The sequence below is a fragment of the Pseudophryne corroboree genome, chromosome 7 (assembly GCF_028390025.1).
Source record: "Pseudophryne corroboree isolate aPseCor3 chromosome 7, aPseCor3.hap2, whole genome shotgun sequence".
In the NCBI taxonomy this organism is placed as follows: domain Eukaryota; kingdom Metazoa; phylum Chordata; class Amphibia; order Anura; family Myobatrachidae; genus Pseudophryne; species Pseudophryne corroboree.
In genome coordinates this window covers 33,459,686-34,536,173 of record NC_086450.1, presented here as the reverse complement: position 1 = coordinate 34,536,173, position 1,076,488 = coordinate 33,459,686, and the positions used below count along the sequence as shown (strand labels likewise).

General features: G+C 48.2%; 4 protein-coding genes and 2 long non-coding RNA genes across 13 annotated transcripts; 3 read left to right on the top strand and 3 right to left on the bottom strand.

Annotated features, from left to right (window-relative positions):
• Positions 1-72,478: 72,478 nt before the first annotated feature.
• On the bottom strand, positions 72,479-217,848 carry LOC134944339 (aldehyde oxidase-like). The gene is made up of 35 exons (XM_063932921.1): positions 217,737-217,848; positions 217,098-217,155; positions 213,580-213,676; positions 210,634-210,742; positions 195,250-195,376; positions 191,873-191,934; positions 190,592-190,705; positions 189,832-189,912; positions 169,907-170,048; positions 167,421-167,513; positions 167,174-167,325; positions 167,000-167,093; positions 166,525-166,634; positions 164,428-164,612; positions 162,073-162,235; positions 161,904-161,978; positions 159,166-159,335; positions 155,436-155,559; positions 152,711-152,833; positions 150,111-150,207; positions 149,326-149,450; positions 146,345-146,478; positions 132,888-132,975; positions 132,626-132,712; positions 131,535-131,726; positions 105,719-105,946; positions 103,642-103,737; positions 101,575-101,703; positions 90,967-91,041; positions 85,938-85,990; positions 83,402-83,516; positions 82,041-82,106; positions 80,053-80,241; positions 78,841-79,008; positions 72,479-75,934 (listed from the first exon to the last, which is right to left on the bottom strand). Exons 1-35 carry the CDS (start codon positions 217,788-217,790, stop codon positions 75,884-75,886), a joined length of 4,026 nt encoding a protein of 1,341 aa, XP_063788991.1. The 5' UTR covers positions 217,791-217,848; the 3' UTR covers positions 72,479-75,883.
• A 112,635-nt stretch (positions 217,849-330,483) lies between these two features.
• LOC134943322 (uncharacterized) lies at positions 330,484-333,050 on the top strand. Its single transcript, XR_010181466.1, has 5 exons — positions 330,484-330,512; positions 331,643-331,672; positions 331,792-331,809; positions 332,861-332,893; positions 333,018-333,050. It is a non-coding gene; the product is annotated as an uncharacterized LOC134943322 (long non-coding RNA).
• Positions 333,051-413,386: 80,336 nt separating this feature from the next.
• On the bottom strand, positions 413,387-442,672 carry DDX18 (DEAD-box helicase 18). 2 transcript variants are annotated; one of them, XM_063932918.1, is made up of 14 exons: positions 442,493-442,672; positions 441,052-441,222; positions 428,564-428,728; positions 428,291-428,426; positions 427,832-427,932; positions 426,243-426,442; positions 425,557-425,671; positions 423,909-424,048; positions 423,302-423,463; positions 421,699-421,851; positions 421,496-421,609; positions 421,320-421,376; positions 414,492-414,669; positions 413,387-414,297 (listed from the first exon to the last, which is right to left on the bottom strand). In XM_063932918.1, the coding sequence occupies exons 1-14, from the start codon at positions 442,578-442,580 to the stop codon at positions 414,149-414,151; spliced, it is 1,929 nt and encodes a 642-aa protein (XP_063788988.1). In that variant the 5' UTR covers positions 442,581-442,672; the 3' UTR covers positions 413,387-414,148. The 2 variants fall into 2 exon arrangements, with proteins under 2 accessions (XP_063788988.1, XP_063788989.1); XM_063932919.1 differs by having other exon boundaries at positions 428,564-428,704.
• A 31-nt stretch (positions 442,673-442,703) lies between these two features.
• On the top strand, positions 442,704-799,494 carry ANKAR (ankyrin and armadillo repeat containing). Of its 7 annotated transcripts, none has more exons than XR_010181859.1 (24): positions 442,704-442,988; positions 464,966-465,715; positions 468,717-469,154; positions 502,545-502,708; positions 505,697-505,812; positions 523,768-523,948; positions 566,591-566,813; positions 569,787-569,825; positions 577,122-577,323; positions 585,574-585,782; positions 594,384-594,488; positions 599,481-599,725; positions 630,618-630,786; positions 631,797-632,038; positions 632,153-632,306; positions 643,158-643,319; positions 644,181-644,287; positions 647,843-647,962; positions 763,536-763,694; positions 780,395-780,512; positions 782,747-782,856; positions 785,470-785,586; positions 790,228-790,274; positions 799,265-799,304. XR_010181859.1 is itself a non-coding variant. In XM_063932915.1 (24 exons), the coding sequence occupies exons 2-24, from the start codon at positions 465,121-465,123 to the stop codon at positions 799,468-799,470; spliced, it is 4,308 nt and encodes a 1,435-aa protein (XP_063788985.1). In that variant the 5' UTR covers positions 442,704-442,818; positions 464,966-465,120; the 3' UTR covers positions 799,471-799,494. The 7 variants fall into 7 exon arrangements, 5 of the variants coding, with proteins under 5 accessions (XP_063788985.1, XP_063788984.1, XP_063788983.1 ...); XM_063932915.1 differs by lacking the exon at positions 785,470-785,586 and adding an exon at positions 785,237-785,433 and having other exon boundaries at positions 442,704-442,818; positions 799,265-799,494; XM_063932914.1 differs by lacking the exon at positions 785,470-785,586 and adding an exon at positions 785,237-785,433 and having other exon boundaries at positions 442,704-442,841; positions 799,265-799,494.
• An 18,727-nt stretch (positions 799,495-818,221) lies between these two features.
• On the top strand, positions 818,222-1,045,820 carry LOC134944328 (NACHT, LRR and PYD domains-containing protein 12-like). Its single transcript, XM_063932908.1, has 14 exons — positions 818,222-818,306; positions 834,354-834,397; positions 836,503-836,793; positions 865,734-865,820; positions 891,718-891,756; positions 894,650-896,354; positions 897,756-897,854; positions 904,295-904,465; positions 913,591-913,761; positions 914,781-914,951; positions 915,076-915,246; positions 942,075-942,245; positions 944,395-944,565; positions 1,045,472-1,045,820. Exons 2-14 carry the CDS (start codon positions 834,376-834,378, stop codon positions 1,045,641-1,045,643), a joined length of 3,441 nt encoding a protein of 1,146 aa, XP_063788978.1. The 5' UTR covers positions 818,222-818,306; positions 834,354-834,375; the 3' UTR covers positions 1,045,644-1,045,820.
• On the bottom strand, positions 1,045,618-1,047,318 carry LOC134944329 (uncharacterized). Its single transcript, XR_010181858.1, has 2 exons — positions 1,047,244-1,047,318; positions 1,045,618-1,045,684 (listed from the first exon to the last, which is right to left on the bottom strand). It is a non-coding gene; the product is annotated as an uncharacterized LOC134944329 (long non-coding RNA).
• Between the last annotated feature and the right edge of the window lie 29,170 nt (positions 1,047,319-1,076,488).

Sequence of the window (1,076,488 nt, the reverse complement as noted above, 5' to 3'; positions counted from 1 at the left end):
TGGCAGCTAGGAGCTGATTGGCTGGTACTTTGGGCACGATTCAGACCTGAACACTGTTGTCTGAAATCGCACAGTGGGCGATTATCAAATGACTGCGCATGTGTATGCACCGCAATGCGCATACGCGTCGCCAAACAGCAACAGAATGGTGCGGAAATTTTGATCGCTAGGAATACGCAAGTTGATTGACAGGAAGAGGAAGTTTGTGGGTGTAATTGTCTATTTTCTGGGAGTGTCAGGGAAAACGCAGGCGTTCCCAAGCGTTTTCAGGGCGGGTGTGTGACGTCAGCTCCGGCCTCGATCAGCCCATTTGTATCGCACTGTAGGAGTAAGTCCTGGGCTACGCACAGACTGGAAATATCATTCGATGGTGTGTGAGTTGCGAATGGATTTGCAGCTGTCCGCTGTCTGGCGGCATTTTCACGCGCCGTATACATTAGAGATGAGCGGGTTCGGTTCCTCGGAATCCGAACCCCCCCGAACTTCAGCCTTTTTACACGGGTCCGAGGCAGACTCGGATCTTCCCGCCTTGCTCGGCTAACCCGAGCGCGCCCGAACGTCATCATCCCGCTGTCAGATACTCGCGAGGCTCGTATTCTATCGCGAGACTCGGATTCTATATAAGGAGCCGCGCGTCGCCGCCATTTTCACACGTGCATTGAGATTGATAGGGAGAGGACGTGGCTGGCGTCCTCTCCGTTAGAATAGATAGAGACACTTGGGTTGATTACTTAGTAATTTTGGGGAGCATTAGGGAGTACTCAGAGTGCAGAGTTTTGCTGATAGTTACTAGTGACCACCACCAGTTTTATTTATTATTTAATATAATCCGTTCTCTGCCTGAAAAAAAACGATACACAGTCACATACCATATCTGTGCTCAGCCTCAGTGTGCTGCATGATAATATCATCTATATGTATATCTGACTGTGCTGAGTGCTCACTGCTCACACAGCCGAATTGTGGGGGAGACTGGGGTGCAGTTATAGCAGGAGTACAGTGCACACTTTTGCTGCCAGTGTGACTGACCAGTGACCACCAGTATATTGTCTGCCTGAAAAAGTTAAACACTCCTGTGGTGTTTTCTTTTTTTATTCTATAAACGCATTCTGCTGACAGTGTCCAGCAGGTCCATCATTCATTATATTATATAAATATTTACCTGCTGTAGTGTTATATTTTTTTTGTTCATTTCTATCATCTTTATCATCTCTATACTAGCAGACGCAGTACGGTAGTCCACGGCTGTGGCTACCTCTGTGTCGTCAGTGCTCGTCCATAATTGTATACCTACCTGTGGTGGTTTTTTTTTATTTATCTTCTTCATACTAGTAGTTTAGGAGTCTGCTGACAGTGTCCAGCAGGTCCGTCATTATATTATATATATACCTGCAGTAGTGATATATATATATTTTTTACATCATTATCATCTCTATACTAGCAGACGCAGTACGGTAGTCCACGGCTGTAGCTACCTCTGTGTCGTCAGTGCTCGTCCATAATTGTATACCTACCTGTGGTGGGTTTTTTTTTCTATCTTCTTCATACTAGTAGTTTAGGAGTCTGCTGACAGTGTCCAGCAGGTCCGTCATTATATTATATATACCTGCAGTAGTGATATATATATATTTTTTATATCATTATCATCTCTATACTAGCAGACGCAGTACGGTAGTCCACGGCTGTAGCTACCTCTGTGTCGTCAGTGCTCGTCCATAATTGTATACCTACCTATGGTGGGGGTTTTTTTTCTATCTTCTTCATACTAGTAGTTTAGGAGTCTGCTGACAGTGTCCAGCAGGTCCGTCATTATATTATATATACCTGCAGTAGTGATATATATATATTTTTTATATCATTATCATCTCTATACTAGCAGACGCAGTACGGTAGTCCACAGCTGTAGCTACCTCTGTGTTGTCAGTGCTCGTCCATAATTGTATACCTACCTGTGGTGGGGTTTTTTTTTCTATCTTCTTCATACTAGTAGTTTAGGAGTCTGCTGACAGTGTCCAGCAGGTCCGTCATTATATTATATATACCTGCAGTAGTGATATATATATATTTTTTATATCATTATCATCTCTATACTAGCAGACGCAGTACGGTAGTCCACGGCTGTAGTTACCTCTGTGTCGTCAGTGCTCGTCCATAATTGTATACCTACCTGTGGTGGTTTTTTTTTTCTATCTTCTTCATACTAGTAGTTTAGGAGTCTGCTGACAGTGTCCAGCAGGTCCGTCATTATATTATATATACCTGCAGTAGTGATATATATATATTTTTTATATCATTATCATCTCTATACTTGCAGACGCAGTACGGTAGTCCACGGCTGTAGCTACCTCTGTGTCGTCAGTGCTCGTCCATAATTGTATACCTACCTGTGGTGGGGGGTTTTTTTTCTATCTTCTTCATACTAGTAGTTTAGGAGTCTGCTGACAGTGTCCAGCAGGTCCATCATTATATTATATATACCTGCAGTAGTGATATATATATATTTTTTATATCATTATCATCTCTATACTAGCAGATGCAGTACGGTAGTCCACGGCTGTAGCTACCTCTGTGTCGTCAGTGCTCGTCCATAATTGTATACCTACCTGTGGTGGGGTTTTTTTTCTATCTTCTTCATACTAGTAGTTTAGGAGTCTGCTGACAGTGTCCAGCAGGTCCGTCATTATATTATATATACCTGCAGTAGTGATATATATATATTTTTTATATCATTATCATCTCTATACTTGCAGACGCAGTACGGTAGTCCACGGCTGTAGCTACCTCTGTGTCGTCAGTGCTCGTCCATAATTGTATACCTACCTGTGGTGGGTTTTTTTTTCTATCTTCTTCATACTAGTAGTTTAGGAGTCTGCTGACAGTGTCCAGCAGGTCCGTCATTATATTATATATACCTGCAGTAGTGATATATATATATTTTTTATATCATTATCATCTCTATACTAGCAGATGCAGTACGGTAGTCCACGGCTGTAGCTACCTCTGTGTCGTCAGTGCTCGTCCATAATTGTATACCTATCTGTGGTGGGTTTTTTTTTCTATCTTCTTCATACTAGTAGTTTAGAAATCTGCTGACAGTGTCCAGCAGGTCCGTCATTATATTATATATACCTGCAGTAGTGATATATATATATATTTTTATATCATTATCATCTCTATACTTGCAGACGCAGTACGGTAGTCCACGGCTGTAGCTACCTCTGTGTCATCAGTGCTCGTCCATAATTGTATACCTACCTGTGGTGGGTTTTTTTTTTCTATCTTCTTCATACTAGTAGTTTAGGAGTCTGCTGACAGTGTCCAGCAGGTCCGTCATTATATTATATATACCTGCAGTAGTGATATATATATATTATATCATTATCATCTCTATACTAGCAGACGCAGTACGGTAGTCCACGGCTGTAGCTACCTCTGTGTCGTCAGTGCTCGTCCATAATTGTATACCTACCTGTGGTGGGTTTTTTTTTTCTATCTTCTTCATACTAGTAGTTTAGGAGTCTGCTGACAGTGTCCAGCAGGTCCGTCATTATATTATTTATACCTGCAGTAGTGATATATATATATTTTTTATATCATTATCATCTCTATACTAGCAGACGCAGTACGGTAGTCCACGGCTGTAGCTACCTCTGTGTCGTCAGTGCTCGTCCATAATTGTATACCTACCTGTGGTGGGGTTTTTTTTTCTATCTTCTTCATACTAGTAGTTTAGGAGTCTGCTGACAGTGTCCAGCAGGTCCGTCATTATATTATATATACCTGCAGTAGTGATATATATATATATATTTTATATCATTATCATCTCTATACTAGCAGATGCAGTACGGTAGTCCACGGCTGTAGCTACCTCTGTGTCGTCAGTGCTCGTCCATAATTGTATACGTACCTGTGGTGGGGTTTTTTTTTCTATCTTCTTCATACTAGTAGTTTAGGAGTCTGCTGACAGTGTCCAGCAGGTCCGTCATTATATTATATATACCTGCAGTAGTGATATATATATATTTTTTATATCATTATCATCTCTATACTAGCAGACGCAGTACGGTAGTCCACGGCTGTAGCTACCTCTGTGTCGTCAGTCACTCGTCATCCATAAGTATACTAGTATCCATCCATCTCCATTGTTTACCTGAGGTGCCTTTTAGTTGTGCCTATTAAAATATGGAGAACAAAAATGTTGAGGTTCCAAAAATAGGGAAAGATCAAGATCCACTTCCAACTCGTGCTGAAGCTGCTGCCACTAGTCATGGCCGAGACGATGAAATTCCATCAACGTCGTCTGCCAAGGCCGATGCCCAATGTCATAGTACAGAGCATGTAAAATCCAAAACACAAAATATCAGTAAAAAAAGGACTCAAAAATCTAAAATAAAATCGTCGGAGGAGAAGCGTAAACTTGCCAATATGCCATTTACCACACGGAGTGGCAAGGAACGGCTGAGGCCCTGGCCTATGTTCATGGCTAGTGGTTCAGCTTCACATGAGGATGGAAGCACTCAGCCTCTCGCTAGAAAAATGAAAAGACTTAAGCTGGCAAAAGCACAGCAAAGAACTGTGCGTTCTTCGAAATCACAAATCCACAAGGAGAGTCCAATTGTGTCGGTTGCGATGCCTGACCTTCCCAACACTGGACGTGAAGAGCATGCGCCTTCCACCATTTGCACGCCCCCTGCAAGTGCTGGAAGGAGCACCTGCAGTCCAGTTCCTGATAGTCAGATTGAAGATGTCAGTGTTGAAGTACACCAGGATGAGGAGGATATGGGTGTTGCTGGCGCTGGGGAGGAAATTGACAAGGAGGATTCTGATGGTGAGGTGGTTTGTTTAAGTCAGGCACCTGGGAAGACACCTGTTGTCCATGGGAGGAATATGGCCATTGACATGCCTGGTGAAAATACCAAAAAAATCAGCTCTTCGGTGTGGAAGTATTTCAACAGAAATGCGGACAACATTTGTCAAGCCGTGTGTTGCCTTTGTCAAGCTGTAATAAGTAGGGGTAAGGACGTTAACCACCTCGGAACATCCTCCCTTATACGTCACCTGCAGCGCATTCATCATAAGTCAGTGACAAGTTCAAAAACTTTGGGCGACAGCGGAAGCAGTCCACTGACCAGTAAATCCCTTCCTCTTGTAACCAAGCTCACGCAAACCACCCCACCAACTCCCTCAGTGTCAATTTCCTCCTTCCCCAGGAATGCCAATAGTCCTGCAGGCCATGTCACTGGCAATTCTGACGAGTCCTCTCCTGCCTGGGATTCCTCCAATGCATCCTTGCGTGTAACGCCTACTGCTGCTGGCGCTGCTGTTGTTGCTGCTGGGAGTCGATGGTCATCCCAGAGGGGAAGTCGTAAGACGACTTTTACTACTTCCACCAAGAAATTGACTATCCAACAGTCCTTTGCGAGGAAGATGAAATATCACAGCAGTCATCCTGCTGCAAAGCGGATAACTGAGGCCTTGGCATCCTGGGCGGTGAGAAACGTGGTTCCGGTATCCATCATTACTGCAGAGCCAACTATAGACTTGATTGAGGTACTGTGTCCCCGGTACCAAATACCATCTAGGTTCCATTTCTCTAGGCAGGCGATACTGAAAATGTACACAGACCTCAGAAAAAGACTCACCAGTGTCCTAAAAAATGCAGTTGTACCCAATGTCCACTTAACCACGGACATGTGGACAAGTGGAGCAGGGCAGACTCAGGACTATATGACTGTGACAGCCCACTGGGTAGATGTATTGACTCCCGCCGCAAGAACAGCAGCGGCGGCACCAGTAGCAGCATCTCGCAAACGCCAACTCTTTCCTAGGCAGGCTACGCTTTGTATCACCGCTTTCCAGAATACGCACACAGCTGAAAACCTCTTACGGCAACTGAGGAAGATCATTGCAGAATGGCTTACCCCAATTGGACTCTCCTGTGGATTTGTGGCATCGGACAACGCCAGCAATATTGTGTGTGCATTAAATATGGGCAAATTCCAGCACGTCCCATGTTTTGCACATACCTTGAATTTGGTGGTGCAGAATTATTTAAAAAACGAGAGGGGCGTGCAAGAGATGCTGTCGGTGGCCAGAAGAATTGCGGGACACTTTCGGCGTACAGGCACCACGTACAGAAGACTGGAGCAACACCAAAAACGCCTGAACCTGCCCTGCCATCATCTGAAGCAAGAAGTGGTAACGAGGTGGAATTCAACCCTCTATATGCTTCAGAGGTTGGAGGAGCAGCAAAAGGCCATTCAAGCCTATACAACTGACCACGATATAGGAGGTGGAATGCACCTGTCTCAAGCGCAGTGGAGAATGATTTCAACGTTGTGCAAGGTTCTGCAACCTTTTGAACTTGCCACACGTGAAGTCAGTTCAGACACTGCCAGCCTGAGTCAGGTCATTCCCCTCATCAGGCTTTTGCAGAAGAAGCTGGAGACATTGAAGGAGGAGCTAACACTGAGCGATTCCGCTAGGCATGTGGGACTTGTGGATGGAGCCCTTAATTCGCTTAACAAGGATTCACGGGTGGTCAATCTGTTGAAATCAGAGCACTACATTTTGGCCACGTGCTCGATCCTAGATTTAAAACCTACCTTGGATCTCTCTTTCCGGCAGACACAAGTCTGCTGGGGTTCAAAGAACTGCTGGTGAGAAAATTGTCAAGTCAAGCGGAACGCGACCTGTCAACATCTCCTCCTTCACATTCTCCCACAACTGGGGGTGCGAGGAAAAGGCTCAGAATTCCGAGCCCACCCGCTGGCGGTGATGCAGGGCAGTCTGGAGCGACTGCTGATGCTGACATCTGGTCCGGACTGAAGGACCTGACAACGATTACGGACATGTCGTCTACTGTCACTGCATATGATTCTCTCACCATTGAAAGAATGGTGGAGGATTATATGAGTGACCGCATCCAAGTAGGCACGTCAGACAGTCCGTACGTATACTGGCAGGAAAAAGAGGCAATTTGGAGGCCCTTGCACAAACTGGCTTTATTCTACCTAAGTTGCCCTCCCACAAGTGTGTACTCCGAAAGAGTGTTTAGTGCCGCCGCTCACCTTGTCAGCAATCGGCGTACGAGGTTACTTCCAGAAAATGTGGAGAAGATGATGTTCATTAAAATGAATTATAATCAATTCCTCCATGGAGACATTCACCAGCAGCAATTGCCTCCACAAAGTACACAGGGAGCTGTGATGGTGGATTCCAGTGGGGACGAATTAATAATCTGTGAGGAGGGGGATGTACACGGTGATGAATCGGAGGATGATGATGAGGTGGACATCTTGCCTCTGTAGAGCCAGTTTGTGCAAGGAGAGATTAATTGCTTCTTTTTTGGTGGGGGTCCAAACCAACCCGTCATTTCAGTCACAGTCGTGTGGCAGACCCTGTCACTGAAATGATGGGTTGGTTAAAGTGTGCATGTCCTGTTTATACAACATAAGGGTGGGTGGGAGGGCCCAAGGACAATTCCATCTTGCACCTCTTTTTTCTTTCATTTTTCTTTGCGTCATGTGCTGTTTGGGGAGTGTTTTTTGGAAGGGCCATCCTGCGTGACACTGCAGTGCCACTCCTAGATGGGCCAGGTGTTTGTGTCGGCCACTAGGGTCACTTATCTTACTCACACAGCTACCTCATTGCGCCTCTTTTTTTTCTTCTTTGCGTCATGTGCTGTTTGGGGAGTATTTTTTGGAAGGGCCATCCGGCCTGACACTGCAGTGCCACTCCTAGATGGGCCAGGTGTTTGTGTCGGCCACTAGGGTCGCTTAGCTTACTCACACAGCTACCTCATTGCGCCTCTTTTTTTCTTTGCGTCATGTGCTGTTTGGGGAGTGTTTTTTGGAAGGGCCATCCTGCGTGACACTGCAGTGCCACTCCTAGATGGGCCAGGTGTTTGTGTCGGCCACTAGGGTCGCTGAGCTTAGTCATCCAGCGACCTCGGTGCAAATTTTGGGACTAAAAATAATATTGTGAGGTGTGAGGTGTTCAGAATAGACTGAAAATGAGTGGAAATTATGGTTATTGAGGTTAATAATACTTTGTGATCAAAATGACCCCCAAATTCTATGATTTAAGCTGTTTTTTAGGGTTTTTTGAAAAAAACACCCGAATCCAAAACACACCCGAATCCGACAAAAAAAATTCGGTGAGGTTTTGCCAAAACGCGTTCGAACCCAAAACACGGCCACGGAACCGAATCCAAAACCAAAACACAAAACCCGAAAAATTTCCGGTGCACATCTCTAGTATACATGCATTCGCACACTTGTACGCAGCGGGTTTTCACTCTCCCTGGGCAGCGACTATGGGGGTAATTCCAAGTTGATCGCAGCAGGATTTTGGTTAGCAGTTGGGCAAAACCATGTGCACTGCAGGGGAGGCAGATATAACATGTGCAGAGAGAGTTAGATTTGGGTGGGGTGTGTTCAATCTGCAATCTAATTTGCAGTGTAACAATAAAGCAGCCAGTATTTACCCTGCACAGAAACAAAATAACCCACCCAAATCTAACTCTCTCTGCACATGTTATATCTGCCTCCCCTGCAGAGCACATGGTTTTGCCCAACTGCTAACAAAGTTCCTGCTGCGATCAACTTGGAATTACCCCCTATCTGCACGGCGATCAGCTTAATTAGGCCCTTTAGCTTCATCCACTTTATCTCCGTCCAAGGCTTAGTAAATAGACTCCTAACTCCCATCGTGTCCACATGGGCCAGAGAATAAATAGGGGACGGGCGGTTTTCTGTATTTCATAGTAACCGGTGACTAGGAGGCAGTGCCGTTTCTAGCGGCGGGCGAGCCGTGCAACCGCACGGGGCGCCCGCCGCGGCACTTTAAGTGTTATTTCCCCTCTCCTCCCTCTCCCCGAGCGCTCCTGCTCGAGGGGGCGGAGTTTCGCGAAATGACGCGTTTGCGTCGTGACGTCATGACGCAAACGCGTCATTCCACGAAGCCCCACCCCCCGAGCAGGAGCGCTCGGGGAGAGGGAGGAGAGAAGCCTGGAAGGAGGCGGCGGCGGCCGGCGCGAGGGACGTCCGGCGGCGGGATCCGAAGAGCGGAACATGTAAGTATATCTCTCTCTCTTCCCCTTCCTTCCCCCCCACCACTTGACACCTGCCTGCCACACTGGGGATACCTGCCTGCCACACTGGGTATACCTGCCTGCTGCACTGTGTAAAATGGGGACACCTGCCTGCCACGCTGTGTAAAATGGGGGCCTGCCTGCCGCACTGTGTAAAATGGGGACACCTGCCTCACTGTGTAAAATGGGGACACCTGCCTGCCGCACTGTGTAAAATGGGGGCACCTGCCTGCCGCACAGTGTAAAATGGGGACACCTGTCTGCCGCACTGTGTAAAATGGGGACACCTGCCTTCCGCACTGTGTAAAATGGGCGCCTGCCTGCCGCACTGTGTAAAATGGGGACACCTGCCTCACTGTGTAAAATGGGGACACCTGCCTCACTGTGTAAAATGGGGACACCTGCCTCACTGTGTAAAATGGGGACACCTGCCTCACTGTGTAAAATGGGGACACCTGCCTCACTGTGTAAAATGGGGACACCTGCCTCACTGTGTAAAATGGGGACACCTGCCGCACTGTGTAAAATGGGGACACCTGCCTGCCGCACTGTGTAAAATGGGGACACCTGCCTGCCGCACTGTGTAAAATGGGGACACCTGCCTGCCGCACTGTGTAAAATGGGGATACCTGCCTGCGTACTGTGTAAAATGAGGATATCTGTCTTCCGCACTGTGTAAAATGGGGATACCTGCCTGCCACACTTTGTAAAATGGGGATACCTGCCTGCCGCGCTGTGTAAAATGGGGATATCTGCCTGCCGCACTGTGTAAAATGGGGATACCTGCCTGCGTACTGTGTAAAATGGGGATATCTGCCTGCTGCGCTCTGTAAAATGGGGACACTTGGCTGCTGTAATGTGTAAAATGGGGACTTTTTTTAATTTTTCCCCCCTGTGGTGGGCGTGATGATATCAGATGAGGCCACGCCTTGTTGGGAGCGCGCGCGCCTCCGGCGCGCGCATACTTTTTCTTTTTATAGCTATATGGGGGGGACGCAATTTTTTTTATAGCAATGGGGGGGGGGGGGGGGGGCGCATTTTTAAATCTCGCACTGGGAGCCAAATTGTCTAGAAACGGCCCTGCTAGGAGGCATAACATGTGATGGAGCATTAAGCACGGCTGCATCGTGCAGGAGACAGGGCAGCCCTATCTGTAGTGTTATTGTACCCAGTGGAGGTATTTATTACATGAATACAGCACTCCCATCATAAATGATGTTACTGCTTTACGCAACATTGTTAGGGCTATGGCACAAGAAACTCACAATCAGTGTCCTATTATATTATATAATAAGCATATATAAATATTTATCTTCTTTCATTATTATTATTATTATAAAAAAAAAGTGGTTGAGCATATGTGTACTGAACACAACCATTATCAGCGACACGTCCGCGGCATTCAAATAACACGTGCATGCGCTAAGACCCCTGCCTAGGAACACACACTACATTTTCACTACAATTCTACATGCGGATGTCTCAAATCGCAACTGTGACTCTTTCCAGGCACAATCGGTGCGCACAGATGGTGAGATATAGACGTATGCACAGTAGGAAAAAAAAATCGCTCCACTAAATCCGGCATCGGCAAAGCGTCCGCCAGTCTCAATCAGACCCTTAGGGTCAATTAGAAGCAATTTCTGTGCCGTCAAGCGCACTCCCGCTGTGTAAATCCATTGTAAATGTCAATTGTCAGGCATCGCAACGATGTCGACCATTAAGTGTTTTAGGGCACATTACATGGGTGCAGGGTGTGTGGTGCACATAGGCAGGGCCATCTTTCGTATGAGCGTACTGGACATGCTGATTGGTGGATGGATGGAGCTATACACTAATCACAGCGCAGCATTCTCTACTTGCCTCTTAACCTGACGCTGGGCAGTGAATTGTTGTCAGCTTGCTGATTGGTGGATGGCCGGAGTTATCCACCAATCCGAGTGCTGACAGCCATTCACTGTCCTCGTTTATTTATTTATTTATTTATTTATTAACAGTTTCTTATATAGCGCAGCATATTCCGTTGCGCTTTACAATTAGAACAACAGTTATAGAACAAAACTGGGTAAAAACAGACAGACATAGAGGTAGGAAGGCCCTGCTCGCAAGCTTACAATCTATAGGGAAATAGGCATTGATACACAAGGATAGATGCTACCTGTTACATAATGGCCCACCAGATTGCTAGGTTCTTAATGGGTTGTATGATGATACTCCACAAAGTTATCCAAGTGTCAGGAGGGTGTGAGACTAAAGAAAGACAAGATATGTGAGGTTATGAATACTCTACAGAGGATGTAATTAGATAGGGAAGCACTGAAGGTTATGTGGGTGGGTCTGGAATGTGATAGGCCTGTCTGAAGAGGTGAGTTTTCAGGGAACATTTAAAGGTTTGGAGACTAGAGGTGAGTCTTACTGTGCGTGGGAGGGCATTCCACAGAGTGGGTGAAGCCCGGATAAAGTCCTGTAATTTTGAGTGTGAACAAGTAATGCATGTGGATGAGAGACGTAGATCTTGTGCAGAGCGGAGAGGTCGGGTAGGGAGATATTTTGAGATGAGTGAAGAGATGTATGTTGGTGCAGTTTGGTTAATAGCCTTGTATGTAAGTAAAAGTATTTTATATTTAATACGGTAGAATACCGGTAACCAGTGGCGTAACTAGAAATTTTTCTCCCCCAAGCCAAAAAATTCTTCGGCGCCCCCCCCCCCCCCCCCCTTCATGCTCCATAATTGGGAGCAAGAAAGGGATAAATATGCGCGCCTTAGGCGCGCGCCAAAAAGGGGCGTGGTTTCGTTGGAATGGGCGTGGTTTCGCATAAAGGGGCGTGGCATTGCAGGAAAAGACTACCTTATACCCCAGTTTTGCAACCTGCACGCCCATACGTTGGCCACCACAGGAAAGAAAAATAATCCTGATTCATGCCCCTTACATTATTTGTCATTTTTCCTCCTTATAGTAATGCCCAGTATACATTATGCCACATACTGCAATGGCCCTTAGACATTATGCCGCACACAATAATGCACATGACACAATATGCACACACTGTAATGCCCCCGACACATTATGCCACACAACGTAATGCCTGTGACACATTATGCCACACACCGTAATGCCTGTGACACATTATGACAGGAATCGCAATGCCCGTTATACATTATGCTACACACTGCAATGCCCCTGATACATTATAGCACATACAATGTCTGTGACACATTATGACACACACCGCAATGTCCGTGATACATTATGCCACACACTGCAATGACCCTGAGACATTATACCACATATCACAATGCCCGCGATATAGTATACCATACACCGTAATGCCTGTGACACATTATGACACACACCGCAATGTCCGTGATACGTTATGCCACACACCGTAATGCCCATTACACATTAAGTCCTACAGTAAGGCTTCTAATTACTTTTCAATTACCTGCACGTTGTCAGGGGTTTCATGCTCTGGGTGTCATGCTCGTTGCCAGGGGTTTCATGCTCTTGGTTCCATGCACGGTGCCAGGGGTTTTCATGCTCAGGGTGTCATGCTCGTTGCCAGGGGTTTCATGCACTGGGTGTCATGCTCGTTGCCAGGTGTTTCATGCACTGGGTGTCATGCTCGTTGCCAGGTGTTTCATGCACTGGGTGTCATGCTCGTTGCTAGGAGGTAGTCCTTGTTGCTAGGGCTGTGCTCCCAGTGCCACATATGTCCCCAGTGCCAGATATTCCCCCACGGTGCAAGGTACTCACATGCCCCAGTGCCAAATATAGCCCCCCCCCCATGTGCCAGGTACACATATCCCCCCCCCCCCAGTGCCACATATGCCCCCAGTGCCAGATATTCCCCCCCAGTGCCACATATGCCCCCAGTGCCAGATATGCCCCCAGTGCCATATATTCCCCCCCAGTGCCATATATGCCCCCAGTGCCATATATGCCCCCAGTGCCAGATATTCCCCCCCAGTGCCATATATGCCCCCAGTGCCAGATATTCCCCCCCGTGCCATATATGCCCCCAGTGCCAAATATTTCCCCCCAGTGCCATATATGCCCCCAGTGCCAGATATTCCCCCCCAGTGCCACATATGCCCCCCAGTGCCACATATGCCCACAGTGCCATATATTCCCCCCCAGTGCCAAATATGCCCCCAGTGCCACATATGCCCCCAGTGCCAGATATTCCCCCCCAGTGCCATATATGCCCCCAGTGCCAGATATTCCCCCCGTGCCATATATGCCCCCAGTGCCAGATATTCCCCCCCAGTGCCATATATGCCCTAGTGCCAGATATTCCCCCCAGTGCCATATATGCCCCAGTGCCAGATATTCCCCCCAGTGACAGATATTCCCCCCCCAGTGCCATATATGCCCCCAGTGCCAGATATTCCCCCCCCAGTGCCATATATGCCCCCAGTGCCATATATTCCCCCCCCCAGTGCCATATATGCCCCAGTGCCAGATATCCCCCCCAGTGCCATATATGCCCCAGTGCTAGATATCCCCCCCCCCCCGCGCTTTTTGGAGGGACACGGAGGGCACAGCTCACCTCTCCTGTGTCCCTCCTGCTGCATCATCTCCGGCGGCCGCGGTCTAATAGGAAGAAAGTGCCGGTTCGTGAGCCAATTAGAGCTCACGGACGGCACTTTCCCCTATTAGACCCGCGGCCGCCGGAGATGATGCAGCAGGAGGGACACAGGGAGGCGCGCTGTGCCCTCTGTGTCCCTCCAAAAAGCGGCGGAGGGAAGGAGACTGCAGACTGACATGCGGACGCTCGTCCGCATGTCAGTCTGCTGTAAATCAGTGGAGCCCCCGCAGCCCCTCGCCCCCAAGCCACCGCGAGGGCTGCGGGGGCAGTAGTTACGCCACTGCCGGTAACCAATGGAGGGACTGACAGAGCGGATCGTTAAGTGATTGCACATTTCTAACTGAATTTGAAAAAAAAACACGGTTGCGCGTTTGACCGGCGCTACCCAATTTGGCTGCCTTAATGTTAGATGCCCATTTGGAATCACTTGGCAAATTTTTGGTTGCATAGCTCTCAGTTCTAATTGCTCTTTCATTTGCCATTTTCTCTATGTGACTCAGAAAACGGAATGAGAACATATGTAAAGCATGTTCTGCTATTTTATGATTACAGGGGAGATGTTTCAAGCCTTGGCGAGTGTTGTCGATAGCAACAAATCAGCTTTTCCCTATCATTTAGCTAGCACAGTCTATAAAATGAGAAGTAGCTAACTGTTGCTATGGGCAACTTCTCCAATTAAGGGGTCTGATTATTAAACCCCAAAGATCCCAGCTGTCTCCAGACCCTACAGTACAGTAACACCAGTGGCGTAACTATAGAGGGTGCACGGGGTGCACTTACTATGTGGGCCCGCTGGCCCAGCGAGCAACCCCATGCATTGCAATTCTTCCGCATGCGGGTTCCGGGCCTGGCAATTTCTAGTAGCATGGGTGTACAAGGAGCGGGGTCACCGGAACTGTGCAGGCAGGAGCAGACGGAGAGGAGAAGGAAGATCTGCCCCGCTGGTGCACATCCCCGCCGGGTCCACCAGTAGCCTCAAAAGTCTCTTTCCTCAAGTGGTCCGCCTGCTGAACTCCTGAACATTGACTGACTAGACGTACATGTAACTCACTGGTGTCCCTACGGTATTCCTATCTGTGTGACTTTACTGACCTCCCCCCCCCCCCCCCCCCCCACACACACACACACACACACACACACACACACACACACACACACACACCTGCTTATCTGTTACCTACTTGGCTGTTGTATAGCAAACTGATGACAAATTCCTAGTATACGCAAGTATACCATGCCAATAAAGCTGATTCTGATCCCTGGGACTTGCAGCCCCTTCCCTTGGAGCGCATGACACTTCATCCTGTGGCCACTCACCAGGACCAAGTTCTGTCCTCACCAGACCAGACACCTGCCGCTAAGGTAGTGCCCAAGCGCCCTCCCCCGTCACCGGGTCAGTGATGGTGGTGAGGGGGTTCTCTGCAATCTGTTACTGGGGGAAGGAGGGGGGCTCAAGTGCATGCACGAGGGGTTCCGAGTACATGGAAAACCCTCTGACCCCCGATATATCGGCGCATCCGACCGATGTTTGCCTGTGCAAGCTGTCACCGGGTCCGGTTGTAGGGGGCAGGGGGCCAATTGTGGTTGTCAGTGCAATCTGTCTCCGGGTCCAGGGGAAGGGGGGTTTGTGGCTATGCAAGCTGTCACCGGGTCGCATACCTCCCAACATGACCCTCTCCAGGAGGGACACAATGCTCTGCTTCTGGACTTTTCTCTTAATTTTTTATTGCCAGCACCTGTGCTGAACAGATTAATGGATAAGAAATGTGTTTCAGCACAGGTGATGGCAATCATAAATTAAGAAGGAAATCCAGGAGCAGAGCATTCTGTCCCTCCTGGAGAGGGTCGTGTTGGGAAGTATGGGGTCGTGTGAGTGTGTGTGTGTGTGTGTGTGTGTGTAGGGGGGTCTCTGCAAGCTGTCACAGGGTCTGTAGGGAAGGGGGAGGGTGTTGTCCTCCCTCTCTGTCAGGACCCGCCTCTCTGGGGTGCTATTTTGACCACCATAAACTCAAACTCTGCAACACTTCCCCCTCAGCGCAAAGATCTAGGTACACCCCTGAGTAAGGCTAATAGAGCCAAGCTATCTCCCTATTCAGTACCTACACACTCAAGGGCATATACAGTATGTATGTATGTATGTATGTATGTATTTATGTATGTATGTATGTATGTATGTATGTATTTATGTATGTATGTATGTATGTATATATAAATATATATATATTAATTTTTTTCTTTTTTTTTCTTTTCTTTTTAAGTAGCAATAGTGGTGAGGGTCTTGGCCACTGAGGGTCTCCTCCCCTGTATGCTGAGCCTATTATGGCAGTTTTCGGGCTGGTCACACTGCAGCATGAATATCAGTCATTTGTGTATGCAGTAACCACAAAATTAAGGGGCTACTTCAGGTTGGATCGCAAATCGCAATCCAACCGTAATTTTTACGATCGCCCCGTGGCTGCATGTGCAGCGCCCGTTCTGCGCATGCGCCCACACTTTCTGTGGGGGAAGGTGCAGAAAATGTGATCGCCTTTGCCTGTCAATCAGGCAGCTGCGGTTGCGTGGCGGGGGGCGGCAACCCTTTGTTTTCAGGGCGGAGATGGAGCGTTGCGGGGGTGGTGCGGCGAGAATGGGGGGCGGAGGCGGCCAAACAGGGGCGTGGTAAAGGCGGCTGCGTGACGTCACACGCAGCCGCCGCAAATTAAATCATGGTGGTGGGCGATTTCATTATTTCGTTAACAAGCAGAAATTGCGATGCCGTCCCAATTTCTGCTTATTGAACAGGGGGAGGCGGTGGTCAACATGCTGGGCGGCCTTGCTCAGAGATGGGCGGCCCCCAGCATGCGCTCCAAAGGATTGCAAATTGTGCTAATTAGCAGAATTTGCACTCCTTATTGAATTAGGCCCTAAACCTTGTATCAATTAGTCTGCAGTAAGGGCCTAATTCAGATCTGATCGCAGCAGCAAATTTGTTAGCAGTTGGGCAACACCATGGGGAGTCATTCCGAGTTGATCGTAGCTGTGCTAAATTTAGCACAGCTACGATCATCTTCCCAGACATGTGGGGGGACGCCCATCACAGGGCTAGTCTGGCCCACATGTCAGTCCCACCCCTCCGCGCAAGTACGCCCCCCGCACGCCTGCGTTGGCCAGACAGCGCCCCGAAAAACAGCGGCTAAACGCCGCCGTGCCACCCCCTCCAGCCCAGCGAACGCATCTGCCTGCGCTGCAAACAACTGCAGCGTGCGATCGGTTCGGAATGACCCCCCATGTGCACTGCAGGTGGGGCAGATGTAACACATGTGCAGAGAGAGTTAGATTTGGGTGAGTTATACTGTTTCTGTGCAGGGTAAATACTGACTGCTTTATTTTTACAATGCAATTTAGATTTCAGTTTGAACATACCCCACCCAAATCTAACTTTCGTGGCGGTATGACGTACTGGTAAGAAATTCCTGCCGGTATGCCGTACTGCTGGGCTGCCACTTTGCAGGCACCAGGTCTTGGAGCGAGGGCGCCTCTCCTCTCCTGCCTGCCCAGTCACTCCCATGTCCCCTGAGTCAGGCGGCGGCGTGCACTGAAACGCCCTTTCGTGAGCCAATCAGAGCTCATGCACTGGCAGCCAATCGGGAGCCACCGCTGCCGGACCGCAAGCCCTGATTGGCTAACGGACCAGTGTCAGATCTAATATACAGGATGCCACCGCCGGAGGACTCGGAGACCGGACTGAGGGCAGGAGGGGCACGTGCTGCGCTCTCCTATCCCTAGCAGCAGCAGCAGCAGAAGACTGCTCGGGCATATCTGGCACTCTAAAGGCATATCTGGCACTCTGAGGGCATGTGTATCTGGCAAAGTTGGGGCATATCTGGCACTGAAGGGGCATATCTGGCACTCTCGGGTCATATGTGTATCTGGCACTGTGGGGGCATATCTAGCACTGTACAGGGGCGTTTTAAGAGAGGAGGAGGCCCGTGTTCAGCCTCCTCCGTCGGGCCCCCTCCTCTCTGGCCGGAGCGCCGTAGAGTCTGAGCACTAGAGGGCTCAGACTCTACTGCGCATGCGCAGATCTCCGGGAAAATGGCGCGGCGGCAATTTTCCCTGATATCTCTCTACTTCGCATGCACAGAACGCAGTGAAAATGGCCGCTGGGCCATTTTCACTGTGTTCTAGCGGCGCTACGGATGCCGGCGCTGGACTTCGGAGGGGTGAGTTTTTTACAAATGGGTGCAGTGTGTGCAGTGGGGGCCCCCTCTGGAGTCAGGGGCCCGTGTGCACCGCACACACTGCACCCATTATAGAAACGCCAGTGGCGCTGTAGGTGCATGTGTATCTGGCACTGTGGGGGCATATCTGGCATTCTGGGGGCATGTGTATCTGGCAAAGTGGGGACATATCTGGCACTGAAGGGGCATATCTGGCACTCTCGGGCTTATGTGTATCTGGCACTGTGGGTGCATATGTGTATCTGGCACTGTGGGGCATGTGTATCTGGCAAAGTGGCGGCATATCTGCCACTGTGGGAGCATATCTTGCACTGTGGGGGCATATGTGTATATGACACTGTGGCGGCATGTGTATCTGGCATAGTGGGGACATATCTGGCACTCTGGGGGCATGTCTGGCACTGAAAGGGCATATGTATAACTGGCACTGTGGGGGTATATGTGTATCTGGCACTGTGTGAGCATGTGTATCTGGCAAAGGGGGGGCATATCTGGTACTGTGGGAGCATATGTGTATCTGACACTGTGGGAAATATCTGGCACTGTGGGGGCAGGTGTATCTGGCAAAGTGGGGGCATATCTGGCACTGTGGTGGCTAATGTGTATCTGGCACTGTGGGGACATATGTGTATCTGGCGCAGTGGGGGCATATGTGTATCTGGCGCAGTGGGGGCATATCTGGCACTGTGGGGTAATGTGTATCTGGCACTCTGGGGCAATGTGTATCTGGCACTGTGGGGACATATGTGCATCTGGCACCATGGGGCATTTGTGTATCTGGCACTGTAGGAGCATATCTAGCACGGTGGGGTCGTATCTGGCACTGTGAGGGCATATGTGTATCTGGCACTATTGGGGTCATATGTGTATCTGGCCCCCCCATATGTGTATCATGCCCCCATTTTCATTGGACACACCCCATGTGGCATTTGGTCAAACCCATTTTTTGGCGCACGCACACAGTACCTATAAGACATTTTTTCTACTTGCACCACTGGCCGTAGTCGACACCCATCACGAGTGTTAGCCCTAGCTGACACCCCGAAGGGTTAGGGTAGGGGAAGGGGTAAAATATTTACCCCTTTCCGGTGTCTGCATTTTCACTTTCGGGATGCCATGGTTGGTTATGTGTCCGCCGGCAGGCCCGCCATCAGGGGGGTGCTGCGGGCACAGTAGTCCCGGGCCCGGGCTCTCTAACAGAGAGGAGAGGGCCCGGGCCGCTCATGCCGCCGTCCGCTCGCCACTTTGCTCCAACCCCTTTTTGTACCGAGATCTGACAGTCACAGGAGGGGGAGAGGACGCTGCTAGCATCAATTGTAAGCGTCCCTCCCAAAATAGCCGCCGCCTCATAGGAGACAGTTATTAAAGATACTAGAGGAGGCTCCTCTAGTATCTTTAATAACTGTCTCCTCTGAGGCGGCGGCCATTTTGGGGGGATGTTTTCAATTGAAGTTTGCAGCATCCTCTTCCCCCCTCCTGTGACAGTGTCAGAACTTGGGTATAAAAAGGGGTGGGGCTACCAGAATGGAGGGGGTGGGGCTACACGGGACCAGGCTGGCTGCTACCACAGGTCACAGGAGAATGCTCTGCAACAGCTCCTGTGATAGGTAAGTTAGGGAGAGTGAGTAAGAGAGAAAGTGTGTGTGTGTGTGTGTGTGTGTGTGTGTGTGTGTGTGTGTGTGTGTGTGTGTGTATCTGTATCTGTGTGTGGTCATTATGTGGAAGCGGTGCGGCGCTACTATTGGAGGCACGTATAAGCGCCACCGCTATTGTTCACACTATTTACTTATTTATTTATTTTTAGAATATATATTTATTTTTTTACAGCTCATTGGAAAAAGCAAAACAAGCCAGCACTCATGGTTTAGATGAGAAAACTAAGAAGATTAAATCCATATCAAGGCGACAAGTGTACATACAGGCACAGCCCAACAGCTGTTTCAACCGATACAGGTCTTCCTCAGGGGCTGTATGTACACTTGTCGCCTTGATATGGAATAAATCTTCTTCGTTTTCTCCTCTAAACCGTGAGTGCTGGCTTGTTTTGCTTTTTCCAATGAGCTGGAAAAGCGAGTGCCTTTATATATATATATATATATATATATATATTAGGGGGGGGGGGCTGCCTATTTTGTCAGTCCTGGGCCCCACAATTTCTGATGGCAGCCCTGGCCGCTGGCATCTCATACCCAGCCCATAAGAACATGCGGTACGTGTATTGTTTTACCATCACCAAGAAAACTGTTGTGCGTACAGTATAAAAGAATAATATGGTAGCCCAACACATTAAAAAAAACAACTACTGGATAAAAATAGGATTTTATATACCTACCGGTAAAGCCTTTTCTTGTAGTCCATAGAGGATGCTGGGCTTCCATTTAGTACCATGGAGTATAGACGAATCCTTTGGGAGCCACTGACACTTTAAGAGTTTAATAGTGTGGGCTGGCTCCTCCCTCTATGCCCCTCCTACCAGACTCAGTCTAAACTGTGCCCAAGGAGACGGACATACTTCGAGAGAAGAAAATACACAGATAGTGGTGAGATTCACACCAGCCCACACATAACAAAAGGAAAGCCAAGCTAACCAACTTGAAACGATTCAGCAATGACTGAACCAATAATACTTAACAAGTAACAATGCAGGAATACGTAGCACTGGGTGGGCGCCCAGCATCCTCTATGGACTACGAGAAAAATATTTACCGGTAGGTATATAAAATCCTATTTTCTCTTATGTCCTAGAGCAGTGGTTCTCAAACTCGGTCCTCAGGACCCCACACAGTGCATGTTTTGCAGGTAACCCAGCCAAGTGCACAGGTGGATTAATTACTCACTGACACATTTTAAAAGGTCCACAGGTGAAGCTAATTATTTCACTTGCGATTCTGTGAGGAGACCTGCAAAACATGCACTGTGTGGGGTCCTGAGGACCAAGTTTGAGAACCTGTGTCCTAGAGGATGCTGGGGTTCCATTTAGTACCATGGGGATGTACCAAAGCTCCCAGTACGGGAGGGAGAGTGCTGAGGTTCCTGCAGAACAGATTGACCAAACTTTAGGTCCTCAGAGGCCAAAGTATCGAACTTGTAGAACTTAGCAAACGTGTTCAACCCTGACCAAGTAGCTGCTCGGCAAAGCTGAATAGCCGAGACACCCCGGCCAGCTGCCCAGGAAGAACCCACTTTACGGGTAGAGCGGGCCTGAACAGATTTCGGAATCGCCAATCCTGCCATAGAGTAAGCATGCTGGATAGTAAGCCTGATCCAGCGAGAAATCGTCTGCTTAGAAGCAGGACATCCAATCTTGTTGAAATCATAAAGGACAAATAGAGCGTCCGACTTCCTGTGACGAGTAGTTCTCTTCCCATATATTTTCAAAGCCCGCACAACATCCAAGGACTTTGAGGTAATCGAGGTGTCGGTAGCCACTGGCACCACAATAGGTTGGTTGATATGAAAAGTCGACACAACCTTGGGAAGAAATTGCTGATGCGTTCTGAACTCAGCTCTATCCTCACGGAAAATCAAGTAGGGGCTCTTGTACGACAATGCCCCTAATTCTGACACACGTCTTGCAGATACCAATGCCAACAGTGTGACAGCCTTCCAAGAAAGAAACTTTACTTCTACCTCCTGTAAAGGTTCGAACCAATCCGATTGCAGGAACTGCAGCACCACATTAAGATCCCAAGGTGCCGTAGGAGGACAAAGGGTGGTTGGATGTGCAGAACCCCTTCCAAGAATGTCTGTACCTCAGTGAAAGCAGCCAATTGTTTCTGGAAGAAAATGGACAAGGCCAAAATCTGGACCTTTATGGAGCCCAAGCATAGGCCCACATTCACACCTGCTTGCAGAAAGAGGAGAAACCATCCTAGTTGAAACTCCACCGTGGGAAACTTCTTGGATTCCCACCAAGACACATACTTTTTCCAAATCCGATGGTAATGCTTAGACGTTACTCCCTTCCTAGCTTGGATCAGAGTAGAAATGACTTTGTTCAGAATGCCCTTCCAAGCTAAGATCTGGCGTTCAACCTCCATGCCGACAAACGTAGTCATGGTAAGTCTTGATAAGGGAACGGCCCCTGCTGTAGAAGGTCCTCGCGAAGAGGAAGAGGCCTCGGATCCTCCAGCAGTAATTCCAGAAGATCCGCGTACCAAGCCCTTCTTGGCCAGTCTGGAGCAATGAAAGCCTGAACTCTTGTTTTTATGAGTTTGAGAATCCTTGGGATGAGTGGAAGTGGAGGGAACTCATACACTGAGTGGAACACCCACAGAGTTACCATGGCGTCCAACGCCACTGCGTGTGGGTCTCTCGACCTGGAACAGTACCTCTGAAGCTTCTTGTTGAGGCGAGAGGCCATCATGTATATCTGTGGTACACCCCATCGGCTTGTTACCTCTGCGAATACCTCCGGGTGGAGGCCCCATTCTCCTGGATGGAGATCGTGTCTGCTGAGGAAGTCCGCTTCCCAGTTGTCCACTCCCGGAATGAAGATCGCTGACAATGCCACCACGTGCCTTTCTGCCCAGAAGAGGATTCTTGTTACCTCTGACATTTCCACTCTGCTCTTCGTTCCGACCTGTCGGTTTATGTAGGACACTGCAGTTACATTGTCCGATTGAACCTGAATGGCTTGATCTTGCAGAAGATGTGCCGCTTGTCAGAGGCGGAACTACCGGCAGGGCGAGCAGTGCGTTGCACTGGGGCCCGCCTCTGTCCAGGGGCCCAAGCATGTAATGAGTCAAACTGACTCATTACATGCCGCTGTGCGCTGCGGGCAACCGCTGCCCGCAGCGCACAGCCGCCCACAGAGGAGAAGAGCAGCGGCACGGACGGGGGAAGGAGGAGGACGGAGGTGAAGGAGGGAGCCGCAGCAGCGCTTTGTTACTGGTGGAGGCGCTGCTGCTGCTGCCCCTCTGCTTCACTATAGGCTGTTGTCACAACTGAGGGCCTGAGCTGACGGGAGGCAGCCTCAGTTGTAGGGGCTGAGATGTACCGGAACCTGGGAGGTTGTATCAGACCCCTGGACATGTAAGTAACATGAATAATAACTGCCCGAAGGCGTGACCACGACAACTTAGATAAAAGTCAATGATGTTTATTATGACAACTCCGCAACACAGCAGCAGTAAAAGAAAACGTAAAAGTCAGCAAATAATAAATACAGTTCCTGGGTACTACAGGATGGCAGGAGCCACAGGGCACTGGTAGTGTGAGATAGTTCTTATGATCTTCTAGATGGAAAGTCCTTACCAGGCCCGACTGTAGCAATGGAGATAACCCAGGATTGTGCCAGCTGGTGTTCCAGGAAAAGCTGGGTTGCTGAAGGTAAAACAGCTGCTGTGGATACTGGCTGGAACCAGACTGTTGTTAGCACGGAGTGGATACTGGCTGGAAGCAGTTAAATAATAAATGAACTTGGGAGCGATGAAATATGAACTGAAATGTAGAACTTGAGAGCGGAGAAATAATAATACCGGTGGAGAGTGGTAAAGTGTAGAAAGGACACCGGCCCTTTAAGGGAAGCTGTACTCTGCTGGAAGCTGAGCTGGAAGCAGGTAATGTTGTAGCTGGAAACAGATGAATCCACAATGGATTGGAGAGTCAGGCTACACCGCAGGTGGAATGCTGGTGCGGGTCTCTATGGTGGAAGTCTTGAGACAGGAGCTGGAACCTGGAAGACAATCACAGGAGAGAGACAAACAGGAACTAGGTTTGACAACCAAAGCACTGACGCCTTCCTTGCTCAGGCACAGTGTATTTATACCTGCAGCAAGGAAGGGATTGGCTAGGCAATTATGCAGATTAACAATACTGACAACAGATTGGAGGAAATGATCAGCTGACAGAATCCAAGATGGCTGCGCCCATGCAGACACTTGGAGGGAAGTTTGGTTTGTAATCCATGTGGTAATGAAAACAGTAATGGCGGCGCCGGCCACTGGAGACAGGAGACGCCAGGCTGACAAGTGCACATCCAACCACGCGGACACAGCGGAGGCCGCGGCTGACGTAATCGCCACTCTGACACTCTGCATGCAGAAGCTCAGGGACGGCGGCGGAGGCCGCGGGAGACGCCATGCCAGATGTAATAAGGCGTTACTGTGACAGCGTCTCAGAGAGACAGGAGAGGATGCAGGAATGTGAACATTAGGATAACAGATGGGATCCGGTCCTGGAGCGCTGAGCCAGCCTTAGGAGGCATCTGATGGGTAAGAAATGGCGTCCAGATACCCGGATCGTGACAGCACCCCCCCCTTTAGGAGTGGCCCCAGGACACTTCTTTGGCTTTTGAGGAAACTTGGAATGGAATCTCCGGACCAAGGCAGGAGCATGGACATCAGAAGCATTGGTCCATGAACGTTCCTCAGGACCATAACCCTTCCAGTCAATAAGATATTGTAGTTGACCGTAACGGTGACGTGAGTCCAGGATCTTGGCCACTTCATACTCAACGCCTCGTTGAGTTTGGACTTTCGGAGTTGGAGGAAGTGAGGAATGAAACCGATTCAAGATCAGCGGTTTCAACAGGGAAACATGGAATGTCCTGGGTATTTTTAAGAAGGGAGGCAACTGGAGTCTGTAAGCAACAGGATTGATGACTTGTTCAATCTTGAAAGGACCGATATAGCGAGGTGCAAACTTCATACTGGGAACTCTTAACCTCAAATTCTTCGTGGATAACCATACCCGATCACCCACCTTGAGAGCAGGAACTGCTCGACGCTTCTTATCCGCAAACTTCTTGTACCTGAACGATGCCTTGAGCAGAGCTGATCGTACGCTCTTCCAGATATTGGCAAACTGATGCAAGGTGATATCCACTGCGGGAACAGAAGTTGCTGGAAGCGGTTGGAACTCAGGAACTTTAGGGTGGAATCCAAAGTTAGTGAAGAATGGTGTTGAAGCAGATGAAGAATGATACTGGTTGTTATGACAGAACTCGGCCCAGGGAAGTAATTGAACCCAGTCATCTTGAGAGGAGGACACATAGATGCGGAGGAAGGCCTCCAAGTCCTGATTCACCCTCTCGGTTTGACCATTGGTCTGAGGATGGTAAGCCGTGGAAAACTTTAGCTTGACTTGGAGGACTTGACATAAACTTCGCCAGAATTTGGCTGTGAATTGAACTCCTCGATCTGAGATAATTTCTTCAGGAAGACCGTGGAGTCGGAAGATCTCTTGTATGAATACTTGAGCCAACTTGGAAGCTGACGGAAGACCGGTGAGAGGAATGAAGTGTGCCATCTTGGTGAACCGGTCAACTACCACCCAGATGGTATTGAACTTGTTGCACATGGGTAAGTCTGTAATGAAATCCATCGACAAGTGGGTCCATGGTCGACGGGGAACGGATAGTGGAACCAGTTGCCCCGCAGGCGACTGGCGGGATACTTTATGTTGGGCACACTTTGGGCAAGATGCAATAAACTCCAAGACGTCCTTTTTCAGAGTTGGCCACCAATAGGACCTAGAGATAAACTCCAGGGTTTTTTGGATACCTGTATGTCCGGCAAAACGGGAAGCATGGGCCCAATGCATGAGCTTCTTCCTTAGCATCGGCTTCACAAAACTTTTCCCTGATGGGGGCGTAGAGTCCATCCCTACCGTGGAGAATGCCAACGGATTTATAGTAGGATGCTTGTCTGAAGACTCTGACTCATTTTCTTGCTCCCATGAGCGGGAAAGGGCATCGGCCTTGCGATTCTGAGAGCCCGGACAGAACTGGAGTTTAAAGTCGAACCTGGAAAAGAAAAGTGCCCATCTGGCCTGACGAGGGTTGAGACATTGTGCGCCCTTCAGGTATAAAAGGTTCTTGTGGTCTGTAAGTATGGTGATTAAATGAGAAGCTCCCTCCAACAGATACCTCCACTCTTCTAGAGCGAGCTTGATGGCTAGCAACTCCTGGTCGCCAATGGCATAGTTGCGCTCAGCTGGGGAGAACTTCCGGGAGAAGAAACTGCAAGGATGTAAATGGCCATCTTTAGCCCTCTGAGATAACACCGCTCCTACTCCAACGGAGGAGGCATCCACCTCTAGGATGAAAGGAGAGTCGATGTCAGGCTGTTTCAGGACAGGCGCAGAGATGAACCTCTGTTTTAAAAGATGAAAAGCTTGCATGGCTTCTTCAGACCACTTGGACGGGTTAGCACCCTTCTTGGTGAAAGCAGTAATAGGCGCCACAATGGTGGAAAAGTCTCGTATAAACTTTCGGTAATAATTGGCGAACCCTAAGAACCTCTGGACCCCTTTGAGGGTTAAGGGTACCGGCCAATTCTGAATTGCTTGTAGTTTCTCAGGATCCATCTCTAGTCCGGAACCGGACACAATGTACCCTAGAAACGGAATGGACTTGACTTCAAAGACGCATTTTTCTAATTTGCAATAGAGATGATTGACACGGAGATGGGACAGAACCTCTTTAACCCAAAACGATGTTTCTCTAAATTGTTGGCAAAAATGAGGATATCGTCTAGATAGACCACGACATGACGGTATAGAATGTCTCTGAAAATCTCATTGACAAAATGCTGGAAGACAGCTGGAGCATTGCTCAATCCGAAGGGCATGACGAGGTACTCATAATGTCCGTCACGGGTGTTAAAGGCGGTCTTCCACTCGTCACCCTCACGGATCCGGATGAGATTGTATGCACCTCGCAAGTCCAGCTTTGTAAAGATGGTAGCTCCGCTAACTCTGTCAAAGAGCTCAGTAATCAGGGGTAAAGGATAACGGTTCTTGATGGTAATGTCGTTCAAACCTCTGTAGTCGATGCACGGCCGCAGACCACCATCTTTCTTTTTTACAAAAAAGAAGCCTGCGCCGGCTGGGGAAGAAGAAGGTCGAATGAACCCCTTTGCTAGGTTCTCTTTAATGTATTCCTCCATAGAATGCGTCTCAGGCAGAGACAACGGATAAGTTCGGCCTCGAGGTGGAACCTTCCCTGGAACGAGATCAATCGGGCAGTCCCATTCTCTATGAGGAGGAAGGATATCAGCAGAAGCTTTACTGAACACATCCGTGAAATCTTGATATGGAGGAGGTGGAACATCAGACGACCTGGGGGAGGAAGAACAGACAGGCAATACTTTAAACAAACATGTCTCTGCACAGGAGGAACCCCATGCCAGGATTTGCGTAGTCGTCCAATCAATTGTAGGATTGTGAAGACGGAGCCATGGAAGGCCCAGGACCACAGGATGTGTGGCTCTTGGAATCACTAAAAGTGAAATAAGTTCGGAATGAAGAACTCCCACTCTCAGACGAACTGGTAGAGTCCTTAGAGCAATAACAGTATCAAAAATTTTACTGCCATCCACGGCAGTAAAGGAAAAGGAGGAAGGAAGTCTCTCGGTGGGTAGGGACCACCGTTTAACATAGGCTTCAGTAATAAAGTTCCCAGCTGCTCCGGAATCAAGGAGAGCAATGACGTTCCGATAACGTTGAGCAACTTGAAGCGAGACTGGGAGATTACAATCATGAGGAGATGGAGAGGAGATCATTACTCCTAGCCGGCCCTCTCCTGGGCGAGCTAGGGTTTGGAGTTTTCCCGGACGTTCGGGACAGGCATTGATGGTGTGAGACGGAGCTGCACAGTAAAGACAAAGAGACTCAGAGAGACGTCTTCGGCGCTCAGCAGGAGTTAAACGGGAACGGCCAATTTGCATGGGCTCATCTTTAGATGGTGACAGTTGACGAGGAGGAGGAGCAGAAGATTTTGGAGCAGATGATCTTCCACGCTCAGTTGCTCTCTCTCTGAAACGTAAATCAACTTTCGTGCAGAGTGAGATTAGCTCATCTAACTTAGAAGGTAAGTCTCTGGTAGCTAACTCATCTTTAATAAACTCAGATAAGCCATGCCAGAATGCAGCATACAGGGCCTTGTCGTTCCATGCCAGTTCGGATGCCAGGATCTGGAACTGTATCAGATATTGTCCTACAGTACGTGACCCCTGGCGTAAACGGAGAATCTCGGATGAAGCTGAGGTTACCCGGCCTGGCTCGTCGAAGATGCGCCTGAATGTTGACACGAAGGCAGTGTAGGAAGATAGCAGGGTGTCGGACCTCTCCCATAACGGTGATGCCCAATCAAGGGCTGAGCCACTGAGAAGAGAAATAATGTAGGCAATTTTTGTACGGTCACTGGGAAAATTGCCAGGTTGTAGCTCAAACTGAATCTCACACTGGTTGAGAAATCCCCTGCAGAATCTTGGAGATCCGTCAAATTTTGCTGGCGTTGGAAGATGAAGACGTGGAGCAGAAATGGGTAAGGTGGGTGGGGTTATAGCTGGAGTCACTGTGGTTGACGCACCAGATGCGCCTGATCCACGGAGAGTTGTCTGAATCCCATCCAGCCGAGTAGAGAGATCCTGGAGACAGCGGATGATGTGGCCCTGTGCAGCCTCCTGATGTTCTAGTCGGGCTGCCAGTTCTTGCATCGGCCTGGCCGCTTGATCCTGGTCTCCGGCTGGATTCATTAGGTCAGTGCTTACTGTCACAACTGAGGGCCTGAGCTGACGGGAGGCAGCCTCAGTTGTAGGGGCTGAGATGTACCGGAACCTGGGAGGTTGTATCAGACCCCTGGACATGTAAGTAACATGAATAATAACTGCCCGAAGGCGTGACCACGACAACTTAGATAAAAGTCAATGATGTTTATTATGACAACTCCGCAACACAGCAGCAGTAAAAGAAAACGTAAAAGTCAGCAAATAATAAATACAGTTCCTGGGTACTACAGGATGGCAGGAGCCACAGGGCACTGGTAGTGTGAGATAGTTCTTATGATCTTCTAGATGGAAAGTCCTTACCAGGCCCGACTGTAGCAATGGAGATAACCCAGGATTGTGCCAGCTGGTGTTCCAGGAAAAGCTGGGTTGCTGAAGGTAAAACAGCTGCTGTGGATACTGGCTGGAACCAGACTGTTGTTAGCACGGAGTGGATACTGGCTGGAAGCAGTTAAATAATAAATGAACTTGGGAGCGATGAAATATGAACTGAAATGTAGAACTTGAGAGCGGAGAAATAATAATACCGGTGGAGAGTGGTAAAGTGTAGAAAGGACACCGGCCCTTTAAGGGAAGCTGTACTCTGCTGGAAGCTGAGCTGGAAGCAGGTAATGTTGTAGCTGGAAACAGATGAATCCACAATGGATTGGAGAGTCAGGCTACACCGCAGGTGGAATGCTGGTGCGGGTCTCTATGGTGGAAGTCTTGAGACAGGAGCTGGAACCTGGAAGACAATCACAGGAGAGAGACAAACAGGAACTAGGTTTGACAACCAAAGCACTGACGCCTTCCTTGCTCAGGCACAGTGTATTTATACCTGCAGCAAGGAAGGGATTGGCTAGGCAATTATGCAGATTAACAATACTGACAACAGATTGGAGGAAATGATCAGCTGACAGAATCCAAGATGGCTGCGCCCATGCAGACACTTGGAGGGAAGTTTGGTTTGTAATCCATGTGGTAATGAAAACAGTAATGGCGGCGCCGGCCACTGGAGACAGGAGACGCCAGGCTGACAAGTGCACATCCAACCACGCGGACACAGCGGAGGCCGCGGCTGACGTAATCGCCACTCTGACACTCTGCATGCAGAAGCTCAGGGACGGCGGCGGAGGCCGCGGGAGACGCCATGCCAGATGTAATAAGGCGTTACTGTGACAGCGTCTCAGAGAGACAGGAGAGGATGCAGGAATGTGAACATTAGGATAACAGATGGGATCCGGTCCTGGAGCGCTGAGCCAGCCTTAGGAGGCATCTGATGGGTAAGAAATGGCGTCCAGATACCCGGATCGTGACAGCTGTCTTCCGAGAACAGCCTATAGTGAAGCAGGGGGGCAGCAGCAGCAGCGCCTCCACCAATAACACAGCGCTGCTGCGGCTCCCTCCTCCACTCGTCTACTGCCCGGGAATCGTCAAGCTGCACGAGGAGCCTGAGCCAGCGGAGAGGGTAAGTATGATTCTACTTTCTTTCTTTCTCTTTATTTCTTTCTTTCTGTCTCTTTCTTTCTTTATTTCTTTCTGTCTCTTTCTTTCTTTATTTGTTGGGACTGCCTGCCGCTATGTGTAAAAATGGGGGACTGCCTACCGCAATGTGTAAAAAGGGGTGGACTGCCTGCCGCTATGTGTAAAAATGGGGGACTGCCTGCCGCAATGTGTAAAAAGGGGGGACTGCCTGCCGCAATGTGTAAAAATGGGGAATCTGCCTGCCGCTATGTGTAAAAAGGGAGAATCTGCCTGCCGTAATGTGTAAAAATAGGGAATCTGCCTGCCGCAATGTGTAAAAACGGGGGACTGCCTGCCGCAACGTGTAAAAAGGGGGAATCTGCCTGCCGTAATGTGTAACAAGGGCACGCTATCTGCCGTAATGTGTAACAAGGGTACGTTGTCTGCCGTTATGTGTAAAAAGTGTACGCTGTCTGCCGTAATGTGTAAAAAGGGGACGCTGTCTGCCGTAATGTGTAAAAAGGGGGACGCTGTCTGCCGTTATGTGTAAAAAGTGTACGCTGTCTGCCGCTATGTTTAACAAGGGCACGCTGTCTGCCGTTATGTGTAAAAAGTGTACGCTGTCTGCCGTAATGTGTAAAAAGTGCACGCTGTCTGCCGCTATGTGTAACAAGGGCACGCTGTCTGCAGTTATGTGTAAAAAGGGGACGCTGTCTGCCGTAATGTATAAAAAGGGGGACGCTGTCTGCCGTAATGTGTAAAAAGGGGACGCTGTCTGCCGTAATGTGTAAAAAGAGGAATCTGTTCGCTGTAAGGTGTAAAAGGGTCTCTACCTGGTGTAGTGGTGCTACTGTGCGGCGTAATTTGAAGAATGGAGACTACTGTGCACCGTTTTAGGAATTGGTATTATTTTGTGGCCACACCCCTTCCCCGCGAAGCCACGCCACTATGTATTTTTGCGCGTGCCTACGGCGCACACTGCCCCTGTTTTGCATGCAGGGGTGGGGCTCCAATGCCATTTCTTGCACACAGTGCTAAAATGTCTAGTTACGGCACTGTTGCTAGGTATCCATTTCTCTGGCCCTGAGCAGGTCCCCCTCACCAGATCCTCTCAAGGGGTGAGGGGGTGGACTTGGATGGGATGGGGGGGGGGGTCAAAGCATTTTGTCGCACCTGGGCCAATCGCTTGCTAGTTCCGCCACTGCCGCTTGTAGAAAGCCGTTGTATATGGCGCTTAGTTCCAGAATGTTTATTGGAAGAATGGATTCCAGACTTGACCACTTTCCTTGGAAGTTTTCCCTCTGGGTGACTGCTCCCCAACCTCTGAGAGTTGCATCCGTGGTTAGAAGAATCCAATTCTGAATCCCAAACCTGCAGCCCTCGAGTAGGTGAGAAGTTTTCAGCCACTAGAGGAGGGAGATTCTGGCTTTTGGTGACAGGCGTATCCGCTGATGCATGTGAAGATGTTATCCTGAATACTTGTCCAGGAGATCCAGCTGGAACAACCTTGCATGGAATCTTCCGTATGGAAGAGCCTCGTAGGAGGCTACCATCTTTCCCAGATGGCGAATGCACTGATGATCCGATACCTGGGCTGGCTTTAAGACATCCCGGAATATTGATTGGATCCACTGGTAGAAACACCCTCTGCACTTCCGTGTCGCGTATCATCCCCAGGAAGGGCAGTCTCCTTATCGGCTCCAAATGTGACTTTGGAAGGTTCAGGATCCACCCATGAGTATTTGAGTTGAGAGAGCAATACTCTGCCACATCCTGGAAGATGCCTTTATCAGTAGATCGTCCAGATATGGAATTATGTTCACTCCCTGTTTGCAGAGGAGGAGCATCATCTCTGCCATGACCTTGGTGAACACCCTCGGTGCTGTGGAGAGGCCAAATGGCAATGTCTGGAACTGATAGTGACAGTCCTGTAGTGCAAACCTTAGATAATCCTGGTGAGGCGGCCAGAACAGAATGTGAAGGTACGCATCCTTGATATCCAGGGATACTAGGAATTCCCTCTCCTCCAGACCTGAGATCACCGCTCTCAGAGGCTCCATCTTGAAATTGAATATCCTCAAGTAGGGGTTCAATGACTTAAGGTTCAATATGGTCTTACCGAACCGTTTCGGTACCACAAAGAGGTTTGAGTAATAACCCCTGTTTTTTAGGTGAGGTGGAACTGGAACAATGACATTTGTTTGTACCAATTTTTGAATGGCCTGCAGGATTGTACTTTCTGTCCGCGAAGTTGGTAAGCCTGATTTGAAGAATCTGTGAGGTGGGAGTTCCTGAAATTCCAGTCTGTACCCCTGGGCAACAATATCTTTTACCCAGGGGTCTAGGCAGGATGATGCCCAGATGTGACTGTAATCTTTTAGTCTCGCTCCCACCTGCCCGATCTCCAGGCTGGGAGGTCCCACCTGCCCGATCTCCAGGCTGGGAGGTCCACCGATTTTGAGGAAGCAGAACCTGGTTTCTGTTCCTGGGAACCTGTTGATGCAGGTTTTCTGGATTTTCCCCAACCTCCTCTAAAGAAGGTGGGGGAACCTTTGGATCTTTTAAATTTTGCAGTCCGAAAGGACTGCAGTGTAGTTGTAGGATATGATTTCTTAGCCGGTGCAGCTGTGGAAGGAAGAAAAGTCGACTTACCCGCAGTTGCCATGGAAATCCATGTATCCAATGCATCCCCAAACAGGGTCTCCACAGGGTTCGCCACACTTTTCTTGGATTCTGCATCCGTAGACCATTGGCATAGCCAGAGTCCTCTGCGTGCCGAGACTGCCATGGATGTAGCCCTTGCATTAAGCTTGCCAATGTCCTTCATGGCCTCTACCATGAAACCTGCAGAATCCTGTATGTGACGTAAAAACAAGTCAATGTCGCCCCTGTCCATAGAGTCTAATTCCTCTAGTAACGTGCCTGACCACTTTACTATGGCTCTAGAAATCCACGCAGAAACAATAGTGAGTCTCAGAGCCACTCCTGTAGCAGTGTATAGTGATTTGAGCGTAGTCTCAATCTTGTGGTCAGCCGGCTCCTTTAAGGAGGTTGAGCCAGGGACAGGTAAAACCTTTTTTGACAACCTAGATACAGAAGCGTCCACTATAGGTGGGTTTTCCCACTTCTTTCTATCCTCTTCAGGGAAAGGTAAAGCAATGTGAATTCTTTTAGGGATCTGGAATTTTTTGTCTGCTCAGGTACCTTCTCAGTAATTTGCAAAACATCCCTGGGAGGTCCACCGATTTTGAGGAAGCAGATCCTGGTTTCTGTTCCTGGGAACCTGTTGATGCAGGTTTTCTGGATTTTCCCCAACCTCCTCTAAAGAAGGTGGGGGAACCTTTGGATCTTTTACATTTTGCAGTCCAAAAGGACTGCAGTGTAGTTGTAGGATATGATTTCTTAGCCGGTGCAGCTGTGGAAGGAAGAAAAGTCGACTTACCCGCAGTTGCCATGGAAATCCATGCATCCAATGCATCCCCAAACAGGGTCTCCACAGGGTTCGCCACACTTTTCTTGGATTCTGCATCCGCAGACCATTGGCATAGCCAGAGTCCTCTGCGTGCCGAGACTGCCATGGATGTAGCCCTTGCATTAAGCTTGCCAATGTCCTTCATGGCCTCTACCATGAAACCTGCAGAATCCTGTATGTGACGTAAAAACAAGTCAATGTCACCCCTATCCATAGAGTCTAATTCCTCTAGTAACGTGCCTGACCACTTTACTATGGCTCTAGAAATCCACGCAGAAACAATAGTGAGTCTCAGAGCCACTCCTGTAGCAGTGTATAGTGATTTGAGCGTAGTCTCAATCTTGTGGTCAGCCGGCTCCTTTAAGGAGGTTGAGCCAGGGACAGGTAAAACCTTTTTTGACAACCTAGATACAGAAGCGTCCACTATAGGTGGGTTTTCCCACTTCTTTCTATCCTCTTCAGGGAAAGGTAAAGCAATGTGAATTCTTTTAGGGATCTGGAATTTTTTGTCTGCTCAGGTACCTTCTCAGTAATTTGCAAAACATCCCTGATGGCTTCAATCATTAGTTGCACCCCTTTAGCAAGGGTTGCAAACACCCCCCCCCCCCCTTCCTGCATATCCCCATTACCGTTCTCTGTATCAGAGTCGGTATCAGTGTCAGCTTGCATTATTTGGGCAAGTCTACGTTTTTGTGGGTATGTAGATGGGCTTTTAGACAAAGTAGTGGGGGCTGAATACATCATTTCCTCCGCAGATTTTCTCAAAAACTGCGTCTCTTTTTCAGTATGTGACATTCTTGTTGAAATCTGGGATATCATCCTCCTTAAAGAATACACCCATGGGGGTTTGGATTCAGAAGGCTGAGAAACTACTGTATATTGCAGTCTTGAGTACATGGAATAGACTCCTCAGGAGAAGATAAACATTCTGCAGCACAGGACACAGAGCCCTTAGACATGGTAATGTGGGGTATACACATTTCTACACACACACACACACACACACACACACACACACACACACACACACACACACACACACACACACACACACACACACACGAAAATGTCAGACACAGTTTCCCCCAGTTTATCACACTCCCCTCCTGTCTATAACACCCTGGTACCGCAGAGGTATTGCAGGAGTTATGTGGAGGGCAGTGCTACCTGTCAGCGTCCTGTCTTATGAGCTGCAGGGAGAAAATGGCGCTGGTGAGTGCTGTATCCGCTCTGAGAGGAAGCCCTGCCCCCTGTAATGGCGCTCGACTTCCCGCACTTATTCTTTATACTGGCCTGAGATCTTTATGTGTTAACAGCGGGATTAGCCCCTGTTAACTAATGTGACCAGTGTAGGGTTAATGCGCTGGCTCAGGACGCCCCTCAAGCGTTGACATGTGCACGTTGCTGAACCTTTCCAGGAGCGCAGCCTGTCAGAGCTGTGCTCCAACCCTTGTGCCACCATACCCACCGGAGACCCGCTAATCGGGACGCCAGCGCTGTACTCACCACTCTTCTATCTTCTGGCTCTGTTAGGGGGTGGCGGCCGTGCTGCGGGAGTGGGCGGTCGCCTCGTGGGCTTGTGATCATTTCCCTTAGGAGCTCAGTTTCCTGTCAGCGGAGTAGAGAACCATTAACTCTTTATTAATTTGGTTCCTACTTCCCCCCTTAGTCCCACGAAGTAGGGAGGCTGTTGCCAGCAGCCTCCCTGTAAAATAACAGTGGCTCCCAAAGGACCCGTCTATACCCCATGGTACTAAATGGAACCCCAGCATCCTCTAGGACTTAAGAGAAATAGGGGTTCCTTGTTGTTACCTGGCACAGAATGGGGGAGATCTGGCCATTAGACCCCGTATAGGAAAGATTGATGCTTTTCCATAGGATAGGGTGGTCACCATTGTTGGGTGTAGAGATGTGCACCGGAAATTTTTCGAGTTTTGTGTTTTGGTTTTGGATTCGGTTCCGCGGCCGTGTTTTGGATTCGGACGCGTTTTGGCAAAACCTCCCTGAAATTTTTTTGTCGGATTCGGGTGTGTTTTGGATTTGGGTGTTTTTTTTCAAAAACCCCTCAAAAACAGCTTAAATCATAGAATTTGGGGGTAATTTTGATCCTATAGTAACCTCAATAACCACAATTTCCACTCATTTCCAGTCTATTCTGAACACCTCACAATACTATTTTTAGTCCTAAAATTTGCACTGAGGTCGCTGGATGGGTAAGCTAAGCGACCCAAGAGGGCGGCACAAACACCTGGCCCATCTAGGAGTGGCACTGCAGTGTCAGACAGGATGGCACTTAAAAAAATTGGCCCCAAACAGCACATGATGCAAAGAAAAGAGAAAAAGAGGTGCACTGTGGTCGCCGGACGGCTAAGCTAAGCGACACAAACACCTCAATATCACAGGAATTATTCGTTCTAATCAATGGTATTATTGGTCCAAATCACTGGAAGAAAATGACAAAATCACTGGAATTATTTGTTCTAATCAATGGTATTATTGATCCAAATCACTGGAAGAAAATGACAAAATCACTGGAATTATTTAACAAGATCACTGTAATTAATAATTATAAATCACTGATATTAATTGGTAAAATCTCGCTATCGCCTGCCCAGTGAAGTGGAATCTAGATGGGATTTTGTACCGGGCACACAATAACTTCATCAATTGTCTAAATCCCACTGCACTAATGGCCGAAAATGGGCACACGTCTAACAGCGCACTGATTATACTGAGAACTGATTATACTGAGAACTGATTATACTGATCACTGATGATACTACGGAGAACTGACACTGAGCAGCGAGAACAGCACTGGACTAATGTACTGTAGTATACTGGTCACCACAATGCAGCACTGACACTGAGCACAGATATTAAGCACTGATCAGGATACTAGAAGTGACACAGAGCTGCAAGATACAGCAATGACCTACTGTACTGTACTATATGTATACTGCTGGTCACCAAAATGCTGCACTGTCCTACTATATACTGCTCACAATAATGCAGCACAGAGATAGTATACTTGACACAGAGCTGCAAGATACAGCAATGGCCTACTGTACTGTACTATATGTATACTGCTGGTCACCAAAATGCTGCACTGTCCTACTATATACTGCTCACAATAATGCAGCACAGAGATAGTATACTTGACACAGAGCTGCAAGATACAGCAATGGCCTACTGTACTGTACTATATGTATACTGCTGGTCACCAAAATGCTGCACTGTCCTACTATATACTGCTCACAATAATGCAGCACAGAGATAGTATACTTGACACAGAGCTGCAAGATACAGCAATGGCCTACTGCACTGTACTACTATAATTATATACTGGTGGTCCCCAGTCCCCACAATGCAGCACACTGAGCACAGATATTTTCAGCACACTGAGCACAGATATTTGCAGCACACTGAGCACAGATTACGGAGCTTTTCAGGGAGAGAACGCAGCCACGTCCTCTCCGTTTAATCTCCAATGCACGAGTGAAAATGGCGGCGACGCGTGGCTCTTTATATAGAATACGAATCTCGCAAGAATCCGACAGCGGGATGATGACGTTCGGGGCGCGTTCGGGTTAACCGAGCAAGGCGAGAAGATCCGAGGCTGCCTCGGAACCGTATAAAATAGGTGAAGTTCGGTGGGGGAGGGGTTCGGATTTCGGAGAACCGAACCCGCTCATCTCTAGTTGGGTGGTCACCAGATAAAACTGTTAAGTGGGCGCACTGAAAAAGCGGACACCCCCTTTTTTTTAAAATCAGTTTACATTAAGAGCTAGAACTACAGCACTGCACTTATGAACGGCTTATGTGGTATGAGTAACCAGTGGTGTCAAGTGGAGTTACATATGAATAACGGATGATAATATTAGTAGGAACCAGTATGTGTTGCTAAGAATAGAGCATAAAGAAATAGAAAATTGCACGCTCCGCCAGGCAGCCATTCATAAGTGCAGCGCTGCAGTTCTAGCTCTTAATGTACACAATGACTGATTATATCTTAAAATTGGGTTTAAATATGTTTTGCTCTTGATCTCTTCGAGGCCTCACCTCGGCTATAGACTAATCCAGTAATTACACGGATTAGCAGACTAAACAAGTACTCCTGTGTGACATACAGTATATCAACTGAGCTAGGCAGTTGTACTGAGGGGATGTGTTAAGCATCCCAGCAGTCTTGTGACCATTGGCAGAATCCCGAGACCCTTCAGGAGGCAGGTCACCGTCAGCCGACACCCTGAAGGTGAGTATAAGGGCTCAGGTTAGGGCCGGAGGGGTGCGTGTGATGGTTAGGGTTAGGCCCGGGGAGGGGGAAGGGGGGGGGGCGCCAGCCCCTGCCGCCACTCCCCAAAGGGTTTAGCCATAGTCGCCACCCCCCGAAGGGTAGCCATAGCCCCCCTACCCCCCCCCCCAAGGGTTAGGGTAGGGGATAGGGGTGGATAGAAATGCTTACCCTCTCCAATGTCGGCATCTTTACTGTCGGAATGGCACTGTCGGTCATGTGACCACCAGCATCCAGGATTTCATATGCATTCTGTACTGGGAACTGTACTGCACTTGTGGGTGCACTTTCCTCAGAGGGAAGAACTGTGGGCCTGAATATGATACACTAGGTGATTCATCGCGGCCTATGGGCGATATTCACACCGTCGTAAGTGGCTACACCCCCTTAACCCTTGCACGCCCTGTGGGGGTGCCGCGGGTGGGGGAGGTGTGGTGGGTGGGGGAGGGGCAGGGGTGCTGTGGGTGGTGGTCCGGAGCCACCACGGGTGATGGAGGAGGGGGTGCCGCGGATGGGGCTCGGAGGTACTGTGAGTCAGGGAGGGGCGGGTAATGCTTCTTCTCCTCCTGGAAGCAGCTAAGCTGCTGTCCTCCCTTTGGCAGTGGCTCTCCCGGAGCCAGTCACTATTGTTAGTGCCGCTGTCCCAACGTGCCGCATTACATGGAAGAAGATGCATTCAATAAACTACAGCTCCCAGCAGGCCTTAGCGCCGGAATGCTTTGGCACTAAGGGCTACTGGGAGCTGTAGTTTATTTAGTGCGTATACTTCCCTGTAATGCGGCGCGTTGGGACACCGGCACTAACAATAGAGACTGGCTGGCAGAACTGACTGACTCGCTGAATCAATGTAAAAGGTGAGAGTGCTGTGCAGTGTCAGTGACACTGCACACCCACTGCACTGCACAGCACTGTCACCTTTTACATTGATTCAGCATCAGACATTACCCTCCGCGATATCACCCAGTCTATCCGTTACATTAGCCATCTCGGGCTTCCAGGCCGGCAGCCCAGGTGCTGTGTTGTGGAGTCAGGGCCTCTGGGATCTGAGCGCGGCTGTGGCAGGGAGGCACTTCTGTGACATCACGCGCAGAGGAGGCTCCAGAGCTCAGAGTATGCAGCGCAGGGTGGGCTATGAAAGCCTTCCACTGCGCCGCTTTCATACACATCTATGCCGGTGTCCGCAGCAGCTTTTGTTCCACCTGCGCCGCGGCTAGGGAGTGGGGATTGTTGATGCCGGAGGGGGCAGGCGGACTGGCAGCAGGACATAGGGGGTCATTCCGACCCGTTCGCACGCTGCTGTTTTCGTAGAAATGTGAACGCGTCGGTTCTGCACGGCGGCCGCAATGCGCAGGCGCGTCATTGCCCAGCGACTACCGTCGCTGGGCAACGACAATAAGAACGAAGAAAGCGATCGCTGCCCCGATCGCAAGAAGATTGACAGGAGGAAGGCGTTCCGGGGCATCAACTGAATGTTTTCTGGGAGTGGTGCGGCGAACGCAGGCGTGTCCAGGCGTTGCAGGGCGGGTGTCTAAAGTCAATTCGGGACCTGACAGGCTGAAGACACCGCAGCGGGTAAGTAACTCCAGAGCTACTCAGAAACTGCACAAAATGTTTTTGCATAGCTCGGCTGCACAAGGGTTCGCAGCCTTGCTATGCAAAAAAACCCTCCCCCATAGGCGGAGTCTAGTTGATCGCACGGGCAGCAAAAAGTTGCTACGTGCGATCAATTCGGAACGACCCCAGTGGTGCAAGTAGAAAAAATGTCTTATAGCTACTGTGTGTGCGCGATAAAGGCGCGCGTGCCCAAAAAATGTGTGTCGCCAAATGCCACATGAGGCATGGCCAATGAAAATGGGGGTGTGATACACATATGGGGGAGGGACAGATACACATATGACCCCAATAGTGCCAGATACACGTTGCCACACAGTGCCAGATATACATTGCCCCACAGTGCCAGATACACATTGCCTCTCTGTACCAGATACACAAATGCCCCCAGAGTGCCAGATATACATTGCCTCACAGTACCAGATACACATTGCCCCAAGTGCCAGATACACAAATGCCCCAGATATACATTGCCTTACAGTGCCAAATGCCCCCACTGTGTCAGATATTCATTGCCCCCCAGTGCCAGATACAGAAATTCCCCCATAGTGCCAGATATGCCCCCAGTGCCAGATACAGAAATGCCCCCACAGTGCCAGATATGCCCCCAGTGCCAGATACAGAAATGCCTCCAGTGCCAGATACACATGTCCCCCCAGTGCCAGATACACAAATGCCCCCAGTGCCAGATACACATGTCCCCCCAGTGCCAGATACACAAATGCCCCACAGTGCCAGATACACAAATGCCCCCACAGTGCCAGATATGCCCCCAGTGCCAGATACAGAAATGCCCCCACAGTGCCAGATATGTCGCCAGTGCCAGATACACATGTCCCCCAAGTGCCAGATATTTCCCCAGTGCCAGATACACATGCCCCCACAGTGCTAGATATGCCCCCAGTACCAGATACACATGCTCCAGCAGTGCTAGATATGCCCCCAGTGCCAGATACACATGTCCCCCCAGTGTCAGATATGTCCCCAGTGCCAGATACACATGTCCCCCAAGTGCCAGATATTTCCTCAGTGCCAGATACACATGCCCCCACAGTGCTAGATATGCCCCCAGTACCAGATACACATGCTCCAGCAGTGCTAGATATGCCCCCAGTGCCAGATATGCCCCCAGTGCCATTTACACATGTCCCCCTAGTGCCAGATATGCTCCCAGTGCCAAGTACACATGCCCCCCCCCCCCCCTTCCCCTGCTGCTCACCGCTGCTGCTGTCCTGTGTGTGAGGGGAGGAGAGCGCAGCGTGAGCCTTCCCTTCCCCTCAGTCTCTGGGGGCGGTGCGGGTGTCTACCTTCAATTCAGCGCTGATCCATGAGCCAATCAAAGCTTGCAGTGCGGCAGCCATTCAGGAGCCGTCGCTGAATTGAAGGTAGACACTGAGGGGCAGGAGAGGCGCACACTGCGCTCTCCTCCCCTCGCAGCAGCGGAGGGAGGGAGCGGCGGCCCATCGGCGGTGGTTACGGCGTACCCACAGCTAAATTCTTAAGGGTACGCCGTACCCACCAGTACCCGCCCACTTGCACCGCTGAATGACCCCCATAGGATGCTGCAGTAAAATAATTTTTTGTTTTATCTAACTACAGCGCAGAGACTTGCTGCAGATGCAGTGGCATACCCTCCAGCTGTACCTTTTTGGCAGGTACAGTCCCTTTTTTATGGTCTGTACCGATTTTTGGCTCTCCAAACTTCCATTGAAAGTATAGGAAAAGGGGCATGGCCACGCCACTGTACCCGTGGTCACGCCCCCTTTTCGCATTTGTAGCGATGTTTATGTGTAAATTGTTGGAGGGTGTGTTGCTGCAGATGCAGGGGGCCTATTTTGGGGTGTGGACCTGAAGCTGCAGCTCCATCAGACCCATTGTTAATCTTGCTCTGGAAACACACAGCAGCCAAAGGGCAGAACCTCCCATTGGATGTAACCTGTGTGGGGAGGCGTTTCTCGCCCAATCAGCTGTGGACTGGGTGTGATAGACCTGCTGCTAACCCAATGAGAGCTCCTAGCCACGCCCAGCGTTATCCACACAGTCACAGGGGTAAATTTACTAAGGTGGGAGTTTTTTTAAAACTGGTGATGTTGCCTATCGCAACCAATCAGATTGTTCTATCTATTGTCTTCTAGAAGCAGCTTGAGAAAAGTTAACTAGAATCTGATTGGTTGCTATGGGCAACATCACTAGTTCTAAAAAAAACTCCCACCTTAGTAAATTTACCCCACAGAGTGACATATCTGGGCAAATATATAGGAGATGGGTGCATGCAATTGTATTCGCAGCTGTGATTTAATTTGCAGCAGACTTGCAAACATATAATGACACAGACGCCGCCTTGTGTACAGAGACGTCCATCTTTGATGTCTCACTTCCATCGCTTGCGGACAACAGCTGGAACATTAGGGATATCAGTCACACCATCAATCATCTGAGCAACCCTATGCTGTCTCAGAATGCATGTCTCAGCTAAGATGCCGGGACCTCTACAACTTCCAACGCATTAGCAGTGGTACACTAGGACAGGCTCAGAAAATGCCGGCATTTTCCTAACCATCCCCCGTTACCGCCCCTTAATGCTGACCACCTGTTATTCACTTTGCAAATAAATCCTCAAGGCCATTACTGGGTGTGCTGAATACGGATTGGGCGCAGTAGCAAAACGGCGCTCTACCGCACCTGCAATCGACTAAGATAACAGTTTCGGCTCATGAGACCATAAATTTGATTTTGGACCTGGGTTCATCTTTATGCTTTTGTTTTGCAAAGCCACCCACTGGTGCTTTGGTTTGGATTCGCGCCCACAGGAAGAAGCCGTTTGTGGGTGGCATTTGACCGTTTACAGGGAGTGCCCAGGAAAACGCAGGCGTGTCCACCCGTTTGGAAGGAGGGTTTCTGACGTCAGCTCCGGCCCCGATCATCGCATGGCAAGAGTGATGGGCCCTACACACTGGCAGATAAAACAGAACGATATGAACGTTCTCATTCATAAATGAATGAGAACTCGTTCATATTGTTCTGTGTGTAGGCAACAACAATTAACGATGCACAGCCCCGCGCTCGTTAATCGTCGCTTATGCATGCAGGCCAATATGGACGATATTAGCGTGCAGTGCTATGGAGCCGGGTTACGTGGGGGAGTGAAGAAACTTCACTCCCCCCGTCACCTCCCCCCCACCGCCGGGCAGCTCAGAGGCGGATCGGTATGTGTGTAGGGCCCATTAGTCCTGGGCTGTGCAGAGACTGCACAAACTTTTGTTTGTGCAGCTCTCCTTACATATTTATAGATGTTAATCTTGTCCCCTCTTAATCTCCTTTTTTCCTGTGTAAACATGGCCTCGTAAGCCTTTCCTTGTATTCCAGCGTCTCCATGCCCTTAATCAATTTGGTCGCCCGTCTCTGAACCTTTTCTAGTTCCAGGATATCCTTTTTGTAGTATGGTGCCCATAGTTGTGCACAGTATTCGAGACGCGTCCTCTCTAGCGATTTATATAATGGGAGTCTAACACTCTCGTCCATATTCCCAGCTTTATGCAAGCTAATACCTTGTTTGCCTTCTTTGCTGCATTCCTACTTTGGGTACTACTGCTAAGCTTGTTATCAATGTGAACACCTAGATCTTTTTCCAATACAGAATCTCCTAGTTTTTCCCCATTTAGTGTGTAAGCACAGTGTCGGACTGGGGCATGAAGGGCGCACTGGGGGAATGCTGTTGTAGGGGCCCATGCTTAAGGGTGTGGCCAGGCTCCAGTGGGAGCATGGCCAGCCACCACAGAGGTTTGGCTAACCATTACATGTTCTGTGCCCCTTGGTAAATGTATAATAAACCAAATTCTTGTGAAGTATAATGTAATATATGTATAATGCACAATTCAAGTGCACTAGGATAGAGTTTGGAACCTGATCCCTAGAGGAGGGGGGGGGGGGGGGGGGGGCACAGGCAGTGGGGCCCACCGGTGGTTTCCCCTGTTCCCCTGTGGGCCAGTCCGACCCTGTGTAAGCAGTATGTTTGTCCTTGCTACCAAAGTGCATTACCTTACATTTATCTATGTTGACCCTCATTCTCCATTTCACCGGCCATGCTTCCAGTTTAAATAAGTCGTTCTGAAGAGACTGAGCATTCCCCTCCGAATTTATAACCTTACAGTTCATATCATCTGCAAAAATTTACACCATGCTCTCTAGACCTACTTCTAGATCATTTTTGAAAATATTGAACAGTAGTGGTCCAAGTACAGACCCTTGTGGCACACCACTTAGTATTTCAGACCATTTTGAAAAAGTTCCATTTACCACCACTCGCTGCTCCCTTTTATCCAACTAATTACTCACCCAAGTGCATATTGTGCTCCTTAGCCAAAGTTCTCTTAATTTGTAGATAAGTTTCATGTGAGGTACTGTATCAAAGCTTTAGCAAAGTCTAAAAAGATTACATCCACCTCTTTACCTTGATCTAGGGTCTCACTTTTTCATAAAAGCCTATTAAGTTAGTTTGACATGATCTGTCCTTCACAAATCCATGTTGGTTCTTATTAATAACCTTATTGGCTTCAAGGAATTCCTTAAAATACATTCCAGTACTTTCTCCACTATAGATGTAAGATTTACTGGTCGGTAATTACCCGGTTCAGATTTATTTGCCTTTTTAAATATCAGCACTACTTTCACTATACGCCAGTCTTTGGGAACCATGCCTGATGTAGGTGAGTCATTGGAAATCAAATATAGGGGTTTTGCTACAGTTGTTCAGAGTGTAGCGCCATGAGAACCATTGGGTGAATTCCGCCGAGACCAGGCAATTTATTAGTTTTATTTTTTTCCAATCGGACACAGACTACTGTACTTCCTCCCTTAAATAAGCATTTAAGACACACAAGTGCTGTGACATAGGGACAATTAGCTAATGTCGCTGCTATTACAGTATGTATGGACACTCCCTGCAGTATGTATATACAGTACTGTAACACCTGTTGTGTTGACACTGGAGAGGCTCTAGAAGGCATAGGCTTAGACAAAGGGCTTACTGCAGCGATGTTGATCGCATATGTACTAACATATGCGATCAATATCGCAATGCGGTGACGGAGGACCCCCGCGATACCTGTGAGGTGGTCTGCGGGGGGGTCTCTGTTACCTCCCAGGGGTCTCCGTACTGTCTACACGCCGGGAAGCAACAGCAGGCTGCCCCCGGTGCCTCCTCCTCCCCCCCCCCTGCAGCCGGAAGGACCTCCGGCTACGTTGCTAGGGGGAGGAGGAGATTACCTTCCGGTACCAGGGCTGCCTGGAGGAAGGTATGCCGACAGGGAGGGGGGTCGGCATCTGCGGCGGGTTGCGGCGGTCGGCGATAAGAAGCCCATAGGCTTCTATAGGGTATCGCCATACAGAGACGGCGAAAAACCGGCTGTAAGGTCTTAGTACATTTGAAAATGCGGGAATACCCCTGTTTTCGGGGGTTTTACCACATTTTTCCTTTAGTACATCCTGCCCTTAATGTGAGAATCTGACCTCTGGACCCAGCAGACACCCTCGCTATACTACAGTAACCGAAGATTTGCTTATAATTTGTACATTTAAATAATCACGGCCTACCAGCAAGATCTAGCTCAATGTCAAGGCTTGAAACACTGTCTGCGAGGACTGTGTAGTTGTAATACCACACTTTAACCAGCGGAGGCTGTGTACCTTGGATTTCTGTCTTTTCAGTAATGCAGCAAAATATCAATACTGCTGCAATCCCATCCTCCGCAGTCAACAAGCTGCACTTGTTACTTGGCCTTTAAAGCTCTGCATCCACCTGCAATCATTGTCAGATCATTGGTGAACTCCTGCTGTCATATAGTTCCAGTTCCTGTGCACGGTCCTCATTCTAAACCTGGTCCTACTATCCTGAGTCCCTGGTATACAGAGTCTGCAAACCTACGTCCCTGGCATCATGTTCCCAGTGCTATGCTGAGTTCCTGGCATTCTGTTCCTAACATGCTATTCTATGTTCCTGGCACTTTCTACAAAGGTTGCAATCCAGAGTTCCTGACACTCTGTTGTGAGCAATCCTTATTTCCATATACTTTGCTACCTGTGTGCAATCGAGTTTCTGACAATTTGCTACCCATGTGTAATCCAAGTTCCTGGCACCCTGCTAACTGTGTGGAACTTGAGTTTCTGGCATTCTACAATTCATATCCAATCCTGGGTTCCTGACACTCTGACTCCCATGTGCAATCATAACTTATTAACACCCTGCTACCAGGGATGTGTGGTCAGGGCAGGCAGGGGAGGCAGAGCCTCACCTGTCATGTTCCCTATCATACTTACTATAACAATGATTGGGATAACACAAAGAAGATATGTATAACTTATAAGCATCTTCTTTGTATTAATGCTATCATTTCTATAGATAAAAAAAACTGGCCAGATTTTCAGGGCTCCCGGAACTGCAGGGAGAGATAGAGATGAGGCAGCAGCAGCTCAGCCTCATCTCTCACACACTGCCTGTACAGATGGGCAGGGCTACACAGCGACCAATCAGACCGCAAAGAACAGAGGAATGGGAGGCATGCCTCACAGTGGGGGCGTTCTTGAGCTCTGATGGACAGCTTGAATTGGTCATGTGACCAATCCAGGACGTGTAGGAAGATCGGAGCTGAGCTATGTGGCAGGGGAGGAGGGAGACAAGGACCTCAAGTGCCAGCAGCAGCCACCTGTGCACAGTGACTGGGAAAGTAGCAGCCAGTGTGAGGACAGGACTCTGCATGTGTGTGTGTGTGTGTGTGTGTGTGTGTGTGTGTGTGTGTGTCATCTGTAGTGAGTGTAGGGACAGGACTCAGTGTGTTTACCATCTGTAGTGTGTGTGTGTGTGTGTGTGTGTGTGTGTGTGTGTGTGTGTGACTGTGTGTAACATAACATAGTAATTAAGGTTGAAAAGAGGCAATTTGCCCATCGTGTTGTCAAAGTGGAAAAATATTGCAGTACACACATCACGTACAAACTACACACAGATGGCCTCCGTGCGTGTACTTGTTCTGCTGTGCGTGCGCATATTCGCAATTTGCGTATGGTCGCTCCCGCGGTCCTGTGCATCAGCGCGTGGTATGAGTATTTACGGTAGAGTTTGTGAACGCATGGAAAAGCCATCAAAACACATTACATATTTAATCCAAATAGTGCACATTGTACACATAGTCTCCCTGCACCACACCAGCAAGTTACAACAGTTTAAATGGTATCAGAACAAAGGGATTCACCTTTACAGGATAGGAGGGGACAGAACAAGGTTATAAGGTGGTGTTTGGTATCCAGCTGTAGGGTATTTTAAGGGTAATATTCCGGTGTTGGTCTGCAGAAGATCGCATGTTCCTGCGAATAGTTATGCGCAGGAGCAGAATATAAATATAAACTGTATTTACTGTACATTAGGTATGCGGCGGGAACCCAGAGGAGACCACCCACAAGTGCATCTGGAACAGACATCGCCCACCTATTCAAACCAACCTATGACCTCTCCTGTACTGTAAATGACCATCCCTGTGTCCAATGGACAAAGAGATTACAGTATCCATTGTGTTAAGTTTTGGAAGATTGTATAAAAGGAGCCAGCTGCAGGCCTGGTCACACAAGACTCTAAAAGTTATCTATCTAGATGACTGAGGACCAGACTGGGTAGCGCGGCGAAATCCAAACAAGTATGTACCATTGACTGTAGCCATTATTCTTTTGTATGTTATTGCTTTGTTATTGTAACCCCCTTTCAGTAATAATATGTTGTAGTGTCGGAACCCGGCATTTTAAATACAATCTGGTGTCGTGTTTTCCTTTCCCTGCTAAGGTATTAATGTGTATTTACAGCCACTCGGGCTGCTGCATTGTGCTAACAGCGTATAGGCCTGTGTACGCAAACTGTGTCGTCACTACGCCCTTTAGGCGTACGTACGCAGAGTGCGTACACTGTGTGACTTTGTGTACGTAAGGTTTGTGAATAATATAAAGGTGAAAGGTTAATTATAACGGCCGCAGCGGCTCCATTTAAAGTGTATGAAATGTTTTTTTAAAGTGTTGCTTTTAGTCCTGTATGTAAATCAGCATTTACAATTGGGGGCTCATCCGATTTTCCACATACTCACAGCCTAACAGGTCATAGCAGACTTAATCTATCAGCAAAGGGCGGACAGAAAGTATCCTACGTAACCTTTTCTTGGTCGATGGATACACTGAAAACCCTACTTGTGTGCTGATTAGATGACGTCTGCTCTGTATGGTCTGCAGAGGTGCTGGTAGAACCCGTAAAACACAGGAAAAAAGCTATTTAAAAATCTGTGAATTTTTTTGGCGAAAAAAGCGTACACAAAAGTGCACCAATACTTTGCATACCCTCTCACATTGTTGCAAAACAAAGTTCAAATAGGTCATATTGTGTTTGATTCAGATTGGATTGTTTAGCTGTTAAGTAGATTTAAAAGTACATTTAAAAGTTGCTGCATAGCCATGATATCGTTTTGTTTTTTTAACTCAGGCCTAAAATAACTTCTGGTGCTTGCATGGTGTGTGATTTCTTTGTGACAAAGGAAGCCGCATGGTCTGTCCTCCATTTTGGACTAACCACATGGCCTGTCCACCTTCTTGTGTAAACCTCATGGATGTGGAAGGGGGAGGAGCAGTGGCCATTTTAGGAAGGTCATTTTCTAAATAGCTGATTTTCAGTCTGCTCAGAACAATCAGTTTCCGTGGTCACATCAAACACCATTTATGAGTTACCAATGCATTTATTTAACCCATGCCATAGTCAATTACAAATAGTTTCAATTGGGCCTAGTGAGAGTAAATGGTGAGATAAATACTTGGCTTGGTGTAAGAAATTGAAAAAAAAAGAAAAGAAAAAAATACTTTTTTTTCTTCTTTCCCAGGATTTAGTTAACTCTCTGTTTGCTATAGGATAGCCATTGAAATGCAAATTAACCTGTGTAACTGCTTTTTCTTAGCAGTGAAAACCAAATAGCTTTGATATGCAAATAAGAGGTAAGGTGTCTCATAGGAGACCAGTGAATGGTACATATATATAATATTATTATAATTATGTGTATATTTATATCAGTGTATGTTCTACAGGATAGCTATCCAATGTGAATCATGTCATTTAAATTATTGATTATTGCTAGATTCATTTAGATCTGTGTGAAACCAGATACATTTGTTGCTATATAGTTAAAACTAAAATAATTTTTTTTTTAAAGGAAGTAAGTGTAAAAGACACAAACGCAGGTCTGCATAAAAGTTTATACAGAACAAGTTGTGTCTAGTGGGCAATAGTAATTAGTATTGTTCATATTTATAGAGCTGTGTGGTTTGTTGATTTGCGGATGTACGGTTTTGTACACGTGTCTCAGACAAAGTACAGGACTGCGCACGCAGCGTAAGAGACACGCACGGTCGCGTGTTTATGCAAAGTGCGTAAGAGTGCGGGCGCTAAGTACAAATTACACAATAGTGTCGTTTAGTTCAAAGGTGGGACAGTAGCCATGCTACAATAGCACAAAACTACTCGGTTTCTAAAGCAGATTAGTATAAAACTTTTGTTTAAACTGTAATGCCTCTGGGGGTAAAGCTGCCTATCTGAATGAATTAAAATTTTCTGTACAGAAAACCCAAAGTGTATTTGAGTGAGCGAACGTAGGAGTGAGTAGATTCGAACCCCGGAATGCGGGATCCCGTCGTTCGGTACACCAAGTGAGTGGAGGCTTGGTGCCGTGAGGCGGCTGACTCACGTTAGTATAAGGTTTAATACGTAAGTCGAGAGGAGACTTACACAGGAGCATGGTAGGGAATTGTGAATTGTGACCCATATAGTTTTTTGATACGCTCCGGATGAGGTTTCGCAGCTTGTGATTCGATTCCAGTGGTCGTACGGCAGATAAGTAACAAGTGCCTATACGCTGTGTGATTGGACCGCGCGTTTGTGGGTGCGATATATAGCGCAACTTGATATCCCTTTTATGAGCTTTTGCGTAAAATCGCGGTATCATTAGCGCTGTATACAGCATGCGCAAGCGTGATTTGTGTATAAAAAAAGTGCATAGGGAGTTTTCGCTGGTCTCTCTCAGGAAAATCTCCAACGGCAGATACTTTACTGGAAAGGGTAAGTTATTCCTAAAAACTTCCAGTAAAATATAGGTCAATAGGGGCCCTAAGTTGGGTACATTGCCTTCGCTATCAACACTGTATGGTAGTACTGGCCAGCGTGGGCGAGAGTGGGTGAAAGCGCTTGTAGAACTTTCACCGTCGCCTTATATTGAGTGTTTGTGGGAAAAGGCCCACAATTATGGGAGCCAGTTGCTCAAGTGAGGGACGTTTAGCCAGGGTTCAGGCTGTAGAGCCGCGGCCCAAGGGGTCAGCGAGGTTTAAAGGAAAACGTATTATGTGTGGTCCACACGCTGAAGACTTTTTGTCTGAATGGGTATGTATGACTGACAAAGATAGGGTACCATTCCCTAAGGTGGGCAGCTTTGAACCCGAGGTACTGCAGAATGTAAGCAGTAAAATATGTCTTCTTAAATCCAGAAAACAAAGGATTAGACATAACGATTGTTTAAATTTATGGCAACAAGAGGGGGAGATGCAAAGGGAACAAACTTGTAAAGCAGGTTCCAAACCTAGCAGGAATGGAGACACAAACACACCATTACCGACACAGGTCGAAGGGAAAAAGATGGCTACAATCAATGGTACATCTTTTAATGATAGTAGTATGCAAGAGCAATGTATTAACCCTAACCTTTGCAAGTTGTATCCTGTTTTGAAGTCTTTTCAAGGTCATAGGTCACAGGAAGATGAAGGATCCAGCCAAATCACAGCTCTCATTCAGGCAGTCACCTTGCAGGAAACTCAGGTGGGGCCTGTCCACCCAGTTAGAGCAGTACCAGTGTTCCCCACTGCAAGAACTGGTGAGGTCACAGCTACCGGTAAGTGTGAGACGGGTCATTGCACAGAGACAACAACACCCTACAGTAAACAGATTAGAAACGGAATGGTAGGATTACACCCTGTCTTGGAAATAGTAACTCCCAATGGGGTTACCGATAGTCAGGGAGTAATACTCACCAGGAATAATGCAATGTATTGCCCGTGGTCCAGAGCTGAGCTGCGGTCAATCATTTCAGAATTCCCCGATCCCCGGGAGTATTTAGCCAGATGTCAAAAGTTTATCAGAGATCTGGGTAATGCTTATGAACCAGCTAATAAAGATTGGCGGATACTTTTAAAAGCGTGCCTACCCCCTAATATTGACACCCTAAAATGTATCACTGATTGTAGGTTGAGTCGGATAGTCCTATGACTGATGGAAATAATCAGGAGAATATAGAACGAATTAATAGGCAACTAGAGTTGTGTTACCCCATTACTGTTGTTTTCTCCATAAAACAGAGGGAAAATTAAATGGCATCTGAATATTTTCATCGGGCCCTGCAAACAATAGATAGATACATTGGGGTATCAGATACAGGTAACGATGTGAATTACAGGGAGGTGGCTGTCTCTGTGCTAATGGACGGGCTCAATAAGGCAGTTAGGGATTGGGTACAAGCATCTTTGCCAAATTGAAGAGGGGCCACAGTAGCTTGTCTTAGAGCGTGCGCAATTGAACATCATAAGAATATTGCTAGGCGTAGAGAACTGCAGGAGGAGAAGCTGATGACAATAAGTCTACAGGCTCTTGCAGCAAAGTCTCATCAACCTAAACCCCAAAACCCGGGTAGTAAGAAAAGACCTAGAATATGTTACACTTGTAGGAAGGAAGGGCATTTTGCCAGAGATTGTAAGTATAGTAGAACACATAGTCAATATAGACCCCTAGACAGAGAAAACAAGCCACAGTATTAAACACATAGACGGGATCAAGGGACATATAGTAAGGAATCATGAGCCATATAGAAAACACAGATTCGGTTAATGGGAAGAACAGAATCAATGCAACTTTACCCTTTTGACAGAACTTGCTGGGGTTAAGAAGAGGCCTCTAAACTTTTGCTTCTTTCTCTAGCAGAAATGGCCCCTGATTAACATAACAGGAGTTTTGTTAAAGATGGTATACATATTGCGTGCTCCCGCCCAGGAAGCACACAGTATGTTGGATACCCACGAAGACTAATATTGCATTTCACTGTTCTAGATGCATGTCCATCACAGGTTGAGGAAATTATCTCACAGATACCGGGTTCCCTATGAAGTTTGGATGGACAGGACACTGGATTGATGGCTGGGATAGTGCCAGTAGATATATGACACAAATATTTTTTTTTAGGAGGTATAGACAGTAGAGAATCACTCCCCCATAGTGCCCAATCCAGTTGTCAAATTTTATAAAATCCTCTTTGCCTCTATAAACTTACCTGTTACTAACTTCTATGTGATTTTTCTTCAAAGTTTCCTCCTCATCTCTTACGTTCACCAACAGGAGGGTACAACACATGGACCCGATTACAGTTCAAACGCCACATGCCTACTCGGTCTTTCAGAGCTCTGCCCAAATCCAGTATATCTCACCAGCATAAGGACATAAGGACACCAGTATTAATGCAGTGTGCCTGGTCATGCACAAAGGGTGGAGAATGAGAATACTGGTGAAGGGAGACTGTGCACAGACACCGATATGCATGATGGTGTGACAGCCTGTTGGTGAATGCCAAACCTGACATTGTTCTTTTCTTTACTTACTATTTTCCCCTCTCTCCTCTCATCCAGAGACGGTTTACTTCACACAACTGATAACACACGATAGTAAATTAAAATGAAAAATTTGTGTTCCCTACAGGAAGAGTCAGTCTGGAGGACAAAGGGGTATGGCCAGGAGTCCTCAGGACTGTGGACAGGTGGCAGGGCTGTTTCTAGCCAATTTGGCTCCCAGTGCGAAATTTCAAAATGTGCCCCCCCCCCCCCCTCCCTAGATATAAATAAAAAAAAAACGCGCGCGCTCCCGACAAGGGTGTGTGGTCTCATTAAAGTGGGCGTGGCCTCATTAAAGTGGGCGTGGCCTCATCTGATATCACAGCAACCACAGGGGGAAAAAAAACATTTTACACACTATGGCACGCAAGAGTCCCCATTTTACACATTACGCAGGCATATGTCCCCATTTTACTTAGTGCGGCAGGCACGTGTCCCCATTTTACACAGTAGGCAGGCAAGAGTCCCCATTTTACACATTACGGCAGGCAAGAGTCCCCATTTTACACATTGCGGCAGGCACGTGTCCCCATTTTACACATTGCGCAGGCAAGTCCCCATTTTACACATTGCGGCAGGCACGTGTCCCCATTTTACACAGTACGCAAGAGTCCCCATTTTACATATTGCGGCAGGCAAGAGTTCCCAATTTACACAGTGCGGCAGGCAAGTGTCCCCAATTTACACATTACGGCAGGTAAGTGTCCCCGATTACACAGTGCGGCAGGCAAGTGTCCCGAATTTACACATTACGGCAGGTCAGTGTCCCCGATTACACAGTGCGGCAGGCAAGTGTCCCCAATTTACACATTACGGCAGGTCAGTGTCCCCGATTACACAGTGCGGCAGGCAAGTGTCCCCAATTTACACATTACGGCAGGTCAGTGTCCCCGATTACACAGTGCAGCAGGCAAGTGTCCCCAATTACACAGTGCGGCAGGCAAGTGTCCCCAATTTACACATTACGGCAGGTAAGTGTCCCCGATTACACAGTGCAGCAGGCAAGTGTCCCCAATTTACACATTACGGCAGGTAAGTGTCCCCGATTACACAGTGCAGCAGGCAAGTGTCCCCAATTTACACATTACGGCAGGTAAGTGTCCCCGATTACACAGTGCAGCAGGCAAGTGTCCCCAATTACACAGTGCGGTAGGCAAGTGTCCACAATTTACACATTACGGCAAGTAAGTGTCCCCAATTACACAGTGCAGCAGGCAAGTGTCCCCAATTACACAGTGTGGCAGGCAAGTGTCGGTCCCCAATTTACACATTACGGCAGGTAAGTGTCCCCGATTACACAGTGCAGCAGGCAAGTGTCCCCAATTACACAGTGTGGCAGGCAAGTGTCCCCAATTACACAGTGCAGCAGGCAAGTGTCCCCAATTACACAGTGCAGCAGGCAAGTGTCCCCAATTACACAGTGTGGCAGGCAAGTGTCCCCAATTACACAGTGCAGCAGGCAAGTGTCCACAATTTACACATTACGGCAAGTAAGTGTCCCCGATTACACAGTGCAGCAGGCAAGTAAGTGTCCCCGATTACACAGTGCAGCAGGCAAGTGTCCCCAATTTACACATTACGGCAGGTCAGTGTCCCCGATTACACAGTGCGGCAGGCAAGTGTCCCCAATTTACACATTACGGCAGGTAAGTGTCCCCGATTACACAGTGCAGCAGGCAAGTATCAAGTGGGGGGGAAGGAAGGGAGAGAGAGGGACAACTTACATATGAAGGATCTTCCCGCTCTTCGGGTTGGCCGTCTCTCCTTCCTCGCGCCTCCTCCTTCCAGTTTCCTCGCGCCTCCTCCTGCCAGCCCTCCTCCGTCTTCACGAGTACTCCTGCTCGGGGGCGGAGTTTCGCGGAATGACACGATTGCATCGTGACGTCACGACGCAACCGCATCATTCTGCAAAACTCCGCCCCCCAAGCAAGAGTACTCGGAAAGACGGAGGACAGGGAAACCGGGACCTGCAAAGTGCCGCGGCGGGCGCCCCGTGCGGTTGCACGGCTCGCCCGCCGCAAGAAACGGCACTGACAGGTGGACACGGTAAGCCAGTAGCCCCCAGAGCATATCTTCCAAGTCTAGCTGAGGTGGCACACGGTCTGACTCATCTAGGCAAAGAGGGTATGTGCAGGCTGATGAGAGCCTACTGGTGTGCGCCAGGATTCTCTTCTCATGCAGATAAGAGAGACATGTTTTACTTGCTTGAGGGAGAATATTGGAAAGACAATACCAACAGAGCCATCCCACATCCCTCCTACAGACGGACCTTTTCAGGTAATACAAATCGACTTCATGCAGTTACCACCCTGTAGGAATTTGAAATATGTGTTAGTTTGTATTGATGTATTTTCCAACTGGGTAGAAGCGTTCCCTGCTGCCACAAATACTGCTACGTTCACTGCAAAGAAAATTGTGCAGGAATTTGTGTGTAGATATGGTATCCCTAGAATAATTGAAAGTGACAGGGGTACCCATTTTACAGTTGAAGTCTTTCAGGTCATGTGCAAACTGATGGGAATTAATAGCAAGCTGCATACTCCGTACCGTCCACAGGCGAGTGCAAAGGTAGAGAGAGTGAACAGCACTATTAAGAACAAGCTGAGCAAATTAATGGCTGAAACTGGATTGTTGTGGCCAGAAGCTGTGCCACTAGTGTTGTACAGCATCAGAACCACTCCCAGGTCTCCCCTTAACTTATCACCCTTTGAAATTCTTTTTGGTCGACAACCTCATGTAATGATAGACCCCCAGGATGATATGAAATGTAATAATGAAGTGACTGTGAAATATTTGGTTGGGATGAGCCAGCAACTGAGAAATCAACAAATAAATTAAAAGCTGGTGATTCCTGACCTACCGAACAGTAATTGTCATGACATTGAGCCTGGGGATTATGTGATGATTTGAAATTTCTTAAACTCAGTTTGCCTCATAGACAGGTGGGAAGGACCATACCAAGTCTTGTTAACCAGCACGACAGCATTGAAGGTCGCCAAAAGAGAGACTTGGGTCCACTCGTCCCACTACAAGAAGGTCGCTGACCCGGAGAGAACTCGTGACAAAGAGCAGAGTGTAGAGAATCTCGTATCACTGGAGTGTCTGTTCCGGGAAAGTTGAGAGGCAGGACTGTTGAAGGGCATCTGAGCACAGAAAGTAACAAGATCTAGAACGGTTGTCGTACCATTTTCTTTTTTTCACCTCCCCCTGCATTTTCCTTTCTTTTCTCCGTCTTATTTTCCTCCTTTCCCCTAACGAAATGGATCGATCACAAGAGACTGCATTTCGGGTTCTGTTAGTAATTCGGGTTTTGATCAGGACAGTTTGTTTTGGTGAGGGTCCCAGAGAGGTCGAGCAGGGATCTGGAATGGGTTCTGATGGCGAGTATGAATTTGTAGGATCTCAGGAGCAGCACATCACTCTAGTAAAGGCTGGCATCAGTAAGCGCTCTGGTAGTCAGGGAGCTCGGAGGCACTGTGAGGGGTTATTGTCTGATGAATATTGTATTTGTAGAAATTGTGAGAATATAGTAGAGGATGGGTGCATCCAGAGATGCCAGTCCAACCTTAATATCGACATGGACCGCCATCCGTTGAGTGATTACCACTCACTAGTGGGTAAGGTCTTAAACCAGACAGAATGCTGGGTGTGCTCACAAGTACCTCAAGGTCAGAGTAAGTCAGGATTAGTACCATACCCTTTAGCAATAGATGAGGTACTCGAATTGCGGGGTGGGAGACCGGTGGACAAGAAATTCAATATCTCTAGGCCCCCTAGTTTGAAGCTCCACCAGTATCATGTAGACAGGTCCTTATTGTGTTTTAATATTTTCAATTACCGAAAACCGGGAAATTGGGAAGTGACGTGGAATAACCAGACAATGACCTTTTCATACAGAGCTGATAGGATACCCATAGACTCTGAACTTGTACGCCAAATAGCCAACAGTGGGAGGTATTTTCGGTATAGGTATACTCGTGGAAGCAAGACCATGTGGGTTGGAAAAGTATCATTAGGGTATTGTGCTCATATCATCCAGCCCGATACTTGTACTGAGCAGATGGGAGTACTAGGGATTGGTTTCTTTACTTGGAAAATTTGTAATATGGTGATGTTATATTTTGTCCCCTATGTTCTCCCAGATGATGCCTATTTCATATGTGGGAGGAAGGCGTACAAGTGGCTTGCCATGAGCTCAGAGGGATTGTGTTAAATTGGGAGAGTACTACCGGAGGTCATGACCATAACCCATGATAAAATGAAAGACGTTCACCGCAGTGCTCAGGCTCCTTATACTCATACTCACTATGAACACATCATCAAGAGACACCTCATAGATAGGACAGAGCACGTAGCCTCTGATTTGATCCACGAATCCACCGGGATTCAGTTCCTTCTTGCATTAGACATTACCCGTACTGCCAGAGGAACTATAAATTATAGGTATATTCATGCGCTAGCGAACTTGATAGATAATATCACTGAGATGTATGACGACACCTTCTGGTATACGGGAAGGGAGTTACAAGCTTACAAGAAGGAACTGATTCAGCACAGAATGGTCCTTAATTATGTCACAGCCGTGACAGGTGGGTACTGTGTTACTCTGGCAACTCAATATGGTGTGAAGTGCTGTACTTATATTACAAACAGCACTGACGACCCAACGGAGATCATCGATCAAAAGATGGACGATATCTTGCAGTTGAAGTGGGAGTTCAGGAGGAAGCACAACCTTACCTTAGCGACTGTGAGTAATGAACTGACCGGCTGGGTCTCATGGTTGAACCCACGCAAATGGTTCTCAGGTTTAGGAGAGTGGGCTCAAAATGTCATTATGAGTGTGGGGAAGTTTCTCCTTTGTATCCTGGGAGTCGTCATAATTATTGGTTCGATATTTAGGTGTTCTAATGTGGCGCAAGCACGGCACAAATTTGATGAGTCTAAGGAGCGAGGGGGCTGTCATAGCAGCAGATTTAATTTATGACCCATCCATAGAGACAGTGTTATGATAAGGATTGCAAATGAATTTCATGGCCTGTTTCTTTCACCCATTTTTCTTTTGTCTCCCCCTCTGCCCAGATACATCCATCCGGAAAAGACATCAGCCCTACCCAAAATGTTTATGTGAATGTATTTTTATGTATGTGTCTTATCTTCATCTCTGCAACCCCCAGCTAATGGCACACATAGTCGACAGGTGATATCCACATATACTAGCACTCATATATGTTTCCCCCTCCATGTATCATCAACTAAATGTGCACCCCATTTGTTGGAACAAGAAGCCGAAAAGAGCTCGGTAGTGTTTGTTGGCCCATTTACAGACCTTAATACGGGATGAGAAGGATTTTATGTATGCTTCGCAATACCTCGAAGCTTATGTAGAACATATACGGCACGATGATACATGCCCCTCAGACATGGACTCATACATACATGCTTTTTACTATCCCACTAGGTCATATATTTCCCACCTACCACTCTCCCCCGACCATCCAAGCTTCTGTAGATATTGTATAGATATTTTTCTGTTTATTGATTAGGTAGTGGCAGTTATTGGTGACTGCCGAAGGGTGGACTGTCAAGTGTTATGCACACCAGTGCCTGCAGGAAAGTACTAGTGTCAGAACTGTTATGCACTCCAGTGTCTGCAGGAATGTACTGGTGTTTGAACTGTTATGCAAAACAAATGGACTCACAGACAAACTGGGGAATATGACATAACGTACACAGAAGGTGATAGGGTAACAAAATACACACACAGTGAACAGAGAAGCCCAGAGGCTAAGGAACTGGGTATCTCCCTTGTATTAGAACTGCTCAGATGTAAAAAGCAAGATGTTGTGTTTTAATACGTAGAGAACCCGAAATGCTGTTGCTAAGGGCAACAGCAAAACCCTAAAGGGTTACCAACGGGTGTGGCAGTAAACTCCTTGGTCAGAGATGGAATGATAGACACAAGGAGAGCCTCCACAATCCTGATTCTCACTTGCAGTGCACAGGTTTAAGCTTACTGCCACTAAACTGACCCCTGACACCTAGCACAGTGAGACAGGATTAGACAGGCAAGTGTTAGAATACAGCCGCAAACTTGCTAAGTTCACAGAGTAATAACAGAACCCCAGCAAACTAAACGACTGACTCCAGTCTTACTGCTAGGTCTGGATTGGCAGAGTGTAATACCAAATCCCCAGGCCTATTTGCAGTAAGCAACAAACAAATACAAAGCTACACAGTACTGGCTAACTTTCATGAACTGACTAACCAACAGAGATTCAGCAGCATCTGCTTACCCTGAAAAGAGGCCTTATAAAGCAGGTGCTGTCCACGCCCCACTCAGACCTCACAGACTGTGAGCACAAAAACCAGCACCGGTTCCCCTGCCGTGCACAGAGCCTATAACCACTGCACAGCAAAAGACCCGAACCGGAGTATCAGCTGCGCTCAGGTTACTCCACTAGCACTTGTCTCCCGGTTGCCATGACGACGTGGCAGCACAGGGCAGGAGACCCTAACAGTACCCCCCCTCTGACGAGGGGTCAAAGAACCCCTACCACCGGGTTTATCGGGGAACTGCGAGAAGAAAGAGCGTATCAGTCTGGGGGCATGAAGATCACAACTGCGCACCCACGACCGCTCCTCCGGGCCATACCCCTTCCAGTGCACCAAAAATGACAGCCGACCCCGAACCACCTTGGAGTCAAGAATCCTTTCAACAACAAACTCCCTCTGGCCACGTATCAGAAGAGGGGAAGGTCTTCCACTGGAAGAAGGATTACTAATCGCCCGTTTTAAAAGGGAACAATGAAATGTTTTATTGATACCCAAAGAACGGGGCAGATCTAACTGAAATGCCACCGGATTGATAACCCTGGTGATCTTATAAGGGCCGATGAACCGGGGCCCTAACTTATGAGATGGCTGTCTCAACTTCAAATTCTTGGTAGACAACCAGACGAAGTCTCCTAATTTGAAGCTGCAGGGTCTTTTCCGCTTATCAAAAACCCTTTTGGTCACTAATGACACAGACACAAGGGCTTTCTTCACTTTCCGCCAAATACCTCTAAGGACCGAAACCACAGAGGAACCACCAGGCGTGGAGTCCAGGGGGTCAAAAGAATTGGCCTTAGGATGATGCCCATACACACAAAGGAAGGGAGAGATCCCTGTAGCAGAGTGAGCCGCGTTGTTATAGGCAAACTCCGCCATGGACAGATGAGCAACCCAGTCAGTCTGACACTTGGAGACATAACACCTGAGGAACTGCTCCAAGGACTGGTTCACCCTTTCAGTCTGCCCATTAGACTGCGGATGGTAGCCTGACGACAAGCTGACAGAAATCTGGAGATCGGAACAAAATGCCCTCCAGAATTTGGCCACAAACTGGGATCCGCGGTCAGAGACCACATCAAGTGGCAACCCGTGGAGACGCACAACATGCAGCATAAATAATTCAGACAGGCGTCTGGCTGATGGCAGCCCAACCAGTGGAACGAAGTGCGCCATCTTCGAAAACCTGACAACGACAACCCAGATGGCTGTCATCCCCGAGGATTTGGGCAAGTCCACCACAAAATCCATTGAAATGTGGGTCCATGGCTTAGATGGGATAGAGAGTGGATGTAATGGGCCAACAGGAACCCCTCTAGGAGTCTTATTTCGGGCACAGATGTCACATGCCCGAACCCACTGATCCACATCCTTAGCCACCGAGGGCCACCACACCGCCCTAGATAGCAACTCCCGAGTTCTGGCAATACCCGGGTGACCTGCCGACTTCTTGGCATGGAATTCCAGGAACACTCGCTGTCTTAACCTAGGAGGCACAAACAAAAGACCTACCGGAAGGTCTGGAGGAGCCTGCTCCTGTGCTCTAAGGACTAATGATAAGAGGTCCTGGGTAATGCCCACTTTAATACATGATGGGGAAACAATGGGCAACGGCTCCTCGGTGGTCTCCTGGATTGGAGCAAAACTCCGCGAGAGCGCATCAGCCTTGATGTTTTTTGACCCAGGGCGATATGTTATCAAAAAATTAAAGCGAGCAAAAAACAAAGCCCATCGTGCCTGCCTGGCATTGAGACGCTTCGCTGACTCTAAATATGCCAGATTCTTATGGTCAGTGAGAATTGAGACCACAAACTTAGCCCCCTCAAGCCAGTGTCTCCACTCCTCGAGTGCATCCTTAATAGCCAACAATTCCCGGTTACCCACATCATAATTCATCTCGGCAGGCGAAAATTTACGGGAAAAGTAAGCACAGGGATGAAGGCGATTATCAGACACTCCCATCTGAGAAAGCACTGCCCCAATACCCATCTCAGAGGCATCCACCTCCACCACAAAAGGACGCTCTGGATCTGGGTGTCGCAGCACCTTGGCCGAAACAAATGCCCTTTTGAGACGGGCAAAAGCCGCTTTAGCCTCACAAGACCAGTGAGCAACATCCGCCCCTTTCTTAGTGAGTGCCACCAAGGGCGCCACTATAGACGAAAATCCAGCGATAAATCGTCTATAAAAATTCGCAAAGCCCAGGAAACGCTGAAGCGCCTTCAAACTAGTGGGCTGCACCCAATCCAGGACTGCCTGTACCTTGGAACCCTCCATTTGGAAACCTTCTGGGGAGATAATATATCCTAGAAATGCGATTTGCTGAACTTCAAATTCGCACTTCTCCAGCTTCGCCCCAAGCCGGTGGTCTCTGAGTTTCTGGAGGACTAAGCGTACATGCTTCTGATGTTCCTCCAGGGAATGGGAGAAGATTAGGATGTCATCTAAGTATACAACTAAGAATCTATCCGAATATTCCCTGAGCACATCATTCATGAAATCCTGGAAGACTGCCGGGGCATTACAGAGCCCAAAAGGCATCACCAAATATTCATAATGCCCTGAGTGGGTATTAAAGGCAGTCTTCCATTCATCCCCCTCTCTTATTCGGATTAGATTGTACGCACCGCGTAGGTCAATCTTAGAAAAAATGGTGGCAGTACGAAGCTGGTCAAACAAGACCGAAATGAGAGGCAGTGGGTATGAGTTTTTAATCGTGATACGGTTCAATTCCCTGAAGTCGATGCAGGGTCGCAACGAACCGTCCTTTTTACCCACGAAGAAGAACCCCGACCCAACTGGAGACTGTGAAGGTCTGATAAATCCCTTAGCCAAGTTCTCCTGAATGTACTCTGCCATAGCCTGAGTCTCAGGACGTGACAGGGAGTACAACCTGCTCTTGGGAAGCTTAGCATTTGGCAACAAATCAATGGCACAGTCATAGGGGCGATGAGGAGGTAGTACCTCTGCAACTTTTTTGGAGAACACGTCCGCAAAATCTGCATAACACCCTGGCAATCCTGGCAAACTTAGCTGCGAGAGCCTGACTGGAAGGCTCAAGCAACTCCTGAAACAATCAGTACCCCAACTAAGAATCTCCCCAGAGACCCAGTCAAATTGAGGATTGTGGGCCCTTAACCAGGGTAACCCCAACACCAATGGGGCAAAAGTACAGACAGTCACATAAAAGGACAATTTTTCAGAGTGTGTGGCTCCAATAAACAAAGAAATCTGGCTAGTGCAAGAGGTAATTTTACCTTGGGATAATGGTTCCCCGTTTAACCCACAAATCTCAATTTCCGATGCCAAGGGTACTAAGGGAACAGAGTGTTTTAGGGCGAATTGGCGGTCCATAAAAACCCCGTCGGCCCACTGTCCACAAAGGCCTCAGTCTTGACAGTTTGACCGAGGATCTTCAAGGTCACCGGAATGATAAAAGTCTTCTTGGGAAATTCTGACTTCTGGCCTGACAGGATATTTCCCATCACCCTCAGGCCCTGAAGTTTTCCGGCTTTTCTGGGCATGATACTACCACATGACCTTTATTCCCACAGTACAAACACAACCCCTGCTGTCTCCTCCGCGTCTTCTCACGCGAGGAGAGGCGGGTAGCCCCAATCTGCATAGGCTCCTCAGAAAATTCCTCAGAGTCTGAGGTTCCCTTGGGAAGGAAGGAAATCTCAGTCTCCCTTTCAAGCCTACGCTCTCTCAGCCGTCTATCCACCCGGATGGATAACTGCATGAGCTGATCCAAGCTATCAGGCAAGGGATATTGTACCAGTTGGTCCTTTATCTGGTTAGAAAGACCTCTTTGGTACTGGTGTCTCAGGGCTGGGTCATTCCACTGGGTATCATGGGCCAACCTCCGAAACTCCGTACAGTAAACCTCAACTGGCCTTCGCCCTTGCTTAAGGATCGAAATCTGAGCCTCGGCTGAGGCCGTCTTGTCAGGGTCATCATACAACATGCCCAGTGCCGTAAAAAAAGCATCAACACTTTTAAGCGACGGACAGTCAGGCTGCAACCCATATGCCCAGACCTGTGGGTCTCCTTGTAGCAAGGAAATCACTATGCCCACCCGCTGAATCTCCGACCCAGAAGACTGAGGCCTAAGCCGGAAGTATAGCTTGCAGCTCTCCTTGAAACAAAAGAACTGCGAGCGATCTCCAGAAAAACGATCCGGGAGATTTACTTTCGGCTCCTTAACCCCTGCAGGTGCTGCTGCTGCGGGAGCTCCGCCAGCAGCCTGGGAGGTGTGCATTTTAATGGACAAATCATTAAATTGTCGAGTCAGGACCTGCACCTGATCGACCACCTGTTGCAACGTATTTTGAGGGGTATGCTCCATATTCCCACAAAATTTCAACAGGAGTATTAGGCTGCTGAATATGTTATGCACACCAGTGCCTGCAGGAAAGTACTAGTGTCAGAACTGTTATGCACTCCAGTGTCTGCAGGAATGTACTGGTGTTTGAACTGTTATGCAAAACAAATGGACTCACAGACAAACTGGGGAATATGACATAACGTACACAGAAGGTGATAGGGTAACAAAATACACACACAGTGAACAGAGAAGCCCAGAGGCTAAGGAACTGGGTATCTCCCTTGTATTAGAACTGCTCAGATGTAAAAAGCAAGATGTTGTGTTTTAATACGTAGAGAACCCGAAATGCTGTTGCTAAGGGCAACAGCAAAACCCTAAAGGGTTACCAACGGGTGTGGCAGTAAACTCCTTGGTCAGAGATGGAATGATAGACACAAGGAGAGCCTCCACAATCCTGATTCTCACTTGCAGTGCACAGGTTTAAGCTTACTGCCACTAAACTGACCCCTGACACCTAGCACAGTGAGACAGGATTAGACAGGCAAGTGTTAGAATACAGCCGCAAACTTGCTAAGTTCACAGAGTAATAACAGAACCCCAGCAAGCTAAACGACTGACTCCAGTCTTACTGCTAGGTCTGGATTGGCAGAGTGTAATATCAAATCCCCAGGCCTATTTGCAGTAAGCAACAAACAAATACAAAGCTACACAGTACTGGCTAACTTTCATGAACTGACTAACCAACAGAGATTCAGCAGCATCTGCTTACCCTGAAAAGAGGCCTTATAAAGCAGGTGCTGTCCACGCCCCACTCAGACCTCACAGACTGTGAGCACAAAAACCAGCACCGGTTCCCCTGCCGTGCACAGAGCCTATAACCACTGCACAGCAAAAGACCCGAACCGGAGTATCAGCTGCGCTCAGGTTACTCCACTAGCACTTGTCTCCCGGTTGCCATGACGACGTGGCAGCACAGGGCAGGAGACCCTAACATCAAGGTCGAAAAATATTGCAGTACACACATCACGTACAAACTACACACAGATGGCCTCCGTGCGTGTACTTGTTCTGCTGTGCGTGCGCATATTCACAATTTGCGTATGGTCGCTCCCGTGGTCCTGCGCATTAGCGCGTGGTATGAGTATTTACGGTAGAGTTTGTGAGCGCATGGAAAAGCTATCAAAACACATTACATATTTAATCCAAATAGTGCACTATGTACACACAGTCTCCCTGCACCACATCAGCAAGTTACAACAGTTTAAATGGTATCAGAACAAAGGGATTCACCTTTACAGGATAGGAGGGGACAGAACAAGGTTATAAGGTGGTGTTTGGTATCCATGTAGGGTATTTTAAGGGTAATATTCCGGTGTTGGTTTGCAGAAGATTGCATGTTCCTGCGAATAGTTATGTGCAGGAGCAGAATATAGATATAAACTGTATTTACTGTACATTAAGTATGCGGCGGGAACCCAGAGGAGACCACCCACAAGTGCATCTTGAACAAACATCGCCCACCTATTCAAACCAACCTATGACCTCTCCTGTACTGTAAATGACCATCCCTGTGTCCAATGGACAAAGAGATTACAGTATCCATTGTGTTAAGTTTTGGAAGATTGTATAAAAGGAGCCAGTTGCAGGCCTGGTCACACAAGACTCTAAAAGTCATCTACCCTGATGACTGAGGACCAGACTGGGTAGCGCGGCGAAATCCAAACAAGTATGTACCATTGACTGTAGCCATTATTCGTTTGTATGTTATTGCTTTGTTATTGTAACCCCCTTTCAGTAATAATATGTTGTGGTGTCGGAACCCGGCATTTTAAATACAATCTGGTGTCGTGTTTTCCTTTCCCTGCTAAGGTATTAAAGTGTATTTACAGCCACTCGGGCTGCTGCATTGTGCTAACAGCGTATAGGCCTGTGTACGCAAACTGTGTAGTCACTACGCCCTTTAGGCATACGTACGCAGAGTGCGTACACTGTGCGACTTTGTGTACGTAAGGTTTGTGAATAATATAAAGGTGAAAGGTTAATTATAGCGGCCGTAGCGGCTCCATTTAAAGTGTATGAAATGTCTTTTTAAAGTGTTGCTTTTAGTCCTGTATGTAAATCAGCGTTTAGTGTTCAACCTGTATTAAGTTGTGATGAATCTTCATATTTGTTGAGTAATGTTTTATGACTAGTTAACTACTATAACTCATATACCCTCGGATTAACCATTTTATATTTTAAATATTATAACCTTGGATATCATTTTCATTCAGAAATGTATCCATTCCTTTTTTAAATCCATTTACAGAGTCCGCCATTACCACCTTCCCTGGCAGGGAATTCCACATCCTAATTGCCCTAACAGTGAAGAACCCTTTCCTACGTCGCGTTCGGAACTTTCTCTCCTCCAGCCGCAGCGAGTGCCCACGTGTCCTAAACTGTGTTCTTTTAATAAATAATTCCTCTGATAACTGTTTTTAATGCCTCTTTACATATTTGAAGATATTAATAATATCCCCTCTTAGACGCCTCTTTTCTAGTGTATACATATGCAACTTATTAAGCCTTTCCTCATAATCCAGTCCTTCTAGGCTTTTAATCAATTTAGTAGCTCGCCTTTGGACCCTTTCGAGTTCACCGATATCTTTTTTATACAGTGGTGCCCAAAACTGAACACAATATTCCAGGTGTGGACGTACCAATGATTTGTACAGTGGCAGGATTACATCCTCGTCCCTTGACTCAATTCCCCTTTTTATGCACGCTAGCACCTTACTTGCCTTCATTACTGCGCTTTGACATTGTGTATGGTTATTAAGCCTATTATCAATGAGTACCCCCAAATCCTTTTCCAAATCTGTTTTACCTAGTCGTTCCCCATTTAGTATGTAGGCTGCAAGTTTGTTTTTAGCCCCGAAATGCATAACCTTGCATTTGTCTGTATTGAACCTCATTTTCCATTTAGACGCCCAGAGTTCAAGTTCAGATAGATCATTCTGCAAGGACTCCACATCCAATTCCGAGTTAATTACCTTACACAGTTTAGTATCATCTGCAAAGATTGACACTGTGCTTTCCAGGCCTATTTCTAGGTCATTGATAACTATGTTGAACAGTAGTGGTCCGAGTACGGAGCCTTGTGGTATACCGCTGACTACTGGGGACCAGGTTGAGTACTTCCCATTGACCACTACTCGCTGTACCCTGCTATCCAACCAGTTGCTTATCCATGTACAAATAGTTTTTCCTAGGCCAAGTTCCTTTAATTTGATGATCAGTCTCCTGTGAGGCACTGTATCGAATGCTTTTGCAAAATCTAGGAAGACCACATCCACTGCTTTTCCTTGATCAAGATTATTGCTCACTTCCTCATAGAAGCTAATTAAGTTAGTCTGACATGACCTATCCCTCATAAACCCATGCTGGTTCTTGCTAATAATCCTAGTGGTCTGTAGATACTCCTGTATGCTGTCCCTTAGAATTCCTTCCAATATTTTCCCCACTATAGGCGTCAAACTTACAGGTCTGTAGTTACCCAGAAGATTTTTGGATCCCTTTTTAAATATTGGCACTACCTCAGCTATACGCCAATCCTTCGGTACCATGCCTGTTCTAATTGAACTATTGAAAATCAAGTATAGGGGTTGTGCTAGTTGTGAACTAAGCTCCATAAGAACCCTCGGGTGAAGCCCATCCGGACCAGGTGTTTATTAACCTTAATTTTACTTAGTCTCTCCCGGATTACTTCTTCGCTTAAACAAGTTTCTAACCATGGATCTTTATTGTCACAAATGTTATGCTCTACTCCCACCAACAGTTCTTCTCTGGTGAATACTGATGAAAAAAAATTGTTCAGTATTTCGTCATCATTTATCAATTCTCCAAATTCATCTTTTAATGGACCTACAGTATATTCTCCTTTTTTAGCCTTTTACCGTTTATGTATTTAAAAAAAAAAATTAGGATTGGTTTTACTCACTATAGCAATTTGCTTTTCATTTTCTTTTTTTTTTTTGCATTTCTTATTACATTCCTTGTAATACTTGAAGGACTCTTCCTTTCCGTTAGATTTAAATGCTTTGAAAGCCCGCTTTTTTTTTATCCATTTCTGCCTTAACCTTCTTGTTGAGCCACATAGGCTTGAGTTTAATATTCCTGCGTTTACTGCCCAAGGGAATACATTTATGAATATTGCTATCCAGCAACCCCTTTAAAACATCCCACATTTCTGAAGTATTCTTGTTATTAAACAAAATCTCCCACTCTATGGGGGTAATTCCGAGTTGATCGCAGCAGCAAAATTGTTAGTACTTGGGAAAAACCATGTGCACTGCAGGGGGGGGGGGGGGGTTGGGCAGATATAACATTTGCAGAGAGAGTTAGATTTGGGTGGGTTATTTTGTTTCTGTGCAGGGTAAATACTGGCTGCTTTATATTTACACTGCAATTTAGATTTCAGTTTGAACCCACCCCACCCAAACCTAATCCTCTCTGCACATGTTATATCTGCCCCCCAGCAGTGCACATGGTTTTGCCCAACTGCTAACAAATTTGCTGCTTTGATCAACTCAGAATTACCCCCTATGTCGTTAAGTGCACATCTCAGCATACTGAAATTAGCCTTCCTAAAATTAAAAGTTTTGGTGGAATCCCTGTAGCTACGTTTCCTGAAACTGATGTCGAATGTGATCATATAGTGGTCACTGTTACCCAAGGTCTCCCCAACTTTAGTGTTTGATATAATATCCGCATTATTACTAATTACTAGATCCAAGGTAGCTTTACCGCTAGTTGGGTCCTCGACTACTTGAGATAAATAGTGATCCTTTAACATATTTAAGAACCTATTGCCCTTCGTTTTAGCACATGAATCGTTACTCCAGTTTATATCCGGATAATTAAAATTCCCAATCACAAGAGTGTCCCCCAATCCTGCAGCCTTTTCGATTTGTTGCAATAGTTGTTCTTCCTCCTGTATGCTAATATCCGGCTGTTTGTAGCACGTGCCTATGACTAGTTTCTTTGCATCAATTCCCCCACTTGAGATTTCAACCCATAGTGACTCCACATTATCACCAGTTTCCTCATAGATAACCTCCTTTAAGTATGGTTTAAGTGATGGTTTAACATAAAGACATACACCCCCTCTTTTGTTTGCCCTGTCCCTCCTGAAAAGAAAATACCCCTCCAAGTTTGCAACCCAATCGTGAGAGTCGTCCCACCATGTTTCCGTAATACCTATAATGTCATACTCAGCCTTTGATGCTAACAGTTCCAATTCCCCCATTTTACCTGCTAGACTTCTAGCGTTTGCAAGCGTACATTTTAATTTAGCTGTTCCTTTATTCATTTGTTTTTTTAAAGATACCCTATCCTTTACTAGTGCATCCCTTGAGTTACTGATACAGACTGTCCTTCTCGCTCCCGCTCCAACCCCACTGTACTTAGTGTTGCCCACCTTACTTTTCTCTTTGATCAACCCAATATTCCCATCTAAATTTACCGCCCTGACATAAGTATTTTCTCTTATGTCCCGTACATCATTTTCTATAGGCTGTAAAGAAGACACATAATTGTTATTAGTTAATGCTTTGGCAATACCTTTCTTTATACCCTTATTAGAACCCATGTAAATGCCCTTACCGGCTGCACTTTCCCGCACCCCTCCTCCACTCCCATTTAACTCACTACCACCATCCCTACTATTCTCACTGCTTGACCCATAGTCTCTAGCTAAACCCTCCCCCCCGGCTCCTAGTTTAAAAGCTCCTCCAACCTACTAACCATCCTTCCCCCCAGCACCACAGCCCCTTCCTCATTCAGGTGCAATCCATCGCGAGAAAAAAGATGGCGCCTGACTGAGAAGTCCGCCCAGTGTTCCAAAAACACAAACCCCTCTTTCCTACACCAGTCCCTAAGCAACACATTTACCTCCCTAATCTCCCTCTGTCTCCCTGGGCTAGCGCGTGGCACGGGTAATATTTCTGAGAATATTACCTTAGATGTCCTTTTTTTAAGTTTCTGGCCTAAGTCCCTATAGTCTTTCTTAAGGACATCCCACCTACCATTAACTTTGTCGTTGTGCCAATGTGCACCAAGACCGCCGGGTCTTTCTCAGCCCCTCCCAATAATCTATCCACCCGGTCCGCGATGTGCCGTACCCGAGCACCCGGGAGACAACAGACCATACGGCGATCACAATCCTGGTAGCAGATTGCCATATCTGCCTTCCTGATGATAGAGTCCCCTACCACCACCATCTGCCTTGGCGCCTCTCTAGCTTTCATCCCATCTGAGCCAGAGAGACCACTCCTCCGGTTGCTAGAGGGAGCAGTCTCCTCCGACTCCGTCATTTCGTCCCTATCATCCACCGAATCTTCGTCCAATCGGGCAAATTTGTTCGGGTTTGACAGATCCGAGATGTCGTGCCTCCCCGTTTTTTTCTTCCTTCTAACAGTGACCCAACTGCCTACCTGATTATCCTCGTCTACCAGTGACCCCTGCTGCAACTCCTCCACCATTCTATCTAAACTTCGCTCGAGATTGTGAATGTCCCTCAGTCGCGTAACGGTCTGCTCTAGATCAGTTACCTGGGCTTCCAGGGCAACCGTTCGCTCGCATCTCGTGCATATGTATTCGCCCCTGGTTGGCTGCTCCAGGTGCGCATACATCTTGCACGACATGCACTGAGTGAGACTCTCAATCACAACCACTCCCATCTGTTTAAAAAACTAACTCCCTATTACACTCCAAAAGAACAATAAGAAAATGAAAACTAACTAGCCAATACAATCAATGTACAATGAGAAAAAAAAAACTAATTGGCCAATACAATTAATACACAATAGGTAGGTGCTCATTACTTATCTGAAAGGAAACTCTGCGACACCGATACTTCTCCTTACAGCTGCTCCAGTCTTCTGCACCACCTCCTCACTCGGCTTCCGGCTCCTGCTTCGTCCACAGACCTCACATACGCAGGCTGTGGCTTCAGTAGCACACACTCACTCCCAGTAGCAGCAGCCCACACACACTTTCACTCCCCTGGCAGAACTCTCTCACTCACTCACACCCTGCAGCAGCACACTCACTCAGATGTGTGGCATCTGTAGTGAGTGTGGGGACAGGACTGTGTGTGTGACTGTGTGTGTGGCATCTGTAGTGAGTGTGGGGACAGGACTGTGTGTGTGTGTCATCTGTAGTGAGTGTGCGGACAGGTGTGTGTGTGGCATCTGTAGTGAGTGTGGGGACAGGTGTGTGTGTGGCATCTGTAGTGAGTGTGGGGACAGGTGTGTGTGTGTGGCATCTGTAGTGAGTTTGGGGACAGGTGTGTGTGTGTCATCTGTAGTGAGTGTGCGGACAGGTGTATGTGTGTGACATCTGTAGTGAGTGTGGGGACAGGTGTGTGTGTGTCATCTGTAGTGAGTGTGGGGACAGGTGTGTGTGTGTCATCTGTAGTGAGTGTGCGTACAGGTGTGTGTGGCATCTGTAGTGAGTGTGCGGACAGGTGTGTGTGTGTGTGTGTGTGTCATCTGTAGTGAGTGTGGGGACAGGTGTGTGTGTCATCTGTAGTGAGTGTGCGGACAGGTGTGTGTGTGGCATCTGTAGTGAGTGTGGGGACAGGTGTGTGTGTGTGTGTGTCATCTGTAGTGAGTGTGGGGACAGGTGTGTGTGTCATCTGTAGTGAGTGTGCGGACAGGTGTGTGTGTGGCATCTGTAGTGAGTGTGGGGACAGGACTGTGTGTGTGACTGTGTGTGTGGCATCTATAGTGAGTGTGGGGACAGGTGTGTGTGTGGCATCTGTAGTGAGTGTGGGGACAGGTGTGTGTGTGGCATCTGTAGTGAGTGTGGGGACAGGTGTGTGTGTGTGGCATCTGTAGTGAGTTTGGGGACAGGTGTGTGTGTGTCATCTGTAGTGAGTGTGCGGACAGGTGTATGTGTGTGACATCTGTAGTGAGTGTGGGGACAGGTGTGTGTGTGTCATCTGTAGTGAGTGTGGGGACAGGTGTGTGTGTGTGTCATCTGTAGTGAGTGTGCGTACAGGTGTGTGTGGCATCTGTAGTGAGTGTGCGGACAGGTGTGTGTGTGTGTGTCATCTGTAGTGAGTGTGGGGACAGGTGTGTGTGTCATCTGTAGTGAGTGTGCGGACAGGTGTGTGTGTGGCATCAGTAGTGAGTGTGGGGACAGGTGTGTGTGTGGCATCTGTAGTGAGTGTGGGGACAGGTGTGTGTGTGGCATCTGTAGTGAGTGTGGGGATAGGTGTGTGTGTCATCTGTAGTGAGTGTGCGGACAGGTGTGTGTGTGTCATCTGTAGTGAGTGTGGTGACTCTGTGCTCTGTGTGTGTGGCTACAGTAGTGACACGTAGTGTACATATATGTTCCTCCCAGGTGCTGCTGACTGTATCACTGATGACGGTATTGCCCTGTGTAACCTCCTTCGCCAGGCCAGCGGTGTTCTGCAGGTGAGGGGACAATGGGGTCACCTCACCCAGCAGTTAGTATCCACCCGTTTACTCACAAAACTAGGGTGATGGCTGTGACCTGGCTATTACTGTATGTATGTTTTCCCGATGTTTACATGGATGTAGTGCATAGTCATAAGACATTGTGTAGGGGGTGTGACAGGCTCCTGGCACTGAGACCCACCACCATTTGTACCTCCCCAGCCTCTGACCTCACCGCACGTCACTGCCTGCTACCCATATGAAATCCTGAGTTCCTGACACTCTGTTACCAGTGTGCAATCCCGATCTATCTCCCCAGCCTCTGACCTCACCGCACGTCACTGCCTGCTACCCATATGAAATCCTGAGTTCCTGACACTCTGTTACCAGTGTGCAATCCCGATCTATCTCTCCAGCCTCTGACCTCACCGCACGTCACTGCCTGCTACCCATATGAAATCCTGAGTTCCTGACACTCTGTTACCAGTGTGCAATCCCGATCTATCTCTCCAGCCTCTGACCTCACCGCACGTCACTGCCTGCTACCCATATGAAATCCTGAGTTCCTGACACTCTGTTACCAGTGTGCAATCCCGATCTATCTCCCCAGCCTCTGACCTCACCGCACGTCACTGCCTGCTACCCATATGAAATCCTGAGTTCCTGACACTCTGTTACCAGTGTGCAATCCCGATCTATCTCCCCAGCCTCTGACCTCACCGCACGTCACTGCCTGCTACCCATATGAAATCCTGAGTTCCTGACACTCTGTTACCAGTGTGCAATCCCGATCTATCTCTCCAGCCTAATGACAGAAACATTGTCGATTTGTGACATAATTCTGATATCCCAAATATACATCTTGATTTATATGATCTTGTCTATCCTGTGTAAAACTTGTCCTTCCTGTATGACCTATACCTGGTTGTTCAGTAATTGTGAAATCACTACATTGAGCCCAATTAATGTAGTCACAATACTAGAGATACTCAGTGGGCCAGATGTACTAAGCCTGAAAAGTGATAAATATCACAGTGATAAAGTACCAGCCAATCGGCTCCTGTCATTTTTCAAACACAGCCCGTAACATGGCAGTTAGGAGCCGATTGGCTGGTGCTTTATCACAGTGATAATTATCACTTTTCAGGCTTAGTACATCTCCCCCACTGAATCTAGGTCTAGGCAGGCTAATTATCATATTAGGTCATGTATATGGGTGGTCAGCTCAGTAGCTGTCATCGCCTGACTGCATTTAGAAACATGCCTTATGATGTTATCATCCATAATGTGGCACTAAGGTTACACCCCTAGGGATATTGAGCATATGTGGGCAGTATAAGATTTACCTAATACCATAGCCGAGGTGGTACAAACATACCTGTACTTTATTCTCTGTATTCTATTGTTTCAATAATGTTTCACTAGAGATAAGAACCAAACCCATTTTAATATTAATGTACCAACCAGCATTTGCATACAAATGAACATGCTGCAACAATAGAAATCAATGGAAGAAAATTGTCATCAAGACTGTTATTTTGCCAAGGACCTGAATGATTAATTAGATACATATTCCCCAATCTATTTTTGCAGGGGAGTAATTACAGGTTACATATGATAAGAGATGGTTATCAGTTATTATTTATGACGGGATTATTTTTCACACAATGCACTTGAATATTACCATAAATGTCACGTGAAGGCACTAGACAAGAATACAAATCGGAATTAAGAGCCGTGTCTATTTTTGAAAACCGGAGTTAATTATAGTCATAAGTGCTTTAAAAAGGTAATAAGCAAAAGCTTAGAAATACAATTTAAAAAAAAACAAACCCTATATGTAAGTTAAAACCCAAGTTTGGGGCCGGCCCGCTCCAGCCACCGACACCCCATGGTATCCCTGTGGATCCCTATGGACCCTGAAGAAGAATGGAGCAATTTCCACCTTGGTAACACCAAGCTGCACTGCAGGTGGGGCAGATGTAATATGTGCAAAGAGTTACAGTTGGGAGGGGTGGGGGTGGGGGTGGGGGGGTGACTCAGCTCAATTTTATATTTCAGTGTAAAAACAAAGCTGGCCAGTATTTACTCGCTACATGCAGAAACAGCCAGTATTTTCCCTGCATGCAAACATAATACATGCATTTGCATATCTGCACCCTTTGTATTGCAGTAGGGTTTGTTCCAGGAGCAAATTACTCTGTGTTTGCTTCTATTTTTAAAATGTGTTCCTAAAACTGTGCATCAGGCCCATATTCAGGCAGCGTGTATAAGTCTATGGGAGGGCAGCCTTCGAATGATACAAGAGATCTCCCTTTTCTTACATTAGGATGTTCACCTTTTGTATCTGTGCATTTGTGTCCTGTCTTTAAACTAAACAACCTGATGCTGAGTCTTATAATCCAACTCCCACTGAATGACTACTGCACTAGAAAGTGCATATACAACACTTACATTATACACTTTGTACCCGCAGGCTAGGGTTGTCCATCGAATGGTTAACCATTGATTGTCTCTATCGATGGCATCATTGATAATTTGCACAATGAGCATCCTAGCAGCTTCACGTGAAGCGGGGAGCCAATCGGATGAGGCTGGGGCTTTGAAATGTTCAATAGGGGGAGGGATTAGCACGTTCGATAAAAAAATATCAGATATCAGATCCCTGCCACTGAAGCCGGAGAAACATCGGACTGCACACATCGACAGCAAACCATCGGTATTTGCTAGCCAATGGTGGTCGATTGCCAGCCCTACCATAGCATGGTTACCAGCCTAGCCATGCAGGAACTGTGCAAGAAATATGTATTATTATATCCTGATATATAGAATTATGCAGCGCTGTGCATTACTGTACAGAGTGACATGGAAAAGAAAGTGACGATCACCCTGCCCGATCATCTTACAGAGGTGTGGTTGAAAAACTGATTTTTTAATGTGAGGAACTGGTTATAATTTGAATAATTAGGATCCCAGCCTTGAGCTGTGTATAGACACAAGACTACTGTGTCTAGCTGTACATATAACCCAGGCTAAGGTAAAATCGCCTTCACGCTCATTTCTAAAACATAATTCGCCATAAAGTTTTACCGTCTTTTTTTTTTAGATGGCAGATTTTCGATCTCTCCATTGAGGAATAATCTAAACTAGTTACCAGCCCTTCAAAATGACGGAACGACATCACAGTAATGTCAGCGCACGTGGATGTGCGCGGCCGAATGGAGCAACACTTTAATTGCAGATATTCTTGTTATCACTTGCTACATATGTTGAATAATGCTCCAGCCAATCCACTCCTAACTGTCATGTGTTTGAACAATGACAGGAGCTGATTGGCTGGAGCACCATGTCTGTTATAAAATATTAATATGTTCAATATAGTAGAAACCTTTACATGCACCAAGAGAATGAATAATGTTTATCCAGATTTTCAGAAAGTCTTCTACTAGAACATGTACAGGCTGTGCAGCGAGACATAGGTAGGCTTACGCGGGAGAACGTTATAGACTGCACTATGCATGCATCTGCAAGTTCCCGGCGATTCTGCCCGTTGTTTTAAAGGGGCAATCACTTAAAAGGCAAAACAAACCTGCTTGGGTGAAATGCTATATTTCTCTAACGTCCTAGTGGATGCTGGGGACTCCGTAAGGACCATGGGGAATAGCGGGCTCCGCAGGAGACTGGGCACTCTAAAGAAAGATTTAGTACTATCTGGTGTGCACTGGCTCCTCCCTCTATGCCCCTCCTCCAGACCTCAGTTAGAATCTGTGCCCGGCCGAGCTGGGTGCTCCTAGTGGGCTCTCCTGAGCTTGCTAGAAAAGAAAGTATTTTGTTAGGTTTTTTATTTTCAGAGAGCTTCTGCTGGCAACAGACTCTCTGCTACGAGGGACTGAGGGGAGAGAAGCAAACCTACTCACGGCAGCTAGGTATCGCTTCTTAGGCTACTGGACACCATTAGCTCCAGAGGGATCGAACACAGGTACCTAACCTTGATCGTCCATTCCCGGAGCCGCGCCGCCGTCCCCCTCGCAGAGCCAGAAGAACAGAAGCATGAAGACATCGAAATCGGCGGCTGAAGACTCCTGTCTTTTACTTAAGGCATGATGCCGGGATGGGCAAAGTGTGTTTTGCATGTTTGCGCCCCGTGCGTGCCCTGGAACCGATAGTACGCAAGTACAGGGTGATGTAGAGTTGTATGTAAAGCAAGCTTACCAACTGAATCGGCGTAATGAGGTTGTAAAAGGGTCATTCTCATGCGTGTTGACGGAATTAGGGCTTTGCGAAGTTGGATATACTGAATGTTCCCAAGCATATAATTGATGAAGACAGGACGGGTGCACCCCGGAGACACGTACAACTCTGTATAGGGGCAAATATGCTCATTTTTTTTTGTGCACGCAATCTAGGAGCAGACTATAGCCGACTCACATTCAACTCAACTTCAGGCCCCCTGCGAGCGTCTGTAAACCCTTTGATGTGTGCAATATGCGTCAGTGGTGACAGCTTTGTAACCTTCCTACAAATCCAGATATAGGGAAGGCTTTGTTCCCACCCAGCCCCTCTTAGCATAATCTGCTAATGGGTTGTTAACGTCATGAGGTCTTAGAGGGGAAATCGCTCAATCTCTATAAACCTGAAGCCAGAAGAAAAAGTGCTCATAAAACATCAGATTTATACGGAATAGTAATTAGCCTTCTCAGATTATTATTATTATTAATATTATTAAAATGCCATCAGTTCATTTTACTGTGCTCTTCCTACATAAGGACAGGAGAACATCAACGCATATTCTCCAGTGGGATCTTGGGCGCCCGTGCATCCAGGAGTATTTCTTCATATGTTGATGGCCCAAGGGACATATGTTCCGGGTGCATCTCTGGGAATCTGCAGGACAGGATCACAGACAAAACTTTATGAAGAACATTGACAATATTATTGGTGCACGTACTAAGTGTCAAATGGGATACAGTCACTTTGTCCACAAAGTGTCAACGCCACGATGTAGACTGTTATGTTGTCAATATTGTTGAAATATCGTTATGGAACATACCAGCATCTGCAGAATGTGAACATGATCGCAGTGTCAGCAAGTGAAATGTTGACATTCTGCAGGAAGCGATGGGTTAAAGTTTGGCATTAGCCTGTGGGAAGGGATGTTAGCATTAGGCACGGGGGAGAGTTAGGGTCAGGCTGTGGGAGGGGAGGTTAGGACTATGCACTTGGGGGAGGGTTAGGCTATGGGAAGGGACGTTACGTCAGACACCCTCCCTGAAAACGCTTAGGAACGCCTGCGTTTTTCCAAACACTCCCATTAAACGGTCAGTTACCACCCACAAACGGCTTCCTCCTGTCAATCACCTTGCAAACGCCCATGCGAACAGATTTTTCGCATCATCCCATCGCTGACTGTTGTTGTTCGAAGCGCGTGCGCATTGCGGTGCATATGCATGCGCAGTTAGTACCTGATCGCCTGCTGTGGGAAAACGCACAGCAGCGATCAGATCTGAATCACCCCCTATGTGTGATACCCAGCTGACCCCCATAATAGAGAACTGGTGCGAAGGTTCCTGTCACCTCAGAAGGGTGGCTGCTGTATCATGAATTGGGTGCTGGCACATCAGGGGTTAACACCTCTCCTTGTTCCTCCGGATGACGTCACCAGCTGGAACAACCTGGAGGACTTCAGGACCCAGGTGACTGAGACCGCTGTCTTCACAGAGCGGGAAGAGAGGTAGCCCGCGCTTGGCTAATGGTCTGCAGAGAGATGGTGCTGTACACGTGGGATGCCTGGAAGCGGGGTTCACGCTGGGAGCTGCGGTGGTGTAAGGCAGGCTGAGGAGACCAGCGGGGGTGAGCTGCTCTAGCAAGAGGCCGGGAGAAACGGAGTGACTCTGCACAAAGAACCCTGCTATCTGCATTACTTCCAGCTTGCTATAAATGTGATTTCAGTTGTAACTACTAAAGTGAGGAAACTGGTTTCATTGCCTTGATTATTCCCGCTGCTTAGTATTTGTTCTGTTAAATAACTGCAACACACAGTTTAGTGTACTACAGAATACAGGAATATTATAAGTCTCAGACAGCCGCCTGGTGGATGGATTTAGTAGAGCAGGGGATCCTTAAATTCATGATAAACTACCCCGTAGCATACAGTGTTATTCGCCAGTACTGAAGTGCTTGACTTTGTTCATGTGTTTACTGTTATATGCAGATTAACTGCTTATTAATACGCCTGATGTGTGATGTAATAATACATGCTCCTGTGATGCAAATTGCCTTGTACTTCTAAGTGTAACCAAAAATTTGAGTTTACAGTGGTGAGCCTAAATTTTGCCGTAAAATAAAACAGTGGTCACCGTCCTCATGTGTGTAGACTTAATTGGGGATTCTTCGTCCTTCTGCCTATAGTTCCAGCGGTTAGACCCGGGTGAGACAGGTGGCTCCAGGAAAGAGAATCAGGTACGGCCACTGACACCTACACCAGCACCGATACTTACCTCTACTTGATATCACATTTAGGTGTCCGCAAACAGGATTCGCTACCAAGTTATTGGCAGGATGTCGGAACCTTAGACCCACTGAACCCTATCCAAAGCCACCGCCCATTGGAAATTGTGGCCCTTGACCACGTAAAGCTGGAGTCTAGTTCAAGTGGCTTTCAGTATGCCTTAACCATCACTGACCACTTCAGCAAATTCCTTGTTGTTGTTCCAGCCCACGACTTGACCTAAAAAACGATGCCAAATTATTTTTGAGGCACTTTGCTCGACCGTATGGGTACCCCGAGAGGATCGTGACAGATCAAGGCCCAGCATTTAAGTCCCAACTCTTCCACGAACTATGCTCACTGTACGGGTGCAAGAAGATCAGAATGACAGCCTATCACCCACAGGGGAATGGACTGTGCGAGAGGGTCAATCAGACCATCATTGGAATGCTGCAGAGTTTATTTGCAGAAAAACGCTCCCAGTGGTTTCACACCTTTCTACCTGCTGATTGGACGTCAAGGAATGTTACCTAATGAATAGACCCCTTAGTCACTAAGGGGTGGGATATGGTTAGAAACTAGGCAGAGAATTAGGGTTAGGCTCTAGGGGGAGGATTAGGGTTAGACACTAGGGAGGGGGTGGTTAGGGTGTGCCTGAGGGATGGGAAGGTTATGGATAGACTACGGGAGGGGGTGTTAGGGTTAGGCTACAGAGGAGGTGGTTATGATTAGGTACTAGGGGGAAGTTTAGTGTTAGACACTAGTGGGAGGGTTAGGCACTAGGGGGAGGATTAGGGTTAGGCTGCAGGACAGGAGGGTTAGGCACCACAAGGACAAGATAAGGTTTAGACATTAGGGGAAGGGTTAGGTTTAGGCCAGTGCGTCTCTCTAAGTGAGCGTCAATCATGTATAGGAATGCTAGCACCTGCAAGATCTCTGCTTTTTGCAGAAGCTGCCCAAAGACTAGAGCAATACTAAATTGTTCAGGTGCATTAGTATCCACTGATGGAACTCACGGCAAGTTGGACATAACTGAAGTGGCGCCATTTGGTCCTAATAATGACTAGGCCCCTTGGTATACTAAATAAAAATTATGTTTTAACAATAGTTACATGACAACCGTTAAGTACAAACATGCATGTTAGTGTAACTCTCCCTCTGGTAACACAAAGTCTGGCTTTCTGATCAGTATGTTTCAGGTGTGTACTGTATATATGCAAATATCTGCTACGTACTGTATAGATGCAAGACAATGTATTAGGTAAGAGATAAAGTAGATGTATTAGGTAAGAGATAAAAGTACCATGTCGGTGAAGCGGTCTCCACAAGCCATCCTGATCTTCTCTGGGGTCGCTGGGCTGTTCAGAGTAAAAAGATCGGACATCCCTCTTTCTTTCCGGGCATAGGTCAGAGCATCTTTTATGGCAAAATAGACGGAGCAGCCCAGGAACAAAGACGGTTCCCCAACACCCTGCAGAACAGAGCAGCGGCATATTGTTAGAGATGTACAGTAGCCATTTACCTGTTGTCCTGTAACGGTACCTGTGCAGGCTAGTGGGGTAGTGTGGGTGTTATGTCTGCAGCTCTGTGCTGTAATATTATACATGGTTTCCAGTTTTATAGATACAAGTCTTGTAATGTAAGCTGACATGGAAAGCTGTATGGCAATGTAACAATGCTGTATGATGTTGTAGGTCTAACATACATAGGACCCTACTTATCACATACCACATTTTTTATGTGGAACGATGTGATAAAATCGTCTAAATTCACAAAGTGAAAATGTTCCGGAGAATATAGCAATACTCTAGTGCCGGGATGCGGGCTGTGATAAGAGCCTATCCTGGCAATGAGCTGGAAGCAGAGGGATAGCTTACATTATCCTTCTGTTCCAGGTTCACACCAAGCACGCGTACTGCGTATCTGCAGCCTGCACATGTGTCAGTGGGGGAAGATGGAGAGGGATCCAGAAGAGGTTCCAAATCCAAAGGAATCTGCATTAAAGTCGCTCATTGACTACTATGGGCAAATGCCATCTTAGCATTCCAGTGCTTGGTGAAGCCAACAGTTTAGCAGCCCCATGGGGGTCAGAAATGGAGGGACCATGGTACATATCAGTGATATATACCCCAGTCGCTCCTTGTTACATCCTTGTGGGTATTTAGCACAATGCAGATGCGCAGCTCCTGGCATGTACACGTGGGAGCAGATGACAGCTGGAATCTGATTGGTTGCTCTTTGCAACACCTCCACTTTTACTCTTTAATAAACCTCCATCGTAGTCAAAAAAAGTAAAAATTATAAGGAAGTCTTAGGGGAAGATGTATCAAACATTGGAGAGAGTTAAAGTATCAACCAATCAGCTCCTGCTATTTTTCAAACACAGTATGTACAATGACAGATGCTGATTGGCTGGTACTTTCTCTCCAAGCTTTGATACATCTCCCCTAGTGGTAGGGACAGTCCCATGTACTGCAGAATCTGCAGCCACTGGTGTAACTGCTGGGCTCCCTACCTTGGAAGAATATATGGCATGTGGGTTGGGTACGTTGGTGAGCAGAGACACATAGAACTGCTCAGGGACATCGCAGACAGCAGGGATCTTATACTGAGCCGGGCCGCGGGTGTACAGGACTCCCTGCGGAGAGAACTTCAGCTCCTCAATGGTGAATAATCCAAGGCCTTGCACAAAAGCTCCTTCAATCTGAGAAACACAAATAAAGAGCGCGTCAGAACAAGATACATTTATATATTATATATCACTACTATTATTATCTGATTTGCCTTACATTCTGGCTGGGAAGCTTAAATTCCTTTGAAACTCTAAATAAGTCCTTGTCAGCTTAACCTTAGGACAGCCACGCCATCCAAGTGACACACAAATAGCTACTATACTCACTATGGGATATTCTAATATATATTATATATACAGTATATAGGACACTTTCTCCAGTTCTACAACTCCGCAATTCTAACCCAAATATCTTACCTTTACAGTAACAGAACACAATAAATTAGGAGGCTGTGACGTGGGCGGTTATAGAGACGAGGGCATATTTACTAATCTGCGGTTTATCAATCATCAGTGGCTTTGACTGATTGTTTTAAAGCGGCAATAGGAATTAATGCTAGATAAAGCTGGTTTACCATCGAGTCCTGTTTAGGTTTTAAAGCAAGAGTATCTGTCAAAGTCGCCAATGATGGACGCCAATGACAAAGCGCGTTTAGTATATTTAATACCAGGTGTTTTAGTCTATAAAATAGATAATCTCAATGTACACGTTTTGAATGAAGATAAGATTGCTCCTCTAGCTGGTTTAACATTGGGTTTATTACTATTTACTGCTACTCACTGTAATTCTCCATTTATCTATTTTGCAGAGGATCGCCTTCTTTTATACAGTATGAATGCAGTAAGACAGACCAGTATTGTTTAGGTTCTTAACCAATTAATGTGCTATTTTTTCCAAAAACTGATCAGAAATTGTCATTTTTTTATGACTGAATTAGGTTAAGAACGTTTATTTAAAACATCCAATCTGATTTTATTAAAACATTTTTTTTTTTTATAAACGTTGGTTCAAACATCGATGGCTGATATATCAGATCATCAATGTTCAACCATCACAACCCTGCAATTGTTGTTTTTGCATTTCCCCAGTAGCTGCTGATCTCTGCAGGCACGGGGTGGGGGAAGAGTCTGAAGAGGAGACGCTGCTTGGCACTTTGGGGGTCAGGGATGGGCTGTAACGTCACCAGGCCCCGTCCCCCAAAACACAGCAATTTGCAGGTCCACAGGGCGGGGCGGGGCTAAATGATGTGAAAGCACATATTTTAGCCCCGCCCCCTCCATTCGACGCTGCGATTCCCTGTATAGTCTCCTCATCCTGCCTGCTTCACTAGGAATATAAATAACATAACATGCCACATAAATGGAAATGGGCTTAAATATTACTGATACAACTTCCCATTATTCAATGATATTTTACATCAAAACTTTACATCAGACATCCAACAATTTCCAACTCACAATCCAAACACTTCACCAGTCCCCTCACTCGCCCAAGCCATGCCTAGATGTGCCCTCCCTGAGACCTTGCTATGTCTCCACCACGGAAAGTCTGTCCTGTCTCCTGAAGTAACATGGGTGGAATCTGTTGTCCTACAACACTACAGTACCTGAGCCAGATAAGCTTTCAGTGTATAATCAGTGTATGGGGACGTATTCACTTGTTAGTGGGTCCAGCACAATTGTCTTCAGCAATACTTCCCTATATGGGCACCAAACTTTGTTTCATATATATATATATATCATTTCCACACCTATGCACAGGTAAACTAGCCACTGTGCATCATTCATGGCACCAAACTGCGCTCCAGCTGTACATACAATGGGTTGTGCCATATTCTGCTATTCTCTAACTGGGGCGAGATGTTGTAAATAGCACAAATACATCCAAACTACATACTACTGCATGTCAGCGCAAAACGTGTTCTCCGTACCTGTCCTATGTCCACGGCCGGATTGATACTGCAGCCGATGTCCATGACGATGTCTGTCCGGAGGTTCTAGTAATAGGAGATAGAATGCAGACGCTTATTAAGAGGATCAATGCTACATTGTTACACGGATGGACACAGAGGACACGGACAGACAGTATCACATGGATTCATAGATAATGGACGTAGGGGGCACAGGCTACATAAGGCACTAGCCGCAATTTCCTTTTCCAAAATGCTCCTTGTCTGGGCTAATGGGGGCTAGATTACATGGCAGATTGGAGTCCTGGGAGGCGGGCTTACTGCAGGTACCGGAGGAAGGTCTGGCAGTGACCTCTGGCTGTACTCACATGCAGGGCTGCCATCAGGAATTGTGGGGCACGGGACTGACCAAATAGACAGCCGCCCCTTCCCCCCATCCCGCTCCACAACAGAAGTTTAACAGAGAAAATAGAATACGGAGGGAGTAAAATTGTAAACTGTAATGGGGAGCTGATGGGGGCACTTCGAGGGAGAAGCAGTGGATGACCTAGTAGAGGGGTGGGGTGGCTGGCAGAAGCATTGGGGGGAGGAGGGGAGATCTTCAGGGCACCAGCAGGGGGAGCAGGAGCAGACAGAGTCAGGCCCCCACTAACTGTCCAGATACAGGACGCCAGTTGTCCATGGCAACCAATCAGCACTGAAGTAACATTTATAATTTGCATACTATAACATTATACAGAGCAGCTGATTGGTTGCCATGGGCAACTTCTCCACAGGCTCACTTCTCCACTCTTTTCACTGCTTCATACATTTACCCCTCTGTACCCACTCCAATAACCCAATCAAATCACATTTTCCCTGACCCATCCCTTTTCCTATACTTCTTATATGATTCTAAAATGTTTTACCAGAACTACTGTACGTATATTTACAGTTTATACTGGGGCGCTGCCGTCTCCCAATATGCCGCCTTACCTTTACGTCCATTCCCGTGTGCCATGCGTACAGAGATCTCCTGCTGTGTACCTGGCACTGTTATACGCTGGATGAGTACAGTAAGGCGGGGGTGCACATGTAAGGGCAGCCCGCCACCCTCAGATGCTTCCTAATGGGGTCTGGTGTTTCGCTTCTATAGATGTAAAACAAACCACTAAACTCCATGGTGTGTGATATAGGAGACTCGTAGGGCTAAACCAATTCTTTGTAGGGTTAATCGCTGATATTTCTTATGGATAACCCCAAGTGGTCAGCACAATGCTGTAACTGCCCGTTGCCAGCCAGCGATGGGTGCCGGGTAGAGGATGTTTGCGGGAGTGGATGGTAAAATGTTTCTAGCCCATGAAAGATAGACCTGAAACATACATGTGTCACGTTATCTGTACCTTGTGGTCTCCGGTCAGACAGTCTATTTCAACCTCAGAACACGCAACTCCAAACACAAAGTAGTGAGCTGGGTCACCCTCTCCTTTTTCCCAGTTCATTTCTCGGCCAAATCCCCTGTAAGGATCAATGAGAATGTCAAAGGAAACCCGCAATGGTTAAACGCCCATCCCCCGTGATCTACTAGTGAGTACTCTGCTGCCATGTGGCTTATTGGGGCATAATGTTAGGATATGGTGCGCTCTGTGCCTGTCTCCTTCTACATAGCAGTCTATGGGTGCATCCCCTAGTGCCAAGGTTCACTCGGAGGTGGAGCTATGTGATGTAATCCCTGCTCCTCCATCTTAGAGTAAGAGAGAGACTGAGTCCTGGTGTGTGCGGGAGTGGATATCAGCTACAGAGACTCGCAGCGTTCCATTGCATGTATCGCGGCTCCGGAGCTGACGCTGAGCCGGGTGCCGCATCTTCTCTACAGCGGGAGTCAGACTGCACGGCTGTGTGTCCTCCGTCCCTCACCACCGGAGACGGGTTCACTACGATATGCCGGCGGTCGGGCTCCCGGCGACCAGCTTACCGGCACCGGGAGCCCGACCGCCGGCTTACCGACAGTGTGGCGAGCGCAAATGAGCCCCTTGCGGGCTCGCTGCGCTCGCCACGCTACGCGCGCCACACTATTTTATTCTTCCTCCAGGGGGGTCGTGGACCCCCACGAGGGAGAATAAGTGTCGGTATGCCGGCTGTCGGGCTCCCGGCGCCGGTATGCTGGTCGCCGGGAGCCCGACCGCCGGCATACTGAAGACCACCCCCGGAGACAGCTCCTCATAGTACCGCTACCACTGCTGTTACCTTGTATGATATACGGGCCCCTAATTGCCTATATCAGTATTACATCTGAGTCACCTGCACACTGAATAAACCTGCGGTTCATTAAGTGTGTGGACTGACGTCACTGCACCAGACAATCCCATACACTCTGCCAACACATAACACATTAATGCCCGTCCAGCCATGATCATCGGTGCCCTGTACTGTAGGGGAATGGCACCCACCAGGGTTCTACTGACTGCTTCCGCTCTCATGTTCTTTTGATGCATAGATTTTATAACAGGTGCCCCCTAATGCGCCACATAAGATCTGCATCTCCCACCCACATTCATTACCTGCTCCCATTCCCGGCTACAGGACGGTTTCCAGGCTGCACCCAATCTGAGGAACGCCCTTTCCCACACAACAAGACTTTCCTGTAGACTCCAAACGTTCCCTGTAAACTCACCACCCCGCGCAGCTTATCCCCAAGCTACTCTACCCAATTACCCCCCCTCTACACAGATCAAACAAAATTTACATGTGTACTTTCCATATTCAAATGACCCTGTGATTCCAGGTCAAAATTGCTGCCAACACTGCTGTATGACTGCATATATGCAGCATTGATCCTCATGCATCAAATTCCTATTTCCCCATGGATTTTAAGCTTGCCTATTAGCAGCACCCAGTATTATTTTATTACCCAGTTCCCAATTGTAAAGCACAACGCAATATGCTGGCGCTATATAACAAATGTTAACAGATGAATAGTAAATAGACAATGCATATAGTCTCTTTAGCCTATAGGGTGGTGACACACGGGAGAGACGTCCATCCTGAGTAAACGCAGCACCCTGAAGCTGGGAATCCCCTCCTTACTGACACATTAGCTCTGAAAGTGCTATTACTGTGCAAACCGCAGTTGTGATAATATGTAAATGCTGGTATTAGCCCTCCGCCTGGCGTGGTATACTGCGTCTAAGACGGCCTTCCTATGGCTGTGGCTCTGCTTCTGGGAACGCATCCGTTGTGCCACTGACACCCCCACCCCGATACTCCCATAATATGCCAATGAGACTTTCTCTGTGTACACCTCTAGTCACATTCCAGTCACCGCCTAGGAATGACCATCACTGTTCCACCCCATTTCTGTTACCGTCTATCCCCAACGCAGCAGCACCTTTGTACGTACCCTGTGTTATGCATACTCCATAGGGGTTTTCAGAAATGTTCTCACATGCATAGTTTAAATAATCGCTCAGCCACGTGAACGTCAGAATTGAGGACCTGATTGAGACGTGGTTGGAGTGAGAATTGCGGCTACTTACTAAGAAGCAGCAGCGAGGCACAGATCTGGTAGACGCCTCCTGCATGCACGCGCAATCCAGTGCTGCATCCTAAATCTCCTTCAGAAGACACCACTCCCCCAAAACAAAGGTGATGCCTCCGTTTTGGGAAACGGAAGCTATCTCCGCCCCCAAACGGCTGCAGACTGCCAATCACTTGACGTCTGCAGCCGTTTCGCTTGCTCTGACGCACGACCCAAAGTGCACATACTCAGTTCGTGTCCATGAACAAGGTACCGAACATCACTACTGTGCAACATGGGCAGTAACAGCGCCGGGGCCTGATTCAGACCCTTTATGTTATAAACTTTTCCCTTGGTAAATATGTCTATCTATGGAGTAAGCCCAGAATGAATACAACTTATATAAATATACATATAATTACCTGAAATACCCAGTGGCGGAAAGGCTAATGGACTGCAGAAACGCATCCCGTACCTAGCAGACAGAATAAATATAACTTATTATAATATAACTTAGCAGCAGTCACAAAACAACTAATTCAGCCATAAAACCATATACTGCAGTCACCAGTCACTGCCAACTGCTGTGATCCATATAGTATGTATAAATATTTCGTATTGGCATGTGACGTCTGCTGCATGACGTCTTTTTATTACATAAGCTTTGTGTTGTAAGATCCACTTTACTTGTCTGTATTGTACACAAGCCTTGGCCTATATGCAGGGCAGCCACCAGGGGAGAACTGTGGGGACTGGTGTCCCGGGCCCTTACAGGGGACTGGTGTCCCGGCCCCTTACAGAAAGAAGGGCCCACCCCTGGCTCCTACCGCCAATACCCGGAGAGCTGCACCAGGCTGTAAAACAACAGTTGGCTGGTACAGAGATGACTTTTTAAAACAAGACTTCCCTGTGCATCAGCTCTGTGAACCATTCCTGTCGGTCCGCAATGCTCCACCTATATGTAACATCACAATGTATGACATCACATGGGGTGTGGAGAGGTGCAGCAGAATCTTTTATTTTATTTTATTTTATTCAGGAGGAGGGGCCCTGTCTATTTTGTCAGTCTCAGGCCCCACAATTCCTGATGGCAGCCTTGCCTATATGATCCCCTATACCCGAGTGCCCTCTAACCTCTGTCTTGTTTTTTTCCTGTTTTTAATTCATGATCTAATGCCCTATCAATATATCAGGGCGTCTATTGCTGCGTGCTACTGTGTGATCTGTTTATCAATGTGTGTGACGTCATTGTGCTTGCCTCATATACCTACTGTATGCAAATTTGTCAGCTGTGCTTATGCTCCAATAAAAACATTCAATCTAAAAAAATAAAAATCCGTCTTGATTTCTAAGAGTAATTATCAGTAGTGTTCCACTAGGGCCGCAGCAACTTCTTGTTATCAGTCTTTTGCTCCGACTTTAATTTTTAAATGGGCGGGTGGAATGGAGGCAGCAGGAAGCTACAGGCTGAGAGTTATATAGTGGAAGGAACAGGGACCCCAGCAGCACAGAGTATATAAGGAGATGAGTGATGTGTCAGTGAGGACAGGACTGCATGTGACAGGGGCAGTGACATGATGTGAGGAGGGGAATGGAGGCAGCAGGAAACCACAGGCTGAGAGTTATATAGTGGAACGAGCAGGGTCCCCCAGCAGCACAGAGTATATCAGGAGATGAGTGATGTGTTAGTGAGGACAGGGCTGCATGTGACAGGGGCAGTGACATGATGTGAGGAGGGGAATGGAGGCAGCAGGAAACCACAGGCTGAGAGTTATATAGTGGAACGAGCAGGGTCCCCCAGCAGCACAGAGTATATCAGGAGATGAGTGATGTGTTAGTGAGGACAGGGCTGCATGTGACAGGGGCAGTGACATGATGTGAGGAGGGGAATGGAGGCAGCAGGAAGCTACAGGCTGAGAGTTATATAGTGGGAGGAGCAGTGTCCCCAGCATCACAGAGTATATCAGGAGATGACTGATGTGTCAGTGAGGATAGGGCTGCATGTGACAGGGGCAGTGACATGATGTGAGGAGAGGAATGGAGGCAGCAGGAAGCCACAGACTGAGAGTTATATAGTGGGAGAAGCAGGGTCCCCAGCAGCACAGAGTATATCAGGAGATGAGTGATGTGTTAGTGAGGACAGGGCTGCATGTGACAGGGGCAGTGACATGATGTGAGGAGGGGAATGGAGGCTACAGGAAGCTACAGGCTGAGAGTTATATAGTGGGAGGAGCAGGGTCCCCAGCAGCACAGAGTATATCAGGAGATGAGTGATGTGTTAGTGAGGACAGGGCTGCATGTGACAGGGGCAGTGACATGATGTGAGGAGGGGAATGGAGGCAGCAGGAAACCACAGGCTGAGAGTTATATAGTGGAACGAGCAGGGTCCCCCAGCAGCACAGAGTATATCAGGAGATGAGTGATGTGTTAGTGAGGACAGGGCTGCATGTGACAGGGGCAGTGACATGATGTGAGGAGGGGAATGGAGGCAGCAGGAAGCTACAGGCTGAGAGTTATATAGTGGGAGGAGCAGTGTCCCCTGCAGCACAGAGTATATCAGGAGATGACTGATGTGTCAGTGAGGACAGGGCTGCATGTGACAGGGGCAGTGACATGATGTGAGGAGGGGAATGGAGGCAGCAGGAAGCCACAGACTGAGAGTTATATAGTGGGAGAAGCAGGGTCCCCAGCAGCACAGAGTATATCAGGAGATGAGTGATGTGTTAGTGAGGACAGGGCTGCATGTGACAGGGGCAGTGACATGATGTGAGGAGGGGAATGGAGGCTACAGGAAGCTACAGGCTGAGAGTTATATAGTGGGAGGAGCAGGGTCCCCAGCAGCACAGAGTATATCAGGAGATGAGTGATGTGTTAGTGAGGACAGGGCTGCATGTGACAGGGGCAGTGACATGATGTGAGGAGGGGAATGGAGGCTACAGGCTGAGAGTTATATAGTGGGAGGAGCAGGGTCCCCAGCAGCACAGATGCTAATATATGACAGATCAGGGCCCTTGAACAGTAACTAACTGCTGTCAGATTGAAGAAGAGATACCGGAAGGAGCAGTATACAGTGTTGTCTTGTTCCCCACCCTCACAGCCCAATCATTACTTCTGCACTGTCTGGAGGTCCTGGCATATTGGGAGCTATAAGATAAGATCAATGACATGCCTATAGAGCGACCTTGGTAAAGGGGCTACAATGGCATCTAGCAATAGTGCCTATCTGTAACAGGGTCTCTGCAATGGAATACATGTAATATTGCTTTGATTGAAGAGTATGTAATACATCCTTAATCTATGGATAATGTATATAATAAACTGACCAATGGAGTGGGTGCAGACAGGGTAGGGGCTCAGAATCCGATATATGGGCTCAGAATCAGATATACTGTAGGGGCTCAGGATCATATATAGGGGCACGGGATCAGATATAGGGAATCAGGATCAGATATAGGGGCTCAGAATCAGTTATAGGAGCTCAGGATCAGATATAGGGGCTTAGAAACAGATATTGGGGCTCAGGATCAGATATAAGAGCTCAGAATCTGATACAGGGGCTCAAGATCAGATATAGGTCTCAGGATCAGATATAGGGGCTCAGAATCTGATATAGGGGCTCAGAATCTGATACAGGGGTTCAAGATCAGATACAGGGGTTCAAGATCAGATATAGGGGCTCGGGATCAGATATAGGGTCTCCGGATCTGATATAGGGTCTCCGGATCTGATATAGGGGCTCAGAATCTGATACAGGGGTTCAAGATCAGATATAGGAGCTCAGGATCAGATATAGGAGCTCAGGATCAGATAAAGGAGCTCAGGACCAGATATAGGGTCTCAGGATCAGATATAGGGGTTTGAGATCAGATACAGGGGCTCAGAATAATATATAGGGGTCCAGTATCAGATATAAGGAATCAGGATCAGATATAGGGGCTCACAATCAGTTATAGGGGTTCAGGATCAGATATAGGGACACAGGATCGTATATAGGGGCCCAGTATCAGATATAGGGAATCAGGATCAGATGTAAGGGCTCAGCATCAGCTATAGGAGTTCAGAATCAGATATAGGGGTTTAGAATCAGATACTGGGGCACAGGATCAGATATAAGAGCTCAGAATCTGATACAGGGGCTCAAGATCAGATATAGGGGCTCAGGATCAGATACAGGGGCACAGGATCAGATATAGGGGCTCAGGATCTGATATAGGGGTTCGGGATCAGATATAGTGGCTCGGGATCAGATATAGGGGCTCATGATCAGATATAAGGGCTCGGGATCAGCTATAGGGGCTCGGGATCAGATATAGGGGCTCGGGATCAGATATAGGGGCTCAGGATCAGATACAGCGGCACAGGATCAGATATAGGGGCTCGGGATCAGATATAGGGGCTCGGGATCAGCTATAGGGGCTCAGGATCAGATATAGGGGCTCGGGGTCAGATATAGGGGCTCAGGGTCAGATATAGGGGCTCGGGATCAGATATAGGGGCTCAGGAACAGATACAGCGGCACAGGATCAGATATAGGGGCTCAGGATCAGATATAGGGGCTCAGGATCAGATATAGGGGCTCAGGATCAGATATAGGGGCTCAGGATCAGCTATAGGGGCTCAGGATCAGATATAGGGGCTCGGGATCAGATATAGGTGCTTAGGATGGGTTCAGTATGAAATACTGGTGTCCGGGATGCCAGCCGTCAGTATACTGACAGCGGCATCCCGGCCACCAGTATGCCGGCAGCAGGATGAGCTCTAGAAAGCCCCTAGCGGGCGCGGTGGAACGCTGCGCTGGCCACAGGTTATATTCTTCCTCTATGGGTGTCGTGGACACACACAGAGGGAGAATAGCCTGTGGCGCTGATATTCCGGCGGCGGCATTTCACCACCTGTCGGGATTCCGACTAGCGGTATTATACCCGCTCCCCTCGGGATCAGATACAGAGGCTCAGGATCACATATTCTCTCTATTTCTTGGGCCTCTGGCTGGGTCTGGTATTTTTTGTTGAGGAAAAATGTTGAAAATCATTATGTAGACACCATAATGTCGTCACATAATGTCAACATGTTCAAAATGTCGACCAGAACATAATTGTGACGCTCAATTTTTGCCTAACCCTAACCCCAAAATGTTCATATGTCGACATTTTAACTGTATCAACATTTCCTATGTAGACATTTTGCAGATGTCAACATATTGGGTGTCGACATTTTAACCATGTAGATGTTAATGCCATGTAATGACTGATACAGTCTACAGGGCACATATAACATGCTTTTATCCCTCTGTGCTCCCAAAATCTTGGTAGAGTTAGTTGGTATGAAATGGTATAACGGCTATATAAATCTACTATATACCATTCTCTCACCCTACAGATCATCTCCTGCTGACAAGGCGTCACACTACCTGCAGACTGCATGTATGGTGAGGTAACAGGGCATGCTCACCCAGTCTTTCCATGAGCCTTTAGGATTCGCCTCTTTAATAGGTTCCAGGCGCTTGATGAGAGTTTGACAGGCAATCTGTGAATACAGAGAAGAGAAATACTATACAGGGGGAAATGCACATTGTCCGTCACAAGAGAAATGTATAGCAATAAGCTAATTATCACTGTTCATTTCTTTTTCTTGAAATACTCCGTAGCAGCTATCACAAACTAGGTAATAGTGGCAGGAAAGAGAAATACCCAGTCAGATATATAATGTTACTCCTCCTATACTCTGTTAGGTGTGTGGCGTGACTCCTTCTACATGCCGGAATATATATATATATATATATATATATGTATGTGTGTGTGTGTGTATATATATATATATATATATGTGTATATATATATATATATATATATAAGATAGCATGGGTCCGGCACTCCTCGATGAAAATACACTATTGCATCGGTGCCTTCACATGTACTGCTGTACACAAATATAGTTACCCCAGTGCGGCACTCGATTCATAACAAACGGACTCTGGAGACCAGTAAAGTTCAACAACGTTTCAGTGCTCGCAAGCACTATCGTCAGGTTTATGAGATTAAACTGAACATTACATACCTTAAATACACGTGCACCCGTGAAAAATGCCGCGCCGGGGGTTGAGGAAAGACCTCCTCCTTTCCGGCCACAGCTAATTACGTCATCCTAAAGTGACTCCCATCACCATAGTAACATACAAACATTAAAACAGCGAATCTGTAAATGCATAATCACATGATTAATGAATCAAACAGGAAACATATCAACATTAACCACTATCTCTGATATATATTAACATAAATATCCGGTCATCCAAAACAGCTGAAGCTCAAATATTCATTTAGCCCACGCGGGGCTACTACATCTAGCCGGTGAATCCATTGCACCTCTCGCTGAATTAATAACCGGTTTCTATCACCCCCTCTCACTGGTTTTTTTACCCAGTCGATCATCCGATATTTAATACTTGCAATCGAATGTTTATATTCTGCAAAATGACGTGCAACAGGTTGATCTGATCTTGTACTGCTACTTAAAGCTGCTCTTATTGCAGACCTGTGCATCGCCCTATACGATCTTTAAATCTCCCCATGGTCTTTCCTATATATGAAAGGCCACAGGGGCAAATTATCTGGTAAACCACATAACTCGAATTACAAGTAAGGTGGTGACGGATCAAGAATTTTTTGCCCGTATGGGGGTGATAAAATGAATCACCTGGTATCAAGTAACTGCAAGTTGTACAGCCACATTTAAAACATCCCAAAGCTTTTCTAGAGAGAAAATGAAGAGGTTTACTTTCCTCATTATTTCCTATATCAGCATGTACTAATAAATCTCTGAGGTTTTGCCCACGAGTATAACATGGCATGGGATCTATATCTCCAAACGGTAATTGTCGGTCTGATTTAATAATGTGCCAATTATCTTTAATTACCATATTCACCTCCCTTGATTGTGTATTAAATTGATTGACAATAGGCATCTTATTATTCCGTTGTTTAGTGTTAATTTTTCTAAGCAAAGTATTCCGATCCATTTTTAGGACTTTATCCCGAGTATGTATTAACATTTCTCTAGAGTAGCCCCTTATTGCTAATTTCTCAATAAGGACTTCAATTTGTTCAGCTGCAATTTCACTATTTGAGTTAATCCTCCAGATACGTAACATCTGAGAGTATGGTAATGAGTTCTTTAATTTAACCGGATGACAGCTATTGTACTGCAACAGTGTATTTCTGTCAGTTGATTTTATATGCACAGATGTTTCAAATTGATTACCAATTAATCTGATATCAACATCTAGAAAATCAATTCTTTCCTGACTCATACGATAAGTAAATTTAACCGGACATTCACTAGAGTCGTTATCTTCCATTAACTTCACAAAGCCATCCACAGACCCTGACCAAACAATAAATAAATCGTCTATAAAATGAGTATATAGAATAATGTTAGACGATATTGCCAAATCTGAAAAGAATAACTTCTGCTCGACCCCAAACATAAATATGTTGGCTATTGCCGGGGCTACTGCTGAACCCATTGAGCAACCGCTCATTTGAATATAATATTTTTTGTCGAACAAGAAATAATTCTTTTTTAGAGTAAACTCTAAGGGAGCTAAACAAAACTCAATAAATGCCATGTCAAAGGTATTGCTTTCAATCAAAAAAACATTTCACTGCATTTAGACAAGAATCATGTGGAATTATTGTGTACAAACTGACCACATCAGCGCAGACCATCCAGGAACTTTCCGGGATCTCACGCAGTGTAGTCAGTTTATTCAAAAACATTGTTGTATCCAACAAAAAGTTCTTATGCTGTTGAACTAAAGGTTGAAAAATTGCGTCCAGATATGTAGAAATTGGCTGTGTCAACAAGCCTCGAGACGACACAATTGGCCGTCCTGGCGGGGGGGTCACCCCCTTGTGCACCTTAGGGAGAGTATAAAGAAGTGGTGCCACTGGATGCTTAGGTAACAATGCATCTGCTAGCTTTTGGTCAATGATTTCATTCTGAACTGCATTTCTTAAAATATCCCCTAGTTCTCTATGGAATGTGTCCACTGGATCACCCGGTAACAGTTGGTATGTTTTATCATCCATTAATTGGCGTAAAATTTCATGTCGGTAATCTTGGACATCCTGTAGGACAATCGCCCCTCCTTTGTCCGCCGGTCTTATGATTACATTAGTATTCCTAGAAAGGGACTCCACTGCACCTCTCTCCTCTGGTGTCAAATTTGGGTGAATCTCCCTATGGCGTTTTGTAACATTCTGAACTTCCCCGTCTACTATGCGCATGAAAGTTTTAAGACTGGCATTATTAGTATTAGGGTCAAATGTCGATTTAGGTGTTATCTTTCTAAGTTGTTCAGGAATAAGCCTCTTTTGTTCCACTGGTTCCAATGCCTTTGATCTGTTAAAAAAATCTTTAATTTTAAGTTTCCTAAACAACTGATATTTTTCTTGCTGCCACTTAAAATCATCAAAATATGTAGTCGGAATATAGGATAATCCTTTACTTAACAGAGAACTTTCTGCCTTAGATAGATCATACGAAGATAGATTTATAATTATTTCTTCCGTGTTGTTGGTGGTTTCTTGGCGGGGTTTGAGCCTTTTGCTTTGGCCCCCCCTCCTGGTTCTCTTGCATCTTTTGCAGATAGCTTTGCTCGAGTTTGCGCTCCTAAAAGGATTGATCCAGACGTAGAAATTTCTGAATCACTGTTGGTACTATTAAACTCTTGTGAAGATGATCCTCCATAGGTATCTTTTCTCTGGGCCCGACGAAAAAATGGTCGTCTATTACTGTTGTTCCTACCACCAGATATCCATTGGTAAACAGTATGTGATTCATAGTCCTGTTGTACTTTAGAAAATTTCTCTGTTTTAAATTTCAATAAATCACGTCTATACGTGGCCACTTGACTTTCCAATTTTTTCATCCAATCACCTTCTGGGTCAGTACTCAACACTGCTGCATGTTGAGTTTCAAATCGTTTGATTTTTTCCATCAATACTGATTGTTCCTTTTTAGCAAACTCAATGATCAAAAGCATTAGATCAAATGAACAACGGTTCAATATTCCAATCCATTTTTTGCAGAATTGCGGATCTTGTCTCCCCACCGTTGGGCCATTTTTCATGCGCAACCCTCTTGGTATGATCTTTGCTCTGTAATGATCACTCAATGAGTGATCATTACAGATGCTCAATGCTTTTGATCATTGAGTTTGCTAAAAAGGAACAATCAGTATTGATGGAAAAAATCAAACGATTTGAAACTCAATATGCAGCAGTGTTGAGTACTGACCCAGAAGGTGCTTGGATGAAAAAATTGGAAAGTCAAGTGGCCACGTATAGACGTGATTTATTGAAATTTAAAAGAGAGAAATTCTCTAAAGTACAACAGGACTATGAATCACATACTGTTTACCAATGGATATCTGGTGGTAGGAACAACAGTAATAGACGACCATTTTTTCGTCGGGCCCAGAGAAAAGATACCTATGGAGGATCATCTTCACAAGAGTTTAATAGTACCAACAGTGATTCAGAAATTTCTACATCTGGATCAATCCCTTTAGGAGCGCAAACTCGAGCAAAGCTATCGGCAAAAGATGCAAGAGAACCAGGAGGGGGGGGCCAAAGCAAAAGGCTCAAACCCCGCCAAGAAACCACCAACAACACGGAAGAAATAATTATAAATCTATCTTCGTATGATCTATCTAAGGCAGAAAGTTCTCTGTTAAGTAAAGGATTATCCTATATTCCGACTACATATTTTGATGATTTTAAGTGGCAGCAAGAAAAATATCAGTTGTTTAGGAAACTTAAAATTAAAGATTTTTTTAACAGATCAAAGGCATTGGAACCAGTGGAACAAAAGAGGCTTATTCCTGAACAACTTAGAAAGATAACACCTAAATCGACATTTGACCCTAATACTAATAATGCCAGTCTTAAAACTTTCATGCGCATAGTAGACGGGGAAGTTCAGAATGTTACAAAACGCCATAGGGAGATTCATCCAAATTTAACACCAGAGGAGAGAGGTGCAGTGGAGTCCTTTCTAGGAATACTAATGTAATCATAAGACCGGCGGACAAAGGAGGGGCGATTGTCCTACAGGATGTCCAAGATTACCGACATGAAATTTTACGCCAATTAATGGATGATAAAACATACCAACTGTTACCGGGTGATCCAGTGGACACATTCCATAGAGAACTAGGGGATATTTTAAGAAATGCAGTTCAGAATGAAATCATTGACCAAAAGCTAGCAGATGCATTGTTACCTAAGCATCCAGTGGCACCACTTCTTTATACTCTCCCTAAGGTGCACAAGGGGGTGACCCCCCCCCCGCCAGGACGGCCAATTGTGTCGTCTCGAGGCTCGTTGACACAGCCAATTTCTACATATCTGGACGCAATTTTTCAACCTTTAGTTCAACAGCATAAGAACTTTTTGTTGGATACAACAATGTTTTTGAATAAACTGACTACACTGCGTGAGATCCCGGAAAGTTTCTGGATGGTCTGCGCTGATGTGGTCAGTTTGTACACAATAATTCCACATGATTCTTGTCTAAATGCAGTGAAATGTTTTTTGATTGAATGCAATACCTTTGACATGGCATTTATTGAGTTTTGTTTAGCTCTCTTAGAGTTTACTCTAAAAAAGAATTATTTCTTGTTCGACAAAAAATATTATATTCAAATGAGCGGTTGCTCAATGGGTTCAGCAGTAGCCCCGGCAATAGCCAACATATTTATGTTTGGGGTCGAGCAGAAGTTATTCTTTTCAGATTTGGCAATATCGTCTAACATCATTCTATATACTCGTTTTATAGACGATTTATTTATTGTTTGGTCAGGGTCTGTGGATGGCTTTGTGAAGTTAATGGAAGATAACGACTCTAGTGAATGTCCGGTTAAATTTACTTATCGTATGAGTCAGGAAAGAATTGATTTTCTAGATGTTGATATCAGATTAATTGGTAATCAATTTGAAACATCTGTGCATATAAAATCAACTGACAGAAATACACTGTTGCAGTACAATAGCTGTCATCCGGTTAAATTAAAGAACTCATTACCATACTCTCAGATGTTACGTATCTGGAGGATTAACTCAAATAGTGAAATTGCAGCTGAACAAATTGAAGTCCTTATTGAGAAATTAGCAATAAGGGGCTACTCTAGAGAAATGTTAATACATACTCGGGATAAAGTCCTAAAAATGGATCGGAATACTTTGCTTAGAAAAATTAACACTAAACAACGGAATAATAAGATGCCTATTGTCAATCAATTTAATACACAATCAAGGGAGGTGAATATGGTAATTAAAGATAATTGGCACATTATTAAATCAGACCGACAATTACAGTTTGGAGATATAGATCCCATGCCATGTTATACTCGTGGGCAAAACCTCAGAGATTTATTAGTACATGCTGATATAGGAAATTATGAGGAAAGTAAACCTGTTCATTTTCTCTCTAGAAAAGCTTTGGGATGTTTTAAATGTGGCTGTACAACTTGCAGTTACTTGATACCAGGTGATTCATTTTATCACCCCCATACGGGCAAAAAATTCTTGATCCGTCACCACCTTACTTGTAATTCGAGTTATGTGGTTTACCAGATAATTTGCCCCTGTGGCCTTTCATATATAGGAAAGACCCAGGGGAGATTTAAAGATCGTATGGCGATGCACAGGTCTGCAATAAGAGCAGCTTTAAGTAGCAGTACAAGATCAGATCAACCTGTTGCACGTCATTTTGCAGAATATAAACATTCGATTGCAAGTATTAAATATCGGATGATCGACTGGGTAAAAAAACCAGTTGAGAGGGGGTGATAGAAACCGGTTATTAATTCAGCGAGAGGTGCAATGGATTTACCGGCTAGATGTAGTAGCCCCGCGTGGGCTAAATGAATATTTGAGCTTCAGCTGTTTTGGATGACCGGATATTTATGTTAATATATATCAGAGATAGTGGTTAATGTTGATATGTTTCCTGTTCGATTCATTAATCATGTGATTATGCATTTACAGATTCGCTGTTTTAATGTTTGTATGTTACTATGGTGATGGGAGTCACTTTAGGATGACGTAATTAGCTGTGGCCGGAAAGGAGGAGGTCTTTCCTCAACCCCCGGCGCGGCATTTTTCACGGGTGCACGTGTATTTAAGGTATGTAATGTTCAGTTTAATCTTATAAACCTGACGATAGTGCTTGCGAGCACTGAAACGTTGTTGAACTTTACTGGTCTCCAGAGTCCGTTTGTTATGAATCGAGTGCCGCACTATATATATATATATATATATATATATATATTGTGACTTCCCCTACAACCTGGAATATACTGTATATAGTGTGACTCCCCCTACAACCTGGAAAGTATACAGTGTGATTCCTCCTGCACTCCGTTAGGTGTGAAGTGTGAGTCCTACTACATCCCGAAAAGTATAGTGTGACTCCTCCAACATCCCAGTAAGTATACAGTGTGACTTCTCCTACACTCCGTTAGGTGTGTAGTGTAACTCCTCTTACATCCCAGAAAGCATATAGCGTGATCCCTCCTACACTCCGTTAGGTGTTTAGTGTGACTCCTTTTACATCCCAGAAAGTATATAGTGTGACTCCTCCTATACTCCGAGTCCTTTAGGTATAAAGGATGACTCCTCCTGCATTCTGAAACACATATAGTTTGACTCCGCCTACACTCTATTAGGTATGAAGTGTGACTCCTCCTACATCCTGGAAAATATATAGTGTGATTCCTCCTACATCCTGGAAAGTAAATTATATAGTGTGACTTCTCCTACACTCTATTAGGTGTGTAGTATGAAGTCTCTCACATCCCGGAAACTACAGATGGGTCCATGTTTATCTTGACCTTTATTAGGATTAACTGAGACTGGGCAGTCGGACTTAGGCCCTCATTCCGAGTTGATCGCTCGCTAGCTGCTTTTAGCAGCACTGCAAACGCTAGGCCGCCGCCCTCAGGGAGTGTATCTTAGCTTAGCAGAAGTGCGATCGAAAGGTTAGCACTTCTGCAACGAAAAAATTTCATGCAGTTTCAGAGTGGCTCAAGACTTACTCCTAGCTTGCGATGACTGCAGTCTGTTTAGTTCCTGGTTTGACGTCACAAACACGCCCTGCGTTCGGCCAGCCACTCCCCCGTTTCTCCAGCCACTCCTGCGTTTTTAGCACACTCCCTGAAAACGCTGAGTTGCCACCCAGAAACACCCACTTCCTGTCAATCATACTGCGAACACTCGAGCGACTGAAAAGCGTCGCTCGAGCTGGTGTAAAACTACAAAGTTTTGTGTGAAAGTACTTAGCGCATGCGCACTGCGTACCATGCGCATGTGCATAAATGTTGTTTTTTCACCTCATCGCTGCACTGCGAAAATCGGCAGCGAGCGATCAACTCGGAATGAGGGCCTTAATCCCCTGCTGTATTGTTTTCTGTATTGTATTGCAGCTGAGAACAATATATGAAGGGTCAATGTTAATAAACCATGTTGTGCCTAGGCGCAGCAAACTAGCTAAGATAACTGTGGACCGATCTGTATATAGTGTGACTCCTCCTAGACTTCGTTAGGTGTGTCATGTGACTCCTCCCACATCCCAGAAAGTATATAGTGTGACTCCTCCTAGACTCCGTTAGGTGTGTCATGTGACTCCTCCCACATCCCGGAAAGTATATAGTGTGACCACTCCTATACCCAGGTGTGTCATGTGACTCCTCCCACAACCCGGAAAGTATATAGTGTGACTCTTCCTACATTCCGTTAGGTGTGTAGTGTGACTCCTCCCACATCCCAGGAAAGTATATAGTGTGACTCCTCCTACATTCCATTAGGTGTTTAGTGTGACTCCTACAACATCCCGGAAAATATATAGTGTGACTCCTTCCACACTCCGTTTATGTATGTAGTGTGACTCCTCCTACATCCCGCAAAGCATAGTGTGACTCCTCCCAAACTCCATTAAAAGTGTCAGAATGAATAATATCTGTGCCCTCTAAATAAATTAATTTTTGAGAACTATAAGTTTGTATGAGTTCATTGAGTAGCACAATATACAATAAAGTCCACTCTATCTGTACATCAAAAGGTGGGCAGAGTGAGTGAACAAGACACAATCATATTTAAAGCATAACTGTTTCTTTGGGCGTTGCTCTGAGTTGGGAGAAATATAAAAGGAATAACTTTGCACTTTGGCTGGCTCCATCTTCCCGTGACATCATCGGGAACATGGCACCGCACAGTGAAAGCAACTCTGGCACTGTGCCAGAAGAGTGTGGATCATTGGTTTTACAGTAACTAGATAGTCAATAGATCGATGGTCGGCACAAAAAAGGCTGACATGGGTTTTTGTTGTTGGTTTTTGCATAAATGTGTCCATTTGACAGTTAGCATAACATCTCCACTCGCCACACTTCGGGCAAGGTGATTCGCTCCGCTCGGCACAGGTACTATTCACAACTGTAGCCCATGTGGATGGTAAAAAAAGTAAAAGTTGAAAACAATATATAGAATCCCAACAAACTTGTTGACAATTGTGTGCCAACCTTTTGAAACTGTCGTACTTAGTAGGTACCCGCTTCCCGGATCAGGCAGGGTCACATGATTATGGCACCCCCTCCTCCACTCTCCACAGCCTTCCATGTGGGGCAGATGTAACATGTGCAGAGAGAATTAGATTGGGTGTGTCCAAACTCAGATCCAAATTGCAGTGTAAGAAAAAAGCTGCCCAGCATGAGTTGGCTGCATGCAAAACCAGCCAGTATTTACCCTGCATGCAAAAACAACACTTGTATTTGTCCCCCTTGCACTGCAGCATGGTTTGTATCAGTGTGGCAAGTAGAAATTTTTTCTTAGTGCTACGGTTAGTAAAAATTGGCGTGGTCACATGTCATGAGGGGGCGTGGTCACACAAAACTAGGGGAGTGGCTACATGACAATAGGGGCATGGCCCCATTATGCCACACACCGTAATGCCCATTACACATTATGCCACACATCGTAATGCCCATTACACATAATGCCACACACCGTAATGCCCATTACACATTATGCCACACACCGTAATGCTTATTACACATTATGCCACACACCGTAATGCCCATTACACATTATGCCACACACCGCAATGCTTATCACACATTATGCCACACCGTAATGCCCATTACACATTATGCCAGACACTGTAACAGCCATTACACACTATGCCACACACCGTAATGCCCATTACACATTATGCCACACACTGTAATGCTTATTACACATTATGCCACACACCGTAATGCCCATTACACATTATGCCACACACCGCAATGCTTATCACACATTATGCCACACCGTAATGCCCATTACACATTATGCCAGACACTGTAACAGCCATTACACACTATGCCACACACCGTAATGCCCATTACACATTACGCCACACACCGTAATGCCCATTACACATTATGCCACACACCGCAATGCTTATCACACATTATGCCACACACCATAATGCCCATTACACATTATGCCAGACACTGTAACACTCATTACACACTGTGCCACACACCGTAATGCCCATTACACATTACGCCACACACCGTAATACCCATTACACATTATGGCACCCATTACACACTATGCCACACACCGTAATGCTAATTACACATTATGCTACACAACGCAATGCCTATTACATGTTATACCACACACCATAATGCCTATTATATATTATGCCACACACAGTTATGCCACTGACACCATTTTTTTTTCTTCAAAAAATGCCCCTTATAAATTATGCGCACCGGTGGGCTGGTGGTAATGCGTACCACCACCATATTTCTTAATGGTACTCCATACCACCCCGTACCACCTTACTTTCAGCACTGGGTTTGTTCCAGGTGTAAAGTTACTGGCTTTTTTTGCATTACTCCCAACACAGAATCAGCTCTTTATTGTATAAGTAAAACCTTTGAAATAAAGGTGTTTTTTTCGTATTCCTTATTCGTGGCACAGAGTAAATGAAACACTTTGGGGTCACCTTTACTGCCATTCCATTGACATCGGTCCCTAAGGAGCCCCCAGAAGGCATGGTGTTGGGGACAGCACTTGTGTTGGTCTCACAAACATGTACATCTGAAATGGGGATCTCCAATTCTCGGCTTGCAATCTGAAGAAAGTAGGAAATTACAATGGAAGTTTATTCAATTACATTCAAATAGGGATAAAGACACCAAGGGGACAATCCTTTTAGGTACGAGATGCAAGTTGTTTCATGAAACTCGCAGACATTCGCACAACTGCGCGCTCCAGAGAATTCTCCAATTCAATTAATGCCTATACGCGGTACTCAAAGCAGAGGTTTTGCAAATTGTCAGGCATATGCAATGTGAAAGAAGTGCATGAAAAAGTGGGGTGACCTTCCTGGACCACCAAAAAGTAAATTTGCAGAATCATACAGAAGTGGGCTGCATGCAAAAGCAGCCAGTATTTACCCTGCATGAAAATACAGCACTTGTATTTGTCCCCCTTGCATTAGTGGGGAAAAGGGAAAGACTAAACGCTTTTAAAAGGTGTCAAATGGCTTGTGCATTTAAAAAAAGAAAAAAATATATATATAAAAAGCAAACTTTTTTGTTTACTTTCACACATAAAAAAAGAAAAATGCAACAAAGTAGGAAAAAATATGCTTTGGGGGTACTTTGAAGTGACTTTAAAAAAATATGTAAAAAAATATAAAAAGCACTTTATTTTATTTTAAAAAAAATACTCTAATTAAATTTGGAGTGCATATAGCAATGAAAAAGTTAATTTTGGCGTAATATGAGGATACTTTTTTTAAACCACCCAAAAATGACAGGTAATTATTAGACTAATTGGAGACTTCCAATTCCCTAATTAGTCATTAAGGGAGGTGTCTAAGGGGTTCTGCACAGTGTCCCGACATTGGGGGTCATTCCAAGTTGATCGCTAGCTGAATTTGTTCGCAGCGCAGCGATCAGGCTAAAAAATGGCAGTTCTGCGTATGCGCTGCAATGCGCACGCGATATAGTTTTGCACAGGGTCTAGCGATGCATTTCAGTCGCACTGCTTGCCGCAGAGTGATTGACATGAAGTGGGCGTTTCTGGGTGGCAGCTGACCGTTTTCAGGGTGTGTTTGAAAAAACGCAGGCGTGCCAGGTAAAACGCAGGCGTGGCTGGGCGAACGCTGGGCGGGTTTGTGACGTCAAATCCGAAACTGAATAGTCTGAAGTGATCGCAAGCGCTGAGTAGGTTTTGAGCTACTCTGAAACTACACAAAAAATGTTTGCAGGCGCTCTGCGATACAACCGTTCGCAATTCTGCTAAGCTAAAACTAGCTAGCGAGCGATCAACTCGGAATGATCCCCATTGTAACCTTAAAATAAGGATTTTCCCTACCATCTCTTGAGGTGTGAATGGAAAAATGTGAGTTTCTAATTGAATTACCTGGTTCAATGCGAGTTTCTAAATGGATTGCAAAATGAATTTGCAATGCAAATTTGCAGAGAAAACAGCAACTCGCACCTCGCATCACTAATTGGATTGACCCCCATATATGTTGCAACACAGTTGCCTACTTTTGGCCCAGGCCACAACAATGTAATATGTGTCATCATTAATCCCCTACCCCCCCCCCCTTCCTTGCCCAATGCCTCGATGGGCAACAACACAAAGTGGGGGACAAGGCCAGGATCTCGCGATCCTCGGTGAAATGCGTCATCAAGCCTCCACCCCTCTGAAGTTGACGGGAACAAGGAGGGTGCATTGCCCCAGGACTGTCAAGACATATGGCAGGCCGGGGAAACAGAGGGGGTTTGGACAAATCAATGCAAATACAATGCTTGCCGCTGCAAAATTAAGGGGCACGCTGCGGTAAGGGGCATTTGTCCTCCTCAACATCTGGCCCCAGCCAATGGCGGGCCCCTTAGACAAGCCCAGGCCTGGGTAACTAGTACCTGCTCTGCCCCCTGCTCCCTGCCTTGCTCTTCCTGGAGCTCGAGAGATCTCTTTTCCAGTAAAGTATGCTCTGCTATTCAATAATGTATAAGTGCCATGTAACAAGTATCACACAGAACTAGTAACATACCTGCATAATCTTAGTGTGAACACCTTGTCCCATCTCCACTCCACCGTGACTGACCAACACGGAGCCATCCAAGTAGACGTGAACGAGAGCCGCCGCCTGGAACCAAGAAGAGTGAACCCTGCATGAATGACCAGCCTCAGACCTGACCAACAACGGCCAGCGATCACGTTAGGTTACTGAATGCATCTACAGATGGCGGGTTTATTTACCAACGACCAGTATTGCAGTAACAGCTCCTCTCTATTATAACCTGCATGTCACACTGGCTGCGACCGTCTAACGGCAGAGGTGCATCTTTCAGCAATGCCGGCTATTAATCCGTACTGACTTTATCGCGTCATGTTTCTCACGGTTCTGAGGTCCTGTGACACCAAATATTTTTCTCACCTTCTTTTGCACACATGGGTGCCGCAAGCGGGTCTGGGACTGAGGGTCGACAGCACAAAGGTCGACACACCTTAGGTCGACGCCAATTGGTCGACACACCTTAGGTCGACATGGGCAAAAGGTCGACAGGAACAAGGTCGACATGGAAAAAGGTCAACATGAGTTTTTTATGTTTTTTTGGTGTCGTTTTCTTCGTAGAGTGACTGGGAACCCCAATTAGTGCACTGCGTCCCCTCGCATGGCTTGCTTCGCTCGCCATGCTTCGGGCATGGTGCCTTCGCTCCGCTACCGCTTCGCTCGGCACACTTTACCGTTCCAATCGTAGTCCATGTGGATCGTTAAGTATGAAAAGGTTCAAAAAAAAGAAAAAAATAGTGAAAAACTCATGTCGACCTTTTTCCATGTCGACCTTGTTCCTGTCGACCTTTTGCCCATGTCGACCTTTTGTCCATGTCGACCTAAGGTGTGTCGACCAATTGGCGTCGACCTAAGGTGTGTCGACCTTTGTGCTGTCGACCTGGAGTCCGGATACCGCCGCAAGCCGCCCGGCAGTGTTGCATGCAGTGACTGCTGCATTTACACACAGAGCTATTCTTGCAGCTTCCAAGGAAGCAGCAGTGATAGCACCTCCAACCACATCTGAATGGGGGACAATATTATTTCTGAATTATAATTAAGTATGAATATTTAATTGTTCATTGGTGTTACAAAATATTTTTGCAACAGGCCAGATAGATGCAGCGGTTTTATGGCGATTTAATAGTGATGGTCATTTTATAGCGCTCAAAACTGCGGTAAAACAGATGGTCATTGACGGTAGATTACAACTCAGGTACTACACATGTGACAAGCGCAGAAACGTTTGCACGGATTATGTGAAAGTTGTGCAACACTGCCCCCTGCTGGAGGAGACGTGAGCCAACACTTTGTGTATGTGTGTGTTTCTTTAACTGGGTACTGACACGTCATCCAGGTTTGATATGCTGCACATTAAACTTGGTGATATCGCCAGGGACAACGTGTCTGCTCATGCAGGACGGAACAGTGATCATTCCGTCTTTCATTAACATCGTACCAATGTGTCTGACGGGCATTCGTTTCTGATGTCAGAACAAATGCCCGTCACTCAAGTGTGTACCCAGCTTTATTTAAATCAAGATTGTTTTACTTTTTTTTTTTTCCATACAAAGTACATACATACAATAAGGGCCCATATTGCCCCATGGCCAAAATGTAAAGAAAAATTATTAACAAAATCATATACTGCACCTATAACATAACCTATATTAAGATTGTCAGGGGTAAATTTAAGGGTCTGACTCTGGCGTGTCATCAGATTGTAACCAGCGGGCATCAATGGTGGATTGCAGTCATAAAAAGATCAGACGGCGGATTGCGACCCTCGGCCAATCTGTGGCTGAATGGAGGCCCAGAACAGACTCCCTATAATCTGTACAGGCTTCCTTTTATTAATATAATTATATAGGGTTAAACAAACAGCAGCTTCCCCCTTCCCCCAAATAAATTTTAAAAAATCAGTAACCAGAACCGAGCCTCTGAGCCTAGATGGGTAGTAGAAAATAGAGGGGGCAATAGTGTGTACTTGTACGTCACAAACTGGATAAAAAATATAATGCGTGACTTTGTCACAGAAGAGACATCGCTACGTGACAATCCCAGAAACATTTACCTGGCCAAAGAATTTCACTATAGAGCCAATGGGGAATTTCATGGGGATGATGGCCAGTCCCTTCTTCTTCCAGTAACTCTGTTTATTGAATTCCTCAATGGCCAACCGCCTGTTGTTGTAAGAGGCCTTCTCCATGCATTCATTCCAGCACATGATCAGGGTTCTGGCGTCTATCTCCTGTTTCAAGTGTGTCTGGCCGATTCCCCGGTGCAGGTTTATCTCCCTCACCTGAAAAAAAACAGTGACATCCACAGATGAGGAGAGGTGACGGGCAAGAACGGTGATGCGGTGATGTTAGTACAGCAGGTAGGAATGAGGCAATAACATTGCAATATCTCTTTGCTACCCAGTGAAGTATATTTTGCCATAAGTGAGATGTGACCAGGATGCAAACAAATCTGAACCACTTGGAATTGCTCCAAAATGTATATGCAGGTCGCAACGCATGCACAGTTTTTTTTTACACAATAAAAAAACAAAAAAACACAAGAGCTGGCCACATTTAGAATTGCGTGCAATTCTGAAACAAACCCTTATATGTTAACAAAGAGAAAGACAATTAATAAGGTAAACATGGATTCTAGGAATGGTGACTATATTGCACAGATGCAGCCTTTCAAATTTTTCTAAAATCACTAGTATTAAAGAATAAGAAACATTGCCTTTAGAATACTAGCTTAGATGGCATGGCTCTACGCGCTGGTGGGAAATGTGGTATTTGAACTGTTCCCGCAATATAAGAAGATACTATGGGCCAGCTATTGCCTGAGGAAGTTGAATGTGCTCTGTGAAACACGTTGCAGTTAAAGTCAGGAGATCTTTTTATTCACTTGGAATTACTGTATTTGAACCCTTCTGTGACCTTTTCTAAATTATGATACATTAAATTATTTTAATTTAAATCAAAAGAAGACTGGGTTTATACATTACAACAGTGTGGACTAGGAAACTCTTCTCACTGTAGACATGACCACTCAGAAACCTAATTTCCACATCATCCAAATGTTCAGAGAGAGGATGTTGGAATGGAAATAATTTAGTCTAGGTAAGTTCTAGTTTTTTCAGAAAGACCTACAATGCTGAAACTGGACATTTCCATAAGAACTTTAGAAAACTAAATTATACAAAAGTAGGACATTCCTTCTGAACACCACAAGAGATCTTCTATACTTCAGTAAGCCAGAGCTGGGTTTCTAGCTTTTAGCATGGTCTCCATCATACTGCCTTTAGATTTTTTTTTAAATAGAGGTTTTTTTTTATTCGAAAAAGGATCAGCAATACAGACATATCATAGGACATGGGAAATCAGGTAGTACAGAATAAGCAATACAACAGTGTTTAGCATGTGTGAACTCCAGAAGCATGATACAATACGTCACATGTATAATCACTCCCATATTGCTACCAAGCTCACGATGCAAAGAAAATCTAATGTCTGTAAACAGGTCATAACTCACATATTAGACATTTTTAATTTTCTCCCCAGTTATTTACCAATTACAACCCCAAATAGTAGGCCGTAACATAGCCTACTGAAATTTCTAGAACATAAAAAATAAGAAGGAAGAAAGAGAGAGAAAGAAAAAAGAAAAAACATCAAGGAGCAATATAACAATACAATAGGTGAGGTATATGGAGCAATGATTAATATCACGACTTGGCCTTGTATGAACCTAGGACCCACACCGCCCACAAGGCGCAGTACTCTCATAGCGCAAGGGCAGGGGAGGAGTATACAGAAGTAATCCAAGGGGACCATATTTTCTCATATTTAGAAATAGCATTATTTTTCATGTATACATAGCGGTCTTTAAGAAGAGTGTCATTAACCAGAGCCTTAAAGGCTGATAGAGAAGGGCAACACGGGGCCGTCCATGTCCGCGCAATGCACACTTTGGCCAGGGCACAAATACTATGAGCATAAAGGCCCTCCCACTTGGACCCCGAAGCAGGACCCCCCATTCCTAGTATACAAAATCTCAAAGTCAACATACTCCCAGGCATCCCCGTGTGTTCCAGAATCGACCCGACCCCAGACCAAAACACCTGAATTGACGGACACTCCCACACAAGGTGCCAAAAGGATCCCCCAGCGGCCCCGCATTTAGGGCAAACAGCCCCAAACCTGGCCAACCGAGGCGGTGTCATATAGGATCTATGCAAAATAAAGAGCTGTATTTGTTGAAATCGGAGTGATTTAGTCACCACACTTGGGTACTCCAGGGCAAGCTCCCAGTCCTCGCCTATGTGGCCCAGATCACACTCCCAGCGCACACGGAATCCCGAAAGAGGGTCTGCATGAAGTGTTTTTAATAGGTACGAGTAAGTAAAAGAAATCACCTTAATCCGTCCCAGCGAGCTTAATAAGCTTAAAAAGGTCTTTATGGGGAAGTGAAGGAGCGCCGGGGGTGAGTCCTGAAATTGTGATTGCAAGGTGTGTCGGAGTTGTAGGAACCTAAAAAAGTAAGAATTAGGTAAACCAAATTCCTCCTTTAATTGCTGAAACAATTTCAGTGTACCATTACTGTACAGTTGGGATATGGAGATTATAGAGTATGGAACCCACACCACCCCACCCTCAAGAGCCCCCAGCTCAGTTAGTGAAGTTAGTGAAGTAGAGTGCCAGAGGGGAGTGATCCAATCCATCAAACCTAAGCAGACCTCTCAAGGCAAGCCAGATCTTCATGGCCTGGAAGACAATAGGGGGAGAGTACCGAGAAACATTCCCACTCAGCAAAACCTGCACCGGAGAGAAGCCCAGATAGTAGCACTGGAGAAACGCCCATTGTAGAGTGCCGGCATCCCCGCCCTGTATCCAGGTGCTAAGATGTGATAACTGAGACGCATAATAGTATATTTGGAAGTTGGGTAAGGCTAAACCTCCATCAGCTTTTAGCCTAGTGAGGGTGTTCAGCTTTATCCTAGGTCTTTTGTTGGCCCAGATCAAGGATGATAATATACCATTCAATTTCCTAAAGAATGCCGGGAAGATATATACCGGGGATTGCAAACAATATATAATAGTTTGGGCAGAATTATAATTTTAATGAGACTAACCCTGCCAGTCACCGTCAGCGGAAGCTTGCACCAAGCTCTTGTATAATCAGTTGCGTTAGTGGGTCTAGATTCAGGGGTATAAAATCAGAAGGGTTATTTGTGACTTGAATTCCAAGATATTTAAACTGGTCTGTCCAGCATAGCGGCAAGGAGAGCTTCGGGATCTGGGGAGGAGAACCAATGACGGGCATAATAAATTACTTGGGCCAGTTGATACAGAGACCAGAAAAGCCGCCAAATTCCTCAATGACCTGCAGCAAAATAGGCATAGCTACAGCATAATCATATAGGGACAATAGCAGGTCGTCCGCATAAAGGGCGATTTTGTCTACACAAGCGCCCGTAACAATTCCTCCAATGTCCGGGTGTGGCCTAATCAGGCAGGCCAAAGGCTCTATGGCTATAGCAAATAGGGCAGGGGAGAGGGGGTATCCCTGTCTAGTACCCCGAGACAGGGTAAAGGAGGACGAAATGTAACCATTTACCAAGATCCTGGCACACGGAGTTTGATATAGCAGTCTGATCCATTGTATAAAATTAGGGCCAAAGCCCATACATTTCATGACTCCCCACAGGTAGGACCATTGAACGCTATCGAACGCCTTAGCCGCGTCCAATGAGACCACAACTGAGTCCGAGGGGAAGGCATGTGGAGCCTGCAGAATAGTATACAGCCTACGCAAGTTAATAGACGTGGACATGCCCGGCATAAAGCCAGATTGATCCTGATGTATTATGGACTTAATAACCGAGTTAAGCCGAACCACCAGAATTTTTGCCAGGATCTTAGCATCGGTGGGGATGAGAGAGATCGGCCTATAGGACTCCAAGAGTCTGGGGTCCTTACCGGGCTTTGGTAGCACTATAATAACAGCCTCGGACATTGAGGGAGGAAGTTGATTAGTAGCAAACGTATCCGTAAACATAGTAAGCAACTTAGGGTTAAATAACTCTATATGCGTTTTATATAGCTCAGCGGGGATGCCATCACAACCCGGAGACTTACCACTGGGGGACCAACCCACCGCCGTGGACACCTCCTCCAAAGTCAAAGGCGCCTCCAGAAAATTGCAAGCCTCAGAGGAGAGTCTAGAGAGGGGTACACTATTCAAATATATGTCTAAGTCTGCCGCGGAGCACGTCAGCCGAGACCCATATAGATCCCTGTAATATGAAAGGAACAACTGCGCAATGTCTGGGGTGTTGTCTACAATGGAGCCATCAGGACCAGACATCTGCACAACCGTAGACCCAGGCCGGTCATAATGCACTAAATGGGCCAACAAACTTCCCGGTCTATCCGCCTGCATATACAAATTAGTGGCCCTGAACAAAAGGGTACGCGCATTTTTATCTGAGAGATGAGCCAGCCATGTCGCCTGAGCTATGAGCCTTTGCGATTTTAGTGCAGAGTTGCCCTCTGTCAAATAACGGATCTCAAGGTCCCTAAACTCGGATTCAAGTGTTCTCTCCTCCCTGCATGACAATTTGTGTGCAGCAATCTTACCAATCAGCGTACCACGTAAAAAGGCTTTGAATGAGTCCCAAATGACAGGAGCCGGGGCCGAGCCCACATTATCTGCAAAAAAAACCTCCCACTTAGTTGTCAGGTCCGAACAGTCGCCCAACTGAGCTAACCAGGATGGATGTAACTTCCAATAAGACTGTCCCCTCTGGCACTCCACCTCCAAAGATAACATCAAGGGTGATTGGTCAGACACCCCCCGCGCCTCATAATGAACATCTAAGATTCTGGGCAGAAGCTCAGGCGAGACCAGGGCCAGGTCGATTCTGGAAAATGAGCCATGTGTGCCGGAGAAACACGAGAACTGCCTAAGTGTAGGATGCTGAACCCTCCAAGCGTCCACTCACTGCACACTACTCAGAAAGTCTGCAAATTTAGATGGGGTACCCCCTACCCCGGGAGCCGAAGGGGACTTCCACCTATCCAGGGAGACGTCCATCACGTTATTAAAGTCCCCCAAGCAAATAACAGGGGTATGGGGGGGAAGGGGTAATAAATGAGGTGGCTTTCTGCAATACATCATACGAGAAAGGTGGGGGAATATATACTAACAGCAGGAAAAAATTACGGGAATTCAATTTGCATTCCAGAAACACAAACCTGCCATAAGGGTCAGTATTTACCGTAAGCAATTCAAACTGGACAGTTCTTTTTATCATGACTGACACCCCTCGGGAAAGGAGGAGTGAGAAGAATGATACGCCCATCCCACCAAAGGTCTGCGGAGCGACAGCAGTCTATTTCTCTCTAGATGAGTCTCACTCAAACAGAAAATGTCCGGGTCGTATTTCTTAATCATTTTAAGTACCAGGGATCGCTTTACTTTATTGTTGATACACTGGACATTCCACGCCAAAAATTTTAAGGCAGGCATGTCCATCTGGGACACATCACATATATACGCAGGGTGGATAAGGGACCCCGTAATCAAAATTGTCTGTGCACCTGCCCGCCCATACAAAGCGTTATCCCGTAGACCGTGCCGTCCACAGACCCCGGGCCACGAGCCAAGCCGGTCAAAACAACACATCAGCACCTCACATATAAAAAAACAGAAATATAGAAAACAATAAACTGAAGAAAGAAAAACAGAACCCGCATAGAAACAAACAATACCCAGATAGCGACCCCCCTCCCCGTATACCTTCCCAAACAGTGGCATACACATATCCCTAACAAAACCCAACCCTGGAGATCCAAGTGCCTACGGCAAACCTATGCGTAGTATAAAGACCAAAAGTCCCACTGCAAAAAAACCCATGTGTATATATATATTACTACGCAACAAAGTCCAGAACCACCAAAACAAGAGGGTGCTCCCCGGACACATACTTGCATGTTTCAAGCCCGTGTAGGAGGGAAAACAGGATATCAGTCCGGAGCTAGTTGACGGACGCCCGGAGCATATCTGTCCAGCCAGGCTGCCGCCTCCCTTGGAGAACTGAAGAACTTAGTTTCCCCGTCCGCCACCACATGCAATCTGGAGGGGAACAGCATCGAGTAGGGAAGATTCAAGTCACGAAGACGCCGCTGGATAGGCAGGAACTGGGCCCGGTCTTTTTGGACGTTCGCTGCAAAGTCTGGGAATGACGACACCCGAACTCCATTCCGAAGCAGGGGGCCCTTCGTGCGTCCCAGACGTAAAACAGAGTCCCAGTCTTTGTAATGCAAAAATTTGGCAATGAAAGTTCGTGGTGGGGCACCAGGAGGTAAAGGCCGGAAAGGTACCCTGTGGGTCCGTTCCACCGCAAACTGGGAGGTGAAGGATTCTGCACCATACGCCTCCTTGAGCCATGACTCCAAGAAATCTTCAGGATGTGCCCCCTCTTGCCTTTCAGGCAGGCCCACAAACCGCACGTTATTTCTACGGAGGCGCCCCTCCATATCCAGAAGCTTAGTTTGCATTGTTGAGACTTGAGAGACTGCCGACACGGATTGCTTCAGGGGGCCGCAGAGATCCTCCAGATTAGAAACCCGCGTCTCGGCCTCACCCACTCTCTCCCGGATACGTTGGACATCCTGACGCAATAAGGAAAGATCGCACTGCACTTTCTCCATTTTGTCCAACAAGCGTTGTTCGCTAGCCGCTATAGCCTCCAGTACCTGCTGAATGGATGGAGCAGAGGGCTGCATAGCCGCGTCCGAGTCAGCCCCAGCCGGGGGATCAGGACGGGTAGGAGGGGATGATTTAGGAGATGACTGCGCCGGTTGGGTGGAAGACTGCCAGGCAAACTTCTCCAACTTGGCAGCAGCCGCGCGTTGACTGTCTTTCACCATATTAGCAAAGTTGAAACCACCGACCAGATACAAACACGGATCCAATTGGGCTCAGTCGGCACCCAAATATTCAGTGTCAGAGGGCCCAGCAGTGAGCGAGAAATGTAGTATCAAATGTGCCCCAAACAGCCAGTGATGAAACAGGAGAGGTGGGCCAGGAGGACCCAGGGGTATATATATATAGACAATGGACAATGGGTGGCAGTTTATTGGGAAGCAGGGCAGCGTGCCCAGAGACACTCCAACCAGCCCCACAAGCTCCTCTGAGTCTCAGTGCAGTATAGTAGGGGAAATTGCAGAGGGAGCTGCTTCCAAAATGGTCACCGGGCCCACAGCCTCCCCCCTCCTCCTGCAAACCAAGAAGCCCAGACACCAGGGGACAGATGCAGGTAGATAGTTTTAAAGGGTGCAGGGGGGTGCCGCGTCCTCCAGGCTGCGTGTACCGCCAAGTTTCGCCACGGGTACGTGCCTGCGTGCGCTAACGGCAGCACGGCGAGGTGCCACCAAATTGAGGCCGGGGATTGTCCGGCGGCCTAGGCCGGAAGTGCGGGCGGCAGCCGGTGCGGCCAGGAGACACTCACAGGAGCCAGCTGAGGACGCCCGCCGCTGCCCCAGGGACACAGAAGGCAGTGTGCGCGTGAATGCAGCTCCGGAAAGGGGGCTAGGAGGAAAGTAGGATTAATTGCCCGGGGAGCTTCTGCGCCTTGCTTTCTACCCGGATGCCGCCATTGCCACGCCCCCTTACTGCCTTTAGATTTACAAAAAATAGGATTTTAAATACCTACCGGTAAATCCTTTCTCGTAGCCCATAAGGGATACTGCGGTTCACTTAGTACGATGGGGTATGGACGGGGTCCAAAGGAGCCGGTGCACTTTACATTTCTTTAGCTGGGTGTGCTGGCTCCTCTCCTCTATGCCACCTCCCACAGGCAGTTATAGGTATAATAGTCCCCGAAGGAGAATGGACATACTTGAGAGAAGGAACATAACAACGAGCGGTGAGATTCACACACCAGCACACCACAACATAAACTGACCAGCAACGGCTGGCAACCAAACAGCAACAGTTGAACAGGTAAACTTATATAGAAGAAACAACCTGCATAAAAGTCAACACACTTAGGCGGGCGCCCAGTATCCCTTATGGACTACGAAAAAGGATATACCGGTAGGTATTTAAAATCCTATTTTCTCTAGCATCCATAAGGGATACTGGGATTCACTTAGTACGATGGGGACGTCCCAAAGCTTCCAGAACGGACGGGAATGTGCGGAGACGTCTGCAGCACCACCTGCCCAAACCGGGTATCCTCTTTGGCCAGGGTATCAAACTTGTAGAACTTCACAAAGGTGTTCTTCCCCGACCAGGTAGCAGCTCAGCATAGTTGCAAGGCCGAGACTCCACGAGCAGCCGCTCAGGAAGACCCCACCGATCTTGTAGAGTGGGCCTTCAGAGAATGTGGAACAGGTAAGGCTGCCGACACATACTGTAGGCCTGTTGGATAGGCAACTTAAGCCAACAAGCAATGGACTTCTTAGAAGCAGGGCAACCCATTTTCTGTGCATCATATAGCACAAACAGGGAATCCGTCTTTCTGATCTAAGCATCCAAAGTCTCTGAAGAAGCAGAAGAGCCAGAACTAGACGGAACCACAATAGGTTGGTTTAAATGGAATGCAGAGACAACTTTTGTCAGGAACTGCTGCCGAGTCCTAAGCTCTGCTTTGTCCTCGTAAAAGACCAAGTAAGGACTTTTACACGATAAAGCCCCCAATTCAGAGACACGTCTAGCAGAAGTCAGGGCCAATAACATTAACGTCTTCCACGTAAGGTACTTGACTTCTACTTTCATCAGTGGTTCAAACCAGAAGGATTGTAGAAAAGAGGATTTTGGTACTTACCAATAAATCCATTTCTCTGAATCCTCTAGGGGACACTGGAGTCCTATACAGTAGGGGTGTGAAGCCTTGAACCGGAGGTGTGGCACAATCTAAAATTAGCATTGTCTGCACAGCCGGCTCCTCCCCCTTCACATCCCTCCTCCCTCAGTTTGAAAAATTTGACTGAGAGAATAGGACATGACACTATAGCACATGGCGAGGAACCGAACCGTACAACATATCAAACAGCGGCCAAGAACTCTTGACCGAATAAGGAACACCGTTTATACGAACTGTTTAAAACAAGAACTTAGAACACAGCAGGTTGACAGCACCGAGGCGGGCGTCCAGTGTCCCCTAGAGGATTCAGAGAAATGGATTTATCGGTAAGTACCAAAATCCTCTTTTCTCTTTCATCCACTAGGGGACACTGGAGTCCTATACAGTAGGGGACGTCCCAAAGTTTACCCCCAGGGAGGGAGTGCTGTCGGTATCCTGCAAAACTAAACGTCCGAACTAGAGATGAGCGCCTGAAATTTTTCGGGTTTTGTGTTTTGGTTTTGGGTTCGGTTCCGCGGCCGTGTTTTGGGTTCGAACGCGTTTTGGCAAAACCTCACCGAATTTTTTTTGTCGGATTCGGGTGTGTTTTGGATTCGGGTGTTTTTTTCAAAAAACACTAAAAAACAGCTTAAATCATAGAATTTGGGGGTCATTTTGATCCCAAAGTATTATTAACCTCAAAAACCATAATTTCCACTCATTTTCAGTCTATTCTGAATACCTCACACCTCACAATATTATTTTTAGTCCTAAAATTTGCACCGAGGTCGCTGTGTGAGTAAGATAAGCGACCCTAGTGGCCGACACAAACACCGGGCCCATCTAGGAGTGGCACTGCAGTGTCACGCAGGATGTCCCTTCCAAAAAACCCTCCCCAAACAGCACATGACGCAAAGAAAAAAAGAGGCGCAATGAGGTAGCTGTGTGAGTAAGATTAGCGACCCTAGTGGCCGACACAAACACCGGGCCCATCTAGGAGTGGCACTGCAGTGTCACGCAGGATGGCCCTTCCAAAAAACCCTCCCCAAACAGCACATGACGCAAAGAAAAAAAGAGGCGCAATGAGGTAGCTGTGTGAGTAAGATTAGCGACCCTAGTGGCCGACACAAATACCGGGCCCATCTAGGAGTGGCACTGCAGTGTCACGCAGGATGTCCCTTCCAAAAAACCCTCCCCAATCAGCACATGATGCAAAGAAAAAGAAAAGAAAAAAGAGGTGCAAGATGGAATTGTCCTTGGGCCCTCCCACCCACCCTTATGTTGTATAAACAAAACAGGACATGCACACTTTAACCAACCCATCATTTCAGTGACAGGGTCTGCCACACGACTGTGACTGATATGACGGGTTGGTTTGGACCCCCCCAAAAAAAGAAGCAATTAATCTCTCCTTGCACAAACTGGCTCTACAGAGGTAAGATGTCCACCTCATCTTCACCCTCCGATATATCACCGTGTACATCCCCCTCCTCACAGATTATCAATTCGTCCCCACTGGAATCCACCATCTCAGCTCCCTGTGTACTTTGTGGAGGCAATTGCTGCTGGTCAATGTCTCCGCGGAGGAATTGATTATAATTCATTTTAATGAACATCATCTTCTCCACATTTTCTGGATGTAACCTCGTACGCCGATTGCTGACAAGGTGAGCGGCGGCACTAAACACTCTTTCGGAGTACACACTTGTGGGAGGGCAACTTAGGTAGAATAAAGCCAGTTTGTGCAAGGGCCTCCAAATTGCCTCTTTTTCCTGCCAGTATAAGTACGGACTGTGTGACGTGCCTACTTGGATGCGGTCACTCATATAATCCTCCACCATTCTATCAATGTTGAGAGAATCATATGCAGTGACAGTAGACGACATGTCCGTAATCGTTGTCAGGTCCTTCAGTCCGGACCAGATGTCAGCATCAGCAGTCGCTCCAGACTGCCCTGCATCACCGCCAGCGGGTGGGCTCGGAATTCTGAGCCTTTTCCTCGCACCCCCAGTTGCGGGAGAATGTGAAGGAGGAGATGTTGACAGGTCGCGTTCCGCTTGACTTGACAATTTTGTCACCAGCAGGTCTTTCAACCCCAGCAGACCTGTGTCTGCCGGAAAGAGAGATCCAAGGTAGGCTTTAAATCTAGGATCGAGCACGGTGGCCAAAATGTAGTGCTCTGATTTCAACAGATTGACCACCCGTGAATCCTTGTTAAGCGAATTAAGGGCTGCATCCACAAGTCCCACATGCCTAGCGGAATCGCTCCCTTTTAGCTCCTTCTTCAATGCCTCCAGCTTCTTCTGCAAAAGCCTGATGAGGGGAATGACCTGACTCAGGCTGGCAGTGTCTGAACTGACTTCACGTGTGGCAAGTTCAAAGGGCATCAGAACCTTGCACAACGTTGAAATCATTCTCCACTGCACTTGAGACAGGTGCATTCCACCTACTATATCGTGCTCAATTGTATAGGCTTGAATGGCCTTTTGCTGCTCCTCCAACCTCTGAAGCATATAGAGGGTTGAATTCCACCTCGTTACCACTTCTTGCTTCAGATGATGGCAGGGCAGGTTCAGTAGTTTTTGGTGGTGCTCCAGTCTTCTGTACGTGGTGCCTGTACGCCGAAAGTGTCCCGCAATTTTTCTGGCCACCGACAGCATCTCTTGCACGCCCCTGTCGTTTTTTAAAAAATTCTGCACCACCGAATTCAAGGTATGTGCAAAACATGGGACGTGCTGGAATTTGCCCATATTTAATGCACACACAATATTGCTGGCGTTGTCCGATGCCACAAATCCACAGGAGAGTCCAATTGGGGTAAGCCATTCCGCGATGATCTTCCTCAGTTGCCGTAAGAGGTTTTCAGCTGTGTGCGTATTCTGGAAAGCGGTGATACAAAGCGTAGCCTGCCTAGGAAAGAGTTGGCGTTTGCGAGATGCTGCTACTGGTGCCGCCGCTGCTGTTCTTGCGGCGGGAGTCCATACATCTACCCAGTGGGCTGTCACAGTCATATAGTCCTGACCCTGCCCTGCTCCACTTGTCCACATGTCCGTGGTTAAGTGGACATTGGGTACAGCTGCATTTTTTAGGACACTGGTGACTCTTTTTCTGAGGTCTGTGTACATTTTCGGTATCGCCTGCCTAGAGAAATGGAACCTAGATGGTATTTGGTACCGGGGACACAGTACCTCCAACAAGTCTCTAGTTGGCTCTGCAGTAATGATGGATACCGGAACCACGTTTCTCACCACCCAGGATGCCAAGGCCTCAGTTATCCGCTTTGCAGTAGGATGACTGCTGTGATATTTCATCTTCCTCGCAAAGGACTGTTGAACAGTCAATTGCTTACTGGAAGTAGTACAAGTGGGCTTACGACTTCCCCTCTGGGATGACCATCGACTCCCAGCGGCAACAACAGCAGCGCCAGCAGCAGTAGGCGTTACACGCAAGGATGCATCGGAGGAATCCCAGGCAGGAGAGGACTCGTCAGAATTGCCAGTGACATGGCCTGCAGGACTATTGGCATTCCTGGGGAAGGAGGAAATTGACACTGAGGGAGTTGGTGGGGTGGTTTGCGTGAGCTTGGTTACAAGAGGAAGGGATTTACTGGTCAGTGGACTGCTTCCGCTGTCACCCAAAGTTTTTGAACTTGTCACTGACTTATTATGAATGCGCTGCAGGTGACGTATAAGGGAGGATGTTCTGAGGTGGTTAACGTCCTTACCCCTACTTATTACAGCTTGACAAAGGGAACACACGGCTTGACACCTGTTGTCCGCATTTCTGGTGAAATACCTCCACACCGAAGAGCTGATTTTTTTGGTATTTTCACCTGGCATGTCAACGGCCATATTCCTCCCACGGACAACAGGTGTCTCCCCGGGTGCCTGACTTAAACAAACCACCTCACCATCAGAATCCTCCTGGTCAATTTCCTCCCCAGCGCCAGCAACACCCATATCCTCCTCATCCTGGTGTACTTCAACACTGACATCTTCAATCTGACTATCAGGAACTGGACTGCGGGTGCTCCTTCCAGCACTTGCAGGGGGCGTGCAAATGGTGGAAGGCGCATGCTCTTCACGTCCAGTGTTGGGAAGGTCAGGCATCGCAACCGACACAATTGGACTCTCCTTGTGGATTTGGGATTTCGAAGAATGCACAGTTCTTTGCTGTGCTGCTTTTGCCAGCTTGAGTCTTTTCATTTTTCTAGCGAGAGGCTGAGTGCTTCCATCCTCATGTGAAGCTGAACCACTAGCCATGAACATAGGCCAGGGCCTCAGCCGTTCCTTGCCACTCCGTGTGGTAAATGGCATATTGGCAAGTTTACGCTTCTCCTCCGACAATTTTATTTTAGGTTTTGGAGTCCTTTTTTTACTGATATTTGGTGTTTTGGATTTGACATGCTCTGTACTATGACATTGGGCATCGGCCTTGGCAGACGACGTTGCTGGCATTTCATCGTCTCGGCCATGACTAGTGGCAGCAGCTTCAGCACGAGGTGGAAGTGGATCTTGATCTTTCCCTAATTTTGGAACCTCAACATTTTTGTTCTCCATATTTTAATAGGCACAACTAAAAGGCACCTCAGGTAAACAATGGAGATGGATGGATTGGATACTAGTATACAATTATGGACGGGCTGCCGAGTGCCGACACAGAGGTAGCCACAGCCGTGAACTACCGCACTGTACTGTGTCTGCTGCTAATATATAGACTGGTTGATAAAGAGATAGTATACTCGTAACTAGTATGTATGTATAAAGAAAGAAAAAAAAACCACGGTTAGGTGGTATATACAATTATGGACGGGCTGCCGAGTGCCGACACAGAGGTAGCCACAGCCGTGAACTACCGCACTGTACTGTGTCTGCTGCTAATATATAGACTGGTTGATAAAGAGATAGTATACTCGTAACTAGTATGTATGTATAAAGAAAGAAAAAAAAACCACGGTTAGGTGGTATATACAATTATGGACGGGCTGCCGAGTGCCGACACAGAGGTAGCCACAGCCGTGAACTACCGCACTGTACTGTGTCTGCTGCTAATATATAGACTGGTTGATAAAGAGATAGTATACTCGTAACTAGTATGTATGTATAAAGAAAGAAAAAAAAACCACGGTTAGGTGGTATATACAATTATGGACGGGCTGCCGAGTGCCGACACAGAGGTAGCCACAGCCGTGAACTACCGCACTGTACTGTGTCTGCTGCTAATATATAGACTGGTTGATAAAGAGATAGTATACTCGTAACTAGTATGTATGTATAAAGAAAGAAAAAAAAACCACGGTTAGGTGGTATATACAATTATGGACGGGCTGCCGAGTGCCGACACAGAGGTAGCCACAGCCGTGAACTACCGCACTGTACTGTGTCTGCTGCTAATATAGACTGGTTGATAAAGAGATAGTATACTCGTAACTAGTATGTATGTATAAAGAAAGAAAAAAAAACCACGGTTAGGTGGTATATACAATTATGGACGGGCTGCCGAGTGCCGACACAGAGGTAGCCACAGCCGTGAACTACCGCACTGTACTGTGTCTGCTGCTAATATATAGACTGGTTGATAAAGAGATAGTATACTCGTAACTAGTATGTATGTATAAAGAAAGAAAAAAAAACCACGGTTAGGTGGTATATACAATTATGGACGGGCTGCCGAGTGCCGACACAGAGGTAGCCACAGCCGTGAACTACCGCACTGTACTGTGTCTGCTGCTAATATATAGACTGGTTGATAAAGAGATAGTATACTCGTAACTAGTATGTATGTATAAAGAAAGAAAAAAAAACCACGGTTAGGTGGTATATACAATTATGGACGGGCTGCCGAGTGCCGACACAGAGGTAGCCACAGCCGTGAACTACCGCACTGTACTGTGTCTGCTGCTAATATAGACTGGTTGATAAAGAGATAGTATACTACTAATATTATATATACTGGTGGTCAGGTCACTGGTCACTAGTCACACTGGCAGTGGCACTCCTGCAGCAAAAGTGTGCACTGTTTAATTTTAATATAATATTATGTACTCCTGGCTCCTGCTATAACCTATAACTGGCACTGCAGTAGTGCTCCCCAGTCTCCCCCACAATTATAAGCTGTGTGAGCTGAGCAGTCAGACAGATATATAATATATATAGATGATGCAGCACACTGGCCTGAGCCTGAGCAGTGCACACAGATATGGTATGTGACTGACTGAGTCACTGTGTGTATCGCTTTTTTCAGGCAGAGAACGGATATATTAAATAAACTGCACTGTGTGTCTGGTGGTCACTCACTATATAATATATTATGTACTCCTGGCTCCTGCTATAACCTATAACTGGCACTGCAGTAGTGCTCCCCAGTCTCCCCCACAATTATAAGCTGTGTGAGCTGAGCAGTCAGACAGATATATATAATATTATATATAGATAATAGATGATGCAGCACACTGGCCTGAGCCTGAGCAGTGCACACAGATATGGTATGTGACTGAGTCACTGTGTGCTGTGTATCGCTTTTTTCAGGCAGAGAACGGATTATAAATAAAACTGGTGGTCACTATCAGCAAAACTCTGCACTGTACTGAGTACTCCTAATGCTCCCCAAAATTAGTAAATCAAGTGTCTCTCTAATCTATTCTAAACGGAGAGGACGCCAGCCACGTCCTCTCCCTATCAATCTCAATGCACGTGTGAAAATGGCGGCGACGCGCGGCTCCTTATATAGAATCCGAGTCTCGCGATAGAATCCGAGCCTCGCGAGAATCCGACAGCGTCATGATGACGTTCGGGCGCGCTCGGGTTAACCGAGCAAGGCGGGAAGATCCGAGTCGCTCGGACCCGTGAAAAAAAACATGAAGTTCTGGCGGGTTCGGATTCAGAGAAACCGAACCCGCTCATCTCTAGTCCGAACTTAGATTATCCGGATGCAAAAGTATCAAACTTGTAAAATCTTGCGAACGTGTGGGCTGAAGACCACGTCGTCGCTCTGCAAAGTTGAGTAGTGGAAGCACCCCTGGCAGCCGCCCACGAGGCACCCACTAAACGGGTAGTATGAGCACCCGTCTGAACCGGAACCTGTTTGCCACAGGAAATATAAGCTTGCCGAATGGCAAGTCTGATCCATCTAGCCAAAGACTGCTTAGAAGCTGGCCAACCCTTCTTTGGCCCATCATAAAGAACAAACAAATGGTCCGACTTTCTGAAGGACGATGTAACCTGTACGTACACCCGTAAAGCTCGGACAACATCCAAGGACACGTCCTCTGTGAGACCCTGGAAAGATGGAACCACTATTGGCTGGTTTACATGAAACCCTGAAACCACCTTCGGAAGGAAGTCCGCTCTTGTACGGAGTTCCGCCCTATCCTCATGAAAAACTAAGAAAGGACTCTTACAGGATAAGGCTCCCAACTCAGAAACCCGCCGAGCCGAAGCCAAGGCAAGTAATAACGTGACCTTCCAAGAGAGATATTTCAGGTCTGTTCTTGTCAACGGCTCAAACGTCGGCGACTTCAAATATTCTAACATCAAATTTAAGTCCCATGGTGCCGTGGGAGGACGAAAAGGGGGTTGAATCCTCAGAACCCCTGTAAAAAGGTTTGAATCTCTGGCAAGGATGCTAGCCGCTGTTGAAAAAGGATGGAGAGAGCCGAAATTTGAACCTTCAGAGAGCCCAGTCTGAGTCCTCCCTCTAGACCGGCCTGAAGGAAAAGTAACAGTCGAGATAAGTGGAAGTTCGTTGAATTCCATCCCCGTTCCTGACACCAAGCCATGTACCGTCTCCAAATCCTGTAGTAGTGCCTGGCTGTGACCGGCTTCCTAGCGGCAATCATTGTAGGAATGGCCGTTCTTGGAATCCCTCTGTTTCTTAAGATCCGGGTTTCAATAGCCACGCCGTCAAACGCAGCCTGTTCAGGTCGGGGTGTAGAAACGGTCCCTGAGATAGCAGGTCCTCTCTCTGAGGTAACCTCCAAGGATCTTCCGCAAGTAACCCCCGTAGGTCGGTGTACTAACTCCTGCGGGGCCAATCTGGTGCGATTAGAATCGCCCACACTCATTCCCGCTTCACCCTTTTCAGAACCCTGGGTATGAGTGGGAATGGTGGAAATATGTAAACCCTCCTGTAACGCCAAGGAAGCGTTAATGCGTCCACTCCTTCTGCTGCTGGATCTCGAGTCCTTGCCACATATCTGGGCAGCTGATGGTTTTGCCGAGACGCCATTAGGTCCACCTGAGGCCGACCCCATCGTCTCACCACCATGTAGAAAATCCGTGGATGTAGGCACCACTCTCCCGGATGCATGTCCTGGCGACTGAGGTAATCTGCTTCCCAGTTTTCCACATCTGGAATGAACACTGCCGAGAGGATGATGTTTTGTCTTTCTGCCCACAACAAGATCTTTGTGGCTTCCTTTAACGCCATCCTGCTTCTTGTCCCTCCTTGACGGTTTATGTAAGCCGTCGTCGTGACATTGTCCGACTGAATCCTGATGTGTTGATTCATGACTATGTCTTCTGTCAAGCGAAGCGCATTGTAAACTGCTCTCAGTTCGAGGATATTTATGGGTAGTCTGCTCTCCTGTAACGTCCACCGTCCTTGAAACTGATGGTCCTCTAGGACGGCTCCCCAACCTCTGAGACTGGCATCCGTTGTCAGAATCCTCCAATCCCAAATGCCGAATTTCTTGCCGGCTGCAAGGTTCTTGTGTAACGACCACCATATCAAGGAGACTCGTACCTGCGGTTGAAGTCTGATTCTCCGATGGAGAAGCCAGTGCGAGCCTGCTCCCTGAGCAATGAGGTTTATTTGGAATGGTCGGGAATGAAGTCTGCCGTACTGGAGAGCTTCGAACGACGCCACCATCTTCCCGAGAAGTTGCACACAGAGGTGCTGAGAAACAGTTTGCGTCCTCAGTACCTGAGCCACTAATCTCTGTAGGTCCTGGACCTTGTTCTCTGGCAGGAACACACGTAATAGTACCGTGTCCAAGATGAGACCGAGGAATTGAATCCGTTGAGTCGGTATGAGGTTGGACTTTTGGAAATTGATAATCCATCCATGTTGAATTAGAAATTGATGGGATGTCTGAACATCCCTGAGCAGTCGATCTTGAGATGGTGCCTTGATCAGTAAATCGTCCAGATAAGGTATAATCGTGACCCCCAACAGTCTCAGTCCTGCAACCATGATTGCCATGATCTTTGTGAAGATTCTTGGGGCTGATGATAGACCGAACGGCAAGGCCCGGAATTGGTAGTGATCAGCCAGCAGTGCGAACCTTAAGTAAGCCTGGTGAGGAGTCCAGATTGGAATATGCAGATATGCATCTTTTATGTCCATGGATACCATGAACTCGCCCTGTTCTAGGCCTGCAATGACCGATTGGATTGATTCCATCTTGAATTTGTAGACCCTTAAGAACTGGTTAAAAACTTTTAAATTGAGTATTGGTCTGACCGTCCCGTCTGGCTTTGGCACGACAAAAAGATTGGAATAGAACCCCGTTCCTCTCTGAGAAGCGGGAACCGGAATAATGACCTCTGCCTGTAGCAACTTTTGAATTGCTGCCCGTAGTGCCCTTGCTTTTTGAGGGCACTGAGGCAGTCCTGTCGTAAAAAACTGACTGTGAGGCCTCTGTTGAAATTCCAGTTTGTATCCCTGAGAGATTAAGCTGTTCACCCAAAGTTCTGGTGAGGTCTTGGCCCTGATGTCCTGAAAACCTTCCAGTCGGCCGCCCACCAAGGGGGACCCCAGGTGAGCTGGGAGGCCGTCATGCCACGGTCTTGTCAGTAGCTTTATCCTGCTTTCTGGTTGCTGCCTGTGAGCGGCCTCTACCTCTGCCTCCACGTGCGTGTGTACCGAAACCCCTTCCTCGGGCTCGAAAGGACTGTGATTGAAATGAAGTAAACGCAGGTCCCGAGTCTCCCACTTGTCCATTACACCCTTAGGTAGGGGATAAGTTACCTGAAACCGTTTCGGAAATTGAAACCGTTTGTCAGGTTGTTTCCAAGCCTCCTCTATCTGAGATTGGAGGGATTTGGGAATGGGAAACACTGCTGAACGCGGCTTCTGGGATTCGAACAAATCGAAATCCTCCGGCTCCCGTATTTCCTCGTCTTTAAAGCTTAGGATCTCTTTTACCGCGTCAATTAAGGAGTCTAGACCTGAGATTGCCGAGTCCTCTTCTGGAAAGTCGGCGTCTAGGTTAGGTTCAATTAACTCACCTTCCTCCGTATTAAGAAGAAAACTTCCTCTTCTGATTCTGGTATCATAGGGAGAGTTCTTTTAACAGCCTTGCGCACACTTGTTTCTGCGTGTGCGGGTGGCGTTAACCTGATGAGAAATTCCTCCATCGTCTTGGAGAATCCCGCAGCCCATTCTGATTGCTGCTTGCGCGATTCTGCCATCTCCATGGAGATTCTATTAGCAAGGTTGTCTTCCCATGCCTTAGCCAGAGCACTGCTCCCAGGTGGAGCGTCCTTGTCTAAGCAGGAGTCGCACACCCCGGAGCTGCCAACCCGCGTGCTCTTCTTGTTACATTTCGTACAAACATAACAGGTCTTGGAGGTCTTGGTTGCCTTAGACATGTTGTTTTGAAAACCCTGTACCAGGGTAGCCCACCGCGCTTTCACCATTTAAACTAGGAAAAGAAAGACTGGGAGATGACGGAAGCGAAGGTATTGGATCCGGCTGGAATTACCTGTCCTTTTCGTATATAAAAAGGAGCAGGCCAATCTCTTTACTTAATTAAACAAAAAAATTAAAATAAAAAAATAAAACACCAGCCGACTCGCAATCCTCACACCCCAACTGTAAAGCAGCTGCGATGTTAGAGTTGGTATTCGCTTGCTTCCGTGTATTTTCTGTAGGATCTTTGAAACAGAAGTCCCTTGAAAATATAAATTGTAAAGTTTGATTACTTTTCAGGAGATCCTCATATACTGTAAATATATTGTACACCAGCAGAGGGAGCTGTTACCTCACGATCCCACTGCTCTATTATACTATGCACTATGCAGGTAGTGCAGCAGCGAGAGCTAATTCTTTAATAAGCAACCTTCTCCTATGTACTTTACTGGGGGGAGGGGGAGGACCCATCCATTATCACATTCTGGCGCCATAATCATTAAATATGGCCCTCACTAAATGTTCTGTAATATTCTATGGTCTGTCCCATATATATGTCTATTACATCCAGTTTGTTTTAAGCGCTTGCTGCCTTGTTTGTTTTGGCCCCCTCCTGCTGCCCGCTGGCTGGCGCGCGCCGAGTCTGCTATCGGCGCTTGTGATTTCCCCGCTATTTGGCGCGCTCCGGACCCGCTGGCTGGCGTGCGCCTGGACAGTCCCGTAGCGGCGCCTGTGCTCCGCTTTGGCTGACCGATTTGTGTGCTGGCCGGTGCACGTCTGCTGTGTAGCGCGCCTCTCTGCCGTCGCTCCCTGCTCACAGGGAGGAAGGGCTGAGTCCCGCGCCGCACTCTGTCCCGCGCCCGCCGCTGTAGCTGCAAGAGGGGAGTCTATTAAGGAGGCAGCAGTGATATGAAATAAGGAATCCAAGAAAAGAAAACAAAGAAAAAAAAATTACATGAAGTATCCTAGCCTAAGCTATTTCTTTCTTCAACCAGTACTCACTGTTAGGAAGACTTGGAGGATCTCCTGTGGAGAGAGGCAGGTCCCTTCAATAGGGATCTTTGTCTCTCCAATATATATGTAGCTTTGTCTCCCTTTTATTAGGTGGACGCAGCACACTCTGTTAGTTTTTAGTCAGGAGCTCAGTGCTCCATGTGCTGTACCTCCAGCACAATTTTTCAAACTGAGGGAGGAGGGATGTGAAGGGGGAGGAGCCGGTTGTGCAGACAATGCTAATTTTAGATTGTGCCACACCTCCGGTTCAAGGCTTCACACCCCTGCTGTATAAGACTCCAGTGTCCCCTAGTGGATGAAAGAGAAAATCCAAAACCACATTCAAATCCCAGGGTGCCATTGGTGGCACAAAGGGAGGCTATATGTGAAGCACTCCTTGCAAGAATGTCTGAACCTCTGGCAACATAGCCAACTTCTTTTGGAAAAAAACAGCGAGGGCTGAAATCTGGACCTTAAGGGAGCCCAGACGTAAGCCCATATCCACACCAGTCTGCATCAAACGTAAGAAACGTCCCATGCTGAATTCCGTAGGAGGATATGAGTGCTCCTCGCACAAAGAGACATATCGTTTCCACATATGATGATAGTGTTTTGTTCCACAGGCTTTCTGGGCTGAACCATAGTAGCAATAACCTTTTTGGAAAGGCCTTTGTGAGCTAGGATGTTATATTTCTTTCCACCCAGAGGAGTATCCTTGACACCTTTCGCATGCAGGCTCTGATTTTTGTCCCTCCTTGTCGATTGATATAAGCCACGACTGTGGCGTTGGCTGACTGAACCTGAACAGCTTGATCCCGGAGCAGAGGAGAGGCCTGAAGCAGAGCGTTGTGGATCACTCGAAGTTCCAGAATGTTGATCAGAAGTAGGGCTTCGTGGGCTGACCACCTGCCCTGGAACTGAGCCCCATTAGGTGACAGCCCCCCAATCCCCTCAGAATCGCATCTGTCATGAAGAGGATCCAATCCTGAATCCCGAAACTCTGACCTTCCAGCAGGTTTGAAGACTGTAGCCACCACAGGAGGGAAATCCTGGCCTAAGGTGATAACCGTATAATCCGATGCATCTGTAGGTGTGATCCAGACCACTTGCTTGGAGATCCAATTGAAATGTTCTGACATGGAACCTTCCATACTGGATCGCCTCTTATGAGGCTACCATCTTTCCCAACAATCGTATGCAAAGATGGATGGATATCCGAGTCGGCCATAGGACCGCTCTGACCATTTCCTGAAGCATCCTTACTTTGTTCTCTGGGAGGAATTTCTGAGATACTATGTCCAGAAACATTTCCAGGAACAGTAGCCGCTGAGTATGCTCCAGGTGGGACTTCTGCAAATTGAGAATCCACCCATGTTGTGACAGAAGCTGAATAGTGCGGTCTATACTGAGCAATAGAAGCTCCCAGGATCTCGCTTTTATCAAGAGATCGTCCAGGTAAGAGACGATGTTTACCCCCTGGACCCTGAGCTGGAACATCATTTCCGCTATTACCTTCGTGAACACCCTCGGAGCTGTGGACAGTCCGAAGGGTAGCGCCTGGAACTGGTAGTGATCGTTCAGCAGGGCGAACCGCAGGTAAGCCAGGTGAGGCGGCCAAATTGGAATATGGAGATAAGCGTCCTTTATATCCAGGGAGATCATGAACTACTGTTCTTCCAGACCAGCAATCACTGCTTGCATGGATTCCGATTTTGAACTTGAAAACCTTTAGGTAAGGGTTCAAGGATTTTAGATTCAAAATGGGCCTTACCGAACCGTCCGGTTTCGGTACCACAAACAGGTTGGAGTAGTAACCCTTTCCCTGTTGTTGTAGTGGCACTGGCACAATGACTTGGGACTGGACCAACTTTTGGATGGCCTGTTTCAGCGTAACTCGTGAATCCTCCAAAACTGGTAAGCTTGAGTTGAAAAATCGTTGGGGAGGAGCACCGTCAAACTCCAGCTTGTAGCCCTGAGAAATGAGGTCTCTTTACCCAGGCATCCTGGCAGGAGCTTTCCCAGACTCGGCTGAAGTGATGCAGTCGAGCTCCCACCTCGAGGTCCCCTCGGGGTGGGGAGGCACCGTCATGCTGAGGCCTTAGTGTAAGCTGAACTGGTACTTTGTTCCTGAGAACCTGTGGCGGATGGTTTTCTTGTCCTACCTCTGGTGAATCTCGCCGCGGTGGAAGCACCTCTGGCTCTTGATCTGACCCTGGCAGATCGAAAGGACTGAGTAGGTGGCCCTGGGTAGGAACGCCTAGCCGGCGGGGCCCCAGTGGGGAGGAATGTGGATTTTCCTGCAGTAACCTTGGATATCCACGTATCCAACGCAACCCCGAAGAGCCAATCCCCTGAAAAAGGAAGAGACTCTACACTGCGCTTGGACTCTGCATCCGCTATCCAGTGACGCAGATACAACGTTCTGCACGCCAACACTTCCATAGCAGTGGTCCTAGCATTAATATTGCCTATCTCCTTGAGAGAGTCACACAGGACGCGTGCAGTGTCTTGAATGTGTTTTAGAAGAGTCACCGTAGTGACCAGGCACATATCCCCCGAGTGGCCCTCTTGAAATTGAGTAGCCCACGTATGAATGGCATGCATCATCCAGCAACTCGCTATGACCGGTCTTTGTGATATACCAGCCGCTGTGTAAATAGACTTCAGTGTAGTCTCTATTTTCCTATCCCCAGGGTCCTTTATGGTAAAGGAGCCCAGAGCTGGTAGTACCGCCTTTTTAGATAGGCAAGAGACTGATATGTCAACGGCCGGGGGTTCTTCCCAGATTTTCCTGCCTTTAGGAGCAAATGGGAAAGTGCGCAAAAATCATTTTGTCACTTGGTATTTCTTATCTGGATTTTTCCAGGCTAACTTAAACAGCTCATACAGTTCTGCAGAATCAGGGAAAGTGACACTGGGTTTGTTCTGTGTTAAGAAAAACAACTGCTGTGCTGTAGTGTCCTCTAGAGGGATTTTTAACACGTCCCGTATAGCAAGTATGAGGGGCTCAATACCCTGTGCAGAAGGGGAATCCCCAGTAACAGGATCCAATTCCTCCCCCTCCTCCTGATCTCATCAGATTTTGAGAGTAAAGCAGGTAACCCGATGTTTTAGTGGCCCTGATCTAGAGAGGGGGGGCCGTTGAATATCTGCCCTTGCAGCTAGGTCCGCAACAGCCCACTGCAGTTATTGAGTCTTTTGAGTATTAGCAATGAGCTGAGATGATATATCTGACATCATGGATTTTATGGCACCTAGCCAGGAAGGCTCTTGACCCCCCCCCCCCCCTTCCACCCCCCCAAGCCCCCTCACTGAGTTGTGAGGACTAGCTGCATTGTTCACATGATATGGAATCAAATGAGTGGGAGAGAGTCTGGTGTGACATACACTACATAATTGGTGTTTTACCATCACACCCATGCTAAGCAGCCCCATAGGCAAACGCAGGGGGGATTTCTGGTTGCCCAGAAACCCCCTCCTCTTGGCAAGTGGCTCAAATTATGACAACAATAGCAATGGTATATAATATGATTACTAGAGCTACTGCCACATCATGCTGTTTAAGGAACAGAGCAGAGCTGCTGCACATGCCCAGTGGTAGCAACTTCTTCTACCAAATTTGCTGTGTGTGGATCTGAGCCCTCAATCAGTGCACTGGACCAGAGAGTAGCTACCAGGAAGAAGAGGCAGGAGCCTTACTATGAGGTGGGAGAATGTTTGCATAGAAAGTGCAGTACTGGTTCTATTATATTTGTGTATTTATTTATTATAGTATGTTTAACCTCTTCCTGATTACTTATCTTATTTATATTATTTAAATATGTTTGATGCAGCATACACTATAGACCATATTGTGTTAAATATTAATACTGTATTCCATGTTCCGCCAAGTGGGAGATTGTGGATTGCATTTGGAAACCCCCCTCTAGAAATCCTGCGTTTGCCACTGAGCCCCAGTGAGACTACAAGCTGTTTTATCACGGTGTAACACCTGAGTTTTTGTCCTTTTCAGGACACAGATTGTGTACAATAACAGCTCTCCCCCTTTGCTACACCCCTGTACAAGTTTTCCTGAATGTCCTGAGTGTCTGGAGGACCTGTGTCTGTGTGCCTGCTGCTGCAGCTGTAAGCAGAGGAAGGTGCCAAAACGCTGCTGGTCCCGCTCTGAAGGAAGCTCCGCCCCCTGTAATGGCGCCGGAGCTATGTAGATTTTTATACTGGCAATGTCTCCGACAGAGTGTAAAACTAAGTAAAGATACCTATTTTCACTACCGCTGGCCAATGTACGCAGGGGGCTATAGCGGATCCCCCCAGGTAAGGTTCCGTATATGCCGCCCCTGCGTTTGCGCCGCACCAAGAACCGGGGGACCTCACTAGCGGGGCCCCCGGTTTGTACTCACCACTCCTCACCTTCAGGCATCTGTTAGGGCTGTACGGCTTGCTGCGATTGCGACGGCTAAGGCGCAGTGCCCCGCTGTACAACAACCTCTCAGGATGGTGGTCATGCAGCGGGGAAGCGGCTCTGATGCCTGAAGAGACCGGTAACCGTACCCTTCCTCCTAACTCCCATGGTGCAGGTATACTGCTGCCCAAACAGCATACCGAAAATAATAATGTTTTAAAAGAAAATGAAGAAACCTCTCTGGAGCTCCAAAGTGTGCATCCTCTCCTGAGGACACATTTTTCTAAACTAAACTGCCTGTGGGACGTGGCATAGAGGGGAGGAGCCAGCATACCCAGTTGAAGAAATTTAAAGTGCACCGGCTCCTTTGGACCCTGTCTATACCCCATCTCACTAAGTGAACCCCAGTATCCATTTTGGATGCTAGAGAAACAAACATGACCTTAAGACTGCTACCAGCTGACGAAATCCCTAATAAAGACCCAGTCCTTGGCTTAACAGATTCAGTCTAGCAGAAGACTCCATTAAAGACCTCATGCCTGTTTTAGATCATCCCTTTACCATGATTGTCTAGGACTTGTAGGCATAAGTAAACAGTCATACACCAGAGAGGCAAGAGAGACCCTACTAACGCCTGCAATGGGAGAATTTTGTGTTCCAGTAAGAACACTCCTTAGCTGTATGATGTTAAATATAAGTCGCAGAAAGATCACCTGCTTAACTAGGCTGCTGTCTTTTGGGGGCTTTTGTTTTGGTGGTTGATGGGTCATCGTGAGGTCTAGGCTAACATCTGTGTTTGGGCCTGTACTAGGTATGAGGAGCCTGCCTAGATATACAGGTCATCCAAAATTATGAATGACGCCTCTTTGTTTCTTAAGACAGGTACAGTACCATTTCTGCCATGTGTTTTCTAACCAACACCACCGGATAAGTAACTGGGCTGTTCATAGATTAAGTTACACACACATGGTTCTGAACAGCTTACACCACCTCTAATTACATGCCACTAACCTTCTCAGGTGGCAGCCCGGTCTTAACAGCGACTTCACTCATCCATGTTTCAGTCACAAATCCAGACTGTGGGTACCCGAAGCCTCGGAAGGCGGTGTTTGATGGTAGGTTGGTCTTGCAGGCAGTTCCTTTGACTCTCAGGTTAGGTATTTTGTAGGCATTGTCCATATTAATTAAGCCAATCTCTACCACCTGGAAAATAGCATAAGAACACCAATTACTTCTGAAACTCGTTATTGTATTAGGGGCCTGATCCATAGCAGTACCCTAATGTCACAATAGAGGCTATTTTTTGACTCAGAGGATCTGTGAAAATATGGCAACGTAACAGCTGGCGGGAATTGAATAGAGACACCCACTTTGTACCTTGACAGTTGCCTGCAACCGTGTACACACTCACAGCATGAATGCAGTTCTACTGGGGGAGACTATGGTCACTCAGAATGGCTGCCGCAACTGATACACGTTTCCTGCGATCACAGTTAGTGGCTGATAGCACCTCAAAAACAGTCCCGACTCACACGGTCACTCCCTGTTACCTCCCACAAGATGTCCGCTCCCTGTGACTTGCGAGTAATCCTCACTGCGACTGTAATTGGAATTCAATTGCCACATGCGCATACCATCAATAATCGTTCGACTGCGGGAACATCGTTATAGGACGCAACTATGAACCAGGCCCTGGGTGTATGAGATGTACGGGGCTAGATTTACCAAGCAGCAGCTTTTGCACCCTGTCAAATCCTGATGATTTTGACTCCGGAATTTCAAACGGCAATAATATTAAATGCAAAACATTTTATCCCCGTACCAGGGCGATAATGGGTCCTAGGTAGACCTCCTCCCCCTTCACCCTGCACATGTGGCAACATGATATCACAAGGAGAGGGCTTGCCCAGCTAGAACCAGGAAACTGAGCCTGTGGCGCGTCATAAGGACACGTGGTTCTCTAGGAGATCTGCAGACTGCAGGAGGCCTTGTCAGGCCCAGGGTGGTGGTACTGCTCTCCTGCCTCTAGTTATGGCCCTTCTGAAGAAACAAAATAAAATAACAATGGAAAAGTGTGAGAATCACCGCATACAGGAACTTACAAGGACCGAGTCATCAGAAGTAGATCCGGCGTTATTGTAGTAAGACACATCCAAGGCAGTAACACGACCATCATTCATAAAGCCCACCTGAAAAGATTGATTCCACATTTTATTATTGATCTTTGTAAGTTAGAGTGTTTCCATCAGTATAAGCAAATGGCCGCACTCTGCTGAAAACATTCTGCGGTCAGTAATGACAAAATGCCAAGCCCCATCCTTGGGCATTAGAATTTCGATAAATTATTATTCGCCCTCTACTTACTTTATATTTACCGAGGTATGGATGACGTCCTCCTGTGACTAACATGTCATCACCGCGCTCCAGAACGCAGCGAACCGCCCGCTTTGTCCTGAAAACAAAATGAATGTCACTAAAACAGCAGTAACAATAAAAACTCTGGTGGCCGTGTACGCAGCCCCAGCGGAGGTCACTTTAACAGGGAACGGTATCAAATGTAATTGTAGAGCAGACTGAACTTAGAGGTATATTTACTGAAGTGCGGGTTTACAGAAGTGGAGATGTTGCCCATAGCAACCAATCGGTTTCTACATATTGGGGGTCATTCCGAGTTGTTCGCTCGTTGCCAATTTTCGCAACGGAGCGATTAAGGCAAAAATGCGCATGGTTCGCAGTGCGCATGCGGTTAGTAGTTTAGCTTAGTAGATTTACTCACGTCCGAACAAATATTTTTCATCGTTGAAGTGATCGGAGTGTGATTGACAGGAAGTGGGTGTTTCTGGGCGGGAACTGGCCATTTTCTGGGAGTGTGCGGAAAAATGCAGGCGTGCCAGAATAAAACGCGGGAGTGTCTGGAGAAACGGGGGAGTGGCTGGCCGAACGCTGGGCGTGTGTGTGATGTCAAACCAGGAACGAAACTGACTGAACTGATCGCTATTTGTGAGTAAGTCTCGAGCTACTCAGAAACTGCTAAGAAATTTATTTTCGCAATTCTGCTAATCTTTCGTTCGCAATTCTGCTAAGCTAAGATTCACTCCCAGAGGGCGGCGGCTTAGCGTGTGCAATGCTGCTAAAAGCAGCTAGCGAGCGAACAACTCGGAATCACCCCCATTGTCTTCTAGAAGGTGCTGGATAAATGACAAGTGGAATCTGATTGGTTGCTATGGGCAACATCTCCACTTCTGTTACCTGCACTTTAGTAAATATACCCCCTAGAGCTAACATTGGACCTGATTCACAAAGTTCCGACATATATGGAAATCTCCGCCGACTCAGAACTGGTGCCTCATTTAACCATTTTGCAGAGCGGTGGTGGCTGTGAGCCCTTTCACACAGCAGAGAACATACTTAAAAATGCAACTAATGCCCCGTTCCGTGGGGGTCATTCAGATCTGATCCCTGGGCTGCGTTTTTTGCAGTCCTGCGATCAGATAGTTGCCGCCTACAGGGGGAGTGTATTTTCGCCGTGCAAGTGTGTGATCGCATGTGTAGATGAGCTGATAAAAATCAGTGTGTGCAGTCTCTGCGTAGCCCAGGACTTACTCCTTCAGTGCAATTGAATCCTGCTGATCATGGCCGGAGCGGACGTCAGACACCCTCCCTGGAAACGCTGGAGCCTTCCTGCGTTTTTCCGGACACTCCCTGAAAGCGGTCAGTTGCCACCCACAAATGGCCTCTTCCTGTTAATCACCTTGCGAACGCCCGTGCAAACGGATTTTTCGCACCATCCCGTCGCTGTCCGCCGATGCCTGTTGTTGCTGTCCAAAGCATCTGTGCATTGTGGTACATCTGTGCTGTTCTGATCTGATCGCCCGCTGTGCGAAAATGCACAGCAGCAATCAGATCTAAATGACCCCCTGTATCACTCACTGCCCTGCAAATCCCAGGAGCTCCTGCGCTGTACCTGGCAAAATATTCGCTCCTCTCCCATCAGTCAATGCACTTTGACAGAAATCTAAAGGTGCCCACACATTGAGCGATTCACAAACGATGCAATATCGTTTGCGATTTCCCTTGAACTCCCCTGGGAGCTCCCTGGCAGTCCCTGACTGACGATTTTGTAAAAAATTTGTTCTTTTAACAAACGATTTATCGTACGATCTCAATCGTTTTACATCGTTAGATCGTTAACGACTTATCGTTTGATACAAACACTGCTAAATTATCTTATAGATTTCTTAAAAATGTAAATAATAATAATGTACAGGAAATGTCATTCAAATGACACAGATCGTACGATACATCGTAATTGCAAAAAGGAAATGAACTGCATCCAATTCACTAAAGACATTGCCAGATCTTGACTGCAGCAGGTAAGATCAGAGGATACATCATATGAGCTGCGGGGACACGCATCGGATCGTTATCGTTTGAGGAGAGAATACGATTTGCATTTTTGTGAACGATATATCGTTACAATTTATCATTTTCGTCCAAATTGCCTGCGCATGTGTCCAAGTCGCAGTGCGCACTGCGCATATGCCCTCGTGGTTACTGCACTGAGACACAGACAGAAACGGCCTGACTTTCAGTGGAGAGGTAGCAGGAAAGGTGGTCGCAGGCGTGTCATGGTCAGCGTCTATGTCTAAATAAGCAGTTGTGGCCATATTCAGACTGCCGTAGGGCTGCTGTAATTTAGTGTACAATCATGCAACCGATGGTGCATCTAAGCAGGCCTATTTTAATAGCATTGTAGGCCCTGGGCAAAGCAATACACCGGGGCCCCTACACATCTAGTCACAGGAACCAATTAATAAAAAATCCTAACATGCCCCTACTGCAGTCCTGCACCACCTCTCCCCATGCTTCCATACAGTAAATGGCTGTCAGCACTTTGATTGGCTGGAGCTTTCCACCATTCACCAATCAGCATTCTGACAGACACTCACTGTCTGACTGCGGGCTGGGAAGCAGGTAGAGAATTCTGCCTGGCTGCTCTGATTTTGTGACCACCACCCGCTCGGAGGCCCCCAGAATTGTGTGGCCCTGGGCAGCTGCCTAGTGTGCCTCTATATTTAGATGACCCTGCATTAAGTATGTGCCACAACAGATGCATGTTGGCGTCTCAGTAGGCTGAGTATCAGTCATGGCATTTACAGAAAGACGCAGATGTTGTTTCGGAAAAAGACCCTGTCACGGCCACAGTTGTGTGCAGCTCTGAATCAGGCCCTCTGAGGATTTTGCACTTCAGCCATTTTGTTCTATGTAAAAGACCTTTAGAGAATGTTGTTTAACACCATTAGTCCCGGGCCCAGGGCACACAATAGCTGACCGAGCAATTTATCTTTGGACTGTAAAAGCAAAGCAGGATCTGGAAGAAGCCTGCACAGGGACAACATGACAACCACATACAAAGCACGCTGTACTAAATTCACACACAGAGCATCACAATTGGGAGACGGAAATGTTATCCACTGTCTTAATGTGAGAGATGCTAGAGAGTATGTGAACCCTCCAGGATTTTCTGAATTTTTGCAAGAATGTGTCCTTAAATGTGAGCAGATCTTTATCTACACTAGAGATGAGCGGGTTCGGTTTCTCTGAATCCGAACCCGCACGAACTTCATGTTTTTTTTCACGGGTCCGAGCGACTCGGATCTTCCCGCCTTGCTCGGTTAACCCGAGCGCGCCCGAACGTCATCATGACGCTGTCGGATTCTCGCGAGGCTCGGATTCTATCGCGAGACTCGGATTCTATATAAGGAGCCGCGCGTCGCCGCCATTTTCACACGTGCATTGAGATTGATAGGGAGAGGACGTGGCTGGCGTCCTCTCCATTTAGATTAGGGTTGAGAGAGAGAGAGAGAGATTGACCTGAGGCTGTGATACTGTAGAAGAGAGTGCAGAGTTTAGTGACTGACGACCACAGTGACCACCAGACAGTGCAGTTGTTTGTTTTATTTAATATATCCGTTCTCTGCCTGAAAAAAACGATACACACAGTGACTCAGTCACATACCATATCTGTGTGCACTGCTCAGCCCAGTGTGCTGCATCAATGTATATATATATCTGACTGTGCTCAGCTCACACAGCTTATAATTGTGGGGGAGACTGGGGAGCACTGCAGTGCCAGTTATAGGTTATAGCAGGAGCCAGGAGTACATAATATTATATTAAAATTAAACAGTGCACACTTTTGCTGCAGGAGTGCCACTGCCAGTGTGACTAGTGACCAGTGACCTGACCACCAGTATATATAATATTAGTAGTATACTATCTCTTTATCAACCAGTCTATATTAGCAGCAGACACAGTACAGTGCGGTAGTTCACGGCTGTGGCTACCTCTGTGTCGGCACTCGGCAGCCCGTCCATAATTGTATATACCACCTAACCGTGGTTTTTTTTTCTTTCTTTATAGTCATACTAGTTACGAGTATACTATCTCTTTATCAACCAGTCTATATATTAGCAGCAGACACAGTACAGTGCGGTAGTTCACGGCTGTGGCTACCTCTGTGTCGGCACTCGGCAGCCCGTCCATAATTGTATATACCACCTAACCGTGGTTTTTTTTTCTTTCTTTATACATACATACTAGTTACGAGTATACTATCTCTTTATCAACCAGTCTATATTAGCAGCAGACACAGTACAGTGCGGTAGTTTACGGCTGTGGCTACCTCTGTGTCGGCACTCGGCAGCCCGTCCATAATTGTATATACCACCTAACCGTGGTTTTTTTTTCTTTCTTTATACATACATACTAGTTACGAGTATACTATCTCTTTATCAACCAGTCTATATATTAGCAGCAGACACAGTACAGTGCGGTAGTTCACGGCTGTGGCTACCTCTGTGTCGGCACTCGGCAGCCCGTCCATAATTGTATATACCACCTAACCGTGGTTTTTTTTTCTTTCTTTATACATACATACTAGTTACGAGTATACTATCTCTTTATCAACCAGTCTATATATTAGCAGCAGACACAGTACAGTGCGGTAGTTCACGGCTGTGGCTACCTCTGTGTCGGCACTCGGCAGCCCGTCCATAATTGTATACTAGTATCCAATCCATCCATCTCCATTGTTTACCTGAGGTGCCTTTTAGTTGTGCCTATTAAAATATGGAGAACAAAAATGTTGAGGTTCCAAAATTAGGGAAAGATCAAGATCCACTTCCACCTCGTGCTGAAGCTGCTGCCACTAGTCATGGCCGAGACGATGAAATGCCAGCAACGTCGTCTGCCAAGGCCGATGCCCAATGTCATAGTACAGAGCATGTCAAATCCAAAACACCAAATATCAGTAAAAAAAGGACTCCAAAACCTAAAATAAAATTGTCGGAGGAGAAGCGTAAACTTGCCAATATGCCATTTACCACACGGAGTGGCAAGGAACGGCTGAGGCCCTGGCCTATGTTCATGGCTAGTGGTTCAGCTTCACATGAGGATGGAAGCACTCAGCCTCTCGCTAGAAAAATGAAAAGACTAAAGCTGGCAAAAGCAGTAGCACCGCAAAGAACTGTGCGTTCTTCGAAATCCCAAATCCACAAGGAGAGTCCGACTCCAATTGTGTCGGTTGCGATGCCTGACCTTCCCAACACTGGACGTGAAGAGCATGCGCCTTCCACCATTTGCACGCCCCCTGCAAGTGATGGAAGGAGCACCCGCAGTCCAGTTCCTGATAGTCAGATTGAAGATGTCAGTGTTGAAGTACACCAGGATGAGGAGGATATGGGTGTTGCTGGCGCTGGGGAGGAAATTGACCAGGAGGATTCTGATGGTGAGGTGGTTTGTTTAAGTCAGGCACCCGGGGAGACACCTGTTGTCCGTGGTAGGAATATGGCCGTTGACATGCCTGGTGAAAATACCAAAAAAATCAGCTCTTCGGTGTGGAAGTATTTCACCAGAAATGCGGACAACAGGTGTCAAGCCGTGTGTTCCCTTTGTCAAGCTGTAATAAGTAGGGGTAAGGACGTTAACCACCTCGGAACATCCTCCCTTATACGTCACCTGCAGCGCATTCATAATAAGTCAGTGACAAGTTCAAAAACTTTGGGTGACAGCGGAAGCAGTCCACTGACCAGTAAATCCCTTCCTCTTGTAACCAAGCTCACGCAAACCACCCCACCAACTCCCTCAGTGTCAATTTCCTCCTTCCCCAGGAATGCCAATAGTCCTGCAGGCAATGTCACTGGCAATTCTGACGAGTCCTCTCCTGCCTGGGATTTCTCCGATGCATCCTTGCGTGTAACGCCTACTGCTGCTGGCGCTGCTGTTGTTGCTGCTGGGAGTCGATGGTCATCCCAGAGGGGAAGTCGTAAGCCCACTTGTACTACTTCCAGTAAGCAATTGACTGTTCAACAGTCCTTTGCGAGGAAGATGAAATATCACAGCAGTCATCCTGCTGCAAAGCGGATAACTGAGGCCTTGACAACTATGTTGGTGTTAGACGTGCGTCCGGTATCCGCCGTTAGTTCACAGGGAACTAGACAATTTATTGAGGCAGTGTGCCCCCGTTACCAAATACCATCTAGGTTCCACTTCTCTAGGCAGGCGATACCGAGAATGTACACGGACGTCAGAAAAAGACTCACCAGTGTCCTAAAAAATGCAGTTGTACCCAATGTCCACTTAACCACGGACATGTGGAGCAGGGCAGGGTCAGGACTATATGACTGTGACAGCCCACTGGGTAGATGTATGGACTCCCGCCGCAAGAACAGCAGCGGCGGCACCAGTAGCAGCATCTCGCAAACGCCAACTCTTTCCTAGGCAGGCTACGCTTTGTATCACCGGTTTCCAGAATACGCACACAGCTGAAAACCTCTTACGGCAACTGAGGAAGATCATCGCGGAATGGCTTACCCCAATTGGACTCTCCTGTGGATTTGTGGCATCGGACAACGCCAGCAATATTGTGTGTGCATTAAATATGGGCAAATTCCAGCACGTCCCATGTTTTGCACATACCTTGAATTTGGTGGTGCAGAATTTTTTAAAAAACGACAGGGGCGTGCAAGAGATGCTGTCGGTGGCCAGAAGAATTGCGGGACACTTTCGGCGTACAGGCACCACGTACAGAAGACTGGAGCACCACCAAAAACTACTGAACCTGCCCTGCCATCATCTGAAGCAAGAAGTGGTAACGAGGTGGAATTCAACCCTCTATATGCTTCAGAGGTTGGAGGAGCAGCAAAAGGCCATTCAAGCCTATACAATTGAGCACGATATAGTAGGTGGAATGCACCTGTCTCAAGCGCAGTGGAGAATGATTTCAACGTTGTGCAAGGTTCTGATGCCCTTTGAACTTGCCACACGTGAAGTCAGTTCAGACACTGCCAGCCTGAGTCAGGTCATTCCCCTCATCAGGCTTTTGCAGAAGAAGCTGGAGACATTGAAGGAGGAGCTAACACGGAGCGATTCCGCTAGGCATGTGGGACTTGTGGATGGAGCCCTTAATTCGCTTAACAAGGATTCACGGGTGGTCAATCTGTTGAAATCAGAGCACTACATTTTGGCCACCGTGCTCGATCCTAGATTTAAAGCCTACCTTGGATCTCTCTTTCCGGCAGACACAAGTCTGCTGGGGTTGAAAGACCTGCTGGTGACAAAATTGTCAAGTCAAGCGGAACGCGACCTGTCAACATCTCCTCCTTCACATTCTCCCGCAACTGGGGGTGCGAGGAAAAGGCTCAGAATTCCGAGCCCACCCGCTGGCGGTGATGCAGGGCAGTCTGGAGCGACTGCTGAAGCTGACATCTGGTCCGGACTGAAGGACCTGACAACGATTACGGACATGTCGTCTACTGTCACTGCATATGATTCTCTCAACATTGATAGAATGGTGGAGGATTATATGAGTGACCGCATCCAAGTAGGCACGTCACACAGTCCGTACTTATACTGGCAGGAAAAAGAGGCAATTTGGAGGCCCTTGCACAAACTGGCTTTATTCTACCTAAGTTGCCCTCCCACAAGTGTGTACTCCGAAAGAGTGTTTAGTGCCGCCGCTCACCTTGTCAGCAATCGGCGTACGAGGTTACATCCAGAAAATGTGGAGAAGATGATGTTCATTAAAATGAATTATAATCAATTCCTCCGCGGAGACATTGACCAGCAGCAATTGCCTCCACAAAGTACACAGGGAGCTGAGATGGTGGATTCCAGTGGGGACGAATTGATAATCTGTGAGGAGGGGGATGTACACGGTGATATATCGGAGGGTGATGATGAGGTGGACATCTTGCCTCTGTAGAGCCAGTTTGTGCAAGGAGAGATTAATTGCTTCTTTTTTGGGGGGGGGTCCAAACCAACCCGTCATATCAGTCACAGTCGTGTGGCAGACCCTGTCACTGAAATGATGGGTTGGTTAAAGTGTGCATGTCCTGTTTTGTTTATACAACATAAGGGTGGGTGGGAGGGCCCAAGGACAATTCCATCTTGCACCTCTTTTTTCTTTTCTTTTTCTTTGCGTCATGTGCTGTTTGGGGAGGGTTTTTTGGAAGGGACATCCTGCGTGACACTGCAGTGCCACTCCTAGATGGGCCCGGTGTTTGTGTCGGCCACTAGGGTCGCTTATCTTACTCACACAGCTACCTCATTGCGCCTCTTTTTTTCTTTGCGTCATGTGCTGTTTGGGGAGGGTTTTTTGGAAGGGACATCCTGCGTGACACTGCAGTGACACTCCTAGATGGGCCCGGTGTTTGTGTCGGCCACTAGGGTCGCTTATCTTACTCACACAGCTACCTCATTGCGCCTCTTTTTTTCTTTGCGTCATGTGCTGTTTGGGGAGGGTTTTTTGGAAGGGACATCCTGCGTGACACTGCAGTGCCACTCCTAGATGGGCCCGGTGTTTGTGTCGGCCACTAGGGTCGCTAATCTTACTCACACAGCTACCTCATTGCGCCTCTTTTTTTCTTTGCGTCATGTGCTGTTTGGGGAGGGTTTTTTGGAAGGGCCATCCTGCGTGACACTGCAGTGCCACTCCTAGATGGGCCCGGTGTTTGTGTCGGCCACTAGGGTCGCTTATCTTACTCACACAGCGACCTCGGTGCAAATTTTAGGACTAAAAATAATATTGTGAGGTGTGAGGTATTCAGAATAGACTGAAAATGAGTGGAAATTATGGTTTTTGAGGTTAATAATACTTTGGGATCAAAATGACCGCCAAATTCTATGATTTAAGCTGTTTTTTAGGTTTTTTGGAAAAAAACACCCGAATCCAAAACACACCCGAATCCGACAAAAAAAATTCGGTGAGGTTTTGACAAAACGCGGTCGAACCCAAAACACGGCCGCGGAACCGAACCCAAAACCAAAACACAAAACCCGAAAAATTTCCGGCGCTCATCTCTAATCTACACTATGTTATATAATACTAGATAGGGAGGGCCCAATAACCGAAACAAAATTAATAAAAAAAAGGATATTCTTTTCCAATTATTGATAAAAATTATCCAAATTTGTTTTTGTTTTTCTTTAAATTATGCAAATCTCCTTAATCCCGTAACGAGTATGACCATCTTGAGCATCCATGGTTTTCATCAGGCGTTTACGGTAACTGTTGTCTAGCCGCGCACACCATTTTTGGACTGACGTGTCTTTAGAGTCATTGTCTTGCTGCAAGACTGAAGTTCCGCTGAACTTCACTAGGTGGGTGAATTCTCCTGCAAAATTTTCTGGAACATTACATAATTCATAGTTCTATTAATGATAGCAAGCCATCTTGGCAAATACCCGGAGGTTCACCACACTGCAAATGACACAATCCAGTACCTCACCATGGGGCAGATGTATTAAGCCTGGAGAAGGTATAATGGGCCCTACACACTGGCAGATAAAACAGAACGATATGAACGTTCTCATTCACAAATGAACGAGAACTCGTTCATATTGTTCTGTGTGTAGGCACCAACGATTAACGATGCGCGGCCCCGCGCTCGTTAATCATTGGTGCCCCGTCGCTTATGCATGCAAGTCAATATGGACGAGATTGTCCATATTAGCGTGCAGTGCCATGGAGCCGGGTGACGGGGGGAGTGAAGAACCCCCCCCCCCCGCCGCCGGGTCGCCCGTCCGCCATATCCGCCGTTGGGCAGCTCGGCGGCGGATCGGTATGTGTGTAGGGCCCATAAGAAAGTGATAAAGCTGTGATAAGTTCAAGGTGATAAACGCACCAGCCAATCAGCTCCAATCTGTAAATTAATAGTTAGGAGCTGATAGGTTGGTGCGTTTATCACCTTGCACTTATCACTGGTTTATCACTTCCTTATGCCTTCTCCAGGTTAATACATCTGCCCCATCCTTGTCCCAGTCACTTCAATGTGCAGTCCTGGCTGCTGGGCCACAGTCTTTCCTCATCTTCTCAGGTGGTAGGGACTGGGCTCAATGTGATCAGACTTAAGACAAGGTCCACAGAGACTTCTTGAATCAATTTACAGCGAAACTTTTGCCACCCTGTGACCACCCCGGAGCTGTAACTCTGCATCTCACACTGTATTTTTAAACCCCTTCTCACGTTCCCATGGTGGTGGCTTAGATGAGCTTTTGCTTTGCCCACACTCCCACATGGGAATAGGTGATCCCTTGCCAGGTGTGTCCCCAGATCTTCCCTAGTTCTCAGCTCACCATAATGCACCCTGCAGTGTGTGGCTCCAGCATGTCTGCTGAAGCAGGATTCAACTCAGTGCAACATCTGCTGCCTACATATAGAAGTAGTGGCTAAGAGCATATTACACTACTAGGAGTATATAAACAAAAGGTATGTTAACACATTAGTAGCAGAGTGTGCTACCCCACATGGTAACAAGAATGAACATAAAATACTGTACAAACATACATACAATACATGGTTAACAGAACATAATAAAAGCAATGTTAAATACAGTCTGGAGAATATAGGGTGCCCAACAGCCTAAACCTCTGTTTTCAATGTCCTGTAACCACCAGGTCAGTCAAATTAGTGGATTGGTGAAAACTTTAGTAATCATTTTGTGCCTGATAACTCTTTTTCTGAGGTCCTGTGTGGTAAAGATCAGACTTTGGTAGTGAACATTCTGGTTTAAGTTTTTAAATAAGGCAGGGCCGCCCAAACTCACCTGACTGTCATCTGATTCATCAATACTCCTGAATCTAATTATCTCTTAACCGGACTGATCATCTTAGAGCATGGGTCTTCAACCTGCAGCCCTCCAGCTGCTGTGGAACTACACATCTCAGCATGCCCTGCCACAGTTATGCTATTAAGGCATGTTAAAACTGAGGCAAGGCATGCTGGGATGTGTAGTTTTACAACAGCTGGAGGGCCGCAGGTTGAAGACTCATGTCTTACTCTTATAGGCCCTACACACTGGACGTTTTTCTGAAAGATATGAACGATCTCGTTCATAAATGAACGAGAACTCGTTCATATCTTTCAGTGTGGAGACTCCAGCGATGAACGATGCGCGGCCCCGCGCTCGTTCATCGCTGGTCTCCCGTCGGCTGTGCATGCAGGCCAATATGGACGATCTCGTCCATATTTGCCTGCACTTCAATGCAGCCGCGTGACGGGGGGAGTGAAGAAACTTCACTCCCCCCGTCACTGCCCCCCCGCCGCCGGGTCGCTCGTCGGCCGTATCGGCCGTCGGGCACCTCGGCGGCGCATCGAGATATGTGTAGGGCCCCTTAGTGCAACATTTTCTGACAATGACATTTTATGTTGGATCATTTTGACAAATAAATAAAAAATTATATTCTTATGTGTGTTTTATGATTTACTTTGTTAACTGTTTCTGTTTTTACGACTTAGGGGGAAATTTAGATCTGATCGCAGCAGCCAATTGGTTAGCTAATGGGCAAAACCATGTGCACTGCATGTGGGGCAGATGTAACATGTGCAGAGAGAGTTAAGGGGGGTACACACGGAGAGATCCGTACTTAAAATCTAAGCAATCTTGCTAGATTGCTTAGATTTTAAGCACGGATCTGCCGTGTGTATGCCCTCCAGCGATAGGGCCGCGCATCGCTATCGCCGATGCTAGATTGAGCTGCATGCAGGCTCAATCTAGCGGGTCGCTCACTTCGCCGTTGTGTGAAGTGAACGGCCCCTCGTCGGCTTTCCCCCTCGCTCAGCACATCGCGCTGTGCTGAGCGGGACGAGAGATGTGTGCTGAGCGGTCTGTGTTAAGATCGCTCAGCACACATCTCTCCCGTGAGTACCCCCCTTTAGATTTGGGTGGGTTATATTGTTTCTGTGCAGGGTAAATACTGGCTGCTTTTATTTTTACACTGCAATTTAGATTTCAGTTTTGAGAGTTTGAAATCAAACTCTCTCTGCACATGTTACATCTGCCCCACCTGCACTGCACATGGTTTTGCCCATTAGCTAACAATTTTGCTGCTGCGATCAGGTCTGAATTAGGCCCTTAGGAGCCTATTCAGCACGGATTGCAGATTCTGCTAAACAGCATAATCTGCAATCGCTTCTGTAGCATGCTGGGGGCCGCCCAGCCATACTTGCCTACTTTGAAAAAGCATTTCAGGGAGATTGTGAAAGTAACACCTATCAGCGCGGACGTGTACTGCTACATCTGAGAGGCGTGTCATAAACATGACTGACATCCAAATGTAAATGAGCCCCAAAGTTAGTAAGATCTACTTGTTGAAGAAAAAACACTGATATTTTCCAGGATTTGTTTGTGTATTGTGTTTTACAAGAGGTTCCATATACTGTGGCCACAAGAAACCTTATTTAAAATGCATGTAGCCATAGGGATCATTGGCCCTCATTCCGAGTTGTTCGCTCGCTAGCTGCTTTTAGCAGCAATGCACACGCTAGGCCGCCGCCCTCTGGGAGTGTATCTTAGCTTAGCAGAATTGCGAACGAAAGGTTAGCAGAACTGCTACTAAATAATTTGCTGCAGTTTCTGAGTAGCTCCAGACCTTCTCCTAGACTGCGATCACCTCAGTCCGTTTAGTTCCTGGTTTGACGTCACAAACACGCCCTGCGTTAGGCCAGCCATTCCCCCGTTTCTCCGGCCACTCCTGCGTTTTTGCTTGGCACGCCTGCGTTTTTTAGCACACTCCCTGAAAACGCTGATTTCCGCCCAGAAACACCCACTTCCTGTCAATCATACTACGATCACTCGAGCGACTGAAAAACGTAGCTCGAGCTTGGGTAAAACTACAAAGTTTTGTGTGAAAGTACTTAGCGCATGCGCGCTGCGTACCATGCGCATATGCAGAATTGCCGTTTTTTCACTTGATCGCTGCGCTGCGAAAATAGGCAGCGAGCGAACAACTCGGAATGACCACCATTGTGCTTTATAACCAATGCAGGGAAATGGCGCTGATGAGCCCATTTGAATGTGTGCATCTCTGATTTCTCTTTTTCCCCAAGAATGTAACAGCTGCATAATGGGGGTCAGGTGTAATCAGGGCGATTGCTGGTCTATTCAGGGAGTCAGGGAGATTGTTACTATTTCAGGGAGTCTCCCGCAGAATGTGGGAGGGAAGGCAACTATGCAAGGCTGCCCAGCATGCTAACGCCCACCTCGCAGCTGCGATGCAATCGGATTGCGGTCGCAGTAATTGTGAACAACCCCCTGCAGCCGCAGCGTGGCTGCGTATTTTTCCCAAAGGTTCACAAACTTTCTGCACCACAGTGTGTAAGAAATAGGCAACACTGTGGCACACTTCTTTATGCAAAAATTTGAAACAAAAACAAGACATTAAATAATTTACACACTAAACACACTCAAAAACTCTCAAAACAAAAAAACACTGGTTTATATGACTGTACAAACACGTACACACAGGTCACGGACACCTACTTTTTTGCAGCCACTGCCGTGATTGCTGCGAGATAACCGACTTTTGTTGCTTTTCCTCCAAAAGCCCCTCCAATTCTCTTCACGTGACATGCAACCCGGTTGGAGGGAACATTCAGCACGGTACACACAAGGTCCTGAGAAGTAAAGCAATGTCCTGGGTTATCTGAGAGTAACAAGATATGTGAGCATTACAGGTGGAGCCTAGCTCATCTTGGTTTCTCTTCTGCACCTAGGTACACCAAGGTTTATTAGCATAAGACTTTCGTCTATTGTTCTCAGCTGCAATACAATACAGAGAGAACAATATAGCAGGGGATTAAATCTGACTGCCCTGGCTCAATTAATCCTATTAAAGGGATAGATGAGGAGGTTCTCCATCCAGTGCATAAAGGGCCCACCGAGGGAATGCAGTGGTAGGGGCCCATACTTAGGGGTGTGGTCAGTCTCTAGAGGGGTGTGGCTAGTCCCCACAGATGCTTGTCTAATCATCTGTGTATAGTCTAAGCCTCTTGACAAATATACATAGTAAATACTGCTAGTGCATGCATAATAATGTACCAGATTAACAACAGCAATGTACTGTAGAGAATGCACCATATTCCTTTGCAGTATAAGGTAACATATGTATAATGTAGAATTTTTGCAGTCTAGAACCTGAGGTGGGCCTCCTGGCAGTGGGGCCCACCGGTGGTTTCCCCTGTGGCCCAGTCCAAGCCTGGCTCCATCTGTACTTCTGCAGCGCAAGTGATCTTGCGTAGCTGGTGGTAGGAAACAACGGGGACAGATTTATCAAACATTCTAAACAGAAGAGAAGTACACAAGTAGATAAGTTGCCCATAGCAACAGCTTCTCTCTATCATTCTATAAATGTACTTGACAACTGCTAGGTAGAAGCTACGGGCAACTTCTCTACTGTTCCATATCTCTACTCTTTAGGCTGAATATATTTCCCCCAAGTTCTCTGTAAGGGAAGGAGTGGTATATTTACCAAGGAGAAATACCCACCCCTGATGACTATTGATGTCTCCTTGTTCTGCAATGGGTATGGTCATCTGGTTGTCCAAAGATGTAGAGTGCGTTTGACAGAGGGAGACTTACCTTGTGGGGCAGGCCAGTTTAAAGGTTTCTAAATGTGTTATGCTCTTGTTACTGTAATGCTAAGCGGCAGTGCTACGTTGCATGATAATAGGTAAAAAAAAAAGGGGTTTCTACAGTTTTGAGGGTCAATGTAATACTATAGCTCCAAATTGGCGCGGTAAAGTATCAGTAGATACAGTATAAAAGCTGGGTAATGTGTTCTGCACCCTTCAGGTTGGGTGACTTTGAGAACAGATGCAGGATTATGATGATCAGTGCAGTTACATTTACGTAGCACCTGTTTGCGGCGCTTGTTAATCTTTTTCATCTCCCTTTCTGATAAGGGGAACAAATTCCAGAATCCCTCACTTCCCGCTTCTGATGTTGCACGTAGAATTTGATGCACTTTTGCTTTCCATCATGTCAGATGTTGCAAGGATGAAGGGGATAGAAAAGTGAAGCACTTTATTGTATGTGGAATGGAGTGGGGAGCACAGTGCAAATTATCCAGCGCGTTTAGTCCTTGCAGTTAGCGGACTTCATCAGGGATATGCTGCAGTTAAAGAGCGATTGGTTATTTATATGATGTGTAAGTTACGATAATGTAATGGGGTGGTGTAAGGGGTGAGGAGAGAGGTGATACTCCCACTCACTTCAAATATTTAATAACTTTAATCTTTCACTACAACATAACACCTACCGATAAAATTAGCACTGTATCACCCCACTCCCCTTTCCCCAGCAAATAAACTATAGTAAAACAAAATATCCACAGGCAAAGAACAGATCAGCATGCCATGTTTAAACTCAGGTTAACCCTTACCCCCTTTTAGATTCAGACACATAATCTAGTAATGGTGTACACCACGCCAAATTAGTATATATAGAAAATTTAAGTGCTATAGACATCGGAAAAGGATACTGTACATGGACAAGGATACTGTACTGTACATGGACAAGGATATCACAACAAGGATAGCCAATAAAATCTTTTACCTTGCCGCACGAATCACAGTAACTTACCCACCAAGCCACTGGCCACACAAGAATATGCACAGAGAACAACATCAGATTCATAACCACGGACTGCACCTCCATACAAAGGCACAACCATGGGCCTAATTCAGACCTGATCGGTAGGGTGCGTTTTTTGCATGCCTGCAATCAGGTAGTCGCCGCCTACAGGGGGCGGGGGTAGTCGCTGTGCAGAGGTGTGATCGCATGTGCAGAGAGCTGCACAAACTTCTGCACACAGAACTTTGTGCAGTCTCTGCACATCTCAGGACTTACTCCTCCAGTGCGATCATCCGGCCCGGAGCTGACGTCAGGAACCCTCCCTTCCAACGGCTAGACACGCCTGCGTTTTTCCAAACACTCCCTGGAAACCGTCAGGTAACACCCACAAACCGCCTCTGCCTGTCAATCTTCTTGCGATCGCCAGTGCGATCGCTTTCTTCATTAATCCCGTCGCTGTCCGGTGATCCCCGTTGCCGGGGGGGCGACGAGCCTGCCCATTGCGGAGCATACGCAAGCGCAGTTCTGACCTGATCGCAGCGCTGCAAACAACCGTAGCGTGCGATCAGGTCTGAATGACCCCCCCATGTGCAGTGCAGGTGGGGTAAATGTAACGTGCTGAAAGAGTTAGATTTGGGTGGAGTGTGTTCTAAATCTAAATTGCAGTGTAAAAATAAAGCAGCCAGTATTTACCCTGCACAGAAACAATATAACCCACCCAAATCTAACGCTCTCTGCACATGTTACATCTACCCCACCTGCACTGCACATGGTTTTGCCCATTAGTGAAAATTGTTGCTGTTGCGATCAGATCTGAATTATGCCCAAAGAACCGGACCGGGGCTCCTTAATATAGGCAGCTAGAACGCAACGTATCAGACTAACGTTACCTGGGCGTGTGTTGGATCCTGCGTAGCCAGGTACATATCCATTTCCCCATCCTCTCCCTTAGGCACAGCCCGGATACTATGGGTTTCCATGTAGAAATGTTCCTGGCCGCCTATGTAGATTTCACCTGCAGTGACCACCAAATGGAACATACACTTTCAGTCGCACACACGTAGCCAATGTATGAAAAACAAAAAAGGCAACGTTTCCAAAATGGTAAAACATTTATCTATTGCGGTACTGCAGCGCCATAACTGAGTACTGCGAGTATTATCAATCAACAACTAAATGTAATTAGCTCCGGTGTAATGGCGGCACTACAGAATGTGTTATGCAGATGTATCAGCATGATATCAGGTCTCTAGATCGACCACACTTAGATCGACAGTCATTAAGTTGACCACTACATTAGGTCGACAAGGTCACTAGGTCAACATAGAAAAAAAAAATCGACATGAGTTTTTCACATTTCCTTTTTTTATCTTTTTCATACTTTACAATCCACATGGGCTACGATTAGGAATAGTAACATGTGCCGAGTGCAGCGAGGTACCGTGCCCGAAGTTTGCTCGTCATGTGAGGGGGCACGGCGCACTAATTGGTGTTCCCGGTCACTTTACGAAGAAGATACCAAAAAAAAAAAAAAAACAACAACTTGCGTCGACCTTGTTCATGTCGCCCTACTTAAGTTGTCCACCTAGTCACTGTCGACCAATAGTAGTTGACCTAATGACTGTCGACTTACGTGTGGTCGACCCTATGAGCCACACCCATCAGCAGCAAGTACCTTCATGAACCTGGTCGGCCGTCTGAAAAGCTTCTTCCACACTCCCCACCTCCAGCTGCCTTATTGGTTGATAGAATGAGTTGTTATTAATAGCTTCCTGTGGTGGAAATCCAAAGGAAAATGTATCAGTGATTACGCAATGTCTACTCGCGTCTTTACTGGTTGGCGGCGGCTCTATAAGAGACCAATGGCTTGGGTGGGTGAGGCTGTGCAACACGATATCAAGTGATAAAAACTACTGGCATAAGTCCTTATATATAGGGCTGACCTACATAGAAAAGAAAGAATCTATAGGTCTGATTTAGAGGCGTACGCACTGTCTACGTCGGATGCAGCGGAGCAATGTTTTTCTTGTGCATGTTGTAAGTCACATCCATCCATCCTACAGTGTATTCACTCACAGGGGCACATTTATCAATGAGTTTTAGCTATTTAAAACTCTCTGCATATGATCACTGGTGCTCCAGCCAATCAGCTCCTAGCTGTCATGTGTTTGAAAAATGACCTCTGGGACCTGATTGGCTGGAGCATCATTTATCATACGCAACAAGTTTTAAATAGCTATAACTATTTGATAAATGGGCCCCGTAGTCACAGTACTGATTCAGACGCACAGTCTCTGAAATGTATTGGGGTGTGAGTGGAGATGTGACAGGGGGTGGCTAGTTAGACGCACCTTGATACATGCCACTGACGGTGGTTGCGTTCATAGATGCTTCACCGCTCACACTGGAGGCCATACTCAGACGGAGGAACTACACCTCCTATAGGACTGCTGCAGGTTTCGATGGAGTGACTGGCGGTGGCGTGTAAAGACTCTCCAAAGATGACTGCTGCATCTGAAGACGCCGACAGTGGGCGCCCCAGTCTTTGCACATTCAGACGCACCGATGGGAAGGGGTTTTGTAGCGCCATTAGCACAGATGCGACTGCGGTAATATATTCACACACAGCCACCTATGCGTCTGACTCAGAAGCAGGCCCTATGTGGTCTATTTATTATTACGTTGTACTATTGTTATTATCATTATTGCTGTATTAGTAACTCACCAACGGTCACAGTTTATACAGCTTTATCACTGCGGCGGCTGAGTGATATTCAGCCACTTTGGAGATTCTGGCCCCGGGCGGTTAACGTACCATTCTGTGCGCTCACAGTGGAACTGAATGGCCCAAATAATGGCTTGTTTAAATAGTTGTCTGGTTCATTCATCCTCTTCTGCTGTCACCAACCAGGGGGCATCAGTGGCAGCACAGTGACCGCACGATCCTGGTTACATAGGCTTACGCTTACCTCTGGCAAAACCCAACACATCTTATCACTGGCAGTGCGATTACTGGCAGCAGCTCCTCCATCTATAGGGCAATGCTCTACAGTCGTCAGAAACATACATTCCAGTCTGCCATAGGGCCTGTAAGACAATCCTGCCCTTTGGCTGAAACTAGATTAGTTTAGGGGTAGTGATGCAGCGGCCCTCTGAGACTTTACCTCATACTCGCCTACCTGACCCTCTCCATGAGGGAGAAAATGCTCTGTTCCTGGACTTTCCTGGTAATGTATGATTGCCATCACCTGTGGTGAAACACCTTTCTTATCAATTACCTAGCTCACCACAGGTGATGGCAATCATACATTACCAGGAAAGTCCAGGAACAGAGCATTTTCTCCCTCATGGAGAGGGTCAGGTAGGCAAGAATGCTTTACCTCCTGCCCCAGCTCCATCATAATTTATTGGTAGATAAGCTTGTTACACTTTTTAATCTTATGGGCCCTACACACTGGCCAACCCGCCGCCGAGCTGCCCGACGGCGGATACGGCCGACGAGCGACCCGGCGGCGGGGGGGCAGTGACGGGGGGAGTGAAGTTTCTTCACTCCCCCCGTCACGCGGCTCCATTGAAGTGCAGGCAAATATGGACGAGATCGTCCATATTGGCCTGCATGCACAGCCGACGGGAGACCAGCGATGAACGAGCGCGGGACGCGCATCGTTCATCGCTGGAGTCTCCACACTGAAAGATATGAACGAGTTCTCGTTCATTTATGAACGAGATCGTTCATATCTTTCAAACAAATCGGCCAGTGTGTAGGGCCTATTACACCAAGATTAAGAGAAATGTGTGGTCATTTTGAAGACTATATAGCTGCCCTTATAGGACTTTTAGTGCTTAAAAGTTGTTGTTTTTAAGTGAAAGTAGTATTATTATTACAGGTTGAGTATCCCATATCCAAATATTCCGAAATACGGAATATTCCGAAATACGGACTTTTTTGAGTGAGAGTGAGATAGTGAAACCTTTGTTTTCTGATGGCTCAATGTACTCAAACTTTGTTTAATACACAAAGTTATTAAAAATATTGTATTAAATGACCTTCAGGCTGTGTGTATAAGGTGTATATGTAACATAAATGCATTCTGTGCTTAGATTTAGGTCCCATCACCATGATATCTCATTATGGTATGCAATTATTCCAAAATACGGAAAAATCCCATATCCAAAATACCTCTGGTCCCAAGCATTTTGGATAAGGGATACTCAATCTGTATTATTATTATTATTATTATTATTATTACAACATAATGAATGATTATAACAAACCTCCATTGTGAGAATAACAGGTTCCACATTCTCATAGACGATTTTCACTTTGGCAGCAGCTGTCTTTGCCCGAGCGGGTGTGTCAGCCAGCACTGCACAGATGAGCTGCCCCACACAGAACACCTGCAATGCAAATACACCACAACAGGTAAATCTATGAGAGTTTACAGGGGGTAATTCAGACCTGATCGCAGCAGCAAATTTGCTAGCAGCTGTGCAAAGCCATGGGGGTCATTCCGACCTGATCGTAGCTGTGCTAAATTTAGCACAGCTACGATCATCTTCCCTGACATGCGGGGGGGGGGGGGGGGACGCCCAGCACAGGGCTAGTCCGCCCCGCATGTCAGGCCGCCACCCACACACAAGTACAAAAGCATCGCACAGCGGCAATGCTTTTGTACTTGTTGAGTAACTCCCAGCCAGCGCAGCTCCTGCAGCTGGCTGGGAGCTACTCATCGCTGCCCGGCTCGCAGCGGCTGCGGCCCGCCCCCGCACGGTTCAGCCACACCTGCGTTGGCCGGACTACACCCACAAAACGGTGGCCAAACGCTGCCGTACCGCCCCCTCCCACCCAGCGTCTGCCTGTGCCTGTCAATCAGGCAGAGGCGAGCGCTAGGCAATGACAGCCGTCGTCTGTCAGCCATGCACCGGTGCACTGCACCGACGCATGTGCAGTTCTGACCTGAATGCTGCGCTGCGAAGAACTACAGTGAGCGTTCAGGTCAGAATGACCCCCCATGTGCAGTGCAGGTGGGGCAGATGTTACACGTGCAGAGAGAGTTGGATTTGGGTGGGGTGTGTTCAAACTGTAATCTAAATTGCAGTGTAAAAATAAAGCAGACAGTATTTACTCTGCACAGAAACACTACAACCCACCCAAATCTAACTCTCTCTGCACATGTTACATCTGCCCCACCTGCAGTGCACATGGGGGGGTCATTCTGAGTTGATCGCTCGCTATCTAGTTTTAGCAGCCGTGCAAACGCTATGCCGCCGCCCACTGGGGAGTGTACTTTAGCTTAGCAGAAGTGCGAACGCATGTGCAGCCGAGATCTGCAAAAACAGTCTGTGCAGTTTCTGAGTAGCTCTGAACCTACTCAGTGCTTGTGATCACTTCAGCCTATTCGTGTCTGTATTTGATGTCATACACCCGCCCAGCGAACGCCCAGCCACGCCTGCGTTTTTTCAGACACGCCTGCGTTTTTGCAAACCCTCCCTGAAAACGGTCAGTTGACACCCAGAAACGCCAGTGTGACTAAAAACTTTGCTAGAAGAACCTGTGCACAACCACAACGCGCTTTGTACCCGTACATTGCGCGTGCGCATTGCGGGGCATACACATGCGCAGAAATGCCGTTTTTTTAGCCTGATCGCTGCGCTGCGAACAACGGCAGCTAGCGATCAACTCGGAATGACCCCCATGGTTTTGCCCAACTGCTAACAAATTTGCTGCTATGATCAGGTCTGAATTACCCCCACAGTTCCACATAAGTTACAATAGGTATTACATTACAATTCAATTAGTACATTTAAAAGAATAGTCAGATGTTCTGGAAAGAAGATAATGCCATTCTTAGTTTCACCATTGATAAAGATACCTTTATATGACTCATTACAGCTCATGACATTGTAAATTGGGTATGCCATTTTCAATCCTTCAAAGATACCTTTATATGTGGGTCCCAGCCTAAGAAATTGTGAGTTGGGGTATGCATCCCTTTAGAAGTTTAAAGATACCTTTATACGCTTCTACCGATTATCTGATTGTGAGTTGGGGTACGCTGCCTTTATAATTGAAACAAAGATACCTTTACATGAGTGTTACTACTGTATAACTAGTGAGTACGATACGCCACCATCAGAGTTTTGAGAATCTCATCAGAACGTTTATGATCCCTAGATGACTTCTATGTAGGGAGACATCATATGATTGTTGAGGCATACTACACTACGTTTTTTCTTTATTTTTTGTCCGTATGAACACGTCGTCCATGGGAATACTTTGAGGACTCAAAGAGATCAAGAATTGATTGTCATTTTTCTCCCTGACCATAGATCGTCACTTTAAGGGAAGTGTTGTTTTTATCTTAGCGTTGTATGTGCACCTAACCCATCATTGTATGTACTATTATATTAAACATATTACTTAGTACATTATCTACTAGTATATTAAACAGCATTGAAAGTAGCCCAGAAAAGCCAGAATTCAAATACTTATGACAATGGGGGTCATTCCGACCCGATCGCTCGCTGCAGTTTCTCGCAGCACAGCGATTGGGTCGGAACTGCGCATGGCAGCCGTTGGTGCCTAGCGATCGCCTCTGAGACAGAGGCGGTCGCTGGGCGGGAGGGGGCTGGACGGCGGCGTTAAGCCACCGTTTAGGGGAAGCGGTCCAGCCAACGCAGGCGTGGACGGACCGTTGGGGCGGCGGCTGCGTGACGTCATACGCAGCCGCTGCGGGCCGTGGAGCGATGAGTAGCTCCCGGCCAACACGCTAAAGCTGCGCTGGCCGGGAGCTACTCTTGAAGTGCAAAGGCATCACCGCTGTGCCATGCCTTTGCACTTCTGCGGGGGGCGGCACTGACATGCGGGGCGGACTAGCCCTGTGCTGGGCGTCCCCCCGCATGTCAGTGTGAATGATCGTAGCTGTGCTAAATTTAGCACAGCTGCGATCAACTCGGAATGACCCCCAATATGCAGAGAATCTGAATAAATATATTTTACCTTTCCATGGGCCAACATTGGCGGTGCTTCATCCAGTGTACTGTCACTCTTGCCGGGAATGTCATCAGCTGTTATTACATCATATACTCCAGGCTGGGCCAGAGCTTCCGAAAAGTCCAGAGATCTAGGCATGAAAAATTAAAATAAAGTATGTTCAGAATTTTCTCCCATTTTTCCAAGTTTTGCTAATCCCTACTAAAAACTATAATTTCTCCATCCGTAGGGATCTGTTCACACGGCCACTTCCCAGTTTTTCATTTGTTCAAAGTGCCTTATAATGCAAATTCAGCTACTAAATAGACTTTACCTAACCCCAGCTAAATGACAGAACATGTGGCCCCCAACTCTCTAAGGGCCTATGTACCAAGCCCTGGAAAGAGATAAAGTGGAAAGAGATACAGTAAACTACCGACCAATCAGCTCCTGTCATATTTCAAACACAGCCTGTAACATGACAGATGGGAGCTGACTAGCTGGCACTTTATCTCTCTACAAGGCTTAGTACTTAGGCCTCTAAGTCTTGTTGGTGCACGTGCTCTCAGACTGGAGCCCTGTTTCATGCTGGGACTGTCCCCTGAGCAAGACCCTTAGTAGTGAGGCTGGTGCCCTGATCTTTTTGGCATTCTCAAACCCAATTGACTTATCCCAGATTGCGGCTCTTTTGCATTTGCAGCATCAGCACTTCCATAAACATAATAGGTAGGGTTGAGTACAAATCCCGGCAGTTGGTATGCCGGCAGTCAGAACACAGACAGTTCAATCCCGACAGAATCCTGACGGATCCCGGTAAGTGTTTTCACCCTACTCCTACCCTAAACTTAACCTTGACCCACTGCTCCTGCAACCTCACCACAACCCCTCCCTCCCATAGCCTAACCCTAACCCACTGCTCCCGCAACCTCACCACAACCCCTCCCTCCCATATCCTAACCCTAACCCACTCCTCCCGCAACCTTACCATAACCACTCCCTCCCATAGCCTAACCCTAACCCACTACTCCTGCAACCTCACCATAACTCCTCCCTCCCATAGCCTAACCCTAACCCACTCCTCCCGCAACCTCACCATAACCCCTCCCTCCCATAGCCTAACCCTAACCCACTGCTCCCGCAACCTCACCATAACCTCTCCCTCCCATAGCCTAACTCTAACCCACTCCTCCCCCTACCTCACCACAACCCCTCCCTCCCATAGCCTAACCCTAACCCACTCCTCCCGCAGCCTAACCATAACCCCTCCCTCCCATAGCCTAACCCTAACCCACTCCTCCCGCAACCTCACCATAACCCCTCCCTCCCATAGCCTAACCCTAACCCACTGCTCCCGCAACCTCACCATAACCCCTCCCTCCCATAGCCTAACTCTAACCCACTCCTCCCCCTACCTCACCACAACCTCTCCCTCCCATAACCTAACCCTAACATCCCTCACTCCTGCAGCCTAATACGTAACGGTATCCGGATGATAGGTCGACAGTTAAAAGCTCGACAGTCAATAGGTCGACACCAAAAATGAAAAACTCAGATCTATATTTTCATGTGTCTACCATCTCCATATCAACCTTTTGAACCTGTGGACCTTTTGACGATGTTGACCTTATGCCATTTGGTGTCGATTTATTTTACCAAAACCGTGCCTAACCCTAACCCCAGTATTTATCTCAGTCAGGATTCTGACCGTGCGATTCTCATCAACAAAATATATATGTCCTATTCTGAAATGAATAAATGTTTCTGCATCCCCTTTCATTGCGACAGGCTTTGTGCAATACCACCTTTACTTTGTTCATAGCTCTGGAAGGGCAGGGGCTGTTTAAGAGGGGAGGTGGCTCGTGTGCAGGCTCCGTCCAGGCGACATTTTTCCAGTGATTTCTGTGCATGTCGGCAGAGAGGTAAGTATAGTCTATGGGTGCATGGTGTGTGGTGTGGACACATATGCAGCCATTATATATACGCGCATGAGTAAGTGCCTGGTGTAGAGGCTGAACACAACTCGGGCACTGATGCTTCTGCTCTGCCGTGTACATTCACCCGTTCGCAGAGCTGCACTCATCTGTACTGCCTGGACTGAGGCCCATATTCATCATCATTGGGGCGCACTTGGGCCAGACTATGCAAGAGCAGATCTAGGCCTACAGGGCGGCACCGTCGCTGCCCCATGACACCTGCACTAGGCTAGCAGAGTGCCGGAACTGATGCTGAAGTACCATAAAAAGGTATTACAGAGTCATACACTGCTGCAAACTATCTCATGGGGTGGAGAAATACCAAATGCTAAACCAGGGATTCCCAACCTCGGTCCTCAAGGCACACCAGCAGGCCAGGTTTTAGTGATATCCAGGCTTGAGCACAGGTAACTTAATTAGTACCTCAGTTATTTTGATTTAACCCCAAAAAGTGGAAACTGGAGCTATAATTTGCTGGATTAAGTTCTTTGGGGTCTATTTACTAAGCCTTGGAAGGAAATAAAGTGACGGAGATAAAGTACAGCCAATCAGCTCCGAGTCCTGTCATGTTACAGGCATCTGACGAAAAAAAGGCATTTGACAGTTAAGAGCTGGTTGGCTGGGACGTTACATCCATCAAGGCTTAGTAAATAGACCCCGTAGTGTACAGAGATAAAGTACCAACCATTCAGCTCCTAAATGCCATGTTTGAACCGGGGTTTGAAAAATGACAGTTAGGAGCTGATTGGCTGGTACTTTATCTCCATCTACTTTATCTCCGTTCGAGGCTTAGTAAATAGATCCCAAAGAACCTAAACCAGCAGATTATGGGGGTCATTCCGAGTTGATCGCTAGCTGCATTTGCTCGCTGTGCAGCGATGAGGTAAAAAAATGGCACTTCTGCGTATGGGTATGCGGCACCGCACAATGCGCACGCTCGGCGTACTATTACAAAAAACGATGTAGTTTCACACAAGGTCTAGCGAAGCTTTTCAGTCGCACTGCTGGCCGCAGAGTGATTGACAGGAAGAGGGCGTTTCTGGGTGTCAACTGACCGTTTTCAGGGAGTGTTCGAAAAAACGCAGGCGTGCCAGGAAAAACGCAGGCATGGCTGGGCAAACGCAGGGCGTGTTTGTGACGTCAAAACAGGAACTGAACAGTCTGAAGTCATCGCAAGTGCTGAGTAGGTCTGAAGCTACTCTGTTCGCACTTCTGCTAAGCTAAGATACACTCCCAGTGGGCGGCGGCATAGCGTTTGCACGGCTGCAACAAACTGCTAGCGAACGATCAACTCGGAATGACCACCTATAGCTCCAGTTTCCACTTTTTGGGGTCTATTTGTGCAAATACTAAGTGTCCCCTGAATGTATGTACGGGGGATATCAGCAGATATCGGAGAGATCTCTTGTTTTCAATAGCAATTAGTTGCAAAGCAAAACCAGGCAAAACAACTTCCTACTTTAACTCTAGTGGCTACAGCATCTCGCTGGAGTTCCGCTGGCTCGCGCAAACTGTGGGCAGTTATATTTGGCCCCTGGTGCCTATGGGGGCTGAAGCCACAGTGATACAGTATGAGCTTACTACAAAATCCATCCTGCTTCCCTGGAAAACCTATACTGTGCATACAGGATAAATAAAGGCTTCATGTTCTATGAAGGGATATAAGTCCACCTTATTCAACAAGCAGGAAGTGACACACAAGAAACGCACAATGCTTTGTGGGAAAGTCCCTGTCATCCTGTTATAAAATCAGGTCATCCATGTTATTATAACGTTGGACTTACACAATCTTAGCATGAGCTCTGGAGCTGGTGACAAATCTCAGAAAGAGTTCTCCGTCCTCACATGGCATGTCATCCGTGTACACCGCTTCCCCGGTGGCGTGTTTGACGCCAGACTTATGCATAATAGGTCGCCCAACTGGATCGATTGTGGGCTGGTCTTCAGGCACATTCTGGTGAAAGGAACAGATTCCAAACATCATTACACATACAGGGGATCACGTAGAGTCGGGCGCAGTTTGTGTCTAAACACGTGGTCACATAGTTTGCAGAACTGGCCTCTTATCTCCTGCAGATGTGGACTGACAGTGGGAGTATATTAAATGCTAGAGTTACAGTACACAGTTCATACATAATGCAATGAGTCTATGCGTACTTTACTTACTCTCCCCTGTGCGCTGGGAACGGCCATGCGATATAAGGGCATGATTATGCCTCCCCCGTAGGCCCGAGTTTCCAGACAGGACCCAGCCCTGTAACTGCCCACTCCCCATCTCAGCACCCTGGATAATGATCACTAGTCACCTGTACTCTCACTGAGAAGGCTTTGTACCACACAGTGGCATTTGATGAGGACAAGTGCAGTTACTGTATATGCACACAAGTACCCATGGAAATAATATTATTCACAATATATATATTTTAAGAATATTCCTAATGTCCCAAGTGTCATTGATGTGCGGTGAGGTTAATGGCTGAGGAGGCACTGGCTAGTACCAGAGCCAGATTTACACATATTATATGAGCCCAAGGGTGCATATGGGCATTATACACAGGTGCAGCAGTATACATGTGGGCGTTATACACAGGTGCAGCAGTATATACATGTGGGCATTATACACAGGTGCAGCAGTATACATGTGGGCAATATACACAGGTGCAGCAGTATACATGTGGGCAAATATACACAGGTGCAGCAGTATACATGTGAGCATTATACACAGGTGCAGCAGTATATACATGTGGGCGTTATACACAGGTGCAGCAGTATATACATGTGGGCATTATACACAGGTGCAGCAGTATATACATGTGGGCGTTATACACAGGTGCAGCAGTATATACATGTGGGCATTATACACAGGTGCAGCAGTATATACATGTGGGCATTATACACAGGTGCAGCAGTATATACATGTGGGCATTATACACAGGTGCAGCAGTCTATACATGTGGGCGGTACACACAGGTGCAGCAGTATATACATGTGGGCGGTATACACAGGTGCAGCAGTATATACATGTGGGCATTATACACAAGTGCAGCAGTATATACATGTGGGCATTATACACAAGTGCAGCAGTATATACATGTGGGCATTATACACAGGTGCAGCAGTATATACATACGAGCATTATACACAAGTGCAGCAGTATATACATGTGGGCATTATACACAGGTGCAGCAGTGTATACATGTGGGCATTATACACAGGTGCCGCAGTATGTACATGTGGGAATTATACACAGGTGCAGCAGCATATACATGTGGGCTTATACACAGGTGCAGCAGTATATACATGTGGGCACTATACACAGGTGCAGCAGTATATACATATGGGCATTATACACAGGTGCAGCATTATATACAAGTGCAGCAGTATATACACATGGGCATTATACACAGGTGCAGCAGTATATACATGTGGGCATTATACACAGGTGCAGCAGTATATACATGTGGGCATTATACACATGTGCAGCAGTATATACCTGTGGGCATTATACACAGGTGCAGCAGTATATACCTGTGGACATTATACACAGGTGCAGCAGTATATACATGTGGGCATTAAACACAGGTGCAGCAGTATATACATGTGGGCATTATACACAGGTGCAGCAGTGTATACTGTACCTGTAGGCATTATACACAGGTGCAGCAGTATATACATGTGGGCATTATACACAGGTGCAGCAGTATATACCTGTGGGCATTATACACCGGTGCAGCAGTCTATACTGTACCTGTAGGCATTATACACAGATGCAGCAGTATATACATGTGGGCATTATACACAAGTGCAGCAGTATATACCTGTGGGCATTATACACACTGGTGCAGCAGTATATACATGTGGGCACTACCTCACCTGCCATAAACTGTATACGCCAGAGTTTTGACTATAGAGTTGATTAGAACAATACAAAGAAGATAATTATTATTTAGTTTTTGTATTTTTCATATATTTTATGATAGTATTTTTCATATACAGTACTTTATATAGTCAAAACTCTGGCGTATTCTGGAATATGACAGGAAAGGCTCTGCCTCACCTCACCGCATGTCACTGTCTAGTGTTCATCTTTCCTGCCTGGGGTGTCGCTCTCTGCTCTGGTGCTTCTAGCACACTCCAGCACTGAGATACAGACCAGCAAGCATATGAATCGTTTTGCAATTTAATAAAGAACCTCCTATCTCACAATGAGGTCACAGCACTACAGTTGTATAGGTACTCTGACACTTTAGCAATGGAGCAGTTAAATCATGTTGGTTTCAGTTGCGTGCAGCAATAAGCAGCTTATTCTCATAGTGAATTATTTGCAATTTGATTCTAATTCAAGGTCTTTACACAGTGAGGATTGTGCTAAGCTACATGATATGATGAACACCAGCTGCGCAGAAGTAATACCTAGATTATACCACAGAGTATATAGCAAAACGCCCGCTGGTTAGTTCTCTGTTTCACTCTTTTGTAAGGCCGGGATAATCAGACCTGACTGCAGTCGGCACTGGCTTACCTGGTATGTCTGGTTGTGTTCATGAGGTGAGGACTGGAATTGCTGCAAAGCACTGATATCTGGATTACTGGGACCCTGGAAAAGAAATGGTGTTACTCAGATTTCCAGGTTACACCACTTTGCTTTGCCAGTAAACATTGCATAGCTGGGAGGCTTGATAGAAACATACCATCTTGTTCAGCGCCTGCAGCACTTCCAGATAGAATTTAAATAGGAAGCTGATCGTCAATGTTCTCTTATATTCCACCATCCCGCCAGGAGCAGAAGGGGGGAGCGACACCTCGTCCAGAATCAGCCGGCAGGCTTCACTTAGCATGTCCTCTTCCCAGTGCCTGTGGTGCAGACAGGTCAATGTGCTATAGAATCGCCATAGAATGCTGTCTGACTCTAAGGGGTGTATTTACTAAAAGTCCATTTTGATCGATTTCATACTGATTAAAATCGATCTTAAACGCGGCTGGGCTTCTAGGGCTAAAATACACATTTACTAACATCTACAAATGAATATAAAAAAGTATCTGTTAGTAAATTTGTGTTTTAGCCCTGGAAGCCCAACATCGTTTAATGATCTGAAATCGATTAAAATCTATCACAATTGACATTTAGTAAATATACCCCATGAGCTGAAGTGTCATTGCATTTTGTGAATAATAATAATAATAATAATTATTATTATTGTTATGCCACAATATATTGATATTAAACTCAGTTAAAAAATAAATAAATGAAAAAGTGATTTCCTTTCTGAACAAGAGATTATCTCACAGTCTGATACCCCTTTCACACCGCACAAATAACACGGTATCGTCCCAGTATATTGCCAGGTCGACGCGGGTCGTTGTGCGGTGTGAAAGGTTCAGTCCCGAATTCTGGGTCGCTTGACCCGGTAATTCAACCCGGGAATAAAGAAGGGTTATTCTAGGGTCAGGTGCAGTGTGAATGGGTTTCCCTGGTCGATGTGACCCGGCAGAGATGATCTCATTTCCTAGCGCCACCTCCGCCCCCGATGACGCTGCAGCCCCCGCCTTTGATGACAACACGACCCGTCAATATGCCGGGTCGGGAAGCCAGTTCTCAGGGTCCAACGCTGTTTCCAATTCCTGGGTGCGACCCCTCATTAGCGATCTGAAAGCGGTGTAAGAAAGTCGCTTTCAGTAAAGTAAGTGCAGGAGGTACAAGACTTATTATAATTGTGAATTAATCACCTTGTATTTATTATATTAGATACTGCCATCACAGAATTTGACGGCAGATAAGAACCACTTGGCCCATCTAGTCTGCCCGCTTTTTTTTTTTTTTTTACATTATTTTTATCTCTAACCTTGGGGCAGATGTATTAACCTGGAGAATGCATAAGGAAGTGATAAACCAGTGATATGTGCAAGGTGATAAAGGCAGCAGCCAATCAGATCCTAACTGTTAATTTACATATTGGAGCTGATTGGCTGGTGCCTTTATCACCTTGCACATATCACTGGTTTATCACTTCCTTATGCCTTCTCCAGGTTAATACATCTGCCCCATATTTGATCCTTATTTCTTTGTAAGGATATCCTTATGTCTATCCCATGCATGTTTAAATTGCTCTGCTGTCTTAGCCTCTACCACCTCTGATAGGAGGCTATTCCACATGTCCACTACCCTTTCTGTGAAGTAATTTTTCCTCAAATTTTCCCTGAACCTCCCCCTCTCCAGTCTCAGTGACTAAAGCGACTAAAGTTATTGCTTAATTTTAAATACATTTTGTATGACATTCAGATGAGAGTTGATTATCATTAAACGCCCATGTGCAGAGTAAGGATAGGACTATACTGTGTGTGTGTCTCCTTATTCTCTGTCAGGCCTGGTAATTACACTGTTAAATACAGTATCACGCCCGGTCTCTGTCAGATTATAAAGTTACCCCTTTTTGCCTTAGAGGTTTCAAGATAACATCACAGAGCTGGAACCACAGATTAGATCCAGACCAGATCAGTGTGATGATCATTGTACTGAATGTTCTTCGCACGTTTCCTCTCAAATCCCAAATACATATACTGGTACGGTATTGTAGATTACATGGCTCCATGGAGCTCATCCATGCTGTGGCCATTACAGTCACATCTTCCCACATTTCCTGTAACATGGCCCATTCCACATGCACAGCCAGTACTAGGGATCCTTCCTACAGTCAGGTATATGCCCACATCAAGAGGACCCACCTGAAGATGGGATGACCCAAACCCCCAAGGAAGCCTCTTTCAGTGGGGTGAAGTTACAGACCTAGAGAACCCTTCCTCAGATGGGTGTACCCAACATCTTCACGGTCATCCACTAAACACATGATAAACATTTAACTTTACTAAATGCGGCCACAGCCAATGTTAGTACAGCGGTCACCTAAGTGAGCAGATGGGGCTCCTGTCCTGTAGTGGGAGACACCTCGGCAGTAGGCCTGCATGCTGGAAATAGCCATACAAAGAACCTGGAGAGATGCACTTGATTAAGGTAGCTCAGCCATAGTCATGGTTTGGCAATAACTTACCTTCCAACCAGTGCTTGACTGGTGGCCTTTGCAGAAACAGTGCTTGCTCCAACTCCCCCATAGTATATACTAATGGCTTTAATAATATCTGTAGAATCTTCAAACTGGACTTTCATTCCAGCAGTGACAATGGGCAAAGCATTCTCTCGACGCTGAGCTAGTCGCAAAGCCGACACATGATCTCCCTGTGAACACAAGCAAGATTTAAGCACCACTGCTTAACCCATCTGCACCATTCTTCTCTATTGCATGTGTTTACTTTATATACATAGGCTGTGCAACTTTTATTATGACGTGCTGTGAAAAGCTAAAAACATTTCCTGAAAACATGGGCAGTGACCCTCCTGTAACCCAATATATGCTATGGAGGCTCAGGGTGGCTTAGTACTTTCCCTCCCACCATCACTGGCTAGTTACAAATACTGTGGGCTTTCTGAGTTGGAGGCACTGACTGTAAATTCAGAATCAGATGATCTCTTGTGGCTAAACACAAGAGGTCACAATCACGTACTGTAGGTCACTTGCTTAGTGCTTACTCCTACTGTTATGCACCTTTAAAGTATCTCTAAGATGGTCTTTGAGAAGCTACAGTACAAACATTGATGTCAGCAACTTATGGTTATGGTAAGGCAGTGGTGTAGCAGGCTTTAGACATGAGAGAGCACAAACATGGAAAACTAGGTAACTCAGGCCCAGGTGTTTTCCATGTGTATACTATCAGACTACTCCACATGCCCCTTATGTGCCATCAGTCCCCTCCAAATGCCCCTTATGTGCCATCAGATCCCACCACATGCCCCTTATGTGCCATCAGCTCCCACCAAATGCCCCTTATGTGCCATCAGCCCCCTCCATTTGCCCCTTATGTGCCATCAGATCCCACCACATGCCCCTTATGTGCCATCAGCCCCCTCCATTTGCCCATTATGTGCCATCAGTCCCCTCCAAATGCCCCTTAATGTGCCATCAGCCCCCTCCATTTGCCCCTTATGTGCAATCAGATCCCACCACATGCCCCTTATGTGCCATCAGCTCCCTCCACATGCCCCTTATGTGCCATCAGCCCCCTCCATTTGCCCATTATGTGCTATCAGACCCCATCACACTCCTCCATGTGCTTATGTGACATTAGACCCCTCTTAAAAAAAGCCCCTTATGTACCGGCAGGCCACTCCACATGCTCCTTATGTGTAATTAGACCCCATAACATGCCCCTTATGTGCCATTACACTCGTCTACATGCCCCTTCTTTGCCATCAGACCCCTCCACATGCCCCTTCTTTGCCATCAGACCCCTCCACTTGCCCCTTATGTGTCATCAGACTCCTTCACATGCCCCTTATGTGCCATCAGACACCACCACAAGTCCCTTATGTGCCATTAGACCCCTTCCACATGCCCCTTATGTGCCATCAGACCCCTCCAAATGCCCCTTATGTGCCATTAGACCCCTCCACATGCCCTTATGTGCCATCAGACCCCTCCACACGCCCCTTATATACCATCAGACCCCTCCAGAAGCTTCTTATGTGCCGTCAGATTCATTTATATGCCCCTTATGTGCAACCAGATCCCATCCAAAGCCACTTATGTTCAACCAGACCCATCCACATGCCCCATTTTTACCATCAGGCACCTCCATGTGCCCCTTTTCTGCATTTCCAATTGCAATTAAAAAAACAGTGAGTATGCCCTCTCCATTAGGACCAGCAGCCAATTAGGTGTCAATTTTCAGCTAGTGCATCCAACCCACCCTGGCTATGCCACCCGGCTAATAGCATTTACTTTCTTGTACTTTCTCTACTTTTTAAGCTGGGAAGAACTTATTACTATTGTTGCTCTTAAAGGAACTATCTCACTGGGTCTATTTACTAAGCTTTGGAGAGAGACAAAGTGGACAAAAATAAAGTACCAGCCAATCAGCTCCTAAATGCCATGTTTGAATCTGGGTTTGAAAAATGACAGCTAGGAGCTGGTTGGCTGGTATTTAATCTCCGTCAACTTTATCTCTCCAATGCTTAGTAAATAGACCCTATGTAAAGTACTACTTTAAATCCACCTGTACAACCTTCTTGTGTAAGAAAGAGTGTGACGTACTTTCCTGGAATATGGTATATGCACAGATACCAAGATTTCTTCAGCTCTGGGGAAAGAGCTTCCAGACGCGGCAAAGAAAGTCTCATCCAAAGGAACTTGCCGAACACCATCTATTAGAAAGTCATCTTGTAATACTTTCACTTGTGCCATGTTACACATAAAGCTTGGCAGAAAACAGAACATTCCATTACATAGCCGTATATGACTTGTGGTTAGCATTAGGCGAATTCTGGCCACAATCTAAACAGATATCAATACTTTGCCGATATACAATGCCTTTGGTCTTAACTTAGAAATATTTAGGGCAAGGGAGAGATTGGGTGGACGATACCCTACATACTGTGTTTATGAAGGGTTTCCACGGCATTCCCTAAAATGAATACGAATTCTGTTGCAAAGTGCCAGAGCAATGCAGATGATTATCTACACCCCAAAACGGCTTGGGTAGAGGACAGACTCCCACCAGCCGTGGTACCTGCTGAAGCTAAATTGAGCAGACATCCTCCTGCAGCCAGGACAGGGTTCAGGTCGGATGTTGTAGACCGGCTTATGATGTTTCCACCTACAGACTGGAAGAGAGTAAAGTATGTGACCGGGGAGAGTGCTAGCTCAGCTGGTAATGCATTACATGATGCTTATATATACTTACAGCCGTGTTCCGGATCTGTGCCCCTGCCAGGGTGGAGAGCTGCTGCAAGAGGGCACAGAACAGTTTAGTCTTCTCCTCCGGCAGACGAGAGACAGCTTCACTCAATGTGTCTTTCAGTACTGTCAGGCTGCAGGCGGCTCCCAATGTTATTCCTACAGGACAAGTAAGCAGAAGCTGTTTTAAGACAAGCACATAGGAACAAAGATTAGTACATGTCGCCCAGTTTAAGAAAATCCAGTGATCTAACCTGAATCATTCTCAGTCACAAGATTGAGGTCCACAACTCTTACAGGGAAGATAATGACTGGATGAAAAACTCCTCGGAATTTCATTTCTGGACCTAGGGGAAAAAATTGAAAAATACTTATAACTTATTTCTTCTCTACGGGGTGTTGCTTGTCAATCAGACATTTTGGGGTATATTTACTAAAGTGCAGGTTTTCAGAAGAGGAGATATTGTCCATAGCATCCAATCAGATCCTACTTAACATTTATCTAGCACCTTCTAGAAGATAGTAGCTAGAATCCGATTGGTTGGCATGGGCAACATCTCCACTTCTGAAAACCCGCTCTTTAGTAAATATACCTATTTGGGTCTGATGGACAAGGGCATCAAAAAGGATGATGGGCAGTAATTAATAGGGCCCACTCTTGTCTTGGGGGCCTGGGTCACCCATTGAGACAGAGGTCAAGGAGGTTAAGGTTCTGGATGACAGCTTGCAGGTGATCGGGTGATCAAGAGAGAAGGACCAGATGAAGGCAGTGGCCATTATGGGTTAAAGAGTCTGTCCTCTGAGATGGAGAGATGTACCAAACCCTTGAAAGTGGATAAGTTGTCAAGGGCAACTTTGAAACCACTGCCGATGTGGCCAACCGATTATTGATACTTTTGGACATGCTGAACGACAGACAGATAATTAGTAGTCGGCCACGCCAATACACTGTACAATTATCTGAGTGATCTGCCAATGTTGGATATTCGGCAGATCAGACAGATAATTGACTAGTGTATGCCCTGCATTAGGAACATGACAAGCGATTGGCCATGCCTGTGGTCTAACGCCAGGGCCCATCTGGGAAAATGAGGTACAGATGTAGCAATGTTCATCTTAGCTGCACTGCGGCATGCTGCATTGTGCGCCAGTCTGCGACTATTCGTAACCGGTGATCACTCCATTAATCCCCTATGCACAAACACATCCTATTCGTGGGGCACACTAGATGTGCCGGCTATGCCACAATGCGTATGCATCGTGCAAAGAGAACTGTGGCTACATCTGTAGTGAGAGCGGAGACTGGAATATCTTTGTAACCTTAAGCACAGTCATCTTCAGCGTCATTAAGTAAACATGACAAGTATAAGCCAGAGTATACCGGCCTGTGCAGCAATACAAAGATCATTGTAATAACACAACACTGCCATTTCTTATACAGGCAGCCATTGTTTGGCAGCCGTCAGCTTATTTACAGACAGCATTTCACAGTACGCCCAAAGGGACAGCATAGTAAACACTGTGATCCTGTACAGGGTTACAGGAGGTTCCAATGTTCAGATAGAGAGTGTCTAGTTAGACAGTCAATAGGTCGCCCCCATATGGTCGACATCGTCAAAATGTCCGCAGGTAAAAGGTCGACTGGGCTTATGGAATTGCAAGGAAAATTATAGCCATGGGTACCACCGGGCGCCCAAGATTGAGTGTCCTTCTATATTGCTATTGAGTCAAACTGTTCACAATTAATGCAGATAAAAACCATAAAACATATACATACATAGACTGGGCTTATGGTCAACAGGCACAAGAGGTCGACATGACAATGATTGACACATAAATGGTCGACAAAAGTTTTGTAGCGGGATTTTTTAAATTTTTGCTTCATTCCGAGGGTCTACGTTTGCACTAATCGTGGTCGCAGACTGTGAAATTGACAATTTTTGGCCATAAAACTTCAGGTGACCTTTTCTTGTGACGACGATTTCAATCTCGACCTTTTGCGCCTGTCGACTTTTTGACCCTGTCGATCTTTTTACATGTCATCCATATGGGGTTGACCTATTAACTATCTAATATGTATAGAGCTATTAGAGCATAAGTGACAAGGGAACTACACAAACATAGTAAGGAGAGCGATATATTCCTATACTGTGGCTATAGTGACACCTGAACCAGCCACTGGTAATCGCAGTCCGCTACACTGACCTTGTTTCACAGCTGCGGATGCACCCGGGACGCAGCACTCAGCTTCAGTTCTCCTTCCTGTAGAAGCCCTCCTATTGGCTAGTTACACAGGAGTCTGGGGGGCGGGGCTTGGAGAAGCTGAGCGCTGCTGCGTCCCGAGTGCAGCGGCGACTGTGATACATACAGCGCTACTGTTCCCTGGGGCCATTGTATCGTTTTATTAGAAGTTACTATTGGAACTGAATAGTAACGTAATAGTACCGTGTACACAGAAATGAATTGCCAAATCACATATTAAGTCTACAGTATTTCGTGACTGATTTCGTAGGGGAGGGTGGCTTTACCTTATCGGGCCCTGGACATTTGCCAGTCTAGTCTCCCTGTAGTTATGCCACTGACCCCTTCATGTATACAGCAAAGAACTATAGTGCTTTTGCCAGTCATTTTCCCTATTTTAATTATGCCTCAATGTCAAACTACATGTCCCAATAAATATTCACACTTGGGTTATAAGCTTCACCCATATATAGTAGATGTTATTTGGCTTCCCACGTGCCTACTATAGTGTTTCCCACGACAAGTGGAGCCTTTGGATATTGTACTTTCAGTTGCAGCAGTTCTTGGAGATTGGCGGGCGAGATCCACGTCATGCGCTCCCCTCGAAACGTCAGAGTCCTCTGGCTTTCGTTATTCAGCAACTGCAGGTGGGAATATCTAATGTCAGGAAATCTAAGAAATAACATCAAACTCAGGCACTCAGAAACCCCTCCTGTGTGCGCCACTCAGCACTTATAGAGAAAATAAAGCAGAAACACTACTTTATGTATGGCATTTTCATGTTTAAATGCAGAAAGAAGAATCACACATTATATGTGATCTAAGGTGTGGTGATTACCTGCAGAAATAATCACCAATAATGATTTCAAGTGACTGTATATACATAATTTTGTATTCTTTCAGCTTAGATGTGACAAAATGGCTGACAGGCAATGTCCTGCGTTTGACCTCCATGCATCTAGGTTGTGTGTGAGAGAGAGTAGATTCTGTCTTACTGAAATCAACCCTTATCTACAGACCATAAAGTTAGGGAAGAAAGCAATGCTCCATGTGCAATGACCAGACCAGAGGTTATAAACCCTGATTAGAGGGAGATGGCCGGATCAATCACCTGATGGAAAGTTAAGGAAGTCCACATGTTTATATGACTAAGCCACTAAACTTCCTGGCTAGTCATAAAACTATCCAGGGGTGACAAAGGTATAGATCCTCACAGACTTCACTCTCTTTGAAGGAGATTTCAATGCCTTTAGGCTACACCCACTCCCCTTCTCCTGTGTTTCTTTTCTATCACCAACAGTATGTTAAAATTATGTATGTTTAGTGTCCAGCAGGGAAGTGGTAAAAAATCCCAAGGGTGGGGGCCTACTGCAGCTGAGGGCTATATCTGTCCCTCTCACTTAATAATTTTTGTAACATCTTTTTGTAACTAAAGCTCTGAAGTATTCTTGAAATTAAACATCTAATTTTTAGTTATGATTCTGTGATTCTTATGAACCAAGACCTCGTGTTGGCCACATCTACCTACTTTTTTAAGTATTGCAGTGTGTGTGTGTGTGACAGGTAGAAGCAAAGACTACTTTGCGTTTAGATGCTAATTTCCTCTTGCTGGTGGCAGCTAAGATGTTTGATTAATCCCGTGTGTCAAAAGTGACCCCCACGTCGCATGTGGCAATTCTCAAATTGGCGTATTTGTAGAACTGGCCAGCAGCATCATGACAGGCATTTATAAATCAATTGACTCATAGGGGTAGATTTACTAAAGCTTATAAAAATGAAAAGTAGTGGTGTTGGCCATTTAGTAAATCTACCCCATGGAATCTAAATTACAGATGGTTATATTCTTTCTTTTCCAGAAGGAATGTAGCCTTCTAAATATGACAACGGTAGGTGTTGCCCATAGTGATAAAGTATAATCTAGCTAGCATATATCTAGTATCTTCTATAAAATCATTATCTATAATCTGCTTGGTTGCTATTGGCAACATCTCCACTTGCCTTCTTTAGAAGGTTTTGTAAATCTCCCCCTTAGTCCTTGAGACCTCGCTACAAAATTTGCCCTTTCTAAAAATCTGAATTTTAGAATAATTGAAAAGTCACTCAAAAAAAAAGGAATTTAATACCTACCAGTAATTCCTTTTCTTGTATTCCGTAGGGGATACTGGGATGGTCTTAGTACCATGGGGTATAGATGGGGTCCATTGGAGCCTGGCACTTTAAAAATATTCAGAGTGTGCTGACTCCTCCCCTCTATGCCCCTCCTGCAGACTCAGTCTAGGAAAACTGTGCCCGAGAAGACGGACATACTTTGAAAGGAGGAAAATAGATAAGAAAGTGGTGAAAGAACAAACCATCACACAACATAACAAGATGATAGCAACGCTAACCACAACTTGAAAACAGGTACAGCAACAGCAGACCCAACCAAGAACAAACAAGAACAAAGCTTGCAGGAAAAACACGAAGCACAGAGGCGGGCACCAAGTATCCCCTACAGACTACAAGAAAAGGAATTACCAGTAGGTATTAAATTCCTATTTTCTCTAACGTCCTAGGGGATACTGGGATGGTCTTAGTACCATGGGGAATTCCCAAAGCTCCCAGACCAGGTGGGAGAGTAATGAGACCCCTGCAAAACCTATTGACCAAACTGAAGGTCCTCCCTGGCCAAGGTATCGAACTTGTAAAACTTTACGAACGTGTTCGAACCAGACCAAGAAGCTGCTCAGCATAACTGTAAAGCTGAGACACCACGGGCAGCCGCCCGTGAAGAACCCACTGACCGTGTGGTGTGGCCCCGAACAGATCTCGGCAGCGACAAGGATGCCAAAGAGTAAGCCTGTTGGATGGTCAGACAGATCCAATTAACAACAGACTACTTTGAAGTAGGGCATCCAATTTTGGTAGCGTCATAAAGAACAAAAAGCGAGTCAGAGTTCCTGTGATGAGCCGTCCTCCTGACATAAATCTTAAAAGCCCGAACCACCTCCAGGGACTTCGGCGTAACTGACGTGTCAAACACCACAGGAACCACTATCGGCTGATTGATTTCAAACGCTGACACCACATTAGGCAAAACCTGGGGGCGAGTCCTGAGTTCCACTCTATCCTAGTGGAACACCAGATAATGACTCTTACAGGATAAGGCCCCCAATTCCGATACATGCCTTGCAGAGTTCAAGGCTAATAACACAACAGTCTTCCAAGTCAAATACTTCATGTCCACCCTATGTAAAGGTTCACACCACTCTGATTGAAGAAAGGTCAGGACCAAATTGAGAGCCCATGGAGCCATGGGAGGCACAAAGGGCGGTTGAATGCGAAGGACACCTTTCAAGAACATCTGGACTTCCTGAATAACAGCCAATTGCTTCTGGAAGAAGATAGACAAGGCTGAGATTTGAACTTTAATGGAGCCTAAACGAAGGTCCATATCTACGCCTGCCTGCTGGAACCGGCCAAGATGAAAATCCACAGTAGAATACTGTCGACCCTCACACCAAGAAACATACTTCTTCCATATGCGGTGGTAATGCTTAGATGTTACCACTTTCCTGGCTCGGACCATAGTCGCGATAACCTTGGTGGGAAGTCCTTTCCTGGCTAAAATCTCCCGTTCAACTTCCATGCCGTCAAACAAAGCCACGGTAAGTCTGGATAGATGAATGGCCCTTGCAGAAGAAGATCTTCTTGAAGCGGCAGAGGCCAGGGTTCCTCGAGGGACATGGCCAGGAGGTCCGTATACCAGGCCCGTTGAGGCCAATCTGGGGCAAGCAGAATTGCCTATACACATTCCCTTTTTAGTCTTTTTAGAACTCTGGGAATGAGAGGAATCGGAGGAAACACATAGATGAACTGGTAAACCCATGGCGCCGTCAGAGCATCCACCGATGCATCCTGTAGATCCCTCGTCCTGGAACAGTAGCGACGCAGCTTCATGTTGAGCTGAGAAGCCATCATGTTGATCAGCAGGCAGCCCCACCGTTGAACCAACAGCTGAAACACCTGCGGGTGAAGGCCCCATTCCCTCGTGTGCAGATCGTGTCTGCTGAGGAAATCTGCTTCCCAGATGTCCACTCCCAGAATGACTATGGCTGACTTCCACCCAGAGAAGTATCCTGGACACCTCTCGCAGTGCGGCCCTGTTTTTTGTTCCTCCATGTCTGTTTATATACGCCACTGAAATGGCATTGTCCAACTGGACCTGAATGGCCTGATGTTGAAGGAGGTAAGAGGCCTGTAGAACTGCATTGTAAATCGCCCTGAGTTCCAGAAAGTTTGTTGGAAGAGAATTCTCCTGATGCGACCACCTTCCCTGAAATTGAGCCCTCTGGGTCCAGCACCCCAACCACGGAGGCTCACATCCGTTGTCAACAGACTCCAAGCCTGAATTCCGAACCGTCGACCTTCCACTAGGTGGGAGACCTGTAACCACCATAGCAGGGAAATCCTTGCCTTTGTTGAAAGGGATATCCTCTGGTGCATGTGGAGATGTGACCTTGACCATTTGTCCAGTAGATCCAGCTGGAATGGATGGGCATGGAATCTTCTGTATTGAATTGCCTTGTAGGAGCCCACCATCTTGCCTAGTAGGCGGATGCAAAGATGCACCGAGATCTTGTGTGGTTTCAGAATGGAATGAACCATAGACTGAATTGTCAAGGCTTTGTCCATAGGAAGGAACACTTTCTGAGACACTGTGTCCAGTATCATCCCCAGGAACTGTAGCCTCTGCAATGGTTTCAGGTGTGAATTCTGTAGATTGAAAATCCACCCGTGATTTGTGAGAAGTCGCGTAGTCAGGTCAATGCTTTCCAACAACCGAGTCCTGGACACAGCTTTGATGAGGAGATCGTTCAATTACGGGACGATGTTCACCCCCATGACGTGGCGTTGGAACATCATCTCCGCCATCACCTTCGTGAACACCCTTGGTGCCATGGAGAGACCAGAGGGCAAGGCCCGAAACTGGAAGTGGCTCTCCTGCAGTGCAAATCTGAGGTAAGCCAGATGAGGCGGCCAGATCGGGATGTGAAGGTACACATCCTTGATATCCAGGGATACCGGGAACTCCCCTTCTTCTAGGCCAGAAACCACAGCTCGCAGAGATTCTATTTTGAACTTGAACACACGTAGGAACGGGTTCAGAGATTTGAGGTTCAAGATAGGCCTCACAGAACCATCCGGTTTCGGTACCACGAACAGGCTTCAATAAAATCCCTTGTTTTGGAGCAGAGGAGGAACTGGAACAATAACCTGCGTCTGTAGCAGTTTTTGGATGGTGTCTTGCAAGGTAACTCTTGCTACAGGTGAAGCTGGTAAGCCTCACCTGAAGAATCTGTAAGAAGGGAGTGCTTGAAACCCCAACCGGTATCCTTGCGAGATTAGATCTCTCACCCAAGGGTCCAGGCAAGACTCTGCCCAAACCTGATCGAAGTATTGGAGTCGAGCACCCACCTGAAAGTCCCCCTGCAGTTGGGGCCAACCGTCACGCGGAGGGCTTCATTGAGGAAGAGACGGAATTCTGTTCCAGAGAACCAGCGGCCGCTGGTCTGCGAGATTTACCTCGATTTCCTCTAACTGCATTTGAGGCACCCCTGGCCCTGCCTCTAAATATGGCCACAAGAAAGGACTGTAGAGAGGGGCCGGGGTAAGCACGTCTAGCCAGAGGAGCCGCAGATGGCAGATAGGTGGACTTACCTGCAGTATCTTGTGAAATACATTTGTTTAGTTCCTCACCAAACACAGCCTCCCCCGTAAAGGGAAGGTTCTCAATGGCCCTTTTGGAATCAGCGTCCGCTGTCCACTGTCAGAGCCATAGTGCTCTGCGAGCAGACACCGCCATAGCCATAGAACGGGAATTAATTAGGCCAATCTCCTTGATAGCCTCACTCATGAAGTTAGCAGAATCCTAAATATGTTCCAGGAGTGTGAAAAGCTCATCCTGAGGCATAGTATAAAATCCCTCTATAAAATTACCAGTCCATTTAACAATGGCCCTTGTGATCCAATCACAAGCAATGGTGGGTCTCTGTACAACTCCCACTGCAGTGTAAATGGATTTGAGCATAGTTTCAATCTTACCATCAGCAGGGTCTTTCAAGGAGATACCACCAGGTACAGGCAGTACAATCTTACGTGACAGCCTGGACATTGAGGTATCCACAGCAGGAGGATTCTCCCACACCTTCCTATCTGCAGGGGGAAATGGGAAGGATGTTAGCAACCGCTTAGGAGTTTGAAATTTCTTGTCAGGTTTAACCCACGTCTCTTTAAAAAGTGTGTTTAATTCCTTTGAGACAGGAAAGGTGGCAGTAGATTTAGGTTTAACATTGAAAAATTACTCCTCATCAGGTTCTGTCTCCATATCAGGGATATTCAGGACCTCTCTAATAGAATATATAAGGGCTTCCACACCCTGAGATAGAGTATTGTCTCCCTTATCAACCTCAACTTCCCCCTCCTCCAAATCTGGCATTTCCTCATCAGAGTCAGACTGGAGCACATGGGATAGTGTGCGTTTCTGTGAAACCAGAAGTGGGGGTTGAGACGCAGGTCTGAGATCTGACGTGTGAATCAGAAAATCATCCATATATTTTTTAAACACTTTTCTACCTGGCAGTAGCCAGTTCAGATGATATGTTGAAAATCATGCCCTTAATTGAATTCAGCCATTCTGGTTCCTGTGTGCTGCTTCCCTGAGAAGGGAGACTGCACTGAGTACACATCAGAGATCCCCCTGGAGTAGGGGAAAACTTTGTGCTACAGGACTGACAAACAACTTTCTTGCCTGACATACTGTGCAGCAGAACACACACACACACACACACACACACACACACACACACACACACACACACCGTAGTGAAATAACACAGTAATCCAGAGAGCCTGGATGGGGTGAGACAGAGAGGGAGAAACCAGCTTTTACACTGTTGCCTCAATAGCTAAAGCAGTGCTTTGCCAGGCAGTAACTAGAACCTGTGATAAGGTAACTAGCTGTAACATAAAGTATATTGCTCCCCCCTACTTGGTACCAGTTTAAGGTGCTTCTGAAGGTCTTGGAGGAGCAGCGCTTCCCTGCTTGCAGCCTGGACTGTGATGCAGCAGGAAATGGCGCTTCTGAGCCGCTGGTCCCAATCTCCAGGAAGCACCGCCCCCTTAATTGCACGTGGTCCCCGTATTCTTTTTTATACTGGCAAGTCTCACAGATTTACAGAAAATGGAGTTCTAACCCCTTTTCTGTGTCAGCGCCAGTATGGCCATCTGCAGCACCGATTGACCACCACGCCCCTATGCGCCATGATAAAGCCTAATATTTATCTTACTTAAAACCCTTTAAGAGGTCAAAGAACACAGTACGCTATTGGCGTATGGTATACCGTAAGGGTACGCACGTTGCGTAACAATCGCTTAGCCGTAGTCGAGACACTCGAGCGTCACGTTCGCTTACGGCCAAGAGATCACAGGCAGGCACGCTATAGGCTGCCGACTAACGTAATGATACGCTATTAGCGTAGCGGACGCTCGGGACCACGAGGAGATCACCAGCGGTGCAGACGCTCACAATGTTAAACCTTTATAACTATACCATAAACAATGTATTTATGCAATAAACCCTTGTGCAGTGATAAGATGAAAATGCAACACAGTGTAAGATGGTTTGTACTAAAGCTGTTTGAGCGATAGAGATGCTCCTATTACCCACTGCAATATAATGAACACACACAATACCGGTCTAAGGGTCTAACGCCTTTTAAGGAAATGAATGAACGTTCAAAAAGAATAATACAATACAAGTCATACACTACCAATATAACATAGACTACCTAACCAGATAACTACACATGAAATACAATAGCAGTACAATAACTATATAAGAGAAACGAGAGAGAAAAGGGAGAAGAGAGAGAGAGAGATATATGGCTCACAATAACAAGAAAGACAATATGATTGCGGAGAAAACTTACGCTCAAGGGAAACAATCGCATGCGCCTCTGGATATCCAGCTCCCGATTATCAGCAATGAGAACCGTTGAAGAGAATAGAGAGCTGGCCCAGATCGGCTTGTCCTTTTATACCCTACACATAATACAGTACAATGGTCCCTATATTCTTATTGTTCATTGGACACAGGAATTCCTCTTCGCATTATAACAAAAGGTCATAGGTTGATTCATACAGGTGGGCTGTGACTATTTCCAACTGCTCAGGTGGGTGGGAAACTAGGTTTCCCGCCGCATGGATAATAAAGTGCAAATAATAGTAAATGTCCATAAACTTCTTATGTCCATAACTATTCGCACGAGCGATTAATCAGCTTCAAACCAACACCGGAATATTGCTAATTAAATACTCTTCCGATGGATACTAAACACCACTGTATAACCCTTGTCTGACCCTTCGTATCAAACAAAGAGGGATCTCTTTGTCTATGAACATGCTACATTAACTAAACTTTCAGATTCTATCAAAGGGACCATAATCTACAAAATACATTATATGGTGAAAATATGTTACGAACGAGTTGCCCGCTAGACGCACATAAACTTTACCGTAAATGCGCACACCGTGCGCCTGCGGGTGCACGCAACAGCGGGTATGCGCACGCACGGGAGAGCGCACGCATGCGCAGCGAGCACACATATGAGGTGCAAATATGGCAGTGTGCATCATGATATTTTTCTGACTTTGACAGTCCACCCTTTGGCAGTCACCAATAACTGCCACTTTCTAAAACATTTCAAAACGAGAAAAATATATGTCATGTGTTAATATTTCTATGGTTGGGTAGGGGAGGAGAGGAGAAGGTAGGAAAAGGGTATGACCTAGTGAGATAGCAGAAGCATGTGTGTATGAATCCATGTTTGGGGGGTCATGTATCATCGTGCCGTACATGTTTTAAAACAAGCTTCGAGGTATTGCGAAGTATACATTTGAATTCCTTCTTATCCCGTGGTACGGGTCTGTGGATGGGCTGTCAAACTTTACCGAGCTCTCTTCGGCTTTTGATTGAATGGGGGAGCACATTTTAGTTGATGATACATGAATGGGGGAATATGTGATTGCTGATATATGTGCCTGTATTCCCTATCGACTATGTGTGTGCTTTACCTGAAGGTTGTAGAGATGAAGATAAGAAACAATTATGGTAAATGCAGTGGTATTCTATGTCAGGTTAATGAACATTTGTCGGTTGAAGTCTTGTCCGGTGTCTGTTGAATGCAGTCTTCTTTGGGCTTTTGCCAAAAAGTGCGGGCAAAAAGCTTTGTCAATGTCCATAGACTTACAAAAGTGTTGGGCTAGCGTAAATTTAAAATTTCTAGGGAAACTGGGGGTCTATGGCATAGTTCATCAATTATCTGTGTACAAGGTTGTCAAAACTTCTTCTTTAATCCATCTGTTGTCTGTATACTGGATCGCCAAATTCCTCTTCCAAGTGGGTCTTTTTACCTTGGAGAAAAACGAGAAACAGGTGAAAGAAACGGACCGTAGAAATCACATTTTCATCACAACATTGTCTCTATCGTTGGGTCATAAATCAAATCCATTGGAATTATAATGTCCTCACTCCTTAAACTCATCACCTTAGTACTTCGTTTACACTTCGTTAAAGCCTGAACGCATCTAAATATCAAACCAATCGATATGACAACACCCAGGATACATAGAAGAAACTTCCCTACATCCATTATGACTCCTTGAGCCCATTCTCCTAAACCAGAGAACCAATTTCGCGGGTTCAACCATGACACCCAACTGGTCAGCTCATTACCCACAGCGGCAAGGGTGAGATTGTGTCTCCTGCGGAATTCCCACTTTAATTGGAGAATGTCGTCCATCTTTTGGTCTATGACCTCGATCGGGTCCTCGGTACTATTCGTAATATACGTGCAGCATTTCACGCCGTACTGCGTTGCCAGTGTGACACAATACCCACCCGTCACAGCTGTGAGATAATTGAGAATCATCTTATGCTGAACCAGTTCTGTTTTATAAGCTTGGAGCTCCCTTCCAGTATACCTGAATGTGTCGTCATACATTTCAGTGATATTGTCTAATAAATTTGCAAGCACAGATATATATTTATAATTTATCACTCCTCTGGCGGTACGAGTGATATCTAACGCGATTAGGAATTGAATCCCGGTGGATTCACTGATCAGGTCAGAGGCCGGATGCTCTGTTCTCTCTATCAGGTGCCGTTTAACGATGTGCTCGTAATGAGTGTGAGTATAAGGAGCTTGGGCACTGCGGTGAATATCTTTCATTTTAGTATGTGATACAGTCATTACCTCAGGCAGTACTTTTCCAATATAACACAACCCTTCTGAGTTTGGGGCAAGCCACTTATACGCCTTCCTCCCGCATATGAAATATGCATCATCGGGGAGAACATATGGGACGGAGTAGGACATAACCATATTACACATTTTCCATGTGAAATTTCCTAACCCTAATTCTCCCATCTGTCTAGTACACGTATCTGTTTGTATGATATGTGCACAGTATCCTGGTGATACCTCTCCAACTCTCATGATCCTATTTCCTAGGGTATACCTATATCGGAAATATTTTCCACTACCGGCTATGTGGCGTATAAGTTCTGTATCTGTTGGCATTCTATCGGCTCTGTATAAAAAAGGTCATGGTTTGGTTATTCCATGACACTTCCCAATTTCCCGGCTTTCGGGGATTGGAAATGTTAAAACATACTAGGGATCTATCCACATGATATTGGTGGAGCTTCAAACTAGGAGGACTGGAGATATTAAACCTCCTGTCCACCGGTCTCCCACCACTTAGCTCAAGTACCTCCCCTACCGTTAAAGGGAATGGTACTAATCCTGATTTGCTATGGCCTTGAGGTACTTGAGAGCATACCCAACAATCTGTCTGATTTAACACATTACCCACTAAGGAGTGATAGTCACTCAATGGATGCCGGTCCATGTGGATATTAAAACTGGACTGACATTTCTTGATGCACCCATCCTCAACTACATTGTCACAGAGCCTACAGATACAGTTTTCTTCAGCTAACAATCCTTCACAATTCCTTCTATGGTCAATGCTATCGGATCGTTTTCTGATACTCGCCTTTACTCGGAGATTATGTTGTTCTTGGAAATCTACGCCTCCATCTCTGTCATCAGAACCCATTCCAGAACCTCTCTTGACCTCCATGGTACTCTCGCCGGAACAGACTGCTCTGGTCAACATCATGGTCAACAGAAGAATCCGGATCACAGTCTCTTGGGGCAAGTCCATCTTATAGGAGGAAATGGAGAAGAATGAGAAGGAGGAAAGAAATAATTGAGGGAGATGGGATGGGAAGTGGAGAAAAACAATAAAAGGGAACAGGGGATCGACAACTGCCTCCGATCTTATTATTTTCAATGCTCAGGTGCCGTCACAGTTCTCCTGAAACAGACACTCCAGTGATACAACTTCCTATACCGTCTGTTCTTTATCACGAGACCTCTCTGGATCAGCAACCTTCTTACAATGGGACGAATGAACCCAAGTCTCTCTCTCGGCAACCTTCAATGCTGTCGTGCTAATCAATAAGACTTGGTATGGTCCTTCCCATCTGTCAATAAGGCAACCTGAGCGTAGAAAATTCCGTATCATTACATAATCCCCAGGTTCAATGTCATGACAATTACTATCTGGCAAATCAGGAATCACTAACTTCAGATTGTCATTTTGATTCCTTAGCTGTTTACTCATGTTAACCAGGTATTTTACAGTCACTTCATTGTTACACTTCAAATCATCCTGAGGGTTAATCATAACATGCGGTTGTCGACCAAACAAGATTTCAAAGGGGGACAGATTAAGAGGGGACCTGGGAGTGGTTCTGATGCTGTATAGTACAATGGGTAAAGCTTCTGGCCATGTCAATCCTGTTTCTGCCATAACTTTGCTCAATTTATTTTTAATAGTGCTGTTCACTCTTTCCACCTTCGCACTCGCCTGGGGGCGATATGGAGTGTGCAGCTTACTATCAATTCCCATCAACTTACACATTCCTTGAAAGACATCACCTGTAAAATGGGTACCCCTATCACTTTCAATTATTCTAGGGATACCATATCTACACACAAATTCCTGCACAATTTTCTTAGCAGTAAACATAGCGGTATTTGTGGCAGCAGGAAATGCTTCGACCCAATTTGAGAACACATCTATACAAACAAGTACATATTTCAAATTTCGACCAGGGGGTAATTGTATAAAGTCAATCTGTATTACCTGAAAAGGGCCGCCTGTAGGTGGGATATGAGATGGTTCTGTTGGTATTGCCTTTCCGATATTCTTCCTCAAACAGGTAAGGCATGACATTGCTCTCTTACCTGCATGAGATGAAAATCCTGGGGCGCACCAATATGCTCTTACCAACTTGCACATTCCCTCCTTGCCCAGATGAGTCAGCCCGTGTGCTGCCTCAGCTAAACATGGAAGATATGCTCTGGGGGCCACTGGTTTACCCTGTCCATCTGTCCAGAGTCCTGAGGACTCCTGGCCATATCCTTTTGCCTTCCAGACTGCCTTTTCCTGTGTGGAACACAAATTTTGCATTTCACACAACTTCTGTGTGTTGATGGTATTAAATACCATCAGTTGTGTGGTGTCTGTCTGTCTGGGGGTACCAGCTGCTAACTTAGCAGCTTCGTCTGCTCGGCTGTTACCAAGTGATACTGGGTCCTGGCTATATGTGTGTGCTTTACACTTGATAACAGCCACTCTGTCGGGTTCCTGTATCGCTGTTAGAAGCCTTTTGATGTAAGCTGCATGCGCTATCGGTGTACCAGCTGCCGTCATGAAATTTCTGAGGTGCCATAGGGCTCCGAAATCATGGACTACCCCGAAGGCATATCTAGAATCGGTGTAGATATTGGCTGACTTGCCCTTAGCCAATTCACATGCTCTGGTTAGGGCGACCAGTTCAGCAACCTGGGCTGAGTGAGGTGGGCCTAGCGGTTCTGCTTCTATGGTGCCTTGGTCATCTACGACTGCGTATCCAGTACACAAGTCTCCCGAGTCTGACTGTCTGTGACAACTACCGTCAGTGTAGAAAGTAAAATCTACATCTTCCAGTGGGTTGTCACTGATGTCAGGCCTTGCCGTGAAATTTTGGGTCAAATATTCCATACAATCATGTGTGTCATCCTTTGTATTAAATCCTCCTTCCCCACCACTCTCATCCTCCACCCTTTGTGCCTGTCCAGGCACACCTGGGAGATATGTTGCAGGATTTAATGCACTGCATCTCCTTATGGTGATGTTTACGGGGGCCATTAGTGCCAATTCCCATCTTGTAAACCGCGCTGATGAGACGTGCCTGGTTTGGGCAGAATTTAGCAAGGCTGACACTGCATGTGGTGTATGAATTGTGAGGTTGTGACCTAACACTACATCTTCGCTTTTTGTAACTAGCAATGCTATCGCAGCGACACTTTGCAAGCATGTGGGGAGGGATCGCGCTACCGTGTCTAGCTGAGCGCTGTAGTATGCTACCGGCCTGCTGGTACCACCGTGCTTCTGGGTTAGGACGCCTGCCGCGCAACCAGCACTTTCTGTGCCGTACAGCTCAAAGGGTTTCCCATAGTCTGGCATACCTAATGCTGGCGCCTGCGTTAGGCACTGTTTAAGTCCCTCAAATGCCATCTCGGATTCGTCTGTATGCGAAATCCGATCAGGTTTGTTTGATGAGACCATCTCCTGCAAAGGTAATGCCAGAATGGAAAATCCTGGGATCCAGTTACGGCAATACCCACACATTCCTAAAAACGTTCTGATCTGTTGCTGGGTTTGTGGCAGAGTCATGTCTCTAATTGCTTGAATTCTATCAGCGGTCAGGTGTCTCAGTCCTTGTGTTAGACAGTGTCCCAGATATTTTACTTTAGGCTGGCATAATTGCAACTTGTCTTTGGAAACCTTGTGTCCTGTGTCTGAAAGATGAAACAGGAGCTGTTTCGTATCCTTCAGGGACGCTTCCAGTGAATCTGAACACAGTAGTAAATCGTCTACGTACTGTATCAATATTGATCCACTCTCTGGTTGGAAAGACTGTAAACAATCATGCAGAGCCTGGGAAAATATACTTGGACTGTCTATGAAACCTTGTGGTAATCGAGTCCATGTGTATTGGACTCCTCTGTATGTGAATGCAAACAAATATTGGCTGTCAGGATGCAGGGGTACCGAGAAAAAGGCGGAGCAGAGGTCAATAACAGTGAAAAATTTTGCAGTGGGAGGGATCTGCATAAGGATGACAGCTGGATTTGGCACTACGGGGAATTGACTCTCAACTATTTTGTTAATCCCCCTTAGATCCTGCACTAGCCTGTAACCCCTCCCCCCACTCTTTTTCACAGGGAAGATGGGACTATTGGCAGTGCTGGATGTTCTTACCAGAATGCCCTGCTGTAGCAAGCGCTCTATTACTGGGTAAACTCCTAACTCCACCTCTGGCTTCAGAGGGTATTGTGGGATTTTTGGAGCTATCCTACCATCTTTTACTTGCACAACTACTGGAGCTACGTTTGCCATTAATCCAGTGTCTTGTCCATCTTTAGTCCACAGTGACTCTGGTATTTGGGATGTCATTTCTTCTACCTGGGATGGATTCCTATTTAATATAACAGTGTGGGACATTAATTTTGATGGGGAGTCTAACATGTCTCGCACTTCCTGAGCGTGATTCTCAGGTATGTCTAAGAATACACCTTCAGGAGTACAATAAATGACGCACCCCATTTTACACTATAAATCTCTTCCCAGGAGATTAGTCGGTGCCGATGCCGCCAGCAAAAAGGAATGCTTGGTATGCAAAGGCCCTATTGTAATCTCTGCTGGTTTGCTAACAGGGTAGTGCTGGACTACTCCCGTTACTCCCATGGCTGGAATTGTCTTACCAGTGGTTCTCATGCCCACTGTCGAATTTATCACTGATTTGGCCGACCCCGTATCTACAAGGAAGTTTAATGATTTACCAGCTACATCAATTGTGACCTCGGGTTCACTTCCAAGGCTTGCAATCAATTTCACTGGCTGCAGATTACAGGTATGGCCACACCCCTATTGGGTATGGTGACCTCCCTGAATCGCGCTGGCAGCAACTACTTGAGAAGGGGGTAACTGGGAACTACCCGAGACCTGCCAGTCTCTTTTTGGGGGATACCTTTTTGTTTCCCCTGCATGTGGCTCATGACTCCGTCTCTGCGGTCCCTGATCCCAATTTCGTGTGTCATGTCGTTGTCTAGGGGGTTGATATGATTTTTGTATGTTTTTCACTTTACAGTCTCGTGCAAAATGTCCCTCTCTATGACAGGAATAACAAGTTACCACATTTGACTTACCCACAGAGTTTGGAGATTTATACAAAGGTTGCCTTGTGGTCAGGGCCTGTATACTTACGGCCATTAACTTATCACTTTGTGACTCCCTGTGCCTGGTGATATTGCGATCATGATCAACAGCTGCCTCTCTCAAAGTAGCCACCGACAGACCTCGCCAACATGGTTGCGTGGTCTGTACCCTTGTCTTTAATGCTTCTTTTAAACCATCCATTAACACAGATACTGCTACTTCTCTATGATTTACATTTGTTTTGATGTCTTCAATGCCTGTGTATTTAGCCATTTCTAGTAATGCCCTGTGAAAATAGTCAGCAGCTGTTTCTGACTCCTTTTGTTTAATGGAGAAAATCTTGTTCCATTTGACAACAGCTGGGAAATACTCTTTTAACTGTAAATTTATTCTCTTTACAATGTCTTGGTTGTACACATCCGTAAGGGGTACATCCTCATCTAATTTACAGTCAGCTAAGAATTGTGCTGGGTCGACATTGGAGGGTAAACATGCCCTCAGCAATATCTGCCAGTCTTTGTTATTGGGCTCTACAGTATTCCCTAGATCTCTGATGTATTTCTGACTAGCAACTAGATCTTTTCTAGGATCAGGGAATTCAGACACTATTGATCTTAATTCCATTCGGGAAAATGGGCAGTGCATGGCAATGTTTCTGACAGGAGTGATTCCTGAAGTGTCAGTTTTCCCATTTGGCACTGCTATTACCCTAACGGGATTAAGTCTACTTACATCGTTCTGAATAGATTCTACAGCTTGTGGTGAAATGGTTTCAGCATAGTGTATGGTGCCGTACTTACCTGTTGATACGACCTCACCTGTCCCTCCGCTAGGGGCCTTTGATACTAATCTTACGGGTTGGGCCGTGCCCACTGCTGTTTCTGATATGGTGGCTGCTAGAGAGAGCGACGATATTGTTGCCGATTCGTCCTCTTGATCACACTCCTGGGGAAAGTTTAAAACAGGGTACAACTTGCACGGGTTAATATTTGCATTAGTTAACTTATTAACATTATCCTTAACATTTATACAGTTGCTAAGTGCCTGTTTATTGCACCCTAGTGCGTCATTCTCCGCAACCAATTTCTCTCCTGATATATATGGTGGCGGCGGTGCCGTGGCTATCAGTTTCTTGATAGGGTTAGATCCCGCCGCCTGAGCCAATCCTCTCTGTATTTCACCCTCCTGTTGCCATAACTGTAAATAATCATAATGTTTGATCCGTCTCTTTGTTGATTTAATGAGACATATCCTTCTCCTTAGATTTAGTAACACATCTGGGCTAAAGCTGCCTACTCTTGGGAACTTCTCCCCGTCATGTACAGTCATTCTTTCCCATTCATCACATAAAACCTCTGTGTGTGAACCGTATTTTTCACACATTACATACCTTGCCTACCCGATTGGTTGGTTTACTGAATCAACCCGAACCGAGGTTGATCGCCCCCTACCTGAACAACTGGCCCCCATAACTTGCAGGTGTTGCTTTCACTACCTCTGACCTTCAATCAGGGTCTTCAGCGAACCCTTACAAAAACCAAGATGTTCAAGATAGGCCGACGGTGGCGGTTTACCGAGTACCCCACTCACTCGCCCACGCCGACCAATACGCCCACACACTGCCTTAGCGCTGGCATACTCGACCCAGGGCCCCTGCGACCTGAACCGCTATTTACTGGAACATGTGAGGGTGATCCGCAGAGCACTTACTCTTTCCAGTAACTATTGGTTGCTGGATAGTTCCTGAGTGACCAGCGAACCTCCCTTAAAATAAAAAATTACACAAATCACGTTAGAATGTACAAATAGCGTTTATGACCCCTTTCGTACGCAAATGGTACTGGGTCAAATTACTAACTAATGCACACAATTACGTGCGGTACAATCAGTCTGCACATAAGCAACTAATCTTATGTGCGGAGCGACCAGTGGAATCGAAAATTATGGCTGCGAATTCCTTCAGCCTGAGCTTCAATGGCCTATATGGGTTCTGCACCAACCCTTCCTGGTGTTGTGCTCTTTACCTATTTATAGCGGACTTCCTTGTCTGCTGTACCTGGACCTCCTGGTCTGTTCTGGACCTCCTGGTCTGTGCTACAGTAGACCTCCTGGTCTGCTATACTCTAATGCTCAAATTTTTTTATGTTTAACAAGGGATGCCTCCCTAGCCACCATGCACGTCACTTACATGTATGTACCTCACGAGAACTCGACTTCTTGTGGTTCAATCCAAAAATTGTAAAAGCATATATATGCAAACACTCACTCACCACATGTACACTTTACTTTTGTTTCTATTTCTATTTCTGCGCAGAAATTTCTTTCCTTTAGACCAGATGAGTCGTAAATTTTGAGAAGGATCTTATTAGTTTAAATTTCGGATACTAAAATTGACTTGCTCTATTTATCGCGTTGCCACCTTTTCGCCTGTTAAAATAACACTATCGTGTGATTTGTTACGTGGGCGTACCCAGATGCTCTGTTGCGTAATATACGCTGCGTGCGTCGGCCTTTGGGTTGCGTACGCGAGTCTCAGTCTTTTGTTAGAGACACGTGTATGCAAGGCAGGTATCCACCGTAACACAATTAACACGTTTATCAATGTAGGTGATCCTCGATCATCTACCGAGCACCACACAAGTCTCTCCTTGTATCTTAGGCAAAGCTGTGTGCGTGCTTTACAAATTACCCCTTAAATGTATTACCTTTACTCTTTAACTACTGATAGCAACAAATCTTTCTTAGCCCGTTAACAATTGTGAAATGGCAAACAGGAGAGTGATATGAAAATACACGAATGAAAAGAAATGCAGATATATGCGTGCGTGCGTACGCAAGACAGAAATAAACAGTTTAAAAGACACTAGCGTATTGTTCTTACCTCCGGTTCCGGATTCCTTCAGCACCCTTTACTAAGCGAAGCAGACACTTATCCAGACAGCACTACGAGGAATATGACCTCCCGCCCTTTGCTGATGGATAATGTCTGCTGAAATTACCTAGTGCAGATATGTGAAGGACGGACGAGCCGCCAATTGATAAAGCCTAATATTTATCTTACTTAAAACCCTTTAAGAGGTCAAAGAACACAGTACGCTATTGGCGTATGGTATACCGTAAGGGTACGCACGTTGCGTAACAATCGCTTAGCCGTAGTCGAGACGCTCGAGCGTCACGTTCGCTTACGGCCAAGAGATCACAGGCAGGCACGCTATAGGCTGCCGACTAACGTAATGATACGCTATTAGCGTAGCGGACGCTCGGGACCACGAGGAGATCACCAGCGGTGCAGACGCTCACAATGTTAAACCTTTATAACTATACCATAAACAATGTATTTATGCAATAAACCCTTGTGCAGTGATAAGATGAAAATGCAACACAGTGTAAGATGGTTTGTAATAAAGCTGTTTGAGCGATAGAGACGCTCCTATTACCCACTGCAATATAATGAACACACACAATACCGGTCTAAGGGTCTAACGCCTTTTAAGGAAATGAATGAACGTTCAAAAAGAATAATACAATACAAGTCATACACTACCAATATAACATAGACTACCTAACCAGATAACTACACATGAAATACAATAGCAGTACAATAACTATATAAGAGAAACGAGAGAGAAAAGGGAGAAGAGAGAGAGAGAGATATATGGCTCACAATAACAAGAAAGACAATATGATTGCGGAGAAAACTTACGCTCAAGGGAAACAATCGCATGCGCCTCTGGATATCCAGCTCCCGATTATCAGCAATGAGAACCGTTGAAGAGAATAGAGAGCTGGCCCAGATCGGCTTGTCCTTTTATACCCTACACATAATACAGTACAATGGTCCCTATATTCTTATTGTTCATTGGACACAGGAATTCCTCTTCGCATTATAACAAAAGGTCATAGGTTGATTCATACAGGTGGGCTGTGACTATTTCCAACTGCTCAGGTGGGTGGGAAACTAGGTTTCCCGCCGCATGGATAATAAAGTGCAAATAATAGTAAATGTCCATAAACTTCTTATGTCCATAACTATTCGCACGAGCGATTAATCAGCTTCAAACCAACACCGGAATATTGCTAATTAAATACTCTTCCGATGGATACTAAACACCACTGTATAACCCTTGTCTGACCCTTCGTATCAAACAAAGAGGGATCTCTTTGTCTATGAACATGCTACATTAACTAAACTTTCAGATTCTATCAAAGGGACCATAATCTACAAAATACATTATATGGTGAAAATATGTTACGAACGAGTTGCCCGCTAGACGCACATAAACTTTACAGTAAATGCGCACACCGTGCGCCTGCGGGTGCACGCAACAGCGGGTATGCGCACGCACGGGAGAGCGCACGCATGCGCAGCGAGGACACATATGAGGTGCAAATATGGCAGTGTGCATCATGATATTTTTCTGACTTTGACAGCCATCTGAACCGGGCACACGCTAACCGGGACTTCGGTTCCTGTACTCACCATCCAGCGTCTTCAGCTCTGTTTGGGGTGGCGGCATGCTGTTGGAGTGTGCGCTCACCCTGTGGGCGAGCGAAACAACACCTCCGGAGCTTGTGTCCTGTCAGCGGGGATCCGGACCATTAACCCATCAAGAGGTTGGTACCGGTTTCCCCCCCTAGGTCCCACAACGCAGGCAGACTGGTGCCAACCAGTGCTGCCTGAAAATAGCAAACAAAAATAACGTTTTTGAAGAAAACTCTCTGGAGCTCCAGAGATTGCACTGAGTCTGGTGGAGGGGCATAGAGGGCAGAAGCCAGCACACTCTGAAGATTTTTTAAAGTTCCAAGGCTCCAGTGGACCCCATCTATACCCCATGGTACTAAGACCATCCCAGTATCCCCTAAGACGTTAGAGAAATATCTTATTTTCTTGTGATGCTTGTTCTACCCTAAATGCTATTTAGGATCAAGCAATTATTTCTTTTTTTTTTTAACCATTAACATGTGTGTCACTAGACCTTTGCATATGTCATAATACGTTCCTTCATCATTCGTATATTTAAAATACTTTATAATGCAATTTCTTACTATGAGTTGTGGTGGGAAAATCAGCTCTTGTGTTGGGTCTAGAGGCACGAAACTGTCTTCCTGGAACAATCCTGTACAAATCTGCAGAAGAAAGAAATTGATACTGGTACAAAAAAATACTATGAGAATGTCGGCGCATTTGGCGGTGCCGCCAGGCACCACAGTGGTGGTTATCCGTAGCCACCATCCCCTGTGTCCTTAGCCCCAACTGCCACCCCCTTTGATTAGCCGTAGCCGACACCCCCTGTGTCCTTAGCCCTTGCCACCACCCCAGGCTGGTTAGGGTTAGGGTAGGGGGCAGGGGAGAGGTAGATTAATTACCCCCTCCCCTGTCGGCATTCTAAATGTTGGGATGCCGGGGTCGGTCATGTGACCACCGGCAACACGAACACTGGCATTTAGTATCACAATTGTTACATTATAGCAGGGGTTAAGCCCATGACCACAGAAGGACGCGGTTTCAGCTTGGTGAATGCTTCGGACCTACCTACCTACCTCCTATTTGGACTGGACAATAGAAAGATTCTGGACAGTCCAGAATGTGCTACTAACAATGAAAGTTTTTGTCTGGTGAGCTATTAGCTGCACTGAAATACAAACACAAAATCCTTTTCTGGATACTGTGTAATCAAATCTAGTGAGAGTCACACTATCCTGATTATACTATCAGGTAATATGGAGGGGGGAAATATAATAAGTTGAAGCGTACAGCATGTAAATAACAGCAATTAAACATAAAGTAATGAGAGCAGGATCTTACATCTGCTGAAGTAGAGTTGTGCGTTTCGTCCAGCCCATTTACACCATTCCTCAGGCTTGTGTCTCCATTCTCAGAGCAAGTTCCATTTGCCTTCAGCTGGCAGCAATCTGTTTTCTTTAGAGACAAGCTAATTACTTTACTTATCTTTGGATACATTATATAGATAGAAGTATTAAAAAGAAAGCCCATCTGAAAGATATTGGTGGCAGCGGTGGGATATTCACAGGCGGTGCGCCAATTCAGGAAATACTATTTACTCAGGTGTGGACTAGCTGCAGCAAGGCGGAACACAGTAAATGATCATGTGTAGGGGCCAGGTGGTGGCAGTGACTTAACCTTTATTTATTTATGTATTATTTATTATCAGTTTCTTATATAGAGCAGCAAATTCCGTTGCGCTTTACAATTGGACACAATGATACAACAAAACTGGGTAATAAACAAACAGTCAGAGGTAGGAAGGCCCTGCTCGCAAGCTTACAATCTATAGGACCTTTCAATGCAGCAGGATTGTAAGAGCCTAAGAGGGCATAATTATAGCTCCCGGTGGCGAATTAAACCCAGTCTGGTTGGTCTATGACCACTGTACCAGGCGGCACAGTAAGCCCACAATACTCACCCACTAAAAACTACTGCGGGTCTATTTCTTCTCTACCTCAGTATCCTGACACGTAGTATCCTGCCACAGACATGTATGCCCCAGCAGTTGCTACAACTGATAATCAATACCGGGACTTGGGTAGTGCCACCATGAGATCTTTCGGGCACCGGTACTGAGGCCTTGACCATATTTTGAATTCCAGAACATCACATACTGCGCAGCACTGTAGGGGCTGATTGCAACGCCTCCCCGGATTAAGCCATGCCCCCTCAGTAGCCAGGCCCGATGCCAATCTCTACAGCCCTGTCTTCACCCATTATAGATACGCCACTGTCTATGGCTATAGTTACACCCTTTATCAAATTACCCATCTGATCAACACAGAAACTGTGTATTCTCTACATGTTTATAGTATGATGTCCAGCACTTTCTTCAAGTGTTTGTCAGGTTTTGTGGCAGTGAATTTAATATGTTCCCTAGTCTATCTGTACAGAAATGTACAGAGCTGAGATGATTCACATTTAACAGCAAGGAAAATAACTCTCCCTAAAGTAGAGATGCCAGATCAGTAAATCAATAGAACTACGCAGTAAATGGTGCAAAAGGTCGCGTACAAAACAACAAATGAAGTCTGTGCCAAGAAATCCCTATCAATATGCTTCATACAATGTACTGCTTACATTACAGAAGGTTCTGCATCCATCGATGATCGGTCTGTATCCAGTGCAACGGCACAGGTTACCTAATGGAATGGACACAAAATGTAAAGTCCAGTGTTTAACGGTGGAAATAAATCCTGTTTAATCAAACACAGATTAAGGGCCACATGAACCTGGGACTGAAAATGAGCAAGGGTCTATTGTGAGGAGCGAAGGTGTGGCCAGTGCTGTGAGGGTGTGGCCACGACCGGGCCCAGCAGGGTCATTTCCATTGGACATCAGTGCGCATCCCCCCATTCTCACACCTACCCGCACTGCTCCCATGAGACCAGGACATTTATCATTTTCTCCATATAATGTTATTACAGTTCTCCTGTCTGTTAGTTCCTGCAAATGTGTCTTTTTTTTCTTCTTACAGCGTACTTCCACCCCACTGTGTGCTATTCCTATAACGTTTACCCCCACTGATTGCACACCCTGCCAGCAGCAACCTACGCAGTGCGTCCCAGATGGCTGCCTCGGATGGTTCCTTCATGGGCAGGGTGTACTTCATATGGATCTTCCCGTGCAGGGTATAGCATACTACTACACACGTGTCAGCTTTCCCTTTGTATGGCTCATCTCCCACAGTGTAACCATCGTAGTGCGTCCAACATGGCTGCCTCATCTGGTGCGCTTGTGGATGGGATGAAAAATACATGGACCTGACGGTTTTTGTTGGGACCTTACTTTGAGCGTTAGTAAGCTGCAATCACCCCCATTTTGTGTAATCTCTTCTGGGGGTAGACTATTTCACCCAGGGTAATCCTACGCAGTGCGCTCAAGATGGAAGATATTACTCAAAATGTCTGCACCAATTATTACTATCAGCCCCAATGACTCCCTAATTGTGTATAAGAAGATAGTTGCATTATTTGTGAGGAAAATCAACATACAATTTTAATACATATGATTAATGGCCGACCGTGTGGCCAACTGGGCGACTGTTCATCATCATTTTTATGTGGAGGTCCAGAATTGTAGTCCCACCCGCCTAACATTTTACCTTACGCTGCTTATACTCTCTGGGGGGAATTAAATTGATTTGGGTGCTGCTGTAAATATTGGGCACCCACCGCAGCACTCACCCCCCAAACGAAAGCAACAATTGAATTGATCCGACGGGTGCCATCTAGTGGCAGCCATGGGGAAAACAATTTAATCGCCGCCCTATATGTTAAATCAAGAGTCTTTCCAGAACAAAAGTGCATAGCTTTCATTGTAAACAATCAGGGGAGAGATAAAAGCTGATCCGATCGCTCGCTGCAGTTCTTCGCATTGCAGCGATCAGGTCAGAACTGTGCATGCACCGGCGCCGCAGTGCGCCGGCGCATGGCTGACAGCCAACAGCTGTCATTGCCTAGCGATCGCCTCTACCTGATTGACAGGTGGAGGAGGTTGCTGGGCGGGAGGGGGAGGCACAGCGGCGTTTTGTGGGCACGGTACTGCCAACGCAGGCATGGCCGGACTGTGTGGGGGTCGGGCCGCAGGGGCTGCATGACGACCGCTGCGACCCTGGTATCGACGAGTAACTCCCGGCCAACCGAAGGAGCTGTGCTGGCCGGGAGTTACTCTTCAAGTACAAAAGCATCGCTGCCGGGCGATGCTTTTGTACTTGTGCGGGGAAAGGGGGGGGGGGGGGGGGGGGCGGATAGACATGCGGGGCAGACTAGCCCTGTGCTGGGCGTCCCCCCGCATGTCAGTGTAAGTGATCGTAGCTGTGCTAAATTTAGCACTGCTACGATCAGGTGGGTCGGAATGACCCCCAAAGTACCGACCAATCGCTTCTATCATTTTTCAAACCCATATACAACAAACAAGGTAGCAGCGCTTTGCAATCAATAATATAATCATAAATCTATTTAAAATGTAGTGGAGCTGATTAAGGAACGTGGAGATGAATGGATTGAAGGTGGAAAAAAATATTTAATAATTAAAAATGGAAATACATACAATGTATTAGATTAACATTTAAAATGTAAAAATTAAGAAACATGCAGAATCACCATGGGGCTGCTCTAATAATGAAGTCCGTTCCTTATTTTACGTGGACTGCAGATGAATTCGAAATGAGAAAGGTAAATAAGGGCTGATGGCACAGTCCTGATAGCGATATTACCACAGTGTTTGCCGCTGGAGGAAGGGGTCCCCTGGATAGTGTCCCATTATGTGGGTGGAATCGTTGGGATACTGTATCCTCACCAGGTTGCGGAGTCCTCAATGCTGGGTGGATAAGCAAATATCACCAACAGATAGGGCTGTTTCGCCCAAGCATCTGCAAATCTTTGTAGGAGTCCACTAAAGGTCCGGATATGGCACAGGCAGCTTCCAATAGATGAAGGGCGATCTGGAGTAAACACCTGACGCGTTTCGCTGCAGAACCTGCAGCTTTTTCAAAGATTTGCAGATGCTTGGGCGAACAGCCCTATGTATTGGTGATATTTTCTTATCCACCCAGCATTGAGGACTCCGCAACCTTGTGAGGATACAGGATCCCAACAATTCCACCCACATAAAGGGACACTATCCAGGGGACCCCTTCCTCCAGCGGCAAACACTGTGGTAATATCGCTATCAGGACTGTGCCATCAGCCCTTATTTACCTTTCTCATTTCGTATTCATCTGCAGTCCACGTAAAATTAGGAACGGACTTCATTATTAGAGCAGTCCCATGGTGATTCTGCATATTTCTTAATTTTTCAATTTTACATTTTAATCTAATACATTGTATGTATTTCCATTTTTTATTATTAAATAATTATTTTCCACCTTCAATCCATTCATCTCCACGTGCCTTAATCAGCTCCACTACATTTTAAATAGATTTATGATTATATTATTGATTGCAAAGCGCTGCTACCTTGTATGTTGTATATAGTTTTCAGTGTGTACAGGTTTGACTAGACCTGTTTTATAGCATCTGCTGAAATTAGAACACCAGCCCACTTTGTGCCTGATTTTAACCTTGGTTAAAATCTCCATATTTCAAACCCAGCCTGTAACGTGGCAGTTAGGAGCTGATTGGCTGCTACTTTATCATCCCCTGAAGAACTACAGAATGACATTGACAGTTTTATTTTTCTTTCTAGAATGGATAGAGTCTAGTTACAGTCAAGGGACACAAAGTGATTGGCTTCGGCACGGAGTGGCCAATGTGAAACCATTACATCAATCAGGCACATTAGAGACAATACCTATTTCACATTTCCTTTTCCTCAAGCCTAGGGATGACGGATTATTATTCTCCTCATACAGGAAGCTGCCTGTGCGGCATTCCTGACCCAGAGAGAGATTCCGTACCCCTATAATAACTCTGTCCTCAGTTACAATACAACTCATGTTCACGCAGTTCCCATACCTCCCAATGCGTCGTGTATCTGCTGCATGGTGGGTTCCGGATGGTTCCTCAGCAGTGAGTACATGGACATCACCATTCCAGGTGTACAGAACCCGCACTGAGACCCGTGAGCTTTTGCGATCCTTTCCTGCAGGAAGCAATAATGTTATGACGACAATTGCTGTATAAGCAGGAATACGCGGGAGTAAATGTAATAGGGGGCGAGGTATGTAAAGTGGCGCAATCCCGGCATATTTCAGGCAACTTTTCAGACACTATGGGGGAGAATTCAATTGTTATCACTCCCTATCTACCATCTAAAGTGACAGGAGATCGCAGGGGGCGATATTCAATTGATGCCTCTTTATGCTTCATCGCGACCATTAGCGCCAGGCTTAGCAGCGTAAAAAGTGGCTAAACCCGACTAAAATAATGGGCGCGATCGAGAAAGGTGTCGTTTGGGTAGACAACGGATCACTTTTCACATATTTCAGCTCGCCACCCCCCCGGCAGGTGCGAGCTGAAATGTAGATGCCGAACGGACCTACATTAGAATAGCTCAGTTCAAAGCCATCTAGTGGCTGCTGGCGGGATAAACATTTGAATTTCGCCCCATGGGCCTAATTCAGACCTGATCACTCCTCTGCGAATTTGCAGAGGTTTGTAATCAAATAGTCGCCGCTCAGACAGAGTGAATACCCGGCCAGCGCAAGTCTGCATACGCCTTGCGAAAATCTCTGCGAATGCTGGTCAGCTGCAAATACGTTCGCAACTCACTCACCATCGAATGAGTTTTCCAGTCTGTGCAGTCTGTGCGTAGCCCAGGACTTACTCCTACAGTGCAATAGAATCAGGCCTGATCGGGCCCCATATGTAATAGAATGCAACTACAGCCAAACGCGCCAAAATTGTTCCTCAATCTTGCAACAACGCAAATTGCCCTCCAGGGTATTTTTCACAACCCCCCCCCCCAAACAAAACGTGAGACTGTGACTGTACGTTCGCTTCAGGCTACAAACTCTCCCCCCCACCACCACCCCCCATCCGCTAAGCTGTACCCAGGAGGGGGGGAGAGGGTACAAATTACCCGGGCCCAGGTCTGATGGAGGGGCCCAGTGAGGGTCCAGTAGAGGCCCAGGCCACCTCCCTCTTACCTAGCAGCAGCAGCTGCAGCTCTTCTCCTCAGCCCAGCACACGCCGCTGTGTACTGGACTGCAGTGTGGCCATGGAGGTGCTTAAAATACAATTTTTTTCAGTATTTTTTTCTAAGGGTACATGACCACACCTCCTGTGATTAGGCCACGCCCCTTGAAAAGTACCTGGGCCCACCCTGGCTCTCGACTGCCCTGCGCAGGATCGGTAAATGGTAAATGGTGAGCCCCGGTCATCTCATCCTGTGCTCCTGCTATGACCCCGGTCACCTGATCCACGCAGTAAACGGGGATGCGAATCCTCCTCCACTTGTCCATACATTCCAACTATACTATAATAATGTGAAAAGGGAGTGAAAACGCGTTTTCACATTATTTTAGTAAAACTAATATTGATAAATATGCACATAAGTCAATGCTGGAGAGAGTGTTAAATAAATCTACTTTCAAACGCTACATCAGAACTGGTATCATTATCTAATATTAAATATTGAGCATTGCAGCTGCTGCAATTTGGTGGAAAGACTGGTTAGCTATTTCCCCTTCATTGCGCGCCTCTTATGTAACCCTTACCTAGCCGAATTATCCTCTCCATCTGTTGTTACACAATCATGCCTTTAGTAAAGCTTGGTCACATACCAGAGTTTAGTAAAAGAATTCAGAACAGTACGGCAAACAAATAAGACCGATAACACTGCTGGCACCTACACCCAATGTCAGGAATGTATGAAGACTTAGGGGGACATTTACTAAGCAGTGATAAGAGCGGAGAAGTGAGCCAGTGGAGAAATTTCACCATCAACCAATCAGCAGCTCTGTATCATTTTATAGTATGGAAATTATCGATGCTACTTCAGTGCTGATTGGTTGCCATGGGCAACTTCTCCACTGGCTCATTTCTCCGCTCTTATCACTGCTTAGTAAATGTCCCCCTAAATCAATACTCGTCCTACAGAAGAGTCCAAAATTGTGTTTTGTTTTTTATTTTTATTACACAACATTGCCCACATGGAGCCGGTATCCGGACTCCAGGTCGACACCAATTAGGTTGACACCAATTGGTCGACACACCTTGGGTCGAAACCAGAAATAGGTCAACACGGACAAAAGATCGACATGAACAAGGTCAACATGGAAAAAGGTCGACATGAGTCTAAAAAAAAAATATTTAATTGTTTGAACTTTTTCATACTGTACGATCCACATGGACTACCCATGGAGGATGTCTCGGCGGTGTGTACGGGTCCGGAATGCGCATGCGCTGCAGCCGCACTGCGCATGCGTGACGTTGCCCGGCGACAGGGGTCACCGGGTTACGGCGCGTCCTACAAAGAAAGCGGTTGCAGAGCCGACCGCAAAAAGATTAACAGAAAGAAGACGTTCCTGGGCGGATCCAGACCGTTGGCTGCCGTTTTCGGGGAGTGGTAAGGAAAACGCAGGCATGTCCAGGAGAACGGAGGGCGGATGTCTGACGTCAAAGCCGGCCCCAGCATCGCAGAGATCGTCGCACAGGGTAAGTAAGTCCAGGTCTGGTCTTGTTTTGTGTGAAACTCTTTTAGCATAGCAGGTCTGCACAAGCGATCGCCGCCCTGCTAAGCTAAAATACACTCCCCATAGGCGTGGACTCAGTGGCGGAACCAGCGAGCGGTGGGCCCATGTGCGACAAAATGGCTTGGCCCCCCCCCCCCGTTACACATAACGGCAGACAGCGTGCCCTTTTTACACATAGCGGCAGACAGCGTACACTTTTTTCACATAACGGCAGACAGCGTGCCCTTGTTACACATTACGGCAGGCAGATTCCCCCTTTTTACACATTGCGGCAGACAGCGTGTCCTTGTTACACATAGCGGCAGGCAGATTCCCCCTTTTTACACATTGCTGCAAGCAGATTCCCCCTTTTTACACATAGCGGCAGGCAGATTCCCCATTTTTACACATTGCGGCAGGCAGATTCCCCATTTTTACACATTGCGGCAGGCAGATTCCCCCTTTTTACACATTGCGGCAGGCAGATTCCCCGTTTTTACACATTACGGCAGGCAGATTCCCCATTTTTACACATAGCGGCAGGCAGATTCCCCGTTTTTACACATTACGGCAGGCAGATTCCCCATTTTTACACATTACGGCAGGCAGATTCCCCATTTTTACACATTGCGGCAGGCAGATTCCCCGTTTTTACACATTGCGGCAGGCAGATTCCCCATTTTTACACATTGCGGCAGGCAGATTCACCATTTTTACACATTGCGGCAGGCAGATTCACCATTTTTACTCATTGCGGCAGGCAGATTCCCCGTTTTTACACATTGCTGCAGACAGTCCCCCTTTTTTGTAGGAAAGAAAGAAAAAGAGAAAGAGGAAAGACAGAAAGAAGAATTATACTTACCCTCTCCGCTGGCTCAGGCTCCTCGGTGCAGCGTCAGACGATTCCCGGGCAGTAGAGAATGAGGAGGAGGGAGGTGGAGGAGGGAGCCGCAGCAGCGCTGTGTTATTGGTGGAGGCGCTGCTGCTGCTGCCCCTCTGCTTCACTATAGGCTGTTCTCGGAAGACAGCCTATAGTGAAGCAGAGGGGCAGCAGCAGCAGCGCCTCCACCAGTAACAAAGCGCTGCTGCGGCTCCCTCCTCCACCTCCCTCCTCCTCCTTCCCCCGTCCGTGCCGCTGCTCCTCTCCCCTGTGGGCGGCTGTGCGCTGCGGGCAGCGGTTGCCCGCAGCGCACAGCGGCATGTAATGAGTCAATTTGACTCATTACATGCTTGGGCCCCTGGACAGAGGCGGGCCCCAGTGCAACGCACTGCTTGCACTGGCGGTAGTTCCGCCTCTGCGTGGACTAGTTGATCGCAGCAGCAGCAAAAAGTTGCTGGGTGCGATCAACTCGGAATGACCACCTCTGTTCACGTGTCATCAGTAAAGGTTTACTGATCAGCTTCCATACAGTTCTACTGCACTACAGAGGCATAGCTGGATTTTGCAAACGAGCCAAGCCACATATTGGCAGCAAGTAACGAGTGTCCTTAAAGTGAAGGTTAAATTTGGGCTGTGGCTGCCAAGTTAATAGCTTGCAGTTCATTTGGTTTGGAAAATATTGTCTTTTACAGGAGGACTACAGATCCCAGCAAGCCTCCACTGCATGCTGGTACTTGGAGAACCACAAGTACCAGCATGCAGGGCATTAAGGGCCCACTGGTACTTATACTCCCCTTGTAAAATAAATATTAAAATAAAGACATGACACAGTGTGAAAATAACAGTTTAATACACACACTCACACACTCCTTTAGAGGCAGGGCTGCAGCACAGTCCAAAATTCAATAACAGATATTCACACCAACTGCCACCCCAAACACTGCAAAACATCGCCTTCCGGGGCTCACTGGCAGTGGGTGTGGCTCCCCTGTTTGCATCAGACGAGTATTGAGGATACTGGTAAATGAGATTCAGATTTGCTTGGCATAGAAATCTGCATTAAACACAGGGCCGTAGAGAAATTGATGAGGCCCCAGTACTGGGGGGCATGGCCAAAATCCGGGAGGTGTGTCACAGGGGCGGTTTAAGAGAGGAGGCTCCTGCAGGCCCTCTACTCTCACAGATAAGAACCGCTTGGCCCATCTAGTCAGCCAATGGTGCCCGTGCATAATTCCTGGGGTGTTTTGTTCATATGTTTGTAAATCCAATCATAAGGACACAGAGACATGTGAGTTCACTGCTGTGCTGTTTATTCCCTCACCAACTCCCGGCACACTGCACACTGGACCACCCACTTCCCAGCATCCCCCTTGTCCCAGGGACCATCACTGAAGACCCAGACCAACACACATCAGTAAGGGAGCGTCTACAAATATCAAGCATTCTAATACACTAACATCACATCCTCTTTTCTTTAAAGATAAGCCCTGTACGCTTCAATGCAACAATTAACAACATCATATTAAGAACATCATCTAACACGTTTCAATGAGTCTCTCAGGTCTGCGTATTTCCCTTTTGGGTCTTTCATACACAGTCTGTGTTTCATCTACCATGTTGGACCTTCCTAGAATCGTGGTTTGTTCACCATTATGAGGTACATCATACATGTCAGATGAAGGGTATTCTTCAGTCATGTTGTCTTCATTATGGTTAGGTTGAGATCTTAAATCCACCCAATTTCTTCTTACTTCCGTTCCATGCTCTGTACGTATAGTATAAGATCTTGGTGCTACTTGTGCTTGCACAATACCTTTCTGCACCCAAATACCTTTCTCGTGATCTCTGAGACGGACTTGGTCACCCGATTTTAGATCAGATAAGCTTTTTGTACGCCTGTCATGGAACAGTTTCTGTTTCTCCTGTTGACATTCCTTACTCAGTCTGACCAACGCTGAGTTATGTGTATTAAGCAGTTCATCATGTATCGGGAGATTTTCTCTAATCTTCCTTCCCATCAGCATTTGTGCAGGAGAAAGTCCATTCTGTAAAGGTGTACTGCAGTAGATTAAAAGACTTTTGTAGAAATCTTCTTTACCTTCTTGAGCTTTTTTCATGAGACTCTTTACAGTTTTTACTGAACTTTCCACCAACTCATTTGAGTGTGGATAGTGGGGACTTGACGTAGTATGGACAAATTCCCACTCATCAGCAAATTGTCTAAATTCAGCACTGGAAAACTGAGGACCATTGTCAGTGAACACTTCCATAGGAACACCATGCCTTGCAAAGATTGACTTCATGCAATTGATTACGGCTTTACTAGTAGTTTTTGCAGATCTACACATAGTCACTGCCTTGTCTAGTGTTAGGTCTTGCTCTCTCAGCAGTCTCTCTCTGAGTTCATTATCAGGTATTCCACAGACAATACAATCTCTAATCAGTGAATCCTTTAAATCACCAAACTCATAGGTTTTACTGAGTGATTGCAGCTCTGTAACATACTGATCAAATCCATCTACAGACTTCTGATCACATGTGAAAAACTTATATCTTTCATATGTCACATTTTTCCTTGGCACAAAGTAACCTTCAAACTTTTGCATTATAGAAGAAAGCACCATATTCTGCCCCTCAGCAAACTGAAAACTATTATAAATGTCCAGCACATCCTCTCCTATCACATGGAGGAAAATGGATGCCTTCGTTTTGTCAGCCTCTGTATCAGCTCCACATGCAGCAAGATATATATTAAACCTTTGCTTAAATCTTTTCCAGTGTTCAGACAAGTTACCAGACATCAGCATGCCGGTTGGAGGAGCTAGTTTATCCATGGTTACTCACTGTTTGAAGAGAGGAGCACACGGCAGGCTTTGCAGACACTGAGTATCACAGCCTTACAGACTTCTGCAAGATTCTTTCACACTCTGAGAGCACTAGCAGTCCAAGTTACACTTCTTCTGACACCATGTTTTGTTCATATGTTTGTAAATTCAGTCATAGGGACACAGAGACATGTGAGTTCACTGCTGTGCTGTTTATTCCCTCACCAACTCCCGGGACACTGCACACTGGACCACCCACTTCCCAGCATCCCCCTGGTCCCAGGGACCATCACTGAAGACCCAGGCCCACACACATCAGTAAGGGAGCGTCTACAAATATTAAGCACTCTAATACACTAACATAACATGGGGGGCCTTCTCTACTCCACATGCGCAAATCATTGGTAAATGGCCACCGTGACACTTTCCCTGTGGTTTCTGCTGGTCTGCGGCACTGGGACGCGGGACTCCGGAGATGGCGGATAGGTAAGTATAGCTATATATGGGTGCACCCCTACACCCAAGGGCCTGTGTGCACTGCACACCATGCACCCAATACAGATACTCCATTGGTGTGTAACCATGAAGCAGCCCCACGAGCTGTCCTCCTCAGCAGCTGACCTGGGCCTACTCTGGGCCAGGGTATCAGTGCCCACTCCACCCAATCTCTCAGTCCCCCTGATTATTATTTATTATTAGCAGTTTCTTATATAGCGCAGCATATTCCGTTGCACTTTACGATTAGAACAACAGTTATAAAACAAAACTAGGCAAAGACACAGACAGACATAGAGGTAGGAAGACCCTGCTCGCAAGCTTACAATCTAGAGGGAAATAGGCATTGATACACAAGGATAGATGCTACCTATTACATAATGGTTCCCCAGATTGGTAGGTTCTTAATGGGTTGTATGATATGATCACCCAGCAATGTTGGAAGACAAAATGTGAGTTTATGTGGACTGTACAGAGAGGATGTAACTGGATAGGGAAGCATTGAAGGTTATGTGGGTGGGTCTGGAATTTGGTAGGCTTGTCTGAAGAGATGGGTTTTCAGGGAACGTTTAAAGGTTTGGAGACTAGAGGAGAGTCTTATTGGGGGTCATTCCGAGTTGATCGCTAGCTGAAAATGTTTGCAGCGCAGCGATGATGCAAAAAAAGGCACTTCTGCGCATGCATATGCGGCGCAATGCGCACGCGCGACATACTTTCACAACGGCCAATGTAGTTTTACAGAAGGTCTAGCGAAGCTTTTCAGTCGCACTGCTGGACGCAGAGTGATTGACATGAAGTGGGCGTTTCTGAGTGTCAACTGACCGTATTCAGGGAGTGTTCGAAAAAACACAGGCGTGCCAGGAAAAACGCAGGCGTGGCTGGCCGAACGCAGGGCATGTTTGTGACGTCAAAACAGGAACTGAACAGTCTGAAGTGATCGCAAGCGCTGAGTAGGCCTGAAGCTACTCTGAAACTGCACAAAATTATTTTGTAGCCGCTGTGCGATCCTTTCGTTTGCACTTCTGCTAAGCTAAAATACACTCCCAGTGGGAGGCGGCATAGCGTTTGCACGGCTGCTAAAAACTGCTAGCAAGCGATCAACTCGGAATGACCCCCATTGTGCGTGGGAGGGCATTCCACAGAGTGGGTGAAGCCTGGGTAAAGTCCTGTAATTTTGAGTGGGAACAGGTAATACATGTGGATGAGAGACGCATATCTTGTGCAGAGCGGAGGGGTCTGGTAGGGAGATATTTTGAGATGAGTGAAGAGATGTATGTTGGTGCAGTTTGGTTAATAGTAGAGATGAGCGCCTGAAATTTTTCGGGTTTTGTGTTTTGGTTTTGGGTTCGGTTCCGCGGCCGTGTTTTGGGTTCGAACGCGTTTTGGCAAAACCTCACCGAATATTTTTTGTCGGATTCGGGTGTGTTTTGGATTCGGGTGTTTTTTTCCAAAAACCCTAAAAAACAGCTTAAATCATAGAATTTGGGGGTCATTTTGATCCCAAAGTATTATTAACCTCAAAAACCATAATTTACACTCATTTTCAGTCTATTCTGAATACCTCACACCTCACAATATTATTTTTAGTCCTAAAATTTGCACCGAGGTCGCTGTGTGAGTAAGATAAGCGACCCTAGTGGCCGACACAAACACCGGGCCCATCTAGGAGTGGCACTGCAGTGTCACGCAGGATGTCCCTTCCAAAAAACCCTCCCCAAACAGCACATGACGCAAAGAAAAAAAGAGGCGCAATGAGGTAGCTGTGTGAGTAAGATTAGCGACCCTAGTGGCCGACACAAACACCGGGCCCATCTAGGAGTGGCACTGCAGTGTCACGCAGGATGGCCCTTCCAAAAAACCCTCCCCAAACAGCACATGACGCAAAGAAAAAAAGAGGCGCAATGAGGTAGCTGACTGTGTGAGTAAGATTAGCGACCCTAGTGGCCGACACAAACACCGGGCACATCTAGGAGTGGCACTGCAGTGTCACGCAGGATGTCCCTTCCAAAAAACCCTCCCCAAACAGCACATGACGCAAAGAAAAAAAGAGGCGCAATGAGGTAGCTGTGTGAGTAAGATTAGCGACCCTAGTGGCCGACACAAACACCGGGCCCATCTAGGAGTGGCACTGCAGTGTCACGCAGGATGTCCCTTCCAAAAAACCCTCCCCAATCAGCACATGATGCAAAGAAAAAGAAAAGAAAAAAGAGGTGCAAGATGGAATTATCCTTGGGCCCTCCCACCCACCCTTATGTTGTATAAACAAAACAGGACATGCACACTTTAACCAACCCATCATTTCAGTGACAGGGTCTGCCACACGACTGTGACTGATATGACGGGTTGGTTTGGACCCCCCCCAAAAAAGAAGCAATTAATCTCTCCTTGCACAAACTGGCTCTACAGAGGCAAGATGTCCACCTCATCTTCACCCTCCGATATATCACCGTGTACATCCCCCTCCTCACAGATTATCAATTCGTCCCCACTGGAATCCACCATCTCAGCTCCCTGTGTACTTTGTGGAGGCAATTGCTGCTGGTCAATGTCTCCGCGGAGGAATTGATTATAATTCATTTTAATGAACATCATCTTCTCCACATTTTCTGGATGTAACCTCGTACGCCGATTGCTGACAAGGTGAGCGGCGGCACTAAACACTCTTTCGGAGTACACACTTGTGGGAGGGCAACTTAGGTAGAATAAAGCCAGTTTGTGCAAGGGCCTCCAAATTGCCTCTTTTTCCTGCCAGTATAAGTACGGACTGTGTGACGTGCCTACTTGGATGCGGTCACTCATATAATCCTCCACCATTCTATCAATGTTGAGAGAATCATATGCAGTGACAGTAGACGACATGTCCGTAATCGTTGTCAGGTCCTTCAGTCCGGACCAGATGTCAGCATCAGCAGTCGCTCCAGACTGCCCTGCATCACCGCCAGCGGGTGGGCTCGGAATTCTGAGCCTTTTCCTCGCACCCCCAGTTGCGGGAGAATGTGAAGGAGGAGATGTTGACAGGTCGCGTTCCGCTTGACTTGACAATTTTGTCACCAGCAGGTCTTTCAACCCCAGCAGACCTGTGTCTGCCGGAAAGAGAGATCCAAGGTAGGCTTTAAATCTAGGATCGAGCACGGTGGCCAAAATGTAGTGCTCTGATTTCAACAGATTGACCACCCGTGAATCCTTGTTAAGCGAATTAAGGGCTGCATCCACAAGTCCCACATGCCTAGCGGAATCGCTCCGTGTTAGCTCCTTCTTCAATGCCTCCAGCTTCTTCTGCAAAAGCCTGATGAGGGGAATGACCTGACTCAGGCTGGCAGTGTCTGAACTGACTTCACGTGTGGCAAGTTCAAAGGGCATCAGAACCTTGCACAACGTTGAAATCATTCTCCACTGCACTTGAGACAGGTGCATTCCATCTCCTATATCGTGCTCAATTGTATAGGCTTGAATGGCCTTTTGCTGCTCCTCCAACCTCTGAAGCATATAGAGGGTTGAATTCCACCTCGTTACCACTTCTTGCTTCAGATGATGGCAGGGCAGGTTCAGTAGTTTTTGGTGGTGCTCCAGTCTTCTGTACGTGGTGCCTGTACGCCGAAAGTGTCCCGCAATTCTTCTGGCCACCGACAGCATCTCTTGCACACCCCTGTCGTTTTTTAAAAAATTCTGCACCACCAAATTCAAGGTATGTGCAAAACATGGGACGTGCTGGAATTTGCCCATATTTAATGCACACACAATATTGCTGGCGTTGTCCGATGCCACAAATCCACAGGAGAGTCCAATTGGGGTAAGCCATTCCGCGATGATCTTCCTCAGTTGCCGTAAGAGGTTTTCAGCTGTGTGCGTATTCTGGAAAGCGGTGATACAAAGCGTAGCCTGCCTAGGAAAGAGTTGGCGTTTGCGAGATGCTGCTACTGGTGCCGCCGCTGCTGTTCTTGCGGCGGGAGTCCATACATCTACCCAGTGGGCTGTCACAGTCATATAGTCCTGACCCTGCCCTGCTCCACTTGTCCACATGTCCGTGGTTAAGTGGACATTGGGTACAACTGCATTTTTTAGGACACTGGTGAGTCTTTTTCTGACGTCCGTGTACATTCTCGGTATCGCCTGCCTAGAGAAGTGGAACCTAGATGGTATTTGGTAACGGGGGCACACTGCCTCAATAAATTGTCTAGTTCCCTGTGAACTAACGGCGGATACCGGACGCACGTCTAACACCAACATAGTTGTCAAGGACTCAGTTATCCGCTTTGCAGTAGGATGACTGCTGTGATATTTCATCTTCCTCGCAAAGGACTGTTGAACAGTCAATTGCTTACTGGAAGTAGTACAAGTGGGCTTACGACTTCCCCTCTGGGATGACCATCGACTCCCAGCGGCAACAACAGCAGCGCCAGCAGCAGTAGGCGTTACACGCAAGGATGCATCGGAGGAATCCCAGGCAGGAGAGGACTCGTCAGACTTGCCAGTGACATGGCCTGCAGGACTATTGGCATTCCTGGGGAAGGAGGAAATTGACACTGAGGGAGTTGGTGGGGTGGTTTGCGTGAGCTTGGTTACAAGAGGAAGGGATTTACTGGTCAGTGGACTGCTTCCGCTGTCACCCAAAGTTTTTGAACTTGTCACTGACTTATTATGAATGCGCTGCAGGTGACGTATAAGGGAGGATGTTCCGAGGTGGTTAACGTCCTTACCCCTACTTATTACAGCTTGACAAAGGGAACACACGGCTTGACACCTGTTGTCCGCATTTCTGGTGAAATACCTCCACACCGAAGAGCTGATTTTTTTGGTATTTTCACCTGGCATGTCAACGGCCATATTCCTCCCACGGACAACAGGTGTCTCCCCGGGTGCCTGACTTAAACAAACCACCTCACCATCAGAATCCTTCTGGTCAATTTCCTCCCCAGCGCCAGCAACACCCATATCCTCCTCATCCTGGTGTACTTCAACACTGACATCTTCAATCTGACTATCAGGAACTGGACTGCGGGTGCTCCTTCCAGCACTTGCAGGGGGCATGCAAATAGTGGAAGGCGCATGCTCTTCACGTCCAGTGTTGGGAAGGTCAGGCATCGCAAACGACACAATTGGACTCTCCTTGTGGATTTGGGATTTCAAAGAACGCACAGTTCTTTGCGGTGCTTTTGCCAGCTTGAGTCTTTTCAGTTTTCTAGCGAGAGGCTGAGTGCTTCCATCCTCATGTGAAGCTGAACCACTAGCCATGAACATAGGCCAGGGCCTCAGCCGTTCCTTGCCACTCCGTGTGGTAAATGGCATATTGGCAAGTTTACGCTTCTCCTCCGACAATTTTATTTTAGGTTTTGGAGTCCTTTTTTTTCTGATATTTGGTGTTTTGGATTTGACATGCTCTGTACTATGACATTGGGCATCGGCCTTGGCAGACGACGTTGCTGGCATTTCATCGTCTCGGCCATGACTAGTGGCAGCAGCTTCAGCACGAGGTGGAAGTGGATCTTGATCTTTCCCTAATTTTGGAACCTCAACTTTTTTGTTCTCCATATTTTATAGGCAGAACTAAAAGGCACCTCAGGTAAACAATGGAGATGGATGGATTGGATACTAGTATACAATTATGGACGGACTGCCACGGTTAGGTGGTATAAAAAACCCACGGTTAGGTGGTATATATTGTAATACAATTATGGATGGACGGACTGCCTGCCGAGTGCCGACACAGAGGTAGCCACAGCCGTGAACTACCGCACTGTACACTGGTTGATAAAGAGATAGTAGTATACTCGTAACAACTAGTATGACACTATGACGGTATAAAGAATGAAAAAAAAACCACGGTTAGGTGGTATATATTATAATAATACAATTATGGATGGACGGACTGCCTGCCGAGTTCCGACACAGAGGTAGCCACAGCCGTGAACTACCGCACTGTACACTGGTTGATAAAGAGATAGTAGTATACTCGTAACAACTAGTATGACTGACTATGACGGTATAAAGAATGAAAAAAAAACCACGGTTAGGTGGTATATATTGTAATACAATTATGGATGGACGGACTGCCTGCCGAGTTCCGACACAGAGGTAGCCACAGCCGTGAACTACCGCACTGTACACTGGTTGATAAAGAGATAGTAGTATACTCGTAACAACTAGTATGACTGACTATGACGGTATAAAGAATGAAAAAAAAACCACGGTTAGGTGGTATATATTATAATACAATTATGGATGGACGGACTGCCTGCCGACTGCCGACACAGAGGTAGCCACAGCCGTGAACTACCGCACTGTACACTGGTTGATAAAGAGATAGTAGTATACTCGTAACAACTAGTATGACACTATGACGGTATAAAGAATGAAAAAAAAACCACGGTTAGGTGGTATATATTATAATACAATTATGGATGGACGGACTGCCTGCCGACTGCCGACACAGAGGTAGCCACAGCCGTGAACTACCGCACTGTACACTGGTTGATAAAGAGATAGTAGTATACTCGTAACAACTAGTATGACACTATGACGGTATAAAGAATGAAAAAAAAACCACGGTTAGGTGGTATATATTATAATACAATTATGGATGGACGGACTGCCTGCCGAGTGCCGACACAGAGGTAGCCACAGCCGTGAACTACCGCACTGTACACTGGTTGATAAAGAGATAGTAGTATACTCGTAACAACTAGTATGACTGACTATGACGGTATAAAGAATGAAAAAAAAACCACGGTTAGGTGGTATATATTATAATACAATTATGGATGGACGGACTGCCTGCCGACTGCCGACACAGAGGTAGCCACAGCCGTGAACTACCGCACTGTACACTGGTTGATAAAGAGATAGTAGTATACTCGTAACAACTAGTATGACACTATGACGGTATAAAGAATGAAAAAAAAACCACGGTTAGGTGGTATATATTATAATACAATTATGGATGGACGGACTGCCTGCCGACTGCCGACACAGAGGTAGCCACAGCCGTGAACTACCGCACTGTACACTGGTTGATAAAGAGATAGTAGTATACTCGTAACAACTAGTATGACACTATGACGGTATAAAGAATGAAAAAAAAACCACGGTTAGGTGGTATATATTATAATAATACAATTATGGATGGACGGACTGCCTGCCGACTGCCGACACAGAGGTAGCCACAGCCGTGAACTACCGCACTGTACACTGGTTGATAAAGAGATAGTAGTATACTCGTAACAACTAGTATGACTATGACGACGGTATAAAGAAAGAAAAAAAAATACCACGGTTAGGTGGTATATAATTATACAATTATGGATGGACGGACTGCCTGCCGAGTGCCGACTGCCGACACAGAGGTAGCCACAGCCGTGAACTACCGCACTGTACTGTGTCTGCTGCTAATATAGACTGGTTGATAAAGAGATAGTATACAACAATATACTACTATACTGGTGGTCAGGCACTGGTCACCACTAGTCACACTGGCAGTGGCACTCCTGCAGCAAAAGTGTGCACTGTTTAATTTTAAATTAATATAATATTATGTACTCCTGGCTCCTGCTATAACAACCTGCAGTGCTCCCCAGTCTCCCCCACAATTATTATAAGCTTTTATACATTGATGTGCAGCACACTGGGCTGAGCTGAGTGCACACAGACTGAGTCACACTGTGTGACTGCTGTGTATCGTTTTTTTCAGGCAGAGAACGGATATAGCAGAGAACGGATATATTAAATAAAAGTTAACTTAACAACAACTGCACTGGTCACTGTGGTAAACTCTGTCTGCACAATCTCTCTCTCTCTCTCTCTCTCTCTTCTAATCTATTCTAATGGAGAGGACGCCAGCCACGTCCTCTCCCTATCAATCTCAATGCACGTGTGAAAATGGCGGCGACGCGCGGCTCCTTATATAGAATCCGAGTCTCGCGAGAATCCGACAGCGTCATGATGACGTTCGGGCGCGCTCGGGTTAACCGAGCAAGGCGGGAAGATCCGAGTCGCTCGGACCCGTGAAAAAAAAAGTGAAGTTCGTGCGGGTTCGGATTCAAAGAAACCGAACCCGCTCATCTCTAGTTAATAGTAGCCTTGTGTGTAAGTAAAAGTATTTTATATGTAACACGGTAGAATACCGATAACCAATGGAGGGACTGACAGAGCAGATCAGCAGACGAAGAACATCTAGCGAGGAAGATTAGCCTCGCAGCGGCATTTAAAATGGATTGTAGTGGTGAGAACTTATGATTATACAGACATTCCAAGTCTTGGCAACCCGTGCATACAGGAATATCATAGCCGGATAGCCAGAAGCTAAAGTGACATCATGTATAAAACAAATCTTATAATTACCAAAGGTACAGGGCGTTAGTACTGCAAAATCAGTAACTGCTACTACAAATACGTTTAAGAGTACAGAAATCACCCAGAGATTATCAGAGCAATCAGCCGACAGCAAGAGCACGTCTATAGTACAAGCTACGTTCCAGGGTTATTCTGACATTGCCAGTGCTGTATGTTAGTACTGTGACTTCTGCCTTACCTGCACTGGGTGCACTCTTGTGGTTGTGCTCCCAATTCCCTCCACCGTGGTGATAGCAGCCCCGTGTAGACAACATACCGGCAGCAGGCAGGCGTTTGCTGAGTAATGGCTTCAGGGGGTTAAGAGAAGACACAACTTAACCTTGAAAATCTATGCGTTTCATAGTACTTAAGATTACACAGCAGTTGTGAGCTATTATCTTACATTGTGATTTAATATACTACGCAACGCACAAGAGTGCAAATACAGTATTTGCTACAGTTTGTTATGTAACAATTTTTATTTGCACAAGCTCTCATTATAGGCATACACCAGGGAGTTACACAGACGTATGGTGCACCTTTCACCACTGCCGCCATCTATTGGCATTATCCAGTGTTTTTTACATTCATTCTGCAGCAATAAAGCTCCATGTCATTTTGGAGTCGCTCAGACAGTGTCGGACTGGGGCATGAAGGGCCCACCGGTGGATGCTGTTGTAGGGCCCATGCTTAAAGGTGTGGCCAGGCTCCACTGGGGCGTAGCCAGCCACCACAGAGGTTTGGCTAACCATTACAGAGTACATGTTGTGTTCCCCATGGTAAATATATAATAAACCATATTATCATATTATTGTGAAGTATAATCTAACATAAGCATAATGCATAATTCAGGTGCACTAGGATAGAGTCTGGAACCTGATCCCTAGAGAAGGAGGAGGAGGGCCCACCGGTGGTTTCTCCTGTTCCCCTGTGGGCCAGTCCGACCCTGCGCTCAGATGTCCCCAGTGTTACCTCTCTCTCACTTCCCCATCTCCCTTTCATTTTCCACCCCCTCTACCCCTATCCATCTCACCCCCCCATCTTTTGAGATCTTTTCTAGAGCCCCTTTTCTCCACATCTCTCCCTTCCCCTAAACTACCTTCCCCCTTATATAAAGTACCAACCAACCAGCTCCTAACTGTCATTTTTCAAACCCAGCCTGTGACATGGCAGGTAGAAGCCGATTGGTTGGTACTTTATCTCTCCCTAAGTCTCTTTTTATCCCTACTCCTTTTTCTCATCCATCTTTCCTGCCCCCAACTCTCCCTCAGTCTTTTTCTCCCTTCCCTTCCTTCTCCCCTCCTCCCCCCCCCCCCTGCTGTCTCTCTTTCTCTCTCCCTTTTCTCCTCCTTTTCTTCTTGTTCCCACCTCTCCCCCCTGACTTGCCCCTTCTCTCTTATGCTGAGTACACACCTATAGAATTGATCTGCAGATATATCTGAAGCCGGATCGGGCGGTGTGCTGTCATGAACTGGGCGGGCATTTACACACGCCTGCCCAGTTCAGCTGTCAGTCACCGCCGGCCGCTGCAGCTTGTGTATGGGCGGTCGGCTGACTGCTTGTACACACACACACCGACATGCCAATATATCTAACGATATATTGGCCGTCGGCTGTGCAGCAGGGCCGACGCGATACGTCTGTGAATGACGGAATTCACAGATATATTGCTCGTGCACACTGGCCGATGAACCCGCGATATATCGGCCGTTCAAGAAAATGGCCGACATATCGGCCAGTGTGTACGCACGTTTACTCTTTCTCTCCCAATCTGTCTCTCTCTCGTTCCCTGCCCCGCTACCATGGTATCTCCCAACCACCATCAGTCGGCGCATGTGCGAGCAGACAGCAGAGAGGAGAAGTCTGCAGAGCGCAGCGTATTGGCTACAACGGGCTTACGGGTGGCGTTACATGCCAGGTCTAAGCTAGGTAAACCTGACTGAAAAGGGGCTGCGATTGTTGGGAATGGAGGGACCATGGAGATATCTGCTGCAGTCCCTCCATGGTACACTTGGGTGACAATATTTGTGGGTACCCCTCAAAAACATGCATTTTTGGGGGGGATAACACGCAAATATTAATTGATAAATAGGTCCCTCTCTCTCTCTTTCTCCCCCGTCCCCCTCTTTCTTTCTGTTTTTGCAGTGACTTTTAAGCTTGCAATTTAGAAACAAATTCCTTCCTAATCAGCCTGTGCCCCTCAGTAAGGCACCTTTAGTGCAAATCAGGTACACAACTGCTAAATAAATCCCTGTGCTATATCCACCACAAAGTCTAGTGCAAGCTACTGTAATGTAGTCTATTGCCCGATCAGCTGCTCTGATTACGGTATGTCCAACCTTTACCTTATGGAGAAGTTAATGTTTGTCATCAGGCTATGTCAATAGACCCAAAGTATAATTCTTAGTACTGCAGGCTAAAGGCCATGCACAATACAGTGTAATCCTAGAGAGAGGAGACACAGCTGTAAAATGCACTGTCAGTCTATGTGTATATATATATATATATATATATATATATATAAATCTGTCTACAGATAGAGATAGATAGATAGATAGATAGATAGATAGATAGATAGATAGATAGATAGATAGATAGATAGATAGATAGATAGATAGATAGATAGATAGATAGAAATAGATGGTATCCGGAATCCAGGTTGACACCGTAAAGATCGACACACCTTAGGTCAACACCAATTGGTCGATACCTGCAATAGGTCGACATGGAAAAAAATCGACACAAGTTTTTTTTTTTTAAATATTTTTTTTTTCATGCTTTACGATCCACGTGGACTACAATTGGGAACGGTAACCTGTGCCAAGTGCAGCGAGACACCTTGCCCGAAGTTTGCTCGCCATGCGAGGGGACACGTTGCACTAATTGGGGTTCCCGGTCACTCTACAAAGAAAAGGACACCAAAAAAACTCATGTCGACCTTTTCCCATGTCGGCATTGTCCATGTCAACCTTTTGTCCATGTAGACCTATATCAGGTGTCGACCTAAGGTGTGTCGGCCAATTGGTGTCGACCTAAGGGGTGTCAAACGTTTTGGTGTCGACTTGGAGTCCCATACCCGATATATATATTACTAGATTACGTGTTGGCAATGACTTCCTCCTACAGGCTTTGTAGCTAAGGATACATAATCTTCTTGGTAACTGGATGAATGACTGACACCATCACAGTGCAGGCTCCGCACCCTCCACCTCCACATCCGTACTTAGTTCCAGTAAGGAGAACTGGAAGAAGAGTGGTTAAGGGAACATACAACATATCAGAACATTCTTTAATTATATGCAAACAAAAACATCTAGGAACTGATTTAACTGTTAGCGACAGGGCTGTAGGGACTGGTGTGTGACCGGTGCCACTGCTCAGGAGGAGGGAGGATGTGTGTGGGGGTAACATGTCACATGTTATGGGGGATGTGATGTCATAGGTTATGGGGATGGGGGCTGGCACAGGAAGCGCCCAACTATGGCCCGATTTAGCGATTAAACATAGATGCACCTGCAAGCTTGCGATTCATTTGTGTTGCATGTTATGATATGCGCAATATTAGATTCATCTGGAGCAAAAAAAGCAATCATCAGCATCGACTCCAAAATACATACCCCGTTTATCTCTCTCCATTGTAATCTTTCTAAGTATAACGGAGAGAGATAAAAGCTCTTCCCTGAGTTCCTGGATGCCAAATCACCATACTTAGTATCTCTGTACAGTATGTTTTATTAGTGTACTAATTAGCACGAACAGCATGTAACGTACAACACAGATTCTCACAACACAGATTCTCTAACGCCGACGATCTACAGTACTGTTTTGCTCGAACAGTTAGTTGCGTCAGAATACAATAATTTATATTTACTGGTATGTCTACAGGCGCTCATTACCGCTGTGTATTTTAGATAGTGTATGAGCCGCTCCTGCAGATTTACCCCAATTTGTGTGAAACCTGTGTGCACCCTTCCATTGAATGTTTTACAATGGATTACACAGAAAAAAAATAATAATAAAGTGAATGTCACGGGAACACAAACACAAAAAAAAAAGATTGTCACTTTGGGAATCGAACCCGGGACTCTCAGCGTGGCAGGCGGGAGCCTTCATGTCTAGCCCACGACATTGCATGGAAGATTCACAAGTTCATGTGTAAAAGTACTGCAAAGAGCGATTCCTTCCCATTGGTGTTTGTTTATGCCGTTTGGGGACTCGGACGCTCATTTTGTGCACTGTACATACTGTAAAGTCAATGAGCTACAGTATTCCTTTCACACATTAGTTGCGTCTGCATACACAAGTGTTTTAACATGTTCATTTGCGTCTGTATAAACTGTACACACAGTGATTTGGCATCCAGGAACTTAGGGAAGAGCTTTTATCTCTCTCCATTATACTTAATACTACGGGAATTGGACGCTCACATAACCCTAACATCAATAGACCATACTGTATCTGTAACATGTTCGTTTGCATCTGTATATGCTGTACTATTTGCATCTGTACTGTATATACTGGTATATACTGTATGACATACTGTAGCATAATGAGACGCACCAGTAAAGTAGTTCTTACGCTGTAGTTCAGTATTGTATTTTAATGGAGACCACACGCATGCGCATTGGTGATTTTAAAAAGCGACATCTGGTGGATGATCTTAGGTATTACACTCAAAGGTAACGCCAAACGCTCTGTGCTCCTCCCTTCGACTAGGCGCGCCTCCTTGTGCCCAGGCACGCTGCGTATGCCTGATCGCGACTAACGCCTCAGTCAGCAAAGATAACGGAGGACCCATCTGTAGGTGCAAAATTATGCGGCAGATTTACTAAAACTTCAAAATAAGAATTGGCATAGCAACCCATCAGATTATCTAGAGCATTCTGGAAAATGAAAGCTAGAACCTCATTGGCTGTTTGCTGTGGACAACACCTCTGTTTAAGTCGGCGAAGGCCCGTTCTCGACGACTTAACAGGTTGAATTGTCGGGAGAACGGGCATTCTCCGACTTAACTCCCCGGAACGATGCTGATTCCTGACAGAATCAGCCTCGCGGCAGCACTTTTGTCGGTTTTCTTCTCTCATCCTCCAGGGGTGAGAGAAGAATTCCTGACAATTGGTGTCACCTGGCGCTGTATTGAATAGTGCCGGGAGCTAACTCCCGGCGCTATTCAACTGTCGCTGAATAGAATTGACCCCATTGTGTTAGAGCAGATTGTGTGACGTGAAACCTTTAAAATATTCAGGCCGTCAATGTGACGGTATTTTTCAGATGCATCAAAAACGATAAAATGCATAAGACAAAATGGCAGCATGTCATGTGACCTCCCGCTTTCCTTTTTAGAAGTATTATTAAATCTACACCTCTATCTCTTAGATATAGAAAAATGCATGTACAGTAACTTACTATAAAATTCACCATCTGAAAAGGGTTAAATGATGTCTTTACAGTATACTGCATTTACATGTTAAACTATAATGAGATAAATAGGAATGGATCCAGGGATGTAAGTAGGGGTGTGTGAGCTGTTTGTGCTTCGGGGCATCCATCCACAAGGTGCAATTATATAAACCATGACTAAAATGAAGATAGATCTTATAGAACTCCTTACAAGTGGAGTTAGTGATGCTGTTAGGCAGTGACGTAACTAGGGTGGTGTGATGTGTCACTGCACAGGGAGCCGCAAGGCAGGGGGCGCTGTACTGCAGCACCGGTCAATTTTCTGTTTTAATCAATCTCACTTGCAACTTCCTCCTCTTTAATACTCAGCATCACCTGGCCGCCCCCCCATCTCCCTCTCACGTCCCTTAGCGGGAAGCATTCGATATTCCGGCTGTCGGGATCTCGGCGCTCAGCATACCAGTGCCGGTATCCCAACCACCGGGATACCGACAACTATTCTCCCTCTTGTGGTGTCATCGGCATTCCGGCAGTCGGTATTCTTGGGCGATGGGATCCCGACAGCCGGAATATCGCAGTAGACCCCCCTTAGCACAGTCAGTCAAACACTTTATTTAAGGCACACAGTACAAAATACCCTCATACTTCCCATAGAGGAGTAAATAGCTCCATGAGTAAGGTGTCTGACTGCAATACGGAAGGTTATGGGTTTGAATCCTGGGTATGACAGCGCTTTGAAATGTGTGGTTTAAATAAAGTAGGATGTGACTGATGGTCCTGGGTTATACTGCTAAATGTGATTTAAAATAAAGAATAATGTAACTTTATGACAAAGGCCTCTCAAATAAATTCCATAAATGATAGTATCAGAGGACTGGTGTCCAAAACTATTTTACTGGGAGTGTTCTGTAAGTATAGGTGTACTATAAATGTATGTGTGTGTGTATACAGTTGTCATAATTAGTGATGAGCGGATTCGGTTTTACTCGGTTTTACTCGGTTCTCAAAACCGAATCTTATTGGCTCACTGATGTCACGTGTTTTGGATAGCCAATAAGATTCGGTTTTGAGAACCGAGTAAAACCGAGTAAAACCGAATCCGCTCATCACTAGTCATAATACCCTGTATACATTGCATATTACTGTGTACAATAGCCGCAGTGCTAGTGCTTTCGGGGAACTGAAGTTCATGTATAAAATAAATGCATAAGAAAGTTACAAATACTTTATGTTTTTCAACATATTTAGTCGCCATAAGGATACGCCTTTTGCGCAGGTACGGCAAAAGCAAGGCCTCCGGGTCAGCATTTTTCTCAAGAATCTACAGCAAAAGAGTGAAAAAACAGTATTCAATGCTAACACATAAAGGTGATAAACCTGTTAATCTAGCAGTGACTATTCCAAGTTGTAACGTTCCGTTGCTGTAACGTTTGACACAAAGGGGCTGACGCCGGGTTGCACACATTCCGCAGACGGATCTTTAGTATTATTATTGTAGCACTGCGAAAACTCTGCAGCCGAACGCACACATCTGTGGGTGATTCAGGGGCAGATTTAGTAAGCCTGGTGAAGTGATAAAGTGAAAGGTGATAAAGCCCCAACCAATGAGCTCCTAACTGTCATTTTTCAAATCCAGTCTGTGACATGGAAGTTACTAGCTGATTGGCTGGTACTTTATCACCTTCGACGTTATCACTTCACCGGGCTTAATAAATCTGCCCCTCAGAGTCTAGGCATGTGATATAACCTAGCGTAGCTGTATAGTGATATAACTGAGCATAACTGAATAGTAATATAACTGAACGTAGCTGCAAAGACAGTACATACTTTTATACTACTTGCATAAGACTGTTCCATAACAAATCACAGCAATACATGTTACAAACAAGACTCAGCGCTTACCTTCCTCCCATTAACAAAGAATATTAGATCATTGGATCCAGCAGGGCTTGTCATGTTTTGTGAGCCGTGTGTGTGTGTCTGTGTGTGGGAGTGTGCGTGTGTGTGCACAACTTATAGCTCCAGGAACTCAGCCAATAAAATACTTGTGTCCTCCCCTTGTGTGCTGTGTAGCAGTAGTTGAACAGCTCACAGAGTGAATACAATCATGTATCCATGTAACTTGCTTTATGCAATAACATCAGAGGGGAAATGCACAGATTGCTGCTTTAAGAGAATAATACATTGCACATGGCTTCCTTTCTGTAACTTTCTATTGGCTAGCACTATGATTAATGATTATTATTGTGAATTCACTGTACAGTATGTTTCTCACAACCTGTACTTAGAAGACAACCAATACTTAGTTTGGGATTTTTATATTTTTACAAATATGTGCAGCACTTTTTTTTTCTTTATTACGAGACAGAATGCATATTGTGCTTCCTCAATATTCTGCAGAGAGCAACTTTACCTGCATCAGTAAAAGAGTAATGTTCCCTGTACTGCAGACTAGTCACTAGAATGCTGACTGTACTTTAGATCAGTCACTAGAATGCTGACTGTACCTTAGATCGGTCACTAGAATGCTGACTGTACTGTAGAATGGTCACTAGAATGTTCCCTGTACTGTAGATTGGTCAAAAGAATGCTGTCTGTTCTGTAAATCCGTCACTAAAATGCAGCCTGTACTGTAGATCTGTAACTAGAATGCAGATTATACTGTAGCTCGGTCACTAAAATGATGCCTGCACTGTAGATCGGTAACTAGAATGCAGCCTGTACTGTAGATCGGTAACTAGAATGCAGCCTGTACTGTACCTTGGTCACTAGAATGCTAACTGTACTGAAGATCGGTCACTAAAATGCAGCATGTACTGTAGATTGGTTACTATAAAGCTGATTGTACTTTAGTTCGGTCACTAGAATACTGACTGTATTGTAGAATGGTCACTAAAATGTCCCCTGTCCTGTAGATCGGTCAGTAGAATGCTGACTGTACTGTAGATCGGTCACTAGAATGCAGCCTGTACTGTAGATCGGTCAGTAGCATGCTGGCTGTACTGTAGATCGGTCACTAGAATGCAGCCTGTACTGTAGAATGGTCACTAGAATGTTCCCTGTACTGTAGATCGGTCGCTAGAATGCTGACTGTACTTTAGATCGGTCACTAGAATGTTCCCTGTACTGTAGATGGGTCACGAGAATGCTGCATGTACTGTAGATCGGTCACTATAATGCTGACTGTAATGTAGATCGGTCACTAGAATGCTTCCTGTACTGTAGATCTGTCACTAGAATGCTGCCTGTACTGTAGATCTATCACTATAATGCAGCCTATACTGTAGATCGGAATGCAGCCTCTACTGCAGATCAGTCACTAGAATGCTGCCTGTACTGTATATCAGTCACTAGAATGCAGCCTGTACTGTAGCTTGGTCATTAGAATGCTGACTGTACTGCAGATCAGTTACTAGAATGCAGCCTGTACTGTAGCTCGGTCACTAGAATGCTGACTGTACTGTAGATCGGTCACTAGCATGCTGCCTGTACTGTAGATCGGTCACTAGAATGCTGACTGTACTGTAGATCGGTCACTAGAATGCTGACTGTACTGTAGTTCGGTCACTAGAATGCTGCCTATGCTGTAAATCGGAATGCAGCCTCTACTGCAGATCAGTCACTAGAATGTTGCCTCATGCCTGTACTGATGATCGGTCACTTTAATGCTGCCTGTACTGTTTATCAGTCACTAGAATGCAGCTTGTACTGTAGATCGATCACTAGAATGCTGCTTGTACTGTAGATTGGTCACTAGAATGCAGCTTGTACTGTAGATCGGTCACTAGAATGCTGACTGTACTGTAGCTCAGTCACTACAATGCTGCCTATACTGTAGACCGGAATGCAGCCTCTACTGCAGATCAGTCACTAGAATGCTGCTTGTACTGCTGATCGGTCACTTAAATGTTGACTGTACTGTAGAATGGTCACTAGAATGTTCCCTGTACTGTAGATTGGTCAAAAGAACGCTGCCTGTTCTGTAGATCGGTCACTAGAATGCATCCTAGACTGTAGATCGGTCACTAGAATGCAGCCTAGACTGTAGATCGGTAACTAGAATGCAGCCTGTACTGTAGATCGGTCAGTAGAATGCAGACTGTACTGTAGAATGGTCACTAGAATGTTCCCTGTACTGTAGATCGGTTACTAGAATGCTGACTGTACTGTAGAATGGTCACTAGAATGTTCCCTGTACTTTAGATCGGTCACTAGAATGTTCCCTGTACTGTAGATGGGTCACAAGAATGCTGACTGTACTGTAGATCGGTCACTAGAATGCTGCCTGTACTGTAGCTCTGTCACTAGAATGCTGCCTGTACTGCAGATTGGTCACTATAATGCAACCTATACTGTAGATAGGAATGCAGCCTCTACTGCAGATCAGTCATTAGAATACAGCATGTACTGTAGATCGGTCACTAGAATGCTGCCTGTACTGTAGATCGGTCACTAGAATGCTAACTGTACTGTAGATTGGTCACTAGCATGCTGCCTGTACTGTAGATCGGTCACTAGAATGCTGCCTATCCTGTAAATCGGAATGCAGCCTCTACTGCAGATCAGTCACTAGAATGCTGCCTGTACTGCAGATCGGTCACTAGAATGCTGCTTGTACTGCAGATCAGTAACTAGAATGCTGCCTGTACTGCTGATTGGTCACTAGAATGCTGCCTATACTGCTGATCGGTCACTAGAATGCTGCCTGTACTGTTTATCAGTCACTAGAATGCAGCCTGTACTGTAGCTCGGTCACTAGAATGCTGACTGTACTGTAGCTCGGTCACTAGAATGCAGCCTGTACTGTAGATCGGTCACTAGAATGCATCTTGTACTGTAGATTGGTCACTAGAATGCTGACTGTACTGTAGCTCGGTCAGTAGAGTGCTGCCTATACTGTAGATTGGTCACTAGAATGCAGCCTGTACTGTAGCTTGATCACTACAATGCAGTCTGTACTGTAGATCGGTCACTACAATGCTGCCTGTACTGTAGACCGGTCACTAGAATGCTGCCTGTACTGTAGATCGGTCACTAGAATGCTGCCTGTACTGTAGATCGGTCACTAGAATGCTGAATGCACTGTAGATCGGTCACTAGAATGCTGCCTGTACTATAGATCAGTGACTAGAATGCAGCCTGTACTGTAGATCAGTCACTAGAATGCAGCCTGTACTGTAGATCAGTCACTAGAATGCTGAATGCACTGTAGATCTGTCACTAGAATGTTGCCTGTACTGTAGACCGGTCACTAGAATGCAGCCTGTACTGTAGATCAGTCACTAGAATGCTGCCTGTACTGTAGAATGCTGACCGTACTGTAGATCGGTCACTAGAATGCTGCCTGTACTGTAGAATGCTGACTGTACTGTAGATCAGTCACTAGAATGCTGCCTGTACTGTAGGAAGATTTGGGCTATTTTCTTGTATTTGCCAAAAGCCCCCATACAGCCCCTGCATCCATTATACAACCACTTGCAGAATAAGGTATCCACGCCTGACACTTAGTGAGATTATCCAGAGTCTGTCCAACACTATAACCACTAAATGGTCATTAACTTTTTTTTTATTATTTGGGGAGTCGGGCAGGATATCTGTCAACCTTGGGAAAGGAAGAATATGGACTACACACTGGCTGCATAACACCAGTTTCATTCTGTTTAGAAGTCATTAGCCAACTATGGGATTTAAGATAGGTACACACTTTAATATTATCTGTCCAATCTGGCTGGTTGGAACTAAAATTTGGTAATGTATGAGAGAAAATAATTGACCATTTGCGCCCAAACAATAGAAAATCTGCTTTAACAACTATGGCCCTCATTCCGAGTTGTTCGCTCGCTAGCTGTTTTAGCAGCATTGCACACGCTAGGCCGCCGCCCTCTGGGAGTGTATCTTCGCTTAGCAGAATTGCGAACGAAAGATTAGCAGAATTGCAAATAGAAAATTCTTAGCAGTTTCTGAGTAGCTCGAGACTTACTCCTACACTGCGATCAGCTCAGCCCGTTTCGTTCCTGGTTTGATGTCACAAACACGCCCTGCGTTCGGACAGCCACTCCCCTGTTTCTCCTGACACTCCCGCGTTTTATCCTGGCACGCCTGCGTTTTTCCGCACACTCACAGAAAACGGTCAGTTTCCGCCCAGAAACACCCACTTCCTGTCAATTACACTCCGATCACTTCAACGATGAAAAATCTTCGTTCGGACCTGAGAAAATCTACTATGTTTTGTGCTAAAATACTTAGCGCATGCTCACTGCGTACCATGCGCATTTTCACCTTAATCGCTCCGTTGCGAAATCTGCAACGAGCGAACAACTCGGAATGACCCCCTATATCCGAATGATCGTTTTTAGCTGTTTTCTGACGTTTTGGAGCAAAAAGTTGATTGTCATTTGCTTCCATGCATTACCAGATTTTCATTCCAACCAGCACCATTGGACATACCCCTAGGTACGTCAGAAGGTCCCTTCTTCGTTGATGCTAGATCCAAGTGGCCTAAGGGACCTTTTCCGTCAGGGGGAGGAGCCATGACACAAGAGGGAGGAGCTAGGCCAGCGGGATAGTTCCTCTACTATCCACGAAACCAAGTATTACCATTAGTAATCAGGTGGCGAACGAAGCGAGCCACCGAGCCCGAAGCGAGCCCCCGAGGATAGTTTTCGGGTACCCTGTTCGGACGTAGCTCCTCCCCCTGGTGACGTGTCTCCTCCCCTAGGTACGTCAGAAGGTCCCTTCTCCCACTCCAATATAGAATCAACCATTGGAATAGTGTATGCTGGGATTTACACTAAAAATCTGAAACATAATAATGAAATCATTGAAATAATAATACAGGTTGAGTATCCCATATCCAAATATTCCGAAATACGGAATATTCCGAAATACAGACTTTTTTGAGTGAGAGTGAGATAGTGAAACCTTTGTTTTTTGATGACTCAATGTACACAAACTTTGTTTAATACACAAAGTTATTAAAAATATTGTATTAAATGACCTTCAGGCTGTGTGTATAAGGTGTATATGAAACAAAAATGAATTGTGTGAATGTACACACTTTGTTTAATGTACAAAGTTATAAAAAATATTGGCTAAAATGACCTTCAGGCTGTGTGTATAAGGTGTATATGTAACATAAATGCATTCTGTGCTTAGATTTAGGTCCCATCACCATGATATCTCATTATGGTATGCAATTATTCCAAAATACGGAAAAATCCCATATCCAAAATACCTCTGGTCCCAAGCATTTTGGATAAGGGATACTCAACCTGTAATAATAATAATAATAATAATAATAATAATAATAATGATAATAATAATAATAATAAGAAGAAGAAGAAGAAGAAGAAGAAGAAGAAGAATACCTAATTATATATGTATATATGTATGTATGTATGTATGTATGTATGCGTATATATATATATATATATATATACATACATACACACACATATACACACATATACTGTGTATACAGTATATATATATATATATATATATATAGAGATGTGCACCGGAAATTTTTCGGGTTTTGCGTTTTGGTTTTGGATTCGGTTCCGCGGCCGTGTTTTGGATTCGGACACGTTTTGGCAAAACCTCCCTGAACATGTTTTGTCGGATTCGGGTGTGTTTTGGATTCGGGTGGGTTTTTTTTTTAAAACCCCCTCCAAAACAGCTTAAATCATAGAATTTGGGCGTAATTTTGATCCTATAGTATTATTAACCTCAATAACCATAATTTCCACTCATTTCCAGTCTATTCTGAACACCTCACACCTCACAATATTATTTTTAGTCCTAAAACTTGCACCAAGGTCGCTGGATGACTAAGCTAAGCGACACAAGTGGCCGACACAAACACCTGGCCCATCTAGGAGTGGCACTGCAGTGTCAGACAGGATGGCACTTAAAAAATTGGCCCCAAACAGCACATGATGTAAAGGAAAGAGAAAAAGAGGTGCATCAAGGTCGCTGGATGGCTAAGCTAAGCAACACAAACACCTCAATATCACAGGAATTATTAGTTCTAATCAATGGTATTATTGGTCCAAATCACTGGAAGAAAATTACAAAATCACTGGAATTATATGGCAGTAATGTCGGGAATTATATCAAATGGCAGTACCACTGGACATATACGGAAGTGTCAGACAGGATGGCACTTAAAAAAAATAGTCCCCAAACAGCACATGATGCAAAGAAAAGAGAAAAAGAGGTGCACTGTGGTCGCTGGATGGCTAAGCTAAGCAACACAAATACCTCAATATCACAGGAAGTATTCGTTCAATCAATGGTATTATTGGTCCAAATCACTGGAAGAAAATGACAAAATCACAGGAATTATTCGTTCTAATTAATGGTATTATTGGTCCAAATCACTGGAAGAAAATGACAAAATCACAGGAATTATTCGTTCTAATCAATGGTATTATTGGTCCAAATCACTGGAAGAAAATGACAAAATCACAGGAATTATTCGTTGTAATCAATGGTATTATTGGTCCAAATCACTGGAAGAAAATGACAAAATCACTGGAATCATTTGGCAAGATCACTGTAATTAATAATTAATTATAAATCACTGATATTAATTGGTAAAATCTCGCTATCGCCTGCCTAGTGAAGTGGAATCTAGATGGGATTTTGTACCGGGGACACAATAACTTCATCAATTGTCTAAATCCCAATGCACTAATGGTGGAAAATGGGCACACGTCTAACAGCGCACTGATTATACTGAGAACTGATTATACTGAGAACTGATTATACTGAGAACTGATTATACTGATCAATCACTGATTATACTGAGCACTGATTTTACTGAGCACTAATGATACTACGGAAAACTGACACTGAGCAGCGAGAACAGCACTGGACTATTGTACTGTAGTATACTGGTCACCACAATGCTGCACTGTACTACTATATACTACTCACAACAATGCAGCACAGATATGGATACTTGAAGTGACACGGAGCTGCAAGATACAGCAATGGCCTACTGTACTGTACAACTATATACTGTTGGTCACCAAAATGCTGCAATGTACTACTATATATACTGCTCACAAAAATGCAGCACAGATATGGAATGGATACTTGCAGTGACACGGAGCTGCAAGATACAGCAATGGCCTACTGTACTGTACATCTATATACTGTTGGTCACCAAAATGCTGCACTGTACTATTATATATACTTCTCACAAAAATGCAGCACAGATATGGAATGGATACTTGCAGTGACACAGAGCTGCAAGATACAGCAATGGCCTACTGTACTGTACAACTATATACTGTTGGTCACCAAAATGCAGCACACTGAGCACAGATATTTGCAGCCCACTGAGCACAGATATGGAGCTTTTCAGGCAGAGAACGTAGATATTTGCAGCACACTGAGCATAGATATTTGCAGCACACTGAGCACAGATATTTGCAGCCCACTGAGCACAGATATGGAGCTTTTCTGGCAGAGAACGTAGCCACGTACTCTCCGTTCAATCTCCAATGCACGAGTAAAAATGACGGCGACGCGCGGCTCTTTATATAGAATACGAATCTCGCGAGAATCCGACAGCGGGATGATGACGTTCGGCCGCGTTCGGGTTAACCGAGCAAGGCGGGAAGATCCGAGGCTGCCTTGGAACCGTGTAAAATAGATGAAGTTTGGGGGGGTTCGGATCTCAACGAACCGAACCCGCTCATCTCTAATATATATATATATATATATAGAGAGAGAGAGAGAGAGAGAGAGAGAGAGAGAGAGAGATATGCATATATAGATATAGATCAATAGATGCTGTATATACATATATGCAATTTAAGACCCTCAGTACTTGGATAGTAGTTATATATCAGTTTTAGGTTTTGTACTCTTTCCCTTTAAGGCTGTTTCATAACTAAGTAACCATTTATTTAGCAGAGTGACTCAGCAGAAATATATATTGCAGGCTCTTCTGCTTGTGTGACCATAGATTACTTATTCCTTTTGTTAATCTTTTGTTGTTAGCGGAAAACTATTTTTGAATTATTATCACTACAATTTTTTTTATTTTAGTTGTTTTAGTGTTTCTTACTTCATCTATAGTTTTCCTGCAAATAAAAACTTTTGGGAAAACAAATGTTTCTGTATTTTGCTTCAGATCTGACTGTGTCAATCCTACTTACACAACCAACAACATGTGACATGCAAATACATGCTGCAGAGGATGGTGCGTGTGTGGTTATGTAACAGAGACACCCAATGTAAAACCTGTCAGATTATTTGGTGGAAGAACAATGGGGGTAATTCTGAGTTGATCGCAGCTTCAAGCTTGTTAGCAATTGGGCAAAACCATGTGCACTGCAGGGGAGGCAGATATAAAATGTGCAGAGAGAGTTAGATTTGGGTGGGGTGTGTTCAATCTGCAATCTAAATTGCAGTGTAAAAATAAAGCAGCCAGTATTTACCCTGCACAGAAACAAAATAACCCACCCAAACCTAACTCTCTCTGCACATGTTATATCTGCCTCCCCTGCAGTGCACATGGTTTTGCCCAACTGCTAAAAAAAATCCTGCTGCGATCAACTTGGAATTACCCCCAATACACAGAATTTCAAGGGAATGAAGCATAATCCAAGTTCTGAGTAATTCCTCTAAAAGTGCAACTAGAAAGTAAAAAGTATCCGCCCAAATGACAGAATTAGTATTTCTGCTATATGGCCGTGCAAATCACAGAATGGTGTTTATTTAAAAATTTATTTATGACACCATTTTTACCGTTGGTAATCTGATTGGTCGGCCGTAGTATAAAATGTTATCGATTTTACGGTCCTTTTAATTACACACTTGGGGGGAGGGGGGATTCAATTAGAGCCTGGAGCTATTCCTCGAGGCTGCACTTAAAGCGTATTTCTATTCACACCTCAGAAGGGAGCGATCAGAAGTCTGTGACACTGGTCATTGGCTGGCTGATTGACCCATGGGGCTTGATTCTGACTTGGAACTAACGCAAAAGAAAGCAAGTAACTTTGTATCTGGAGTAAGATTTGCAATGCAAGGGGAGCAAATACTGTACAGTTATACTTTTTCTGTGCAGGGTAAATATTGGCTGCATTTGCATGTAGCACACAAATGCTGGAAAGATTTATTTTTTCTTTGTATTTTAAATTTCAGTTTGGACACGCCCCACCCTAATCTAAATCTCTCTGCACGTGTTCTTGGTCTTGCCCAGGTGCACAGTTACTTGCTCTGTTTCTCTTACGTCTTAGAGGATGCTGGGGACTCCAAAAGGACCATGGGGTATAGACGGATCCGCAGGAGCTTGGGCACACTATAAAGACAAACTGGGTGTGAACTGGCTCCTCCCTCTATGCCCCTCCTCCAGACCTCAGTTAGACTTTGTGCCCAGGAGTGAATGGACACACACTAGGGGAGCTCTACTGAGTTTCTCTGGAAAATACTTTTTTGTTAGGTTTTATATTTTCAGGGAGACCTGCTGGCTACAGGCTCCCTGCAGCGAGGGACTGAGGGGAGACTGAGGGGAGTTCAAGGGCTCTGCTTCTTAGGCTACTGGACGGACACCATTAGCTCCAGAGGGTTCGATCACTTGGTGCGCCTAGCTGCTTGTTCCCGGAGCCGCGCCGTCACCCCCTCGCAGAAGCCAGAAGAAAGAAGCCGGGTGAGTATGAGAAGTACAGAAGACGTCAGACGGCAGAAGACTTCTGTAACAGAGGTAAGCGCAGCGGTAGCGCTGCGCTCCATGCTCCCACACACCAACGGCACTCACAGGGGGCAGGACGCTGGGGGGGGGAGCAGCCTGGGCAGCAGTTACTGAGGTCAACATTTTTAACTGGCAAAAGAACAATACGGGCCCCGGGCCCTGCGTACGTTACCCCCGCCAGTTTCATAGCAGCGGTCGTGCTGTGCTCCGTCCTCCCACACGCCAGCAGTACTCATAGGGTGCAGGGCGCTGGGGGGACGCCCTGAGCAGAAGTTACTGAGTTATGGGCCCCGGGCGCCGCGTGCGATACCCCGCCAGTTCATAGCGGCGGTCGCGCTGCGCTCCGTCCTCCCACTCGCCAGCGGTACTCATAGGGTGCAGGGCGCTGGGGGGAGCGCGCTGGGCAGCAATAACTGAAGCTCCGGGCCCCGGGCGCCGCATGCGATACTCCGCCAGTCATAGCGGCGGTCGCGCGCTGGTGCTCCCACACACCGATTTACTTGGGTGCAGGGCGCAGGGGGGGCGCCCTGAACAGCAGGCGCAGGGGGGGCACCCTGAACCGCAGTTCCGAGGGGGACGGGGCTTAGCCCTTACACACACTGGAGTCAGCGCCATTTTCTCTCTGTCCCCGCCAAAAGGGGGGGCACAGTCTTTTAGTGTTATTTGGACTGTTAGAACACTAGTTGATTCAGAGATGAGTATAAAATCATGCTTGTGTGTATTTTATGTGTGCTCCCTGTCAGTTATACCCACTTTAGTTCACTTGTGTCCACAGGCGTGAGTGTTCTGTCATAAACACCTATGGGTTCGCTGTCGGCATCCCCGACGTATGTGGGTACTTGATCAGGTCGGTAGTGGTATGCTTGTGGAAAGTAAATACTATATGGGAGGCACAGTAGTATGTGGGTGGCCCTGTCGGCACCAACTGTTTTCACCGGGTGTAAATAGGTATACTTCCCTCGGACCCCTTGGGGTCGCAAGAATAAAATTTTGCCTGGTTACTAATCCCTGCTGTCGACGAATACTGGGTTTTCTGTCGACTATAATGTTTCCTGGTAGATTCACAACTTGGGCTTTTCAGTACATGGTCATACACGTTCAGAACACATTAATGTCACGGGGGACCTGAAGGCTCCGGACAATCCGCTTATATCATGTATGTTATATATATAATTAGGATATGTGTATTACGATATGTATATTCATATTATGATTTATAATGAATACTGAAGTAATAGTATTCCTTCTCATGTGCTGGTCGCTCTGTTGATAAAGCTCTAGGTCGGCCGTGACTCACACCCTCTCCAGACGTCCGAAGGTTTATTCTTTTCCCGCCACGGATAGAATACTGTGATGGTCAACGCCTGGTCAACACAGGGCCCTATCTCAAAGGATCGTATACAGGAAAGCTAAGTGATATATTTCTATGCTGTGGCCTTATTTGCATTACATGCACATGAGGGAGTGTTTCTTTCGGTAAGACATCAGATAGATTTGCCCTAGAGAGACAGGGGAGGTTCCTCAGGTTGGTTCTTCTCTATAACATTGCGGCAGGCTGCCGTTCGTATACAGGAAGTGTGGCCGGGGGGATGATGAGGCTGACTCCGAGCGTTACTGGACTTTTTCCCTGGGACGGTGTCTCGCTGTTTGGGGGGATGTCTCAGTTCAGTCAATCTCGGGGGATATTCCTGGTAAGTCTAACTTCGGGAGTTAGTTTCCCTCACAACGGTTGGTGACGCCTTCTTTTGTGGGATGCAGTCATTTTAATCGGTTAGATACCGTTCTTTTTTCCTTTTCTGTACAGCCTGTGGAAGGTGAAAAGGTAAGAGTTCTGCAGCCTTATTAGGTGCGCAGAAGAGGATGTCGGCTCTGTTTTTGCCACATACACCGCATGTGGCAGAGTCTATATGGCGGAACCCCGCTCCGGTGAGGACTCAGTTACTACTTTCACTTAGTCTGGGAATAGACTAGAACCGGTGAGTTATTTATGGATTACAAAGGGGGACATTCTGGAGTTACAGATGTTTCACCTCTCTGATTTTCTAATGGATGTTGCCGTTGCTCCCCTGGAAGGGGAGGTAGTACGCGACGCCATACAGAGCTGCGCCAGGTTCAGGGCCTTGTCCTCCTGTCCCGGATATATAAAAAAAAAAATTCACTGGAGTGATGGTAGTATGATGGTTTCTTTCAATAATAAGAACCATTGTTATTCTGTACTGAGAGGTTCGCCTGATTGAGGCGAGGTCAAGAAATAAGTGGTGCATATCGTTGTTTCTCTCTGACTGTTCTTCAACACAGGGAAGGGCTGTTGTTCCCAACGACGCAGATGTCGGAGGTGGTATCAGGGTTGATACGGAACGGTTGAGGTTCTGTGTTTTCCTGTGGGAAGAAGTCTGAGGATCCTGAGTCGGATCAGATTTACAGTGCCACTTCATTAATGTGTTCCGTTGATGAAGGAGTTGGGTGCGGCCTAGGAGGCCTTTTCGGTGACCAGGTCGAATACCAGAGTGATTTCAGGGGACCTGTTGGGAATGTGGACCAGGTTTCACCGGCACAGGCACTGGAATATATTTCTAATGGCCAGGATATTACTTCAGTGGTGTCTGCTCAGTTCTCACCTCCTAGAGGGACGAAGGTTCGGGATCCAGGATTAGATCCTGGTATCCATATATGCAGATCTACGAGGCTGGGGAGCAGTCCTTACATGGGAAGTATTTCCAGAGGAAAAGGTCAAACTGCGAAGCTTATCTACAATAAGCTTTCTTGAATTAAGAGCTATTTTCAACGAACATATTCTTCGTGATCTGCCCATGTTAGTTCTGTCAGACGACTTGACAGCAGTGGCGTAAGTAAGCCGCTAGGGCGGAACAAGGAGCAAAGCGGCAATGGCAGAAGCTTTTCCGCTGGGTGGAAAGACTGGTAAACGTTATATTAGCAGTCTTCGTTCCGGACGTAAACAACGGAGAAATAGATTTCCTCTGCAGACGCGCTCTCCATCCGGGAAAAATTCTGTCGTCATCGAGAAGTTTCACAGAAGTGACAAGTCTTTGAGGAGTGCCTCAATTGGGCATGTTGGCGTCTCGTCTCAACGAGAGACCTCAGCAATATGGTTCCAGGTCAAGGGACACTCAAGCTATAGCAGTGGACGCCCTAGTGACACCTTGGGTGTTTTCAGTCGGTCTATATGTCCCCTCCGCTTTCACTCTGCTGAAGGTGATAAACGTAAGAAGAACAGAGGTTCCGGCGATCCTCATTGTTCCAGTCTAGCCAAGGAGGGTTGGTATCCAGTTCTTCAAGATTTATTCATGGAGGATCCCTGGCCTCTTCCTCTACGGGAGGAACTGTTACAGCAAGATCCGGGCGTGTATCAGGACTTACCGCAGCTGCGTTTGACGGCGTGGCGGTTGAACGCCATACCCTAGTCCGAATGGGTATTCCCAGGGAGGTCATTTACACACTTCTTCAGGCTGGAAAAGAAGTAATGGTGAAGCCTTACCACCGTATTTGGCGTAAATCTGTGTCTTGGTGTGAATCTAAGAAGGTTCCTACGGAAGACTTTCAGCTGAGTCGTTCTTCTCCATTCTTTGCAAGCAGGTGTGGATGCAGACCTAAAGTTAGGCTCCGTTTCAGAGCAGTTTTGGCCTTATAAATTTTCTTAAAAAAAAAAAAAAGAATTGGCCACCTTTCTGGAAGTTCAGACTTTCGTGAAAGGAGTACTGCACATCCACCCTCCATTTGTGCCCCCATTGGCACAGTGGGATCTTGACGTGGTGTTGCGTTATTGTGCATCACTGATTGGAACCTTTATTAAAGGTTGTGTTAAAATTTCTCTCTTGGAGAGTGGTCATGCTTTTGCCTGTTGGGCGACCGCAAGGCGGTTGTAGGAAGTAGCGGCTTTGTCTCACAAGAGCCCCTGTTTGCTCTTCCAAGTGGATAGAATTGAGAACTCGGATAGTAGTTCTGCCGAAAAGGGTTTTCGGTGTTTATCAAAATCCTGCCTAGTTTGATGCCTGTGGTAATTTCAGTATTGGCTGATTCAATATCTCTCGATGTAATCAGGGCTTTGAAGATTTCTGTCGCCAATTGGGCTCAGGTTGGGGAAACAGAGGCTCTGGTTGTCCGGTATGCTCCCAGCGTGCTTGGGGCGCCTGCGTCTCTGCAGTCTGTTACACGCTGGATCTGTGATGCGATTCGGCGCGCTAGTTCTACGGCTGGATTGCCGTTGCCGAAGTCGGGGGAGACCCATTCTACTAGGCAGGTGGGCTCTTCTTGGGCGGATGCCCGAGGTGTCTCGGCGGGTTAACTTTTCCGGGCGGTTGCTTGATTGGGTTTCAAACACCTTTGCTAAGCTATACAAGTTTGATACCCTGGCTAATAGGGTCCTCATGTTTACTCAATCGGTGCTGCAGAGTCGTCCGCACTCTCCCGCCCGTTCTGGAGCTTTGGTATAGACCCCATGGTCCTTTTGGAGTCCCCAGCATCCTCTAGGACGTAAGAGAAAATAGGATTTTAGTACCTACCGGTAAATCCTTTTCTCCTAGTCCGTAGAGGATGCTGGGCGCCCGTCCCAGTGCGTACTGTGTCTGCAGTTGTTGATTTTGCTGGCACTTTGTGGTATTTCTTATCTGTCTGGCTATTGCTGACGTTGTTCATGCCTTGGCATGTGGTTTCTTATTATTGGTTGTGTTGACACACAGGTTGTGTTACATATTCTCTCAGCATATGGCTGTATGTTTTTCATAACGTGGGCTGGTATTCTGTTGAAGGCCATGTCTTGCGGTATGTTTGTGGTGTGAGCTGGTATGACACTCACTGTGTTTAAATAATAAATTCTTTCCTCGAAATGTCCATCTCTCCTGGGCACAGTTTTCTAACTGAGGTCTGGAGTAGGGGCATAGAGGGAGGAGCCAGTTCACACCCAGTTTGTCTTTATAGTGTGCCCAGGCTCCTGCGGATCCGTCTATACCCCATGGTCCTTTTGGAGTACCCAGCATCCTCTACGGACTAGGATAAAAGGATTTACCGGTAGGTACTAAAATCCTATTTTTGCTTTACTTCCAAATCAGAATCAGGCCTATGGTTCAGTCTTAGAGGTAAAATAAGCCTTGTGAAGTAACCAACTAAGGGGGTCATTCCAAGTTGATTGTTCGCTGCCAATTTTCGCAGTGCAGCGATCAGGTAAAAAAATGGAAAAACTGCGCATGCGTATGCACCGCAATGCGCAGGTGCGTCGTACGGGTACAAAGAGGATCGGTGCTGGACGATGGATTTAGCGAAGATTCCATCCGCACAGCCGAACGCAAGGTGATTGACAGAAAGAGGGCGTTTGTGGGTGTCAACTGACCGTTTTCTGGGAGTGTTTGGGAAAACGCAGGTGTGTTTAGGCGTTTACAGGGCGGCGACTATGCGTTTGCACGGCTGCAAAAAGTAGCTAGCGAGCGATCAACTCGGAATGACCCCCTATACCCAGAGAAATGTGTAGGTAAGTTTTCCTTTCAGGTTTTACGGTCTCTTCCATATCTACTTCAGGCTTCATCTGGCCATGTCCCAAAACATAAATAATTAGCCTCCATCATGGCTACTGCACATGGGGCCTAACTCAGATCTGGGGGATCATTCCGACCAGTTTGTCGCAGCGCAGAGATCGGGTCGGAACTGCGCATGCGCCGGCGCCGCAGTGCGCTGGCGCATGGCATCTTTCGTTGCCTAGTGATCGCCTCTGAGACGGAGGCGGTCGCTGGGCAGGAGGGGGCTGAACGGCGGCGTTAAGCCACTATTTACGGGGAGCGGTCCGGCCAACACAGGCGTGGCCTGACTGTTGGGGGGGGGGGGTAGCGGCAGTGACAGTGACAGTTGCCGCTGTGCGATGCTTTTATATTTGTGCGTGGGGGAGGGGGGTGGACTGACATGTGGGGCGGGCGGACTAGCCCTTTACTGGGCGTCCCCCCGCATGTCAAGGAAGATGATCGTAGCTATGCTAAATTTCCGGTCGTAGAGCAACGAACCGCTTTATACCTGTGCGATGCGGCTGCACATTGCGGTGCATGCGCAGTTCTGACCTGATTGCAGCGGTGCCAAAAACTCTAGCGACCGATCAGGTCTGAATTAGGCCCCATGTGCCCTGCAGGTGGGGCAGATGTAACATGTGCAGAGAGAGTTGGATTTGGGTGGGTTATATAGTTTCTGTGCAGGGTGAATACTGGCTGCTTTATTTTTACACTGCAATTTAGATTTCAGTTTGAAAACACCCCAACCAAATCTAACTCTCTCTGCACATGTTACATCTGCCCCCACAGCAGTGCACATGGTTTTGCCCATTAGCTAACAAATCTGCTGAATTAGGCCCATAGCTGGGTTTGGGGTCAACCCTGCAGTCTCAATGACTGTAAGTTGGGGTCGTTCGCAGACATATCAGGCTGGCCCTGCAGCACAACCAATGCCGATATATCTGCAACCCCGGTTGCAGGGACCGCCGACCCTGACCTCACAGCTGGGCGGACAAGTAGTGACATCTGGCACAACATATTGAGTTGCCGATTGGTACGTGTGTATAGCAACGGCTGCGTTATCTTTCTAATGTGTACCGAGCCTTAGTTTACTGCAGGTAACACAACTGTAGCAGTATGTGAAACTTATTTGTTGCGATGAGATACTGAAACTCAGACCATAATATGGCATATCCTATCGCCATCTACAGTTTGAGAGAACAAAAGCAAAGTGAGGGTCAACTATTGCATGGGATACACCTGTAACACAACTGGATGTTTAAAACAGTTGGGCTTGATTCAGGAGTAGACGCAACTGCGTCTGTGCGCAGTGAGACTTTATGCTACAAGCTGCATTGCTAATCCACCATGGGACATTGCACCAGTCCTATGGAGGCACAGAATGTCCGCTGGAACATGGCCATCGATGCTACTGCAACTATGACAAAAGAACCAGTCACTGGTGGCGGCACGCCCACATCTGGCTAACCACCTCCGTTATCTCCCACCAAAATCGCCACCACCTGCATCTGAAGTCATTCTGTAACTCCCGGCAGTAACATGCGCACTGCAACTCAGTCACATGCGCAGACTTAAAACATCCTCCGCTTGAGTACAACATAATGAAATATCAGAAAATAAGACCAAGGTCTATAAGAAGGTTCCTCTGTTTCTACTGCTCGCCTGTGTGCATGAATGCAGTGAACAGGGGGAGAGAACACAGAGAGGCATCCAACCATGGTAGAGGTAAAGAAATGGAAATGGGTCTGCTGTTGGGAATGTGTATAGTGATATCCAGTTGGAAAATCCAGCACAGGATCAGCACAATGCTCACAGTCCAACGAGAGAATGGAGATCAGATGAGGGGAAAGACAGATGATGCAATGTTGCCAGTAGCTGCATAAACAAATGCCATAAGTAAACTAATAAACACCACCAAATGGCTCCATGTGATGCAGTCCATGTACAGACTGGATCACCCATGGTCTGACGTTCGTTTCGCCTTGTGCAGCTTATTCACAGTGCCCAGTGTAGGGAGACCAGCCCCTTCCTTTAAGCAGCATAATCTGATTGATGCCTAAGATAGCCAATCAAGTATGAGGATTCTTGTGGGCTTAGCTAGGTAGGCAGTGTCATATTTTAGAGTCCACCAGCTGGGTGCTATGAACATTCTGAGAAGTGTGGGCACCTGACTCAAAATTAGGACCTAGGTGTCTTGACGGGTGGTATTCATGTGACCGGCGGTCTGCTGACCGACAGTCACATGACCTCCTCCACCATCCCGCCGGCTCAGTATCCCAATGGTCGGCATGCCGACCAACAGGGACTATTTCCACTCGTGGGTGTCCACGACACCCATAGAGTGGGAATAGAACCCGTGGCGACCGCAGGTCGCCACCGAGCCCGCAGCTGCACTCGCCCCTCCCCACCAGGATCCCGGCGTCGGTAAGCTGACCGGCGGTCAGGAGACCGCCAGTCAACCATACTACACCCGTCTTGACATTACCCAGGAAAGCCTGACCTGGCATTCATGGGGCCTGATTCTGAGTCTATTGGTGGCTTTATGCAGATCCCGCTACAAACTCCTTCTCTTGTGTACATCCACGTGGCCGAATGTGCAAGGACTGAGTTGCCCGCTTGTAGAGTCATTATACAGGGAAACTTGAAGCAGCCGTATGGCAGGTGCAGTCTCCCGACTGACTACAGCCTCCAGTGGCTGTGACTGCAGCCGCTTTCCCCCGACATACCCGCAACAATCACATAACTCGTCCACTGAATGGATTTTTGCGTTAATTTCTAGCCACCTCCCATCACTTTTCTACATTTCTGATCCTGTCTGGCTCCATCACAACTACCCTTGTGCATACACTGTGTAGAGCGTGCGCTGTGTGAGTTTTAAGAAAGTTTTGCGTATGCGCAGTTGCTAAAATATTGCTCAATTATGTGAACATTGACATTGCACAAATTAGGACAATGAAAGTCTTGAGCACCTATACAACATGACCTTGAGCTCATACCAATGTGACCCCTAACTGTGATAGCAGATATTTATTGAGACAGTTCAAGCAATCATATCTCACAACTGGATCTCCTGTTGCAACAATCACATCTGCATGTCCCAGAAATCACATCTCACAACTGGATCTGCATGTCCCAGCAATCACATCTCCCAACTGGATCTGCATGTCCCAGCAATCACATCTCACAGCTGGATCTGCATGTCCCGGTGTCAAAGTCGGAAAAATATCATGCTACACGTTGCCATATATTCCCCATGCGCTTGCCCGCTGCACGTGCACATTCTCTCCTGTGCGTGCGCATATTCGCAGTTGCGTGACGGCGCCTCCTCGGCCATGCGCTCGAGCGCATGGTATGTGTATTTACGGTAGAGTTTGTGTGCGTCTAGCGGGCGACTCAATCGTTAAATAATAAAACCAAATAGTATGTTTTATAGGTAATGTTCCCCTTAATAATAACTGTAAGTTTGTTTAATGTAACTGGTCCCTGGACAGAGGAATTCCTCTTTGCATGATACGAAGGGACAGATAGGGTCTGAGCAGTGATGTCTGGTATCTAACTAAAGAACATTTTATTAGGAACAATCCGGTGCTGGTTAGGTAAAGATTAATCGCTCCTGCGTATAGTTATGTCTATTAGTAGTTTCTGGACATTTACTATATTTGCGGTTCATTATCCATGCGGCGGGAATCTTGAGATTCCCTCCCACCTGAGCAGTTTGATATAGTCACAGCCCACCTGTTCAAACTAACCTATGACCTTTTGTTATAATGCGGAGAGACATTCCTGTGTCCAATGAACAATAAGATTGTAGGGCCCTTTGTAGTACACTGTATGTTGTGTATATAAGGGTCACTGTCCCCAGACCGGCCAGTACTCTCTCTCTTCAACATTTATCTCTGATAATTGGAGGACGGGATCCGGTTGCGCCAGCGAGTGTTCCCCCGTATGGTATGTTTCTCTGTGGCCACTTTGTTACCCGTTTAATGTAAGCCATTCATTCTTAGCCTATGTATTTGTGTTTGCGATCGTTCGCTGTTGTGTATATTTCTGTTTAGTTATTCTGTTAGTTATTAATGTTAGCCTGTAGTGTATAAGCTGTTACTGTATCTTTTTCCTTTTACTTACTTACATCGTTTAGTAAAGGTGTTGGAACCTTAGCAAGGAGTGTGTTTCACCATTTGTTATTAAGGGTTGCTGAGCATCTCAATCGCTCAAACAGCTAACTTACAGACCAAGGTTAAACCAGTGTTATATCATTGCTGTATCTCAACACTAAGAATTACAGTATAAGCATACTCTGTGTAAGGTTTAAAAGGTTATTATCTGTGTGTACGCTCGCTGTGTGTATTCCGTACTCACAGCGCAGCGTGTGTACGTAACTTGCGTACCACGTGCGAGGTCTTTGTACGCAAATAGCGTACGAAGTGCGTAGCACGTGCACGAGGGACAGCGGCCATTACGGCTTCACGATATTAGTAAATAGCTTGTGTTCTAGGGTAAATAATCAGCTTTATCAATTGGGGCCTCGTCCGTCCTCCACATATCCACACTGGTGAACACAGACTTTATCTGTCAGCAAAGGGCGGGAACGCAGTATCCCTTCGTATCCGTATTGGTGGTGAGGGATACAGTGGTGCTGACTAGATAAGCGTCTGTTACGCTACACTGTAGGAGTGCTGGGGTGGAATCCGAAACCGGAAGGTAGGAAGGTAAGAACAATACGCTATTATCTTTTATAACTGTTTATTTCTGTTTTGCGTACGCACACACGCACGCACTCACACACCTGCATTGTTGCGGCTCACTCTCTTGTTGCCATTAGAATCGATTATTAGACACGTGCTGAGGAAATCTGGTGCTATTTAGTTGAGATTATAAAGGATAATTTTTAAGGGAATAATTGTAAAGGACACGCACACAGCATAGCAAATACTGGGTGGTGTACGGTAAGCGATTACAGTTGAACATCGTTTACATTTATAGAAGCGTGTTAGTTGCGTTGCTGTGGGCATATCTGGACTTTGTGCATACGTGTCTCGGGCAACGTGCGAGATTACGTACGCAACACAAAGGCATACGCACGTGGCGTGTTTACGCTACGGAGCGTACGGATACGCCCACCGAAACTCAAATCACACGATAACATTGTTTTAGTGGGGGCGGTATAGTATAGCCACCTGATAATAGCACAGGTTTGTTCAGTTTCCAAAAAGCTTAGTTAAAAGAGAACCTTTTTCTATTGCAAAACCCAGGGATTGGACTACTGCCTGTATGAAAGGAATTTCTGTACAGAAAAATCAGTGTGCATATGAGTGAATAGGAGTGAGTGTGGAAATAAAGGTATTATTTTGTGAACCCAGAAATCGGGATCCCGTCGGAGACCACATCAGGTGAGTGGACACTTGGTGGCGTGGGACTGGCTTGCCCGCGTTAACATTATACAAGGTAAAAGGAGCAAGTAGTATCCGCAGACAAAAGGACTGCGAAGGTTTAAGCGCAGCCCGGGGGGGTTTGCGTAGTACCCATATAGACACAAGTTGAGCTCCGGCTGAAGGTTTCGCAGCCTAAACAACCGATTCCGTTGGTCGTACAGCGTATAAAAATTAAGTTACTTATGCGCAGTGCGACTGGACCGCACGTAATTGTGTGCATTAGTTTGTTACCTTGATACCCATTAAAATTTACTGTGGGATCATAAACGCTATTTGTACATTCTAACGTGATTTGTGTAGGTTTTTGTTATTTTAAGGGAGTTTCGCTGTTCACTCAGGAAATCTCCAGCAACCAATACTTACTTAGGAGGGTAGCATACTCCCACACGCCCCAGTAAATAGAGGTTACAAAAAGATCCCGCGAATTGGGTACGTCCAGTGGTGGGCACATTGCTGGAACTCGTATTGGCCAATTGGGGCGTAAAGTGAGTGAAGGCACTAGTTGAACTTTCACCGTCGCCTTACCGCGGGCAACTTGGTTTGTTTGTAAGAATTCGCTGAGACAGCAATATCTGCAAACGATGGGGGCCAGTTGTTCAAAGAAGGGACGTCCAACAAGGGTTCACGTTGGTATTTGTTGGCCCAAAGGGTCAGCACGGTATATAATGTGTGAAAAATACGGATCACACACACAGGTATTTTGCAAAGAATGGGAACGTATGACAGAGGATGATGGGGAACAGTTTCCCCGGGTAGGCAGTTTGAACCCTGAGGTATTGCAGAATCTAAGAAAAAGGATAGGTCTAATAAAATCTGCAAAGCAGAGGATTAGACATTATGATTGTTTACAGGCATGGCAACAGGAAAGTGAAATACAACAGGAATTAGTGCAGAAAGCAAATTCAAATCCTGGTAGGAGTCTGATAGCAACGGCACCACCACCGTATATAGTAGGGGAAAAAGTGGCTGCAGAGAATGACATGTGGGTGTACGATAAGGGTGCTCTTAACCAATGTAGTAGTGATAAGAATAAAATGAAAGTTAATGCAAATGTTGATACTAACGCTAACCCATGCAAGTTGTATCCCATTTTAAACTTCCCCCAGGAATACGACCAGGAAGATGAGCCCACTACGATTTCAGCTCTCTCTCTAGCGGCCACCATAAACGATACTTCAGTGGGTACCGCCCAACCAGTAAGAGTGGTATCAAAGGCCCATAGTTCAGGGACAGGTGAGGTTGTATCTAGAGGTAAGTACGGCACTGTACAATATGCTGAAACTGTTGCACCACACACTGTAGAATCAACCCAGAGTGAAGTAATTAATCTTAATCCTGTTAGAGTGATAGCGGTCCCCAATGGGAAGACCGACACAAATGGGGTCACACCCATTAGGAATATTGCAATGCACTGTCCCTGGTCCCGAGCAGAATTAAGAACAATTTTGTCTGAATTTCCTGATCCCAGAAAAGATTTAGCCGCATGTCAGAGGTTCATTAAGGACCTGGGTAACTCCACTGAACCTAACAACAAAGATTGGTGGACACTACTGCGGGCATGTCTGCCCTCTAGTATTGACCCTGTGAAATTTATAGCTGACTGTAAATTAGATGAAGAGGTACCCCTTACGGATGAGTATAATCAAGATAATGTAACCAGGATCAATCTGCAGCTGGGAATATACTTCCCAGCTGTGGTAAAATGGAACAAAATTTTCTCCATCAAACAAATGGAAGGAGAAACTGCCTCTGACTATTTCCACCGGGCACTGGAGGAAATGGCTAAATATACTGGGATCGTGGACATTGAGGCAAATATACACCATAGAGAGGTAGCGGTGTCCGTCTTGATGGACGGTTTAAAGGAGGTATTAAGGAATAGGGTACAAACCACTCAACCTAACTGGAGAGGTATGTCGGTGGCCGCCTTAAGAGAGACTGCTGTTGGGCACGACAGGAACATCACAAGACGCAGGGAGTCACAGGGTGATAAACTGATGGCGATAAGTATCCAAGCCCTCACAACAAGGCAGCCTCAGTCTAAATCTCAGACCCCTGGTGGTAAGCCGTATATGGTAAAATGTTACAATTGTAACAGGGAAGGTCATTTTGCACGTAACTGCACCAGTAATCCACACAATGCATATAAAAACCCTAGACAATGACGTGACATACAAGATTGGGATCAAGGACCGCAGAGACCGAGTTATGAGCCACACGCAGGGGAAACAAGAAGGTATCCCCCAAGAAGAGACTGGCAAGTCTCTGATAGTTCCCATTTACCCCCTTCACAGGTAATAACTGCCAGTGCGATGCAGGGAGGTCACCACGCACCATAGGGGCGGGGCCATACCTGTAATCTGCAGCAAGTGAAATTAATTGCGAGCCTTGGAAGTGAACCCGAGGTTACAATTGATGTAGCTGGTAAATCTCTAAGGGGTATATGCAATTCACGGCGAATCGCGGCAAATTATCGCCGTTTTTTAATTCGACACAATTCGACAGGTGAATTCCGGCAGGTGGCTGCCGGAATTCACCATATTTAATGAATAACGGATTCGACAGTCCCGCGGGCGAAAAACGGCCGATTTGCCGGATTTTGCCTCGATTTAAAAAAACGGGAAAAAAAACGTAAAAAAAATGGCGTGGGGTCCCCCCTTCAAAGCATAACCAGCCTCGGGCTCTTCGAGCTGGTCCTGGTTCTAAAAATGAGGGGAAAAATTGGGCAGGGATCCCCCGTATTTTTAAAACCAGCACCGGGCTCTGCGCCTGGTGCTGGTGCAAAAAATACGGGGGACAAAAAGAGTAGGGGTCCCCCGTATTTTTTACACCAGCATCGGGCTCCACTAGCTGGACAGATAATGCCACAGCCGGGGGTCACTTTTATACAGCGCCCTGCGGCCGTCGCATTAAATATCCAACTAGTCACCCCTGGCCGGGGTACCCTGGGGGAGTGGGGACCCCTTCAATCAAGGGGTCCCCCCCCCAGCCACCCAAGGGCCAGGGGTGAAGCCCGAGGCTGTCCCCCCCATCCAATGGCTGCAGATGGGAGGCTGATAGCCTTGAGAAAAATGACAAGAATATTGTTTTTTCCAGCAGTACTACAAGTCCCAGTAAGCCTCCCCCGCAAGCTGGTACTTGGAGAACCACAAGTACCAGCATGCGTGAGAAAACCGGGCCCGCTGGTACCTGTAGTTCTACTGGGAAAAAAATACCCAAATAAAAACAGTACACAGACACAGTGACAGTAAAACTTTAAAAATATTATTTTTAAAAATATATAAATAATACTTGTGCCTCCCAAAAAGACAAACCAAGAACCTAATCCCTTCTAATATAAATAGATCTGATATTACCACGAAAAAAACCCACAAAAAAAAACATGTTTTAAATTTTTTTTATTGGTTTCACCCTCCAAAGTGTGGCGGATTGAAAATGACGAATTTGCTGTCTAAAAGCACTGCTGTCGAATTTCCAAACTTGAATTGAATATGCTTTTGTCGAATTGCAGCACTTGTATCATTGCAGAAAAGTCGAATTTGCAAAAAGTCGAATTTCAAAAAGTCGAATTTTGAAAGTCAGTTTTTTTGACGGAAAGCAGTGAATTGCATTGACAAATTTTTTTTTTTTTTGCGAAAAATACCCGAAATTCGACAATTTCGGGAATTCGACCGCAATTGCATATACCCCTAAATTTCCTTGTAGATACGGGGGCGGCCAAGTCAGTGATAAATTCGACCGTGGGCATGAGAACCACCGGTAAAACAATTCCAGCCATGGGAGTAACAGGAGTAGTGCGACAATACCCTTTGAGCAAACCAGCAGAGATTACGATAGGGCCTTTGCACACCAAGCATTCTTTTCTGCTGGCTGCATCGGCTCCGACTAATCTCCTAGGGAGAGATTTACTGTGCAAAATGGGATGCGTCATATACTGTACTCCTGAAGGTGTGTTCTTGGACATACCCGAAAACCACGCTCAGGAAGCGCAGGATATGCTAGACTCCCCAACAAGATTAATGTCCCACACTGTTGTTGTAAATAGGTCCGTCCAAGGTAGAAGAAATGACTTCCCAGATACCGGAGTCACTTTGGACCAAGGACGGACAAGACACTGGATTGATGGCAAACGTAGCCCCAGTAGTTGTGCAAGTAAAAGATGGTAGGATAGCTCCAAAAATCCCACAATACCCTCTGAAGCCAGAGGTGGAGTTAGGAGTTTACCCTGTAATAGAGCGCTTGCTACAACAGGGCATTCTGGTAAGAACGTCCAGCACTGCCAATAGTCCCATCTTCCCTGTTAAAAAGAGTGGGGGGAGGGGTTACAGATTAGTGCAGGATCTAAGGGGGATCAACAAAATAGTTGAGAGTCAATTCCCTGTAGTGCCAAATCCAGCTGTTATCCTTATGCAAATCCCTCCCACTGCCAAATTTTTCACTGTGATTGACCTCTGCTCCGCTTTCTTCTCGGTACCTCTGCACCCTGACAGTCAGTACTTATTCGCATTCACATACAGAGGAGTTCAGTACACTTGGACTCGCTTACCACAAGGTTTCATAGATAGTCCAAGTATCTTCTCACAGGCCTTGCATGATTGTTTACAGTCTTTCCAACCAGAGAGTGGATCAATATTGATACAGTATGTGGATGATTTACTACTGTGTTCAGATTCACTGGAAGCGTCCCTGAAGGATACGAAACAACTCCTGTTTCATCTTTCAGACACAGGACACAAGGTTTCCAAGGACAAGTTACAATTATGCCAGAACCGGGTGAGGTATTTGGGACACTGTCTAACACAAGGACTGAGACACCTCACCGCTGATAGAATTCAAGCAATTCGTGACATGACCCTGCCACAAACCCAGCAACAGATTAGAACGTTTTTAGGAATGTGTGGGTATTGCCGTAACTGGATCCCAGGTTTTTCCATACTGGCCCTACCTTTGCAGGAGATGGTCTCATCAAACAAACCTGATCGGATTTCGCATACAGACGAATCTGAGATGGCATTTGAGAGACTTAAACAGTGCCTAACGCAGGCACCAGCATTAGGTATGCCAGACTATGGGAAACCCTTTGAGCTGTACAGAACAGAAAGTGCTGGGTGCGCGGCAGGTGTCTTAACCCAGAAACATGGTGATGCCAGCAGGCCGGTAGCCTACTATAGCGCTCAGCTAGATAAGGTAGCGCGATCCCTCCCCACATGCTTGTGAAGTGTTGCAGCAATAGCATTGCTAGTCACAAAGAGCGAAGATGTAGTGCTAGGACACAACCTCACAATTCATACGCCACATGCAGTGTCAGCCTTGCTGAATTCTGCCCAAACCAGACACGTCTCATCGGCACGGTTTACAAGGTGGGAATTGGCATTAATGGCCCCGGTAAACATTACAATAAAGAGATGCAGTACACTAAATCCTGCAACATATCTCCCAGGTGTGCCTGGACAGCCACAAAGGGTGGAGGATGAGAGTGATGGGGAAGGAGGATTTAGTAAGGACAGCGACACACATGATTGTATGGAATACTTGACCCAAAATTTCACGGCAAGGCCTGACATCAGTGACAACCCACTGGAAGATGTAGATTTTACTTTCTACACTGACGGTAGTTGTCACAGACAGACGGACTCGGGAGACTTGTGTACTGGATACGCAGTCGTAGATGACCAAAGTACCATAGAAGCAGAACCGTTAGGCCCACCACACTCAGCACAAGTTGCTGAACTGGTTGCCCTAACCAGAGCATGCGAATTGGCTAAGGGCAAGTCAGCCAATATTTACACAGATTCTAGGTACGCCTTCGGAGTAGTCCATGATTTCGGGGCCCTATGGCGCCTCAGAAATTTCATGACGGCAGCTGGCACACCCGTAGCGCATGCAGCCCACATCTAAAGACTTCTAACAGCAATACAGGAACCCGACAGAGTGGCTGTTATCAAGTGTAAAGCTCACACATATAGCCAAGACCCGGTATCACTTGGTAACAGCCGAGCAGACGAAGCTGCTAAATCAGCAGCCAGCACCCCCATACAGACAGACAGCACACAACTGATGGTATTTAATACTGTAAATACACAGAAATTATATGAAATGCAAAATTTGTGTTCCCCACAAGAAAAGGCAGTTTGGAGGTCAAAAGGATATGGCCAGGAGTCCTCAGGACTCTGGACAGATGGACAGGGTAAGCCAGTGGCACCCAGAGCATACCTTCCAAGTCTAGCGGAAGCGGCACATGGGCTGACTCATCTAGGCAAAGAAGGAATGTGTAAGTTGGTAAGAGCTTATTGGTGCGCCCCAGGATTTTCTTCCCATGCGGGTAAAAGAGCGATGACATGTCTCACCTGCTTGAGGAAGAATATCGGAAAGGCAAAACCAACAGAGCCATCCCATATCCCTCCGACAGATGGTCCTTTTCAGGTAATACAAATTGATTTCATACAATTGCCTCCTTGTGGAAATTTAAAGTATGTATTGGTCTGTATTGATGTGTTCTCAAATTGGGTTGAAGCATTTCCCGCGGCCACAAATACCACTGTGTTTACTGCAAAGAAAATTGTGCAGGGATTTGTGTGTAGGTACAGTATCCCTAGAATAATTGAAAGCGATAGGGGTACCCATTTTACAGGTGAAGTCTTTCAAACAATGTGTAAATTGATGGGAATTAATAGTAAGCTGCACACTCCGTACCGCCCCCAGGTGAGTGCGAAGGTGGAAAGAGTAAACAGCACTATTAAAATTAAATTGAGCAAGGTAATGACTGAAACAGGACTGTTATGGCCTGAAGCTTTGCCAATCGTATTATACAGCATCAGAACCACTCCCAGGTCCCCTCTTAATCTGTCTCCTTTTGAAATTCTGTTTGGTCGACAACCCCATGTTATGATTAACCCCCAGGATGATTTGAAATGTAACAATGAAGTAACTGTAAAGTACTTGGTTAAGATGAGTAAGCAATTGAGGAATCAGAATGATAATCTAAAGTTGGTGATTCCTGATTTGCCAGACAGTAATTGTCATGACATTGAACCTGGGGATTATGTAATGATATGGAATTTTCTACGCTCAGGTTGCCTTATTGACAGATGGGAAGGACCATATCAAGTCTTATTGACCAGCACAAATGCATTGAAGGTTGCCGAGAGGGAGACTTGGGTCCATTCGTCTCATTGTAAAAAGGTTGCTGACCCAGAGAGGTCCCGTGATAAAGAACAGACGGTAGAGGTTGTATCACTAGAGTGTCTGTTCAGGGAGGATTGAGACGACACCTGAGCGCTGAGAATAATAAGACCAGAGGCGTTTGTCGAGCCGGATTTCTTTTTCCCTTTTGTTATTTTCTCCAGTTCCCATCTCCCTCCTATTCTCCTCCCCCCTTCTTATTTTTCTCCTTTTTACTCCTCTAAGATGGACTTGCCCCAAGAGACTGTGATCTGGATTTTCCTGTTGACCATGATGTTGACCAGAGCAGTCTGTTTCGGTGAGAGTACCATGGAGGTCGAAGAAGGATCTGGAATGGGTTCTGATGACCAGGATGGAAGCGTAAATTTCCAAGAACAATATAATCACCGAGTAAAGGCGAGTATCAGAAAACGATCTGGTAGCATTGACAATAGAAGGAATTGTGAAGGATTGTTAGCTGAGGAGAACTGCATCTGTAGGCATTGTGACAGCATAGTTGAGGATGGGTGCATCAAGAAATGTCAGTCCAGTTCTAATATCCACATGGACCGGCATCCATTGAGTGACTATCACTCCTTAGTGGGTAAAGTGTTAAACCAGACAGGCTGTTGGGTATGCTCTCAAGTACAACAAGGTCATAGCAAATCAGGACTAGTACCATTCCCTTTAACTGTAGGAGAGGTACTTGAGTTAAGTGGTGGGAGGCCGGTGGACAAGAGGTTTAATATCTCTAGTCCTCCTAGTTTGAAGCTCCACCAATATCATGTGGATAGGTCTTTAGTATGCTTTAACATTTCCAATCCCCGAAAGCCGGGAAATTGGGAAGTGTCATGGAGTAATCAAACCATGACCTTTTCATACAGAGCCGACAGAATGCCCATAGACACAAAACTTATACGCCAGATAGCCGACCATGGAAGATTTTTCCGGTATAGGTACACTTTAGAAAGTAGGACCATGCGAGTTGGAGAAGTATCACCAGGATACTGTGCACATATCATACAAACAGATACGTGTACTAAACAGATGGGAGAATTAGGGTTATGAGGTTTCACATGGAAAGTTTGTAACATGGTAATGTCATACTCAGTCCCATATGTTCTCCCCGATGATGCATATTTCATATGCGGGAGAAAGGCGTATAAGTGGCTTGCCCCAAACTCAGAAGGATTGTGTTATATTGGAAAAGTACTGCCTGAAGTAATGACTGTAACCCATAACAAAATGAAAGACATTCACTGCGGTGCCCAAGCTCCTTATACTCACACTCATTACGAACACATCGTTAAACGGCACCTGATAGAGAGGACAGAGCATTCGGCCTCTGATCTGATCCATGAATCCACCGGGATTCAATTCCTACTCGCGTTAGATATCACTCGTACCGCCAGAGGAGTGATAAATTATAAATATATATCTGCGCTTGCAAACTTGTTAGACAATATCACCGAAATGTATGACGACACATTCAGGTATACTGGGAAAGAGTTACAATCCTACAAAACAGAACTTGTTCAGCATAGGATGATTCTCAATTACCTCACAGCTGTGACAGGCGGGTATTGTGTTACCCTAGCAACTCAGTATGGAATAAAGTGCTGCACATACATTACCAACAGCAAGGAGGACCCAGCCGAGGTCATAGACCAAAAGATGGATGACATTTTACAATTAAAGTGGGAGTTTCGAAGGAAACACAATCTCACACTCGCTGCTGTGGGTAATGAGCTGACCAGTTGGGTGTCATGGTTGAACCCACGAAATTGGTTCTCGGGCTTAGGAGAATGGGCCCAAGGTATTATCATGGATGTAGGGAAATTTCTCTTGTGTATTCTAGGAGTCGTCATATTTGTTGGTCTGATATTTAGATGCGTTCGGGTTTTAACAAAGTGTAAAAGTAATACCAGAGTGATGAGTTTAAGGAGCGAAGACACTATAATAACAACAACAAATTTGATTTATGACCCAACGATAGAGACAATGTTGTGATGAAAATGTGATTCCACGGTCCGTTTCTTTCACCCGTTTCTCCTTTGCTTTCCTCCAAGGTACAAAGACATCCGCTTGGAAGAAGAATTTGACAACCTCTTTTATACAGACCACTGATGAACTATGCCACAGACCCCCAATATCCCTAGTGACTTTAACTTTTATGATAGCCCAATACTTTAGAGACTGTAACTTTATGGACAATGGAACAACTTTTGCTCGCTATTTATAGCAAAAGCACCGAGAGACATCAGACAACATGTACATCAAGACAAGACATCAGACAAGACCTCAATCGGCGAATGCATATTAAACTCACATAGTTTATGACTGCATTTATAATAATTGTTTCTTATCCTCATTTCTACAACCTTCAGGTAATGACACACATAGTCGATAGGGAATATAGACACATATATCAGCACTCACATACCCCCCCATGCATGTATCATCAACTAAATGTGCTCCCCATTTGTTGCAACCAAAAGCCGAAAAGAGCTCGGTAAAGTTTGACAGCCCATCCACAGACTCTTAATACGGGATAAGAAGGAATTCAAATGTATACTTCGCAATACCTCGAAGCTTGATTTAAAACACGTATGGCACGATGATACATGACCCCTCAAACATGGATTCATACACACATGCTTCTACTATCTCACTAGGTCATACCTTTTTCCCACCTGCTCCTCTCCTCCCTTTTCCCAATCATAAAATGGTATTTACATGATGACATATATTTTTCTTTTTTTTTTATTGTTTTAGGAAGTGGCAGTTATTGATGACTGCCAAAGGGTGGACTGTCAAAGTCGGAAAAATATCATGCTACACGTTGCCATATATTCCCCATGCGCTTGCCCGCTGCACATTCTCTCCTGTGCATGCGCATATTCGCAGTTGCGTGACGGCGCCTCCTCGGCCATGCGCTCGAGCGCATGGTATGTGCATTTACGGTAGAGTTTGTGTGCGTCTAGCGGGCGACTCAATCGTTAAATAATAAAACCAAATAGTATGTTTTATAGGTAATGTTCCCCTTAATAATAACTGTAAGTTTGTTTAATGTAACTGGTCCCTGGACAGAGGAATTCCTCTTTGCATGATACGAAGGGTCAGATAGGGTCTGAGCAGTGATGTCTGGTACCTAACTAAAGAACATTTTATTAGGAACAATCCGGTGCTGGTTAGGTAAAGATTAATCGCTCCTGCGTATAGTTATGTCTATTAGTAGTTTCTGGACATTTACTATATTTGCGGTTCATTATCCATGCGGCGGGAATCTTGAGATTCCCTCCCACCTGAGCAGTTTGATATAGTCACAGCCCACCTGTTCAAACCAACCTATGACCTTTTGTTATAATGCGGAGAGACATTCCTGTGTCCAATGAACAATAAGATTGTAGGGCCCTTTGTAGTACACTGTATGTTGTGTATATAAGGGTCACTGTCCCCAGACCGGCCAGTACTCTCTCTCTTCAACATTTATCTCTGATAATTGGAGGACTGGATCCGGTTGCGCTTGCGAGTGTTCCCCGTATGGTATGTTTCTCTGTGGCCACTTTGTTACCCGTTTAATGTAAGCCATTCATTCTTAGCCTATGTATTTGTGTTTGCGATCGTTCGCTGTTGTGTATATTTCTGTTTAGTTATTCTGTTAGTTATTAATGTTAGCCTGTAGTGTATAAGCTGTTACTGTATCTTTTTCCTTTTACTTACTTACATCGTTTAGTAAAGGTGTTGGAACCTTAGCAAGGAGTGTGTTTCACCATTTGTTATTAAGGGTTGCTGAGCATCTCAATCGCTCAAACAGCTAACTTACAGACCAAGGTTAAACCAGTGTTATATCATTGCTGTATCTCAACACTAAGAATTACAGTATAAGCATACTCTGTGTAAGGTTTAAAAGGTTATTATCTGTGTGTACGCTCGCTGTGTGTATTCCGCACTCACAGCGCAGCGTGTGTACGTAACTTGCGTACCACGTGCGAGGTCTTTGTACGCAAATAGCGTACGAAGTGCGTAGCACGTGCACGAGGGACAGCGGCCATTACGGCTTCACGATATTAGTAAATAGCTTGTGTTCTAGGGTAAATAATCAGCTTTATCACCGGCAATCACATCTCACAACTGGATCTGCATGTCCCAGCAATCACATCTCACTTCTGGATCTGCATGTCCCAGCAATCACATCTCACAACTGCATTTGCATGTACCAGCAACCACATCTCACAACTGGATCTGCATGTCCCAGCAATCACATCTCACAATCGGATCTTACCACTAAGATTCCTCTGGTAGTTACAGTATCTCGCTGTGTGATAGATTAATGAGAAAGTGGGATGGAGGTGTGTATGATATTTAATAATACGTCAACAGTCACTTGTGAGCATTAAAATGTTTTTATTGCATTGATTAAAGTGCACCTAGCAATACTGTCCTCTGCGTCTGCAGTAGTGCAACTGTAAGGAGTAACAAGAACAGAACTAGACATGCCAACAGGGTGGTAGTAATGATACAGTACAGTACACCTGGGAGGGAGGGGGTTCGGGTAGCATTGATAGTAGGAAAGCATGGAATTACGGTGGAAAAGTGGTTAGCATTGCACTGGGATCATGAGGTCAGTAGTGGGGACAAGATGACAGCTGGGTGGGGGTAGTAATAGGGGCACTTGACAGATGGGCAGGGCAGTAGTAGGGGCACATGACAGGTGGGCAGGGCAGTAGTAGGGGCACATGACAGATGGGCAGAGGCAGTAGTAGGGACACATGACAGATGGGCGGGAGGGCAGTAGTAGGGGCACATGACAGATGGATAGGAGAGGTAGTAGTAGGGGCACATGACAGATGGGCAGAGGCAGTAGTAGGGGCACATGACAGATGGATAGGATAGGTAGTAGTAGGGGCACATGACAGATGGGCGGGGCAGTAGTAGGGGCACATGTTAGATGGGCGGGGGTCAGTAGTTGGGACACATGACAGATGGGCGGGAGGGCAGTAGTAGGGACACATGACAGATGGGCAGAGGCAGTAGTAGGGACACGTGACAGATAGGCGGGGGGGCAGTAGAAGGGGCACATGACAGATGTGTGGTGGTCAGAAGTAGGGGCTCATGACAGATGGGCAGGGGTAGTAATGGAACATATGGGGGGGTCTCAGCATTGATAGTAGGGAAGCATGACAGGGGCAATAGTAGGGGCACATGGCAGACGAGCATGGGGCACATGACAGACGGGCAGCGGGGGCAGTAGTAGAGGCACACAACAGATGGGTGGGGTGCAGTGTTTGGGACACAGGTGACAGCTATGGGAAGAGGTATTAGTGACGCCCCCTCCGCTACACATCCCCGGCACACGGAGCCGGTGATGTGGCCTCAGCCGGCTACAGAGACCATTGCTGGGGTCCGCAATCACCCCGCTTTCCCCCAGCCGCAAAGGAATAACATAGGATGGACATCGTAATGCAATGGTTTGAAACCAATGATGTTTTAGATTTCATATTAGTGTTTTTACCATTCGATGGCAGCATTCCGATATTTGCCGCCATTGCATGGTAAACATTTGATGGTGTTCCGATGGTTACACTGGGTCCCGCCCCACACTCATATACCAGGCCGGCCACGCTGCAGATATTTTGCGCATGTACAAATCATATGAGTTTTGGTTAGTTACCATTGCATGGAAAGATTCGATGGCGGAAGGCCAGCCATCATTTGATGGTGGGCTTCCGATGTTCATCCCTAGGATAACGCATGCACACAGAGCCTGTGAGCCGCTTTCTGTGCGTCACCTCATCTGTCCCGGGAACACAGTGATGGGGTGTGGAGAGTTCTGCCCTGCAGCAGAGAGATTACCCTGTCGGGGGAGGGTGTTTATTCCCACTGACTGAGACCTGTGCTGGTCTCCGAGCACGGTGAGAGTGAGTGAGCGCTCAGTGAGTGCTGGGTGGGAGGCCTGGAAGAAGGTCTCCCTATCCCTCTGTCAGGCACAAGACTTTCTTCATGTAGAAGGTAATTAAACACTTTAAAATGAAATATTAATATTGCCTCAGCATGGGGGGAAATGTATCAAAACTTGGAGAGACATAAAGCACCAGCCAATCAACTTCTGTAATTTTTCTAGCACAGCCCGTAACATGACAGATGCTGATTGGTTAGTACTTTATCTCTCTCCAAACTTTAATACCTCTCCCCTATAGTCTCAGGGATGATATAAATCTGTGTAGTAATGGTAGATGGTCTGCCCTGGCTCCATCATGTGATGGGAATACATATGATATGCCGACGGTCATATGGCCGACATCGGCATCCCGATGCAGGGAATCGTGACAGTGGTACGTTAAGTATGTTTACCACGCCTCCCATACTTGCCTACCCTCCCGGAATGGGCGGGAGGCACCCAAAAATTGGGTGACCCTCACGGCCACCCGGAAGACCAGGCAAGTCTCCCGATTTCAGGGGTCAACCCCTGCCCGGCTGCCCACTTAGCGAGTAAAGTGGGCGGTCTGGGCATGCGATGACGCGATTCTTGTTGAATCGCGTCATCATAGCCACGTCTCCTGCTGTATAATGCCGGTAATAGTGGCATTACACAGCGGGGGGCGTGGCTTACATGACGCAATCCAGCAGCCATGCACCCGTTCCACCTCTGGCCCGCCCCGTTACGCCTTTGGCCCGCCCCCTCTGCACGTCACCTCACTGCCCGCCTGCCCTGCTGAGCCGGCCGGCTGCTCTCTCCCGGAGAAGCCCAAAAGTCGGCAAGTATGCCCACTCCCACAACCCTCCCTTCCCGCATCCTAAGCCTAACCCCCCACCCCGTCGCAGCTTACCACTGAGGACTCCCGACAGAGGTCGATCAAGATTCCGGCGTTCAAGATCCCAGCACCAGCATTTTGATCCATGTCTGGACCGTCGGCATTCCGAGCAGTGTCAGGATTCTGACTGCCAGGATCCCGATCATTGGTATCCTGAATGGATCCCATGCACAGTTGCTTACTGCCCACTGCCATATTTCTGTGACACTCTCACAACACTACTCCTGTAATAAAAATAACTCAGAAAAATCACAGCCCTGCATATTGCTGCTGCGGACTTTTCTTAGATTTGTTTTGATAGGACACCACTGTGAAGCCTGACCAGAGTCTGCACTGATAACAGTGGTGTCCTGTACCGAAATCATTGCCGCATCTGTACTCTACATATACAGGTGCTGCTCTTTCTTCCCTGGAAGCCTCTCCTAATGCAGCTGACTGAAAATTATTTTCACCATATATCTCTGGTACAGGTGCGTTTATTCCAACACAAATCCCTGTATGAAGTACTGCGGCGTCGATAAAGAGAGGTTTCTACATGAACTCTAACCTTTGGTGAGTGTGTAACATGTGAACGAATGTCCTGCACTAAGCACAATACATGAAATGATTTATTACGTTATATGGGGCACGCATATTCCGCAGCATTTTACAGAGAATATTCCAGTCATTCCATCAGCGCCTGCGGAGCTTACACTCTATATTCCCTATCACATACATACATACATTTACACTAAGGTTCATTCTTCTGTCAGGAGCCAGGTAACTTACCAATACGTTTTTGGAGTGTGGGAGGAAACACATAAAGAACACACAAACTCCACACAGATAGTGTCTTCAATGGGAATAGAACTTACGATCTTGGGGCTGTGAGTTGGTGATGCTAACCACTTACCACTGTGCTGCCTTATAGTTTTAATTTCACTCATCTGCAGCAATCCTGTTAAATTTGCCCATACATGCAGTGTCTTCACCCGCTAGTTTTAGACCCGATGCACACCAAATTGCTTCATTGTGTGTGTCAAAATAGTTGCTAGTCCCAATAAACATCGGGGGTCATTCCGAGTTGTTCGCTCGCTAGCAGTTTTTAGCAGTCGTGCAAACGCTTAGCCACCACCCTCTGGGAGTGTTTTTTAGCTTAGCAGAAGTGCGAACAAAAGGATCGCAGAGCGACTACAAAAATAGATTGTGCAGTTTCTGAGTAGCTCCAGACCTATTCCTATCTTGCGATCACTTCAGACTGTTTAGTTCCGGATTTGATGTCACAAACACGCCCTGCATTCGCCCAGCCACGCCTGCGTTTTTCCTGCCACGCCTGCATTTTTCCTGGCACGCCTGTGTTTTTCACTCCCTGAAAACGGTCAGTTGACACCCAGAAACGCCCCTTTCCTGTCAATCAATCTACGGCTGCCATTGCGACTGAAAAGCTTCGCTAGACCTTGTGTAAAAATACTTTGGCCATTGTGAAAGTTCGTCGTGCGTGCGCACTGCGCCGCATGCGCAGAAATGCCGCTTTTTCATTTAATCGCTGCGCAGCGAACATTTTTCTCTAGCGATCATCTCGGAATGACTCCCATCATCAGAGACATTGCTGAATGGCCCAAACTATCAATCTGGCCAGACATGAGCTGAGAGGCCACTTGTTTGTGTAAATGAGTTCTTGTTGTCTACTAGTAATAACCATTTATTTCAAATGATGAAAAAGTCTGTATAATATAACCATATAACCTTGTATTGTGGACCAAGACGCTGCTTGTACAGAGTAACACAGGGCGTGTGTAAATGACGTGCTTAAATATGTTGCAGCCGCTAATAAATATACTCCTAAGGTACATTATTCAATTGTGCGCATAGATTCAGTCTGATTCTTCCAAAAATTCTCATCTTGAGTTCTCACTTAGCTTAATTAGGGCTTAATTACTCAGCTTCCGATGCAGCGTCTTTCTTTTTCTTTTTATTATTGGATACCGCCGGTATCAGTAGCGCACATACCTGTGGTAATCCAAAATTGGGCGCGAGGTCCGTGAGGCTTTTTTGCAGCCAAAACCCTTCTGCCCAATTGGATACCACCCCCCTTCTTCTTTGTAATTGGCAATGTTACCCAACCACAGTGGTCACTTTCCTGTGTATCTGCAGCAGCGAGATGTGATATTACTTTCTCCTGTCTTTTCCATTCCGGTTACTTGACAAAAATATTTTTATTACAAAAATCTCTATTCTGAAAACTCTCACGTCCTGGGTTCCCAACACACGTAGATGAAACATGTAGGCATTTCGTACGGTATCCGTTCACATGGCCGACCATGTTATGGTCGACAGTCATTAGGTCGACCACTATTGGTCGACATTGACATGGTCGACATTGACACATGGTCGACACATGAAAATGGTCAACACATGAAAGGTCGACACATGAAAAGGTCGACATGAGTTTTTTTAACTTTTTTTTCTTTTGGGGAACTTTTCCATACTTTGCGATCCACGTGGACTACGATTGGAACGGTAATCTGTGCCGAGCGAAGCGGTAGCGGAGCGAAGGCACCATGCCCGAAGCATGGCGAGCGAAGCGAGCCATGCGAGGGGACGTGGTGCACTAATTGGGGTTCCCAGTCACTTACCGCAAAAAAAGTAAAAAAACTTCATGTCGACCTTTTCATGTGTCGACCTTTCATGTGTCGACAATTTTAATGTGTCGACCATGTGTCCATGTCGACCATGTCAATGTCGACCAATAGTGGTCGACCTAATGACTGTCGACCGTAACATGGTCGACCATTCATACCGGAACCATTTCGTACGACTGTGCACTTGGGGGGTCATTCCGAGTTGGTTGATTGCTCGCTAGCTACTTTTAGCAGCCGTGCAAACACATTGTCACCGCCCACGGGGGAGTGTATTTTCGCTTTGCAAGTGTGCGAACGCCTGTGCAGCCGAGCGGTATAAAAAATAGTTTGTGCAGTTTCTGAGTAGCTCTGGACTTACTCAGCCGCTGCGATCACTTCAGCCTGTCCGGTCCCGGAGTTGACGTCAGACACCCGACCTGCAAACGCTTGGACACGCCTGCGGTTTTCCAACCACTCCCAGAAAACGGTCAGTTGACACCCACAAACGCCCTCTTCCTGTCAATCGTCTTGCGTTCGGCTGTGCGAATGGATTCCTCGTTAAATCCATCATCCAGCAACGATCTGCTTTGTACCCGTACAACGCGCCTGCGCATTGCGGCGCATACGCATGCGCAGTAGTGACCTGATTGCTGCGCTGCGAAAAACGGCAGCATGCGATCAGATCGGAATGACCCCCAAATACCGTTTACAGATTGCTAATGCCGGGTCACACCCGGGAATTGGAAACGGGTGTGACGCAGCATTTTGCCCTAAGAATTGGCTTCCCGACCCGGGAATATACCGGGCGTGACAGCGGCATCATTGGGGGTGGTGCCGGGAGATGAGATCATCTCTGCACCGTCTCTCCCTATGCTGTGAACAGGTTCCGAGTCGCATAGATCCAGCAATCCGTTCTCACTGCACCGGACCCGATAATAGCCGGGGAATAACCCTTCTTTATTCCCAGATTGAATACCCGGGAATTCGTGACTGACCCTTTCATAGCGCACAGCGCCCCGCGTCACCCCGGCAATATTTACGGGTTATTTGTGCGGTGTGAAAGGGGTATAACGCTTCTGTATTTCCCATATTGGTACAGGATGTAGCATTAGTCACTTTATTGTAATGTACTTCTGTTTTGATACAGTAGACGCCCCCGATGCCGCCGCGGCCACGCCCCCAATGGCCACCTGACCCGGCATATTCTCCAGTCAGGAAGCCAGTTCTCAGAGTCCAATGCCGTCTCGCACCCGGGAAGGAGACATTTTCAGTTCCCGGTGCGACCCGGCATTTGCGATCTCTCTGCGGTATAAGTGACTGGCGTGTTCTGTGTAGAACCTTTCTGTCACTTTCTGCCACCTGCAGGATATTGCAGACATTGGTGCGCAGTTCCCAGAGCTGGCGGCAGACATACAGATTCCGGGGTTCTTCCAGAGAGACCAATTCATCTCAAGTGTGTTCCGTATCAGCTCTCCGGGCTGCAGCTCTGGATGCACTATGATGCCCGGTGCCCGGGAATGTATAGGGAATAGACAAATGCCATGGACAGGCATTTAGGCAAAACCTAAGATTACATATGATTTGCCGGCTGTCATTATCCCACCCGCTAGTATGGCGGAAGTGGGGCAAGTGCTAGCAAGCCTCTTGTGGGCTCCATGCGCTCGCCACATTGCGTGCATGGTGGCTTACTGCACTCGCCATAGGATCTTTTCCCACTCTATGGGTGTTATGAACACCCATGAGTGGGAATAGCCCTGTTGCGCGGGTATTCCAGCATCGGTATCCTGACCGCCAGGACCCCGACAGCCGGCAAATTAATCACATCCCAAAACCTATATTATACACTAGTAGATGCACCCACGCTAACCCATAAAGTGCCATTCCTTGTCTCTCTGTCATACTGTGAAGGACCCTGCTACCATGAGGTGTGATTTTATAGTGCCAGAGCATAAGGATTGGAATTATTGTGCACCCCCCCTCCACTGTGCACCCCCCTCCGCTGTACTCCCCCCTCCGCTGTACTCCCCCCTCCGCTGTACTCCCCCCTCCACTGTGCACCCCCCTCCGCTGTGCACGCCCCTCCGCTGTACTCCCCCCTCCACTGTGCACCCCCCTCCGCTGTGCACCCCCCTCCACTGTACACCCGCCTCCGCTGTGCACCCCCCTCCACTGTGCACCCGCCTCCGCTGTACTCGCCCCTCCACTGTGCACCCCTCTCCGCTGTGCACCCCCCTCCGCTGTGCACCCCTCTCCACTGTGCACCCGCCTCCGCTGTACTCCCCCCTCCACTGTGCACCCCCCTCCGCTGTACTCCCCCCTCCACTGTGCACCCCCCTCCGCTGTGCACCCCCCTCCACCCCCCTCCGCTCTGTACCCCCCTCCGCTGTGCACCCCCCTCCACTGTGCACCCCCTCCGCTGTGCACCCCCCTCCGTGGTGCAACCCCCTCCACTGTGCACCCCCCTCCGCTGTGCACCCCCATTCGTGGTGCACCCCCCTCCACTGTGCACTCCCCTCCGCTGTGCTCCCCTCCGCTGCACCCCCCTCCGCTGTGCACCACCCTTCGCTGTGCATCCCCCTCCACTGTGCACCCCCCTGCATGGTGCACCACCCTCCGTGGTGCACCCCCTCCACTGTGCAGCCCCCTCCGCTGTGCACCACCCTCCGTGGTGCACCCCCCTCCACTGTGCATCCCCAATCATGGTGCACCCCCCTCCACTGTGCATCCCACTCCGCTGTGCATCCCCCTCTGCTGTGCACCATCCTCCACTGTACACCCCCCTCGGTGGTGCACCCCCCTCTGCTGTGCCCCCCTCCCTCCAGTGTGCACCCCCCTCCGTGGTACACCCCCCTCCGCTGTGCCCCCCTCTACTGTGCACCCCCCTCCGTTGTGCACCCCCCTCCGCTGTGCACCCCCCTCAGCTGTGCACCCCCCCCTCCACTGTGCCCCCCTCTACTGTGCACCTCCCTCCGTTGTGCACCCCCCTCCGCTGTGCACCCCCCTCCGCTGAGCACCCCCCTCAGCTGTGCACCCCCCCCCCCCCCCCCCCTCCGCTGTGCCCCCATCCAGCATGGATTCTTTTTTCTCTACATTTCCCCAAGTACAGGTGCATTAATGCTAGGACGCCTCAGCAGTGTGTAGTGTAAGTTGTTGTCATCATCCCTTTTACATTGTGAGTTTTGGCCTGTCTGGTGTCTCCTCCTGACGCCTCCCGATCCCGATGTGGGGATTTATTCTCAAAGGTTGGGGCAATGGCAGGAATCCTATTTGCTATTATCAGTAGCGTCTGTCAGTCTGCCTGTCCGTCAGTCTGGCCGCTCACTGTCTCCCTTGTGACTGACAGGCAATTATTCTACTTTCAGGTTATGGATAACTTGCTTATTCAAGTGACTGGGGAAAAAGAGTCGTCTTGTACAGTCCACGGGATGCGGCATATTTATACCTGTCAGGTACGGAAAGCAGATTGTCCCCTGGAGGCTGTTACACCAAATGTGTGGGTTTTTTTTTTATATGTGTGCACAAATCACAAAAAGTGCGGCACATTTGTCACAAAAGTGACATCACTGTCTGGGTAAGGTGACATCAGTAAAAGTGACACAACAGCCAGTATTGTGGAAACAGATATGTATTGAAGATGCAGTGACTTAGCTACACAGGTGATCCCTGCAGTAATAGGTCTGATGTCTGATCAGTGGCGTAACTAGGGGGCCACAGCCACTGCGGTCGCTTGGAGGCACGCAGGGCTGCGGGGGCACAGCCGCCACTAATTGAGGCTGTTTTGGGGAGGAAGACACGGAGGGCACAGTGCGCTCCTCTTCTGTGTGTCCCTCCTGGGTATCCGGCGGCAGCGGCGCGTCTGTTAAATGAAGTGCCTGTTCCTGAGCTCTGATTGGCTCACGAACCGGCATTTCATTTGACAGACACGTCGCTGCCGCCGGAGACGCAGGAGGGACACACAGGAGAGGCACGTGCTGTGCTTTTTGTGTCCTCCTTCCCAAAATGCACAGCAGCGGGGGAGCTCGGGGCGGGGGAACCAGGAACTGGGGGGGCATATTTGGCACTGGGGATATATGTGTACCTGGCACTAGGGGGTGCATATTTGGCACTGGGGGTATATGTGTACCTGGCACTGGTAGGGCATATTTGGCACTGGGTATATATGTGTACCTAGCACTGGGGGGCATATTTGGCACTGGGGGTATATGTGTACTTGGCACTGGGGGGGGGGCATATTTGGAACGGGGGGGGGGGGCATATTTGGCACTGGGGGTATATATGTACCTGGTACTGGGGGGGGGGGCATATTTGGCACTGGGGGCATAAGTGTACCTGGCACTGTGGGGGAATATCTGGCACTGGGGGCATATGTGGCACTGGGAGCACAGCCCTAGTAACAAGCATTACCCCGTGGTTACAAGCACAACACCCAGCTTATGAAATCCCTGGCAACAAGCATAACCCCCTAGCAACGAGCATGACACCCAGTGCATGAAACCCCTGGCAACGAATATTGCCCCCTGGCAACAAGCTTGAACCCAGCACATGATACCTCTGGCAACAAACATAACACCTAGTGCATGAAACCCCTGGCAACGAGCATGACACCCTGAGCATGAAAACGCCTGGCACCGTGCATGGAACCAAGAGCATGAAGCCCCTGGCAACGAGCAGGTGATTTAAAAGTAATTAGAAGCTTTACTGTAGGGCTTAATGTGTAATGGGCATTGCGTTGTGTGTCATAATGTATAACGGGCATTGCGGTGTGTGTCATAATGTGTCACAGGCATTACGGTGTGTGGTATACTATATCACGGGCAATGTGGTATAATGTCTCAGGGGCATTGCAGTGTGTGGCATAATGTATAACGGGCATTGCGGTGTGTGGCATAGGGTATAACGGGCATTGCGGTATGTGTCACAGGCATTGTATGTGCTATAATGTATCAGGGGCATTGCCGTGTGTAGCATAATGTATAACGGATATTGCAATTCCTGTCATAATGTGTCACAGGCATTACGGTGTGTGGCATAATCTGTCAGGGCCATTGCAGTGTGTGGCATAATGTATACTGGGCATTACTATAAGGAGGTAAAATGACAAATAATGTAAGGGGCACGAGTCAGGATTATTTTTCTTTCCTGTGGTGGCTAACGTCTGGGCGTGCAGGTTGCAAAACTGGGGTATAAGGTAGTCTTTTCCTGCAATGCCACGCCCCTTTATGCAAAGCTACGCCCATTTCAGCAAGGTCAAGCCCCATTTTTAGCGGCGCCTGCAGATTCATCACTTTACGAGTGGCAATTATGGGGGATGGGGGGGTGGGGTGGCGCCAGAGAATGTTTTGGCTTGGGGGAGAAAAATTTCTAGTTACGCCCCTGTGTCTGATCGCAGTGTAGTCGCGGGGCGGGAGGGGTCGTGCCAACGGCGTTAGAACACTGTCGGTGGAGCGCGGTCCGGATCGTTGGGGGGAGCAGGCTGCGGCGGTTACGTGACAGGGAGATAACTGTCAGGTACAAAAGCATCGCTGCCGTGTGATGCTTTTGTACCTGTACTGGGGGGGGCAGGGCCTGACATTCGGGGCGGACTCGCCCTGTGCAGGGCGTCCCCGCGCATGTCAGAGTAAATAATTGTAGATGTGCTAAAGTTAGCACACCTACGATCAGGTCTGAATTACCCCCATAAGCCGTTTCCAGGCAACATTAAGGACTACTACTTTAGTGTTATCCAGCATTGCTACACTAAGCACAACACAGACGCTGTTATATGAAGGTGTCCTAACGGGTTCAGTCGGGAAAGCCGGCGGCCTGGATCCCGACGTTCAAAATACGGACGTCAGGATCCCGATTTGAAGAATCCGACAGGGGTGAGAAAGGGGTGTTATACCCTCTCCCTTACCCCCCTAACCCTCCCTACCCGCTGCTTAACCCTAACCTTCCCCCTGTAAGTGCCTAAACCTAACCTCCTGCTCCCACAACCTAACCCTAACCCTCACACCCTGCTGCCTAACCCTAACACCCCTCCCCTAACCCTCTCACCGCAGCCTAACCCTAACCCTCCCCCCGCAGCCTAACCCTCACTCCGCAGCCTAACCCTCTCCCCGCAGCCTAAACCTAACCTCCCCCGCAGCCTAACCCTCTCCCCGCAGCCTAAACCTAACCTCCCCCGCAGCCTAACCCTCTCTCCGCAGCTTAACCCTCTCTCCGCAGCCTAAACCTAACCTCCCCCGCAGCCTAACCCTCTCCCCGCAGCCTAAACCTAACCTCCCCCGCAGCCTAACCTTCTCACCGCAGCCTAAACCTAACCTCCCCCCGAAGCCTAACCCTCTCCCCGCAGCCTAAACCTAACCTCCCCCGCAGCCTAACCCTCTCACCGCAGCCTAACCCTCACACCCTGCTGCCTAACCCTAACACCCCTCCCCTAACCCTCTCACCGCAGCCTAACCCTAACCCTCCCCCCGCAGCCTAACCCTCACTCCGCAGCCTAACCCTCTCCCCGCAGCCTAAACCTAACCTCCCCCGCAGCCTAACCCTCTCCCCGCAGCCTAAACCTAACCTCCCCCGCAGCCTAACCCTCTCTCTGCAGCCTAACCCTCTCCCCGCAGCCTAAACCTAACCTCCCCCGCAGCCTAACCCTCTCCCCGCAGCCTAAACCTAACCTCCCCCGCAGCCTAACCCTCTCACCGCAGCCTAACCCTCTCCTCTTAGCCTAAACCTAACCTCCCCCCGAAGCCTAACCCTCTCCCCGCAGCCTAAACCTAACCTCCCCCGCAGCCTAACCCTCTCACCGCAGCCTAAACCTAACCTCCCCCTCGGCTTACCTCTAGTGGCGCAGTGTCAGGACGTTCGGCATTCCAGCTTTCGGGATTCCGACGCCAGGATGTCTACCTATTTGGGATGCCAGTGTCGGCATTCCAAATAGTTTTGGGATTCTGAGTGCCGGGATTCTGAGTGCCGGGAGCCTGACTGCATCCTGTTCTAACACTGAGTCATGGTGTGTTGGTGATACTGATGGGGCCAGACCTCAGCTAGGCACAGAGACACTGCTACAGTAGGGGGCTTTACAGTGGTTGATAAGGAAGTTATTAAACAGAGATCAGTTTGTGTATGACGTGCTAATTACCACGCAGGGTTCCGACGGTGTCCATATGTAGACAGCTATGTGTCACCGTTTACCAGCAGAGGTGGCTTACAGCACTTCAGTCACAATGGGCCTCATTCAGAGACAAGCGCAACCCAGAGACATTGCCGGCTTGAAAATAAATGCAGATTTCCGCCGGTATTTAGAGTCACCCGCATTTATGCTGCGGCACTGCTCCCGGTCATCTGCTTGTGAAAGATGGTGCTGGCACAAGTCCCTCTGAAATCGTCTGTCAATCCTCGGTGTAGGAGATTGGTCAGAAATCAGCTAGGTCTCTACGTACGCCCACCTCTGAATAACCCGCAGTTACATCTACAAGCGGAAATGTGGCTGAGATGGAGAAAACTCTAAATTGCCTAAAGTTGCGCATGCAGGCTCAGACACAACGCACAGTGGCTAACAAATCGTGATGTCCGTCTGCAAAGTGGATTTGCGTGCAGCGCTGAATCAGGCCCAGTGTGTTTCCTCTCTTTCCTAACCTGAATGAGTAATAACCTGTGCTATACCAGTTGCCAGCTGCTCCATTCTATCTCTGCATGTCCGCAATAAGATTTCTAGATATAATGATTTTTTTTTTCAACTAGAATAACTATTGCTACTATAAACTATCTATGTGCAAATGTTCTGTAATTCCTCTTGTTGCTTCTAGCCCTCTGGTTTCACAATGAAGTGGTGGAAGAGTTTGGAGTGAGGGGCAATGTGCCCCCGGAGTTCTATGACAGAACAGACACGTACGGTAACAAGGACCTCACGGCGGCCTCCAGGGCGACGCAGAAATTAGATCGGGCCTTGAAGACTCTTGATGAACGGCCTGAGGAATATAAAGATTTCTATGCTAGGAAAATAGTTCTACGTGTACAGGCCAAAGCCTACAGTGCAAACTATGAATACAACACAGACTGCAAATGAAAGGACATATTACTGGGTTTTCTTTTATCCCTGAACATTGGGGGTCATTCCGAGTTGATCGCAGCAGGAAATTTGTTAGCAGTTGGGCAAAACCATGTGCACTGCAGGGGGGGACACATATAACATGTGCAGAGAGAGTTAGATTTGGGTGTGGTGTGTTCAACCTGAAATCTAAATTGCAGTGTAAAAATAAAGCAGCCAGTATTTACCCTGCACATAAACGAAATAACCCACCCAAATCTTACTCTCTGTGCAAATGTTATATCTGCCACCCCTGCAGTGCACATGGTTTTGTCCAATTGCTAACAAACTTGCTGCTGCGATCATCTCAGAATTACCCCCATTGTCCAGTTCTTCAGCAGATGGATGGGGTGGGTTGGAGGTAAATACATACAGTAAAGTATCACGTCATTGGTTGGTTCCACTCCTCCGTGACCCCGGGCAATTTACTTTTATTTGCTGATTGTTTTACAGAAAACACATTTTATTCCTTAGTAAAGACGGTTGCATTTTATACTGTTGTTTTTTTTGTAACTACTTCTTACAATACAAGAATGAAATAAATATCTTTTTAGATGTTATGGAAATTTTGTAAGAAAATAATGGAAAAATATCCCATTCCCACAACTCTTCCCTGGTTACTTTTACACAACTGTTGCTATACCAGATGTTTATATAGCGCCAGCATATTCTGTAGCGCTTTAGTTGTGTGATCAGCTAGTTCTACAGAGTATGGTATAGAACATATATGTGCGCTCTGTACAAGGTGTGACACCGTTATAATGTGCAGAGTATGGTATAGAACATATATGTGCGCTCTATACAAGGTGTGACACCGTTATAATGTGCAGAGTATAGTATAGAACATATATGTGTGCTCTATACAAGGTGTGACACCGTTATAATGTGCAGAGTATGGTATAAAACATATATGTGTGCTCTATACAAGCTGTGACACCGTTATAATGTGCAGAGTATGGTATAAAACATATATGTGCGCTCTGTACAAGGTGTGACACCGTTATAATGTGCAGAGTATGGTATAGAACATATATGTGCGCTCTGTACAAGGTGTGACACCGTTATAATGTGCAGAGTATGGTATAGAACATATATGTGCGCTCTATACAAGGTGTGACACCGTTATAATGTGCAGAGTATAGTATAGAACATATATGTGTGCTCTATACAAGCTGTGACACCGTTATAATGTGCAGAGTATGGTATAGAACATATATGTGTGCTCTATACAAGGTGTGACACCGTTATAATGTGCAGAGTATGGTATAAAACATATATGTGCACTCTATACAAGGTGTGACACCGTTATAATGTGCAGAGTATAATATAGAACATATATGTGTGCTCTATACAAGGTGTGACACCGTCATAATGTGCAGAGTATGGTATAGAACATATATATGTGCTCTATACAAGGTGTGATACCATTATAATGTGCAGAGTATGGTATAAAACATATATGTGCGCTTTATACAAGGTGTGACACCATTATAATGTGCAGAGTATAGTATAGAACATATATGTGTGCTCTATACAAGGTGTTACACTGTTATAATGTGCAGAGTATGGTATAAAACATATATGTGCGCTTTATACAAGGTGTGACACCGTTATAATGTGCAGAGTATGGTATAGAACATATATGTATGCTCTATACAAGGTGTTACACCGTTATAATGTGCAGAGTATAGTATAGAACATATATGTGTGCTCTATACAAGGTGTGACACCGTTATGATGTGCAGAGTATGGTATAGAACATATATGTGTGCTCTATACAAGGTGTGACACCGTTATGATGTGCAGAGTATGGTATAGAACATATATGTGTGCTCTATACAAGGTGTTACACCGTTATAATGTGCAGAGTATGGTATAAAAACATATATGTGTGCTTTATACAAGGTGTGACACCGTTATAATGTGCAGAGTATGGTATAAAACATATATAGAAAAATTGTGACACTGTGGTATGGTGCGCTAAAATTATCACTATGCAGCCAAAGTGTGTGAAATACCAAAATAGGAGGATTCCTCCAACCTCCACCACAACATGCAAAAACAACAATAGGTATCACTTATCCGGCGCTGTGATCTGTAAATCTGCCAAGGTAATGTTTGTCAGGCACACTTCCGGAATGGTATTGGTTATTTTTAATGCTACTTTCAACTCTTTTTTCAAGTTCTTTAAATTCTGATGTGTCGCGGAATGGGGCAATTGTCTCTCTGAATTTGATGATTTCCGTTTCTAATTTTGCCAGTTCTTTTTTGCGATCTTCTACAATCAATTTGATAAGTGAGAAGGAACAGGTTTCTAAAATCTCCTCCCATTTTTTTTTAAAGTCCTCACTGGCAGATGAGAATGACGCTACCTTCTGCATTTTTAATCCTTTAGGTATTATATGGTGGGAGAGGTACCTTTCCAAGGTTACTGTCTCCCACCATATGCGACTTTCCTTCAATAATGTATGTTCAATCTTTTTCATAATGCTGTCTAAATCTTCGTCTATCAATACAATAGAGTCTCCATCCTCTCTAAAGACATAGTCAAACGTGGATTTCCTATTTTCCCGGCATTTAAACATGTTAAAGCAGCACCTAACCTATCTCACAGAAGGAAAACTTCTCACTTATCAAATTGATTGTAGAAGACCGCAAAAAAGAACTGGCAATTTAAATTTAAAGAACTTGAAAAAAGAGTTGAAAGTAGCATTAAAAATAACCAATACTATTCCGGAAGTGTGCCTGACAAACATTACCTTGGCAGATTTACAGATCACAGCGCCGGATAAGTGATACCTATTGTTGTTTTTGCATGTTGTGGTGGAGGTTGGAGGAATCCTCCTATTTTGGTATTTCACACATTTGGCTGCATATGTTAGGCACCGGGGTCCGCTCGTCGGTGCGGCCCGGCGCCTAGCAACCAGGGACGCCGTGCGCGTACAGCCGCCGGCTCCCTGGCAACGCTAGACGCCGGGCGCACGGAGCCGCTCTGACCTTAGCAACGGGGACGCCACGTTCGGCCGCGTTCCCCGTTGCTGGGTCTGTTCTAATTATATTTTGGTGTGCTGGCCGTGCAGCATGCAAGCTGCACGGCATTACCTGAGATTACCTTGTCTGGATCCTGATTGGAGGGTTCCTGAATAAAGGCACTCTCAGGACTTCTTACAGACGCCGGTGATAGCTTCCTGTTTGCCTGTGTCAGCTACAGAGAGTTTCCAGTCCTGCTCAATCCGGTTGTTCCTGTCCTCAGTGATCCTGTACTCGGAAGTTTGTCATCTATTCCTGGAGTCTGACCGAGCACCTTTAACATCCTGTGGTGTTCGTGAGTCGCAGCGCAGCCGTGTGTTGCGGCTTGTCCGCTTACTGTTTATTATTTAGTTTATTTGTGTTCTGGAGCTTTTGCGGAGGATTCCGCTCCCACAGATCCACTCTGGTATCCAGCGGTGCTGGATAGGAGTAACGGATCAGTGGATCTTTGGTTGTCCTTTTCCCTGGCGGCTAGTCCGCACATACCTTTGGTTTAAGTTAGTTAGCTTGTAACCCCTGGCCTGGTTGCTTAGTCAGAGGGCCCCTTGTTATCACCCTGTCTCGGATTTCCCTTTGTCTCCCATTAAGACCTGCGGGGGCATCGGGGTTGGGCAGACATAATCAGCCCTTCGAACGCGGCTGCCATGGGCTCAAGCAACCATAGTCTCGCAGGGGATTTCTGATAACACGGGCGAGACAACGGAGTTAGGGCGCCAGGGGATACTAGGCTCTCCTGCTCCCACAACCAGCATATCTTCCCAGTACTCAGACCTCTGTCATAAGATCCCCTCTGGTCTGGAGTACGGGAATCATAACATTATCACCGGCCAGACAAAAGAAAAAAAAAATTTAAATTAACAGGAGTTAATTTTTTTTTTCACTTATTCAGTTGGGAGATTTTGTCGGCCTCATGAATCCCGCCGGTGTTGGGCCAAATCCTGGCCAGCTTCTAGTTAGTCAGATTCAAGAACTTACTCAGATGGTTCAGGATCTGTCCCTCCGGGTGAGGTCACAGGAAGATCTGTTACGGACTTCCCCGAGGGTCATCCCTGAACCAAAAATGCATCTGCCTGACCGTTTTTCTGGGGATAGAAAACAGTTTTTTAATTTTAAAGAGTCTTGTAAACTTTATTTTCGTTTAAGACCAGTCTCCTCAGGTACGGAGGCTCAGCGGGTTGGAATTATTATTTCTCTGCTTCAGGGGGATCCTCAGACCTGGGCTTTTGGTTTAAAGACAGACGATCCGGCCTTATCGTCTGTAGACGCCTTTTTAAAATCTTTAGGGCTATTGTATGACGACCCTGATAGAGAGGCGTCCGCTGAGAGTCAGTTGCGTGCTCTTAGACAGGGTAGGAATCCCGCAGAGAGTTATTGTACGGAGTTTCGCCGTTGGTCGAACGACTGTGGATGGAATGACCCAGCCCTACGCAGTCAGTTTCGCCTCGGCTTATCTGAATCTATAAAAGACAGTCTCCTTCAGTATCCCGCTCCTGAGACTCTCGATAAACTCATGGAGCTCTCTATTAAGATAGATCGTCGGCTCAGAGAGCGGAGGGCTGAAAAAGGGGCATCTGTCGGGTCTACTCCTTGTGTTCTTTCCATTCCTGTAGACATGGAGGAGCCTATGCAGATAGGTCTTTCCAAATTGTCTCCTGAAGAAAGAACCAGGAGGCAAAATTCTGGTCTTTGTTTATACTGTGGAGGTAAGGGACATTTTGCCCGTAGTTGTCCGAACAAGTCGGGAAACTTCCTGACCAAGTGAGTTGTGAGGGGGTTCACTTTGGTCTGCAGCTTATCTCCTCAAATAATTCACTGTTAGTTCCTGCTAAAGTTTCCTTTGGCAGCCTCTGTTCCTCGGTCTCTGCTTTTGTGGACAGTGGAGCTGCAGGGAACTTTATGGATTTAACATGGGCCAAGGCCTTAGGTATTCCTCAGTTAACCTTGGGTAGGTGTGTCACCATGCATGGTTTAGATGGGAGTCCCTTGTCCAATGGGGTTATTTCTCTATGCACACCTCCTGTTTTACTCTCGGTAGGAGCTCTGCATTCTGAAAAGATTGAGTTTTTCCTTACCCATTGTCCAGCAGTTCCTGTGGTTCTGGGTCACCCTTGGCTGGCCTTTCATAATCCCATCATTGATTGGCAGTCGGGGGAGATCTTACAATGGGGTACCATCTGTAATAAAGAATGTATTACGCTTCCTATCCGAGTAGCTGCCGCCGTTCCCGCACCCATTCCTGGGGAATACCAGGATTTTGTTGATGTATTTTCCAAGGGCAATGCGGATATTCTGCCTCCCCATAGGCCTTATGATTGTGCCATTGAGCTAATTCCTGGAGCCACGTTGCCTAAAGGAAGGTTATATGCATTGTCTGGTCCTGAAACTGTGGCCATGAATGAGTATGTGAAAGAAAGCCTTGGGAAAGGATTTATCAGGCCATCTAAATCCCCTTTAAGTGCAGGTTTCTTCTTCGTAGAGAAGAAGGATGGTTCACTCAGACCCTGCATTGACTTTAGAGCTTTGAATAAAATCTCAGTAAAGAATACTTACCCTCTGCCGCTGATCTCTGTCCTCTTTGATCAGCTACGTTCGGCTGTGATTTTTTCCAAGATTGACCTGAGAGGAACATATAACCTCATCAGAATCAAGTCAGGGGATGAGTGGAAAACGGCATTCAGTACTCAGTCAGGTCACTATGAGTATCTGGTTATGCCATTTGGCCTGTCTAACGCTCCGGCAGTGTTCCAGGATCTCATTAACGATGTGCTCCGTGAATTTCTTGGAAGATTCGTTGTAGTCTACTTAGACGATATTTTGATATATTCTGACTCTGTAGAACAACATGTTACCCAGGTGCGTCAGGTTCTAAAGAAATTACGTGAAAATCACCTATATGCCAAGCTGGAGAAGTGTGAATTTCATGTCACGGAGGTATCCTTTTTAGGGTACATTATTTCCCCTCGGGGATTCCGTATGGAACCAAAGAAGCTCCAAGCCATCCTTAGTTGGGCGCAACCCACCAACTTAAAAGCAATTCAGCGCTTTTTAGGGTTTGCGAACTACTATAGAAGATTTATTCACTCTTTCTCTGACCTAGTTGCTCCCATTGTGGCACTGACTAAGAAGGGAGCAGATCCTACCAATTGGTCACGTGAAGCTGAGTTATCTTTTCAGGCCTTGAAACAAGCCTTTGTCTCAGCCCCTGTCCTTAGACATCCCAACCCAGAATTGCCTTTCATTGTTGAGGTTGATGCCTCGGAGGTTGGAGTAGGGGCTATCCTTTCTCAGAAGGATCCGGATTCCCTTGAATTACATCCTTGTGCCTTTATGTCCAGGAAATTCTCATCTGCAGAATCCAACTACGATGTTGGTAACCGGGAATTGCTGGCTATTAAATGGGCTTTCGAGGAGTGGAGGCATTGGCTTGAAGGAGCGACTCATACCATTTCAGTTTTGACTGATCACAAAAATCTTCAATACATTGAATCAGCTAAACGACTGAATGCCCGGCAGGCTCGTTGGGCTTTATTTTTTACTCGTTTCAAATTCATTATCACCTTCAGGCCAGGTTCCAAGAATACTAAGGCAGATGCCCTGTCACGCAGTTTTCTTCCAGTTCAAGACAACAGTCCTGTTACTCCCATACTTCCGTCTTCAGTCATTCGGGCAGGCCTCACACAGGATATATTTACCCAGTTAAAGCTGCTTCAACATCAAGCTCCTGGAAATACTCCTGCTGGTCGTCTTTTTGTCCCTGAGTTTTTGAGAGCAACTGTTTTGACGGAGTTTCATGATAGCAAAGTTGCCGGGCATCCGGGAATCGCTAAGACTTTGGAATTAGTCTCCCGCTCAGTATGGTGGCCTGGTCTTTCCAAAGACATTAAAGAGTTTGTTTTTTCGTGTCAGGTCTGTGCACAGCATAAAGTTCCCCGTTCTTTGCCTATAGGTCAACTTATGCCCTTGAATGTTCCTCTTAGGCCATGGTCGCATATCTCCATGGATTTTGTGGTGGACCTCCCTCTGTCAGCCGGATGCCGAGTCATATGGGTGGTAGTGGACCGTTTTAGCAAAATGGCCCATTTCATTGCTCTTCCCCGATTGCCATCTGCCCAGGGATTGGCAGTCTTGTTCCTCCGCCATGTTTTCAGACTCCATGGCTTACCCACTGATATTGTTTCTGATCGGGGTCCACAATTCATTGCACAATTTTGGAAGTCTTTTTGTGCTTCGTTAAAGATGAAATTATCTTTAACGTCCGGCTATCATCCCCAATCCAATGGGCAGACTGAGCGAGTTAACCAATCTCTAAAACAATATTTGCGTTTGTACTCGGCCAAACTCCAAAATGACTGGTCTGAGTTTCTTCCATTGGCGGAGTTTGCTTATAATAATGCCTGTCATTCCTCCACCAATGTGTCTCCATTTTTTGCAGTTTTTGGTTTTCACCCCAGAGCTAATTCATTTTTTCAACATTCCTCTGTCTCCTCTCTGGCCCTGACCTCTCATCTTAAACTTATTTGGAGAAAAGTGCACCTGGCTCTCAGAAAAGCAGCATTCCGGGAAAAAAAAATTTCTGACAGGCTCCGGCGGCCGTGCACTTTTAAAGTAGGAGACAGGGTGTGGTTGTCGACTCGCAACATTAAACTTCGACAAACCTCAGCCAGATTGGGTCCTAGATTTATTGGACCATTTCACATTATCAAAAAAGTCAATCCAGTTGCTTTCCGGTTACGTTTACCAAAAACTTTGCGGATCGGAAATACCTTCCATTGCTCATTGCTGAAACCATATGTTTCGTCTAGTAGATTTCCTCGTAAAATATCTCAGGGGAGATCACCAATAAATGTACAGGGTCAGCAGGAGTTCTTGGTGGAGAAGGTTCTCGATTCCAAGTTGTCCCGGGGTCGGCTTTATTTTTTGGTACATTGGAGAGGTTATGGGCCAGAGGAAAGGTCTTGGGTCCTGGATGAGGATCTTCATGCCCCGAGGCTCAAAAGGGCATTTTTTCGAGAATTTCCTCAGAAACCTGGCTTTAGGGGTTCCTTGACCCCTCCTCAAGGGGGGGGTAGTTAGGCGCCGGGGTCCGCTCGTCGGTGCGGCCCGGCGCCTAGCAACCAGGGACGCCGTGCGCGTACAGCCGCCGGCTCCCTGGCAACGCTAGACGCCGGGCGCACGGAGCCGCTCTGACCTTAGCAACGGGGACGCCACGTTCGGCCGCGTTCCCCGTTGCTGGGTCTGTTCTAATTATATTTTGGTGTGCTGGCCGTGCAGCATGCAAGCTGCACGGCATTACCTGAGATTACCTTGTCTGGATCCTGATTGGAGGGTTCCTGAATAAAGGCACTCTCAGGACTTCTTACAGACGCCGGTGATAGCTTCCTGTTTGCCTGTGTCAGCTACAGAGAGTTTCCAGTCCTGCTCAATCCGGTTGTTCCTGTCCTCAGTGATCCTGTACTCGGAAGTTTGTCATCTATTCCTGGAGTCTGACCGAGCACCTTTAACATCCTGTGGTGTTCGTGAGTCGCGGCGCAGCCGTGTGTTGCGGCTTGTCCGCTTACTGTTTATTATTTAGTTTATTTGTGTTCTGGAGCTTTTGCGGAGGATTCCGCTCCCACAGATCCACTCTGGTATCCAGCGGTGCTGGATAGGAGTAACGGATCAGTGGATCTTTGGTTGTCCTTTTCCCTGGCGGCTAGTCCGCACATACCTTTGGTTTAAGTTAGTTAGCTTGTAACCCCTGGCCTGGTTGCTTAGTCAGAGGGCCCCTTGTTATCACCCTGTCTCGGATTTCCCTTTGTCTCCCATTAAGACCTGCGGGGGCATCGGGGTTGGGCAGACATAATCCGCCCTTCGAACGCGGCTGCCATGGGCTCAAGCAACCATAGTCTCGCAGGGGATTTCTGATAACACGGGCGAGACAACGGAGTTAGGGCGCCAGGGGTTACTAGGCTCTCCTGCTCCCACAACCAGCATATCTTCCCAGTACTCAGACCTCTGTCATAAGATCCCCTCTGGTCTGGAGTACGGGAATCATAACAGCATAGTGATAATTTTAGCGCACCATACCACAGTGTCACAATTTTTCTATATATATAAGTACCCCTTTTTTTCCTTCTGTGAGATAGGTTAGGTGCTGCTTTAACATGTTTAAATGCCGGGAAAATAGGAAATCCACGTTTGACTATGTCTTTAGAGAGGATGGAGACTCTATTGTATTGATAGACGAAGATTTAGACAGCATTATGAAAAAGATTGAACATACATTATTGAAGGAAAGTCGCATATGGTGGGAGACAGTAACCTTGGAAAGGTACCTCTCCCACCATATAATACCTAAAGGATTAAAAATGCAGAAGGTAGCGTCATTCTCATCTGCCAGTGAGGACTTTAAAAATAAATGGGAGGAGATTTTAGAAACCTGTTCCTTCTCACTTATCAAATTGATTGTAGAAGATCGCAAAAAAGAACTGGCAAAATTAGAAACGGAAATCATCAAATTCAGAGAGACAATTGCCCCATTCCGCGACACATCAGAATTTAAAGAACTTGAAAAAAGAGTTGAAAGTAGCATTAAAAATAACCAATACCATTCCGGAAGTGTGCCTGACAAACATTACCTTGGCAGATTTACAGATCACAGCGCCGGATAAGTGATACCTACTGTTGTTTTTGCATGGTATAAAACATATATGTGCGATTTATATAAGGTGTGACACCGTTATAATGTGCAGAGTATGGTATAAAACATATGTGTGCTCTATACAAGGTGTGACACCGTTATTATGTGCAGAGTATGATATAGAACATATGTGTGCTCTATACAAGGCGTGACACCGTTATAATGTGCAGAGTATGGTATAGAACATATATGTGTGCTCTATACAAGGTGTGACACCGTTATAATGTGCAGAGTATGGTATAGAACATATATGTATGCTCTATACAAGGTGTGACACCGTTATATGTGCAGAGTATGGTATAGAACATATATGTGTGCTCTATACAAGGTGCGGCACCTCTCCTTTATAACGTCACATATTCTGTAGATGCCAATTTCTATTTTGTGAGCACTAATGTATTTCCTTTCTTTTAATTAAATTATTTTAAGTATCTTGAGTCTTTGTTTGTTCATTTATAGACTTGGATAAAGAAGGACAATTTTATCAGTTAGAAATATTTATAATACATATTAAAGTATATAAAGGGGGAAAAAGGTGCACTAAGTCGCAGTCAGACAGAAAATGCACTAACCGCTTAGGTGAGTGAGACTGCAATATGATCGTCAGCCGCCTCTTGTACAAGGGGATTGACAATCCCTTAATCCACAAAAGTACCAAAAAAAACCAAGTGGCGCTTAACAATCATATAGTATAAAATATTTAATAAGAATGCACATAAAATACAATACAACAACCTCCCGGGGGTGTAATACAATTATTAAAACGTCACAATAATGTTATAAATCAGTATGATAAATCAAAGCACCTGATATTTGGTTAGAATACAGGTTGAAAACATGAAAAATAGCCACTGTTGACACAAGAGTCTCGGGATTTACACAAGAAACAATATGTACACACTTAAATGTGCAGCTACAGAATTATTTCCAAATGTGTAGCTCACAGTGGCGTGCCCACAGGGTAATACCCGTGACCCGGGTTGGAGTAGGTTTGTTCAACAGATGCAAGCAATGTAGACAGATATTTGAGAAAAATAAAAAAAAAATATAAAAAATTTTGGTGAGTGAACCTGTTACCGCTGGGCAGGAGCTTTCGATTCCTGCTCCCTGGTGTTGTCCCGTGAGCCAGGGAGATGATATACACCAGAGCCTCAGCGGGATGGAGCAGTGTTGTAATGCGTGGGAGACTTGGTTCGGGCATCTTCACCGAGACGCTACTGCATGCGGGAGCTCCGTGTCCCCTTTCACATAGGTCGTTTGCCAATGGAGCCGGAGTTGCAGGGGCCCGGCCAGAAGCACCGATCTGCAGCCCGTCTGGCGCTCGTGTCACCAGTCAGTGTGCCAGCGGCTGTGGCTGAGAGCCGCGCGGGGTTGAAGCTGCGTGCTGGGGCGCTTGTGCTGCAGCCGTCGGTCTGGTTTCCCGTGCACGGCTCAAATGGAAATGGGAGTACACAGCGGTACCGGTCCGCATGAAATTTCCTGTATTCCTTAATGCGTTTCAACGCCAGCAGGGCGTCTTCCTCAAAAGGCAGGTATACCTGGGAGTGGGAGTGCTCAATACTTATACCTACTCCACAGGTGAGGCTAATTATTGTTGATTAATTTCAGCCATTCTCACTCCTCAAACAGGGTGGAATACTCTGACCTCCTACATTTTAAAGCAGGCACACATATTAGAGAATAAGATAAACCAAAGGAATTGTTATATTAGTAAAATGCAACAGTATCCATTAATACCAATCCTATAGATAAACCATAAATGTAGTTTAATAAACAGTACACAATAATTAAAACAAAAATATGAGACTGGGAATAAAAGGCACTACCACCAGGTAGTGGTATATCGACGACCTATTTTTTGTTTGGAGAGGGGATCCCGCCTCAGTTACTGAGTTTGTTGATTATATTAATAATAACACTTATGGTTTAACCTTCACTTGCATTCACCATCCTTCACAGATTAATTTTTTGGATATAACGGTGGAGGTGGTAGAGGAAGTCGTTACAGTTTCTCCTTTCAAAAAACCAGTAGATGTGTGTAATTATATACCATACTCTAGCAACCACAATAAGAGTTGGCTCAAGAATGTACCGAAAATCAGGTACATAGGTTGAGGAGAAACTGTACCTCCGATACAAAATATCAGGAAGAAGTTAGGGGTTTGGTGGAAATATTTCAGGGTTGCGATTACCCACAAGTTGTATTAGATGAAGCTCTCTCATATGCCTCCAAACTTGTACGGGAAGATACCCTTGGGTTTGACGATGACTTAAGGTACATAGATATGCAGGAATCTAGCCCCCCAGGGGGTGTGAACCTGGAGGACTCTGATGATAACAGTACCCTCACACAGGAAGTTCCTTCTGGTAGCTCCATTGAGACTAAAAGTAATGGTACTAATGAAACCAATAATGATAAAGGTGAAAATAAAAATATGACTATAAACCAAAATAAAAATAAGAATAAAAATAAATTTAAAAACAAAGATAAGTACAGTTTAGTATTTAAATCTAAATTTAATGTAGCTGCTAATAAAATTAAGTGCATAATGAATAAAAACTATAGATTATTATTTACTGATCCTGTCTTAAAGAACCATCTAGATAAAACACCAGCGATAGTTTTTAAAAAGGCTAGGAACCTGAAAAACATTCTAGCGCCGAGCTTTTTTAAAGGCCAGGCGAATCCGACATCAAAAAGTGTACAGAGAACTCTCATTGGACCTGAGGTCATAGGCTTTTACAGGTGCAATCATGGAAAGTGCACTACCTGCTCTTTTGTTTTGAATAAGGCTAAAAGTGTTGTTTCAAATGTCTCCAAAAAGGAGTACAAAATCAACACTTTTATTAACTGTAACAGTCACTATGTGATATACTTATTAATATGTCCATGACAATTATACTATGTGGGTCGAACCATATGCCCCCTGAAACTCAGATTTATGGAACATAGAAGAAACATTCTAAATAAATGCTTGAACCATAGTGTTCCACGCCATTTTTCTGAGTTTCATGGGGGCGACCCTACTGGGCTCCTCTTTGTTGGGCTGGAACATATCCCAGCAACCAGCAGAGGAGGTGACCGTTTTAGAAACCTGTGCAGACAGGAGGCAGCATGGATCTTAAAATTACAGACACTTAATCCGCAGGGTCTTAATGAAACCATTGATTTGGAGTTCATCTAGGGGCCTCTTTTCCCTGTTCTTCATTGTAGAACCTTCAGGAGTGCCTGAGCATTCCATCGCTCCCATGAGGGTCCTTGTTATCGTATTATCCATCAACTGTCCTATATACTCCCACAGGTTGTTCCCAGCTATGTGGGTTGTATTCTTTATTTTCTCTCTCAGTACATATCTCTCTATTTTTTGTTTTTTTTCCCCCCTGCCCCCATTCCACTGATCCCCCTCCCTCCCCTCCTCCCCCCCCCCTTCCTTACATATATATATTGATATATATTTTCTTTTTCCCCCTACACATCACCATTTTCATGGTCTGAAGTATTAACAGGAACGGGGGGGGGGGGGGTTTATCTCTATTTTATCCACATATTATAAGTGTAGTGACCTAGACCTACACAGAAAAAGTTGCCTGCTGCCATTGGCCTCCTCCAAGATTATTGTATTGAGAACATGGGACTGGGTGTATACATCCATTTCCATGTACTTTTAAGAGGCTGTGGCTCTTTGCCACTAGTGATTATTATTATAATAAGCATGTGTGTATATATATATTCCTGGTGGTAGTGCCTTTTATTCCCAGTCTCATATTTTTGTTTTAATTATTGTGTACTGTTTATTAAACGACATTTATGGTTTATCAATATCTATAGGATTGGCATTAATGGATACTGTTGCATTTTACTAATATAACAATTCCTCTGGTTTATCTTATTCTCTAATATGTGTGCCTGCTTTAAAATGTAGGAGGTCAGAGTATTCCACCCTGTTTGAGGAGTGAGAATGGCTGAAATTAATCAACAATAATTAGCCTCACCTGTGGAGTAGGTATAAGTATTGAGCACTCCCACTCCCAGGTATACCTGCCTTTTGAGGAAGACGCCCTGCTGGCGTTGAAACGCGTTAAGGAATACAGGAAATTTCATGAGGACCGGTACCGCTGTGTACTCCCATTTCCATTTGAGCCGTGCACGGGAAACCAGACCAACGGCTGCAGCACAAGCGCCCCAGCCCGCAGCTTCAACCCCGCGCGGTTCTCAGCCACAGCCGCTGCCACACTGACTGGTGACACGAGCGCCAGACGGGCTGCTGATCGGTGCTTCTGGCCGGGCCCCTGCAACTCCGGCCCCATTGGCAAACGACCTATGTGAAAGGGGACACGGAGCTCCCGCATGCAGTAGCGTCTCGGTGAAGACGCCCGAACCAAGTCTCCCACGCATTACAACACTGCTCCATCCCGCTGAGGCTCTGGTGTATATCATCTCCCTGGCTCACGGGACAACACCAGGGAGCAAGAATCGAAAGCTCCTGCCCAGCGGTAACAGGTTCACTCACCAAATTTTTTTATATTTTTATTTTTATTTTTCTCAAATATCTGTCTACATTGCTTGCATCTGTTGAACAAACCTACTCCAACCTGGGTCACGGGTATTACCCTGTGGGCACGCCACTGTGAGCTACACATTTGGAAATAATTCTGTAGCTGCACATTTAAGTGTGTACATATTGTTTCTTGTGTAAATCCCGAGACTCTTGTGTCAACAGTGGCTATTTTTCATGTTTTCAACCTGTATTCTAACCAAATATCAGGTGCTTTGATTTATCATACTGATTTATAACATTATTGTGATGTTTTAATAATTGTATTACACCCCCGGGAGGTTGTTGTATTGTATTTTATGTGCATTCTTATTAAATATTTTATACTATATGATTGTTAAGCGCCACTTGGTTTTTTTTGGTACTATCTAAGTCGCAGTGACTGTAGGATGATTGTTGGTCAGAAACGGGTTGGTTTGAGTATCTCAGAAACTGCTGATTTCTTTGGATTTTCACACTCAGCAGTAGCCAAGGGTTAGAGAATAATGCACAACATGAAAAACAAGCAGTGAGGGGCAGTTCTGTGGGAGAAGTCACCTTGCTAGTCACAGAGGTCTGAGGAGAATGGGCAGACTGGTTCACGTTGTCAGGAGAGTGCCGGTGACTGAAATAACCATGTATCAGGACAGCGGTACGCAGAACTGAACAGCACTGGATTGTGTTTATAAAACAAATTATATTTACATATGAGTATATTGGTGATATCCAATCAATGTTATATAATCCAGACAGTGGGTTAGCATCAGATCACCAGCTTGGGTCTACATGCAAGTCCAGTAGATGCTTTAGTGTGAAAACACCACAGTATAGTATAGTACACAGGAACTAGAGATGTGCACCGGAAATTTTTCGGTTTTGGTTTTGGATTCAGTTCCACGGCCGTGTTTTGGATTCGGACGCGTTTTGGCAAAACCTCCCTGAAGATTTTTTGTCGGATTCGGGTGTGTTTTGGATTCGGGTGTTTTTTTTCAAAAACCCCTCAAAAACAGCTTAAATCATAGAATTTGGAGGTAATTTTGATCCTATAGTATTATTAACCTCAATAACCATAATTTCCACTCATTTCCAGTCTAATCTGAATACCTCACACCTCACAATATTATTTTTAGTCCTAAAATTTGCACCGAGGTCGCTGGATGACTAAGCTAAGCGACCCAAGTGGGCGGCACAAACACCTGGCCCATCTAGGAGTGGCACTGCAGTGTCAGACAGGATGGCACTTAAAAAAATTCACATGATGCAAAGATAAATAAAAATAAAAAAAGAGGTGCAAGATGGAATTGTCCTTGGGCCCTCCCACCCACCCTTATGTTGTATAAACAGGACATGCACACTTTAACAAACCCATCATTTCAGCCACAGGGTCTGCCACACGACTGTGGCTGAAATGACTGGTTGGTTTGGGCTCCCACCAAAAAAAAGAAGCAATCAATCTCTCCTTGCTCAAACTGGCTCTACAGAGGCAAGATGTCCACCTCATCATCATCCTCCGATTCCTCACCCCTTTCACTGTGTACATCCCCTTCCTCACAGAGTATTAATTTGTCCCCACTGGAATCCACCATCTCAGGTCCCTGTGTACTTTCTGGAGGCAATTGATGGTCAATGTCTCCACGGAGGAATTGATTATAATTCATTTTGATGAACATCATCTTCTCCACATTTTCTGGAAGTAACCTCGTACGCCGATCGCTGACAAGGTGACCGGCTGCACTAAACACTCTTTAGGAGTACACACTGCAAGGGCCTGCAAATTGCCTCTTTTTCCTGCCAGTATATATAGGGACTGTCTGACGTGCCTACTTGGATGCTGTCACTCATATAATCCTCCACCATTCTTTCAATGGTGACAGAATCATATGCAGTGACAGTAGACGACATGTCAGTAATCATTGGCAGGTCCTTTAGTCCGGACCAGATGTCAGCACTCGCTCCAGACTGCCCTGCATCACCGCCAGCGGGTGGGCTCGGAATTCTTAGCCTTTTCCTCGCAGCCCCAGTTGCGGGAGAATGTGAAGGAGGAGCTGTTGACGGGTCACGTTCCGCTTGAGTTGACAAGTGTCTCACCAGCAGGTCTTTGAACCTCTGCAGACTTGTGTCTGCCGGAAAGAGAGATACAACGTAGGCTTTAAACCTAGGATCGAGCACGGTGGCCAAAATGTAGTGCTCTGATTTCAACAGATTGACCACCCGTGAATCCTGGTTAAGAGAATGAAGGGCTCCATCCACAAGTCCCACATGCCTAGCGGAATCGCTCCGTTTTAGCTCCTCCTTCAATCTCTCCAGCTGCTTCTGCAAAAGCCTGATGAGGGGAATGACCTGACTCAGGCTTGCAGTGTCTGAACTGACGTCACGTGTGGCAAGTTCAAAGGGTTGCAGAACCTTGCACAACGTTGAAATCATTCTCCACTGCGCTTGAGTCAGGTGCATTCCCCCTCCTTCGCCTATATCGTAGGCAGATGTATAGGCTTGAATGGCCTTTTGCTGCTCCTCCATCCTCTGAAGCATATAGAGGGTTGAATTCCACCTCGTTACCACCTCTTGCTTCAGATGATGGCGGGGCAAGTTCAGGAGTGTTTGCTGGTGCTCCAGTCTTCGGCACGCGGTGGCTGAATGCCGAAGGTGGCCCGCAATTCTTCGGGCCACCGACAGCATCTCTTGCACGCCCCTGTCATTTTTAAAAGAATTCTGCACCACGAAATTAATTGTATGTGCAAAACATGGGACGTGCTGGAATTTGCCCAGATGTAATGCACGCACAATATTGCTGGCGTTGTCCGATGTCACAAATCCCCAGGAGAGTCCAATTGAGGAAAGCCAATCTGCGATGATGTTCCTCAGTTTCCGTAAGAGGTTGTCAGCTGTGTGCCTCTTATGGAAAGCGGTGATACAAAGCGTAGCCTGCCTAGGAACGAGTTGGCGTTTGCGAGATGCTGCTACTGGTGCCGCTGCTGCTGCTGTTCTTGCTGCGGGAGGCAATACATCTACCCAGTGGGCTGTCACAGTCATATAGTCCTGAGTATGCCCTGCTCCACTTGTCCACATGTCCAGTGGTTAAGTGGATATTGGGTACAACTGCATTTTTTAGGACACTGGTGACTCTTTTTCTGACGTCTGTGTACATTCTCGGTATCGCCTGCCTAGAGAAGTGGAACCTAGATGGGATTTGATACCGGGGACACACTACCTCAAGAAATTCTCTAAGTCCCTGTGAATTAACGGTGGATACTGGACACACGTCTAACACCAACACAGCTGCCAAGGCCTGAGTTATCTGCTTTGCAGCAGGATGACTGCTGTGATATTTCATCTTCCTCGCAAAGGACTGTTGGAGTGTCAATTGCTTACTGGAAGTAGTACAAGTGGTCTTCCGACTTCCCCTCTGGGATGACGATCGACTCCCAGCAGCAACAACAGCAGCGCCAGCAGCAGTAGGCATTACACTCAAGGATCCATCGGAGGAATCCCAGTTAGGAGAGGACTCGTCAGACTTGCCAGTGACATGGCCTGCAGGACTATTGCTGTTCCTGTCTAAGAAGGAAATTGACACTGAGGGAGTTTGTGGTGTGGTTTGCAGGAGCTTCGGTACAAGAGGAAGGGATTTAGTTGTCAGTGGACTGCTTCCGCTGTCACCCAAAGTTTTTGAACTTGTCGATGACTTCGGATGAATGCGCTCCAGGTGACGTATAAGGGAGGCTGTTCCTAGGTGGTTAACGTCCTTACCCCTACTTATTACAGCTTGACAAAGGCAACACACGGCTTGACACCTGTTGTCCGCATTTCTGCTAAAATAATTCCACACCGAAGAGGTGATATTTTTTGTAATTTGACCAGGCATGTCAATGGCCATATTCATCCCACAGACAACAGGTGTCTCCCCGGGTGCCTGACTTAAACAAACCACCTCACCATCAGAATCCTCCTGGTCAATTTCCTCCTCAGCACCAGCAACACCCATATCCTCATCCTGGTGTACTTCAACAGTGACATCTTCAATTTGACTATCAGGAACTGGACTGCGGGTGTTCCTTCCAGCACTTCCAGGGGGCGTGCAAATGGTGGAAGGAGCCACCTCTTCCCGCCCAGTGTTGGGAAGGTCAGGCATCGCAACCGACACAATTGCACTCTCCTTGGGGATTTGTGATTTAGAAGAACGCACAGTTCTTTGCTGTGCTTTTGCCATCTTAACTCTTTTCAGTTTTCTAGCGGGAGGATGAGTGCTTCCATCCTCATGTGAAGCTGAACCACTAGCCATGAACATAGGCCAAGGCCTCAGCCGTTCCTTGCCACTCAGTGTCGTAAATGGCATATTGGCAAGTTTACGCTTCTCCTCAGACGCTTTTAATTTGGATTTTTGGGTCATTTTACTGAACTTTAGATTTTTGGATTTTACATGCTCTCTACTATGACATTGGGCATCGGCCTTGGCAGACGACGTTGATGGCATTTCATCGTCTATGTCATGACTAGTGGCAGCAGCTTCAGCACTAGGTGGAAGTGGATCTTAATCTTTCCCTATTTCACCCTCCACATTTTGTTCTCCATTTTTAATGTGTGGAATTATATGCCAGTAATATTATTATATCAATAGCAATGGCCTACTGTACTGTACAACTATATACTGTTGGTCACCAAAATGCTGCACTGTACTACTATATATACTGCTCACAAAAATGCAGCACAGATATGGAATGGATACTTGCAGTGACACAGAGCTGCAAGATACAGTAATGGCCTACTGTACTGTACAACTATATACTGTTGGTCACCAAAATGCTGCACTGTACTACTATATATACTGCTCACAAAAATGCAGCACAGATATGGAATGGATACTTGCAGTGAAACAGAGCTGCAAGATACAGCAATGGCCTACTGTACTGTACAACTATATACTGTTGGTCACCAAAATACTGCACTGTACTACTATATATACTGCTCACAAAAATGCAGCACAGATATGGAATGGATACGCTGCAGTGGATTTCGCTCGTCCTAGCGTTTGCTAGGAGACCAGGGGCAGGGAGCTGAGTACTGTTACAGAAAGGTCTGCTTCACTGGGCGCCGCCATGTTGGAGACCAAAGTTGAAGCATAGTGCAGGCTTACTGGTTCTTCCAGCCAATCCAGGGAAAGTGCTTCCTATAAAAAGGGGCTGGTTTAGGACAGGGACGCCAGTGCTTCAAGTTACAACTCTGTTGTAGGTGCTTTAGCCTGTGCTCCCAGGATTCTTGCCTTGTTCTGGTTACTCCTAATTGTGAGGTGTGGTGCCTCTGGACTGGCTGAGCTGGATGGCCTTAGTGTGGCATACCTTTACATTCTATTAACACTTTTCACTTATTAATTTTTTAACACTATTTCTCTATTTTAATTGCATTTCATTTTTGTTTCACTTTCTCTATAGCTTCGGCTTCCTAAATACTAATTTATTAACACTATAGTTTTTTCACTGGTATGCTACGCTGGGCTTTCTGGCTTATGCTGGTGTTTTGGGGTGCCACACCCTGCACCTAGATATAGTGCTAGGGACCCCAAATATACAGAGACGCCTTGATGTGGCTTTGGGGCTTATTCACACATTTGCGCAAATATGTGTAACGAAGATCTCTGAATTCTATTATTATGTGGAATTTATATCTGGTTACGGTTATCATTCAGGGTGCTGGGGGAAACCAATGCCTTTTTTTCTTGCTTAGAAATAGCCCTCCCTTTCGAGCACCTGAATGATATCACTAAGCTAATTGAGCATCTACCAATATATATACTCCTAATTCTGCTAAGCCGTTTTCTCAGTTGCTGCTGCAGCCCTGCCGCTCCTAGCTTACTGCCGCCTGTGGAAGCGCTCCAGGAAAACCCAGTCCAGTAAGAGCTTTAGGACACGGACGGTCCCGGGCTTTCTGCCTCGTCCTTCAGTCACGTCTTCAAGCCACCATCCCCCGTCCACAGTTCATTATCTACAGCCTTGTCTCTCAAGCCACAGTCCGCAGTTTTTCATCTTCAGCCACGTTTTCAAAGCCACCATCCGCAGTCCGCAGTTCATTATCTACAGCCTCATCTTTCAAGCCACAGTCCGCAGTTCTTCTTCTTCAGCCACGTCTTCAAAGCCACTATCCACAGTCCCCAGTTCATCATCTACAACATCATCTTCCAAGCCACAATCAGCAGTTCATTATCTTCAGTCACGTCTTTAAAACTCCCGCCACAGTCTACAGTTCATTATTCACAGCCTCCTCTTTCAAGACACAGTCCGCAGTTCTTGTCTTTAAAACCTCGTTTCTTGGTCATCGTTCACAAGTCACAGTTCTCTTCCCTTCAGTCTCATTCTCAGGAACTGTTACTCATTGACTCATAGTCCCGCCTACGTTTCCCATTGATCCCTGTCTCATGAGAAGGAACTATATTCTGCCCCCACGCCTTCTTTCCCCGCAGACAACTACTTCCTTGGGCAAGACCCAGCTGCCGGATCCTCAAATCCAGCCGAGCGTGACAGAAAGCACTGGCCCCATGGATCCGACGGGTGATCATGCCTCAGGAGGTGATTCAACTGCGGATATCTGGTCCCTAAACGGGGGAAGACATATAGTCTATAAGGCTATGCACAGGCTTAATTAATGTAGACAATAATAGGAAAAAAGTATATTTATTCAGAAACCAGCCTTAGGAATCAAATTGGAGAGGCAAAATGCCATTACCCATCTATATCTGAGCCGGAGGTGCACCTGTAAGCATTATACAGTATCTAGAGAAAAGGGAGAGGAAAATTACCACAAGACGGTCATCTACCAAAGAAGGCTTACTTTGTGGTGCACTCTTTTGTTTAAATCGAATATGTAATGGTTATAAAATTAAAACTTAACATTTATTGAATATTTTTATAATATTGTGGCCAAAGTTGAATTACCCGATTAGCGGTCCTCGTTATCTCAGCTGATGCACTCCTCCTTTATAAAGGAGGAGTGCATCAGCTGAGATAACGAGGACCGCTAATCGGGTAATTCAATAGAGACCCAGTGATTTACTTGGAAGGATCTCTGAAAATGTATAACAACCCGTTAAAAAATTGATTTGTATTATATTTTCACTTTTTGTTTTACATTTCTCACTGCTACAGTATAAGTGTGGCTATATACAAAAGGAATTTTAACCTGATATCACTATTTATATCAGTGAACCCTAACCGCTTATACATATCTCCATTACATAGTGATACGAATCCCCCTTTCTGGGATTATTGTAGGTCAATATTGACCGATACATGTTGTTTATGTCTGACTTTGGCCACAATATTATAAAAATATTCAATAAATGTTAAGTTTTAATTTTATAACCATTACATATTCGATTTAAATAAAAGAGTGCACCACAAAGTAAGCCTTCTTTGGTAGATGACCGTCTTGTGGTCATTTTCCTCTCCCTTTTCTCTGGATATCTGGTCCCGCCTGAGTAAGCAGGAGGCCACACAATTTCAAATTGTGCAGTTCATGCAGAATATGTCCGACCGTCTTGATTCTCTCTGTGTCGCTGTTACGGCTCTTCAAGTTGTTACGGCTGCTCCCGTAATAGTGTCTCTGGCTTCACCTTCACCTGCGCCAGTTCCACTTCCACGCTTGCATTTGCCATCTCCTAGTAAGTTCGATGGGAACCCAAAGTTATGTCGCGGGTTTCTTAACCAGTGTGAAATTCAGTTTGAACTCCAGTTGACAAACTTCCCATCAGCACGTACCAAGATAGCTTATATCGTTTCTTTGCTTACTGGGCAAGCATTGGAATGGGCTTCACTGTTGTGGGAGAGGTCGGATCCCATCCTAACTATTCAGAGTTCGTGGCCGCCTTCCGAAGGATTTTCGACGAACCGGGCAGGACTTCGGCCGCCTCATTGGAGATCCTGCCCCTGCGTCAAGGCCATAGGTGTGCGCAGGATGGGTGCCTGGTGTGCACAGGCACCCCCTAATGTCTGGCACCCCGATCTCACATGCCTGATGCAGCGATCGCCAAGCAGGCTAATTACTGTCCCCTCTGCGCTGCACCCTGTCAGGACTGCATTACTGACTGGACGCCTGGGTTAATCAAGGGTGCCTCTGCCACCGGCTTTCAAACTCTCGGCTCCACCTCCATGTACAAAAACAGCGTGATGTGACGTGACTACGTCATGTTGCTTGCACGCCCACCCATCACACGTCCACCTCTCTCCTTCTATGCTATGCCAACGTCAGCCACTGATGAGGAGCAGCATGCAGCCAGCATTCCTCTTAGGAAGACAAATTCAATACTGGCAGGCGGTCAGCAGTAGCATTGATACGTCACTCGTTTTTCCAGCAGCAGCAGTACTAGTCTGCGACTGTCAGTGTCAGTGAGTGGTTGACTTGTAAGTAAGCTGCAGCAGCTTGCAGGGGAAAGAGAGGGGCAGCCAGACCAGGCTGAGGAGGAGCAGTGTACTTGCAGTGAGTGCCATCAGGGGTGTTTGTTTGGTGCACACCACAACATCTGACAATGTATCTGCTTTATGAGGATTGGTACAAGGGTGGATATTTTATATTGCGTTGACCGTCAATAGATGGTGCTAAACATGCCCAAAAGGCGGTGTTAGACACACCCCTCCGATGGTGCACCCCCTAATAAAATTTGCTGCGCACGCCTATGGTCAAGGCACACGTACAGTCAGTCAGTACGTGATCCAGTTTCATACTCTCTCCTCGGAATTGAACTGGAACAAAGAGTTCTTTTTGGAACGGTCTCTCCGAGAAGGTCAAAGATGATCTAGCAACTCAGGACGTTCCAGATAAATTGGACAAGCTAATCTCCTTGTGTAATAAATTAGACCTGACATACAGAGAGCGTTGTCTGGAGAAATCACGGTCAGATCGACCCAAGCCCCGAACCATCCCATCCCCGAGACAGCCATCCCCGACTACCAAAGAACCCATGCAGATCAACGTTCGTGTCTCTCCAACGAGGAACGCCAGAGGCGGCGTCAAGGGAACTTATGCATGTATTGCGGTGGGGTTCACAACGATATGCTGGCAATCGGGCTCCCGGCGACCAGCATAACAGCGCCGGGAGCCCGACCGTCGGCTTACCGACTGTGTGGCGAGCGCAAATGAGCCCCTTGTGGGCTCTCTGTGCTTGCCACGCTACGGGCACGGTGGCGCGCTACGCGCACCACACTATTTTATTCTCCCTCCAGGGGGGTCGTGGACCCCCACGAGGGAGAATAAGTGTCGGTATGCCGGCTGTCGGGCTCCCGGCGCCGGTATGCTGGTGGCCGGGAGCCCGACCGCCGGCATACTGAAGACCACCCATTGCGGTGCATCTGACCATTTTGTTAAATCCTGTAGTCAACGTCTGGGAAACGCCCGCTCCTAACTTGTGCTGGAGAGGTTAAGTTAGGAGAATCCTCAGAATTACCTGCCAAGAAAGAGTCTGTTTTATTAACCCACCTGGAGCTCCCTTCTTCCACCCTTCTCATCCCTGCGCTGCTTGATTCCAGAGCTGCCGAAAATTTAATTACCTCTGCTCTGGTTAAACGATCCGGAATTCAAATGGTCTGTTTGGATCGTTCAATTTCTATTACTGCAGTGGATGGAAGTTATATTCCTGAAGGAATTATATCTTTTCGTACTACTCCTCTCAAGATGAAGGTCGGAGTTCTTCATTCAGAAAACATCTCTTTCCTTGTAATTCCTAAAGCCTCTCACAAACTGATCCTAGTTTTCCCGTGGTTGACTTAACACAATCCCCACATAGACTGGCAAGTCATGGATGTTCTCTCCTGGGGACGAAACTGTGCTTCCAGAACTGTTTACCCTCAGTAAGACCCCTCTGTTCTTCCAGTCCATCCAGCCTTCCTATAGAATACCAGGCCTTCCAAGATGTCTTTAACAAACATGGAGCAGACACTTTGCCTCCACATCGCACTTGGGATTGTCCCATTGATCTGATACCAGGCAAAACTCCTTCCCGGGGTCGAACTTACCCTCTCTTGCTCCCTGAGACACAAGCAATGTTGGAATACATCCGGGAGAATTTGGATAAAGGCTTTATCCGGGCCTCCACCTCTCCGGCTGGGGCAGGATTTTTCTTTGTCAAAAAGAAGCATGGGGTGTTGCGGCCCTGCATTGACTACAGAGGTTTCAACGACATAACTATTAAGAATCGGTATCCGTTGCCCCTGATTCCAGAACTTTTTAATCGTGTTAAAGGGGCTACGGTGTTTACCAAGTTGGACCTACGAGGGGCCTATAATCTAATACATATCCGTTCAGGAGATGAGTGGAAGACGGCGTTTAATACCTGAGACGGGCATTACGAATACCTGGTAATGCCCTTCGGCCTGTGTAATGCCCCAGCTGTCTTTCAGGAATTCGTCAATTAAATTTTTAGAGTTCTCCTTTTTGTTTGCTTAGTGGTATATTTGGATGACATCCTCATCTTTTCCAAGGATCTGAAGACCCATCGAGAACAGGTCAAAGAAGCGTTAACCCGTTTGAGAAGGAATCAGTTGTTCTGCAAACTATAGAAATGTACCTTCGAAGTATCTTCAGTTCCATTTCTTGGTTACATCCTTTCAGGACAAAAGTTACAGATGGATCCCGCTAAAGTCCAGGCAAACCAGGATTGGTCACTTCCTGTTACCCTTAAAGGGGTCCAACGTTTTCTGGGATTCGCCAACTTTTATCGGAGGTTCGTTAAAAATGACTCCTCTGTCATAGCCCCCATTACCGCATTAACCCGAAAAGGAGCAGATTCTGCCAAGTGGCCCCCAGAGGCTTTAGAAGCCTTTTCTTCTCTAAAAGAAGCCTTCATGACCGCTCCTGTCCTGCGACAACCTGATCTCAACTGGCCATTTCTGGTGGAAGTTGATGCCTCCACCGTAGGAGTAGGAGCAGTATTATCTCAGCTCTTCGAGGACAAGAAAGACCATTCCTGTGCGTTCTTTTCACGAAAATGTTCTCCCGCTGAACAAAATTACGCTATTGGAGAACAAGAACTACTGGCAATTAAGTTAGCCTTTGAGGAGTGGAGGTACCTGTTGGAGGGAGCCCAACATCCAATGTCAGTAATTACGAATCATAAGAATCTGCTATATTTACAATCTGCTCGATGTCTGAACCCCCGCCAAGCAAGATGGGCCCTTCTTTACCAGTTTCAACTTTAAACTCAGTTACCGACCAGGTCCCCTCAATAAAAAGGCAGATGCACTGTCTCGTTCCCTAAGTTCTGCAGAACCCGCTGATCATTCTAAGGAACAGTTTATCTTGGAGTCCACCTCTTTCTCAGCAACTAATACTTCTCCACTTCCTTCTCCTGGGAAAATATTTGTTGCCCCGAATCTGCGCAAGAAACTACTTACATGGGCTCACTCCTCCTCCTTTATGGGCCATGCAGGTGGTCATAAAACGTTCAAGTTCATTCAACGTTCCTACTGGTGGCCACATCTCAGGACTGATGTTCAGGAATTCGTGGCGGCTTGTCCAAAGTGTGCCCAATATAAAAGCCCTAGAAGTCCTCCAGCCGGTTTACTCCACTCATTACCTATACCGCAAAGACCATGGACGCATATCTCTATGGACTTTATTACCGATCTACCCGCTTCTGGCGATCGAAATACCGTATGGGTCATAGTTGACCGGTTCTCAAAAATGGCTCACTTCATTCCTTTGACCGGCCTTCCATCAGCATCCCAGTTGGCAAAATTGTTCATAGCAGAGCTCTTCCGACTCCATGGTCTACCGCATGAGATTGTATCTGACAGAGGTCCTCAGTTTGTGGCCAAGTTTTGGAGATCTTTATGTTCTGCTCTCGGTGTGAAACTGAACTTCTCAGCATACCATCCCCAAACCGATGGTCAAACGGAGAGAGTGAACCAAGACCTAGAAACATTTCTACGTTTATTCATGTCTTCCTCTCAGGACGACTGGCTGGACTTTCTCCCGTTTGCAGAATTTGCCCATAACAACCTCTACCATTCCGCTACAAAGTCTTCTCCATTCTACATACTGTAAACTATGGTTATCATTCAAAAGTTCCTGACTTCCAACTCCTACCTACGCTTGAGGTTCCTGCCGCAGAGTCAGCACTACGACAATTCACCAAGACTTGGAGACAGGTCCACGAGACTTTGCTTAAAACATCCAAGAGGTATAAGACCTATGCAGATCTAAAACGGAAAGCCGTGCCAAGTCTTAAAGTGGGAGATCGAGTTTGGTTTTCCACACGTAATCTGAAGCTGAAGGTACCTACTAAAAAGTTTGCTCCCCGGTTTATTGGGCCCTACCCAATTGGGATAGTATTGAATCCTGTGGCCTACAAGGTAAAATTGCCTCGCATTTAAGAATAATCGAAAGTGGCTGGTGATATATGAATAGGCGCACCACACCCCACACAAACAGCCAAAAAGCCTCTCAGAAGTAACACCCAACTTCTCAAACAAATGTAAAGAAAAGACAGTATAGAGACTTCAATAGGCGTTAGGTGAGGTTACATAAACACAAAAGAAAAAGAAAAGTCAATTCCACCAAAGTGGATAATATCTTCCCTCGAATGGATCTTTAGACAGCAATATAACAGTCCCAAAGATTCTTGATTCTTTTCCTCCTTCCAGATAGATTCCTTTTAGTGGTTTATTCGGAATGTACCCACAAAGAAAGAAGACAATAATACTGTAATCCTGTAGGATTTAGCAACACAAAGGTGGTTTAAGGTTGCACTTACATTTTAGACAATGTGTAAAGGCATGTATCTCACTCAATTGTGAGAATTTCCAGGATTTAGATGATCCTTTCCCTCCTCAAATAGGCCTCTAGTGGACAATCCTCCAATGCAGGACCACCAAACAGAAAGAACAAATAATGGTGCAAATAACGTCTTTAACTTTAAAAACAACGATATCTTTAATTAATAGCACTCACATTTATAAAAACAAACACAAGCATATCTACCCAACATCTGTGTCCAGGAGTTAAAAATCAAGCAGCAGGTTATCCTCACAGATGAAAAAGTGCACGTGCAGTAATGGACAAACCAGTCTCCTCAACACAACCCTGGGTCCACAGTAGATGGTGATCAACAGCAGCTTAACGCGTTTCGAACCTCAAAGGGTTCTTCCTCAGAAGCATGCTGTTAGACCTTCCTAAACCTCCTAATATACTAAATCTAATTGATACTCCTCCCCTTCCTTCTCATGCGGTTTCCCGCACTTTTTTCATATTCAATTTGGCCGGAAATGACATATCCGCCGGAAGTGATGTAAATACAATAACTTCCTTCAATAATAAAGCCACATTCTCGGACATAAAGCAACTCCACATACATACATTAATCCTATTTATACCTTCCAGCGGCTCAGCCCCCCTGTACAGTGCCACACCATCAATAACTCAATCAGGGAGCGCGACAGATCCCGGTTGCGATACAACCGGAAACCGGAAGTCATCGCGACTCCATCTGTGCGCTCCACATGCGGTTCACACCACTTCCGGGAACAGGACTTAAAAAGCAGGGAGCCCCACAGATCCGAGCCGTGACATAACCGGAAACCGGAAGTCGGCGCGATTCTATCTCTGCGCTCATGCGGTTCACGATAGTCTTGTCATACTTGTTGTGTAGTTATTTAAAAGTCTGTCTAGTTTTTTGTCTTTGTTTTTTTTTTAAGTCTATTGTCATTGTTTGTGAGTGAGTGAGTGAGTGAGTGAGTGAGTGAGTGTGTGTGTGTGTGTGTGTGTGTGTGTGTGTGTGTGTGTGTGTGTGTTTGGTGTGTGGTGTGTGGTGGTAGTGGAGGAGTGTGTTTACTGTTTTTTTTTCTCAGTGTTATTTGTTGTTTGTCCCTGTAGTGACCCCTCTATCTGTACATTCCCCGTAGTGACCCCCTTGTCTGTACATTCCCTGTAGTGACCCCTCTGTCTGTATCCCTCCCCTCCTTTCCCCCCCCCCTTCCTTACATATATATATTGATATATATTTTCTTTTTCCCCCTACACATCACCATTTTCATGGTCTGAAGTATTAACAGGAACGGGGGGGGTTTATCTCTATTTTATCCACATATTATAAGTGTAGTGACCTAGACCTACACAGAAAAAGTTGCCTGCTGCCATTGGCCTCCTCCAAGATTATTGTATTGAGAACATGGGACTGGGTGTATACATCCATTTCCATGTACTTTTAAGAGGCTGTGGCTCTTTGCCACTAGTGATTATTATTATAATAAGCATGTGTGTATATATATATTCCTGGTGGTAGTGCCTTTTATTCCCAGTCTCATATTTTTGTTTTAATTATTGTGTACTGTTTATTAAACGACATTTATGGTTTATCAATATCTATAGGATTGGTATTAATGGATACTGTTGCATTTTACTAATATAACAATTCCTCTGGTTTATCTTATTCTCTAATATGTGTGCCTGCTTTAAAATGTAGGAGGTCAGAGTATTCCACCCTGTTTGAGGAGTGAGAATGGCTGAAATTAATCAACAATAATTAGCCTCACCTGTGGAGTAGGTATAAGTATTGAGCACTCCCACTCCCAGGTATACCTGCCTTTTGAGGAAGACGCCCTGCTGGCGTTGAAACGCGTTAAGGAATACAGGAAATTTCATGAGGACCGGTACCGCTGTGTACTCCCATTTCCATTTGAGCCGTGCACGGGAAACCAGACCAACGGCTGCAGCACAAGCGCCCCAGCCCGCAGCTTCAACCCCGCGCGGTTATCAGCCACAGCCGCTGCCACACTGACTGGTGACACGAGCGCCAGACGGGCTGCTGATCGGTGCTTCTGGCCGGGCCCCTGCAACTCCGGCTCCATTGGCAAACGACCTATGTGAAAGGGGACACGGAGCTCCCGCATGCAGTAGCGTCTCGGTGAAGACGCCCGAACCAAGTCTCCCACGCATTACAACACTGCTCCATCCCGCTGAGGCTCTGGTGTATATCATCTCCCTGGCTCACGGGACAACACCAGGGAGCAAGAATCGAAAGCTCCTGCCCAGCGGTAACAGGTTCACTCACCAAATTTTTTTATATTTTTATTTTTATTTTTCTCAAATATCTGTCTACATTGCTTGCATCTGTTGAACAAACCTACTCCAACCTGGGTCACGGGTATTACCCTGTGGGCACGCCACTGTGAGCTACACATTTGGAAATTATTCTGTAGCTGCACATTTAAGTGTGTACATATTGTTTCTTGTGTAAATCCCGAGACTCTTGTGTCAACAGTGGCTATTTTTCATGTTTTCAACCTGTATTCTAACCAAATATCAGGTGCTTTGATTTATCATACTGATTTATAACATTATTGTGATGTTTTAATAATTGTATTACACCCCCGGGAGGTTGTTGTATTGTATTTTATGTGCATTCTTATTAAATATTTTATACTATATGATTGTTAAGCGCCACTTGGTTTTTTTTGGTACTATCTAAGTCGCAGTGACTGTAGGATGATTGTTGGTCAGAAACGGGTTGGTTTGAGTATCTCAGAAACTGCTGATTTCTTTGGATTTTCACACTCAGCAGTAGCCAAGGGTTAGAGAATAATGCACAACATGAAAAACAAGCAGTGAGGGGCAGTTCTGTGGGAGAAGTCACCTTGCTAGTCACAGAGGTCTGAGGAGAATGGGCAGACTGGTTCACGTTGTCAGGAGAGTGCCGGTGACTGAAATAACCATGTATCAGGACAGCGGTACGCAGAACTGAACAGCACTGGATTGTGTTTATAAAACAAATTAGATTTACATATGAGTATATTGGTGATATCCAATCAATGTTATATAATCCAGACAGTGGGTTAGCATCAGATCACCAGCTTGGGTCTACATGCAAGTCCAGTAGATGCTTTAGTGTGAAAACACCACAGTATAGTATAGTACACAGGAACTAGAGATGTGCACCGGAAATTTTTCGGTTTTGGTTTTGGATTCAGTTCCACGGCCGTGTTTTGGATTCGGACGCGTTTTGGCAAAACCTCCCTGAAGATTTTTTTGTCGGATTCGGGTGTGTCTTGGATTCGGGTGTTTTTTTTTCAAAAACCCCTCAAAAACAGCTTAAATCATAGAATTTGGAGGTCATTTTGATCCTATAGTATTATTAACCTCAATAACCATAATTTCCACTCATTTCCAGTCTAATCTGAATACCTCACACCTCACAATATTATTTTTAGTCCTAAAATTTGCACCGAGGTCGCTGGATGACTAAGCTAAGCGACCCAAGTGGGCGGCACAAACACCTGGCCCATCTAGGAGTGGCACTGCAGTGTCAGACAGGATGGCACTTAAAAAAATTCACATGATGCAAAGATAAATAAAAATAAAAAAAGAGGTGTAAGATGGAATTGTCCTTGGGCCCTCCCACCCACCCTTATGTTGTATAAACAGGACATGCACACTTTAACAAACCCATCATTTCAACGACAGGGTCTGCCACACGACTGTGGCTGAAATGACTGGTTGGTTTGGGCTCACACCAAAAAAAAGAAGCAATCAATCTCTCCTTGCTCAAACTGGCTCTACAGAGGCAAGATGTCCACCTCATCATCATCCTCCGATTCCTCACCCCTTTCACTGTGTACATCCCCTTCCTCACAGAGTATTAATTTGTCCCCACTGGAATCCACCATCTCAGGTCCCTGTGTACTTTCTGGAGGCAATTGATGGTCAATGTCTCCACGGAGGAATTGATTATAATTCATTTTGATGAACATCATCTTCTCCACATTTTCTGGAAGTAACCTCGTACGCCGATCGCTGACAAGGTGACCGGCTGCACTAAACACTCTTTAGGAGTACACACTGGAGGGGGGGCAACTTAGGTAAAATAAAGCCAGTTTGTGCAAGGGCCTGCAAATTGCCTCTTTTTCCTGCCAGTATATATACGGACTGTCTGACGTGCCTACTTGGATGCTGTCACTCATATAATCCTCCACCATTCTTTCAATGGTGACAAAATCATATGCAGTGACAGTAGACGACATGTCAGTAATCATTGGCAGGTCCTTTAGTCCGGACCAGATGTCAGCACTCGCTCCAGACTGCCCTGCATCACCGCAAGCTGGTGGGCTCGGAATTCTTAGCCTTTTCCTCGCAGCCCCAGTTGCGGGAGAATGTGAAGGAGGAGCTGTTGACGGGTCACGTTCCGCTTGAGTTGACAAGTGTCTCACCAGCAGGTCTTTGAACCTCTGCAGACTTGTGTCTGACGGAAAGAGAGATACAACGTAGGCTTTAAACCTAGGATCGAGCACGGTGGCCAAAATGTAGTGCTCTGATTTCAACTGATTGACCACCCGTGAATCCTGGTTAAGAGAATGAAGGGCTCCATCCACAAGTCCCACATGCCTAGCGGAATCGCTCCGTTTTAGCTCCTCCTTCAATCTCTCCAGCTGCTTCTGCAAAAGCCTGATGAGGGGAATGACCTGACTCAGGCTGGCAGTGTCTGAACTGACGTCACGTGTGGCAAGTTCAAAGGGTTGCAGAACCTTGCACAACGTTGAAATCGTTCTCCACTGCGCTTGAGTCAGGTGCATTCCCCCTCCTTCGCCTATATCGTAGGCAGATGTATAGGCTTGAATGGCCTTTTGCTGCTCCTCCATCCTCTGAAGCATATAGAGGGTTGAATTCCACCTCGTTACCACCTCTTGCTTCAGATGATGGCGGGGCAGGTTCAGGAGTGTTTGCTGGTGCTCCAGTCTTCGGCACGCGGTGGCTGAATGCCGAAGGTGGCCCGCAATTCTTCGGGCCACCGGCAGCATCTCTTGCACGCCCCTGTCATTTTTAAAAGAATTCTGCACCACGAAATTAATTGTATGTGCAAAACATGGGACGTGCTGGAATTTGCCCACATGTAACGCACGCACAATATTGGTGACGTCCGATGTCACAAATTCCCAGGAGAGTCCAATTGAGGTAAGCCAATCTGCGATGATGGTCCTCAGTTTCCGTAAGAGGTTGTCAGCTGTGTGCCTCTTATGAGGAGCAGTGTACTTGCAGTGAGTGCCATGAGGGGTGTTTGTTTGGTGCACACCACAACATCTGACAATGTATCTGCTTTATTAGGATTGGTACAAGGGTGGATATTTTATATTGCGTTGACCGTCAATAGATGGTGCTAAACATGCCCAAAAGGCGGTGCTAGACACACCCCTCCGATGGTGCACCCCCTAATAAAATTTGCTGCGCACGCCTATGGTCAAGGCACACGTACAGTCAGTCAGTACGTGATCCAGTTTCGTACTCTCTCCTCGGAATTGAACTGGAACAAAGAGGCTCTCTTTTTGGAACTGTCTCTCCGAGAAGGTCAAAGATGATCTAGCAACTCAGGACGTTCCAGATAAATTGGACAAGCTAATCTCCTTGTGTAATAAATTAGACCTGACATACAGAGAGCGTTGTCTGGAGAGATCACGGTCAGATCGACCCAAGCCCCGAACCATCCCATCCCCGAGACAGCCATCCCCGACTACCAAAGAACCCATGCAGATCAACCGTTCGTGTCTCTCCAACGAGGAACGCCAGAGGCGGCGTCAAGGGAACTTATGCATGTATTGCGGTGGGGTTCACTACGATATGCTGGCAATCGGGCTCCCGGCGACCAGCATACCAGTGCCGGGAGCCCGACCGTCGGCTTACCGACAGTGTGGCGAGCGCAAATGAGCCCCTTGTGGGCTCTCTGCGCTTGCCACGCTACGGGCACGGTGGCGCGCTACGCGCGCCACACTATTTTATTCTCCCTCCAGGGGGGTCGTGGACCCCCACGAGGGAGAATAAGTGTCGGTATGCCGGCTGTCGGGCTCCCGGCGCCGGTATGCTGGTGGCCGGGAGCCCGACCGCCGGCATACTGAAGACCACCCATTGTGGTGCATCTGATCATTTTGTTAAATCCTGTAGTCAACGTCTGGGAAACGCCCGCTCCTAACTTGTGCTGGAAAGGTTAAGTTAGGAGAATCCTCAGAATTACCTGCCAAGAAAGAGTCTGTTTTATTAACCCACCTGGAGCTCCCTTCTTCCACCCTTCTCATCCCTGCGCTGCTTGATTCCGGAGCTGCCGAAAATTGAATTACCTCTGCTCTGGTTAAACGATCCGGAATTCAAATGGTCTGTTTGGATCGTTCAATTTCTATTACTGCAGTGGATGGAAGTTATATTCCTGAAGGAATTATATCTTTTCGTACTACTCCTCTCAAGATGAAGGTCGGAGTTCTTCATTCAGAAAACATCTCTTTCCTTGTAATTCCTAAAGCCTCTCACAAACTGATCCTAGGTTTCCCGTGGTTGACGTAACACAATCCCCACATAGACTGGCAAGTCATGGATGTTCTCTCCTGGGGACGAAACTGCTTCCAGAACTGTTTACCCTCAGTAAGACCCCCTCTGTTCTTTCTTCCAGTCCATCCAGCCTTCCTATAGAATACCAGGCCTTCCAAGATGTCTTTAACAAACATGGAGCAGACACTTTGCCTCCACATCGCACTTGGGATTGTCCCATTGATCTGATACCAGGCAAAACTCCTTCCCGGGGTCGAACTTACCCTCTCTCGCTCCCTGAGACACAAGCAATGTTGGAATACATCCGGGAGAATTTGGATAAAGGCTTTATCCGGGCCTCCACCTCTCCGGCTGGGGCAGGATTTTTCTTTGTCAAAAAGAAGGACGGGGGGTTGCGGCCCTGCATTGACTACAGAGGTTTCAACGACATAACTATTAAGAACCGGTATCCGTTGCCCCTGATTCCAGAACTTTTTAATCGTGTTAAAGGGGCTACAGTGTTTACCAAGTTGGACCTACGAGGGGCCTATAATCGAATACATATCCGTTCAGGAGATGAGTGGAAGACGGCGTTTAATACCCGAGACGGGCATTACGAATACCTGGTAATGCCCTTCGGCCTGTGTAATGCCCCAGCTGTCTTTCAGGAATTCGTCAATTACATTTTTAGAGTTCTCCTTTTTGTTTGCTTAGTGGTATATTTGGATGACATCCTCATCTTTTCCAAGGATCTGAAGACCCATCGAGAACAGGTCAAAGAAGCGTTAACCCGCTTGAGAAGGAATCAGTTGTTCTGCAAACTAGAGAAATGTACCTTCGAAGTATCTTCAGTTCCATTTCTTGGTTACATCCTTTCAGGACAAAAGTTACAGATGGATCCCGCTAAAGTCCAGGCAAACCAGGATTGGTCACTTCCTGTTACCCTTAAAGGGGTCCAACGTTTTCTGGGATTCGACAACTTTTATCGGAGGTTCGTTAAAAATTACTCCTCTGTCATAGCTCCCATTACCGCATTAACCCGAAAAGGAGCAGATCCTGCCAAGTGGCCCCCAGAGGCTTTAGAAGCCTTTTCTTCTCTAAAAGAAGCCTTCATGACCGCTCCTGTCCTGCGACAACCTGATCTCAACTGGCCATTTCTGGTGGAAGTTGATGCCTCCACCGTAGGAGTAGGAGCAGTATTATCTCAGCTCTTCGAGGACAAGAAAGACCATTCCTGTGCGTTCTTTTCACGAAAATGTTCTCCCGCTGAACAAAATTACGCTATTGGAGAACAAGAACTACTGGCAATTAAGTTAGCCTTTGAGGAGTGGAGGTACCTGTTGGAGGGAGCCCAACATCCAATATCAGTAATTACGAATCATAAGAATCTGCTATATTTACAATCTGCTCGATGTCTGAACCCCCGCCAAGCAAGATGGGCCCTTCTTTACCAGTTTCAACTTTAAACTCAGTTACCGACCAGGTCCCCTCAATAAAAAGGCAGATGCACTGTCTCGTTCCCTAAGTTCTGCAGAACCCGCTGATCATTCTAAGGAAAAGTTTATCTTGGAGTCCACCTCTTTCTCAGCAACTAATACTTCTCCACTTCCTTCTCCTGGGAAAATATTTATTGCCCCGAATCTGCGCAAGAAACTACTTACATGGGCTCACTCCTCCTCCTTTATGGGCCATGCAGGTGGTCATAAAACGTTCAATTTCATTCAACGTTCCTACTGGTGGCCACATCTCAGGATTGATGTTCAGGAATTCGTGGCGGCTTGTCCAAAGTGTGCCCAATATAAAAGCCCTAGAAGTCCTCCAGCCGGTTTACTCCACTCATTACCTATACCGCAAAGACCATGGACGCATATCTCTATGGACTTTATTACCGATCTACCCGCTTCTGGCGGTCGAAATACCGTATGGGTCATAGTTGACCGGTTCTCAAAAATGGCTCACTTCATTCCTTTGACCGGCCTTCCATCAGCATCCCAGTTGGCAAAATTGTTCATAGCAGAGCTCTTCCGACTCCATGGTCTACCACATGAGATTGTATCTGACAGAGTTCCTCAGTTTGTGGCCAAGTTTTGGAGATCTTTATGTTCTGCTCTCGGTGTGAAACTGAACTTCTCAGCATACCATCCCCAAACCGATGGTCAAACGGAGAGAGTGAACCAAGACCTAGAAACATTTCTACGTTTATTCATGTCTTCCTCTCAGGACGACTGGCTGGACTTTCTCCCGTTTGCAGAATTTGCCCATAGCAACCTCTACCATTCCGCTACAAAGTCTTCTCCATTCTACATACTTTAAACTATGGTTATCATTCAAAAGTTCCTGACTTCCAACTCCTACCTACGCTTGAGGTTCCTGCCGCAGAGTCAGCACTACGACAATTCACCAAGACTTGGAGACAGGTCCACGAGACTTTGCTTAAAACATCCAAGAGGTATAAGACCTATGCAGATCTAAAACGGAAAGCCGTGCCAAGTCTTAAAGTGGGAGATCGAGTTTGGGTTTCCACATGTAATCTGAAGCTGAAGGTACCTACTAAAAAGTTTGCTCCCCGGTTTATTGGGCCCTACCCAATTGGGATAGTATTGAATCCTGTGGCCTACAAGGTAAAATTGCCTCGCATTTAAGAATAATCGAAAGTGGCTGGTGATATATGAATAGGCGCACCACACCCCACACAAACAGCCAAAAAGCCTCTCAGAAGTAACACCCAACTTCTCAAACAAATGTAAAGAAAAGACAGTATAGAGACTTCAATAGGCGTTAGGTGAGGTTACATAAACACAAAAGAAAAAGAAAAGTCAATTCCACCAAAGTGGATAATATCTTCCCTCGAATGGATCTTTAGACAGCAATATAACAGTCCCAAAGATTCTTGATTCTTTTCCTCCTTCCAGATAGATTCCTTTTAGTGGTTTATTCGGAATGTACCCAAAAAGAAAGAAGACAATAATACTGTAATCCTGTGGGATTTAGCAACACAAAGGTGGTTTAAGGTTGCACTTACATTTTAGACAATGTGTAAAGGCATGTATCTCACTCAATTGTGAGAATTTCCAGGATTTAGATGATCCTTTCCCTTCTCAAATAGGCCTCTAGTGGACAATCCTCCAATGCAGGACCACCAACCAGAAAGAACAAATAATGGTGCAAATAACGTCTTTAACTTTAAAAACAACGATATCTTTAATTAATAGCACTCACATTTATAAAAACAAACACAAGCATATCTACCCAACATCTGTGTCCAGGAGTTAAAAATCAAGCAGCAGGTTATCCTCACAGATGAAAAAGTGCACGTGCAGTAATGGACAAACCAGTCTCCTCAACACAACCCCGGGTCCACAGTAGATGGTGATCAACAGCAGCTTAACGCGTTTCGAACCTCAAAGGGTTCTTCCTCAGAAGCATGCTGTTAGTCCTTCCTAAACCTCCTAATATACTAAATCTAATTGATACTCCTCCCCTTCCTTCTCATGCGGTTTCCCGCACTTTTTTCATATTCAATTTGGCCGGAAATGACATATCCGCCGGAAGTGATGTAAATACAATAACTTCCTTCAATAATAAAGCCACATTCTCGGACATAAAGCAACTCCACATACATACATTAATCCTATTTATACCTTCCAGCGGCTCAGCCCCCCTGTACAGTGCCACACCATCAATAACTCAATCAGGGAGCGCGACAGATCCCGGTCGCAATACAACCGGAAACCGGAAGTCATCGCGACTCCATCTGTGCGCTCCACATGCGGTTCACACCACTTCCGGGAACAGGACTTAAAAAGCAGGGAGCCCCACAGATCCGAGCCGTGACATAACCGGAAGTCGTCGCGATTCTATCTCTGCGCTCCACATGCGGTTCACGATACCTCCGGAAGTAAAGCATTTATCCATCTGAAAGTACTAGGAACTACTTTAGTGCGTTCCACATGCGGTTCACACTATTTACATATTAAATGTTTGTAGAATTGCATAATACACCCTATTGTTACAACAAACTGAAGACAATATAAAAGGAGAAATTTCTGGAAAAATTAATCCTTTAAAAAACACTTGAGCTCAAACTCTCCATTAAGCCCTTTTGGGGCCAAAGTTTTTAGGGTATGTATCCATTTCATCTCACTCTTTGAGGGTCTTACTTCAACATCCCTAGTTCTCCATCTAGGGAGAATTTGCTGAATAGCCCAAAATGTCTTTAAACCAGATTCTTTACAATTAGGAGTAGATTTAAAATGAGAGGATACTGTATGAGAGTCTAAGCCCTTCCTTATATTGTATATATGTTCAGCTAAACGGACTTTTAGGTTTCTCCCAGTTTTTCCTATATATACATAATCACATTTACATTGGAGGGCATAGATAAAAAAATTTGAATCACATGTAATGAATTCCCTAATCTTATAGGTTTTTCCATTTACTATAAATTCTTTTAATTTCCTCTCTCCTTTTACCGAACGGCACATCAAGCACATGCCACACCGATGAAAACCCTGATTACGCAAACTTATTCGCTTATTTTCTTCCAAAGAGCTCTTAACCAGACTATTCTTCAAGGAAGGGGCCTTCCTATAAATAAACGTAGGGTTCTCTGGAAGTATGGCTCCTATTGTTGGATCTTTTTTTAAAATGTGCCAATTCTTTCTAAAAATCTGTTCAATTTCCTTATGTTGAACATTAAATCTACTCAAAAAGGCCCATTCATGGCATGTATTGGCCTTTGCTCCCTTCTCTTTTTCTAGTAATAAAGAATTTCTTTCTACTTTGACTATTTTCTCTTTCGCTTTCTGCAAGGTCTCATTTGTATAACCCTTATTTCTAAAGCGTTTTGTCATCTCATTAATCTGGGTATCACATACAGCTATCTCTGAACAATTCCTTTTTGCTCTCATGAATTGGCCATAGGGGATGCCCTCAAGCCAGTTCCTGTGATGCAAACTGTTCCTCTCAATATAAGAGTTTGAGTCCGTAGATTTTCTAAAAATCTTTGTATGTATTGGAGTATACTTAATATAAATTAATAAATCCAAAAATGAGATCTCTACCTTACTACTAGTAAAAGTTAAATTAATTTTAAAAAGGTTCTCATTGAGTCCTATACAAAAATTTTCAAGTGACTCATGCGATCCACACCGTATAAAGAAGACGTCATCTATAAATCTTAGCCAGGACACCAGAGACGCCCCGAGAACACCACCCCTCCAGACCTCCAACTCCTCCCAATAGGTCATGAAGAGGTTGACGTAACTCGGAGCGAATCTGGTGCCCATGGCCGTGCCTACCAATTGAATGTAGAAGGTTCCATTAAAATAAAAAGAATTATTCTTTAAAATGAATTTAATACTATTCAAAATAAATTCCTTTAGATCCTTTGAATATTCTGTAATTTCTAAAAAAATAGGATACTGCTTGTATCCCCTTATTAGCCTCAATGATCGTATAGAGAGTGCTTACATCCGCACTGACTAGATAACAATTCTCATTCCACTCTATATTAACTAATTTTCTCAAAACATCCCCTGTATCTTTAAGATAAGCCCTTGTGGTTTTTACCATAGGTTGTAGATAAAAATCTACAAGGGATGAAAGATTTGAGGTTAAACTATTGACCCCAGAGATTATGGGTCGACCCGGAGGCTGCAAGGGATTCTTATGTACTTTGGGCAGTACATAGATAGTGGGGACAGATGGATGAGATATATTAATAAAATCAAATTCGGATTTATTTATAACACTTTTAGCTAGCGCATCCTTAGTAAATTCAAGTAGATTCTTTGCAATAGTGGCAGTAGGGTCACTTTTTAATTTCTTATAAGTGACTCCGTCATCCAGTTGTCTAATAATTTCAGATATATAATCATCTTTATTTAACAAGACAACCCCCTCCTTATCGGCCGGTTTTATAATTAAATCGGCATAATTTCTAAGTGACTGAATAGCAATGAATCCAATGCTATTCAGTCACTTAGAAATGATGCCGATTTAATTATAAAACCGGCCGATAAGGGGGAAGGGTGCTGTCTTTAGAGTGCCCAGTCTCCTGCGGAGCTCGTCTATTCCCCATGGTCCTTACGGAGTCCCCAGCATCCACTAGGATGTTAGAGAAACACAAATAACTCACCATCCTGCCTTGGCCGATCCGAATCCCGGACATAAGTGCCAACAACCACTTCTTGCGGAATGAGTGCACGCACAGGCTCCTCCCAATCGCGGTAAGATGCACGGAAGGGTGGCCCACCCCCGGTTTGGCGGGCCGATTTAGCCTCCTTGGCCATCTTCGCCTTGACACGGCGCTTTATATCGTAAAAACGCTTACGGCACGTGTCCTCGATCTGCCTCACCACACCCTCACTATTCACAGCCGCAATGACCTTCCCCCACAGAACACTCTTCCTGCGTGATGACACCTTTGCAGCATCATGGCCAAACAACTGCCGATGATGCCTCATCAGCTCCTGCACCAAAGCCATATTTTCAGCGTAGCTGAATTTTACATTGCGGCCAGTCTTTGTAGTGGTGCGTGGCTGCGGAGCCACAACACCATCACTATCACTGGAGGCCGCAGCAGCAACCACCCCCTCCTCCTCACTAACCTCCTCCACCTCACTAACCTCCTCCCTCTCACTCACCTCCTCCCTCTCACCTCCTCCCTCTCACTCACCTCCTCCACCTCACTCACCTCCTCCACCACACTGACCTCTGACTGGGACATAATCAGGACAAACAACAAATAACACTGAGAAAAAAAAAACAGAAAACACACTCCTCCACTACCACTACACACCACACACCACACACCAAACACACACACACACACACTCACAAACAATGACAATAGACATAAAAAAAAAAAACAATGACAAAAAAGTAGAGATGAGCGGGTTCGGTTCCTCGGAATCCGAACCCGCCCGAACTTCAGCTTTTTTTACACGGATCCGAGCGACTCGGATCTTCCCGCCTTGCTCGGTTAACCCGAGCACGCCCGAACGTCATCATGACGCTGTCGGATTCTCGCGAGGCTCGGATTCTATCGCGAGACTCGGATTCTATATAAGGAGCCGCACGTCGCCGCCATTTTACACGTGCATTGAGATTGATAGTGAGAGGACGTGGCTGGCGTCCTCTCCGTTTAGAGAAGAAATAGATAGGAGAGTGAGAGTGAGACAGTGACACTTCATTTACTGGAGCTTAGGAGGAGTACTCAGACAGAGAGTGCAGAATTTTGCTGATAGTATTAGTTAGTTATACTAGTGACAGAGTGAGACAGTGACACTTCATTTACTGGAGCTTAGGTGGAGTACTCAGACAGAGAGTGCAGAATTTTGCTGATAGTATTAGTTAGTTATACTAGTGACTGACCAGTGACCACCAGTGCAGTTTTATATTATTTAATATAATCCGTTCTCTGCCTGAAAAAACGATACACAGTGACTCAGTCACATACCATATCTGTGCTCAGCCCAGTGTGCTGCTGCATCATCTATGTATAATATCTGACTGTGCTCACACAGCTTAATTGTGGGGGAGACTGGGGAGCAGTTAGGTTATAGCAGGAGCCAGGAGTACATATTAAAAAATTAAACAGTGCACACTTTTTTTCTGCAGGAGTGCCACTGCCAGTGTAACTGACCAGTGACCTGACCACCAGTATATAGTATACTATATTGTATTGTGAATGTCTGCCTGTAAAAGTTAAACACACGTCGTGTGACTTGTGTGGTGTTTTTTTATTCTATAAAATAAAAAACTCATTCTGCTGACAGACAGTGTCCAGCAGGTCCGTCATTATATAATATATACCTGTCCGGCTGCAGTAGTGATATATATATATTTTTTATATCATTATTTATCATCCAGTCGCAGCAGACACAGTACGGTAGTTCACGGCTGTAGCTACCTCTGTGTCGGCACTCGGCAGTCCATCCATAATTGTATACCACCTACCCGTGGTTTTTTTTTTCTTTCTTCTTTATACATACTACATCTCATTATCATCCAGTCTATATTAGCAGCAGACACAGTACAGTACGGTAGTCCACGGCTGTAGCTACCTCTGTGTCGGCACTCGGCAGTCCGTCCATAATTGTATACCACCTACCCGTGGTTTTTTTTTCTTTCTTCTTTATACATACTACATCTCATTATCAACCAGTCTATATTAGCAGCAGACACAGTACGGTAGTCCACGGCTGTAGCTACCTCTGTGTCGGCACTCGGCAGTCCGTCCATAATTGTATACCACCTACCCGTGTTTTTTTTTTCTTTCTTCTTTATACATACTACATCTCATTATCATCCAGTCTATATTAGCAGCAGACACAGTACAGTACGGTAGTCCACGGCTGTAGCTACCTCTGTGTCGGCACTCGGCAGTCCGTCCATAATTGTATACCACCTACCCGTGGTTTTTTTTTTTCTTTCTTCTTTATACATACTACATCTCATTATCAACCAGTCTATATTAGCAGCAGACACAGTACGGTAGTCCACGGCTGTAGCTACCTCTGTGTCGGCACTCGGCAGTCCATCCATAATTGTATACCACCTACCCGTGGTTTTTTTTTCTTTCTTCTTTATACATACTACATCTCATTATCATCCAGTCTATATTAGCAGCAGACACAGTACAGTACGGTAGTCCACGGCTGTAGCTACCTCTGTGTCGGCACTCGGCAGTCCGTCCATAATTGTATACCACTTACCCGTGGTTTTTTTTTCTTTCTTCTTTATACATACTACATCTCATTATCATCCAGTCTATATTAGCAGCAGACACAGTACAGTACGGTAGTCCACGGCTGTAGCTACCTCTGTGTCGGCACTCGGCAGTCCATCCATAATTGTATACCACCTACCCGTGGTTTTTTTTTCTTTCTTCTTTATACATACTACATCTCATTATCATCCAGTCTATATTAGCAGCAGACACAGTACAGTACAATAGTCCACGGCTGTAGCTACCTCTGTGTCGGCACTCGGCAGTCCGTCCATAATTGTATACCACCTACCCGTGTTTTTTTTTCTTTCTTCTTTATACATACTACATCTCATTATCATCCAGTCTATATTAGCAGCAGACACAGTACAGTACGGTAGTCCACGGCTGTAGCTACCTCTGTGTCGGCACTCGGCAGTCCGTCCATAATTGTATACCACCTACCCGTGGTTTTTTTTTTCTTTCTTCTTTATACATACTACATCTCATTATCATCCAGTCTATATTAGCAGCAGACACAGTACAGTACGGTAGTCCACGGCTGTAGCTACCTCTGTGTCGGCACTCGGCAGTCCATCCATAATTGTATACCACCTACCCGTGTTTTTTTTTTCTTTCTTCTTTATACATACTACATCTCATTATCATCCAGTCTATATTAGCAGCAGACACAGTACAGTACAATAGTCCACGGCTGTAGCTACCTCTGTGTCGGCACTCGGCAGTCCATCCATAATTGTATACTAGTATCCATCCATCTCCATTGTTTACCTGAGGTGCCTTTTAGTTGTGCCTATTAAAATATGGAGAACAAAAATGTTGAGGTTCCAAAATTAGGGAAAGATCAAGATCCACTTCCACCTCGTGCTGAAGCTGCTGCCACTAGTCATGGCCGAGACGATGAAATGCCAGCAACGTCGTCTGCCAAGGCCGATGCCCAATGTCATAGTACAGAGCATGTCAAATCCAAAACACCAAATATCAGTAAAAAAAGGACTCCAAAACCTAAAATAAAATTGTCGGAGGAGAAGCGTAAACTTGCCAATATGCCATTTACCACACGGAGTGGCAAGGAACGGCTGAGGCCCTGGCCTATGTTCATGGCTAGTGGTTCAGCTTCACATGAGGATGGAAGCACTCAGCCTCTCGCTAGAAAACTGAAAAGACTCAAGCTGGCAAAAGCACCGCAAAGAACTGTGCGTTCTTCGAAATCCCAAATCCACAAGGAGAGTCCAATTGTGTCGGTTGCGATGCCTGACCTTCCCAACACTGGACGTGAAGAGCATGCGCCTTCCACCATTTGCACGCCCCCTGCAAGTGCTGGAAGGAGCACCCGCAGTCCAGTTCCTGATAGTCAGATTGAAGATGTCAGTGTTGAAGTACACCAGGATGAGGAGGATATGGGTGTTGCTGGCGCTGGGGAGGAAATTGACCAGGAGGATTCTGATGGTGAGGTGGTTTGTTTAAGTCAGGCACCCGGGGAGACACCTGTTGTCCGTGGGAGGAATATGGCCGTTGACATGCCTGGTGAAAATACCAAAAAAATCAGCTCTTCAGTGTGGAGGTATTTCGACAGAAAAGCGGACAACAGGTGTCAAGCCGTGTGTTGCCTTTGTCAAGCTGTAATAAGTAGGGGTAAGGACGTTAACCACCTCGGAACATCCTCCCTTATACGTCACCTGCAGCGCATTCATAATAAGTCAGTGACAAGTTCAAAAACTTTGGGCGACAGCGGAAGCAGTCCACTGACCAGTAAATCCCTTCCTCTTGTAACCAAGCTCACGCAAACCACCCCACCAACTCCCTCAGTGTCAATTTCCTCCTTCCCCAGGAATGCCAATAGTCCTGCAGGCCATGTCACTGGCAATTCTGACGAGACCCTCTCCTGCCTGGGATTCCTCCGATGCATCCTTGCGTGTAACGCCTACTGCTGCTGGCGCTGCTGTTGTTGCTGCTGGGAGTCGATGGTCATCCCAGAGGGGAAGTCGTAAGCCCACTTGTACTACTTCCAGTAAGCAATTGACTGTCCAACAGTCCTTTGCGAGGAAGATGAAATATCACAGCAGTCATCCTGCTGCAAAGCGGATAACTGAGGCCTTGACAACTATGTTGGTGTTAGACGTGCGTCCGGTATCCGCCGTTAGTTCACAGGGAACTAGACAATTTATTGAGGCAGTGTGCCCCCGTTACCAAATACCATCTAGGTTCCACTTCTCTAGGCAGGCGATACCGAGAATGTACACGGACGTCAGAAAAAGACTCACCAGTGTCCTAAAAAATGCAGTTGTACCCAATGTCCACTTAACCACGGACATGTGGACAAGTGGAGCAGGGCAGGGTCAGGACTATATGACTGTGACAGCCCACTGGGTAGATGTATGGACTCCCGCCGCAAGAACAGCAGCGGCGGCACCAGTAGCAGCATCTCGCAAACGCCAACTCTTTCCTAGGCAGGCTACGCTTTGTATCACCGCTTTCCAGAATACGCACACAGCTGAAAACCTCTTACGGCAACTGAGGAAGATCATCGCGGAATGGCTTACCCCAATTGGACTCTCCTGTGGATTTGTGGCATCGGACAACGCCAGCAATATTGTGTGTGCATTAAATATGGGCAAATTCCAGCACGTCCCATGTTTTGCACATACCTTGAATTTGGTGGTGCAGAATTTTTTAAAAAACGACAGGGGCGTGCAAGAGATGCTGTCGTTGGCCAGAAGAATTGCGGGACACTTTCGGCGTACAGGCACCACGTACAGAAGACTGGAGCACCACCAAAAACTACTGAACCTGCCCTGCCATCATCTGAAGCAAGAAGTGGTAACGAGGTGGAATTCAACCCTCTATATGCTTCAGAGGTTGGAGGAGCAGCAAAAGGCCATTCAAGCCTATACAATTGAGCACGATATAGGAGGTGGAATGCACCTGTCTCAAGCGCAGTGGAGAATGATTTCAACGTTGTGCAAGGTTCTGATGCCCTTTGAACTTGCCACACGTGAAGTCAGTTCAGACACTGCCAGCCTGAGTCAGGTCATTCCCCTCATCAGGCTTTTGCAGAAGAAGCTGGAGACATTGAAGGAGGAGCTAACACGGAGCGATTCCGCTAGGCATGTGGGACTTGTGGATGGAGCCCTTAATTCGCTTAACAAGGATTCACGGGTGGTCAATCTGTTGAAATCAGAGCACTACATTTTGGCCACCGTGCTCGATCCTAGATTTAAAGCCTACCTTGGATCTCTCTTTCCGGCAGACACAAGTCTGCTGGGGTTGAAAGACCTGCTGGTGAGAAAATTGTCAAGTCAAGCGGAACGCGACCTGTCAACATCTCCTCCTTCACATTCTCCCGCAACTGGGGGTGCGAGGAAAAGGCTCAGAATTCCGAGCCCACCCGCTGGCGGTGATGCAGGGCAGTCTGGAGCGACTGCTGATGCTGACATCTGGTCCGGACTGAAGGACCTGACAACGATTACAGACATGTCGTCTACTGTCACTGCATATGATTCTCTCACCATTGAAAGAATGGTGGAGGATTATATGAGTGACCGCATCCAAGTAGGCACGTCACACAGTCCGTACTTATACTGGCAGGAAAAAGAGGCAATTTGGAGGCCCTTGCACAAACTGGCTTTATTCTACCTAAGTTGCCCTCCCACAAGTGTGTACTCCGAAAGAGTGTTTAGTGCCGCCGCTCACCTTGTCAGCAATCGGCGTACGAGGTTACATCCAGAAAATGTGGAGAAGATGATGTTCATTAAAATGAATTATAATCAATTCCTCCGTGGAGACATTGACCAGCAGCAATTGCCTCCACAAAGTACACAGGGAGCTGAGATGGTGGATTCCAGTAGGGACGAATTGATAATCTGTGAGGAGGGGGATGTACACGGTGATATATCGGAGGATGATGATGAGGTGGACATCTTGCCTCTGTAGAGCCAGTTTGTGCAAGGAGAGATTAATTGCTTCTTTTTTGGTGGGGGTCCAAACCAACCCGTCATTTCAGTCACAGTCGTGTGGCAGACCCTGTCACTGAAATGATGGGTTGGTTAAAGTGTGCATGTCCTGTTTATACAACATAAGGGTGGGTGGGAGGGCCCAAGGACAATTCCATCTTGCACCTCTTTTTTCTTTAATTTTTCTTTGCGTCATGTGCTGTTTGGGGAGGGTTTTTTGGAAGGGCCATCCTGCGTGACACTGCAGTGCCACTCCTAGATGGGCCCGGTGTTTGTGTCGGCCACTAGGGTCGCTTATCTTACTCACACAGTCAGCTACCTCATTGCGCCTCTTTTTTTCTTTGCGTCATGTGCTGTTTGGGGAGGGTTTTTTGGAAGGGCCATCCTGCGTGACACTGCAGTGCAACTCCTAGATGGGCCCGGTGTTTGTGTCGGCCACTAGGGTCGCTTATCTTACTCACACAGTCAGCTACCTCATTGCGCCTCTTTTTTTCTTTGCGTCATGTGCTGTTTGGGGAGGGTTTTTTGGAAGGGCCATCCTGCGTGACACTGCAGTGCCACTCCTAGATGGGCCCGGTGTTTGTGTCGGCCACTAGGGTCGCTTATCTTACTCACACAGTCAGCTACCTCATTGCGCCTCTTTTTTTCTTTGCGTCATGTGCTGTTTGGGGAGGGTTTTTTGGAAGGGCCATCCTGCGTGACACTGCAGTGCCACTCCTAGATGGGCCCGGTGTTTGTGTCGGCCACTAGGGTCGCTTATCTTACTCACACAGTCAGCTACCTCATTGCGCCTCTTTTTTTCTTTGCGTCATGTGCTGTTTGGGGAGGGGTTTTTTGGAAGGGCCATCCTGCGTGACACTGCAGTGCCACTCCTAGATGGGGCCCGGTGTTTGTGTCGGCCACTAGGGTCGCTTATCTTACTCACACAGTCAGCTACCTCATTGCGCCTCTTTTTTTCTTTGCGTCATGTGCTGTTTGGGGAGGGTTTTTTGGAAGGGACATCCTGCGTGACACTGCAGTGCCACTCCTAGATGGGCCCGGTGTTTGTGTCGGCCACTAGGGTCGCTTATCTTACTCACACAGTCAGCTACCTCATTGCGCCTCTTTTTTTCTTTGCGTCATGTGCTGTTTGGGGAGGGTTTTTTGGAAGGGCCATCCTGCGTGACACTGCAGTGCCACTCCTAGATGGGCCCGGTGTTTGTGTCGGCCACTAGGGTCACTTATCTTACTCACACAGTCAGCTACCTCATTGCGCCTCTTTTTTTCTTTGCGTCATGTGCTGTTTGGGGAGGGTTTTTTGGAAGGGCCATCCTGCGTGACACTGCAGTGCCACTCCTAGATGGGCCCGGTGTTTGTGTCGGCCACTAGGGTCGCTTATCTTACTCACACAGTCAGCTACCTCATTGCGCCTCTTTTTTTCTTTGCGTCATGTGCTGTTTGGGGAGGGTTTTTTGGAAGGGCCATCCTGCGTGACACTGCAATGCCACTCCTAGATGGGCCCGGTGTTTGTGTCGGCCACTAGGGTCGCTTATCTTACTCACACAGCGACCTCGGTGCAAATTTTAGGACTAAAAATAATATTGTGAGGTGTGAGGTATTCAGAATAGACTGAAAATGAGTGTAAATTATGGTTTTTGAGGTTAATAATACTTTGGGATCAAAATGACCCCCAAATTCTATGATTTAAGCTGTTTTTTAGGGTTTTTTGAAAAAAACACCCGAATCCAAAACACACCCGAATCCGACAAAAAAAATTCGGTAAGGTTTTGCCAAAACGCGGTCGAACCCAAAACACGGCCGCGGAACCGAACCCAAAACCAAATCACAAAACCCGAAAAATTTCCGGCGCTCATCTCTACAAAAAAGTAAACAAACTTTTAAATAACCACACAACATGTATGACAAGACTACTTACACACACAGTACAGCACTCAACAATCGCAAAAAAAACTCCTCAAATCCTCCACAAACTCCAAACAACTCTCCAACTCCTAACACACCTTCCTCTCACCTCTCCACTAGCTAAACCCACAAGGTGCTGACGGTTTGGGGCGTTTTTATAGTAATGTGCACAGACACTCCTCCATCACGAATCAAACCAATCACGGACGAGTGACAAAAACGAAACTTAGGAAAAAAACGCGGCAGTGAACGGACAAACACTGCCGTAACAAAAATGTGACGCAGTCATAAAAAAACCACATAACACGGCCGCAAAACCACTAAATCGGCCGCATTCTACCTTACAAAACTACGAATGACATCGACATCTGAAATCACGAAAAATAAAAATACGACAGCTTAGTAAATTAGTCGTAAAAACTTCAAAAAGTTGCACAATTACACATTCGATGTCATTCGTGATGAATCTCAATCCAAATCGGTACAAATACGAATTTTAGTAAATATACCCCATGGTCTCCAGAACTGGACACAGTATTCCAGATGAGGCTGTACCAATGACCTGTACAGTGGCATTATTACTTCTTTTTTCCTGCTACTAATTCCTCTCCCTATGCAACCAAGCATCTGACTTGCCTTTCTCATTGCTTTGTTGCATTGCTTTCCTGACTTCAAGTCACTTGAAATAGTGATTCCTAAATCCCTTTCCTCACTCAGTAGTTTCCATTATAGTACCCTTGATACTATATTTAGCCTTTGGGTTTTTGAGACCCAAGTGATTGATTTTGCATTTTTTTTAGCATTAAACTGTAATGTCACGTTTTTGACCATTTCTCAAGCCTACCTAGGTCATCAATCATTTGTTTTACCCATCCCGGTGTGTCTACCCTGTTGCATATCTTTGTATAATCTGCAAAAAGGCAAACCTTCCCTTCAATACCATTTGCAATGTCACCAACAAAAGATATTAAAGAGAACTGCACCAAGTACAGATCCCTGGGGTACTCCACTGGTAACATTTCCCTCCATAGATTGCACTCCATTAACTACAACTGTCTGTTTTCTATCCTGCAATCAGGTTCTTATCCATTTAACTGTTTTATAATCCACCCCCACGCTTTCAAGTTTATTTAGAAGTCTGCAATGTGGGACAGTGTAAAATGCCTTTCTAAAGTCTAGATATGCTACATCTACAACTCTCCCTTTATCTATTATTTTCGTAACAGAGTCAAAAAAGTCAATAAGATTTGTTTGGCATGATCTCCCACCAGTAAATCCATGCTGTTTTGGATCCTGTAAGTTGTTTGATTTAAGATATTCCAATACTTTTTCTTTTAATAGTTTTTCCATTACTTTCTCTACTACTGATGTAAGGGTTACTGGTCTGTAGTTACTTGCTTCTTCCATGCTTCCACTTTTGTGCAGTGGAAGTACATTTGCTCTTTTCCAGTCCTCTGGAATAGCACCTGTATTTAGTGACTGGTTAAATAATTCTGTTAAAGGTGTAACCAGCACATCTTTTAGCTCTTTGAGTATCCTTGGGTGTATCCCATCTGGTCCCATTGATTTATCCACTTTTAGTTTTGAAAGTTCTGTTAGGACCTTCTCCTCTGTACAGATATGTTAACATACATCTTTGCTGTATCCCGCCATGTATTGCTTGGCTTTGCATGCCATAGACTCAGAGATTTAGCCATGCCTTGTGATTTTTTTTAACTTGCTTCTTTAATATGTTACTTTATACATATTCTATTATGGCAAACAAAAAGTTTAAATCCATCCACTCGCTACTCGTGAAAAACAGCTTTGCCGTGTTTTGCATGTTGTGTCAAATTGAGCAAAATAGCAAAGATGTGAATGGACACATTAGAGATGAGCGCCTGAAATTTTTCGGGTTTTGTGTTTTGGTTTTGGGTTCGGTTCCGCGGCCGTGTTTTGGGTTCGACCGCGTTTTGGCAAAACCTCACCGAATTTTTTTTGTCGGATTCGGGTGTGTTTTGGATTCGGGTGTTTTTTTCAAAAAACCCTAAAAAACAGCTTAAATCATAGAATTTGGGGGTCATTTTGATCCCATATTATTATTAACCTCAAAAACCATAATTTCCACTCATTTTCAGTCTATTCTGAATACCTCACACCTCACAATATTATTTTTAATCCTAAAATTTGCACCGAGGTCGCTGGATGACTAAGCTAAGCGACCCTAGTGGCCGACACAAACACCTGGCCCATCTAGGAGTGGCACTGCAGTGTCACGCAGGATGTCCCTTCCAAAAAACCCTCCCCAAACAGCACATGACGCAAAGAAAAAAAGAGGCGCAATGAGGTAGCTGACTGTGTGAGTAAGATAAGCGACCCTAGTGGCCGACACAAACACCGGGCCCATTTAGGAGTGGCACTGCAGTGTCACGCAGGATGTCCCTTCCAAAAAACCCTCCCCAAACAGCACATGACGCAAAGAAAAAAAGAGGCGCAATGAGGTAGCTGACTGTGTGAGTAAGATAAGCGACCCTAGTGGCCGACACAAACACCGGGCCCATTTAGGAGTGGCACTGCAGTGTCACGCAGGATGTCCCTTCCAAAAAACCCTCCCCAAACAGCACATGATGCAAAGAAAAAAAGAGGCGCAATGAGGTAGCTGACTGTGTGAGTAAGATAAGCGACCCTAGTGGCCGACACAAACACCGGGCCCATTTAGGAGTGGCACTGCAGTGTCACGCAGGATGTCCCTTCCAAAAAACCCTCCCCAAACAGCACATGACGCAAAGAAAAAAAGAGGCGCAATGAGGTAGCTGACTGTGTGAGTAAGATAAGCGACCCTAGTGGCCGACACAAACACCGGGCCCATTTAGGAGTGGCACTGCAGTGTCACGCAGGATGTCCCTTCCAAAAAACCCTCCCCAATCAGCACATGACGCAAAGAAAAAAAGAGGCGCAATGAGGTAGCTGTGTGAGTAAGATTAGCGACCCTAGTGGCCGACACAAACACCGGGCCCATTTAGGAGTGGCACTGCAGTGTCACGCAGGATGTCCTTTCCAAAAAACCCTCCCCAATCAGCACATGACGCAAAGAAAAAAAGAGGCGCAATGAGGTAGCTGTGTGAGTAAGATTAGCGACCTTAGTGGCCGACACAAACACCGGGCCCATTTAGGAGTGGCACTGCAGTGTCACGCAGGATGTCCCTTCCAAAAAACCCTCCCCAAACAGCACATGACGCAAAGAAAAATAAAAGAAAAAAGAGGTGCAAGATGGAATTGTCCTTGGGCCCTCCCACCCACCCTTATGTTGTATAAACAGGACATGCACACTTTAACCAACCCATCATTTCAGTGACAGGGTCTGCCACACGACTGTGACTGAAATGACGGGATGGTTTGGACCCCCACCAAAAAAGAAGCAATTAATCTCTCCTTGCACAAACTGGCTCTACAGAGGCAAGATGTCCACCTCATCATCATCCTCCGATATATCACCGTGTACATCCCCCTCCTCACAGATTATCAATTCGTCCCCACTGGAATCCACCATCTCAGCTCCCTGTGTACTTTGTGGAGGCAATTGCTGCTGGTCAATGTCTCCGCGGAGGAATTGATTATAATTCATTTTAATGAACATCATCTTCTCCACATTTTCTGGATGTAACCTCGTACGCCGATTGCTGACAAGGTGAGCGGCGGCACTAAACACTCTTTCGGAGTACACACTTGTGGGAGGGCAACTTAGGTAGAATAAAGCCAGTTTGTGCAATGGCCTCCAAATTGCCTCTTTTTCCTGCCAGTATAAGTACGGACTGTGTGACGTGCCTACTTGGATGCGGTCACTCATATAATCCTCCACCATTCTTTCAATGGGGAGAGAATCATATGCAGTGCCAGTAGACGACATGTCCGTATCCGTAATCGTTGTCAGGTCCTTCAGTCCGGACCAGATGTCAGCATCAGCAGTCGCTCCAGACTGCCCTGCATCACCGCCAGCGGGTGGGCTCGGAATTCTGAGCCTTTTCCTCGCACCCCCAGTTGCGGGAGAATGTGAAGGAGGAGATGTTGACAGGTCGCGTTCCGCTTGACTTGACAATTTTCTTACCAGCAGGTCTTTCAACCCCAGCAGACTTGTGTCTGCCGGAAAGAGAGATCCAAGGTAGGCTTTAAATCTAGGATCGAGCACGGTGGCCAAAATGTAGTGCTCTGATTTCAACAGATTGACCACCCGTGAATCCTTGTTAAGCGAATTAAGGGCTCCATCCACAAGTCCCACATGCCTAGCGGAATCGCTCCGTGTTAGCTCCTCCTTCAATGTCTCCAGCTTCTTCTGCAAAAGCCTGATGAGGGGAATGACCTGACTCAGGCTGGCAGTGTCTGAACTGACTTCACGTGTGGCAAGTTCAAAGGGCATCAGAACCTTGCACAACGTTGAAATCATTCTCCACTGCGCTTGAGACAGGTGCATTCCACCTCCTATATCGTGCTCAATTGTATAGGCTTGAATGGCCTTTTGCTGCTCCTCCAACCTCTGAAGCATATAGAGGGTTGAATTCCACCTCGTTACCACTTCTTGCTTCAGATGATGGCAGGGCAGGTTCAGTAGTTTTTGGTGGTGCTCCAGTCTTCTGTACGTGGTGCCTGTACGCCGAAAGTGTCCCGCAATTCTTCTGGCCACCGACAGCATCTCTTGCACGCCCCTGTCGTTTTTTAAATAATTCTGCACCACCAAATTCAAGGTATGTGCAAAACATGGGACGTGCTGGAATTTGCCCATATTTAATGCACACACAATATTGCTGGCGTTGTCCGATGCCACAAATCCACAGGAGAGTCCAATTGGGGTAAGCCATTCCGCGATGATCTTCCTCAGTTGCCGTAAGAGGTTTTCAGCTGTGTGCGTATTCTGGAAACCGGTGATACAAAGCGTAGCCTGCCTAGGAAAGAGTTGGCGTTTGCGAGATGCTGCTACTGGTGCCGCCGCTGCTGTTCTTGCGGCGGGAGTCCATACATCTACCCAGTGGGCTGTCACAGTCATATAGTCCTGACCCTGCCCTGCTCCACTTGTCCACATGTCCGTGGTTAAGTGGACATTGGGTACAACTGCATTTTTTAGGACACTGGTGAGTCTTTTTCTGACGTCCGTGTACATTCTCGGTATCGCCTGCCTAGAGAAGTGGAACCTAGATGGTATTTGGTAACGGGGGCACACTGCCTCAATAAATTGTCTAGTTCCCTGTGAACTAACGGCGGATACCGGACGCACGTCTAACACCAACATAGTTGTCAAGGCCTCAGTTATCCGCTTTGCAACAGGATGACTGCTGTGATATTTCATCTTCCTCGCAAAGGACTGTTGGACAGTCAATTGCTTGGTGGAAGTAGTAAAAGTGGGCTTACGACTTCCCCTCTGGGATGACCATCGACTCCCAGCAGCAACAACAGCAGCGCCAGCAGCAGTAGGCGTTACACGCAAGGTTGCATCGGAGGAATCCCAGGCAGGAGAGGACTCGTCAGAATTGCCAGTGACATGGCATGCAGGACTATTGGCATTCCTGGGGAAGGAGGAAATTGACACTGAGGGAGTTGGTGGGGTGGTTTGCGTGAGCTTGGTTACAAGAGGAAGGGATTTACTGGTCAGTGGACTGCTTCCGCTGTCACCCAAAGTTTTTGAACTTGTCACTGACTTATTATGAATGCGCTGCAGGTGACGTATAAGGGAGGATGTTCCGAGGTGGTTAACGTCCTTACCCCTACTTATTACAGCTTGACAAAGGGAACACACGGCTTGACACCTGTTGTCCGCATTTCTGTTGAAATACCTCCACACCGAAGAGCTGATTTTTTTGGTATTTTCACCTGGCATGTCAACGGCCATATTCCTCCCACGGACAACAGGTGTCTCCCCGGGTGCCTGACTTAAACAAACCACCTCACCATCAGAATCCTCCTGGTCAATTTCCTCCCCAGCGCCAGCAACACCCATATCCTCCTCATCCTGGTGTACTTCAACACTGACATCTTCAATCTGACTATCAGGAACTGGACTGCGGGTGCTCCTTCCAGCACTTGCAGGGGGCGTGCAAATGGTGGAAGGCGCATGCTCTTCACGTCCAGTGTTGGGAAGGTCAGGCATCGCAACCGACACAATTGGACTCTCCTTGTGGATTTGGGATTTCGAAGAATGCACAGTTCTTTGCTGTGCTTTTGCCAGCTTGAGTCTTTTCATTTTTCTAGCGAGAGGCTGATTGCTTCCATCCTCATGTGAAGCTGAACCACTAGCCATGAACATAGGCCAGGGCCTCAGCCGTTCCTTGCCACTCCGTGTGGTAAATGGCATATTGGCAAGTTTACGCTTCTCCTCCGACAATTTTATTTTAGGTTTTGGAGTCCTTTTTTTACTGATATTTGGTGTTTTGGATTTGACATGCTCTGTACTATGACATTGGGCATCGGCCTTGGCAGACGACGTTGCTGGCATTTCATCGTCTCGGCCATGACTAGTGGCAGCAGCTTCAGCACGAGGTGGAAGTGGATCTTGATCTTTCCCTAATTTTGGAACCTCAACATTTTTGTTCTCCATATTTTAATAGGCACAACTAAAAGGCACCTCAGGTAAACAATGGAGATGGATGGATACTAGTATACAATTATGGACGGACTGCCGAGTGCCGACACAGAGGTAGCCACAGCCGTGAACTACCGTACTGTACTGTGTCTGCTGCTAATATAGACTGGTTGATAAAGAGATGTCGTAGTATGTATGTATAAAGAAGAAAGAAAAAAAAACCACGGTTAGGTGGTATACAATTATGGACGGACTGCCGAGTGCCGACACAGAGGTAGCCACAGCCGTGAACTACCGTACTGTACTGTGTCTGCTGCTAATATAGACTGGTTGATAAAGAGATGTCGTAGTATGTACGTATAAAGAAGAAAGAAAAAAAAACCACGGTTAGGTGGTATACAATTATGGACGGACTGCCGAGTGCCGACACAGAGGTAGCCACAGCCGTGAACTACCGTACTGTACTGTGTCTGCTGCTAATATAGACTGGTTGATAAAGAGATGTCGTAGTATGTATGTATAAAGAAGAAAGAAAAAAAAACAACTGTTAGGTGGTATACAATTATGGACGGACTGCCGAGTGCCGACACAGAGGTAGCCACAGCCGTGAACTACCGTACTGTACTGTGTCTGCTGCTAATATAGACTGGTTGATAAAGAGATGTCGTAGTATGTACGTATAAAGAAGAAAGAAAAAAAAACCACGGTTAGGTGGTATACAATTATGGACGGACTGCCGAGTGCCGACACAGAGGTAGCCACAGCCGTGAACTACCGTACTGTACTGTGTCTGCTGCTAATATAGACTGGTTGATAAAGAGATGTCGTAGTATGTATGTATAAAGAAGAAAGAAAAAAAAACCACGGTTAGGTGGTATACAATTATGGACGGACTGCCGAGTGCCGACACAGAGGTAGCCACAGCCGTGAACTACCGTACTGTACTGTGTCTGCTGCTAATATAGACTGGTTGATAAAGAGATGTCGTAGTATGTATGTATAAAGAAGAAAGAAAAAAAAACCACGGTTAGGTGGTATACAATTATGGACGGACTGCCGAGTGCCGACACAGAGGTAGCTACAGCCGTGAACTACCGTACTGTGTCTGCTGCGACTGGATGATAAATAATGATATAAAAAATATATATATATCACTACTGCAGCCGGACAGGTATATATATTATATAATGACGGACCTGCTGGACACTGTCTGTCAGCAGAATGAGTTTTTTATAGAATAAAAAAAAAAACACCACACAAGTGAAGTCACACGACGAGTGTTTAACTTTTTCAGGCAATCACAATATAGTATACTACTAACTATACTGGTGGTCAGTGTGGTCAGGTCACTGGTCAGTCACACTGGCAGTGGCACTCCTGCAGCAAAAGTGTGCACTGTTTAATTTTAATATAATATGTACTCCTGGCTCCTGCTATAACCTATAACTGACACTGCAGTGCTCCCCAGTCTCCCCCACAATTATAAGCTGTGTGAGCTGAGCACAGTCAGATATATAATATATACATAGATGATGCAGCACACTGGGCTGAGCAGTGCACACAGATATGGTATGTGACTGTCTTGTACTCCTGGCTCCTGCTATAACCTATAACTGGCACTGCAGTGCTCCCCAGTCTCCCCCACAATTATAAGCTGTGTGAGCTGAGCACAGTCAGATATATAATATATACATAGATGATGCAGCACACTGGGCTGAGCAGTGCACACAGATATGGTATGTGACTGAGTCACTGTGTGTATCGTTTTTTTCAGGCAGAGAACGGATATATTAAATAAAACTGCACTGTCTGGTGGTCACTGTGGTCAGTCACTAGTAAACTCTGCACTCTCTTCTACAGTACTCCTAAGCTCCAGTAAATCAGGTCAATCTCTCTCTCTCTCTCCTAATCTAAATCACTGTACTCCCTAACAGCTGCTCCCCGTCCCCAATCCTCCCCACAATTATAACTAAGTCACTCAGTCTTTACTCTTTTCTACTATAACGGAGAGGACGCCAGCCACGTCCTCTCCCTATCAATCTCAATGCACGTGTGAAAATGGCGGCGACGCGCGGCTCCTTATATAGAATCCGAGTCTCGCGAGAATCCGACAGCGTCATGATGACGTTCGGGCGCGCTCGGGTTAACCGAGCAAGGCGGGAAGATCCGAGTCGCTCGGACCCGTGAAAAAAAACATGAAGTTCGTGCGGGTTCGGATTCAGAGAAACCGAACCCGCTCATCTCTAGGACACATCTGTGTGTATATGTATATGTGTATATATATATATATATATATATGTACTGTATATATATATATATATAGAGAGAGAGAGAGAGTGAGAGAGAGAGATGGGTTGCACTCACATATTCATACAAAGTCCATCCACTGGGGTGTCTTCCATAAATACTCTCCAAAGTATCCAAATGTAGAAACAGCAAACGGAGCACTCACCAGGTTTTTTCAATGAACACAGACAAAATGTATTATGTAGACAGCATATACTCAGCTTTCCATTCCAGTATTAGACAGGGTCAATGCTTCTCAAAAGTTTTCGGTCAAGTACTGACCGTCATCAGGAGACACTGCCATAGACAAGAGCTGTCTCATCCTTTTTCCTAAAGCGTCAGCAGTATATCTGGCCATGTCTCACCGGCTCCTTATCTACCCCCAAATAAAAAAATAGCGCCAAAAACAGCCGTCTTCAAGACGTCACAACATGGGCGGGGCCTCAACATAAACTAATACAAAATACCTCAAGTGATAGCAGCTTCATTGTTATAAGTACATCCAGGCCCGGCGACTGGGGGGGGGGGGTCAAAGGGGACACCCGTACCGGGCCCCGACATTGTGAGGGGCCCCAAGGATCTGGGCATCAACCATGGCATCAAGCTGTGGCAGTGCAACACGTAGGATGGGGTATAATTTAAACGGATTGCGCTGGCCGGAAGAGAGCTGTGGCACTGTATAGTTGATAACTCCGTCGGTGGAACCCCCCCCCTCTCTGCGGCGGTAACCCAGCCACTGCCCACAGTCACCTGTCCGTGTCCCACTGTGTGCGTAGATATCACATGACGCATCCATACGACGCTATACCCTTCACTTACTCCCCGCCTTTCACAGTTCACTTCAGTCTTTGCAGTGGCGACGGTCCTAAGAGGAGCCCAGTCCAGTGCCCAGGAGAAACACTGGACTGCAGGAGAAACACTGGACTGCAGGAGAAACACTGGACTGCAGGAGAAACAGCCCAGGCAGCTTGGAACTGGAGGACAGCAGTGGTATTTTGGTAAGTGACAGCAGTCAGAGTGTGGAAATGCTGTCACGCAGTGTCTCTCATGAGCCAGAGCATACAATGTTTTAAAAAACAAACAAACTAGATAATATTCAATAATGCAATGCTATTTCAAAGTAATGCAGCAGCATATTTTTATTAAAGTGCATAGTGAATATTATCTGTGTTTTTTTTACAATATTTAAAAAAACATTCAATATGCAATGTAATAAAAATATACTGCACTACTGCTGAGGATATGCTATAACACTATCTGCATTTTCAATAGAACGTCTCTATCTGATAGCAGTGACATTAGTGGTTTTTATTAATATTGTTGAATTGTCGGCATGTTATTTTAGAATTAAATAACATTATGCCAGCAATTCAACAATATTAATAACAAATACTAATTTCACTGGTAGAGGACTTCTATTCAAAGTGCAGATAATATATTATGGTCCACTTTGCTGAGCAGTAGTGCAGTGTACTGTATGTATAGTAACATCCCTAACTGTGTGGAGTTTGTATATTCTCCCCATGCTTGTGTGGGTTTCCTCTGGTTACTTGAGTGTCCTCCCACACTCCAAAGATATACTGTGTGTAAATCAGTGTGTGTACACGTGTTTAGGGCAGACTAAATGGGCCAAGTGGTTCTTATCTGCCGTCAAATTCTCTATTTCTTTGTGTACACCTGAACAATACACCTATATGGCAATACATTTATTGGCACATGCAAGGGACGGATGTGCAGGTCTGGTATCCGGGGGAGGGGGGGGGGAGGTGGTTGGAGGGAAGAGGGGGGCCCCAGAGGTATCAGTGTACCGGGCCCCGAGATTTCTGTTGCCGGCCCTGAGTACATCAAACTGAGCCCCATGGTCACAATATATTTAACTTACCAAGGCCAGAGTTCTAGCAGTGAAGCGGTACGGTGGACTCCGCTCGGTCGCCAGACAGAGTACACTTGCAGCGCACTCAATGGAGCGCACCAATCACTTCCTGTATCTGTGGAACGCATGCCTCGCGCCCGGAAATGACATACCCAGAAGGTGACCATAGCAACCGCTAAAAGCGCTAACATTTTAGAGCAAAAAATACCAATATGAGGCACTCAAAAATGATCTAATAAATACTTGAACGCTTATTTACGGCCATGGGGAGCGCTGCGAGAGGAGAACTCAGTGGCGGTGATGAGCAGGGAGAGGGAAATGAGAAAGCAGAAAGGGAGCTAAGGGGAAGCGTCGGGCAGCGGAGCGGTGAGTGTAAACGGAGAGAAAACGGCACTTAACGCGGGGGCGAAGGATAGTACATCCCGCCCTAATAAGGAGTGCATTGGTCAAAAAAATAGAGAAAAGAAGCAAAACTATCTTAGAAAAATACCTAAAGGGTTCGATTCATTAAGACCATCAGGGGCCAAAGTGCCCAGCCTAAATATCCACCTTGCCTCAAGTTTCCTCAAAATCAAAGCACGGTCTCCACCTCTCTCCGGGGAAGGCACCCAGTCAGCTTGATGTATCGAGCATTCGATATAAGCTCCACTGCAGACTGAACTTTGTGGTATACATGTTGCTATGCCCATGTGGTTTAACCTACGTTGGGATGACTACCTGTACGTTCCGTGAACGAATGGCAAATCATAGGACCTCGATACATCAAGCTATATCATCTGGAGAAACCGAGAAACCCGTTGCACAACACTTTTTGACAGCTGGTCATCAAGTGTCAGCACTTAGGTGTAGGTAGATTGACTGCGTGCCTTCCTCAGTGCACTCCTTACTAGTGTTATAATGTGATAGGATAATAAGAATTTACTCACCGGTAATTCTATTTCTCGTAGTCCGTAGTGGATGCTGGGTACTCCGTAAGGACCATGGGGAATAGACGGGCTCCACAGGAGACTGGGCACTCTTAAAAGAAAGATTAGGTACTATATCTGGTGTGCACTGGCTCCTCCCTCTATGCCCCTCCTCCAGACCTCAGTTAAGGAAACTGTGCCCGGAAGAGCTGACATTACTAGGAAAGGATTTGGAATCCAGGGTAAGACTCATACCAGCCACACCAATCACACCGTACAACTTGTGATAACAATACCCAGTTAACAGTATGAATAACAACTGAGCCTCATGCAACAGATGGCTCAACAATAACCCTTTAGTTAAGCAATAACTATATACATGTATTGCAGAAAGTCCGCACTTGGGACGGGCTCCCAGCATCCACTACGGACTACGAGAAATAGAATTACTGGTGAGTAAATTCTTATTTTCTCTGACGTCCTAGTGGATGCTGGGGACTCCGTAAGGACCATGGGGATTATACCAAAGCTCCCAAACGGGCGGGAGAGTGCGGATGACTCTGCAGCACCGAATGAGCAAACTCAAGGTCCTCCTCAGCCAAGGTATCAAACTTGTAGAATTTTGCAAAAGTGTTTGAACCTGACCAAATAGCAGCTCGGCAAAGTTGTAAAGCCGAGACCCCTCGAGCAGCCGCCCAAGAAGAGCCCACCTTCCTCGTGGAATGGGCTTTTACTGATTTAGGATGCGGCAGTCCAGCCGCAGAATGCGTAAGCTGAATCGTGCTACAGATCCAGCGAGCAATAGTCTGCTTCGAAGCAGGAGCACCCAGCTTGTTGGGTGCATGCAGGATAAATAGCAAGTCAGTATTTCTGACTCTAGCCATCCTGGAAACATAGATTTTTAGGGCCCGGACTACGTCCAGCAACTTGGAATCCTCCAAGTCCCTAGTAGCCGCAGGCACCACAATAGGTTGGTTCAAATGAAACGCTGATACCACCTTTGGGAGAAATTGGGGATGAGTCCTCAATTCCGCCCTGTCCATATGGAAAATCAGATAAGGGCTTTTACACGATAAAGCCGCCAATTCTGACACACGCCTAGCCGAAGCCAAGGCCAACAGCATGACCACCTTCCAGGTGAGATACTTCAACTCCACGGTTTTAAGTGGCTCAAACCAATGTGATTTAAGGAAATCCAACACAACGTTGAGATCCCAAGGTGCCACTGGAGGCACAAAGGGGGCTGAATATGCAGCACTCCCTTGACAAATGTCTGAACTTCAGGCAGTGAAGCCAGTTCTTTTTGAAAGAAAATAGACAGGGCCGAAATCTGGACTTTTATGGATCCCAATTTGAGGCCCATAGTCACTCCTGACTGGAGGAAGTGCAGAAATCGACCCAGCTGAAATTCCTCTGTAGGGGCCTTCCTGGCCTCACACCAAGCAACATATTTACGCCATATGCGGTGATAATGTTTTGCTGTTACATCCTTCCTAGCTTTTATCAGCGTAGGAATCACTTCATCTGGAATGCCTTTTTCCGTTAGGATCCGGCGTTCAACCGCCATGCGGTCAAACGCAGCCGCGGTAAGTCTTGGAACAGACAGGGCCCCTGTTGTAACAGGTCCTGTCTGAGAGGCAGTAGCCATGGGTCCTCTGAGATCATCTCTTGTAGTTCTGGGTACCAAGTTCTTCTTGGCCAATCCGGAACGATCAGTATTGTTCTTACTCCTCTCCTTCTTACTATTCTCAGTACCTTGGGTATGAGAGGAAGAGGAGGGAACACATAAACCGACTGGTACACCCACGGTGTCACTAGTGCGTCTACAGCTATCGCCTGAGGGTCCCTTGACCTGGCGCAATCCCAACGATTTATAATCAGTGTGAAGACTTCTGGATGAAGTCCCCACTCTCCCGGGTGGAGATCGTGTCTGCTGAGGAAGTCTGCTTCCCAGTTGTCCACTCCCGGAATAAACACTGCCGACAGTGCCAGTACGTGATTCTCCGCCCATTGAAGAATCCTTGTGGCTTCTGCCATCGCCATCCAGCTTCTTGTGCCGCCTTGGCGGTTTACATGGGTGACCGCCGTGATGTTGTCTGACTAAATCAGCACCGGTAGGTTTTGAAGCAGGGGTTCCGCTTGACTCAGGGCGTTGTAAATGGCCCTTAGTTCCAGAATATTTATGTGTAGGGAAGTCTCCTGACTTGACCACTGTCCTTGGAAGTTTCTTCCCTGAGTGACTGCCCCCCAACCTCGAAGGCTTGCATCCGTGGTCACCAGGACCAAGTCCTGTATGTCGAATCTGCGGCCCTCGAGAAGATGGGCACTCTGCAGCCACCACAGCAGAGACACCCTGGCCCTCGGGGACAGGGTGATCAACCGATGCATCTGAAGATGCGATCCGGACCATTTGTCCAACAGATCCCACTGAAAGATCCTTGCATGGAACCTTCCAAAGGGAATTGCTTCGTAAGAAGCCACCATCTTTCCCAGGACTCGCGTGCAGTGATGCACGGACACCTGTTTTGGTTTAAGGAGATTCCTGACCAGAGATGACAATTCCTGGGCCTTCTCCGCAGGGAGAAACACCTTCTTTTAGTCTGTATCCAGGATCATGCCCAAGAACAATAGACGTGTCGCAGGAATCAGCTGCGACTTTGGTATGTTCAGAATCCAGCCGTGTTGTTGCAGCACTTCCCTAGCTAGTGCTACGCTGGCTAACAACTGTTCCTTGGATCTCGCCTTTATCAGGAGATCGTCCAAGTACGGGATAATTATAACTCCCTTCCTCCGAAGGAGTATCATCATTTCGGCCATTACCTTGGTAAATACCCTTGGTGCCGTTGAGAGACCAAACGGCAACGTCTGGAATTGGTAATGACAGTCCTGTACCACAAACCTGAGGTACTCCTGGTGAGGTGGGTAAATGGGGACATGCAGGTATGCATCCTTGATGTCCAATGATACCATAAAATCCCCCTCTTCCAGGCTTGCGATAACTGCCCTGAGTGATTCCATTTTGAACTTTAACTTCCTCAGATAAGTGTTCAAGGATTTTAAATTTAGAATGGGTCTCACCGAACCGTCCGGTTTCGGTACCACAAACATTGTGGAATAGTAACCCCGTCCCTGTTGAAGGAGGGGAACCTTGATTATCACGTGCTGAAGGTACAGCTTGTGAATAGCCGCCAGCACTACCTCCCTTTCCCTGGGAGCAGTTGGCAAAGCTGATTTGAGGTAACGGCGAGGGGGAGTCGCCTCGAACTCCAACATGTATCCCTGAGATACCACTTGTAGGGCCCAGGGATCCACCTGTGAGCGAACCCACTGGTTGCTGAAGTTCCGGTTGCTGAAGTCGACCCATTGACCTGCTGACCTAGTACATGTCGACCTAATGACCATGTAGACCTATTGACCATGTCGACATAATGCATGTCGACCTTCAGTGGTCGACCTAATGATGTTGACCTAAGCTGTGTCGACTTAACGACCGTATCCCGCTGTTTGTAGGATGTCGACTTTGCACATATGCACTTTGTCTATGTATATTTTTGTGAGTACTGACTAAATAAAAACTTTCAGATTTTTTCAAATTCTGAATGGGGAGTGCACATAGTTTGCTATTTAGCGGACACACTAAATGAGTTTTTTCAACAGTATTTACTAGAGAGGACCCAATTCAGGGACTGACACACAACCTCAATAATGAGAATATCCCACTGATAGGTACTTATTTAAGCGAGGAAGTAGTCTGTGACCGATTAAAACATTTAAAGATTAATAAGTCACCGGGTCCCGATGGTATTCACCCAAGGGTTCTAATGGAGCTTCACTCTGAACTTGCAAAACCGCTATTTTTGATCTTTAAGGATTCAGTAATATCAGGTATGGTTCCCAAAGACTGGCGTATAGCGGAAGTAGTGCCAATATTCAATAAGGGAAGTAAAGCTGAACCAGGTAATTATAGACCAGTTAGTCTTACATCTATAGAGGGGAAAGTATTGGAAGGTATTCTAAGAGATAGCATTCAGAAGTTCCTTGAAGTCAATAAGGACATTAAAAGGAATCAACATGAGTTTATGAAGGACAGATCCTGTCAAACCAATTTACTTGGCTTTTATGAAACAGTAAGCGCAAACCTAGATCAGGGTAAAGAGGTGGATGTAATCTTTTTAGATTTTGCCAAACCAATCGACACTGTTCCACACATGAGACTTATCTACAAGCTACAAGAATCAGGGCTAGGAAGCACAATATGCACTTGGGTCAAAAACTGGTTAGATAATAGGGAGCAGCGCGTTGTGGTTAATGGATCTTTTTCAACTTGGACTGAAGTGCCAAATGGTGTGCGGCAAGGCTCAGTATTAGCACCGCTATTGTTCAATATTTTCGTTAACGACCTAACAGAAGGTCTAGAGAGCATGGTATCAATTTTTGCAGATGATACCAAATTGTGTAAAGTTATAAATGCGGAGGGGGATGCTGAGTCTCTTCAGAACGACTTAGTTAAATTAGAAGCTTGGGCAGCGAAATGGAGAATGCGCTTCAATACAGACAAGTGTAAGGTAATGCACTGTGGTAACAAAAACAAAAATAACCTACTAAATGGGGTCAAATTAGGGAATTCTGTACTGGAAAAGGACTTAGGTGTCATCATAGATAGCAAACTAAGCAGTAGTACCCAAAGTAGGACTGCAGCAAAGAAGGCTAATAAGATATTAGCATGCATAAAACGGGGAATTGATGCTAGGGACGAGAGTATTATACTCCCGTTATATAAATCACTTGTGAGGCCACACCTTGAATACTGTGTCCAATTCTGGGCACCTTACTACAAAATGGATATCCTGGAGCTAGAAAAGTTTCAAAGGCGGGCGACCAAACTAATTAAGGGTATGGAGACGCTGGAATACGAGGAAAGGCTTGCAAGACTAGGCATGTTTACACTGGAAAAGAGGAGATTAAGAGGGGACATAATGAACATTTACAAATATATAAGGGGACAATATACAGATCTTGCGTAGGACCTGTTTTTGGTTAGATCAACACAGAGAACTCGTGGACACTCGCTCAGGTTTGAGGAGAGGAGATTCCGCACAATACGGCGTAAAGGCTTTTTTACGGTAAGGACGATACGTGTTTGGAATTCCCTGCCTGAGGGAGTTGTAATGGCCGACTCAGTCAACACCTTTAAGAATGGGTTAGATAAATTCCTAATGGATAAGGATATCCAGGGATACGGGGCTTAGTCACACACTATGGTTATTATAAAAAAGGGGTAAAACGTAACGGCAGTCATCAACTTCAGTCAAAATTTTATACAAAATAATCGTGCATAGGAGACCACAAATAGGTTGAACTCGATGGACAATTGTCTTTTTTCAACCTTAGATACTATGTTACTATGTATGTTACTATATATATATACATACATACAATGGTGAGCCGCTCTCAGCTTACACAAACCGCATTACTGCTGATTCTCCTTTAGTAAAGTATCAACATCTTTACTGTCGTCAGGTTAATGAAGAAATGACAATAATACATACTGTACCTTTATAAGATGAGCCACCACGTGAACGCTGTGCTCCGGAACTAGGACCACTCACCCACCCTGTGGCGATGTTGGATAACGTCATTGCGCTAACTGCGTGACTCCGACACATCCAAACTGTGTATCCCGTCACCATAGTTACTCACAACAACTGGAAACAATACAAAACATCTTAGCGGACATATCGCTCTGCAGAAACATACTATTAGATTGCTGGAAAACCTAAAACTACAGTAAATAAGCCATACACTACATAATAACACACCGCATAATAACTAATCTTAGGGCATTGCTACTATTAGATCTAATCAGTTGTACAGTGAGCAGTATAAATAAACTGCTCTAATATGAATAAATGTAATACAATGACCATATAGAGAAGAAAGGACAATATGTATACCAGGGTCACTATTAAATACACAGCATATTTAGGTCCAAACTCTGCCAGACCAACTATAAAACACTGGCCTATGAAATCTATTCCCTAAGACCTCCAGGACGGATTACCCCTAATCGGGCTCTGTACAGTGCGCACATTACCAGGGATAACAGTACAGTCTGTGGAAACCACATAGCAATGTATGGGAGACGGTGATTTATAGGCCTGTCTCCAAACACATGCAAAGATGTGACAATCAACCTGCAAAACACTGAGAACTATTTTATCACTTTTTCTACCAACTGATAAAACCCCTTCATGTGCAGACCCCCATTTATCCCCCCTCCAACTGACTATAAGGACCACACTGTAATCAGGTGTCAGGAGCTGCTACACCAGCTGACCATGAATGGTGATGATGTCACAGACACAGGATTCCGAGCGGTTGGCTCACTTCTCAGTACGAGTTGCAGGATGGAGGTAGGTTTTATTTCAGCTCCCTCATTTCTGTTATTTTCAGGCTATTATCCTGCCCTAAATATTTTCTGTTCTCACCAAACGTCATTCTCATTTATGTCTATACTGTGTCTTCTATCCCTGCGGACCTTTCCCTCCTATCAGTCTTCAATAACAATACTAGAAATGTATTAATCAATTGGCTGATCCATTACAGACTGTATCCCAGGGTTACATTATCACAAAAATCAGGCCTAAAGAAATATATATATACTGTATGTATCATTAGTTTTCTCTTACATTGTATCAAGGTGGGTCTTGTACACAATGCTGTAGCCGGGTACTAATGTACCCTCCACCCCCACATATATGAGATATCATGAGGTCACTAAGAGGGGTCTGGACCAGAGGGCTGAGCATCCTAAGGACTCATCAGGTGGCTCTCCAGGCTGCAGGGTGCCAAATGTAGGTACAGCGATGGTCTCACGTTCTCTTGTCTTGTACCCTGGGCAGTGCCACTGCTCACAACCCCTAGTTACTGTCCTGCTTGTGCTCAGGTGTTCATGCACAGGGACATAGACATCAAGTAACTGTGTCACACACAGGAGTGTTCTTTTTCCCTCAATAACCTGCACTGATCCAGCTCTTCCAGAGGGAGATGTTCAGATAAAACATGATAACTTTTTCTCTTCCCATCTGTAGGACTCTGAGTTCACTGACCTGAGCGCTTTTTATGAAGCAAAGAATGCGTAAGTGATGTTTTCTTCTCCTCATTTATATACCTGTGTAATGTCAGATGGCATAGCAGTATCACCCATCCTTAGCCGGGCACTGCTGTGCTGCAATTGTAACTCCCAATTACCTAGAACACACCCCTCAGGGCACCCATACTGTATATGTGATATGTAATATGTGTTGTGACTTTCTGTGTTACATAATATTCTGTATTTTCTTCTTTGTAGTGAATTGAATAGACTGTTATGTCTTGTGCAGGCGATTCGCCATGTAAGTTATTTAATAAAATATTATATATATATATATATATATATATATATACACACATAAAAACAGCAATGGTGAAATGTATCATACATATTTAAAGGTTTATATGGTCCACTTATGCTTTTTTTCCCTCCTTCTGCAGCAAGCCTTTGGAAGATCAGGTAAGTCCCGAGATGTTATGCACCTATTACACTTTGTTATGCCAGCCATAATGTTTTATTACATGCAAATATTTTACAAATGTTTTTCTGAAAATACAAATTTTGTTTTTCAGAGATGTCGTCCTCGGAGGAGGAAAGGTAATTATATTATTTTAAAACTTCAAAAATTTACGGCTGGTAGAACCACATTAACATGAGCACAAATCTAAGCATGATTTTTATAATAAGATATTGTTAGATGACCTCTCATAGGCTGATGAGGTTATGTGAATCAAATTTGCAGGCTCTGTAACACCTTAACTACATTCTTGCAGGGTTGTCCTGGGGCATGAAGGGCCCTCACGGGGAATGCAAGTGTAAGGGTCCACTGAAGGGAGGTGTGGCCAGTTGATTGAAGGGGTGTGACAGAGTATCACAATGCCCGCCCTTATAATACAGAGAGCAATGCAGTGACTGCCATATAATACAGAGAGCAATGCAGTGACTGTAATGATACAGAGACATACAGTGATCAGCAAATACAGACAAAACAAACACTTCCTCACATAAACCTTTATTTACCTGTATATTTATCTCTGAAGTCCTGTGGTCCAGGGGGATCCACTTCGGTTCATGTAGTCATCATCTGTTAAAAAATAAAATAAAATGAATTACATAATTATATAGCAAGTTTATTCCCACAGGCTGAGGTCAGACCATGGTCTAGATATACATGTGTCCTCATACACCTTTCCCTTTTTGCTTCACTTGGCATGAAATGCTAAGCATGGCTAAGACGCTCCACCATGAGTAGCGATTAGATGGAGTCCCAATTTTTTTTGCTGCAAAGAACTTGTATAAAGTAAAAGATGAATGTAGCATATCTGGATAAAAATCACAAGGCGTGGCTACGTCACAGCTTCCACTGCACGGCTAATTTGGCCATACGGCTTACATGGGGAAAGGTGTATGTGGGCACATCTGTACTACGCAGCGGATTTTACCAGCTACCAATTCTCAGCAGATTTGGCTCTGAAAGTGAACACAAATACAAGTGGGTGTAAATGTAATACTGATGCTGTTTTCAATTTCGGGGTCAAACCTGTTGAGAATAAGTGGTTTCCAAAAGCCCCCATATGTTTATTCTGTATAGTCAGACAGTGTTTCACTTTTTTGCATTAGATTATAATACTGCTCTTTTGTGCTTTGTGCATCCGATAGAGTTTAAACCTTTTATAGCAGCTATAGTAAGATATAGATTCTCACACAGTTTCTTTCCCTCTGTGTAGCCTGGCTTCTGATGACACCTCATATGGCATGTACGTATATCACTGTAATATGTCTTATTATGAAATCTAGAAATAACTAATCTATGTGTAAATTACCTGCTTTAGAAGTAGATATATTTTAAACTTTTTTATTATTCTTTTTCTAACAGCCCTGATCTGCCCTATGAGTAAGTACCTACATTATATATATATATATATATATATATACATATACACACAGAGTAAAAACCACAGCACTCACCGCACCAGAAGCGGGGCACAGCTATGCACTTACCACTCACAGGGTGGGGTGCATGTAACACTGCACTCTCCACCACAGAAGCGGGGTACACAGCTGTACTTACCACTCACAGGACGGGGTGCATGTAGCCCATGACCACATCGCTCTAATAAATACAAACAGAGAACCCAGCACTCACCAAAGTAAACTCACTTATCCTCAACAATTCAATAAATAAATGATGGGGGTTTAGTTGGTGGATTGGCCAATGCACGGAAGCCTGTATACCGATTCAAGGTGCCCCACCTTCATACAGGTCCTACACTATCACAGAGTCTTAAAACCTTACTACCACACTGCTGCATCATCTGCCTGCTAGATGTAATGTGTACCTGCCACAGACTTTATGGCTTCCAAGGGGTTAATCTATGGTTAGCTCTTATTAACCGTGGCCACTAGCTTTCTCATGCACCCCTGTGTGGACTTTATTATCCTGAACCTGTCTCAGCTGTTTTTTAGCAATCATCTTTGAGCCAGTGCAATAGGTGACTAGTGTGCCTTTGGAAGCCATAAAGTCTGTGGCAGGTACACATTACATCTAGCAGGCAGATGATGCAGCAGTGTGGTAGTCAGGTTTAAAGACTCTGTGATAGTGTAGGACCTGTATGAAGGTGGGGTACCTTGAATCGGTATACAGGCTTCCGTGCATTGGCCAATCCACCAACTAAACCCCCATCATTTATTTATTGAATTGTTGAGGATAAGTGAGTTTACTTTGGTGAGTGCTGGGTTCTCTGTTTGTATATATATATATATATATATATATATATATATATATATTCTAATATATAAATCACTTATGATCATATATTTTAATGAGTTCCTTGTTAAAAAAAATCTACTTTATGAAGTAACAAAATAATACTGAATATTGTAATACAGCTATATAATAGGTATAGTGTGATTTACATTCTCACATTTTCTTTTCTTCTGTGTAGTACACCATCTGAGGACGGATCCTCAAAGGAGATGTAAGTATATCACAGTAACATGTATTATAGAATATAGGAATAACGTGTTGTTCTGCAAATGCTGTTCTTGAGCATCAGATATAGTTGAAACTTTTTTTTATTATTATTATTCTGTTTCTAACAGCCCTGACTGGAGGCTTCCAGTGGTCCCCACCAAGTAAGTACCTACAGTCTAACTTTTTCTAATATATAAGTCACTTATATATTTTATCATTTAATCAGTTCCTTTAGGTGATTTAGATTCTCAAACATTTTCTTTTCCTTTATGTGTAGTACACCATCTAGCTCCTACAGGGCGGAGAGGTATGTATATCATTATAACATGTCGTATTATGGAATATAAAAAAGCATATTTACGTATCTATTAGCAAATGGGATTGTGCATCAGATACAATTTCAACTTTTTATTATTATTTTTCTAACAGCCCTGTGTGGGAGGACCCTGTCCTAATTTTTTAGTAAGTACCTACATTCTTTCTTTTTCTGACAGATAAGTCCCTTATAATCGTATATTGTAATAATTTAATTAGTTCCTTGTTTAAAAAAATGTACATCACAAAGTAATGCTGAATACTGTTACACAGCTATATATTTACATACACATTTTCTTTTCCTCAGTACTAGGACACATACGAGCAGCCTTGATCTGCCCCCTGAGTAAGTACCTACATTCTTTTTTTATATTTCTAACAGATAAGTCATAGTAACATAGTATCTAATGTTGAAAAAAGACAATTTGTCCATCAAGTTCAACCTATTTGTGGTCTTCTATGCAGGATTATTTTGCTCTAAATTTTGTCTGATGCTGATGTCAGCCGTTGAGTTTTATTCCTCTTTTCAAAGTAACTATAGTGTGTGACTACGCACCATAACCCTGGATATCCGTATCCATTAGGAATTTATCTAACCCATTCTTAAAGGTGTTGGCTGAGTCCGCCATTACAACTCCCTCAGGCAGAGAATTCCAAACACGTATTGTCCTTACTGTGAAAAAACCTTTACGCCATATTGTGCAGAATCTCCTCTCCTCTAACCTAAGCGAGTGTCCATGTGTCCTCTGTGCTGATCTTAGCAAAAACAGGTCCCACGCAACCTCTGTGTATTGTCCCCTTATATGTTTGTAGATGCTGATCATGTTCCCTCTTAGTCTCCTCTTTTCCAGTGTAAACATGCCTAGCCTTGCAAGCCTTTCCTCGTATTTCAGCGTCTCCATGCCCTTAATTAGTTTGGTCACCTGCCTCTGAACCTTTTCTAGCTCCAGGATATCCTTTTTGTAGTATGGTGCCCAAAATTGCATACAGTATTCAAGATGTGGCCTCACTAGTGATTTATATAATGGGAGTATAACACTCTCGTCCCTTGCATCAATTCCCCATTTTATGCATGCTAATATCTTATTAGCCTTCTTTGCTGCACTCCTACTTTGGGTACTGCAGCTTAGTTTGCTATTTATGTGAACACCTAAGTCCTTTTTGAGTACAGAATCCCCTAATATTACCCCATTTAGTATGTAGGTGTAATTTTTGTTCTTGCTACCACAGTGCATTACCTTACACTTGTCTGTATTGAAGCGCATTCTCCATTTGGCTGCCCATGCTTCTAGTTTAACTAAGTCATTCTGAAGAGACTCAGCATCCCCCTCCATATTTATAACCTTACATAATTTGGTATCGTCTGCAATTGACACCATGCTCTCTAGACCTTCTGTTAGGTCATTGATGAAAATGTTGAACAACAGTGGTCATAGTACAGACCCTTGTGGCACACCACTTAGCACTTCAGTCCAATTTGAAAATGATCCATCAACCACAATGCGCTGCTCCCTATTATCTAACAAATTTCTGACCCAAGTGCATATTGTGCTCCCTAGCCCTATTTCTTGTAGCTTATAGATAAGTTGCATGTGTGGTACTGTGTCGAAAGCTCTGGCAAAGTCTAAAAAGATTACATGCAACTACTTACCTTGATCAAGGTTCGCACTTACTGTTTCATAAAAGCCAAGTTGGTTTGACATGATCTGCCCTTCACAAATCCATGTTGATTCCTTTTTATGACCTTATTGACTTCAAGGAACTTCTGAATGCTATCCCTTAGAATACCTTCCAATACTTTTCCCACTATAGATGTAAGACTAACTGGTCTTTATGTACCCGGCTCAGCTTTACTTCCCTTTTTGAATATTGGCACTACTTCCGCTATACGCCAGTCTTTTGGAACCAAACCTGATATAACTGAATCTTTAAAGATCACAAATAGCGGTCTTGCAAGTTCAGAGTAAAGCTTCATTAGAACCCTTGGATGAATTCCATTGGAACCCAGTGACTTATTAATCTTTACATTTTTTAATTGGTCATAGACTACCTCCTCACTTAAATAAGCACTTATCAGTGGGACATTATCATTATGGAGATTGTGTGTTAGTCCCTGAATTTGGTCCTCTCTTGTAAATGCCGTTGAAAAAAACTCATTTAGTGTGTCCGCTATGTCATTATCATTTTTGACTAAGACTCCCAACTTGTCTTTTAAAGGGCCTATACTCTCCTTCTTTAATCTCTTGCCGTTGATGTATTTAAAGAATGTTTTGGGATTTGCTTTGCTTTCCTTTGCTACTAGTTTTTCAGTTTCTACTTTAGCCGCACTTATTTCTTTTTTGCATATTTTGTTACAGTCCTTATAGTGCTGAAATGACTCTGCATTCCCGTCAGATTTGTATTTTTAAAATGCTCGCCTTTTCTTGCCCATAAGTTCCTTTATCTTTTTGTTAAGCCACATTGGTTTGGGATTTTTATTCCTTTTTTTGCGGCTTGTGGGAATAAATTTGGGAGTATTTTTAACTAGCAGTGATTTTAATACATCCCATTTCTCCGTAGTATTTTTTCCTTGAAACAAAATTTCCCATTCAATATCCCTTAAAGCTTCCCTCATCATGTCAAAGTTAGCTTTGCTAAAGTTTAGAGTCCTAGTTGAGCCAGTATAGGGCTGCTTATGAAAACTGATATTGAATGTGACCATATTCTGGTTGCTGTTTCCTATGAGCTCCCCTACTATAATATTTGATACCAAATCCCCATTGTTTGTTAATACCAGGCCTAAGATTGCATTGTACCTAGTAGGTTCCTCGATTAGTTGAACTAAGTAGTTATCATTTAGTGTGTTTAAAAACATGTTACCCCTAGCAGTATCGCATGAATCGTTTATCCAATTTATCTCTGGATAGTTACATTCTCCCATCACTACTATGTCTCCTACTCCTGCTGCTCTTTCAATTTGCTTTAGTAACAATTTCTCATCAGACACATTAATACCAGGCGGCCTGTAGCATAAACCCAATACTAACTTTTTTATTCCTTTACCCCCGCTTGCAATTTCTACCCAAAACGTCTCAACTGTGTCTACAGCCCCCTCCTGAATATCTTCCCGTATATCAGGTTTTAAAAATGGCTTTACATAAAGACATACCCCTCCACCCCGTTTATTTAATCTGTCTCTCCTGAACAGTGTTTAACCCTCTAGATTGACTGTCCAATCATGAGATTCGTCCCACCAAGTTTCAGTAATGCCTATAATATCATACTGTTTGCTTGCTGCAAGTATTTCTAGTTCGCCCTTTTTACCTGCAAGACTTCTAGCGTTTACATACATACAATATAAGATACATATTTCCCCTTGTGCTGGGGACATCATTCACTTTTTTGCAGCAACGATGATCCGTAATCGATATTAGTTAGTGTTTTGATAAAACCTCTTTTAGTACCCATGTTAATACCCTTACCGGCTGCTCTTTCACCTCCCCCATACTCCTCCCCCATTTCATTTACTACCGCCATCCCCACTATTCTCACTGCATGACCCGTAGTTTCTAGCTAAACCCTCCCCCAGGCTCCTAGTTTAAAATCTCCTCCAACCTTCTAACCATCCTTCCCCCCAGCACCGCTGCCCCCTCCTCATTCAGGTGCAATCTATCATGACAAAAAAGATGGTGTCTGACTGAGAAGTCCACCCAGTGTTCCAGGAACACAAACCACTCTTTCCCGCACCAATCCCTAAGCAATCCCTAAGCAACACATTTACCTCCATAATCTCCCTCTGCCTCCCTGCACTGGTGCGTTGCTCAGGTAATATTTTGAAGAATATTACCTTAGATGTCCTTGCCTTAAGTTTCTTGCCTAAGTCCCTATAGTCTTTCTCAAGGACATCCCACCTTCCACTAACTTTGTTGTTGGTGCCAACATGCACCAAGACCGCCGGGTCCTTCCCAGCCCCTCCCAACAATCTATCTACCCAGTCCACGATGTGCCGCACCCGAGCACCCGGGAGACAAAACTGTACGGCGACCACGGCCCCGGTAGCAGATTGCCCTATCTGTCTTCCTGATAATGGAATCCCCTACCACCACAATCTGACTAGGTACCTCACTATCTTTCATCCCAACTGTGCCAGAGGGACCGCTCCTCTGGTTGCTAGAGGGAACAGTCTCCTCTGGCACCGTCATTTCCTCACTATTATCCACCGAATCCTCGTCCGAATCGGGCAAATTGGTTGGGGTTTGATAGCCTCCTCCTCTTTTTCTTCCTTCTAACTTTGACCCAACTAGCTGCCTGGTCATCCTCATCTACTGGTGACCCCTCCCGCAACTCCACCACCGTTCTATTTAAGCCTTGCTCGAGATTGTGAATCTCCATCAGCCGCGTAATGGTTTGCTCTAGATCAGACACACACACAAAAACACTGCCCCCTCTCACACACACAAAAACACTGCCCCCTCTCACACACACAAATCGCAGCCCCTCAGTCACTTAAAGTTACAGCCCCTCACTCACACACAAGTCAACACCTCACAGACTACACAGAGAGAGCGGCAGCAGCTGCGCGCTCCGCTCAGCTCTGGTCCCCCCTCCGGTGCCCAGTACCTGGTCTGTACCAATCCCTTATTATTGTATATTTTAATACGTTAATAATTTCAAGTACTAGAAAGTAATGCTGTATACGGTTATACATCTATATAGCAGCTACAGCATTATTTAGATTCTCACACATTTTCTTTTCCTCTGTAATAAGACACCTAAGTGGGCATGGGAGAGGTATGTATATCATTGTAACATGTATTATGGGATATAGAAATATCTATGTGCTAATGTTGTGATTGAGTGTCAGATATGGTTTAAACTTTTCTTTTGTATTCTTCTTTTTCTAGCAGCTCTGATCTGCCCCCTCAGTAAGTACCTAAATTTTTTTTTTATATTTCTAACAGATACGTCCCTTATTATTGTATATTTTAATACGTTAATCATTTCAAGTACTAGAAAGTAATGCTGTATACGATTATACATCTACATAGCAGCTAGAGCATTATTTAGAGTCTCATACATTTTCTTTTCCTCTATAGTAGGACACCTAAGTGGGCGTGGGAGAGGTATGTATATCATTGTAACATGTATTATGGGATATAGAAATATCTATGTGCTAATGTTGTGATTGAGTGTCAGATATGGTTTAAACTTTTCTTTTTTATTCTTCTTTTTCTAGCAGCTCTGATCTGCCCCCTCAGTAAGTACCTAAATTCTTTTTTTATATTTCTAACAGATACGTCCCTTATTATTGTATATTTTAATACGTTAATCATTTCAAGTACTAGAAAGTAATGCTGTATACCGTTATACATCTACATAGCACCTAGAGCATTATTTAGAGTCTCACACAATTTCTTTTCCTCTGTAATAGGACACCTAGGAGGGCGTGGGAGAGGTATGTATATCATTGTAACATGTATTATGGGATATAGAAATATATATGTGCTAATGTTGTGATAGAGTATCAGATATGGTTTAAACTTTTTTTTATTCTTCTTTTTCTAGCAGCTCTGATCTGCCCCCTCAGTAAGTACCTAAATTCTTTTTTTTATATTTCTAACAGATACGTCCCTTATTATTGTGTATTTTAATAATTTAATAATTTCCTTCTTAAAAAAAATCTATATCAGAAAGTACTAGAAAGCAATACTGTATACGGTTATACATCTACATAGCTGCTAGAGCATTATTTTGAGTCTCACACATTTTCTTTTCCTCTGTAATAGAACACCTAGGAGGGCATGGGAGAGGTATGTATATCATTGTAACATGTATTATGGGATCCTAGGTAATTCATTGCGCCCTACGGGCGGCGCTCTTCACACTGTCGTAAGGGGCTACGCTTCTTAACCCTTGCACGCCCTTATGGTGTGCAATATTTTTTATTATATGGAGTATTACCTACATCAAAATTGTGAGTGGTTAAATTTTGCATGGACAAAGGGCGTGCAATGGTTAAGGGGTGAAAGCCCCTTGCAATGGTGTGAACAGCGCACGCAGGGGAATCACCTAGTAGGTGCTGTGTTTGGGGGAGTTGTGGGTGTGGGGGAGACGTGGATGGGGTCCCACGAATGGGGAGGGTCAGTTGCGGGGGTACCGTGAGTGAGGGAGGGTCTGGTGTGGTGGTGCTGAGGGTGTGGGAAGGTGCATGTGTGCCGCGGGTGGGGTCCGGAGCCACAGCAGATGGGGGGGAGTGGTTGCTGGGGTGCTGAGGGTGGGGGAGGGGGTCCAGAGCCACTGCGGGTGTTGGAAGGGGTGTTTGGGGATGCCACGGATGTGGCCCGGAGGTACTGCGAGTGGGGGAAGGGCAGGTAATGCTTCCCCTCCTGGAAGCAGCTAAACTGCTGTCCTCCCTTTGGCAGTGGCTCTCCCGGAGACTCGCACATCGGGCAAGCAGCCAGTCACTATTGTTAGCACCAGTGTCCCAACGCGCCGCATTACAGGGAAGAAGATGCACTCAATAAACTACAGCTCCCAGCAGCCCTTAGTGCCGGAATGCTTTGGCGCTAAGGGTTTGCTAGGGGATGTAGTTTATTTAGTGTGTGTACTTCCCTGCAATGCGGCACGCTGGGACACCGGCGCTAACACTAGTGACTGGCTAAATAGTATATAGAGAAAATGTACACAAACACTTATGCGCAGTGAAATGGAATGAGCAGCCCTGCTACTCCACTAAATGGGACAAACACATGAAATCCCAAAAAGTTTAAGATAAGAAAAATGCAGTGCAGCATGCATTGGCGCTCATACCATATAGATGGATTCCTTATATAAAAGGCAGATGAACTGAACCATGAATTTAAAATGAATAAAGTGCATTTATTACATGGACAGAATTTATGACATAGACAATAAACAAAAATAAATACGATGAACAATATAAAATGCAAGAATAGGACCTGGAGACAGTGTCTGATATAAAGTGGCTGTGTGGATAAATAAACAAACACTCTCTCACCAAAAGATGGCCCTGCGGTGGGCTAGCTTAGCATAAGCAATTTATGGTCCAGAGCTGAATTAGCTCGGCACCACCGCACAGGGCTTAGGTCAGCAGGTTGGTTATGTTAGAGATGTCACTGCTCCAAGGTCCATGGACAATCTTCTATCCAAATAACAACGCGTTTCGGTCGGTAAAACTCCGACCTTTTTCAAGTTTTGGATAGGTGTAATAGATCGAAGCAGCTCTTTATACCCCTGTGTATGATTAACATCACTATCACCTGTGTTTAGGAGGTGTGGCGGACTCTCCCGGCGTCTATTACCGGAAGCGCTATGTGTTTCAGCGCTGGCCGGAAGTCCCGCCTTGTGCGTTCCATTACATTTCCGGAAGTGAAGCGCTGTGCGTTCCAAGACTATCCGGAAGTGCCGCCGCCTGAGTTCCATTGCCGGAGATCTTTTTGCGGCCGTGATGTTCTTCATTAGGCTGATGGTTATCCAGGATATAATATGTGTAATACATACACTGCTCCAATGATCACAAAGGTTAAATCCTTATGGCACAGGTCCTCGTCCACCATCTTTGTTGAGGGAAAAGGACAACTTTTTCATATTTTCAATGATGTTATCGGCAGATCTGCCCAAGTTGCTTCATATTCTTATATAACTTTCCCAGAGGACCCACTCTGACCAAACTAAGTGGTACTTCGTATTCCCACTAGTCCTTCCCTATTACCCGAGTGGGTTCATTCATTGCCAGTGAATTCATTGGAGGACAAATAGCAACATATGGATGCCCAGATATAAAAGAAAGAAAAAAGAACATAATTATTAAAATACATAAATATGAAAATGTATCTCTAAAATGTAAAATCATTTACTCTAAAAACCATTTTAATTCAAAATCAGTATTGTGCCCATTGGGTTTTAAAGTGTTGAGGTCAAATATCCAGCGCATCTCACTTTGCGCCAGACGTTTTTCAAGGTCCCTAGTTTTCCAATTGGATTTAACTTGTTGAATTCCCAAGTATCTAATGATGTTCCCTTCACATTTCTTGTGCACATTATTGAAGTGCTCCGAGAAGGGATGACTATCTAGGCCCTTACGGATATTATAAACGTGTTCCGCCATTCTAGTTTTTAAGGGCCTAGATGTCTTACCCACATATATTAGTCCACACCTACACTCAAGAAGGTATATAACATTTCTTGAGTTGCAGATAATGAATCCCTGATTTTATATTTTTTCCCATTGACTGTAAAGTCTGTGGTTTTTCGTGCTATGTCTTTTTTGTATGTGGTCCGGCACATCAAACAGGCCCCACACCTGTGAAAACCTTGGTTGCATGTTCTCACCAAGGTCTTGTCTGGTAGACTACTCTTGACCAAGTGGTCCTTCAGGGATTTAGCTTTTTTATAAATAAAAGAGGGTTTATTGGGAATAATCTTTCCAATAACTGGATCATCTTGCAAGATTCTCCAGTTCTGTTTAAAAATCTGCTCAATTCTTTTATGGTATGCTCCATATTTGGTAACAAAAGCCCATTCATAAGGATGCCCACTCATTTCGATAGAGATCTTTTCAGACAATAATGCCTTTCTCTCTGTATTGTTCACTTGTTCTTCTGCTTTTCCTAAAATGGACTCAGGGTACCCTTTTTCCCGAAATCGATTTCCCATCTCTTTTAGTTGAACTTCCAGTACTTTCGGATCTGTACAGTTCCTTTTAAGGCGTTTATATTGCCCGGCTGGGATGTTTTCCAGCCACTTATGATGGTGCTCGCTATCTATATTAATGTACGCGTTTGAGTCTGTCGGTTTACGATGGGTTTGGGTGCATATGGCATTCCCCTCGATGTAGATTTTTAAATCTAGAAAAACCAGCTCTTTTTTACTTTGAGAAAAAGTTAGATGGATGTTATAATTGTTTTGATTTAACAATTCTAGAAAAGGGGGTAAACTTTCTTCAGTTCCCCTCCAGACAAAGAAAATGTCATCTATAAATCTCCACCATGACACCAGGTTCGCCCCCAGTGTTCTGGCGACGTCCACAGTTATCATTTCCCAGTATGCCATAAATAAGTTGGCATAACTAGGGGCGAACCTGGTGCCCATGGCGGTGCCCCTAATCTGAAGGTAATATGCACCATCAAAATAAAAATAATTGTTAAAGAGGATAAATTCAACAGACTCTATAATGAATGCCCGTATCTCCTCTGTGTATTCACTTTTTTGTAGGAAATATTCTAGGGCCTTTTTCCCTTCACTCCAGTTTATAATGGTGTATAGAGTGCTGACATCTGCACTCTCCATAGTGCATTCATCAGTCCAAGATATTTTCTCCAGCTTTCTCAGTACATCCCCTGTATCCTTTAGGAAAGCAGGAGTGTTACTTACTAGGGGCTGGAGAAAAGAGTCGACCATTGCTGATAAGTTTGACGTTAGACTATTTGTTCCCGTAATTATGGGGCGCCCTGGAGGGTTCAACGGGTCCTTATGAACCTTCGGTAGAATATATATCGTTGGTGTTGATGGATTCTCTATATGTATGAAGTCCCATTCAGCACTTGATATTGCACCATTTTCTACTGCTCTCTTTGTTAAATCTTCAAGTTTCTTAGTCATGTTGATCAGAGGGTCCGCCTTTAATTTCCTATAGGTTTCTACGTCTCCCAATTGCCTCTCAATCTCCTTGATGTAGTTGATTTTGCTCATGAGGACAACCCCCCCACCCTTGTCTGCAGGTTTGATGATCACATCATTATTATTCTGCAGAGATACCAGGGCTGTTTTCTCCTTTTTCGTGAGATTACTTTTCTTACATCTAGGAATTTTTCTGAGTTCTTTGGTGACTATTGAGTTAAAGCAGTCTATGCTGCCTCCTTTCACATGTTGAGGGTAAAATTGAGATTTCTTTTTAAAACCCTTCTCATTAGTCATCGGGGTGTCGTTACCTAAATCTTTACCTTGAAAGAATTTCTTTAAGCTTAACTTTCTGATATATTTTTGTAAATCAACAAACAATTCAAAAGGGTTGGGGTCACTAGAGGGGGCAAATTTTAGCCCCTTCATAAGTACAGATTTCTCAATATCAGACAAAGCATAATCACTAAGGTTAAAAAATTTTTTACTGGTAGGTGTAGCTTTGGACACTCTTAGATCAGTTTCCTTCTCAGGGCACACTGAAGGGTTGATTTTCGTGACAGGGGGTTTATCCACACAGCCACTTTATATCAGACACTGTCTCCAGGTCCTATTCTTGCATTTTATATTGTTCATCGTATTTATTTTTGTTTATTGTCTATGTCATAAATTCTGTCCATGTAATAAATGCACTTTATTCATTTTAAATTCATGGTTCAGTTCATCTGCCTTTTATATAAGGAATCCATCTATATGGTATGAGCGCCAATGCATGCTGCACTCCATTTTTCTTATCTTAAACTAGTGACTGGCTGGCAGAACTGACTGACTCGCTTAATCAATGTAAAAGGGGAGAGTGCTGTGCAGTGTCAGTGCCACGCCCTTCAAATTTGTAGCGATTTTCATGTGTAAGTTGCTGGAGGGTATGTTGCTGCAGATGCAGTGGACCTATTTTGGGGTGTGGACCTGGAGCAACAGCTTCATTGTTAATCCTGCTCTGGGAACACATAGCAGCCAAAGGGCAGAGCCTACCATTGGATGTAACCTGCGTGGGAGGGTGTTTCTCGCCCAATCAGATGTGGACTGGTTGTGATAGACCTGCTGCTAACCCAATGAGAGCTCCTAGCCACGCCCAGTGTTATACACACAGGCACAGAGGCACAGATCTGGGCTATTATATAGGATAGAAATATCTATGTGCTAATATTATGATTGAGCGTCAGATATGGTTTAAACTTTTCTTTTTTATTCTATTTCTAGCAGCTCTGATCTGCCCCCTGAGTAAGTACCTACATTCTTTTTTATATTTCTAACAGATACGTCCCTTATTATTGTATATTGTAATCATTTCCTTGTTAAAAAAAAATCTATGTCAGAAAGTACTAGAAGGTAATACTGTATACCGTTATACATCTATATAGCAGCTAGAGCATTATTTAGAGTCTCACACATTTTCTTTTCCTCTGTAATAGGACACCTAGGAGGGCATGGGAGAGGTAGGTATATCATTGTAACATGTATTATAGAATTTAGAAATAATTTATCAATGTGCTAATGTTGTGATTCAGCATCAGATATAGTTTAAACTTATTTTTTTTTTCTCTATGTGTAGTACAACATCTAATTCCTCCTTTAAGGAGAGGTATGTATAGCATTCTAACATATATTATGGAATATACAGAAAGTGTATCTAATGTGCAAATGGGGATGAGTATAGTATGCTGGATATCAGGAATGCCGGCGGTCATGTGATCGACGCCGGAATCCTGACACCACTGAGGAGACTGGCATCGGATCACCAACAGCCAACATTCCGAAAGTGAGAATTGGGGTACAGGTTAGGGCCCAGGGAGTGGGGGGTTAGGGTTAGGCACTGGAGGGTTAGCTATAGCCAGCACCCCAAGAGGGATAGCCCTAGCCACCACCCCCCGAAAGTTGGGGTAGGGGATGGGGTAAAAATACTCACACCCTCCGATGTTGGGATCTTTAATGTCTGGATGCCATGGTCGGTCATGTGACCGCCAGCATATAGTATGTATTCCGTGCAAATGTTGCGGTTGAGCACCAAATATAGTTTTAACTTTTTATTATTTTTTTCTCTGTGTAGTTCACCATCTGAGGAAGTGTCCTCAAAGGAGATGTATGTATATCTTTATAACATGTGTTATGGAATACAGAAATAACGTCTATATGGGCAAATGTTTTAAACTTTATTTATTATGATTATTCTCTTTCTTACAGCACTGTGTGGAAGGATCCGGTGGTCCACTAGTAAGTACCTACATTCTCTCTTTTCATATTCTTACAGATGTCATTTATGACCGTATATTTTAATAATTTTATTAGTTCCTTGTTAAAAAAAATATATTTTATTAAGAAACAAAATAATGCTGAATACTGCTATACAGTTACACAGCATGAATTAGAGTCTCACATATTTTCTTTTCCTCTATGTGTAGTCCATCATCTGAGATAGATCCCTCAGAGGAGAGGTATGTATCTCTTAACATGTGGCATTATGGAATATAGAAACAATGTATGTATGTGCAAGAATTGTGCTTTAGCATCAGATATACTTTGAACTTATTCTTTTTCTTTCTCTATGTGTAGTACAATATCTAATTCCTCCTTCAAGGAGAGGTATGTATATCATTCTAACATACATTATGGAACATAGAAAAAGCTTATCTATATGCAAATAGGGATGTGTTTAGCATGCAGGATGTCAGGAATGCCGGCGGTCATGTGATCGACGCCGGAATCCTTACACTACTGAGGAGACTGGCGTCGGATCACCGACAGCCATCATTCCGAAGGTGAGAATTGGGATACGGGTTAGGGTCCGGGGAGTAGGGGTTAGGATAGGAACTGGGAGGGTTAGCCATAGCCGCCTCCACCTGAGAGTTGGGGTAGGAGCTGGCAGTAAAAATACTCATGCCCTCCGATATCGGGATCTTTAATGTCAGGATGCCATGGTCGGTCATGTGACCGCCGGCATATAGTATATATTCCATGCAAATGTTTTAATTGAGCATCAGATATAGTTTTATCTTTTTATTATTATTTTTTTCTCTGGTAGTTCACCATCTGAGGAACAGTCCTCAAAGGACATGTATGTATATCTTTATAACATGTTGTGTTATGGAATATAGAAATAACGCATTTATGTGCAAATGTTTTGATCTTTATTATTCTTTTCTAATAGCGCTGTGTGTACGATTCCGGTGGTCTCTAAGTAAGTACCTACATTCTCTCTTTTAATATTCTAACAGATGTCATTTATGATCGTTTATTTTAATAATTTTATCAGTTCCTTGTTAAAAAAAAATCTAAATAATGCTGGATACTGCTATACAGCTACATAAGATGAATTAGAGTCTCACACATTTTATTTTCCTCTATGTGTAGTTCACCATCTGAGAAAGATCCCCCAGAGGAGATGTATGTATATCATTACATGTGCTATTATGGAATATATAAGTAATGTATCTATGTGCAAGTGTGATTGAGTATCAGATTAAACGTTTTATTATTCTCCCTCTAACAGCTGTGATCTGCCCTCTGAGTAAGTGCCTAGTCTTTGTTTTTCTAACAGATAAGTCACTTATGATCATATATTTTAATCATTTAATCAATTCCTAGTTAGAAACATAGGCCCTCATTCCGAGTTGATCGCTCGCTAGCTGCTTTTAGCAGCATTGCACACGCTAGGCCACCGCCCTCTGGGAGTGTATCTTAGCTTAGCAGAATTGCGAATGAAAGGTTAGCAGTTCTGCTATTAAATATTTGCCTGCAGTTTCTGAGTAGCTCCAGACCTACTCCTAGATTACGATAACCTCAGTCCGTTTAGTTCCTGGTTTGACGTCACAAACACGCCCAACGTCTGGCCAGCCACTCCCCCGTTTCCCCAGCCACTCCTGCGTTTTAGCCTGACATGCCTGTGTTTGTTAGCACACTCCAGGAAAACGCTCAGTTTCCACCCAGAAACACCCTCTTCCTGTCAATCACTCACCGATCAGCAGAGCGACTGAAAAGCGTTGCTCGGACCTGTGTAAAATTGCATAGTTTTGTGTGAAAGTACTTAGCGCGTGCGCTCTGCGGCCCATACGCATGCGCAGAACTGCCGGTTTTTAGCCTGATCACAATTCTGCAAAAAACGGCAGTGAGCGAACAACTCGGAATGACCACCATAGAGACATGGAACTTGACCCATCTAGTCTGCCCCTTTAAGGTTCGGTTATTAGGGTCAGGGGTTAGAGTAGAGTGAGGGGTTTGGTTAGGATTAAGGTAGGGGTATTAGCGTTATTAGGATTAAGGATGAAGGTAATAGTATTAGGAGTTAGGATTAAGGGTAAGGGTATTCGTGTCAGGATATTCATTTTAGGGTATGTGTTACGATTTAGGTTGAGGGTATTCATGTTAGGGGTTAGGATTAAGGGTTAGGGTATAAGGGTAAGGGTATATGGACAGATACATACAGCCAGGCCACAGAGGTCAAGCTGGGAAGAGTGTCCAGGGTGGACTGCAGAAGCCATAGGGGAAAGCATATCTATGTGCAAATGTCACAGAGCATCAGATATAGTTGTAACTTATTCATATTCTTCTTCTTTTCCTCTGTGTAGTTTACCATCTGCGTCCTCCAGAAAGGAGCGGTATGTATATCATTATACCAGGTCATATTATGGAATAGAGAAACAGCTACAGCTAGTGTAACAATACGTCAAGTTTAAGATGTTACCCTTAAAAATGTAAATCTGCCCCGCTCAGTGATTATGTGCAGGGTACTAGAATGAAGATGCCCCCACATACCGCAGACCTCAGCACATGTCACCGCTAGCAGATAATCCAGCAGCCTCACATCTTGCTCTGCTTAGCAGCATTACTACATGTATTGGTAGAGATTAGGGGACAAATTTATCAGCGATTAAAAGACCAATTACTGATAATTTAGTGTCTCACTGGTAATTGGGCATTTTATTTCCAGAATACAAAAAAGCCCTCCGCTGTAAATAGCACATTTTAGCTGCATGTAGTTTTTGCTACACCATTATTATACCAGTACATTTACTAGCAGAATATAATGTATGTAGCAGCAAAGTGATATAAATGCTCTGTGACTGTCTAGTATAAGATAAGGAGCAAAGGTCACATAAATACAACAGTTGCCATTGGTGACTGTCAGTAATGCAGCATGAAGAGCCCTATTGCCGGGGAAAATAGGTGTTTTCTTCCATGATAGAGCTTTGTTTTACCCTATCCAATATAGCTTAGGTTCTCAAACTCAGTCCTCAAGACGCCAACCAGTGCATGTTTTCCAGGTCTCTTCTTCACAGAACCACAAGTGAAATATTTAGCTTCACCTGTGGGTCTTATAAAATGGGTCAGTAATGAGTACACCTGTGCTCCTGCTAGGTGACCCTGAAAATGTGACCTGTGTGGGGTCCTGAGGACCGAATTTAAGAACCATTAAAATAAAGGGTTAATGGTAACATTGCTCTCACTACTGATAATACCTGTTGTTGTTGTTGTTGTTGTTGTTGTTGTTGTTCTGACTATTATATAAAACATGTTTTTTATGGGACCAAAGCATCTTTTATTGTCTAAGGTGTTAATATATTTTTGTTAACAATTTTAATCTCTATTTCATTTGAAACAAAAAGTCAGTCCCACTGCGCAGGCCCACGCACCCGAACTTAATGACTGTTTCTTTGTTTTTGTTTTTCAGAAAGCCTAGGCGATTCTCCCGCCAGTGGTGGCGCGCCAAGTGCGTGAAGTGAGTAGTAACCCGGATGCTAATCCCTTCTCATTTCCACATTATTCTATTTTAAGGGTTAATTTACATTGAAGTGGTGGTGACTGGAGCATTACCAGAGATTTCACCCTGAGTGATATAACCTAGAAACGGAGACGTGAATGAGGGATCAGGGATCTCTGACAATGACTCAAAGTGACTGTTTCTTGGCATGTGATGGTGTCTAAATGCTCATTCTTTCCCATTCTAGATATTTACCAGCCTGTTTCACGGCACGCGGCGTGTATGGCGAGTAAGGTAAGTACACAGGAGGATCACAGGGGTAGGTCACATTACAGGCCAGTGGGGTACTGGCGCTCGTTACCACAGCACCACAGTAGTGTCAGGGATGTTGTAGAGTTGGTGCCATCTCCTCAGATTGTCTTTAGGGATATTTATGGTGTTCCGGCAAGTTAGGGACTTTACATTCATGGCATGAAGCCATTACACAGTGAGACAGAATAATGGGGGCTGCGGTCTGCAGCGTCACTTTTCTTCCCAGTCCCCTTAATAATAAGAATAACTGCACCAGTTCATTCCAATGTTACACATACAGCAAAACTATATTCATGACCAGTACTTACACGTCATCTATCTACAACATAATATTTCCCCTCCCCCGTTCCCCATGTTACTGGAGATAAGAATGTATTCAGTAATAATCACTGGTGGATTTCCCACTAGGGACCTGAGGCCTGGAGGGCGCCCCCTGCTGGGAACGGCACAATAGGCCGCTACCCCCATCACATGTAATTTACTCATGGGCAGAGGCAGTCTGGGGACAGGGGCTCACTGTGTCTGGACCTATTCTATTACAAGCTATCCCTGGACAGTCATTTTCTTGTTTCCTTAGGCCGCCTGTTTCCTGTCCCTCCCCCTCCTTCCTCTCTCTCCCCTCACAGCTCCAACCCCCCACCTTCCCCCCGCCATCTGGAGCACCCCCTCCCTCCCCCCGCCATCTGGCGGACCCCCTCCCTCCCCCCGCCATCTGGTGCACTTCCTCCCTCCCCCCGCCATCTGGTGCACCCCTCCCTCCCCCCGCCATCTGGTGGACCCCCTCCCTCCCCGCCATCTGGGGGACCCCCTCCCTCCCCCCGCCATCTGGCATACTTCCTCTCTCCCCCACCATCTGGCGGACCCCCTCCCTCCCCCCACCATCTGGTGCACTTCCTCCCTCCCCCTGCCATCTGGCGTACCCCCTTCCTCCCCTGCTATCAGGCATACTTCCCCCCTCCCCCCGCCATCTGGTGCACTTCCTCCCTCCCCCTGCCATCTGGCGCACCCACTCTCTCCCCATGCCATCTGGTGCAGCCCCCCCCCCCCCCGCCATCTGGCGGACCCCCCTTCCCCCGCCATCTGGCGGACCCCCCCTTCCCCCGCCATCTGGCGGACCCCCTCTCTCCCCCGCCATCTGGCGGACCCCCCTCCCCCGCCATCTGGCGGACCCCCCTCCCCCGCCATCTGGCGGACCCCCCTCCCCCGCCATCTGGCGGATCCCCTGCCTCCCCTACTCCAATTCAACTCCAGCAGAAGAACACTGAGGGAAGATCCCGGCATCATCCATGCACTTCCATGCACAGACAGTGGGGGCTGCAGTACCAGTGGACCCTGTACCTCCACCATGAAGGTAAGTCACTTACTGTACGTTACACTTATGATTTATTAATAATGTGTGACAATATATATTAGAAATGACGAGCACTGGAGGTTACGCAGTCACCGGGGTGAAATTTACAATGCCGACACCATAATGTTGACATCCATGATGTCAACGTGTTCATAATTTTGATATTCAACGTGTCGACTGAGAGTGTCGACGCATGAATATAGGATTAGACTGCAGTTAGAGTTAGGTTGCAGCTGGGGTTATGGTGCAATCAGACTGATGATCCCCAATTCTGGGGTTAGAGACATAAATTCATACATACACCTATGTATAATTGGGGGAGGGGTGCCCTGTGGCATGTGTGTGCCCCGGCCACCATGATTCCATGCGTCACCTCTGGGCGGCAGTGCTGTAATACTTATCAGGAGTCACATCTGCCGGTTGCGGATGACAGCACAGATGATCTCCGTGTCTTTAAGATCTCACGCCAGCTGACAGCAAGGCACAGTCTGCAAACTACTTACCACTGTACACGTGTATTCAAACACTATTGGTACACTTGTATAATGGCAAGTAGTTTGCAGACTGTCCCTTGCTCTCTCAGCATGAGCGAGTCTGTGACCTGTCAGATAGAGTAGCCAGTGTGATATTATAGGTGTAATGGGCAGTGGGGGTGAGGGATGGAGGATCTGTCATTGTGTGTCACTAATACCTGTGCTAAGGTGTCCCTACTACTACCCCTACCCAGTGCCTCCTCCTACTAATACTGCTGTGCCTTCTACTACTACTACTACTGCTGTGCTCCTCCTACTAATACTGCTGTGCCTCCTCCTACTAATACTGCTGTGCCTTCTACTACTACTACTGCTGTGCTCCTCCTACTAATACTGCTGTGCCTCCTCCTACTAATACTGCTGTGCCTCCTACTACTACTACTGCTGTGCCTCCTCCTACTAATACTGCTGTGCCTCCTCCTACTAATACTGCTGTGCCTTCTACTACTAATGCTGCTGTGCCTCCTCCTACTAATACTGCTGTGCCACCTCCTACTAATACTGCTGTGCCTCCTACTACTACTACTGCTGTGCCCAGGGGCTTCCTGACCCCTAAATCCCCCTGCTGGTAATGATTCTGCTTCCACATATGCTATGTATAACACAGTAACAGGCCTTTATAACCACTAATTACAGGTTACCATCACCAGAGAAACTACGCCATTATTCCACCTGCTGGAGACAGCAATAATTACATGTATCTCACGAGCAGGGCACTCTTCCCTCATGTGCTTATCCTTCTCCTACATAAACCATCTCCGATGGAACCAAATCCCATGATTTTCTGCCACCCTGATACTTATTTCAGTGATGTCTGCTGATGTACAGGACAATATGACAATAAAACCTTTGAATCTTGAATCATCCTGAGTCTTAATTCTGTGGTTACCCTGAGACTCCTGCTTACCTGTACCTGATGTCCTTCTGCTGAACTCTGACCTCTGTGTGCTTCCCTGATCCTCCGCTCTGCACTGGGGCCTGCCACGCTTCCAGATGCTAAGCCGCCATTACTCTGCTCTCCTGTCATGGGCCCCGCTGTCTGGTGGAGCTTCTATTCCTGTCTCTGGAATACTCACAGCTGCCTTGTTGCTGAAAGCTCCTATGGCGCTGACCCTCTGTTGTGGTCTCCGGCCTACCACCATCTTCAAAGCCTCCTGCTGATTGCGGTGTTGCTCCAGGCGTTGCTGCAGCTGCTCACTGGTACTGCAGTCCAAGGAACTGAAAAAACAAGATAGTGATTTACATGATAATAGCTCTGACTGAGATTGCAAAACATTGAAGATCATCTTCCAGATGAAGACAATAACAATGGAGATCCCGGATGATGTTTATTGAGGAGCTACAAAAGACCAGAAAACACAAGTCATGCTCCTTCACCACCACCTAGTGGACACTGCTGAAACAACAGTCCATGACATTGTCAGATTATTCCCTCTAATACGGGAACAATTTCATTTCTCTCACCTCATTTATTAAACAATGATATGTATATAACAGGATAAAACATCTACTGCAGCATATACACCATACTTGGCTACTTGTGAAAGAGCATGTCAGGGAGCCATCCACAAGGAACACAACGTCTGCTTCTTTCTTCTCTGCTGCAATAACACAAGGAAGGCAGGATTACTAGTGCTGTGTGGCAGCTGCACTTGTACAAGCATAGTGTAATACTGGTGAGGGAATCACAGGGCATTTATAGCCCATGCCCAGGCGCCTCTCTGGCGGAGAGCCGGGTATGAGAATAATTATCATCATCCTATGTACATGGCACCACAGAGGGTTCATAGCGCTGTACAAGGGGGTACACATAAACCGGTTCCAGTCTATAGATAGACAGTCATTAGGTTGACACCATATGGTCGACAGTCAAAAGTCAGATAATAATAATAATAATAATAATAATAATAATAATAATTTTATTTATATAGCGCTCTTTCTCCAATAGGACTCAAGGCGCTTAACAGATACATAGCATAATATAGTACAGAAAATAATGAAGTACATTTTCATAAAATACAGAAGCATGAAGATACTAAAAGGGACAATATGGAAATTCTTGAGTAAACAGAAAAGTCTTGAGTCTACTTTTGAAGGATTCTATAGTTGGGGCCTCTCGCACTGTGCGGGGAAGTGAGTTCCATAGAGTCGGAGCCGCATGACTAAAAGCTCGACCCCCAGATGAATTACGGGAGATTCTAGGTACTGCTAAAAGTCCTTCATCTACAGATCGCAGTAATCGAGTGGGGCAGTATGGGGTCAGAAGCTGCTTCAGGTACCTTGGGCCTTGGTCATGTAATGCTTTGAAACTCAGTAAGCCAATCTTGAAGAGGATTCGCCATCTTACAGGCAGCCAGTGAAGGGAGTAGAGAATGGGTGTTATGTGGCTAGAATGGGGCTGGTTGGGTAACAGCCTGGCAGCTGTGTTTTGCACCAAGGTAGAGGGCATTACAGTAGTCTAATCGAGATGATACAAATGCATGGATGACTTTTGGCAGATCATCTGAGGGAATTAAGTGCTTGATTCTGGCTATGTTCCTCAGGTGAAAGAATGAGGATTTGATTGATTTTACAACTTTTGCCTCATTTACTATCCATGTCACAAACTATTACAATTACCTTATTACCAGGTAAAGTTGTGGCGAGCAAAATGGTGGGAGATACCGAGCCTACGAGGGGACAAAATGTACCAAATTTGGGTTTAAAATGTTTAAAACACTTTTTTTTGGTGTCTGACTTATGACCCTGTCTGACTTTTGAATGTTGACCATATGGTGTCTACCTAATGACTGTCTATTTTTTACCTGTCTATGTGCTATACCACACCCCACATAAACACTAGAGATGAGCGCCTGAAATTTTTCGGGTTTTGTGTTTTGGTTTTGGGTTCGGTTCCGCGGCCGTGTTTTGGGTTCGACCGCGTTTTGGCAAAACCTCACCGAATTTTTTTTGTCGGATTCGGGTGTGTTTTGGATTCGGGTGTTTTTTTTAAAAAACACTAAAAAACAGCTTAAATCATAGAATTTGGGGGTCATTTTGATCACATATTATTATTAACCTCAAAAACCATAATTTCCACTCATTTTCAGTCTATTCTGAATACCTCACACCTCACAATATTATTTTTTGTCCTAAAATTTGCACCAAGGTCGCTGGATGACTAAGCTAAGCGACACTAGTGGCCGACACAAACACCTGGCCCATCTAGGAGTGGCACTGCAGTGTCACGCAGGATGTCCCTTCCAAAAAACCCTCCCCAATCAGCACATGACGCAAAGAAAAAAAGAGGCGCAATGAGGTAGCTGACTGTGTGAGTAAGATAAGCGACCCTAGTGGCCGACACAAACACCGGGCCCATTTAGGAGTGGCACTGCAGTGTCACGCAGGATGTCCCTTCCAAAAAATCCTCCCCAATCAGCACATGACGCAAAGAAAAAAAGAGGCGCAATGAGGTAGCTGACTGTGTGAGTAAGATTAGCGACCCTAGTGGCCGACACAAACACCGGGCCCATTTAGGAGTGGCACTGCAGTGTCACGCAGGATGTCCCTTCCAAAAAACCCTCCCCAATCAGCACATGACGCAAAGAAAAAAAGAGGCGCAATGAGGTAGCTGACTGTGTGAGTAAGATTAGCGACCCTAGTGGCCGACACAAACACCGGGCCCATTTAGGAGTGGCACTGCAGTGTCACGCAGGATGTCCCTTCCAAAAAACCCTCCCCAATCAGCACATGACGCAAAGAAAAAAAGAGGCGCAATGAGGTAGCTGACTGTGTGAGTAAGATTAGCGACCCTAGTGGCCGACACAAACACCGGGCCCATTTAGGAGTGGCACTGCAGTGTCACGCAGGATGTCCCTTCCAAAAAACCCTCCCCAATCAGCACATGACGCAAAGAAAAAAAGAGGCGCAATGAGGTAGCTGACTGTGTGAGTAAGATTAGCGACCCTAGTGGCCGACACAAACACCGGGCCCATTTAGGAGTGGCACTGCAGTGTCACGCAGGATGTCCCTTCCAAAAAACCCTCCCCAATCAGCACATGACGCAAAGAAAAAAAGAGGCGCAATGAGGTAGCTGACTGTGTGAGTAAGATTAGCGACCCTAGTGGCCGACACAAACACCGGGCCCATTTAGGAGTGGCACTGCAGTGTCACGCAGGATGTCCCTTCCAAAAAACCCTCCCCAATCAGCACATGACGCAAAGAAAAAAAGAGGCGCAATGAGGTAGCTGACTGTGTGAGTAAGATTAGCGACCCTAGTGGCCGACACAAACACCGGGCCCATTTAGGAGTGGCACTGCAGTGTCACGCAGGATGTCCCTTCCAAAAAACCCTCCCCAATCAGCACATGACGCAAAGAAAAAAAGAGGCGCAATGAGGTAGCTGACTGTGTGAGTAAGATTAGCGACCCTAGTGGCCGACACAAACACCGGGCCCATTTAGGAGTGGCACTGCAGTGTCACGCAGGATGTCCCTTCCAAAAAACCCTCCCCAAACAGCACATGACGCAAAGAAAAATAAAAGAAAAAAGAGGTGCAAGATGGAATTGTCCTTGGGCCCTCCCACCCACCCTTATGTTGTATAAACAAAACAGCACATGCACACTTTAACCAACCCATCATTTCAGTGACAGGGTCTGCCACACGACTGTGACTGATATGACGGGTTGGTTTGGACCCCCCCCAAAAAAGAAGCAATTAATCTCTCCTTGCACAAACTGGCTCTACAGAGGCAAGATGTCCACCTCATCATCACCCTCCGATATATCACCGTGTACATCCCCCTCCTCACAGATTATCAATTCGTCCCCACTGGAATCCACCATCTCAGCTCCCTGTGTACTTTGTGGAGGCAATTGCTGCTGGTCAATGTCTCCGCGGAGGAATTGATTATAATTCATTTTAATGAACATCATCTTCTCCACATTTTCTGGATGTAACCTCGTACGCCGATTGCTGACAAGGTGAGCGGCGGCACTAAACACTCTTTCGGAGTACACACTTGTGGGAGGGCAACTTAGGTAGAATAAAGCCAGTTTGTGCAATGGCCTCCAAATTGCCTCTTTTTCCTGCCAGTATAAGTATGGACTGTGTGACGTGCCTACTTGGATGCGGTCACTCATATAATCCTCCACCATTCTTTCAATGGTGAGAGAATCATATGCAGTGACAGTAGACGACATGTCCGTAATCGTTGTCAGGTCCTTCAGTCCGGACCAGATGTCAGCATCAGCAGTCGCTCCAGACTGCCCTGCATCACCGCCAGCGGGTGGGCTCGGAATTCTGAGCCTTTTCCTCGCACCCCCAGTTGCGGGAGAATGTGAAGGAGGAGATGTTGACAGGTCGCGTTCCGCTTGACTTGACAATTTTCTCACCAGCAGGTCTTTCAACCCCAGCAGACTTGTGTCTGCCGGAAAGAGAGATCCAAGGTAGGCTTTAAATCTAGGATCGAGCACGGTGGCCAAAATGTAGTGCTCTGATTTCAACAGATTGACCACCCGTGAATCCTTGTTAAGCGAATTAAGGGCTCCATCCACAAGTCCCACATGCCTAGCGGAATCGCTCCGTGTTAGCTCCTCCTTCAATGTCTCCAGCTTCTTCTGCAAAAGCCTGATGAGGGGAATGACCTGACTCAGGCTGGCAGTGTCTGAACTGACTTCACGTGTGGCAAGTTCAAAGGGCATCAGAACCTTGCACAACGTTGAAATCATTCTCCACTGCGCTTGAGACAGGTGCATTCCACCTCCTATATCGTGCTCAATTGTATAGGCTTGAATGGCCTTTTGCTGCTCCTCCAACCTCTGAAGCATATAGAGGGTTGAATTCCACCTCGTTACCACTTCTTGCTTCAGATGATGGCAGGGCAGGTTCAGTAGTTTTTGGTGGTGCTCCAGTCTTCTGTACGTGGTGCCTGTACGCCGAAAGTGTCCCGCAATTTTTCTGGCCACCGACAGCATCTCTTGCACGCCCCTGTCGTTTTTTAAATAATTCTGCACCACCAAATTCAAGGTATGTGCAAAACATGGGACGTGCTGGAATTTGCCCATATTTAATGCACACACAATATTGCTGGCGTTGTCCGATGCCACAAATCCACAGGAGAGTCCAATTGGGGTAAGCCATTCCGCGATGATCTTCCTCAGTTGCCGTAAGAGGTTTTCAGCTGTGTGCGTATTCTGGAAACCGGTGATACAAAGCGTAGCCTGCCTAGGAAAGAGTTGGCGTTTGCGAGATACTGGTGCCGCCGCTGCTGTTCTTGCGGCGGGAGTCCATACATCTACCCAGTGGGCTGTCACAGTCATATAGTCCTGACCCTGCCCTGCTCCACTTGTCCACATGTCCGTGGTTAAGTGGACATTGGGTACAACTGCATTTTTTAGGACACTGGTGAGTCTTTTTCTGACGTCCGTGTACATTCTCGGTATCGCCTGCCTAGAGAAGTGGAACCTAGATGGTATTGGTAACGGGGGCACACTGCCTCAATAAATTGTCTAGTTCCCTGTGAACTAACGGCGGATACCGGACGCACGTCTAACACCAACATAGTTGTCAAGGCCTCAGTTATCCGCTTTGCAGCAGGATGACTGCTGTGATATTTCATCTTCCTCGCAAAGGACTGTTGAACAGTCAATTGCTTACTGGAAGTAGTACAAGTGGGCTTACGACTTCCCCTCTGGGATGACCATCGACTCCCAGCAGCAACAACAGCAGCGCCAGCAGCAGTAGGCGTTACACGCAAGGATGCATCGGAGGAATCCCAGGCAGGAGAGGACTCGTCAGAATTGCCAGTGACATTGCCTGCAGGACTATTGGCATTCCTGGGGAAGGAGGAAATTGACACTGAGGGAGTTGGTGGGGTGGTTTGCGTGAGCTTGGTTACAAGAGGAAGGGATTTACTGGTCAGTGGACTGCTTCCGCTGTCACCCAAAGTTTTTGAACTTGTCACTGACTTATTATGAATGCGCTGCAGGTGACGTATAAGGGAGGATGTTCCGAGGTGGTTAACGTCCTTACCCCTACTTATTACAGCTTGACAAAGGGAACACACGGCTTGACACCTGTTGTCCGCATTTCTGTTGAAATAGTTCCACACCGAAGAGCTGATTTTTTTGGTATTTTCACCAGGCATGTCAACGGCCATATTCCTCCCACGGACAACAGGTGTCTCCCCGGGTGCCTGACTTAAACAAACCACCTCACCATCAGAATCCTCCTGGTCAATTTCCTCCCCAGCGCCAGCAACACCCATATCCTCCTCATCCTGGTGTACTTCAACACTGACATCTTCAATCTGACTATCAGGAACTGGACTGCGGGTGCTCCTTCCAGCACTTGCAGGGGGCGTGCAAATGGTGGAAGGCGCATGCTCTTCACGTCCAGTGTTGGGAAGGTCAGGCATCGCAACCGACACAATTGGACTCTCCTTGTGGATTTGGGATTTCGAAGAACGCACAGTTCTTTGCGGTGCTACTGCTTTTGCCAGCTTGAGTCTTTTCATTTTTCTAGCGAGAGGCTGAGTGCCTCCATCCTCATGTGAAGCTGAACCACTAGCCATGAACATAGGCCAGGGCCTCAGCCGTTCCTTGCCACTCCGTGTGGTAAATGGCATATTGGCAAGTTTACGCTTCTCCTCCGACAATTTTATTTTAGGTTTTGGAGTCCTTTTTTTACTGATATTTGGTGTTTTGGATTTGACATGCTCTGTACTATGACATTGGGCATCGGCCTTGGCAGACGACGTTGCTGGCATTTCATCGTCTCGGCCATGACTAGTGGCAGCAGCTTCAGCACGAGGTGGAAGTGGATCTTGATCTTTCCCTAATTTTGGAACCTCAACATTTTTGTTCTCCATATTTTAATAGGCACAACTAAAAGGCACCTCAGGTAAACAATGGAGATGGATGGATACTAGTATACAATTATGGACGGACTGCCGAGTGCCGACACAGAGGTAGCTACAGCCGTGAACTACCGTACTGTGTCTGCTGCTAATATAGACTGGTTGATAAAGAGATGTCGTAGTATGTATGTATGAAGAAGAAAGAAAAAAAAACCACGGTTAGGTGGTATACAATTATGGACGGACTGCCGAGTGCCGACACAGAGGTAGCCACAGCCGTGAACTACCGTACTGTACTGTGTCTGCTGCTAATATAGACTGGTTGATAAAGAGATGTCGTAGTATGTATGTATAAAGAAGAAAGAAAAAAAAACCACGGTTAGGTGGTATACAATTATGGACGGACTGCCGAGTGCCGACACAGAGGTAGCCACAGCCGTGAACTACCGTACTGTACTGTGTCTGCTGCTAATATAGACTGGTTGATAAAGAGATGTCGTAGTATGTATGTATGAAGAAGAAAGAAAAAAAAAACACGGTTAGGTGGTATACAATTATGGACGGACTGCCGAGTGCCGACACAGAGGTAGCCACAGCCGTGAACTACCGTACTGTACTGTGTCTGCTGCTAATATAGACTGGTTGATAAAGAGATGTCGTAGTATGTATGTATAAAGAAGAAAGAAAAAAAAACCACGGTTAGGTGGTATACAATTATGGACGGACTGCCGAGTGCCGACACAGAGGTAGCCACAGCCGTGAACTACCGTACTGTACTGTGTCTGCTGCTAATATAGACTGGTTGATAAAGAGATGTAGTAGTATGTATGTATAAAGAAGAAAGAAAAAAAAACCACGGGTAGGTGGTATACAATTATGGATGGACTGCCGAGTGCCGACACAGAGGTAGCTACAGCCGTGAACTACCGTACTGTGTCTGCTGCGACTGGATGATAAATAATGATATAAAAAATATATATATATCACTACTGCAGCCGGACAGGTATATATATTATATAATGACGGACCTGCTGGACACTGTCTGTCAGCAGAATGAGTTTTTTATAGAATAAAAAAAAAAACACCACACAAGTGAAGTCACACGACGAGTGTTTAACTTTTTCAGGCAATCACAATATAGTATACTACTAACTATACTGGTGGTCAGTGTGGTCAGGTCACTGGTCAGTCACACTGGCAGTGGCACTCCTGCAGCAAAAGTGTGCACTGTTTAATTTTAATATAATATGTACTCCTGGCTCCTGCTATAACCTATAACTGGCACTGCAGTGCTCCCCAGTCTCCCCCACAATTATAAGCTGTGTGAGCTGAGCACAGTCAGATATATAATATATACATAGATGATGCAGCACACTGGGCTGAGCAGTGCACACAGATATGGTATGTGACTGTCTTGTACTCCTGGCTCCTGCTATAACCTATAACTGGCACTGCAGTGCTCCCCAGTCTCCCCCACAATTATAAGCTGTGTGAGCTGAGCACAGTCAGATATATAATATATACATAGATGATGCAGGCATGCAGCACACTGGGCTGAGCAGTGCACACAGATATGGTATGTGACTGAGTCACTGTGTGTACCGTTTTTTTCAGGCAGAGAACGGATATATTAAATAAAACAACTGCACTGCTGGTGGTCACTGTGGTCAGTCACTAAACTCTGCACTCTCTTCTACAGTATCAGCCTCAGGTCAATCTCTCTCTCTCTCTCTCTCTCTCCTAATCTAAATGGAGAGGACGCCAGCCACGTCCTCTCCCTATCAATCTCAATGCACGTGTGAAAATGGCGGCGACGCGCGGCTCCTTATATAGAATCCGAGTCTCGCGAGAATCCGACAGCGTCATGATGACGTTCGGGCGCGCTCGGGTTAACCGAGCAAGGCGGGAAGATCCGAGTCGCTCGGACCCGTGAAAAAAAACATGAAGTTCGTGCGGGTTCGGATTCAGAGAAACCGAACCCGCTCATCTCTAATAAACACATTGCAAAATAAAAGCATAACGGAGCATAAGTACAACACACAACAACAACCCTGGCATAAGCACACAGCATTACCATAACAAAGCAGACTGGGTAAGACAAGTATCAAAGGCTTCTGCTTGGCGGATCATACAATGGTACCCAGCACCCAACGTACGGGCGAGCAAATAGGGTCAGAGGTGCTGAAAGAGAAACAGGCAAAGGAGCAGAGCACTGCTGCCAATGTTAGTGCTGTGGGGAGAAGACGAGGGCCCTGCACGTGAGAGCTTACGTACTATGGGGAAGAGGTGAACAGAGGGATGGTGACCTGGTAAGGATACGTGGGGGGGGGGGGGGGGGGGGGGTGGAGGAGATGAAGGGGGTGTTATGAGGAGGACGGGTAAGTGCCCATAATACCAGCATTGTGTCTGTAAGAAGCATCTACAGCTGGAGGATCAGTAGAACGTCAGACCAGGTGAGGGAGTGAGTGTCAGCGTGAGGAAGTGACCAGGGTGGAGGTGAGGTGGTGGCTGTGGAAGGAAAGGACAGGAGGGAGCATGGAGAGATGAGGGGGTGTTATGAGGAGGACGGGTAAGTGCCCATAATACCAGCATTGTGTCTGTAGGAAGCAGCTATAGCTGGAGGACCGGTAGAACGTCAGACCAGGTGAGGGAGTGAGTGTCAGCGTGAGGAAGTGACCAGGGTGGAGGTGAGGTGGAGGCTGTGGAAGGAGAGGAAAGGACAGGAGGTAGCATGGAGAGATGAGGTTGGAGGTGTAGGGGAAGGAGGGGATTAGGGCTTTATATGTGAGGCTGAGTAGTCTGGACTGGATTCCAAGTGGCAGAGCCGGATTTAGACCTAGTGGGACCCTAGGCAAGATATCGGTTTGCCCCCCCCCCCCCACCTCAACCAATCTATAGCACTATATGTTCATTCCTGATTCATGTCCCTTCAATCGTCATTTTTGCTTCTTATACTGAATGCTTTAAACATTACAGAAATTACACACATGGGGGGTAATTCACACCTGATCGCTAGGGTGTGTTTTTTGCATCCCTGCGATCAGGTAGTCGCCGCATACAGGGGGAGGGTATTGTGTGTGTACAGGTGTGCGATCAGGTAGTCGCCGCATACAGGGGGAGGGTATTGTGTGTGTGCAGGTGTGCGATCAGGTAGTCGCCGCATACAGGGGGAGGGTATTGTGTGTGTGCAGGTGTGCGATCAGGTAGTCGCCGCATACAGGGGGAGGGTATTGTGTGTGTGCAGGTGTGCGATCAGGTAGGTGCCGCATACAGGGAGAGGGTATTGTGTGTGTGCAGGTGTGCGATCAGGTAGTCGCCGCATACAGGGGGAGGGTATTGTGTGTGTGCAGGTGTGCGATCAGGTAGTCACCGCATACAGGGGGAGGGTATTGTGTGTGTGCAGGTGTGCGATCAGGTAGTCGCCGCATACAGGGGGAGGGTATTGTGTGTGTGCAGGTGTGCGATCAGGTAGTCACCGCATACAGGGGGAGGGTATTGTGTGTGTGTGCAGGTGTGCGATCAGGTAGTCACCGCATACAGGGGGAGGGTATTGTGTGTGTGCAGGTGTGCGATCAGGTAGTCACCGCATACAGGGGGAGGGTATTGTGTGTGTGCAGGTGTGCGATCAGGTAGTCACCGCATACAGGGGGAGGGTGTTGTGTGTGTGCAGGTGTGCGATCAGGTAGTCGCCGCATACAGGGGGAGGGTATTGTGTGTGTGCAGGTGTGCGATCAGGTAGTCGCCACATACAGGGGGAGGGTATTGTGTGTGTGCAGGTGTGCGATCAGGTAGTCGCCGCATACAGGGGGAGGGTATTGTGTGTGTGCAGGTGTGCGATCAGGTAGTCGCCGCATACAGGGGGAGGGTATTGTGTGTGTGCAGGTGTGCGATCAGGTAGTCGCCACATACAGGGGGAGGGTATTGTGTGTGTGCAGGTGTGCGATCAGGTATTCGCCGCATACAGGGGGAGGGTATTGTGTGTGTGCAGGTGTGCGATCAGGTAGTCGCCGCATACAGGGGGAGGGTATTGTGTGTGTGCAGGTGTGCGATCAGGTAGTCGCCGCATACAGGGGGAGGGTATTGTGTGTGTGCAGGTGTGCGATCAGGTAGTCGCCGCATACAGGGGGAGGGTATTGTGTGTGTGCAGGTGTGCGATCAAGTAGTCACCGCATACAGGGGGAGGGTATTGTGTGTGTGCAGGTGTGCGATCAAGTAGTCACCGCATACAGGGGGAGGGTATTGTGTGTGTGCAGGTGTGCGATCAGGTAGGTGCCGCATACAGGGGGAGGGTATTGTGTGTGTGCAGGTGTGCGATCAGGTAGTCGCCGCATACAGGGGGAGGGTATTGTGTGTGTGCAGGTGTGCGATCAGGCAGTCATCGCATACAGGGGGAGGGTATTGTGTGTGTACAGGTGTACGATCAGGTAGGTGCCGCATACAGGGGGAGGGTATTGTGTGTGTGCAGGTGTGCGATCAGGCAGTCATCGCATACAGGAGGAGGGTATTGTGTGTGTGCAGGTGTGCGATCGCATGTGTACAGTAGCAGAACTGCACATACATCAGTTTGTGTAGTTTCTGCTCAGCCCAGGACTCACTCAGCCGCTGCGATGATCGGGGCCGGCTCTGACGTCAGAACACCTCCCTCCAAACGCCTGGCCCCTCCTGCGTTTTTCCGGACACTCCCTAGAAACGGTCAGGTGCCACCCACAAACTCCCTCTTCCTGATTAATCTCCTTGAGATCGCCGGTGCGTTCATCATTTTCTTGTTGCTGACCTGCGATCCCCCTTGCTGCGGTCCGTCGCACCTGCGCAGTTCAGACCTGATTGCAGCCTGTGAGAGAATGCACAGCAGCGCTCAGGTATAAATCGGCCCCATGGTGACATTACTGCCTCACATCACAGAGGTCATGGCTTCCATTTCCACCAAGGCACTGAGGCTAAGGTACACACTGGAACTACAGGGAATCCTTCCCACTTTACTGATGATTTCCCTTGAGCCCAGAACAAGCGAGATTGAGCGCACACACTGCAATCTTGCTAAGGACCAAACAATATAGGGGGTCATTCCGAGTTGATCGCTCGCTAGCAGTTTTTAGCAGCCGTGCAAACGCATAGTCGCCGCCCACTGGGGAGTGTATTTATCACTTTGCAGGAGTGTGAACACCTGTGCAGCCGTGCGCCTGCAAACATATTTTGTGCAAAACAAGACCAGCCCTGTAGTTACTTATCCTGTGCGATAATTGCTGCAACGAGTGACACGCTAATGACGTCAGATACCCGCCCAGCAAACACCCGGCCACGCCTGCGTTTTTCCAAACACTCCCAGAAAACGGTCAGTTGACACCCAGAAACTCCCACTTTCTGTCAATCTTCTTGCGACCGCCAGTGTGACTGAAAGCGTCGCTAGAACCTGTGCAAAACCACGATGCTCGATGTACCCGTATGTCGCGCGTGCGCATTGCGGTGCATACATACATATAAACACACACACACACATATGATATATATATACATGTGTATATATATATGTGTACTGTATGTGTGTGTACATATATATATATATATATATATATGTATGCATGTTTAATATGCTATGTATATGTGTATATGTATGTGTGTGTATGTGTGTGTATATATATATATATATATATGTGTGTATATATATATATATATATACACACACACAATCACACACACAGACACACTAGTTTTACGGACCCACCATATACTGGGTCACCTCAGTCCCCACCCCCGTGATTGGCTCCGCCCAGTTCTGGAAACCCCCCTCCCATGCAAATCCTGCGTTTGCCACTGCTACCTGGTGCAGTGTGTGAAAGGGGCTACCTGATGCGGTCTATATAATATGCTTCCCCGTATCTAGGCACAGACAGGGCTGTATTCCACTGCTAATCAGTGACGTGCGGTGAGGTAAATGGCTGGGGAGGTACTGGCCACTATCACAGCCAGACTTACACACAAATATATGAACCTGATAGAATATGTTGTACACTGTGCACACTATTGGTATATGCCATAGTGACCGCACTGCTACTGGTAGGAGTTTGGGGAGCAGTATGGGTTAGAGTGAACCATAACTGAGGATGCCACCAAAGCCATGTAATTGCCCACATGAACGGGATCAGTACTAAATGCCGCCGGCCGGAATCCTGGCGGTCTAAATACCGACGCCGGAATCCCGCCCACACAATCCCGACAGGGGTGGCGAGCGGAACGCAGCACCTTGCGGGCACGGTGCCTCGCTACACTCGGCACACTATTATATTCTCCCTCTATGGGTGTCGTGGACACCCACGGAGGGAGAATATGTCGGGATTGTGGCGGTCGGGATTGTGGTGGTCGGGATTGTGGCGGTCGGGATTTCGACCGCCGGCATCTTGACCGCATCCCACATGAACAAATGAAAACATACCATGCTTATCACAAACATGTTTTGCTTCCATAATATATAAGTAATAAAACACTGGTTAGTTTGCACAGCAAGTACACTGTAGGATACATAAACAGACCTGAGTTCTGCATTTAACCAGACCCTGGGGTATATTTACAAAGATTCGTGTTTTTGCCGTTTTTAAGGGTGTTTGAACTCGAATGGTATCGGGTGCATTTTACTGCAACTTTTTGAATTCTGATACGATCATTTACTAAGCTGCCGATTTTTCCAAATTCGTATTTTCCGATGTCGATGTGATTCGTAATGTCAGGCAGTGTTTTACGGGAGTGATGAGTAAAACACTTCCTGACAAAACACAAGGAATCCCGGCCGGATCTGTGAGATCCGTGCAGGGCTTCATTGTGTATGGTTCCCAAAGACTGGCGTATAGCGGAAGTAGTGCCTATATTCAAAAAGGGAAGTAAAGCTGAACCAGGTAATTATAGACCAGTTAGTCTTACATCTATAGTGGGGAAAGTATTGGAAGGTATTCTAAGAGATAGTATTCAGAAGTTCCTTGAAACCAATAAGGTCATAAAAAGGAATCAACATGGGTTTATGAAGGACAGATCCTGTCAAACCAACTTACTTGGCTTTTATGAAACAGTAAGCGCAAACCTAGATCAGGGTAAAGACGTGGATGTAATCTTTTTAGACTTTGCCAAAGCGTTTGATACTGTACCACACATGAGACTTATATACAAGCTACAAGAATCAGGGCTAGGAAGCACAATATGCACTTGGGTCAAAAACTGGTTAGATAATAGGAAGCAGCGCGTTGTGGTTAATGGATATTTTTCAACTTGGACTGAAGTGCTAAGTGGTGTGCCGCAAGGCTCAGTATTAGGACCGCTATTGTTCAATATTTTCATTAACGACCTAACAGAAGGTCTAGAGAGCATGGTGTCAATTTTTGCAGATGATACCAAATTGTGTAAGGCTATAAATACAGAGGAGGATGCCAAGTCTCTTCAGAACGACTTAGTTAAATTAGAAGCATGGGCAGCCAAATGGAGAATGCGCTTCAACACAGACAAGTGTAAGGTAATGCACTGTGGTAACAAGAACAAAAATTACACCTACCTACTAAATGGGGTAAAACTAGGGGATTCTGTACTGGAAAAGGACTTAGGTGTCCTCATAGATAGCAAGCTAAGCAGTAGTACCCAAAGTAGGACTGCAGCAAAGAAGGCTAATAAGATATTAGCATGCATAAAACGGGGTATTGATGCTAGGGACGAGAGTATTATACTCCCATTATATAAATCACTAGTGAGGCCACACCTTGAATACTGTGTACAGTTCTGGGCACCGTACTACAAAAAGGATATCCTGGAGCTTGAAAAGGTACAAAGGAGGGCGACCAAACTAATTAAGGGCATGGAGACGATGGAATACAAGGAAAGGCTTGAAAGACTAGGCATGTTTACATTGGAAAAGCGGAGACTAAGAGGGGATATGATCAACATCTACAAATATATAAGGGGACAATACACAGAGCTTGCGCAGGACCTGTTTTTGGTTAGATCAACACAGAGGACTCGTGGACACTCGCTCAGGTTAGAGGAGAGGAGATTCCGCACAATACGGCGTAAAGGCTTTTTCACGGTAAGGACAATACGTGTTTGGAATTCCCTGCCCGAGGGAGTTGTAATGGCGGAATCTGTCAACACCTTTAAGAATGGGTTAGATAAATTCCTATTGGATAAGGATATCCAGGGGTATGGTGCATAGTCATGCATTATAGTTACTATTTAGTCAAATCATCATGCAGAGGACACCACAAATAGGTTGAACTCGATGGACAATTGTCTTTTTTCAATCTCAGATACTATGTGTACCTTAAGAAGGCGTTTAAAGTGTTAAAAAATCAGAAAAAATTTGCGTGGGGTCCCCCCTCCTAAGCACAACCAGCCTCGGGCTCTTTGAGCCGGTTCTGGTTGTCAAAATATGGGGGGAAAAATGACAGGGGTTCCCCCATACTTCATCAACCAGCACCGGGCTCTGCGCCTGGACCTGGTTAAAAAAATACGGGGGACAAAAAGCGTAGGGGTCCCCCGTATTTCTTAAACCAGCACCGGGCTCCACTAGCCACGTACATAATGCCACAGCCGGGGGACACTTTTATTGTGGTCTCGGCGGCGCTGGCATTACATACCCAACTAGTCACCCCTGGCCGGGGTACCCTGGAGGAGTGGGAACCCCTTAAATCAAGGGGTCCCCCCCTCCGGCCACCCAAGGGCCAGGGGTGAAGCCCGAGGCTGTCACCCCCCCCCCCCCCCCCCCCCCATCCAAGGGCAGCGGATGGGGAGCTGATAGCCTTGTGTAAAACATGAGAATATTGTTTTTTTTCTGTTTTTACACTAAACCTTTCCCATAGATAACCATGCACAGATCTCACTGATCCGTGCATGGTTATCCAAACTCGACTGGAAAAAGCAGGTCTATTTTTTTTTTGCTGCTTTTTTTAACGATTCGCAAAAAAATAGACCCGCACTTGAGCACTCAGAGACTAACACCCAAATACGAATGAATAGTGAATACCCGTATTGTATGAAATAACAGCCGCGTTTGACCGATGGTCTATTCATTCGTATTTTAGAACTTTGCCGTTAAATCCATTACGAATAGACCAGACACTGCCAAGATTTGTGCTTAGTGAATTGGGACTTTGAAAAAAAAAAACACAATTGGACAAACTCGATTTTTTTTTAGTAAATATTGGCCCTAGAGTCTAATTCACTATGGATCCATACTGAGGATGAGATAGTGATGTTCACAAATCTGCTCTTGCTAAAAAATATTCCATGTGTAGAGCCGCCCAGAAAGGATAAGAGACCCCACTGATGCATTCACAAATGTGTGTAGGTATTAGCAGAATCACAATGCATATGTAAAAAATGACACCATCGACAGTGGGGGTAATTCCACGTTGATCGCAGCAGGAATTTTGTTAGCAGTTGGGCAAAACCATGGCCCTCATTCCGAGTTGTTCGCTCGCAAGCCGATTTTAGCAGCATTGCACACGCTAAGCCGCCGCCTACTGGGAGTGAATCTTAGCTTCTTAAAATTGTGAACGAAAGATTCGCAATATTGCGATTACAAACTTCTTAGCAGTTTCAGAGTAGCTTCAGACGTACTCGGTATCTGCGATCAGTTCAGTGCTTGTCGTTCCTGGTTTGACGTCACAAACACACCCAGCGTTCGCCCAGACACTCCCCCGTTTCTCCAGCCACTCCCGCGGTTTTTCCGGAAACGGTAGCGTTTTTTCCCACACGCCCATAAAACGGCCAGTTTCCGCCCAGAAACACCCATTTCCTGTCAATCACACTACGATCGCCGGAGCGAAGAAAAAGCCGTGAGTAAAAATACTATCTTCATAGCAAAATTACTTGGCGCAGTCGCAGTGCGGATATTGTGCATGCGCACTAAGCGGAAACTCGGAATGACCACCCATGTGCACTGCAGGGGAGGCAGATATAACATGTGCAGAAAGAGTTAGATTTGGGTGGGTTATTTTGTTTCTGTGCAGGGTAAATACTGCCTACTTTATTTTTACACTGCAATTTAGATTGCAGATTGAACCAGAGGCGTCACCGGGTGTGGTGACACCCGGTGCGTGCCCCTGATCTTCTGCCGCGATCGCGGCAAAAGGGGCGTGCCCTTGTATGTAGGGGCGTGCCTTCACGGGGATCCCGTAATCGTCACTCTGGGGGCGTGCCCAGCATCTCCGGATATGCTGGGCTTCCCCCAGAGCCAGTCTCGGTCCGCTGTCGGCTCCTCTTCTGTGACAGGAGCCGGGTGCTGTAGGAGACTTTCTCACTGCAGCACCTGGTTCCTGTCAGTGCGGACAGAGCCGGCCTTAGGCATAGGCAAACTAGGCAAATGCCTAGGGCATTTGGTATGCTTAGGGGCACCAGCAGCTTCTGCTGATTAAAATGATATGCGGCATGCCTATATTCTGTGTGCGACTGCGGCTGTATCTGCATACGAAATGCTACGTTGCAGTGTATTCCTGGAAATCACTGTAATGTAGCATTTCGTATGCAGATACAGCCGCAGTCGAACACAGAATATAGGCATGCTGCATATCATTTTAATCAGCGGAAGCTGCTTGTTCTTCCTAGCCACACAGTAATGCAAATAAGATGCATTTCCATAAACAAAAGGCGCCCAACGTTAGCAGAGCTGCCAGCTGACTCATGCCTGGCATCTCTTGCAGAACTAGCGGCGGTGCTAGGGGACACCAACCAAAACCTTGCCTAGGGCATCATATTGGTTAGGGCCGGCTCTGAGTGCGGAGGAGCTAACATTTGGTGTCACCCTCCTCCAGGCGTCACACACAGGTGCGGGCCGCACCCCCCGCACCCGCCTTGTGATGCCACTGGATTGAACACACCACACCCAAATCTAACTCTCTCTGCACATGTTAAATATTCCTCCCCTACAGTGCACATGGTTTTGCCCAACTGCTAACAAAATTACTGCTGCAATCAATTTGTAATTACCCCCAGTAATGGTGTGAGGAAAATTTTACTTAAAATGAAAATAAAAAAATGATAATGAAATAGTCAGATGGAAACCACCATGAAGTTAGTGCTCTGTAACACTGTCTGAGCCGCTCTGGAGAGAGAAATGACTACATAGGAATGGAAAGAGTTAAACCTCCTGTGAGGGGTGGACCTAGCTGTGAGGAAAGTAAAACCCATGGAAAAAGGGGGAGGGTTAATATATATAGGGAATGCTAGGCCAGCTTGGTCTCTCTTGCTGCTGAATTGCCTTCCCGCCCTCCCGCCCTGTTGGTAGAGGTTCTGGCACGGAGTGCCTTGGCGTTGAATTGTTAGCTGGTTTTATCGTTGGCTATTTGTTGGCGGAAAAGAACGGCAGGTTGTAGTTTGTCTTGTTAGCTGTAGTGATTTACAGTTTGGTGTGCACTCACCTCCATCAGGGTGGGTAGTCACCGTGGGGGTATGAGTCGGGCACCTATTACCGATTTGTGTTTAAATTAGGATGGTTTTGAATTTTAATGTTTTAAGGTTAGCGTCAGTTGAATAGAGCCGTTCTTTTTCTGCCACCACATGCCGGCTGAATTGGCATGTTAACTAAAATTTTCAATTTACAGGTTTGCTAATGGTTAGGGTACAATAAATAGCTGACAATTTTCTGCCAAATTCAAGTCTCCGTGTCATTATTTCTTGGTATTAAAGGTAATGAATGCTTTACTTCTGAATAAGGGGTCCACAGATTATCATTAGGAGGTTTACAGTAACAGCCAGCCGTGATGCTCTAATATGTGCTACAGCTCATCCTGGTAGTACAAGTTTAGAAAGTGCCTCCTTCCATAGGGACCCATATACTGTTCTATCCAGTGGTGCAAGTAGAAAAAATGTCTTACGGGTACTGTGTGCGCGCGCCGAATGCGCGCGCGCAAAAAAATGGGTGTGACCAAATGCCACATGGGGCGTGGCCAATGAAAATGGGGGCGTGATACACATATGGGGGAGGGGCAGATACACGTATGACCCCAATAGTGTCAGATACACGTTGCACCACAGTGCTAGATATACATTGCCCCACAGTGCCAGATACATATAACCCCACAGTGCCAGATACACATTGCCCCACAGTGCCAGATACACAAATGTCCCCAGAGTGCCAGATACACAAATGTCCCCAGAGTGTCAGATACACATTGCCTCACAGTGCCAGATACACATTGCCCCACAGTGCCAGATGCACATTGCCCCACAGTGCCAGATACACAAATGTCCCCAGAGTGCCAGATACACATTGCCCCACAGTGCCAGATACACATTGCCCCACAGTGCCAGATACACAAATGTCCCCAGAGTGCCAGATACACATTGCCCCACAGTGCCAGATGCACATTGCCCCACAGTGCCAGATACACATTGCCCCACAGTGCCAGATACACATTGCCCCACAGTGCCAGATACAGAAATGCCCCCAGAGTGCCATACATTGCCTCACAGTGTCAGATACACATTGCCCCACAGTGCTAGATACACAAATGCCCCCACTGTGTCAGATATACATTGCCCCCCGTGCCAGATACAGAAATGCCCCTACAGTGCCAGATATGCCCCCAGTGCCAGATATCCTCCAGTGCCAGGTATACATGCCCCCCTGTGCCAGATATCCCCCAGTGCCAGGTATATATGCCCCCCTGTGCTAGATATGCCCCCAGTGCCAGATATCCCCCAGTGCCAGGTATACATGCCCCCCCAGTGCCAGATATCCCCCAGTGCCAGGTATACATGCCCCCCCAGTGCCAGATATCCCCCAGTGCCAGGTATACATGCCCCCCTGTGCCAGATATCCCCCAGTGCCAGGTATATATGCCTCCCTGTGCCAGATATGCCCCCAGTGCCAGGTATACATGCCCCCCTGTGCCAGATATCCCCCAGTGCCAGGTATATATGCCCCCCTGTGCCAGATATGCCCCCAGTGCCAGGTATATATGCCCCCCTGTGCCAGATATGCCCCCAGTGCCAGGTATACATGCCCCCCTGTGCCAGATATCCCCCAGTGCCAGGTATATATGCCCCCCTGTGCCAGATATGCCCCCAGTGCCAGGTATATAATATATGCCCCCCTGTGCCAGATATGCCCCCCAGTGCCAGGTATACATGCCCCCCCAGTGCCAGGTATAACATGCCCCCCTCCCCTACTCACCGCTGCCGTCGCTGTCCTCCTGTCTGTCATGTGAGGGAAGGAGAGTGCAGCCTGCGCCTCTCGTTCCCCTCAGTCTTCGGCGGGTGTCTCAGTTTAATTCAGCGCCGATCCGTGAGCCAATCAGAGCTCGCGGGTGCGAGCTCTGATTGGCTCACGGATCGGCGCTGAAGTAAACTGAAACACCCACCGGAGACTGAGGGGAACGAGAGGCGCAGGCTGCACTCTCCTGCCCTCACATCAGAGGCGTGTGCGGCGGTGCGGCGTGGGGGAGGGAGGGAAGGAAGAGGAGCGGCGGCCCGTCGGTGTGGGTACGGCGTACCCACGGCTAAATTCTTACGGGTACGCCGTACCCACCCGTACCCGCCCACTTGCACCACTGGTTCTATCACTTCTGCTAATAACTTTACATCAAACCTTGACAACACATACAGGTGTCAGCAGTGGGTGCCAAAGGCAAAAATAAGCCTAATTTAGATTATTTGAGGGGAGTCCCCTTATTACACATTACGGCAGACAGCGTCCCCTTATTACACATTACGGCAGACAGAGTCCCCTTATTACACATTACGGCAGACAGAGTCCCCTTATTACACATTACAGCAGACAGCGTCCCCTTATTACACATTACGGCAGACAGCGTCCCCTTATTACACATTACGGCAGACAGCGTCCCCTTATTACACATTACAGCAGACAGGGTCCCCTTATTACACATTACGGCAGACAGGGTCCCCTTATTACACATTACAGCAGACAGGGTCCCCTTATTACACATTACAGCAGACAGCGTCCCCTTATTACACATTACGGCAGAGTCCCGTTATTACACATTACGGCAGAGTCCCCTTATTACACATTACGGCAGACAGAGTCCCCTTATTACACATTACGGCAGACAGCGTCCCCTTATTACACATTACAGCAGACAGGGTCCCCTTATTACACATTACGGCAGACAGGGTCCCCTTATTACACATTACAGCAGACAGGGTCCCCTTATTACACATTACAGCAGACAGCGTCCCCTTATTACACATTACGGCAGAGTCCCCTTATTATAAATTACAGCAGACAGAGTCCCCTTATTACATATTACGGCAGACAGCGTCCCCTTATTACACATTACGGCAGACAGCATCCCCTTATTACACATTGCGGCAGACAGCGTCCCCTTATTACACATTACAGCAGACAGCATCCCCTTATTACACATTACTGCAGACAGCGTCCCCTTATTACACATTACGGCAGACAGCGTCCCCTTATTACACATTACTGCAGACAGCGTCCCCTTATTACACATTACGGCAGACAGCGTCCCCTTTTTACATATTACGACAGACAGCGTCCCCTTATTACACATTGCAGCAGACAGAGACCCTTTTTTAAACATTACGACAGATAGGATAGACAAGATAGAATAGATAGAATAAATAGATAGATAGATAGACAGAAAGAACAGATGATACGTACTGTCTCCGCTGGCAGTCAGGCTCCTCGGTGCAGCTGCTGGCAGATCCTGGGCAGGGGAGAAGGAGGAGGAGGGAGGGTAACTCGGGAGCTGCTGCAGCGCAATGTAATTGATGGTGGTGCCGCTGCAGCTGTCCCTCTCCTTCCACGTAGGCTGGCCGCCGCTGTGACTGCTGGGATGAGGGAAGCTCCTCACCTGGCACACAAAGGCGGCTTGTAATGAGTCGGTTTGCGCACATCTGGCACACACTAAATTACGGTCATGTCTAGAATGACAGTGTTTAACAAATATGGACCTCACGCCACCCCCCCCCTCCCCCCCCCCCCCCCCCATCACGTCATGCTTTCAGGATTTCTTAGACACCTTTACATGATTTAAAAATATCCTGAGATCATGAGCTGTTAGCAGAGATCACAACTTGATCTCAGGCACTGAAGCCTCAGCTGCTGGAGGAGATAGGACAGAGATGCTTTGAGTAACCCCCCCCCCCCCCCCCCCTCCCTTCCCAGGTCACTGGATCAGTATGGAGATCAGGCAGCAGGGTGGGGAAGATTTTACCGTGGCCACGTTCCTGCAGTACAGTTGTACACCTCTCCAGCCCAAGCCAGTGGGAGTGCTGGTGAATAGCACCAGTCAGGGGAGGAGGTAGCTGCTACACTGCATCATGGGGGTAGGTGCGTGCCTTGAGCCCCTCTCACACCAGGCATGTCAGAGCTGCCTCTTCTGGCATTGTTTTCAATGCAAAGTTACTGCCTGGTGTGCAGCTCCGCCCCCTAGCTCTAAGCAGTTGCTGGTTACCAGAGGGAGGCAGAGTTATTGCTGCCTCTCCTCTGTCCCTATGTACAAGCAGTGAGTGCAGCAACTTCATACTGCAATGGAAGCAGCTGATGTTTACACTGATCTGTATTACAACTGATCTGCCTCCCCTGACTGCACGTCCCTGCTGCTAATGCTACAGCTGCCTAGTATCTTGTCACAGACAGGGCTGTAATCCGCTGCTGATGCTACAGCTGCCCCGTATCTAGGCACAGACAGGGCCGTAATCCGCTGCTAATGCTACAGCTGCCCCGTATCTAGGCACAGACAGGGCTGTAATCCGCTGCTGATGCTACAGCTGCCCCGTATCTAGGCACAGACAGGGCTGTAATCCGCTGCTGATGCTACAACTTCCCCATATGTAGGCACAGACAGGGCTGTAATCCGCTACTGATGCTACAACTGCCCTGTATCTATTCAAAGACAGGGCAATAATTCGCTGCTGACGCTACAGATGCTCTGTATCTAGGCACAGACAGGGCTGTAATCTGCTGCTGATGCTACAGATTTCCCGTATCTAGGCACAGACAGGGCTGTAATCTGCTGCTGATGCTACAGCTGCCCCGTATCTAGGCACAGACAGAGCTGTAATCCGTTGCTGATGCTATAGCGGCCCCGTATCTAGGCACAGACAGGGCTGTAATACGCTACTGATGTTACAGTCTGCCCCGTATCTAGGCACAGACAGGGCTGTAATCCACTGATAATGATACAGCCGCCTCGTAACTAGGCACAGACAGGGCTGTAATCCGTTGCTGATGCTATAGCGGCCCCGTATCTAGGCACAGATAGGGCTGTAATACGCTACTGATGTTACAGTCTGCCCCGTATCTAGGCACAGACAGGGCTGTAATCCACTGATAATGATACAGCCGCCTCGTAACTAGGCACGGACAGGGCTGTAATCTGCTGCTGATGCTACAGCCGCCGCATATCTAGGCACAGACTGTGCCGTAATCCATTGTTGATGCTACAGCTGCCCCGTATCTAGGGACAGAACAGGTCTTAATCCACTGCTGATGCTACAGCTGCCCTGTATCTAGGGACAGACCAGGTCCTAATCCATTGTTGATGCTACAGCTGCCCCGTATCTAGGCAGATGTTGAAGGCCCGTAAACCGGTTTCTGCTCAGATTTATCATAGGGTCTGGAATTCTTATTTTGCTTGGTGTGCAACTAACAATTATGATGCATACAAGTTCAGTACGGCCAAACTTTTGGCTTTCCTGCAGCAGGGCCTGGACTTAGGCCTTCGTCTGGCCTCCCTCAAGGTTCATATTTCTGCCTTGACGATATGGTTTCAGAGAAAGATTGCGACTCTGCCTGATGTTCATACATTCACTCAGGGTGTTTTACAGATTCGACCTCCCTAAGTCGCTCCTGTGGCTCCTTGGGATTTATCGGTTGTTCTGGATGCTTTACAAGAGTCTCCGTTTGAACCTGAGTCTGTGGACCTTAAGTGGCTTACTCTTAAGGTCTTGTTTCTGCTGGCTATTGCCTCTGCTAGACGGGTTTCAGACTTGGGTGCCTTGTCCTGTCGGTCACCTTTTCTGATTTTTCACCGTGACCGTGCCATTCAGAGAACTCGCCCTGGTTATCTGCCTAAGGTGATGTCGTCTTTCCACCTTAACCAAGAGATTGTGGTTCCGGCCTTTACCTCTCCAGGTTTATCCTCCAAAGAGCGGTCTTTGGATGTGGTACGGGCTCTCCGTGTTTATCTCTTAGGAGATCTGATTCTCTCTTTGTCCTTTTTGGTTTTCACAAACAATAAGCAGACCTTGGCCAGATGGATTAGAATGGTGATTGCACATGCTTATGTACAGACTTGTCTTCCAGCTCCTGCTACCATTAAAGCCCATTGTACTCTGTCTTTTGGATCTTCTTGGGTGGCCCGCCGTGGTGTGACCCTTGAACAATTGTGCAAGGCAGCTACGTGGTCCTCAGTGAACATGTTCACAAGGTTCTATGCCTTCAATACTTCCGCCTCCCAGGATGCCTCCTTTTGACGCCGGGTTCTTGTGCCCACTACAGTGCGTCCCCTCCTTATGCCTTCTCCAGATTAATACATCTACCCCTGAATCTGCAGAGAACGGAGAGGAAAAGGTAAAGTGACCATTTAGTGTCCGGTAACTTTATCCAGCCTTTTACACCTTCTGCGGAGATTGTCTGACTATGTAATAGACGTTGTACGGTTCTGTGGGTGGATGTTCTTCTTGTGATAGATGAAAGGGGTGTAGTATGGTATGCCGGCGGCCGGGCTCCCGGCGACCAGCATACCGGCGCCAGGAGCCCGACCACCGGCATACCGACAGTGTGGCGAGCGCAAAGGAGCCCCTTGCGGGCACAGTGGTGCGCTACGCGCGCCACGCTATTTCTTTTCACCAAGGGGGGTCGTGGACCCCCACGAGGGAGAATAGCTGTCGGTATACTGTGCGCCGGGATCCCGACCTTCGGCATACTGAAGACCACCCGATGAAAGGACTGAGGAATTAGTGTATATTGCACATTGTGCTTTATTATCAGGAGCGATCTCTGCTGTTTGAGCAGCAGCACAAAGTGGAGCCACAGAAACTGCAGAAGATCCGACTCCTCCTGTAAGACTCCCGCACCTGTGTGTGTGTACCTAAAACCGTTGCCATTAATACAGAGTTGGTGCCCGCTATGCTTCTATAACAGCCACCTGGGCACGCTTCCCACTAGACTTTGTATCATGGCTGTAGGGATTCACATCAGTTCTTCCAACCACAGGAGAATTGGTGAATTGGTGAATTCGGGCACTGATGTTGGGCAGTGTGTACGATGGGGTAAGGTCTGTGTAGGACAGTCAGGTTCTTCCGCACCAATCCCGGCAGACCAGGGGCATTGTAATGCTGAAACAGGAGAAGACCTTGCCCAAACAGTTGGCAATTGGAGCTCACAGTTCTCTAGAATGTTGCTGTATGATGTAGCACTGGAGATCTCCTGTCAGTGGAAGTAAGGTGCCCAGCCCCAGATAATTATTCCTCCCCCACCAACCTTTACAGTATGTCCGTCACACAGTGAGGCGTGATACATCACTCCTGAGAACGTATTACCACTGCTCCAGAAACAATGCGGGTGTGCCGTACACCACTCCAGCCGACGTCCTGGCATTGCGCATGGTGTTCTGAAGCCATGGAAACCCACCTGGTCTCTATTTTCTCTAACACTAGGAGCTTACATGTTTTGGCTTAGTCACCTTTCTGCAATGCTGATTAATACAATATAATCTCCTTGGTTCCTTAACGACAGATTCACGCTGAAGTACATCAAGGTTCAGGAGAACTTGGGGGAGGCTTGCAATTGCACATTGTTTTAGAAGTGTGCTATAGTACAGTTGGAGATTTCTGGGGCACATTCAGATGTAGTTGGGGAAACAAGCAGCAGCATTTCATTTACTTATTCACCTTCTGGTTCTCAGTCCTTTCTAGATTCCGAGTGTCCAGATACCTTTACCTGAGATACTTGGGGGTCTATTTAGTAAGCCTTAGGGGAATATCCTATTAGCCCTGGTAAAACATTGGGTGCGAAAAACGTATGTGTTCCGTGATTTTTTCCGAAGCATGTAGAAGTTCCTTATAGTATGTGATCACGTGACGGACAATGGGGGTCATTCCGAGTTGATCGCTCGCTGCCGATTTTCACAGTGATCAGGTAAAAAACGGCTAAACTGCGCATGCGTATGCACCGCAATGTGCACGCACGTCGTACGGGTACAAAGAGCATTGTTGCTGTGCAATGCTTCTAGCGATGAATCCATTTGCACAGCCGATCGCAAGGAGATTGACAGGAAGAGGGCGTATATGGTTGTCAACTGACCGTTTTCTGGGAGTGGTAGTGAAAACGCAGGCGGGACCAGGCGTTTGCAGGGCGGGTGTCTGACGTCAATTCCGGGACCTCCGTCGATAGGATCATCTCACAGGATAAGTAACTACAGGGCTGGTCTTGTTTTGCACAAAATGTTTTTGTACCGCTCGGCTGCACATGCGATCGCACACTTGCAAAGAGAAAATACACTCCGCCCGTGGGCGACGACTATGCGTTTGCACGGCTGCAAAAAGTAGCTAGCGAGCGATCAACTCGGAATGAGGGCCAATGTCCGGTCACGTGATTGCAATATCTGACAAGCATGTAAGGTGTTCACAGTGCACGATCACGTGACGGACGGCGTACGGTCACGTGACCGCAGCACTCAGCCTATCGCATATGGTTTGCGTTCCATACATACAGTAGGAAGGGGAGTCGGGCGGTCATGTGATCGGAAACCGTATTCCGGATCTACAGTTTAATTTTTAATAGTTATATTGTTTAAAATCGATTTGATCACAATTTGTAAATATAATGTCTATCATTGAAACACAGAGCTGGATATTATTTTATTTTTAATGTGATTTGAATGAATAGAATTATTGTCACCTGCAAATTATGGGCAATCAACATTGCGATAAAAAGGGCATCGGGGCAGTGAACCAAATCACCTTGACAAAGCTGTGACACACAGCGAAACGCGTTGGTGGAGGAGCTGGGCACTACTACAATTGCATTCATCTGGAGACAAGCCTAGAGTCCATTTAAGGAATTGAACTTACGAATTGGACATTTGCTGATGGAGCGGAGCTTTTACTAGGACTATTTGGAGTCCATAATCAAGCTGAAAGAGGTCCTAATTTCCAATACAAGTTGGTCAATACTGCCTTTCCCAAACCTGCACTTTCCAGCACTGTGGCTATACTCAGGAGATGAACTGGATCCGTAAGTCCCAGCCCTTATTTTCTTTTAATGCAATAATACATTTATATGCAGTGCAACATTTGACTATGTAGAGTGTATACAAATAAACCTAAAATCTTTTTAAAGATATCCAGCACTTTAGCGCTAATCTTATTTATTTTTGTATTATAATAACAAGCGCCTTTCTTCCTAGGAATGCCGCAAAGATGAAGTCTTGCTGAGTAAACTGAAGGACCGCATGCCATGATGGGACCCCCAGGCAGCGGTCTAGGGGACAGATTGTCACCTGCAGAGAAGAGGTCATTGTGTAGGACTTGGAGAATGATGTAAATGTATTCCCGGGTGAATAGGAGCATTGTCACATAGATTTTTGGTGCCAGATAGGGCGGTTTGAGCACCTTAGAAACTGCTGCTCTCCAGGCTGTATGTACAACAACCTCTAGAGCAGTGATGGCTAACCTTGACACTCCAGCTGTTGAACTACACATCCCAGCATGCCCTGCATCAGTTTTAGCATGGCCAAATAGCAAAACTGTAGCAGGGCATGCTGGGATGTGTAGTTCAACAACAGCTGGAGTGTCAAGGTTAGCCATAACTGCTCTAGAGCAACTCTATTCGACATGCAGCTATTGTGGAACTACACATCCCAGCATGCCCTGCCACTGTTTTAGAATGTTCTGTCAGCAAAACTGTGGTAGGGCATGCTGTAATATGTAGTTCCACAACAGCTGGCAGGCCAGGTATTTAATTCCAGGTGGTCTAGAGTTGAAATCTCCATGCATTATAGCAGCAGTAAGCAGGAGTTCAGCTCTGAACAGTGAGCAAGTGCTCATTGTAGCGGATGGGCAGAGCCGGCCATAGCTATAGACAAACTAGGCAATTGCCTAGGGCATTTGATATTCCTAAGGGCATCAGCAGCTTCTGCTGATTAAAATGATATGCGGCATGCCTATATTCTGTGTAGCATTTCATATACAGATACAGCCACACTCTCACACAGTATATAGGCATGCTGCATATCAGTTTAATCAGCAGAAGCTGCTTGTGCATCCTAGCCACATAGCAAATAGCAATGCAAATAAGATGCATTTTCATAAAAAAAGGTGCCCGACGTTAGCATTGAGGCAAGATTTGTGAGGACACATCTGTATCCAAGCAGGCCAGAGGTCACAGTGTTAGTGGCAGTGTGAGTGCTGTGTGCATGCGAGTGGGTTGGTTGTGCAGTAGTGTTCAGAATATGTGTAAGGAGCATTATGTGTGTCATGTAAAAATGCATTAATAATGTGCAACATATGTGTAAGGGGCACTATGTGTGTCATTATGTGTATAAGGGCATTAATAATGTGCGGTATATGTGTAAGAGGGTACTACTCTGTGTGTGTCATTATGTGTATAAGGGCATTAATAATGTGCGGCATATGTGTAACGGTACTACTGTATGTGTGTTATTATGTGTATAGGGGCACTAATAATGTGCAGCAAATGTGTAGGGGGCACTATGTGTGTCATTATGTGTATAAGGTCATCAATAATGTACGGCATATATGTAAGGGACATTATGTGTAAAAGGGCATTAATAAAGGTTGTCATTGTTAGGCGCCGGGGTCCGTTTGTCTGCGCGGCCCGGCGCCTAGCAACTAGAGACGCCGTGCGCGTACAGCCGCCGGCTCCCTAGCAACGCTAGACGCCGGGCGCGCTGAGCCGCACGGACCCTAGCAACGGGGATGCCACTGGCGGACCGCGTTCCCCGTTGCTAGGCTTTAGGAAATTAAGATATTCACCTGCTCTCTGGCCGTGCAGCAAGGCAGCTGCACGGCATTTATTCTAATCAGCCTTTAGCAGCTGATTGGAGGACTCCTTGTTAAATACACTCCCAGGGCTTCTCACAGACGCCGGTAATAGCTTCCTGCATGCTGCCTTTGTTTGCTGAGAGTCTGTTTCCAGTCCTGCTGTATCCGGTCATTCCAGTCCTCAGAAGTCCGGTATTCGGGAGTTGTCATCTCATCCCAAGAGGTCATCTGGTTCCCTGGAGTCCTGTCTGATCACCGTTTTATATCCAGTGGTGTTCGTGAGTTGCGGCTCTGCCGTGTGTTGCGGCTCAGCTGCTTTACCTTTTATATTTGGTGTTTGGAGCATTTGCGGAGGGTTCCGCTTCCACAAGTCCTCTCTGGTACTCGGCGGTGCCGGGTAGGAGAATTGGACAAGTGGATATTTTGGTTATCCTTTTCCCTGGCGGTTTCTCCGCACATATTATAGTTTTGAGTTTGCTTAGCCCCTGGCCTGGTTGTTTAGTTAGAGGGCCTCTTGTTATCACCCTGTCTCGGGTTTCCCTTTGTCTCTCATTAAGACCGGGGGGCCTCGAAGTTGGGCAGACATAATCCGCCCTTCAAACGCGGCTGCCAAGGGCTCAAGAAACCATAGTCTCGCAGGGGATTTCTGACAACACGGGTGAGACAACAGAGTTAGGGCGCCAGGGGCTATTTTCCTGTCCTGCTCCCTTCCCCAGCATTCCGTTCCAGTGCTCCGGTCCTTGCCATAAGATCTCCTCTGACCAGAGTACTGGAATCATAACATTATTACCGGCCATACCAAAACTTAAAATTAAACGGGGTTTAATTTTTTCTCACTCAGTTTTGTGAGAGTTTATCGGCCTCATGAATCCAACAGGTTTAGGGCCAAATCCTGGTCAGCTCTTAGTCAGCCAGATTCAAGAACTTACTCAGATGGTTCAGGATCTTTCTCTTCGGGTGAAGTCGCAGGAAGATCTTTTGCGAGCTTCCCCAAGGGTAGTCCCTGAACCAAAGATGCATTTGCCTGACCGTTTTTCTGGTGATAGAAAAGAGTTTTTTAATTTTAAAGAATCCTGTAAGCTTTATTTTCGTTTAAGACCGACTTCCTCGGGTACTGAATCTCAGCGGGTCGGGATTATTATTTATTTGCTCCTGGGGGATCCACAGACCTGGGCATTTGGTTTAAGAGCAGAGGATCCGGCATTGTTGTCAGTTGACGCTTTTTTTGAGTCTTTAGGGCTCTTGTATGATGACCCTGATAGAGAGGCGTCCGCTGAAAGTCAGTTGCGCGCTCTCAGACAGGGTAGAAATCCTGCGGAGGTTTATTGTACGGAGTTTCGCCGTTGGTCGAACGACTGTGGCTGGAATGACCCAGCCCTGCGCAGTCAGTTTCGCCTCGGCTTATCAGAGTCTATAAAAGACAGTCTCCTTCAGTACCCCGCTCCTGAGACTCTCGATAAACTCATGGAGCTTTCTATTAAGATTGATCGTCGTCTCAGAGAGCGGAGGGCTGAAAAAGGAGCACCTGTAAGGTCAAGTCCGTGTGTATATTCCATTCCTGAAGACGTAGAGGAGCCCATGCAGATGGGTCTCTCCCGGCTGTCTCCTGAAGAAAGAGCCAGAAGGCAAAATTCTGGTCTTTGTCTGTACTGTGGGGGTAAGGGACATTTTGCTCGTAATTGTCCGAACAAGTCGGGAGACGCTTTGACCAGGTGAATTGTGAGGGGGTTCACCTAGGTCTGCAGCTTATCTCCTCGAATAACTCCCTTTTAGTCCCAGTTAAAGTTTCCTTTGGCAGCCTCAGTTCTTCGGTGTCGGCTTTTGTTGACAGTGGAGCTGCAGGAAACTTTATGGATTTAACTTGGGCTAAGGTCTTAGGCATTCCTCAGTTACCTTTGGGTAGGTGTGTCACCATGCATGGCTTAGATGGGAGTACGCTGTCTAATGGGATTATTTCTCTCCATACACCCCCTGTACTACTTACAGTAGGAGCTCTACATTCCGAGAAAATCGAGTTCTTTCTTACACATTGCCCAGCAGTTCCAGTTGTTCTGGGTCACCCTTGGCTGGCCTTTCATAATCCCACCATTGATTGGCGGTCGGGGGAGATTTCACAATGGGGTACTTTTTGTGATAAGGAATGTATCACATTTCCAGTCAGAGTAGCAGCTATCATTCCAACTCATTCCGGTGGAATACCAGGAGTTTGCTGATGTTTTCTCCAAAGGCAATGCGGACATTCTGCCTCCCCATCGGCCTTATGATTGTGATATTGAGTTAATTCCTGGTGCCGCATTGCCAAAGGGAAGATTATATGCATTATCCGGGCCAGAAACTGCGGCTATGAATGATTATGTAAAGGAGAGCCTTGAGAAAGGATTTATTAGACCATCAAAATCTCCTTTAAGTGCAGGCTTCTTCTTTGTGGAGAAAAAGGATGGCTCGCTTAGACCTTGCATTGATTTTAGAGCCCTGAATAAGATCTCAGTTAAAAACACCTATCCTTTGCCGTTGATTTCTGTACTCTTTGATCAGTTACGTTCTGCTGTGATTTTTTTCTAAAATTGACCTTAGAGGAGCGTACAACCTCATCCGAAGTAAATCTGGAGATGAGTGGAAAACGGCCTTCAGTACTCAGTCGGGTCACTACGAATACCTGGTGATGCCGTTCGGCCTGTCCAATGCTCCGGCAGTTTTTCAAGACCTCATTAACGATGTGCTCCGTGACTTCCTAGGGAAATTTGTGGTCGTTTACTTAGACGACATCCTGATTTTTTCTGAATCAATGGAACAACATGTTACCCAGGTGCGTCTGGTTCTTCAAAAGTTACGCGAGAATCATTTATATGCCAAGCTGGAGAAGTGTGAGTTTCATGTCACGGAAGTATCTTTTTTAGGGTACATAATTTCCCCTCAGGGATTTTCCATGGAACCAAAGAAACTCCAGGCCATCCTTAGTTGGGCGCAACCCACCAATTTAAAAGCAATTCAGCGCTTTTTAGGGTTTGCGAATTATTATAGGAGGTTCATTCATTCTTTTTCTGACCTGGTTGCTCCCATTGTAGCTCTGACAAAGAAAGGAGCGGATCCTACCAACTGGTCGCGTGAAGCTGAGTTGTCCTTCCGGGCCTTGAAACAAGCCTTTGTCTCGGCTCCAGTCCTCAGACATCCTAATCCGGAATTGCCCTTTGTGGTGGAGGTTGATGCCTCGGAGGTTGGAGTGGGGGCTATCCTTTCTCAAAAGGATCCGGAGTCTCTGGAGTTACATCCTTGTGCCTTTATGTCCAGGAAATTCTCCTCCGCTGAATCCAACTATGACGTTGGTAATCGGGAGTTACTGGCGGTAAAGTGGGCTTTCGAGGAGTGGAGGCATTGGCTGGAGGGAGCAAAACATACTATTTCGGTATTGACTGACCATAAGAACCTGCAATACATTGAATCGGCTAAGCGGCTTAATGCCCGGCAGGCACGTTGGGCATTATTTTTTACGCGTTTCAAATTTATAATCACTTTCAGGCCTGGTTCCAAGAATACTAAGGCTGATGCCCTGTCACGTAGCTTTCTTCCGGTTCACAATAACAATCCTGTTACCCCCATACTTCCATCTTCGGTCATCTGGGCGGGCCTCACACAAGATTTATTTACCCAGTTAAAACAGCTTCAACACCAAGCTCCTAGAATTACTCCTGCTGGTCGTCTTTACGTCCCTGAGTTTTTGAGAGCTACTGTTTTAACGGAATTCCATGATAACAAAGTTTCAGGGCATCCAGGAGTCTCTAAGACATTGGAGTTAGTCTCTCGCTCAGTATGGTGGCCTGGTCTTTCTAAAGACGTCAAGGAATTTGTTTATTCATGTCAGGTTTGTGCACAGCATAAGGTTCCCCGTTCCTTGCCCATCGGGCAACTTATGCCCTTAAATGTTCCTCTCAGGCCGTGGTCTCATATTTCCATGGATTTTGTGGTTGACCTTCCCCTTTCAGCCGGATTCCGAGTCATATGGGTGGTAGTGGACCGTTTTAGTAAAATGGCTCATTTTATTGCTCTTCCCCGATTGCCTTCTGCCCAAGGGTTGGCAGTTTTGTTTCTCCGCCATGTATTCAGGCTTCATGGGTTGCCTACTGATATTGTTTCTGATCGGGGTCCACAATTCATCGCACAATTCTGGAAATGTTTTTGTGCCTCATTGAAGATGAAATTGTCGTTAACATCCGGTTACCACCCACAATCCAACGGGCAAACCGAACGAGTTAACCAATCATTGAAACAATATTTGCGCTTGTATTCAGCCAAACTCCAGAATGATTGGTCCGAGTTTCTTCCGTTGGCTGAATTTGCTTACAATAATTCTTGTCATTCCTCCACTAAAGAGTCTCCATTCTTTTCAGTTTTTGGTTTTCACCCCAGAGCTAATTCTTTTTTTCATCATTCCTCAGTCTCCTCGCTAACCTTAACCTCCCATCTCAGAGCCATTTGGAAAAAGGTGCACCTTGCTCTCAGAAAAGCGGCCTTTCGAGAGAAGAAATTTTCTGACAGGCTCCGACGTCCTTGCACTTTTAAGGTGGGAGATAGGGTGTGGTTGTCGACTCGCAACATCAGGCTTCGACAATCCTCGGCTAGACTGGGACCCAAATTTATTGGGCCATTTCTTATTATTAAAAGAGTCAACCCAGTTGCCTTTCGGTTACGTTTACCAAGATCTCTCAGGATTGGAAATACGTTTCATTGTTCCCTGTTGAAACAATACGTTTCTTCCAGTAGATTTCCTCGGAAGATCTCTCAGGGTAGATCTCCAGTGGATGTACAGGGACAACAGGAGTTCTTGGTAGAGAAGGTTCTCGATTCCAAATTGTCCCGGGGTCGGCTGTATTTTCTAGTTCACTGGAAAGGCTATGGTCCGGAGGAAAGGTCTTGGGTCCTGGATAAGGATCTTCATGCCCCGAGGCTCAAGAGGGCATTTTTTCGGGAATTTCCTCAGAAACCTGGCTTTAGGGGTTCCTTGACCCCTCCTCAAGGAAGGGGGGGGGTACTGTTAGGCGCCGGGGTCCGCTTGTCTGCGCAGCCCGGCGCCTAGTAACTAGAGACGCCGTGCGCGTACAGCCGCCGGCTCCCTAGCAACGCTAGACGCCGGGCGCGCTGAGCCGCACGGACCCTAGCAACGGGGATGCCACTGGCGGACCGCGTTCCCCGTTGCTAGGCTTTAGGAAATTAAGATATTCACCTGCTCTCTGGCCGTGCAGCAAGGCAGCTGCACGGCATTTATTCTAATCAGCCTTTAGCAGCTGATTGGAGGACTCCTTGTTAAATACACTCCCAGGGCTTCTCACAGACGCCGGTAATAGCTTCCTGCATGCTGCCTTTGTTTGCTGAGAGTCTGTTTCCAGTCCTGCTGTATCCAGTCATTCCAGTCCTCAGAAGTCCGGTATTCGGGAGTTGTCATCTCATCCCAAGAGGTCATCTGGTTCCCTGGAGTCCTGTCTGATCACCGTTTTATATCCAGTGGTGTTCGTGAGTTGCGGCTCTGCCGTGTGTTGCGGCTCAGCTGCTTTACCTTTTATATTTGGTGTTTGGAGCATTTGCGGAGGGTTCTGCTTCCACAAGTCCTCTCTGGTACTCGGCGGTGCAGGGTAGGAGAATTGGACAAGTGGATATTTTGGTTGTCCTTTTCCCTGGCGGTTTCTCCGCACATATTATAGTTTTGAGTTTGCTTAGCCCCTGGCCTGGTTGTTTAGTTAGAGGGCCTCTTGTTATCACCCTGTCTCGGGTTTCCCTTTGTCTCTCATTAAGACCGGGGGGCATCGAAGTTGGGCAGACATAATCCGCCCTTCAAACGCGGCTGCCAAGGGCTCAAGAAACCATAGTCTTGCAGGGGATTTCTGACAACACGGATGAGACAAGAGTTAGGGCGCCAGGGGCTATTTTCCTGTCCTGTTCCCTTCCCCAGCATTCCGTTCCAGTGCTCCGGTCCTTGCCATAAGATCTCCTCTGACCAGAGTGCTGGAATCATAACAGTCATAATGTGTAAGGCACATTATGTTTATAAGGACATTAATAATGTTTAAGGGGCATTACTGTGTGGAATTATGTGTATAAATGCATTACTAATGTGTGGCATTATGTGTATAGGGTGCTCTACTATGTGGCATTGCATATAGAAAGGGCACTACTGTGTCATCTAATATGAATAAAGAGCAATAGGGTGTGGTGTAATGTGAATAAGGAGCAATTCAATGTGATGGTATGTGAATAAGGGGCTCTACTGTGAGGAGTAATGTTTATAAGGTAAAGTGATACTACTGTGGGATGTAATATGAATTATGGACACTATCGCATGATCAAATGTGAATGAAGTTGCAGTACTGTGTGGCGTAATAGGAATTGGGGTTACTATTGTGTGGTCATGCCCCTTGCCACCAAAAACACACCCTATTTGGGCTGTGCGCCAAATGTGCGAACTGTTCCTATTTAAAATGTAGGGAGTACAAACACCAAAATAAGGACTGCTATGGGTGAGGGGTGATGGTGCTGGGAAAGAGGTGCAACCAGTGGTGGTGCTAGGGGGCACCAGCCAAAATCTTGCCTAGGGCATCATATTGGTTAGGGCCGGCCCTGCGGATGGGCTACAGCGGCAGTAGGACCACACCTGGTTCCCTTCCTGCCGGCTAATGACTGGAGACGGAATATGCAGCGGGCACAGGGTAACACCGGGTTCCCCTCCTGCCGGCTAATGACTGGAGACTGAATATATAGCAGGCACAGGGCCACACCGGGTTCCCCTCCTGCCGGCTAATGACTGGAGACTGAATATTAGCAGGCACAGGGCCACACCGGGTTCCCCTCCTGCCGGTTAATGACTGTAGACTGAATATGCAGCAGGCACAGGGCCACACCGGGTTCCCCTACTGCCGGCTAATGACTGTAGACTGCATATGCAGCAGGCACAGGGCCACACCGGGTTCCCCTCCTGCATGCTAAAGACTGTAGACTGAATATACAGCAGGCACAGGGCCACACCGGGTTCCCCTCCTGCCGGCTAATGACTGTAGACTGAATATACAGCAGGCACAGGGCCACACCGGGTTCCCCTCCTGCCGGGTAATGACTGTAGACTGCATATGCAGCAGGCACAGGGCCACACCGGGTTCCCCTCCTGCCGGCTAATGGCTGGAGACTGAATATACAGCAGGCACAGGGCCACACCGGGTTCCCCTCCTGCCGGCTAATGACTGTAGACTGAATATACAGCAGGCACAGGGCCGCACCGGGTTCCCCTCCTGCCGGCTAATGACTGTAGACTGAATATGCAGCAGGCACAGGGCCACACCAGGTTCCCCTCCTGCCGGCTAATGACTGTAGACTGAATATACAGCAGGCACAGGGCCACACCGTGTTCCCCTCCTGACGGCTAATGACTGTAGACTGAATATGCAGCAGGCACAGGGCCACACCAGGTTCCTCTCCTGCCGGCTAATGACTGTAGACTGAATATACAGCAGGCACAGGGCCACACCGGGTTCCCCCTCTCTCCTCCAATTTGACTGAACGTCCATTTTTGTCTGTATTCCAGTGTTTGGGAGCAAATCGTCAATTGTCGTTTGCTCCCAGACATTACTTTTAGTTCCAACTAGAAAGATTGGACAGATAATTTTCTAGTGTGTATCAAGCTTAAGCCTTTCATACCAGCAGAGGCTTGAAACTCTATGCTCTCATCTCTGCTATCCATAAAAAAGGAGAATAGAGAGGGTGGACCTGGACTGGAGGAGGCACAGCATCTCTCAGCAGAAGCTATTCCCACCTCACTGTGTCTCCACTGGGAAGGAGGGAACGTGGTAAGAACCTGAGTGAGACCCACCTGGCTAACTAAGTCCTCAAGATGCTGAGAAGGGAATTATATCAGGCGCCGAGTCTTAAGGGGGGTACTCACGGAGCGATATTCTAAGCAATCTGACTAGATTGCTTAGAATATCAGCCTGATCGCTCCGTGTGTAGCCCCCTCAGCGATAGCGATGCGCGGCCCCGCACATCGCTATCGCTGCTGCTAGATTGGCCTGCATGCAGGCCAATCTAGCGGGTCGCTCACTTCACCCGCTGGGTGAAATGAGCGACCCCCCCGTCTCCCCCAGCACGCTCAGCACAGATCGCGCTGTGCTGAGCGGCGGGAGAGATGTGTGCTGAGCGGTTCGCTCAGCACACATCTCTCGTGCATCGGCCCATCTATATGGGCCTTAACACTTCCGGTATATCACAATGTGGGCAATAAGCTGAGGCAGGTACAGAGTGGGAGGAGATTAGATGTAAAGTGTCTGCTGTCAAAGTCAAAAAATGTTACATAAAGAGAACATACAAACCACACATTTAAGTCACTATATTTGCAAATATGCGCAGCGAGCACAGCAATATATGGTAACACACGCATTTACACGGACATGCCACAGAAATGGATTCGACACTTATTTCATACAGTACATAATTATAATAATATCAAGCGCCAGACATCATGGTGATTTAAAATCACCTAATGAATGAATGTCATGAATGTGTATTATTTGAACGGAACCAGATACACCTGTCATGTTTACTTTTAAAACAAGCAGATTGGTGTGTAGATTAATTTGATACTTGTTATTAAGTTATAGGACATTGCAGCGGATAGTTATGATTGAATGTATAAAAGCTAAAATCACTTTGTTAGAACAATGAATGATACAGTGAACAGGGCTGAACCTGATCAGCATATGCAAAGAAACTGGTGACTCATGAGTCCCCTCCCCCAGAAACTAGATAACATATTGATTACACTGGAGCCCACTTGCTTTTTGGACTCAGACAGAGATGGAGGTCTTGCATGATTTTACAGAGGAAAGAGAGGAAGAGAGAGTCATATGGAGGGACAAACTTATATAAGAAAGACCTGGTAATTGTATCGCTGGCATTTAACTGTAACTATATGTAACTGTGTTTTAACTATGTTCTAACTGTTTACTGTGTGAGTAGTATTCATGAAACTATAGGTATACTGTACTTTGTAATATATATTGAATCCATATCCTTTTAACAACAAATATATACATCAATGAGCTTTGGAACTCAGATAATGTGTGGGTGTATTGTTTTCTCTTATGGGATGCAGTGTTGTGCGATGTACAGCGCACATTTATGGGATTTGGTAATAAGATGTGCAGGCATTTACAATATATATTAGAGCGGGCATTTTAAATATTTGTGAGAAATTAATTTGGCATTCATAGATGGGTGCTCGTCCGGGATATCACGTTATTAATGATGCACTGTACATTACAAACGCGGCTGTGATCGACCGGCTAATGATGGACCCATCGCAAAATGCTGACGAATCACATCCACGTGTATTGTGTTGTGTTGTTAGTAAGATGCTGATATGAAATTTAAGGGACAATGCGTTTCTGACAATATTTAAGATGCTAAAATTTATTTTTATTGTTGCAAAACAAGGTTCAAATAAGTCATATTGTGTTTGATTCAGATTGGATTGCTTATCTGTTAAGTAGGGTTAAAAGTACATTTAAAAGTTGCTGCAATAGCCTTGATATAGTGGGGTTTTTTTTTTACTCAGGCCTAAAATAACTTCAGGTGCTTGCATGGTGTGTGATTTCTTTGTGACAAAGGAAGCCGCATGGTCTGTCCTCCATTTTGGACTAACCACATGGCCAGTCCACCATTTTGTGTAACCCTCATGGATGTGGAAGGGGAGGAGCAGCGGCCATTTTGGGAAGGTCATTTTTCTAAATGGCTAATTTTCAGACTGCTCAAAAATAATCAGCTTTCCTTTGTCACATGAAACACAATTTATGAGTTACCAATGCATTTATTTAACCCATGCCATAGTCAATTACAAATAGTTTCAATGGGGCTTAGTGAAAGTTAATAGTGAGATGAATACTTGATGTAAGAAGTACACACAGATAAAAAAAACAAAGTTTTTTTTTGTTTTACCTCTAGGATTTAGGTAACTCTGCTTGCTATAAGATAGCCATTGAAATGTTAACCTACCTGTGTAACTGCTTTTTCTTAGCAGTGAACAACCTCTTGAACAGGCAGTCAAAAGCACACAGCTTTGATATGCAAATTAGAAGCACTAAATGGGTAAATGAGTTCAGAGGAGACCAGTGAATGATACATATATACAATATTATTATAATTATGTGGGTGTTTATATCAATGTATGTTCTGCAAGATGGCTATCCAATCTGAATCATGTCATTTAAATTATTGATTATTGCTAGTCATTATAGATCTGTGTGAAACCGGATATATTTGTTGTTATATAGTTAAAACTAAAATAAATATTTAAGGAAGTAAACGTAAAACACAAACACAGTCTGGCCTAGTTAAAAAGGTTTATACAGAAAGAAACTGTGTTGTGTTAAGTGAGCGATTATAGGTAATATCGCTTACATTTATAGAAGTGTGGGATTTGTACTATTGCAGACGTACGGTTTTTGTACACGTGTCTCGGACAAAGTACGGGACTGCGTACGCAACGTAAAGACATACGCGCGGTCGCGTGTTTACGCAACATGCGTAAGGGTACGACCGCTAAGTACAAATTACACAATAGGTGAATAATGATTTGTGAATCCCTGGTAACTGGCGCAATACACAAGAGCAGCCTATAAACTAGTTCACCACAGGAAGAACCTCACCAAATGTTCAAATTATACCACAATTAGAAATACATTTGTGGGACCCAGAATAACAGGCGCTTAAAATAAATATACAGAAATACTCAGCAAAAGGACATCCCTGAAGTATATGTAGGTGACGGACTTTTCAAACCGCAGCATGGATGGCCTTCTTCCTTTTTCCAAAGAATTTTTCAGCCCCTCCGGTTTGGCATGAAAAGAGAGATGGTATATATATGTGTAGTAATGTTTCAAATAATGCACAAGTCTCTTTCAACGTAAAAGACGTTCACACAGCAATGCACATCCACTGAAGAGGCGTACCCAAACTCACTTCCCAAATGAAAGGAACAGGCCTATAAAGGTATCTTTTTTTATCCACCTCTGTGTCAAAGAATCTATGGTTTGAGAGAAGATCCCCTTTACCAAGATAGTAAGCGTACCTACTCACACAAGCGAGGTGTATTTGAAACATATAAAGGTATCTTTTCCACTGTGTAAGATGAATGTAAGGCGTACCCTACTCACGGCAGTAAAGATTATGTTCAAACACATCAGGGTTTCTTTCAATGGGTGACCATGTAGGTTTTTTGCATAGATTTCGTGTGTATATATTCCGACATAAGCGTCAAACAGAAAAAATATATAGATCACGGTCAATCCATAAAAAAGATATTTATTTAAAAAAAAACATACATTTAGGGTACAACACGGCACAAACAATATAAAGTGTGCAAAAGTTCATCAGATGTTGAAGCAGCTTGACTTATGCATCCAAAAACACAAAATGCTGTACTTAAAACAGAAAATACTTTTTTTTTTAAAAACAGTTCCAGTTCCTACCTAAATGGTAAAACGAAAGGTCCACACTCTCAGCTGGTCAACATGTTTCGGCCTAAACAGGCCTTTATCAAGACATACTGAGAGAGTGGAAAGACCAGGAATTTATATGCTGAGAGGCCAATTAGAACATTTCTAATTATGACATCATCATTAAATGACGTTTTAACATGATAAGAAACTATTATCAAAATTACAAAGAAACATCCATCAATAAATTTGAAATAAATTAACAATGGTGATAAAAAGGAAGCAACACTGAAATAAGGCATTCTAAATCTTTATTCAGATAATCTCCATGGCAACTATGTACACAAAATGGTGTCGAACATACATTGACCTGCATCAGTAACAGCCAGGCTAGATTAGTTGAAACTGGTGTTGCTTTTGTTATAACATACCAATGAAGGTGCTGAAGGTGCTGATAACTTGGACTAGTAACATGTTAATGTTTGTTAAACATTGATCGCGCGCCGTTACCATGGCGACGCGATCTAGATCGAGGGGAAATGACGTCAATTAGTCCCAGACGCGGTCTGTAGTACACGGCTGAACTACATGCCGTTACTATGGTTACTATGGTCTCTTTTAGTTTAGGGGCGGGACAGTAGCCACGCTACATTAGCAGAAATTGCTCGGTTTCCAAGATTTAGTTTAAATAAAACCTTTTTTACTGTATTGCCTCTGGGAGTAAAGCTGTTTATCTGAATGAAAGATAATTTTCTGTACAGAAAAACCAAAGTGTATTTGAGTGAGCGAATGTGAGTGAGCGAACGTAACAAAGAACGTAGTGGACCCAGGGAATTCGGGATCCCGTCGAGTGGTACATCAAGTGAGTGGAGACTTGGTGGCGTGAGGCAGCTGACTCATGTTAATATAGATTTAAGTACAAAGGATCAAGGTAGGCAATTGTGTTAGAGTACCGCGGCCTAGGGGGTTAGCGAAGGTTTACCCATTTAGTTTTTTTTTTAGACGCTCCGGCTGAGGTTTAGCAGCTTGTCATTCGATTCCAGTGGTCGTACGGCGGATAAGTAACAAGTACCTATACGCTGTGTGATTGGACCGCGCGTTCGTGGGTGCAATATTTAGCGCAACGTGATAACCTTTTTATGAGCTTTGCGTAAAATCGCGGTATCATTAGCGCTGTATATAGCATACGCAAGCGTGATTTGTGTATAATAAAGGTTTAGGGAGTTTTCGCTGCTCTCTCTCAGGAAATCTCCAACGGCCTATATTTACTGGAAAGGGTAAGTTATTCCCAGAAACTTCCAGTAAATAGAGGTTACATAGGGCCCTAAGTTGGGTACATTGCCTTCGCTATCGACAGTGTATGGTAGTAGTGGCCAACGTGGGCGGTGAGCGGGTGAAGAGCGCTCGGAGAACTTTCACCGTTGCCTTATATTGAGTATTTTGTTTTTTTTTGTGGGATTAGCCGAAAGGGCAATACCTGCAAAATATGGGGGCCAGTTGCTCAAGTAAGGGATGTTCAACCAGGGTTCAGGTTGACATACCGCGGCCCAGGGAGTCAGCGAGGTTCATAATGTATGAGAAGCATGGACCACACACAGAAGTTTTATGCAATGAATGGGAACGTATGACTGCGGGAGATAGGGAACCATTCCCTAAGGTAGGCAGTTTTGAACCAGAGGTATTGCAGAACTTAAGGATAAGAATATGTCTGATAAAATCCCGAAAACAAAGGGTCAGACATACAAATTGTTTAAACCTGTGACAGCAAGAGGGTTTGGTGAGTTTGATCCAAAGGTCTTGCAGGTGGTATGTTTAACCAAAGTCATATAAGACAAGAATGGAAATATAAGAACTGTTTGAACTTGTAGCAACAATAAATAAGTAGGAAGAGGAAAAAAAGAGAATGCAAGTACACCGCCTTATGTAGATGTGGAAGCAGTTACGGCCAGCGTACAAACTATAGAAAATAATAAAAAAATATGAAAAATATGACTGTAACCTATATATATACTAATGAATGTTGAAGTTTTATTTAGGAGGAGAAGGTGACCTGATCGTTTTCAGCCATTTCTCATGCACCCAGAGGAGTATCCAACCGGTAAAAGAAGAGCAGTAGCCTGTGGGGGAAGTGGCTGAGACCAGTGGAACAGGTAAGTATGGTATCATTCGTGTACATATATAGTAAAATCCAAAAATTAAACAAAAAAAAAATCAAGAAAGTAACATCAGAAATGGAGAAAAACCTGTCAGCACATTAGTATTTGCCAGCAGGAAAGCGGACAGAGACAAGGTAACCCCAGGGAATTTCTTTCAGTTACCATATAAGAAGAATTCGTTCCTAGTAATGCCCCTAGTAAAGATGAGCTCGGAAATGTTTGATGGACCATGTACAGACCCTTAATACGGGATGAGAAGGATTGAATGAATACTTCGCATGACCTAGAAGCTTGTTAAACTTTTTTTTTGTTTTTGTCTCTTGCAGTAATAGAAAACTCTCCATCTGGATAAGACGACTGGTAAACACTAATTCGGCAAATGGGAGGTGGCTGCCTCTGTGCAAATGGACGGGCTCAATAAGGCATTGAGTGTCAGGGTGCAGACTTCTTTGCAAAATTGGAAAGGTCACAGTAGCTAATCTTAGATAGTGTGCTATTGAACATCACAAGAATAGTGTTAGGCGCAGAGAACAACAGGTGGAGAAGTTGGGGACGGTAAGTATATTGGCACATACAGGAAAGACCCATCAGTCCAAACCCCAGATCCCAAATGGTCAATAATATGTTACACTTGTAGGAAGGAAGGGCATTTTGCCAGAGATTGTAGGAATAGTAGGACACATAGTCAATATAGATCCCCTAGACAGAAAACACAAGCCACATTATTAAACACATAGACGGGACCAAGGGACATATAGTAAAGAATCACGAGCCATATAGAAAACACAGATTCGGTTAATGGGAAGAACAGAATAAATGCAACTTACTAAAGTTACATTTCGCTGTTCTAGATGCATGTCCATCACAGGTAGAGGAAATTAACTCACAGATACCGGGTTCCCTATGAATTTAGGATGGACAGGACACTGGATTGATGGCTGGGATAGTCCCAGTAGAGATAAGACACACAGAAATGTTTTTTTTTCAGGGGAGTAGACCAAGTAGAGAATCACTTCCCCGTAGTGCCCAATCCAGTTGTCAAATTTTTATAAAATCTTCTTCACCTCTACAAAACTCATCTGTCACCAACCTCTATTCTGTTTCTCTACAGTTTCCTCTTCATCTTTTGCGTTCACACAGGGTGGTACAATACATGGACCCAAGTACAGTTCAAACTCCACATGCCTAGGTCCTTCAGAGTTCTGCCCAAACCCAGTATATCTCAACAGCACGATAACACCAGTATTACTGCAGTGTGCCTTGTCATGCACAAAGGGTAGAGAATGGGAATACTGGTGAAGGGAAATTTTGTATAGACACTGATATGCCTGTTGGTGAATGGCAAACCTGACATTTTCTGTTTCCATTTTCTTCTTCCTTCTCTCCTCTAGAGATGTTTTTTTTTCTTTTTGAGTTATGCTCATGGTACTCTACATTGCAAACACACGATAGTTAAATTAAGATACAAAAATTTGTGTTCCCTGCAGGAAGAGGCAGTCTGGAGGACAAAGGGGTATAGCCAGGAGTCCTCAGGACTGTGGGCAGGTGGACACGGTACGCCAGTAGCCCTCAGAGCATACCTTCCAAGTCTAGCTGAGGTGGCACATGGTCTGACTCATCTAGGCAAAGAGGGTAGGTACAGGCTGATGAGAGCCTACTGGTGTGCGCCAGGATTCTATTCTCATGCAGGTAAGAGAGCAATGACCTGTCTTACTTGCTTGAGGAAGAATATTGGTAAAGCAATACCAACAGAGCCATCCCATATCCCTCCTGCAGACGGATCTTTTCAGGAAATACAAATCAACTTCGTACAGTTAACACCCTTTAGGAATTATTGTTATGTATTGGTGTGCACTGATGTTTTCTCAAACTGGGTAGAGGCATTTCCTGCCGCCACGGATGCTGCTGTGTTTACCGCAAAGAAAAATTGCGCAGAAATTTGTGTGTAGATAAGGATACCCCTGGAAGTAGGAGCAAAGCCTGAAGTTGTACTATTGTCATAATAGATACTGCCACTAGTATTATGTAGCTTCTGAACCACTCCCAGATCTTCACTCAACGAATCACCCTCTTCGAAATTTGTTTTTGTTTTGGTATTTGTGTCTTTTTGGTTGTTTTTGGAAGACAACCTCATGTCATGATTGATCCGCACAATGATCAGAAATACACCAATGAGGTGACAGTACAGTACGTTGTTGAGATGAGCCAACATTTGAGAACTTGACAAAAGAACTTGAAACTATTGATTGCTGGTATGCCAAATGCTAACTGTATTGATTATGAACCAAGAGACTGTGTGATTGCCCTTACGCTCAGGTTGACTAATAGACAGGTGGGAAGGACCATACCAAGATTTGTTGACAGCACTAAAGGTCGCCGAAAGAAAGACTTGGGTCCACTCGTCCCACTGCAAGAAGGTCGCTGACCCGGAGAGAACTCGTGACAAAGTAGTTTATTGCTCACATTCATCGAGTTTGTGAACTGTGTGTTTGAAGTGAACTGTGTGTTCCAAGTGAACTGTGTATTCAAAGAGCAAGGCAAAGAGAACCTCGTATCACCAGAGACTCTGTTCCGTGAAGACTGAGAGACGGCACTGTTGGACACTACCTGAGCATACTAAAGGATTGCAGAAAGAGCAGACATTGTAATTGATTTGTTATGAACAAGAGTTGTTTTGTTCTATTTCTCTTTTCTCTCTTTCCCGCTGACAAACATTTTCTTTCAGGATATTCTATTTTTGCGAGGTTTTTTTATGAGTCGTCGAGTGTGGGACTGGAACTGGTTCTGTAGGAAGGAGTGATCTCTTTATAGGATCCCAGGATTAGCCGATCAGTTTGTTACAGTAGAGAAAAATCAAAGGTCTAGTAGTTATGGAGTTCAGAGGTAATCAGGAACAGTCAGACAATGGCTATTCACACACTGCAGATAAAGAGCTCACTAACATATGTGGAAGAAAGGTTTATGAGTGGCTCTCCCCGAACTCCGAAGGTTTATGTTATTTAGGAAGGACACTACTTATAACCCTTGTTCAATGATTAAACAGACCTAGCATACGTTCCAGAAATGGAAACAATGTTCAGAAAATGATAGGAATATGTAGATCACGAAAATGTTATATGTCACTGTCACGATTTGTTTGTGTCTTTTTCACCTACCCAGTAGAACCTCAATAGAATCCAAACATCAGTGTACAAAGACGTAGGTACATGTATGTGTGAAATGTTGGCTGCAAATCAGACATTATAGGCCAAAGCACTGTCCCAGCATACTCTATAGGTTGAATGTTGTCCCACACCCAACCAGTGGTCCAGTGACCGCCGAGTGCATATAGAGGATGTCTCGTCCTCCTCCGTCTTCCACAAATACAGTCAAGTGTCTGATTTGCGAAATGCATACATACTTGTATCTAGGTCACCGATAATGGTATGAATTTTTTTTTCTTATGTTAATAATTGATGGCAGTTATTGTTTACTGCCAAAGGGTGGACTGTAAAAGTCAAAAAATATTACATAAAGAGAACATACAAACCACACATTTAAGTCGCTATACTTGCAAATATGCGCAGCGAGCACAGCAATATATGGTAACACACGCATTTACACGGACATGCCACAGAAATGGATTCGATACTTATTTCATACAGTACATAATTATAATAATATCAAGCACCAGACATCATGGTGATTTAAAATCACCTAATGAATTAATGTCATGAATGTGTATTATTTAAATGGAACCAGATACACCTGTCATGTTTACTTTTAAAACAAGCAGATTGGTGTGTAGATTAATTTGATACTTGTTATTAAGTTGTAGGACATTGCAGTGGATAGTTATGATTGAATGTATAAAAGCTAAAATCACTTTGTTAGAACAATGAATGATACAGTGAACAGGGCTAACCCTGATCAGCATATGCAAAGAAACTGGTGACTCATGAGTCCCCTCCCCCAGAAACTAGATAACATATTGATTACACTGGAGCCCACTTGCTTTTTGGACTCAGACAGAGATGGAGGTCTTGCATGATTTTACAGAGGGAAGAGAGAGTCATATGGAGGGACAAACTTATATGAGAAAGACCTGGTAATTGTATCGCTGGCATTTAACTGTAACTATATGTAACTGTGTTTTAACTATGTTCTAACTGTTTACTGTGTGAGTTGTATTCATGAAACTATAGGTATACTGTACTTTGTAATATATATTGAATCCATATCCTTTTAACAACAAATATATACATCAATGAGCTTTGGAACTCAGATAATGTGTGGGTGTATTGTTTTCTCTTATGGGATGCAGTGTTGTGCGAGGTACAGTGCACTTTTATGGGATTTGGCAATAAGCTGTGCAGGCATTTACAATATATATTAGAGTGGGCATTTTAAATTTTTGTGAGAAATCAATTTGGCATTCATACCGCTCTCCAGGATCCACTCAATACCCCAGCATTGTTAAATTGGGTGACTGCCAGAATGAATGATTAGATGTAGGGGTTGCATCATTTAGGTCAGTTAGGTCCTGGGAACCATTCGTTGCTTATTCTGAGGAAATACTAGAGAGACTGTAATCTGCAGAATAACGCTTGATAACACTTTTCCTCAATTACTAAAGAGAGCAGAAATCATCCATCTGACACCTTTAATAACCTGCTGTAGTTTCCTTATAGCCGGCACTAACAGCTTCTACATGGTCCTGCTATCTCAGGTGTCGCGGATGGACCCCAACAAGGCGACAGACTCATATGTGTGATGTGAGTTTCATGATGCAAGCTTGCTCTTAATTGAATTGAGCCCATAGACTGGTGACCACATAAAGTAGATATGAATGACAGATAAATCAATTCATTTCTATCCCCAAATTTGTCCAAAACAGACTAACATTTCTCTAGAAAATCCAAATATTTTCTACACCTCCTGACATAGCAGGGTCTGCTGTAATCCGTTATTAGCCGACACATTATTATATTCACGTAGTTTGTGCTGCGCGGCTATAGGAGGCGGTTATGTTACTGGCAGTCGGGATCCTGCCTGCTTAATGCCGACACGCATAATCCCAACATACAGGGTCTATTCCCACTCGTGGGTGTCCATGACACCCATAGAGTGGGAATAGAACCTGGGCCTCCTTTGCACTTGCCACCCTGTCGGCATTCAGGTATCGGAATGCTGACCGCCAGGATCCCTACCATCGGTCACACATAGCCAACCCGCGGCTGAAGCTATGTCCAGGATGGAGTTTAGGAGCAGCCGCTATATCACTAGATAACATCACAGGATAACTTCTAAACGATCAATGCTGAAGCTCTGCTCTGCAAATCGATGTTAATGACTCAGTCATGTTATAGGCCCTACACACTGGGCAATAATCGTCAAAGATATGAACGAGATACCGTTCCCATCTTTGAGTGTGGAGGCACCAGCGATGAACGATGCGCAGCCCCACGCTCGTTTATCGCTGGTGTCCCGCCGGCCGTGCATGCAGGCCAATATGGACGATCTCGTCCATATTTGCCTGCGCTGCTATGGAGCCGGGTGACGGGGGGAGTGAAGTAACTTCACTCCCCCCCCCCGCCGCCGGGTCACCAGTTGGCCGTATCCGCCGTCGGGCAGCTCGGCGGCTGATCGACAAATGTGTAGGGCTCTTTAGATGTCAGTGACACAATTGGCACAATCTTCCTAATAAATGTACTTTCTCTTTCATCCACTAGGGGACACTGGAGTCCTATACAGTAGGGTGTAAAGCCTTGAACCGGAGGTGTGGCACAATCTAAAATTAGCATAGTCTGCACAGCCGGCTCCTCCCCCTTCACATCCCTCCTCCCTCAGTTTGAAAAAGGTACAGCACGTGGGAGCACTGAGCTCCTGACTAAAAATCTGTAAAGGGCTGCGTCAACCTAACAAAAGGGGGACAAGGCTGCCTAATATCGGAGAGACAAAGAGCCCTATTGAAGGGACCTGCATCTCTCCACAGGAGATCCTCCAAAAGCATCTAATAGTGAGTACTGGTCGCATAGCTTAGGCTAGGGTCTTGAAGATAGTATAATTTTTATTTTCTCCCCCTCTCTCTCAATTAAACTTTAATCTACTGCGGTTTGAAGACTCCCCTTGATAAAGCCAATCAGGGAGGGACGGCAGAGCGACGGTGGGCGGCGTGTGGGAGCTTTAGTGTGGCGCGGGACTCGGCCTGTCTTCCCTGTGAGCAGGGAGGGACGGCAGAGCGGCGCGCTGCACAGCGAGAGACCCACAGGCGGAGCGGAGCACATTAGACAAGGCGCTGGAGCGCCGCTACGGGAGAGGGTCCCGGCGCGCGCCGACCAGCGGGTCCGGAGCGCGCCGAATAGAGAACTCGGTGCGTACAGCGGCCAGCGTGAGAGTCATTAAGACACCAGGACTGGACGCACTAAGCAGCGCATAGAAGGTATGCGCAATGTAAACGTTCCTAACAGTGCTGCAGGCTCTCTTTCTATAAACTTACATTTAGTGGGGGCCATGTTTCTTCCGTTTTGGCACCAGGCTGAGGTGAGGGATGGGTCCTCCCCCTCCCCCAGTAGTGTACATAGGGGAAGGTTTTTTTTTATAAAAGAAATAGCTCACCCTGCTGCACTGCCTGGATAGTGCATGCATTAATATAGTAGCTCCCTCTGCTGGTGTAATGTATATATACAATATATGAGGATCTCATGAAAATGAAACAAACTTTACAAATTATGTTTTCAAGGGACTTCTGTTTCAAAGATCCCGGAGAAAATACACGGAAGCAAGCCAACTATAACATTATAGCTGATATACAGTTGGGGTGTGAGGGTTGCGAGTCAGCTGGTGTTTTAATTTTTTTTTATTATTTATTATTATTTTTTTGGCCTGTTCCTTTTATAAAAAAAAGGACAGGTAATTCCAGCCGGATCAAATACCTTCGCTTCCGTCATCTCCCAGTCTTTCTCTTCCTAGTTTAAAGGGTGAAAGCGCTGCGTGCTACCCTGGTAAAGGGTTTAAACAAAAAAAATAACATGTCTAAGGTAGCCAAGACCTCAAAGACCTGTAATGTTTGTACGAAATGTTACAAGAAGAGCACGCGGGTTGGCAGCTCCGGGGTGTGCGACTCCTGCTTAGACAAGGACGCTCAACCCGGGAACAGTGCTCTGGCTAGAGCATGGGAAGACAACCTTGCTAATAGAATCTCCAGGGAGATGGCAGAATCGCGCAAGCAGCAATCAGAATGGGCTGCGGGATTCTCAAAGATGATGGAGGAATTTCTCATCACGTTAACGCCGCCCGCACACGCAGAAACGAGTGTGCGCAAAGCTGTTAAAAGAACTCTTCCTATTATATCAGAATCTGAGGAAGAAGAGGGTTTTTTTCTGGATACGGAAGAAGGTGAGTTAATTGAACCTAACCTAGACGCCGATTTTCCAGAAGAGGACTCGACAATCTCGGGTCTGGACTCCTCAGCTTTAAGGAAGAGGAAATCCGGGAGCCGGAAGATTTTGATTTGTTCGAATCCCAAAAGCCGCGTTCAGCAGTGTTCCCCATTCCTAAATCCCTCCAATCTCAGATGGAGGAGGCTTGGAAACAACCTGACAAACGCTTTCAATTTCCAAAACGGTTTCAGGTAACTTACCCCCTACCTAAGGATAATGGATAATTATAAGATAATGGATAAGTGGGAGTCTCCGCCGGTAGTGGATGCTTCACTAGGAAGGTTGTCAAAGAAGACAATCTTGCCAATTCCTAATGTAACTACTTTAAAGGATGCGTCAGACCGTAAAGTTGACACTGCGTTAAAATCAATCTTTGTAGCAGCAGGTGCAGCGCAGAGACCTGCGATCGTCTGTGCTTGGGTCAACAAGGCCATGGGTGCATGGTCCGACCGTATTGTACAAGCTATTGAGGAGGAAAATAGCTTAGAAGAGATTACCCAACTGGCGGAACACATTCGAGAATCTGCTTCATACTTGTGTCAAGCTTCTAAGGATATTATCAGAATAGCATCGCGCATATCTGCATCGGCCATATCGGCTAGAAGGATTTTATGGCTCAGAGAATGGCAAGGAGACTCTGACACCAAGAAGGCGGTAGAATCCATCCCCTTTGGGGGTGAAATGCTGTTCGGACCAGAGTTGGACAAGTGGATTTCGCAGGCTACAGCGGGAAGTCCACTTTTCTGCCTACTCCTTATACGAGAACCGCTCCACAAACTAGGAGAGGTTATTCGGGACCAGCGTTTACTTCATTTAGATCACAGTCCTTTCGAGCCCGAGGTAGGGGTTTCGGTACACAAGCACACGGGGGCAGAGGTAGAGGCCGCTCGCAGGCAGCAACCAGAAAGCAGGATAAACCTGCTGACAAGACCGTGGCATAACGGCCTCCCAGCTTACCTGGGGTCCCCCTTGGTGGGCGGCCGACTGGAAGGTTTTCAGGACATCTGGGCCAAAACCTCACCAGAACTTTGGGTGAACAACTTAATCTCTCAGGGATACAAGCTGGAATTTCAACAGAGGCCTCACAGTCAGTTTTTTACAACAGGATTGCCTCAGTGCCCTCAAAAAGCAAGGGCACTACGGGCAGCAATTCTCAAATTGCTACAAGCAGAGGTCATTATTCCGGTTCCTGCTTCTCAGAGAGGAACGTGGTTCTATTCCAATCTTTTTGTCGTGCCAAAACCAGACGGAACGGTCAGACCAATACTCAATTTAAAAGTTTTCAACCAGTTTTTAAGAGTCTACAAATTCAAGATGGAATCAATCCAATCAGTCATTGCAGGCTTAGAACAGGGCGAGTTCATGGTATCCATGGACATAAAAGGATGCATATCTGCATATTCCAATCTGGACTCCATACCAGGCTTACTTAAGGTTCGCACTGGTGGCGGATCACTACCAATTCCGGGCCTTGCCATTCGGTCTAGCATCAGCCCCAAGAATTTTCACAAAGATCATGGCGATCATGGTTGCAGGACTGAGACTGTTGGGGTCACGATTATACCTTATCTGGACGATTTACTGATCAAGGCTCCATCTCAGAATCAACTGCTCAAGGATGTTCAGACATCCCATCAATTTCTAATTCAACATGGATGGATTGTCAATTTCCAAAAGTCCAACCTCATACCGACTCAACGGATTCAGTTCCTCGGTCTCATCTTGGACATGGTCCTATTACGTGTGTTCCTACCAGAGAACAAGGTCCAGGACCTACAGAGATTAGTGGCTCAGGTACTGAGGACGCAAACAGTTTCTCTGCACCTCTGTGTGCAACTTCTCGGGAAGATGGTGGCGTCATTCGAAGCTCTCCAGTACGGCAGACTTCATTCCCGACCATTCCAAATAAACCTCATTGCTCAGGGAGCAGGCTCGCACTGGCTTCTCCATCGGAGAATCCGACTTCAACCACAAGTACGGGTCTCCTTGATATGGTGGTCGTTACACAAGAACCTTGCAGCCGGCAAGAAATGCGGCATTTGGGATTGGAGGATCCGGACGACGGACGCCAGTCTCAGAGGTTGGGGAGCCGTCCTAGAGGACCATCAGTTTCAAGGACGGTGGACGCTACAGGAGAGCAAACTACCCATAAATATCCTCGAACTAAGAACAGTTTACAATGCACTTCTCTTAGCAGACGACCTAGTCATGGAACAACACTTCAGGATTCAGTCAATGTCACGACGACGGCTTACATAAACCGTCAAGGAGGAACAAAGAGCAGGATGGCGTTAAAGGAAACCACAAAGATCTTGTTGTGGGCAGAAAGACGAGACATCATTCTCTCGGCAGTGTTCATTCCAGGTGTGGAGAACTGGGAAGCAGATTACCTCAGTCGCCAGGACATGCATCCGGGAGAGTGGTGCCTTCATCCACGGATTTTCAACATGATTGTGAGAAGATGGGGTCTGCCTCAGGTGGACCTAATGGCGTCTCGACAAAACCATCAGCTGCCCAGATGTGTCAAGGACTCGAGATCCAGCAGCAGAAGGAGTGGACGCATTAACACTTCCTTGGTGTTAAAGGAGGGTTTACATATTTCCACCATTCCCACTCATACCCAGGGTTCAAAAAAGGGTAAAACGGGAACGAGTGTGGGCCATTCTAATCGCACCAGATTGGCCCCGCAGGAGTTGGTACTCCAACCTGCGGAGGGTTACTTGCGGAAGATCCTTGGAGGTTACCTCAGAGAGAGGACCTGCTATCTCAGGGACCGTTCCTACACCCCAACCTGAACAGGCTGCGTTTGACGGCGTGGCTATTGAAACCCGGATCTTAAGAAACAGAGGGATTCCACGAACGGCCATTCCTACAATGATTGCCGCTAGGAAGCCGGTCACAGCCAGACACTACTACAGAATTTGGAGACGGTACATGGCTTGGTGTCAGGAACGGGGATGGAATTCAACGAACTTCCATTTATCTCGACTTCTACTTTTCCTTCAGGACGGTCTAGAGGGAGGGCTCAGACTGGGCTCTCTGAAGGTTCAGATTTCAGCTCTCTCCATCCTTTTTCAACACCGGCTAGCATCCTTGCCAGAGATTCAAACCTTTTTACAGGGGGTTCTGATGATTCAACCCCCTTTTCGTCCTCCCACGGCACCATGGGACTTAAATTTGGTGTTAGAATATTTGAAGTCACCGACTTTTGAGCCGTTGACAAGAACAGACCTGAAATATCTCTCTTGGAAGGTCACGTTATTACTTGCCTTGGCTTCAGCTAGGCTGGTTTCTGAGTTGGGAGCCTTATCCTGCAAGAGTCCTTTCTTAGTTTTTCATGAGGATAGGGCGGAACTCCGTACAAGAGCAGACTTCCTTCCGAAGGTGGTTTCGGGTTTTCACGTAAACCAGCCAATAGTGGTCCCATCTTTCCAGGGTCTCACAGATGAGGACGTGTCATTGGATGTTGTCCGAGCTTTACGGGTATACGTACAGGTTACGTCGTCTTTCAGAAAGTCGGACCATTTGTTTGTTCTTTATGATGGGCCAAAGAAGGGTTGGCCGGCATCTAAGCAGTCTTTGTCTAGATTGATTAGACTTGCCATTCGGCAAGCTTATATTTCCTGTGGCAAACAGGTTCCGGTTCAGACGGTTGCTCATACTACCCGATCTGTGGGTGCCTCGTGGGCGGCTGCCAGGGGTGCTTCCACTACTCAACTTTGCAGAGCGGCGACGTTGTCTTCAGCCCACACGTTCGCGAAATTTTACAAGTTTGATACTTTTGCGTCCGGAGAATCTAAGTTCGGACGTTTAGTTTTTCAGGCCACCGACAGCACTCCGTCCCTGGGGGAAAACTTTGGGACGTCCCCTAGTGGATGAAAGAGAAAATAGGATTTTGGTACTTGCCTGGTAAATCCTTTTCTTTGCATCCATAGGTGGCACTGGAGTACTCTTGGGATATGGACGGTGTTAGCAAGGACTGGGCACTGAATATTCAAATTTCAGTAACTCTCCTCCCCTCCATACTCCCAGAATACCTCAGTGTTTTTTCCTGAGGCGAACAGGATAGAGAGGATGAACAATGGAGAATTACCTATAACATTATAACATAACGGACAACAATAAAAGTTGACACATAACGTAACTGACAACTAACCAGTTGACACCATAACCGATAAATCGGTGAGACTGTGTTACCATAAGATCCCCTGAACTTACCACAACCAGGTAAAACTGCTCTAGGTGGGTGTCCAGTGCCACCTATGGATTCAAAGAAAAGGATTTACCTGGTAAGTACCAAAATCCTATTTTCATTTCATCCACTAGGGGTCACTGGAGTACTCTTGGGACGTACCAAAGCTTCCCTCGTGGGCAGGAGAGCTGTTTGGCACCTGTAACACTAGGCGGCCAAAGCTAGATGCTGATGCCGCAAACGTATTAAAATTGTAAAAGCGCACAAACGTGTGCACTGATGACTATGCAGCCGCACGGCAATGCTGCGTCGTAGAAGCCCCACGACCAGCTGCCCATGAAGTTTCCACAGAACGTGTGGAAATAGCTGTTACTGATGTAGGCGGCTGTAACCTAGCATGAAGGTAAGCCTGACGTATGGTCAGTATAATCCATCTGGATAAGGTCTGCTTAGAAGCTGGCCAACCCATTTTGGCAGCATCATAGAGAACAAACAACGTATCCGTCTTACAAACTGTAGACGTTCGGGATACATAAACGCGCGTACCACATCCAAAGTTCCAGAATGTCCTGTTAACACAGGAACTACTATTGGTTGATTGATGTGAAAAGATGACACTACCTTTGGCCAGAAAGTGGGATTCGTCCGAAGCTCCGCTCTGTCATCATGAAACACTAAAAACAGTGGCTTGCATGCCAATGCACCCAAATCTGAAACGGGTGTGGTTAATCAAATAGACAGTGTCTAGGTTGACAATGTTTAGGTCGACCACTATAGGTCGACAGTCACTAGGTCGACATGGATGGAAGGTCGACAGGGTTTCTAGGTCGACAGGTCTAAAGGTTGACATGAGGATTTTTATTTTTTTGGTGTCGTTTTCTTCGTAGAGTGACCGGGATCCCAAATTAGTGCACCGCGTTCGCTCGCCATGCTTCGGGCATGGTGCCTTCGCTCCGCTACCGCTTCGCTCGGCACACTTTACCGTTCCAATCGTAGTCCACGTGGATCGTTAAGTATGAAAAAATTCAAAGAAAAAAAATGTGAAAAACTCATGTCGACCTTTAGACCTGTCGACCTAGCACATGTCGACATAGAAACCCTGTCGACCTTCCATCCATGTCGACCTAGTGACTGTCGACCTATAGTGGTCGACCTAGACACTGTCGATCTTCAGACCGGATCCCATATGGAACACACCGTGCCGAAGCTAAGGCTAGGAGAAAAATCGTTTTCCAAGTGAGAAACTTAATATCCACTTGATGTAAGGGTTCAAAGTATGAAGACTGTACAAAATCTAAAACCAGATTCAAGTCCCATGGCGCTGTAGGTGGAATGAATGGAGGCTGTACTCTGAGGACACCTTGCAGAAAAGTGTGTACAGGCGGCAATAGAGCCAATTGTCTTTGAAAGCAAATTGACAAAGCATATACCTGCACCTTTAGTGTAGATAAACGCAGTCCTCCATCTAAGCCCGTCTGTAGAAATAACAAAAGACGGGATAACTTGAAAGATGTCGGAAACTTCCGAGCTTCACACCAACCTATATAGGCACGCCAAATCCTGTAATAATGAGCTGTCGTAACTGGATTTCTAGCACGTAACATGGTTACTATAACCGATAGTGGAATGCCCTCTCTTCTTAAGAGGGCGGTCTCAACAGCCACCCCGTTAAACGCATCCGCGCTAAATCGGGGTAAAGGAATGGACCCTGTTGTAACAAGTCCAGACGTAGCGGAAGCGGGCAAGGACCGTCTGCGAGTATCCCGTGAAGATCCGAGAACCAAGCTCTCCGAGGCCAATGAGGCGCCACTAGTATGACTGTGGCGGACTCTCGTCTGATCCGTTTTAGCAACAGAGGGAGCAGCGGAAATCCGTTTTAGTAACAGAGGGAGCAGCGGAAACGGTGGAAACGGATACACGAGGCTGTACGGCCACGCAATTGTGAGAGCATCCCCTGCCACTGCCTTTGGATCTCGCGTTCTGGACACATACTGGGGCTTTTGGTGATTGTGGAGAGATGCCATCAGGTCCACTTGAGGGTAACCCCACCTCTGGACCAACATGTGAAACACTTCTGGATTTAACGCCCATTCTCCTGGATGAAAATCCCGATGGCTGAGAATCCGCCTCCCAGTTGTCCATTCTCGGAATGAACACTACCGCCAATATCACTTGGTGATGGCCGGCCCAATTGAGGATTCGAGCTACTTTCCGCATGCCATGCGGCTTCTCGTTCCTCCTGGTTTGTTGATGTACGCGACCGCCGTTGCGTTGTCTGACTGCACTTGGACAGTTTGAGACCGAAGCATGTGCACTACTTGTCGTAGCGCATTGTAAATTGGCCGGAGTTCTAGGACATTTATAGATAGCAATCTTTCGTGATCCGCCCAGAGACCCTGGAGCTGACAATTTTGAACTACAGCTCCCCAACCTCTGAGACTCGCGTCTGTGGGTAGAACTATCCAATTCCAGACGCCGAACCGATTTCCTGCGGTTAGATTGTGTACTTGGAGCCACCAGAGTACAGAAACTCTGGCCCGCGGAGACAACCTCACCCTCTAGTGAATCTGCAGATGCGAGGCTGACCACTGTGCGAGCACATGCAGTTGAAAAGGACGTGAGTGAAATCTTCCAAACAGAAGCGCTTTGAAAGCCGCCACCATTGTGCCTAACAGGCGAATGCACAAACGTACCGAGGCTTGAGCACTAATCGTACCAGATGACGAATAGTCTGTACTTTCTGTTCCGGTAGGCAAATTCTTCGATCTACCGTATCGAGAATCATCCCTAGGAATTGAAGTCGTTGAGACGGAATCCGATGCGAGTTCTTGAAGATGACAATCCAACCGTGCTGAACCAGCACATTGTACGTTAGCAACGCATGTTGAAGGCGCATTTGGTGAGACGGAGCTTTGTTGAGCAAATCGTCTAAGTACGGAACTATTATCACTTCCAGGGATATGAGATGAGCCATCATAACAGACATCACTTTGGTGAATACCCTAAGTGCCGACGAGAGGGCAAACGGTAGAGCCTGAAACTGATAATGGATCTGCCGTATCGCAAAACGCAAGAACCTCTGTTGAGGTGGCCAAATCGGAATGTGTACCTGCAAGTACTGTCCGCAGCGATTCCATCTTGAATCTGTAGTAAGTATGCAATATTGGCCTGACCGAGCCATCCGGCTTTGGCCACAAACAGACTGGAATAATAACCCTGACCTTGTTGACCTTGTTGGTGTACAGGGACCGGAATCAAAACTGCTGAATCCAGCGTAGAGTGAATGGCAATTTACCGCCCTCTTGGGGTCCGACACAGGCAGTCCTGTCTTGAAAAACCGCAGAGGCGGTAGACAGTCGAACTCTTATCTTTTAACACCAAATTGCGGATCCACCCATCTGTGGATGTCTGGAACCACGCCAAATGAAACGTCTGAAGGCGTGCTCCCACAACTGGAGAACAGAGATGGGCTGGGAGCCCGTCATGCCACTGGCTTGCCGGTGACCTTAGCGTCTGGACGACTGGTGTTGGTTTGTTGTCCTCGACCTCGCCTACCAGGCGTGGCTGTTTGTCTACCACGGCCTCGAAAGGGCTGAGGTCTAAAGGATTCGAACGCTGGTCCAGAGTATTCCGTGAAAAATACCTTTGTCCAAATCAGGACCAAACAACCTTCGCATAAGGTAATGCTTCTATTCTTCTCTCGACCTTTGCCTCCGCCTGCTAAGGACGCAGCCAGAGCGCTTGTCGTGCCACGAGTGACGCCGAAAGGCGAGAACTGACTAGGCAGACGTCCGTAGAAGCTGTACATAGATAATCAGCAGCTTCGCAGATTTGATCAGCGAGAAGCATAAGGTGGACGTTTTGTTGGGCGGACCAGAGTCCTGTTATCCAGACAAGCAACGCCGTAGTTACCCAAATGCCAACCAAACACGGTCGAAGCAACAGCCCTGCTGCTGTATACAGCGACTCTAGCATAGCTCCCATGGAGATGTCACTGACTTTGGAAACGGGTAACTAGACTGAAATCGGCGAGGTTTAGAAACCTGTGTATCAGGATCCTATTAACATCTTATTTAGAGATTACGAAAAAAAAAGAAACACGCTGGAGATCTGTGGCCTAGTAAAGACCACCTTATAAATTGTCAGAGCCTCTTCAGTCCCTGTAAACTTCAGAGACTGATGCACCCACACTATCTGACTGCTGGTCTATTCACCCTTCTCACATTCATCTTGCGCAGTTAGGCCTGGCATAGAATCGTCAGGATTGCAACATAGCAGAAACTGGGAATTTATAAGGCAAATGAGAACTATATTTGCAAAATAGGAGATGAAATGGGAGTATAAAATATACTGTGCATGTGGTAGAACTCACCGGGAACCCACTGGTACAGACATTGCAGTGAAACAACTTTTCCATCTTTGCTGGTGACTTACTTATTATGTAACCAGACAAATAAATAGACAAAGACGGACCAATTCCACCTCAGTAAAATTGCGAAAATGTGTATATGGTCAAAGTGCAGTGCACGTGGCCAGACCATAAGAAACCTGATCCAAAAATTCCTACCAACACCCCTGCGCCATCCGGTGGAGCAGTGTTGTAGGACAGGAACGTTCTGGAAAAGAAACAGAAAGTATGATTAAAATGGCCTCCAGCCATGTGCCTATAGTCAAAGAACATATAGCATGTTTCCTTACATGACCATATATACATACATACAGTATTTTATATACATTTTCTATGGTATAACATGGTCTATGGTATAACAAGTGTTACACGAATGCATATATAACACAATGCAGCCCCTTCTTTAGCATAGGCTGTCTATTGCTGCTGCTGTGGCATAATCTCTCCCACCCCCCCTGCAGCTGCGCTACAAGTAATAGGGACAGGGAAACTCCTGACTGCCCAGCATGAGCCCACTAGTTACTAGAGGGCTGTTTTACAGGGACAGACCGCAGCAGCAGTGTGCACTGTCCGCGGTCTGAGTGATCAGAGGCGCCGGCATTCCCCTCTCCCCCCCCGCTACCCCCTTAGCGTGTACAGGGAGCGCTGGCAGTGCTGAGCTGCCGGCCGTCTGAGGGAGCAGTTACCTTCCCCTAAGCGACGGGGCCTCCGGCCGTTACAGGGACAGACCACGGCAGCACTGAACGCTGTTCCCGATCCGATTGCATTACAGGCAGGGAGCGCTGAGAACGGCGCTTGCAGCGGCCGTCCAGCGCGTCCCTCTGAACGGCGGCCGGGAACTGATAACAGCGGTGGCGGGGACGGAGCAGCGGGATGCCTCGGGCGACGCACATAGCAGTCCCCCCACACGGCGGGGCGGCAGCGTGAGCTGACCTCCCCGGTCATAAATACCTGGGTTCCTGTGCTCTGACGGGGCTTCTACAGCAAGCGCCGTCCAGTCCTTTCTGCAGTCTCAGCTGTTGTTAGCTGAGCTGCTTGTGGCTGTGAGGGGGCTCCTTTGTGAGGCCCGACACGCCAAGAGCTGCACGCAGCAGCTTCTGTAATCCCGTACCCAGAGCTTTTGTGTAAGCTGGGAAAGGATTGTAATGTATAAAAAATAAAAATATTTAAAAGTAAAAAATGTATGTCCCCCTCTGGAGGTCCACACTTGTGCTTCCTGTCCATGTGAGCACCGAAAAAACACTGAGGTATTCTGGGAGTATGGAGGGGAGGAGAGTTACTGAAATTTGAATATTCAGTGCCCAGTCCTTGCTAACACCGTCCATATCCCAAGAGTACTCCAGTGACCCCTAGTGGATGAAAAAGAAAAGAGGATTTTGGTACTTACCGATAAATCCATTTCTCTGAATCCTCTAGGGGACACTGGACGCCCGCCTCGGTGCTGTCAACCTGCTGTGTTCAAAGTTCTTGTTTTAAACAGTTCGTACAAACAGCGTTACTTTTTCGGTTAAGAGTTCTTGGCCGCTGTGTGATATGTTGTACGGTTCGGTTCCTCGCCATGTGCTATAGTGTCATGTATTATTCTCTCAGTCAAATTTTTCAAACTGAGGGAGGAGGGATGTGAAGGGGGAGGAGCCGGCTGTGCAGACAATACTAATTTTAGATTGTGCCAAACCCCCGGTTCAAGGCTTCACACCCTACTGTATATGACTCCAGTGTCCCCTAGAGGATTCAGAGAAATGGATTTATCGGTAAGTACCAAAATCTCCTTTTTAAATCAGTCCTCGTTATACATACAGATGGGGGGTATAGTCTACACCCACATTTACTATGAAGATACAGGATTGCTACAGACGTTTCAGGGTACTATGGTCGCCCCCGATCCCAAACCACATTAATACCGCTTTCACATCGCAAACCCTGATTTTAAATGTTTCTCATAACGGGTCTGAGCAGTTAAACCCCCTTCACATCGCATGTTGTAACTGGTATATTACCATTTCATTACCGTTTTGGTACCTTTCACACTGAACCCGTTTCACCCATAGAAAACAGTGGTTGTCATTGTAAATGGACTTTTCTGGCCCACACATTATTAATAATTATTAATTAATTATTAATAACTTGGCTAGTCGTACGATGGAACCCAGCAGCTTCAAGCATCCTTACCATGTTTTTGTAGATTACTGCATCCTTCACTGTCCCAGAGATTTGCCTACATATTTCTTCATCCCCTATGATCCTAAGCAGCTCCCTAACCTCCTCATCACTCCAATTTGCCATTTTAAACTGTATTCTGTATAATAAAACGCTTCTTCACTCTCATGTGTTTCCTCCAGTTTATTTCCTGCTTCTGCCTGGTGACATCACGCATGGAGACAGCCTATCACCTTCTGTGGTTTGGAAATACAGTTTCTGAGCCTTTCACACTGCACAGTGAAACGGGTCTGAACCGTGTAGGACCCTACTTTTTAACCGTTTTAAAATACCAGTAATCTGTAACCAGTAAATTCAAAGTGGCCCTTTCACACCGCAGCCAGAACCCTTTTGGAAGGCTTAAAAAAAACGGCAATTTACAGTGTTACAGCTGCGGTGTGAAAGGGGTATAAGAAAGGAGTGAGCTATCTTAATGCGCCCTCCAACCAACATACTGGTAATTCTATATGTATCATTACAGAACACAAGGACAACAGCATCAGGTAACTGGGGACTATCCTGTGGATTCCAGAACTGTTGGTGGAGAGTGGACATGGTCTTCCTACAAATGTAATCCTGTATCGCCATGTACCCCCGGCCTGTACATCTCTCCCCCCCCCCCCCTCCCTTACCCCAGGGCAGAAGGCTGTGATAGGAATGTGCAGGAAAGGGCTGCAGTTTATATCACCACCATAGGGGGCAGGGGTATTCACGATGCGGAACTACATATCCCAAGCATGCCCTTATGGCAAAACTGTGGCAGGACATGCCGGGATGTGTAGTTCCACAGCAGTGCCGCATGTAGAATACCCCTGCCGTAGGGTGACTACTTAGTACATACCGCAGGTGGTTATTTCCAGAATATTTGTATACTGAAATTGGACAGTGGCGATAAAATGTATATATGACCGTGTGGTCAATGCCTAACATATCAGCTATAGTTAGATGAATAATACAATAGGTAAACATGTAACATAAGACTTTATTCTGCGCTGGATTAGATCATATAACATCTGTGTGTCACAGACATGTAATATACACATATATACATGTATGTAACAAACTCTGGCATGGAGGAAACCAAACCAACAGGAGTGGAATGTACAATCCTTCCCAATATAAGCGGTTTCCTATATCACAGCACATGAAAGGTGTAATATGTAGGTGACGCCAGGCACCCAGTTCCAACTCCCCATATATTGCGTTCAAGGGTCCAGTCTACAGGGGGCAACGCATATCCCTGCACTGACCCAATCCACCAATTATCTGCGGGTCTTCAGTACTTAGGGAATAAGTGATGCTGTTCTTGCCAATCCTGGTCATGGTGATTTTATCTCATTCATCCCCTGAACCCGGCCTAGATCTGAGAATTCGATCACAAAATAAGCACGTTGTCCACCATTTGCTATGAATGGGTATCAACGGCTGTAGATGTTGCCGAGCTAAATGTAGTAAGGGATTAGGCCTGAATTACCTCACATTTACCAACCAAAACTGAGGAACTCTAGATATGGAGGACTTTAGGTGCGGGAGGGGGATAAAATACTCTGAGTGAAACAATCAGAACGGGTGGTCAGAGCCCGAAACAATCATTAGTTTGGCTTCGGCCCAGTTTACAAGGAACGTTTAACAAATGCCAATAACAGTCCTTTGAAAAAATACAACTTTACTGTAAAAAGGAGAATCATCAGGTGGAGGGTTCGTATCATATAATCCGCGGAGACCATCAGCGCGTGAACTGACGCCCTTGGCTCCGACCGCCCTTGTTAATGTGTTTGAAGATCTTGGCTTTCTGCAGATGTTTGGAGTTCTGGTAGCCAAAGCCGCCCCCACCTCCTCGTTTCTGGATCCTCTTCCCTCCACTGCTGTTCACGTCTGGGAACACTGGGTTAAGGCAAAGAAACTGGTAATCTGATAAAGCATCATCCAGCTCAGCCGAGTCTTACCCGACAGGAGCCGTCACCCAAACCAGCTGCTGTGGCCAAACATTGAGAGACCCCCCCCCCCCTCCCTCCATGTCATCGGAAACATCCCCGTTTCACTGAGCAGTAACATCACACAAAGGATACTAAGGTCAACATATGGTGGGACCAGGAAGCCGAAGGACAGGCAGACTTTGGGCAGGTCCAGCGTGTTCACGTCGAATATCTGCTTGTGCGAGTGGGAGTCGTAGGATCGGATATAGGCTTTGTAGGCTTCCTGGGCCGACTTGTGCAGATAGTAATTCTTTTCTATTAGTTTCTCCAGCTGGAACAGAGACGTGACAATTATCCGAGGAGCACTGAACACTTCCAGCTACACCATGGGTCTCCAACCTGCGGCCCTCCAGCTGCTGTGGAACTGCCATAGTTTTGCTATTAAGGCATGATAAAACTGAGCAGGGCATGCTGGGATGTGCAGTTCCACAAACGCTGGGGGGCCACAGGTTTAAGAGCCATGAGCTACACGGTCCGTACATGCGAGAGGTCACTAAACAGCCCGCCACTGGCACTACATACCCTTCCTCTAAGTCTCCCATCGCCACCCAGAGTAAAAAGGAAACAGAAGCAGCAAAGAGGAAAATAAGATTTTAAACCCACCGGTAAATCTTTTTCTCCTAGTCCGTAGAGGATGCTGGGGACTCCGTAAGGACCATGGGGGTATAGACGGGCTCCGCAGGAGACATGGACACTCTAAAGACTTTAGATGGGTGTGCACTGGCTCCTCCCTCTATGCCCCTCCTCCAGACCTCAGTTAAAGAACTGTGCCCAGAGGAGACGGACAGTACGAGGAAAGGATTTTTGTTAATCTAAGGGCAAGATACATACCAGCCCACACCATACAACATGGAATATACTAACCAGTTAACAGTATGAAACAAAACAGCATCAGCCAGAGACTGATCAAACTGTAACATAACCCTTATGTAAGTAATAACTATATACCTTGCAGAATTTAGTCCGCACTGGGACGGGCGCCCAGCGTCCTCTACGGACTAGGAGAAAAGATTTACCGGTAGGTTTAAAATCGTATTTTCTCTTACGTCCTTGAGGATGCTGGGGACTCCGTAAGGACCATGGGGATTATACCAAAGCTCCAGACCGGGCGGGATAGTGCGGATGACTCTGCAGCACTGACTGAGCAAACATGAGGTCCTCATCAGCCAGGGTATCAAACTTGTAGAATTTTGCAAAAGAGTTTGAACCCGACCAAGTAGCTGCTCGGCACAGCTGTAATGCAGAGACGCCTCGGGCAGCCGCCCAAGAAGAGCCCACCTTCCTAGTGGAATCTGCCTTTACCGAATTTGGTAACGGCAATCCAGCCGTAGAATGAGCCTGCTGAATCGTGTTACAGATCCAGCGAGCAATAGTCTGCTTTGAAGCAGGAGCGCCAACCTTGTTGGCTGCATACAGGACAAACAGAGCCTCTGTTCTCCTAACCTGAGCCGTCCTGGCTACATACATTTTTAAGGCCCTGACTACATCAAGGGACTTGGAATGCTCCAAGTCACCCGTAGCCACAGGCACCACAATAGATTGGTTCATATGAAACAATGAAACCACCTTAGGCAGAAAACGAGGACGAGTCCTCAACTCTGCTCTATCCACATGGAAAATCAGATAGGGGCTTTTGTGAGGCAAAGCCGCCAATTCAGACACCCGCCTCGCAGATGCCAAGGCCAACAACATGACCACTTTCCAAGTGAGAAATTTTAACTCAACTGTTTGAAGCGGTTCAAACCAGTGTGACTTAAAGGAACTGTAACACCACGTTAAGGTCCCATGGCGCCACTGGGGGCACAATAGGAGGTTGGATGTGCAGCACTCCCTTTACAAAAGTCTGGACTTCTGGGAGAGAAGCCAATTCCTTCTGAAAGAATATTGACAGGGCCGAAATCTGCACCTTAATGGAGCCTAACTTTAGGCCCATATCCACTCCTGTCTGCAAAAAGTGGAGAAAACGGCCCAGGTGGAAATCTTCCGTAGGAGCATTCTTGGCTTCACACCAAGATACATTTCCTCCAGATACGGTGATAATGTTTCGCTGTCACCTCCTTCCTAGCTTTTATCAGAGTAGGGATGACTTCGCCTGGAATACCTTTCCTAGCTAGGAATTGGCGTTCAACCGCCATGCCGTCAAACGTAACTGCAGTAAGTCTTGGAACACGCAGGGCCCCTGCTGCAACAGGTCCTCCCTGGGAGGAAGAGGCCACGTGAGTGAGCATCTCCTGTAGATCTGAATACCAGGCCCTTCGAGGCCAATCCGGAACAATAAGTGTTGTCTGGACTCTTTTTCGTCTTATGATTTTGAGATGAGTGGAAGAGGAGGGAAGACATAGACCGACGGAAACACCCACGGTGTCACCAGGGCGTCTACTGCTACAGCCTGAGGGTCCCTTGACCTGGAACAATACCGCCAAAGTTTCTTGTTGAGGCGTGACGCCATCATGTCTATATGAGGAAGCCCCCAATGACTCTGCAAAAACTTCTTGATGCAGACCCCACTCTCCTGGATGGAGATCGTGTCTGCTGAGGAAGTCTGCTTCCCAGTTGTCCACTCCCGGAATGAAGACCGCTGACAGCGCGCTTACGTGATTTTCCGCAGAACAAAGAATCCTGGTGGCTTCCGCCATTGCCACTCTGCTCCTTGTCCCGCCTTGGCGGTTTACATGAGCCACTGCTGTGACGTTGTCCGATTGAATCAGAACAGGTAGGTCGCGAAGAAGAGTCTCCGCTTGGCGAAGGCCGTTGTATATGGCCCTTAATTCCAGCACGTTGATGTGTAGACAAGCCTCCTGGCTTGACCACAGTCCCTGAAAATTTCTTCCTTGTGTGACTGCTCCCCATCCTCGGAGGCTCGCGTCTGTGGTTGCCAGAACCCAGTCCTGAATGCCGAACCTGCGACCCTCTAGAATATAGGTTCTCAAACTCGGTCCTCAGGACCCCATACAGTGCATGTTTTGCAGGTATCCCAGCAGGTGCACAGGAGTATTAATTACTCACTGACATTTTAAAAGGTCCGCAGGTGGAGCTAATTATTTCACTTGTGATTCTGTGAGGAGACCTCCAAAACATGCACTGTGTGGGGTCCTGAGGACCGAGTTTGAGAACCTGTGCTCTAGAAGGTGAGCACTCTGCAGCCACCATAGGAGAGACACCCTGGCCCAGGGGGACAGTGTTATTTTCTGATGCATTTGTAGATGGGACCCCGACCACTTGTCCAGAAGGTCCCACTGAAATGTCCTCGCATGGAACCTACTGAAGGGGATGGCCTCGTAGGCCGCCACCATCTTTCCCAGTACTCGAGTGCATTGATGAACTGACACTCTTTTTTGGCTTTAACAGGTCTCTGACCATGCTCTGGAGTTCCTGGGCTTTTTCCGTTGGGAGAAAAACTCTTTTCCTTGTCCAGAATCATGCCTAAAAATGATAGCCGAGTCGTTGGAATCAACTGCGACTTTGGCAGATTGAGGATCCAGCCGTGTTGCTGCAGCACTCTCAGGGAGAGCGACACGCTTTTTAGCAACTGATCTCTCGATCTCACTTTTATCAGGAGATCGTCAAAGTATGGGATAATTGTGACTCCTTGCCTGCGTAGGAGCACCATCATTTCCGCCATTACCTTGGTGAAAATCCTCGGGGCAGTGGACAGCCCAAACGGCAACGCCTGAAACTGGTAATGACAGTCCTGTACAGCGAATCTCAGGTACGCCTGATGAGGAGGATAAATGGGGACATGAAGGTAGGCATCCTTCACGTCCAGTGACACCATAAAATCCCCCCCTTCCAGGCTGGAGATCACTACCCGGAGAGATTCCATCTTGAATTTAAACCTCTTTAGATACAGGTTTAGGGATTTTAGATTCAGAATGGGTCTGACCGAGTCATCCAGTTTCGGGACCACAAATAGGGTTGAATACTACCCTTTCCCCTGTTGTATTAGGGGAACCTTGATAATCACCTGCTGTCGACACAGCTTTTGTATTGCAGCTAAAACCATTTCCCTTTCTGGGGGAGAAGCTGGCAAAGCAGATTTGAAAAATCGGCGAGGAGGCACTTCTTCGAATTCCAGTTTGTAGCCTTAGGATACAATTTCTATCGCCCAAGGATCCAAATCTGACAGAACCCAGACCTGTCTGAAGAGTGGAAGGCGTGCCCCCACCGGCACGGACTCCTGCAGTGGAGCCCCAGCGTCATGCGGTGGATTTTGTAGAAGCCTGGGAGGACTTCTGTTCCTGGGAACTAGCCGTAGCAGGAATTCTTTTCCCTCTTCCTCTTCTGGACTTATGCGACCGAAAGGAATGCATCTGATATTGTGGTGTTTTCTTTTGCTGTGGGGGAACATAAGGCAAAAAAGAAGATTTACCTGCGGTAGCTGTGGAAACCAGGTTCTCTAGACCAGGGCTGGCCAAACCGGTCCTCGAGATCTACCAACAGTTCACATTTTCCAGGCCACCTAGCTAGTGCACAGGTGTAGTCATTGCTAATTAAGACGTGCTGCATTCATTCCTAACTGACAATTCTACAGATATCCAGGAGGCCTGGAAAACATGAACTGTTGGTAGATCTCGAGGACCGGTTTGGCCAGCCCTGCTCTAGACCCTCCCCAAATAAAACCTCACCCTTGTAAGGCAAAGTTTCCATATGTCTCTTTGAATCAGCATCACCCGTCCATTGGCGGATCCACAGGGTTCGCCTAGCAGAAATTGCCATGGCATTGGCTCTTGAACCCATTAGCCCAACGTCTCTTGCAGCGTCTCTCATATATAACGCTGCTTCTTTTATATGACCCAAGGTCAATAAAATGCTATCCTTATCTAGGGTGTCAATGTCAGATGACAAGTTATCTGCGCATACGGCTATTGCGCTACATACCCATGCCGACGCTACTGCCGGTCTGAGCAAGGCCCCCGTATGTGTATAAATTGATTTTAAGGTAGTCTCCTGTCTGCGATCAGCAGGATCCTTGAGGGCTGCCGTGTCTGGAGACGGTAGCGCCACCTTTTTGGACAAGCACGTCAAAGCCTTTTCCACCCTGGGCGAGGATTCCCACTGAAACCTGTCCTGTGCGGAGAAAGGATACGCCATAAGAATTCTCTCGGGAATCTGAAGCTTCTTGTCCGGAGTTTCCCAAGCTTTTTCAAATAAAGCATTCAGCTCATGAGATGGGGGAAAGGTTACCTCAGGTTTCTTTTCCTTAAACATGCATACCCTCGTGTCAGGTAGAGAGGGGTCATCTGTGATATGCAAAACATCTTTTATTGCAATAATCATATAATGAATACTTTTGGCCACCCTTGGGTGTAACTTCGCATCATCGTAGTCGACACTGGAGTCAGAATCCGTGTCGGTATCAGTGTCTGCTACCTGGGACAGGGGACGTTTATGAGAGCCCGAAGGGCCTTGTAACACAGTCAAAGCCATGGATTGACTCCCTGCTTTTTCTCTGGACTCTGCTATGTCCAATCTTTTATGTAATAAAGACACATTTGCATTTAAAACATTCAACATATCCAACCAATCAGGTGTCAGCGTCGCCGACGGAGACACCACAAACATCTGCTCTACCTCCTCCTTAGACGAGCCTTCCGCTTCAGACATGTCGACACACACGTACGGACACTCCCACACACACTGGGATATACAATTATGGGGACAGCCCCCCAATAAGGCCCTTTGGAGAGACAGAGAGAGAGAATGCCAGCACACACCCAGCGCCACTAGAATAAAATCCCAGACTGTACAGCGCTCTTTTATAGAATAAATAATACACTCACTGCGCCAATTAAATGTGCCCCCCCCCCCCTCTTTTTTTGCCCTCTGTACTTGCGTTCAGCAGGGGAGAGTCCGGGGAGCCAGCTTCTCTGCAGCTTGCTGTAGAGAAAAATGGCGCTGGTTAGTGCTGGAGGATCAAGCTCCGCCCCCTCACCCGTGGGCTCCGGTCCCGCTCAAATTCTTTATACTGGCGGGGGTTTTTCAATGTACTGCATCCGCAGTATCTAATATATTAGCCAGTGTCCCTTGAGGTCAATATTGCTGCCCAGGGCGCCCCCCCTGCACCCGTACCGTGCCTTCTGTGTGTGTGTGTGTATGTGTGGGAGAAATGGCACGCAGCGTTACCGCTGCGCGATACCTCAGTGAAGATCTGAAGTCTTCTTTCTTCTTATACTCACCCGGCTTCTATCTTCCGGCTCTGTGAGGACGGCGGCGGCGCGGCTCCGGGACGAACAGCGAGGACGACACCTGTGTTCCAACCCTCTGGAGCTAATGGTGTCCAGTAGCCTAAGAAGCAGAGCCTATCAGTTAAGTAGGTCTGCTTCTCTCCCCAGTCCCACGATGCCGGGAGCCTGTTGCCAGCAGTGCTCCCTGAAAATAAAAAACCTAACAAAGTATTTTCAGAGAAACTCAGTAGAGCTCTCCTGCAGTGCATCCAGTCTCCTCTGGGCACAGGATCTAACTGAGGTCTGGAGGAGGGGCATAGAGGGAGGAGCCAGTTCACACCCATCTAAAGTATTTAGAGTGCCCATGTCTCCTGCGGAGCCCGTCTATACCCCATGGTCCTTATGGAGTCCCCAGCATCCTCTTGGACATAAGAGAAATAGGTGGTTATTAAAATAATGTTCCGTGGAGTGACTTAGATTTCCAACACATCTGGGGGGTCTGATTATTCCATTAATGTCTCAGTTTTAAGCATGATTTAGTTATATTACACTTGTGTGAATAGATATTTACTGGTAACCGAACATGACGGATTCACACACAAGACTGACCGAGTTCTTACTTATAGCACAGACTTTCCAAACACTGGATTTAAAAAACAAGTTTCAGTCTTCCGCTATTTGTAACAATATATTTTACAGATTACAGATGGATGAAATCTCCGTTTACAGAGCAAAACAGTCAAAGTAGAAAATGTACCTGAGATTGGATGTCTGAGATTTTACTCCAGGAGAATTCAAACTCACTCAGAGGCACCTGGAACAGAAACGGACCCCGTTAGCAGTGACTCTGCGGCACAGGTGTGTAAACATGCCCACGCAAACCCAGACAGGCAAGGGTCCACCGAACATACAAGATGCACCAAGAGCGCCCACCTTAGCCTGCTTTAGGTAACGCAGAAATCCCAGCTCCTCCGGCCTCAGAATCAGCAGCGCGTGGCCCTTTCCATCAATCCCCCGGGCCGTCCTGCCAACCCGATGGATGTATTCCTGAGAGCAGGGAGAACGGGGTTATTCCAAGACCAGATCCATTAAGAACTCTAATGCACAAAGTCACATTCTCAGAGCTAGTGAGTCACCTTGGGATCATCTGGGGGGTCATACTGAATAATCCAGTCCACCTCAGGGATGTCCAGTCCTCTGGCAGCTACGTCTGTGCACAGGAGGATCCCGGAGTCAGCGTTACAGAACTGGAAGAAAGTTGTGGTGCGTTTCGTCTGTTTCTGCTTCCCCTATAGATAGATATGAAATGCAAGAGGTGAGCGGCGCTAACACAGGTCCAGGAGCAGAGTCAGCCCAAATCGGAGAACTCGGAGCAGAGTCAGCCCAAATCGGAGAACTCGGAGCAGAGTCAGCCCAAATCGGAGAACTCGGAGCAGAGTCAGCCCAAATCGGAGAACTCGGAGCAGAGTCAGCCCAAATCGGAGAACTCGGAGCAAAATATATAAATGTATAAGCTTCATCTGTACAAAGCCTGAGGTTCCTGGAATTCCACATAAAGTGGTAAACATATAATTTGGCATTGTAGATTACTGTAGTCACATATGATGCAAGGTCTCTTCAGGTATGTTTACTTATTATAAAATTAAATATATATTAAAGAGATATACACTCCATGGACAATTTCTTAGGCACACTAGTACACTTGCCCATTAATGCAATTATCTGATCAGGCATTTATGTAGCAGTAACTCAATGCATAAAATAATGTAACATGGTCAAGGGGCTCAGTTATTGCTCAAGCCAAATACTGGGTAGAAATCTGATCTGAGTGACTTTGACCATAGGATGACGGTTGATGCCAGACTGGTGATCTTCTGGGGTTTTCATGCACAACAGTATCTAGAGTTTACAGAGAACAGTGAGCAAAACAAAAGCCTCCAGTGATCGTCTGTTCTGTGCACCAAACTATGTACAGAGGTGACAAGAGAACGGCCAGACTGATTCAAGCCGGCAGTAAGGCTACAGTAACACAAATGACCACGTGTTACAAGACATACCCAGAAGAGCATCTTAGAACGTAAGTCACGGTGAACCTGGAGTAAACATGAATCCATGTATCCATACTGCCTTGTGGCAATGGTTCAGGCTGGTGGTGGTGCACACATTAGGCCCCTTTATACCAATTGAGTATTGTTAAACATCGCAGGCTACCTGTGTATTGCTCTAGACCACATGCCTGTCTATATGGCCACAGTCTCCCCCATCCTCGACTGGCCACTTCCAGCAGAGTAACGCGCCATGTCACAGCACACACATCACACGCTGGTTGCATGTACAGAACACAGAGCTCCCTGTAACCAGATCTCAGTACAGAACATTGGGATGTGGGGGAACGGGAGACTCTCAGCATGAATGCGCCGTCACCGCACTATGCTAATATGTCACTATGGCCAGCGTCTGAAAGACATGTCACTACACAAAAATCATCCTCACCTACCGGAACTGTGGGAACCTCTAGATGGATACAGATCAGCCTTTTACACGTATGGTACGCGGTCACCCAGGCTTCACTTTATGCCAGTTACATTACATCCCTACTCCCCCCTCCTATATATAATAAATTAGAATTTCCGGTAACTAAAGCATTACCAGCCTCTGGTAGCTTTGTGCAATGATCCGGTTACAATGTAGCAGTCTCTCCCTGCACGTAGTAACCGGCTATCGGTACAGAATACTCACATGAATCGCCATCACCGATAGGTCGATGTAGTTGAGAAGCTCATAATGGAATTTCACGGACATGCAGGAGGAGAAGAAAACCATCATCTTCTTCTTCCGGTTTTTCTTCAGGAAGGTGAAGAGTAGCAGGAACCTCTTCTCGGAGGGACAGACCACGTAACCCTGATACGGAAAGATACGGCATTGTGCAATCAGCAACTGTAATGTCCTACGTGACCCCTCTCTGTGTGCACCATGTAAAGAGAAGATCTGCGAGTATCACTCTCCCCTCGGCTGAGCAGAGAGAGGACCCGGAGGCTGAGCGGAACACCAGATTACCAGTGACCAGAGTATCCTCCTGTCCCTACTGCCTCTCACTGCAGACCATTGCACCTTGCTCCACGCGGTTACAGCTCACACACACAGCATCTCTACTGCACCCATCTGGCCTAAGTAACCACAGACATGTCATATCGCCGTGACTGGAGGCTGTAATCTGGAGAAGGCTAATGGTGAAGAGGCGCCGTGCACACGACTGGACGAAGGAGGTTCCGGCACTCACCATCGGGAAGCGCGTGACATTACATCTGAATCAGTGAGACCATGTTAGTTGTCAGGGTTTCCTCACCTGCTCCAGACCCTCCACTGTGGCCGTGTCCTTATGGTCATCCACACCCACATAAAGCGGTTCCTTCTTAAGTGAAATCCTGGCCAGATCCTCCACCTTCCGGGTCTGTGTGGCTGAGAACAGCATGGTCTGTCTGCGTTCTAAGAGGAAAGGGAGAAGCACAATCATTCCTGGAATTCAGCAGAAAGATACGACACAGCTGTATAAAGATATCGCTACATATTATATGTGATAATGTGCTGCTGTCTGTGAATTATATGGATACGAGAAGCTCTGTGACCGTATAGAACAAGCCTGTATAGAGATAATCCCCTATATATTATACATGTGATAATGTGCTGCTGTCTGCAAGTTATATGGATACGAGAAGCTCTGTGACCGTATAGAACTAGGCTGTATAGAGATAATCCCCTATATATTATACATGTGATAATGTACTGCTGTCTGAGAGTTATATGCGTACGAGAAGCTCTGTGACCGTATAGAACAAGGCTGTATAGAGATAATCCCCTATATATTATACATGTGATAATGTGCTGCTGTCTGAGAGTTATATGGATACGAGAAGCTCTGTGACCGTATAGAACAAGGCTGTATAGAGATAATCCCCTATATATTATACATGTGATAATGTGCTGCTGTCTGCAAGTTATATGGATACGAGAAGCTCTGTAACCGTATAGAACAAGGCTGTATAGAGATAATCCCCTATATATTATACATGTGATAATGTGCTGCTGTCTGAGAGTTATATGCGTACGAGAAGCTCTGTGACCGTATAGAACAAGGCTGTATAGAGATAATCCCCTATATATTATACATGTGATAATGTGCTGCTGTCTGCAAGTTATATGGATACGAGAAGCTCTGTGACCGTATAGAACTAGGCTGTATAGAGATAATCCCCTATATATTATACATGTGATAATGTGCTGCTGTCTGAGAGTTATATGGGTACGAGAAGCTCTGTGACCGTATAGAACTAGGCTGTATAGAGATAATCCCCTATATATTATACATGTGATAATGTGCTGCAGTCTGAGAGTTATATGGATACGAGAAGCTCTGTGACCATATAGAACTAGGCTGTAGGCCGAGCCACAGTAATCCAAGACAATCTAACAAATTTATAGCAGTATATTCTTATGGATGCATTATCAATATATAACCTTTCCTTCCTCCAGCTCTATATAGACTGAGCCATATATCCGTATACTTCTATATGCTCTGTGTGTGTAGCTGTATACTTATTCTACATGTTCTGCGTATAAATCCATATGCTACGTCTGCAGTATATATGCTCCATGAAAACATTGTATATGTCCTATGTAGAAGTCCACATGCTCTATGTATACATCTTCTATATATAGGTTCACGTCCCCCTATATACTTATTTATTAAAACTTACATTAAATAGCGCTAACATATTCCATAGCACTTTACAATTGGGAATAAAACTAGCCTGGGTAATAACAAAGGTGTAAGAGGGCCCTGCTCGCAGCTTACACTCTACAGGGCACTACGTATACACCTTCTATATGTCCATGTCATTCTTGTATATATACAATGTGTATGCGCATCCATATCCTTGTCTATCTTCTATATGATCTATGTATATATCTAAACATTTCTTATATATGCTCCTTACTTGGCAACAGGTTAATGATCTGCTTCATTTCTTGTTCGAAGCCGACTTCCAGGATGCGATCGGCCTCATCAATCACCAGACACTGGAGGTTCTTGTACATAAAGCCCGGGGTGTTCTGCAGAGATACAGTGGTAGGGACATATCTTTACATACAGGTATATAGCTTCAAGTACAGGAGGAAGAGGTTCTTGATGTGACGCCAGTCCTCCCATCCTCCCCAGGCGTCGCCTCGCCGCGGCTCCCACCCTCCCCCAGCGTCGCCACGCCGCGGCTCCCACCCTCCCCCAGCGTTGCCGCGGCTCCCACCCTCCCCCAGCGTCGCCACGCCGCGGCTCCCATCCTCCCCCAGCGTCGCCACGCCGCGGCTCCCATCCTCCCCCAGCGTCGCCACGCCGCGGCTCCCATCCTCCCCCAGCGTCGCCACGCCGCGGCTCCCATCCTCCCCCAGCGTCGTCACGCCGCTGCTCCCCATCCTCCCCCAGCCGCGGCTCCCATCTCCCTCCAGCGTCACCACGCTGCAGCTCCCATCCTCCCCCAGTGTCGCCACACTTCACACCGCCAGTGCAGCTAATTATTCTCTACGTCACAGCATCTCAGACTGTGAAAGTCTATAAAAAGCCCAGCCTGCGTATCTCCATACAGTGCATGAACCTACCTGCATATCTCCATACAGTGCATGAACCTACCTGCATGTGATCCAGGAGTCTCCCTGGTGTGGCCACAACAATGTTAACACCATTGGCAAGTTTCTGAGCCTCTGCGGATCGGTTGCTGCCCCCCATTATCAAACCATAGGTGTGGACGTGATGCGTCATCAGCTCTTTCAGCACACCATACGTCTGCATGGCCAGCTCCCGTGTGGGGGACAGGATCAGGACGCCCGTCCCTGGGGAGGGGGGGAGAAAGAAGCACTAAATGGGAGTGGGCACAGATGAAACGCCACCTAGTTGCCCTACACTTGGAAACATATGGAAAGAAATCAGCATATGCTATATAAATAACGTAGAGTTACCCGGTACAGTTTATGTTTATTGTACAGGTTTCCCAAATGGAGACTGCACTTCTGTGAGTGTGCAAGTCACAGACTCACGGCACCACAGTGGGGTGAAATTGCGACATATATAAGCAGCATAAAAGATCCCTCACATTGCACAAAAAGGGTTGGCCACGAAATACCAGCGGTCGGGATCCAGAAGGCTGTTATAGCAGGGCGCCGTGCCCTGCCCGATTTTTTAAGGGCAAAATCCACCCTGCCCTTTCTGTGGCGCCCTGCTAGAACAGCCGCCCGCTTCCTGCCCTCCCAGCGTGTAAAGATGCCGTGCGCATGCGCGCGGCATCCATTCACGTTGAGAGATAGCTTGGGGGGGAAGCCCAGCACCTCCGTAGGTGCTGGGCACGCCCCCAACAGTGACGCCGCCCACGCCCTTTTATTGTCCATGGACTGAACCGCCCACTTTTATTACGTAAAATGATCACGCCACCTATTTTGCGTGGCCATGCCCCTTTTTCGCCGCGCGCGCACATGCTTGTGCCCCCCCACAGTCCGGCGCCCTGCCCAAATCCTAGCGTGAACACTACTAAGCCTAATCCTGAAAACACTGGTCCCGCAGCCTAACCCTCCTCCTAGTGCCTAACCAGCCCAAATACCTACTGTAGGCATTGTGTCAGGATTCTGACCGGCGGGATCCTCACTACATCCGGCACAAATCACACAGGAGCCGAAGTGATTAGCAGTTTGGCTTACTGCGGGCTTGTAGCAGTGCTTGGGGCTTTAGAACTGCAGCCCGTAGGCTCCATTTACTGTGGATTTCTGCTAGCACCCTCCTGAGCATCTAACAGAAATCAACAGTAATTAGGGCTTTTCGCCCTTACTGTGAGTGCAGTAACCTACAGCTACAGGAAATTAACCTAAAATTCATGGGTTAATGCACATTGGCCATGGGCTTACCGTGGGAGAAAGTGCTTAAATCTGAATAGCTCCAGGTGTTAAAGCTCGAGGCAATCTGCCAGCACTGAATATGCCCCATAAAATCCTTACAGTAAACATAACCATAAAGCTCGGAGATCACCATTTCCACCTAAGCCAGTGATGGCGAACCTTGACACTCCAGCTGTTGTTGAACTACACATCCCAGCATGCCCTGCATCAGTTTTAGCCTGGCCAAATAGCAAAACTGATGCAGGGCATGCTGGGATGTGTAGTTCAAAAACAGCTGAAGTGTCAAGGTTAGCCATCACTGACCTAAGCCAATCACAGGAAATAAAGGTCTCTTACCGTTGCGTGGCATAAACTTCAGCTTGTAGATCAGTTCTATGGCTGGGATGAGGAAAGCCAGAGTCTTACCGCTACCAGTACGTGCAGCTGCCAGGACATCCCTAGAGGAATAGGAAATACTATGACTCCTATCCAGGCCAAGACAGTATTAGAACATGGGGCATCTGAGCTGAAGAATGAAAGGGGTGGAAGTAACAAAGCTATAGCATTACTGTTGCCCCACACGGCAAAAGATTCCAGGCTAACGAAAGCAAAAGTCACCCATGTGGAGCGCAGAGCACGGTCATGTGTATTGTGAGCAACTGGGGAACACACAAGGAGGGATCTGTAACAAAGACTGAATCATGTGGAAACCAGGACAGGTATGAACCAATCATCATGAGCGTGTACAAAGCTTTAGAGACTTCCGTCCAGCCTCACAGTACAGTACTGGGGAGCGGTCACATGTAACAGCCTCACCTTCCCTCCAGGAGGGGTCGGACGGATTTATGCTGGATCTCAGTCATGTGTGTGAAGCCCATTTCAGAAATGGCTCTCAGCGTGTTCTCATTGACGAGGTCAGAGAGGGAGGAGAAAGCGGTGTCCTCAAACGCTCCTAAATAGAGAGAACATCAGTGCACAAATCGCGGAAGAGGGGCCAAAATGCAGTGTTATGTATCACATTAAGTAACCAGGGTAGTAAAGCGCTACTAAACCCTGTGTGATCCTCGGTTTGTTTCAGCACCACTGTACCTGTCAGTCCCATTGGTAAACTGGATTCTTCTTCTTCTTCATCATCATCACCACCTGTGACCTCCGCTGACTTGCCCTCCTTTACATCGTCATCCAGCGCCCCTGAATTATCCTCTTCCTCATTCTTTGTTCTCTTTGCATCTAAGAGGGATAAATAATCAGAACCTAAAACAAAATAAACAACAACGGAAACAGTCACAATGATCCATACTCGTCGCTGCAGGGGTCCCAAATGCCTTATTACAGACAAGATAAGGAATTAAAATCCAATAATACACAACGTGCATTGGCTGACACTCCTCAGACTGTCTCTCTGGGGTACAAGTATCAGCTGCAGACAACACTCCTACGTGTCGCAGCAGAAACTGGCTGGATACCGTCACGACATAGCGCAACCATTAATAACACCTATAAGTGAAACAGGCATCTAGACTCATTATGAACGCATATATTATTATTATTTATTATTATCCTTTATTTATATGGCGCCACAAGGGTTCCGCAGCGCCCAATTACAGAGTACGTAAACAAATAATCAAAACAGGAAAACAGCAACTTGCAGTTGATGACAGTATAGGACAAGTACAGGGTAAATAAACATAGTTACATCAGCAGATGACACTGGAATAAGTATCAGGTGGCAGAAGACTGTTGGATGTGGTGCAGTTGAAGATTATTAAAATAAGATTTTACTTACCGATAAATCTATTTCTCGTAGTCCGTAGTGGATGCTGGGACTCCGTCAGGACCATGGGGAATAGCGGCTCCGCAGGAGACAGGGCACAAAATTTAAAAGTTTGACCACTAGGTGGTGTGTACTGGCTCCTCCCCCTATGACCCTCCTCCAAGCCTCAGTTAGGATACTGTGCCCGGACGAGCGTGCATAATAAGGAAGGATTTTGAATCCCGGGTAAGACTCATACCAGCCACACCAATCACACCGTACAACTTGTGATCTGAACCCAGTTAACAGTATGACAAACGTAGGAGCCTCTGAACAGACGGCTCACAACAATAACAACCCGATTTTTTTGTAACAATAACTATGTACAAGTAATGCAGACAATCCGCACTTGGGATGGGCGCCCAGCATCCACTACGGACTACGAGAAATAGATTTATCGGTAAGTAAAATCTTATTTTCTCTGACGTCCTAGTGGATGCTGGGACTCCGTCAGGACCATGGGGATTATACCAAAGCTCCCAAACGGGCGGGAGAGTGCGGATGACTCTGCAGCACCGAATGAGAGAACTCCAGGTCCTCCTTAGCCAGGGTATCAAATTTGTAGAATTTTACAAACGTGTTCTCCCCTGACCACGTAGCTGCTCGGCAGAGTTGTAATGCCGAGACCCCTCGGGCAGCCGCCCAAGATGAGCCCACCTTCCTTGTGGAATGGGCCTTGACAGATTTAGGCTGTGGCAGGCCTGCCACAGAATGTGCAAGTTGAATTGTGCTACAAATCCAACGAGCAATCGTCTGCTTAGAAGCAGGAGCACCCAGCTTGTTGGGTGCATACAGTATAAACAGCGAGTCAGATTTTCTGACTCCAGCCGTCCTTGAAATATATATTTTCAATGCTCTGACAACGTCCAGCAACTTGGAATCCTCCCAATCGCTAGTAGCCGCAGGCACCACAATAGGCTAGTTCAGGTGAAACGCTGAAACCACCTTAGGCAGAAAGTGAGGACGCGTCCGCAGTTCTGCCCTGTCCGAATGGAAAATCAGATATGGGCTTTTATACGATAAAGCCGCCAATTCTGACACTCTCCTGGCTGAAGCCAGGGCCAGTAGCATGGTTACTTTCCATGTAAGATATTTCAAATCCACCGATTTGAGTGGCTCAAACCAATGGGATTTGAGAAAATCCAAAACTACATTAAGATCCCACGGTGCCACTGGGGGCACAACCGGGGGCTGTATATGTAGTACTCCTTTTACAAAAGTCTGGACTTCAGGAACTGAAGCCAATTCTTTCTGGAAGAAAATCGACAGGGCCGAAATTTGAACCTTAATGGACCCTAATTTGAGGCCCATAGACAATCCTGTTTGCAGGAAATGTAGGGATCGACCCAGTTGAAATTCCTCCGTCGGGGCCTTCCTGGCCTCACACCACGCAACATATTTTCTCCAAATGCTGTGATAATGTTGTGCAGTCACCTCCTTCCTGGCTTTTACCAGGGTAGGGATGACCTCTTCCGGAATGCCTTTTTCCCTTAGGATTCGGCGTTCAACCGCCATGCCGTCAAACGCAGCCGCGGTAAGTCTTGGAATAGACACGGTCCCTGCTGAAGCAGGTCCCGTCTTAGAGGTAGAGGCCACGGATCTTCCGTGAGCATCTCCTGAAGTTCCGGGTACCAAGTTCTTCTTGGCCAATCCGGAGCCACGAGTATCGTTCTTACTCCCCTTTGCCGTATAATTCTCAGTACTTTTGGTATGAGAGGCAGAGGAGGAAACACATACACCGACTGGTACACCCATGGTGTTACCAGAGCGTCTACAGCTATTGCCTGAGGGTCTCTTGACCTGGCGCAATACCTGTCCAGTTTTTTGTTGAGGCGGGACGCCATCATGTCCACCATTGGTCTTTCCCAATGGACCACAATCATGTGGAAGACTTCTGGATGAAGTCCCCACTCTCCCGGGTGCAGATCGTGTCTGCTGAGGAAGTCTGCTCTGTTTACGTGGGTGACTGCCGTGATGTTGTCCGACTGAATCAACACCGGCTGACCCTGAAGCAGAGGTTTTGCCAGGCTTAGAGCATTGTAGATTGCTCTTAGCTCCAGTATATTTATGTGAAGAGACGTCTCCAGGCTTGTCCACACGCCCTGGAAGTTTCTTCCCTGTGTGACCGCTCCCCAGCCTCTCAGGCTGGCATCCGTGGTCACTAGGACCCAGTTCTGTATGCCGAATCTGCGGCCCTCTAACAGATGAGCACTCTGCAACCACCATAGCAGAGACACTCTTGTCCTTGTGGACAATTTTATCCGCTGATGCATCTGCAGATGCGATCCGGACCATTTGTCCAGCAGATCCCACTGAAAAGTTCATGCATGGAATCTGCCGAATGGAATCGCTTCGTAAGAAGCTACCATTTTTCCCAGGACTCTTGTGCATTGATTCACAGATACTTTTCCTGGTTTTAGGAGGTTCCTGACTAGATCGGATAACTCCCTGGCTTTCTCCTCCGGAAGAAATACCTTTTTCTGAACAGTGTCCAGAATCATCCCTAGGAACAACAGACGTGTCGTCGGGATCAGTTGGGATTTTGGAAAATTCAGAATCCACCCGTGTTGTTGGAGCACTACTTGGGTTAGTGCTACTCCGACCTCCAGCTGTTCTCTGGATCTTGCCCTTATCAGGAGATCGTCCAAGTAAGGGATAATTAAGACGCCTTCTCTTCGAAGAAGGATCATCATTTCGGCCATTACCTTGGTAAAGACCCGGGGTGCCGTGGACAATCCAAACGGCAGCGTCTGAAACTGATAATGACAGTTTTGGACCACGAACCTGAGGTACCCTTGGTGTGAAGGACAAATTGGAACATGAAGGTAAGCATCCTTGATGTCCAAGGACACCATAAAATCCCCTTCTTCCAGATTCGCTATCACTGCTCTGAGTGACTCCATCTTGAACTTGAATTTTTGTATGTACAGGTTCAGAGATTTTAGATTTAGAATCGCTCTTACCGAGCCGTCCGGCTTCGGTACCACAAATAGCGTGGAGTAATACCCCTGTCCCTGTTGTAGGAGGGGTACCTTGACTATCACCTGCTGAGAATACAGCTTGTGAATGGCCTCCAATACCGTCGCCCTGTCGGAGGGAGACGTTGGCAAAGCAGACTTTAGGAAACGGCGAGGAGGGGACTTCTCGAATTCCAACCTGTAACCCTGAGATACTACCTGCAGGATCCAGGGGTCCACCTGCGAGTGAGCCCACTGTGCGCTGAAATGTTTGAGGCGACCCCCCACCGCCCCTGAGTCTGCTTGTAAGGTCCCAGCGTCATGCTGACGCCTTTGTAGAAGCCGGGGAGGGCTTCTGCTCTTGGGAAGGAGCTGCTTGTTGCAGTCTCTTACCCTTTCCTTTGCCTCGGGGCAAATATGAATGTCCTTTTGCTCGTTTGTTCTTATAGGAACGAAAGGACTGCGGCTGAAAAGCCTGCGGCTTTTTCTGCTGGGGAGGTGACCTGGGGTAAAAAGGTGGATTTTCCGGCCGTTGCCGTGGCCACCAGATCCGATAGACCGACCCCAAATAATTCCTCCCCCTTATACGGCAATACTTCCATATATCGTTTGGAATCCGCATCACCTGACCACTGGCGCGTCCATAAACTTCTTCTGGCAGATATGGACATCGCACTTACTCTTGATGCCAGAGTGCAAATATCTCTCTGTGCATCTCGCATATAAAGAAATGCATCCTTTAACTGCTCTATAGTCAGTAAAATACTGTCCCTATCCAGGGTATCAATATTTTCAGACAGTGACTCCGACCAAGCCACGCCAGCACTGCACATCCAGGCTGAGGCGATTGCTGGTCTCAGTATAACACCCGTATGTGTGTATATACTTTTTAATGTATTCTCCAGCCTCCTATCAGCTGGATCCTTGAGGGCGGCCGTATCAGGAGACGGTAACGCCACTTGCTTTGATAAGCGTGTGAGCGCCTTATCCACCCTAGGAGGTGTTTCCCAGCGCGCCCTAACCTCTGGCGGGAAAGGGTATAATGCCAATAACTTCTTTGAAATTAGCAGTTTTCTATCTGGGGTAACCCACGCTTCATCACACACTTCATTCAGTTCCTCTGATTCAGGAAAAACTATCGGTAGTTTTTTCACACCCCACATAATACCCCTTTTTGTGGTACTTGCAGTATCAGAGATATGCAAAGCCTCCTTCATTGCCGTGATCATATAACGTGTGGCCCTACTGGAAAATACGTTTGTTTCTTCACCGTCGACACTGGATTCAGTGTCAGTGTCTGGGTCTGTGTCGACCGACTGAGGTAAAGGGCGTTTTACAGCCCCTGACGGTGTCTGAGACGCCTGGACAGGTACTAACTGGTTTGCTGGCTGTCTCATGTCGTCAACCGACTTTTGTAGCGTGCTGACACTATCCCGTAATTCCATAAACAAAGCCATCCATTCTGGTGTCGACTCCCTAGGGGGTGACATCACCATTACAGGCAATTGCTCCGCCTCCACGCCAACATCGTCCTCATACATGTCGACACACACGTACCGACACACAGCAGACACACAGGGAATGCTCTGATAGAAGACAGGACCCCACTAGCCCTTTGGGGAGACAGAGGGAGAGTTTGCCAGCACACACCCAAGCGCTATAAAATAAGAATTTACTTACCGATAATTCTATTTCTCGGAGTCCGTAGTGGATGCTGGGGTTCCTGAAAGGACCATGGGGAATAGCGGCTCCGCAGGAGACAGGGCACAAAAAAGTAAAGCTTTTCTAGGTCAGGTGGTGTGCACTGGCTCCTCCCCCTATGACCCTCCTCCAGACTCCAGTTAGGTACTGTGCCCGGACGAGCATACACAATAAGGGAGGCATTTTGAATCCCGGGTAAGACTCATACCAGCCACACCAATCACACCGTACAACTTGTGATCTAAACCCAGTTAACAGTATGACAACAGAAAGGGCCTCTTAAAGATGGCTCCTTAACAATAACCCGAATTAGTTAACAATAACTATGTACAAGTATTGCAGATAATCCGCACTTGGGATGGGCGCCCAGCATCCACTACGGACTCCGAGAAATAGAATTATCGGTAAGTAAATTCTTATTTTCTCTATCGTCCTAAGTGGATGCTGGGGTTCCTGAAAGGACCATGGGGATTATACCAAAGCTCCCAAACGGGCGGGAGAGTGCGGATGACTCTGCAGCACCGAATGAGAGAACTCCAGGTCCTCCTTTGCCAGGGTATCAAATTTGTAAAATTTTACAAACGTGTTCTCCCCCGACCACGTAGCTGCTCGGCAGAGTTGTAATGCCGAGACCCCTCGGGCAGCCGCCCAAGATGAGCCCACCTTCCTTGTGGAGTGGGCTTTTACAGTTTTAGGCTGTGGCAGGCCTGCCACAGAATGTGCAAGTTGAATTGTGTTACAAATCCAACGAGCAATCGACTGCTTAGAAGCAGGTGCGCCCAACTTGTTGGGTGCATACAATATAAACAGCGAGTCAGATTTTCTGACTCCAGCCGTCCTTGCAATGTATATTTTTAAGGCTCTGACAACGTCCAACAACTTGGAGTCCTCCAAGTCGCTAGTGGCCGCAGGCACCACAATAGGTTGGTTCAGATGAAATGCTGATACCACTTTAGGGAGAAAATGCGGACGAGTCCGCAGTTCTGCCCTATCCGAATGGAAGATTAGATAAGGACTTTTATAAGATAAAGCCGCCAATTCAGATACTCTCCTGGCAGAGGCCAGGGCTAGTAACATAGTCACTTTCAATGTGAGATATTTCAAATCCACCTTTTTCAATGGTTCAAACCAATGGGATTTGAGGAAATCTAAAACTACATTTAGATCCCACGGTGCCACCGGAGGCACCACAGGAGGCTGTATATGCAGTACTCCCTTGACAAAAGTCTGGACCTCAGGGACAGAGGCCAATTCTTTTTGGAAGAATATTGACAGGGCCGAAATTTGAACCTTAATGGATCCCAATTTGAGACCCATAGATAATCCTGATTGCAGGAAATGTAGGAAACGACCCAGTTGGAATTCCTCCGTCGGAACCCTCCGATCCTCGCACCACGCTACATATTTTCGCCAAATGCGGTGATAATGTTTCACGGTGACTTCCTTCCGTGCCTTAATCAAGGTAGGAATGACTTCTTCTGGAATGCCTTTCCCTTTTAGGATCTGGCGTTCAACCGCCATGCCGTCAAACGCAGCCGCGGTAAGTCTTGAAAAAGACAGGGACCCTGCTGTAGCAGGTCCCTTCTCAGAGGTAGAGGCCACGGTTCGTCCGTGAGCATCTCTTGAAGTTCCGGATACCAAGTCCTTCTCGGCCAATCCGGAACCACTAGTATTGTTCTTACTCTTCTTTGCCGTATGATCTTCAATACCTTTGGTATGAGCGGCAGAGGAGGAAACACATACACTGACTGGTACACCCAAGGAGTTACCAGTGCGTCCACAGCTATTGCCTGTGGATCTCTTGACCTGGCGCAATATTTGTCCAGTTTCTTGTTGAGGCGAGACGCCATCATGTCTACAATTGGTCTTTCCCAACGGTCTATTAACATGTTGAAGACTTCTGGATGTAGACCCCACTCTCCCGGATGAAGATCGTGTCTGCTGAGGAAGTCTGCTTCCCAGTTGTCCACGCCCGGGATGAACACTGCTGACAGTGCTATCACGTGATTCTCCGCCCAGCGAAGAATCTTGGCAGCTTCTGCCATTGCACTCCTGCTTCTTGTGCCGCCCTGCCTGTTTACATGGGCGACCGCCGTGATGTTGTCCGACTGAATCAACACCGGCTTTCCTTGCAGGAGAAGTTCCGCCTGGCTTAGAGCATTGTAGATTGCTCTTAGTTCCAGAATGTTTATGTGAAGAGACTTTTCCAGACTCGTCCATACTCCCTGGAAGTTTCTTCCTTGTGTGACTGCTCCCCAGCCTCTCAGGCTGGCGTCCGTGGTCACCAGGATCCAATCCTGGATGCCGAATCTGCGGCCTTCTAATAGGTGAGCCTTCTGCAACCACCACAGAAGTGACACCCTTGTCTTTGGTGACAGGGTTATTCGCAGGTGCATCTGCAGATGCGACCCTGACCATTTGTCCAACAGATCCCTTTGGAATATTCTTGCATGGAATCTGCCGAATGGAATTGCTTCGTAAGAAGCCACCATTTTTCCCAGGACTCTTGTGCATTGATGTACTGACACTTTTCCTGGTTTTAGGAGGTTCCTGACCAGATCGGATAACTCCTTGGCTTTTTCCTCTGGAAGGAAAACCTTTTTCTGAACCGTGTCCAGAATCATTCCTAGGAACAGCAGACGAGTTGTCGGGATTAAATGGGATTTTGGAATATTCAGAATCCACCCGTGTTGTCTTAGCACCTCTTGAGATAGTGCTAAAGCTGTCTCCAGCTGTTCTCTGGACCTTGCCCTTATTAGGAGATCGTCCAAGTATGGGATAACTAATACGCCTTTTCTTCGAAGAAGAATCATCATCTCGGCCATTACCTTGGTAAAGACCCGAGGCGCCGTGGACAATCCGAACGGCAGCGTCTGAAACTGATAGTGACAGTTTTGAACAATGAACCTGAGGTACCCCTGGTGTGCGGGGTAAATCGGAACGTGTAGATACGCATCCTTGATGTCCAAGGATACCATAAAGTCCCCTTCTTCCAGGTTCGCTATCACTGCTCTGAGTGACTCCATCTTGAACTTGAACTTTTTTATGTAGAGGTTCAAGGACTTCAGATTTAGAATAGGCCTTACCGAGCCATCCGGCTTCGGTACCACAAATAGAGTGGAATAATACCCCTTTCCTTGTTGTAATAGGGGTACTTTGACTATCACCTGCTGAGCGTACAGCTTGTGAATGGCTTCCAACACCCTCTCCCTTTCGGAAGAGACGGTTGGTAAGGCAGACTTCAGGAAACGATGAGGAGGATCCGTCTCTAATTCCAACCTGTACCCCTGAGATATTATCTGCAGGATCCAGGGGTCTACCTGCGAGTGAGCCCACTGCGCGCTGTAATCTTTGAGACGGCCCCCCACTGTCCCCGAGTCCGCTTGAGAGGCCCCAGCGTCATGCTGAGGTTTTTGCAGGAGCCGGGGAGGGCTTCTGTTCCTGGGAAGGAGCTGCCTGTTGGTGTCTCTTCCCTCTTCCTCTGCCTCGTGGCAGGTACGACAAGCCCTTTGCTCTCTTATTTTTGTAGGAGCGAAAAGGCTGCGGTTGAAAGGTCGGTGCCTTTCTCTGTTGGGGAGTGACTTGAGGTAAAAAAGTGGATTTCCCGGCAGTAGCCGTGGCCACCAAGTCTGATAGACCAACTCCAAATAACTCCTCCCCTTTATACGGCAAAACCTCCATGTGACGTTTTGAATCCGCATCGGCTGTCCACTGTCGTGTCCATAAGGCTCTTCTGGCTGAAATGGACATAGCACTCACCCGAGATGCCAGTGTGCAAATATCCCTCTGTGCATCACGCATATAGATAAATGCATCCTTTATTTGTTCTAACGACAGTAAAACATTGTCCCTATCTAGGGTATCAATATTTTCAATCAGGGATTCTGACCAAACTACTCCAGCACTGCACATCCAGGCAGTTGCTATAGCTGGTCGTAGTATAACACCTGCATGTGTGTATATATTCTTTTGAATAACTTCCATCTTTCTATCTGATGGATCCTTAAGTGCGGCCGTCTCAGGAGAGGGTAACGCCACTTGTTTGGATAAGCGTGTGAGCGCCTTGTCCACCTTAGGGGGTGTTTCCCAGCGCGCCCTAACCTCTGGCGGGAAAGGGTATAATGCCAATAACTTTTTTGAAATTATCAACTTTTTATCAGGAGCAACCCACGCTTCATCACACACGTCATTTAATTCTTCTGATTCAGGAAAAACTGTTTGTAGTTTTTTCACACCATACATAATACCCTGTTTTACGGTATCTGTAGTATCAGCTAAATGTAACGTCTCCTTCATTGCCAAAATCATATAACGTGTGGCCCTACTGGAAAATACGTTTGAATTTCTACCGTCGTCACTGGAATCAGTGCCCGTGTCTGGGTCTGTGTCGACCGACTGAGGCAAAGGGCGTTTTACAGCCCCTGACGGTGTTTGAGGCGCCTGGACAGGCATTAATTGATTGTCCGGCCGCCTCATGTCCTCAACTGACTGTTTAAGGGAAGATAAACCATCACGTAATTCCACAAATAAAGGCATCCATTCTGGTGTCGACCCCCTGGGGGGTGACATCTGCATATTTGGCAATTGCTCCGCCTCCACACCAATATCGTCCTCATACATGTCGACACCACGTACCGACACACACCGCAAACTCACAGGGAATGCTCTAATGAAGACAGGACCCACTAGCCCTTTTGGGGAGACAGAGGGAGAGTCTGCCAGCACACACCACAAAGCGCTATATATACAAGGGATATCCTTATATTAAGTGCTCCCTTATAGCTGCTTTAATATATAGCCATTAATGTGCCCCCCCTCTCTGTTTTACCCTGTTTCTGTAGTGCAGTGCAGGGGAGAGACCTGGGAGCCGTTCTGACCAGCGGAGCTGTGACAGAAAATGGCGCCGTGTGCTGAGGAGATAGGCCCCGCCCCTTTTTCGGCGGGTTCTTCTCCCGCTATTTTTCCAGTCAGGCAGGGGTTAAATATCTCCATATAGCCCCTATGGGCTATATGTGAGGTATTTTTAGCCTTGTATAAGGTTTATATTTGCCTCTCAGAGCGCCCCCCCCCAGCGCTCTGCACCCTCAGTGACTGCCCAGTGAAGTGTGCTGAGAGGAAAATGGCGCACAGCTGCAGTGCTGTGCGCTACCTTATGAAGACTGAGGAGTCTTCAGCCGCCGGTTTCCGGACCTCTTCACGCTTCAGCATCTGCAAGGGGGTCGGCGGCGCGGCTCCGGGACCGGACTCCACGGCTGGGCCTGTGTTCGATCCCTCTGGAGCTAATGGTGTCCAGTAGCCAAGCAGCAAATCCACTCTGCATGCAGGTGAGTTTACTACTTTCCCCCTAAGTCCCACGTTGCAGTGATCCTGTTGCCAGCAGGACTCACTGTAAAGAAAAAAAAAACCTAAACTAAACTTTCTCTAAGCAGCTCTTTAGGAGAGCCACCTAGATTGCACCCTTCTCGTTCGGGCACAAAATCTAACTGGAGTCTGGAGGAGGGTCATAGGGGGAGGAGCCAGTGCACACCACCTGACCTAGAAAAGCTTTACTTTTTTGTGCCCTGTCTCCTGCGGAGCCGCTATTCCCCATGGTCCTTTCAGGAACCCCAGCATCCACTTAGGACGATAGAGAAATATATATATAGGGACAACCTTAAGTGTGTTCCCTTTATAGCAGCTCAAATATTATAAATATCGCCAATAAGTGCCCCCCCTCTCTGTTTTTACCCTGTTTCTGTAGTGCAGTGCAGGGGAGAGTCCTGGGAGCCTTCCTCGCAGCGGAGCTGGGCAGGAAAATGGCGCTGTGTGCTGAGGAGAATAGGCCCCGTCCCCTTTTCGGCGGGCTTCTTCTCCCGGTTTTTTTGGAACCTGGCAGGGGTTAAATACATCCATATAGCCCCAGGGGCTATATGTGATATATTTTAGCCAGAATAGGTATATTACATTGCTGCCCAGGGCGCCCCCCCCAGCGCCCTGCACCCTCAGTGACCGCTGGTGTGAAGTGTGCGGAGAGCAATGGCGCACAGCTGCAGTGCTGTGCGCTACCTCATGAAGACTGAGACGTCTTCTGCCGCCGGTTTCTGGACCTCTTCTCTATTCGGCATCTGCAAGGGGGTCGGCGGCGCGGCTCTGGTGACCCATCCAGGCTGTACCTGTGATCGTCCCTCTGGAGCTAGTGTCCAGTAGCCTAAGAAGCAAATCCATCCTGCACGCAGGTGAGTTCACTTCTTCTCCCCTAAGTCCCTCGTTGCAGTGAGCCTGTTGCCAGCAGGACTCACTGAAAATAAAAAACCTAACAAACTTTTTCTAAGCAGCTCTTTAGGAGAGCCACCTAGATTGCACCCTGCTCGGACGGGCACAAAAACCTAACTGAAGCTTGGAGGAGGGTCATAGGGGGAGGAGCCAGTACACACCACCTAGTGGTCAAACTTTTAAATTTTGTGCCCTGTCTCCTGCGGAGCCGCTATTCCCCATGGTCCTGACGGAGTCCCAGCATCCACTAGGACGTCAGAGAAAGTAAGAAAGGATAAGCACATGAGGGAAGAGGGCCCTGCCCGTGAGAGCTTACATTCTAAAGGGGAGGGGTAGACAGACAGGGGTGACACAGATGGGGTACATAGAGAGCGTAGAACAGAGGGTTAGGATGAGATTTGGCTGGGTTTGGTGAAGAAGTGGGTCTTGAGAGATTGTTTGAAGTTTTGTAGAGAGGTGGAGAGTCTGAGGGGGAGAGGTAGGGAATTCCAAAGAAGTGGTGCAGCACGTGAAAAATCTTGGAGGTAGGAGTGGGAGGAAGTAATCAGTAGGCAGGAGAGTCGGCATGCATTGGCAGAGCGAAGAGGACGGGTGGGAGTGTAAAGGGAGATAAGGTTAGAGATGTAGATGGGAGAGGAGTGGGTGAAGGCTTTGTAAGCGAGTGTGAGAAGCTTGAAATGGATTCTGAAAGGGAAGGGGAGCCAGTGAAGTTCTAGTAAGAGAGGAGAGGTGGACGTAGTGCGTTTGGTGAGGAAGATGAGCCGGGCAGCAGCATTGAGGATAGATTGGAGTGGAGAGAGGTATATAGCACCAACACAGGATGCGGCGCTGTACAGCAGGGGATGTACCCTCACCCGTTTCTTCTGTCTGTGCCACAATCTTCCGTTTCTTCTTTTTCTTCTTGACCGAGGTGGGAGGTTGGGGGTCGTCATCCACAATTCCATTGGCCGGAGCAGAGATTATCTCAGGACTGGTGACCTCGCTGTTTTCCTCGTCCCCTGCAGACTCCGCTGCCGCTGTTTTATCTGACATAGACGGAGGGAATGAGATCAGACATTATCGTCAACATGCAAGCCCTTGCAGCCATCACGCCACATATTATATATTACTCTGAGCTGAAGTGGTGATTAAGGGGAACGCCGGTCATTCGTACCTCCATGTACTGGGCTTACGCCAGGTCTCCTAGGAGTCTACTCACTATTATGGCACCACATAACTTATGTATCCAGATTGCCCTTGTGTTACAGCGGCAGATACAGATGAATGGGCACTTTTGACATCTGTTCTGTGCGACATGGACCACGAACGCAGACTGCCCCACCCGACACGGACGTAGTCTGCGACGCAGGCTGACCCACCCGACACGGGCGCAGGCTGACCCACCCGACACGGGCGCAGGCTGACCCACCCGACACGGGCGCAGGCTGACCCACCCGATACGGGTGTAGATTGCGACATGGACGCAGACTGACCCACATGACACGGGCGCAGGCTGACCCACCCGACACGGGCGTAGATTGCGACATGGACGCAGACTGACCCACACGACACGGAGGCAGACTGACCCACACGACACGGAGGCAGACTGACCCACACGACACGGACGCAGACTGACCCACACGACACGGACGCAGACTGACCCACCCGACACGGACTGACCCAAACGACACGGGCGCAGGCTGACCCACCCGACACGGGCGTAGATTGCGACATGGACGCAGACTGACCCACACGACACGGAGGCAGACTGACCCACACGACACGGACGCAGACTGACCCACCCGACACGGACTGACCCAAACGACACGGGCGCAGGCTGACCCACCCGACACGGGCGTAGATTGCGACATGGACGCAGACTGACCCACACGACACGGAGGCAGACTGACCCACACGACACGGAGGCAGACTGACCCACACGACACGGAGGCAGACTGACCCACACGACACGGAGGCAGACTGACCCACACGACACGGAGGCAGACTGACCCACACGACACGGAGGCAGACTGACCCACACGACACGGAGGCAGACTGACCCACACGACACGGACGCAGACTGACCCACACGACACGGACGCAGACTGACCCACCCGACACGGACTGACCCAAACGACACGGGACCCGGGTGTTGTAGTGAATAGGCCCCTCAGTGCGTTACTACCAGTATATGGCCCATAACGACAGTCCCCCTATAGCAGGTAAACGTGCAGCAGCGAGTACATGTAGCAGGAGGCTGTGAGTCCTCAGGGGACACACAGTGGCCTCCCAGCTCCATCTCCCCGGGTCTCTCACCCTCCAGTTGCCGCTGGTTCCTTTTCCGGATCTTATCGTTCCTCTTCTGGAGCTTCCGCCTCAGCAGCTTCATCTGCAGGTCCGCCATGCTGGCTGTACAGTGTACACACGTGCGGGCCGCCCGGAACTGACGTCACGCCGCCAGGTGGCGCACCGGGAGACGGAGGACTGGGGTGCCCACAGAAGTGCCTGGCCGGAACTCACGCAGCCTGGGGTCCTGCTGAGAGGAGACTGAGGCGTCCGCAGAGATGCCTGAGCGGAGCACTGCGGGGTCCTGAGAGGGGGCGGGGCGCTGCTGTCAGCCGCAGCGCTAGAGAAATATTTTGGTGAAGGCAAACTTAGCTGAGTGGTAAATAAAACTTGGTAGCCAGTGACGTGTAGCCAGAAGCGTGTTCTGGTGTTACCTAGCAACGCAGCGCTGTGTGTACATGCCGCTACCAGCAGCCGGCGCCGAGTCACTATAAGCGGAGAGACACAGGCACAGCTGCTGGTGCAGGTAACGGTCATTTACTGTCCCGCTAATCACTTCCAGACACTGGTTACTTCTGCACATGATCGCCCGGCCTCCTCTTGTGGCCACCGTGACCACCTCACGGAGATCACCCCACGACTCATCCCCCCTCTCCCCGTGACCACCTCACGGTTCACACCCCCCTTCCGTGACCACCCCATAGTTCACAACCCCCCGTGATCACCCCACGGTTCACCCCCTCCCCACCCCCCACATGGTTCATCCCCCCTAGGGACCACCCCACGGTTTACACCCCACCACCCCCCGAAACCACGCCACTGTTCACCCATGATGCCACGGTTCAACCCCCTTCCCCCCTGGTTCATCACCCTGGTGGCCACCCCATGGTTCACACCTCGCCCCATGCCTCATGACCTTCCCATGGTTCACACCTCCCCCCCCCCTGTGACCGCCCCATGGTTCACCACCATCCCCCCATGACAACGCCACGGTTCACTCCCCCATGACCAACCCATGGATCATCCACCCGTGATCACCCCACGGTTCATCTCCCCCGGCAGCCACCCCATGGTTCACACCACCCGTGCCTCGTGACCTTCCCATGGTTCACACCTTCCCCTCCCCCGTGACCACCCCATGGTTCACCACCGTCCCCCCATGACTACGCCACGGTTCACTCCCCCATGACCAACCCATGGATCATCCACCCGTGATCACCCCACGGTTCATCTCCCCCGGCAGCCACCCCATGGTTCACACCACCCGTGCCTCGTGACTTTCCCATGGTTCACACCTCTCCCCCCCCTCCCCCGTGACCACCCCATGGTTCACCACCATCCCCCCATGACTACGCCACGGTTCACTCCCCCATGACCAACCCATGGATCATCCACCCGTGATCACCCCACGGTTCATCTCCCCGGCGGCCACCCCACGGTTCACACCTCCACCCGTGCCTCGTGACCTTCACATGGTTAACCCCCTCCCCCCGGTGACCACCCCATGATTCACCCCCCCCCCCCCCCATGACAACGCCACACTTCACCCCCCATGACCAACCCATGGTTCATCCCCCCGTGACCAAACCATGGTTGTCCCCTGCCCCGTGACCCCCCCCATGGCTCAGGAACCAATATCAGGAAACAGCCGACCTGATTAATGATCACTAAATGATTTTATTGCAGCGGTAAACATAAATACACTTTACCATAGTAATTCCTTTATAAACCTTTAAAGTCATAAGTTTGCTCAGGTATGGGTCGTTGGGTCGACATGGTCATTAGGTCGACATGTACTAGGTCGACAGGTGAAAAGGTCGACATGAGTTTTTGGACTTTTTTTGGTGTCGTTTTCTTTGTAAAGTCACGGGGAACCCCAATTAGTGCACAGTGTCCCCTCGCTTCACTCGCCATGCTTTAGGCAAGGTACCTCGCTCCGCTACCGCTGCTTTCGGCACAGGTTACTGTTCCCAATTGTAGTCCACGTGGATCATCAAGTATGAAAAAGTCCAAAATTTGTGAAAAACTCATGTCAAACTTTTGACCTGTCAACCTAGTACATGTCGACCTAATGCCCATGTTGATCTAATGCCCATGTTGATCTTCAGTGGTTGACCTAAGCTGTGTCGACCTAATGGCCGTATCCTGTTTGCTCTATGCTGCTTGTTACATGGATCAGTAAGACAGCCTCTGATTAGTAATTCTGGCGTGTTTCTCTGGACAGAAACTCAGGTTTCCCCAGTTTCTCTAACGTCCTAGAGGATGCTGGGGACTCCGTAAGGACAATGGGGATAGACGGGCTCCGCAGGAGACATGGGCACTTTAAGAAAGAATTTAGTTCCTGGTGTGCACTGGCTCCTCCCTCTATGCCCCTCCTCCAGATCTCAGTTTGATACTGTGCCCAGAGGAGCTGGGTGCTTTTCAGTGAGCTCTCCTGAGTTTACTGATAGAAAGTATTTTGTTAGGTTTTTTATTTTCAGGGAGCTCTGCTGGCAACAGACTCCCTGCATCGTGGGACTGAGGGGAGAGAAGCAGCCCTACTCTCTGAAGCTAGGTCCTGCTTCTTAGGCTACTGAACACCATGAGCTCCAGAGGGATCGTACGCAGGATCTCACCCTCGTCGTCCGTCCCGGAGCCGCGCCGCCGCCCCCCTCGCAGAGCCGGAAGATAGAAGCCGGGCGAGTATGAGAAGAAAAGAAGACTTCAGAGGCGGCAGAAGACTTCATGATCTTCACTGAGGTAACGCACAGCACTGCAGCTGTGCGCCATTGCTACCACACACCTCACATACTCCGGTCACTGTAAGGGTGCAGGGCGTGGGGGGGGGGGGGGCGCCCTGGGCAGCAATATAAACCTCTTATTTGGCAAAAGGAGCATATATACAGCTGGACACTTTATATATGCATGAGCCCCCGCCAATTTTACACTTTTAGCGGGACAGAAGCCCGCCGTCGAGGGGGCGGGGCTTCTCCCTCAGCACTCACCAGCGCCATGTTTTTCTCCACAGCACCGCTGAGAGGAAGCTCCCCAGACTCTCCCTGCTTATACCACGGTAGAAGAGAGGGTTTTAAAGAAGAGGGGGGGCACATAATTCAGCGCAGATAATAACAGCGCTACTGGGTAAACATTAAATTGCTGTGTTTTTTCCTGGGTTATATAGCGCTGGGGTGTGTGCTGGCACACTCTCTCTCTGTCTCTCCAAAGGGCCTTGTGGGGGAATTATCTCCAGATGAGCATTCCCTGAGTGTGTGGTGTGTCGGTACGTGTGTGTCGACATGTCTGAGGTAAAAGGCTCTCCTAAGGAGGAGATGGAGCAAATGTGTGTGTGAGTGGTGTCACTGTCGACAACGCCGACACCTGATTGGATATGTGAAATAAAGTGCTGAGGTAAATTTATTGCACAAAAGATTAGAGAACAGACAGTGAATCTACACAGGTCTGTCCCTATGTCGCAGAGACCTTCAGAGTCTCTCAATGCTCACTATCCAAAATAATAGACACTGATATCGACACGGAGTCTGACTCCAGTGTCGACTATGATAATGCAAAGTTACAGCCTAAACTGGCAGAAAAGTATTCAATATATGATTATTGTAATAAAAGATGATTTGCATATCACTGATGACTCATGTCCCTGACACGAGGGTACACATGTTTAAGGGGAAGAAAGCTGAGGTAAATTTCCCTCCTCTCATGAAGAAAAAGAGCGGGAATCTCCAGACAAGAAGCTGCAGCTTCCCAAAAAGAATTCTCAGGGAGTATCCTTTCCCTAATGGGGCCAGGATACGATGGGAATCTTCCCCTAGGGTGTACAAGGCATTGACACGTTTACCCAAAAAGGTAGCACTGACTTAACAGCTATCCTCAGGGATCCTGCAGATAGCATGCAGTAAAAGTACTTTGAAGTCCATTTACACACATTCTGGTACACTACTCAGACCGGCGATTGTGTCGGCATGGGTTTATAGTGCTGTAGCAGCGTGGACAGATACCTTATCAGCAGAGATTGAAACCCTAGATAAGGATACCATGGTATTGACCCTAGTATAAGTATATATATATATATATATATAAAAGATGCTGTCTTATATATATATAAAACATGCCCAAAGAGACATTAGTCTACTGGGTTCTAGAGTCAACGCTATGTCGATTTCTGCTAGAAGTGTCCTGTGGAACATGCAATGGACAGGTGATGCCGACTAAAAGAGGCATATGGAAGGTTTACCTTACAAGGCTGAGGAATTGTGTGGAGAAGGGCTCTCGGACATGGTCTCCACAGCTATAGCTGGTAATTCTGATTTTCTCTGACGTCCTAGGGGATGCTGGGGACTCCGTAAGGACCATGGGGAATAGCGGCTCCGCAGGAGACTGGGCACATCTAAAGAAAGCTTTAGGATCACCTGGTGTGCACTGGCTCCTCCCCCTATGACCCTCCTCCAAGCCTCAGTTAAATTTCTGTGCCCGACGAGAAGGGTGCACACTAGGGGCTCTCCTGAGCTCTTTGTGAAAGTTTTAGTTTAGGTTTATATTTTCAGTGAGACCTGCTGGCAACAGGCTCACTGCATCGAGGGACTAAGGGGAGAAGAAGCGAACTCACCTGCGTGCAGAGTGGATTGGGCTTCTTAGGCTACTGGACATTAGCTCCAGAGGGACGATCACAGGTTCAGCCTGGATGGGTCACCGGAGCCGCGCCGCCGTCCCCCTTACAGAGCCAGAAGAGCGAAGAGGTCCGGAAAAATCGGCGGCAGAAGACGATCCTGTCTTCAGATAAGGTAGCGCACAGCACCGCAGCTGTGCGCCATTGCTCTCAGCACACTTCACACTCCGGTCACTGAGGGTGCAGGGCGCTGGGGGGGGCAGCGCCCTGAGACGCAATAAATCGATAAAAAACCTTATATGGCTAAAATAAATGCATCACATATAACTCCTGGGCTATATGGATGCATTTAACCCCTGCCAAAACATACAGAAAAAGGATGATAAGGACGCAGAGAAAGGGGCGGAGCCTATCTCCTCAGCACACTGGCGCCATTTTCCCTCACAGCTCAGTTGGAGGGAAGCTCCCTGGCTCTCCCCTGCAGTCACTACACTACAGAAAGGGGTTAAAAAAGAGAGGGGGGCACAAATTAGGCGCAGTATATAACAATACAGCAGCTATAAAGGGAAAAACACTTATATAAGGTTATCCCTGTATATATATAGCGCTCTGGTGTGTGCTGGCAAACTCTCCCTCTGTCTCCCCAAAGGGCTAGTGGGGTCCTGTCCTCTATCAGAGCATTCCCTGTGTGTGTGCTGTGTTTCGGTACGTTGGTGTCGACATGTATGAGGAGAAAAATGATGAGGAGACGGAGTAGAGTGTCTGAAATAGTGTTGTCACCCCCTAGGGGGTCGACACCTGAGTGGATGTACTGTTGAAATTGCGTGACAGTGTCAGCTTTGTATAAAAGACAGTGGTTGACATGAGACAGCCGGCTACTCAGCTTGTGCATGTCCTGACGTCTCATACAGGGGCCCTAAAGCGCCCGTTACCTCAGATACAGACGCCGACAAGGGTACTGACTCCTGTGTCGACGGTGAAGAGACAACCGTGATTTCCAATAGAGTCACACATTGCATGATTGAGGCAATGGAAAAAGTTTACACTTTTCTGATAATATGAATACCACCAAAAAAAAAAAGGGGGTATTATGTTTGGTGAGGAAAAACTTCCTGTAGTTTTCCTGAATCTGAGAAATAAAATGAGGTGTGTGATGATGCGTGGGTTTCCCCCCGATAACAATTTATAATTTCTAAAAAGTTATTGGCAGTATACCTTTTCCCGCCAGAGGTTAGGGTGCGTTGGGAAACACCCCCTAGGGTGGATAAAGCGCTCACACGCTTGTAAAAACAAGGGCTCTACCCTCTCCTGAGATGGCCGCCCTTAAGGATCCTGCTGATAGAAAGCAGGAGCGTATCCTAAAATGTATTTACACACATACTGGTGTTATACTGCGACCAGCAATCGCCTCAGCCTGGATGTGCAGTGCTGGGTTGGCGTGGTCGGATTCCCTGACTGGAAATATGATATCCTAGATAAGGACAGTATATTATTGCCTATAGAGCAATTAAAAGATGCATTTCTATATATGCATGATGCACAGCGGAATATTTGCCGACTGGCATCAAGTATAAGTGCGTTGTCCAATTATTCCAGTAAAGTGGTCAGGTGATGCGGATTCCAAACGGCATTTGGAAGTATTGCCTTAAAAGAGGGGATGTACCCCAGGTCGCCTCTCAAAATAAGACGCCGTATTATCAGGCGCAGTCCTGGTTGGCAAGCGGACAAAAGGGTTCCTCTTTTCTGCTCGTGACAGAGGGAGAGGAAAATGGCTGCAGAGATCAGCCAGTTCCAAGGAACAGAAACCCTTTTCCGCCTCTGCCAAGCCCTCAGTATGACGCTAGGGCTTTACAAGTTCAGGCACGGTGGGGTCCCGTTCTCAATGAATTTCAGTGCGCAGTGGGCTCACTCGCAAGTAGACCCCTGGATCCTTCAGATAATATTTCAGGGGTACAAATTGGAATTCGAGACGTATTCCCCTCGCCGTTTCCAAAAGTCTGTTTTACCGACGTCTCCCGCTGACAGGGAGGCAGTTTTGGAAGCCATTCACAAGCTGTATTCCCAGCAGGTGATAATCAAGGTACCCCTCCTGCAACAGGGAACGGGGTATTATTCCACACTATTGTGGTACCGAAGCCAGACGGCTCGGTGAGACCGATTTTAAAATCTAAAATCTAAAATCTTTGAACACTTGCATACAGAGGTTCAAATTCAAAATTGAGTCACTCAGAGCAGTGATTGCAAACCTGGAAGAAGGGGACTACATGATGTCTCGGGACATCAAGGATGCTTACCTTCATGTCAAAATGTACCCTTCTCACCAAGGGTATTTCAGGTTAGGGTACAGAACTGTATCAGTTCGGACGCTGCCGTAGGGATGGTCCACGGCACCCCGGGTCTTTACTGAAGTAATGACCGAAATGATGATATTCCTTCGAAGGAAGGGAATTTTAGTTATCCTTTACTTGGACGATTCCCTGATAAGGGTAAGATCCAGGGAACAGTTGGAGATCGGTGTAGCACTATATCAGGTAGTGTTGCGGCAGCACGATTGGATTTTCAATATTCCAAAATCGCAGCTGATTCCGACGACTTGTCTTCTGTTCCTAGGGATGATTCTGGACATAGGCCCTCATTCCGAGTTGTTCGCTCGGTATTTTTCATCGCATCGCAGTGAGAATTCTCTTAGTGCGCATGCGTAATGTTCGCACTGCGCATGCGTCAAGTAACTTTACTAAGAAGAAAGTAATTTTACTCACGGCTTTTTCGTCGCTCCGGAGAACGCATTGTGATTGACAGGAAATGGGTGTTACTGGGCGGATGTACGGCGTTTTAGGGGCGTGTGGCTGGAAACGCTACCGTTTCCGGAAAAAACGCAGGCGTGTCTGGAGAAACGGTGGGAGTGCTTGGGCGAACGCTGGGTGTGTTTATGACGTCAGCCGGGACCGAAAAGCACTGAATTGATCGCACAGGCAGAGTAAGTCTGGAGTTACTCAGAAACTGCTAACTCGGTTTTGATCGCAATATTGCGAATACATCGGTCGCACATTTAAGATGTTTAGATTCACTCCCAGTAGGCGGCGGCTTAGCGTGTGTAACTCTGCTATAATCGCCTTGCGAGCGAACAACTCGGAATGAGGGCCATAGTCCAGAAAGAAGGTGCTTCTCCCGGAGGAGAAAGCCAGGGAGTTATCCGAGCTAGTCAGGAACCTCCTAAAACCGAACCAAGTCTCAGTGCATCAATGCACAAGGGTTCTGGGTAAAAATGGTGGCTTCCTACGAAGCAATCCCATTCGGCAGATTCCACGCACAGTGGAACCTTCTGGACAAATGGTCCGGGTCGCATCTTCAGATGCTTCAGCGGATAACCCTGTCACCAGGGACAAGGGTATCCCTCCTGTGGTGGTTGCAGAGTGCTCATCTTCTAGAGGGCCGCAGATTCGGCATTCGGGACTGGGTCCTGGTGGCCACGGATGCCAGCCTGCGAGGCTGGGGAGCAGTCACACAGGGAAGGAATTTCCAGGGCTTATGGTCAAGCCTGGAGACATCTCTTCATATAAACATTCTGTAAATAAGGGCCATTTACAATGCCCTAAGTCAAGCGAAACCCCTGCTTCAGGGTCAGGCGGTATTGATCCAATCGGACAACATCACGTCAGTCGCCCACGTAAACAGACAGGGCGGCACGAGAAGCAGGAGGGCAATGGCAGAAGCTGCAAGGATTTTAGCTGGGCGGAAAATCATGTGATAGCACTGTCAGCAGTGTTCATTCCGGGAGTGGACAACTGGGAAGCAGACTTCCTCAGCAGACACGACCTTCACCCGGGAGAGTGGGGACTTCACCCAGAAGTCTTCCACCTGATTGTAAACCGTTGGGAAAAACAAAAGGTGGACATAATGGCGTCCCGTCTAAACAAAAAAAAAAAAAAAAACTAGACAGATATTGCGCCAGGTCAAGGGACCCTCAGGCAATAACGGTGGACGCTCTGGTAACACCGTGGGTGTACCAGTCAGTGTATGTGTTCCCTCCTCTGCCCCTCATACCAAAAGTACTGAGAATCATAAGAAGGAGAGGAGTAAGAACTATACTCGTGGTTCCGGATTGGCCAAGAAGGACTTGGTATCCGGAACTTCAAGAGAGGCTCACGGACGAACCGTGGCCTCTACCTCTAAGAAAGGACCTGCTCCAGCAAGGGCCTTGTCTGTTCCAAGACTTACCGCGGCTGCGTTTGACGGCATGGCGGTTGAATGCCGGATCCTGAAGATCCCTACCCTGGTCAAGGCCAGGAAAGACGTAACCGCAAAACATTATCACCGCATTTGGCGAAAATATGTTGCGTGGGGTGAGGCCAAGAAGGCCCCTACAGAGGAATTTCAACTGGGTCGTTTCCTCCATTTCCTGCAAACAGGACTGTCTATGGGCCTAAAATTAGGGTCCATTAAGGTTCAAATTTCGGCCCTGTCGATTTTCTTCCAAAAAGAACTGGCTTCAGTGCCTGAAGTTCAGACATTTGTAAAAGGGGTGCTGCATATACAGTCTCCTTTTGTGCCTCCAGTGGCACCTTGGGGATCTCAATGTTGTGTTGAGTTTCCTAAAGTCACATTGGTTTGAACCACTCACCACTGTATACTTAAAATATCTCACATGGAAGTGACGAGTTAGCCCTGGTTTCAGCCAGGCGTGTGTCAGAATTGGCGGCTTTATCATATAAAAGCCCTTACTTAATATTTCATTCTGAAAGGGCAGAATTGAGGACTCGTCCTCAAATTATCTACCTAAGGTGGTTTCTGCATTTCACATGAACCAACCTATTGTGGTGCCTGCGGCTACTAAGGACTTGGAGGATTCCAAGTTGCTTGACGTGGTCAGGACCCTGAAAATACATGTTTCCAGGACGGCTGGAGTCAGAAAATCTGACTCGCTGTTTATCCTGTATGCACCCAACAAACTGGGTGCTCCTGCTTCTAAGCAGACGATTGCTCGTTGGATTTGTAGTACAATTCAGCTTGCACATTCTGTGGCAGGCCTGCCACAGCCAAAAATCTTAAAATGCCCACTCCACAAGGAAGGTGGGCTCATCTTGGGCAGCTGCCCGAGGGGTCTCGGCTTTACAACTTTGCCGAGCAGTTACTTGGTCAGGAGCAAATACGTTTGTAAAATTCTACAAATTTGATACCCTGGCTAAAGAGGACCTGGAGTTCTCTCATTCGGTGCTACAGAGTCATCCGCACTCTCCCGCCCGTTTGGGAGCTTTGGTATAATCCCCATGGTCCTTACGGAGTCCCCAGCATCCACTAGGACGTCAGAGAAAATAAGAATTTACTTACCGATAATTCTATTTCTCGTAGTCCGTAGTGGATGCTGGGCGCCCATCCCAAGTGCGGATTGTCTGCAATACTGGTACATAATTATTGTTACCAAAAAATTCGGGTTATTGTTGTAGTGAGCCATCTTTTCTAGAGGCTCCTCTATTATCATGCTGTTAACTGGGTTCAGATCACAAGTTGTACAGTGTGATTGGTGTGGCTGGTATGAGTCTTACCCGGGATTCAAAATCCTTCCTTATTGTGTACGCTCGTCCGGGCACAGTATCCTAACTGAGGCTTGGAGGAGGGTCATAGGGGGAGGAGCCAGTGCACACCAGGTGATCCTAAAGCTTTCTTTAGATGTGCCCAGTCTCCTGCGGAGCCGCTATTCCCCATGGTCCTTACGGAGTCCCCAGCATCCACTACGGACTACGAGAAATAGAATTATCGGTAAGTAAATTCTTATTTTTTGCCTTATATTCCCTCACAGCCTAAGAAAGCACGACATTATCAAATGCAGTCCTTTCGGTCGCAGAATAACAAGAAAGTACGAGGAGCGTCCTTTCTTACCAGAGGTAAGGGTACAGGACACAGCTAGTTCCCAGGAACAGAAGTCCTCCCCGGCCTCTACTACATCCAACGCATGACGCTGGAGCTCCGCTAAGGGAGTCCGCCCCAGTGGGAGCACGTCTTCGACTCTTCAGCCACATCTGAGTTCACTCACAGGTGGTTCCCGGGGCAATAAAAAATTGTTTCTCAGGGTTACAAGCTGGAATTCGAAAGGTGCCTCCTCGCCGGTTTTTCCTTATCGGACCTACCGGCTTCTCCCCCAGGAAGGGAGATAATATTAAATACAATTCACACATTGTATCTCCAACAGGTGGTGCTCAAGGTTCCCCTCCTGCAACAAGGAAGGCGATATGACTCAACCTTGGCTGTAGTCCCGAAACCGTACGGTTCGGTCAGACCCATTTTTTAAATTAAAATCTCTGATCCTATACGGGAAAAGGTTCAAATAATTTAAAGTGGAATCGCCCAGAGCGATCATCGCCAGCCAGGAAGGGGGGGATTTGATGGTGTATCTAAACATAAAGGCTGCATACCTTCATGTTCCCATTTATCCACCCCATCAGGCGTACCTGACAATTGCGGTACAGGATTGTCATGACCAATTTCAGGGTAATTGGCGGAAATAATGGTGCTCCTACGCAAGCAAGGAGTCACAGTTGTCCCATACTTGGACGATCTCCTAATAAGGGCGAGATCAAAAGAGCAGTTGTTGAACAGCGTGTCACTTTCGCTGAAGGTGTCACAGCAACACGGCTGGATTCTCAATTTCCCGAGGTCACAGTTGGTTCCTATAACTCGTCTGCCCTTCTTGGGTATGATTCTGGATACAGACCAGAAATGGGTTTACCTTCAGATAGAGAAGGCCCAGGAACTCATGACTCTAGTCAGGGACCTATTGAAACCAAGACAGGTGTCAGTGCATCACTGCACTCGAGTCCTGGGAAAAACATTCCCTTCAGCAGGTTCCATGCAAGGACTTTCCAATGGGACCTACTGGACAAGTGGTCCGGGTCACATCTACAGATTCATCAGTTGATCACCCTATTACCCAGGGCCAGGGTATCTCTCCTGTGGTGTTTGCAGAGTGCTCACCTTCTAGAGGGCCGCAGATTCGGCATTCAGGACTAGATCCTGGTGACCACGGACGCAAGCCTCCGAGGCTGGGGAGCAGTCACACAGGGAAGAAATTTCCAAGGTCTTTGGTCAAGTCAAGAGACTTGTCTTCACATCAACATATTGGAACTAAGGGCCATATACAACGCCCTACGTCAAGCGGAGACCTTTCTTCGCGACCAACCGGTTCTGATCCAGTCAGACAACGTCACCGCAGTAGCTCATGTAAACCGCCAAAGCGGCACAAGGAGCAGAGTGGCGATGGCGAAAGCCACCAGAATTCTTAGCTGGGCGGAGAATCATGTAAGAGCACTGTCAACAGTGTTCATTCCGCAAGTGAACAACTGGGAAGCAGACTTCCTCACCAGACATACGTCCTGGAGAATGGAGACTTCATCAGGAAGTCTTCGCACAGATTGCAGTTCGGTGGGGACTGCCACAAATAGACAGGATGGCGTCCCGCCTCAACAAAAAGCTGCAGAGTTATTGCGCTTGGTCAAGAGACCCTCAGGCAGTAGCGGTAGACGCCCTAGTGACACCGTGGGTGTTCCAGTCAGTCTATGTATTTCCTCCTCTTCCTCTCATACCCAAGGGTTGAGAATAATAAGAAAAAGGAGGAGTGAGAACAATCTTCATTGTTCCAGATTGGCCACGAAGGATCTGGTATCCGGATCTGCAGGAAATGCTTACAGAAAATCCGTGGCCTCTTCCTCTAAGGCAGGACCTGTTGCAACAGGGCCCATGTCTGTTCCAAGACTTACCGCGGCTGCGTTTGACGGCATGGCGGTTGAACGCCGGATCCTTGCGGAAAAAGGCATTCCGGATGAGGTCATTCCTACGCTGATAAAGGCTAGGAAGGACGTGACATCTTAACATTATCACCGTATATGGCGAAAATATGTTTCTTGGTGTGAGGCCAGGAATGCTCCTATGGAAGAATTCCATCTGGGCCGTTTCCTTCACTTCCTACAAACTGGAGTGAATTTGGGCCTAAAACTTAGGCTCCAGTAAGGTTCAGATTTCGGCCCTATCCATTTTCTTTCACAAAGAGTTGGCTTCTCTACCAGAAGTTCAGACGTTTGTAAAAGGAGTGCTGCGTATCCAGCCTCCTTTTGTGCCTCCGGTGGCACCTTGGGATCTTAACGTGGTGTTAAGTTTCCTAAAGTCACACTGGTTTGAACCACTTAAAACGGCGGAGTTAAAATATCTCACATGGAAGGTGGTCATGTTATTAGGCTTGGCTTCGGCTAGACGTGTGTCAGAATTAGCGGCTTTGTCACATAAAAGCCCCTATCTGGTTTTCCATATGGATAGAGCAGAATTGCGGACCCGTTCACAATTTCTGCCGAAAGTGGTATCATCTTTTCATATGAACCAACCTATTGTGGTGCCTGTGGCTACACGTGACTTGGAGGATTCCGAGTTACTTGATGTGGTCAGGGCTTTGAAAATTTACGTGGCCAGAACGGCTAGAGTCAGGAAAACTGAAGCGCTGTTTGTCCTGTATGCGTCCAACAAGATTGGTTCCCCTGCTTCAAAGCAAACTATTGCTCGCTGGATTTGTAACACGATTCAGCAAGCGCATTCTACGTCTGGATTGCCGTTACCAAAATCGGTCAAGGCCCATTCTACTAGGAAGGTGGGCTTTTCTTGGGCGGCTGCCCGGGGGGTCTCGGCACTACAGCTGTGTCGAGCTGCTACTTGGTCGGGTTCAAACACTTTTGCAAAATTCTATAGGTTTGATACCCTGGCTGAGGAGGACCTCATGTTTGCTCAATCGGTGCTGCAGAGTCATCCGCACTTTCCCGCCCGTTTGGGAGCTTTGGTATAATCCCCATGGTCCTTACGGAGTCCCCAGCATCCTCTAGGACGTTAGAGAAAATAAGATTTTACTTACCGGTAAATCTATTTCTCGTAGTCCGTAGAGGATGCTGGGTGCCCGTCCCAAGTGCGGACTTCTTCTGCAATACTTCTATATAGTTATTGCTTCAATAAGGGTTACGTTATAGTTGCATCGGTCTTGCACTGATGATATGTTGCTTTCATACTGTTAACTGGGTAGTTATCACAAGTTATACGGTGTGATTGGTGTGGCTGGTATGAATCTTGCCCTTGGATTAACAAAATCCTTTCCTTGTACTGTCCATCTCCTCTGGGCACAGTTTCTCTAACTGAGGTCTGGAGGAGGGGCATAGAGGGAGGAGCCAGTGCACACCAGGAACTAAATTCTTTCTTAAAGTGCCCATGCCTCCTGCGGAGCCCGTCTCTCCCCATGGTCCTTACGGAGTCCCCAGCATCCTCTACGGACTACGAGAAATAGATTTACTGGTAAGTAAAATCTTATTTTAATTCCCCTGCTCATTGCTGCTGTGTCAGTGGTCGCTGCCTGTGTTTGTTATATACTGTATTCTGCAACAACTGCATTTCTGCAGAGCTAAGCTGTGAAAGGGCTATTGAGGGTGCTTTTGATATCATCTGCTCCGTCTGTGACTTTCAATGGACAATTGCACAAAATGTATATATTGGAGAATTGTCAGTGAAAATTGTATGATAGTGCATAACCGACTTGTGGGCTGGGGGACTATTCAATATAAAGTGATGTTGGCAATGTGGCATGATAACGCTCATAGCAGGGATACATCATGACTACAGCATTGTCCATTAAACATTGCATCCCCGTAAGGGTGTGCAGTAAAATGACCAATGTTGCTCTACCATAACTCCATCACTGGGAATTGAATTGCTCCTACATAACAGGGCTCTAGAGCAGAGGTTCTCAAACTCGGTCCTCGGGGGCACACACAGTGCATGTTTTGCAGGTAACCCAGCAGGTGCACAGGTGTATTAATTACTCACTGACACATTTTAAAGGGTCCACAGGTGGAGCTAATTATTTCACTTGCGATTCTGTGAGGAGACCTGCAAAACATGCACTGTGTGTGTCCCCGAGGACTGAGTTTGAGAACCTCTGCTCTAGAGTATAAAACCACTATGGCCACATGGGTCCGTTCACATTGAAGAGTAGGTATGTTCAAGCCAAAGCAGCACAGAACAACTTCAAGCATTTATCCAGGCATTACTGTGTTCAAGTTTATTTATTGATTTTCATGAAACCCATGTGCTGTATATTTGTTATTTGTTGCTGAATTTCCAATGTTTTTCCTGTTTTATCAAAACGCACCTTCATAAATTTAGCTCTCTTCATTTTTAAAATGTAAAATATCTGACTTCTTGAAAACAGGATAGCTTGCAAGCAGAGGTGTAGCTAGGCGCCATGGTGCTTGGAGCAAGGGTATGTTTTGGCGCCCCCTCCCCTGTACTGAATTGGGGGCCTAGCCAGCATGTAATAGCATGTTACATTTGAAAAGAAACAATATTTTAAAATCCTAAATTGGTGCCGGTGCCGGTTCTAGACCATGTGGAGCTCAGGGCGAAAGTTTCCTTTGGGTGCCCCCCATGTTTAAAATCTGCCTCACAACACTATAAAGAGGGTGGGCAGAGCTCCGTCATGTGCCAGCTGTCAGTGTCTCCTGCTGTCACCTCTGGCCTGCCCTGTTCTCTACCTCGTCTCCGAGTCAGTGTGCTTCTCCTCCTCCTGCTCTGTGACTGCCAGTACAGTGGCCCGTGGGAATTGGTGTGGCAGGCAGCAGCGCGCCCTCTAAATTTTTCGGCCCCCGGAGCCACCCTCGCTACATCCCTGCTTGCAACACAGGGATGCCACAAGGAGTAGCACTGGCCACAGGTTGCAATGATTATCTAATATATCCAGTGGATACAGTAACCTGAGAATGGTAAATGTGCCTGTTTCTTCACTGTCTCAGTGCCTTTATTATCTCTACCACGCAGCTACACGGACAGGGTGAGGATCCCTGCTGATACAGGAATGTGGTTACCCATCGCCCTGGCCCATGGGAGATGCTAATAATATACATGTGACAGGGCCGAAGCTAGGAGTTTTGTCACCTGGGGCAATGCATGTTCAGGCCTAAACTAGCCTAGTAAATAGAGGCAGACCTTCAATTAGTTCTTTCCTAGGTGATCACATGACTACCTAGGCGCAAATACCCAAAATTCATGCGACAGCTTTAACTGCAAGCAATCACCTGGCTGCATTTCAATGTACCTGTCTGACCAACGTGTAAGGATCTCTGGTGACTAAAGACGGATTTAGGGGTCAGGCCGCCCCTAGGCACAATGATATTGGATTCCCCCTCACCCCCCCCAAGAACCACGGGAAGGGGTGTGGCCACAGCATAGTACAGATTCACATTACACCGCACAGTAGTATCCGTTAGTCACATTACACCACACAGTAGTACTCCTTATACATACCAGGAAGAGCCCCTTATACATATTGTGCCAGGTAGAGCCCCTTTTACACATTACGGCAGGTAGAGCCCCTATCATGCATTATGGCAGGTAGAGTGCCCTTTTACACTGTACGGCAGGTAGCGCCCCAAATCACACATTGCGGCAGGCAGAGTCCCCTTTCACACATTACAGCAGGCAGAGTCCCACTTTTTACACATTAGGCAGGCAGAGTCCTCTTTTTTACACACTACAGCAGGTCGAGTTCCTTTTTTACACACTATGGCATTCAGAGTCCCCCTTTTTACACATTAAGGCAGGCACAGTCCCCCTTTTTACACATTACGGCAGGCAGAGTCCCCCTTTTTACACATTACGGCAGGCAAAGTCCCCCTTTTTACACATTACGCCAGACAGAGCCCATTTCTCTAACGTCCTTTAGGATGCTGGGACTCCGTAAGGACCATGGGGATAGACGGGCTCCGCAGGAGATAGGGCACTTTAAGAAAGCTTTGGATTCTGGGTGTGCACTGGCTCCTCCCTCTATGCCCCTCCTCCAGACCTCAGTTTTACACTGTGCCCAGAGCAAGATGGGTGCACTGCAGAGAGCTCTCCAGAGTTCTCTGCCTGGAAGCATTTTTGTTTGGATTTTTTTCTCTACTTTTTACTACTTTTTCACAGGGAGCACTGCTGGCAACAGGCTCCCTGCATCGAGGGACTGAGGAGAGAGGAGCAGACCTTCTTGTCAAAGATAGGCTCTGCTTCCTCGGCTACTGGACACCATTAGCTCCAGAGGGGGTGAACGCAGGTTCTTACTGGGCGTCCACCCCCGGAGCCGCGCCGCTGTTCTCCTCACAGAGCCAGAAGTACAGAAGTCAGAAGACGTCTCATGCGGCAGAAGCCTTCAGCTTCACTGAGGCAACGCACAGCACTGCAGCTGTGCGTCATTGCTCCCATACACCTCACACACTCCAGTCACTGTAAGGGTGCAGGGCGCAGGGGGGGTGGGGGGGGTGGCGCCCTGGGCAGCAATATAAGCCTCTGCATGGCAAAAAGACTATATACATGTACAGGTGGGCTCTGTACATGTATATAAAAGAGCCCCCGCCATATTTTACTAAGTTTGAGCGGGACAGAAGCACGCCGCCGAGGGGGCGGGGCTTCTCCCTCAGCACTCACCAGTGCCATTTTCTCTACACAGCACTGCTGAGAGGAAGCTCCCCGGACTCTCCCCTGCTTACACACGGTGAAAGGGTGCTTAAAAGAGAGGGGGGAGGGGGGCACATAATTGGCGGTTTACATATTACACAGCGCTGCTGGGGAAAAAGATTTTGTGTTGGTCTCCAGGGTTATTGCGCTGGGGTGTGTGCTGGCATACTCTCTCTCTGTCTCTCCAAAGGGCCTTGACAGGGATACTGTCTTCAGAAAAGGGGTTCCCTGTGTGTGTGTGTGAAGTGTGTCGGTACGCGTGTGTCGACATGTTTGACGAGGAAGGCTCGCTTACTGTGGAGGGGGAGTGTTTGAATGACAGGTCGCCGTCGGCAACGCCGACACCGGAATGGGTGGATATGCTGAATGTCTTGAATGCAAATGTCAATCTATTGCATAAAAGGTTAGACAAGGCAGAAGCTAGGGATCAGTCAGGTACCCAGTCCATGCCTGTCCCTGTGGCGCCAGGCCCGTAGGGGTCTCAGAAGCGCACCATATCCCAGATCGATGACACAGATACCGACACAGATTCTGACTCTGGTGTCGACTATGAAGATGCAAAATTACAGCCGAAGGTGGCAAAAGGTATTCGGTACATGATTATGGCCATTAAAGAGGTTTTGCATATTACTGAGGAACCCCTGTCCCTGACACGAGGGTACACATGTATAAAGAGAAAAAGCCTGAAGTCACTTTTCCATCATCATTTGAATTAAGTGAATTGTGCGAAAAGGCTTGGGACTCTCCAGATAGGAGACCACAAGTTCCCAAAAGGATTCTTATGGCGTATCCTTTTCCACAAACTGATAGGATACGCTGGGAATCTTCACCAAAAGTGGACAAGGCGCTGACACGCTTGTCCAAAAAGGTGGCACTGCCTTCTCAGGATACGGCTTCCCTCAAGGAACCGGCTGATCGCAGGCAGGAAATTACCTTGAAGCACATTTACACTCACTCCGGTACTATTGCTAGACCGGCTATGGCGTCGGCCTGGGTTTGTAGTGCGGTTGTGGCATGGGCAGATTCCTTATCTGCAGAGATTGACACCTTAGATAGGGATGCCATTCAAATGACCATAGAGCACATCAGAGATGCTGCCTTGTATATGAGAGATGCTCAGAGAGAAATTTGTTTATTAAGCTCCAGAATAAATGCTATGTCTATTTCGGCTAGGCGACTCCTGTGGACCCGGCAGTGGACGGGAGATGCCGATTCTAAGCGGCACATGGAGTCCTTGCCGTACAAGGGGGAGGAGTTGTTTGGAGGCGGCCTCTCGGACCTTGTCTCTACGGCTACGGCTGGTAAGTCGAATTTCTTACCTTATGTCCCCCCGCAGCATACTAGGAAGGCACCTCATTATCAAATGCAGTCCTTTCGTTCCAATAAAAACAAGAAGGTGCGGGGATCGTCCTTTGTTACCAGAGGAAAAGGCAGGGGAAAGAAGCTGCACACAGCTAGTTCCCAAGAGCAGAAGTCCTCCCCTGCGTCTGCAAAGTCCACCGCATGACCCTGGGGCTTCCCAGGGGGAGGCAGATCTGGTGGGGGCTCGTCTTCGGTTTTTCAGCCACGTCTGGGTTCAATCGCAGGTGGATCCCTGGGCAGTAGAGATTGTTGCTCAGGGATACAGGCTAGAATTCGAAGACTTGCCTCCTCGCCGGTTTTTCAAATCGGCTCTGCCGACTTCCCCGTCAGAGAGGGAGTCAGTGTTGACAGCAATCCAAAAATTGTATGTTCAACAGGTGATTGTCACAGTTCCTCATCTCCAGCAGGGAGAGGGATATTATTCAACCCTGTTTGTGGTTCCCGAAACCGGACGGTTCGGTCAGGCCCATTTTAAACCTGAAATCTCTGAACTTGTACTTGAAAAGGTTCAAGTTCAAAATGGAATCACTCCGGGCGCTCATCGCCAGCCTGGAGGGGGGGGGGGGGATTGGATGGTGTCCCTGGACATAAAGGATGCATACCTTCATGTTCCAATATTCCCCCCCCCCCCCCCCCCATCAGGCGTTCCTGAGATTTGCAGTGCAGGACTGTCACTACCAATTTCAGACGTTGCCGTTTGGGCTTTCCACGGCCCCGAGGGTTTTCACCAAGGTAATGGCGGAAATGATGGTGCTCCTGCGCAGGCAGGGGGTCACAATTATCCCATACTTGGACGATCTCCTAATAAAGGCGAGATCTCGGGAGAAGTTGCTGGACAGCGTGTCTCTGTCCATGAAGACGTTGCAGCTACACGGCTGGATTCTCAATATACCGAAGTCCCAGCTAGTTCCTACAACGCGTCTGACCTTTCTGGGCCTGATCCTAGACACAGACCAATAAAAGGTTTTTCTTCCGATCGAAAAGGTTCAGGAACTCATGACCATGGTCAGGAACCTATTGAAACCAAAGAAGGTTTCAGCGCATCAGTGCACGCGGGTCCTGGGGAAGATGGTGGCTTCATACGAGGCCATCCCTTTCGGCAGATTCCATGCGAGGACTTTTCAATGGGACCTCTTGGACAAGTGGTCCGGGTCCCATTTACAAATGCATCAAAGGATCACCCTGTCTCCCAGGACCAGGGTATCTCTCCTGTGGTGGCTGAACAGTGCTCACCTTCTAGAGGGTCGCAGGTTCGGCATTCAGGACTGGGTCCTGGTGACCACGGACGCAAGCCTCCGAGGCTGGGGAGCAGTGGCACTGGGAAGAAATTTCCAAAGTCTCTGGTCAAGCCTGGAGACTTGTCTCCACATCAACATCCTGGAGTTGAGGGCCATATACAACGCCCTGCGTCAAGCGGAGAACTTACTTCGGAGAAGACCGGTTCTGATTCAGTCAGACAATGTCACGGCAGTGGCTCATATAAACCGCCAAGGCGGAACAAGGAGCAGAGTGGGCGGAACAAGGAGCAGAGTGGCCATGGCAGAAGCGACCAGGATTCTACGCTGGGCGGAAGGCCATGTAAGTGCGCTGTCAGCGGTGTTCATCCCGGGGGTGGACAACTGGGAGGCGGACTTCCTCAGCAGGCACGACCTGCATCCGGGGGAGTGGGGACTTCATCAAGAAGTCTTTGCACAGATCGCGGATCGGTGGGGCCTGCCTCAAATAGACATGATGGCGTCCCGTCTCAACAAAAAGCTAAAGCGGTATTGCGCCAGGTCAAGGGACCCTCAGGCGGTAGCGGTAGACGCTCTGGTGACACCTTGGGTGTTCAGATCGGTCTATGTGTTTCCTCCTCTTCCTCTCATACCCAAGGTGTTGAGAATTGTAAGAATAAGCAGGGTCAGAACAATCCTCATTGTTCCAGATTGGCCACGGAGGACTTGGTATCCGGAACTGCAAGAGTTGCTCACAGAAGATCCGTGGCCTCTTCCTCTAAGGCAGGACCTGCTGCAGCAGGGGCCATGTCTGTTCCAAGACTTACCGTGGCTGCGTTTGACGGCATGGCGGTTGAACGCCGGATCCTAGTGGAAAAAGGAATTCCGGAGGAAGTCATTCCTACCCTGATCAAGGCTAGGAAAGACGTGACGTTGAAACATTATCACCGTATATGGCGGAAATATGTTTCTTGGTGTGAGGCCAGAGCTGCTCCTACTGAGGAGTTCCTTTTGGGCCGTCTACTTCACTTCCTTCAAACAGGAGTGACCTTTGGCCTCAAATTAGGGTCCATAAAGGTCCAGATTTCGGCCTTATCCATTTTCTTTCAAAGAGAATTAGCCTCTCTTCCTGAGGTACAGACTTTTGTGAAGGGGGTGCTGCATATTCAGCCTCCCTTTGTGCCTCCGGTGGCGCCTTGGGATCTTAACGTGGTGTTACGTTTCCTCAAGTCACCTTGGTTTGAACCACTTAAAACTGTGGAGTTGAAATACCTCACGTGGAAAGTGGTCATGTTGTTGGCGTTAGCTTCGGCGAGACGTGTTTCAGAATTGGCGGCTTTATCGCATAAAAGCCCATACTTGGTTTTTCACGTGGATAGGGCAGAGTTGAGGACTCGTCCTCACTTTCTGCCAAAAGTGGTCTTATCTTTTCATGTGAACCAACCTATTGTCGTGCTTGTGGCTACAAGGGACTTGGAGGATTCCGAGTCCCTGGATGTAGTTAGGGCTTTGAAGATTTATGTGACCAGAACGGCTCGGATCAGGAAGACTGAAGCTTTGTTTGTTCTGTATGCGGCCAACAAGGTTGGCGCCCCTGCTTCAAAGCAGACTATTGCTCGCTGGATCTGTAACACGATTCAGCAGGCGCATTCTACGGCAGGATTGCCGTTACCGAAATCGGTTAAGGCCCACTCCACTAGGAAAGTGGGCTCTTCTTGGGTGGCTGCCCGAGGGGTCTCGGCATTATAGTTGTGCCGAGCAGCTACTTGGTCGGGGACAAACACCTTTGCAAAGTTCTATAAGTTGGATACCCTGGCTGAGGAGGACCTCCTGTTTGCTCAATCGGTGCTGCAGAGTCATCCGCACTCTCCCGCCCGTTTGGGAGCTTTGGTATTATCCCCATGGTCCTTACGGAGTCCCAGCATCCTCAAGGATGTTAGAGAAAATAAGATTTTACTTACCGGTAAATCTATTTCTCGTAGTCCGTAGAGGATGCTGGGCGCCCGTCCCAAGTGCGGACTTCTTCTGCATGACTTGTATATAGTTATTGCTTACATAAGGGTTATGTTATAGTTTTCGGTGATACCGTGGCTATGTTGTTGTTCATACTGTTAACTGGGTAAGTTTATCTTAAGTTATACGGTGTGATTGGTGTGGCTGGTATGAATCTCGCCCTTAGCTTTACAAAAATCCTTCCTCGTACTGTCCATCTCCTCTGGGCACAGTTTCCCTAACTGAGGTCTGGAGGAGGGGCATAGAGGGAGGAGCCAGTGCACACCCAGAATCCAAAGCTTTCTTAAAGTGCCCTATCTCCTGCGGAGCCCGTCTATCTCCATGGTCCTTACGGAGTCCCAGCATCCTCTACGGACTACGAGAAATAGATTTACCGGTAAGTAAAATCTTATTTTTACAATGAGAGAGCGAGAGAGAGAAGTGGAGTGTGTTTGCTTCTACAACTATTACAAGCGTAAAATGCGTTTCGCACAGTGGCCTCATCCCTTAGCTGCGATTCTAAGTATACTATATGGCTAACCAACTAACTGTAGGTAATACTTACTACGTAGGACTTAAGTTCTACTATTATGCATAGGCTATGTGACGGTAAACGAGACGCCCGGTGGTGTTACACTGGCTCTTTGGGCGTCAGGCACTTTTTCATATACAATTAATCATTTAGATTTTTTTCATCCCTAGGTATCAGTATTTCACAGATCGCTGAAAAGAAAATCTCCAGCTTTGCCTCTTTCTTACTTTCATCTGCCTTTTAAAATGGTTAAACACTTACAATTTTAAAGTGTATGTATATTTTATTTTTTCCAGCGATGTGGGAAGATCCGTAGGATGAACACCGTTATTAAGCCGCTCATTCAACATTTGGTTGTAAAACAGAAAATATTAAATGGATTCACCGGACTGTGCAACTGACCGACGAGATCTATGTTAAATTGCTGCGGTAGCTGAGCTTATAGTTAAGAATGTTGAGATCCGTCAAGAAACCGTTAATTAAAGCGCCCGTCCACGATGAGGCCTTCATGGCGGAAATGACGGTGCAGAGAAATGCCAGCGCTTTCTTTGACAAATTTGATCGAAGCGAAGTACAAGAACTTCTGGCCCATACCATCTCCAGCTGGCTGGTGTCCAAGGACGATGCCCATTTACCGCTCCATCTGCCCAGCGGTTTGATCACTCAGCTGAAAAATCTCACCCATCCCAACGTTCTTGTCTTGGCTCCAGTTGAGCCCGAGGTCCGTTTGGATTACCGGGAAGTTCATCAGATATTAAGGGAACTGGTTATTGGCATCTATTGCTTTAACCAAGTGCCGTCCATCTGCCTAAATGCCAGTTACGACTGCAGCACATCATGTCAGTTACCCCCTGCCTACTATGACACTAGGGTTGGGCAGATCCTGATCAGCGTGGACTATATGATAAAGGCCCTGTGGCATGGTTCCTACATGGCAGAAGAGAAACGGTCCAGATTCTCTGAACTGTGGAGGTCTAGTATGGACATTGATGCTAATGGTCATCCGCAGACCAAGAAAAACATATTTGCAGACTTTTGCTTGGCTGGTAAGCGTTTCATCAGGGGATAGCTACTTGATTCACTATGTACAAACACTGGTATATTCTCCATAATAAATGTATATGTGAAACGCAGGTATATCCAAACTGTATTGATGGAAGGATACGGGGTGCTGGTGGAGGGGTTGGACATAACAGTCTTGGTAGTTGGTTTACTGCACACCCTTAGTATTATAGCTCACAATATGGTTGCTAGACAGGTATGTAAAGGATAATTTGCGGTAGCTTGTGTATAGGGGGTCATTCCGAGTTGATCGCTCGCTAGCAGTTTTTAGCAGCCATGCAAACGCATAGTCGCCCGCCCACGGGGGAGTATATTTTTGCTTTGCAGGAGTGCGAACGCCTGTGCAGCCGTGCGCCTGCAAACACATTTTGTGCAAAACAAGACCAGCCCTGTAGTTACTTATCCTGTGCGATGATTGCTGCGACGAGTGACACGGTAATGACGTCAGATACCCACCCAGCAAACGCCCGGCCACGCCTGCGTTTTTCCAAACACGCCCAGAAAACGGTCAGTTGACACGCATAAACGCCCTCTTCCTGTCAATCTTCTTGCGTTCGGCTGTGCGACTGGAATCTTCGCTAGAACCAGTGCAAAACCACAAAGGACTTCGTACCCGTACAACACACGTGCACATTGCGATGCATACACGTGCAGATTAGCCGTTTTTTTTAATGATCGCTACGCAGCGAACAACGGCTGCTAGCGATCAACTCTGAATGACCCCTATAGTACAGAACCCAGACAGATAGCTGGTTTGTAATACAGATCTTCGTATGATGACTAGGCATATATTACTGACCCCAATACCCCAATGTGGAACGCAAACTTCAATCATGGATGCTGGTATGCAAAGCGGGCTGTAAACCGTGTGCATAGTGTAATACTAATCATGCTTATTATATAGAACTTTTCTCCAAATGACTTTACAGTGGGTGACTACGATATTTATTTATTAACAGTTTCTTATATAGCGCAGCATATTCCGTTACACTCTACAATTTGAACAACAGTATTAGAACAAAGCTGGGCAAAAACAGACAGACATAGAGGTAGGAAGGCCCTGCTCGCAAGCTTACAATCTATAGGGAAATGGGTGTTGATACACAAGGTTTATGCTACCTATTGCATAATGGTCCACCAGACCACGACATAAGAGATCCCACATACAGGGTGCCCACAGAATATTCAGTTCCAGTATTGATCATCTTACCCATGAGAGTGCCAGGCAAGGCAGCCATCTTTGGGTACAATGGGGAGCTTATAAGCAATGCAGGGAATTTAAACAGTGACATATGGAATACAAGAAAGTCACATGATCCTGAAATTCTGCGTGTTTTTCATTCTATCTGTGCAGCAATTTGTAGAAATGTGATATGCATACAAACAAATCATATCAGATACATGGACACAGTGTGGGAAGAAGTGGAGGGGGAGGCTGGACAGTCCAAGTTGCAGTAGGGTGGGTTGCAATTAGTCATGCAACACAGAGCGCTTGGAACAAGGTGGTAGGGCATCAGACCAAGGTAGGACAAAGCCTCACTTTCAGTTTTGAGCAGACCACCATGCTTCAGATGACACGTAGGTAGGAGCCTGGTGGTGGAATAGGGAAAGGTTAGAGAACAGTGCCTAAAAACTCTGTGGGTTCCACAGACTGGATCAAGTCCAGTTCACACTCCAGTTGCAACTCTTCATGCTTTAAGTGGCCTGTTTATGATGCTGGAAGAAGTAGGCCAAAGCCTGTATACAGCAGATGCTGGTGGTTAGTGCACACAGCAGACCCCAATCCTGATGGCTAGTGTGCACAGCAGACTTCCATCCTGGTGGCTAGTGTGCACAGTGGACTCCAATCATGGTGGTTAGTGTGCACAGCAGAGTCCAATCCTGGTGACTAGTGTGCACAGCATACTCCAATCCTGGTGACTAGTGTGCACAGCAGACTCCAATCCTGGTGGCTATTGTGTACAGTGGACTCCAATCAAAGTGGTTAGTGTGCACAGCAGACTCCAATCGTGGTGGCTAGTGTGCACAGCAGACTCCAGTCCTGGTGGCTAGTGTGTACAATGGACTCCAATCATAGTGGTTAGTGTGCACAGCAGACTCCAATCCTGGTGGCTAGTGTGCACACAGTGGACTCCAATCATAGTGGTTAGTGTGCACAGCAGACTCCAATCCTGGTGGCTAGTGTGTACAGTGGACTCCAATCCTGGTGGCTGGTGTGCACAGTAGACTCCAATCGTGGTGGCTAGTGTGCACAGCAGACTCCAATCCTGGTGGCTAGTGTGCACAGTAGACTCCAATCGTGGTGGCTAGTGTGCACAGCAGACTTCGATCCTGGTGGCTAGTGTGCACAGTGGACTCCAATCATGGTGGTTAGTGTGCACAGCAGAATCCAATCCTGGTGGCTAGTGTGCACAGTGGACTCCAATCATGGTGGTTAGTGTGCACAGCAGAATCCAATCCTGGTGGCTAGTGTGTACAGTGGACTCCAATCCTGGTGGCTAGTGTGTACAGTGGACTCCAATCCTGGTGGCTACTGTATGCAACTGTCCCAAGACCGGAACTGTGCCATATAATTGTTGACATCAGCTGACCCCATGTGTGTACATTTTAGCTAGTTGGATGCATATTATTGGATGCATTTGTATTTTGTATCTTGCAGTCCTGTAAGCTGTGAGGTACAGATACTTAGACAGTGACATGCAGGCAGGGTACGTGCAGGAAGGATATAGTTATCATTTACTGAGCCACTGTGATGAGTACGAGCACCACCCATGCTCTGTAACCAGCCAGAGACAGGCCGCGTGAAAGTGCTACCGGTGTACCGATGGAAAGTACCAGTAGACGGAGCAGCTTATCATTAGGAGATCTCACGGAGCTCAGCTGTCACTACACATAAATAAAAAAATACAAAAGAATATAACTCAAAACGACTTCAAAAACGTCTGTTTTACAGGTCACTTTACTCATTCCCTTATTTATTGATAGGTCTAGTTGATATTTCAAGTGAACCAGAGTTTGATGGCATATACTCCCAGACGTTTGATTTGGACCCGACGTACGACCCAAATAAGCCAGAAGAAAAAACCCTGTTCATGAGCCACGCAGATCACATGAGCATAAAGATGACGCACGTAACTCTGCAGGTGCAGCAGCATGAGAACCTGTTTGTGTATGACGCCACGTACTTCCTGTCCAGTGTGATGAAGCTGACGGAGGAGGATCTGGACCCTGTAACGTACCAACGCCTTCAGCAGAGGTTAGCTCTTCACACGAGGCTTGTGAAAGAGAACATAGAGAAAAAGCCAGACATCCGCAAAAACATCGCTTATCTTACACTCATCAGCTTCCTCGTGCCGCTGCTGCTGGGGGTGAAGAAGAAGCTGAAAGTGCCGGATTTCAGTCGTCTCCTGCAGCCGTTTTCTGGTAAGTCACCGTCCAGGAATGGGCAGTACATTTTCAGTACACTTCTGCATGTGCGCGTCTAAAATCGCTGCCGCTACTCTGTACAAACACAGAGGGTGATTCAGACCTGATCGCTGCTGTGCGTTTTCAGCAATAAATTGCGCATGTGTATGCACCACAATTTGCATGCGCATCGGCAAACAACAGGCATCGTCAGACAGCGACATGCTGGTGTGAAAATTTTGATCGCTCGGGCGCTCACAAGGTTATTTACAGGAAGAGGCCGTTTGTGGGTGGTAACTGACTGTTTACTGGGAGTGTCCGGGAAAACGAAGGCGTTCCCAAGCGTTTTCAGGGAGCATGTGTGGCGTCGGCTCTGGACTGGAGGAGAAAGTCGTGGGCTGCACATAGACTGCATACTTTGGAAAAATCATTCAATGGTGAGTGAGGTGCGAACGGATTTGCAGCTGTCCGCTGACTGAGTGTTTTTTTTGCAGCTCGACGTACACATGCGATCGCACACTTGCACCGCGAATGTACACTCCCCTTGGTCGGCGACTATTTGATCACAGGACAATTTCTCTAACGTCCTAGTGGATGCTGGGACTCCGTCAGGACCATGGGGGATATAGCGGGCTCCGCAGGAGACAGGGCACATCTAAATAAAGCTTTTAGGATCACATGGTGCGTACTGGCTCCTCCCCCTATGACCCTCCTCCAAGCCTTAGTTAGGTTTTTGTGCCCGTCCGAGAAGGGTGCAATCTAGGTGGCTCTCCTAAAGAGCTGCTTAGAAAAAGTTTTTTTAGGTTTAAATCTCAGTGAATCCTGCTGGCAACAGGATCACTGCATCGAGGGACTTAGGGGAGAGATTTCCAACTCACCTGCGTGCAGGATGGATTGGAGTCTTAGGCTACTGGACACTTAGCTCCAGAGGGAGTCGGAACACAGGTCCTCCTGGGGTTCGTCCCGGAGCCGCGCCGCCGATCCCCCTTACAGACGCTGAAGACGGAGGTCCGGAAAGCAGGCGGCAGAAGACTCCTCAGTCTTCATGAAGGTAGCGCACAGCACTGCAGCTGTGCGCCATTGTTGCTACACGTCTCACTGATTCAGTCACGGAGGGTGCAGGGCGCTGCTGGGGGCGCCCTGGGCAGCAATATTAAGTACCTTTAGTGGCAAAATAAATACATCACATATAGCCATTAAGGCTATATGTATGTATTTAACCCAGGCCAGTTTTCTTAAAACCCGGGAGAAAAGCCCGCCGAAAAAGGGGCGGAGCTTATTCTCCTCAGCACTCAGCGCCATTTTCCTGCTCAGCTCCGCTGGTGAGGAAGGCTCCCAGGACTCTCCCCTGCACTGCACTACAGAAACAGGGTAACAAAGAGAAGGGGGGCATAATTTAGCGATATTGATATATTAAAAGCGCTTATATCAAAAACAACACCTTCTAGGGTTGTTTATATACATTTATAGCGTTTTTGGTGTGTGCTGGCAAACTCTCCCTCTGTCTCCCCAAAGGGCTAAGAGGGTCCTGTCTTCGATTAGAGCATCCCCTGTGTGGCTGCTGTGTGTCGGTACGTGTGTGTCGACATGTATGAGGACGATGTTGGTGTGGAGGCAGAGCAATTGCCGGTAATGGTGATGTCACCCCCTAGGGAGTCGACACCGGAATGGATGGCTTTAGTTATGGAATTACGTGATAATGTTAGCACATTACAAAAGTCAGTTGACGAAATGAGACGGCCGGAAAACCAGTTAGTACCGGCTCAGGCGCCTCAGACACCGTCAGGGGCTGTAAAACGTCCCTTACCTCAGTCAGTCGACACGGGTACCGACACAGATGAATCTAGTGTCGACGGTGAAGAAACAAACGTATTTTCCAATAGGGCCACACGTTATATGATCACGGCAATGAAGGAGGCTTTGCAGATCTCTGATACTGCTGGTACCTCAAAAAGGGGTATTATGTGGGGGGTGAAAAAACTACCTGTAGCTTTTCCAGAATCAGAGGAATTGAATGACGTGTGTGACGAAGCGTGGGTTAACCCAGATAGAAAACTGCTAATTTCCAAGAAGTTATTGGCATTATACCCTTTCCCACCAGAGGTTAGGGCGCGCTGGGAAACACCCCCTAGGGTGGATAAGGCGCTCACACGTTTATCAAAGCAAGTGGCGTTGCTGTCTCCTGATACGGCCGCCCTCAAGGATCCAGCAGATAGGAGGCTGGAAACTACACTGAAGAGTATATACACACATACTGGTGTTATACTGCGACCGGCAATAGCCTCAGCCTGGATGTGCAGTGCTGGGGTAGTGTGGTTGGATTCTCTGACTGAAAATATTGATACCCTGGATAGGGACAGTATTTTATTGACTCTAGAGCAATTAAAGGATGCTTTTCTTTATATGCGAGATGCTCAGAGGGATATTTGTACTCTAGCATCAAGAGTAAGCGCGATGTCCATATCTGCCAGAAGAAGTTTATGGACGCGACAGTGGTCAGGTGATGCGGATTCCAAAAGGCATATGGAAGTATTGCCATATAAAGGAGAGGAATTATTTGGGGTCGGTCTTTCGGACCTGGTGGCCACGGCAACTGCCGGCAAATCCACTTTTTTACCTCAGACCCCCTCCCAACAGAAAAAGACACCGTCTTTTCAGCCGCAGTCCTTTCGCTCCTATAAAAACAAGCGACCAAAAGGACAGTCTTATCTGCCGCGAGGCAGAGGAAAGGGTAAGAGAGGGCAGCAAGCAGCCCCTGCCCAGGACCAGAAGCCCGCCCCGGGTTCTACAAAGCCATCAGCATGACGCTGGGGCTTTACAAGCGGACTCAGGAGCGGTGGGGGGTCGACTCAAGATTTTCAGCAATCAGTGGGCTCGCTCACAAGTGGACCCGTGGATCCTGCAGATAATATCTCAGGGTTACATGTTGGAGTTCGAAAGGTCTCCCCCTCGCCGGTTCCTAAAGTCTGCTTTACCAACGTCTCCCTCAGAAAGGACGTCGGTTTTGGAAGCCATTCACAAGCTGTATTCTCAGCAGGTGATAGTCAAGGTACCCCTCCTACAACAGGGAAAGGGGTATTATTCCACACTATTTGTGGTACCGAAGCCGGACGGTTCGGTAAGACCTATTCTAAACCTGAAATCCTTGAACCTGTACATACAGAAATTCAAGTTCAAGATGGAGTCACTCAGAGCAGTGATAGCGAATCTGGAAGAAGGGGACTTCATGGTGTCCCTGGACATAAAAGATGCTTATCTGCATGTCCCAATTTACCCCTCACACCAAGGGTATCTCAGGTTCGTGATACAAGACTGTCATTATCAGTTTCAAACGCTGCCGTTTGGTTTGTCCACGGCCCCTCGGGTCTTTACCAAGGTAATGACCGAAATGATGGTTCTTCTACGAAGAAAAGGCGTATTAATTATCCCTTACTTGGACGATCTCCTGATAAGGGCAAAGTCCAGAGAACAGCTGGAAGTCGGTGTAGCACTAACCCAGGTAGTGCTTCAGCAACACGGGTGGATTCTGAATCTTCCAAAATCTCAATTGACCCCGACAACTCGTCTGCTGTTCCTAGGAATGATTCTGGACACGGTTCAGAAAAAGGTGTTTCTCCCGGAGGAGAAAGCAAGGGAGTTATCCGAACTTGTCAGGAACCTCCTAAAACCAGGAACTGTGTCAGTACATCAATGCACAAGAGTCCTGGGAAAGATGGTGGCTTCTTACGAAGCGATTCCATTCGGCAGATTCCATGCACGGACATTTCAGTGGAATCTGCTGGACAAATGGTCCGGATCGCATCTGCACATGCATCAGCGGATAACACTGTCACCAAGAACAAGGTTGTCTCTCCTGTGGTGGTTGCAGAGTGCCCATCTGTTAGAGGGCCGCAGATTCGGCATACAGGACTGGGTCCTGGTGACTACGGATGCCAGCCTACGAGGCTGGGGAGCAGTCACACAGGGAAGAAACTTCCAGGGCGTGTGGTCAAACCTGGAGACGTCCCTTCACATAAATATACTGGAGCTAAGAGCGATCTACAATGCTCTAAGCCTGGCAAAATCGCTGCTTCAGGGTCAGCCGGTGTTGATCCAGTCGGACAACATCACGGCAGTCGCCCACGTAAACCGACAAGGCGGCACGAGAAGCAGAAGAGCAATGACAGAAGCTGCAAGGATTCTGCGCTGGGCGGAGAATCATGTCATAGCACTGTCAGCAGTGTTCTTCCCGGGAGTGGACAACTGGGAAGCAGACTTCCTCAGCAGACACGACCTTCACCCGGGAGAGTGGGGACTTCATCCAGAAGTCTTCCACATGATTGTGAACCGTTGGGAAAAACCAAAGGTGGACATGATGGCGTCTCGCCTCAACAAAAAATTGGACAGATATTGCGCCAGGTCAAGAGACCCTCAGGCAATAGCTGTGGACGCTCTGGTAACACCGTGGGTGTACCAGTCAGTGTATGTGTTCCCTCCTCTGCCTCTCATACCAAAGGTACTGAGAATTATACGGAAAAGAGGAGTAAGAACAATACTGGTGGCTCCGGACTGGCCAAGAAGAACTTGGTATCCGGAACTTCAAGAGATGCTCACGGAGGATCCGTGGCCTCTACCTCTAAGAAGGGATCTGCTTCAGCAGGGACCTTGTATGTTCCAAGACTTACCGCGTCTGCGTTTGACGGCATGGCGGTTGAACGCCGGATTCTAAAAGAAAAGGGCATTCCAGAGGAAGTTATTCCTACCTTGATTAAGGCTAGAAAGGAAGTGACTGTACAACATTATCACCGCATTTGGCGGAAATATGTTGCGTGGTGTGAGGCCAGAAAGGCTCCAACGGAAGAATTTCAATTGGGTCGATTCTTACATTTCCTGCAAGCAGGATTGTCTATGGGCCTAAAATTGGGGTCCATTAAAGTTCAAATTTCGGCCTTATCAATCTTCTTCCAGAAGGAATTGGCATCAGTGCCTGAAGTACAAACTTTTGTCAAAGGTGTACTACATATACAACCCCCAATAGTGCCTCCAGTGGCACCGTGGGATTTGAATGTAGTTTTGAATTTTCTCAAATCTCATTGGTTTGAGCCTCTAAAATCGGTAGATTTAAAATACCTTACATGGAAGGTAACCATGCTATTGGCCCTGGCTTCAGCCAGGAGAGTTTCAGAGTTGGCGGCTTTATCATACAAAAGCCCATATCTGATTTTCCATTCGGACAGGGCAGAACTGCGGACACGTCCTCATTTTCTCCCTAAGGTGGTTTCGGCTTTTCACTTGAACCAGCCTATTGTGGTGCCTGCGGCTACTAGCGACTTGGAGGACTCCAAGTTACTGGACGTTGTCAGAGCATTAAAAATATATATTTCAAGGACAGCTGGAGTCAGAAAATCTGACTCGTTGTTTATATTGTATGCACCCAACAAGATGGGTGCTCCTGCGTCTAAACAGACGATTGCACGTTGGATCTGTAGCACAATCCAACTTGCACATTCTGTGGCAGGCCTGCCACAGCCTAAATCTGTAAAGGCCCACTCCACAAGGAAAGTGGGCTCATCTTGGGCGGCTGCCCGAGGGGTCTCGGCATTACAACTTTGCCGAGCAGCTACGTGGTCAGGGGAGAACACGTTTGTAAAATTTTACAAATTTGATACTCTGGCTAAGGAGGACCTGGAGTTCTCTCATTCGGTGCTGCAGAGTCATCCGCACTCTCCCGCCCGTTTGGGAGCTTTGGTATAATCCCCATGGTCCTGACGGAGTCCCAGCATCCACTAGGACGTTAGAGAAAATAAGAATTTACTTACCGATAATTCTATTTCTCATAGTCCGTAGTGGATGCTGGGCGCCCATCCCAAGTGCGGATTGTCTGCAATACTTGTACATAGTTATTGTTACAAAGATCGGGTTATTACTATTGTTGTGAGCCATCTTTTCAGAGGCTACTTCGTTTTTTGTTATCATACTGTTAACTGGGTTCAGATCACAAGTTGTACAGTGTGATTGGTGTGGCTGGTATGAGTCTTACCCGGGATTCAAGATCCTTCCTTATTGTGTACGCTCGTCCGGGCACAGTACCTGACTGAGGCTTGGAGGAGGGTCATAGGGGGAGGAGCCAGTACGCACCATGTGATCCTAAAAGCTTTATTTAGATGTGCCCTGTCTCCTGCGGAGCCCGCTATATCCCCCATGGTCCTGACGGAGTCCCAGCATCCACTACGGACTATGAGAAATAGAATTATCGGTAAGTAAATTCTTATTTTTAGCAGCCCAGCAATCAGGTCTGAATCACCCCCACAGTCAAGGCGCAGGCAGGATAGCCAAGGGCAACTTTTAGCTTGTGGGGGGCCAGCGGAAGCAAGTGGCCCCCGGCTTTCCTGCCAGTGCTCAGCAGCAGTAAAATGGACGTGGCAAAAAACCCGCATATGTGGTTTATCTAAAGGAGATGCAGTTTATATGTCTCAGGAAATATATGAAAAGATATTCCACCTAAGATCTATAATCACAATCTGTTCCTAATGACTGACATATAGCACCCGGAGCATTCTAGCAACCGAGATACAATGTGCAGTCTGCAGGCACACGGGGGCTAATTCAGGCCTGATCGGTGCTGTGCGTTTTCGCAGGCGTGCCTGGACCATGCGGAGAGGCGGGCCGCGGCGGCTGCGTGACATCACACGCGGCCGCTGCGACTCGGAGAGCAACGAGTAGCTCCCTGCCAGCGTGTACTCTTCAGGTACATAAGCATCACCGCCATGCGATGCTTTTGTGCCTGTGCGGGGGGGGGGGGGGGGGGGGGGGGTTCAGAGCCAGACATGTGGGGTGGACTAGCCCTGTGCTGGGCGTCCCCTCGCATGTCTGTGGAAGTGATCGTAGATGTACCAAGGGGGGGAATTTTTACATTTCCCTTACATCCTAGAGGATGCTGGGGACTCCGTAAGGACCATGGGGATAGACGGGCTCCGCAGGAGACATGGGCACTAAAAAGAACTTTAGGTATGGGTGTGCACTGGCTCCTCCCTCTATGCCCCTCCTCCAGACCTCAGTTTGATACTGTGCCCAGAGGAGACTGGGTGCACTACAGGGAGCTCTCCTGAGTTTCCTGGAGAAAAGTATTTTTTTAGGTTTTTTATTTTCAGGGAGACCTGCTGGCAACAGACTCCCTGCATCGTGGGACTGAGGAGAGAGAAGCAGAGCTACTTAAATGCTAGGCTCTGCTTCTTAGGCTACTGGACACCATTAGCTCCAGAGGGAGTCAGAACGCAGGTCTCCCCTTGCGGTTCGTCCCAGAGCCGCGCCGCCGTCCTCCTCCCAGAGCCGGAAGATAGAAGCCGGGTGAGTATAGGAAGGCAGAAGACTTCAGAGGCGGCAGAAGACTTCAGAGCTTCACCGAGGTAACGCGCAGCGGTAACGCTGCACGCCATTGCTCCCACACAACACACACAGCGCACACTGTTGGGTGCAGGGCGCAGGGGGGGCGCCCTGGGCAGCAATGTTATACCTCTAGGACTGGCTATATGATATATACACTTTTCTCTATCGTCCTAGTGGATGCTGGGGTTCCTGAAAGGACCATGGGGAATAGCGGCTCCGCAGGAGACAGGGCACAAAAAGTAAAGCTTTAGGATCAGGTGGTGTGCACTGGCTCCTCCCCCTATGACCCTCCTCCAAGCCTCAGTTAGATTTTTGTGCCCGGCCGAGAAGGGTGCAATCTAGGTGGCTCTCCTAAAGAGCTGCTTAGAAAAGTTTAGCTTAGGTTTTTTATTTTACAGTGAGTCCTGCTGGCAACAGGATCACTGCAACGAGGGACTTAGGGGAGAAGAAGTGAACTCACCTGCGTGCAGGATGGATTGGCTTCTTTGGCTACTGGACATTAGCTCCAGAGGGACGATCACAGGTACAGCCTGGATGGTCACCGGAGCCTCGCCGCCGGCCCCCTTGCAGATGCTGAAACGAGAAGAAGGTCCAGAATCGGCGGCAGAAGACTCCTCAGTCTTCTTAAGGTAGCGCACAGCACTGCAGCTGTGCGCCATTTCCTCTCAGCACACTTCACACGGCAGTCACTGAGGGTGCAGGGCGCTGGAAGGGGGGCGCCCTGGGAGGCAAATGTAAACCTATTTTTGGCAAAAAATACCTCACATATAGCCTCCGGGGGCTATATGGAGATATTTAACCCCTGCCAGAATCCGTTAAAGAGCGGGAGACGAGGCCGCCGAAAAAGGGGCGGGGCCTATCTCCTCAGCACACAGCGCCATTTTCCCTCACAGAAAGGCTGGAGGGAAGGCTCCCAGGCTCTCCCCTGCACTGCACTACAGAAACAGGGTTAAAACAGAGAGGGGGGGCACTAATTTGGCGTTAGAAATATATAAAAAAGATGCTATAAGGGAAAACACTTATATAAGGTTGTCCCTATATAATTATAGCGTTTTTGGTGTGTGCTGGCAAACTCTCCCTCTGTCTCTCCAAAGGGCTAGTGGGTCCTGTCCTCTATCAGAGCATTCCCTGTGTGTGTGCTGTGTGTCGGTACGTGTGTGTCGACATGTATGAGGACGATGTTGGTGAGGAGGCGGAGCAATTGCCTGTAATGGTGATGTCACTCTCTAGGGAGTCGACACCGGAATGGATGGCTTATTTAGGGAATTATGTGATAATGTCAACACGCTGCAAGGTCGGTTGACGACATGAGACGGCCGACAAACAATTAGTACCGGTCCAGACGTCTCAAAAACACCGTCAGGGGTTTTAAAACGCCCGTTTACTTTAGTCGGTCGACACAGACACAGACACGGACACTGAATCCAGTGTCGACGGTGAATAAACAAACGTATTCCTTATTAGGGCCACACGTTAAGGGCAATGAAGGAGGTGTTACATATTTCTGATACTACAAGTACCACAAAGGAGGGTATTATGTGGGATGTGAAAAAACTACCGTAGTTTTTCCTGAATCAGATAAATTAAATGAAGTGTGTGATGATGCGTGGGTTCCCCCCGATAGAAAATTATTGGCGGTATACCCTTTCCCGCCAGAAGTTAGGGCGCGTTGGGAAACACCCCTTAGGGTGGATAAGGCGCTCACACGCTTATCAAAACAAGTGGCGGTACCGTCTATAGATAGGGCCGTCCTCAAGGAGCCAGCTGACAGGAGGCTGGAAAATATCATAAAAAGTATATACACACATACTGGTGTTATACTGCGACCAGCGATCGCCTCAGCCTGGATGTGCAGAGCTGGGGTGGCTTGGTCGGATTCCCTGACTAAAAATATTGATACCCTTGACAGGGACAGTATTTTATTGACTATAGAGCATTTAAAGGATGCATTTCTATATATGCGAGATGCACAGAGGGATATTTGCACTCTGGCATCAAGAGTAAGTGCGATGTCCATATCTGTCAGAAGATGTTTATGGACACGACAGTGGTCAGGTGATGCAGATTCCAAACGGCACAAAGGTGTATTGCCGTATAAAGGAAGAGGAGTTATTTGGGGTCGGTCCATCGGACCTGGTGGCCACGGCAACTGCTGGAAAATCCACCGTTTTTACCCTAAGTCACATCTCTGCAGAAAAAGACACCGTCTTTTCAGCCTCAGTCCTTTCGTCCCTATAAGAGTCATATCTGCCCAGGGATAGAGGAAAGGGAAGAAGACTGCAGCAGGCAGCCCATTCCCAGGAACAGAAGCGTTCCACCGCTTCTGACAAGCTCTCAGCATGACGCTGAGACCGTACAGGACCCCTGGATCCTACAAGTAGTATCCCAGGGGTACAGATTGAAACGTCGAGACGTTTCCCCTTCGCAGGCTCCTGAAGTCTGCTTTACCAAGGTCTCCCTCCGACAAGGAGGCAGTATGGGAAACAATTCACAAGCTGTATTCCCAGCAGGTGATAATTAAATTACCCCTCCTACAACAAGAAAAGGGGTATTATTCCACACTATATTGTGGTACTGAAGCCAGAAGGCTAGGTGAGACCTATTCTAAATCTAAAAATTTTTTTGAACACTTACAAAGGTTCAAATCAAGATGGAGTCACTCAGAGCAGTGATAACGAACCAGGAAGAAGGGGACTATATGGTGTCCCGAGACATCAGGGATGCTTACCTCCATGTCCCAAATTTGCCCTTCTCACTAAGGGTAACTCAGGTTCGTGGTACAGAACTGTCACTATCAGTTTCAGACGCTGCCGTTTGGATTGTCCACGGCACCCCGGGTCTTTACCAAGGTAATGGCCGAAATGATGATTCTTCTTCGAAGAAAAGGCGTCTTAATTATCCCTTACTTGGACGATCTCCTGATAAGGGCAAAGTCCAGGGAACAGTTGGAGGTCGGAGTAGCACTATCTCGGATACTGCTACAACAGCACGGGTGGATTCTAAATATTCCAAAATCGCAGCTGATCCCGACGACAAGTCTCCTGTGCTTAGGGATGATTCTGGACACAGTCCAGAAAAAGGTGTTTCTCCCGGAAGAGAAAGCCAGGGAGTTATCCGAGCTAGTCAGGAACCTCCTAAAATCAGTGCATCATTGCACAAGGGTCCTGGTAAAAATGGTGACTTCCTACGAAGCAATTCCATTCGGCAGATTTCACGCAAGAACTTTTCAGTGGGATCTGCTGGACAAATGGTCCGGATCGCATCTTCAGATGCATCAGCGGATAACCCTATATCCAAGGACAAGGGTGTCTCTCCTGTGGTGGTTACAGAGTGCTCATCTTCTAGAGGGCCGCAGATTCGGCATTCAGGATTGGATGCTGGTGACCACGGAGGCCAGCCCGAGAGGCTGGGGAGCAGTCACACAAGGAAAGAAAAAAAATTTCCAGGGAGTGTGATCAAGTCTGGAGACTTTTCTCCACATAAATATACTGGAGCTAAGGCTAAATTTATAATGCTCTAAGCTTAGCAAGACCTCTGCTTCAAGGTCAGCCGGTATTGATCCAGTGGGAAAAACATCACGGCAGTCGCCCACGTAAATAGACAGGGCGGCACAAGAAGCAGGAGGGCAATGGCAAAAACTGCAAGGACTTTTCGCTGGGCGGAAAATCATGTGATAGCACTGTCAGCAGTGTTTCATTCCGGGAATGGAAACTGGGAAGCAGACTTCCTCAGCAGGCACGACCTCCACCCGGCAGAGTGGAAACTTCATCGGGAAGTTTTCCACATGATTGTAAACCGTTGGGAAATACCAAAGGTGGACATGATGGCGTCCCGTCTGAACAAAAAACGGGACAGGTATTGCGCCAGGTTAAGAGACCCTCAGGCAATAGCTGTGGACGTTCTGGTAACACCGTGGGTGTACCAGTCGGTGTATGTGTTCCATCCTCTGCTTATCATACCTAAGGTACTGAGAATTATAAGACGTAGAGGAGTAAGAACTATACTCATGGCTCCGGATTGGCCAAGAAGGACTTGGTACCCGGAACTTCAAGAGATGCTCACAGAGGACTTATGGCCTCTGCCGCTAAGAAGGGACTTGTTTCAGCAAGTACCATGTCTGTTCCAAGACTTACCGCAGCTGCGTTTGACGGCATGGCGGTGGAACGCCGGATCCTAAGGGAAAAAGGCATTCCGGAAGAGGTCATTCCTACCCTGGTCAAAGCCAGAAAGGAAGTGACCGCACAACATTATCACCACATGTGGAAAAAATATGTTGCGTGGTGCGAGGCCAGAAAGGCCCCACGAAGAAATTTCAACTCGGTCGATTCCTGCATTTCCTGCAAACAGGAGTGTCTATGGGCCTCAAATTGGGGTCCATTAAGGTTCAAATTTCGGCCCTGTCGATTTTTCTTCCAGAAAGAATTGGCTTCAGTTCCTGAAGTCCAGAAGTTTGTCAAGGGAGTATTGCATATACAACCCCCTTTTGTGCCTCCAGTGGCACTGTGGGATCTCAACGTAGTTCTGGGATTCCTCAAATCACATTGGTTTAAAACCAGTCAAATCTGTGGATTTGAAGCATCTCACATGAAAAGTGATCATGCTCTTGGCCCTGGCCTGGACCAGGCGAGTGTCAAATTGGTGGTTTTTTTCTCAAAAAAGCCCATATCTGTTTGTCCATTTGGACAGGGCAGAGCTGCGGACTCGTCCCCAGTTCTCTCCCTAAGGTGGTGTCAGTGTTTCACCTGAACCAGCTTATTGTGGTGCCTTGCACCTACTAGGGACTTGGAGGACTCCAAGTTGCTAGATGTTGTCAGGGCCCTGAAAATATAGGTTCCAGGACGGCTGGAGTCAGGAAAACTGACTTGCTGTTATCCTGTATGCACCCAACAAACTGGGTGCTCTTGCTTCTAAGCAGACTATTGCTAGTTGGATGTGTAATACAATTCAGCTTGCACATTCTGTGGCAGGCCTGCCACAGCCAAAATATGTAAATGCCCATTCCACAAGGAAGGTGGGCTCATCTTGGGCGGCTGCCCGAGGGGTCTCGGCTTTACAACTTTGCCGAGCGGCTATTTAGTCAGGGGCAAACACGTTTGTAAAATCCTACAAATTTGATACCCTGGCTAAGGAGGACCTGGAGTTCTCTCATTCGGTGCTGCAGAGTCATCCGCACTCTCCCGCCCGTTTGGGAGCTTTGGTATAATCCCCATGGTCCTTTCAGGAACCCCAGCATCCACTAGGACGATAGAGAAAATAAGAATTTACTTACCGATAATTCTATTTCTCGGAGTCCGTAGTGGATGCTGGGCGCCCATCCCAAGTGCGGATTATCTGCAATACTTGTACATAGTTACAAAAATCGGGTTATTATTGTTGTGAGCCATCTTTTCAGAGGCTCCGCTGTTATCATACTGTTAACTGGGTTCAGATCACAGGTTGTACAGTGTGATTGGTGTGGCTGGTATGAGTCTTACCCGGGATTCAAAATCCTTCCTTATTGTGTACGCTCGTCCGGGCACAGTATCCTAACTGAGGCTTGGAGGAGGGTCATAGGGGGAGGAGCCAGTGCACACCACCTGATCCTAAAGCTTTACTTTTTGTGCCCTGTCTCCTGCGGAGCCGCTATTCCCCATGGTCCTTTCAGGAACCCCAGCATCCACTACGGACTCCGAGAAATAGAATTATCGGTAAGTAAATTCTTATTTATTTTGTGTTATTTATGAGTATTCCCCGCCAGTTTGTTTAAAAGAGCGGGACCGAAGCCCGCCACTGAGGGTACGGAGCTTGTTCCTCAGCACTCACCAGCGCCATTTTCTACACAGCACACGCTGAGAAGCTGGCTCCCCGGACTCTCCCCTGCTGATCACCGGTGACATAGGGTTTTAAAGAAGGGGGAGGGGGGGGCACATATTTGGCGAAGTATATATATATATAAAAGAGCGCTATATCTGGGTAATTTTTTGCAGGATTATTGGTGCGGGGTGTGTGCTGGCATGCTCTCTCTCTCTGTCTCTCCTAAGGGCCTTGTGGGGGATCTGTCTCCAGATTAGAGATTTCCCAGAGTGTGTGCAGTGTCGGTACATGCGTGTCGGCATGTCTGAAGCGGAAGGCTTTCCTAGGGATGAGGTGGAGCGCATGAGTGTGGTGTCTCCGTTGGCAACGCCGACACAGGACTGGTTGGATTTGTGGAATGTTTTAAATGCAAATGTAAATTTATTGCACAAACGTTTGGACAAAGCAGAGTCCAGGGAATGTACAGGGGGTCATGTCCTGCCTTTCCCTATGTCACAGGGGCCTTCTGGGTCTCAAAAACGCCCACTTTCTCCAGTAGTAGACACAGATACCGACACAGATTCTGAATCCAGTGTCGATTATGATGATGCGAGGTTGCAGCCAAAATTGGCAAAGAGTATTCATTATATGATTATTGCTATAAAGGATGTGCTGCATATTATTGATGACCCCGCTGTACCTAATCCAAGGGTCCACATGTTTAAAGAAAAGAAGCATGAGGTTACTTTTCCACCTTCTTTTGAATTAAATGAGTTATTTGAAAGTGCATGGAAAACTCCAGACAAGAAACTGCAGATTCCCAAAAGGATTCTTTCCCGATCAAGGACAGGATATGGTGGGAATCCTCCCCAAGGGTGGACAAAGCGTTGACGCGCCTTTCCAAAAAGGTGGCGCTGCCGTCTCAGGATACTGCATCCCTCAGGGATCCTGCTGATTGCAAGCAGGAGACTACCTTGAAGTCAATTTACACACATATTGGTACATTACTCAGGCCGGCAATAGCGTCGGCTTGGGTTTGTAGCGCTGTAATAGCGTGGACCGATACCTTATCTGCTGATATTGATACGATGGATAAGGAAACTATTTTGTTGACTTTGGGCCATATTAAGGCTGCGGTCCTTTATATGAGAGAGGCTCAGAGGGATGTGGGCATACTGGGTTCCAGAGCGAACGCTATGGCGATTTCTGCCAGGCGAGCACTGTGGACCCGACAGTGGACGGGTGATGCCGACTCGAAACGGCATATGGAGGTTTTGCCTTACAAGGGTGAGGAATTGTTTGGGGAAGGTCTCGTGGACCTAGTTTCCACGGCTACTGCAGGTAAATCAGCTTTTTTACCTTATGTTTCCTCACAGCCTAAGAAAGCGCCACATTATCGGATGCAGTCCTTTCGGTCGCATAAATTCAAGAGAGCTCGAGGATCTTCCTTTCTTGCTAGAGGTAAGGGCAAGGGGAAAAAGCTGCCAGCTACAGCCAGTTCCCAGGAACAGAAGTCCTCCCTGGCTTCTACTAAATCCACCGCATGACGCTGGGGCTCCGCTGGGGGAGTCCGCTCCAGTGGGGGCACGTCTTCGTCTTTTCAGCCAAGTCTGGGTTCACTCTCAGGTGGATCCCTGGGCAATAGACATTGTTTCCCAGGGGTACAAGCTGGAATTCGAAGAGGTGCCTCCTCGCCGGTTTTTCAAATCGGCTCTGCCGACTTCTTCCCCAGAGAGGGAGGTAGTTTTGGCAGCAATTCAAAAGTTGTGCCTTCAACAAGTGGTGGTCAAAGTTTTCCTGCTGCAGCAGGGGATGGGCTATTACTCAACCCTGTTTGTGGTCCCGAAACCGGACGGTTCGGTCAGACCCATTCTGAATTTAAAATCCTTAAACCTATACTTAAAGAGGTTCAAGTTCAAGATGGAATCGCTCAGAGCGGTCATCGCAAGCCTGGAAGGGGGAGATTATATGGTGTCCCTAGACATAAAGGATGCATACCTTCATGTCCCCATATATCAACCTCATCAGGCGTTCCTGAGATTTGTGGTGCAGGATTGTCATTACCAATTTCAGACGTTGCCGTTTGGGCTTTCCACGGCCCCGAGGATTTTTACCAAATTAATGGCAGAAATGATGGTGCTCCTGCGCAAGCAGGGTGTCACAATTATCCCATACTTGGACGATCTCCTGATAAAAGCGAGATAGAGAGAACAGTTGCTGGACAGCGTATCACTCTCCCTGAGGGTGTTGCAACAACACGGTTGGATTCTCAATCTACCAAAGTCACAGTTAGTTCCAACGACCCGATTGCCTTTCTTAGGCATGATTCTGGACACGGAACAAAAGAGGGTCTTTCTCCCAATGGAAAAGGCCCATGAACTTCAGAGCTTGGTCAGGGACCTGTTAAAGCCAGACAGGGTGTCGGTACATCACTGCAGTCGAGTTCTGGGAAAAATGGTGACGTCTTACGAGGCCATTCCATTCGGCAGGTTCCATACAAGGACTTTTCAGTGGGACCTGCTGAACAAGTGGTCCGGGTCACATCTACAGATTCATCAGATGATCCGCCTGTCCCCCAGGGCCAGGGTATCTCTCTTGTGGTGGCTGCAGAGTGCTCACCTTCTAGAGGGTCGCAGGTTCGGCATTCAGGACTGGGTTCGGGTAACCACGGACGCGAGCCTCCGAGGATGGGGAGCAGTCACACAGGGAAGGAATATACAATGTCTGTGGTCAAGCCAGGAGGCTTGTCTACACATCAACGTACTGGAATTAAGGGCCATATACAACGGCCTTCGTCAAGCGGAGACCTTACTTCGAGGTCTGCCGGTTCTGATTCAGTCAGACAACATCACAGTAGTGGCTCATATAAACCGCCAAGGCGGCACAAGGAGCAGAGTGGCAATGGCAGAAGCCTCAAAGATTCTTCGATGGGCGGAGAGTCATGTAAGCGCTCTGACAGCAGTCTTCATTCCAGGAGTGGACAACTGGGAAGCAGACTTCCTAAGCAGACACGATCTGCATCCAGGAGAGTGGGGACTTCATCAGGAAGTCTTCGCAGAGATTGCAAGTCGGTGGGGACTGCCTCACATAGACATGATGGCTTCACGCCTCAACAAGAAACTTCCAAGATATTGAGCCAGGTCAAGGGACCCTCAGGCGGTTGCAGTGGACGCACTGGTGACACCGTGGGTGTTTCAGTCGGTCTATGTGTTCCCTCCTCTTCCTCTCATATCAAAGATACTGAGAATCATAAGACGAAGAGGGATTCAGACAATTCTCATTGTTCCAGATTGGCCTCGAAGGGCCTGGTATCCGGATCTGCAGGAAATGTTCACAGAAGATCCGTGGCCTCTTCCTCTCAGAGAAGACCTGTTGCAACAAGGGCCCTGTCTGTTCCAGGAGTTACCGCGACTGCGTTTGACGGCATGGCGGTTGAACGCAGGATCCTAGCGGAGAAGGGCATTCCAGATGAGGTCATTCCTTCTCTGATGAAGGCTAGGAAGGAGGTGACATCGAAACATTATCACCGTATCTGGAGGAAGTATGTGTCTTGGTGCGAAGCCAAGACTGCTCCTCCGGAAGAATTCCATCTGGGCCGTTTTCTCCACTTCCTACAAACTGGAGTGAATTTGGGCCTAAAGTTGGGATCCATTAAGGTTCAGATTTCGGCCCTATCCATTTTCTTTCAAAAGGAATTGGCTTCTCTTCCAGAAGTCCAGAATTTTGTGAAAGGGGTGCTGCATATCCAGCCTTCTTTTGTGCCTCCGGTGGCACCATGGGACCTTAACGTGGTGTTACGGTTTCTTAAGTCTCACTGGTTTGAACCTCTTCTAAGCAGACTATTGCTCGCTGGATCTGTAACACGATTCAGCAGGCTCATTCTACGGCTGGATTGCCGTTACCGAAATCGGTAAAGGCCCATTCCACTAGGAAGGTGGGCTCTTCTTGGGCGGCTGCCCGAGGCGTCTCGGCATTACAACTTTGCCGAGCGGCGACTTGGTCGGGTTCAAACACTTTTGCAAAATTCTACAAGTTTGATACCCTGGCTGAGGAGGACCTCATGTTTGCTCATTCGGTGCTACAGAGTCATCCGCACTGTCCCGCCCGTTTGGGAGCTTTGGTATAATCCCCATGGTCCTTACGGAGTCCCCAGCATCCTCTAGGACGTAAGAGAAAATAAGATTTTAAACCTACCGGTAAATCTTTTTCTCCTAGTCCGTAGAGGATGCTGGGCGCCCGTCCCAGTGCGGACAACATTCTGCAAGACTTGTATATAGTTGTTGCTTACATAAGGGTTATATTTCAGTTTGGATCAGTCTTGGACTGATACTGTTTTTGTTTCATACTGTTGACTGGTTCGTATATCCCATGTTATACGGTGTGAATGGTGTGGCTGGTATGAATCTTGCCCTTGGATTTCCAAAATCCTTTCCTCGTACTGTACGTCTCCTCTGGGCACAGTTTCTCTAACTGAGGTCTGGAGGAGGGGCATAGAGGGAGGAGCCAGTGCACACCCATACCTAAAGTTCTTTTTTAGTGCCCATGTCTCCTGCGGAGCCCGTCTATTCCCCATGGTCCTTACGGAGTCCCCAGCATCCTCTACGGACTAGGAGAAAAAGATTTACCGGTAGGTTTAAAATCTTATTCTTCCCTTGTTGTTCCCCCTTTTTTAAGTCTTTGCTGCTCTGTAGAGACAGAAGTCAGTGAACCCCCATTGTTTCCAGATTATAGACCGGCTGCAGGAACCTAGTTCAAATTTAGTTTAGGGACGGGTGCGGGATGTGAATGATTAGGCTGGGATGTCTGTGTGTTGCCCTAGGGAAGGGACGGGTGCGGGATGTTTATGATTAGGCTGGGATGTATCTGTCTGTGTGTTACCCTAGGGAAGGGACGGGTGCGGGATGTGAATGATTAGGCTGGGATGTATCTGCCTGTCTGTGTGTTGCCCTAGGGAAGGGACGGGTGCGGGATGTGAATGATTAGGCTGGGATGTCTGTGTGTTACCCTAGTGAAGGGACGGGTGCGGGGTGTGAATTATTAGGCTGGGACGTATCTGTCTGTGTGTTACCCTAGGGAAGGGACGGGTGCGGGATGTGAATGATTAGGCTGGGACGTATATGTCTGTGTGTTACCCTAGGGAAGGGACGGGTGCGGGATGTGAATGATTAGGCTTGGACGTATCTGTCTGTGTGTTGCCCTAGGGAAGGGACGGGTGCGGGATGTGAATGATTAGGCTGGGACGTATCTGTCTGTGTGTTACCTTAGGGAAGGGACGGGTGCGGGATGTGAATGATTAGGCTGGGACGTATCTGTCTGTGTGTTGCCCTAGGGAAGGGACGGGTGCGGGATGTGAATGATTAGGCTTGGACGTATCTGTCTGTGTGTTGCCCTAGGGAAGGGACGGGTGCAGGGTGTGAATGATTAGGCTGGGACGTATCTGTCTGTCTGTTGCCCTAGGGAAGGGACGGGTGCAGGGTGTGAATGATTAGGCTGGGACATATCTGTCTGTGTGTTACCCTAGGGAAGGGACGGGTGCGGAGTGTGAATGATTAGGCTGGGATGTCTGTCTGTCTGTGTGTTGCCCTAGGGAAGGGACGGGTGCGGGATGTGAATGATTAGGCTGGGATGTCTGTGTGTTACCCTAGGGAAGGGACGGGTGCGGGATGTGAATGATTAGGCTGGGACGTATCTGTCTGTATGTTACCCTAGGGAAGGGACGGGTGTGGGATGTGAATTATTATGCTGGGATGTCTGTCTGTGTGTTACCCTAGGGAAGGGACGGGTGCGGGATGTGAATGATTAGGCTGGGATGTCTGTCTGCCTGTGTGTTGCCCTAGGGAAGGGACGGGTGCGGGATGTGAATGATTAGGCTGGGATGTCTGTGTGTTACCCTAGGGAAGGAACGGGTGCGGGATGTGAATGATTAGGCTGGGACGTATCTGTCTGTATGTTACCCTAGGGAAGGGACGGGTGTGGGATGTGAATGATTAGGCTGGGATGTCTGTCTGTGTGTTACCCTAGGGAAGGGACGGGTGCGGGATGTGAATGATTAGGCTGGGATGTCTGTGTGTTACCCTAGGGAAGGGACGGGTGCGGGATGTGAATGATTAGGCTGGGACGTATCTGTCTGTGTGTTACCCTAGGGAAGGGACGGGTGCGGGATGTGAATGATTGGGCTGGGACGTATCTGTCTGTGTGTTACCCTAGGGAAGGGACGGGTGCGGGATGTGAATGATTAGGCTGGGATGTATCTGTCTGTGTTTTGCCCTAGGGAAGGGACGGGTGCAGGATGTGAATGATTAGGCTGGGACATATCTGTCTGTGTGTTACCCTAGGGAAGGGACGGGTGCGGAGTGTGAATGATTAGGCTGGGATGTCTGTCTGTCTGTGTGTTACCCTAGGGAAGGGACGGGTGCGGAGTGTGAATGATTAGGCTGGGATGTCTGTCTGTGTGTTGCCCTAGGGAAGGGACGGGTGCGGAGTGTGAATGATTAGGCTGGGATGTCTGTCTGTGTGTTGCCCTAGGGAAGGGACGGGTGCGGGATGGAAATGATTAGGCTTGGACGTATCTGTCTGTGTGTTACCCTAGGGAAGGGACGGGTGCAGGATGTGAATAATTAGGCTGGGAGGTATCTGTCTGTGTGTTGCCCTAGGGAAGGGACGGGTGCGGGGTGTGAATGATTAGGCTGGGACGTATCTGTCTGTCTTTTGCCCTAGGGAAGGGACGGGTGCGGGGTGTGAATGATTAGGCTGGGACGTATCTGTCTGTCTGTGTGTTGCCCTAAGGAAGGGACGGGTGCGGGATGTGAATGATTAGGCTGGGACGTATCTGTCTGTCTGTGTGTTGCCCTAGGGAAGGGACGGGTGTGGGAAGTGAATGATTAGGCTGAGACGTATCTGTGTGTTGTCCTAGGGAAGGGACGGGTGCGGGGTGTGAATGATTAGACTGGGACGTATCTGTCTGTGTGTTACCCTAGGGAAGGGACGGGTGCGGGATGTGAATGATTAGGCTGGGAAGTTTCTGTCTGTCTGTGTGTTGCCCTAGGGAAGGGACGGGTGTGGGGTGTGAATGATTAGGCTAGGATGTCTGTCTGTGTGTTGCCCTAGGGAAGGGACGGGTGCGGGATGTGAATGATTAGGCTGCGATGTATCTGTCTGTCTGTATGTTGCCCTAGGGAAGGGACGGGTGCAGGATGTGAATGATTAGGCTGTGATGTCTGTCTCTGTGTTGCCCTAGGGAAGGGACGGGTGCGGGATGTGAATGATTAGGCTGGGAGGTATCTGTGTGTTGTCCTAGGGAAGGGACGGGTGCGGGGTGTGAATGATTAGACTGGGACGTATCTGTCTGTGTGTTACCCTAGGTAAGGGACGGGTGCGGGATGTGAATGATTAAGCTGGGAAGTTTCTGTCTGTCTGTGTGTTGCCCTAGGGAAGGGACGGGTGTGGGGTGTGAATGATTAGGCTAGGATGTCTGTCTGTGTGTTGCCCTAGGGAAGGGACGGGTGCGGGATGTGAATGATTAGGCTGCAATGTATCTGTCTGTGTGTTACCCTAGGGAAGGGACGGGTGCGGGATGTGAATGATTAGGCTCGGATGTATCTGTCTGTCTGTATGTTGCCCTAGGGAAGGGACGGGTGCAGGATGTGAATGATTAGGCTGGTAAGTATCTGTCTGTCTGTGTGTTGCCCTAGGGAAGGGACGGGTGTAGGATGTGAATGATTAGGTTGGGATGTCTGTCTGTGTGTTGTCTAGGGAAGGGACGGGTGTGGGGTGTGAATGATTAGGCTGGGATGTCTGTCTGTGTGTTGCCCTAGGGAAGGGACGGGTGTGGGGTGTGAATGATTAGGCTGGGATATCTGTCTGTGTGTTGTCTAGGGAAGGGACGGGTGTGGGGTGTGAATGATTAGGCTTGGACGTATCTGTCTGTGTGTTGTCCTAGGGAAGGGACGGGTGCGGGATGTGAATGATTAGGCTGGCATGTCTGTCTTGCTGTGTGTTACCCTAGGGAAGGGACGGGTGCGGGGTGTGAATGATTAGGCTGGGATGTATCTGTCTGTGTGTTACCCTAGGGAAGGGACGGGTGCGGGGTGTGAATGATTAGGCTGGGAAGTATCTGTCTGTCTGTGTGTTGCCCTAGGGAAGGGACGGGTGCGGGGTGTGAATGATTAGGCTGGGATGTCTGTCTGTGTGTTGCCCTAGGGAAGGGACGGGTGCGGGATGTGAATGATTAGGCTGGGATGTCTATGTGTTACCCTAGGGAAGGGACGGGTGCGGGATTTGAATGATTAGGCTGGGATGTCTGTGTTTACCCTAGGGAAGGGACGGGTGCGGGATGTGAATGATTAGGCTGGGATGTATCTGTCTGTCTGTGTGTTGCCCTAGGGAAGGGACGGGTGCGCGGTGTGAATGATTAGGCTGGGATGTCTGTCTCTATCTGTGTGTTACCCTAGGGAAGGGACGGGTGCGGGATGTGAATGATTAGGCTGGGATGCCTGTGTGTTACCCTAGGGAAGGGACGGGTGCGGGATGTGAATGATTAGGCTTGGATGTCTGTAACATAGTATCTGAGGTTGAAAAAAGACAATTGTCCATCGAGTTCAACCTATTTGTGGTCTCCTGGATGATGCATGATGATTTGACTAAAATTTCTGACTGATGCTGCTGTCAGCCGTTGCATTTTATCCCTATTTATAGTAACTATAATGCATGACTGTGCACCATACCCCTGGATATCCTTATCCATTAGGAATTTATCTAACCCATTCTTAAAGGTGTTGACAGATTCCGCCATTACAACTCCCTCAGGCAGCTAATTCCAAACACGTATTGTCCTTACCGTGAAAAAGCCTTTACGCCGTATTGTGCGGAATCTCCTCTCCTCTAACCTGAGCGAGTGTCCACGAGTCCTCTGTGTTGATCTTAGCAAAAACAGGTCCTGCGCAAGATCTGTGTATTGTCCCCTTATATATTTGTAGATGTTGATCATGTCCCCTCTTAGTCTCCGCTTTTCCAATGTAAACATGCCCAGTCTTGCAAGCCTTTCCTCGTATTCCATCGTCTCCATAACCTTAATTAGTTTGGTCGCCCTCCTCTGAACCTTTTCTAGCTCCAGGATATCCTTTTTGTAGTACAGTGCCCAGAATTGTACACAGTATTCAAGGTGTGGCCTCACTAGTGATTTATATAACGGGAGTATAATACTCTCGTCCCTAGCATCAATACCCCGTTTTATGCATGCTAATATCTTATTAGCCTTCTTTGCTGCAGTCCTACTTTGGGTACTACTGCTTAGTTTGCTATCTATGAGGACACCTAAGTCCTTTTCCAGTACAGAATCCCCTAATTTTACCCCATTTAGTAGGTAGGTGTAATTTTTGTTCTTGTTACCACAGTGCATTACCTTACACTTGTCTGTGTTGAAGCGCATTCTCCATTTGGCTGCCCATGCTTCCAATTTAACTAAGTCGTTCTGAAGAGACTCTGCATCCTCCTCTGTATTTATAACTTTATACAATTTGGTATCATCTGCAAAAATTGACACCATGCTCTCTAGACCTTCTGTTAGTTCGTTAATGAAAATATTGAACAATAGCGGTCCTAATACTGAGCCTTGCGGCACACCACTTAGCACTTCAGTCCAAGTTGAAAAAGATCCATTAACCACAACGCACTGCTCCCTATTATCTAACCAGTTTTTGACCCAAGTGCATATTGTGCTTCCTAACCCTGATTCTTGTAGCTTGTAGATAAGTCTCATGTGTGGTACAGTATCGAACGCTTTGGCAAAGTCTAAAAAGATTACATCCACGTCTTTACCCTGATCTAGGTTTGCGCTTACTGTTTCATAAAAGCCAAGTAAGTTGGTTTGACAGGATCTGTCCTTCATAAACCCATGTTGATTCCTTTTAATGACCTTATTGACTTCAAGGAACTTCTGAATACTATCTCTTCGAATACCTTCCAATACTTTCCCCACTATAGATGTAAGACTAACTGGTCTATAATTACCTGGTTCAGCTTTACTTCCATTTTTGAATATAGGCACTACTTCCGCTATACGCCAGTCTTTGGGAACCATACCTGATATAACTGAATCCTTAAAGATCAAAAATACCGGTTTTGCCATTTCAGAGTGAAGCTCCATTAGAACCCTTGGGTGAATACCATCGGGCCCTGGTGATTTATTAATCTTTAAATGTTTTAATCGGTCACAGCCTACTTCCTCGCTTAAATAAGTACCTATCAATGGGATATTCTCATTATTGAGATTGTGTGTCAGTCCCTGAATTGGGTCCTCTCTAGTAAATACTGTTGAAAAAAACTCATTTAGTGTGTCCGCTATGTCATTATCATTTTTGCTTAAAACTCCCAACTTGTCTTTTAAAGGGCCTATACTCTCCTTCTTTAATCTCTTGCTATTAATGTATTTAAATAATTTTTTGGGATTCGCTTTGCTTTCCTTTGCTACTAGTTTTTCAGTTTCTACTTTAGCCGCTCTTATTTCCTTTTTGCAAATTTTGTTACATTCCTTATAGTGCTGAAATGACTCTGCTTCCCCGTCAGATTTGTATTTTTTAAATGCTCGCCTTTTCTTGCCCATAAATTCCTTAATCTTTTTGTTAAGCCACATCAGTTTATGATTTTTATTCCTTTTTTTGCTGCTCATAGGAATAAATTTGAGTGTATTTTTAGCTAGCAGAAATTTTAGTACCTCCTATTTCTCCGTAGTATTTTTTCCTAAAAACAAACCTTCCCATTCAATATCCCTGAAAAATACCCTCATCTTTTCAAAATTTGCTTTGCTAAAGTTTAGAGTCCTAGTTGAGCCAGTATAGGGCTGTTTATGGAAACTGATATTGAATGTGACCATATTGTGGTCGCTGTTTCCTATGGGTTCCCCTACTATAATACCTGATACCAAATCCCCATTGTTTGTTAATACCAGGTCTAAGATTGCATTGTACCTAGTTGGTTCCTCAATTAGTTGGACTAAGTAGTTATTATTAAGTGTGTTTAAAAACATATTGCCCCTAGCAGTATCACATGAATCGTTTTTCCAGTTTATCTCTGGATAGTTAAAATCTCCCATCACTACTATGTCTCCTACTCCTGCTGGTCTTTCAATTTGCTTAGGTAACAATTCCTCATCAGATGCGTTGATACCAGGCGGCCTATAGCATACACCCAATACTGACTTTTTTATTCCTTTCTCTGACGTCCTAAGTGGATGCTGGGACTCCGTAAGGACCATGGGGATTAGCGGCTCCGCAGGAGACTGGGCACAACTAAAGAAAGCTTTAGGACTACCTGGTGTGCACTGGCTCCTCCCACTAAGACCCTCCTCCAGAACTCAGTTAGATTCTTGTGCCCGGCTGAGCTGGATGCACACTAGGGGCTCTCCTGAGCTCCTAGAAAGAAAGTATATTTAGGTTTTTTATTTTACAGTGAGATCTGCTGGCAACAGACTCACTGCAGCGAGGGACTAAGGGGAGAAGAAGCGAACCTACCTAACAGGTGGTAGTTTGGGCTTCTTAGGCTACTGGACACCATTAGCTCCAGAGGGATCGACCGCAGGACCCGACCTTGGTGTTCGTTCCCGGAGCCGCGCCGCCGTCCCCCTTACAGAGCCAGAAGCATGAAGAGTCCGGAAAATCGGCGGCAGAAGACTTCGGTCTTCACCAAGGTAGCGCACAGCACTGCAGCTGTGCGCCATTGCTCCTCATGTACACCTCACACTCCGGTCACTGATGGGTGCAGGGCGCTGGGGGGGGGGCGCCCTGAGGGCAATATATGACACCTTGGCTGTCAAATCTACATCATATATAGTCCTAGAGGCTATATAGATGTAAAATTACCCCTGCCAGTATTCCAGAAAAAGCTGGAGAAAGTTAGTTGAAAAAGGGGCGGGGCTTCTCCCTCAGCACACTGGCGCCATTCTCTCTTCACAGTGCAGCTGGAAGACAGCTCCCCAGGCTCTCCCCTGTAGTTTTCAGGCTCAAATGGTTAAAAAGAGAGGGGGGGCACTAAATTGAGGCGCAATATATGTATACAAGCAGCTATTTGGGGAAAAATCACTCAGTTATAGTGTTAATCCCTGCATTATATAGCGCTCTGGTGTGTGCTGGCATACTCTCTCTCTGTCTCCCCAAAAGACTTTGTGGGGTCCTGTCCTCAGTCAGAGCATTCCCTATGTGTGTGCGGTGTGTCGGTACGGCTGTGTCGACATGTTGGATGAGGAAGGTTACGTGGAGGCGGAGCAGAGGCCGATAAATGGGATGTCGCCCCCTGTGGGGCCGACACCAGAGTGGATGGATAGGTGGAAGGTATTAACCGACAGTGTCAACTCCTTACATAAAAGGCTGGATGACGTAACAGCTGTGGGACAGCCGGCTTCTCAGCCCGCGCCTGCCCAGGCGTCTCAAAGGCCATCAGGAGCTCAAAGAACGCCCGTTACCTCAGATGGCAGACACAGATGTCGACACGGAGTCTGACTCCAGTGGCGACGAGGTTGAGACATATACACAATCCACTAGGAACATCCGTTACATGATCTCGGCAATGAAAAATGTGTTACGCATTTTCTGACATGAACCCAAGTACCACATAAAAGGGGTTTTATATTTGGGGAGAAAAAGCAGCCAGTGTTTTGTTCCCCCATCAGATGAATGAAGTGTGTAAAGAAGCGTGGTTTCCCCCGATAAGAAACTGGTAATTTCTAAAAAGTTACTGATGGCGTACCCTTTCCCGCCAGAGGATAGGTCACGTTGGGAGATATCCCTTAGGGTGGATAAGGCGCTCACACGTTTGTCAAAAGGTGGCACTGCCGTCTTAGGATACGGCCACCTTGAAGGAACCTGCTGATAAAAAGCAGGAGGCGATCCTGAAGTCTGTATTTACACACTCAGGTTATATACTGAGACCTGCAATTGCCTCAGCATAAATAGGGCTGCTGCAGTGTGGTCTGATACCCTGTCAGATAATATTAATACGCTAAGACAGGGATAATATTTTGCTAACATTGAGCATATTTAAGACGTTGTGTTATATATAAAGGATGCACAGAGGGATATTTGCCGGCTGGCATCCAGAATTAATGCAATGTCCATTCTGCCAGGAGGGTATTAGAAACCCGGCAGTGGACAGGTGATGCTGCCTGTAAAAGGCACATGGAGATTCTGCCTTATAAGGGTGAGGAATTGTTTGGGGATGGTCTCTGGGACCTCGTATCCACAGCAACAGCTGGGAAGAAAATTTTTTACCTCAGGTTTCCTCACAGCCTAAGAAAGCACCGTATATTCAGGTACAGTACTTTCGGCTTCAGAAAAGCAAGCGGGTCAAAGATGCTTCCTTTCTGCACAGAGACAAAGGAAGAAGGAAAAAAGCTGCACCAGCAGCCAGTTCCCAGGATCAAAAATCTTCCCCCACTTCCTCTGAGTCCACCGCATGACGCTGGGGCTCCACAGGTGGAGACAGGTGCGGTAGGGGCGCGTCTCGGGAACTTCAGGGACCAGTGGGCTTGCCCACAGGTGGATCTCTAGGTTCTGCAAATAGTATCACAGGGATACAGGCTGGAGTTCGAGGCGACTTATATACGAAGGTTCAAGTTCAAAATGGAATCGCTCAGGGCGATTATTGCAAGCCTGGAGAATTTCATGGTATCACTGGACCTCAAGGATGATTACCTGCATGTCCCTATTTACCCTCTTCACCAGGAGTACCTCAATATTGTGGTACAGGATTGTCATTACCAATTCCAGACGTTGCCATTGGTCTGTCCCCGGCACCGAGGTATTTACCAAGGTAATGGCCGAAAAAATTATCCCGTACTTGGACGATCTCCTTATAAAGGCGAGGTCCAGGGAGCAGTTGTTCGTCGGAGTAGCACTATCTCGGGAAGTGCTACAACAGCACGGCTGGATTCTGAATATTCCAAAGTCGCAGCTGGTTCCTACGACGCGTCTACTGTTCCTGGGTATGGTTCTGGACACAGAACAGGATAAAAAGGGTTTCTCCCGGAGGAGAAGTCCAAGGAGTTGTTGTCTCTAGACAGAGATCTCCTAATACGTATACAGGTGTCGGTGCATCAATGCACGCGAGCCCTGGGAAAGATGGTAGCTTCTTACGAAGAAATTCCATTCGCCAGGTCCCATGCAAGGATTTTCCAGTGGGATCTGTTGGACAAGTGGTCCGGGTCGCATCTTCAGATGCATCGGCGGATAACCCTGTCTCCAAGGGTCAGGGTGTCGCTGTTGTGGTGGCTGCAGAGTGCTCATCTTCTAGGGGGCCGCAGATTCGGCATACAGGACTGGGTCCTGGTGACCACGGATGCCAGCCTTCGAGGCTGGGGGGCAGTCACACAGGGAAGGAACTTCCAAGGCTATGGAAAAGTCAGGAGACTTCCCTACACATAAATATTCTGGAACTGAGGGCCATTTACAATGCCCTAAGTCAGGCTAGACCCCTGCTTCAACACCGGCCGGTGCTGATCCAGTCAGACAACATCACGGCGGTCGCTCATGTAAACCGACAGGGCGGCACAAGAAGCAGGATGGCGATGGCAGAAGCCACAAGGATTCTCCGATGGGCGGAAAATCATGTGTTAGCACTGTCAGCAGTGTTCATTCCCGGAGTGGACAACTAAGAAACCTCCACCCGGGAGAGTGGGGACTTCATCCAGAAGTCTTCCAAATGATTGTACACCGTTGGAAAAGGCCACAGGTGGACATGATGGCGTCCCGCCTCAACTAAAAGTTACAAAGATATTGCGCCAGGTCAAGGACCCTCAGGCGATAGCTGTGGACGCTCTGGTAACACCGTGGGTGTACCAGTCGGTGTATGTGTTCCCTTCTCTGCCTCTCTTACCCAGGGTAATGAGAATAATAAGAAGGAGAGGAGTAAGAACTATACTTATTGTTCCAGGTTGGCCAAGAAGAGCTTGGTAACCAGAACTCCAAGAAATGATCTCAGAGGACCCATGGCCTCTGCCGCTCAGACAGGACCTGCTGCAGCAGGGGGCCTGTCTGTTCCAAGACGTACCGCGGCTGCGTTGACGGCATGGCGGTTGAACGCCGGATCCTGAAGGAAAAGGGAATTCCGGAGGAAGTTATCCCTACGCTATTTGAAGCTAGGAAAGAAGTGAACGCAAACCATTATCACCGCATATGGCAGAAATATGTTGCGTACTGTGAGGCCAGGAAGGCCCCAAAGGAGAAATTTCAGCTAGGTCGATTTCTGCACTTCCTACAGTCAGAGGTGACTATGGGCCTAAAATTGGGTTCCATTAAGGTCCAGATTTCGGCTCTATCGATTTTCTTCCAAAATTGAACTGGCTTCACTGCCTGAAGTTCAGACTTTTGTTAAGGGAGTGCTGCATAGTCAGCCCCCGTTTGTGCCTCCAGTGGCACCGTGGGATCTCAACGTGGTGTTGGATTTCCTGAAGTCGCATTGGGTTGAGCCACTTAAATCCGTGGAGCTATAATACCTCACGTGGAAAGTGGTCATTCTGTGGGCCTTGGCGTCGGCCAGGCGTGTATCAGAATTGGCGGCTTTGTCATACAAAAGCCCTTATCTGTATTTTATATGGATAAGGCGGAATTGAGGACTAGTTCCCAATTCCTTCCTAAGGTGGTATAATTTTTTAATGTGAACCAACCTATTGTGGTGCCTGCGGCTACTTGGGACTTGGAGGATTCCAAGTTACTGGATGTAGTCAGGGCCCTGAAAAGTATATGTTTCCAGGACAGCTGGAGTCAGGAAAACTGACTCGCTATTTCTCCTGTATGCACCCAACAAGCTGGGTGCTCCTGCTTCTAAGCAGACGATTGCTCGCTGGATCTGTAGCACGATTCAACTTGCACATTCTGTGGCTGGACTGCCGCACCCTAATTCTGTAAAAGCCCATTCCGCGAGAAAAGTGGGCTCTTCTTGGGCGGCTGCCCGAGGGGTCTCGGCTTTACAACTTTGCCGAGCTGTTACTTGGTCGGGTTAAAACATTTTTGTAAGAGTCTACAAGTTTGATACCCTGGCTGAGGAGAACCTAGAGTTTGCTCATTCGGTGCTGCAGAGTCATCCGCACTCTCCCGCCCGTTTGGGAGCTTTGGTATAATCCCCATGGTCCTTACGGAGTCCCAGTATCCACTTAGGACGTCAGAGAAAATAAGATTTTACTCACCGGTAAATCTATTTCTCGTAGTCCGTAGTGGATGCTGGGCGCCCATCCCAAGTGCGGATTGTCTGCAATACTTGTTTATAGTTATTGCCTAACTAAAGGGTTATTGTTGAGCCATCTGTTGAGAGGCTCAGTTATATTTCATACTGTTAACTGGGTATAGTATCACGAGTTATACGGTGTGATTGGTGTGGCTGGTATGAGTCTTACCCGGGATTCAAAATCCTTCCTTATTGTGTCAGCTCTTCCGGGCACAGTATCCTAACTGAGGTCTGGAGAAGGGTCTTAGTGGGAGGAGCCAGTGCACACCAGGTAGTCCTAAAGCTTTCTTTAGTTGTGCCCAGTCTCCTGCGGAGCCGCTAATCCCCATGGTCCTTACGGAGTCCCAGCATCCACTACGGACTACGAGAAATAGATTTACCGGTGAGTAAAATCTTATTTTTTCCCCGCATGCAATTTCTACCCATAATGTCTCGACAGTGTCTACAGTCCCCTCCTGAATATCTTCCCGTATATCAGGTTTTAAAAACGGCTTTACGTAAAGACACACCCCTCCATCCTTTTTATTTAGTCTGTCTCTCCTAAACAGTGTATAGCCCTCTAGATTGACTGTCCAATCATGAGATTCGTCCCACCAAGTTTCAGTAATGCCTATAATATCATACTGTATGCTTGCTGCAAGTATTTCTTGTTCACCCTTTTTACCAGTAATGCTTCTGGCGTTTACATACATACAACTAAGATAAGTATTTTCCCTTGCGTTAGGGACATCTTTCACCAAATGTAGTAATGATGACCTGTAATCGTCATTGGTTAGTGCTTTGGTAAAATCTCTTTTAGTACCCATGTTAGTAACCTTACCGCCTGCTCTTACCCTCCCCCCAACTTCTCCCCCATTTCGTTTACTACCGCCATCCCCACTATTCTCACTGCATGACCCGTAGTTTCTAGATAAACCCTCCCCCCAGGCTCCTAGTTTAAAATCTCCTCCAACCTTCTAACCATCCTTTTCCCCAGCACCGCTGCCCCCTCCTCAGTCAGGTGCAATCCGTCACGACAAAAGAGATGACGCCTGACTGAGAAGTCCGCCCAGTGTTTCAGGAACACAAACCCCTCTTTCCTGCACCAATCCCTAAGCCACACATTTACCTCCCTAATCTCTCTCTGCCTCCCTGGACTAGCGCGTGGCATGGGTAATAATTCCGAGAATATTACCTTAGATGTCCTTGCCTTCAGTTTCTTTCCTAAGTCCCTATTGTCTTTCTTAAAGACATCCCACCTTCCGCTAACTTTGTCATTGGTGCCAACGTGCACCAAGACCGCCGGGTCTTTCCTAGCCCCTCCCAACAATCTATCTACCCGGTCCGCGATGTGCCGTACCCGAGCACCCGGGAGACAACAGACTGTACGGCGATCACGGTCCCGGTAGCAGATTGCCCTATCTGCCTTCCTGATGATAGAATCCCCTACCACCACCATCTGACTAGGTACCTCTGGTCTGTGTGTTACCCTAGGGAAGGGAAGGGTGCGGGATGTGAATGATTAGGCTGGGACGTATCTGTCTGTGTGTTGCCCTAGGGAAGGGACGGGTGCGGGATGTGAATGATTAGGCTGGGACGTATCGTCTGTCTGTGTGTTGCCCTAGGGAAGGGACGGGTGTGGGGTGTGAATGATTAGGCTGGGATGTCTGTCTGTGTGTTGCCCTAGGGAAGGGACGGGTGTGGGATGTGAATGATTAGGCTGGGACGTATCTGTCTGTGTGTTGCCCTAAGGAAGGGATGGGTGCGGGATGTGAATGATTAGGCTGGGAGGTATCTGTCTGTGTGTTGCCCTAAAGAAGGGATGGGTGCGGGATGTGAATGATTAGGCTGGGACGTATCTGTCTGTCTGTGTGTTGCCCTAAGGAAGGGACGGGTGCGGGATGTAAATGATTAGGCTGGGATGTCTGTCTGTGTGTTACCCTAGGGAAGGGACGGGTGCGGGATGTGAATGATTAGGCTGGACATATCTGTCTGTGTGTTACCCTAGGGAAGGGACGGGTGCGGGATGTGAATGATTAGGCTGGGATGTATCTGCCTGTCTGTGTGTTGCCCTAGGGAAGGGACGGGTGCGGGATGTGAATGATTAGGCTGGGATGTCTATCTGTCTGCGTGTTGCCCTAGGGAAGGGACGGGTGCGGGATGTGAATGATTAGGCTGGGATGTCTGTCTGTGTGTTGCCCTAGGGAAGGGACGGGTGCGGGATGTGAATGATTAGGCTGGGACATATCTGTCTGTGTGTTACCCAAGGGAAGGGACGGGTGCGGGATGTGAATGATTAGGCTGGGATGTATCTGCCTGTCTGTGTGTTGCCCTAGGGAAGGGACGGGTGCGGGATGTGAATGATTAGGCTGGGATGTCTGTGTGGTACCCTAGTGAAGGGACGGGTGCGGGGTGTGAATAATTAGGCTGGGACGTTTCTGTCTGTCTGTGTGTTACCCTAGGGAAGGGACGGGTGTGGGATGTGAATGATTAGGCTGGGATGTCTGTGTGTGTGTTGCCCTAGGGATGGGACGGGTGCGGGATGTGAATGATTAGGCTGGGACTGTTTCCAATCAAACTGGAAAGGTTCTTTGGATACAAAAGGTTAAGTAAACCACTCAAAACAATTATTCCAATTACAATTATTTATTATAAAAAGGCTAAAAGATGTAAGTAAATGGTTATTAACAACTGGATATTTGAATATAAGTAACACACTGAATATTTTGAAATACAGGTTGAGTATCCCATATCCAAATATCCGAAATACGGAATATTCCGAAATACGGACTTTTTTGAGGGAGAGTGAGATAGTGAAACTTTTGTTTTTTGGTGGCTCAATGTACACAAACCTTGTTTAATACACAGTTATTAAAAATATTGTATTAAATGACCTTCAGGCTGTGTGTATAAGGTGTATAAGAAACATAAATGAATTGTGTGAATGTACACACACTTTGTTTAATGCACAAAGTTATAAAAAATATTGGCTAAAATGACATTCAGGCTGTGTGTATAAGGTGTATATGAAACATAAATACATTCTGTGCTTAGACCTGGGTCCCATCACCATGATATCTCATTATGGTATGCAATTATTCCAAAATACGGAAAAATCCCATATCCAAAATACCTCTGGTCCCAAGCATTTTGGATAAGGGATACTCAACCTGTACAAGTGAAAACGGAATATAAACCAACTTTAAGACAATGCTTATAATTTATGTGTATGAGGAAATAAAAATATTAATAACAATAAGTAAAATACAACTTAGAACAACTTAAACAATAATGATGAGGTTAGTGAAATTAAGCAAACAGTATATTAGGAAATGAAAAACGTAAGTAATATTAAAATGAACAATGCCCTAAACACTTAGCTGATTTGGACTTTTATGCTCTGTCCTGGATTCGGCAAGTGTTCTGACAAAACTCTCTCTGGGTGCCCTCCAAGACCAGAGAATTCAATTAGACGCACTGTGCACTTAACGCTCTCCTACAGGGAACTAACAACAACTCCAGGAGCCTTCTTGTACCACGAGCTGGAGTTGATGACAGATACTCTATCGAAACGCTCTCTGTTTTGCTAATGCTGCACATGCTGACTCTGCAAGGCCACTTGTATAACCTTACAGCCCCCTTTTATACTCTAGGTTAATAATACGGACGGCAGTGTAACTTACATATATTAGTGCTCTACTTGTACTACTTGTACTAGTAGCAGAGGGCAGCATTGCCTAACTTATTGTTATTAAAAAGCAAATAACCATTGATTTCTGTTTTTTTTCTGCTATACTTGTCAGATATTAAAGAGCTTATTGTTCATTGTGCATAAAGACGTGCAGATAGCAACATTTAACTATCTAATGCAACAATTGTATATTCCTTCGCTACTGTAAGCAATAGGTTCATAGGAATCTTATGTGAGAATGTGTGAAAATATGTGAGAATATGAACCAAAGGACAAATTCCCTCTCTGGTATAAATGCTGGCACAAACATAAAAAGCAATACAAGTATGGGTCCCTGGAAGCCATTTTGTTCCTCCATAACAGGGACGTATCTGTCTGACCATGTTTTGCAGATGATAAAGTGAGGACAGAACGGGAATTGCCCCCACTGATGCTCGGACAAGAGTTTAAGTGTCAGCATTTTCAGTATTCACCTAATGAGTATTTCCACCTGCATGGAGGAATAGAATTTGATCTAGGAACGCCTCCTCTGGAAAATACATCTGAAGAAATTAAGGTTTGTGAGATGTCACATTCTGTTTCATTGTATTATTTAAAATGCATTATTCTTGTTAAATTCAGTTGTTGTGGATTCACATCGCTCCCTGTTTCTCTGTACGGAATGACTAGTGCTACTTTTATATATTCTCTTATCCCATTGGCAATCCTTCCGTGAATCCAAATTAGTATCATTTAGTGCACCAGAAGAGGGGCGCACCACCTTACTGCTGTATGGGGGGTGACACTATTTGACTTGCCCACATCCAATATATTAATATGGCATGTCCGCGTGGTTTGGCAAACTAAGGGGCTGAGTCAGATGTGGATGGACACACTGCTGCGCCTATTGCCGGCCGCCAGTCTTCTACTTTATACAAATGCCGCTACAAAGCCCTTCCCGGTGTACATCTCTGCGTCTGAGTGTGTAAGGACTGAGACGTCCACTGTTAGCTTCCGTAGGTGCTGAACTACAGATTCATGCACCAGCCCTACAGCAGGTTCAGTTTCTCCGTCCGAGTGTGGCCTCCTATGTGAGCATCTGTATATGCAGCCACTTTCACCGACATGCCCGCAACACTCCCATAACACATGGTCCATAAGATGGTCCAGCTCTGTGCGTTGCAGGGACAGTGGCAGGTGGAGAGATTGCTGGGGCGATACATCTGTCACACTGGTACGCAAGTGTCCTAAGGCGAACTCAGGGAGGACAGAAACCTCCCGTGGAGCAGAAGGGCAGGAGCTCACTTGATCTTGATTGTCAGTATGAATACAGACTGTTACGACCACCGGCCGATTCTCCAGATACACCAACCCGAGAATCGCAGTGCGTGACTACTGGATTACTTTAAACCCAAAACTGCCACTAGCAAGAAGATTTTAGTGACTAAACGCAAGGCTGTCTTCTCTTCGGCCTACACACACAATTATTAATACGTCACAAAATGATAGCATGGACCATGAGGCCTTTGGGCATAAGAACACAGACCGGAACTAAAAATTAGAGTTTACAAAGATTATGAGAAATATTTTAAAAGTACACACTGATCAGGATACAGTTTCAAATAAAACAAAAGGGAGAATAATTTCAGAAAACACTTACTCAGCAGCAGGTAAGCCTTCTGTGTGGAGGGATTTCACAATGTAAGATATATGGTGCATCCCCAGCTCTTGGCTGTTCCCTCAGGAATGAACAACCCAGTGTGGGTGATAGGGACAGATATAACTCCCTCACAGCTGCAGCCCCCACCGTTTCCTTAACTCTCTCAATGCTGTGTACCTGGGCAGTGAGAAACCAGAGTTACTTCTTCCAGCTGGCTTTCTTTTAAGTTTAAAGAGGCCAGGTTTCTTGACCTGTGATGTTCCTCCTAACTATAGTTTATAGCTTCTTAGATAAGGTAAGGGCCATAAACTAACCTCTGACTCCCCACTATACATTAGTGTTCTCTACTCCCATATCTATGTAGCTATGGGTTCACTTAGAGGACAGGCTGGCAACTATGTTGTGTCATAGACTCCATTACAATATACACGTAGACATTACATACAAGTCTTATATCGCCGGATGCAAATGAATGTTCAATTTGCCACACAGACCATGAAAGAGGGGCCTCACAATCCTTCTGACTTTTTGGGTTCTAAGCTGGGGGTGTCAGAACAGTCAGAATGCCCAGTAACGCACACTAAATTTTCAATAGACTGCTCTGTGCTTGCGTCTGACATCACAACTGTAATTCTGCACAGACACTTGGGTAAATTTACTACGATGGGAGTTCTATTTACGATGGGATGGTGCCCATACCAACCAATCAGATTCTATTTCTTATTTAGCACCTTCTAGAAGATAATACCTGGAATCTGATTGGTTGCTCTCGGCAACATCCCATCTTAAATAGAACTTCCATCTAAGTAAATTTACCCCACTATTGGGATGCATGCACAGTGGAAACTAGATGCATGTATCCTCTACGCCAGACACCGGCAGTCCTTCCACCTCTGAATCTGGCCTTGAGCCTTGTGACGATGATTTAGATGCACGTTCTAGTAATTAATGTTATAGAAAGAACATTCAGAGTCTTTATAGCTTAGCTTTCTATATTTACCACATTCTAGCATATTATTTACTAACATTTCTTTTTTCAATTGTATTTGCTTATCTTTAGTTTATCTGACAGCTTGTTACACCATTGTACATGAGCAGGGGTGCCAGACAAGGGGAGTAGGGACAGTTACTCTGACCTGTGGGTGCAGGTCCCTAAAGAGGGTGCACTGGGAAGACAATGTAACCGCCACATCCTCCTGGTGCAGGATGTAACACCTCTCCCCCAGTACCTGGTGGCCGCGATGTGTCGGTGGGCCAGTACACGTATGCTGCAATACTGTTTATTACAGTTGTTTCGTATGCAAATAATAGAATATGCATTTCCTCATGTTTGTACCAGCATTTCCATTCTCTGCACCTAGTCCTGAGGCTGCTCCTCCATCCCCCTGCCACATGACTTGACCATCTCTGCTTTGCGTACATACTGCCATCAGGCTTCCTCCCGCTTGCTTGCACCTCATGTCATCTGTCTGTCGCCCCTCCCCACTAGATTGTAAGCTCCACAGAGCAGGGCCCTCTTTCCTCTTGTTGTCAAAGCTCTCTTCTCCACACATTTCACACACAGCCCTCTCCTACTCAGCGACCATCTTTACCTGCTTTCTCTCCTACTGGTAAAGGCTCATCTCTATCTATGGCAGCCAGCTCCTAATAGTACGATGATTACTCCCTCGCTACTTACATCTAAGTTGTATTATGTTTTGAGAATTGTATTGCTCTTTGTTACATGTACTCTGTTTTTGTTATTTATTTACTGTAATGCTAAATTTTGTCTTCCTGTACTGTCCTTTGTACGGCGCTGCAAAACACTTGTGGCGCCTTATAAATAAAATGTAATAATAACTAATAATATGCGATGCTGCACTTCTATCCACACTATTTTATAAATAACCCAGCTTTGCTTTGCAGGCTGCCTATGGAGACATATGCAACACCGCAATAAATCACATTACTAGCCTACTGGATCTTCATACAACTTACAGAGAACATTATCCTATCCCTGTGATGAAATTCAATGGAAAAAGGTTAGTGCTGGATCCTCCTCGGCATCACTAGAGTGGGACCCCCACCCCCCACAGCATCACTAGTGCTGGACATCCCTGCCATATCACTAGTGCTGGACATCCCTGCCATATCACTAGCGTGGGACCACCCCACCCCCACAGCATCACTAGTGATGAATATCCCTGCCATATCACTAGTGCTGGACATCCCTGCCATATCACTAGTGCCAGACATCCCTGCCATATCACTAGTGCTGGACATGCCTGCAGCATCACTAGTGCTGGGCATCCCTACCATATCACTAGTGCTGGACATCCCTGCCATATCACTAGTGCTGGACATGCCTGTGGCTTCGCTAGTGCTGGACATCCCTGCCATATCACTAGTGCTGGACATCCCTGCCATATCACTAGTGCTGGACATGCCTGTGGCTTCGCTAGTGCTGGGCATCCCTACCATATCACTAGTGCTGGACATCCCTGCCATATCACTAGTGCTGGACATGCCTGTGGCTTCGCTAGTGCTGGACATCCCTGTCATATCACTAGTGCTGGACATCCCTGCCATGTTACCAGTAGATAAAGGGGGCAAACATTTTTTAAGTATATAAGTAAAAGGAGAAAATCAAATGGAGGAATAATAAGACTTAAGACAGAGAGTGAGCATTTGGTGGAGGGAGACAAGGCAATAGCAGATCACCTAAATAATTATTTTTGCTGAGTATTTACTACAGAAGGAGAAGGCATGGGGCCACAGTTAAGCTGCAAGGACTTTCATAAAAAGAAGTTAGATGAAAGTACATTTACAGAGGAGAAGGTCCTAACAGAACTTTCAAAACTAAAAGTGGATAAATCAATGGAGCCAGATGGGATACACCCAAGGATACTCAAAGAGCTAAAAGATGTGCTGGTTACAGCTTTAACAGAATTATTTAACCAGTCACTAAATACAGGTGCCATTCCAGAGGACTGGAAAAGAGCAAATGTAGTTCCACTGCACAAAAGTGGAAGCAAGGAAGAAGCAAGTAACTACAGACCAGTAAGCCTTACATCAGTAGTAGGGAAATTAATGGAAAAACTATGAAAATAAACAGTTGTGGAATATCTTAAATCAAACAATTTACAGTATCCAAAACAGCATTGATTTACTGGTGGGAGATCATGCCAAACAAATCTTAATGACTTTTTTGACTCTGTGACGAAAATAATAGATCAAGAGGGAGCTGTAGATGTAGCATATCTAGACTTTAGTAAAGCATTTGACACTGTCCCACATCGCATACTGCTAAATAAACTTGAAAGCGTGGGGGTGGATTATAAAACAGCTAAATGAATAAGAACCTGGTTGCAGGATAGGAAACAGACAGTTGTAGTAAATTGAGTTCAACCTATGGAGGGAAATGTTACCAGTGGAGTACCACAGGGATCTGTACTTGGTCCAGTTCTCTTTAATATCTTTGTTGGTGACATTGCAAATGGTATTGAAGGGAAAGTATGCCTTTTTGCAGATGATACAAAGATATGCAACAGGGTAGACACCGGGAGGGGTAAAACAAATGATTGATGACCTAGGTAGGCTTGAGAAATGGTCAAGAATGTGGCAACTACAGTTTAATGCTAAAAAATGCAAAATCATGCACTTGGGTCTCAAAAACCCAAAGGCTAAGGAGGAAAGGGATTTAGGAGTTACTATTTCAAGTGACTTGAAGGCAGGAAAGCAATCCAACAAAGCAATGAGTAAGGCAAGTCAGATGCTTGGTTGCATTGGGAGAGGAATCAGTAGCAGGAAAAAAGAAGTGATAATGCCACTGTATAGGTCATTGGTACGGCCCCATCTGGAATACTGTGTCCAGTTCTGGAGACCATATCTCCAATAGGATATAAATACATCAGAGCATGTACAAAGAAGGGCAAATAAAATGGTGCATGGCCTACATCACAAAACGTCCCCGGAAAGGCTAAAAGATCTAAACATGTATAGTTTTACAGAGAGAAGGGAAAGGGGGGACATGATAGAAACTTTCACATATATCAAGGATCTTAACAAAGTCCAGGAGGGAAACATTCTTCAAAGGAAGAGATGTATTAGAACACAAGGACATACACTGAAACTGGAGGGGGGGAGGTTCAGGGGAAATTTAAGGAAAAATTACTTCACAGAAAGGGTAGTGGATAAGTGGAGTAGCCTCCCATCAGAGGTGGTAGAGGCTAAGACTGTAGGGCAATTTAAACATGCTTGGGACAGGCATATGAATATCCTTACAAAGAATTAAGGTTCAAAAAAGGTTGAGATTACCTAAAGGATAAAAAAAAAAGGGGCAGACTAGATGGGCCAAGTGGTTCTTATCTGCCGTCAAATTCTATGTTTCTATCACTAGTGCTGGACATCCCTGCCATATCACTAGTGCTGGACATCCCTGCCATATCACTAGTGCTGGACATCCCTGCCATATCACTAGTGCTGGATATCCCTGCCATATCACTAGTGCTGGACATGCCTGCGGCTTTGCTATTGCTGGACATGCCTGCGGCATCGCTAGTGCTGGATATCCCTGCCATATCAATAGTGCTGGACATGCCTGCGGCATCGCTAGTGCTGGACATCCCTGCCATATCACAAGTGCTGGACATGCCTGCGACATCGCTAGTACTGGACATCCCTGCCATATCACTAGTGCTGGACATGCCTGCGGCATCGCTAGTGCTGGACATCCCTGCCATATCACTAGTGCTGGACATCCCTGCCATATCACTAGTGCTGGACATCCCTGCCATATCACTAGTGCTGGACATGCCTGCGGCATCGCTAGTGCTGGACATCCCTGCCATATCACTAGCACGGGATACCTCATTGTCAGTAGTGCTGGACCTTCCCTATCCTCTACAGTAGCTGAGGATCCTTCATTGACACTAGTTTGGGACCCTCCCTGCAGGGACGTATCTACCCGACGGTGCCACACTCGGCCAATGGGTGGAATCCCTTAAGCCTCAGTGTCTGGCAATACCTGCTGTCCCGAGCTGCCTGGGATGGAGGGCGGAGGATCGCACAGCAGGCAGGAGGTGGCACCGGTGTCCGGCACTGCAATGCACTACAGGGAAGAAACTGAAAATAAACTACAACTCCCAGCAACCCTTGCTGTCGGAAGCTCCCGGCAGCAAGGGCTGCTGGGAGCTGTAGTTTATTTTCAGGTTCTTCGCGTAGTTTGGTGCAGTGCCGGACACCGGTGCCAGCTCATGCCTGCAGAGCGATCCTCCGCCCTCCATCGCAGGTTTTGCCAGAAACTATGGCTATCTGCTGGGATGTTGTGGGGTGGGGACTAGGACTATATGCTGTGTGGGGAGGCTATGTATGTGCTGGGAGTGGGGGAGACTACTACTATGTGCTAAGGGTAGACTACAGCTATGTGCTGGGAGGGGGATGGGGACTATGGCTATGTGCTTGGGGAGGTGAGGGGCTATGTGCAGGGAGGGCGACTATGGCTATCTATGCTGGCAGGGAACTATTGTTATGTGATGGTAGGGGGTGGGGACTACTGTATGACTGTGTTGGGATATTGCTTGGAGAGGTGGGGAGGCTATGGCTATTTACTGGGAGGGGACTATGGCTATGTGCTGGGAGGGGGATAAGGACTATGATTGTGCTGGGAGGGTGCTGTGTTCTGGTGGGGCTATGTGCTGAGTGGGTACTACAGCTATGTACATTTGAATAGGAGAGTTAGGTAGTGCCAGTGCTGCAAGTATGGCGGCACTGCGTACCGGTACGAAATTCCCAGCCGGTACGCCACCTTGCAGACACCGTGGAGAGAGGAGAGCGCAGCATGTGCCTCTCCTCTCCTGCCCGTCCGTAGACCAGTGGTTTCTCCCCCCTTTGAGGCCGGCGGCTGCGGCAGCGTGTAATAAAACGCTGGTTCGTGAGCCAATCAGAGCTCACGGACTGGCAGCCAATCAGGAGTCGCCGCTGCCGGACCACGAGGACCGGTGCCAGAATCTGAGCTACATGATGCCGCCGCCGCAGGAGGAGACCGGACTGAGTGCAGGAGAGGCGCATGCTGTGCTCTTCTCTCCCCAACAGCAGCAGCAGACAGTGCCGGACCCAGGCATCAGCAGCAGCATCAACAACGGTGAGTTGCGCTGCTGGGGGCACATCTGGCACTGTGGGGGCATATCTGGCTCCGTGGCGGCATGTGTATCTGGTAATGTGGGGGCATATCTGGCAACATGGGGGCATATCTGGCAACATGGGGGAATATGTGTATCTGGCACTGTGGGGGCATATCTAGCACTGTGGGGGCATGTGTATTTGGCACTGTGGGGGCATATCTAGCACTGTGGGGGCATATCTGGCACTGTGGGGGCATGTGTGTATCTGGCACTGTGGGGGCATGTGTGTATCTGACACTGTGGGGGCATGTGTGTATCTGGCACTATTGGGGGCATATGTGTATCTGGTACTGCACTATTGGGGTCATATGTGTATCATGCCCCCATTTTCATTGGCCACGTCCAGTGTGGCATGAGGCCACACCCATTTTTTTGGGCTTGCGCGCGACGAAGGCGCGCGCACATAGTACCACTAACAATTTTTTTCTACTTGCACCACTGGGTAGTGCGCTGCACTGCACTTTTTGCACTACTATTTGATTATAGTACCTGGCCTTGGTTGGCGTTGCCTCCTCAGCCAGGCCAGGCACTGCTGATGTCTCCTCAGTGTTATAAGAATTACTGTGTGGGCATAATGTGTAAAGGGAACTGCTACTGTTTGGGCATAATGTGTATAAGGGTTACTACTGTAGCGTAATTTGAATTGGGGGAACTATTGTATGGTTATGCCCCTTTCCCACAAGATTATGTCCCTTTCTCTATCGTCCTAGTGGATGCTGGGGTTCCTGAAAGGACCATGGGGAATAGCGGCTCCGCAGGAGACAGGGCACAAAAAGTAAAGCTTTAGGATCAGGTGGTGTGCACTGGCTCCTCCCCCTATGACCCTCCTCCAAGCCTCAGTTAGATTTTTGTGCCCGGCCGAGAAGGGTGCAATCTAGGTGGCTCTCCTGAGCTGCTTAGAAAAGTTTAGCTTAGGTTTTTTTATTTTACAGTGAGTCCTGCTGGCAACAGGATCACTGCAACGAGGGACTTAGGGGAGAAGAAGTGAACTCACCTGCGTGCAGGATGGATTGGCTTCTTTGGCTACTGGACATTAGCTCCAGAGGGACGATCACAGGTACAGCCTGGATGGTCACCGGAGCCTCGCCGCCGGCCCCCTTGCAGATGCTGAAACGAGAAGAGGTCCAGAATCGGCGGCAGAAGACTCCTCAGTCTTCTTAAGGTAGCGCACAGCACTGCAGCTGTGCGCCATTTTCCTCTCAGCACACTTCACACGGCAGTCACTGAGGGTGCAGGGCGCTGGGAGGGGGGCGCCCTGGGAGGCAAATGAAAACCTTTTTTGGCTAAAAATACCTCACATATAGCCTCCGGGGGCTATATGGAGATATTTAACCCCTGCCAGAATCCGTTAAGAGCGGGAGACGAGGCCGCCGAAAAAGGGGCGGGGCCTATCTCCTCAGCACACAGCGCCATTTTCCCTCACAGAAAGGCTGGAGGGAAGGCTCCCAGGCTCTCCCCTGCACTGCACTACAGAAACAGGGTTAAAACAGAGAGGGGGGGCACTAATTTGGCGTTAGAAATATATAAAAAAGATGCTATAAGGGAAAACACTTATATAAGGTTGTCCCTATATAATTATAGCGTTTTTGGTGTGTGCTGGCAAACTCTCCCTCTGTCTCTCCAAAGGGCTAGTAGGTCCTGTCCTCTATCAGAGCATTCCCTGTGTGTGTGCTGTGTGTCGGTACGTGTGTGTCGACATGTATGAGGACGATGTTGGTGAGGAGGCGGAGCAATTGCCTGTAATGGTGATGTCACTCTCTAGGGAGTCGACACCGGAATGGATGGCTTATTTAGGGAATTACGTGATAATGTCAACACGCGCCAAGGTCGGTTGACGACATGAGACGGCCGACAAACAATTAGTACCGGTCCAGACGTCTCAAAAACACCGTCAGGGGTTTTAAAACGCCCGTTTACTTTAGTCGGTCGACACAGACAGGGACACTGAATCCAGTGTCGACGGTGAATAAACAAACGTATTCCTTATTAGGGCCACACGTTAAGGGCAATGAAGGAGGTGTTACATATTTCTGATACTACAAGTACCACAAAAGAGGGTATTATGTGGGATGTGAAAAAACTACCGTAGTTTTTCCTGAATCAGATAAATTAAATGAAGTGTGTGATGATGCGTGGGTTCCCCCCGATAGAAAATATGGGCGGTATACCCTTTCCCGCCAGAAGTTAGGGCGCGTTGGGAAACACCCCTTAGGGTGGATAAGGCGCTCACACGCTTATCAGAACAAGTGGCGGTACCGTCTATAGATAGGGCCGTCCTCAAGGAGCCAGCTGACAGGAGGCTGGAAAAATATCATAAAAAGTATATACACACATACTGGTGTTATACTGCGACCAGCGATCGCCTCAGCCTGGATGTGCAGAGCTGGGGTGGCTTGGTCGGATTCCCTGACTAAAAATATTGATACCCTTGACAGGGACAGTATTTTATTGACTATAGAGCATTTAAAGGATGTATTTCTATATATGCGAGATGCACAGAGGGATATTTGCACTCTGGCATCAAGAGTAAGTGCGATGTCCATATCTGCCAGAAGATGTTTATGGACACGACAGTGGTCAGGTGATGCAGATTCCAAACGGCACAAAGGTGTATTGCCGTATAAAGGAAGAGGAGTTATTTGGGGTCGGTCCATCGGACCTGGTGGCCACGGCAACTGCTGGAAAATCCACCGTTTTTACCCTAAGTCACATCTCTGCAGAAAAAGACACCGTCTTTTCAGCTTCAGTCCTTTCGTCCCTATAAGAGTCATATCTGCCCAGGGATAGAGGAAAGGGAAGAAGACTGCAGCAGGCAGCCCATTCCCAGGAACAGAAGCGTTCCACCGCTTCTGACAAGCTCTCAGCATGACGCTGAGACCGTACAGGACCCCTGGATCCTACAAGTAGTATCCCAGGGGTACAGTTTGGAATGTCGAGACGTTTCCCCTGCGCAGGCTCCTGAAGTCTGCTTTACCAAGGTCTCCCTCCGACAAGGAGGCAGTATGGGAAAAAATTCACGAGCTGTATTCCCAGCAGGTGATAATTAAATTACCCCTCCTACAACAAGAAAAGGGGTATTATTCCACACTATATTGTGGTACTGAAGCCAGAAGGCTAGGTGAGACCTATTCTAAATCTAAAAAAATTTGAACACTTACAAAGGTTCAAATCAAGATGGAGTCACTCAGAGCAGTGATAACGAACCGGGAAGAAGGGGACTATCTGGTGTCCCGAGACATCAGGGATGCTTACCTCCATGTCCCAAATTTGCTCTTATCACTAAGGGTACCTCAGGTTCGTGGTACAGAACTGTCACTATCAGTTTCAGACGCTGCCGTTTGGATTGTCTACGGCACCCCGGGTCTTTACCAAGGTAATGGCCGAAATGATGGTTCTTCTTCGAAGAAAAGGCGTCTTAATTATCCCTTACTTGGACGATCTCCTGATAAGGGCAAAGTCCAGGGAACAGTTGGAGGTCGGAGTAGCACTATCTCGGATACTGTTACAACAGCAGGGGTGGATTCTAAATATTCCAAAATCGCAGCTGATCCCGACAACAAGTCTCCTGTGCTTAGGGATGATTCTGGACACAGTCCAGAAAAAGGTGTTTCTCCCGGAAGAGAAAGCCAGGGAGTTATCCGAGCTAGTCAGGAACCTCCTAAAATCAGTGCATCATTGCACAAGGGCCATGGTAAAAAAATGGTGACTTCCTTCGAAGCAATTCCAGTCGGCAGATTTCATGCAAGAACTTTTCAGTGGGATCTGCTGGACAAATGGTCCGGATCGCATCTTCAGATGCATCAGCGGATAACCCTATATCCAAGGACAAGGGTGTCTCTCCTGTGGTGGTTACAGAGTGCTCATCTTCTAGAGGGCCGCAGATTCGGCATTCAGTTTTGGATGTTGGTGACCACGGAGGCCAGCCCGAGAGGCTGGGGAGCAGTCACACAAGGAAAAAATTTCCAGGGAGTGTGATCAAGTCTGGAGATTTTTCTCCACATAAATATAGCTAAGGGTAAAATTATAATGCTCTAAGCTTAGCAAGACCTCTGCTTCAAGGTCAGCCGGTATTGATCCAGTGGGATAAAACATCACGGCAGTCGCCCACGTAAATAGACAGGGCGGCACAAGAAGCAGGAGGGCAGTGGCAAAAACTGCAAGGACTTTTCGCTGGGCGGAAAATCATGTGATAGCACTGTCAGCAGTGTTTCATTCCGGGAATGGAAACTGGGAAGCAGACTTCCTCAGTAGGCACGACCTCCACCCGGCAGAGTGGGAACTTCATGGGGAAGTTTTCCACATAATTGTAAACCGTTGGGAATTACCAAAGGTGGACATGATGGCGTCCCGTCTGAACAAAAAACGGGACAGGTATTGCGCCAGGTTAAGAGACCCTCAGGCAATAGCTGTGGACGTTCTGGTAACACCGTGGGTGTACCAGTCGGTGTATGTGTTCCATCCTCTGCTTTTCATACCTAAGGTACTGAGAATTATAAGACGTAGAGGAGTAAGAACTATACTCATGGCTCCGGATTGGCCAAGAAGGACTTGGTACCCGGAACTTCAAGAGATGCTCACAGAGGACTTATGGCCTCTGCCGCTAAGAAGGGACTTGTTTCAGCAAGTACCATGTCTGTTCCAAGACTTACCGCAGCTGCGTTTGACGGCATGGCGGTGGAACGCCGGATCCTAAGGGAAAAGGCATTCAGGAAGAGGTCATTCCTACCCTGGTCAAAGCCAGAAAGGAGGTGACCGCACAACATTATCACCACATGTGGCGAAAATATGTTGCGTGGTGTGAGGCCAGGAAGGCCCCACGAAGAAATTTCAACTCGGTCGATTCCTGCATTTCTTGCAAACAGGAGTGTCTATGGGCCTCAAATTGGGGTCCATTAAGGTTCAAATTTCGGCCCTGTCGATTTTTCTTCCAGAAAGAATTGGCTTCAGTTCCTGAAGTCCAGAAGTTTGTCAAGGGAGTATTGCATATACAACCCCCTTTTGTGCCTCCAGTGGCACTGTGGGATCTCAACGTAGTTCTGGGATTCCTCAAAACACATTGGTTTAAAACCAGTCAAATCTGTGGATTTGAAGCATCTCACATGAAAAGTGAACGTGCTCTTGGACCTGGCCTGGACCAGGCGAGTGTCAAATTGGTGGTTTTTTTCTCAAAAAAGCCCATATCTGTTTGTCCATTCGGACAGGGCAGAGCTGCGGACTCGTCCCCAGTTCTCTCCCTAAGGTGGTGTCAGTGTTTCACCTGAACCAGCTTATTGGGGTGTCTTGCGCCTACTAGGGACTTGGAGGACTCCAAGTTGCTAGATGTGGTCAGGGCCCTGAAAATATAGGTTCCAGGACGGCTGGAGTCAGGAAAACTGACTTGCTGTTATCCTGTATGCACCCAACAAACTGGGTGCTCTTGCTTTTAAGCAGACTTTTGCTAGTTGGATGTGTAATACAATTCAGCTTGCACATTCTGTGGCAGGCCTGCCACAGCCAAAATATGTAAATGCCCATTCCACAAGGAAGGTGGGCTCATCTTGGGCGGCTGCCCGAGGGGTCTCGGCTTTACAACTTTGCCGAGCGGCTATTTAGTCAGGGGCAAACACGTTTGTAAAATCCTACAAATTTGATACCCTGGCTAAGGAGGACCTGGAGTTCTCTCATTCGGTGCTGCAGAGTCATCCGCACTCTCCCGCCCGTTTGGGAGCTTTGGTATAATCCCCATGGTCCTTTCAGGAACCCCAGCATCCACTAGGACGATAGAGAAAATAAGAATTTACTTACCGATAATTCTATTTCTCGGAGTCCGTAGTGGATGCTGGGCGCCCATCCCAAGTGCGGATTATCTGCATTACTTGTACATAGTTACAAAAATCGGGTTATTATTGTTGTGAGCCATCCTTTCAGAGGCTCCGCTGTTATCATACTGTTAACTGGGTTCAGATCACAGGTTGTACAGTGTGATTGGTGTGGCTGGTATGAGTCTTACCCGGGATTCATAAATCCTTCCTTATTGTGTACGCTCGTCCGGGCACAGTACCTAACTGAGGCTTGGAGGAGGGTCATAGGGGGAGGAGCCAGTGCACACCACCTGATCCTAAAGCTTTACTTTTTGTGCCCTGTCTCCTGCGGAGCCGCTATTCCCCATGGTCCTTTCAGGAACCCCAGCATCCACTACGGACTCCGAGAAATAGAATTATCGGTAAGTAAATTCTTATTTTTTTGCACATGCACCATCCCTATTTCAAATATGGGGGGGCGTCAGTAGTGCTGGTCCCTCCCCAGCGTCAGTAGTGCTGGTCCCTCCCCGACATCATAAGTGCTGAGCCCTCCCCATCGTCAGTAGTGCTGGTCCCTCCCCACCACCAGTAGTGCTGGTCCCTCCCCACCACCAGTAGTGCTGGTCCCTCCCCGGCATCAGTAGTGCTGGTCCCTCCCCACCACCAGTAGTGCTGGTCCCTCCCCGGCATCAGTAGTGCTGGTCCCTCCCCACCACCAGTAGTGCTGGTCCCTCCCCGGCATCAGTAGTGCTGAGCCCTCCCCATCGTCAGTAGTGCTGGTCCCTCCCCAGCGTCAGTAGTGCTGGTCCCTCCCCGACATCATAAGTGCTGAGCCCTCCCCATCGTCAGTAGTGCTGGTCCCTCCCCACCACCAGTAGTGCTGGTCCCTCCCCACCACCAGTAGTGCTGGTCCCTCCCCGGCATCAGTAGTGCTGGTCCTCCCCGGCATCAGTAGTGCTGGTCCCTCCCCACCACCAGTAGTGCTGAGCCCTCCCCATCGTCAGTAGTGCTGGTCCCTCCCCACCACCAGTAGTGCTGGTCCCTCCCGACCACCAGTAGTGCTGGTCCCTCCCCGGCATCAGTAGTGCTGGTCCCTCCCCACCACCAGTAGTGCTGGTCCCTCCCCGGCATCAGTAGTGCTGGTCCTCCCCGGCATCATAAGTGCTGAGCCCTCCCCATCGTCAGTAGTGCTGGTCCCTCCCCACCACCAGTAGTGCTGGTCCCTCCCCACCACCAGTAGTACTGGTCCCTCCCCGGCATCAGTAGTGCTGGTCCCTCCCCACCACCAGTAGTGCTGGTCCCTCCCCGGCATCAGTAGTGCTGGTCCTCCCCGGTATCATAAGTGCTGAGCCCTCCCCATCGTCAGTAGTGCTGGTCCCTCCCCAGCGTCAGTAGTGCTGGTCCCTCCCCAGCGTCAGTAGTGCTGGTCCCTCCCCGACATCATAAGTGCTGAGCCCTCCCCATCGTCAGTAGTGCTGGTCCCTCCCCGGCATCAGTAGTGCTGGGCCCTTCCGTGGCATCATAAGTGCTGAGCCCTCCCCATCGTCAGTAGTGCTGGTCCCTCCCCAGCGTCAGTAGTGCTGGTCCCTCCCCAGCGTCAGTAGTGCTGGTCCCTCCCCGACATCATAAGTGCTGAGCCCTCCCCATCGTCAGTAGTGCTGGTCCCTCCCCGGCATCAGTAGTGCTGGTCCCTCCCCAGCGTCAGTAGTGCTGGGCCCTTCCGTGGCATCAATAGTGCTGGGCCTTCCCCAGCGTTAGTAGTGCTGGGCCTTCCCCGGCATCATAAGTGCTGAGCCCTCCCCAGCGTCAGTAGTGCGTCGGTAGCGCATGTCCCTGCCCAATGTCAGTAGTGCGGGACACCCCACCTCCCCAGTGTCAGTAGCGCTGCCCCCCACCCAGTGTTATCCAAACTTAAATTCTGCCGCTGCGAGAAGAATTGTGAAGTACACTTAACACCTGTTCTGCTACATTGTATATAACAATACAATTCCGTGATCATGACGCTGTTCTCTTTCATTCATTTCGTGCTAGGTAAGCACTAAGCGTATTCTCCTCCTTGGTCACACCACTGTTACCCAACTTAACCACTAGAATGACCTTCTTAATTGTAGCACTAGGGGCTGAATGGCTCTGAGTTCCAGCTGCTGCTCCTTACGCAGTAGGGTACCATCATATAGTCTAGAGCAGGCGCAGGTTCCCTCAGTTTCTATTTTCTCTAACGTCCTAAGTGGATGCTGGGGACTCCGTAAGGACCATGGGGAATAGCGGCTCCGCAGGAGACTGGGCACAAAAGTAAAAGCTTTAGGACTACCTGGTGTGCACTGGCTCCTCCCCCTATGACCCTCCTCCAAGCCTCAGTTAGATTTTTGTGCCCGAACGAGAAGGGTGCACACTAGGTGGCTCTCCTGAGCTGCTTAGTGAAAAGTTTAGTTTTAGGTTTTTTATTTTCAGTGAGACCTGCTGGCAACAGGCTCACTGCACCGAGGGACTAAGGGGAGAAGAAGCGAACTCACCTGCGTGCAGAGTGGATTGGGCTTCTTAGGCTACTGGACATTAGCTCCAGAGGGACGATCACAGGCCCAGCCATGGATGGGTCCCAGAGCCGCGCCGCCGGCCCCCTTACAGAGCCAGAAGACTGAAGAGGTCCGGGAAATCGGCGGCAGAAGACGTCCTGTCTTCAATAAGGTAGCGCACAGCACCGCAGCTGTGCGCCATTGCTCTCAGCACACTTCACACTCCGGTCACTGAGGGTGCAGGGCGCTGGGGGGGGGGCGCCCTGAGACGCAATAAAAACACCTTAGATGGCTAAAAATACATCACATATAGCTCCTGGGCTATATGGATGCATTTAACCCCTGCCAGTTTTTCCTTAAAAAAGCGGGAGAAAGGCCGCCGAGAAAGGGGCGGAGCCTATCTCCTCAGCACACAAGCGCCATTTTCCCTCACAGCTCCGTTGGAGGGAAGCTCCCTGGCTCTCCCCTGCAGTCCTGCACTACAGAAACAGGGTAAAACAAGAGAGGGGGGGCACTAAATTTGGCAGATTAATAATACAGCAGCTATATAAGGGAAAAACACTTATATAAGGTTATCCCTGTATATATATATAGCGCTCTGGTGTGTGCTGGCAAACTCTCCCTCTGTCTCCCCAAAGGGCTAGTGGGGTCCTGTCCTCTATCAGAGCATTCCCTGTGTGTGTGCTGTGTGTCGGTACGTTGTGTTGACATGTATGAGGAGGAAAATGGTATGGAGGCGGAGCAATTGCCTGTAATAGTGATGTCACCCCCTAGGGAGTCGACACCTGACTGGATGGTCGTATGGAAGGAATTACGTGATAGCGTCAGCACTTTACAAAAGACTGTTGACGACATGAGACAGCCGGAAAAACAGTTAATACCTGTCCAGGCGTCTCAAACACCGTCAGGGGCTCTAAAGCGCCCGTTACCTCAGATGGTCGACACAGACCCAGACACGGACACTGACTCCAGTGTCGACGGTGAGGAAACAAACGTATTTTCCAGTAGGGCCACACGTTACATGATCACGGCAATGAAGGAGGTTTTGAACATTTCTGATACTACAAGTACCACAAAAAAGGGTATTATGTGGGGTGTGAAAAAACTACCCGTAGTTTTTCCTGAATCAGATGAATTAAATGAGGTGTGTGATGAAGCGTGGGTTTCCCCCGATAAAAAACTGCTAATTTCTAAAAAATTATTGGCATTATACCCTTTCCCGCCAGAGGTTAGGGCGCGTTGGGAAACACCCCCTAGGGTAGATAAGGCGCTCACACGCTTATCAAAACAAGTGGCGTTACCGTCTCCGGATACGGCCGCCCTCAAGGAGCCAGCTGATAGGAAGCTGGAAAATATCCTAAAAAGTATATACACACATACTGGTGTTATACTGAGACCAGCAATCGCCTCAGCCTGGATGTGCAGTGCTGGGGTGGCTTGGTCGGATTCCCTGACTGAAAATATTGATACCCTGGACAGGGACAGTATATTATTGACTATAGAGCATTTAAAGGATGCATTTCTATATATGCGAGATGCACAGAGGGATATTTGCACTCTGGCATCAAGAGTAAGTGCGCTGTCCATTTCTGCCAGAAGAGGGTTATGGACGCGACAGTGGTCAGGTGATGCGGATTCCAAACGGCATATGGAAGTATTGCCGTATAAAGGGGAGGAGTTATTTGGGGTCGGTCTATCGGACCTGGTGGCCACGGCAACGGCTGGGAAATCCACCTTTTTACCCCAGGTCACCTCTCAGCAGAAAAAGACACCGTCTTTTCAGGCTCAATCCTTTCGTCCCCATAAGGGCAAGCGGGCAAAAGGCCACTCATATCTGCCCCGGGGCAGAGGAAGGGGAAAAAGACTGCAGCAGGCAGCCTCTTCCCAGGAACAGAAGCCCTCCCCCGCTTCTGCCAAGTCCTCAGCATGACTCTGGGGCCTTACAAGCGGACTCAGGTACGGTGGGGGGTCGTCTCAAGAATTTCAGCGCGCAGTGGGCTCACTCGCAAGTGGACCCCTGGATCCTACAGGTAGTATCTCAGGGGTACAAATTGGAATTCGAGACGTCTCCCCCTCGCCGGTTCCTGAAGTCTGCTTTACCAACGTCTCCCTCCGACAGGGAGGCGGTATTGGAAGCCATTCACAAGCTGTATTCCCAGCAGGTGATAATCAAGGTACCCCTCCTACAACAGGGAAAGGGGTATTATTCCACGCTGTTTGTGGTACCGAAGCCGGACGGCTCGGTGAGACCTATTTTAAATCTGAAATCCTTGAACACTTACATACAAAGGTTCAAATTCAAGATGGAGTCACTCAGAGCAGTGATAGCGAACCTGGAAGAAGGGGACTATATGGTGTCTCTGGACATCAAGGATGCTTACCTCCATGTCCCAATTTGCCCTTCTCACCAAGGGTACCTCAGGTTTGTGGTACAGAACTGTCACTATCAGTTTCAGACGCTGCCGTTTGGATTGTCCACGGCACCCCGGGTCTTTACCAAGGTAATGGCCGAAATGATGATTCTTCTTCGAAGAAAAGGCGTCTTAATTATCCCTTACTTGGACGATCTCCTGATAAGGGCAAGGTCCAGGGAACAGTTAGAGGTCGGAGTAGCACTATCTCAAGTAGTGCTACGACAGCACGGGTGGATTCTAAATATTCCAAAATCGCAGCTGATTCCGACGACACGTCTGCTGTTCCTAGGGATGATTCTGGACACAGTCCAGAAAAAGGTGTTTCTCCCGGAGGAGAAAGCCAGGGAGTTATCCGAGCTAGTCAGGAACCTCCTAAAACCAGGCCAAGTGTCAGTGCATAAATGCACAAGGGTCCTGGGAAATATGGTGGCTTCTTACGAAGCGATTCCATTCGGCAGATTCCACGCAAGAACTTTTCAGTGGGATCTGCTGGACAAATGGTCCGGATCGCATCTTCAGATGCATCAGCGGATAACCCTGTCTCCAAGGACAAGGGTGTCTCTCCTGTGGTGGTTGCAGAGTGCTCATCTTCTAGAGGGCCGCAGATTCGGCATTCAGGACTGGGTCCTGGTGACCACGGATGCCAGCCTGAGAGGCTGGGGAGCATTCACACGGGGAAGAAATTTCCAGGGCTTGTGGTCAAGCCTGGAGACATCACTTCACATAAATATCCTGGAGCTAAGAGCCATCTACAATGCTCTGAGCCTAGCAAGACCTCTGCTTCAAGGTCAGCCGGTGCTGATCCAGTCGGACAACATCACGGCAGTCGCCCACGTAAACAGACAGGGCGGCACAAGAAGCAGGAGGGCAATGACAGAAGTTGCAAGGATTCTTCGCTGGGCAGAAAATCATGTGATAGCACTGTCAGCAGTGTTCATTCCGGGTGTGGACATCCACCCGGGGGAGTGGGGACTTCACCCAGAAGTCTTCCACATGATTGTGAACCGTTGGGAAAAACCAAAGGTGGACATGATGGCGTCCCGCCTCAACAAAAAACTAGACAGATATTGCGCCAGGTCAAGGGACCCTCAGGCAATAGCTGTGGACGCTCTGGTAACACCATGGGTGTACCAGTCAGTGTATGTGTTCCCTCCTCTGCCTCTCATACCCAAGGTACTGAGGATCATAAGAAGGAGAGGAGTAAGGACTATACTCGTGGCTCCGGATTGGCCAAGAAGGACTTGGTACCCGGAACTTCAAGAGATGCTCACAGAGGACCCGTGGCCTCTACCTCTAAGAAAGGACCTGCTCCAGCAGGGACCCTGTCTCTTCCAAGACTTACCGCGGCTGCGTTTGACGGCATGGCGGTTGAACGCCGGATCCTGAAGGAAAAAGGCATTCCGGATGAAGTCATCCCTACCCTGATCAAAGCCAGGAAGGATGTAACCGTACAACATTATCACCGTATTTGGCGTAAATATGTTGCGTGGTGCGAGGCCAGGAAGGCCCCTACAGAGGAATTTCAACTGGGTCGTTTCCTGCATTTCCTACAAACAGGACTGTCTATGGGCCTAAAATTAGGGTCCATTAAGGTTCAGATTTCGGCCCTGTCGATTTTCTTCCAAAAAGAACTGGCTTCAGTTCCTGAAGTACAGACGTTTGTCAAGGGGGTACTGCATATACAACCTCCTTTTGTGCCTCCAGTGGCACCTTGGGATCTAAATGTAATTTTGGGATTCCTAAAATCACATTGGTTTAAACCACTTTCCACTGTGGACTTAAAATATCTCACATGGAAGGTGGTAATGCTGTTAGCCCTGGCTTCAGCCAGGCGTGTCTCAGAATTAGCGGCTTTATCCTATAAAAGCCCTTACCTAATTTTTTCATACGGACAGGGCAGAATTGAGGACTCGTCCTCAATTTCTCCCTAAGGTGGTTTCAGCATTTCACTTGAACCAGCCTATTGTGGTGCCTGCGGCTACTAGGGACTTGGAGGACTCCAAGTTGCTGGACGTAGTCAGGGCCCTGAAAATATGTTTCCAGGACGGCTGGAGTCAGAAAATCTGACTCGCTATTTATCCTGTATGCACCCAACAAGCTGGGTGCTCCTGCTTCTAAGCAGACTATTGCTCGTTGGATTTGTAGTACAATTCAGCTTGCACATTCTGTGGCAGGCCTGCCACAGCCAAAATCTGTAAAAGCCCATTCCACAAGGAAAGTGGGCTCATCTTGGGCGGCTGCCCGAGGGGTCTCGGCTTTACAACTTTGCCGAGCAGCTACTTGGTCAGGGGCAAACACGTTTGCTAAATTCTACAAATTTGATACCCTGGCTGAGGAGGACCTTGAGTTCTCTCATTTGGTACTGCAGAGTCATCCGCACTCTCCCGCCCGTTTGGGAGCTTTGGTATAATCCCCATGGTCTTTACGGAGTCCCCAGCATCCACTTAGGACGTTAGAGAAAATAAGAATTTACTTACCGATAATTCTATTTCTCATAGTCCGTAGTGGATGCTGGGCGCCCATCCCAAGTGCGGATTGTCTGCAATACTTGTACATAGTTATTGTTACAAAAATCGGGTTATTATTGTTGTGAGCCATCTTTTCAGAGGCTCCTTCTGTTATCATGCTGTTAACTGGGTTCAGATCACAGGTTGTACGGTGTGATTGGTGTGGCTGGTATGAGTCTTACCCGGGATTCAATATCCTTCCTTATTGTGTACGCTCGTCCGGGCACAGTATCCTAACTGAGGCTTGGAGGAGGGTCATAGGGGGAGGAGCCAGTGCACACCAGGTAGTCCTAAAGCTTTTACTTTTGTGCCCAGTCTCCTGCGGAGCCGCTATTCCCCATGGTCCTTACGGAGTCCCCAGCATCCACTACGGACTATGAGAAATAGAATTATCGGTAAGTAAATTCTTATTATCGCAATTGTGTCACATGCGTGCAGACAAGTCTGTAGCATCATATTAGGGTTTTATTTATCTTATTTTTTACATTTTGGCCAAATGTTTTATACTGTAATATAATAAAAAAAAAAATCTCTCTTCGTTGTCTTCTGTTTTTTATATTTTTATTCTGTATTATTGCTTATAGTCATTGTGTTTCTATAGCTACCACGTCATTGCAATCGAGCTGGAAGATTTCTACCAGACCACGCTCACAAAGCAGTGGTGGGGATCTATGAATGGAATAATAAGCTCGCTGAAACCCAAGCGGCTTCCATTAACGGACACCCAGCTCCACGAGCAGTTCAAGAAAGTATTTGGTTATAAAAAAGCCATTAAGTGCAAGGTACAGTATGTTACATGCTAGCTTGGTGTCCGGATATTTTTTCAAATATACTCTAAACATATTGGGGGCCATTCAATTGTCGTTTGCCGTCGGTATCTATTTAATAGTGGTGCCGCACAGGAGTGAGTGCCATCCGTGCCTACGTTTCTGCTTGCAGCCTCCTGAGGTGGCATTCAGAAATGTGCGGAAAGTGACTTTTTGCGTCGCAGGCAGGACTTGTCAGGTTTCTCTGCTTTACACGGCTAAACCCGGTGCTTTTGGGGGCATTAGTCAGACGGGCGCCCATTAATTAAGAGCAGCCAACATGCTGGGTGCAATAGATCAATTCTGTGAGGCAGTAATGCAATCCACTTTACCAGCCATGCTGCCCAATACATAATGCCCCGCAGTCCGGATATTTCTCTGACGTCCTAGTGGATGCTGGGGACTCCGTAAGGACCATGGGGAATAGACGGGCTCCGCAGGAGACTGGGCACTCTAAAAGAAAGATTAGGTACTATCTGGTGTGCACTGGCTCCTCCCTCTATGCCCCTCCTCCAGACCTCAGTTAGAATCTGTGCCCGGCCAGAGCTGGATGCACCTAGTGGGCTCTCCTGAGCCTGCTAGTAAAGAAAGTAATGTTAGGTTTTTTATTTTCAGTGAGATATGCTGGCAACAGACTCACTGCTACGTGGGACCGAGGGGAGAGAAGCAAACGTACCTGTTCACAGCTAGATTGCGCTTCTTAGGCTACTGGACACCAATTAGCTCCAGAGGGTTTGAACACAGGCAAAGGTCCTCGGTCGTCCGTTCCCGGAGCCGCGCCGCCGTCCCCCTCGCAGAGCCAGAAGATCAGAAGTTGGTGATAAAATCGGCGGCTGAAGACTCCTGTCTTCATTAAGGTAGCGCACAGCACCGCAGCTGTGCGCCATTGCTCCCACTGCACACCACACACTCCGGTCACTGTAGGGTGCAGGGCGCTGGGGGGGGGGGGGTGCCCTGGGCAGCAATAAGAATACCTTTGGCATAAAAAAGACACATAATACAGTCTGTGGCTGTATATGTGTAAAACCCCCGCCATTTTTTAGTCAGAAACAGCGGGACAGAAGCCCGCCGCTGAGGGGGCGGGGCCTTCTTCCTCAGCACACCAGCGCCATTTCTCTTCACAGCTCCGCTGGAAGGACGCTCCCCAGGCTCTCCCCTGCAGTCTCCTGGCACTAAGAGGGTAAAAAGAGAGGGGGGGCACATAAATTTAGGCAAAAGGTGTATTGATACAGCAGCTATTGGGAAAAATTCACTTCTGGTAGTGTGTATCCCTGTGTATATAGCGCTGTGGTCAGGGCCGGCTCCAGGCCTACTAGCACCCTAAGCGAGAAAATGTAAAAGCCCCCCCCCCCATGTGCGCGCCGAAGGCGCGCACTCCCGGAAAAGTGGGTGTGGCCTCTGGAAAAGTGGGCGTGGCCTCGTAACTTCATATCATCAAACTATAAACATATTTTCACACAATTAGCAGCCTTACACATAGCCACAGTAGTGTTCCTTACACACAATGTCTCCAGTATAGTGCCAGATACACATAATGTGCAGTGCCAGCTACACATGACATGCCCCGCAGCAGTGCCATCTACACATGACATGCCCCGCAGCAGTGCCAGCTACACATGACATGCCCCGCAGCAGTGCCAGCTACACATGACATGCCCCGCAGCAGTGCCAGCTACACATGACATGCCCCCCAGCAGTGCCAGCTACACATGATAGTGTTCACTTTTTAGGGCATGGTGCTGATCACAGGGAGGGCACATTTTTAAGTTAGGAGGGCAAAATGATGTACATACTGCTTGTTGTTCCCATACCTATATGTTAAAGCATGGACAGTGCGCGCCGAAGGCGCGCAGCAAAAATTAAGGGGAGTTACTTCGTGGGGAAGGTACGTGGCCACATAATAGTGGCAATTTGCAGTACACCACACAGTAGTGCAGCTAATACACACTGCACCAGGTAGAACCTCCTATACACTTTGCGCCAGGCACAGCACTGAGACACATTGCACCAGGGAGATAACTGAGACACATTGCCTAGCCACAGACGCCTAGCGGGAACACTACATAACATGCTCCCCAGCAGTGCCAGCTACACGTGACATGCCCCCCAGCAGTGCCAGCTACACGTGACATGCCCCCCAGCAGTGCCAGCTACACGTGACATGCCCCCCAGCAGTGCCAGCTACACGCGACATGCCCCCCAGCAGTGCCAGCTACACGCGACATGCCCCCCAGCAGTGCCAGCTACACGCGACATGCTCCCCAGCAGTGCCAACTACACGCGACATGCCCCCCCCAGCAGTGCCAGCTACACGTGACATGCCCCCCCCAGCAGTGCCAGCTACATAAATGGCTACACAGTGCCAGATATGCACCCACAGTTCAGATACATAAATGCCCCCAAAGTGCCAGATACATAAATGCCTCCACAGTGCAGATATGCCCCCCACAGTGCCAGATACATAAATGCCTCCACAGTGCAGATATGCCCCCCACAGTGCCAGATACATAAGTGCCCACACAGTGCCAGATACATAAGTGCCCCCACAGTGCCAGATATAAAAATGCCCACACAGTGCCAGATATGTCCCCACAGTGCCATATATAAAAATGCCCCCACAGTGCCAGATATGCCCCCACAGGGCCAGATACATAAATGCCCCCAGTGCCAGATACATAAATGCCCACACATTGCCAGATGCATAAATGCCCCCAGTGCCAGATGCATAAGTGCCCACACAGTGCCAGATGCATTATTGCCCCCCACAGTGTCAGATACATTAATGCCCCCACAGTGCCAGATACATTAATGCCCCCAGTGCCAGATATGTCCCCACAGTGCCAGATAAATAAATGCCCCCCACAGTGCCAGATAAATAAATGCCCCCCACAGTGCCAGATAAATAAATGCCCCCACAGTGCCAGATAAATAAATGCCCCCAGTGCCAGATAAATAAGTGCCCCCACAGTGCAGATATGCCCCCACAGTGCCAGATACATAAATACCCCCACAGTGCCGATATGCCCCCCCAGTGCCAGATACAGAAATGCCCCCACAGTGCCAGATACATACATGCCCCCACAGTGCAGATACATAAATGCCCCCACAGCGCAGATATGCCCCCACAGTGCCAGAAATGCCCCCACAGTGCCAGATACATTAATGCCCCCTCACAGTGCACAGATAAATGTCCCGTCCCCCCGCAGTGCCAGATAAATGAATGCCCCCCACAGTGCCAGATAAATGAATGCCCCCCACAGTGCCAGATAAATGAATGCCCCCCACAGTGCCAGATAAATGCCCCCACAGTGCCAGATAAATGCCCCCCACAGTGCCAGATAAATGCCCCCACAGTGCCAGATAAATGCCACCCACAGTGCCAGATAAATGCCCCCCACAGTGCCAGATAAATGCCCCCCACAGTGCCACATATGCCCCCAGTACCTGCTGTGCCGAGGGAGGGGGAGTGCTGCTGTGCGCGCCCACTGTCTGTCCTGTCTGCGCGCGCTGAGCGGCGCCGGTGTCTGACATCAGACGCCGGCGCCGCAAAGCGCACACAGCGGCGGCGCACACAGCAGTGTCAGCCGGGACAGCAGGGGACATCAGGGCCGGCTCCAGGCTCCGACATGGCGGCGCCAGCGCACGGCGCCCATTAAGGGTGGCGCCCTGCGCGGCCGCTCGAGTCGAACATGCCTCGAGCCGGCCCTGGCTGTGGTGTGTGCTGGCATACTCTTTCTCTGTCTCCCCATAGACCTTGTGGGGTCCTGTCCTCAGTCAGAGCATTCCCTGTGTGTGTGCTGTGTGTCGGTACGGCTGTGTCGACATGTTTGATGAGGAGGGTTACGTGGAGGCGGAGCAAGTGCAGATAAATGTGGTGTCGCCCCCGTCGGTGCCGACACCTGATTGGATGGATATGTGGAAGGTCTTAAATGACCATGTAAACTCATTACATAAGAGATTTGATTATGTTGCTGCCGGGGGACAGCCGGGCTCTCAACCCGGGCCTGCCCAGGCGCCTCAGAGGCCGTCAGCGTCTCAAAAACGCCCACTATCTCAGTTGGTTGACACAGATGTCGACACGGAGTCCGACTCCAGCGTCGACGAGGATGAGGCACTATTACAGCCCAAAATGACTAAGGCCATCCGATACATGATTATTGCAATGAAAAATGTATTACACATTTCAGAGGCTGACCCTGTCCCTGACAAGAGGGTAAATATGTTTGGGGAGAAAAAGCAGCCAGTGACTTTTCCCCCGTCACATGAATTAAATGAGTTATGTGAAGAAGCGTGGTCTTCCCCTGATAAGAAAGTGGTGATTCCCAAGAGAATACTAATGGCGTACCCTTTCCCGCCAACGGATAGGTTACGCTGGGAATCCTCCCCTAGCGTTGACAAGGCCCTGACGCGCTTATCTAAAAGAGTGGCCCTGCCGTCTCAGGATACGGCCGCCCTAAAGGAATCTGCGGATAGGAAGCAGGAAGGTATCTTGAAGTCTGTGTATACACACTCTGGTACTCTACTGAGACCGGCTATTGCTTCAGCTTGGATGTGCAGTGCTGTTGCAGCATGGACAGATACTCTGTCAGAGGGGTTGGATACCCTGGACAGGGATACCGTATTGCTAACACTTAGCCATATTAAAGATGTCGTCTTATATATGCGGGATGCCCAGAGGGACATTTGCCTGCTGGGCTCTCGAATAAATGCAGTGTCCATTTCTGCCAGGAGGGTCTTATGGACTCGGCAATGGACAGGGGATGCCGACTCTAAAAAACACATGGAGGTTTTGCCTTATAAGGGTGAAGAATTGTTTGGGGACGGTCTCTCGGACCTCGTATCCACAGCGACAGCTGTAAAGTCAACTTTCTTTCCACAGGTTTCCTCACAGCCTAAGAAAGCACCGTATTACCAAATGCAGTCCTTTCGTTCTCAAAAAAGCAAGAGAGTCAGAGGTGCATCCTTTCTTGCCAGAGGCAGGGGTAGAGGAAAGAAGCTGCACCATGCAGCCAGTTCTCAGGAACAAAAGTCCTCCCCTGCTTCCACTAAGTCCACCGCATGACGCTGGGGCTCCACAGGCGGAGCCAGGAGCGGTGGGGGCGCGTCTCCGAAATTTCTGCAACCAGTGGGTTCGCTCACAAGTGGATCCTTGGGCTATACAAATTGTAACTCAGGGATACAAGCTGGAATTCGAAGTGACGCCCCCTTACCGTTACCTAAAATCCGCCTTGCCAGCTTCTCCCACGGGGAGGGAGATAGTCCTGACGGCTATTCACAAGCTGTACCTCCAGCAAGTGATAATAATGGTACCCCCCCCCCCCCTTCAGCACACTATTCCACACTGTTTGTGGTACCGAAACCGGACGGTTCGGTAAGACCCATTCTAAATTTAAAATCCTTGAACATTTACATGAAAAAGTTCAAGTTCAAAATGGAATCGCTCAGAGCGGTCATTGCCAGCCTGGAAGAGGGGGATTTTATGGTATCTCTGGACATCAAGGATGGGTACTTGCATGTCCGCATTTATCCGCCTCACCAGGAGTACCTCAGGTTTGTGGTACAGGACTGTCATTACCAATTCCAGACGTTGCCGTTTGGTCTATCCACGGCACCGAGAGTCTTTACCAAGGTAATGGCGGAGATGATGGTACTTCTCCGGAAGCAAGGAGTTACAGTTATCCCGTACTTGGACGATCTCCTCATAAAGGCGAGGTCCAGAGAGCAGATGTTGGTCAGCGTAGCGCACTCTCAGGAAGTGTTGCTACGGCACGGCTGGATTCTGAATATTCCAAAGTCGCAGCTGATTCCTACGATGCGTCTGCCCTTCCTGGGCATGATTCTGGACACAGAACAGAAGAAGGTATTTCTCCCGGAGGAGAAGGCTCAGGAGTTAGTGACCATGGTCAGGGATCTCCTGAAACCAATATTTAATCAAAAAAGGAAAAAGAAAAAGGGTAGCGTTATGGTGCACAGGGTCATAAATTGGCTGTTTATTAATGAATTAAAACATAACTTTTATTGGTAATTTAGAATAAAATAAACTCCCCACCAATCAAAGAAGAGGCGAAATATTAAAAACTAGAAGATAGTAAGAAATGAAATATTAAAACCTGGCGCTGAGACACCTGATATTGCTCCTATAGTACTAAATAATCGATCCAAATATCAATGTTAGTATTGTGTAGTTGTGTGTAAATGATCACCTACTCAATATAAATGTTAGTCTCGCGTAGTGGTGTATAAATTACCACCACTATAAATGTAGTGATCCTCTAACTGACACCAGTCGAAACAGAAATAAAGGACGTTCCTCCTATATTTATGCTGTTATATCATTCGGGAGTGGTAAATAGATTTTACAGATATCACTGAGTAATAGACTTGAATACTATGTCTCCCTCATACACTGTTGCAAAATTATGTTCTGCTAGACTCTCCACCATCAGGGAGTGACAGAATGAATCACTCGAGAAAGAATGTAACAAATATACTAAACATTCTTTCTCTAACGTCCTAGTGGATGCTGGGAACTCCGTAAGGACCATGGGGAATAGCAGGCTCCGAAGGAGGCTGGGCACTCTAGAAAGATTTATGACTACCTGGTGTGCACTGGCTCCTCCCACCATGACCCTCCTCCAAGCCTCAGTTAGATCTTGTGCCCGGCCGAGGTTGGTGCACACTAGGGGCTCTCCTGAGCCCTTAGAAAGAAAGTATAGATTTAGGTTTTTTATTTTCAGTGAGACCTGCTGGCAACAGGCTCACTGCAGCGAGGGACTAAGGGGAGAAGAAGCGAACTCGCCTGCTTGCAGCCGGATTGGGCTTCTTAGGCTACTGGACACCATTAGCTCCAGAGGGAACGACAGCAGGCCCAGTCCTTGGTGTTCGGTCCCGGAGCCGCGCCGCCGTCCCCCTTACAGAGCCAGAAGCAAGAAGAGGTCCGGAAAAACGGCGGCAGAAGACATCAGTCTTCACCAAGGTAGCGCACAGCACTGCAGCTGTGCGCCATTGCTCCTCATGCACACCACACACTCCGGTCACTGAGGGTGCAGGGCGCTGGGGGGGGGGCGCCCTGAGCAGCAATATAAACACCTTGGCTGGCAAAAATACATCACATATAACCCCCAGGGCTATATGGATGTATATTAACCCCTGCCAGATTCCATAAAAAAGCGGGAGAAAAGTCAGCGAAAAAGGGGCGGAGCCTATCTCCTCAGCACACTGGCGCCATTTTTCCCTCACAGCTCCGTTGGAGGGAAGCTCCCTGGCTCTCCCCTGCAGTCTACATACAGAACAGGGTTAAAACAGAGAGGGGGGGCACTAAATTTAGGCGCAGTATAAATTATATAAAAGCAGCTATAGGGGACATAACTCAGTTAGTCCCTGCATTATATAGCGCTCTGGTGTGTGCTGGCATACTCTCACTCTGTCCCCCCAAAGGGCTTTTGTGGGTCCTGTCCTCATTGGAGCATTCCTTGTGTGTGTGCGGTGTGTCGGTACGGCTGTGTCGACATGTTTGATGAGGAGACTTATGTGGAGGCGGAGCAGATGCCGATAAATGAGATGTCGCCCCTGTGGGCCGACACCAGAGTGGATGGATAGGTGGAAGGTATTAACCGACAGTGTCAACTCCTTACATAAAAGGCTGGATGACGTAACAGCTATGGGACAGCCGGCTTCTCAGCCCGCGCCTGCCCAGACGTCTCAAAGGCCATCAACGCTCCCTCAGATGGCAGACACAGATGTCGACACGGAGTCTGACTCCAGTGTCGACGAGGTTGAGACATATACACAATCCACTAGGAACATCCGTTACATGATCCCGGCAATATAAAATGTGTTACACATTTCTGACATTAACCCAAGTACCACTAAAAACAAAGGGTTTTATGTGTGGGGAGAAAAAGCAGGCAGTGTTTTGTTCCCCCATCAAATGAGTGAATGAAGTGTGAAAAAGCGTGGGTTTCCCCGATAAGAAACTGGTAATTTCTAACAAGTTACTGATGGCGTACCCTTTCCCGCCAGAGGATAAGTTACGCTGGGAGATATCCCCTAGGGTGGATAAGGCGCTCACACGTTTGTCAAGGTGGCACTGCCGTCTTAGGATACGGCCGCTTTGAAGGTACCTGCTGATAAATAGCAGGAGGCTATCCTGAAGTCTGTAATTACACACTCAGGTACTAGACTGAGACCTGCAGACTGCTGCAGCGTGGTCTGTACCCCTTTCAAACAGGGATACTATTTTGCGAACATAAGACGTCGTCTTATATATGAGGGATGCACAGAGGAATATTTTGCCGGCTGGCATCCTGAATTATTGCAATGTCCATTCTGTCAGGAGGGTATTGGAGACCCGACACTGGACAGGTGATGCTGACTTTAAAAGGCACATAGAGCCTTATAAGGGTGAGGAATTGGTTGGGGATGGTCTCTGGGACCTCGAATCCACAGCAACAGCTGGGAGGAAAATATTTTACCTCAGGTTTCCTCACAGCCTAAGAAACGCACTCTATTATCAGGTACAGTCCTTTCGGCTTCAAAAAAGCAGGCGGGTCAAACGAGGGAAGAGGGAAAAAGCTGCACCAGCAGCCAGTTCCCAGAATCAAAATTCTTCCCCTGCTTCCTCTGAGTCCACCGCTTGACGCGGGGGTTCCACAGGCGTAGCCAGGTACGGTGGGGGGCCGCCTCAAAAATTTCAGCGATCAGTGGGCTCGCTCACAGGTGGATCCCTGGATCCTTCAAGTAGTATCTCAGGGGTACAAGCTGGAAGTCGAGGCGTCTCCCCCCCGCCGTTTTCTCAAATCTGCCTTGCCGACAACTCCCTCAGGCAGGGAGGCTGTGCTAGAGGCAAGTCACAAGCTGTATTCCCAGCAGGTGATAGTCAAGGTGCCCCTACTTCAACAAGGACGGGGTTATTATTCCACACTGTTTGTGGTACCGAAATCAGCCGTTTCGGTGAGACCCATTTTAAAATGGAAATCCTTGAACACTTACATAACAAAGTTCAAGATGGAATCGCTCAGGGCGGTTATTGCAAGCCTGGACGAGGGGGATTACATGGTATCCCTGGACATCAAGGATGCTTACCTGCATGTCCCTATTTACCTTCCTCACCAGGAGTACCTCAGATTGTGGTACAGGATTGTCATTACCAATTCCAGACACTACCGTTTGGACTGTCCACGGCACCGAGGGTGTTTACCAAGGTAATGGCAGAAATGATGATACTCCTTCAAAAAAAAAAAAAAAAAAAAAAAGGGAGTTTTTATTTATCCCATACTTGGACGATCTCCTTATAAAGGCAAGGTCCAGGGAGCAGTTACTGGTCGGAGTAGCACTATCTCAGGAGGTGCTACAACAGCATGGCTGGATTCTGAACATTCCAAAGTCACAGCTGGTTCCTTCCACTCGCTTACTGTTCCTGGGGATGATTTTGGACACAGAACAGAAAAAAGTGTTTCTCCCGCAGGAGAAAGCCAAGGAGCTGTCATCTCTAGTCAGAGACCTCCTAAAACCAAAAAGGGTATCGGTGCATCGTTGCACACGAGTCCTGGGAAAAATGGTGGCTTCATACGAAGCAATTCCATTCGGCAGGTTCCATGCGAGGACCTTCCAGTGAGACCTCTTAGATAAGTGGTCGGGATCGCATCTTCAAATGCATCAAATGATAACCCTGTCTCCAAGGACCAGGGTGTCTCTACTGTGGTGGATGCAGGGTGCTCATCTTCTAGAGGGCCGCAGTTTCGGCATACAGGACTGGGTCCTGGTGACCACGGATGCCAGCCTTCAAGGCTGGGGAGCAGTCACACAGGGAAGAAACTTCCAGGGCCTATGGTCAAGTCAGGAGACTTCCCTACATATAAATGCTGGAACTGAGGGCCATTTACAATGCCCTAAGTCAGGCAAGACCCCTGCTTCAAAACCAGCCGGTACTGATACAGTCAGACAACATCACGGCAGTCGCCCATGTGACCCGACAGGGCGGCACAAGAAGCAGGATGGCAATGGCAGAAGCCACAAGGATTCTCCGATGGGCGGAAAATCACGTACTAGCACTGTCAGCAGTGTTCATTCCGGGAGTGGACAACTGGGAAGCAGACTTCCTCAGCAGACACGACCTACACCCGGGAGAGTGGGGACTTCATCCAGAAGTCTTCCTGCTGTTGGTAAACCGTTGGGAAAGGCCACAGGTGGACATGATGGCGTCCCGCCTCAACAAAAAGCTAAAGAGATATTGCGCCAGGTCAAGGGACCCTCAGGCGATAGCTGTGGACGCTATAGTGACACCGTGGGTGTACCAGTCGGTTTATGTGTTCCCTACTCTGCCTCTCATACCAAAGGTACTGAGAATAATAAGATGGCGAGGAGTAAGAACGATACTCGTGGTTCCGGATTGGCCAAGAAGGGCTTGGTACCCGGAACTTCAGGAAATTATATCAGAGGACCCATGGCCTCTGTCGCTCAGACAGGACCTGCTTCAGCAGGGGCCCTGTCTGTTCCAAGACTTACCGCGGCTGCGTTTGACGGCATGGCGATTGAGCGCCGGATCCTGAAGAAAAAGGGTATTCCGGAAGAAGTCATTCCTGCGCTTATTAAAGCCAGGAAAGATGTTACGGCAAAGCATTATCACCGCATGTGGCGGAAATATGTTGCATGGTGCGAGGCCAAAAAGGCCCCAACAGAGGAATTTCCACTAGGTCGATTTCTACATTTCCTGCAAGCAGGAGTGAATATGGGCCTTAGTCTAGGCTCCATTAAAGTACAGATCTCGGCTCTGTCGATTTTCTTTCAAAAAGAATTAGCTTCAGTACCTGAAGTTCAGACATTGTGAAAGGAGTGCTGCATATTCAGCCCCCGTTTGTGCCCCCTGTGGCACCTGGGGATCTCAACGTGGTGTTGAGTTTTCTTAAAATCACATTGGTTTGAGCCACTAAAAACCATGGATCTAAAATATCTCACGTGGAAAGTGGTCATGTTATTGGCCTTATCTTCAGCCAGGCGAGTGTCAGAATTGGCGGCTTTATCATGTAAAAGCCCTTATCTGATTTTCCATATGGATAGGGCGGAATTGAGGGCTCGTCCCCAATTTCTTCCTAAGGTGGTGTCAGCGTTTCACCTGACCCAGCCTATTGTGGTGCCGGCGGCTACTAGTGAATTGGAGGACTCCAAGTTGCTAGACGTTGTCAGGGCCCTGAAAATATATATGTTCCAGGACGGCTGGAGTCAGAAACTCTGACTCGCTGTTTATCCTGTATGCACCCAACAAGCTGGGTGCTCCTGCTTCTAAGCAGACTATTGCTCGTTGGATTTGTAGTACAATTCAGCTTGCACATTCTGTGGCAGGCCTGCCACAGCCAAAATCTGTAAAAGCCCATTCCACAAGGAAAGTGGGCTCATCTTGGGCGGCTGCCCGAGGGGTCTCGGCTTTACAACTTTGCCGAGCAGCTACTTGGTCAGGGGCAAACACGTTTGCAAAATTCTACAAATTTGATACCCTGGCTGAGGAGGACCTGGAGTTCTCTCATTCGGTGCTACAGAGTCATCCGCACTCTCCCGCCCGTTTGGGAGCTTTGGTATAATCCCCATGGTCCTTACGGAGTTCCCAGCATCCACTAGGACGTTAGAGAAAATAAGAATTTACTCACCGGTAATTCTATTTCTCGTAGTCCGTAGTGGATGCTGGGCGCCCATCCCAAGTGCGGATTGTCTGCAATACTTGTAAATAGTTATTGTTAACTAAAGGGTTATTGTTGAGCCATCTGTTGAGAGGCTCAGTTGTTTTCATACTGTCAAACTGGATATAGTATCACGAGTTGTACGGTGTGATTGGTGTGGCTGGTAAGACTCTTACCCGGGATTCTAAATCCTTCCTTATTATGTCTGCTCGTCCGGGCACAGTGTCCTAACTGAGGCTTGGAGGAGGGTCATGGTGGGAGGAGCCAGTGCACACCAGGTAGTCATAAATATGATGGTGGGAGGAGCCAGTGCACACCAGGTAGTCATAAATCTTTCTAGAGTGCCCAGCCTCCTTCGGAGCCCGCTATTCCCCATGGTCCTTACGGAGTTCCCAGCATCCACTACGGACTACGAGAAATAGAATTACCGGTGAGTAAATTCTTATTTCTCTGACGTCCTAGTGGATGCTGGGGACTCCGTAAGGACCATGGGGAATAGCGGCTCCGCAGGAGACTGGGCACAAAAGTAAAGCTTTAGAACTACCTGTTGTGCACTGGCTCCTCCCCCTATGACCCTCCTCCAAGCCTCAGTTAGATTTTTGTGCCCGAACGAGAAGGGTGCACACTAGGTGGCTCTCCTGAGCTGCTTAGTGAAAAGTTTAGTTTTAGGTTTTTTATTTTCAGTGAGACCTGCTGGCAACAGGCTCACTGCATCGAGGGACTAAGGGGAGAAGAAGCGAACTCACCTGCGTGCAGAGTGGATTGGGCTTCTTAGGCTACTGGACATTAGCTCCAGAGGGATCGAACACAGGCCCAGCCATGGAGTCCGGTCCCAGAGCCGCGCCGCCGGCCCCCTTACAGAGCCAGAAGCAAGAAGAGGTCCGGAAAATCGGCGGCAGAAGACATCCTGTCTTCACCAAGGTAGCGCACAGCACTGCAGCTGTGCGCCATTGCTCCTCAGCACACTTCACACTTCGGTCACTGAGGGTGCAGGGCGCTAGGGGGGGCGCCCTGAGCAGCAATAAAAACACCTTGGCTGGCGAAAATACATCACATATAGCCCCCAGGGCTATATGGATGAATTTTAACCCCTGCCAGAATCCATAAAAAAGCAGGAGAAAAGTCCGCGAAAAAGGGGCGGAGCCTATCTCCTCAGCACACTGGCGCCATTTTCCCTCACAGCTCAGTTGGAGGGAAGCTCCCCTGGCTCTCCCCTGCAGTCACTACACTACTGAAAGGGTTAAAAAAGAGAGGGGGGCACTAATTAGGCGCAGTATTAACAATACAGCAGCTATAAGGGGGAGAGGTCGACCTACGGCGGCCCCCTTTGTTTCCGCTCACATAAGCTAATAAGCTCCCCTTGAAATAAAGAGTCTGACACGTTTCCTTTGGATCGAATTACTGGCCACAGTTTATTTCCATTACCTTACATGTTACCTTACAAGGTTGCGGGGCACGGATAGAAGTGGTGGGCAAGGCGCCCCTGGGTCCCTGACCCCTCCCGATTTCCTGGGGGCGTGCCCTGCCTACCCTGTAGGCACCGCGGCAACGCCCCTGGGGAACCAGCCCTCCTGGCGCATATCACGCTCACCTGGCGCGCAGCTCCCTGGCCCAACCGTCCAAAGCTGGAGCCGAGCATGCGCCCGTTCACCGAGGGTGAATCTGCCAACCTCGGCTGGCTCCCCCCGTTCGCCATGCCTTGCGCACCGCTTCTTCCCGCCGCCCGCTGACTGTGACATACGTATTCCTTAATTTTCCTTAACACATTAAACATACGACCGTATTATAACTTGCAACGATTTATACGATAAAACTCTGAACTGTAAGTATATGTACCTATATACACCTTTTCTAAATGGGTGGGTGGGTGGGTGGGTCACTCTCTGTGCTCCCCTCTCAGTGGCCGCCTCCTCCCCCCCGCCTTCCTATTTAACCCGCCCGCTATCCGGCCGGCCCCCTCGCCTTCTACAGGCTACCAGCGCCTGTAGGTGTGAAAGAGGGGACGGGCACACCTGCCCGCCCCTCCTTTCCATTGTGCCGCTGGCCCGCGGGCCACCTGCCGCCCCTCCCCCTTACCCCTCTCCGGCGCCATCACGGGCTCGGCGCCTTTGTTACCATAAGGGGGAGAGGTCGACCTACGGCGGCCCCCTTTGTTTCCGCTCACATAAGCTAATAAGCTCCCCTTGAAATAAAGAGTCTGACACGTTTCCTTTGGATCGAATTACTGGCCACAGTTTATTTCCATTACCTTACATGTTACCTTACAAGGTTGCGGGGCACGGATAGAAGTGGTGGGCAAGGCGCCCCTGGGTCCCTGACCCCTCCCGATTTCCTGGGGGCGTGCCCTGCCTACCCTGTAGGCACCGCGGCAACGCCCCTGGGGAACCAGCCCTCCTGGCGCATATCACGCTCACCTGGCGCGCAGCTCCCTGGCCCAACCGTCCAAAGCTGGAGCCGAGCATGCGCCCGTTCACCGAGGGTGAATCTGCCAACCTCGGCTGGCTCCCCCCGTTCGCCATGCCTTGCGCACCGCTTCTTCCCGCCACACGAGGATCTCGGCTGCCCCCCTCCCCCGAGACCCGAAGCCCCCACCCTGCAACCAGCTACTGACCCCCGGCCTCCAGTGCTTCCTGAAGCGCGTTATTGAAAAGGTCAATCCCAATGTCCGACAAATGGACCCCGTCGCTCCTATACATGCCCCCGATCTTTTGACTGATGTCCTTATGCCGTATGACCTGTCCCCCTAGTGCGGCCACGCATTTGCCCACGGCCGCGTTGACCCTTTTCTTAGCCCTCTCCACTCCTGCCCCTTTCCGAGCTCCGCGCCAAGCTAGCCTGGGAATGATGTTAGACCATATTAGCTCTACGCCCGGCCATCGCTCGCTTACCCATGCTAGATCGTCCCGTATTGTCCTGATTAAGTCTAGGGATTTCATGTCGCCCAAATCGTTGCCCCCCAGGTGTAATACTATGGTATCGGGGCTGCTTGTCGCCTCTTCCCCGGATAACAGGGTGCCCCTCAAGCCGTGCCACCTCATCCCTCTCTGCCCAAACCAGCATACCTTCCCCTCTTTCTCCGCTAGCCCCAACTGCTTTCCATACGGCCTCCCGGCGGCCCGTGCTGCCGCCCAGTGAACGTATGAGTGACCGACGATCCATATCCGCCTCGCCTCCTTTTTTCTTGCGGATGGGGCTGTGTGGGAGAGGGGGGGACATGATCGTTAGATGTTTTCTGTTTCGTCGTTGAGGGGTCTAATGTAGCGCCTGTAGCTGTTGGACCCCCACCTGCCTAATGCTTTGATCTCTTCGATCGCGCACCCTTCGTTAGCGGCTGACGTGGCCGCCCCTATTCTAAACGAGTGTGTCCCGAATCTCTCTGCCTGCCAGCCAAGTGCTCCTACACATTTCTTCAACACTGCTGCAAACTGGTACCTAGTGAGCGCCGCCCCGTCCTTGTGTACCAGAAAATTCCCTCCTCCTGCCGGCCTTGTTATCCTAAATGCTTCGACCGCCCTTACCGGGCAGACCGCAGCGTCGTCGTGCCTGCGCAGCTGCACCCATTTTCCCTTTCCGTTCTGGTCTGTCTTTGATCTGCGTATTTTACACAGTACTGTGTCCTCCGCTACGGTAACGCTACTGCACTGCAGCCCTGTTTCCCTTGCTGTTTTGGACTGCGCTACCAACTCGCTAACCCTGAATGCCCCCCTAAAAGCCATAATAAAAGCCGTTGTAAACAACCTTGCCTCACTCTGGTCGCGGCAGACGCTTGGGACCGCTTCTATCAGTTTCCTCAGCCTCTCGATTGTGATTGGTTCCCTAGCGTCTGGTTTCTTAACCTCCGCCCTTGCCCAGCCCTTCATTATCGTGCGTACTACGAAACTCTTCGTCTCGTCCCTTTCGCCTGCCAGTTTCTGGAAAAAGGATACCCCTGCTAGTATCGTGTTTGCTCCTGCCCTGGACGTCTGCTCCCTTCTGAGTTTGTCCAAGAACGCCAACACTTGTTGCTGCGGAGGCTTGGCTTCCATCTCCCCCTCCCCCTGGAACTGCCGCCATCTTCTCCATGCGGCCTTGTAGGCCTTCCAGGTTTTTGGCGCCAGGGATCGCTCCACCAATTTATCTAGTTCTGATCGACTATCTGCCAGAGATAGGAGGGGCATGTTAAACCTACTTCGCTTGCTCCTGGCGCTGCGGTCCTAAAAACTTCCCATTTCTGCCTGGACAATGCGTCCGCTATTACGTTCTTCTCCCCTGGCACGTGTCTAGCTCTGAATGTTATGTTGTGGTGCAAACAAACTGCCACCAGCCTCCTGAGCAACCTGACCACCGGCGGCGATGATGCCCGCTGGTTGTTCACGGCTTGCACCACCCCCATGTTGTCGCACCAGAATTGGATCTGCCTGTTTGCCAGCACTTTACCCCATATGTCGACTGCCACGACTATCGGGAACAACTCCAATGCCGCTAAGTTCTTGGTGATCCCTGCGGTCTCCCATTCTGGTGGCCATCGCTGGGCGCACCATTCGCCCTGCAAGTATGCCCCAAACCCCGTAGCTCCTGCTGCGTCTGTGAATAACTGCAGCGCCCGGTTTGGTGCTACTTCCTTGGGCCAGATTTGCACCCCGTTAAACTGAAAGAGGAACTCCTCCCACACCCGCAGGTCCTCCCTAAGCTCCCTGGTGATGCGTATGAAGTGGTGCTTTGATGCCCTGCCTGCTGTGGCTTGTTCCAGCCTCCTCTTGAAGATTCTGCCCATTGGAATCACCCTGCAAGCGAAATTCAGGCTCCCCCGCAAAGACTGCAACTGCCCCAGCGTGACCTTCTTGGCCTTTGCGCAGTCGCTCACTTCCCTGACCAACTTTACCACCTTCTCTGTTGGTAGTCTGCACTCCTGCCTAACCGTGTCAATTTCTATGCCCAAATAGGATATAACCTCCGTCGGGCCTTCGGTCTAAAGCCCTCCCTAAAACCGTCCCGCAGTAATTTGGCTTCCTGCTGCTTCGGATACCTGGCTAGCCACCCCAGGATCCTGCTTAAATTCACTGGGCTAAACGCTTTTCCCAGCCCCTGCTGCCGCGGGTAGTTTTCTTGGGTGATTTGCTCTCTTCTTATAGCAATCCTTTGCTGCATGACTTGCGTTGCAAAAGGAACATGCGTGCCTGAATTTGCACTGCGCGCGGGTGCACTGAGATTCATTAAACGCCCAGCATTTGAGGTCATGTTTCTGCGTGCCAGGCCTCCCTGCCCCGGCTGCTTGTGCCGGTGCCGCCTTCTCCGCTATACCGCTTGCTAATGCCTTGAGCCACGCGTCGAGGTCCCTAACTCCGAAGTCGATGGGCTTACCGCCCTCTGCCTTCGCTCTAAAACTCTCGTCGTACCTCAGCCAGACTGATCCCCCTTGTTCCTTGTACACAGAGTATATAAAATCTGTATATTTCAACATGCTCATCGCTACGTCGGGGTACGCTTCTATGTAACAGCCGGAGTAAGCGAACATTCCGCTCAGCCAGTTCTCAATAGTCTTGTAGCTATTGACTTGTGTACCCCCTTTCGGTTTTGCCTTTTCCTTGTCGCTCAAGCCCTTCTCTGTCAATGAACATATATCGACAAAACCCCCTTTTTCTATCTCCTTTCTGATTTGTTTTGGCAAGTGGCCTGCCACTGCGCTAAACTCGCAACCCACACTGGATCCTGTCTGCAAAAATTTCTTAGCCGTTTCCTGCTGCACCTGCCCCATCTGTTCCCTAACCGCATCTGTCCCCGGCGTAAGCCCCTTCCTTTTCTTACATGTCGCTCTAGCTAACTTTAGCTGCTCCCTCAACACTCTACATGATTCGTCCTCGTCTGAATCCGTTGCGCTATCCCCCTGCTCCCTCGCCTGACCTGCTCCGCCCTTACCGACCACCCCCGTGAACTTAACCATCATGTTACCAACATTCTGCGATATATCTGGGGACACCATAACATTACACAAACTGTTCATATCGACATTGGTCTCACCCGTCCCGTGTGAGGATTCCCTCGCTGGACCGTCCGCGCTGGTCGTCGCGCCGGATGCTGTCTTCGGTGTGGTGGCCACTTGGACCGTGTTGACTGCTGGGGCATCGCCGGCCGTAGCGTAGCCCATGACGCCCTCTCCGCGCTGGAATTCCGCGCCTCCTGGCCGCTGCGTGTATGCCCTCTGCCGTTCCTGTGGCGTGATGGTACCGTGGACCGCCGTATTGCTCCCGTGCGTTGATCTTGCTGGCGTGGCGAAGACTTGCAAGTTCCTGTGCACTGCCTCCCTGTCGCCTTGTCTTGTCGGTGTGCTGTGCTGGCTGCTGTGCTGCACTGATCGCAGCCCTCCTCCCGTCGACTGATAACGCTGTTCCTGCCTGTCTTCTCTCCTGCTGCAGCTGCACCCTCGACAGCCGTGCCGTGATGTGATGTATGCCTCCGGCGGTGATGCGTGTCGGCTGTAACCCCTGACCGGTGATGACCTGCGTGTTGTGAAATGCAGGCTGTGCCGATGACGAGGGCTGGGCGGTGGCGAATGGTAACGCGGTGATCTCCGGCCGTAAGATGACTCCCTGCTTCCGTGCCCGTTGTGATGCCTCTCCTTGCTGTGACGGTGTCCGTTGTCATGCCTCCTCCTGTCCGGTTGCCCCGCCGCCGGAAGCTGTGACATCTCCTTGAACAGCTGGGTGGAAGCCTCCTGTACCCACGCATCACGGCCGCTTGATGATGTGCCGCCCTCTCCTTTCTCCCATCTACGGGCTGGGGTTTGCGGTTGTGTGGCGGGTGAAGTGGGATTGGCGCTGCTCAAAACTTTGCCCCAACCCTTCCGCCCCTCCCCCCCGGAGTCAGGTCCGTCTGACTCCGCTGCCGCGGGGATATCTTCGTAAATGGGCGGCAGGTCACTCACCCCGTATTGCTGCTCGCTGGCGATCGCTGCTGCCGGCTGCTTCTTCCTCTTCGCAGCCCTGGCTGCCGGATTGGAGCTGCTCTTCCTTCTCTTCGTCTCCTGCAGCTGTCCTCTTCCTTTCCTGCCGCCAGGGGGAGCTCCTGCATCATTCTCTCTGTGCTGCTGCTGACGTGCTCCTTCCCTCCCTGCAGGGTTAAAGTGCAACCCTGCGCTGTCCTCCGTCTCCTCCCTGAACCTGTGGGGTATGCTCCTTCTTCTGACCCCCCTCTCTGCTGGCCCATCCATGCTGCTTTCCTTTTTCTATTTCTGCAGGGGATGCAATGTGGCTTCTGCAGCTGCCCTGCGGTGCCGATCCTGCTGGTGGCCTTGTCCGCCGAAATGCAACCCTATTCTGGCCCCCACGCGCTGCACCCAGCCTCCGGAGCCGCCGCGCGACCGGAAGTGACCGGAAGTCGCTTCCGCAGCCTGTGCCCGACGTCTCTCCGTCCCCCCGCTGCTGCCTCTTCTCGTACCCGCCGAGCCGCACTCACCCGCGAGTGACCTTCTTCCTCCTGCTCGGCGGATGCTGGTGCCCTCCGTGGATCCTCTCCGCCGCCGTTCGTAGCACCGCCGCTGCTGCCGTCCGCTGGCTCACTCTCCTCACTCTCTGTGCTCCCCTCTCAGTGGCCGCCTCCTCCCCCCCGCCTTCCTATTTAACCCGCCCGCTATCCGGCCGGCCCCCTCGCCTTCTACAGGCTACCAGCGCCTGTAGGTGTGAAAGAGGGGACGGGCACACCTGCCCGCCCCTCCTTTCCATTGTGCCGCTGGCCCGCGGGCCACCTGCCGCCCCTCCCCCTTACCCCTCTCCGGCGCCATCACGGGCTCGGCGCCTTTGTTACCATAAGGGGAAAAACACTTATATAAGGTTATCCCTGTATATATATAGCGCTCTGGTGTGTGCTGGCAAACTCTCCCTCTGTCTCCCCAAAGGGCTAGTGGGGTCCTGTCCTCTATCAGAGCATTCCCTGTGTGTGTGCTGTGTGTCGGTACGTTTGTGTCGACATGTATGAGGAGAAAAATGATGTGGAGACGGAGCAGATTGCCTGTAATAGTGATGTCACCCCCTAGGGGGTCGACACCTGAGTGGATGAACTGTTGGAAGGAATTACGTGACAGTGTCAGCTCTGTATAAAAGACAGTGGTTGACATGAGACAGACGGCTACTCAGCTTGTGCCTGTCCAGACGTCTCATAGGCCGTCAGGGGCTCTAAAGCGCCCGTTACCTCAGATGGCAGATATAGACGCCGACACGGATACTGACTCCAGTGTCGACGGTGAAGAGACAAATGTGACTTCCAGTAGGGCCACACGTTACATGATTGAGGCAATGAAAAATGTTTTACACATTTCTGATAATACGAGTACCACCAAAAAGGGGTATTATGTTCGGTGAGGAAAAACTACCTGTAGTTTTCCTGAATCTGAGAAATTAAATGAGGTGTGTGATGATGCGTGGGTTTCCCCCGATAACAACTGATAATTTCTAAAATGTTATTGGCATTATATCCTTTCCCGCCAGAGGTTAGGGTGCGTTGGGAAACACCCCCTAGGGTGGATAAAGCGCTCACACGCTTGTAAGAACAAGGGCTCTACCCTCTCCTGAGATGGCCGCCCTTAAGGATCCTGCTGATAGAAAGCAGGAGGGTATCCTAAAATGTATTTACACACATACTGGTGTTATACTGCGACCAGCAATCGCCTCAGCCTGGATGTGCAGTGCTGGGTTGGCGTGGTCGGATTCCCTGACTGAAAATATTGATACCCTAGATAGGGACAGTATATTATTGCCTATAGAGCATTTAAAAGATGCATTTCTATATATGCGTGATGCACAGCGGAATATTTGCCGACTGGCATCAAGTCTAAGTGCGTTGTCCATTTCTGCCAGTAGAGGGTTATGGACACGACAGTGGTCAGGTGATGCGGATTCCAAACGGCATTTGGAAGTATTGCCTTATTAAGGGGAGGAGTAATTTGGGGTCGGTCTTTCAGACCTGGTGGCCACGGCAACAGCTGGGAAATCCACGTTTGTACCCCAGGTCGCCTCTCAACATAAGAAGACGCCGTATTATCAGGCGCAGTCTTTTCGTGGGCAAGCGGGCAAAAGGTTCCTCATTTCTGCCCCGTGACAGAGGGAGAGAAAAAAGGCTGCAGAAATCAGCCAGTTCCCAGGAACAGAAGCCCTCTCCCGCCTCTGCCAAGCCCTCAGTATGACGCTGGGGCTTTACAAGCAGAATCAGGCACGGTGGGGGCCCGTCTCAATGAATTTCAGCGCGCAGTGGGCTCACTCGCAAGTAGACCCCTGGATCCTTCAGGTGATATCTCAGGGGTACAAATTGGAATTCGAGACGTCTCCCCCTCGCCGTTTCCTAAAGTCGGCTTTACCGATGTCTCCTTCTGACAGGGAGGCAGTTTTGGAAGCCATTCACAAGCTGTATTCCCAGCAGGTGATAATCAAGGTACCCCTCCTGCAACAGGGAACGGGGTATTATTCCACACTGTTGTGGTACCGAAGCCGGACGGCTCGGTGAGACCGATTCTAAATCTAAAATCTTGAACACTTACATACGGAGGTTCAAATTCAAGATTGAGTCACTCAGAGCAGTGATTGCGAACCTGGAAGAAGGGGACTACATGATGTCTCGGGACATCAAGGATGCTTACCTTCATGTCCCAATTTACCCTTCTCACCAAGGGTACCTCAGGTTTATGGTACAGAACTGTCACTATCAGTTTCAGACGCTGCCGTATGGATGGTCCACGGCACCCCGGGTCTTTACTAAGGTAATGGCCGAAATGATGATACTCCTTCGAAGGAAGGGAATTTTAGTTATCCCTTACTTGGACGATTCCCTGATAAGGGTAAGATCCAGGGAACAGTTGGAAGTCAGTGTAGCACTATCTCAGGTAGTGTTGCGGCAGCACGATTGGATTCTCAATATTCCAAAATCGCAGCTGATTCCGACGACTCGTCTTCTGTTCCTAGGGATGATCCTGGACACAGTCCAGAAAAAGGTGTTTCTCCCGGAGGAGAAAGTCAGGGAGTTATCCGAGCTAGTCGGGAACCTCCTATAACCGAGCCAAGTCTCAGTACATCAATAAAATGGTTCTGGGAAAAATGGTGGCTTCCTACGAAGCAATCCCATTCGGCAGATTCCACGCAAGAACTTTCCAGTGGGACCTGCTGGACAAATGGTCCGGGTCGCATCTTCAGATGCATCAGCGGATAACCCTGTCACCAAGCACAAGGGTGTCTCTCCTGTGGTGGTTGCAGAGTGCTCATCTTCTAGAGGGCCGCACATTCAGGACTGGGTCCTGGTGACCACGGATGCCAGCCTGCGAGGCTGGGGAGCAGTCACACAGGGAAGGAATTTCCAGAGCTTATGGTCAAGCCTGGAGACATCACTTCACATAAATATCCTGAAGCTAAGGGCCATTTACAATGCTCTAAGCTCAGCAAGACCTCTGCTTCAAGGTCACCTGGAGTTGATCCATTCGGACAACATCACGGCAGTCACCCACGTAAACAGACAGGGTGACACAAGAAGCAGGAGGGCAATGGCAGAAGCTGCAAGGATTCTTCGCTGGGCGGAAAATCATGTGATAGCACTGTCAGCAGTATTCATTCCGGGAGTGGACAACTGGGAAGCAGACTTCCTCAGCAGACACGACCTCCACCCGGGAGAGTGGGGACTTCACCCAGAAGTCTTCCACATGTTTATAAAAACTCGACAAGTATTGCGCCAGGTCAAGGGACCCTCAGGCAATAGCTGTAGACGCTCTGGTAACACAGTGGGTGTACCAGTCAGTGTATGTGTTCCCTCCTCTGACTCTCATACCCAAGGTACTGAGAATTATAAGATGGAGAGGAGTAAGCACTATATTCGTGGCTCCGGATTGGCCAAGAAGGACTTGGTAACCGGAACTTCAAGAGATGCTCACGGAGGATCCGTGGCCTCTACCTCTAAGAAGGGACCTGCTCCAGCAAGGACCCTGTCTGTTCCAAGACTTACCGCGGCTGCGTTTGACGGCATGGCGGTTGAACGCCGGATCCTGAAGGAGAAAGGCATTCCGGATGAAGTCATTCCTATCCTGATCAAAGCCAGGAAAGATATAACCGCAAAACATTACCACCGCATTTGGCGAAAATATGTTGCGTGGTGCGAGGCCAGTAAGGCCCCGACGGAGGAATTTTCAACTAGGTCGATTCCTACATTTCCTGCAAACAGGAGTGTCTATGGGCCTGAAATGGGGGTCCATTAAGGTTCAAATTTCGGCCCTGTCAATTTTCTTCCAAAAAGAACTAGCTTCAGTCCCTGAAGTTCAGACGTTTGTGAAAGGGGTACTGTATATACAGCCTCCTTTTGTGCCTCCAGTGGCACCTTGGGATCTAAATGTAGTTTTTGGGTTCCAAAAGTCACATTGGTTTGAACCACTTAAATATGTGGAGTTAAAATATCTCACATGGAAAGTGGTCATGCTGTTGGCCCTGGCCTGGGCCTGGTGCGTGTCAGAATTGGAGGCTTTATCCTGTAAAAGCCCTCATCTGATTTTCCATTCGGACAGGGCGGAATTGAGTACTTGTCCTCAGTTTCTCCCTAAGGTGGTTTTCAGCGTTTCACCTGAATTAACCTATTGTGGTGCCTGCGGCTACTAGGGACTTGGAGGACTCCAAGTTGCTAGACGTTGTCAGAGCCCTGGAAATATAGGTTTCCAGGACGGCTGGAGTCAGAAAATCTGACTCGTTGTTTATTCTGTATGCACCCAACAAGCTGGGTGCTCCTGCTTCTAAGCAGACTATTGCTCGTTGGATTTGTAGTACAATTCAACTTGCACATTCTGTGGCAGGCCTGCCACAGCCAAAATCTGTAAAAGCCCATTCCACAAGGAAGGTGGGCTCATCTTGGGCGGCTGCCCGAGAGGTCTTGGCTTTACAACTTTGCCGAGCAGCTACTTGGTCAGGAGCAAATACGTTTGTAAAACTCTACAAATTTGATACCCTGGCTGAGGAGGACCTGGAGTTCTCTCATTTGGTGCTGCAGAGTCATCCGCACTCTCCCGCCCGTTTGGGAGCTTTGGTATAATCCCCATGGTCCTTACGGAGTCCCCAGCATCCACTAGGACGTCAGAGAAAATAAGAATTTACTTACCGATAATTCTATTTCTCGTAGTCCGTAGTGCAGGCATTCCCAACCACGGTCCTCAAGGCACACCAACAGTGCAGGTTTTAGTGATATCCAGGCTTCAGCACAGGTGACTTAATTAGTAGCTCTGTTATTTTGATTTAACCATCTGTGCAGCAGCCTGGATATCACTAAAACCTGCCCTGTTGGTGTGCCTTGAGGACCGTGGTTGGGAATGCCTGCCGTAGTGGATGCTGGGCGCCCAACCCAAGTGCGGATTGTCTGCAATACTGGTACATAGTTATTGTTACCAAAAAATCGGGTTATTGCTGTAGTGAGCCATCTTTTCTAGAGGCTCCTCTGTTATCATGCTGTTAACTGGGTTTAGATCACAAGTTATACGGTGTGATTGGTGTGGCTGGTATGAGTCTTACCCGGGATTCAAAATCCTTCCTTATTGTGTACGCTCGTCCGGGCACAGTATCCTAACTGAGGCTTGGAGGAGGGTCATAGGGGGAGGAGCCAGTGCACACCAGGTAGTTCTAAAGCTTTACTTTTGTGCCCAGTCTCCTGCGGAGCCGCTATTCCCCATGGTCCTTACGGAGTCCCCAGCATCCACTACGGACTACGAGAAATAGAATTATCGGTAAGTAAATTCTTATTTTTTTTACTATGTACTGCTGTAAACCAGAGCAGAGTCTGTTTGGATGATTGTTCACACTGCCTGGATAAATGGTACACTCTGGGGTGACAGAATAATTAATTAATGGGTATGATCACTTAATCTTTCCTCTATATACTGCTAGAGTCTATAATACATTTGCAAAATGAGTTCTCCACACATCTCACTGAAGCAATAATTGCTCATCTGCACAGTCTTATAGGCAGTGTTGATTTCTCACAGTCAGTAAAATTAAAGATGACATGTATTTCATAACGGGGGCCTAAACGTTTGTACCCACAATCAAGTAGTGTCTCTTTATGTAGTGAGCTGGTAGCAGTCTGCTGGGTTCACGTTAGCCGGCATTGCATAGTCCCCATCTGCAGGATGTTACTGGCAGGTATAAATCACTCACAGTGAGAGAGATAACATATGTCTCGTGTTTAAGGAGGCAGTGTTATATTGTGTTTAAGGTGGCAGTGTTATATTGTGTTTAAGGTGGCAGTGTTATATTGTGTTTAAGGTGGCAGTGTTATATTGTGTTTAAGGAGGCAGTGTTATATTGTGTTTAAGGTGGCAGTGTTATATTGTGTTTAAGGTGGCAGTGTTATATTGTGTTTAAGGTGGCAGTGTTATATTGTGTTTAAGGAGGCAGTGTTATATTGTGTTTAAGGTGGCAGTGTTATATTTCACTGTTCACACTGCCTGAATGAATATTCCTGTTAGCGTATTATACTGTGGACTAATATAGAATTCTGAAGATTGTGTTCATAAGCTTAAAAGATGACAGGATATTTAATAGGTATAATTTACTGATGACTTAACCAATTATTCTTTCCTCTCTATATTGCTATTATCTATAATGAGATTGCAAAGTGAATCCTAAACACATCTCACTGAGACAATAGCTTCTCATCTGCACGGTATTATAGGCAGTATTTATTTTCTCACAGTCGGTAAAGATTAGGGATGACATGTATGCAATATTGGAGACCTAAGCATTTGCACCCGCAATTAACAATGTTTCTTTGTGTGTTGAACTAATAGCAGTATGCTGAGTTCACATAAGCCGTCCTAAAGGGCCCTACTCACTTGGCGATGTGCCGCCGAGGTGCCCGACGGCCGACGAGCGACCCGGCGGCGGGGGGGCAGTGACGGGGGGAGTGAAGTTTCTTCACTCCCCCCGTCACCCGGCTGCATTGAAGTGCAGGCAAATATGGACGAGATCGTCCATATTGGCCTGCATGCACAGCCGACGGGAGACCAGCGATGAACGAGCGCGGGGCCGCTCATCGTTCATCGCTTAAGTCTCCACACTGAAAGATATGAACGAGTTCTCGTTCATTTATGAACGAGATCGTTCATATCTTTCAGAATATCGCCAAGTGTGTAGGGCCTATTAGTGAAACGGCATTAAGCAGTTCTGATCTGCACGATGTTGCAGACAAATATAAATCTCTGACAATAGGAGAGATATCGTGTGTCTCTTGTTAGAGGAGGCAGTGTTATGTTACATTAACACTTGCACCTCAGGTTCGATCACTTCAATTAGACTAACACATACAGTAAACACAATATCATTAGGAGCATATCTCGGGCCGTCAGCGCCTTACTCCAATGCGCATTTCGCCCGTGGCTTAATCATGGAGCCGACCCGACTATGGGGTCCGCCGGGTTTATGTAGGAGTGTCTGTGTCCGTTAGAATTCATACTGACCAATCCGAGCCACTCTGAATAGGGACGTAATTCGTCCATCTAGTGCTAATCGCTCCCCGAGTAGCTGAACAGTGATGAGCAGTGGAATGCCTATCTAGCTTAGTACATGTCTGATACTATTAATCCCATCAGCGTCAGTCTGTAGCTGTTATGCGCTTGTATCCTCATACTTGAAGATATGCTTTAAACAGTAAAATAAATCAAAATAAATATAAAAATAATAATAATAAATCGGAGGGCGGAAATGGGAGTGTCTTAATTGTATTATCCTCCTGAGGGACTTAGAATTGAATATCTCGATGTAGTCAGATCTACCTCAATTGCACAAATTTATATTCGAAAAATCCAACGTCTTGCGTTGTTAAGCCCTATTAAAATCTATTAAAATGGACCTCATTAATCAAATTCTATGTTATCACTATTTATGTAATGCCAAAATTTGGTACTGATGTCACTATCTGTGTTTAGTTTAACCTATTATGACTAATGTGCCTAATCTTCAGTATCTATGAAAACATATATGCGTGAAATAGTAATGAATTTCTATACCTCTTTATTACAAGTGAATATGTGATTGTGAACGGAAAATAAAAAGTGTTAAAGGTGAGTGATATAAGGGAGAGATATTAATCATCCAAGACCCTCCAAAAAACAAATAATAGTGTCAAGAAAAAATATAGATTTAAGGGAGAGATATTTAAACTAAGACCCTCCAATTAAAAACAAAATGTGTAAAAAGAAATAATAAGTGTTTGTGATAATTTCCATTCATGATTATAATGAATGTATCATCTTAGTCCCAAAATTCACTAAAAGAATACTACAAAAAAAGAAATTTTTAAGTCTGGTGGGACTAAAAAGGATGGTAATTAATGTCCATCAAAGCTATTTATGCAATGGGTATATTATATCATTTAATCACAACTACATCTAAAATGCAGGTTGGGTGTACTATAGTATTCCCAAATGTATCTTTTCTCATAAGAAAGCAGAATAGCTAATATTCTCATTCAATCCATTTGGTTGGATGCTTCCCATCAGGAAGATAAGACGTGCTTCTCTCCTCAGCAGTTGATTCGTCATATTGCCTCCCCTATTGTCTGATTTGACTCTTTCCATCACAAAGGCCTTCAGATGTCGTGTATTGCTTTGATGGTGAATCATAAAATGTCTAGCAACTGTAGATAATATCTTGCATTTCCCGGAGGAGAAGGCTCAGGAGTTAGTGACCATGGTCAGGGATCTCCTGAAACCAAAGCAGGTGTCGGTGCATCATTGCACGCGAGTCCTGGGAAAGATGGTAGCGTCATACGAAGCCATTCCTTTCGGCAGGTTCCATGCCAGGATCTTTCAGTGGGATCTGTTGGACAAGTGGTCCGGATCGCATCTTCAAATGCATCGGCTGATCGCCCTGTCCCCGAGGGCCAGGGTGTCTCTTCTGTGGTGGCTGCAAAGAGCTCATCTTCTCGAGGGCCGCAGGTTCGGCATACAGGACTGGGTCCTGGTGACCACGGATGCAAGCCTCCGCGGATGGGGGGCAGTCACTCAGGGAAGAAACTTCCAGGGGCTGTGGTCAAGTCAGGAGACTCGTCTGCACATAAACATACTGGAATTAAGGGCCATATACAACGCCCTGAGTCAAGCGGAGCCCCTGCTTCGAGACCAACCAGTGCTGATTCAGTCAGACAACATCACGGCAGTCGCCCATGTAAACCGACAGGGCGGCACAAGAAGCAGGGTGGCGATGGCGGAAGCCACAAGGATTCTTCGTTGGGCGGAGAATCACATACAAGCACTGTCAGCAGTGTTCATTCCGGGAGTGGACAACTGGGAAGCAGACTTCCTCAGTAGGCACGACCTCCACCCGGGAGAGTGGGGACTTCATCAAGAAGTCTTCGAGCAGATTGCAAATCGGTGGGAACGGCCACAGGTGGACATGATGGCGTCCCGCCTAAACAAAAAGCTAAAAAAATATTGCGCCAGGTCAAGGGACCCTCAGGCTATAGCTGTGGACGCACTGGTAACTCCGTGGGTGTTCCAGTCGGTATATGTGTTTCCTCCTCTTCCTCTCATACACAAGGTACTGAGAATAGTAAGAAAAAGAGGAGTGAGAACGATACTCATTGTTCCGGATTGGCCAAGAAGGACTTGGTACCCAGAACTTCAAGAGATGGTCACAGAGGACCCATGGCCTCTGCCTCTCAGACAGGACCTGTTGCAGCAGGGGCCCTGTCTGTTCCAAGACTTACCGCGGCTGCGTTTGACGGCATGGCGGTTGAACGCCGGATCCTAGCGGAAAAGGGTATACCGGATGAAGTAATTCCTACGCTGATAAGAGCTAGGAAGGATGTGACAGCAAAGCATTATCACCGCATATGGGGGAAATATGTTGCTTGGTGTGAGGCCAGGAAGACCCCCTACAGAGGACGTCCAGTTGGGTCGTTTTCTGCATTTCCTACAGTCAGGTGTGACTATGGGCATCAAATTAGGGTCCATAAAGGTTCAGATCTCGGCCCTATCCGTTTTCTTTCAAAAAGAACTGGCTTCACTGCCTGAGGTTCAGACGTTTGTAAAGGGAGTGCTGCATATTCAGCCTCCTTTTGTGCCACCAGTGGCACCTTGGGATCTTAACGTTGTGTTGGATTTCCTGAAATCCCACTGGTTTGAGCCACTTAAGACCGTGGAGCTAAAATATCTCACGTGGAAAGTGGTCATGCTATTGGCCTTAGCTTCGGCTAGGCGTGTGTCAGAATTGGCGGCTTTGTCATGTAAAAGCCCCTATCTGATCTTCCATATGGACAGGGCAGAATTGAGGACTCGTCCCCAATTTCTCCCTAAGTGGTATCATCGTTTCATTTGAACCAACCTATTGTGGTGCCTTCGGCTACTAGGGACTTGGAGGATTCCAAGTTGCTGGACGTAGTCCAGGCTCTGAAAATTTATGTTTCCAGAACGGCGGGAGTCAGAAAGTCTGACTCGCTGTTTATTCTGTATGCAGCCAACAAGGTTGGCGCTCCTGCTTCGAAGCAGACTATTGCTCGCTGGATCTGTAGCAAGATTCAGCTGGCTCACTCTCCGGCTGGATTGCCGCATCCAAAATCAGTAAAAGCCCATTCCACAAGGATGGTGGGCTCTTCTTGGGCGGCTGCCCGAGGGGTCTCGGCTTTACAGCTTTGCCGAGCTGCTACTTGGTCGGGTTCAAACACATTTGCTAAGTTCTACAAGTTTGATACCCTGGCTGAGGAGGACCTTGAGTTTGCTCATTTGGTGCTGCAGAGTCGTCCGCACTCTCCCGCCCGTTTGGGAGCTTTGGTATAATCCCCATGGTCCTTACGGAGTCCCCAGCATCCACTAGGACGTCAGAGAAAATAAGAATTTACTCACCGGTAATTCTATTTCTCGTAGTCTGTAGTGGATGCTGGGCGCCCGTCCCAAGTGCAGACTTCTTCTGCAATACGTGTATATAGTTATTGCTTACTAAAGGGTTATTGTTATGAGCCATCCGTTGATTGAGGCTCAGTTGTTGTTCATACTGTTAACTGGGTATGGTTATCACAAGTTATACGGTGTGATTGGTGTGGCTGGTATGAGTCTTACCCTGGATTCCAAATCCTTTCCTTGTAGTGTCAGCTCTTCCGGGCACAGTTTCCCTAACTGAGGTCTGGAGGAGGGGCATAGAGGGAGGAGCCAGTGCACACCAGATAGTACCTAATCTTTCTTTTAGAGTGCCCAGTCTCCTGCGGAGCCCGTTGATTCCCCATGGTCCTTACGGAGTCCCCAGCATCCACTACGGACTACGAGAAATAGAATTACCGGTGAGTAAATTCTTATTTTTTTAATAATGCTCTGCTAAGTGATTTACACATTTTAAACATGTTTCCGTCATTAAATTATCAACTGTGGGTTTTTTTTAGTGGGGGGGATACTTTAGGGCAGTTACCTCGTCTCTGTTTAATGATATTTCTCTCCTAGAGGATGCTAGGGACTCCGTAAGGACCATGTGGTATAGACGGGCTCCGCAGGAGACATGGGCACTACAAAGAACTTTTAGTATGGGTGTGCACTGGCTCCTCCCTCTATGCCCCTCCTCCAGACCTCAGTTAGAGCTTGTGCCCAGAGGAGATAGGGTGCATTACAGGGAGCTCTCCTGAGTTTTCTGTAAAAATAATTTTGTTAGGTTTTTTATTTTCAGGGAGCACTACTGGCAACAGGCTCCCTGCATCGTGGGACTGAGGCGAGAGAAGCAGACCTACTTAAATAATAGGCCCTGCTTCTTAGGCTACTGGACACCATTAGCTCCAGAGGGAGTCGGAACACAGGTCTCACCCTGGAGTTCGTCCCGGAGCCGCGCTGCCGTCCTCCTCGCAGAGCCGGAAGATAGAAGCCGGGTGAGTATGAGAAGAAAAGAAGACTTCAAGGCGGCAGAAGACTTCAGATCTTCCTGAGGTAAGCTGCGCGCCATTGCTCCCACACAACACACACACACACACACACACACAGAGCACAGATGGGTGCAGGGCGCAGGGGGAGAGCCCTGGGCAGCAATAAACCTCATAACTGGCATAATAGGGTATATTAGGCTGCGGAGGCAGTAAATAGATAACCCCCCGCCATTTTATGTTAATTGAAGCGGGGCTGAAGCCCGCCGCTGGAGGGGGCGGAGCTTGATCCCTCAGCACTAACCAGCGCCATTTTCTCCACAGAAGCTGCAGAGAACGCTGGCTCCCCGGACTCTCCCCTGCTGAACGAGCTCAGAGGGCTGAAAAAAGAGGAGGGGGGCACATTACAGGCGCAGTGAGTGGGAAAATCTATCATATCATATAAAAGCGCTATCTGGGTTTATTCCAGTGTCCGTTTGGCGCTGGGTGTGTGCTGGCATACTCTCTCTCTGTCTCTCCAAAGGGCCTGGTTGGGGAATTGTCCCCTTATAGTTATATCCCTGTGTGTGTGGGGTGTCAGTACGTGCGTGTCGGCATGTCTGAAGCGGAAAGCTCATCCAAGGAGGAGGTGGAGCAAATGAGTGGTGTGTCCCCGTCGGTAGTGCCGACTCAGGAATGGATGGATATGTGGCATATGTTAAATGCAAGTGTAGCATCATTACATAAAAGACCCGACAAAGCAGAGTCCAGGGAGGCATCAGGGGGTCAATCCACGGATTGGACCGACTCACAGGGCCCTTCGGGGTCTCAGAAGCGTCCCTTGTCACAGATTGTAGACATGGATACCGACACGGACTCTGTTTCCAGTGTCGACTATGATGAAGCTAGATTGCACGCTAGGGTGACGAAAAGTATTCAGTGTATGATTATTGCAATAAAGGATGTTTTGCATATCACTGATGAACCCTCTGTTCCCGACACGAGGGTACACATGTTTAAGGGAAAGAAGCAGGTCGTAAACTTTCCCCCATCTCATGAACTTAACAAATTATTTGAAAAAGCTTGGGAATCTCCAGATAAAAGACTGCATATTCCCAAAAGGGTTCTTATGGCATACCCTTTCCCTACACAAGATAGGGTACGTTGGGAATCTTCTCCTAGCGTGGACAAGGCTTTAACACGCCTATCCAAGAAGGTGGCGCTATCGTCTCCTGACGGCGGCCCTCAAGGATCCTGCAGACCGCAGGCAGGAGACTACTTTAAAGTCTATTTATACACATACTGGTACCTTGCTCAGACCGGCAATTGCGTCGGCATGGGTATGTAGCGCAGTTGCAGCTTGGACAGATACACTGTCAGCTGACCTTGATACCCTAGATAGGGATACCGTTTTGTTAACTTTAGCCCATATTAAGGACGCAGTCTTATATATGAGAGACGCTCAAAGAGACATTGGATTGCTGGGTTCCAGAGCCAATGCCATGGCTATTTCTGCGAGACGATCCTTATGGACCCGCCAATGGACGGGTGATGCGGACTCAAAAAAGCAATTGTTTTTCTCTAACGTCCTAAGTGGATGCTGGGGACTCCGTCAGGACCATGGGGAATAGCGGCTCCGCAGGAGACAGGGCACAAAAATAAAGCTTTAGGATCAGGTGGTGTGCACTGGCTCCTCCCCCTATGACCCTCCTCCAAGCCTCAGTTAGGTTTTTGTGCCCGTCCGAGCAGGGTGCAATCTAGGTGGCTCTCCTAAAGAGCTGCTTAGAAAAAGTTTTTTAGGTTTTTTATTTTCAGTGAGTCCTGCTGGCAACAGGCTCACTGCATCGAGGGACTTAGGGGAGAGAATTTCAACTCACCTGCGTGCAGGATGGATTGGATTCTTAGGCTACTGGACACCATTAGCTCCAGAGGGAGTCGGAACACAGGTCTCACCCTGGGGTTCGTCCCGGAGCCGCGCCGCCGAACCCCCTTGCAGATGCCGAAGTTGAAGAGGTCCAGAGGTCCAGAAACAGGCGGCAGAAGACTTTCGGTCTTCATAAGGTAGCGCACAGCACTGCAGCTGTGCGCCATTGTTGTCAGCACACTTCATACCAGCGGTCACTGAGGGTGCAGGGCGCTGGGGGGGGCGCTCTGGGCAGCAATGTATTATACCTTTTTTATGGCTAAAATACATCACATATAGCCCCTGCCAGATCTCACAAACTCCGGGAGAAGAGCCCGCCGTTTTAGGGGGCGGGGCCTATTCTCCTCAGCACACGGCGCCATTTTCCTGCTCAGCTCTGCTGAGAGGAAGGCTCCCAGGCTCTCCCCTGCACTGCACTACAGAAACAGGGTTAAAACAGAGAGGGGGGGCACTTATTTGGCGATATGATTACATATGTGAAAATGCTATAAGGGAAAACACTTGTATAAGGGGTTGTCCCTGTATAATTATAGCGTTTTTGGTGTGTGCTGGCAAACTCTCCCTCTGTCTCCCCAAAGGGCTAGTGGGGTCCTGTCCTCTATCAGAGCATTCCCTGTGTGTGTGCTGTGTGTCGGTACGTGTGTGTCGACATGTAGGAGGACGATGTTGGTGAGGAGGCGGAGCAAATTGCCTGTATGGGTGATGTCACTCTCTAGGGAGTCGACACCGGAATGGATGGCTTATTTAGGAATTACGTGATAATGTCAACACGATGCAAGGTCGGTTGACGACATGAGACGGCCGGCAAACAAATTAGTACCTGTCCAGGCGTCTCAGACACCGTCAGGGGCTTGTAAAAACGCCCATTTACCTCAGTGGTCGACACAGACACGGACACTGACTTCAGTGTCGACGGTGAAGAAACAAACGTATTTTCCTTTAGGGCCACACGTTACATGTTAAGGGCAATGAAGGAGGTGTTACATATTTCTGATACTACAAGTACCACAAATAAGGGTATTATGTAGGGTGGGAATAATCTACTTGTAGTTTTTCCTGAATCAGAAAAATTAAAGTGTGTGATGATACGTGGGTTTCCTCCGATGGAAAATTATTGGAGGTATACCTTTTCCCGCCAGAAGTGAGGGCGAGTTGGGAAACACACCTTAGAGTGGATAAGGCACTCACACGCTTATAAAAACAAGTGGCGTTACCGTCTCCAGATATGGCCGCCCTCAAGGAGCCAGCTGATAGGAAGCTGAAAAATATCCTAAGAAGTATATACACACATACTGGTGTTATACTACGACCAGCAATCGCCTCAGCCAGGATGTGCAGCGCTGGGGGGGCTTGGTCGGATTTCCTGACTGAAAATATTGATACCCTTGACAGGAACAATATTTTATTGACTATAGAGCATTTTAAGGATGCATTTCTATATATGCGAGATGCGCAGAGGGATATTTGCATTCTGGCATCAAGAGTAGATGTGATGTCCATATCTGCCAGACGATGTTTATAGACACGACAGTGGTCAGGTGATGCAGATTCCAGACGGCACATGGAAGTATTGCCGTATAAAGGGGCGGTCCATCGGACCTGGTGGCCATGGCAACAGCTGGAAAATCCACTTTTGTTACCCCAAGTCACATCTCAGCAGAAAAGGACACAGTCTTTTCAGTCTCAGTCCTTTTGTACCCATAAAGGCAGGCGGGCAAAAGGCCAGTCATATCTGCCCAGGGTTAGAGGAAAGGGAAGAAGACTGCAGCAGGCAGCCCATTCCCAGGAACAGAAGTCCTCCACAGCTTCTGCCAAGTCCGCAGCATGACGCTGGGGCCATACAAGCGGACTCAGGTGCGGTGGGGGGTCATCTCAAGAGTTTCAGCACGCAGTGGGCTCACTCGCAAGTGGACTCCTGGATCCTACACGTAGTATCCCAGGTGTACATTGGAAATTCGAGACGTCTTCCCCTCACAAGTTCCTGAAGTCTGCTTTACCAACGTCTCCCTCCGACAGGGAGGCAGTATTGGAAAAAAATTCACAGGCTGTATTCCCAGCACGTGATAATCAAAGTACCCCTCCTACAACAAGGGAAGGGGTATTATTCCACACTATATTGTGGTACTGAAGCCAAACGGCTCGGTGAGATCTAAAAGATTTGAACAATTACATACAAGGGTTCAAATCAAGATGGAGTCACTCAGAGCAGTGATAGCGAACCAGGACGATATGGTGTCACTGGATATCAGGGACGCTTACCTACAAGTCCAAATTTTGCCTTTCTCACCAAGGGTATCTCAGGTTCGTGGTACAGAACTGTCACTATCAGTTCAGACGCTGCCGTTTGGATTGTCCACGGCACCCCGGGTCTTTACCAAGGTAATGGCCGAAATGATGATTCTTCCTAAAAGAAATATGGACGCTTTCCTGATAAGGGCAAGGTCCAGAGAACAGTTGGCGGTCGGAGTAGCACTATCTCAAGTAGTTCTACGACAGCACGAGTGGATTCTAAATATTCCAAAATCGCAGCTTTTTCCGACGACACGTCTAATGTTCCTAGGGATGATTCTGGACACAGTCCAGAAAAGGATGTTTTCTCCCGGAGAAGAAAGCCAGGGAGTTATCCGAGCTAGTCAGGAACCTCCTAAAACCAGGAAAAGTATCAGTGCATCATTGCACAAAGGGTCCTGTGAAAAATGGTGGTTTCTTACAAAGCGATCCCGTTCGGTAGATTTCACGCAAGAACCTTTCAGTGGGATCTGCTGGGAAAATGGTCCGGATCGCATCTTCAGATGCATCAGCGGATAACCCTGTCTCCAAGGACAAGGGTGTTTCTTCTGCGGTGGCTGCAGAGTGCTCATCTATGAAAGGGCCGCAGATTCGGCATTCAGGACTGGGTCCTGGTGACCACGGATGCCAGCCTGAGTGGCTGGGGAGCAGTCACACAAGGAAAAAATTTCCAGGGAGTGTGATCAAGTCTGGAGACTTCTCTCCACATAAATATACTGGAGCTAAGGCCAATTTACAAGGCTCTAAGCTTAGCAAGACCTCTGCTTCAAGGTCAGCCGGTATTGATCCAGTGGGACAACATCACGGCAGTCGCCCACGAAAACAGGGCGGCACAAGAAGCAGGAGGGAAATGGCAGAAACTGCAAGGATTCTTCGCTGGGCGAAAAATCATGTGATAACACTCTCAGCAGTGTTAATTCCGGGAGTGGAAAACTGGGAAGCAGACTTCCTCAGCATAACCTCCACCCGGGAGAGTGGGGACTTCAGCGGGAAGTCTTCCACATGATTGTAAACCGTTGGGAAAAACCAAAGGTGGACATGATGGCGTCCCGCCTGAACAAAAAACTAGACAGATATTGCGCCAGGTCAAGGGACCCTCAGGCAATAGCGGTGGACGCTCTGGTAACACTGTGGGTGTACCAGTCATGGTATGTGTTCCCTCCTATGCATCTCATACCAAAAGTACTGAGAATCAAGGAGATGAGTAAGAACGATACTCGTGGTTCCGGATGGGTCAAGAAGGACTTGGTACCCGGAATTTCAAGAGATTCTCACGGAAGAACCGTGGCCTCTACCTTTAAGAAAGGACCTGCTCCAGCAGGGGCCTTGTCTGTTCCAAGACTTACCGCGGCTGCGTTTGACGGCATGGCAGTTGAACGCCGGATCCTGAAAGGGCATTCCAGATGAAGTCATCCCTACCCTGGTCGAAGCCAGGAAGGATGTAACCGCAAAACATTTTCACCGCAATTGGCGAAAATATGTTGCGTGGTGTGAGGCCAAGAAGGTCCCTACAGAGGAATTCCAACTGGGTCGTTTCCTACATTTCCTGAAAACAGGACTGTCTATGGGCCTAAAATTAGGGTCCATTAAGGTTCAAATTTCGACCCTGTCAAATTTATTCCAGAAAGAACTGGCTTCAGTGCCTGAAGTTCAGACGTTTGTAAAAGGGGTACTGCATATACAGCCTCCTTTTGTGCCCCCAGTGGCACCTTGGGATCTCAATGTTGTTTTGAGTTTCCTAAAGTCACATTGGTTTGATCCACTCACCACTGTGGACTTAAAATATTTCACATGGAAGGTGAAGATTCTATTAGCCCTGGCTTCAGCCAGGCGTGTGTCAGAATGGGCGGCTTTATCATATAAAAGCCCTTACTTAATTTTTCATTCTGACAGGGCAGAATTGAGGACTCGTCCTCAATTTCTCCTTAAGGTGTTTTCTGTTTTTCACATGAACCAACCTATTGTGGTACCTGCGGCTACTAGGGACTTGGAGGACTCCAAGTTACTTGACGTTGTCAGGGCCCTGAAAATATATGTTTCCAGGACGACTGGAGTCAGAAAATCTGACTCGCTGTTTAGCCTGTATGCACCCAACAAGATGGGTGCTCCTGCTTCTAAACAGACGATTGCTCGCTGGATTTGTAGTACAATTCAGCTTGCTCATTCTGTGGCAGGCTTGCCACAGACAAAATCAGAAAAAGCCCATTCCACAAGGAAGTGGGCTCATCTTGGGCGACTGCCTGAGGGGTCTCGGCTTTACAACTTTGCTGAGCATTTACTTGGTCAGGGGCAAACACGTTTGCTAAATTCTACAAATTTGATACCCTGGCTGAGGAGGACATGGAGTCTCTCATTCGGTGCTGCAGGGTCATCCGCACTCTCCCGCCCGTTTGGGAGCTTTGGTATAATCCCCATGGTCCTGACGGAGTCCCCAGCATCCACTTAGGACGTTAGAGAAAATAAGAATTTACTTACCGATAATTCTATTTCTCGTAGTCCGTAGTGGATGCTGGGCGCCCATCCCAAGTGCGGATTGTCTGCAATACTTGTACATAGTTATTGTTACAAAAAAATCGGGTTGTTATTGTTGTGAGCCGTCTGTTCAGAGGCTCCTACGTTTTGTCATACTGTTAACTGGGTTCAGATCACAAGTTGTACGGTGTGATTGGTGTGGCTGGTATGAGTCTTACCCGGGATTCAAGATCCTTCCTTATTGTGTACGCTCGTCCGGGCACAGTATCCTAACTGAGGCTTGGAGGATGGTCATAGGGGGAGGAGCCAGTGCACACCACCTGATCCTAAAGCTTTATTTTTGTGCCCTGTCTCCTGCGGAGCCGCTAATCCCCATGGTCCTGACGGAGTCCCCAGCATCCACTACGGACTACGAGAAATAGAATTATCGGTAAGTAAATTCTTATTTTTTTATCCTTTCAGGGGGACGTGTTGTTTGGGGAGGGGCGCGCGGACCTGGTTTCCACAGCTACCGCGGGTAAATCTACCCTTTTACCTTTTGTTCCCCAACAGCAAAAGAAAACTCCACAATATCAGATGCAGTCCTTTCGGTCGCACAAGTCCAGAAGAGGTCGGGGCTCCTCTTTCCTCGCCAGAGGTAAAGGTAGAGGTAAGAGAACACCTGCTTCGGCTAGTTCCCAGGAGCAGAAGTCCTCCCCGGCTTCTACAAAATCCACCGCATGACGCTGGGGCTCCCCTACGGGATTCCGCACCGGTGGGGGCACGCCTTCGACTCTTTAGCCAAGTCTGGGTTCGGTCAGACGTGGATCCTTGGGCGTTGGAAATTGTTTCCCAGGGCTACAAGCTGGAATTCGAGGAGGTTCCCCCCGCGCCGGTTTTTCAAGTCGGCCTTACCAGCTTCTTCCCCAGAGAGGGAAGTGGTGTTACCTGCAATTCAAACGCTGTGTCAACAGCAAGTGATTGTCAGGGTTCCCCTGGTCCAACAGGGAAAAGGATATTATTCAACCCTGTTTGTGGTCCCGAAGCCGGATGGTTCGGTCAGACCCATTTTAAATCTAAAATCCCTAAACCTGTACTTGAAAAGATTCAAATTCAAGATGGAATCGCTCCAAGCTGTAATATCCAGCCGGGAAGGGGGGGATTTTATGGTGTCGCTAGACATAAAGGATGCTTACCTTCATGTCCCCATATATCCTCCTCATCAGGAGCACCTGAGATTCGCTGTACAGGATTGTCATTACCAGTTTCAGACGTTGCTGTTTGGGCTTTCCACAGCTCCGCGGATTTTTACCAAGGTAATGGCAGAAATGATGGTGATCCTGCGCAGGCAGGGAATCACAATTATCCCGTACTTGGACGATCTCCTGATAAAGGCGAGATCCAGAGATCAATTGCTGAAGAACGTGTCACTCTCCCTGAGAGTGCTCCAACAGCACGGTTGGATTCTCAATCTGCCAAAGTCGCAATTGGTTCCAACAACTCGACTATTGTTCCTAGGCATGATACTAGACACGGAACGAAAGAAGGTTTTTCTCCCGTTGGAAAAAGCCCAGGACCTACAGAACATGGTCAGAGACCTGCTAAAGCCAAAAAGAGTGTCAGTTCATCAATGCACTCGAGTTCTGGGAAAAATGGTGGCAGCCTACGAGGCCATCCCCTACGGCAGGTTTCATGCGAGGACGTTTCAATGGGACCTTCTGGACAAGTGGTCGGGGTCCCATCTACAAATACATCAAAAAATAACACTGTCCCCCAGGGCCAGAGTGTCTCTTCTATGGTGGCTGCAAAGTGCTCACCTTCTAGAGGGTCGCAGATTCGGCATTCAGGACTGGGTTCTGGTAACCACGGACGCAAACCTCAGAGGATGGGGAGCAGTCACCCAAGGAAGAAATTTTCAGGGCCTATGGTCAAGCCAGGAGTCCTGTCTGCACATCAACGTGCTGGAATTAAGGGCCATATACAACGGCCTTCGACAAACGGAGAGTCTTCTTCGCAACCTACCGGTTCTGCTTCAATCAGACAATGTCACAGCCGTGGCTCATGTGAACCGCCAAGGCGGGACAAGGAGCAGAGTCGCGATGGCGGAAGCCACCAGGATTCTTCGCTGGGCGGAAAGTCACGTAAGCGCTCTGTCAGCTGTCTTCATTCCGGGAGTGGACAACTGGGAAGCAGACTTCCTCAGCAGGCACGATCTCCATCCAGGAGAGTGGGGACTTCATCAAGAAGTCTTTGCAGAGATCACGGGTCTCTGGGGAATTCCTCAAATAGACATGATGGCGTCACGCCTCAACAAAAAGCTTCGGAGGTACTGTGCCAGGTCCCGGGACCCTCAGGCAGTAGCAGTAGATGCCCTGGTGACACCATGGGTGTTTCAGTCGGTCTATGTGTTTCCTCCTCTTCCTCTCATTGCAAAAATTTTGAGGATCATAAGACGAAGAAGAGTACAGACAATTCTCATTGTTCCAGATTGGCCTCGAAGGGCCTGGTACTCAGATCTTCAGGAGATGCTCACAGAAGATCCTTGGCCTCTTCCTCTAAGGGAGGACCTGTTGCAGCAGGGGCCCTGCGTGTTCCAAGACTTACCGCGGTTGCGTTTGACGGCATGGCGGTTGAACGCCGGATCCTAGCTGGGAAAGGTATTCCGGAGGAGGTCATACCTACTCTAATAAAGGCTAGGAAGGAGGTGACGGCGAAACATTATCACCGTATCTGGAGGAAGTATGTGCCTTGGTGTGAAACTAAAAATGCTTCTACGGAAGATTTCCATCTGGGCCGTTTTCTCCACTTCCTACAGACAGTTCTGGATATGGGCCTGAAGTTAGGCTCCATTAAAGTACAGATCTCGGCCCTATCTATATTCTTTCAGAAGGAATTGGCTTCTCTCCCAGAAGTCCAAACTTTTGTGAAAGAAGTGCTGCACATCCACCCTCCTTTTGTGCCCCCAGTGGCACCATGGGACCTGAACGTGGTGTTACAGTTCCTTAAATCGCACTGGTTTGAACCCCTTCAAACAGTTGAGTTGAAGTTTCTCACCTGGAAGGTGGTCATGTTATTGGCCTTGGCATCTGCAAGGCGGGTGTCAGAATTGGCGGTCTTGTCTCACAAGAGCCCCTACTTGATTTTTCATGTGGATAGAGCAGAATTGAGGACTCGTCCTCAATTTTTACCTAAGGTGGTGTCTTCATTTCATATGAACCAACCTATCGTGGTGCCTGTGGCTACGAGTGACTTGGAGAAGTCCCTGGATGTAGTCAGGGCCTTAAAGATTTATGTATCCAGGACGGTTAGGGTTAGGAAAACAGAGGCTCTGTTTGTCCTATATGCAGCCAACAAGATTGGCACGCCTGCTTCGAAGCAGACTATTGCTCGCTGGATCTGTAACACGATTCAGCAGGCTTATGTTACGACTTGATTGCCGTTACCAAATTTGGTAAAGGCCCATTCCACTAGGAAGGTGGGCTCTTCTTGGGCGGCTGCCCGAGGCGTCTCGGCATTACAGCTTTGCCAAGCAGCTACTTGGTCGGGTTCAAACACGTTTGCTAAATTCTACAAGTTTGATACCCTGGCTGACGAGGTCCTCGCATTTGCTCAATCGGTGCTGCAGAGTCATTCGCACTCTCCCGCCCAGTTTGGAGCTTTGGTATAATCCCCATGGTCCTTACGGAGTCCCTAGCATCCTCTAGGACGTAAGAGAAAATAAGATTTTAAACCTACCGGTAAATCTTTTTCTCCTAGTCCGTAGAGGATGCTGGGCGCCCATCCCAGTGCGGACTTACTCTGCAAGACTTGTATATAGTTGTTGCTTACATAAGGGTTATGTTACAGTTGGAATCGGTCTTGGACCGTTGCTGTTATTTGTTCATACTGTTAACTGGTTATGTGTATTCCAGGTTATATGGTATGATTGGTGTGGCTGGTATGAATCTTGCCCTTAGATCAACAAATTCCTTTCCTCGTACTGTCCATCTCCTCTGGGCACAGTTCTCTAACTGAGGTCTGGAGGAGGGGCATAGAGGGAGGAGCCAGTGCACACCCATACTAAAAGTTCTTTATAGTGCCCATGTCTCCTGCGGAGCCCGTTTATACCCCATGGTCCTTACGGAGTCCCCAGCATCCTCTACGGACTAGAAGAAAAGGATTTACCGGTAGGTTTAAAATCTTATTTTCTTCCGAGTTCCATGTTATCCAAATGTTTGATCTATGTTTAGTTCTAGTTCTGATATTTTAAAACTTGGGAATTGAGAAAAGAACCTTTCAGTCTATAGCCTAATTTTACATATTATTAAAATAGTAACCTTATCCACATCACTGGCTAATTGTTTCTCTCAAAACAGCATTTAAAATTGATGTTTTTTTTTCTTTAATTCAGTGTAGAATGTATTTTGAAATATGTATTTACAGATTTTATTAAGAAAAAATATTCCCAAGGGTCTCACCTTTTTCACCCAAAATTCTTAAACTCCCAATGGAATTATACCTCCCTCCCCCGATTGTTAACAGATCCTTCAGGGGCAATAGAACCCCGCTGGCATTTTGTCAGTCACCTAGTGGTAATAGAATTAGATGGCAGAGCATTCCCACCCTGCAGTGTCCATACGTAACTCCCCCCCCCCCCCCCCCTTCCATATATAGCTATCTACTGTATCTGTAACCCCAAATTCATTTTTATATGGGGAAATACCATCCCCTCTGAGACATTAACCCACCCATCCTCCTCCTAAATTACTATCTTGCAGAGTACAGTGGGGTATGGGCCCTCATTCCGAGTTGATCGCTCGCTAGCTGCTTTTTGCAGCCGTGCAAACGCATAGTCGCCGCCCACGGGGAGAGTGTATTTTTGCTTTGCAAGTGTGCGATCGCCTGTGCAGCCGAGCGGGACGAAAAAGTTTTTTGCAGTTTCAGAGTAGGTCTGAACTTACTCAGCCGCTGCGATCACTTCAGCCTGTCCGGTCCCGGAATTGACGTCAGACGCCCGCCCTGCAAACGCCTGGACACGCCTGCGTTTTCCCTGCCACTCCTAGAAAACGGTCAGTTGACACCCACAAACGCCCTCTTCCTGTCAATCTCCTTGCGAATGGCTGTACGAATGGATTCGTCGCTAGAAGCATTGCACAGCAACAATGCTATTTGTACCCGTACAACGTGCATGCGCATTGCGGTGCATACGCATGCGCAGTAAGTAACCTGATCGCTGCGCTGCGAAAATCAGCAGCGTGCGATCAACTCGGAATGACCCCCTAAGTTTCTCCTTGGCCTTTTGTTCCCAGTACATGCGCTCCACAATGGTGTTTGCACGTTATTCAGGTGCGTGAGTCCAGCAGTGATGTCAGCAGTGATGTCAGCAGTGACAGACCACCGCGTCACTGCAGGATGGACAGGCGAGCAATGACATTTATTTTTGTTAATGAAAACCAAGTTTTACAATCATGTATTTAATATACATCCGTCTAATTACTTTTTTAGAATTTACCTTTTGGATTAAGAGCAGCCGCAGAGCGCGGAATGGCCGCCATCTTTTATACTTTTTGCCGCAAAACACAGATTTCCGGTCTCAATGACCTCGATGACGCCGGCTACGCCATATTACATCACGCTGCTGTACATAACAGAGCATCAGTCGTATCTCAGTTAGCAAAAGCTGGACTGAATTTAAATCAACGTCGCCGTGATAATTATCTAACACAAGGCGAGTTTGTCCTGTTTTATTATCAAACATAAATGTTGTAATATAATAATTTCCTGTTACATCTTTTTTCTCCTTTCATTTCGTTAGCTGTCAGTATGAGTTACGTTCTCCCAGCAAACACATTTACAGAATTTTTTAGCAAAATGAATTGACCTTTATAAATAAAGGTGCACCGAATGGTACTTTAACGCCTATGGACGCTGACAGTAGGGGCGTCTCAGTCCTCGCAATCAGAACTTTCTTATAGATAAATAGTTCTGTGGTGGTCGCAGGTGTGATACGCATACCCCTCATTTGGGGTGTTGGTGGTCAGAAGACCATCAGCGGCATCGCAATGGAGGGAATCCAGACAAGGGTCTGTTACATATACTTACCCTCTATTCTCCTAACCCTCCCTTCCCGCAGCATGACCCAAACCCTCCCCCCCCGCCACCACCCCAGCTTATCCCTAACCATCCTACCCGCCACCCCCGCAGCCTAACCCAACCCTCCCTGGTGGTGCCTGAATTACATAAATTAATTGACCTTAATAAAAAAAAGACTGGTCCCCGCAGTCTAACCCTAACCGTCCCTTGTGGTGCCTAAACCTACTCCCCCCCCCCCCCCCTGCAGTCTAACACCCCCCCCCCATTCCCCGCAGCCCAATCCTATGGTGCCTGAACCTACCCCTCCACCCCCCGCAGCATAACCCTCCCTTCCCCACAGCCTAACCCTAGCCCGCCCTTCCCCGCAGCCTAATCCTAACCCACCCCGGTGGTGCCTGAACCTACCCCCCCACCCCCCGCAGCATAACCCGCCCCTCCCCACAGCCTAACCCTGACCCTCCCCCTAACACCCCCCCCCCCCCACACACACACACACACACACATGGCCTAACCCGAACACTCCCCAGCATACTTACAATTGGGATGCCGGCTGTCAGGATTCCAGATGATGTTGGATGTCTGTATTCCGGCAACGGTCTTCTGGCAGCGTGTCGGGGATTCCGGCACCAGCATTTAGACTGCCGGCATCCTGAACGTATCCTGGTGGTCGCCCCTCTCTTAGAAATATGGGGAAATATAGCTCCATTGCAAAACTATAGAGACTTTGGGGGGGCGTGAAGTGATAATAATTACATTGAGTCTTTTAAATGCTGAGACAGGAAGATTGCGCTGTCACACAAAGCTCTATATGAAACTGCTGGGACAGGAAGACTGCGCCGTCACTCAAAGCTCTATATGAAACTGCTGGAACAGAAAGACTGCGCCGTCACTCAAAGCTCTATATGAAACTGCTGGAACAGAAAGACTGCGCCGTCACTCAAAGCTCTATATGAAACTGCTGGAACAGAAAGACTGCGCTGTCATACAAAGCTCTATATGAAACTGGTAGAACAGGAAGACTGCGCTGTCACACAAAGCTCTATATGAAACTGCTGGAACAAGAAGACTGCGCCATCACACAAAGCTCTATATGACACTGCTGCAACAGGAAGACTGCGCCGTCACACAAAGCTCTACATGAAACTGGTAGAACAGGAAGACTGTGCCGTCACACAAAGCTCTATATGAAACTGGTAGAACAGGAAGACTGCGCCGTCACACAAAGCTCTATATGAAACTGGTATAACAGGAAGACTGCGCTGTCACACAAAGCTCTATATGAAACTGCTGGAACAAGAAGACTGCGCCATCACACAAAGCTCTATATGACACTGCTGCAACAGGAAGACTGCGCTGTCACACAAAGCTCTATATGAAACTGCTGGAACAAGAAGACTGCGCCATCACACAAAGCTCTATATGACACTGCTGCAACAGGAAGACTGCGCCGTCACACAAAGCTCTACATGAAACTGGTAGAACAGGAAGACTGCGCCGTCACACAAAGCTCTATATGAAACTGGTATAACAGGAAGACTGCGCTGTCACACAAAGCTCTATATGAAACTGCTGGAACAAGAAGACTGCACCATCACACAAAGCTCTATATGACACTGCTGCAACAGGAAGACTGCGCCGTCACACAAAGCTCTACATGAAACTGGTAGAATAGGAAGACTGCGCCGTCACACAAAGCTCTATATGAAACTGGTAGAACAGGAAGACTGCGCCGTCACACAAAGCTCTATATGAAACTGCTGCAACAGGAAGACTGCGCCGTCACACAAAGCTCTACATGAAACTGGTAGAACAGGAAGACTGCGCCGTCACACAAAGCTCTATATGAAACTGCTGCAACAGGAAGACTGCGCCGTCACACAAAGCTCTATATGAAACTGCTGGGACAGGAGGTCTGCGCCGTCACACAAAGCTCTATATGAAACTGCTGGAACAGAAAGACTGCGCCGTCACACAAAGCTCTACATGAAACTGGTAGAACAGGAAGACTGCGCCGTCACACAAAGCTCTATATGAAACTGCTGCAACAGGAAGACTGCGCCGTCACACAAAGCTCTATGTGAAACTGATGGAACAGGAAGACTGCGCCGTCACACAAAACTCTATATGAAACTGCTGGAACAGGAAGACTGCACCGTCACACAAAGCTCTATATGACACTGCCGGAACAGGAAGACTGCGCCGTCACACAAAGCTCTATATGAAACTGGTGGAACAGGAAGACTGCGCCGTCACACAAAGCTCTATGTGAAACTGCTAGAACAGAAAGATTCAGCCGTCACACAAAGCTCTATATGAAACTGCTGGAACAGAAATACTGCGCCGTCACACAAAGCTCTATGTGAAACTGCTGGAACAGAAAGACTGCGCCGTCACACAAAGCTCTATATAAAACTGGTGGAACAGGAAGACTGCGCCGTCACACAAAGCTCTATGTGAAACTGCTGGAACAGGAAGACTGCGCCGTCACACAAAACTCTATATGTAACCAGGCTCATACATTCATCCTGTTTTTTATAGAAAGTTTTAAACAACTTTAAGCTTTAAGCACATTTTTTTATTCAGAATTTGTAATGCTTTGTTGTTGCAGGAGAGCTTCAGAATGCGGAAACTGTTGCTGAACGAACCGGTAGGTTTTTACTGACGATTATCGTTATCACTATCCGTCCAGTTATATAGATGACTGCCTCGGGTTCCTGTGATATTTAGCCCACATATAATAGCAGGACACAGAGTGAGTGAGAGTATTGCTGATACCGTTATTGTGCACGAGCAGGGTAGAGGAGATGGGATCCGGTCTGAAGATTGACAGTATCTAGGTCGACATGGATGGAAGGTCGACAGGGTTTCTAGGTCGACATGTGCTAGGTCGACAGGTCTAAAGGTCGACATGAGTTTTTCACATTTTTTCTCTGACGTCCTAGTGGATGCTGGGGACTCCGTAAGGACCATGGGGATTAGCGGCTCCGCAGGAGACTGGGCACAAAAGTAAAGCTTTAGAACTACCTGGTGTGCACTGGCTCCTCCCCCTATGACCCTCCACCAAGCCTCAGTTAAGATTTTGTGCCCGAACGAGAAGGGTGCACACTAGGTGGCTCTCCTGAGCTGCTTAGTGAAAAGTTTAGTTTTAGGTTTTTTATGTTCAGTGAGACCTGCTGGCAACAGGCTCACTGCATCGAGGGACTAAGGGGAGAAGAAGCGAACTCACCTGCGTGCAGAGTGGATTGGGCTTCTTAGGCTACTGGACACCATTAGCTCCAGAGGGACCGATCACAGGCCCAGCCATGGAGCTCGGTCCCAGAGCCGCGCCGCCGGCCCCCTTACAGAGCCAGAAGACAGAAGAGGTCCGGAAAATCGGCGGCAGAAGACGTCCTGTCTTCAACAAGGTAGCGCACAGCACTGCAGCTGTGCGCCATTGCTCTCAGCACACTTCACACTCCGGTCACTGAGGGTGCAGGGCGCTGGGGGGGGGCGCCCTGAGACGCAATAGAAACACCTTGGATGGCAAAAAAAATGCATCACATATAGCTCCTGGGCTATATGGATGAATTTAACCCCTGCCAGAATACACAGAAAAACGGGAGATAAGGCTGCCGAGAAGGGGGCGGAGCCTATCTCCTCAGCACACTGGCGCCATTTTCCCTCACAGCTCCGTTGGAGGGAAGCTCCCTGGCTCTCCCCTGCAGTCACTACACTACAGAAAGGGTTAAAAAAGAGAGGGGGGCACTAATTACGCGCAGTATTAAAAATACAGCAGCTATAAGGGGAAAAACACTTATATAAGGTTATCCCTGTATATATATAGCGCTCTGGTGTGTGCTGGCAAACTCTCCCTCTGTCTCCCCAAAGGGCTAGTGGGGTCCTGTCCTCTATCAGAGCATTCCCTGTGTGTGTGCTGTGTGTCGGTACGTTTGTGTCGACATGTATGAGGAGGAAAATGATGTGGAGACGGAGCAGATTGCCTGTAATAGTGATGTCACCCCCTAGGGGGTCGACACCTGAGTGGATGAACTGTTGGAAGGAATTACGTGACAGTGTCAGCTCTGTATAAAAGACAGTGGTTGACATGAGACAGCCGGCTACTCAGCTTGTGCCTGTCCAGACGTCTCATAGGCCGTCAGGGGCTCTAAAGCGCCCGTTACCTCAGATGGCAGATATACACGCCGACACGGATACTGACTCCAGTGTCGACGGTGAAGAGACAAATGTGACTTCCAGTAGGGCCACACGTTACATGATTGAGGCAATGAAAAATGTTTTACACATTTCTGATAATACGAGTACCACCAAAAAGGGGTATTATGTTCGGTGAGGAAAAACTACCTGTAGTTTTCCTGAATCTGAGAAATTAAATGAGGTGTGTGATGATGCGTGGGTTTCCCCCGATAACAACTGATAATTTCTAAAATGTTATTGGCATTATATCCTTTCCCGCCAGAGGTTAGGGTGCGTTGGGAAACACCCCCTAGGGTGGATAAAGCGCTCACACGCTTGTAAGAACAAGGGCTCTACCCTCTCCTGAGATGGCCGCCCTTAAGGATCCTGCTGATAGAAAGCAGGAGGGTATCCTAAAATGTATTTACACACATACTGGTGTTATACTGCGACCAGCAATCGCCTCAGCCTGGATGTGCAGTGCTGGGTTGGCGTGGTCGGATTCCCTGACTGAAAATATTGATACCCTAGATAGGGACAGTATATTATTGCCTATAGAGCATTTAAAAGATGCATTTCTATATATGCGTGATGCACAGCGGAATATTTGCCGACTGGCATCAAGTCTAAGTGCGTTGTCCATTTCTGCCAGTAGAGGGTTATGGACACGACAGTGGTCAGGTGATGCGGATTCCAAACGGCATTTGGAACTATTACCTTATTAAGGGGAGGAGTTATTTGGGGTCGGTCTTTCAGACCTGGTGGCCACGGCAACAGCTGGGAAATCCACGTTTGTACCCCAGGTCGCCTCTCAACATAAGAAGACGCCGTATTATCAGGCGCAGTCCTTTCGTGGGCAAGCGGACAAAAGGTTCCTCATTTCTGCCCCGTGACAGAGGGAGAGGAAAAAGGCTGCAGAAATCAGCCAGTTCCCAGGAACAGAAGCCCTCTCCCGCCTCTGCCAAGCCCTCAGTATGACGCTGGGGCTTTACAAGCAGAATCAGGCACGGTGGGGGCCCGTCTCAATGAATTTCAGCGCGCAGTGGGCTCACTCGCAAGTAGACCCCTGGATCCTTCAGGTGATATCTCAGGGGTACAAATTGGAATTCGAGACGTCTCCCCCTCGCCGTTTCCTAAAGTCGGCTTTACCGATGTCTCCCTCTGACAGGGAGGCAGTTTTGGAAGCCATTCACAAGCTGTATTCCCAGCAGGTGATAATCAAGGTACCCCTCCTGCAACAGGGAACGGGGTATTATTCCACACTGTTGTGGTACCGAAGCCGGACGGCTCGGTGAGACCGATTCTAAATCTAAAATCTTGAACACTTACATACGGAGGTTCAAATTCAAGATTGAGTCACTCAGAGCAGTGATTGCGAACCTGGAAGAAGGGGACTACATGATGTCTCGGGACATCAAGGATGCTTACCTTCATGTCCCAATTTACCCTTCTCACCAAGGGTACCTCAGGTTTGTGGTACAGAACTGTCACTATCAGTTTCAGACGCTGCCGTATGGATGGTCCACGGCACCCCGGGTCTTTACCAAGGAAATGGCCGAAATGATGATACTCCTTCGAAGGAAGGGAATTTTAGTTATCCCTTACTTGGACGATTCCCTGATAAGGGTAAGATCCAGGGAACAGTTGGAGGTCGGTGTAGCACTATCTCAGGTAGTGTTGCGGCAGCACGATTGGATTCTCAATATTCCAAAATCGCAGCTGATTCCGACGACTCGTCTTCTGTTCCTAGGGATGATCCTGGACACAGTCCAGAAAAAGGTGTTTCTCCCGGAGGAGAAAGTCAGGGAGTTATCCGAGCTAGTCGGGAACCTCCTATAACCGAGCCAAGTCTCAGTACATCAATGAAAGGGTTCTGGGAAAAATGGTGGCTTCCTACGAAGCAATCCCATTCGGCAGATTCCACGCAAGAACTTTCCAGTGGGACCTGCTGGACAAATGGTCCGGGTCGCATCTTCAGATGCATCAGCGGATAACCCTGTCACCAAGCACAAGGGTGTCTCTCCTGTGGTGGTTGCAGAGTGCTCATCTTCTAGAGGGCCGCAGATTCGACATTCAGGACTGGGTCCTGGTGACCACGGATGCCAGCCTGCGAGGCTGGGGAGCAGTCACACAGGGAAGGGATTTCCAGAGCTTATGGTCAAGCCTGGAGACATCACTTCACATAAATATCCTGAAGCTAAGGGCCATTTACAATGCTCTAAGCTCAGCAAGACCTCTGCTTCAAGGTCACCCGGAGTTGATCCATTCGGACAACATCACGGCAGTCACCCACGTAAACAGACAGGGTGACACAAGAAGCAGGAGGCAATGGCAGAAGCTGCAAGGATTCTTCGCTGGGCGGAAAATCATGTGATAGCACTGTCAGCAGTATTCATTCCGGGAGTGGACAACTGGGAAGCAGACTTCCTCAGCAGACACGACCTCCACCCGGGAGAGTGGGGACTTCACCCAGAAGTCTTCCACATGTTTATAAAACTCGACAAGTATTGCGCCAGGTCAAGGGACCCTCAGGCAATAGCTGTAGACGCTCTGGTAACACCGTGGGTGTACCGGTCAGTGTATGTGTTCCATCCTCTGCCTCTCATACACAAGGTACTGAGAATTATAAGATGGAGAGGAGTAAGCACTATATTCGTGACTCCGGATTGGCCAAGAAGGACTTGGTAACCGGAACTTCAAGAGATGCTCACGGAGGATCCGTGGCCTCTACCTCTAAGAAGGGACCTGCTCCAGCAAGGACCCTGTCTGTTCCAAGACTTACCGCGGCTGCGTTTGACGGCATGGCGGTTGAACGCCGGATCCTGAAGGAAAAAGGCATTCCGGATGAAGTCATCCCTATCCTGATCAAAGCCAGGAAGGATGTAACCGCAAAACATTATCACCGCATTTGGTGAAAATATGTTGCGTGGTGCGAGGCCAGTAAGGCCCGACGGAGGAATTTCAACTGGGTCGATTCCTACATTTCCTGCAAACAGGAGTGTCTATGGGCCTGAAATTGGGGTCCATTAAGGTTCAAATTTCGGCCCTGTCAATTTTCTTCCAAAAAGAACTAGCTTCAGTCCCTGAAGTTCAGACGTTTGTAAAAGGGGTACTGTATATACAGCCTCCTTTTGTGCCTCCAGTGGCACCTTGGGATCTCAATGTAGTTTTTGGGTTCCAAAAGTCACATTGGTTTGAACCACTTAAATCTGTGGAGTTAAAATATCTCACATGGAAGGTGGTCATGCTGTTGGCCCTGGCCTGGGCCAGGCGCGTGTCAGAATTGGCGGCTTTATCCTGTAAAAGCCCTTATCTGATTTTCCATTCGGACAGGGCGGAATTGAGGACTCGTCCTCAGTTTCTCCCTAAGGTGGTTTCAGCGTTTCACCTGAACCAACCTATGATGGTGCCTGCGGCTACTAGGGACTTGGAGGACTCCAAGTTGCTAGACGTTGTCAGGGCCCTGAAAATATATGTTTCCAGGACGGCTGGAGTCAGAAAATCTGACTCGCTGTTTATCCTGTATGCACCCAACAAGCTGGGTGCTCCTGCTTCTAAGCAGACTATTGCTCGTTGGATTTGTAGTACAATTCAGCTTGCACATTCTGTGGCAGGCCTGCCACAGCCAAAAATCTGTAAATGCCCACTCCACAAGGGAGGTGGGCTCATCTTGGGCGGCTGCCCGAGGGGTCTCGGTTTTACAACTTTGCCGAGCAGCTACTTGGTCAGGAGCAAATACGTTTGTAAAATTCTACAAATTTGATACCCTGGCTGAGGAGGACCTGGAGTTCTCTCATTTGGTGCTGCAGAGTCATCCGCACTCTCCCGCCCGTTTGGGAGCTTTGGTATAATCCCCATGGTCCTTACGGAGTCCCCAGCATCCACTAGGACGTCAGAGAAAATAAGAATTTACTTACCGATAATTCTATTTCTCGTAGTCCGTAGTGGATGCTGGGCGCCCATCCCAAGTGCGGATTGTCTGCAATACTGGTACATAGTTATTGTTACCAAAAAATCGGGTTATTGCTGTAGTGAGCCATCTTTTCTAGAGGCTCCTCTGTTATCATGCTGTTAACTGGGTTTAGATCACAAGTTATACGGTGTAATTGGTGTGGCTGGTATGAGTCTTACCCGGGATTCAAAATCCTTCCTTATTGTGTACGCTCGTCCGGGCACAGTATCCTAACTGAGGCTTGGAGGAGGGTCATGGGGGGAGGAGCCAGTGCATACCAGGTAGTTCTAAAGCTTTACTTTTGTGCCCAGTCTCCTGCGGAGCCGCTAATCCCCATGGTCCTTACGGAGTCCCCAGCATCCACTACGGACTACGAGAAATAGAATTATCGGTAAGTAAATTCTTATTTTTTCTTTTTTTGAATTTTTTCATACTTAACGATCCACGTGGACTACGATTGGAACGGTAATCTGTGCCAAGCGGTAGCGGAGCGAAGGCACCATGCCCGAAGCATGGCGAGCGAAGCGAGCCATGCGAGGGGACGCGGTGCACTAATTTGGGATCCTGGTCACTCTACGAAGAAAACGACACAAAAAAAAAAAAATCCTCATGTCGACCTTTAGACCTGTCGACCTAGCACATGTCGACCTAGAAACCCTGTCGACCTTCCATCCATGTCGACCTAGTGACTGTCAACCTATAGTGGTCGACCTAAACATTGTCGACCTAGATACTGTCGATTTGATGAACCACACCCAGAGGAGATTACACCCGTCATTCTATAGCACCACAGTTATAACTAAGGGTGGGAGAGCAGGTCCGCTGCCCGGGGGACAAGGCTGTGGATGCATCGGAGGCACCTGTATGTCGCTTGCAGGGTGCGCCTGAGATCTGCCTGTGCCTCATAGGATGCGCGCGTCACTTAGCCTCCAGGTCCAGCCCCCTATAGATGTCATTATGACGTTGCGTGGTGGGCAGGGAGGCAGTGACGGAGGAACTATTATAGAATACAGGTTGAGTATCCCATATCCAAATATTCCGAAATACGGAATATTCCGAAATACGGACTTTTTTGAGTGAGAGTGAGATAGTGAAACCTTTGTTTTTTGATAGCTTAATGTACACAAACTTTGTTTAATACGCAACGTTATTAATAATATTGTATTAATTGACCTTCAGGCAGTGTATATAAGGTGTATATGAAACATAAATGAATTGTGTGAATGTAGACACACTTTGTTTAATGCACAATGTTATAAAAAATATTGGCTAAAATTACCTTCAGGCTATGTGTATAAGGTGTATATGTAACATAAATGCATTCTGTGCTTAGATTGAGGTCCCATCACCATGATATCTCATTATGGTATCTAATTATTCCAAAATACGGAAAAATCCTATATCCAAAATACCTCTGGTCCCAAGCATTTTGGATAAGGGATACTCAACCTGTACTAGTCATAATCTCTGAGCAGTCATTAGTCTTTACACCCAATCCTTAAAACCTGACCAGTGGTGGTGTTAACTCTAGCAACCAATCAGATTCTGGCTATCATTTTCTAGAATGCAATAGAGAAACGATAGGTAGAATCTGTTTGGTTGCTATAGGCAACAGCTATACTTTTCATTTTAGTAAATCTACCCCTTAGTCCATAATTGTATTGTAGGTGAGCAGAACTAGAAGCAATTGGTGCACAAATGTCCGAGTGTAGGTGAATTGGATTATAGACAAGTTGTTCCCAATTCACAATCACATGACCAGTTATTGCCTTCCCCAGGCGCCGTACAGCCAGTGACCATTCCTGTCCTTGTCTGCAGGACCTACTGCCTTACACCTGGCAGCTAAATGTGGCTCTCTGGAAGTTCTCTCCTGCCTCCTGGCCTTGAATACAGACTACACGTTGTGTGACAAGCGCGGCTGGACTGCGATACACTATGCTGCTTTTTACGGCAATATTCCCTGCATTAGAGCTCTTTACAGGAAAGACGCCTCTCTGCTGGAGCTGGAAACGGCTGGGCAGTAAGTAATAATGTAACCGTGAGAGTATCATGTGTCTGCCCTAGGACATTGGGCCTAATTCAGAGTTGATCGCAGCAGCAAGTTTGTTAGCAGTTGGGCAAAACCATGTGCACTGCAGGGGGGGCAGATGTAACATGTGCAGAGAGTTAGATTTGGGTGGGGTGTGTTCAAACTGAAATCTAAATTGCAGTGTAAAAATAAAGCAGCCAGTATTTACCCTGCACAGAAACAATATAACCCACCCAATTCTAACTCTCTCTGCACATGTTACATCTGACACACCTGCAGTATACATGGTTTTGCCCAACTGCTAACAAATTTGCTGCTGCCATCAGGTCTGAATTACCCCCATAGTTCTTACTAGCTCTGGAAGGGCAATTACTGTAGATGGATTTTATACTCCTCATCCTAGCAGCGGGATCCGGTCATGTCACTGGTGCTCAGGATCCCGGCAGTCACCATGCCGACGCCGGGATCCTGAGCAATCAAAATGCCGGCAAACAGAATGCCGACCCACAGGCACTATTCCCACTTGTGGGTGTCCACGACACCCATAGACCATAGACCTATCAGCATGACCTGTATGACATAATGTAACAACCAGAAATTAGGACAGAGGGAAGAAGTTGTTTTGACTCTAAAAGTAATAAAAAACAAGTGTTAGGTGACCTTAAAATCTAATGCTCTATAGCATGGACTCCTGATGCTGGTGTATAGCCGTTCCCTGACCGGTTGTACAAAATACTTTTAATCTGTGAAAATGTGCAGAAGTTTTGACAAATTTCTATCAATCACAAATTGGAAGTAAATTAGAGAAAGTCGGTGGTTGGGATGTAATGAAGTCCGAGGTTGACGGCTGTGTGAGATACCGTCCGGACTCGGATGTTTTTCTAGAGGGGCAATCACGTACAATGCTAAACCATGCCTTTTACATGATTGCCCCTTTAAAAAATGTCCGAGTTCGGCCAACATCCTACACGGCCGCCAAACTCGGACTTTATTACATCCCTGCCCAAAATGTAATAACTGTTATTTTCTCTGACGTCCTAGTGGATGCTGGGAACTCCGTAAGGACCATGGGGAATAGCGGCTCCGCGGGAGACTGGGCACAAAAGAAAAGCTTTAGGACTACCTGGTGTGCACTGGCTCCTCCCCCTATGACCCTCCTCCAAGCCTCAGTTAGATTTTTGTGCCCAACCGAGCTGGGTGCAATCTAGGGGGCTCTCCTGAGCTTCTTAGAAAAAGTTAGTTTTAGGTTTTTTATTTTCAGTGAGACCTGCTGGCAACAGGCTCACTGCATCGAGGGACTAAGGGGAGAAGAAGCGAACCTACCTGCTTGCAGCCAGCTTGGGCTTCTTAGGCTACTGGACACCATTAGCTCCAGAGGGACCGAACACAGGCCCAGCCTCGGAGTCCGGTCCCAGAGCCGCGCCGCCGGCCCCCTTACAGAGCCAGAAGCAAGAAGAGGTCCGGAAAATCGGCGGCAGAAGACATCAGTCTTCACCAAGGTAGCGCACAGCACTGCAGCTGTGCGCCATTGCTCCTCATGCACACCACACACTCCGGTCACTGAGGGTGCAGGGCGCTGGGGGGGGGGCGCCCTGAGCAGCAATATAAACACCTTGGCTGGCAAAAATACATTACATATAACCCCCAGGGCTATATGGATGTATATTAACCCCTGCCAGATTCCAGAAAAAAGCGGGAGAAAAGTCCGCAGAGAAGGGGGCGGAGCCTATCTCCTCAGCACACGGGCGCCATTTTCCCTCACAGCTCCGCTGGAAGGACGTCTCCCTGACTCTCCCCTGCAGTCCTGCACTACAGAAAAGGGTAAAACAAGAGAGGGGGGGGGGGGCACTAATTAGGCGCAGTATAATATAAACAGCAGCTATAAAGGGAAAATCACTCTGTATAGTGTTATCCCGGTATATATATTGCGCTCTGGTGTGTGCTGGCATACTCTCCCTCTGTCTCCCCAAAGGGCTAGTGGGGTCCTGTCCTCTATCAGAGCATTCCCTGTGTGTGTGCTGTGTGTCGGTACGGCTGTGTCGACATGTATGAGGAGGAAAATGATGTGGAGGCGGAGCAATTGCCTGTAGTTGAGATGTCACCCCCTAGGGGGTCGACACCTGAGTGGATGGGCTTATGGAAGGAATTACGTGAAAGTGTCAGCTCTTTACAAAAGAAGTTTGATGACATGGGACAGCCGGCTACTCAGCTTGTGCCTGTCCAGGCGTCTCAAAGACCATCAGGGGCTCTTAAACGCCCGCTATCACAGATGGCAGATACAGACGCCGACACGGATACTGACTCCAGTGTCGACGATGAAGAGACGAATGTGACTTCCAGTAGGGCCACACGTTACATGATTGAGGCAATGAAAAATGTTTTACACATTTCTGATAATACAAGTACCACCAAAAAAGGGTATTATGTTTGGTGAGAAAAAACTACCTGTAGTTTTTCCTGCATCTGAGGAATTAAATGAAGTGTGTGATGAAGCGTGGGTTTCTCCCGATAAAAAACTGATAATTCCTAAAAGGTTATTGGCATCATACCCTTTCCCGCCAGAGGATAGGGCACGTTGGGAAACACCCCCTAGGGTGGATAAAGCGCTCACACGCTTGTCTAAACAGGTGGCACTGCCGTCTCCTGATACGGCCGCCCTTAAGGAACCTGCTGACAGAAAGCAGGAGAATATCCTAAAATGTATATACACTCACACGGGTGTTATACTGCGACCAGCAATCGCCTCAGCCTGGATGTGCAGTGCTGGGGTGGCTTGGTCGGATTCCCTGACTGAAAATATTGATACCCTGGATAGGGACAGTATATTACTGACTATAGAGCATTTAAAAGATGCATTTTTATATATGCGTGATGCACAGAGGGATATTTGCCGACTGGCATCAAGAGTAAGTGCGCTGTCCATATCCGCCAGAAGAGGGTTATGGACGCGGCAGTGGTCAGGTGATGCTGATTCTAAAAGGCATATGGAAGTATTGCCTTATAAAGGGGAGGAGTTATTTGGGGTAGGTCTATCAGACCTGGTGTCCACGGCAACTGCTGGGAAATCCACATTTTTACCCCAGGTAGCCTCTCAACATAAGAAGACGCCGTATTATCAGGCGCAGTCCTTTCGGCCCCATAAGGGCAAGCGGGCAAAAGGCTCCTCATTTCTGCCCCGTGGCAGAGGAAGAGGAAAAAGGCTGCAGCAAACAGCCAGTTCCCAGGAACAGAAGTCCTCTCCCGCTTCTGCCAAGTTTTCAGCATGACGCTGGGGCTATACAAGCGGACTCAGGCACGGTGGGGGCCCGTCTCAAGAACTTCAGCGCACAGTGGGCTCACTCACAAGTGGACCCCTGGATCCTTCAGGTAGTATCTCAGGGGTACAAATTGGAATTCGAGACGTCTCCCCCTCGCCGTTTCCTAAAGTCTGCCTTACCAACGTCTCCCTCCGACAGGGAGGCGGTATTGGAAGCCATTCACAAGCTGTATTCCCAGCAGGTGATAATCAAGGTACCCCTCCTGCAACAGGGAAAGGGGTATTATTCCACGCTGTTTGTGGTACCGAAGCCGGACGGCTCGGTGAGACCCATTTTAAATCTAAAATCTTTGAACACTTACATACAGAGGTTCAAATTCAAGATGGAGTCACTCAGAGCGGTGATCGCGAACCTGGAAGAAGGGGATTATATGGTGTCTCTGGACATCAAGGATGCTTACCTCCATGTCCCAATTTACCCTTCTCACCAAGGGTACCTCAGGTTTGTGGTACAGAACTGCCACTATCAGTTTCAGACGCTGCCGTTTGGGTTGTCCACGGCACCCCAGGTCTTTACCAAAGTAATGGCCGAAATGATGATACTCCTTCGAAGGAAAGGAGTTTTAATTATCCCTTACTTGGACGATCTCCTGATAAGGGCGAGATCCAGGGAACAGTTGGTAGTCGGAGTAGCACTATCTCAGGTAGTGCTGCGGCAGCACGGTTGGATTCTCGATATCCCAAAATCGCAGCTGATCCCGACGACACGTCTTCTATTCCTAGGGATGATCCTGGACACAGTCCGGAAAAAGGTGTTTCTCCCGGAAGGGAAAGCCAGGGAGTTATCCGAGCTAGTCAGGAACCTCCTAAAACCAGGCCAAGTATCAGTGCATCAATGCACAAGGGTCCTGGGAAAAATGGTGGCTTCCTACGAAGCAATCCCATTCGGCAGATTCCACGCAAGAACATTCCAGTGGGACCTGCTGGACAAATGGTCCGGATCGCATCTTCAGATGCATCAGCGGATAACCCTGTCCCCAAGGACAAGGGTGTCTCTCCTGTGGTGGTTGCAGAGTGCTCATCTTCTAGAGGGCCGCAGATTCGGCATTCAGGACTGGGTCCTGGTGACCACAGATGCCAGCCTGCGAGGCTGGGGAGCAGTCACACAGGGAAGAAATTTCCAGGGCTTGTGGTCAAGCCTGGAGACATCACTTTACATAAATATCCTGGAGCTAAGGGCCATTTACAATGCTCTAAGCCAAGCAAGACCTCTGCTTCAAGGTCAGCCGGTGCTGATCCAGTCGGACAACATCACGGCAGTCGCCCACGTAAACAGACAGGGCGGCACAAGAAGCAGGAGGGCAATGGCAGAAGCTGCAAGGATTCTTCGCTGGGCGGAAAATCATGTGATAGCACTGTCAGCAGTGTTCATTCCGGGAGTGGACAACTGGGAAGCAGACTTCCTCAGCAGGCACGACCTCCACCCGGGAGAGTGGGGACTTCACCCAGAAGTCTTCCACATGATTGTAAACCGTTGGGAAAAACCAAAGGTGGACATGATGGCGTCCCGCCTCAACAAAAAACTGGACAGGTATTGCGCCAGGTCAAGGGACCCTCAAGCAATAGCTGTGGACGCTCTGGTAACACCGTGGGTGTAACTGTCAGTGTATGTGTTCCCTCCTCTGCCTCTCATACCCAAGGTGCTGAGAATTATACGGCGGGGAGGAGTAAGAACCATTCTCGTGGCTCCGGATTGGCCAAGAAGGACTTGGTACCCGGAACTTCAAGAAATGCTCACAGAGGAACCCGTGGCCTCTACCTCTGAGAAGGGACCTGCTCCAGCAGGGACCCTGTCTGTTCCAAGACTTACCGCGGCTGCGTTTGACGGCATGGCGGTTGAACGCTGGATCCTAAAGGAAAAAGGCATTCCAGAAGAAGTCATCCCTACTTTGATAAAAGCCAGAAAGGATGTAACCGCAAAGCATTATCACCGCATCTGGCGGAAATATGTTGCGTGGTGCGAGGCCAAAAAGGCCCCGACGGAGGAATTTCAACTGGGTCGATTCCTGCATTTCCTGCAAGCAGGAGTGTCTATGGGCCTAAAATTAGGATCCATTAAGGTCCAGATTTCGGCCCTGTTGATTTTCTTTCAAAGAGAACTGGCTTCAGTGCCTGAAGTCCAGACGTTTGTTAAGGGAGTGCTACATATACAGCCTCCTTTTGTGCCTCCAGTGGCACCCTGGGATCTGAATGTTGTTTTGGGTTTCCTAAAATCACATTGGTTTGAACCACTCAACACTGTGGACTTAAAATATCTCACATGGAAAGTGGTCATGCTGTTGGCCCTGGCTTCGGCCAGGCGTGTGTCAGAATTGGCGGCTTTATCCTATAAAAGCCCTTACCTGATTTTTCATACGGACAAGGCAGAATTGAGGACTCGTCCTCAATTTCTCCCTAAGGTGGTTTCAGCGTTTCACCTGAACCAGCCTATTGTGGTACCTGCGGCTACTAGGGACTTGGAGGATTCCAAGTTACTGGACGTAGTCAGGGCCTTGAAAATTTATGTTTCCAGGACGGCTGGAGTCAGAAAATCTGACTCGCTATTTATCCTGTACGCACCCAACAAGCTGGGTGCTCCTGCTTCTAAGCAGACTATTGCTCGCTGGATTTGTAGTACAATTCAGCTTGCACATTCTGTGGCAGGCCTGCCACAGCCAAAATCTGTAAAAGCCCACTCCACAAGGAAGGTGGGCTCATCTTGGGCGGCTGCCCGAGGGGTCTCGGCTTTACAACTTTGCCGAGCTGCTACTTGGTCAGGGTCAAATACTTTTGTGAAATTTTACAAATTTGACACTCTGGCTGAGGAGGACCTGGAGTTATCTCACTCGGTGCTGCAGAGTCATCCGCACTCTCCCGCCCGTTTGGGAGCTTTGGTATAATCCCCATGGTCCTTACGGAGTTCCCAGCATCCACTAGGACGTCAGAGAAAATAAGATTTTACTTACCGATAATTCTATTTCTCGTAGTCCGTAGTGGATGCTGGGCGCCCATCCCAAGTGCGGATTATCTGCAATACTTGTACATAGTTATTGTTAACTAATCGGGTTATTGTTGTTGTGAGCCATCTATCCAGAGGCTCCTCTGTTATCATGCTGTTAACTGGGTTCAGATCACAAGTTGTACGGTGTGATTGGTGTGGCTGGTATGAGTCTTACCCGGGATTCATAAATCCTTCCTTATTGTGTACGCTCGTCCGGGCACAGTATCCTAACTGAGGCTTGGAGGAGGGTCATAGGGGGAGGAGCCAGTGCACACCACGTAGTCCTAAAGCTTTTCTTTTGTGCCCAGTCTCCTGCGGAGCCGCTATTCCCCATGGTCCTTACGGAGTTCCCAGCATCCACTCATCCACTACGGACTACGAGAAATAGAATTATCGGTAAGTAAATTCTTATTATTATGTATCGGTATGTACAGACTCTCAAATTCTCATTAGCCCTGCCTGCTGTCAAAGCATCCTAGAGTCACTGGGGGTAATTCAGGTCTGCTCACTAGGCTGCGTTTTCGCACAGCGCGCGATCAGGTCCAAACGGCGCACGCTTATGCACCGCAATGCGCAGGTACGTTGCACGGGTACAAAGCGTATCGCCGCTCAGTGATGGGTTTGTGCGACGGATCTGTTCGCACATGTGATCGCAAGATTGACAGGAAGAAGGCGTTTGTGGGTGGCAACTGACTGTTTGCAGGGAGTGGTTGGAAAAACACAGGCGTGTCCAAGCGTTTACAGGGCGGGTGTCTGATGTCAATTCCGGTCCTGGACAGGCTGATGTGATCGCAGCAGCTGAGTAAGTCCTGGGCTACTCAGAGACTGCACAAAATCTATTTGTACAGCTCTGCTACACATGCGATCGCACACTTGCAAAGTGAAAATACACTCCCCTATGGACGGCGACTATGTGATCGCAGGACTACAAAAATACCCTAGTGAGCGAACAGGTCTGAATTAACTCCCACAGTACCTTACAGTTTGCACTTTTCATGATAATATATGCCGTTTTTTATCAAAGCTCTCGTTATTGTACCAATTTTTTGGTTTATTGAATAATAGGTTGTCAATTATATTTCAAATAAATTTAATTCTTTTAACCGGTTTCCAACTCTATTATAGAGCACATATAGGGGGTCATTACGACCCGATCGCACGCTGCACTTAATCTCAGCCGTGCGATCGGGTCGGAACTGCCCATGTGTGGTGGCCGCATTGTGCAGGTGCGTCGTTGCGGGCAGCGACGCCACGAACGAAGAAAGCGGTCGCAGCGGCGACCGCAAGAAGATTGACAGAAGGAAGGTGGAACCGGGCGGCAACTCACCGTTTTCGGGGAGTGGTGAGTCCAACGCAGGCGTGTCCAGGCGTTTGGAGGGCGGATGTCTGACTTCAATTCCGGGACCTGCAGCGCTGGATCGATCGCACAGGGTAAGTAACTTTTTCAGCATAGCAGGGCTGCACAAGCGATCGCACTCTGCTATGCTAAAATACACTCCCCCATAGGCGGCGTCTAGTTGATCGCACGGGCAGCAAAAATTTGCTACGTGTGATCAACTCGGAATGACCCCCATGGTTTTACTGTTCTCTCCATATGTTGCTCTTAGATCAGTTGCTAAAGGTCCTTTATAAAATAATTTTATTGAAATAACTTTATACAATTAGTTAAAAGTTTGCTAGTAACGGGACCCGACGTACGTTGGATCACCATGATCCGCACTCTCCTTGCTCCGTCACAGCTCTGGCCGTTTTCCCAGTGATCTCACCTGTTGGTGCTTTTGCCATTTGCACACTGCAGCCCATCGCCGGCGGTGTGAGCCTCCCCCCATACTGCTGATTAGTAAATGACGTGTCTGGAGGCGGTGGAAACATTTGCAGCGATGTGCAGCACACAATGATTCTATAGGATAATTATGGATGCTTGTGTTCTGCTTGCTGTCCCCAGGCATAGATCTACCCCCCTGCTGCTCACTGCCACCTCCGGAGCCCATGATGCCCTCAGGCACCTTCTTTCTCTTGGAGCAGACTGGAGGAGAACAGACAGCATGGGGAACAACATCATTCACTTAGCCGTGCTCTTCTTCCATACTCACATCCTGACATACGTCATAGAGTTACACATCCCGGAACTGCATGTGTGGCAGCATCTCGCAGGTAGATCTGATTCTGTTCTATTGTTTTATTTATTTATTAACAGTGTCTTATATAGCGCAGAAAATTCCGTTGCGCTTTACAATTGGAAATAACAATGATATAACAAACTAGGTAATAACAAACAGTCATAGAGGTAGGAAGGCCCTGCTCGCTGTCTTACAATCTATGACACGTGCTTGTAAACTTTCCTTTGTTGGGTATTGTGGTGTGTGTGTGTGTGTGTGTGTGTGTGTGTGTGTGTGTGTGTGTGTGTGTGTGTGTGCTCAGATGCAGCACAGAGATATATATATATATATATATGCTTTTACTGTCCGTGCACAGCTCACATAACACGCCTCTAACACTCCCATTACACACCCACTGACACGCCCCAGCACTCCCATTACATGCCCATGGACTCGCCCCCGACACACCCATAAGACGCCCACTGAGCGGACCATTTTCTCATGCACTGCCCAGGAGCGCTTACCACTTTGCGCCACGTTTCTCATAGTGTGTGTCTGGATTGCAGCAGCACCTTTGTGTGTACGCTCTATTACTTGCGCAGTATGAATTTTCGCGCACGCACAGTTGCAACAAATTGCTCAACTATGTGATAACAGCACTGCGAGCGGATTTTCGACGGCTCAGAATCAGGCTTATAGTGTACTCATTTCTCTGACGTCCTAGTGGATGCTGGGTACTCCGTAAGGACCATGGGGTATAGACGGGCTCCGCAGGAGACTGGGCACTCTTAAAAGAAAGATTAGGTACTATATCTGGTGTGCACTGGCTCCTCCCTCTATGCCCCTCCTCCAGACCTCAGTTAGTATCTGTACCCGGCCAGAGCTGGATGCACACTAGGGGCTCTCCTGAGCTTACTAGAAAAGAAAGTATTTGTTAGGTTTTTTATTTTCAGTGAGATCTGCTGGCAACAGACTCACTGCATCGAGGGACTTAGGGGAGAGAAGCAAACCTACCTGCTTGCAGCTAGCTTGGGCTTCTAAGGCTACTGGACACCATTAGCTCCAGAAGGATCGAACACAGGCCCAGTCCTCGGTCGTCCGGTCCCGGAGCCGCGCCGCCGTCCCCCTTGCAGAGCCAGAAGAACGAAAAGAAGTTGAAAATCGGCGGCTGAAGACTCCGGTCTTCATTAAGGTAGCGCACAGCACTGCAGCTGTGCGCCATTGCTCCCTTAGCACACCACACACTCCGGTCACTGATGGGTGCAGGGCGCTGGGGGGGGGCGCCCTGGGCAGCAATTAGATTACCTTACTTGACGAAAAGCACATAATACAGTCTGATAAACTGTATATGTGCATTAACCCCCACCATTAAAGTACATAAAAGGACAGAAGCCCGCCGCTGAGGGGGGCGGGCCTTCTTCCTCAGCACACCGGCGCCATTTTCTCTTCACAGCTCAGCTGGAAGGAAGCTCCCCAGGCTCTCCCCTGCAGTATCCTGGTACACAAAGGGTAAAAAAGAGAGGGGGGGCACATAAATTTAGGCGCAAAACTGTGTATATAAGCTGCTATAGGGGAAAAATCACTCAGTATAGTGTACATCCCTGTATTATATAGCGCTGTGGTGTGTGCTGGCATACTCTCTCTCTGTCTCTCCAAAGGGCCTGGTGGGGGAACTGTCTTCAAATAGAGCATCCCCTGTGTGTGTGGTGTGTCGGTACGCGTGTGTCGACATGTCTGAGGTAAAAGGCTCCTCTAAGGAGGTGATAGAGCGGATAAGTGTGTGGGAGGGTATCTCCGTCAACAACGCCGACACCTGTTTGGATATGTGTAAGTGCTGAGGTAAAATTATTGCACAAAAGGTTGGGGAACAGAAAGGAAATCTACCCTGGTCTGTCCCTATGTCACAGAGTCCTTCAGAGTCTCTCTATGCTCACTATCCAAAATAACAAAGTATCGACACGGAGTTTAACGCCACTGTCGACTACGATAATGCAAAGTTACAGCCAAGAGGGCTAAAAGATATTCAATATATGATTATTGGAATAAAAGATGATTTGCATATCACTGATGACTCATCAGTCCCTGACACGAGAGTACACATGTTAAGGGGAAGAATGCTGAGGTAAATTTCCCTCCTCTCATGAGGAAAAAGAGCGGGAATCTCCAGACAAGAGACGGCAGGTCCCACAAGAGAATTCTCAGGCTGTATCCTTTCCCCATTAGGGCCAGGATGTGTTGAGAATCTTCCCCTTGGGTGTCCTGTTTGCACTAGCTATTCTCAGGGATCCTGCAGATAGTGTGCACATTCTAGTATACTACCCAGACCGGCGATTGTGTCGGCATGGGTTTATAGCGCTGTGGCAGCGTGACACAGGTACCTTATCAGCAGAGATTGAGACCCTAGTATGCATATAAATATTTTAAGATGCTGTCTTAAGTGATAGATATATAATTATAAAGCATGCCCAAAGGGACATGAGTATACTGGGTCCTAGAGACGAAAGCTATGTCGATTTCTGCTTGACGTGTCCTGTAGAATATACATTGGACAGATGATGCCGACTTAAGAGGCATATGGAAGGCTGAGGATTGTGTGGAGAAAGGTTCTCGGGCCTGGTCTCCACAGCTATAGCTGGTAATTCTGATATTTTGCCTTATATTCCTGCACAGCCTAGGAAAGCACGACATTATTAAATGCAGCTTTTCGAATAAAGAAACAAGAAAGTCTGAGGTGCGTCCTTTCTTGTCAGAGCCGGGGGCTGAGGAAAGAAGCTGTACAACACAGCTAGTCCCCAGGAACAGAAGTCCTCCCCGGCCTCTACAAAAATCCACCGCATGTCGCTGGGGCTCCACAGGCGGAGCTAGGCCCGGTGGGGACACGCCTTCGTAAGTTCAGCCACAAGTGGGTTCACTCCCTGTTAGATCCCTGGGCAATAGAAATTGTATCGCAGGGATACAGGCTGGACTGTGAGAAGATGCCCCCTCACCGGGGACCCGGCGGGCTTCCCCCCAAGAGAGGGAGCCAGTGTTAACTGCAATTCGTAAATTGTATCTTCAACAGGTGGTGGTCAAGGGTCCCCTCCTTCAACAAGAGGGTGTTATTATTCGACCATGTTATAATCCCGAAACCAGACGGTTCGGTTAGACCCATATTGAATTAAAATCCCTGAACATATACCTGAAAAGGTTCAGGTTCAAGATGGAATCGCTAAGAGCGGTCATTGCAAGCCTGAAATGAATCGGAACATAAGGGATGCATACCTTTGTGTCCCCATTTATCCACCTCATCAGGCGTACCTCAGAATTGCGGTACGGGATTGTCATTACCAATTTCACCAAGGTAATGGCGGATATGATGGTGCTCCTGAGGAAGCAAGGTGTCACTATTATCACATACTTGGATGATCTCCTCATAAAAGCGAGATCAAGAGAGTAGTTGCTGGACAGCGTATCACCTTCTCTGGAAGTGAAACGGCAACACGACTGGATTCTATATATTCCGAAGTCGCAGTTGGTTCCTACAGCTCATCTGCCTCGCCTAGGCATGATCCTAGACACAGACCAGAAGAGGGTTTATCTCCCGATAGAGAGAGCTCAGGAGCTCATGACACTGGTCAGGAATCTATTGAAAACCAAAACAGGTGTCAGTGCATCACTGCACTCGAGTCCTGGGAAGGATGATGGCATCATACGAGGCCATCCCCTTCGGCTGGTTCCATGCAAGGACAATGGAACTTACTGGATAAGTGGTCCGGATCACATCTTCAGATGCATCGGTTAATCACCCTATCCCCCAGGGCCAGGGTGTCTCTCCTGTGGTGGCTGCGGAGTGCTCACCTTCTCGAGGGCCGCAGATTCGGCATTCAGGACTGGGTCCTGGTGACCACGGATGCAAGCCTCCGAGGGTGGGGGGCAGTTACACAGGGAAGAAAATTCCAAGGTTTGTGGTCAAGCCAACAGACTTGCCTTCACATCAATATCCTGGAACTAAGGGCCATATACAACGCCCTAAGTCAAGCGGAGTTCCTGCTTCGCGACCAACCGGTTCTGATCCAGTCAGACCGCAGGGGCTCATGTAAACCGCCAGGGCGGCACAAGGAGCAGGGTGGCGAGGGTAGAAGCCACCAGAATTCTTCGCTGGGCGGAGAATCAAGTAAGCGCGTGTTCATTCCGGGAGTGGACACGACCTCCACCCGGGAAAGTGGTGACTTCATCAGGAAGTCTTCACGCAGTTTTGCAAATTGATGGAAACTGCCTCAGGTGGACTACATGGCGTCCCACCTCAATAAAAAGATAAAAAAGGTTTTACGCTGGGTCAAGGGACTCTCAGGCGATAGCTGTGGTCGCACTAGTAACACCGTGGGTGTTCCAGTCGGTCTATATATTCCCTCCTCTTCCTCTCAGACCCAAGGGCTGAGAATTGTAATAAACGGAGGAGTGTGAACAATATTCTTTGCTCCGGATTGGCCAAGAAGGAAGAAATGCTCTCAGACGACCCATGGCCTCTGCCTCTCAGTCAGGACATGTTGCAACAGGGACCCTGTCTGATCCAAGACTTACCGCGGCTGCGTTGGACGGCATGGCGGTTGAACGCCGGATCCTAGCGGAAAAGGGCATTCCGGATGCAGTTATTCCTACGCTGTTAAAGGCTAGGAAAGACGTGACAGCAAGACTTTTTCACTGTATATGGCGAAAATAGGTTGCTTGGTGTGTGGCCGGGAAGGCCCTACAGAGGAATTCCAGGGGGGTCGATTCCTGCACTTCCTACAGTCAGGAGTGACTATGGGCCTAAAATTAGGATCCATAAAGGCCAAGATTTCGGCCCTATCCCTTTTTCTCTCAAAAAGAACTGGCTTCACTGCCTGAAGTTCGGACGTTGTTACAGGGGTGCTGCATATTCAGCCCCTTTTGTGCCTCCAGTGGCACCTTGGGATCTTAACGTGTGTTGGATTCCTAAAATCCCACTGGTTTGAGCCACTTAAGACCGTGGAGCTAAAATATCTCACGTGGAAAGTGGTCATTCTTTTGGCCTTAGCTTGGACTAGGCGTGTGTCAGAATTGGCGGCTTTGTCATGTAAAAGCCCATATCTGATCTTCCATATGGAAAGGGCAGAATGGAGGACTCGTCCCCAATTTCTCCCTAAGGTGGTATCATCGTTTCATTTGAACCAACCTATTGTGGTGCCTGCGGCTACTAGGGACTTGGAGGATTCCAAGTTGCTGGACGTAGTCCGGGCCCTGAAACTTTATGTTTCCAGGACGGCTAGAGTCAGAAAAACTGACTCGCTATTTATCCTGCATGCACCCAACAAGCTGGGTGCTCCTGCTTCAAAGCAGACTATTGCTCGCTGGATCTGTAGCACGATTCAGCTTGCACATTCTGCGGCTGGACTGCCGCATCCTAAATCAGTAAAAGCCCATTCCACGAGGAAGGTGGGCTCTTCTTGGGCGGCTGCCCGAGGGGTCTCGGCTTTACAACTTTGCCGAGCTGCTACTTGGTCGGGTTCAAACACTTTTGCAAAATTCTACAAGTTTGATACCCTGGCTGAGGAGGACCTTGAGTTTGCTCATTCGGTGCTGCAGAGTCATCCGCACTCTCCCGCCCGTTTGGGAGCTTTGGTATAATCCCCATGGTCCTTACGGAGTACCCAGCATCCACTAGGACGTCAGAGAAAATAAGAATTTACTCACCCGTAATTCTATTTCTCGTAGTCCGTAGTGGATGCTGGGAGCCCGTCCCAAGTGCGGACTCTCTGCAATACATGTATATAGTTATTGCTTAACTAAAGGGTTATTGTATGAGCCAACTGTTAAATGAGGCTCAGTTATTGTTCATGCTGCTAACTGGGTATTGATATCACAAGTTATACGGTGTGATTGGTGTGGCTGGTATGAGTCTTACCCTGGATTCCAAATCCTTTCCTAGTACTGTCAGCTCTTCCGGGCACAGTTTCCCTAACTGAGGTCTGGAGGAGGGGCATAGAGGGAGGAGCCAGTGCACACCAGATATAGTACCTAATCTTTCTTTTAAGAGTGCCCAGTCTCCTGCGGAGCCCGTCTATACCCCATGGTCCTTACGGAGTACCCAGCATCCACTACGGACTACGAGAAATAGAATTACCGGTGAGTAAATTCTTATTTTTGTCACAAAGGCATTAGCCTAATGTCACAGATGCCGCATAATGATCCGTGGTGCGGGTCACTCGTATCTATCTCTTGCCTTCTTACCCTAGATTGTGCTCTTTTCCTCAGGTTTGCATCTTGGGGGCTGAGTCAGAATGGATGCTATAGGCCCAGCAGCTGTATCTTTAGACATATCTGCTGTGTGAAAATAGGCTAATGCCACAGGAGGTGCTCGTAGCAAAAAAAGGAGCCTCCTACCGGCATCTCAGATCCGAGCGCTGCGTCTGAAGACACAACATCGGGTTACCATCACGACCATCAGTCACAGCATCAGCATACCTCCCAACTGTCCCGATTTTTGTGGGACAGTCCTGTTTTTTAAGTACTGTCCCACCCGCGGTCAGCAGTGTACAGCGGTGGGGGGGGGGGGGGGGGGGGGCAGTTGGGAGGCTCCTGCACTCGGTGCTCTGCTTAGCAAAGCAGCAGTGAATAGACGTTGTGCACAAGTGCACACAGCATCTATTCACAGAGACAGATGGACTGGAGGCATGCCAGCAGCTCACAGAGCGCTGGCCATGCCCCCATAGTGACGAGAAACGGGGGCCGTGGCTCGCGATCGCGGCATTATTGCGAAGGCACGCCCTTTCTCTAAAGCCACACACCCCTTTCTATAGCCACGCCCCCTTTTCCCAGTGAACAGGAGTCCACCTTGCTGCTACAGTAAAGTTGGGAGGTATGCATCAGTCATCTGAGCAAACCTAAGGCTATAAAGAAAGCACTGGAGAGAAATAGGATATAGATAATAGATACCAACATTCGTGTCATTTCTGAGGACTGGATTGTGAGCAGGGATGGGAAGGGGTGGTATTCATGTGACCGGCGGTCGGGTGACCGACAGTCACATGACCTCCTCCACCATGCCTAGCGCTCACTATCCCGATGGTCGGCATGCCGACCAACAGGGACTATTTCCACTCGTGGGTGTCCACGACACCCATAGAGTGGGAATAGAACCCGTGGCGACCGCACACCGAGCCCGCAGCGTGGCGAGCGCAGCGAGCCCGCAAGGGGCTTGCTGCACTCGCCCCTCCCCCGGTATGCTGCCGGGATCCCGGCGTCGGTAAGCTGATCGGCGGTCAGGAGACCGCCGGTCAGCCGTACTACACCCATTGGAAGGATAGGGTTAGGGACCGGGGAGGGTTAGGGTTAGTTATTTAGAAGGGGGGGTTAGGGTTAGGCACCAAGCGGGGAGGGTTAGGGTTAGGCACCAAGTGGGGAGGGTTAGGGTTAGGCAACACTGGGGAGGGTTAGGGTTAGGCAACACCAGAGAGGGTTAGGGTTAGGCAACTCTGGGGAGGGTTAGGATTAGGCAACGCCAAGTGGGGAGGGTTAGGGTTAGGCACCACCGGGGAGGGTTAGGCAACACCAAGCGGGGAGGGAAAGGGTTAGGCACCACTGGGGAGGGTTAGGGTTAGGCACCAAGCGGGGAGGGTTAGAGATAGGCACCACCGGGGAGGGTTAGGGTTAGGCACCACCGGGGTGGGTTACGGTAGGCACCACCAGAGAGGGTTAGGCAACACTTGGGAGGGATAGGGTTAGGCAACACTGGGGAGGGTTAGGGTTAGGCACCACCGGGGAGGGTTAGGGTTAGGCACCACCGGGGAGGGTTAGGGTTAGGCACCACCGGGGAGGGTTAGGGTTAGGCACCACCAGGGAGGGTTAGGGTTAGGTAACAGTGGGGAGGGTTAGGGTTAGGCACCACCAGGGAGGGTTAGGGTTAAGCACCACCGGGGAGGGTTAGGTTTAGGCACCACCGGGGAGGGTTAGGGTAGGGAAAAGGTGAGTTTTAGGAGGCTGAATGGAGAGCTTATGATGGACGGTATGCCGCAGTCAGTATACTGACAGCCGGCATCTCATCCATCGGCAAATCATACTGAACCCGCGCTCATAACAGTAATGTCCTAGGACAAAGCCTGATTAGCACTCATGCCAGCAGGCAGCAGGGTGCAGAGTGCCGACATGTGTCGGCTTTTATTTATACAGTAAGCATCAAATATTTTTATTGTTACTTTATTGAAGTATTATAGCAAATGGCGGTGGGACGTTGTAAAGCCATAAAAACAATATACTGGCAGACAAATCCTCCTAATAGTACAGTTGTATACCCATAGTGATACATACTACATGCTATGGGCAGAACCAGTAGTGACATGATGAAGGCGCAGCCAGGTAACGGGAGAGTGTCAGAGTGGAGATCGCCCATAGCGACCAGCTCCCAGCGCCTCTGTCAGCAGTGACTGATGATGTCAGGGATGAACGAGTGTTACACGTGTGGGTTAGAGCGACGCTCCTCCCTGTCTAATGTCTAATACTTTTATTTTCATTTATTTGAAGCTTGTGTGCATTTAATTTCTCAGTAACAGTACCGACCAATAGTTATGGCCTAGTTAATGCTAATTCCGTTTCCTTCCATGTATGTTGGTGAGCTCTATGTGGCCACTTGGAGATTACATTTCTGAATAATGTATTTTAGAGATGCTGAAATGTAACGATTCCTATAGGACGGAGATGGCCGCTCGGTGCCTGGAGGTTCTGTCTGTGGTGAAGGAGCGTTATTGGAGAGACATTTATGAAGCAGGTAGGAGAGCCTGAGTTATCATGTGTCTGTTAGCGACTGAGAGGGAGATGTACTAAGCAGTGAAAAGAGTGATGTGAGCCTGTGGAGAGGTTGCCCATGGCAACCAATCAGCATTGAAGTAACATTTAGAATTTGCATACTGTAAAATTATACAGAGCAGCTGATTGGGTGCCATGGCAACTTCTCCACAGGCTCACTTCACTCTTTTCACTGCTTAGTACATCTCAACCCTGAGGGCCGGAGATGTTGCAAAGTCTCCCGCAGCTGTCATGTGTGCGCAGCTAATGTGCAAAATATGCAAATTTCCCAGCTGCCTGGATTTGTATTGAGACGCCCACATGCAGCTTTGCAAATCCCAGCGGCCGCGTGCGGTAATGGCTGCAGAACAATCTATTATGGAGGTTCCGCATAGCTGTAATGGTTGCGCAGCATGGCTGCAGAAAGTGAGACGCCGGAGACATTGCAGCTGCATATAGACTCACAGTCCCAGGCTCAAAAACGCCCTCAAAACGCTCAGGAAACACTTTTTTTTGCCACCAATCCGTGTTACCTGCCCGAAACGTTCCCTCTGTCAGTCACTCTGCAAATAAATCCTCTCTACATTCGCCATCTTAAGATCGTCGCGGCACCAGCACAGTGCAACGTAGACGCATGCGCAGACCATCAATAACTGCAAAAATGTCCGTTTTGTGTATCTGTATCTCTGATTCTGGCCCTCTAGCCAGTATATTCCATCTAAATCATTACTCACAACGTATCTAATCATTGCTAGCCGAGCGATTGCTGATGGGTAGGTGAGGTGTTGGTGCCGGGATTAGCTGACTGGCTTGTGTATAGTAATTCAGACAAAACGTTGTACATTATCCACGCGGTAGGGAATATGTTTCTCAGTGTGTCCCGAGACTAGAGCGCTAGCTGCACCAATAAACCGCCACACGGACTCGCCTGCACCAAGCCGGAAACTGTTACGTGGCTGTCAACATACTTAGAGCCTAATTCAGCATGCGTTGTATATCGCACGTCTACAGCCCATTACACTGACATGCGGGGGACGCCCAGCACAGAGCAAGTCCGCCCCGCATGCCGGGTCCTGCACCCTCGCAAACATGTGAGCGCAACGCACGACGGCGATGCTCTCGCATGTTTAGGGGTACCATCTGCCTACGCAACCTAGCTGCTAAGGCAGATTGCAACCCACCATCTTCTGAGTCGCAGCGGCTGTATGTGATGTCACGCAGCCGGCCCGCCCTCGCCCACTGCTCGGACACGGCTGCGTTGTCTGGACCACCGCAACACCCCCCTCACGCCCTGCCGTCTCATCTCACAGTGTGCGCATGCGCGGTGCGGCTTCTGCACGTGCGCACACTGCGTCGAGATTCAGTATACGTATGCTGTCGTAGCAGCGTTCCATGCTGAATCGGCCCCTTAGGCAGAAGCCAAATGAAACAACAAATAATTTCACTAAGGAATTGACAGTTATATAATCGCCACCAGAAGGCTTTGCCTTAACAAGAGAATAATGTACCGGTGACCGAGCAGTATGGAGGCTCTTCTTTCTCTAGGAGCTCCGGCTCTAGCCAGTGTCCTACTACTGATGTGGTCCCAGCTCAGACATCCCCCTCTGCTGGCGTGCATACATCAGTACAAAGACAGATGCCGCATGTGCCTTCTAACACTCCCATGCTTCTGTTATGGCTGATCAGGCCAGCAGGAGCCGTCATCCCCTACTGCTTCTTTCCCTACAGCTGCAACATAAACTCCAGCTCAGAGCCGCCTTCCCTCCTCTCGCTTAGGGTTTGCAATCTCTCTGCTGGTCCTGGCCTGGCCATCACCAGGGTGCACTTGTACCGGCCCGTCTGAAAACAGGTGTCAACGCTTACGTCCAGCACCCCATTGCCCACCATTTTATAGAAGCGCCCTCCCTGAGCTCTGCCTGCATGAAAATGCCCTGCTGAAAAACCCACCCGTCACACGTAGTTGAGTATACTTGGGGCCTAATTCAGACCTGATCGCTGCTGTGCGTTTTCGCACAGCAGCCGATCAGGTCTGAACCGCGCCGGCGCCACAGTGCACCGGTGCCACAGTGCTCCGGCGCATGCCAGACAGCCGATGGCCATCTCAGCCCTGTGATCGCTGGGTGGGAGGGGGCGGCCCGGCGGCCAAAGGCCGCCATTTTAGAGGCGTGGTCTGGGCAACGTAGGCGTGCCCGGACCTTGCGGGAGGCAGTCCATGGCGGCTGCGTGAAGCCACACGCAGCCACTGCGACCCGGACGGCGTCGGGTAGCTCCCTGCCAGCGTGCACGAGTTTGACTGGTAGGGAGCTACTCTTCAGATACATATAGCGTCGCCGCTGTGCCATGCTTTTGTACTTGTGCGACGGGGCAGGGCCTGACATGCGGGCCGGACTAGCCCTGTGCTGAGCATCCCCCCACATGTCTGTGTGACTGATCGTAGATGTGCTAAATTTTGCATGGCTACAATCAGGTCTGAATTGGGCCGTTGGTTACAGAGAAAACACACAAGATACACTGTTAAGTCACATTATTACGACCACCTCCTACATATGACGTCGGCAGCTGGTAGCCTGTGAAGTATGTCACATGTCGTGTGCTGGCTTGGTGGGTGTATAAGGTGTGCGATAGGCCGTCTGCACACATATCACTCGTTGCTGTCATGGGTAAAAGGGGCGAGTTGTAGTAAGGGATGAATATCAGCTTTCGGGCCAAAGGTGGCAGTATTTCTGACACAGCGCAGTGTGTGACCTGTCCGCGTGCTGCTGCGGTGAAGGTGTATCGTGACTGGACAAATGGCACCATTGCGAATAACCAACGTGGAAACTGTAGAGCACCACGTGCCATTGATGTGAGAGGTGAACGTCGGCTACGAAGGTGCGTGAAGGCCGACCGACACTGCAGTGTAGCAGCTCACCGTCAGAATGATGTGTATCTAAAATGAGTTCAGCCCATCTAGCTGCTGTCCGCGCTGCACACGGCGGTTATTCTGGCTATTACCTGGTGGTCATAATAATGTGACTCAACCGTGTGCAAATGGCCAACAGGCGTATGTTCAACTCCGCATCTGGCACGTGCCGCTTTCCCATATTCTAGCACCTTCTACCCCCGTGAGTCTCGCGCTGCGCTCATAAGCACAGTTACTGTAGTCTGATTGCTGCGGCTCACACCACCATAAGCTGCCAGCAGAAATCGGCAAGACAGACGCATTCCGCCAAACTGCCGGCAGTGATTGAATCTGGCTCTTTGTATCAGCTTTATATTCTGAGTAAATATTGTTCCCTGAGTATATATTTATTGCAGTTCTTTTTTTACAAACAAATAACATTCTTATGGTACATATCTACCGTATATACTCGAGTATAAGTCGACCCGAATATAAGCCGAGGCACCTAATTTTACCACAAAAACCTGGGAAAACTTATTGACTCGAGTATAAACCTAGGGTGGGAAATGCAGCTCTAGCCGTACACAGCCCTCATAGTGCCAGATATGCCCTCATAGTGCCAGATATGCCCTCACAGTGCCAGATATGCGCCCACAGTGCCAGATATGTCCTCACACTGCCAGATATGCCCCCTCAGTGCCAGATATGCCCTCATAGTGCCAGATATGCCCTCATACTGCCAGATATGCCCCCTCAGTTCCACATATGCCCCCCCCCCCCAAGTGCCAAACATGCTCCCCCAGTGCCAGGTACAGCTCCCCCCGCTCACCCGCTGTCTTGTGAAGGAGGGACACGGAGGGCACAGCGCGCGCCTCTCCTGTGTCCCTCCTGCATCTCCGGCGGCGGGTCTGTTAAATGAAGTCCCGGTTCGTGAGCCAATCAGAGCTCACGAACGGCTACTTCATTTAATAGACCCGCCGCTGCCGCCGGAGACGCAGGAGGGACACAGGAGAGGCGCGCGCTGTACCCTCCGTGTCCCTCCTTCCCAGGCACTGACTCGAGTATAAGCCGAAGGGGCTTTTTCAGCATTAAAAAAAGTGCTGAAAAAGTCGGCTTATACTCGAGTATATAGGGTACATGTTACCTAAACTCTTCTGAGATAGTATAATAGTATAGGTAAGAGTCTACTAGGACATAAGTTTTTATTGTAATGCTTATTGACCTATAAAAGCTAAATAATGAACTGAGGGTATAAAACGTTTACTGTAATAGGGTGATAAATCAAACCAATGTAATTATAGGGCGTTATCCTATTAGCCACAGTAAATTACCGCTGCTTCAGGCAGGCAAAATCAACTCTATGATAAGAAGTCCTTTTTCCCCCAATCACGGCAGTAAAGATTCATAGGTCCCTGACGTTTTGCGGATCCTATGTTTTTTGGCAAAAAAACCCTGTTTTTTCAGATGGAAAAAACAGGGTTTAAGTGGATATTCTGAAAAAAATAGTGGAGAAAAAAAAATAATTGCGGAAAACATCAAACTGTGTTTTGCAACCAATAGGATAACCCCCATAGTAATAAATATGGGAGATAATCATTTATATATATTACATAGGGGGCCAACTGCAGCCGTGCCTTCACCAAGCACTCGCCCTGAGGCTACGCGGCCCTGCGCACAGAGATTGCCGCCAGCCGTGCCTTCACCAAGCACTCGCCCTGAGGTTACGCGGCCCTGCGCACAGAGATTGCCGCCAGCCGTGCCTTCACCAAGCACTCGCCCTGAGGTTACGCGGCCCTGCGCACAGAGATTGCCGCCAGCCGTGCCTTCACCAAGCACTCACCCTGAGGCTACGCGGCCCTGCGCACAGAGATTGCCGCCAGCCGTGCCTTCACCAAGCACTCGCCCTGAGGTTACGCGGCCCTGCGCACAGAGATTGCCGCCAGCCGCGCCTTCCCCATCACTCGCCTCTCTGCCTTAGTTGGAATTGTCTACAGATTTCACAAGTTCAATTTAATTTCTATTTGATGGTAAAATATATAAATATTTCTGCATTCCTGTGTTTTTTTCATTTACTTTGAATTTGCTCATTTGTAGGAAGCATACCCTGTCTTGTAAACCTTTTAAGAAGTGGGCAAGTGAATCTGGAGTGTGTGGCTACCGGAATACTAAGCAATATCTCCCATAATGTGACCGTTGCTAAAGCCCTGGAAGAGGCGGAGGCCGTGCCCATCCTTATAGCCCTGCTGCACTCCAAACGGGCCGAGCTGCAGTCCCGCTGCGCCGTTATACTGTCGGACATCGCCCAGGTGGAGGGGCACCAAAACCTCATAGCGCAGCTGGTAAGTGCAGCGCATGTACAGAATGGCACCCTAACATGCCAACGTACGCTCCCAACGAAATTGGTTCTAATGGGCGATATCTTTCCCCAACGCCGCTTCTCTGTGACTAAGGTGCCTGTGATCAGCTACGGGGTATATACAGTAACAGCATTCTTATTCTGTACAGGGGCCCATACGCTTATTATAAGCACATAGTTTCCCCTTATCACTGTAGGCTGCCGGCTTGGTTTCATCGTAGGTTATATTTGCACTGCAGGGGGGGGCAGATGTAACATGTGCAGAGAGAGTTAGATTTGGGTGTGGTGTGTTCAATCTGCAATCTAATTTGCAGTGTAAAAATAAAGCAGCCAGTATTTACCCTGCACAAAAATAAAATAACCCACCCAAATCTAACTCTCTCTGCACATGTTATATCTGCCCCCCCTGCAGTGCACATGGTTTTGCCCAACTGCTAACAAAATTCCTGCTGCGATCAACTTGGAATGACCCCCTTTGTTTGGTGTTTGCTTCACTTTGTATTAATATCATGCTGGCACGCAGCGTTCATATACAGTCCCATACAATATAGCAGACCGGAAGAGAGCATCCTCCATATAAGCTCGGTCGGTGTGTTAGCCTTACTGGCTGCCACTAAAGGTGCGTACACACTAGGCGATATAGTAAATGATATTGTTCATTTTGACCCTTCCTGAGCGATATCATTTACTATATCGCCCAGTGTGTATAGTGTGTATGCTGCTGACGACAGCCGATGCGTGGCCCCGCAGGACGTTAATGACCCTCGGTGTCGGCCATGCATGCAGTTCAATTTGGACTCATTGTCCAATGCTGCATGTACTGCCGGCCGCAGCATGACGTCACTGTGTGATATCACTAGCGATATCGCACAGTGTGTATGTCCACGTCAGGCGGCCTGGGCCGGGAGGGGGACACAGTAGGAGATGTTCCTTCCTATCCCACTACTTCCCCCACTGTATAATCATGTATTACCTGTACATAGTGCTATCATTAAAAATATGCATTATGTTTATTTGTTGTTTCTGTTATTTTGAATGAATTGCTTGTTTTCTGATGGTACGCAAGGGGGGGTGTTATGATCTGTCGACAGGCATAATGTCAACATTCATCATGTAGGCAGTGATTAAATGTCATGATATCATTCCTAGTGTCCCAGCATTAACTTACCTGATCCTGATGTTTGCAACGGGTGGTCTTCAGGTTGCCGGCGGTCGGGGTCCCGGCGACTACCGTACCGGTGCCTGAATCCCGACCGCCGGCATACCGACGCTTCTTCTCCCTCTTGGGGGTCCACAACCCCCCTGGAGGGAGAATAAATAGCTACGGGCGCCACCATGCCCGCAAGGGGCTCATTTGCGCTGTCGGTATGCCGGCGGTCGGAATTCCGGCGCCTGTATGCTGGTTGCCGGGAGCCCAACCGCCGGCATACCATACTACACCCGTTTGCAACAGCTCCAGCTCGGCTGTTAGATCCTGGTAGTCATGTGACCGTCACTTCCGGCCAGGCCTCCAATGCTCCGGCGTTCCGGTGACTATATCTCCCCCAACCCCAATCCCTAACTCTCCCTTTAGTGCATATCCTAACCCTCCCACCCGCAGCCTATCCCTAATGTTGACATTCTGACATTTTAACAATGTCAGTAACATAACTGTCGACATAGTGGTGTCAGCATTATAAATGTCAACCGTTTGACCTTGACATTTGACTACATCCCCTCAATGAGTAAATCAGTGTAGAGAGTAAATCTTGTATCATCGTGCAGCGTAGAGCGGTACACACCTGACCCGCTGACTGAGTGGGCGATCAAAGGTAAGTGTACACACTTAATGATCGGACGCTCAATGTGTTGGCCAGGATCAAATGCCCACCCCACTGTGACACCAACACCCCCCACAGCAAGTGTACCTGCGGTCGGTGGACCACCCATACACACAGCCAGATGCTCGATATATCTGCAGATATATCGGTCATCCACTGTGCTTCAGGGCTGACATGATACAGGTGTGTCCGTGAACAATATATAAAATAACAAAACAGGTTATAGATCAAAGGCGACACAAAAAAGATCAAAGCAAACGTGACAATTCAATAATAAATGGGAGAACAAATATACATCACTTGTTCCACTAACGTGTGCGATGTCCTCAAATTCTCTGTTGTCTTGTAAGTGACCAAAGTCCAAAATGTCATATAAGGAGAAAAATAAAAGAACAATGGTGGTCATTCCGAGTTGTTCGCTAGCTGTTTTCGTTCGCAGCGCAGCGTTTAGGCAAAAAAGCGGCACTTCTGTGCATGCGTAGGCGGCACAATGCACATGTGTGAGGTACTTTCACAACAGCCGAAGTAGTTTCACACAAGCTCTAGCGAAGCTTTTCAGTCGCACTGCTGGCCGCAGAGTGATTGACAGGAAAGGGGCATTTCTGGGAGGTAACTGACTGTTTTCTGGGAGTGTGTGGAAAAACGCAGGCGTGTCAGATACAAACGCAGGCGTGCCTGGAGAAACGCAGGCTTGGCTGGCCGAACGCAGGGCGCGTTTGTGATGTCAAAACAGGAACTAAATAGTCTGAAGTGATCGCAAGCGCTGAGTAGATCTGGAGCTACTCTGAAACTGCACAATCTTTTTTTGTAGCCGCGCTGCGATCCTTTCGTTCGCACTTCTGCTAAGCTAAAATACACTCCCAGAGGGCGGCGGCTTAGCGTTTGCACGGCTGCTAAAAGCAGCTAGCGAGCGAACAACTCGGAATGAGGGCCAATGTGTAGTATTGCTTTACACTACAAGGCTCTCTATTCAATATCCAGAAACAGAACGCTGGTGCAGTATATCTCCTCGATAGTTAACAGGACAGAATCTCGCTACCACTTTATATATGTACTGAGCAACGTACCGAAAACTCACTTCAAGAGTGATGAGAAATACACATAAAGGTTTCCTTATAATCAACGTGAATTTCACCGATGAGTATAGTGTAAATGAATATAGCGTACCAAACTCACGTGTTAGTGTGTCAGGTTCCACATATCAAAGGTTGAAATGCTGAAGAAATGTGTTAGGCAGGATAAAATGCCCACCAACTGTGACCCCCCCCCCCCCCCTCTACTACACACACACACACACACACACACACACACACACACACACACACACACGCCACAGCAAGTGTACATTTGGTCGGTGGACCACCCATACACACAGCCAGATGGTCGATATAGCTGCTACTACAGGTTGAGTATCCCATATCCAAATATTCCGATATACGGAATATTCCGAAATACGGACTTTTTTGCGTGAGAGTGAGATAGTGAAACCTTTGTTTTCTGATGGCTCAATGTACACAAACTTTGTTTAATACACACAGTTATTAAAAATATTGTATTAAATCACCTTCAGGCTGTGTATATAAGGTGTATATGAAACATAAATGAATTGTGCAAATGTACACACACTTTGTTCAATGCACAAACTTACAAAAAATATTGGCTAAAATTACCTTCCGGCTATGTGTATAAGTTGTATATGTAACATAAATGCATTCTGTGCTTAGATTTAGGTCCCATCACCATGATATCTCATTATGGTATGCAATTATTCCAAAATACGGAAAAATCCGATATCCAAAATACCTCTGGTCCCAAGCATTTTGGATAAGGGATACTCAACCTGTATAAACTCCTCAGCATTTATTTGGAATTATCATTTCTATTTGAACCGCAGGCTGTCACTGAACTCTCATTCTTGTCTTTTATTACCGTTTTTTTGAGTTTTATTTTTGTACCTATGAAGAAATAAATTTTCATACATTTTAAAATCGTGGAATTTCTTGTGGAAAAAGAAACCTTTATGAAGTGAGTTTTCGGTACGCTGCATCAGTGTAAAGCAATACTACACATTGTACTTTTATTTTTCTCTTTATATGACATTTTGGACTTTGGTCACTTACAAGACAGCAGAGAATTTGAGAACATCGCACACATTAGAGGAACAAGTGGTGTATATTTGTTCTCCCATTTGCTATTGAATTGTCACTAGGGTGGCCAATCCCGGGATCGGGATCGGCAGGATCCCGGGATTTAGGTCTAAAATTGGCCTGGATTCAATCCCAAAATTGGAGCTTCCAATCCCAGGGATTTCGGGATTAAAAAGCCCCCTTGTTTGTTCAATGCCGGGCAACGTTGAGCATTCACAGGAGACTCAGACGCTGCCCACCTCCCTCCTCCCCCTGCCCCCCGGCTGTGCGCAATGCGCTGCGTGACGTGAAGTCAGAAATCACGCTGCGCACTCTAATGCCAGCCACCCGCGCTGCCCGGACCGCACCTCTCTGCCTGCAGCAAGTGAACCCGCCCGCACTCTGAGGATGGTGAGTAGTTCTTCGGTCTTGGCGAGTCTGGGAAGGGTAGAGGGGGGGTACTGAAGATTTTAATTTTAACGGAATTGAAAAAAAGGCCCGGGATCGGCCTTCCTAATTGTCACGTTTGCTTTGATCTTTTTTGTAACGTTTTGATCTATACCCTGTTTCGTTTTATTTTATATGTTTTAATTTACCTGCGTGGGGAAGGTAATTTAGGGAATTTGATTGGGCCAACTAGATTGTGCCAGATTTCACACACCTTTTTGTATGTCATCAACAATGTCGTTCACAGACATATCGGGGGTACACCACGCCATAGGGCTCACAATATATTGCCCGTTTGCTCGGATGGTTGATATAAGCCAGTACGTACCCAGCTTGTTGTGAGTACCAGCAACTTTCTCCTAGAAATAAAACAAAGCGCTGGTTGCTGACCCCTGATGTACAGTTTGTGTATGTAGTAAGCATTGTATTATTGATCTTTATCAGCGAATGGTGTAGAACAGCGGTTTTCAACAGCTGTGCCGCGGCACACTAGTGTGCCGTGAACGGCAATTAAGTGTGCCGCCCGAGCTGCTGACTAGGTGCGCATCTTCCACCTTCAATTAACTTATCATTTTGGGCCCAGGCAGCTCAGATGCGGCACGGGCCATGACCTATAGACATCATGCAGATGTGTCCATGTTTATCTTGACCTTTAATAGGATTAACTGAGACTGGGCAGTTGGAATTAATCCCCTGCTGTAATGACTTAATCATCTGCTGTATTGTTCTCTGTATTGTATTGCAGCTGAGAACAATAGATGAAGGGTTTATGTTAATAAACCATGTTGTGCCTAGGTGCAGCAAACTAGTCAAAATAACCATGGACCCATTTGTAGGTCATTCACACACACCTCGTCATTGCACTCCCCTCCCAGCACGCCCGCCTGCCTGCCCGCGCGCCTTCTTGGTGCTACTGCTCCCTTCTCATTGGCATAACGTAGTACACCCGCTCCTGCCAAACGTTTTTGATGCTGCTGAAGCTCCCCTTCACTGAATGACAGTGACAACGGAGCTCCTTCTTAATCACCAACAGACAGGTACAGTAAGAGCCAGTGTGTTTTGTTTTCTGTGGAGGGCCACACTCTTTAGTTATAGTGTAATTGTTTTAATACTGAAGAGGCCATTGTATTTGTATTAATATGGGGGGCAGTGTGTTTGATTTACTACTTTGGGGTCCAATATGCTTTTATTACTGTGGGGTCGAATGTATTTGTACTACTGTGGGGGCTCATGTGCTTGTACTACTCTGGGGGCCAATGTGCTTGTTTCATTACCGTAGGGGCAACTGTGTTTGTTTAATTATTGTGGGGGCCACTGCGTGTTTTTGTTTTGCCCCGTGAGGCACTGATGGTGTGTCTTGGCAATTTGAAAGTCTTGTCGGTGTGCCGCAAGTTGAAAAAGGTTGAAAATCACTGGTGTAAAATATAATATAATCAGGTTGATAGGCTCACTTTTTGTGCTTTAGGCCTATAGTAACTAGCCAGTGGCATATTTATCATGGGAACAGAGTGTGCAGTGGACACTGCGGTGTATCGGGAATCCCTGGTGCCCGGAGCCAGCACTTGCTATGACGCCCCCAACCAGCACTGATGCTGGCCTCACCTGTATGCATCGCACCCTGCATTGTGCAGCTTTACCTGTATTAAAACTAAAAAAGAAATAGACATTTTTTAAAGTCACAAAGACAGAAAAAGACATGTTTTCATAAATGAAAGCAGTCCCTGTAAGTGACAGCTGTGCACAGAGGGAAACTGACTTCTCTACACGGTTGTATAATAAAGGGGCTTGATAAATATACCCAAAAGTGAGTATGAACTCGGTGCATAGTTTGGTGCGTGGCTTGGTGCTTGGAATATATTCCAGTAAACGTGGAGAGATGTTCTGGGTAAAGAAAAATGCAGGCGCACACTCCATGCGCTAATAATACTGATAGACAAAATAGTTTTGGTAAACTCTTACAATTAACATGGACTATAAGCGAAGTTCTTAGCGCACACACGGGCCCTGGGTTCTGGGGACCCACACCGCATACACTGCACCCATGTTTCTCTAACGTCCTAGTGGATGCTGGGGACTCCGTAAGGACCATGGGGAATAGACGGGCTCCGCAGGAGACATGGGCACTTTAAGAAAGAATTTAGATTCTGGTGTGCTCTGGCTCCTCCCTCTATGTCCCTCCTCCAGACCTCAGTTTGAATCTGTGCCCGGACAAGCTGGGTGCTGTTCAGTGAGCTCTCCTGAGCTTGCTGTGAGAAAGTATTTTGTTAGGTTTTTTATTTTCAGGGAGCTCTGCTGGCAACAGACTCACTGCTACGTGGGACAGAGGGGAGAGAAGCAGCCCTACTCTCTGAAGCTAGGTCCTGCTTCTTAGGCTACTGGACACCATTAGCTCCAGAGGGATCGTACACAGGATCTCACCCTCGTCGTACGATCCCAGAGCCGCGCCGCCGTCCCCCTCGCAGAGCCGGAAGACAGAAGCCGGGTGAGTATGAGAAGCAAGAAGACTTCGAAATCGGCGGCAGAAGACTCCGTTCTTCACTGAGGTAACGCACAGCACTGCAGCTGTGCGCCATTGCTCCCACACACCTCACATACTCCGGTCACTGTAAGGGTGCAGGGCGCAGGGGGGGCGCCCTGGGCAGCATATGGACCTCTTTTGGCAAAAGTACACATTGGGCACTGTATATATGTATGAGCCCCCGCCAAGAAAATGTATATTTCTCTGACGTCCTAGTGGATGCTGGGAACTCCGTAAGGACCAGACTGGGCACAACTAAAGAAAGCTTTAGGTCACCTGGTGTGCACTGGCTCCTCCCACTATGACCCTCCTCCAAGCCTCAGTTAGATTTTGTGCCCGGCCGAGGTTGGATGCACACTAGGGGCTCTCCTGAGCTTCTAGAAAGAAAGTATAGAATTAGGTTTTTTATTTTCAGTGAGACCTGCTGGCAACAGGCTCACTGCAGCGAGGGACTAAGGGGAGAAGAAGCGAACCTGCCTGCTTGCAGCCAGCTTGGGCTTCTTAGGCTACTGGACACCATTAGCTCCAGAGGGATCGACCGCAGGCCCAGCCTTGGTGTTCGGTCCCGGAGCCGCGCCGCCGTCCCCCTTACAGAGCCAGAAGCAAGAAGAGGTCCGGAAAATCGGCGGCAGAAGACATCAGTCTTCACCAAGGTAGCGCACAGCACTGCAGCTGTGCGCCATTGCTCCTCATACACACTTCACACTCCGGTCACTGAGGGTGCAGGGCTCTTGGGGGGGGCGCCCTGAGCAGCAATAAAAACACCTTGGCTGGCAAAAATACCACAATATATAGCCCCAGAGGCTATATATGTGATAAATACCCCTGCCAAAACCCAGAAAAAAGCGGGAGAAAAGTCCGCGAAAAAGGGGCGGAGCTATCTCCCTCAGACACACTGGCGCCATTTTCTCTTCACAGTGCAGCTGGAAGAAAGCTCCCCAGGCTCTCCCCTGTAGTTTTCAGGCTCAAAGGATTAAAAAGAGAGGGGGGGCACTAAATTTAGGCGCAATATTATATATACAAGCAGCTATTGGGGAAATTTCACTCAGTTATAGTGTTAATCCCCACATTATATAGCGCTCTGGTGTGTGCTGGCATACTCTCTCTCTGTCTCCCCAAAGGGCTTTGTGGGGTCCTGTCCTCAGTCAGAGCATTCCCTGTGTGTGTGCGGTGTGTTGGTACGGCTGTGTCGACATGTTTAATGGAGGAGGCTTATATGGTGACGGAGCAGATGCCGATAAATGTGATGTCGCCCCCTGTGGGGCCGACACCAGAGTGGATGGTTAGGTGAAAGGTATTAACCGACAGTGTCAACTCCTTACATAAAAGGGTGGATGACGTAACAGCTGTGGGACAGCCGGCTTCTCAGTCCGCGCCTGCCCAGGCGTCTCAAAGGCCATCAGGGGCTCAAAAACGCCCGCTCACTCAGATGGCAGACATAGATGTCGACACGGAGTCTGACTCCAGTGTCGACAAGGTTGAGACATATTCACAATCCACTAGGAACATCCGTGACTTGATCCCGGCAATAAAAAATGTGTTACACATTTCTGACATTAACCCAAGTACCACTAAAAAAAAAAAAAAAAAGGGTTTTATGTTTGGGGAGAAAAAGCAGGCAGTGTTTTGTTCCCCCATCAGATGAATGAATGAAGTGTGTGAAAAGCGTGGGTTCCCCCCGATAAGAAACTGGTAATTTCTAAAAAGTTACTGATGGCGTACCCTTTCCCGCCAGAGGATAAGTTACGCTGGGAGATATCCCCTAGGGTGGATAAGGCGCTCACACGGTTGTCAAAAAAGGTGGCACTGCCGTTTTAGGAACGGCCACTTTGAAGGTACCTGTTGATAAAAAGCAGGAGGCTATCCTGAAGTCTGTATTTACACACTCAGGTACAAGACTGAGACCTGCAGATCGTGCTGCTGCAGCGTGGTCGGTGACCCTGTCAAACATGAGAACATATTAAAGACGTCGTCTTATATATGAGGGATGCACAGAGGGATATTTTGCCGGCTGGCATCCAAAATGAATGTAATGTCCATTCTGTCAGGAGGGTATTAGAGACCTGTCACTGGACAGGTGATGCTGACTTTAAAAGGCGCATAGAGATTCTGCCTTATAAGGGTGAGGAATTATTTGGGGATGGTCTCTGGGACCTCGTATCCATTACCTCAGGTTTTCTCACAGACTAAGAAAGCACTGTATGTATTATCAGGTACAGTCTTTTCGGCTTCAGAAAAGCAAGCGGGTCAAAGGCGCTTCCTTTCTGTACAGAGGCATGGGAAGAGGGAAAAAGCTGCACCAGTCAGCCTGTTCCCAGAATCAAAATTCTTCTCTCGCTTCCTCTGAGTCCACAGCATGACGCGGGGGCTCCACAGGTGTAGCCAGGTACGGTGGGGGGCCGTCTCAAAAATTTCAGCGATCAGTGGGCTTGCTCACAGGTGGATCCCTGTTTCATTCAAGTAGTATTTCAGGGGTACAAGCTGGAATCCGAGGCGTCTCCCCCCCGCCGTTTCCTCAAATATGCCTTGCCGACAACTCCCTCAGGCAGGGAGGCTGCGCTAGAGGCAATTAATAAGCTGTATTCCCAGCAGGTAATACTCAAGGTGCCCCTACTTCAACAAGGACGGGGTTACTATTCCACACGGTTTGGGGTACTGAAACCGCATGGTTCGGTGTGACCCATTTTATATTTAAAATCCTTGAACACATACATAAAAAATATTCAAGTTCAAGATGGAATCGCTCAGGGCGGTTATTGCAAGCCTGGACGAGGGGGATTACATGGGATCCCGGGACATCAAGGATGCTTACCTGCATGTCCCTATTTACCATCCTCGCCAGGAGTACCTCAGATTTGTGGTACAGGATTACCATTACCAAGTCCAGACACTGCCGTTTGGACTGTACATGGCACCGAGGGTGTTTACCAAGGTAATGGCCGAAATGATGATACTCCTTCGAAAAAAGGGAGTTTTAATTATCCCGTACTTGGACAATCTCCTTATAAGGGCAAGGTCCAAGGAGCAGTTGCTAGTCGGGGTAGCACTATTTTGGAAAGTGCTACAACAGCACGGTTGGATTCTAAACAGTCCAAAGTCACAGCTGGTTCCTACGACACGTCTACTGTTCCTGGGGATGGTTCTGGACACAGAACAGAAATAAGTGTTTCTCCCGAAGGAGAAAGCCAAGGAGCTGTCATCTCTAGTCAGAGACCTCCTGAAGCCAAAACAGGTATCGGTGCATCATTGCACGCAAGTCCTGGGAAAAATGGTAGCTTCCTACGAAGCAATCCCATTCGGCAGGTTCCATGCAAGAACTTTTCAGTGGGACCTGTTGGACAAGTGGTCCGGATCACAGCTTCAGATGCATCGGCTGATAACCCTGTCTTCAAGGACCAGGGTATCTCTACTGTGGTGGCTGCAGAGTGCCCATCTTCAAGAGGGCCGCAGGTTCGGCATACAGGACTAGGTCCTAGTGACCATGGATGCCAGCCTTTGAGGCTGGGGGGCAGTCACACAGGGAAGAAACTTCCAGGGACTTTGGTCAAGTCAGGTGACTTCCCTACACATAAATATTCTGGAACTGAGGGCCATTTACAATGCCCTGAGTCAGGCAAGGCCTCTGCTTCAAAACCAGCCGGTACTGATCCAATCAGAACATCACGGCAGTCGCCCATGTAAACTAACGGGGCGGCACAAGAAGCAGGATGGCGATGGCAGAAGCCACAAGGATTCTCCGATGGGCGGAAAATCATGTGTTAACACTGTCAGCAGTGTTCATTCCCGGAGTGGACGACTGGGAAGCAGATCTTCTCAGCGGACACGACCTCCACCCGGGAGAGTGGGGATTTCATCCAGAAGTCTTCCAAAGGATTGTACACCATTGGGAAAGGCCACAGGTGGTCATGATGGCGTCCCGCCTCAACAAAAAGCTATAAAAGATATTGCGCCAGGTCAAAGGACCCTCAGGCGATAGCTGTGGACGCTCTGGTAACACCGTGGGTGTACCAGTCGGTTTATGTGTTCCCCCCTCTGCCTCTCATACAAAGGGTACTGAGAATAATAGGAAGGCGAGGAGTAAGAACGATACTCGTGGTTCCGGATTGGCCAAGAAGAGCTTGGTACCCAGAACTTCAAGAAATTATATCAGAGGACCCATGGCCTCTGCCGCTCAGACAGGACCTGCGGCAGCAGGGGCCCTGTCTATTCCAAGACTTACCGCGGCTACGTTTTGATGGCATGGCGGTTGAATGCCGGATCCTAAAGGAAAAGGGCATTCCGGAGGAAGTCATTCCTACGCTGATTCAAGCCAGGAAAGATGTAACTGCAAAACATTATCACCGCATATGGCGAAAATATGTTGCTTGGTGTGAGGCCAAAAAAGGCCCCAACAGAGGAATTTCAACTGGGTCGATTTCTGCATTTCCTACAAGCAGGAGTGTCTATGGGCCTAAAATTAGGCTCCATTAAGGTACAGATCTCGGCTCTGTCGATTTTCTTCCAGAAAGAACTAGCTTCAGTACCTGAAGTTCAGACATTGTAAAAGGAGTGCTGCATATTCAGCCCCCGGTTGTGCCTCCAGTGGCACCTTGGGTTCTCAACGTGGTGTTGAGTTTCTTAAAATCACATTGGTGTGAGCCACTAAAAACCGTGGATCTAAAATATCTCACGCGGAAAGTGGTCATGTTATTGGCCTTGGCTTCGGCCAGGCGTGTATCAGAATTGGCGGCTTTGTCATATAAAAGTCCTTATCTGATTTTCCATATGGATAGGGCAGAATTGAGGACTCGTCCCCAGTTTCTCCCTAAGGTGATATCAGCTTTTCACTTGAACCAACCTATTGTAGTGCCTGCGGCTACTAGGGACTTGGAGGATTCCAAGTTACTGGACGTAGTCAGGGCCTTGAAAAATTATGTTTCCAGGACGGCTAGAGTCAGGAGAACTGACTCGCTGTTTATCCTGTATGCACCCAGCAAACTGGGTGCTCCTGCTTCTAAGCAGACTATTGCTCGCTGGATTTGTAGCACAATTCAGCTGGCGCATTCTGCGGCTGGACTACCGCAGCCAAAATCTGTAAAAGCCCATTCCACAAGGAAGGTGGGCTCATCTTGGGCAGCTGCCCGAGGGGTCTCGGCTTTCCAACTTTGCCGAGCTGCAACTTGGTCAGGGGCAAACACGTTTTGCTAAATTCTACAGAATTGATACCCTGGCTGAGGAGGACCTGGAGTTCTCTCATTCGGTGCTGCAGAGTCATCCGCACTCTCCCACCCGTTTGGGAGCTTTGGTATAATCCCCATGGTCCTTACGGAGTTCCCAGCATCCACTAGGACGTCAGAGAAAATAAGATTTTACTCACCGGTAAATCTATTTCTCGTAGTCCGTAGTGGATGCTGGGCGCCCATCCCAAGTGCGGATTGTCTGCAATACTTGTATATAGTTATTGCCTAACTAAAGGGTTATTGTTGAGCCATCTGTTGAGAGGCTCAGTTATATTCATACTGTTAACTGGGTATAGTATCACGAGTTATACGGTGTGATTGGTGTGGCTGGTATGAGTCTTACCCGGGATTCAAAATCCTTCCTTATTATGTCAGCTCGTCCGGGCACAGTGTCCTAACTGAGGCTTGGAGGAGGGTCATAGTGGGAGGAGCCAGTGCACACCAGGTGACCTAAAGCTTTCTTTAGTTGTGCCCAGTCTCCTGCGGAGCCGCTATTCCCCATGGTCCTTACGGAGTTCCCAGCATCCACTACGGACTACGAGAAATAGATTTACCGGTGAGTAAAATCTTATTTTCTCTGACGTCCTAAGTGGATGCTGGGACTCCGTAAGGACCATGGGGAATAGCGGCTCCGCAGGAGACTGGGCACAACTAAAGAAAGCTTTAGGTCTACCTGGTGTGCACTGGCTCCTCCCTCTATGACCCTTCTCCAGACCTCAGTTAGAATCTTGTGCCCGGCTGAGCTGGATGCACACTAGGGGCTCTCCTAAGCTCCTAGAAAAGAAAGTATATTTTTAGGTTTTTTTATTTTCAGTGAGATCTGCTGGCAACAGACTCACTGCTACGAGGGACTAAGGGGAGAAGAAGCGAACCTACCTGCTTGCAGCTAGCTTGGGCTTCTTAGGCTACTGGACACCATTAGCTCCAGAGGGATCGAACACAGGGCCCGACCTCGATCGTCCGGTCCCGGAGCCGCGCCGCCGTCCCCCTTACAGAGCCAGAAACAAGAAGATGGTCCTGGAAATCGGCGGCAGAAGACTTCGGTCTTCAACAAGGTAGCGCACAGCACTGCAGCTGTGCGCCATTGCTCCTCATGCACACCTCACACTCCGGTCACTAATGGGTGCAGGGCGCTGGGGTGGGGCGCCCTGAGCAGCAATATTAAACACCTTGCTGGCATAAAAATCACATAATATAGTCCTAGAGGCTATATATGTGAAAAATACCCCTGCCAGATATCTATAAAAAAGCGGAAGAAGTCAGCCGGAAAAGGGGCGGAGCTATCTCCCTCAGCACACTGGCGCCATTTTTCCCTCACAGCTCCGCTGGAAGGATCGCTCCCAGGCTCTCCCCTGCAGTTTCAAGACTACAAAGGGTAAAAAAGAGAGGGGGGGCACTAAATTTAGGCGCAGTAGTATACATATAAGCAGCTGTAAGGGAAAATCACTCAGTTATAGTGTTAATCCCTGTGTTATATAGCGCTCTGGTGTGTGCTGGCATACTCTCTCTCTCGGTCTCCCCAAAGGGCTTTGTGGGGTCCTGTCCTCAGTCAGAGCATTCCCTGTGTGTGTGCGGTGTGTCGGTACGGCTGTGTCGACATGTTTGATGAGGAGGCTTATGTGGAGGCGGAGCAGATGCCGATAAATGTGATGTCACCCCCTGCGGGGCCGACACCTGAGTGGATGGACTTGTGGAAGGAATTACGTGAAAGTGTCAACTCCTTACATAAAAGGTTTGACGACATAGCAGATGTGGGACAGCCGGCTTCTCAGCTCGTGACTGCCCAACTGTCTCAAAAGCCATCAGGGGCTCTAAAACGCCCGCTACCTCAGATGGCAGACACAGATGTCGACACGGATACTGAATCCAGTGTCGACGACGATGAGACTAATGTAACTTCCAATAGGGCCACAGGTTACATGATTGAGGCAATGAAAAATGTGTTGCACATTTCTGATGTTACCCCAGGTACCACAAAAAAGGGTATTATGTTTGGGGAGAAAAAACTACCAGTGGTTTTTCCCCCATCTGAGGAATTAAAAGTGTGTGAAGAAGCGTGGGCTTCCCCCGATAAGAAACTGGTAATTTCTAAAAGGTTACTAATGACGTACCCTTTCCCGCCAGAGGATAGGTCACGTTGGGAAACATCCCCTAGGGTGGATAAAGCGCTCACACGCCTGTCAAAGAAGGTGGCACTACCGTCTCCGGATACGGCCGCCCTAAAGGAGCCTGCTGATAGAAAGCAGGAGGCTATCCTGAAGTCTGTATATACACACACAGGTATTATACTGAGACCAGCTATTGCTTCAGCATGGATGTGCAGTGCTGCAGCTGCGTGGTCAGATTCCCTGTCGGAAAATATTGATACCCTAGACAGGGACACTATATTGCTAACCATAGAGCATATTAAAGACGCAGTCTTATACATGAGAGATGCACAGAGGGATATTTGCCGGCTGGCATCTAAAATAAGTGCAATGTCCATTTCTGCCAGGAGAGGATTATGGACTCGGCAGTGGACGGGTGATGCAGATTCTAAAAGGCACATGGAAGTTTTGCATTATAAGGGTGAGGAGTTGTTCGGGGATGGTCTCTCGGACCTCGTTTCCACAGCAACAGCTGGGAAGTCAGCATTTTTACCCCATGTTCCCTCACAGCCAAAGAAAGTACCGTCCTTTCGGCCCCAGAAAGGCAAGCGGGTTAAAGGCGCGTCCTTTCTGCCCAGAGGCAGAGGTAGAGGGAAAAAGCTGCAGCATACAGCAAGTTCCCAGGAGCAAAAGTCCTCCCCCGCTTCCTCCAAGTCCACCGCATGACGCTGGGGCTCCACAGGCGGAGCCAGGTACGGTGGGGGCCCGTCTCAAAAACTTCAGCAATCAGTGGGCTCGCTCACGGGTGGATCCCTGGATCCTTCAAGTAGTATCTCAGGGGTACAAGCTGGAATTCGAGACGTCTCCCCCCCGCCGTTTCCTCAAATCTGCCTTGCCAACATCTCCCTCAGGCAGGCAGGCAGTGCTAGAGGCAATTCACAAGCTGTATTCCCAGCAGGTGATAGTCAAGGTGCCCCTTCTTCAACAAGGACGGGTTTACTATTCCACAATGTTTGTGGTTCCGAAACCGGACGGTTCGGTGAGACCCATTTTAAATTTGAAATCCTTGAACACATATATAAAAAAATTCAAGTTCAAGATGGAATCGCTCAGGGCGGTTATTTCAAGCCTGGACGAGGGGGATTGCATGGTATCACTGGACATCAAGGATGCTTACCTGCATGTCCCCATTTACCATCATCACCAGGAGTACCTCAGATTTGTGGTACAGGATTGTCATTACCAATTCCAGACGTTGCCGTTTGGTCTGTCCACGGCACCGAGGGTATTTACCAAGGTAATGGCCGAAATGATGATACTCCTTCGAAAAAAGGGAGTTTTAATTATCCCGTACTTGGACGATCTCCTGATAAAGGCGAGGTCCGGAGATCAGTTGTTGGTCGGGGTAGCACTATCTCGGGAGGTGCTACAACAGCACGGTTGGATTCTAAATATTCCAAAATCACAGCTGGTCCCTACGACACGTCTACTGTTCCTGGGGATGGTTCTAGACACAGAACAGAAAAAAGTGTTTCTCCCGGAGGAGAAAGCCAAGGAGCTGTCATCTCTAGTCAGAGGCCTCCTAAAACCAAAACAGGTGTCGGTGCATCACTGCACGCGAGTCCTGGGAAAAATGGTAGCTTCCTACGAAGCAATTCCATTCGGCAGGTTCCATGCGAGAACTTTTCAGTGGGACCTGTTGGACAAGTGGTCCGGTTCGCATCTTCAGATGCCTCGGCTGATAACCCTGTCTCCAAGGACCAGGGTGTCTCTGCTGTGGTGGCTGCAAAGTGCTCATCTTCAAGAGGGCCGCAGATTCGGCATACAGGACTGGGTCCTGGTGACCACGGATGCCAGCCTTCGAGGCTGGGGGGCAGTCACACAGGGAAGAAACTTCCAAGGACTATGGTCAAGTCAGGAGACTTCCCTACACATAAATATTCTGGAACTGAGAGCCATTTACAATGCCCTAAGTCAGGCAAAACCCCTGCTTCAAAACCAGCCGGTACTGATCCAGTCAGACAACATCACGGCAGTCGCCCATGTAAACCGACAGGGCGGCACAAGAAGCAGGACGGCGATGGCAGAAGCCACAAGGATTCTCCGATGGGCGGAAAATCACGTGTTAGCACTGTCAGCAGTGTTCATTCCGGGAGTGGACAACTGGGAAGCAGACTTCCTCAGCAGACACGACCTCCACCCGGGAGAGTGGGGACTTCATCTAGAAGTCTTCCAACTGATTGTAAACCATTGGGAAAGGCCACAGGTGGACATGATGGCGTCCCGCCTAAACAAAAAGCTAGAAAGATATTGCGCCAGGTCAAGAGACCCTCAGGCGATAGCTGTGGACGCTCTAGTGACACCGTGGGTGTACCGGTCGGTTTATGTGTTCCCTCCTCTTCCTCTCATACCCAAGGTACTGAGGATAATAAGGAGAAGAGGTGTAAGAACTATACTCATTGTTCCGGATTGGCCAAGAAGAGCTTGGTACCCGGAACTTCAAGAAATGATCTCAGAGGACCCATGGCCTCTGCCGCTCAGACAGGACCTGCTGCAGCAGGGGCCCTGTCTGTTCCAAGATTTACCGCGGCTGCGTTTGACGGCATGGCGGTTGAACGCCGGATCCTGAAGGAAAAGGGCATTCCGGAGGAAGTCATCCCTACGCTGATTAAAGCTAGGAAGGAGGTGACCGCAAACGATTATCACCGCATATGGCGAAAATATGTTGCGTGGTGTGAGGCCAGAAGGGCCCCAACGGAGGAGTTTCAGCTGGGTCGATTTCTGCACTTCCTACAGTCAGGGGTGACTATGGGCCTAAAATTGGGTTCCATTAAGGTCCAGATTTCGGCTCTATCGATTTTCTTCCAGAGAGAACTGGCTTCACTACCTGAAGTTCAGACTTTTGTTAAGGGTGTGCTGCATATTCAGCCCCCTTTTGTGCCTCCAGTGGCACCTTGGGATCTCAACGTGGTGTTGGATTTCCTAAAGTCACATTGGTTTGAGCCACTTAAAACCGTGGAACTAAAATATCTCACGTGGAAAGTGGTCATGCTGTTGGCCTTGGCTTCGGCCAGGCGTGTGTCAGAATTGGCGGCTTTGTCCTGTAAAAGCCCTTATCTGATTTTCCATATGGATAGGGCAGAATTGAGGACTCGTCCCCAGTTTCTCCCTAAGGTGGTATCGGCTTTTCATTTGAACCAACCTATCGTGGTGCCTGCGGCTACTAAAGACTTGGAGGCTTCCAAGTTGTTGGACGTAGTCAGGGCCCTGAAAATGTATGTTTCCAGGACAGCTGGAGTCAGGAAAACTGACTCGTTATTTATCCTGTATGCACCCAACAAGCTGTGTGCTCCTGCTTCAAAGCAGACTATTGCTCGCTGGATCTGTAGTACGATTCAGTTTGCACATTCTGCGGCTGGACTGCCGCATCCTAAATCAGTGAAAGCCCATTCCACGAGGAAGGTGGGCTCTTCTTGGGCGGCTGCCCGAGGGGTCTCGGCTCTACAACTTTGCCGAGCAGCTACTTGGTCGGGGTCAAACACATTTGCTAAATTCTACAAGTTTGACACCCTGGCTGAGGAGGACCTAGAGTTTGCCCATTCGGTGCTGCAGAGTCATCCGCACTCTCCCGCCCGTTTGGGAGCTTTGGTATAATCCCCATGGTCCTTACGGAGTCCCAGCATCCACTTAGGACGTCAGAGAAAATAAGATTTTACTCACCGGTAAATCTATTTCTCGTAGTCCGTAGTGGATGCTGGGCGCCCGTCCCAAGTGCGGATTGTCTGCAATACTTGTATATAGTTATTGTTTAACTAAAGGGTTAGTGTTGAGCCATCTGTTGAGAGGCTCAGTTATTGTTCATACTGTTAACTGGGTATAGTATCACGAGTTATACGGTGTGATTGGTGTGGCTGGTATGAGTCTTACCCGGGATTCAAAATCCTTCCTTATTGTGTCAGCTCTTCCGGGCACAGTATCCTAACTGAGGTCTGGAGGAGGGTCATAGAGGGAGGAGCCAGTGCACACCAGGTAGACCTAAAGCTTTCTTTAGTTGTGCCCAGTCTCCTGCGGAGCCGCTATTCCCCATGGTCCTTACGGAGTCCCAGCATCCACTACGGACTACGAGAAATAGATTTACCGGTGAGTAAAATCTTATTTTAAGCGGGACAGAAGCCCACCGTCAAGGGGGCGGGGCTTCTTCCTCAGCACTCACCTACGCCATTTTTTCTCCACAGCTCCGCTGAGAGGAAGCTCCCCAGGCTCTCCCCTGCAGATACACGGTAGAAAAGGGTAAAAAGAGAGGGGGGGCACATAATTAGGCGCAAAAATCAATATAAACAGCAGCTACTGGGTTAACATTAAGTTACTGTGTTATTCCTGGGTTTATAGCGCTGGGGTGTGTGCTGGCATACTCTCTCTCTGAGGTATATTTACTAAGGTCCCGATTTTGACCGAGATGCCGTTTTTTCATCAAAGTGTCATCTCGGTAAGTTACTAAGCAAAAATCACGGCAGTGATGAGGGCATTCGTAATATTTTGGAAGTCCTAGGAAAAAATCACGAATCAATACACCATCGGTCAAATACGCCTGCAATTTGCTAGAAATCGGGAATTTACTAAAAAGTGCAAAACACAAACACTGCCGACAATAGCCAAACACTGCCGTGATAAAATACAAATCGTGAAAAAGTGCTAAAAAAAAACAGACCTGCTTTTTTATCCCGTGTTTGTATAGGCATGCACGGATCCATGAGATCCGTGCATGTTTTTCAGTGGGAACGGGGGGGAAATGTTATAAATTTTCAGAAAAAAAATTGCGTGGGGTCCCCCCTCCTAAGGCAAACCAGCCTCGGACTCTTTGAGCCGATCCTGGTTGCAGAAATATGGGAAAAAAATGGACAGGGGTTCCCCCATATTTAAGCAACCAGCATCGGGCTCTGCGCCTGGTCCTGGTTCCAAAAATACGGGGGACAAAAAGAGTAGGGGTCCCCCGTATTTTTGAAACCAGCACCGGGCTCCACTAGCTGGACAGATAATGCCACAGCCGGGGGTCACTTTTATACAGTGCCTTGCGGCCGTGGCATCAAATATCCAACTAGTCACCCCTGGCCGGGGTACCCTGGGGGAGTGGGGACCCCTTCAATCAAGGGGTCTTCCCCCCCCAGCCACCCAAGGGCCAGGGGTGAAGCCCGAGGCTGTCCCCCCCATCCAATAGGCTGCGGATGGGGGGCTGATAGCCTTGGTGAAAAGTGATTGATATTGTTTTTAGTAGCAGTACTACAAGGCCCAGCAAGCCTCCCCCGCAAGCTGGTACTTGGAGAACCACAAGTACCAGCATGCGGCGGAAAAACGGGCCCGCTGGTACCTGTAGTACTACTACTAAAAAAATACCCCAATAAAGACAACACACACACACCTTGAAAGTATAACTTTAATACATCCATCCACACCTCCATATACACATACTTACCTTATGTTCCCACGCAGGTCGGTCCTCTTCTCCATGTAGAATCCATGGTGTACCTGTAGAAAAAATTATACTCACATAATCCAGTGTTTTCGGCTCCTCGGTAAATCCTTTTGTAATCCACGTACTTGAAAAAATAAAAAAACGGATACCCGACCACGAACTGAAAGGGGACCCATGTTTTCACATGGGCCCCCTTTCCCCGAATGCCAGAAACCCACTCTGACTGATGTCTAAGTGGGTTTCTTCAGCCAATCAGGGAGCGCTACGTTGTGGCACCCTCCTGATCGGCTGTGTGCTCCTGTACTGTCTGACAGGCGGCACACGGCAGTGTTACAATGTAGCGCCTATGCGCTCCATTGTAACCAATGGTGGGAACTTTCAGGTCAGCGGTTGACCGAAAGTGACCTCACCGCTGACCTGAAAGTTCCCACCATTGGTTACAATGGAGCGCATAGGCGCTACATTGTAACACTGCCGTGTGCCGCCTGTCAGACAGTACAGGAGCACACAGCCGATCAGGAGGGTGCCACAACGTGGCGCTCCCTGATTGGCTGAAGAAACCCACTTAGACATCAGTCAGAGTGGGTTTCTGGCATTCGGGGAAAGGGGGCCCATGTGAAAACATGGGTCCCCTTTCAGTTCGTGGTCGGGTATCCGTTTTTTCTCTAACGTCCTAGTGGATGCTGGGGACTCCGAAAGGACCATGGGGAATAGCGGCTCCGCAGGAGACTGGGCACAAAGTAAAAGCTTTAGGACTAGCTGGTGTGCACTGGCTCCTCCCCCTATGACCCTCCTCCAAGCCTCAGTTAGATTTTGTGCCCGAACGAGAAGGGTGCAATCTAGGTGGCTCTCCTGAGCTGCTTAGAGTAAAAGTTTAAATAGGTTTTTTATTTTCAGTGAGACCTGCTGGCAACAGGCTCACTGCATCGAGGGACTTAGGGGAGAGAAACGAACTCACCTGCGTGCAGAGTGGATTAGGTTTCTTAGGCTACTGGACATTAGCTCCAGAGGGACGATCACAGGCCCAGCCATGGATGGGTCCCGGAGCCGCGCCGCCGGCCCCCTTACAGATGCTGAAGCAAGAAGAGGTCCATAAATCGGCGGCAGAAGACTTTCCTGTCTTCATAAGGTAGCGCACAGCACTGCAGCTGTGCTCCATTGCTCTCAGCACACTTCACACTCTGGTCACTGAGGGTGCAGGACGCTGGGGGGGGGGCGTCCTGGGAAGCAATGAATTTACCTTAGTTGGCGAAAAATACATCACATATAGCTCCTGGGCTATATGGATGTATTTAACCCCTGCCAGTTTTCCAGTAAAAAGCGGGAGAAGAGCCCGCCGTGAAGGGGGCGGGGCCTATCTCCTCAGCACACAGCGCCATTTTTCCCACACAGCTCCGCTGGTAGGAAGGCTCCCAGAATCTCCCCTGCATCCTGCAACTACAGAAACAGGGTAAAAAAGAGAGGGGGGCACTTATTTGGCAAAATAACAGATATAAGCAGCTATAAGGGATAGACACTTATTGTAAGGTTGTCCCTATACATATATAGCGCTCTGGTGTGTGCTGGCAAACTCTCCCTCTGTCTCCCCAAAGGGCTAAGTGGGTCCTGTCCTCTATCAGAGCATTCCCTGTGTGTGTGCTGGGTGTCGGTACGTGTGTGTCGACATGTATGAGGAGGAAAATGATGTGGAGGCGGAGCAGAGTGTCTGTAACAGTGATGTCACCCCCTAGGGGGTCGACACCTGAGTGGATGTACTGTTGAAAATTACGTGACAGTGTTAGCTCTATATAAAAAAACAGTGGTTGACATGAGACAGCCGGCTACTCAGCTTGTGCCTGTCCAGACGTCTCATAGGCCGTCAGGCAGATGGCAGATACAGACGCCGACACGGATACTGACTCCTGTGTCGACGGTGAAGAGACAACCGTGATTTCCAGTAGGGCCACACGTTACATGATTGAGACAATGGAAAATGTTTTATACATTTCTGATAATACGAGTACCACCAAAAAAAGGGGTATTATGTTCGGTGAGGGAAAAACTACCTGTAGTTTTCCTGAATCTGAGAAATAAAATGTGTGATGATGCGTGGGTTTCCCCCCGATAACAATTAATAATTTCTTAAAAAGTATTGGCTGCATACCCTTTCCCGCCAGAGGTTAGGATGCATTGGGAAACACCCCCTAGGGGGGATAAGGCGCTCACACGCTTGTAAGAACAAGGGCTCTACCCTCTCATGAGATGGCCGCCCTTAAGGATCCTGCTGATAGAAAGCAGGAGGGTATCCTAAAATGTATTTACACACATACTGGTGTTATACTGCGACCAGCAATCGCCTCAGCCTGGATGTGCAGTGCTGGGTTGGCGTGGTCGGATTCCCTGACTGGAAATATTGATATCCTAGATAAGGATAGTATATTATTGCCTATAGAGCATTTAAAAGATGCATTTCTATATATGCATGATGCACAGCGGAATAATTGCCGACTGGCATCAAGTATAAGTGCGTTGTCCAATTCTACCAGTAAAATGGTCAGGTGATGCGGATTCCAAACGTCATTTGGAAGTATTGCCTTTGAAAGGGGACATTTGGGGTCGGTCTTTTAGACCTGGTGGCCACGGCAACAGCTGGGAAATCCACGTTTGTACCCCAGGTCGCCTCTCAAAATAAGACGCCGTATTATCAGGCGCAGTCCTTTGTTGGCAAGCGGACAAAAGGTTCCTCTTTTCTGCTCGTGACAGAGGGAGAGGAAAAAGGCTGCAGAGATCAGCCAGTTCCCAGGAACAGAAACCCTTTCCAGCCTCTGCCAAGCCCTCAGTATGACGCTAGGGCTTTACAAGCTCAGGCACGGTGGGGGCCCGTTCTCAATGAATTTCAGTGCGCAGTGGGCTCACTCGCAAGTAGACCCCTGGATCCTTCAGGTAATATCTCAGGGGTACATATTGGAATTCGAGACGTCTCCCCCTCGCCGTTTCCAAAAGTCGACTTTACCGACGTCTCCCTCTGACAGGGAGGCAGTTTTGGAAGCCATTCACAAGCTGTATTCCCAGCAGGTGATAATCAAGGTACCCCTCCTGCAACAGGGAACGGGGTATTATTCCACACTATTGTGGTACCGAAGCCAGACGGCTCGGTGAGACCGATTCTAAAATCTAAAATCTTTGAACACTTACATACAGAGGTTCAAATTCAAGATTGAGTCACTCAGAGCAGTGATTGCGAACCTGGAAGAAGGGGACTACATGATGTCTCGGGACATCAAGGATGCTTACCTTCATGTCAAAATTTACCCTTCTCACCAAGGGTACCTCAGGTTTATGGTACAGAACTGTCACTATCAGTTCAGACGCTGCCGTAGGGATGGTCCACGGCACCCCGGGTCTTTACCAAGGTAATGGCCGAAATGATGATGTTCCTTCGAAGGAAGGGAATTTTAGTTATCCCTTACTTGGACGATTCCCTGATAAGGGTAAGATCCAGGGAACAGTTGGAGGTCGGTGTAGCACTATCTCAGATAGTGTTGCGGCAGCACGATTGGATTCTCAATATTCCAAAATCGCAGCTGGTTCCGTCGACGTGTCTTCTGTTCCTAGGGATGATCCTGGACACAGTCCAGAAAAAGGTGTTTCTCCCGGAGGAGAAAGCCAGGGAGTTATCCGAGCTAGTCAGGAACCTCCTCAAACCGAGCCAAGTCTCAGTGCATCAATGCACAAGGGTTCTGGGTAAAATGGGGGCTTCCTACGAAGCAATCCCATTTGGCAGATTCCACGCAAGAACTTTCCAGTGGGACCTGCTGGACAAATGGTCCGGGTCGCATCTTCAGATGCATCAGCGGATAACCCTGTCACCAAGGACAAGGGTGTCCCTCCTGTGGTGGTTGCAGAGTGCTCATCTTCTAGAGGGCCGCAGATTCGGCATTCAGGACTGGGTCCTGGTAACCACGGATGCCAGCCTGCGAGGCTGGGGAGCAGTCACACAGGGAAGGAATATCCAGGACTTATGGTCAAGCCTGGAGACATCACTTCACATAAATATCCTGAAGCTAAGGGACATTTACAATGCTCTAAGCTTAGCAAGACCTTTGCTTCAAGGACAGCCGGTGTTGATCCAGTCGGACAACATCACGGCAGTCACCCACGTAAACAGACAGGGTGGCACAAGAAGCAGAAGGGCAATGACAGAAGCTGCAAGGATTCTTCGCTGGGCGGAAAATCATGGGATAGCACTGTCAGCAGTATTCATTCCGGGAGTGGACAACTGGGAAGCAGACTTCCTCAGCACGACCTCCACCCGGGGAGAGTGGGGACTTCACCCAGAAGTCTTCCACAGGATTATAAACCGTTGGGAAAAACTCGACAGGTATTGCGCCAGGTCCAGGGACCCTCAGGCAATAGCTGTAGACGCTCTGGTAACACCGTGGGTGTACCAGTCAGGGTATGTGTTTCCTCCTCTGCCTCTCATACCCAAGGTACTGAGATTGATAAGATGGTGAGGAGTAAGCACTATATTCGTGGCTCCGGATTGGCCAAGAAGGACTTGGTAACCGGAACTTCAAGAGATGCTCACGGAGGATCCGTGGCCTCTACCTCTAAGAAGGGACCTGCTCCAGCAAGGACCCTGTCTGTTCCAAGACTTACCGCGGCTGCGTTTGACGGCATGGCGGTTGAACGCCGGATCCTGAAGGAAAAAGGGCATTCCGGATGAAGTCATCCCTATCCTGATCAAAGCCAGGAAGGATGTAACCGCAAAAACATTATCACCGCAATTGGCGAAAATATGTTGCGTGGTGCGAGGCCAGTAAGGCCCGACGGTGGAAATTCGACTGGGTCGATTCCTACATTTCCTGCAAACAGGAGTGTCTATGGGCCTGAAATTGGGGTCCATTAAGGTTCAAATTTCGGCCCTGTCAATTTTCTTCCAAAAAGAACTAGCTTCAGTCCCTGAAGTTCAGACGTTTGTAAAAGGGGTACTGCATATACAGCCTCCTTTTGTGCCTCCAGTGGCACTTGGGATCTCAATGTAGTTTTTTTTTTGGATTCCAAAAGTCACATTGGTTTGAACCACTTAAATCTGTGGAGTTAAAATATCTCACATGGAAAGTGGTCATGCTGTTGGCCCTGGCCTGGGCCAGGCGCGTGTCAGAATTGGCGGCTTTATCCTGTAAAAGCCCTTATCTGATTTTCCATTCGGACAGGGCGGAATTGAGGACTCGTCCTCAATTTCTCCCTAAGGTGGTTTCAGCATTTCACTTAAACCAACCTATTGTGGTGCCTGCGGCTACTAGGGACTTGGAGGATTCCAAGTTGCTGGACGTAGTCAGGGCCCTGAAAATATATGTTTCCAGGACGGCTGGAGTCAGAAAATCTGACTCGCTGTTTCTCCTGTATGCACCCAACAAGCTGGGTGCTCCTGCTTCTAAGCAGACGATTGCTCGTTGGATTTGTAGTACAATTCAGCTTGCACATTCTGTGGCAGGCCTGCCACAGCCAAAATCTGTAAAAGCCCATTCCACACGGAAAGTGGGCTCATCTTGGGCGGCTGCCCGAGGGGTCTCGGCTTTACAACTTTGCCGAGCAGCTACTTGGTCAGGGGCAAACACGTTTGCTAAATTCTACAAATTTGATACCCTGGCTGAGGAGGACCTGGAGTTCTCTCATTCGGTGCTGCAGAGTCATCCGCACTCTCCCGCCCGTTTGGGAGCTTTGGTATAATCCCCATGGTCCTTTCGGAGTCCCCAGCATCCACTAGGACGTTAGAGAAAATAAGAATTTACTTACCGATAATTCTATTTCTCATAGTCCGTAGTGGATGCTGGGCGCCCATCCCAAGTGCGGATTGTCTGCATTACTTGTACATAGTTATTGTTACAAAAATCGGGTTATTGTTGTTGTGAGCCATCTTTTCAGAGGCTCCTTCTGTTATCATGCTGTTAACTGGGTTCAGATCACAAGTTGTACGGTGTGATTGGTGTGGCTGGTAATGAGTCTTACCCGGGATTCAAAATCCTTCCTTATTGTGTACGCTCGTCCGGGCACAGTATCCTAACTGAGGCTTGGAGGAGGGTCATAGGGGGAGGAGCCAGTGCACACCAGCTAGTCCTAAAGCTTTTACTTTGTGCCCAGTCTCCTGCGGAGCCGCTATTCCCCATGGTCCTTTCGGAGTCCCCAGCATCCACTACGGACTATGAGAAATAGAATTATCTGTAAGTAAATTCTTATTTTTATTTTTTCAAGTACGTGGATTACAAAAGGATTTACCGAGGAGCCGAAAACACTGGATTATGTGAGTATAATTTTTTCTACAGGTACACAATGGTTTCTACTGGAGAAGAGGACCGACCCTCGTGTGAACATAAGGTAAGTATGTGTATATGGAGGTGTGGATGGATGTATTAAAGTTATACTTTCAAGGTGTGTGTGTGTTGTCTTTATTGGGGTATTTTTTTAGTAGTAGTACTACAGGTACCAGCGGGCCCGTTTTTCCGCCGCATGCTGGTACTTGTGGTTCTCCAAGTACCAGCTTGCGGGGGAGGCTTGCTGGGCCTTGTAGTACTGCTACTAAAAACAATATCAATCACTTTTCACCAAGGCTATCAGCCCCCCATCCGCAGCCTATTGGATGGGGGGGACAGCCTCGGGCTTCACCCCTGGCCCTTGGGTGGCTGGGGGGGGGGGGGGACCCCTTGATTGAAGGGGTCCCCACTCCCCCAGGGTACCCCGGCCAGGGGTGACTAGTTGGATATTTGATGCCACGGCCGCAAGGCACTGTATAAAAGTGACCCCCGGCTGTGGCATTATCTGTCCAGCTAGTGGAGCCCGGTGCTGGTTTCAAAAATACGGGGGACCCCTACTCTTTTTGTCCCCCGTATTTTTGGAACCAGGACCAGGCGCAGAGCCCGATGCTGGTTGCTTAAATATGGGGGAACCCCTGTCCATTTTTTTCCCATATTTCTGCAACCAGGATCGGCTCAAAGAGCCCGAGGCTGGTTTGCCTTAGGAGGGGGGACCCCACGCAATTTTTTAAAAAAATTTAAACTTTATTTTTTTGTTAAACAAAGTGCACAATGAAGCCCAGCACGGATCTCTCAGATCCGGCCGAGATTCATTGTATTAAAGTCGACAGTGTTTTACAAGTCACTCACGTAAAACACTGCCAAAAAAAACGAATGTCATCGACATCGGAAAACCCGAAAATGCAGAATACGGCAGCTTAGTAAATTAGTCGTAATCAATTCAAAAAGTTGCATATTTACACTTTCGATGTCATTCGTGATTGAACTTTGACCTCAAACGGGAAAACACGAATCTTAGTAAATTTACCCCTCTGTCTCTCCAAAGGGCCTTGTGGGGGAATTGTCTTCAGATGAGCATTCCCTGAGTGTGTGGTGTGTCGGTACGTGTGTATCGACATGTCTGAGGTAAAAGGCTCCCCTAAGGAGGTGATGGAGCAAATGTGTGTGTGAGTGGTGTCTCCGTCGACAACGCCGACACCTGTTTGGATTTGTGAAATTAAGTGCTAAGGAAAATTTATTGCACAAAAGATTAGAGAACAGACAGGGAATCTGCCCATGTCTGTCCCTATGTCGCAGAGACCTTCAGAGTCTCTCAATGCTCACTATCCAAAATAATAGACACTGATATCGACACGGAGTCTGACTCCAGTGTCGACTACGATAATGCAAAGTTACAGCCAAAATGGCAGGAAAGTATTCAATATATGATTATTGTAATAAAAAATTTTTTTGCATATCACTGATGACTCATCTGTCCCTGACACAAGGGTACACATGTTTAAGGGGAAGAAAGCTGAGGTAAATTTCCCTCCTCTCATGAAGAAAAAGAGCGGGAATCTCCAGACAAGAGACTGCAGTTTCCCACAAAGAATTCTCAGGGAGTATCCTTTCCCTATTAGGGCCAGGATACAATGGGAATCTTCCCCTAGGGTGTCACGTTTGCCCAAAAGGTAGCGCTGACTTAACAGCTATCCTCAGGGATCCTGCAGATAGCATGCAGTAAAAGTACTTTGAAGTCCATTTACACACTTTCTGGTATACTACTCAGACCGGCGATTGTGTACGGAGGAATTCCAGCTGGGCCGTTTCCTTCACTTCCTACGGTCAGGAGTGAATTTGGGCCTAAAATTGGGGTCCATTAAGGTCCAGATTTCGGCCCTATCCATTTTCTTTTAAAAGGAAAAAAAGCCAAAATACTGCTGACAGCGCCTACAAAAATAAAAACTATATATGAATAAAAAATAAAAATATCTCCTGAGAAACTGCGCCGCCGTACACAGTATGTGGACGTGAAAGAGTAAGGAATTTAAAGCAAAACGAGACGAAACGCGTTAGGATTCTACCTCCAACACACCTGCCCAGGTCTCCATACGTGTCCACACGTACTGATCCGTTTGACTCGCATCTGACGTGCTCACTGCTGCTGACAACGGCGGTGCCTTACGCCATTCCCGGCCAGACATCTATACCGGCGGCTCCGTTCTTCCAATCTCCTCCCGCTGCCTAGCGCCTGTGGGCATTGCAGGACTTTGGCCGAGGACGCTCGGTTCCAATACCAGCCCACACAGAGAGGTAAAACAGCATTCTTTCTACTGAGCATGGTGAGACTGATTAACTGAAATCCCGGGACGGCTGCAATCATTCACTATTATCAGCCACTATCTTTACTATCAGCATTCAGTGACTGTGGACATCTACCAAAGGAATTTATTTCAGTTATTGTCCTTCTTTGTTGAAAGAGAGACCTTTTTACAGAGACCAATAAGGTGTGCTTATAGATTATATGGATGTCTATTCACAATTAGTTGTTTTTTAACCCTTTATATGGTTAATAAATTTATACTGTTTATGCCGGCTCTCATCTTTCTATCTTCTCCTGATATACAGCGCAGCCGTTTTTTGCTTTAAATTCTTTCAAAAGGAGTTGACTTCTCTACCTGAAGTTCAGACGTTTGTAAAGGGAGTGCTGCATATTCAGCCCCTTTTGTGCCTCCAGTGACATCTTGGGATCTTAACGTGGTGTTGAGTTTCCTGAAATCCCACTGGTTTGAACCACTCAAAACGGAGTTGAAATATCTCACGTGGAAGGTGGTCATGCTATTAGCCTTGGCTTCGGCTAGGCGTGTGTCAGAGTTGGCGGCTTTGTCACATAAAAGCCCCTATCTGGGTTTCCATGCGGATAGAGCAGAATTGCGGACCCATCCACAATTTCTGCCGAAAGTGGTTTCATCCTTTCATATAAACCAACCTATGGTGGTGCCTGTGGCTACTACGGACTTGGAGGATTCCGAGTTGCTTGATGTAGTCAGGGCTTTGAAGGTTTATGTAGCCAGAACGACTAGGGTCAGGAAAACAGAGTCTTTGTTTATCCTGTATGCTTCCAACAAGCTTGGTGCTCCTGCTTCAAAGCAGACTATTGCTCGCTGGATCTGTAACACGATTCAGCAGGCTCATTCGGCGGCTGGATTTCCGCTGCCAAGATCAGTTAAGGCCCATTCCACTAGGAAGGTGGGCTCTTCTTGGGCGGCTGCCCGATGGGTCTCGGCATTACAACCTTGCCGAGCGGCTACTTGGTCAGGTTCAAACACTTTTGCAAAGTTCTACAAGTTTGATACCCTAGCCGAGGAGAACCTTGTGTTTGCTCAATCGGTGCTGCAGAGTCATCCGCACTCTCCCGCCCGTTTGGGAGCTTTGGTATAATCCCCATGGTCCTTACGGAGTCCCCAGCATCCACTAGGACGTTAGAGAAAATAAGATTTGACTTACTGGTAAATCTATTTCTCGTAGTACGTAATGGATGCTGGGCGCCCGTCCCAAGTGCGGATTGTCTGCAATACTTGTATATAGTTATTGCTTAAATAAGGGTTATGTTATGGTTGCATCAGGGTTGACCTGTTGCTCTGTTGTTGTTCATACTGTTGACTGGGTATGTTTATCTCAAGTTATACGGTGTGATTGGTGTGGCTGGTATGAATCTTGCCCTGGATTACCAAAATCCTTTCCTTGTACTGTCAGCTCTTCCGGGCACAGTTTCTCTAACTGAGGTCTGGAGGAGGGACATAGAGGGAGGAGCCAGAGCACACCAGAATCTAAATTCTTTCTTAAAGTGCCCATGTCTCCTGCGGAGCCCGTCTATTCCCCATGGTCCTTACGGAGTCCCCAGCATCCACTACGGACTACGAGAAATAGATTTACCGGTAAGTAAAATCTTATTTTTTTACTTACTTTTCCGGAGTCCCACATCGGCGCTGCAGTGGCGGTACCAAAAATTGCCACCATAATGGCCGGTGCGATTGCACAGTAGTTACTCTCCGGAACATGGCAGGCGCCATGTTTCCGGAGACCTGCACATGTACAGTAGACTCTTGCACGATGTTAGAGTCTACTGTGCCGTGAAGAGGATGGGGCCCACCCAGAGTCTGCCCACGGGCCCCCTCCTCTGTTATAACGCCTATGCATGGAGCATAAGTGAAGTTAGGGACCCGTCTGGTGAAGTTTACCTGGACGCGGTGGATGGGCATATTTGGCCAAACTTATGCTTAGAACTTCACTTATACTCCATGTTAATTGTAAGAGTTTTTTTTTTTATTATTTTGACTATCATTATACTTGGTGCATAAAGTGTGCACGTGCATTTTTCTTTATCTTGTATAGTACTAGAAGCCTCAGCATGGCAGGACCTCTTATTATGTTTAAAAATAGGGTGTGCAGTCCAATTCCCCCATTTTTCCATTACTGCAATTACTCGGAGGCTGAATGCTGATTATATTACAGTGAGTGATGTAGTCAGTATGTGTACTGAGGGTGCACTGCGATTGCTGCTTAGGATCACATGATGGGTTTTATTTATTTATTTATTTAGGGGCAAGCGAAGACGCTAATTCTGTGCCAGAGTCTATGGTCTTCCTCTCCATCTTTTTATCACTGGAAAGTTGCCGGATGAGCATATGGAGCCGGTGTGCCGCATGGGCAGGCACATTTTGAACAGATATGGAACTGATATGGAGGGGGCTTGCTCCTTGGTTTGGAGGGGTGGGAAGGGGGGGGAGGTTGTTTTGTAGCTACACACATGATCACCAGCCCTTAATATATCCCTGAGAAAGATTTAATGAATGTCCCATCCAGGAAAGAATCTATTATATAACTTAGATTGCTTTTTAAATGTATCTCCTTAGGACGGAATTTCACCTCTGGTTCAGCTGCTCCAGGAAGAGCTGGAAGATGTATTGGTAAATGCCATCAATTGCATCAGGGTCTTATGCAGCAAGAACCCGGCCAACCAGAAGACCGTTCGAGATCTAGGAGGCATCCCGCTGCTGGTAGAATTCCTGGGTGATAAATCTGGTAACTATTAGAGCATAGGCATACCATAAGCCCTGACATTCCTGGCCCTCCTATGGATACTGCTCTGCTCTGTTTAACATTCTTCAATTAACGGTTTTAACACAAATGAGGTTTCCCAGTATATAGATGATTACTGCGTCTTCAGTACACTTATAGATATATGTAAATATAAATGTTATTACAGTATGTAACAGTGGGGGCACTACCACGTACAGCTTTCTGTGACACAATGTAAAAAAGAAAACGAGAGGGAAGTTTGGCCTGGGTGAGGGGCGCTTAGTTAAGGTAAAATATAAATTTCATTTATTGTACTAAAATAATTTTTCCCAACATCAGCAAAATATTGTACCAGTAAAATAAAGAGAAATTTACAAAAGTTTCAGTGTAAAAGTAAATAAAACAAATAGTGCCACCTAGAAGTTAAAAACTAGCAGCACTTATATGTAAGGTACACTAGGGATTAATTTCTAGAATTGTACATTACTATATCATATCCACTTGTGCGATACTAGAACGTTGCACGGAATCGACGGGATTCTGAGAAGCTGACGCTAAATGTCTTTTGTCTTTGTGTCGTCATTGTATTGTCCGTGCGTGCCAGGAATCTCACACAGGCAGTATCAGACTGGCCCACAGGTACACAGGGGAAACTCCCATTGGGCCTCGCTGCCCAAAAGACCCATCTCCTCTTCTAGCAATCAGGTTCCAGACTGGGCACTTAAGTTATACGTTATACATATGTTACACTATACTGCACAGGACTATGGTGTATTTTTTTTACAGTGCATTGCTGTTATTAATCTGGTACATTATCATGCATGCATACTGTATCGTTATTATTATTTTTATTATTATGGTACCTATCACTGCATTCCCCCAGTGGGGCCCTTTATGCCCCAGTCTGACACTGCATACTGTAGGTGAGATCTGCTGAGTAAGTGCCCGCTTCCTTGCAGCCATCCTGGTACTGGACTCTGCTTATCTGTCTTATTCTCCCTTTCCCCATGAAGATGTCTTATTAGGTGCGGCCTCAGCTGCCATTGCAGAGATGTCTCGGGGAAACAAACTGATCCAGGATGCTATTGCCCAGGAAAACGCAGTTGTGTCTCTGATTAATATTATCCAGCAGAAGAAGCTCCATATTCAGGTGAAGGCGGCTATGGCGGTGGAGGCTCTTGCTGATCACAACGCCGCCATACAAAGAGAGTTCCTTGACAGATCAGTATGGAAACATATACTAAAGCTCCTCAAGGCAAGTCTCCTTCAGTGATGCCGCTATAGTGGGATAGGTTTTGATTGTCGTTGGTTGGGGCAGTATAGCGTAGGTCAGGTCTCAGGTCACACAGAGTTACTTTAATTATTTCAGGTGTTCCAGCTGGAGGTCAGGGAACAGGGCAGCACAACTCTCTGGGCACTGGCTGGTCAGACGTGGAAGCAACAGAAGGCCATGGCGGAACGCATCGGGTGTAACTTCATTATAGACATGCTCCTGTCGCCCTCTGATAAGATGCAGTATGTGGGTGAGTACGTCTTCTGCACTGAGCCCAGCGGGCACCACCAGCCGTCAGTCACCTGATAAATAGTCATATGTGTTTCACGGAGTCCCAAAGTTGCTTTTTAGTGCTAATCAGTGATTCAGCCACAGCCGGATTAAGGGGGAAGCACAAGGGGTAAGTACCATAGGACCCCCTTCTCTCTGGGACCCCCGTGGACAGAGAATCACAAGTTAAATGACCCTGACCTTATAGGACTATGGGTAAAATGTCTATATTATTGTATGATAACATTATACTCTTTATTTGAGACCATAGGAACCCCGTCTTAAGTCACAAAAGGTCTTATTCTAGTTTGGGGTGCAGCATTTTGTAAGAGGGCTTTTAAAGGGATGGCTGCCTTCTGTGTTGATCTGTTATTTGTCAGGTGTTACATAAGTGAAAACGTATAAAAAGCAGGAGGTGCACTCAGAAAGAGCACAACGCATCGATATATAGGCAGCCTCCTATATAGGTCTCTCCGTATGGAAAATACTAGGCAGTTTACCACCCTAAATCTAATCCTCCCCACAGCACAACAAGGTTTTGCCAAGGTACAAAATTGCCCCTTCTAGCTGCAAATAAGGGCAATATGCTTTTCATACGTTATAATAAGCCATATTGATGCACTATTTTATATACTTTATTTCTCTGACGTCCTAAGTGGATGCTGGGGACTCCGTAAGGACCATGGGGAATAGCGGCTCCGCAGGAGACAGGGCACAAAAGTAAAAGCTTTAGGATCAGGTGGTGTGCACTGGCTCCTCCCCCTATGACCCTCCTCCAAGCCTCAGTTAGGTTTTTGTGCCCGGCCGAGAAGGGTGCAATCTAGGTGGCTCTCCTAAAGAGCTGCTTAGAGTAAAAGTTTTGTTAGGTTTTTTATTTTCAGTGAGTCCTGCTGGCAACAGGCTCACTGCAACGAGGGACTTAGGGGAGAAGAAGTGAACTCACCTGCGTGCAGGATGGATTGGCTTCTTAGGCTACTGGACACTAGATCCAGAGGGACGATCACAGGTACAGCCTGGATGGGTCACCGGAGCCGCGCCGCCGACCCCCTTGCAGATGCCGAAGAGAGAAGAGGTCCAGAAACCGGCGGCTGAAGACTTCTCAGTCTTCATGAGGTAGCGCACAGCACTGCAGCTGTGCGCCATTGCTCTCAGCACACTTCACACCAACGGTCACTGAGGGTGCAGGGCGCTGGGGGGGGCGCCCTGGGCAGCAATGAAAGTACCTATTCTGGCTAAAAATACATCACATATAGCCTCTGGGGCTATATGGATGTATTTAACCCCTGCCAGGTTGTTAGAAAAACGGGAGAAGAAGCCCACCGAAAAGGGGGCGGGGCCTATTATCCTCAGCACACAGCGCCATTTTCCTACACAGCTCCGCTGCTAGGAAGGCTCCCAGGCTCTCCCCTGCACTGCACTACAGAAACAGGGTTAAAACAGAGAGGGGGGGCATTTTATGTGGCGATATTAATATATATTAAGATGCTATAAGGGAAAACACTTATATAAGGTTGTCCCTGTAAAATTATAGCGTTTTAGTGTGTGCTGGCAAACTCTCCCTCTGTCTCCCCAAAGGGCTAGTGGGGTCCTGTTCTCTATCAGAGCATTCCCTGCGTGTGTGCTGTGTATCGGTACGTGTGTGTCGACATGTATGAGGACGATGTTGGTGAGGAGGCGGAGCAATTGCCTGTAATGGTGATGTCACTCTCTAGGGAGTCGACACCGGAATGGATGGCTTATTTAGGGAATTACGTGATAATGTCAACACGCTGCAAGGTCGGTTGACGACATGAGACGGCCGGCAAACCAATTAGTACCTGTCCAGGCGTCTCAAACACCGTCACACGGACACTGACTCCAGTGTCGACGGTGAAGAAACAAACGTATTTTCCATTAGGGCCACACGTTACATGTTAAGGGCAATGAAGGAGGTGTTACATATTTCTGATACTACAAGTACCACAAAAAAGGGTATTATGTGGGGTGTGAAAAAACTACCTGTAGTTTTTCCTGAATCAGATAAATTAAATGAAGTGTGTGATGATGCGTGGGTTTCCCCCGATAGAAAATTATTGGCGTTATACCCTTTCCCGCCAGAAGTTAGGGCGCGTTGGGAAACACCCCCTAGGGTGGATAAGGCGCTCACACGCTTATCAAAACAAGTGGCGTTACCGTCTCCAGATACGGCCGCCCTCAAGGAGCCAGCTGATAGGAGGCTGGAAAATATCCAAAAAAGTATATACACACATACTGGTGTTATACTGCGACCAGCGATCGCCTCAGCCTGGATGTGCAGCGCTGGGGTGGCTTGGTCGGATTCCCTGACTGAAAATATTGATACCCTTGATAGGGACAGTATTTTATTGACTATAGAGCATTTAAAGGATGCATTTCTATATATGCGAGATGCACAGAGGGATATTTGCACTCTGGCATCAAGAGTAAGTGCGATGTCCATGTCTGCCAGAAGATGTTTATGGACACGACAGTGGTCAGGTGATGCAGATTCCAAACGGCACATGGAAGTATTGCCGTATAAAGGGGAGGAGTTATTTGGGGTCGGTCCATCGGACCTGGTGGCCACGGCAACAGCGGGAAAATCCACCTTTTTTACCCCAAGTCACATCTCAGCAGAAAAAGACACCGTCTTTTCAGCCTCAGTCCTTTCGTCCCCATAAGGGCAAGCGGGCAAAAGGCCAGTCATATCTGCCCAGGGGTAGAGGAAAGGGAAGAAGACTGCAGCAGGCAACCCCTTCCCAGGAACAGAAGCCCTCCACCGCTTCTGCCAAGTCCTCAGCATGACGCTGGGGCCGTACAAGCGGACTCAGGTGCGGTGGGGGGTCGTCTCAAGAGTTTCAGCACGCAGTGGGCTCACTCGCAAGTGGACCCCTGGATCCTACAAGTAGTATCCCAGGGGTACAGATTGGAAATTCGAGACGTCTCCCCCTCGCAGGTTCCTGAAGTCTGCTTTACCAACGTCTCCCTCCGACAGGGAGGCAGTATTGGAAACAATTCACAAGCTGTATTCCCAGCAGGTGATAATCAAAGTACCCCTCCTACAACAAGGAAAGGGGTATTATTCCACACTATTTGTGGTACTGAAGCCAGATGGCTCGGTGAGACCTATTCTAAATCTGAAATCTTTGAACACTTACATACAAAGGTTCAAATCAAGATGGAGTCACTCAGAGCAGTGATAGCGAACCAGGAAGAAGGGGACTATATGGTGTCCCTGGACATCAAGGATGCTTACCTCCATGTCCCAATTTGCCCTTCTCACCAAGGGTACCTCAGGTTCGTGGTACAGAACTGTCACTATCAGTTTCAGACGCTGCCGTTTGGATTGTCCACGGCACCCCGGGTCTTTACCAAGGTAATGGCCGAAATGATGATTCTTCTTCAAAGAAAAGGCGTCTTAATTATCCCTTACTTGGACGATCTCCTGATAAGGGCAAGGTCCAGAGAACAGTTGGAGGTCGGAGTAGCACTATCTCAAGTAGTTCTACGACAGCACGGGTGGATTCTAAATATTCCAAAATCGCAGCTGATTCCGACGACACGTCTGCTGTTCCTAGGGATGATTCTGGACACAGTCCAGAAAAAGGTGTTTCTCCCGGAGGAGAAAGCCAGGGAGTTATCCGAGCTAGTCAGAAACCTCCTAAAACCAGGCCAAGTGTCAGTGCATCAATGCACAAGAGTCCTGGGAACAATGGTGGCTTCTTACGAAGCGATTCCGTTCGGCAGATTTCACGCAAGAATTTTTCAGTGGGATCTGCTGGACGAATGGTCCGGATCGCATCTTCAGATGCATCAGCGGATAATCCTGTCTCCAAGGACAAGGGTGTCTCTTCTGTGGTGGCTGCAGAGTGCTCATCTACTAGAGGGCAGCAGATTCGGCATTCAGGACTGGGTCCTGGTGACCACGGATGCCAGCCTGAGAGGCTGGGGAGCAGTCACACAGGGAAGAAATTTCCAAGGAGTGTGGTCAAGTCTGGAGACTTCTCTCCACATAAATATACTGGAGCTAAGGGCAATTTACAATGCTCTGAGCCTAGGAAGACCTCTGCTTCAAAGTCAACCGGTGCTGATCCAGTCGGACAACATCACGGCAGTCGCCCACGTAAACAGACAGGGCGGCACAAGAAGCAGGAGGGAAATGGCAGCAAGGATTCTTCGCGGGGCGAAAAATCATGTGATAACACTGTCAGCGGTGTTCATTCCGGGAGTGGACAACTGGGAAGCAGACTTCCTCAGCAGGCACGACCTCCACCCGGGAGAGTGGGGACTTCATCTGGAAGTCTTCCACATGATTGTGAACCGTTGGGAAAGACCAAAGGTGGACATGATGGCGTCCCGTCTGAACAAAAAACTGGACAGGTATTGCGCCAGGTCAAGAGACCCTCAGGCAATAGCTGGGACGCTCTGGTAACACCGTGGGTGTACCAGTCGGTGTATGTGTTCCCTCCTCTGCCTCTCATACCCAAGGTACTGAGAATTATAAGACGGAGAGGAGTAAGAACTATACTCGTGGCTCCGGATTGGCCAAGAAGGACTTGGTACCCGGAACTTCAAGAGATACTAAGAAGGGACTTGCTTCAGCAAGGATCATGTCTGTTCCAAGACTTACCGCGGCTGCGTTTGACGGCATGGCGGTTGAACGCCGGATCCTAAGGGAAAAAGGCATTCCGGAAGAGGTCATCCCTACCCTGGTCAGAGCCAGGAAGGAGGTGACCGCACAACATTATCACCGCATTTGGCGAAAATATGTTGCATGGTGTGAGGCCAAGAAGGCCCCCACGGAGGAATTTCAACTCGGTCGATTCCTGCATTTCCTACAAACAGGAGTGTCTATGGGCCTCAAATTGGGGTCCATTAAGGTTCAAATTTCGGCCCTGTCGATTTTCTTCCGGAAAGAATTGGCTTCAGTTCCTGAAGTCCAGAAGTTTGTCAAGGGAGTACTGCATATACAACCCCCTTTTGTGCCTCCAGTGGCACTGTGGGATCTCAACGTAGTTCTGGGATTCCTCAAATCACATTGGTTTAAACCGCTCAAATCTGTGGATTTGAAATATCTCACATGGAAAGTGACCATGCTGTTGGCCCTGGCCTCGGCCAGGCGAGTGTCAGAATTGGCGGCTTTGTCTCACAAAAGCCCATATCTGATTGTCCATTCGGACAGGGCAGAGCTGCGGACTCGTCCCCAGTTTCTCCCTAAGGTGGTGTCAGCGTTTCAACTGAACCAGCTTATTGTGGTACCTGCGGCTAGATGTTGTCAGGGCCCTGAAAATATAGGTTTCCAGGACGGCTGGAGTCAGGAAAACTGACTTGCTGTTATCCTGTATGCACCCAACAAACTGGGTGCTCTTGCTTCTAAGCAGACGATTGCTAGTTGGATGTGTAGTACAATTCAGCTTGCACATTCTGTGGCAGGCCTGCCACAGCCAAAATATGTAAATGCCCATTCCACAAGAAAGGTGGGCTCATCTTGGGCGGCTGCCCGAGGGGTCTCGGCTTTACAACTTTGCCGAGCTGCTACTTGGTCAGGGGCAAACACGTTTGCAAAATTCTACAAATTTGATACCCTCGCTGAGGAGGACCTGGAGTTCTCTCATTCGGTGCTGCAGAGTCATCCGCACTCTCCCGCCCGTTTGGGAGCTTTGGTATAATCCCCATGGTCCTTACGGAGTCCCCAGCATCCACTTAGGACGTCAGAGAAAATAAGAATTTACTTACCGATAATTCTATTTCTCGTAGTCCGTAGTGGATGCTGGGCGCCCATCCCAAGTGCGGATTGTCTGCAATACTTGTACATAGTTATTGTTACAAAAATCGGGTTATTATTGTTGTGAGCCATCTTTTCAGAGGCTCCGCTGTTATCATGCTGTTAACTGGGTTCAGATCACAGGTTGTACGGTGTGATTGGTGTGGCTGGTATGAGTCTTACCCGGGATTCAAAATCCTTCCTTATTGTGTACGCTCGTCCGGGCACAGTATCCTAACTGAGGCTTGGAGGAGGGTCATAGGGGGAGGAGCCAGTGCACACCACCTGATCCTAAAGCTTTTACTTTTGTGCCCTGTCTCCTGCGGAGCCGCTATTCCCCATGGTCCTTACGGAGTCCCCAGCATCCACTACGGACTACGAGAAATAGAATTATCGGTAAGTAAATTCTTATTTTTTTTACCATTGTCTTAATATCTGTTGTTACGGGATCCCACCGTGATGCCTGTCATACATCTTACAATTGTTTGGCTGCTGAGATCAATCCCACGCAGTCCCCAGGCTGGACTGTCCTAGCCTAGTGATGGTTGTAGTTGTAGTTAGGGGGTGGGGATCCTACACTTTTCCTCTTCCTGCAATTGCCGCAGCAAGCCTAGGCTATGGGCACTAGTTGTGGATCACTTTTTGTGGTTGAGGCTAATTTATTTGAATATCTAGGTATTTATTTTCTAAAACTGTTATTTTGTTACACTGCCAAGGCCATCAGCATACAGTATATCATGTGCCAAGGTGGAGCACTTGTGCCGCGATTTGCGCTGATGCTGGTACCGATGTGAGCGAGGGGAAAATTACGCATAATGTAGATGCATGTCTGAAGCATCGTATTTATTCTTACAAATAGATCTGCCAGAAGTGCACGGTGACCTGTAAATTACTTGTATAATTCACAGCAGAACTGGGGGATGTATTGCCATTATTTTCACCATAAATAAAATTCCGGTCGTGTCCGTTATTCAATACAAATACCAGTCTAATAAACTACTGAGTGTATTATTTTCAAATACATTTGCAATGCACAGATTGTCCCCAAACTTGCACTATCTTTTGTATGAGAGATCTGATATCTCCTACATGAGAACTACGACCAACGTCTTGGGTGTATCCCCTGGAAATCGGTTGTATGTGATACACAACTGATAAGTCAATTCTGTTCAACCTTATGTGGTTGTGGAAGGGGCTGGGTTAGTTAGAGGACCGGTCACAAGCCACTGTCTGTTTGTTGTGTGTATTGTCCCTGCTGTTATCCTCACCTACTCCCCACCTAGTATTCGACCTGTAAGAGAGGCAGCAGAGTCCGGGGTAACAGCTGCATAGTGAGTCTAGGGATAACAGTATCATGGTGACCCCCGCCCAAGATAACAGTTGCGTGGTGAGTCTGGGGATAACAGCTGCATGGTGAGTCTGGGGATAACAGTTGCATGGTGAGTCTGGGGATAACAGTTGCGTGGTGAGTCTGCGGATAACAGCTGCATGGTGAGCCCGGGGATAACAGCTGTATGGTGAGTCTGGGTATAACAGCTACATGGTGAGTCTGGGGATAACAGCTGCATGATGAGTCTGGGGATAACAGCTGCATGGTGAGTCTGGGGATAACAGTTGCGTGGTGAGTCTGCGGATAACAGCTGCATGGTGAGTCTGGGGATAACAGTTGCGTGGTGAGTCTGGGGATAACAGTTCCGTGGTGAGTCTAGGGATAGCAGCTGCATGGTGAGTCTGGGGATAACAGCTGCATGGTGAGTCTTGGGATAACAGTTGCGTGGTGAGTCTGGGGATAACAGTTGCATGGTGAGCCCGGGGATAATAGCTGCATGGTGAGTCTGGGGATAGCAGCTGCATGGTGAGTCTGGGGATAGCAGCTGCATGGTGAGTCTGGGGATAGCAGCTGCATGGTGAGTCTGGGTATAACAGCTGTATGGTGAGTCTGGGTATAACAGCTACATGGTGATCCCAGGGATAACAGCTGCATGGGGAGTCTGGGTATAACAGCTGTATGGTGAGTCTGGGGATAACAGCCGCGTGGTGAGTCTGGGGATAACAGCTGCGTGGTGAGTCTGGGGATAGCAACTGCATGGTGAGTCTGGGGATAACAGCCGTGTGGTGAGTCTGGGGATTCAAGCTGCATGGTGAGTCTGGGGATAACAGCTGCATGGTGAGTCTGGGTATAACAGCTACATGGTGATCCCAGGGATAACAGCTGCATGGGGAGTCTGGGGATAACAGCTGCGTGGTGAGTCTGGGTATAACAGCTGCGTGGTGAGTCTGGGTATAACAGCTGCATGGTGAGTCTGGGTATAACAGCTCCATGGTGAGTCTGGAGATAACAGCTGTATGGTGAGTCTGGGTATAACAGCTACATGGTGAGTCTGGGGATAACAGCTGCGTGATGAGTCTGGGGATAACAGCTGCATGATGAGTCTGGGGATAACAGCTGCTTGGTGAGCCTGGAGATAACAGCTGCTTGGTGAGTCTGGGGATAACAGCTGCGTGGTGAGTCTGGGGATAACAGCTGCATGGTGAGTTTGGGGATAGCAGCTGCATGGTGAGTCTGGGTATAACAGCTGCATGGTGAGTCTGGGGATAGCAGCTGCATGGTGAGTCTGGGTATAACAGCTGTATGGTGAGTCTGGGGATAACAGCCGCGTAGTGAGTCTGGGGATAACAGCTGCGTGGTGAGTCTGGGGATAGCAACTGCATGGTGAGTCTGGGGATAGCAGCTGCGTGGTGAGTCTGGGGATAGCTGCTGCATGGTGAGTCTGGGTATAACAGCTGTATGGTGAGTCTGGGGATAACAGCCGCGTGGTGAGTCTGGGGATAACAGCTGCGTGGTGAGTCTGGGGATAGCAACTGCATGGTGAGTCTGGGGATAACAGCCGTGTGGTGAGTCTGGGGATTCAAGCTGCATGGTGAGTCTGGGGATAATAGCTGCATGATGAGTCTGGGGATAACAGCTGCATGGTGAGTCTGGGTATAACAGCTACATGGTGATCCCAGGGATAACAGCTGCATGGGGAGTCTGGGGATAACAGCTGCGTGGTGAGTCTGGGTATAACAGCTGCGTGGTGAGTCTGGGTATAACAGCTGCATGGTGAGTCTGGGTATAACAGCTGCATGGTGAGTCTGGAGATAACAGCTGTATGGTGAGTCTGGGTATAACAGCTACATGGTGAGTCTGGGGATAACAGCTGCGTGATGAGTCTGGGGATAACAGCTGCATGATGAGTCTGGGGATAACAGCTGCATGATGAGTCTGGGGATAACAGCTGCTTGGTGAGCCTGGAGATAACAGCTGCTTGGTGAGTTGGGGATAACAGCTGCTTGGTGAGTCTGGGGATAACAGCTGCATGGTGAGTTTGGGGATAACAGCTGCATGGTGAGCCCAGGGATAACAGCTGCATGGTGAGCCCGGGGATAACAGCTGTATGGTGAGTCTGGGTATAACAGCTACATGGTGAGTCTGGGGATAACAGCTGCATGGTGAGTCTGGGGATAACAGCTGCGTGGTGAGTCTGGGGATAACAGCTGCGTGGTGAGTCTGGGGATAACAGCTGCGTGGTGAGTCTGGGGATAACAGCTGCGTGGTGAGTCTGGGGATAACAGTTGCGTGGTGAGCCCGGGGATAATAGCTGCATGGTGAGTCTGGGGATAGCAGCTGCATGGTGAGTCTGGGGATAACAGCTGCATGGTGAGTCTTGGGATAACAGTTGCGTGGTGAGTCTGGGGATAACAGTTGCGTGGTGAGCCCGGGGATAATAGCTGCATGGTGAGTCTGGGGATAGCAGCTGCATGGTGAGTCTGGGGATAGCAGCTGCATGGTGAGTCTGGGTATAACAGCTGCATGGTGAGTCTGGGGATAACAGCCGCGTGGTGAGTCTGGGGATAACAGCCGCGTGGTGTGTCTGGGGATAACAGCTGCATGGTGAGTCTGGGGATAGCAACTGCATGGTGAGTCTGGGGATAACAGCTGCATGGTGAGTCTGGGGATAACAGCCGCGTGGTGAGTCTGGGGATAACAGCTGCATGGTGAGTCTGGGGATAATAGCTGCATGATGAGTCTGGGGATAACAGCTGCATGGTGAGTCTGGGTATAACAGCTACATGGTGATCCCAGGGATAACAGCTGCATGGGGAGTCTGGGGATAACAGCTGCGTGGTGAGTCTGGGTATAACAGCTGCATGGTGAGTCTGGGTATAACAGCTGCATGGTGAGTCTGGGGATAACAGCTGTATGGTGAGTCTGGGTATAACAGCTACATGGTGAGTCTGGGGATAACAGCTGCGTGATGAGTCTGGGGATAACAGCTGCATGATGAGTCTGGGGATAACAGCTGCATGATGAGTCTGGGGATAACAGCTGCTTGGTGAGCCTGGAGATAACAGCTGCTTGGTGAGTTGGGGATAACAGCTGCTTGGTGAGTCTGGGGATAACAGCTGCATGGTGACTTTGGGGATAACAGCTGCATGGTGAGCCCAGGGATAACAGCTGCATGGTGAGCCCGGGGATAACAGCTGTATGGTGAGTCTGGGTATAACAGCTACATGGTGAGTCTGGGGATAACAGCTGCATGATGAGTGTGGGGATAACAGCTGCATGATGAGTCTGGGGATAACAGCTGCATGATGAGTCTGGGGATAATAGCTGCTTGGTGAGTCTGGGGATAATAGCTGCTTGGTGAGTCTGGGGATAACAGCTGCATTTTGAGTTTGGGAATAACAGCTGCATGGTGAGCCCAGGGATAACAGCTGCATGGTGAGCCCAGGGATAACAGCTGCATGGTGAGTCTGGGGATAACAGCTGCATGGTGAGTCAGTGGATAACAGCTGCATGGTGAGTCTGGGGATAACAGCTGCATGGTGAGTCAGAGGATAACATCTGCATGGTGAGTCTGGGGATAACAGCTGCATGGTGAGTCAGAGGATAACATCTGCATGGTGCAGCCACTGGGTCTCCAGCTAGGGGAAGCAGCATCTTAGTAATTTGCTCTACTCAGTGGTAGCGCAGCTGTATGTACTAGGGAGCTATAAGCTGATATAACTGCTCTCCATTATATACAGGTGGTCAGGCGATTATAGCCCTCTGCAAGGACAGCAAACACCACCAGGACCAGCTATGTGAAGGCAATGGCATTGGTCCGTTGGTGCGACTGTTACGGAACTCCAGAGTGGCAGAAGGAACACTGATTAGTGTCATTAAAGCCTTGGGCACCATGTGTATCGGTAGGTTGTGCTTTATATATACATATTATGGAAGCATGCTTGTGTCTTACCTAGCTGCTGCAGATGTGTCCTCATACATCTCTGCTCTATCCACACCATAGTGTATCACTTTGCCCCATACAAAGTGCACAAGACACTGGGGGTCATTCCGACCCGATTGCTTGCTGCAGTTTATCGCAGCGCAGCGATCGGGTCGGAACTGCGCATGCACCGGCGCCGCAGTGCACCGGCGCTGCACTGCACCGGCGCATGCCAGCCGTCGTTGCCTAGCGATCCGCCTCTGAGGCAGAGGCGGTCACTGGGCGGGAAGGGGCTGTATGGCGGCGTTAAGCTGCCGTTTAGGGGGCGCGGTCTGGCCAACGCAGGCGTGGCTGGACCGTTGGGTGGGCGGGCTGTGGCGGCTGTGTGACGTCATATGCAGCCGCTGCGAACCGGGGCAGTGAAGAGGTTCTCCCGGCCAGCCGCAGGAGCTGCGCTGGCTGGGAGTAACTCCTGAGATGCAAAAGCATAGCCGCTGTGCGATGCTTTTGCATTTCTGCGGGGGGGGGGGCTTCACTGACATGCGGGGCAGGCTAGCCCTGTGCTGGGCTTCCCCCCGCATGTCTGAGTGCCTGATCGTAGCTGCGCCAAATTTAGCACAGCTGCGATCAACTCGGAATGACCCCCACTATGCAGTGCCGTGCAATGGAAAGAGAAAGCCTGTTATCAGTTTCTCCTTCATTTCATTTTTGTAACATATAATTAGGTGGGCAGATAATGTGACACATGTATCATTAGGAGCTGGTTTGTCCATCTGGAATAGCTGCACCAAATTGGACCAGAGAATGTACAGGAACATTATATGTTTATGATTATAAACAGGTGTAGCCCTTATACATAACCCAGTCACCCAGGAGAGGATAGTGGAGGAGCGAGCGCTACCGACTCTCGTCCACCTGCTGAAGACTCACAGCTCTACCAAGATCAAGGTATGGAAGGCAGCTAGTGGGCATGGGACACATATAAGACCCTTTTCCCACCCCCTGATTAGGCTCTAGCTTTATATATACACATCCTGTGTTTCGTTCCACAACACTTTATATAAACATGATACTGTAACATACTTATCATCTGTACAGATGGAGCCATCTTTATCTTGGCTTCTCTGCTGCACCTAGGCACACCATGGTTTATTAGCATAAACCCTTCATCTATTGTTCTCAGCTGCAGTACAATACAGAGAACAATACATCAGGGGATTAAGTCATTACAGCAGGGGATTAAGTCTGACTGACCTGGCTCAGTTAATCCTATTAAAGGCCAAGATAAAGATGGCTCCATCTGTGTGCCACTGATTGAAAGAAACATTATAGTGAAACTGATCCTGTGATAGATAGTGGGGTCTGTATCTGTGTAGAGGTGCCCTATGTACTGTCCATGATGGCAGCTTCGGCGCGTATCGTATCGTTACTGTTTAGAAAAAAGAAGTTTATTAAAGAAGTGAAAGAACTTGTTCCCCCTCTAAATGAAAAAAACAGCGCTTTACCTTGGCCTGGTTATTAATAAAGGACACCAGGGGAACACTGAGTGTTTAGCCCCACTGCAAAAGTAGTAGCCAGCATCAGGCTGGGATGGTCACAGGTAGTGCCACACCTCAGGGTCCCCCCATCATAATGCCACTCAGCCATCAAGTATGGGGCCTTCTCCAGAGAGCACCAGCTCCAGAGAGCACCAGCTCCAGAGCGCACCAGCCCCAGAGAGCACCAGCCCCAGAGAGCACCAGCCCCAGAGCGCACCAGCCCCAGAGAGCACCAGCCCCAGAGCACACCAGCCCCAGAGAGCACCAGCCCCAGAGCGCACCAGCCCCAGAGAGCACCAGCCCCAGAGAGCACCAGCCCCAGAGCGCACCAGCCCCAGAGCGCACCAGCCCCAGAGCCCCTAGAGCGCAGCAGCCCTAGAGTGCACCAGCCCCAGAGAGCACCAGCCCTAGAGCGCACCAGCCCCAGAGCGCAGCAGCCCCAGAGCACACCAGCCCCAGAGAGCACCAGCCCGAGAGCGCACCAGCCCCAGAGCGCACAAGCCCTAGAGCGCACCAGCCCCAGAGAGCCCCAGCCCTAGAGCGCACCAGCCCCAGAGTGCACCAGCTCCAGAGAGCACCAGCCCCAGAGTGCACCAGCTCCAGAGAGCACCAGCCCCAGAGCGCAGCAGCCCTAGAGCCCCAGAGAGCACCAGCCCCAGAGTGCACCAGCTCCAGAGAGCACCAGCCCCAGAGTGCACCAGCTCCAGAGAGCACCAGCCCCAGAGCGCAGCAGCCCTAGAGCACCAGCCCCAGAGTGCACCAGCTCCAGAGAGCACCAGCCCCAGAGCGCACCAGCCCCAGAGCGCACCAGCCCCAGAGAGCACCAGCCCCAGAGCGCACCAGCCCTAGAGCGCAGTAGCCCCAGAGAGCACCAGCCCCAGAGCGCACCAGCCCCAGAGAGCACCAGCCCCAGAGTGCACCAGCTCCAGAGAGCACCAGCCCCAGAGCGCAGCAGCCCTAGAGCCCCAGAGAGCACCAGCCCCAGAGTGCACCAGCTCCAGAGAGCACCAGCCCCAGAGCGCACCTGCCCCAGAGAGCACCAGCCCCAGAGCGCACCAGCCCCAGAGCGCACCAGCCCCAGAGCGCACCAGCCCCAGAGAGCACCAGCCCCAGAGCACACCAGCCCCAGAGAGCACCAGCCCCAGAGCGCACCAGCCCCAGAGAGCACCAGCCCCAGAGCGCACCAGCCCCAGAGCGCACCAGCCTCAGAGCCCCTAGAGCGCAGCAGCCCTAGAGTGCACCAGCCCCAGAGAGCACCAGCCCTAGAGCGCACCAGCCCCAGAGCGCAGCAGCCCCAGAGCACACCAGCCCCAGAGAGCACCAGCCCGAGAGCGCACCAGCCCCAGAGCGCACAAGCCCTAGAGCGCACCAGCCCCAGAGAGCCCCAGCCCTAGAGCGCACCAGCCCCAGAGGGCACCAGCCCCAGAGTGCACCAGCTCCAGAGAGCACCAGCCCCAGAGTGCACCAGCTCCAGAGAGCACCAGCCCCAGAGCGCAGCAGCCCTAGAGCCCCAGAGAGCACCAGCCCCAGAGTGCACCAGCTCCAGAGAGCACCAGCCCCAGAGCGCACCAGCCCCAGAGAGCACCAGCCCCAGAGCGCAGCCCCAGAGCGCACCAGCCCTAGAGCGCAGTAGCCCCAGAGAGCACCAGCCCCAGAGCGCACCAGCCCCAGAGAGCACCAGCCCCAGAGCGCAGCCCCAGAGCGCACCAGCCCTAGAGCGCAGTAGCCCCAGAGAGCACCAGCCCTAGAGCGCACCAGCCCCAGAGAGCACCAGCCCCAGAGCGCACCAGCCCCAGAGCACACCAGCCCCAGAGAGCACCAGCCCTAGAGCGCAGCAGCCCCAGAGCGCACCAGCCCTAGAGCGCAGTAGCCCCAGAGCGCACCAGCCCCAGAGCGCAGCCCCAGAGCGCACCAGCCCTAGAGCGCAGTAGCCCCAGAGAGCACCAGCCCTAGAGCGCACCAGCCCCAGAGAGCACCAGCCACAGAGCGCACCAGCCCCAGAGCACACCAGCCCCAGAGAGCACCAGCCCTAGAGCGCAGCAGCCCTAGAGCGCACCAGCCCCAGAGAGCACCAGCCCTAGAGCGCAGCAGCCCCAGAGAGCACAAGCCCCATTGAGAGTCTTCCAGGTGCCCCTAGTGCACTTGCTATTCAGCCTTCGGGATCCCGGTATCGTTATAGTGACCGGCGGGCTCCAACCACCGGTATAGTGACTGGCGGTCTCCCGACCGCCGGTAACATAACCTTATCCCTTAATAATCTAGTGTCAGCTGTGAAACAATATACCCTGTAAGCCGATGGCAGTCACCAGAGCTTGTGGAACCACAGCTATCATTAAACACACAGCAAAACGGTACATGCAAGAAGATAATTTTCCATATACACATATCTGCCGTATGCGCTCAGCCGATCAGACCCTGATCCCCTGATTGGCCACAGGCGCGTGTTATATTTGTGGGCCCTATCCTCGTAGGGGCTCCAGGCCAGTGCTGAGCAGAGCTGGGTCACAGTATGACAGCAGCACCCCATGCTCCAGGTCTCCCTGTACTAAGGTGACCAGCCCAGCCTGTAGGTTGTTACCATATTCTCAGAGGAATCGCTCACTGGTTCTCCCCCTGCTATAGCTGCTGGTGCTGATTATTTATTCGGGGGAAGGGAGGGGGGTGTTAATTATTTGCTTAGACAGTGACGATACCACAGTCACCATTATCACGGGGTTGATGATGTTGGTGAATCCATATGTCAGCCTCATCTGTACATCAGAGCATAACCTGACTACAGCCGCTTCTATTTTTGCATGTACGCTCAGGCCACGTTTTTACATGCAACCCTAAACCAGCCCCAAAGTGAGTAACGGGCATGCAGCCAATAGTTTGTGCTTAAGTCTAATTGTTTAAATCCCATCTTTTATCTCTTTTCTAAATATAATGATTTATCTTTCTTGTCTCCATGTAACTACTGTGGCAGGTGGAAGTGGGCTGTACCCTGGCTTGTATCGTCCTGAGAAACGCCAGCCTGCAGGATCGCTTGCACCTGGAAGGGTTTACATACCCTGATGTTCTAGATCTTCTGTATGACTCTGACCAGGTACCGTCATCTTATACGCAGGTGTAGACTGGCCACTGTAGTGTCCGTGGCTTCCATCAGTGGCCCCATACCATACATACCATGTCTGATCAAGCCATTCTCTCTTGTATGAGCTTGTGGGGCTTATTCTGAGTCTTTAGACAGGAACGCTAAATACATTTCTGAGACTGGGTCACAATGAGTCCTGTGACTCCGTACACTCACACCATAAGACGCAGGCGCTGTGCGACTTTATATCAACTTACAGTAGTTGAAAAACATTGACCATTAGCGTGATATTGGCGTTGTGTCCTGCCCTGAATCCGGCCCTGTGTGGTTAGGATACAGACTGTGTTTGCTATATACAGTATAAGTGTAAATCAGCAGCTGCCGCCTGCAGATGTGTTTCCCAGGTGACTGCCCATTGTCCGCCATGTCTCACACTGTTGTGGGCGCAGGCTATGTTATATGCAGTTATTCCAGCATAATTCCTAATACCCAAATATAATTCTATTTGCCTCCTGACCATCGGCTTTTATAAAGATGGAGAGACATTAAATATGAAGAAGTGGGCTATAAACCAGTAAGTGATCCATGCGCTTGAGATCTGTGCCCTCCGAGTGGCACAACATGGCTGAACCAGGGCACAGATCACACGCCTTAGTTACAGGGCCCTGCTTAGTACAGCCATGTTGTGTCACTGGGAGGGCGCAGATCACACGCCTTAGTTACAGGGCCCTGCTTAGTACAGCCATGTTGTGTCACTGGGAGGGCAGAGATCACACGCCTTAGTTACAGGGCCTGCTTAGTGCAGCCATGTTGTGTCACTGGGAGGGCGCAGATCACACGCCTTAGTTACAGGGCCCTGCTTAGTACAGCCATGTTGTGTCACTGGGAGGGCAGAGATCACACGCCTTAGTTACAGGGCCCTTCTTAGTACAGCCATGTTGTGTCACTGGGAGGGCAGAGATCACACGCCTTAGTTACAGGGCCCTGCTTAGTACAGCCATGTTGTGTCACTGGGAGGGCACAGATCACACGCCTTAGTTACAGGGCCTGCTTAGTACAGCCATGTTGTGTCACTGGGAGGGCAGAGATCACACGCCTTAGTTACAGGGCCCTGCTTAGTACAGCCATGTTGTGTCACTGGGAGGGCAGAGATCACACGCCTTAGTTACAGGGCCCTGCTTAGTACAGCCATGTTGTGTCACTGGGAGGGCGCAGATCACACGCCTTAGCTACAGGGCCCTGCTTAGTACAGCCATGTTGTGTCACTGGGAGGGCAGAGATCACACGCCTTAGTTACAGGGCCCTTCTTAGTACAGCCATGTTGTGTCACTGGGAGGGCAGAGATCACACGCCTTAGTTACAGGGCCCTGCTTAGTACAGCCATGTTGTGTCACTGGGAGGGCACAGATCACACGCCTTAGTTACAGGGCCTGCTTAGTACAGCCATGTTGTGTCACTGGGAGGGCAGAGATCACACGCCTTAGTTACAGGGCCCTGCTTAGTACAGCCATGTTGTGTCACTGGGAGGGCAGAGATCACACGCCTTAGTTACAGGGTTCTGCTTAGTACAGCCATGTTGTGTCACTCGGGGGGCACAGATCACACGCCTTAGTTACAGGGCCTGCTTAGTACAGCCATGTTGTGTCACTGGGAGGGCAGAGATCACACGCCTTAGTTACAGGGCCTGCTTAGTACAGCCATGTTGTGTCACTTGGAGGGCAGAGATCACACGCCTTAGTTACAGGGCCTGCTTAGTACAGCCATGTTGTGTCACTTGGAGGGCAGAGATCACACGCCTTAGTTACAGGGCCTGCTTAGTACAGCCATGTTGTGCCACTGGGAGGGCAGAGATCACACGCCTTAGTTACAGGGCCCTGCTTAGTACAGCCATGTTGTGTCACTCGGAGGGCAGAGATCACACGCCTTAGTTACAGGGCCCTGCTTAGTACAGCCATGTTGTGTCACTGGGAGGGCACAGATCACACGCCTTAGTTACAGGGCCTGCTTAGTACAGCCATGTTGTGTCACTGGGAGGGCAGAGATCACACGCCTTAGTTACAGGGCCCTGCTTAGTACAGCCATGTTGTGTCACTGGGAGGGCACAGATCACACGCCTTAGTTACAGGGCCTGCTTAGTACAGCCATGTTGTGTCACTGGGAGGGCAGAGATCACACGCCTTAGTTACAGGGCCCTGCTTAGTACAGCCATGTTGTGTCACTGGGAGGGCAGAGATCACACGCCTTAGTTACAGGGCCTGCTTAGTACAGCCATGTTGTGTCACTGGGAGGGCAGAGATCACACGCCTTAGTTACAGGGCCTGCTTACTACAGTCATGTTGTGTCACTGGGAGGGCAGAGATCACACGCCTTAGTTACAGGGCCCTGCTTAGTACAGCCATGTTGTGTCACTGGGAGGGCAGAGATCACACGCCTTAGTTACAGGGCCTGCTTAGTACAGCCATGTTGTGTCACTGGGAGGGCAGAGATCACACGCCTTAGTTACAGGGCCTGCTTAGTACAGCCATGTTGTGTCACTGGGAGGGCAGAGATCACACGCCTTAGTTACAGGGTCCTGCTTAGTACAGCCATGTTGTGTCACTGGGAGGGCACAGATCACACGCCTTAGTTACAGGGCCCTACTTAGTGCAGCCATGTTGTGTCACTCGGAGGGCAGAGATCACACGCCTTAGTTACAGGGCCCTGCTTAGTACAGCCATGTTGTGTCACTGGGAGGGCAGAGATCACACGCCTTAGTTACAGGGTCCTGCTTAGTACAGCCATGTTGTGTCACTGGGAGGGCACAGATCACACGCCTTAGTTACAGGGCCCTACTTAGTGCAGCCATGTTGTGTCACTCGGAGGGCAGAGATCACACGCCTTAGTTACAGGGCCCTACTTAGTGCAGCCATGTTGTGTCACTCGGAGGGCAGAGATCACACGCCTTAGTTACAGGGCCTGCTTAGTACAGCCATGTTGTGTCACTGGGAGGGCAGAGATCACACGCCTTAGTTACAGGGCCTGCTTAGTACAGCCATGTTGTGTCACTGGGAGGGCAGAGATCACACGCCTTAGTTACAGGGCCTGCTTACTACAGTCATGTTGTGTCACTGGGAGGGCAGAGATCACACGCCTTAGTTACAGGGCCCTGCTTAGTACAGCCATGTTGTGTCACTGGGAGGGCAGAGATCACACGCCTTAGTTACAGGGCCTGCTTAGTACAGCCATGTTGTGTCACTGGGAGGGCAGAGATCACACGCCTTAGTTACAGGGCCTGCTTAGTACAGCCATGTTGTGTCACTGGGAGGGCAGAGATCACACGCCTTAGTTACAGGGTCCTGCTTAGTACAGCCATGTTGTGTCACTGGGAGGGCACAGATCACACGCCTTAGTTACAGGGCCCTACTTAGTGCAGCCATGTTGTGTCACTCGGAGGGCAGATATCACACGCCTTAGTTACAGGGCCCTGCTTAGTACAGCCATGTTGTGTCACTTGGAGGGCAGAGATCACACGCCTTAGTTACAGGGCCCTGCTTAGTACAGCCATGTTGTGTCACTGGGAGGGCAGAGATCACACGCCTTAGTTACAGGGCCCTGCTTAGTACAGCCATGTTGTGTCACTGGGAGGGCAGAGATCACACGCCTTAGTTACAGGGCCCTGCTTAGTACAGCCATGTTGTGTCACTGGGAGGGCAGAGATCACACGCCTTAGTTACAGGGCCTGCTTAGTACAGCCATGTTGTGTCACTTGGAGGGCAGAGATCACACGCCTTAGTTACAGGGCCCTGCTTAGTACAGCCATGTTGTGTCACTGGGAGGGCACAGATCACACGCCTTAGTTACAGGGCCTGCTTAGTACAGCCATGTTGTTCCACTCGGAGGGCAGAGATCACACGCCTTAGTTACAGGGCCCTGCTTAGTACAGCCATGTTGTTCCACTCGGAGGGCAGAGATCACACGCCTTAGTTACAGGGCCCTGCTTAGTACAGCCATGTTGTGTCACTGGGAGGACAGAGATCACACGCCTTAGTTACAGGGCCCTGCTTAGTACAGCCATGTTGTTCCACTCGGAGGGCACAGATCACACGCCTTAGTTACAGGGCCCTGCTTAGTACAGCCATGTTGTGTCACTGGGAGGGCAGAGATCACACGCCTTAGTTACAGGGCCCTGCTTAGTACAGCCATGTTGTGTCACTGGGAGGGCAGAGATCACACGCCTTAGTTACAGGGCCCTGCTTAGTACAGCCATGTTGTGTCACTGGGAGGGCACAGATCACACGCCTTAGTTACAGGGTTCTGCTTAGTACAGCCATGTTGTGTCACTTGGAGGGCAGAGATCACACGCCTTAGTTACAGGGCCTGCTTAGTACAGCCATGTTGTGTCACTGGGAGGGCAGAGATCACACGCCTTAGTTACAGGTCCTGCTTAGTACAGCCATGTTGTGTCACTGGGAGGGCAGAGATCACACGCCTTAGTTACAGGGGCCTGCTTAGTACAGCCATGTTGTGTCACTGGGAGGGCAGAGATCACACGCCTTAGTTACAGGGCCCTGCTTAGTACAGCCATGTTGTGTCACTGGGAGGGCACAGATCACACGCCTTAGTTACAGGGCCTGCTTAGTACAGCCATGTTGTGTCACTGGGAGGGCAGAGATCACACGCCTTAGTTACAGGGCCCTGCTTAGTACAGCCATGTTGTGTCACTGGGAGGGCAGAGATCACACGCCTTAGTTACAGGGCCTGCTTAGTACAGCCATGTTGTGTCACTGGGAGGGCAGAGATCACACGCCTTAGTTACAGGGCCCTGCTTAGTACAGCCATGTTGTGTCACTGGGAGGGCAGAGATCACACGCCTTAGTTACAGGGCCTGCTTAGTACAGCCATGTTGTGTCACTGGGAGGGCAGAGATCACACGCCTTAGTTACAGGGCCTGCTTAGTACAGTCATGTTGTGTCACTCGGAGGGCAGAGATCACACGCCTTAGTTACAGGGCCCTGCTTAGTACAGCCATGTTGTGTCACTGGGAGGGCAGAGATCACACGCCTTAGTTACAGGGCCTGCTTAGTACAGCCATGTTGTGTCACTGGGAGGGCAGAGATCACACGCCTTAGTTACAGGGCCTGCTTAGTACAGCCATGTTGTGTCACTGGGAGGGCAGAGATCACACGCCTTAGTTACAGGGTCCTGCTTAGTACAGCCATGTTGTGTCACTGGGAGGGCACAGATCACACGCCTTAGTTACAGGGCCCTACTTAGTGCAGCCATGTTGTGTCACTCGGAGGGCAGATATCACACGCCTTAGTTACAGGGCCCTGCTTAGTACAGCCATGTTGTGTCACTTGGAGGGCAGAGATCACACGCCTTAGTTACAGGGCCCTGCTTAGTACAGCCATGTTGTGTCACTGGGAGGGCAGAGATCACACGCCTTAGTTACAGGGCCCTGCTTAGTACAGCCATGTTGTGTCACTGGGAGGGCAGAGATCACACGCCTTAGTTACAGGGCCCTGCTTAGTACAACCATGTTGTGTCACTGGGAGGGCAGAGATTACACGCCTTAGTTACAGGGCCTGCTTAGTACAGCCATGTTGTGTCACTTGGAGGGCAGAGATCACACGCCTTAGTTACAGGGCCCTGCTTAGTACAGCCATGTTGTGTCACTGGGAGGGCACAGATCACACGCCTTAGTTACAGGGCCTGCTTAGTACAGCCATGTTGTTCCACTCGGAGGGCAGAGATCACACGCCTTAGTTACAGGGCCCTGCTTAGTGCAGCCATTTTGTTCCACTCGGAGGGCAGAGATCACACGCCTTAGTTACAGGGCCCTTGCTTAGTACAGCCATGTTGTGTCACTGGGAGGGCAGAGATCACACGCCTTAGTTACAGCGCCCTGCTTAGTACAGCCATGTTGTGTCACTGGGAGGGCAGAGATCACACGCCTTAGTTACAGGGCCCTGCTTAGTACAGCCATGTTGTGTCACTGGGAGGGCAGAGATCACACGCCTTAGTTACAGGGCCCTGCTTAGTACAGCCATGTTGTGTCACTGGGAGGGCAGGGATCACACGCCTTAGTTACAGGGCCCTGCTTAGTACAGCCATGTTGTGTCACTGGGAGGGCAGAGATCACACGCCTTAGTTACAGGGCCCTGCTTAGTACAGCCATGTTGTTCCACTTGGAGGGCAGAGATCACACGCCTTAGTTACAGGGCCCTGCTTAGTACAGCCATGTTGTGTCACTCGGAGGGCAGAGATCACACGCCTTAGTTACAGGGCCCTGCTTAGTACAGCCATGTTGTGTCACTGGGAGGGCAGAGATCACACGCCTTAGTTACAGGGCCCTGCTTAGTACAGCCATGTTGTTCCACTCGGAGGGCAGAGATCACACGCCTTAGTTACAGGGCCCTGCTTAGTACAGCCATGTTGTGTCACTGGGAGGGCAGAGATCACAAGCCTTAGTTACAGGCCCTGCTTAGTACAGCCATGTTGTGTCACTGGGAGGGCAGAGATCACACGCCTTAGTTACAGGGCCCTGCTTAGTACAGCCATGTTGTGTCACTGGGAGGGCACAGATCACACGCCTTAGTTACAGGGCCCTGCTTAGTACAGCCATGTTGTGTCACTGGGAGGGCAGAGATCACAAGCCTTAGTTACAGGGCCCTGCTTAGTACAGCCATGTTGTGTCACTGGGAGGGCACAGATCACACGCCTTAGTTACAGGGCCCTGCTTAGTACAGCCATGTTGTGTCACTGGGAGGACAGAGATCACACGCCTTAGTTACAGGGCCCTGCTTAGTACAGCCATGTTGTGTCACTGGGAGGACAGAGATCACACGCCTTAGTTACAGGTCCTGCTTAGTACAGCCATGTTGTGTCACTCGGAGGGCAGAGATCACACGCCTTAGTTACAGGTCCTGCTTAGTACAGCCATGTTGTGTCACTGGGAGGGCAGAGATCACACGCCTTAGTTACAGGGTTCTGCTTAGTACAGCCATGTTGTGTCACTCGGAGGGCAGAGATCACACGCCTTAGTTACAGGGCCTGCTTAGTACAGCCATGTTGTGTCACTGGGAGGGCACAGATCACACGCCTTAGTTACAGGGTTCTGCTTAGTACAGCCATGTTGTGTCACTTGGAGGGCAGAGATCACACGCCTTAGTTACAGGGCCTGCTTAGTACAGCCATGTTGTGTCACTGGGAGGGCAGAGATCACACGCCTTAGTTACAGGTCCTGCTTAGTACAGCCATGTTGTGTCACTGGGAGGGCAGAGATCACACGCCTTAGTTACAGGGCCCTGCTTAGTACAGCCATGTTGTGTCACTGGGAGGGCAGAGATCACAAGCCTTAGTTACAGGGCCCTGCTTAGTACAGCCATGTTGTGTCACTGGGAGGGCACAGATCACACGCCTTAGTTACAGGGCCTGCTTAGTACAGCCATGTTGTGTCACTGGGAGGGCAGAGATCACACGCCTTAGTTACAGGGCCCTGCTTAGTACAGCCATGTTGTGTCACTGGGAGGGCAGAGATCACACGCCTTAGTTACAGGGCCTGCTTAGTACAGCCATGTTGTGTCACTGGGAGGGCAGAGATCACACGCCTTAGTTACAGGGCCCTGCTTAGTACAGCCATGTTGTGTCACTGGGAGGGCAGAGATCACACGCCTTAGTTACAGGGCCTGCTTAGTACAGCCATGTTGTGTCACTGGGAGGGCAGAGATCACACGCCTTAGTTACAGGGCCTGCTTAGTACAGCCATGTTGTGTCACTGGGAGGGCAGAGATCACACGCCTTAGTTACAGGGCCTGCTTAGTACAGTCATGTTGTGTCACTCGGAGGGCAGAGATCACACGCCTTAGTTACAGGGCCCTGCTTAGTACAGCCATGTTGTGTCACTGGGAGGGCAGAGATCACACGCCTTAGTTACAGGGCCTGCTTAGTACAGCCATGTTGTGTCACTGGGAGGGCAGAGATCACACGCCTTAGTTACAGGGCCTGCTTAGTACAGCCATGTTGTGTCACTGGGAGGGCAGAGATCACACGCCTTAGTTACAGGGTCCTGCTTAGTACAGCCATGTTGTGTCACTGGGAGGGCACAGATCACACGCCTTAGTTACAGGGCCCTACTTAGTGCAGCCATGTTGTGTCACTCGGAGGGCAGATATCACACGCCTTAGTTACAGGGCCCTGCTTAGTACAGCCATGTTGTGTCACTTGGAGGGCAGAGATCACACGCCTTAGTTACAGGGCCCTGCTTAGTACAGCCATGTTGTGTCACTGGGAGGGCAGAGATCACACGCCTTAGTTACAGGGCCCTGCTTAGTACAGCCATGTTGTGTCACTGGGAGGGCAGAGATCACACGCCTTAGTTACAGGGTCCTGCTTAGTACAGCCATGTTGTGTCACTGGGAGGGCACAGATCACACGCCTTAGTTACAGGGCCCTACTTAGTGCAGCCATGTTGTGTCACTCGGAGGGCAGATATCACACGCCTTAGTTACAGGGCCCTGCTTAGTACAGCCATGTTGTGTCACTTGGAGGGCAGAGATCACACGCCTTAGTTACAGGGCCCTGCTTAGTACAGCCATGTTGTGTCACTGGGAGGGCAGAGATCACACGCCTTAGTTACAGGGCCCTGCTTAGTACAGCCATGTTGTGTCACTGGGAGGGCAGAGATCACACGCCTTAGTTACAGGGCCCTGCTTAGTACAGCCATGTTGTGTCACTGGGAGGGCAGAGATCACACGCCTTAGTTACAGGGCCTGCTTAGTACAGCCATGTTGTGTCACTTGGAGGGCAGAGATCACACGCCTTAGTTACAGGGCCCTGCTTAGTACAGCCATGTTGTGTCACTGGGAGGGCACAGATCACACGCCTTAGTTACAGGGCCTGCTTAGTACAGCCATGTTGTTCCACTCGGAGGGCAGAGATCACACGCCTTAGTTACAGGGCCCTGCTTAGTACAGCCATGTTGTTCCACTCGGAGGGCAGAGATCACACGCCTTAGTTACAGGGCCCTGCTTAGTACAGCCATGTTGTGTCACTGGGAGGACAGAGATCACACGCCTTAGTTATAGGGCCCTGCTTAGTACAGCCATGTTGTTCCACTCGGAGGGCACAGATCACACGCCTTAGTTACAGGGCCCTGCTTAGTACAGCCATGTTGTGTCACTGGGAGGGCAGAGATCACACGCCTTAGTTACAGGGCCCTGCTTAGTACAGCCATGTTGTGTCACTGGGAGGGCAGAGATCACACGCCTTAGTTACAGGGCCCTGCTTAGTACAGCCATGTTGTGTCACTGGGAGGGCACAGATCACACGCCTTAGTTACAGGGTTCTGCTTAGTACAGCCATGTTGTGTCACTTGGAGGGCAGAGATCACATGCCTTAGTTACAGGGCCTGCTTAGTACAGCCATGTTGTGTCACTGGGAGGGCAGAGATCACACGCCTTAGTTACAGGTCCTGCTTAGTACAGCCATGTTGTGTCACTGGGAGGGCAGAGATCACACGCCTTAGTTACAGGGCCCTGCTTAGTACAGCCATGTTGTGTCACTGGGAGGGCAGAGATCACACGCCTTAGTTACAGGGCCCTGCTTAGTACAGCCATGTTGTGTCACTGGGAGGGCACAGATCACACGCCTTAGTTACAGGGCCTGCTTAGTACAGCCATGTTGTGTCACTGGGAGGGCAGAGATCACACGCCTTAGTTACAGGGCCCTGCTTAGTACAGCCATGTTGTGTCACTGGGAGGGCAGAGATCACACGCCTTAGTTACAGGGCCTGCTTAGTACAGCCATGTTGTGTCACTGGGAGGGCAGAGATCACACGCCTTAGTTACAGGGCCCTGCTTAGTACAGCCATGTTGTGTCACTGGGAGGGCAGAGATCACACGCCTTAGTTACAGGGCCTGCTTAGTACAGCCATGTTGTGTCACTGGGAGGGCAGAGATCACACGCCTTAGTTACAGGGCCTGCTTAGTACAGCCATGTTGTGTCACTGGGAGGGCAGAGATCACACGCCTTAGTTACAGGGCCTGCTTAGTACAGTCATGTTGTGTCACTCGGAGGGCAGAGATCACACGCCTTAGTTACAGGGCCCTGCTTAGTACAGCCATGTTGTGTCACTGGGAGGGCAGAGATCACACGCCTTAGTTACAGGGCCTGCTTAGTACAGCCATGTTGTGTCACTGGGAGGGCAGAGATCACACGCCTTAGTTACAGGGCCTGCTTAGTACAGCCATGTTGTGTCACTGGGAGGGCAGAGATCACACGCCTTAGTTACAGGGTCCTGCTTAGTACAGCCATGTTGTGTCACTGGGAGGGCACAGATCACACGCCTTAGTTACAGGGCCCTACTTAGTGCAGCCATGTTGTGTCACTCGGAGGGCAGATATCACACGCCTTAGTTACAGGGCCCTGCTTAGTACAGCCATGTTGTGTCACTTGGAGGGCAGAGATCACACGCCTTAGTTACAGGGCCCTGCTTAGTACAGCCATGTTGTGTCACTGGGAGGGCAGAGATCACACGCCTTAGTTACAGGGCCCTGCTTAGTACAGCCATGTTGTGTCACTGGGAGGGCAGAGATCACACGCCTTAGTTACAGGGCCTGCTTAGTACAGCCATGTTGTGTCACTTGGAGGGCAGAGATCACACGCCTTAGTTACAGGGCCCTGCTTAGTACAGCCATGTTGTGTCACTGGGAGGGCACAGATCACACGCCTTAGTTACAGGGCCTGCTTAGTACAGCCATGTTGTTCCACTCGGAGGGCAGAGATCACACGCCTTAGTTACAGGGCCCTGCTTAGTACAGCTATGTTGTTCCACTCGGAGGGCAGAGATCACACGCCTTAGTTACAGGGCCCTGCTTAGTACAGCCATGTTGTGTCACTGGGAGGACAGAGATCACACGCCTTAGTTATAGGGCCCTGCTTAGTACAGCCATGTTGTTCCACTCGGAGGGCACAGATCACACGCCTTAGTTACAGGGCCCTGCTTAGTACAGCCATGTTGTGTCACTGGGAGGGCAGAGATCACACGCCTTAGTTACAGGGCCCTGCTTAGTACAGCCATGTTGTGTCACTGGGAGGGCAGAGATCACACGCCTTAGTTACAGGGCCCTGCTTAGTACAGCCATGTTGTGTCACTGGGAGGGCACAGATCACACGCCTTAGTTACAGGGTTCTGCTTAGTACAGCCATGTTGTGTCACTTGGAGGGCAGAGATCACACGCCTTAGTTACAGGGCCTGCTTAGTACAGCCATGTTGTGTCACTGGGAGGGCAGAGATCACACGCCTTAGTTACAGGTCCTGCTTAGTACAGCCATGTTGTGTCACTGGGAGGGCAGAGATCACACGCCTTAGTTACAGGGCCCTGCTTAGTACAGCCATGTTGTGTCACTGGGAGGGCAGAGATCACACGCCTTAGTTACAGGGCCCTGCTTAGTACAGCCATGTTGTGTCACTGGGAGGGCACAGATCACACGCCTTAGTTACAGGGCCTGCTTAGTACAGCCATGTTGTGTCACTGGGAGGGCAGAGATCACACGCCTTAGTTACAGGGCCCTGCTTAGTACAGCCATGTTGTGTCACTGGGAGGGCAGAGATCACACGCCTTAGTTACAGGGCCTGCTTAGTACAGCCATGTTGTGTCACTGGGAGGGCAGAGATCACACGCCTTAGTTACAGGGCCCTGCTTAGTACAGCCATGTTGTGTCACTGGGAGGGCAGAGATCACACGCCTTAGTTACAGGGCCTGCTTAGTACAGCCATGTTGTGTCACTGGGAGGGCAGAGATCACACGCCTTAGTTACAGGGCCTGCTTAGTACAGCCATGTTGTGTCACTGGGAGGGCAGAGATCACACGCCTTAGTTACAGGGCCTGCTTAGTACAGTCATGTTGTGTCACTCGGAGGGCAGAGATCACACGCCTTAGTTACAGGGCCCTGCTTAGTACAGCCATGTTGTGTCACTGGGAGGGCAGAGATCACACGCCTTAGTTACAGGGCCTGCTTAGTACAGCCATGTTGTGTCACTGGGAGGGCAGAGATCACACGCCTTAGTTACAGGGCCTGCTTAGTACAGCCATGTTGTGTCACTGGGAGGGCAGAGATCACACGCCTTAGTTACAGGGTCCTGCTTAGTACAGCCATGTTGTGTCACTGGGAGGGCACAGATCACACGCCTTAGTTACAGGGCCCTACTTAGTGCAGCCATGTTGTGTCACTCGGAGGGCAGATATCACACGCCTTAGTTACAGGGCCCTGCTTAGTACAGCCATGTTGTGTCACTTGGAGGGCAGAGATCACACGCCTTAGTTACAGGGCCCTGCTTAGTACAGCCATGTTGTGTCACTGGGAGGGCAGAGATCACACGCCTTAGTTACAGGGCCCTGCTTAGTACAGCCATGTTGTGTCACTGGGAGGGCAGAGATCACACGCCTTAGTTACAGGGTCCTGCTTAGTACAGCCATGTTGTGTCACTGGGAGGGCACAGATCACACGCCTTAGTTACAGGGCCCTACTTAGTGCAGCCATGTTGTGTCACTCGGAGGGCAGATATCACACGCCTTAGTTACAGGGCCCTGCTTAGTACAGCCATGTTGTGTCACTTGGAGGGCAGAGATCACACGCCTTAGTTACAGGGCCCTGCTTAGTACAGCCATGTTGTGTCACTGGGAGGGCAGAGATCACACGCCTTAGTTACAGGGCCCTGCTTAGTACAGCCATGTTGTGTCACTGGGAGGGCAGAGATCACACGCCTTAGTTACAGGGCCCTGCTTAGTACAGCCATGTTGTGTCACTGGGAGGGCAGAGATCACACGCCTTAGTTACAGGGCCTGCTTAGTACAGCCATGTTGTGTCACTTGGAGGGCAGAGATCACACGCCTTAGTTACAGGGCCCTGCTTAGTACAGCCATGTTGTGTCACTGGGAGGGCACAGATCACACGCCTTAGTTACAGGGCCTGCTTAGTACAGCCATGTTGTTCCACTCGGAGGGCAGAGATCACACGCCTTAGTTACAGGGCCCTGCTTAGTACAGCCATGTTGTTCCACTCGGAGGGCAGAGATCACACGCCTTAGTTACAGGGCCCTGCTTAGTACAGCCATGTTGTGTCACTGGGAGGACAGAGATCACACGCCTTAGTTATAGGGCCCTGCTTAGTACAGCCATGTTGTTCCACTCGGAGGGCGCAGATCACACGCCTTAGTTACAGGGCCCTGCTTAGTACAGCCATGTTGTGTCACTGGGAGGGCAGAGATCACACGCCTTAGTTACAGGGCCCTGCTTAGTACAGCCATGTTGTGTCACTGGGAGGGCAGAGATCACACGCCTTAGTTACAGGGCCCTGCTTAGTACAGCCATGTTGTGTCACTGGGAGGGCACAGATCACACGCCTTAGTTACAGGGTTCTGCTTAGTACAGCCATGTTGTGTCACTTGGAGGGCAGAGATCACACGCCTTAGTTACAGGGCCTGCTTAGTACAGCCATGTTGTGTCACTGGGAGGGCAGAGATCACACGCCTTAGTTACAGGTCCTGCTTAGTACAGCCATGTTGTGTCACTGGGAGGGCAGAGATCACACGCCTTAGTTACAGGGCCCTGCTTAGTACAGCCATGTTGTGTCACTGGGAGGGCAGAGATCACACGCCTTAGTTACAGGGCCCTGCTTAGTACAGCCATGTTGTGTCACTGGGAGGGCACAGATCACACGCCTTAGTTACAGGGCCTGCTTAGTACAGCCATGTTGTGTCACTGGGAGGGCAGAGATCACACGCCTTAGTTACAGGGCCCTGCTTAGTACAGCCATGTTGTGTCACTGGGAGGGCAGAGATCACACGCCTTAGTTACAGGGCCTGCTTAGTACAGCCATGTTGTGTCACTGGGAGGGCAGAGATCACACGCCTTAGTTACAGGGCCCTGCTTAGTACAGCCATGTTGTGTCACTGGGAGGGCAGAGATCACACGCCTTAGTTACAGGGCCTGCTTAGTACAGCCATGTTGTGTCACTGGGAGGGCAGAGATCACACGCCTTAGTTACAGGGCCTGCTTAGTACAGCCATGTTGTGTCACTGGGAGGGCAGAGATCACACGCCTTAGTTACAGGGCCTGCTTAGTACAGTCATGTTGTGTCACTCGGAGGGCAGAGATCACACGCCTTAGTTACAGGGCCCTGCTTAGTACAGCCATGTTGTGTCACTGGGAGGGCAGAGATCACACGCCTTAGTTACAGGGCCTGCTTAGTACAGCCATGTTGTGTCACTGGGAGGGCAGAGATCACACGCCTTAGTTACAGGGCCTGCTTAGTACAGCCATGTTGTGTCACTGGGAGGGCAGAGATCACACGCCTTAGTTACAGGGTCCTGCTTAGTACAGCCATGTTGTGTCACTGGGAGGGCACAGATCACACGCCTTAGTTACAGGGCCCTACTTAGTGCAGCCATGTTGTGTCACTCGGAGGGCAGATATCACACGCCTTAGTTACAGGGCCCTGCTTAGTACAGCCATGTTGTGTCACTTGGAGGGCAGAGATCACACGCCTTAGTTACAGGGCCCTGCTTAGTACAGCCATGTTGTGTCACTGGGAGGGCAGAGATCACACGCCTTAGTTACAGGGCCCTGCTTAGTACAGCCATGTTGTGTCACTGGGAGGGCAGAGATCACACGCCTTAGTTACAGGGCCCTGCTTAGTACAACCATGTTGTGTCACTGGGAGGGCAGAGATTACACGCCTTAGTTACAGGGCCTGCTTAGTACAGCCATGTTGTGTCACTTGGAGGGCAGAGATCACACGCCTTAGTTACAGGGCCCTGCTTAGTACAGCCATGTTGTGTCACTGGGAGGGCACAGATCACACGCCTTAGTTACAGGGCCTGCTTAGTACAGCCATGTTGTTCCACTCGGAGGGCAGAGATCACACGCCTTAGTTACAGGGCCCTGCTTAGTGCAGCCATTTTGTTCCACTCGGAGGGCAGAGATCACACGCCTTAGTTACAGGGCCCTTGCTTAGTACAGCCATGTTGTGTCACTGGGAGGGCAGAGATCACACGCCTTAGTTACAGCGCCCTGCTTAGTACAGCCATGTTGTGTCACTGGGAGGGCAGAGATCACACGCCTTAGTTACAGGGCCCTGCTTAGTACAGCCATGTTGTGTCACTGGGAGGGCAGAGATCACACGCCTTAGTTACAGGGCCCTGCTTAGTACAGCCATGTTGTGTCACTGGGAGGGCAGGGATCACACGCCTTAGTTACAGGGCCCTGCTTAGTACAGCCATGTTGTGTCACTGGGAGGGCAGAGATCACACGCCTTAGTTACAGGGCCCTGCTTAGTACAGCCATGTTGTGTCACTGGGAGGGCAGAGATCACACGCCTTAGTTACAGGGCCCTGCTTAGTACAGCCATGTTGTTCCACTTGGAGGGCAGAGATCACACGCCTTAGTTACAGGGCCCTGCTTAGTACAGCCATGTTGTGTCACTCGGAGGGCAGAGATCACACGCCTTAGTTACAGGGCCCTGCTTAGTACAGCCATGTTGTGTCACTGGGAGGGCAGAGATCACACGCCTTAGTTACAGGGCCCTGCTTAGTACAGCCATGTTGTTCCACTCGGAGGGCAGAGATCACACGCCTTAGTTACAGGGCCCTGCTTAGTACAGCCATGTTGTGTCACTGGGAGGGCAGAGATCACAAGCCTTAGTTACAGGCCCTGCTTAGTACAGCCATGTTGTGTCACTGGGAGGGCAGAGATCACACGCCTTAGTTACAGGGCCCTTCTTAGTACAGCCATGTTGTGTCACTGGGAGGGCACAGATCACACGCCTTAGTTACAGGGCCCTGCTTAGTACAGCCATGTTGTGTCACTGGGAGGGCAGAGATCACAAGCCTTAGTTACAGGGCCCTGCTTAGTACAGCCATGTTGTGTCACTGGGAGGGCACAGATCACACGCCTTAGTTACAGGGCCCTGCTTAGTACAGCCATGTTGTGTCACTGGGAGGACAGAGATCACACGCCTTAGTTACAGGGCCCTGCTTAGTACAGCCATGTTGTGTCACTGGGAGGACAGAGATCACACGCCTTAGTTACAGGTCCTGCTTAGTACAGCCATGTTGTGTCACTCGGAGGGCAGAGATCACACGCCTTAGTTACAGGTCCTGCTTAGTACAGCCATGTTGTGTCACTGGGAGGGCAGAGATCACACGCCTTAGTTACAGGGTTCTGCTTAGTACAGCCATGTTGTGTCACTCGGAGGGCAGAGATCACACGCCTTAGTTACAGGGCCTGCTTAGTACAGCCATGTTGTGTCACTGGGAGGGCAGAGATCACACACCTTAGTTACAGGGCCCTGCTTAGTGCAGCCATGTTGTTCCACTCGGAGGGCAGAGATCACACGCCTTAGTTACAGGGCCCTGCTTAGTACAGCCATGTTGTGTCACTGGGAGGACAGAGATCACACGCCTTAGTTACAGGGCCCTGCTTAGTACAGCCATGTTGTTCCACTCGGAGGGCACAGATCACACGCCTTAGTTACAGGGCCCTGCTTAGTATAGCCATGTTGTGTCACTGGGAGGGCAGAGATCACACGCCTTAGTTACAGGGCCCTGCTTAGTACAGCCATGTTGTGTCACTGGGAGGGCAGAGATCACACGCCTTAGTTACAGGGCCCTGCTTAGTACAGCCATGTTGTGTCACTGGGAGGGCACAGATCACACGCCTTAGTTACAGGGTTCTGCTTAGTACAGCCATGTTGTGTCACTTGGAGGGCAGAGATCACACGCCTTAGTTACAGGGCCTGCTTAGTACAGCCATGTTGTGTCACTGGGAGGGCAGAGATCACACGCCTTAGTTACAGGTCCTGCTTAGTACAGCCATGTTGTGTCACTGGGAGGGCAGAGATCACACGCCTTAGTTACAGGGCCCTGCTTAGTACAGCCATGTTGTGTCACTGGGAGGGCAGAGATCACACGCCTTAGTTACAGGGCCCTGCTTAGTACAGCCATGTTGTGTCACTGGGAGGGCACAGATCACACGCCTTAGTTACAGGGCCTGCTTAGTACAGCCATGTTGTGTCACTGGGAGGGCAGAGATCACACGCCTTAGTTACAGGGCCCTGCTTAGTACAGCCATGTTGTGTCACTGGGAGGGCAGAGATCACACGCCTTAGTTACAGGGCCTGCTTAGTACAGCCATGTTGTGTCACTGGGAGGGCAGAGATCACACGCCTTAGTTACAGGGCCCTGCTTAGTACAGCCATGTTGTGTCACTCGGAGGGCAGAGATCACACGCCTTAGTTACAGGGCCCTGCTTAGTACAGCCATGTTGTTCCACTCGGAGGGCAGAGATCACACGCCTTAGTTACAGGGCCCTGCTTAGTACAGCCATGTTGTGTCACTGGGAGGGCAGAGATCACAAGCCTTAGTTACAGGCCCTGCTTAGTACAGCCATGTTGTGTCACTGGGAGGGCAGAGATCACACGCCTTAGTTACAGGGCCCTGCTTAGTACAGCCATGTTGTGTCACTGGGAGGGCACAGATCACACGCCTTAGTTACAGGGCCCTGCTTAGTACAGCCATGTTGTGTCACTGGGAGGGCAGAGATCACAAGCCTTAGTTACAGGGCCCTGCTTAGTACAGCCATGTTGTGTCACTGGGAGGGCACAGATCACACGCCTTAGTTACAGGGCCCTGCTTAGTACAGCCATGTTGTGTCACTGGGAGGACAGAGATCACACGCCTTAGTTACAGGGCCCTGCTTAGTACAGCCATGTTGTGTCACTGGGAGGACAGAGATCACACGCCTTAGTTACAGGTCCTGCTTAGTACAGCCATGTTGTGTCACTCGGAGGGCAGAGATCACACGCCTTAGTTACAGGTCCTGCTTAGTACAGCCATGTTGTGTCACTGGGAGGGCAGAGATCACACGCCTTAGTTACAGGGTTCTGCTTAGTACAGCCATGTTGTGTCACTCGGAGGGCAGAGATCACACGCCTTAGTTACAGGGCCTGCTTAGTACAGCCATGTTGTGTCACTGGGAGGGCAGAGATCACACACCTTAGTTACAGGGCCCTGCTTAGTGCAGCCATGTTGTTCCACTCGGAGGGCAGAGATCACACGCCTTAGTTACAGGGCCCTGCTTAGTACAGCCATGTTGTGTCACTGGGAGGACAGAGATCACACGCCTTAGTTACAGGGCCCTGCTTAGTACAGCCATGTTGTTCCACTCGGAGGGCACAGATCACACGCCTTAGTTACAGGGCCCTGCTTAGTACAGCCATGTTGTGTCACTGGGAGGGCAGAGATCACACGCCTTAGTTACAGGGCCCTGCTTAGTACAGCCATGTTGTGTCACTGGGAGGGCAGAGATCACACGCCTTAGTTACAGGGCCCTGCTTAGTACAGCCATGTTGTGTCACTGGGAGGGCACAGATCACACGCCTTAGTTACAGGGTTCTGCTTAGTACAGCCATGTTGTGTCACTTGGAGGGCAGAGATCACACGCCTTAGTTACAGGGCCTGCTTAGTACAGCCATGTTGTGTCACTGGGAGGGCAGAGATCACACGCCTTAGTTACAGGTCCTGCTTAGTACAGCCATGTTGTGTCACTGGGAGGGCAGAGATCACACGCCTTAGTTACAGGGCCCTGCTTAGTACAGCCATGTTGTGTCACTGGGAGGGCAGAGATCACACGCCTTAGTTACAGGGCCCTGCTTAGTACAGCCATGTTGTGTCACTGGGAGGGCACAGATCACACGCCTTAGTTACAGGGCCTGCTTAGTACAGCCATGTTGTGTCACTGGGAGGGCAGAGATCACACGCCTTAGTTACAGGGCCCTGCTTAGTACAGCCATGTTGTGTCACTGGGAGGGCAGAGATCACACGCCTTAGTTACAGGGCCTGCTTAGTACAGCCATGTTGTGTCACTGGGAGGGCAGAGATCACACGCCTTAGTTACAGGGCCCTGCTTAGTACAGCCATGTTGTGTCACTGGGAGGGCAGAGATCACACGCCTTAGTTACAGGGCCTGCTTAGTACAGCCATGTTGTGTCACTGGGAGGGCAGAGATCACACGCCTTAGTTACAGGGCCTGCTTAGTACAGTCATGTTGTGTCACTGGGAGGGCAGAGATCACACGCCTTAGTTACAGGGCCCTGCTTAGTACAGCCATGTTGTGTCACTGGGAGGGCAGAGATCACACGCCTTAGTTACAGGGCCTGCTTAGTACAGCCATGTTGTGTCACTGGGAGGGCAGAGATCACACGCCTTAGTTACAGGGCCTGCTTAGTACAGCCATGTTGTGTCACTGGGAGGGCAGAGATCACACGCCTTAGTTACAGGGTCCTGCTTAGTACAGCCATGTTGTGTCACTGGGAGGGCACAGATCACACGCCTTAGTTACAGGGCCCTACTTAGTGCAGCCATGTTGTGTCACTCGGAGGGCAGATATCACACGCCTTAGTTACAGGGCCCTGCTTAGTACAGCCATGTTGTGTCACTTGGAGGGCAGAGATCACACGCCTTAGTTACAGGGCCCTGCTTAGTACAGCCATGTTGTGTCACTGGGAGGGCAGAGATCACACGCCTTAGTTACAGGGCCCTGCTTAGTACAGCCATGTTGTGTCACTGGGAGGGCAGAGATCACACGCCTTAGTTACAGGGCCCTGCTTAGTACAGCCATGTTGTGTCACTGGGAGGGCAGAGATCACACGCCTTAGTTACAGGGCCTGCTTAGTACAGTCATGTTGTGTCACTTGGAGGGCAGAGATCACACGCCTTAGTTACAGGGCCCTGCTTAGTACAGCCATGTTGTGTCACTGGGAGGGCACAGATCACACGCCTTAGTTACAGGGCCTGCTTAGTACAGCCATGTTGTTCCACTCGGAGGGCAGAGATCACACGCCTTAGTTACAGGGCCCTGCTTAGTGCAGCCATTTTGTTCCACTCGGAGGGCAGAGATCACACGCCTTAGTTACAGGGCCCTGCTTAGTACAGCCATGTTGTGTCACTGGGAGGGCAGAGATCACACGCCTTAGTTACAGCGCCCTGCTTAGTACAGCCATGTTGTGTCACTGGGAGGGCAGAGATCACACGCCTTAGTTACAGGGCCCTGCTTAGTACAGCCATGTTGTGTCACTGGGAGGGCAGAGATCACACGCCTTAGTTACAGGGCCCTGCTTAGTACAGCCATGTTGTGTCACTGGGAGGGCAGGGATCACACGCCTTAGTTACAGGGCCCTGCTTAGTACAGCCATGTTGTGTCACTGGAAGGGCAGAGATCACACGCCTTAGTTACAGGGCCCTGCTTAGTACAGCCATGTTGTGTCACTGGGAGGGCAGAGATCACACGCCTTAGTTACAGGGCCCTGCTTAGTACAGCCATGTTGTGTCACTGGGAGGGCACAGATCACACGCCTTAGTTACAGGGCCCTGCTTAGTACAGCCATGTTGTGTCACTGGGAGGACAGAGATCACACGCCTTAGTTACAGGGCCCTGCTTAGTACAGCCATGTTGTGTCACTGGGAGGACAGAGATCACACGCCTTAGTTACAGGTCCTGCTTAGTACAGCCATGTTGTGTCACTCGGAGGGCAGAGATCACACGCCTTAGTTACAGGTCCTGCTTAGTACAGCCATGTTGTGTCACTGGGAGGGCAGAGATCACACGCCTTAGTTACAGGGCCCTGCTTAGTACAGCCATGTTGTGTCACTGGGAGGGCAGAGATCACACGCCTTAGTTACAGGGTTCTGCTTAGTACAGCCATGTTGTGTCACTCGGAGGGCAGAGATCACACGCCTTAGTTACAGGGCCTGCTTAGTACAGCCATGTTGTGTCACTGGGAGGGCAGAGATCACACACCTTAGTTACAGGGCCCTGCTTAGTGCAGCCATGTTGTTCCACTCGGAGGGCAGAGATCACACGCCTTAGTTACAGGGCCCTGCTTAGTACAGCCATGTTGTGTCACTGGGAGGACAGAGATCACACGCCTTAGTTACAGGGCCCTGCTTAGTACAGCCATGTTGTTCCACTCGGAGGGCACAGATCACACGCCTTAGTTACAGGGCCCTGCTTAGTACAGCCATGTTGTGTCACTGGGAGGGCAGAGATCACACGCCTTAGTTACAGGGCCCTGCTTAGTACAGCCATGTTGTGTCACTGGGAGGGCAGAGATCACACGCCTTAGTTACAGGGCCCTGCTTAGTACAGCCATGTTGTGTCACTGGGAGGGCACAGATCACACGCCTTAGTTACAGGGTTCTGCTTAGTACAGCCATGTTGTGTCACTTGGAGGGCAGAGATCACACGCCTTAGTTACAGGGCCTGCTTAGTACAGCCATGTTGTGTCACTGGGAGGGCAGAGATCACACGCCTTAGTTACAGGTCCTGCTTAGTACAGCCATGTTGTGTCACTGGGAGGGCAGAGATCACACGCCTTAGTTACAGGGCCCTGCTTAGTACAGCCATGTTGTGTCACTGGGAGGGCAGAGATCACACGCCTTAGTTACAGGGCCCTGCTTAGTACAGCCATGTTGTGTCACTGGGAGGGCACAGATCACACGCCTTAGTTACAGGGCCTGCTTAGTACAGCCATGTTGTGTCACTGGGAGGGCAGAGATCACACGCCTTAGTTACAGGGCCCTGCTTAGTACAGCCATGTTGTGTCACTGGGAGGGCAGAGATCACACGCCTTAGTTACAGGGCCTGCTTAGTACAGCCATGTTGTGTCACTGGGAGGGCAGAGATCACACGCCTTAGTTACAGGGCCCTGCTTAGTACAGCCATGTTGTGTCACTCGGAGGGCAGAGATCACACGCCTTAGTTACAGGGCCCTGCTTAGTACAGCCATGTTGTTCCACTCGGAGGGCAGAGATCACACGCCTTAGTTACAGGGCCCTGCTTAGTACAGCCATGTTGTGTCACTGGGAGGGCAGAGATCACAAGCCTTAGTTACAGTCCCTGCTTAGTACAGCCATGTTGTGTCACTGGGAGGGCAGAGATCACAAGCCTTAGTTACAGGGCCCTGCTTAGTACAGCCATGTTGTGTCACTGGGAGGGCACAGATCACACGCCTTAGTTACAGGGCCCTGCTTAGTACAGCCATGTTGTGTCACTGGGAGGACAGAGATCACACGCCTTAGTTACAGGGCCCTGCTTAGTACAGCCATGTTGTGTCACTGGGAGGACAGAGATCACACGCCTTAGTTACAGGTCCTGCTTAGTACAGCCATGTTGTGTCACTCGGAGGGCAGAGATCACACGCCTTAGTTACAGGTCCTGCTTAGTACAGCCATGTTGTGTCACTGGGAGGGCAGAGATCACACGCCTTAGTTACAGGGTTCTGCTTAGTACAGCCATGTTGTGTCACTCGGAGGGCAGAGATCACACGCCTTAGTTACAGGGCCTGCTTAGTACAGCCATGTTGTGTCACTGGGAGGGCAGAGATCACACACCTTAGTTACAGGGCCCTGCTTAGTGCAGCCATGTTGTTCCACTCGGAGGGCAGAGATCACACGCCTTAGTTACAGGGCCCTGCTTAGTACAGCCATGTTGTGTCACTGGGAGGACAGAGATCACACGCCTTAGTTACAGGGCCCTGCTTAGTACAGCCATGTTGTTCCACTCGGAGGGCACAGATCACACGCCTTAGTTACAGGGCCCTGCTTAGTACAGCCATGTTGTGTCATTGGGAGGGCAGAGATCACACGCCTTAGTTACAGGGCCCTGCTTAGTACAGCCATGTTGTGTCACTGGGAGGGCAGAGATCACACGCCTTAGTTACAGGGCCCTGCTTAGTACAGCCATGTTGTGTCACTGGGAGGGCACAGATCACACGCCTTAGTTACAGGGTTCTGCTTAGTACAGCCATGTTGTGTCACTTGGAGGGCAGAGATCACACGCCTTAGTTACAGGGCCTGCTTAGTACAGCCATGTTGTGTCACTGGGAGGGCAGAGATCACACGCCTTAGTTACAGGTCCTGCTTAGTACAGCCATGTTGTGTCACTGGGAGGGCAGAGATCACACGCCTTAGTTACAGGGCCCTGCTTAGTACAGCCATGTTGTGTCACTGGGAGGGCAGAGATCACACGCCTTAGTTACAGGGCCCTGCTTAGTACAGCCATGTTGTGTCACTGGGAGGGCACAGATCACACGCCTTAGTTACAGGGCCTGCTTAGTACAGCCATGTTGTGTCACTGGGAGGGCAGAGATCACACGCCTTAGTTACAGGGCCCTGCTTAGTACAGCCATGTTGTGTCACTGGGAGGGCAGAGATCACACGCCTTAGTTACAGGGCCTGCTTAGTACAGCCATGTTGTGTCACTGGGAGGGCAGAGATCACACGCCTTAGTTACAGGGCCCTGCTTAGTACAGCCATGTTGTGTCACTGGGAGGGCAGAGATCACACGCCTTAGTTACAGGGCCTGCTTAGTACAGCCATGTTGTGTCACTGGGAGGGCAGAGATCACACGCCTTAGTTACAGGGCCTGCTTAGTACAGTCATGTTGTGTCACTGGGAGGGCAGAGATCACACGCCTTAGTTACAGGGCCCTGCTTAGTACAGCCATGTTGTGTCACTGGGAGGGCAGAGATCACACGCCTTAGTTACAGGGCCTGCTTAGTACAGCCATGTTGTGTCACTGGGAGGGCAGAGATCACACGCCTTAGTTACAGGGCCTGCTTAGTACAGCCATGTTGTGTCACTGGGAGGGCAGAGATCACACGCCTTAGTTACAGGGTCCTGCTTAGTACAGCCATGTTGTGTCACTGGGAGGGCACAGATCACACGCCTTAGTTACAGGGCCCTACTTAGTGCAGCCATGTTGTGTCACTCGGAGGGCAGATATCACACGCCTTAGTTACAGGGCCCTGCTTAGTACAGCCATGTTGTGTCACTTGGAGGGCAGAGATCACACGCCTTAGTTACAGGGCCCTGCTTAGTACAGCCATGTTGTGTCACTGGGAGGGCAGAGATCACACGCCTTAGTTACAGGGCCCTGCTTAGTACAGCCATGTTGTGTCACTGGGAGGGCAGAGATCACACGCCTTAGTTACAGGGCCCTGCTTAGTACAGCCATGTTGTGTCACTGGGAGGGCAGAGATCACACGCCTTAGTTACAGGGCCTGCTTAGTACAGCCATGTTGTGTCACTTGGAGGGCAGAGATCACACGCCTTAGTTACAGGGCCCTGCTTAGTACAGCCATGTTGTGTCACTGGGAGGGCACAGATCACACGCCTTAGTTACAGGGCCTGCTTAGTACAGCCATGTTGTTCCACTCGGAGGGCAGAGATCACACGCCTTAGTTACAGGGCCCTGCTTAGTGCAGCCATTTTGTTCCACTCGGAGGGCAGAGATCACACGCCTTAGTTACAGGGCCCTGCTTAGTACAGCCATGTTGTGTCACTGGGAGGGCAGAGATCACACGCCTTAGTTACAGCGCCCTGCTTAGTACAGCCATGTTGTGTCACTGGGAGGGCAGAGATCACACGCCTTAGTTACAGGGCCCTGCTTAGTACAGCCATGTTGTGTCACTGGGAGGGCAGAGATCACACGCCTTAGTTACAGGGCCCTGCTTAGTACAGCCATGTTGTGTCACTGGGAGGGCAGGGATCACACGCCTTAGTTACAGGGCCCTGCTTAGTACAGCCATGTTGTGTCACTGGAAGGGCAGAGATCACACGCCTTAGTTACAGGGCCCTGCTTAGTACAGCCATGTTGTGTCACTGGGAGGGCAGAGATCACACGCCTTAGTTACAGGGCCCTGCTTAGTACAGCCATGTTGTGTCACTGGGAGGGCACAGATCACACGCCTTAGTTACAGGGCCCTGCTTAGTACAGCCATGTTGTGTCACTGGGAGGACAGAGATCACACGCCTTAGTTACAGGGCCCTGCTTAGTACAGCCATGTTGTGTCACTGGGAGGACAGAGATCACACGCCTTAGTTACAGGTCCTGCTTAGTACAGCCATGTTGTGTCACTCGGAGGGCAGAGATCACACGCCTTAGTTACAGGTCCTGCTTAGTACAGCCATGTTGTGTCACTGGGAGGGCAGAGATCACACGCCTTAGTTACAGGGTTCTGCTTAGTACAGCCATGTTGTGTCACTCGGAGGGCAGAGATCACACGCCTTAGTTACAGGGCCTGCTTAGTACAGCCATGTTGTGTCACTGGGAGGGCAGAGATCACACACCTTAGTTACAGGGCCCTGCTTAGTGCAGCCATGTTGTTCCACTCGGAGGGCAGAGATCACACGCCTTAGTTACAGGGCCCTGCTTAGTACAGCCATGTTGTGTCACTGGGAGGACAGAGATCACACGCCTTAGTTACAGGGCCCTGCTTAGTACAGCCATGTTGTTCCACTCGGAGGGCACAGATCACACGCCTTAGTTACAGGGCCCTGCTTAGTACAGCCATGTTGTGTCACTGGGAGGGCAGAGATCACACGCCTTAGTTACAGGGCCCTGCTTAGTACAGCCATGTTGTGTCACTGGGAGGGCAGAGATCACACGCCTTAGTTACAGGGCCCTGCTTAGTACAGCCATGTTGTGTCACTGGGAGGGCACAGATCACACGCCTTAGTTACAGGGTTCTGCTTAGTACAGCCATGTTGTGTCACTTGGAGGGCAGAGATCACACGCCTTAGTTACAGGGCCTGCTTAGTACAGCCATGTTGTGTCACTGGGAGGGCAGAGATCACACGCCTTAGTTACAGGTCCTGCTTAGTACAGCCATGTTGTGTTACTGGGAGGGCAGAGATCACACGCCTTAGTTACAGGGCCCTGCTTAGTACAGCCATGTTGTGTCACTGGGAGGGCAGAGATCACACGCCTTAGTTACAGGGCCCTGCTTAGTACAGCCATGTTGTGTCACTGGGAGGGCACAGATCACACGCCTTAGTTACAGGGCCTGCTTAGTACAGCCATGTTGTGTCACTGGGAGGGCAGAGATCACACGCCTTAGTTACAGGGCCCTGCTTAGTACAGCCATGTTGTGTCACTGGGAGGGCAGAGATCACACGCCTTAGTTACAGGGCCTGCTTAGTACAGCCATGTTGTGTCACTGGGAGGGCAGAGATCACACGCCTTAGTTACAGGGCCCTGCTTAGTACAGCCATGTTGTGTCACTGGGAGGGCAGAGATCACACGCCTTAGTTACAGGGCCTGCTTAGTACAGCCATGTTGTGTCACTGGGAGGGCAGAGATCACACGCCTTAGTTACAGGGCCTGCTTAGTACAGTCATGTTGTGTAACTGGGAGGGCAGAGATCACACGCCTTAGTTACAGGGCCCTGCTTAGTACAGCCATGTTGTGTCACTGGGAGGGCAGAGATCACACGCCTTAGTTACAGGGCCTGCTTAGTACAGCCATGTTGTGTCACTGGGAGGGCAGAGATCACACGCCTTAGTTACAGGGCCTGCTTAGTACAGCCATGTTGTGTCACTGGGAGGGCAGAGATCACACGCCTTAGTTACAGGGTCCTGCTTAGTACAGCCATGTTGTGTCACTGGGAGGGCACAGATCACACGCCTTAGTTACAGGGCCCTACTTAGTGCAGCCATGTTGTGTCACTCGGAGGGCAGATATCACACGCCTTAGTTACAGGGCCCTGCTTAGTACAGCCATGTTGTGTCACTTGGAGGGCAGAGATCACACGCCTTAGTTACAGGGCCCTGCTTAGTACAGCCATGTTGTGTCACTGGGAGGGCAGAGATCACACGCCTTAGTTACAGGGCCCTGCTTAGTACAGCCATGTTGTGTCACTGGGAGGGCAGAGATCACACGCCTTAGTTACAGGGCCCTGCTTAGTACAGCCATGTTGTGTCACTGGGAGGGCAGAGATCACACGCCTTAGTTACAGGGCCTGCTTAGTACAGCCATGTTGTGTCACTTGGAGGGCAGAGATCACACGCCTTAGTTACAGGGCCCTGCTTAGTACAGCCATGTTGTGTCACTGGGAGGGCACAGATCACACGCCTTAGTTACAGGGCCTGCTTAGTACAGCCATGTTGTTCCACTCGGAGGGCAGAGATCACACGCCTTAGTTACAGGGCCCTGCTTAGTGCAGCCATTTTGTTCCACTCGGAGGGCAGAGATCACACGCCTTAGTTACAGGGCCCTGCTTAGTACAGCCATGTTGTGTCACTGGGAGGGCAGAGATCACACGCCTTAGTTACAGCGCCCTGCTTAGTACAGCCATGTTGTGTCACTGGGAGGGCAGAGATCACACGCCTTAGTTACAGGGCCCTGCTTAGTACAGCCATGTTGTGTCACTGGGAGGGCAGAGATCACACGCCTTAGTTACAGGGCCCTGCTTAGTACAGCCATGTTGTGTCACTGGGAGGGCAGGGATCACACGCCTTAGTTACAGGGCCCTGCTTAGTACAGCCATGTTGTGTCACTGGAAGGGCAGAGATCACACGCCTTAGTTACAGGGCCCTGCTTAGTACAGCCATGTTGTGTCACTGGGAGGGCAGAGATCACACGCCTTAGTTACAGGGCCCTGCTTAGTACAGCCATGTTGTTCCACTTGGAGGGCAGAGATCACACGCCTTAGTTACAGGGCCCTGCTTAGTACAGCCATGTTGTGTCACTCGGAGGGCAGAGATCACACGCCTTAGTTACAGGGCCCTGCTTAGTACAGCCATGTTGTGTCACTGGGAGGGCAGAGATCACACGCCTTAGTTACAGGGCCCTGCTTAGTACAGCCATGTTGTTCCACTCGGAGGGCAGAGATCACACGCCTTAGTTACAGGGCCCTGCTTAGTACAGCCATGTTGTGTCACTGGGAGGGCAGAGATCACAAGCCTTAGTTACAGGCCCTGCTTAGTACAGCCATGTTGTGTCACTGGGAGGGCAGAGATCACACGCCTTAGTTACAGGGCCCTGCTTAGTACAGCCATGTTGTGTCACTGGGAGGGCACAGATCACACGCCTTAGTTACAGGGCCCTGCTTAGTACAGCCATGTTGTGTCACTGGGAGGGCAGAGATCACAAGCCTTAGTTACAGGCCCTGCTTAGTACAGCCATGTTGTGTCACTGGGAGGGCACAGATCACACGCCTTAGTTACAGGGCCCTGCTTAGTACAGCCATGTTGTGTCACTCGGAGGGCAGAGATCACACGCCTTAGTTACAGGGCCCTGCTTAGTACAGCCATGTTGTGTCACTGGGAGGACAGAGATCACACGCCTTAGTTACAGGTCCTGCTTAGTACAGCCATGTTGTGTCACTCGGAGGGCAGAGATCACACGCCTTAGTTACAGGTCCTGCTTAGTACAGCCATGTTGTGTCACTGGGAGGGCAGAGATCACACGCCTTAGTTACAGGGTTCTGCTTAGTACAGCCATGTTGTGTCACTCGGAGGGCAGAGATCACACGCCTTAGTTACAGGGCCTGCTTAGTACAGCCATGTTGTGTCACTGGGAGGGCAGAGATCACACACCTTAGTTACAGGGCCCTGCTTAGTGCAGCCATGTTGTTCCACTCGGAGGGCAGAGATCACACGCCTTAGTTACAGGGCCCTGCTTAGTACAGCCATGTTGTGTCACTGGGAGGGCAGAGATCACACGCCTTAGTTACAGGGCCCTGCTTAGTGCAGCCATGTTGTGTCACTGGGAGGGCAGAGATCACACGCCTTAGTTACAGGGCCTGCTTAGTACAGCCATGTTGTGTCACTGGGATGGCACAGATCACACGCCTTAGTTACAGGGCCCTGTTTAGTACAGCCATGTTGTGACACTGGGAGGGCAGAGATCACACGCCTTAGTTACAGGTCCTGCTTAGTACAGCCATGTTGTGTCACTGGGAGGGCAGAGATCACACGCCTTAGTTACAGGTCCTGCTTAGTACAGCCATGTTGTGTCACTTGGAGGGCAGAGATCACACGCCTTAGTTACAGGGCCTGCTTAGTACAGCCATGTTGTGTCACTGGGAGGGCAGAGATCACACGCCTTAGTTACAGGGCCCTGCTTAGTGCAGCCATGTTGTGTCACTGGGAGGGCAGAGATCACACGCCTTAGTTACAGGTCCTGCTTAGTACAGCCATGTTGTGTCACTGGGAGGGCAGAGATCACACGCCTTAGTTACAGGGCCTGCTTAGTACAGCCATGTTGTGTCACTGGGAGGGCAGAGATCACACGCCTTAGTTACAGGGCCTGCTTAGTACAGCCATGTTGTGTCACTGGGAGGGGAGAGATCACACGCCTTAGTTACAGGGCCCTGCTTAGTGCAGCCATGTTGTGTCACTCGGAGGGCAGAGATCACACGCCTTAGTTACAGGGCCTGCTTAGTACAGCCATGTTGTGTCACTGGGAGGGCAGAGATCACACGCCTTAGTTACAGCGCCCTGCTTAGTGCAGCCATGTTGTGTCACTCGGAGGGCAGAGATCACACGCCTTAGTTACAGGGCCCTGCTTAGTACAGCCATGTTGTGTCACTGGGAGGGGAGAGATCACACGCCTTAGTTACAGGGCCCTGCTTAGTACAGCCATGTTGTGTCACTGGGAGGGCAGAGATCACACACCTTAGTTACAGGGCCCTGCTTAGTGCAGTCATGTTGTGTCACTGGGAGGGCAGAGATCACACGCCTTAGTTACAGGGCTCTGCTTAGTACAGCCATGTTGTGTCACTGGGAGGGCAGAGATCACACGCCTTAGTTACAGCGCCCTGCTTAGTGCAGCCATGTTGTGTCACTCGGAGGGCAGAGATCACACGCCTTAGTTACAGGGCCCTGCTTAGTGCAGCCATGTTGTGTCACTCGGAGGGCAGAGATCACACGCCTTAGTTACAGGGCCTGCTTAGTACAGCCATGTTGTGTCACTGGGAGGGCAGAGATCACACGCCTTAGTTACAGCGCCCTGCTTAGTGCAGCCATGTTGTGTCACTCGGAGGGCAGAGATCACACGCCTTAGTTACAGGGCCCTGCTTAGTACAGCCATGTTGTGTCACTGGGAGGGGAGAGATCACACACCTTAGTTACAGGGCCCTGCTTAGTACAGCCATGTTGTGTCACTGGGAGGGCAGAGATCACACACCTTAGTTACAGGGCCCTGCTTAGTGCAGTCATGTTGTGTCACTGGGAGGGCAGAGATCACACGCCTTAGTTACAGGGCTCTGCTTAGTACAGCCATGTTGTGTCACTGGGAGGGCAGAGATCACACGCCTTAGTTACAGGGCCTGCTTAGTACAGCCATGTTGTGTCACTGGGAGGGGAGAGATCACACGCCTTAGTTACAGGGCCCTGCTTAGTGCAGCCATGTTGTGTCACTCGGAGGGCAGAGATCACACGCCTTAGTTACAGGGCCTGCTTAGTACAGCCATGTTGTGTCACTGGGAGGGCAGAGATCACACGCCTTAGTTACAGCGCCCTGCTTAGTGCAGCCATGTTGTGTCACTCGGAGGGCAGAGATCACACGCCTTAGTTACAGGGCCCTGCTTAGTACAGCCATGTTGTGTCACTGGGAGGGCAGAGATCACACGCCTTAGTTACAGGGCCCTGCTTAGTACAGCCATGTTGTGTCACTGGGAGGGCAGAGATCACACGCCTTAGTTACAGGGCCCTGCTTAGTACAGCCATGTTGTGTCACTGGGAGGGCAGAGATCACACGCCTTAGTTACAGGGCCTGCTTAGTACAGCCATGTTGTGTCACTTGGAGGGCAGAGATCACACGCCTTAGTTACAGGGCCCTGCTTAGTACAGCCATGTTGTGTCACTGGGAGGGCACAGATCACACGCCTTAGTTACAGGGCCTGCTTAGTACAGCCATGTTGTTCCACTCGGAGGGCAGAGATCACACGCCTTAGTTACAGGGCCCTGCTTAGTGCAGCCATTTTGTTCCACTCGGAGGGCAGAGATCACACGCCTTAGTTACAGGGCCCTGCTTAGTACAGCCATGTTGTGTCACTGGGAGGGCAGAGATCACACGCCTTAGTTACAGCGCCCTGCTTAGTACAGCCATGTTGTGTCACTGGGAGGGCAGAGATCACACGCCTTAGTTACAGGGCCCTGCTTAGTACAGCCATGTTGTGTCACTGGGAGGGCAGAGATCACACGCCTTAGTTACAGGGCCCTGCTTAGTACAGCCATGTTGTGTCACTGGGAGGGCAGGGATCACACGCCTTAGTTACAGGGCCCTGCTTAGTACAGCCATGTTGTGTCACTGGAAGGGCAGAGATCACACGCCTTAGTTACAGGGCCCTGCTTAGTACAGCCATGTTGTGTCACTGGGAGGGCAGAGATCACACGCCTTAGTTACAGGGCCCTGCTTAGTACAGCCATGTTGTGTCACTGGGAGGGCACAGATCACACGCCTTAGTTACAGGGCCCTGCTTAGTACAGCCATGTTGTGTCACTGGGAGGACAGAGATCACACGCCTTAGTTACAGGGCCCTGCTTAGTACAGCCATGTTGTGTCACTGGGAGGACAGAGATCACACGCCTTAGTTACAGGTCCTGCTTAGTACAGCCATGTTGTGTCACTCGGAGGGCAGAGATCACACGCCTTAGTTACAGGTCCTGCTTAGTACAGCCATGTTGTGTCACTGGGAGGGCAGAGATCACACGCCTTAGTTACAGGGTTCTGCTTAGTACAGCCATGTTGTGTCACTCGGAGGGCAGAGATCACACGCCTTAGTTACAGGGCCTGCTTAGTACAGCCATGTTGTGTCACTGGGAGGGCAGAGATCACACACCTTAGTTACAGGGCCCTGCTTAGTGCAGCCATGTTGTTCCACTCGGAGGGCAGAGATCACACGCCTTAGTTACAGGGCCCTGCTTAGTACAGCCATGTTGTGTCACTGGGAGGACAGAGATCACACGCCTTAGTTACAGGGCCCTGCTTAGTACAGCCATGTTGTTCCACTCGGAGGGCACAGATCACACGCCTTAGTTACAGGGCCCTGCTTAGTACAGCCATGTTGTGTCACTGGGAGGGCAGAGATCACACGCCTTAGTTACAGGGCCCTGCTTAGTACAGCCATGTTGTGTCACTGGGAGGGCAGAGATCACACGCCTTAGTTACAGGGCCCTGCTTAGTACAGCCATGTTGTGTCACTGGGAGGGCACAGATCACACGCCTTAGTTACAGGGTTCTGCTTAGTACAGCCATGTTGTGTCACTTGGAGGGCAGAGATCACACGCCTTAGTTACAGGGCCTGCTTAGTACAGCCATGTTGTGTCACTGGGAGGGCAGAGATCACACGCCTTAGTTACAGGTCCTGCTTAGTACAGCCATGTTGTGTCACTGGGAGGGCAGAGATCACACGCCTTAGTTACAGGGCCCTGCTTAGTACAGCCATGTTGTGTCACTGGGAGGGCAGAGATCACACGCCTTAGTTACAGGGCCCTGCTTAGTACAGCCATGTTGTGTCACTGGGAGGGCACAGATCACACGCCTTAGTTACAGGGCCTGCTTAGTACAGCCATGTTGTGTCACTGGGAGGGCAGAGATCACACGCCTTAGTTACAGGGCCCTGCTTAGTACAGCCATGTTGTGTCACTGGGAGGGCAGAGATCACACGCCTTAGTTACAGGGCCTGCTTAGTACAGCCATGTTGTGTCACTGGGAGGGCAGAGATCACACGCCTTAGTTACAGGGCCCTGCTTAGTACAGCCATGTTGTGTCACTGGGAGGGCAGAGATCACACGCCTTAGTTACAGGGCCTGCTTAGTACAGCCATGTTGTGTCACTGGGAGGGCAGAGATCACACGCCTTAGTTACAGGGCCTGCTTAGTACAGTCATGTTGTGTCACTGGGAGGGCAGAGATCACACGCCTTAGTTACAGGGCCCTGCTTAGTACAGCCATGTTGTGTCACTGGGAGGGCAGAGATCACACGCCTTAGTTACAGGGCCTGCTTAGTACAGCCATGTTGTGTCACTGGGAGGGCAGAGATCACACGCCTTAGTTACAGGGCCTGCTTAGTACAGCCATGTTGTGTCACTGGGAGGGCAGAGATCACACGCCTTAGTTACAGGGTCCTGCTTAGTACAGCCATGTTGTGTCACTGGGAGGGCACAGATCACACGCCTTAGTTACAGGGCCCTACTTAGTGCAGCCATGTTGTGTCACTCGGAGGGCAGATATCACACGCCTTAGTTACAGGGCCCTGCTTAGTACAGCCATGTTGTGTCACTTGGAGGGCAGAGATCACACGCCTTAGTTACAGGGCCCTGCTTAGTACAGCCATGTTGTGTCACTGGGAGGGCAGAGATCACACGCCTTAGTTACAGGGCCCTGCTTAGTACAGCCATGTTGTGTCACTGGGAGGGCAGAGATCACACGCCTTAGTTACAGGGCCCTGCTTAGTACAGCCATGTTGTGTCACTGGGAGGGCAGAGATCACACGCCTTAGTTACAGGGCCTGCTTAGTACAGCCATGTTGTGTCACTTGGAGGGCAGAGATCACACGCCTTAGTTACAGGGCCCTGCTTAGTACAGCCATGTTGTGTCACTGGGAGGGCACAGATCACACGCCTTAGTTACAGGGCCTGCTTAGTACAGCCATGTTGTTCCACTCGGAGGGCAGAGATCACACGCCTTAGTTACAGGGCCCTGCTTAGTGCAGCCATTTTGTTCCACTCGGAGGGCAGAGATCACACGCCTTAGTTACAGGGCCCTGCTTAGTACAGCCATGTTGTGTCACTGGGAGGGCAGAGATCACACGCCTTAGTTACAGCGCCCTGCTTAGTACAGCCATGTTGTGTCACTGGGAGGGCAGAGATCACACGCCTTAGTTACAGGGCCCTGCTTAGTACAGCCATGTTGTGTCACTGGGAGGGCAGAGATCACACGCCTTAGTTACAGGGCCCTGCTTAGTACAGCCATGTTGTGTCACTGGGAGGGCAGGGATCACACGCCTTAGTTACAGGGCCCTGCTTAGTACAGCCATGTTGTGTCACTGGAAGGGCAGAGATCACACGCCTTAGTTACAGGGCCCTGCTTAGTACAGCCATGTTGTGTCACTGGGAGGGCAGAGATCACACGCCTTAGTTACAGGGCCCTGCTTAGTACAGCCATGTTGTTCCACTTGGAGGGCAGAGATCACACGCCTTAGTTACAGGGCCCTGCTTAGTACAGCCATGTTGTGTCACTCGGAGGGCAGAGATCACACGCCTTAGTTACAGGGCCCTGCTTAGTACAGCCATGTTGTGTCACTGGGAGGGCAGAGATCACACGCCTTAGTTACAGGGCCCTGCTTAGTACAGCCATGTTGTTCCACTCGGAGGGCAGAGATCACACGCCTTAGTTACAGGGCCCTGCTTAGTACAGCCATGTTGTGTCACTGGGAGGGCAGAGATCACAAGCCTTAGTTACAGGCCCTGCTTAGTACAGCCATGTTGTGTCACTGGGAGGGCAGAGATCACACGCCTTAGTTACAGGGCCCTGCTTAGTACAGCCATGTTGTGTCACTGGGAGGGCACAGATCACACGCCTTAGTTACAGGGCCCTGCTTAGTACAGCCATGTTGTGTCACTGGGAGGGCAGAGATCACAAGCCTTAGTTACAGGCCCTGCTTAGTACAGCCATGTTGTGTCACTGGGAGGGCACAGATCACACGCCTTAGTTACAGGGCCCTGCTTAGTACAGCCATGTTGTGTCACTCGGAGGGCAGAGATCACACGCCTTAGTTACAGGGCCCTGCTTAGTACAGCCATGTTGTGTCACTGGGAGGACAGAGATCACACGCCTTAGTTACAGGTCCTGCTTAGTACAGCCATGTTGTGTCACTCGGAGGGCAGAGATCACACGCCTTAGTTACAGGTCCTGCTTAGTACAGCCATGTTGTGTCACTGGGAGGGCAGAGATCACACGCCTTAGTTACAGGGTTCTGCTTAGTACAGCCATGTTGTGTCACTCGGAGGGCAGAGATCACACGCCTTAGTTACAGGGCCTGCTTAGTACAGCCATGTTGTGTCACTGGGAGGGCAGAGATCACACACCTTAGTTACAGGGCCCTGCTTAGTGCAGCCATGTTGTTCCACTCGGAGGGCAGAGATCACACGCCTTAGTTACAGGGCCCTGCTTAGTACAGCCATGTTGTGTCACTGGGAGGGCAGAGATCACACGCCTTAGTTACAGGGCCCTGCTTAGTGCAGCCATGTTGTGTCACTGGGAGGGCAGAGATCACACGCCTTAGTTACAGGGCCTGCTTAGTACAGCCATGTTGTGTCACTGGGATGGCACAGATCACACGCCTTAGTTACAGGGCCCTGTTTAGTACAGCCATGTTGTGACACTGGGAGGGCAGAGATCACACGCCTTAGTTACAGGTCCTGCTTAGTACAGCCATGTTGTGTCACTGGGAGGGCAGAGATCACACGCCTTAGTTACAGGTCCTGCTTAGTACAGCCATGTTGTGTCACTTGGAGGGCAGAGATCACACGCCTTAGTTACAGGGCCTGCTTAGTACAGCCATGTTGTGTCACTGGGAGGGCAGAGATCACACGCCTTAGTTACAGGGCCCTGCTTAGTGCAGCCATGTTGTGTCACTGGGAGGGCAGAGATCACACGCCTTAGTTACAGGTCCTGCTTAGTACAGCCATGTTGTGTCACTGGGAGGGCAGAGATCACACGCCTTAGTTACAGGGCCTGCTTAGTACAGCCATGTTGTGTCACTGGGAGGGCAGAGATCACACGCCTTAGTTACAGGGCCTGCTTAGTACAGCCATGTTGTGTCACTGGGAGGGGAGAGATCACACGCCTTAGTTACAGGGCCCTGCTTAGTGCAGCCATGTTGTGTCACTCGGAGGGCAGAGATCACACGCCTTAGTTACAGGGCCTGCTTAGTACAGCCATGTTGTGTCACTGGGAGGGCAGAGATCACACGCCTTAGTTACAGCGCCCTGCTTAGTGCAGCCATGTTGTGTCACTCGGAGGGCAGAGATCACACGCCTTAGTTACAGGGCCCTGCTTAGTACAGCCATGTTGTGTCACTGGGAGGGGAGAGATCACACGCCTTAGTTACAGGGCCCTGCTTAGTACAGCCATGTTGTGTCACTGGGAGGGCAGAGATCACACACCTTAGTTACAGGGCCCTGCTTAGTGCAGTCATGTTGTGTCACTGGGAGGGCAGAGATCACACGCCTTAGTTACAGGGCTCTGCTTAGTACAGCCATGTTGTGTCACTGGGAGGGCAGAGATCACACGCCTTAGTTACAGCGCCCTGCTTAGTGCAGCCATGTTGTGTCACTCGGAGGGCAGAGATCACACGCCTTAGTTACAGGGCCTGCTTAGTACAGCCATGTTGTGTCACTGGGAGGGCAGAGATCACATGCCTTAGTTACAGGGCCTGCTTAGTACAGCCATGTTGTGTCACTGGGAGGGCAGAGATCACATGCCTTAGTTACAGGGCCTGCTTAGTACAGCCATGTTGTGTCACTGGGAGGGCAGAGATCACACGCCTTAGTTACAGGGCCTGCTTAGTACAGCCATGTTGTTCCACTCGGAGGGCAGAGATCACACGCCTTAGTTACAGGGCCCTGCTTAGTACAGCCATGTTGTGTCACTGGGAGGGCACAGATCACACGCCTTAGTTACAGGGCCTGCTTAGTACAGCCATGTTGTGTCACTGGGAGGGCAGAGATCACACGCCTTAGTTACAGGGCCCTGCTTAGTACAGCCATGTTGTGTCACTGGGAGGGCAGAGATCACACGCCTTAGTTACAGGGCCTGCTTAGTACAGCCATGTTGTGTCACTGGGAGGGCAGAGATCACACGCCTTAGTTACAGGGCCCTGCTTAGTACAGCCATGTTGTGTCACTGGGAGGGCAGAGATCACACGCCTTAGTTACAGGGCCTGCTTAGTACAGCCATGTTGTGTCACTGGGAGGGCAGAGATCACACGCCTTAGTTACAGGGCCTGCTTAGTACAGTCATGTTGTGTCACTGGGAGGGCAGAGATCACACGCCTTAGTTACAGGGCCCTGCTTAGTACAGCCATGTTGTTCCACTTGGAGGGCAGAGATCACACGCCTTAGTTACAGGGCCCTGCTTAGTACAGCCATGTTGTGTCACTCGGAGGGCAGAGATCACACGCCTTAGTTACAGGGCCCTGCTTAGTACAGCCATGTTGTGTCACTGGGAGGGCAGAGATCACACGCCTTAGTTACAGGGCCCTGCTTAGTACAGCCATGTTGTTCCACTCGGAGGGCAGAGATCACACGCCTTAGTTACAGGGCCCTGCTTAGTACAGCCATGTTGTGTCACTGGGAGGGCAGAGATCACAAGCCTTAGTTACAGGCCCTGCTTAGTACAGCCATGTTGTGTCACTGGGAGGGCAGAGATCACACGCCTTAGTTACAGGGCCCTGCTTAGTACAGCCATGTTGTGTCACTGGGAGGGCACAGATCACACGCCTTAGTTACAGGGCCCTGCTTAGTACAGCCATGTTGTGTCACTGGGAGGGCAGAGATCACAAGCCTTAGTTACAGGCCCTGCTTAGTACAGCCATGTTGTGTCACTGGGAGGGCACAGATCACACGCCTTAGTTACAGGGCCCTGCTTAGTACAGCCATGTTGTGTCACTCGGAGGGCAGAGATCACACGCCTTAGTTACAGGGCCCTGCTTAGTACAGCCATGTTGTGTCACTGGGAGGACAGAGATCACACGCCTTAGTTACAGGTCCTGCTTAGTACAGCCATGTTGTGTCACTCGGAGGGCAGAGATCACACGCCTTAGTTACAGGTCCTGCTTAGTACAGCCATGTTGTGTCACTGGGAGGGCAGAGATCACACGCCTTAGTTACAGGGTTCTGCTTAGTACAGCCATGTTGTGTCACTCGGAGGGCAGAGATCACACGCCTTAGTTACAGGGCCTGCTTAGTACAGCCATGTTGTGTCACTGGGAGGGCAGAGATCACACACCTTAGTTACAGGGCCCTGCTTAGTGCAGCCATGTTGTTCCACTCGGAGGGCAGAGATCACACGCCTTAGTTACAGGGCCCTGCTTAGTACAGCCATGTTGTGTCACTGGGAGGGCAGAGATCACACGCCTTAGTTACAGGGCCCTGCTTAGTGCAGCCATGTTGTGTCACTGGGAGGGCAGAGATCACACGCCTTAGTTACAGGGCCTGCTTAGTACAGCCATGTTGTGTCACTGGGATGGCACAGATCACACGCCTTAGTTACAGGGCCCTGTTTAGTACAGCCATGTTGTGACACTGGGAGGGCAGAGATCACACGCCTTAGTTACAGGTCCTGCTTAGTACAGCCATGTTGTGTCACTGGGAGGGCAGAGATCACACGCCTTAGTTACTTGTCCTGCTTAGTACAGCCATGTTGTGTCACTTGGAGGGCAGAGATCACACGCCTTAGTTACAGGGCCTGCTTAGTACAGCCATGTTGTGTCACTGGGAGGGCAGAGATCACACGCCTTAGTTACAGGGCCCTGCTTAGTGCAGCCATGTTGTGTCACTGGGAGGGCAGAGATCACACGCCTTAGTTACAGGTCCTGCTTAGTACAGCCATGTTGTGTCACTGGGAGGGCAGAGATCACACGCCTTAGTTACAGGGCCTGCTTAGTACAGCCATGTTGTGTCACTGGGAGGGCAGAGATCACACGCCTTAGTTACAGGGCCTGCTTAGTACAGCCATGTTGTGTCACTGGGAGGGGAGAGATCACACGCCTTAGTTACAGGGCCCTGCTTAGTGCAGCCATGTTGTGTCACTCGGAGGGCAGAGATCACACGCCTTAGTTACAGGGCCTGCTTAGTACAGCCATGTTGTGTCACTGGGAGGGCAGAGATCACACGCCTTAGTTACAGCGCCCTGCTTAGTGCAGCCATGTTGTGTCACTCGGAGGGCAGAGATCACACGCCTTAGTTACAGGGCCCTGCTTAGTACAGCCATGTTGTGTCACTGGGAGGGGAGAGATCACACGCCTTAGTTACAGGGCCCTGCTTAGTACAGCCATGTTGTGTCACTGGGAGGGCAGAGATCACACACCTTAGTTACAGGGCCCTGCTTAGTGCAGTCATGTTGTGTCACTGGGAGGGCAGAGATCACACGCCTTAGTTACAGGGCTCTGCTTAGTACAGCCATGTTGTGTCACTGGGAGGGCAGAGATCACACGCCTTAGTTACAGCGCCCTGCTTAGTGCAGCCATGTTGTGTCACTCGGAGGGCAGAGATCACACGCCTTAGTTACAGGGCCTGCTTAGTACAGCCATGTTGTGTCACTGGGAGGGCAGAGATCACATGCCTTAGTTACAGGGCCTGCTTAGTACAGCCATGTTGTGTCACTGGGAGGGCAGAGATCACATGCCTTAGTTACAGGGCCTGCTTAGTACAGCCATGTTGTGTCACTGGGAGGGCAGAGATCACACGCCTTAGTTACAGGGCCTGCTTAGTACAGCCATGTTGTTCCACTCGGAGGGCAGAGATCACACGCCTTAGTTACAGGGCCCTGCTTAGTACAGCCATGTTGTGTCACTGGGAGGGCAGAGATCACACGCCTTAGTTACAGGGCCTGCTTAGTACAGCCATGTTGTGTCACTTGGAGGGCAGAGATCACACGCCTTAGTTACAGGGCCCTGCTTAGTACAGCCATGTTGTGTCACTGGGAGGGCACAGATCACACGCCTTAGTTACAGGGCCTGCTTAGTACAGCCATGTTGTTCCACTCGGAGGGCAGAGATCACACGCCTTAGTTACAGGGCCCTGCTTAGTGCAGCCATTTTGTTCCACTCGGAGGGCAGAGATCACACGCCTTAGTTACAGGGCCCTGCTTAGTACAGCCATGTTGTGTCACTGGGAGGGCAGAGATCACACGCCTTAGTTACAGCGCCCTGCTTAGTACAGCCATGTTGTGTCACTGGGAGGGCAGAGATCACACGCCTTAGTTACAGGGCCCTGCTTAGTACAGCCATGTTGTGTCACTGGGAGGGCAGAGATCACACACCTTAGTTACAGGGCCCTTCTTAGTACAGCCATGTTGTGTCACTGGGAGGGCAGGGATCACACGCCTTAGTTACAGGGCCCTGCTTAGTACAGCCATGTTGTGTCACTGGAAGGGCAGAGATCACACGCCTTAGTTACAGGGCCCTGCTTAGTACAGCCATGTTGTGTCACTGGGAGGGCAGAGATCACACGCCTTAGTTACAGGGCCCTGCTTAGTACAGCCATGTTGTTCCACTTGGAGGGCAGAGATCACCGCCTTAGTTACAGGGCCCTGCTTAGTACAGCCATGTTGTGTCACTCGGAGGGCAGAGATCACACGCCTTAGTTACAGGGCCCTGCTTAGTACAGCCATGTTGTGTCACTGGGAGGGCAGAGATCACACGCCTTAGTTACAGGGCCCTGCTTAGTACAGCCATGTTGTTCCACTCGGAGGGCAGAGATCACACGCCTTAGTTACAGGGCCCTGCTTAGTACAGCCATGTTGTGTCACTGGGAGGGCAGAGATCACAAGCCTTAGTTACAGGCCCTGCTTAGTACAGCCATGTTGTGTCACTGGGAGGGCAGAGATCACACGCCTTAGTTACAGGGCCCTGCTTAGTACAGCCATGTTGTGTCACTGGGAGGGCACAGATCACACGCCTTAGTTACAGGGCCCTGCTTAGTACAGCCATGTTGTGTCACTGGGAGGGCAGAGATCACAAGCCTTAGTTACAGGCCCTGCTTAGTACAGCCATGTTGTGTCACTGGGAGGGCACAGATCACACGCCTTAGTTACAGGGCCCTGCTTAGTACAGCCATGTTGTGTCACTCGGAGGGCAGAGATCACACGCCTTAGTTACAGGGCCCTGCTTAGTACAGCCATGTTGTGTCACTGGGAGGACAGAGATCACACGCCTTAGTTACAGGTCCTGCTTAGTACAGCCATGTTGTGTCACTCGGAGGGCAGAGATCACACGCCTTAGTTACAGGTCCTGCTTAGTACAGCCATGTTGTGTCACTGGGAGGGCAGAGATCACACGCCTTAGTTACAGGGTTCTGCTTAGTACAGCCATGTTGTGTCACTCGGAGGGCAGAGATCACACGCCTTAGTTACAGGGCCTGCTTAGTACAGCCATGTTGTGTCACTGGGAGGGCAGAGATCACACACCTTAGTTACAGGGCCCTGCTTAGTGCAGCCATGTTGTTCCACTCGGAGGGCAGAGATCACACGCCTTAGTTACAGGGCCCTGCTTAGTACAGCCATGTTGTGTCACTGGGAGGGCAGAGATCACACGCCTTAGTTACAGGGCCCTGCTTAGTGCAGCCATGTTGTGTCACTGGGAGGGCAGAGATCACACGCCTTAGTTACAGGGCCTGCTTAGTACAGCCATGTTGTGTCACTGGGATGGCACAGATCACACGCCTTAGTTACAGGGCCCTGTTTAGTACAGCCATGTTGTGACACTGGGAGGGCAGAGATCACACGCCTTAGTTACAGGTCCTGCTTAGTACAGCCATGTTGTGTCACTGGGAGGGCAGAGATCACACGCCTTAGTTACAGGTCCTGCTTAGTACAGCCATGTTGTGTCACTTGGAGGGCAGAGATCACACGCCTTAGTTACAGGGCCTGCTTAGTACAGCCATGTTGTGTCACTGGGAGGGCAGAGATCACACGCCTTAGTTACAGGGCCCTGCTTAGTGCAGCCATGTTGTGTCACTGGGAGGGCAGAGATCACACGCCTTAGTTACAGGTCCTGCTTAGTACAGCCATGTTGTGTCACTGGGAGGGCAGAGATCACACGCCTTAGTTACAGGGCCTGCTTAGTACAGCCATGTTGTGTCACTGGGAGGGCAGAGATCACACGCCTTAGTTACAGGGCCTGCTTAGTACAGCCATGTTGTGTCACTGGGAGGGGAGAGATCACACGCCTTAGTTACAGGGCCCTGCTTAGTGCAGCCATGTTGTGTCACTCGGAGGGCAGAGATCACACGCCTTAGTTACAGGGCCTGCTTAGTACAGCCATGTTGTGTCACTGGGAGGGCAGAGATCACACGCCTTAGTTACAGCGCCCTGCTTAGTGCAGCCATGTTGTGTCACTCGGATGGCAGAGATCACACGCCTTAGTTACAGGGCCCTGCTTAGTACAGCCATGTTGTGTCACTGGGAGGGGAGAGATCACACGCCTTAGTTACAGGGCCCTGCTTAGTACAGCCATGTTGTGTCACTGGGAGGGCAGAGATCACACACCTTAGTTACAGGGCCCTGCTTAGTGCAGTCATGTTGTGTCACTGGGAGGGCAGAGATCACACGCCTTAGTTACAGGGCTCTGCTTAGTACAGCCATGTTGTGTCACTGGGAGGGCAGAGATCACACGCCTTAGTTACAGCGCCCTGCTTAGTGCAGCCATGTTGTGTCACTCGGAGGGCAGAGATCACACGCCTTAGTTACAGGGCCTGCTTAGTACAGCCATGTTGTGTCACTGGGAGGGCAGAGATCACACGCCTTAGTTACAGGGCCCTGCTTAGTACAGCCATGTTGTGTCACTCGGAGGGCAGAGATCACACGCCTTAGTTACAGGGCCCTGCTTAGTACAGCCATGTTGTGTCACTGGGAGGACAGAGATCACACGCCTTAGTTACAGGTCCTGCTTAGTACAGCCATGTTGTGTCACTCGGAGGGCAGAGATCACACGCCTTAGTTACAGGTCCTGCTTAGTACAGCCATGTTGTGTCACTGGGAGGGCAGAGATCACACGCCTTAGTTACAGGGTTCTGCTTAGTACAGCCATGTTGTGTCACTCGGAGGGCAGAGATCACACGCCTTAGTTACAGGGCCTGCTTAGTACAGCCATGTTGTGTCACTGGGAGGGCAGAGATCACACACCTTAGTTACAGGGCCCTGCTTAGTGCAGCCATGTTGTTCCACTCGGAGGGCAGAGATCACACGCCTTAGTTACAGGGCCCTGCTTAGTACAGCCATGTTGTGTCACTGGGAGGGCAGAGATCACACGCCTTAGTTACAGGGCCCTGCTTAGTGCAGCCATGTTGTGTCACTGGGAGGGCAGAGATCACACGCCTTAGTTACAGGGCCTGCTTAGTACAGCCATGTTGTGTCACTGGGATGGCACAGATCACACGCCTTAGTTACAGGGCCCTGTTTAGTACAGCCATGTTGTGACACTGGGAGGGCAGAGATCACACGCCTTAGTTACAGGTCCTGCTTAGTACAGCCATGTTGTGTCACTGGGAGGGCAGAGATCACACGCCTTAGTTACAGGTCCTGCTTAGTACAGCCATGTTGTGTCACTTGGAGGGCAGAGATCACACGCCTTAGTTACAGGGCCTGCTTAGTACAGCCATGTTGTGTCACTGGGAGGGCAGAGATCACACGCCTTAGTTACAGGGCCCTGCTTAGTGCAGCCATGTTGTGTCACTGGGAGGGCAGAGATCACACGCCTTAGTTACAGGTCCTGCTTAGTACAGCCATGTTGTGTCACTGGGAGGGCAGAGATCACACGCCTTAGTTACAGGGCCTGCTTAGTACAGCCATGTTGTGTCACTGGGAGGGCAGAGATCACACGCCTTAGTTACAGGGCCTGCTTAGTACAGCCATGTTGTGTCACTGGGAGGGGAGAGATCACACGCCTTAGTTACAGGGCCCTGCTTAGTGCAGCCATGTTGTGTCACTCGGAGGGCAGAGATCACACGCCTTAGTTACAGGGCCTGCTTAGTACAGCCATGTTGTGTCACTGGGAGGGCAGAGATCACACGCCTTAGTTACAGCGCCCTGCTTAGTGCAGCCATGTTGTGTCACTCGGAGGGCAGAGATCACACGCCTTAGTTACAGGGCCCTGCTTAGTACAGCCATGTTGTGTCACTGGGAGGGGAGAGATCACACGCCTTAGTTACAGGGCCCTGCTTAGTACAGCCATGTTGTGTCACTGGGAGGGCAGAGATCACACACCTTAGTTACAGGGCCCTGCTTAGTGCAGTCATGTTGTGTCACTGGGAGGGCAGAGATCACACGCCTTAGTTACAGGGCTCTGCTTAGTACAGCCATGTTGTGTCACTGGGAGGGCAGAGATCACACGCCTTAGTTACAGCGCCCTGCTTAGTGCAGCCATGTTGTGTCACTCGGAGGGCAGAGATCACACGCCTTAGTTACAGGGCCTGCTTAGTACAGCCATGTTGTGTCACTGGGAGGGCAGAGATCACATGCCTTAGTTACAGGGCCTGCTTAGTACAGCCATGTTGTGTCACTGGGAGGGCAGAGATCACATGCCTTAGTTACAGGGCCTGCTTAGTACAGCCATGTTGTGTCACTGGGAGGGCAGAGATCACACGCCTTAGTTACAGGGCCTGCTTAGTACAGCCAAGTTGTTCCACTCGGAGGGCAGAGATCACACGCCTTAGTTACAGGGCCCTGCTTAGTACAGCCATGTTGTGTCACTGGGAGGGCAGAGATCACACGCCTTAGTTACAGGGCCTGCTTAGTACAGCCATGTTGTGTCACTGGGAGGGCAGAGATCACATGCCTTAGTTACAGGGCCTGCTTAGTACAGCCATGTTGTGTCACTGGGAGGGCAGAGATCACACGCCTTAGTTACAGGGCCTGCTTAGTACAGCCATGTTGTTCCACTCGGAGGGCAGAGATCACACGCCTTAGTTACAGGGCCCTGCTTAGTACAGCCATGTTGTGTCACTGGGAGGGCAGAGATCACACGCCTTAGTTACAGCGCCCTGCTTAGTGCAGCCATGTTGTGTCACTCGGAGGGCAGAGATCACACGCCTTAGTTACAGGGCCTGCTTAGTACAGCCATGTTGTGTCACTGGGAGGGCAGAGATCACATGCCTTAGTTACAGGGCCTGCTTAGTACAGCCATGTTGTGTCACTGGGAGGGCAGAGATCACATGCCTTAGTTACAGGGCCTGCTTAGTACAGCCATGTTGTGTCACTGGGAGGGCAGAGATCACACGCCTTAGTTACAGGGCCTGCTTAGTACAGCCATGTTGTTCCACTCGGAGGGCAGAGATCACATGCCTTAGTTACAGGGCCCTGCTTAGTACAGCCATGTTGTGTCACTGGGAGGGCAGAGATCACACGCCTTAGTTACAGGGCCTGCTTAGTACAGCCATGTTGTGTCACTGGGAGGGCAGAGATCACATGCCTTAGTTACAGGGCCTGCTTAGTACAGCCATGTTGTGTCACTGGGAGGGCAGAGATCACACGCCTTAGTTACAGGGCCTGCTTAGTACAGCCATGTTGTTCCACTCGGAGGGCAGAGATCACACGCCTTAGTTACAGGGCCTTGCTTAGTACAGCCATGTTGTGTCACTGGGAGGGCAGAGATCACACGCCTTAGTTACAGGGCCTGCTTAGTACAGCCATGTTGTGTCACTTGGAGGGCAGAGATCACACGCCTTAGTTACAGGGCCCTGCTTAGTACAGCCATGTTGTGTCACTTGGAGGGCAGAGATCACACGCCTTAGTTACAGGGCCCTGCTTAGTACAGCCATGTTGTGTCACTGGGAGGGCACAGATCACACACCTTAGTTACAGGGCCCTGCTTAGTGCAGCCATGTTGTTCCACTCGGAGGGCAGAGATCACACGCCTTAGTTACAGGGCCCTGCTTAGTACAGCCATGTTGTGTCACTGGGAGGGCAGAGATCACACGCCTTAGTTACAGGGCCTGCTTAGTACAGCCATGTTGTGTCACTTGGAGGGCAGAGATCACACGCCTTAGTTACAGGGCCTGCTTAGTACAGCCATGTTGTGTCACTGGGAGGGCACAGATCACACACCTTAGTTACAGGGCCCTGCTTAGTGCAGCCATGTTGTGTCACTGGGAGGGCAGAGATCACACGCTTTAGTTACAGGGCCTGCTTAGTACAGCCATGTTGTGTCACTGGGAGGGCACAGATCACACACCTTAGTTACAGGGCCCTGCTTAGTACAGCCATGTTGTGTCACTGGGAGGGCAGAGATCACACGCCTTAGTTACAGGGCCTGCTTAGTACAGCCATGTTGTGTCACTGGGAGGGCAGAGATCACACGCCTTAGTTACAGGGCCCTGCTTAGTACAGCCATGTTGTGTCACTGGGAGGGCAGAGATCACACGCCTTAGTTACAGGGCCTGCTTAGTACAGCCATGTTGTTCCACTCGGAGGGCAGAGATCACACGCCTTAGTTACAGGGCCCTGCTTAGTGCAGCCATGTTGTTCCACTCGGAGGGCAGAGATCACACGCCTTAGTTACAGGGCCCTGCTTAGTACAGCCATGTTGTGTCACTGGGAGGGCACAGATCACACGCCTTAGTTACAGGGCCCTGCTTAGTAAAGCCATGTTGTGTCACTGGGAGGACAGAGATCACACGCCTTAGTTACAGGGCCCTGCTTAGTACAGCCATGTTGTGTCACTGGGAGGGCAGAGATCACACGCCTTAGTTACAGGGCCCTGCTTAGTACAGCCATGTTGTGTCACTTGGAGGGCAGAGATCACACGCCTTAGTTACAGGGCCCTGCTTAGTACAGCCATGTTGTGTCACTGGGAGGGCAGAGATCACACGCCTTAGTTACAGGGCCTGCTTAGTTCAGCCATGCTGTGTCACTCGGAGGGCAGAGATCACACGCCTTAGTTACAGGGCCCTGCTTAGTACAGCCATGTTGTGTCACTGGGAGGGCAGAGATCACACGCCTTAGTTACAGGGCCCTGCTTAGTACAGCCATGTTGTGTCACTGGGAGGGCACAGATCACACGCCTTAGTTACAGGGCCCTGCTTAGTACAGCCATGTTGTGTCACTTGGAGGGCAGAGATCACACGCCTTAGTTACAGGGCCTGCTTAGTGCAGCCATGTTGTGTCACTCGGAGGGCAGAGATCACACGCCTTAGTTACAGGGCCCTGCTTAGTACAGCCATGTTGTGTCACTGGGAGGGCAGAGATCACACGCCTTAGTTACAGGGCCCTGCTTAGTACAGCCATGTTGTGTCACTGGGAGGGCAGAGATCACACGCCTTAGTTACAGGGCCCTACTTAGTACAGCCATGTTGTGTCACTGGGAGGGCACAGATCACACGCCTAAGTTACAGGGTCCTGCTTAGTACAGCCATGTTGTGTCACTTGGAGGGCAGAGATCACACGCCTTAGTTACAGGGCCTGCTTAGTGCAGCCATGTTGTTCCACTCGGAGGGCAGAGATCACACGCCTTAGTTACAGGGCCCTGCTTACTACAGCCATGTTGTTCCACTCGGAGGGCAGAGATCACACACCTTAGTTACAGGGCCCTGCTTAGTACAGCCATGTTGTGTCACTGGGAGGGCAGAGATCACACGCCTTAGTTACAGGGCCTGCTTAGTACAGCCATGTTGTGTCACTGGGAGGACAGAGATCACACGCCTTAGTTACAGGGTCCTGCTTAGTACAGCCATGTTGTGTCACTTGGAGGGCAGAGATCACACGCCTTAGTTACAGGGCCTGCTTAGTGCAGCCATGTTGTGTTACTCGGAGGGCAGGGATCACACGCCTTAGTTACAGGGCCCTGCTTACTACAGCCATGTTGTTCCACTCGGAGGGCAGAGATCACACGCCTTAGTTACAGGGCCCTGCTTACTACAGCCATGTTGTTCCACTCGGAGGGCAGAGATCACACACCTTAGTTACAGGGCCCTGCTTAGTACAGCCATGTTGTGTCACTGGGAGGGCAGAGATCACACGCCTTAGTTACAGGGCCTGCTTAGTACAGCCATGTTGTGTCACTGGGAGGGCAGAGATCACACGCCTTAGTTACAGGGCCCTGCTTAGTACAGCCATGTTGTGTCACTGGGAGGACAGAGATCACACGCCTTAGTTACAGGGCCCTGCTTAGTACAGCCATGTTGTGTCACTGGGAGGGCAGAGATCACACGCCTTAGTTACAGGGCTCTGCTTAGTACAGCCATGTTGTGTCACTGGGAGGGCACAGATCACACGCCTTAGTTACAGGGCCCTGCTTAGTACAGCCATGTTGTGTCACTCGGAGGGCAGAGATCACACGCCTTAGTAACAGGGCCCTGCTTAGTACAGCCATGTTGTGTCACTTGGAGGGCAGAGATCACACGCCTTAGTTACAGGCCCTGCTTAGTACAGCCATGTTGTGTCACTGGGAGGGCAGAGATCACACGCCTTAGTTACAGGGCCTGCTTAGTACAGCCATGTTGTGTCACTTGGAGGGCACAGATCACACGCCTTAGTTACATGGTTCTGCTTAGTACAGCCATGTTGTGTCACTGGGAGGGCAGAGATCACACGCCTTAGTTACAGGGCCCTGCTTAGTACAGCCATGTTGTGTCACTTGGAGGGCAGAGATCACACGCCTTAGTTACAGGGCCCTGCTTAGTACAGCCATGTTGTGTCACTGGGAGGGCAGAGATCACACGCCTTAGTTACAGGGCCTGCTTAGTACAGTCATGTTGTGTCACTGGGAAGGCAGAGATCACACACCTTAGTTACAGGGCCCTGCTTAGTACAGCCATGTTGTGTCACTGGGAGGGCAGAGATCACACGCCTTAGTTACAGGGCCTGCTTAGTACAGCCATGTTGTGTCACTGGGAGGGCAGAGATCACAAGCCTTAGTTACAGAGCCCTGCTTAGTACAGCCATGTTGTGTCACTGGGAGGGCACAGATCACACGCCTTAGTTACAGGGCCTGCTTAGTGCAGCCATGTTGTGTCACTCGGAGGGCAGAGATCACACGCCTTAGTTACAGGGCCCTGCTTAGTACAGCCATGTTGTGTCACTGGGAGGGCAGAGATCACACGCCTTAGTTACAGGCCCTGCATAGTACAGCCATGTTGTGTCACTGGGAGGGCAGAGATCACACGCCTTAGTTACAGGGCCCTGCTTAGTACAGCCATGTTGTGCCACTGGGAGGGCAGAGATCACACGCCTTAGTTACAGGGCCCTGCTTAGTACAGCCATGTTGTGTCACTGGGAGGGCACAGATCACACGCCTTAGTTACAGGGTCCTGCTTAGTACAGCCATGTTGTGCCACTGGGAGGGCAGAGATCACACGCCTTAGTTACAGGGCCTTACTTAGTACAGCCATGTTGTGTCACTGGGAGGGCACAGATCACACGCCTTAGTTACAGGGCCCTGCTTAGTACAGCCATGTTGTGTCATTGGGAGGGCACAGATCACACGCCTTAGTTACAGGGTCCTGCTTAGTACAGCCATGTTGTGCCACTGGGAGGGCAGAGATCACACGCCTTAGTTACAGGGCCCTACTTAGTACAGCCATGTTGTGTCACTGGGAGGGCACAGATCACACGCCTTAGTTACAGGGCCCTGCTTTGTACAGCCATGTTGTGTCACTGTGAGGGCACAGATCACACGCCTTAGTTACAGGGCCCTGCTTAGTACAGCCATGTTGTGTCACTCGGAGGGCAGAGATCACACGCCTTAGTTACAGGGCCCTGCTTAGTACAGCCATGTTGTGTCACTTGGAGGGCAGAGATCACACGCCTTAGTTACAGGGCCCTGCTTAGTACAGCCATGTTGTGTCACTGGGAGGGCAGAGATCACACGCCTTAGTTACAGGGCCTGCTTAGTACAGCCATGTTATGTCACTGGGAGGGCACAGATCACACGCCTTAGTTACATGGTTCTGCTTAGTACAGCCATGTTGTGTCACTGGGAGGGCAGAGATCACACGCCTTAGTTACAGGGCCCTGCTTAGTACAGCCATGTTGTGTCACTGGGAGGGCACAGATCACACGCCTTAGTTACAGGGTCCTGCTTAGTACAGCCATGTTGTGCCACTGGGAGGGCAGAGATCACACGCCTTAGTTACAGGGCCCTACTTAGTACAGCCATGTTGTGTCACTGGGAGGGCACAGATCACACGCCTTAGTTACAGGGCCCTGCTTAGTACAGCCATGTTGTGTCACTGGGAGGGCACAGATCACACGCCTTAGTTACAGGGCCCTGCTTAGTACAGCCATGTTGTGTCACTCGGAGGGCAGAGATCACACGCCTTAGTTACAGGGCCCTGCTTAGTACAGCCATGTTGTGTCACTTGGAGGGCAGAGATCACACGCCTTAGTTACAGGGTCCTGCTTAGTACAGCCATGTTGTGTCACTGGGAGGGCACAGATCACACGCCTTAGTTACAGGGCCCTACTTAGTGCAGCCATGTTGTGTCACTCGGAGGGCAGATATCACACGCCTTAGTTACAGGGCCCTGCTTAGTACAGCCATGTTGTGTCACTTGGAGGGCAGAGATCACACGCCTTAGTTACAGGGCCCTGCTTAGTACAGCCATGTTGTGTCACTGGGAGGGCAGAGATCACACGCCTTAGTTACAGGGCCCTGCTTAGTACAGCCATGTTGTGTCACTGGGAGGGCAGAGATCACACGCCTTAGTTACAGGGCCCTGCTTAGTACAGCCATGTTGTGTCACTGGGAGGGCAGAGATCACACGCCTTAGTTACAGGGCCTGCTTAGTACAGCCATGTTGTGTCACTTGGAGGGCAGAGATCACACGCCTTAGTTACAGGGCCCTGCTTAGTACAGCCATGTTGTGTCACTGGGAGGGCACAGATCACACGCCTTAGTTACAGGGCCTGCTTAGTACAGCCATGTTGTTCCACTCGGAGGGCAGAGATCACACGCCTTAGTTACAGGGCCCTGCTTAGTGCAGCCATTTTGTTCCACTCGGAGGGCAGAGATCACACGCCTTAGTTACAGGGCCCTGCTTAGTACAGCCATGTTGTGTCACTGGGAGGGCAGAGATCACACGCCTTAGTTACAGCGCCCTGCTTAGTACAGCCATGTTGTGTCACTGGGAGGGCAGAGATCACACGCCTTAGTTACAGGGCCCTGCTTAGTACAGCCATGTTGTGTCACTGGGAGGGCAGAGATCACACGCCTTAGTTACAGGGCCCTGCTTAGTACAGCCATGTTGTGTCACTGGGAGGGCAGTGATCACACGCCTTAGTTACAGGGCCCTGCTTAGTACAGCCATGTTGTGTCACTGGAAGGGCAGAGATCACACGCCTTAGTTACAGGGCCCTGCTTAGTACAGCCATGTTGTGTCACTGGGAGGGCAGAGATCACACGCCTTAGTTACAGGGCCCTGCTTAGTACAGCCATGTTGTGTCACTGGGAGGGCACAGATCACACGCCTTAGTTACAGGGCCCTGCTTAGTACAGCCATGTTGTGTCACTGGGAGGACAGAGATCACACGCCTTAGTTACAGGGCCCTGCTTAGTACAGCCATGTTGTGTCACTGGGAGGACAGAGATCACACGCCTTAGTTACAGGTCCTGCTTAGTACAGCCATGTTGTGTCACTCGGAGGGCAGAGATCACACGCCTTAGTTACAGGTCCTGCTTAGTACAGCCATGTTGTGTCACTGGGAGGGCAGAGATCACACGCCTTAGTTACAGGGTTCTGCTTAGTACAGCCATGTTGTGTCACTCGGAGGGCAGAGATCACACGCCTTAGTTACAGGGCCTGCTTAGTACAGCCATGTTGTGTCACTGGGAGGGCAGAGATCACACACCTTAGTTACAGGGCCCTGCTTAGTGCAGCCATGTTGTTCCACTCGGAGGGCAGAGATCACACGCCTTAGTTACAGGGCCCTGCTTAGTACAGCCATGTTGTGTCACTGGGAGGACAGAGATCACACGCCTTAGTTACAGGGCCCTGCTTAGTACAGCCATGTTGTTCCACTCGGAGGGCACAGATCACACGCCTTAGTTACAGGGCCCTGCTTAGTACAGCCATGTTGTGTCACTGGGAGGGCAGAGATCACACGCCTTAGTTACAGGGCCCTGCTTAGTACAGCCATGTTGTGTCACTGGGAGGGCAGAGATCACACGCCTTAGTTACAGGGCCCTGCTTAGTACAGCCATGTTGTGTCACTGGGAGGGCACAGATCACACGCCTTAGTTACAGGGTTCTGCTTAGTACAGCCATGTTGTGTCACTTGGAGGGCAGAGATCACACGCCTTAGTTACAGGGCCTGCTTATTACAGCCATGTTGTGTCACTGGGAGGGCAGAGATCACACGCCTTAGTTACAGGTCCTGCTTAGTACAGCCATGTTGTGTCACTGGGAGGGCAGAGATCACACGCCTTAGTTACAGGGCCCTGCTTAGTACAGCCATGTTGTGTCACTGGGAGGGCAGAGATCACACGCCTTAGTTACAGGGCCCTGCTTAGTACAGCCATGTTGTGTCACTGGGAGGGCACAGATCACACGCCTTAGTTACAGGGCCTGCTTAGTACAGCCATGTTGTGTCACTGGGAGGGCAGAGATCACACGCCTTAGTTACAGGGCCCTGCTTAGTACAGCCATGTTGTGTCACTGGGAGGGCAGAGATCACACGCCTTAGTTACAGGGCCTGCTTAGTACAGCCATGTTGTGTCACTGGGAGGGCAGAGATCACACGCCTTAGTTACAGGGCCCTGCTTAGTACAGCCATGTTGTGTCACTGGGAGGGCAGAGATCACACGCCTTAGTTACAGGGCCTGCTTAGTACAGCCATGTTGTGTCACTGGGAGGGCACAGATCACACGCCTTAGTTACAGGGCCCTGCTTAGTACAGCCATGTTGTGTCACTCGGAGGGCAGAGATCACACGCCTTAGTTACAGGGCCCTGCTTAGTACAGCCATGTTGTGTCACTTGGAGGGCAATGATCACACGCCTTAGTTACAGGGTCCTGCTTAGTACAGCCATGTTGTGTCACTGGGAGGGCACAGATCACACGCCTTAGTTACAGGGCCCTACTTAGTGCAGCCATGTTGTGTCACTCGGAGGGCAGATATCACACGCCTTAGTTACAGGGCCCTGCTTAGTACAGCCATGTTGTGTCACTTGGAGGGCAGAGATCACACGCCTTAGTTACAGGGCCCTGCTTAGTACAGCCATGTTGTGTCACTGGGAGGGCAGAGATCACACGCCTTAGTTACAGGGCCCTGCTTAGTACAGCCATGTTGTGTCACTGGGAGGGCAGAGATCACACGCCTTAGTTACAGGGCCCTGCTTAGTACAGCCATGTTGTGTCACTGGGAGGGCAGAGATCACACGCCTTAGTTACAGGGCCTGCTTAGTACAGCCATGTTGTGTCACTTGGAGGGCAGAGATCACACGCCTTAGTTACAGGGCCCTGCTTAGTACAGCCATGTTGTGTCACTGGGAGGGCACAGATCACACGCCTTAGTTACAGGGCCTGCTTAGTACAGCCATGTTGTTCCACTCGGAGGGCAGAGATCACACGCCTTAGTTACAGGGCCCTGCTTAGTGCAGCCATTTTGTTCCACTCGGAGGGCAGAGATCACACGCCTTAGTTACAGGGCCCTGCTTAGTACAGCCATGTTGTGTCACTGGGAGGGCAGAGATCACACGCCTTAGTTACAGCGCCCTGCTTAGTACAGCCATGTTGTGTCACTGGGAGGGCAGAGATCACACGCCTTAGTTACAGGGCCCTGCTTAGTACAGCCATGTTGTGTCACTGGGAGGGCAGAGATCACACGCCTTAGTTACAGGGCCCTGCTTAGTACAGCCATGTTGTGTCACTGGGAGGGCAGGGATCACACGCCTTAGTTACAGGGCCCTGCTTAGTACAGCCATGTTGTGTCACTGGAAGGGCAGAGATCACACGCCTTAGTTACAGGGCCCTGCTTAGTACAGCCATGTTGTGTCACTGGGAGGGCAGAGATCACACGCCTTAGTTACAGGGCCCTGCTTAGTACAGCCATGTTGTGTCACTGGGAGGGCACAGATCACACGCCTTAGTTACAGGGCCCTGCTTAGTACAGCCATGTTGTGTCACTGGGAGGACAGAGATCACACGCCTTAGTTACAGGGCCCTGCTTAGTACAGCCATGTTGTGTCACTGGGAGGACAGAGATCACACGCCTTAGTTACAGGTCCTGCTTAGTACAGCCATGTTGTGTCACTCGGAGGGCAGAGATCACACGCCTTAGTTACAGGTCCTGCTTAGTACAGCCATGTTGTGTCACTGGGAGGGCAGAGATCACACGCCTTAGTTACAGGGTTCTGCTTAGTACAGCCATGTTGTGTCACTCGGAGGGCAGAGATCACACGCCTTAGTTACAGGGCCTGCTTAGTACAGCCATGTTGTGTCACTGGGAGGGCAGAGATCACACACCTTAGTTACAGGGCCCTGCTTAGTGCAGCCATGTTGTTCCACTCGGAGGGCAGAGATCACACGCCTTAGTTACAGGGCCCTGCTTAGTACAGCCATGTTGTGTCACTGGGAGGACAGAGATCACACGCCTTAGTTACAGGGCCCTGCTTAGTACAGCCATGTTGTTCCACTCGGAGGGCACAGATCACACGCCTTAGTTACAGGGCCCTGCTTAGTACAGCCATGTTGTGTCACTGGGAGGGCAGAGATCACACGCCTTAGTTACAGGGCCCTGCTTAGTACAGCCATGTTGTGTCACTGGGAGGGCAGAGATCACACGCCTTAGTTACAGGGCCCTGCTTAGTACAGCCATGTTGTGTCACTGGGAGGGCACAGATCACACGCCTTAGTTACAGGGTTCTGCTTAGTACAGCCATGTTGTGTCACTTGGAGGGCAGAGATCACACGCCTTAGTTACAGGGCCTGCTTATTACAGCCATGTTGTGTCACTGGGAGGGCAGAGATCACACGCCTTAGTTACAGGTCCTGCTTAGTACAGCCATGTTGTGTCACTGGGAGGGCAGAGATCACACGCCTTAGTTACAGGGCCCTGCTTAGTACAGCCATGTTGTGTCACTGGGAGGGCAGAGATCACACGCCTTAGTTACAGGGCCCTGCTTAGTACAGCCATGTTGTGTCACTGGGAGGGCACAGATCACACGCCTTAGTTACAGGGCCTGCTTAGTACAGCCATGTTGTGTCACTGGGAGGGCAGAGATCACACGCCTTAGTTACAGGGCCCTGCTTAGTACAGCCATGTTGTGTCACTGGGAGGGCAGAGATCACACGCCTTAGTTACAGGGCCTGCTTAGTACAGCCATGTTGTGTCACTGGGAGGGCAGAGATCACACGCCTTAGTTACAGGGCCCTGCTTAGTACAGCCATGTTGTGTCACTGGGAGGGCAGAGATCACACGCCTTAGTTACAGGGCCTGCTTAGTACAGCCATGTTGTGTCACTGGGAGGGCAGAGATCACACGCCTTAGTTACAGGGCCTGCTTAGTACAGTCATGTTGTGTCACTGGGAGGGCAGAGATCACACGCCTTAGTTACAGGGCCCTGCTTAGTACAGCCATGTTGTGTCACTGGGAGGGCAGAGATCACACGCCTTAGTTACAGGGCCTGCTTAGTACAGCCATGTTGTGTCACTGGGAGGGCAGAGATCACACGCCTTAGTTACAGGGCCTGCTTAGTACAGCCATGTTGTGTCACTGGGAGGGCAGAGATCACACGCCTTAGTTACAGGGTCCTGCTTAGTACAGCCATGTTGTGTCACTGGGAGGGCACAGATCACACGCCTTAGTTACAGGGCCCTACTTAGTGCAGCCATGTTGTGTCACTCGGAGGGCAGATATCACACGCCTTAGTTACAGGGCCCTGCTTAGTACAGCCATGTTGTGTCACTTGGAGGGCAGAGATCACACGCCTTAGTTACAGGGCCCTGCTTAGTACAGCCATGTTGTGTCACTGGGAGGGCAGAGATCACACGCCTTAGTTACAGGGCCCTGCTTAGTACAGCCATGTTGTGTCACTGGGAGGGCAGAGATCACACGCCTTAGTTACAGGGCCCTGCTTAGTACAGCCATGTTGTGTCACTGGGAGGGCAGAGATCACACGCCTTAGTTACAGGGCCTGCTTAGTACAGCCATGTTGTGTCACTTGGAGGGCAGAGATCACACGCCTTAGTTACAGGGCCCTGCTTAGTACAGCCATGTTGTGTCACTGGGAGGGCACAGATCACACGCCTTAGTTACAGGGCCTGCTTAGTACAGCCATGTTGTTCCACTCGGAGGGCAGAGATCACACGCCTTAGTTACAGGGCCCTGCTTAGTGCAGCCATTTTGTTCCACTCGGAGGGCAGAGATCACACGCCTTAGTTACAGGGCCCTGCTTAGTACAGCCATGTTGTGTCACTGGGAGGGCAGAGATCACACGCCTTAGTTACAGCGCCCTGCTTAGTACAGCCATGTTGTGTCACTGGGAGGGCAGAGATCACACGCCTTAGTTACAGGGCCCTGCTTAGTACAGCCATGTTGTGTCACTGGGAGGGCAGAGATCACACGCCTTAGTTACAGGGCCCTGCTTAGTACAGCCATGTTGTGTCACTGGGAGGGCAGGGATCACACGCCTTAGTTACAGGGCCCTGCTTAGTACAGCCATGTTGTGTCACTGGAAGGGCAGAGATCACACGCCTTAGTTACAGGGCCCTGCTTAGTACAGCCATGTTGTGTCACTGGGAGGGCAGAGATCACACGCCTTAGTTACAGGGCCCTGCTTAGTACAGCCATGTTGTTCCACTTGGAGGGCAGAGATCACACGCCTTAGTTACAGGGCCCTGCTTAGTACAGCCATGTTGTGTCACTCGGAGGGCAGAGATCACACGCCTTAGTTACAGGGCCCTGCTTAGTACAGCCATGTTGTGTCACTGGGAGGGCAGAGATCACACGCCTTAGTTACAGGGCCCTGCTTAGTACAGCCATGTTGTTCCACTCGGAGGGCAGAGATCACACGCCTTAGTTACAGGGCCCTGCTTAGTACAGCCATGTTGTGTCACTGGGAGGGCAGAGATCACAAGCCTTAGTTACAGGCCCTGCTTAGTACAGCCATGTTGTGTCACTGGGAGGGCAGAGATCACACGCCTTAGTTACAGGGCCCTGCTTAGTACAGCCATGTTGTGTCACTGGGAGGGCACAGATCACACGCCTTAGTTACAGGGCCCTGCTTAGTACAGCCATGTTGTGTCACTGGGAGGGCAGAGATCACAAGCCTTAGTTACAGGCCCTGCTTAGTACAGCCATGTTGTGTCACTGGGAGGGCACAGATCACACGCCTTAGTTACAGGGCCCTGCTTAGTACAGCCATGTTGTGTCACTCGGAGGGCAGAGATCACACGCCTTAGTTACAGGGCCCTGCTTAGTACAGCCATGTTGTGTCACTGGGAGGACAGAGATCACACGCCTTAGTTACAGGTCCTGCTTAGTACAGCCATGTTGTGTCACTCGGAGGGCAGAGATCACACGCCTTAGTTACAGGTTCTGCTTAGTACAGCCATGTTGTGTCACTGGGAGGGCAGAGATCACACGCCTTAGTTACAGGGTTCTGCTTAGTACAGCCATGTTGTGTCACTCGGAGGGCAGAGATCACACGCCTTAGTTACAGGGCCTGCTTAGTACAGCCATGTTGTGTCACTGGGAGGGCAGAGATCACACACCTTAGTTACAGGGCCCTGCTTAGTGCAGCCATGTTGTTCCACTCGGAGGGCAGAGATCACACGCCTTAGTTACAGGGCCCTGCTTAGTACAGCCATGTTGTGTCACTGGGAGGGCAGAGATCACACGCCTTAGTTACAGGGCCCTGCTTAGTGCAGCCATGTTGTGTCACTGGGAGGGCAGAGATCACACGCCTTAGTTACAGGGCCTGCTTAGTACAGCCATGTTGTGTCACTGGGATGGCACAGATCACACGCCTTAGTTACAGGGCCCTGTTTAGTACAGCCATGTTGTGACACTGGGAGGGCAGAGATCACACGCCTTAGTTACAGGTCCTGCTTAGTACAGCCATGTTGTGTCACTGGGAGGGCAGAGATCACACGCCTTAGTTACAGGTCCTGCTTAGTACAGCCATGTTGTGTCACTTGGAGGGCAGAGATCACACGCCTTAGTTACAGGGCCTGCTTAGTACAGCCATGTTGTGTCACTGGGAGGGCAGAGATCACACGCCTTAGTTACAGGGCCCTGCTTAGTGCAGCCATGTTGTGTCACTGGGAGGGCAGAGATCACACGCCTTAGTTACAGGTCCTGCTTAGTACAGCCATGTTGTGTCACTGGGAGGGCAGAGATCACACGCCTTAGTTACAGGGCCTGCTTAGTACAGCCATGTTGTGTCACTCGGAGGGCAGAGATCACACGCCTTAGTTACAGGGCCTGCTTAGTACAGCCATGTTGTGTCACTGGGAGGGGAGAGATCACACGCCTTAGTTACAGGGCCCTGCTTAGTGCAGCCATGTTGTGTCACTCGGAGGGCAGAGATCACACGCCTTAGTTACAGGGCCTGCTTAGTACAGCCATGTTGTGTCACTGGGAGGGCAGAGATCACACGCCTTAGTTACAGCGCCCTGCTTAGTGCAGCCATGTTGTGTCACTCGGAGGGCAGAGATCACACGCCTTAGTTACAGGGCCCTGCTTAGTACAGCCATGTTGTGTCACTGGGAGGGGAGAGATCACACGCCTTAGTTACAGGGCCCTGCTTAGTACAGCCATGTTGTGTCACTGGGAGGGCAGAGATCACACACCTTAGTTACAGGGCCCTGCTTAGTGCAGTCATGTTGTGTCACTGGGAGGGCAGAGATCACACGCCTTAGTTACAGGGCTCTGCTTAGTACAGCCATGTTGTGTCACTGGGAGGGCAGAGATCACACGCCTTAGTTACAGCGCCCTGCTTAGTGCAGCCATGTTGTGTCACTCGGAGGGCAGAGATCACACGCCTTAGTTACAGGGCCTGCTTAGTACAGCCATGTTGTGTCACTGGGAGGGCAGAGATCACATGCCTTAGTTACAGGGCCTGCTTAGTACAGCCATGTTGTGTCACTGGGAGGGCAGAGATCACATGCCTTAGTTACAGGGCCTGCTTAGTACAGCCATGTTGTGTCACTGGGAGGGCAGAGATCACACGCCTTAGTTACAGGGCCTGCTTAGTACAGCCATGTTGTTCCACTCGGAGGGCAGAGATCACACGCCTTAGTTACAGGGCCCTTCTTAGTACAGCCATGTTGTGTCACTGGGAGGGCAGAGATCACACGCCTTAGTTACAGGGCCTGCTTAGTACAGCCATGTTGTGTCACTGGGAGGGCAGAGATCACATGCCTTAGTTACAGGGCCTGCTTAGTACAGCCATGTTGTGTCACTGGGAGGGCAGAGATCACACGCCTTAGTTACAGGGCCTGCTTAGTACAGCCATGTTGTTCCACTCGGAGGGCAGAGATCACACGCCTTAGTTACAGGGCCCTGCTTAGTACAGCCATGTTGTGTCACTGGGAGGGCAGAGATCACACGCCTTAGTTACAGCGCCCTGCTTAGTGCAGCCATGTTGTGTCACTCGGAGGGCAGAGATCACACGCCTTAGTTACAGGGCCTGCTTAGTACAGCCATGTTGTGTCACTGGGAGGGCAGAGATCACATGCCTTAGTTACAGGGCCTGCTTAGTACAGCCATGTTGTGTCACTGGGAGGGCAGAGATCACATGCCTTAGTTACAGGGCCTGCTTAGTACAGCCATGTTGTGTCACTGGGAGGGCAGAGATCACACGCCTTAGTTACAGGGCCTGCTTAGTACAGCCATGTTGTTCCACTCGGAGGGCAGAGATCACACGCCTTAGTTACAGGGCCCTGCTTAGTACAGCCATGTTGTGTCACTGGGAGGGCAGAGATCACACGCCTTAGTTACAGGGCCTGCTTAGTACAGCCATGTTGTTCCACTCGGAGGGCAGAGATCACACGCCTTAGTTACAGGGCCCTGCTTAGTACAGCCATGTTGTGTCACTTGGAGGGCAGAGATCACACGCCTTAGTTACAGGGCCCTGCTTAGTACAGCCATGTTGTGTCACTGGGAGGACAGAGATCACACGCCTTAGTTACAGGTCCTGCTTAGTACAGCCATGTTGTGTCACTCGGAGGGCAGAGATCACACGCCTTAGTTACAGGTTCTGCTTAGTACAGCCATGTTGTGTCACTGGGAGGGCAGAGATCACACGCCTTAGTTACAGGGTTCTGCTTAGTACAGCCATGTTGTGTCACTCGGAGGGCAGAGATCACACGCCTTAGTTACAGGGCCTGCTTAGTACAGCCATGTTGTGTCACTGGGAGGGCAGAGATCACACACCTTAGTTACAGGGCCCTGCTTAGTGCAGCCATGTTGTTCCACTCGGAGGGCAGAGATCACACGCCTTAGTTACAGGGCCCTGCTTAGTACAGCCATGTTGTGTCACTGGGAGGGCAGAGATCACACGCCTTAGTTACAGGGCCCTGCTTAGTGCAGCCATGTTGTGTCACTGGGAGGGCAGAGATCACACGCCTTAGTTACAGGGCCTGCTTAGTACAGCCATGTTGTGTCACTGGGATGGCACAGATCACACGCCTTAGTTACAGGGCCCTGTTTAGTACAGCCATGTTGTGACACTGGGAGGGCAGAGATCACACGCCTTAGTTACAGGTCCTGCTTAGTACAGCCATGTTGTGTCACTGGGAGGGCAGAGATCACACGCCTTAGTTACAGGTCCTGCTTAGTACAGCCATGTTGTGTCACTTGGAGGGCAGAGATCACACGCCTTAGTTACAGGGCCTGCTTAGTACAGCCATGTTGTGTCACTGGGAGGGCAGAGATCACACGCCTTAGTTACAGGGCCCTGCTTAGTGCAGCCATGTTGTGTCACTGGGAGGGCAGAGATCACACGCCTTAGTTACAGGTCCTGCTTAGTACAGCCATGTTGTGTCACTGGGAGGGCAGAGATCACACGCCTTAGTTACAGGGCCTGCTTAGTACAGCCATGTTGTGTCACTCGGAGGGCAGAGATCACACGCCTTAGTTACAGGGCCTGCTTAGTACAGCCATGTTGTGTCACTGGGAGGGGAGAGATCACACGCCTTAGTTACAGGGCCCTGCTTAGTGCAGCCATGTTGTGTCACTCGGAGGGCAGAGATCACACGCCTTAGTTACAGGGCCTGCTTAGTACAGCCATGTTGTGTCACTGGGAGGGCAGAGATCACACGCCTTAGTTACAGCGCCCTGCTTAGTGCAGCCATGTTGTGTCACTCGGAGGGCAGAGATCACACGCCTTAGTTACAGGGCCCTGCTTAGTACAGCCATGTTGTGTCACTGGGAGGGGAGAGATCACACGCCTTAGTTACAGGGCCCTGCTTAGTACAGCCATGTTGTGTCACTGGGAGGGCAGAGATCACACACCTTAGTTACAGGGCCCTGCTTAGTGCAGTCATGTTGTGTCACTGGGAGGGCAGAGATCACACGCCTTAGTTACAGGGCTCTGCTTAGTACAGCCATGTTGTGTCACTGGGAGGGCAGAGATCACACGCCTTAGTTACAGCGCCCTGCTTAGTGCAGCCATGTTGTGTCACTCGGAGGGCAGAGATCACACGCCTTAGTTACAGGGCCTGCTTAGTACAGCCATGTTGTGTCACTGGGAGGGCAGAGATCACATGCCTTAGTTACAGGGCCTGCTTAGTACAGCCATGTTGTGTCACTGGGAGGGCAGAGATCACATGCCTTAGTTACAGGGCCTGCTTAGTACAGCCATGTTGTGTCACTGGGAGGGCAGAGATCACACGCCTTAGTTACAGGGCCTGCTTAGTACAGCCATGTTGTTCCACTCGGAGGGCAGAGATCACACGCCTTAGTTACAGGGCCCTGCTTAGTACAGCCATGTTGTGTCACTGGGAGGGCAGAGATCACACGCCTTAGTTACAGGGCCTGCTTAGTACAGCCATGTTGTGTCACTGGGAGGGCAGAGATCACATGCCTTAGTTACAGGGCCTGCTTAGTACAGCCATGTTGTGTCACTGGGAGGGCAGAGATCACACGCCTTAGTTACAGGGCCTGCTTAGTACAGCCATGTTGTTCCACTCGGAGGGCAGAGATCACACGCCTTAGTTACAGGGCCCTGCTTAGTACAGCCATGTTGTGTCACTGGGAGGGCAGAGATCACACGCCTTAGTTACAGCGCCCTGCTTAGTGCAGCCATGTTGTGTCACTCGGAGGGCAGAGATCACACGCCTTAGTTACAGGGCCTGCTTAGTACAGCCATGTTGTGTCACTGGGAGGGCAGAGATCACATGCCTTAGTTACAGGGCCTGCTTAGTACAGCCATGTTGTGTCACTGGGAGGGCAGAGATCACATGCCTTAGTTACAGGGCCTGCTTAGTACAGCCATGTTGTGTCACTGGGAGGGCAGAGATCACACGCCTTAGTTACAGGGCCTGCTTAGTACAGCCATGTTGTTCCACTCGGAGGGCAGAGATCACACGCCTTAGTTACAGGGCCCTGCTTAGTACAGCCATGTTGTGTCACTGGGAGGGCAGAGATCACACGCCTTAGTTACAGGGCCCTGTTTAGTACAGCCATGTTGTGACACTGGGAGGGCAGAGATCACACGCCTTAGTTACAGGTCCTGCTTAGTACAGCCATGTTGTGTCACTGGGATGGCACAGATCACACGCCTTAGTTACAGGGCCCTGTTTAGTACAGCCATGTTGTGACACTGGGAGGGCAGAGATCACACGCCTTAGTTACAGGTCCTGCTTAGTACAGCCATGTTGTGTCACTGGGAGGGCAGAGATCACACGCCTTAGTTACAGGTCCTGCTTAGTACAGCCATGTTGTGTCACTTGGAGGGCAGAGATCACACGCCTTAGTTACAGGGCCTGCTTAGTACAGCCATGTTGTGTCACTGGGATGGCACAGATCACACGCCTTAGTTACAGGGCCCTGTTTAGTACAGCCATGTTGTGACACTGGGAGGGCAGAGATCACACGCCTTAGTTACAGGTCCTGCTTAGTACAGCCATGTTGTGTCACTGGGAGGACAGAGATCACACGCCTTAGTTACAGGTCCTGCTTAGTACAGCCATGTTGTGTCACTTGGAGGGCAGAGATCACACGCCTTAGTTACAGGGCCTGCTTAGTACAGCCATGTTGTGTCACTGGGAGGGCAGAGATCACACGCCTTAGTTACAGGGCCCTGCTTAGTGCAGCCATGTTGTGTCACTGGGAGGGCAGAGATCACACGCCTTAGTTACAGGTCCTGCTTAGTACAGCCATGTTGTGTCACTGGGAGGGCAGAGATCACACGCCTTAGTTACAGGGCCTGCTTAGTACAGCCATGTTGTGTCACTCGGAGGGCAGAGATCACACGCCTTAGTTACAGGGCCTGCTTAGTACAGCCATGTTGTGTCACTGGGAGGGGAGAGATCACACGCCTTAGTTACAGGGCCCTGCTTAGTGCAGCCATGTTGTGTCACTCGGAGGGCAGAGATCACACGCCTTAGTTACAGGGCCTGCTTAGTACAGCCATGTTGTGTCACTGGGAGGGCAGAGATCACACGCCTTAGTTACAGCGCCCTGCTTAGTGCAGCCATGTTGTGTCACTCGGAGGGCAGAGATCACACGCCTTAGTTACAGGGCCCTGCTTAGTACAGCCATGTTGTGTCACTGGGAGGGGAGAGATCACACGCCTTAGTTACAGGGCCCTGCTTAGTACAGCCATGTTGTGTCACTGGGAGGGCAGAGATCACACACCTTAGTTACAGGGCCCTGCTTAGTGCAGTCATGTTGTGTCACTGGGAGGGCAGAGATCACACGCCTTAGTTACAGGGCTCTGCTTAGTACAGCCATGTTGTGTCACTGGGAGGGCAGAGATCACACGCCTTAGTTACAGCGCCCTGCTTAGTGCAGCCATGTTGTGTCACTCGGAGGGCAGAGATCACACGCCTTAGTTACAGGGCCTGCTTAGTACAGCCATGTTGTGTCACTGGGAGGGCAGAGATCACATGCCTTAGTTACAGGGCCTGCTTAGTACAGCCATGTTGTGTCACTGGGAGGGCAGAGATCACATGCCTTAGTTACAGGGCCTGCTTAGTACAGCCATGTTGTGTCACTGGGAGGGCAGAGATCACACGCCTTAGTTACAGGGCCTGCTTAGTACAGCCATGTTGTTCACTCGGAGGGCAGAGATCACACGCCTTAGTTACAGGGCCCTTCTTAGTACAGCCATGTTGTGTCACTGGGAGGGCAGAGATCACACGCCTTAGTTACAGGGCCTGCTTAGTACAGCCATGTTGTGTCACTGGGAGGGCAGAGATCACATGCCTTAGTTACAGGGCCTGCTTAGTACAGCCATGTTGTGTCACTGGGAGGGCAGAGATCACACGCCTTAGTTACAGGGCCTGCTTAGTACAGCCATGTTGTTCCACTCGGAGGGCAGAGATCACACGCCTTAGTTACAGGGCCCTGCTTAGTACAGCCATGTTGTGTCACTGGGAGGGCAGAGATCACACGCCTTAGTTACAGCGCCCTGCTTAGTGCAGCCATGTTGTGTCACTCGGAGGGCAGAGATCACACGCCTTAGTTACAGGGCCTGCTTAGTACAGCCATGTTGTGTCACTGGGAGGGCAGAGATCACATGCCTTAGTTACAGGGCCCTGCTTAGTACAGCCATGTTGTGTCACTGGGAGGGCAGAGATCACATGCCTTAGTTACAGGGCCTGCTTAGTACAGCCTTGTTGTGTCACTGGGAGGGCAGAGATCACACGCCTTAGTTACAGGGCCTGCTTAGTACAGCCATGTTGTGTCACTCGGAGGGCAGAGATCACACGCCTTAGTTACAGGGCCCTGCTTAGTACAGCCATGTTGTGTCACTGGGAGGGCAGAGATCACACGCCTTAGTTACAGGGCCTGCTTAGTACAGCCATGTTGTGTCACTGGGAGGGCAGAGATCACATGCCTTAGTTACAGGGCCTGCTTAGTACAGCCATGTTGTGTCACTGGGAGGGCAGAGATCACACGCCTTAGTTACAGGGCCTGCTTAGTACAGCCATGTTGTTCACTCGGAGGGCAGAGATCACACGCCTTAGTTACAGGGCCCTGCTTAGTACAGCCATGTTGTGTCACTGGGAGGGCAGAGATCACACGCCTTAGTTTACAGGGCCTGCTTAGTACAGCCATGTTGTGTCACTGGAGGGCAGAGATCACACGCCTTAGTTACAGGGCCTGCTTAGTACAGCCATGTTGTGTCACTCGGAGGGCAGAGATCACACGCCTTAGTTACAGGTCCTGCTTAGTACAGCCATGTTGTGTCACTGGGGAGGGCAGAGATCACACGCCTTAGTTACAGGTTCCTGCTTAGTACAGCCATGTTGTGTCACTCGGAGGGCAGAGATCACACGCCTTAGTTACAGGGTTCCTGCTTAGTACAGCCATGTTGTGTCACTCGGAGGGCAGAGATCACACGCCTTAGTTACAGGGCCTGCTAGTACAGGCCATGTGTGTCACTGGGAGGGCAGAGATCACACACCTTAGTTACAGGGCCCTGCTTAGTGCAGCCATGTTGTTCCACTCGGAGGGCAGAGATCACACGCCTTAGTTACAGGGCCCTGCTTAGTACAGCCATGTTGTGTCACTGGGAGGGCAGAGATCACACGCCTTAGTTACAGGGCCCTGCTTAGTGCAGCCATGTTGTGTCACTGGGAGGGCAGAGATCACACGCCTTAGTTACAGGGCCTGCTTAGTACAGCCATGTTGTGTCACTGGGATGGCACAGATCACACGCCTTAGTTACAGGGCCCTGTTTAGTACAGCCATGTTGTGACACTGGGAGGGCAGAGATCACACGCCTTAGTTACAGGTCCTGCTTAGTACAGCCATGTTGTGTCACTGGGAGGGCAGAGATCACACGCCTTAGTTACAGGTCCTGCTTAGTACAGCCATGTTGTGTCACTTGGAGGGCAGAGATCACACGCCTTAGTTACAGGGCCTGCTTAGTACAGCCATGTTGTGTCACTGGGAGGGCAGAGATCACACGCCTTAGTTACAGGGCCCTGCTTAGTGCAGCCATGTTGTGTCACTGGGAGGGCAGAGATCACACGCCTTAGTTACAGGTCCTGCTTAGTACAGCCATGTTGTGTCACTGGGAGGGCAGAGATCACACGCCTTAGTTACAGGGCCTGCTTAGTACAGCCATGTTGTGTCACTCGGAGGGCAGAGATCACACGCCTTAGTTACAGGGCCTGCTTAGTACAGCCATGTTGTGTCACTGGGAGGGGAGAGATCACACGCCTTAGTTACAGGGCCCTGCTTAGTGCAGCCATGTTGTGTCACTCGGAGGGCAGAGATCACACGCCTTAGTTACAGGGCCTGCTTAGTACAGCCATGTTGTGTCACTGGGAGGGCAGAGATCACACGCCTTAGTTACAGCGCCCTGCTTAGTGCAGCCATGTTGTGTCACTCGGAGGGCAGAGATCACACGCCTTAGTTACAGGGCCCTGCTTAGTACAGCCATGTTGTGTCACTGGGAGGGGAGAGATCACACGCCTTAGTTACAGGGCCCTGCTTAGTACAGCCATGTTGTGTCACTGGGAGGGCAGAGATCACACACCTTAGTTACAGGGCCCTGCTTAGTGCAGTCATGTTGTGTCACTGGGAGGGCAGAGATCACACGCCTTAGTTACAGGGCTCTGCTTAGTACAGCCATGTTGTGTCACTGGGAGGGCAGAGATCACACGCCTTAGTTACAGCGCCCTGCTTAGTGCAGCCATGTTGTGTCACTCGGAGGGCAGAGATCACACGCCTTAGTTACAGGGCCTGCTTAGTACAGCCATGTTGTGTCACTGGGAGGGCAGAGATCACATGCCTTAGTTACAGGGCCTGCTTAGTACAGCCATGTTGTGTCACTGGGAGGGCAGAGATCACATGCCTTAGTTACAGGGCCTGCTTAGTACAGCCATGTTGTGTCACTGGGAGGGCAGAGATCACACGCCTTAGTTACAGGGCCTGCTTAGTACAGCCATGTTGTTCCACTCGGAGGGCAGAGATCACACGCCTTAGTTACAGGGCCCTGCTTAGTACAGCCATGTTGTGTCACTGGGAGGGCAGAGATCACACGCCTTAGTTACAGGGCCTGCTTAGTACAGCCATGTTGTGTCACTGGGAGGGCAGAGATCACATGCCTTAGTTACAGGGCCTGCTTAGTACAGCCATGTTGTGTCACTGGGAGGGCAGAGATCACACGCCTTAGTTACAGGGCCTGCTTAGTACAGCCATGTTGTTCCACTCGGAGGGCAGAGATCACACGCCTTAGTTACAGGGCCCTGCTTAGTACAGCCATGTTGTGTCACTGGGAGGGCAGAGATCACACGCCTTAGTTACAGCGCCCTGCTTAGTGCAGCCATGTTGTGTCACTCGGAGGGCAGAGATCACACGCCTTAGTTACAGGGCCTGCTTAGTACAGCCATGTTGTGTCACTGGGAGGGCAGAGATCACATGCCTTAGTTACAGGGCCTGCTTAGTACAGCCATGTTGTGTCACTGGGAGGGCAGAGATCACATGCCTTAGTTACAGGGCCTGCTTAGTACAGCCATGTTGTGTCACTGGGAGGGCAGAGATCACACGCCTTAGTTACAGGGCCTGCTTAGTACAGCCATGTTGTTCCACTCGGAGGGCAGAGATCACACGCCTTAGTTACAGGGCCCTGCTTAGTACAGCCATGTTGTGTCACTGGGAGGGCAGAGATCACACGCCTTAGTTACAGGGCCTGCTTAGTACAGCCATGTTGTGTCACTGGGAGGGCAGAGATCACATGCCTTAGTTACAGGGCCTGCTTAGTACAGCCATGTTGTGTCACTGGGAGGGCAGAGATCACACGCCTTAGTTACAGGGCCTGCTTAGTACAGCCATGTTGTTCCACTCGGAGGGCAGAGATCACACGCCTTAGTTACAGGGCCCTGCTTAGTACAGCCATGTTGTGTCACTGGGAGGGCAGAGATCACACGCCTTAGTTACAGGGCCTGCTTAGTACAGCCATGTTGTGTCACTTGGAGGGCAGAGATCACACGCCTTAGTTACAGCGCCCTGCTTAGTGCAGCCATGTTGTGTCACTCGGAGGGCAGAGATCACACGCCTTAGTTACAGGGCCCTGCTTAGTACAGCCATGTTGTGTCACTGGGAGGGGAGAGATCACACGCCTTAGTTACAGGGCCCTGCTTAGTACAGCCATGTTGTGTCACTGAGAGGGCAGAGATCACACACCTTAGTTACAGGGCCCTGCTTAGTGCAGTCATGTTGTGTCACTGGGAGGGCAGAGATCACACGCCTTAGTTACAGGGCTCTGCTTAGTACAGCCATGTTGTGTCACTGGGAGGGCAGAGATCACACGCCTTAGTTACAGCGCCCTGCTTAGTGCAGCCATGTTGTGTCACTCGGAGGGCAGAGATCACACGCCTTAGTTACAGGGCCTGCTTAGTACAGCCATGTTGTGTCACTGGGAGGGCAGAGATCACATGCCTTAGTTACAGGGCCTGCTTAGTACAGCCATGTTGTGTCACTGGGAGGGCAGAGATCACATGCCTTAGTTACAGGGCCTGCTTAGTACAGCCATGTTGTGTCACTGGGAGGGCAGAGATCACACGCCTTAGTTACAGGGCCTGCTTAGTACAGCCATGTTGTTCCACTCGGAGGGCAGAGATCACACGCCTTAGTTACAGGGCCCTGCTTAGTACAGCCATGTTGTGTCACTGGGAGGGCAGAGATCACACGCCTTAGTTACAGGGCCTGCTTAGTACAGCCATGTTGTGTCACTGGGAGGGCAGAGATCACATGCCTTAGTTACAGGGCCTGCTTAGTACAGCCATGTTGTGTCACTGGGAGGGCAGAGATCACACGCCTTAGTTACAGGGCCTGCTTAGTACAGCCATGTTGTTCCACTCGGAGGGCAGAGATCACACGCCTTAGTTACAGGGCCCTGCTTAGTACAGCCATGTTGTGTCACTGGGAGGGCAGAGATCACACGCCTTAGTTACAGCGCCCTGCTTAGTGCAGCCATGTTGTGTCACTCGGAGGGCAGAGATCACACGCCTTAGTTACAGGGCCTGCTTAGTACAGCCATGTTGTGTCACTGGGAGGGCAGAGATCACATGCCTTAGTTACAGGGCCTGCTTAGTACAGCCATGTTGTGTCACTGGGAGGGCAGAGATCACATGCCTTAGTTACAGGGCCTGCTTAGTACAGCCATGTTGTGTCACTGGGAGGGCAGAGATCACACGCCTTAGTTACAGGGCCTGCTTAGTACAGCCATGTTGTTCCACTCGGAGGGCAGAGATCACACGCCTTAGTTACAGGGCCCTGCTTAGTACAGCCATGTTGTGTCACTGGGAGGGCAGAGATCACACGCCTTAGTTACAGGGCCTGCTTAGTACAGCCATGTTGTGTCACTGGGAGGGCAGAGATCACATGCCTTAGTTACAGGGCCTGCTTAGTACAGCCATGTTGTGTCACTGGGAGGGCAGAGATCACACGCCTTAGTTACAGGGCCTGCTTAGTACAGCCATGTTGTTCCACTCGGAGGGCAGAGATCACACGCCTTAGTTACAGGGCCCTGCTTAGTACAGCCATGTTGTGTCACTGGGAGGGCAGAGATCACACGCCTTAGTTACAGGGCCTGCTTAGTACAGCCATGTTGTGTCACTTGGAGGGCAGAGATCACACGCCTTAGTTACAGGGCCCTGCTTAGTACAGCCATGTTGTGTCACTTGGAGGGCAGAGATCACACGCCTTAGTTACAGGGCCCTGCTTAGTACAGCCATGTTGTGTCACTGGGAGGGCACAGATCACACACCTTAGTTACAGGGCCCTGCTTAGTGCAGCCATGTTGTTCCACTCGGAGGGCAGAGATCACACGCCTTAGTTACAGGGCCCTGCTTAGTACAGCCATGTTGTGTCACTGGGAGGGCAGAGATCACACGCCTTAGTTACAGGGCCTGCTTAGTACAGCCATGTTGTGTCACTTGGAGGGCAGAGATCACACGCCTTAGTTACAGGGCCTGCTTAGTACAGCCATGTTGTGTCACTGGGAGGGCACAGATCACACACCTTAGTTACAGGGCCCTGCTTAGTGCAGCCATGTTGTGTCACTGGGAGGGCAGAGATCACACGCTTTAGTTACAGGGCCTGCTTAGTACAGCCATGTTGTGTCACTGGGAGGGCACAGATCACACACCTTAGTTACAGGGCCCTGCTTAGTACAGCCATGTTGTGTCACTGGGAGGGCAGAGATCACACGCCTTAGTTACAGGGCCTGCTTAGTACAGCCATGTTGTGTCACTGGGAGGGCAGAGATCACACGCCTTAGTTACAGGGCCCTGCTTAGTACAGCCATGTTGTGTCACTGGGAGGGCAGAGATCACACGCCTTAGTTACAGGGCCTGCTTAGTACAGCCATGTTGTTCCACTCGGAGGGCAGAGATCACACGCCTTAGTTACAGGGCCCTGCTTAGTGCAGCCATGTTGTTCCACTCGGAGGGCAGAGATCACACGCCTTAGTTACAGGGCCCTGCTTAGTACAGCCATGTTGTGTCACTGGGAGGGCACAGATCACACGCCTTAGTTACAGGGCCCTGCTTAGTAAAGCCATGTTGTGTCACTGGGAGGACAGAGATCACACGCCTTAGTTACAGGGCCCTGCTTAGTACAGCCATGTTGTGTCACTGGGAGGGCAGAGATCACACGCCTTAGTTACAGGGCCCTGCTTAGTACAGCCATGTTGTGTCACTTGGAGGGCAGAGATCACACGCCTTAGTTACAGGGCCCTGCTTAGTACAGCCATGTTGTGTCACTGGGAGGGCAGAGATCACACGCCTTAGTTACAGGGCCTGCTTAGTTCAGCCATGCTGTGTCACTCGGAGGGCAGAGATCACACGCCTTAGTTACAGGGCCCTGCTTAGTACAGCCATGTTGTGTCACTGGGAGGGCAGAGATCACACGCCTTAGTTACAGGGCCCTGCTTAGTACAGCCATGTTGTGTCACTGGGAGGGCACAGATCACACGCCTTAGTTACAGGGCCCTGCTTAGTACAGCCATGTTGTGTCACTTGGAGGGCAGAGATCACACGCCTTAGTTACAGGGCCTGCTTAGTGCAGCCATGTTGTGTCACTCGGAGGGCAGAGATCACACGCCTTAGTTACAGGGCCCTGCTTAGTACAGCCATGTTGTGTCACTGGGAGGGCAGAGATCACACGCCTTAGTTACAGGGCCCTGCTTAGTACAGCCATGTTGTGTCACTGGGAGGGCAGAGATCACACGCCTTAGTTACAGGGCCCTACTTAGTACAGCCATGTTGTGTCACTGGGAGGGCACAGATCACACGCCTAAGTTACAGGGTCCTGCTTAGTACAGCCATGTTGTGTCACTTGGAGGGCAGAGATCACACGCCTTAGTTACAGGGCCTGCTTAGTGCAGCCATGTTGTGTTACTCGGAGGGCAGGGATCACACGCCTTAGTTACAGGGCCCTGCTTACTACAGCCATGTTGTTCCACTCGGAGGGCAGAGATCACACGCCTTAGTTACAGGGCCCTGCTTACTACAGCCATGTTGTTCCACTCGGAGGGCAGAGATCACACACCTTAGTTACAGGGCCCTGCTTAGTACAGCCATGTTGTGTCACTGGGAGGGCAGAGATCACACGCCTTAGTTACAGGGCCTGCTTAGTACAGCCATGTTGTGTCACTGGGAGGACAGAGATCACACGCCTTAGTTACAGGGTCCTGCTTAGTACAGCCATGTTGTGTCACTTGGAGGGCAGAGATCACACGCCTTAGTTACAGGGCCTGCTTAGTGCAGCCATGTTGTGTTACTCGGAGGGCAGGGATCACACGCCTTAGTTACAGGGCCCTGCTTACTACAGCCATGTTGTTCCACTCGGAGGGCAGAGATCACACGCCTTAGTTACAGGGCCCTGCTTACTACAGCCATGTTGTTCCACTCGGAGGGCAGAGATCACACACCTTAGTTACAGGGCCCTGCTTAGTACAGCCATGTTGTGTCACTGGGAGGGCAGAGATCACACGCCTTAGTTACAGGGCCTGCTTAGTACAGCCATGTTGTGTCACTGGGAGGGCAGAGATCACACGCCTTAGTTACAGGGCCCTGCTTAGTACAGCCATGTTGTGTCACTGGGAGGACAGAGATCACACGCCTTAGTTACAGGGCCCTGCTTAGTACAGCCATGTTGTGTCACTGGGAGGGCAGAGATCACACGCCTTAGTTACAGGGCTCTGCTTAGTACAGCCATGTTGTGTCACTGGGAGGGCACAGATCACACGCCTTAGTTACAGGGCCCTGCTTAGTACAGCCATGTTGTGTCACTCGGAGGGCAGAGATCACACGCCTTAGTAACAGGGCCCTGCTTAGTACAGCCATGTTGTGTCACTTGGAGGGCAGAGATCACACGCCTTAGTTACAGGCCCTGCTTAGTACAGCCATGTTGTGTCACTGGGAGGGCAGAGATCACACGCCTTAGTTACAGGGCCTGCTTAGTACAGCCATGTTGTGTCACTTGGAGGGCACAGATCACACGCCTTAGTTACATGGTTCTGCTTAGTACAGCCATGTTGTGTCACTGGGAGGGCAGAGATCACACGCCTTAGTTACAGGGCCCTGCTTAGTACAGCCATGTTGTGTCACTTGGAGGGCAGAGATCACACGCCTTAGTTACAGGGCCCTGCTTAGTACAGCCATGTTGTGTCACTGGGAGGGCAGAGATCACACGCCTTAGTTACAGGGCCTGCTTAGTACAGTCATGTTGTGTCACTGGGAAGGCAGAGATCACACACCTTAGTTACAGGGCCCTGCTTAGTACAGCCATGTTGTGTCACTGGGAGGGCAGAGATCACACGCCTTAGTTACAGGGCCTGCTTAGTACAGCCATGTTGTGTCACTGGGAGGGCAGAGATCACAAGCCTTAGTTACAGAGCCCTGCTTAGTACAGCCATGTTGTGTCACTGGGAGGGCACAGATCACACGCCTTAGTTACAGGGCCTGCTTAGTGCAGCCATGTTGTGTCACTCGGAGGGCAGAGATCACACGCCTTAGTTACAGGGCCCTGCTTAGTACAGCCATGTTGTGTCACTGGGAGGGCAGAGATCACACGCCTTAGTTACAGGCCCTGCATAGTACAGCCATGTTGTGTCACTGGGAGGGCAGAGATCACACGCCTTAGTTACAGGGCCCTGCTTAGTACAGCCATGTTGTGCCACTGGGAGGGCAGAGATCACACGCCTTAGTTACAGGGCCCTGCTTAGTACAGCCATGTTGTGTCACTGGGAGGGCACAGATCACACGCCTTAGTTACAGGGTCCTGCTTAGTACAGCCATGTTGTGCCACTGGGAGGGCAGAGATCACACGCCTTAGTTACAGGGCCCTACTTAGTACAGCCATGTTGTGTCACTGGGAGGGCACAGATCACACGCCTTAGTTACAGGGCCCTGCTTAGTACAGCCATGTTGTGTCATTGGGAGGGCACAGATCACACGCCTTAGTTACAGGGTCCTGCTTAGTACAGCCATGTTGTGCCACTGGGAGGGCAGAGATCACACGCCTTAGTTACAGGGCCCTACTTAGTACAGCCATGTTGTGTCACTGGGAGGGCACAGATCACACGCCTTAGTTACAGGGCCCTGCTTTGTACAGCCATGTTGTGTCACTGGGAGGGCACAGATCACACGCCTTAGTTACAGGGCCCTGCTTAGTACAGCCATGTTGTGTCACTCGGAGGGCAGAGATCACACGCCTTAGTTACAGGGCCCTGCTTAGTACAGCCATGTTGTGTCACTTGGAGGGCAGAGATCACACGCCTTAGTTACAGGGCCCTGCTTAGTACAGCCATGTTGTGTCACTGGGAGGGCAGAGATCACACGCCTTAGTTACAGGGCCTGCTTAGTACAGCCATGTTGTGTCACTGGGAGGGCACAGATCACACGCCTTAGTTACATGGTTCTGCTTAGTACAGCCATGTTGTGTCACTGGGAGGGCAGAGATCACACGCCTTAGTTACAGGGCCCTGCTTAGTACAGCCATGTTGTGTCACTGGGAGGGCACAGATCACACGCCTTAGTTACAGGGTCCTGCTTAGTACAGCCATGTTGTGCCACTGGGAGGGCAGAGATCACACGCCTTAGTTACAGGGCCCTACTTAGTACAGCCATGTTGTGTCACTGGGAGGGCACAGATCACACGCCTTAGTTACAGGGCCCTGCTTAGTACAGCCATGTTGTGTCACTGGGAGGGCACAGATCACACGCCTTAGTTACAGGGCCCTGCTTAGTACAGCCATGTTGTGTCACTCGGAGGGCAGAGATCACACGCCTTAGTTACAGGGCCCTGCTTAGTACAGCCATGTTGTGTCACTTGGAGGGCAGAGATCACACGCCTTAGTTACAGGGCCCTGCTTAGTACAGCCATGTTGTGTCACTGGGAGGGCAGAGATCACACGCCTTAGTTACAGGGCCTGCTTAGTACAGCCATGTTGTGTCACTGGGAGGGCACAGATCACACGCCTTAGTTACATGGTTCTGCTTAGTACAGCCATGTTGTGTCACTGGGAGGGCAGAGATCACACGCCTTAGTTACAGGGCCCTGCTTAGTACAGCCATGTTGTGTCACTTGGAGGGCAGAGATCACACGCCTTAGTTACAGGGCCTGCTTAGTACAGCCATGTTGTGTTACTGGGAGGGCAGAGATCACACGCCTTAGTTACAGGGCCCTACTTAGTACAGCCATGTTGTGTCACTGGGAGGGCACAGATCACACGCCTTAGTTACAGGGTCCTGCTTAGAACAGCCATGTTGTGCCACTGGGAGGGCAGAGATCACACGCCTTAGTTACAGGGCCCTACTTAGTACAGCCATGTTGTGTCACTGGGAGGGCACAGATCACACGCCTTAGTTACAGGGCCCTGCTTAGTACAGCCATGTTGTGTCACTGGGAGGGCAGAGATCACACGCCTTAGTTACAGGGCCCTGCTTAGTACAGCCATGTTGTGTCACTGGGAGGGCAGAGATCACACGCCTTAGTTACAGGGCCCTACTTAGTACAGCCATGTTGTGTCACTGGGAGGGCACAGATCACACGCCTTAGTTACAGGGTCCTGCTTAGTACAGCCATGTTGTGTCACTGGGAGGGCAGAGATCACACGCCTTAGTTACAGGGCCTGCTTAGTGCAGCCATGTTGTGTTACTCGGAGGGCAGGGATCACACGCCTTAGTTACAGGGCCCTGCTTACTACAGCCATGTTGTTCCACTCGGAGGGCAGAGATCACACACCTTAGTTACAGGGCCCTGCTTAGTACAGCCATGTTGTGTCACTTGGAGGGCAGAGATCACACGCCTTAGTTACAGGGCCCTGCTTAGTACAGCCATGTTGTGTCACTGGGAGGGCACAGATCACACGCCTTAGTTACAGGGCCCTGCTTAGTACAGCCATGTTGTGTCACTGGGAGGGCACAGATCACACGCCTTAGTTACAGGGCCCTGCTTAGTACAGCCATGTTGTGTCACTGGGAGGGCAGAGATCACACGCCTTAGTTACAGGGCCCTGCTTAGTACAGCCATGTTGTGTCACTTGGAGGGCAGAGATCACACGCCTTAGTTACAGGGCCCTGCTTAGTACAGCCATGTTGTGTCACTGGGAGGGCAGAGATCACACGCCTTAGTTACAGGGCCTGCTTAGTACAGTCATGTTGTGTCACTGGGAAGGCAGAGATCACACACCTTAGTTACAGGGCCCTGCTTAGTACAGCCATGTTGTGTCACTGGGAGGGCAGAGATCACACGCCTTAGTTACAGGGCCTGCTTAGTACAGCCATGTTGTTTCACTGGGAGGGCAGAGATCACAAGCCTTAGTTACAGAGCCCTGCTTAGTACAGCCATGTTGTGTCACTGGGAGGGCACAGATCACACGCCTTAGTTACAGGGCCTGCTTAGTGCAGCCATGTTGTGTCACTCGGAGGGCAGAGATCACACGCCTTAGTTACAGGGCCCTGCTTAGTACAGCCATGTTGTGTCACTGGGAGGGCAGAGATCACACGCCTTAGTTACAGGCCCTGCTTAGTACAGCCATGTTGTGTCACTGGGAGGGCAGAGATCACACGCCTTAGTTACAGGGCCTGCTTAGTACAGCCATGTTGTGTCACTTGGAGGGCACAGATCACACGCCTTAGTTACATGGTTCTGCTTAGTACAGCCATGTTGTGTCACTGGGAGGGCAGAGATCACACGCCTTAGTTACAGGGCCCTGCTTAGTACAGCCATGTTGTGTCACTTGGAGGGCAGAGATCACACGCCTTAGTTACAGGGCCCTGCTTAGTACAGCCATGTTGTGTCACTGGGAGGGCAGAGATCACACGCCTTAGTTACAGGGCCTGCTTAGTACAGTCATGTTGTGTCACTGGGAAGGCAGAGATCACACACCTTAGTTACAGGGCCCTGCTTAGTACAGCCATGTTGTGTCACTGGGAGGGCAGAGATCACACGCCTTAGTTACAGGGCCTGCTTAGTACAGCCATGTTGTGTCACTGGGAGGGCAGAGATCACAAGCCTTAGTTACAGAGCCCTGCTTAGTACAGCCATGTTGTGTCACTGGGAGGGCACAGATCACACGCCTTAGTTACAGGGCCTGCTTAGTGCAGCCATGTTGTGTCACTCGGAGGGCAGAGATCACACGCCTTAGTTACAGGGCCCTGCTTAGTACAGCCATGTTGTGTCACTGGGAGGGCAGAGATCACACGCCTTAGTTACAGGCCCTGCATAGTACAGCCATGTTGTGTCACTGGGAGGGCAGAGATCACACGCCTTAGTTACAGGGCCCTGCTTAGTACAGCCATGTTGTGCCACTGGGAGGGCAGAGATCACACGCCTTAGTTACAGGGCCCTGCTTAGTACAGCCATGTTGTGTCACTGGGAGGGCACAGATCACACGCCTTAGTTACAGGGTCCTGCTTAGTACAGCCATGTTGTGCCACTGGGAGGGCAGAGATCACATGCCTTAGTTACAGGGCCCTACTTAGTACAGCCATGTTGTGTCACTGGGAGGGCACAGATCACACGCCTTAGTTACAGGGCCCTGCTTAGTACAGCCATGTTGTGTCATTGGGAGGGCACAGATCACACGCCTTAGTTACAGGGTCCTGCTTAGTACAGCCATGTTGTGCCACTGGGAGGGCAGAGATCACACGCCTTAGTTACAGGGCCCTACTTAGTACAGCCATGTTGTGTCACTGGGAGGGCACAGATCACACGCCTTAGTTACAGGGCCCTGCTTTGTACAGCCATGTTGTGTCACTGGGAGGGCACAGATCACACGCCTTAGTTACAGGGCCCTGCTTAGTACAGCCATGTTGTGTCACTCGGAGGGCAGAGATCACACGCCTTAGTTACAGGGCCCTGCTTAGTACAGCCATGTTGTGTCACTTGGAGGGCAGAGATCACACGCCTTAGTTACAGGGCCCTGCTTAGTACAGCCATGTTGTGTCACTGGGAGGGCAGAGATCACACGCCTTAGTTACAGGGCCTGCTTAGTACAGCCATGTTGTGTCACTGGGAGGGCACAGATCACACGCCTTAGTTACATGGTTCTGCTTAGTACAGCCATGTTGTGTCACTGGGAGGGCAGAGATCACACGCCTTAGTTACAGGGCCCTGCTTAGTACAGCCATGTTGTGTCACTGGGAGGGCACAGATCACACGCCTTAGTTACAGGGTCCTGCTTAGTACAGCCATGTTGTGCCACTGGGAGGGCAGAGATCACACGCCTTAGTTACAGGGCCCTACTTAGTACAGCCATGTTGTGTCACTGGGAGGGCACAGATCACACGCCTTAGTTACAGGGCCCTGCTTAGTACAGCCATGTTGTGTCACTGGGAGGGCACAGATCACACGCCTTAGTTACAGGGCCCTGCTTAGTACAGCCATGTTGTGTCACTCGGAGGGCAGAGATCACACGCCTTAGTTACAGGGCCCTGCTTAGTACAGCCATGTTGTGTCACTTGGAGGGCAGAGATCACACGCCTTAGTTACAGGGCCCTGCTTAGTACAGCCATGTTGTGTCACTGGGAGGGCAGAGATCACACGCCTTAGTTACAGGGCCTGCTTAGTACAGCCATGTTGTGTCACTGGGAGGGCACAGATCACACGCCTTAGTTACATGGTTCTGCTTAGTACAGCCATGTTGTGTCACTCGGAGGGCAGAGATCACACGCCTTAGTTACAGGGCCCTGCTTAGTACAGCCATGTTGTGTCACTTGGAGGGCAGAGATCACACGCCTTAGTTACAGGGCCTGCTTAGTACAGCCATGTTGTGTTACTGGGAGGGCAGAGATCACACGCCTTAGTTACAGGGCCCTACTTAGTACAGCCATGTTGTGTCACTGGGAGGGCACAGATCACACGCCTTAGTTACAGGGTCCTGCTTAGAACAGCCATGTTGTGCCACTGGGAGGGCAGAGATCACACGCCTTAGTTACAGGGCCCTACTTAGTACAGCCATGTTGTGTCACTGGGAGGGCACAGATCACACGCCTTAGTTACAGGGCCCTGCTTAGTACAGCCATGTTGTGTCACTGGGAGGGCAGAGATCACACGCCTTAGTTACAGGGCCCTGCTTAGTACAGCCATGTTGTGTCACTGGGAGGGCAGAGATCACACGCCTTAGTTACAGGGCCCTACTTAGTACAGCCATGTTGTGTCACTGGGAGGGCACAGATCACACGCCTTAGTTACAGGGTCCTGCTTAGTACAGCCATGTTGTGTCACTGGGAGGGCAGAGATCACACGCCTTAGTTACAGGGCCTGCTTAGTGCAGCCATGTTGTGTTACTCGGAGGGCAGGGATCACACGCCTTAGTTACAGGGCCCTGCTTACTACAGCCATGTTGTTCCACTCGGAGGGCAGAGATCACACACCTTAGTTACAGGGCCCTGCTTAGTACAGCCATGTTGTGTCACTTGGAGGGCAGAGATCACACGCCTTAGTTACAGGGCCCTGCTTAGTACAGCCATGTTGTGTCACTGGGAGGGCACAGATCACACGCCTTAGTTACAGGGCCCTGCTTAGTACAGCCATGTTGTGTCACTGGGAGGGCACAGATCACACGCCTTAGTTACAGGGCCCTGCTTAGTACAGCCATGTTGTGTCACTGGGAGGGCAGAGATCACACGCCTTAGTTACAGGGCCCTGCTTAGTACAGCCATGTTGTGTCACTTGGAGGGCAGAGATCACACGCCTTAGTTACAGGGCCCTGCTTAGTACAGCCATGTTGTGTCACTGGGAGGGCAGAGATCACACGCCTTAGTTACAGGGCCTGCTTAGTACAGTCATGTTGTGTCACTGGGAAGGCAGAGATCACACACCTTAGTTACAGGGCCCTGCTTAGTACAGCCATGTTGTGTCACTGGGAGGGCAGAGATCACACGCCTTAGTTACAGGGCCTGCTTAGTACAGCCATGTTGTTTCACTGGGAGGGCAGAGATCACAAGCCTTAGTTACAGAGCCCTGCTTAGTACAGCCATGTTGTGTCACTGGGAGGGCACAGATCACACGCCTTAGTTACAGGGCCTGCTTAGTGCAGCCATGTTGTGTCACTCGGAGGGCAGAGATCACACGCCTTAGTTACAGGGCCCTGCTTAGTACAGCCATGTTGTGTCACTGGGAGGGCAGAGATCACACGCCTTAGTTACAGGCCCTGCATAGTACAGCCATGTTGTGTCACTGGGAGGGCAGAGATCACACGCCTTAGTTACAGGGCCCTGCTTAGTACAGCCATGTTGTGCCACTGGGAGGGCAGAGATCACACGCCTTAGTTACAGGGCCCTGCTTAGTACAGCCATGTTGTGTCACTGGGAGGGCACAGATCACACGCCTTAGTTACAGGGTCCTGCTTAGTACAGCCATGTTGTGCCACTGGGAGGGCAGAGATCACACGCCTTAGTTACAGGGCCCTACTTAGTACAGCCATGTTGTGTCACTGGGAGGGCACAGATCACACGCCTTAGTTACAGGGCCCTGCTTAGTACAGCCATGTTGTGTCATTGGGAGGGCACAGATCACACGCCTTAGTTACAGGGTCCTGCTTAGTACAGCCATGTTGTGCCACTGGGATGGCAGAGATCACACGCCTTAGTTACAGGGCCCTACTTAGTACAGCCATGTTGTGTCACTGGGAGGGCACAGATCACACGCCTTAGTTACAGGGCCCTGCTTTGTACAGCCATGTTGTGTCACTGGGAGGGCACAGATCACACGCCTTAGTTACAGGGCCCTGCTTAGTACAGCCATGTTGTGTCACTCGGAGGGCAGAGATCACACGCCTTAGTTACAGGGCCCTGCTTAGTACAGCCATGTTGTGTCACTTGGAGGGCAGAGATCACACGCCTTAGTTACAGGGCCCTGCTTAGTACAGCCATGTTGTGTCACTGGGAGGGCAGAGATCACACGCCTTAGTTACAGGGCCTGCTTAGTACAGCCATGTTGTGTCACTGGGAGGGCACAGATCACACGCCTTAGTTACATGGTTCTGCTTAGTACAGCCATGTTGTGTCACTGGGAGGGCAGAGATCACACGCCTTAGTTACAGGGCCCTGCTTAGTACAGCCATGTTGTGTCACTGGGAGGGCACAGATCACACGCCTTAGTTACAGGGTCCTGCTTAGTACAGCCATGTTGTGCCACTGGGAGGGCAGAGATCACACGCCTTAGTTACAGGGCCCTACTTAGTACAGCCATGTTGTGTCACTGGGAGGGCACAGATCACACGCCTTAGTTACAGGGCCCTGCTTAGTACAGCCATGTTGTGTCACTGGGAGGGCACAGATCACACGCCTTAGTTACAGGGCCCTGCTTAGTACAGCCATGTTGTGTCACTCGGAGGGCAGAGATCACACGCCTTAGTTACAGGGCCCTGCTTAGTACAGCCATGTTGTGTCACTTGGAGGGCAGAGATCACACGCCTTAGTTACAGGGCCCTGCTTAGTACAGCCATGTTGTGTCACTGGGAGGGCAGAGATCACACGCCTTAGTTACAGGGCCTGCTTAGTACAGCCATGTTGTGTCACTGGGAGGGCACAGATCACACGCCTTAGTTACATGGTTCTGCTTAGTACAGCCATGTTGTGTCACTGGGAGGGCAGAGATCACACGCCTTAGTTACAGGGCCCTGCTTAGTACAGCCATGTTGTGTCACTTGGAGGGCAGAGATCACACGCCTTAGTTACAGGGCCTGCTTAGTACAGCCATGTTGTGTTACTGGGAGGGCAGAGATCACACGCCTTAGTTACAGGGCCCTACTTAGTACAGCCATGTTGTGTCACTGGGAGGGCACAGATCACACGCCTTAGTTACAGGGTCCTGCTTAGAACAGCCATGTTGTGCCACTGGGAGGGCAGAGATCACACGCCTTAGTTACAGGGCCCTACTTAGTACAGCCATGTTGTGTCACTGGGAGGGCACAGATCACACGCCTTAGTTACAGGGCCCTGCTTAGTACAGCCATGTTGTGTCACTGGGAGGGCAGAGATCACACGCCTTAGTTACAGGGCCCTGCTTAGTACAGCCATGTTGTGTCACTGGGAGGGCAGAGATCACACGCCTTAGTTACAGGGCCCTACTTAGTACAGCCATGTTGTGTCACTGGGAGGGCACAGATCACACGCCTTAGTTACAGGGTCCTGCTTAGTACAGCCATGTTGTGTCACTTGGAGGGCAGAGATCACACGCCTTAGTTACAGGGCCTGCTTAGTGCAGCCATGTTGTGTTACTCGGAGGGCAGGGATCACACGCCTTAGTTACAGGGCCCTGCTTACTACAGCCATGTTGTTCCACTCGGAGGGCAGAGATCACACACCTTAGTTACAGGGCCCTGCTTAGTACAGCCATGTTGTGTCACTTGGAGGGCAGAGATCACACGCCTTAGTTACAGGGCCCTGCTTAGTACAGCCATGTTGTGTCACTGGGAGGGCACAGATCACACGCCTTAGTTACAGGGCCCTGCTTAGTACAGCCATGTTGTGTCACTGGGAGGGCACAGATCACACGCCTTAGTTACAGGGCCCTGCTTAGTACAGCCATGTTGTGTCACTGGGAGGGCAGAGATCACACGCCTTAGTTACAGGGCCCTGCTTAGTACAGCCATGTTGTGTCACTGGTTTGGGCAGAGATCACACACCTTAGTTACAGGGCCTGCTTAGTACAGCCATGTTGTGTCACTGGGAGGGCAGAGATCGCACGCCTTAGTTACAGGCCCTGCTTAGTACAGCCATGTTGTGTCACTGGGAGGGCAGAGATCACACGCCTTAGTTACAGGGCCCTGCTTAGTACAGCCATGTTGTGTCACTGGGAGGGCAGAGATCACACGCCTTAGTTACAGGGCCCTGCTTAGTACAGCCATGTTGTGTCACTGGGAGGGCACAGATCACACGCCTTAGTTACAGGGCCCTGCTTAGTACAGCCATGTTGTGTCACTGGGAGGGCAGAGATCACACGCCTTAGTTACAGGGCCCTGCTTAGTACAGCCATGTTGTGTCACTGGGAGGGCAGAGATCACACGCCTTAGTAACAGGGCCCTGCTTAGTACAGCCATGTTGTGTCACTGGGAGGGCAGAGATCACACGCCTTAGTTACAGGGCCTGCTTAGTACAGCCATGTTGTGTCACTGGGAGGGCAGAGATCACACGCCTTAGTTACAGGGTCCTGCTTAGTACAGCCATGTTGTGTCACTAGGAGGGCACAGATCACACGCCTTAGTTACAGGGCCTGCTTAGTACAGCCATGTTGTGTCACTGGGAGGGCAGAGATCACACGCCTTAGTTACAGGGCCCTGCTTAGTACAGCCATGTTGTGTCACTGGGAGGGCAGAGATCACACGCCTTAGTTACAGGGCCTGCTTAGTACAGCCATGTTGTGTCACTGGGAGGGCAGAGATCACATGCCTTAGTTACAGGGCCCTACTTAGTACGGCCATGTTGTGTCACTGGGAGGGCACAGATCACACGCCTTAGTTACAGGGCCTGCTTAGTACAGCCATGTTGTGTCACTGGGAGGGCAGAGATCACACGCCTTAGTTACAGGGCCCTGCTTAGTACAGCCATGTTGTGTCACTGGGAGGGCAGAGATCACACGCCTTAGTTACAGGGCCTGCTTAGTACAGCCATGTTGTGTCACTGGGAGGGCAGAGATCACACGCCTTAGTTACAGGGCCCTGCTTACTACAGCCATGTTGTTCCACTCGGAGGGCAGAGATCACACACCTTAGTTACAGGGCCCTGCTTAGTACAGCCATGTTGTGTCACTTGGAGGGCAGAGATCACACGCCTTAGTTACAGGGCCCTGCTTAGTACTGCCATGTTGTGTCACTGGGAGGGCACAGATCACACGCCTTAGTTACAGGGCCCTGCTTAGTACAGCCATGTTGTGTCACTGGGAGGGCACAGATCACACGCCTTAGTTACAGGGCCCTGCTTAGTACAGCCATGTTGTGTCACTGGGAGGGCAGAGATCACACGCCTTAGTTACAGGGCCCTGCTTAGTACAGCCATGTTGTGTCACTGGTTTGGGCAGAGATCACACACCTTAGTTACAGGGCCTGCTTAGTACAGCCATGTTGTGTCACTGGGAGGGCAGAGATCGCACGCCTTAGTTACAGGGCCCTGCTTAGTACAGCCATGTTGTGTCACTGGGAGGGCAGAGATCACACGCCTTAGTTACAGGGCCCTGCTTAGTACAGCCATGTTGTGTCACTGGGAGGGCAGCGATCACACGCCTTAGTTACAGGGCCCTGCTTAGTACAGCCATGTTGTGTCACTGGGAGGGCACAGATCACACGCCTTAGTTACAGGGCCCTGCTTAGTACAGCCATGTTGTGTCACTGGGAGGGCAGAGATCACACGCCTTAGTTACAGGGCCCTGCTTAGTACAGCCATGTTGTGTCACTGGGAGGGCAGAGATCACACGCCTTAGTTACAGGGCCCTGCTTAGTACAGCCATGTTGTGTCACTGGGAGGGCAGATATCACACGCCTTAGTTACAGGGCCCTGCTTAGTACAGCCATGTTGTGTCACTGGGAGGGCAGAGATCACACGCCTTAGTTACAGGGTCCTGCTTAGTACAGCCATGTTGTGTCACTGGGAGGGCACAGATCACACGCCTTAGTTACAGGGCCTGCTTAGTACAGCCATGTTGTGTCACTGGGAGGGCAGAGATCACACGCCTTAGTTACAGGGCCCTGCTTAGTACAGCCATGTTGTGTCACTGGGAGGGCAGAGATCACACGCCTTAGTTACAGGGCCTGCTTAGTACAGCCATGTTGTGTCACTGGGAGGGCAGAGATCACATGCCTTAGTTACAGGGCCCTGCTTAGTACAGCCATGTTGTGTCACTCGGAGGACAGAGATCACACGCCTTAGTTACAGGGCCCTGCTTAGTACAGCCATGTTGGGTCACTGGGAGGGCAGAGATCACACACCTTAGTTACAGGGCCCTGCTTAGTGCAGCCATGTTGTGTCACTCGGAGGACAGAGATCACACGCCTTAGTTACAGGGCCTGCTTAGTACAGCCATGTTGTGTCACTGGGAGGGCAGAGATCACACGCCTTAGTTACAGGGCCCTGCTTAGTACAGCCATGTTGTGTCACTGGGAGGGCAGAGATCACACACCTTAGTTACAGGGCCCTGCATGTACAGCCATGTTGTGTCACTGGGAGGGCAGAGATCACACGCCTTAGTTACAGGGCCCTGCTTAGTACAGCCATGTTGTGTCACTCGGAGGGCAGCGATCACATGCCTTAGTTACAGGGCCCTGCTTAGTACAGCCATGTTGTGTCACTGGGAGGGCAGAGATCACACACCTTAGTTACAGGGCCCTGCTTAGTACAGCCATGTTGTGTCACTGGGAGGGCACAGATCACACACCTTAGTTACAGGGCCTGCTTAGTACAGCCATGTTGTGTCACTGGGAGGGCAGGGATCACACGCCTTAGTTACAGGGCCCTGCTTAGTACAGCCATGTTGTGTCACTCGGAGGGCAGAGATCACACGCCTTAGTTACAGGGCCCTGCTTAGTACAGCCATGTTGTGTCACTGGGAGGGCACAGATCACACGCCTTAGTTACAGGGCCTGCTTAGTACAGCCATGTGTCACTGGGAGGGCAGAGATCACACACCTTAGTTACAGGGCCCTGCTTAGTACAGCCATGTTGTGTCACTTGGAGGGCAGAGATCACATGCCTTAGTTACAGGCCCTGCTTAGTACAGCCATGTTGTGTCACTGGGAGGGCAGAGATCACACGCCTTAGTTACAGGGCCTGCTTAGTACAGCCATGTTGTGTCACTGGGAGGGCAGAGATCACACGCCTTAGTTACAGGGCCCTGCTTAGTACAGCCATGTTGTGTCACTGGGAGGGCAGAGATCACACGCCTTAGATACAGGGCCCTGCATGTACAGCCATGTTGTGTCACTGGGAGGGCAGAGATCACACGCCTTAGTTACAGGGCCCTGCTTAGTACAGCCATGTTGTGTCACTCGGAGGGCAGAGATCACACGCCTTAGTTACAGGGCCCTGCTTAGTACAGCCATGTTGTGTCACTGGGAGGGCAGAGATCACACGCCTTAGTTACATGGTTCTGCTTAGTACAGCCATGTTGTGTCACTGGGAGGGCAGAGATCACACGCCTTAGTTACAGGGCCCTGCTTAGTACAGCCATGTTGTGTCACTTGGAGGGCAGAGATCACACGCCTTAGTTACAGGGCCTGCTTAGTACAGCCATGTTGTGTTACTGGGAGGGCAGAGATCACACGCCTTAGTTACAGGGCCCTACTTAGTACAGCCATGTTGTGTCACTGGGAGGGCACAGATCACACGCCTTAGTTACAGGGTCCTGCTTAGAACAGCCATGTTGTGCCACTGGGAGGGCAGAGATCACACGCCTTAGTTACAGGGCCCTACTTAGTACAGCCATGTTGTGTCACTGGGAGGGCACAGATCACACGCCTTAGTTACAGGGCCCTGCTTAGTACAGCCATGTTGTGTCACTGGGAGGGCAGAGATCACACGCCTTAGTTACAGGGCCCTGCTTAGTACAGCCATGTTGTGTCACTGGGAGGGCAGAGATCACACGCCTTAGTTACAGGGCCCTACTTAGTACAGCCATGTTGTGTCACTGGGAGGGCACAGATCACACGCCTTAGTTACAGGGTCCTGCTTAGTACAGCCATGTTGTGTCACTTGGAGGGCAGAGATCACACGCCTTAGTTACAGGGCCTGCTTAGTGCAGCCATGTTGTGTTACTCGGAGGGCAGGGATCACACGCCTTAGTTACAGGGCCCTGCTTACTACAGCCATGTTGTTCCACTCGGAGGGCAGAGATCACACACCTTAGTTACAGGGCCCTGCTTAGTACAGCCATGTTGTGTCACTTGGAGGGCAGAGATCACACGCCTTAGTTACAGGGCCCTGCTTAGTACAGCCATGTTGTGTCACTGGGAGGGCACAGATCACACGCCTTAGTTACAGGGCCCTGCTTAGTACAGCCATGTTGTGTCACTGGGAGGGCACAGATCACACGCCTTAGTTACAGGGCCCTGCTTAGTACAGCCATGTTGTGTCACTGGGAGGGCAGAGATCACACGCCTTAGTTACAGGGCCCTGCTTAGTACAGCCATGTTGTGTCACTGGTTTGGGCAGAGATCACACACCTTAGTTACAGGGCCTGCTTAGTACAGCCATGTTGTGTCACTGGGAGGGCAGAGATCGCACGCCTTAGTTACAGGCCCTGCTTAGTACAGCCATGTTGTGTCACTGGGAGGGCAGAGATCACACGCCTTAGTTACAGGGCCCTGCTTAGTACAGCCATGTTGTGTCACTGGGAGGGCAGAGATCACACGCCTTAGTTACAGGGCCCTGCTTAGTACAGCCATGTTGTGTCACTGGGAGGGCACAGATCACACGCCTTAGTTACAGGGCCCTGCTTAGTACAGCCATGTTGTGTCACTGGGAGGGCAGAGATCACACGCCTTAGTTACAGGGCCCTGCTTAGTACAGCCATGTTGTGTCACTGGGAGGGCAGAGATCACACGCCTTAGTAACAGGGCCCTGCTTAGTACAGCCATGTTGTGTCACTGGGAGGGCAGAGATCACACGCCTTAGTTACAGGGCCTGCTTAGTACAGCCATGTTGTGTCACTGGGAGGGCAGAGATCACACGCCTTAGTTACAGGGTCCTGCTTAGTACAGCCATGTTGTGTCACTAGGAGGGCACAGATCACACGCCTTAGTTACAGGGCCTGCTTAGTACAGCCATGTTGTGTCACTGGGAGGGCAGAGATCACACGCCTTAGTTACAGGGCCCTGCTTAGTACAGCCATGTTGTGTCACTGGGAGGGCAGAGATCACACGCCTTAGTTACAGGGCCTGCTTAGTACAGCCATGTTGTGTCACTGGGAGGGCAGAGATCACATGCCTTAGTTACAGGGCCCTACTTAGTACGGCCATGTTGTGTCACTGGGAGGGCACAGATCACACGCCTTAGTTACAGGGCCTGCTTAGTACAGCCATGTTGTGTCACTGGGAGGGCAGAGATCACACGCCTTAGTTACAGGGCCCTGCTTAGTACAGCCATGTTGTGTCACTGGGAGGGCAGAGATCACACGCCTTAGTTACAGGGCCTGCTTAGTACAGCCATGTTGTGTCACTGGGAGGGCAGAGATCACACGCCTTAGTTACAGGGCCCTGCTTACTACAGCCATGTTGTTCCACTCGGAGGGCAGAGATCACACACCTTAGTTACAGGGCCCTGCTTAGTACAGCCATGTTGTGTCACTTGGAGGGCAGAGATCACACGCCTTAGTTACAGGGCCCTGCTTAGTACTGCCATGTTGTGTCACTGGGAGGGCACAGATCACACGCCTTAGTTACAGGGCCCTGCTTAGTACAGCCATGTTGTGTCACTGGGAGGGCACAGATCACACGCCTTAGTTACAGGGCCCTGCTTAGTACAGCCATGTTGTGTCACTGGGAGGGCAGAGATCACACGCCTTAGTTACAGGGCCCTGCTTAGTACAGCCATGTTGTGTCACTGGTTTGGGCAGAGATCACACACCTTAGTTACAGGGCCTGCTTAGTACAGCCATGTTGTGTCACTGGGAGGGCAGAGATCGCACGCCTTAGTTACAGGGCCCTGCTTAGTACAGCCATGTTGTGTCACTGGGAGGGCAGAGATCACACGCCTTAGTTACAGGGCCCTGCTTAGTACAGCCATGTTGTGTCACTGGGAGGGCAGCGATCACACGCCTTAGTTACAGGGCCCTGCTTAGTACAGCCATGTTGTGTCACTGGGAGGGCACAGATCACACGCCTTAGTTACAGGGCCCTGCTTAGTACAGCCATGTTGTGTCACTGGGAGGGCAGAGATCACACGCCTTAGTTACAGGGCCCTGCTTAGTACAGCCATGTTGTGTCACTGGGAGGGCAGAGATCACACGCCTTAGTTACAGGGCCCTGCTTAGTACAGCCATGTTGTGTCACTGGGAGGGCAGATATCACACGCCTTAGTTACAGGGCCCTGCTTAGTACAGCCATGTTGTGTCACTGGGAGGGCAGAGATCACACGCCTTAGTTACAGGGTCCTGCTTAGTACAGCCATGTTGTGTCACTGGGAGGGCACAGATCACACGCCTTAGTTACAGGGCCTGCTTAGTACAGCCATGTTGTGTCACTGGGAGGGCAGAGATCACACGCCTTAGTTACAGGGCCCTGCTTAGTACAGCCATGTTGTGTCACTGGGAGGGCAGAGATCACACGCCTTAGTTACAGGGCCTGCTTAGTACAGCCATGTTGTGTCACTGGGAGGGCAGAGATCACATGCCTTAGTTACAGGGCCCTGCTTAGTACAGCCATGTTGTGTCACTCGGAGGACAGAGATCACACGCCTTAGTTACAGGGCCCTGCTTAGTACAGCCATGTTGGGTCACTGGGAGGGCAGAGATCACACACCTTAGTTACAGGGCCCTGCTTAGTGCAGCCATGTTGTGTCACTCGGAGGACAGAGATCACACGCCTTAGTTACAGGGCCTGCTTAGTACAGCCATGTTGTGTCACTGGGAGGGCAGAGATCACACGCCTTAGTTACAGGGCCCTGCTTAGTACAGCCATGTTGTGTCACTGGGAGGGCAGAGATCACACACCTTAGTTACAGGGCCCTGCATGTACAGCCATGTTGTGTCACTGGGAGGGCAGAGATCACACGCCTTAGTTACAGGGCCCTGCTTAGTACAGCCATGTTGTGTCACTCGGAGGGCAGCGATCACATGCCTTAGTTACAGGGCCCTGCTTAGTACAGCCATGTTGTGTCACTGGGAGGGCAGAGATCACACACCTTAGTTACAGGGCCCTGCTTAGTACAGCCATGTTGTGTCACTGGGAGGGCACAGATCACACACCTTAGTTACAGGGCCTGCTTAGTACAGCCATGTTGTGTCACTGGGAGGGCAGGGATCACACGCCTTAGTTACAGGGCCCTGCTTAGTACAGCCATGTTGTGTCACTCGGAGGGCAGAGATCACACGCCTTAGTTACAGGGCCCTGCTTAGTACAGCCATGTTGTGTCACTGGGAGGGCACAGATCACACGCCTTAGTTACAGGGCCTGCTTAGTACAGCCATGTGTCACTGGGAGGGCAGAGATCACACACCTTAGTTACAGGGCCCTGCTTAGTACAGCCATGTTGTGTCACTTGGAGGGCAGAGATCACATGCCTTAGTTACAGGCCCTGCTTAGTACAGCCATGTTGTGTCACTGGGAGGGCAGAGATCACACGCCTTAGTTACAGGGCCTGCTTAGTACAGCCATGTTGTGTCACTGGGAGGGCAGAGATCACACGCCTTAGTTACAGGGCCCTGCTTAGTACAGCCATGTTGTGTCACTGGGAGGGCAGAGATCACACGCCTTAGATACAGGGCCCTGCATGTACAGCCATGTTGTGTCACTGGGAGGGCAGAGATCACACGCCTTAGTTACAGGGCCCTGCTTAGTACAGCCATGTTGTGTCACTCGGAGGGCAGAGATCACACGCCTTAGTTACAGGGCCCTGCTTAGTACAGCCATGTTGTGTCACTGGGAGGGCAGAGATCACACACCTTAGTTACAGGGCCCTGCTTAGTACTGCCATGTTGTGTCACTGGGAGGGCACAGATCACACGCCTTAGTTACAGGGCCTGCTTAGTACAGCCATGTTGTGTCACTGGGAGGGCAGGGATCACACGCCTTAGTTACAGGGCCCTGCTTAGTACAGCCATGTTGTGTCACTCGGAGGGCAGAGATCACACGCCTTAGTTACAGGGCCCTGCTTAGTACAGCCATGTTGTGTCACTGGGAGGGCACAGATCACACGCCTTAAGTTACAGGGCCTGCTTAGTACAGCCATGTTGTGTCACTGGGAGGGGAGAGATCACACGCCTTAGTTACAGGGCCCTGCTTAGTACAGCCATGTTGTGTCACTGGGAGGGCAGAGATCACACACCTTAGTTACAGGGCCCTGCTTAGTACAGCCATGTTGTGTCACTTGGAGGGCAGAGATCACATGCCTTAGTTACAGGCCCTGCTTAGTACAGCCATGTTGTGTCACTGGGAGGGCAGAGATCACACGCCTTAGTTACAGGGCCTGCTTAGTACAGCCATGTTGTGTCACTGGGAGGGCAGAGATCACACGCCTTAGTTACAGGACCTGCTTAGTACAGCCATGTTGTGTCACTGGGAGGGCAGAGATCAAACGCCTTAGTTACAGGGCCCTGCTTATTATAGCCATGTTGTGTCACTGGGAGGGCAGAGATCACACGCCTTAGTTACAGGGCCCTGCTTAGTACAGCCATGTTGTGTCACTGGGAGGGCAGAGATCACACGCCTTAGTTACAGGACCTGCTTAGTACAGCCATGTTGTGTCACTGGGAGGGCAGAGATCAAACGCCTTAGTTACAGGGCCCTGCTTATTATAGCCATGTTGTGTCACTGGGAGGGCAGAGATCACACGCCTTAGTTACAGGCCCTGCTTAGTACAGCCATGTTGTGTCACTGGGAGGGCAGAGATCACACGCCTTAGTTACAGGGCCCTGCTTAGTACAGCCATGTTGTGTCACTGGGAGGGCAGAGATCACACGCCTTAGTTACAGGCCCTGCTTAGTACAGCCATGTTGTGTCACTGGGAGGGCAGAGATCACACGCCTTAGTTACAGGGCCCTGCTTAGTACAGCCATGCTGTGTCACTGGGAGGGCACAGATCACACGCCTTAGTTACAGGGCCCTGCTTAGTACAGCCATGTTGTGTCACTGGGAGGGCAGAGATCACACACCTTAGTTACAGGGCCCTGCTTAGTGCAGCCATGTTGTTCCACTCGGAGGGCAGAGATCACACGCCTTAGTTACAGGGCCTGCTTAGTACAGCCATGTTGTGTCACTGGGAGGGCAGAGATCACACGCCTTAGTTACAGGGCCCTGCTTAGTACAGCCATGCTGTGTCACTGGGAGGGCACAGATCACACGCCTTAGTTACAGGGCCCTGCTTAGTACAGCCATGTTGTGTCACTTGGAGGGCAGAGATCACACGCCTTAGTTACAGGGCCTGCTTAGTACAGCCATGTTGTGTCACTTGGAGGGCAGAGATCACACGCCTTAGTTACAGGGCCCTGCTTAGTACAGCCATGTTGTGTCACTGGGAGGGCAGAGATCACACGCCTTAGTTACAGCGCCCTGCTTAGTACAGCCATGTTGTGTCACTGGGAGGGCAGAGATCACACGCCTTAGTTACAGGGCCCTGCTTAGTACAGCCATGTTGTGTCACTGGGAGGGCAGAGATCACACGCCTTAGTTACAGGCCCTGCTTAGTACAGCCATGTTGTGTCACTGGGAGGGCAGGGATCACACGCCTTAGTTACAGGGCCCTGCTTAGTACAGCCATGTTGTGTCACTGGGAGGGCAGAGATCACACGCCTTAGTTACAGGGCCCTGCTTAGTACAGCCATGTTGTGTCACTGGGAGGGCAGAGATCACACGCCTTAGTTACAGGGCCCTGCCTAGTACAGCCATGTTGTTCCACTTGGAGGGCAGAGATCACACGCCTTAGTTACAGGGCCCTGCTTAGTACAGCCATGTTGTTCCACTTGGAGGGCAGAGATCACACGCCTTAGTTACAGGGCCCTGCTTAGTGCAGCCATGTTGTGTCACTGGGAGGGCAGAGATCACACGCCTTAGTTACAGGGCCCTGCTTAGTACAGACATGCTGTGTCACTGGGAGGGCACAGATCACACGCCTTAGTTACAGGGCCCTGCTTAGTACAGCCATGCTGTGTCACTGGGAGGGCAGAGATCACACGCCTTAGTTACAGGGCCCTGCTTAGTACAGCCATGTTGTGTCACTTGGAGGGCAGAGATCACACGCCTTAGTTACAGGCCCTGCTTAGTACAGCCATGTTGTGTCACTCGGAGGGCAGAGATCACATGCCTTAGTTACAGGGCCCTGCTTAGTACAGCCATGTTGTGTCACTGGGAGGGCAGAGATCACACGCCTTAGTTACAGGGCCCTGCTTAGTACAGCCATGTTGTGTCACTGGGAGGGCAGAGATCACACGCCTTAGTTACAGGGCCCTGCTTAGTACAGCCATGTTGTGTCACTGGGAGGGCAGAGATCACACGCCTTAGTTACAGGGCCCTGCTTAGTGCAGCCATGTTGTGTCACTGGGAGGGCAGGGATCACACGCCTTAGTTACAGGGCCCTGCTTAGTACAGCCATGTTGTGTCACTGGGAGGGCACAGATCACACGCCTTAGTTACAGGGCCTGCTTAGTACAGCCATGTTGTGTCACTGGGAGGGCAGAGATCACACGCCTTAGTTACAGGTCCTGCTTAGTACAGCCATGTTGTGTCACTGGGAGGGCAGAGATCACACGCCTTAGTTACAGGGTCCTGCTTAGTACAGCCATGTTGTGTCACTGGGAGGGCAGAGATCACACACCTTAGTTACAGGGCCCTGCTTAGTACAGCCATGTTGTGTCACTGGGAGGGCAGAGATCACACGCCTTAGTTACAGGGCCCTGCTTAGTACAGCCATGTTGTGTCACTGGGAGGGCAGAGATCACACGCCTTAGTTACAGGGCCCTGCTTAGTACAGCCATGTTGTGTCACTGGGAGGGCAGAGATCACACGCCTTAGTTACAGGGCCTGCTTAGTACAGCCATGTTGTGTCACTGGGAGGGCAGAGATCACACGCCTTAGTTACAGGGTCCTGCTTAGTACAGCCATGTTGTGTCACTGGGAGGGCACAGATCACACGCCTTAGTTACAGGGCCTGCTTAGTACAGCCATGTTGTGTCACTGGGAGGGCAGAGATCACACGCCTTAGTTACAGGGCCCTGCTTAGTACAGCCATGTTGTGTCACTGGGAGGGCAGAGATCACACGCCTTAGTTACAGGGCCTGCTTAGTACAGCCATGTTGTGTCACTGGGAGGGCACAGATCACACGCCTTAGTTACAGGGCCCTGCTTAGTACAGCCATGTTGTGTCACTTGGAGGGCAGAGATCACACGCCTTAGTTACAGGGCCTGCTTAGTACAGCCATGTTGTGTCACTTGGAGGGCAGAGATCACACGCCTTAGTTACAGGGCCCTGCTTAGTACAGCCATGTTGTGTCACTGGGAGGGCAGAGATCACACGCCTTAGTTACAGCGCCCTGCTTAGTACAGCCATGTTGTGTCACTGGGAGGGCAGAGATCACACGCCTTAGTTACAGGGCCCTGCTTAGTACAGCCATGTTGTGTCACTGGGAGGGCAGAGATCACACGCCTTAGTTACAGGCCCTGCTTAGTACAGCCATGTTGTGTCACTGGGAGGGCAGGGATCACACGCCTTAGTTACAGGGCCCTGCTTAGTACAGCCATGTTGTGTCACTGGGAGGGCAGAGATCACACGCCTTAGTTACAGGGCCCTGCTTAGTACAGCCATGTTGTGTCACTGGGAGGGCAGAGATCACACGCCTTAGTTACAGGGCCCTGCTTAGTACAGCCATGTTGTGTCACTGGGAGGGCAGAGATCACACGCCTTAGTTACAGGGCCCTGCTTAGTACAGCCATGTTGTGTCACTGGGAGGGCAGAGATCACACGCCTTAGTTACAGGGCCCTGCTTAGTGCAGCCATGTTGTGTCACTGGGAGGGCAGGGATCACACGCCTTAGTTACAGGGCCCTGCTTAGTACAGCCATGTTGTGTCACTGGGAGGGCACAGATCACACGCCTTAGTTACAGGGCCTGCTTAGTACAGCCATGTTGTGTCACTGGGAGGGTAGAGATCACACGCCTTAGTTACAGGTCCTGCTTAGTACAGCCATGTTGTGTCACTGGGAGGGCAGAGATCACACGCCTTAGTTACAGGGTCCTGCTTAGTACAGCCATGTTGTGTCACTGGGAGGGCAGAGATCACACACCTTAGTTACAGGGCCCTGCTTAGTACAGCCATGTTGTGTCACTGGGAGGGCAGAGATCACACGCCTTAGTTACAGGGCCCTGCTTAGTACAGCCATGTTGTGTCACTGGGAGGGCAGAGATCACACGCCTTAGTTACAGGGCCCTGCTTAGTACAGCCATGTTGTGTCACTGGGAGGGCAGAGATCACACGCCTTAGTTACAGGGCCTGCTTAGTACAGCCATGTTGTGTCACTGGGAGGGCAGAGATCACACGCCTTAGTTACAGGGTCCTGCTTAGTACAGCCATGTTGTGTCACTGGGAGGGCACAGATCACACGCCTTAGTTACAGGGCCCTGCTTAGTACAGCCATGTTGTGTCACTGGGAGGGCAGAGATCACACGCCTTAGTTACAGCGCCCTGCTTAGTACAGCCATGTTGTGTCACTGGGAGGGCAGAGATCACACGCCTTAGTTACAGGGCCCTGCTTAGTACAGCCATGTTGTGTCACTGGGAGGGCAGAGATCACACGCCTTAGTTACAGGCCCTGCTTAGTACAGCCATGTTGTGTCACTGGGAGGGCAGGGATCACACGCCTTAGTTACAGGGCCCTGCTTAGTACAGCCATGTTGTGTCACTGGGAGGGCAGAGATCACACGCCTTAGTTACAGGGCCCTGCTTAGTACAGCCATGTTGTGTCACTGGGAGGGCAGAGATCACACGCCTTAGTTACAGGGCCCTGCTTAGTACAGCCATGTTGTGTCACTCGGAGGGCAGAGATCACATGCCTTAGTTACAGGGCCCTGCTTAGTACAGCCATGTTGTGTCACTGGGAGGGCAGAGATCACACGCCTTAGTTACAGGGCCCTGCTTAGTACAGCCATGTTGTGTCACTGGGAGGGCAGAGATCACACGCCTTAGTTACAGGGCCCTGCTTAGTACAGCCATGTTGTGTCACTGGGAGGGCAGAGATCACACGCCTTAGTTACAGGGCCCTGCTTAGTGCAGCCATGTTGTGTCACTGGGAGGGCAGGGATCACACGCCTTAGTTACAGGGCCCTGCTTAGTACAGCCATGTTGTGTCACTGGGAGGGCACAGATCACACGCCTTAGTTACAGGGCCTGCTTAGTACAGCCATGTTGTGTCACTGGGAGGGCAGAGATCACACGCCTTAGTTACAGGTCCTGCTTAGTACAGCCATGTTGTGTCACTGGGAGGGCAGAGATCACACGCCTTAGTTACAGGGTCCTGCTTAGTACAGCCATGTTGTGTCACTGGGAGGGCAGAGATCACACACCTTAGTTACAGGGCCCTGCTTAGTACAGCCATGTTGTGTCACTGGGAGGGCAGAGATCACACGCCTTAGTTACAGGGCCCTGCTTAGTACAGCCATGTTGTGTCACTGGGAGGGCAGAGATCACACGCCTTAGTTACAGGGCCCTGCTTAGTACAGCCATGTTGTGTCACTGGGAGGGCAGAGATCACACGCCTTAGTTACAGGGCCTGCTTAGTACAGCCATGTTGTGTCACTGGGAGGGCAGAGATCACACGCCTTAGTTACAGGGTCCTGCTTAGTACAGCCATGTTGTGTCACTGGGAGGGCACAGATCACACGCCTTAGTTACAGGGCCTGCTTAGTACAGCCATGTTGTGTCACTGGGAGGGCAGAGATCACACGCCTTAGTTACAGGGCCCTGCTTAGTACAGCCATGTTGTGTCACTGGGAGGGCAGAGATCACACGCCTTAGTTACAGGGCCTGCTTAGTACAGCCATGTTGTGTCACTGGGAGGGCACAGATCACACGCCTTAGTTACAGGGCCCTGCTTAGTACAGCCATGTTGTGTCACTTGGAGGGCAGAGATCACACGCCTTAGTTACAGGGCCTGCTTAGTACAGCCATGTTGTGTCACTTGGAGGGCAGAGATCACACGCCTTAGTTACAGGGCCCTGCTTAGTACAGCCATGTTGTGTCACTGGGAGGGCAGAGATCACACGCCTTAGTTACAGCGCCCTGCTTAGTACAGCCATGTTGTGTCACTGGGAGGGCAGAGATCACACGCCTTAGTTACAGGGCCCTGCTTAGTACAGCCATGTTGTGTCACTGGGAGGGCAGAGATCACACGCCTTAGTTACAGGCCCTGCTTAGTACAGCCATGTTGTGTCACTGGGAGGGCAGGGATCACACGCCTTAGTTACAGGGCCCTGCTTAGTACAGCCATGTTGTGTCACTGGGAGGGCAGAGATCACACGCCTTAGTTACAGGGCCCTGCTTAGTACAGCCATGTTGTGTCACTGGGAGGGCAGAGATCACACGCCTTTGTTACAGGGCCCTGCTTAGTACAGCCATGTTGTTCCACTTGGAGGGCAGAGATCACACGCGTTAGTTACAGGGCCCTGCTTAGTACAGCCATGTTGTTCCACTTGGAGGGCAGAGATCACACGCCTTAGTTACAGGGCCCTGCTTAGTGCAGCCATGTTGTGTCACTGGGAGGGCAGAGATCACACGCCTTAGTTACAGGGCCCTGCTTAGTACAGACATGCTGTGTCACTGGGAGGGCACAGATCACACGCCTTAGTTACAGGGCCCTGCTTAGTACAGCCATGCTGTGTCACTGGGAGGGCAGAGATCACACGCCTTAGTTACAGGGCCCTGCTTAGTACAGCCATGTTGTGTCACTTGGAGGGCAGAGATCACACGCCTTAGTTACAGGCCCTGCTTAGTACAGCCATGTTGTGTCACTCGGAGGGCAGAGATCACATGCCTTAGTTACAGGGCCCTGCTTAGTACAGCCATGTTGTGTCACTGGGAGGGCAGAGATCACACGCCTTAGTTACAGGGCCCTGCTTAGTACAGCCATGTTGTGTCACTGGGAGGGCAGAGATCACACGCCTTAGTTACAGGGCCCTGCTTAGTACAGCCATGTTGTGTCACTGGGAGGGCAGAGATCACACGCCTTAGTTACAGGGCCCTGCTTAGTGCAGCCATGTTGTGTCACTGGGAGGGCAGGGATCACACGCCTTAGTTACAGGGCCCTGCTTAGTACAGCCATGTTGTGTCACTGGGAGGGCACAGATCACACGCCTTAGTTACAGGGCCTGCTTAGTACAGCCATGTTGTGTCACTGGGAGGGCAGAGATCACACGCCTTAGTTACAGGTCCTGCTTAGTACAGCCATGTTGTGTCACTGGGAGGGCAGAGATCACACGCCTTAGTTACAGGGTCCTGCTTAGTACAGCCATGTTGTGTCACTGGGAGGGCAGAGATCACACACCTTAGTTACAGGGCCCTGCTTAGTACAGCCATGTTGTGTCACTGGGAGGGCAGAGATCACACGCCTTAGTTACAGGGCCCTGCTTAGTACAGCCATGTTGTGTCACTGGGAGGGCAGAGATCACACGCCTTAGTTACAGGGCCCTGCTTAGTACAGCCATGTTGTGTCACTGGGAGGGCAGAGATCACACGCCTTAGTTACAGGGCCTGCTTAGTACAGCCATGTTGTGTCACTGGGAGGGCAGAGATCACACGCCTTAGTTACAGGGTCCTGCTTAGTACAGCCATGTTGTGTCACTGGGAGGGCACAGATCACACGCCTTAGTTACAGGGCCTGCTTAGTACAGCCATGTTGTGTCACTGGGAGGGCAGAGATCACACGCCTTAGTTACAGGGCCTGCTTAGTACAGCCATGTTGTGTCACTGAGAGGGCAGAGATCACATGCCTTAGTTACAGGGCCCTACTTAGTACAGCCATGTTGTGTCACTGGGAGGGCACAGATCACACGCCTTAGTTACAGGGTCCTGCTTAGTACAGCCATGTTGTGTCACTTGGAGGGCAGAGATCACACGCCTTAGTTACAGGGCCTGCTTAGTGCAGCCATGTTGTGTTACTCGGAGGGCAGGGATCACACGCCTTAGTTACAGGGCCCTGCTTACTACAGCCATGTTGTTCCACTCGGAGGGCAGAGATCACACACCTTAGTTACAGGGCCCTGCTTAGTACAGCCATGTTGTGTCACTTGGAGGGCAGAGATCACACGCCTTAGTTACAGGGCCCTGCTTAGTACAGCCATGTTGTGTCACTGGGAGGGCACAGATCACACGCCTTAGTTACAGGGCCCTGCTTAGTACAGCCATGTTGTGTCACTGGGAGGGCACAGATCACACGCCTTAGTTACAGGGCCCTGCTTAGTACAGCCATGTTGTGTCACTGGGAGGGCAGAGATCACACGCCTTAGTTACAGGGCCCTGCTTAGTACAGCCATGTTGTGTCACTGGTTTGGGCAGAGATCACACACCTTAGTTACAGGGCCTGCTTAGTACAGCCATGTTGTGTCACTGGGAGGGCAGAGATCGCACGCCTTAGTTACAGGGCCCTGCTTAGTACAGCCATGTTGTGTCACTGGGAGGGCAGAGATCACACGCCTTAGTTACAGGGCCCTGCTTAGTACAGCCATGTTGTGTCACTGGGAGGGCAGAGATCACACGCCTTAGTTACAGGGCCCTGCTTAGTACAGCCATGTTGTGTCACTGGGAGGGCACAGATCACACGCCTTAGTTACAGGGCCCTGCTTAGTACAGCCATGTTGTGTCACTGGGAGGGCAGAGATCACACGCCTTAGTTACAGGGCCCTGCTTAGTACAGAAATGTTGTGTCACTGGGAGGGCAGAGATCACACGCCTTAGTTACAGGGCCCTGCTTAGTACAGCCATGTTGTGTCACTGGGAGGGCAGAGATCACACGCCTTAGTTACAGGGCCTGCTTAGTACAGCCATGTTGTGTCACTGGGAGGGCAGAGATCACACGCCTTAGTTACAGGGTCCTGCTTAGTACAGCCATGTTGTGTCACTGGGAGGGCACAGATCACACGCCTTAGTTACAGGGCCTGCTTAGTACAGCCATGTTGTGTCACTGGGAGGGCAGAGATCACACGCCTTAGTTACAGGGCCCTGCTTAGTACAGCCATGTTGTGTCACTGGGAGGGCAGAGATCACACGCCTTAGTTACAGGGCCTGCTTAGTACAGCCATGTTGTGTCACTGGGAGGGCAGAGATCACATGCCTTAGTTACAGGGCCCTGCTTAGTACAGCCATGTTGTGTCACTCGGAGGACAGAGATCACACGCCTTAGTTACAGGGCCCTGCTTAGTACAGCCATGTTGGGTCACTGGGAGGGCAGAGATCACACACCTTAGTTACAGGGCCCTGCTTAGTGCAGCCATGTTGTGTCACTCGGAGGACAGAGATCACACGCCTTAGTTACAGGGCCTGCTTAGTACAGCCATGTTGTGTCACTGGGAGGGCAGAGATCACACGCCTTAGTTACAGGGCCCTGCTTAGTACAGCCATGTTGTGTCACTGGGAGGGCAGAGATCACACACCTTAGTTACAGGGCCCTGCATGTACAGCCATGTTGTGTCACTGGGAGGGCAGAGATCACACGCCTTAGTTACAGGGCCCTGCTTAGTACAGCCATGTTGTGTCACTCGGAGGGCAGAGATCACATGCCTTAGTTACAGGGCCCTGCTTAGTACAGCCATGTTGTGTCACTGGGAGGGCAGAGATCACACACCTTAGTTACAGGGCCCTGCTTAGTACAGCCATGTTGTGTCACTGGGAGGGCACAGATCACACGCCTTAGTTACAGTGCCTGCTTAGTACAGCCATGTTGTGTCACTGGGAGGGCAGGGATCACACGCCTTAGTTACAGGGCCCTGCTTAGTACAGCCATGTTGTGTCACTGGGAGGGCACAGATCACACGCCTTAGTTACAGGGCCTGCTTAGTACAGCCATGTGTCACTGGGAGGGCAGAGATCACACACCTTAGTTACAGGGTCCTGCTTAGTACAGCCATGTTGTGTCACTGGGAGGGCAGAGATCACACACCTTAGTTACAGGGCCCTGCTTAGTACAGCCATGTTGTGTCACTGGGAGGGCAGAGATCACACGCCTTAGTTACAGGGCCCTGCTTAGTACAGCCATGTTGTGTCACTGGGAGGGCAGAGATCACACGCCTTAGTTACAGGGCCCTGCTTAGTACAGCCATGTTGTGTCACTGGGAGGGCAGAGATCACACGCCTTAGTTACAGGGCCTGCTTAGTACAGCCATGTTGTGTCACTGGGAGGGCAGAGATCACACGCCTTAGTTACAGGGTCCTGCTTAGTACAGCCATGTTGTGTCACTGGGAGGGCACAGATCACACGCCTTAGTTACAGGGCCTGCTTAGTACAGCCATGTTGTGTCACTGGGAGGGCAGAGATCACACGCCTTAGTTACAGGGCCTGCTTAGTACAGCCATGTTGTGTCACTGAGAGGGCAGAGATCACATGCCTTAGTTACAGGGCCCTACTTAGTACAGCCATGTTGTGTCACTGGGAGGGCACAGATCACACGCCTTAGTTACAGGGTCCTGCTTAGTACAGCCATGTTGTGTCACTTGGAGGGCAGAGATCACACGCCTTAGTTACAGGGCCTGCTTAGTGCAGCCATGTTGTGTTACTCGGAGGGCAGGGATCACACGCCTTAGTTACAGGGCCCTGCTTACTACAGCCATGTTGTTCCACTCGGAGGGCAGAGATCACACACCTTAGTTACAGGGCCCTGCTTAGTACAGCCATGTTGTGTCACTTGGAGGGCAGAGATCACACGCCTTAGTTACAGGGCCCTGCTTAGTACAGCCATGTTGTGTCACTGGGAGGGCACAGATCACACGCCTTAGTTACAGGGCCCTGCTTAGTACAGCCATGTTGTGTCACTGGGAGGGCACAGATCACACGCCTTAGTTACAGGGCCCTGCTTAGTACAGCCATGTTGTGTCACTGGGAGGGCAGAGATCACACGCCTTAGTTACAGGGCCCTGCTTAGTACAGCCATGTTGTGTCACTGGTTTGGGCAGAGATCACACACCTTAGTTACAGGGCCTGCTTAGTACAGCCATGTTGTGTCACTGGGAGGGCAGAGATCGCACGCCTTAGTTACAGGGCCCTGCTTAGTACAGCCATGTTGTGTCACTGGGAGGGCAGAGATCACACGCCTTAGTTACAGGGCCCTGCTTAGTACAGCCATGTTGTGTCACTGGGAGGGCAGAGATCACACGCCTTAGTTACAGGGCCCTGCTTAGTACAGCCATGTTGTGTCACTGGGAGGGCACAGATCACACGCCTTAGTTACAGGGCCCTGCTTAGTACAGCCATGTTGTGTCACTGGGAGGGCAGAGATCACACGCCTTAGTTACAGGGCCCTGCTTAGTACAGAAATGTTGTGTCACTGGGAGGGCAGAGATCACACGCCTTAGTTACAGGGCCCTGCTTAGTACAGCCATGTTGTGTCACTGGGAGGGCAGAGATCACACGCCTTAGTTACAGGGCCTGCTTAGTACAGCCATGTTGTGTCACTGGGAGGGCAGAGATCACACGCCTTAGTTACAGGGTCCTGCTTAGTACAGCCATGTTGTGTCACTGGGAGGGCACAGATCACACGCCTTAGTTACAGGGCCTGCTTAGTACAGCCATGTTGTGTCACTGGGAGGGCAGAGATCACACGCCTTAGTTACAGGGCCCTGCTTAGTACAGCCATGTTGTGTCACTGGGAGGGCAGAGATCACACGCCTTAGTTACAGGGCCTGCTTAGTACAGCCATGTTGTGTCACTGGGAGGGCAGAGATCACATGCCTTAGTTACAGGGCCCTGCTTAGTACAGCCATGTTGTGTCACTCGGAGGACAGAGATCACACGCCTTAGTTACAGGGCCCTGCTTAGTACAGCCATGTTGGGTCACTGGGAGGGCAGAGATCACACACCTTAGTTACAGGGCCCTGCTTAGTGCAGCCATGTTGTGTCACTCGGAGGACAGAGATCACACGCCTTAGTTACAGGGCCTGCTTAGTACAGCCATGTTGTGTCACTGGGAGGGCAGAGATCACACGCCTTAGTTACAGGGCCCTGCTTAGTACAGCCATGTTGTGTCACTGGGAGGGCAGAGATCACACACCTTAGTTACAGGGCCCTGCATGTACAGCCATGTTGTGTCACTGGGAGGGCAGAGATCACACGCCTTAGTTACAGGGCCCTGCTTAGTACAGCCATGTTGTGTCACTCGGAGGGCAGAGATCACATGCCGTAGTTACAGGGCCCTGCTTAGTACAGCCATGTTGTGTCACTGGGAGGGCAGAGATCACACACCTTAGTTACAGGGCCCTGCTTAGTACAGCCATGTTGTGTCACTGGGAGGGCACAGATCACACGCCTTAGTTACAGTGCCTGCTTAGTACAGCCATGTTGTGTCACTGGGAGGGCAGGGATCACACGCCTTAGTTACAGGGCCCTGCTTAGTACAGCCATGTTGTGTCACTGGGAGGGCACAGATCACACGCCTTAGTTACAGGGCCTGCTTAGTACAGCCATGTGTCACTGGGAGGGCAGAGATCACACACCTTAGTTACAGGGCCCTGCTTAGTACAGCCATGTTGTGTCACTTGGAGGGCAGAGATCACATGCCTTAGTTACAGGCCCTGCTTAGTACAGCCATGTTGTGTCACTGGGAGGGCAGAGATCACACGCCTTAGTTACAGGGCCTGCTTAGTACAGCCATGTTGTGTCACTGGAAGGGCAGAGATCACACGCCTTAGTTACAGGGCCCTGCTTAGTACAGCCATGTTGTGTCACTGGGAGGGCAGAGATCACACGCCTTAGTTACAGGGCCCTGCATGTACAGCCATGTTGTGTCACTGGGAGGGCAGAGATCACACGCCTTAGTTACAGGGCCCTGCTTAGTACAGCCATGTTGTGTCACTCGGAGGGCAGAGATCACACGCCTTAGTTACAGGGCCCTGCTTAGTACAGCCATGTTGTGTCACTGGGAGGGCAGAGATCACACACCTTAGTTACAGGGCCCTGCTTAGTACTACCATGTTGTGTCACTGGGAGGGCACAGATCACACGCCTTAGTTACAGGGCCTGCTTAGTACAGCCATGTTGTGTCACTGGGAGGGCAGGGATCACACGCCTTAGTTACAGGGCCCTGCTTAGTACAGCCATGTTGTGTCACTCGGAGGGCAGAGATCACACGCCTTAGTTACAGGGCCCTGCTTAGTACAGCCATGTTGTGTCACTGGGAGGGCACAGATCACACGCCTTAGTTACAGGGCCTGCTTAGTACAGCCATGTTGTGTCACTGGGAGGGCAGAGATCACACGCCTTAGTTACAGGGCCCTGCTTAGTACAGCCATGTTGTGTCACTGGGAGGGCAGAGATCACACACCTTAGTTACAGGGCCCTGCTTAGTACAGCCATGTTGTGTCACTTGGAGGGCAGAGATCACATGCCTTAGTTACAGGCCCTGCTTAGTACAGCCATGTTGTGTCACTGGGAGGGCAGAGATCACACGCCTTAGTTACAGGGCCTGCTTAGTACAGCCATGTTGTGTCACTGGGAGGGCAGAGATCACACGCCTTAGTTACAGGGCCCTGCTTAGTACAGCCATGTTGTGTCACTGGGAGGGCAGAGATCACACGCCTTAGTTACAGGGCCTGCTTAGTACAGCCATGTTGTGTCACTGGGAGGGCAGAGATCACACGCCTTAGTTACAGGGCCCTGCTTATTATAGCCATGTTGTGTCACTGGGAGGGCAGAGATCACACGCCTTAGTTACAGGCCCTGCTTAGTACAGTCATGTTGTGTCACTGGGAGGGCAGAGATCACACGCCTTAGTTACAGGGCCCTGCTTAGTACAGCCATGTTGTGTCACTCGGAGGTCAGAGATCACACGCCTTAGTTACAGGGCCCTGCTTAGTACATCCATGTTGTGTCACTGGGAGGGCACAGATCACACGCCTTAGTTACAGGGCCTGCTTAGTACAGCCATGTTGTGTCACTTGGAGGGCAGAGATCACACGCCTTAGTTACAGGGCCCTGCTTAGTACAGCCATGTTGTGTCACTTGGAGGGCAGAGATCACACGCCTTAGTTACAGGGCCTGCTTAGTACAGCCATGTTGTGTCACTGGGAGGGCAGAGATCACACGCCTTAGTTACAGGCCCTGCTTAGTACAGCCATGTTGTGTCACTGGGAGGGCAGAGATCACACGCCTTAGTTACAGGGCCCTGCTTAGTACAGCCATGCTGTGTCACTGGGAGGGCACAGATCACACGCCTTAGTTACAGGGCCCTGCTTAGTACAGCCATGTTGTGTCACTGGGAGGGCAGAGATCACACACCTTAGTTACAGGGCCCTGCTTAGTACAGCCATGTTGTGTCACTGGGAGGGCAGAGATCACACGCCTTAGTTACAGGGCCCTGCTTAGTACAGCCATGTTGTGTCACTGGGAGGGCAGAGATCACACGCCTTAGTTACAGGGCCCTGCTTAGTACAGCCATGTTGTTCCACTTGGAGGGCAGAGATCACACGCCTTAGTTACAGGGCCCTGCTTAGTACAGCCATGTTGTTCCACTTGGAGGGCAGAGATCACACGCCTTAGTTACAGGGCCCTGCTTAGTGCAGCCATGTTGTGTCACTGGGAGGGCAGAGATCACACGCCTTAGTTACAGGGCCCTGCTTAGTACAGCCATGCTGTGTCACTGGGAGGGCACAGATCACACGCCTTAGTTACAGGGCCCTGCTTAGTACAGCCATGCTGTGTCACTGGGAGGGCAGAGATCACACGCCTTAGTTACAGGGCCCTGCTTAGTACAGCCATGTTGTGTCACTTGGAGGGCAGAGATCACACGCCTTAGTTACAGGCCCTGCTTAGTACAGCCATGTTGTGTCACTCGGAGGGCAGAGATCACATGCCTTAGTTACAGGGCCCTGCTTAGTACAGCCATGCTGTGTCACTGGGAGGGCACAGATCACACGCCTTAGTTACAGGGCCCTGCTTAGTACAGCCATGTTGTGTCACTGGGAGGGCAGAGATCACACGCCTTTGTTACAGGGCCCTGCTTTGTACAGCCATGTTGTGTCACTGGGAGGGCACAGATCACACGCCTTAGTTACAGGGCCCTGCTTAGTGCAGCCATGTTGTGTCACTGGGAGGGCAGGGATCACACGCCTTAGTTACAGGGCCCTGCTTAGTACAGCCATGTTGTGTCACTGGGAGGGCACAGATCACACGCCTTAGTTACAGGGCCTGCTTAGTACAGCCATGTTGTGTCACTGGGAGGGCAGAGATCACACGCCTTAGTTACAGGTCCTGCTTAGTACAGCCATGTTGTGTCACTGGGAGGGCAGAGATCACACGCCTTAGTTACAGGGTCCTGCTTAGTACAGCCATGTTGTGTCACTGGGAGGGCAGAGATCACACACCTTAGTTACAGGGCCCTGCTTAGTACAGCCATGTTGTGTCACTGGGAGGGCACAGATCACACGCCTTAGTTACAGGGCCCTGCTTAGTACAGCCATGTTGTGTCACTCGGAGGGCAGGGATCACACGCCTTAGTTACAGGGCCCTGCTTAGTGCAGCCATGTTGTGTCACTGGGAGGGCAGGGATCACACGCCTTAGTTACAGGGCCCTGCTTAGTACAGCCATGTTGTGTCACTGGGAGGGCAGAGATCACACGCCTTAGTTACAGGGCCTGCTTAGTACAGCCATGTTGTGTCACTGGGAGGGCAGATATCACACGCCTTAGTTACAGGCCCTGCTTAGTGCAGCCATGTTGTGTCACTGGGAGGGCAGAGATCACACGCCTTAGTTACAGGGCCCTGCTTAGTACAGCCATGTAATATCACTCGGAGGGCACAGATCACACGCCTTAGTTACAGGCCCTGCTTAGTACAGCCATGTTGTGTCACTCGGAGGGCAGAGATCACACGCCTTAGTTACAGGTCCTGCTTAGTACAGCCATGTTGTGTCACTGGGAGGGCAGAGATCACACGCCTTAGTTACAGGGTCCTGCTTAGTACAGCCATGTTGTGTCACTGGGAGGGCAGAGATCACACACCTTAGTTACAGGGCCCTGCTTAGTACAGCCATGTTGTGTCACTGGGAGGGCACAGATCACACGCCTTAGTTACAGGGCCCTGCTTAGTACAGCCATGTTGTGTCACTGGTTTGGGCAGAGATCACACACCTTAGTTACAGGGCCTGCTTAGTACAGCCATGTTGTGTCACTGGGAGGGCAGAGATCGCACGCCTTAGTTACAGGGCCCTGCTTAGTACAGCCATGTTGTGTCACTGGGAGGGCAGAGATCACACGCCTTAGTTACAGGGCCCTGCTTAGTACAGCCATGTTGTGTCACTGGGAGGGCACAGATCACACGCCTTAGTTACAGGGCCCTGCTTAGTACAGCCATGTTGTGTCACTGGGAGGGCAGAGATCACACGCCTTAGTTACAGGGCCCTGCTTAGTACAGCCATGTTGTGTCACTGGGAGGGCAGAGATCACACGCCTTAGTTACAGGGCCCTGCTTAGTACAGCCATGTTGTGTCACTGGGAGGGCAGAGATCACACGCCTTAGTTACAGGGCCTGCTTAGTACAGCCATGTTGTGTCACTGGGAGGGCAGAGATCACACGCCTTAGTTACAGGGTCCTGCTTAGTACAGCCATGTTGTGTCACTGGGAGGGCACAGATCACACGCCTTAGTTACAGGGCCTGCTTAGTACAGCCATGTTGTGTCACTGGGAGGGCAGAGATCACACGCCTTAGTTACAGGGCCCTGCTTAGTACAGCCATGTTGTGTCACTGGGAGGGCAGAGATCACACGCCTTAGTTACAGGGCCTGCTTAGTACAGCCATGTTGTGTCACTGGGAGGGCAGAGATCACATGCCTTAGTTACAGGGCCCTGCTTAGTACAGCCATGTTGTGTCACTCGGAGGACAGAGATCACACGCCTTAGTTACAGGGCCCTGCTTAGTACAGCCATGTTGGGTCACTGGGAGGGCAGAGATCACACACCTTAGTTACAGGGCCCTGCTTAGTGCAGCCATGTTGTGTCACTCGGAGGACAGAGATCACACGCCTTAGTTACAGGGCCTGCTTAGTACAGCCATGTTGTGTCACTGGGAGGGCAGAGATCACACGCCTTAGTTACAGGGCCCTGCTTAGTACAGCCATGTTGTGTCACTGGGAGGGCAGAGATCACACACCTTAGTTACAGGGCCCTGCATGTACAGCCATGTTGTGTCACTGGGAGGGCAGAGATCACACGCCTTAGTTACAGGGCCCTGCTTAGTACAGCCATGTTGTGTCACTCGGAGGGCAGAGATCACATGCCTTAGTTACAGGGCCCTGCTTAGTACAGCCATGTTGTGTCACTGGGAGGGCAGAGATCACACACCTTAGTTACAGGGCCCTGCTTAGTACAGCCATGTTGTGTCACTGGGAGGGCACAGATCACACGCCTTAGTTACAGGGCCTGCTTAGTACAGCCATGTTGTGTCACTGGGAGGGCAGGGATCACACGCCTTAGTTACAGGGCCCTGCTTAGTACAGCCATGTTGTGTCACTCGGAGGGAAGAGATCACACGCCTTAGTTACAGGGCCCTGCTTAGTACAGCCATGTTGTGTCACTGGGAGGGCACAGATCACACGCCTTAGTTACAGGGCCTGCTTAGTACAGCCATGTGTCACTGGGAGGGCAGAGATCACACACCTTAGTTACAGGGCCCTGCTTAGTACAGCCATGTTGTGTCACTTGGAGGGCAGAGATCACATGCCTTAGTTACAGGCCCTGCTTAGTACAGCCATGTTGTGTCACTGGGAGGGCAGAGATCACACGCCTTAGTTACAGGGCCTGCTTAGTACAGCCATGTTGTGTCACTGGGAGGGCAGAGATCACACGCCTTAGTTACAGGGCCCTGCTTAGTACAGCCATGTTGTGTCACTGGGAGGGCAGAGATCACACGCCTTAGTTACAGGGCCCTGCATGTACAGCCATGTTGTGTCACTGGGAGGGCAGAGATCACACGCCTTAGTTACAGGGCCCTGCTTAGTACAGCCATGTTGTGTCACTCGGAGGGCAGAGATCACACGCCTTAGTTACAGGGCCCTGCTTAGTACAGCCATGTTGTGTCACTGGGAGGGCAGAGATCACACACCTTAGTTACAGGGCCCTGCTTAGTACTGCCATGTTGTGTCACTGGGAGGGCACAGATCACACGCCTTAGTTACAGGGCCTGCTTAGTACAGCCATGTTGTGTCACTGGGAGGGCAGGGATCACACGCCTTAGTTACAGGGCCCTGCTTAGTACAGCCATGTTGTGTCACTCGGAGGGCAGAGATCACACGCCTTAGTTACAGGGCCCTGCTTAGTACAGCCATGTTGTGTCACTGGGAGGGCAGGGATCACACGCCTTAGTTACAGGGCCTGCTTAGTACAGCCATGTTGTGTCACTGGGAGGGCAGAGATCACACGCCTTAGTTACAGGGCCCTGCTTAGTACAGCCATGTTGTGTCACTGGGAGGGCAGAGATCACACACCTTAGTTACAGGGCCCTGCTTAGTACAGCCATGTTGTGTCACTTGGAGGGCAGAGATCACATGCCTTAGTTACAGGCCCTGCTTAGTACAGCCATGTTGTGTCACTGGGAGGGCAGAGATCACACGCCTTAGTTACAGGGCCTGCTTAGTACAGCCATGTTGTGTCACTGGGAGGGCAGAGATCACACGCCTTAGTTAGAGAGCCCTGCTTAGTACAGCCATGTTGTGTCACTGGGAGGGCAGAGATCACACGCCTTAGTTACAGGGCCTGCTTAGTACAGCCATGTTGTGTCACTGGGAGGGCAGAGATCACACGCCTTAGTTACAGGGCCCTGCTTATTATAGCCATGTTGTGTCACTGGGAGGGCAGAGATCACACGCCTTAGTTACAGGGCCCTGCTTAGTACAGCCATGTTGTGTCACTGGGAGGGCAGAGATCACACGCCTTTGTTACAGGGCCCTGCTTAGTACAGCCATGTTGTGTCACTGGGAGGGCACAGATCACACGCCTTAGTTACAGGGCCCTGCTTAGTGCAGCCATGTTGTGTCACTGGGAGGGCAGGGATCACACGCCTTAGTTACAGGGCCCTGCTTAGTACAGCCATGTTGTGTCACTGGGAGGGCACAGATCACACGCCTTAGTTACAGGGCCTGCTTAGTACAGCCATGTTGTGTCACTGGGAGGGCAGAGATCACACGCCTTAGTTACAGGTCCTGCTTAGTACAGCCATGTTGTGTCACTGGGAGGGCAGAGATCACACGCCTTAGTTACAGGGTCCTGCTTAGTACAGCCATGTTGTGTCACTGGGAGGGCAGAGATCACACACCTTAGTTACAGGGCCCTGCTTAGTACAGCCATGTTGTGTCACTGGGAGGGCACAGATCACACGCCTTAGTTACAGGGCCCTGCTTAGTACAGCCATGTTGTGTCACTCGGAGGGCAGGGATCACACGCCTTAGTTACAGGGCCCTGCTTAGTGCAGCCATGTTGTGTCACTGGGAGGGCAGGGATCACACGCCTTAGTTACAGGGCCCTGCTTAGTACAGCCATGTTGTGTCACTGGGAGGGCAGAGATCACACGCCTTAGTTACAGGGCCTGCTTAGTACAGCCATGTTGTGTCACTGGGAGGGCAGATATCACACGCCTTAGTTACAGGCCCTGCTTAGTGCAGCCATGTTGTGTCACTGGGAGGGCAGAGATCACACGCCTTAGTTACAGGGCCCTGCTTAGTACAGCCATGTAATATCACTCGGAGGGCACAGATCACACGCCTTAGTTACAGGCCCTGCTTAGTACAGCCATGTTGTGTCACTCGGAGGGCAGAGATCACACGCCTTAGTTACAGGTCCTGCTTAGTACAGCCATGTTGTGTCACTGGGAGGGCAGAGATCACACGCCTTAGTTACAGGGTCCTGCTTAGTACAGCCATGTTGTGTCACTGGGAGGGCAGAGATCACACACCTTAGTTACAGGGCCCTGCTTAGTACAGCCATGTTGTGTCACTGGGAGGGCACAGATCACACGCCTTAGTTACAGGGCCCTGCTTAGTACAGCCATGTTGTGTCACTGGTTTGGGCAGAGATCACACACCTTAGTTACAGGGCCTGCTTAGTACAGCCATGTTGTGTCACTGGGAGGGCAGAGATCGCACGCCTTAGTTACAGGGCCCTGCTTAGTACAGCCATGTTGTGTCACTGGGAGGGCAGAGATCACACGCCTTAGTTACAGGGCCCTGCTTAGTACAGCCATGTTGTGTCACTGGGAGGGCAGAGATCACACGCCTTAGTTACAGGGCCCTGCTTAGTACAGCCATGTTGTGTCACTGGGAGGGCACAGATCACACGCCTTAGTTACAGGGCCCTGCTTAGTACAGCCATGTTGTGTCACTGGGAGGGCAGAGATCACACGCCTTAGTTACAGGGCCCTGCTTAGTACAGCCATGTTGTGTCACTGGGAGGGCAGAGATCACACGCCTTAGTTACAGGGCCCTGCTTAGTACAGCCATGTTGTGTCACTGGGAGGGCAGAGATCACACGCCTTAGTTACAGGGCCTGCTTAGTACAGCCATGTTGTGTCACTGGGAGGGCAGAGATCACACGCCTTAGTTACAGGGTCCTGCTTAGTACAGCCATGTTGTGTCACTGGGAGGGCACAGATCACACGCCTTAGTTACAGGGCCTGCTTAGTACAGCCATGTTGTGTCACTGGGAGGGCAGAGATCACACGCCTTAGTTACAGGGCCCTGCTTAGTACAGCCATGTTGTGTCACTGGGAGGGCAGAGATCACACGCCTTAGTTACAGGGCCTGCTTAGTACAGCCATGTTGTGTCACTGGGAGGGCAGAGATCACATGCCTTAGTTACAGGGCCCTGCTTAGTACAGCCATGTTGTGTCACTCGGAGGACAGAGATCACACGCCTTAGTTACAGGGCCCTGCTTAGTACAGCCATGTTGGGTCACTGGGAGGGCAGAGATCACACACCTTAGTTACAGGGCCCTGCTTAGTGCAGCCATGTTGTGTCACTCGGAGGACAGAGATCACACGCCTTAGTTACAGGGCCTGCTTAGTACAGCCATGTTGTGTCACTGGGAGGGCAGAGATCACACGCCTTAGTTACAGGGCCCTGCTTAGTACAGCCATGTTGTGTCACTGGGAGGGCAGAGATCACACACCTTAGTTACAGGGCCCTGCATGTACAGCCATGTTGTGTCACTGGGTGGGCAGAGATCACACGCCTTAGTTACAGGGCCCTGCTTAGTACAGCCATGTTGTGTCACTCGGAGGGCAGAGATCACATGCCTTAGTTACAGGGCCCTGCTTAGTACAGCCATGTTGTGTCACTGGGAGGGCAGAGATCACACACCTTAGTTACAGGGCCCTGCTTAGTACAGCCATGTTGTGTCACTGGGAGGGCACAGATCACACGCCTTAGTTACAGGGCCTGCTTAGTACAGCCATGTTGTGTCACTGGGAGGGCAGGGATCACACGCCTTAGTTACAGGGCCCTGCTTAGTACAGCCATGTTGTGTCACTCGGAGGGCAGAGATCACACGCCTTAGTTACAGGGCCCTGCTTAGTACAGCCATGTTGTGTCACTGGGAGGGCACAGATCACACGCCTTAGTTACAGGGCCTGCTTAGTACAGCCATGTGTCACTGGGAGGGCAGAGATCACACACCTTAGTTACAGGGCCCTGCTTAGTACAGCCATGTTGTGTCACTTGGAGGGCAGAGATCACATGCCTTAGTTACAGGCCCTGCTTAGTACAGCCATGTTGTGTCACTGGGAGGGCAGAGATCACACGCCTTAGTTACAGGGCCTGCTTAGTACAGCCATGTTGTGTCACTGGGAGGGCAGAGATCACACGCCTTAGTTACAGGGCCCTGCTTAGTACAGCCATGTTGTGTCACTGGGAGGGCAGAGATCACACGCCTTAGTTACAGGGCCCTGCATGTACAGCCATGTTGTGTCACTGGGAGGGCAGAGATCACACGCCTTAGTTACAGGGCCCTGCTTAGTACAGCCATGTTGTGTCACTCGGAGGGCAGAGATCACACGCCTTAGTTACAGGGCCCTGCTTAGTACAGCCATGTTGTGTCACTGGGAGGGCAGAGATCACACACCTTAGTTACAGGGCCCTGCTTAGTACAGCCATGTTGTGTCACTGGGAGGGCACAGATCACACGCCTTAGTTACAGGGCCTGCTTAGTACAGCCATGTTGTGTCACTGGGAGGGCAGGGATCACACGCCTTAGTTACAGGGCCCTGCTTAGTACAGCCATGTTGTGTCACTCGGAGGGCAGAGATCACACGCCTTAGTTACAGGGCCCTGCTTAGTACAGCCATGTTGTGTCACTGGGAGGGCAGGGATCACACGCCTTAGTTACAGGGCCTGCTTAGTACAGCCATGTTGTGTCACTGGGAGGGCAGAGATCACACGCCTTAGTTACAGGGCCCTGCTTAGTACAGCCATGTTGTGTCACTGGGAGGGCAGAGATCACACACCTTAGTTACAGGGCCCTGCTTAGTACAGCCATGTTGTGTCACTTGGAGGGCAGAGATCACATGCCTTAGTTACAGGCCCTGCTTAGTACAGCCATGTTGTGTCACTGGGAGGGCAGAGATCACACGCCTTAGTTACAGGGCCTGCTTAGTACAGCCATGTTGTGTCACTGGGAGGGCAGAGATCACACGCCTTAGTTAGAGGGCCCTGCTTAGTACAGCCATGTTGTGTCACTGGGAGGGCAGAGATCACACGCCTTAGTTACAGGGCCTGCTTAGTACAGCCATGTTGTGTCACTGGGAGGGCAGAGATCACACGCCTTAGTTACAGGGCCCTGCTTATTATAGCCATGTTGTGTCACTGGGAGGGCAGAGATCACACGCCTTAGTTACAGGCCCTGCTTAGTACAGTCATGTTGTGTCACTGGGAGGGCAGAGATCACACGCCTTAGTTACAGGGCCCTGCTTAGTACAGCCATGTTGTGTCACTCGGAGGTCAGAGATCACACGCCTTAGTTACAGGTCCTGCTTAGTGCAGCCATGTTGTGTCACTGGGAGGGCAGGGATCACACGCCTTAGTTACAGGGCCCTGCTTAGTACAGTCATGTTGTGTCACTCGGAGGGCAGAGATCACACGCCTTAGTTACAGAGCCCTGCTTAGTACAGCCATGTTGTGTCACTGGGAGGGCAGAGATCACACGCCTTAGTTACAGGGCCCTGCTTAGTACAGCCATGTTGTGTCACTGGGAGGGCACAGATCACACGCCTTAGTTACAGGGCCTGCTTAGTACAGCCATGTTGTGTCACTTGGAGGGCAGAGATCACACGCCTTAGTTACAGGGCCCTGCTTAGTACAGCCATGTTGTGTCACTGGGAGGGCAGAGATCACACGCCTTAGTTACAGGGCCCTGCTTAGTACAGCCATGTTGTGTCACTTGGAGGGCAGAGATCACACGCCTTAGTTACAGGCCCTGCTTAGTACAGCCATGTTGTGTCACTGGGAGGGCAGAGATCACACGCCTTAGTTACAGGGCCCTGCTTAGTACAGCCATGCTGTGTCACTGGGAGGGCACAGATCACACGCCTTAGTTACAGGGCCCTGCTTAGTACAGCCATGTTGTGTCACTGGGAGGGCAGAGATCACACACCTTAGTTACAGGGCCCTGCTTAGTGCAGCCATGTTGTTCCACTCGGAGGGCAGAGATCACACGCCTTAGTTACAGGGCCTGCTTAGTACAGCCATGTTGTGTCACTGGGAAGGCAGAGATCACACGCCTTAGTTACAGGGCCCTGCTTAGTACAGCCATGCTGTGTCACTGGGAGGGCACAGATCACACGCCTTAGTTACAGGGCCCTGCTTAGTACAGCCATGTTGTGTCACTTGGAGGGCAGAGATCACACGCCTTAGTTACAGGGCCTGCTTAGTACAGCCATGTTGTGTCACTTGGAGGGCAGAGATCACACGCCTTAGTTACAGGGCCCTGCTTAGTACAGCCATGCTGTGTCACTGGGAGGGCACAGATCACACGCCTTAGTTACAGGGCCCTGCTTAGTACAGCCATGCTGTGTCACTGGGAGGGCAGAGATCACACGCCTTAGTTACAGGGCCCTGCTTAGTACAGCCATGTTGTGTCACTTGGAGGGCAGAGATCACACGCCTTAGTTACAGGCCCTGCTTAGTACAGCCATGTTGTGTCACTCGGAGGGCAGAGATCACATGCCTTAGTTACAGGGCCCTGCTCAGTACAGCCATGTTGTGTCACTGGGAGGGCAGAGATCACACGCCTTAGTTACAGGGCCCTGCTTAGTACAGCCATGTTGTGTCACTGGGAGGGCAGAGATCACACGCCTTAGTTACAGGGCCCTGCTTAGTACAGCCATGTTGTGTCACTGGGAGGGCACAGATCACACGCCTTAGTTACAGGGCCCTGCTTAGTGCAGCCATGTTGTGTCACTGGGAGGGCAGGGATCACACGCCTTAGTTACAGGGCCCTGCTTAGTACAGCCATGTTGTGTCACTGGGAGGGCACAGATCACACGCCTTAGTTACAGGGCCTGCTTAGTACAGCCATGTTGTGTCACTGGGAGGGCAGAGATCACACGCCTTAGTTACAGGTCCTGCTTAGTACAGCCATGTTGTGTCACTGGGAGGGCAGAGATCACACGCCTTAGTTACAGGGTCCTGCTTAGTACAGCCATGTTGTGTCACTGGGAGGGCAGAGATCACACACCTTAGTTACAGGGCCCTGCTTAGTACAGCCATGTTGTGTCACTGGGAGGGCACAGATCACACGCCTTAGTTACAGGGCCCTGCTTAGTACAGCCATGTTGTGTCACTCGGAGGGCAGGGATCACACGCCTTAGTTACAGGGCCCTGCTTAGTGCAGCCATGTTGTGTCACTGGGAGGGCAGGGATCACACGCCTTAGTTACAGGGCCCTGCTTAGTACAGCCATGTTGTGTCACTGGGAGGGCAGAGATCACACGCCTTAGTTACAGGGCCTGCTTAGTACAGCCATGTTGTGTCACTGGGAGGGCAGATATCACACGCCTTAGTTACAGGCCCTGCTTAGTGCAGCCATGTTGTGTCACTGGGAGGGCAGAGATCACACGCCTTAGTTACAGGGCCCTGCTTAGTACAGCCATGTAATATCACTCGGAGGGCACAGATCACACGCCTTAGTTACAGGCCCTGCTTAGTACAGCCATGTTGTGTCACTCGGAGGGCAGAGATCACACGCCTTAGTTACAGGTCCTGCTTAGTACAGCCATGTTGTGTCACTGGGAGGGCAGAGATCACACGCCTTAGTTACAGGGTCCTGCTTTTTAGATCAGCCATGTTGTGTCACTGGGAGGGCAGAGATCACACACCTTAGTTACAGGGCCCTGCTTAGTACAGCCATGTTGTGTCACTGGGAGGGCACAGATCACACGCCTTAGTTACAGGGCCCTGCTTAGTACAGCCATGTTGTGTCACTCGGAGGGCAGGGATCACACGCCTTAGTTACAGGGCCCTGATTCTGGGAACATTTCTTTCCTGTATCCAGACAATGGTGACAGCAGATAATTGGCCTCTGTGTCTTATTGCAGGACATGTGCTTACGAGCAGGCTACGCATTGGCCCTTTTTGCTTACAACAACACTTTACAGCAGTTCTACATTTTGGAGAATAGAGGCATCGATATCTCCATCTATGAACCTTTCCTTCAGTCTGCAGATGAGTCGGACAAAGCGAGTGCCGCGTTCCAGGTACAGTAAGACAAAACTATGATCTGTATGTGTCACTCAAGGGTAGAGCACATTACGTACGTATAGAATGTTAATGTAACATGTATATAGGAATTTATGTGTGGCCCTCAGACCATTCTGTGAACACCAATGACCATGGCTCACATTCAGTGACACATTGGGGGTCGTTGCTGTTGCTTCCTTGGAAGCAGCAGTGATAGCGCTGTATGTAGGTTCAGCAGGAGATGTCTATAACGTGCAGACGCCTCCTTCTGCACTAGTGAGTCCTAGGATGCAGCATTGGATGAAACCACCCACCATCTTGCAGCTTACGTCACCCATGGTGCCACGCAAGCCGTCCGTTGCATTGGTCAGGAAATCTCTGTCCTTCGACGAAGATCCCTGGCCTCTTCCCACCCCCAAAGTGGCGCCTATATGCTTCTGGGTTTTCACAAACGAAGGCTGTCGCCGGCTACTCCCCGCTCCCAAAACGGCATCAGACTGTCAATCAAAGACAGTCTGATGCAGCAGGACCCATTCGTGCATGCGCAAAGTACCGAAAATCAGTACTTTGCGCTGATGGTTGCAGGAGCAGCCGCGCCTAAATGACCCTCATTCGCCCTTAGAGCGAGATGGGCCCCAGGATAATTGCACGGAGTTATCGTTGCTTATAAATCAGGTATACAGAGATTAGACAACAAAGGACCTGGTAAAGTCAGACAAACTGGGGTCAGGAACCTTATCAGTGGTAAGGTCAGGACCAAAGCAAAGGTCAGGGCTGGCAGACTACAATCAGAGTCATAGGATCGAGGAGATAGCACTAGGACTGTTCCTCACACCCCTGATCTTTGGGTCTTGGGTTAATATATGGTTTTGTAATAGGAATAATCAGTCCAGCTTATTATTTACTGGGTACTGTAACATTATTGCTGATCAGGCGCATGCCTGCATAGCAGTATTGAGTTTTCTCTGCAGACTAATGCACCATGCCACAAGGGTAGGAAACACCTGGAGTGGTTCCTGGAACGTTACCATATAGGCATCTGACACACATGGAACCTCCCTGCTGCATATTGGTACTGGCACAGCAAACTGGACATTATTAGCTATAAAGGGCATACCAGAGTAGGTACACTTGCATTTAGTTGTGGGGCAGCGTCTTTGGCCAGGTATGATCCACCACTGCTTGCAATAAATACTAAGATTTACTTATACTAAGATTTAAGATTAAGATTTTGTTGGGGGTTCTTCCACATATAATGCTGACACTTGTAGTTCTCCAAGTGCCAGCATGCCATAACAGTCCTTAAAATTGATGCTAGGTAGGATGGGTGGTCTTCTGTTTGCCGGCGGTCGGGCTCCCGGCGCTCAGTATACCGGCGCCGGGAGCCCGACAGCCGGCATACCGACACTTATTTTCCCTCGTGGGGGTCCACGACCCCCATAGAGGGAGAATAAAATAGTGTGGCGCGCGTAGCGCGCCACCGTGCCCGTAGCGTGGCGAGCGCAGCGAGCCCGCAAGGGGCGCATTTGCGCTCGCCAAGCTGTCGGTAAGCCGGCGGTCGGGCTCCCGGCGCCGGGATGCTGGTCGCCGGGAGCCCGACCGCCGGCCAGCCGTAGTGAACCCGGTAGGATCTGTGCAGTACACCACTACAGTACCATATTATTTCTTTTGTAAATAATTTATTAACCCAAGACCGAAAGCCCAGGGGTTTGGGGAATAGTCTTAGTGCTATCAGCACAGGGCTGGTTGTCTCTAGAGTAGAGATGTGCACCGGAAATTTTTCGGGTTTTGGTTTTGGATTCGGTTCCGCGGCCGTGTTTTGGATTCGGACGCGTTTTGGCAAAACCACCCTTAAATTTTTTTGTCAGATTCGGGTGTGTTTTGGATTCGGGTGTTTTTTTACAAAAAACCCTCAAAAACAGCTTAAATCATAGAATTTGGGGGTCATTTTGATCCCATAGTATTATTAACCTCAATAACCATAATTTACTCTCATTTCCAGTCTATTCTGAACACCTCACACCTCACAATATTATTTTTAGTCCTAAAATTTGCACCGAGGTCGCTGGATGGCTAAGCTAAGCGACACAAGTGGCCGACACAAACACCTGGCCCATCTAGAAGTGGCACTGCAGTGTCAGGCATGATGGCACTTCAAAAAAATAGTCCCCAAACAGCACATGATGCAAAGAAAAAAAGAGGCGCAATGAGGTAGCTGTGTGACTAAGCTAAGCGACCCTAGTGGCCGACACAAACACCTGGCCCATCTAGGAGTGGCACTGCAGTGTCTGACAGGATGGCACTTCAAAAAAATAGTCCCCAAACAGCACATGATGCAAAGAAAAAAAGAGGCGCAATGAGGTAGCTGTGTGACTAAGCTAAGCGACCCAAGTGGCCGACACAAACACCTGGCCCATCTAGGAGTGGCACTGCAGTGTCAGACAGGATGGCACTTCAAAAAAATAGTCCCCAAACAGCACATGATGCAAAGAAAAAAAGAGGCGCAATTAGGTAGCTGTGTGACTAAGCTAAGCGACCCAAGTGGCCGACACAAACACCTGGCCCATCTAGGAGTGGCACTGCAGTGTCAGACAGGATGGCACTTCAAAAAAATAGTCCCCAAACAGCACATGATGCAAAGAAAAAAAGAGGCGCACCAAGGTCGCTGTGTGACTAAGCTAAGCGACACAAGTGGCCGACACAAACACCTGGCCCATCTAGCAGTGGCACTGCAGTGTCAGACAGGATGGCACGTCAAAAAAATAGTCCCCAAACAGCACGTGATGCAAAGAAAAAAAGAGGCGCAATGAGGTAGCTGTGTGACTAAGCTAAGCGACCCAAGTGGCCGACACAAACACCTGGCCCATCTAGGAGTGGCACTGCAGTGTCAGACAGGATGGCACTTCAAAAAAATAGTCCCCAAACAGCACATGATGCAAAGAAAAAAAGAGGCGCACCAAGGTCGCTGTGTGACTTAGCTAAGCGACACAAGTGGCCGACACAAACACCTGGCCCATCTAGGAGTGGCATTGCAGTGTCAGACAGGATGGCACTTCAAAAAAATAGTCCCCAAACAGCACATAATGGAAAGAAAAAAAGAGGCGCACCAAGGTTGCTGTGTGACTAAGCTAAGCGACACAAGTGGCCGACACAAACCACACCTGGCCCATCTAGGAGTGGCACTGCAGTGTCAGGCAGGATGGCACTTCAAAAAAAATGTCCCCAAACAGCACATGATGCAAAGAAAAATGAAAGAAAAAAGAGGTGCAAGATGGAATTGTCCTTGGGCCCTCCCACCCACCCTTATGTTGTATAAACAGGACATGCACACTTTAACGAACCCATCATTTCAGCGACAGGGTCTGCCATACGACTGTGACTGAAATGACTGGTTGGTTTGGGTCCCCACCAAAAAAGAAGCAATCAATCTTTCCTTGCACAAACTGGCTCTACAGAGGCAAGATGTCCACCTCATCATCATCCTCCGATTCCTCACCCCTTTCACTGTGTACATCCCCCTCCTCACAGATTATTAATTCGTCCCCACTGGAATCCACCATCTAAGATCCCTGTGTACTTTTTGGAGGCAATTGCTGGTGAATGTCTCCACGGAGGAATTGATTATAATTTATTTTGATGAACATCATCTTCTCCACATTTTCTGGAAGTAACCTCGTACGCCGATTGCTGACAAGGTGAGCGGCTGCACTAAACACTCTTTCGGAGTACACACTGGAGGGAAGGCAACTTAGGTAGAATAAAGCCAGTTTGTGCAAGGGCCTCCAAATTGCCTCTTTTTCCTGCCAGTATACGTACGGACTGTCTGACGTGCCTACTTGGATGCGGTCACTCATATAATCCTCCACCATTCTTTCAATGGTGACAGAATCATATGCAGTGACAGTAGACGACATGTCAGTAATCGTTGCCAGGTCCTTCAGTCCGGACCAGATGTCAGCACTCGCTCCAGACTGCCCTGCATCACTGCCAGCGGGTGGGCTCGGAATTCTTAGCCTTTTCCTCGCACCCCCAGTTGCGGGAGAATGTGAAGGAGGAGCTGTTGACGGGTCACGTTCCGCTTGACTTGACAATTTTCTCACCAGCGGGTCTTTGAACCTCTGCAGACTTGTGTCTGCCGGAAAGAGAGATACAACGTAGGTTTTAAATCTAGGATCGAGCACGGTGGCCAAAATGTAGTGCTCTGATTTCAACAGATTGACCACCCGTGAATCCTGGTTAAGCGAATTAAGGGCTCCATCCACAAGTCCCACATGCCTAGCGGAATCGCTCTGTTTTAGCTCCTCCTTCAATGTCTCCAGCTTCTTCTGCAAAAGCCTGATGAGGGGAATGACCTGACTCAGGCTGGCAGTGTCTGAACTGACTTCACATGTGGCAAGTTCAAAGGGTTGCAGAACCTTGCACAACGTTGAAATCATTCTCCACTGCGCTTGAGTCAGGTGCATTCCCCCTCCTTTGCCTATATCGTGGGCAGATGTATAGGCTTGAATGGCCTTTTGCTGCTCCTCCATCCTCTGAAGCATATAGAGGGTTGAATTCCACCTCGTTACCACCTCTTGCTTCAGATGATGGCAGGGCAGGTTCAGGACTGTTTGCTGGTGCTCCAGTCTTCGGCACGCGGTGGCTGAATGCCGAAAGTGGCCCGCAATTCTTCGGGCCACCGACAGCATCTCTTGCACTCCCCTGACGTTTTTTAAATAATTCTGCACCACCAAATTCAATGTATGTGCAAAACATGGGACATGCTGGAATTTGCCCAGATGTAATGCACGCACAATATTGGTGGCGTTGTCCGATGTCACAAATCCCCAGGATAGTCCAATTGGGGTAAGCCATTCTGCGATGATGTTCCTCAGTTTCCGTAAGAGGTTGTCAGCTGTGTGCCTCTTATGGAAAGCGGTGATACAAAGCGTAGCCTGCCTAGGAACGAGTTGGCGTGTGCGAGATGCTGCTACTGGTGCCGCTGCTGCTGTTCTTGCTGTGGGAGGCAATGCATCTACCCAGTGGGCTGTCACAGTCATATAGTCCTGAGTCTGCCCTGCTCCACTTGTCCACATGTCCGTGGTTAAGTGGACATTGGGTACAACTGCATTTTTTAGGATACTGGTGACTCTTTTTCTGACGTCTGTGTACATTTTCGGTATCGCCTGCCTAGAGAAATGGAACCTAGATGGTATTTGGTACCGGGGACACAGTACCTCAAACAAGTCTCTAGTTGCCTGTGAATTAACGGTGGATACCGGAACCACGTTTCTCACCACCCAGGCTGACAAGACCTGAGTTATCCGCTTTGCAGCAGGATGACTGCTGTGATATTTCATCTTCCTCGCAAAGGACTGTTGGACAGTCAATTGCTTACTGGAAGTAGTTCAAGTGGTCTTCCGACTTCCCCTCTGGGATGACGATCGACTCCCAGCAGCAACAACAGCAGCGCCAGCAGCAGTAGGCGTTACACTCAAGGATGCATCGGAGGAATCCCAGGCAGGAGAGGACTCGTCAGACTTGCCAGTGACATGGCCTGCAGGACTATTGGCTTTCCTGTGTAAGGTGGAAATTGACACTGAGGGAGTTGGTGGGATGGTTTGCAGGAGCTTGGTTACAAGAGGAAGGGATCTTCCGCTGTCATCCAAAGTTTTTGAACTTGTCACTGACTTCTGATGAATGCGGACCAGGTGACGTATAAGGGAGGATGTTCCTAGGTGGTTAACGTCCTTACCCCTACTTATTACAGCTTGACAAAGGCAACACACGGCTTGACACCTGTTGTCCGCATTTGTGTTGAAATAATTCCACACCGAAGAGGTGATTTTTTTTTGTATTTTGACCAGGCATGTCAATGGCCATATTCGTCCCACGGACAACAGGTGTCTCCCCGGGTGCCTGACTTAAACAAACCACCTCACCATCAGAATCTTCCTTGTCAATTTCCTCCCCAGCGCTAGCAACACCCATATCCTCATCCTGGTGTACTTCAACAGTGACATCTTCAATTTGACTATCAGGAACTGGACTGTGGGTGCTCCTTCCAGCACTTGCAGGGGGCGTGCAAATGGTGGAAGGTGCAAGCTCTTCCCGTCCAGTGTTGGGAAGGTCAGGCATCGCAACCGACACAATTGGACTCTCCTTGAGGATTTGTGATTTAGAAGAATGCACAGTTCTTTGCTGTGCTTTTGCCAGCTTAAGTCTTTTCATTTTTCTAGCGAGAGGATGAGTGCTTCCATCCTCAAGTGAATCTGAACCACTAGCCATGAACATAGGCCAGGGCCTCAGCCGTTCCTTGCCACTCCGTGTCGTAAATGGCATATTGGCAAGTTTACGCTTCTCATCAGACGCTTTCAATTTTGATTTTTGGGTCATTTTACTGAACTTTTGTCTTTTGGATTTTACATGCTCTCTACTATGACATTGGGCATCGGCCTTGGCAGACGACGTTGATGGCATTTCATCATCTCGGCCATGACTAGTGGCAGCAGCTTCAGCACGAGGTGGAAGTGGATCTTGATCTTTCCCTATTTTAACCTCCACGTTTTTGTTCTCCATTTTTTAATTTGTGGAATTATATGCCAGTATCAATAGCAATGGCCTACTACTATATATACTGCGCACAACTGAAATGCACCACAGGTATGGATGGATAGTATACTTGACGACACAGAGGTAGGTAGAGCAGTGGCCTTCCGTACCGTACTGCTATATATATATACTGGTGGTCACTGTCAGCAAACTGCAAAACTAAAATGCACCACAGGTATAGAATCTAGATGGATAGTATACTTGACGACACAGAGGTAGGTAGAGCAGTGGCCTTCCGTACCGTACTGCTATATATACTGGTGGTCACTGTCAGCAAACTGCAAAACTAAAATGCACCACAGGTATAGAATCTAGATGGATAGTATACTTGACGACACAGAGGTAGGTAGAGCAGTGGCCTTCCATACCGTACTGCTATATATACTGGTGGTCACTGTCAGCAAACTGCAAATCTAAAATGCACCACAGGTATAGAATCTAGATGGATAGTATACTTGACGACACAGAGGTAGGTAGAGCAGTGGCCTTCCGTACCGTACGCTATATTTACTGGTGGTCACTGTCAGCAAACTGCAAAACTAAAATGCACCACAGGTATAGAATCTAGATGGATAGTATACTTGACGACACAGAGGTAGGTAGAGCAGTGGCCTTCCGTACCGTACTGCTATATATACTGGTGGTCACTGTCAGCAAAACTCTGCACTGTACTCCTATATAATACTGCTGGTCCCCAGTCCCCACAATAAAGCAGTGTGAGCACAGATATATGCAGCACACTGAGCACAGATATGGAGTGTTTTTCAGGCAGACAACGTATACTGGTGGTCACTGTCAGCAAAACTCTGCACTGTACTCCTCCTATATAATACTGCTGGTCCCCAATCCCCACAATAAAGCAGTGTGAGTACAGATATATGCAGCACACTGAGCACAGATATGGAGTGTTTTTCAGTCAGACAACGTATACTGGTGGTCACTGTCAGCAAAACTCTGCACTGTACTCCTCCTATATAATATACTGGTGGTCCCCAGTCCCCACAATAAAGCAGTGTGAGCACAGATATATGCAGCACACTGAGCACAGATATGGAGTGTTTTTCAGGCAGACAACGTATACTGGTGGTCACTGTCAGCAAAACTCTGCACTGTACTCCTCCTATATAATACTGCTGGTCCCCAGTCCCCACAATAAAGCAGTGTGAGCACAGATATATGCAGCACACTGAGCACAGATATGGAGTGTTTTTCAGGCAGACAACGTATACTGGTGGTCACTGTCAGCAAAACTCTGCACTGTACTCCTCCTATATAATATACTGGTGGTCCCCAGTCCCCACAATAAAGCAGTGTGAGCACAGATATATGCAGCACACTGAGCACAGATATGGAGTGTTTTTCAGGCAGACAACGTATACTGGTGGTCACTGTCAGCAAAACTCTGCACTGTACTCCTCCTATATAATACTGCTGGTCCCCAGTCCCCACAATAAAGCAGTGTGAGCACAGATATATGCAGCACACTGAGCACAGATATGGAGTGTTTTTCAGGCAGACAACGTATACTGGTGGTCACTGTCAGCAAAACTCTGCACTGTACTCCTATATAATACTGCTGGTCCCCAGTCCCCACAATAAAGCAGTGTGAGCACAGATATATGCAGCACACTGAGCACAGATATGGAGTGTTTTTCAGGCAGACAACGTATACTGGTGGTCACTGTCAGCAAAACTCTGCACTGTACTCCTCCTATATAATATACTGGTGGTCCCCAGTCCCCACAATAAAGCAGTGTGAGCACAGATATATGCAGCACACTGAGCACAGATATGGAGTGTTTTTCAGGCAGACAACGTATACTGGTGGTCACTGTCAGCAAAACTCTGCACTGTACTCCTCCTATATAATACTGCTGGTCCCCAGTCCCCACAATAAAGCAGTGTGAGCACAGATATATGCAGCACACTGAGCACAGATATGGAGTGTTTTTCAGGCAGACAACGTATACTGGTGGTCACTGTCAGCAAAACTCTGCACTGTACTCCTCCTATATAATACTGCTGGTCCCCAGTCCCCACAATAAAGCAGTGTGAGCACAGATATATGCAGCACACTGAGCACAGATATGGAGTGTTTTTCAGGCAGACAACGTATACTGGTGGTCACTGTCAGCAAAACTCTGCACTGTACTCCTCCTATATAATATACTGGTGGTCCCCAGTCCCCACAATAAAGCAGTGTGAGCACAGATATATGCAGCACACTGAGCACAGATATGGAGTGTTTTTCAGGCAGACAACGTATACTTGTGGTCACTGTCAGCAAAACTCTGCACTGTACTCCTCCTATATAATACAGCTGGTCCCCAGTCCCCACAATTAAGCAATAAGCACAAATATTTGCATCAACATTAATAAACGGAGAGGACGCCAGCCACGCCCTCTCCCTAACATTTCCAATGCACGAGTGAAAATGGCGGCGACGCGCGGCTACTTATATAGAATCCGAATCACAGCGGGATGATGACGTTCGGGCACGCTCGGGTTAACCGAGCCATACGGGAGAATCCGAGTATGCGCCGGACCCGTGTAAAATGGGTGAAGTTCAGGGGGGTTCGGTTTCCGAGGAACCGAACCCGCTCATCACTACTCTAGAGTGGCCCTATTTCCCTAGGGCTTACCAGCCGAGGGGTGGCTGACATTGTAGCAGGGGAACTCCATACCAGGTGTCCCCCAACTGTAGTGTCACCTAGTGCTGGACAGTGGAAAACTGGGCCATGCAGTGCACATTAAACTGTGGTGTGATAGGGATCGACGGCAAGTGCTTTTCAGAAGGGCAAATTGATGTTCCTGTATTTTGGGTTTTGAACCCGCCGTCACTCCTTTTATTTTCTAAACCCCAGCCAGCCTTCTACTTGGTGCATCTTGTCCATGATTAATGCTTTTACAGTGTCTGTGTCACAAAAGAGACAGGTTATATAATATTTCTATGAGAGAGAATATCCTCGGGGCAGTAAATTACCACAACGAATTCATATCCCCCTTAATCTATCATTGTTACTTTATTCTAAAACTAATCTCTTTGGCAATAAGAGAAATTGATATTATTTATTATGTAATGCTTTTATCCATCCATTCATCCATCCATCCATCCATCCATCCATCCATCCATCCATCCATCCATCCATCCATCCATCCATCCATCTATATATAAAAGGAGAGTTATGGTAGACTTACCACTGTTGGAAACATTGGGGTGTAGAGTGGATCTGGATCCAGAGGCACCAACAGGTAAAGCTTTAGACTGTCCCAGGATGCATTGTGGGGCCTCCTCTATAAACCCGACTGCAGGCACTGAGAGCTCAGTTTTGATAACCAGTCCAATGCAGGAGCAGACAAGAGAGAAGGCAGATGTTAGTCACATAAGAACACATTCTCACGACAGGAGAAGGTACCAGAGGCTAATGGCATACAAACCCAAAGTAGGTAGGTGCGTCAGGGTGGGTGCCCTGTGGAACCCAATGTACCTCACAGAAAGAAAGTTAACAGTGGTACTGTAAGTCTACCATAAATCTCCTTTTTCTGTAGCAGGTTACATTGGTTTCCACAGGGAAACGTTGGGGATGTCCTAAAGCAGTTCCTCAAGAGAGGGGACGCGCCTTAGCCGATCTGAGAATCAGGCGTCCAAAGGAAGCATCCTGGGAGGCGAAGGTATCAAAGGCATAGAACCTAAGAAACGTGTTCACCGAGGACCACATAGCTGCCTTGCACATATTCTGCGGACGCGCCTCGTCAAACCGCCTAAGAATGTCCAACAGTCCGGGTAGAATGGGCCTTAACCGCGGCAGGAGCTGGAAGTCCAGCCTGCGCATAAGCATGTGCAATCACCATTCTAATCCATCTGGCCAAGGTTTGCTTATTCGCAGGTCAGCCATGATTGTGTAATCCAAACAGAACAAATAGGGCATTAGACTGTGTAATAGAGGCAGTCTTGTCTACATAGACACAGAGAAACCCAACCACATTTAAAGACCAATCTTTAGCCGACAAGTCCAAAGAGATAAAGGCCGGTACCTTAGGTAAGTAACTGGGCCTGGTTCGGAGAACCGCCCTGTCACTGTGGAAAATCAGAAAGGGCGTACGACAGGACAAAGCACCTAAGTCCGAGACACTTCTTGCCGAGGCAATAGCCAGCAAGATCAGGACCTTGGCCATGAGCCACTTAAGGTCCACCGATTCAAGACATTCGAAGGGAAACTCTTGAAGGGCTTTTTAACACATAGACAGGTCCCATGGAGCCACAGGAGGGACATAGGGAGGCTGAATATGTAGAACACCCTTAGTGAACGTATGGACATTAGGTATAGTGGCAATCTTGCGCTGAAACCATATCGACAAGGCAGAAATGTGAACCTTGAGGGAGGCCAGACGCAGACCTAGGTCTAAGCCCCTTTGTAGAAAAGCCAGAATTCTGGACATTCTGAATCTATAAGCGTCATAATTCTTATCAGCACACCAGGTGAAGTAAGAACGCCAAACCGTATAATAAATCCAGGCAGAGGCCGGTTGTGGGCCTTCAGCATAGTCTGAATGACCGCCTCAGTAAATCCTTTGGCCCTTAGGAGTGATGCTTCAAGAGCCATGCTGTCAAAGCCAGTCTGGCCAGGTCCAGGTAGAGACATGGGCCCTGTACGAGGAGGTCTCAACACTGAGGAAGTAGAAGGGGACACTGTCAACAGACCCTGCAGGTCTGAGAACCAATGCTGTATGGACCACGCTGGAGCGACTAGAATTAGTATTCCTCCTTCTTGCTTGAACTTCCGCAGTACTTTGGGCAGGAGTGACACCAGAGGGAATATGTAAGGCAGCTGAAAGTTCCACGGATGCTACCTGAGGATCCCTGGTCCTTGATCCGCAGACCGACACCTTGTGATTGTGTGTGATTGTGTCGCGACGCCATGAGGTCCATGTCTGGCAAACCCCACCTGTCCACCAGGAGTTGGAAGACTTCGGGATGAAGGCTCCACTCTTCGGTTTGAACATCCTGGCGACTGAGGAAGTCCGCTTCCCAGTTCAGGATGCCTGGAATGAACACTGCCGATGTAGCTGGCAGATGGCGTTCCGCCCAACATTGGATTTTGGACACCTCCAACATTGCCATGCGACTTCGAGTGCCACCCTGATGGTTTATGTAAGCCACTGTGATGGCGTCTGATTGTACCTGAACAGGCCTGTTCCGTACCAGAGGCAGGGCGAGAGACAGTGCATTGAACACTGTCCTCAGCTCCAGAATATTGATCAGAAATAGTGATTCTTCCTTGGTCCAACGACCCTAAAATGAGTGTTGCTCCAACACCGTTCCCCATCCCCGCAGACTGGCGTCCATTGTCAGTAGAACCCAGTTGTGGATACAGAAGTGACGGCCCCTGATCAATTGCTGGTCCTGGATCCACCAGGACAGCGACAGACGAACCTCCGGAGTCAAAGAGATCATTTGGTATCTGATCCGATGAGGTAGGCCATCCCACTTGGAGAGAATCAACTGTTGCAGAGGACGAGAGTGAAATTGAGCGTACTCTACCATGTCGAAAGACGACACTATGAGGCCAAGTACTTGCATCGCCGAGTGTATCAATACTCTGGGGCGATGAAGGAAGCGCCTTATCCTGTCCTGAAGTTTCAGGACTTTGTCTGGAGACAGGAACAGTCTCTGACTGAGTATCAAAGAGTGCCCCTAGGTGCACCATGCTCTGAGCTGGGACCAGCGAGGACTTTTTCCAATGTATTAGCCAACCGTGGGATTGCAGGAAAGTCACCGTCAGTTGTAGATGACTGAGGAGGACTTCGTGTGAACTTGCCAGAATCAGTAAATCGTCCAAGTATGGCAGGATTTTGACTCCCTGGCAATGGAGATGGGCCATCATAATGGCCATGACCTTGGTGAAGATCCGAGGAGCCGTAGCCAGTCCAAATGGCAGAGCCTGGAATTGGTAGTGAAGGTTGCCAATAGCAAACCGCAGGAAATGCTGATGTGAGATTGCAATAGGAATATGCAGATATGCATCCTGTATATACAGGGATACCATATAGTCTCCGGGTTCCATAGCCAGCACTATTCAGCGCAGTGTTTCCATATGAAACTTGGACACTCTCACAAACTTCTTCAAAGATTTGAGGTTGAGTATAGGCTGGTAGGACCCACTGGGTTTCGGGACCAGAAACAGGGTCGAGTAATAACCTCTGCCCCTCTGGGGGTGAGGAACCGGCACAACCATCCCCATGCCCAGGAGGGAACTTACAACCATTTGTAGAGCCTGCGCTTTCAACAGATCATTCGGGGGAGCCGTTGTGCAGAGCTGGTGAGGGGTCATCTCTTGAATGAGACAGAATACCCGTGACAGACAACTTCCAGTACCCAAGCGTCTGAAGTGGTCGTGAGCCAGACCTGGGCGAACTGTAGAAGTCAGCCTCCCACCCTGGGGTCCCCAAGGGGAAGGCCTGCCCCATCATGCAGCAGGCTTGTCATGTTTGGCAGCAGGCTGACGGGGTGCACAAGACTACTTCGCCTTGGGCTTGGAGGTTTTGGAAACGCAAGATTGTCTCAGGTATGTCTGACCTTTCGTTTTACCCTTGAGGACGAAAGGAATGACATGTGGTACTTTTTGCCTTCTGAGAAGGATTAGTAGTGGGGAAAAAAGCTGTCTTAGCAGCTGCCAGTTCAGACACAATTTTATTTAGCTCTTCCCCAAACAAAATGTCCCCAGTGAAGGGGAGGACTTCCAAAGTCTTCTTTGAGTAAAAATCCACTTTCCACGACCTCAACCACAGTATGTGGCGCACCAGGACAGACGTAGCCGACGCCTTTCCCGCCAGTACTCCTGCCTCAGAGGACGCTTCTTGAATGTAATAAGAAGCGGTGGTAATATGAGACAGGTATTGTCTGGCATTTTCAGAGATATTCTCGGGCAGCTGTTCCTCGAATGCCTGAACCCACACTTCAATACCTTTTGCAGCCCACGAGGCAGCTATAGTGGGTCTATGAATAGCCCCTGTAAGGGAATATACAGATTTCAGGCATCCTTCAATACGCTTATCTGTCGGCTCCCTCAGTGAGGTGACAGTGATGACAAGCAGAGTGGATGACACCACTAGGCGGGTGACATGAGAATCCACCGGCGGTGGAGTTTCCCATTTGTTACACAACTCTGCAGGGAGAGGGTAGTGAGCCAATGCCCGTTTGGGAATAGGGAATTAATTCCCTGGATTAGACCAGGGTTCCTGCCTGATGTCCACTAAATGATCAGAATGGAGTAATACAGTTTTAACCACCATCTGATGTTTAAACTTATCAGTTTTCTTTGCCACAGTAGTGGAATCCTCCTCATCTGTGAGTTGCAGGATATGCTTCGGAGCAACCACCAGGGTAGGGACATCAATCTGTGAGGGAGAATCCTCATCAGTAACACAGGATTCAGTGTCCGATAGGACCGTATGCTCCCCTCCTCTTCAGATGAGACATCAGAGAGGTTTGTAGACTGGGAGGAGGAAGCAGCCTGCTTAGAGGGACCAGGGGCACGGGAGTGACCCAAGGTAGACTTCTGTCTAACCAGGAACTGGTTTAGTTGTTGCAGTTGATTAGACAAATATTCTGCCCAAGGCGGATTAACCATAGGGACATTTTTTGGGGGTAATGACACAGGTGGCCCTATAGGGAGTGCAAGGCACTCAACTAGAGTACCCAGCAGGGTAGTCAATGCTGCCCATGGAGGCCATTTACTAAGCAGTGATAAAAGCGGAGAAGTGAGCCAGTGGAGAAGTTGCCCGTGGCATTGGCAACCAATCAGCCCTGAAGTAACATCTATAATTTGGATACTATAAAATGATACAGAGCTGCTGACTGGTTGATGGGGCAACTTCTCCACTGGCTCACTTCTCCGCTCTTATCACTGCTTAGTAAAGGTCCCCCTAAATGCAGGTGCTGCGGACTGACTGGGAGGTGCATGGCACGCAGTACAGAGACCCTTATACAATACTTCCCCCTCTGATAAATCCGCGGAGTATGCTCTGCATGATGCAGGAGCTTCCACAGATTTGCTGCCCTTTTTGTTAGACATTGCACAATGTAAACAATTGGACTTACACAGTACGATGAAATAGCCAGACAAATATAATAACCTGTGGAATAAAACAACAGGGTATAATGTGACTGTTACACAGGAGTAATATACTTATATACGTATATACATAAACTCTGTGCACAACTATATTGTTTGACCCAAATACATCTTTCCCCTTGGGGTACAGAATATAGTGACAGTTATATCTGGGAAACACTGAGAGTGAAACCATACAGCAGATACAGGCACACACAGTCACAAGCAATGCAGAAATTATATTACAATAATGCTGCACAGGACTTATATATATTTATCACAGCGCGGTCTCAGACCGGAAGATATAGCAGAATACTCCTAAAATATACTCTGCAATGTACACCTTTTCTCAACTAACGCTGTCTCTAAGACAAGTAGGATACTCAAGTAAATGTAAAGGCACAGCCAGGGGCGCTTTAAGAGAGGAGGAGGCCCGTGTTCAGCCTCCTCCGTTCGGGCCCCCTCCTCTCTGCCGGCAGCGCTGAGAGTCTGAGCACTAGAGGGCTCAGACTCTTCTGCACATGCGCAGATCTCCAGGAAAATGGTGCGGCGCCCATTTTCCCTGAGATTTTCCTACTGCGCATGCACAGAACTCTGTGAAAATGGCCGCTGAGCTATTTTCACTGTGTTTTAACAGCGCTGCAGATGCCAGCGCTGGACACTGGAGGGGTATTTTAAAAACACATTGCAACCATTATAGAAACGCCAGTGGGCACAGCACTGTACACAGACGACTTTACATGTGAGACCTTGCCCAGCAATCCCAGAGACCTGCTGCAGCTATGCTGTTAAGATGGCGCCGAGAGTCTCTGTGAGGGAGCGAGAGAGAGTGAGGCAGCTCCAAGGCGGGAAATTTGCAGGAGATGGCTCCCTGGGCCAGGGGAAGGGCTACAGGTCAAGAGCCGCCTCCCCTATGCTGGTCTTCCACCCCAGGTAGTACTATGGAGCCCCATTAAAATTATGTTAATACACCTGACCTGTGCTCCAATGCCCTGGTGGTCTAGTGGGGTCCCTGCCCAGTGACTGTGTCCACGCCAGTCCTGCGATCCATCTCCCCAGACCGCGGATGGATCACGGGTTAATGGCGGGTTTCCGCCTACGAGACCCTCTTACCTCCTCCCCATAGCAGCCACGCGATCCAGGAGAGCAGTGCCTAAGTCGGGACGCCTCTGCCGCAGGTACCCGAGAACCAGGCCATCGGGAGGTGATGGAGCTGCAGCACTGAATGTCACACTGACATACAGTGCTGCCAGCTCAAATAACAAAGTCACTTTCTCTGTCAGATGAAAAACTTTCAGGGCTGCACAGCGCAGCCCCCCTGTTCAGTGACCAACTCAAGACTGAGCTCTCAGTGCCTGGAGGCGGGGTTATATGCATCCGCGGACAGCTAAAGCTTTGCCTGTTGGTGCCTCTGGATCCAGATCCACTCTACACCCCGATGTTTCCCTGTGGAAACCAATGTAACCTGCTGCAGAAATATGTATGTATATATATGGGTGGTCCCGACCGCCGGCATACCGACATTTATTCTCCCTCTTGGGGGTCCACGACCCCCCTGGAGGGAGAATAAATAGCGCGGCCGCAGTGTGGCGAGCGCAGCGAGCCCGCAAGGGCCTCATTTGCGCTCGTCCAGCAGTCGGTATGCCGGCGGTCAGGATTCCGGCGCCGGTATGCTGGTCGCCGGGAGCCCGGCCGCCGGCATACACTACTACACCCATATATATACGTTGAGCCCGGCACTCTCCGCATAAAATAGTATACCTCTTCTGTTGCCTTCTTAATTAGAGGACTGAGCAGATCCCCAATATGGTATACACGTAGACGGCGGCACTCAGGTAAATAAGGACACGATACAGCGTGTTGTAGCCTACAACATGGTGTATCGTGTCTTTATTTACCTTGCTGCCGCCGTCTACGTGTATACTATATATATATATATATATATATATATATATATATATAAAATGTGTGCAGAAGAGAGAATATATATAACATGTTGCATCTTTCCGCAGACTGTTGTATTAGCCAGAATAATTGTGGGCATGGATCAGGTCACTTTGTCTGCCAGAGGGGTGACAATACTATCAGAGCTGCTACAGTCACGGAGTTCCAGCACAGTTGTGTTAGCAGGTAGGTGCTTATTATTATATAGTCACTGGTGAGTTAGTAGGTAGGTGCTTATTATTATATAGTCACTGGTGAGTTAGCAGGTAGGTGCTTATTATTATATAGTCACTGGTGAGTTAGCAGGTAGGTGCTTATTATTATATAGTCACTGGTGAGCTAGCAGGTAGGTGCTTATTATTATATAGTCACTAGTGAGCTAGCAGGTAGGTGCTTATTATTATATAGTCACTGGTGAGCTAGCAGGTAGGTGCTTATTATTATATAGTCACTGGTGAGCTAGCAGGTAGGTGCTTATTATTATATAGTCACTAGTGAGCTAGCAGGTAGGTGCTTATTATTATATAGTCACTGGTGAGTTAGCAGGTAGGTGCTTATTATTATATAGTCACTGGTGAGTTAGCAGGTAGGTGCTTATTATTATATAGTCACTGGTGAGTTAGCAGGTAGGTGCTTATTATTATATAGTCACTGGTGAGCTAGCAGGTAGGTGCTTATTATTATATAGTCACTGGTGAGCTAGCAGGTAGGTGCTTATTATTATATAGTCACTGGTGAGTTAGCAGGTAGGTGCTTATTATTATATAGTCACTGGTGAGCTAGCAGGTAGGTGCTTATTATTATATAGTCACTGGTGAGTTAGCAGGTAGGTGCTTATTATTATATAGTCACTGGTGAGTTAGCAGGTAGGTGCTTATTATTATATAGTCACTGGTGAGTTAGCAGGTAGGTGCTTATTATTATATAGTCACTGGTGAGTTAGCAGGTAGGTGCTTATTATTATTATATAGTCACTGGTGAGCTAGCAGGTAGGTGCTTATTATTATATAGTCACTGGTGAGTTAGCAGGTAGGTGCTTATTATTATATAGTCACTGGTGAGTTAGCAGGTAGGTGCTTATTATTATATAGTCACTAGTGAGTTAGCAGGTAGGTGCTTATTAATATATAGTCACTGGTGAGTTAGCAGGTAGGTGCTTATTATTATATAGTCACTGGTGAGCTAGCAGGTAGGTGCTTATTATTATATAGTCACTGGTGAGCTAGCAGGTAGGTGCTTATTATTATATAGTCACTGGTGAGCTAGCAGGTAGGTGCTTATTATTATATAGTCACTGGTGAGCTAGCAGGTAGGTGCTTATTATTATATAGTCACTGGTGAGCTAGCAGGTAGGTGCTTATTATTATATAGTCACAGGTGAGTTAGCAGGTAGGTGCTTATTATTATATAGTCACTGGTGTGTTAGCGGGTAGGTGCTGTGCTTATTATTATATAGTCACTGGTGTGTTAGTGGGTAGGTGCTGTGCTTATTATTATATAGTCACTGGTGTGTTAGCGGGTAGGCGCTGTGCTTATTATTATATAGTCACTGGTGTGTTAGCGGGTAAGCGCTGTGCTTATTATTATACAGTCACTGGTGTGTTAGCGGGTAGGTGCTGTGCTTATTATTATATAGTCACTGGTGTGTTAGTGGGTAGGTGCTGTGCTTATTATTATACAGTCACTGGTGTGTTAGTGGGTAGGTGCTGTGCTTATTATTATATAGTCACTGGTGTGTTAGTGGGTAGGTGCTGTGCTTATTATTATATAGTCACTGGTGTGTTAGCGGTTAGGTGCTGTGCTTATTATTATATAGTCACTGGTGTGTTAGCGGGTAGGTGCTGTGCTTATTATTATATAGTCACTGGTGTGTTAGTGGGTAGGTGCTGTGCTTATTATTATACAGTCACTGGTGTGTTAGTGGGTAGGTGCTGTGCTTATTATTATATAGTCACTGGTGTGTTAGTGGGTAGGTGCTGTGCTTATTATTATATAGTCACTGGTGTGTTAGCGGGTAGGTGCTGTGCTTATTATTATATAGTCACTGGTGTGTTAGCGGGTAGGTGCTGTGCTTATTATTATATAGTCACTGGTGTGTTAGTGGGTAGGTGCTGTGCTTATTATTATATAGTCACTGGTGTGTTAGCGGGTAGGTGCTGTGCTTATTATTATATAGTCACTGGTGTGTTAGTGGGTAGGTGCTGTGCTTATTAGTTTTCATATAATTTTATCCTGGAAATAACCTTCATGCTGTTATATAGATGTATTCCTCATCTATTATAGTTCCATTATCATTATTCGGGGAGCAGCTGCTCCCCTATGTACTTGTAGTCAGAGGTGTAAGGAAATCAGACCTAGCTACGTATCCCTGTGACCAGTGCTTTGTGCTGCCCAGTGACGGCCTCATTCCTTTGTGACAGGGGAGCTGCTGGCCAGTCTGGCTCACACACGGGCTGGAATCCCAGATGCAATTACTACACTTGGAACAGTGGAGTGCCTCTGCAGCCATTTACAGTCTGAGGATGAAGAGGTAAGCAGGGTACTGTCTGCTGTATGGTCTTCCTGTCTCTCCTGACTTTTCCTTGCTCTAACGTACAGTGGAAACATGTTAGCCTATAATGCTATCTTTAGGGGCGTATCTATTAAGTATGCCGTGCACATGGACCCCACCCTGCACACCCAGGACCCTTAAGCAAGCCTCACAGTGTCTGTGGAGCTGGATCCACTCCCTATGTAAAGAGCTGGCAGCGCCATCTTTCAGGTGATATCTTCAGAAAGATGGCGCTGCACAGTGACAGCAAAGACTCTGACACTACTAAAGAACCTTTGCTAACTCCTACGCAGGCGTGATCCTGCCGAATATCAATGATAATATAGCGCTGCAGCATGAAGCGGGGACGTCCTACTAGTAGGTGGGGCCTGTGACCATATAAAGTTCATTTGACATCTAATATCCTTATAAACTAGGACAATTAAAAATATGGATATATCACTGCACACACTAATGGTGTCCTGTGAGGGTGAGCAGCCACTGCACTATGTGATAACGTGGCTCACTAATGATGTCCGTGTCCTATGAGGGTGAGTGGCTACTGCACTCTGTGGTAATGCGGCTCACTGATGGTGTCCTGTGAGGGAGAGGAGCCACTGCATTATGTAATAACGTGGCTCACTAATGGTATCCTGTGAAGGTGAGCAGCCACTGCACTATGTGATAACATGGCTCACTGATGGTGTCCTGTGAGGGTGAGCGGACACTGCACTATGTGATATCGTGGATCACTAATGGTGTCCGTGTCCTGTGAGCGGCTACTGCACTCTGTTGTAATGCAGCTCACTGATGGTGTCATGTGAGGGAGAGCGGCCACTGCATTATGTGATAACATGGCTCACTGATGGTGTCCTGTGAGGGTGAGCGGACATTGCACTATGTGATATCGTGGCTCACTAATGGTGTCCGTGTCCTGTGAGGGTGAGCGGCTACTGCACTCTGTTGTAATGCAGCTCACTGATGGTGTCATGTGAGGGAGAGCGGCCACTGCATTTTGTGATAATGTGGCTCACTGATGGTGTCCTGTGATGGTGATTAGCCACTGCACTCTGTGGTAATGCGGCTCACTGATGGTGTCCTGTGAGGGAGAGCGGCCACTGGATTTTGTAACAATGTGGCTCACTGTGAGGATGAGTGTCCACTGCACGGTAATGCGGCTCACTGATGGTGTCCTGTGATGGTGATTAGCCACTGCACTCTGTGGTAATGCTGCTCACTGATGGTTTCCTGAGAGGATGAGCGGCCACTACACTGGGTGGTAATGCGGCTCACTGATGGTGTCCTGCGAGGGTGAGCGGCCACTGCACTCTGTGGTGACGCGGCTCACTGATGTTGTCCTGTGAGTATGAGCTGCTACTGCATTCTGTGGTAACGTGGCTCACCAGTGATGTCCTGTGAGGGTGAGTGGCCACTGCACTCTGTGGTAACGCGGCTCACTGATGGTGTCAGTGAGAGTGAGCGGCCACTACACTCTGTGGTAATGGGGAGCAGGGCCTGAGGCAGCACGAGTAACAGATACACAATGGGCCCTGACACACAGGTGTTACCCTAATAGTGACACCCATGAATAAGGCTAATCCCAGTTTATTTTACAGCATTAATTGAATGGTGCAAATGACAAATTGGTGGTACAGTGGAAGCAGATCGCACTATGAGGCGACATTTGTACTGTGCACCATCCTTTCACAAGACGTGACTGGAATGCAGATGTGCACAGTGACATGCCATAGGTGAACCAATAGCAGTGGAGTAAATTTTGGGCACCATATTACAAAACGGATATCCTGGAGCTAGAAAAGGTTCAGAGGCGGGCGACCAAACTAATCAAGGGCATGGAGATGCTGGAATACGAGGAAAGGCTTGCAAGGCTAGGCATGTTTACATTAGAAAAGAGGAGACTAAGAGGGGACATGATCAACATCTACAAATATATAAGGGGTCAATACACAAAGCTTGGGAGGGACCTGTTTTCTATAAGTTCAGCACAGAGGACACGTGGACACTCGCTTAGGTTAGAGGAGAGGAATTTCCGCACATTGAGGCGAAAAGGTTTTTTCACAGTAAGGGCAATACGAGTTTGGAATTCCCTGCCTGAGAGAGTAGTAATGGCGGACTCAGTCAACACCTTTAAGAATGGGTTAGATAAATTCTTATTGGATAAAGATATTCAGGGTTATGGTGCGTAGGCACGCATTATAGTTAATATAACTAGTCCTAACATAAAAATTACTAGTCCTATAATAAGACTGCATAGGAGACCACAAATAGGTTGAACTCGATGGACAATTGTCTTTTTTCAACCTTAGTTACTATGTTAATAATATTTTGCTTAAAAAAGGATTTATTTTTTTGTAAAAAGGTTCGCGTGGCCTGTGCCAATGCACTGGGATATTTGACATTTAATCGCACTGCCTACCGCCATCTGCTAACGGAATGCAGAAACAGACCAGCGCTGTATAACCTGCTCATTTGTCACCTCAGCACAGATGCAAAAATCTCTAAAGAGTTTACAGAGGAATTTAACACTCACCGACGGATAGGACTGCCCTCACTCAGGTAAATACTTACTGCATTCTGTGCTTTGTTTAACAGGGCCTTTATTCAGCGGCTGCATTTATAGACAGACCGTTACTGACACTGCCGCAGCGCAGGTGACCTGCGGCAGTGATCGGAGACGAATGGAAACCACACTACAGAGATACTGATATAGTACGTTTCAATGTGTTCTGTCCAAATAAAACTTTTTGTTTGTGGAGGTGGAGCGACAGGAGACTGGAAGGGGAAGGGGGTGTAGGTGCTGTGAGAAGCTGCAGAGAGGGTGTGCGTACAGTAGACTGGAAGGGGGTGTAGGTGCGGTGGGACGTGTGTAGAGGTGCTGTGAGAAGCTGCAGAGAGGTGGTGCGTGCAGGAGACTGAGAGGGGAAGGGGGAGTAGGTGCTGTGAGACCTGTGTTGAGCTGCTGTGAGAAGCTGCAGAGAGGGGGTGCGTGCAGGAGACTGGAAGGGGAAGGGGGTGTAGGTGCTGTGAGAAGCTGCAGAGAGGGTGTGCGTACAGTAGACTGGAAGGGGGTGTAGGCGCGGTGGGACGTGTGTAGAGGTGCTGTGAGAAGCTGCATAGAGGTGGTGCGTGCAGGAGACTGAGAGGGGAAGGGGGAGTAGGTGCTGTGAGACCTGTGTTGAGCTGCTGTGAGAAGCTGCAGAGAGGGGGTGCGTGCAGAGACTGGAAGGGGAAGGGGGTGTAGGTGCTGTGAGAAGCTGCAGAGAGGGTGTGCGTACAGTAGACTGGAAGGGGGTGTAGGTGCGGTGGGACGTGTGTAGAGGTGCTGTGAGAAGCTGCAGAGAGGTGGTGCGTGCAGGAGACTGAGAGGAGAAGGGGGAGTAGGTGCTGTGACACCTGTGTTGAGCTGCTGTGAGAAGCTGCAGAGAGGGGGTGCGTGCAGGAGACTGGAAGTGGAAGGGGTGTAGGTGCTGTGAGATCTGTGCAGAGGTGCTGTGAGACACTGCAGAGAGGAGATGAGTGCAGGAGACTGAGAGGGGAAGAGGGTGTAGGTGCTGTGAGACCTGTGTAGAGGTGCTGTGAGAAGCTGCAGAGAGGGGGTGCGTGCAGGAGACTGGAAGTGGAAGGGGTGTAGGTGCTGTGAGATCTGTGCAGAGGTGCTGTGAGACACTGCAGAGAGGGGTGAGTGCAGGAGACTGAGAGGGGAAGAGGGTGTAGGTGCTGTGAGACCTGTGTAGAGGTGCTGTGAGAAGCTGCAGAGAGGGGGTGCGTGCAGGAGACTGGAAGGGGAAGGGGGTGTAGGTGCTGTGAGAAGCTGCAGAGAGGGTGTGCGTACAGTAGACTGGAAGGGGGTGTAGGTGCGGTGGGACGTGTGTAGAGGTGCTGTGAGAAGCTGCAGAGAGGTGGTGCGTGCAGGAGACAGAGGGGAAGGGGAAGTAGGTGCTGTGAGACCTGTGTTGAGCTGCTGTGAGAAGCTGCAGAGAGGGGGTGCGTGCAGGAGACTGGAAGTGGAAGGGGTGTAGGTGCTGTGAGATCTGTGCAGAGGTGCTGTGAGACACTGCAGAGAGGAGATGAGTGCAGGAGACTGAGAGGGGAAGAGGGTGTAGGTGCTGTGAGACCTGTGTAGAGGTGCTGTGAGAAGCTGCAGAGAGGAGATGAGTGCAGGAGACTGAGAGGGGAAGAGGGTGTAGGTGCTGTGAGACCTGTGTAGAGGTGCTGTGAGACACTGCAGAGAGGAGATGAGTGCAGGAGACTGAGAGGGGAAGAGGGTGTAGGTGCTGTGAGACCTGTGTAGAGGTGCTGTGAGAAGCTGCAGAGAGGGGGTGCGTGCAGGAGACTGGAAGTGGAAGGGGTGTAGGTGCTGTGAGATCTGTGCAGAGGTGCTGTGAGAAGCTGCAGAGATGGGGTGCGTGCAGGAGACTGGAAGTGGAAGGGGTGTAGGTGCTGTGAGATCTGTGCAGAGGTGCTGTGAGACACTGCAGAGAGGAGATGAGTGCAGGAGACTGAGAGGGGAAGAGGGTGTAGGTGCTGTGAGACCTGTGTAGAGGTGCTGTGAGAAGCTGCAGAGAGGAGATGAGTGCAGGAGACTGAGAGGGGAAGAGGGTGTAGGTGCTGTGAGACCTGTGTAGAGGTGCTGTGAGACACTGCAGAGAGGAGATGAGTGCAGGAGACTGAGAGGGGAAGAGGGTGTAGGTGCTGTGAGACCTGTGTAGAGGTGCTGTGAGAAGCTGCAGAGAGGGGGTGCGTGCAGGAGACTGGAAGTGGAAGGGGTGTAGGTGCTGTGAGATCTGTGCAGAGGTGCTGTGAGAAGCTGCAGAGATGGGGTGCGTGCAGGAGACTGGAAGTGGAAGGGGTGTAGGTGCTGTGAGATCTGTGCAGAGGTGCTGTGAGAAGCTGCAGAGATAGGGTGCGTGCAGGAGACTGGAAGTGGAAGGGGTGTAGGTGCTGTGAGACCTGTGTAGAGGTGCTGTGAGACACTGCAGAGAGGGGTGAGTGCAGGAGACAGAGGTGTGATAGTGGAATTAATGCCCGAAACTGAGGTGGACGCCATTCCGAAATGCATGCAATCGCCAATGTTTTCCCAGTTGAGTCGCACCACACATGCATGCCGATCTTGTGCCATAGGGCAGGTGCAAGTCTCGCTGGTGGGATCTAAAGCCGCACTAAGCTTGATTACAGCGTCTCTGGACACAGACAGTGGCCGTCTCAGTCCTTGCACATTTGGAGGCACGGATATACACAAGGGAAGGGCTTTGCAGTAGCGTTAGTATAGAGACGCCAGCGTGGCTGCGCAAAAGGTACAAGTTACTGTGTAGGAATAAAAATACAAAAAAAAAAAATATTGTAGAAATGGCTCTTATTTATTTAATAACAAGCTACAGGGCCTGATTCAGCGCTGGGCGGACGTGTAACACCGGAGCGTACATCTGTGCATGCTTACCGTCGGTGGACATAGAGCAACAGATCAGTATTGCAGGGAGACCCATGCAATTCTGATAGGTGTTCCTGGGCGGTGATGAGGGGTGTCTGCGGCAAGCTGGGGGTGAGCCGGTGTCAGGGATCAGATTCTAAATACGCAGTTCCACTGACACTGGCGGCCTAATTCCATAGGACTTTCTGAACAACCACATGGTTAGTTGGTGTAGCCAATGTCCGACTGATGGTTTTGCGCACCACATCGGATTAGGGCCGCAGCCGGTGAGGGGGTCTCCGATTATCATGCATTGGCAGCAGTGGCTCGGCTGCTACTGCATATACTGAATCAGGCCCAGTCTGTCTGCTGAAGACTGGCCAAATGAGGGATCGGAAATAGTGACTTTATTTTAATAAACATTCAAATTAGAACATTGGCGAAAGCTGTATCTGTGTGATCACCTCTACAACACAATCTATTATATGTTTCTTTTAATACATATTTATTATTTCTGTAGGATTTGTCTCTGGACTATTTCCACACAACGCTGCTGTATGTGTGCCCTGGTAACTTATCTCCTTATAGCAGTATAATACAGGTTGAGTATCCCTTATCCAAAATTCAATTCAATTCGGCAACTTATGAATAGCGCCGGGAATTAGCTCCCGACGCTATTCAATTCAGCTGCTAGTTACCCGCAATTGTCGGGAATTCTTCTCTCATCCCCGGGGATGAGAGAAGAAACCCGGCAAAAGTGCTTCCTCGCGGCCGGCGCGAGGCTGATTCTGTCGGGAATCAGCCTCGCGCCGGGGAGTTAAGTTGGAGAATGCCCGTTCTCCCGACAATTCAACCTGTTCAGTCGGCGAGAATGGGACATCGCCGACTTAACTGGAGCTGAATTGAATAGCGTCGGGAGCTAATTCCCGGCGCTATTCATAAATTGCCGAATTGAATTGACCCCATTATCTCAGTAAGGGAACCAAAAATGTGTGATTTTGAATTTTGTATAAGGGATACTCAACCTGTAGTATAATGGGGGTCATTCCGAGTTGTTCGCTTGTTGCCGATTTTCGCAACAGAGCGATTAAGGCAAAAATGCGCATGCGCATGGTACGCAGTGCGCATGCGCTAAGTATTTTAGCTCAAAACTTAGTAGATTTACTCACGGCCGAACGAAGAATTTTCATCGTTGAAGTGATCGGAGTGTGATTGACAGGAAGTGGGTGTTTCTGGGCGGAAACTGACCGTTTTCTGGGAGTGTGCGGAAAAACGCAGGCGTGCCAGGATAAAACGCGGGAGTGCCTGGAGAAATGGGGGAGTGGTTGTCCGAACGCAGGGCGTGTTTGTGACGTCAAACCAGGAACGAAACGGGCTGAGGTGATCGCAGTGTAGGAGTAAGCTCGAGCTACTCAGAAACTACTAAGAAATATTTATTCGCAATTCTGCTAATCTTTCGTTCGCAATTCTGCTAAGTGAAGATACACTCCCAGAGGGCGGCGGCCTAGCGTGTGCAATGCTGCTAAAATCTGCTAGCGAGTGAACAACTCGGAATGAGGGCCAATAGGGGGTTATTCAGGTCTGTTAGCAAACCATAAATAGCACATTAATGGGCAAAACCATGTGCACTGCAGGGGGGCAGCTGTAACATGTGCAGAGAGAGTTAGATTTGGGTGGGTTATATTGTTTCTGTGCAGGGTAAATACTGGCTGCTTTATTTTTACACTGCAATTTAGATTTCAGTTTGAACACACCCCACCCAATTCTAACTCTCTCTGCACATGTTACATCTGCCCCACCTGCACTGCACATGGTTTTGCCCATTAGTGATCTTTTTTGGTTTGCTAACAAACCTGAATAGCCCTCAGTATCTGAGGACCGGAACATGTTATTACTTGTTTATGCTGTATATGTATTTATGCTTGTTTACTTTTTTTTTACAGCTTAGCGGTAAATGGAGGACCCCCAATCAGCCCATCGTTATGGAAAGGTGAGCGGATGATGGATAATAGATAGTACTCCTATTTGTGTTTTAGAGTCTCTTTTAGGAAGCAAGCAGGAGCATTTCATGACTAGAGGGGGCAGGTATTCAAGTGTCTGGGGGCTCTTTCCCCAATGAAAAGGAAGCTAGCACATGCACAAAGAGTCCATGAGACTATCAGTGTGCCATAATCTATAGGGTGGGGGCCTCAAAATGGGGTGTTACATGAGGCCACACCCAAAACCACACCCCATTTTGGAATGAATGCTGGTTTTCCACCATTTGCAGATAGAGCCGCTGAACACACACGTGACAGCCTTTCTACAATGAAAATCATATATTTCTCAGGAATTTCTTCCCAAGCACTGCTACAGAAGTTCCCACAAATGTGCTACACCTGTGGGTCACTTTGCTTTTACCATTCTGTCCAGTTCTTCGCAAATACAATGGGGTGTAAGCCTGTAGACTGTGCAGTCATTCCATGATATGAAGCCTACAGTCTTGTTCTTTTCCTCAGAGGTGGTTCTTACATAACCTAGAGGCAGCTTTGGGTCATTATCTTGCTGTAGGATGAACCCTTGACCAAGTAGACACAGACCAGAACGTATTGCATTGTGCTGCAAAATGCTGTAGTAGTCACTTTGGTTCACGCTGCCGGTCACTCTGCAAGTCACAGACTCAGGATCCAGCAGCAGAGCCCCAGACAATCACACGTCCTCCTCCATGTCTAACACGTGGTATCACAGGGGGGTTATTTACTAACTTGGGATGCTTTGCTCATGAATGGATTGCACACCTGGAAATGATAAGTTTTACAAGCCGCCCCTTGCTAAATAAACCCTACACACTGAGTGGCCATGCTTTCACCCCAAATTACTTCGCCTAGGGGTCCCAGAAGCTACCTGTTCCTGGATAATAGACTTCCTGACAGATAGGACACAGATGGTGAAAGCGGGGGAATTCACCTCTCAAGCGCGGTCCATTAGTACAGGGACCCCTCAGGGCTGTGTCCTCTCACCCCTGCTCTTCTCCCTGTACACAAATGACTGTACCTCAGAGGCGCAATCAGTAAGGATCATCAAATTCGCCGATGACACCACCGTCATCGGCCTCATCAAGGATGGGGACGAATCGACCTATAGACGGGAAGTAGACCGACTGGCCCAGTGGTGCATCCACAACAACCTTGACCTCAACCCCCTCAAAACTGTCGAGATGATAGTGGACTTCAGGAAGAAGTCATCTAGTGCACCTCCACTAACGATTGCTGACAGTGTGGTATCGCTAGTGGATTCCTTCAAGTTTCTAGGGACCACAATCTCCAGGGACCTTAAATGGGGGTCCAACGCTGACGCCACTGTTGGGAAAGCGCAGCAGAGGTTGTTCTTCCTCAGGCAACTAAGGAAGTTCAACATCCCACAGAAGCTCCTGCTCCTCTTCTACGCCGCGATTGTGGAGTCGGTACTGTGCTCCTCGATACTCGTATGGTACAGCTCCGCAAGTGCGAGGGACAGATGCAGGCTCCAAAAGGTGGTCAGAACCGCAGAGAAGATCATCGGGGCCGACCTTCCCTCAGTCCAGGACCTGTACTTGTCCAGAGCTAAAAAGCGGGCAATGAAGATAGTAAAAGACCACCTACACCCCGGCCACAGCATGTTTAACTTGCTTCCTTCAGGCAGGCGTTACAGGGCTGTCCCCGCCAGATCCACCAGAAGCCTCAAAAGTTTCTTTCCCCAAGCTGTCCGCTTGCTGAACTCCTGAACATTGACTGACTAGACGTACATGCAACTAACTTGTGTCCCTACGGTATACCTATCTGTGTAACTTTACTTGCCCACACACACACACACACACACACACACACACACACACACACACACACACACACACACACACACACACACACCTGCTTACCTGTTACCTACTTGGCTGTTGTAAAGCAAACCGAAGACAAATTCCTAGTATACGTAAGTATACCTGGCAAATAAAGCTGATTCTGATTCTGATATTCAACGGTGTACATAAACTTGGTGATGAAGCAAAGATTTCACATTTTCATTCATTGGTCCACAAGACCATCTCCGAGTCCTCCGTAGCCCACTAATTGTGCAGCTTCTGATCATTGCTGCAGAACAGCTGTAAGTTCCCCGCCCATTACTTATTCCCTGAAATAGGCCTTTTTAGAACTCTAAAATTGACTTTCTTTTGCAGTTTTTGATAACCTAAACTTTCTTTTGAGTTGTGAGCAAGGCAAAAACGCAAAGCCTTAACTCTGCACCCATACCAACCATATAATTGTAATACAAGGGGGCAAAAACATTTATTATGTTTGCATGCAGAGTAAATACTGGTGGTTTTTGCATGTAGCTCACACATGCAGCACAGTTTTATTATTACACTGCAATTTAGATCTGAGCTAGGACACGCCCCTCCCACATCTAACTCTCTCTGCCCGTGTTACATCTGCCCCACCTGGTGTTACCCAGGTGCACATTTTACATTTGCCCCACCTGCAGTGCAGCATGGTGTTACCTAGGTGCATATGTTACTTCTGCCCCACCTGCAGTGCAGCATGGTGTTACCCAGGTAACTACTGTATAATGAAATAAATATAAGTTTAGAACGCATTTCAAAAGTAAGTTGCATCTGACGATGGTGGTACAGTACATCACAGTATCACTGTAGAATGTGGGGATGGACTAGGGCTAACAATCAGTCTCAGCATTCATTCCATGTGCACGCATGGGAAAAGGGTAACGGGTTCATGCTGCGCATCCTGGGGGTGGGTCCTCATGTTACACCCCATCAGGACATTTGTCAGAATTGGCAGATGGCCGGTCCAGCAGTGTACAAGCAAGTCATACAGTCGGCACAGTAGATCCTTGGAACGTGTCAGCTTACTGCTCTTTAGAATAGCCATTTCTCTAACGTCCTAAGTGGATGCTGGGGACTCCGTAAGGACCATGGGGGAATAGCGGCTCCGCAGGAGACTGGGCACATCTAAAGAAAGCTTTAGGACTATCTGGTGTGCACTGGCTCCTCCCCCTATGACCCTCCTCCAAGCCTCAGTTAGATCTCTGTGCCCGAACGAGAAGGGTGCACACTAGGGGCTCTCCTGAGCTTCTTAGTGAAAGTTTTAGTTTAGGTTTTTTATTTTCAGTGAGACCTGCTGGCAACAGGCTCACTGCATCGAGGGACTAAGGGGAGAAGAAGCGAACTCACCTGCGTGCAGAGTGGATTGGGCTTCTTAGGCTACTGGACATTAGCTCCAGAGGGACGATCACAGGCCCAGCTTGGATGGGTCCCAGAGCCGCGCCGCCGGCCCCCTTACAGAGCCAGAAGGCAGAAGAGGTCCGGAAAATCGGCGGCAGAAGACGTCCTGTCTTCAACAAGGTAGCGCACAGCACTGCAGCTGTGCGCCATTGCTCTCAGCACACTTCACACTCCGGTCACTGAGGGTGCAGGGCGCTGGGGGGGGCGCCCTGAGACGCAATAAAAACACCTTGGATGGCAAAAAAATGCATCACATATAGCTCCTGGGCTATATGGATGCATTTAACCCCTGCCAGAATACATAGAAAAACGGGAGATAAGGCCGCCGATAAGGGGGCGGAGCCTATCTCCTCAGCACACTGGCGCCATTTTCCCTCACAGCTCCGTTGGAGGGAAGCTCCCTGGCTCTCCCCTGCAGTCACTACACTACAGAAAGGGTTAAAAAAGAGAGGGGGGCACTAATTAGGCGCAGTATTAACTATACAGCAGCTATAAGGGGAAAAACACTTATATAAGGTTATCCCTGTATATATATAGCGCTCTGGTGTGTGCTGGCAAACTCTCCCTCTGTCTCCCCAAAGGGCTAGTGGGGTCCTGTCCTCTATCAGAGCATTCCCTGTGTGTGTGCTGTATGTCGGTACTTTTGTGTCGACATGTATGAGGAGAAAAATAATGTGGAGACGGAGCAGATTGCCTGTAATAGTGATGTCACCCCCTAGGGGGTCGACACCTGAGTGGATGAACTGTTGGAAGAAATTACGTGACAGCGTCAGCTCTGTATAAAAGACAGTGGTTGACATGAGACAGCCGGCTACTCAGCTTGTGCCTGTCCAGGCGTCTCATAGGCCGTCAGGGGCTCTAAAGCGCCCGTTACCTCAGATGGCAGATATAGACGCCGACACGGATACTGACTCCAGTGTCGACGGTGAAGAGACAAATGTGACTTCCAGTAGGGCCACACGTTACATGATTGAGGCAATGAAAAATGTTTTACACATTTCTGATAATACGAGTACCACCAAAAAGGGGTACAGGTTGAGTATCCCATATCCAAATATTCAGAAATACGGAATATTCCGAAATACGGACTTTTTTGAGTGAGAGTGAGATAGTGAAACCTTTGTTTTTTGATGACTCAATGTACACAAACTTTGTTTAATACACAAAGTTATTAAAAATATTGTATTACATGACCTTCAGGCTGTGTGTATAAGGTGTATATGAAACATAAATGAATTATGTGAATGTACACACACTTTGTTTAATGTACAAAGTTATAAAAAATATTGGATAAAATGGCCTTCAGGCTGTGTGTATAAGGTGTATATGAAACATAAATTCATTCTGTGCTTAGATTTAGGTCCCATCACCATGATATATCATTATGGTATGCAATTATTCCAAAATACGGAAAAATCCCATATCCAAAATACCTCTGGTCCCAAGCATTTTGGATAAGGGATACTCAACCTGTATTATGTTCGGTGAGGAAAAACTACCTGTAGTTTTCCTGAATCTGAGAAATTAAATGAGGTGTGTGATGATGCGTGGGTTTCCCCCGATAACAACTGATAATTTCTAAAATGTTATTGGCATTATATCCTATCCCGCCAGAGGTTAGGGTGCGTTGGGAAACACCCCCTAGGGTGGATAAAGCGCTCACACGCTTGTAAGGGCTCTACCCTCGCCTGAGAGGGCCGCCCTTAAGGATCCTGCTGATAGAAAGCAGGAGGGTATCCTAAAAGGTATTTACACACATACTGGTGTTATACTGCGACCAGCAATCGCCTCAGCCTGGATGTGCAGTGCTGGGTTGGCGTGGTCGGATTCACTGACTGAAAATATTGATACCCTAGATAGGGACAGTATATTTTTGCCTATAGAGCATTTAAAAGATGCATTTCTATATATGCGTGATGCACAGCGGAATATTTGCCGAACTGGCATCAAGTCTAAGTGCGTTGTCCATTTCTGCCAGTAGAAGGTTATGGACACGTCAGTGGTCAGGTGATGCGTATTCCAAACGGCATTTGGAAGTATTGCTTTATTAAGGGGAGGAGTTATTTGGGGTCGGTCTTTCAGACCTGGTGGCCACGGCAACAGCTGGGAAATCCACGTTGGTACCCCAGGTCGCCTCTCAACATGAGAAGACGCCGTATTATCAGGCGCAGTCTTTTCGTGGACAAGCGGGCAAAAGGTTCCTCATTTCTGCCCCGTGACAGAGGGAGAGGAAAAAGGCTGCAGAAATCAGCCAGTTCCCAGGAACAGAAACCCTCTCCCGCCTCTGCCAAGCCCTCAGTATACGCTGGGGCTTTACAAGCAGAATCAGGCACGGTGGGGGGCCCGTCTCAATGAATTTCAGCGCGCAGTGGGCTCACTCGCAAGTAGACCCCTGGATCCTTCAGGTGATATCTCAGGGGTACAAATTAGAATTCGAGACGTCTCCCCCTCGCCGTTTCCTAAAGTCGGCTTTACCGATGTCTCCTTCTGACAGGGAGACAGTTTTGGAAGCCATTCACAAGCTGTATTCCCAGCAGGTGATAATCAAGATACCCCTCCTGCAACAGGGAACGGGGTATTATTCCACACTGTTGTGGTACCGAAGCCGGACGGCTCGGTGAGACCGATTCTAAATCTAAAATCTTTGAACACTTACATACAGAGGTTCAAATTCAAGATTGAGTCACTCAGAGCAGTGATTGCGAACCTGGAAGAAGGGGACTACATGATGTCTCGGGACATCAAGGATGCTTACCTTCATGTCAAATTTTACCCTTCTCACCAAGGGTACCTCAGGTTTATGGTACAGAACTGTCACTATCAGTTCAGACGCTGCCGTATGGATGGTCCACGGCACCCCGGGTCTTTACCAAGGTAATGGCCGAAATGATGATATTCCTTCGAAGGAAGGGAATTTTAGTTATCCCTTACTTGGACAATTCCCTGATAAGGGTAAGATCCAGGGAACAGTTGGAGGTCGGTGTAGCACTATCTCAGGTAGTGTTGCGGCAGCACGATTGGATTCTCAATATTCCAAAATCGCAGCTGGTTCCGACGACGTGTCTGCTGTTCCTAGGGATGATCCTGGACACAGTCCAGAAAAAGGTGTTTCTCCTGGAGGAGAAAGCCAGGGAGTTATCCGAGCTAGTCAGGAACCTCCTAAAACCGAGCCAAGTCTCAGTGCATCAATGCACAAGGGTTCTGGGTAAAATGGTGGCTTCCTACGAAGCAATCCCATTCGGCAGATTCCACGCAAGAACTTTCCAGTGGGACCTGCTGGACAAATGGTCCGGGTCGCATCTTCAGATGCATCAGCGGATAACCCTGTCACCAAGGACAAGGGTGTCCCTCCTGTGGTGGTTGCAGAGTGCTCATCTTCTAGAGGGCCGCAGATTAGGCATTCAGGACTGGGTCCTGGTGACCACGGATGCCAACCTGCGAGGCTGGGGAGCAGTCACACAGGGAAGGAATATCCAGGGCTTATGGTCAAGCCTGGAGACATCACTTCACATAAATATCCTGAAGCTAAGGGACATTTACAATGCTCTAAGCTTAGCAAGACCTCTGCTTCAAGGTCAGCCGGTGTTGATCCAGTCGGACAACATCACGGCAGTCACCCACGTAAACAGACAGGGTGGCACAAGAAGCAGGAGGGCAATGGCAGAAGCTGCAAGGATTCTTCGCTGGGCGGAAAATCATGTGATAGCACTGTCAGCAGTATTCATTCCGGGAGTGGACAACTGGGAAGCAGACTTCCTCAGCACGACCTCCACCCGGGAGAGTGGGGACTTCACCCAGAAGTCTTCCACATGATTAAAAACTCGACAGGTATTGCGCCATGTCCAGGGACCCTCAGGCAATAAGCTGTAGACGCTCTGGTAACACCGTGGGTGTACCAGTCAGGGTATGTGTTCCCTCCTCTGCCTCTCATACCCAAGGTACTGAGATTGATAAGATGGAGAGGAGTAAGCACTATATTCGTGGTTCCGGATTGGCCAAGAAGGACTTGGTAACCGGAACTTCAAGAGATGCTCACGGAGGATCCGTGGCCTCTACCTCTAAGAAGGGACCTGCTCCAGCAAGGACCCTGTCTGTTCCAAGACTTACCGCGGCTGCGTTTGACGGCAGGGCGGTTGAACGCCGGATCCTGAAGGAAAAAAGGCATTCCGGATGAAGTCATCCCTATCCTGATCAAAGCCAGGAAGGATGTAACCGCAAAAACATTATCACCGCAATTGGCGAAAATATGTTGCATGGTGCGAGGCCAGTAAGGCCCGACGGAGGAAATTCAACTGGGTCGATTCCTACATTTCCTGCAAACAGGAGTGTCTATGGGCCTGAAATTGGGGTCCATTAAGGTTCAAATTTCGGCCCTGTCAATTTTCTTCCAAAAAGAACTAGCTTCAGTCCCTGAAGTTCAGATGTTTGTAAAAGGGGTACTGTATATACAGCCTCCTTTTGTGCCTCCAGTGGCACTTTGGGATCTCAATGTAGTTTTGGGTTCCAAAAGTCACATTGGTTTGTACCACTTAAATCTGTGGAGTTAAAATATCTCACATGGAAAGTGGTCATGCTGTTGGCCCTGGCCTGGGCCAGGCGCGTGTCAGAATTGGCGGCTTTATCCTGAAAAAGCCCTTATCTGATTTTCCATTGGGACAGGGCGGAATTGAGGACTCGTCCTCAGTTTCGCCCTAAGGTGGTTTCAGCGTTTCACCTGAACCAACCTATTTGTGGTGCCTGCGGCTACTAGGGACTTGGAGGACTCCAAGTTGCTAGACGTTGTCAGGGCCCTGAAAATATATGTTTCCAGGACGGCTGGAGTCAGGAAATCTGACTCGCTGTTTATCCTGTATGCACCCAACAAGCTGGGTGCTCCTGCTTCTAAGCAGACTATTGCTCGTTGGATTTGTAGTACAATTCAGCTTGCACATTCTGTGGCAGGCCTGCCACAGCCAAAAATCTGTAAATGCCCACTCCACAAGGAAGGTGGGCTCATCTTGGGCGGCTGCCCGAGGGGTCTCGGCTTTACAACTTTGCCGAGCAGCTACTTGGTCAGGAGCAAATACGTTTGTAATATTCTACAAAATTGATATCCTGGCTGAGGAGGACCTGGAGTTCTCTCATTTGGTGCTGCAGAGTCATCCGCACTCTCCCGCCCGTTTGGGAGCTTTGGTATAATCCCCATGGTCCTTACGGAGTCCCCAGCATCCACTTAGGACGTTAGAGAAAATAAGAATTTACTTACCGATAATTCTATTTCTCATAGTCCGTAGTGGATGCTGGGCGCCCATCCCAAGTGCGGATTGTCTGCAATACTTGTACATAGTTATTGTTACAAAAATCGGGTTATTATTGTTGTGAGCCATCTTTCAGAGGCTCCTCTGTTATCATGCTGTTAACTGGGTTCAGATCACAGGTTATACGGTGTGATTGGTGTGGCTGGTATGAGTCTTACCCGGGATTCAAAATCCTTCCTTATTGTGTACGCTCGTCCGGGCACAGTATCCTAACTGAGGCTTGGAGGAGGGTCATAGGGGGAGGAGCCAGTGCACACCAGATAGTCCTAAAGCTTTCTTTAGATGTGCCCAGTCTCCTGCGGAGCCGCTATTCCCCCATGGTCCTTACGGAGTCCCCAGCATCCACTACGGACTATGAGAAATAGAATTATCGGTAAGTAAATTCTTATTTTTCTTACACAATATCCCTATATTACTGTTTTTATTCAGGTCCACACTGCAAAGATACAGAGCGTTACTACTGGAGAAATCATTGTAGATCCAAATCCGCAACCGCCACCCTGTCACAGAGACCGGGGATAGGCAGCGCCAGCAACCAGGACCGCCCAAATCTTGCAGCAGCTGTAGCAGCCACGAGACCGAAGACCACCAATCTGGGTCATTTAAAGCCTTTTCAGCAGAAAATAATGCAATAAAGGGCAAGGCCATTAACCACTTAACTGACGATTTATTTCGCAAAAAAAGCTCAGAAAATTGTTTTTTTTATGAGTGAATTAGGTGAAGAACATGAATTTAACCCTATCCCAAATGATTTTAGTTAAAAAAAAGGGGAAAATGTTTTTGTTTTTTTTTAATTTAAAAAAAAAATATATATATTTTCCCCCAAACATCGAAACATTAATCGGGAACATCGCGACCATCACGGCTTTCATTTTGAAAGCCGAGACAGCCTCGAGATATGCAGGGGGGGTCTGGGGACAGCTAGGGAGGGTTTATTTACACTCCCCAGTGGCTGCCATTGTCTGCAGCCGCTGGATGGGGGGATCCTGCCGTGCTGACCGATCAGCAGTGATCGGCAGCAGGGCAGACACAGGGGGAGAGTGCAGGGAGGCAGAGGGACCTTCCGGTCCCTCTGACAGCAGCAGCGGTGGGAAGTGCTAACACTCTCTATCTGACTGGTTGCATCCCGTGCGGCCAGGTCAGATAGAGCACTTGCAGGCATGGTCGCATCTGATGCGACCATGCCAGGCTAGTGGTTAATAATATTTATACTTGTTGGTTCGTTGGATAATACTATGTTACTGGACTGTTCTATGCCGTTACATAGGTATGAGAAGTTACACAGGAGTATACAGCAGTGTATGATACTGTTATTGCACAGCGCTGATGAAATGCACAGCTTTCCTAGTGTCGCTACAGTAAGGGGCGCTTACACGCCGGGGCGTAGTGTCCTGTAACCTTGCTGCAATCTCTGGCTTAGCACAGGATGCGGAGTGCAATAGAAAGAGGCACAATTGAACATACTCTGCACCCTTATAATTATACTTACTCTCTGGAGTCCTGCGGCGGCCGGCACTGATGACCTATATTACTGCAAAAATTGCATGGCGGACATGTTCCCGGTGATTCATGCATGTACCGTAGATATTTAATCTGTCATTTTTTGCAGACGATACCAAACTGTGTAAGGTTATAAATTCAGAGGGGATGCTGAGTCTCTTCAGAACGACTTATTTTAACTGGAAACATAAGCGGCAAAATGGAGAATGAGGTTTAATGTAGACAAATGTAAGGTAATGCACTTTGGTAGCAAGAACAAAAATACTGCCTACAGTATATACTAAATGGGGAAAAACTAGGGGATTCTGTACTGGACAAAGACTTAGGTGTTCACATAGATAACTAACTGGGCAGTAGTACCCAAAGTAGGATTGCAGCAAAGAAGGCAAACAAGGTATTAGTATGCATAAAGCGGGGAACTGACGCAAGGGATGAGAGTGTTATACTCCCACTATAGAAGTCAATAGTGAGGCCACATCTCGAATACTGTGCACAATTATGGGCACCATACTACAAAAAGGATATCCTGGAGCTAGAAAAGGTTCAGCGACGGGCAACCAAATTAATGAAGGGTATGGAGATGCTAGAATACGAGAAATGGCTTGATAGGTTAGGCATATTTACACTGTAAAAAAGGAGATTAAGAGGGGGCATGATTAACATTTACAAATATATAAGGGGTCAATACACAGAACTAGCGGGGGAATTGTCACAAAGGACACATGGACACCTGCTTAGGTTACAGTAGAGGAGATTTCGCACAAAGAGACTGAAAGGTTTCTTCACAGTAAGGACAATACGTATTTGGAATTCCCTGTCTGGGAGAGTAGTAATGGTGGACTTGTCATTACTTTTAAGAATGGGCTAGACAAATTCCTAATGGAAAAGAATATAGAGATGCTAGAATACGAGAATTGGCTTGATAGGTTAGGCATATTTACACTGTAAAAAAGGAGATTAAGAGGGGGCATGATTAACATTTACAAATATATAAGGGGTCAATACACAGAACTAGCGGGGGAATTGTCACAAAGGACACATGGACACCTGCTTAGGTTACAGTAGAGGAGATTTCGCACAAAGAGACGGAAAGGTTTCTTCACAGTAAGGACAATACGTATTTGGAATTCCCTGTCTGGGAGAGTAGTAATGGTGGACTTGTCATTACTTTTAAGAATGGGCTAGACAAATTCCTAATGGAAAAGAATATGGTGGGTAAATCATGCATTATAGTATTAAAATAAAATAAAAAATATATATAGGTATATATATATATAGGAATTTAATAAAGGCTAAGCATTTGACACAGTTAAATTAGTCTTAGGAGTTCACTAACATTTTGAACTCGATGGAAAAAATTGTCTTTTTTCAACCTTAGAAACTATGTTACTATATGTCCACAGAAAATGAGGCGCAGGCGCAATTTTCCCTGAGTCCTGCACATGCGTTATAGACTCTGGTACAAAGCTGCGTCAGCCAATGACAGAGAGGAAGGGGTCCACAAGGAGCTTGCACATGGGCCCCCTACTCTCTTAATCAGCCCCTGCCCACCGCCTGTATTAATCTCAGCAAAGATCCTTAATTTCATGATAGGCAGATTCAGGGGTGCCCCCCAGATCAAAGTGCCCTAGGCAGCTGCCTAATGGTAGAGCCAGCCCTGTATACAGATGTAGGGACAGGGACTCCAAAAGGAACTCCTCCCTGCAATGTGTTAGAAGTAAAGTGCTCACATTAGTGATGACCCCGCATATGCAGCAGTCACTGCTGGGGTGAGTTCCTCTGACGGTAATTTATGCAGAGTGTTGACCATAGGCTACAGTGGCTAATACCGTCTGAAGATGGCGTTAGCTGCCTGGGGCCAAACAAAGCTTTCCAGAGCATAGCAGACCCCGCAGAAACCTATAGGGGCTGCTTCTGCTGTCAAAAATATTGGGACCGATATTGGCCACAGTCCCTTCTTTGTACATCTAGCGGATGGTTAATACTTGCTGGTAGCCCCCCCAAAATATATTATATTAACAAAATAATGTGCTTCTGTTATGTAGTAAGGTTTCTGGCCACCCAGGGGGAGAGTTTCTTGGTACCTGGAAACCCCCCCTAAATGTACCAGAGATTTTTGATACAGCTAGTGTCTGACATTTATTGATTTATGGAATTACATTTATGAATATTAATATTTATTATATCATATATGGTTATTAATATATGGATATATTTAAATTAATATGCGTTATCATATATATCTGCAAATATATTATGTCAGGCTTACAAATTAATTGGCTGATACATATATGCAGTCCTTATATATATATATATATATATATGACTTATGAAATTATGAAGTTACGATTCCTTAAAGAGAGTTCAAGCTTGAATATTACCGCTCTTTTTATATGATTCTTTATTTACAGGCAGATCAAATCGTACAGAATAAGATATACACAGTAGTGATATATATACTAATTATTATATTAAGCTATGCTATGCTTCCTTCGTTACATAACATAAAACAACATGACATAAGTTTCACAAACAGTTTCAATTACTATCATATTTATACTTGCAAGTTAAAGATTGCCATCCCAAGAATCATTCCTTCTGCATGTTCTCCATGACTTCTCCTCCTGACTGACTTCCTTCCTTCTCCTTCTCCTCCTCCTTTCTTCCTCCCTCTAACTCCTAACTAAAAAGTCTGCTGCTTTTTATCCCATATTTTACCAATTCAAACTATCATATTCTCATAGTTTCCAATGGAATAGGTAATTATAGGTTTGTCAGATTCCAAGGTGTAATAAAACAAACATTGAACTGGGCTGTCGTGTCCTGTTCACAGAGGCACGGTGTCATAAAAGTGTGGTGTCCACACTGCCTTAAGCAAGTATAGTATTGTAAAATCTGGAATGTCTTTTCATCCAAAGTTCTGTTGTATTAACAAGTTTTCCTGGGGTGGGTTACACCATGTTTTATCAATGGATGTGATCTCTTTTCATAGTAGTTAAATTATGCTCCCTAGCTTTAACCTTTACTGGACAATAGACAAACCAGTTTTATAATTGCGATAGGTATTGCAATCTTGATTCTGATCTACTGTAAGCACACCTGGGAATTCCAATGACCAACAGAGCTCTGTCACACACCTATTATCATTTATGGCCTAATACCTTTTCTCTACAATGACTCTTGATCTTACTGTGACCTCTCTAGCCTTATTTATGACTAGAGCAGAATAAACCTGTTCCCTACACTGTTTTACCATCTTGCAGTAAAACACAAATATACAGTATATCTATATAAACACATACACAAACCTAATCTCTTAAATCAGCTAAACATTACCTCATACATTCAAACTTATTTCATATCTATTCCTTACTATAGTCAAGGAAATCCCTCCAGCAAACCGATACATTACCGGGTGGAAGAAAAGCAGGCGGCACTCCAAGGTCTTTCAAAATAAACTTTGTATTAAAGATTTACAGCATAATGCAGTGGCAACGTTTCAAGACCATGCTGGTCTTTTCGTCAGGCTATGCATTTAGAAAACGAAAACAAATACAATTGGCAGAACAGTGATTAAAGTGCTTACCTGCCTTATATATCAGTGTGCATAACATGCGGTGTCTCGCGGAGTCCCGGGCCGTCGGCTTCTGGGTGCGTCAGTCCGTCGCTCCGTTCGTGACATCATGGTTGCTGGGCAACCCTGTGAAGCCTCGGGTCCCGTCGCGCCGGGAGAGCTCGCAGTGCTAGAAGGATAATTAAATTGTGAATTATTGGTGCAGTGACATAAAGTAATATGACAGTGGTGTATAATACTATGACAGTGATATATAATAATGTGATGCATTGATATTAACTAATTAAACTGTGCTTTTAAAATCACAAGATTGTAGCTCTATCTGATTGGCTGGTAATCGCATGCAAATTAATTGAACTCTTAATGAAAACTGTTATGTATACTTCTAATTAATAATTATAATTATTTTAGTAATAGATGCATGCTAATATATTATATGATGAGCTGTTATCAAGTTAAAAAGGTATTCCAGGTGAATTTTTCATTTAGTCCGTTTGGTGCAAGAGCTCCCAATAGGAATATCCATTTGGATTCACACTTGTTTAGTAGTTTCTGACGGTCTCCTCCTCTTATCAATGGTGGAATATGGTCTATGATCTTACATCGAAGATCTGATAGATGGTGTCCCTGTTGACGATAATGCCTTGCTACAGGTTGGTCTATATTCTTTCCTTCCAATGCAGCCTTAACCGCTGATCTATGAAGAGCCATACGGTCACGTAGATTTCTTATAGTTTGTCCTACATAGATGAGTCCACAAGGACACGTGATGGTGTACACTATGAAGGCTGTGGTGCATGTTACCACGTGTTTTATTTTATATTCTTGTCCTGTTAGTTGGTTGACAAAAGAGTTTCCTGGTTCCATGTATTTGCAGGTAGTGCATGATATGCATTTATAACATCCTGGTTTTTTTGGTCGTGCCAAAAAGTGTGGTATTTGATTTTGAAGTGACATAAGTTTTTACTAAGCGGTCCCGGATGCTTCTGCCTCTTCTATAACTGGGCATGATGCGAGTATTCTTAAAAATTGGTAGCTCATTGTCTCCTGTGACAATAGGCCACAGGGCTTTAGTTGCTTGTGGGATCACTGCGCTGGCTGTGTTGTAGGTTGTCACAAATGGTATCTTGTTTTTAACTTCTTTTCTTTGTTTATTCTTGGGTTGCAACAGATGTTCTCGTGACATTCGCTGTACTTTGTTTTTTGTTTCTATTAATTCCTTGTGGTGGTACCCTCTAGAGGCAAATTTATCCACCATGGTTAACAAGGCTTGTTCTAAATCTTTTGGATCACTTGAAATCCGGGCTGCTCTGATCATTTGTGAGCGTGGCAATCCTTTAATCAAGGCCGGTGGATGACAACTGCTGTGTAATAACATGGTGTTTCGGTCTGTACTTTTGGTGTATAGGGAAGTTTTCAGTGTTCCCTCCTTGATGCTTATAGTGACATCTAGGTAATTGATGCTAGATGTACTAACTTGATGTGTGAATTTTATTGGATGGTCCATTTGATTGATGTTAGAAATTAATGAAGTTAAGGTTGATAACGGACCTGTCCATATTATCAGCAGGTCATCAATATATCTAGTATATAATGATATATATTTTGAAATTTCTGGATCCGAGAAAAAGAAAATTTGTTCTTGCTGAAACATATATACGTTTGCAAATGACGGGGCCACATTGGACCCCATAGCGCAACCTTTGGTCTGAATGTAATATTGACCGTTGTGTAAGAAATAATTTTTAACCAGGGTGCTTTGCAGCAACTCTAAAAATAACGGAATGGGGATCTCTGTGAACTTATGTTTGTGTAGGAACAATTCCATGGCTATGAGTCCTTCTTGATGAGGGATCACCGTATATAGACTTTTTACGTCTAATGTACACAATATGGTGTTTTCTGGCAATAGCGTTAGGGATTGTAACTTTAGTAAAAGTTGTGTGGTGTCTTTCAAGAAGGTAGATTGTTTGGAGATCAGAGGTTGAATAAGGCCATCTAGGAATTTGGATACTGGCTGCAACAAAGACCCTCTGGCTGAGATAATGGGGCGTGGGGGTGGATTGTTCGCATCCTTGTGAAGTTTTGGTACTGTATATATTATAGGAGTGATGGGGTATTCTGTACTTAATGCTTTGAATGTTCTGTTGTTGATTTGTTGTGTATCGTGGGCTTGTTTTAAAATGTCGTCCAGTTGTGTTTTATACTTCTCAGTCGGGTTGTTGGACAATTTACTGTAAGTGCTTGTGTCCAATAATAACTTGTCTATGTTGTTAATATAAATGTCTGTGTCTTGCAGCACAATGCCTCCTCCTTTGTCCGCTGAGCGGATTGTGATGTTGTTTAGGGCCGACAGTTCTTTGAGAGCCTGGTGTTCTTGTTTGGTAAGATTCGAGCAAATTTTAGGTTTTGCCCCTTGATATTTGCTTACTGAGTCATCCAAGAGTCTATTATAGATTTTTAAGGAGGGATTGTTGGAAACCGGATCAAAGGAAGATCTCTTATATATCAATTGTTGTTTGGGGTCCACTTGGGTGGGAGTGATCTGATGTTGGAAGAATTCTTTAGTTTTTAACGTCCTATGGTGTCCATAGAGATCTATTTTCCAATTCAATTGATTATGGTATGTCGTGGGGATAAATGATAATCCTTTGTTTAGGACCGCTGATTGTGCTGCAGTTAAAGAATGAGACGATAAGTTAAACACTATTTCTTCTTTTTTGTATTTATTGGCGGCTTGGTAGATTCTTTGGTTTTGACCACCTCTCCTGGTTCTTCTGTAGACCGATGGTCTGCCCTTGTTCTTGAAGCCCGATCTAAAGGGATGTCCGGAGTTTTGGTGGGGTCATCAGAGTCGTTGATGTGGAAGTCGCTGTCGCTGTTTGATTGAGAGCGATGTCGAAGATTAGTGTTTCTGGAATCTCTTTTATCTCTCCACGATACTTTTGAACGAGATCTGGAGCGGCCTGTGTTGAAATCAGTACCACTTAACCATCTGTACACTCTGAATTCTTCATAGTCTGTTTGTACAGTATTGAGCTTTTTGTTTTTAAATTTCAGGAGCTCTTGTCTATAATTATTACATTGGGTCTCCATTTTGGCCCACATGGTTTGATGTTTTTTATCATCTAGTATTGGCTTGTATGTGGTAGTTGAGATGTCTAGTTTTTCTTTTGTTTCTTTGAGGATTCTACCCGACTCCTCAATCACGAGCAGCATAAGATCGAAGCTGCATTTATTTAATATGGATATCCATTTGTGGCAAAAGCTTGCATTGTTGCGGCCGATGGTGGGGGTGTTTCTGATGCGAAAACCCCGTGGTATCATTTTTGCTCTAAAATAATTGGAGAGCGATGTCCCATGTAGAAGATAGTCAGTTTCTTTGTTTCTTAATTTCAAAATGGTGTTATATATTTCATCCACTGTAGGGGCATTTTGCACAGGGTGTAGATCAGCACCAAATAATACGGTGTCTGCATGTTCCTGTGTGAGTGTCAGAGTTTCATCCAAATGTGATTTGAGGTCTATAAATGATTTAACCTCGCTGTAAGCCATTAGTGGATCTTTTTTTGTAAACGTGGATCCTGTTGCTGGATGATTAAATTCACCTGGAAATAGTTACCGATGGTATCGATGGTAAGCCGGAAAAAACTGAAAGCAATTGTATATGTCCAAATATTGTAATGTAATATACCCGTGTAAAAAACGGGAAAATTGATATTGTTCCGGTGCCTTGATCCTTAGGGGTACAGGCATGTACCTCAATTGTATAGGATTGTGTTTATCCGGCACTCTAGATGATAAACTTGATTGTGCCCGGGTGCCCTCCTATTTGTGCATACAGTCAAGGAAATCCCTCCAGCAAACCGATACATTACCGGGTGGAAGAAAAGCAGGCGGCACTCCAAGGTCTTTCAAAATAAACTTTGTATTAAAGATTTACAGCATAATGCAGTGGCAACGTTTCAAGACCATGCTGGTCTTTTCGTCAGGCTATGCATTTAGAAAACGAAAACAAATACAATTGGCAGAACAGTGATTAAAGTGCTTACCTGCCTTATATATCAGTGTGCATAACATGCGGTGTCTCGCGGAGTCCCGGGCCGTCGGCTTCTGGGTGCGTCAGTCCGTCGCTCCGTTCGTGACATCATGGTTGCTGGGCAACCCTGTGAAGCCTCGGGTCCCGTCGCGCCGGGAGAGCTCGCAGTGCTAGAAGGATAATTAAATTGTGAATTATTGGTGCAGTGACATAAAGTAATATGACAGTGGTGTATAATACTATGACAGTGATATATAATAATGTGATGCATTGATATTAACTAATTAAACTGTGCTTTTAAAATCACTTGATTGTAGCTCTATCTGATTGGCTGGTAATCTACGTGACCGTATGGCTCTTCATAGATCAGCGGTTAAGGCTGCATTGGAAGGAAAGAATATAGACCAACCTGTAGCAAGGCATTATCGTCAACAGGGACACCATCTATCAGATCTTCGATGTAAGATCATAGACCATATTCCACCATTGATAAGAGGAGGAGACCGTCAGAAACTACTAAACAAGTGTGAATCCAAATGGATATTCCTATTGGGAGCTCTTGCACCAAACGGACTAAATGAAAAATTCACCTGGAATACCTTTTTAACTTGATAACAGCTCATCATATAATATATTAGCATGCATCTATTACTAAAATAATTATAATTATTAATTAGAAGTATACATAACAGTTTTCATTAAGAGTTCAATTAATTTGCATGCGATTACCAGCCAATCAGATAGAGCTACAATCTTGTGATTTTAAAAGCACAGTTTAATTAGTTAATATCAATGCATCACATTATTATATATCACTGTCATAGTATTATACACCACTGTCATATTACTTTATGTCACTGCACCAATAATTCACAATTTAATTATCCTTCTAGCACTGCGAGCTCTCCCGGCGCGACGGGACCCGAGGCTTCACAGGGTTGCCCAGCAACCATGATGTCACGAACGGAGCGACGGACTGACGCACCCAGAAGCCGACGGCCCGGGACTCCGCGAGACACCGCATGTTATGCACACTGATATATAAGGCAGGTAAGCACTTTAATCACTGTTCTGCCAATTGTATTTGTTTTCGTTTTCTAAATGCATAGCCTGACGAAAAGACCAGCATGGTCTTGAAACGTTGCCACTGCATTATGCTGTAAATCTTTAATACAAAGTTTATTTTGAAAGACCTTGGAGTGCCGCCTGCTTTTCTTCCACCCGGTAATGTATCGGTTTGCTGGAGGGATTTCCTTGACTGTATGCACAAATAGGAGGGCACCCGGGCACAATCAAGTTTATCATCTAGAGTGCCGGATAAACACAATCCTATTCCTTACTATATATATCCACCATACACTATGGTTACATCACTTATTTATAATGAATTATTTTAATTCAGACAATATCCATTGCCCTAATATTATACTAAGTGCAGACAATTACCTATAAGGCAACACATTGCAGCCTATGGTGTTGCATGTTAACACACACTTTGCAAATAAAATCAAAATAAAAACGTTTGCAACAGCAATTCCCCTTTTAATTTTATCTCTTTCAATATAAAGTTAAGTATCTTTTGAACAGTCATCTGAAAATCATGTTCTTAATTATCCTAGTAATAATAATTTCTCCCTTTCAAAGGCTCTCTGGCACACATACACAGGCTCACAGCTCACTGCATATCATGCAAAGGTAGAGGTGGAACAGAAGGATGCCAGTGCAGACAGAGCTCAAAGGGGCGTTCCAAAGCCTCTCTGCCGGCTACATTATATGCCATGTGACTGTGGTTACCATGGTAATACAAAATAACTGCAGACTGAAGTTTTTCATGGGATACTGATTTAGTACAGGGCATTAGTGCTCAGAGTCCCCCCTACACATCACTGCTGGGAGCCAGACGAGGATGAAATCCTCTTTTAAACCCGAGGGATGGAACAACTAGCTGGGATACCCGCTTTTGGAAACTGGACCTTGAAGTACATCCGGAGCCTTTGGCTGTGACAAGAACGGATACATCAGCTCACATCGTAGCTCAGCTGGTAGTAACTTTCTGTAAAGTATCTTATGTGTCCATTAGCCGATTGCAAGTAATTTGGTTTAATATGAGGCTACCTGTGTTTCTGTTTAGGCTTTTATTCTTTAGGAAACCATGTAGTATCTCCAAGAGATGTCAAGGGGGCTATTCATTATCCAACTCACTGCGCGTTACGGCAATAGATAATCACCAGTCATTCAGTATAGCTTTGGTGCAGGACAGCTGCTCTGAAGATCAGCTGTCCCGTGATCCCTAACAGTGTTACTGCAGTGTTACTTACACCTGAGGTCATGCATGCACGCACGCGATACCTCTGCTCGCAGTCTGGGGCCCCAGGAAACAACACAATCTGAAGATGGCATTGGTTCACATGGGCAAATTCTCAAAACTTTTCGTTTTCAGAGTTTGCTGAATGTTAGGCGTCCCCATGGGCCCTTAATATTGAATGGGCCGGGTACAAAAAACATGCGGGAACTAATGTTGAAGTGTTGGGTGATGAAGTCATCACATATGATGAAATGCGTTAGAGTGTAGAGCGAGCTGACGTCACAATGTCACATGCGGGAGTAGGACTATCTGCTGGCTGTAGAAACGGAGATGTGGACATTACTTACCAACTGGACGGACACACTTCGGGGGTCAGACAAAGGGCGGTATTCTATTCTTTCTGCCCCCTTCCACACCCATTCTGTTTCTGCTGACGGGCGAGGTATAATCATTTCAGCTTGCTGCCCCCGGGAAAGCGAGGGCACCCAACCGTTTATGCAGCTAAACCTGATTACTATGGGCGCGATATGTGCGATAACGGGAATTACTATAGACAGGAGATTGGGCGTGATATATCATTGGAATACCGCCCTATGTGTTTATCATGTTGTTATTTTATTAGATGTATGTTTTTTATATGTGCTGTGAGTAAAAAGTTAAAACTCTGCTTCACTATGGTGCGCACCCTTGCTATGTTTACGTATATTTATTATACGGCCTCTATATCAGACATTGGGCCTAATTCAAGTTTGCAAGGAAAGGGCTGCGCAATTCTGTCTAATTCTAATTTGAAAGTAGCAGGAGGTTTCTGTAGGAGATAGACGCCTCCTGTTGCATATGCGAGATCCAAGAGTACGCAATCTCGGATCACCATCGCGACCATCGGTCACAATTCGTGATGGTTATAGGCAGCGGCCAGCCTGCGTGAGCTGGCCGTAGGATCCGTACACCCAGGTCCAGGAAGTCTGCGAGCGGCACCACAGACGCGTGACTCGTCATTCCTTCAAAATGAGGAAGAAATGCTCTAATACTTGATTAAAGAGACATTATGGCAACTAATCCATATGCAATATCCCAGTACTTGTAACACAGGGCCTAATTCAGACCTGTTCGCTCGCTAGGGTTTTTTTGCAGTCCTGCGTTCGCATAGTCGCCGCCCATATGGGAGGGTATTTTCACGTTGCAAGTGTGCAAACGCATGTGTAGCAGAGTTGTACAAAAAGATCTTGTGCAGTCTCTACGCAGCCCAGGACTTACTCAGCCGCTGCGATCACATCAGCCTGTCCGGGGCCGGAATTGACGTCAGACACCCGCCCTGCAAACGCTTGGTCAAGCCTGTGTTTTCCAACCACTCCCAGAAAACGGTCAGTTGACACCCACAAACGCCTTCTTCCTGTCAATCTCCTTGCGAACGCCCGTGTGAATGGATTCGCCCAGCCACCCAACTATTCGTTGAGAAGGGCATCTCAGTGCCTGAGCTTTAATACATACTGTATACTTCGGTAAATGGACTCTGCGGTAAACGGTACTAATGCTTACCATGGCGGAAAGCATTAGTACATCCCACCCATAATGTCTTTATTATTTGCATACACACCGCGCCATACCACCTACATCAGGAAGAAGAGTGCGGCTAGTATCCCCTGGGGTACAGGCATGCGTTTGAATGCACAAGGGCTGGGACCCCCCTTCAGGACTTACAGCAGCCCAATTCTAGGTGCAGAATCTCCTCCAATGTATGCCATTAAGTGTCCGTAACCACTCCCGCAGTGCCCATCAGATAGACGATCTTCATGTGCCTGCATAGCCGCCTCCCAGACATTGTCCAATCACTCCCGTGACTGCGCTGACACTGTGGGAAGCATGCGCCGCGCAACGTTTTAGGGAAAATAAGAGAGAGATCATTTGTGTATGTTTGCATTTTTCTATGTATGTATGTACAGTATGCATGTGTGCATTGATGTGCAATATGTATGTACAGTATGTATGCCTGTATCTATGTATGTACAGTATGTATGCCTGTATCTATGTATGTACAGTATGTATGCCTGTATCTATGTATGTACATATGGTATGCATGCACATGTACATTTATGTGCAGTATGTACTGTAGCAAAGCTTCCAGGAGTGTGAGTGAGAGGCAGGGAAGAGACACCAGTGTGGCCGCCGGAAGAATGCTGTGTGTGCCCCTTTAAGAAAGTCTTACTTGCAGCTCCACAGCAGAAGGGGGAGTTAAGTGTAGCCCATGGTCCGGTAACGTGGCCTCAGGGAAGAGAGCTGACTGGACAGTACCAGCTGGAAGCAGCAACGGGTGTTGGGAAGAAGAAAGTGGAGCGTGGTTGTTGGATCGAGGAGGTGCTAGAAGGCAGGGGAATGCGGAGCAGAGGGGTAGCTGAGTCCAGGAGATGGCCACAGGATGCTGGGCAGTGAGTGCAGCGCTGCTGACAGAGAGCAGCGGGATGTTGCCAGGAAGCCAAGTGCCGGAGAGTGGGCATTGAAATGCCACAGCCGAGGACTGGCGAGAGGCGTGTATGTTATGGCCATCTTGAGACAGTGAGGACCATTTGCAGCAGGTGCACCCAGCATATACCTCCATTCCCTGGGTCTGAGTGACTACTGTAAGAAACTGGCAGCCCAGTCACACGCGGGTGTACCCTTCAGCCTCCGCCACCATTGTTATAGACGGAGCAGTACTTAAAGGGTACAGTCAACAGCGCTATGTTTTGCAAGATAAAGCCCGCACAAGGGTGCCTAAAGACTGAGTTTAATGTGAACCCAAAAGGAGATTTTTGTGCTTCAAAGATGGAGTTTTATGCAAGGGCAGGCAGACAGTTATATCTGGAAGGACTGAGTGACTTATGCAAATACAGATCAAGCCCTACAACTGAGAGAAACAGAGTTTGTTCTATTCAAGAGTCCCTCATTGTGAGTAAGTTGCCGTTAAAAGGGGGCTCTACCATTCCTTGGCTAGTTACAGCCTCTTTGGATTAAAGATTAAGCTTCATTGACGTTTTCCCAACCCAGGATTCCCCAAGATTTGTGTCCCATTCCCCCATTTACACGCTGTGGTGCAGTCGACTTCAACCAGAACTCCAACGATATTTGCCGGTGAAGATATTTGTTACCTTGGCTAGGGAAAGCTAGGAACTTATTATTTAGGATTACTGAGTATACTGCTAGCATTCGTCTTGTCATCACATCATAGAGTGGAACACAAAGTGTCTGATATTATTTCATGATTTCAATTATTGATGTTAATTTGTGATTCCATCTTCATCCAGATTCCAATGACTTTCCTTCTGTGATTAGATGATCTTTTGTGGTGTGAACTGTACTGAATTGCATGTTACTATTCTGTTTGAATGCCAAAGACCTCTTTTTGTGATTTACAATATTGCAACGTACTTTAATCAAACAATCAATCACTCCACATCCAGAGTTCATTGCGCGTCAATAAAAATACTTCCTGTTGGAATTGCTGACTCACTTCTGATTCATAACAATCTATCCTACCTCTCTGAGCACAGTACTACAAAACAAGGTACGGGGCACAAGATTTCAGAGTAAAGGTCCATCACATAGCCACCCAACACCTGTGATACCTCTCTCAACCACTTACACATACCCTGCCAATCCCAGGGGTGTTACACTAGCAGTTACCAAGAGGCTGTGAGTGAGAGGCTGTGGAGAGCTAGCAGTTACCAGGAGGCTGTGAGTGAAAGGCAGGGGAGACACTAGCAGTTACCAGGAGGCTGTGAGTGAGAGGCTGGGGAGACACTAGCAGTTACCAGGAGGCTGTGAGTGAGAGACAGGAGAGACAAGCAGTTAATTAGAGGCTATGAGTGAGAGGCAGGGGAGACACTAGCAGTTACCGGGAAGCTTTGAGTGAGAGGCTGTGGAGAGCTAGCAGTTACCAGGAGGCTGTAAGCGAGAGGCAATGAGACACTGGCAGTTACTGGGAGGATGTGAGTGAGAAGCTGAGGAGTCACTAGCAGTTACCAGGAGGCTGTGAGTGAGAGGCTAGGGAGACACTAGCAGTTACCAGAAGGCTGTGTGTGAGAGGCAGGGGATACACTAGCAGTTACCAGGAGGCTGTGAGTGAGAGGCTAGGGAGACACTAGCAGTTACCGGGAGGCTGTGTGTGAGAGGCAGAGGAGACACTAGCAGTTACCAGAAGGCTGTGAGTGAGAGGCAGGGGAGACACTAGCAGTTACCAGGAGGCTGTGAGTGAGAGGCAGGGGAGACACTAGCAGTTACCAGGAGGCTGTGAGTGAGGCAGGGGAGACACTAGCAGTTACCAGGAGGCTGTGAGTGAGAGGCAGGGGAGACACTAGCAGTTACCACGAGGCTTTGAGTGAGAGGCTGGGGAGACACTAGCAGTTACCAGGAGGCTGTGAGTGAGAGGCAGAGGAGACATTAGCAGTTACCGGGAGGCTGTGAGTGAGAGGCTGGGGAGACACTAGCAGTTAATTAGAGGCTGTGAGTGACAGGCTGGGGAGACACAAGCAGGTACCGAGAGGCTGTTAATTTTGAGGCTGGGGAGACACTAGCAGTTACTGGGAGGCTGTGAGTGAGAGGCAGGGGAGACACTAGCAGTTACCAGGAGGCTGTGAGTGAGAGGCAGGGGAGACACTAGCAGTTACCAGGAGGCTGTGAGTGAGAGGCAGGGGAGACACTAGCAGTTACCAGGAGGCTGTGAGTGAGAGGCTGGGGAGACACTAGCAGTTACCAGGAGGCTGTGAGTGAGAGGCAGGGGAGACACTAGCAGTTACCAGGAGGCTGTGAGTGAGAGGCTGGGGAGACACTAGCAGTTACCAGGAGGCTGTGAGTGAGAGGCTGGGGAGACACTAGCAGTTACCAGGAGGCTGTGAGTGAGAGGCAGGGGAGACACTAGCAGTTACCAGGAGGCTGTGAGTGAGAGGCAGGGGAGACACTAGCAGTTACCAGGAGGCTGTGAGTGAGAGGCAGGGGAGACACTAGCAGTTACCAGGAGGCTGTGAGTGAGAGGCTGGGGAGACACTAGCAGTTACCAGGAGGCTGTGAGTGAGAGGCAGGGGAGACACTAGCAGTTACCAGGAGGCTGTGAGTGAGAGGCTGGGGAGACACTAGCAGTTACCAGGAGGCTGTGAGTGAGAGGCTGGGGAGACACTAGCAGTTACCAGGAGGCTGTGAGTGAGAGGCAGGGGAGACACTAGCAGTTACCAGGAGGCTGTGAGTGAGAGGCAGGGGAGACACTAGCAGTTACCACGAGGCTTTGAGTGAGAAGCAGGGGAGACACTAGCAGTTACCAGGAGGCTGTGAGTGAGAGGCTGGGGAGACACTAGCAGTTACCAGGAGGCTGTGAGTGAGAGGCTGGGGAGACACTAGCAGTTACCAGGAGGCTGTGAGTGAGAGGCAGAGGAGACATTAGCAGTTACCGGGTGGCTGTGAGTGAGAGGCAGGGGAGACACTAGCAGTTAATTTAAGGCTGTGAGTGACAGGCTGGGGAGACACAAGCAGGTACCGAGAGGCTGTTAATTTTGAGGCTGGGGAGACACTAGCAGTTACCGGGAGGCTGTGAGTGAGAGGCAGGGGAGACACTAACAGTTACCAGGAGGCTGTGACTGAGAGGCAGGCTCGGGAGACACTAGCAGTTACCAGGAGGCTGTGAGTGAGGCAGGGGAGACACTAGCAGTTACCAGGAGGCTGTGAGTGAGAGGCTGGGGAGACACTAGCAGTTACCAGTAGGCTCTGAGTGAGAGGCAGGGGAGACACTAGCAGTTACCAGGAGTCTGTGAGTGAGAGGCAGGGAAGACACTAGCAGTTACCACGAGGCTTTGAGTGAGAGGCAGGGGAGACACTAGCAGTTACCAGGAGGCTGTGAGTGAGAGGCAGGGGAGACACTAGCAGTTACCAGGAGGCTGTGAGTGAGAGGCTGGGGAGACACTAGCAGTTACCAGGAGGCTGTGAGTGAGAGGCTGGGGAGACACTAGCAGTTACCAGGAGGCTGTGAGTGAGAAGCAGGGGAGACACTAGCAGTTACCAGGAGGCTGTGAGTGAGAGGCAGGGGAGACACTAGCAGTTACCACGAGGCTTTGAGTGAGAGGCAGGGGAGACACTAGCAGTTACCAGGAGGCTGTGAGTGAGAGGCAGGGGAGACACTAGCAGTTACCACGAGGCTGTGAGTGAGAGGCTGGGGAGACACTAGCAGTTACCAGGAGGCTGTGAGTGAGAGGTTGGGGAGACACTAGCAGTTACCAGGATGCTGTGAGTGAGAGGCAGGCTGGGGAGACACTAGCAGTTACCAGGAGGCTGTGAGTGAGAGGCTGGGGAGACACTAGCAGTTACCAGGAGGCTGTGAGTGAGGCTGGGGAGACACTAGCAGTTACCAGGAGGCTGTGAGTGAGGCTGGGGAGACACTAGCAGTTACCAGGAGGCTGTGAGTGAGAGGCTGGGGAGACACTAGCAGTTACCAGGAGGCTGTGAGTGAGAGGCTGGGGATACACTAGCAGTTACCAGGAGGCTGTGAGTGAGGCTGGGGAGACACTAGCAGTTAATTAGAAGCTGTGAGTGAGAGGCAGCGCAGTGGAGTTACTGAGTGTGAGACATGTCTGAATTGTAAGTAGAAATATAAGTAGAAATGAGACTTGAATACAGCCAGGGGGAAGTGGGAGAGGATTTAGGGTGTATGAGGAAGCTTGGTCACTGTGGTCAGGGTAGACAAGGACGGGCTAGCTGGAAGCCTTATGCAGAGGAGAGCACTCTGTATATGGAAGTAGGGGTCTTCTGCTCCAAAACTCAGACCTTGAGGAAGGACAGAGATATAAAATGTATGTACACCTGTCTTACTGTATGTAGACGTCCATAGTCCGAAATCTACTTCCAAGTCTGTCACATTGCAGGAAGCCGGCTGTCCCGGAGGAGGTAATATAACATATCTGTATAATATATTGTAGCATATTGTGTTATTATACTTGTTATATCATTAATGTACATTGCATACTGTAATATATACACAAAGCAATGTAGCTGTAGTAACTGATCTGTATTGTACAATACTATATATCAGTAACGTACATTGTATACTGTAATGTATACACACAGCAATGTAATAACGGATCTGTATTATACAATAAGATGGGGGTATTTATTAAAGCGTGGAGAAAGATAAAGTATCAACCAATCAGTTGCTGTCATTTTTTTAAACACATCCTGTAAAATGAGAGTTAGGCGCTAATTGGTTAGTGCTTTATCTCTCTCTACATTTTCTCCTGCAGGGTCCACAGGTTATCCACAGGATAACATTGGGATATGGTGGAGCGACAGCGGATCTTGCACCAAACGGTCAAAGCTTTTTGGCCTCCCAGCATGCAGCGGGCCCGTCCTTATATCCCCGCCTCCTGGCTCAGGCAAATCATTTTTTTTGTTTGGTGTGACAGGAGCCGGACCATGGTCTAAGGGCTGCTGGGTTTTAGCAGCCATAAGCTTTTTGATTTTATTTTTATAGTCTTACTATTTTTTCTAAGTGATCTTTCTAAACAGCGTCTTATACGCCTTAGAAAGAGTCGCTCCAAAAACTCCCCACTGGGTCGCGACAACGCTTACTCACAAGTACAGTGCTGTATCGGCTGGTGTCTGTGTCGGATAAAACTAGCAGGTCCAGCAGACGTTACCAGGCTGTGGCCGGAGTCCGCATTTTCTTATGAGGAGACTACCAAACAGTTGCTGACGCGGCTGCCACCGAGAGTGCACCAGCGCTAGGCCTTAGGGATCATAGGCTCCATGGGTAATATGAGGCCGCGATCCCTAGGGTTGATGTCAGCAGTGAAGAGTCAGATCCACCCCTGGTCGCCCCTCCCCCCGGTTCATGACAAGTTTCCTCAGAGTCTCCCACCATGAACTGTTTTCCCGCTTCTGTCCGAGACGCTATGTACTAAGGAACCCAGTTGCAGTATAGGCGGCTGTGTGACTGGTGCGTCTGTGTTCACTTGGGTGTCTGTGTTCACTATAGGTTTCACGGAGCGTCTGGATCCATTCAGCGTTCGCAAACGTATTGATCGGTCCTGGAATCGGGGTAAGTCTCCCTGTATCCCAGTCTACTGAGTATGGGTTATACAGCACTAAGGGGGTCATTTCGAGTTGTTCGCGCGTTATATTTTATTTTTTTTATTAGTCGCAAACTGCGCATGCGCAATGTACGCAGCGCACCTGCGCCAAGTAAATTAGCAAAAAAGTTTGGTATTTTACTCACGGCCTAACAAAGTTTTTTCATCGTTCTGTTGATCGTAGTGTGATTGACAGGAAGTGTGTATTTCTGGGCGGAAACTGCCCGTTTTCTGGGAGTTTGTGGAAAAACGCAGGCATTTCCGGGAAAAACACGGGAGTGTCTGGAGAAACGGGGGAGTGGCTGGGCGAACGCTGGGCGTGTGTGTGACGTAAAACCAGGAACGAAACCGACTGAACTGATCGCTATTTGTGAGTAGGTTTGGAGCTACTCAGAAACTGCTAAGAAATTTCTAATCGCAATTCTGCTAATCTTTCGTTCGCATTTCTGCTAAGATACACTCCCAGAGGGCGGCGGCTTAGCGTGTGCAATGCTGCTAAAAGCAGCTAGCGAGCGAACAACTCGGAATCACCCCCTAAGTCTCTATCTACCTTTTGAGTACGAATAGTTGGATAGGTGCATAATGCATATGAGCCTGATAATATTACTGTGCTTTCTTTCGCTATGCATCTGAATACGGTTAAAACTTTTATAAAGTATGTTTCTCCTAAATGTATGTTTCTCCTACATACTTGAAATGCAGCTGTAGTTGATTATGTGCTCATTTTGCTTATTATACTAACTAGGTGCTTCATCGCGCCCTACGGGCGCTCTTCACACCGTCGTAAGGGGCTACGCCCCCTTAACCCCTGTACGCCGTTCAATATATGTATTATATGAAGTATACCTGCATTCCTAGTTTTGTGAGCGGTTCAATATTGCACAATTAAAGGGCGTTGGATGGTGAAGGGGCGTTGGATGGTGAAGGGGCGTAGGCCCTTGCGACGGTGTGAACAGCGCCTGCAGGGCACACTGTACAGAATGCAGCGGGTGTGGGGGGGAAAGCGGATGGGGTCGTTAGGCGCTGCGGGTGGGGATGTGCGGGGGAGTGGGATCCAGAGGCGGTATGGGTGGGGGAGGGTGGGGGGTGCCGCGGGTAGGGGAGGGGCAGGTACGGGGTTCTGGGGGCTGGGTGAGGGGGTTCCAGAGGGGCTGCAGGTGGGGAAGGGGTGAGTGCGCTGCTGGTGGGGTAGGGGGTCCAGAAGAGATGTGCGTTGGGGAGGGGCAGGTGCGGGGGTGCAGCAGATGGGGGAGGGGGTCCAGAGGCGGTGCAGGTGGTTGAGGGGCGGGTGCAGTGGGGCAGCGGGTGGGATAGGGGGTCAGGATGTGCTGCGGGTGAGGGAGGGGCGGTTGCGGGGGTTGACGGTGGATGGGGGAGGGTGTCTGTAGAGGCTGTGGATGGGGGGGCTGTGGTTGGGAGGGTCTGTGGTTGAGGGAGGGGCAGGGCAGTGGGGGCCGTGGCTGGTGTAGGGGGTCTGGAGGGTCCGCATGTGAGGGAGGGGTGGTGGTGCGGCGGATGGTGAATGAGTCCAAAGGCGCTACAGGTGGTGAATGGGCAGGTGCGGCGGGTAGGGGAGGGTCAGGTACGGGGATCTGGCGGATGGGGGAGGGGGTTCCGGAGGCGCTGCAGGTGGGGAAGGGGCGAGTGCGCCGTGTGTGGGGGAGGGGCAGGTGCAGCACATGGGGGAGGGGGTTGGGAGGTGCTGCGGGTGGTGGAGGGGCGGGTGCAGTGGGGCAGGCTGTCAGAAGGTGGTGCGGGTGGGGAAGGGGTGAGTGCGCTGAGGGTGGGGTAGGGGGTCCAGTAGCGATGCATGTGGGGGAGTAGCAGGTGCGGGAGTGTGGCAGATGGGGGAGGGGGTCTGGAGGCGCTGCGGGTGGTTGAGGGGTGGGTGCAGTGGGGTAGGAGGTCAGGAGGTGGTGCGGGTGGGGTTGGTTGCGGGGAATGACTGCGGATGGGGGAGGATGTCTGTAGATGTTGTGGGTCTCCTGCGGATGGGGGTGTGCGGATGGGATGTTCTGTGGATGAGGGAGGGGCAGCGGAGTGGGGTGCGTGGGTGGTGTAGAGGGTCTGGAGGCGCTGCGTGTGGGGGAGTGGCAGGTGCGGTGGATGGTGGAAGGGTCCGAGGGCAGTGCGGGTGGTGGATGGGTGGCTGCGGGTGTGCTGCAGGTGCGGTATGGGGTGAGGAGGCGTTGCGTGTGGGGGATGTGCGGCTGCGGGGGTTGACGGTGGATGGGGGAGGGTGTCTGTAGAGGCTGGGGGGTCTGTAGGCGCGGAATGTGGGGGTGGGGTGGTGGTGCAGCGGATGGTGGAAGGTGGTGGATGGGCGAGTGTGGGGGTGCCACAGGTGGGGTAGGGGGTAAGGAGGCGCTGGGGGTGGTTGTCCATTAGCAGCAGCAGGTCCGCAGGCCACCCAGGCGCAGTGTCAGGGTAACTGTGCGGTGTCCCTGCTCCCGCGTGAGGCGCTCTGCCTCACATTTCCCACGCCCCCCCAGCCAGGCACATGTCCCCCCCCAGCCAGGCACATCTCCCCCCCAGCCAGGCACGTGTACAGTATATCCCCCCCTCCCCTCCAGGCACATCTTCTCCCCCCCCCCTGCCAGGCACATGTGTGTCCCCCCAGCCAGGCACACCTCCCTCGGCAGCTGGGGAGCACTTTTATCCCCTGCTTGATATATATATCTCTCTTATGCCCATGTCATATTCCACATCCCTCACAAGTAAGGTTATGGAACAATTTCAAGGCTTATAGTATTAGTGCAGTGATAACACAGGGCAGTTTATACCCCTGTATACTGGCAGTTATAAAAGTGGGGATAAAAGTGATTGATAACTGTGTATCATATTACAGGATACTAAGTACAACTACTGTCAGTACATAACTGAGCACTAATTAAATATAGACGCAGACCCTCCAACATGACCCGCCCCACTAGGTACAAAATGCTCTGTTTCTGGACTTCCCTCTTAATTTATGATTTCCATCACCTGTGTTGAACTAGTTAAATGATAAGAAAGCTGTTTCTTCACAGGTGATGGCAAAAATAAATTAAGAGGGAAGTCCAGAAACAGAGCATTTTGTACCTAGTGGGGCGGGTCATGTTGGAGGGTATGTAGACGCACTATTTCTTATTGGGGCTATATAGCACACGAATGTACAACAATCCAAGCAGGAGAATATGAATTGATCCCTTGCAGAATGGTGTGTGTATGATCAACGTATAATGATATCAGCTTGAAAGGCTGCATAACATAATAAATAAATCTTGCATGCATGCACTGTACATATATATATGACTGCTTGGTTATAATAAAGACCTTAATGTGTATTGTGCTCATAATAAGAAACCACCTCTAACCATACTTTATTTAGTAAGAGATACTGCAGCTCTCCATTCACAAGACAGTATGGCTACAACATAGCTAGATATCCTGCTTAAAATTAGCAACATTTGTATCGAGACAGCAATCTGGGACCAGGTGCAACATATAAAAGTAACTATTATCTCTGGCAGGATTGAAGCACAGAATATCTGCACTGGGAATCCTTGCCCTTATCAAAAACAACAGAAGGCTCAAATATAATTAGGAGCAAATTTTGTTCATAATAATACAATAAGGTTGTTATAGATTTATGAAGAATTTTATCAATCAGGGATTATCACAATAATAATCAAGAATACACAAATAGATATATATATGTCCCACTTTTTTTCTTTTTAGGAATATAACATTGGAATACCAAGCTATATAAAACATCAATAAATGACATGCGGCACACGGCTCTGATTTTAATCTTCTTTATTATTTGACACTAGGACAAATACATTCTCTCTTTTTCTTTATTTGTCCATTTTTCTGATTCACGTCTATCATTCTATATTGTTTTTATATTTCACTTTCACGGCCCAATTTAGGGTCATAATACTTCATATGGGACATCAATAAAGTTCATTCATTCCATATGGGTATTGGTAGGCAATATAAATCAAGTGTTAATATAGATATATAAATAAAAAAAAGTATAGAAACACAGATTTAATATCAAAAATCTTTATTGGTCTTGGGAAAAGAGTGCACCCAGAGAAACTGATCCCCTTTTTCTTACCTTGTTCGTTTGCTATAATTCTGTCAGTTTTCTCTGTCTATTCCGATCCTCAATGTTAGTGCTAAGCAGGGTAGGGTCAGAATGTATGTCACTTTAACACATCTTAAAGTAATTACAGTCACAAATTGTGTAGTACACTGTGAAAGTGTCTGATTATTTATCATGTCTAGGAGCGGCAAGGGTGACGAAAATACACTCACAGCTGCACCTATACTCATATCATGTCCGTCATGCAAAGCTGGATTAACCTCTCAGGATCTGGTTCAGGATGGGTTGTGTGCAAACAGGCTCGGACTGGCCCACAGTGGTATAGGGGAAACCACGGTTCTAGACGGTGCACTTGAATTATATATTATACATATGTTATCTTATACTGCGCAGGATTATGATGTATTCTCTACAGTACATTGCTGTCATTAATCTGGCACATTATCATGCATGCATTAGCATTAATTACTATATAAATTATCAAGGAGTCCAGACCAGGTACTCTATAATGGTTATAGACAAAGAAAACCAAATAGCAGCGCTAATAAAGAAATTAATTGAATAGAAGGATTGAGTACTAATTAATGATATTTAATCAAACATAAAAACAATTCACTAGCACAATCATAAAAATATGGATATAAAATCAAACATTACTAAAAAAGGGGGGGGTCACATTTATGGCTGCCTAATTTGTGTGTAGTCCGTTCCTGATTAATATAGACCGGATAGTAGATAGATGAATAGTTGTCCCTGGACTGACAATGCAGTCAGAGGGTTAGAAGTTATTTACCACAATTGGCCGCTGGAGGTAATAGTCCCTTAAAGTTGTAATTGCGGGTCCTCACTGCATCGCGGTATCCTCCTTGGTTAGAAAGGAATGGTGGTAGTCCTGTTGTTAACAGTCGGTGCAATGATTTAGCTCAGCACAATGTCCAGTCCTGGTCCGGATACACAAAGTCAGCGATTCTCATAAAGGTGGTGACCCCAATGGCTTGCTTCCTGATGCGTTTCGCTGCAGGTCCTGCAGCTTTATCAGAGGTCCTCTATAATGGTTAGCCAAACCTCTGTGGTGGCTGGCCACACCCCTTTTGGAGGCTGGCCACACCTCTAACCACTGTGTGCAAATTGTTTTAGCTTTCACCAAGGTCTCTTGGAAAATTCAAGGCAGACGCAGGTGCAAGTTGATCCCTCATGGGCTATGTTTGCACAGACATTATCCAGTATAGCTGAGCGGATAATTCCAACTTCTGTACCAGAGATAGGTTACACTATTAACCCTTATGTGCAGCATTCCACCTGTGGTTTATAATTTCCAGCAGGGGAAGCAGTAGCCTCTCAACAGAAACAGGCTGAAAAGCCAGTGTTAAGTAAATCACATAGACACGAAACAACATCTTCACAGTCTACACATGTTTCAGATGAGGATTCATCAGAGGAAGACTTATTACACTCTGGTTCTGCATACGAAGATGAGGAAGAAGGTTTCAGCTCAGTGGACATATCTGAGTTGATTATTGCAATGTAAGTCATTCTATCCTTAGAAGAATCAACAGAGCCTGTGTTAAAATCCAAGGCATCTGTATTTAAACGTCCCAAAACAGTTAAGAATGAGTTTCCTGGAAGAGAACAGCTGATGAACATTATGGAAGAGGCTTTGGCTACGCCCAGTAAGAAATTTAGAATTCCAATTATCGTCTTCTTGCTGGGGACTGTTTGAAGAGGGAGGTAGCCCCTAAAGTAGATACGCATGTTACATAGAAATCCATCTAATCTCATAAACATCACATGTCTCTCATCCCCCTTCAAGTCACTAAATTGTGCCTTATTGAATGCACACTCTGTAACAAACTAACATCCATCCATGACCTCTTTATTTCTCACAACTTTAATCTGCTGGCTATAACAGAAACATGGCTCACACAATCAGACACGGCCTCCCCTGCAGCACATGGTGGTTTCCACTTCATACACACATCCAGGCCTGGTAATAGTAAAGGTGGTGGGGTTGGAATCTTACTGTCCCAATTTTTTCACATACACAGGTCTACCTCAGGTTCCATCACTCACATTCACATCGTTTGAAATTCACTCCATCAGAATTTTCACCCCCTTCTCTCTGCGTGTTGCAGCTATCTATCGCTCTCCTGGGCAACCCAAACATCAATTTCTAGAAGATTTTTGTGCCTGGCTCCCACACTTCTTACCCTCTGACATCTCCACCATCATTATGGGCGATTTCAATATCGCTCTTGACAGTCCACAATCTGTTCATGCCTCCAAACTCCCCTCTTGGCCTCACCCTATGGTCCGACTCCTCTACTTACCAGGAGGGCCACTGTCTTGATCTTGTATTCACCAGGCTCTGCTCAGTCTCTGAATTCATTAACACTCCTTTTTCTCTCTCTGATCACAACCTGATCACCTTCTCAATTTCTTCTATTACTCTAAACTCTATGACACTAAAACCTAGCAAGCCTCCTCTAACCCGCAGAAATATTAACAATATAAATTTTCAACAACTTTCCACCTCTCTGCAACAACTGCTCTCACCAATTTCTAAATGTACCTCACCTGACATTGCTGTATCACACCTGCACCAGACCCTAGAGAGTGGCCTTAATGAAGTGGGTCCAGCTGCCCATCACACTCCACGTAGGCTTAGATGCCAACCATGGCACTCTAAATCAACAAGACACCTACAAAAACTGCCACGTAAAGTAGAACGTCAGTGGCATAAATCTCGGAATCCAAGTGACTTTCTCACATATAAGACCACCTACCACTCCTATCGTCAGGCCCTGGACACTACCAAACAAACTTATTTCCAATCTCTCATCTCTTCTCATGCCACCATCCCCAAGTTACTTTTTAATACATTTAAATCACTTCTTTACCCTCCCTCACCTCCCCCACTAGCTACTATCCATGCACAAGAACTTGCTTCCTACTTCAAGGATAAGATTGATAAAATCCAAGATGAAATTGTATGCTCTAACTCAGCCAGTGACCTGCTCAAATCCCTACCTGAACCCTCTGGCACTTTCTCTTCATTTGATCCCAAAAGTGAAGATGAAGTATCAACACTCTTTTCATCCTCATACTCCACTACCTCTCCTCTTGATCCTATACCCTCACAAGTCAGTAAAACTTTGGCTTCTGTCCTTATCTCAACCTTAACTAAAATCTGTAATCTCTCTCTCTCTACTAGTATCTCTCCTTCTCTGTTTAAGCGTGCAGTGATTACTCTATTCTGAAAAAACACAATTCTGACCAAAACACTCTCTCTAACTACCTTCCCATCTCTCAGCTCCCATGTCTCTCCAAGCTACTTGAGAGACTTGCCTACACTCACCTTACACACTGTTTTAACTCCCACAATTTACTAGACCCACTTCAGTCAGGCTTTCGTGCCCAACACTCCACAGAGACGGCACTGACCAAAGTAGTGAACGATCTGATCACTGCTAGTTCTAAAGGCCATTACACACTTCTTATTCTTCTAGATCTCTCTGCTGCTTTTGACACTGTTGACCACTCTCTTCTCATACAGACACTAAAATTCCTAGGTCTTTAGGACACAGCCCTTTCTTGGTTCTCATCCTACCTCTCTAATCGCTATTTCAGTCTTCACTTCTCTGATTCTACCTCCTCTTCTCTACCTCTATCAGTTGGAGTACCGCAAGGCTCAGTCTTAGGTCCTTTGCTTTTCCCATTATACCACACAGAATGAGCCAAAATTCACATTATAGCACACTGAATGAGCCGAAATTCACATTATAGCACACTGTATGAGCCGAAATTCACATAATGCCACATGGAATAAGATAAAATTCACATTATGCCACACAGAATGAGCCAAAATTTATTTATTTATTTATTAACAGTTTCTTATATAGCGCAGCATATTCCGTTGCGCTTTACAATTAGAACAACAGTAATAGAACAAAACTGGGTAAAAACAGACAGACATAGAGGTAGGAAGCAAAATTCACATTATAGCACACAAAATCAGCCAAAATTCACATTATAGCACACAAAATGAGCCGAAATTCACATAATGCCACATGGATTAAGATAAAATTAAGGGAGTGTGACAGCAGGGACATAGGGAGAGGGACATGGAAAGTGAATGCAGGGACATAGGGACAGGGAGAGTGACAGAGGGACAGGGAAAGTGACAGCAGGGACATAGGGACAGAGAGAGTGACAGCAGAGACATAGGGACAGTGAGAGTGACAGCAGGGACATAGGGACAGAGAGAGTGACAGCAGAGACATAGGGACAGTGAGAGTGACAGCAGGGACATAGGGACAGAGAGAGTGACAGCAGAGACATAGACACAGTGAGTGACAGAGGGACAGGGAAAGTGAAGACAGGGAGAGTGACAGAGGGACAGGGAAAGTGACAGCAGGGACATAGGGACAGAGAGAGTGACAGCAGAGACATAGGGACAGGGAGAGTGACAGAGAGAGGGACAGCGAGGGCATACAGTAGGGATCAGGGAGAGAGAAAAGCATCAGGGTAAGATTACCTATTTAGCAGCGTGGTGCTGAGGATGCTGTGGTCTGCGGTGCATGAGGAGGCTGTGGTCTGCGGTGCATGAGGAGGCTGTGGTCTGCGGTGCATGAGGAGGCTGTGGTCTGCGGTGCATGAGGATGCTGTGGTCTGCGGTGCATGAGGAGGCTGTGGTCTGCGGTGCATGAGGAGGCTGTGGTCTGCGGTGCATGAGGAGGCTGTGGTCTGCGGTGCATGAGGAGGCTGTGGTCTGCGGTGCATGAGGAGGCTGTGGTCTGCGGTGCATGAGGAGGCTGTGGTCTGCGGTGCATGAGGAGGCTGTGGTCTGCGGTGCATGAGGAGGCTGTGGTCTGCGGTGCATGAGGAGGCTGTGGTCTGCGGTGCATGAGGAGGCTGTGGTCTGCGGTGCATGAGGAGGCTGTGGTCTGCGGTGCATGAGGAGGCTGTGGTCGGGGCAGGGTGGAGGAGGCTGTGGTCGGGTAGGGTGGAGGAGGCTGTGGGCCTCAGAGATGGTCCAGAGAAGGACTGAGGGCAGCAGAGGAGCGGCGTTGCTATGGAGGAGTACGGAGGAAGCTGTGGTCGGCGGCCTTTGGTGGTGCGGCACTGCACTGTCTCCTATGATGTGGCGCTACTATTTCAAATCTGATGCGGAACGGCCGCCAATGTGTAGCTGAGTGGCACACTCAGTGGTTATTACAATGCCATCTGGCCCCTGCTGAGTGTATGGAACTGGGAACATCTGGGGGGCGTATATACAGCACTGCCCTCCTGACAATATTAGGAAGCCTGAGAATTAATTAGGACGAATCACACAGCCACCTAGGACTTGCACACCCAATAATGGCCAGTGTTAGGACGGCTATGTACTTACCCACCCCAGCACATACACTGAACATATAAAGGCATTTATATCATGAATAACAGTAAGATATATATATATATATATATATATATATATCAGATCCTGTGCACACACACAGCTACATAGGACCACACCTATGCAGTACACTGGGGGGTAGAGCATGATATGCTGAGTAACATATGTAGACCGCTACACGTGTGTGCAGGCCCCTGTGCATGGCGCTTACCTCCCCACAGCACTGCCTGCAGCGCCAGGCACAGCAGCAAAGACGTGCCCACAAGCCCAGCCAATGCATGGCGCTTACCTCCCCACAGCACCGCCTGCAGCGCCAGGCACAGCAGCAGAGACGTGCCCACAAGCCCAGCCAGTGCACGGCGCTTACCTCCACACAGCACCGCCTGCAGCGCCAGGCACAGCAGCAGAGACGTGCCCGCAAGCCCAGCCAGTGCACGGAGACCGCTCAGCCGCGGCCGCAGGGTTGAGAGCGGCAACGTGATTCCAGTAGAAGTACAGGCTGCGGGAAGGGGGGAGCTCAGCTGACAGGCCCCGCCCAGGCCTGGCTATATCAGCTGCTGCCGAGTGACTGGAGATAGCCGGCTGCATAACGATGGGGGCCTGGCGGGGGACAGTGCTCGAAGAAGTGCCAGTATACCATACCGTTATATACCGGCCTACTTCGAGCACTGTATATATATATAATCTGAAGGAAAAAAAAGATTTAGACATGTTATGCTTGAACCACCTTCTGCTGCAATAACAGCATTATATATGCATGCCTCCTAACTGTTCCGATTGGACAGTCCTTTTATTCAGAAACTGTCCCGCTATCCCGCCTGCGGGACACAGTGTCTCGCGGGCAGGGAAGGTTGGGGAACCTTTGATCACAGCTGCTCTGCTCTGCAAAGCAACAAGTGATCCCTGAAGAGCAGTGACGTGCGGTGGGGTGAGGCAGGTGAGGCAGAGCCTTTCCTGTCATACTAACGTTTGTGCCAGAGTTTTGACTGGATAAAGTATATGAAAAATAGAAATAACATGTTAAAAATATCTTCTTTCTATTATTCTGATAAATTTTATAGTCAAATCTCTGGAGTAAAAAGTCTATGGAAGGTGAGGCAGTGCCTCACCTGCTTATCTTTTCCACCCATCTCTGATCAAAACTCACCATGTTTCCAGGAGTTTATACTGCTGCACCTGTGTATAATGCCCAGATGTATATACCGCTGCACCTGTGTATAATGCCCAGATGTATATAACGCTGCACCTGTGTATAATGCCCACATGAAACATTTGGCTCATATATTGTGTGTAAATCTGGCTCTGGTACTAACCAGTGCCTCCTGAGAAATTTACCTCTCCGCACATCCCTGCTGAAGAGCTGCCATTGAGCCTGGCGGCTGCTCAGCAATTCGGAGAGTGCTGGGCACACCCCTAAAATGACAAAAACGGGGACGTGTCGCTAAGCCATGCCTACCTACACAAGACCATGCCCCATCCACACCAGGCCACTCCCCTTTTTCTGTTGTGCTGGAAATACAGCGCGCAAAGGTCAAGGAAATTAAGTCAGTGAAAGTTGGGAGGTATGCATCTGTGGGTTAAGTTCTACCTGGTTTGCAAATTGGGCCTGATTCTGATTTGGAAGTAAAGCAGAAAAACAAAACAAAAAAAACAAGCAACTGTGCACCTGGGTAATACCAGGTGTAACATGTGCAGAGAGAGTTAGATTTGGAAGGGGTGTGTCCAAACTGAAATCTAAATTGCAGTGTAAAAATAAAGCTGTCTGCTATTTGTGGAATACATGCACAAGCAGCCGGTAATTACCCTGCACAGAAACAATATAATTGTATTTTCTCCCCATGCACTGCAACACGGTGTGTTCCAGATAGAAAGTTACTTGATTTTTTTGCTTTTCTTCCAATATAGAATCAGGCCTGTTGGGAGTGAGTTTTGCCCATTCTTCCTTGCAGATTTGCTGCAGTTTTTCACGTTGGTTGGATGCTTGTGGACTGTAATTGTAAGCTTTCCATCTCTCTCCTCCAGGGGAAGCCCAGAGAATAGATGTCGCTGACTGGAGGTAGGGACGGGGCCCGGCACTACATGTGGGGATTGCCACAAGTCGCGGGTCACTTTTGAGGGGGCGTGACCAATATGACATTAATGGCATAGAAACGCGCCGTATTGGCCCCACCCCCTCACGAGTGACCTGCAAATCGCGGCATTATCCTCCCAGTAGTTGCCCCATGAAGTGAGCAGGATGCAGAAGGCCAGCCTATTCTTCCGGGGATACGGGGGACTGCCCACAAATTTTGGGAGTCTCACGCACCTTCAGGGAGAGTAGGCGACTATGCCACAGGTTCTCAGTTGTATTGAGATCAGTGGGGTAAATTTACTAAAGGTCGGTTTGAGGTTTTTGGTCATTTTTCTGTCAGTTTTGCAAACCAACCATTTACTACAGTCAAACCGATGGAAAATAGACCAAAAACCCGACTCTAGAACGGGATGTAGTTATGTGACCGGCGGTCTGGATCCCGCCGGTCACTATACCGACGCCAGAATCCCAATCAGTAGTGGATCTTGCCACGGGCAAGCAGGACTTTTGCCCGGGGCGCCGCCTTCCGGAGGGCGCAGGGCGCCGTCCGGAGGGTGCCGCACCAGGGCAAGATCCACTGCTACTGTGTGCCCCCCGCTGCCCCCCTGCTGCCGCTGGCCGCTGCCCCCCGCTGCCGCTGGGAAGGGAAACTAGACGCGTACGCGTCTAGTTTCCCTTCGTGGAGAGGTCCTTTACTGTGCGGTGCGCGATGACGTCATCGCGCACCGCACAGCAAAGGTCCTCTCCAGGAAGGGAACTAGACGCTACGCGTCTAGTTTCCCTTCGTGGAGAGGACGTCATCGCGCACCGCACATCATTTCAGTCTGTACAGGGGGGGTGAATGACCATGCCCCCTGTATGAAGCCACGCCCCCTAATGCCGCCCGGGGCGCCAGAAGCCCCGGAACCGGCCATGATCCCAATCTCTGCCCAGCCTGACAGTTGGCATACCGATTAAATCTATGGGAAAATGGCCGCCGTACAATTTTCCTGGAGATCTGTGCATGCGCTGTAGACTCTAGGGACCCTAGTGCCCAGAGCTAAGCGCTACCGGCAAGAGAGAAGGGTGCCCAGACGGAGCCTGCACACGGGTCTCCTCCTCTCTAGAAACGTCCCGGCCTGGGCTCCACATCTCCCTGCCTTTATGTAAGATTAATAGTGGTTGATACAGCTGAGGATAATCCGCTGTTGTCAGCACACGGAGGAGGCAGGAATGTTTTACGACGCACACACATCGTGCAGCAGACCCCGCTATACCAAAGACGGCATCTTACCTGGGATATATAGTCCCTGCCCCATCGCAATTTCCAGTCTACACTTCCTAACCATAGCCTCCATTGCAGGAGTGTACATACAAACTCCACATAGATAAGGTAGTGGTTGTTAATTAGGGATCTGGTCGGGATCCCGGCAGTCGGAATACTGTTTCCGGAATCCTAACACTGCTCGGAATCCCGATGCCGGGATGCCAACGTTCTCCTGAGTGCAGTATTACTACATGCTACCAAAGTCTGTTACATTGTTTTTGCTATTATCTCTCTCTTTCACAATACAATACAGTTGCATCATATTGGAACGTGTCTGCCCCGTCATCCTGTTGTCTAGAGATGTGTTGTAAAATGTGCGATGATCATGTTCTGTAACATTCTGCTGCTATAGCTGGATTTTTTACATTTGTTTAATTCCGTTCACCCTATAGGGGAGATAAGGGGCATATCAAGAGAGGAGGATCCCCATGAGCAGGATACGTCTGGGCCCCCTCTTTCTTGCCAGCAACGCTGTAGAATCTGGGCACTGTGGTCACTAGAGAACCCTAGCGCTGTCTCAGAATCTAGTGCGCATGCTCAGGTCTCCGGGAAAATGGTGCAGTGGCCATTTTCCCAGAGATTTTCTCACTGCTCATGCACGAAACACCAGAAAAATGGCCGCCACACCATTTTCCTGGTGATTCCTGCAGCGCAGCTGTTGTTGATGTGGGACTCTGGAGAGCAAGTATTGAAAACTGCACACACTGCACCAATTATAAATATGCCACTGGGGGAGATGTATCAAGTCTTTGAGACAGATAAAGTGAAGTAGTTGCTCAAAAACAACCAATCAGCATGACATTTGCTTTGGGCTACTTCCACTTTATCTCTCTTCAAGGCTTGATACATCCCTGCCGCCCACCTCACATTTCTTTTTTCCATTAACTGCCCTGGCAATGGGCCTAATTCAGACCTGATCGCAGCAGCAAATTCTTTCTCTAACGGGGAAAACCAAGGGGGTCATTCCGAGATGATCGTAGCTGTGCTAACTTTTCATTCACACTGACATGCGGGGAGGACGTCCAGCACAGGGCTAGTCCGCCCCGCATGGTTGTCAATGCCGGCTTCCCCCCACAGAAGTGCATGGCATCGCACAGCGGTGATGCCTTTGCACTTCAAGAGTAGCTCCCGACCAGCGCAGCTTTAGCTATTCGTCACTCCCCTCCCACCCAGCGACCACCTCTGCCTCAGAGGCGATCGCTAGGCAACGACTGCCATGCGCCGGCTCACTGCGATGCCGGCGCATGCGCAGTTCCGTCCCAATCGCTGCTCTGCGACAAACTGCAGCGAGCGATCGGGTCGGAATGACCCCCCATGTGGGGGGTGGGGGGGTGGGGCAGATATAACATGTGCAGAGAGAGTTAGATTTGGGTGGGGTGTGTTCTAACTGAAATTTAAATTGCAGTGTAAAAATAGAGCAGCCAGTATTTACCCTGCACAGAAACAACATAACCCACCCAAATCTAAAGGGGGGTACTCACAGAGTGATAATCTAAGCAATCTGACTAGATTGCTTAGATTTTCAGAAAGATCCCTCCGTGTGTAGCCCCCACAGCGATAGCGATGCGCAGCCCCGCGCGTCGCTATCGCTGGTGCTAGATTGGCCTAGCCAAAAAGGCTAGGCCAAACCCCCCCCCCCCCCCCCGCACACATCTCTCCCCTGATCTGCTGGTGAGTATGGGCCCTAACTCTCTCTCCACATGTTACATCTGCCCCACCTGCATTGCACATGGTTTTACCCATTAGAGGAAAATTTTGTTTTGCAATCAACCTTGAATTAGGCCCAATGTTTGCTCTTGTTGTGCTGTACTATGGGGGTAATTCCAAGTTGATCGCAGCAGGAACTTTGGGGGTAATTCCAAGTTGATCGCAGCAGGAAATTTTTTAGCAGTTGGGCAAAACCATGTGCACTGCAGGGGGGGGGGCAGATATAACATGTGCAGAGAGAGATAGATTTGGGTGGGGTGAGTTCAATCTGCAATCTAAATTGCAGTGTAAAAATAAAGCAGCCAGTATTTACTCTGCACAGAAACAAAATAACCCACCCAAATCCAACTCTCTCTGCACGGGATCAGTACTAAATGCCGCCGGCCGGAATCCCGGCGGTCGAAATACCGACGCCGGAATCCCGACCACACAATCCCGACAGGAGTGGCGAGCGGAACGCAGCCCCTTGTGGGCTCGCTTCGCTCGCCACGCTGCGGGCATGGTGCCTCGCTACGCTCGGCACACTATTATATTCTCCCTCTATGGGTGTCGTGGACACCCACGGAGGGAGAATATGTCGGGATTGTGGCGGTCGGGATTCCGGCGTCAGTATTTCGACCGCCGGGATTCCGGCCGGCGGCATCTTGACTGCATCCCCTTTGCACATGTTATATCTGCCCCACCTGCAGTGCACATGGTTTTGCCCAACTGCTAAAAAATTTCCTGCTGCGATCAACTTGGAAATGAATTACCCCCAATATCTTTATCAGTGTAACCTTTACAGATATTTATTATATGCATTTTATTAACAACCCAAGGTTGTCTGTCTAGTCTCATGACTAATATCTCAGGTAAAAGTTAGTCTTAGGGTGCATACACACGGTGAGATTCGGACTTATCCGATTCTCACCGTGCGACAGGGGGCCGGGTCGGCACTTAGCCAGTATCGCAAGCACATAATAACTGTGCTTGCGATGCTGGCTATGTGCGATGTCAATCCTGACTATCTCTTCTATAGAGATAGCCAGGATTGACTTGCCTGCACAGCCTATTTTTTCTGCCGATGCCGACCGCGCGGGGCCGCGCATCGGCATCGGATCGGGATCGCAAGGTGACTGTCACCTTGCGATCTGCACTATCTTTTCTTCCGATTCTGACTATATAGTCAGAATCGGAAGAAAATATCTTACCGTGTGTACACACCTTTAGATATCTCAAAAATATTCTAAAATTTTGATTTTTTTTTTTTTTTTTTTAAATTAGATTTCTGGTTTATTGCAATATATATGTAAAGGGTTAAAATGAATGAATGTAAATGAACTAGCCAGGCAATGGCTCATGGTTACACAATGATCAGTGAACAAGGAAGAACTCCACAGAGATTTGGAAAGTAGCGCAGGCCCCAGATTCATCCTGAACAATCTCCTGTTTTGTTTTCTCTCAGGATACGTCTGACCTCCTGTGCGATGGACACTACCTCTTTTATAAGTGAGTGACATATTTCTAGTAGTCATTAACCTTGATACTGCAGGGGAAGTTTTGAGATAATTGGCTCATTTATCAATAAGTGATAAAACTCATTGCATATGATAAATGGTGGTCCAGCCGGGTTTAATATGAAATACCTACAATAAAAATCCCGACAACAATTGACCGACGGTCAAAATGTCGACAAGGTCAAAATACTGACATTTAAAATGCAGACAAGGTCAAAATACCGACATTTAAAATGTTGACAGGTCAAAAAGTCGACACAAGTTTTTCATTTTTTGTGTGTGTATGTCAACAAAGGTCGACATGGACAACGTATAAGTGTATCGCACACTATTATATTCCCCCTCCAGGTCCACTGGGATGGTAAAGTATGAATAAGTCGGTTTCAATGAAAAAACTCATGAAAAACTCATGTCAACTTTCTGACCTGTCCACATTTTAAATGTCGGTATTTTGACAATGCTATGGGTGAGGGGTGATGGTGCTGGGAAAGGGGTACATGGTCAGAGGCGGAATTAGCGTCTGTGCTAGGGGTCACCAGCCTTAGGCGTCATATTGGTTAGGGCCGGCTCTGGCCACACCCCTTAAACTTGGTCCCCTACCACTGCACTCCCTTGGGCGCCCTTCTCACTGACCCAATTGCAGAGTAGACTCTGGCAGTGTGCCTTCGGGAACATGGCACCTGTCCCATTTTCCCAGTGAATTCCCTATTGCACATGCACAAATCTCTGGGAAAATGGTGTCCACTGCATTTATTATAAAGAGTAAAAACCCATGGAGGAAGCTCAGATAACCTGTGACTCCCCCTACTGTTGTGCAGCTACAAAATCCCAGAGTTCAGAAATAAGTCCATCATACCCTGAGCTCCAATACAACTATGAAGTCACTGGTATCCCAAACTTTTAGATGTTATTTACTCTGACAAAACATTATTGCAGCTGTTACTGTTATAGACAAACTCAGGGGAAAGGGGGGTTCCCAGATGCCTGGAACCCTCTTCCCCAGCCAATCAATGGTTCAAATCTTGACTACAACAACAACAATAGTATGTAAAATGATTTTTATTAGAGCTGCCACCAAAAAAGGCATCATAAGGAACAGAACAGGGGCCCTGATTCCGAGTTGATCGCTCGATGCCGTTTTTCGCAGCGCAGCGATCAGGTGAAAAAACGGCAATTATGCGCATACGCTAAGTACTTTCACACAAAACTTTGTAGTTTTACACAAGCTCGAGCAACACTTTTCAGTCGCTCGAGTGTTCGTTGTTTGATTGACAGGAAGTGGGTGTTTCTGGGCGGCAACTCAGCATTTTCAGGGAGTGTGCTAAAAAACGCAGGCGTGCCAGGTAAAAACGCAGTAGTGACTGGAGAAACGGGGGAGTGGCTGGCCGAACGCAGGGCGTGTTTGTGACGTCAAACCAGGAACTAAACAGACTGCAGTCATCGCAAGCTAGGAGTAAGTTTAGAGCCACTCTGAAACTGCATGAAAATTTCCACGAGCAGTTCTGCTAACCTTTCGTTCGCACTTCTGCTAAGCTAAGATACACTCCCAGAGGGCGGCGGCTTAGCGTTTGCACGGCTGCTGCAAGCAGCCAGCGAGCGATCAACTCGGAATGAGGGCCAGAGTGATGCACAAGCCCTGTAGCGTTTCCTACCAAGTCTACTGTGTGTTTGGGTTTAATCGTGCACTCAGCACACTGGGCCAGGCAGACCAGAGAGCAGCTGCTAGCAAAAGAGACTGGCATCTTATCATGAGGTGGGAGAATGTGTGCTTAGAAAGCTCAGCTCTGTCTCCTACTGGTTTTACTATAAATGTATATTTGATTATCATGGGATGCTTAACCTTTTCCTGGACATACATTATTTATATAAGATAAATATGTTTGATACAGAAAGTTAATGGTTTAGACCTCCCCCCTAACAGCCTATACTATAGGGCAATGCTTCCTAGATTTTGGTCTTCAGGGAATCTTAATAGTGCAAGTTTTACACTTCTAAGAGTTGTAGAAGGCAAGCCTACAAGCCAAGGAAATACATTTGATAGAAGATGTGCAGGTGCTTTGCTGTGTAACGTATAGGACATCACTCTGTTCCCACCAGGTGCTCAGTGTGAGAGGAACAGGATACCTGGAGATGTTCTTTATGAAGCACTGCAAGACCTGGAGCAATGTGACTTCAAACGATTTAAGGACAGGTTGACTGATTTCTCCTATGGAGGGCGACCCCCCATCTCTCGTGGGCGCTTGGAAAATGCAGATTATGTTGCCATAAAAAACCTTCTTATAGATGTTTACGGAGAGGAAGCAGCACTGGATGTGACCATACGGGTCTTCAAACTCATCAATTTTGTTGGCCTCGCAGAGAATCTCCGGCAGAAGGTGACACAACATGGTGAGTTCCAGTAAGGTGTAAAGTTTTGTTTGTGCTTTTAGACATAGTAGGAAACAAGCACTATATTCATAACTGACTATGGTAAAACTGCTGAGATGGATAAGGAGTGTGCCAGAAGTAGGGAGGCCAATCCCGGGATATTGCCGCAAAAATGCCGGGATTTTAATCCTGGGATTGGCTATCACTCATGTTGGGAGCCGCCCCGAATGGGAGGGAAGTCTCTCTTCTCAGGCCGGGTAGTCAGAGAGTCTGTTCCTCCCCCACTGCTTCCTTCCTCACAGCCAGGGCTGCATTGGCATTTCTATAATGGGTGCAGTGTGTGCGGTGGACACCGCACACACTGTACCCATTTCTCCTATACTTACCATTCCGGAGTCCCGCGACGACGGGCGTCTAGTGCAGGCATAAATCACTCGGAAAATGGCCACCGTGGCCATTTCCGAGTGATTTGCGCATGCGAACTGGAGATGTCCTTGGGAACAAGGCGCGGGCGCCATCTTCCCGGAGACCTGCGCATGCGCAGTACTGCCAGAGTCTACTTGCTGCCGGAGAAGAGGGTGCTCGCTACAGTGGCTGCGTGCGGGTCCCCTCCTCTCTTAAAACGCCCCTGTGGGGCTGCCTCAAGTCACACTGGCCGGACGATGAGGCGCTGCTGGGAACCCACCACCGGAGTTCCCACTGAGGTTTACACACTATGCCATGCCATCGGGGAAAACGCACCAGAGGTGTTTTTGACCCTAATTGCCCACTGTCTCCAATGTAAATAAAACATACATCGGGCACACCATACATTTTCATATTATTATAATAAATAAATATTAATAATGTACAGGCACATGTAGATCCCTAGTGGGGTGCCACACAGCCGTCACACACTTACAGAGAGAGCGGAGGTCTGTCCGCAGGCTCTGATTGCCTGTGCTGCTGATTGCCGCTGCCTCTGGACCACAGGGGCCCCTCTCCTCATAGTGAGCAGGGTTGTTGTTTTTTTAAATTCTGAACTTACAATTTAAACCCACCTGCCCCCCTCCCCATATACATAAATTGAAGGACAAATCAATACCAGGATCTAGAGTTTTCAATCACAATTCACAGGATTGAAAAAATGGGCTGTAATTGGCTTCCCTAGACAGAAACAAGGATTTTAAGCTGGTGTTTCAGTAAGAATTTCAGCATCTTATACTGACCGCAGGAGGTAATGTCACATACAGGACAGTCACTGTGCACTTCCTCTTATACTGACCGCAGGAGGACACATCACACGCAGGACAGTCACTGTGCACTTCCTCTTATACTGACCGCAGGAGGATACATCAAACACAGGACAGTCACTGTGCGCTTCCTCTTATACTGACCGCAGGAGAAAACACAACAATAGCAGGACAATCATTGTGCACTTCCTCTTATACTGACTGCAGGAGGACACATCACACACAGGACAATCACTGTGCAATTCCTCATATACAGATCGCAGGAGGATACATCACACACAGGACAGTCACTGTGCGATTCCTCTTATACTGACCGCAGGAGGACAAATCACACGCAGGACAGTCACTGTGCGCTTCCTCATATACTGACTGCAGCCTGCAGGAGGACACATCACATGCAGGACAATCACTGTGCAATTCCTCTTACACTGACTGCAGGAGGACACATCACATGCGGGACAGTCACTGTGCACTTCCTCATATACTGACCGCAGGAGGACACATCACACGCAGGACAGTCACTGTGCACTTCCTCTTATATTGACTGCAGGAGGACACATCACACGCAGGACAGTCACTGTGCACTTCCTCATATACTGACTGCAGGAGGACACATCACACACAGGACAGTCACTGTACCCTTCCTCATATACTGACCGCAGGAGGACACATCACACGCAGGACAGTCACTGTGCACTTCCTCTTATATTGACTGCAGGAGGACACATCACACGCAGGACAGTCACTGTGCACTTCCTCTTATACTGACCGCAGGAGGACACATCACATGCAGGACAGTCACTGTGCGCTTCCTCATATACTGACTGCAGGAGGACACATCACACACAAGACAGTCACTGTGCACTTCCTCATATACTGACTGCAGGAGGACACATCACATGCAGGACAATCACTGTGCAATTCCTCTTACACTGACTGCAGGAGGACACATCACATGCGGGACAGTCACTGTGCACTTCCTCATATACTGACCGCAGGAGGACACATCACACGCAGGACAGTCACTGTGCACTTCCTCTTATATTGACTGCAGGAGGACACATCACACACAGGACAGTCACTGTGCCCTTCCTCATATACTGACTGCAGGAGGACACATCACACACAAGACAGTCACTGTGCACTTCCTCATATACTGACTGCAGGAGGACACATCACACACAGGACAGTCACTGTGCACTTCCTCATATACTGACTGCAGGAGGACACATCACACACAGGACAGTCACTGTGCCCTTCCTCATATACTGACTGCAGGAGGACACATCACACACAGGACAGTCACTGTGCCCTTCCTCATATACTGACTGCAGGAGGACACATCACACACAGGACAGTCACTGTGCACTTCCTCATATACTGACTGCAGGAGGACACATCACACACAGGACAGTCACTGTGCACTTCCTCTTATACTGACTGCAGGAGGACACATCACACACAAGACAGTCACTGTGCGCTTCCTCATATACTGACTGCAGGAGGACACATCACACGCAGGACAGTCACTGTGCACTTCCTCATATACTGACTGCAGGAGGACACATCACACGCAGGACAGTCACTGTGCTCTTCCTCTTATACTGACTGCAGGAGGACACATCACACACAGGACAGTCACTGTGCACTTCCTCATATACTGACTGCAGGAGGACACATCACACACAGGACAGTCACTGTGCACTTCCTCATATACTGACTGCAGGAGGACACATCACACACAGGACAGTCACTGTGCAATTCCTCATATACTGACTGCAGCAGGACACATCACACGCAGGACAGTCACTGTGCACTTCCAAATATACTGACTGCAGGAGGACACATCACACGCAGGACAGTCACTGTGCCCTTCCTCATATACTGACTGCAGGAGGACACATCACACGCAGGACAGTCACTGTGCCCTTCCTCATATACTGACTGCAGGAGGACACATCACACGCATGACAGTCACTGTGCACTTCCTCATATACTGACTGCAGGAGGACACATCACACGCAGGACAGTCACTGTGCCCTTCCTCATATACTGACTGCAGGAGGACACATCACACGCAGGACAGTCACTGTGCACTTCCTCATATGCTGACTGCAGGAGGACACATCACTTGAAGGACAGTCACTCTGCAATTCCTCATATACTGACTGCAGGAGGACACATCACACACAGGATAGTCACTGCGATTCCTCTTATACTAACTGCAGGAGGACACATTACTTGCAGGACAGTCACTGTGCACTTCCTCTTATACTGACTGCAGGAGGACACATCACACACAGGACAATCACTGTGCAATTCCTCATATACAGATCGCAGGAGGATACATCACACACAGGACAGTCACTGTGCGCTTCCTCTTATACTGACCGCAGGAGGACAAATCACACGCAGGACAGTCACTGTGCGCTTCCTCATATACTGACTGCAGGAGGACACATCACATGCAGGACAATCACTGTGCAATTCCTCTTACACTGACTGCAGGAGGACACATCACATGCGGGACAGTCACTGTGCACTTCCTCATATACTGACTGCAGGAGGACACATCACACGCAGGACAGTCACTGTGCACTTCCTCTTATATTGACTGCAGGAGGACACATCACATGCAGGACAGTCACTGTGCGCTTCCTCATATACTGACTGCAGCAGGACACATCACACACAGGACAGTCACTGTGCCCTTCCTCATATACTGACTGCAGGAGGACACATCACACACAAGACAGTCACTGTGCACTTCCTCATATACTGACTGCAGGAGGACACATCACACGCAGGACAGTCACTGTGCACTTCCTCATATACTGACTGCAGGAGGACACATCACACACAGGACAGTCACTGTGCAATTCCTCATATACTGACTGCAGCAGGACACATCACACGCAGGACAGTCACTGTGCAATTCCTCTTATACTGACTGCAGGAGGACACATCACACACAGGACAGTCACTGTGCACTTCCTCATATACTGACTGCAGGTGGGCACATCACACGCAGGACAGTCACTGTGCACTTCCAAATATACTGACTGCAGGAGGACACATCACACGCAGGACAGTCACTGTGCCCTTCCTCATATACTGACTGCAGGAGGACACATCACACGCAGGACAGTCACTGTGCCCTTCCTCATATACTGACTGCAGGAGGACACATCACACGCAGGACAGTCACTGTGCCCTTCCTCATATACTGACTGCAGGAGGACACATCACACGCAGGACAGTCACTGTGCACTTCCTCATATGCTGACTGCAGGAGGACACATCACTTGAAGGACAGTCACTGTGCACTTCCTCATATACTGACTGCAGGAGGACACATCACACGCAGGACAGTCACTGTGCACTTCCTCATATACTGACCGCAGGAGGACACATCACACACAGGACAGTCACTGTGCAGTTCCTCATATACTGACTGCAGGAGGACACATCACACGCAGGACAGTCACTGTGCACTTCCTCATATGCTGACTGCAGGAGGACACATCACTTGCATGACAGTCACTGTGCAATTCCTCTTATACTGACCGCAGGAGGACACATCACACGCAGGACAGTCACTGTGCAATTCCTCATGTATTGACTGCAGGAGGACACATCACACGCAGGACAGTCACTGTGCACTTCCTCATATACTGACTGCAGGAGGGCACATCACACGCAGGACAGTCACTGTGCACTTCCTCATATACTGACTGCAGGAGGACACATCGCACGCAGGACAGTCACTGTGCACTTCCTCATAAACTGACTGCAGGAGGATACATCACACGGAGGACAGTCACTGTGCGATTCCTCTTTTACTGACCGCAGGAGGACACATCACACACAGGACAGTCACTTTGCAATTCCTCATATATTGACTGCAGGAGGACACATCACACGCAGGACAATCACTGTGCGCTTCCTCATATACTGACTGCAGTAGGACACATCACACACAGGACAGTCACTGTGCAATTCCTCATATACTGACTGCAGGAGAACACATCACACACAGGACAGTCACTGTGCCCTTCCTCATATACTGACTGCAGTAGGACACATCACACACAGGAAAGTCACTGTGCAATTCCTCATATACTGACTGCAGGAGAACACATCACACACAGGACAGTCACTGTGCACTTCCTCATATACTGACTGCAGGAGGACACATCACACGCAGGACAGTCACTGTGCACTTCCTCATATGCTGACTGCAGGAGGACACATCACTTGCAGGACAGTAACTGTGCAATTCCTCATATACTGACTGCAGGAGGACACATCACACACAGGACAGTCACTGCGATTCCTCTTATACTGACTGCAGGAGGACACATCACTTGCAGGACAGTCACTGTGCACTTCCTCATATACTGACTGCAGGAGGACACATCACACGCAGGACAGTCACTGTGCGATTTCTCTTATACTGACCGCAGGAGGACACATCACACGCAGGACAGTCAGTGTGCAATTCCTCATGTATTGACTGCAGGAGGACACATCACACGCAGGACAGTCACTGTGCACTTCCTCATATACTGACTGCAGGAGGACACATCGCACGCAGGACAGTCACTGTGCGATTCCTCTTATACTGACCGCAGGAGGACACATCACACACAGGACAGTCACTGTGCAATTCCTCATATGCTGACTGCAGGAGGACACATCACACGCAGGACAGTCACTGTGCACTTCCTCATATACTGACTGCAGGAGGACACATCACACGCAGGACAGTCACTGTGCACTTCCTCATATACTGACTGCAGGAGGACACATCACACGCAGGACAGTCACTGTGCACTTCCTCATATACTGACCGCAGGAGGACACATCACACACAGGACAGTCACTGTGCACTTCCTCATATACTGACTGCAGGAGGACACATCACATGCAGGACAGTCACTGTGCACTTCCTCATATACTGACTGCAGGAGGATACATCACACGCAGGACAGTCACTGTGCCCTTCCTCATATACTGACTGCAGGAGGACACATCACACGCAGGACAGTCACTGTGCACTTCCTCATATGCTGACTGCAGGAGGACACATCACTTGAAGGACAGTCACTCTGCACTTCCTCATATACTGACTGCAGTAGGACACATCACACACAGGATAGTCACTGTGCACTTCCTCATATACTGACCGCAGGAGGACACATCACATGCAGGACAATCACTGTGCAATTCCTCATATACTGACTGCAGGAGGACACATCACACACAGGACAGTCACTGTGCACTTCCTCTTATATTGACTGCAGGAGGATACATCACACGCAGGACAGTCACTGTGCACTTCCTCATATACTGACTACAGGAGGATACATCACACGCAGGACAGTCACTGTGCACTTCCTCTTATATTGACTGCAGGAGGACACATCACATGCGGGACAGTCACTGTGCAATTCCTCTTACACTGACTGCAGGAGGACACATCACATGCAGGACAGTCACTGTGCGCTTCCTCATATACTGACTGCAGCAGGACACATCACACACAGGACAGTCACTGTGCACTTCCTCATATACTGACTGCAGGAGGACACATCACATGCAGGACAGTCACTGTGCGCTTCCTCATATACTGACTGCAGGAGGATACATCACACGCAAGACAGTCACTGTGCCCTTCCTCATATACTGACTGCAGGAGGACACATCACACACAAGACAGTCACTGTGCCCTTCCTCATATACTGACTGCAGGAGGACACATCACACACAGGACAGTCACTGTGCCCTTCCTCATATACTGACTGCAGGAGGACACATCACACACAGGACAGTCACTGTGCACTTCCTCTTATACTGACTGCAGGAGAACACATCACACACAAGACAGTCACTGTGCGCTTCCTCATATACTGACTGCAGCAGGACACATCACACACAAGACAGTCACTGTGCGCTTCCTCATATACTGACTGCAGCAGGACACATCACACACAGGACAGTCACTGTGCCCTTCCTCATATACTGACTGCAGGAGGACACATCACACACAAGACAGTCACTGTGCGCTTCCTCATATACTGACTGCAGCAGGACACATCACACACAGGACAGTCACTGTGCCCTTCCTCATATACTGACTGCAGGAGGACACATCACACACAAGACAGTCACTGTGCCCTTCCTCATATACTGACTGCAGGAGGACACATCACACACAGGACAGTCACTGTGCCCTTCCTCATATACTGACTGCAGGAGGACACATCACACACAGGACAGTCACTGTGCCCTTCCTCATATACTGACTGCAGGAGGACACATCACACACAGGACAGTCACTGTGCCCTTCCTCATATACTGACTGCAGGAGGACACATCACACACAGGACAGTCACTGTGCACTTCCTCTTATACTGACTGCAGGAGGACACATCACACACAAGACAGTCACTGTGCGCTTCCTCATATACTGACTGCAGGAGGACACATCACACGCAGGACAGTCACTGTGCACTTCCTCATATACTGACTGCAGGAGGACACATCACACGCAGGACAGTCACTGTGCTCTTCCTCTTATACTGACTGCAGGAGGACACATCACACGCAGGACAGTCACTGTGCTCTTCCTCTTATACTGACTGCAGGAGGACACATCACACACAGGACAGTCACTGTGCAATTCCTCATATACTGACTGCAGCAGGACACATCACACGCAGGACAGTCACTGTGCACTTCCAAATATACTGACTGCAGGAGGACACATCACACGCAGGACAGTCACTGTGCAATTCCTCATATACTGACTGCAGGAGGACACATCACACGCAGGACAGTCACTGTGCCCTTCCTCATATACTGACTGCAGGAGGACACATCACACACAGGACAGTCACTCTGCAATTCCTCATATACTGACTGCAGGAGGACACATCACACGCAGGACAGTCACTGTGCCCTTCCTCATATACTGACTGCAGGAGGACACATCACACGCAGGACAGTCACTGTGCACTTCCTCATATGCTGACTGCAGGAGGACACATCACTTGAAGGACAGTCACTCTGCAATTCCTCATATACTGACTGCAGGAGGACACATCACACACAGGATAGTCACTGCGATTCCTCTTATACTAACTGCAGGAGGACACATTACTTGCAGGACAGTCACTGTGCACTTCCTCTTATACTGACTGCAGGAGGATACATCACACACAGGACAATCACTGTGCAATTCCTCATATACAGATCGCAGGAGGATACATCACACACAGGACAGTCACTGTGCGCTTCCTCTTATACTGACCGCAGGAGGACAAATCACACGCAGGACAGTCACTGTGCCCTTCCTCTTATACTGACTGCAGGAGGACACATCACATGCGGGACAGTCACTGTGCACCTCCTCATATACTGACTGCAGGAGGACACATCACACACAGGACAGTCACTGTGCCCTTCCTCATATACTGACTGCAGGAGGACACATCACACACAGGACAGTCACTGTGCACTTCCTCTTATACTGACTGCAGGAGGACACATCACACACAAGACAGTCACTGTGCGCTTCCTCATATACTGACTGCAGGAGGACACATCACACGCAGGACAGTCACTGTGCACTTCCTCATATACTGACTGCAGGAGGACACATCACACGCAGGACAGTCACTGTGCTCTTCCTCTTATACTGACTGCAGGAGGACACATCACACGCAGGACAGTCACTGTGCTCTTCCTCTTATACTGACTGCAGGAGGACACATCACACACAGGACAGTCACTGTGCAATTCCTCATATACTGACTGCAGCAGGACACATCACACGCAGGACAGTCACTGTGCACTTCCAAATATACTGACTGCAGGAGGAAACATCACACGCAGGACAGTCACTGTGCCCTTCCTCATATACTGACTGCAGGAGGACACATCACACGCAGGACAGTCACTGTGCCCTTCCTCATATACTGACTGCAGGAGGACACATCACACGCATGACAGTCACTGTGCACTTCCTCATATACTGACTGCAGGAGGACACATCACACGCAGGACAGTCACTGTGCCCTTCCTCATATACTGACTGCAGGAGGACACATCACACGCAGGACAGTCACTGTGCACTTCCTCATATGCTGACTGCAGGAGGACACATCACTTGAAGGACAGTCACTCTGCAATTCCTCATATACTGACTGCAGGAGGACACATCACACACAGGATAGTCACTGCGATTCCTCTTATACTAACTGCAGGAGGACACATTACTTGCAGGACAGTCACTGTGCGCTTCCTCTTATACTGACCGCAGGAGAAAACACAACAATAGCAGGACAATCACTGTGCACTTCCTCTTATACTGACTGCAGGAGGATACATCACACACAGGACAATCACTGTGCAATTCCTCATATACAGATCGCAGGAGGATACATCACACACAGGACAGTCACTGTGCGCTTCCTCTTATACTGACCGCAGGAGGACAAATCACACGCAGGACAGTCACTGTGCGCTTCCTCGTATACTGACTGCAGGAGGACACATCACATGCGGGACAGTCACTGTGCACCTCCTCATATACTGACTGCAGGAGGACACATCACACGCAGGACAGTCACTGTGCACTTCCTCTTATATTGACTGCAGGAGGACACATCACATGCAGGACAGTCACTGTGCGCTTCCTCATATACTGACTGCAGCAGGACACATCACACACAGGACAGTCACTGTGCCCTTCCTCATATACTGACTGCAGGAGGACACATCACACACAAGACAGTCACTGTGCACTTCCTCATATACTGACTGCAGGAGGACACATCACACGCAGGACAGTCACTGTGCACTTCCTCATATACTGACTGTAGGAGGACACATCACACACAGGACAGTCACTGTGCAATTCCTCATATACTGACTGCAGCAGGACACATCACACGCAGGACAGTCACTGTGCAATTCCTCTTATACTGACTGCAGGAGGACACATCACACACAGGACAGTCACTGTGCGATTCCTCTTATACTGACCACAGGAGGTCACATCACACACAGGACAGTCACTGCGATTCCTCTTATACTGACTGCAGGAGGACACATCACTTGCAGGACAGTCACTGTGCACTTCCTCATATACTGACTGCTGGAGGACACATCACACGCAGGACAGTCACTGTGCGATTTCTTTTATACTGACCGCAGGAGGACACATCACACGCAGGACAGTCAGTGTGCAATTCCTCATGTATTGACTGCAGGAGGACACATCACACGCAGGACAGTCACTGTGCACTTCCTCTTATATTGACTGCAGGAGGACACATCACACACAGGACAGTCACTGTGCCCTTCCTCATATACTGACTGCAGGAGGACACATCACACACAAGACAGTCACTGTGCACTTCCTCATATACTGACTGCAGGAGGACACATCACACACAGGACAGTCACTGTGCACTTCCTCATATACTGACTGCAGGAGGACACATCACACACAGGACAGTCACTGTGCCCTTCCTCATATACTGACTGCAGGAGGACACATCACACACAGGACAGTCACTGTGCCCTTCCTCATATACTGACTGCAGGAGGACACATCACACACAGGACAGTCACTGTGCACTTCCTCATATACTGACTGCAGGAGGACACATCACACACAGGACAGTCACTGTGCACTTCCTCTTATACTGACTGCAGGAGGACACATCACACACAAGACAGTCACTGTGCGCTTCCTCATATACTGACTGCAGGAGGACACATCACACGCAGGACAGTCACTGTGCACTTCCTCATATACTGACTGCAGGAGGACACATCACACGCAGGACAGTCACTGTGCTCTTCCTCTTATACTGACTGCAGGAGGACACATCACACACAGGACAGTCACTGTGCACTTCCTCATATACTGACTGCAGGAGGACACATCACACACAGGACAGTCACTGTGCACTTCCTCATATACTGACTGCAGGAGGACACATCACACACAGGACAGTCACTGTGCAATTCCTCATATACTGACTGCAGCAGGACACATCACACGCAGGACAGTCACTGTGCACTTCCAAATATACTGACTGCAGGAGGACACATCACACGCAGGACAGTCACTGTGCCCTTCCTCATATACTGACTGCAGGAGGACACATCACACGCAGGACAGTCACTGTGCCCTTCCTCATATACTGACTGCAGGAGGACACATCACACGCATGACAGTCACTGTGCACTTCCTCATATACTGACTGCAGGAGGACACATCACACGCAGGACAGTCACTGTGCCCTTCCTCATATACTGACTGCAGGAGGACACATCACACGCAGGACAGTCACTGTGCACTTCCTCATATGCTGACTGCAGGAGGACACATCACTTGAAGGACAGTCACTCTGCAATTCCTCATATACTGACTGCAGGAGGACACATCACACACAGGATAGTCACTGCGATTCCTCTTATACTAACTGCAGGAGGACACATTACTTGCAGGACAGTCACTGTGCACTTCCTCTTATACTGACTGCAGGAGGACACATCACACACAGGACAATCACTGTGCAATTCCTCATATACAGATCGCAGGAGGATACATCACACACAGGACAGTCACTGTGCGCTTCCTCTTATACTGACCGCAGGAGGACAAATCACACGCAGGACAGTCACTGTGCGCTTCCTCATATACTGACTGCAGGAGGACACATCACATGCAGGACAATCACTGTGCAATTCCTCTTACACTGACTGCAGGAGGACACATCACATGCGGGACAGTCACTGTGCACTTCCTCATATACTGACTGCAGGAGGACACATCACACGCAGGACAGTCACTGTGCACTTCCTCTTATATTGACTGCAGGAGGACACATCACATGCAGGACAGTCACTGTGCGCTTCCTCATATACTGACTGCAGCAGGACACATCACACACAGGACAGTCACTGTGCCCTTCCTCATATACTGACTGCAGGAGGACACATCACACACAAGACAGTCACTGTGCACTTCCTCATATACTGACTGCAGGAGGACACATCACACGCAGGACAGTCACTGTGCACTTCCTCATATACTGACTGCAGGAGGACACATCACACACAGGACAGTCACTGTGCAATTCCTCATATACTGACTGCAGCAGGACACATCACACGCAGGACAGTCACTGTGCAATTCCTCTTATACTGACTGCAGGAGGACACATCACACACAGGACAGTCACTGTGCACTTCCTCATATACTGACTGCAGGTGGGCACATCACACGCAGGACAGTCACTGTGCACTTCCAAATATACTGACTGCAGGAGGACACATCACACGCAGGACAGTCACTGTGCCCTTCCTCATATACTGACTGCAGGAGGACACATCACACGCAGGACAGTCACTGTGCCCTTCCTCATATACTGACTGCAGGAGGACACATCACATGCAGGACAGTCACTGTGCCCTTCCTCATATACTGACTGCAGGAGGACACATCACACGCAGGACAGTCACTGTGCACTTCCTCATATGCTGACTGCAGGAGGACACATCACTTGAAGGACAGTCACTGTGCACTTCCTCATATACTGACTGCAGGAGGACACATCACACGCAGGACAGTCACTGTGCACTTCCTCATATACTGACCGCAGGAGGACACATCACACACAGGACAGTCACTGTGCAGTTCCTCATATACTGACTGCAGGAGGACACATCACACGCAGGACAGTCACTGTGCACTTCCTCATATGCTGACTGCAGGAGGACACATCACTTGCATGACAGTCACTGTGCAATTCCTCTTATACTGACCGCAGGAGGACACATCACACGCAGGACAGTCACTGTGCAATTCCTCATGTATTGACTGCAGGAGGACACATCACACGCAGGACAGTCACTGTGCACTTCCTCATATACTGACTGCAGGAGGGCACATCACACGCAGGACAGTCACTGTGCACTTCCTCATATACTGACTGCAGGAGGACACATCGCACGCAGGACAGTCACTGTGCACTTCCTCATAAACTGACTGCAGGAGGATACATCACACGGAGGACAGTCACTGTGCGATTCCTCTTTTACTGACCGCAGGAGGACACATCACACACAGGACAGTCACTTTGCAATTCCTCATATATTGACTGCAGGAGGACACATCACACGCAGGACAATCACTGTGCGCTTCCTCATATACTGACTGCAGTAGGACACATCACACACAGGACAGTCACTGTGCAATTCCTCATATACTGACTGCAGGAGAACACATCACACACAGGACAGTCACTGTGCCCTTCCTCATATACTGACTGCAGTAGGACACATCACACACAGGAAAGTCACTGTGCAATTCCTCATATACTGACTGCAGGAGAACACATCACACACAGGACAGTCACTGTGCACTTCCTCATATACTGACTGCAGGAGGACACATCACACGCAGGACAGTCACTGTGCACTTCCTCATATGCTGACTGCAGGAGGACACATCACTTGCAGGACAGTAACTGTGCAATTCCTCATATACTGACTGCAGGAGGACACATCACACACAGGACAGTCACTGCGATTCCTCTTATACTGACTGCAGGAGGACACATCACTTGCAGGACAGTCACTGTGCACTTCCTCATATACTGACTGCAGGAGGACACATCACACGCAGGACAGTCACTGTGCGATTTCTCTTATACTGACCGCAGGAGGACACATCACACGCAGGACAGTCAGTGTGCAATTCCTCATGTATTGACTGCAGGAGGACACATCACACGCAGGACAGTCACTGTGCACTTCCTCATATACTGACTGCAGGAGGACACATCGCACGCAGGACAGTCACTGTGCGATTCCTCTTATACTGACCGCAGGAGGACACATCACACACAGGACAGTCACTGTGCAATTCCTCATATGCTGACTGCAGGAGGACACATCACACGCAGGACAGTCACTGTGCACTTCCTCATATACTGACTGCAGGAGGACACATCACACGCAGGACAGTCACTGTGCACTTCCTCATATACTGACTGCAGGAGGACACATCACACGCAGGACAGTCACTGTGCACTTCCTCATATACTGACCGCAGGAGGACACATCACACACAGGACAGTCACTGTGCACTTCCTCATATACTGACTGCAGGAGGACACATCACATGCAGGACAGTCACTGTGCACTTCCTCATATACTGACTGCAGGAGGATACATCACACGCAGGACAGTCACTGTGCCCTTCCTCATATACTGACTGCAGGAGGACACATCACACGCAGGACAGTCACTGTGCACTTCCTCATATGCTGACTGCAGGAGGACACATCACTTGAAGGACAGTCACTCTGCACTTCCTCATATACTGACTGCAGTAGGACACATCACACACAGGATAGTCACTGTGCACTTCCTCATATACTGACCGCAGGAGGACACATCACATGCAGGACAATCACTGTGCAATTCCTCATATACTGACTGCAGGAGGACACATCACACACAGGACAGTCACTGTGCACTTCCTCTTATATTGACTGCAGGAGGATACATCACACGCAGGACAGTCACTGTGCACTTCCTCATATACTGACTGCAGGAGGATACATCACACGCAGGACAGTCACTGTGCACTTCCTCTTATATTGACTGCAGGAGGACACATCACATGCGGGACAGTCACTGTGCAATTCCTCTTACACTGACTGCAGGAGGACACATCACATGCAGGACAGTCACTGTGCGCTTCCTCATATACTGACTGCAGCAGGACACATCACACACAGGACAGTCACTGTGCACTTCCTCATATACTGACTGCAGGAGGACACATCACATGCAGGACAGTCACTGTGCGCTTCCTCATATACTGACTGCAGGAGGATACATCACACGCAAGACAGTCACTGTGCCCTTCCTCATATACTGACTGCAGGAGGACACATCACACACAAGACAGTCACTGTGCCCTTCCTCATATACTGACTGCAGGAGGACACATCACACACAGGACAGTCACTGTGCCCTTCCTCATATACTGACTGCAGGAGGACACATCACACACAGGACAGTCACTGTGCACTTCCTCTTATACTGACTGCAGGAGAACACATCACACACAAGACAGTCACTGTGCGCTTCCTCATATACTGACTGCAGCAGGACACATCACACACAAGACAGTCACTGTGCGCTTCCTCATATACTGACTGCAGCAGGACACATCACACACAGGACAGTCACTGTGCCCTTCCTCATATACTGACTGCAGGAGGACACATCACACACAAGACAGTCACTGTGCGCTTCCTCATATACTGACTGCAGCAGGACACATCACACACAGGACAGTCACTGTGCCCTTCCTCATATACTGACTGCAGGAGGACACATCACACACAAGACAGTCACTGTGCCCTTCCTCATATACTGACTGCAGGAGGACACATCACACACAGGACAGTCACTGTGCCCTTCCTCATATACTGACTGCAGGAGGACACATCACACACAGGACAGTCACTGTGCCCTTCCTCATATACTGACTGCAGGAGGACACATCACACACAGGACAGTCACTGTGCCCTTCCTCATATACTGACTGCAGGAGGACACATCACACACAGGACAGTCACTGTGCACTTCCTCTTATACTGACTGCAGGAGGACACATCACACACAAGACAGTCACTGTGCGCTTCCTCATATACTGACTGCAGGAGGACACATCACACGCAGGACAGTCACTGTGCACTTCCTCATATACTGACTGCAGGAGGACACATCACACGCAGGACAGTCACTGTGCTCTTCCTCTTATACTGACTGCAGGAGGACACATCACACGCAGGACAGTCACTGTGCTCTTCCTCTTATACTGACTGCAGGAGGACACATCACACACAGGACAGTCACTGTGCAATTCCTCATATACTGACTGCAGCAGGACACATCACACGCAGGACAGTCACTGTGCACTTCCAAATATACTGACTGCAGGAGGACACATCACACGCAGGACAGTCACTGTGCAATTCCTCATATACTGACTGCAGGAGGACACATCACACGCAGGACAGTCACTGTGCCCTTCCTCATATACTGACTGCAGGAGGACACATCACACACAGGACAGTCACTCTGCAATTCCTCATATACTGACTGCAGGAGGACACATCACACGCAGGACAGTCACTGTGCCCTTCCTCATATACTGACTGCAGGAGGACACATCACACGCAGGACAGTCACTGTGCACTTCCTCATATGCTGACTGCAGGAGGACACATCACTTGAAGGACAGTCACTCTGCAATTCCTCATATACTGACTGCAGGAGGACACATCACACACAGGATAGTCACTGCGATTCCTCTTATACTAACTGCAGGAGGACACATTACTTGCAGGACAGTCACTGTGCACTTCCTCTTATACTGACTGCAGGAGGATACATCACACACAGGACAATCACTGTGCAATTCCTCATATACAGATCGCAGGAGGATACATCACACACAGGACAGTCACTGTGCGCTTCCTCTTATACTGACCGCAGGAGGACAAATCACACGCAGGACAGTCACTGTGCCCTTCCTCTTATACTGACTGCAGGAGGACACATCACATGCGGGACAGTCACTGTGCACCTCCTCATATACTGACTGCAGGAGGACACATCACACACAGGACAGTCACTGTGCCCTTCCTCATATACTGACTGCAGGAGGACACATCACACACAGGACAGTCACTGTGCACTTCCTCTTATACTGACTGCAGGAGGACACATCACACACAAGACAGTCACTGTGCGCTTCCTCATATACTGACTGCAGGAGGACACATCACACGCAGGACAGTCACTGTGCACTTCCTCATATACTGACTGCAGGAGGACACATCACACGCAGGACAGTCACTGTGCTCTTCCTCTTATACTGACTGCAGGAGGACACATCACACGCAGGACAGTCACTGTGCTCTTCCTCTTATACTGACTGCAGGAGGACACATCACACACAGGACAGTCACTGTGCAATTCCTCATATACTGACTGCAGCAGGACACATCACACGCAGGACAGTCACTGTGCACTTCCAAATATACTGACTGCAGGAGGAAACATCACACGCAGGACAGTCACTGTGCCCTTCCTCATATACTGACTGCAGGAGGACACATCACACGCAGGACAGTCACTGTGCCCTTCCTCATATACTGACTGCAGGAGGACACATCACACGCATGACAGTCACTGTGCACTTCCTCATATACTGACTGCAGGAGGACACATCACACGCAGGACAGTCACTGTGCCCTTCCTCATATACTGACTGCAGGAGGACACATCACACGCAGGACAGTCACTGTGCACTTCCTCATATGCTGACTGCAGGAGGACACATCACTTGAAGGACAGTCACTCTGCAATTCCTCATATACTGACTGCAGGAGGACACATCACACACAGGATAGTCACTGCGATTCCTCTTATACTAACTGCAGGAGGACACATTACTTGCAGGACAGTCACTGTGCACTTCCTCTTATACTGACCGCAGGAGGATACATCACACACAGGACAGTCACTGTGCGCTTCCTCTTATACTGACCGCAGGAGAAAACACAACAATAGCAGGACAATCACTGTGCACTTCCTCTTATACTGACTGCAGGAGGATACATCACACACAGGACAATCACTGTGCAATTCCTCATATACAGATCGCAGGAGGATACATCACACACAGGACAGTCACTGTGCGCTTCCTCTTATACTGACCGCAGGAGGACAAATCACACGCAGGACAGTCACTGTGCGCTTCCTCGTATACTGACTGCAGGAGGACACATCACATGCGGGACAGTCACTGTGCACCTCCTCATATACTGACTGCAGGAGGACACATCACACGCAGGACAGTCACTGTGCACTTCCTCTTATATTGACTGCAGGAGGACACATCACATGCAGGACAGTCACTGTGCGCTTCCTCATATACTGACTGCAGCAGGACACATCACACACAGGACAGTCACTGTGCCCTTCCTCATATACTGACTGCAGGAGGACACATCACACACAAGACAGTCACTGTGCACTTCCTCATATACTGACTGCAGGAGGACACATCACACGCAGGACAGTCACTGTGCACTTCCTCATATACTGACTGTAGGAGGACACATCACACACAGGACAGTCACTGTGCAATTCCTCATATACTGACTGCAGCAGGACACATCACACGCAGGACAGTCACTGTGCAATTCCTCTTATACTGACTGCAGGAGGACACATCACACACAGGACAGTCACTGTGCGATTCCTCTTATACTGACCACAGGAGGTCACATCACACACAGGACAGTCACTGCGATTCCTCTTATACTGACTGCAGGAGGACACATCACTTGCAGGACAGTCACTGTGCACTTCCTCATATACTGACTGCTGGAGGACACATCACACGCAGGACAGTCACTGTGCGATTTCTTTTATACTGACCGCAGGAGGACACATCACACGCAGGACAGTCAGTGTGCAATTCCTCATGTATTGACTGCAGGAGGACACATCACACGCAGGACAGTCACTGTGCACTTCCTCATATACTGACTGCAGGAGGACACATCGCACGCAGGACAGTCACTGTGCGATTCCTCTTATACTGACCGCAGGAGGACACATCACACACAGGACAGTCACTGTGCATTTCCTCATATGCTGACTGCAGGAGGACACATCACACGCAGGACAGTCACTGTGCACTTCCTCATATACTGACTGCAGGAGGACACATCACATGCAGGACAGTCACTGTGCACTTCCTCATATACTGACTGCAGGAGGATACATCACACGCAGGACAGTCACTGTGCGATTCCTCTTATACTGACCACAGGAGGACACATCACACGCAGGACAGTCACTGTGCGATTCCTCTTATACTGACTGCAGGAGGACACATCACACACAGGACAGTCACTGTGCACTTCCTCTTATACTAGCTGCAGGAGGACTCATCAAACACAGGACAGTCACTGTGCGCTTCCTCATATACTGACTGCAGGAGGACACATCACACACAGGACAGTCACTGTGCGCTTCCTCATATACTGACTGCAGGAGGACACATCACACACAGGACAGTCACTGTGCAGTTCCTCTTATACTAGCTGCAGGAGGACTCATCAAACACAGGACAGTCACTGTGCGCTTCCTCATATACTGACTGCAGGAGGGCACATCACACACAGGACAGTCTCTGTGCAATTCCTCATATACTGACTGCAGGAGGGTACATTACACACAGGACAGTCACTGTGCAATTCTTCATATACTGACTGCAGGAGGACACATCACACACATGACAGTCACTGTGCACTTCCTCATATACTGATTGCAGGAGGACACATCACACACAGGACAGTCACTGTGCAGTTCCTCATATACTGACTGCAGCAGGACACATCACACACAGAGCAATCACTGTGCAGTTCCTCATATACTGACTGCAGGAGGACTTATCAACGCAGGACAGTCACTGTGCACTTCCTCATATACTGACTGCAGGAGGACACATCACACGCAGGACAGTCACTGTGCAATTCCTCATATACTGACTGCAGGAGGATACATCACACGCAGGACAGTCACTGTGCAATTCCTCATATACTGACTGCAGGAGGACACATCACACATAGGACAGTCACTGTGCAGTTCCTCATATACTGACTGCAGGAGGACACATCACACGCAGGACAGTCCCTGTGCACTTCCTCATATACTGGCTGCAGGAGGATACATCACACTCAGCACAGTCACTGTGCACTTTCCCATATACTCACTGCAGGAGGACACATCACACGCAGGACAGTCACTGTGCACTTCCTCATATACTGACTGCAGGAGGACACATCACACGCAGGACAGTCACTGTGCAATTCCTCATATACTGACTGCATGAGTACACATCACACAGGACAGTCACTGTGCAATTCCTCATATACTAACTGCAGGAGAACACATCACACGCAGAACAGTCACTGTGCACTTCCTCATATAATGACTGCAGGAGGACACATCACACACAGGACAGTCACTGTGCAATTCCTCATATACTGACTGCATGAGTACACATCACACACAGGACAGTCACTGTGCACTTCCTCATATACTAACTGCAGGAGGACACATCACACGCAGAAGAGTCACTGTGCACTTCCTCATATAATGACTGCAGGAGGACACATCACACACAGGACAGTCACTGTGCAATTCCTCATATACTGACTGCATGAGTACACATCACACACAGGACAGTCACTGTGCACTTCCTCATATACTGACCTCAGGAGGACACATCACATGATGCAGGACAGTCACTGTGCAGTTCCTCATATACTGACTGCAGGAGGACAAATCACACGCAGGACAGTCACTGTGCAGTTCCTCATATACTGACCGCAGGAGGACACATCACACACAGGACAGTCACTGTGCGATTCCTCTTATACTGACCACAGGAGCACACATCGCACGCAGGACAGTCACTGTTCGTTTCCTCTTATACTGGCTGCAAGAGGACACATCAAGCACAGGACAGTCATTGTGCAATTCCTCATACACTGACTGCAGGAGGACACATCACACACAGGACAGTCACTGTGCCCTTCCTCATATACTGACTGCAGGAGGACACATCACACACAAGACAGTCACTGTGCACTTCCTCATATACTGACCTGCAGGAGGACACATCACACGCAGGACAGTCACTGTGCACTTCCTCATATACTGACTGCAGGAGGACACATCACACACAGGACAGTCACTGTGCAATTCCTCATATACTGACTGCAGCAGGACACATCACACGCAGGACAGTCACTGTGCACTTCCAAATATACTGACTGCAGGAGGACACATCACACGCAGGACAGTCACTGTGCCCTTCCTCATATACTGACTGCAGGAGGACACATCACACGCAGGACAGTCACTGTGCCCTTCCTCATATACTGACTGCAGGAGGACACATCACACGCAGGACAGTCACTGTGCACTTCCTCATATGCTGACTGCAGGAGGACACATCACTTGCAGGACAGTCACTGTGCGCTTCCTTATATACTGACTGCAGTAGGACACATCACACACAGGACACTCACTGTGCAATTCCTCATATACTGACTGCAGGAAGACACATCACACACAGGACAGTCACTGTGCCCTTCCTCATATACTGACTGCAGGAGGACACATCACACACAAGACAGTCACTGTGCACTTCCTCATATACTGACTGCAGGAGGACACATCACACGCAGGACAGTCACTGTGCACTTCCTCATATACTGACTGCAGGAGGACACATCACACACAGGACAGTCACTGTGCAATTCCTCATATACTGACTGTAGCAGGACACATCACACGCAGGACAGTCACTGTGCACTTCCAAATATACTGACTGCAGGAGGACACATCACACGCAGGACAGTCACTGTGCCCTTCCTCATATACTGACTGCAGGAGGACACATCACACGCAGGACAGTCACTGTGCACTTCCTCATATACTGACCGCAGGAGGACACATCACACGCAGGACAGTCACTGTGCACTTCCTCTTATATTGACTGCAGGAGGACACATCACATGCAGGACAGTCACTGTGCGCTTCCTCATATACTGACTGCAGTAGGACACATCACACACAGGACACTCACTGTGCAATTCCTCATATACTGACTGCAGGAAGACACATCACACACAGGACAGTCACTGTGCCCTTCCTCATATACTGACTGCAGGAGGACACATCACACACAAGACAGTCACTGTGCACTTCCTCATATACTGACTGCAGGAGGACACATCACACGCAGGACAGTCACTGTGCACTTCCTCATATACTGACTGCAGGAGGACACATCACACACAGGACAGTCACTGTGCAATTCCTCATATACTGACTGCAGCAGGACACATCACACGCAGGACAGTCACTGTGCACTTCCAAATATACTGACTGCAGGAGGACACATCACACACAGGACAGTCACTGTGCCCTTCCTCATATACTGACTGCAGGAGGACACATCACACGCAGGACAGTCACTGTGCCCTTCCTCATATACTGACTGCAGAAGGACACATCACACGCAGGACAGTCACTGTGCCCTTCCTCTAAGCCGTCCATTGATTTTATTAACGGCCTCGCCGTCCACCCCCCTACCTTCTTTTCTCCCCAATAAACACGCGGACAACTGAATTGCGATTTAAAAGGTCACAGCCAAATTTATTGATTGGATTAGAATTGGTACTCTATAAGTGGGTGGCGAGAAAGCAGTGCATACCCCCGGCTACAGCCTCCATATTAATTTCTCCTCAATTAAACAACGGGGCGGAACCTAAGTCCCGCCCTTGCGCAAGTTAGCTGAGCGGTACCACTTCCCCTCATCGGCATAGCACCGGTCCACCCTTAAGATGACGACCGTGTCGGCCCTTGAGGCCACGACAAATTCGCCGAGTATCTGGGGAAGTGCCGGCCAACCGACGTTGCGCTACTACAGACCGCCGAGGAGCACTGCTTGCCGCGCCTGCTGGACCTCTTTTGCCAGACCATAATTAAAGACCGAATTGGCCTGACGTTGCCACCACCGGACGTAAACTTCAATTCAAATTCCAGTTACCTCACCTTCGCCCTGGTGATAGCGAAAACTCTGGATTGCCTGTCGGTGCCACCACCGAAATTAAAAAATGTTCAATTCCTAAATACCAGGGCCAAATTGCCCTACCAACTGGGCGGGAGGGTGGGTGCCTTCTTGTATCCTTGATCAGCCTGAAAGAGGGAGCCTGCCTGGCACTCCTGCTCTTTTGTACCTCCCAGGTAACTCTCCTCCCCCTCTTACCTATAGGATGCTGCTATGCTACCTGCTCTATCCCCCCCCCCCTCCCCTCCCCTCCCCTTTTCTCTCCTTCCTTGCCCTAGGCTCCTTCTTTAAAAAACCCAGGACGCTTATTTATTCTCGGGCCTAGTTTGTCCCTCGAATTCTTTAAGCCGTCCATTGATTTTATTAACGGCCTCGCCGTCCACCCCCCTACCTTCTTTTCTCCCCAATAAACACGCGGACAACTGAATTGCGATTTAAAAGGTCACAGCCAAATTTATTGATTGGATTAGAATTGGTACTCTATAAGTGGGTGGCGAGAAAGCAGTGCATACCCCCGGCTACAGCCTCCATATTAATTTCTCCTCAATTAAACAACGGGGCGGAACCTAAGTCCCGCCCTTGCGCAAGTTAGCTGAGCGGTACCACTTCCCCTCATCGGCATAGCACCGGTCCACCCTTAAGATGACGACCGTGTCGGCCCTTGAGGCCACGACAAATTCGCCGAGTATCTGGGGAAGTGCCGGCCAACCGACGTTGCGCTACTACAGACCGCCGAGGAGCACTGCTTGCCGCCATAGCCTGGTTCCTAGAACCCAGGCCCGCCACCCCTTGCTACCTCATGCCTTCCACTGACGCTTTCTGCTATGTTGCCCAAGAATATAGCTAAACCTTCCTCTGTCAGGTGTACCCTGCCTTGCCTGAATAGTCCCTCCTCTCCGAACCTCAACAACGGGTGCCTGGCGATCGTATCGCCTTCTCCCGTTAAGAGACGGGCTACCGCCCTGTTCACCTTTCTTCTGACCCTTTGTAACCCCGTGCCCCCCTGTGCCCTTGGGACTATCTCGGACCATGTGATCCGTGTATTAGGCCACCGGCCCTTCAACCCTTGTATGCCGGCTTGAATTGCCGTAATCGGCTCGCTCCCCTAGCTTTTTCCTAGATCGCTGCCCCCTAGACCTTTTGCCCTCCTGAAAAGTAGAATTACAAATAACCGTTACCCCCTGTTGTATGCGGACCTATGGTGCGAACTTTCGCGCGACCCATATGAAGGTGAAAACCACAAAACCTCTTTTTGTTTGAGGGCAAAATTGGAAAAAGTCCTTCATTCCCCCATTTATGGCGGGCAGCTTAAGGCCTTGGGTTTCGCGAAAGACGCCGAGCTGCCTTCTAGTCTTGCTTTTCCGCGCGTAAGTGTACCTTGTACGCTCCTGATTTCCCCCTGGCCAGATTTTTGGTCTCGCCCGCTGGCAACCCCTTACGTGCCACTACTGCCATGTCTTGTCAGTTGATAATTACACTTTCAAATGGCCTGACGATGCCTCCACCGAAAAAACAAAAACAAAAAACAATTTCTACATCCTAACGGTGCCAATAAAAAATTTCTACATCCTAACGGTGCCGAAATTAAAAACACAACAATTCTACATCCTAACGGGTTCAATCCGGTTAGGTATACTCATCATATAGCGCCCTATGATCTATACCTAGCAACTGACATATGACATAAGACACCCGAGAGTGCATACAAACTCCACAAAGAATGCTCTTAACTGGATTGAACCCATGACCTAAGCACTGTGAGGCCGTAATACTACCCATTGCCACATACTGGTGCGTTTACGCTGACTTGATATTCATGCCTTGCGCCAGACTATAGTTGTCCTACGTTATCCCGTCTACCGCTAAGGCACATGCAGCCTTGACCCCTACTTTATGCAGAGATGAGGTATTATTCAGCCCTTAAACCTTCGCTTTGCGCCTGGACCTTTTGCTTTCCTTTTCCTTCTGTCCTGTCTACCTTATTATGATACCATAAGTGACCATCATATTGCACGTTCACTAAAGTAGCTTTGATGGGTTTTTACTGTGATCGCTACCGCTACTTGTTGCATTTTGTATGACCGTTCGGTTCTGGAACAAACTTATTCAGCGCTTAAAGGCATAGCTAGTAAATGTAATATGAATTAAGAACTGGGATTGAACCCATGACCTCAGCGCTGTGAGGCCGTAATGCTAACCATTGCCCCATAAATGGTGCGTTTCTGCTATTCTGCTACCTAAGTGAACATAATACTGCGTATTCCCCAAAGCCGCTTTGATGGTTTTTCTATTGAGATCGCTATCGCTACTTGCTTTGTCTCCCAGGCCTGCCTTTTGTATGACACTCAGGTTATATAACAAGCGGTTATCATTATAACTATATACCACATAATACAATGCCAGGGGATTAAACCATGCGTTTAGCACAGTGGAAGTTGTACTGCGTAGCGCTGGGCTGTACCGCGCTATGCAAATCGTGGTCTGTCTATTTTTTATTTATTTTTATTTATTCATTATTATTATTATTATTCTTTCCTTTTCATTATTTTTGGTTTTTGTTACTGCCTCGTTATGCTCTGTGTACCCATGCATTTTTCTAATGTATGGACTGTGCAAGGCATTGCAAATCGCCTGTGACGCCTTCCTACTAACTGCAATACAATAATAATGGAGCTAAGGCCACGGGTAATACTGAAAAAATTTGCTAGTATGAACGTTATGGTGCGTGACTGTCCCCCACTGATCTGTATTATACTGTTCTTATATACCTACTATCAATGCAATAGTACATGCTCACGGCAATGCGATGACTGTTCTGCCTTATATTATATAATTCATCGCTATTCCCCTCTATAATGTGCAAAATACCCCCCGGCCATTCGATCCGGTATTAAGCTTTATATTAGCCCGCTAGTATACCTATGATGCTGAAATATGCTCTTGCCGCCATGCCCTCAGTAATCATTACGCTGTATACCTAGTACGACCCGTACCCTGTAATATACCCATGCGGCAATGACATCGCTGATTTGCTTTATCTCGTATACTTCCCCTTTCACACTGCCGCCCGTACCCGGTATTTTGCCATTTTAACTGGCTTCCTAAACGGGTCAAAACTGCGATGTGAAAAGGGGTCCCCTTCAATTTACCGCTTTCAACTACAGGTATTTTGAACGGTAAAAGAAGGGTCCTCCCCGTTTCAGTCCCATTTCACTGTGCAGTGTGAAAGGGTCTGAAACGGTATTTGCAAGCCCCAGCAGGTCATAGGCTGTCTCCATGTGTGATGTCAGCAGCCACAACCAGGAAACAGCTTGGAAAACACCGGAGACCCATGTGAGAGTGGCTTTATAAACTTTTATACTGCAAAGCCACTATAAAATGTCTCATTGAGTGATGAAGAGGTGAGGGAGCTGCTTTAGGATCAGAGGGGATGAGGAAATCTGCAGACAAATTACTGGGACAGTCAAGAATACCCTCATATATAAAAACATAGCAAAATGCTTCAAGCTGCTGGGTTCCATCGTACTACTATCCAAATTTATTAATAATTAATTAATTAATACTTATTAATAATGTGTGGTTAGAAAAGTCCATTTATAGCGACAACCACTGTTTTCTATGGGTGAAACGGGTTCAGTGTGAAAGGTACCAAAAAAAAAAAATTAATGAAATGGTAATATACTGGTTACAACATGAGATGTGAAAGGGGTTTAACTGCTCAAACCCGTTTTAAGAACCGTTTCAAATACCGTTTCAAAAGCAGGTTTTGCGATGTGAGCAGCATTGCTAGTACCTATTCTACCCTGCAATATATACACGCCGTTGCACTTCTGCGATCCTTGCATCACTCGCATATTATAACCTTATCATACTTTATACGCTGTAATTTAATACTGACTGCAATGTAACCACTGACCCATGTTATACTGTCTACTATGACACTATTACACCCTATGCGCTGCCATAACCCCCACAACCCTGTAATTCTACCCAGCCCCCCACTGCCCTTTTATTTCCTTTATTTATGTATTTTTATTTTTACACCCCCTCCCTCGTATACCTTACACTGGTCACCCTGCTGGGAGGGGTTATGTGCAGGGGAGAAGATGAAAGGGAACCACCACCATTGTTGGAGGAGGGGAGATAAGATAACCCCCAGCCAGATAGCGTCTGCTGGACATGCTATCAGTAATTAAGAAGGGGGGAAGCTATTGTATTACTGTGAGAGCAAAGATTTTATGCGGGAAGCCTTAGCAACGGGGAAGGGGGGGGGGGGGGGTTGCTTAGATGTGGTGTTTGCTATCCCTGCAGCAGCTGAATGTCCCATGCGTTTGTCCTTTAAAACCAACTCCAAGGCTGGAGTGATTATCTTATGTTTTCTTACCAGACAGTCGCTTTAACCCACTAAGCCATAGCGCAGAAGCCATACCCCTAGCCTGTAAATACATGATACTTATCTGGGTGGTCCCTCTGCGTGCCTCCTAAGGAATCATTAGATTGCAAAGTTTCGCGTGGGCTCCCCCTGAAGCTAAGCCGTAGGGAGAAGCGAGACGAGTAGCCTGATCATCTGTAAGTAAGTACAGTAAGTGAGAGGGAAAAGTACCATATTACAAAGTAACATGACCGAAAAGGGAACATTCATGGAAATAATTAATTAACTAACAACCCAATAACTTGAATTAATAAATAGGCTGGCTGATTGATATGGGTATTGGTACTGGCTAGCGCCCGTGCAGCCTGGCGGATATGGCGGGGCTGATACCCGGTGGAGTGGGCTGCGGCGGGCCAGCAGCTTGCCCACTGCGGATAATGGGCTGTGGGGAAGTGCTGTCCCGCATGCCACCCGAGGGGGGGGGGGGGGGGAGCGCTGCAAGCTGCTGCCCCCATCCCACTTGCTCTGGCTGTGCAAAATGAGTGTTTAGCAACTATTTTTCTATATAAACATTACTCAATTACCGACATAGGAGTATACACAGATAAAATGTAAGCTAACATGGTGCTGTTATAAAGAATGAGAAACTGTGACCTGTAAAATGTGGATTACTCCAAATGATCTTTACATTTTTGAAATCTTACTTTCCTATAATGTTATATTTTCATGTTATATTTTTATTGTATCATATTTACTTACCACTTTGCTCTTATTATTTTTATTGTATCATATTTATTTACCACTTTGTTCTTATTTTGATTAAAGATTTAGAACACATTCTGCTGTACCGTTTACCTTTAATTTTTAGTTAAAAACATGAAAATACTAATAAAAGTATTTTAAAAAGGAAAGCATGTTAAGTTTCTTAGTGAGAAGTAGAGTATTCCACCCACAGCAATCACGGGCTCCTGCGGTGGTGTCTGTCCCGCCGGAGCCGCTATCTGTGCCTGCTGTCGCTGCTGGGCGCGCACCTGCGTGTGTCGGTACGCGCCGCTACTGTGCAGCGTCGCTGGGGGTGTGAGTGCGGGCTCTGGCGGCGGCCTGTTAAGTTTCTTAGGACCTGACCCGCCGTAGACGGGGATTGTAGCTGCTGCTGTGGCTGGGCGGCGCCGAGCGTGACGCGATCGCTCGGCGCCGGAAGGAGGGGGGGGGTGCGGCCTGCGGCTGGCTACGGGCTGGCTCGCCGGAGCCTGCTTCCGGGCCGCCGCGCGCCAGCCACGTGCGTAGGGGTGACGCGGTCGGCGGTCTCGCCGATCCCGTCCGGGGCCCTCGGGAGTGAGCAGCGTGCTGTGAACCGTGCGCTGCCTGGTCCGCCTGGATGAGGCGCCGGGGGGCGGGGGCATTCCTCCTGGGTCTGGGCATTCTGGTGTGCGGGCGCTAGATGACTGGGCTGCGTTTGGTGCAGTGAGTATATTTTGTGGTGAACTGTAAGGAGGGGGGTCTAGATTTTGGGCTGCAGTGTGTGTATAACTGAAGTGTATGAGAGGGGGCTTATAATAAAATTGTACTTATTCCTTTCCCTTGATTCCAGGAGCTGTGAGGTGGGTGCCTTCTTGTATCCTTGATCAGCCTGAAAGAGGGAGCCTGCCTGGCACTCCTGCTCTTTTGTACCTCCCAGGTAACTCTCCTCCCCCTCTTACCTATAGGATGCTGCTATGCTACCTGCTCTATCCCCCCCCCCTCCCCTCCCCTCCCCTTTTCTCTCCTTCCTTGCCCTAGGCTCCTTCTTTAAAAAACCCAGGACGCTTATTTATTCTCGGGCCTAGTTTGTCCCTCGAATTCTTATATACTGATTGCAGGAGGACACATCACACACAGGACAGTCACTGTGCACTTCCTCATATGCTGACTGCAGGAGGACACATCACTTGCAGGACAGTCACTCTGCAATTCCTCATATACTGACTGCAGGAGGACACATCACACACAGGATAGTCACTGCGATTCCTCTTATACTAACTGCAGGAGGACACATTACTTGCAGGACAGTCACTGTGCACTTCCTCATATACTGACCGCAGGAGGACACATCACACGCAGGACAGTCACTGTGCACTTCCTCTTATATTGACTGCAGGAGGACACATCACATGCAGGACAGTCACTGTGCGCTTCCTCATATACTGACTGCAGGAGGACACATCACACGCAGGACAGTCACTGTGCACTTCCTCATATACTGACTGCAGGAGGACACATCACACACAGGACAGTCACTGTGCAATTCCTCATATACTGACTGCAGGAGGACACATAACACGCAGGACAGTCACTGTGCCCTTCCTCATATACTGACTGCAGGAGGACACATCACACACAAGACAGTCACTGTGCCCTTCCTCATATACTGACTGCAGGAGGACACATCACACACAGGACAGTCACTGTGCACTTCCTCTTATACTGACTGCAGGAGGACACATCACACACAGGACAGTCACTGTGCGCTTCCTCATATACTGACTGCAGGAGGACACATCACACGCAGGACAGTCACTGTGCAATTCCTCATATACTGACTGCAGGAGGACACATAACACGCAGGACAGTCACTGTGCCCTTCCTCATATACTGACTGCAGGAGGACACATCACACACAAGACAGTCACTGTGCCCTTCCTCATATACTGACTGCAGGAGGACACATCACACACAGGACAGTCACTGTGCACTTCCTCTTATACTGACTGCAGGAGGACACATCACACACAGGACAGTCACTGTGCGCTTCCTCATATACTGACTGCAGGAGGACACATCACACGCAGGACAGTCACTGTGCACTTCCTCATATACTGACTGCAGGAGGACACATCACACGCAGGACAGTCACTGTGCTCTTCCTCTTATACTGACTGCAGGAGGACAAATCACACACAGGACAGTCACAGTGCACTTCCTCATATACTGACTGCAGGAGGACACATCACACACAGGACAGTCACTGTACAATTCCTCATATACTGACTGCAGCAGGACACATCACACGCAGGACAGTCACTGTGCACTTCCAAATATACTGACTGCAGGAGGACACATCACACGCAGGACAGTCACTGTGCCCTTCCTCATATACTGACTGCAGGAGGACACATCACACGCAGGACAGTCACTGTGCCCTTCCTCATATACTGACTGCAGGAGGACACATCACACGCATGACAGTCACTGTGCACTTCCTCATATACTGACTGCAGGAGGACACATCACACGCAGGACAGTCACTGTGCCCTTCCTCATATACTGACTGCAGGAGGACACATCACACGCAGGACAGTCACTGTGCACTTCCTCATATGCTGACTGCAGGAGGACACATCACTTGAAGGACAGTCACTCTGCAATTCCTCATATACTGACTGCAGGAGGACACATCACACACAGGATAGTCACTGCGATTCCTCTTATACTAACTGCATGAGGACACATTACTTGCAGGACAGTCACTGTGCACTTCCTCTTATACTGACCGCAGGAGGATACATCACACACAGGACAGTCACTGTGCGCTTCCTCTTATACTGACCGCAGGAGAAAACACAACAATAGCAGGACAGTCACTGTGCACCTCCTCATATACTGACTGCAGGAGGACACATCACACGCAGGACAGTCACTGTGCACTTCCTCTTATATTGACTGCAGGAGGACACATCACATGCAGGACAGTCACTGTGCGCTTCCTCATATACTGACTGCAGCAGGACACATCACACACAGGACAGTCACTGTGCCCTTCCTCATATACTGACTGCAGGAGGACACATCACACACAAGACAGTCACTGTGCCCTTCCTCATATACTGACTGCAGGAGGACACATCACACGCAGGACAGTCACTGTGCACTTCCTCATATACTGACTGCAGGAGGACACATCACACACAGGACAGTCACTGTGCAATTCCTCATATACTGACTGCAGCAGGACACATCACACGCAGGACAGTCACTGTGCAATTCCTCTTATACTGACTGCAGGAGGACACATCACACACAGGACAGTCACTGTGCACTTCCTCATATACTGACTGCAGGTGGGCACATCACACGCAGGACAGTCACTGTGCACTTCCAAATATACTGACTGCAGGAGGACACATCACACGCAGGACAGTCACTGTGCCCTTCCTCATATACTGACTGCAGGAGGACACATCACACGCAGGACAGTCACTGTGCCCTTCCTCATATACTGACTGCAGGAGGACACATCACACGCAGGACAGTCACTGTGCACTTCCTCATATGCTGACTGCAGGAGGACACATCACTTGAAGGACAGTCACTCTGCAATTCCTCATATACTGACTGCAGGAGGACACATCACACACAGGATAGTCACTGCGATTCCTCTTATACTAACTGCAGGAGGACACATTACTTGCAGGACAGTCACTGTGCACTTCCTCATATACTGACTGCAGGAGGACACATCACACGCAGGACAGTCACTGTGCGATTCCACTTATACTGACCGCAGGAGGACACATCACACACAGGACAGTCACTGTGCAGTTCCTCATATACTGACTGCAGGAGGACACATCACACGCAGGACAGTCACTGTGCACTTCCTCATATGCTGACTGCAGGAGGACACATCACTTGCATGACAGTCACTGTGTGATTCCTCTTATACTGACCGCAGGAGGACACATCACACGCAGGACAGTCACTGTGCAATTCCTCATGTATTGACTGCAGGAGGACACATCACACGCAGGACAGTCACTGTGCACTTCCTCATATACTGACTGCAGGAGGACACATCGCACGCAGGACAGTCACTGTGCACTTCCTCATAAACTGACTGCAGGAGGATACATCACACGGAGGACAGTCACTGTGCGATTCCTCTTTTACTGACCGCAGGAGGACACATCACACACAGGACAGTCACTTTGCAATTCCTCATATACTGACTGCAGGAGGACACATCGCACGCAGGACAGTCACTGTGCCCTTCCTCATATACTGACTGCAGGAGGACACATCACACGCAGGACAATCACTGTGCGCTTCCTCATATACTGACTGCAGGAGGACACATCACACACAGGACAGTCACTGTGCCCTTCCTCATATACTGACTGCAGTAGGACACATCACACACAGGACAGTCACTGTGCAATTCCTCATATACTGACTGCAGGAGAACACATCACACACAGGACAGTCACTGTGCCCTTCCTCATATACTGACTGCAGGAGGACACATCACACGCAGGACAGTCACTGTACCCTTCCTCATATACTGACTGCAGGAGGACACATCACACGCAGGACAATCACTGTGCGCTTCCTCATATACTGACTGCAGGAGAACACATCACACACAGGACAGTCACTGTGCACTTCCTCATATGCTGACTGCAGGAGGACACATCACTTGCAGGACAGTAACTGTGCAATTCCTCATATACTGACTGCAGGAGGACACATCACACACAGGACAGTCACTGCGATTCCTCTTATACTGACTGCAGGAGGACACATCACTTGCAGGACAGTCACTGTGCACTTCCTCATATACTGACTGCAGGAGGACACATCACACGCAGGACAGTCACTGTGCGATTCCTCTTATACTGACCACAGGAGGTCACATCACACACAGGACAGTCACTGCGATTCCTCTTATACTGACTGCAGGAGGACACATCACTTGCAGGACTGTCACTGTGCACTTCCTCATATACTGACTGCAGGAGGACACATCACACGCAGGACAGTCACTGTGCGATTTCTCTTATACTGACCGCAGGAGGACACATCACACGCAGGACAGTCAGTGTGCAATTCCTCATGTATTGACTGCAGGAGGACACATCACACGCAGGACAGTCACTGTGCACTTCCTCATATACTGACTACAGGAGGACACATCGCACGCAGGACAGTCACTGTGCGATTCCTCTTATACTGACCGCAGGAGGACACATCACACACAGGACAGTCACTGTGCAATTCCTCATATGCTGACTGCAGGAGGACACATCACACGCAGGACAGTCACTGTGCACTTCCTCATATACTGACTGCAGGAGGACACATCACATGCAGGACAGTCACTGTGCACTTCCTCATATACTGACTGCAGGAGGATACATCACACACAGGATAGTCACTGCGATTCCTCTTATACTAACTGCAGGAGGACACATTACTTGCAGGACAGTCACTGTGCACTTCCTCATATACTGACTGCAGGAGGACACATCACACGCAGGACAGTCACTGTGCGATTCCACTAATACTGACCGCAGGAGGACACATCACACACAGGACAGTCACTGTGCGATTCCTCATATACTGACTGCAGGAGGACACATCACACGCAGGACAGTCACTGTGCACTTCCTCTTATACTGACTGCAGGAGGACACATCACACGCAGGACAGTCACTGTGCACTTCCTCATATGCTGACTGCAGGAGGACACATCACTTGCATGAAAGTCACTGTGCGATTCCTCTTATACTGACCGCAGGAGGACACATCACACGCAGGACAGTCACTGTGCAATTCCTCATGTATTGACTGCAGGAGGACACATCACACGCAGGACAGTCACTGTGCACTTCCTCATATACTGACTGCAGGAGGACACATCACACACAGGACAGTCACTTTGCAATTCCTCATATACTGACTGCAGGAGGACACATCACACGCAGGACAGTCACTGTGCAATTCCTCATGTATTGACTGCAGGAGGACACATCACACGCAGGACAGTCACTGTGCAATTCCTCATATACTGACTGCATGAGTACACATCACACACAGGACAGTCACTGTGCACTTCCTCATATACTGACTGCAGGAGGACACATCACACGCAGGACAGTCACTGTGCAATTCCTCATGTATTGACTGCAGGAGGACACATCACACGCAGGACAGTCACTGTGCAATTCCTCATATACTGACTGCAGGAGGACACATCACACACAGGACAGTCACTGTGCACTTCCTCATATACTGACTGCAGGAGGACACATCACACGCAGGACAGTCACTGTGCACTTCCTCATATACTGACTGCAGGAGGACACATCACACACAGGACAGTCACTGTGGACTTCCTCATATTGACTGCAGGAGGACACATCACACGCAGGACAATCACTGTGCGCTTCCTCATATACTGACTGCAGTAGGACACATCACACACAGGACAGTCACTGTGCAATTCCTCATATACTGACTGCAGGAGAACACATCACACACAGGACAGTCACTGTGCAATTCCTCATATACTGACTGCAGGAGAACACATCACACACAGGACAGTCACTGTGCCCTTCCTCATATGCTGACTGCAGGAGGACACATCACTTGCAGGACAGTAACTGTGCAATTCCTCATATACTGACTGCAGGAGGACACATCACACACAGGACAGTCACTGCGATTCCTCTTATACTGACTGCAGGAGGACACATCACTTGCAGGACAGTCACTGTGCAATTCCTCTTATACTGACCGCAGGAGGACACATCACACACAGGACAGTCACTGTGCAGTTCCTCATATACTGACTGCAGGAGGACACATCACACGCAGGACAGTCACTGTGCGATTCCTCTTATACTGACCACAGGAGGTCACATCACACACAGGACAGTCACTGCGATTCCTCTTATACTGACTGCAGGAGGACACATCACTTGCAGGACAGTCACTGTGCACTTCCTCATATACTGACTGCAGGAGGACACATCACACGCAGGACAGTCACTGTGCGATTTCTCTTATACTGACCGCAGGAGGACACATCACACGCAGGACAGTCAGTGTGCAATTCCTCATGTATTGACTGCAGGAGGACACATCACACGCAGGACAGTCACTGTGCACTTCCTCATATACTGACTGCAGGAGGACACATCGCACGCAGGACAGTCACTGTGCGATTCCTCTTATACTGACCGCAGGAGGACACATCACACACAGGACAGTCACTGTGCAATTCCTCATATGCTGACTGCAGGAGGACACATCACACGCAGGACAGTCACTGTGCACTTCCTCATATACTGACTGCAGGAGGACACATCACATGCAGGACAGTCACTGTGCACTTCCTCATATACTGACTGCAGGAGGATACATCACACGCAGGACAGTCACTGTGCGATTCCTCTTATACTGACCACAGGAGGACACATCACACGCATGACAGTCACTGTGCGATTCCTCTTATACTGACTGCAGGAGGACACATCACACACAGGACAGTCACTGTGCAGTTCCTCTTATACTAGCTGCAGGAGGACTCATCAAACACAGGACAGTCACTGTGCGCTTCCTCATATACTGACTGCAGGAGGACACATCACACACAGGACAGTCACTGTGCGCTTCCTCATATACTGACTGCAGGAGGACACATCACACACAGGACAGTCACTGTGCAGTTCCTCTTATACTAGCTGCAGGAGGACTCATCAAACACAGGACAGTCACTGTGCGCTTCCTCATATACTGACTGCAGGAGGGCACATCACACACAGGACAGTCTCTGTGCAATTCCTCATATACTGACTGCAGGAGGGTACATTACACACAGGACAGTCACTGTACAATTCTTCATATACTGACTGCAGGAGGACACATCACACACAGGACAGTCACTGTGCACTTCCTCATATACTGATTGCAGGAGGACACATCACACACAGGACAGTCACTGTGCAGTTACTCATATACTGACTGCAGCAGGACACATCACACACAGAGCAATCACTGTGCAGTTCCTCATATACTGACTGCAGGAGGACTTATCACACGCAGGACAGTCACTGTGCACTTCCTCATATACTGACTGCAGGAGGACACATCACACGCAGGACAGTCACTGTGCAATTCCTCATATACTGACTGCAGGAGGATACATCACACGCAGGACAGTCACTGTGCAATTCCTCATATACTGACTGCAGGAGGACACATCACACATAGGACAGTCACTGTGCAGTTCCTCATATACTGACTGCAGGAGGACACATCACACGCAGGACAGTCCCTGTGCACTTCCTCATATACTGGCTGCAGGAGGACACATCACACGCAGGACAGTCCCTGTGCACTTCCTCATATACTGACCGCAGGAGGACACATCACACTCAGCACAGTCACTGTGCACTTTCCCATATACTGACCGCAGGAGGACACATCACACGCAGGACAGTCACTGTGCACTTCCTCATATACTGACTGCAGGAGGACACATCACACGCAGGACAGTCACTGTGCAATTCCTCATATACTGACTGCATGAGTACACATCACACAGGACAGTCACTGTGCAATTCCTCATATACTAACTGCAGGAGAACACATCACACGCAGAACAGTCACTGTGCACTTCCTCATATAATGACTGCAGGAGGACACATCACACGCAGGACAGTCACTGTGCAATTCCTCATATACTGACTGCATGAGTACACATCACACACAGGACAGTCACTGTGCACTTCCTCATATACTAACTGCAGGAGGACACATCACACGCAGAAGAGTCACTGTGCACTTCCTCATATACTGACCTCAGGAGGACACATCACATGATGCAGGACAGTCACTGTGCAGTTCCTCATATACTGACTGCAGGAGGACAAATCACACGCAGGACAGTCACTGTGCAGTTCCTCATATACTGACCGCAGGAGGACACATCACACACAGGACAGTCACTGTGCGATTCCTCTTATACTGACCACAGGAGCACACATCGCACGCAGGACAGTCACTGTTCGTTTCCTCTTATACTGGCTGCAAGAGGACACATCAAGCACAGGACAGTCACTGTGCGCTTCCTCATATACTGACTGCAGGAGGACACATCACACACAGGACAGTCATTGTGCAATTCCTCATACACTGACTGCAGGAGGACACATCACACACAGGACAGTCACTGTGCCCTTCCTCATATACTGACTGCAGGAGGACACATCACACACAAGACAGTCACTGTGCACTTCCTCATATACTGACTGCAGGAGGACACATCACACGCAGGACAGTCACTGTGCACTTCCTCATATACTGACTGCAGGAGGACACATCACACACAGGACAGTCACTGTGCAATTCCTCATATACTGACTGCAGCAGGACACATCACACGCAGGACAGTCACTGTGCCCTTCCTCATATACTGACTGCAGGAGGACACATCACACGCAGGACAGTCACTGTGCCCTTCCTCATATACTGACTGCAGGAGGACACATCACACGCAGGACAGTCACTGTGCACTTCCTCATATGCTGACTGCAGGAGGACACATCACTTGCAGGACAGTCACTGTGCGCTTCCTCATATACTGACTGCAGTAGGACACATCACACACAGGACACTCACTGTGCAATTCCTCATATACTGACTGCAGGAAGACACATCACACACAGGACAGTCACTGTGCCCTTCCTCATATACTGACTGCAGGAGGACACATCACACACAAGACAGTCACTGTGCACTTCCTCATATACTGACTGCAGGAGGACACATCACACGCAGGACAGTCACTGTGCACTTCCTCATATACTGACTGCAGGAGGACACATCACACACAGGACAGTCACTGTGCAATTCCTCATATACTGACTGCAGCAGGACACATCACACGCAGGACAGTCACTGTGCACTTCCAAATATACTGACTGCAGGAGGACACATCACACGCAGGACAGTCACTGTGCCCTTCCTCATATACTGACTGCAGGAGGACACATCACACGCAGGACAGTCACTGTGCACTTCCTCATATACTGACCGCAGGAGGACACATCACTCGCAGGACAGTCACTGTGCACTTCCTCTTATATTGACTGCAGGAGGACACATCACATGCAGGACAGTCACTGTGCGCTTCCTCATATACTGACTGCAGTAGGACACATCACACACAGGACACTCACTGTGCAATTCCTCATATACTGACTGCAGGAAGACACATCACACACAGGACAGTCACTGTGCCCTTCCTCATATACTGACTGCAGGAGGACACATCACACACAAGACAGTCACTGTGCACTTCCTCATATACTGACTGCAGGAGGACACATCACACGCAGGACAGTCACTGTGCACTTCCTCATATACTGACTGCAGGAGGACACATCACACACAGGACAGTCACTGTGCAATTCCTCATATACTGACTGCAGCAGGACACATCACACGCAGGACAGTCACTGTGCACTTCCAAATATACTGACTGCAGGAGGACACATCACACACAGGACAGTCACTGTGCCCTTCCTCATATACTGACTGCAGGAGGACACATCACACGCAGGACAGTCACTGTGCCCTTCCTCATATACTGACTGCAGAAGGACACATCACACGCAGGACAGTCACTGTGCCCTTTCTCATATACTGACTGCAGGAGGACACATCACACACAGGACAGTCACTGTGCACTTCCTCATATGCTGACTGCAGGAGGACACATCACTTGCAGGACAGTCACTCTGCAATTCCTCATATACTGACTGCAGGAGGACACATCACACACAGGATAGTCACTGCGATTCCTCTTATACTAACTGCAGGAGGACACATTACTTGCAGGACAGTCACTGTGCACTTCCTCATATACTGACTGCAGGAGGACACATCACTCGCAGGACAGTCACTGTGCGATTCCACTTATACTGACCGCAGGAGGACACATCACACACAGGACAGTCACTGTGCACTTCCTCATATGCTGACTGCAGGAGGACACATCACTTGCAGGACAGACACTGTGCGATTCCTCTTATACTGACCGCAGGAGGACACATCACACGCAGGACAGTCACTGTGCAATTCCTCATGTATTGACTGCAGGAGGACACATCACACGCAGGACAGTCACTGTGCACTTCCTCATATGCTGACTGCAGGAGGACACATCGCACGCAGGACAGTCACTGTGCACTTCCTCATAAACTGACCGCAGGAGGACACATCACACACAGGACAGTCACTTTGCTATTCCTCATATACTGACTGCAGGAGGACACATCGCACGCAGGACAGTCACTGTGCACTTCCTCATATTGACTGCAGGAGGACACATCACTTGCAGGACAGTAACTGTGCAATTCCTCATATACTGACTGCAGGAGGACACATCACACACAGGACAGTCACTGCGATTCCTCTTATACTGACTGCAGGAGGACACATCACTTGCAGGACAGTCACTGTGCAATTCCTCTTATACTGACCGCAGGAGGACACATCACACACAGGACAGTCACTGTGCAGTTCCTCATATACTGACTGCAGGAGGACACATCACACGCAGGACAGTCACTGTGCGATTCCTCTTATACTGACCACAGGAGGTCACATCACACACAGGACAGTCACTGCGATTCCTCTTATACTGACTGCAGGAGGACACATCACTTGCAGGACAGTCACTGTGCACTTCCTCATATACTGACTGCAGGAGGACACATCACACGCAGGACAGTCACTGTGCGATTTCTCTTATACTGACCGCAGGAGGACACATCACACGCAGGACAGTCAGTGTGCAATTCCTCATGTATTGACTGCAGGAGGACACATCACACGCAGGACAGTCACTGTGCACTTCCTCATATACTGACTGCAGGAGGACACATCGCACGCAGGACAGTCACTGTGCGATTCCTCTTATACTGACCGCAGGAGGACACATCACACACAGGACAGTCACTGTGCAATTCCTCATATGCTGACTGCAGGAGGACACATCACACGCAGGACAGTCACTGTGCACTTCCTCATATACTGACTGCAGGAGGACACATCACATGCAGGACAGTCACTGTGCACTTCCTCATATACTGACTGCAGGAGGATACATCACACGCAGGACAGTCACTGTGCGATTCCTCTTATACTGACCACAGGAGGACACATCACACGCATGACAGTCACTGTGCGATTCCTCTTATACTGACTGCAGGAGGACACATCACACACAGGACAGTCACTGTGCAGTTCCTCTTATACTAGCTGCAGGAGGACTCATCAAACACAGGACAGTCACTGTGCGCTTCCTCATATACTGACTGCAGGAGGACACATCACACACAGGACAGTCACTGTGCGCTTCCTCATATACTGACTGCAGGAGGACACATCACACACAGGACAGTCACTGTGCAGTTCCTCTTATACTAGCTGCAGGAGGACTCATCAAACACAGGACAGTCACTGTGCGCTTCCTCATATACTGACTGCAGGAGGGCACATCACACACAGGACAGTCTCTGTGCAATTCCTCATATACTGACTGCAGGAGGGTACATTACACACAGGACAGTCACTGTACAATTCTTCATATACTGACTGCAGGAGGACACATCACACACAGGACAGTCACTGTGCACTTCCTCATATACTGATTGCAGGAGGACACATCACACACAGGACAGTCACTGTGCAGTTACTCATATACTGACTGCAGCAGGACACATCACACACAGAGCAATCACTGTGCAGTTCCTCATATACTGACTGCAGGAGGACTTATCACACGCAGGACAGTCACTGTGCACTTCCTCATATACTGACTGCAGGAGGACACATCACACGCAGGACAGTCACTGTGCAATTCCTCATATACTGACTGCAGGAGGATACATCACACGCAGGACAGTCACTGTGCAATTCCTCATATACTGACTGCAGGAGGACACATCACACATAGGACAGTCACTGTGCAGTTCCTCATATACTGACTGCAGGAGGACACATCACACGCAGGACAGTCCCTGTGCACTTCCTCATATACTGGCTGCAAGAGGACACATCACACGCAGGACAGTCCCTGTGCACTTCCTCATATACTGACCGCAGGAGGACACATCACACTCAGCACAGTCACTGTGCACTTTCCCATATACTGACCGCAGGAGGACACATCACACGCAGGACAGTCACTGTGCACTTCCTCATATACTGACTGCAGGAGGACACATCACACGCAGGACAGTCACTGTGCAATTCCTCATATACTGACTGCATGAGTACACATCACACAGGACAGTCACTGTGCAATTCCTCATATACTAACTGCAGGAGAACACATCACACGCAGAACAGTCACTGTGCACTTCCTCATATAATGACTGCAGGAGGACACATCACACGCAGGACAGTCACTGTGCAATTCCTCATATACTGACTGCATGAGTACACATCACACACAGGACAGTCACTGTGCACTTCCTCATATACTAACTGCAGGAGGACACATCACACGCAGAAGAGTCACTGTGCACTTCCTCATATACTGACCTCAGGAGGACACATCACATGATGCAGGACAGTCACTGTGCAGTTCCTCATATACTGACTGCAGGAGGACAAATCACACGCAGGACAGTCACTGTGCAGTTCCTCATATACTGACCGCAGGAGGACACATCACACACAGGACAGTCACTGTGCGATTCCTCTTATACTGACCACAGGAGCACACATCGCACGCAGGACAGTCACTGTTCGTTTCCTCTTATACTGGCTGCAAGAGGACACATCAAGCACAGGACAGTCACTGTGCGCTTCCTCATATACTGACTGCAGGAGGACACATCACACACAGGACAGTCATTGTGCAATTCCTCATACACTGACTGCAGGAGGACACATCACACACAGGACAGTCACTGTGCCCTTCCTCATATACTGACTGCAGGAGGACACATCACACACAAGACAGTCACTGTGCACTTCCTCATATACTGACTGCAGGAGGACACATCACACGCAGGACAGTCACTGTGCACTTCCTCATATACTGACTGCAGGAGGACACATCACACACAGGACAGTCACTGTGCAATTCCTCATATACTGACTGCAGCAGGACACATCACACGCAGGACAGTCACTGTGCCCTTCCTCATATACTGACTGCAGGAGGACACATCACACGCAGGACAGTCACTGTGCCCTTCCTCATATACTGACTGCAGGAGGACACATCACACGCAGGACAGTCACTGTGCACTTCCTCATATGCTGACTGCAGGAGGACACATCACTTGCAGGACAGTCACTGTGCGCTTCCTCATATACTGACTGCAGTAGGACACATCACACACAGGACACTCACTGTGCAATTCCTCATATACTGACTGCAGGAAGACACATCACACACAGGACAGTCACTGTGCCCTTCCTCATATACTGACTGCAGGAGGACACATCACACACAAGACAGTCACTGTGCACTTCCTCATATACTGACTGCAGGAGGACACATCACACGCAGGACAGTCACTGTGCACTTCCTCATATACTGACTGCAGGAGGACACATCACACACAGGACAGTCACTGTGCAATTCCTCATATACTGACTGCAGCAGGACACATCACACGCAGGACAGTCACTGTGCACTTCCAAATATACTGACTGCAGGAGGACACATCACACGCAGGACAGTCACTGTGCCCTTCCTCATATACTGACTGCAGGAGGACACATCACACGCAGGACAGTCACTGTGCACTTCCTCATATACTGACCGCAGGAGGACACATCACTCGCAGGACAGTCACTGTGCACTTCCTCTTATATTGACTGCAGGAGGACACATCACATGCAGGACAGTCACTGTGCGCTTCCTCATATACTGACTGCAGTAGGACACATCACACACAGGACACTCACTGTGCAATTCCTCATATACTGACTGCAGGAAGACACATCACACACAGGACAGTCACTGTGCCCTTCCTCATATACTGACTGCAGGAGGACACATCACACACAAGACAGTCACTGTGCACTTCCTCATATACTGACTGCAGGAGGACACATCACACGCAGGACAGTCACTGTGCACTTCCTCATATACTGACTGCAGGAGGACACATCACACACAGGACAGTCACTGTGCAATTCCTCATATACTGACTGCAGCAGGACACATCACACGCAGGACAGTCACTGTGCACTTCCAAATATACTGACTGCAGGAGGACACATCACACACAGGACAGTCACTGTGCCCTTCCTCATATACTGACTGCAGGAGGACACATCACACGCAGGACAGTCACTGTGCCCTTCCTCATATACTGACTGCAGAAGGACACATCACACGCAGGACAGTCACTGTGCCCTTTCTCATATACTGACTGCAGGAGGACACATCACACACAGGACAGTCACTGTGCACTTCCTCATATGCTGACTGCAGGAGGACACATCACTTGCAGGACAGTCACTCTGCAATTCCTCATATACTGACTGCAGGAGGACACATCACACACAGGATAGTCACTGCGATTCCTCTTATACTAACTGCAGGAGGACACATTACTTGCAGGACAGTCACTGTGCACTTCCTCATATACTGACTGCAGGAGGACACATCACACGCAGGACAGTCACTGTGCGATTCCACTTATACTGACCGCAGGAGGACACATCACACACAGGACAGTCACTGTGCACTTCCTCATATGCTGACTGCAGGAGGACACATCACTTGCAGGACAGACACTGTGCGATTCCTCTTATACTGACCGCAGGAGGACACATCACACGCAGGACAGTCACTGTGCAATTCCTCATGTATTGACTGCAGGAGGACACATCACACGCAGGACAGTCACTGTGCACTTCCTCATATGCTGACTGCAGGAGGACACATCGCACGCAGGACAGTCACTGTGCACTTCCTCATAAACTGACCGCAGGAGGACACATCACACACAGGACAGTCACTTTGCTATTCCTCATATACTGACTGCAGGAGGACACATCGCACGCAGGACAGTCACTGTGCACTTCCTCATATTGACTGCAGGAGGACACATCACACGCAGGACAGTAACTGAGCGATTCCTCTTATACTGGCTGCAGGAGGACACATCACATGCAGGACAGTCACTGTGCAATTCCTCATATACTGACTGCACGAGGACACAACACACGCAGGACAGTCACTGTGCACTTCCTCATATGCTGACTGCAGGAGGACACATCACTTGCAGGACAGTCACTGTGCGCTTCCTCATATACTGACTGCAGTAGGACACATCACACACAGGACACTCACTGTGCAATTCCTCATATACTGACTGCAGGAAGACACATCACACACAGGACAGTCACTGTGCCCTTCCTCATATACTGACTGCAGGAGGACACATCACACACAAGACAGTCACTGTGCCCTTCCTCATATACTGACTGCAGGAGGACACATCACACGCAGGACAGTCACTGTGCACTTCCAAATATACTGACTGCAGGAGGACACATCACACGCAGGACAGTCACTGTGCCCTTCCTCATATACTGACTGCAGGAGGACACATCACACGCTGGACAGTCACTGTGCACTTCCTCATATACTGACCGCAGGAGGACACATCACACGCAGGACAGTCACTGTGCACTTCCTCTTATATTGACTGCAGGAGGACACATCACATGCAGGACAGTCACTGTGCCCTTCCTCATATACTGACTGCAGGAGGACACATCACACACAAGACAGTCACTGTGCACTTCCTCATATACTGACTGCAGGAGGACACATCACACACAGGACAGTCACTGTGCAATTCCTCATATACTGACTGCAGCAGGACACATCACACGCAGGACAGTCACTGTGCACTTCCAAATATACTGACTGCAGGAGGACACATCACACGCAGGACAGTCACTGTGCCCTTCCTCATATACTGACTGCAGGAGGACACATCACACGCAGGACAGTCACTGTGCACTTCCTCATATACTGACCGCAGGAGGACACATCACACGCAGGACAGTCACTGTGCACTTCCTCTTATATTGACTGCAGGAGGACACATCACATGCAGGACAGTCACTGTGCACTTCCTCATATACTGACTGCAGGAGGACACATCACACACAGGACACTCACTGTGCAATTCCTCATATACTGACTGCAGGAAGACACATCACACACAGGACAGTCACTGTGCCCTTCCTCATATACTGACTGCAGGAGGACACATCACACACAAGACAGTCACTGTGCACTTCCTCATATAGTGACTGCAGGAGGACACATCACACGCAGGACAGTCACTGTGCACTTCCAAATATACTGACTGCAGGAGGACACATCACACACAGGACAGTCACTGTGCCCTTCCTCATATACTGACTGCAGGAGGACACATCACACGCAGGACAGTCACTGTGCCCTTCCTCATATACTGACTGCAGAAGGACACATCACACGCAGGACAGTCACTGTGCCCTTCCTCATATACTGACTGCAGGAGGACACATCACACGCAGGACAGTCACTCTGCAATTCCTCATATACTGACTGCAGGAGGACACATCACACACAGGATAGTCACTGCGATTCCTCTTATACTAACTGCAGGAGGACACATTACTTGCAGGACAGTCACTGTGCACTTCCTCATATACTGACTGCAGGAGGACACATCACACGCAGGACAGTCACTGTGCGATTCCACTTATACTGACCGCAGGAGGACACATCACACGCAGGACAGTCACTGTGCAGTTCCTCATATACTGACTGCAGGAGGACACATCACACACAGGACAGTCACTGTGCACTTCCTCATATGCTGACTGCAGGAGGACACATCACACACAGGACAGTCACTGTGCAATTCCTCATGTATTGACTGCAGGAGGACACATCGCACGCAGTACAGTCACTGTGCACTTCCTCATAAACTGACTGCAGGAGGATACGTCACACGGAGGACAGTCACTGTGCGATTCCTCTTTTACTGACCGCAGGAGGACACATCACACACAGGACAGTCACTTTGCAATTCCTCATATACTGACTGCAGGAGGACACATCGCACGCAGGACAGTCACTGTGCCCTTCCTCATATACTGACTGCAGTAGGACACATCACACACAGGACACTCACTGTGCAATTCCTCATATACTGACTGCAGGAGAACACATCACACGCAGGACAGTCACTGTGCGCTTCCTCATATACTGACTGCAGTAGGACACATCACACACAGGACACTCACTGTGCAATTCCTCATATACTGACTGCAGGAGAACACATCACACACAGGACAGTCACTGTGCACTTCCTCATATTGACTGCAGGAGGACACATCACACGCAGGACAGTCACTGTGCGCTTCCTCATATACTGACTGCAGTAGGACACATCACACACAGGACACTCACTGTGCAATTCCTCATATACTGACTGCAGGAGGACACATCACACACAGGACAGTCACTGTGCAATTCCTCATATACTGACTGCAGGAGAACACATCACACACAGGACAGTCACTGTGCACTTCCTCATATACTGACTGCAGGAGGACACATCACACGCAGGACAGTCACTGTACCCTTCCTCATATACTGACTGCAGGAGGACACATCACACGCAGGACAGTCACTGTGCACTTCCTCATATGCTGACTGCAGGAGGACACATCACTTGCAGGACAGTAACTGTGCAATTCCTCATATACTGACTGCAGGAGGACACATCACACACAGGACAGTCACTGCGATTCCTCTTATACTGACTGCAGGAGGACACATCACTTGCAGGACAGTCACTGTGCACTTCCTCATATACTGACTGCAGGAGGACACATCACACGCAGGACAGTCACTGTGCGATTCCTCTTATACTGACTGCAGGAGGACACATCACACACAGGACAGTCACTGTGCACTTCCTCATATACTGACTGCAGGAGGACACATCACACACAGGACAGTCACTGTGCAGTTCCTCTTATACTGACTGCAGGAGGACACATCACACACAGGACAGTCACTGTGCGCTTCCTCATATACTGACTGCAGGAGGACACATCACACACAGGACAGTCACTGTGCAGTTCCTCTTATACTAGCTGCAGGAGGACTCATCACACACAGGACAGTCACTGTGCGCTTCCTCATATACTGATTGCAGGAGGACACATCACACACAGGACAGTCACTGTGCAGTTCCTCATATACTGACTGCAGCAGGACACATCACACACAGAGCAATCACTGTGCAGTTCCTCATATACTGACTGCAGGAGGACACATCACACGCAGGACAGTCACTGTACCCTTCCTCATATACTGACTGCAGGAGGACACATCACACGCAGGACAGTCACTGTGCACTTCCTCATATGCTGACTGCAGGAGGACACATCACTTGCAGGACAGTAACTGTGCAATTCCTCATATACTGACTGCAGGAGGACACATCACACACAGGACAGTCACTGCGATTCCTCTTATACTGACTGCAGGAGGACACATCACTTGCAGGACAGTCACTGTGCACTTCCTCATATACTGACTGCAGGAGGACACATCACACGCAGGACAGTCACTGTGCGATTTCTCTTATACTGACCGCAGGAGGACACATCACACGCAGGACAGTCAGTGTGCAATTCCTCATGTATTGACTGCAGGAGGACACATCACACGCAGGACAGTCACTGTGCACTTCCTCATATACTGACTGCAGGAGGACACATCGCACGCAGGACAGTCACTGTGCGATTCCTCTTATACTGACCGCAGGAGGACACATCACACACAGGACAGTCACTGTGCAATACCTCATATGCTGACTGCAGGAGGACACATCACACGCAGGACAGTCACTGTGCACTTCCTCATATACTGACTGCAGGAGGACACATCACACGCAGGACAGTCACTGTGCACTTCCTCATATACTGACTGCAGGAGGACACATCACACACAGGACAGTCACTGTGCACTTCCTCATATACTGACTGCAGGAGGACACATCACATGCAGGACAGTCACTGTGCACTTCCTCATATACTGACTGCAGGAGGATACATCACACGCAGGACAGTCACTGTGCGATTCCTCTTATACTGACCACAGGAGGACACATCACACACAGGACAGTCACTGTGCGATTCCTCTTATACTGACTGCAGGAGGACACATCACACGCAGGACAGTCACTGTGCAGTTCCTCTTATACTAGCTGCAGGAGGACTCATCACACACAGGACAGTCACTGTGCGCTTCCTCATATACTGATTGCAGGAGGACACATCACACACAGGACAGTCACTGTGCACTTCCTCATATACTGACTGCAGGAGGACACATCACACACAGGACAGTCACTGTGCAGTTCCTCTTATACTAGCTGCAGGAGGACTCATCACACACAGGACAGTCACTGTGCACTTCCTCATATACTGATTGCAGGAGGACACATCACACACAGGACAGTCACTGTGCAGTTCCTCATATACTGACTGCAGCAGGACACATCACACACAGAGCAATCACTGTGCAGTTCCTCATATACTGACTGCAGGAGGACTTATCGCACGCAGGACAGTCACTGTGCACTTCCTCATATACTGACTGCAGGAGGACACATCACACGCAGGACAGTAACTGAGCGATTCCTCTTATACTGGCTGCAGGAGGACACATCACATGCAGGACAGTCACTGTGCAATTCCTCATATACTGACTGCACGAGGATACATCACATGCAGGACAGTCACTGTGCAATTCCTCATATACTGACTGCAGGAGGATACATCACATGCAGGACAGTCACTGTGCAATTCCTCATATACTGACTGCAGGAGGACACATCACACATAGGACAGTCACTGTGCAGTTCCTCATATACTGACTGCAGGAGGACACATCACACGCAGGACAGTCCCTGTGCACTTCCTCATATACTGGCTGCAGGAGGATACATCACACTCAGGACAGTCACTGTGCACTTCCCCATATACTGACTGCAGGAGGACACATCACACGCAGGAAAGTCACTGTGCACTTTCTCATATACTGACTGCAGGAGGACACATCACACGCAGGACAGTCACTGTGCAATTCCTCATATACTGACTGCATGAGTACACATCACACAGGACAGTCACTGCGCAATTCCTCATATACTGACTGCATGAGTACACATCACACGCAGAACAGTCATTGTGCAATTCCTCATATACTGACTGCATGAGTACACATCACACACAGGACAGTCACTGTGCACTTCCTCATATACTAACTGCAGGAGGACACATCACACGCAGGACAGTCACTGTGCCCTTCCTCATATACTGACTGCAGGAGGACACATCACACGCAGGACAGTCACTGTGCCCTTCCTCATATACTGACTGCAGGAGGACACATCACACACAAGACAGTCACTGTGCACTTCCTCATATACTGACTGCAGGAGGACACATCACACGCAGGACAGTCACTGTGCACTTCCTCATATACTGACTGCAGGAGGACACATCACACACAGGACAGTCACTGTGCAATTCCTCATATACTGACTGCAGCAGGACACATCACACGCAGGACAGTCACTGTGCACTTCCAAAAATACTGACTGCAGGAGGACACATCACACGCAGGACAGTCACTGTGCCCTTCCTCATATACTGACTGCAGGAGGACACATCACACGCAGGACAGTCACTGTGCCCTTCCTCATATACTAACTGCAGGAGGACACATCACACGCAGGACAGTCACTGTGCCCTTCCTCATATACTGACTGCAGGAGGACACATCACACGCAGGACAGTCACTGTGCACTTCTTCATATGCTGACTGCAGGAGGACACATCACTTGCAGGACAGTCACTCTGCGATTCCTCTTATACTAACTGCAGGAGGACACATTACTTGCAGGACAGTCACTGTGCACTTCCTCATATGCTGACTGCAGGAGGACACATCACTTGCAGGACAGTCACTGTGCGATTCCTCTTATACTAACTGCAGGAGGACACATTACTTGCAGGACAGTCACTGTGCACTTCCTCATATACTGACTGCAGTAGGACACATCACACGCAGGACAGTCACTGTGCACTTCCTCATATTGACTGCAGGAGGACACATCACACGCAGGACAGTCACTGTGCCCTTCCTCATATACTGACTGCAGTAGGACACATCACACACAGGACAGTCACTGTGCAATTCCTCATATACTGACTGCAGGAGAACACATCACACACAGGACAGTCACTGTGCCCTTCCTCATATACTGACTGCAGGAGGACACATCACACGCAGGACAGTCACTGTGCCCTTCCTCATATACTGACTGCAGGAGGACACATCACACGCAGGACAGTCACTGTACCCTTCCTCATATACTGACTGCAGGAGGACACATCACACGCAGGACAGTCACTGTGCACTTCCTCATATGCTGACTGCAGGAGGACACATCACTTGCAGGACAGTATCTGTGCAATTCCTCATATTCTGACTGCAGGAGGACACATCACACACAGGGACAGTCACTGCGATTCCTCTTATACTGACTGCAGGAGGACACATCACTTGCAGGACAGTCACTGTGCACTTCCTCATATACTGACTGCAGGAGGACACATCACACGCAGGACAGTCACTGTGCGATTCCTCTTATACTGACCGCAGGAGGTCACATCACACACAGGACAGTCACTGCGATTCCTCTTATACTGACTGCAGGAGGACACATCACTTGCAGGACAGTCACTGTGCACTTACTCATATACTGACTGCAGGAGGACACATCACACGCAGGACAGTCACTGTGCGATTTCTCTTATACTGACCGCAGGAGGACACATCACACGCAGGACAGTCAGTGTGCAATTCCTCATGTATTGACTGCAGGAGGACACATCACATGCAGGACAGTCACTGTGCACTTCCTCATATACTGACTGCAGGAGGACACATCGCACGCAGGACAGTCACTGTGCGATTCCTCTTATACTGACCGCAGGAGGACACATCACACACAGGACAGTCACTGTGCGATTCCTCATATGCTGACTGCAGGAGGACACATCACACACAGGACAGTCACTGTGCACTTCCTCATATACTGACTGCAGGAGGACACATCACACACAGGACAGTCACTGTGCGATTCCTCATATGCTGACTGCAGGAGGACACATCACACACAGGACAGTCACTGTGCACTTCCTCATATACTGACTGCAGGAGGACACATCACCCACAGGACAGTCACTGTGCACTTCCTCATATACTGACTGCAGGAGGACACATCACACGCAGGTGTCACTGTGCACTTCCTCATATACTGACTGCAGGAGAACACATCACACGCAGGACAGTCACTGTGCAATTCCTCATATACTGACTGCAGGAGGACACATCACATGCAGGACAGTTACTGTGCACTTCCTCATATACTGACTGCAGGAGGATACATCACACACAGGACAATCACTGTGCGATTCCTCTTATACTGACTGCAGGAGGACACATCACATGCTGGACAGTCACTGTGCGATTCCTCTTATACTGACTGCAGGAGGACACATCACACGCAGGACAGTCACTGTGCACTTCCTCATATACTGACTGCAGGAGGACACATAACACGCAGGACAGTCTCTGTGCAATTCCTCATATACTGACTGCAGGAGGACACATCACACGCAGGACAGTCACTGTGCAATTCTTCATATACTGACTGCAGGAGGACACATCACACACAGGTCAGTCACTGTGCGCTTCCTCATATACTGATTGCAGGAGGACACATCACACACAGGACAGTCACTGTGCAATTCTTCATATACTGACTGCAGGAGGACACATCACACACAGGACAGTCACTGTGCAGTTCCTCATATACTGACTGCAGGAGGACACATCACACACAGAGCAGTCACTGTGCACTTCCTCATATACTGACTGCAGGAGGATACATCACACGCAGGACAGTAACTGAGCGATTCCTCTTATACTGGCTGCAGGAGGACACATCACACACAGGACAGTCACTGTGCACTTCCTCATATACTGACTGCAGGAGGACACATCACCCACAGGACAGTCACTGTGCACTTCCTCATATACTGACTGCAGGAGGACACATCACACGCAGGTGTCACTGTGCACTTCCTCATATACTGACTGCAGGAGAACACATCACACGCAGGACAGTCACTGTGCAATTCCTCATATACTGACTGCAGGAGGACACATCACATGCAGGACAGTTACTGTGCACTTCCTCATATACTGACTGCAGGAGGATACATCACACACAGGACAATCACTGTGCGATTCCTCTTATACTGACTGCAGGAGGACACATCACATGCTGGACAGTCACTGTGCGATTCCTCTTATACTGACTGCAGGAGGACACATCACACGCAGGACAGTCACTGTGCACTTCCTCATATACTGACTGCAGGAGGACACATAACACGCAGGACAGTCTCTGTGCAATTCCTCATATACTGACTGCAGGAGGACACATCACACGCAGGACAGTCACTGTGCAATTCTTCATATACTGACTGCAGGAGGACACATCACACACAGGTCAGTCACTGTGCGCTTCCTCATATACTGATTGCAGGAGGACACATCACACACAGGACAGTCACTGTGCAATTCTTCATATACTGACTGCAGGAGGACACATCACACACAGGACAGTCACTGTGCAGTTCCTCATATACTGACTGCAGGAGGACACATCACACACAGAGCAGTCACTGTGCACTTCCTCATATACTGACTGCAGGAGGATACATCACACGCAGGACAGTAACTGAGCGATTCCTCTTATACTGGCTGCAGGAGGACACATCACACACAGGACAGTCACTGTGCAATTCCTCATATACTGACTGCAGGAGGACACATCACACGCAGGACAGTCACTGTGCAATTCCTCATATACTGACTGCAGGAGGATACATCACACGCAGGACAGTCACTGTGCGCTTCCTCATATACTGACTGCAGGAGGACACATCACACATAGGACAGTCACTGTGCAGTTCCTCATATACTGACTGCAGGAGGACACATCACACACAGGACAGTCACTGTGCAGTTCCTCATATACTGACTGCAGGAGGACACATCACACACAGGACAGTCACTGTGCAATTCTTCATATACTGACTGCAGGAGGACACATCACACACAGGACAGTCACTGTGCAGTTCCTCATATACTGACTGCAGGAGGACACATCACACACAGAGCAGTCACTGTGCACTTCCTCATATACTGACTGCAGGAGGATACATCACACGCAGGACAGTAACTGAGCGATTCCTCTTATACTGGCTGCAGGAGGACACATCACACACAGGACAGTCACTGTGCAATTCCTCATATACTGACTGCAGGAGGACACATCACACGCAGGACAGTCACTGTGCAATTCCTCATATACTGACTGCAGGAGGATACATCACACGCAGGACAGTCACTGTGCGCTTCCTCATATACTGACTGCAGGAGGACACATCACACATAGGACAGTCACTGTGCAGTTCCTCATATACTGACTGCAGGAGGACACATCACACGCAGGACAGTCACTGTGCACTTCCTCATATACTGACTGCAGGAGGACACATCACACGCAGGACAGTCACTGTGCAATTCCTCATATACTGACTGCATGAGTACACATCACACAGGACAGTCACTGTGCGCTTCCTCATATACTGACTGCAGGAGGACACATCACACATAGGACAGTCACTGTGCAGTTCCTCATATACTGACTGCAGGAGGACACATCACACGCAGGACAGTCACTGTGCACTTCCCCATATACTGACTGCAGGAGGACACATCACACACAGGACAGTCACTGTGCAATTCCTCATATACTGACTGCAGGAGGACAAATCACACGCAGGACAGTCACTGTGCAGTTCCTCATATACTGACCGCAGGAGGATACATCGCACGCAGGACAGTCACTGTTCGTTTCCTCTTATAATGACTGCAGGAGGACACATCACACGCAGGACAGTAACTGTGTGCTTCCTCATATACTGACTGCAGGAGTACACATCACACACAGGACAGTCACTGTGCAATTCCTCATATAATGACTGCAGGAGGACACATCACACACAGGACAGTCACTGTGCAATTCCTCATATACTGGCTGCAGGAGGACACATCAAGCACAGGACAGTCATTGTGCAATTCCTCATACACTGACTGCAGGAGGACACATCACACGCAGGACAGTCACTGTGCGATTACTCATATACTGACTGCAGGAGGACACATCACACGCAGGACAGTTTTCTGCACACATCTTCTTGGACAATACAGATATAAAGCTTGTAGATGGCCTGTAAGTACAGTTCTGGGCTGGCATAGTCAATTGGGATAATTTCTGAAGGGATAGTATGAGTGTAATGAATTGTGGAACTATTGGCACATGTGACCATGGCATGTCTGGTGTAGTTAATGCAGGGCAGGGGTGATTGTGTTTTATTTGTGTGTAGATTTTGTTATTAATGGAGTTGTGGTTAAGTCACAGGGATTTCATTTACTGTTTTGGATATAACTGATCTCTGTACAGTATACAAGTATTTCTTATGCTATAATACAGTAATCACAATACTGTATATCACTAATTATTATTTCTCTTTTTTATATATATTTTCAGTTAATCCAGTGAAGATGTCTTCAAACACCACACTTGAAGGTTAGTAAACAAAATGTTTGAAGACTTTAACAAGAAGGTTAAACCTATCCCAGAGTATGTGGTTAAGTGGCCATGTTTGTATCTTACCACCTGCTCTCCCGAGCTATGATCTAGTCCTCCAGCACTCTCACCTTCTGACAACCTGCTCTCCTACTGTCCTGTGCAGACCCCACCATCCCGATACCAGGGCACCTACATTTGTTTACACTGACTGGCAGGGTGTGTACTTTGAGTTTACTATCCGTTATCATTTCCTGGTGTGTGACTGTAGACAGACGCGCACGCATTCTTAAACAATACGCAAGTTGCAGCGAAAAAGCTAATAAGGCTCTAAGTCAGCACGGTGGTTCATTTTATCAGAAGCTAATTACCTACTGGTATGTTACTGTGAGTGTGGAAATGTACACAGAGAGAACATGCAAACTCCTCACAGATAGGCGCTGCTCGCAATCAAACCCATGACCCTGATGCTGTATAAGACATCAATACCAACCACTGTGTCTCCGTACTATCACCAGCCCGCAGTATAGTGGACGTGGAAAATAATTTTCCCATCCAGACAAATATCTGGATAGAGCATACTCCCTGTAACACGTATGACAGTTGTGTATCGCTTTGATGAAGGATGAAAGCAGGTACATTGCATGCTGCTGCACTAGGTGATTGCATGCGTCACCTGCTGTGCATCAGGCTTGCGTCTGGCTTGTAGCATGCAGCCTGGTTGTAAACAGGAAATTGTGGATGCAATGGAAATGATCTCTTTACACTGGCAGGCGCGTGCAGAGTGGATCCAACGTGCACTCCTGAGCCAAAGCTTATCGGCCTTTAGTTTTATGGAATAGAGCACCTTAAGGTAGCACGGTAAGCTCATCCCCATTTACTGGTGTCATATTAAGCAACACAAGTGTGATCAGCTCTGACCAGTTCACTTCACCAGTAACCACGCACTGTGGTGGTCATTCCGAGTTGTTCGCTCGCTAGCAGTTTTTAGCAGCCGTGCAAACGCTATGCCGCCGCCCACTGGGAGTGTATCTTAGCTTAGCAGATGTGCGAACGAACGGATCGCAGAGCGGCTACAAATTTTTTTGTGCAGTTTTAGAGTAGCTTCAGACCTACTCAGCGCTTGCGATCACTTCAGACTGTTCAGTTCCTGTTTTGACTTCACAAACACGCCCTGCGTTCGCCCAGCCACGCCTGCATTTTCCCTGGCACGCCTGCGTTTTTCCGAACACACCCTGAAAATGATCAGTTGACACCCAGAAACGCCCACTTCATGTCAATCGCTCTGCGGCAACCAGTGCGACTGAAAAACTTTGCTAGACCCTGTGTGAAACTACATCGTTCGTTGTAATAGTACGACACACGTGCGCATTGCGCCGCATGTGCATGCACAGAAGTGCCGTGTTTTTGCCTCATCGCTGCACAGCGAACGAATGCAGCTAGCGATCAACTCGGAATGACCCCCTGTATGTCTTGCTGCTGGTGGTAGAGTACATGCGAGATTTCACATCTTCCTTTAATGTGAAATAAATATGTTCATGTCATGCATACCGCCAAATTCAATTAGCCGTAAAAAGCCGTTAATACTAAAAATAACTTGATTTTATTACAAATCACAAAAAGTACCTATTCAATTGTTGGCAAATAGGATTAGCAGTAGTTTTACTGCAAATTTCAATTTACCACCTCTGAGCAGATGAAAAGTTGGGAAAAATCCCTATTTTAAATTAAAAATGTTGGAATTTGGTTCAGAACCCCTGGGACACCCCCCTGAAAAGCTAATTAGGCACTTAGAAGTTTTTTATTATTTTGAATTGGCCAATAATGATATCAGTTTTGAGGATAAAAAGTGTAGAATGATGGAAATTGGGGTACAAGGTATGGGACAGGTATGTTGGGATGCTTTATCAGTGGGACAAGTGTTTTTAGACTTGCAGATGGGAGTGATCAGTCTGTTTCCACTTTTTAAGTCCACTAAAATGACCCAAATATATACTTATATCGATTTTTACGTACCCAAAATTAAATTTGAGCACTTATTTTGCTGGAAAAAATAGCTTTCTATCATTTTTTTAAATTTTTAATAATACATTTTTATACTGTTATCCAGTGTTAGTTTAGCTTTTTTTGGGGGGAACAGGCAGATTTACCCATTTTTCACTTGTCACTTTCCTGTTTTTGTGAATTTACAATTGAATAGGTGAATCACTGAAGCGTGCATTCTCAAAAAAGCCAGAAGAACAGCATTTGCAGTAAAATACCACAATTTTGTGGCTAGTTGAACTTGGCCCATATATAGTCTTTGACCTATTGAGGATAGCCAGGGGGCCACCACCCAATTACTTGCCAAATGTAGTAGCCTGCAAGATTTCAGCCCTGTAGCCACTAGATTTGGCAAATTCAGGTTTTTAGGCAAATCCAGGATGGTCTTGAGAACGGGTTGGGTATGGGAGACCGGCAGTTGGGATACCGTGGGTCACCATACCGACACCCGGTGTTTAGATTGCCGGCAGGGCGTGAGCACAACAAAGCCACGCAGCGGACTCGGTGGCTTGCTGCGTCTGCCACAGGCTCTATTATCACTCTATGGGTGTCGTGGACACTAACGAGTGACAATAGTCCCTGTCAGTTGGCATGCCAACTGTCGGGCTTTCCACCGGGTGGGATTTCAACGCTGCTATAGTGACCAGTGGTCTCCTGACCGCTGGTCACATAACCGCATCCCTTGAGAACACATCTTCACGTACAAGCTCAGTTTTCATACCGTATAGTTGTTGCTTGTTGACTATGCAGAGCTTTACTAAAAATGTGTGCCAGATTTGGTTACTTACAGACAGTATGAGTTGTCAGAATAGTATTTATTATTGATGTGTACTCTTATTTTCCCATACAGATAACCGATTAATGTATGTGAATTATGTGAGAAAAAAATACCATCGAATTGAAGATCGTAATGCAAGGATAGGGGAGGTTGTCTTTCTAGACAAGAGATACACCAACCTTTTACTGATCAAGAGCCATCGGGGTGAAGAGGAGAGACAACATGAACTAACATCCTCAGGCCAGAGGCATCTACAGATTATGGCAAACAGATCATCAAATGAGTATTCCCCAACCACTATTCAAGATCTTTTTGATTCCGACGATGATGAGACTGTTCCCAATGCTGTGGTGTTACAGGGACCTGCTGGGATAGGAAAAACGATGACCTCCCAAAAGATCATGCTGGACTGGGCCTCTGGCAATCTGTATATAGACAAGTTTCATTTTGTGTTCTACATAAGCTGTAGAGAAGTCAACAGCATCACTGGTAAAATAAGCCTAGCTGGATATTTATCCAACTATTGTGGACTGACATGTCCATCTGATTTTTTGCGGTCAATCTTCTTAAACTCTGAAGGGATTCTTTTTATTGTTGACGGTTTTGATGAACTAAAATTGTCTTCAATGAATGACACTGAGGTTTGTGACGACCCCTTTCAGATGGTCTCTGGAGAGATCTTTCTGAACAGTCTGTTTAGGAAAAAATTGCTCAGGGAAAGTTCACTAATCATCACCACAAGACCATTCTCATTGATGCAGTTGAAGAACCTTGTGAAAAACCCCCGATATGTGGAAATTCTGGGATTTACAGGGAAGGACCGTGAAGAATATTTTTACTGTTTTTTTGAAACCAAAGAACAAGCAGATCTGGCTCTTAGTGCGATTAAGGACAACGATACTCTGTTCACCATGTGTTCTGTCCCTATAACTTGCTGGATTGTATGTACTGTAATAAAACAGCAACTAAGAGAAGGACTTGGTGTGGTTGATTGCAAGACCTCCACATCCATTTATCTACTGTACCTAAAGAGTTTAATAAAGTATCACGGAAGGAACTCTGCCCAGTCTGTGAACACATGTATAAAGAGGTTGTGTACTTTGGCCAATAAAGGAGTTTGGGACGGAAGAATTCTATTCGAAGAAGGAGATCTTAGAAGACATACAGTGTCTATGTCGGAGCTTGAGTCTGTGTTTCTGAATGAGAACATCTTTCAAAGGGACGTTGACACCCACACGTGCTACAGCTTCATCCATCTGAGCGTACAGGAGTTCTTTGCTGCTCTCTACTATGTCCTGGGCGGATCGAAGTTTTACTACTTCTTGACAAGGAAAAAACTCAAGGCTCTCCTGGAAGCATCAAGTTCTCATCCACATCTAACATTAGTTGTGCGATTCTTATTTGGTTTTTTAAGTGAAAGAAAAATTGGGGAGACTCTGAGGAGCATTGGCTGCACCATTACCTTCCGAGCCAAACCTGTCTTGGAGAAATGGTTGGAAAGAAGTCTGTCAGAACACCATAACGAAATACTTTGCTGCCTTTATGAGACCCAGGATAAGGACTATATAAGGAGAATGATGTCTCACATACCTCATGTAAACATTGAAGGTCTTTATCATGGTGGAAAAAGAGTCCAGGAGAATATTGGTGCCCAGGCCCTAGCCTACTGCTTGGAGAGAAGTCCAGAAGAACATATTATCACTTTTAGGGACTACATAATAGGACCAAAGGCTCGGAATGTTCTATCTCCGGCACTTTCCAAATGTTCACAAATTCGGTATGTATTTGCCATTTTAGTGAAAACAAGGCCTAGAGAATTGTAGGTGTTCAGAAAGTAAACCAGGATTTGAATCTAATACTAGTTAATGAGTATGAATGATTTTTAAGTACCACAGGGCAGCCAGGGCAGATGCCCAGCCCCCCCCCCCCCCCCCCACCTCCCACCTCCCGTCATAACTACATCACCAGTATGGGAGGCAATTGTCTTATTTTCAATTTTATTTGTCGGGGTCAACATGTTATACACCCTCTAGTATCCTGCATGCTTTGTTGCCTGAAGTGTCCAGCATGTTATATATCCTTCAATGACCTGCATGTTATATACCCTCTAGTAACTTGCATGCTTTGTTGCCTGAAGTGTCCAGCATGTTATATAGCCTCCAATGACCTGCATGTTATATATCTTCCAGTGATCAGCATGTTATATAGCCTACAGTGATCAGCATGTTATATACCTTCTAGTAACCTGCATGTTCTGTTTCCTGCAGTGTTCAGCATGTTATATATCCTCCAATGACTTGCATGTTATATATCTTCCAGTGATCAGAATGTTATATAGCCTACAGTGATCAGCATGTTATATATCCTCTAGTAACCTGCATGCTTTATTGCCTGAAGTGTTCAGCATGTTATATATCCTCCAGTGACTCCAGTATTCAGCATGTTATATATCCTCCAATGACCTGCATGTTATATATCTTCCAGTGATCAGCATGTTATATAGTTTACAATGATCAGCATGTTATATACCCTCTAGAAACCTGCATGTTCTGTTGCCTGCAGTATTCAGCATGTTATACTGGTCATCCTCCAGTTATCACATGCTACATATCCTCCAGTGACCAGCATCTCATATATCTTCTAGTAACTTGCATGTTCTATTGCCTGCAGTGACCAGTATGTTATACAAATGACCTGCATCTTATATATCCCGTAGTGACCAACATGTTCTATACCGACAAGTGACCAGCATGCTAGAGTCCATATCCTCCAGTGACCCGTATATTCTATATACTCCAGTGATCTGCATCTTCTATATTATCTAGTATCCAGTATATTAAGTAGTATTCGGAACCAGCGACCAGTATGTTATACTGTAAATCCTCCAGTGACCAGCATGTTACATAGACCCCACTTATAGTATGTTGTACCAGGACCAGCATATTACATTTGCCCTGCCTGCCAGCATTAATATTTTTTAATTTATCAAAGTGTAATAGTTATTAAGGATAATTAATGTCATTTTTTTTCAATCATTTCAACTTTGTATCTCATTTAAGTATTACAGATCATAAACATCAATGTGCCGCAGAGGTTGCTAAGTTACGTGATATACCAACATATGCGTAACGATTTTATAAAATGATTTACAGTTAATATTGTCTGTTATTCCCCACAGGTTCATAGGCTGCAGATTTCCCGATAACAGGGAAGACGTGTATCAGGATGACTCTAGGTTGTCCGGGCTGCTGACACCGTGCCGGATCCAGGATCTAGAGTAAGTAGGCTAAAGACATTGGGCCTGATTCATGTTTGTAAGTAAAGCAAAGAACCAAGTCATTTTGTGTCTGGGACAAACCATGTTGCCCTGCAAGGGGAGCAAATACATTTATAATTTTTTTCTATGCAGGGTAAATAATGTCTGTTTTTACATGTAACCCACAAATGGTAGACAGCTTTATTTTTACACTGCAATTTAGATTTCAGTATGAACACACCCCTCCCAAATCTAACTCTCTCTGCACATGTTACACCTGCCCCACCTGCAGTGCAGCATGGTTTTGCCCAGTTGCTTGCTTACTTGCTTTACTTACAAACATGAATCAGGCCCAGTGTGAACAGCAGAAGCCAGTTCATCTAGTGAGATCCTCAGTTATATGGGACACACAATACAGTATGTTGTCTAGCATGGTTCCCCATGAGCCTGAAACACTGGGGGTGATTCCGAGTTGTTCGCTCGCTAGCTGCTTTTAGCAGCATTGCACACTCTAGGCCGCCGCCCTCTGGGAGTGTATCTTAGCATAGCAGAATTGCGAACGAAAGATTAGCAGAATTGCGTATAGAAAATTCTTAGCAGTTTCTGAGTAGCTCCAGACCTACTCACAAATAGCGATCAGTTCAGACAGTTTTGTTCCTGGTTTGACGTCACACACACGCCCAGCGTTCGCCCAACCACTCCCCCGTTTCTCCAGACACTCCCGCGTTTTTCCCTGAAACGCCTGCGTTTTTCCGCACACTCACAGAAAACGGCCAGTTTCCGCCCAGAAACACCCACTTCCTGTCAATCACACTACGATCAGCAGAACGATGAAAAAACTTTGTTACGCCGTGAGTAAAATACCAAACTTTTGTGCTAATTTACTTGGCGCAGGCGCGCTGCGTACATTGGGCATGCACAGTTTGCGACTAATCGCTCCGTAGCGAAAAAAAATAACGAGCGAACAACTCGGAATGACCCCCACTGTGTCTCCACATCCGACTACAGATGCCAAGGTACATACACGGTTTCTCTGCAAATTGCCCATTAGATGGGCTCACACAAAATGGAGGGGAGATACGGGCATTGATCTCTTTGGCGAATACAACTGGGGGAGAGACAAAACTACTCTGCTAGGTGACACCGATGGACTTGATGTGTGACATATGTAAATCTGTGTACAACTGAGTCTGAATCTGTGTATAAAGTGCTACAATGCAGTTGCCTCAGCTTTTTCTCACGCCAAGTTCCGCTGTGCTCCATCTGTGGCTTTTCACATGTGTAAAACTAATCCATGTGCAGTGAAAGCCACAGCCCAGCGTATGTGGGTGGTCATTCCGAGTTGATCGCTCGCTAGCAGTTTTTAGCAGCCGTGCAAACGCTATGCCGCCGCCCACTGGGAGTGTATTTCAGCTTAGCAGAAGTGCGAACGGTTCTATTGCAGAACAGCTACCAAAAAAAATTGTGCAGTTTCAGAGTAGCTCCAGACCTACTCAGCGCTTGCAATCACTTCAGACCATTCAGTTCCGGATTTGACGTCACAAACACGCCCTGCATTCGCCCAGCCACGCCTGCGTTTTTCCAGGCACGCCTGCGTTTTTCCGAACACTCCCTGAAAGACCTTGCCACTCCCCTTGCCCTAACCATCTCCCCTCCCTCCACAGCCTAACCCAACCGAACCAAAGCGGGGAGGAGGGCATGCATTGTGGACTTGCCCTGTCCTGGGCGTCTCCCCGCATGCTAGTGTAAAGGTTTGTAGTTGTGCAAATTTTCGCACAACTGTAACCCATACTGAATTAGGCCCATAGTGTATGATATTCACTGCAGATGGAAATCGCTAATCACTCATAGGCAGTAATATTTTTATACATATATATATATATATATATATTTGATATATATATATATATATATATATATATATATACAGGTTGAGTATCCCTTATCCAAAATTCTAAATCCCACATTTTTGGGTCTCCTACTGAGATAATGACATATACATTAAATATTATGTGTATATATAGATATATTATACTAGGTGCTTCATCGCGCCCTACGGGCGCTCTTCACATCGTCGCAAGGAGCTACGCCCCTTTAACCCTTGCATGCCTATATGGGGTTCAATATTTGTATTATATGGAGTATTACCTGCATTCCTTTGTTAGTGGTTAAATATTGCACAATGAAAGGGCGTGCGATGGTGAAAGAGGCACAGCCCCTTGCAACGGCGTGAACAGCACCTGCAGGGCACGATGTACAGTATGAGCGGGTGCAGGGAGGACTGCGGATGGGGGAGGGTGTCTGTAGATGCTGCAGGTGGAGGGGGGCAGATGCGGGGGGGCCCGGATGGGGAAGGGTTGGGACGTGCTGCGGGTGGGGGAGAGACAGATGAGTGGGGGCTGTAGATGGGGGAGGGGTCCGGAGGCACTGCAGGTGGGGGAGGGGCAGTAGTGCCACGGGGGAGGGGCAGGTGCAGGGATGTTGCGGATGGGTGAAGGGTTCCGGAGGTGCTGTGGGATGGGAAGAGGCGGGGGTGCCGGGGGTGGGGTAGGGGGTCTGGAGGCACCGCGGTGGGGGAGAGGCAGGTGCGGCGGACGGGGAAGGGGGTCCGGAGGCGCTGCAGGTGGTGGAAGGGCAGGTGCGGAGGTGCCGTGGGTGGGTGAGGGGGGGACCGCGAATGGAGGAGGGTGTCTGCAGATGCTGCGGGTGGAGGGGGGCAGGTGTAGGGGGAGACATATATGGGGGGTGGATGGTGGAGGGGGTATGGAGGTGCTGTGGGTGGTGGGGGAGTGGGAGCCGCTGGTGGTGTAGAGGGTCTGGAGGCACAGCGTGTGGGGGAGGGGTGGAGTGTCGCATGTGGTGGAGGGGAAGATGCGGAGGTGTGGTGCATTGGGGAGGGGTCTGGAGACGCTGCGGGTACTGTACCTTCCAAAAAGGTAGTTGGAGGGTATGCAGTAAAAGGGCCAGGACAGGGGTGACGGGGCCAGGACAGGGGTGACGAGGCCAGGACAGGGGCGACGGGGCCAGCGTAGGGGCGGCAGGACCAGGATTTGGTTGACAGGGTCAGGATTTGGTTGACAGGGCCAGGATAGGGGTGACAGGGCCAGGATAAGGGTGACAGGGCCAGGATAAGGGTGACAGGGACATGACAGAACACAGGGCACGGGAGAGATTGGTATTAGGGACAAAACAGTGGTGACAGACAGATGTGTCTTACCGGAGTCACTGCTGCTGGCTGCTGCTGTTCCACTCCAACCTGTTTGGATCTGCTGCTGGTGGAGACTTGGCATGGCTGACTCTCTCAGGCTGGAGTCCTGCTTCCTCTGCCCGTCCGCATCCCTCCCCCCCACTCCTCAGTCACACACCGCGGACCTAGCGTGGCTGCCGGGCACTGTGGTAAGGGGAGACTGGGAGTGACTGGTTAGCCCCCAGGAGATGCTGTGGCTGGAGGGAGGAGGGGGTCATAGCATGCACGCGGCGCGGACCTTGCGGCTGCCGGGCACTGTGGTAAGGGGAGACTGGGAGTGACTGGTTAGCCCCCAGGAGACGCTGCGGCTGGAGGGAGGAGGGGGTCGGAGCCTGCAAGCAGCGCGGACTTCTGCAGCGCTGCCCGCCGGCTAAAGTGTGTGAAGGAGCTGGGCGCACCTCACTGCGGGCAGCAGCTCTGCAGCTAGCGGTGGGGTTGCCGGGGCTGGAGATAACAGAGGCAGTACGGAACCTGCACAGCGGCAGGTGCCCCACAAAACTGCAGCTAAGAAGCGTGGAGTGTGCTAGAAAGTGACGCTCCTCCGCGCCAGAGAGCCCCTGCTGAGTATGCTGATGTGGGGGGTCAAGTACACAGTGAGCCGGTGCCCGTCTGTCTGTATGGCATACCCCTTCACACACCCCCATACCTCCCAACTGTCCCGATTTTCGCGGGACAGTCCTATTTTTTTGGGTCTGTCCCACTGTCCCGCCCGTGGGCCGCAGTGTCCCGCGGTGGGGGGGGGGGGCAGTTGGGAAGCTCCTGTACTCGCTGTTCTGCTAAGCATGCACACAGCATCTATTTAGTGGAGACAGAGGGAGAGGGGGCATCAGGGCATACTTGCCTACTCTCCCGGAATGGCCGGGAGGCTCCCGAAAATCGTGTGACCCTCCCGGGCCCCCGGAAGAGCAGGCAAGTTTCCCGATTTGCGGGGTCCCCCCTGCCTGTCCGCCCACTTAGTGTGTAAAGTGGGCGGTCCGGGCAGTCGATGACGCGATTCTTGCTGAATCGCGTCATCATAGCCACGCCCCCTGCAGTGTAATGCCGGTGATCGCGGCATTACAGAGCGGGGGCATGGCTTAAAGGAGGTGTCACTGTGACCCCACCCTGCTCCGCCCCACCCTACCCTTGCTCCGCCCCCGTTCCGCCTCCGGTCACCCCCTCCTTTACAGCACAGCCTCCCCTGCCCGCCCGCTGAGCCGACCTGGCCGCTCTCTCCCGCAGAGAGCAGCCAGAATATCGGTAAGTATGCATCAAGGGGTACGGATTAAGGGTGGGCCCAGGGGGTACGTACCCCGGGCCTCACAGTTTTAGGGGGGCCCCCAGCTGGAGTAGCTCTGTCCCAGCTCTGAGGCTCCCCCGTCCTGCCAGCAACAGCGGCAGCATTATGCTATAGTCAGCACACGCTGCTGCGTGTAGGCAGGTCTGTGGTGTCGCAGGGAGGCAGCAGCCTCCCTGCTGTCTTCTGCCTGTGCGGGTGTGTAAGGGGGAGCAACCACCCCCTCTGGATTTACCCCTAGCTGAGGGGCCAAAATCCCATAAAATAAAATCACAGAATTTGCATAATGGGGCGTGGCCACGAGGGCCGCGATTAGGCCACGCCCCCAAACCCACAGCAGGCACAGCAATGAGATAGGGTTCCTGTCACAAGTGCCCTGGGCCCCCCGGACTCATAATCCGCCGCTGGGGGCATGCCAGCAGCTCACAGAGCGCTGGGCATGCCCCCTCACTGACGAAAACAGGGGCGTGGCTCGCGATCGCGGGTCCACCCGCGAAGCCACGCCCCCTTTCCCGTTGGTCATGCCCCCTTTTTGCTGTGCGTGTGTCCCTCCTGCCTGAAGAAATCTGGGAGGTATGCACCCCTGCCTGTGCCATGCCCATACCATCTGCTCCTGCTCCAAGTCTCCTATAGATTTGCCCAGATCTGTGACTCATTTGACTAACTCCGCCCAGTGTTTTGACTCCGCCCAGCGTTAGCAAATGAAGCACAAAGTCACAGATCTGGGCTATTATATAGGAGATAGATATATAAATGAAATATACATATATATATATATATATATATATGTCATTATCTTAGTAGGGGAACAAATTTTTTTTCTTTTTAGAATTTTGGATAAGGGATACTCAACCTGTATATATATATATATATGCGTAGAAAAAGAATACAGCGCCACTTGTGAGGTGGAATCTCAGTAATGAAATATATATATATATATACAGATAATCTGCTTAAAAAAAACTTAAGAACACCATAAATAAGCACACACAACCTTTTTAACTTATAGGTGTTAGCCAGCCCCTAAAGATGCAATACTGGTATAGTACTGCTGTGTGTATGAGAAATTGAGGGATAGGGGTATCGGCGACGAGTGTTGCTAAAAAAAATAGAGTATAAGCTTATAATTTAAGACCCAAAAATATATAAATATTAAAAAGGTTTAATACATATGAGAGTAAAAAAAATCCATATAAATAAATAAAAATATGTATTAAACCTTTTTAATATTTATATATTTTTGGCTCTTAAATTATAAGCTTATAGTCTATTTTTTAGCAACACTCGTCGCCGATACCCCTATCCCTCCATTTCTTATATATATATATATACAGTATATATATAGTATATACATGCACAACTGCACCCATGATATATATACACCTGTGACAGTATATAAAAAATAAGAGGTGAAAAAATTGAAAAGGAAATAAAGTAAATGGTGTCATAAAATAAAAAATAGTGTATAGCATAGCAAAATGGGAATTTAATTACGGGATAATTAAAAGTGACTTCCCATCTGGAAATGGATCACATGTACCTCAGAAGAAGTAACTAGCCATAGTATGATACAGTATAATAAAGGGTGGAATTTCCTGATGATCAAACTATTGGTATTCACTGTACCAGAAAATGGAAAATTTCAGGCACATTAAAATCAATTGTATCACGGTTCGAGGATCTCCTACACATAATCAGATCTCCATAGATGAGTTTGAAGGGAACCAGTTACCTCAAAGTTATTTAGTTGCCCATACAAGCAATAAACTTCTAGCTTTCATTCATCTAGTGCATTCTCTAAAGTGATAGCTGGAATGTAATTGGTTGCTATGGACAACACCTTGTCATCTTTAAAAGGCTTGATTATTTTTTGGGATAACTACAGCTTCCATATAAATGATGCTGCATAGTCTGTTATGCTTCCTTCCTTCCATCTAGTCTGTGTCATTGTAAAGTGACCTCAGCCTGCTGTGATGATCTCCGCATTTTGATCACTGAGAGCCGCTCTCTCCTCCGACTGGTCCTGTCCGTGAATGATCTGCAGGACTCTGGTGTACAACGTCTGTGTGATGGACTAAGACAACCAGGCTGCACCCTACAAGAGCTTAGGTAAGTGCTCTCAGTACAAGCCTTAGATGATACAAGTGTTGGTGGGAGATTAGGGTGATAAGTGCCACTTCATTTGTAGAGACTTATATGGGGGTAACGGTTAGATATAGGGGAAAACCAGGATTCCCCAGGAGACATATTGGAATGGGATTACTCTCTGGGGTGCAGGAGAACTGTATATAAGACATTTCTGATTTGGATCTTTCCAGTATTTGTATAATAAAGTGATTCCGAAGGATTGCATTCCAAAATATTCCACTTTATTGAAGGCATAATTGAAAAATAATACCTGGAAAGATGGAATGATAATATCTCAGTGCCAACATTCTTTAGGCATTTTGTGGAATGACTGCTGGTTTCATCGAAAATGGCATGCTGATAATTTAGGCATTACAGGCCGCATGTAATGATGCCCGAGTTCAGTTTGTTCCAGCTCCACCTCACCTACAGCACAAGGGTTATTACTCAAACCTGTTTGTGGTACCGAAACCGGACGGTTCGGTAAGCCCAATATTAGACCTAAAAACATTGAACCCTACGTGAGGGAATTCGAATTCAATATGGAGTCTCTGAGAGCGGTGATCTCAGGTCTGGTGGAGGGGAAATTCCTAGTATCCCTGGATATCAAAGATGCATACCTTCCCATTCCGATCTGGCCGCCTCACCAGGCTTATCTCAGATTTGAGCTGCTGGACTGTCACTATCAGTTCCAGGGACTGCCATTTGGCCTCTCCACAGCACCGAGGGTATTCTCCTAGGTCATGACAGAGATGATGCTCCTCCTCCGCAGACAGGGAGTGAACATAATTCCATACCTGGACGATCTGCTGATAAAAGCATCTTCCAGGGAGAGGCTGTTACAGAGTATTGCTCTCTCAACTCGCCTACTCCAGGATCTTGGGTGGTTCCGGAACCTTCCAAAGTCAAATTTGGAGCCGTCAGAAAGCGTTGGTGATCCAATCAATGGTCTGGGATGTCCTGAAGCCAGCCCGGATATCGGTTCGTCAGTGCATTCGGCTTCTGGGGAAGATGGTAGCCTCCTACGAGGCTTTACAGTACGGAAGATTCCACGCACGGTTCTTCTAACTGGCTCTCAAGGACAAATGGTTGGGATCACATCTTCACATGCACCAGCGGATTCGCATGTCGCCGAAAGCCAGAAATTTCACTCCTCTGGTGGCTGCAGACTTCTCACCTACTCGAGGGCCGCAGGTTCGGGATTCAGAATTGGATTCTTCTAACTACGGATGCAAGTCTCAGAGGTTAGGGAACAGTCACCCAAGGGGAGGACTTCCAAGGAAAGTGGTCAAGTCAGGAAGCTCTCCTTCCGGTAAATGTTCTGGAACTAAGGGCCATATACAACGGCCTTCTACAAGCAGCATATCTTCTGAAAGATCAAGCCATTCAAGTTCAGTCGGGCAAAGTCAGGGCGGTGCCCTACATAAACAGGCAAGGCGGAACGAAGAGCAGATCTGCAATGTCAGAGGTAACGAGAATCCTCCTCTGGGCAGAAAGACGTGCTGGCGCTGTCAACAATTTTCATTCCGGGAGTGGACATCTCTGAAGCAGACTTCCTCAGCAGACGCGATCTCCATCCAGGAGATTGGGGCCTCTATCCAGAGGTATTCGCAGAGGTAACAAGCCGATGGGGTGTACCTCAGATAGACATGATGGCCTCTTGCCTCAACAAGAAGCTTTGGAGGTACTGTTCCAGGTCAAGAGACCCACAGGCAGTGAGTGGACGCCCTGGTAACTCCATGGGTGTCCCAGTCAGTGTATGTGTTCCCTCCACTTCCACTCATCCCAAAGATTCTCAAACTAATAAAATGAATAAGAGTTCAGGATCCTCTTTGCTCCGGACTGGCCAAGAAGGGCTTGGTATGCGGATCTCCTGGGATTACTCTTGGAGGATCCGAGGCCTCTTCTTCTTCGCGAGGACCTTCTTCAACAGGGGTCGTTCGCTTATCCAGACTTACCGCGGCTACGTTTGACGGCATGGAGGTTGAACGCCAGATCTTAGCTCGGAAAGGCATTCTGAAAAAGGTCATTCCTCCAGGCTAGGAAGGGAGTAACGTCAAAACATTACCATCGGATTTGGTAAAAAGTATGTGTCTTGGTGTGAATCCAAGCAGTTTCCTACGGTGGAGTTTCTTCTAAGACGTTTTCTACTATTTCTGCAAGCAGGTGTGGATGAGGACCTACGCTTGGGCTCCATAAAAGTCCAGATTTCGTCCTTGTCCATTTTCTTCCAGAAACAATTGGCTGCCCTCCCTGAGGTTCAGACATTCTTGAAAGGCGTTCTGCACATCCAACCACCCTTTGTGCCTCCTACGGCACCTTGGGATCTTAATGTGGTGTTGCAGTTCCTGAAATCGGATTGGTTCGAACCTTTGCGAGAGGTGGACGTAAAGTTTCTTACTTGAAACGCTGTCACAGGGGGCATTGTCGCACAAGAGCCCTTACTTGATTTTCCATGAAGATAGAGCTGAGCTCAGAACGCGTCAGCAATTTCTTCGAAAGGTTGTGTCGGCTTTTCATATCAACCAACCTATTGTGGTGCCAGTAGCTACTGACACCTCGATTACTCAAAGTCCTTGGATGTTGTGAGGGCTCTGAAGATATATGTGAAGAGAACTTCTCGTCACAGAAAGTCGGACGCTCTGTTTGTCCTTTATGATCCCAACAAGGTTGGGTGTCCTGCTTCTAAGCAGACACTTTCTTGCTGGATGAGGTTTTTTATCCAGCATGCTTATTCTATGGCAGGCTTGCTGTGTCCAAAATCTGTTAAGGCCCACTCTACTCGTAAAGTGGGTTCTTCCTGGGCGGCTGCTCGGGAGGTCTCGGCTTTACAGCTTTGCCGAGCAGCTACTTGGTCAGGGTCGAACACGTTTGCTAAGTTCTACAAGTTCGATGCTTTTGCCTCTGAGGACCTAAAGTTTGGTTTAATCTGTTCTTTAGGTGCCTCAGCACTCTCTCTCCCGTACTGGGAGCTTTGGTACATCCCCATGGTACTAAATGGAACCCCAGCATCCTCTAGGACGCAAGAGAAAATAGGATTTTATATACCTACCGGTAAATCCTTTTCTCGTAGTCTGTAGAGGATGCTGGGTGCCCGCCCAGTGCTTCGTTTTCCTAAATTGTTGCTTGGTTAAGTATTGGTTCAGCTGTTGCAGTTCCTATTTCATGCTGGTTAGCAGGGTTTCTTCTAGATCCTGCTGGTTAGCTGCATGCGGGTTAACATGGTTTCTTCATGTTTCATGCTGGTTAACATGGTTTCTTCATGTTGCATGTTGGTTGGCATGGTTTCTTCATGTTTAATGCGGGTTGGCATGGTTTCTCCATTTTGCATGCTGGTCAGCATGGTTTTTCAATTCGGTGTGAGCTGGTGTGATTCTCACCACTATCTGTGTATTTCCTTCTCTCAAAGTATGTCCGTCTCCTCGGGCACAGTTTCTAGACTGAGTCTGGTAGGAGGGGCATAGAGGGAGGAGCCAGCCCACACTATTAAACTCTTAAAGTGCCCATGGCTCCCAAATGACCCGTCTATACCCCATGGTACTAAATGGAACCCCAGCATACTCTATGGACTACGAGGAAAGGATTTACCGGTAAGTAATTAAAATCCTATTTTGTTTAAAAAACTGTGCAGGAGATGGAAAAACTGAATACTCCAGTAAGGTATGGGTGAGGTGGGCTATCTTTTATGGCCGATTTCAAGATGGCGTCCACGTTCGGTACATACCCTAAAAGATAGCCCATCTCACCAATACCTTTCTGGAGTACTCAGTTTTCCCATTCCCTGCACAGTTTTTTAAACAAAAGGGTGTACTGCGACTTTTGAATCACCTTGGGGGTCATTGTGACCCGATCGCTCGCTGCAGTTTGTCGCAGCGCAGCGATCGGGTCGGAACTGCGCATGCGCCGGCACATGGCAGCTTTCGTTACCTAGCGATCGCCTCTGAGACAGAGGCGGTCGCTAGACGGGAGGGGGCTGAACGACAGTGTTAAGCCACCATTTAGGGGGAGCGGTCCGGCCAACGCAGGCGTGGCCGGACCGTTGGGGGGGCATGGCGCGGCGGCTGCTTGATGTGTCACGCAGCCGCTGTGGCCAGCGGGAGCAACAAGCAACTCCCGGCCAGCTGCAGAAGCTGCGCTGGCCGGGAGTTACTCCACAAATACAAAGGCATCGCCTCTGTGCGATGCTTTTGTATTTGTGCGGGGGGGCGGCACTGACATGCGGGGCGGACTCGCCCTGTGCTGGGCGCCCCCCCGCGTTTCTGAATTAACGATCGTAGCTGTGCTAAACTTAGCACAGCTATGATCAACTCGGAATGACCCCCCATGTGTATATATATTATATATGTAAACTGGATACAAAAAAAAAGTATAGACAGGTGTATAAAATAAAACTTGAAAGGACCAGCAATATACAAGGATGTAATATATAAATGTAGGCCTAATAAAATCAATGTCTTAGCTCTGAAGCAGGTGGAATGGTATAGCGTGTCACAAAATTACTGCTACCATCGGACTTAGTACAGGGCTCAGATATTACATAGAGATGAAACTGTAGGGGTGGTATTCATGTGACCGCCGGTCAGCTGACCGACAGTCACATGACCTCCTCCACCAGCCCGACGGGTCACTATCCCGATGGTCGGCATGCCGACCAACAGGGACTATTTCCACTCGTGGGTGTCCACGACACCCATAGAGTGGGAATAGAACCCGTGGCGACCGCAGGTCGCCACCGAGCCAGCAGCGTGGCGAGCGCAGCGAGCCCGCAAGGGGCTTGCTGCACTCGCCCCTCCCCGCCGGGATCCCGGCGTCGGTATGCTGCCGGGATCCCGGCGTCGGTAAGCTGACCGGCGGTCAGGAGACCGCCGGTCAGCCGTACTACACCCAACTGTAGGAGTGTTCCAAAATCATTGGCCTTTACCTATTTCTGACCATTTATCTTGATGTCAGAACATATTGGGTATCTAATAGAAAAACAAAAATTAGAATCGCATTAATCCGCAGTCACAGGACCAGGTGTCTTTTTTAACCAGGACTTAGTTCTTCCCTTGGAATGACTGTAAATCATTTGGCGCTGTCATGAGATCAGCAATGGAAATTCAACAATTACTTTACCTGTTTGTTGTATGGCCACCAATCTCCCCGAAGCAGCCTGCTTCCCGCCTTCACTGGCTCCGAGAAGGGGGGGGGGGAGGAGCAGGTACTAAATACCTCAGTCAACTTGAGGGTCCGGCGGGGGCCCGGGTCTGCTGCCCCCCCCCCACCCCAGAGTATACTTACCTTCATCTAGGAAGCGGGTCCCCCCACCATGGCCACACCATCTTCCAAGCGACTTCTTCAGGGTTGCACATTAAGAGCAAAGACTTTGGAAGATCGGAAGATTCCATTGGCCGACATGGGGGACCCACTTTCCTGGAGCAAGCAAAGTAGGAAGAAGGTTGCCCTGATTGTGAGGTGGAGGCAGAGGCACATGAGAGGCGGCTGTGTCTACTGGCGGTCACCTCTCTGTGACTTTATGCAAATACTGCTGCAAAGTCCTTCCTTGGTTTACATCCATGCGTCCGAATGTGCAGGGACTGAGACAGCCACTGTCAGCATCCGTATACACTGCAATAGCGATTGGTGCATCTTCTGACACCACCATCGGCTGCACCATCATAATAAAATGGCATGCCAGAAGGAGCTCAGCCAGGGGCTAATTCAGACCAGATCGCTGCTGTGCGTTTTCACACAGTGGGCAATCAGGTCTGAACTGGGCATGCGTATGCACCGCAATGCGCAGGCGCGACGGACCGCAGCAACAGGGATCGCCGGGCAGCAACGGGATGGTGCGAAAATTCCGAACGCACCGGCGATCGCAAGGAGATTGACAGGAAGAGGGCGTTTGTGGCAACTGCCCTTTTTCAAGGAGTGTCCGGAAAAACGCAGGAAGGACCAGGCGTTTGGAGAGAGGGTTTCTGACGTCGGCTCCAGCCCCGATCATCGCACTGGAAGAGTAAGTCCTGCTCTGCGCAAAATTAGTTTGTGCAGCTCTGCTACACATCCGAACGCACACTTGCACAGCGATTTTCCCCTCCCCCTGTAGGCGGCGACTACCAGATCGCAGGGATGCAAAACACACACCCTAGCAATCAGGTCTGAATTACCCCCCCTAGTTTGAAAGGGGATCATTGTAAGCTGCACGATCGGAGGTATGAGTGTGAGAAGTATTGCTGATGTTAGGAAGGTTTCTGTGTCTTTTGTCATTGATGCGTGGAAGAACAGTCATTGCAGGAATGCACCTCGCCCTGGAAGACCCCCTGAAACTGCAACCCAGGGACTGGATAGTGATAACCAGGGAGCTGAAAAAGAACAGGGGTCATCCCATGCATTCCATTGCACACGGCTTACAAATGGCCACTAATGTACCAGTTTCCACAAAAACACTTTGTAGGGTGGCCCATGCACTTGGATATTATGGGTGTGCAGCTGCTTATAAAGAATGCAGCCCAGCGCTTACGATGGTGTACAGAGCACAAAAACTGGACAGTGGAACAGTGATGAAGTTATGAAGTGTTATGGAGTGATGAATCACGATTTACGCTTTTCAGATCAGATGGACGTGTTTGGTGATTGCCAGGAGAACGGCTGATGCCAGAGCTTACAGTACCTACAGTACAGCATGGAGGTGGTGGCATCATGCTGTGGGGCTCTTTCAGCTGGTTTGGCATGGCACTAGTTGTAATGCATGGTCACACTAACTCTGAGAAGTATCGAGATGATTGCGATAACTCTGTTCCATGCAGTTCTACGAAAACAATGAGTGTTTTTATCAGGACAACAATGTCACCTGTCAGGTTTCCAGGGTGACGCTGGCTGGTATACAGAAACTTTGGTATACCAGATGGACTGGCCAGCTCAGAGTCCAGATCTCAACCAAAGTGAGAACTTCTGGAATAAATTAGAGCGACAGGTGCGTTCTAGGCTGACTCGACCTTCTTCAGTGTCACAGTTGGTCACTGTACTTAAGGCGGAAAGGCGAAACGTACTGTCTGTCTACGTCGGACTGACTTACCAGGGATCCACTTCCAGTCCATTAATGATGGCACTGTGTTTAGAGGCACCCGGTTCTCTGCATTCGCACCTGCAATCACCCTGTGTGATGACAGCGATGCAGGTAGCGGGTGTAAGGTGCCAGGTGCTTCTAAACATTGTCCAGGCATAAATGGACCTGAAGTGGATCCTCAGTGAGTCAGTCAATGCTGCTGCCTGTTAGCCATGAACTTGTGGACAGTTTGCCAAGAATGATGTCTGCAGTAATTACTGCACGTGGTGGACCTACAAAGTACTGATGTCAATAAAATCTATTTGCTGTCAGTGTCCTATCACTTTTGTCTACATAGTGTATATTCGTTAAATCAGTAACAGTATTAGTGACACATATCTACAACCGGGGGCATTTTAAGACAGGAGAGGGCCCGTGAGCAGCCCCCATTGCGGTCCCCCTCCTCTCCGGCCAGAGCCGGACCTAGGTATAGGCAAACTAGGCAATTGCCTAGGGCATCTGGTATGCCTAGGGCACAAGCAGCTTCTGCTGATTAAAATGATATGCGGCATGCCTATTTTTTGTGTGTAGCATTTCGTATGCAGATACAGCCACAGTCGCACACAGTATATAGGCATGCCGCATATCATTTTAATCAGCAGAAGCTGCTTGTGTATCCTAGCCACATAGCAATGCAAATAAGATGCATTTTCATTAACAAAATAGGCACCCGACATTAGCAGAGCTGCCAGTTGACTCAAGCAGGAACTATATATGTCGTTATGTGTATAAGGGCATTAATAATGTGTAACATACTGTATGTGTAAGGGGCACTATGTGTGTCATTATGTGTATAAGGACACTAATAATGTCTGGCATATGTGTAAGGGACATTATATGTGTCATTATGTGTATAAGGGCATTAACAATGTGCGGCATATGTGTAAGGGAAATTATGTGTATCAGGGCATTAATAAGGGTTGGCATAATGTGTAAGGCGCATTATGTTTATAAGGACATTAATAATGTGTGTCATATGTGTAAGGGGCATTACTGTGTGGTTTTATGTGTGCAAATGCATTACCAATATGTGGCATTATGTGTATAAGGTGCTCTACTGTGTGGCGTAACATATAGAAAAGGCACTACTGTGTGGTCTAATGTGAATAAAGAGCAATATGGTGTGGTGTAATGTTAATAAAGAGCAATATGGTGTGGTGTAATGTTAATAAAGAGCAATATGGTGTGGTGTAATGAGAATAAAGGGCAATATGGTGTGGTGTAATGTGAATAAGGAGCAATTGAGTATGATGTTATGTTAATGAGGGGCACTTCTGTGAGGAGTAATGTATATAAGGTAAAGTGGTACTACTGTGTAATGTAATGTGAATAAGGGACACTATCGCATGATAAATTGTGAATAAAGTTGCACTACTATGAGGCATAATTTGAATTGGGGGTACTATTGTGTGGCCATGCCCCTTGCCAGCAAAAACACCTACCTTTTTGGGCTGTGCATTGAATGTGCGCACTGTTCTTATTTAAATTACAGGGGGTAGGAAAACAAAAAAAAAGGACTGTGGGTGGGGGGTGAGGGTGCTGGGAAAGGGGTGCAGGGTCAGAGGCGGAACTAGGGGTGGTGCTAGGGGGCACCAGCCAAAATCTTGCCTAGGGCATCATATTGGTTAGGCCTGGCTCTGTCTCCGGCAGTGAATAAAGATTGTCATTATGCCAAAGTCTATTGCACATGCTCAGGTCTCCGTGCCTTGTTCCTGGGGACATCTCCATGCACATGTGGAAATCGCTCAGAAATGGCTGCGGTGCCCATTTTCCAAGTGTTTGTGTCTGCAGTGCAGGGTCGCCACAGCGAGACTCCGGAGGGGTCAGTATAATATATAGGTGCAGGGTGTGCACTGTGGGCCCCCTTGGACCAAGGGGCCTAAGTGCACCACACACATTGCACCCATTGTAGAAACACCTATGCCTACAACCTAATAGCTGATATAGCAACAGTTGTATCTATGTTACACAGTGGGGCTGAAAATGTTAAGAAATGACCTAATCCAGATCCATCATCTTTCAGTTTGCAGTGCTGTGGTCTGACGTCCTCCTGCTGTGATGATCTCCGCTCTGTTATTATCACAAACCGGTCTCTGGTCACCCTGGACTTGGCACTGAACTTTCTTCAGGACTGTGGCATACAAGCTCTGTGTGAGGGACTCAGACATCCAGACTGTAGTCTACAAGAACTTAGGTAAGATCCAGTGGCATATCTATAATGGGTGTAGGTTGTGCCGATTTCCCCAATACTTACCTCTCTGGAGTCCCACGTCGACAGTGGCTACACTGCACTGCAGCCATATTTCTGGTGTTTTGCACTTTGCAAACTTAGTCCCGGAATGGTTTGAGGAACATGGCAAAGAGCACAAGGTGCTGACTTGGCCTCCGCAATCCCCAGAACTCAATCCAATCGATCCTCTGTGGGATGTGCTGGAAAAACAAGTAGGAGACATGGAGGCCCCACCTCGCAACTTACAGGACTCAAAGTATCTGCTGCTTAAGGCCTTGGTGCCAGATACCACAGGACACCTTCAGAGGTCTTATGGGGTCCAGAGCTGTTTCAGTGGCACGAGGGGGACCTACACAATATTAATCAGGCATATTTAATGTTATGGCTGATGGGTGTATATTCTGAAAGGGATATCATCCAGCCACACCCTCATCTTCTGTATATACAGTAAATCATTAACAACATTATCAGAAATTAGGGCTGGATAACGGTTTGTGGGGGTCCCAGGGCAGGAGGCTAGTCAGGATCCCAGAGCTCACAATGCCAACGACTAGCGGTGAAATGGCTCCGCCAGAATACCAGCGCCACAGGCTACTCTCCCTCTGTGGGTGTCCACGACACCTGTAGATGGAGAATATATAATGTGGTGAGCACAGCAAGCCACCGTGCCCACAGCATGGCGAGTGCAGCGAGACCGCAAGGGGCTATCTAGCGCTCGCCCCGCTGCTGGCATACTGGTGGCTGGGATGTCGCTGTAGGTATACTGAACCCCGTAGGGCAACTAATTTGCTGGGGCCCCAACCAATAAGATACGGGGGAGTGGGGGGGGGATGGGTTCAGTGGCCACCTAACCACCTACAGACTAATAACTGAAATATGCTCAAACTGTTCTATCACAGTTTTATTCTGTAAATTATAACTTGATGGTGAGAGTGAGGCTAGAAATGTTAATTACCTAAACCAGATCCCCCGTCTATCCTCAGGGTATGGCACTGCAGTCTGACCCCCGCCTGCTGTGCTGATCTCCGCTCTTTGATTACTACAAACCGCTCCCTGGTCACCCTGGAACTAGGAAGGAACAACCTGCTGGACTCGGGAGTAAAACTTCTTTGCAAGGGACTGAGGCATCCAGATTGCACCCTGCAACGTCTTATGTAAGACCGGATTTAATGTCATGTGTAACCAATCAGCCTCTAGCTATCATTAATCTAGAACATTTGATTTAATATTTTGATGACTACAGCATCCACATGAATGATGTCTTCCATATCCCCGCAGTCTGTGTCATTGTAAAATGACCTCAGCCTGCTGTGATGACCTCCGCACTGTGATCACTGAGAGCTGCTCTCTTCTCCGACTGGACCTGTCCGTGAATGATCTGCAGGACTCTGGGGTACAACGTCTGTGTGATGGACTAAGACACCCAGGCTGCACCCTACAAGAGCTTAGGTAAGTGCTCTCAGTACAAGCCTTAGATGATGCATTGCGGGATCACAGGAACTTTAAACCTACTATTACGTCTTTATTATATATGTATAAATATACATTCCATATACTGTACAAAGAAACGTCACAGTTTAGCATTAGTCTGATTAAGGCTTACACTTGCTGTACATGCCATCTAATAATTCTGAGAACTATTAAAACATTATCATTCAACTACCTAAAGCAGAGAAATGACAACGATGAAGGCAGAAGCCATAATGGAAATAAAGGACCAACCAATCAGCTCGTATCTGTAATTTTTCAAACACAGCCTGTAACATGACAAGAACTGATTGATTGGTTCGCTCTCTTCAAGCACTGATCAATCTCATGAGTAAAGAGGACGGTCAGGATGGCTTCATTTATTTATTATTATTTATTAACAGTTTCTTATATAGCGCAGCAAATTCCGTTGCGCTTTACAATTGGAAATAACAATGATATAACAAAACTGGGTAATAGCAAACAGTCATAGAGGTAGGAAGGCCCTGCTCACAAGCTTACTGTTAGGCGCCGGGGTCCGCTTGTCTGCGCGGCCCGGCGCCTAGCAACTAGAGACGCCGTGCGCGTACAGCCGCCGGCTCCCTAGCAACGCTAGACGCCGGGCGCGCTGAGCCGCACGGACCCTAGCAACGGGGACGCCACTGGCGGACCGCGTTCCCCGTTGCTAGGCTTTAGGAAATTAAGATATTCACCTGCTCTCTGGCCGTGCAGCAAGGCAGCTGCACGGCATTTATTCTAATCAGCCTTTAGCAGCTGATTGGAGGACTCCTTGTTAAATACACTCCCAGGGCTTCTCACAGACGCCGGTAATAGCTTCCTGCATGCTGCCTTTGTTTGCTGAGAGTCTGTTTCCAGACCTGCTGTATCCGGTCATTCCAGTCCGCAGAAGTCCGGTATTCGGGAGTTGTCATCTCATCCCAAGAGGTCGTTTGGTTCCCTGGAGTCCTGACTGATCACCGTTTTATATCCAGTGGTGTTCGTGAGTTGCGGCTCTGCCGTGTGTTGCGGCTCAGCCGCTTTACCTTTTATATTTTGTGTTTGGAGCATTTGCGGAGGGTTCCGCTTCCACAAGTCCTCTCTGGTACTCGGCGGTGCCGGGTAGGAGAATTGGACAAGTGGATATTTTGGTTGTCCTTTTCCCTGGCGGTTTCTCCGCACATATTATAGTTTTGAGTTTGCTTAGCCCCTGGCCTGGTTGTTTAGTTAGAGGGCCTCTTGTTATCACCCTGTCTCGGGTTTCCCTTTGTCTCTCATTAAGACCGGGGGGCATCGAAGTTGGGCAGACATAATCCGCCCTTCAAACGCGGCTGCCAAGGGCTCAAGAAACCATAGTCTCGCAGGGGATTTCTGACAACACGGGTGAGACAACAGAGTTAGGGCGCCAGGGGCTATTTTCCTGTCCTGCTCCCTTCCCCAGCATTCCGTTCCAGTGCTCCGGTCCTTGCCATAAGATCTCCTCTGACCAGAGTGCTGGAATCATAACATTATCACCGGCCGTACCAAAACTTAAAATTAAACGGGGTTTAATTTTTTCTCATTCAGTTTTGTGAGAGTTTATCGGCCTCATGAATCCAACAGGTTTAGGGCCAAATCCTGGTCAGCTCTTAGTCAGCCAGATTCAAGAACTTACTCGGATTGTTCAGGATCTTTCTCTTCGGGTGAAGTCGCAGGAAGATCTTTTGCGAGCTTCCCCAAGGGTAGTCCCTGAACCAAAGATGCACTTGCCTGACCGTTTTTCTGGTGATAGAAAAGAGTTTTTTAATTTTAAAGAATCCTGTAAACTTTATTTTCGTTTAAGACCGACTTCCTCGGGTACTGAATCTCAGCGGGTCGGGATTATTATTTCTTTGCTCCAGGGGGATCCTCTGACCTGGGCATTTGGTTTAAGAGCAGAGGATCCGGCATTGTTGTCAGTTGACGCTTTTTTTGAGTCTTTAGGGCTCTTATATGATGACCCTGATAGAGAGGCCTCCGCTGAAAGTCAGTTGCGCGCTCTCAGACAGGGTAGAAATCCTGCTGAGGTTTATTGTACGGAGTTTCGCCGTTGGTCAAACGACTGTGGCTGGAATGACCCAGCCCTGCGCAGTCAGTTTCGCCTCGGCTTATCAGAGTCTATAAAAGACAGTCTCCTTCAGTACCCCGCTCCTGAGACTCTCGATAAACTCATGGAGCTTTCTATTAAGATTGATCGTCGTCTCAGAGAGCGGAGGGCTGAAAAAGGAGCACCTGTAAGGTCAAGTCCATGTGTATATTCCATTCCTGAAGACGTAGAGGAGCCCATGCAGATGGGTCTCTCCCGGCTGTCTCCTGAAGAAAGAGCCAGAAGGCAAAATTCTGGTCTTTGTCTGTACTGTGGGGGTAAGGGACATTTTGCTCGTAATTGTCCGAACAAGTCGGTAAACGCTTTGACCAGGTGAATTGTGAGGGGGTTCACCTAGGTCTGCAGCTTATCTCCTCGAATAACTCCCTTTTAGTCCCAGTTAAAGTTTCCTTTGGCAGCCTCAGTTCTTCGGTGTCGGCTTTTGTTGACAGTGGAGTTGCAGGAAACTTTATGGATTTAACTTGGGCTAAGGCCTTAGGCATTCCTCAGTTACCTTTGGGTAGGTGTGTCACCATGCATGGCTTAGATGGGAGTCCGCTGTCTAATGGGATTATTTCTCTCCATACACCCCCTGTACTACTTACAGTAGGAGCTCTACATTCCGAGAAAATCGAGTTCTTTCTTACACATTGCTGGCCTTTCATAATCCCACCATTGATTGGCGGTCGGGGGAGATTTCACAATGGGGTACTTTTTGTGATAAGGAATGTATCACGTTTCCAGTCAGAGTAGCAGCTATCATTCCAGAACTCATTCCGGTGGAATACCAGGAGTTTGCTGATGTTTTCTCCAAAGGCAATGCGGACATTCTGCCTCCCCATCGGCCTTATGATTGTGCTATTGAGTTAATTCCTGGTGCCGCATTGCCAAAGGGAAGATTATATGCATTATCCGGGCCAGAAACTGCGGCTATGAATGACTATGTAAAGGAGAGCCTTGAGAAAGGATTTATTAGACCATCAAAATCTCCTTTAAGTGCAGGCTTCTTTGTGGAGAAAAAGGATGGCTCGCTTAGACCTTGCATTGATTTTAGAGCCCTGAATAAGATCTCAGTTAAAAACACCTATTCTTTGCCGTTGATTTCTGTACTCTTTGATCAGTTACGTTCTGCTGTGATTTTTTTTAAAATTGACCTTAGAGGAGCGTACAACCTCATCCGAATTAAATCTGGAGATGAGTGGAAAACGGCCTTCAGTACTCAGTCGGGTCACTACGAATACCTGGTGATGCCGTTCGGCCTGTCCAATGCTCCGGCAGTTTTTCAAGACCTCATTAACGATGTGCTCCGTGACTTCCTAGGGAAATTCGTGGTCGTTTACTTAGACGACATCCTGATTTTTTCTGAATCAATGGAACAACATGTTACCCAGGTGCGTCTGGTTCTTCAAAAGTTACGTGAGAATCATTTATATGCCAAGCTGGAGAAGTGTGAGTTTCATGTCACGGAAGTATCTTTTTTAGGGTACATAATTTCCCCTCAGGGATTTTCCATGGAACCAAAGAAACTCCAGGCCATCCTTAGTTGGGCGCAACCCACCAATTTAAAAGCAATTCAGCGCTTTTTAGGGTTTGCGAATTATTATAGGAGGTTCATTCATTCTTTTTCTGACCTGGTTGCTCCCATTGTAGCTCTGACAAAGAAAGGAGTGGATCCTACCAACTGGTCGCGTGAAGCTGAGTTGTCCTTCTGGGCCTTGAAACAAGCCTTTGTCTCGGCTCCAGTCCTCAGACATCCTAATCCGGAATTGCCCTTTGTGGTGGAGGTTGATGCCTCGGAGGTTGGAGTGGGGGCTATCCTTTCTCAAAAGGATCCGGAGTCTCTGGAGTTACATCCTTGTGCCTTTATGTCCAGGAAATTCTCCTCCGCTGAATCCAACTATGACGTTGGTAATCGGGAGTTACTGGCGGTAAAGTGGGCTTTCGAGGAGTGGAGGCATTGGCTGGAGGGAGCAAAACATACTATTTCGGTATTTACTGACCATAAGAACCTGCAATACATTGAATCGGCTAAGCGGCTTAATGCCCGGCAGGCACGTTGGGCATTATTTTTTACGCGTTTCAAATTTATAATCACTTTCAGGCCTGGTTCCAAGAATACTGAGGCTGATGCTCTGTCACGTAGCTTTCTTCCGGTTCACAATAACAATCCTGTTACCCCCATACTTCCATCTTCGGTCATCTGGGCGGGCCTCACACAAGATTTATTTACCCAGTTAAAACAGCTTCAACACCAAGCTCCTAGAATTACTCCTGCTGGTCGTCTTTACGTCCCTGAGTTTTTTAGAGCTACTGTTTTAACGGAATTCCATGATAACAAAGTTTCAGGGCATCCAGGAGTCTCTAAGACATTGGAGTTAGTCTCTCGCTCAGTATGGTGGCCTGGTCTTTCTAAAGACGTCAAGGAATTTGTTTATTCATGTCAGGTCTGTGCACAGCATAAGGTTCCCCGTTCCTTGCCCATCGGGCAAATTATGCCCTTAAATGTTCCTCTCAGGCCGTGGTCTCATATTTCCATGGATTTTGTGGTTGACCTTCCCCTTTCAGCCGGATTCCGAGTCATATGGGTGGTAGTGGATCGTTTTAGTAAAATGGCTCATTTTATTGCTCTTTCCCGATTGCCTTCTGCCCAAGGGTTGGCAGTTTTGTTTCTCCGCCATGTATTCAGGCTTCATGGGTTGCCTACTGATATTGTTTTCTGATCGGGGTCCACAATTCATCGCACAATTCTGGAAATGTTTTTGTGCCTCATTGAAGATGAAATTGTCGTTAACATCCGGTTACCACCCACAATCCAACGGGCAAACCGAACGAGTTAACCAATCATTGAAACAATATTTGCGCTTGTATTCAGCCAAACTCCAGAATGATTGGTCCGAGTTTCTTCCGTTAGCTGAATTTGCTTACAATAATTCTTGTCATTTCTCCACTAAAGAGTCTCCATTCTTTTCAGTTTTTGGTTTTCACCCCAGAGCTAATTCTTTTTTTCATCATTCCTCAGTCTCCTCGCTAACCTTAACCTCCCATCTCAGAGCCATTTGGAAAAAGGTGCACCTTGCTCTCAGAAAAGCGGCCTTTCGAGAGAAGAAATTTTCTGACAGGCTCCGACATCCTTGCACTTTTAAGGTGGGAGATAGGGTGTGGTTGTCGACTCGCAACATCAGGCTTCGACAATCCTCGGCTAGACTGGGACCCAAATTTATTGGGCCATTTCTTATTATTAAAAGAGTCAACCCAGTTGCCTTTCGGTTACGTTTACCAAGATCTCTCAGGATTGGAAATACGTTTCATTGTTCCCTGTTGAAACAATACGTTTCTTCCAGTAGATTTCCTCGGAAGATCTCTCAGGGTAGATCTCCAGTGGATGTACAGGGACAACAGGAGTTCTTGGTAGAGAAGGTTCTCGATTCCAAATTGTCCCGGGGTCAGCTGTATTTTCTAGTTCACTGGAAAGGCTATGGTCCGGAGGAAAGGTCTTGGGTCCTGGATAAGGATCTTCATGCCCCGAGGCTCAAGAGGGCATTTTTTTGGGAATTTCCTCAGAAACCTGGCTTTAGGGGTTCCTTGACCCCTCCTCAAGGGGGGGGTACTGTTAGGCGCCGGGGTCCACTTGTCTGCGCGGCCCGGCGCCTAGCAACTAGAGACGCCGTGCGCGTACAGCCGCCGGCTCCCTAGCAACGCTAGACGCCGGGCGCGCTGAGCCGCACGGACCCTAGCAACGGGGACGCCACAGGCGGACCGCGTTCCCCGTTGCTAGGCTTTAGGAAATTAAGATATTCACCTGCTCTCTGGCCGTGCAGCAAGGCAGCTGCACGGCATTTATTCTAATCAGCCTTTAGCAGCTGATTGGAGGACTCCTTGTTAAATACACTCCCAGGGCTTCTCACAGACGCCGGTAATAGCTTCCTGCATGCTGCCTTTGTTTGCTGAGAGTCTGTTTCCAGTCCTGCTGTATCCGGTCATTCCAGTCCGCAGAAGTCCGGTATTCGGGAGTTGTCATCTCATCCCAAGAGGTCGTTTGGTTCCCTGGAGTCCTGACTGATCACCGTTTTATATCCAGTGGTGTTCGTGAGTTGCGGCTCTGCCGTGTGTTGCGGCTCAGCCGCTTTACCTTTTATATTTTGTGTTTGGAGCATTTGCGGAGGGTTCCGCTTCCACAAGTCCTCTCTGGTACTCGGCGGTGCCGGGTAGGAGAATTGGACAAGTGGATATTTTGGGTGTCCTTTTCCCTGGCGGTTTCTCCGCACATATTATAGTTTTGAGTTTGCTTAGCCCCTGGCCTGGTTGTTTAGTTAGAGGGCCTCTTGTTATCACCCTGTCTCGGGTTTCCCTTTGTCTCTCATTAAGACCGGGGGGCATCGAAGTTGGGCAGACATAATCCGCCCTTCAAACGCGGCTGCCAAGGGCTCAAGAAACCATAGTCTCGTAGGGGATTTCTGACAACACGGGTGAGACAACAGAGTTAGGGCGCCAGGGGCTATTTTCCTGTCCTGCTCCCTTCCCCAGCATTTCGTTCCAGTGCTCCGGTCCTTGCCATAAGATCTCCTCTGACCAGAGTGCTGGAATCATAACACTTACACTCTATAGGGAAATAGGCATGTATACACAAGGAAAGGTGCAATCTATTGCATAGTTGTCCGCCAGATTGCAAAAGTTCTTGGTGGGCTGTATGATGTGGTCACACAGCAATGATGAACCGGGGTCGAGAGGAAGGGAAAGTGAAGAATGAGAAGACATGTGAGGATATGTGTGGACTGTGCAGAGTGGATGCAATTTGATAGGAAGGTTTATAAAAGTTATGTGGGTGGTTCTGGAATTTGATTAGCTGCCTAAAGAGGTGAGTTTTCAGGGAACGCTTGAAGGTTTGGAGACTAGAGGAGAGCCTTATTGTGCGTGGTAGGGCATTCCACAGAGTGGGTGCAGCCCGATAAAGTCCTGCAATCGTGAGTGGGAGCGAGTAATGAGTGTGGATGAGAGACGCAGGTCTTGTGAAGAGCGAAGAGGTCGGGTTGGGAGATATTTTGAGATAAGCGAAGTGATGTACGTTGGTGTAGTTTGGTTAACTGCCTTGTGTGTGAGTAAAAGTATTTTATATTGAATACGGTAGAATACAGGTAACCAATAGAGGGAGGGACTGACAGAGTGGATCTGCAGACAATGAACATCGAGCAAGGAAGATTAGCCTCGCAGCTGCATTCAGAATGGATTGTAGTGGTGAGAGTCTCGTTTTGGGTAGACCAGTTAGGAGACTATTACAATAATCAATACAGGAGATAATGAGAGCATGGATTAGAGTTTTGCAGTGCCTTGTGTAAGGTATGGTCATATTTTGGATATGTTTGAGACAGATTGAATGTGGGGAACAAATGACAGATCAGAGTCAAGGATGACACCTAGTGTCAGGTCTCTAGGTTTGTCTGTCCCCGGCGGGGGCGCTAGTGGGTCAGTGTTGGTCTGATGGATAAAATGTGGAGGCAATATAATAGTCCTGCGCATAGGCGCTGATGTTTTATTGTTACTGAGCAGAACGGATAACACAGTATAAACAGAAAACCGGTAATGGAATGACAATGGTTGATAACTGGATTTAAATAGCCGAGGTCTCTTGCAAATGAAATGTGAAACAACAAAACTGAAGGCAGATGATATAACTAAAGTCCAATAGTATTTCATAGCACACAGTCTCAGTATAACGTAAGATAAAGTAACTTGAAAGGCAGAACTCCGGTATGTATAAGAAACTCTCAGTCTCTATAAAGCACACAAGTCCAGATAGCTTTACTAGGCTCAAGCAGGAAACAGTCTCTAAGCCATCAATAGTAATACTGCTGAAATGCACAGATAGAATACAGATAGCCAGTGTACAAGTGAGATGGTAATACGAACACCTGAGGAGAGTCTCTGCTGCTGGTGATTGTGGCTGGATGGAATTGGAGTCCGGAGTTTAACAGGAGAGCTGTGAGAATGAAGACTGGAACAAACGGAAGTAACCACGGGGATCGCTGGAAACAGGAACCAGAAGAACTAAGGCACACGGTGTGTGACTTGTTGTCCGAGGCAATGTGAGAGAGCCACAAGCTGGAAGTTATACCTCCTGCCCAGCAGTGATTGGACACAAACTGCAGGCGGAGATACAAGCTGGGTTGAACATCAGAATCAGCTGCGTGCAGGTGTCATGGTAACGTCCACACAGGCTGGACATCGGCACGCCGCAAAACCCACACAGGACCAGACTCAGGAGTACTCAGCAATGTGAAATAGAACGCTCGCGGTTACTACACCCATGCAGCCGCAACTGGGGACAAGACCTCCGGAGGCCTGCACACCAGCGCGCTGGTAAGTGAGACGTAGCAGAGCGCCGATTCCTGACAGTACCCCCTCCTTTATGGGTGGGCACCGAACACCCACGAGGCTTGGCAGGGAAGAGTCTGTGGAAGGCTTGGAACAGACGTGGAGCATGTACATCCGTGGCGTCGACCCAACTCCTCTCTTCAGGACCATATCCAGACCAGTCAATGAGATATTGCAGATGACCATAACGATGTCGAGAGTCTAATATCTTTTCCACCTCGTATTCCACACCCCGATGAGTTCGTACCTTTGGAGCTGCTGGAAGCGTTCTCTGGAAACGATTGAGAACTAGTGGTCTGAGGAGAGAATTATGGAATGAGTTGGGTATTTTCAAAAAAGCAGGCAGTTTCAACTTATAAACCACCGGATTAATAACATTTTCTACTGGAAAAGGTCCTATAAACCATGGAGCAAACTTCATTGAGGGGACTCTGAGCCGGAGATTACCGGTAGATAACTAGACCTTATCGCCCGGTTTCAAACTAGGAACTGCTCGCCTCTTCCGATCAGCGAACATTTTGTACCGTTGAGAAACTTTCTTAAGAGATGAATGAATCTCTTTCCAAATTTGAGCGAACCGCTGGAGAGCAGAAGCAGCCGCAGGCACATCTATGGCAGGTAATTCTTGGAAATCCGGTACTCTAGGATGCTGGCCATAAACTGCGAAAAAAGGAGTTGTGTCAGTTGAAGTATGATAACGGAAATTATGAGCAAACTCCGCCCATGGCAACAATTCTACCCAGTCATCCTGCGAAGAAGAGATATACAGTCTCAAATAGGTCTCAAGTTCTTGATTTACCCTCTCTGTCTGCCCATTTGTTTGAGGATGATAGGCCGTAGAGAACTTCAGTTTTACCTGTAGCGCTGAACACAGAGCCCTCCAAAACTTGGCCACAAATTGTACTCCTCGGTCAGATATGATTTCTGTTGGAAGTCCATGTAACCTGAATATTTCACGAAGAAACAACTGAGCCAACTTTGGAGCAGAGGGTAATCCCATGAGTGGAATGAAGTGTGTCATTTTTGAAAACCTATCGACTACTACCCAGATGGTGTCATACCCTTTGAATGGAGGGAGATCAGAAATAAAGTCCATCGACACATGAGACCAGGGGCGCTTAGGAATGGAATTGGGAATCAATTGGCCTGCGGGAGCCTGACGAGAATTTTTATGCTGAGCACATTTGGGACATGAAGCTATGAACTCTTGAATATCTACCTTCATACGAGGCCACCAATATGTTTGAGACAGAAACTTAAAAGTCTTTAGAACCCCAGGGTGACCAGTAAACTTGGACGTATGAGCATAGGCGTGCGCAGCACATTTTATTAGGGGGTGCACCGTCGGAGGGGTGTGTCTAGCACCACCTTTTGGGCGTGTCTAGCACCATCTATTGACGGTCATCGCAATATAAAATATCCACCCTTGTACCAGTCCTAATAAAGCAGATACATTGTCAGATATTGTGGTGTGCACCAAACAAACACCCCTGATGGCACTCACTGCAATTATACTGCTCCTCCTCTGCCTGGTTTGGCTCCCCCTCTCTTTCCCCTGCAAGCTGCAGCAGCTTACTTACAAGTCAGTCACTCACTGACAGTCGCAGAAGGAGAAAGGTGGGCATGTGGTGGGTGTTTCGGGTGGGCGTGCGAGCAGCATGACGTAATCACATGACGCTGTTTTTGTACATGGAGGTAGAGCCGGGAGTTTGAAAGCCGGTGGCAGTGGCACCCTTGATTAACCCAGGCGTCCGTTCAGTAATGCAGTCCTCACAGGGTGCAGCGCAGAGGGGACAGTAATCAGCCTGCTCGGCTGCATCGGGCATGTGAGATCGGGGAGCCGGACATTAGGGGGTGCCTGTGCGCACCAGGCACCCCCCCCCTGCGAACACCTATGCGTATGAGCCCAAGACAGAAGGTTTGGATGAAGCTCCGGAGAGACAAACATCTTGCCTGGAGGCGGGACTTGCGACATCCCTGTAGCTGCGAAAACCACTGGATTTAATACTGGTCGAGCAGCCTGTTCTGAGGATTCTCGTTTGAGCTCATGGAGCGAGACAAAGCATCCGCTTTGACATTTTGTGAGCCCGGTCTAAACATCAACTTAAAATCAAAGTGAGAAAAGAATAGAGCCCACCTTGCTTGCCGAGGATTCAGACACTGCGCGGCTTTCAAGTAGAGAAGGTTCTTGTGATCCGTACAGATGGTAATGGGAAATCTCGTACCCTCCAGCAGATACCTCCATTCTTCAAGGGCCAATTTGATTGCTAACAACTCCTGGTCGCCGATGGTATAGTTCATTTCTGCAGATGAGAACCTACGAGAAAAAAACCCACAGGGGTGAGTCTTACCATCACTGCCAACCTGGGACAGGACTGCGCCCACACCAACCGTTGAAGCGTCCACTTCCAAGATGAAGGCTTTACTGACATCCGGCTGCTGTAACACAGGAGCTGAAATAAAAGCTTGTTTTATTTTGTGAAAAGCGGACAGTGCGTCATCAGACCATTGGGAAGGATTTCCCCCTTTCCGGGTAAGGCAGGTAATTGGAGCTATTAGCGTGGAAAAGCCTTTAATAAACTTTCTGTAGTAATTGGCGAAGCCAATGAAGCGTTGAACTGACTTGAGTGTTGTTGGAAGAGACCAGTTTTCTATAGCTTCCAGTTTAGCTGGATCCATTTGAAGATCTGTTCCGGAAATGATGTATCCTAAGAAAGATATTGAAGAAGCTTCAAATGTGCATTTGGACAATTTGCCATAGAGATGATTCCGTCGAAGGCGTTGCAGAACCTCCTTCACCTGTTGGCGATGAGAGACTAAATCACGGGAGAATATCAAGATGTCATCGAGGTAAACCACCACACATTTATACAAGAGATCTCTAAACACTTCGTTGACAAAGTTTTGAAACACGGCAGGGGCATTACTTAAACCGAAGGGCATCACTAGATATTCATAGTGGCCGTCACGAGTATTGAAGGCGGTTTTCCACTCATCACCACTTCGAATCCTGATAAGGTTGTAAGCCCCGCGAAGATCCAGTTTCGTGAAGATGGAAGCCCCTCTAACTCTGTCAAACAGCTCTGTGATAAGAGGTAACGGGTAGCTATTTTTGATCGTGATGTCATTTAAAGCCCGATAATCGATACAGTGGCGAAGTCCTCCATCTTTCTTCTTGACGAAGAAGAATCCAGCACCAGCTGGGGAAGTGGATGGACGGATGAAACCTTTCTGTAAATTTTCCTTTATGTATTCACTCATGGCTTGAGTTTCTGGGACTGAAAGAGGGTATGTACGCCCTCTAGGCGGCTTGCTCCCTGGAACCAGATCGATGGGACAATCCCACTCTCGATGGGGAGGCAAGACATCCACTGCTTTCTCACTGAAGACGTCAGTGAATTCCTGATAGGCCTCCGGGAGGCCAGGCTGAGACTTTACACCAGAAGACTTTATTGGAAACACTTGAGCCAGACAAGACTGACGACAGGAGGAACTCCATGATGTTAACTGCAATGTGGACCAGTCAAATTGCGGATTGTGCAGTTGGAGCCAAGGCATACCCAGTACTATCTCATAGCCCGCTTTGGGTATAACCAGGAACTCAATGAGCTCAGAATGCAGGAAGCCTACTCCTAGAACTACCGGCTTGGTTTGCTGAAAGATGGAACCTTCAGAAATACGGATTCCGTCCACGGCCGTGAGATAAACTGGACGACACAGCTTAGTCACTGGGAGATGAAGTCTATCCACTGCAGCTTGCGTGATAAAATTCCCAGCAGCACCACAATCCACTAAGGCAGACAAAGATTGGAGTCCCTCAGACCTTTCCAAGGTGACAGGTAATATAAGATCCTGAGATGAAGGAGCTTTATTCAAAAGCCCTAACTTGACTCCTCCTCTACAAGTTAGGACCTGGCGTTTCCCGGCCGAGCAGGGCAGGAACCAATCAGATGACCAGCAGCAGCACAATAGAGACACAGTCTTTCCTTTAATCTTCTGGACCGCTCCTCAGGTGTTAAACGAGATTTGTTTACCTGCATGGGTTCATCAGTAATAATAGGTAGAGACTGTACAGGAGGCATAGCTCGGTGCTTGCGAAGATCACCTCGAGAGCGTTCACAGGTCCGCTCGCGTAGACGTAGATCCAATTTGACACATAGGGAAATTAGAGCTTCCAGTTGCTCTGGTAAATCTCGAGTAGTCAGTTCATCCTACATGCGGTCAGACAGACCATGCCAGAAGGCGGCAACCAATGCCTGGTTGTTCCACTTCACCTCCGATGCCAATGTCTGGAACTGGATAACGTACTGACCCACAGTACGTGTTCCCTGGCGGATCTGAAGGAGGTCAGAAGAAGCAGAGGTCGTACGCCCAGGTTCGTCAAAGATGCGTCGGAATGCGGCAACAAATTCAGTATAGTTGTTCAATATTGCATCTGCTCGCTCCCACAGCGGAGAGACCCAGTTCAAAGCAGAGCCAGCTAGAAGAGAAACAATATAAGCCACCTTTGTTCTAGGTGTTGGAAAGTTCTGTGGCTGCAATTCAAACTGAACTTTGCATTGATTTAGAATCCCACGACACATCTTAGAATTACCATCAAATTTACTCGGGGTAGGAAGATGGATGCGAGACATTGGAACAGGAGCAACTGGAGAGCTGGAAACTGAGGAACCTGGAGCAGGAACTATAACTGAAGAGGACACTGGGGAAACTGGAATTGGAAGTGATTGTTGCAAAGTATCTAATCGTAAAGACATTCCTTGCAGGAATTGCATAACCTACTGCTGCGCAGCCTCTTGACCATCCAGTTGTGACACTAGGTCTTGGAGTGTCCCTGACCCCACACTCTGACCACCGTCCGGGTCCATGGGCCTCGGACAAACTGTCAGGTCTCTAGGTTTGTCTGACAACGATGAAGGCAGAAGCCATAATGGAAATAAAGGACCAACCAATCAGCTCGTATCTGTAATTTTTCAAACACAGCCTGTAACATGACAAGAACTGATTGATTGATTGATTGATTGATTGGTTCGCTCTCTTCAAGCACTGATCAATCTCATGAGTAAAGAGGACGGTCAGGATGGCTTCATTTATTTATGATTATTTATTAACAGTTTCTTATATAGCGTAGCAAATTCCGTTGCGCTTTACAATTGGAAATAACAATGATATAACAAAACTGGGTAATAACAAACAGTCATAGAGGTAGGAAGGCCCTGCTCACAAGCTTACACTCTATAGGGAAATAGGCATGTATACACAAGGAAAGGTGCTATCTATTGCATAGTTGTCCGCCAGATTGCAAAAGTTCTTGGTGGGCTGTATGATGTGGTCACACAGCAATGATGAACCGGGGTCGAGAGGAAGGGAAAGTGAAGAATGAGAAGACATGTGAGGATATGTGTGGACTGTGCAGAGTGGATGCAATTTGATAGGAAGGTTTATAAAAGTTATGTGGGTGGTTCTGGAATTTGATTAGCTGCCTAAAGAGGTGAGTTTTCAGGGAACGCTTGAAGGTTTGGAGACTAGAGGAGAGCCTTATTGTGCGTGGTAGGGCATTCCACAGAGTGGGTGCAGCCCGATGAAAGTCCTGCAAGCGTGAGTGGGAGCGAGTAATGAGTGTGGATGAGAGACGCAGGTCTTGTGAAGAGCGAAGAGGTCGGGTTGGGAGATATTTTGAGATAAGCGAAGTGATGTACGTTGGTGTAGTTTGGTTAACTGCCTTGTGTGTGAGTAAAAGTATTTTATATTGAATACGGTAGAATACAGGTAACCAATAGAGGGAGGGACTGACAGAGTGGATCTGCAGACAATGAACATCGAGCAAGGAAGATTAGCCTCGCAGCTGCATTCAGAATGGGTTGTAGTGGTGAGAGTCTCGTTTTGGGTAGACCAGTTAGGAGACTATTACAATAATCAATACAGGAGATAATGAGAGCATGGATTAGAGTTTTGCAGTGTCTTGTGTAAGGTATGGTCATATTTTGGATATGTTTGAGACAGATTGAATGTGGGGAACAAATGACAGATCAGAGTCAAGGATGACACCTAGCGTCAGGTCTCTAGGTTTGTCTGTCCCCGGCGGGGGCGCTAGTGGGTCAGTGTTGGTCTGATGGATAAAATGTGGAGGCAATATAATAGTCCTGCGCATAGGCGCTGATGTTTTATTGTTACTGAGCAGATCGGATAACACAGTATAAATAGAAAACCGGTAATGGAATGACAATGGTTGATAACTGGATTTAAATAGCCGAGGTCTTTTGCAAATGAAATGTGAAACAACAAAACTGAAGGCAGATGATATAACTAAAGTCCAATAGTACTTGATAGCACACAGTCTCAGTATAACGTAAGATAAAGTAACTTGAAAGGCAGAACTCCGGTATGTATAAGAAACACTCAGTCTCTATAAAGCACACAAGTCCAGATAGCTTTACTAGGCTCAAGCAGGAAACAGTCTCTAAGCCATCAATAGTAATACTGCTGAAATGCACAGATGGAATACAGATAGCCAGTGTACAAGTGAGATGGTAATACGAACACCTGAGGAGAGTCTCTGCTGCTGGTGATTGTGGCTGGATGGAATTGGAGTCTGGAGTTTAACAGGAGAGCTGTGAGAATGAAGACTGGAACAAACGGAAGTAACCACGGGGATCGCTGGAAACAGGAACCAGAAGAACTAAGGCACACGGTGTGTGACTTGTTGTCCGAGGCAATGTGAGAGAGCCACAAGCTGGAAGTTATACCTCCTGCCCAGCAGTGATTGGACACAAACTGCAGGCGGAGATACAAGCTGGATTGAACATCAGAATCAGCTGCGTGCAGGTGTCATGGTAACGTCCACACAGGCTGGACATCGGCACGCCGCAAAACCCACACAGGACCAGACTCAGGAGTACTCAGCAATGTGAAATAGAACGCTCGCGGTTACTACACCCATGCAGCCGCAACTGGGGACAAGACCTCCGGAGGCCCGCACACCAGCGCGCTGGTAAGTGAGACGTAGCAGAGCGCCGATTCCTGACACCTAGGCAGCGAGGTTGTGGGGTAGGGTAGATTGTTGAGTTTTCAACAGTGATAGAGATATCAGGTTGGTACATACTATTGGCTGGTGGAAATATAATTAACTCTGTTTTTGAAATATTCAGTTTGAGGTGGTGAGATGTCATCCAAGATGAAATGGCAGAAAGGCATTCAGTGACACAGCCCAGTACAGATAGGGACAAATCAGGGGAGGATAGGTAGATTTGAGTATCATCTGCGTACAGATGATACTGAAATCCAAAAGAGCTGATTAGTTTACCAAGAGATGAGGTATAGATAGAGAAAAGCAGAGGACCCAAGACTGAGCCTTGCGGTACTCCAACTGAAAGAGGTAGCGAAGAGGAGGTAGATGCAGAGAAGCGAACACTGAAAGAACGATTAGATAGGTAGGATAGAAACCAAGAAAGGCTGTGTCTTTAAGACCTAGGGATTGTAGTGTTTGTATGAGAAGAGAGTGGTCAACAGTGTCAAATGCAGCAGATAGATCTAGAAGAATAAGTAGTGAGTAATGGCCTTTAGACTTCGTAGTGACCAAATCATTAACCATTTTAGTCAGTGCTGTTTCTGTGGAGTGTTGGGAACGGAAGCCTGACTGAAGTGGGTCCAAGAAAGTGTGTGAGTTAAGAAAGTGTGTGAGTCAAGTGTAGGCAAGTCTCTCAATTAGCTTAGAGAGACAAGGGAGCTGAGAGATAGGGCTGTAGTTTGAGAGAGCGTTAGGGTCAGAATTTAGTTTTTTCAAAATGGGACTAATCACTGCATGCTTGAAGAGTGAAGGAAAAATACCAGTAGAGAGAGAGAGATTACAGATGTTAGTTAAGGTGGGATGAGCACCAGAGACAGAGCTTTACTTATTTGTGAGGTTAAAGAATCAAGAGGAGAGGTAGTAGAGAAGCAGGATGAGAAGAGTGATGATACTTCATCTTCATTTGTGGGATCAAATGAAGAGAGAGTGCCAGAGGGTTCAGGTAAAGAACGGAGCAGGTCACTGGCTGTCGAAGAGCATACCATCTTCTTGAAGTAGGAAGCAAGATCCTGTGCCTTTATAGTGGCTGGTGGGGTAGGTGAGGGAGGATTCAGAAGTGATTTAAATGTATTAAAGAGTCATTTGGGGTTAGAGGCTTGAGCAGAAATAAGAGTATGGAAATATGTTTGTTGGCAGTGATCAGGGCATTTCTATAAGAGTGGTAGACAGTCTTATATGTGAGGAAGTCACTTGAAATACGAGATTTACGCCACTGATGTTCAAGTTTACGTGTGAGTTTTTATAGTTGTCTTGTTAATTTAGAGTGCCATGGTTGACATCTAGGCCTACGTGGAGTGTGATGGGTAGCTGGAGCCACTTCATCAAGGGCTAGTTCTAGAGTCTCGTTCAGGTGTGATACAACCATCTCAGGAGAGGTGAATGCAGAGATAGGTGAAAGCATTTGTTTGAGGGAGGTGGAAAGTTCTTGAAGATTAATTGTGTTAATATTTCTGTGGGTTTGAGGAGGATTTGAGGACTTCAGCAACACAGAGTTTGAGTTAACAGAGGAGAGCATGCAGGTGAGAGAAGGTTGTGATCTGAGGGGGGAAAGGAGTGTTAGTTAGTTCAGAGACGGAGCATAGTCTGGTGAATACTAGATCAAGGCAGTGGCCCTCCTGATGAGTAGAGGAGTCAGTCCGTTGGGAGAGGCCAAGAGAGGAGGTTAGAGAGAGTAGTTTGGAGGCGTGAGAAGCAGATTTTGGACAATCAATAGCAATATTGAAATCACCCATGATAATGATGATGTCAGAGGATAGTTCACATTGATTGTATGAATAAACTTGATCTATCTTCTCTTATCTCTGCATATGGACTCCTGAGAAAGATTCCTATAATAATATGATTCTGATTCCATAGTAGAGTTTTGGTTATACCTCCTATTTCTCTAACGTCCTAAGTGGATGCTGGGGACTCCGTAAGGACCATGGGGAATAGCGGCTCCGCAGGAGACTGGGCACATCTAAAGAAAGCTTTAGGACTATCTGGTGTGCACTGGCTCCTCCCCCTATGACCCTCCTCCAAGCCTCAGTTAGATCTCTGTGCCCGAACGAGAAGGGTGCACACTAGGGGCTCTCCTGAGCTTCTTAGTGAAAGTTTTAGTTTAGGTTTTTTATTTTCAGTGAGACCTGCTGGCAACAGGCTCACTGCATCGAGGGACTAAGGGGAGAAGAAGCGAACTCACCTGCGTGCAGAGTGGATTGGGCTTCTTAGGCTACTGGACATTAGCTCCAGAGGGACGATCACAGGCCCAGCTTGGATGGGTCCCAGAGCCGCGCCGCCGGCCCCCTTACAGAGCCAGAAGGCAGAAGAGGTCCGGAAAATCGGCGGCAGAAGACGTCCTGTCTTCAACAAGGTAGCGCACAGCACTGCAGCTGTGCGCCATTGCTCTCAGCACACTTCACACTCCGGTCACTGAGGGTGCAGGGCGCTGGGGGGGGCGCCCTGAGACGCAATAATAAACACCTTGGATGGCAAAAAATGCATCACATATAGCTCCTGGGCTATATGGATGCATTTAACCCCTGCCAAAATACATAAAAAAATGGGAGATAAGGCCGCCGATAAGGGGGCGGAGCCTATCTCCTCAGCACACTGGCGCCATTTTCCCTCACAGCTCCGTTGGAGGGAAGCTCCCTGGCTCTCCCCTGCAGTCACTACACTACAGAAAGGGTTAAAAAAGAGAGGGGGGCACAAATTAGGCGCAGTATTAACTATACAGCAGCTATAAGGGGAAAAACACTTATATAAGGTTATCCCTGTATATATATAGCGCTCTGGTGTGTGCTGGCAAACTCTCCCTCTGTCTCCCCAAAGGGCTAGTGGGGTCCTGTCCTCTATCAGAGCATTCCCTGTGTGTGTGCTGTATGTCGGTACTTTTGGGTCGACATGTATGAGGAGAAAAATGATGTGGAGACGGAGCAGATTGCCTGTAATAGTGATGTCACCCCCTAGGGGGTCGACACCTGAGTGGATGAACTGTTGGAAGAAATTACGTGACAGTGTCAGCTCTGTATAAAAGACAGTGGTTGACATGAGACAGCCGGCTACTCAGCTTGTGCCTGTCCAGACGTCTCATAGGCCATCAGGGGCTCTAAAGCGCCCGTTACCTCAGATGGCAGATATAGACGCCGACACGGATACTGACTCCAGTGTCGACGGTGAAGAGACAAATGTGACTTCCAGTAGGGCCACACGTTACATGATTGAGGCAATGAAAAATGTTTTACACATTTCTGATAATACGAGTACCACCAAAAAGGGGTATTATGTTCGGTGAGGAAAAACTACCTGTAGTTTTCCTGAATCTGAAAAATTAAATGAGGTGTGTGATGATGCGTGGGTTTCCCCCGATAACAACTGATAATTTCTAAAATGTTATTGGCATTATATCCTTTCCCGCCAGAGGTTAGGGTGCGTTGGGAAACACCCCCTAGGGTGGATAAAGCGCTCACACGCTTGTAAGGGCTCTATCCTCTCCTGAGATGGCCGCCCTTAAGGATCCTGCTGATAGAAAGCAGGAGGGTATCCTAAAATGTATTTACACACATACTGGTGTTATACTGCGACCAGCAATCGCCTCAGCCTGGATGTGCAGTGCTGGGTTGGCGTGGTCGGATTCCCTGACTGAAAATATTGATACCCTAGATAGGGACAGTATATTTTTGCCTATAGAGCATTTGAAGATGCATTTCTATATATGCGTGATGCACAGCGGAATATTTGCCTACTGGCATCAAGTCTAAGTGCGTTGTCCATTTCTACCAGTAGAGGGTTATGGACACGTCAGTGGTCAGGTGATGCGTATTCCAAACGGCATTTGGAAGTATTGCCTTATTAAGGGGAGGAGTTATTTGGGGTCGGTCTTTCAGACCTGGTGGCCACGGCAACAGCTGGGAAATCCACGTTTGTACCCCAGGTCGCCTCTCAACATGAGAAGACGCCGTATTATCAGGTGCAGTCTTTTCGTGGATAAGCGGGCAAAAGGTTCCTCATTTCTGCCCCGTGACAGAGGGAGAGGAAAAAGGCTGCAGAAATCAGCCAGTTCCCAGGAACAGAAACCCTCTCCCGCCTCTGCCAAGCCCTCAGTATACGCTGGGGCTTTACAAGCAGAATCAGGCACGGTGGGGGGCCCGTCTCAATGAATTTCAGCGCGCAGTGGGCTCACTCGCAAGTAGACCCCTGGATCCTTCAGGTGATATCTCAGGGGTACAAATTAGAATTCGAGACGTCTCCCCCTCGCCGTTTCCTAAAGTCGGCTTTACCGATGTTTCCTTCTGACAGGGAGACAGTTTTGGAAGCCATTCACAAGCTGTATTCCCAGCAGGTGATAATCAAGATACCCCTCCTGCAACAGGGAACGGGGTATTATTCCACACTGTTGTGGTACCGAAGCCGGACGGCTCGGTGAGACCGATTCTAAATCTAAAATCTTTGAACACTTACATACAGAGGTTCAAATTCAAGATTGAGTCACTCAGAGCAGTGATTGCGAACCTGGAAGAAGGGGACTACATGATGTCTCGGGACATCAAGGATGCTTACCTTCATGTCAAAATTTACCCTTCTCACCAAGGGTACCTCAGGTTTATGGTACAGAACTGTCACTATCAGTTCAGACGCTGCCGTATGGATGGTCCACGGCACCCCGGGTCTTTACCAAGGTAATGGCCGAAATGATGATACTCCTTCGAAGGAAGGGAGTTTTAGTTATCCCTTACTTGGACAATTCCCTGATAAGGGTAAGATCCAGGGAACAGTTGGAGGTCGGTGTAGCACTATCTCAGGTAGTGTTGCTGCAGCACGGTTGGATTCTCAATATTCCAAAATCGCAGCTGGTTCCGACGACTTGTCTTCTGTTCCTAAGGATGATCCTGGACACAGTCCAGAAAAAGGTGTTTCTCCCGGAGGAGAAAGCCAGGGAGTTATCCGAGCTAGTCAGGAACCTCCTAAAACCGAGCCAAGTCTCAGTGCATCAATGCACAAGGGTTCTGGGTAAAATGGTGGCTTCCTACGAAGCAATCCCATTCGGCAGATTCCACGCAAGAACTTTCCAGTGGGACCTGCTGGACAAATGGTCCGGGTCGCATCTTCAGATGCATCAGCGGATAACCCTGTCACCAAGGACAAGGGGTCCCTCCTGTGGTGGTTGCAGAGTGCTCATCTTCTAGAGGGCCGCAGATTCGGCATTCAGGACTGGGTCCTGGTAACCACGGATGCCAGCCTGCGAGGCTGGGGAGCAGTCACACAGGGAAGGAATATCCAGGACTTATGGTCAAGCCTGGAGACATCACTTCACATAAATATCCTGAAGCTAAGGGACATTTACAATGCTCTAAGCTTAGCAAGACCTCTGCTTCAAGGTCAGCCGGTGTTGATCCAGTCGGACAACATCACGGCAGTCACCCACGTAAACAGACAGGGTGGCACAAGAAGCAGGAGGGCAATGGCAGAAACTGCCTCCACCCGGGAGAGTGGGGACTTCACCCAGAAGTCTTCCACATGATTATAAACCGTTGGGAAAAACTCGACAGGTATTGCGCCAGGTCCAGGGACCCTCAGGCAATAGCTGTAGACGCTCTGGTAACACCGTGGGTGTACCAGTCAGGGTATGTGTTCCCTCCTCTGCCTCTCATACCCAAGGTACTGAGATTGATAAGATGGAGAGGAGTAAGCACTATATTCGTGGCTCCGGATTGGCCAAGAAGGACTTGGTAACTGGAACTTCAAGAGATGCTCACGGAGGATCCGTGGCCTCTACCTCTAAGAAGGGACCTGCTCCAGCAAGGACCCTGTCTGTTCCAAGACTTACCGCGGCTGGGTTTGACGGCATGGCGGTTGAACGCCGGATCCTGAAGGAAAAAAGGCATTCCGGATGAAGTCATCCCTATCCTGATCAAAGCCAGGAAGGATGTAACCGCAAAAACATTATCACCGCAATTGGCGAAAATATGTTGCGTGGTGCGAGGCCAGTAAGGCCCGACGGTGGAAATTCAACTGGGTCGATTCCTACATTTCCTGCAAACAGGAGTGTCTATGGGCCTGAAATTGGGGTCCATTAAGGTTCAAATTTCGGCCCTGTCAATTTTCTTCCAAAAAGAACTAGCTTCAGTCCCTGAAGTTCAGACGTTTGTAAAAGGGGTACTGCATATACAGCCTCCTTTTGTGCCTCCAGTGGCACTTTGGGATCTCAATGTAGTTTTGGGTTCCAAAAGTCACATTGGTTTGAACCACTTAAATCTGTGGAGTTAAAATATCTCACATGGAAAGTGGTCATGCTGTTGGCCCTGGCCTGGGCCAGGCGCGTGTCAGAATTGGCGGCTTTATCCTGAAATAGCCCTTATCTGATGTTCCATTCGGACAGGGCGGAATTGAGGACTCGTCCTCAGTTTCTCCCTAAGGTGGTTTCAGCGTTTCACCTGAACCAACCTATTTGTGGTGCCTGCGGCTACTAGGGACTTGGAGGACTACAAGTTGCTAGACGTTGTCAGGGCCCTGAAAATATATGTTTCCAGGACGGCTGGAGTCAGAAAATCTGACTCGCTGTTTATCCTGTATGCACCCAACAAGCTGGGTGCTCCTGCTTCTAAGCAGACTATTGCTCGTTGGATTTGTAGTACAATTCAGCTTGCACATTCTGTGGCAGGCCTGCCACAGCCAAAAATCTGTAAATGCCCACTCCACAAGGAAGGTGGGCTCATCTTGGGCGGCTGCCCGAGGGGTCTCGGCTTTACAACTTTGCCGAGCAGCTACTTGGTCAGGAGCAAATACGTTTGTAAAATTCTACAAAATTGATATCCTGGCTGAGGAGGACCTGGAGTTCTCTCATTTGGTGCTGCAGAGTCATTCGCACTCTCCCGCCCGTTTGGGAGCTTTGGTATAATCCCCATGGTCCTTACGGAGTCCCCAGCATCCACTTAGGACGTTAGAGAAAATAAGAATTTACTTACCGATAATTCTATTTCTCATAGTCCGTAGTGGATGCTGGGCGCCCATCCCAAGTGCGGATTGTCTGCAATACTTGTACATAGTTATTGTTACAAAAATCGGGTTATTATTGTTGTGAGCCATCTTTTCAGAGGCTCCTCTGTTATCATGCTGTTAACTGGGGTCAGATCACAGGTTATACGGTGTGATTGGTGTGGCTGGTATGAGTCTTACCCGGGATTCAAAATCCTTCCTTATTGTGTACGCTCGTCCGGGCACAGTATCCTAACTGAGGCTTAGGGGAGGGTCATAGGGGGAGGAGCCAGTGCACACCAGATAGTCCTAAAGCTTTCTTTAGATGTGCCCAGTCTCCTGCGGAGCCGCTATTCCCCATGGTCCTTACGGAGTCCCCAGCATCCACTACGGACTATGAGAAATAGAATTACCGGTAAGTAAATTCTTATTTTCTCAGCTGTGTATTGGATTCCACTTCTCTCTCTACTGCCATTTTTGGAAGGGAATCTTCCACTCCTGTTATCATTATAGCTGTTTAAATGGGTCAGTTCCCTTAAAGCAGATGCAATAGCATGGGACGACCTTTGTTTCACCAGCCTCTGATGGAAAACGTGTAGGCACACCGTTGTGGGAGGTTATGGTTTCCTGCATCTTCGCTTCCTGGTGGTCTGTGCACTCGCCAGTTACTGTAATGTACATGCGGAGTGTATGAACAGACCACTTTATCTCAGCCAGAATCTCAGCTTGGAAAGCAGTAAATATCTGGAGCAATGACTGCGCACTAAGTGGTACATTGGAGTCGAGGCTAAGTCCCAAGTCTGCAGGCGCGAGAGTCCCCTGTGGTACAGGGATTTAATATGAAAGAACCAAAAAGTAGTTTGTAAACTCAATGATGATAGAGACAGTGTAGGTAAGAGCTAAGCAGGGAAAGAGACAGTGTAGGTAAGGGTTAAGCAGGGAAAGAGACAGTGTATGTAAGTACTAAGCAGAGAAAGACACATTGTAGGTATGGGCTAAGCAGGGAAAAAGACAGTGTAGGTAAGGGTTAAGCAGGAAAAAATACAGTGTAGCTAAAGGGCTAAGCAGGGAAAGAGACAGTATAATTAAGGGCTAAACAGGGAAAGAGACAGTGTAGGTAAGGGTTAAGCAGGGAAAGAGAGTGTATGTAAGTTCTAAGTAGAGAAAGAGACATTGTTGGTAAGTGCTAAGCAAAGAAATAGACAGTGTAGTTAAGGGCCAAGCAGGGAAAGAGACAGTGTAGGTAAGGGCTAAGCAGGGAAAAATACAGTTTAGGAAAGGGCTAAGGATGGGAAAGAGACAGTGTAGGTAAGAGCTAAGCAGGGAAAGAGACCGTGTAGGTAAGGGTTAAGCAGGGAAAAAGACTGTGTAGGTAAAAGGCTAAGCAGGGAAAGAGACAGTGTAAGTAAATGCTAAGCAGGGAAAGAGACAGTGTAAGTAAGGGCTAAGCAGGGAAAAAGACAGTGTAGGTAAGGGTTAAGTAGGGAAAGAGACAGTGTAGGTTACGGTTAAGCAGGGAAAAATACAGTGTCGGTAAAGGGCTAAGCAGGGAAAGAGACAGTGTAATTAAGGGCTAAGCAAGGAAAGAGACAGTGTATGTAAGTACTAAGCAGAGAAAGAAACATTGCAGGTAAGTGCTAAGCAAAGAAAGAGACAGTGTAGTTAAGGGCCAAGCAGGGAAAGAGACAGCGTAGGTAAGGGTTAAGCAGGAAAAGAGACAGTGTAGGTAAGGGTTAAGCAGGGAAAGAGACAGTATAGGTAAGGGCTAAGGATGGGAAAGAGACAGTGTAGATAAGGGCTAAGCAGGGAAAGAGACAGTGTAGGTAAGGGTTAAGCAGGGAAAAAGACAGTGTAAGTAAAGGGCTAAGCAGGGAAAGAGACAGTGTAATTAAGGGCTAAGCAGGGAAAGAGACAGCGTAGGTAAGGGTTAAGCAGGGAAAGAGACCATGTATGTAAGTACTAAGCAGAGAAAGAGACATTGTAGGTAAGTGCTAAGCAAAGAAAGAGACAGTGTAGTTAAGGGCCAAGCAGGGAAAGAGACAGTGTAGGTAAGGGCTAAGCAGGGAAAGACAGTATAAGTAAGGGCTAAGTATGGGAAAGAGACAGTGTAGGTAAGGGCTAAGCAGGGAAAGGGACAGTGGGGGTAATTCCAAGTTGATTGCAGCAGGAAATTTTTTAGCAGTTGGGCAAAACCATGTGCACTGCAGGGGGGGGGGCAGATATAACATGTGCAGAGAGAGTTAGATTTGGGTGGGTTATTTTGTTTCTGTGCAGGGTAAATACTGGCTGCTTTATTTTTACACTGCAATTTAGATTGCAGATTGAACGCACCCCACCCAAATCTAACTCTCTCTGCAAATGTTATATCTGCTTCCCCTGCAGTGCACATGGTTTTGCCCAACTGCTAAAAAAATTTCTGCTGCGATCAACTTGGAATTACCCCCAGTGTAGGTAAGAGCCAAGCAGGGAAAGAGACCGTGTAGGTAAGGGCTAAGCAGGGAAAGAGATAGTGTAAGTAAGGGCTAAGGATGGGAAAGAAACAGCGTAGGTAAGGGCTAAGGATGGGAAAGAGACAGCGTAGGTAAGGGCTAAGGATGGGAAAGAGACAGCGTAGGTAAGGGCTAAGGATGGGAAAGAGACAGTGTCGATAAGGGCTAAGCAGGGAAGGAGACAGTGCCAGTAAGTGATAAGCAGGGAAAGAGATAGAAATTGTACATCACGCGTGATAAAATAACTGGATTTCTATTTGACATTTTCAATCAACTTAAGAAAATGCGTAGTGTCTTTAATATAAGACTTTCATCATTTAAAATTATGATATTTGTATTTTTTATAATTGGTTGTGTATAAAGTTTGTTCAGGTGGACAGCGCCTCCTTTGGGAAACTGTGTATATTGCAACTTGACGTTAGCAATTTCTCCAGCTCTCAGGTGGTTTTGGTTTATCTACAACACATCCCCCTGCCCTGCTCTGCATTCAGTAAACCAATAAAATGATCAACTACAGTCTATTAGCTAAAATACATCAACAATTGCATCTACTTAACACAGTGTGATTCAGTAACTGACTTCATGCTGAGTGTCATGTTTAAATACAGAAAGGAGGATCACAAATTATATGTGATCTAAGGTGTGGTGATTACCTGCAGAAATAATCACCAATAATGTTTTCAAGTGACTGTACTGTATATATATAATTTTGTATTCTTTCAGCTTAGATATGACAAAATGGCTGACAGGCAATGCATCTAGGCTGGGGGGAGATTAACAGACCATAAAGTTTGGGATGAAAGCAATGACCAGACCAGAGGTTATAAATACTGATAAGAGGGAGATGTCAGGGAAATCACAATTTCTCCTGTGAGGTCATCAGAGTGGTGTATTGTCCAAAATATAAATTATCTGTGGTCTGGGACTCTGACATGACGTTGTAAAAGGGGATTGCATTTCTATCTCAAAAGCATGTGTTCAAAGCACATATTGCCAAGCTCTGGACATTGAGGTCTGATAAGCCCAATTAGTGTTATGTCAACAGCGGGGCTCTGTAAACAGACCAAGGAAGATGTGACACCCAGATCCCAGACCTCACTCTCTTTGAAAGAGCTTCATACAGTATGCCTTTGGGCTACACCCCTTCCCCCCTGCCTTTTGCCAAGCACCAAGTATGTAAAAATGGTGTATGTTTAGTGTCCAGCAGGGAAGTGGTTAAAAATCCCAAGGGTGGGGGCTGATGAAGCTGAGGACTATATCTGTGCCTCTCACTGGGACAGAGAGTGCATCTCTTGGGGACTCAACTCTATGTTGGAGATGACAAGGCTATTCTGTGAAACTCCCCCACAACAGAACCACCTAAGTTCGTTTGAGTGAGTTAGGTTTTCTGTCTTTCTATTTCTTTTCATTTGTTGAGATTGCTGTATTCTGTGTGTGTTTTTAAAATATTCTTAATAATCTTTGTAACCTTTTTGTAACTAAAGCTCTGAAGTATTCTTGAAATGAAACATCTAATTTTTAGTTCTGATCATGTGATTCTTATGAACCAAGACCCCCTTGTGGCCCACGTCTACCTACTTTTCTAAGTATTGCAGTGTGTGTGTGACAGGTAGAAGCGAAGGCTACCTTGTGTTTAGACACTAATTTCCTCTTGCTGGTGGCAGCTAAGGTGTTTGATTAATCCCGTGTGTCAAAAGTGACTTCCACGTCGCATGTGGCAATTCTCAAATTGGCGTATTTGTAGAATTGTCCGGCAGCGTCGTGACACTGAGTATATGGCTGACAATGATAAGATATGACCTAACACAGATCCATCGTCTCTCACCAGCTTGCAGTGCTGTGGTCTGACCTCCTCCTGCTGTGATGATCTGCGCTCTGTTATTACCACAAACCGGTCTCTGATCCACCTGGACCTTTCACTGAACGATCTTCAGGACTGTGGAATAAAAGTTCTGTGTGAGGGACTCAGACATCCAGAGTGTACCCTGCAAAAACTTACGTAAGAACTGGGCAGGAGTCCAGACAGCGCCATCGTAGTATACGTATCTATAAGGAACTCCTTTACCATTCTACTGTGAAGTCACAAACATTATTTTGTCTTATTGCAAATGACCTTAATCTATTTCATCATAGTTATTTCTATTTTGCATTAGTTGTTAGCATGGTCAGATGGGACTAAAACCTGCTCCTGGCATTTAAAGCACACAGGCCCACCTCAGTGGCGACATCGTCCTCGTGCCACAAGCTGTTCCCAGCCTCCCCAAGTTTCCCTGGCATGATGTCACGTCATGCTTTACCTCCAGCAGATCAGCGGGAGGTGGAACTGCTCGGCCAGGCTTCCAAACAGTTCATCCTCTGACTGCCGACAGGTCCGGCCCATCGGACCACAGTGATCACACCAAGTTTATAATTATGTGGGTCCCAAGGACCCATCTGTTCAGAAAAACCTGGGGTTCTACTTCATTGGTTCTAGGTCCCTTTATAGTTTGATCGTTTTGACCTCCCCACATGATTTTAAAGTTATAGGGCTGCGATTTTACAACATGAAGCGCAAACACAACTACACGCTGCCAGTTATGTTAGTGTTGCTGTGCAATCTGCTGTGACTTCAGCAATTATGCTAATTAGCAGACGGCTAGCCTGTCACTGCATTACCCTAACGTGATACATTAGCTCCAGCAGTTGTCTGCAATAGTACGGGACAGATAGCAGGATGAGTATTGTTACAGTAAGTACGACCAAGCCCTCTTATCTCACCTACTTCAGGCCAGGTACCACAATTCCCAGGCGCCAGGTTACCACAGCACCTGAGTATATGGACATGGCATCAAACTCCTGGGTAGCAGTGCCCTGTGTCAGTCGGTACATTTCTCTTTCCATCTGTCATAGGGGCATATTTAATAAACAATATTTGCGGGAAATCCCCAGAAAACACCCAATTATGGGTTTTCACAAATATTAAAGATACCCTGGATTAACCAAGGAGGAACCGCAGCAGATATCTCCCACGTTCCTTCCATTCCTGATCCCTCTCTGTTCTCCCTAATGCACGTGTCGGTCGCCGGCCGCGCATGGGCAGTACAGGCATCATTCTGCGTCTAGATCTTTGCTGAGATGGGCTCTTATCAGAAATCTTAATTTAGGAGAAGAAAAATATTTATAACCTGCATATTATAAATGCAGATTGTGCTGGATATGCCCCATTATGTACGTGGAGGAGAAGGTCCTGTGTATGGAGATAGAGCTCTGTAATCAGCTCCCTGCTGTAACCACCAGCCTCTGACTGACAGACTAGGTTCTCTCTGATCAGGTGGGTAACACTATGGGGTGGTGAACTGCGCAAGTGCATATTTTGCGCTCCCCGGGCTAGTACAATGCTGGCGAGGTGACTTCAGCTACCCTATCAGGCTACAGTGCCCCGGGCGAGTGCCCTACCAGCCAGCCCATTGAGCCGCCCTTGCATCTAACTACCCTTATCTAGGTTCAATAAATCAGTGCCAATATTATCAGCGACACACACCTGCAGCCTAATAGCTGATACATACAGCAACAATTTCATCTAGGGCACACTTGCCTACTTTTAATTTCTCCTGTCCGGGAGAAGCCTGGAGAGGAGACGCTGTAAGAAACTTTGGAGGCGGGCCGGGTTGTGACATCATCAAGCCCTGTCCCCACATCTAAAAAAAATGTTGCAGGTCCGCGGGAAGGGGACATTACTTTAGCCCCTTCCCTCACCACACGGACCTGCAAATACCAGTGAGTATCTCTTCATCCTGCCAGCATCACTAGGGTGCGGGCAGGATGCGGGAGAATTGCCTGTTTTTCCGGGGGCACGGGGGGCTACCCCAAAAATCGTGACCCTCCCACAACTTCCAGGAGAGTAGGCAAGTATGATCTAGGGGCAGAAGTATTAAGCCTAGAGAAGTGATAAAGCAGTGATAAGTGCAAGGTGGTAACGCACCAGCCAATCAGCTCTTGTCATTTTTCAAACCCGTAATGATTGGCTGGTGCGTTATCACTTTACACTTATCACTGCTTTATCACTTCTCCTGGTTAATACATCTGCAGTGTTATTATTTCTGTTAGCTATAATGCTGAATGTGAATTAATAAGAAGTGACCTAATCCAGATCCCCTGTCTATCCTCAGGGTATGGCACTGCAGTCTGACCCCCGCCTGCTGTGCTGATCTCCGCTCTGTGATTACTACAAATCGCTCTCTGATCACCCTGGAACTAGGAAGGAACAACCTGCTGGACTCTGGAGTAAAACTTCTGTGCAAGGGACTGAAGCATCCAGACTGCACCCTGCAACGTCTTACGTAAGAATTGTCTTAAGCTGGGTACACACTGGGACAGATGTATTAATCTGGAGAAGTGCTAAATCAGTGATAAGTGCAAGGTGATAACACACCAGTCATTTATTACAGATTTGAAAAATGATAGTTGTGAGCTGATTGGCTGGTGTGTTATCACCTTGCACTTATCACTGCTTTATCACTTCTCCAGGCTTAATACATCTGCCCCACTATTATTATTATTATCCTTTATTTATGTGGCGCCACAAGGGATCCGCAGTGCCCATTACACAGTACATAATCAAATGAGCAAACAAGAAAACCACACTTACAGTACAAGACAATATAGGACAGGTATAGAAAACCAGGGGTTAGGTGCCATCAAAGGGAGTATGGAGTATAAGATAGTGTAAGTAAGAAAAGGAAAGGCACATGAGGAAAGAAGTTCCTGCTCTTGTGAGCTAACAATCTAAAAGGTGAGGGGCTAACAGACCGGGGTGACACAGAAGTGGTAGACAGTGAGCATAGACAAGAGGGTTAGGAGGAGAGTTAGCTGGGTTTGGTGAAGAAGTGGGTCTTGAGAGGCCATTTGAAGTTTTGTAGAGAGGTGGAGAGTCGGATGGGGAGAGGTAGAGCATGCCAGAGATAGGGAGCAGCAGGTGAGAAATCTTGTAGGTAGGAGTGGGAGGAGGTAATCAGTTGGCAGGAGAGACGGCGTGCATTAGCAGAGCGAAGAGGACGCGTGGGAATGTAAAGAGAGATAAGGTCAGAGATGTAAGAGGGAGAAGAGTGGGTGAGGGCTTTGTAGATGAGTGTGAGAAGCTTGCATTGGATTCTGAATGGGAAGGGAAGCCAGTGAAGGTCCTGCAAGGGAGGGGATATGGATGTAGCACGTTTGGGGAGGAAGATGAGACGGGCAGCGGCAATGAGAATAGATTGAAGTGGAGAGAGGCATTTTTGAGGGAGGCCAGATAGGAGGAGAATGCAGTAGTCCAATCTGGAGATGACCAGTGAGTGGATGAGGGTCTTAGTAGCATCTTGGGTGAGAAAGGGTCTGATCCTGGAGATGTTTTTGAGGTGGAAATGGCAGGTTTTTGAGAGGTACTGAATGTGTGGTTTGAAGGAGAGGGAGGAGTCAAGGATTACTCCAAGACATCACACTTGGGGGCTAAAGGAGATAGTAGTGCCATCAATGGATAATGAAATTGTGGGAGGTGAGGTCATGCGGGAGGGAGGGAAAATGATCAGCTCAGTCTTAGACATGGTAAGTTTAAGAATGCGCTGGGACATCCAGGAGGAGATAGCAGAGAGACAGTTGGAGATACGAGTGAGGAGAGCGGGGGAGAGATCAGGGGAGGAAAGGTAGATTTGAGTATCGTCAGCGTAGAGATGATATTTTAAGTGAAAAGAGCTAATGAGCTCACCTAATGAGGATGTGTAGAGAGAGAAAAGGAGAGGCCCAAGAACAGAACCTTGGGGGACACCTACTGGTAGAGGAAGTGGGGGGAGGTGGAGTCATGAGAGGAGACAGAGAAGGAATCGTCAGAAAGGTAGGAGGACAGCCAGGAGAGAGCAGTATCACGCAAACCAAGGGAGTAAAGGATTTGCAGGACGAGAGGGTGGTCTACAGTGTCAAAAGCAGCAGAGAGGTCAAGGAGAATAAGCAGAGAGTAGTGGCCCCTGGATATCGCACCAAGGAGGTCATTGCAGACTTTCGTGAGGGCAGTTTCAGTGGAGTGCTGAGGACGGAAACCAGACTGGAAAGGGTCAAGCAGTGAGTGGGAAGAAAGAAGACAGTGAGGCGGTTGTAGACAATACGCTCAAGGAGTTTGGAGGCAAAAGAGAGAAGAGAGATGGGTCGGTAGTTGGAGAGATTGGTCGGATCAAGGGTAGGTTTTTTAAGAATAGGGGAGACAGGTGCATACTTGAAGGCAGAAGGGACAGTGCCTGATGAGAGGGAGAGATTGAGTAGATGGGCAAGATGGGAACAGCAGAAGATAGTGTGTGCTGATCTGATGAATGCCTTTATTCGACGGAGCGATTATCGGGTCGGTGTGTACCTGTACCTACGGAGCAATTTGTTGCTAAGTGTGTACTTGCCACAGATGACACACAGCAAGGTCATAGAATGTCCATATGTCACCTGAGTACATATGTTATGAACTCTCTTTTTCTCTTAAAAGGTTCTTTATTTTTCTGGGTACTCAGAGGCAGGGCAGCCATCAGAGGGGGACTGTGGGGACTGGTGTCCCGGGCCCTTACAGAGAGGGAGGGGCCCTCCCCTGGCTCCTACCACCGATACCTGTAGAGCTGCACCAGTCTATGAATCAACAGCAGGCTGATACACAGGGAAGACTTCTTTAAAACAAGCCTTATCTGCACATCAGCTTTCTGTAAACCGTTTCTGTAGGTCCGTAACAGTCCACCTATATGTAACGTCACAAAGTATGACATCACATAGAGGTGGAGCAGTGCGGCAGATTCTTTTTTTTTTTTTTGGAGGGTGGGGCCCTGTCTATTTTGACAGTCTCAGGCTCCATAATTTCTGATGGCAGCCCTGCCCAGAAATGCTGGGAATAGGGTCCTATACTTATACCACGGCGCAGTCTGCTACTTTAAATTGCATTTTTTTCTGGAAATGTGCATTTCTAGGGGCACCTGTGTAAGACAAACCTTGCAGCTTATACAAAGTGTCACATTAAATAAAGACTGTTGAGTGCTGCTGGATTTGGCCGTAAAACGCACGATTGGTTAAATCATTTTGTGGACTAAATTCCTTGGAGATTATAAACCCGATTCAGACCTGATCGCTGTTCTGCAAAAAAAGCGGACATTTGGGGGTGATAACTGGACGTTTTCTGGGAGTGTCTGGAAAAACGCAGGCATTCCCAAGTGTTTCCAGGGAGGGTGTGTGCAGTGGCGTAACTAGAAATTTTTCTCCCCCAAGCCAAAACATTCTTTGGCGCCATCTCCACCCCCCCCCCCCCCCCATAATTGCCACTAGCAAAGTGATGAATCTGTGTCACACGCCGCAAAAAGGGTGTGTGGCCTTGCATAAAGGGACATGGCATTGTAGGAAAAGACTACCTTATACCCCAGTTTTGCAACCTGCACGCCCAGACGTTGGCCGCCACAGGAAAAAGAAGAATCCTGATTCATGCCCCTTACATTATTTGTCATTTTTCCTCCTTATAGTACTGCCCAGTATACATTATGCCACATACTGCAATGGCCCTTAGACATTATGCCACACACAATAATGCCCATTACACATTATAACACACACCGTAATGCCCCTGACACATTATGCCACACACCGTAATGCTTGTGACACATTATGACATGCATCACAATGCCCGTTATACATTATGCTACACACTGCAATGCCCCTGATACATTATAGCACATACAATGCCCGTGAAACAGTACACAACACACCGTCATGCCTGTGACACATTATGACACACACCGCAATGCCCGTTATACATTATACCACACACTGCAATACCCCTGAGACATTATACCACATACCACAATGCCTGTGATATAGTACACCACACACGGTAATGCCTGTGACACATTATGACACACACCGCAATGTCCATGATACATTATGCCACACACTGCAATGTCCTTGATACATTATGCCACACAACGCAATGCCCATTACACATTAAGCCCTACAGTAAGGCTTCTTACTTTTAAATTACCTGCTCATTGCCAGGGGTTTCATGCGTTTCATGCTCTTGGTTCCATGCACGGTGCCAGGGGTTTTCATGCTCAGGGTGTCATGCTCGTTACCAGGGATTTCATGCGCTAGGTGTTATGCTTGTTGCCAGGGGTATCGTGCTGGGTGTCAAGCTCGTTGCCAGGGGGTAATATTTGTTGCCACGGGTTTCATGCACTGGGTATCATGCTCGTTGCTAGGGGGTAATGCTTGTTGCCAGGGATTTCATGAGCTGGGTGTTGTGCTTGTTACCAGGTGGTAATGCTTGTTGCTAGGGCTGTGCTCCCATTGCCACATATGCCCCCAGTGCCAGATATTCCCCCACAGTGCCAGATAAAAATATGCCCCCATAGTGCCAGAAACACATGCCCACAGTGCCCCATATATGCCCCCCCAGTTCCAGCTACACATATGCCCCCCAGTGCCAAGTACACTCCCTCCCCCGCTGCTGTGTGTGAAGGAGCCGGAGGGCACAGCGTGCGCCTCTCCTGGCTGTGTCCGTTCTGTGTCTCCAGCGGCGTGTCAGTCAAATGAAGTGCCGGTTCGTGAGCCAATCAGAGCTTGTGGACTGGCAGCTGCAGCTCCTGATTGGCTGCCGGTCCGCGAGCTCTGATTGGCTCACGAACTGGCACTTCATTTAACAGACATGCCGCCGCCGGAGACCCAGGAGGGACACACAGGAGAGGCGCGCGCTGTGCCCTATGGCTGCTTCCCAGACTCACAGCAGCAATCAGTGGCGGAGTCCCCGCAGCCCTTCGCCTCCAAGCGTCCGCAGTGGCGGGAGTTACACCACTGGGTGTGTGACGTGTCAAAGTCAGAAAAATGTCTCAATGCACGTTGCCATATTTGCACCGCACACTGGTCCGCGCTGCGCGTGCGTACGCTCTCCCGTGGAGGCGCATACCCGCAATAGCGTGCACTCGCAGGCGCGGTATGCGTATTTACGGTAGAGTTTATGTGGTCGTAGCGTGCGACTCATTCGTTACATATTTTCACAATTAATGTAGTTTATAGATCATGGTCCCTTTGATAGATTCTGAAAGTTTGGTTAAAATACAATGTCCCAGAGCTGAGGAATCCCTCTTTATATCGTACGAAGGGTCTAACAGGAATCATACAGCAGTGTTTGGTACCCATCGGAAGAGTATTTAATTAGCAATATTCCGGTGTTGGTTTGGAGCGTATTAATCGCTCGTGCGAATAGTTATGGACATAAGAAGTTTATGTCCATTTCTATTATTTACTCATACTCAGGTATGCGGCGGGAAACCCAGTTTCCCACCCACCTGAGCTGTTGGAAATCGTCACAGCCCACCTGTATGAATCACCCTATGACCTTTTGTTATGATGCAGGGCCGAATTCCTTCGGCCAATGGACAATGGGATTGTAGGACCATGAGATTGCATTGTGTGTGGGGCATAAATAGGCAGGCCGACCACATCCAGCTCTCACTCTCTCATCAACGGTTATCTGCTGATAGCCGGGAGCTGGATATCGAGGCGCAGGCGATCATACCCTTTGTGCGTAAGTTTCTCTCCGTAATCATTGTCTTTCTGTGAGCCAATTTCTCTCTCTCTCTCTCTATCTCTCTCTCTCCTCTTTTCTCTTATATCTCCCATAGTATTATAGTATTGTATTGTATTTCATTTAGGTCAGAGTAGTATTGTCTTTTTGTATTTATTGTTTAGTTCTGTGGTTAGGAAGTCTCTGTTATATTGTAGTGTATCATTTGTACTGTTATCCCCTTTTACAAGTATATTAGATATAATACCAGTATCTGTGTATTTCCTATAGTGTTAAGTGTTCACTTGAGCGTCGGTGACACTCAAGCAGCTTTGTAGTTAGTCAGGTTACACAAGGTTGCACTTACACCCTGTATTCACATTAAGGTATTCAGTGTATTTCATTGGTATAAGGTTTTAACATAAAGGTATAGCGTTGTGAGCGTCTGCATCGCTGGTGACCTCCTCGTGGTCTCGAGCGCACGCTACGCTACAGCGAATCATTCCCCTAGACATAGCCAATAACGTGTCCTGTGATCACTGGGCCGTGAGCGAACGTGACGCTTGAGCGTCTCGCCTACGGCTGAGCGATCGCTACGCCAATAGCGTACCATTACGGTACTTCTTAAGCAAACAGCGTACAGTGTTCTTAGCTTCATAAAGGGTTGTTTATACGACAAGGAATTTAGCATTGTCAATTGGGAACTCGTCCTATACTTCTCACATCTGCACTAGGTAGATCAGCAGACATTATCCCCCAGCAAAGGGTGGGAGATTGTCTCATAGTGCTGGCGGGATAAGCGTCTGCTTCGCTTAGATAAAGAGTGCTGAAGGAATCCGGGAACCGGAAGTAAGAACAAAACGCTTGTGTCTTTTAAAACTGTTTTATTTCTCTTCTGTCTTGCGTATACACGCACGCATACATTTATCTGCATTTCTTTTTCAAATTTCGTATATCACTATTCCTGTTTGCCAATTTTTATAGTTGATAGAAAGTGCAAAAAGAGATTTGCTGTTATTTCATAGTAGAGGTAATAGTTAAAGTATAGACCAACACACGGCTTGTCTAGGAGATAAGGCAGTCAGTGTGGATTGCGGTAGATGATCAGGGATCATTTACATTGATAAAAGTATATATTGTGTTACGGTGGATCCTTTGCATTGCGTACACGTGTCGCTAACAAAGACTAGCGTACGCAATCCAAAAGGCAGACGCACGCAGCGTACATTACGCAACGTAGCGTCCGGTTACGCCCACGTAGCTCAAGCTGTGATAAAGTGAAGTAACGCAAAGGCGATAATTAACGCACAGCGGTAGATAACGCGACGCGGTAAATAACGCAAATCTATTTTTGGAAAAATCTGAAATTTAGTTTAACAGATCCTGCTCCTAATTGGTAACACTTTTGGCCTAAAGACAATTTCTGCGCAGAAATAGATATAGAAACAAAGTGTACATGTGTTGAGTGAGTGTGTTTTGTATACAAAAGTTTATATAACTTTAAGGTGGAACCAAAAGGAAAGCCGGGTACTCGTCAAGGGACATACGTGTAAGTGACATATACGGTGGCTAGGGAGGCATCCCTGGTTAAATAATATTTGAGCATTAGAGTATAGCGGACCATAAGGTAACAAGACCAGGAGGTCATAAGGTAACAAGACCAGGAGGTCATAAGGTAACAGACCAGGAGGTCATAAGGTAACAGACCAGGAGGTCATAAGGTAACAGGTAAAATAGACAAAGAGGTCCGCTATAAAAGTCCAGTGGCACAACGCCTGGGGTGTTGGTGCAGAACCCATATAGGCCATAAGCTCTTGCTGAAGGAATCGCGGCCGGAAACATCGATTCCATTGATCTTTCAGTGCATGACAAGTAGTGCTCGTGTACTGAACGATTGGACCGCACGTAATTGTGTGCAGTAGTTAGTAATCTGACCTAATACCATTAGAGTAAAGTGGTCACAAACGCTATTTGTACATTCTGACGTGATTTGTGTAATTTTTTATTTTTGGAAGGGAAGTTCGCTGGTCACTCAGGAACTATCCAACAACCGATACTTGCTGGGGAACGCGCCCCAGTAAATAAAGGTTCACAGGGGCCCTGGGTTGGGTACCGCAGCTCTGGTTACAGTGATTGCAGTACTGGCCAACGTGGGCGAGAAGTAAGTGGGGTACTTGATAAACCACCACCGCCGGCCTGCCCAAGGACATCTTGGTTTGTTTGTAAGGGTTCGCTGAAAACCTTGAGATAAAGATCCAAGGAGGAATAAGCAACGCCTGCAGATTATGGGGGCCATTTGTTCCGGTAGGGGGCGATCAACCTCGGTTCGGGTTGATTCAGAGAACCGACCAGTTGGGTCGGCACGATATGTAATGTGTGAAAAATACGGTAGTCACACAGAGGTTTTATGTGATGAATGGGAGAGAATGACTGTACAAGACAGGGACAAATTCCCAAGAATAGGTAGCTTCAGTCCAGAAGTGTTACAAAATTTAAGGAGGAGGATATGTCTCGTAAAATCAACAAAGAGACGAATTCAGCATCATGATTGTTTACAGTTATGGCACCAGGAAGGTGAGATACAGAGAGGTTTGGCTCTGGCGGCAGGATCTGGGGCAGTCAGGAAGTTGATTGCCACAGCTCCTCCTCCACCATACATTGCAGGAGAGAAGTTGATTGCGGAGAGAAACGCACTGGGTTGTAAAACACAAACTCTTAGTAACACTGTAAATGTTAATGATGTTAACCAAATAACTCATGCAAGTATTAACCCGTGCAAGTTGTACCCTGTTTTGAACCTTCCTCAGGAGTGTGATCAAGAAGACGATTCAGCAACAATTTCAGCTCTCTCTCTTGCAGCCACCATAGCAGAGACCACAGTAGGCACAGCGACACCCACGAGATTAGTGAAAGCCCCTAGCGGAGGGATAGGTGAGGTCGTGTCAACGGGTAAGTACGGCACCATGCACTACACTGAAACAATTGTACCACAACAAGTTGTAGAATCTACACAGGAAGAGGCTGTTAGAATTGCTCCTGTAAGGGTAATAGCAGTTCCCAATGGAAAAACAGATGTGTCTGGAGCCACTCCCATAAGGAACATTGCCATGTACACTCCATTTTCCCGAATGGAATTAAGAACAATAGTGTCCGAATTTCCTGACCCCAGGAAGGATTTAGTTGCTAGCCAAAAATACATCAGGGATTTAGGTAACACTGTAGAACCCAACAACAAGGATTGGCAGATACTGCTAAGAGCTTGTTTACCTTCCAATGTTGATGCAACTCAGTTTTTAGCTGATTGTGCATTGGATAAAGATGTACCGCTTACAGACGTGTACAACAAGGATAATGTAAAAAGGATAAATTTACAGCTAAAAGAGTATTTCCCAGCCGTTGTTAAATGGAATAAAATATTTTCCATTAAGCAAAAGGAGTCCGAAACGGCAATAGAATATTTTCACCGGGCACTATTAGAAATGGCAAAGTACACTGGTATAGAAGACATTAAGACCAACCCAAACCATCGAGAAGTAGCAGTATCTGTACTGATGGATGGTTTAAAGGAAACATTAAAGACTAGGGTTCAGACCACGCAACCATGCTGGCGAGGTCTGTCAGTGTCCGGCTTGAGAGAGGCTGCTATTGATCACGACAGAAACATCACTAGGCACAGAGAGTCGCAAAGTGATAAGTTGATGTCCGTAAGTATACAGGCGCTGACCACAAGGCAGCCTGCGTATGTACCACCGAATCCTGTGGGTAAGGCAAGTGTAATAACATGTTTTTCTTGTAACAGACCGGGACACTTTGCACGAGAATGTAGAACAAAGAATGTACAAAGATCTTTTCAACCCCCTAGACAACAACACAACACACGACATTGGGAGCAGGGTCCACAGAGGCGGAGTTTTGAGCCACATACAGGGGAAACAAAAAGATATCCCCCGAACAGAGATTGGCATGCCTCTGGTAGTTCCCAGCTAACTCCCCCACAAGTAGTTGCTGCCAATGGGATTCAGGGAGGTCAGCATACCCAATAGGGGTGTGGCCATACCTGTAATCTGCAGCCAGTTAAGTTGATTGCCAGTCTTGGAAGCGAACCAGAGATTGCAATCAATGTGGCTGGTAAAACTTTAAACTTTCTTGTAGACACAGGGGCGGCCAAGTCAGTGATAAATTCGACAGTGGGCATGAGAACCACTGGTAGGACAATTCCAGCCATGGGAGTAACAGGAGTAGTCCAGCACTACCCTGTTAGCAAACCAGCCGAGATTACAATAGGGCCCTTGCATACCAAGCATTCCTTTTTGCTGGCTGCATCGGCACCAACTAATCTCCTGGGTAGAGACTTACTATGTAAAATGGGTTGCGTCATTTATTGTACTCCTGAAGGTGTATTCTTGGACATCCCTGAGAATCACGCTCAGGAAGTACGAGACATGTTAGACTCCCCATCAAAATTAATGTCACATTCCATTATGACAAATAGGAATCCATCCCAAGTAGAAGAGATGACATCTCAGATACCAGAGTCGCTTTGGACAAAAGATGGACAGGACACTGGATTAATGGCAAACGTAGCTCCAGTAGTTGTACAAGTAAAAGATGGTAGGATAGCTCCAAAAATCCCACAGTATCCTCTGAAGCCAGAGGTGGAGTTAGGAGTTTTTCCCGTAATAGAGCGCTTGCTACAACAGGGCATTCTAGTAAGAACGTCCAGCACAGCAAATAGTCCCATCTTCCCTGTTAAAAAGAGTGGGGGGAGGGGTTACAGGCTAGTGCAGGATCTAAGGGGGATTAACAAAATAGTTGAGAGTCAGTTCCCCGTAGTGCCTAATCCAGCTGTCATCCTAATGCAAATTCCTCCCACTGCCAAATTCTTCACTGTTATTGACCTCTGCTCCGCTTTCTTTTCGGTACCTCTGCACCCTGACAGCCAATATTTGTTTGCATTCACATACAGAGGAGTCCAATACACGTGGACTCGGTTACCCCAAGGTTTCATAGATAGTCCAAGTATATTTTCTCAGGCTTTGCATGATTGTTTACAGTCTTTCCAACCGGAAAGTGGATCAGTGTTGATACAGTACGTGGATGATCTACTACTGTGTTCTGATTCATTGGAGGCATCCCTGAAGGATACGAAACAGCTCCTGTTTCATCTTTCAGACACAGGTCACAAGGTCTCCAAAGACAAGTTGCAATTATGCCAAGCTAAGGTAAAATATTTGGGACACTGTCTAACACAAGGACTGAGACACCTGACCGCTGATAGAATCCAAGCCATTAGAGACATGACACTGCCACAAACCCAGCAACAGATCAGGACGTTTTTAGGAATGTGTGGGTATTGCCGTAATTGGATCCCAGGGTTTTCCATATTGGCGCTACCTTTGCAGGAAATGGTCTCTTCAAACAAACCTGATCGGATTTCGCATACAGACGAATCTGAAACAGCATTTGAGAGACTCAAACAGTGCCTAACGCAGGCACCAGCACTAGGTATGCCAGACTATGGGAAACCCTTTGAACTATACGGAACAGAAAGTGCTGGGTGCGCAGCAGGTGTACTAACACAAAAACACGGTGATGCCAGCAGGCCAATTGCATACTACAGCGCTCAGCTAGACACGGTAGCGCGATCCCTCCCCACATGCTTGCGTAGCGTTGCGGCGATAGCATTGCTAGTGACGAAAAGCGAAGATGTCGTGCTAGGCCACAACCTCACAATCCATACACCGCATGCGGTATCTGCCTTATTGAATTCTGCCCAAACCAGACACGTCTCATCAGCAAGGTTTACAAGATGGGAATTGGCATTAATGGCCCCAGTAAACATCACCATAAGGAGATGCAGTGCATTAAATCCTGCAACATTTCTCCCAGGTGTGCCTGGTCAGACACAAAGGGTGGAAGGTGAGAGTGATGGGGAAGGAGGATTTAATGCAAAGGAAGATACACATGATTGTATGGAATATTTGACCCAAAATTTTACCGCAAGGCCTGACATCAGTGACAATCCACTAGAAGATGCAGAACTCACGTTCTACACGGACGGTAGTTGTCACAGACAGTCAGACTCGGGAGACTTGTGTACTGGATACGCAGTCGTAGATGACCAAGACACCATAGAAGCGGAACCGCTAGGCCCACCTCACTCAGCCCAGGTTGCTGAACTGGTCGCCCTAACCAGAGCATGTGAATTGGCTAAGGGTAAGTCTGCCAATATCTACACCGACTCTAGATACGCGTTCGGGGTAGTACATGATTTCGGAGCGCTATGGCGTCTCAGAAATTTCATGACGGCAGCTGGTACACCGATAGCGCATGCAGCTCACATAAAAAGGCTTCTAACAGCGATACAGGAACCCGACAGAGTGGCTGTTATCAAATGTAAAGCACATACATATAGTCAAGACCCAGTATCCCTTGGTAACAGCCGAGCAGACGAAGCCGCAAAGCTTGCAGCTGCTACCCCCACACGGACAGACACCACACAGTTGATGGTATTTAATACCATCAACACACAGAAGTTGTGTGAGATGCAGAATTTGTGTTCCACGCAGGAAAGAGCAGTCTGGAAGGCAAAGGGATATGGCCAGGAGTCCTCAGGGCTCTGGACGGATGGACATGGTAAACCAGTGGCCCCCAGGGCATACCTTCCATGTCTGGCTGAAGCAGCTCACGGGCTGACTCATCTAGGCAAGGAGGGGATGTGCAAATTGGTAAGAGCATACTGGTGCGCCCCAGGATTCTCCTCTCATGCGAGTAAGAGAGCAATGTCATGCCTTACCTGTCTGAGAAAGAATATTGGAAAAGCAATACCTACAGAACCATCCCATATCCCACCTGCCGGCGGCCCTTTCCAGGTAATACAAATTGACTTCATTCAATTACCCCCATGTAGAAATTTGAAATATGTACTTGTCTGTATAGATGTTTTCTCGAATTGGGTCGAAGCTTTTCCAGCAGCTACAAATACCGCTATGTTTACAGCTAAGAAAATTGTGCAGGAATTTGTATGTAGATATGGTATCCCTAGAATCATTGAAAGTGATAGGGGTACCCATTTTACAGGTGATGTCTTTCAAGGAATGTGTAAGTTGATGGGAATTGATAGCAAGCTGCACACTCCGTACCGTCCACAGGCGAGTGCGAAGGTCGAAAGAGTGAACAGCACTATTAAAAATAAATTGAGTAAAGTAATGGCAGAGACAGGATTGACGTGGCCAGAAGCTTTACCCATTGTTTTGTATAGCATCAGAACCACTCCCAGGTCCCCTCTTAATCTGTCTCCTTTTGAAATTCTGTTTGGTCGACAACCGCATGTCATGATTAACCCTCAGGATGATTTGAAATGTAACAATGAAGTAACTGTAAAATACTTGATTAACATGAGTAAGCAGTTGAGGAATCAAAATGATAATCTGAAGTTGGTGATTCCTGATTTACCAGATAGTAATTGTCATGACATTGAACCTGGGGATTATGTAATGATACGAAATTTTCTACGCTCAGGTTGTCTTATTGATAGATGGGAAGGACCATACCAGGTCTTATTGACCAGCACCACAGCATTGAAGGTTGCTGAGAAAGAGACTTGGGTCCATTCATCCCACTGCAAGAAGGTTGCTGATCCCGAGAAGTCCCGTGACAAGGAACAGACGGTAGAGGTTGTATCACTGGAGTGTCTGTTCCAGGAGGACTGAGGCGGCACCTGAGCCTTGAAGATCGAAAGCAGCTGTCGACTCCCCTCTCCCTTTTATTGTTTTCTCCACTTCCCATCCCCTCTCCCTTAAAATTTCTTTTTCCCCCTTCTCATTCTTCTCTATTTCCTCCTCAAAGATGGACTTGCCCCAAGAGACTGTGATCCGGATTTTGATGTTAACCATGATGTTGACCAGAGCAGTCTGTTCCGGCGAGAGTACCATAGAGGTCGAGAGAGGTTCTGGAATGGGTTCCGATTATGATGATGGAGGCGTAGTTTTCCAAGATCAACCAAACCAACAAGCAAAGGCGAGTATCAGAAAACGATCCGATAGAAGAAATTGTGATGGATTGTTAGCTGAAGAAAATTGTATCTGTAGGCTCTGTGATAATCTGGTTGAAGATGGATGCATAAAGAAATGCCAATCTAGTTTTAATATCCATATGGACCGGCATCCATTGAGTGACTATCACTCTCTAGTGGGTAACGTGTTAAACCAAACAGATTGTTGGGTATGCTCTCAAGTACCTCAGGGTCACAGTAAATCAGGGCTAGTACCATTTCCTTTAACGTTAGGGGAGGTACTTGAGCTAAGTGGTGGGAGACCGGTGGACCGGAGGTTTAACATCTCCAGCCCTCCTAGTTTGAAGCTCCACCAATACCATGTGGATAGGTCCCTCATATGTTTTAATATCTCCAATCCCCGTAAGCCGGGAAATTGGGAAGTGTCATGGAGCAACCTTACCATGACCTTTTCACACAGAGCAGATAGAATGCCTACAGATTCAGAGCTCGTACGCCACATAGCCAGTAGAGGAAAATCTTTCCGATATCGATATACCCTAGGAAATAGGATTACTAGAGTTGGAGAGGTATCACCAGGATACTGTGCACATATCGTACAAACCGATACGTGCATTAGGCAGATGGAAGAATTAGGGTCAGGAGATTTCACCTGGAAGGTTTGTAACATGGTCATGTCCTTCTCCGTCCCATATGTTCTCCCCGATGATGCATATTTCATATGCGGGAGAAAGGCGTACAAGTGGCTTGCCCCAAACTCTGAAGGATTGTGTTATATTGGAAAAGTATTGCCTGAAGTGATGACTGTTACACATGACAAAATGAAGGACATACACTGTGGTGCCCAAGCTCCTTATACTCACACTCATTACGAGCACCGAGTTAAAAGACAACTGTCAGAAAGGTTAGAGCATCCGGCCTCTGATCTTATCCATGAATCCACCGGGATTCAGGTTCTGGTAGCGTTAGATTTCACTCGCACCGCTCGAGGTGTGATGAATTATAGATACATTTCCGCACTCGCCAATTTGTTAGATAATATCACTGAAATGTATGATGACACGTTTAGATACACTGGAAGAGAACTTCAAGCTTACAAAACAGAACTAGTTCAGCATAGGATGGTTCTTAATTATCTTACAGCAGTAACAGGCGGATATTGTGTTACATTGGCAACACAGTACGGCATAAAGTGTTGCACGTATATCACAAATAGCACCGAGGATCCGGTAGAGGTCATAGACCAAAAGATGGACGATATTCTCCAATTGAAGTGGGAATTTCGTCGAAAACACAATCTCACCCTTGCTGCTGTAGGTAATGAGCTGACTGGTTGGGTGTCATGGTTGAACCCGCGAAATTGGTTCTCCGGTTTAGGAGACTGGGCTCAAGGAGTCATAATGGATGTTGGAAAGTTTCTACTATGTATCTTGGGTGTCGTTATATCGATTGGATTGATATTTAGATGCGGGCAGGCTTTAATGAGGTGCAAACAAAGTACAAAAGTGATGAGCTTGAGGAGCGAGGAAACTGTAATTAACCTGGATTTGATTTATGACCCAATGATAGAAACCAGAATGTGATGAAAATGCGATTATACGGTCCGTTTCTTTCACCTGTTTTTCTGCTTTTCTCCAAGATACAAAGACCCCCTTGGACGAGGAAGCTGACGAGACGAGATGTATACAGACAACGGATTGACCAAAGAAGAAGATTTGACAACTTTAAATATGGACACTTGATGAACTTTGCCATGGATCCCCAGTTTCCCTAGTATTTTTAAACTCACGCTAGCCCAACATTTTTTGTAAATCTGATGGCTCAGACAAAGCTATTTGCTCATGCCCAAGGAGCAATACAGCGCAAAGAAGACGACTCTCAACAGATACCGAACACAACCTCAACGACAGATGTACATTTCCCTGACATAGAATATCATTGCATTTTTCGTAAGTGTTCTTTATCTTCATCTCTACAACCCCCAGGTAACGACACACATAGACGATAGGGAATACAGGCACAGATATCAGCAACCACATACCTCCCCCATTCATGTATCATCAACTAAAATGTGCATCCCCATTTTGTTACAACCACAGCCGAAATGAGCTCGGTAGAGTTTGACAGCCCATCCACAGACCTGTACCACAGGACAAGAAGGAATTCAAATGTATACTTCGCAATACCTCGAAGCTTGATTTACCACACGTACGGCACGATGATACATGACCCTCCAAACATGGACTCATACACACATGCTTCTACTTTCTCACTAGGTCATACCCTCTTCACACCTACTCCACTCTTCTCCCCTACCCAACCATGGAAATCAATTAACCCCTGACTTACATTTTTCTCCTTAAATGTTTTGTGGCAGTTATTATTGACTGCCAAAGGGTGGACTGTCAAAGTCAGAAAAATGTCTCAATGCACGTTGCCATATTTGCACCGCACACTGGTCCGCGCTGCGCGTGCGTACGCTCTCCCGTGGAGGCGCATACCCGCAATAGCGTGCACTCGCAGGCGCGGTATGCGTATTTACGGTAGAGTTTATGTGGTCGTAGCGTGCGACTCATTCGTTACATATTTTCACAATTAATGTAGTTTATAGATCATGGTCCCTTTGATAGATTCTGAAAGTTTGGTTAAAATACAATGTCCCAGAGCTGAGGAATCCCTCTTTATATCGTACGAAGGGTCTAACAGGAATCATACAGCAGTGTTTGGTACCCATCGGAAGAGTATTTAATTAGCAATATTCCGGTGTTGGTTTGGAGCGTATTAATCGCTCGTGCGAATAGTTATGGACATAAGAAGTTTATGTCCATTTCTATTATTTACTCATACTCAGGTATGCGGCGGGAAACCCAGTTTCCCACCCACCTGAGCTGTTGGAAATCGTCACAGCCCACCTGTATGAATCACCCTATGACCTTTTGTTATGATGCAGGGCCGAATTCCTTCGGCCAATGGACAATGGGATTGTAGGACCATGAGATTGCATTGTGTGTGGGGCATAAATAGGCAGGCCGACCACATCCAGCTCTCACTCTCTCATCAACGGTTATCTGCTGATAGCCGGGAGCTGGATATCGAGGCGCAGGCGATCATACCCTTTGTGCGTAAGTTTCTCTCCGTAATCATTGTCTTTCTGTGAGCCAATTTCTCTCTCTCTCTCTCTATCTCTCTCTCTCCTCTTTTCTCTTATATCTCCCATAGTATTATAGTATTGTATTGTATTTCATTTAGGTCAGAGTAGTATTGTCATTTTGTATTTATTGTTTAGTTCTGTGGTTAGGAAGTCTCTGTTATATTGTAGTGTATCATTTGTACTGTTATCCCCTTTTACAAGTATATTAGATATAATACAGTTAATAGGCTTTGGAACCTAAACCAGTATCTGTGTATTTCCTATAGTGTTAAGTGTTCACTTGAGCGTCGGTGACGCTCAAGCAGCTTTGTAGTTAGTCAGGTTACACAAGGTTGCACTTACACCCTGTATTCACATTAAGGTATTCAGTGTATTTCATTGGTATAAGGTTTTAACATAAAGGTATAGCGTTGTGAGCGTCTGCATCGCTGGTGACCTCCTCGTGGTCTCGAGCGCACGCTACGCTACAGCGAATCATTCCCCTAGACATAGCCAATAACGTGTCCTGTGATCACTGGGCCGTGAGCGAACGTGACGCTTGAGCGTCTCGCCTACGGCTGAGCGATCGCTACGCCAATAGCGTACCATTACGGTACTTCTTAAGCAAACAGCGTACAGTGTTCTTAGCTTCATAAAGGGTTGTTTATACGACAAGGAATTTAGCATTGTCAGACGTCAGCTCCGGCCCTGATCAGCCTGATTCTGTCGCACTGTAGGAGTAAGTCCTGGGCTACACACAGACTGCACAGACTGGAAAAATCATTCGATGGTGAGTGAGTTGCAAACGGATTTGCAGATGTCCGCTGTCTGGCAAAGTTTTCGCGCAATGGTACGCATGCATTCGCACACTTGCACAGGGCGGGTTTTTACTCTCTATGGGTGGCGATTATCTGATTGCAACCCTCTTCAAATTTGCAGAGGAGCAATCAGGTCTGAATTACAGTAGGCTCTATATGTGGTTTAGAGGGCGGCTCACACCCAGGGGTATAGCGAGGGTGGCTCCTTTGGAGCGCAAGCTCCGGGTGCCAGAAAATATATAGGGTGCACTGGTTTCCTGCCCCCTTTCCTGCTATACTGTGGACCACTGTGCTGGCAGCTGCTGAACAGGAGGAGGAGTAGCAGAGGGGTGCACACTGATTTGGAGACTAGGTAGGGAACAGGACAGGCCAGAGGCGACAGCAGGAGACACTGACAGCCGGCACATGCCGGCGCTCTGCATCTCTCTTTATATGTCTCACTGTTTGCTTGTAGCTGTGCAGCAGAATTACTTCTGTCCTGCTACACCACTCTCTGCCCCCGCTGCTGCAGCACCTCTTTCTGCCCTGGCTGCTGCAGCACTTCACTCTGTCCCAACTGCTACATCACCTCTCTCTTCATTGATGCTGCAGCACCTCTCTCTGCCCCAGCTGCTGCTGTAGCACCTCTCTCTGTATTAGAAGCTGCAGAGTAACATGTATACGAGGCTCTACTAAGGCATAATCTGTATATATTTTTGGTGTGCACCTTTTGGGGGGCACTGTCCCTAGTTTAAACATTGGGGGCACCCTAAGGAAATTTGTGCCCTGAGCTCCACAAGGTCTAGAACTGGCCCTGTCACCGATTTAGGATTTTTTATATATTTTCTCTATCGTCCTAAGTGGATGCTGGGGTTCCTGAAAGGACCATGGGGAATAGCGGCTCCGCAGGAGACAGGGCACAAAAAAGTAAAGCTTTTACCAGATCAGGTGGTGTGCACTGGCTCCTCCCCCTATGACCCTCCTCCAGACTCCAGTTAGATTTTGTGCCCGAACGAGAAGGGTGCAATCTAGGTGGCTCTCCTAAAGAGCTGCTTAGAGAAAGTTTAGCTTAGGTTTTTTACTTTACAGTGAGTCCTGCTGGCAACAGGATCACTGCAACGAGGGACTTAGGGGAGAAGTAGTGAACTCACCTGCGTGCAGAGTGGATTTGCTGCTTGGCTACTGGACACTAGCTCCAGAGGGACGATCACAGGTACAGCCTGGATGGTCACCGGAGCCGCGCCGCCGGCCCCCTTGCAGACGCTGAAGAGAGAAGAGGTCCAAAATCGGCGGCTGAAGACTCCTGAGTCTTCATAAAGGTAGCGCACAGCACTGCAGCTGTGCGCCATTTTCCTCTCAGCACACTTCACACAACAGTCACTGAGGGTGCAGAGCGCTGGGGGGGGGCGCTCTGAGAGGCAAATAAAAACCTTATTAGAGGCAAAAAAATACCTCACATATAGCCCACAGAGGCTATATGGAGATATTTAACCCCTGCCTAACTTCAAAATAGCGGGAGACGAGCCCGCCGAAAAAGGGGCGGGGCCTATCTCCTCAGCACACAGCGCCATTTTCTCTCACAGAAAAGCTGGAGAGAAGGCTCCCAGGCTCTCCCCTGCACTGCACTACAGAAACAGGGTTAAAACAGAGAGGGGGGGCACTGATTTTGGCGATATTGTATATATATAAAAGATGCTATAAGGGAGAAACACTTATATAAGGTTGTCCCTATATAATTATAGCGTTTTTGGTGTGTGCTGGCAGACTCTCCCTCTGTCTCCCCAAAGGGCTAGTGGGTCCTGTCCTCTGTCAGAGCATTCCCGGTGTGTGTGCTGTGTGTCGGTACGTGTGTGTCGACATGTATGAGGACGATGTTGGTGAGGAGGCGGAGAAATTGCCTGTAATGGTGATGTCACTCTCTAGGGAGTCGACACCGGAATGGATGGCTTATTTAGAGAATTACGTGAGAATGTCAACACGCTGCAAGGTCGGTTGACGACATGAGACGGCCGACAATCTATTAGGACCGGTCCAGGCGTCTCAGAAACACCGTCAGGGGTTTTAAAAACGCCCATTTACCTCAGTCGGTCGACACAGACACAGACACGGACACTGAATACAGTGTCGACGGTGAATAAACAAACGTATTTCTCATTAGGGCCACACGTTAAGGGCAATGAAGGAGGTGTTACGTGTTTCTGATACTACAAGTACCACAAGAAAGGGTATTATGTGGGAGTGAAAAAACTACCTGTAGTTTTTCCTGAATCAGATAAAATAAAATGAAGTGTGTGATGATGCGTAGGGTTACCCCGATAGCAAATATTGGCGTTATACCCTTTCCCGCCAGAAATTAGGGTACGTTGGGAAACACCCCTTAGGGTGATAAGGCGCTCACACGCTTATCAAGTGGCGTTACCGTCTCCAGATACGGCCGCCCTCAAGGAGCCAGCTGATAGGAAGCTGGAAAAATATCCTAAAAAGTATATACACACATACGGTGGTTATACTGCGACCAGCGATCGCCATCAGCCTGGAGATGCAGTGCTGGGTTGGCTTGGTCGGATTCCCTGACTGAAAATATTTTATTCATGTAGAGCATTTAATAGGATGCATTCTATATATATGTATGTGAGATGCACAGAGGGATATTTGCTCTCTGGCATCAAGATAAGTGCGTTGTCCATATCTCCCAGAAGATGTCAGGGACACGACAGTGGTCAGGTGATACAGATCCCATACGGCAGATGGAAGTATTGCTGTATAAAGGGAAGGAGTTATTTGGGGGTCGGTCCATCGGACCTGGGGACCACAGCAACAGCTGGGAAATCCAACCTTTTTTACCCCAAGTTACATCTCAGCTAAAAAAGACACCGTCTTTTCAGCCTCAATCTTTCCTTTCCCATGAGGGCATGCAGGCAAAAGGCCAGTCATATCTGCCCAGACATAGAGGTAAGGGAAGTAGACTGCAGCAGGCAGCCCTTTCCCAGGAAAAGAAGCCCTCCACCGCGTCTGCCAAGTCCTCAGCATGACGCTGGGGCCGTGCAAGCGGACTCAAGGTGGGGGGGTAGTCTCAAGAGTCTCAGGGCGCAGTGGGATCACTCGCAAGTTGACCCCTAGATCGTACGAGTATTATCCCAGGGGTAAAGATTGGAGAGTCGAGACATCTTCTCCTCGCAGGTTCCTGAAGTCTGCTTTACCAACGGCTCCCTCCGACAGGGAGGCAGCATTGGAAACAATTCACAAGCTGTATATCCAGCAGGTGATAATCAAAGTACCCCTCCTACGACAAGGAAAAGGGTATTATTTTTCCACACTATATTGTGGTACTGAAGCCAGACGGCTTGGTGACACATAGTCTAAATCTAAAATGTTTTGAACACTTACATAAAAGGTTCAAATCGAGATAAAGTCACTCAGAGCAGTGATAGCGAACCGGAAAAAAGGGGACTATATGGTGTCCCTGGACATCAAGGATTACCTCCATGTCCAAATTTTGTCCTTCTCATCAAGGGTACCTCTGGTTCGTGGTACAGAACTGTCAATATCAGTTTCAGACGATGCCGTTTGAATTATCCACGGCACCCCGGGCCTTTTTACCAAGGTAATGGCCGAAAAGATGTTTCTTCAAAGAAAAAAGGCATCTAAATTATCCCTTACTTGCACGACCTAAAAAGGGCAAGTTCCAGAGAACAGTTGGAGGTCGGAAGAGCACTATCTAAAGTAGTTCTTCGACGGCACGACTGGATTCTAAATATTCCAAGAATCGCAGCTGTTTTCCGACGATACGTCTGCTGTTCCTAGGGATGATTCTGGACACGGTTCAGAAAAAGGTTTTTCTTCCCGAGGAAAAAGCCAAGGAGTTATCCGACCTGTCAGGAACCTCCTAAAACCAGGAAAGGTGTCTGTACATCAATGCACAAGAGTCCTGGGAAAAATGGTGGCTTTTTACGAAGCAATTCCATTCGGCAGATTCCATGCAAGAATTTTCCAAAGGGATCTGTTGGACAAATGGTCAGGGTCGCATCCTCAGATGCACCTGCGAATAACCCTGTCGCCAAGGACAAGGGTATATCTTCTGTGGTGGTTGCAAAAGGCTCATCTATTGGAGGGCCGCAGATTCGGCATACAGGATTTGATCCTGGTGACCACGGACGCCAGCCTGAGAGGTTGGGGAGCAGTCACACAAGGAAGAAACTTCCAGGGGGTATGGACGAACCTGGAAAAGTCTCTTCACATAAACATTCTGGTACTAAGAGCAATCTAAAATGCTCTAAGCCAGGCGGAACCACTCCTGCAAGGAAAACCGGTGTTGATTCAGTCGGACAACATCACGGCGGTCGCCCATGTAAACAGACAGGGCGGCACAAGAAGCAGGAGTGCAATGGCAGAAGCTGCCAAGATTCTTCGCTGGGCGGAGAATCACGTAATAGCACTGTCAGCAGTGTTCTTCCCGGGCGTGGACAACTGGGAAGCAGACTTCCTCAGCAGACATGATATTCACCCGGGAGAGGGGGGTCTTCATCCAGAAGTCTTCCACATGCTAATAAACTGTTGGGAAAGACCAATGGTAGACATGATGGCGTCTCGCCTCAACAAGAAACTGGACAAGTATTGCGCCAGGTCAAGAGATCCACAGGCAATAGCTGTGGACGCACTGGTAACACCTTGGGTGTACAAATCAGTATATGTGTTTCCTCCTCTGCCTCTCATACCAAAGGTATTGAAGATTATACGGTGAGGAGGAGTAAGAACAATACTAGTGGCTCCGGATTGGCCAAGAAGGACTTGGTACCCGGAACTTCAAGAGTTGGTCACGGACGACCCGTGCCCTCTACTTCTGAGAAGGGACCTGCTACAACAGGGTCCCTGTCTCTTTCAAGACTTACCGCGGCTGCGTTTGACGGCATGGCGGTTGAACGCCAGATCCTAAAAGGGAAAGGCATTCCAGAAGAAGTCATTCCTACCTTGATTAAGGCAAGGAAGGAAGTCACCGCGAAACATTATCACCGCATTTGGCGAAAATATGTCGCGTGGTGCGAGGATCGGAGTGTTCCGACGGAGGAATTTCAACTGGGTCGTTTCCTACATTTCCTACAATCAGGATTGTCTATGGGTCTCAAATTGAGATCTATTAAGGTTCAAATTTCGGCCCTGTCAATATTCTTCCAAAAAGAATTGGCCTCAGTTCCTGAGGTACAGACTTTTGTTAAAGGAGTACTGCATATACAGCCTCCTGTGGTGCCTCCGGTGGCACCGTGGGATCTAAATGTAGTTTTAGATTTCCTCAAATCCCATTGGTTTGAACCATTGAAAAAGGTGGATTTTAAATATCTCACATGGAAAGTGACTATGTTACTGGCCCTGGCTTCCGCCAGGAGAGTATCTGAATTGGCGGCTTTATCTTATAAAAGCCCTTATCTAATCTTCCATTCGGATAGGGCAGAACTGAGGACTCGTCCGCATTTTCTCCCTAAGGTGGTATCAGCGTTTCACCTGAACCAACCTATTGTGGTGCCTGCGGCCACTGGCGACTTGGAGGACTCCAAGTTGTTGGACGTTGTCAGAGCCTTAAAAATATACATTTCAAGGACGGCTGAAGTCAGAAAATCTGACTCGCTGTTGATACTATATGCACCCAACAAGTTGGGTGCCCCTGCTTCTAAGCAGACGATTGCTCGTTGGATTTGTAACACAATTCAACTTGCTCATTCTGTGGCAGGCCTGCCACAGCCTAAATCTGTTAAGGCCCATTCCACAAGGAAGGTGGGCTCATCTTGGGCGGCTGCCCGAGGGGTCTCGGCATTACAATTCTGCCGAGCAGCTACGTGGTCGGGGGAAAACACGTTTGTAAAATTCTACAAATTTGATACCCTGGCAAAAGAGGACTTGGAATTCTCTCATTCGGTGCTGCAGAGTCATCCGCACTCTCCCGCCCGTTTGGGAGCTTTGGTATAATCCCCATGGTCCTTTCAGGAACCCCAGCATCCACTTAGGACGATAGAGAAAATAAGAATTTACTTACCGATAATTCTATTTCTCGGAGTCCGTAGTGGATGCTGGGCGCCCATCCCAAGTGCGGATTATCTGCAATACTGTACATAGTTATTGTTAACAAATTCGGGTTATATTGTTAAGGAGCCATCTTTAAGAGGCTCTTTCTGTTATCATACTGTTAACTGGGTTTAGATCACAAGTTGTACGGTGTGATTGGTGTGGCTGGTATGAGTCTTACCCGGGATTCAAATTGCCTCCCTTATTGTGTACGCTCGTCCGGGCACAGTACCTAACTGGAGTCTGGAGGAGGGTCATAGGGGGAGGAGCCAGTGCACACCACCTGATCTGGTAAAAGCTTTACTTTTTTGTGCCCTGTCTCCTGCGGAGCCGCTATTCCCCATGGTCCTTTCAGGAACCCCAGCATCCACTACGGACTCCGAGAAATAGAATTATCGGTAAGTAAATTCTTATTTTCTTTTTAATTGTAACTTGCACCCAATTCAGTACAGGAGAAGGGGCGCCGAAACATACCTTTTCTCCAGGCACCATGGCACCTAGCTACACCTCTGCTCACACCATTGGGCAAGTGTATCCAACCAATTTCACAAGTCTTCTGACCAATTCAGTTTTGAATTTGACATAAAAAAATTCCCATTTCTGCAGTTCTCTCCCTGTACGCCATGCACTTGGGGTTCGGGGTATCCCCACTCTCCTTGTTCACTCTCCTATTACAATATTCTGAATAAGATTTTCTGCCTCTGGTATCTCCAGAGCCGGCCCTAACCAATATGATGCCCTAGGCAAGATTTTGGCTGGTGCCCCCTAGCACCACCGCTAGTTCCACCTCTGACCCTGCACCCCTTTCCCAGCACCATCACCCCCCACCCATAGCAGTCCTTTTTTTTTTTTCCTACCCCCTGTAATTTAAATAAGAACAGTGTGCACATTTGGCCTTACACATATGCCGCACATTATTAGTGCCCTTATACACATAATGACACACATAGTGCCCCCTACACATATGTTACACATTATTAAGGCCCTTATACACATAATGACACATGTAGTTCCCAGCGTGAGTCAACTGGCAGCTCTGCTAACGTCGGGTGCCTATTTTTTATGAAAATGCATCTTATTTGCATTGCTATGTGGCTAGGATACACAAGCAGCTTCTGCTGATTAAAATGATATGCAGCATGCCAATATACTGTGTGAGACTGTGGCTGTATCTGCATATGAAATGCTACACACAGAATATAGGCATGCCGCATATCATTTTAATCAGCAGAAGCTGCTGATGCCCCTAGGCATACCAGATGCCCTAGGCAATTGCCTAGTTTGCCTATACCTAGGGGCCGGCTCTGGGTATCTCCGCAGGGCTTCACCCTCCTTGCACTGCAACACGAGGCACTATCCTATCTACAGTATGACTGCCCTCTACTGGTGGGCTCTATCATTTATTTAAGGGGTTTGTTGAGAGTGTTTTGTCTGTATGATCAGTGGCGGATCCAGGGGGGGGGGCACTCGGGCCCGTGCCCCCCCTGTCATTTGTGGCCCCCCCCGTCCACCCCCGCTTGTGTCACTGAGACACGCTGCTGCTCAGTCTGGCGGCAGCGTGTCTCAGCTGTCAGGAGGAGAGCGCGGCTATCTGGCAGCGTGTTGCGGACTTCAAACCAGCCGCCGGTTCGTGAGCCAATCAGAACTCGCGGACCGGCAGCCAATCAGGAGCCGCCGGTCCGCGAGCTCTGATTGGCTCACGAACTGGCGGCTAGTTTGAAGTCCTACACGCCGCCAGACATTGCCGCGCTCTCCTCCTGACACCCTCAGAGCCGGGCAGAGAAGCAGCAGCAGCGGTAAGCAGCTGCAGAACTGCTGTGGGGGCATTTGCATACCTGCTGTGGGGGCATTTGTATACCTGGCACTGTGAGGGCAATTGTATACCTGGCACTGTGGGGGCAATTGTTTACCTGGCACTGTGGGGGCAATTGTTTACCTGGCACTGTGGGAGCATTTGTATACCTGACACTGTGGGGGCATTTTTGGATCTGGCACGGTAGGGGCATTTTTGGATCTGGCACTGTGGGGGCATTTTTGATTCTGGCACTGTGGGGGCATTTTTGGATCTGGCACTGTAGAGGCATTTTTGGATCTGGCATTTTTGGATCTGGCACTGTGGGGGCATTTTTGGATCTGGCACTGTGGGGGCAATTGTGGATTTGGCACTGCACTATTGGGGGCATATGTCTGTGTATCACGTCTCATTTTCATTGGCCACACTCACTAAATGACTGCCGGCATTACTACAGGCAACATTACTACTGGGGGCAATACGGGCATTGCATAAGGGGCACCACTACTATGGGGTCTATATAAGGGGCACTACCAGTGCAGTGGACATTGCATAATGAGCGCTACAACTGTGGGCATTGTATAAGAAGCGCCACCTCACATGCACCGAAGCCACACGCAAATGTACTTCCCCTTCCATGGTGCCCCCCCCTATCATTTTCTTCTGGATCCGCCCCTGTGTATGATGTGTATTGAAAATGAACTCCGATAAAAATAGTTGATTGAAAAAAAATTATATATATATATATATATATATATATATATATCTCCTATATCATAGCCTTGTGACTCTATGCCTGCATTTCTAACGCTGGGCGGAGTCACAGGCACAGATCTGGGTGGCTGGATGCAGGCCAGGAACAGTCCCCTCCCTCGGTCCGCCCATCCCCGCCCAGTCCCCTCCCCATATCCGCCCAGTCCCCTCTTTCCCTCCTCCCCGTACACACCCTGCACCCTGGGGAGTTGTGACACTGCAGCCGGTGAGTCTTGTCAGACAGTGCAGCTGAGAATGCTGTGGACGACCTCGGCCTGCCGCACCCGCCCCCCTCCCACCCGCGGCACCCACAGCCTCCACAATATACGCCCCCCACCCGCGGCACATCCCCTGCGCCACCCCGCACCCTCCCACCCACGGCACCCACACCTGCAGCGCCCCTCGCCCACCCGCGGCACTCCCTCCCCCACCCGCGGCAGACGCCCCTCCCCCACCCGCGGCACTCCCGCCCCCTCCCCCACCCATTGCACCCACATCTGCAGCACCCCCCGCCCCTCCCCCACTCGCGGCACTCCCGCCCCTCCCCAACCCGCGGCAGACGCCCCTCCCCCACCCGCGGCACTCTTGCCCCCTCCCCCACCCATTGCACCCACACCTGAAGCACCCCCCGCCCCTCCCCCACCCGCGGCACTCCCGCCCCTCTCCCACCCGCGGCAGATGCCCCTCCCCCACCTGTGGAACTCCCGCCCCCTCCCCCACCCGTATAACCCACACCTGAAGCACCCCCCGCCCCTCCCCCACCCGCGGCACTCCCGCCCCTCCAGCACCCGCGGCAGACGCCCCGCCCCCACGCACAGCACTCTCGCCCCCTCCCCCACCCATTGCACCCACACCTGAAGCACCCCCAGCCCCTCCCCCCACCCGCAGCACTCCCGCCCTTTCAGCACCCGCGGTACATGCCCCTCCCCCACCCACGGCACTCCCGCCCCCTCCCCCACCCGTAGCACCCACACCTGCAGCACCCCCTCCCCCACTCGCGGCACCCCCGCCGCTCCCCCACCCGTGGCACCCACACCACCCACCACATCTGTCCTCCACCCACGGTACACGCCCCCTCCCCCACCCGTAGCACCCTCAAACCCCGGCACCCCCCGCCCCTCCCCCACCCGCGGCACCCCCCGCCCCTCTTCCGCCCCCATAGCCACCTCTCCCCCCGCTACACCCTCCACCCAACCCCCACCCGCGGCTCCCCCACCTGCGGCACCCACAGTATCCACCACATTCGCCCCCAACGTCGGCACTCCCACCCCCTCCCCCACCCCCTCCCCCACCCGTACCACCCACACCCGCAGCACCCCCCGCCCCTCCCCTCTCCCACCCGCGGCACTCGCGCCCCCACCCGCAGCACCCCCCCATCCCTTCCCCACCCGCCGCACCCACCACATCTATCCCCCACCCCGGCACACGCTCCTCCACCACCCCAGGCACTCCCACCCCCTCCCCCACCCGTATAACCCACAACCCGCAAAACCCCTGCCCCTCCCCCACCCGCAGCACCCCCGCACCTCCCCCACCCCCATCTCCCCCCCCACTACACCCCTGCACCCCACCCGCCCCTACCCCACCCCCATACCCACCTCTCCCCCCACGCATCTCCCCCGCCCACGACACCCACAGCATCCACCACATCTGCCCCCCACTCGCACCACACGCCCACCCCCGCCCGCTGCACTCCCTCCCCCACCCGTAGCACCCCCTACACCACCCGCACCTCCCCTACCCTGCTACACCCCCGCACCTTACACCCCACCCGCCCCTCTCCAACCTGCGGCACCCACAGCATCCACCGCATCAGCACCCACCCACGGCACACACCCCTCCCCCGTGCGCTGCACTCCTGCCCACCCCTAGCACCCCCTGCACCTCCCTCACCCCCATACCCACCTCTCCCCCCCGCACCCTCCACCCCACCCGCAGCACCCACCACATCCCTCCCCCACCCACGGCACACGCCCCTCCCCCACCTGCAGCACTCCCGCCCCCTCCCCCACCCATAGCACCCACAACCCGCGGCACCCCCGACCCCCCATACCCACCACCCTCCTCTTCATCCCCGCACCCTCCACCCACCCGCCCCGTGCCACCCCGCACCCTCCCACCGGTGGCACCCACACCTGCAGCACCCCCACCCTCCCCCAGCCGCGGCACTCCCGCCCCCTCCCCCACCTGTTGCACCCCCGCACCTCCCCCACCCGCGCCACCCACAGTATCCACCACATCCGCGGCATCCACCACATCCGCCTCGCGGCCCCTACCCCACCCGTAGCACCCACACCCGCAGCACCCCCCGTCCCTCCCCCATCCACGACACTCCTGCCCGCAGCACACCCCGCCCCTTCCCCACCCGCGGCACCCAACACATCCAGCCCCCACCCCCGGCACACGCCCCTCCCCCACCCACGGCACTCCCGCCCCCTCCCCTACCCGTATCACCCACAACCCGCAAAACCCCCGCCCCTCCCCCACCCGTGGCACACCCGTACCTCCCCTACCCCCATACCCATTTCTCCCCCCCCGCTACACCCCCGCACCTTCCACCCCACCCTCCCCCAACCCACCTCCATACCCACCTCTCCCCCCCTCACCCTCCACCCCACCCGCACCTCCCCCACCCGTGGCACCCACAGCGTCTACCACATCCGCCCCCCACCCGCGGAACACGTCCCTCCGCCACCCGGAGCACCCACACCTGCAGCACCCGCCACCCCTCCCCCACCCACGGCACCCCCATACCCACCTCTCCCCCCCGATACACCCCCACACCCTCCACCCCACCCACCCGTCCCCCACCCGCGGCACCAATAGCATCCACCACATCTGCCCCCTACCAGCGGCACATGCCCCCCCCATCCACAACATCCCCCTCGGTCCCCTCCCCCACCCACATCATCTATAGACACCTTCCCCCATTCGTGGACCTACCACACCTCCCCCACCCGTAGCACCTCTGGACCATCTCCCACAGCACCTCCGGACCTCATCCACGGCTCCCCTGCAGCCACCCCTCCTCCACCCGCAGCACTTCTAGAACCCAACCTCACCCCCCCTGCAACCCCACCTCCCCAAAACACTCCCACTACATCGCCCCTCCCCCACGCACACCACCTCCAGACCCCCTCCTTCATCCACAGCCCCCCGCACCCACCCCTCCCCCACCAACAGCATCTACACTCCCCTTCCACACCCACACCTCCCCCACCCGCACCCCCTCCCCCATCCGCGCCCCCTCCATACCTACCCCTCCCCCACCCACAGCACCTCTGCACCCTTTCTGCCATCCGTGCCACTGCACCCACCCCTCCACCACCCGCAACACCTCTGGACCCCCTCCCGCACCCACACCTCCACCACACGTAGCACCTCGGACACCATCCGCAGCTGCTACAAGTGATTCCCTGAATCAGGGTGATCAGCGGCACGGATAGGCACCTCCACCTCACTGAACCTACCCCCTTTCCAAACACCCTACACACACACACTAAACTTCTGTGAGTATAGATGCCACCAGTGGACATTGGATTAATTAAAAATAAGAATTTACTTACCGATAATTCTATTTCTCGTAGTCCGTAGTGGATGCTGGGGACTCCGTAAGGACCATGGGGAACAGCGGCTCCGCAGGAGACTGGGCACAAAAGTAAAAGCTTTAGGACTACCTGGTGTGCACTGGCTCCTCCCCCTATGACCCTCCTTCAAGCCTCAGTTAGGATACTGTGCCCGGACGAGCGTACACAATAAGGAAGGATTTTGAATCCCGGGTAAGACTCATACCAGCCACACCAATCATATCGTACAACCTGTGATCTGAACCCAGTTAACAGCATGATAACAGAGGAGCCTCTGAAAAGATGGCTCACAACAATAATAACCCGATTTTTTGGTAACAATAACTATGTACCAGTATTGCAGACAATCCGCACTTGGGATGGGCGCCCAGCATCCACTACGGACTACGAGAAATAGAATTATCGGTAAGTAAATTCTTATTTTCTCTAACGTCCTAAGTGGATGCTGGGGACTCCGTAAGGACCATGGGGATTATACCAAAGCTCCCAAACGGGCGGGAGAGTGCGGATGACTCTGCAGCACCAAATGAGAGAACTCCATGTCCTCCTCAGCCAGGGTATCAAATTTGTAGAATTTTACAAACGTATTTGCTCCTGACCAAGTAGCTGCTCGGCAAAGTTGTAAAGCCGAGACCCCTCGGGCAGCCGCCCAAGATGAGCCCACCTTCCTTGTGGAATGGGCTTTTACAGATTTTGGCTGTGGCAGGCCTGCCACAGAATGTGCAAGCTGAATTGTACTACAAATCCAACGAGCAATAGTCTGCTTAGAAGCAGGAGCACCCAGCTTGTTGGGTGCATACAGAATAAACAACGAGTCAGATTTTCTGACTCCAGCCGTCCTGGAAACCTATATTTCCAGGGCTCTGACAACGTCCAGCAACTTGGAGTCCTCCAAGTTCCTAGTAGCCGCAGGCACCACAATAGGTTGATTCAGGTGAAACGCTGAAAACCACCTTAGGGAGAAACTGAGGACAAGTCCTCAATTCCGCCCTGTCCGAATGGAAAATCAGATGAGGGCTTTTACAGGATAAAGCCGCCAATTCTGACACGCATCTGGCCCAGGCCAGGGCCAACAGCATGACCACTTTCCATGTGAGATATTTTTGTTGGCATAGTGCGATGGATCGATACCATAGGTGTGCAGCGGGAAGTCTTATAGATAAAGTATCACCTCAGGAGTTACCTTGTATACAGACAGAACGAGACTTGAGATGTATATCTTCTTTATATAGTACTGAATAGCAGGATCAATATAACAACAAGTTTCAGTATCATCAGCTCATCTCCTTCTCTCAGAGACTCTTTCTAGAACACACATGTGAGGTAAAAACAAACAAGTACAAACATATGCAACAGACAAACACTACACCTCTGTAAGTATACAGCGCCATCTGCTGCCCCTGTACGGTAACTACATGCATATAAACAAACCCATAGTCTGTTGTACATATTTCAACACCCCTTCTCAACGGACTGGGTTTCTTCAGTTAGACCCATCTTTGACGTAAGTCTCCAATGTCTCTCTCTGGTAAGAGGTTTAGTCATGATATCAGCTGTCATATCTTCTGTTGGGCAATAGTTCAACTCTATAAGACCTTGTTCCTGTAGATCCCTCAGGAAGTGATGCTTGACATCAATGTGCTTGGTTCTTGGGTTCACTCTTTCTGTTTGCGCTAATGCAAGGCATCCTTGATTATCCTCATATATCTTGATAGGTTCTTCTTGAGGCATTCCTAGGTCTGATAGTAGTTGCATTAACCATACCACTTCTTGACTGGCGTGAGCTGCTGCGATATATTCAGCTTCTGTAGAAGATAGTGCTACGGTAGACTGCTTCTTGCTTGTCCAGCTGATTAATCCTTCTCCAATAGAGAATAGATATCCACTTGTGGATTTTCTGTCACTTGTGTCTCCAGCCCAATCTGCGTCAACATATCCTGTTAACTTGTGACTTGTGTTTGCTGAGAGCTTAAGCTTCTTGTTAATCGTTCCCTTTAAGTAACGAATTACCCTCTTAACTGCATTCCAATCCATCTTTGTTGGTTTAGAGACTTTTCTGCTTAAAATCCCGACTGCTGTGGAGATATCTGGTCTGGTGACGGTTGCAATGTATAGCAATTTTCCTATGGCTTTTCTGTATAGATGGTTATCCTCTAACAGGTTGCTCTGATCATTTGGTTCCTTTTCATAACTTGTCTCCATAGGAGTGCTTGCTGTCTTTGCATCTTGTATACCAAATTCCTCAATGGTTTCCTGAATTTTGTATTTCTGACTTAGTGTGAATGTTCCATCACCTTCTCTTGAGATTTGCATTCCCAAGTAATGCGTTATGTGGCCGAGGTCTTTTGTTTCAAACTGACGGTTTAGTTCTTGTAACAATTCAACTTCGTCCCCTTCTTGTTCAAAACAAACTAGCAAATCGTCCACGTAAATCAATACATAGAACCATCTTTCCTCTATCAACTTTGTATAGAGACATGGGTCTGCTTTGCTTCTGATGAATCCCTTTTCTGTCAGAACTCCATTTATCTTTGTATTCCATGCTCTTGCTGCTTGTTTAAGACCATATATACTCTTGTTCAGTTTACATACATGATCTGGGTTCTGAGAATTCACGAAGCCTGGTGGTTGTTCCATGTATATATCTTCCTTTAGTTCACCATGTAGGAAAGCCGTCTTTACATCGAAATGTTTCACTTGCATACCCTTTATGGCTGCTGTTAGGAGTAAGGTTCTAATGGTAGTGTGCTTCACAACTGGAGCAAACGTTTCATCATAATCTTCTCCAAATTTCTGTGAATATCCTTTAGCAACGAGTCTTGCCTTGTATCTTTCTATTTTTCCTTCAGAATCATACTTGACCTTAAAAGTCCATTTACATCCTATGGCCTTTTTGTCTAATGGTAGTCTGGTCAATGTCCATGTCTGATTGTCTTCCATTGATTCCATTTCTTCTTTTGCGGCTCCTAGCCATTTCTGTGCTTCTCTTTCAGAAAAATTTGCAATTTCTTCCCATGTTGCAGGTTCTTGTATGTTAATGGCTTTTGCTTTGTAAGATAAACGTGTAGGTGCTTTTCCCTTATTTTCTCTTGAAGAGCGTCTCACCCCCTCGGATGCACTCTCATGAGTGTCGCTGGTATTTGTCTTGTGTTGTACTTCAACTTCTTGAGTGATCTCTACTTCATCTGTTTCTTTGGATTCAGTGCTTTCTTCTTCTTCAGTAGAGTCTACTGGAGTTATGACATCATCTCGTGTTTCTTCTATGAATGTCACACTGTTGCTTATAACTACTTTTCCAGTTCTTGGATTTAAGATTCTGTAGCCTTTTGAATGTTCACTATAGCCGACTAGAACTCCCTCTTCTGCTCGGTTCTGCAACTTGCTTCGTTTTTCAGCAGGAATGTAGACGAAGGCTCTGCATCCAAAAACTCTAATGTGCTTTAAGCTGGGTTTCTTACCGTGCCACAGCTCATATGGTGTCTTCCTTACTGCTTTGGAAAGTAGTCTGTTTTGAAGATAGGTGGCTGTTGCTGCTGCTTCGCCCCAATATTTATCAGGTAGTCCTGAATCTGTAAGCATGCACCTTATCATTTCTGTTAGTGATCTGTTTTTCCTCTCAGATACACCGTTTTGCTCTGGTGTATATGGTACTGTCTTCTGATGCTCAATACCGAGTCCTCTTAAGTACCGTTCTATTTTCTGTCCTGTGAACTCGCCTCCATTGTCGCTGCGAAGAGTTAGCATATTCCTCTTGAACCTGTTTCTGGTCATGGTCACGTAGTCTTGCAGCTTTTCTAAGACTTCATCTTTACTTTTTATTAGATAAGTGACTGTGAACCTGGAGTAGTCGTCAATGAATGTCAGCATATACCTTTTGTCTCCTACGGTTCGCGTTTTCATAGGTCCACATACATCACTATGTACCAGGTCTAGTGGTCTGGAAGCTCTGTTTTCACTTTTCTTAGGAATTGACGTCCTTGTTGCTTTTGCTTCTATGCAGCATTGGCACTTCATCATTTCCGAACAGTCTGACACTTTGAGATCCCTGGCTAGGTCTCTCTTCTGCATTTCCTTTATGCAATCTGGGTGTCTGTGTCCTAATCTTCTATGCCACTTATGAATACAGTCAGCGTGTTTCTGTGTACTCAGCTTTGCCTGCTGTGCTGCGATATCCAGACAGTATAAATGTTCTTTTATTCTGGCTGTAGCTAGTGTTTCTCTTCCGTTTTGGATAAAACACTTATTATTCTGAAACTTTACAGTAAGTCCTTTTTCTACTAGATTCTTTACTGATAGCAGTGCTCCCTCAAGCTTGGGAACATATAGCACATCTGTTACGGGTATTTCTGCATAGCTGCCATTACCCTTGGAGCATAGGAATTTACCATTCCCTTTCCCTTCTGCAATGATATTTGTTCCATCTGCTAGGTAGATTGTTTCTTTATGGTTCAAATCAAGTTCAGTAAAGAAGTCCTTGTTATTTGTCATATGACTAGTCGCTCCTGAGTCTACATACCACTTTTCTGATAATTGGGTTACTGTCGCTTTAAATGTTCCATTCCAATTGTGTGCTCCTGTATCTGTAAGTGTGGCTTTGGCTCTTTGTTTGTGTAATCTTTCTGGTGGTTTGTGCTGCTCTGTCTTCCATATGGTGCAATCTTTTTTCAGGTGACCCACTTTCTTGCATCTGAAACATGCTCTTGTTTCCCTGGTATGTGGCTTAGTGTCCGCCATTTTAAGTGCTTTCTCTGTGTCACTTTCAGTATTGCACTCTGTAAGCTCCTTTCTGCGTTGATACTCCTCTATGAGCCTGTTCTTCACAAAGTCTGGTGTGATTTCTGCTTCAGGTCTCATTTCTAGTGCATTTATTAGTGCACTGTATGTATCTGGTAAACTGCAAAGGAGGATGGCTACTATGTGGTTGCTTTTGATTTCTTCTCCCATTGACCTGAGCTGTATGGTTATCTCTAGTAGTGCACTGATGTGTTCTTGCATTGTCTTGCCTTTATTAAATCTCATTTGATATAATTTTCTTAATAGGAATAGTTTGCTGTTCAAACTTGATCCTTCATGCACTCTCTGTAAAGCACACCACATGCCTTTAGCTGTACTCTCTTGTCTTATGTGTATAAGCTGTTCATCTTCCACTAGTAAACTTATAGTGGCTCTTGCCTGTCTGTCCTTCTTAATCCACTGCTGATCCTCTCCTTCAGGTCTGTCTGCATTTATAACATCCCATAAATCATCTCTGGTTAATAGCGTTTCTACTTTAAACTTCCATGTTTGATAGTTCTCATTAGAAAGCTTGCTAGCAGCTAGTCTGAGATCTGTGTAATTTGCCATAACCCTTCCTTGTATAGATCTCTCTATTCTTCTGTGGTATTAAACTTGTTTTACTCACAGTTTTCTTTCCAAGGTTCTCCTGGGTTGTTTCTTGTGTGTGTTACACAGTCTGCTGTCTGCGCCTGCTGGGACTTGCAGTGCGACTCGTGATCTGGATGCTGCTTAGGATGCACTCCTGAAAACTTTATCTTGTATAGACTCCAGTCTGGGCCCATAACCTGTTGGCATAGTGCGATGGATCGATACCATAGGTGTGCAGCGGGAAGTCTTATAGATAAAGTATCACCTCAGGAGTTACCTTGTATACAGACAGAACGAGACTTGAGATGTATATCTTCTTTATATAGTACTGAATAGCAGGATCAATATAACAACAAGTTTCAGTATCATCAGCTCATCTCCTTCTCTCAGAGACTCTTTCTAGAACACACATGTGAGGTAAAAACAAACAAGTACAAACATATGCAACAGACAAACACTACACCTCTGTAAGTATACAGCGCCATCTGCTGCCCCTGTACGGTAACTACATGCATATAAACAAACCCATAGTCTGTTGTACATATTTCAACAATTTTAACTCCACATATTTAAGTGGTTCAAACCAATGTGACTTTTGGAACCCAAAACTACATTGAGATCCCAAGGTGCCACTGGAGGCACAAAAGGAGGCTGTATATACAGTACCCCTTTCACAAACGTCTGAACTTCAGGGACTGAAGCTAGTTCTTTTTGGAAGAAAATTGACAGGGCCGAAATTTGAACCTTAATGGACCTCCATTTCAGGCCCATAGACACTCCTGTTTGCAGGAAATGTAGGAATCGACCTAGTTGAAAATTCCTCCGTCGGGGCCTTACTGGCCTCGCACCACGCAACATATTTTCGCCAAATGCGGTGATAATGTTTTGCGGTTATATCTTTCCTGGCTTTGATCAGGATAGGGATGACTTCATCCGGAATGCCTTTTTCCTTCAGGATCCGGCGTTCAACCGCCCTGCCGTTAAACGCAGCCGCGGTAAGTCTTGGAACAGACAGGGTCCTTGCTGGAGCAGGTCCCTTCTTAGAGGTAGAGGCCACGGATCCTCCGTGAGCATCTCTTGAAGTTCCGGTTACCAAGTCCTTCTTGGCCAATCCGGAGCCACGAATATAGTGCTTACTCCTTCCATCTTATAATTCTCAGTACCTTGGTTATGAGAGGCAGAGGAGGGAACACATACACTGACTGGTACACCCACTGTGTTACCAGAGCGTCTACAGCTATTGCCTGAGGGTCCCTTGACCTGGCGCAATACTTGTCGAGTTTTATAAACATGTGGAAGACTTCTGGGTGAAGTCCCCACTCTCCCGGGTGGAGGTCGTCCACTCCCGGAATGAATACTGCTGACAGTGCTATCACATGATTTTCCGCCCAGCGAAGAATCCTTGCAGCTTCTGCCATTGCCCTTCTGCTTCTTGTGTCACCCTGTCTGTTTACGTGGGTGACTGCCGTGATGTTGTCCGAATGGATCAACTCCGGGTGACCTTGAAGCAGAGGTCTTGCTGAGCTTAGAGCATTGTAAATGGCCCTTAGCTTCAGGATATTTATGTGAAGTGATGTCTCCAGGCTTGACCATAAGCTCTGGAAATTCCTTCCCTGTGTGACTGCTCCCCAGCCTCGCAGGCTGGCATCCGTGGTCACCAGGACCCAGTCCTGAATGTGCGGCCCTCTAGAAGATGAGCACTCTGCAACCACCACAGGAGAGACACCCTTGTGCTTGGTGACAGGGTTATCCGCTGATGCATCTGAAGATGCGACCCGGACCATTTGTCCAGCAGGTCCCACTGGAAAGTTCTTGCGTGGAATCTGCCGCATGGGATTGCTTCATAGGAAGCCACCATTTTTCCCAGAACCATCTCATTGATGTACTGAGACTTGGCTCGGTTATAGGAGGTTCCCGACTAGCTCGGATAACTCCCTGACTTTCTCCTCCGGGAGAAACACCTTTTTCTGAACTGTGTCCAGGATCATCCCTAAGAACAGAAGACGAGTCGTCGGAATCAGCTGCGATTTTGGAATATTGAGAATTCAATCGTGCTGCCACAACACTACCTGAGATAGTGCTACACCGACCTCCAACTGTTCCCTGGATCTTACCCTTATCAGCGAATCGTCCAAGTAAGGGATAACTAAAATTCCCTTCCTTCGAAGGAGTATCATCATTTCGGCCATTACCTTGGTAAAGACCCGGGGTGCCGTGGACCATCCATACGGCAGCGTCTGAAACTGATAGTGACAGTTCTGTACCATAAACCTGAGGTACCTTTGGTGAGAAGGGTAAATTTGGACATGAAGGTAAGCATCCTTGATGGCCCGAGACATCATGTAGTCCTCTTCTTCCAGGTTCGCAATCACTGCTCTGAGTGACTCAATCTTGAATTTGAACCTCTGTATGTAAGTGTTCAAAGATTTTAGATTTAGAATCGGTCTCACCGAGCCGTCCGGCTTCGGTACCACAACAGTGTGGAATAATACCCCGTTCCCTGTTGCAGGAGGGGTACCTATGATTATCACCTGCTGGGAATACAGCTTGTGAATGGCTTCCAAAACTGTCTCCCTGTCAGAAGGAGACATCGGTAAAGCCGACTTTAGGAAACGGCGAGGGGGAGACGTCTCGAATTCCAATTTGTACCCCTGAGATATCACCTGAAGGATCCAGGGGTCTACTTGCGAGTGAGCCCACTGCGCGCTGAAATTCATTGAGACGGGCCCCCACCGTGCCTGATTCTGCTTGTAAAGCCCCAGCGTCATACTGAGGGCTTGGCAGAGGCGGGAGAGGGTTTCTGTTCCTGGGAACTGGCTGATTTCTGCAGCCTTTTTCCTCTCCCTCTGTCACGGGGCAGAAATGAGGAACCTTTTGCCCGCTTGCCCACGAAAAGACTGCACCTGATAATACGGCGTCTTCTCATGTTGAGAGGCGACCTGGGGTACAAACGTGGATTTCCCAGCTGTTGCCGTGGCCACCAGGTCTGAAAGACCGACCCCAAATAACTCCTCCCCTTAATAAGGCAATACTTCCAAATGCCGTTTGGAATCCGCATCACCTGACCACTGTCGTGTCCATAACCCTCTACTGTTAGAAATGGACAACGCACTTAGACTTGATGCCAGTCGGCAAATATTCCGCTGTGCATCACGCATATTTAGAAATGCATCTTTTAAATGCTCTATAGGCAATAATATACTGTCCCTATCTAGGGTATCAATATTTTCAGTCAGGGAATCCGACCACGCCAACCCAGCACTGCACATCCAGGCTGAGGCGATTGCTGGTCGCAGTATAACACCAGTATGTGTGTAAATACCTTTTAGGATGCCCTCCTGCTTTCTATCAGCAGGATCCTTAAGGGCGGCCATCTCAGGAGAGGGTAGAGCCCTTGTTCTTACAAGCGTGTGAGCGCTTTATCCACCCTAGGGGGTGTTTCCCAACGCACCCTAACCTCTGGCGGGAAAGGATATAATGCCAATAACATTTTAGAAATTATCAGTTGTTATCGGGGGAAAACCACGCATCATCACACACCTCATTTAATATCTCAGATTCAGGAAAACTACAGGTAGTTTTTCCTCACCGAACATAATACCCCTTTTTGGTGGTACTCGTATTATCAGAAATGTGTTAAACATTTTTCATTGCCTCAATCATGTAACGTGTGGCCCTACTGGAAGTCACATTTGTCTCTTCACCGTCGACACTGGAGTCAGTATCCGTGTCGGCGTCTATAACTGCCATCTGAGGTAACGGGCGCTTTAGAGCCCCTGACGGCCTATGAGACGTCTGGACAGGCACAAGCTGAGTAGCCGGCTGTCTCATGTCAACCACTGTCTTTTATACAGAGCTGACACTGTTACGTAATTCCTTCCAACAGTTCATCCACTCAGGTGTCGACCCCCTAGGGGGTGACATCACTATTACAGGCAATCTGCTCCGTCTCCACATCATTTTTCTCCTCACACATGTCGACACAAACGTACCGACATACAGCACACACAAGGGGAATGCTCTGATAGAGGACAGGACCCCACTAGCCCTTTGGGGAGACAGAGGGAGAGTTTGCCAGCACACACCAGAGCGCTATATATATACACAGGGATAACCTTATATAAGTGTTTTTCCCTTTATAGCTGCTGTATCTTTAATACTGCGCGTAATTAGTGCCCCCCCTCTCTTTTTTAACCCTTTCTGTAGTGTAGTGACTGCAGGGGAGAGCCAGGGAGCTTCCCTCCAACGGAGCTGTGAGGGAAAATGGCGCCAGTGTGCTGAGGAGATAGGCTCCGCCCCCTTATCGGCGGCCTTATCTCCCGTTTTTCTATGTATTTTGGCAGGGGTTAAATTCATCCATATAGCCCAGGAGCTATATGTGATGCATTTTTTTGCCATCCAAGGTGTTTTATTGCGTCTCAGGGTGCCCCCCCCCCAGCGCCCTGCACCCTCAGTGACCAGAGTGTGAAGTGTGCTTAGAGCAATGGCGCACAGCTGCAGTGCTGTGCGCTACCTTGTTGAAGACAGGACGTCTTCTGCCGCCGATTTTCCGGACCTCTTCTGTCTTCTGGCTCTGTAAGGGGGCCGGCGGCGCGGCTCTGGGACCCATCCATGGCTGGGCCTGTGATCGTCCCTCTGGAGCTAATGTCCAGTAGCCTAAGAAGCCCAATCCACTCTGCACGCAGGTGAGTTCGCTTCTTCTCCCCTTAGTCCCTCGATGCAGTGAGCCTGTTGCCAGCAGGTCTCACTGAAAATAAAAAACCTAAAAATAAACTTTTCACTAAGCAGCTCAGGAGAGCCACCTAGTGTGCACCCTTCTCGTTCGGGCACAAAAATCTAACTGAGGCTTGGAGGAGGGTCATAGGGGGAGGAGCCAGTGCACACCAGGTAGTCCTAAAGCTTTTACTTTTGTGCCCAGTCTCCTGCGGAGCCGCTGTTCCCCATGGTCCTTACGGAGTCCCCAGCATCCACTTAGGACGTTAGAGAAAAAAGTAATACCGTGGCCATTATGTGTCTAAGCGACACTGCTACCTGTGGCCATTGTGTATAAGTGGCGCTGCTACCTGTGGGCACTGTGTGTATATGCGGCTCTGCTACCAGTGGCCACTGTGTGTATAAATGACACTGCTACCTGTCGCCATTGTGTGTATAAGTGGTGCTGATACCTGTGGCCATTGTGTGTATAAGTGACACTGCTACCAGTGGCCATTGTGTGTATAAGCGGTGCTGCTAAAAGTGGCCATTGTGTGTATAAGTGGTGCTGCTACCTGTTGCCATTGTATGTATAAGCGGCTCAGCTAGCTGTGGCCACTGTGTGTATAAGCGCCTCTGTTACCTATGGGAATTGTGTGTAGAAGTGGCACTGCTACCGGGGGCCATTGTGTGTATAAGCAACACTGCTACCTGTGGTCATTGTGTATATAAACTGCTTTGCTACCTGTGGGCACGTTGTGTATAAACGTCTCTGTTACCTGTGGGCACTGTGTGTATAAGCGGCTCTGCTACCTGTGGGCACTGTGTGTATAAGCGTCTCTGCTACCTGTGGGCGCTGTGTGTATAAGCGGCTCTGTTACCTGTGGGCACTGTGTGTATAAGCGGCTCTGTTACCTGTGGGCACTGTGTGTATAAGCGTCTCTGCTGCCTGTGGGCGCTCTGTGTATAAGCGGCTCTGCTACCATTGGGTATTGTGTGTATAAGCTGCCCTGCTACCTCTGGCCACTGTGTGGATACGTGGCTCTGATACCTGTGGCCACTGTGTGTATAAGCTGTGCTGCTACCTGTGGGCGCTGTGTGTATAAGCTGCGCTGCTACCTGTGGGCGCTGTGTGTATAAGCGGCTCTGCTACCTGTGGGTATTGTGTGTATAAGCGGCTCTGCTACCTGTGAGTATTGTGTGTATAAGCTGGCCTGCTACCTCTGGCCACTGTGTGGATACGTGGCTCCGTTACCTGTGGCCATTGTGTGTATAAGCGGCTCAGCTACCTGTGTCCATTGTGTGTATATGCGGCTCTGATACCTGTGGCCACTGTGTGTATAAGCTGCGCTACATACACTAGCAGTACATACTACACTATGTTATTCATTGTGCCCTGCGACCACTCTTCACGCCCTCACAAAGGCCTACGTCCCCTTGACAATTGCATGCCCTTCCCCCTTGCAATATTTACCCAATAGCATAAACTTTTGTGAAGGTAATACTCCATATAATAACAATTATAGCACAGCTGAAGCCCGTGCAGGGGTAAATAGGTCGTAGCCTCTTGCAATGCTATTTTCTGTCTAACACCTTCCCTCTCTTTTATCCTCTCCCTACCACCCTGCCTCTCCTTATCCTTTACCGATCGCACAGCGTTTTTCTGTACATTCCCTTTCTCCCCCCCCCCCCCCTACATCGGTCTACCTTTTCTCAACCGGAACCCATTTCTGTATGCCCTCTATACTGCCCTGCATTTACCGGCCTGCGTATGTTCAAAGGCGTGCAGGGGTTAACGTGGCGTAGCCCCTAACGACGGTGTGAAGAGCGCCCGTAGGGCGCGATGAATCACCTAGTATATATATATATATATATATAAAGAAAAAATGGAGGGCGCATAAGTGAGTATCAAATATATCAGTATTTCTCTTTCATCCACTCGGGTACACTGGAACAGCATATACAGTAGGGGTGGGAAGCTTGCAACCGGAGGTGTGGCACAATCTAAAATTAAACCTTGTCCGCATAGCCTGCTCCTCCCCCTTCACGCCCCTTAACCCTCAGTTTGAAAAATTGGGGGTCATTCCGAGTTGTTCGCTCGCAAGCTGCTTTTAGCAGCATTGCACACGCTAAGCCGCCGCCCTCTGGGTGTGTATCTTCGCTTAGCAGAATAGCGAACGAAAGATTAGCAGAATTGCGAATAGAAAATTCTTAGCAGTTTCTGAGTAGCTCCAGACCTACTCACAGATTGCGATCAGCTCAGGCCGTTTCGTTCCTGGTTTGACGTTACACACACGCCCAGCATTCGGCCAGCCACTCCCCTGTTTCTCCAGATACTCCCGCCTTTTTCCCTGACACGCCTGCGTTTTTCCGGACACTCCCAGAAAACGGTCAGTTTCCGCCCAGAAACACCCACTTCCTGTCAATCACACTCCGATCACTTCAACGATGAAAATTCTTCGTTCGGACGTGAGTAAATTTACTAAGTTTTGTGCTAAAATACTTAGCGCATGCGCACTGCGTACCATGCGCATGCACATTTTTGCCTTAATCGCTCCGTTGCAAAAATCGTCAATGAGCGAACAACTCGGAATGACCCCCATTGTGCTAGAAGGAAAGAAGCACAGAAGGGAGCTCTGCTCCATGAATAATTTTTTTTCTTTTTCTCTAACGTCCTAGTGGATGCTGGGGACTCCGTAAGGACCATGGGGAATAGACGGGCTCCGCAGGAGACTGGTCACTCTAAGAAAGATTTAGTACTACTGCTGTGCACTGGCTCCTCCCTCTATGCCCCTCCTCCAGACCTCAGTTAGAATCTGTGCCCGGACAGAGCTGGGTGCATTTTAGTGAGCTCTCCTGAGCTTGCTAATAAGAAAGTATTTTGTTAGGTTTTTTATTTTCAGAGAGCTTCTGCTGGCAACAGACTCTCTGCTACGTGGGACTGAGGGGAGAGAAGCAAACCTACTAACTGCGGCTAGGTTGCGCTTCTTAGGCTACTAGACACCATTAGCTCCAGAGGGATCGAACACAGGAACCTAACCTTGGTCGTCCGTTCCCGGAGCCGCGCCGCCGTCCCCCTCGCAGAGCCAGAAGACATGAAGCAAGAAGACGTCAAAATCGGCGGCAGAAGACTCCTGTCTTCATATGAGGTAGCGCACAGCACTGCAACTGTGCACCATTGCGCCCACACTAACCCACACACTCCGGTCACTGTAGGGTGCAGGGCGCAGGGGGGGGCGCCCTGGGCAGCAATTGATTACCTCCTGGCAAAAGCAGCATATATACAGTTGGACACTGTAATATGCATGAGCCCCCGCCATTAATTTTACACAAAATCGCGGGACAGAAGCCCGCCGCTGAGGGGGCGGGGCCTTCTTCCTCAGCACTCACCAGCGCCATTTTCTCTCCACAGCTCCGCTGAGAGGAAGCTCCCCAGGCTCTCCCCTGCAGACTCACGGTAGAAAGAGGGTAAAAAGAGAGGGGGGGGGGGGGGGGGCACATACATTTAGCGCATTAATCATATATACAGCAGCTACTGGGTAAACACTAAGTTACTGTGTGATTCCTGGGTCATATAGCGCTGGGGTGTGTGCTGGCAGACTCTCTCTCTGTCTCTGCAAAAGGCCTTGTGGGGGTCCTGTCCTCATATAGAGCATCCCCTGTGTGTGTGGTGTGTCGGTACGCGTGTGTCGACATGTTTGACGAGGAGGGCTATGTGGAGGCAGAGCAAGTGCAGATGAATGACGTGTCTCCGCCGACGGCGCCGACACCTGATTGGATGGATATGTGGAAGGTGTTAAATGATAATGTAAACTCCTTGCATAAAAGGTTGGATAAAGCTGATGCCTTGGGACAGTCGGGGTCTCAGCCCATGCCTGATCCTACAGCGCAGAGGCCGTCAGGGTCTCAGAAGCGCCCATTATCCCATATTGTTGACACAGATATCGACACGGATTCTGACTCCAGTGTCGATGACGATGATGCAAAATTGCAGCCTAAAATGGCTAAAGCCATCCGCTACATGATTATAGCAATGAAGGATGTATTGCACATATCAGAGGTAAACCCTGTCCCTGACAAGAGAGTTTATATGTATGGGGAGAAAAAGCAAGAGGTGACTTTTCCCCCTTCACATGAGTTAAATGAGTTATGTGAAAAAGCGTGGGATTCCCCCGATAGGAAAGTGCTGATTTCCAAAAGGTTACTTATGGCGTACCCTTTCCCGCCAACGGACAGGATGCGCTGGGAATCCTCTCCTAGGGTAGATAAAGCTCTGACACGCTTATCTAAGAAGGTGGCCCTGCCGTCACAGGATACGGCCGCCCTAAAGGATCCTGCAGATAGGAAGCAGGAAAGTATCCTGAAGTCTGTTTATTAGTGATGAGCGGGTTCGGATCCGCCCGAACTTCACCTTTTTTTTACACGGGTCCGAGCGACTCGGATCCTCCCGCCTTGCTCGGTTAACCCGAGCGCGCCCGAACGTCATCATCCCGCTGTCGGATTCTCGCGAGATTCGGATTCTATATAAGGAGCCGCGCGTCGCCGCCATTTTCACACGTGCATTGAGATTGATAGGGAGAGGACGTGGCTGGCGTCCTCTCCGTTATATTAGAAAAGAACAGAGTAAACTGAGTGACTTAGTTATGTGGGGAGGATTGGGGACGGGGAGCAGCTGTTAGGGAGTACAGTGCAGGGTTTACCACCAGTGAGTTAGTTTAATCCTTTGTTTCTCTGCCTGAAAAAAAAACGCTCCACCATATCTGTGCTCAGTGTGCTGCACTGCTGCATGATATATCTGTGCTGAGTGCACTGCTCACACTGCCTAATTGTGGGGACTGGGGAGCAGTTATAGCAGGAGTACAGTGCACAGTTTTGCTGACAGTGACCACCAGTCCAGTATACGTTTGTCTGCCTGAAAAACACTCCTGTGGTGTTTTTTTTTTTCTTCATACTAGTTTAGCAGTCTGCTGACAGTGTCCACCAGGTCCGTTATATACAGTATATTATATATATAAGCAGTACGGTAGGCCACGGCTGTACCTACCTCTGTGTCGTCAGTGCACTCGTCGTCCATAAGTAATATAATACTATACTTACTATCCATCCATCTACATTGTATACCTACCTGTGGTGGGTTTTTTTTTCTTCATACTAGTTTAGCAGTCTGCTGACAGTGTCCACCAGGTCCGTTATATACAGTATATTATATATATAAGCAGTACGGTAGGCCACGGCTGTACCTACCTCTGTGTCGTCAGTGCACTCGTCGTCCATAAGTAATATAATACTATACTATCCATCCATCTACATTGTATACCTACCTGTGGTGGTTTTTTTTTTCTTCATACTAGTTTAGCAGTCTGCTGACAGTGTCCACCAGGTCCGTTATATACAGTGATAAAGCTAAATATTTATCTTACTTAAAACCCTTTAAGAGGTCTAAGAACACTGTACGCTATTAGCGTATGGAATACCGTAAGGGTACGCACGTTGCGTAACAATCGCTTAGCCGTAGTCGAGACGCTCAAGCGTTACGTTCGCTCACGGCCAAGAGATCACAGGCAGGCCCGCTATTGGCTGCCGACTAACGTAATGATTCGCTATAGCGTAGCGGACGCTCGGGACCACGAGGAGATCACCAGCGGCGCAGACGCTCACAATGTTAAACCTTTGTAACTATACCATAAAACAGTGTATTATGCAGTAAACCTTGGTGTAGAGAAAAGATGAGAATGCAACACTGTGTAGGCGGGCTTACACTAAAGCTGTTTGAGCGATAGAGACGCTCCTATTACCCACTGCAATATAATGAACACACAATACCGGTCTAAGGGTCTAACGCCTTTTAAGGAAATGAATGAACGTTCAAAAAGAATAATACAATACAAGTCATACACTACCAATATAACATAGACTACCTAACCAGATAACTACACATGAAATACAATATCAGTACAATAACTATATAAGAGAAACGAGAGAGAAAGAGAAGAGAGAGAGAGATACGGCTCACAATAACAAGAAAGACAATATGATTGCGGAGAAAACTTACGCACAAAGGGGAACGATCGCATGCGCCTCTGGATATCCAGCTCCCGATTATCAGCAATGAGAACCGTTGAAGAGTGAGAGCTGGATAAGATCGGCTTGTCTATTTATGCCCCACACACAATACAATTCAATGGTCCCTACAATCTCATTGTTCATTGGACACAGGAATTCGTCTTCGCACTAAAACAAAAGGTCATAGGTTGGTTCATACAGGTGGGCTGTGACTACTTCCAACTGCTCAGGTGGGTGGGAAACTAGGTTTCCCGCCGCATGGATAAGTGAGTGCAAATAATAGTAAATGGACATAAACTTCTTATGTCCATAACTATTCGCACGAGCGATTAATCTGCTCCAAACCAACACCGGAATATTGCTAATTAAATACTCTTCCGATGGATACTAAACACCACTGTATAATCCTTGTCTGACCCTTTGTATCATACAAAGAGGGATCTCTCTGTCCTTGAACATGCTACATTAACAAAACTTTCAGAATCTATCAAAGGGACCATGATCTACAAAATACATTATATGGTTAAAATATATATCGATTGAGTCGCCCGCTAGACGCATACAAACTCTACCGTAAATCCGCATATCGTGTGCCTGCGGGTGCACGCGAAGGCGAGTATGCGCACGCACGGGAGAGCTCTTGCACGCGCAGCGGGAGCTCGCATGAGGTGCAAATATGGCAGTGTGCATAGTGATATTTTTCTGACTTTGACAGTCCACCCTTTGGCAGTCAACAATAACTGCCACTTCCTAAAACATTTCAAAACGAGAAAAATATATGTCAAGTGTAAATACATTTCCATGATTGGGTAGGGGAGGAGAGGAGAAGGTAGGAAAAGGGTATGACCTAGTGAGATAGCAGAAGCATGTGTGTATGAATCCATGTTTGGTGGGTCATGTATCATCGTGCCGTACGTGTTTTAAATCAAGCTTCGAGGTATTGCGAAGTATACATTCGAATTCCTTCTTATCCCGTGGTACGGGTCTGTGGATGGGCTGTCAAACTTTACCGAGCTCTCTTCGGCTTTTGGTTGCAACAAAATGGGGGAGCACATTTTAGTTGATGGTACATGAATGGGGGAATATGTGAATGCTGATATCTGTGCCTGTATTCCCTATCGACTATGTGTGTCATTACCTGAAGGTTGTAGAGATGAAGATAAGACACAATTATGGTAAATGCAGTGGTATTCTATGTCAGGTTAATGAACATTTGTCGGTTGAAGTCTTGTCTGGTGTCTGTTGAATGCAGTCTTCTTTGGGCTTTTGCCAATAGGTGTGAGCAAAAGCTTTGTCAATGTCCATAGACTTACAAAAAGTGTTGGGCTAGCGTAATTTAAAAATTTCTAGGGAAACTGGGGGTCTATGGCATAGTTCATCAAATATCTGTGTATAAGGTTGTCAAAACTTCTTCTTTAATCCATCTGTTGTCTGTATACAGGCTCGTCAAATTTCTCGTCCAAGTGGGTCTTTTTACCTTGGAGAAAACGGAAAAACAGGTGAAAGAAACGGACCGTATAATCGCATTTTCATCACATCATTGTCTCTACCGTTGGGTCATAAATCAAATCCATTGGAATTACAATTTCCTCACTCCTTAGACTCATTACCCTGGTACTACGTTTGCACTTCATTAAAGCCTGACCGCATCTAAATATCAAGCCAATCGTTATGACAACACCTAAGATACATAGGAGAAACTTCCCTACATCCATTATGACTCCTTGAGCCCATTCTCCTAAACCAGAGAACCAATTTCGCGGGTTCAACCATGACACCCAACCAGTCAGCTCATTACCCACAGCAGCAAGGGTGAGATTGTGTCTCCTGCGAAATTCCCACTTTAATTGGAGAATATCGTCCATCTTTTGGTCTATGACCTCGACCGGGTCCTCGGTACTATTCGTTATATATGTGCAGCATTTCACGCCGTACTGCGTTGCCAGTGTGACACAATATCCACCTGTCACTGCCGTGAGATAATTGAGAACCATTCTATGCTGAACCAGTTCTGTTTTATAAGCTTGAAGCTCTCTTCCAGTATACCTAAAAGTGTCATCATACATTTCTGTGATATTGTCTAACAAATTTGCGAGCGCAGATATGTATTTATAATTCAACACTCCTCTGGCGGTGCGAGTGATGTCTAACGCAAGTAGAAACTGAATCCCGGTGGATTCATGGATCATGTCAGAGGCCGGATGCTCTGTTCTTTCTATCAGGTGCCCTTTAACTACGTGCTCGTAATGAGTGTGAGTATAAGGAGCTTGGGCAACACGGTGTATATCTTTCATTTTGGCATGTGATACAGTCATTAATTCAGGCAGTACTTTTCCAATATAACACAATCCTTCAGAGTTTGGGGCAAGCCACTTATACGCCTTCCTCCAGCATATGAAATATGCATCATCGGGGAGAACATATGGGACGGAGTAGGACATAACCATATTACACATCTTCCATGTGAAATCTCCTAACCCTAATTCTCCCATCTGTCTAGTACACGTATCAGCTTGTACGATATGTGCACAGTATCCTGGTGATACCTCTCCAACTCTCGTAATCCTACTTCCTAGGGTATACCTATATCGGAAAGATTTTCCTCTACTGGCTATGTGGCATATAAGCTCTGTATCTGTCGGCACTCTATCTGCTCTATATGAAAATGCCATGGTTTGGTTACTCCATGACACTTCCCAATTTCCCGGCTTTCGGGGATTGGAAATGTTAAAACATATTCGGGATCTATCCACATGATATTGGTGGAGCTTCAAACTAGGAGGACTGGAGATATTAAACCTCCTGTCCACCGGCCTCCCACCACTTAGCTCAAGTACCTCCCCTATCGTTAAAGGAAATGGTACTAAGCCTGATTTACTATGGCCTTGAGGTACTTGAGAGCATACCCAACAATCTGTCTGATTTAACACATTACCCACTAAGGAGTGATAGTCACTCAATGGATGCCGGTTCATGTGGATATTAAAACTGGACTGACATTTCTTGATACACCCATCCTCAACTACATTGTCACAGAGCCTACAGATACAGTTTTCTTCAGCTAACAATCCTTCACAATTCCTTCTATGGTCTATGTTATCGGATCGTTTTCTGATACTCGCCTTTGCTTGTTGATTATGTTGTTCTTGGAAAACTACGCCTCCATCTCTGTCATCAGAACCCATTCCAGAACCTCTCTCGACCTCCATGGTACTCTCGCCGGAACAGACTGCTCTGGTCAACATCATGGTCAACAGGAAAATCCGGATCACAGTCTCTTGAGGCAAGTCCATCTTGTAGGAGGAAACGGAGAAGAATGAGAAGGGGGAAAAAAAATAGTTGAGGGAGAGGGGATGGGAAGTGGAGAAAAACAATAAAAGGGAACAGGGAATCGACAACTGCTTTTGATCTTGTGATTTTCAATGCTCAGGTGCCGCCTCAGTCCTCCTGGAACAGACACTCCAGTGATACAACTTCCTCTACCGTCTGTTCCTTATCACGGGACCTCTCTGGATCAGCAACCTTCTTACAATGGGACGAATGAACCCAAGTCTCTCTCTCGGCAACCTTCAATGCTGTAGTGCTAGTCAATAAGACTTGGTATGGTCCTTCCCATCTGTCAATAAGGCAACCTGAGCGTAGAAAATTCCGTATCATTACATAATCCCCAGGTTCAATGTCATGACAATTACTATCTGGTAAATCAGGAATCACCAACTTCAAATTATCATTTTGATTCCTTAGCTGTTTACTCATGTTAATCAGGTACTTTACAGTCACTTCATTGTTACACTTCAAATCATCCTGAGGGTTAATCATAACATGCGGTTGTCGACCAAACAAGATTTCAAAGGGAGACAGATTAAGAGGGGACCTGGGAGTGGTTCTGATGCTGTACAGTACTATGGGTAAAGCTTCTGGCCATGTCAATCCTGTCTCTGCCATAACTTTGCTCAGTTTATTTTTAATAGTGCTGTTCACTCTTTCCACCTTCGCACTCGCCTGTGGACGGTATGGAGTGTGCAGCTTGCTATCAATTCCCATCAACTTACACATTCCTTGAAAGACATCACCTGTAAAATGGGTACCCCTATCACTTTCGATAATTCTAGGGATACCATATCTACATACAAATTCCTGCACAATTTTCTTAGCAGTAAACATAGCGGTATTTGTGGCCGCAGGAAATGCTTCGACCCAATTTGAGAACACATCTATACAAACAAGTACATATTTCAAATTTCGACAAGGGGGTAATTGAATAAAGTCAATCTGTATTACCTGGAAAGGTCCGCCTGTAGTTGGGATATGAGATGGTTCTGTTGGTATTGCCTTTCCGATATTCTTTCTCAAACAGGTAAGGCATGACATTGCTCTCTTACCTGCATGGGATGAAAATCCTGGGGCGCACCAATATGCTCTTACCAACTTACACATTCCCTCCTTGCCCAGATGAGTCAGCCCATGTGCTGCCTCAGCTAAACATGGAAGATATGCTCTGGGGGCCACTGGTTTACCTTGTCCATCCGTCCAGAGTCCTGAGGACTCCTGGCCATATCCCTTTGCCTTCCAGACTGCCTTTTCCTGTGTGGAACACAAATTTTGCATCTCACACAACTTCTGTGTGTTGATGGTATTGAATACCATCAATTGTGTGGTGTCTGTCTGTCTGGGGGTACCAGCTGCTAACTTAGCAGCTTCGTCTGCTCGGCTGTTACCAAGTGATACTGGGTCCTGGCTATATGTGTGTGCTTTACACTTGATAACAGCCACTCTGTCGGGTTCCTGTATCGCTGTTAGAAGCCTTTTGATGTGAGCTGCATGCGCTACCGGTGTACCAGCTGCTGTCATGAAATTTCTGAGGCGCCATAGGGCTCCGAAATCATGGACTACCCCGAAAGCGTATCTAGAGTCGGTGTAGATATTGGCTGATTTGCCCTTAGCCAATTCACATGCTCTGGTTAGGGCGACCAGTTCAGCAACCTGGGCTGAGTGAGGTGGGCCTAGCGGTTCTGCTTCTATGGTGCCTTGGTCATCTACGACTGCGTATCCAGTACACAAGTCTCCAGAGTCCGACTGTCTGTGACAACTACCATCCGTGTAGAAGGTCAGATCTACATCTTCCAGTGGGTTGTCACTGATGTCAGGCCTTGCGGTAAAATTTTGGGTCAAATATTCCATACAATCATGTGTGTCATCCTTTGTATTAAATTCTCCTTCCCCACCACTCTCATCCTCCACCCTTTGTGCCTGTCCAGGCACACCTGGGAGATATGTTGCAGGATTTAATGCACTGCATCTCCTTATGGTGATGTTTACGGGGGCCATTAGTGCCAATTCCCATCTTGTAAACCGCGCTGATGAGACGTGCCTGGTTTGGGCAGAATTTAGCAAGGCTGACACTGCATGTGGTGTATGAATTGTGAGGTTGTGACCTAGCACTACATCTTCGCTTTTCGTTACTAGCAATGCTATCGCAGCAACGCTTCGCAAGCATGTGGGGAGGGATCGCGCTACCGTATCTAGCTGAGCGCTGTAGTATGCTACTGGCCTGCTGGCATCACCGTGCTTTTGGGTCAGGACGCCTGCCGCGCAACCAGCACTTTCTGTTCCGTACAGCTCAAAGGGTTTCCCATAGTCTGGCATACCTAATGCTGGTGCCTGCGTTAGGCACTGTTTAAGTCTCTCAAATGCCATCTCAGACTCGTCTGTATGCGAAATTCGATCAGGTTTGTTTGAGGAGACCATCTCCTGCAAAGGTAATGCTAGAATGGAAAATCCTGGGATCCAGTTACGGCAATACCCACACATTCCTAAAAATGTTCTGATCTGTTGCTGGGTTTGTGGCAAAGTCATATCTCTAATTGCTTGAATTCTATCAGCGGTCAGGTGTCTCAGTCCTTGTGTTAGACAGTGTCCCAAATATTTTACTTTAGTTTGGCATAATTGCAACTTGTCTTTGGAAACCTTGTGTCCTGTGTCTGAAAGATGAACCAGGAGCTGTTTCGTATCCTTCAGGGATGCTTCCAATGAGTCTGAACATAGTAGTAAATCATCCACATACTGTATCAATACTGATCCACTCTCTGGTTGGAAAGACTGTAAACAATCATGCAAAGCCTGGGAAAATATACTTGGACTGTCTATGAAACCTTGTGGTAATCGAGTCCATGTGTATTGGACTCCTCTGTATGTAAATGCAAACAAATATTGGCTGTCAGGGTGCAGAGGTACCGAGAAGAAAGCGGAGCAGAGGTCAATAACAGTGAAAAATTTCGCAGTGGGAGGGATTTGCATAAGGATGACAGCTGGATTTGGCACTACGGGGAACTGACTCTCAACTATTTTGTTAATCCCCCTTAGATCCTGCACTAGCCTGTAACCCCTCCCCCCACTCTTTTTCACAGGGAAGATGGGACTATTGGCAGTGCTGGACGTTCTTACCAGAATGCCCTGTTGTAGCAAGCGCTCTATTACTGGGTATACTCCTAACTCCACCTCTGGCTTCAGAGGGTATTGTGGGATTTTTGGAGCTATCCTACCATGTTTTACTTGCACAACTACTGGAGCTACGTTTGCCATCAATCCAGTGTCTTGTCCATCTTTAGTCCAAAGTGACTCTGGTATCTGGGATGTCATTTCTTCTACTTGGGATGGAGTCCTATTTGTCATAATGGTATGTGACAGTAATTTTGATGGGGAGTCTAACATGTCTCGCACTTCCTGAGCGTGATTCTCAGGTATGTCCAAGAATACACCTTCAGGAGTACAATAAATGACGCACCCCATTTTACACAATAAGTCTCTTCCCAGGAGATTAGTCGGTGCCGATGCAGCCAGCAAAAAGGAATGCTTGGTATGTAAAGGCCCTACTGTAATCTCGGCTGGCTTGCTAACAGGGTAATGCTGGACCACTCCCGTTACTCCTATGGCTGGAACTGTCTTACCAGTGGTTCTCATGCCCACTGTCGAATTTATCACTGATTTGGCCGCCCCCGTATCTACAAGAAAGTTTAATGATTTACCAGGTACATTAATTGCAATTTCGGGTTCACTTGCAAGACTTGCAATCAATTTTACTGGCTGCAGATTACAGGTATGGCCACACCCCTATTGGGTATGGTGACCTCCCTGAATCCCGCTGGCAGCAACTACTTGTGAAGGGGTTAAATGGGAACTACCAGAGGCTTGCCAGTCTCTGTTCAGGGGGTATCTTTTTGTTTCCCCTGCATGTGGCTCATAACTCCGTTTCTGCGGACCCTGCTCCCAATGTCGTGTGTCGTGTCGTTGTCTAGGGGGTTGATAAGACTTTTGTATGTTTCTCGATTTACAGTCTCGTGCAAAGTGTCCCTCTCTATGACAGGAATAACAGGTTACCACATTTGACTTACCCACAGGGTTTGGTGATCTATACAAAGGCTGCCTTGTGGTCAGGGCCTGTATACTTACGGCCATTAACTTATCACTTTGTGACTCCCTGTGTCTGGTGATATTCCGATCGTGATCCACAGCTGTGTCTCTCAAAGTAGCCACCGACAGACCTCGCCAACATGGTTGCGTGGTCTGTACCCTTGTCTTTAATGCCTCTTTTAAACCATCCATTAGTACAGATACTGCTACTTCTCGATGGTTTATGTTTGTTTTAATGTCCTCTATGCCTGTGTATTTTGCCATATCTAGTAATGCCCTGTGAAAATACTCTGCAGCTGTTTCTGACTCTTTTTGTTTAATGGAGAAAATCTTGTTCCATTTAACTACAGCTGGAAAATACTCCTTTAACTGTAAACTTATCCTTTTTACATTGTCTTTGTTGTACACATCTGTAAGAGATACATCCTGATCCAATCCACAGTCAGCTAAAAATTGAGCCGAGTCGACATTGGAGGGTAAACAAGCCCTCAGCAATACCTGCCAGTCTTTGTTATTGGGCTCTAAAGTGTTCCCTAGGTCTCTGATGTATTTCTGGCTAGCAACTAAGTCTTTCCTAGGGTCAGGGAATTCAGACACTATGGTTCTTAATTCCATTCGGGAAAACGGGCTGTACATGGCAATGTTCCTGATAGGAGTGACTCCTGTGGTGTCCGTTTTCCCATTGGGAACTGCGATTACCCTAACGGGAGCAAGTTTAATAACATCGTTCTGTGTGGATTCTACAGCCTGTGGTGAAATGGTTTCAGCATAGTGTATGGTGCCGTACTTACCCGTAGATACGACCTCACCTGTCCCTCCGCTAGGGTGCTTTGTTACTAATCTTAAGGGTTGGGCCGTGCCTACTGTTGTTTCTGATATGGTGGCTGCTAGAGAGAGCGCCAATATTGTTGCCGATTCGTCCTCTTGATCACACTCCTGGGGAAAGTTCAAAACAGGGTACAACTTGCACGGGTTAATACTTGCATTGGTTAACTTATTAACATTTACACAGTTGCTAAGTGTTTGTTTGTTACACCCTAATGCATCATTCTCCGCAACCAATTTCTCTCCTGATATGTATGGTGGCGGCGGGGCCGTGGCTATCAGTTTCTTGATAGGATTAGATCCCGCCGCCTGAGCCAATCCTCTCTGTATTTCACCCTCCTGTTGCCATAACTGCAAATAATCATAATGTTTGATTCGTCTCTTTGTTGATTTAATGAGACATATCCTCCTCCTTAAATTTTGTAACACTTCTGGGCTAAAGCTGCCTACTCTTGGGAACTTCTCCCCGTCATGCACAGTCATTCTCTCCCATTCATCACATAAAACCTCTGTGTGTGAACCGTATTTTTCACACATTACGCACGTTGCCGACCCGATTGGTCGGTTTACTGAATCAACCCGAACCGAGGTTGATCGCCCCCTACCTGAACAATTGGCCCCCATGACTTGCAGGTGTTGCTTTCACCACCTCTGACCTTCAATCAGGGTCTTCAGCGAACCCTTACAAAAACCAAAATGTTCACGATAGGCTGACGGTGGCGGTTTACCGAGTACCCCACTCACTCGCCCACGCCGACCAATACGACCTACACACTGCCCTAGTGCTGGCATACTCGACCCAGGGCCCCTATGAACCTTCGTTTACTGGAACATGTGAGTGTGATCCGCAGAGCATTAACCCTTTCCAGTAACTGTTGGTTGTTGGATAATTCCTGAGTGACCAGCGAACTTCCCTTTAGAAAATAAAAAATTACACAAATCACGTCAGAATGTACAAATAGTGTTTGTGACCCGTTTCGTACACAAATGGTACTGGTCAGATTAACTAATGCACACAATTACGTGCGGTACAATCGTTCAGCACATAAGCAACTAATCTTATGTGTGGAGCGACCAGTGGAATCGAAAATTGCGGCTGCGAATTCCTTCAGCATGAGCTTTATTGGCCTATATGGGTTCTGCACCAACCCCCTGGGTTGTGCTCTTTTCTCTATTTATAGTGGACTTCCTTGTCTGCTGTACCTGGACCTCCTGGTCAATTCCGGACCTCCTGGTCTGTGCTACAATAGACCTCCTGGTCTGCTATACTCTAATGCTCAAATTTTTATGTTTAACAAAGGATGCCTCCCTTGCCACCATGCACGTCACTTACATGTATGTACCCTGCGAGAACTCGACTTCCTGTGGTTCAAACCTCAAAAATTGTATAAACTTATATATGCAAACACTCACTCACCACATGTACACTTTTGTTTCTATTTCTATTTCTGCGCAGAAATTTTCTTTCCTTTAGACCAGATGTGTTGTAAATTTGGAGAAGGATCTGTTAGTCTAAATTTCGGACACTAAAATAGATTTGCGCTATTTATCGCGTTGCCACCTTTTCGCCTGTTACAATAACACTAGCGTGTGATTTGAGTTACGTGGGCGTACCCGGACGCTCCGTTGCGTAATATACGCTGCGTGCGTCGGCCTTTGAGTTGCGTACGCGAGTCTCACCCTTTGTTAGAGACACGTGTACACAAAGCAACTATCCACCGTAACACAATGTACACGTTTATCAATGTAGGTGATCCTCGATCATCTACCGAACACCACACCAATCTCTCCTTGTATCTTTAGGTAGAGCTGCGTGTGTGCTTTGCAATTTATTTCTTAATGTATTACTTTTATACTTTAACTATGAAATAGCGACAAATCTCTCTTAGCACGTTTATCAATTATAGAATGGCAAACAGAAGAGTGATATATGAAAATACACGAATGAAAAGAAATGCAGATATGTGCGTGCGTGCGTACGCAAGACAGAAATAAAACAGTTTTAAAAGACACTAGCGTGTTGTTCTTACCTCCGGTTCCGGATTCCCTCAGCACCCTTTACTAAGTGAAGCAGACGCTTATCCAGACAGCACTGCGAGGAATATGATCTCCCGCCCTTTTCTGATGGATAATGTCTGCTGAAATTACCTAGCAGAGATATGTGAAGGACGGACGAGCCGCCAATTGATAAAGCTAAATATTTATCTTACTTAAAACCCTTTAAGAGGTCTAAGAACACTGTACGCTATTAGCGTATGGAATACCGTAAGGGTACGCACGTTGCGTAACAATCGCTTAGCCGTAGTCGAGACGCTCAAGCGTTACGTTCGCTCACGGCCAAGAGATCACAGGCAGGCCCGCTATTGGCTGCCGACTAACGTAATGATTCGCTATAGCGTAGCGGACGCTCGGGACCACGAGGAGATCACCAGCGGCGCAGACGCTCACAATGTTAAACCTTTGTAACTATACCATAAAACAGTGTATTATGCAGTAAACCTTGGTGTAGAGAAAAGATGAGAATGCAACACTGTGTAGGCGGGCTTACACTAAAGCTGTTTGAACGATAGAGACGCTCCTATTACCCACTGCAATATAATGAACACACAATACCGGTCTAAGGGTCTAACGCCTTTTAAGGAAATGAATGAACGTTCAAAAAGAATAATACAATACAAGTCATACACTACCAATATAACATAGACTACCTAACCAGATAACTACACATGAAATACAATATCAGTACAATAACTATATAAGAGAAACGAGAGAGAAAGAGAAGAGAGAGAGAGAGAGAGATACGGCTCACAATAACAAGAAAGACAATATGATTGCGGAGAAAACTTACGCACAAAGGGGAACGATCGCATGCGCCTCTGGATATCCAGCTCCCGATTATCAGCAATGAGAACCGTTGAAGAGTGAGAGCTGGATAAGATCGGCTTGTCTATTTATGCCCCACACACAATACAATTCAATGGTCCCTACAATCTCATTGTTCATTGGACACAGGAATTCGTCTTCGCACTAAAACAAAAGGTCATAGGTTGGTTCATACAGGTGGGCTGTGACTACTTCCAACTGCTCAGGTGGGTGGGAAACTAGGTTTCCCGCCGCATGGATAAGTGAGTGCAAATAATAGTAAATGGACATAAACTTCTTATGTCCATAACTATTCGCACGAGCGATTAATCTGCTCCAAACCAACACCGGAATATTGCTAATTAAATACTCTTCCGATGGATACTAAACACCACTGTATAATCCTTGTCTGACCCTTTGTATCATACAAAGAGGGATCTCTCTGTCCTTGAACATGCTACATTAACAAAACTTTCAGAATCTATCAAAGGGACCATGATCTACAAAATACATTATATGGTTAAAATATATATCGATTGAGTCGCCCGCTAGACGCATACAAACTCTACCGTAAATCCGCATATCGTGCGCCTGCGGGTGCACGCGAAGGCGAGTATGCACACGCACGGGAGAGCTCTTGCACGCGCAGCGGGAGCTCGCATGAGGTGCAAATATGGCAGTGTGCATAGTGATATTTTTCTGACTTTGACAACAGTATATTATATATATAAGCAGTACGGTAGGCCACGGCTGTACCTACCTCTGTGTCGTCAGTGCACTCGCCGTCCATAAGTAATATAATACTATACTATCCATCCATCTAAATTGTATACCTACCTGTGGTGGTTTTTTTTTTCTTCATACTAGTTTAGCAGTCTGCTGACAGTGTCCACCAGGTCCGTTATATACAGTATATTATATATATAAGCAGTACGGTAGGCCATGGCTGTACCTACCTCTGTGTCGTCAGTGCACTCGTCGTCCATAAGTAATATAATACTATACTTACTATCCATCCATCTACATTGTATAACTACCTGTGGTGGTTTTTTTTTTCTTCATACTAGTTTAGCAGTCTGCTGACAGTGTCCACCAGGTCCGTTATATACAGTATATTATATATATAAGCAGTACGGTAGGCCACGGCTGTACCTACCTCTGTGTCGTCAGTGCACTCGTCGTCCATAAGTAATATAATACTATACTTACTATCCATCCATCTACATTGTATACCTACCTGTGGTGGGTTTTTTTTTCTTCATACTAGTTTAGCAGTCTGCTGACAGTGTCCACCAGGTCCGTTATATACAGTATATTATATATATAAGCAGTACGGTAGGCCACGGCTGTACCTACCTCTGTGTCGTCAGTGCACTCGTCGTCCATAAGTAATATAATACTATACTATCCATCCATCTACATTGTATACCTACCTGTGGTGGGTTTTTTTTTCTTCATACTAGTTTAGCAGTCTGCTGACAGTGTCCACCAGGTCCGTTATATACAGTATATTATATATATATAAGCAGTACGGTAGGCCACGGCTGTACCTACCTCTGTGTCGTCAGTGCACTCGTCGTCCATAAGTAATATAATACTATACTTACTATCCATCCATCTACATTGTATACCTACCTGTGGTGGTTTTTTTTTTCTTCATACTAGTTTAGCAGTCTGCTGACAGTGTCCACCAGGTCCGTTATTATTATACAGTATATTATATATATATATAGCAGTACGGTAGGCCACGGCTGTACCTACCTCTGTGTCGTCAGTCACTCGTCCTCCATAAGTAATATAATACTATACTATCCATTCATCTACATTGTATACCTGTGGTGGCTTTTAGTTGTGCGCATTAAAATATGGAGAACAAAAATGTAGAGGTTAAAAAAATAGGGAAAGATCAAGATCCACTTCCACCTCGTGCTGAAGCTGCTGCCACTAGTCATGGCCGAGACGATGAAATGCCATCAACGTCGTCTGCCAAGGCCGATGCCCAATGTCATAGTACAGAGCATGTAAAATCCAAAACACAAAAGATCGGTAAAAAAATGACCCAAAAATCAAAATTAAAAGCGTCTGAGGAGAAGCGTAAACTTGCCAATATGCCATTTACGACACGGAGTGGCAAGGAACGGCTGAGGCCCTGGCCTCTGTTCATGGCTAGTGGTTCAGCTTCACACGAGGATGGAAGCACTCATCCTCTCGCTAGAAAAAAGAAAAGACTTGCGGCAAAAGCACAGCAAAGAACTGTGCGTTCTTCGAAATCCCAAATACCAAAGGAGAGTCCAATTGTGTCGGTTGCGATGCCTGACCTTCCCAACACTGGACGGGAAGAGCTTGCGCCTTCCACCATTTGCACGCCCCCTGCAAGTGCTGGAAGGAGCACCCGCAGTCCAGTTCCTGATAGTCAAATTGAAGATGTCACTGTTGAAGTACACCAGGATGAGGATATGGGTGTTGCTGGCGCTGGGGAGGAAATTGACAAGGAGGATTCTGATGGTGAGCTGGTTTGTTTAAGTCAGGCACCCGGGGAGACACCTGTTGTCCGTGGGAGGAATATGGCCATTGACATGCCTGGTCAAAATACAAAAAAAAATCAGCTCTTCAGTGTGGAATTATTTCAACAGAAATGCGGACAACTGGTGTCAAGCCGTGTGTTGCCTTTGTCAAGCTGTAATAAGTAGGGGTAAGGACGTTAACCACCTCGGAACATCCTCCCTTATACGTCACCTGCAGCACATTCATAATAAATCAGTGACAAGTTCAAAAACTTTGGGCGACAGCGGAAGCAGTCCACTGACCAGTAAATCCCTTCCTCTTGTAACCAAGCTCGCGCAAACCACACCACCAACTCCTTCAGTGTCAATTTCCTCCTTACCCAGGAAAGCCATTAGTCCTGCAGGCCATGTCACTGGCAAGTCTGACGAGTCCTCTCCTGCCTGGGATTCCTCCGATGCATCCTTGAGTGTAACGCCTACTGCTGCTGGCGCTGCTGTTGTTGCTGCTGGGAGTCAATCGTCATCCCAGAGGGGAAGTCGGAAGACCACTTGTACTACTTCCAGTAAGCAATTGACTGTCCAACAGTCCTTTGCGAGGAAGATGAAATATCACAGCAGTCATCCTGTTGCAAAGCGGATAACTGAGGCCTTGAATACTATGTTGGTATTAGACGTGCGTCCAGTATCCGCCGTTAGTTCACAGGGAACTAGACAATTGCTTGAGGTAGTGTGCCCCCGTTACCAAATACCATCTAGGTTCCACTTCTCTAGGCAGGCGATACCGAGAATGTACACGGACGTCAGAAAAAGACTCACCAGTGTCCTAAAAAATGCAGTTGTACCCAATGTCCACTTAACCACGGACATGTGGACAAGTGGAGCAGGGCAGACTCAGGACTACATGACTGTGACAGCCCACTGGGTAGATGTATTGACTCCCGCTGCAAGAACAGCAGCGGCGGCACCAGTAGCAGCATCTCGCAAACGCCAACTCGTTCCTAGGCAGGCTACGCTTTGTATCACCGCTTTCCAGAATACGCACACAGCTGAAAACCTCTTACGGCAACTGAGGAAGATCATCGCAGAATGGCTTACCCCAATTGGACTCTCCTGGGGATTTGTGGCATCGGACAACGCCAGCAATATTGTGCGTGCATTACATCTGGGCAAATTCCAGCACGTCCCATGTTTTGCACATACCTTGAATTTGGTGGTGCAGAATTATTTAAAAAACGACAGGGGCGTGCAAGAGATGCTGTCGGTGGCCAGAAGAATTGCGGGCCACTTTCGGCGTACAGGCACCGCGTACAGAAGACTAGAGCACCACCAAAAACACCTGAACCTGCCCTGCCATCATCTGAAGCAAGAGGTGGTAACGAGGTGGAATTCAACCCTCTATATGCTTCAGAGGATGGAGGAGCAGTAAAAGGCCATTCAAGCCTATACATCTGGCCACGATATAGGCAAAGGAGGTGGAATGCACCTGTCTCAAGTGCAGTGGAGAATGATTTCAATGTTGTGCAAGGTTCTGCAACCTTTTGAACTTGCCACACGTGAAGTCAGTTCAGACACTGCCAGCCTGAGTCAGGTCATTCCCCTCATCAGGCTTTTGCAGAAGAAGCTGGAGGCATTGAAGGAGGAGCTAAAACAGAGCGATTCCGCTAGGCATGTGGGACTTGTGGATGGAGCCCTTCATTCGCTTAACCAGGATTCACGGGTGGTCAATCTGTTGAAATCAGAGCACTACATTTTGGCCACCGTGCTCGATCCTAGATTTAAAACCTACGTTGGATCTCTCTTTCCGGCAGACACAAGTCTGCAGAGGTTCAAAGAACTGCTGGTGAGAAAATTGTCAAGTCAAGCGGAACGCGACCCGTCAACATCTCCTCCTTCATATTCTCCCGCAACTGGGGGTGCGAGGAAAAGGCTACGAATTCCGAGCCCACCCACTGGCGGTGACGCAGGGCAGTCTGGAGCGACTGCTGATGCTGACATCTGGTCCGGACTGAAGGACCTGCCAACGATTACTGACATGTCGTTTACTGTCACTGCATATGATTCTCTCACCATTGAAAGAATGGTGGAGGATTATATGAGTGACCGCATCCAAGTAGGCACGTCAGACAGTCCGTACGTATAGTATACTGACAGGAAAAAGAGGCAATTTGGAGGCCCTTGCACAAACTGGCTTTATTCTACCTAAGTTGCCCTCCCTCCAGTGTGTACTCCGAAAGAGTGTTTAGTGCCGCCGCTCACCTTGTCAGCAATCGGCGCACGAGGTTACTTCCAGAAAATGTGGAGAAGATGATGTTCATTAAAATGAATTATAATCAATTCCTCCATGGAGACATTCACCAGCAGCAATTGCCTCCAGAAAGTACACGGGGACCTGAGATGGTGGATTCCAGTGGGGACGAATTAATAATCTGTGAGGAGGGGGATGTACACAGTGAAAGGGGTGATGAATCGGACGATGATGATGAGGTGGACATCTTGCCTCTGTAGAGCCAGTTTGTGCAAGGAGAGATTGATTGCTTCTTTTTTGGTGGGGGCCCAAACCAACCAGTCATTTCAGTCACAGTCGTGTGGCAGACCCTGTCGCTGAAATGATGGGTTCGTTAAAGTGTGCATGTCCTGTTTTTACAACATAAGGGTGGGTGGGAGGGCCCAAGGACAATTCCATCTTGCACCTCTTTTTTCTTTCAATTTTCTTTGCGTCATGTGCTGTTTGGGGAGTATTTTTTTAAGTGCCATCCTGTCTGACACTGCAGTGCCACTCCTAGATGGGCCAGGTGTTTGTGTCGGCCACTAGGGTCGCTTAGCTTAGTCGTCACACAGCTACCTCATTGCGCCTATTTTTTTCTTTGCGTCATGTGCTGTTTGGGGAGTATTTTTTGGAAGGGCCATCCTGCGTGACACTGCAGTGCCACTCCTAGATGGGCCAGGTGTTTGTGTCGGCCACTAGGGTCGCTTAGCTTAGTCGTCACACAGCTACCTCATTGCGCCTCTTTTTTTCTTTGCATCATGTGCTGTTTGGGGAGTATTTTTTTGAAGGGCCATCCTGCGTGACACTGCAGTGCCACTCCTAGATGGGCCAGGTGTTTGTGTCGGCCACTTGTGTCGCTTAGCTTAGTCACACAGCGACCTTGGTGCGCCTCTTTTTTTCTTTGCATCATGTGCTGTTTGGGGACTATTTTTTTGAAGTGCCATCCTGCCTGACACTGCAGTGCCACTCCTAGATGGGCCAGGTGTTTGTGTCGGCCACTTGTGTCGCTTAGCTTAGCCATCCAGCGACCTCGGTGCAAATTTTAGGACTAAAAATAATATTGTGAGGTGTGAGGTGTTCAGAATAGACTGAAAATGAGTGGAAATTATGGTTATTGAGGTTAATAATACTATGGGATCAAAATGACCCCCAAATTCTATGATTTAAGCTGTTTTTTAGGGTTTTTTGAAAAAAACACCCGAATCCAAAACACACCCGAATCCGACAAAAAACATTCGGTGAGGTTTTGCCAAAACGCGTTTGAACCCAAAACACGGCCACGGAACCGAACCCAAAACCAAAACACAAAACCCGAAAAATTTCAGGTGCACATCTCTACTGTTTATACACATTCAGGTACTCTACTGAGGCCGGCAATTGCGTCGGCCTGGATGTGTAGTGCTGTAGAAGCATGGACAGATAATCTGTCTGAGGAACTGGATACCTTAGACAAGGATACCATTTTACTGACCCTAGGGTATATAAAAGACGCTGTCCTATATATGAGGGATGCCCAGAGGGACATTTGCCTACTGGGCTCTAGAATAAATGCAATGTCAATTTCTGCCAGAAGGGTCCTGTGGACTTGGCAATGGGCAGGTGATGCCGACTCCAAAAAGCACATTGAGGTTTTACCTTACAAGGATGAGGAATTGTTTGGGACGGTCTCTCGGACCTAGTTTCCACAGCTACGGCTGGGAAGTCAAATTTTTTGCCATATATTCCCTCACAGCCTAAGAAAGCACCGTATTACCAAATGCAGTCCTTTCGATCACAAAGAAGCAAGAAGGTCAGAGGTGCGTCCTTTCTTGCCAGAGGCAGGGGTAGAGGATAGAAGCTGCACCATACAGCTAGTTCCCAGGAACAGAAGTCCTCCCCGGCTTCCACTAAATCCACCGCATGACGCTGGGGCTCCACAGGTGGAGCCAGGAGCGGTGGGGGCGCGTCTCCGAAATTTCAGCCACCAGTGGGTTCGCTCACAGGTGGATCCCTGGGCTATACAGATTGTGTCTCAGGGATACAAGCTGGAATTCGAAGTGATGCCCCCTCACCGTTACCTCAAATCGGCCCTGCCAGCTTCCCCCATGGAACGGGAAGTAGTGTTAGCGGCAGTTCACAAGTTATATCTCCAGCAGGTGGTGGTAAAGGTTCCCCTCCTTCAACAAGGAAGGGGATACTATTCCACACTGTTTGTGGTACCGAAACCGGACGGTTCGGTCAGACCCATATTGAATTTAAAGTCCCTGAACATTTATCTGAAAAGATTCAAGTTCAAAATGGAATCGCTCAGAGCGGTCATTGCAAGCCTGGAAGAGGGGGATTTTATGGTGTCTCTGGACATCAAGGATGCTTACTTGCATGTCCCCATTTATCCACCTCATCAGGAGTACCTCAGATTTGTGGTACAGGACTGTCATTACCAATTCCAGACGTTGCCGTTTGGGCTCTCCACGGCACCGAGAATATTTACCAAGGTAATGGCGGAAATGATGGTGCTTCTTCGAAAGCAAGGAGTCACAATTATCCCATACTTGGACGATCTCCTCATAAAGGCGAGGTCCAGAGAGCAGTTGCTGATCAGCGTAGCACACTCTCAGGAAGTGTTGCAACAGCACGGCTGGATTCTGAATATCCCAAAGTCGCAGCTGATTCCTACAACGCGTCTGCCTTTTCTGGGCATGATTCTGGACACAGACCAGAAGAAGGTGTTTCTCCCGGCGGAGAAGGCTCAGGAGCTCATGACTCTAGTCAGAGACCTCTTAAAACCGAAACAGGTGTCGGTGCATCGCTGCACGCGAGTCCTGGGAAAGATGGTGGCTTCACACGAAGCCATTCCCTTCGGCAGGTTCCATGCGAGGATCTTTCAGTGGGATCTGTTGGACAAGTGGTCCGGATCGCATCTTCAGATGCATCGGCTGATCACCCTGTCCCCGAGGGCCAGGGTGTCTCTTTTGTGGTGGCTGTAGAGTGCTCACCTTCTCGAGGGCCGCAGGTTCGGCATACAGGACTGGGTCCTGGTGACCACGGATGCGAGCCTCCGAGGATGGGGAGCAGTCACTCAGGGAAGAAACTTCCAAGGGTTGTGGTCAAGTCAGGAGGCTTGTCTGCACATAAATATCCTGGAACTAAGGGCCATATACAACGCCCTGAGTCAAGCGGAGCCTCTGCTTCGCAACCAACCGGTGCTCATTCAGTCAGACAACATCACCGCAGTGGCTCATGTAAACCGCCAGGGCGGCACAAGAAGCAGAGTGGCGATGGCGGAAGCCACCAGGATTCTTCGTTAGGCGGAGAATCACGTGCAAGCACTGTCAGCAGTGTTCATTCCGGGGGTGGACAACTGGGAAGCAGACTTCCTCAGCAGGCACGACCTCCACCCGGGAGAGTGGGGACTTCATCACGAAGTCTTCACTCAGATTACAAATCGATGGGAACTGCCACAGGTGGACATGATGGCGTCCCGTCTCAACAAAAAGCTACAAAGGTATTGCGCCAGGTCAAGAGACCCTCAGGCGATAGCTGTGGACGCACTAGTAACACCGTGGGAGTTCCAGTCGGTCTATGTGTTTCCTCCTCTTCCTCTCATACCCAAGGTGCTGAGAATCATAAGAAAAAGAGGAGTGAGAACAATACTCATTGTTCCGGATTGGCCAAGAAGGACTTGGTACCCGGAACTGCAAGAAATGCTCACAGAGGACCCATGGCCTCTGCCTCTCTGTCAGGACCTGTTGCAACAGGGGCCCTGTCTGTTCCAAGACTTACCGCGGCTGCGTTTGACGGCATGGCGGTTGAACGCAGGATCCTAGCGGAAAAAGGCATTCCGGATGAAGTTATTCCTACATTGATAAAGGCTAGGAAGGACGTGACAGCAAAACACTATCACCGTATATGGCGAAAATATGTTGCCTGGTCTGAGGCCATGAAGGCCCCTACAGAGGAATTCCAGCTGGGCCGGTTCCTGCACTTCCTACAGTCTGGAGTGACTATGGGCCTGAAGTTGGGGTCCATAAAGGTCCAGATTTCGGCCCTATCCATTTTCTTTCAAAAGGAACTGGCTTCTCTTCCTGAAGTTCAGACGTTTGTTAAGGGAGTGCTGCATATTCAGCCCCCTTTTGTGCCACCAGTGGCACCTTGGGATCTCAACGTGGTGTTGGGTTTCCTGAAATCCCACTGGTTTGAGCCACTTAAGACCGTGGAGCTAAAGTATCTCACGTGGAAGGTGGTCATGCTATTGGCCTTAGCTTCGGCTAGGCGTGTGTCAGAATTGGCGGCTTTGTCATGTAAAAGCCCCTATCTGGTTTTCCATATGGACAGGGCAGAATTACGGACTCGTCCGCAATTTCTGCCGAAGGTGGTGTCATCTTTTCATTTGAACCAACCTATTGTGGTGCCTGCGGCTACTCGTGACTTGGAGGACTCCAAGTTGCTGGACGTAGTCCGGGCTTTGAAGATTTATGTAACCAGAACGGCTGGAGTCAGGAAGACTGACTCGCTGTTTATCCTGTATGCATCCAACAAGCTGGGTGCTCCTGCTTCAAAGCAAACCATTGCTCGCTGGATCTGTAGCACGATTCAGCAGGCTCATTCTGCGGCTGGATTGCCGCATCCAAAATCAGTGAAAGCCCATTCCACAAGGAAAGTGGGCTCTTCTTGGGCGGCTGCCCGAGGGGTCTCGGCATTACAGCTTTGCCGAGCAGCTACTTGGTCGGGTTCAAACACATTTGCTAAGTTCTACAAGTTTGATACCCTGGCTGAGTAGGACCTTGTGTTTGCCCATTCGGTGCTGCAGAGTCATCCGCACTCTCCCGCCCGTTTGGGAGCTTTGGTATAATCCCCATGGTCCTTACGGAGTCCCCAGCATCCACTAGGACGTTAGAGAAAATAAGATTTTACTCACCGGTAAATCTATTTCTCGTAGTCCGTAGTGGATGCTGGGCGCCCGTCCCAAGTGCGGACTTTCTGCCATACGTGTATATAGTTATTGCTTAATAAAGGGTTATGTTATGTTGGCATCCATTGTTGATGCTCTGTTGTTGTTCATACTGTTGACTGGGTAAGTTTATCACAAGTTATACGGTGTGATTGGTGTGGCTGGTATGAGTCTTACCCTGGATTCCAAAATCCTTTCCTTGTAATGTCAGCTCTTCCGGGCACAGTTTCCTTAACTGAGGTCTGGAGGAGGGGCATAGAGGGAGGAGCCAATGCACACCAGTAGTACTAAATCTTTCTTAGAGTGCCCAGTCTCCTGCGGAGCCCGTCTATTCCCCGTGGTCCTTACGGAGTCCCCAGCATCCACTACGGACTACGAGAAATAGATTTACCGGTGAGTAAAATCTTATTTTTTCTCGTCATTGATGACTGGCCCAATTCCCCCTAATTAAAAATAAGAATTTACTTACCGATAATTCTATTTCTCGTAGTCCGTAGTGGATGCTGGGGACCCCGTCAGGACCATGGGGAATAGCGGCTCCGCAGGAGACAGGGCACAAAAGTAAAAGCTTTAGGATCAGGTGGTGTGCACTGGCTCCTCCCCCTATGACCCTCCTCCAAGCCTCAGTTAGGATACTGTGCCCGGACGAGCGTACACAATAAGGAAGGATTTTGAATCCCGGGTAAGACTCATACCAGCCACACCAATCACACTGTACAACCTGTGATCTGAACCCAGTTAACAGCATGATAACAGCGGAGCCTCTGAAAAGATGGCTCACAACAATAATAACCCGATTTTTGTAACAATAACTATGTACAAGTATTGCAGACAATCCGCACTTGGGATGGGCGCCCAGCATCCACTACGGACTACGAGAAATAGAATTATCGGTAAGTAAATTCTTATTTTCTCTGACGTCCTAAGTGGATGCTGGGGACTCCGTCAGGACCATGGGGATTATACCAAAGCTCCCAAACGGGCGGGAGAGTGCGGATGACTCTGCAGCACCGAGTGAGAGAACTCCAGGTTCTCCTCAGCCAGGGTGTGCCCCTGACCAAGTAGCAGCTCGGCAAAGTTGTAAAGCCGAGACCCCTCGGGCAGCCGCCCAAGATGATCCCACCTTCCTTGTGGAATGGGCATTTACATATTTTGGCTGTGGCAGGCCTGCCACAGAATGTGCAAGCTGAATTGTACTACACATCCAACTAGCAATCATCTGCTTAGAAGCAAGAGCACCCAGTTTGTTGGGTGCATACAGGATAACAGCAAGTCAGTTTTCCTGACTCCAGCCGTCCTGGAAACCTATATTTTCAGGGCCCTGACAACATCTAGCAACTTGGAGTCCTCCAAGTCCCTAGTAGCCGCAGGTACCACAATAAGCTGGTTCAGGTGAAACGCTGACACCACCTTAGGGAGAAACTGGGGACGAGTCCGCAGCTCTGCCCTGTCCGAATGGACAATCAGATATGGGCTTTTGTGAGACAAAGCCGCCAATTCTGACACTCGCCTGGCCGAGGCCAGGGCCAACATCATGGTCACTTTCCATGTGAGATATTTCAAATCCACAGATTTGAGCGATTTAAACCAATGTGATTTGAGGAATCCCAGAACTACGTTGAGATCCCACAGTGCCACTGGAGGCACAAAAGGGGGTTGTATATGCAGTACTCCCTTGACAAACTTCTGGACTTCAGGAACTGAAGCCAATTCTTTCTGGAAGAAAATCGACAGGGCCGAAATTTGAACCTTAATGGACCCCAATTTGAGGCCCATAGACACTCCTGTTTGCAGGAAATGCAGGAATCGACCGAGTTGAAATTTCTTCGTGGGGCCTTCCTGGCCTCACACCACGCAACATATTTTCGCCACATGTGGTGATAATGTTGTGCGGTCACCTCCTTCCTGGCTTTGACCAGGGTAGGAATGACCTCTTCCGGAATGCCTTTTTCCCTTAGGATCCGGCGTTCAACCGCCATGCCGTCAAACGCAGCCGCGGTAAGTCTTGGAACAGACATGGTACTTGCTGAAGCAAGTCCCTTCTTAGCCCTCAACCAAGATGGCTGAATATACTTCACAGCGTTAATTCCCCAAATGTGCCGTGTGGAACGCATGCGTGGACCGCATTTCCGCTACTTCCGGAGGGAGAAGATGCGAGCGTTCCAGCGACACCAGGAAGCGGAAACGACACTACGCCCATGTGATTGTGATGATTCCCTGCCGCTCCTTGTGGAACGCATGTGAGAACCAGATTACCGCTACTTCCGGAGGGAGTAGATACATGCGGCCCAGCAACAACAGGAAGCGGATATGACTCGGCGCCCATGTGACTTCCGTTGACGAAAACGGAAGTCAACAGACGGCTGAGATCTAGCCCGTTTTTGGACATTTTTTACATAGAATGAAGTGGAGTTATTAGATAATGTGATAACGTACTAAACATGAACAGAGTAAGACATTTTAATGGAAGGAACATTTTGCAAAATTATACTGGAATACAAATATGTCACTTCCGTTTTGAAACAAACAGGAAGTGACGTCATAACCAATTAATCAATTAAGTAACTAATTTATCAGGTATAAAAGACACCACAGGATAGGAATCCTCATCCAAATCTTGAGAAAGGTTCTGTGGAACCGAAACGCGTTGTTTTTGGACTGAGGAGAAGCACATGTGAACTGGAGGTGAATCCATGCTGATAAATCTTCTGCGGTGGTGCTAGGCTGATTCAGCCCAGGACCATACCAGCTTATTTCATAAGCTAGCCCACCACACCACAGTAAAAGGGTGAGAATACTTTTTGTGGTTTATAAAGAAAAACAGCACAAGGCACCTTCTTGGATTGTCCATGGTTACCATGCACGTTCAGTATTCACGTATTGTATGTTTTTAACAATAAATATTTATATGTGTTTTATATCCATTGTTATTGAGTTACTACCTATCATTTGAAGGATTAAATCCCCATTCAGGGATACAGAACCCCTATATTGGGGTTCCTCACACATCCATACGGATCTAGCGCCAGCGACACTTTGTTCACCATTTTTCTCTTCAAGTCCCTTCTTAGCGGCAGAGGCCATGAGTCCTCTGTGAGCATCTCTTGAAGTTCCGGGTACCAAGTCCTTCTTGGCCAATCCGGAGCCACGAGTATAGTTCTTACTCCTCTACGTCTTTTAGGTATGAGAAGCAGAGGAGGGAACACATACACCGACTGGTACACCCACGGTGTTACCAGAACGTCCACAGCTATTGCCTGAGGGTCTCTTGACCTGGCGCAATACCTTTTCAGTTTTTTGTTCAGGCGGGACGCCATCATGTCCACCTTTGGTCTTTCCCAACGGTTCACAATCATGTGGAAGACTTCCCGATGAAGTCCCCACTCTCCCGGGTGGAGGTCGTGCTGAGGAAGTCTGCTTCCCAGTTGTCCACTCCCGGAATGAACACTGCTGACAGTGCTATCACATGATTTTCCGCCCAGCGAAGAATCCTTGCAGTTTCTGCCATTGCCCTCCTGCTTCTTGTGCCGCCCTGTCTGTTTACGTGGGCGACTGCCGTGATGTTGTCCCACTGGATCAATACCGGCTGACCTTGAAGCAGAGGTCTTGCTAAGCTTAGAGCATTGTAAATTGCTCTTAGCTCCAGTATATTTATGTGGAGAGAAGTCTCCAGACTTGATCACACTCCCTGGAAATTTTTTCCTTGTGTGACTGCTCCCCAGCCTTTCAGGCTGGCATCCGTGGTCACCAGGACCCAGTCCTGAATGCCGAATCTGTGGCCCTTTAGTAGATGAGCACTCTGCAGCCACCACAGAAGAGACACCCTTGTCCTTGGAGACAGGGTTATCCGCTGATGCATCTGAAAATGCGATCCGGACCATTTTTCCAGCAGATCCCACTGAAAAGTTCTTGCGTGAAATCTGCCGAATGGAATCGCTTCGTAAGAAGCCACCATTTTTCCCAGGACCCTTGTGCAATGATGCACTGACACTTTTCCTGGTTTTAGGAGGTTCCTGACTAGCTCGGATAACTCCCTGGCTTTCTCCTCCGGGATAAACACCTTTTTCTGGACTGTGTCCAGAATCATCCCAAGGAACAGCAGACGTGTCGTCGGAGACAGCTGCGATTTTGGAATATTTAGAATCCACCCGTGCTGTCGTAGAACTACTTGAGATAGTGCTACTCCGACCTCCAACTGTTCTCTGGACCTTGCCCTTATCAGGAGATCGTCCAAGTAAGGGATAATTAAGACGCCTTTTCTTTGAAGAAGAATCATCATTTCGGCCATTACCTTGGTAAAGACCCGGGGTGCCGTGGACAATCCAAACGGCAGCGTCTGAAACTGATAGTGACAGTTTTGTACCACGAACCTGAGGTACCCTTGGTGAGAAGGGCAAATTTGGACATGGAGGTAAGCATCCTTGATGTCCAGGGACACCATATAGTCCCCTTCTTCCTGGTTCGCTATCACTGCTCTGAGTGACTCCATCTTGATTTGAACCTTTGTATGTAAGTGTTCAAATATTTCAGATTTAGAATAGGTCTCACCGAGCCGTCTGGCTTCAGTACCACAATATAGTGTGGAATAATACCCCTTTCCTTGTTGTAGGAGGGGTACTTTGATTATCACCTGCTGGGAATACAGCTTGTGAATTGTTTCCAATACTGCCTCCCTGTCGGAGGGAGACGTTGGTAAAGCAGACTTCAGGAACCTGCGAGGGGGAGACGTCTCGAATTTCCAATCTGTACCCCTGGGATACTACTTGTAGGATCCAGGGGTCCACTTGCGAGTGAGCCCACTGCGCGCTGAAACTCTTGAGACGACCCCCCACCGCACCTGAGTCCGCTTGTACGGCCCCAGCGTCATGCTGAGGACTTGGCAAAAGCGGTGGAGGGCTTCTGTTCCTGGGAATGGGCTGCCTGCTGCAGTCTTCTTCCCTTTCCTCTATCCCTGGGCAGATATGACTGGCCTTTTGCCTGCTTGCCCTTATGGGGACGAAAGGACTGAGGCTGAAAAGACGGTGTCTTTTTCTGCTGAGATGTGACTTGGGGTAAAAAAGGTGGATTTTCCAGCTGTTGCCGTGGCCACCAGGTCCGATGGACCGACCCCAAATAACTCCTCCCCTTTATACGGCAATACTTCCATGTGCCGTTTGGAATCTGCATCACCTGACCACTGTCGTGTCCATAAACATCTTCTGGCAGATATGGACATCGCACTTACTCTTGATGCCAGAGTGCAAATATCCCTCTGTGCATCTCGCATATATAGAAATGCATCCTTTAAATGCTCTATAGTCAATAAAATACTGTCCCTGTCAAGGGTATCAATATTTTCAGTCAGGGAATCCGACCAAGCCACCCCAGCGCTGCACATCCAGGCTGAGGCGATCGCTGGTCGCAGTATAACACCAGTATGTGTGTATATACTTTTTAGGATATTTTCCAGCCTCCTATCAGCTGGCTCCTTGAGGGCGGCCGTATCTGGAGACGGTAACGCCACTTGTTTTGATAAGCGTGTGAGCGCCTTATCCACCCTAAGGGGTGTTTCCCAACGCGCCCTAACTTCTGGCGGGAAAGGGTATAACGCCAATAATTTTCTATCGGGGGAAACCCACACATCATCACACACTTCATTTAATTTATCTGATTCAGGAAAAACTACAGGTAGTTTTTTCACACCCCACATAATACCCTCTTTTGTGGTACTTGTAGTATCAGAAATATGTAACACCTCCTTCATTGCCCTTAACATGTAACGTGTGGCCCAAATGGAAAATACGTTTGTTTCTTCACCGTCGACACTGGAGTCAGTGTCCGTGTCTGTGTCGACCGACTGAGGTAAATGGGCGTTTTAAAGCCCCTGACGGTGTTTGAGACGCCTGGACATGTACTAATTGGTTTGCCGGCCGTCTCATGTCGTCAACCGACCTTGCAGCGTGTTGACATTATCACGTAATTCCCTAAATAAGCCATCCATTCCGGTGTCGACTCCCTAGAGAATGACATCACCATTACAGGCAATTGCTCCGCCTCCTCACCAACATCGTCCTCATACATGTCGACACACACGTACCGACACACAGCACACACACAGGGAATGCTCTGATAGAGGACAGGACCCCACTAGCCCTTTGGGGAGACAGAGGGAGAGTTTGCCAGCACACACCAAAACGCTATATTATACAGGGACAACCTTATATAAGTGTTTTCCCTTATAGCATCTTAATATATAATAATATCGCCAAATAAGTGCCCCCCCTCTCTGTTTTAACCCTGTTTCTGTAGTGCAGTGCAGGGGAGAGCCTGGGAGCCTTCCTAGCAGCGGAGCTGTGTAGGAAAATGGCGCTGTGTGCTGAGGAGAATAGGCCCCGCCCCCTTTTCGGCGGGCTTCTTCTCCCGTTTTTCTGACAACCTGGCAGGGGTTAAATACATCCATATAGCCCCAGGGGCTATATGTGATGTATTTTTAGCCAGCATAGGTACTTTCATTGCTGCCCAGGGTGCCCCCCCAAGCGCCCTGCACCCTCAGTGACCGTTGGTGTGAAGTGTGCTGAGAGCAATGGCGCACAGCTGCAGTGCTGTGCGCTACCTCATGAAGACTGAGAAGTCTTCAGCCGCCGATTTCTGGACCTCTTCTCTCTTCAGCATCTGCAAGGGGGTCGGCGGCGCGGCTCCGGTGACCCATCCAGGCTGTACCTGTGATCGTCCCTCTGGAGCTAGTGTCCAGTAGCCTAAGAAGCCAATCCATCCTGCACGCAGGTGAGTTCACTTCTTCTCCCCTAAGTCCCTCGTTGCAGTGAGCCTGTTGCCAGCAGGACTCACTGAAAATAAAAAACCTAACAAAACTTTTACTCTAAGCAGCTCTTTAGGAGAGCCACCTAGATTGCACCCTTCTCGGCCGGGCACAAAAACCTAACTGAGGCTTGGAGGAGGGTCATAGGGGGAGGAGCCAGTGCACACCACCTGATCCTAAAGCTTTTACTTTTGTGCCCTGTCTCCTGCGGAGCCGCTATTCCCCATGGTCCTGACGGAGTCCCCAGCATCCACTTAGGACGTCAGAGAAAGGAGGGTGCAGCCTTTTCATGAGGTAGAACAGTGCCCAATCCCACCTAAATCAAAGGAGGGTGCAGGCTTTACCAAAAGACATTAGGCTACGTCAACCTAATAAAAGGGGGACAAGGTCTTCAGAGTAGAGAGACAAGGATCCCAGCTAAAGGGATCTGCATCTCTCTACTGGAAAATCCAAAGCACAGAGTCAGGAACATTTTAATGTGAGTACTGGTGGAAAAAAGGAATAGTATCTTTATAGATATAGCCCTCAGCTACACACTGCTGCCTTCCGTCTAATTAACTGATGGCTGGACAGACTTGCAGCGCAGCTTCCCCAGCTCCCCCTCCTCCCTTCACATGTAACACCGCAGACCACCCGCGGCATCCCAGCTCCCGGCGCCGCTCTTACAGCGTACACCAAACGAATGAGGTACGCTCCCTCACTCCACCGGCACTAAACAGGAAAACATTGCCTGAGGAGGAGAGAACATGTAGGTGTACCCCGCAGCTGGCAGCCGCAGCATCCCGGCTCCCGGTGCCACTCCTACAGCTAGCACCAAGAGGGCTGAGGTGCGCTTCCCACATGTTCCCTCCCTCCACGGTACAGATCAGAAGGCGGGAGGATAGTGGGAGACATGACAGGGGACATGGCTTAGCCGTGCAGGGCGGTACATTATCAGTTAGGAGGGCAAGTGACCCAGAAACGGACGCTGCTGTAGTGAGGAAACAAGCGGCTCAGTACAACATATGTAGAGTTTATGAGTACTGGGGGATCTTTACGAAGTGTATAAAAATTTTCAGTGGCGGCCATGTTTTTAATATCTAAAAGGCGCCAAAAGGCTTAACAGAAAGATACGCCCCCATCAGTGGAGCCAGGTTTCCTGGCCAATCAGATCAGGGGGAAGGGTTTTATTATAGAGTAATTACTCCCTCTGCTGGTGGCTTGTAGGTTAGGACTCTGATGCAGAGGATTTTCCATGTGTTTTTAATCAGATATACTTAACAATTTTCAAGGGATTTCTAAGGCAAAGATCCTGTGAAAATAGAGGGAACAACTGGGTATCAACCCCGACCTCAGAACTGAATCACAGTTGGGTGTGCGAGGGTTGCAATTGCAATGAGGCTGTTGTTTAAAATATAGATATATTTTTTAATTTAATTATTTATTTATTTTTAAAATTTTCTCTCAGTGAATCCAGCCAGGTGAATCCGGTATACATTTGTTCCCATCATCTGTTACGCTATTCCGTTGTCTATTATACAGATGAAATACACTGTAATGTATTCTGTAGGGGTGCATTTTCAACATCAAATGCACAAACCAAAAACACTTTTATCTACGGTAAAAGGAGGATTACTTTGGTTGCTCAGGTAAATGAGCACTAAGCTTAACAGCCCTGGGGTGTGCGACAGTTGAGAATGGGCACACAACCAGGGGGCAGTTATTCGTCAGGGGTAGGAAAACATTACCTGAAATAGGTTTTAACATTTGAGTATTGGCTGCGAGCCCATCCGAAACTGAGAAATTCATAGTTAGAATTACTCAATCCACGCGGGTATAACAAAAGAACCGTAAACGTTGGTGAGACCCCTTCCTACCCTTGAGTAGGAGTGGAAAAAGGGGCTGGCTCTCGTAATGGTGGGCGTACCGTTACTGGAGTAAATAATTAGAGGTGGCCAGTAAATGCTTCCAAATTCCTAAATACAATTTTTGTCTAGTGGGACATATCCGAGAGTTAACCACATATACTTATCAGACTACTAGGGAGGTTAGCATCCCGATATTAGCTATATCTCTCAATAGTTTCTGTGACTAACAGAATTTCGGTTCCCACAGAAGGGGAAAGGATACCATAACGATGGTGGGTTCACCCCTGCCTGGTCCGTTAATGGAACATTCTGAATTATTGCCGTCCCACTGAAAAACAAGGGTTGTATGTAGGTTAAAATTAATATGGAAATCCAACTTCTACTTGCAAGACCATCTTGAACGGACCTAGGAGGTTCATGTTTTGGTAAAAAGGCTATAGTTACAGGTTTGGAAGGAGAGTTCCCTAGGAGGGGAAGCTTTCCTTGGTCCACAGAAATTCAGATAAGTGGAGAAGAATCATATCTTCTACCTACTGGTTATCATAGAACTATGCCAATAGGCAGTGGAAGTCGCGCTGGTCCATTATTCAACTAGTTTGGTTCTCACTCTCGTGCTGGAAGAGTCTCGGATAACAGAGACTGTTCAAAATAGATAGTGGTCAGGTCTCTACAGAGACCGGGTCCGAGATTTGAATTATTGATTTGTCTCCCTACATAAATAATAGATCTCTACAACAGCCCAAGCTGTCATTCAGTTCAAAAGCGAAGGCTTTTCTGATGGTGATTCAGGTATTGCTAACCAATACCAAAAGATCAGGCTGATACTCAGGTTAAGAGTTTTTAACCAGTTCTAATGGAATCAACCCAATTCGGTCATTGCAGGCCTAGAACAGGGGAGTTCATGGTGTCCTTCATATCCTGATTTGAACTCCTTACCAAACATACTTATGAAGGATCATTACCAGTTCGGGCCTTACCATTCCGTGTATCATTATCCCGATAATTTTTACAAGGATCAGGGTGTTAAAGGCTAGCAAGATGAGACTGTAAGGGGTCACGATCATACCTTATCTAGACGATTTACTGATCAAGACCACCTCTCAGGGACAGCTGGTCAAAAGATGCTCAGAGGACTCATCAATTTCTCACTCAACATGGGTGCGTTGTGAATTTCTAGAAATCCAAATTAATGCCAGATCAAAGGATTCAATCGCTAGGTCTCACAGAGAGTAAGATCCAGGACATACAGAGACTGGTGGCTCAAGTACTAGAGGCACAGATGGATTTCCTACACCTATGTGTACAACTTCTCGGGAAGATGGTACCGTCTTTGGAGGTTCTACAATATGGCAGACTTCACTCCGACCATTCCAGATGAACTTCATTGCTCAGCGATCAGGTTCACACTGGTTTCTATATCGCACGGCTTTCACACGGGTCCAAACTTCCAAAATACGGGTGGTTGTATATAAGAGATTCGGCATTTGGAATTGGAGGATCCTCTCAACGGAAGCCAGTCTCAGAGGTTGGGGTACCGTCCTAGAGGAACATCAGTTTCAGAACTGATGGACGTCACGAGATAGCAGTCTACCCATACACATGCTCGAGCTGAGTGCAGTTATAATGCAATTTCTCTTAGTGGAGACCTCGTGAGGGGTCAACGCTTGAGGATGCAGCCAGACAATGTTACAAGAACGGCATACATAAACCGTCAAGAAGGAACAAAGAGCAAGTGGACATTGAAAGCCACAAGATTCTTGTTGTGAGCAGAAAGGCGCAACATCGTCCTTTCAGAATAGTTCATTCCAGGAGTGGCAAACTGGGAAATAGATTATCTCAGTCACGGAACATGCATCGAGGAATCGAGATGGTGGTAGGGAGAGGAGACCTACCTCAAGTAGCCCTACTGGCCTCTCGAAAAAACCATCAGCTGCCCAGGTATGTGGCCAGCACGAGAGATCCAGCAGCGGACGGAGGAACGCATTGACACTTCCTTGGTCTTACAGAAGTGTTTACAATTTTCCACCATTTCCAATCATACCCAGGGTACTAAAGAACACCAAACAGAAAAGAGTGTGAGCAATTCTCATTACACCAAACTGGTTCCGCAGGAGTTGGTGCTCGGATTTGAGGAGGCTACTGGTGAAAGATCTCTGGAGGCTACCTTTCAGAGAGAAGGCCTGCTATCAAAGGGGCTGGGCCGTTCCTTCTCCCAGACCTGAACAGGTTGCGTTTACCTGCGTAGCTATTGAGACCCGGAACTTGAGAAGGAGAGGAATACCAAAAGTGGCTATACCTACAATGATCACAAGTAGGAAGCCGGTCACGGCCATGCACTACTACATAATATAGAAGAAAACATGGACTGGTGTCAGAAAGGGGGGTTGCATTCCAGGAGATTCCACCTGTCTAGGCTTTTACATTTTATCCAGGCCGTTTTACATGGAGACCTACGTTTAGGCTCCTTGAAGGTTCAACAGCGCTTAGCATCTTTACAGGAGGTTCAGACCTTCTTACAGGAAGCTCTGAAGATACAACCTCCTTTTTCCATCCTCCCACTGCGCTGTGGGACCTAAATTTGTGTTGGAATATTTCAATTCATCAACCTTTTGAGCAGGTAGAGAGAACAGACTTGAGATATCTCTCCAGGACAGTCACGCTGTTACTTGCCTTAGTTTCGACAAGACAGGTTTCTGATTTGGAAGCCTTATTGTGTAAGAGTCCCTTTTCTGTTTTTCCAGGAAGGTAGGGCAGAACTCCGTACAAGGGCAGAGTTTCTCCCACAGGTAGTTTCGGGGTTTCACTTAAACCAGCCAATTGTGGTTTCATCTTTTCAAGGAATTGCAGATGGGAACATGTCTTTAGCCCTTGTAAGAGCTCTACGGAAAGACATGCAAGTTCCGTTGGCCTTCAGACAGTAGGACCATTTGTTTGTCATTTATGATGGTTCAAAGAAGAGTTGGCCAGCATATCAACAAACTCTGGCCAGATGGATTAAGTTTACCATTATGCAATAATTATCCTGTGGTAAACGGGTCCCGGTTCAGGTTGGTGCCCATACCTCCAGATCAGTAGGTACCTCATGGGCAGCAGCCAGAGGTGCATGCTACTACTCAACATTACAGAGCAGCAACGTGGTCATCAGCACTAGAGATGAGCGCCTGAAATTTTTCGGGTTTTGTGTTTTGGTTTTGGGTTCGGTTCCGCGGCCGTGTTTTGGGTTCGAACGCGTTTTGGCAAAACCTCACCGAATTTTTTTTGTCGGATTCGGGTGTGTTTTGGATTCGGGTGTTTTTTTCAAAAAACACTAAAAAACAGCTTAAATCATAGAATTTGGGGGTCATTTTGATCCCAAAGTATTATTAACCTCAAAAACCATAATTTACACTCATTTTCAGTCTATTCTGAATACCTCACACCTCACAATATTATTTTTAGTCCTAAAATTTGCACCGAGGTCGCTGTGTGAGTAAGATAAGCGACCCTAGTGGCCGACACAAACACCGGGCCCATCTAGGAGTGGCACTGCAGTGTCACGCAGGATGTCCCTTCCAAAAAACCCTCCCCAAACAGCACATGACGCAAAGAAAAAAAGAGGCGCAATGAGGTAGCTGTGTGAGTAAGATTAGCGACCCTAGTGGCCGACACAAACACCGGGCCCATCTAGGAGTGGCACTGCAGTGTCACGCAGGATGTCCCTTCCAAAAAACCCTCCCCAAACAGCACATGACGCAAAGAAAAAAAGAGGCGCAATGAGGTAGCTGTGTGAGTAAGATTAGCGACCCTAGTGGCCGACACAAACACCGGGCCCATCTAGGAGTGGCACTGCAGTGTCACGCAGGATGACCCTTCCAAAAAACCCTCCCCAAACAGCACATGACGCAAAGAAAAAAAGAGGCGCAATGAGGTAGCTGTGTGAGTAAGATTAGCGACCCTAGTGGCCGACACAAACACCGGGCCCATCTAGGAGTGGCACTGCAGTGTCACGCAGGATGGCCCTTCCAAAAAACCCTCCCCAAACAGCACATGACGCAAAGAAAAAAAGAGGCGCAATGAGGTAGCTGTGTGAGTAAGATTAGCGACCCTAGTGGCCGACACAAACACCGGGCCCATCTAGGAGTGGCACTGCAGTGTCACGCAGGATGTCCCTTCCAAAAAACCCTCCCCAAACAGCACATGACGCAAAGAAAAAAAGAGGCGCAATGAGGTAGCTGTGTGAGTAAGATTAGCGACCCTAGTGGCCGACACAAACACCGGGCCCATCTAGGAGTGGCACTGCAGTGTCACGCAGGATGTCCCTTCCAAAAAACCCTCCCCAAACAGCACATGACGCAAAGAAAAAAAGAGGCGCAATGAGGTAGCTGTGTGAGTAAGATTAGCGACCCTAGTGGCCGACACAAACACCGGGCCCATCTAGGAGTGGCACTGCAGTGTCACGCAGGATGTCCCTTCCAAAAAACCCTCCCCAAACAGCACATGACGCAAAGAAAAAAAGAGGCGCAATGAGGTAGCTGTGTGAGTAAGATTAGCGACCCTAGTGGCCGACACAAACACCGGGCCCATCTAGGAGTGGCACTGCAGTGTCACGCAGGATGTCCCTTCCAAAAAACCCTCCCCAAACAGCACATGACGCAAAGAAAAAAAGAGGCGCAATGAGGTAGCTGACTGTGTGAGTAAGATTAGCGACCCTAGTGGCCGACACAAACACCGGGCCCATCTAGGAGTGGCACTGCAGTGTCACGCAGGATGTCCCTTCCAAAAAAACCCTCCCCAATCAGCACATGATGCAAAGAAAAAGAAAAGAAAAAAGAGGTGCAAGATGGAATTGTCCTTGGGCCCTCCCACCCACCCTTATGTTGTATAAACAAAACAGGACATGCACACTTTAACCAACCCATCATTTCAGTGACAGGGTCTGCCACACGACTGTGACTGATATGACGGGTTGGTTTGGACCCCCCCCAAAAAAGAAGCAATTAATCTCTCCTTGCACAAACTGGCTCTACAGAGGCAAGATGTCCACCTCATCTTCACCCTCCGATATATCACCGTGTACATCCCCCTCCTCACAGATTATCAATTCGTCCCCACTGGAATCCACCATCTCAGCTCCCTGTGTACTTTGTGGAGGCAATTGCTGCTGGTCAATGTCTCCGCGGAGGAATTGATTATAATTCATTTTAATGAACATCATCTTCTCCACATTTTCTGGATGTAACCTCGTACGCCGATTGCTGACAAGGTGAGCGGCGGCACTAAACACTCTTTCGGAGTACACACTTGTGGGAGGGCAACTTAGGTAGAATAAAGCCAGTTTGTGCAAGGGCCTCCAAATTGCCTCTTTTTCCTGCCAGTATAAGTACGGACTGTGTGACGTGCCTACTTGGATGCGGTCACTCATATAATCCTCCACCATTCTATCAATGTTGAGAGAATCATATGCAGTGACAGTAGACGACATGTCCGTAATCGTTGTCAGGTCCTTCAGTCCGGACCAGATGTCAGCATCAGCAGTCGCTCCAGACTGCCCTGCATCACCGCCAGCGGGTGGGCTCGGAATTCTGAGCCTTTTCCTCGCACCCCCAGTTGCGGGAGAATGTGAAGGAGGAGATGTTGACAGGTCGCGTTCCGCTTGACTTGACAATTTTGTCACCAGCAGGTCTTTCAACCCCAGCAGACCTGTGTCTGCCGGAAAGAGAGATCCAAGGTAGGCTTTAAATCTAGGATCGAGCACGGTGGCCAAAATGTAGTGCTCTGATTTCAACAGATTGACCACCCGTGAATCCTTGTTAAGCGAATTAAGGGCTGCATCCACAAGTCCCACATGCCTAGCGGAATCGCTCCCTTTTAGCTCCTTCTTCAATGCCTCCAGCTTCTTCTGCAAAAGCCTGATGAGGGGAATGACCTGACTCAGGCTGGCAGTGTCTGAACTGACTTCACGTGTGGCAAGTTCAAAGGGCATCAGAACCTTGCACAACGTTGAAATCATTCTCCACTGCACTTGAGACAGGTGCATTCCACCTACTATATCGTGCTCAATTGTATAGGCTTGAATGGCCTTTTGCTGCTCCTCCAACCTCTGAAGCATATAGAGGGTTGAATTCCACCTCGTTACCACTTCTTGCTTCAGATGATGGCAGGGCAGGTTCAGTAGTTTTTGGTGGTGCTCCAGTTTTCTGTACGTGGTGCCTGTACGCCGAAAGTGTCCCGCAATTCTTCTGGCCACCGACAGCATCTCTTGCACGCCCCTGTCATTTTTTAAAAAATTCTGCACCACCAAATTCAAGGTATGTGCAAAACATGGGACGTGCTGGAATTGGCCCAGATTTAATGCACACACAATATTGCTGGCGTTGTCCGATGCCACAAATCCACAGGAGAGTCCAATTGGGGTAAGCCATTCCGCGATGATCTTCCTCAGTTGCCGTAAGAGGTTTTCAGCTGTGTGCGTATTCTGGAAAGCGGTGATACAAAGCGTAGCCTGCCTAGGAAAGAGTTGGCGTTTGCGAGATGCTGCTACTGGTGCCGCCGCTGCTGTTCTTGCGGCGGGAGTCCATACATCTACCCAGTGGGCTGTCACAGTCATATAGTCCTGACCCTGCCCTGCTCCACTTGTCCACATGTCCGTGGTTAAGTGGACATTGGGTACAACTGCATTTTTTAGGAGACTGGTGAGTCTTTTTCTGACGTCCGTGTACATTCTCGATATCGCCTGCCTAGAGAAGTGGAACCTAGATGGTATTTGGTAACGGGGGCACACTGCCTCAATAAATTGTCTAGTTCCCTGTGAACTAACGGCGGATACCGGACGCACGTCTAACACCAACATAGTTGTCAAGGACTCAGTTATCCGCTTTGCAGTAGGATGACTGCTGTGATATTTCATCTTCCTCGCAAAGGACTGTTGAACAGTCAATTGCTTACTGGAAGTAGTACAAGTGGGCTTACGGCTTCCCCTCTGGGATGACCATCGACTCCCAGCGGCAACAACAGCAGCGCCAGCAGCAGTAGGCGTTACACGCAAGGATGCATCGGAGGAATCCCAGGCAGGAGAGGACTCGTCAGAATTGCCAGTGACATGGCCTGCAGGACTATTGGCATTCCTGGGGAAGGAGGAAATTGACACTGAGGGAGTTGGTGGGGTGGTTTGCGTGAGCTTGGTTACAAGAGGAAGGGATTTACTGGTCAGTGGACTGCTTCCGCTGTCACCCAAAGTTTTTAAACTTGTCACTGACTTATTATGAATGCGCTGCAGGTGACGTATAAGGGAGGATGTTCCGAGGTGGTTAACGTCCTTACCCCTACTTATTACAGCTTGACAAAGGGAACACACGGCTTGACACCTGTTGTCCGCATTTCTGGTGAAATACCTCCACACCGAAGAGCTGATTTTTTTGGTATTTTCACCTGGCATGTCAACGGCCATATTCCTCCCACGGACAACAGGTGTCTCCCCGGGTGCCTGACTTAAACAAACCACCTCACCATCAGAATCCTCCTGGTCAATTTCCTCCCCAGCGCCAGCAACACCCATATCCTCCTCATCCTGGTGTACTTCAACACTGACATCTTCAATCTGACTATCAGGAACTGGACTGCGGGTGCTCCTTCCAGCACTTGCAGGGGGCGTGCAAATGGTGGAAGGCGCATGCTCTTCACGTCCAGTGTTGGGAAGGTCAGGCATCGCAACCGACACAATTGGACTCTCCTTGTGGATTTGGGATTTCAAAGAACGCACAGTTCTTTGCGGTGCTTTTGCCAGCTTGAGTCTTTTCAGTTTTCTAGCGAGAGGCTGAGTGCTTCCATCCTCATGTGAAGCTGAACCACTAGCCATGAACATAGGCCAGGGCCTCAGCCGTTCCTTGCCACTCCGTGTGGTAAATGGCATATTGGCAAGTTTACGCTTCTCCTCCGACAATTTTATTTTAGGTTTTGGAGTCCTTTTTTTACTGATATTTGGTGTTTTGGTTTTGACATGCTCTGTACTATGCCATTGGGCATCGGCCTTGGCAGACGACGTTGCTGGCATTTCATCGTCTCGGCCATGACTAGTGGCAGCAGCTTCAGCACGAGGTGGAAGTGGATCTTGATCTTTCCCTAATTTTGGAACCTCAACATTTTTGTTCTCCATATTTTAATAGGCACAACTAAAAGGCACCTCAGGTAAACAATGGAGATGGATGGATTGGATACTAGTATACAATTATGGACGGGCTGCCGAGTGCCGACACAGAGGTAGCCACAGCCGTGAACTACCGCACTGTACTGTGTCTGCTGCTAATATAGACTGGTTGATAAAGAGATAGTATACTCGTAACTAGTATGTATGTATAAAGAAAGAAAAAAAAACCACGGTTAGGTGGTATATACAATTATGGACGGGCTGCCGAGTGCCGACACAGAGGTAGCCACAGCCGTGAACTACCGCACTGTACTGTGTCTGCTGCTAATATAGACTGGTTGATAAAGAGATAGTATACTCGTAACTAGTATGTATGTATAAAGAAAGAAAAAAAAACCACGGTTAGGTGGTATATACAATTATGGACGGGCTGCCGAGTGCCGACACAGAGGTAGCCACAGCCGTGAACTACCGCACTGTACTGTGTCTGCTGCTAATATATAGACTGGTTGATAAAGAGATAGTATACTCGTAACTAGTATGTATGTATAAAGAAAGAAAAAAAAACCACGGTTAGGTGGTATATACAATTATGGACGGGCTGCCGAGTGCCGACACAGAGGTAGCCACAGCCGTGAACTACCGCACTGTACTGTGTCTGCTGCTAATATATAGACTGGTTGATAAAGAGATAGTATACTCGTAACTAGTATGTATGTATAAAGAAAGAAAAAAAAACCACGGTTAGGTGGTATATACAATTATGGACGGGCTGCCGAGTGCCGACACAGAGGTAGCCACAGCCGTGAACTACCGCACTGTACTGTGTCTGCTGCTAATATATAGACTGGTTGATAAAGAGATAGTATACTCGTAACTAGTATGTATGTATAAAGAAAGAAAAAAAAAACCACGGTTAGGTGGTATATACAATTATGGACGGGCTGCCGAGTGCCGACACAGAGGTAGCCACAGCCGTGAACTACCGCACTGTACTGTGTCTGCTGCTAATATATAGACTGGTTGATAAAGAGATAGTATACTCGTAACTAGTATGTATGTATAAAGAAAGAAAAAAAAACCACGGTTAGGTGGTATATACAATTATGGACGGGCTGCCGAGTGCCGACACAGAGGTAGCCACAGCCGTGAACTACCGCACTGTACTGTGTCTGCTGCTAATATATAGACTGGTTGATAAAGAGATAGTATACTCGTAACTAGTATGTATGTATAAAGAAAGAAAAAAAAACCACGGTTAGGTGGTATATACAATTATGGACGGGCTGCCGAGTGCCGACACAGAGGTAGCCACAGCCGTGAACTACCGCACTGTACTGTGTCTGCTGCTAATATATAGACTGGTTGATAAAGAGATAGTATACTCGTAACTAGTATGTATGTATAAAGAAAGAAAAAAAAACCACGGTTAGGTGGTATATACAATTATGGACGGGCTGCCGAGTGCCGACACAGAGGTAGCCACAGCCGTGAACTACCGCACTGTACTGTGTCTGCTGCTAATATATAGACTGGTTGATAAAGAGATAGTATACTCGTAACTAGTATGTATGTATAAAGAAAGAAAAAAAAACCACGGTTAGGTGGTATATACAATTATGGACGGGCTGCCGAGTGCCGACACAGAGGTAGCCACAGCCGTGAACTACCGCACTGTACTGTGTCTGCTGCTAATGTATAGACTGGTTGATAAAGAGATAGTATACTCGTAACTAGTATGTATGTATAAAGAAAGAAAAAAAAACCACGGTTAGGTGGTATATACAATTATGGACGGGCTGCCGAGTGCCGACACAGAGGTAGCCACAGCCGTGAACTACCGCACTGTACTGTGTCTGCTGCTAATATATAGACTGGTTGATAAAGAGATAGTATACTCGTAACTAGTATGTATGTATAAAGAAAGAAAAAAAAACCACGGTTAGGTGGTATATACAATTATGGACGGGCTGCCGAGTGCCGACACAGAGGTAGCCACAGCCGTGAACTACCGCACTGTACTGTGTCTGCTGCTAATATAGACTGGTTGATAAAGAGATAGTATACTCGTAACTAGTATGTATGTATAAAGAAAGAAAAAAAAACCACGGTTAGGTGGTATATACAATTATGGACGGGCTGCCGAGTGCCGACACAGAGGTAGCCACAGCCGTGAACTACCGCACTGTACTGTGTCTGCTGCTAATATATAGACTGGTTGATAAAGAGATAGTATACTCGTAACTAGTATGTATGTATAAAGAAAGAAAAAAAAACCACGGTTAGGTGGTATATACAATTATGGACGGGCTGCCGAGTGCCGACACAGAGGTAGCCACAGCCGTGAACTACCGCACTGTACTGTGTCTGCTGCTAATATATAGACTGGTTGATAAAGAGATAGTATACTCGTAACTAGTATGTATGTATAAAGAAAGAAAAAAAAACCACGGTTAGGTGGTATATACAATTATGGACGGGCTGCCGAGTGCCGACACAGAGGTAGCCACAGCCGTGAACTACCGCACTGTACTGTGTCTGCTGCTAATATAGACTGGTTGATAAAGAGATAGTATACTACTAATATTATATACTGGTGGTCAGGTCACTGGTCACTAGTCACACTGGCAGTGGCACTCCTGCAGCAAAAGTGTGCACTGTTTAATTTTAATATAATATTATGTACTCCTGGCTCCTGCTATAACCTATAACTGGCACTGCAGTAGTGCTCCCCAGTCTCCCCCACAATTATAAGCTGTGTGAGCTGAGCAGTCAGACAGATATATAATATATATAGATGATGCAGCACACTGGCCTGAGCCTGAGCAGTGCACACAGATATGGTATGTGACTGACTGAGTCACTGTGTGTATCGCTTTTTTCAGGCAGAGAACGGATATATTAAATAAACTGCACTGTGTGTCTGGTGGTCACTCACTATATAATATATTATGTACTCCTGGCTCCTGCTATAACCTATAACTGGCACTGCAGTAGTGCTCCCCAGTCTCCCCCACAATTATAAGCTGTGTGAGCTGAGCAGTCAGACAGATATATATAATATTATATATAGATAATAGATGATGCAGCACACTGGCCTGAGCCTGAGCAGTGCACACAGATATGGTATGTGACTGAGTCACTGTGTGCTGTGTATCGCTTTTTTCAGGCAGAGAACGGATTATAAATAAAAGTGGTGGTCACTGGTCACTATCAGCAAAACTCTGCACTGTACACTACTGAGTACTCCTAATGCTCCCCAAAATTAGTAAATCAAGTGTCTCTCTAATCTATTCTAATTCTAAACGGAGAGGACGCCAGCCACGTCCTCTCCCTATCAATCTCAATGCACGTGTGAAAATGGCGGCGACGCGCGGCTCCTTATATAGAATCCGAGTCTCGCGATAGAATCCGAGCCTCGCGAGAATCCGACAGCGTCATGATGACGTTCGGGCGCGCTCGGGTTAACCGAGCAAGGCGGGAAGATCCGAGTCGCTCGGACCCGTGAAAAAAAACATGAAGTTCTGGCGGGTTCGGATTCAGAGAAACCGAACCCGCTCATCTCTAATCAGCACACACGTTCACGAGATTTTACAAAGTTCGATACTTTTGCGTCCAGAGTTTCAAAGTTTGGACGTCTAGTTTTGCAGGCCTCTGACAGCATTCCCACCCTTGGGAGTAACTCTGGGACGTCCCCTACTGTATATGCTGTTCCAGTGTCCCCTAGCGGATGAAAGAGAAAAGAGGATTTTGATACTTACCGATAAATCCTTTTCTCTGAATTCACTCGGGGCACTGGACGCCCGCCTCGGTGCTGTCAACCTGCTGTGTTCAATGTTCTTGTTGAACGGTTTGTGCAAACAGCTTTAGTTTTCTGTTAACAGAGTTCTTGGATGCTGTTTGATTTGCTGTATGGTAGAATCCTCGCCATTGGTTTGTAGTCTCATGTCCTATTCTCTCCGTCAAATTTTCCAAACTGAGGGTTGAGGGGTGTGAAGGTGGAGGAGACGGCTGTGCAGACAAGGTTTAATTTTAGATTGTGCCACACCTCCGGTTGCAAGCTTTACACCCCTACTGTATATGCTGTTCCAGTGTCCCCGAGTGGATTCAGAGAAATGGATTTATCGGGAAGTACCAAAATCCTCTTTTTACTAATGTGTAATAACTCACATACATTCAAGTAAAAGGTAACCAGCTCGATGTTGAAATCAGTGTGGCCTTCGGAAAGCCAAACACCGACAATCACCGTCGCTTCCAGGATGCCATAAGCTGCTGGGATCTCTCAGCTGCATGGACTCGGAACGAAACCAAAGACGCCGGACAAACTCCGGTCGATATGTTACAAGTCCTGCTGGCCACGCCCAACGCGTTTCGTCATGGGACTTCATCAGGGGGTGTGGCTAGCACCTGTGGGCAATGAATTTATACTGAGGCGTCATTATTCCACCATACATAAATAACAATTGCAAAAATAACAACACAACAATTCATAAAATACATCAGTAATTCATATTTCACAATTAAAACGTACTTTGAAAACGCACTGAGATAATGACAGGACGTAGTCATTCGTATTACAATAGATCAAATACTATCACTAATTACTGTAATAAATAAACATTTAATGGGTCACACTATAAGAGAACGTTTATATCACATCTAGACACTATATCAGTGTGTCTCAAATTATAACCATAAAAAACATCATAAGACTATGGGGGTCATTCCGAGTTGTTTGCTCGCTAGCAGATTTTAGCAGCATTGCACACGCTAGGCCGCCGCCCTCTGGGAGTGTATCTTAGCTTAGCAGAATTGCGAACGAAAGATTAGCAGAATTGCAAATAGAAAATTCTTAGCAGTTTCTGAGTCGAGACTTACTCCTACATTGCGATCAGCTCAGCCCGTTTCGTTCCTGGTTTGACATCACAAACACGCCCTGCGTTCGGACAGCCACTCCCCTGTTTCTCCAGACACGCCTGCGTTTTTCCGCACACTCCCACAAAACGGTCAGTTTCCACCCGGAAACACCCACTTCCTGTCAATCACACTCCGATCACTTCAACAATGAAAATTCTTCGTTCAGACGTGAGTAAATCTACTAAGTTTTGTGCTAAAATACTTAGCGCATGCGTACCATGCGCATGCGCATTTTTGCCTTAATTGCTCCGTTGCGAAAATCGGCAACGAGCGAACAACTCGAAATGACCCCCGTAATCATAAAAAATAATGACAAATTAAAAATATTATAGCTAATTAGCACTTAAGCAGTATATAAAAATAGATATCGCTATCAGAGGACGCTCTGAACACATCAAACATTATATCAGTGCGTCTCCAATTAACAAAATAAAAAAAGATAAAAAAGAAAGAAAGAAAGAAACGGAACCAACATAACCCAAAAGGATACATTGTAAACTCTACACCATCACCATTCTAACACAGGTATAAATTGACACAAAGGAGCCCATGACCCAACTACAATGCGTCAACTCCCCCACATCAGACATAGGCCCTCATTCCGAGTTGATCGCTAGCTTGTTGTGGTCGCAGCACGGCGATTAGGTGAAAAAGCGGCATTTCTGCGCATGCGTACGGGCCGCAGTATGCACGCGCGAAGTATTTTCACACAAAACTATGCAGTTTTACACAAGGTTGAGCTACGCTTTTCTGTCGCTCTGCTGATCGTAGTGTGATTGATTGACAGGAAGTGGGTGTTTCTGGGTGGTAACTGGCCATTTTCAGGGAGTGTGCTAAAAAACGCAGGCATGTCAGGTAAAAATGCCGGCGTGCCTGGGGAAACGGGGGAGTGGCTGACTGAGGTGATCGCAAGGTAGGAGTAGGTCTGGAGCTGCTCAGAAACTGCTTGAAAATGTTTACGAGCAGTTCTGCTATGCTAAGATACACTACCAGAGGGCGGCGGCCTAGCGTGTGCACTGCTGCTAAAAGCAGCTAGCGAGTGCTCAACTCGGAATGAGGGCCATAGTGAATTTAATGCAAGAAGACGTAATGTCATAATTCGGACTGATAGTATTTAGCGTGTGTATATATATATATATATATATATATATATATATATATTTGGTAAAATGCAACAATGGGTGCAGTCAGGGGCGGATTGGGGAACAAAAGTGGCCCTGGAAACATTTCTAAAAGTGGCCTGATGTGGGTGGCACCAAACCAACTGTGGGTGGAGCCAATACCAAAGTAGGTGGGATTACTACTTAAAAATGTAATGTACATGGAGTTACACCAACAAAGGGCAAGGCATGTCATATTAGCTGGAATGATCAATGATGACGATGAGCTGTTGCCCAAAACAATTGTTGGATGCACGCTATCCATTAAAAAGTAATTGAATTCACAAGTCTCCTGAGTGCCACCTATAATCCTCTCAATCTCATATGTATGTATGTATGTATGTGTATATATATATATATATATATATATATATATAGGCCACAGACTCCCTTATTACGCTAATATTATTATCTGTGAGCGACATCGTCTAATGTTTCCCCCTCCCGGGCCGGCCGGTCAGCGGCCGACTGTACACACTGAGCGATATGACCGCTCATATCGCTCAGTGACGTCACGACCCCGCCAGCCCTGCATGAAGGTCATGGACGACAGTCCACATCCTTCATGCATGCCCTACCGACAGCGACGATCGTTGCCGACCCGCGGGGCCGCGCATCGGTCGTCGCTGGCGGCATACACACTTGACGATAAAATGAGTGACGTCGCTCAAGGAGGGGGAAAATGAGCGACGTCGCTCATTTTATCGTTAAGTGTGTATGGACCTTAAGTTCTATGTTAGACAGAACTAAAATGGACAATAGGTATAGCAGTAGTGTACTTGATGCCCAAGGGGACTAGTATTAGCTCCCTTCTTTGTTTGTATCAGTAATCCCAGTCAGCATTAATATACATGCCTCATAAACTGAACAATGAGTTCCAAAACATAAGTTTTATTAAAAACAGTAAAAAAATAGCGACAATGTCCACATAGATATAATTCAAGATATCAGCCCCCTACCATACACAATGGGGGTCTGATATTGCACAGATGTACAGATATTTCTTAGTGTGATAACCTCCTTCCAATAATGTAGAATGGAGGTCACATCAGAACAAGATAGAATACCCGACGCGTTTCGTCTCACATAGAGACTTCTTCAGGGGCATATCTATAATGTCAGAACATAGTCACCTTAAAACAATTTATACAAAATAAAATTGTATACATCATACATAAAACAGTATTCATTATACAAAGAAAGAAATGGTGTAATTCATATATTAAACAAACATATATGGTTTGGAACATCACAGAAGGTAAGTCCCTATGAAACAGACGGAGATGAAAGTGACATAACATGTAAAGAAGATCGTATGTATGTACATACCTCAATAAATACGTATATACGAGGATTCGAACAAATGGAAAATTTTCTTAAACTCTTTGTTCCTGAACAGATTTCACGTATCTCCTGATATACTCTGTGCTGCTGGGGGACCATGCTATTCCACTATATAACTGTCAGTGTGTTGGTTTGTGCTACCTGCATTCCCCTCCTCACATAATGTCACATGCAGCCCTGTCATCATTGACATATCATGCATGTCCTGATATAGTCTGTGCTGCTGGCCCACCCTAGGGGTGCTAGTGGTGTGTTACCCCCACAGTGTTTGTTCCCAGAGTGTAAGTAATTTGTGTAGCAGGTTTGGTGTAAATTGCTCCAGGCATTCCAGAGTTATGCTGTTTGCTGAAAAACTCTGTGCTGCTGCCTCACCTCTAGGGGTGCTAGGGGTGTCTTACCCCCACAGTGTTTGTTCCCAACTTGTAAGTCATATGTGTACCAAGTTTTTTGTAAATAGGTCCAGGCATTCGGGAGTTATGCTGTCTCCTGAAATACTCTGTGCTGTTGTTCCACGCCTAGGGGTGCTAGGGTTGTCTAACCCCCTCAGAGTTTGTTCCCGGATTGTAAGTCAGATGTGTACCAAGTTTTTTGTAAATAGGTCCAGGCATTCGGGAGTTATGCTGTCGGACTGGCCCACAGGGGTACAGGGGAAACCACCGGTAGGCCTCACTGCCTGAGGGCCCACTCCTTCCTCTAGGGATCAGGCTCCAGACTGTGCACATGTATTATACATGGTAGATATGTTGCATTACAGACTATTGTGCATTTCAAGCCTTTGTGGAGGCTGGCCACACCCCCTTTGTAGGCTGGTCACACCATACTTGCCTACTCGACCCTCTCCATGAGGGAGAAAATGCTCTGTTCCTGGACTTTCCTGGTAATGTATGATTGCCATCACCTGTGGTGAGCTAGTTAATTGATAAGAAAGGTGTTTCACCACAGGTGATGGCAATCATACATTACCAGGAAAGTCCAGGAACAGAGCATTTTCTCCCTCATGGAGAGGGTCAGGTAGGCAAGTATGGGTCACACCCCTAAGTATGGGCCCCTATCACACCGAAGAGCTGATTTTTTTGGTATTTTCACCTGGCATGTCAACGGCCATATTCCTCCCACGGACAACAGGTGTCTCCCCGGGTGCCTGACTTAAACAAACCACCTCACCATCAGAATCCTCCTGGTCAATTTCCTCCCCAGCGCCAGCAACACCCATATCCTCCTCATCCTGGTGTACTTCAACACTGACATCTTCAATCTGACTATCAGGAACTGGACTGCGGGTGCTCCTTCCAGCACTTGCAGGGGGCGTGCAAATGGTGGAAGGCGCATGCTCTTCACGTCCAGTGTTGGGAAGGTCAGGCATCGCAACCGACACAATTGGACTCTCCTTGTGGATTTGGGATTTCAAAGAACGCACAGTTCTTTGCGGTGCTTTTGCCAGCTTGAGTCTTTTCAGTTTTCTAGCGAGAGGCTGAGTGCTTCCATCCTCATGTGAAGCTGAACCACTAGCCATGAACATAGGCCAGGGCCTCAGCCGTTCCTTGCCACTCCGTGTGGTAAATGGCATATTGGCAAGTTTACGCTTCTCCTCCGACAATTTTATTTTAGGTTTTGGAGTCCTTTTTTTACTGATATTTGGTGTTTTGGTTTTGACATGCTCTGTACTATGCCATTGGGCATCGGCCTTGGCAGACGACGTTGCTGGCATTTCATCGTCTCGGCCATGACTAGTGGCAGCAGCTTCAGCACGAGGTGGAAGTGGATCTTGATCTTTCCCTAATTTTGGAACCTCAACATTTTTGTTCTCCATATTTTAATAGGCACAACTAAAAGGCACCTCAGGTAAACAATGGAGATGGATGGATTGGATACTAGTATACAATTATGGACGGGCTGCCGAGTGCCGACACAGAGGTAGCCACAGCCGTGAACTACCGCACTGTACTGTGTCTGCTGCTAATATAGACTGGTTGATAAAGAGATAGTATACTCGTAACTAGTATGTATGTATAAAGAAAGAAAAAAAAACCACGGTTAGGTGGTATATACAATTATGGACGGGCTGCCGAGTGCCGACACAGAGGTAGCCACAGCCGTGAACTACCGCACTGTACTGTGTCTGCTGCTAATATAGACTGGTTGATAAAGAGATAGTATACTCGTAACTAGTATGTATGTATAAAGAAAGAAAAAAAAAACACGGTTAGGTGGTATATACAATTATGGACGGGCTGCCGAGTGCCGACACAGAGGTAGCCACAGCCGTGAACTACCGCACTGTACTGTGTCTGCTGCTAATATATAGACTGGTTGATAAAGAGATAGTATACTCGTAACTAGTATGTATGTATAAAGAAAGAAAAAAAAACCACGGTTAGGTGGTATATACAATTATGGACGGGCTGCCGAGTGCCGACACAGAGGTAGCCACAGCCGTGAACTACCGCACTGTACTGTGTCTGCTGCTAATATATAGACTGGTTGATAAAGAGATAGTATACTCGTAACTAGTATGTATGTATAAAGAAAGAAAAAAAAACCACGGTTAGGTGGTATATACAATTATGGACGGGCTGCCGAGTGCCGACACAGAGGTAGCCACAGCCGTGAACTACCGCACTGTACTGTGTCTGCTGCTAATATATAGACTGGTTGATAAAGAGATAGTATACTCGTAACTAGTATGTATGTATAAAGAAAGAAAAAAAAAAACCACGGTTAGGTGGTATATACAATTATGGACGGGCTGCCGAGTGCCGACACAGAGGTAGCCACAGCCGTGAACTACCGCACTGTACTGTGTCTGCTGCTAATATATAGACTGGTTGATAAAGAGATAGTATACTCGTAACTAGTATGTATGTATAAAGAAAGAAAAAAAAACCACGGTTAGGTGGTATATACAATTATGGACGGGCTGCCGAGTGCCGACACAGAGGTAGCCACAGCCGTGAACTACCGCACTGTACTGTGTCTGCTGCTAATATATAGACTGGTTGATAAAGAGATAGTATACTCGTAACTAGTATGTATGTATAAAGAAAGAAAAAAAAACCACGGTTAGGTGGTATATACAATTATGGACGGGCTGCCGAGTGCCGACACAGAGGTAGCCACAGCCGTGAACTACCGCACTGTACTGTGTCTGCTGCTAATATATAGACTGGTTGATAAAGAGATAGTATACTCGTAACTAGTATGTATGTATAAAGAAAGAAAAAAAAACCACGGTTAGGTGGTATATACAATTATGGACGGGCTGCCGAGTGCCGACACAGAGGTAGCCACAGCCGTGAACTACCGCACTGTACTGTGTCTGCTGCTAATATATAGACTGGTTGATAAAGAGATAGTATACTCGTAACTAGTATGTATGTATAAAGAAAGAAAAAAAAACCACGGTTAGGTGGTATATACAATTATGGACGGGCTGCCGAGTGCCGACACAGAGGTAGCCACAGCCGTGAACTACCGCACTGTACTGTGTCTGCTGCTAATGTATAGACTGGTTGATAAAGAGATAGTATACTCGTAACTAGTATGTATGTATAAAGAAAGAAAAAAAAACCACGGTTAGGTGGTATATACAATTATGGACGGGCTGCCGAGTGCCGACACAGAGGTAGCCACAGCCGTGAACTACCGCACTGTACTGTGTCTGCTGCTAATATATAGACTGGTTGATAAAGAGATAGTATACTCGTAACTAGTATGTATGTATAAAGAAAGAAAAAAAAACCACGGTTAGGTGGTATATACAATTATGGACGGGCTGCCGAGTGCCGACACAGAGGTAGCCACAGCCGTGAACTACCGCACTGTACTGTGTCTGCTGCTAATATAGACTGGTTGATAAAGAGATAGTATACTCGTAACTAGTATGTATGTATAAAGAAAGAAAAAAAAACCACGGTTAGGTGGTATATACAATTATGGACGGGCTGCCGAGTGCCGACACAGAGGTAGCCACAGCCGTGAACTACCGCACTGTACTGTGTCTGCTGCTAATATATAGACTGGTTGATAAAGAGATAGTATACTCGTAACTAGTATGTATGTATAAAGAAAGAAAAAAAAACCACGGTTAGGTGGTATATACAATTATGGACGGGCTGCCGAGTGCCGACACAGAGGTAGCCACAGCCGTGAACTACCGCACTGTACTGTGTCTGCTGCTAATATATAGACTGGTTGATAAAGAGATAGTATACTCGTAACTAGTATGTATGTATAAAGAAAGAAAAAAAAACCACGGTTAGGTGGTATATACAATTATGGACGGGCTGCCGAGTGCCGACACAGAGGTAGCCACAGCCGTGAACTACCGCACTGTACTGTGTCTGCTGCTAATATAGACTGGTTGATAAAGAGATAGTATACTACTAATATTATATACTGGTGGTCAGGTCACTGGTCACTAGTCACACTGGCAGTGGCACTCCTGCAGCAAAAGTGTGCACTGTTTAATTTTAATATAATATTATGTACTCCTGGCTCCTGCTATAACCTATAACTGGCACTGCAGTAGTGCTCCCCAGTCTCCCCCACAATTATAAGCTGTGTGAGCTGAGCAGTCAGACAGATATATAATATATATAGATGATGCAGCACACTGGCCTGAGCCTGAGCAGTGCACACAGATATGGTATGTGACTGACTGAGTCACTGTGTGTATCGCTTTTTTCAGGCAGAGAACGGATATATTAAATAAACTGCACTGTGTGTCTGGTGGTCACTCACTATATAATATATTATGTACTCCTGGCTCCTGCTATAACCTATAACTGGCACTGCAGTAGTGCTCCCCAGTCTCCCCCACAATTATAAGCTGTGTGAGCTGAGCAGTCAGACAGATATATATAATATTATATATAGATAATAGATGATGCAGCACACTGGCCTGAGCCTGAGCAGTGCACACAGATATGGTATGTGACTGAGTCACTGTGTGCTGTGTATCGCTTTTTTCAGGCAGAGAACGGATTATAAATAAAAGTGGTGGTCACTGGTCACTATCAGCAAAACTCTGCACTGTACACTACTGAGTACTCCTAATGCTCCCCAAAATTAGTAAATCAAGTGTCTCTCTAATCTATTCTAATTCTAAACGGAGAGGACGCCAGCCACGTCCTCTCCCTATCAATCTCAATGCACGTGTGAAAATGGCGGCGACGCGCGGCTCCTTATATAGAATCCGAGTCTCGCGATAGAATCCGAGCCTCGCGAGAATCCGACAGCGTCATGATGACGTTCGGGCGCGCTCGGGTTAACCGAGCAAGGCGGGAAGATCCGAGTCGCTCGGACCCGTGAAAAAAAACATGAAGTTCTGGCGGGTTCGGATTCAGAGAAACCGAACCCGCTCATCTCTAATCAGCACACACGTTCACGAGATTTTACAAAGTTCGATACTTTTGCGTCCAGAGTTTCAAAGTTTGGACGTCTAGTTTTGCAGGCCTCTGACAGCATTCCCACCCTTGGGAGTAACTCTGGGACGTCCCCTACTGTATATGCTGTTCCAGTGTCCCCTAGCGGATGAAAGAGAAAAGAGGATTTTGATACTTACCGATAAATCCTTTTCTCTGAATTCACTCGGGGCACTGGACGCCCGCCTCGGTGCTGTCAACCTGCTGTGTTCAATGTTCTTGTTGAACGGTTTGTGCAAACAGCTTTAGTTTTCTGTTAACAGAGTTCTTGGATGCTGTTTGATTTGCTGTATGGTAGAATCCTCGCCATTGGTTTGTAGTCTCATGTCCTATTCTCTCCGTCAAATTTTCCAAACTGAGGGTTGAGGGGTGTGAAGGTGGAGGAGACGGCTGTGCAGACAAGGTTTAATTTTAGATTGTGCCACACCTCCGGTTGCAAGCTTTACACCCCTACTGTATATGCTGTTCCAGTGTCCCCGAGTGGATTCAGAGAAATGGATTTATCGGGAAGTACCAAAATCCTCTTTTTACTAATGTGTAATAACTCACATACATTCAAGTAAAAGGTAACCAGCTCGATGTTGAAATCAGTGTGGCCTTCGGAAAGCCAAACACCGACAATCACCGTCGCTTCCAGGATGCCATAAGCTGCTGGGATCTCTCAGCTGCATGGACTCGGAACGAAACCAAAGACGCCGGACAAACTCCGGTCGATATGTTACAAGTCCTGCTGGCCACGCCCAACGCGTTTCGTCATGGGACTTCATCAGGGGGTGTGGCTAGCACCTGTGGGCAATGAATTTATACTGAGGCGTCATTATTCCACCATACATAAATAACAATTGCAAAAATAACAACACAACAATTCATAAAATACATCAGTAATTCATATTTCACAATTAAAACGTACTTTGAAAACGCACTGAGATAATGACAGGACGTAGTCATTCGTATTACAATAGATCAAATACTATCACTAATTACTGTAATAAATAAACATTTAATGGGTCACACTATAAGAGAACGTTTATATCACATCTAGACACTATATCAGTGTGTCTCAAATTATAACCATAAAAAACATCATAAGACTATGGGGGTCATTCCGAGTTGTTTGCTCGCTAGCAGATTTTAGCAGCATTGCACACGCTAGGCCGCCGCCCTCTGGGAGTGTATCTTAGCTTAGCAGAATTGCGAACGAAAGATTAGCAGAATTGCAAATAGAAAATTCTTAGCAGTTTCTGAGTCGAGACTTACTCCTACATTGCGATCAGCTCAGCCCGTTTCGTTCCTGGTTTGACATCACAAACACGCCCTGCGTTCGGACAGCCACTCCCCTGTTTCTCCAGACACGCCTGCGTTTTTCCGCACACTCCCACAAAACGGTCAGTTTCCACCCGGAAACACCCACTTCCTGTCAATCACACTCCGATCACTTCAACAATGAAAATTCTTCGTTCAGACGTGAGTAAATCTACTAAGTTTTGTGCTAAAATACTTAGCGCATGCGTACCATGCGCATGCGCATTTTTGCCTTAATTGCTCCGTTGCGAAAATCGGCAACGAGCGAACAACTCGAAATGACCCCCGTAATCATAAAAAATAATGACAAATTAAAAATATTATAGCTAATTAGCACTTAAGCAGTATATAAAAATAGATATCGCTATCAGAGGACGCTCTGAACACATCAAACATTATATCAGTGCGTCTCCAATTAACAAAATAAAAAAAGATAAAAAAGAAAGAAAGAAAGAAACGGAACCAACATAACCCAAAAGGATACATTGTAAACTCTACACCATCACCATTCTAACACAGGTATAAATTGACACAAAGGAGCCCATGACCCAACTACAATGCGTCAACTCCCCCACATCAGACATAGGCCCTCATTCCGAGTTGATCGCTAGCTTGTTGTGGTCGCAGCACGGCGATTAGGTGAAAAAGCGGCATTTCTGCGCATGCGTACGGGCCGCAGTATGCACGCGCGAAGTATTTTCACACAAAACTATGCAGTTTTACACAAGGTTGAGCTACGCTTTTCTGTCGCTCTGCTGATCGTAGTGTGATTGATTGACAGGAAGTGGGTGTTTCTGGGTGGTAACTGGCCATTTTCAGGGAGTGTGCTAAAAAACGCAGGCATGTCAGGTAAAAATGCCGGCGTGCCTGGGGAAACGGGGGAGTGGCTGACTGAGGTGATCGCAAGGTAGGAGTAGGTCTGGAGCTGCTCAGAAACTGCTTGAAAATGTTTACGAGCAGTTCTGCTATGCTAAGATACACTACCAGAGGGCGGCGGCCTAGCGTGTGCACTGCTGCTAAAAGCAGCTAGCGAGTGCTCAACTCGGAATGAGGGCCATAGTGAATTTAATGCAAGAAGACGTAATGTCATAATTCGGACTGATAGTATTTAGCGTGTGTATATATATATATATATATATATATATATATATTTGGTAAAATGCAACAATGGGTGCAGTCAGGGGCGGATTGGGGAACAAAAGTGGCCCTGGAAACATTTCTAAAAGTGGCCTGATGTGGGTGGCACCAAACCAACTGTGGGTGGAGCCAATACCAAAGTAGGTGGGATTACTACTTAAAAATGTAATGTACATGGAGTTACACCAACAAAGGGCAAGGCATGTCATATTAGCTGGAATGATCAATGATGACGATGAGCTGTTGCCCAAAACAATTGTTGGATGCACGCTATCCATTAAAAAGTAATTGAATTCACAAGTCTCCTGAGTGCCACCTATAATCCTCTCAATCTCATATGTATGTATGTATGTATGTGTATATATATATATATATATATATATATATAGGCCACAGACTCCCTTATTACGCTAATATTATTATCTGTGAGCGACATCGTCTAATGTTTCCCCCTCCCGGGCCGGCCGGTCAGCGGCCGACTGTACACACTGAGCGATATGACCGCTCATATCGCTCAGTGACGTCACGACCCCGCCAGCCCTGCATGAAGGTCATGGACGACAGTCCACATCCTTCATGCATGCCCTACCGACAGCGACGATCGTTGCCGACCCGCGGGGCCGCGCATCGGTCGTCGCTGGCGGCATACACACTTGACGATAAAATGAGTGACGTCGCTCAAGGAGGGGGAAAATGAGCGACGTCGCTCATTTTATCGTTAAGTGTGTATGGACCTTAAGTTCTATGTTAGACAGAACTAAAATGGACAATAGGTATAGCAGTAGTGTACTTGATGCCCAAGGGGACTAGTATTAGCTCCCTTCTTTGTTTGTATCAGTAATCCCAGTCAGCATTAATATACATGCCTCATAAACTGAACAATGAGTTCCAAAACATAAGTTTTATTAAAAACAGTAAAAAAATAGCGACAATGTCCACATAGATATAATTCAAGATATCAGCCCCCTACCATACACAATGGGGGTCTGATATTGCACAGATGTACAGATATTTCTTAGTGTGATAACCTCCTTCCAATAATGTAGAATGGAGGTCACATCAGAACAAGATAGAATACCCGACGCGTTTCGTCTCACATAGAGACTTCTTCAGGGGCATATCTATAATGTCAGAACATAGTCACCTTAAAACAATTTATACAAAATAAAATTGTATACATCATACATAAAACAGTATTCATTATACAAAGAAAGAAATGGTGTAATTCATATATTAAACAAACATATATGGTTTGGAACATCACAGAAGGTAAGTCCCTATGAAACAGACGGAGATGAAAGTGACATAACATGTAAAGAAGATCGTATGTATGTACATACCTCAATAAATACGTATATACGAGGATTCGAACAAATGGAAAATTTTCTTAAACTCTTTGTTCCTGAACAGATTTCACGTATCTCCTGATATACTCTGTGCTGCTGGGGGACCATGCTATTCCACTATATAACTGTCAGTGTGTTGGTTTGTGCTACCTGCATTCCCCTCCTCACATAATGTCACATGCAGCCCTGTCATCATTGACATATCATGCATGTCCTGATATAGTCTGTGCTGCTGGCCCACCCTAGGGGTGCTAGTGGTGTGTTACCCCCACAGTGTTTGTTCCCAGAGTGTAAGTAATTTGTGTAGCAGGTTTGGTGTAAATTGCTCCAGGCATTCCAGAGTTATGCTGTTTGCTGAAAAACTCTGTGCTGCTGCCTCACCTCTAGGGGTGCTAGGGGTGTCTTACCCCCACAGTGTTTGTTCCCAACTTGTAAGTCATATGTGTACCAAGTTTTTTGTAAATAGGTCCAGGCATTCGGGAGTTATGCTGTCTCCTGAAATACTCTGTGCTGTTGTTCCACGCCTAGGGGTGCTAGGGTTGTCTAACCCCCTCAGAGTTTGTTCCCGGATTGTAAGTCAGATGTGTACCAAGTTTTTTGTAAATAGGTCCAGGCATTCGGGAGTTATGCTGTCGGACTGGCCCACAGGGGTACAGGGGAAACCACCGGTAGGCCTCACTGCCTGAGGGCCCACTCCTTCCTCTAGGGATCAGGCTCCAGACTGTGCACATGTATTATACATGGTAGATATGTTGCATTACAGACTATTGTGCATTTCAAGCCTTTGTGGAGGCTGGCCACACCCCCTTTGTAGGCTGGTCACACCATACTTGCCTACTCGACCCTCTCCATGAGGGAGAAAATGCTCTGTTCCTGGACTTTCCTGGTAATGTATGATTGCCATCACCTGTGGTGAGCTAGTTAATTGATAAGAAAGGTGTTTCACCACAGGTGATGGCAATCATACATTACCAGGAAAGTCCAGGAACAGAGCATTTTCTCCCTCATGGAGAGGGTCAGGTAGGCAAGTATGGGTCACACCCCTAAGTATGGGCCCCTATCACTGCATTCCCCTGGTGGGCCCTTCATACCCTAGTCCAACACTGTGTATATTCAGTATAGCGTCAGTGACATCACCTAAGCCTAATAGCTGACATATACAACAGTAGCTGCACCTAGACAGGGCGGTGTATTCTTCATGCTGATTGTGTGGGGGGAAATGATCGGAAATGACCTCACTCAGATCCCCCTTCTTGCACCAGGTTACGTGGCTGTGGTCTGACCTCCTCCTGCTGCGACAATCTCCGCTCTGTCCTGATTACAAACCGCTCTCTGATCTCTCTGGACCTGAGAGGAAATAACCTGCAGGACTGTGAAGTAAAACTTCGGGAGTCTGTGCGGCCGGCTCTCAGGCTTCTGGATCTACTTTATTAAGTGAATGTAACTTTGCATTTACTGTGTGTTCTGCTCCATATCTGAAGAGAGAAAACAGAATATTTGTAATAGGAGGCACAGCGACTTCATTTGTTTTATAATAAGGAGAAAAAGTGAAATAAAAAATAAAAAAATTAAGACAGCTGACTGTGGGTTTTACTTATCCTATTACACATATAGGGGGATATGGATCAAGCCTTGGAGAGAGATGAAGAACCAACCAATTAGCTCCTAACTGCCGTGATACAGGGTGTGTTTGAAAAATGACAGGAGTTGGTTGGTTGGTAGTTTATCTCTTTTCACGTTATCTCTCTCCAGCTTTGATAAATCTCCTCCTGTGAGAGAAGTCCCGGGGTTTGTACTGGCAAGAGCCAGCGGGTAGTGCACCTTTGGATCAGGGTGACCTTAGAACAGCCTTAGAAGGATAGGACTTCCCCAGGATACCTACAGTTCATTCAGAGACATATCACTGGTACACACAGCAAATCTCACTGTATATGACAGCTCATACACCTGCAAGGGGTAGCGGAAGGAGATAGGCTCCTGGAGGGGTTAACCTTTACTTTCACATGCCCAGTACCCACCACCAGAGGTAGTGCTATGGCGCCCGCACAGGGTTGGACTGGCCCACATGGGTACAGGGGAAAACCCCAGTGGGCCCCAGTGCTTGGGGGCCCACGTTCTCCTCTAAGGCTCAGGTTCCAGACTGTGCACTTGAATTATACAATATACATATGTTACCTTATATCGCACAGGACTATGGTGTATTTTCTACAGTGCATTGCTGTTATTAATCTCGTACACTATCATGCCTGCACCAGCAGTATTTACTATATATTTATCAAGGGGCCCAAACCATGCACTCTCTAACGGTTAGCCAAATCTCTGTCTGGGCTGGCCACACCCCCTCTAGAGACTGGCCACACCCCTAAGCATGGGCCCCTACCACTGCATTCCCCCGGTGGGTCCTCTATGCCCCAGTCCGACACTGCTGACAGCCATTTGCTTTTCTAGCTATAGCCTTTTGTAATGGGATCACTTAATCTGGCAGCGCCTAATCTGGCAGCACCCATTTCCGGCGTCGCCCATTTCACCAGTCCATGAGCTGCAGCTGTCAATTAATAGTAATAAACTGGCCAGTGTCTAGGCTGCATCAAATTCTTTATGCTATATAGAAGTCTCTCTGTGTACATGTCAGCCGGCATCTATTGATTAACTACACAGCTTGCTGCCCCCTAGTGTACAGGGTTAGTTACTGCGACACGTGGAATGGATAACTACAGTGCAGGGGCTGTGCAGGGTGATTTTCTACAGAGTTCTCCATTGCTTCAAGGGCTGTCCATCTATGCTGCAGCAGCAGTTATCCTTGCTTGTTTCTCTACTCTGACTATTCCTGTGGCTATCTCCGGTCACTGAGAATGGCCGCTCTCTCTGGTAAAAGCCCATACCCTCCAACATTTGACACATAAAAATCGGTACAAACTAGGAAAGGGGGTGTGGCCATTGAAAAATGGGGCGTGGTCACCCCCCTTTTCCTATACTTTCAATGAAAGTTTGGAGAGCCAAAAATCGGTACAGACCATAAAAAAAGGTACTGTACCTGCCAAAAAGGTGCAGCTGGAGGGTATGAAAGCCCTGCTCCCAGCCACCATCTCACTTTTAAGATGGCTGCTCAACAACCACCAACTGTCACACCAGCCAGCATGAGCCAGCCTCTCTCTGGAGTTGCATGTGACCTCTGTGTTGCCAGAGCACAGGAGAGCGTTCCCATTCACCACACGCTAGCTCTGTAGCTCTAGTACCACTGTCACCAATGACACTTTGGCTCCTTTAAATGTATATGAAAAAAAAAGATTTTAATTACCTACCAGTAAATCATACCTCCCAACATGACCCTCTCCAAGAGGGACAGAATGCTCTGCTCCTGGACTTTTCTCTTGATTTATGATTGCCATAACCTGTGCTGAAACACCTTTCTTATCCATTAACCTGTTCAACACAGGTGCCAGCAATCATAGATTAAGAGAAAAGTCCAGAAGCAGAGCATTGTGTCCCTCCTGGAGAGGGTCATGTTGGGAGGTATGAGTAAATCGTTTTCTCGTAGTCCGTAGAGGATGCTGGGGTCCATTTTAGTACCAAGAATTTTCAACAGAGACGGACAACTTCGAGAGAAGAATTTACATTAAACTAGTGGCGAGATTCACACCAGCTCACACCATACAAAACATGCCGCCTAACATGGCTTTCAACATAACCCATGCTAACGTGCATGCATAACGTAACAGCAACTTCTGTGAACATCTTAACACATGAGAACCTGTGTAAAAATATAAAATGTAATCTGCAGGAAAAATGAGCACTGGGCGGGCGCCCGGCATCCTCTATGGACTACGAGAAAAGGATTTACCGGTAGGTACTAAAATCCTATTTTCTCTTACGTCCTAGAGCAGAGGTTCTCAAACTCGGTCCTCGGGGGCACACACAGTGCATGTTTTGCAGGTCTCCTCACAGAATCGCAAGTGAAATAATTAGCTCCACCTGTGGACCTTTTAAAATGTGTCAGTGAGTAATTAATACACCTGTGCACCTGCTGGGTTACCTGCAAAACATGCACTGTGTGTGCCCCCGAGGACCGAGTTTGAGAACCTCTGTCCTAGAGGATGCTGGGGTCCATTTTAGTACCATGGGGATGTACCAAAGCTCCCAGTACGGGTGGGAAAGTGCTAATGTTCCTGCAGAACTGACTGACCAAACTGAAGGTCGTCAGCAGCCAAGGTGTCAAACCTGTAAAACTTAGCAAACGTGTTTGCCCCTGACCAAGTAGCTGCTCGGCAAATTTGCAGCGAAACGCCACCTTTGGGGTCACCAGCTATATTCATCATACTGACAAATTTTATCCGGACCAACACTGGAGTTTGAACTTTGCAGCAAAACAAGTGAGACGTTTAACCCTTTGGGACCATCACCAATCCTTCAGATTCAAAGAGGACACTGCGCTAATTGAGGACCCTCAAAACCGGGCTGGTTTTGACTTAATGTAAGACACTTTCTCATGGGACTTTACCTCTAGCGGTTTTTGGTTAAAATTTAAGGGTGAGACTGCGCTGTCAGTCCGTCTCTATATTCTGCTATCCAATTATATTGTTAACAGGAACGTGATACATTGTTATTGGCATGAACTATTGTGACCCTATTTTTAATAATATTTGTTAGGAATTACCATATATATGGTTTTATTTGGTTTTAACTTCATACCCTATTAAATGTGAAAAAAATTATCACTCAATCCTTCTTATTATAATTTCTAACTTTTCAATACATTAGCGCTGCTATTTGTTGTTGTTTGTAGCCTTCACCGAACTTGGTAACGACAATCTTGTTGGGGTCATAGAGCATACTTAACAACTTTTTTACTGCTCTCTCCGGGAGAGAGCAGCCAGGTCGGTTCGGCAGGAGGGCAGGCTGCGATGTGTGTGCAGAGGGGGGCTGACCGGGGGCGTGGTGGAGGTGGGCCGGGGGCGTGACTACGGGGATCGTGCCGTGTAAGCCCCGCCCCCCGCTGTGTAATGCCGTTATTATGGCATTATACAGCAGGGGGCGTGGCTACGATGATGCGATTCAACAAGAATCGCGTCATCGCCTGCCCGGACCGCCCACTTTACTCGCTAAGTGGGCGGCCGGGCTTGAGGGGACCCCTGTAATCGGGAGACTTGCCTGCTCTTCCTGGGGGCCGGGAGGGTCACCCAATTTTCGGGAGCCTCCCGGCCATTCCGGGAGAGTAGGCAAGTCTGTCATAGAGGACAAACAAAGATTCTGTTTTCCTTATCCGAGCCGTTCTTGCAACATAAGTCCTCAACGCTCTGACGACATCCAAGGACTTTGAAACAGCTGAGGTGTCAGAAGCCACTGGCACCACAACAGGTTGGTTGATATGGAAATAAGACACAACCTTTGGAAGAAAATGCTGACGCATCCGCAGTTCAGCTCTATCTTCATGAAAACTCAAATAAGGACTCTTGTGTGACAGAGCCCATAATTCAGACACTCGTCTGCCTGAGGCCAAGGCCAACAGCATGACCACTTTCCAAGTGAGACACTTCAACTCTACCTCTTGTAGAGGCTCAAACCAGTCCGATTTAAGGAACTGCAACACCACATTAAGATCCCATGGCGCCGGAGTAGGCACAAAGGGAGGTTGGATGCGCAGAACACCCTTCACGAACGTCTGGACCTCAGGAAGGGAAGCCAACTGTTTCTGAAAGAAAATGGACAAGGCCGAAATTTGGACCTTGATAGACCCTAATCTCAAGCCAGCAGCCACACCCGCCTGTAGAAATAGATGTCCTAATTTTTTTTTTTTTATAAACGATTTATTGGTTTTTACGAAATGTTTCCATTGATACATATAAAATCAATAACATGCCAACAATATTGGTACATTACTTACTTCAGGACATCAAAGAACAATGAAAGAAAAAACAAAACAAAGGATGATAGTCAGTGATAAATAATGCCCAAAAATGTGGGTAGCAGACTGCGGTGTACAGAATATTTGATACATCCAAAAGAATGATGAAAGAAATTACAAACATAGTCTTGTTATTCGAGTCCAATGTACCAGGCATAAATAGATAACATCACAAAAACTGTACGAGGTATGCTAAAAATGAAAAAGGGGGATGGGGGGGACACAGAACAGAGGGAAGGAGGGAAAATGCAGTGCCAACTCCAAAAATACAAAATTAAGTTATAGCAGTAGATAGGAATTACATTAACTTCTGCCTTAAAAACCAATCAGTGCTCTCAAACACCGTTTGAAGTCGATCTTGTACACTCTGGGGAAGTCGAATAATCACCCCATTTTTTATAAAACTTTACTACACCAGTCTCAATCTCTGGGAATGCAGCACTTCGTTCATAATAAAGCATTTTTAAAATGTCTGATTGAAGTTCGTGCAGAAAAGGGGGGGATCTAGTGATCCAGTGCTGTAAAATGAGTTTACTGGTGATGGTCAAAATAACCGTTAATATAGGAGACAATATAGTTTTGCGTAATCCAAATCCCATTAATCGAAATTCAAAAGAAGGCAAGGGATAGGGACTTTGATAAGACATAAAGAAAAAAGATTACTGATATGAGTGACAACTTTATCCTAAAATCGTCTGATTTTCCTACATTCCCAGAAGTTATGAAAAAAAATAGGATTTTAATACCTACCGGTTAATCCTTTTCTCTTAGTCCGTAGAGGATGCTGGGGACTCCGAAAGGACCATGGGGTATAGACGGGATCCGCAGGAGACATGGGCACACTATAAGACTTTGAATGGGTGTGAACTGGCTCCTCCCTCTATGCCCCTCCTCCAGACTTCAGTTAGAAAACTGCCCAGAGAGACGGAAATTTCGAGGAAAGACTTTATTGTTTAAACACGGTGAGCTCACACCTCGAACATGCCGCAGAACGTGGCATTCAATAGAACACCAGCTGACGGCATGGAAAAAACATACAGCAATATGCTGACCGAAAATGTAACACAACCTGTGTGTAAACTAGAGATGAGCGCCTGAAATTTTTCGGGTTTTGTGTTTTGGTTTTGGGTTCGGTTCCGCGGCCGTGTTTTGGGTTCGAACGCGTTTTGGCAAAACCTCACCGAATTTTTTTTGTCGGATTCGGGTGTGTTTTGGATTCGGGTGTTTTTTTCAAAAAACACTAAAAAACAGCTTAAATCATAGAATTTGGGGGTCATTTTGATCCCAAAGTATTATTAACCTCAAAAACCATAATTTACACTCATTTTCAGTCTATTCTGAATACCTCACACCTCACAATATTATTTTTAGTCCTAAAATTTGCACCGAGGTCGCTGTGTGAGTAAGATAAGCGACCCTAGTGGCCGACACAAACACCGGGCCCATCTAGGAGTGGCACTGCAGTGTCACGCAGGATGTCCCTTCCAAAAAACCCTCCCCAAACAGCACATGACGCAAAGAAAAAAAGAGGCGCAATGAGGTAGCTGTGTGAGTAAGATTAGCGACCCTAGTGGCCGACACAAACACCGGGCCCATCTAGGAGTGGCACTGCAGTGTCACGCAGGATGGCCCTTCCAAAAAACCCTCCCCAAACAGCACATGACGCAAAGAAAAAAAGAGGCGCAATGAGGTAGCTGTGTGAGTAAGATTAGCGACCCTAGTGGCCGACACAAACACCGGGCCCATCTAGGAGTGGCACTGCAGTGTCACGCAGGATGTCCCTTCCAAAAAACCCTCCCCAAACAGCACATGACGCAAAGAAAAAAAGAGGCGCAATGAGGTAGCTGACTGTGTGAGTAAGATTAGCGACCCTAGTGGCCGACACAAACACCGGGCCCATTTAGGAGTGGCACTGCAGTGTCACGCAGGATGTCCCTTCCAAAAAACCCTCCCCAATCAGCACATGATGCAAAGAAAAAGAAAAGAAAAAAGAGGTGCAAGATGGAATTGTCCTTGGGCCCTCCCACCCACCCTTATGTTGTATAAACAAAACAGGACATGCACACTTTAACCAACCCATCATTTCAGTGACAGGGTCTGCCACACGACTGTGACTGATATGACGGGTTGGTTTGGACCCCCCCAAAAAAGAAGCAATTAATCTCTCCTTGCACAAACTGGCTCTACAGAGGCAAGATGTCCACCTCATCATCACCCTCCGATATATCACCGTGTACATCCCCCTCCTCACAGATTATCAATTCGTCCCCACTGGAATCCACCATCTCAGCTCCCTGTGTACTTTGTGGAGGCAATTGCTGCTGGTCAATGTCTCCGCGGAGGAATTGATTATAATTCATTTTAATGAACATCATCTTCTCCACATTTTCTGGATGTAACCTCGTACGCCGATTGCTGACAAGGTGAGCGGCGGCACTAAACACTCTTTCGGAGTACACACTTGTGGGAGGGCAACTTAGGTAGAATAAAGCCAGTTTGTGCAAGGGCCTCCAAATTGCCTCTTTTTCCTGCCAGTATAAGTACGGACTGTGTGACGTGCCTACTTGGATGCGGTCACTCATATAATCCTCCACCATTCTATCAATGTTGAGAGAATCATATGCAGTGACAGTAGACGACATGTCCGTAATCGTTGTCAGGTCCTTCAGTCCGGACCAGATGTCAGCATCAGCAGTCGCTCCAGACTGCCCTGCATCACCGCCAGCGGGTGGGCTCGGAATTCTGAGCCTTTTCCTCGCACCCCCAGTTGCGGGAGAATGTGAAGGAGGAGATGTTGACAGGTCGCGTTCCGCTTGACTTGACAATTTTGTCACCAGCAGGTCTTTCAACCCCAGCAGACTTGTGTCTGCCGGAAAGAGAGATCCAAGGTAGGCTTTAAATCTAGGATCGAGCACGGTGGCCAAAATGTAGTGCTCTGATTTCAACAGATTGACCACCCGTGAATCCTTGTTAAGCGAATTAAGGGCTCCATCCACAAGTCCCACATGCCTAGCGGAATCGCTCCGTGTTAGCTCCTCCTTCAATGTCTCAAGCTTCTTCTGCAAAAGCCTGATGAGGGGAATGACCTGACTCAGGCTGGCAGTGTCTGAACTGACTTCACGTGTGGCAAGTTCAAAGGGCATCAGAACCTTGCACAACGTTGAAATCATTCTCCACTGCGCTTGAGACAGGTGCATTCCACCTACTATATCGTGCTCAATTGTATAGGCTTGAATGGCCTTTTGCTGCTCCTCCAACCTCTGAAGCATATAGAGGGTTGAATTCCACCTCGTTACCACTTCTTGCTTCAGATGATGGCAGGGCAGGTTCAGTAGTTTTTGGTGGTGCTCCAGTCTTCTGTACGTGGTGCCTGTACGCCGAAAGTGTCCCGCAATTCTTCTGGCCACCGACAGCATCTCTTGCACGCCCCTGTCGTTTTTTAAAAAATTCTGCACCACCAAATTCAAGGTATGTGCAAAACATGGGACGTGCTGGAATTTGCCCATATTTAATGCACACACAATATTGCTGGCGTTGTCCGATGCCACAAATCCACAGGAGAGTCCAATTGGGGTAAGCCATTCCGCGATGATCTTCCTCAGTTGCCGTAAGAGGTTTTCAGCTGTGTGCGTATTCTGGAAAGCGGTGATACAAAGCGTAGCCTGCCTAGGAAAGAGTTGGCGTTTGCGAGATGCTGCTACTGGTGCCGCCGCTGCTGTTCTTGCGGCGGGAGTCCATACATCTACCCAGTGGGCTGTCACAGTCATATAGTCCTGACCCTGCCCTGCTCCACTTGTCCACATGTCCGTGGTTAAGTGGACATTGGGTACAACTGCATTTTTTAGGACACTGGTGAGTCTTTTTCTGACGTCCGTGTACATTCTCGGTATCGCCTGCCTAGAGAAGTGGAACCTAGATGGTATTTGGTAACGGGGGCACACTGCCTCAATAAATTGTCTAGTTCCCTGTGAACTAACGGCGGATACCGGACGCACGTCTAACACCAACATAGTTGTCAAGGCCTCAGTTATCCGCTTTGCAGCAGGATGACTGCTGTGATATTTCATCTTCCTCGCAAAGGACTGTTGGACAGTCAATTGCTTACTGGAAGTAGTACAAGTGGGCTTACGACTTCCCCTCTGGGATGACCATCGACTCCCAGCAGCAACAACAGCAGCGCCAGCAGCAGTAGGCGTTACACGCAAGGATGCATCGGAGGAATCCCAGGCAGGAGAGGACTCGTCAGAATTGCCAGTGACATGGCCTGCAGGACTATTGGCATTCCTGGGGAAGGAGGAAATTGACACTGAGGGAGTTGGTGGGGTGGTTTGCGTGAGCTTGGTTACAAGAGGAAGGGATTTACTGGTCAGTGGACTGCTTCCGCTGTCGCCCAAAGTTTTTGAACTTGTCACTGACTTATTATGAATGCGCTGCAGGTGACGTATAAGGGAGGATGTTCCGAGGTGGTTAACGTCCTTACCCCTACTTATTACAGCTTGACAAAGGCAACACACGGCTTGACACCTGTTGTCCGCTTTTCTGTTGAAATACCTCCACACTGAAGAGCTGATTTTTTTGGTATTTTCACCAGGCATGTCAACGGCCATATTCCTCCCACGGACAACAGGTGTCTCCCCGGGTGCCTGACTTAAACAAACCACCTCACCATCAGAATCCTCCTGGTCAATTTCCTCCCCAGCGCCAGCAACACCCATATCCTCCTCATCCTGGTGTACTTCAACATCTTCATCTTCAATCTGACTATCAGGAACTGGACTGCGGGTGCTCCTTCCAGCACTTGCAGGGGGCGTGCAAATGGTGGAAGGCGCATGCTCTTCACGTCCAGTGTTGGGAAGGTCAGGCATCGCAACCGACACAATTGGACTCTCCTTGTGGATTTGGGATTTCGAAGAACGCACAGTTCTTTGCGGTGCTTTTGCCAGCTTGAGTCTTTTCAGTTTTCTAGCGAGAGGCTGAGTGCTTCCATCCTCATGTGAAGCTGAACCACTAGCCATGAACATAGGCCAGGGCCTCAGCCGTTCCTTGCCACTCCGTGTGGTAAATGGCATATTGGCAAGTTTACGCTTCTCCTCCGACAATTTTATTTTAGGTTTTGGAGTCCTTTTTTTACTGATATTTGGTGTTTTGGATTTGACATGCTCTGTACTATGACATTGGGCATCGGCCTTGGCAGACGACGTTGCTGGCATTTCATCGTCTCGGCCATGACTAGTGGCAGCAGCTTCAGCACGAGGTGGAAGTGGATCTTGATCTTTCCCTAATTTTGGAACCTCAACATTTTTGTTCTCCATATTTTAATAGGCACAACTAAAAGGCACCTCAGGTAAACAATGGAGATGGATACTAGTATACAATTATGGACTGCCTGCCGAGTGCAGACACAGAGGTAGCCACAGCCGTGAACTACCGTACTGTACTGTGTCTGCTGCTAATATAGACTGGTTGATAAAGAGATGTCTATGTAACTATGTATGTATAAAGAAGAAAGAAAAAAAAACCACGGTTAGGTGGTATACAATTATGGACGGACTGCCTGCCGAGTGCAGACACAGAGGTAGCCACAGCCGTGAACTACCGTACTGTACTGTGTCTGCTGCTAATAATATAGACTGGTTGATAAAGAGATGTCGTAGTAGTATGTATGTATAAAGAAGAAAGAAAAAAAAACCACGGTTAGGTGGTATACAATTATGGACGGACTGCCTGCCGAGTGCAGACACAGAGGTAGCCACAGCCGTGAACTACCGTACTGTGTCTGCTGCGACTGGATGATAAATGATATAAAAAATATATATATATCACTACTGCAGCCGGACAGGTATATATTATATATTATATAATGACGGACCTGCTGGACACTGTCTGTCAGCAGAATGAGTTTTATTTTTATAGAATAAAAAAAACAACAACACACAAGTGAAGTCACACGACGAGTGTTTAACTTTTTCAGGCAATCACAATATAAGTATACTACTAACTATACTGGTGGTCAGTGTGGTCAGGTCACTGGTCAGTCACACTGGCAGTGGCACTCCTGCAGCAAAAGTGTGCACTGTTTAATTTTAATATAATATTATGTACTCCTGGCTCCTGCTATAACCTATAACTGGCACTGCAGTGCTCCCCAGTCTCCCCCACAATTATAAGCTGTGTGAGCTGAGCAGTCAGACAGATATATAATATATATAGATGATGCAGCACACTGGGCTGAGCCTGAGCAGTGCACACAGATATGGTATGTGACTGAGTCACTGTGTGTATCGCTTTTTTCAGGCAGAGAACGGATATATTAAATAAACTGCACTGTCTGGTGGTCACTCACTATTTAATATTATGTACTCCTGGCTCCTGCTATAACTGGCACTGCAGTGCTCCCCAGTCTCCCCCACAATTATAAGCTGTGTGAGCTGAGCAGTCAGACAGATATATAATATATATAGATGATGCAGCACACTGGGCTGAGCCTGAGCAGTGCACACAGATATGGTATGTGACTGAGTCACTGTGTGTATCGCTTTTTTCAGGCAGAGAACGGATATATTAAATAAACTGCACTGTCTGGTGGTCACTCACTAGTAAACTCTCTGCACTCTCTACACTTCTACAGTACTCCTCCTAGTCCTAAGCTCCAGTAAATCTCTCTCTCTTATAATCTAAATGGAGAGGACGCCAGCCACGTCCTCTCCCTGTCAATCTCAATGCACGTGTGAAAATGGCGGCGACGCGCGGCTCCTTATACAGAATCCGAGTCTCGCGAGAATCCGACAGCGTCATGATGACGTTCGGGCGCGCTCGGGTTAACCGAGCAAGGCGGGAGGATCCGAGTCTGCTCGGACCCGTGAAAAAAACCATGAAGTTCGGGCGGGTTCGGATTCAGAGAAACCGAACCCGCTCATCTCTAGTGTAAACACAACCAATAATCACATACCGCATGCCATGGCATGAATAACAGCAGCAACAGACTTGACTGAAAAGAAACACCACATGAGTATAACGACAACCAATAGCTGCAGATACAGTACGCACTGGGACGGGCGCCCAGCATCCTCTACGGACTAAGAGAAAAGGATTTACCGGTAGGTATTAAAATCCTATTTTCTTATACGTCCTAGAGGATGCTGGGGACTCCAAAAGGACCATGGGGTCTATACCAAAGCTCCAGACAGGGCGGGAGAGTGCGGACGACTCTGCAACACCGATTGAGCAAACATGAGGTCCTCATCAGCCAGGGTATCAAACTTGTAGAACTTATCAAAAGTGTTTGAACCCGACCAAGTAGCCGCTCGGCAAAGTTGAACCGCCGAGACTCTTCGGGCATCTGCCCCAAGAAGAGCCCACCGTCCTGGTAGAATGGGCCTTCACCGACTCCGGTAACGGCAATCCAGCCGTAGAATGAGCATGCCGAATCATATCACAGATCCAGCGTGTAACAATCTGCTTAGAAGTAGAGATGTGCACCGGAAATTTTTTGGGTTTTGTGTTTTGGTTTTGGGTTCGGTTCCGTGGCCGTGTTTTGGGTTCGAACGCGTTTTGGCAAAACCTCACCGAATTTTTTTTGTCGGATTCAGGTGTGTTTTGGATTCGGGTGTTTTTTTCAAAAAACCCTAAAAAACAGCTTAAATCATAGAATTTGGGGGTCATTTTGATCCCAAAGTATTATTAACCTCAATAACCATAATTTCCACTCATTTTCAGTCTATTCTGAACACCTCACACCTCACAATATTATTTTTAGTCCTAAAATTTGCACCGAGGTCGCTGGATGACTAAGCTCAGCGACCCAAGTGGCCGACACAAACACCTGGCCCATCTAGGAGTGGCACTGCAGTGTCACGCAGGATGGCCCTTCCAAAAAACACTCCCCAAAAAGCACATGACGCAAAGAAAAAAAGAGGCGCAATGAGGTAGCTGTGTGACTAAGCTCAGCGACCCAAGTGGCCGACACAAACACCTGGCCCATCTAGGAGTGGCACTGCAGTGTCACGCAGGATGGCCCTTCCAAAAAACACTCCCCAAACAGCACATGACGCAAAGAAAAAAAGAGGCGCAATGAGGTAGCTGTGTGAGTAAGCTAAGCGACCCTAGTGGCCGACACAAACACCTGGCCCATCTAGGAGTGGCACTGCAGTGTCAGGCCGGATGGCCCTTCCAAAAAATACTCCCCAAACTGCACATGACGCAAAGAAGAAAAAAAAGAGGCGCAATGAGGTAGCTGTGTGACTAAGATAAGCGACCCTAGTGGCCGACACAAACACCTGGCCCATCTAGGAGTGGCACTGCAGTGTCACGCAGGATGGCCCTTCCAAAAAACACTCCCCAAACAGCACATGACGCAAAGAAAAATGAAAGAAAAAAGAGGTGCAAGATGGAATTGTCCTTGGGCCCTCCCACCCACCCTTATGTTGTATAAACAGGACATGCACACTTTAACCAACCCATCATTTCAGTGACAGGGTCTGCCACACGACTGTGACTGAAATGACGGGTTGGTTTGGACCCCCACCAAAAAAGAAGCAATTAATCTCTCCTTGCACAAACTGGCTCTACAGAGGCAAGATGTCCACCTCATCATCATCCTCCAATTCATCACCGTGTACATCCCCCTCCTCACAGATTATCAATTCGTCCCCACTGGAATCCACCATCACAGCTCCCTGTGTACTTTGTGGAGGCAATTGCTGCTGGTGAATGTCTCCATGGAGGAATTGATTATAATTCATTTTAATGAACATCATCTTCTCCACATTTTCTGGAAGTAACCTCGTACGCCGATTGCTGACAAGGTGAGCGGCGGCACTAAACACTCTTTCGGAGTACACACTTGTGGGAGGGCAACTTAGGTAGAATAAAGCCAGTTTGTGCAAGGGCCTCCAAATTGCCTCTTTTTCCTGCCAGTATACGTACGGACTGTCTGACGTGCCTACTTGGATGCGGTCACTCATATAATCCTCCACCATTCTTTCAATGGTGAGAGAATCATATGCAGTGACAGTAGACGACATGTCCGTAATCGTTGTCAGGTCCTTCAGTCCGGACCAGATGTCAGCATCAGCAGTCGCTCCAGACTGCCCTGCATCACCGCCAGCGGGTGGGCTCGGAATTCTGAGCCTTTTCCTCGCACCCCCAGTTGCGGGAGAATGTGAAGGAGGAGATGTTGACAGGTCGCGTTCCGCTTGACTTGACAATTTTCTCACCAGCAGTTCTTTGAACCCCTGCAGACTTGTGTCTGCCGGAAAGAGAGATCCAAGGTAGGTTTTAAATCTAGGATCGAGCACGGTGGCCAAAATGTAGTGCTCTGATTTCAACAGATTGACCACCCGTGAATCCTTGTTAAGCGAATTAAGGGCTCCATCCACAAGTCCCACATGCCTAGCGGAATCGCTCAGTGTTAGCTCCTGCTTCAATGTCTCCAGCTTCTTCTGCAAAAGCCTGATGAGGGGAATGACCTGACTCAGGCTGGCAGTGTCTGAACTGACTTCACGTGTGGCAAGTTCAAAAGGTTGCAGAACCTTGCACAACGTTGAAATCATTCTCCACTGCGCCTGAGACAGGTGCATTCCACCTCCTATGTCGTGGTCAGTTGTATAGGCTTGAATGGCCTTTTGCTGCTCCTCCAACCTCTGAAGCATATAGAGGGTTGAATTCCACCTCGTTACCTCTTCTTGCTTCAGATGATGGCAGGGCAGGTTCAGGCGTTTTTGGTGTTGCTCCAGTCTTCTGTACGTGGTGCCTGTACGCCGAAAGTGTCCCGCAATTCTTCTGGCCACCGACAGCATCTCTTGCACGCCCCTGTCGTTTTTTAAAAAATTCTGCACCACCAAATTCAAGGTATGTGCAAAACATGGGACGTGCTGGAATTTGCCCATATTTAATGCACACACAATATTGCTGGCGTTGTCCGATGCCACAAATCCACAGGAGAGTCCAATTGGGGTAAGCCATTCTGCGATGATCTTCCTCAGTTGCCGTAAGAGGTTTTCAGCTGTGTGCGTATTCTGGAAAGCGGTGATACAAAGCGTAGCCTGCCTAGGAAAGAGTTGGCGTTTGCGAGATGCTGCTACTGGTGCCGCCGCTGCTGTTCTTGCGGCGGGAGTCAATACATCTACCCAGTGGGCTGTCACAGTCATATAGTCCTGAGTCTGCCCTGCTCCACTTGTCCACATGTCTGTGGTTAAGTGGACATTGGGTACAACTGCATTTTTTAGGACACTGGTGAGTCTTTTTCTGAGGTCTGTGTACATTTTCGGTATCGCCTGCCTAGAGAAATGGAACCTAGATGGTATTTGGTACCGGGGACACAGTACCTCAATCAAGTCTATAGTTGGCTCTGCAGTAATGATGGATACCGGAACCACGTTTCTCACCACCCAGGATGCCAAGGCCTCAGTTATCCGCTTTGCAGCAGGATGACTGCTGTGATATTTCATCTTCCTCGCAAAGGACTGTTGGACAGTCAATTGCTTGGTGGAAGTAGTAAAAGTCGTCTTACGACTTCCCCTCTGGGATGACCATCGACTCCCAGCAGCAACAACAGCAGCGCCAGCAGCAGTAGGCGTTACACGCAAGGATGCATCGGAGGAATCCCAGGCAGGAGAGGACTCGTCAGAATTGCCAGTGACATGGCCTGCAGGACTATTGGCATTCCTGGGGAAGGAGGAAATTGACACTGAGGGAGTTGGTGGGGTGGTTTGCGTGAGCTTGGTTACAAGAGGAAGGGATTTACTGGTCAGTGGACTGCTTCCGCTGTCGCCCAAAGTTTTTGAACTTGTCACTGACTTATGATTAATGCGCTGCAGGTGACGTATAAGGGAGGATGTTCCGAGGTGGTTAACGTCCTTACCCCTACTTATTACAGCTTGACAAAGGCAACACACGGCTTGACACCTGTTGTCCGCATTTCTGTTGAAATACTTCCACACCGAAGAGCTGATTTTTTTGGTATTTTCACCAGGCATGTCAATGGCCATATTCCTCCCACGGACAACAGGTATCTCCCCGGGTGCCTGACTTAAACAAACCACCTCACCATCAGAATCCTCCTTGTCAATTTCCTCCCCAGCGCCAGCAACACCCATATCCTCCTCATCCTGGTGTACTTCAACACTGACATCTTCAATCTGACTATCAGGAACTGGACTGCGGGTGCTCCTTCCAGCACTTGCAGGGGGCGTGCAAATGGTGGAAGGCGCATGCTCTTCACGTCCAGTGTTGGGAAGGTCAGGCATCGCAACCGACACAATTGGACTCTCCTTGTGGATTTGTGATTTCGAAGAACGCACAGTTCTTTGCTGTGCTTTTGCCAGCTTAAGTCTTTTCATTTTTCTAGCGAGAGGCTGAGTGCTTCCATCCTCATGTGAAGCTGAACCACTAGCCATGAACATAGGCCAGGGCCTCAGCCGTTCCTTGCCACTCCGTGTGGTAAATGGCATATTGGCAAGTTTACGCTTCTCCTCCGACGATTTCATTTTAGATTTTTGAGTCCTTTTTTTACTGATATTTTGTGTTTTGGATTTTACATGCTCTGTACTATGACATTGGGCATCGGCCTTGGCAGACGACGTTGATGGAATTTCATCGTCTCGGCCAAGACTAGTGGCAGCAACTTCAGCACGAGGTGGGAGTGGATCTTGATCTTTCCCTATTTTTGGAACCTCAACATTTTTGTTCTCCATATTTTAATAGGCACAACTAAAAGGCACCTCAGGTAAACAATGGAGATGGATGGATACTAGTATACTTATGGATGACGAGTGACTGACGACACAGAGGTAGCTACAGCCGTGGACTACCGTACTGCGTCTGCTAGTATAGAGATGATAATGATATAAAAAATATATATATATCACTACTGCAGGTATATATAATATAATGACGGACCTGCTGGACACTGTCAGCAGACTCCTACTACTAGTATGAAGAAGATAGAAAAAAAAACCCCACCACAGGTAGGTATACAATTAAGGACGAGCACTGACGACACAGAGGTAGCTACAGCCGTGGACTACCGTACTGCGTCTGCTAGTATAGAGATGATAATGATATAAAAAATATATATATATCACTACTGCAGGTATATATAATATAATGACGGACCTGCTGGACACTGTCAGCAGACTCCTAAACTACTAGTATGAAGAAGATAGAAAAAAAAACCCCACCACAGGTAGGTATACAATTATGGACGAGCACTGACGACACAGAGGTAGCTACAGCCGTGGACTACCGTACTGCGTCTGCTAGCATAGAGATGATAATGATATAAAAAATATATATATATCACTACTGCAGGTATATATATTATAATGACGGACCTGCTGGACACTGTCAGCAGACTCCTAAACTACTAGTATGAAGAAGATAGAAAAAAAACCCCCACCACAGGTAGGTATACAATTATGGACGAGCACTGACGACACAGAGGTAGCTACAGCCGTGGACTACCGTACTGCGTCTGCTAGTATAGAGATGATAATGATATGAAATATATATATATATATCACTACTGCAGGTATATATTATATAATGACGGACCTGCTGGACACTGTCAGCAGACTCCTAAACTACTAGTATGAAGAAGATAGAAAAAAAAACCCCACCACAGGTAGGTATACAATTATGGATGAGCACTGACGACACAGAGGTAGCTACAGCCGTGGACTACCATACTGCGTCTGCTAGTATAGAGATGATAATGATATAAAAAATATATATATATCACTACTGCAGGTATATATAATATAATGACGGACCTGCTGGACACTGTCAGCAGACTCCTAAACTACTAGTATGAAGAAGATAGAAAAAAAAAACCCACCACAGGTAGGTATACAATTATGGACGAGCACTGACGACACAGAGGTAGCTACAGCCGTGGACTACCGTACTGCGTCTGCTAGTATAGAGATGATAATGATATAAAAAATATATATATATCACTACTGCAGGTATATATAATATAATGACGGACCTGCTGGACACTGTCAGCAGACTCCTAAACTACTAGTATGAAGAAGATAGAAAAAAAAACCCCACCACAGGTAGGTATACAATTATGGACGAGCACTGACGACACAGAGGTAGCTACAGCCGTGGACTACCGTACTGCGTCTGCTAGTATAGAGATGATAATGATATAAAAAATATATATATATCACTACTGCAGGTATATATAATATAATGACGGACCTGCTGGACACTGTCAGCAGACTCCTAAACTACTAGTATGAAGAAGATAGAAAAAAAAACCCACCACAGGTAGGTATACAATTATGGATGAGCACTGACGACACAGAGGTAGCCACAGCCGTGGACTACCGTACTGCGTCTGCTAATATAGAGATGATAAAGATGATAGAGATGAACAAAAAAAATATAACACTACTGCAGGTAAATATTTATATAATATAATGAATGACGGACCTGCTGGACACTGTCAGCAGAATGCGTTTATAGAATAAAAAAAAAAACACCACAGGAGTGTTTAACTTTTTCAGGCAGACAATATACTGGTGGTCACTGGTCAGTCACACTGGCAGCAAAAGTGTGCACTGTACTCCTGCTATAACTGCACCCCAGTCTCCCCCACAATTCACAAACAAAATTGGCTTGGCGCTAACAGCTAAATAGAAAGTGTGTGCATCGATTAACCATAAATTTAATTCAAAGAACACTCTGTTTCAATCGCAGCTGTTTAATTAAGGGAGAGTACTCCACCCTTTATAGTTACCTAAAGATATATACACACCAAAACAGCGCTAATTTAAAACATAAGTGTGCTTTTAATTTTTACACAAATAAAACATATTAAAAAACACATGAATATGGCTAAATCCTAGAAACCGGTTATCCGTGCAAGGTATGACGTAATTAATACAATTAATATAATGCAATTCAGAACAATTAATATAATGCAATTCAGAACATAGAGATTATTAAATATAGTCCAGAGACTCATTCAAATTAATCCTTTGTATAAAAACTCAATCAGTATGACAGTCTCTTGCAGAGCACAGTGAATTAATCGTGAACCGTTCAATTGATAGCAGCAAGTGAGGCAGTGATTGGCAGTTCACACTGCAACATAGTAGGCGACTGTTCGTAGAAGAGATTTAGAGCAATATTGATAGATTTGACATATATCAATGTAATATCGACTGCCAGGCTTGTATAGAAAGTCAATTAGCCATGAATACAACCTGCTTCAAGGATCCGGAATTGATCCGTTATGGACCGATGGTTGGTGACTCCCGACTCCTGGTGCTTTTAATGGCCGTTTTTAGTGGGTCTTATCCGGAGTTCCAAACACCACGGGTCCAGGTCTAAGCAGGTGGAAAATTTTTTTAGCACGGCCGGTACCGGACAGTTGGTGAGAGCTCTTACGCGTTTCTCCGCCTGATAATAGCTCAGCGGCTTCCTCAGAGAGGAGATATGAACTCCGGATAAGACCCACTAAAAACGGCCATTAAAAGCACCAGGAGTCGGGAGTCACCAACCATCGGTCCATAACGGATCAATTCCGGATCCTTGAAGCAGGTTGTATTCATGGCTAATTGACTTTCTATACAAGCCTGGCAGTCGATATTACATTGATATATGTCAAATCTATCAATATTGCTCTAAATCTCTTCTACGAACAGTCGCCTACTATGTTGCAGCGTGAACTGCCAATCACTGCCTCACTTGCTGCTATCAATTGAACGGTTCACGATTAATTCACTGTGCTCTGCAAGAGACTGTCATACTGATTGAGTTTTTATACAAAGGATTAATTTGAATGAGTCTCTGGACTATATTTAATAATCTCTATGTTCTGAACTGCATTATATTAATTGTTCTGAATTGCATTATATTAATTGTATTAATTACGTCATACCTTGCACGGATAACCGGTTTCTAGGATTTAGCCATATTCATGTGTTTTTTAATATGTTTTATTTGTGTAAAAATTAAAAGCACACTTATGTTTTAAATTAGCGCTGTTTTGGTGTGTATATATCCCCCACAATTCAGCTGTGTGAGCAGTGAGCACTCAGCACAGTCAGATATACATATAGATGATATTATCATGCAGCACACTGAGGCTGAGCACAGATATGGTATGTGACTGTGTATCGGTTTTTTCAGGCAGAGAACGGATTATATTAAATAATAAAGAAAACTGGTGGTGGTCAGTCACTAGTAACTATCAGCAAAACTCTGCACTCTGAGTACTCCTAATCCTCCCCAAAATTACTAAGTAATCAACTCAAGTGTCTCTATCTATTCTAACGGAGAGGACGCCAGCCACGTCCTCTCCCTATCAATCTCAATGCACGTGTGAAAATGGCGGCGACGCGCGGCTCCTTATATAGAATCCGAGTCTCGCGATAGAATACGAGCCTCGCGAGAATCCGACAGCGGGATGATGACGTTCGGGCGCGCTCGGGTTAGCCGAGCAAGGCGGGAAGATCCGAGTCTGCCTCGGACCCGTGCAAAAAGGCTGAAGTTCGGGGGGGTTCGGATTCCGAGGAACCGAACCCGCTCATCTCTACTTAGAAGCAGGGGCCCCACTATTGTTGGGAGCATACAGGATAAACAGAGCGTCTATTTCCCCAATCTGAGCCGTTCTGGCGACATAAATATTCAAAGCTCTGACTACATCGAGAGACTACGAATCAGCCAAGGCTTAAATAGCCCCAGGCACCACAATAGGCTGGTTCCTGTGAAACGCAGAAACCACTTTTGGCAGAATTGTTGTTGCCGAGTTCTCAATTCCGCTCTATCCACATGGAAGATCAAATAGGGGCTCTTGTGAGACAAAGCCGCCAGTTCCGACACCCGCCTTGCGGACGCCAAAACCAATAGCATGGCCACTTACCAAGTGAGAAATTTTTACCCAACCTTTCGTAAAGGTTCCAACCAGTGTGACATAAGAAACTGCAACACCACGTTAAGGTCCCATGGTGCCATTGGGGGCACAAATGGAGGTTGTATGTGCAGCACTCCTTTCACGAAAGTCTGAACTTCTGGAAAGGTGGCCAATTCTTTTTTAAAGAAAATTGATAAGGCCGAAATCTGCACTTTAATGGAGCCTAACTATAGGTCTGCATCCACACCTGCTTGCAAAAAATGGAGAAAACGACCCAGCAGAAATTATTCCGTAGGAGCCTTCTTGGATTCACACCAAGACACATACTTCCTCCAAATACGGTGGTAAAGTTTCGCCGTTACTTCTTTCCTAGCCTGAAGCAATGTGGGAATTACTTCACCGGCAATACCCTTTCGGGCTAGGATATGGCGTTCAACCGCCAAGCCGTCAAACGCAGCCACGGTAAGTCTTGATACACGCCCGGTCCTTGCTGTAACAGGTCCTCTTGTAGAGGAAGAGGCCAGGGATCTTCTATGAGTAAGTCTTGAAGATCTGAATACCAAGCCCTCCTTGGCTAGACCGGAACAATGAGAATCGCCTGAACCTTTGAACCTAAGAAAATTATGTTTATCACCTTCGGAAAGAGTGAAAGTGGAGGGAACACATAGACCGACTGAAACACCCAAGGTGTCACGAGAGCGTCCACCGATAAAGCTTGAGTGTCCCTGGATCTGGAACAATATCCCTGAAGTTTCATGTTGAGGCGAGACGCCATCATGTCTAATCGAGGAATTCCCCAAAGACTTGTCACTTCTGTGAAAACTTCTTGATGAAGACCCCACTCTCCTGGATGGAGATCGTGTCTGCTGAGGAAGTCTATTTCTCCATTGGCGTCACCCGGAACGACGACCTCTAATAGAGCGTTTACATGCCTTTCCGCTCCTCGGAAAATTTTGCGGCTTCTACCATTTCTGCTTTGTACCTCGTTCCGCCCTAGCGGCTTACTTACGCCACTGCTGTTTAGTCGTCCGACAGAAATAAGACGGTCAGAACACGAAGACGTTCCGTTGTAAATAGCTCTTAATCCAAGAATGCTTATTGCAGACAAGCTTCCAGGCTTGACCCTTTCCCCCTGGAAATTCTTCCCCTGGAAAGACTGCTCCCCAGCCTCGGAGACTTGTATCCATGGACACTAGGATCTAATCCTGGATCCCGGACCTTCGTCCCTCTAGGAGGTGAGAACTGTGAAGCCACCACAGGAGATATATCCTGGTCCTGGAAAATAGGATTATTTTCCGGTGCATGTGCAGGTAAGACCCGGACCACCTGTCCAACTGGTCCCGCAAAAACAACTCTGGCATTTGACCTGCTCACCGAATGGCCTCGTAGGCCGCAACCATCTTCTGCATCAACGGAACGTATTGACGGGTTTACCGTGTTGCAAATCTGATCCGACTCTGGATCATTAGATCTCTTTCCACAGGAAAAAACAAACTCTTAACAGATCAGTATCTAATCTTATTCCCAACTCCGACCTCTGCGTCAGAGGGATCAACAGCGATTCTTTGTGTTGAAGAACTGTCAGAGAGAAACAACGAATTGTACCACTTGTTTCTTGACCTCGTCGTAGTCAGGAGAGCGTCCCAGTACAGGATAATAATGGCTCTTAGTATAGAAGGAAAACCATCATACTGCTATCACTCTGGTCAAATGGCAATGGCAATCCTGAATAGCAAAACTAGGTAAGCTTAATGCGGATGACCGCATTTAACCCTCTTTCTTCTTTTACAGGTTGGAGATCCCTGCCTTGAGAGATTCCATCTTGTAGTTCATTTTCTTGAGTAGAAATCTTTTTTGGGATTGTTCTGACCAAGCTGTTCTGGTTCAGAAGCAAGAAAAAGCTTGAATAACAGCTTTTTTTTTTCTATTTGTGAAAGGGACAGCAGGACAATGTCCTGATCTTGGCCCAACTCTTGTATGGCGTCGCATACTACCTCCTCCGAGGAGAATCGGTAAGATCTATTTAAAAAATCAGTGAGGGGAATCATTTGGACAACTCGAGTATGTCCCCCTTTGGACTCTATTCTTAACTCACTGTGTCAAGTCCATTCTAGGACTGACTGAAGAGTATTAGATGAGTTCCCACCGGTGTGGGCTCCAGCAAGATAAACCCAGCAACCTGCGGTGGATGTGGTAGACACAGAGGACGATATCAGGTTCTGTGAAGTTGAAAAGGCTGCTTACCTTTTCACCTCCCTCTACCTACAAAGAAGGGGAACAAAAACGGTATCCAACCGGTTAAAATGACTGCATCCCACAACAAATGCGTCACCAACCGTTGTGATGGAACATAGCACAAGAAGGTAGACTTACCAGTGGTATCTGCCGAGATCAGCTTAACCAAGTCATCCCCAAACCAGATTATCCCTTCATAGGGAAGATACCCCAGTATTTCTCGGAGTCAGTGCATACCTCTTGTAGTCGCACGGCAGCAAGCTGCAATGTACTAGATAAGACCCAAGGAATATCCCATTTCTCCCCAGGGTAATTATATCGGATAACAAGGTAACCGACCATTTCTGAATACAAGCACTCCCCCATGCGTATGTAATGCAAATATCATCAAAGCATATAATTAAAATATCACTTAGCTTCCTGTATACGATCCTTTGTGACAGGGCCCCGTGCAGACCAGGGGTTGACATTCACTTTATTATATCCACGGCGGGAGAAGAATAAACACTCGGACTCCTCGTGAGGATTCGAGACCATCTTGTCACGGCTGACCTAGAGCTTCATCAACAGAGCGGACAGCACATGAGAAGGAATAACTTTACTTCAGCATTCATAATAAACTGTAATATAAATGTACACATTTAAATACACATATACTGTCGAAGTCGGAAAATATTACAGTACACACATCACGTACAAACACCACATAGATGGCCTCCGTGCGCGTACTTATTCGGCCGTGCGTGCACATATTCGCAAATTGCGTATGTTAGCGTGTGCATGTTAGCGCGTGGTATGGGTAATTACAGAGGCATTTGTACTCGCATGGAAAAGCCACAAAGATATATCATATATTTAATCCATATATTGCATAAATCACCCACTGTCTGCTCATCCTTCTAATAGCATGAAGATGGTTCGCACATAAATTATCCTCCCAGAAACTCAAATGCAATGTACCAGATGGCCTTATTTACGCAAAGCTTTGAAATCCTATGAAGAAGGCAAATACCTTTGGTTACCCCCATTGTTCTAGAGTTGTCCAGTATCTGTCAAAGACAATAAATACTGGATTGTCATTGTCTTATCTGAAGACAGGACAAACAGAAAGACAATATCCAGGAACCTAGGTTGACTGAAGAGAAACTCAATTTGCAATAGCTGACAAATTACAAACCAGACATTTAGATAGCTAAGGTAAATTCATGGTCTGAACTCTTGGAAATATGTGTGTATATATATATATATATATTTGTTCCCTAACAAATTGTAATAACAGGAATGTATGTATATATATATATATATATATATGGATATCTTGAGGATGGAAATAGATAATCATATCATGTGTGGGGTCATATTGTTCAGAGTCACGTAAACATTAATCTGGTGGGAATAAGGATATTGTCACAAATTGCAACAATAAATTATTAATAATACCAGATTTATGTATGATTAATGTGATGGGTTTAACTGGTGATGGGGCAGGAACTCAGATGCAAACAACAGAAATCACATCTCAAGTCTTAGCCACCGCCCACCTCTTGAGCTGACCAATGATCCCCGGTGCACAGGATATGTCCCATCCCCGAACCAATGGAAGAAGAGCACACAGTGTCTATTGTATTATGTTTTGATCTATTGTATAAAAAGCCAGCAGCAGGCCAGGTCACTATCACAGACTCTGAAGGTCATCTCCCTTGATGACTGAGGACCGGCCAGGAAGCGCAGGTGAAACCAAAATGTATGTACCATTGACTGTAGCCATTTTTCTATTGTATTGTATTGTGATTGTAACCCCCTTTCAGTAATTATATGTTGGTGTGTCGGAACCCGGCATCTTAAATACAATTTGGTGTGGTGCCTCTGTTCCCTGCTAAGGTTATAAGTGTATTTCAGTCACACGTGTAGCTGCAAAGTGCTCACGGTGTGTCTATGGGTGTGTACACACTGCGTGTACTTCGTACGGCCAGCGTGGGGTTTGTACGCAAAGTGCGTATATGGTACGGGGCTTTGTACGCTAATGTTGTCATAAGTACGTAGGCTAAGGTTTGATCACAGCGGCTGCAGTGGCTCCATTTTAAAGTGTATTTAATGTGTTTTTAAAGTGTTGCTTTTAGTCCTGTATGTAAATCGACGTTTACAATTGGGGACTCCTCCGGTTTTTCATATGCTCACAGGCTAGCAGGTCATAGCAGACTTAATCTATCAGCAAAGGGTGGAAAGTTATCTACGTAACCTTTTCCTGGTTGGTGGATGTTCAAAAAATCCTATTTGTGTGCTGTTAGATTGCGTCTGCTCTGTCTGGTCTGCAGAGGTGCTGATAGAACCCGTAGGTAAACAGGAAAAAAGCTATTTAAAAATCTGTGACATTTTCTTTGGCGCCAAAAGCGTACACAAAGGGCACCGATACTTTGCATACCCTCTCACATTGTTGCCGCAAGGTTTAGATTGCTAGATTTGTTTAGATCTGTGTGAAATCCGATACATTTGTTGATATATAGTTAAATTTGAAATAAAAGTATTTAAGGAAGTAAGTATAAAGCACAACACGCAGGTTTGGACCAGTCATAAAGGGTTACACAGAACAAGCGTGGGTTGTGCTTGTGAGTGATTATAGTTAGTATTGCTCACATTTATAGAGACTGTGTGGTTTGTTTAATTGCAGACGTACGTTTTGTACACGTGGATCGGACAAAGTACAGGACCGCACACGCAGCATAAAAGACACGCACGGTCGCGTGTTTACGCAAAGTGCGTAAGAGTGTGGACGCTAAGTACAAATTACACGATAGTTTCGTTCAATTAAAAGGTGGGATAGTAGCCATGCTACAATAGCACATAACTATCCGGTTTCAAAAGCGGATTAGTATAAGACTTTTGTTTAAACTGTATTGCCTCTGGGGGAAAAGCTGCCAATCAGAAAGAGTGAAAAATTTTCTGTACAGAAAAGAAAAACAAGGTGTATTTGAGTGAGTGAAAGCGGAGTGAGTGGAGCTGAACCCGGGAACTAGGTGGTCTAGGTGATATTCTGTCGTGGAACACTGGGTTAGTAGAGGCCCGGTGGCGTAGGGTTCGCTACCTTGCGTGATTAGAACTAGGTGGTCTAGGTGATCTGGAGTGGTCTAGGTGTCCCATACAACTAGGTGATCTCTAGGTGTTTCAGGTGGTCTACAGCAATCGTAGGGCATATAGATAACTAGTATCTATAGGCTGTGCGATTACATTGCATGTCCGTGTGTTCTACACAGCACAACGTGATACCATTGTGTCATATGCGCTGTGGAAAAGCATACGCAGACGTGATTGTATAGACAAAGGTGTTTTTCTTTGATAACGTCAGGAAATCTCCCTGGTGGGCTTCACTGGAAAGGGTGAACAATAGTTATCTAATTTCTCTGTTTTTCACCCTACAAAAAAATTCCAGTGGAAAGATACCAAAAATTAATTTTTCGCTGCCTCTCTCAGGAAAATATTCCAACAGAACCTCCACCAAAAGAAATTACGGTGCTGTAAGGTCTGATAGTTGGGTACATTGCCTTCCGCTATCAACAGTGTATCGCAGTACCGGCCAACGTGGGCGAGAGTGGGTGAAAGCGCTCTAAGAACTTTACACGTCTACTTGCATTGAGTATTTTGGTGTTTGTGGGAATTTGTAGTTATTAAAAAGACCCACAAATATGGGAGCCAGTTGCTCAAGTGAGAGACGTTTGTGCAGGGTTCAGGCTGAAGAAGAAAGACCAAAAGGGTCAGCAAGGTTTATCATGTGTGAAAAATATGGTTCACACAAGGAAGTTTTTTGCAATGAGTGGGTACGTATGACTGACAAAGATAGGGTATCATTCCCTAGGGTGGGCAGCTTTGAGCCAGAGGTATTACAGAAAACAAAGGATTAGACATACAGATTGTTTAGACTTGTGGCAGCAAGAGGGGGATGTGCAAAGGGAATTAGCTCGCACAGCAGGTTCCAAACCTAGCGGGAAAACAATGGTGACCGCACCACCACCACCATATATTGATGGGGAGAAAGTGGCTACAAGCAATGGTGCATTGGTAGAGGATAGGAAAGTGATTGATAAATGTACTAACGCTAACCCTTGCCAGCTGTATCCCATTTTAAATTTTCCCCAGGACTGTAAGCAGGAAGATGAACCCAGCACGATATGGGCACTCTCTCTAGCAGCCACCATACAGGATACTCAGGTGGGCACGGCCCAACCTCCAAGGGTTGTAGCAAGGCCCCCTAGCGGAGGGATAAGTGAGGTTGTGTCCACAGGTAAGTACGGCACCATACACTATGCAGAGACAATAGCTCCTCACATTATAGAGTCAAACCAGAATTATGTAATTGAATTAAATCCTGTCAGGGTGATTGCAGTCCCCAATGGGAAGACTGATGCAAGGGAGTAACTCCCATCAGGAACATTGCCATGCATTGTCCTTGGTCCCGGGCAGAGTTAAGGTCAATTATGTCAGAATTTCCCGATCCCAGAAAAGATCGAGTCGGATGCCAGAAGTTTATTAAAGAGTTAGGTAACGTCCATGAGCCCACAAATAAAGATTGGCGAACAGTGCAACGGGGGTGTTTACCCTCAAATATTGACACCACAAATTCATAATAGATTGTAAATTAGACGCAGAGGTACCTCTCACTGATGAATACAATCAGGAGAATGTACAGCAAATCAATCTGCAATTAGGAGTATATTTCCCTATTGTTGTCAAATGGAATAAAATCTTCTCCATAAGACAAAAGGAAGGTGAAACGGCATCCGAATATTTTCATCGGGCACTGCAGGAAATAGCTAGATACACTGGGATCGAGGATATTAAAGATAATGCACACCATAGGGAGGTAGCTGTTTCAGTATTAATGAACGGGTTAAAAGAGGCACTGAGAACAAGAGTGCAGACCTCTCTACCTAACTGGAGAGGTATCTCAGTGGCTGCATTGAGAGAGTCCGCTGTCTAGCACGATAGGAACATCAGTAAGCACAGGGAGTCACAGGGGGATAAGCTGATGACAGTAAGTATACAGGCTCTTACAACAAAACCACATCAGCCAAGACCCCAGACCCCTGCTGTTTGGAAAAGACCGAGAATATGTTACATTTGTAAAAAGGAAGGGCATTTTGCCAGAGATTGTAGGACACATAGTCAATATAGACCCCTAGACAGAGAAAACAAGCCACATTATTAAACACATAGACGGGATCAAGGGACATATAGTAAGGAATCATGAGCCATATAGAAAACACAGATTCGGTTAATGGGAAGAACGGAATAAATGCAACTTTACCCTTTTGACAAAACTTGCTGGGGTTAAGATGAGGCCTCTAAACTTTTGCTTCTTTCTCTAGCAGAAATGGCCCCTGATTAACTTAACAGAAGTTTTGTTAGAGATGGTATACATATAGTGTGCTCCCGCCCAGGAATTACCAAGTGTGTTGGATACCCACGAAGACTAATGTTGCATTTCACTGTTCTAGATTCATGTCCATCACAGGTAGAGGAAATTATCTCACAGATACCGGGTTCCCTACGAACTCAGGATGGACAGGACACTGGATTGATGGCTGGGATAGTCCCAGTAGAGATATGACACACATAGAATTTTTTTTTAAGGGGAGCAGACTGAGTAGAGAATCATTCCCCATAGTGCCCAATCCAGTTGTCAAATTTTACAAAATCCTCTTTGCCTCTACAAACTTACCTGTTACTAACTTCTATGTGATTTTTCTTCAAAGTTTCCTCCTCATCTCTTACGTTCAACGACAGGAGGGTACAATACATGGACCCGATTACAGTTCAGACGCCACATGCCTACTCGGTCTGTCAGAGTTCTGCCCAAATCCAGTATATCTCACCAGAACAAGGACACCAGTATTAATGCAGTGTGCCTGGTCATGCACAAAGGGTGGAGAATGAGAATACTGGTGAAGGGAGACTGTGTACAGACACCGATATGCATGATGGTGTGACAGCCTGTTGGTGAATGCCAAACCTGACATTTCCAAACCTGACATTTTCTTTTTTTCCTTACTATTATTCCCCTCTCTTCTCTCATCCAGAGACGGTTTACTTCACACAACTGATAACACACAACAGTTAAATTGAAATGCAAAATTTGTGTTCCCTACAGGAAAAGGCAGTCTGGAGGTCAAAGGGATATGGCCAGGAGTCCTCAGGACTTTGGACAGGTGGACACGGTAAGCCAGTAGCCCCCAGAGCATATCTTCCAAGTCTAGCTGAGGCGGCACACGGTCTGACTCATCTGGGAAAAGAGCGTATGTGCAAGCTGGTAAGAGCCTACTGGTGTGCGCCAGGATTCTCTTCTCATGCAGGTAAGAGAGCAATGACATGTTTTACTTGCTTGAGGAAGAATATTGGAAAGACAATACCAACAGAGCCATCCCATATCCCTCCGACAGACGGACCTTTTCAGGTAATACAAATCGACTTCATACAGTTACCACCCTGTAGGAATTTGAAATATGTGTTAGTATGTATTGATGTATTTTCCAACTGGGTAGAAGCGTTCCCTGCTGCCACAAATACTGCTACGTACACTGCAAAGAAAATTGTGCAGGAATTTGTGTGTAGATATGGTATCCCTAGAACATAGGTACTCAAACTCGGTCCTCAGGACCCCACACAGTGCATGTTTTGCAGGTAACCCAGCAGGTGCACAGGTGAATTAATTACTCACTGACACATTTTAAAAGATCCGCAGGTGGAACTAATTATCTCACTTGCGATTCTGTGAGGTTACCAGCAAAACATGCACTGTGTGGGGTCCTGAGGACCGAGTTTGAGAACCACTGCCCTAGAATGATTGAAAGTGATAGGGGTACCCATTTTACAGGTGAAGTCTTTCAGGTCATGTGCAAACTGATGGGAATTAATAGCAAGCTGCATACTGCATACCGACCACAGGCGAGTGCAAAGGTAGAGAGAGTGAACAGCACTATTAAGAACAAGCTGAGCAAAGTGATGGCTGAGACTGGATTACTGTGGCCAGAAGCTCTGCCGTTAGTGATGTACAGCATCAGAACCACTCCCAGGTCTCCCCTTAACTTATCACCCTTTGAAATTCTTTTTGGTCGACAACCTCATGTAATGATAGACCCCCAGGATGATTTGAAATGCAATAATGAAGTGACCGTGAAATATTTGGTTGGGATGAGCCAGCAGCAGAGAAATCAACAAAGAAATCTAAAGCTGGTGATTCCTGACCCACCGAACAATAATTGTCATGACATTGAGCCTGGGTATTATGTGATGATTCTAAATTTCTTACGCTCAGGTTGCCTTATAGACAGGTGGGAAGGACCATACCAAGTCTTGTTAACCAGCACGACAGCACTAAAGGTCGCCGAAAGAGAGACTTGGGTCCAATCGTCCCACTGCAAGAAAGTTGCGGACCCGGAGCGAACTGTGTATTCGAAGAGCAAGGTGAAGAGAACCTCGTATCACTAGAGTGTTTGTTCCGGGAAAGTTGAGAGGCAGGACTGTTGAAAGGCACCTGAGCACGGAGAGCAACAAGACCAAGGCAGTTGTCGCACCATTTTCTTTTTTCACCCCCCCCTGCATTTTCCTTTCTTTTTCTCCTTCTTATTTTCCTTCTTTCCCCTAACGAAATGGATCTATCACAAGAGACTGCGTTTCGGGTACTGCTAGTAATTCTGTTTTTGATCAGGACAATTTTTTTTGGTGAGGGTCCCAGAGAGATCGAGCAAGGATCTGGAATGGGTTCTGATGGCGAGTACGAATTTGTAGGATCTCAGGAGCAGCACATCACTCGAGTAAAGGCTGGTATCAGTAAGCGCTCTGGTAGTCATGGAGCTCGGAGGCACTGTGAAGGGTTATTGTCTGACGAATCTTGTATTTGTAGATACTGCGAGAATATAGTCGAGGATGGGTGCATCCAGAGATGTCAGTCCAACCTTAATTTCTCTAACGTCCTAGTGGATGCTGGGGACTCCGTCAGGACCATGGGGAATAGCGGCTCCGCAGGAGACAGGGCACAAAAGCAAGCTTTTAGGATCACATGGTGTGTACTGGCTCCTCCCCCTATGACCCTCCTCCAAGCCTCAGTTAGGTTTTTGTGCCCGTCCGAGCAGGGTGCAATCTAGGTGGCTCTCCTAAAGAGCTGCTTAGAAAAAGTTTTTAGGTTTATTATTTTCAGTGAGTCCTGCTGGCAACAGGCTCACTGCATCGAGGGACTTAGGGGAGAGATTTTCAACTCACCTGCGTGCAGGATGGATTGGAGTC

Coding starts and splice junctions, on each gene's coding strand:
- DDX18 (XM_063932918.1), bottom strand. CDS start 442,580: ATGGCGGACCTGCAGATGAAGCTGCTGAGGCGGAAGCTCCAGAAGAGG. Junction 441,223..442,492: donor GAACCAGCGGCAACTGGAGG/GTGAGAGACCCG, acceptor CGTCTATGTCAG/ATAAAACAGCGGCAGCGGAG. Junction 421,377..421,495: donor GTTACCTAAAGCAGGCTAAG/GTGGGCGCTCTT, acceptor TTTCTGTTCCAG/GTGCCTCTGAGTGAGTTTGA.
- LOC134944339 (XM_063932921.1), bottom strand. CDS start 217,790: ATGACAAGCCCTGCTGGATCCAATGATCTAATATTCTTTGTTAATGGG. Junction 101,704..103,641: donor TTCACACTAAGATTATGCAG/GTATGTTACTAG, acceptor TACTTTCTTCAG/ATTGCAAGCCGAGAATTGGA. Junction 80,242..82,040: donor CGGCCGTGGACATAGGACAG/GTACGGAGAACA, acceptor TGTGTTTCTCAG/ATTGAAGGAGCTTTTGTGCA.
- ANKAR (XM_063932915.1), top strand. CDS start 465,121: ATGTTGAGATCCGTCAAGAAACCGTTAATTAAAGCGCCCGTCCACGAT. Junction 594,489..599,480: donor GAGAGACATTTATGAAGCAG/GTAGGAGAGCCT, acceptor GCTCATTTGTAG/GAAGCATACCCTGTCTTGTA. Junction 790,275..799,264: donor CAGCCCATCGTTATGGAAAG/GTGAGCGGATGA, acceptor GTTTTTATTCAG/GTCCACACTGCAAAGATACA.
- LOC134944328 (XM_063932908.1), top strand. CDS start 834,376: ATGGACACTACCTCTTTTATAA. Junction 942,246..944,394: donor TGTACCCTGCAAAAACTTAC/GTAAGAACTGGG, acceptor GTCTATCCTCAG/GGTATGGCACTGCAGTCTGA. Junction 944,566..1,045,471: donor TGCACCCTGCAACGTCTTAC/GTAAGAATTGTC, acceptor TTCTTGCACCAG/GTTACGTGGCTGTGGTCTGA.